The sequence below is a fragment of the Pleurodeles waltl genome, chromosome 1_2 (assembly GCF_031143425.1).
Source record: "Pleurodeles waltl isolate 20211129_DDA chromosome 1_2, aPleWal1.hap1.20221129, whole genome shotgun sequence".
Classification (NCBI taxonomy): Eukaryota; Metazoa; Chordata; class Amphibia; order Caudata; family Salamandridae; genus Pleurodeles; species Pleurodeles waltl.
In genome coordinates, this window is record NC_090437.1 from 1,287,979,313 (window position 1) to 1,289,132,745 (window position 1,153,433).

The window sequence follows — 1,153,433 nt, forward strand, 5'->3', positions numbered from 1 at the left end:
AAGTTGCTGCCAAAAGTGGGTCTTTTTACGGGGGCGGGCCTTTGAGGCTCACTGCCAGGTGTTACAGTTCCTGCAGTGGGGAGGTGTGAGGCATCTCCTCTCAGTGCAGGATTTGTTTCTGGCCACAGAGAGCAGAAAGGTTCTCACCCCATATGGTCATAAGCTCGTCTGGAGGTGGCAGGCTGGCACAGACCGGTCAGGCCTGCACTAGCAGTTTGTCTAAAATACAGGGGGCATCTCTAAGATGCCATGTGGTTGGATTTTTTTATTTTATTTTTATTTATAAATCCAACACTGGCAACATTGTGGGTTTTATGTGCGGAGACGTTTTGATAGCAAACTTACCAGTATTCAACGAAGCCATTATGGAGCTGTGCAGTTCGTAATGACCAGCTCCCAGCCCATTTACTCAGTATGGCTACACTGCACTTTCAATGTCTAAGAATGGACTCAGACACTGTAGGGGCATATGGCTCATGCAGCTATGCCCTCACCTGTGGTATAGTGCACCCTGCCTTAGGGCTGTAAGACCTGCTAGAGTGGTGACTTACCCATGCCACCCCTGAGAGGGGTGCCACTTTGACTTTTGTTCCCCACCAGCACACACAAGCTCCAAAGGCCATGTGCATGTGCTTTTTGAGGGGTCCCCCAGGGTGGCATAATACATTCTGCAGCCCTTGGGGACCTTCCCTGGCCACATGGTCCTTGGTACCATGGGTACCTTTTAGAACAGACTTAACTGTGTTCAAGGGGTGTGCCAATTGTGGAAAAAATGGTACAGTTTTAGGGAAAGAACACTAGTGCTGGGGCCTGGTTAGCACGGTCCCAGCACACTCTGTCAAGTTGGCATCAATATCGGGCAAACAAATGGGGGGGGTAACCGTGCCAACAAGTGCACTTTCCTACCGTTACCAAACATATTTTTTACCCTAAACCCTAAAACCTTACCTGGTGGTCAGCCAGGCCCAGAGAACTGGTAGAGGATCCAGGCAGGGAACTTGTCAACCTAGCCAGTAGGCTGGCCCTCAAGGCCAAAGTCTTAGAAATAGAAAAAGAAAGGATTGAGATGGGCCCAGGACCCATCTCTGGTGGCAGCAACAACTTAAATAGGGAAAAGTAGTAGCTTTTGACCCTACAATACCCAATGGAATTGTCCCTAAATATGAGGAAGAAATCATCACATCACCAAGTGGTTCTTAGTCTTTGAGAGGGCTTGTAGGATGAGAAAACTCAGCAAAAATATTGGGGCTTTCTACTATGGGAGCTGTTTTCAGGCAAGTGCAGGGAGAGACTCCTGACACTTGATAAGACAGAGGCTGAGTCCTATGACCTTATGAAGGATATCCTGATTGAGGGCTTTTGGACTCGCCACTAAGGAATATAAAATCCGGTTCAGGGGGCTCTAAAAACCTTGAGTCAGTTTGGGGTTGATTTTGTGGACATTTAAGTGAAAACACTAGGTGGTTGGTTGAAATGAAGTAAGGTATATGATTATGATGGGCTTCATAAGTTGACTATGAAGGAACATCCACTGAGTAACTGTTTATCTGAAAAGTTTAATCAAAACCTGGAGGACCCTCAGAAGTTGAGGAGAAAGGCTGATCACTCAGAACTAGAGTGCCCAAGAAAAGTCATGGAGGGGTGACCAAAAGAAAGAGTCCAGGAAGCGCCCCTCCACCAAGAGAAAAAGATAGGCAACTCTAAAACTAAATTAAAAAAAGCCCTCTGTAGGCCCCTAAAAATCTGTTCAGGAGGGTGGGCCCCAAGACACCTGTCAAAACAGAAGTGGGTACCAGGGTGAAAACTGGGATGGTACAAATCCTTGGTGCTTTGACTAAGCAGACAGGGCACCGAACCAAGGACACTTCCTATTCTAAAAACAAACCCACTAGTAAGGTTGCGAGTGTAGCCTCAGAGGGTGATTCCTCAGATGAGGAAGTTCTTGTAGCTTTTAACTGGAGAGTGGGACCAAAAGGTGAGCTGGAGATTCCAGAGGGGATTAAACACTTCCACGACTGGTGAATGGAATCCCAGCTACTGCCCCACAGGATACCAATGCCAATCACTCCCTTGTTCATGACAGGCTGGTACTCTTAAACCAGTATATCCTACGTGAGATTGCCAGAGTGAGGGTTATCCCAGGGGAGGTCAGTGATAGGCCTGTAGTTTTAGTGCCCCTATAAATAGCTGGGTCCCTTAGCTGGAGAAGGGTGGTAATCAAGGAGACCCCTTGATTGTCTCCTTTGTTATGACCTCCCAGAGGTTGATCAGAGCCCAGAATAGGAGGTGGTCTAGTGCCAGTCCTCTCCCAAGGATTCTGGAGGTGCTGCTTGTAGGAGGTGCTCTCAGTTTATGCTGTACACCTATAGTGTGGCATCCTATACTGAGTCCAGGCATAGTGAATACCTATCCAAAAATAAAGGATACTTTATTACAGCACTACTATTAAGCTGACATTGGTATACCGCCCTTTGGAGATATTACATACAATTATACACATAAAATAGCCAGCAAACATAGTATAGAAACATATAGGGCCCTAGGGGAGGGCCAAACCATATACTAAATAAGTGGAATGTGAAAGTGGAACACCAACCAAGGTAAGTGTGGTAGTTGGGGGCTAGGGCCTTTTAGAAACGCGAGATGTTAGTATAGTATGTGACTCCAGCAACTAAGAGTAAGTCATTTACCCACCCAGTTGCCCATAGGCTAACAGAGAACGTAGTGGTTGTAGTTGTTGAATTCAGGACCCTTTCCAGTGAACCCAGAGGAAACCAGCAGGCAAGGGGATGGATGGAGAGTGCCTCTACCCCAGGATACCCAGAAGACGGGAGTACCAACACCAGGGACCTGGATGCAGAGGAGAGAAGGGAGTCTCGTAAGACTGTGGATGCCTCAGATTGTCCAGCAGGTGTCAAGACCCATGGACCAGGCCAGTGGAACCCAGGGAAAGATTGCAGGCGTGGAGGACCTGCAAAGGAAGGGGACAGAGTCCAGCACCCAAGGAGGTGCAGGTGGCAATGCCCACCCTCCTGAAGATGAAGTTCCTGCAAGTCGGTGGAAGAAGTCCATTCGTGGGGTCCAGGAGACTAGGAAAATCCCACGAGCTGCCCCTCAGATCACCAACAAGGACTGACAAGTGCAAATAGAAGCAAGAGAAGTTTGCAAAGTTGTGGGGACCAGCAAGGTCCAGGAGACTCTACCCAGGAGGGGGAGTCAGAGGTTGCCCTCAGCTCAAAGGAAAGCTAACAGAAGTCCATGGAGCCCCCACAAGTGACCCACAGGCGCCGGACACAGGGAGTCACAGAGTCCTTACTAGCCCATTAAAACAGAAGTCCCACATCACAGGAGTTGCAGGACAGGAACTGATCTTCAGTTTGCAGAGTGCTGGGAGCCGGGACCTCTTTGAGGCAGAAGTTCTCCCAGAGGAAGGGTCAGCAACCCTTGGCAAATGCAACAGTGGCACTGCACAGGGGTGACACTCCAGAAGACAAGCAGGACCTAGAGGAGGCCACAGACTAGCCACCTGTGTTGCAAAATCTTCGGATGTCCAGAGACAGCAGACCTCACCAACTGGTTGTCGATGCCTTGAAGTGCCTGCGATTGCAGGGGACTGACTCCTTCACTCCAAGGGAGATTCCTTCTTGCTTCCTGGTGCAAACAGAGTCTGTGTGACCCTGGAGGATGCACAGCCTTAGATGTTGCAGAATTCTTGCAGGATCTGGAGAAACAATGTTGCAGTAAGAGCCTTCCCACCAGAAGCAGAATTGTTGGGTTCCAGACGAAGACCAACAGTGGTTTCAGAGGCCAGGGGCAGAAGATATCTTGCAGAGAGGTATTTGTAGAGTCTTGTTTGATGAATCTGAGAACCAACCTGCGAGGGAGCCCTTAAATAACTCTTAAAGGAGGTTGGTCACTCTCTGCAGTGACCCTCCTATCCGAGGATGTCAGGGACATCACCTGCTTGGCCTAACCAGGGGCCTCTGCCCATCTTATTTTCAAGATGCCAGAATCAAGTGGCCGCCTTGCAGATTTCTGGGCACCTCATTAGGTTAGGCGCTGGACAGGGGGGTGGTCATTCCCTTGTCCTTTGTGTAGTTTCGGGCCAGAGCAGGAACCCAGGGTTCCTGAACCGGTGCACACTGGATTATGCAAGGACACTAAATGTGCCCTTTAAAGCAGTCTGGTGGCGCTCAGAGGCCACCCCACCCCAGCAGGAAATACATTGTTCTGCTCCTCCAGCCTGAGCCTGGCTCATCAGCAGAAGGGCAGAACAATGTCTGGGGTCAGCAGCAGCACAGGATGGCAGCCGGACCCCGTAAGGCTGCACAGGAAGAGCTGGGGTATCCCCTAGGGAAACCCCAGAGTACATGGTATCATGCAACTAACACTGGAATCAGTGTAGTTGTATGATTCAAACATGTTTGATACCAAACATGCCTAGATTCGAAGTAGCTATTATGTAGCTGGACCACTCATGTTGACCAGTGTCCACTACGTGCCTTAGGATGGTTTTCCCGCACTTCCAGAGTCCAGGAATTGGCCTGTGGTCTGTAGGGGTACCCTCACACTTGGAGACATGCACCCTGCCCTTGGGCTGAAGGGCCTACCAGAGGGGTGACATATAGGGTCTACGTGCAGTCGTTCAGTTTGGCAGTGAAAGGGTGCATGCACCCATTCATGCAGGCTGCAATGTAAGGCCTGCCGGCAGACTGCATCAATCAATCAATAATTTATAAATCGCGCTATGTACCCGTTAGGGTTTCGAGGCGCTAGGGGGGAGGGGGGGGGTGTTGCTGCTATCGTTCGAAGAGCCATGTCTTGAGGAGTCTCCTGAAGGTGAGGAGGTCCTGGGTCTGGCGTAGTGAGGTCGGGAGTGCGTTCCAGGTCTTGGCGGCGAGGTAGGAGAAGGATCTGCCGCCAGAGGTCTTGCGCTGGATTCGGGGGACGATGGCGAGGGCAAGGTTGGCAGAGCATAGTTGACGTGAGGGAATGTAGAAGTTGAGTCTGGTGTTCAGGTAGGTGGGTCCGGTGTCGTGTAGAGCCTTGTGTGCGTGGGTGAGGAGTTTAAAGGTGATCCTCTTGTCCACGGGGAGCCAGTGGAGGTCCCTCAGGTGAGGGGAGATGTGACATCGGCGGGGTATGTCGAGGATCAGGCGGGCGGATGCGTTCTGGATGCGTTGGAGTCGTTTGATGTATTTTGTTGGGATGTCTGTGTAGAGTGCGTTGCCGTAGTCGAGTCTGCTACTGACGAGGGCTTGGGTTACCGTCTTTCTGGTTCCTGTTGGAATCCACTTGAAGATCCTGCGGAGCATACGGAGGATGTTAAAACGGGAGGATGAGACTGCGTTGACCTGTTTGGACATGGTGAGGGCGAAGTCGAGGATGAAGCTGAGATTTCGTGCGTGGTTGGCTGGGGTGGGTGGAGGGCCTAGGGCGGTGGGCCACCACGAGTCGTTCCAGGCCGATGGGGTGCGCCCAAGGATGAGGACTTCCGTCTTGTCGGAGTTAAGTTTTAGGCGGCTGTTGCTCATCCATTCGGCGATAGATTTCAGTCCCTCGTGAAGGTTGGCTTTGGCGGTGAGAGGATCTTTGGTCAGGGAGAGGACGAGCTGGGTGTCGTCGGCGTAGGAGATGATGCTTAGGTTGTGCTGGCGGGCCAGTTGTGCAAGGGGGGCCATGTAGACATTGAATAGCGTTGGGCTTAGTGAGGAGCCTTTGGGGACGCCGCAGATGAGGTTGGTGGCTTTGGAGTGGAAAGGTGAGAGTCGGACCCTCTGGGTTCTGCCGGAGAGAAAGGAGGAGGTCCAGTTGAGGGCTTTGTCTTGGATGCCGGCTTCATGTAGACGGGTTAGTAGGGTGCGGTGGCAGACTGTATCGAAGGCGGCTGATAGGTCTAAGAGGATCAGGGCTGAGGTTTCGCCGTTGTCCATTTGTAGTCTGATGTCATCTGTGGCGGCGAGGAGTGCAGTCTCTGTGCTGTGGTTTCGTCTGAACCCGGATTGGGAGGGGTCTAGGATGGAGTTGTCTTCTAGGTAGTGGGCGAGCTGTGTGTTGACGATCTTCTCGATGACTTTCGCTGGAAAAGGAAGGAGGGAGATTGGTCGGAAGTTTTTGAGATCGTTGAGGTCAACCTTAGGTTTCTTGAGGAGAGGTTGGATTTCTGCGTGCTTCCAGCTGTCCGGGAAGGTAGCGGTGTTGAAGGAAAGGTTGATGATCTTGCGGAGTATGGGGGTGATGGCGACGTCGGCTTTGTTGAAAACGTGATGTGGGCAGGGGTCAGAGGGAGATCCTGAGTGGAAGGAGTTCATGGTTTTTAGGGTTTCGGCGTCGTCTACTTGGGTCCAGGTGGTGATGTGGGAGGAGTTGTTGGGGGTGGGGTCTGGCGGAGGTGAGGTGTTGAAGCTGTCGTGGATGGCTGCGTTTTTCTGGTAGAAGAAGGTGGAGAGATCGTCGCAGAGTTTCTGGGATGGAGGGATGTTGTTGGCGTTGGGGTTGGAGAGTTCCTCCACGATGCTGAAGAGTTCCTTGCAGTCATGAGCGTTGTTGTTAAGGCGTTCTGTGAAGTGGGAGCGCTTGGCGAGTCGGATCAGTTGGTGGTGTTTACGGTTGGCTTCCTTGAGGGTAGCAAGGTTCTCGGGTGTGCGTTTGAGGATCCATTTTTTCTTGAGTTTCTGGCAGGTGCGTTTGGAGGTGGTTAGTTCGTCTGTGAACCAGGCTGTTTTTTTCTTTTCTTGGTTGGCGGTGGGTCTCTTGAGTGGGGCTAGGATGTTGGCGCAGTTGAGGATCCATTGTTGGAGGTTGATGGCGGCGGAGTCCGGGTCGGTGGGGTCGGGTGGTGGGTTTTTGGCGAGGGTGTTGGTGAGTTGGTCTTCGGTGACTTTTCCCCAGCGGCGGTGAGGTGGAAGAGGGGTGCGGTGGGGTTCGGTGTTTTTCTTGAAGGAGAAATGGACGCAGTGATGGTCGGTCCAGTGGAGTTCGGAGGTGTGGCTGAAAGAGATGTGGTTGCTTGAAGTGAAGAGTGGGTCAAGGGTGTGGCCGGCGATGTGGGTGGGAGTGTTGACCAGTTGACGGAGTCCGAGGTTGGAGAGGTTGGTGGTCGGTGATGCGGTGTTGACGTCATTGTTGTTCTCCAGGTGGAATTTTAGGTCTCCCAGGAGGATGTAGTCTGAAGAGGCGAGGGCGTGGGTGCTTGCGAGGTCGGAGACGGTGTCGCTGAAGAGGGCTCTTGGTACTGGAGGACGGTATATGAGGGTTCCTCTGAGGGTAGTGTTGGGGTCCGTGTGAATCTGGAAGTGGAGGTGTTCGGCTGTTTTGAGGGTGTCGTCCGTGTGGGTATGGATCTTGAGGGTAGCTTTGTGGGCGATGGCTATTCCTCCGCCGATTCCGTTGGTGCGATCTCTTCTGGTGATCTTGTAGCCGTCAGGGATGGCAATGGCGATGGCGATGTCCGGGGCCGAGGAGTCGTTCCACCAGGTTTCGGTCAGGAAGGCTACGTCTGGGGCGGTGCTGTCGAGCAGGTCCCAGAGTTCGATGGCGTGCTTTCGTGCGGAGCGTGTGTTGAGGAGGATGCAGTGCAGGTGGTTTGTGTTGGTTTTTGCTGGCTTCGTTGTTCTGTTGCAGGTGAAGTTGCAGGTGCGGCAGGAAAAAGGTCCTTTGGTGTGCTTCGGGCTGGCCTGGAAGCACTCTGTGGAGGGGCCAGGGTTGAAGGCGAGGAGTTCGCTGGCCGAGTAACGAAGGCATGGGGCGCGGGGGCGCGAGGACCAGGGGGGGTGGCGCTGGGCGCGGTCCAGGCGCGGCCGGCGCAGACGGGCTTGCCTCTGGCGTGCCCGCTGCGCGCGGCCACTGCACGGACGCGCAGCGCCAGCCATTAAGAAGGGAGGGGGGAGGGAGGAGCAGCTGGGAGGCAGGAGGGAGCGGCGAATTGGGGCGGGGCCGCAGGGAGGCAGCGGCAGGGAGAGAACTGCAAGGGGGAGCGCCCAAGGGGCAAAAACAAGAAAAACAAGGCACAGAAAAGTCGGGCACAATTTGAAAACAGTCACAAAAATACACTAATGGCACAAAATACAATCGGGGCTCAGCAATCAGAGGGGCAGACACGCAGGAGGCAAGGTGCTTGAAAAACAATAGAAAACACTTACAGGACGGCGAAAAATGGCACAATAAGAAGGGGCACGACGGGGGCAGAAGCGCAAAGAGGCAAGGCGCTGAAAATATAGAAAAACACTTACAGGACGGCGGAAAGCGGCACACGGGTCAAGTGAAGCTTGCTAGAGCCCACTAGACACCAGGGATGAGGCGCAGGAGGATGCCTGCGGGTGGAGGAGGGCCTCGAACACGCTAGCAGCAGCGTGGGCGGGGGTCAGAGGCAGGAGACAGCAGGTTGGTGCTGCAGACGTGGGGGGCGAGCTCTAGTCCTAAGGCAGGTCAGAGGTCGCTCACTCGTGACGCGCAGCGCCAGCCATTAAGAAGGGAGGGGGGAGGGAGGAGCAGCTGGGAGGCGGGAGGCGGGAGGGAGCGGCGAATGGGGGCGGGCCGCAGGGAGGCAGCGGCAGGTAGAGAACTGCATGGGGGAGCGCCCAAGGGGCGAAAACAAGAAAAACAAGGCACAGAAAAGTCGGGCACAATTTGAAAACAGTCACAAAAATACACTAATGGCACAAAATACAGTCGGGGCTCAGCAATCAGAGGGGCACAACGGGGGCAGACGCGCAGGAGGCAAGGCACTTGAAAAACAATAGAAAACACTTACAGGACGGCGAAAAGTGGCACAATCAGAAGGGGCATGACGGGGGCAGAAGCGCAAGGAGGCAAGGTGCTGAAAATATAGAAAAACACTTACAGGACGGCGGAAAGCGGCACACGGGTCAAGTGAAGCTTGCATGGGCTCCTATAGGTGGCACAATACATGCTGCAGGCCATAGGGGACCCCTGGTGCACTAGATCTCTGGGTACAGAGATACTATTTACTAGGGACTTACATGGGTGCACCAGTATGGCAATTCAGGTGTGAATGGTAACCAATAACTACATTCAGGGGTAGAGAGCACTGTCACTGGGGTCTTATTTGCAGGATCCAAGTGAACTGCAGTTGAAGCACACTGACAACAGGCAAAAAGTGGGGGGTAACTATGGCAGAAAGATGGCACTTTCCTACATAATCCCCCACGAAGGCTAATGAGACTAACCTTGCCCAGCTGAGTCTTCATTATCTAAGTGGAAATATCTGGAGAGTCCATCTGAATTGGCATGGTTACTCCCAGGTCTATGTTCCACTGAAAAGTCCATCCCCTGTAGGGAAAAGAACCACCTCAAAAGTGTGGGAATTTCCCCTTTCATTTGCTTGAGCCAAAGGAGGGTCTTGTGATCTGTCTAAACAATGAAGTGAGAGGCAAACGGGTATGGCCTCAACTTCTTCAAGGTCCAGACCACGCCAAAGGCCTCTCTCTCAATGGCCCACCAAAGCTTTTCTCTTGGGGTCAACCTCCTTGATGTAGTTGTGAGAGTACTGATCCTATTCCTACTTCAGAAGCATCAGTCTGGGAAATTGTTTGAAATAGTCTGGGCTTTTGAGAATTGACGCTGAGCACATGGCCATTTTCAGGGTATCAAAGCCCTTCTGACAGCTAACTGTCCACAATACCTTATTAGGCATCTTTTTAGAGGCAAGATCATTCAAGTGGGGCACAATGGAGCCACCCCCTTTCACAAATCTTCTGTAGTACCCAGCTAGGCCCATAAAAGCTCTGACCTGAGTCTCAGTAGTTGGAGCAACCCAATCTATGTTGGTTTGCATTTTTCTCTGAAGGGGCTGAACTTGGTCTCCACCTACCAGGTGACCCAAGTAAACCACTTTGTTCAGCTCTATCTGGCATTTTGTTGCCTTGATAGTGAGGCCTGCCTTTTTCATAGCCTCAAGTACACTCCTGAGGTAGACCAGGTGATCCTGCCAGGTAGAGCTAAAGACATCAATATTATCTAGGTATGCCGCACTAAAGTCTTTCAGGCCTGCCAGACCTTGATTCACCAACCTCTGGAATGTGGCAGGTGCATTTTTCAAACCAAAGTGTATTACAGTTAAGTGATAGTGCCTACCAGGAGTGGAAAATGCTGTACCTGATAGAGACTTCTAGTTGCAGACTTGCCTTAGAATTTCCCTCAGCAGTCAGACTGGACCCAGAGATTTTTATTCAAGCAGTATCTTTGTGTTGCATCAGGTGGCGTTGGTCAAATCTGCATCTGTTGTTGTCGCAGTGATGATGGCAGGGTCATATATAGGCACCACCCTGGCGCGCTGATGTCAGTTCTTTTCTTTCTGCGCCAGCCTACGCGCAGATCCAGAGAGAGCTACCCTCAGTTGTTTTTTGACTGACTGTTCTGTCAATTTTTTAACTTTCTGTTATGTTGAGGATGTCATGGAAGACCGGGTTTAAACCATGTGGCTCCTGTCACCCAATGATGTTGGTGACGGTTCTGCACCTCATGTGTTTGTGGTGTCTGGGGCGTGACCATGACTTGAAGTCGTGCTCTGAGTGCCAAGCCATGAATTTGAAAACTTTGTGGGAGCGGTCCCTGAAGCTCATGGTGGCCCTGCGCTCAGCGCCACATCGCTCCCGGTCTTGTTCGAGAGGAATGTCACAAGACCACTTTCAGAATCACCACCACTCTTCTTCATCCCACTCAAAGTCCTCGAGACACTTGAGTCACAAAAAGAAGTCGTTGAAGAAAGCCAAATGTTCTTCGACTTTGCCCCGTCTCTCGGACGACATGATGCAGGAAAAGGCCAGCACTCTAGGCCTCCGTCCGCAGAGCCTGCTTCTGGGTTAGCTCCACGTTTCCGGGAGCCGGAGCCCCCCCCATGCGTCTTTTAAAAAAAGTTTAGGCCAACCAACCCCCCTCCAGCGCCTTCGGGACTTGAGGGGTCAGAAGTGGGGGGGGTGTCCCTTGGGTCGGATCGATGCTGATCCCAGTCATGCTAGCGTGACCTTCTGTCAGGCCAAAGTCGGTTGGGCCCATGATCAATGTCGACCCAATACTTATCTCTGACCTGGAGAAGGAACGGCGTTGTTCACCGCCGAATCTGTCTTGGATGGGGTCTACCCACCTCATGTTGGGTCCTGATCCTTTTTCTTATGGGTACAGATAACGGGGAACGTTTGGAGGGGGTCGCTGGACCCTCTGGAATACCAGCTAGAGTATCCTGAAATGGACTGGGCACAGGAATTGGGCGAGGCTAGTGGTCTGGATACTTCCCCAGACGCTGGCATGCTTTCTCCACCTACTGTGGCTACAGAGGAGGGAAAGTGTCAACACCAGGACAGTGCGCGCTCTACGGGCAACATAATGCAAAATGAAAAACCTTATGCAATGTAATAATTCATGCATTGTGTGTTGATATTGCATATTAACTTTTTGCATTGCAGGTATTTATCTTGAAATGTAATTAATGCTGTTTGTAATGTATTGTTCATTTTCAAGTCTTTCCTGCAGCCTGGCTTGGTGTGGCATGTGGGCGGGGCTTGGGTCTATTTAAGGAACCCAGCCCAGCTCCACGTGCTCACTATTCAGAGGTCCCAGAGCAGCAGCATTTTCCTGGGCTCCTCTTCCGGAGGCCTACTTGGACATTTCCTGGCCCTGTCCTCATTATCTTGCTGATCTTCAAGCAGGGCAGGAAGACGGAGGTGGGGGTAGGCCCCCGACTCTGTTTCTAGAAACATTTGAGTTTTTGGCTTTGTGATTTACAGTGTGTGCAATTTATTCTTGACACTTAACCCTTGCAGTTCAGATCGGCAGAGTGCACGATCATTTTGAGGTATTTAAATCTTGATGGTTGAATCGGCAACAGTGTGCGCGATTCATTCTTGGCAATTAACCCTTGCGGTTCGGATCGGCAGAGTGCGCGATCATTTCAAGGCATTAGAATCTTGATGGTTGAATCGGCAACAGTGTGCGCAATTCATTCTTGGCAATTAACCCTTGCAGTTCGGATCGGCAAAGTGCACGATCATTTTGAGGCATTTGAATCTTGATGGTTGAATTGGCAACAGTGTGCAGGATTCATTCTTGGCAATTAACCCTTGCAGTTTGGATCGGCAGAGTGCGCAATCATTTCGAGGCATTTGAATCTTGATGGTTGAATCGGCAACAGTGTGGTACGATTCATTCTTGGCAATTAACGCTTGCAGTTCAGATCGGCAGAGCGCGCGATCATTCCAGGTACTTGAGTCTTGATGAGCAGTCAGGCAATAAGGTGCGCAATAATTTCTGGGCAATTGAATCTTGAAACTTAGATCAACAGTATGTGATCTTTCTAGACAAAAAAGGTTTAGTCAGTTTGCCTATTCTACAGTATCATTCATGAATCCTATAGCAGTTAATTCTTTGGGAACAAATGTACTCATTGACTTGTTGTGATGTAATTGCTATTCTAAGGATTAACTTGAGAGAGTTCAATGTTCAGAGCATATGAGTATAAAAAGGTCACGTTATTGAAAAGCTTTTGATCTCTCATGTTATTAGAGCATAAAGAATTAAAACAAAGTTCATGAAGATTAATGTGAATGACCTTGCTATTGTGTTTTTAACTCTTGCTTCCACAGGTCTCCTTCCCCGCTGTTCCCAACCTAAACCCCATGCCCCGCTTGGCCATTCTTTAACTCTGTGCTATGATAGCTGGTAGAGTTTGGAGCTGCCAAGAGGTGGACATATTGGGAACAGGCGCAAACCCCGAGGATCCGGTCTATCTGACAAAGTCCTATTCCATGGTTGTCAGAAGGTCGGCTGAGGTCCTCACCCTCAAGCTCACTTCTGTGGCAGTCCGGGGTAACCTTGTGACTGAAGTACTTAAGCCTGGGACTTCTACTTCAGAACCCCTGTTACCCTTTAATGTAGCCCTCACGGATGTCTTATTCAGTACCTGGTCCAGACCCACCACAGGGGCTCCTGTGAATAGGGCAATCACCCGCCACCAAATGCCCCTAAATTCCAGTCCCAGCACCTTACACCTGAGAGCCTTGTCATCCAGGCTTCTTCTTCACCTGGCGCATTCCCATCCACACCTCCGGATCGGGAATCAGAGAGACTGGATCAGTTTGGCAAGAAGATGTTTTCTTCCTCCAGTCTGGCATTGCGGTCTGTAAACACTTCATGCCTTTTGGACTGCTGCTCCCATACCTTATGGGATACGGTCATGACTTCTGGCTCAGTCCCTTGGCCTCACAGCTGCCCCTCGTCCAACACAGTCTGCTTTTTGCCCCTTCCGGGGCTATGGAGGAGGCTCCCTACCACGTCCTTTCCCTGCCAGCCACCTAGCGGCGCATGCTGCACAGCCCCTGCGTCGCCGTGGAATCCCATGGGCTCATGGGTCAGGGAGCCAGAGGTCTGCCCAGTCCAGCCCTGCATGAAGTCTCCAAACCCTCCTAGTCCATTGCACCATCCCAGACAAATTGTAGACAGGATCCGCCATCACCTACCCCACTGGCAATCCATCACAACGGACAGATGGGTTTTGCAACTAGTCCAAAGGGGCTACTTCCCCCCCCCCCCCCCCACTTCAAGACTTTGCCTCCAATCATGCCACCATCTTACAACTGTTTATCGGAGGATCATTTGGCACTTCTCCGTGAGAAAGTCGCAGTTCTCTTGACCAAGGGAGCCATAGAGAAGGTCCCTGCACCAGAAGTAGGTCATGGGAGTTTCTGGTGCCCAAAAAGGACAAGGGCCTTTGTCCTATCCTAGACCCCTGTGCCCTCAATCTCTTCCTCAGTAAGGAGAAGTTCTCTGTGCTCACCCTGGCTCGGGTCCTTTCTGCCTTGGACCCTGGAGACTGGATGGTAGTGTTAGACGTGCAGGACACCTACTTCCACTTATCCTATACATAGGTCACTACCTATGTATAGCTTCACAATGGTAACTCCGAATATGGCCATGTAACATGTCTAAGATCATGGAATTGCCCACCCAATGCCATCCTGGCATTGATGAGACAATCCCATGATCCCATGGGTCTCTAGCACAGACCCGGGTACTGCCAGACTACCTTTCCCGGGGTTTCACTGCAGCTGCTGCTGCTGCTGCCAACCCCTCAGACAGGTTTCTGCCTTCCTGGGGTCCAGCCAGGCTTGGCCCAGGAAGGCAGAACAAAGGACTTCCTCAGAGAGAGGGTGTTACACCCTCTCCCTTTGGAATAAGGTGTCAGGGCTGGGGAGGAGTAGCCTCCCCCAGCCTCAGGAAATGCTTTGATGGGCACAGATGGTGCCCATCTCTGCATAAGCCAGTCTACACCGGTTCAGGGATCCCCCAGCCCTGCTCTGGCGTGAAACTGGACAAAGGAAAGGGGAATGACCACTCCCCTGACCTGCACCTCCCCTGGGAGGTGCCCAGAGCTCCTCCAGTGTGCTCCAGACCTCTGCCATCTTGGAAACAGAGGTGCTGCTGGCACACTGGACTGCTCTGAGTGGCCAGGGCCAGCAGGTGACGTCAGAGACTCCTTCTGATAGGCTCTTACCTGTGTTGCTAGCCTATCCTCCTTCCTAGGTAGCCTGGCTATTTAGGGTCTCTACTTTGGGGAATTCTTTAGATAACGAATGCAAGAGCTCATCAGAGTTCCTCTGCATCTCTCTCTTCACCTTCTGCCAAGGAATCGACCGCTGACTGCTCTGGAAGCCTGCAAAACTGTAACAAAGTAGCAAACACGACTACTGCGACCTTGTAACGCTGATCCGGCCGCCTTCTCAACTGTTTTCCTGGTGGTGCATGCTGTGGGGGTAGTCGGCCTCCTCTCTGCACTAGAAGCTCCAAAGAAATCTCCTGTGGGTCGACGGAATCTTCCCCCTGTAACCGCAGGCACCAAAAGACTGCATCACCGGTCCTCCGGGTCCCCTCTCAGCACGACGAGCGTGGTCCCTGGAACTCAGCAACTCTGTCCAAGTGACTCCCACAGTCCAGTGACTCTTCAGTCCAAGTTTGGTGGAGGTAAGTCCTTGCCTCCCCACGTTAGACTGCATTGCTGGGTACCGTGTGATTTGCAGCTGCTCCGGCTCCTGTGCATTCTTCCAGGATTTCCTTTGTGCACAGCCAAGCCTGGGTCCCCGACACTCTAACCTGCAGTGCACGACCTCCTGAGTTGTCCTCCGGCGTCATGGGACCTTCCTTTGTGACTTCGGGTGAGCTCTGGTTCACTCTTCTTTGTAGTGCCTGTTTCCGGCACTTCTGCGGGTGCTGCTTGCTTCAGAGTGGGCTCCTTGTCTTGCTGGGCGCCCCCTCTGTCTCCTCACGCAATTGGCGACATCCTGGTCCCTCCCGGGCCACAGAAGCATCCAAAAACCCTAACCGCGACCCTTGCAGCTAGCAAGGCTTGTTTGCGGTCTTTCTGCACAGAAACACCTCTACAAGCTTCTTCACGACGTGGGACATCCATCCTCCAAAGGGGAAGTTCCTAGTCCTCTTCGTTCTTGCAGAATCCACAGCTTCTACCATCTGGTGGCAGCTTCTTTGCACCCTCAGCTGGCATTTCGTGGGCATCTGCCCACTCACGACTTGAGTGTGACTCTTGGACTTGGTCCCCTTGTTCCACAGGTACTCTCGTCTGGAAATCCATCGTTGTTGCATTGCTGGTGTTGGTCTTCCTTGCAGAATTCCCCTATCACGACTTCTGTGCTCTCTGGGGAACTTAGGTGCACTTTTTACCCACTTTTCAGGGTCTTGGGGTGGGCTATTTTTCTAACCCTCACTGTTTTCTTACAGTCCCAGCGACCCTCTACAAGGTCATATAGGTTTGGGGTCCATTTGTGATTCGCATTCCACTTTTGGAGTATATGGTTTGTGTTGCCCCTATACCTATGTCTCGCATTGCAATCTATTGTGACTGTACATTGCTTGCATTGTATTGTGTACATATATCTTGTGTATATTTGCTATCCTCATACTGAGGGTACTCACTGAGATACTTGTGGCATATTGTCATAAAAATAAAGTGCCTTTATTTTTAGTATATCTGTGTATTGTGTTTTCTTATGATATTGTGCATATGACACCAGTGGTATAGTAGGAGCTTCACACATCTTCTAGTTCAGCCTAAGCTGCTCTGCTAAGCTACCTTTTCTATCAGCCTAAGCTGCTAGACACCCCTCTACACTAATAAGGGATACCTGGACCTGGTGCAAGGTGTAAGTACCCCTTGGTACCCACTACAAACCAGGCCAGCCTCCTACAGTTTCTTTTTGGAGGAGGAGGAGGAGGGAGAGGATTTGGACCCACCCGCAGAGTAATTTTATGTGCTTGATTGAGACTCTTTCTTATTGTCCGGATTTTTCTCCCCATCTTTTTCCTTAGAAGAACCACCTTTCTTCTTCTAGTCATCCCCCACTGTGAGTTTTCTTACTCACCCTGGTGTGAACCCATTTGTCTGCCTTCTTTCCCAATTCTTGGGGAGAGGTCAGATCTGAGTCCACCAGGTGTTGATGCAGTTTCTCAGACACAGTTATTAAGGATGTGCTCTCTCATGATAAGATTGTACAGCCCTTCGTAGTCATGCACATTTCTACCATGTAACCAGCATTCCAGAGCCTTAACTGCAGTGCACAAAATCTACCCAGTCCTGGGAGGACTCCTTCTGAGTTTCTCTGAACTTAATTCTATACTCCTCAGTTGTGAGGACAAACCCATCAATCATAGCCTCCTTTAGGATGTGGTAGTTATCAGCATCATCTTCCCTTCAAGTCAAAAGATTGTCTCTGCCTTTTTTTTAAAAGAGAGCCACAGGATAGCTGTCCACTGCATCTGAGGAACCCTCTGTACCTTACCTCTCTAAAGCAGTCATCCACTTGTGGATGTCTTCCCCAGCCTTGTTGTTGGCGGTGTGGTGGGTGGGTGGGGGGGGGGGGGGGGGAAGGGCTACACAACTATCCTGCTGAGAGTCCTGGTATAAAAGGAATGTTTCCTGACCCTGGGTGCTTTTATGTTGTCACCATGGGGTTCTAACCCCAAATTCTTTCTCCCCCTTTCCATCTCTAGAACCTCTCTCTAAAGCCAGCTGCTGTTGTTTCAACTTGAGCCTGGCCTGTTCATGCCTCAGCAAACTGAACTCCCTATCTAGGGATCCCTCAACAGAACTAGAGTGGATGGAGCCCACAGCAGAAGCTGAGGCAAGGGAAACTGAGGATGAGGCAGATACACTCCTCCTGGGGCTTTCTTCACTAACCCAGTGGGAATAAAAGTGGACCTTCTGCTAGGGCCCTCTCCTGTGCTACCAACACAACTCCCTGCAGTGTCGAGTGCAATTCCCCAGCTCCCTCATTGTCCTGCCCAGTGTGGTCAGAGGAAGTGCTTGGTACTTCCTTTTCCAACACTGGGGGTTCACCCTCATTTAATACTTTCTCTCTATAAGGATTCTGTATTTTATCCTGAGTTAAGTTTTCTACCTCTACAAAGGACCCTTGAACATCAGGCCCTCATACCTAGACTCCGGAGTCTGGGCAGGTCCCTCAACTGTAGACATGGTGGAAGAGTAGTGTGTGCACTACACTTACCTACTATAAGTCTCTAAACTTTTAAAAGGTTTGTAGAAAGGTCTATGCTAAACCCCTGACTACCCAGGCAAAAAGTTTAGGATTTTCCTGCAGTTACTAGGGCAGCATGTAACCAATAGTTATTCGTGATCTTTCTTCCAAAAAGTCATTGCTGACCAAGTGGTAATGCAATGCAAATGTCTTATCCCACCGCTGCACCACCAATGTAGGAGGCTGGCTCAGTTTATGCTGTACACCTATGGTGCGGCACCCTAAACTGAGTCCAGGCAACCCTAAGTGATGGTGAAAAGGTGTCCAGATAGCAGACACTCTCTAGGGGTAGCTGAGGTGAGCAGCTACAGCTTATTTAGGCGGAATGTAAAGCACTTGCAGTATCACAGTAGTCATACAATAACTTAGTTGCCAGAAAGAACCACATAAGTGTTGCAAAAAAATAAAGGATACAGGTTTAAATCCTAACCGCTGTGGCAGTGACATTTTGATGGAAAGTGCACCTAAATGGATTTTATATGGATAATCCGGTGAGAACGACAACACTTCTGAGGGGTTTAGGCAATTAGGAGAGCTCAAGAATGCATCAATAGTACAGAAAAAAGGAAACTCAAGTCAGACTGTGTTCGGAGAAGTTAGTTAGCAATTCCTTTGTGTGTCTGTAGGTGTCATTGTGAGGATCCGCATCGGGTCTGTTGTACCCAAATTGTGAGGTAGTGGCCACTATATCTGCACCACCCCCCCACAGTGACATCAGTTACATTCTGACATCTGTCCGCACATTCAGACGTGGAGCCAATAACAATCAGAATATGCCAGCATGCAGATCTCTAGACTGGGACGTTCTCAATGGAATATATGAGCCCACTTCACAGAACTGGGAGGAGGGTGGGTCGGTGAGTATTCTGAGGATAGTTTCTACTTGAAATGTCATCACTGAAAGTAACTTGTCTTCCTGATAGACCCCTTACTGCAGATTCCTTACCTTATGAAAAGATATGAAAGTAGTATTCCCCCAAATGGTGGGTCTGTTGAATGGCTCACACCAGGAAATCCTGCAGAACAGCTTGAGCAAAGTGCCCATCCCGCCAGACCTGTCCGGACATTAGTGCTTTCGGTTGTCCAGGACTTGCAAACCATGCACCAGTGCAGTGGTAACATCCTGTGCCCTAGTGGAATGAGCGAGCTTGCCTTCTGGGGGCTGGTTTTTGACCATCCCGTAGCAGATCTTAAAACATAACCCAATCCTTCGAGAGATGTTTCTTTTCTGCACCACTTCCCCTTTTTTTGCACCAGAAAAGCCCACAAAGAGTTGATCTAATCAATGGTTCCTGGTCGATGTAAAATGGTAGTGCCCTTTCAGGATCAAAATGTTGGAGCTGTACCTCCTCCTTAGAGGGGTGAGGTGGAGATAACCAGGTGATGGATTTCCCTATGTAGAAGGGGGTCTCTACCTTTGGCAGCAATTTCGCCCTCAGAGGACCAGCTTGACTGGATATAGAATTTGCATGGTTTTTGCACTGGCAAGGCCTGAAGTTCACTTACTCGCTTGGCAGATGAGAAACACTATTTTAATGTTTAGCAGAAGTAGAGAGCAACTAGAGTAAGTGTACGTTGGTTCAAAGGGAGTGCATATCAGGCAGGTAAGAATTAAATTAAGGTCTCACTAAGGCAACACAAAAGATGTTGGCTGGAACATGTGTATCAGTCCTTTTAAGAATTGCACCACAACATGTGACAGCTGATCTGGCAATTGAAAAAGGCCAAAAGAGAAATCTTAACAGTTGCCACAGCAGGGCCTTGCTGGGCTAAGGAAGGTCAAAACAACAGGATATCTGACAACTTTACATTCAAAGGCTAGATATTACAAGAAAAAAACCAGACAACAAATTTCTCCCAGTGTCCTGCATATACAGTTTTGGTGGTGGAACGCCTGGCTGCCAAGATGTAGTCAACACAGAAGGTACATCTGTGAACAGGCTCAAACCAAAAATACCTTTAGGCATGAGCAAGCAACGTTTCCTTCTTGATGGACCTGGCTGTCCAGACAGTAGTGCTTTGTGAACATGTGTGGTGACAACCATATAGCCATCTGAAAAATGTGCCAAGGCAGTGGTAGCAGCCTGATTCTGGTGGAATGCGCCTGTAAGCCTTCTGGAGGCTGCTTCTTAGCCAGTGCATAACAGATCTTAATGCAGACCTCAATCCATCAAGAGATTGTTCTCTTCTGCACTACCTTGCCTTTCTTTGCTCCTGTGAACCCAATAAAGAGCTAATCATCTAAACAGTGTTCTCTAGAATGATTGATGTAGCAGCAGAGAGGTCATTTTGGATCCAGCTTGTAGGAAGCTGGTTCTTGATATGGTGAACTAAAAAGAAGTACACTGTGCAGAGTCCATTGGATCTCCAATTGGTTTGCAGAGGCAAAAGTAAATAGGACTAATGCTCTATTTTGGAGTAGTGTGAGTGAGCAGTTTGGCTTACCAGAGGGTAGTGCTAAGCATTTGTTGTACTCACAGACGCAATACATGAGACACACACTGCAACAATAAATCCTAGATCAATTTAGAAAAAAAATACTTCTTTTTATATATATTTTGAAACCAAAAACTTTGTTACAATGTAAGAGTTTTTAAGCATAAATACTTTTCACTTGCAAACGTGGAAACTGCAATTTTTGAGTTCTTCATTGTTATCGTATGGGAGGAAAACCAGGTTCTGGCAACAGGTACAGTACAGCGACTTACAAGACAAATCCCCTGGGGTTAAAGTGAGTAGTGGGCAAGGTCCAAGGCAGCACCTACAGTACACCCTCAGCAGCACAGGGGCAGCCGGGTGCAGGGTGCAAAACCGTGTTTGGTGCCCAATGCTTTTCTATGGGGATCGGTCACTGTGAAAAGAGGCTGCAGGCTTGGGCTGGGCATCCTGTTTGGGTGAGCTACTGAGTGGGCTTAGGTCTTGTGAGGGTCGTGGACCCAGGGACACCAGTGGTCCTCTTCTCCTCGCTCCCAGGCTTCCAGGTGCAGAGGGTTCTTGGACTGTCAGGTGTCAGTCACCAGTGCCGGTGGTGGTGGAAGGGGACCCACAGAACAAGCTGCAGGTGTGGACTGGGGGACCAGTCCGGGTATACCAACAAGTGGGAGATACCAGTGGTCCTCTTCTTCTCGGTCCAGGACGTCCGAGTGCAGAGGTGTAGTGGGCCAAATTTAAAAAGTGGTGTCCACTTCAACTCTTCCACCTTAGGGCAAGACTGGCAAGAAGTGGGCACACCTCCTAATCCAACTAATTTTCCTGCCTGTCTTGCCGCCAAGAAGTGGTCATCTCTGCAATTTGGAGAGACCTGGGTTGCATTACAAAGGCGGCTAGGCTTTTGAAGCGTCCTGCCCTGGAATGTCCATCCGGCTTGGAGGAGGTGTCAACATCCCAGCCCAGTACAGCCTTTTGTCTATGGGGTCCAAGAGCGCTGGCCCTCCCCTTAGGTGGTCAGAAACACAGCTAAGGTGGCTGAACTGGTCAGTCAACACACTAGGAACAGGTTTTCAGAGGGCACCTCTAAGGTGCCCTGTAGGTGCATGCATTGGTAAATCCAACACTGGCATCAGTGGGGATTCACTAATACGAGATGTGTGATACCAAACATCCCTATCCTCAGTTAAGCCATCATTTAGCTGAGGAACTCGAAGGGACCAGTGTCTAGCACATATATCTAAAATGGCTGCCCCAGTCACTTACTGTGTCTACGAATTGACAAAGACATATCCTGGAGGGTGAGGTCCTGCTTAACGTGAAAGGGATCAACAGTTTGTCGCAAAAAGAGTCCTAAGAAACCAGTTGTCTGGGTAGAAAGTGACGTAAGCTGTGTGAACAGAGAGGGCATGAAGATTACTTACCCTCCATGCTGAAGTTATGGCCACCAGCACGTGTGTCTTCAGGGTAAGCAACCCGAGAGGATAGGTATGCAAAGACTCAAATGGAAAGCACACAAGCCATGCTGAACAACTCTGGATACCAAACTCTCCGAGCCCAGTCTAGGGCCGCAAAGATGACTTGGGCCAAGTTGTTCTTGTTTTTATTTTGATTTTAATAAAAACTCTGGACAGGAGTGGTGTACGCAGAAAGGCATACAGGAGCCATGAGCTCCACTCAAGACGAAAAGCATCTATGAGCAAGAGACACTTTGGAAACTCCAGCGTGCAGATCTGCTGTCATTGGTTGTTAACAGATCTAGCTAAGGCTCTCCCCACTGCTGAAAGAGCCCTTGCACTGCCTCCAGATGGAGGCCCAATTTGTGATCTGCTAGGCATCTTCAGCTGAATTCTTCCACCCTAGCATTCAGTGAACCCGCCAGGTATTGAACCAACAAGGATATGCCTGGACATTACAGCCATGTCCAGAGGGGAAGGGCCTCTTGACAGAGGGTCCATGACCTCACCCGGCTCCTTTTTTTTTTTTTTTTTTTTTTTTGCAGTACCTCATGGCGGTGGTGTTGTCCGTGAACTCCAACACTAGCCTTTCCTTGATGGAGAATTGAAAGGCTTTCAATGCAAACCGGATGGTCCAGAGCTCCATAAGGTTGATGTAGAGTCTGAATTCCACCAGAGAGCAGAGGCCTCTGATCTCCATCTCTCCAAGAGGGCCGCCCCAACCCAGGAGTGACGTGTCCGTTACCACTGTCAGATCTGGTCGGAGAAGAGATAGGGGTCTGTCACTGACCCAATTGCAGTCCGTTAATCACCACTGCTGAGATCTGGACTATGTTGGACAGATTTCCCATAATGCTGAGCCTACTAGAACTTTGCGCCCCACTGCAGAGCCCACATATGCCAGTGGGCATGTGCCAAAAGCAGGATGCAGGAAGCCATGAGGCCCAGCAGCTTCAGAGCCAGTCCCACCAAAACCCAGGATGGAGGCTGAAACATTCGGGATTGCCGTTTAGGAGGATAAGCCGGAAACTACACTGTGTGCAGAACAGCTCAGATGAAAGGGAGCTTCTGAGAGGGAGTCGGCTATAGCTTTGGCCAGTTGATAGTGAACCCCAGCTAGTGCAGGAGGGCCACCATAGTCTGGAGTGAGAGACAACTGCCTGGGGTGAGCCCCCCCTTCAACAGCCAGAGATAGAGAAAGACTGGTACCCCTAGTCACCATGAGCTACAACCTCTGCCATCACCTTGGTGAACACCGGTGGGGCGCCTAGAAGGCTACGCTGGCAACACCTGTGGGTAGGCAGGGCAGAAATGTAGAAATATGTGTCCTGCAAGTCCAACGCTACCACCAGTCTCCTGTGGAGATAGGACGTGAGCGAGCATGAGCATTTTGAATTTCTCCTTCTTGACGAATAAATTAACAGGGTTCAGGTCTAGGACATGACGAAGGCCTTTTCTGGGCATCAGAATGTAACAGAAATAACAAACACACCTACTTCTGGCATCAGTACTTCTGTATGGCTCCCTTGTCCAAGAGTGCTGTCATCCTGGCGGAGTAAGCAGAGATGGTTCCGTCAGCCTGTCACAAGTGGATGCCATGGTTGGAGGAGGGGTAGTCATAGAGGGGAGGCAGTAATCCCTTCGGACAATCTGGAGAACCCAGCAATCTGATGTTATCGACATCCAGTGGCACAGGTGATAGTGCATCTGTAGGAAAGTTCTCTTTATGACAAGATCACCCCCACTTTTTTGCCCTAGGGCTGAATGCTTTTGGACTTGGTTCCTGCTAACCAGGTCTTCAGTGCCAGTGCTCTTTCCCTAAAACAGGGTAAATGTCCAATTGTGACCCAATTAGCAAGGCCTTTAGCACCCCTGTAAGTCCCTAGTAAATGGTACCTAGGGCAGGGGTACTAAAGATGGTCCCTAGGGGCTGCAGCATGTATTATGCCAGCTTAAGGGGACCCCCCCCCCACCCAAATTACATGCAGAATGCCAGAAATGGTTCAAACCATTTTGAAAACACAACATTGTACCCACCCTGTGTGCAGTGCCAAGACCACTGCATGTAATGTATGTAAGTAACCCCTACAGCAGGCCTTAGAGCCTTAAGAAGAGGGTGAATTGTATTACATGTGAGGGCACATCTGCATGAGCAGATGTACCCCGGTGATGCCTAATTCAATTGCTAAACATTGCAAGTGTTCAGGCAGCCATGCTGAGGACATGTACTGGGCACTGGACGTCACGAGTTACCCAGCACATGATCGCTGCACTCAAAATATTGGTGTTTGGTATCAAACACCTCGTCTTAATGAATCCATACTGATATCAGTAGCAGATTTATTTTGACCTGCACCCAGAGGGCACCTTAGAGCACCCTGATAACCTCTTAGTCCTTTAGTGTGTTGGCTGACTAGTATCGACGAGCCTGCCACCACAGACCAGTTTCTGACTTCCTGTAGGCGAGAGCCCATGCTCTCAGAGGCCAGAAACAGTGACTACTCCAGAAGAAGGTGTTATCGCCTCCTCCAGCAGGATGGCTAGCAATTTAGCATATCTGGGCTGGAGGCTTCAAAACCTCTTCCGCCCTTTGATATGTGACCTCTTGCCCTGCGGCCCATTTGTCACCAGAGCAGGTGGGAAATTAGTTATTCAGGAGGCGTGTCCCACTTCTAGGCTAGTCACACCCCTAAGGTGGGCTACCTGAAGTGAACACTCTAGGGAGGGTTCCACCATCTTGTTTTTAATAGAACAAGGAGTTCCGGTTTTGGAAAAATGCTCACTCACCCCCGGAAGTGATTCTATAGGCGGTGTAGTCATCCTAGGAGTAAATAGCCCATTGGCCACTACCCTACACTCCCCCAAATGCACCTAAATTCAGTATTTAGGGGTCCTCCTGACACCATGGCTTCAGATTAATTTACCGAGAACCGAAGAAGAACACAAGAAGAGCAGTCATCGCAAGAAAAGAGGACTTCACCAACACCTGGTGCAAAACCCTGTCCTGCTGGTGGGACCCGACAATTGCATGGACTTGACTCACCAAAAAGTTGCGCATACTACCAAAGCTGTGGAGGACTATCCAGCGCTTCAACAACCAAGTGGCATCTCCCATGGAGTGAAGGAACCATCCTCCTGCATCTGCAGTCACTGACAGCATCTGCCTGGTACCTCATTTTGTTGGCCATCGGGCCCAATGAGGGAGCCTCAGGCCAGGGGGACGTTTCAGAGGCTCTAGGAGGTCAGCCCAGTCTCTCTACAGGGTTTTGAGATGCTAGACCCTCCAGGAGTCCCTCTGTACCAATACCCTGACTACCAGGGCACTTGAGCTCACCAAGGCTTGTTCTTGTCCAGTCACCGCCAATGCCAAAACTTACCTGTACGGTGTGGGACCTCATGACAGACCAGCTCCCCATCCTGAGGGACCCTGCTGTGTTGTTCTTCTCTGCAGGTTGGCCAAGAACTGTAGGAGCCTCCTACTCTAAGTGGCCAACCATGCAGCAACTCTGCACCCAAGCCTCCCAGTCAGGGTACAAGACTACTGCCTGCGTCCCCTCGCCCTTGGAGCCCCCAAAATCTGAGCCTTTCCATTGATTTGTGCCAGACTTGACCCAGGTCCCCCCCTTGCAGGTTCTGTTGTTTGACAGGTCCCTTTAAACTTTCCGGCTGTAGTGCTCAAGGCTACCAATGCGACCAGCACCTCTGCACCTGGACACACCAGAGCTGGGAATCTCAAATTGCTGGTGGTTCTTGAGACCTTGGCCCCCAAACACCTTAAGTCCTAAGGAGTTCCCTCTACAACTGTGTGCACATAGCTCTATGCAGTGTATGTTGCTCCTGTAGGATAACATAACTACATTCGAGGTACATGCCTCAAATCTGACAGTTCTGTATTGTCTTGCTATTTGAAAATTCTATAACGCTCAACGTATTTATCTTGAAATACTGATCGTGCGTCAAAATATATATATATATATATATATATATATATATATATATATAAATCTGTTATTTTTCTAAATTGGCCTCAGATCTCTCATTGAGCGTGTCTCATTTATTGACTGTGTGTACAGCAAATGCTCAATACTTCCCTCTGATAAGCCTAAGCTGCTCTACCACACTACAACAAATAGAGCACTTGTGGTTATTAAAGTAAGCCCCTGTAAACCAATAAGGGTTGCCTGGACTATTTGCATGGTATACTCCTATATTTGTACACTACATAAAAAAGATCAGCTTCGTACATTGTTGGTTCAGTGGTGGTCATGCAAGACTTTGCATTTGCTGATACCACTTGATCAATAGGCAGTTCCACTGAGAAACCCACAATTGACACTAGCTCGAAATTAATTTTCAAATGTTTTGAATTTTTTTCTATATATTCTTTTTAATTCTAACTGCTAGGGCCTTTGTTAAGTGCCCCAGTCCTTTGTCTTAGAAATTTAAAAAAGTAGTTCTAATCATTTAGGCCTTTAAAAAGTCTTTTAGAATTGTTGTTGATTTTTCTAATAAGGTCCGAACTGTACTAAACCTATCCAGCTCAGAGGAAAGAGTGCTGAGCGCAACCTGACCTCTGACCTGCAGCTTAGTATACAGCTGTTAAGGAACCTCTGTAACGCCAACCAAATCAAAACTGTCTCAAACCCTACAAAAGCACAGTTCTAGGAGCTCCTTCAGAGTTTGATGCTATCCATATAAGAGAGGATCGGGGCACCCTCCAAGGGGAGGAAGTGGACAGTGATCATGAAAGTTGGGACAGTTCTCTAGGAGATTGTCCTAAACTCACTAGGGAGGTGGATTAGATACCCCTTCACATCTACCCTAAGACTGTACCTGGAATGCCTTCCCTAGCTGGGAGTAGGTCAGGCCAACCAAGGCACAGAGAAGAGCTAGAAGATGAACAAGTAATTCTTGAGAGACTAGCCAGAAGGGCAGCCCTTGAAGCCACAATCCTGACTATAGAATAAGAAAGGGCTGAGATGGGTCTTGAGCCCATAAGTGGTGGCAGCAACAAAACAATAGACAAAGAGAGGAATCTTTTGACCTTAACTCTTCCAAAGGTATTGTCCCCAAATATGTTAAGGGTGATGAGATCACAAAATGGTTTACAGTCTTTGAGAGGGCTTGTAAAAGTAGAAAAAAATCCCCAGAGACACAGGGGCTCTCTACTGTGGGAGTTATTCTCAGAGAAGTGCAGGGATAGACTCCTAAAACTGAGTGAGGAAGAAGCTGAGTCCTATGACCTCATGAAGGGTACCCTCATTGTGGGCTTTGGACTCACAACTATGGAGCACAGGATTAAGTTCAGGGAGACTCACAAAACCTTGAGTCATTCCTGGGTGGATTTTGTAGACTTCTCAGTCAAAACACTAGGAGGCTAGTTGAAAAGCAGTAAGGTGGAAGACCTTGAAAGGCACTATAATTTGGTAATGAAAGAGCGTCTGATGAGGAATTGTACTTCTGAGAAATTACAACAGGACCTAGTAGACTTAGGGGTGGTATCTCCTCAAGATTAGGGGAAGAAGGCTGACCACTGGGATATAACAAGCATCTCCAGGAAGGCCCATGGTAATGGTAACCAAAAGCAAGGGGTTGCTACTTGCCCTCCCTCCCCTCCCCACACCCCCTCCCCTGGGAAAGATGTGGGACACAAAGGATAAAAACCCAAAGAGCCTTCCAACGGCCCCCGAAAAACCTGTTCAGAAAGATTGGCCCTGAGACTCATTCCCAATTAAAGGGTGGGTACGAAGGTAAAAACTGGGATGCCAAGGAGGCTTGGTGCCATCTCTGTAAACAGAATGGACACAGAACTGGGGACTCTTCCTGCCCCAAAAAAGGCTCCCACTAGTCAAGCACCTTCAGGGGTTGTTAGTCTCCAGATGGGATCCTTGGTGTGCCCTGGCCAAGCCAGAGAGCACACTGAAGCTACTTTAATTTCAGAGGGTGGAGTGGATATGGCTACTCTGGCTGTTTGGCCAAGTAACCTGGAGAAAAACAGACAAAAGCAACTTATCAATGGGGTTGAGGTAGAAGCACTATTGGTTACAGGTTACAGGTGCAAATGAATGGGTGTGTGTGAAAACAAGAGCACAAAGCAAAGTCCAGGGTAAAAAAGAGGTGTTGGGGCCTGGGATAATGGCCTAAGCCTCCAAAAGAAAAGGCAAGATGGCTGGTAAACAGACTTCTAATGAGGCACAAGCTTAGGTTCCCCTCTCCTCAGGAAGATGACCTGTCAGCTCTAGAGGGAACTGAGCCCCAGGAACACGGGCCTTACAAGGGCAGAGCTCCTAGGCCCAAGAGGACCCTCTAAGGAATATCTTTGCCAGGGACAGAGGGCCTGTCCCACTCTTGAGAACTTGAGACAGCAAGCTGCTGGACAGGAAAAGGAAGATGGCATGGCTCCCAAAGGACTTATTGGGAGGAGGGACTCCTGAATACTGAGGCCAAAGACCCCAAACCTGGTACCACTGGTAGAATGATAGTGCCACAGTAATTCTGAGTTCTTACTCACCTTAGCACATGACCATCCCCCTAGCTGAGCATCTTGACCAGACAAAAACTTGGAATAGGTTAGTCAAACACTTCTGCTGGCTAGGTATGTCCCAGAAGGTAAATGAGTTTTGCAACTCCTGTGTGAGCTGTCAAGTCAGTGGAAAGACAGGTGGTAATCCAATGGCCCCCTTAATTCCACTTTCTGTGGTTGGGGTTCCCTTTGAAAGGGTAGGGATTGACAGTGTTGGTCCCATTGACCCTCAAACAGCATCAGGTAACAGATTTATACTGGTGGTATGGATCATGCCTCCAGGTATCATAAAGCAATTTCCCTTAGGACTGCCACTGCAGTTGCCAGAGCACTTCTAAGTATTGTTTTACTAGAGGCGATTTTCCCAAGGATGTGGTTTCAGGCAGAGGTAGTAACTTCATGCCTGCCTACCTAAAAGCAATGTGGAAGGTATGTGGTATGACTTATAACTTCACTACTCCATAACACCCACAAACCAATGGTCATGCTGAGAGATTCAACAAGACCATGGAAGGTGTGATAATTAGACTCCCTAAAAAACTGAGAAGATGGGATGTCGTTTTGCCTATAATGAGGTACCACATAATTGAGCAGGCTTTAGTGTCTTTTAACTCCTTTTTAGCCATCCTGTCAGGGAACCACTGAGTCTAATGGTGTAAGGCTGTGAGAGATCTCTCAAAGAGCCCAAACATGACATTGAGGACTATGTTCTTGGCCTGTGTTCCAGGGTGGCTGAGTACATGGAGAAAGCAAATACAAATCTTGAGGCCAGCCAAGAAGCAATGGATTAACCAAAAGGCTGCACTGATTGAGTACCAATCAGGACAGAATGTATGGGGGTTGGAGCCTGTGGCACCCCCTGGCCCTCCAGGACAAGTGGAGTGGACTCTAGCCTATCCTTGATAGAAAAGGGGAGGTCACCTATCTGGTGGATCTTGGTACTTCCAGGAACCCTGACAGGGTCATCCATGTGAACTGCCTTAAACCCTTCTATGAAAGGGCTGATGTGACCATGCTTATGATCACTGATAAGGATCAGGAAGAAAAGAGTGAACCCCTCCCTGACTCCCTCTCACACAACCCTGCAGATGAGGCTGTGGAAGGAGTATTGTTTTCAGTGCCCAACAGCAAGCTTACTGCAGACAAGACCTGGAGCAGTATGCTGAGCTCTTTTTCATAACCCCTGGTAAGACAACCTGGTGCACATGTGATGTGGACACTGAGGACAGCCTGCGTGCCAAAAATAAAATCTACAGACAGTCTGACTAAGTTAAGGAAAGCATCAGAGCTGGCAATGCAAGTGTTCAGGCCGCTATGTTGAGAACATGCACTGGTTACGAGTTACCCAGCTACATGATGGCTTATTGAAAACACTGGTGTTTGGTATTAAACACCATGGCTTAATAAATCCATACTGATGCTAGTATTGGATTTATTATGACATTCACCCAGAGGGCACTTTAGAGTTGCCCCCAAAAAACCTACAAGTCCACTAGTGTTTTGGTTGACAGGCATCAACCAGCCTGCTATCACAGACTACTTCCTGACTGCCTGTAAGTGAGTGGCTGCACTCTCAGAGGCCAGAAACAATGCTTGCTCCAGAGGAAGGTGTCATCACCTCCTCCGGCAGGATGGCTAGCAATTTAGCGTTTCTGGGCTATAGGCTTCAAAACCTCTGCCGTCCTTTGATATGCAACCCTGGTGTCATTTTCTTGCTTAAGGTGTCCAGCCTAAATATAGCGAATATCAGTTCCAAAACAAATGCCTTACTAGAGGCAGCTTTCATCTGTATCAACCCCTGAAACTCACCAAACCTACATTGAGAAATTAAGTTATTACCAGAAAAGAACTGGGTGCTGTAAACAATGCTTAATCTATGGAGGGTCCACTCTGTACCACATTGTTTGCAAAGAGTATGACTTTCATGAGAAATACACCACAGAGTATTAAAAGTTTCTACTAGGAACAGTGTACATTCTATGCAATAGTTGTAAAAAAATACACTATTTGCTAAAAAATAACCAAGATCTGAAGGTGCTAAATATGAATGAAAGAATGACAGAGTTTGTATAGCACAAATAGCTATTAAAAATTGAGTGTCCCGGTGCTGGCAAAAAAAGTAACAGGGAAGGAAAGATGGAGGGAGGGAAAGTTATTGGCTGAACAGATAGGTTTTTAGGGATTTGCAGCAGGCAGATTCAGTTTCTTTGCTTCTGAGATGGAGGGGGAAGCAATTCCAGATCTTGGCAGTACTAACTAGGAAAGAAGTGGCACCATGTCTGGATTTTTGTTTTAAGGCGGGGGATTGCTATGAGGTGAGCTTTGCTGGAGCATAGATTTCTGCTAGGTTGATATAGGAGGTTGGCTCTGTATATACTATTTCAAAGTGAGAGAGAGTGTGCACAGAGTCCAAGGGTTCCCCTTAGAGGTTGATAGTGGCAAAATTAGATAATACTATTGCTCTATTTTGTGGTAGTGTGGTCGAGCAGTAGGCTTATCAGAGGGTAGTGTTAAGCATTTGTTGTACACACACAGGCAATAAATGAGGAACACACACTCAAAGACTTAATTCAGGCCAATAGTTTTTATATAGAAAAATGTATTTTCTCAATTTATTTTAAGAACTACGAGATTCAAATTTGAGGTGAGTACATCAGATGCAAGGTACTTCACACAGGTAAGTACAGAACTTTGATTTAAAACAGTAGTACACACAGTTTTGGTTAAAATGGCAAATAGCTATTTTAAAAGTGGACACTGCAAAAATCAACAGTTCCTGGGGAACGTAAGTTTGGTTAATTTTCTCAGGTAAGTAAAGCACTTACACAGTCAGTCTCATGGGCATAGGCAGCCCACCTTTGGGGGTTCAAGGCAGCCCCAAAGCCACAGCACCAGCAACACAGGGCCTGTCAGGTGTAGAGGTCAAAGGAGGGCCCAACACAGGGGTGCTCCGGTCCTAGTCTTCTTACAGGTAAGTACCTGCGTCCTCGGGGAGCAGACCAGGGGGTTTTGTAGAGCACTGAGGGGGGGGGACACAAGCCCACAAAACACACCTTCAGCGGCACAGGGGTGGCCGGATGCAGTAGGCAAAGTAGGCGTTGGGTTTGCAATAGAAAGCAATGGAGCGACCCAGGGGGGGGGGGGTCATTTAGGCGATGCAGGCAGGGCAAGGGGGGCTTCTCAGGCCAGCCACCGACTGGGCTAAGATGAGGACCGCCTGCTGGTCACTCCTGCACTGATAGGTGGTTCCTCTCGGTCCTAAGGGCTGCGGATGCAGTGCTTGGTCCAGGCGTCGGGTTCCTTTGTTACCAGGCAGTTGCAGTCAGTGGGAGCCTCTGAATCCTCTTAGCAGGCGTCGCTGTGTGGGTGCAGGGAGGTCGACTCAGGGCGTCCACGTCATTGGAGTCACCTGGGAGTCCTCTTTGCGGTGTTGGTTCATCCAAACTTCTGGCGGGAAGCGAGAGTCTCTTTAAAGTTGCATAGTTGTTGCAGTTTCTGAACAGTGTTGCTGTTCTCAGGGGTTTCTTGGTTCTTTAGGTGCAGGGCAGTCCTCTGAGTCCTCAGAGGTCGCTGGTCCCGTCAGATGCGTCGCTGTGCAGGTTCTTTGAGTCTGGAGACAGGCCGGTAGGGATGGGGCCAAGTCAGTTGGCGTCTCCGTCGTCTCTGCGGGGCTTTCAGGTCAGCAGTCCTTCTTCTTTCTTCAGGTTGCAGGAATCTGATTTCCTGGCTTCAGGTGAAATACTCAATTTAGGGGGGTGTTTATGTCTGGGGAGCATACTGTCCTTGAGGGTGGCTACACCCTCCTTGTGCCTCCTCCCTGAGGGGAGGGGGGCATATCCCTATTCACATTGGGGAAATCCTCCAAAACCAAGATGGAGGATTTCTAAAGGCAGGGGTCACCTCAGCTCAGGACACCTTAGGGGCTGTCCTGACTGGTAGGTGACTCCTCCTTGTTTTTCTTATTATCACCTCCGGACTTGCTGCCAAAAGTGGGGGCTGTGTCTGGGGTGCGGGCATCACCACTGGCAGGAGTGCATTGGGCCATTGTAACACGAAGCCTGAGCCTTTGAGGCTCACTGCTAGGTGTTGCAGTTCCTGCAGGGGGGAGGTGTGAAGCACCTCCACCCAGAGCAGGCTTTTGTTTCTGTCCTCAGAGAGCACAAAGGCTCTCACCCCATGGGGTCAGAAACTCAGCTCAGTGGCAGGGTGGCACAGACCAGTCAGTCCTGCATTGAAGGATTGGGTAAAATACAGGTGGCATCTCTAAGTTGCCCTCTGTGTGCATTTTTAATAAATCCAGCATTCGCATCAGTGTGGGATCATTGTTCTGAGACGTTTGATACCAAACTTCCCAGTATTCAGTAGTAGCCATTATGGAGCTGCGGAGTTCGTTCTGACAAACTCCCAGACCATATACTTAATATGTCCACACTGTACTTACAATGTCTAAGAATAGACTTAGACACTGCAGGGGCATATTGCTCATGCAGCTATGCCCTCACCTGTGGTATAGTGCACCCTGCCTTAGGGCTTTAAGGCCTGCTAGACGGGTGACTTACGTATGCCACAGGCAGTATTTTGTGTGCATGGCATCCTGAGGCGGATGCCATGTCGACTTTGCCTTTTTCTCCCCACCAACACACACAATCTGCAATGGCAGTGTGCATGTGTTAGGTGAGGGGTCCCTTAGGGTGGCACAACACATGCTGCATCCCTTAGGGACCTTCCCTGGTCACAGAGCCCTTGGTACCACTGGTACCTTTTACAAGGGACTTATCTGTATGCCAGGGGTGTGCCAATTGTGGAAACAATGGTACATTTTTAGTGAAAGAATACTGGTGCTAGGGCCTGGTTAGCAGGATCCCAGCACACTTCTCAGTCAAGTCAGCATCAATATCAGGCAGAAAGTGGAGGGTAACTGCAACAGGGAGCCATTTTCCTACAGTTGATATTCTTTGATTCTTTTATTCAGGTACTTGGGGCCAACATTGAGCAGGGCCAGTGTGCTAGGGTGAGTACTTTAAAAGTGATCCTTTTACTGACTGGGAGCCAGTGCAGTGTGGCGAGGGAGGATGAAATGGGGGTACCTTTTCGCACATTGAAAAGAAGGTATGCTGCCATGTTGTGAACCAGTAGCAGTTGCCCAATGAGGTATGTGGGTAGACCCAGGTACAAGGCGTTTGTGTAGTCCAGTCATGGGAGAATTGTGGCTCAAACTATCGTTTTGTGGGCCTACCAGGGAAGAAGGGGCAGGAATTTTCAGAGAGCCTTGAGGATCCACGTACAGGTTTTAGCAACTAAGTGAATCTGGGTCATAAAAGAAAAGTCATTTCCAAAGATGACTCCCACGTTTCTTGCTGCCAAGGTGGACAGAGGAGGAGTAGAGCCATCTTTGTGCCAAGTGCAGGTCCAACCCGGATTAGGGTGAGACTCTTACAGCATGATTTCTGTTTTATCCAGGTTGCATTGTAGTTGGCATTCTCTGAGCGTAGCCTCAAGCTGCTTTCATGCTGTTTGAGAAGGAATCTTTGTGAGTATCAGAGTTGCCCTTCTAGGAGAAGATTATAGTGATGCTGAATGACTCTACCTGGGTGCAACTAATATAAAATAATAAAACATCGCACTAAAAACACTAAATAATAAGAGGAATAAAATGACAAGTGACTATGGTGAAAGGGCACATGCCTTGAACCCAAGCTAAAATAAATGTGCCTACATAAACACCAAAATAACCTCACAACACTCTCCCCATTGTCAGGTCGAGAGTGACAAGGTCTACAAAAATATAACCTACTGCTAAAATCACTGTCTGCAACAAATCTTAAAAGCAAGCTAAAATAAATGTAAATAAAAGGAGATAAAATGTCCATGTTGACAAGCAGGACAGACCAAGAGCAAGCCAAATGTCAACACTCAATTTTAGAAGTTTGATAATAAAAGAAATCCATCAAATTAAGGCCAAATGTCAGCAATAATCATGATCCTTTAAAAAAAGAAAATCGCTAATGTCATCAGAAAGAATCCACTTCAACAGGTGACAAATTAATTAAGTTGTTGACAAGGAAAGTAAGGGAGTGCCCATATTCTGTTGCCTCAGCCACAGCTCTGGCCGAGGTGGCAGCATCCCGTGCAGTGCCAAGTGTTGTACCACCAGGAACAGCTTGATATACTTGAACCGATTGTATCAACCGCAGTTTTAATGTGCAAGTCTGGTAACGAGCTCTTAACGAGAACATCAACAGACCCACGTCCAGGATGTACAATAGCAAGACACACTTCCAGTACATGTTTGAATGCGTACCACAAACATCGAAAGACAGGCTGCACGCAATTTAGAACCTATCTGAATGACAAAGACCAATTGGACTCAAGTTCTTCCAGGAATAGTGCTAGGAAATACTGCATTATGCGTTCATGACACAGTTGGACTGGTGGAAGCCCCAGCAGTCCTCCTTGTTGAGATGGGGAAGCCATTGTAAATAAAACAAGTAAAAACAAGATACCACCAATTAATGCCAATGTTATAAGGAACACCTTCCCCCCCACCCCCCACCAAAGACACTCAGAAATATTGAGTGTATGGTCAAAGGTATTGTGCCAAATACAGACTGGAAGGTGCTGACAAAACCAGAACATACAGCCTTAAAGAAATGTTCAATCCCATCGGTGGTAGATGCATTAGTTTACCAAAATGTTTTGGAAAGTTGGTTTTTAAAAGGGACTATATCTCTGCTGATAGCCTTGCCACTTGGAGAGCATAGGTCTAGCAGGCAGATGTAAGCGCCACATATTTTTGAAACAAAAGGGCTTTCAATTTGCTCAGCTTGTCAAAATATGAGGCCATATTTCTGCTTTTATTTCTAGTAGTGGGAAGCACTTTTCCGCAACATGTTACAATTTGGGAGATCGAAACTATGTAGGCAATTCCGGTTTGAATTCCACAACAGCTTTTTCCATTCAGCATCAAGTAACTGCCATTCGGGAGTGCCTGAAACGCCAGCCGAATCAAAGGGACAGGAACACCCTTCAGATAGCAAGCCAAATTTGCAGCTGAAGCAGTGCATACTCTTTGCAAGTACAGCTGTTTGCAAATCATTGAATGGCTAACAGAAGTCTCGCCTTCCCTTCGGCTAAGAAAGACCTTTTTCATGATATTGAAACATCTGTACGTAAAGGGTAGCTCGCGCACATGTAACTATCCCCTATTTTTTTTTATAGGTCTGTCTACAGGAATGTGCTTTAAACACAAGGTGAACTGAAGTGTTGAAATGGGCAGATTAATAACCCTGTATATTACCAAACTGCAGATGGTATTTCCGCCACAGTGAAAGGCAACTTTCCTAACTTTGCAATGTTTACATCATATAAGTTGCTCCTTTCTTAGCCATTATGTTTTTTTACTTTTGTGTCAAATGAAAAGCAGAAAATAGGTCCCTGGAGCTGTCGTGTTGCCAGGTTCGCAACCACTTTTCACTGTCTGAAACGTGCAACCTAACTGCATAATGGACCTAAGTTGACTCTGTCTATGGTGCAAAAATGGCATAATTTTGTACGATGTCAATTGCAGATGCAAATATTGTTTAAGATGTAAATGCAGTTGGACAACGTGTTCATACCATTCCCTACAATGGCTAGAGCTTTCTGGAGGTTTTCCTGATCTATTTGCCTCAACCGGGCTCAACCGGGCTGCGTTTTTGTTTTTTTGAAAGGTTCCAAATTTCGTTATTTACTGTAGTGAATCCTAGTTTATTTTAACGGGTTAACAGGAGTTAGCTTAGCCGTAGGCTTGTAAACTCGTGCCCCCGTCACCCAGTGACTTTTAACCTACTTAGCTTGCTCTGGCTTAGTCCATTTAATTATTTATTTCCTTTAAAATGGCGGCCTTGTTTATAGTTAGGCCACTTGTTATGGGTTCTATTATCAGTGTCACTGTGCCAAGGCGTCAAGATCAAGCACCAAAGACAAACATACAGTAGGCATTCACACTTAGGGATTTTCCCTCTCTATACTTTCGAGGGATTGTTGATATTAATTGCCGTCCCAAGCATGCCTGTTATCTATTGTTATGAATAACACTTATGTCAGGGGACCTTGTAGATCTGTATAAATACAACACACTTTTAGACAGATAATCAGAGGGATTCCGACCAGAGGGCATCGCCACCATCGCTGATACCGATGCTGCAGTCATCTTGACACTGATCCAGTCTTCGTGTCCCTGCGGAGTCTGAGATAGAGACCTCATTCCAAGGTAACGAGGGTTGGGGGCTCCTCTCATGGACACGGTTTTGGCAGATTAGGTTTAACGAACCCAGCTCTTCCTTTTTAGGTAGAAGGTTAGACCTACTCTCCTTAGGGTATTAGGGCTTATTCCATCTTTTACATATATATATATTTTTATCTTATATTGCATAATGGTGGGGGTCTTTATAACAATGACTCTCCTTTTTACTATACTGTTGCTTGGTATATTCATTATCCTAATCATTGCAGTTCATGCAACTTATCACAAATTGCAGTTATGTTGAATAAAAACTATTATAACTTTACTGCATCTGTGTTATTGCCTTTGTTTGTATGAGACATTATAAATCTGGGAGAAAAGGTTAATTTCCGTTTAACCACGACAACCCTGAGATATTGTATTTTGAGTCCATGCGTAAGCGACTGCTACAAATCACCTTTTACTATTGTGTTTTCGGTGAGGTACTGCTAGTAAGCCGGTAAGGTTTGGACAACAGTTACAAATAGTTGTAGGAAGAGACCTAGTCACCTACGAACGAAAGTACTGTCATCCTGAGACCAGCAGTCTTGCTCAAAGCAAGAGTCCAAACTACGACATGGCGCCACAAACGATGGTGTTTAGGCACTAATTTACGGATACCCTGACTATCACTGTCTCACAGACAACAGGTACCCTCAGTACCATTATACGGAGACGTCCGTGGTCTTTGGGAGAATCCTCCTCAGCCAAACAGGTAACACCTGCTTAGGCTGTAGGTTGTTCGAGCTCGAACTCACAAAAGGAAAAACTTCCCCTATTTTGGTGTTCCGTTTCTCTAAACAACTATGGCTAATACCATAGAAATTCCTGCAAATGCTAGACATGCACTTACACAACATTTATTAGCGCATGGCCTTACAGAAGAGGGTGGGGAAGTTACTTTGATTATAGAAGCAACAGAAGCATACCAAACGGAAACATTCTACTGTTGGGTCACCTTTCCTGAGGCTGACCAAAGAACGCACACATTTCACACTTATGACATTGCGGACGTACCCGTAAGGTACGAAGCATACCAGTATCATGAAATATCGCTCACATATCAGGAGCATCAAAACTGGTTTGAAGGCGCCCTACCACATATACTGTGGCGGGTGAGGCTAGGTCCTTTAAGTAATGAAGGGCCGACGTGGCCCATGTTTGCCACATATACACCTCATCCAGGCATACAGACTATGCCGCTTGTAGATTTAAGGATATTATATAATGAATTAGTGGCATTATATAGATGTTTAGTCCAGTTCGTAATGCGAACATTGAACACTGCACCAGCGCGTCCAGCACCGCCAGTAGCTGGTGGTTATCAATTGGCTGCTGGGATTAATCCACAAACGGTGCATACCATTATGGGTAAAATGCCCTCGGATCGAGAAAGAATACCGTTCTGGATTGCTCAGAAAACAAATCCGCTGGAAGCTGTGTTCCCCCATACGGGGCCACAGGAGAAACATAGATTGCTCACTATGTGCTTGCCATTCGGGATGGTTCCCTCGGTTGATGAATGTGCCACTTGGGGTACAGTCTTCGCTGCCGTTTATACTACCACGCATGGTACCCCTACACTGGCCAATTTGCCGGAAGTATTGAAACAAATACAAAATGAGCATGGGGCTGCACCAGACCTAGATCTGGGGATGAAATTGATGCGTAATTTTGACGCCGTCTCCTCGATAATATTGAGTAATATTAAAGGGGAAGCAGTAGCACTGGCGATACGCCAGCGTCTCCGGGAAACTCCACACCAGGAACAAGAGAGACAGCTACCCAAAATAATCTCTGATACCTATACTAGTATAGGACGGGATGGGCTGGGAGCCAAACCTAAAAAATTGGACATACCAAGTACCACCCATAAGGAAGGTACGAAGCAAGCACAAGAGGGCTCTAAGAAGCGCTGGGAAAAACAAAAAGATTTCAAGGATAGGAGAACTAAAAGACCTGATTCTCCTCATCCGGATTACTCCGAGAGGAGATATAATCTCAGGAATAGGGATAACATTAGAACTCCAGACAGATATACTGATTCACGTCCTTCTCGTTCCTTTCAGGACGCACCGGATAGACGTAGCGAGAGAGGGGGCCGTCAAGATCGACTTCCGGAATACGTGAAAGAAAAGAAAGACTCGCCACAGTCTACTGTTAAAAAAGAAGAAAAGACTGCTCAACAAAAGCCACAATTTAAAAAGAAAAAAGTGGCTGCACTGACCATTAAAAATGCCAGTAGTATTGAGAACACTGTTGAGGAACAAGAAGTGGGCAGTGACTCTGTTGGACAGCGCGGCAGAGGTCACGATATGTCGCCAGAATCTGAAAGATCATCTGGATGCGACAGCAACTAGCGATTACATCGCAGTTGAAACGGCGGATGGCCGCGTACTTCCACCCGATCGGGTTTTTTATTTAAGAATTCAGATAGAGGGAGACGTGGAACGCATTATTGGTGTAATATTCTGGGATGAACTTACTAGTGATATCCTGTTGGCCGAGAGAGACTGGCCACCTGAACATGTCCGCATGCTCCCGCATGGGGAAGATGTCATTTTGCCTTCTTTCTCCGATCTTGTTCCGGAGACGGACAAACGAGCATTAGCTGCTGAATGGGCTTTAGCGCAGGCACCTGCATTATACCGTAATCATGTAGGATGGGATAAGGACTCTCCTTGCCATGTTATTCCCGCTCGGTCTACACCACACCCGCAGCCACAATACCCTGTTAAACATGAAGCAAAAGCTCCAGTGACGGAGATACTGTCACAACTTGAATACCAGGGAGTAATTGAGCCCTGTACATCGGCAATGAATAATCGCTATTTCCCGTTGCGAAACCTGATCATTCATATAGAATAGTGGTTGATTATAGGCACTTGAATAGTCATGCACGCACTTATGCTATACAAAATTCACACAGCACAGCGCTAATAAATAATATAGTGTGTAAAAAATACAAAACTACATTGGATATATCTAATGGTTTTTTCTGCCAGAATTTAGCACCTGAAAGTAGAGACCTAAGTGCATTTTCCTATGGTTCTCAGAAACGCTTTTGTCGTTTACCTCAAGGCTATAAAAACAGCCCAGGACTGTTTTCGGCCCGTGTCACATCCATCTTACAGGAGCTTGATTCCGAGGCATTATCATATGTGGATGATATCTATCTCACTGATGACACCCTTGAGATTCATCTTGCCAGGGTCGATCGGATAATTTTGGGATTTGCCACCTTCGGATATAAATTTAATTTTAAGAAAAGCAAGATAGCATTTCTTAGTGTATTGTTCCTAGGATATGAACTATCAAATGAGGGGAAGAGCCTGGCCCCGCACTTCCTGGAGAAGTGTGCTCAGCTACAGCCTCCGAACACGCTTAAGAAATTGCACTCATTACTGGGTTTCTTTAATTTTGGCAGAACATATATTCCAGATTATGCTGAACGCGTAAAGCCACTATATAATTTAATTCAGCCCAATTATTCTGGCAGGCACTGGACAATTGAACACACACACATCCTAAGGGACATACAACGAGACATGCTAGAAGCTAGACACTTGTACACACGGGACAATAAAACAAATTTGGTCATCAGAATAATAGCTGGTGCCCTAGGATTTACCTATGTCACCTTTAATGAGGGTGACACGGTGCCAATAGCATACAAATCACATTTGTACTCCAATGCAGAAAACCGTTTTGCTCCTACTGAAAAAATTCTGACGGCAGTTCAGATTGCCGTCATAAAGGAGAGACCGCTTGCCCAGGGGAAACGCATTGTTGTTGTCTCCCCGGTTCCGGCCTTAGAGGCTGTCACTAAAGCGAGCGTTCCTAACGCTAAGGCATTGCATCCACGCTGGATTCAATGGGCAACATCTCTGACCGCCACTGATGTTGATTATGTGTTTGACCCCAGACTTCAGACACAAGAATTTCTCCAGTATGAACAGGAGTACCCCGCTCTCTTACACATATTGCCAATAGACAGTTATGATACCATCATTTACACTGACGGATCGGCACAACCGGCTGTGGGTACTAAACATCAATACTCGGCAGCTTGCGCAGCCGTTTGCGGGGTAATGGAAGACGGAGTTTTTCATCCTCATAACACGTACACTCAGACCTTAGGGGACTGCACAGCCCAGTTGGCCGAGCTTAAGGCTCTTCTTCTAGCGCTCGAACATTCACAGCCAGGAACGCAGACTTTGATCGTCTGTGATTCGTATTACTGCGTCCAGTCATACAATGAATACCTCAATCATTGGATACTGAACGGGTTTAGAGATTCTAAAGGGAACACCATTAAACAAAAAATATTGTGGGGAAGGGTGGCTGATCTTAAGGATAAGCTGCCATGTGTCCATGTAGTTCATACATTGGGGCACCAACGTGTAGGAATACATGTTACCGGAAATACATTGGCTGATGAAGCAGCCAAAGCTTCAGTAGCTACGGCTTCTGTGGCTGCAGTGACTCGTTCTCGGACGAAGTTGGATAATGAAATACTGCTTGCCGTTAAAGCCTCGGCTGCAGACAAGCACCTTCCGAAAGGATACCCTACGAACTATACATATCATATCAGTGCACAGAATGTTGCTTTTGCAACCATTCCAGATGTTGGTGATCGAGTGATCCCAAATGAAGATCAGAGATTGGAATTAATTACGGCTGCACATGAGGGTGTCGCTTCTGCACATGCTGGTATACAGGCCACTATCACCATTCTACAACAACGGTACTGGTGGCCTGGTCTATGCAGACGGACTAAACAGTATGTCCTTTGCTGTGACGTTTGTCAGCAGATTAAGGGCTCGACTATCAGACGCCCTCCGCAGACGTCTCTCTTAGTGTCAGACAAACCACTCCATTGTGTGTACCTGGACCATTGTGGTCCTTTGCAACCTGATGGTGTATACAAATACATTTTAGTGGCTGTAGATTCCTGTTCTAGATTCCTGTGGGTATGGCCACAGCGGTCGGCTGACGCCCGGACTGTTATAAAAGATTTGCTGATCTTTATCGGTACATATGCGGTTGCAGCATTCCATTCGGACCAGGGCCCTGCATTTGCCTCTAAGGCTTTCAGGGACACCATGAGGACGATGGGTGTTGAACTCCATTACTCCTCACCATACCATCCCGAGGGAAATTCGGTCGTGGAGAGGCGGAATCGTGATCTAAAGCAGTCCTTAACAGCTCGAGTATTAGGTTCAGGCCGTAGTTGGTTACATCACCTATATGGGGTCCAGAGAGCACTGAATAATCTGCCAAGACGGTCCTTGAGGGGCAAGTCTCCATATGAGGTTCTCTTTGGGACAACTATGTATGTTCCCGATCTTGATGCCCCTGGTATGGTGGCAGCAGAAACACCATTTGACATAAAAGAACGTCTCGCTGTTTTACAGGAGCTTCAACAATTCCGTGATGATAAATCATCTGCAAGCGCTGCCACCTTGGGAATAAGGGATTTGGCGAAAACTTCGACTGGCTGGTTTCCTAACGTTGGGGATCTGGTTCGTGAGAAGATCGCTGTGAGGAAAGAGTTTGGTCCTGCATACAGAGCACCTGTACCGGTCTTGGGGATAAAAGGCACCAGGACTGTCATCCTTTCCGCCATTGTCTGGATCCAAATCAAACAGATTCATCTCCATTGATGACATCTAATTACACCATGTGGCCGATTCTTCACAGTAGACCAGGAGGTCCCTTGGGTAGTTCCCGATCCCCTCTCACTACCCAACAGGACATCCCTCTACATAGTAGGATGACCATCGCTACTACAGACTATACAACTATGTCAGCTGCTGTTCCAGACACTTCCTCGACCAAGGGGAGGGCAGAAAATGAACTTTTGTTGGTTCCTGTAACAACTTCAGAGAACACACCGATACAGGATTTGGCTGTATTTTACACGAACACTTCCACGACTGGTAACGTCATCTATCATGAACCTCCAAGACCAGTGGATGGGAATTCGATGAGTCCTATGTTTGCAGAGACTTCATCTGGCTATTTTGTGGACATTGATGATTTTTCTTCAGATACATCCTCAACTGAGACTGACAAACTTTCCAGAGGTAGCAAGTTCTATCAATGGCTTAAAAAGAACTATTTGATATATCCATGGAACTATCTCCGGTTCTGTTTGACATTTATTGCATTGTTTTTTTGGATTGGTTTTGTGACTGTTTTCTTTTTACTAATTAATGGTCACTATATTGCTGATCGCTCCTCAGTGGAGCCCGTTGATGTAATTTTAACACCGCATCATTCATCACATAAGGTCCGACGTGATTTGTCTCCTGTCAATATTACAGCTATTCCAATTTCTGATGGGATTATTTGGGACAAAGTTCCGTTCGATATATACGGGCCCACTGAGATAATTCAAATACCATACGTGTTCAAAATTTCTATGTCTGATGTTATTACACCTAATGTTGTCTCTGATGATTGGGATGTCCAAACAGTGGATTCCATGCTAAATGAAATGAAGGACTACTCCGCTTTTGGAAGTGAAGATGTATATGATTTTACAATGAATTATGGTGAAATGTTCTGATATAATAATTGGGGACATCACTACCTGCACCGTGCAACTAGATATAGGCCTCTTTTTAACTACACACAATGGGAACATTGTTCAACACCACGGGCGGGGAGTCCACAGTATTACAGTGACAAATTCACATACTTTTCTGGGCATAATACAACGAAAGCTGAATCATATTATTTTAAATTACCTAAGACATACATTAGAAAACTGTTGCTAACAGATACCAAACTGATTTATTCAGATCCCTTTGTTTCCCGACTTTCAATTGAGGGTTATGAATATTGGAAAAACACTATCGATTTGAAGCCTGTATGGGGGACGCAGGATTGGCAGATACAGGGTAGGGAGGCTTTGTTTCGAGCTTGCTTAATTCCTGTGCAAATGATTTTTTTTAAATGACACTGTTGAGCAGACATCATGTCTAGGATTAGCTAAAATAAAGGATCTAAACACGCCCAGTATCCCTACACCGACAAAATTTAAAGACTGGCAACACTTTCTAAATGTTTCTGAGGATAGGCTGGATGCATTGGTTAAGGGTGGTGACTACAATTCTTCACTTTCCAGTCCCGGGGGATGGTTGGTATGGCCCACCGATACTGATGAGTGTCAAAGGCGTTTTTTGAACTCTTCAGGGGTTTTTTCCATTCATAGACCAGACCCTCGCTTTTTGTCAGGTCAGCATGCTGGTATAATTACAACTTACAGTGTGGGCAAGCTGTGCCAACAATGGGTACAAACGAACACCTTAACAGCGGTGAAACAACACCTGAATACTCTTTCTGACAGTATAGACCTACAGGATTTCCTATTAGGTCCTAGAAAGCAACGCTCGAAACGGTTTTTATATGCCATGTATAATGAAATTTGGAAACTTTCTCAAATTGAGGCTGCTGCACGTTTACGACAACTTGATAAAGAGAATTTGGAAAATACATTGGCTGTTGTCGACAATGGCATGAACACGCTTTCCAACAGGATTTATTCCCTGTCAAATATAGTGTCATCTGCTATTGATATCACTTAGAGTGATTTGTCTCGGTTATATCATGGGCAAACACAGCTGCGTTCCATCATGCAGCTGAGTTGGGCATTGCAGACGCTGAAAAGTGGCCACATTCCATGGAAATACCTTAATGGGAGTGAAATATTCGCTGCTTTTAATTTTTCCGGGGAACAAGTGACAATGGCTAAAAGAGAGGCTTGTTTCACCTTTCTTCAAGTAGAAAAATTAGATAAGTTGCCCTTCACGGTAGCAGAGAGTCCTTCAACTATCTGGCTCTTACACGGCATTATTAATTTACCGTTTTCAACGTTTCGTTTCTCGAGCTGCCTGAAACATCTTGCAGTGGGACGATATGAGCGGATAGGAGATAGCTTTATTAAGGAAGAGTGGGAGTTGCCCTTTGAGTATCGATGTCTGAACGGCGAACAAGAGGTCTTTCTTAGCGGAAGTGAATGTGAGACTAATGTTCGTCATTCCATGATATGCAAACAGGTGTCTCTTCACGGTCTTTGCAATGCGGGGGTCGCAAATTTGGCCTGTTTTCTGAAGGGTACTCCCGTCCCCTTGATTCGTTCAGTGTTTCATGTTCTTTCTAATGGGAGTTATGTTCTTCTGAGCGATGACAGCTGTTGCGGCTTGCGACCTGGAATTGCCTACACAATCTCAGTCACGAAGGTCGTTACGTGTTGTGGCCATGTTTTGTTTCCCCCACACGAGAGATACAAGTATCTGAAATATGGCCCCACATTGATACTATTAATGTGAACTATGACAAGTTGAGTAGACTGAAGGCGCTATTGTTTCAAAAATAGGTCGCCTTGACATCCGCAAAAGAGACGTATGCTCTCCAAGTTGCGAGATCATCAGCCGAGATACAATCCCTTTTAAATACCGATTTCCCCTTACACTTTGGAGAGTTGGTATCGAGAATATTCAATGCTTCAAGAACCACTGGGATTGTTCATTTCTTTAAGGCTGTCGGGTCTGGTTTCGTGTCCATCTTCCAGACTGTCTTCGGAGTCATCCCATCAGCCATCCATTCACTCTTTTCCAGTGTGTTTGGTGGCTTTCCAATTATTTTGGCTTTAATTGGCGGACTACTACTGCTATATTTTCTGATTCGCGGTGGTTGTTTCTTTCCAGCTACACAGAGCAATGGAGCCGCTCCCGTCAACCCCGCTGTGCCGTGAACGCATGGTTCGGATCTTCGGTACACCTTTGCTGGTGGAACTAGAGTTTGACTGGTCATTGTCATTCCGGCCTCTACTATGGTGTGTACAACCGGTGTTCCGCTGCATATGGTGTCTCTTTGAACATCTGCCTATGGTCTGTCTTGCTGTTGCACCGACATCTCCTGTGGACCACGAACTGCTGATGTCCCCGATGAGGCTTCATACACGGTCATGCCCCTTGAGACTGAGGTTGCTCCGCGAGGCCACCTATGAGCCTTCTGTTATACAAACTAACATGGATGAGGACGCTGCAGCGAGTGTCGATGCACCGATGAATATGGCTCACTTCTGCTCTGTGGATCCGTTTGTCCGCCCAACTCTCAATTTCACTTCAGACGATGTTGACTCATTTTTGAGATCCTTGAATGGTGACTTCGATGACATTCTTCAAGATCCTGCATATAGCACATAATTTGATGAATTAGCTTGCCAGTTCCCGATTCTAATAAAAGAAGCAATTATACTAAAAGTTTGCTAGACTTGTCATGGTTGATATTAAAATCTCTGAAATGTTTTATAAAAAACGAATTTTATAACACAGCATTTATTAAGTTTTTTGGCTTTTTTAGTTCAGTAGCAGCTTTTTTGCGATTGGGTTTTCTTTACCTTCATCATACCTGTTACGGCAATGGGGAGGGTGTAGTGAATCCTAGTTTATTTTAACGGGTTAACAGGAGTTAGCTTAGCCGTAGGCTTGTAAACTCGTGCCCCCGTCACCCAGTGACTTTTAACCTACTTAGCTTGCTCTGGCTTAGTCCATTTAATTATTTATTTCCTTTAAAATGGCGGCCTTGTTTATAGTTAGGCCACTTGTTATGGGTTCTATTATCAGTGTCACTGCGCCAAGGCGTCAAGATCAAGCACCAAAGACAAACATACAGTAGGCATTCACACTTAGGGATTTTCCCTCTCTATACTTTCGAGGGATTGTTGATATTAATTGCCGTCCCAAGCATGCCTGTTATCTATTGTTATGAATAACACTTATGTCAGGGGACCTTGTAGATCTGTATAAATACAACACACTTTTAGACAGATAATCAGAGGGATTCCGACCAGAGGGCATCGCCACCATCGCTGATACCGATGCTGCAGTCATCTTGACACTGATCCAGTCTTCGTGTCCCTGCGGAGTCTGAGATAGAGACCTCATTCCAAGGTAACGAGGGTTGGGGGCTCCTCTCATGGACACGGTTTTGGCAGATTAGGTTTAACGAACCCAGCTCTTCCTTTTTAGGTAGAAGGTTAGACCTACTCTCCTTAGGGTATTAGGGCTTATTCCATCTTTTACATATATATATATTTTTATCTTATATTGCATAATGGTGGGGGTCTTTATAACAATGACTCTCCTCTTTACTATACTGTTGCTTGGTATATTCATTATCCTAATCATTGCTGTTCATGCAACTTATCACAAATTGCAGTTATGTTGAATAAAAACTATTATAACTTTACTGCATCTGTGTTATTGCCTTTGTTTGTATGAGACATTATAAATCTGTGAGAAAAGAGTAATTTCCGTTTAACCACGACAACCCTGAGATATTGTATTTTGAGTCCATGCGTAAGCGACTGCTACAAATCACCTTTTACTATTGTGTTTTCGGTGAGGTACTGCTAGTAAGCCGGTAAGGTTTGGACAACAGTTACAAATAGTTGTAGGAGGAGACCTAGTCACCTACGAACGAAAGTACTGTCATCCTGAGACCAGCAGTCTTACTCAAAGCAAGAGTCCAAACTACGACAATACTGCATATAGGCAGCACTTTGTATGTGGTTTTTCATGGACTTAACAAGAAATCTTGCAAGTCTGTGTTTTCGGGCAGAAGATTAAGGTGTTCTTTAACGGCTGCTAGTGTGGAATATTTTACCTTTTTGCTGACATATTTTACTGAAGCCGTGTGTGGGAATGGTACCGGAATGTTGTCATGAGATGTAAAGAGGGTCAGGTCTATTCGTTATAAAGCCCCATGTGGAGTTTACAAAACACGAATGACAACCATTGTGTCCACTGGTCACAATAACCACCCATTTGGACCTGAAAATGTTGAATTAAATGTTCCATTTTGGACCCACCTTTTGAGCTGTTCTTCACTGACATTTAAAATCTTTGCCATTTGTCAAATTTAGCAGGTGGCGGATGGGTGCATACATGGAATCAATGTACTAAAGCATTTTTCCATAGAGACAGAATGGGTAAAATAAAAACCTTTGATACATCCGGACCTTAATGGCTTAATCTTTGCTAAGCCTACAAAACTTGTTTGCTGTATTGTTTAATTTAAAAATATAATTTGCAGTCGACTAAGACATGCTGTAAACAAAGCTTCTCGTCCCTGTATTTGCCGATTTCTAGTTTCCCCGTACACTCTTTAAGTCAATGAACTAGAATTCATAGCCTTCAATAGCCAACTGGGAAATAAAATAATCAGAGTGAATTAATTTGGTGTCTGTTAACAGGACTTTCATCAATTTCATAGGAGGCAGTTTAAAATAATAAGACTCAGCATTTTTAACATCATGCCCAGTAAAATATGCAAACCTTTCTACATATGTTTTAGAACTCCCCACTGGTGGAGTTGGACAATGTTCACATTGTGTGTAATTATAAACAGTTCTTGGGGTGCTGGCTTTATGTTTAACATGATGTCGGAAATGATGGTAACAGAACATTTCCCATTACTTTGCTGTTCTTTGGTAAACATCTTCACTTTCAAACACAGTATAGTATTCAAGCTCAGAAAGCATAGAATCAACTGTTTTCACATCCCAATCATCAGAAACAACCCCAGGTGTTATTACATCATTCATTGAAACTTGAAATACATATATGGAATTTGAATCATTTCAGTCAGCCCGAATATATCAAAAGGAACTTAATCCCATCAGGAATCCTAATAGCTGAAATGTTGACTAGGGACAAGTCTCTTTGGACCTTATGTGAGGATATGTAAGGTTTCAAAAACCTCATCCAGCAGTTCGACAGCAGAGAGTTCAGGAAGATAGTGACCATGTATCAGCAGAAAGAAAACAATGAAGAACCCAGTCCAAAGAAGGAAGGCAAGCACAGTTAACAGGATTCTGAAGAATGTGAGTTTATGTCTGCAAAATATCCAGAAATAGTTCATACAAAGACTGGAGCTAGTGTCGGAGAAGGAGAACTGGCAGATGTATCCATTGGTGGTTTGTAGTAAACATTCCATGTGGTTGTGTAGAGTTAAAGAAAAATAACTCGGGGGTGGGGCCAACCAACAAGGGCATCTGGACGTGATTCCCGGAGGCTCCGCTCAAATCCCTCACAGACACGTAGAAAGCAGTGTCTTGGTGGGGGTGTACTGAGTACCGGGGTCGAGGTGAGCCGTGGTGGGTGTGTCTGACGGGAGAGCTGACCGCGTCGGGCCTCGCGGAGGAGGAGCGAGCCGAGGTGCGGACTGGGAGACGAGCCGGCGGCAGGTCGCGAGGAACGGATGAAGGCCTGGGACCGGGGACGCGGTGGCCCCCCCTTTGTTGATTGGCAGGGGGCGTGAATATCCCCTTAAACAAAGAGTGGCCGCGCAGAGAGGGGGCGGTGTGGCCGCGCCTTGGCCCGGGTGGAGGCCTGGCGTGTTCCTGGTGAGAAGCGGCGGTCAGGACCCACCTGGAGTGCGCCGGTGGGGGCCATCCTTCCGCCCCATGGTGGAGAGTAGGGGGTGACGGTGGGCCCCCTGATATGGGGAGGGGGGGCCAACCGGCAACTTTGCCTGACTTCAAGATAGAGCCCAGAGGCAGGGCGCGAAGGAGTTCCAGAGGGATCACCGCCGGCAGCCGTGGCCAGAACGCGGCATGGCAAACCCTCCTCCCCTGCAACAGCGACTCAATTGGTGGGCCCTGATCAGTGAGGCGAGATCAGGCGGCAGGAGCAGCAGTGATAGTGGCAGGCGACGCGATTGGTGGCGGCGAGAGGTACACATGAGCGGCAAGACCCTGGGGGGCACCTATGCCTCAACGGAAACTGCAAGTTAATAGGGTCTCCAACTACTTTGCCCCAGCCAGAACAGGTGGGCCCTCCTCGCCACAGGCAGGTGAGATGGCGCTAATGAAAGACGACCTCCTGTCATCCCTCCATACTTTTAAGGCGGAGTTGTGAGAAGAGCTCATGGCTGATATCAAGGCTCCATTGGATGCATTCAAAACTGATATTAACTCTCGGTTGTCCTCTCTCCAAGGTGATTTGGACTCAGTGGGGACTTGTACTTTGGATCTAGAAGCGCAAGTCCAGGAGATGAAAGAGCAAGTAGATCCTATGGAGAGAGAGGTTTCACACCTTAAGTTGCAACTCCAGCTCTCAATTCTTAAATGTGAAGACTTGGAAAACTGCTCCCACAGACACAACATTAGAGTGAGGGGGCAGGAGGAAGGCAGTGAGGGAGCGGATCTGGATGCCTTCATGGTGGGTCTCTTTTCCATCCTCCTGGGCAATGATCATCCAGAAGTACAGGTGGAGAGGGTGCATAGGGCGGGGATCCGCTCTGCCACTGAGGGGAAGAGGTCCAGAGACATCCTTGTGAAACTGAGCTCATTCAAAGCCAAGGAAAGCATCCTCCAGCAGGTGAGACAGCGGGACTCCATCTCCTTCCAGGGGCCTTATTCCAGGATATTGCTCCAGCAACGCTGACCCGTCGGCTGCAATTCCGACCAGTTACAGATGTACTGCGAAAGAAAAATGTAAGGTACAGATGGACATTCCCCTTAGGCTTGGCTTTTGAGCTTAACAACAAGTCATGCCACTTCACAGACTTCGAGGAGGCAGCAGCCTTGCTGGGTCTACAGGAGAAGGGTTCAGAGGACGTGACCAAGGCACCAGGAGCATCACAGCGGCAGGAGGATCCTTCTTCCTCCACGGATCAGTGGAGCAACGGAAGAGGGGGAAAAAGACTCCTAAGAAATAAAACATTTCACCTGCCATGAGGCCACCAGCAAGACAAGCTATGGGCTAAGCGTGAAATTCATGCAGAAGTCACACAGGATCTCTTAATGAGTCCGGTGGGGGGAGGGACCCCCCAATGAAGGGAGCCCAAGAAAATACAATTGGAGACATATAGGACCGCAAGATGAATAGTTAAAACTTTCTCCTTTTCGCACCACGGACAAGCAATAGTGGAGGGCCTCACCTTTGATGCTGTCATGGCTTCCATAAGAGGTCTCTGTGGGGGATGATAGTGGATGGATACTTATTCCCCTCCATGAAGACCACAGGGAGGTTTGAGAACCAGCAACTTGATGTTTATGGGTTTATCTTTGTTCTGAGGCTTTTTAAAAAATATTTTTTGTTATTGTTTGTTGTCCTTACTTGGCGGGGGCAGGATATCTTGGAGGGGCACAATGTCTCCGGGGGCCTGTGGAGGGGGGCAGGGGTGAGGGGTGTCTGTGAGACAACCAAGGGGAGGGGCTGACTCAGTTGAGATGGTAACAGTCAGATCGGCAGGATGTTAGAATTCCTATCATGAAATGTTAAGGTGCTGAACTCACCGGTTGCAGTTGAGAAAGTTCTTTGATGATCATCATTATGATATTGTTGCCCTGCAAGAAACGCATTTCAAGAGGGGGAGGGACATCGACTACACCACAACACCACAAACTATACCCGCAGGTATACACCGCCTCAGCGACAACAAACCATTGTGGGGTCACTCTGATGTTCCACAGATCCATCCACTTCCAGGTTTTGGGTACGAAACAAAATAAAGAGGGCAGATTCTTAATGGTCAAGGGCAATCTTGGAGGGAGGGCCTGTACGGTGGCCAATTCATATGCCCCCAACAACGGACAAACACAGTTTCTTTGGGGGATTTTATATGGGTTGGAGGGCTTTGCCAAGGGGGAGATTCTATTATTGGGTGATTTCAACTTGATATGGGATACCACTCAGGACACAACCCACCCCCAGAGAACGCAAACAAGTGCTTTTGCAAAATCAGTTAAAACGGCCCTCAACAGGTTAGGTCTCTTTGACACTTGGTGTACCCTTAACCCCACGGTCAGGGACTATACCTTCTTCTCCCACTCTCATAGATACTACTCAAGGATAGATTATATATATTTATGAATAGACCACTTCGGCAGGCTCTTAGATCGGCAGTTATCCACCCAATTATCGTATCTGATCATTCCCCGGTGGATGTGGGTCTGGACTGGGCCATCTCGCGCTCGACATTCAGACAATGGCATTTCCCAAACATTTTAACCCGTGACCCAACGATGAGACGATTTGAGGAGGGCTATTAGAGAATTTTTCCAGAATAATATTGCAGCGGACACTGACCACCCACCCCCCACGAATTGGGATGCATTCAAGGCAGTCATCAGGGGTTCATGCATTTCACTAGCAACTTTGCTACACCATTTAAAGATGTAAGAAAGACAGGTTTTAGAAAAGGAACTTAAGGTAGGGGAACAGGCTCATAAACTCTCCCCTACTTGGCTGTCCCAGAAAAAGGTGACTTCCATTAAAGGAACATTGCAATCCATATACACGAATAGAGCAGAAATTGCATTGTTTTGCCTTAAGAAAACTCATTATGACAAGGGGAATAAAATAGGCACACTTCGGGCAAGGCAATTAAGCGCCAAACAAGCTAAGGACTATATAGCTCAAATATATGATGAGTCAGGAGAACACTATTCAGACGAGGAGAGAGCTTGAGCCTTTAGAGGTTTTTATACCTGACTATATAAATCGGAAAGGCCGGACACCCTTACTCAAGATAGCTACCTACAACAAATGAACCTTCCGAGGGTGCCCTGGGATACCAATGTCTTCACAACGGATGAAGTGCGGGCAGCTATCGACTCTCTTCCTCTACACAGACGTGCCCGGATGGGTTTAATGCTAATTTCTGCAAATCCTTTAGTGCAGAGCTAACACAACACCTCACTGACTTGTTCAATTATGTAAGAACGGAGCATACACTGTCCCCCACCATGGGAGAAGCCCTTATCACACTCATCCCCAAGGCGGGGAAGGATCCTCAGCGCTGTGCTTCTTATACACCTATCGCCCTACTCAATCTTGACGCAAAATTATACTCTAAAATCCTGGCCAGGAGACTTGAGGAAGTGTTGCCAGACTTGATCCATCCTGACCAATATAGGGCTTCATCAAGGGCTGCCAAACGCACCATAACTTGAGACGAGTCATTCATCTGATGGAAAAAGTGACAAAGAAACAGGTACTGGCATTGCTACTGGCGCTAGATGACGAAAAAGCGGTTGACAGGGTGGAGTGGTCCTTCCTGGTAGCTACTCTGTGGCGGTTTGGGTTCGGGGACCAGTTTATAGCAATGGTGATGAGCAACTACTCCTGTCCCTGATCACGAATACTGGTAAACGAGGTGGAATCCGATTTTATTGACTTGACACGGGGAACGAGGCAGTGTTGCCCTCTCTCCCCACTGCATTTTGCCCTTAGTGTGGAACCTTTGGTGGCAAGGTTGAGCGCGCGTCCGGATTTTCAAGGAATCCGGTGTGGCCCTGACCAGCATAAAATCTCATTATTTGCGGACGACATTTTGCTCTTTGTTACTGAGCCGCGCACAAACTTCCCGACAGTCCAGGAGGAGCTTGCCCTTCATGAGCAGGTGGCAGGCTTTAAGGTGAACACAGAGAAATCATCTATCCTCAATTTGACAATGCCCACATCTGAGATGGGGGAGTTCACTTCCCCCTCTCCACTTGTTTGGGTCAAAAAGCAAATTACGTACCTAGGCGTCAAACTCACCCCTAGGGTCACTGGCCTGTTCAGGGCCAACTTCCCACCCTTTCTCAAGTCCCTGCGAACAGAAATGGTCGTCACTTTGGCTTACTTGGCTGGGCTGTATCAATACCATTAAGATGACGGTACTCCCATGTTTTTTTGTATCTGTTCCAAAACCTGCCCATGGACATCCCTTAAGACTTTTTTTTTATAAAGGCCTGTACAATGATCACCCGGTTCATATGGCAAGGTAGTAGGGCCAGACTTTCCAATAAATTGCTTATGTGCTCCAGAGACAGGGGAGGTTTGGCACTACCAGATCTCCTCATGTACTATAGAGCGGCCCAACTCCATATCATCGCTGAGTGGTCACTCCGTGATTCGGACAAGTTGTGGTTGCACATGGAAAGGGCAGTGACGGTATGGACATTATGGACATACTGTGGAAACCCAGATGGGAACGACCAAAGAACGCTTACCTCAGTACCTCTACCGCTCCACCCTTAAGGTGTGGTACACAGTGACAAGAGCTTATGAGGTGACAACTTTTCCTTCACTGCATACTCCCATTCATTATAATATGGACTTCCCCCCTGGGAATTGCACCAGGACCATTTGATAGATGGAGGGAGGGAGCATGTCTGCAGATCACAGATTTGCATCATGGGAAAAATATACACAAGTTTGAAAACTGTTGCAGAGACTTTCAGCTACCCCAATCTGAACACTTCCATTACACTCAATAGAAACATTGGGTTACTCAGCCTCACATGCGACTCGCGGCCACCAGGGATCTTTTCCGATTCAGAAGTTTGTCCAGCAGGGAGGAGTGGCGAAGGGTAGCATCTCCACATTGTACAAACTACTGACTTTGTCGCAACGCACGTTTGCCCCCGGCATATTCCTTTTTGGGAGCAGGTGTTGGGCATCACAGTAGATGAGGATCACTGGAACCAACTGTTTGATGAAATAACTAAATATAACAGTTCAATGGGGGCTAGAAAGGCACACTATAAACTACTTTACAATTGGTACCTCTATCCAGAAAAACTTAAAAAATATATCCCTAGGTGTCCGATAGGTGCTGGCGGGACTGTGGTATACTGGGGGACTTTCAACATAACTTTGTGGGACTGCCCTTCTATTCGCCCATATTGGGAGGAAATCCTGTCACACCTAAAGGAGATTCTGGGCTACCCCATTCCGACATCTCCAGCACACATTTTGCTGGGCCTGCGCACCCCGGAACTGCAGCATCAAACTCTTGGCGACCGCTCCATTATGTGGTTAGCATTGGGGGCTGAGAAGACGGCTTTAGCATCTTTCTGGAAAAAAACAGAGCCACCTCCTATAGCATTGTGGTAAACTAGATTATGGCATGGCCTTGCCATGGAATGTTTAACAGATGAACTAGATGATTCCAGAAGAAGCTTTGACTATATTTGGGACCCCCTGGTGCGGTTTCTCTCCAGAGGAATACCTCTTACAGCCTGTAGCCCATGCCTCAGGGCTCTGCATCTCTTTCATGTGTAGGAGGCGGTAACACTGGGAAAAAAGCAGGGCACGGTTGAGTGTGGTGCACCTGGGGACAGTGAAGTGATTCCCTGGCTGCTGCATCTCGGAGCGTGTTGACCGCGCTGAGTGAGATAGGACACATGGTTATATTTTTATGTTTTCTTTTTCATGTTTACAATATATTATTTGTTATTTGAGCTATCATTCTATTTCCAGGTGGAATCATGTGATATGTAGTGTCCACCTCTCTGCCAGTTGTAAATGTAAGTCATGCTCAGGGAACTGATAGGAGGCGGCCGAAACACATTGTGAGTTATGCCATCCAATTTGTCACTTGGATCTGCATATTAAATTGTATCACAAAATACCAATAAAGAAAGTTTAACAAAAAAAAAATAACTCAGAACTTTGGACATCTCTTGTCGATGACGTAGAAATGGGTACTAATGAAAGTTAATTTTCCTCCCTCGCCAAGCTTGGGGAAGTCTCATCATTATTGCTCAAATTCTGAAGAGGGACATCCTGACTAGCATAGAAAGTGGTTCGGGAACTGCCTAGGAGGCCTTGTTGTCTACTGTGTAGAACTGGCTACATGGCGTAACTTGATATTGTCAATGGATACAAAGCAGTTTTCTTTGGAACCAGGCAGCAGCAGTGGTAGAATGACAGTTCTAGTACTGTGTATTCACAGGACTGGAACCAGTGCTCGATATGCAGGGCCAAATTTTGAAATCCAGACAGTAGGTGTGGTAAATACCTCATTCCCAAGGTGCAGCACATGCATATGAGTTTTCATCAAGGAACTGTTGTAATTCCTGCAAGACAGTGACACGTTCATTCATGTAAAAAAAAAGTGTGCCGTTGCCACTGCACCATGACCATCAAGAACTGGGGCATACATAGGTATGCCAAACAAAACCTCATATGGGGTGCAACCTCCCAAGGACTTTCTGGGCAGAGTGCTCTCTGGACTCTATATAGGTGGCTAACCCAACTATGACCAATTCCTAGTACCCTTGCTATTAAGGATTACTTTAAGTCTTGGTTTTTACGCTTCACCACTGTGTTTCCCTCAGGGTGATAGGGAGACGAGAAATGGAGTTTGACACCCATCGTCACCATGGTGTCCTTGAGTGCCCTGGAGGCAAAGGCAGGCCCTGGTCTGAATGCTGCAACTGCATATGTCCAGATGAAGACTTGCAAATCTTTAACAACAGTTCAAGCGTCAGCTGATTGTTGTGGCCATACTCATAGAAATCTGAAGCAAGAATCAACAGTGAGTAAGATGTATTTGTATGTACCATCAGGTGTTAGGGGACCACAATTGTCCAGGAACACACATTGTAGTGGTTTGTTGAAAATTAGGAGGGGTGTCTGCGGCGGCAGTTTCGCAGTGGACTCTCTTATTTGTTGGCAGATGTCCCAACAAAGGACATACTGTCTGGTCTGTTTGTGTAGAGCTGGCCAGCAATACCGTTTTTGCAATATTGAAATTGTAGCGCCACACCTGCATGGGCAGAACCCACTTATGCGCTGCTTTTATTAGATCTAATCTCTGGGCTTGGTTGGGGCTCACACGATCACCCACCCCTGGTATTGTTACAAATGCAACATTTTGAGTGCTGAGATGGTAGGAATATTTGCCGGGCTATGCCTTTGGCAAGGGCTTGCTGTCAGCCAAAGGTTTCACTGCAACCAGTGTTTCATCATCCAACCTCGTACAAGAGTGATTAACCACAGCAACAGAAGCCGTGGCTACTGCTGACTTGGCTCCCTCATCAGCCAAGGTGTTTCCTGCAACGTGACTCCTACACGTTGATGGCCCATTGTATGTACTAAAGGGGTATTTGGTAGCATCTCCTCTAGATCTGCTACCTTCACCTGCAGGAGTCTGTGTTTGATAGTGTTCCCTTTTGAATCTCTGAACTCATTCTGATGCCAGTAATAAAGATATACATTAAAGAACTGGACAAAATAATATGAATAGCACACAGTGAGTGTTAGAAGTTCAGGATCTGTATGTCCCAGTGCCAATATTAGCTCTGTCAGTTGTGTAGTGCAGTCCCCTAGGATAAACATGTATGTGTTCTGAGGGTGAACTTGCCATCCCTCATTCATCCACCCACAACCTTGCAGGCAATAGAGTATTGTTGTTTTGTGCCTACTGTTGGTTGCGCTGAACCATCAGTGTAAATTATTATTTGGTATTGATCAAGAGGCAAAATGTTTGTAGGTGGGGGGCATTCAAGTTCATACTGAAGGAACTCTTGTCTGTGATTTGGATCAAAAACATAATCAACATCAGTGGCCATCAAAGACGTTGCCCACTGGATCCAACGTGAATGTAATGCTTTTGCGTTTGGAACACTTACTTTTGTGACAGTCTCTAAGGCTGGTATTGGGGTCACGACAACAATGTGTTTCCCCTGGGCCAGAGGTCTCTTTTTTATAACAGCCATCTGAACAGCAATTAGAATTTTCTCAGTGGGAGCAAAGCCATGGAATATAAATGTGATTTATACGCTATTGAATTGGTATCACCTTCATTGAATGTTACATAGGTGCATCCGTTAGCACCAGCAATTACTCTGATGACCAAGTATGTTCTTGTAGTCACGTGTGTGTTTTGCTTCAAGCATGTCATGCTCTGAGAACTCGTGTATGTTCAACTGTCCCATATTGACTTGAAAAGTCTGGTTGTATCAAATCATAAAGTGGTTTTATGTGTTGTGCATAATCTGGAATGTAAGTTCTACCAAAATTGAAAAAGCCCAATAATGATTGTTGCTTTTTGATGGTGTTTGAAGGTTGTAATTGCACACACTTCTCTAGAAAGTGGGGCGCCAGGCTCTTTCTTACCTCTGATAACTCCTATCCCAAAAACAGGAAACTGAGAAAGGCAATTTTTGTTTTCCTGAAATTACATTTGTAGCCTATTTCAGCGAAACCCACCAAAATTCAGTCCAACCATCCTAGGTGTTTGACCAGGTTGTCTTCTGTCAGGTAGATGTAAACTACATAGGACAATGCCTCAGGGTCAAGTTGTGTAGTATGGATCTAACATGTGCTGAGAACAGTCCAGGACGGTTCTTATACCCTTGTGGGAGTCTGCAAAATTTCTTATGTAAGCCTAATGCTCCGAAGCAGGTCAAATCCCTGCTTTCAGGCACTATATTTTGCCAGAAAAAAACTGCTGAAAATATCTAAGGTTGTTCTGTATTTTTTGTGCACTAAATTATTGCTAAGTGTTCTGTTGTGTGCATTTTATATTGAAAATGTCTGTGTGTGACTCTTTAAGTGTCTGTAATTAAAGACTATTCCATATGAATGATCCGGCTTAGCTACAGGGAACAAAGGATTATTCATTGGGGATGCACATGGTTCTATTACACCCTGGTACTCAAGTTGTGTGAGTATTTCTCTCACTGGTGTTTTAGCTTCATGTTTAATGGAGTATTGTGGTTGTGGTAGTGGTGTCGATCTTACTGGTATTGTATGGCAGGGGTAGTCTTTGTTAGTGTGGGTGGATCCATGGTACCTGAAGCTCCACAAAGTAGCAAAATAACTCCTCCTTGCTGGGCAGAGTTCCACAGGTGAGCGGAGTTCCCCATCTTGCTTGTTTACATTGCGTTTTACGTCAAATGCAACATGAAGCATCTTCTTGCGTTCAAAATGGCACATGAACTGCACCATGCAGTTTGCATGGGTGCAACCATGTTGTTTTTCACTGTTTATGGTGCTGGGCCTGTTTTTTTCATCCCTCATGAATCTTTACTATCCAACACCCTTCTAATTGATCTACTCCTCATTTTTTTATTTATTGTATTAGTGTGTCTTTTTGTGCCTGACTCTTTATACTTTTTTTCATTTTTTTCTTTTTGTGAATTTTTGTGTTTTTTATTTTTATTTTTCTCTTATTCTTCCTTCTTTCTGCTCCTGTTTCTTTTCTTCTTCACCCTACCACCCAGTGCCATTGCAGAGCAGGGCGATGCCGGCAAACAATGGAGAGTCAGAACCAGGCCCCCTTGGACAGTCAGCAGCAGCCCCCCTATGTGGGTGGCAGCTCTGCCAAGGGGTGCAGCCTTGGCCCACTCTAGTGAGGAGGAGGTGGCAGCATAGTTTTTTTTATGTGCAGCACCACCTCTCCTCCATGCTGGCATCTGGCGGCAGGCCAGGTAATGGTCACCCCCTGCGGGAGCATTAGCTGCATTGGGCGAGGGTGCACTGGTGTGTCCGATGCACCACCCAGGTCCAGCACACCACCCAGCAGCTGGTGCACCTGCTAGGCATTGAGATTCTGGGACACAGTGAGTATTAATTATATTATTTGTTGTGATTGTGTTGTACAATGCTAACTCTTTTTTCCAAATACCATACTGGTCACACTCAGAGGTAAATAATGTTTGGTCCATGGTAAGAATATTATTATGTGATCCAGTTTGAGCTAGACAGGTGCTCCTCGCTCCCTAGTTGGCGCTCGCCTTGGCTGATTATTTAAGAAGTCATTGCAATGTGCATACTCCTCTGTCCTCCGGTCACTATAGTGAATTAGTGATATCCGTGAGTTAGCATTCTCTGTGACTTTCTTTATCTATCTTGTACAGTCCCAAGAAATTTCACAGTGATGTGTAGTACTAGTATGCATCTATGCAATGCAAAAAAAAGAGACTGAATTGGTCCATCAAGGGTTTTGAGATATGAGAATAAAATCAAAGAATATTCATTATAATGCATTAGTTCCAAATATTGTTTTTGTTAAGGAAATTAGGAATAGGGATTTTAGGAGTATAGCCAACTCAACAATATTCGATCAGACTAGTACCATAGGCAATATGATTTAGATAAGTACAATGTTACTGCATTTGCCTGTTATAAAAAATTGGTGGAGATTAACTGTACCACTAATCCATTTTATTATCTTCTTTATTTCTTACATCAGCACACAATGGCAAGAAGAGGAGCACCGAGGAGGTGGGTCCGGCAAGAGCTGGGGAGGTGCAGACCACCAGTGCCAATGCTGCGGATTCTACTCATCCCAGTAAGTCCTATTATTTAATATTATTATTACTTTCCTAACCTTTACCTCTGGCCCCTGTTTTACTAATTTTAATTTTGCTTTGTTTATGTTTTTTATACTGTCTCCTTTTTTACCAATTCCCCTATCCAATGTTTGTTTAATTCCTGTTATCCCTGCATTATCTTTTTTTTGTCTTTCATTGACAATTTTTATCCCCCCCCTTCATTGCGCCTCAATTATTCCAAGTCATCATCATAATACGCTACAGCTCTGCCCTTCCATTATGCAAAGTTTTTGGTTGGCTTGACTACCTGGCTTATCTAACATTGTGAACAAACAAAATACCCAGCGTGATATTTTTTAAGGGGAGGTGTACCTCACATCTAAAAACTGTATAATTGTTTTCCACACCGACCACAAGTGGAGCCAGCTCAAGTTCCGCTGCAGGCCAAATGGAGCAGGGGAGAAGTGGTAGCATGGACAGGCAGTGTTAAGTCACATTGCTTGCTTATTGTCAATTACTATTACTCACTAGCTACAAGGGTGTAGTTGTGATCGTCAACCCCACGTGTTGCAGCTACAGTTCTGGTTGGGTTGCTTATGGCCTCTTCTATCTGCAACTCCGCAAAAGTACACATAATGTACGCTAAAAATGATGGATTGATAGAAACAGGAAAGAACAGAAGGTTAAAAGAAAGGATGGGTGAAATGAGCAAAAGAAAGGATGCATGGGTTGGTGAGAGGATGAATGGGAGAGTATTGGGTAAATGGATGGATGGGTGAAAGAATAATGGAAAGAAAGGGTGGATAGTGGCTACTGAATGGATGGATAATGGATTGTGAATTTTGGTGAAAGACTAGATGACAGAAAGTAAAGCTTAAATCATGGTGGCTATGGGTGAATAATATAGTGGGAAGAATGAAAGAATGATTGAATAATTGCTTGGATAAATAAACAAGGGAGCTCTTCTGCAGAGGGGCATCTGCTCACCTATTTCACTTACTTTGTTTTAAGGTTATCAAAGCTATGGTTCCAAGTGGTGGGTATTTTAATTTGTGTTCTATCCCTTGAATCACTGTATTTGTTATGTCAGCAGATATGTATCCCACCCATCATCATCATTCATCAACTCCGTTCCTACCCATGGCATTGCGCCACCCATGACCAAAGAAGTACAGTATGGTTAAATTTGTGCCTACAGTGTTGGCTGAGAAATGTGCATCTGCTTCAGTTAATGCAGCAATTGCAAAGTTTTCAATGCACTGCAAAGGTGTGTTGTTTTCCCTTCGCCCTTTCAGTCACCTCTTAGTACTTTACTCCTTTATTCTTTCCTAAGTTCTTCATTCTCAGCCTACCAAACAAACTGAAAAATCCATTCTTGGCATGTGCCAAATTTTTATGGCTATGTGAAGTGTTTCCAAAATATATTTCATGGTTTCCTATAACAGATTTATTTCACGCCTGTTCAGATTTTTCTCTTTACACTTTCGTCTATAAAGTGACGGAAAAAGCCAAAGCTTAGGCACATGATGAATCGATAATCGTTGACACCCCTCTGGTCTATAGCAAAAGCTCTAGCCTACCCGCCTAATCCCTCTGCTTTACTCTGCAGTAGAGTAAGTCAAGTTTCCTTTCCTTACTGCCCAGGGAATTAATTTGTTGGAAAGAATTTGTGGTGGTGTGTGAGGCCAGTGAGTAAAGTGGGACTACTAAGTGCACAATTTGATTTCAAGTTTGATGTAAGGAATACTCTGTGAAGAATGTGCCAAATACAATCTATATAGTCCGTTCCTTTCCCTGTAGTGCAGTGCATCATTTTCCCCACCATCTACTTATGACAGATGGGATAAATAATATATCTGCATTTTATATATGACATGTGTGACGTATCTTATTTATTCATCTACCTCTCTAGAGTCAGGGTAGAAACTAGGAGAAAGGCATTTCGGGAAGAGCAGGGCCATTGGAATTAAAGATAGATAATTTTCAACTACAGTTGCCCTAGCTGAGGACAGTAGCAAAGTACTTGAAGCACTGGCAAGCATGCCTTCATTAATTTGGCACAACAACTTGTACTCCATATTGCATAATGCCTTACTCATAAATGAGAGACAATTCATTTTTATTTTTCCACTAAAAGTGTTTGTTTAGTTGCTAGAAAAACCTTTAAAAGAAAAAAAAATGAAATAACTTTTTTTAAATCTGGTGTTATTCTGTCTTAATTATTTTCTACCAGACAGTCAGTACTTTTTATGTGAGGCATGTGTGGGTAAACAAATGTAATTGGCCCTGCGAGTCTCCTAATCATAATCACATCAAGTTCCAATTTCACTAGGAAACCAGCAATGTAGTGCTGTTGTGCTACCCACTACCTACTTCTGAAGAAGTGTTTGTTCAGAACATTACAATTTGTCTTTTATAGTTTTGTTTTTCTCTATATATTCCTATTTGACTACCACCAACCAGGCAGGAGATATCCGCCCGTCTGCTGCGGCAGAGGCTAGAGAACATCCAGGTGGAATACTGGTGGCTGGTGGTCCTGGAGGAGGAAGAGGCTGAAATAGCTGCCTTAGACCCAGGACACAGCCCAGCAGCACCCCAGCACTAACCTCAAGCCCCTCAACCACTACATCGCCAGTGCTGCCTCCAGCTGTCAGGGTCCTTGACTGCCACTGCTGACATCCCCTCTTGCTCAGACATGATATTTCCGGGTTGATATCCTGCATCGGCTCAACCGCATTGAAAGCCGGCTAGGAAGCATAAAGCAGAGCCTGGACCAGCTCTAGACCTGCATGGACAGTTCCCTCTTAGCCCTTTTTTAGGGTCGAGCGCAAAGCGGTCTGTCCCTGGTGTAATCTCTCTGTGGGTTTTTAAACACGCCCATGTCATGCCCATCAGTTAGGTTGGTTCGTGGGCTTGTTTTTTTAAATTTGTTTGATTTAATTAGTGAAAGGCATGCATACGTTGTGCCTTTTCCGGTGTTTAGCCCACCCCACACACACTCCCCAACGACTGAAAACATACGAGGCTCCATGTTTTCCATATGGTTTCTGGACAACTTTTTTTCTTCATTTCGTAGGAAGCGTGATCTCGCTGGGCAGTAGTCGAGCACATTGCATGACATCGACCCTGTTACGTGGATATTTGCACTTTTGCCGGTTACATGGATAACTGCACTTTTGCCGGTTACATGGATAATTGCACTTTTGCCAATATGTTTCACTGCAAGCAAACTTCTGTTTCCTTTTGTGTGTCTGCTCTGTGCTCATGGCGGCTGTCGGCTCGCTTATGTAAAACTGTTTTACTTTTCATTTTCAGTTTACGTAGCAAGAAAAGTCTGGTTAGTTATGTGAACCTGTTCTACTCTTCATTTTCAGTTTATGTGGCAAAAAAAGTCAGGTTAGGATTTTGCAACCGCTAATAGCTTTAACTGGAGCAAACGTGAGAGCCATTGCATTGCAAATGCTTGTTTAATTTTTTTGTGTTGGTGGGAGGAGTTTGTTGTGGCTGGAGAGGGTGGGGAGGGAATTGGGACGGGCTTCACTTTGGACTTTTGTTGCACTTTTCAGGGAAGGGCCTATTTGGGGAGAGGGGTGTGCCTGTTGTGGGTGGAAAGGGTGGGTTTTTGTATTTGTTAAAAATAAAAAGGGGATAATTTGTTTTACTTGCTTAATGCCTCAAATGTTTATTTTGGTATTTTAGTTTGCACTGCTGTCTTTTAGAGCAGTCTGTTTTTTAAATCTGCTAAAAAAGTGTATGTTATTTAATTATAAGCTTGCGCTACTGCCCTCTGCAACTATATTGACCCCTAGGGGATGATTGCCATTACCTATTTTGCCTACAAAAACCTAGATACACACAGACAGACATTGTCTTCAGTAGGAGTTAAATACTAACAAAACAAGTTAACTTCATACCATAATTCTTCTCTTACCTGAATAGATGAAGCAAGGGAGTCTTCTTACTGCAGGGTTTCTCCCAAGGGGGCATCATAAGGGGGTGATAGGTAGTAGTAGCAGGCTAGCGCACTAACAGGGAAGAAATAAGGTGCCACTCCAACTATAGGTTTAATCAAAGGGTTATCCATCACTGTCAACTAGATTGAAAGAAAGAAGAGAGTTAGTGGGTCATATTATATCATAATTTTAAGAAGACTGGGGCCAGACTACCACAATGACAGTATTTGACACACAACAAAGAAGACCTGATATGATAATGAAAACTAGCAATATCAACTTCTTCTGAGCAATGGTGAGGAGCTAGTATTTAAAAACTAAACTTAGGAACTGAAATCATGGAGTCAGGAGAAGTTGGCTCAGACTCGAGAGTGGTTGGACAATGTTAAGCGTTTACGCAGCACACAACACAACATGTCTTAATGCTGATGTTAATGGGGCCAATGTGGAATATTGCTCAAGTTACAGAAGGTCATGCTTTGAGTTGGTGTAGCTTTCACCACCCCAGCAAGAGTGTGATCCAATTATGGTGTAACATTAAGTCACACCTCAATAAATCGCACAGCCTGGAGGAAAAGGATTAGAGGGCTTGATGAATGGATGAGAAAAGGGATTTGGGGAAAGGTGTGACAAAGACAAACACTACACAATAGAAAAATGCAAAATGCAGACTGAAATAAAATTGAAATTAAAACATATAAAATAAAAAAAAAAACTAGAACTAAACGATAAAATTAATAGTTAAAATAAACAATTAAAATAAAAACTAAAATTAAAATAAAATAAAATATAAAATTAAAATAAAATAATGAAATAAACAATTGAATCATAAATAATAGCATACAAAATAAAAATAAAAATAAAAAAATACAAAATTAAAATAGAAACTTGAAATAAACAAATGATCAATAATTTACAATATTTGTATGTAAGACTATGGAAAAGACACACTGGCTGGTTGCACAAAATGGCTGCTCGCCACATGGTTAAACAACAACAAGGAGCAAGGAAGCATGGCAAACACAGAACACATGCAAGCCTATGGCAAAGGGGCACTGGCTGGATGGACAAAATGGCTGCCAGCCACATGGTCAAAACACAAACAACAAGGAGGCATGGGGAACAAAGAAAGAACACATGCAAGCCCATGACAAAATGGCTGCCAGCTACATGGTTAAACAACAACAACAACAACAAGGAGGCATGGGGAACAAAGGAAGAAAACGTGCAAGCCTATTGCAAAGGAACACTGGCTGGGTGGGCAAAATGGCCACCAGTCACATGGTCAGCCAACAACAACAAGGAGCAAGGAGGCATGGGGGAACAAAGAAAGAATGCACAAGCAAGCCTATGGCAAATGAACTCTGGCTGCATGCACAAAATGGCTTCCAGCCACATGGTTAAACAACAAGGAGGAGCAAGGAGGCATGGCAAACAAAGAACACATGCAAGCCTATGGCAAAGGGGCACTGGCTGGATGGACAAAATGGCTGCCAGCCACATGGTCAAAACACAAACAACAAGGAGGCATGGGGAACAAAGAAAGAACACATGCAAGCCCATGGCAAAATGGCTGCCAGCTACATGGTCAAACAACAACAACAAGGAGCAAGGAGCCATGGTGAACAAATAAAGAGCACATGCAAGCCAATGGCAAATGAACACTGGCTGCATGCACAAAATAGCTGCCAGCTGCATGGTCAAACAACAACAACAAGGAGCAAAAAGGCATGGGGAACAAAGAAAAGATATATGCTAGCCTGGGGCAAAGGAACACTGGATGTATGCACAAAATGGCTGTCAAACAACAACTGCGAACAAGAAGGCATGGATAACTGAGAACACATGTAGGCCGATAGACTTGGAATTAACAAAATAGCTCCTGGCCACCCAGCATGGAGAACAAAGACACACACACTGGCCATAAGGAGGCATATTGATATCAATGAAGAAAACACTAACATTAGTTCATCAGTGCAAAACACGAAAATTAGCTGAGCTATAGAAATTTCATAACAGTATACACATCCTCCTATGACATCAAATATTACCACACAACATATACACTTTTTGCACACAAAAAATTAAATGCAAAAAAAAAAAGCCAACATTTTTTATTTCATCCAATGCCATTCTTGCCCTAAATGAAGTTTTAAAAGCATATAGCACTGAAATATTAATTTAATATACTGCTGACTACTAGTACTTGGCCTACTGGCTAGATGGCCTTTTGGAAATCTAGGCCGCATAGTAAAATAATACTGCAAATGTTACAAACATGTAGAAAAGGATAGGTACTGAGCTGGGTAACAATTTTCCTTCACAAAAGATGAAAAATCAATGAAATGCAAAATAAATAATTAGACCCATACTTAAACTCAAGGCCACCCACCACTATAGATTTTTAGAATCAAATTAAATTACAAAGAAATATTGCTGCATGCCCAAGAAAACTGACAACATCCTTATTCAATAGTTTGTTTTACCTTACTTATGTGATTTCACAAAAACAAAGTCCTTAAATCCAAAGATGTATGTATGTATATATATAAATATATATATATATGTATATATATCTCCAGGAGGCAAAGAGAGTGATCCTTCGACCTCGAAATCCAAGTGAAAAGTGACCAGGAGATGGACAAAGCACTGAAAGGAGCATCCTGCGCAGGAACAGGAAGTAGGAGTCTCTGGGGCACTCACTTCCTGTTTGAAATAAAAGGCTTTGAATCTATAAAACAAATTGAAAGGTCCATTGGAGAAGAAAATCCACTCACAAACCACTTTTTACTACATTTAGATCTATGCTTTCGCACTCGCGAGCTGGACTGTGTTTGTCCCACACATGCAGCCCAAAGCAGTGCGATTGAATGCAAAGTCTTGCGGGTGCTCGCTAGCAGCGCAGGAGTATCGTGGTACTCACAAGAGCGCGCCAAAACACAATTTTACACGTGCGAACAAGCTCCGCTCTGCATTGGAATGTAGAATTCTGGAACTCCTCACTACTCCACATAATGCGAAGTGCCGATATTCCACAAACTCTGTGGTGGAGCAGAGTTCTACACCCGGGCATAGTCTTTGTCCCATCCTACATGTTCGGGATACAGCAATGGGGCTTGTGCCAATGCCCAATCTACTGCGTAAGCCTGTTTTAATTCTCCAGAACAAGGGCCAAGAAAGATGGAATAATTACATCTTCCCTAGTGGGACAAACTCTGGTGGCCAATATTTTCCTGCCAATAGGATGTCATAACACATTGATAATTTTCCGGGAATATAACTTTAATTGTGCTCTCTATGTCTCCCTCAAGTTGCATTTTCATTTTGTAAACCCTGTCTGCGGGTGGGGTTGGGGGGGGGGATGACGTGCATGTCCACAGTTTCGACTTCTAAAAATTCATTAGTTGCTATCACATCCAGAAGCTCTTAAAGATTTGGACGAACTATTGTGATCTCTGCTGCGCTGTCTAGCAGAGTCAGTGCCCATGTCCTGTTCTTCAGTTGGGTTCTCATGGGTGGCATTTCTAAGCGAAATTGCTGCCACCTTTTTCTTTTTAAAGTATGCTCTCTGCTGTGGATGTTTCTCTTCCATTTTTTTGGAAGGTTCAAATGAGCGTTGTGAATATTTTCTTGGTTTCATGTATTTGTTTGGTTGTTCTGAATGCCTGCCTCTCTCACTGTATTTATCCAATGAGTCCTAAAAGGAACGAGATTGGCGTATATCAATATATTGATATCTATCAGGAGTCTTTGAACTATCTCTATTTCATAATTCATACTGTTTCTCTGAGGTCTCTGATCGTGGAGAGTCTCCTCTTTGTTCTACATTATCTTTCTTTTGCTTATGTTTAACCCTGTATTTTTTAGAATAATCAACTGCTTGCTTGTAGAATCATTATTAGATTTACTTTGTAATTATGGTTTACATGGTCTGGGTCCCAGACTATCCCGACCCATACTGCTATAAGTTTTGGGGATAATCTTTGGCAGCGCACGTTCTTGATCCTATAAAGGAACATCCCGGAGCCGCTGGCGTACTGGCAATGCTACTGCTTATCTTTTAAGATTACTTAATCTTATCGAGGACACTGTAGCAAAATTGCCCATCAACTGCATCGCCTGATCTAGAGCTGGAGCAGCCCCATATTCATCTTGAATTTGTTTTAACACTTCTGGAAGATTCACAAATGTTGGTGTACCATGTGCGTTAGTGTAGAGTGTAGCAAACACTGCACCCCAAGTGGCGCAGTTTTCCACTGAGGGTATCATCCCAAATGGCAAGCACATTGTGAGAATTCTGTGTTTATCTTGGGGTCCCTTATGAGGAAACATTGCTTCCAAAGTGCTATGTTTTGTGCTAACCAAAATGGAATCTCTTCCTGTTTGGTGGGTGCTGTACCCATAATTAAATGCACAGTAGCAGGATTAATGCCCCCTATGGCCACATATGGTTGTGCTGGGGCAGCCCTTGCTGGGGCAGGGTTCAAAGTCTGCGTTACAATTGTGTTAATCGTTTATATATTCCTATACACTAAAGTAGTGTATAGGCAGCATACGTCTGCTACCGTCATTGTACCTATATGAAGGTGTGGTTTCAGGTAGCCAATTCTGGCCATGTAGATCTGTCATTACTTAAAGAACTCACTATAACATTCTGTGGAATGTGTGGTAGGGCACCATCAAACCAATTTTGGTGTTCTAATATGTGTATGGTCTGTATTGTGCAGGTGTGAGAACAACAACAAATGTAACTGCTCCTCCATCATCTGTGAGGCAATTATTTATTAAGTGTGTTGTGAGATGGAGTCTCCCGTTTGCTTCAATTATGACCCTGTTTTGATCCGCCATTTTTAAAAATGCAATTAAATAGATCCAGATAGAAACACAGATTGGGGATTTCCTTTTAAAGCTTCAAGCATGAACAACCTACAGTGTAAAATAGGCACCACCTATCTAGCTGAGCAAGATATTCTCCTATAAGGTAATTAGGGTGCCTTTTGCATGAAATGAGACAGAGATACTTGGGGGAACTGTAAAGTTAGTGTCTAACCAGTGCTGGCGGCGCCATGTCTTAGGACTTCCATTGTAGTAACAAGACTGCTGGATTTTGGGCAGCAGCAAAACAGAGTATGCAGGACTGAGTCTGATCCCACATTCCATGACAGCTGTTTGCCTAACCCTTCCAGCTAGCTCTCAGCACCTCACCAGTGCCACCAGTACCAGAAGTAAAAGAGATTTGTGGCAGCCTATTGCATGACACTCAGACACCTTGTGGAAGTCATGGTAGAACAGATCGTACCCCTTTCTCTCAGTTCCACAAGTCTCATACATGAAAAGACAAACAGTAGCAGAATCTTGGTTCAATATGTTTTTTGAAGTAACTACATTCTATATAAAAAGGCATGAATTGCAATTACGAGGATAATGAAAGAACACTATTACATCAGTGACCAGGATAGGGAAACACAGGAAGAGTTCCACAATATTCTCATCATAGTGTGTCTCATATCCCTACCTACACTACTAAGTTTCTACATGATAGTACATGGTAGTGGTAGCCCTAATCTGCCCATCTAGTTCTGAGAAGGAAGCCCAGTCCCGATCCCTGTTTTCAGGGGTTAAGAAGAGGTCTGTTAGTCTGCTAGGAGTCCTCCCATGTAGATGAAGAGGAAGCATGAGGTTTCAGCAGAAGCTGCAACGACATGCAGAATGGGATGGCAAGCTGTCTGGAATGTCCCCTCTGACATGGTTTGGGCAGCTTGATGTTTTATAATAAAACATATTGTTGTTCTGAGAACTGCCCTGAGGTGATTATGCTTTTTTTATGTGTAAGGTAGACATTGCACTCTCTGGATCGGCAATACCTGGTAACCTATTGTGTATAGCCTTGGAGTAAGCACAGGATGAAATGTTGTGCAGGGAAATGAATAACAATTCTGCGTGGAAGGGCAGCTGATATATAATAATAAAACATTGCCACTAAAATGAAGCCTTGCTAAATTAATAAGAGAAATAAAATGACCAGTGTCTAAGTGAGAGGACATAGGCCTCAGACCAAAGCTAAAATAAATGTGCCTACATAAATGCTAAAAACTGCACCTACTGCCTGGTTTCAGCAAAAAGAGTGCAGCCTTCCCCAAGATGTGGCAACCAGGAAGTGTGTGAGCAACTCCAAATACATGTGTTTAGTGACACATCATACTACCTGCTCCCTTAATACTGTGGTGAAAACTTTACTGATAAGCCATCTTCTAAAGCTCAACAAGCACATGTACTTAGGTTAATACCTGGTGTATACAGTCTTTTATGTTATGTAGAAATTGTCTTGCTGACACAATTCTGTCCAATAACTCAAGGCTGCTTACAAAAGTTAGTATCTACTATGTAGAATCTTACTCCTGTTGAAAACGTTTTCTACAGAACCAAAAAACTTGTGTGGAACATATTGAACACAAAGCTGTCACCTGCATACAGATCAGTGAGGCCAACAATGATATCATAAGTGATATCATAGAACATGTTATGAATGATGTCATAAATGATGTCATGGAACATGTTATGAGTGATGACATACATGAGATCCTAAGCATTGAATGGCAGGGGCTCAAGTTATAGTTAGTGCTCCTAACTAAAACTGGTGAATTTATGTGTTTTTTCTTTTAGTTCAAAACATTAAAGTTGTTGACAAATTCATCTAACCAAAACGTTACTTCAACTTTTTTCCCCAGTAAAATTCTAGGATTTTTTTAAATGTCAAGTAATACTTAATTGCCATGCATAAATCCAACCCCTTCTCTACAGCCAACCTCACACTGTGCATGGCTTTTGGTTGTGTACATTGAAGGGGTTGGCTATATGGCCTCGCCCTGGAAACCAGATCCTTTAGGGCCATTTGTTTTTTAATTAAAGGGGAGGGGACCCCACCTCCCGAGCCCTGATAGGCCCTGTGGACCCCATCCCCCAGGGTTGTGTATGATTTTTAAGGGGAAGGAGGCCGTGCCTCCTTCCTGAGCCGGTATCGGCCTCAGGGAACCCCTTCACGAGGGCTACTTATTTCAATAAAGAGGAGGGTGGCCCACTCCTCTTGAGCCTTATTAGGCCCTTGACTCAAACCCCTGGAGCCACTTACTTAAATAAAGTGGAGGGGGGCATGCATGTCCCCCTTTCTAGGCCGAATTTTACCCCCACTCTGGGCTACTTTTTGTCCCAGGGACCCCTTTCCCCAGGGCCCGGCATACTTTTTAGGGGGAGGGGAGCATACGGTCCTCCCTCCTTGAGACAATTTCAGCCCCAGAGACCCCATCCCCAGGGGCCTTGTGTAAATTATAGGGGGAAGAGGGCACACAGCCCCACTTCCCTTAGTCGATATCAGCCCCAGGGACCCCATCCCCTGGGACCCAGCATAAATTTTAGAGGGAGGGGAGGCTCGTGCCCACCCTCCTCCCCAGGCCTATTTCATCCTCACGGACCCCATACTCAGAGGCCTGGTGACATTTTTCAGGAAGAGGGGTGCACAATGGCCCCCATCCTTGGGCCAATTACAGCCGCGTGGCCCACTGACAATTTGAGGTGGAGGGAGGTCCCTGGCCCCCCTCCCCGGGTGGCATTTAGCCCTGGTAACCCCATCTCTCAGGGCCCCTCCATCTAATGGTAAGTGCCCTGATGCCTGTCCAGGGCACCCACCATACTATCATTGGGGTCTGCGATGGAGGCCTCAGTAGCCCCAGGCAGCTCCCCACATACAGTAGGAGCTGACATTGCTCCGGCCCACAAGTAGCAGCTTCTAATGCTGCTCCCTGCGGATGGGAACATTATTTTGATCTGTTTCCCTGTCCATATCATTGTGGGCAGAGAAGCAGATTAAAAGTCAGCTCACAGCAAGTGGGAGCATTATGGAAGCTCCTGTCCTCTGTCAGAGGACTTGGTGTTTGCTCACGCTTAGCAGGAATTTTAAAAGTGATCCTGCAAAGCGAGAACAAACACAGGGTTCCCTGCCTGCCCTGCTGTAGCCAGGGAAACTGCAATGTCCCAAGGGTGGACTCCCAGAGACATAGCTACTGAGCCGGCCCGGAGGATGGGCTCCCCATGGGTATTAACAGTTTTTTATTTATTTTTTTAGTCTATTTTGGCCCCAGAGGGGGTCCCTCTGGGTTCCCCTCATGGAGCCTACAGGGTTCAGGGTATCCCTACCCTGCCCCCCTATATGTTTATTTTTTTTATAACTTGAGGACAGGGTACTAAGTCCCTGAGTCCTGTGATGGCGGCCAGCAACATTTTCCTCATGTTGCTAGCAGCCAGTCAGAGCTCTTGCTCTTGAAGGAGTTTGATTCGAAAGCGAAGTAAAGCTCTCTGGGCCAATCAAGACACTCTATTTTTAAATTACTGCTTCTGGAAGAGTCTCTCAAGAATCTTGCACACCCAACCATCCAGATATACAATTATTTTTCAACCTTAATTTCTCAAAATATTACTGAATGGAATTACACCAAATCACAAAAAGCACAATCTGTAGACCAAGATCTAGCTTTCTGCTGAATTTGGTGTAATTCAGTTTAGCAGTTTTTGCTGTAGCCTTATTTAAAGAAGTCTATTGAAAATGCATGGGCATTTTGCGTTTAGGGACCCCTTTTATCTTGGCCCCACTTGACGTATCACCCTGAAACTTTCCAGGAAGTAGCTAAGGTGGATGAACTTTTTTGGAAAGTTTTGTGAAGATTTGTCAAACAGGGCTAAAAGTTTTTAAGCAAACCAAAAAATGCTCTTTCTACAGAATAGCAGACCTAAGTATAACTACCTAGTCACAACTGCCACGCGGTTGTAGATATATAGGGGGTCATTCTGACACTGGCGGTAAAAGGCAGTTACCGCCGGTCAGAAGACCGCCAGAACACCGCCGCGGCCGCAGTAACCCACCAGGGTCATTCTGACCCACAACTGCCAAACCGCCAAAAACCCGACCTCCACTGAAGGCCGCCACATCAGCGGTCAGCGATAAACTGGAGATGACCAAACCTCCACCGTCACGCCAACAGAAATACGCCCATGCCATTACGACCCACGAATCCACGCGGCGGTCTTTCAACCGCGGTATCCCATTGGCGGTACACACTGCCGCGCTCAAAATACACACACCTTTTCAAAACACTGCCACATTGGACAATTACAAATACACACACCTGATACACATACAAACACCACTCCCACACAGCCAATACAATATAAAACACACACCCACATCACCCACAAACCCCTACAAATCGAAATTCAGAGACAAGGCGCAATACACAGAGAGAGAGCACAGGGAACGCAAACCACAACACACACAGGAACCCAACATCATCCCCCACACTACATCTACTCACAAAACACCACACACCACTACACTCATCACCACAAACACCACCCCACACCTCATCCACACCACCCCATGGCACCCCAAAGACACCCCAGGTTCTCGGACCAAGAACTCAGGGTCATGGTGGAGGAAATAATTAGGGTAGAGCCCCAGCTCTTCGGCACACAGGTGCAGCACACCACAATAGCCAGGAAGGCGGAGCTATGGCAAAGGATCGTCGACAGGGTCAACGCTGTGGGACAACATCCCAGAAATCGGGAAGACATCCGAAAGCGCTGGAACGACCTACGGGGGAAGGTGCGGACGATGGTGTCAAGACACAACATCGCTGTGCAGAAGACTGGCAGCGGACCCCCACCCACTCCTCCCGAATTCACAGCATGGGAGCAAGAGGTCTTGAACATCCTGCATCCTGAGGGCCTCGCTGGAGTAGGCGGAGGAATGGACTCTGGTAAGTCTAATCTCAACTACTTCACCCCCCCCAACCACCAGCATGCCAACCCACACCCCCACCCTCACCCCCAACCCCCCAGCACATATCCTCCCTGCTAATGTCTCACCAGCACAACCCACCCAAACCAACACCAACCCCTGAATGCCAACACAAACCATGGACACACATCACCTAAGCATGACCACTGCACATACCCATCCCCCCCCCCCAAACCACCCTCACAACTCCTCCCACAAGGGAATGCCAGCACTGGGGGACAAGGGCACCCACAAATCGCACGCCATGGCACACACAGAAGCAATAACCATACTCTTTTACCCCTGCAGGACCCGAACACCAACACACCGGCCTGGAGGGTCCAGAAATGTCCACCCCACCCCCAGAACAGGCCCCCAGTGATGACAGCAGCTCTGTCGACATAGAACCTGATGACCAGCCCGGACCATCGGGGACCTCTAGACAGTCGGTTCCCCTCAGGCAGCCACAGGCCACAGCAGACCTACCCCCCTCTGGAAACCCCAGCACAGCACCCACCCAGCGGGCCCATGCCTCTGTCTCCAGGACAGGTCAAGCAGCGGTGTGTCTACCACTACAGGGCGCCCAGGGCAACCCACCACCCCAACAACAACAGGGACCTGGGGGCAGTGGTAGTGGGCACACCGTCCAGGGGACAGAGGCCCAGGAACAAAGGGGAACTGGGAGGGCTGCTGTGCGACAGAGGGAGGACAGGCCTAGGGAACCCACTGTCCAAGAGGCCCTCACCACCATCATGGGAGCGTACCACCACTCCCAAGAGACGATGGCGACGGTCCTGGCCAGGTTCCAGGAGATCCAGGCCATGCAGGAGGGCCAGTACATGGGGTTCCGGGAAGAACTGCGCAGCATCAGTTCCGCAATGGGTACAATCGTGGTGGCACTCAACCAGATTGTCACCACATTGCGGAACCATGTGGCCCCCCAAAGGGCCCCTGCCACTAGCATGGAGGAAGAACAGCCCACCACCTCCGCCGGCGCTAGTGGTCAGGAGGCCCCGACACAACAGCAACAGGCCACCCGGACCCCACCCCCTGCAGAACATGAACCACCCCGCAAGAAAGGCCTGAGACCTAGGAAGAAGACAGAGTAGGATGTCAAGACCCTCGCCATGCACGGATCCCCCCAGATGTCATCCCACTGTCCCACTTGTTCACCCTGTCCCCCTTGAACTGCCCCTGCTCCACCTTCCACAGGCATATGGACAATGCACCTGTGCGAACGAGAGTCTGGACTCTGCCATGGACATGCCTCCACCATCACCCATCACCCTTTTTGAACTATACACCAATTTTTGCACTTCAATAAACACAAATATTGCACAAAATCCATCAGGAGTCTGCTATTTTTTTTTTTTAACCAAATGTATTCGATATAACCAACCAAAAATGTCAAATTACATTGTGATGACAACATACCAGTGTCACACAGCGGTAGTCCATGGGGAAATAAACCAGAGGACACTCCGTGGGGACCAGATCACTGAAATAGGAAGGAAAATTCACAACAGAGTTACCATACATTGGGGTGAAAGGTCAGACAGTAGAGAGCCAGTACTGTTACAGATAAAATAAAATGCAGGAGTAGATTCTTACCTGTGTGTTACTGAAAATACTGCTGTATCACTCTGTCCCTGTTGTCTGTGTCGTCCTCTTCGTCTTCCTCCTCTTCACTCTCCGCAGGCTCCACAGCGGCCACAACCCCACCATCTGGACCATCCTCCTGCAGGAAAGGCACCTGGCGTCGCAAAGCCAGGTTGCGAAGCATGCAGCAGGCCACAATGATATGACACATCTTCTTTGGTGAGTACATTAGGGATCCACCTGTCATATGCAGGCACCTAAACCTGGCCTTCAGGAGGCCGAAGGTCCGCTCAATCACCCTCCTAGTACGCCCATGGGCCTCATTGTACCGTTCCTCTGCCCTTGTCCTGGGATTCCTCACTGGGGTCAATAGCCAAGGCAGGTTGGGGTAACCAGAGTCACCAATTAGCCACACACGCTGTCTCTGTAGCTGTTCCATCACATAAGGGATGCTGCTATTTCGCATGACGTACGCGTCATGCACTGACCCTGGGAACTTGGCATTTAAATGGGAGATGTACTGGTCAGCCAAACAGACCACCTGGACATTCATCGAATGATAACTTTTTCGGTTCCTGTACACCTGTTCATTGTCTTTTGGGGGGACCAAAGCCACATGGGTACCATCAATGGCACCAATGATATTGGGAATGTGTCCAAGGGCAGAGAAATCACCCTTCACTGTAGGCAAGTCACCCACCTCAGGGAAAATGATGTAGCTCCACATGTATTTCATCAGGGCAGACAACACTCTGGACAATACCCTGGAAAACATAGGCTGAGACATCCCAGATGAAATGGCCACTGTAGTTTGAAAGGATCCACTAGCCAAAAAATGGAGCACTGACAGCACCTGCACTAGAGGCGGAATCCCCGTGAGTTGGCGGATGGGTGACATCAGGTCTGGCTCCAGCTGGCCACACAGTTCCTGTATAGTGGCACTGTTGAGTCTGTAGGTGAGTATGACATGTCGTTCTTCCATTGTCGACAGGTCCACCAGCGGTCTGTACACGGGAACATTCCTCCGTCTCCTCGCAAGTCCCAGCGGACGGTGCCTAGGAAGGACAACATGGAGCACAGAGTCAATCAACCCACAGGTAAGTTCCCACAGCCTGCACAGTACACGATTCTCTCTGGATTGAATGGCTTGTATGAGTGTCGAAGCAAGGCCTAGCCATGTGTGACGCAGTAGGAATTAAGCTATGTGGGCCCTTGAAATGGTGGCTGCCTGACCTGTGAAGTGTGACAATGTGAAGTGAGGTCATTGCGCTGGCGTGGCACGCCGTGGCGGTAGGCGGTCGAAGACCGCAGCGCAAAGCAGCATTGGTTAACATTGAACCCTATGGGTTTCAGGAGCCAATGACGATGTGCGTCGGCGGTCGCGGTACGCACCGCCGCGGACGTGACTGCCATTTTCTCTCTGCTTAATCATACGAGACCTGAGCATCCACAGGAGAGGACCTATACTGCAAGTGCTGCTGTGACCTCGGTCTGGAAGTGACAATGGCTGCTGCGACTGGGGAAAGGGCCCCCGCCTTCAGTTCCGAAGAGTTGGAGAAGCTCGTGGACGGGGTGCTCCCCCAGTATGCGCTACTCTACGGTCCTCCAGACCAACAGGTGAGTACACGGGGGCCAATGCATAGTGGGCAATGCCTGTGATGAGTGGGGTGGATGTACGATGGAGGGGAGGGGAGCGAATTGCGAATGCATGGCACGACAGATGAGAGCATGTGCCACATGGCAAGTTTGGGGAGGGGGGGCCACTCACATCGAGCATGCAGAAAAGTGATGATGTTTCTTCTCCCCCCCTGTTCATGTCACATAGGTCAGCGCCCATCAGAAGATCGATATTTGGCGTGCCATCGCCAAGGACGTCCGGGCCCTGGGGGTCCACAACAGACGGGGCACCCACTGCCGCAAGAGGTGGGAGGACATCCGCCGCGGGAGCAGGAAGACCGCCGAGGCTCTGCTGGGGATGGCCTCCCAACTTAGGAGGGGTGCCAGTCGTACCTTGACCCCCCTGATGTCCCGGATCCTGGCGGTGGCCTACCCCGATTTAGATGGGCGCTTGAGGACATCACAGCAGACACAAGGGGGTGAGTACCAGCACATTCAGCTATATTTGCGCGCAGTGGAGGTGCCTGGGTGGGGGAGGAGGGCTGTGGGTATCCATAGGCCAGGGCGATTTCTGTAGGCTAGGCCCCTCCGTGAGGTATGGTCCTGTGCCCCCGCCCCCCACCTCTGTAGGGTGCCTAGTAACGCTATTCATGGACCTGTGTATTCTGTGTGGGTAGTTGTCGCACATAGGCTTGTAGGGCATGTCCCAGTGAATGAGTAGTGTACCCCAAGTGCGCAGCGTAGTGCAGGGGGCTTCTGTGTCTGTCCTCTCCGCCAACGGTGTCCCCAATGCATGCACTCAACTTGTCTTTATTTCTCCCCCCCCCCCCCCATTTTCTTTGTTTTTCTGTGAATGTGTGCATTAGCATCATCAGGTGGAGGAGAAGTGGCATCGGCGCAAGAGGGAGCTGTATCTCACATGGCCCCGGAGGGCCATGCAACGGACTCCGACATGACCAGTGAGACGGAGGGCGAGGGGGGCTCCACCACGGGGACCCGTGCAGACGTCAGTGACACCGACACGTCCTCGGATGGGAGCTCCCTTGCGGTGGCGGCAACATCCGTGCCCACCGATACTACAGGTACAGCCGCCACCCAGCGCACCAGCTCCGCCCTCCCAGCAGCCCCTCAGCGTTTGCCCCGTGCCCGCTCACCCAGGAAGGTGGGCATCTCCTTCGCCCCAGGCACCTCAGGCCCTGCCCCAGTCACCCCTGCTGCCCTCAGTGAGGAGGTCATTGACCTCCTGAGGACCATCATTGTTGGGCAGTCTACCCTTTTGAATGCCATCCAGGGTGTGGAGAGGGAGGTGCATCAAAGCAATGCATACCTGGAGGGCCTTCATTCGGGTCAGGCTGCCCATCAGCGATCGTTCAACGCTCTGGCCTCAGCACTGACGGCAGCGATTGTTCCTGTCTCCAGCCTCCCTCTTCTAACTCCCTCCACCCAGTCCCACTCCCCTGTTCCTCTGCCTATCCCATCCACACCTACAGACCAGCCTGCACACACCTCAACACCCAAGGGAAGCTCATCCAGACATAAGCACCACAGAACACACAAGCATTCACACAAGCAACATACAGATGCAGACATGCCAACAGCCACTACCTCCTCTGTGTCCCCCACCTCCTCGTCTCCCTCCTCCCTCCCTGTGACGTCTACACTCACACCTGCATGCACACCACCATCAGCCAGTACACCCATCAGCAGCACACCCTCCAGACCAGTCCGCACATGTGCAGTCACCACCCCCACTGCCATGTACACGTCCCCTGTGTCCTCCCCCAGTGTGTCTGTCACCCCCGCTTCCAACCCACACAAACGCAGGCAGGCACCCAACCAACAGCCATCCACCTCACGTCAGCCTCCAGCCCAAGCACCTGCACCCAAAGACACCAGACTTGACTCTCCTACAACCACATCCTCTTCCTCCACTCCCATACCCACTCTAGCTACCCTTCCCATTGCTCCGAAAAAACTATTCCTCTCTAAAGTGGACCTCTTTTCCTCACCTGACCCACCCCCTCCATCTCGTAAGAGTTCCCAAAACACCTCAGCCACCACCAGCCCAGCAACTCCCAAGAACGTCGTGCCTGGTTTTTGGAGTCCGCCCTTTCCTTGGGCAGGGACATCGGCCAGCAGCAAAGGCACAGCCAGCCCCCCCCGGGAAGAGGAGCAAAAAACTTAAGGGCAGGCGCGACAGGCCTGATACGCCTGCCCCCAAGGAGGGTAGCCTTGCACCGTCACCTGCCACATCGGGTAAGGGAGCCAAGGGCCACGGAGAGTCTGCCAAGGAGGGCAAGGGCAGCAAAGCGCAAAAGGCAGGGAGCAGCCGACCTGGCCATGAGGGCCCCACCAGCTCCATTCCGGGGGTATCGAAGGAGACCCAGGGCCCCAGGACTCCATCACAGGAGGGCCCCGCAACGGAAAGGTCCGAGGCTGACTGAGCGGGAAGTATTGGCCAGGTGTGGTTCACTCGAAACACAAGACAGGCACCGCTGAACAGGGCCCGCTGTGAAGAGCACCGCTGAAGAGGGCCCGCCGTGAGAAGCACCACTGAACAGGGCCCCGCCAAGACAGGCACCGCTGAACAGGGCCCGCCGTGAGAAGCACCGCTGAACAGGGCCCCGCTAAGACAGGCACCACTGAACAGGGCCCGCCGTGAAGAGCACCGCTGAACAGGGCCCCGCCGTGAGAAGCACCGCTGAACAGGGCCCCGCCAAGACAGGCACCGCTGAACAGGGCCCTCCTGTCAAGCACCGCTCCGCTGGGCCCTCCTGTCAAGCACCGCTCCGCTGGGCCCTCATCTCAAGCACCGCTCCGCTGGGCCCTCCTGTCAAGCACCGCTCCGCTGGGCCCTCCTGTCAAGCACCGCTCCGCTGGGCCTGCCTGTCAAGCACCGCTCCGCTGGGCCCTCATCTCAAGCACCGCTCCGCTGGGCCCTCCTGTCAAGCACCGCTCCGCTGGGCCCTCCTGTCAAGCACCGCTCCGCTGGGCCCTCCTGTCAAGCACCGCTCCGCTGGGCCCTCCTGTCAAGCACCGCTCCGCTGGGCCCTCATCTCAAGCACCGCTCCGCTGGGCCCTCCTGTCAAGCACCGCTCCGCTGGGCCCTCCTGTCAAGCACCGCTCCGCTGGGCCCTCCTGTCAAGCACCGCTCCGCTGGGCCCTCCTGTCAAGCACCGCTCCGCTGGGCCCTCATCTCAAGCACCGCTCCGCTGGGCCCTCCTCTCAAGCACCGCTCCGCTGGGCCCTCCTGTCAAGCACCGCTCCGCTGGGCCCTCATCTCAAGCACTGCTCCTCTGGGCCCTCCTGTCAAGCACCGCTCCGCTGGGCCCTCATCTCAAGCACCGCTGGCCCATTGGCAGGCCCGGTTCTGTGTCGGGCAGGGCTTCACGAGGCACTCTGCCCACCATGCCTCCTCCATGACCAGTGGACTCTGTAATCCACCTGATGGACTGTGGCTTTGCACCCCCCAGGATGGCACAGTGGGCAATCCACCCACTAGTGAGACTTGAGAGACTGTGGCTTTGCACTCCCCAGGATGGCACAGTGGGCATGGAGGCCCTTCGTGGATCTGGCGTCGTGGACTCATGTGGCTGAGGTGCCCCCCCTTCCCTTCCCCCTGAGGTGCTAGTATTTTATTTTTGTGATGCCCCAGCAGTGTTCTCTCCAATGGACTCGATCTCGTGTGTGGGCTTTGCCCATGTGTTGCTGCACATTGGCCCACGGACATTTGAACTTTGCAAAACTGTGCCGGACTTTTGCTACTTGTATATATATTGTTCGAGATGTGTAAAAATTCTTTATATATTGCTAAGTTCGCTATACTTAATTATTGCTATAATATAGTTCTATTTGTCCAATCATTGCCTTTTGTCTTTGCATTTTTGTTTTGGGGGTTTGGGGGTGTCACTCTGACTTTTTAATCTGCATTGGTGTGTAGGTATTTTGGTGGGGGTGGGGGTGGGTGTGTGGCGTATGTGTGTGCCCGTAACCTTTCCTCCTCCCCCCTCCCCTGTGTCGTAGGTGCAGTACTCACCGGTGTCGTCTGCGGCGACGTTCGTGATCCTGGAAGAAGAGCAGGAAGGCAATGGCTGGGAGGATGTGGAGTTCCGGTTCCATGCTGTCCCGATTCCGCGCGGAGTGTGTCGAGGTGAGCGTTTTCCATTGGAAATGTCTGTTTCCGCCGTGTTTTTATCGGCGGGGCTCCCGCCCCGGAAAAGGTGGCGGATTGGTGAGTCGTGATAGGGTGGGCGGTACATTGTCTGCCGCCTGGCTGTTGGCAGTGACCGCCGCGCTGTTTGTTTGTTCCGCCGTGGCGGTCGGAGTGTTAAAGCGGCGCCCTGTGTTGGCGGTTCCCGCCAGGGTCAGAATTCCATTTTTTGGACCGCCAGCCTGTTGGCGGGTTGGCCGCCGCTTTAACACTGACCGCCAGGGTCAGAATGACCCCCATAGTGTATTATAATTTTAGGGTGTAGTCCGAGTGTTTGGCTTTGAGTGTGTCTAGCTGAGTGTGTAACTGGGAGTATATATTGTTTGCATAGTAAGTAGGATGTAGCAAGGAGTGTGTGTAGTCCATAATGTCAGTTAAGATTACGTAGTGTGTGTAGTTGAGTGTGTGTAATAGGGAGTGGGTTTGTCATGGTTGTTCAAATAGTCTGGAGTGTGTGTAATCCAACTGTATATAGTCAGGAATATATTCTTGGATTTGTGCGCGTGTATTGAACTGCATTCGTTCATGATCATTGAAGGGTTTGCAATTACTCATTATTTGCAAACTGGCCTATTATATTGTTCAAAGGCCAAATTTCTGTGTGTGTGGTTACCTGTTTGCAACATTTGGGCAATGTAATGATAGTTTAAATGTGTATACTGGACACTCACATTTTGTTTTCTATCTCCAAAACTGCTGAATGCATTGTCACAAAAATAAACAAAATATGCACAATTGCCACAAAGCCTTCCTGCAAAAAAATACATTTTTGGATGCTTTTATTTCGCGGACATGGGCTGTTCTGTCGTGGATAAAGTAACAGCATTTCTGTGACATACGCACAGGATTTAGTCCAACCGATTATGACATTGTTCAGCTGAAATACAGAGATTTCCAGCCACAGATTCCTTATCTAGAATATTCTCCAGGCATCAGACTGGATCCAGAAAATCTTGATCAGCACCTCTGTGTCCTGGTGGGTGGTGTTGATAGGCTCTGCATCGACTAAGCCGGAAGTGATGCAGATGGTATCTAAATAGATGCCACCCCAACGCACTGACAGCAATTCTTATTTTTTCCACGCCATCAGAGCGGATCCGGAGAAAGCTACCTCAGTCAATTTTTTTACTATTTTTTTACCTTTTGCCAACATTCTGTTCAGCTGAACTCCCAGTCTGCTGTATAGATGTCCCCTAAAAACATGTGGGGTGTTAACCCTGTGGGTCCTGTCACCCTCCCCAACCTGTGTTGCCTGGAGCCGGGCCACGACTCCAAGGCCTGCACCGACTGTCGAGCAATGAACCCTAAGGTGGTCCTGGTTGCACACTAAAACTCCTGGTCATCTGTCATTGAAAAATGTCATACTCTGCCAGGTCCCAATCGCCAGGAGGGTCCCGGGCCTGCTCTTTGAGTTGTTACTGGAGGTCATTGCTGTGTTCCAAGTAATCATCAGGTAAGTCCCACAAAAATCCAAGAAGTTGAATTGGTCCTTGACTTCATGACACTGGTCCATGCCTTCAGACGAGGTACAGGAACAATGCCACAGATCTAGGCCCCACTCCCACACGTAAGCTGCAGAGCCGGAGTCTGGGTCTACTCCACACTTCCCAGAATTTCTTGGAAACAGAGCAACCCCAGCCCAGCTGAAAGAATTTTATAAGACCATACACCTCATATTTGGGCAGAATGACTCTATAAAACACCTCTGGGCCCAGGAGTTTGGCAGGTGCCCCAACTGGATTCTTGTCAGTTCAACCATCAGCGCTAATCAGGCTCTTTGGAACTGTCCCTGGATCCGGTTTGGCTTCAGTTCGTGAGTCCATGACCTTCCCTGGAGCCCGTCCCAGTGGCTCCATTCTTGCTATGGCCAACACTTACCCATCATTATCCCGAAATCCAGTATGGAGCCAGACTTGAGTCACCCGAATTTGACTCCAGCGCCGACCAGACCACGACTCTCTTCTTTGGAGATAGTGCCTCCCGTTACTGATAGACCCTGTGAGGAAATTGATTGAGGCAGATCAGAGGATCCTTATGGTTATCCCAAACCCTTGGAAGAGCACAAGGATAACTGTTATGAGGAACTGGTGGATTGCAGTGGTCTAGATACCTCTCCAGACAGTGGCATAGTCTCTCCTCCTAGGTTGGTCACGGAGGAAGGGGATTCATTTGCCATGTGGTGGGAAGGGCGGCTGAGGTCCTGGACCTTGCGCTACCCTTTGTGGCAGTCAAGATGAACAGCTTGACAGATGTGCTTCAAATGGGAGCAGCCCCCACAGAACCTCTTTTCCCCTTTAATGAAGCTCTCACTGACGTCCTGCTCAGGGCATGGACCAAGCTCTGCACAGGGGCTACTATGTACAGGGCAATTGCCCACTGCTACTGCCCCACTCCTGAGCACTCAGCTTTCCTCACCCAGAACCCCACCCTGGAGAGCCTGGTGGTGCAGGCCTCCATGTCCAAGGTTAACTCTGGCACTTTCATTCTACACCTCTGCATAGGGATTCCAAGAGGTTGGTTACCTTCTGCAGGTGCATTTTCTGTTCCACCTGCCTTGCACTGTGATGGTGTGGTGCACAGTTTGGGATATGGTTGTGCAAGTGCTGCCCATGTCTTTGGAGGAGACCTGGGCCCTTCTGTCTCAGGCTATGGCTGGTGGTAGCCACGCAGAAAAGTTCACACAGTGAACTGGACACAACTGAGTCACAAGGTAGAGTGATTGCTTCATTAGTGGCACGTGGATGACATGGCTGGCTGAGGTCAACTGGCTTTTCTGGGGATAGCTAGACATCCCTCATGGACATGCTCTTCGATGACACATGCCTGTTTAGTGATAAGACAGATTCCCCTCTCTAGTGCTTTAAGGACAGAAGGGCCACCACCTGGTCGTTAGTACTTTCCACAGCCCCACTCAGAGACCCTGTCTGCCTTTCGCTCCTTCTGTAGCTATGTAGGAGATAGCAACCATGTCAATGTCCACCCATCCACTACAGCCAACAGTCCCCCCAGTCCTTTCGTGACGATGGATGCCGTTCCCACAAACCTCATGGGATCCAAGGTCAGAGATCTGCCCAGTTCTACCACCTCTTGGCAACCGCAACCTCCAATCCTCTTTTATATGCCCTCTCCCCATCATAGGCAACCAGTCAGTGGCGGAATCAAGCACCACCTGCTCCAATGGCAGCCCATAACCTATGGGTGCATGGGTTCCAAGGACAAGCACATCAAAAATGTTTAAACCAAATTAAGGTCCCAATGGGGCTAGATAAAGGGTTTTGGAGGAAACATGCTAAAGTCCATTCAGAAATGAGTCACAACTGGACTGAAACAGGAAGGGCTGATCCAGCTACCGTAAAAAATCCAATATGACTGAAAGGTGCCCTTTAACTGTGCCCAAGGCAAAGCCTTGCCAGGCTAACAATAGAACAAACGTCAGTACCTCAAACAAAGGTGCATAGAGAGGATCAACATGCTTGTCGGTGCACCATACCGCAAACTTCTCCCAAAAGCAGGTGTATACAGTCTTTCTAGATAGATGCCTGGCTACCATAATAACTTTGCAGACTTCTGAATGGATGTCAGAAACTGGCAGCTGTTGCGGCTCAATCTCCATGCATGAAGGTGGAGTGTGTGCAGGTCTAGAACATTGCCCTATCGCTGCAACAGGAGATTCTTTCAAAGAGGCAGCCTGATCGAAGGGCCAATGCCCTTTCTCAGTAGATCGGGATACCACGCTCTCGCTGCCCAATCCCGAGCCACAAGAATGTCTTGGGCCCAGTCATTTCTGATCTTCTTGAGAACTCTGGGCAGAAGTGTTATCGGTGGGAAATCATACAGGAGGACTAAGTTGTACTCAAAACAAAATTAGTCTCCCATTGAGAGCTGCCTTGGAATCTCCAGCGTGCAGAAGTGCTGACATTGCGTGTTCTCTGCAGTGGCAAATAGTACTAACCAAAGTTCTCCCCAGTCATTGAGGAGAGGTTGCACCACCCCCAGATGAAGTCTCCATTGTGATCTGAAAGGCATAGATGGCTGAATTTGTCGGCCCTGGTGTTCAGATATCCCTCAGGTGTTGTACAACCAGGAAATTGCCTTAACATTCCAGCCTTGTCCAGAGACGAGGGCCGCTTGACAGAGCATCCACATCCAAAATCTACACTCTGCTTGTTGCAATACCACAAGACAGTAGTGATGACCATGAACACCTGAACAGCCTTCTCTTCATGGAAGGAAAATAGACTTTCAATTCTAGGCAATTTTCTCTGAACTCCAATAGTTTTTTGTGGATCGGAGCCTCTACCAGAGGCTCAAGTCCTCTGATCTCCACCAATGCCAGATGGCCTCCCCAAACCCAGAAGTGACATCTGCCACCACTGTGAGCTCTGGGTGGGGAAGGGAGAGGAATCTGCTGCTGACCCTATTGCGGTTTGTCAGGCACTACTGCAGATCATTTGCAGTTCCCTCAGATATCGGGACAAGGTCAAAAAGATTCATGATGCTTTGCCCACTGAGACTTCTGGCCATCCTTTAGAGCCCACAAATGCCAGCAGGCACATGTTACAAGCGGGTTGCTTGAGGACCAGCAGCCTCAGAGCCAGTCTCGCCAAAACAAAGGATATAGGCTCAAACATCTGAAGCATAGGCTGAATATCCTGCACTTGCCACTCCAGTGGATAGGCCTGAAACTGCTCTGTGGCCAAAATAGCTCTGATGAAAAAAAGTGGCTGAGACGTGTGTTTTTGGCACATTGATAATGAACACCAGCGAACGCAGGAGGTCCGCTATAGTCTGGAGGGGGGATATGACTGCCTAGGCTGAGCTCACCTTCAATAGCCAGTCATCAAGTTAGGGGAAGACAAGAACCACCACCATTACCTTTGTGAACACTTGAGGTGCAATAGAAAGGGCAAAGAGGAGCACAGCAAAGTGAAAGTGCATATGGCCCACCATGAACCCAGGTAACGTCTGTGTGCAGGCAGTACAGGTATGTGAAAATATGCATCCTGCAAATCTAACACTACCAACCAGGGTCCAAGGCAAATAGGACCTGAGCCAAAGTGAGCATTTTGAATTTCTCCTTTTTCAGGAAGTAGATGATAGGGCGCAGCTTTTGTATCGAGCGGAGGCCTCAGTACTTTTTGGGCAACAGAAAGTAGCAGGAAGAGAAATCATGGCCTACTTCTGATGCAGCAGGGAGTGGTAGTCCTCTGTCAGCTGGTCTGTATATGGTGGCATAGGCACAGGGCTTCTGTAAAAGGAAGGGTGTAACCCTGCTGAATAATTTGGAGCACCCATTTGTCTAGGTTATGGGCTGCCATCGGAGCAGGTGGTGCTTGATTATGCACCAGACCGGTTTCCCATGATGGTGAGAGGGCATATAAAAGAGGATTGGAGGCCACGGCTGCCAAGGGGTGGCAGACTGGGCAGATCTCTGACCTTGGATTCCACAAGGTTTGTGGGAACAGCATGCATGGCCACGAAAGGACTGGGGGCCTGTAATGGATGTGTGAAAATGGACACAGTTGCTATCCTCTACCATAGCCTCAGAAGGAACGAAAGGCAGAGAGGGTCTCTGAGTGGTGACCCCCTCACCTGGACCCAAAAAGATAATTTTTGTTCTTCATCAATCGCATCAAAGAACACTGGGTTGACGATCAGTAGTGGTTGTATTCCATCCCAAGGCATGCTCCTAACAACATAGGTATTAAGCATATGCATAGAGTGCACATAGCGGTTCACCTCCGGAATCTAGGGTTTACTTTTGAGTCGTGCTTAGATTCACAACTCTGTTACGCAAACAGCTGCTGAGATGTTGTGCAAATTGAGAACGGCAGTCTGAGGTTGTACTCACCATAATGCCCAAATACTGTCTCTAGAGTCAACCCTAATTAGAAAATATCTATATTTTTTAACCATTACATGTTTATATATGTAAAAAAACGGAAGTCAGAACTCTGCAATGCATGGGAATTCATGAGCACACCAAGAGACAATGTGCTGGCACTAATTAGGCCACCTAGAAGAGTCCCTGGGCTCAGATGCCCCGACCTCCTTAAACACACAGGTCTGTAATTCATTCATCTGCAAATCTGCTGCCAAACACAGGCAAGGGTTAGCAGACTTGGGCTTGAAAAGCTACTCTATATCCTTTTCCTAACAGATTTGACTCAGTGATGACTCACACCCAATGGTGAATTTACTCATCTCACCTTATTATCCGCCTTCATGGATCTGCAAAAGGAGCAGCAGAGTTGCAATTGTCCACCAATTCAGTGCATGAGACTGAGAAGTGGGGATTTCTCCAGTGCCTTTTGGTTGCGCTTGTGTCACACCAATAGTCAACTTCATTCATCATCCGCCGGAAGACAAACTTTAGTCAAGCAGATCATTCAACTCATTACAGCGAAATAATCTTCGTCTTTGAATAATATTGTTGTTGGAGACTTCAGCCTACACTGGGAACTCTTCATTATAACCAAGGAAAACTCATTGATGGCTGATCCCAGACCCTCTTGACTGGTTCTGACCACTTCTTTGTACCATTTTCCCTCTATTCTTCCACAACCATACCTAACAGCCAGCAATGAAAACCCAAACAATGGGTGAGGGAATACAAAGGCAACAACCGGGATGCTCTCACCACCAATATCTCCTCAACCCTTCAAAACATCCCCACATCAATACACAGCAAATTGGATCATGATCATAGAGCAAATAACTGCTGAAATTGAAAACAAATATATTCCTTTGGCAAAATGGTTTTTGAAACATCTTTAAAAATCCCTAAGCGTTGCAGGGAAAATCTGGCACCTTAATTGTTTGGAGTCTAACTTAAAATGACTGATATGTGAGGAAAAGGTATGTCAGATTCCGTTTTGGGGGAAGGGGGCACGGAAAAGGTTTGGGGCTGCTGAGCCTCAACGGTGGTGGTTGAGATTGTTTTCCTGTGATGTCCTGGGGTCAGCCTTGTGTGGCTCTGCAAACTGGGTGAAGTACAACTCTTTCAACACTTGGTTCTCTGTGATGGTGAGCAGTCACGAGCTTCTGAGTGTGGTAGTGCGGTGGTGCTTGAGCTCGCCACCCAACAAACATTCATTAATATAATTGACTATCCAACCAAGTACTTGACTTTCAAGAAGGACATTTCTTTAATTCACACTAGAACGATATAGGATACAGATGCAAATTTACACAATGCAATTTAGTGGCCTGTGCCTCGGTAGGTCAGTGTCTCTTCCCACTGGTGACCCACGTCCCCTCTTCTAGTTCAGGCACTTCCTCCCCAGATCTAGTTTTAGTGTGATTAATCATCTGAGGTGCAGATTACCCCATACTCTATTGGTAGTGCAGAGTCTTTTTAACTCACTGTTCTCATCCAACAAGTTCTTCAGTCTGAACACAGTGGTGCTTCTTAGATGGCCACCTTGCCCTTCTGATGCATGCTCACCCTTTTCCAGTCTGAGCTCAAGCCTGCAGTTCCTGTTCGCGTTCTAACCTGTTGTGCGTGGGTGATGCAGGGAGGGTCAGCAGTGACTCCTCAAGGGAATGATATACCTTCTCATGGTTGGTCCAGCAGCTGCTCAGTGCATCCCCCACTTAGGCTTCTTGGATACGGATCAGTGCAACCATGCAAACATATGGTGAAGCCTTACACAGGCCTCATTAGTAGAATCGTGGACAATTGCGTCAGGCACAGTGACATCTGAGATTACACAGCAGCTTTGAGTCATGTTGTGTTTTCAGAATTTAGACGCAGCTTCTCAGGTCATGCTGCAGCTTTACAATTCCCTCCAGGGATCACATTACAGTCTGGGGTCTGCCAGCTCCAGGACACACTGATCGCTCTCCAGTCCTCTGCTTCTCCAGACACACTTTACTGGGGTAACACGGCACCCTGCTCCTCCTTAACAGCCACTCTCCTGCACGTTTGGCAGGCTCTTTCCTTCTCTCAGCATTTCAGGACAAGTAACCAGCTTTTGCTGCAAGGGGTGAACTCAGGTGATGTCCACTCACCTCTGGTATAGATTGTCAGGCAGAAGCTAGCTGTGGTTGCACGGCAGTCCCCCTAGTACTCTGCAGAATTCTCATTTTCTTGGTCATAGAGAACCTTCAGCTGTGGGTGATTGGGCCTCACTTTTAAACAGTCAAACCAGACCCGAGATATTAATCCACTGTCTGCACTTTCAGAACTGTTTTGGGTGTTTTTTTCATGTGTCCTTTCCAGACTGGTCTCCAGCCAGCCTTTATATAGTGATGTCCACTGCCTGGACATGAGGGCATGTTTGGTGCACACATTTAGGTCACAGGACACGTGCAGCACTTCATTCATGTCAAGAAACCGGCCTATGCCTCTGTGCACACACTAGATTAGTGGGACCAAAATCTGAAACTAGCATACCAGTTCCACACAGTTAGGTACTTGGAGCAGAGAACAGTGGTGCACCCAACATAGGGGTCAATTCCAATTGCAACAAGAAACTAATCTTTGATGTACAAACATTTTCATTTGGTCAGAGATAAACTGTGCTAAAAGCTGTTAGGCCTACACCATCAATCAATCCATACCCTAACTTCACACCTAACTAAACACCAAAGGAAAGCTGCTTTCAACTTTGCTCAATTCTTCAAAGAGAAACCAGACAAGATTCAGCTCTCCCTGTCATAAACACCTACTGCATACGCTTGCCTCAAGCCAATGAAAGCAACTCAACCTGGTCTAAATTCAGAGTAATCTCAAAAGCGGAATTATAAAAATTCATTCCCAGCTGACATCCTGCCACTCACTTAACGGGTCCCATTCCAGCCTCTGTCTTCAAAGAAATCAGTACATCTGTCCTTTCTGGCTCATCTTCCACCTCTAGCTCAATGTGTTATCCCTAATGGTCTAAATATTTGCCAAGTCAATCCCCTTCTGAAAAAAAAATTGAAGCAGATCCCAAAGGCATGAGAAACCTCCATGTGGTGCTGAACTTAACTCTTGGCTGGAGCACTGGACAGCTGTGAAGATATCCAGCTCAAATAATTCATAGAGGAAAACAGCCTCCTTGATGAAATCCAATTTGGCTTTAAACCAATCTGAAGCAAAGAGACAGCAAGGGTTCATATTGTAGACGATGCTGTTCTTATCCTTCACAAAGTTGACTCCTGCCTTCTCTCTCCTAGACTTATCTGCGGCATTTGACATGGTATGCCATTGTACTTTCCAAAGCATCCTCAATAAGACAAAGGGGTTCAAAGGAATGGTCCTAATGTGGTTCGCCTCATACTTAGAGAATGGCTACCAGTCCATAAAACTCTCAAAGACCTAGTACAAACCCTCATTCGTTCAATGGCCTGTTCCTCTAGTCTCCATTTGACCTCTTCATGGAATAACTTGGCTCTCTAGAAAAACTCCAAAGTACCATAACTCTTCTAAGCCATCTAAACGCAAAGTGGCCTCTCAAGAGGACATCTTCCTTCTCTCACAGATTCCTCAAAAAATCCACTCCTGGATGCCCAACCCCCACCTTAACTTAAACCCCATCGGAAACCAAATTTCTACTGATCTCACGCCAGAATTCATAAACACAAATACAAGCACGACTGAATACTGTCAACATTTTAGACTGGTGCTCTGCCATCATCCTAGACTGCTGACAAGTCATCATTGCCAATGCTGAATCTGTATGTTTCATTGTAGATAAACTTTCAACCTTCAATCCCACATGAACACTAGCTAAGGGAGTACAATTCCAAACAAGACTTTGTGGCACAAAACATTTCTTACCAGATTTCAAACAAGTGGTCCAATCATTAGTACCTTTGAGACTAGACTATGGCAACTCCTAACGTAACGGAATACTTGGACTACATCTCGCTCGCTAGAAAGAGGAGTTGCATGCAAAACTATACTAGCCACTGTAACGAAAATGTTTTACCTTATCAGACCCATTCTGATCTCTCTGAACTGGTTCTTGGTCGAAGCAAGAAGCATGCTCCAATTGTCCTGCATCATCCATAAAACCCTGCACCCTGAAATGCCAACATTTCTGAGAAAGAAACTGGTGATTTTAGGAGGCCAAAGAAAGCTTCATAGCTTATTCACCATGATGCTTGAAGTCCTGATCTGCAAGGAAAATGGACTCTCACCATCTGAATGCACCCCTTCTACGAGACCTTCAAGAGGGATTTAAAAAAGTCCACTACTCCAGGACTTCCTCCCTACTTGATGACTAGTCCCTTAATATTTCAACATGATGTGGCAGACCCAGACTAAGGTCTGAGCTTGACACCCTGGAAGATAGGTATTTTCATGACAATGACTGTCATCTACACTCTTATTAGGTCTGTGAATTGTGTCAATGTATTTCTGATTCGTCGTTAGGTGGGGCCTATGAGACAGTGGTTGGTGCTTGCCAGCCTATTGTTTTTAAGTAAAAATAATCTATAACAGTGTTTCCCAATATGTGTTCCGGGGACCCCTGGGGGTCCGCAAAGCCTCTTGAGGGGGTCCGCGACTGTTTAGAAAATTAAATAATATTAACAGATTAGGTCCCCAGCTTTCAGTATTGACTCAGGGGGGGGAGCCAGATTCCAAGAATGATTCAGTGGGGGTCCCCAGGTTCCAGTTATGATGAAGTGGGGGTCCACAGAAGTCACAAAGTTGGGAACCACTGATCTATAATATATATAGCAAGAGGAGCTTTCAGCCAGTCCTCTTCAACCATCATTCACATTTTGCTTACACACATCAGAACATATAGCATGGGCCAGTGGGTCATTCCACTTCCGCCACCTTCCCCCCACACACACACACTGAAGTAATGGCATTTTTCTCCTGCACAGTGTGCTTGTTCACCATAAATGTAGTCCTATTCAGTACCAAGTCAGGTGGGCCTTCAGGTGAGGCTTAGTCTACACTGTTATGCAGCTAGCCATTACCCCACCAACCCAACAACACACAGAATAACACCACAGCAGAGCACATGGCCATTTTAAGGATTTTGGGAGCACTTGGGCATATGTACTTTTGGGGCCCTTGTTCGGAGCAGCTTTGAATTTATGCTCCAATTTCGACTTTTTTCATGTCCACTTTGGCTAGGTCACTGACACTGCACAGGCACACTCGTCCAAACGAAGGCCCTCATTACGACCCTGGCAGACGGCGATATTATGGAGAAAAGTACTGGCAACAGGCTGGCGGTACTTCTCCCCATAATATAACATTGGCGGTTTGGGTCTAGCGAAACCACCAATGTACCACTCCGTCCGCCACTGCGGTAACAGCCGCCGGGCTGGAGACTTCAGTATCCACCCCGGCGGCCGTCACTAGCCTGCCCGTGGGATTATGACCCCACCTACCGCCATGGTTTTCATGGCCTTCTTACCGCCACAAAAACTATGGCAGTAGGCACTATCAGTGACAGGGAATTGCTTCCCTGTCACTGATAGGGGTCTTCCCTGCCCCCTCCCCAGATTTCTCCCCACACCCCTCCCACTCCAGACCCACCCTCCAACATACACGCACCTTCACGCACCATCACACACACTCATACCCACATGCACCCACGCATGCATTCATCGATTCACACACACATCCAAACACACTGACGTACAAACAAGCACACACACATTCACACAACACAACATACACTCCCTCGCACATCCACACATCCACACATGCACACACATAACACACGCAATGCACACCCGCTTTCACGTACACACAAACATACACACACACACACCCCCCCCCCCCACACACACACACACACACACACAACACCCCTACCCACCTCCCCTGTCAGTGCACCCGACTTACCTTTTGTGAGGGGGTCCTCCGGCAGGAGACAGGACGGGGCGCTGCTGCCAGCAGAACACCGCCAGGCCGTATCATGGGTCATGATACGGTCTGCAGCGTTCTACTGGCGTGGCGCTGCTGCTTCCAGCATCGCCACCTTACTGCCGTCCGTCGCTATGACCGTAGCCGGAATTTCACCATCCTTCTGGCGTAATTCCGGCTACGGTCATAATATGGCGGTCAGCTGGTAGCCACGGCGACGGTCCTTTGGTAGCCGTTGCCGCAGCGGTAGGTGGTTTTTACCACCACTGTCATAATTAGGGCCTAAATGTGTTCCATCTAATATTTAGAGATAGTGATGTGTGTTTTTAATACTGTAATATAGCAGCAGCTCACAAATATTATTGCACATAATTTCTGTGAGCCACTGCCATTTCTCATATGCGAGGTTTGATATCGATCTAAAAGGAACTTTTTTATGGATGTTGCATGATGTTGAAAACCATAAACACAACATTTCTCTACATAAAGTCTGTAAAAGACTCCCACACATCACCTGTATTAAACATTAAAAAAAATAAAGTGTTTTTTAAAACAATCTGTTTAAGAATCATTCACGGTCATCAGGGCAGGACTGTGTAGTGAACAGAGCTGGCCCTGTCAAGGGACCCTAAAACACTGGGGCCCTGGGGACCTCAGTCCACTTTGCCCATGCCTTAAAATGTCCCTGTACATGCCAGCAGTTTCAAAATGTGTTGAGTTTTTAGCTTCAAGTTTTCTGGTGGGCACTCGCAAAGTGGCATGTTCTGACATATCAGAAGCTACCTGGGTCTGCTTCTTACCTGGGATTTTAATCTGAGGGGCACATCACATTCAAATTGAAATTCACAGTCACCTATGGAACTACAAGGAGAAACATCGAAACAAGAGCTTCATCCCATCTACACACTGCCAACTGGGACAAAGCATGTGTACAGTCAAACTGGGATGAAGAGCAACACACATGGGAAAACAGCTCAGCAGGCCCAAGCACAACCACACCAAGTTTAACAAATGCCACCTTGAAATCTCAACCATACAATAGCCCAGAAAGTAGGAAAGAACCCAAAATATCAATCTGTTCACACAACATTCAGAAGCAAATTTCCAAAGGGCAACAGGAAGGGCCCCAGGGTCCAAATGGGGTTGCACCAGCAATCTTCAAGGGAGAGCCCCCTACTGGGCTAATCAGTTAGAACCGCTCTTTGTTTTGGATAAGGGCAGGGACCCTGCCTCATGAAATGCTCACTTATCTTGCCAATTTTTAAAGGGGGAGAAAAAGGAAAGCTGAGAACTGCAGTCTAGGGTCACTAATAGACAGCAAAGCTAAATATTTCATAGGAACCATTCTGGAGCAGCTACAGACATGGGCTGAGGGAAATAACATAATTCCACTGAATCTGACCTTTTACAAAATAAATAGTGCCAACAACTGACATCATGGCCCTTTCCCTGCTGAGTGGCTTCGCAATATCTTATAAACAGCCTGTTCATCTATATTTTATAGGTTATAAATCTGCATTAACAGGGTAAAACGCAGCAAACTATGGTCAAAGCTTGCAGATTGGAATGTGCCTGAGGGTCGTCTAGGGGCACTACAAATGCTGCATACAGATACATGGATTAGGATTAAACTGGGGGATGACTCCCCACTATCCAGGCTCATACCAACAACCGAAGAATTAAAGCCGGCTGCATGCTGGCACCGACTCTTTTCAACGTGTTCCTTTCACATCTTCCTCCTTTACTAAATATAGTTAAATATAGTGAACAGTCATGCCCCAAAACCGGGAGGAATTCTATCAAATCTACTGTCTGCAGAGGATTTAATGCTAGCCAGTAGAACAAAGGTGGGACTGTAGCGACCCCTGGCTGTAACCTTGGAATATTCCAGTAGGAATGGTCTGACCATAAACATGAAAAAGACTCAAACCTTAACATCCCAACAGCTACAATTGGCATCTGGGAAGCGAAAATATGGAACCAGCCAATGTGTACAAATACCTTGGAGTACTATTTAATCCCAATGGAAGGTTTGCAGCCCAAACCAAAGAAATTAAACGGAAAGGCAAAGCACTGGCAGTTGGTCTAGGTTCATTGCACAGGAAGAGGAAGGGTTCTTTGCTCCTCCCAATCTTGCAGGTGGCATAAGCCCAAGTCCTCCTCATGCTAGTTTATGGGAGCGAGTCTCTGAGGGGCCGGGACAGCACTGTACTCTATAACACAGTCTCAAAAATCTTCAAGTCCATTTTCCACCTGCCAGTGCTACATCCCTTGCACAAATTAGGCTGGAGTTTGGCCTAGTAAAACAAACTTTAGATTTGCAGGTGAACTGCTGCCAAGGCCTCAAACTCGCAAAGAGGGGCTCTCAGGTCGATTGTACGACGGAACACTGACTTTAAAAACAACTACTGCCTTAACAACGAGGTCGGAACACCGACCTCGTTCTTACTACTAATGATTTTACCTTGACAACCTGCCTTATATTTTGATATTTCGTTGTAAAGGCATTCCTGATAAAAGCATTAGTAATAGGCACCATTCACCCTACATCCCTCATCCCACCCCCCCCAACCCCACCCCAAAACCTAAAACCCCCTAAACCCCCACCCCCTCCCCAAAACCAAAAACGCCCCACCCCCCAACCCCACCCCAAAACCTAAAACCCCCTGACCCCCCACCCCCTCCCCAAAACCAAAAACGGCCCACCCCCCCAACCCCACCCCAAAACCTAAAACCCCCTGACCCCCCACCCCCCAAAACCAAAAACGCCCCACCCCCCAACCCCACCCCAAAACCTAAAACCCCCTAACCCCCACCCCCTCCCCAAAACCAAAAACGCCCCACCCCCCCAACCCCACCCCAAAACCTAAAACCCCCTAACCCCAACCCCCTCCCCAAAACCAAAAACGCCCCAACCCCACCCCAAAACCAAAAACCCCCCACCCCCGCCCCAAAACCTAAACCCACCACTTACCTTAGTCGACCCCTTCTCACCTGAGTCGTCCTCCTTCGCCAACTCCCTTCTTTGTACTTAAACCACGCATGTTCGTTGTTCAGAACATACGTATTTAAGGCACAAAATAACGGATTCGTGGTTAAAAAAAGCGTTGTTGCGCTTTCGTTAACCGCGACTTTCGTAAAAAGAAAGTCGTAAAAAAGGATGTTTACCTCTCAGGTCACCATCTCTGGCTGGAAATACAGGGGTGGGATCACTCATCCATGAAACCCTTCTGGCAACAGTCTCTCACTATTCTTGGCCACTCATCTGCTTGGGCTCTAAACCAGAGCTGCAGCGATCTAAAAAGAATAACAAAACTAAACACCAAAGCACTTTTTCTTCTGGAAGACAATCAGTCGTTGGCCATGGATGGAGAACACTCAATAACTACATGAATGTATACCCTTAAGGCTATCTGGCAATACCTTACAGTAATGATATAAAGGAACAGTTTTTAAAATATGGACTGGAGATACTACCTGTATTAAGAAAATTACCGGCCTTGGAGAAGAAAGTAAGGCTGGAGACCTTGCAGGCTTTGTAGACAAGCACCAGAGGACATCATTAACGTGTTATGCCTCCGCAAAGCCACCTCGGATGATTGCTAAAACCCCTATGCAACAATGTCAACAAGAGAGGGATAAGATCATGCAAGCAGGCAGTTGTAGCTTAAGTCTGAACTGCAAGCTAGTAAAACATCTCAGGGCAGTGGAAAAATAGATATTTGCCATATAATTTAACAAAGCAGCTGAAGCCTAGCTGAGTATGGTGCTATCTAACAACAGGGCCCTTCGGAGGGGTGGCATGCAAGCGCACTTTGTATAACACTAAGGCATTATAATTCACAGACACCTTTGCACTTTACGCTTTGTGATTCCTAAATGGCTCAACATTAGTTAGCAGGCTGTTAGAGCACTCTAAACAGAAATAAAAACTCTTTTGTGTGGATTGGCACTAATGTGCATTAAACTAAGCTTCTCTCTACTGCATGGCTCTGTCACAACCCTTTTTAAATGGCATTGCTTACTATCACTTAACAGATCTAATTTGCACAATCAAAGTAACCATCCGCCACTTTCCCCTGTAGTCTCTGCACTTAGGTTTTTAGAAGCACATTTAGGAAGCCATGCTACAATAATTGACCGTTCTACTTGGCTTTATTCTGCACAGGGAAGTGAGCTGAGTACTTTGCTTTACTATATTTTATTCTTATATCCGGAGACCTGGCTACAGTTTTACTAATGAATGTTTTAAATAGCTTAATAACTGGCAAATGACAGACCACAGGGGTCTTTAACATTGCATTTGATGTGTTTTACTGCATCAGGTCATTTTTATTGCAATAGTTTTAATTAACTACTCAAATAAACGTAAACATTAAACTGGTGTGCACTCGCATGCTTGGAGTCGAGAATCTTTCCAGTGTGGGTCTCGATGCATTTACCATGTCTCCCTCTGATCCCTTCCCCTCTGCCAAACCTCCTGTCAAGGCACCAGATGAATGGACCTTTTTCCAGATTGCTGCTTGGACAGATGAAGCACTGCAAGGAGAGGACAAAGTAAGACAACAAAAACTGCAGGTTCAGTACTTTGCTTCCTGTCCCTCTCATAGCACACAGAAGCAAGCACAAGAGCAGTGCACGCGGAACATCACCTTGTCTGCCCTATCATCATGGCCACCGTGGTGCTAACAAAGCGCCACAGCACTTTAGTCACATCTGTGGTGGTACATGTCAACAATCTTCAGGCTGGTGGTGTTTTTTATTTTTTATATTAATACCTTTGTTTTAAGCACCAGAACAGCCAGCTTTTTAATTAATTGTTAGGTCTAGCCTAGGCAGTGCGTGAGCCGTCTCTTCAAGACATGCTGTATTTATTCTGTGGGCTTACATCTGGCCCACTGCGTTTGATTTGTTTGTTTCAGTGTCCTTTAAAAATCCTTGCTTCTAAGTGGTTATTTCCCCTATTTGTCCCTCCTTTTTAGTTGTTAATTCCTTCCCATGGAGCAAGCCCCCTTTGCTTGTAGCATTCCACTTGTCCCATTAGAGTTACTTGCTCAGGGACTATTTTTGTTTAAACTGAAAGAACATTTCTGGAGGGTGTTTGTCTTTTGACTAACTCTCACTCATCTCTGCTTCTTAAGCCCTCCCACCAACCAGTCCATGCTGATTTTTTCTCCTCTCCCACCCATTCATGTCCATCTGCAGGCAAATGTTGCCGGCTAGTTTGGCATATTGACCCTTTTAAAACAAAGGTTGTAAGCTCTCTGTGACACAGCTCGTGCAACGGATCTCTTGGTAGTCTCTTTGTCAACATGGCTGCGAGGTTCTAAGTGCTAGAGCTCCCCTCTTTTCATTCCCCATGCCCTACATCCTTCCCTTTGCACAGGCCCCAGTTTCTCAACACACTCGTCCGCTTCATTAAAGTGACTTTAAGGGCTACAGCTGCAGACTGTGATCGGGTGGTGCAGGAAGAGTACAATACTGTAAGTGCAGGCATGTCCCTGGGTAAATGTACGCAGGTCCTAGTGGAGCGGCTTGCATCACCAGTGGGAAGCACCGCAATGGCTTTAGCAGAAATGCACACACCCTCAGGCGCCCACAGTTGCCATCCCAATTTATATATGTATAAATGTACATATGGTTTCCAAATTGGGGACTCAGGAGTTTTTTTAATTGTGGTTCATTGGCTCAGCAACAGAGCTGCATTTAAGGCTCACTCTTCTGCTGTATGAAGTGGCCAGTACTTTCACAAGCACTTCTCTAGATGGTCGAGATGGCAAAGGGAGTGTCTGCTGTGGACGTGTGATTTCCCATGTTTTCCAATTGTAGCGTGCAGCACTGAGGATTGAATTGTTGTTGGGTGCACGCGAAGCCGGCAGGGGCTGGTGATGAGAGGGTGACAGAGGCAACTGGAGAAGCCCAAGCAACTCGCATTCCCCACAGTTATGACTTCATGTGTGACCTTATTCAAAGCTTTCGGTGACAGAGAGAGATACTCCTGGCATTTGTCTGTTAGGATTGAAAAGACGTGCCAACCCCACTGCCCCTTGCGATCTGTGCGCCCTCTAGTTGGTTTTGGTGCAGTGTTTTTGGGACCTAGATAGAGGTTTAGAGAGGATATATATAGTCCAGGCTACAAATACACTGCAGCTGTTCGGGCCGTGTTCCCTAGATGGCATCAGGGCATCAATTTAGGGGAGGGCTGGCTTTGGGGTTTTTATATCTGCAAGCTACTCCTGTCTGACAGCTAGAATCACTGATTTCCTTTCCTAATTTTATTTTGATTTCTAGCAGCTTCAACAGTGTGCAAAATGAAAACATTTGAGGGGTAAAGTGTATTTTGTTATTGAAGTAAAGTCATTGCATTTGTTTGTCCAACTTAACATTTTGGTTGACAATGCCATTTTGAGACTCTTTACCTCTTTGAAATACGCGTGCTAACCAAGATTAGTCTAAGGTGCAGCAGGAAACGAGATGCCCTTGTATAATGTGCACACCATTCATGCTCCTGGTGTTGACTACCCAATGGTTCTGTTTGTTTTTCAGTGTGCAAGTTATTAGTTCATTAGGAGGAACCATTCTAGAGCCTTCGTTGCTTGACACTTCTGTGTAAGGCTCATTAGTCTGTGCACTTACTCCCTGTTAATGCCTCAGAATTTAAGTATAGCCAAGATACGCTGATGTGGTTGTTGAAACTTGCTGAGCTTTAGGTTTAAGTGGTTGGCTGATTTGACCTTTGGGAATCCTTGCTGTCAATTATGTTAAGTGAAACATTGAATGAGGGGGATGTTCCCTGCTTTTTTTTTTTGCTTTCATTTAACCCAGTACTCCTTTAGAACCACTTCCCAATTTTTAATGCAACAAACTTTTGTGACCTACCTACCTTTAATGGACATAGGGCGGGTACGTTTTTCTAATGTAACTAAATCACCCTGTGGTAGCACACTGTCATTTACAGACAGCATATTTTCCAATTAAAGGGCCACTACATTTGCACAGACCTACAGTTTTATTGTCTAGAGCGCACGCAAATGATAATATGTGGAAATCAGGTTTCAGTGACTAGTTATCATTTGTGCATCACCAAGTAAAGTGTCTTGATTTGTTTTGATCTTACTAAAATCTTTGTTTCAATCACACTTCAGAATTACAAAAAATATTTACTTACATTTTTTGCTTTCCTAACTGCTAAAATTGTAAAGTTAATTTACAGGTTTTTACATTTTGTTGTGTTACAAAACTGAAATCTGGCAGTCTTTATGTTCACACTCCCTGTACCCCAGCAAGAGTGTCCCATATTCACTTTACATTTCTTTCCCTGACTGCAAAGTGAGAGGAATGTGTAAATACAAATCCCCATGTTAAAAAACATAAGCAGTAATCTGTTAGAAGGCATAGCTTGACATTTGATCAGTCTTTGATGCTCAGCAAATGTGACAACATAAATGCAGATTTTAAAGGTATATTTATTTACTGCTTGGACTTTTGAAACCCACCAAAAATCAGCTCACGACCAATCAGTGAGTAGTGGACCTACAGTTTGAGAGACACTGATTTAATCTTTCTTTCGTGGTGCATTGGCTGATAGGGTAGAGAACCTGGCACTTGTTTTGTTTACAGTGTGTTTATATGGCACACACTTTGACAGTGGTATGGCTTTGCAGTGCCATTCTGTTGAGTACCTTCTGAAGCATATTTCAAGGAATACTTTGCAACCCAGTGTTGGTTTGGAAGTGAAGGTCAGGCTAGAGGATATTTGTAGTTGATTATCACATGTGTTATAAGCTGGATGAGTGCAGCTGAAAGGCTGACCTGGTGCTTAATGAGCTAACTGGGTTATATGGCCTATGCAGTACTCAGTCCATTTATATATATGTGTGAATTCTTTGGAGCTATTTTGTGTTACTGCACAATTCATATCCCTGACCTGTAATGGGTGGGTGTTAAAAATTCTGCTTAGAAGTGCATTGTTTGCTCAGACTGTGGCCCATATTTATACTTTTTAGCACTGCATTTACGTCATTTTTTGAAGCAAAAGAGGCGCAAACTTACAAAATACAATTATATTTTGTAAGTTTGTGCCGTTTTTGCATCACAAAATGCTACAAAAGTATAAATATGGTCTGTGTTCTGTCTTATATTGGTCCACATAATTACTGTGAATAGACGATTTAGGGCCTCGTAGAAATATCAGGTTTTGCGACTGACAAATTGCGAGTTGCAAAACCTGATGTACAACAGAGTCAATGCCACTGTTTGCGATTCCCAAAGGGGTCGCAAATGACCTACCTTATAAATATCCATGAGGTAGGTCGCAATTTGCGACCCGATTGGGAGTGGCTGCACTCGCAGGGATGGTGGCCTGCTGGGGACAGCAGGCCACCATGTCTGTGGGTGCTTCTAATTAAAGCAGTGGTTTGTTTTTTAAATGAGAACCATTTTCCTTAACAGAAAATGGGATGCATTTAAAATAAAATAGAAAAGTTTTCTTTTCGTTTTTTCAGAGCAGGTAGTGGTCCTTAGGACCACTGCCTGCTCTGAAAAAATATTTTCGCATGCATTCACAAAGATGAAGGGGTTCCCTGGGATCCCTTCCCATTTGCTAATTAGTTAGCACCAATTTGAAATTGGTGCTAACTGTGATTGTTCTGTGACCGCCTTCACGGTCACAAACCAATCATATATCGCACTGCGACTCGCAATTAGGAAGGGAACACCCCTTCCTAATTGTGACTTGCAAACCTTTTTTGTAAATCGGTAAAGAGATAACCAAATTGCAAAATTGGGTTTGTGCATCGCAAACTGCGTTTTTCTTGTTGCAAATGGCCCGATTCTTTGCGACGAGAAAAAAGCTTTGTATATGTGGCCATCAATGTCCTATTTAGTTTTGGACCTAGTTTTTCTGATCTCTGACAATTTTCTTCCGTGTTCTTTCACCCTCTTTCTAGAAGTTCACATCAACAAAGATAAATGGGGTTGTAAATAGTTTTGTGGACAATTGTTTCCATGTACAAATTTACATGCCAGTTAAATTATTTTTAAAATATTTTAAAGTGCAGGTTTAGTTTATAACAATTTAGTTTCTTTGCCACAATTTGCTCCAATGCAGTTACCTGTATGGAAAATACTCTATTGATCTGATGGCTTTGTGGTGGGGGTGGGAAATTAAAAACAGGTTCTTCCTTTATAGAAAGTACCGCTCCCTCTTAGGACTGGAAAACATAACATGGTTTTGCTGATTGGTAAGATTAATAACGTGCGCAAAAGCATTCATTGTTGTGGAAAACATCACTTAATCAGCAAAATATTAAAACTATTTTATTAACATGAACAATCTACACTTACTATCCACACAATTACTGTAGAATACAGAAAATAAAAATAGAACCTCTCGCAAAGGCAAGACCTATTGGCTTTACCAATACTTGTTAGTTTTGCAATACACTTGGAGGCATATTTATAATTGTTTTGCACCGAATTTGCGTCATTTTCTTTTTCACAAATTCAGTGCAAAACTAACTCCATATTTATACTTTGCCACTAGACCCGTCTAGCACCAAGGTTTTGGAGTTAGTCATTTTTTGGACATGGAAACCTACCTTGCGTCGATGAGATGCAAGGTGGGCGTTCCCGTGCAAAAAATGACTCTATGGCCTTAGCGCCATATTTATCGCCCATGCTAAAATCACGCATTGGGGGTCAAATAATGGTACACAGCTTGTTTTGCACCATTATTTACTGCCTAGGTCATGGCAGGCGTTAGGGGACCTGTGGGCATGTTTCCATGGTCAGATACCATGGAAAGAGCCCACAGGTGCCCTTCTCTGGCCCCCGGACATCCATCTGTCATTTTTCCATCACTCTATCCATTGCCTTTTCTCACCAGGTTTCTCCCTTATTCTTTTCTCCACTCTTCCTTTGTTTTATCTTTTGAATATGTTTCAGTACAAAGAGAGAACGGTAAACAAGGTATATCATTTGTTACCATTGATGTCATTCAAGGTGTTAGCAGGTGGCACTCGTCTTCTTGTTAGGAAAAAAGCCCTGCCCGGTATGGGCACTGCCAGTGACTGCTGCTGTCACCGGAGAGGGAAAGGACATTTGTCACCACACTGCAATCTGACAAGGATAGCTTATCTGTCTGCATCCCTGACTGTGCCTGCCTGTTGAGTTTTGTGGTACCATGTGTGGTTATTTTCAGGGTTGGGTGCTAGTATGTGTATATATTTGTTTGTACATTCATGTATCTATATTTGTGATAGATACTTCTACCCTTAGTGAATGTTCTCTGGGGGGTCAGACTGGATCCTGAAACTCAAAGGCAGTCCTGCATGCCAGCAGGTGGTGTTGTGTCTCTCCACACCAATGTTGTTCTGCTCCAAAAGTGATGGCGGGCCACATATAGGCACCACCCAAGTGGGCTGACATCACTTCCTTTGTTTCTATGCCTTTACAGTCTGATCGGGAGCTCTTCTCTCCCCTTTGACTAGTAGTGTTCCCCAAAATGTAACTTTTTTTAAATTCGCAAGGAAAATATGTCAAAGCTACGGGATTTAAACCTTGCACGATCGTCACAAACAAATGTTTGACAGAGCCCCACAAGGTATGTCTATGGTGCCTGATGTCAGAACACCACTCAAGAGCCTGCGACGACTGTGCGCCAGATGAACCCAAAGGCCATATGGGACCACAAGGCAAAACTCAATGTGAGCATTGGAAGACACCAAGCCATGACCTATCAAAGTTATGGTCAAAGTTTTCAAGTAAGTTAAAAAACAAGCACAAGAAATCCAAGTGGGATTTTGTCTCTTTCTCCACTGTTAAACTCTTGTAAAGTCGATTTCAAGTTTGATCCTGATGCAGCCCACATTTTCTGTCTGTAGTGGACGTTGCAGCAAATCGAGGCCTTTAGAGGGGCCATGCTGTGCATATTTGGCATGTGTTTGGCTCCCTTTGTTGCATTTTGAGCCCAAGGAATTAGCAGAGTCCTCCATTCCGGATCCTTCCTGCGGGTTTGCCTTCAGAGCTGTCTGTGCCTCTTGAACCCGCTTCAGGTTATGCATTGACTTCAGTGGCAACTTCGGTTCCAAAGCCACATCCCAGCCTGGTTTCTTTCACATCAGCGGTGCTGGTAGAGGGACAGTTACCTATTGTGGTCTTGAACTCTGAGCCTGGTTGGTCTCAACCAAGACCGAGGCCACTCTCCGATCCTTCTGGTGCGCAGCCTATTATCAACCCTGTGGTCTCCGATACCCTGCCTTTTACCTTCTTGGATCAGATTTAGACAATGAGGAAGGGGACAAATTTGCCTCACAATATGATGAAGACAATTGGTATGCCAAACTAAGGTGTGCAAGTTGTCTGGGCACTTTCCCAGACACTGGACTTGTTTCTCTCTCTGTTCCTGCCACTGAGGGTAGTGCCTCTTTTGCTGTGGTCATGAGGTGGGCTGCAGAGGTCCTTGACCTGCAGCTCCCTATAATAGAGACCAAAACTAATGTCTTGATGGAGGTTCTTCTGCCTCTTGCCAATCAATGAGGCCTTAACGGATATGCTCTTGGGCAAAGCCATGCTTTGGACCCCTAGTCAACAAGCCGGTATCTCATCATCACAGATAAGCACCAGGTGATCCTGACCTCTTAACACAACACCCTGCGCAAGAGAGCTTGGTGATCCAGGGGTGCAGCAGCAGAGTCAAGCCTAATACCTTTCCCAGGACTCTTCTTGACTATGAGTCTAAACGCATTGGAACTTTTGGTAAGCACGTTCTTTCTTTGGCTAGACTTTGGCCCATATTTATACTTTTTGACGCAAAACGAAAAAACGCAGTTTTGCGTCAAAAAAATGTGCGCCGGTTACGCCATTCTGAAGCACCATGCGGGCGCCGTATTTATTGAATGACGTTGCGTTAGCCGCCGGCGCTGTCTGGTGTGCGTTAAAAAAAACGACGTACACCAGGCAGCGCCGGCGTAGGGGGAAAATGGCATATGGGCGTCCACAAATGGTGCAAGTTAGGCTGAGGCAAAAAAATCGCCACAACCCGATTTGCGCAATTTTTTTACGATGCCCATCCCCCATTGAAATGACTCCTGTCTTAGCAAAGACAGGAGTCATGCCCCCTTGCCCAATGGCCATGCCCAGGGGACTTCTGTCCCCTGGGCATGGTCATTGGGCATAGTGGCATGTAGGGGGGCACAAATCAGGCCCCCCTATGCCACAAAAAAAAAAAAAAATAAATACCTACCTGGACTTACCTTAATGTCCCTGGGGTGGGTCCCTCCATCCTTGGGTGTCCTCCTGGGGTGGGCAAGGGTGGCAGGGGGTGTCCCTGGGGGCAGGGGAGGGCACCTCTGGGCTCATTCTGAGCCCACAGGTCCCTTAACGCCTGCCCTGACCCAGGCGCTAAAATCCGGTGCTAATGCGGGTTTTTTAGACCCGCCCACTCCCGGGCGTCATTTTTGCCCGGGAGTATAAATCCGACGCATATGCATCGGAGTCATTTTTTAAGACGGGAACGCCTACCTTGCATATCATTAACGCAAGGAAGGTGTTCACGCAAAAAAATTACGCTAACTCCATGAACTTTGGCGCTAGACGCGTCTAACGCCAAAGTATAAATATGGAGTTAGTTTTGCGTCGAATTTGCGTCGAAAAAAACGACGCAAATTCGGCGCAAACGGAGTATAAATATGCCCCTTTGTGTTCAGTCAATGCCCGCTGCCTCCAAGGCTGCTACAGTTATCCTTCATGGGATGCTGTTGTTCCAATCCTGCCAGCAGTTCCAGAGGACCTGCAGACATCTTTATCTCACACCATACAAGACACCCAGGGTGCAGAAATCTTCATTATAAGGTCTGGCCTCAATACATCTGACTGCTTGGATTGAGCAATGGGCACAAGTATAATGCTTCAGTACCACACCTGGATAAGGTGTACTGCTTCTCTTGGGATGTCCAGGTACCTTTAATGGACATGCCATTTGATGGCTGCTGCATTTTTAGTGAGATAGCAGTGTTCTGTCCTCTTCGGAAGTAGGAACTGGGTGTTACTCCTGCTACTTCATTGTGCCAAAGAAGGATGGATTCCTTCGCCCTGTTTTAGATCTCTGTCCTCTCAACACCTTACTGCAGAAGGACAAACTCATGATGCTCAAACCTGCCTAGGTCTTGTCTGTCCTGGATACTTGATGGTGGCATTGGACCTGCTGGATGCGTATTTCCATATTCCTGTCCTACAGGCCCACTGTTGTTACCTGCGATTCCCAGTGAGTCAATAGCATTTTCCAGTACTCCCTTTGGTCTTACCAGTGCACCTCGGGTTTTGCAGCACATCTTCAGACATCTGGTGTACCAGTCTTCCCGTACCTCACTGACTGGCTGTTGAAAGCATGCTCACCCCAAGCACTCAGACCACCTCCAGACACCGAACCTCCTGCCATCATTGGGGTTCACCATCAGTGTGCTAAGTCACACCTGACTCCTTTGCTGATGCTCCTATAATCAGAGCTATCCTGGACAGGGTGTAGTTTTGTGCCTCTCCTCCTGAGCAAAGAGTCTAGGATATATGGGCTATCATCCTGATGTTCCAACCTCTGTCCTGGATCTCAGTACTGATGGCATTGAGGCTGCTGGACTCTTGGCCTCCCACATCCTGCTAGTCAACCATGCCAGATGACACGTGCAGGCTCTTTAGTGGCACCTGAAGTCCCAGTGGGTCCATGTAAGGAAATACCTCTTTTTGTATGTTTATTCCCAAGGTTTTTGGACAGATGCTGCTGTTTGTTTAACTCAGAGTGCAATAAGGCCTTCTAACCAGACCTCGGTGGCAGTGCCCTGACCCTATAACGTGTATGTCAAATTGGCTGATAGTAGGCTGGCATAGGCTAACTTACTTGTAAGCCCCTACTGCATGGTACTCAGGGCATGTAAGTTAGAAGGTCTCTCCAGGGGTTGCAGCACTAGCGGTGCTACCCTGGATGTGACCCAAGTAAAACCTACCTCGCAGTCTACCACTGCAGACTTGAAGAGCAGTCTGAACTGCTAGCCTTACTTTGCCATATAAAGCAATGGTGAGGCCAAAACCACCTCCCCCTACAATATCTGTAGAGCATCCTTAAGGAAGGCCTACCAAGCCCTAAGGCAGGTGCAGCATATTTCACATGCTCTGGCAGTAGGAGCATCAAACTGTTGTTTTTACTGTGGAAAACACTTGGTTGCCCCATTGGCAAGTAAAGAGTAGCACGCTGACCCCTAAGCTGTGCTAACTCTGGAACGGTGCAACCAAACTTGATACTCCAAGTTATCAAACAACTCTTTACATCAAGCCTGACTTGATTCTCAAGTCAAACTTAACGTTACTTGTGCCATGTGTGCAGGGTTGGGATGTTATAGGGGTTGGCTACAGGAGCGTCATGTAAAGTAACGCTCCAGTGGCTGCCATGTGCGCAGTGGTGGTTGGATTAAGGTAAAGTAATGAAAATTACTTTACGTTAAAAAAAAACTTAGGTATTCACTGAAAAAAACAAAGGTTACAGGGACGTTATAGGTAAGAAAAAGAATTTTAAAAAACCTTAGGAATTCACAGAAAAAAACAAAGGTTACAGGGACGTTATTGTTAGGTTCTGAATTTACTCGTACAAAACCACAGAAATTAGGCATTTAGAGTTATTTTAAGTAACTATAACTCGCACCCTAAAGTAACTTTAATTTGCGCCATTGACTTGTGCGGCAGGGGTTGGCCGCAGGGCCTGGCCAATGGTCAGACCCAGCAGCCAACCCTCCTACATGCACCCAAACCCAATCTGCGCACAGACTTCCGGCATGCGTAGCATGAGGTTGGATGTAGTAGGTGTTTTTCCACAGTTTTTCTCTGGATCTGTGGATCCGCGAATCGGGCAAAAAAATAATTGGGCAATTTTGTGCCCACAACGTGTCTCTAAGGGACCCCTCTGTGTGTCCTATGGGGTCAGGATACCTGTTTCCTGAACCCTTATGTGTTTTTGCACTCTTACTTTCCCACACCCTAGTTGATGCAACAAACAAAATGCAGCCACAATGTTTCTGTCAGGTTGTGGAAAGCCTATAAGGGCCTTGCTTTTCCTACGGGTCTGCAGATCCAAATCCGCGAATCCGCTGCCCTAGATATCTATATTTTTTAAACTCTAAATCTCAGAAACTACTGAACAGATTTACACCGAATTGACGGATCACCCCAAAACTTTCAAGATAGCAGCTGAATTGAGCACAGTGTAAGTTTTGTAAAGATTCATCAAGTGGTGTCAAAGTTTTTGGCAAAACAAAAACTGCTCTTCCCATGGAAACTAGGTCCTAACTATACCTACTGGCAACTGCCAGTAGGTAATATATATATATATATATATATATATATATATATATATATATATATATATATATATATATATATCAAAGCCCTTTCAGGGTTAGAGTGACGCATAAATTATGCAAAAAACAAAGGAGAACTCTGGGAAGTTCCAAAATTTAGGTGGAGAGCAGCTCTAGTAAGGAGCACCCTGCAACACCAGCAACACTCTAGATTTGCTCACCTCAAATGTCTGCTTATCTAGCAAAGTTTTTAAGCATAGGATCTGCACAGTGCTATCCACGCCGAGCTAGATAGTGACAAAGTCTTTTGCCATTTGTACAGCAAAATCTTTGAGCATAGGATTGACACAGTGTCATCCTCGCCGAGCTGTAAAATGACAAAAGCCTTTTACCATGCCAGACACAGTATTACAGCTTTGGACTGGTCAGATACCATCCAAGCCAACCTGGAATGAGTAAAGCAACCCCTGACACATGTTTCGCTCTCATTAGAGCTCTTCAGAGGGGTTTAGCTTTGTCCAGACACAAGAGAGCACCCAGTATAAGACAAATCAAAGCCTTTTCAGGGTTAGAGTGATGCATAAATTATGCAAAAAACAAAGGAGAACTCTGGGAAGTTCCCAAATTTAGGTGGAGAGCAGCTCTAGTAAGGAGCACCTTGCAACACCAGCAACACTCTCAATTTGCTCACCTCAAATGTCTGCTTATCTAGCAAAGTTTTTAAGCATAGGATCAGCACAGTGCTATCCACGCCGAGCTAGATAGTGACAAAGTATTTTGCCATTTGTACAGCAAAATCTTTAAGCATAAGATTGACACAGTGTCATCCTTGCCGAGCTGTAAAATGCCAAAAGCCTTTTACCACGCCAGGCACAGTATTATAGCTTTGGACTGGTCAAATACCGTCCAAGCCAACCTGGAATGAGTAAAGCAACCCCTGACACGTGTTTCGCTCTCATTAGAGCTCTTCAGAGGGGTTTAGCTCTGTCCAGACACAAGGGAGCACCCAGTATAAGTGGCGTGGTAAAAAGCTTTTGTCATTTTAAGAGTCACCCTAAGAGTCAATAAGCTTCGTAAATAGCAGACATCACAATCACAATCAGCTACCTACTGAAGGCCCATAATATTCTAGCACCCAATCAGTGACCATCAGTTTCTATGTGAAAGCCTCATACTGACCAGATATTGACACTCCTTCATCAGGCCCAGAGTTAGTGGCAAAACCTGTCAGCAACCACAGTATTAGTATAAGAAAAGATGTCCCATACAAGTGCCTAACAATCTTAATTTCACTGCCATCCGCATATAGGCCTGTATTTATACTTTTTTTGCGCCGCATTTGCATCGTTTTTTGACGCAAAAACGGCGCAAACTTGCAAAATACCATTGTATTTTGTAGGTTTGCGCCGTTTTGCGTCAAAAAGCGGCGCAAATGCGGCGCTAAAAAAAGTATAAATACGGGCCATAATGTGCCCACAGTTTGCACATATTTGGTGACACCTATACAAAAATGTGTAGATGTCATTGATCTTAAGTTAAATTATTTGTGTACTTATTCAGCTAAGTACTATTGCTACTTACTTTGTCCTACAGGCTGCAATTACTGCCTTCTACCTTTATTCAGATTTTCAAAAATATGTACTGTGTGCCAAGCCAAACTGTGTGCACATCCAAGTTGAAGTTGACTGAAATAATGCACCTTATTACCAATGTTAGTGAATGTTTCTCTTGGACCTTGCCTTTTTTGCAGAGTCACCACAAACTTTTCGCCTTGCTCTGCCTTCCCTTGCTCAACCCATTTTTGTTGGCTATTAGGAATCTGTTCACTTTTCCCTGCTAACTAGTGGTAATGTGTTTGTGCTCTCTGCCTACAATATAGTACAAATGGCATCTACCTGATGTGTACATTTTATTTACCTTTAAGTACCTAGAAAATGGTTCAACATGTACCAGGGCCTGTAAATTAAATGCTACTAGTGGGCTGCAGCATTGTGCCACCCACTCAAGTAGCCTTTTAAAAACATGTCTCAGGCCTGCCACTACACTATGTAGTGTTGTTTTAAACCTTTTGCCAGGCTTAAACCTTCCTTATTAATACTTATAGGTCACCCATAAATTACGCCATAAAGGCTCATAAAGCAGGGTGTATTGCATTTAAATATTAGGACATGTGTACTGATGTTTTACATGTCCTGACAGTGAAAAACTCCTAACGTCAATTTTCACTGTTCTCAGGCCTGTCTTTCTCATTGCCTAACACTGGCTTATTTATTACACTTAGTAAGTGATAACTTTTGATTAGGAGAAGATAGAGATATGCCTTTTACAGTCAAATAAATCATAATTTATAATCCTCATCTTGTCCCAGCCAACTGTACCTTGCTGACAGTGTTCTGGGTCACATGACTATGATGGCTCTACTGTTGTAGTTTGTGTATTCTTTCCAGACAGTAACACAAAGGGGATTTAGCTGTAGACGGGATGGGCCATCCTGACAAGATAGTTGGGGGGGGGAGAGGAAAGCTGTGTACAGCCTCACTTACACTTCAAAAAGGCATTGCCTACAGCACACACAAAGGAATCTGACACCAGGGCTGCCCTGCCTTTTGTCACCTTCAAACAGTTGACAAGGGGAAGAATTTTCTAGACCCAGTTTGGGGATTGGACAGGGAGTCCCATCACACAAAGGCTGCAACTAGTAACAAATATTGTACCTCCAGAGCCACTCAGCAGAACTGTCCTGGACCTGTGCAATATTCAGAAGCCCTTCCCTGATGCTTGAAGGACTGCCTTGCTGCTTGAGAAGGAAAAATGGGCCTGCTTCTCTTCTTATCAGGGTAGCCCGATTGACTTCAAGGGTCACTTGGCTGACCTGTGTGAGCTACAGGAACACAACAAGCTTCAGAGGCCTCCCTGCAACTGCCCAGCTGCCCTGCTCCGACTAGATCTGCCTGAGACCTACAGCTGGCCTCTGCTGGAGTGAGTCCTGATCCCCAAGATGTGCCCCCAAGGTCCTGGACCTTTAGCTGGCATCAGAGAGTACTCCTCCTGAAAAAAAGGTGCAAATCCTGAAGTTTTGGCTCCTTGCGACTGCAAACGGCTAGTTCGCGCCAAGGCTGCTGCCCGCGACAACTGCCCACACAAAGCTCTGGTGAAACCTGCTTTTCACGCTGACAATGACTGCCCGTAGTGAACGCCAACCCATGACCTGTACTTTTCTGTACAGCAACAACCGCCATAAAGAATCTGCAGCAACTACTGTCCACAACACTTGACCAGCTCTTTGTGCTACAGCGATGACCGTCCACGATGCCCAGCATACTCCTTGTGGCCTCCAACACAAACTCAACTTTTCTCACCACTCAGAAGGCAACTTTTTAACCAGACTAACCTAGTTCCTTTATCCAACCTGCACTCCATCGCAGTCTGCCTGAACTTGTGACTGTAATTTTCCCCCAGTCTACCTCGACCAGATGACCGCGAGTGGCGTTTTGTGTCTTTAGCTTCTATTTTCACTGAAAACTTTAAAACTGGATATCTCAGATTCTACTTGTTGGCTATTTGCCTTTCTGGTATGATTTTATTTACTCTATTTTTGGAAAATTGCTTTTGATTTTTTCTTGTGTTGTGTTTTCACTTTATTACTGTTTATGTGCTACATAAACACTTTACATTAAATTAAACCTGACAACTTTTGTGCCAAGCTACCAGGGGTTTAAGCAACGGTTAATTTAGTGACTTTTGTGGTTCATCCTGGCAAGGATTGTCATTGTTGCCTGAGAAACAATGGCCCATATTTATGGGAAAATGACAAAGCGTGATGCTGCGTCAAAATGTGTAGCGCCACGCTCGGTCATTTTCACAACACAGGGATGCGCTGTATTTAACTGAATACAGCGCACCCCTGTGTTGTCCCCTGTGCTGGCACTAAATTTAGCTGCCAGCCCAATGCAGGCATCCTTGCACCATCATGCAAGGATGTCTGTGTTGAGGGGTGTGATTGTTTATTTACGGGAAGGTGTCCCTTCCTGCACATAAACAATCATTTGAAAATGACGCTTAAGCACTTCTGTGTGTGCTGCACAGAAGTGCCAAAGAACCATTAGTGATTCTTTATGTGCAGGAAGGGACACCTTCCCGCACATAAACAATAATTTCTGGCATTTTGCTCTTTCTATGCATGCTGCAGAATGCAGCACGCTTAGAAAAAGCAAAAAACGAGGAGGAATAAAAGTATTCCTCCTCGTTGTGCCTTGCTAATGCAACCCCAAGGTTGGCGTTAAATTTTGGCGCTGCCTCAGGTTTACAAAATCTCATAAGTCTGAGGCAGCGTCAAAATGCAATGGGGGTTGCTGTGGCACACCCACAGCAACCCCATTGCACACCTCTCTCTGAAAACTGCGTCAGAGGGGCCCATAGTTACAAGGGGGCATAACACCACAAAAAGTGGTGTTAAGCCTCCTTGTAAATATGGAGCATAGGTTAACGCCACTGGAGCGTCACGTAAAGTAATGCTCCAGTGGTGCTAGGGGCTCTTAAATATGCCCCTCAATTTCTTACAGTTTCTAATATGACAACCGGTAGCAGTATGACAAACAATTGCAGATGTTGCAATGGGTAGGGCCACTGATATCGAAACCTCACAATTATGTAAATCTCAAATTGCATAGGAAGATACAAATATGTTTTTAACAGTGCTTGAAGATCTATAGCACTTTGGTTAAAATACATTTTTTAAGTGCCGAAATATAATATATTTTTCTAAACAAACTATGCTCAATGTATTATATATAATATATATACACAAGCAAACTTTTCACAAAAATCAAAAGTGAAAAGAAACACTGGCACCCCAGGAAGTGTGCTCTGTGAAAATTTTAATTAACGCAACTGATGCGTTTCGACCGTAAGGTCTTTCTCAAAGCTGTGATTACAAGTGAAAACCACTACGTCATCATAAATACCGAGAACAGACTATAAAGGTCATGTTACACAAATCTTGATTACCCATGAAGAAAACATGGAAATTTCCTCTCATTTCAACTTTTTATCTTTAACTAAAAGTATAAAATGTGGAATCTCCACCAAATCTAGGATACAAAGTAGCGTTACACCAACAATACAAAATATATACAAAAGCTAAAAGGTCAAGGTTGCTGGTTCCTTGCAACCGAATTGTCAAATCTCTCAAACTTAATAGATTACAAATAACAACAAAGCCACATTTGTCAAACACCAAGTGGCTGTGAATTGGGATATTACCGTGCCCAATGGTCCATACATTGCAATCTATTGACCTCAGCAACATGAGGTAAGATGACATCCAAAAGAAATCTTTTCCTCATACTTCTAGAGCAACACATGACCATATCTTACAACTCCAATAACCCCACCAAAATAATTCAATCCAAAGAAAGGAGACAGACACATTATTTAAACAAAAAAAGAATGAAAAGAACAGTGCCTGTAAATACATGATTTCCTTACTGAAAAAGAGAGGAGTGCTGCCACAGTTCCTTTAAATCAACCCTAGGTCCTCTAAGGTGGGCCAAAGAACGTCTGCATCATTTGAAGGGTCCACATCTGCAAAGAAAAACACAGTTCAAGAAGTCAACCAATTTGTACATGGAGTTCCTCATCCTGGTTTAATCCACCTAGATGATTGCTGTTCAGTTTGAGAATATAGTTGGATTCCAATCTTCTCAGGAAGAACTCCCTATCACCTCCTTTCTCATTTAGAGTCACCCTGTCAATCCGAAAAAAATAAATTTTGTGAGCCTCTGTTTTATGCATCTGATTCCAATGTCTTGCCACAGGGTAACTCAAATCATTGTTCTTGATAGCCCTCCAGTACTCAAGAATCCTCATTTTCACAGAGGAAGTGAGTTATAGTTATTTTAGGCCAAAGGCCGAGCATGTCATGGTTGGCTACAGGGACAAGGTAGATGGTGTGGGTACAGGCGGGCGCAGCTTGCAGGTGATTTGCACATTTGTATACTCTTCGAAATTTAAAGAGAGAACCATGCCCCCACTGGCCATTTTTGGCACCTGTGACCCCATCACCCAGGGCCCACCTCTATTCAATCGGGGAGAGGGCATGTGGGCCCCTACCCCTGGCCTGTTTCGGCCTGGGGACCTCATCACCCAGGGCCCAACTCTATTAAATGGAGGAGGAGAGCCATGCGGCCCCTCCTTCCCAGGCTGATCTCGACCCTGGGAACCCTGTCCTCGGGACCCACCTCTATTGAATGCCAATGGGGACCACACAGCCCCCCTCCATGGCCGATTTCGGCCCATAGACTCCATCCCCAGGGATCACCTCTATTAAGTGGAGGAGGGGGCAATCTTGGGCCTGGGGACCCCATCCCCTAGGGTGCTGGCCTTAATTAATTAGAGGAGGGGGGCTTCTTGGACCCCCTCCATCGGCCGATTTCATCCAGGGGACCCATTCCCTGGGGCCCAGCCATCTCTCCTGGGTGGTCCTCAGAACCCCAAGTGTGCAGTGAGACCGCGGAGGGAGCCCAAAGGCCCCCGCGATTCCTGCAGGCTCCCTACCTCCAGCAGGAGCTGGCATTGCTTTTGCACACAGTAACCCGCTAAACATGTGACTCCCAGTCCGCAAAAGCAATCGTTTCATCTCTTTCCCTGAGAGATGAAACCTCTGCTTCCAGCAGATGAGGGCACTTTGACAGCTCTTGGCTGCTGCAAGCAGAGTGTTTGCTTTGACTTGGCGGGAGCTGTCAAAGCTCCCACCAAGTCAGAGCAAACAGCAGGACGAGCCCTGGAGGGTGGTGCTCCCAGGGCCATTATTGGCTCCTCGAGGCCCCCCTCCAACAGTTTAACTAAGCCCCCAGGGAGATGGTGGTCCCCGGGGCCAGGGGTCAGCAACGGAAACCTTATTTCATTTTGGATAAGCCCCGAGGAGCTGACGGTCCACAGGGCTGCGGAGGGCACGTGGCCCCCCTTAATTGCACCAACTTGCCCTGGGGACATGGTAGTCCCCTGGGCCTGGGGTCTCCAACAGACCCCCTACATCATTTTATTTCAACCCCAGGGAGGTGGCAATCCCCAGGACCAGGGGGCCGTGGAGTATTCCCAAATATAATCGAAACAGCTCTGGGGAGGTGGCGGTCCCCGGGGCATGCGGGGGTCCACAGGACCCCCTATTATAATTAAGGTATTTATCTCTGCGTGCGTGGGGGGGCTGCGAGGCCCCCCACATACCGCTGAATTTAAGGCCCCAGGAGGTGGCGGTCCCCGAGACATAAATAAGCCCATGAGGGTAGCCCCGTGTACCTCCCTCTTTATTTTTATATGCTCCAGGGACCTGTCCCACCCGGGGTCTTACTAAACAAACGCGGGAGACTGCACTTGTTTTTTTTATTTTTTATTTTTTCCTGCAAATTTGCAAAGTCATTGCAAATTCGCTGCAAACATTTTTAAAAAGTGTTTTTTGCCCTAGCGGGGTACCTCTGAGACCACAGCACCAGAGCTAAGGGGTCAGGGTGTCCCTATCTTGACTCCCCTTTAAAACTTTCTTTTTTTTTAACCTTTTGTCTGGGACTCGGCCCAAGTTGGCCTCTAACGCTTCCTGGATGAAGTGTTGGCAGCCAATAAGATCTCAGCACGAGATCAGGAGTATTTGCAAATCCCTCCCGTCTCTAGATATCTATATTTCTATTTCTCTTAATATCTCAAAAACTACTGAATGGATTTTCACCAAACAAGAAAAAGGCTTCTTTCTGGACCATGAGCTACATTTCTGCCAAATTTGATGTAATTCTGCCCAGCAGTTTGGGCTGTAGTCGTGTTCAAAATCCCTATGTGAATTATAATGGGAAATGCACTTTTTTTGACCCCCCTTTTTCTCTGCCCTCGCTTAATGGATCACCCCGAAACTTTCTATGTACAACACAAATTCCCTGAAACACTTTTTTTTTGGAACACTTAATGAGGATTTGTCAAATGGCACCAAAGATATAGGCAAGTCAAGAAAACGCTTTTTCAATGGACCGCCAGTAAGTTATATATATGTAGAAACAATACTCTGTTAAGGAGGTGGGTGGGGCTACGTCGCTACACCACAGTGTACCATGCACAGTGTTATAAGCAACATTATTTTCATGCAGAATCATTTGAAACACAAGAAATAAATTGATTGCTAGCCTTTCAAATGTAAAAGCATGCAGTTCATTTTTTATTAATGTTTCTGGAACACGTGCTGAAAAGAAGGCTGCTCTGTCTGGGTGTAACTGGCATTCAGGCACCCCTAGCTCTACTAAAGCCACATTCCAATAGTGAAAGTATAATGCAAATAATGAAAAAAGGAGACAACATCACAATGAAGCAATGTGTGGGCAGGGCTAAAATAAAGCTAAATACAAGGGGAAACTTCTTAAAATGCAAAAGAGGAGAGGAGCATTTAATCAGACCAAAGGCACTGAGACACCTAAAAAAGACCAAATGGTGGTGGTGCCCTAAAACAGTTCACAAACCTGAAGGCAGGGGTGGACACCATTAACACAGTGCTTTAACAAATGTCACTTCTCCTTGACTCCCTCGCTCCACTGGACCATTCTCAACCAAGTAGCATAAACCCATGAGAAAATGACTGCATCTTAGCCTATCAAACATGGGGAGCGCCAAACAGAGAAAAGATAGTAGTGTTTTGTTAGCAGGACTCAAAAATAGGTGTCCCAAAGGGCAGAGTTGCGCATGACACCATGTTACATTCCTATCACAGCACTGATTACAATAAGTTGTTGTTTTCATACTTCTGCAGCTACTAAATAATGTAAATAGCAAGAAGGTGGACCTCGGAAGATGGAAAACTGAGAGTTTTCCTGAGATTTAAATTTGTGACCTGCGAGCGGTGGAAGGGGCACTCTGCTCACTAAGTCATCCACTCATGAACTCAATTGCTAGTCATTCATGAGTCAAAACCTTCTCAAATGGTGCAGGACTGTGCAAATAACATAGGAAAAAACATTAAATTGGAATTTCTATGATGAACAGAACCATGAATATGGAAAATGCACTCATTAATAGCACTAACAGGCATTTAGAAAACTTCGAATATATCCAGCAACAACCACACTGTATCTTTACTTTCTAATGTCCAAATGATAATCAATGTACTACAAATCCATTCCCTGGGTTTATGGACAACTGATTTACAATGAGAGATGGTAAATATATATGTGCCTAATGTGTAACATGGGCACCATGTTCAAAGAAATATTAGTGAAGCCCAGGTCATTCAAGTTGCCGTGACATCAGAGACTCAGTGCCATACATGGTCTGCTAAGCAACTGCAGTCCATGTTGTACCCTAAACCGAGGGAATGACTATACACCTCTGGACCATTAAAGTCTGCACCAACATAGCAGGTCTAGTCTCTTGTACATTATCCTGGAATTCTCAGTTCCCACATCAGTTCTGATCCCTTTGTTTTTTCTACATCTTTTAAGAAACTATCTTGTGCTCAGTTCCTCTTTTTACCCTCTCCATCCACTTCCTTCTTTGACCCCCGCCTTGCTCATTTTGCACTTCTCTCTCTCTACTTCTATCTCTTCCTTCTCTAGTCTCACGCATAAAGCTTACTATTATCCCTGTTCTTCTGTTACTCTTTCTCCTGTCTAATATCGCTAATGTTTATCCCTCTCACTCTATCCTTACTTCTAGTTTCCCTGCTGGTTCTATAACATCTTCACCTGCCCACCATTAACTTTACTATTTAATTCAAGTTTTTCTCTGCATCTTTCTACACTTCAATCTGTTGTTCTGTCATTCTTGCCTCTGCTATCTTTATTCCCTCACCTTTCTTAGTCTCTATTTCTCTTGATTTCCGTTCCTATTCTTACTTCTCCCACTAACTCCAGCCTCTCTCCATCATGCAGGGCAGATAATGAATTCAGCACATGGGACCCTAATCCTGTAAAGTAGTTCTCACTTTGAGAGTCTGACCTTCACTAGTTAAAAAAAACACCTACTGAACTTTATAAACATGTATGCATCACCATTAGATTAAATAATTCTGTATTAATGGACGAGTGATGGGGGGGCCATAACACTTATGACATGGAAAACCATATACATTTATACACAAATTTTAACAACGCAGTGCCTAAGCATGGAAGTATATCATGTGCTTTGGGCATTGCACTGTGAAATTCCTGGCAACATGACACGTTTAAAATAATGTGAAAGTAAATGCTTGGTTCATTGCGCTGTTATGTTTTTTTTGGTGTGGGAAGGATGTCACATACCAAAGTATCAGAGCTGGGCACCAAGTGTCTCTGGAGGTCATTACACATAGCCTCTCATTTGCTATCCACCCTCCAGCCAGTGGGCCAGCTCTGACTCTGCCAGTTCAGGCAGGGCACCCTGCAGCCCGAATCTGGGTGCAGGCTCGGCCATGGGAGAAAGTCAAGATGCTGTGCAGACGTTAGAGAAGAGGGCACTTTCATTTGCTCCACAGAAAATTGCATTGGACTGATGGAGAAGGTCACACAGTGGTGTGCAGTTTTTGTGCAGTAAGTATGTGCAATGTGCTGGTCCTGTTGGGAGCAGTGCTTAATTTGTGCTTCTTGTTCCCGGTGCTGAGCACCGGCACTTATTTTTGAGGGCCGGGGCTTATTCTTCTGCCTCAAGCATTTGCTGCGAGCAAAAGACACATATGGGAAGGACGGAGGAAGGGAAAAACGAAAAAGCGTCAAAAAGAGAGAAAGGAGAAAGCAGAAAGCTGCTAGAGTGAGCTGAAGGGGCAGGGAGTGGCTTTAAATGGATTGAAGAGGCCCGAGATGGCTTCAGGATTACGCCACCTCAGTATTCCGGGTTCCCACATTTAATTGCAGCAGCCGCGTGTTTAAGATGAGGGCTTTGGGCACCGGCACATTTGTATTTACAAATTAAGCACTGGGCGGGAGCAAGTGAAAGTTGTAGATCTCCTTTTCCAGTTCAAGCTTTCCTTTCTAGCTCCGCCCTGCATCAATCTCCTTTGAAATGTCTTTTCATAAATAGTTTCAGTTTCTGTTTGTTTCATAAGAGGCAGCAAGGACCTCGATTCTGCCAATCTAGTTAAGACACATCTATGACCCTGGTATAGAGAAAAGCGTGTACCTGATGACAGGGCGTAAGTGCATAACAATAACAGCAATACTGAGGCCTGTGATTTTGGGGTAGGGACTCAAAAATATAGCCTGGTCGGGCTCTGCTGCCCCCGTGGTTACGGCCTTGCGGCTGAGTCATGCTTGAGAGAAGTGCTCTGCGGAGCCCAGATGATGCAAAAGAACTCCAAGGGTCAGTTGACTGACCTCCTGTTGGTAACACAGGGACACAACAGCTGAAGAAGCGGGCTAGAGCGAGTTGGTAGCCCAAATCTTGAAACAGCAGTTTCTCATGACCTTGCAGCACAAGAGACCAGGACCCAATGCTCAAAGTTGCACCTGAGTTCGCTGAACCCAAGAGGGTCTTCGGAGTGCAGCTTGGTCGCCCACAAGGCGAGTTATCGCCCAAGGAAGGATTCTGCTGTGACTGCAATACTGGGTGACTGGTAGCCCAGTGGTGACTAGACTTCAGTCAGGATCAAGAGGTCTTCGGGGGACTCTCGACCCATGTGGCCAGGATTGCCTCACCAAGTCTGTGGACCGAGGACTAACTGCAGAAAGACCCCCGTCAACAACATTACATCTACTGCATCCTGTACCCCTTTTATCAGGACTACTCTACAGCAAAGGAATAAATGTGCCTGGAACTCACTGAAGGCTGCTCCTACCTTAGAAGTAACTGTTTCTGTGGACCTTGCTGCACCCCTTACCCGGCTGCCTGCTGGAGTTGGTTGCCTAAAGGAGCTTTAAATACCTACATTGACATTCGCCCAATTTTGTCCTTGAAAACAATTATGTGTTGAATTTGCCAGTTCTTGTTTGCATTTAAGTGAAAAGTGCATATTTACTATACCTTGTAAATTCTCTGTCTCCAGAATCCATTCACTCTGTTTTTATAAATTGGTGTTGGATATCTTGAGAGTCTTCTGGTGCTGTTTAAATATTTTGAACTATTCCTGTGTGTAAGTCTTGCTGCCCAGAATCACAGCTACACAAGGTGGAGCTTAAGGTTTAACAAACAACACCTACTGGTCTTACAGGGGCTGATAAGTGTATTACACAGTGAAGTTACACAAGCACACCATATAAAACACCCCATTTCATTTACAGCCAGATTCAAGGGAATCGAACAGATTCCATCCAGGTTTCAGTGGAGCCTGAAAAAGGTCTGCAGTGGTGGCAACTAGTCTGTGATTAGGCATGTGGCAGACCCCTCTCCGTAAACTACTGAGGGCAAGCAGTGGTCACAGATGCATCATTACAGGGCTGGGGAGGCCATCTGGGAGAAGGGAAGCTCAAATAACTCTTGTCTCCAGCAGAGACCTGCCTCCACATCAATTTATTGAAGTTGCAGATCCATTAAGGGGAGGGTAGTACAGGTTCACACAGAGAACACTACCACCATGTGGTACTGCAACAAGCAAGCAGAAGGGGTTGTGGGCCCTGTGCCAGGATCCTCTGCGCCTCTGGAATTGGCTGGCTCGGGAGGCTATTATTCTGGTTGCCAACCACCTGGCTGAATCTCTAAATGCCAGGATTGAATGAACTCAATCAGACGCTTAGAAGATCAGGAATCGCTATTATTCCCGAGGTGGCGCAGGGCAGTTTCCAGTAATGGGGAGCTGTTTGGCTCAATCTTTTTCCTACAGTTGAGAATGCGCAATGTCAGCAATTTTATCGGCTAGAGTTTCCAGTAAGTATCTCCCTCTCTGTGGCTCATTCCACCTAGAGTGGGACTGTGGAATCTTGTATGAGCTCCTGCTTCTACCCCTCCTGGCTCAAGACATCTGGACCCAAGTCATCCTGGTGGTTCCGCATTGGTGAAGGACTATATGGTATCCAGAACTTCTGTTCATGAGAAGCTGTCCTCCAATCAATCTGCTGCTTTGGGAGGATCTGCTGTCAGGGGAACAGGGCGTGGATCTTGCACCTGGGCCTCTACCTCCATGCATGGAGATTGAGTAGCAGCAGTTATTCTCTTTCGATCTTCCTCTCGCAATCATTGACTTGATTCTGGCAGCCAGCTACCCATCTACTAAATTGCCAGGAGCTGGGACAAATTTGTGGCTTGGTGCAGCAGACATCAGATTGATCCGCTACAAGTTAAGCTGTCTAAAGTGTTGCTGTTTGTTTTGTCATTATCCCAGCAACAACATGTAGTGGGAATTGTTAAAGGCTATTTGCCGGCTCGTTCAGGTTTTTTAGAGGTTGCTAGTTCAGCCATCTTTGTTTAAATGACCTGTTATTTTGAGATTCCTTAAAAGTTTACAGCATATGCTTCTGCCAAAGCCCTGTGATGCCACAGTAGGATGTGAAGTTGGTTCTCACTTTTCTAATGTATACTCCATTTGAGCCAATGCACTCTTGTCCCCTATGTCTCTTGACCTTGAAAATGGTCTTTCTGGGTACAATCAATTCAGCTCATTGCATAAGTGAGCTACACTCACTCTCGGGCCAGCCATTTTATGCAAATTGCTTTCAAGACTAACTGATGTTATGAACTCGAGCTGCATTTTTGCCAAAGGTAGTATTACCTTATCACATCAGGCAGACTACATCACTCATCGGATTTTCTTTGTCCTGCTTGTCCCCTCAAAAGAGGAAGAGACATTTCATTGTTTGGAACCCAGGGGAGCACTCACTTTCTACATTGATCATACCAAGGAGCATCAGGTGGATGACCAGCTATTTGTGGGCCTCCCGAGAGCAAAGAAAGGCAAAGCAATGCAGGAAAGAACAATCCGTAGGTGGATAGACCTCTGCGTAAGAATTTGATGTGTGTTAGCTAAGAAGCAGCTACCTGAAGGACTGAGGGCTCATTCTGCTTGAAACATGGCCACTACTACTGCGCTACCAGGCAGAGTTGCCTGTCCCAGATATCTGTCAGGATGTTATGTGGTCGTCAGTGCACACATTCTGAAGCACTACTCTCTTGACAGGTCCGTAGGGATGGGCGTTTTTCCCATTTCGGCAATACAGAACTTTTTGGTCTAAGCCATTCCAAAGACTCACCATCTAGGGAGATACTTTTTATCTATTCACCAAGTGTGAAATCCGTGATTAGAAGTATCCATCAGAAGAACAAGTTACTTACCTTCAGTAACGGTCTTTTTGGCGGATACTCTAACTGCAAATCCATCTCCGACCCAACCTCCTCCCAGTTCTATGAAATTGACTCCTTTTCCATCTAAAAAGTTCCCAAAGTAGAGATCTGTACTCTGGCTAAGCCACTTTGCCAATAGGTTCTGCATCTGAAGGTGTGGAAAAGCCTTCGAAAGCAACTGATGTCAGCACACTTAGGTGGCACTTGTTTGCAGTCCCCTCATCACTTCCGTAGCAAAGTGACATTGGTGGGGAGCTGCATGATGCCACCTGGTTGAACAGAGGAGTACTGCTTTTGACTCTCCGGATCCAGTTTGATGTCTGGGGAATATTCACAAGGTGAGTAATCTGCGGTTAGATAGATCAAAAAGAGTGCTACCAAAAATAACTATTTTGTTTCATTTATATATGTGTTTTAGCTGTCCTTGTAAATTTGGTTTTGACTTTGTGGGTTGGCATACCTGTGTTTGCATGTTAATGTCCTTGTGGGGCTGCAGGCCAGGCTGTTTTTGTGTGTTTTCCTGTTTGAGTCTAATTTTTTCCACATGTCTGCATGAGTATGTGTATATATGTTTTTATAGGTGTTTATCAGATTGTATCAATCTGTTAGTTGTCGTTCCATGTCTGTCTCTGCTCGCTGTTGACATCTGTAGTGACTTGGATGTCAAGGCTTTAACCCTTTCGCTGCTCAGCCTTTTCCCACCTGTGCTAATCCTTTTTTTTGGCTGTTTGGGGTAGTTTGCGCTTAGATCCCCACAACTTTTTGTCCACATAAGCTACCCACGCCAAATTTGCTTCCCTTTTCCCAACATCCTGGGTATTCTAAAGGTACTCAGGGTTTGCTGATTCCCCTGGTGGAGACCAAGAAATTAACAAAAATACAGCTACAATTTGTTTTTTTGGGAAAAATGAGAAAATAATTGCTGCAGAAGAAAGCATCTGTTTTTTTCGATGTAAATGACATCAGTAAAGGGTTCGCGGCGCTAAAATCACCATCGTCCCAGCTTTCAGGAACAGGCAGACTAGAATCAGAAAAACACATTTTTCAGCACAGTTTTGGCGGCATTTTACAGGGACAAATCATCCCATTTTTCCTATTTTTTGTGCTTTCAACCTCCTTCCAGTTAGTGACAGAAATGAGTATGAAACCAATGGTGGATACTGTACAGTCATACATTTCTGCAAAGTAAACAAAATTCTGAATTCAGCAAGGGGTTATTTGTGTACATCCGTCAAGGTTTTTCTAAAGAACAGTTGAAATAAAAAGAAAAAATCTGTAACCTTTTCCAGCAATAACAGATTTTCAAAAGAAATATACCGTTATGTCCACTTGTTGGAACGATATTTAGGGCTTGTAGGTTCACCAAGAACCCAAGGTGCCGAGAGCCAATAAATGAGCTGCACCTTGCAATTTGTTTTCATTGTGTACCGGGAATACAGCAATTAATTTGGTAAAATGTAAAGAGTGAAAAATAGGTATCAAGGAAACCTATGTATTTCTGAAATGGGCACAAGATATGGAGTTTAGAAGAAATGGTTATTTCCACATCTCTCAATTTGAGGATACCCATATTAGCATGTGAATTACAGGGCATTTCTTAAAATAGCTTCCTTCTTACACACTGTTTTATATTTGGAAGGTGCAAATGCAGAAAAAGACAAATGTTATTAACACTTTTTCTACTATTACTATTCTGTATTCCCCCAATAAAAATGGTACCTCACTTGTGTGGATAGGCCTAGTGCCCGCAACAGGAAATACCCCAAAACGCAGTGTTGGACACATCACATTTTTCCTAATAAAACTGACATGTTTTTTGCAAAGTGCCTAGCTGTGGATTTTGGGCTCAGCCGGCACCTAGGGAAACCTAGAAAATCTGTACATGTTTGAAAACTAGACACCCAGGGAAATTCAGGATGGAGTGACTTGTGTGACTCTCCCCCGGTTCTGCTGCCCAGTATCCTTTGCAAACAGTCTTTCTGCCCCCCCAAGACTGTTTACATATTTGGGATTGGTGGGGGCATTGGTAAGCCCATTTTGCGCAGCCCCATCTGCTATTCTGCCCCACATCTACCCAACGGGGGCAGAAAGACTGTTTACATATTTGGGGGTAGGTGGTGGGTATTGGCATGCCCATTTGGGCAGCCCCTCACCCCTAGACATTATAAAAAATGTAATTGGTGCCTAATGCGCTTTCTGTCCCCCCCGGGGGGCAGCTCAGGGGCTATTGCCCCCATCTGCCCCCCCACTGGACATTCTGTTTACATATTCGGAGGGAGGTGGGGGGCATTGGCATGCCCATTTTGGGCAGCACAACACCCCAAAGTTTGAAAACAAAAAAGTAATCCTTGGTGCCTAGTGGGCTTTCTGCCTCCACAGGGGGGCATATCAGGGCTATTGCCCCCATCTGCCCCCCCAGGGGGTCAGAAAGACTGTTTAACTATTTGGGTGTGGGTGGGGGCATTGGGATGCCCATTGTGGAAATCTCCCAACCCCTATACATTATTTAAAAAAGTTCATGCCGCCTAGTGCGCTTTCTGCTCCCCCACCCCCTTGGTAGATCAGGGGCTTATGCTCAGATTTTCATCTTCCCAATGTTGGTAAACACAGTGCTATTAAATTGTTTAGTGATAATACCAGTTAACAGCAAAACCTGCATTTCTACACACTAATTAAAAGCATACTTCCTCTTTAAAAAAAATGTCCGTAACACAATGCAAACTTAATGCTACAATACACACCTATAATCTCAAGCAAAATATATTTACTCGAAACACTGAGAAATATCACCCTTTGAGACGCTCAGCTTCACATTCCGCAGCATGCACTTACTCCTCCCCAACATACACTCTGTGAGAAGACCTTGACCAAGCCCTCACTAGCTTTCCTTGTGCTATGTTCCAAACATTGACATTGTCTTAAGCCTCACTGCACCACGTATTCCCTTTGCCACCTACATATGCCCTTTACCCCTCTATTCATCCACTTGATCTTCAGTCCATCTATCCATGTACTCACTCATCCAACCATTCAACCATTGACTCATTCTTATGTTTACTTTCTGATGAATATTTCTGACAGCAAATTACACATCTTGTGAATATCCCTAGGCAGCAGACTGAATCTGGAAACTCAAAAGCAAAGCTCCTGCACACGGTAGGTGGAGTTGAGTTGCTCTGTGCTGACTTCATTCCACTCCAGAACTGTCAAACTGAGCCACATTTAAGTGCCGCCCGTGCACACTGATGTCACTTACTGTCTTTCCATGCTTTCAGATGCAGATCTGGAGATCCACTCCTTTTCTTTATCTCAGAAGATACTTTTTCTCAATGATTCAAATCTACCAGTGTGCAGGAGAACATATCACCTCCTAGCTATATAATTGTTAGAAATTGGGTTTCTGTGTGGCAGAGGTATGCACCTTGTCCAAGAAGGACAGTCAGGGGAAGTCAAATACACACCTTAAATGAACCTGTGCTCGCCCTATGGTAGCTTGGCACAGGGCAGGCAGGCTTAAGTTAAGATAGAAATGTGTAAAGTGTTTCTGCAACACTTCAAACATTAACACAGTGAAAACACCACAAAAAGACTCCACACCAGTTTAGAACAATAGATTTGATTTTTATGAACAAAACAAGACTAAAACGACAAAAATCTAACAAATAGAAGTTGAGATATGAATTTTTAAAGAGTAAACCTTGTAGTGTTAGAAGCATAAAGTGCTAACTGGGGCTATCTGGTCGTGCTAGACCAGGTCAAATCAGAAAGTAAGGCTGACCGTTATGGAGCGTGGGTCAGAGACAGGGACCAGCTTTGGCCTTCTGAAACAGTGCCTTGGTTCGGAGTTGCGTCGATGTCGATAACGATGCTAGGAACAAAGGAGGCAATACTTTGGCATCGATCTTGCAGATGTAGGTGATGTGTTAGCTCCGAGCCGTGCAAAGTCGGAGATCCATTGAGAATAAAGGCAATGTGTCACGCAGTCAGCAATGCAGTACTCCCGATCCTCGCAGCAGCGTCATTGCCCCAGCATCGATGGCGATGCAGTGTCCTCAATCCAAGCAGTAGCGGCGATGAATCTGGTTGATGAATGGAATTGATACACAGGTTCTGGCAGTTGCAGTCCTTTATACCGACTTTCAAGGGCCCAGGACTAGGTTACCACCACTTGGCATTGCCAGACTTGCATCCAGCAAAGTCCAGCTGCTTTTGTAGGATGATAAGAAGTCTTTGATGTACCTCAAACGTAGAACAGAGGGCACAACACATGCCCTTGGAGTCACTCTAGAGTCAAGTGAGATCGGTCGAGTCCTTCCTCAGCAGGGCAGAGGGTAGCAGCCAGCAGGGCAGCAAAGGAGAAAAGCAGTTCTTACAGAGCAGCAGTCCAAAGTTGCAATCCTTGTAGCAGCACAGCAGCCCTTCCACTTGGCAGAGTTCTTCACCGGTCCCGTAGTGTACTGAGTTGGTAGAGTCAGAGGTCCAGTGCTTTTACCCAGTTGTGCCTTTGAAGTGGGAGAGATCCTGTCCCTCCTGCCGTGGCTCCAGACTCTCTACAGGAGGTTAAGCAGTCCTGTGGAGTCAGGGCACAGCCTATTCAGGTGTAAGTGTGAGGCTCTAATCAGCTCCTCCCTTCAGTTCTGCCCATAATGGCCCATCAGGATGTTGATGGCCCATCAGTCACACCTAAGGTCCCTTTGTGTGTGGCTGTCTAGAGGCAATCCACAAGCCCAGCTATCACTTCACCCCAGACGTGTGTTGGAGCAGGCAGTAGGCACCAAATGGCTGATGTAAGAAAATGCCAACTTTCTAAAAGTGGCATTTTCAGAATTACAATTTAAAATCTGACTTTACCATAAATGGTGAGTTTCAATTGTGATTAGAGACACCAAACATGGGGGTCTCATATACTGTCAATTGGAAAAATTACACATAAAAAATGCAATAAGACAATCCTAATGTTATCCTATGGGAGAGATGGGCCTCACAGTGGTGAAAAACGAATGTAAGAGTTTTTCAACACTAAGGCCTGTAAAAGTTAAAAGTACATGTCCTACTGCTAAATTCACTGCACCCTGCTATTGAGCTGTCTAGGGCCTACCTTAAGGGTTACTTATATTGATTAAAAAGGAAGGTGTGGGCCTTACAAGAGGGTTAACTTTCCAGGTTGACATGGCAGTTTAAAACTGCACACTCAGGCTCTGCAATGGGAGGCCGGAAACATGTGAAGGGCTACTTAAGTGGGTGGCACAATCAGTGGTGCAGGGCCACTAGGAGCACTTAATCCACAGGCCCTGGCCACAGGTAGTGCTCTTTATTAGGAATTATAAGTAAATTAGCAGAGAGCACATTCACTTTAGCCTTGGTTAGCAGTGACAAAGTGCCCAGAGTCCTAAAGCCAACAAAAAACGAAGTCAGAAAGAAGCGGAGGAAGGCAAAAAGTTTAGTGGTGACCCTCCAGAAAGGGCCATTCATAACAATAGTGTTTAAACCTTATAAGGACTTTTGCAAATGAATGTCTGTGACAGTTTGCCAATGAGGTGTGCCACTGCTGTTTGGGGGTCAGCTCATGACTCAAAGGTCTGCAATGACTGTACCAAAATAAAGCCAAAAGCGATCTAAGAAAACAAAGTAAAGCTCTATGTAGCCAAATACTGCAAGACTCCACGCACGTCTCACTCCCAGTCAATGTATAGAGTGCAGACCTGCTCCCAAAGTTGCTTGAGTGACAGATCTTCATGGTCAAAGTCTTCAGATAAGCCAAAGGAAAAAAACACAAGAAGTCCATGCAGGACTCCACCCCTTTCCACCACTCTCGATGTTCAGAATAGGCGTGAGGGTGTCTCTGTGCCTCTTGTTCTCACTATTGTTCCCCCGAAGAGCTGATTCAAAACTGACCCTGATGCACCCTAGGTCTGGCAGTGACATTACAGGGTTGCAGCAGACTGTGGCCTTTAAGGAGGTCATGCTGTGCATCTTCAGCATGCTTCAGGGTCCCTCTGATGTGCCTTTAGGCTCCAAAAATCTAAAGGGGTCTACAATTAGGTTATCTCCATTGGATCTGCCATCAGTACCATCTGTGCCCATCAAACCCACTTTGGGATCTGCACTGACATCAAATTCTGCACACATCGGGGATGGCAGTGCCACGGACGATCCACAACCTATTGTGGTGTCTGACTCTGAGCCAAATTCACCTTGGTCAAATAAGCACCCTGATCCAGATGTGGCACAGCCAATATTCAGTCTTTCTGCCTCAGAAACAATACTGTTGCTGTGGGGTCGCGCACATACACTGCATCAACCTTTTGGCATGAACTCCGACCACAGAAGCCATATGGATATGGTAATGTGGGTGAGTTTGCTCCACCATATAATGGGTAAAACTGGCATGTGGACCTGCAGGGTGCCAGTGGACTGGATACCTTACCAGATACTTGTTTGGTTTGTCCACCAGACCAGCAACCGAGGAAAGTACATCTTTTCCTATGGTCAGAAGAAAAGCTGCTGAAGTTCATGACCTGCACCCGCCTCATTATGAAAGTAAAAAACAATATCCTCACTAAAATCTTTCAACCTGGCCAGACACCAAGTTATCCCCTTCTGTCCTTCAACAAGGCCCTCACTAACACACTATTCGGCACTTGGGCTAAACCATGTGCTTGCCCCCAGTTAATCATCATCATATGTTGCCATTGCCAACTCCAAACAACTCTGATTTTCTTTAATACAGTATGCAACTGGTGGTGCCAGCCTGAGTGAACTTCAATGCTTTTCAATTACTCCTCCAGACAACATCCAAACATATGGAAACATTTGGTAAGAGAAGGTTTTCGTTGGCTACCCTTGCTGTGAGGTCAGTCAACGCCAGCTGCATCCTGAGATGATACCCCATGTACTCTAGAACATGGTTGGTTTGATCTTACCACCAGTCCTAGAAAACTTAGAACTTCCTTGGTCCAAACCATTCAGCATGGCCGTGATGTTGCCAAGTTTCTCATCAAACCAGGAATAGACACCACGGACTATCTAGAATGGGCAATTGGTTCAAGCGTGGTGCTCTGCTGCCATGTGTGCATGAAGTCCACAGACTCCTGGCGAGATGTCCAGGCATTCATAATGGACACACTGTTTAAAGGATCCCGCATGTTCAGCACAAAAGCAGATTTGGCCGTTGAGTTTTTTATGGAAAGCCAAGCCACAGAACACGGCTTGGGCCTTTCGACACCAGTTCAGCAATCTCCCAAACAATTTCCTCCATTTCGGGGATAAGCCAGACGCTTAGCATATCAACAGTGTCAGGCTCTGCTGTCTGTACAACAGACTTCCCATCCTTTTGAGGTCAGCATCATGGCCCAATAGACAATATGCATGCAAACCGGGACAAGGCACATCTCCATAACCCCCTCCCAGCCAACACCCACAGCAACAACCTTAAAACATCTTTACTACATCTTCAGGGGCATACAACTACCCTATAGGGAGCAGGATCTGCCGCTTCCTCCAGGGGTGGCAGACTATCACATCTGACAAATGGGTCCTTCAAAACATCCAAGGGGTCAACAGTCTTCTACTTCTTTTTTGACCCACTGCACCTGCCACCTACATCAGAGTAACTTTCAGAGGACCACCGGTCAGTTTTGTGTCAGGAACTGCAGGTTCTTTTGGCCAAAGGACCCAGCCTTGCAAGTGGGTAATCAATGTTATTCCTACTAATTTGTTGTGCCAAAGATGCTGGTGGCTCTTTTCCTATTTTGGATATTTGCCTTCTCAATGTCTTCTTGTAAATGGACAAATAAATCCAGAGTACTCATGCTGGCCCAGGTTCTATCTGCCCTAGATCCAGGAGACTGGATTGTGGCTTTGGACCTGCAGGATGCCTATTTCCATATCTTCATCCTGCGGGCCATAGATACTACTTGCTGTTCAAGATGAGCCACAAGCTTTTCAGTTTCCATACTACCTTTCAACCTCACCAGTGCCCCTTGAGTGTTCACAAAGGTGATGGTGATGGTAACTGACCACCTTCAGGGATTGGAGGGGTACCAGTCTTCCCCAGCCTTGACGATTGACTGTTGAAAGCAGGTTCACCACAGACAGACCTCTTACATTTCTGGGGTTCACAATCAGCCTGCTGAAGTCACATCTGACTCCTTCAGAGAGGCTTCTTTTCATCTAAGGCCATTCTGGACACGGTAAGATTTCAGACCTTTCTTCCGGAAGAACGAGTCCAGGACATACTGGCTATGATCCCGATGTTTTGGGCTCTCTCCTGGGTTTCTGTGAGGTTAGCAGAGAGGTTGCATAGTTTTCTGGCCTCCTGCATCCTGTTTGTCCACAATGCCAGAAGTTTTATGCAAGCTCTGCAGAGGGATCTGAAGTTTCAGTGGGCCCAGTGCTAGGAAAACCTGTTCGATTCCATCCACGTTTTGGTAGAAATTGAAAAAGATCTGCAGTGGTGGCTGCTCAACCACAATTGGACCAACATAAGGCCCCTCTCCTTACTCTACCCAGAGGCGATGGAGATAATGTATGTGTTACTGCTGGGTTGAGAGGCCATCTGGGAAAGGTGGAGATCAGAGAAATCAGTTTGCTCTAGTTGCAGGTTATTAATTTGGTGTTGAACTTGATGTTGAAGGCATTGCTGCTAACCTTCAGAGGGAGGCTGGTGCAGACTTTTACAGACAACACCACCGCAATGTGGTACTGCAACAAACAGGGCATGGTCGTGGGTCCTTTGCAAGGAGACTCTACTTCTCTGTGACTGGCTGTATCATCAGGGCATCTCCCACGGTGGACAAACTCAACCGACGATGACTTGCAAATCCCAGAGGTGGCACAGGCCAATGGAGAGGACCCTAACTCAGTCTCTTTGCCACTGCCAAGAATTGTGCATTCAACACTTTTGCACATTGGAATTCCCAATAAGGCTCTCTCGCAGATACACATTCCATTTAGAGTGGAGCACGGGACTCCTGTATGCCTTTCCGCCACTGCTTCTCCTGCCCTGAGTTTTGAACAAGATAATGACAAGATCGGGCATAAGTCAAGTTTACAGTTGTTGGCTCACCCTTCCTTTTTCAAATCACCTCTTGTGATGAGATTCTTTGAAGGTTATCAACTTATGTTTCTTTCTAAACCCTTTGTGGTGTTATAGTGAGACTTAAATTTGGTTCTTTCCTTTCTAATGTGTAATCCTTTGAAGCCTGTGCACAGCCGCCATTTGCACTGCTTGTATGTATTTGTGTATGTATAGAGTATTTGATAAAGTGCATTTCGACCAGAGGTATCAAAGCGCTACGGAGGTAAAACAAGAGTTCTGCTGTAGCTCTTAATTAGGACTGAAATAACAAAGTTTTTAGTTGTTTGTGAAAAAACAGAAGGAAGGGGTATTCCTAATTTTAAAGGGAAAAGAGTTCCATAATTTAACAGCTGCAGTTGAGAAAGCTCTGTCCCCCTATTTCACTTTTTGTCCTAGGAGCGTAGGCTAACTTAAGGTCCGCTGATCTAAGGGTCCGCCCAGGTATGTACCACTTAATTGATGGAAAAGGCGAGTGAGGACCCTGTAAGTAAAGGGACATGACAGCCAAACACAATGTTTTAAAAGTAATGCGCTTCCTAATCGATAGCCAATGGAGTTTATTGAAACTATCTTTGGCGGATGCAAACTTATCTAGACCTAGAACCAGCCTCGCACTTTGATTCTGAATAAGTTGTAGCTTTTTAAGTGATGCTTGATTGATGTTAAGATAAAGAGCATTACAGTAGTCCAGTCTGGAACCGATCAAGGTTAGAACTACCATTGCTCTCAGATCCCGAGGTATAAAAAGAAGGATTTTCTTCAGCATCTTAATGATCCAGATGCATGAATTGGTGATTTTATTGACCTGGGTATCGAAGGTTAAGGCAGAGTCACAAACAATTTTAAGGTTTTTAACTGCGGGTAAGGGGACCGGTAGTGTCCCACATGACTCCGGCCACCAGTTTGAATCCCAAGTAGATGAATTGGCCCCAAAGATAATGACCTCAGTTTTTTCTCCATTCAACTTAAGCCAGTTACTGTCCATCCAATTTTTTACTTCTATCATGCAAGACTGAAATTGTTTAGCTATGTCCTGCGTCTTGTCTCAAAAGGAGACAATAATTTGTGTGTCAGCCGCATAGGAGGATACCTGAAAAACAAAGGAACGCACCAGGTCTTCTAAAGGTGCGACATACAAATTAAACAATGTTGGACTAAGAGCGGAACCCTGAGGAACTCCACAGGGGAGCTGGAATGGATCCAAATTATGATCACCCCATTTGACTACTAGTGACCTGTCCTGGAAAAAAGATGTAAGTATCTTTAAGGCTGGTCTCTCAATCCAACCTGAGAAAGATGGTCAGTTAATCTAAGAGGCGAGATGGTATCAAAGGCCGCCGACAGATCCAGCAGGATTAGAATTGCACCCCCTTCTGTATCCACCTGTTTTCTGATTGAGTCAGTAGTCGCCAACAAAGCTTGACCTTGAAAATGGTCCTTCTGGTCATAATAACTTCAGCTCATTGCATGAGTGAGCTGCAGGCACTCTCGGTCCAGCCACCTTATACCACTTTTTTTCCAGACAAACTGGTGTTGAGAACCCAAGCTGTATTCATGCTCAAGATAGTGACACCTCTAAATGCTGGATAAGCTGTCACTTCCTGACATTCTTTGCTCCGCCTAATCCAGTGAAAGAGGAACAGAGACTCACCGCTTTGACCCAAAAGGGTGCTGAGTTTTCACTTTGATTCGATTCGGTTCGACCATCTGCTCTTTGGGGGTGTTCTCTAGAGCAAAGAAAGATAAGACGGTGCAGAATCGGACTATATCCCGGTGGACAGTCTTCTATAGTAAACTCTACCAGGCATTGGCTAGGAAGCGGCCTCCAGAAGGTCTGAGGGATCATCTTCCAGAGCTAAGGCACTCGGAGGTTTCATTCAGCACTCTGTGAAAGTGCATGTGCTTGTTTTTATCTTCTGCATTCCACTTATTGCATGAATGGGCAGGCCGCGGCACACACAGGCTGTTATGGTGCTGGGGTAGGACCGGCTGTTGCATTCAGCTGGCATATGAGGCAGGCTTCTCCTTGAGGTCCATAAATGTGCTCCTTGGGCTACTGCAGAGGAGGGAATGGCTGGAGCACTTTTCACTTTGGAGTCCTGTAAAAAGTAAACATGGCCTCTGCAATATTTTTCTTTTAAATTCTGAGTTTGACTTTTTCTTTTTCAATTATGTTCTGCGTTTACTGAGTGAGATATGTTTGAAAGAAAAGAGGCCATTTATAAAGATTGAAAATGATACATTTAATATACAGTTTTTACGTACCTTAAGATATGTATTTACTTCTCCTCCAGTATTCTGATTTTTTTTTTTCTTTCTAAATAATGTTTTACAAACAAGCATTGGCAAAGGTAAGAGCTTGGCACTCACATCATGAAGGCATGATCTATTGGCTCTATTGATGATTGGTTAAACTTCCTCCTTCACCTCAGATGATTTCAACAGACACTTCCTTCTTGACTGCGGATGATTTCAGCATGCATTTCCTGCTTAACACATGATTTCAGCATGTACTTTCTGCTTAACGTCACATGATTTCAGCGTGCACTTCCTGCTTAACGTCACACGATTTCAGCGTGCACTTCCTGCTCAACCTCACATAATTTTAACATACGAGTTGATTTCAACAGGTTTTTCTTCTTTGACTTCAGATGATTTCCATGTAAGTTTCCTGCTTGACCTCAGATGACTTCAACGTAGACTTTGGGCCTGATTACGCCCTTGGCGGATGAGATACTCGGACACAAATGTGATGGATATCCGGCCCGCCATTCTACAGGTTCAATAGGATACAATGGAACTTGTAATATGGTGGGCGGGATATCCGTCAGGTTTGTGAGGGAGTATCCATCCACCAAAGTCGTAATCAGGCCCTTTGTTCTTCACAGATTATTATAAAATGTACTTCATGACACACCTCTGACGACTTCCTGTTTGACCTATGATGATTTTGACAGGACATTTCACTGATTATCGAGAGTTTGACAGATATGGGACATTTGCCTACTTTTGGCAAATGCCCCGTTTGCCCTACTTAAAGTGTGTACTAAAGCCACACATGTACCAAGCTAAGCATCGGGCATTGTCTGGTGACAGCTGGGCATATTTCAATAGCAGCAACCCCCCCCTTCTGTGTGCCATCCTCCTTGCCAACTCCCAGGACCATTGTTACCAGCCTGCAGGTCACCTCGAAGGAAGCCCATACCTGAGAGCTGTAGGCCTCAGCACACACAGAGATGCCCTCTCTGCCTCTTCCTGCCTGAGTTCAGAGTTCATGCGAATCTCTTAAGCATTTTTACATGAACAGAACTTTCTAGCAATGTCGAGTCATTCCAGATGAAGGAATCCATTCGGGATTTGTAAAGCGAGTTCTTGGAAACTTGAAGTTATTATGACAAGGGCTCCTTCGTCAAACTTGGCTCTGTTCTACCTACAGTGAAAACATATGCCACAGCAGGTTTAGTTGTGAACCTCGTTTGGTGTTAGTGCCCTGACCGAGTCGTGACAAAGCACCTTCGACACAAGTGCCAGGACGCAAAACCTCACATGCCTACTACAGAGCCACCTTCTGCACAGGCAGTGAAAGAGGTCTTTTATCTCGTACATTTCGAATGCTCGAGCGTCCATTGGCAGAACAGCATCTGTTTTGGCAATTTTTAGTAAACCTTCACAACATCAGATTTCCAGATGTGCACAACTAAAGGCCTTCAGATTTATGCACAACTCACATATCTCCACCGGGGCCCAAACTGTTCTGGTTTCTTTTAATCTGATCCCAACTAGATTTACCTGTCTTCCATCAGGATTATCTGTGTCCATCCTGGGTTCGCTTTTTAATGTTTGAGGAGAGAATTGATGGCGAGATAGTGATTTGGCCTCTGCCAGATGGGATGCAAATTAAATGTGCGGTAGGGCAGGAATGACGTTCTCTAAGTTCACATTTCCTCTGTTTCAATAAATCTCTCCAACCCACCGCACACATATTCCCCTACTGAGGCTTTTTCCTTGGCTCTCTTCTTACTTTTAAAGTCAACGCACTTGAGCCCTATAGTATTTTCAAAAGCAAATGTGTTATTAACTCACCATAACATAGAAACTAGCAGTTGATTGTAGTTGGCATGAGATGCAGCTCGAATGCCTTTTATGTGATTTTACAAGAAAAACAATGTTTTATAAATGTATATAGTACACCTTTCTTCAGAATAATAATGGGGGGTGCTGAAATTGCCACAGATTTGTGGAGTCCAGACCTTGGAATGATTGGCTAGTATGAGATTTTTACAGACTTATTTATTAGTGGTTTGCGATTCATGCTATCAAATACATTGGCGCCCACAGCAAGTAGCTGGCACTGTATTAGTTCTGAATATATTTTTGTCGATCAAGCTCAGAATTGATATTGAGCCATATCCAATGTACACTGATGCTTGTGGTTAAATTGTTTAAAGATATATTTTATTTAGCTCTACCTCCAGTCCTATAAAGTTTGCTCTCTTTAAAGCTTTCTTTCTATCCAGTTTTCATCAGAGGAGAAGGGGTATCTATCTCCAAGTCACGTAAAACTGTATTTACACTGTATGGCATTTTACTTAATATATGGTTGTTCCTATCTGTTTTCTGATTTTGCATAAGCCACAACTTATGAGAAATATCCATTGCAGGAAAACCTCCAAACCCACTGTAAAGTTGCCTTTAAATCGTATTGAGTTGGTACCAGTTGTAGTGGGTGATACCCCTCCTGAATGTATGTCTCTGAACTGTGTTCGAATTTGACTAAAATTTAAATAAAACACTTGTCACTCACTTTCACCTTAAAGTGAACTTCATGCTTTAAACCATGACTGTCAGTACAGCATTTTTAGTATCGAACCTACAAGAGCATCACAAGCGCATGTGTCTTGCTTGCGAGGCACTATTGTTTACAAAATGGGCATGGAGCCCGCCCATTGCTTCCCTTTTGTCTGCTTCAGCGTCACTCTTCTTTGAAGCCGTCTTAATTGGCCAGTGCAGCTGAAATGTCACTGCTGATGCTTGCTGTGGAGCAGGGACCAAGCACAGATTGATTCAGCTTAATCAATGCCCGCCTGCTGCCCATGACCTCGTTCAGGTATTATTTCTTCCTCACCCAAACCCTCCCTGCCTGCTGCTTCCTCCATAGCCATTTTTATTCTTGTTTGCTTTAACATGTTCCATAGCAGTGTGGGCTGCTGGGAAACATGTCTTAAGAGAAGCGCTATGATGCAGTAAACGCTGGTCATGTCATATCGTTTGTTTTTTTATTTTTCTAGCTTGCATTGGGGCCATTGGCAGCCTGTCTCTTTCTCTCAAGTTGCACACCGAATAAAGGGTAAGGGATTTTTAATTTTCAGCAGGAGCAGATAGAACGATCATTCAGGATTCTTATAAAAAATATGCATTGAAAGCAAAAAAATATAGAACTGCGAGTTCGAAATAAAGTCTATTTAAAATTGCTTCACGTAATGCCAACTCCAGATAATATTTTTCAATGCAAACGGTTGTCACCAGGACACTGCGTGCCCATCCACAGAGGTTGTCAGGGCAGTTGTTATCTGCTCGGCCTTTTTCATGCTGATATTAACTGTTTTTTTTTTGTGAACTTTTTGTGGCGAGATCTTTGATGCTTTTCATGCACCCTGCAGGATGTAATCAAAATGTCTGCATTTTCGTCTGTTATTCCTTTTAAGAAGTCTAATTTCATCCTCTGAATCTGTGTGGTTAGCAGTACTTCTATGTGTTTTGAGTTTGCATTGTGTAACTGTGCTCCAACCATGCTGAACATACCCTCCAGGGCCACCGTACCTCTTGCTATACTTCCTTGACAGAACCCATCACCTCTGCTGGTACATTCTGCTCTGCTTTTCTTAATTTGACATTAAGCTTCAATGGAGTGACCCTGTTTTCCTCAGAAGCTGGGGATTAATTAGTGTAAAGAAAGAGTTGGTTCTTTTGGAGCAAAAGTCAACATTGTGTCTTCAGTTTGTTAGTAACTGATTCAAAAATACATTAATCTCTGTTTCTATTTTTTTTTTTAACCCCTTAGCTGCTGGGCCTTTTCCCCCCCAGTGCTGAGCCCTTTTTTGGCTATTTGGGGTAGTTCGCGCTTAGGGCTTCATAACTTTTTGTCCACATAAGCTAACCACGCCAAATTTGCGTCCTTTTTTTCCAACATCCTAGGGATTCTAATGATACCCAGAGTTTGTGGTTTACCCTGGAGGAGACCAAGAAAATAGCCAAAATACAGTGAAAATTTAGTTTTTTCCAAAAAAATGGGAAAAAAGGGCCGCCGAAGAAGGCTTGTGGTTTTTTCCCTGAAAATGCCATCAACAAAGGGTTTCTGGTGCTGAAATCACTATCTTCCCACCTTTCAGGAACGGGCAGACTTGAATCAGAAAAACACATTTTCCAACACAAATTTGGCATTTTACTGGGACATACCCCATTTTTACTATTTTTGGTGCTTTCAACCTCCTTCCAGTTAGTGACAGGAATGGGTGTGAAACCAATGCTGGATCCCGGAAAGCTAAACATTTCTGAAAACTAGACAAAATTCTGAATTCAGCAAGGGGTCATTTGTGTAGATCCTACAAGGTTTTCCTACAGAAAATAACAGCTGAAATAAAAAAATATTGAAATTGAGCTGAAAACAACAGCCATTTTTCTTTATGTTTTACTCTGTAACTTTTTCCTGCGATGTCAGATTTCTGAAAGCAATATACCGTTTTGTCTGCTGGACTCTTCTGGTTGCGGGGATATAAAGGGCTTATAGGTTCATCAAGAACCCTAGGTACCCAGAGCCAATAAATGAGGTGCACCCTGCAGTTGGTTTTCATTCTATACTGGGTGTACAGCAATTCATTTGCTGAAATATGAGGAGTGAAAAAGAGGTATCAAGAAAACCTTTGCATTTCCTAAATGGGATCAAGATAAGGTTTTGAGGAGCAGTGGTTATTTTCACATCTTTGAATTCCAAGGTGCCCATACTAGCATGTGAATTGCAGGGCATTTCTCAAATAGACGTCTTTTTTACACACTCTCTTATATTTGGAAGGAAAAAATGTAGAGAAAGATAAGGGGCAATAACACTTGTTTTGCTATTCTATGTTCCCCCAAGTCTCCCGATAAAAATGATACCTCACTTGTGTGGGTAGGCCTAGCGCCCGCGACAGGAAATGCCCCAAAACACAACGTGGACACATCCCATTTTTTCACAAAATACAGAGCTGTTTTTTTGCAAAGTGCCTACCTGTAGATTATGGCCTCTAGCTCAGCCGGCACATAGGGAAACCTACCAAACCTGTACATTTTTGAAAACTAGAGACCTAGGGGAATCCAAGATGGGGTGACTCGCGGGGCTCTGACCAGGTTCTGTTACCCAGAATCCTTTGCAAACCTCAAAAAGTGGCTAAAAAAACAAGTTTTCCTCACATTTCGGTGACAGAAAGTTCTGGAATCTGAGAGGAGCCTCAAATTTCCTTCCACCCAGCGTCCCCCCAAGTCTCCCGATAAAAATGATACCTCACTTGTGTGGGTAGGCCTAGCGCCCGCGACAGGAAATGCCCCAAAACACAACGTGGACACATCACAGAAAACAGAGCTGTTTTTTGCAAAGTGCCTACCTGTAGATTTTGGCCTCTAGCTCAGCCGGCACCTAGGGAAACCTACCAAACCTGTACATTTTTGAAAACTAGAGACCTAGGGGAATCCAAGATGGGGTGACTCGCGGGGCTCTGACCAGGTTCTGTTACCCAGAATCCTTTGCAAACCTCAAAAAGTGGCTAAAAAAACAAGTTTTCCTCACATTTCGGTGACGGAAAGTTCTGGAATCTGAGAGGAGCCTCAAATTTCCTTCCACCCAGCGTCCCCCCAAGTCTCCCGATAAAAATGATACCTCACTTGTGTGGGTAGGCCTAGCGCCCGCGACAGGAAATGCCCCAAAACACAACGTGGACACATCACAGAAAACAGAGCTGTTTTTTGCAAAGTGCCTACCTGTAGATTTTGGCCTCTAGCTCAGCCGGCACCTAGGGAAACCTACCAAACCTGTACATTTTTGAAAACTAGAGACCTAGGGGAATCCAAGATGGGGTGACTCGCGGGGCTCTGACCAGGTTCTGTTACCCAGAATCCTTTGCAAACCTCAAAAAGTGGCTAAAAAAACACGTTTTCCTCACATTTCGGTGACAGAAAGTTCTGGAATCGGAGAGGAGCCTCAAATTTCCTTCCACCCAGCGTCCCCCCAAGTCTCCCGATAAAAATGATACCTCACTTGTGTGGGTAGGCCTAGCGCCCGCGACAGGAAATGCCCCAAAACACAACGTGGACACATCACAGAAAACAGAGCTGTTTTTTGCAAAGTGCCTACCTGTAGATTTTGGCCTCTAGCTCAGCCGGCACCTAGGGAAACCTACCAAACCTGTACATTTTTGAAAACTAGAGACCTAGGGGAATCCAAGATGGGGTGACTCGCGGGGCTCTGACCAGGTTCTGTTACCCAGAATCCTTTGCAAACCTCAAAAAGTGGCTAAAAAAACAAGTTTTCCTCACATTTCGGTGACAGAAAGTTCTGGAATCTGAGAGGAGCCTCAAATTTCCTTCCACCCAGCGTCCCCCCAAGTCTCCCGATAAAAATGATACCTCACTTGTGTGGGTAGGCCTAGCGCCCGCGACAGGAAATGCCCCAAAACACAACGTGGACACATCACAGAAAACAGAGCTGTTTTTTGCAAAGTGCCTACCTGTAGATTTTGGCCTCTAGCTCAGCCGGCACCTAGGGAAACCTACCAAACCTGTACATTTTTGAAAACTAGAGACCTAGGGGAATCCAAGATGGGGTGACTCGCGGGGCTCTGACCAGGTTCTGTTACCCAGAATCCTTTGCAAACCTCAAAAAGTGGCTAAAAAAACAAGTTTTCCTCACATTTCGGTGACGGAAAGTTCTGGAATCGGAGAGGAGCCTCAAATTTCCTTCCACCCAGCGTCCCCCCAAGTCTCCCGATAAAAATGATACCTCACTTGTGTGGGTAGGCCTAGCGCCCGCGACAGGAAATGCCCCAAAACACAACGTGGACACATCACAGAAAACAGAGCTGTTTTTTGCAAAGTGCCTACCTGTAGATGTTGGCCTCTAGCTCAGCCAGCACCTAGGGAAACCTACCAAACCTGTACATTTTTGAAAACTAGAGACCTAGGGGAATCCAAGATGGGGTGACTCGCGGGGCTCTGACCAGGTTCTGTTACCCAGAATCCTTTGCAAACCTCAATAAGTGGCTAAAAAAACAAGTTTTCCTCACATTTCGGTGACAGAAAGTTCTGGAATCTGAGAGGAGCCTCAAATTTCCTTCCACCCAGCGTCCCCCCAAGTCTCCCAATAAAAATGATACCTCACTTGTGTGGGTAGGCCTAGCGCCCGCGACAGGAAATGCCCCAAAACACAACGTGGACACATCACAGAAAACAGAGCTGTTTTTTGCAAAGTGCCTACCTGTAGATTTTGGCCTCTAGCTCAGCCGGCACCTAGGGAAACCTACCAAACCTGTGCATTTCTGAAAACTAGAGACCTAGGGGAATCCAAGGAGGGGTGACTTGCGGGGCTCGGACCAGGTTCTGTTACCCAGAATCCTTTGCAAACCTCAAAAAGTGGCTAAAAAAACAAGTTTTCCTCACATTTCGGTGACAGAAAGTTCTGGAATCTGAGAGGAGCCACAAATTTTCTTCCACCCAGCGTTCCCCCAAGCCTCCAGATAAAAATGATACCTCACTTGTGTGGTTAGGCCTGGTGCCTGCGACAGGAATAGATCACACAACGGTCAATGTTGGTCCTTACGTGAGGCAGCTGTTGACCCTGGGGTGATCCATTCCTGACACAGACACTAGGTGTAGGCACTCAAGTGGGGTAGTGTTTTTATCAGGACAGGTGAGGAGTCACTGGGTGGTAGGAATATTGTGGATCCCAGCATATTCCTGTAGTTTGTGTGACAGAAATGCGAGAAAAATTGAGTTTTTTTTCAACATTTCAGCTTTGCAGGGTATTCTGGGTAAGAAAACTTTGGGGAAGCCACACAAGTCACACCTCTGTGGACTCCCCCGAATGTCTAGTTTCCAGAAATGTTTGGGTTTAGTGTGTTTCTCTATATGGCCGCCGAATCCAGGACCAAAAACACAGGTGCCTGCCTTACAAAACCAGTTTGTTTTGCCATGGATAATTTTGATGTCTCCACAATATGATTTGGGTGGTGGAATTTGGGGCGGAACTAAATTGGGGAGCTCCCAAGAGAGCACTCTCTCTCTGCTTGCCGCCGCATTCACCTGCTTTCTGGGTTGGCCTAACCCACTATTACCCAGTTGCACAAACAGCTTGCGAAGGGACAGCAGGACTGTCCTCATCACCTCCCTCATAATGTACTGGAAGAGGAGTTATCGAATGGGACTCCTCTGACTGAAAAATCACTCCCAGAGTCTGCGCCATTGTCCTATCCCTCAGATGCTGTCTCAGTATCTGATGTCTCAGTCTCTGATCCTATGTCAGAGCGGTCCTCTATAACCCGAGTGTAGGCAGCAGTCATCCATCAAGATGCCATCTCTGCTATTGGCTAAACTGTTGCTCTAAAACACTAGCCTACGTAGACAGTCACAAAATCGATGGTGTGTGAGATACGTGCAACAGTAGAGGCCACCTTACCTGCGCTTCTGCCCTCAATCAGCACGTACTTTCAAGACACTCAAAAAACACCTTGTCACATACCATTCGTCACAGTCTTTAGCACCTCCTGCGCCCAGTCCAACAATCATTATTGGTGCTCCCACTCCCTCCTCCTCGGATTCCCTCATTACCACCCAGCAAAAGTGCCCTTCATCTCTCCATAGACTTTGCTAATGTACTCAGCTATTTACATAAAATACAGATTTGCTCTTTGCAGTAGGCATATAAACCTTCTGCGCTTCTTTATGGCACTAAAACTGCCACTAGACAAGTCGGACCCTTTTCCCCCCAGGGAAACCACACACATATTGACAAAAGTGATATATATATGACAGCCAATCACCTGAAACTCAACTCAAGCAAAACCGAAATAATCCTCTTTGGCCCACACAAAAACACCTGGGACCCCTCATGGTGGCCCACCACGCTAGGCCCTGCACCCACCCCCGCCAACCACGCACGCAACCTCAGCATCATCCTAGACTCCTCCCTCTCGATGACCCAACAAATCAACGCTCTCACCTCCTCATGCTTCAACACACTCCGTATACTGAAAAACATTCAAATGGATCCCCACAGAGACCAGAAAAACTGTCACTCACGCACACATCAGCAGCAGGCTTGATTACGGAAACGCCCTCTACGCCGGCACCACTCTAAAACTCAAGCGCAAACTACACGCATCTAGAACTCAGCAGCACGACTCATCCTCGACCTCCGCCGACACGAACACATCTCTCCACACCTCAAATCCCTCCACTGGCTCCCCATTGACAAAAGGATCACCTTCAAGATCCTCATCCTCGCACACAAATCACTCCACAACACAGGCCCTGCCTACCTCAACGAGAGTCACCTTCCACACCCCCACACGAAACGTCCGCTCAGCTGACCTCTCTCTCGCCTCTGTCCCCCGCATCAAACACCACCACCGGGGGCAGATCCTTCTCCTACCTTGCACCCAAAACCTGGAACGCCCTCACAACCCACCTTCGCAAGACCCAAAACCTACTTCTTTTCAGGAAGGGCCTCAAAACCTGGCTTTTCGAACAGTGAACCTCCCAGCCCCTTTCCCTCCCCCCACCCCCCCCAAGCGCCTTGAGACCCTCACAGGTGAGTAGCACACTTTATAAATCTCTTTGGTATATATAGATCTACCTCTATATATATATATATATCTATGTACATAGATATATCTATAGATATATCCATGTACATAGATATATCTATCTACATAGATATATAAATATAGATCTATATATAGATCTATTTTTTTTAGTTGTTGTATGGTTTCCTTGGGGGCCAAAATGGCCCCCAGGGAAACCCTACAACATCTAAAAAAAAAATTGCCCCCACAGGGGGTCACCCTGCCCACGGGCGACCCCCTGTCATTTTTTTTATTATTTTTTTTTTTTTTTTAAAAACAATCCCCTGGGGGGGAGGGGGGGCGGCGCGATCGCCCCCCCCCCCCCCGCCCAGGGGGCACCTACCTTTTTTTTTTTTTATTAATTATGCCCCGGGGGGGCGGCCCGTTTTCCGAGGGGGCCGCCTCCCCAAAGTGAAATCCCTGGCGTCTAGTGGTGTTTCCTGGCCCCCGATCGCAGCTGTGCTGCGATCGGGGGCCAGGAAACACTTTGAGAAGGCCTCGTAAGAAAGGGGAGACTCTCCCCTTTCTTACGAGGCATTTTCAAAGTGTTTCCTGGCCCCCCGATCGCAGCTGTGCTGCGATCGGGGGGCCAGGAAACCTGAAATTGTTTCCTGGCCCCCGATCGCAGCACAGCTGCGACCGGGGGGCCAGGAAACACTTTCAGGAAGGCCTCGTAAGAAAGGGGAGTGTCTCCCCACCCGCCCCTTTGTGACGTCAGCGCGCCTCGCGGCGCGCTGACGTTGCAAAGGTGTTTTCCCCATCAAAGCAGGAAGCAGCCTTGCGGCCGCTTCCTGCTTTGATGGGGAAAACGGCCTTTCTCACGTTCGGGAAGGCCTCGTAAGAAAGGGGAGTGTCTCCCCTTTCTTACGAGGCCTTCCTGAAATTGTTTCCTGGCCCCCGATCGCAGCACAGCTGCGACCGGGGGGCCAGGAAACACTTTCAGGAAGGCCTCGTAAGAAAGGGGAGTGTCTCCCCTTTCTTACGAGGCCTTCCTGAAAGTGTTTCCTGGCCCCCGATCGCAGCTGTGCTGCGATCGGGGGCCAGGAAACACTTTCAGGAAGGCCTCGTAAGAAAGGGGAGACACTCCCCTTTCTTACGAGGCCTTCCCGAACGTGAGAAAGGCCGTTTTCCCCATCAAAGCAGGAAGCGGCCGCAAGGCTGCTTCCTGCTTTGATGGGGAAAACACCTTTGCAACGTCAGCGCGCCGCGAGGCGCGCTGACGTCACAAAGGGGCGGGTGGGGGGGCGGGGGGAGACACGGAAGCTTCCGTGTCTCCCGGGGTGGGTTTAAAAAAAAAAAAAAATCCTCGGGTGCGACGCACCCGAGGATTTATTGATACCCTTCCTGGTGTCGGCCACTGGTCGTGACCCGCACCAGGGAGGGTGTGTGGGCGTCGGCCAGTGACCGACGCCCGCACCTAAGCGGTTAATGGAACAAGGTAAACAAGCATTTGCAATGCACTGGGTCTCGCATTTGTTCGACTTAGAGCTATTAGCGTTGTAAAGTCCTAACCAGACTTTTCTTGCCACATTAATTGAAAATAAAAAGTAAAACAGTTTCACGTAACCAAGCCGATTTAAAGCGCCACGTCATGAGTGTGAAGGAGCACACAAAAGGAAGCAGAAGTTTGCTCGCAGTCACACGTATCAGCGGTTATGCAATTATCTATGTAACAGGGTCGATGTCATACAAAGCGCTCCAGCGAAATCAAGCTGCAAAGGAAATAAAAAGAAAATTAGTCTAGAAGCCATGCGGAAAACATGGAGCCTTGTATGTTTTCAGTAGTTTACTGGTGCTCTCGAGAAGGGCTAAACACCGGAAAAAGCATGACGTATGCATGCCTTTTACAAATGAAATCAAGCGAATTTTAAAAGGCAATCCCTCAAACCAAAGAAAATTATGGGTGTGGTTAAAATCCCACAGAGAGATTACAACAGAGGCCAGAGCGCTTGTGCGCTCGACCCTAAAAAAGGTGTGCACAATAAAGATAAAACAAACACACATGGGTATATCAACAATTTGTTATATTCAAAGTAATTTCTGTTTGTCGTACTATACATTTATATTTACTTTCAATAGACGGAGGTTGCTTCATAAGTGCAAAGTAAAAAGTGCTTGTACAGTGCATAAGCGAACAGAATCTGATTAAATAAGTAAAACGAATAAAATAATTTGGAAATTGCGTATTAAAGTTAGCGGCACAACGTGACTCCAGGTTGCTTCTGGCTAGTCCTGAGGAAGTCTCGAGCTGTTTCATTTCAACACGTTGACAGAGGATTGAAACGTTGAAGATCAAGTAGGAAGTGCCTGTACTGCAAAGTGCCTCTACTGCAAAACAGTCCTGGAGACAGTGAGGAGGAGATAAAATTCCACCTTTTGCTATGTAAGGAACTGACAATCTATATTATCACAGAAAGGCCAACAGCAGGGAAATTCATACTCTGTTGCCCATACCTTGCGAATTCCAATGCATTTTATTTGCGTTACTTATTTAGTCACATTGTGTTCTTGTGCACTTATGAGGCAACCTCCGTCAACTGAAAGCAAATGTATAGTATGACAAACAGAAATGACTTTGATTATACCAAATTGTTGATACACCCCTGTGTGTTGCTTTTTCTATATTTATTGTGTGCACACTTTTTTTATCTTAAGTTACCGTTTTATTTGAAAGAAATAGAACCTTTTTGACCCTGTTACTAACGTACAGTAGTCTCAAGGTTGACGTTTGCTGCAACACAATCATCAACTGTTTCTTTACACTACTTTCTTAGTTGGACAGCGTGAGCATCTGTAGTAGCACAACCTTTAGGTTGCTGATGTGTAAAGCATGATTAGGCCTTCTCTCCGGCACACACAGATCCTAACACGTATACATTTTAACAAATGCTCCATAAATATGCTCTCCGTACAATGGAACTGTTTTCCCAAAACTTTATTCATCAAACCGCAGTTCCAGCTGTTAAAAAACTCTATTATCCTAGTTATTTTACAATTCAGTTATTTTGCTAGCCAGCTCTTATAAGTAAAAAAAACTTCATATTGTACAAAATGCACAGCTACCACACAGATACATATTTGCACTGTAAACGTAAGCAGGTTGCATTTAAAATATCCAGTTAATAACACAGACCAGCCACACACAACAATAAAATATATTATTTCATTTTTGATCATTCAGTCAGTAAAACACACAAATATAAGCCGTTTTGCCCGCCACTGTCGTCAACAAAAACATTGACAAAGTCAATTGATTTGTCTTTTGTGTAATGAAAGGGTTTGCTCACACTTCCCAAACGCACACAGAGCACTATAGTACGAACTGCACAGTGATCCGCTTATATAGTGCTTAATTTGTGAATAAAAACATGCCAGTGCTCAAAGCTCTCCTCTGAAACAACCTGCTGCTCCAAATAAATATGGGAGCACGGAATACTAAGGCAGAGTAACCCCTAAAGCCATCTAAGGCCTCTATAATCCATTTACAGCCACTCCCTGCCCCTTCAACTCATTCTTGCAGCTTTCTGCTTTCTCCCTTTCTGACGCTTTTTCGTTTTTCTCTTCCTCCGTCTTTCTCATATATGTCTTTTACTCGCAGTAAATGCTTGAGGAATCAAAATAAGTGCCGGCCCTCAAAAATAGGTGCCAGTACCCCACGCCGGAAATAACTGGCTCAAATTAAGCACTGCCGGCCTATTCCTCGACACAGAATACATTAAGGTCTTCATTATGAGTCTGGCGGTCCTAGGAGCTCCAGACTTGTGGTGGCGGTCTGACCGCCGCCAAAGCAGTGGTCTGACCGCTTTGGCGGTGGTCAGACCGCCACATTATGACCATGGTGAAAGCGCCACCGTTGGATCGCCGGCCCCACCAGTTTCCCTCCTCAGGAGGGGCTGGTGGTGCTGGCACTCCTAATCCGCCAGGGCAGCGCTGCATGGAGCGCTGCCCTGGGGATTACGAGTCCCCTCTCCGCCAGCTTTTGCATGGTGGTAGCACGCCATGTAAAGTTGGCAGAGACAGGGTGCAGGGGCCCCATGAGGGCCCCTGCACCGCCCATACACTTGGCATGGGCAGTGCAGGGGGCCCGATGGACAGCCCAGTTGTGCTTTTTACTGTCTGCTTAGCAGACAGTGAAAAGCGCGACAGGTGCTATTGCACCCTACGCACCGCAACATTGCAGTCGGCTCGATTACGAGCCAACGTCAAGGTTGTGGGCTGCTTCCCACTGGGCCAGCGGGAAATTCATAATAGGGGCCGCAAGAAGGTCACCGCACTGGTGGTGACCTGACCGCAGGAGATTGGCAGGCAGTGTTTTCCACCCAAACTCGTAATGACGGCCTAAGTGTATACGTCTGAAATGCAAGTTTCCCTCACACACAATGAATACAGCAAAGTGCACATCGAATGCATGGACAGCTGCTTGGAAAGCTGCCCTTAAGGTATAATCGTTGCATTAATAAATAAGAGGGCCCTAAACCAGCCTATGAAAGTTCACCTTTCTAAGCTTCATCCAATAGTGCTTTCATTGCCCAGTGCATCAGGCCTCAGCACACTATCATGAAAGCCCACCTTGCCTGACAGATCATCTTGCATGTGTATATTCTCTGGTTCTGCCGCAATACTTCTGCTTCTGTGACAGCTTAAAAGCTTAAATGGGACTGTCTGGCCATGTGGCCAGAGGTGGCCTTTGGACACATAGCGCCCCGGGTGAAGCCAAATTTGGCACACCTATCCGGAGGAAGGTGAGGGGGATATGAGGAATGAGAGCCATGAGGAGAAAAACAGACAAATGTGGACACAAGTGCCTGTGTTTAACCCACTTTCTATGCAGCCAAGCTGCAGGCAGCTCATGTGCCCCTCTGAACGTCGGAGACCTAGAAGCAGCTTGTCCACTCCAAAGGATTGCCCTCCATGCAGCTATCTAGTCCGTATATTTTCTGTGCCTGAGTAAAGCTTGTGATGTGACCACATCATCTGTGTCCGTTTTGTGTCTGAGGGAAGCTTTGCCTGCTGTTGCATGCTGGACCTGGTCTGACATGCCACTCCACTCTACGACACTCCACTCTACGAAACGCCACTCCACATTATGACATGCCACTCCACATTATTACAGTACTTGTAGAGCGCGGCTTATCACCCCTAGGGTCTCAAGGCGCTGTGGCGGGCTTGCTGATCATTCGAAGAGCCAGGTCTTGAGATCCTTCCTGAATTGCTTCAGTTATGCGGCTTGTCTGAGTTTGAGAGGGAGTGTGTTACATGTCCGGGCTGCGAGGTAGGAGAAGGAACTGCCTCCAGCTGTGCTCTTCTTGATTCTGGGAATGGCGACAAGGGCAAGATGGAAGGATCGGATTTGCCTGCCAGTGGTATAGCAGGTCAGGCAGTGGTTGAGGTAGTCTAGTCCAATGTTGTGAAGTGCCTTATAGGTGTGAGACAGTAGCTGCTTGAAGGTGATGCGTTTATCGACCGGGAGCCAGTGGAGGTCTCTGAGGTGGGCAGAGATGTGGTTGTGGCGGGGAATGTCCAGGATGAGTGCGGCTGCTGCCTTTTGGATTCTCTGTAGTCTTGCTTGTAGCTTCTTTGTGATGCCACCGTAGAGTACGTTGCTGTAGTCCAATTTGCTGCTGACCAGGGCGTGGGTGACTGTCCTTCTAGTCTCAGTGGGTATCCACTTGAAGATCTTTCAAAGGATTTGCAAGGTGTGGAAACAGGCTGAAGAGACAGTGTTGACTTGATGGGTCATGGAAAGCATTGGGTCCAGGATGATGCCGAGGTTGCTTGCGTGGTCGGTGGGGACGTTTCCTAGGGTGGCTGGCCACAAGGAGTCATCCTAGGTGGAGGGGATGGAGTTGAGTGTGAGGATCTCTAGCTTGTCTGAATTGAGCCTGGGGCAACTGGCTTCCATCCAGGCAGCGAATACTCTCATGCTGTTGTGGAAATTTCTCTTGGCTGTTGATGGGTCGTTGGTCAGGGAGAGGATCAGCTGGTTGTCGTCAGCATAGGAGACGATGTTTAGTTTGTGCTGTCTGATTATCTTAGCGAGCGGGCCATGTAGATTTTAAAGAGGGTCGGTTTATTGAGGATCACTGGGGTACTCCGCAGCATGCTTCTTTTGGGTGCCGAAGTGTACGGTGGGAGTCTGACACTCTGGGTTCTTCCAGTCAGGAAGGATAGAATCCATTCCAGTACTGTGCCGTGGATGCTGGCTTCATGGAGTCTGGTGCGGAAGGTGGAACCGAACGTGTCGAAGAGGGGTCGAGGAAGATGAGGTCGGTCATGTCTCCGTGGTCTAGAATGACGTGGATGTTATCTGTGGCTGCAAGGAGGGCTGTCTCAGTGTTGTGGTTGCTCCTGAATCTGGACTGAGAGGGGTCCAGAATGTGGTTTGATTCGAGAAACTCCATCAGCTGCATGTTGCTGGCCTTTTCTGATGGGTTTGTAGTTTTTCAACTCCCTTGGGTCAGTGGAGGGCTTCTTCAGAAGCGTGTTGATCTCTGTGTGTTTCCAGTCCGAAGGGTAGGTGGTGGTTTCAATGGAGGGGTTGGTAGTCGGACAGAGCTCTGGTGTGATGGTGGTGCTGGCCAGGTTGAAGATGTGGTGTGGGCAAGGGTCCGAGGGTGCCCCTGAATAGATGGGGTTCATGAGTTTACGGGTGTCTTCTGTGGAGATAGGGATCCAGTGGTTCAGGATCTGCGACGTGGGGTCCTTGGTGATGCTGGTGGGCAGTGGACTCTAAGACACTCTATGACATGTTACTGTGACACACCACTCCACTCTACTTTATGACACGCCACTCAACTCCACAACACCCATTCATTCCACTCCACGACATGCCATTCTACTCTACAACACTCCACTCCACTCTGATACGCCATTCAACTCTACGACATGCCTTTCCACTCTACGCCCCTCCACTCTTTGCCATTTGAGGCTACGCCACACCACTCTATGGCACAAAACTTCATGCCAATCCACTCTACAACACTGTACAACACACCACACTACGTCACTCTACTCCAGGATACTCCACTCTCTGACACTCTACTCCACTCTATGCCACTCCGTTCTGACATATTACTACATTCTACACTATGCCACTCCACTTCATGAAACTTTGCTCCACTCTCTCCACTCTATGATACTCTACCCCCCTCCACTCTGACATTCTACTCCATTCTGTGCCACTCCACTCTACAACACTCTACTCCACTCAACTCCCCCACTGTACTCCACTCTATGCAACTTCCTCTATGCTACTCCACACCACTTTACTCCACTGTACTCTATAACACATTACTGGACTCTAGTCCACTATACCACTCTGTGCCACTCCAAGTAAAGCAACAGGTACCCCAAATAAATTATGAGGAACGGGACAGGGACAAGCTAAGGAAAAAGAGAAAAAAAAACACCTCCTACAAAGGTTCCAACACGAATCCTAGAAAAATAATCAACGCTGAGCATGAAAAATATATACATACATATAGGACTAAACTGTTATAAATAATATATAGAAACATGTATTATTATTAATCACAAATATCGTATATATACATATATATATCTATCTATATATATATATATATATATATATATATATATATATATATATATATAGAGAGAGATATATATATGTACGCGGGCTCTAAGGACAAAAATGGAAAACTCGCTCTCTACCATCATTCATACTCAAGTATACCACACACATCCATCAATAAAAAATTAAGTCTAATAATCAAATTGCTTAGTCAGTACATATGTCATCAAATATTCCATAAGAGGAGGCACTATTGTCCATCATATCATTTGTATATAAGATAAATGAAATATAACTCAATGTTCTCCGATGGCCAAGATGCATCTCCAATTCAAACCATTCCTAGATGGATTATTTTATTGTTTCCTCCTTAAATAGTCCTTTGCTGTATATTTTGTAAATTCTAGTTATGAATGGGGTCCTTAAGACTCATAAGGACAATGGGGACCCACTTAGAAAACTGTCTCCACCATTGGGTCAGTGACCGAACCCCTGTCTAAATATCTCAACACCTTTCTGAAGCCATGATTTCTAGGTTTACATCCTCTGGTAAAGATAGTGTACACATGATAGCCAAGGCGGAGGGCTTGCAGCTCAGTTCCAACAGAGAGATCCTAGTAACTATGGACATCGAGTCCCTCTACATGAATATACTGCAGTTGAAAGAGTTGGAAGCAGTGAGATGCCTCCTATATTGGGAGTCACCAGATGGGCCTAACCAATTTATTCTTCAATGTCTAGATATTGTCCTAAATGAAAACTACTTTAAATTTGATGGGGATCTTTTCAAACAAATTAAAAGAGTCTCTATGGGTGACGCTTGTACCCCCAGTGTAGCGAACATTTAAATGGGACAGTTTGAACTGAGGTGCATCTGCAATGAAGAAGTCCCCTTTTTACCAAAAAATCAAAACCTGGGAAAGATTTATTGACACATAAGAATGGATGCACAGTTCCACAATGGAGGTGATTGATCTCCACCCAGTCTGGGGGAAATCAAATGGTTCCTGAGAGTATCCAGACTCAGGAACAAGAGCCCTCACTTACCATTCGGTGACATGCTTCATCATCGGGCTTTGCTCCTCGTCAGGCCAGCACTGCAATCTTTACCCGAGATCTTTTAAAGTTTTTTGCCGGTGGTGAATGCAGTAATGTGGGATTGGTGAAATAAACTGTTAAAATTGACTAGACGGACCATATAATAGAATATTTATTGAGAATGTGGGCCTCTGTCTAGGTTAAAAACAAAGAAAGTAAGGGGAAAGTAAGAATAATGTCTATTTTTCCCTACTCAAATGTAATGTCTTATGACCAAAATTCAAGGATGTGCCCCAAAGGGCACCAGGGAGCGAGGAGCGGAGATTTATATGGGAGTACTGTGCACAGGACCAATCAGAAAATCTCCCACAACACAAGCCCTCCTTTCATTTTTTGACAAAAAGATTTATTGACAACTTCTTTATTTGGGAGGGTGAGGAGAAGTCTCCATGAATTTTTGAAATGGAGAAATCTATGTGATGAAAATCTCAAATTCACTCCCAAAACAAGCAGAACTCGAATGGAATGTCTGGACAAGTGGATTTGCAATCAGGAGAGCCAATTACAAGTATCTTTGTATACCAAACCAACAGCACGTGACATGCTTCGGCATTTTCCAAAGTTGCCAGCTATGTAGCCAAAAACAACCTGTTCCATTTGGGCAATTTATTTGAATCCGAATAAACTGCAGTACCATGCAAGAGTATGACAGGAATGCTGAAAATCTGAAATAAATATTTCTTAGAAGGGGTTACCAAAGAAGGCTGATTAGAGAAGCCCATCAGAGAGCTACAACCAAGAAAGCATGTTTAAAAACAGACAGAAGGAGAAAAATGGAAGACTTAGTCTGTGTAATCAGACACAAGATTAGACAGGTGATTAATGCACAATGACAATGGCACATCTTAAACTCAAATGACGACTTGGTTTTGCCTAAACCATTTTGTATATTCAGACAGATGCAACCGAACCTCAAGGGATTGGCTAGTTCACACCAGACCTGTCTTGCGTTCTCAATTCATTAAAAAATCACTGGAGAATCGCCGTTCATGGGAAATCATCAATTTGGCCAATGGCACGCCTCTGACAGTGCGATATTCTGAGGCAACATTACATATGGTAAGACCATGGGGAGATCTGGCAAAGTGACTAATTGTAGAACTAGTAATGTTGTGTATCTGATTTTGTGTCCATGAAATTTGGGCTACACTGGCGAGACAGGAAGAGAATTTAGAGTTAGATACAGTGAGCATACTAGTATTCGCAACAAGAAGCTATTAGCACCTATGGTGGATCATTGAATCAAATTTGGCCACACGGAGAAGACCTCCAATGGACTATTTTAGAGAAAATAATGAGTGTCAAGGATAAGGACAATAATGCATATGGGAAGAAGAGATAGGGCTTTTGGATATTTTATTTAGGGACGGTCAAAGGAGGCCTTAATGACAGCATACCTTGGGAAAATGCTCTATAAAGATCATTTTGCAGCGAAGAAATCCTCTGTGAAGGCCACTTATGAGCTCTGTACTTGCTGAACGTCCTGCCATTAGGTTGTTTGTCTTTCATCTTGGTCGACCATGCAGACCCTCTACAGTGCTCACCGTTCTAGTTTTTTGAGTGTCCCTTATTCTTGGGACTCCATTTCATTTTGCTGATCTTCAGGGTGTATATCTAATTATGTTGAGTCTCTGCAGTGCCAGAGCTGTATGGGCTTATTTTATTTCGGAAAGATTAGTAAAGATGCCATTTCACTTCACATACTATTGAATATATCAGTGTATCCCATGTAGGCAACAGTCCCTGAGCTGTGTGGGCCTATTCATCTTTCGGAAAAAGCGAGGCAAGATGGAACCATAGCTTTAGGGCATGCACTTCAAATACTACTAGATATATCAGCGTATTCCATGTAGGTAACAGGCCCTCTTTCCAATATTCAGGGACAGGAGAATGGGTCCATAAATTTTATTTTAGGTTTTTAGGTTTATTCCTTGTTCCTAAATCGTTTCTGATCTTTGACTTTCATCATTCACTATTTCCAACATTCAGAGATTGGGCAATGTAATCATATAATTAGCTTTGAGGTAGCATGTTTATCCTTGTTACGCAACAGTCTTTGTCATTGGGCCTCCATTAAAATGTCTGGGTTTCCATCTCTCTGGGACAGTGAGTCGAACTGCTTTTTCAAAAGTGTCCATCTCTCCTTTTGTGAAGGTTAGTGTACCTGTTCCAAAGCTAGCCATGGTTTTGGTGAGAGTAGTAATACTGGTTTAGAACTACATCAGAATTGCAGCGACATACATGGTGTATTCTGTTTTGCAAACCATACATGGAATCTTTTACCCTAGTTGGGCAGTGTTCTGTGCAAAAGTCCAACCTATTTTGTGCATTTTGAAATCCCTCCTGATTATTCCCTGACAATGAGCATTGTACCCCAATTTAAGATGGCGTCTGAGTAACCACTATGCATTTGTAGTTTGCATTAGAGCATGCCTTTCTTCTAGACTTTGGGATCACGTGGGATGCCGCTCCATTCAAACAAAGAAGAGTAATACAGAAATGTTTTTACCGTTTGGATACCTTGCATGGGTGCAACCCAGACCAGGGAATTGGACAAGTCTAGCTGGCAACATAATATTATTTGAGCTTGGGCGCTGCCATTACATATATATTTACGATTAGGCGAGTCGTTTCATAAAGATTCATTTCTTCATAGCTGAGAAGGTATTCTCTGACGACTGCTGTTTGAGGGATTTCTATCTATTTACTATCGGACTCTGGAATCTTGCATCGCCCCAGTGGTCACCTATATCAGCCTGTGGATTATGTAAGGAGGACGAGCCTCCTATTTTGGTTACCTGGGATTGGATGGTCATTGGTGGTGTGAGTTGTTATGCTCTTTAGGTTCTCATTACAATCTCTCTATTCTCTGGGTAGCACCATTGCAGATACTCATTGTCGGCACCTGTTGGGGCTCAGTATCACCCAATTCGCTAATTTAGGAGTTGGACTATGAAGGTCCCACTAATTGGATTCAGGTATTAGATCTCATTTTTTTTGCACTGTATTACTATGGTGATGGTCACTAATTACATCAAACGAGAGAGCATGTGTTCACTTGTGACGCTGGTGCACGCGGGGTCTGATTATTGATGATGGTGCACGTTCGTTTTGGGTGAGTAAACCAACCCTTCTTGGATCGCCATACTTGAATCGTAATATGGGGTACATGGTGGTAAGTAGTTATAAGGTCTGCGTGTGCTTGATTCTATGTTGTGTAAGAGGTAGTTACAGAGACTCGCTAGAGCTTTTGATTTCATCATGTGCTTTTTAATTCTTAAAAAATTGTTTTGGGCTGCCCTCTTATGCCTGCAACTTGTGGTTTTCATTTACGTCTGATGCACCTGTTTGTGCCCTGAAGACGGTGTGTGGACACCAAACCGTGTTACCACCTACATTTCAGTCGTACGGTCACCATCTGAAGTTTCTGTTGTATTTAAGTGCTTTTTTCTATTTTGTGTTGATCAATGTAACAAATACGGTTTAAGTAACCTACTATTGAAACTTTCAGCGATGTTAATCCAACCGTATGCTATGGTATGAAGTATTAGATCTGTTACCATCTATATCATGATATTGTCAGTTTGATGATTTGTTTCGCACAAATTAACTGGATACTGTATAAGAATGAACTTATCTGTGTTTTTACTAGAATATGAAATGCTGGGTGCGAATGGTATGTATTGAGGTTGGGGGTGTGATTTCTTTATTTCTGGGGGTATTGGGCAGTCAAAATATGCTATTGTTTACATCATTTTGAAAAACGTAAAAGCAAACTTTAATAAACAAAAGTAATGAGAGCTATGTTTCATCATATTAATTGATTTGGATGATAAATATAATTTACAACTCTCCTTACAATAGTGCTTAAATTGGATGTGGGTTCTCAGATTGTCCTGCCCTCTCACCAAAGATCCAGTCTACCCTCTTCCTCCCATTATCTTGACCCTCCACCTCCCCATACTCCTGTTCCTGATGTACAGTGCTCCATGGCCCCACAGTGCCATTGCCCTTTTAATTTTGTCCTCCTTCTTATAGCCATTGCTCTTTTAATTTTGGCCTTCTTCCTACAGTCCATGGAAACCCTGTCTGCTTTTATGGCTTTGGAGAGTGACTACCATCAAGGGCAAGGTCTTGTATAAAAGCCACACCTCTGCATGTGCCAACTGCTTGGCTTTCACACTTCCCAAAAAGAGAGTCTGTTTGTCCCAGGGTCCTGTTTGTGTTTTTCAAAGACTTGACGCAACACACCTGATATTACAGACTGGACTCTGTTGTGACATCCAGCCTCTGTCCTGATACCCAGAGTCAAGGTTTTCTGCTCAAGATGATCACCTGCAAGGAAAACAAAAGAGGCAGTCATTACTTGCACTGTAAGGCAAATTAGCATGCACTTGTGCTAGGAACAGAAAAAATGCTTGTTGGATAATTGTATGCTGAGTAATTGTTTTAGGTATTTAGGTTGGAGCAGCAGCAGCTAAAGATATTCTCAACGAAAAGGCCACAACAATTAAGCCAGAAGAGAAGAACTAAGAAGTCCATGTAGGTAAGGCACCCCTTTGAACTTTAAGAACTAGCAAGACACAGTGAAGAGCCCACAAGAAAAGGTATCTGATTAAAAGAGAATGCAAACTTGTATAGTTTTGTGTAACTAGCCCTGAGTCTAACTCACTCCTTGTGGGAATAGCGAAATAACGGGCCCTCATTTGGGAGAGAGATACATGCTTATCAGCCAGGCTACTTATTGACACACAGCTACAGAAGAAGTCATTAAGAGTCTCAAAACTCCATCCCTCATAGAGACAAGATACACAACTTGGAAGTGGGGATTGTGTGGCACGTGGGGGGACAGGGTAATAGGGAGTACCACATTTCCTCTACTTCCTCTTATCAAAGATCGGTGACCAAGGAAATCAGACAACATTCACCCAATTCATAGAAGAAGTTGGACGACTCTCTTCTTTTTCTCATTCCCAACCCCCTTTCCCTTCAAGGCTGCTCCTTGTACACAAGTGTTGGTGCAGTGTCCATGGTGCCAGCCTTCTGGGAGATTTGTGGTCTTGGCTTTGCACTAACAGACCCTGGGACAATTCAGGTTAGTGTTTTCATGGTTTTGAAGGGTCTGCAGAAGGTTTCCTCAACACTGGGAGGATAGTTGCATGATACCAAACATCTGGCAAGATCACAGAAGAGGTAGAGGCATTCAGAATGGGTGTGAGCATGGCACTGATGGAGTAGGCATGGTGTAGGCATAGTGAGGCAGGGATTCGATGGTGCCCCTGTGTGGATGAACTTCATGGTGGCTGCGTTTCTTCTAGTGTGATGGTTAGTTCTTTGGATAAGATCGGTAGGCGTTTGGCAAGTCTGTTGGGTCCAGTTGCAGGTTGAAGTTGCTGTAAATGGGGGTGATTTTGTTGCTTAAGAATTGAGAGAGATTGTTGTAGAGTTCTGTCGAGGGTTTGAACGAGTTGAAGGCAGCTCCTGGTGAGGTGAAATCTCGCAAGGATCTGGTGTCAGAAAGGCAAAAAATTATTTAGTTCTGTTGGTGCTGGCATCAATCCAGTCTGCTAAAGTGGTGTGTTTGGTGATTTGGATCATTTGGTGATAGAACACAGAGCAGATTTGAGCATGCTCCTGTCTGCATTGTCCTGGCTCAAACCTCCATTTGCGCACCAGTTGTTTTCAGTGGTGTTGCAGCAGTCTGAGTTCCTCCGTGTACTACCTGGCCTGGGGTCTGAATCTTGTTGTATTTCTGTGTTTGAGAGGGGGCAACTGGCAAAGGAGGTTATCCTGTTGTTGAAATATTATCATATAATATATTATCACAGCTGAGAAGGAACTGAAGGCTAGCATAGGCAAGTGATGGGCCTTGCGACCTGCACCCAGTACTGCCTGACTCAGTAGCATCTCAGAGCATCTCTTGTGCCACAGCATGATGATCGCGCTATGAATGCACGCCATGGGGTGGACAGGGCATGGAAGGACAGGCAGCCTAACAGGCCTTGTGGGCCACCACATGCGGGAAGGTTTACAGAGTCTCTGGTATAAGTGCTAGTAGGGCCCACCGGGACAAGTTAACCACAAACCCAAACCCTCTTTAAAATAGTTCAATTTGCTTCCAATTTGTTTCTTGGAGGTCGAAGTTCTGGCTCGCTATATCATGACATTGCTTTGGGGTGACACCTCGGTGTCAAACCTCCCTTAAGGAAACACACTGATGCTGCCCTCCCTTCTTACACACCTCTTCTGGAGGCTGCAGATCAGTCTGGAAGGTGCCCAGGACCAGAGGCCTAGGTGTCCAGATGAGGTCCATTCTCAAGCTGCTGTTTCTTGTCTCCTTGGAGGACCTTCACTTTCAAGGCACCTCTCGCGACACACAAGCCCATGGGCACTGAGACCCTGACAATCAGGGACAATATCAACCGCAAATTATCATGTTCTACTTTTATTGCTTTGGCACACTGCAGGTGCGAGGTAGAGCTTTTTTTGTTCCTAGGGAAAAGATATCTGCAGGACCTGCAGCGCTGTTGGCTTTTTACATGTTGTCTAGATTGGAACCATCCTTTTATAAGAGCAGGTTTGAGAAATTGTTAATGAAGGAACAGCATAATTTAAAATACAGCGTTTATTCAAGCTCACGCTCCCACACTGCGTCCATCCACCACCTGTCGCTCAAGAGTTGCCCGCTCATGCACACATCTGCAGGGCACATATGGCGCATAAAGTTAAGAATGATGCTGATGTGATCAGGGGACAAAATGCAAGCGTGAAGTCTTTACAAGCAGGTAAAAGGACTCTGAAGCAGGCTCTGGGGATTGTCATGACATGAGGAGGATTGATTTTGTGCTGACTGGGTGGGTCTCCGTTGCCTTGTCTTTTAAGGAGGCCAGTGTTGATTTCTGTGGGGTTCTCATGATGCCTCTGCAGTTATTGGCAGGTTGAGGTACCAGAGCAGGATGTAAAGCAGCTTCTAAGATTATGTGCAAGGTCAAGCAGGTTGCATTGGTGATGGTCAGGGCCACTGGAATTATATGATTCTGCTGCTGTTTCCGCATAACTGTGGATTTGCTGTGTTTACCACACAATCGTCATCTGCTGCATAGTCTGCAAATTTTTCTTTGAATTATTTACTGCTCAAACTGATCACAACTTACTAAAAACATGGTGACACGTGCTCCTGCGCCGTGGAATGCCCTTGGCAAAGGTTGACTGGCCATTTTTCATTTGCCTATTTCTGTATTTGGGTATTGAACTGGTTGGTACCCGGGAGATGGACTATTTTCCAAGACAATGTTATCATGTGTAAACTGACAAAATAGTGAGGTAGTAATATCACAAAATGTGCAGCATAATTTGCCTTTTCTTGCTGCATAATTTAGACAAACCTGCCACAGGATTTGGCCATCTCGTGCCGCATAATTCCCGTGTCCCTGCCGATGCGCATAATTCCCGTGTCCCTGCTGATGCGCATACTTCCTGTGTCCCTGCTGATGCGCATACTTCCCGTGTCCCTGCTGATGCGCATACTTCCCGTGTCCCTGCTGATGCGCATACTTCCCGTGTCCCTGCTGATGCGCATAATTCCCGTGTCCCTGCTGATGCGCATAATTCCCGTGTCCCTACTGATGCGCATACTTCCCGTGTCCCTGCTGATGCGCATACTTCCCGTGTCCCTGCTGATGCGCATACTTCCCGTGTCCCTGCTGATGCGCATACTTCCTGTGTCCCTGCTGATGCGCATACTTCCTGTGTCCCTGCTGATGCGCATAATTCCCGTGTCCCTGCTGATGCGCATAATTCCTGTGTCCCTGCTGATGGTAATGTAACATGTTCAATCCAGAAGGGACACTTTATAGCCATCATTGAGTATGCGTAGGCATCACAGTACCGGATGAATCCATGCGAGGTACACTCCCCTCGCATGGATTCATCCGGTACATTCGAGGTGTTCCTAACCCTTGGTGTGCACATTCTCTGCAAGGTGAAAAATCCGTCAGCGGAGGAATAGTAAATTATGTAAACTATAAGAATTATTTTTTCTTTAGGTGGTGTTTCCCCCACACAACGTGCAGTGTGAAAATGTGAGATTCTCATGCATATTCCCACACGTTTTACAGCCCTTACATTAGTTTAGAAATAGTGATACGTGTGGGGAAAACATCGCAAGTGTATCTGAATCAACACAGAGTTATGGCTGCGTATTGCATGTTTCTTTTCATCCCCTAACATTGGCACTGGAAACTGACACTACTCCTCTAATTAGTGAAATTTACAAATGAAGAACATCGCTGTGTTCTGAAGAACTTTCACGCTCAGAGCTGAGAGCTCTGCGCGCAACACGATCCTTGTTCGTGAATATCACGCGGGGTCTATTACATGTCCGGCATTTCTGCTTTTTTTAAACAAACTGAGATTGTTTTTTTACATGTATTTTTGGTGTTTTCTTTTCCACGACGATAGTTCCAGCACTTGCAGATGACAGTGCAGAAGATGGGTGCGAGGCTTGGACATCTTTTGTGGCCAGGCTGTTTAAACTCACTTTACAAAATGTGGGTGATTTCCTGGCGGCAGCAGAGCTTGAAGTGATCAGGAACCAACAGGACCGCGTTAACCAAATCAAATGCTATTTCTGCATCGAGCATTGTGATCACATCTTTGTTATTTTCAGAATTACGGAAATAATCAATGGCTTCTATTAAATAGTGTTGGACACCATTTTCCTGCCCAACATAAACCTGTTTTGATCTGGATGTACCAAATCCCTTGCTTTTGCTGTCACTCTTTCAGTTAATATTTCGATGAATGGTTTATAGTCTGAATTAAGCAGAGTATGAACTCATTATCAGGTTATTTTCTCTTTTCCAAAAATCTTAACAACCATTTCATCAAATGCATCCAAGACTGTTTTTTGCGTCTATATCATTGAATAATAACGAGGGTTCATTTTTTAATTCTGGGGAAAAAATTAAATTCGAAAGAAGAACAATCCCCACCATAAACCCTTTCCATTTTCAGCTCATCCAAAGCACATGAGCTCATAGTTCAGTCACCTGTTCATCAGAAAATGTAGGAAATTAAAATTGAGGCAAAATATGGTTTGTTTCTAAGGGTGGTACATTAACTTCTGCTCGATATATTATTTCATAGTCCTCAAAGACAAACCTGCCCCCTGCCAGCACTTGCAGCTGCACAACCAGGAAACAATTACAAAGTCCAACAGTTAACAAAGGGAATTATTGGTATGTCCTCATTAAGAAACAATGAACTTGAAAAGTATGGACATTTCTTTGTTTCTTGGGATTTTTAAATGTGTTGGTTTTGTAGAAATCTTGATGAAATGCATGTTTGCAGATGAATGAAATACATACCTCCTGGTAAAGTTAAAGATTTGATTTGAAATATTATAATGACGTATTAAATAGGAAAATAAAAACTGAGTAATGTGCCTCCTGGGAGAGACCCTCAGATGTTTGCTTTCCAAGTTTGCATTGGAGGTAGATGGACACCTGACAGCCATGTTACACACACACATGCCCTTCTCTCGCCCTGCCATCTGGAGCCAGGGTGTTTAACATTGGTTCACGAGAGCTGTAGCCATGCCAGATTATCAGGATATCCATCAAAATATACATTTACATCCAATGAGTCACAGCGGGAATTATTTACATAGTCAATGAATATTCTAACATTCGACATGGGGCAGCAGGTTACAGGTTATATTTTGATGTATAGACAGAGCTGTGGGGGAAATGCACACCCCAGGCCAATATTTCACTTTCCTCGGCCCTGACCAGCACCTGGGTCAAAGAGTGCATTCATGCATTGATGCAGAAAATGCTTTGTAACAAAGGAAGCCTACATGAGATATTCAGCAGCAGGGCCCTGGAGAAATTAGAAAACAGAAATTATGCAAACGGTCCTCAGACAGTCGGGCTCTGAGAGTCTCTCTGAGACTTGTTATGGAAGCCGATGTGGCCTGTAAACAATAGGTTTGAGAATTAAAGGCCTGGTGGTGAATAACAGCTCCATATGAAGAGATAAGAAACAAAAAAGCAATTAAGCTGGCTTTGTTTCCCTCCTTGAAGCTGACCTTGGTCTGAGCTAAGGATTCGTGATGCCACGTGGAGTATTGACTTAGAGACACGTGACCTTGGTTCGGATCCCGGCTTCGGCACACAATTAAAATATCGCGTGATTCTGTGCAAGTCGTTACACCCCCCTGTCCCTAAAGAAATATAAATATGTGAAATGCAATATATTGTTTTTGTAAAATGTAAATGTTTGTTTATTCAAATATGCAATCTTACTGGATCTGGTATCACTCCCATCTCTCCTTTAATCTATAGCTCTTGTTTTGTTCTCTACCGAATGTAAAACACGTGCATTCCCTAGCTAGCCTAGCATTGTCTGCTATGGAATTAAACTGGTGTATAGCATACCCAGGGCATTGTGGGTAAAGGTGACGAACAGTTGCTGCTTAGTGGGAAGGGCTGGACCAGCGAGCATCCCCTGCATCTACTTCTGATGGGGGTGAAGCTCCAGCAGGAGGCAGCACATGGAAGCTGAGGGCCCGGCCTTTAAAAATGTGCCTGTGGAGCCCCCCCCCTCCCCAGGTTTATTCACCGGCCTAGGTGCAGATCTTCGAGCTTCAGGAATCCACAAAGGTCATGTTATGTTAACTTGACCACGGTTCATTCAGCTCCTCGGGAATGTGTTTTTTATTTTTCCAAAGCAAATGAGGAGTTAATAATGCCACTGACACGCTGGGTTTTATTTTTATATTTTTTGTGTATTTTCATGAAAGGGAGGGAAGGGTGTGTGTTTTTGAGACAATCATATTTTTAATTTTAGCCGATTTTTTAAACATTAGTGAGGGCCTGGCTGCTCCCCGAAGAATAACGTTTACAAAAGCCATAACAAAACAAAATGCTCACAGCCAACGCTAGACCTATTGACTTTGCCAGTGCTTGGTGGAGCTGCAGTATTTTGTCGAATGAAAATATCCAAACATAAAAGGCCCAGGGGAGTCTTTCCCACTTGATGATCTATCTCAAGGGCAGCCATGTTGTACCAGCCTTCTGCAAGGGCCTGGGACAGGATCCACAGGGCTGGTCCACTTCTTCAAGTAGTGCTGTGGGATCTGGCTCCACTCCCCCGAAGGACCAGTGAACCCCACATCCCATACATCGAATGTTGAAACAATCATGGGATTGGTCATCCCAGTGCTGTTTCCATCAACTAATCGGTTTATCAAATACTTCTCACTCTAGATATGGTAGGTGCAAAATGGATTGCACCATATTCTAGAAAGTTTAAAATTTAGGCAAACATTTCGACCCCCACCCCATCTTTTGAGACCTCTTCAAAAATACCCTCAACATCATACAAGTATATAGAGCGTGCAAGTGGGGAACAAGCATTGGCAAAGCCAATAGGTCTTATGTTGGCTCCCAGCCTTGGTATTTGCAAAGCTTTATTGTTTGGGAATATGCTGGGCTCTTATTAATCTAAAAATAAAATTGTTATTGGCAAAAAAGATTTTTGGCCTCCAAAAAAAACATACATTTCCATAGAATTTCCTGGCACTCGCTAAAGGGAACTACTTTATGTGTGAATGTGCTCCTTGTAAAAGGGTAACTTGTAGTGAAGTCGGCCAGTGGCTGAAGTGGGCTGATACACGCCAGCCTTAATGCTTGTTGGAGTGTGTGGAAGCAAAAAAGTTGATGACACCAACCACCGACTAAGGAAAGGGAGAAGGAAGGAAAGAAAAACTAACAAAAGAAGGCAAGAAAAGGAAAGACAGAAGAAAAGAAAGAAATAAGGAGAGAAAAAAAAACAATGGATGAGGAGAGGTGGCTGAAAGCCCCTATATGCAAGTATATAGAAGTATATTAAACATATTGTAGAAAAATCAAAAGGCCTTGGCAAATGCCCAACCTAAAAACCTAGCTTTTGTCTTCCACCTATTAGGGTTTCTGTGTATGCATGCGTACCTTAGCTTCAGTGCCGTGACACGCTTGAGTAGCTGTCCGCTTTATAAAACTCATTCATTCATTCAGGTAATCAGGTGAAATAATTCACATACGTTAGAACTGTGTATTGCTATAAGTGGGCGCAGCAGCAAAGACTGGTTTCCACATATTTTTAATATACTTGATCAGGGCCCGGTAAAAATTAAATGTCTATTGTTTTTCTCAGCGTCCTCCGCTTTTACCTAAATACGTTTCAGTAACTTTGACCGCTCACTTTGTGATTTGTAGAAAGAACTGGCAGCGTAAAGTTGGGACATTTAACAAAGCAGACTCATTTAATTACTTACTGTTTTCTCATTTTGATAGTGTCTAGAGCACATGCCAGAATACACCTGCAGGCATGAAATCCAATTGGGAAAAGAGCTGAATTATTTAAACAGTTTCAATGCGGGAGACAGAGGCAATTATGAATAATGCTGGCACATTATGTCCAAAATTCATCAGGTCATTTTTCAAACAGTGGAAAACCCTTTCCCCTGCCCCTCAACTTCCTAATTAGAACAATTTCTACTTTGGAAGAATCAAGGTCATCATTGCTGTTCTTAATGGTGCAACAGAGCTTGAGTTTCTGTACATTTTCAATTTCTTCTGTAGATCCCATCTTCGTTTATGTGCTACTCTGAGCACTTGGCTATTGCATGGCTTCTAATTCTCCCCCTCTACTTCCTAATTCGAAGATGTGCACAATCTTAGGTAACAATTTTGCACTTGGTAAATGCCTATTCTACCAAATGGGCAGTGCTTAATTTGAGGTGGTGGTTTCAGGTGCTCGGCACTTAGGGCCATATGTACGAACACTTTTTACCATAGACACAGAATGGGTAAAAACCTTTGCTACATCTGGCCCTCAATTCCCAACACCGGCACTAATGACTGGTCACCACATGGTGATGCTGTCTGTCAAATTTTGAGAAAAGCATAATAACAGTGTGTAATAATTCAAAATACATTCAAAATAAATAATACCTTCCGCCTAGTTGTGGGTGGCCTGGAATAGTCTGAATTCTCACATTTGTAGAGGTGCCATGGTTTGTAATGGTTAGTACTGTTATTAGCAGTGCTGGGTAATGTGTGGTGTAAACAGCAGTCGTCTTCTGAGGAAGGCTTTGGCACTTACTTTTTAAAACAAATTAAGCACTTCAAGTGTTATTACTGGGCACACAATTTGTGTATCATTCCTAGGGCTGGACTATGAAATGGTCATAACATGTTAATTGCACCTCATTCGTCGTGCACAAACTCAAAATGTGCAGTATTTATTTATTATGATTTACAGGGTGAAAGTGGAGCTGGAAAGAGCCTGTGCAGTGTGTTTTCAGGCCCAAGTTGGAGTTTGCTGTCAAATCATATTTGCCTGGCTTTCTAATGAAGCCCTTTCCGGGAACATTGAGACAGAGAAAAGAACTAGACATTAGTTATTTCTTGTGTCCAGCTAAAGTGATCTTAAGTTCTTGCAGGTTCTTCTGTCATCCGTAGATAAAAAGCACTTTATATATATAAGGGTGTGATTTGCAATTTATTTTTGCTGTTTAAGAATTTTGCTTTGGGAGCAATGCAGAGATCTGAAGATTGGCCCATGCACATACAGCATTGCTTCTTAGTGGAGTGACATGGTACTGTGGTCCCTCCCCAAGATGAACATATTATGTAATTATGTATTAGTAAACTGCTCCCGAAGACATCATTGTGGTAAAGCAAACAACACAACCAAGAGAGGGACAAAGGGAACCTGAGGACAGAGAAGGAGCAATCACTACTTCTTGTAGTGCAGGGCATGTCATGTTTGCTTCCAGGCTGCATTGAAGCTTGTCAGAGAGCTAGTTGTAACGGAATTGGTCAAAAGCGGAGCTTATCATCCTTGCAACCTCAGCTAAAGTGGATAAAAGCCCCTCCTCTTTGGCTCTCCCTGCACTGTGTGCACACTTTTACCTTAGCATCTAAGAATCTGGGGCCCTGATTTATACTTTTTTTTTGCGACGCATTTGTGTCATTTTTTGACGCCAAATCGGCATAAACATACAAAATGCAATTGTATTTTGTAAGTTTGCGCCACTTTTGCGTCAAAAAACGACTCAAATGCGGTGCAAAAAAAGTATAAATCATGTGATACCTTCCGCCCTATGCAGTGGCAAGTACCAGTGGTAACAAACCTCAATAAAACTACTGGATGAATTATTGTGATGCCTTATACCTCAGCATGTGCAAAAGTCTGAAGGCTAAACCCGAAAGAGCCGCTTAGCGGGGGCGTAGCTTAGTCACTGTGATGTAGAAGGTGTGAATCTCAAATTTACCAACTAAAAAAGCAGTGGGCCACAGGGTGAATGTGAGAGGTGACCAAGGTTTGGGACGGGCTGTTCTCATGAGGAGCAGGGTCGTTACTGATTTACATTAGGTGGGCCCCTGGGGATGGCTTAGAATTTGGTGGATAGGACAGCCTGATTTTCAGCCAGGCGGACCGCAAGTTTTACGGCAAGAAAAATGTACTCTGTTAGTGTAAAACTTCCTTCAGTGGCGGAAATGAGTAGATGTCAACGGAAGTAAGGCATCGGGTCGTTTGCCCTACATAGAGTAAAAAAAGAAAATTACCCCCACAGCATGGCACAAAACAGGTGTGGGTGTCATTAACTTTTCTTTTTTTTTTCAAAAACAAACTACCACTTTAGGAGTTCTGTAATAAAATAAAAAACTTTGAACAGGCTTGACAGAGCCATCGGTTAAACATTTCCTACATTGCCCGGAACCGCTATGTATGCATAGAGATGTCCGCTGTGCTGGAGGACATCTCTAAATTTGAAAGGCAGAGAAAAGGCAGTAAGGTCACCCACCACCCTGTCTGCCTTTACTCTGTCTACTAAATCCTAAATCAGGCACGCCATTTTGGTGCAAACCCATGTTGCAACTTCTTGTAAATATGGGTTTGTGTCAAAATCAATGGGTGGATGAACATGAACGGTCACGCACCACCCTTGGCACGCCTACCTAATGAAAAATAACACAAGTCAGTGGAATGCGCTGTGTTGTGTTACTTTTTCTCACAGACCTATGCAAATTGATATTTCCATGGGTTTGTAAATACCAAAAAGGATTTGGCACAGAGCTGCATCAAAAAAGTGATGCAACCCCAATGCAAAACCTTTGTAAAACTAGGCTTTAATATATTTATGTTCCTGACTCAAAAAATGAACAGGTTAAAACCTCATAGTGAACTCAAGATGACAAGAGAAACCAACACAAACATAGCAGACCTGTCGCAGTGCCCCCAGATTCAACTACCAAGCCAAGAATATATTTATTTAGGAGGTGTTGCACCCCTAACACCACCGCCCGAGCTATGCCCCTGCCACTTAGAGGCAGATTTAAGAGCCCCTAGCGCCTCCATACGCCGCATTAGTGTCATTATTTTTCTACACTAATGTGGCCCAACAAGGCCAAAATTGCTGCGCCAAATTTACAAAGTGGCGTAGTGCATGCATTGTGCCACTTTGTAACACCTTTTGCTACATTATGCCTGTACCAGGCATAAAGCATGCAAGGGGGTGCGGTCCCCCATTAGGGTGGCCAAAAAAATGGCACAAATAAATCTAAGAGATTTCTTTGCATCATTTATTTTGGCACTGTTAACGCCTACTCAGAGCAGGCGTTAAAGGAGGCTTCCATTGTTTTCAATGGCTTTGCAGGATTAGCATCACAGTTTATGATGCTAATCCTGCAAAGCTCCGAACTAGCATAAAACAATTGTAACGCTAGTTCCCTAACTACCGCCGCGGTGCGCCGCATATTGAAATGGGGCACACATGGTGGCGTTAGGGGGCGCAAGAAAAGTGGTGCCTCACTAGGTGCAGCGCCACTTTTCCTAAATCAGGGCCTTAGTGTGTGGGTTAAGCTTGGCTGAACCAATCATTTTAACCCCTCCACCTCCAGAACCACCAGAGATTCAGGGAAAAGAGCCCCCCGCTTCTAAAGCTCTGCCCTTTGTTACTGGTTACCGCTTCTCATTTGTCAAGAAGCAGACTGCAGCACATTCTACAAACACATAAAGACACCTTGTGACACATGTATGTGCTCTGGACTCTGCATGATGCCTTCTCCCTGCCCCTTCACTCCCTCCTTGCCCGTTCACCCCATCTCTGTTCCTTCACTGTATCTCTGCCCTTCACTCCCTCTCTGTCCCTTCACTCCCTCCCTGCTCCTTCACTCCATCTCTGTCCCTTCACTCCCTCCCTTCCCCTTCACTCCATCTCTGCCCCTTCACTCCATCTCTGTCCCTCCACTCTCTCTCTGCCCCTTCACTCCCTCCCTGCCCCTTCACCCCCTTCCTGCCCCTTCACTCTATCTCTGTCCCTTCATTCCCTCCCTCCCCATTCACTCCATTTCTGCCCATCCACACCCTCCCTGCCCCTTCACTCACTCCCTACCCATCCACTTCCTTCCTGCCCCGCTACTTTATCCCTGCCCTTTACTCCCTCCCTTCCCCTTCATTCCATCTTTGTTCCTTCACTCACTCCCTGCCTCTTCACTCCATCTCTACCCCTTCACTATCTCTGTCCCTTCACTCCCTCCTGGTCCCTTTCTCTCCCTCCCTGTCCCTTCACCCCATCTCTGCCCCTCTACGTCCTCCCTGCCCCTTTACTTCCTCCCTGACCCCCCTTCCTCCCTGCCTCTTCACTCCTTTCCTCCCCCCCTTCCTCTCTGTCTCGTCGCTCCCTCCCTACCCCTTCACTCCCTCTGCCCCTTTACTCACTCCCTGTCCCTTCACTCAGTCACTCTCCCTTCACTGCCTCTCTGCCCCTTCACTCCCTTCCTACGCCTTCACCCCCTCTCTGCCTCTTCACTCACTCCCTGCCTCTCCACTCCCTCCCTGCCCCTTCACTCACTCCCTGCCCCTTCACTCCAACCCTGTCCCTTCACTCAGTCACTCTCACTTCACTCCATCTCTGCCCCTTCGCTCCCTCCCCGCCCCTCCACGGCGCTCATCCTCGCGTGCGCAGTGACCGCGCCCGGGCCTCCCACTGACTTCCACAGACATCTGCAGACGTCAAGAGGAGCAGACACCTTGCTGTTAAAATCCAAAGAGTATGTCTGTGCAGTGCAGTAAAGGGATGGTCCAGCTCTCTCCTGCCGATGCAGAATGATGCTACTTTATATAGACACCAGGACACCTCGTGGGCACAGTAGAAGTGGACCATACAAGGATGCAGAGCTCGTGGCTGCAAGTAGAGAATGATAAGAAATCATTTGTTTTCAGAGGGATAACATGCCAGAACTGCCCTTCTTTCAGATGTGGTCCTTGGTGCTTCCATCAATGTACTTGGGTCTCGTCTGGATGCCTTCCTAGAGGGGCATGAAGTCAGTGGATATCTTAATTTGTGCTTATTGTTTCCGGTGCTGAGCACCTGCACTTATTTTTGAGGGCCGGCGCTTATTCTTCTGCCTCAAGCATTTGCTGCTAGCAAAAGAAACATTTGGGAAAGAAACGGAGGAAGAGAAAAACAAAAAACCGTTACAAAATGAGAAAGCAGAAAGCGGCTAGAGTAAGCTGAAGGGGCAGGGAGTGTCTGTAAATGGATTAAAGAGGCCCGAGATGGCTCCAGGATTACGCTGCCTCAGTATTCCGTGTTCACACATTTAAATGCAGTAGCCGCGTGTTCAAGAGGAGAGCTTTTGACACCGGCACCTTTTTATTTACAAATTAGGCACTGGGTATCTCATGTTTGGTAAGAGGGGCTGTTTGCTCCGATGGTGGTACCAGGGGACTGGAGGAAATGCCTGCATCCATTTCTCGAACAAGATTGGCAACTTTTTTTAGCATCATCCAGCAGGTAATTGTGGAAGCGAAGCAGTTCATATCTACTACTTGACTATTTTAACTTTGACTATTTTAACTTTGTAACTTAAGGGAGTTACTGGTATTAGCCAGGCCATTTCTGAAGGCTGGGGCAGGATTTTATCGACCTTCATGCCAGTGTTTCTCGCTCTGGCCTTCCTTCCTAAACCCTTTCCCTCATCCCTGCCTCCTTCTTCACAGGAGAGTCCTGCATCAAATGACTCATCTACATGAGGTGATGCTTCAGACCCTGGCTCTCTGTCTCTCCCCAATATATTGAAGGATGGCATCAATCAATCAATCAGTCAGAACTTGTAAATCGCAGCTAGTCACCCGACAGGGTATCCAGGTGCTTGCGGGTCCGGGGGAAGCAGTAAAAATGAGTGAAAAGCAAGGAGAAGGAACTCAAAAAAAGGGGGAAAAGCAAGAAAAGAGCAGAGAGGAGGAAGGGAAAGCAAGGCAAAGACACAAAAAGATGACGGAAAGGGCAAGGTAAGCAGTGGAAATGAGGGAAAAGCAAAGAGAGGGCACACAGAAGTGGGGGAAAAACAAGGAGAAAGAAGTGAGAACAAGGGAAAATCAAAGAGATGGCCATCAAAAATGGCAGAAAAGGCAAGGAGAAAGCAGTGAGAATGAAGAAAAAGCAAGGAGAAGCCACACAAAAAAACAGGTGCAAAAGTAAGGTGAAAGCAGTGAGAACGAAGGAAAATCAAGGAGAAGGCACACAAAAAACAGGAGGAAAAGCAGGGAGAAAGCAGCAAGAACAAGGGAAAAGAAAGGAGAGGGCACACTAAAAATGGACGAAGAAGCAAGGTGAAAACAGTGATAACGAAGGAATAGCAAAGTGATGGCACACAAAAACGGGAAAAAGCATGAGGAAAGCAGTGAGAGCGAGATAACAGCAAGGAGAAGGCAGACAAAAAACGGGGGGAAAGCAAGAAGTCAGTAATCAGAGCGATGCAGCAGCACGGAGAGAGGTGGCGCTGGCTCCTGGTGTAGAAGGACCTGCATGTTCACCTACTGAGCACTGAAAGTGAACAGCACCAGTTGCAGTTTTTTGCATAGCGATGAAAAAAATCCGCTTTTGTCTATTTCACCATTTGATCCTCTGCTTCTGTTCAAACCAAGCCTTCATTCTCAACTCAGCGCTAAACTGTTCAATGCTCCAATACTGCCAATCTAGGTTTGTGTTTTACTGACATACATGCTCATCCGTATGTGGCTTTCCTGAGAGGGGTGGAGGCGTATTTTGAGCTCTTGATAGGTTTGCCAGTATTCTGAACCTCTATAAAAAACTTTCTGTGTGGTTAGTTGAACATAAAATACATTGTGGTGTTTACATTCCTCACTGTCTCAAAAACTGAAGCATTTCAAAAAAGCTAATTAAGGAGTAATTTGTTGTCTTGTGGTATCATAAAGTCAAGGGAGTATCAGAGGTCCCCACAGCCTCCCAGTGTGTGTGGGGGACAGGTTTACCCATACTGGAGGGTCCCCCTCTGCCCCTACTGATGTGAGTGTGGGGGGACCGTTCAGCATATCTTGCAGGAGGCCCCCCTCATGTTTTGTTTTGCCACTGCAGAATGTCAGCCTGTATTGGAGAGTAAGGCCCTGATTTATACTTTTTGAAGTAAAACTGCGCTAACGCAGTTTTGCGTCCAAAAATTATGCGTGGACTAGAGCCATTTTTCCCGACGTTAACGATTGCACCTTGTCGTAAGGCAAAATTACGTTAATGGAGGAAAATGACTCTAATCCATTTTACGACATGTAAACACGTCGCAAAATAGATATGGACCATTTTTGCCCGCAATAGCATCAAATACAGACGCAAACGGAGAAAACAGTGCAAAGGAGAGGCAAAATGGACCCAGGAAGCCAGGATAGACCCCAGGGAGACCCCATTCAACCAGGAACCAGCCAGAGGGCAACACACACAAGACCCAGGGGAGGGAGAAGAAAAAGAGAAGGTGTTGTTTCAGTACAGAGGAGCACGAAATACTGGTGCGAGAGGTGACAGAGCATCAACATCAACTCTTCGTCACCTCAGAATTCCCAATTGGCAGGATAGAGGCTATTAGGCTGCAGATAGTGGATAAGATTAACAGTGCGGCAGAGGTGAGGAGAACCGTAACTGAGTGCAAGAGAGGCTGACATGACTGCAAGCGAAGGACAAAGGAAAACATGGCAAGGAACAGGAAGGCAGCACTGCAAACTGAAGGTGAGAGTCCAGCACCACAAGAGGACTTGGACGAGATGGAGGAGATGGTTGCAGCGGTCATCCCAGAGGAAATCGTCACAGGAATCGCCTGACAGGACAGCACAGACTACCAGGAAACAGCACAAAAGCAGTATAAGTTGCATGGGGGTCACTTATGCTAAAATGTCAAGTGCAAGAAGTGGGAGGCACATAGGACTCACACGATGCGTGTCAAAGGAGCGCAAAGGGACACAATGCACATTAAGCAAGTTGCACCATGCTGACGTAAGCTACACATGTACCTATGCCTTGGTAGTGCCCTGCACCATAACACATACACAACCTGGACATATGTTGAACACCAGGCCTAAATACCTACATGTACATATGCAGCACATGGGATGGATGGCATGTATAATCACTGTGCCACTGGGTGTGTCATCACAACATCCCTTGCATATAGTCATATCAACACGACCAAGACCTCTGCGAGTAGGTTATCAGTCAATACCATTCCTGGGGTAACGTCATGGTGGTGTCCCTTGCAGTAACACCTTGCCTCATTGCCCAAATGCATGTGTGCTGCATCTCACAGCACACAAGTCATTGCAACTGTCCCAAAGTACCCAGACATGTGCCGGCAGCACCACCAATCCGCACATTGACAACACATCCACATGAGGCAGCCACCACTCCATCATGCAGTCAGGGTGCCCCCTGGGTGAAGGGAACAATGAACTGGACTGGCTCTAGGGGAATAGCAGGCTGGTCCTGTATCATTGGTAACATGCCACTACCCAGACCAACTAAACTGCAGTAGTGTTGAACCACACATCTTGATGCTGAACTGAAATGTGCCACTACAGAAAACACGTACCACAGATAGCAAACAGTAGGTCACAACAGTCACAGACTGAGCCCTCAACTACTCTGACACAACCATGTCAGACACATATGAATGGGGAAATAAACACACACATACAACACATGGGGTATGACTGTGAACATAATGGCGTATAATTCCACATCGATGGGTGGGGGATGGTGCATGAGCAAGTCCGGTGCTGGTAAGACTGCCAGTGCAGTGTACCCTTTGTGGTTGGTAGAATGAGTCACACGTTGGGATGGCGGCTGGAAATCTGTCCGTTCATGGTAGCTCTGTGGGGCACTTAGTACAACATTCTTGATGGATCAAATAGACTCAGTGCCAGTTTGGGGTGCATTGGGTGTGACAGGACACGCTGCACTCAGCCCTGCAAATCAGGCAGTGGAAAGGGCAAAGGGCCGGGCACAGGACCCCCTTCACTGCCCATGACAAGTGCATGGGCTGCGCAGGGGCACCCAGGGGCACACCACACCACATCGCCAACAACCTTTGCATAGGGGTTTCACCGCCATGCAAAGGCTGGTGGAAATGCGGAAACAGACCTGGAGGGTAGTCTTGAACGTAATACTGGTCTGGTGTCACAGGACAGCTGGCATTGCCAGTCCGTAAGCTGCTGGAAACCTGCCAGTGCCAGGCCATTGACCGATGGGGCATTCCACATTGACAACAGTTGCCACTACCACCTGTGCTGTTGGGGCAGGTCAAATAGACAATGGCAGTCGGGTCACTTGAAATGAGGGACCGGAATGACTACCTGCAGAATCACCTCAAACTAGCTTCAGGCCCTGATCTAGTTCAACTCCAGTTAACTGGCTATGTCCATAGACTCATTTACCATCAGGCACTGTCACATACATAATGATGTACACAGCAGAAATGTCATACCCATGCTGGCCATCCCAGGGTCGAACCCTGTGCTTGTGTCAAATTAGCTGCACTGCCATCATGCTGCATCTCATGTATCATAGTGCAAGGATGGCTGCATTGATGGAGAAGACATAGGTGTGTAGGAAGGCAAACACACTTGCAGAGACAGAAGATGAAATTGAACTCTGCTAGGTCCATGAGTGCTCTGCAATGTAGCACACGTACACAAACATCAACATGAGGAGCCATCAATGGTAACAAGAATATAGTATCCTGACAATGCCATCCCTGGGGTGGTGCAAGGTCTCAGCACTGCATGGGTGTAGGTGAAACATGTAAGACTGGGACAGGGGAAAATTGCCATGTGTGGTGCTGTGGCATGAGCACAGCAACACCCATTGCAAGACCTCACTATGGAAATGGATGCATAGGGAGGGTTGACAACGACAAGATGGTGTCAAGCCAGAAAAAGAATAGACATCACACCTAGAAGATATGGGCTTCCCTTCATGTGACAAGCAGGTGGGGCATAGGGCTTTAGACTGCAGCCATGATGTACAGGAACAATGTTTTGGAACTAAGATGACAATGAGCCTCAAATAGCAAGTCAGTGAAGTGACATCTCAACTGCAACAAAACAGATAGACTGATTTTACACCATCTCATTGCAGAGGATGATGGCTCTCCTGTGGATCTGCCTGTCCTGGAGTACCCGATGACCTGGATGACTAGCTGGCAACCATCAGCCAAGAGACCCTCCAAGAAGTCCTTGTAAACCTCCAGACACCACCTCCAGTCGCAAGGAGGAGTATTGATGTAGCAGCCATCCCACAGGCCCCACTTACCACCCCAATAGTACGACCTGCCAGCACCTACACAGCTGAGGAATCCGAGGACCCAGGGACCAGCTTTGAGGGGACTGTGGTAGGAGTCCAGTGGGAGGTGGCCAAGGAAGTGCAGGTGAGATTGCAAACTATGGCAGCCAGCTAAAAGGAATGCGCACGTGCATCATTATGGCTAATGAACAGCCAGCCAACCGAGCCATACACTCCCCAATGCATGGAGTCCAGCAGTGTCTGAGGGAAATATCCACTGCCATGAGGGAGAGGCCACAACAACTGCCCTCCCAAACTGGCATCAGTGTGCTTGAGATGAGATGGCTGCCTATCACAGAGATGTTGCTGCTATACTAAATAATCAGCAGTTCCTCCTTGCTGCAGTGATGCCATACGTAGTTCCACAGATGGCAGCTGCCAGGAATTGGGAGTCCACATCTCCAACCACTGAAGTGTGTGTGGCCCACTTTACCTCCCAACTACCACCATCAAGGGCAGAGGAGACACCACACACATCGGAGGATGAAGATGTGACACAGATCATCTTCACCCGTAGGAGTTCCCGGTAGCACCAGCCCATGCCACATGGTCAGCGTTTTCCTTTGTCCTGTGCTTGACATCATGCCAGTGTTAGCACAGTTGGAGATATGCTCTCTTCACCGACACACTGTTGACCTCTCTGCTATGGACTGCTGTTAGACCTGACAGCCTTAGGGTGGTCACCCCTAACTTTTTGCCTGCCTCCCTCCACTTTTTGGACACTGTTTTTGCTGGCTTTTAGACTCTGCGCACTTTACCACTGCTAACCAGTGCTAAAGTGCATATGCCCTCTCCCTTTAAACATGGTAACCTTGAATCATACCTGATTGGACTATTTAATTTACTTATAAGTCCCTAGTAATGTGCACTCTCTGTGCCTAGGGCCTGTAGATTAAATGCTACCAGTGGGCCTGCAGCACTGGTTGTGCCAACCACTTAAGTAGCCCCTTTTCCTTGTCTCAGGCCTGCCACTGCAAGGCCTGTGTGTGCAGTTTCACTGTCACCTCGACTTGGCATTTAAAAGTACTTGCCAAGCCTAAACATCCCCTTTCTCCACATATAAGTCACCTCTAATGTGTGCCCTAGGTAGCCCCTAGAGCAGGGTGCTGTGTGGGTGAAAGGCAGGACATGTACCTGTGTAGTTTACATGTCCTGGTAGTGTAAAACTCCTAAATTCGTTTTTGCACTACTGTGAGGCCTGCTCCCTTCATAGGCTAACATTGGGGCTGCCCTCATACAGTATTGAAGTGGTAGCTGCTGATCTGAAAGGAGTAGGAAGGTCATATTTAGTATGGCCAGAATGGTAATATAAAATCCTGCTGACTGGTGAAGTTGGATTTAATATTACTATTCTAGAAATGCCACTTTTAGAAAGTGAGCATTTCTTTGCACTTTAATCTTTCTGTGCCTTACAATCCACGTCTGGCTGGGCTTAGTTGACAGCTCCTTGTGCATTCACTCAGACACACCCCAAACACAGGGTACTCAGCCTCACTTGCATACATCTGCATTTTGAATGGGTCTTCCTGGGCTGGGAGGGTGGAGGGCCTGCTCTCACACAAAGGACTGCCACACCCCGTACTGGGACCCTGGCAGACAGGATTGAACTGAAAGGGGACCTGGTGCACTTCTTAGCCACTCTTTGAAGTCTCCCCCACTTCAAAGGCACATTTGGGTATAAAACAGGGCCTCTGCCCTACCTCATCAGACACTTGCTGGAGAAGAAACCTGAACCAGAAACTACATCCTGCCAAGAAGAACTGCCTGGCTGCTCAAAGGACTCACCTGTCTGCTTTCTACAAAGGACTGCTGCCTTGCTGTTGGCCTGCTGCCTTGCTGAACTCTTGTCTGGCTGTGAAAGTGCTCTCCAAGGGCTTGGATAGAGCTTGCCTCCTGTTCCCTGAAGTCTCAGGACCAAAAAGACTTCTCTTTTTCACTTGTACGCTCCGTGCGCCGAAATTTTCGACGCACAGCTTGTTCCGCGGCGAGAAAAACGCGCACACCGACGCTGATCGACGCGACGCCTTCGGGACGACCGGAACTTCGACGCACGGCTTCGCAAGGACAACGCCGCCCGACCTCCAGAGGAGAAATCGACGCAACGCCTGCCGTGAGATCGAAATTTCGACGCGCAGCCCCGCAGAACGACGCGCAGCTGGAAAACAAGCAGGAAAATCCACGCACAGACCTGGGACATCTGATAATCCCCGCGATCCACAGAAAGAGACTGTCCGCGCGCCGCAAAATGACGCACGACTTCCCCGCGTGAAAAATAACGACGCAAGTCCGTGTGTGCTGGGGAGAAATCGACGCACACACCCTTTTCCACGTATCTCTTCTTCTGTGGCCCTCTGAGGAGATTTTCCACTCCAAACCAGGTACTTTGTGCTTGAAAGAGACTTTGTTTGCTTTTTAAAGACTTAGGATACTTTATATCACTTTTCAGTGATATCTCTACAAATTCACATTGCAACTTTATTCGTTTTGACCTACAATTATCCTGATAAATATTATATATTTTTCTAAACACTGTGTGGTGTATTTTTGTGGTGCTATATGGTGGTATTGTATGATTTATTGCACAAATACTTTACACATTGCCTTCTAAGTTAAGCCTGACTGCTCGTGCCAAGCTACCAGAGGGTGGGCACAGGATAATCTTGGATTGTGTGTGACTTACCCTGACTAGAGTGAGGGCTTTTGCTTGGACAGGGGGTAACCTGACTGAAAACCAAAAAAAACATTTCTAACAACTGCAATTGTCTCTCACTTTTCAATTGGCAATTTATGTTCCCCTGCACTGAAAGACACTTTACCAAAGCATGTCCCATGACATGTCCCTCAACCCTGGACTTGTGTTGTGTCACAATTGTATGGATTTCACTAATGGGGTCACAGCCCTGGACATTGTAAATATTTCACTACAACACTTGTAAATAAACACCACCTACACAACCAGAATGTCTTTGTGCATTGTGACACATCTACTACGCTTAGGAATTGTGATGTGTGTAACATGTCTTCAGTCACAGAGTGTCAGTACAAGAGTGCTGGAAGATGGTGGCACATATCTACGCACAAGGTACCTACATGATGAACGTCAATGCTGGTCTCATCCCCTACACACAATTCACTGAGTATGTTAAAAAATTTTAACACATGTATGCTTCACCCACTACATGTGGCAGGAAAGGCTGTGAAACAGTTCTCGGGCAATATCGTCAGCTGGGTGTACCAGTACAACCCATTGGTGTGAAACAGAGGTACTTAACCTCATCTGTAATTGGCGCTGGTCAGTTTAGCAGTATAGATATGAAATGTAGGCAGTTGCCAGATGTCCCACAGTGCCCACAATTCCGACACAGGACCCAAACAATGACAGCTGAATTACCACGCCTACCTGTCCAATACATGATTAACATAGTGGTGGGTACACTGGATGGCAGATGCATTGACAAGTAGATATGTTATAGCTGCCAATGTGACAGCTCAGTTGTAAGAATGTGATGAACATGTCAAGAGAGGGATCTGGAGGCAGGACGAAGTCCCTAGGACAACACACAGTTTTCACTGTACACTCATGGGAAGACCCTGAGACCCAAGCATCTGACACATGAAGTAAGAGAGTACCCAAAGAGTTTTAATGAGAATTAAACTAAACTAAAAAGAATGAAGAACACCTATCCTAACCTAACCTAACCTAACCTAACCTAACCTAACCTAACCTAACCTATCCTAATTATACATAACCAACAACTGACCCTAACTACCCTATGCTTAACTTGCCTAACACATTTAACAACACACTCTAAACATTGGCTGCCACCCCCATTATATCACAAGACACATGCAGGACAACATATACTAAACTACACATTTACTACCTATATCTAAACAAATATATCTTTTTTGGTATCTTTTTTTATTTTTCATATATGTATATATCTATCTATCTATCTATCTATCTATCTATCTATCTATCTATCTATCTATATATATATATATATATATATATATATATATGTATATATATATATATATAGAGAGAGAGATATATATATATATAGAGATATATATATATATATATACACACATATACATATATATTTGTTTATACAACACATAAATGTCCCAACATTACACCCCCATCCACCCACCCACAAAGTAACGTGTAAAAAGTAGAACCCCTCCCAAACCTACTTATCCTAACTAAACTACTAACCTAATCTAACCTGACACTAACCCCTTAAACCCACTATAAAACATTAAAACAAATGGGGGGGAGGGGACTGAACTGGGGGTGACAGTCAGTAAGTCAATAACAGATTGGCCCTCTTGAGTTTCCTTTTGATGAACTTCAGTCTCTTGGTGTTCTTCCCTACCTCCTTCTCCAGACTGTCCAACTTGTTGAAGACTAGTGTCACATCCCTCTGTAGCTCCTTTATTGCATTCATGTCCATGGCAGCAGGTGGGGTGGCCTGTGGCACAAATGTTGAGGGTGTAGCAGCTGGGGCTGTTGTGATGGTCACAGCTGTGCCCCCCTGCACATCTGTGGTGCTTGGTCCTCTCTTTGTGGCCAGTGTGGGTCCCCCCTGGGTGAATGCCAGCTATTCCACAGTGGATCGCTCCCTGCGATAGCGGCGTCCCATCCTCCGGATCACAGATTTCTCTGCCAGGATGTGCCTATAGTGGACTGCCCTCTTCTGAAATGCCCGCAGTTCCTCATTGTTCATGTTGGCAGCTGTTAAACTGAGACAGCCAACCATCAGTGTCAGCATTGTGTGGAGTATGTACAGATCATTACCTTACACTCTACATCTAATAACACATGCACTGCAACTCACTTTCCGGATAAAACAATGGCCCTGATGAATGAAACGGCAATTCTGCCTTAGCATCATTTTATTGATACCAAAGTGACTCACTACAAGATTAGGAACCAAATCAAATTAGGTGTGCAATGATTTTGTGTCATGTGTAACAATGCAAAGGCAGCATCAACTTCACATAGATCAGGGCCAATATTCCTCATCATCTGTGTCAATTTTCAACCATACATCACCAGTAACTTGAATATATTATTGGGAGTATGGGATGCAGTTGGTAACCATAAGGGTCAGTGTTTATAGGTACACATGCAAGCATGATCAAAATGACTGACATCTACACTGTGAGCTTCACATCTACCTACAAATGTGTTGTTCCTCTCCCCCTGTGCCTCAGGGGGGATGGCCATGCAATCCATCATCTCAACTGTCCAGGTCATCCACCAAGACATGCCCACTCATACATGGAGTCAGGGAGTGAACCATATGTTAGGAGGGCTGCCAACTAGGAAGCTGGTATCCATAGGTCTATCACATCTATATTCATGTGTCCAGGTGTAGACACCCATCAATACCTGATCTGCCAATACTATTCATTACTCACCCATATCCATGCCAGCACACGTCTGGCCTTGACCTGCATGCACACCTATTACATTCCACATAAGTGTCACGTAAATGGAGTGCAAAATATGGGGCGCCATGCTGGGGGACAATTGCCCACCCAGTCCTACATGTACATTACAATACAGGGATGCACCAATTTGTGTTCAAAATGGTGCATCACTGTGTTGTGGGAATGACGGTGTGTCCCAGTTCCAATATTCTCACAGCGGTGCACTTCTTAGTCACATATGGGCCTCCATGTGGCTTGTCATCATTTTGTTTAAACGATGCTGCCCTTTGAGCACCACAAGCCTCACAAGATATGACTCTCTGCTCGTGCATGGGGAACCTTTAAATGGGACACAATGTCACCATCCAGGCTACTTTGATATCTGATCGTTTGACAGCTATCATCAATTCTAGCATTGTGTGCAACACACATGACTCACTCACACAAAAGCCTCAATCACTACACAGGACAGACGTTATCACACTTACTGGATACATCTGGGTCCTCAAATCTTGCCACTTTGCTGATGGTGTAGGGGGCAGGTCCACCTGTAAGATATGGATTGAAAACCATCCTTAGTGCCATATCACTGTCAGTACTAGTGGACAACATATTACAGTGTGTACTATTTTAGAGGAGTGAGCTAGTTATCCTGGGGTAAGACAGTGCAACAGACACACCACTACAAACTCACAATGACACTGACACTCAGGGGAGTGAGAGCCACACATCTGCACACTTACAAGGGCCTGAGACTCATGTGGTGCTACACCCTGCAATAACCATATGTGGCCAATCTATAGAAGATGGAACTCCATGGTATGAGGGGGAGTTTGGTGACAAATACATGACACTACCCTGGTGCTCTGCAAGACAACTGACTCAGGTATTCTGGCTTGTCCTGCAAGGCACACAGAAGCACTTTGAGATGGACATGCGTCTCAATTTTTAGTCTGCAATGATCATACATTGAGTGATCCATGACTGATGTGGCAAAATTGTCTGTTGGTATCAAATGCCCCATTGCCAGTGCCCCTTAGGGCGGGTATACCCCCTTTGCTAACATAATGGCAGGTATCACGTGTTTGAAATGATGACAATGTAGCGCTATACATGGATTGCTCTACTTTGCTGTCACAATCCAGTTAAATATGGTATGCTGGTGATGTCTTGGTTTATGACACTATGCTGGGGCACAGGTGCTGCCATGGCCCCTGAAATGTGTGACTTAGTGATGGTTGTGCATGACTCCCCAAACATCTGCCCTGCATTAGTAAAATGGTAGGACATGTGAACTCCATGTTTAGACTGTCGCAGTTACACTTCATTCTGGTTGCATGCAACCTGTCCACAAGCATTGCATGCAGGACTCCAACACATCTGCTAATGTCTTTCAAGAGCTGTGAACAGTAAATAGTATGCCAATGGGAGACTCACCAACAGGGCCTCCGATCACCACACCAAGATGGACATGTGGATCCTGCTCCCTGGCCACCAGATTAGCCCAGCAATGCTTGAACTGGTGTTTGTTGCGGCTGCTGCGAAATACCCTTTTCAGGTGGTGGAGCACCTTGCCCTACCACTGCAGCCTTGTCTCTGTCCTGTAGCCCTGGATCACACGGTTCCCCATCTCCACCATTAATGGCAGGTAGTAGGCTACCAGCCACACGAAGCCTTCCAGCTTCTCCTCCCCCATCCTTGTCAACCCCCCCCACCAGACATATCTATCAGGTACAGGTTGACGACAATAATGAATATAAACAAAATGAATCTAAAGGAAATTTAAGGCCCAAAAATTAATCCCAACTAACCCAGCTTATCAACTTTCCCGGACAGACACCCCACAGTACAAGTACAATGATAGACACAAAAAACACACAAATTTTCAAACACTCGGACAAAGTACAATCAAAAATACAAAAAAACACAACAGGAGGGACACCACAAGATACAATACAGAGCAAGAGCACACCACCAACTCCAGGAAACAACCACACAGTCAAAAGAGGCACAGACTGTAAAGAGAAAGTGAAACTACACCCACTGTACCATGCCTGTAAACAGGATTTCCTATTACATCACTTTCTGTCCCTGTGCGTCACGTTTTCTGTTATGCATGTGTTTATTTGACACGTGATATTTGCTTGAGAATTTCAGATGCATGACCTACGAGCGCCTTTTATTTTGACGAATTACCTTTACACGTCGAATTAACAGAAAATCAGCACTGAGATGAGTGCGAGGGTGTAATTCATGCTAAGGGCCCATGTGTCATATACTTTGCGTTTGCAGATGTTTTCGACGCATTTGCGTCAATTTGTTTGGCACTATTCCTGATTGTGTGATTTTGTGCCATTGTCTATGGATGTACCCTGTATCAACATACAAATGGCATGGGCTGTGCTGCAGTGTGGCATTTTGTGTATGGCCACATGTGGTAGTCCATGCAACAATGTGATTTGGGTGTAATTGGTCTGTTACACCGATGTGTGTGTTACAGAGTCGACAGCATGCAAATATTTGCACGTCGTGCATATGTGTGCCTGTGTGACAACAGTGTATCCACATATGTATGGCAGTCAGTACTATGCAACAGTTATGGTATGTGATTGTGAATTGTGTTTACTTATGTGATGTGTGTAGTTGTCTTACACAGCATAACATTTTAGATGACATACACAGCTCGGGCATTGTTGATGATGGCTGATGAATGCTATCTAGGACATGTTACCCAACAATTGTCTCCATATGTTGATCTTGAGTTTATGGTGACTTGTGTGTAGACTACACATATGTCTGACATGTGTATATATTTGGTACATACTGTGATTGACACACTCTTCCTACATTCCACGCATATCATGTTTTGAGCACAAAAGTCAGATTAAACTCATTATTACATTTAGCAATGGTTCTTGTTTTTGTGTGGTGGACCTGCAGCCCTAGCTGCATATGTTCTCACCCGATCTGATGTGCATGCCACAGACGTGTCCGTGGAAAGTGTGAGGTCATGTGTACCCTGTGACAGGATTGGGCCCCATGGCAGTGGCAGAAGTGATTTCCATGGACGTACGGCACAGGTTCCATTTCTCCCATTGATTGTCATACCTGGGCTAATCATGTTGGCCATTGTTACCAATGATGTCCCTCCCTTGCCAAACATGCTCCATGCAGCCATTGCAGCTCTCACACTGAGTTGTGTCAGTGGTCTGTTCAAACATTACAGTCTCACCATATTTTGACATACACTGCCTCATGTGTGGGGCTCTTGTTTACCTCCTATTTGAACATGTTGTAGTTGTGTGTGATGAGCTATTCTTGTACAAGTTGGCATCATGGATGTAATTAATATGTTGTGGTCCATAGATTGTGTCCACATTGAAGTGACAAGGCTATTTGTGATGTGGGTGATGGTAGCAGTTCAATCTTACGCACCACATGTGATGTTGCTACAGTACTTTTCAGATTAATGTTTGTAACATGCTCCCTGAGGTTAGACTCACAATCCTGAGGTATATGTTGTGGAGATTGAAGAGACCAAAGCCAGATTGTGTGAATAAGTGAGGTGTTTATTAACAAAATGTACAAGGTGAGTTATGTAATTATTAAGTGAAGAAGTTCTCAACGATGTGCAGTCTGCGGTGTATCCCTGGAGCTGTGTTGTGCTGTTCCCCCTCATTTTCTTCTCCACCATCCTCCTCATCCTTCTCAGACAGGTCATCAACCTGCTCATATAAGGGGACGTTCATCCGGACACATATTGTTGTGCAGGATAGCACATGTCATTATGATCTTGCAGACGATGTGTGGGGCACATTGGAGGCTGCCTCCTGTGATGCCCAGGCACCTGAATTTGGACTTCAGGATGCCAAATGTCCTCTTCACAATAGTCTGTGTCCTCCGATGTCCCTCATTGTATGCCAGCTCTGCTGCTGTGCTTGGGTTGGGAAATGGGGTCATTATCCATGGCTGTATGCCATAACCCTGATCCGCTGCAAAAGGTTAAATGAGTAAGTTGTTAAGGCTTGCAACAGGTTTGTCATGTAGAATGGCAGTTGATATTTTGAGTTGGTTGTGACTCATATGTGTTTGTTGTATGCTGTGAGCTCCTATCCTTGTGTAATGTCTCCTCAGCACTGGGTTGTTGGACATGACAATCTTGTGTTTGGCTCAAGGACCTGGGACATATGATTTGGATTCCAAACTGATGCTCAGTATGTATATACCATGCGTTGTGTAGTGCACCTTTGTATCAGTGTGCTATCACTAGAGGGGACATGACACATCCTCACAACACAATGGGGTCAGCTGTAGTGGCAACATGGTAGCACTACAGAGCCTGGACATCCCATCCAATTCGACATGTGCCATTGCAGATGATGTGCAGAACTTAGGGCCTTTGAAATTGGTAAGTGACAATGCACAGCACGTCTCCAAAATTGGCTGCACTGTCCTGCAACCTTTAGATTATGCAAGAATGCCCTATGTGTGACATGTTACTAGGCAACCCTTTGTTGTCCTCTGAGCCAGTTGCTCATATGCAGCCGTGCACCTACACTACCTACCTTGCACCAGGGTACTTGGCTAGCTGCCTTGTGGAGGTGGATGTATTTGTGCAGGAAGGGACACCGCCCTATACATATGCTGTTTGATGGCCCATTGGCTCTTTCTGTGTCAGCAGCAGTGTGCAGCATGCATTGGTGGCACAGTCTTCTGAGTTCAAAGCACAGTCTACTTCCTTAATGCAATCTTCAAACAGCACCCCTGGGGTGGTGTTTGTTGTTGGCACTGCCTCAGGTTTTAGGTGACACCTACATCTGAGTCAGCATCATCAGGCTACATATCTTGTGGTGACAACACACACTGCACACCCCTTCCACACTACATATAGCATGGGAGGGTGGCCGATTTACAAAGTGGCTTCAGGTCATTATAAAATGATAATCTGCCAAGTTGTACATACAGTGCAGGCCATGACAATGGCACTGTGGGCTTTTACATAGGTTCCTTGGTGATCCAGAGTGGCAGATAATGTTTGTGGCAGCCATGAGGTGTCCAAGAGTGTGTATCCCATTGTTACAGGATGATCAACATAACTATCAGTGTCTCTCCTATCTTCCAACACATGAATCAGCATTTATACTGTCAACACATGCACAGTGCAGGCTATGGGATGGAGCTCAGCTACTTACCAAATGTGTCCCTTTGCACAGTACATGTGAGGTCAGTGATGTCCTGTTTTCTCTTACAGGGTCCCACTATGGCATCCATGATCTGCACTGTCTGACAGTGACTCTGTCCCGTGGTGGGCCATTTATTGTATCTGGTACAAAAATTATGGTGTTGTCGGTCAGTAAGTGTTGTATGTGAGGTGGCATTACAGTAGGAGTGCTACCACTTATCACACATCTGGCACATGGTATTGTATTCCTTGTGTGTCAGCCAATGCGTCAGGCAGATGTCTCTGCACTCTACAGGTAACACAGGTATGTGTTGATGAGACGTAGTTGGTATAGGCTGCAATTGTCTGGTATTTGATGTTTGTTCTGGCAATGACTTGCATGGCATGACTTGAGGGATCTGTGCCTATATGGAACTTACATGACATGGGCATGGTGTATGCCATTGACATGGCTGTACTATTCTTTGTTTGGTGTGCTGCGTGTGAAGTGTACGTAGTATGCAACCTGTGGGCACTTGTAGTGGTCTGTGTAGTTCTTCTGTTAGCAAAGGGTCTGCTCCTGCCCTTCACGTGGTGTGCCTGTCAATTTGTGGGTGTGTTACATACATGTGGGTGTATGTGTTTGTGGTGTGCACTGATTGTGCTGTACTGCAGCATGGTGCATATCTGTTGTTACGTGCACACCTGTGTTACCCTGGCCATGTGTTAATGTATTGGTGTATGTCTTGTGTGTCCTACAAGATTGGTGTGTTGTGCGTATATTGCTAGGTTTGTTGACTTACCCACAAGTAGGCCATTTCTGTATTGTCCATCCTGAAATTGTTCATTGATCCTGCTGTGCCGGAATATGAAGGCATCATGGACACTCCCAGGATACTTAGCCAAAATGTTTATGAATAGTCCCCAGTGGTCCAGTATGGCCTGCACATTAATGGAATGCGTGTGCTTGCGATTCCGGTGTAAGTGCTTGGTTGCTGCAGGTGGTACAAGCTGGATATGGGTGCAGTCCATTGCACCGAGCACATGCGGGAAGCCATAGATTTGATAGAACCCCTGTATGTTCTCCTGCTGCTTTTGCTAGGTGCTGGGGAAGCTGATGTGGCAGGGAGTCAGGGAGATAATAGCATCTAACACCTTCGGCAGGAATGCAGAGAACGACGACTGTGAGACACCACCAACCAGGGCACCCGTTGTTTGGAATGAGCCACTTGCCAGCATGTGCAAGACAGCTAGCAGCTTTGTCATAGGTGGTATGTTGTGTGGGGTCTGCAGGCTAGCTGTGATTTGACCCAAATCAGTGTTAACGTCATTTTTTGGGTCCGCCTCCCACATGTGCGGCATTTTTGTCCGGGTGAATAAATATGGCGCTAGGGGGTTTGAGTCATTTTTTTGACAGGAACGCCTACCTTGCATATCATTGATGCAAGAAGGTTTCATGCATTCGAAAAATTACGTTAACACCAATATTTTGACAGTAGATGGGCCTAGCTTCAAAATATAAATATGGTATTGAGTTTGCGCTGTATTAGCGTAAAACAAATGATGCTAACTCAGCACAGAGTATAAATATGCCCCTAAATCTGTTCTCAAGGCAGTCGTTTAGCAAAATTCTGTCTTCGCTCATAGCCAGTTATGGACCTCATTACTAGTTGCTCCCAAAGCGCTACCAGTCAGGGTAGCAACAAGTTGCAGTGTACTCTTACACCCCGTTATCCAAGGTTCAGAAATACTGCATCCACTTATCCTGAGCCAGTGCTTAATTGGTGGCGGTGTTTGGCGCTGCTTTACAGTGACACTTGTTTCTTAACATTGGCATGGTGGCACTGTATGTCTCTTTTCCAGCAGAGGACCTCAGTAGACAGACAATTCAATACAGATTAAAAATAATAGCATCCATTCCAGGCCTTCCTTACAGCTTTGATCAGGGACAGTGCATGATGCAAGCGGCAGGGGCCTTCTGAGAAACAGCTAGGGCCTTGGCACTTATAATTGTACAAATTAAGCACTGCACTTGATGCAATCCTGCACTCTGGGCAGGGACTCCAGGCAGAGGAGTGCTGACCAAATTGCACACACGTGGTGAGATGAGGAATCCACCTATTGTCTGAAAACACATGGCCTTTAGTGCAGACCAGAAAAGTAGAGAGAATTAGCAGACAAATCCCACAATCTGGGGTGTTATGCTGAGATTAATCATAGTCTGTCTGTGGCTAATGCAAACCTGTGAACGAGCCATGCACAATTCACACAGGCTCATCCGTGACCACTCTTTACAGGGTGCCTTCACCCCGGTAATCAGCTTCTGCCTCAAAGAATGAGTGACAGGGGAGCACCCCCTGGGGTTTTAAACAGTTTCCTTCGGTTTAATATCATGCTGGCATAAACACATAGGCCCATATTTATACTTTTTTAGCGCCGCATTTATGCCATTTTTTTATGCAAAAGCGGCGCAAACTTACAAAATACAATTGGCCCATATGTATACTTTTTTTGCGCCGGATTTGCGGCGCTTTTTGACGCAAAAACGGCGCAAACTTACAAAATACAATTGTATTTTGCAAGTTTGCGCCGCTTTTGCGCCAAAAAATGGCGTAAATGCGGCGCTAAAAAAGTATAAATATGGGCCGTAATTGCCAACATAGGTAAGAAGAAGAACTGGAGCCCATGCTGCGGAGATGCATGCATAAAATGGGTTGAATCCACACTGAGCAATTTAAGTCTTTCAATCTTCAGGATGGGGTAAAAAGTGTATGATATCACATGCTGTCTTCAGTGGTACGACACTGCAAAACCGCAGTGACAAGCACTATATAGAAAACAGTTTTATTGTTCTTCCATTCATAAGCCAAATAAAATCCACAATTCTGGGCACAAAGCATCTTTGGGTCTTGCATAAAACGGCTCTTTATGACAAATCTTTGTTAATTTCTTTTATCCCCTCTTGCCTATTCAAAGATCGTGGTAAGAAGGGGATGTCTCATCGTGTTCTCTTGTGGATAACCATTTTCTCGTAATTAAAATGAAGAAATTAAAATGCTGACTGAGTGCTAGAAATAAAGGGCAAAACATTTAGTAAAAGGGAAATTTAAGAGTACAAGAAAACCGGATCGATAAATTAGCACTATGACATTTTAAAAAGCTTAGAACTATACATTTTAATTGCTAATTATATAGTGCAAACCGTTATATCAAAACTTTATTCATAAATCACTAAAAACAGGACAAACCAGTAGGTTATGGAGGAAAGAGTATTATGTTAAACGGATTTTGTCAGGTAGAAAGCAAGACTTCACGCAGTGATTCATGTTGGAAAAGTAATTCCTTGGCTTAAATTATAAACACGTCATTGGGTGCCTTAATTCGTTCATAAGATTTCAATTCATTATTTTTAACTCGATGCATGAAATATATGATGTAAAATTTAAATAAACCTTGAACCCTTGGTAAATGCAAAAACATGTTTATTCATTTAAAGTGTAAGATGGAAGGCCATATACAGCTACTTCTTTTTATACTTTATTGTAGAATTAAACCTCAGGTTTTAATCGATAATGCTTTATGCTTGGACAATATCTCTGTCTCTTTGTTTGATTGACATTTTCAACATATAACCCTATTTTAGGTCTGGACTTTTAGACAGCCTTTTTTCCTTTGTTTAGTGTGGTTGATTTCATCAATTTTCTACCTTACCCCAGAAATAAAAAGGCACATTTAATTATGATATTATCTTGTATGTTTATTGTACATATTGTATAGTCGTCCATGAGTGGAAAGGAATTGATCCCTGGGATAAGCCATCAACTCAGCGGCCGCCTTGCTCCTCTTCTTCTGGTGTCCCAGCATTCACTGGGACAACAACACAGGCTCCCCAGCAAACCTGGCGCTGCTTTCATTCTTTACCTAGCATGAAAGCAGCATCAGGATTGGTCTGAGCACCTTGGAGTGCCGCTCAGACACTTCGCTGGGGTCTGTGCAGTTTCTCCAGCCCGGTTGTTAAACACAGCCGGACTGGAGAAACCTAAGTGCAAGTGTGTTTGGCCGGCCAAACAAACGTGCACTTAGGTGCACTTTCTCCTTCTTCCCATTCCCACCTCCCGTGGCCCAAACCACTCCACCCTTCACATGCTGCTGGCTGAAAGATAAAACTAGAAAGAAATACCGTATTGTTTTATCGTTCATCTTCTGGCTCAGCCAGGGGGGCGACGCTCCTTCCCCATTGCGAAGGAGCCGCTCCTGCCTCAACTGCTTGTTTAATGAAACTTAATTTCCAAACTTTGAGTGCAGTTGGAAAGTCCAGTCTCGGTTCTGCAGTAGTGCATTCCACAAAGGAGCATTCCTTTGGTGGCAGAAATGTTTTCCCTGGGCTGCTTTGTTCGGGTGGATCAGTCTTTTCACAATTTCTGTGACAGCCAGCAGATGGGGGCTTTAAGGCAGATCAGTGGTTAAATAAAACCTGACAAGTCCACAGTGCATGCCAGGGGCATAACAAAGGCCTCTCAGACCCTGCGATGCAGGAGGGAGGCCCAACTCTTCAAGGGCCTCCTGACCTTTTGAGGGGCTCCAATTCAGCCCAAGGCCAAGGCCAATGAATACCTGTGAGATATGGAAGACTCATGTGCCCCTCTTGGCATTCTACGTGAGTGGGGAAAGGGGCACTAGAAGTTATCATCAGATTACTTTTAATAAAAAATAATTAGGCTACAATTTGCTACTTTCTTCTAGACAGAAGAATGTGGAGTAAGTTGGGTGATATGGCCATAGTGGAGAAGGACGAGAGTGACCACAATCCATTATCATAAGGTTAAACGTTTCAGTGACCACTCCTAGCCCCACTGATACGGTGAAAGGCCAAAGAAAGATTGCTTCCACGAATGATGGAAGGAATGTGAGATGGGAGGCAGTAAGCTCTTCACCTGAGCAAGTCATGGCCCTGTATTCAACCGTAATGACCCACATAGAAATAATGTGCATATGCTGGGGGAAAAATGATTTGGTCCTGGCTGAGCACTGTATGGCATTTGACAAGCTGAGGAATGTTTTACCTAAAAGGGAGGGGAGGGGGTAATTCCCAAACCACAAAGAGGCCAGCTTGAGGGTTCGGGCTGGGAGGAGGGGGGTCCCCTGACAGAACGAACCATATGCAGCATCCGGTAATATTTTCTCTTGAAGAAACAGAGGCTACAGTGGTTTTGCTCAAGAAATGGAAAGTGCCGGGTCTGGATAAAATCTCAGCAGATGTTTTCAAGTCTGATCTTGTGTGCGTTCCATACATCAATGTGGTTTCGAACACCATCGCTGCAGAGGGGGTCCTTTCCCCAATCTTGGGAAGGGGTAGCGATTGTTCCAATTTTTAAAAAGCGTGATCCCAGCGTGCCTTCCAACTATCGACCTATTAATCTGATAGACACATATTTTGTAAGCAGGTGTTGGAGAGTGTTAGAAAGGGGGTCTGTAGTTGGCAGTCAGTTTACCTCCTGTCCAAGTAGGAGCCCTCCCTCTAGTCAGGGTAAGGGAGTCACACACTTAAGATAACCCCTGCTCACCCCCTTGATAGCTTAGCTCAAGCAGTCAGGCTTATCTCAGAGGCAATCTGTAAAGTATTTGTGTACACACACACACACACACACACACACACACAGTAACCCAGTGAAAGCACCACAAAAGGACTCCACATCAGTTTAGGAAAATAGCCAATATTTATCTATGTTAAACAAGACCAAAAACAACAAAAAAATCAACATACACAAGTAGGGATATCACTTTGTACAGGTTTAAAAGAGTCTTAATCCTGAAGAGTCAGTGATTGTATCCTTATACCACAAAAGAAGATGCAGGCCTCAAAGGAGGTGCTGCATCAGAAAAGCAAGCAATGTGTTGATTATTTCCCCGTTGGACAGGCGATGCGTGGATTCTTTTATGGCCGGGTTAACAATGTGTCGATTCATTTCCCGCTGGATGGGCAATGCATGGATTCTTTTCATGGCGGGCTGGCGATACGTCGGTTCCTTACTGCGGTGAGATGTCGATGAAGAAAATGACATCCAGGGATGATGCGTGGAGAATTCAGATGTCCGGAAACAATGGATCTCTGCTGAAGGAGACAATGTGTCGATTTCAAAGCTGCAATACAGGTGCTGCATCAGTGTTTCAGCTGTGCTGCAGGCGCTGCATTGATTTTTCTGCCGCAATTGCCTCGGTGTGTGGATTTTACTTCAGGTCACCAGCTTCCACTTCCAAGGGCCCAGGGACTGGATTTGGCACCACTTGGCAAGTCAGGACTCTCAGCAGATGAGCCCAGGCACTGGAAGAGGAAGTCTTTGATGTCCGGGAGTCTTCACAAAAGGAGGCAAGCTCAGTTCAAGCCCTTGGACAACCTTGGAAAGTAGAATGTATAAAGCAAAGTCCAGTCCTTTCACTCCCAGGGCAGAAGTAGCAGCAGCAAGTCGGCACAGCAAAGCAATAGGCAGAGTGGAAGTTCCTACTACAGCATCCAGCTCTTCTCCCTGGCAGAATGTCCAGAAGTATTCTGAAGTTGTGGGGTCAGGAGTCCAATTATTATATAAATTTCTGCCTTTGAAGTAGGCAATCTTCAAAGGAAAGTCTTTGTAGGGCACAAGACCCTGCCTTTCCGGGCTCCAGAAACACGCCAGGGGATACTTTGTGTAAGGACAGGCACAGCTCTATTCAGGTGCAAGTGTCAGCTCCTCCCACCACTCTAGCCCAGGATGACCCATCAGGTTATGCAGGACACACCTCAGCTCCCTTTGTGTGACTGTCTAGAGTCCAACTGTCACTCTGAACCAGACGTGTATACCAGCAGACAGGCAGAGCTCTCTGTTTATTTGCAACGGGAGAGGCATATAAAATATGCAAAAGTGATACTACTTTGATTGTGGTTATGGCGGTCTCCAAATTCCTGTACTTAGCATGGGCAACTAGAAGCAAAGTATTAAGAGCTATAGAAGATAGGCACTGAACGTCCAACCTGTTTTAAATTTGATTGACGGATTACTATAACTGGTTCTTAATTATATTTATTGTTGTTTTTATCTGGATCACAATTGTGTTTTACATATTTTAATGTGTTTATTTTTGATTATGAAACAAATAATTCAAAATATCAAATGAACTTTGACTTTGAATTAGGCTAAGTGCCATTCAGTGCAGCATGGCTTGGTGGCTTAGTTTGAGGTAGGTTGGTTTTTGCATTTAACCAAGTGCAGCCTTAACATTGATTTTAAGGGGCATAGTTATACTTTTTGGTGCAAAACTGCACTAACGCAATTTTGCATCAAAATGTTTTGCACTGGCTTGCACCATTCTTGAGTGCCAGACGGGCACCATATTTAGGGAATGGTACAAGCCGGCTCAAAGGCTAGGCCAGCGTAAAAACAAAATAACGTTAGCCGGCTGGGGGTAGCAGTATTATGAGAATGGGGTTTTGCACCAAAAAATGACTTTAGGCAGGTAAGAGTAAAAAAAAATGACTCTAACCTGCCTAGTGTCATTTTCTAGCACAAAACCATCCATGCCACATGACTCCTGTCTTAGAAAAGACAGGAGTCATGCCCACCACCCCAATGGTCAGCACAGGGGACCAGGGTCCCCTGGGCATGGCCACTGCACCCAGTGCCATGTAGGGGGGGCCCGTTACAGCGCCCCCAATGGCACTTTAAAAAAGAAAAACATACTTACATGTACTTACCTATACTTACCTGCGATGGGGTCCCCCATCCTCCGCTGTCCCTCTGGCGTGGGTGGCGGTGTCCCTGGGGCCTGAGGAGGGCACCTGTGGGCTTATTCCATGGTGTTCCACCATAGAAATAGGCCCACAGACCCCTAACGCCTGCCCTGACCCAGGCATTAAATAATGGCGCAAAGCAAGCTTTGCACCATTATTTGACCCCTCCTCCCCTGTGCGTGATTTTAGCAAGGGGGGATAAATATGGCGCTAAGGCCATAGAGTCATTTTTTCCACGGGAACGCCTACCTTGCATCTCATTGACGGAAGGTAGGTTTCCACATCCAAAAAATTACTTTAACTCCATAACTTTGGTGCTAGACAGGTCTAGCACCAAAGTATAAATATGGAGTTAGTTTTGCACTGAATTTGCGCCAAACAACATGACACAAATTCAGCGCAAAACAAGTATAAATATGCCCCTAAATACTCCCAATCTTGGCAAAGGAAGCAGAGGTATAAGTTCAAACAAAGATTGCCCAGCAGCACACAATTTGGCCAACTGGCAGGCTAGGATAAAAAATTAAATCTGTTTTGTGCTTCCACAGTGTACAAACAGTCCATTGACCACAACTGGGGTGGCAGTGATTCTGATGGCATGTATACGGGAATGCTTTTTCCAGGGAAATGTCACTGTATTGTGGGCACCGCCCAGTTTTAGAATATTATTTACCATTGCTATTTCAAAGCTTAAGACTGTTCATTCCCTTTGGGTACCAGAGTTGTTCCTCAGTTACTAGATTTGTTCATTTACTAAACTTGTCTCTCTCAAAAGTTACAATAGTGAGCAGTCAAGGCTTACTCCTGGAGATGCTAAAGGGAACAGTGCTCAAATACAGTATGACTATCAACTACACTCAATAAGCTTCATCTCCGTTGTAGTTATGGCCCTGATTGTGACCTTGGCGGAGGGGATTACTCCATCACAAACGTCACGGATATTCCGTCTGCTGATAGGATATAATGGAACTTGTAATACGGTGGACAGGGTATCCGTCAGGCTTGTGATGGACTAACCGCTCCGCCAAGGTCGTAATCAGGCCCTGAAACTTTTAAGATGGACTGACTTAGTGAAGGGGGAATTAGAATGAAACCCAAACATGTGCTACAGAACTCATAATCCCCCTGTTTCCCAATAAATGTGTTCTGATGTATGTGCAGAGTGTCTCCACGTGTGCAATGGGCCTTGCACGCGTAGTGTCCTGAGAGGTAACAATGGAAAGGTGTCCACCTTATTTGCCGCAGATTGTCTGGTAGCAGACACCTACGGTACCAAACTCATAGCGAACCAAGGCTCTCCACTGCCTATGCGTTCAGCTAGCAGCTCTACGTTAAACTTTAACACAGCAAACAATTGGTCAACCACAGGATGAGAAAGACTTTGTTCACAGATGACATAGAGAAGCAATATGTGTACACAAAAAAAGCATGTGCTCGGCCCAACCTTGCTGGAAATTAGAGCAAAATATTTTGGTTATCCACATACCACATACTGAGCTTGGGTTTGGGGTCATGAGAGGGCAGTGTCACACACAGCAGCTTATGGTTTTCTATTTATTCACTTATTGTTACAAACTTGGTCCACTATGATATTGGCAACATGTTCGTGTCCACTTTGCATTACATTGGGGTCACCGGTTGGTTCTGATACAACGACAAGTTGAGGACTAATCCTCTGGTGGCTATGAGGGGTTCTCTCCCTAAAGCAAGGAACCATTGACTAAATTATCATGAGGTGTCATTTCTGGCATCAAATGTTAGGCGGTAACTGTATCCTAGCTCTTCGGTAGTGAGTTTTAAATTCAAGATCAGTTCAAAGAAAAACATGACATTATCTTCTCCAGGATGAAGGGCTAAGCTTGGGCCGCATAGATTCCAACCTATTACTTACAGGTTAAAGAAACAGAGGGCCAGATTATCAAAGTTTTGCTTTGCAAGGGCAACACAAAACCTAAGTGAGATTTATCAAGCCTTGCAAGGCCACCTTGCATGGTCCTGCGCTGCTTGATAATTCTAGAGTAACACAAGGCAGCGCCTTGTGTTACTCTGCTGCAGGGAGGCGTTCCATGGCTGGAGTGTGGGTGTTTCCAGGCATCCACCCATTGATTTAGGTGCATTCTCAGATTTACCATTAGCGGTAGACCTGGGAATGCGTCCAAATTTTTGCCTCCCCAGGTGAGGCGTAACAAGGAGAAATATTTGTAGTTCACCTCATTGTTTCCTCTTTCTATGGTTGCTGCATTAGGCAGCATACTAAGAAAAAGGAACATGCCTCTGAGGATTGTTTTTGCATACAAAACAATCCTGCATGCAACATAGGCACCCTTGCACCATGGTATAAGGGTCCCTGCATTGGACCAAGGCAGCACATTGGACGCTAGCGCAAGGAAAGGACAGGAATGGACCATATGATGTTACATGCAGAGCATTCCCGCCCTTTCACGCAGTGCAGAAAGATGGCTTGCCATGCTATGTGAAGTAATGATAAATCTGCCCATTAGTATTAATTGCAAAAAGTGCAATGCATATTGTGTGCTAAATTAATGATTATTGGTGCAATTGCACTCAAAAATAGACACACCTGATACTGATCTACTTATAAACACATTTAGACAAAGCTTGGAAAATTTACAAGCTCTTTAAATCTTTCATTTAGCTTTTGCAGTTTCTGCAGTGATCCTGTAAATGTTTGTCTTATTTGTGGCAATATGGACAGAGTTTTGTTTATATATTACCTACTGGCGGTAGGACCATGGGGCAGATTTAGGAACAGTGGCGCTGCACACAGTGCTGCGCCACTTTTCTTGCGCCCCTTAGCGCCCCCTACTGCCACCATGTGTGCGCCATATTTAAAATACAGTGCACCAGGGGGCAATAGCTTCAACATTTTTTACGCTATTGATGTACTGTTCAGGGTTAGTGCCAAAATGTTGGCCCTAACCCTGAATAGTACATACAGGCCCATTGTAACCAATGGCGTGCCCCCTTCTAACGCCTGCTCTGAGCAGGCGTTAAAAGTAGCTGCAAAAAATGACGCAGTGGAATCTCTTGGATTCCACTGCGCCATTTTAGTGGTCCCGCTAACGGGGAAACGCTACCTCTGCATAAATTATGCATGGCGCATGCATAATATGACGCAAAGTGTTACAAAGTGGTGCAATGCATGCATTGCGCTACTTTGTAAATATGGTGCGGCGATTTTTTAAGCCTAATTCCACATTACCATTAAAAAAATTATGCTAATGTCGCACTAGAGCTTCATAAATCTGGGACCATATTTCCATTGAAAAAATCATTTTTTGACTTGCCTATATCTTTGGTGCCGTTTGACGAATCTTCACAAAATTTTCCAAAAAAGCATTCCCAATAATCTTGTTGTACATGGGAAGTTTGAGGGTGATCCGTCAAGCAGGGGCAGAGAGAAAGGTGGGGTTAAAAAAAAAAGTGTCTTTCACATTATAATTCCAACAGGGATTTTAAACACGACTACAGCCTGAACTGCTGACTGGAATTACACCACATTTGGCATAACAGTAGCTTTTGACCAGAAAGAAGCCTTTTTATTATTAGGTGTTAATCCTTTCAGAATTTTTTTGGATTTTAAAAGAATAAGAAATATAGATCTCTAGAGGCGTGAAGGCTTCGCGAACACTCCCGATCTCTTGCTGAGATTTGATTGGCTGCCAACATTTCAATTAGGAAGTGTTGGCAGCCGTCTTGGGACTTGGCTTCATCCTAGTCCCAGAAAAAAGGTTTAAAAAAAAGAAAGAAAAGGGGCGGGTAGGGACACGCTGACCCCTTAGCTCTGGCTTATGGGGTCCCAGAAGGACTCCACTGGGACAAAAAAGCACTTAAAATTGTTTTTTTACACAAATTCACAATTAATTTGCTTCAAAATAAAAAAATAAAAACTACGTGCGTATCCCACATTTGTTTAAACTAAAGTCTCTGGGTTTGCCAGGTCCTCGGGGCATGTGAATACATTTTAAAAATGAAGGAGGGGTGCACAGGACCCCCCTCCTAGAGCATTTTTATACCTCAGAGACCACCACTTCTCCGGGGTTCATAATGAAATAAATACAGGGGGGCAAGCATGCCTCCCTGGAGCCCCAGGGACCACCACCTCCAAGGGCAAAAGATGAAATTAATGCAGGTGAACCCACGCAGCACGCCTGCAGCCCCTGGGACCGCCACCTTCCCAAGGCAAAAGATGAAATTAACATGGGGCGGCCTGCGTGCCCTCCGCAACCCTGGGCACCGCCACCCCCCCAGGGCAATTCATTCACATTAAGAGGGGTTTGTGCCCCCGCCACCTCCCCAGAGGTGAAAAAAAGATAATGAAGGGGGTCCGTTGCGGTCCCCTGACCTCGGGGACCACCACCTCCCGGAGGATAAATACAACAGTTGGAGGGGGGCCTTAGGGCCCCCCTCATGGTGCCAATAATGGCCCTGGGAATCGCCACCCCCCAAGGCCAGCTCCTGCTATGTCCTCAGGTGCCCATTCCCGAAGGCATAGCATGAATTGTTTGCTATAAATTGGGAGGAGCTTTGACAGCTCCTGCCAAGTCAGAGCAAACAAAACTCCGCACCCAGCAAGCGAGAGCTGTCAAACAGCTCTTGCTAGCTGGGAGCAGAGGTTTCCTCTGGTTCCCTGCTTACAGACATGCGGGCAGGGAAACAGAGGAAATAATTGCTCTCACAGACAGGGATCTGCATGTTTAACAGCTCCCTGTCTGTGACAGCAATGCCACCTCCTGCAGGAAGGGCACCCAGGGGATATGGCCCGGCCCACTGTAACACCCAGAGACACACTCTCACACCCAGAGACACCTTTGCACACCTATTCTCACACTCATATAGACCCTCTCACACCCACTCTCACACCCAGACAGACACTCTCACACCCACTCTTACACCCAGAGACACCTTCTCACACCTATTCTCACACCCATAGGTGCCCTGTGCCAAAGGCCATGTGTGGCGCAGGTTTGGGTGATTATAAGGGGTTAGCCGCAGTGTCTGGCTATAGTCCAGTGCACAACGGTGGTTGGATTAACGTATAGTAGTAAAAATTATTTAATGTTAAAAAAAACATAGAAATTCACTGAAAAAACAAAGGTTACAAGGATGTTACAGTTAGGAAATAGAATTAAAGAAAACATAGAAATTCTCTTAAAAAACCAAAGGTTACAGGGACGTTAATAGTTAGGTTCTGAATTTACTCACACAAAACCAGAGAAATTCAGCAGTTATAGTTAGTGGTTTTTCAAGTAACTATAACTCGAGGACTAAGGTAAATATAACTCAGGCCCTGGCCATGTACTGCTTATTACCCCAGATATTACAGCACTCATGACAACAACTTTTATAGCATCATTAAATAGCAATTAAACATTAGCAGTCAAATTATTGAAAAAAACTGTGCAAGGCTCGGGCGCGAGTTGTAGTTACTCTAGTCCTGGTTTTGTGCAAGTAAATTCAGAACCAAATTATAACGTCCCTGTAACCTTTGGTTTTTGTAAGTGAATATATATATATATATATATATATCTACACACACACATATGCTTGTGTGTGTGTAAATTCATGTTCTCAAGGGGAATGTGTTTGATAACAGAGAAATTATTTTCTTTATGGGGAACAAATAAGAAGCAAAGCTATGTGTTAACACGGATTTAAACACCATAATGCTCTAGATTGCCCATCCTCCTGAAAGTGCTCAGGAGCAATGTTTGATGGTGAGCTTGCATGGTCCTTGACCTCATCTGTGCAGCAGGAAAAACAAAACCTATCTGTGCAACCTCTTGGTTGCCTTCTGGATCCTTGATGAGCCCTTCGGCTTCCTGCCCTAGCCTGGGCTGTCGGAGAAGGGTAGCTGGGTACGGCCAGCACTATCTCAGTACTGTTGCCTGTGTTTGAAAATCCATCAAAGAATGCCTAGTAAGAGACTAGAGAGTTCTGGGTTTCTTTGTGTGTCCTTATTTTATGGACAGCATTTAGTTTTGTATACTAAAGTACTTTTCTACTTACAAAGTAAAGTAGTGACTGCTACAGTAGCCTTGTTGAGTGGTTTTATATTACTTTGTGGGCTGTGCTCTTGGGGCCTGATTTAAAAAAAGTGGTGCAGCACTTAGTGCAGCACCACTTTTCTTGCACCCCTTAGCACCCCCCTAGCGCCACTATGTGTGTGTCGAATTTAATACGCAGTTCACCATGGCGATAGTTAGGGAAGTAGCGCCAGAATTTTTGACGCTAGATCAGTGCATTGCAGGATTAGTCTCAAAACTTCAGACGCTAATCCTGCAAAGCACCCAGAGGCCCATTGTAACCAATGGGAGCCTCCTTTTAACACCTGCTCTAAAAGTGCTGAAAAAATGGCACAAGGAAATCTCTTAGGTTTCTTTGTGCCATGTTTTCACAAACCCCCCCCCCCCCAATGGGGGAACTCTTCCTCTGCATACATTATGCCTGGCACATGCATGATGTAGTGCAAAGGGTTACAAAGTGGTGCAATGCATGCTAGTGTGGCACAAGGAGGCGCTGGAGGCTCTTAAATCTGGGCCTTAATATCTAATTATTATGACTTTCTGAAGAAAGCCTTGGGATGCGTGGTCGTTTCCTGAAAGGCATCTGCTAAAGGGGAGTACATTGCAATGCAGTTTGGGGTCCAATTGTACGATAGACGCAGGACGCCAATGGTAAATGACTCCAATAGGAACCCCACTAATGTTGCAGGGTTAAACGCATATCCCAACCTAGACTTCCATCAGCCTCCTGTTTGCTGTCAGTGGCTCGGAGAAGGGCACTGTTTACTTTCCATTCCTGCCACTGTCATCATGACCACTCAGACCAGAGATAGTAAGGGCAGTGCCAGGGGTGCCAAAGAAGAAGCCGCCAACCCTCCCTACGTCTAATTGGCATCCATATGCACTATCCTTCCATGACTCCATAGCAAATGAAGCAAATTCAAAGCAGAGATGGACTTTGACCCTTGTTAGATTGCCACAGCTGGATTGTGCAAGAGTATTGCCAATATAACCTGTTGAAGGATGCTGCCAGGAACGAGGTGCTTGGATCACAGAGGCCTAGATTTATTATGTCTTGGCAAAGGATGCAAATAGAAGAAAACTGTAAACCCTGCCGACTATTACTCAGGAGGAATATTTACAGGCAGTAGTTTCAACATCTGGATTGAACATAGGGCACCTGCTATCTCTGTTTCTGCACTTTGGATACGCTGCTTTGTATCTACATGCCTGGATAACTATTCCTCTTCATCATCAGCATCACCAAATAGTGCTCCAAGTAAATAAAAGATCTGAGTGGTTTGTGAACTCAGTGAGGAAAAGTCCCTGCTGTTTGTTTTAGGTTTCAATACATTTTTATTGGCAGTTTCAGCTGTAGACAATACAATAAAATAAATAACTTACCTCACCCTCCTTACTTTGCAGTCGTTCTCTTACGATTCATTCAAGGGAACATCCTACCTGTTCGAGGGCTCTAAGCACTACTCAAGGGGAGGTTCAAAGCCAGTGTTCTCCATCCTTATTTCTAATTTAGCTCTAGTGTAGCTCTAAGATATCTGGGGCATTCAAGTTTTCTGCAGTCCTTTGGGAAAAATTCCATCAGGACTTGCCAGATATGGCTGAAACATATCTCAGCCCCACAAAGGGACAAAAATATTTTTTCTGTGCCAATGACATAACACACTTAGGGGCATATTTAAGAAAATTGGCGTTGCATCCAATATTTAATATATGGTGCACCATGGCGCAGGGTAGGGGCAATAGCGTCCACACTATTGATATCCTTCAGCGCTAGTCCTGCAAAGTACATAGAGGCCCATTTTAATAAATGGTGTGCCTCCTTTTAACGCCTGCACAGAGCATGCGTCAAAAGATGCCGCAAAGAAATCTGTTAGATTTAATTGCACCATTTTTTTGGCTACCCTACTGGGGGAACACCCCCTTGCATGCATTATGCCTGACGCAGGCATAATGTGGCGCAAGGGGTTACAAAGAGGCTCGGTGCATACATTGCACCACTTTCTAAATATGGCGCAGCGTTTTTTTAAGCCAAACGCCACATTAGCATAAAAAAATGATGCTTATATGGCGCTAAAGCTTCTTAAATCTGGGTCTTTGTTGTGTTGTAACAGTTTTGCAGTTGCTCTGTGAGGCCATGCCACACTTCATCAGATAATTTCCTTCAGACACAACACAATCATATTTATCTAGGTAGCTCACTGCTTTCCATTTCCCCACTACACCCCAAACATCCACCCCAACAATATACAATGGGGCCTTTTGGGGATTTTGACCCCTATTATGTGTTAATGGCTCAGATCACATCTCCGTAATAGCCATGAAGACAGGGACAATCACTCATTGTGGGTCTGTGAGCTTCACCCACACCTGGCTCACTCCATACAGCTCCTGCTTTAGCGCCAGAATACCCTTCCAGGTGAGTTGTGTGCTATACAAATACACATAACATAATACCAGTTGTATATCCGCAGCAGACTCTCCCCTGCTAATTCCCGAACCTGAGCATGTGTTATCCCCAGTAAGTGTTAGTCGCTGTATTGTCCCAATTAGTGTATGTGTAAGATTGTCCCAGTTCACTCTCCTACCCATGTTCCTGCGTACTCTTCTCCCAAAACTCCCTCCTTGTAACAGTTTAATAAACTCTAGCAATTAGAAGTGTCTCTACTAATATGCCAAATACATTTCACCAGTGCTTAACTTGTGCTTGTTGTATGCGGTGCTGAGCACCGGCACCTATTTTTGAGGGCCGGGTCTCATTCTTCTGCCTCCAGCATTGTAGGAGGCTCGCCTGGCTTGTAGTGGGTACAAAGGGGTACTTACACCTTGTGCCAGGTCCAGTTATCCCTTATTAGTGTAGAAGAGGTGTTTCTAGCAGCTTAGGCTGATAGAAGGTAGCTATAGCAGAGAAGCTTAGGCGGAACTAGGAGACATGCAAAGCTCCTACTATACCACTGGTGTCATATGCACAATGTCATAAGAAAACACAATACACAGAAGTACTAAAAATAAAGGTACTTTATTTTTATGACAATATGCCAAAAGTATCTCAGTGAGTACCCTCAGTATGAGGATAAGTTATATACACAAGATATATGTACACAAACCAAAATTATGCAGATAATAGCAAAAGGAAGTAATGCAAGCAATGTAAAGTTACAGTAGATTGCAATAGTAGCACATAGGTATAGGGGCAACACAAATCATATACTCCAAAAGTGGAATGCGAACCACGTATGGACCCCAAACCTATGTGAGCTTGTAGAGGGTCACTGGGACTGTAAGAAAACAGTGAAGGTTAGAAAAATAGCCCACCCCAAGACCCTGAAAGGTAGGTGTAAAGTGCACCTACTACCCCCAGAGAGCACAGAAGTCGTGATAGGGGGATTCTGCAGGAAGAACAAACACCAGCATTGCAACAACAGTGGATTTCCGGACCTGAGTACCTGTAAGACAAGGGGACCAAGTCCAATAGTCACGACAGTGTCGAGAGTGGGCAGGAGCCCAGGAAATACCAGCTGAGGGTGCAAGGAAGCTGCCACCTGTTGGAAGAAGCTTGGAGTTCTGCAAGAAAGAAGAGGACTAGGAACTTCCCCTTTGGAGCATGGATGTCCCACATCGTGCAGAAGCTTGCCGAGGTGTTTCCACGCAGAAAGACCGCAAACAAGCCTTGCTAGCTGCAAGGGTCGTGGTTAGGGTTTTTGGATGCTGCTGTGGCCCAGGAGGGACCAGGATGTCGCCACTTGGATGAGGAGACAGAGGGGGCGCCCAGCAAGTCAGGGAGCCCTGACAAAAGCAGGCAGCACCCGCAGAAGTACCTGAACAGGCACTTGGAAGAAGAGCAAACCGTAGTCCACGCAAAGTTACAAAAGGGAGTCCCACGACGCCGGAGGACAACTCAGAAGGTTGTGCACTGCAGGTTAGAGTGTCAGTGACCCAGGCTTGGCTGTGCACGAAGGAAATCCTGGAAGAGTGCACAGGAGCCGGAGCAGCTGCAAATCACACGGTACCCAGCAATGCAGTCTAGCGTGGAGAGGCAAGGACTTACCTCCACCAAACTTGGACTGAAGAGTCACTGGACTGTGGGAGTCACTTGGACAGAGTTGCTGAGTTCCAGGGACCACGCTCGTCGTGCTGAGAGGGGACCCAGAGGACCGGTGATGCAGTCTTTTGTTGCCTGCGGTTGCAGGGGGAAGATTCCGTCGACCCACGGGAGATTTCTTCAGAGCTCCTGGTGCAGAGAGGAGGCAGGCTACCCCCAGAGCATGCACCACCTGGAAACAGTCGAGAAAGCCGGCAGGATGAAGCGATACAAGGTTGCTAGTAGTCGACTTTGCTACTTTGTTGTGGTTTTGCAGGCGTCCTAAGCAGTCAGCGGTCTATCCTTTGGCAGAAGGTGAAGAGGGAGATGCAGAGGAACTCTGATGAGCTCTTGCATTCGTTATCTGGTGAGATCCCCAAAGCAGAGACCCTAAATAGCCAGAAAAGGATGTTTGGCTACCTAGGAAGGAGGATTGCCTACCAAGAGAGGTAAGAGCCTACCAGAAGGAGCCTCTAACGTCACCTGCTTGCACTGGCCACTCAGAGCAGTCCAGTGTGCCACAAACACCTCTGTTTCCAAGATGGCAGAGGTCTCGGACACACTGGAGGAGCTCTGGGCACCTCCCCTGGGAGGTGCAGGTCAGGGGAGTGGTCACTTCCCTTTCCTTTGTCCAGTTTCGCGCCAGAGCAGGGCTGGGGGATCCCTGAACCGGTGTAGACTGGCTTATGGAGAGATGGGCACCATCTGTGCCCATCAAAGCATTTCCAGAGGCTGGGGGAGGCTACTCCTCCCCAGCCTTCACACCTATTTCCAAAGGGAGAGGGTGTTACGCCCTCTCTCAGAGGAAGTCCTTTGTTCTGCTTTCCTGGGCCAGGGCTGCCTGGACCCCAGGAGGGCAGAAACCTGTCTGAGGGGTTGGCAGCAGCAGCAGCTGCAGTGGAGACCCCGGAAAGGCAGTTTGGCAGTACCCGGGTTCTGTGCTAGAGACCCGGGGGATCATGGAGTTGCCCCCCCAATGCCAGAATGGCATTGGGGTGACAATTCCATGATTTTAGACATGTTACATGGCCATGTTCGGAGTTACCATTGTGACGCTGTACATAGGTAGTGACCTATGTACAGTGCACGCGTGTAATGGTGTCCCCGCACTCACAAAGTCCAGGGAATTTGCCCTGAACGATGTAGGGGCACCTTGGCTAGTACCAGGGTGCCCACACACTAAGTAACTTTGCACCCAACCTTCACCAGGTGAAGGTTAGACATATAGGTGACTTATAAGTTACTTAAGTGCAGTGGTAAATGTGGACGTTATTTCACTCAGGCTGCAGTGGCAGGCCTGTGTAAGAATTGTCAGAGCTCCCTATGTGTGGCAAAGGAAATGCTGCAGCCCATAGGGATCTCCTGGAACCCCAATACCCTGGGTACCTCAGTACCATATACTAGGGAATAATATGGGTGTACCAGTATGCCAATGTGAATTGGTAAATTTAGTCACTAGCCTGTTAGTGACAAATTTGGAAAGCAGAGAGAGCATAACCACTGAGGTTCTGGTTAGCAGAGCCTCAGTGAGACAGTTAGGCATCACACAGGGAACACATACAGGGCACATACCTATGAGCACTGGGGCCCTGCCTGGCAGGGTCCCAGTGACACATAGACTAAAACAACATATATACAGTGAAATATGGGGGTAACATGCCAGGCAAGATGGTACTTTCCTACAAGCATTTGCTGAGAGCAAAAGACACGTATGGGAAAGACAGAGGAAGAGAAAAAAGAAAAGGCGTCACAAAGGGAGGAAGCAGAAAGCTGCAAGAGTGAGCTGAAGGGGCAGGGAGTGGCTGTAAATGGATTGAAGAGGCCCAAGATGGCTTCAGGATTACGCCACCTCAGTATTCCGTGTTCCCACATTTAATTGCAGCAGCCGCATGTTTAAAAGGAGGGCTTTGAGCACTGGCATGTTTTTATTTACAAATTAAGCACTGCATTCCACACACTAGGTCAGGCACTGAGTTGATGCCTCTTTGTCAAATTCAGCCAGAGCCCAGTGCCATACTTGAGTGTATCCAAACCTCTCATTCTCCTGTAGTCTAAAATCCCTTTTGATCTGATTAGAGGGTGACATTGCCTCTTTTCTCAAAGTGGTCACTAACTTTGATGCACATGGCTTACTGCAAAGAACACATTTCTCTATCTAAGTCTGGCTAAAAGGCGGGATTGCTGAAGAGGGGAGTACAGAGGGAACATAGACTTGTGAAGTCATATTGTGCTTCCAATTGATCCCAAACATTTACAGTCACTTAACTAATTGGGGAGTTTTCCATAGGGGCTGAGGGGCGAGGCTGTCCTTTGGTGTCTACTAAAGTATGGGCGAGGAAGCATCCGTCTTTGTTTAGTTTCACCCTTTGACCAATCTAAGAAAAACCAGAGGTTCATATTTATGGACTTTGTGGCACAGGGCAGTGCATTGAGTCACCTTTGTGCACTGCCCTGCATCGGAGGAAAAAGGCAGAAATGCGCTGTATGCATCCAATGCGGCTCATTCCTGTCCTTTCCCTCTGGGCTTGTGCCCTTTTGGCAGTCAAGCACCAACGCAGGTACCCTTGCACAAAATGCAGCACACATAGAAAGAGGAAAAACTTGGAGAAATAAACATATTTCTCCTCGTTATGCCTCTTCTGGGGAGGCATATGTTTTTGGCACATTCCCAGGTTTACAAGTTCTTGTTAATGTGGAAATGCATCAAAATCCATGAATGTTGCGTGGGAACACCCATGCAACACCCATGGAAACGCTTCCCGGGGTGTAACACAGCGATTTGCACTGCGTAACATTATTCGAGATTTATGAAGCCACGCAGGGCCACGCAAGGTGGCCTTGTGTGGCTTCATAAATCTAACTTAAGGTTTGCGTCGCTCTTGCACCACGCTGCGTGGTGCAATAGTGATGCAAACCAGGCCATAAATTTGGCCCAGAGTCTCCTTGGAGTAAATAATGACATTCGTTGGATCCCCCCTCTTAAATGGGCTAAATCTTATTTTGGCTGAGGGCCGTGAATTCTTCTCCCTTCAATTAACTCTGTTCAAATGTTATGGATTTGAGTTAAGTATTTACATTCAACCTGTAATTTCAGGACTTTGGCAACTTAGGGCCATATGTACGAACACATTTTCCCATAGACACAGAATGGGTAAAAACCTTTGATACATCTGGCCCTTAATCATTTTGATCATGGTTGTCTGCCCCAGCCAAGAGATGGAGTGATTATCCATCTGAGTAGATCCTTCCTAATTTCATATATAAGTAGAGGAGTGTTGTCAAGATGTAGGATGGGAATAGAAGAATTTAGCTAGACCCCCGGGTATCTCATGGAGGAAGAGTTCAACTTGAATGGTCAGAGTTGCACTAGCCAGGACTGCTTTGTCAAGACATTGTGGCTCGGAACTTCAGATTTGTGTTTGTTCATTTTCAATGTTGACACTGCCCAAAAGCATTAAGTAGGGGCTGTAGAGATAACTACCCTCTCCAAGTGAGGACAGAGGGAGTGGAATGTGTAAAACATATTCCTCTGGCATACATTTTGGGTACAAGAGAGTGTGGGTAATCAATCTCTTGTGGCTTTCTGCACTTCCATGTGTCAGATAAGCTCACTTCTACAAAACTTTTCTGGCCCACCTCACAGAGGACTATGGTACCTCCATATATATGGTCTGGATTATCTTTCTGAGCATCAGGCACTAGGTTTAAGTCACCCGCTAGGATGAGGTGACTCCTATGTACAGGGGCATAGCTTCAAGGGGAGAGGGGGGATTGTTACACCCCATAACAAATGTATCTTATGATAAATAGTTGGTACAGGGGCTTCTAGTCAGGTATGGTGAGGCGTCTGTCAGATTTCACCAGGAACTTTACACACACAAAAAAACGCACACACACTCTCTCCCTCACTGTGTTTGGGAGTACTTAAAAATTGCTGGTTATTTCACAAAATAATGTGCTTTCTTTCACTTAGTGCCCTTACCAATCTGCATTCCTCTCCTTTTACGCTGCCCCTAAGCCCCTCTTGTGCGCCATGCTTGTCAAATAATGTTTTTCAACATTATGTGCCAGCACGATTGGTGGGAAATCTGAAGCTCACACCCCACCTCCCCCAATCTTACTGACCAAGCTATGCCCCTGCCTCTGTCATTCAAGGATGTTTTGTGCAGTGTGTTTTAGAAAGTGATCATGACCCTATTTAGGGAGGCACAAGACAGCAAACAAGGCCAGCGTCAGCCTTTGTCCTCTTTTCAGAAGCAACCATCTCCCTCCTAATTAGTAAGTGCGTCTTGTGCCTAGGAACCCACATGAGATGGTCTTGGGCCTAGAAACCCAAGTGACACTCCCCCAATCTTAGGTCTAGCTTAAGCCAAGTGTGTAGAATGGGAAAGTAATCGGACCTACATTCTTGGGAAAGCAGGTGGGGATAAGTTTCTTGGATAAGCAGATTATTTTTCTCAGACAAAGTCATTAGTCATTTGCAAGGGGAGTTTAGCCCTCTGACATTGAGAGATATTCAAATTATTTACCTATCCATTGAAGACACCATATTAGATGTTACCCCTCAGACACTCTTGTTATCTGTAGTCAGGGACGAACTCAAGACTACCTTTACTTGCAAGTCATGCTCTTCATATATGTGAGGATGACACTGCAAGAAAATATCCTCCCTCCACAAAACACTCCTCGAATCATTACAAATAATCATAATAATATATCCATCTTTTGCCTTACTTTATAGGGGCATCTAAACTCTCCTCACAGGGATTTAGTGATTTCAGCCTGTCGTCTGCATTTCTCACTTTCTATCTTCTCCCTCCACAAACCCACAAATCTCAACTCATCCGTAAAAGTATCTTTCATCACCCGGTTCACTTTTTTGGTCTTATCTGAGACAGTACATGCCATGTCACTTGCAAGGCATTTTATTAGCTTACAATGGGCTTAGAGCTCTCCGATTGCTTACAATTGGTTGGCTTCATCGTCACTCTCATTCAGTTTCTTCTCTTTTGTCAGTGGGTACCTGCTTCACTTCTTCTTCATGTGTTTGTCCTGTCGTAAGGGCTCTCGTATCTCCGCAAAACTGCTGGATTCAGGGTGGCAGCTCTTCTGCTTGTAGGTGACTGAGTCATTCCCACACCAGTTAGCAACTGTCGCCCCATCCCTCCGGACTCTCTAGCAGCACTTCACCCAAACCTAAACGGTAAGGGTGATTTGTGGCAGCCTAGTGCATGGAACTCTGAAAACCCCTCAGGGAAATCATGGTGAACAAGTCTTACCCTTTTCTCTCCAAATACAAGTCTCTTATGCATACACAGGCAAGAAAGGAGATGTAGGATTGTTTTGAACCCATTTCTTTTTAAAAGACTGCAATCTACGATAAAATACATGAGCAGCAATGATTAGGATTATGAGGAATAACAAAATCAGGATTTAAAAAAATCAGAGATGTAAATATGAGAAACCCCAACATATTGCAATAAACATATAATTCCTACCTAGAATGTATTATCTAGCCTACAGCAAGAGCATGGCAGTGTAAGCCCAATCTCTCCATACAGTGTCCATGAGAAGCACATCCCACCTTTGTTACCTTAGTACATGGTCGGGGCTCCAGTCTCCAAATCAACCTCCACAGAGACACAAAGGCTGAGATCGGCTGCAAAACTGACATGCCGTGTAGATGGAAAATCCTGTCTGGAACCCTCTCTAACGCCCTTTGTCCTACAAGGTGTTTATATAAGGAGCATGTTTTCTTATTGCAACATAAGCCTGATGCGGGTATGTACCTAAGTGCTAGACTGTTTGCGCAGCCTTGTGGCAGCAATACTAAAATATTATCCTGTGTTCCTTGCATTCCGTTCTTGTCAACCCAGGGCAAAAGAACACAAAGAAAGTATGTCATGCACAACACTGATAGTGAGCTGTTTCAAAATAACGATTGATTATGAAAATAAAACCACAAAACCAATCTGTGCTAAGATGAATGAAAACAGAGCATATTATCCAGGTAAAAGGGCACAGGCCACAAGCCTAAGCTAAGCCAAATACTGTGCCCAGGCAAGGAGCTAAAATAGACCCACGACAGTCCCTCCCCTGAAGCATGGCCCAACTACTTCTGTCCTTCCACTGTTTGCTCTTTCAGAACTACTTTTTTCTTTCAGTTGAAGCACTCCATAAGAGTGCATGTATTTGCATGCTGTCTCCTTGATGTGCTTTACCCCCGTCCACTCTGTGTTGTAACTTGCCCTCTCCCATCCCTCCCCATGTTGTTGCTTGCCCCTTCGTTCCATCTCAATGTTGTTGCTTGATCCCGCCAACTCTCTCTGTATAGTTGCATGCAAATGACCACCCTCCCATCCCTCCTCACGTTGTTGCTTGACTGCTCCCTCCTTCTCTGTGTTGTTGCTTACCCATCCCATACCACTCTGTGTTGTTACTTGCCCCCTCCCCCACTCCATCCCATTGCTAGCCCCCTTCCATCCTGCTCTGTCTCATTGCTTTCCCTATCCTGCCCCGTCCTGTGTTGTTGCTTGCCTCCTATTTCTGCTTTGTTGCTTGAACTCTGTTACCCTCCTGCCACATCCTAGGTTGTTGATTGCCCCCTCCCATCCTATCCCGCTTGTTACTCGCCCCTTCAAACCTCCTCCATCCCCCGTTGTTGCCTTCACCCCAACCCCATCCAGCGTTCTTGCTTGCATCCTCCCACCATCCTGTATAGACAGAAATAACATGCCCTAGCAAAGCAAATTTGTCTCACCTTTCCAACCTATTGGCATTGCCAATGTTTTGATCATGTTACACAGCAGCATGGCTGCTGTGCTGCATGACTGAAAGTTTAAAAAAAATGTGCCATGACATGACCACCACTGGCCGTGTCCTAGCACTTTTTTAAAGTAGTGGCAGTAAAACATGGCTAAAAACATTGGCAAAACCAATTGCCCACATAGGCGAGACATGATGGCTTTGCCAATGATTGTTACTACTGCAGTGGAGCAGTTGGGATTTTGTGTCTCACTGTTTGTTGTTTTGAGGCAGCTTTACTGTCCTCATAGACATGCATACTTAGGTGATCAATTACTGATTTCTCTCTTTGTGTGTGGCATCATGGGGAGCTGTTTTGTTTAGTGCATGGAAGTTCTCCAATAGATTTCTTCCCCTCCCCCACACCCCCCTCCTGCCCCCCTTGCACCTGACAGGGCAATTTCTTGGCTAGCCGCACTACCCATTTAAACCTTTTGTCTTGTACCATTTTCGTTTTAGTGTGAGTGGGACGGGTGGCACATGCCAACTTTGATGCAGATTACTCACAATGCCACCACTTCTCCCTAACTGCTTGTAATTACTTACGTACTGTTTTAATTGCTTTCTCACTATTGGCCATCTACAAGTAAAATGCACATGATTACCAAGCTGTGATCTTAAGACAGTAAAGGCCCATATTTATACTTTTTTAGCGCCGCATTTGCGTCGTTCATTGTATTTTGAAAGTTTGCGCCGATTTTGCGTCAAAAAACGACGCAAATGCGGCGCTATAAAAGTATAAATATGGGTCTAAGAGCCTTTTGGGAACAGTGGAAAAACAAATTTACCATTCTAACTCCAGTCCTAGAATATTTATAGGAAGTATAACTTCTCCCCTAAAATTCCAAGAGACTGTTTTACCATCCCTACTCCAGTCAACTAACAGGCTATACTCTAGGGAAAAATGGGGACTATTTGGGGTTATTTTGTCAAGGACATAGGAGCCACATGTACAATCACCCGATTTTGTGACTTCCTAATTGCGACTTTTTGTGATTTGCAATTAGGAAATCCCAAAAACATATGTGCGGTCCCATGCAGGCCCGAAATAGCAACTCAGTAATCAGTCGGATAGCAAAATAGGAAATCGAAAATTTCCTATTCAGTTGTAATCTGTGAATGCGGTTGCAAATTGCGATTGTGATCACGAATAAAGACTGTATTGAAAAAAAAATGCCTTTCTGCTTCCTGGGTCAGGTGAAGGACCCCAAACACGGGAAGTGCTGCCCAGGAGAAGCCAGGAGAGCAGGCAGTGTGAGGAGGAGGGAACTGCTTCACACCCGCAGGGAACTGAGGAGCCCAAAACCAGCTTTATTGTCAGACCTCCATGACTGTGCCAGACTTGCAAAATAAAACAAACTAGAAGGACATGCAGCAGAGGATTAAGGGGCAGATGTATGAAGCATTTTTCACGTCGCAAAGGGGCTGATTTGCCGAATCGGCCCGTTTGCGACTTGAAAAATGCTTTTTGGGATGTACAAAGCCCACACTGCGATTCGGTAACTTGTTACCGAATCGCAGTTTGGGTTTTGCGATTCGGTATTAAGGGGCGTGTCCAGGACGTCCCTTCCTAATAACGAATCCAAATGGTATGTGTGATTGTTTTGTGACCGGGAATGCGGTCCCAAAACAATTGCAGTTAGCACCAGTTTCAAACTGGTGCTAACCCATTCGCAAACGAGAAAGGGTCCCATAGGGAATGGCAGCGAAAATGGCAGCAAAATGTTTTTTTCAGAGCAGGCAGTGGTCCTATGGACTACTGCCTGCTCTCAAAAAAAGAAAAGAACACTTTTCATTTTTGTTTTTGAAATGCATCTCGTTTTCCTTTAAGGAAAATGGGCTGCATTTAAAAAAAAAAAAAACTTTTTTTGAAAGCAGTCACAGACATGGTGGTCTTCTGTCTCCAGCAGACCACCATCCCTGTGAGGGTGGCCATTCTCAGTGGGGTCACAAATTGCGACCTACCTCATGAATATTCATGAGGTAGGTCATTTGCAACCCCATTGGAAATCGCAGACAGTGTAAAGTACACTGTTGTACATCCGGTTTTGCGAGTCGGAAATTGTGAGTCGCTAAGACTCATAGTTTGCGAGTCGCAAAACCAGATCTTTGAACATGTGGCCCTAAATCTTTTGGAGTGAAAGAATGCTTAGTTGATGAAAGAAAAAAGAGGTGGTACGATATGCAGTCCTGTGCAAAAGAAAGGGTGGCAACATGCCTAGGATACTCTCTAGCAACAGGAGGTGGTCCCTCAACTGCACCACCACACAATGGGCGCAATGGTAGAGACAACTCTTGCATCAGAGGCAGAAGCAGGTTTTGGGGCCCTGGAGATGTCTTCCCCTCTACCATCACCAACTAAGGCCCATATTTATAATTTTTGACGCAAACCAGCGCCAGCGCTGGTTTGTGTCAAAAAATTTACCGCCGGCTAACGCCATTCCTACGCACCAGACGGGCGCCTTATTTGAGGATTGACGTTAGCCGGCGCTGCGGGCTGGTCAGAGTAAAAAAAAAATGACTCCAACCAGGCAGCACAGGCGTAGGGAAAAATGGGGGGAATGCGGCAAAAAATGGTGCAAGTCCGGTTAGAGTAAAACATCATGGCTCTAACCAGACTTGCGCCATTTTTTGACGCACAAATCCCATTGAAATGACTCCTGTCTTAGCAAAGACTGGAGTCATGCCCCCTTGCCCAATGACCATGCCCAGGGGATTTCTGTCCCCTGGGCATGGACAGTGGGCATAGTGGCATGTAGGGGGGGCCAAATTAGGCCCCCCATGCCACTTAAAACAAATTTAAAAAGTATACTTACCTCTACTTACCTGGGATGGGTCCCCCATCCATGGGTGTCCTCCTGGGGTGGGAGAGGGTGGTAGGGGGTGTCCCTGGGGGCAGGGAAGGGCACCTCTGGACTGCTTCTATGGTCAGAGGCCATGGAAGTGAGCCCACAGGCCCCTTAACGCCTGCCCTCACCCAGGCATTAAAAAACGGCGCACATAAGGCTGTGTGCCGTTTTTTAAGGCCCACCCCCTCCTGTGCGTCAAAATGACGCAGGAGTATAAATAAGGCGCACAGGCCTTAAAGTCAATTTTTGGGCGGGAACGCCTACCTTGCATGTCATTAACGCAAGGCGGTTTCCCGCATCCAGAAAATGACGCACACGGAGGAACTTTGATGTTCGCGGGGTCGGGCGTCATAGTATAAATATGGTGCGTGGTTTGCGCCGAATGTGCGTCAAAAATGTTGATGCACATTTGGCGCAAACAGAGTATAAATATGCCCCTTAGTGCAAGACTTCTACTGTGCCACCTTTTCTGCCCTCAAACCTGGGCCCATATTTATACTTTTTGACGCAAACTTGCGTTAGCGCAGTTTGCGTCAAAAAGTATAGCACCGGCTTGCGCCATTCCAGGACGCCAGCCAGACGCCATATTTAAGGAATGGCGCAAGCCAGCGCTAAGGCCCGGTTAGCGTCAAAATACATGACACTAACTGGGTAGGGAAGGCGTAGGGAAGACTGGAGGTTGTGTGGGAAAGAATGGCGCTAGTCAGGTTAGAGTAAAAAAAATGACTCTAACCTGACTAGCATAATTTTTTTGACACACAACCCTCATGGACATGACTCCTGTCTTAGTAAAGACAGGAGTCATGCCCCCCAGCCCAATGGCCATGCCCAGGGGACTTGTGTCCCCTGGGCATGGCCATTGGGCACAGTGCTATGTAGGGGGGCCCAAGTTAGGCCCCCCTATGGCACTCTGAATAAAAAATTTAAAACTTACCTGGACTTACCTGGGATGGGTCCCACCATCCTTAGGTGTCCTCCAGGTATGGGTGCGGGTGGGTGGGGGTGTCCCTGGGGGCAGGGAAGGGCACCTGTGGGCTGTTTCCATGGTCTCTGACCATGGAAAAAGGCCCACAGGTCCCCTGACGCCTGCTCTGACCCAGGCGTTAAATAATGGTGCTAAGGAGGCTTAGCGCCATTATTTAAGGCCCTCCTCCTCCCGTGTGTGATTTTTGCACGGGAGGATAAATAAGGCGTTACGAACTTTGAGTCATTTTTTGCCCGGGAACGCCTACCTTGCATCTCATTGACGCAAGGTAGGTTTTCACTGTAAAAAAATGACTTTAACTCCAATGTTTTGGCGCTAGACATGTCTAGCGCCAAATTATAAACATGGAGTTAAGTTTGCGCTGGATTTGCATAAAAGAAATGATGCAAATCTGGCGCAAACAGAGTATAAATATGCCCCCTAGTGTCTACATGCATGTAACACAACCTTACACAGACATACCGGTATGGTCCATGTACATGTAGAAAAAAAAATCACACATGGTGGATTATGGGAAATGTAGTCCAATACATAAGCAGTGTAGTCAGTGTCAGATATTTGTATATTAAAGTTGTATGAACAATGATATAGTGTTTCACATGCAACATTTTATTGATATTCCCATTATCCAATTGCATACACCTGTGGAAGTACTTGAAGGGCCGGCAGACGAGGAAGTAGACCAGGGCCAGATGGAGGAAGACCCAAGTGGAGTGTCTGAGAGTATGCCTACTACATCACATGGCCAGTCCAGCACCATGTCCATCTTCCCACAGCCAACAGCAGTAAAGGGGCCCGATACAAGACAGCCAGCCACTCTTAGCCACGATCCAGTCATCAGTGTCCGACAGCAGTGTTCCACTCCACATGGGCGTAGGCACCATCAGCCAAAGCAGGCATCTGGGTCCCAGGCAACATCCAACCAAAGGGTGAAGTATAGTGGGCTGGAGGAGGCAATGCTCCAGGTTCAGCGCCTACAGCAAAAACAAATGTGGTTGCTGAACTGGAAATTGACACTGGGCTCCGACAACTTGACAAAACAGTTTTTAAGACAATCAGGTCCACATGGACTCCAAAATGGACTCAGTAACAGGTGCTGTTGCCCAACTCTACACTGATCTGTTGGAGGACAGGGACCTGCAAAGGTGCAGGGACAGGAGCAGAGGTGTCAGTATGGATGCCATGACATGGGCCATAGGGAGGCTTGCACAGGCTACCACCACCCTGTTGAAGCTCATGGTGGCCATACTGGTGGAGATGGGCCACCATAGAGCGGATGTCTCATGGGGCCTAGCCCCGATCACATAAGCCGTGGAGACCATCCAAACGGCCTACTTTGCCAGCAGTGTGGGTGTTGAGGGTGCAGACAGTGAGGTGTCAAGCCTCAGCAGCGTTTCTGCCTCTGATGTCCGTGTGCTACAACAGAGAAGCAGCTGCAATACAGCACCCTTCATGACACCAGCTTGTATACTGGATGCGGTTCCAAGAAATGAGTGATGGGTAAAAGTCAGGCATTGCTTTTTCTGTTCTTCCCTCTCAGTTGGTGGTGATGTAACGACCAACATGTGCACTCAATGTATATATGCTTTTTTATATATGCTGAAACCCCACAAAGCTGGAGGAATGTATCTGTACAAGACAAAGAGCCACACATATTCCAAACACACAGAAAACACACAAGAAATAAATCCAAGGTCTAATAATACTAGTGAAGTGGTACTCGAAGGATGAAGAATCCACTGCTGGGGTGGATATGGTGGAGTGTGATTGATTGAAGAGGAGGCCTATTTCTCCACCATTATGATTGTTTGGCATGCAAAGGAGAAAGTGGCCCATCAGTGTGTATACCCGCAGGTGCTGAGTACATTTTAAATTCATCCAAGCCTTGCTGAACACTGTGAAGTGTGTTGGGTAGAGATGATAGGTAAAGATTTTCATCATGTATGTAGTCGTGCTACAGATGGCTCAAACATTGCAAGGTTTCAGAACACAGAGGATGGAGGAATTGTTCTTGAAATAATTTGTTTTATTTGTGTTGAGAAAGGGCAGAGCATGAAATGACTGAGTGGGAATGGGTGGGTTGCAGGCAGAAGGAGAAGGGTCAGAAGGTATGTTCCACCCTGCCTGGACCGCGCCCACCATAACAAAACCTGGCCCTCCCAACACAGCACGCTACTTTGCAGAGCACCTCCAGCCCCTGAAACTGGACACCCATCCAAACGCTGTTACCACACCACATGTTCCCCTGCATTCATCTGCACCACAACACTCACACCACACACCATAAACACTCTTTCCGCACCTTCCTGCAAAGACATACCCAAAGACAAGTTTTCATACATGTTCCTCAACATCTTCTCACTCAGCAAACACACCATGGAAATATGGGACATCCAACACAATCATGCTTCGGATCTCCCCTTCTTTACAGAAACATGGTTGACCCCCGAATCAGCACCTGACATCACCAGGGCTATCCCTGTAGGATACAGGTTTGCGCAACAAGACGGCCAACACAGACCAGGAGGAAGAATCACAATTGTTTTCAAAGACTCCTTCAACTGCACTACATCCACAGAAGCCGCAAGCCCCTACATGGTGCATCTACACTTCAAGCTGCACGTCATTCACTGAGCGGAACTCATATATTGACTACCCGGACTTAGAGCCATTTTCACTAAAAGCTTAGCAGACCATGTTGCCCCTTTCCCTATCAACCCCAGAAACTTCATTCTAGTAGGAGACTTCAACTTTCACCTTGAAGACATGAGCAACTCCAACACCACCGGACACGTCGAAAGCCTAGAGATCCTGGGACTATCACAACATGTCACTGGAACCACATGCTCCACCAGACACACCTGCAACCTTGTCTCCATGACTTTCAACAACATCGAAATCACAGCAACCACACCAATCACCTGGACCAACCACACCATCATTTAGGCCCTCATTATGAACTTGGCGGGATGCCCCACCGCCAACCGTGCCGGCGGTCAATGGAAGACCGCCAGTGGCAGAGGCCGGCATCCCGCCTAATAATGACGCATGGAGCCTCACCGCCATGCGCCATGCTGGCAGTCGGTGGAGGGGGTGGATGCTGCTCCACCCTCACACCCACGTCAGACCATACACCGCCACGCCTATAATGAAGCAGTTATAGCCGTGGCGGTGTATGGATAGGCGCCGATGGCGGCGGAACAGCATTCAGGGAGCCCGTTCCCTCCCGGAGCAGCACGACGGAAGAGGTAAGTGCTGTCCGAGAGGGAAGGGGGGAGGGTGTGTGTGTGTGTGAGGGTGTGATGCCATGACATGGGGCATAGGGAGGCTTTCCCAGGCTACCACCACCCTGTTGAAGCTCATGGTGGCCCTACTGGTGGAGATAAGCCACCACAGAGCGGATGTCTCATGTGGACTAGCCCAGATCACATAAGCCGTAGAGGCCATCCAAACGGCCCACTTTACCAGCGGTGTGGGTGCTTAGGGTGCAGACAGTGAGGTATCAAGCCTCTGATGTCCGTGTGCTGCAACAGAGAAGCAGCTGCAATGCAGCACCCCTCATGGGACCAGCTTGTATACTGGATGCGGTTCCAAGAAATGAGTGATAGGTAAATGTCAGGCATTGCTTTTTCTGTTCTTCCCTTTCAGTTAGTGGTGATGTAACGAGTGCAGGGGGGTGTGCATGAGTGTATGTGTGGGGGGATGTGTGTCTGAGTGCATGTATGCATGTATGCATGTAGGTGAAGGAGTGCATGTGGGGGGTTGGCGTTTGGGGGACCTGTATGTAGGGGTGGGGTATGGTGAGGTTCGGGTTGGGAGGACCTACATCGGGTTTTTGGGGTGGAGGGTTGGAGGGGTCGGTTTTCAGGGTTCGGGGTGGGTGGTAGGCGCGGATCTAGTGGCTTGGGGGTGGGTAGGTGTAGTGGCAAGGGGGGGCTGGCATGTCACATACAGGTGACAGGAATGATTATTCCTGTTTGCAGCCAGTTCACTACTGTGTTCAGAATATGGCGGTCTGGACCGCCATGCAGTTGGCGGTAATGACCGCCCGCATGGCGGTCCAGACCGCCATGTTCATAATGACCACCTTAATCTCATGTCAGCATTCCCAGCCTAACAAGAACCATCCACCACGATTATGGCCAATTGAAGCTGGAACAACATCCAGGACTCCAACTGGATAGGCACTCTGCACCTCAATCAACCAAACTCCACCAACTACCTAAACAACAATATCAAACACTAGACATGGATCACAAAACACAGCGAAGAAAACAGAAGTAAGTCGGCTGGTACATGGAGGACTCCGCACAACAAAACAACACTAAAGCAACTGGAAAGGAAATGGAGAACAAGCCACTTGGAAGACAACAAAAAGACTTACAAGACAGCTCTAAGATGCTACCGCCAACAAATCAAGGAAACAAAGAAGAATGCTCTAGTGGAGTGCATAGAGAACAGCTCCAACAGTGGAAAAAAAATCTTCGCAATCATCAAAGACTTCACATCTCCAACTTCTACTACAAACTGTAGCACCACCTCACATCAATTATGTGACAACTCAGACTTTTTCAGTGACAGAATCAAAATCATATACAACCTCTTGACTCTCAACAAAGACATTTCGCCTTCACATCTATCCTCCCATCAAACATCCTCTGCAAATCCCTGATGGACTGGAAAACTTTCACTATTGAAGAAACAGCCAATAACATGAAAACTCTCCAGCTCGGGCACCTCCTGACCCCTGATCCCACCACATGTACAAGGAAGCCTCCCCCATCAGTAATTCCTCATCTGTGTCATGAACACTTGCATCACTTCCAAGACATTCCCAAATGTCCAGAAACATACAACTGTCAACGCACTGCTCAAGAAACCCTCACCAGACCCCCCACAACTAGTAAACTATCACCCAATCTCCCCTTTACCCTCCCCAGCCAAGGTAATGGAAAAAACCATAAACACACAGCTCTCCTACCACCTCAATGCACACCAGTTCCTTGAAAAGTCACAATCAGGTTTACAGCCGAACCACAGCACTGAGACTGCCCTCTTGCAAGAACCAACAACATCAGGATGATCCTAGACCGTGGAGAAAAAGTAAACCTTATACTACTTGACCTCTCCAAAGCCTTCGACACAGTCTCTTACCCCACCCTAATCAGAGGACTACACAAGACAGGCATACAAGGACCCACCCTCAACTGGATCTGTTTCTTCACCTAAAAGAACACAAAGGCCCATATTTATCCTTTTTTAGCGCTACATTTGCGCCATTTTTCGATGCAAAAGCGGCGCAAACATACAAAATACGACTGTATTTTGTATGTTTATGCCGCTTTTGCGTCAAAATGCGGCGCAAATGCAGCGCTAAAAAAGTATAAATATGGGCCAAAGAATCAACCTTCCATCCTGCACATCAAAAGCCAAGAAACGCATATGTGGAGTACCCCAAGGATCATCCCTCAGCCCAATGCTATTCAGCATCTAAATGACCCTACTGATCTACCACATCAGCTCTTACAACATCACCATAGTCTCCTATACAGATGACACCCATCTGATACTCTCTCTGTCAGGAAACACCCCTACCATGAAAAACAGCTTCACCACATGCATGAACACTGTAACTTCTTGGATGAACATAAACTGCCTCAAACTCAAAACAGACAAAACTGAAGTAGTGATCTTCAGAAGGAAAACATCCCCCTTGGATCCCACCTGGTGGCCTACAAACCTCAGATCCTCACCCACTCCCACCACCAAAACAAGAAATCTGGGACTCCTTCTAGACGAAAAGCTTGACATGATAGCCCAAGTAAATGCAGAGACTTCCACCTGCTTCCACATCCTCAAGATGCTAGGAAGTGTCTTCAACTGGCTTCCAGAAAACACCAGGAGAACAGCTACTCAGGGCTTGATCACCAAAAGATGTGACTAAGGCAACACACTCTACGCAGGGTTCAGTAAGAAGTTCCTGAACCGGCTCCACACCATTCGAAACACTGTAGCAGGACTTATACCCAAGCTACCTACTTGCACCTACTTAATCCCACACCTCAGAGAACTGCACTGTTTCCTGAACCACAAAACACTCAGTTTGTAATGCTCACACACAGATACAAAGTACTACACAAAGCCAGCCCTGCATAACTGAATCGTGGTACACATATCTACACATCTCCGAGAACCCTCCACTCAGCCGGACTCTCACTATCAAGCATACACGCAAAGCCCAAATGTGGAAGGCTGTGCCTTCTCTAATCACTCACACAAAGAATGGAACAACCTCCCATACCACATCAGAACCTCCTCTTCACTCCTCGAGTTGTGCAAGAAGCTGAAAACCTGTTTAGTAGGCCCCTACTTCCCAAGCACAGGAGTATTTGTTCCCATTGCCTTTCCCCAAGGGCAAAGGAGTATTTAGTAGTTGTTGTCTTACCCAAGGTCAGGGGCTATTCCTTGACCCACCTTTTTTAATTTCCAAGGCCTGAAACTAACATTGTAAATTCACTCACCTTTTACAAAGGTGGGGATTGTTTATTAGCCTCAGTTATGACCAAGAGGGTGTTTCCTGGATCCCCTATCACGCCCGAGGGTTGGGGAGGGTTTAACTACTCTTCTTACCCAAAGGCAGGGAGTATTTGTATTCATATGTCTTGCACAGGAGCAGGGGGTAATACTTCGCCCCTGCTTTGGGGGTGGCCTTTTTTTCCCAATCTCAGAACCCACAAAAAATGCTGTGTTCATTTTCACAAACACCTTCCCACTGTCTTGTTCTACCCTCATTTTTGAGAGGGTATAGGAGGATCTCCAAAGGTCAGCTCTTCACCTTAAATTATGGATGCTCATGAGTTCACCAGCATCAGCTCCATCTTGGCATCATTAAGTGCCAACCCACAATCCTGCATCCTGGACTGACTTGTTTCCATCAGGACATCTAACGCTTAGGAGTCTGAATTTCACCTACTTGGTGTCATTGGTGCAGATGTGAAGCTGTGACCCCATAACTCAAGAAGATCATGTAAAGGCTTCATATAGATGGAAAAAGCAGAGGGATAGGAAAGTATTGTCCATTTTAACTCCAAAACAGGGGCAACCACTCCATATTCCAAAGCCTCCAGCAATCGTAAGGATGTGAAGCATTCTAGAGATGCTGGGCACACACCAGCTACATCTACCATGGCCAATGATACAAAATCAAGTAACGAGGTCAAGCAGCAACATCCCCTCATCTGCAAGCTCTAGCTGTCTCTCAATCAATCAATCAGCATTTACAAAGCACGGAAAATCACCCATGAGGGTCTCGAGGCTCTGGAGTTCCTAGCTGCTTCGTGGTGCTCTGTTCATTCGATCTACCATGTCTTGAGTCCTTTTCTGAATTCCCGGAGCGATGGGGTGTTCCTGAGGTGCAGGGGAAGATGGTTTCTTTGCTACAGCTGGGCCTAAAGACCAACTGGAGATCACCCAAGAGGTTACTTCCCCCAAGTGTGGTGTACGCATCTTTGGGGCCACCTTTTCTAAGATCATAGCGAGGGAGGGGGTCCCCGCAGTAGGTATGAGGCTGCTAAAGCAGTAGACCTTGGTGATTTTGTTATTAAAGGAGGGATCGGGGCAGCGCAGGCACAACCATCATAGAAAAGGGCTATTTACAATATCCCCAGTCACAGGAGAGTGCACCTTGGTTAATTCCTGTGCTATTGATGATCAAGATGGGTTATAGTGGTATTGCGTGATATTTATACCAAAGATGATGCCCTCAATCTCAACGGTGATACGCCAAATCAAATGAAGGCTGAAGTCTTATGTGGTCCCTCAAATCCATGCAGGTTAATGCAATAGAGGCAGTCGCCTCCCCGCTCTCATGCTTCTCTCATACAATCATCTGGCTGAGATCACAATCACCTGTCCCAAGATATCTAGGGCAGTCTGGGCAGGCAGCATTGGAATTCTATTGTATTGACGACTTTTGTCAGTTTTCTAAGAGTGTCACAGAGTTCTTTTGTGCAGTTTGCTGCTCTTAGGCATGGCACCTTTGTTTATTTATTTGTTGCAAATGTTGCAGAACTAAAGGTCGGGAGCTCTTGCGCAGAGCCAGGTTGTTTCTGGTTAAATGAACACTGAGAGAGCATTGATAGGCTAAAATAACAATGTGTGGCTTTCCCAGGGCGTGGAGGTGGTGTTTCATGCCCTTTACGTTGCTAAAGCATGGTACTTTGTACTCCTCCCCCTAATAGCAAGAGTAGATTTTGAGCCTGGTGCCACCTTGTGCAGGGAAGGTGTGTGCATTTCTGAGACCTGCCTGAGGTCAGGGGATATTTACTCCGACCTACCTTGCAGAAGATTGTGGTGAATATTGTACCAACACCCATTCCTTGGCTAAATGTACATGTATTCATTGTGTCCCTGCCTAGACAAAGGGTGGGGTTATTCCAAAGGCCTCCTGCCTTGCACAATGAAGGGGGAGCATTTTTCCTCCTTGTGTTCTATTACTGAGTAGCTGCCTTGGGGCCCTTACAAATTTGTGAACAGGACCACAGAACAGCCGCAGGGTGTCCCGGTCCTCCTCTCAAAACTGCTGGTCCCAACAAAGACATAAATGCATTTGGATGGAGCACGGAGCTGAAATTAAAGGAACTGTAAGGAGATGTCAAGGGTGTAGGTGGTTTAACGCTGGGAACAAGGCATGCGTAACTGTTGGAATTAGCACCACAGTAGCATGTGAGGGACCAGCAAGTATTCCAAGATCCACACCATTGCACAGGAACACGTCTGCACAAAACAGCACTGGTAGTCCAGGTTCTTACAGGGGAAGGACAACAAAGAATGAAATGATTTAAAGGTTATACAGAGGTAAGAGCTGCTAAGGGATACTGATATGAAAATGCTTGATTGATAGGTGTTTTGAGTGGCATTTATTTGTTGCTGATTTTTATTTCAATTAAATAACAAAAAATGGTGGCGAAGCAGGTCTGGGGCGGTTGACAGGCTAGCGAAACAGTGGCTTCTGTTCATGCCTTTCTTCACCCTCATTTATGCAGGGCTAATGTGACGGCAAGCAGAACTGGTAAGGCCAGGAAGGTAACAGAATGAATATTCCCCACTCACTGTCAAGGCATGCATCCCCGGCGGCCATGTTTGAATGCACTTAGTTGATCCAATTCAAAGATGATCTCCATGCATGCGTACGCATCTGTGGGGCCATCTTTGAATGGGAATTATTAAAATAGAAAAATATGCCATACAAAAACCTGGCACACAAGTGTACGAATGCCCACCTATGCGTGGCCATCTTTGAATGGTAAAGAAAAAGAAATGTAAGATGCCTATCAGCCAACAGCATGATGGCAGCGCAGAATGATCAAGGATGCTGAGGGGAAGCGGACTCTGGATTTGGTGGGAAAGGGGGGTATTTAAGGGCAGGGGATGTGGAGGAAGGGAAACAGGAAGAGAGAAGGGAAAAGAGGCTTGCATGCTTTGCAAAGGAATGTTTGTCATGAGAAGTTGAAGGATACATCAGCCAATCAAAACACTGTGAAGCCAAGATGTTTCTGGGCAGGACAAACATAAGAATAGAGAAGAAAGGTGTAGAATCAGGAGCTACAAAAATAAAGCCAACCAATCATTGGCAAGAGGGTGGCCCTTAGCCCATTTTTACTAAAAGTATTATGTTTATGATGTTAGAAATAACAGGTCTCCAACATACAGCTAAAGCTATTAGAAATTTAGAATGTGCAGTAATGTCAAATTTGCAAAGTTCAGAGTTGTATTTGCATGGTAAAATGTATAGTTGCACAGGTTCTTCAGAGGGCTCCAAAGGCCTTCTATTGGAAACTCAGGCCCATATCATGCCCTTTAGCCGCAAGGCAGTTCAGCAAGTCACCTTGCTGCGTTGCATTACATCAAAGAGAAAACACAGGAATGTGCTATATTCAAGCAATGCGGCGCATTCCTATCCTTTCCCCGTGCTGATCCTGTTTTGGCTGTCTAGCACAGGCACCCTTGCACTGTGGTGCAAGGGTGTCTTTGTTGTAGGCAGGATTGTATTTGGGCGGGAAGGGGAACCTTCCTGCACAAAAGCAAACCTGTAAGGCCTTTTCCTCTTTCTATGTGGGCTGCATTAAGAGGAACATACGCAGAAAAATAAAGATATTTCTCCTTGTTGCACCTCCAATGGGGAAGCATAAAGTTTTGGTGCATTCCTAGGTCTACAAGCTCTTGTAAATCAAGGGAAGCTTCAAAATTCAAGGGTGGCTGCCGTGCCTTACTCCATATCTATGAGGCCATTCAAAACCTTGCAAAGAGGCTCTGTGTGGCCTCATAGATATAAGTTCAAGGTTTGCCCCGCCGTTGCGTCGCAAAAAGTGACAAAAAATAGTGCAAGGGGCCCTCAGTTCTCGATTGGCTCTCACACGTACATTTCAGAGCTTCGTTGAATCTGCAGAATGAAGCTCAGAGCTCCCTTGATTCACAAATAATCATCGGGAATCCGTTGACTCTTCCCTTGTACAGTTCGGAGCGCCATTGACTGTTCACTGATACACTTCAGAGATCTCTTAGCTCCTCGCTGGTGAGGTCAGAGCTCCATTGACCCTTCGCAGGTAAAGTGCAGGGCCCCAAAAAGTTTTGACTGGTACAAATTAGAGCTCTATCTGCTCATCACAGGGAAAGTTCAAAGCTCCATTAAACCTCAGTAGGTGCAGCTCAGAGCTCCTTCGACTCTTTAAAGGTAAGATTCAGAGCTTCGTTAATTCTTCACCGGTTCAACTCTATTGATTCTTCAGAGGCTCTGACCTGACCATGTTGCCCACCTGCTACTACTCAGGAAGGATAATCTCAGGTGCTAGCTTTGCCTTAACAAGGGGTTGAGCACTCCACACCTGGATGACAGATGATGGGCAGACCCCAGAAAAATTACATTGTGTGTGAACTCCAGGGTTCCTCTTTCACTCCAGTGAAATGTGACCAGGCTACCAACTACCAGTGCTAACAACCAGCCCGAGGGGGCTGACAAACTCTTGACATTCAGTGGCATATTTGTGAGCCCCTTGCACTGCCGTTGTGTCACATTTTGTGACGCAATGGGCGGCAGCGCGTTCCTTGCAACCACATGCATGAGGTCACACAAAGCCACTTTGTGTGGTTTTGCATGGCCTGATTCATGAGGAGTAAGGCAAGGAGGCGTAAACCGCTGTGTTACTTTATTGTGCGCAAAGGTGAGTTTTTTGTAAATCTGAGCATAAATTTCTTCAACGTGTATGATTCACCAAGTACTTGTAGCATCAGCGCCACAAGAAACAGCATCTCAACCTCACTGGATATCTTTATTCATAACTTATAAGTCATGCAGATATACTTTATGGTAGATCCATGATTGGGCATCTGAATTTGATGGGTGTAAATTACATTGCTCGGGTATCAGGAGATCAGACTGGCTGCTGGGTACCAGTATAGTGAGGTGAAAAGGATAGTGTTACTGAGTCATCGAATACATTGGTTTTTGTCATATATTTCATAAATGGCAGCAGGGGGCGCTAAACCAAGGTTTTAGTCCACAAGAGCAGAATCCATACCAGTTACAATTTGGATACAGTTACCATTTAGATACAGTTACAATTTAGATACAATGTACATGTTTCCCTGTTGATATCCGTAGTCTCTACCACGGATAGGATCCCCATGCGTTAAGCTGTGCATATTACATTAAAGATAGAAAAGGGGATGGCAAATGTATTTTTCATATTATTGCTCAAGGAAGTGACTAGTAAATACATAAAAGTAAAAATTGGAAGGGACATGAATTAACCTCGCTGTTCAAAGCAAGGACGTCAACCGTAGGTCCAGGAGACTTAGATCCATGCCATGTTTTCGGGACATCTGCCTAAGATAAATTTGCAGATCTTGAATGTAAATGGAACCTACTCACTTCATATGTGATTGCTGATAATGATGCCATGGCCAGGAAATCTTCCAGCAGAGTCCAGTAGAGTGTGGCCATGAACCATCACAAAGGTCAGAAGGTGAGATGAGCATCTCTTGTCCTTACTGTGTCACTCAGTTATCTAAGAGTGAGGGACCTTGGGAGGGGTGCTGCTGGAACCACTGAGTTTCAGTGCTCGCATTCGCTCACCTCTTCAGGGTTATTTCCAGGTAGTGGTGGGGCTATTCACGAACTTTTTCAGCAGATATAACATTGTTGATTATATTGTTCAGACAACATGATGCAATATATTACACGTGTTAATTCTGGTCTTTGGTGACAGAGCCAGCTAGCAGCTGCAAGAAAGCTTCCTGTGCATATATTTATGATACCTGATACCTCTGTCATAGCAGTGTTCGCCCCATTCCCCCAGAATGCAACTATTAAGGGTGACAGTGGCGCACATGTCACACAAAACTAAAAAGATGGGAAATTCAACAGGACCTTTAAATCCTTCTAGCTGTTTCTCAAAAATGGCTGTATTAATATTCACCAAACTGCAAGGGCAAAGAATGAAGCAGAACCCTACATGCAGTGCTTAATTTGAGCCGGTGTTTGTGGGTGGGCCCCCAGCCTTCCCTTCCCTGGAGAAGTGTGGCACAATGGTTAGAGCAGCAGACCCTGATGCAGAAATCTGGCCTGGGACCAGGGTTCAATTCCCACCTTGGTGGGTCTTGGGCTTAATTCCCTTGGACCAGATAATTCTTGCCTTGGTGCCTCATCTAATTAATGGGTCCCACTCTGTAACTCTGGGCAATAGCTTGCTTAATCTCCACAACAGTGCTTGGATGTTTGTGGGTGCCTCACAGGGAAAAGCCAGAAGGGCTTCCAAAGTGGTATGTGTACAGCACCTTGAGACCCTAACGGGTGAGTAGTGTGCTATACAAGTGCAAAGTTTACAGTTTTACCCCGGCACTGATTTTTTGACACCTCACTCATTTGTCCTCATCAGACTTTGACTCACAGCAAGCGAGTGGAAACACACACAAAGAGGACGGTGAAGCAAGGTAGAAACCTCTCGCCGAAGGGAGAAGGCAGGAGCTTGCCGGAGTGAGAGAGAGGTGCGGGGAGGGTCTGGTGGTGGACTAAAGAGGCCTGAGGAGGAGTCAAGGCTCTGCTGCCTTGGTGTCCAGCGTGCTGATACTGACTGCAAGCATGCCATCCGCGGGCTCAGGATTCCACACAGGCATAATGTGGCACAAGGGGTTACAAAGTGGAGCCATGCATGCATTCTGCCACTTTGTAAATATGGCACGGGGAGAAGGGCACCTTAGTGCCGCCTTAGCGTAAAAAAAATGACGCTAAGGCAGCACTTAAGTGCACAAGGGGCTCTTAAATCTGCCCCTTGGTTTTATGAAGGTGAGTCTCCTGTACGTTCCTTTTCCAAAGCAGGGTGCAGATTGTGGCAGGAATGCAATGTGGGAGGGGGTGTTTAAATTTATCAAAAAGGCAAAATACAGGCTTCACATAAAGAGTGTCAAAAATGAACTGCAGAGGTGTGAATGCTGCCACTCTACCGCTTTAGTACTGCTGTTGAATGATGGCATTGTGGTTGGCATCAGGAAAACCTCATCTATATGACCAGGAGATAAAATAATCAAGATTCCCCCCACATCCACCACCCAGTGGCTCGGTTTAACACAGCGATATAGGTTCAAGTGGGGACTGTAAAAAAAACCCTGAATATTAGTAAAGTTCAATACATGTGAATTTAGTAACCAGTTTGGGCTGCTTAATGTATGTCTTCAATAAATCACCTAAGGTTGAGATTTCCAGGAATTCTGATCACATCACAACCCCTTGTGATACCAGGAATTATCTGAGAACCAGGAGGTGTAGGGAGGTGCTGCCATTTTAAAGACATATGGAAAGTTTTCAAACATTAAAGAGTTAGGCTGCACCCACGAGGAATTCTTATCACTCCCAAGACGCAGAATCTTAAACACAACTTTCAATCTGTGACCCCCCAATGACTTCAGTGGAGAATTCCTGGGCCCTGAACTGCCATCAGAGGCTCAACTTTTAATAAGTTCCATGTCCTGGCAGATTAGCTAACATCCTTGTCAAGTCTCTGTGTACCTCGCTGAGGTCTGCTGAGCTACTGCACCGGTTCTGCTTCATCCTCCGCCAAGTTATTTTTCCACTCTTTTGTGTGATGTTGAAAGCAAAACTCACTGCCAGGAGTGAGAGGTCAACAAGGATACAGAAGAAAAGAAACTATTGGTTACCCAGAGGCCTGTGCTTGCACATGGAGTATTTCTAGGATAACTCATGCATGTTTATGGCCTTATGGCCAGAGGACTACGCCAGATGCTAAAGGCGAACACCCAAGTTATACTGGAGCGAGAGCCTTTAATGAGGGACAGGGCCTTTAACAACCGGTATAGCCGGAGGCAGAAGGGCTATAAAGCTATTAGAGCATTCCACCAACTGAGGGTAAATGAAAAAGGGAGAACCAGAAAGACAAACATTGAAATGTTGGAGCAGAAGTTCTGTACCAACCATCTTTAGCGCAGAGCCGTGTCGTTGTCTTCAATGGAGCTCCCAACATTCCAATGTTCTAATATGGCCTCTTAACTCGCTGCTGAGGGCTATACCGGTTGTTAAAGGCCCTAAACCCGAGTTGCGGCTCGGGCCTATAATGAGGGACAGGAGCTTTAACAACTTGTATAGCCCTCTGCAGAAGGGCTATAATGCTATCAGAACATTCTGCCCACTAAGGGTAAAATGTTCTACATTAAAAAGAGAGAAACAAGAAGAAAAAAAAATTGGAATATTGAAGCGGAGGGCTTATACCAGACAGTATAAGCCAGGAAAGACTCCATTGTCGTCAATTGAGTTCTCTATATTCCAATGTTTTAATACTACTTCATTGAACAGTTTCTTCACTTGTTTGGTTAATTTAGAGAGACCCCCAAAAATATCACTGTGTTCAAATTCTGTGCTGCAGAAATCATTGGTAGGCTAATATCTATGAGCATCACTTTTATCCAGGTGGCCTCTGCTACACCAGAGTGTCTAATACAAACATGTCCACCCTGTTTGAAAATATTGTACCTGTGAAACAGGTATTGTGTGCATAGTGTGAGCCACTTCTAGTAGTAGGTTCTCCATGACATGTTGGCATGGTAGACCTGTCGTCATTCATGCCATTCCTGGAGATGCATCACAAAAGTGACAACTAATGTTCCCCCTGCGTTGGATGTTTTCTCCCACTACATAGGGGGGCATTTTCAGACTTTTTCTCTTGGGGTCTGCCATGATTTATATGGAAGTCCCATATACATAGGATACAAATTTCACTGGCATCAGAATCCATGAACTGGATGTTGCCAGTGGCGAAACTGGCAGCCGGAGCTTCCTGTTGCCCAGACGAGCATACTTCCCCCAAATATGCAAAAAAATGTCTTTATTGCTGAGATTCACTGTTGGAGTGGCTGGTGTGAATCCAGACCTGAGGATCCTAGAGAAAAAGATCCAGGGTACATCTGGGCATAGCTAAAGAAAATATGAGGTGAGCAAGGTGGACATGTGGGTTGGGCAGAAGGTGCGGCTACTTTAGGTGGGGCTGGGGCTGTGTGCTGATAGCTGACATGGCACAGCGGATGGTGCAGTTTGACTGTAGACAGGGTCCATCACCCGGATCCCTCTGCATGGGTGGTCTGGGTTGGATCTGGGCTGGCACAGAGCCTGACCATAGATACATGCATATTTGCCATTAACTCCAAAGGCTGGTGCTGACAGTAGGGACTGGTTCCTTTCCAGCCACTTTCAGTCTCAACACTATAGCAGAAAACAGGTTCTTTTTATGGCTGTATTCGGTATTGGAATCTATTGTCCATGCTCCATGACCAACTCCCTGTAACCCTCGTTACTTGTTCTTCAAACCCTGTCCTACCAACTGTGCCTTAGCTCTCTCCAAGGGGAACCAGAGGAAGGATGGGAAGTAGTAGCAGGCTCCTTAGGTCACATATTTTAGTTTAGTCATCACAGACTGACAAACGTTCAAAAACTCATATAGTAAAATAGCTTGGACGTGACTGGTGCCTTAGCAGCTATCGCCAAGAGGTCAGAGACAAACTAAGGGGCATATTTATAAGCCCCTAGCATCATGTTTTTTTACACTAATGTGGCTCAATGTGGCCAAAATCCTCGCACCACATTTACAAAGTGGCGCAATGCATGCATTGCGCCACTTTGTAACCCTTTGCGCTACATTATGCCTGCGCCAGGCCTAATGTTTGCAAAGGGGGCTTTCCTCCATTAGTGGGGGCCGAAAAAATGGCGCAAAGGAAAAAATGGCACAAGGAAATCTAAAAGGGGGTTCCATTATTTATAATGGGCCCTTCTGTACTCTGCAGGAGTAGTGCCAATATTTTGGCGCTACTCATGCAGAGTACATCAATAGCCTCATGAAAAATGATGCTATTGCCCCCGAGCCTGCGCCATGGTGCGCAGTATTCTAAAAACGGCCACACATGGTGTTGGTAGGGAGGGCGGTAAAGGGCGCAAGAAAAGTGGTGCTGCACACAATGCAGCATCACTTTTCTTAAATATGCCCCTAAATCTTCCAGTGACAATTACTTCATCTGAAGACCCTGCTTCTTGATTCAACGGAGGATAGATACGTTGGGCCAGATTTACAAAAAAGTGGTGCAGTGCAACACAGCAAGTCACCTTGTTGCTCTGCGTCACTTGGAAAAGGCAGGTATGTGCTGTATTTAAGGAATACAGCGCATTCCTGTCCTTCCCATCTGTGCGGCGCACAATGAGCTGCCTAGCCTCAACGGAGGCACTCTTGCACCGTGGTGCAAGGGTGCCTCGATTGCATGTAGTATTGTTTTTGTGCAGGATGGAACACCTTCCTGGGCATAAACAATCTTGGAAGGCTTTTCCCTATTTCTATGTGTGATGAAGAAAAATGAGGAAAAATAAAGATATTGCTCATTTCTCCTCACCTGGGGAGGCGTAGGATTTTGGCGGATCCTCATATTTACCAGGGTTGGTAAATCTGGGGATGTGTCAAAGTCCATGGGTGTTGCGTAGGAACACCCGTCACAACACTCATGCAACGCTTCCCTTCAGCAGAGTAAGGCAATGTATCAGTTAGCACTGCCTTGCCTTATTCCATATCTAGGAGGCCATTCAAAGCCACACAAAGTGGCTTTGCGTGGCCTCATAAATATTGTTGCAAGGATTGCGCCTCCGTTGTGATGCAATGGCGCCACAAAGGGCTCAAAGTATGCCCTGTTGTATTAAAGCAAGCAATGTGGCCATCTAAACGTCCCATGCAGCAACATTTTAAGCTACGTCAGGGCCTTTTTGTCTTTTGATGAGGACTAATTCAACTGCCAATCTGACTTTCTGATCACATTTCAAGGATTGATGGCTTACCTGCAAACTGGTTGGTTAGTTGCATTGCTTCAGCTCCTGCTCTTGACTATCCAGAACTCCTAGTTGCTTTGTTGAATCTCAGTGCCCACACCACAGTCAAACAGTAACTCAGGATGAAAGTGTACAATACTCCATTGCCCAACACCAGCTTTGCCTTAAGTGTGGAGCACAATTTTATAACCAAGTGGGCCTTTCTTGAGTCCTACCTTCCAAGAAACCTTTCCTCCTGGGTGATCCCATCCTCATAGGCCAACAACCCCATTCTGTGTCTTTGGAGTGCTTATTTGTTAGGGTTCCATCAATTTATGGTCCATTATGTGGTTGTCAGGGGTCAAAGGGAAACGTACTGTGAGGTCATGGGTGTGTACAGTTAACTTCAGAACAAGTGGCGAAGAGATATGACCAAATGGAAAGGTGATCTGGACTCCTGGTGGCTGTGACCAGTACTGGAGAATTTAGAGATTTCACCATAAGGGACCATGTGGGAGATGGCAAACATTTTAGAGATGCCAACTTGTACTGAAGCCACATGTGCTTCAGGTTTGTGTCTCCAGAACATAGCATGTTCCATGGCAATGGTCCTCAGTGGGCACGCACAAATGAGCACTCTTTGTCAACTTAACACTTTGCATGTGCATAACACTTGTGACTCTAAAAAGGGAGTTTATCTGTGCTTAATTGTTTCATCAGTGGTTTGGCTCGCATCCAGCTAGAAGTTCTTCCTTGGAGATCCATCTTTAGCGCTTAGGTGTCCTGTATTCCCTTCCTGATTTCTTTACTCCTCAGACGTGAGTTGCTTTTTGTTCCTTCTTCCTCAGTCTTACCTCTTTCCATTGTCTCTGGAGGTACTTCTGGCACCGGCCTCTTCTATTATGTTCTAACTTTGTCCTTTACTGAGGTCTTCTTTCAACTTGCAAGGTTCTACTCTTGCAGGAATTCCTGTTATTTATCTAGTCCTTCCACAAAGCAATCAGGCCCATATTTATACTTTTTTAGCGCTGCAATTGCGTCATTTTTTGACGCAAAAGCGGCGCAAACTTACAAAATACAATTGTATTTTGTAAGTTTGCGTCGCTTTTGCGTCAAAAAGTGGCGCAAATGTGGCACTAAAAAAGTATAAATATGGGCCACAGTCTGAAATTCCCCCAAATCACTCAAGCTTACAAGACCCAACCTATCAAAAGTCCTGTGCTTTTGTCTAAGAAGATTCAGCTCACCTGGTTAAATTTAGTAAACCTGGGGTATTCTACAATCAGTTGTTTTGCCAACACTCACACTAAGGCAATTATTTGTCTCTTCATAAGCCCTACAATAAATACATAATCTAATAATCTAGTTGAAGTGAAAGCTGCTGTACCACATCTGTCAGCAACCTGGAACAAGCCAATAGGCAAGGATCAGATGGACATCAAACGGGGAAGAGAGACATCCTGATTCATGTAACAACCTTTGAGCATATTGTTGGAGAAGCTGTCCGGTCTTAGGCAAGGCAACACCATGTTTTTATGGAAAGGTCTTTTAGGAGCTGAAGAATGCATTTGGGCAATTTGAGATTTTATCAACCTGGTAGTGCAATTTGTGGCCACGAATGGTCACGATGTTAGTTTAGGTTAGGTTATAGAAGGTGTATGAACCGGTCGGTGTTTGCGGCTGTTGGTGTGTGCAAGGTGGATGTAAAGAATGGCCTTTTGCTTTATTTTCAACCATTGTGTTCGCAGAGTTGTTGGTTTAGATGTGCTGTTTACTTACATTATGTTCCTCCATACATCCTCCTGTTCCTTCTGTATGGATAACCGGTTGAGGGTTTTGGGTTCCTGTCTGTTCAGTAGTTTGCTTTAGATGCTAGTTATGAGCTCTAAAGGTTTACCTTTCTAGTCAGCAATTTCAGGTACAACTTGTGGCTTGGTTTTTGTGTATTTTTAGATAATTTGTAATTTTATATTTATTCATTTCAGTTGTGTGGATTTACATATTGGTTTTAGGGAGGTCAGTTGGGGAGTGTAATGGTGTCAAATAAGAATTATTTGTGGGTGTCAGTTAGGGTCTATTAGTTGAGTTGGTCTGATATGGATTTTGTGAAGTGTTTGTTGGCTGTCACTTTTTGTGATGCTCCGGTGGCGCTGTGCACTGCGTCGTATTTACAAGACTGCATTAAGCCACTTTTTGTGGCTTAACGCCACCTTGTAAATACGGCCCCTTCATACGCAGCACTTTGAGCGGAAGAGGCGTGCAATGGTTGTTGCTGTGGGTATTCCACAGCAACAGCCATTGCATTTTGACTCTTCCCCGGATTTACAAGAAATTGTAAATCTGTGGAAGTGCAAAAATCTAACGCCACACAAGGGGTGGCGTTAACATGGCGCAACAATGAGGAATGCTTTCATTTCTACTCGTTTTTTTCTCTATGTGTGTTGCATTCATCAGCACACATAGACAAAGCAAATCGCCATTGAAGATTGTTTTTGTGCAGGAAGGTATGCTTTCCTGTACAAACACAACCTCCCCCGAAATGCAGCCATCCTTGCACCATGGCGCAAGGGTGGCTGCGTTGGTGCAAGCAGATAATTTAGCGTCAGTGCAGGGAAAACACAGGGATGCGCATTTGTTTTGTGTGTAAATATAGTGCATCCCTGCGTTTCAGAACTGATGCAGTGCGGCACTGTCAATTTTGGCGGAGGGCCGTGCTGTGCCGGTTCTTTGTAAATATGCCCCTAAGAGGTTACACTGATACTGAATGGGATATCATTGAATAGCAAGGCATGTAAGGAAAAGAATCACAGAAGCGTTTGTTATTGATGACGTTCCTTAAACGTAGTGCTTTCTTCTCACCTCCTGGGAGACAATGATGCCTAATAAATAAAGGACGCCTTGAGACCACTCTGTTCTCCATCTCCTGATTGCTGAAGAAAACTTGATGCCACCCGAATTAGCTGCAACAAAACAACTGCATGGCTCTTTATTATCTAAACCACAGGCCTCCAAAGTTGGAGTGAGCTGTCCCTTTAATATACCTCCATTGGATCCATAACCCTCTAAGGCCCATATTTACACTTTTTTAGCGCCGCTTTTGCGTCATTTTTTGACGCAAAAGCGGCGCAAACTTACAAAATATAATTGTGTTTTGTAAGTTTGTGTCGCTTTTGCGTCACAAAATGACGCAAATGTGGAGCAAAAAAAGTATAAATATGGGCCTAAATTTCAGGCAAGAAAAATACCATGCAAAAAACCAATGTCCTGATTTGACTGTGGGTGGGGAGGCCGCAAGCTACTGTAATGGAGACAGTAGCCCACAGTGACCAGCCTGCCTCATTTAAAGATTTCTGCCATAACGATGGGCTTTTTTGCTGACCTGGGAGGAGCACTTTTGTTCAAAATGCAAATTGCCTGCTGGTGCACCATGTCTCAATGGCTGGGAGTGGAGGCCACCATTGTTTGCACAAACAAACCAAAGTGGGAGCTGGATATTAGAAAACAGAAAAAACTATGTTTTTGAACTGTGGGTAGTAGTTTTTGTGTTTAATCTGGACCGGCAAGACATGTAAGGTAGCCTCGGAAAGGAAAAAACAATGCCAGTGTCTGCTGTGAATAGGATGGCCCTTCAACAACAAGACAGGAGTCATGTGGTATGGATGGTTTTGCTTCAGAAAAGGACTCTAGGCAGGTTAGAGTCATTGTTTTTTACTCTAACCTGCCTAACGTCATTTTTTCCATACTGCCAGCCCCACCCGACTAAAGTAATTTTTTTTACGCAAGCCTACCCTTTGCACCGGCTTGCACTATTCCATAAATATGGTGCCTGGCTGGTGCTCAGAAATGGTGTTAACCGGTGCTAAACTTTTTGGTGAACTGCGCTAGTGCAGTTTTGCACCAAAAAGTATAAATCAGGGCCAAAATCTTCTAAATTAAAGTCTCCCTTCATCACAGTCCTATTGTTGTTTCGAATCAAAATGAAGATCTTGTGGCAAGGGAGCCATCACGCTGTGGTCTGTTTCCCTCTTAGGGATTTAGGGCCTGAAATAGTTCTCAGCAGACAGAGTACTCTGACGCAAACGTGACGGATATCCCGTCCGCCGTATTATGATCTCCATAAGACATAATGGGTTTGTAATCTGGTGGACGGGACGTCCATCACGTTTGTGAGGGAGTACTCCCTTCCGCCAAGATCTACATCAGGTCCTTAGCCACTTTTCTTGGTTAGTCCATAGCCTTTAATTGAATTGGTATCTCTTTAGCCACTGTCTGAAGTTAGTTGTGAAGTTTGTCCCTCCAGAGGGTTGGCAATTGATGACACAGCCCCACCAAGATGCCAGCGTTTTCCTACAAAAGGATAACAAGGTAGACAATATTCTGGAGGAATTTTAGGAAACCAATTCCATACATTTAAATTGGATCAGCGATTAGTGGCGGCATTGCAGGACACTTTCTTGCTTTAAAAGTGGTCTGTTTTCACATTCAAGTAAAATGAGATTAAGGCCCATATTTATACATTTTTTGCATCGCACATGCGTCATTTTTTGACGCAAAAGCGGCACAACCTTACAAAATATAATTGTATTTTGTAATTTTGCACCACTTTTGCGTCAAAAAGTGACGCAAATGCGGCGCAAAATAAGTATAAATATGGGCCTAAGATTGTCAAAGCAATTTTTATGACACAGAAAAAATGAAACATTCTTGTGTATCGCTGTAGGTGTACATTACACATGTACACTCTGTGACATGTCACAAAGTGGAAGGATGACTTACCAATACTGCTTTTGTTTACAAGTGTTTTTTTTAAAGTGTGTTATGACAACAAGTGCCAAGATTTCTACAACGTTATGAGGTGATCGCAGGGGACCTGTTTAGCGCCAGTCCCTTCTTTTGTGAAATACTTTGCGAAATAACGTCCTTAGGAAACGTTGTTTTGGTTTGCCTTAGCCTCAAAGGATTATTGGACTTTTCTCCTTATAAGTATGTCATTTCTTTTTATCGTAGACATGAAAGAAGTACGATAGCCTTCCTTGCTATTTGACCTTTATTTCAAATAGAAAACAAATAGGAGGATATTGAAGGCAAGGGTGCTTTCAATACAGCTTTTAATTTCTTACATTTGCCTGCCTTAAACCCTGACCTTTTGGCTTTGCCAGTTTTTTGGTAATATAATTGTCAATATTAGGGACTATAAAAATGATAGATTCACAGTATTGTATTTATCTGTGTATTACACACGCACATACCCTATGAAGTAGTACATGTGAATCTAAAAAAATGAATAGGAATATTTTCTTATATTTTCATAGAACATAAATGCTCAATAAAGTTTACTGAACTTAACATTAGTGTCTAGGCACTTCCAGGTACGCAGTCAAATGGGTAGGTCGCCTGGCCGTAAACAATGTTTCAGAAGCTGAACACCCCCCGTTTTCCCAAGGGGCCTTTACCTTACTTTAGGAGGGTCACCTGACGCAGCAAGTCCATACTTTATTGTGAGTTACACATGTATGAAACACACCCCTAACTCGAGTACTCTTACTCTTGAGAGGACTATGCAATTTTTTTTTTTTTGGTCCCGAAGAAACGCTGCTAGATCCGTATGGACAATTATGGCGTGAAACATGTCGACCTTACTCTGCAGTATTTCCATACACAGACACTTGTAGAGAGGGTAGGAACATTATTTCCCATATCCTTCTCTCCCTGTTTTTAAACTTGGCCTAGGTGCTTTCTGTTTGAATTAAAGGGGTTTCCAGTACCCATAGACAATTTTAACTTCACATTCCTCCGTCCCTCACTAGATTGCACTTTAGGATTCACCGCACTCCTGTAAATCCTCATGGCACAACTCCAAAAGATCTCTGGCAGAGACCTCCTGCGTGGCTCGTCGGGCATTGCAGCGCCGGCCTGACGAGGAGCAATCCCGATGATGTAGCATGCCACCAATAGGAGGCTGAGGGTTCTTGCTCTGTACTAGTAACATGTCTTGGGAGATCCTTGTTCTCTCGTAGTTGTGTTTGCAGAACAGACTTAACGAACAGTGCACTCAGTTTTTGTGAGAATTGTTATTTGGGCGGTTGTACACTGGACCGCCCACTTCTCCTTGTCGCCGCCTCTTTTTGTGGCATGGAACTAGATACAGCAATATCAAGCGAATTGCGGAGGATCAAGCAATTTGTCTAGTGTTGATTTCAGGACAAGAGCTGAAGGGTCCTGGATCTCAAATAAACATTAGGCAATTTGTTCTCAGTTTGCGTAATTTAAGTCTTATTTACTAGTATGACAGGGCTGATGACACAAGAGTAACCTATTCTTGTTTAATGACACAGGAGAAAATATTTTGATTCAAAGATATTGCTTTATGGTCACCGAAGGAAAGTGTCTCTGGCTATAACTGGATGCCATCTCTGGAATAGTTCTCTGCCGGCAGAGAGAATGTCAGAATTTCACTTTCTGAGGTGGGCTTAGAAATGTGGTCGCAAGCATGAGGCAATTTGGCACACTGGGAGTAGGATACATAAACACTATTATCAGTGGCACTGTCATGATGAGAAACAGAAACAGCAAAAGATTTGGGAACAAGGGTGCATATTTACAAGACCCATAGTGCCACCGGAGCATCACTTTTTGTGCCGCTCAGGTGGCGCTTTGCATTACGCATATTTGCAAGGTGGCGCTAAGCCACTTTTTGTGGCTTAACGCTGCCTTGTAAATATACAGCTCCGGTGCAGCTTTCTGTGGCAGAGGGGCGTGCATTGGGTGTTGCTGTGGGTGTTCCATCGCAACACCCATTGCTTTTGACGCTGCCCCAGATTTAGGAGAAATCGTAAATATGTGCCAGCGCCAAAAACTCACCCCACACCAGGGGTGGCATTAGCATGGAGCAGAGAGGAGGAATACTTTTATTCCTCCTTGTTTTTGCTTGTTCTATGTGTGCTGCATTCTGCAGCACACATAGAAGGAGCAAAAGACCATGAATGATTGTTTATGTGCAGGAAGGTGTGCCTTCCTGCACATAAACAATCATTCAAAAATGACGCTTTGGCACTTCTGTGTGTGCTGCATCCTGCAATCACACCCCTCAACGCAGATAGCCTGGCAGTATGGTGCAAGGATGCCTGCGTTGGTGCTGGCAGCTAAACATAGCGCCGGCGCAGCGGGAAACACAGGGGTGTGCTGTATTTTTGTAAATACGGTGCATCCCTGCGTTTCGAAAGTGGCGTACCGCTGCAAATTGTGTCGCAATGCAGCGCTGCACCACTTTTTTGTAAATCTGAGCCAAACAATCTATCTCCCAGTGCAGACACCTTTGCACTATGGTACAAGGATGTCTGCACTGGCGCTAGGCAGCTAAATTTAGCTCTGGCGCAGGGGGGAACGCAAGGGTGCACCGTATTCTTGTACATATGGTGCCTCCCTGCATTTCAAAACTGGCACAGCACGGCGCTGCTGATTTTGGAACGGCGCTGCACCAGTTTGTTGTAAATCTGGCCCAAAGTGTCCAAACAAGTTTTAAGACAATGCGCTACTATCCCACAATATAGGATTCATTCACAAAGAACTTCCTGAGAACAGATGTGACTTACTCCTTTATTTCAAGGAGCAAATCACACCTACTTATGAAATAAGTTTTTTCGATTTCAGGATTGCACATTCTCGTACAGAAGTTCTTTAAATAATTGCGAAAAATCTTTAATTCGTGTCCTCTCCGCATTTCAGTCCTCGGACAAAATCCATATTGTATGAAGCCGAAAACACAGTAGACTTGCTTTATTGCCCATTTCACACTGGAAAAAATAGAAAAAGGGACTCCACCTCTTTCACACTACTGCATACAGACTGCATGTTGCACATGATGTTATCAAGTTACAATCATAACAGAGAAAGAAGTGATACAAGTCAGCTCACTGGGAGTGAGTTGGGGTTTACATATTGTACACATCACATATCTGGAAAGACTAGGAGCCTGGCTTACCTAGGATGAGTTTATTAAATGAAAGTTGGCAGAAATAAAATAATTATCCCATCACAAATTCAATAATTGAATCATTGCAAGATCCAACAAAAAAGGAGTATAAAGTGTCCCTTTACTGTGAAGGTTTTGAAACATAAAATCAGGGTCCATCTGAGGCTACTCGGTGTGCATCCTTTTGTAGAAGGATATCCGGGTGTCATACTCAATGGTGTCCAGGCAGCAGATCTGTTTTGTTTTGAAAAAGTATGACGTTCAAACCAAACCATCAACAATACATGCCCAACATACAGTATTTCTTGATCTGTTTTCAATTGAATGTCTTTAAAATCTGTAAGAGGGAATCACAGGCCAAGCTTCTTCTCCAGGGTGCCTTGTTCTGTATCAAACATTAATCATGTCTAAGAACCAATACATCAATCCATCTCATGTCATTCCCATCACAAATCATTAGATCCCTATTTTGATAAATAAATTTAACATTACCATTTTTAAGACCACTCACGGACAATAATATGTACTGTTTCCTAATCGCTTAGAATAAATCATCTATTTTTTTATTTTTGGGCTTCATTTTGAACAGAAAAAATGCAAATGTATTTTAGCCATCGCAAGCCTTTTAAAAAAAAAAAAAGAATATCTAAAGAATTATGTAAAACTCAAGCTCTCAAGAAGTATTCCAGTTCTTCAAGGTGGTGCTGGCAAAATGATTCTTGCTTAAAGAGTGTGTTGTTAAAAATATCAAGGCCCCTATTTATACTTTTTTAGTTCCACATTTGTGTCATTTTTTGGCGCAAAAACGGCGCAAAATTGCAAAATACAATTGTATTTTGCAATTTTGCGCCGTTTTTGCATCAAAAAGCGGCGCAAACGCGGCGCTAAAAAAGTATAAATATGGGTCCAAATGTTCAAATGTAACATAATTGACAAGGAGTGATTTTGGCAAAATAATTGTTTCTTATCCCGATAGTACGCTTTTGGAAAGGGCTGAACTTAAAGGGGCACTTGTTATTTAACACTAGCTCCTCCTCAGGACTAAAGAATGGACAGACACTTTGGAAAAATCCGTTCCCATTCTGGATGGTAATATATCCACGTCACTAACAATATTTAATAACTGGATTAGTAAAAGCTTAGATTTAGTTCTTCATTTACATCTAGGCCAAGGGGTCACAAACAAAAAAGAGCCTGTTGGTTCTCCACGCACCTGAGCTTGATAAAAAGGGAATGTAGGCAGCTTGAGCGGAAATGGAGGAAATCCTACGACACCCCTTCCAAGGAGGAATATAGGAAGGCAATCAGAAGATTTCATGCAGAAATTAAAAAAGCACAAAGCACCTGCTATACCGAACAAATTGAACAGAGCTCCAACTCATCAAAGGAAATCTTTTATATCCTAAAAGATTTTACCACCCCCCAAGCGCATACTAAAGTTGTAGAGGGATCCCAAAAACACAGTAACGAATTAGCTTCATCTTTTCAAGAAAAGATCTTGGAAATTCACGCTGCCTTTCCGGCAAGTGATAACCACCATCAAGTTACAGATGATCATGGCTGCAAGGGCCCTGTAAGGTTTACGCAGAATCTTCCTCTTACCTCTGAAATAGTCATGTCAGTAATGACCACACTTAAGTCTGGTTCCCCGCGGGACCCGGCTCTGCCTTCAATTCTAGGACTTGCGGCCTCTACAATTGTACCAGTATTAACAGAGCTACTAAACTTGTCACTAACAGTTGGCATTGTCCCTCCACAATGGAAACATGCAATCGTAAAGCCACTGCTTAAAAAGCCCAACCTCGACCCTGCCTCACTCAATAACTACAGACCTATCTCAATGCTTCCCGCCCTTGCGAAAATACTGGAAAAACATGTCAACCCCAATCTTTCAAGCTTTTTGGAGGAACACAATCTCTTGAACCCCTCCCAGATGGGTTTTAGACCGTTACACAGTACAGAATCCGCATTGATTGCGGTTACTGAAAAAGCAAGGAGACGTATGGATCAGGGCTTGGTATCAGCAATAGTGTTATTAGATCTGAGTGCCGCATTCGATACGGTTGATCACAGGGTTCTACTGCAAAGAATGAGGGAAAGTGGAGTTTCAGGAAATGCTCTACGCTGGCTCTCTTCATTTCTGGATGCACGAACATTCCAAGTGTCGGACCAGTCCTTATACTCCAGCTGCTTTAAGAGTAACTGGGGAGTGCCACAGGGCTCATCTTTGAGCCCCACACTTTTTAACATATATATGGGCCCTCTGGCAAAAATAGTGGAACCCTTTGGTCTCTCTCCTGTATCCTGCGCCGATGACACTCAGCTGGTGGTCTCCTTCGCTACTGATCAGAACTCCCTCCATTCTCAACTTATTCCCTGTCTGCAGGCGATCTCTAAATGGATGCTGGATTCCAAGCTGAAGCTGAATGGAGGGAAGACGGAGGTTATGTTTTTGGGGGCTCTGGCCAATCCAAACCTAACCTCTTCTGCTCTCAGGCCATTGGGAGATCTTCCCCCACCCAATGCTAGCATCAAGAGTTTAGGGGTATGGCTAGATCCCTGGCTAACTATGGACTACCAGGCAAAAATAATATCCTCCGCCTGCTTCGGTCTACTTAGACTGCCCAGGAAAATTATAAAAATACTCCCGTTTATTGCAAAGAGGCTCATTATCCAGGCCCTAATAATTTTTTGATTAGATTATGGGAATGCTTTGTTCCTTGGAGCACCAAAATAATTGGTGAAAAAACTACAGGTGTCACAAAACGCTGCTGCCAGTCTCCTCCTTAAAATACCCAGACATGAGTCAGCCAGCACCGCGTTATCCTCTCGGCATTGGCTCCCTATAGAGCAAAGAATAAAATTCAAACCTTTGTGCTATATTCATAGAGCCCCACCTCTTTTGAAAACCTTAGCCTCTTCTTACCTTCCAAAAAGACAGCTTAGATCCTCCTCTGCTGCCCTTGCATCCATTCCCCGTATCAATAAAACTAGATGGGGAGGAAGAGCCCTACGCTTTCTTGGATCTAAACTATGGAACTCACTACCACTGAATTTACAACAAATCAGTCAGGAACTTCCATTTCGCAGTTATTGAAAACCTGGCTGTTTTTAGTGCTGGTTCCTTAGGTTGTGTCTTGGAGGATTTCCTAATAGCGCTGGGAGGCCTTTGGGTAGCTATGCGCTATACAAATGTTCATAACATAACATAACATCCTGTAATCAATTCAAACTCCCCCTCTGATGTGCACCTTCTTTACCAAAGTAATGCAAGTTGATGTATCCTGGAGCAAATAAATGATCATGATAAATTCCACTTGTCTTCAATGTTAGTCTAAGAGGACCAAAGTCATGACAGCCACAATTTTATGTGTAAATTTACCTTAAGTGGATACTCCAAAGGTCTAGAAAGGTTGTGGCTCTCGTGGTGAAATGTTGGACTTTTTTGTTTGCAACTTCTGGTGCTATGTTGGACACACATTCTGTATTTGTGAAGTTTTTGGTGATCACTTGTGCCACGGGGCGTATGTTTTCCAAAGCTCTTCAATGGGCCTTGTGCATTGGACACAAAAGGTTCAGTTTGCATTTATTGTTCATGATCTACCATCTGTGGAGCTCAGCTTAGCAAATGGGAGTCAAGATACAGAAAAGGGGGGGGTGCTAAGAATGGATCTTCTAAAGGTACTAATACATGGTTATGCACTCTCTTATCCCCTGCTGACATGGATGAGGAAAGTCACGCAGCCACCAGTTTGACTCTCCTATGAGCCAGACAAAATTGACACTTTTTTTTAAGCAAATACAAATAGTTCCCTGCATGGAATAATAATATTAATAATACCATATACATTAGATTTTTTGTGAGAAACGTACAAAAAAAAAATAAAGTTGTCGGTAATATAAACATTCATTTTGGATTTGTTAGTCAAGGAAACCCCTCCCCTACTACCACAGCCTTTATTACTGCGAGTAATTGGATTGACAAATGAGGGGGATTATAGTCTAAACACGTGTCGGTTCACTTGTTCTACCACAGCGTAAGTCAAGCGGTATACAGTTTAAACACAAACGTCCCATTGGAGGTAATGGACACGCCTCATCCTCACTTGCCCTTGGTTCATCTTCCAGGTGGCATGTTGGAATATACTTTCCAGCTTGTCTAAATCTGGCTGTATCATGCCAGCACTATGAGCACAGGGTCTCTGTTCTGGCAGCGCGTCAGCATTGCTGCCACAACTGTGGATGGGGTCCCATTACATTCTGCGATAACGTGAAACCGCTACAGACAAAAAAACAGAGAAGGTAAAGGACTGGAAAGGTTACTATGAACAAGCTTTCTTTCAGATAGCTTAAAAAGAGCATAAGGGGGTACTTCCTTCCTCCCTTGTAGGTCCCAAAGATAGTTTATTTTATAGGAAATGACCAAAAATTGTTGTGCAGGCGTGGCTCCTTTTCACATCAGAAGTAGAAGGAGGGCACTCCAGAGCAGAGTTGACCAGTGGCAATGATTTGCAGGTAGTGAATGAGATGTTTCGGCAGACTTCATGTGTGTGGAGTCTATCAAGAGCCTTCCTTCTGTAGGGACCTGAAAAAGAAAAGGGTATTGTAGACATAAATAAGAAGGAACAGGCATGTCTGTTGTATCTGGAAACTAAATTGACCCGACCATCTAAATCTAGTAGAATGTTTAGATATTTCCTAATCATACCCTGGAAAGCTGAATAGGCCATCATCTTTGATTACGTCAAATCCCTTGGAATTATCTTAGATAACAAGCTTGACCACCCCCATATAAAGAAGATTGCTAGTGTCCTCCTCAGACTCGTGAGAGGTATAACAGGATACGTCCATGAGCAGCATTTTAAGACAACAGTTCTGGTATCTCTGTTTCTAAGACTCTCTCCAACTGAGTAACAAGAAGTCCATTTTAAACCCTTCAGGCTTGCCATTTCCTAGATATCTGTCTTGTCATAGGCAGCCATTGTTTGACTGTATGATGCTTCAAGACATCACTCCACAATGGTTACTTATTGACACACTGTACGATTACCAAACAGTTTGCTTTGGGCCTGATTTAGAACTCTGTGGACGAGTTACTTTGTCACAACGGTGACGGATACCCTGACCACCAAAATCTAAATCCCATTATATTTTATGGGATTTAGATTTCAGCGGACAGGATATCTGTCAACTCGGTGACCGAGTTCTAAATCAGGCCGTTTGTTCATAGAAACCGCACACAAACTCTCCTCATTACCGCACACAAAAATGTATTGATGGCTGGGGGTGAGGGGTTGTTTAGGTTTAATAAAACCCTGAGTCGTTCTTCCTGAAGACATCAGCATTTAAGAAGCAACTTGATGCTGTTGTTCCATTTATACCACCAGGAATCTGGACCTGCCTTCTGCGTATGCACTTCCTATGCCAAATTAAAATGATCCTGAAGAATCTCTCTCATCTTTGTTCTCCAAAAGACGTCTCTTTACGAGATTTTCAAGATCCTGCACCTGCCAATCATCTGTTTCCGCTACTGACTTAAGCGCCTGTTGGACCTGGCCCTTTTTGCTAGGTTATCTAAGGATTGTGGCCACAAAAACTGTGTTTGGTATGGTCTAGCAAGTCTATCCTTTTTCTTGAGAAGGTATTATTTTTTTGCACATAAGGTTATATTTTGCATGCATAGTGGAGTAGCCAGAAGGAATGTGAGTGGCCTTCATCCCTGGTCAGGAAGACCAGGACATCTTAACAAGTTGAGAAGCAGATTTCTGATGGTGTATGAAGGTCACCTGTTGGGGTGTTCAAGGACCAGTTGGGAGTGTCTGAAAGGTGAGTGATGCTCTCTGAAGGCCAGTTTGTTGTGTCTGAAGGTCAGCTTTGATGGCTGGATGATAGTAAGCACCAGCTACGTTGAGTGAAAACAGGCTTGAGGGTTTTTGAGGGTGTGGGTCTCTCAAGGCTGATCAGGGATGTTTAAGCATCAAGCGAGAGTTGGGGCAGTTAGAAGGACTCATAGAGCATACACATGGATCTTGGGGGTATGCTGAAGAGGTCTGATGCACACCAAGGGTCACTGAAAGTGTGCCACAAAAAGGTGGGGTACTGTCAGTGTGTCATTGAGGGCAGCCCTTTTCGCGGTATGGAAGGTGGTTCCATGGACTCCTGAGGTATCCCCCTGCAGGCAGGTGTAGTCACTCACTGCACGGACCTGCAAGGGGATCTCTAATCTCTCTTGAAAGTGCAGGCAGGTGCTGCTTGCACTCTGAAACACAGAGCGACTTGAAGCAGCAGTGCTGCATTTCACCAAATGTGCTTCCCAGAGAGCAGTGTGCGTTCGTGGCTGCCCTGAGAGCAGCACATTCTCCATAAAATGGGGAGCTTTCCCTCTCTGAGCCCGACACACCTGTTAAAAAGTATGCGGGAAGGCGCGCCTTTTAGATATATGGGCCAGGGCAGCAAATGGTTCATTTAGAGAAATGTCTGGCATTACCCTCTCAAAGAAGTGTGTTCTGTACAATAATTAGAGGTTTTGCATGAACTTGATGATTAACATGGGGGGGGGTACTGAAACACATGACATATGATAAACGACACACAAAGAAATACAAATGATACTGGATAGAAATTGCAGAACAAAAAACAGATATCCAGAGAAATAAAAAAAATTGAAAATACAAAGCATCAATGTTCAGGTTTAAGACAAGTTCTTATGATTTTGGTGACTGCATAAGTTGCAGGTTTGCGACGAGCTCTCAAATCTTTTTCCCCTGGATACATGCTCATAATTTTTGAAGAAAATATGCTGAAATGCTAAGTATTCTGGGACATGTAAGCCCGGGCCTGTAATAGGAAACAAGGAATTACAAAGAGCTGCATAGAACTGTAAGCTGGATGCGATGTCATGATATCGGCTAGGTTGCAGTATTTAATTAGTAAATAAAATCATGCCGGTGCTCACAGCTCTCCTCTGAAACACGCGGCTGCTGCAATTAAATGTGCACGCGCAGAATACTGAGGCAGCCAATCCTAGATCCATCTCAGGCCTCTTTAATACATTTACAGGCACTTCCTGCTCCTTCAGCTCACTATTGCAGCTGTCTGCTTTCTCCCTTGTGACACTTTTCCATCTTTCTCTTCTTCCATCTTTTCCATATAAGGGTTTTGCTTGTTGTAAATGCTTGAGGCAGAACAATAAGTCCCATCCCTCAAAAATAGGTGCCAGTGCCCTGCACCAGAAACCACTAGCTCAAATTAAGCACTGCTAGGTTGACAAAAATGTAAGAGTAATTATGAGAGAACTAGAAAAGCAGAGGATATGTTACACAAAGAGAGACACAAATAGAAAGACAAATAAATGAGGCACTGTGCTATAGCATTAGCAGCATTTTACAGGGGCGTAGCTTGGTCAGTAAGATTGGGGGGTGTAAGCTTCAGATTAAAATACATTATACAACAAGCAGGTGCATGAGATGGGCTTAAGAGGCAGTGGAAAGGGAGAGGGATGGGGATTGGTAGGAGTATTTAGAGAGAAAACACAATATTTCGTAAAATAATCAACATTTTCCAGGACTTTCAAAACAGACAGGAAGACAGTGTTTGTGTGTTTTTGTCAGTGTGTGCATGAAAAAATCCCAGGTGAAATCGGGCAGGTACCTAACCCTACACGACTGAAAGCACCTGTACCCAACTATTTATCAGAAAATACATTTATTAGGGTGTGATACACACCAAACTCCCCCCTGAATCTACGTTCCTGGCGTTTCAGAGAAGTAGGCCTATATTATGACTGACACAGCAACAGAGGCAGTGGCATTTCAGGGAGACAGTCCAAAGCAGTGATAGACAGAAACAGATATTACCTGCAACTATTTCCTGTCTGTTCAATTTATTTATCTAACTTCCAAACTCTTTAGTCGGTGTGGGCAGACCATGACCTATTGATTAGGCATAGATAGATAATGTTTGTACACTTAAAGTAACTCAAGCTTTTTTAAAGATATTTGACCCCAGTTCAATGATGAGCTCCATTCTCTCAAGAAAGCTCTAAAAAGTCAGAGAGACTCTGGAGAGAATCTTATGACCCCAGTCAATCAAATCTGTTATAAAGAAGAGCTTAGACCAGGGGTCTCCAACCTTCTCTGTAATAAGAGCTACTTATGTTCAATGAAAATCCTCCAACAATATCCAGGATTACCAGCGACAATCACCTCACCGCATCAGGCACGATTCCCAGCTGTAATGTAAAAATTACTTTAACAATGTGGAATGCCTTTCTATTGGTAAAACAGAACAGCCATAGATACAATGCCCCTAGCACCAAATTATTAATACTTGTGATAGTCTCTCCAACACCGTTTGATTTTTATCAAATATCAGCTGTAAATATATTTTATAAATTCATCCATTTTCTCCAAACATCAGCCTTTGAATTCTGAAAATACACACATTTTTGTTAAGAATTCATACTTTTCAATTGTGATATTGATATATTATTTCAGCCAAGCAAAAGCTTCTAATTCAGTTTACTGGGTTGCACACAGATGAGCTACTTAAAGGTAGATAAAGAGCTGGCAGTAGCTCACGAGCTACACGTTGGAGAAGCAGGGATTAGACATTATAAGAACAGGATTAAATTGGCTAAGAAAAAAATTTCCAACATAATTTTAAACACATCCAACACACATTTTTTCTTTGTATGTCTGACTCAAAGAGGCCTTATTTTTTGGTGAAAACCCCTCACTACTATTATTAGCTGATAGGGCTTTGTGTAAGAAACCACAGATGTTTGCATGAAAACGACCATGTACCCACCATGGAACTACCCCTTGACGCAATATAAAAACAAAGCAGCACAGAGCGCTTCTTTGCGTTACTCTCATGCAACCTCCAAATAAACATTATGCAGCAGTTTACATAACATGACACATCCTAGCACAAAATCTTAGTAAATCTGCCCCTCAGCTTGAATACCACAGTCTCTATATATGCATACATTTTTTACTGCTATCCTTACTTGGATGAGCCAACATTATCATAAGCGCAATATAGACAAAAACGATATTTGTATTTCTTGTCCTCTTAGACAGGTATAGCAACCCACTTGACAGAACTCTGCAATAACATAAACAATCATAATTGCATCGTGACAACTAAAGTCGCAGTGAAAAAAAACAAAACTTTGTGCAACAATGTGCAAAAGTTTTGATTGCAAATCACCGTGTCCAACAAACTATAATATCATACCAAAAACCTAATAGCATAACCCCATATTAAAATGATTTCAAACCACAAGTGTAACATACTATCAAAAAATTGTGGGAATAAAAGAAAACCTTAAATCCAGTGGCGAACAACATGTTAACTATAGACCTCCAACAGAATATCATTAATGGACTGTATTTGTGATGATTTTTGGATCTACAGTAGTGTCTCCTATGGGATTGCATTTTGACGGCTATATGTGATATATGTATAGGTGATAAGTAATGAGTGCCTCATACTTGTTTTTGTTCGTGTATGTGTTTACTATGTAAACCAGTTGGGGGGTTGGGGGGTTCCCCTGTGAGTGCACCATTTTCATAATACACATTATATACTATCCTTGAGTGCCATTTTTCCCCCTATTTTGCACCCTATATCTAACTAGACTACAATTGCCCTCTGCTAACTGAATTTCTAAAGGTAACCATGTTGCTATCTTCCCTCACTTTAGTATCTGGGACTCCACCTTCAAGCAGTCAGTACACTTTTACTGTCTGAGGAAGCTGTATTTACCCTCCACCCTGTGCCAGGCTATTCCAGGGGCGATCAAAGGGAGGATCGCAATAGCTCCAGAACAGGTACTCTCAGCACACAGTTTATTTTACTACCACATTTGTATTGAGCTTAGTAGTTCGTTTTTGTTATATCGTTTTTTGCACTGCTTGTGACTGTTTTTGTGCCCCTTGTCCATTCAACTTTGTTCTGCCCTCCGCATTTCCGCCCGTTTTTCCAGCCGGCTCTTGCCGGTTCTTCCGATCCCTGCTGCTGCGTCCCCGCCCCCCTAGCGCCCCCATTGGTCTTTCCCTCCCGCCTCCCAGCTGCTCCTCCCTCCCCCCTCCCCTTCTTAATGGCGGCCACTGGTGCGCCGAAGGGGCGCCAGAGGCAAGCCCATCTGAGCCCGGACCGTGCCCAGCGCCCGTCCCCCTGGGCCATGCTGCCCCAAACCCCCAAAGCAGTACTACTCCTCCACAGAACTCCATGCCCTCAACACAGGCCAGCAACCCTCCTGCGCCCAAGCCAACCCCAAGTACACACATGGACCATTCTCATGCCATTCATATAATTTTTCCTGCACTCACCCTAACACCAACAACACCAACACACACCGCAATAACACCAACCCCCGCAACCACCTTAACTGCATTCTCCTTAACACTCGCTCCGTCTACAAACACACCATCGAGCTCTGGGACCTTCTCACAACATACGCCCCTGACATCGCCTTTCCTCACGGAAACATGGATGAATCCATTATCAGAATGCCGAAGGTGCGCCAGAGGCAAGCCCGTCTGCGCCCGGACCGTGCCCAGCACCCATCCCCCTGGGCCACGCTGCCCCAAACTCCCAAAGCAGCACTACTCCTCCACAGAACTCCATGCCCTCAACCCAGGCCAGCATCCCGCCTGCGCCCAAGCCAACCCCACGTACACACATGTTCCATTCTCATGCCATTCATGCCATTTTTCCTGCACTCACACTAACACGAACACACACCGCAATAACACCAACCCCGCAACCACCTTAACTGCATTCTCCTTAACACTCGCTCCGTCTACAAACACACCATCGAGCTCTGGGACCTGCTCACAACATACGCCCCGGACATCGCCTTCCTCACGGAAACATGGATGAACCCATCATCAGAACCCGACATAGCAATAGCCATCCCAGAAGGATACAAAATCACCCGTAGAGACCATAAAAACAAGCCAGGAGGAGGTATCGCCATCATACACAAAAACACCATCAAAATCTACACCAACACCAACGATACCCTAGACAGCGCAGAACACCTACACTTTCTAATACACATCAAAGCCAACACCGCCCTTAGAGGAACCCTCATTTACAGACCACCAGGACCCCGCCCCCCATTTTGCGATGCCATTACAGATACTATCAGCTCCCACGCCCTCACCTCCACAGACTACATACTCCTTGGTGACTCAACTTTCACCTGGAAAGCACCCACGACTGCAACTCCACAGCCCTGCTGGACAACCTCACGAACCTCGGCCTCAAGCAACTGGTCACCTCACCCACTCACTCAGCAGGACACACGCTTGACGCAATTTTCACCTCGAGCAGCCACGTCACCTTTACCCACACGACCGAACTCCACTGGACTGACCACCACTGCGTCCATTTCTCCTTCATGAAACCCCCTACCCACCACCAACAACACACCACACCCTGCCGCAAGTGGAACAAGATCTCCAAAGAACACCTGATCGCCAACCTCACACAAGCTCCACCTCCCATCACCAACAACCCCAACACTGCCGTCCACAACCTCACACAATGGCTAACAACCTGCGCAGACTCCCTCGCCCCATTGAAAAGAAACAACACCCGCACCGTCAAGACCGCCCCCTGGTTCACCACAGAACTCCACGCTTCCAAACGAGAATGGCGTAAAATTGAGAAAGCATGGCGCCAAGAACCCTCAATGAGCAATTTCTCCGCCCTCAAAACAGCCATGCGCAAACACCACCAACTCATCCGGACCACCAAACAGCCCTTCTACAAAGAACGCATAGGCAACAACACACAACAGCAAGGAACTTTTTGCCACCATCAAAGAACTCACCAAACCCAAATCCAGCACCATCGACCCTCCTAACACCCAAAACCTCTGCAACTCACTCTCCAACTACTTTCACCTCAAAATCATAGACATACACAACAGCTTCACAGCATCAGCACCCACCATCACCACCACTGACACGACCAACAACACAACGCCCTCCCACACCAACCAACTACACACCTGGACCCCCACCAACGATGAAGAAATAAAAAAAAACATGAACTCCATCAACTCAGGCTCCCCCACAGACCCCTGCCCCCACCACATTTTCAACAAGGCCAGCCAAATCATCGCTCCCCAGATCCGCACCGTCATCAACATCTCCTTCGACACCGCAACCTTCCCAGACGTCTGGAAGCACGCCGAAGACAACACGCTCATCAAAAAACCCAAAGCAGACCCGGAAGACCTCACGAACTTCCGTCCCATCTCTCTTCTCCCCTTCCCCGCAAAAGACGCTGAAAAGATAGTCAACCCCCAACTTCCTCACTTCTTAGAAGAAAACAACATACTTGACGCCACCCAGTCTGGATTCCGCAAGAACCACAGCACAGAGACCGCCCTCATCGCCTGCACAGACGACATCTGGACCAGAGTGGACAAGGGCGAGACCGTCGCCCTCATTCTCCTAGACCTCTCCACAGCCTTCAACACTGTATGCCACCAGACCCTCCGCGCACACCTTTTTGACGCAGGAATCTGTACTGGCTCACCTACTTCCTCGCTGAAAGAACCCAAAGAGTTCGCCTCCCTCCCTTCTGGTCTCTAGCCACCAAGATCATCTGCGGGGTTCCCCAAGGATCCTCCCTCAGCCCCACCCTCTTCAACATATACATGGCCCCCCTCGCCAACATACTCCACCCCTACGTAATCACCATCATCTCTTACGCAGACAACACCCAGCTCATCATCTCCCTCACCAGGAACCCAGCCACCGCCAAGACATACCTGCACGCCGGACTCCTCGACATCGCCAAATGGATGACAGCAAGCCACCTCAAACTTAAATCAAACAAAACAGAAATCATCATCTTTGGCCCCAACAAGACAGCATGGGATGACTCCTGGTGGCCCACCACCCTCGGACCACCCCCAACACCCACCAGCCATGCACGCAGCCTTGGCATCATCCTAGACTCATCTCTCTCCAAGGCCCAGCAAATCAACACCATATCGTCCTCCTGCTTCAACACCCTTCACATGCTACGCAAGACTTTCAAATGGATTCCTTTAGAAACAAGAAAAACGGTCACCTATGCCCTCATCAGCAGCAGACTGAATTACGGCAACGCCCTCTATGCTGGGACCACAGCCAAGCTTCAGAAAAAACTCCAGCGAATCCAGAACGCAGCCGCACGTCTCATCCTCAACCTCCCCCGCCACAAACACATCTCCGCTCACCTCAGATCCCTACATTGGCTGCCCATCAGCAAAAGGATCATCTTCAAAGTCCTCATCCACGCCACTGGACCAGCCTACCTCAACAAACGAGTAAACTTCCACATACCAACTCAACATCTCAGCGCCGCTGACCTCACCCTCGCAACAGTACCCCGCATCCAACGCACCACCTCCGGTGGCAGATCCTTCTCTTACCTTGCCCCCAAGACCTGGAACTCCCTCCCCGCCAACCTAAGCAAGACCCAGGACCTCCTAATTTTCAGAAAGCACCTCAAGACATGGCTTTTTTAGCAGTAAACGGCAAATCCCCCCCCCCCCCCAGCGCCTTGAGACCCTAACGGATGAGTAGTGCGCTTAAGAAATTTTTTGATTGATTGATATCCATTGCATACATATGCATTTGACACCCACACAGAATGTCAGGGCAAAGATATGGGTTGACATAACAAGTGAGTGGTCGATAGACCATACTGTCCTTGGACATAGAAAAAAAATGTTTTATATCACAAGTGGTAGAATGGGTCTGGAAATTTTCATAGCAGTGCTCATCCGTGCTGCTAGGTGGTGCTGTTTGGTTTTGCTTTAACTTTGTTTCATCCTAGAACTTACGGAGCGGAGATGCATATAAGCACCATCCTGGCGCAAAGAGGGCAGTTCCTTTCTTTATGCATCTTTGTATGTGGATTCGGCCATTGGTTCACAGTTTTTTTCAGTGTGCAAGGGCACTGTGTTCCGACTGAAGACTACAGGGTTCACACCATGTTGAGACTATTGGAAACAAATGTCGGTGATGGTGTTGTACGAGATCTGCCTCTACTGTTTGGGCTCAGGGCATGACTCCAAGACTAGGGAAGAATGTGCCCTCATGCACCCAAAGACAATCCGGTATCGTGAAGAAAAGATGTACATTGCCGGATGCCGAAAGAGTTCTGAGACCTCCCGTGACCTGCTCCAAGTCAGGGGCATGGACTCTTTCCTGCTCTTGAGGCTGTTCCTGCGATCAGGCTTCTTTTGCGGTTGAGGTTGTCCAGTAAGTCAAGAGAGATGCACAAGAAGTTGAAGCAGGATTCAATTCTATTCTGCCACTCTCTGACAAAGAGAAGTTGGGAGGGCATCAAGGTGCCAACTGATCTTGCTCCCAATCCCCATGTAGTGTGGTTAGTTTTACGTATCCTTTGCGCATTAGCTTTCAGGCTTTAAGCCTTTGTGCACTTTGCCCTGGATGTATTTTATTAATTTGCTTGCAGCTTAGAGCCTCTGTGCACTTTGCTCTAAATATTTTTTATTAGGCTTCGTACTGTTATTTTTCAAATAGCCAGTTCTACTGGCTTGTTTTATATTCATATCACACTGTTTAGCCTACTTCAGCACTGGAGTTCTCCATAACACATTCACTCTGTGCTTCAGTCAAGGATACAGTCTGGTACATTGCCGATAGACGTGGTAGGAGTTTAGTCTTTGGCATTTCTGCGTAGGGACATTTTGTGATCACGCTGACATGTTAGTTATAAAAACACTTCCTTGTCCCAATACACGCGAGAGGGAGATTCCAACCAGGGAACCACAACTAGACGCTGACTGCCTCTTGCAGATGCTGAACCAAGATCACAGGCCTTTGCTCAGGTATGAGGGATGATGTCTCCCCGGTGATTCAGAAAGGCAAGTTAGAAGCTTAACATGCTGTGCTCGAAATAGATCAAGCAGAGGGAGAGTAGAAACTAATAGACACGATGATAGCTTTGTTCTTATGTTTTACTCTCCTGGTGACTATTTCAATCCTACTGTGTTGTATGGTTCTGGTTATTGTGGCTCACGCCTTATTATCTAAAATAGTCGTTTTATTAAAACATTATATAAAACCTATACTGTTTTTGTCATTTGTATATGAGATCATACTGTAAATGAGAGAGTTGGTTTGGATCTGAGTGACCACGACTTCCCTGAGAAGTTCCAAAGATGTAATGCGCTCGGCTGCCCAATCAGCTCTTCCCCGTGGGAGAAATGAGGCACTGCTAGTTAGCCGGAGCAAAACCTGGATTTAGGGTGACAGAACTTCTTACACATGGGTCAGACTCAGTCCCCCACACCGTTATCGATCCTGCTGCCTAGAAATCCAGTAGTCTCATTTAGGATAATGAGAGCCCACGCGACACCCAGGGACGCAGCCAATTCCGGAATTGAAACCTATGTGTCCTGAGTTCCCTGGGACGTTGGCGGTACTCAAGCAAGTCAAAACCTCTAAGGAGGCCATGTTGAGTATTTTTGTCACTCTTTTGGCTCTCTCTGGCCTGCTTTTGGACCTTAAGGTTCCACATGGGCCTCCGGTCAGGTTACTGACTCCAGTGCAGACTTCCAATGCGAATCCAAGATCTGCACCGGCTATCTTTCTGCCGATGTCAGTCACCAATTTGGTAATGCTGGAGTTCGAGCCCTTGCTGACTCTACTGCAACACTATGTTGATGATGATGGGATTCACATGGTCTCGCAAGAGGCCAATGAGCTGGAGACCTCCCCAGGACAGGGTCGGTGTCGGCCTCTGAAATCCCCCCTACAAAAGAGAGCACATCTTCTGCTGTGATAATAAGTTGTGCAGTTGATGTCTTGGGCCTACAGCTACATGGATGTCTGTATCTTACTACCTATTATTGTGAGGGTTTTTGCATATCCCCACCCAAGTAATTATCTCCACAAATTTAGCTGCAGCTTCTGGGTCTGTAGGGTGGTTTATCTTTCCTGCCACAATTTTCTTTAGTTTGTCCGACTGCAGTTGTATCATCGTTTCACTGAATGCAACTTTGACTTGTGCAAATTACTCTAAAGCATGTTGCACTCCCAAAGTAAAGGTAAAGTCTGAATAAAAGGCACATTTGTAATTTCCTTTTGCTTCTATGGTGCTGCCTTCGGAATACAATCTGGAGAAGGGATCAATTGCCCCCACTCTCTGCTCAGCTTTATGGGGTCTGCATGTTAGAGATTACACTCTTTGCTGCGTTAAGTCCATGTTATTGACCCCCGCACTCTGCTCAGCTGCATGTAATCTACGTGTTAGCGACTCCACTCTTTGCTGCATTAAGTGCATGTTAATGACCCCCGCTCTCTGATCAGCTGCATGTAGTCTACGTGTTAGCGACTCCACTCTTTGCTGCATTGAAAGGTTCATACTAATAACCCCTACTCTCTGGTCATCTGCATGTAGTCTACATGTTAGAGAGTCCACTCTTGCTGCATTAAGTCCATGTCAATGTCCCACACTCTGCTCAGCTGCATGTAGTCTACATGTTAGATATTCCACTCTTTGCTATATTAAGTCCATGTTAATGACCCACACTCTGTTCAGCTTCATGTAGTCTACATGTTAGATATTCCACTCTTTGCTACATTAAGTCCATGTTAATGACCCACACTCTGTTCAGCTGCATGAGGTCTACATGTTAGAGATTCCACTCCTGCTGCATTAAGTCCATGTTAATGACCCACACTCTGTTCAGCTGCATGTAGTCTACATGTTAGAGATTACACTCTTTGCTCCATTAAGTCCATGTTAATGACCCCTACTCTCTGTTCAGCTTCGTGTGGACCGTGTGTTAGAATACTGACGGCTTCTCTCTCCTCAGTTCCATGCAGTCTGTATGTTACAGATTCTCCTCTTCACTGCAGTAGGAGCACATTAATTACCCCCACTCTCTGCTCAACTGCATGCAGACTACATGTTAGAGATTCGCTCTTTGCTGCGTTAAGTCCATGTTAATGACCCCCGCTCTCCGCTCAGCTGCATGTAGTCTACATGTTAGAGATTCGCTCTCTGCTGCATTAAGTCCATGTTAATGACCCCCGCTCTCCACTCAGCTGCATGTAGTCTACATGTTAGAGATTCCACTTTTTGCTACATTAAGTCCATGTTAATGATCTCTACTCTCTGTGCAGTTTAATGTGGACAGTGGGTATTAAAATGCTGACCCCTACTCTCGCGTCAGTTCCATGCAGTCTGTATGTTACAGATTCTACTCTTTGCTGCAGTGGGTGCACATTAATTACCCCCACTCTCGGCTCAGTTCCATGCAGACTACATGTTAGAGATTCCACTCTTTGCTCCATTAGGTCCATGTTAATGACCCCCGCTCTCTGCTCAGCTGCATGTGGACTGTGTGTTAGAATAGTGACCGCTTCTCTCTTCTCAGCTCCATGCAATCTGCGTGTTAAAGATTCCACTCTTGGCCGCCTTAGGTCTACTTTAATGACAGTCCACTCTTTGCCCAGCTTCATGTAGTCTATATGTCAACTTTAATGACCACATTCTCTGTTCAGCTACATGTGGTCCTCATGGTAGAGGTTCCACTCACTGCTGCGTTATTTCCACTCTAATGACCCCTACTCTCTGCTCAGCTGCATGTAGTTGGTGTGTTAGAGATTCCACTCTTTGCAGCTTTAACTCCACTTTAATGACCCCCATTTTCTACTCAGTTTCATGCAGTCTGCATGTTAGCGATTCCACTCTCTGCCGCATTAATTCCATGTTAATGACGCCTACTCTCTGTTCAGCTTCATGTGGACTCTGTGTTAGGTTAATGGCCCCCCACTCTCTGCTCAGCATCATGCCATCTGCGCGTTAAAGATTCCACTCTTTGCCTCATCCACTGCACATTATTAACCACGGTGCCCACTTTGGTTGAGCACATATATCCCAGGGCCCTCACCTCCTTGAGCACCTCCTCCATGCCAGGCTCCAGGGCCGTGGGTAGCCCCCCAGCCCTTGCAGACTGAGCAGCAGCCATGGTGTTTCCCTGGTTCTGTGAGTGGAGCTGACTTCAGAGGTAATTAATTCTTCCACTCTCTTTTGTGTTGTCAGCCTGACCCTTGAGTGCAGCAGGACCCGGCGCAGCTATTTCTGCTGTTCTGACGAAAGTGCTCCAGGGTTGCTGCGTGTTTGAAACAAACCGGGAGCTGCCTAATCGTGCGAGCTGAATTACCCTCAAGAAGAACACAGAGTGCAGTGAAAGGAGGAAGACGGTCACGACAATTAGGCTGGGCCACCTTAACTTCTTTTAAACCCACGCAATTTGACAACTAACAGAACATGTAGAATTTTTTTTTTTAAATAATCTCTTTATTAACATTTTTAAGTAATAATAGCGTTACATCATCAAAATCAGAGCACAGCGTGTAGATGCACAATATCAACAATACAGTCGCAGAGATAGCGCCATAAAGGTATGTGAGAACTCTATTATCGTTTCTAACGAAAGGGAATCAAGCGGGGATCCTTGACGTGTCAACATTGGACAGTAAGGTCCTGTGAGACAGTCCTAGTGCAGTGTCCCTGGATCTACTGGTGTCTGCTCGCAAGAGGGGTACATCAAACGTGGGTAAGCAACCAGGGGGAACATGCAGAACCAGGTGAAGGGAACAGGTCTTCAGTCAGGGTCTGCCAGGGGAGGGGGCCTTGAAAGAAGGCCCGGGTCGATGATGTTAGTGCAAAGGAATCGCCCGTAAGCCCTAAGGGGAGGGAGTACATGTGCCTAGTCAAAGAGTCAAACAAATGTAAAGCTCGACGCCTGGGGGATGAAAGCACAAGTATTCCAGACGGACATGTAGTCAATGAAGGGGGGTCCATAAACGTTGGCACTTCCTGTCAGTAAAGGTCAGTTTATGGGGGTCATTCTGACCCCGGCGGTCTCAGACCGCCAGGGCCAGGGTCGGCGGGAGCACCGCTGACAGACCGGCGGTGCCCCGCAGGGCATTCTGACCGTGGTGCTTTGGCCGCGGTCAGTGCAGGAAAACCGGCGGTCTCCCGCCGGTTTTCCGCTGCCCGTCAGAATCCTCCAAGGCGGCGCAGCATGCTGCGCTGCCTTGGGGATTCTGACACCCCCTACCGCCATCCTGTTCCTGGCGGTTCGCCCGCCAGGAACAGGATGGCGGTAGGGGGTGTCGCGGGGCCCCTGGGGGCCCCTGCAGTGCCCATGCCAATGGCATGGGCACTGCAGGGGCCCCCGTAAGAGGGCCCCGCTTGTATTTCACTGTCTGCATAGCAGACAGTGAAATACGCGACGGGTGCAGTAGCACCCGTCGCACCTTCCCACTCCGCCGGCTCGATTACGAGCCGGCTTCATGGTGGGAAGGTCGTTTTCCCCTGGGCTGGCGGGCGGCCTTTTGAAGGCCGCCCGCCAGCCCAGGGGAAAACTCAAAATACCCGCCGCGGTCTTCCGACCGCGGTACGGTATTTTGGCGGCTCCCGCCGGGCGCGCAGTGACCGCGCCCGGCGGGAGTCAGAATGACCCCCTATGTGTCATTTGTTCCATGGCCATAGTGTGCCTTAGCTGTACAAAGCAAGAAGGGGATTTCCAGGCTCCGGCTATGAGCTGTTTGGCTGTCCCGGTCAGGTGACTTAGAAGGTACCATTCCGCAGGTGTCATTTCTGCCAGTGAGGGTGGTCCTAATCCCAGTATAATTGTATGATAATCTGAGGTATGGGGGATCCCAGAATGCCCTTGATGTGGCTCAGGATCTCCTTCCCAAAAACAGCAAGGGAGGGGCATGTCCGCCTGATGTGCTGGAAGTCCCCCTCTTGTGTGCCACAGCGCCAGCACAGTGTGGAGGTCGCATGGTGAATGATGTGTAAGCGGGTGGGAGTGTAATACCACTGAAAGATGAGCTTATATGCAATGTCTTGCTGGTGACAGCTTCTGAGGTTGTGCGGAATGTCTCTCCATAGCTGCTCCCACTGTTGTGTGCTGGCTGGGGCATCGTCTTGAGTCCATTTCCACTGGTGTGGGTGGTAGGGTACGAGCTGTGATCGTTGGTGGACGTCATATGTTTTGAACACAAGGCCTCGAGTGCCATCAAAACTTCAAACATGGATCTCGAAAGGGGTGAGAGGGTGGGTGGCAGCTTGTGCATGGGGGGGATGGAGAGCCCAGTGCTGCAATTGAAAGTACTGGTGGTGGGTGGATTCAGGAAGATGAAATTTGCCTTTACACTGGTTGAATGACTTAATAGTCGCGCCGTGGAAGAGGTCTTGAAGAATTCTGGATTCTCCTAGCTCCCAGTCAGCGGAAGAGTCTCAGAGAAGGGCCGGTGTAAAGCCAGAAATGCCTGCAATAGGAGTGTTCGGGATGGAAATGTGGTGAGACCCCGTGTCAGAGCTAGTTTATCCCATATCTCCAGCACTGTGCGAGTAGGAGTGGCAATATAGGCACTGCGGTGCGGAGCTGTTTCGGAAGCCACGCAAGGTCTCACAGTGGGCGGCAGGCGAGAGCTCTGTCCATATGTACCCTGTGTTTTTTGCTCTCACCCACCACCCACTCAGAGAGGTATCGCAGTTGGGCCTCCCAATAATTATCCTGCAGATTGGGAAAGGCAAGAGCCCCCCGATTAGGGAGCATGAGTAGTGCAGAGGATACACTGGGGCTCTTCCCCTTCCAAATAAATGAGCGTAGGTCGCCCCGCATACGTTTACTATCATTGGTGGGAATAGGTGTGGGCAGCGATTAAAAGAGGTAGAGTAAATGTGGTAAAATGTTAATTTTTACAACGTTGATGCACCCCAGCTATGAAATATGGCGAGGTCGCCAATGCCTGAGGTCTTCCAATATTGCGCTGTGGTACCTCGGCCAATTAACTCTAGTCCATGTGGACAAGGAGTTTGTGATGGTGAGGCCTAAGATTTTCAGAGGAAATAACGCCTCGTATGGTGGCCTTAAATCCATCCCAAAGCATGTGGGGGGAAGTGTCGGGGAGAGAGTTGAGTGTGAAGTATTCAGTAGTAGCTTCTTGTATCTCCAGTTTGTCCACTGGATCGTGCAGGAGCTGAGGGGGGAGGCACGGGCTCTGGCTGCCCGAGGGGTCCAGGAGATTTCTACATATGCGTGATCTGATAGTGAAATATCAGAAATTCGGGCAGAGGCTAAAGTGACTAGAAAGGCCGGAGTTGTGAAGAGATAATCAATATGCAAGTATTAGAGATGCACATGCGAGTAGAAGGAGTAATCTTTTGTGTCTGGGTATAAGTAACGCCATGCATCTACTAGAACTGCGTCCGTTAGCTCTTTCTTGTGCTGTTTCAACATTGCTCCCGTGCCCTGCATGTGTGTAGTATTTCTCTCCAGTTCAGGGCTCCAAACTAAGTTGAAGTCGCCACCTAAAATAATATCTCCCATGACCGAGCGTAGTTGTTCCCTGAGGGTCTGTCGTATGAACGTGTCATGCGCTTGGTTTGGGGCATAGAGGTTGCGAAGAGTTAGCTTGTCCCTTCCGCTTTCTACCGTAACTGTGAGGAAGCGTCCTTCGAGGTCCCTGGTCGTATTAAGGGTCTTCGTGTAGAACCCCTTCTTGCATAGTATGGCAACTCCCGCTGTCATGGTAGCTGCGTAAGCCCAGTGTTGGTGCGGATATTTGGGGTGTGCCATGAGATGGTAGTCAGACTGAAGCAAGTGTGTTTCCTGCAAGAAAATTACATCTAGGTTCTGCTGCAAAAGGTAGCACCATGTCTGTTGCTGTTTGTTGGGGGAGTTTAACTCGCGGATGTTAAGAGTCAGTAACTTTAGGTCATGGGTATTACTCATGGGAAAAGCAAAAGAGACTGTTTGCATAGAGGAAAACCCCTTGAATTGAGCGAGACAGATAACTATGGGGCAGATTCAACTGTAAATTAAGTCCCATATTTATACTTTGTGCCGGAAAACTGTGCAAGCACAGTTTTGCGGCAAAAAGTATAGCACTGGCTCATTCCAGATCATCAGCCGGGTGCCAGGGTGGGCTAGCCTCAGGAAAAATTACGTTAGCCGGGTGGGATTTGTGGTACGGGGGAAGGGGGTTTGCCTCATAAAACAACGCAAGGCAGGTTAGAGGCAAAAAAAATGCAGTTAACCAGCCTAGCATCATTTCCTGATGCAAAACCGTCCATACCACGAGTCATGCCCACTACCCCAAAGGCCAGACCCATTTCAGGGCCCCCAGTGACACTTAAAAAAACTAAAAACACTTACCGATATTTACCCTACTTATCTGTGATGGGGCCCCCGATCCTCCGCTGTCCCTCTGGTGGGGGTGGGAGTGTTCCTGGAGCTTGGGGAGGGCACCTGTGGACCCATTCCATGGTGTTTAACCATGGAAATGGGTCCACAGGTCCCCTAACGCCAGTTCTGATCCAGGTGTTAAATAATGGTGCAAAGCAAGCTTTGCACCATTATTTAGCCCCTCCTCCCACCGGTGCATCATTTTAGCATGGGGGGATAAATATGGGGCTATGGGATAGCATAATTTTTTAGATGGGAATGCCTACCTTGCATCTCATTGATGCAAAGTAGGTGCACGCATCCAAAAAAAGGTGCTAACTCCAATATTTTGACGCTAAACGTGTCTAGAGTCAAAATATAAATATTAAGTTAAGTTTGCGCTGAATTTGCGTAAAAAAATATGATGCAAATTCGGCACAAACATAGTATAAGTATGCCCACAATTGGGGCATGAAGGCAGAGTAGAGACCTGGGGGAATAATTCTGGGGTGAGACAGGTAAGGGAAAAACATTACAGGCCAATAGAGCCAACCAGTTGAACCTGTCCATGAAGAGTTAGAGAGGTCTCTCAACCCGGTAGGAGCATTGGCATCAATGGGAATAGAGCTCAGCGAAGAAGGGGGAGGGCGGGAGGCCGATCGCAGCGCCTTTTCACTCCCTGTGAGGGGTGCGTGCTCTAGGATAATAGTAGGGAAAGGTGTAACTAACATTAAATGTGTCTTAAGGGCCCATGCTCCAGTCCGGGGGACATGCATAGGAGACAAATGATGCAAAGGTAAGCAAGGCCGGGTTCAATGTCCTACGGGTACAAAGCACAGGCCCCACCACTCAAGCATCCCCAGCCGAGGAGTGTTAAGGCTTTTTTTTCAGTTTCTGAAGGTGTGTGATGATGTCTGCTTTTGCTGCATTGGAGGACTGAGCCGGGTCCCATTTGCGGCTGCAAGTATGCCTCCTAACGGTGCGCCATTGAGGCTGCCATGCGTCAGAGCATGTGCAGGAGGGGGCGAAACATCCCTGCTGGGGGAGTCGTCCGGCAATCCCACGATAGTTTTGGCACCAGTTAAGGAGCAGGCGACGGGGTGTTTCCCATTCCGTATAAATAAAAGGACAAAGGGGTGAAGCCACTGATATTAAGTGGGGTGGGCTCGCAAGTGGTCAGTCACAGGTTTGAAATCCCTCCTTTTCTTTAGGGTAAATGGAGAGAGGTCCTGATAGATCTGTACCATATGGAACCGTCCTGATAGATCTGTACCGTATGGCATTGGAACACCAAGTCAGCTTTGCCCCTTGCGGTTTTCAAAATTGACTCCTTGTCCTGAAAGTAGTGAATCCTAGTGATGATGTTGGGTTTGCATTGGGTCGCCCAGGTGCCGATGCCACTCCGCGCCCTGTCCAGGGCAATGGGTTTGCCTTCTGTGTCACCCTTTATGGACCCTACAAGGTCCCTAGTGAAAGACATAGGGCCTGATTACAACTTTGGAGGAGGGTGTTAATCTGTCCCAAATGTGACGGATATACCACCCGCCGTATTACGAGTCCATTATATCCTATGGAACACGTAATACGGTGGGCAGGATATCCGTCACATTTGGGACGAATTAACACCCTCCTCCAAAGTTGTAATAAGGCCCATGTAATAAGGCCCATAATGTTCTCTCCTTCTCCGCCTTGCAAGATGCCTCTGATCCGCAAGTTGTTGCTGTGGCCCCTGTTTTCTCAATCCTCCTGCCTAGCCTGAAGTTCAATGTGTTGTTCTTCCAGTGTATTGAGTCACCGCCAGAGCTCCTCCTGACCTTCTGCCCGGGAGTTCACGATGCGCTACAGCGCCTCCTCCCTCTCCTCCACCGCTGTCACATCCCTGTGCAAGTCGCTGAGGCAGCTTTTAAAGTATGTTTTTAGGGAGACAATCTCCTCCTGGATGTCTGCAAGAAACCTCTTCATGTATTCTTGTGTGATGGACAGGGCAGGTGGCACCAGTGCTGTCTGTGCCACTGGGTCCCCCTTGCGACTCACGTCAGCCATGGGGTTTTTGTGCCAGAAAGTCCTCCTTGCCACTCATGTCAGCCATGGGGTATTTGGCCTAGAGGGAGACCACCGAACCTTCTCTAGCGGGTTTGCCCCTTGGCATAGTAGGCAAGGTGAAAGGGTGATGAGTGGGATAGGTCTTGGTCGCAAGGAGGCTGACCACGGATAGGTCCAATAGTCCACCAGAACAGGTGGTAGGGGGCAAATGAAGAGACCAACAGATTTGTTCGCAACTCTCTCCAGAAGTCTCAGTGCTCTGCTAACCTGCCTCCAATAAATGGGGTATTGTTAACAGTTGTTAAGGTTCAAAGAAGCCCTCACAGGAGACATTCATTCATAGGGGGAGTGAAACAAAAAAACGGTCCCTGCGTAAGACATAGTTTTCTCCAAGCCGGTGAGGGGAACCCCTTACCTGGTGTGCCGCGGCTGTGGACTCCTGGGTGTGTGCTGCCGCTGCGGCCTCCGTGGAAACCTGGGGACCTGGGGGGCTAGCTTTATTATATGAAGAATCCGAGGCTGGGAGAGGAGGGAAGTGCCCAGTGTGACTTTCAAAAGAGTTCTTGTTCCCAGGGGGTGGGAGGGTAGTTGCAATTTCAGGCTCCCCAGGTCCCACAGACACAGCAGTCCCCTTCTGGTGTGTGAATGGGGACCAGCACTGCGATATGCAGCCTCAGGGAAGCTGCAGTCTCCAGTCCAGCATGTCCCCCACCCCGAGTGCAGATGAAGAAGCAGGTGTGAGTCCACCAATATTTATCTGCTATATGTAGCAAGGGTGGGGTCCATTCTCTCCCCTGGGAGTTGGGTCTCTCCCAGACATCACTGGTTCAGGAGGGCACTGGGGGGGCATCAGGCCCAGAGGACACAGTTGTGCGGTCGGGCCTTCGGAACCCCCAAACCCTGGTACTCTGTGCCATTCGTGCTGGTCTCTAGGTTAGGCAGGCACCGCAACAAGATGTGGCAGCGGGCCGCAGTGCTGTTGGATCCGGCCTCAAGGGGAAAGCAGGGAGTACCATCGGGTGGGCCAGACCCCAGAACTGGCTGACTATAGGGGCACCTCTGGTTAAATGGTCCCAGTTGGGGGAGAGGAGGAGAAGGGCCACCGCTCTGTTCAGCTATCTAGGCGGTTGCCGGATGGCCGCTCGCCTCCCCGCTGCAGGCACTCCTCCCACCTGCTGCCGCTGCACCAGTCCCAGGGCGCGGTATTCACAGAGGCAAGATGAGGCCAGAGAGGAGGGACCATTGACCTCGCTATCCGATCCGGCCTCAGGGGTTGGAGGCGGCTGTCACCGCCATGCAGGCTCGCGGCTGGGTCTCTCCCAATGCAGTGGCCCCAAAGTGCCCCTTCCTACACAAAATCAGTCCTACATGCAATGGAGGAACCCTTGCACCATGGTGCAAGGGTGCCTGCATTGGCGTTAGGCAGCCCATTGTGCATCAGCGCTGGGGAAAGGACAGGAATGCACCATATTGGGATAAATATGGCACATTCCTGCCCTTTCCCTATGGCGCAGAACAGCAAGGTGATTTGCTGCACTATGCTGCACTACATCCTTGTAAAAAGTCCCCCAAGATTTGGTACTTGTTTGCACCAGTGCTTGCGTGGTGATGCCCGTTACTGCTGAAGTTGATGCAAACATCGCTAATCAACTTTTTCAAAAGTTGACTCGAGTGCTGCACCAAAATCCACCTCGTCACAAAGCGCCACTCCCCTCCTCCCACCTATAATTTAACAAAGAAGGCATGGGGGGGCAGTGCAAACATTCATAGATTTTCATGCAAAGCCACATCTCCTAAAATAATGCGACCTGATTCTTGTTGAGGTTTCAGTATATTTAGGCGCAAGAACATCTTTTTATTAAGTGGTCTTATTTTTAAATTGACAAACATGTTTCTGAATATTGATGATGAAACATGGTTGTAAATGGTTTGAAGTAATCGAAAAGATAAAAACCTTTAATTGATCGCTTAAGGGGAATGGGGTTTCTCCTTGGTGGGGAAAAAACTTTCCCCATTTTCTCCAAGGAGAAGCTAAAGTAAGAAGTTAGCAGTTGCATTTGAACGTCACATTTACGGCTCCACAAGTGTACAGTGATACCCCGCATGTGAAAAAACACCTTAGCTTGTAAATTGGCATTTACTAAACATTCTACACCTACTATTGAAAATCTGCAAGAATTGCAGCTCCGAAGTGATATTTTTTAGTTTCTTGAAAATCTGCACCTTTTGTAGCTCCCTAGTGTTATTTTTTCTAAATTTACTGTGAATTACTAAACAGTTACCATAGAGAGACAAAAAGAATGAGCCGCTAAGTGCTCACTGCGAACAAGACGCCTCCCACACTGTTGTGCTCTCAATGACTGAAACCGCCTATGGTTCAAAGGTCAGACCCCAGCTTCCCTTTGAGTCACATGGTATGGCATGGCCAGTTTCAACACACCCAGCTTGTCCCAGCTGCAAGACACATTTTGTAAATAGGCATCAACATTTCCAGATGGTCATTTTAAGTATCCTTGTAAGGAGCATGTGCAGCTTGTAGAGAAGGAAGCCGATGGTAGGAATTCAACCTTCAGAGAGATCAGACCTGCAGAGGCTGCAAAACTCTTCTTGATAAACAACCAGGTAGGCCATGCACAGAACAGCGTTAATTGATTGTCTTGTTATGTCCTGCAGATCAAAGGACATCCATCAAGTAAATGGAAGGAAAAGGAACTTTCACTTTCACGGATCAGCTTGCTCAATAAATCAGTGATTACAGTTCAGGATAAGATTTTTATTCTTTAATAAGCATCTGGCAGTATGACCCTGTTGGCGATTTACGTCTTGTCGGCAGCATCTAAATATGTCTTGGTCTTGCAGGGATACTTTGAAGGAGTACTTCTGCAGCATCTACTGCGCGTTCAGCTCTCCACCCTCCCCCTCGGTTCCTCGCCACCTAGCACCCTATGAAGCATCCCAATTTGTGAGGACTCTGTTTTTTAATCCCCCTGTTGGCCATATTGTTTGTCTGGTCTGTGACACGAGAATTAACAAAACATAATACTTCCTTCATGTAACTCAGAGAACGTTGGCTTTTGTCCTAGAGGTCAGCCAATCTCCGCTTTGAAAGAAACTACTCTTTTGCTCTCTGTGATCTACTATCTTGAATCACTCCTTAACCTCTTTCAGGTTTGTTCTAAAAGTATCTTGCCCCTTTCCATTCGTCTTTAGTTGTTCGAATGTTGTTAGAAATGGAGTCTTTCTTTGGCAGTCAGGTTACCCCCTGTCCAAGAAAGGACCCCCACTCTAGTTAGGATAAAGGAGAATCAGCCTGAGTTAACCCCCGCTCACCCTCTTGGTAGCTTGGAACGAGCAGGCAGGCTTAACTTCAGAAGCAATGTGCAAAGTATTTGCACCAACACACACAGTCATTCAGTGAAAACACTTCAAAATGACACAACACAGGTTTTGAAAATTAGGTAATACTTATCTAAACAAAACAAGAACAAAACGACAAACACCTAACATGCACAAGTCAAGATATGAATTTTAAAAAGAATGAGTCTTAATCCTTAGAAAACAGTGAGAACGCTGTTACTGCACAAAAGTACCTGGGTAGCGTCAAAAATAAAGCTGCACGGGTGAGTGGGTGTCGGAAAAGGCCAGCGATGCGTCAATTTCTCCCTTGCAAGCAAGAATGTGCGCCGTTCCTCCTTCGGTCGGGTCAGCGTGCGTTGTTTCTTCTCTCCCGCAAAAGAGTGCTACGTCGATCCCGGATGGACAGCTTAGGTCCGGGCAGGCTCTGCGTTGATTTTCCGCACCAAGCGATGTTGCATTGAAATCCAGCCGCATAGTGTCAAGAAACCGCGCTGCGAGGGGGCTTGCATCTTTAACAGCAGTCGCTGCAGGTGTTGCGTGCCATTTCTCCAGCCACGTTGTGTCGATCTCCCAGCCACGATGCAGACGGAGCGTCGATTTTAGCCGCGAGGCCGTCGGTGTGTCGTTTCTCACCTCCGGGTGGTGCATCGCGAGTGTCCCCATACAGCGGTCTTTGCGTGAATTTCTATCCTTTTCCACCAGCTGCACCTTTCAAGGGCCCAGAGACAGGTTAGGGCACCACTTGGCAGGCAGGACTCTCAGCAGAAAGGCCAAGTGCTGGCAGAGAGAAGTCTTTGTTGTCCCTGAGACTTCAACAACAGGAGGCAAGCTCAGTTCAAGCCCTTAGAGATTCTTCACCAGTGGGAAGTCAGACAAAAGTCAGTCTTTGTCCTCTCTAAGGCAGAAACAGTTGCTGCAGGCCAACCCACCAAAGCACAGTCACAGGCAAGGGGCAGTACTCGTCCTCCAGTTTCTCCAGCTCTTCTCTAGGGCAGAGGTTCCTCTTGGTTGCAGAAGTAATTTGATTATTCAGGGGTTTTGGGTCCTCTTCTTATACCCCTTTATGCCTTTGAAGTAGGCCTACTTCAAAGAGAGGTCTCTGTTGTTTTCAAGTTCCTGCCTTGCCCAGGCCAGGCCCCAGACACACACCAGGGTGTTGGAGTCTGCATTGTGTGAGGGCAGGCACATCCCTTTCAGGTGTGAACGACCCCTCCTCCCCTCCCCTCCAGCCTAGATGGCCCATCAGGATATTCAAGCTGCACCACAGCTCCCTCTGTGTTACTGTCTAGAGGGGAGGTGCAAACAGCTCAACTGCCAAACTGACCAGGACAGGGAATCCACAAACAGGCAGAGCCACAGAATGGTTTAGACAAGAAAATGCCTACTTTCTAAAAGTGGCATTTTCAAACACACAATCTAAAACCAAGCTTCACTAAAAGATGTATTTTTAAATTGTGTGTTCAGAGATCCCAAACTCCACATGTCTATCTGCTTCCAAAGGGAATCTGCGCTTAAATAATATTTAAAGGCAGCCCCCATGTTAACCTATGAGACAGATAGGACTTGCAACAGTGAAAACCGAATTTGGCAGTATTTCACTGTTAGGACATGTAAAACACATCAGTACATGTCGCACCTTTAACTGGTTCTGTGCCGGGGACGTAATGGTTACGTCCCGCGGCACAGTCCTCCTGTGCCAAGGATGTAACCATTCCGTCTCGGGCATGGCAGGGCTGGAAGGGGAATCGCTTCCCCTTCCACCCCCAAATCCCCCCAGTGACGTCTGATGACGTCAGCCCACGATCATGTGCTGACCTCATCAGAGGCCGCCTCCAATCGCACTGGAAGCTTGAAATGCATTTGCATTTCTCTTCCGATCATGGGGACCTGAGAGGCTTCAAAAGGAAGGAAAGGAATTTCCTTCCCTTTGAAGTCTCTCAGAGCATTTCAGGAGCCGGATCGTGAAGCGATCTGACTGCTGAAATGCCCACTAGACACCAGGGATCATTTTTGTTGGTGAAATTAGCATAAGGGGAGCGACCCCTTGGGCAAGTGTCGCTCCCCAGATCGGTTATTAGGCAAACCTCTAGGCGCCAGGGATCATTTTTGTTTTTTTGTTTTTCAGATGAGGGGAGCGACCCCTTAGGCAAGAGTTGCTCCCCTGGGGAGCAAATTATATTTAGGCCATTTCTGCCCCGCTTGGGGGCAGATCAGCCTGTTTTTATTATGCCAATTTGCCCAACGGGGGCAGAAACCACTAGACCTTTTTTTTTTAAGGTCAATTTCACGCGAGGGGAGCGACCACTTAGGCAAGGGTCGCTCCCCTGGGGGAGAAATTTATTTTAGACCATTTCTGCTCCTCTTGGGGGCAGATCGGCCTATTTCTATTAGGCCAATCTGCCTCCGGGTGGGGGGCAGAAACCACTTAGGCACCAGGGATTGGTGTGTGTGTTTTGTTTGGGGGGACAGCCCCTTGGGCAAGGGTCGCTCCCCATGCGGGCACATTACTGTTGGCCATATCTGCCCCCTTGGGGGCAGATCTGCCTATTTTTGGAAGGCCCATCTGCCCCCAAGGGAGGCAGAAAGCCCACCAGAGACCAGGGAAGATTTGTTTTTCAGAATAAGAGGGTGGGGGTATGGCCATACCGCCACCCCAAATAAATGGGGCAAAAGTTGTTCTGTCCACCAGTGGGCAGATGGGGCAATTACCCCCAATCCACACCTGGGGGGGCAGAAAGTCTATTAGATACTAGGGAATAAAAAAAAAAATAGTGGGGTGGTGGCTACCAACCACTAAGGGCCTGATTATACCCCCACCCCAACTGAAGGGGGTAACAGTCTTTCAGCTCTCCCCCTGCACTCTAAAATATCTTATCACAAGGCAAGCAAGAGGACATTTGATTTTTTGGGTTTTGGTTTTACATTTGGGCCATGAGAGCTTGGCTAACTCTGAAAATCGTCCCACTTGGAATGGTGCACGTTTTGGACTTTGGGACACGGCCATGTTCGAAAATCCACAAGACCTAGCCAGATCTGAAAACGAAACATCTGGGTGATTCCAGGGTGGTGTGCTTCAGATGCACCCGCACCATTTTCTTACCCACAATGCCCTGCAAACCTCCAACTTTGCTGGAAATCACAAATTTTTCCCATATTTTTGTGATGGAACCTTCCGGAATCTGCAGGAATCCACAAAATTCCTACAACCCAGCACTGTCTCATCTATACCGATAAAAATTCTGCTGCACTTGTCAGCCTAAAATTATTTTTTTCAAACTGCCCTTTTGGGCCCGCTTTGGTTCTCCCTCAATTTCAACATGTTTTTGGCTCTTCCCTGTCACAGGCACTTGGCCCACCTACACAAGTGAGGTACAATTTTTACCGGGAGACAAGGTGAACGTTGGGTGGTAGGAAATTTGTCCTGGTGAGGTGATCCCACACAGAAATGTGGGAAGAATGTGATTTATTTAGCTAAATTTGAGGTTTGCTGAGGATTCTGGGTAAGAACACATTGGGGGATCCATGCAAGTTACACCTACCTGGATTCCCTCTGGTGTCTCGATTTTCAGAAATGTTTGGGTTTGGTAGGTTTCTCTATATGGCTGCTGAGGCCAGGACCAAGAATGCAGGTCCCCAACCCCGCAAAAAAGAGGTAGTTTAGTATTTGATAATTTTGATGTGTCCACATAGTGTTTTGGGGCATTTCCTGTCGCGAGCGCTAGGCCTACCCACATAAGTGAGGTACCATTTTTATCGGGAGACTTGGGGGAACGCTGGGTGGAAGGAAATTTGTGGCTCCTCTCAGATCCCAGAACTTTCTGTCACCAAAATGTGAGGAAAAAGTGTTGTTTTGGCCAAATTTTGAGGTTTGCAAAGGATTCCGGGTAACAAAACCTGGTCAGAGCCCCACAAGTCACCCCATCTTAGATTCCCCTAGGTGTCTAGTTTTCAGAAATGTGCAGGTTTGGTAGGTTTTTCTAGGTGCCGGCTGAGCTAGAGGCCAAAATCCACAGCTAGGCACTTTCCAAAAAACATATCAGTTTTCTTTGGGAAAATGTGATGTGTCCATGTTGTGTTTACTGTCGCAGGCATTAGGCCTACCCTCGCAAGTGAGGTACTATTTTTATCAGGAGACTTGGGGGAACACAGAATAGCAGAACAAGTTTTTTTGCCCCTTGTCTTTCTCTAAATTTTGCCTTCCAAATGTAAGACAGTGTGTAAAGAAGACGTCTATTTGAGAAATGCCCTGTAATTAACATGCTAGTATGGGCACCCCGGAATTCAGAGATGTGCAAATAACCACTGCTTCTCAACACCTTATCTTGTGCCCATTTTGGGAGTACAAAAGTTTTCTTGATACCTATTTTTCACTCTTTATATTCCAGCAAATGAACTGCTGTTTACCCAGTATAGACTGAAAACCCACTGCAGGGTGCCGCTCCTTTATTGGCTCTGGGTACCTAGGGTTCTTGATGAACCTACAAGCCCTATATATCCCCACAACCAGAAGAGTCCAGCAGACATAATGGTATATTGCTTTCGAAAATCTGACATCGCAGGAAAAAGTTTAAGAGTAAAACGTGGAGAAAAAGTTTTTTTAACCTCAATTTCAATATTTATTTATTTCAGCTGGTATTTTCTGTAGGAAAACCTCGTAGGATCCACACAAATGACCCCTTGCTGAATTCAGAGTTTTGTTTATTTTTCAGAAATGTTTATTTTTCCGGGATCCAGCATTGTTTTCACACCCATTCCTGTCACTAACTGGAAGGAGGCTGAAAGCACAGTAAAATGCCAAAATTGTGTTGAAAAATGTGTTTTTCTGATTCAAGTCTGCCTGTTCCTGAAAGCTGGTGATTTTAGCACCGCAACCCTTTTCAGGGAAAAACCACAAGCCTTCTTCTGCAGCCCTTTTTCCCATTCTTTTTTTAAAAAAAACAAATTTGTTGCTGTATTTTGACTAATTTCTTGGTCTCCTCCAGGGAAACACACAAACCCTGGGTACCCCTAGAATCCCTAGGATGTTGAAAAAAAAGGATGGAAATTTGGTGTGGATTGCTTATGTGGACAAAAAGTTATGAGGGTCTAAGCGCGAACTGCCCCAAATAGCTAAAAAACAGGCTCGGCACAAGTGGGGAAAAGGCCTGGCAGAGAAGGGGTTAACATACACTGCACCCTGCCCATGGGGCTACTTAGGTGTGCCTTACATGTATAAAAAGGGATGGTGTAGGTCTGGCAAGTGCGTGCACATGCCAAGTCGAATTTGCAGTTTAAACTGCACACACAGACACTGCAGTGGGAGGTTTGAGCCATGTTTACAGGGCTACTAATGTGTGGGTGGCACAACCGGTGCAGCAGGCCCACTATTAGCATTTTATTTACAGGCCCTGGGCACCTCTGGTGCACTTTACCAGGGACTTACTAGTAAATCAAATATGCCAATCATGGAGGGCCAATCAACAATTAGTGGTAAAGTGCCCAGAGCCCAGAAGCCAACAAAAACAGGTCAGAAAAAATAGGAAGAAGGAGGCAAAAGATTGGGGATGACCCTGCAAAAAGGGCCAAGTCCAACAAACGTCATTAATACAAATATAACTGTACAATTCACAACTGCAGAAATTCTCGACAAATAGAGCCATACACACATCAACTTCTGGGAATATGATGGGAGTTCACCATCTGCAACAGAAGGCAATCAGGTCACCTGATCTGTTGGTAACCTCTATTTCTTATTTCGTTTTGGCCACAGTTTGCCGTTAGATAGTACTACAAATAACGTGCTGTTACTATCATCCAGCTCATCAAACTCAAACGTATTAATTAATAGCATTTTTTGAGTTATGGTGCAGGCCTGGATGGTATCTCTCATCCAGCTGCTTTTAAATGTACCTGGAAACATGTCTATTAATTGACAAGAATGATAAAATAATTACTGATAACACAAGTAGGGCACACTACATGGCCTACTGGAGATCTTGAGGTGCTCAGGACAATTTCCTTGGGACGTTCAATGGAAAAGATAGGACATGACAGGGAAACAACTGTTTTTTTCAGACGGAACTACCAATTGCCATTCACTTCAAGGTTAACTTAAGTTTTAAGTTTTTATCAATACCTGTTCATCAACACACAGGCTGTAACCACTACAAAATCTGTTGTCCCTCAAAAAGCACACTTGATGTCAACAACAGAACCAAGGCCCTCTGCAAGGGAAATAAGAACTGAAGCAACCGCCCCACTCAGATTTCTACTGAAAGGCAAGAGAATTAAACAATACATTGTACACATTGTACAGAAAGTGAACACTATCAGAGACATCAATATTGAAAATTCGTAGGAAAGCACACATTCCTCCAAGCGACATACCCAATTGAGCAGCCTTCCAATGCCCAACTACCCAAAGCCTTGCAGCCACCACCAGCTGATCATCATTATCAGGTGATGATTCAATTTTCCATGCTCAGAACCATCCAACCCATCTTCAACTCCATCAACTCGTTTCTCCTGATGGACATCCTCCAGTCATCCATCCAGACTGATCAGATTCTACAACTCCTCAAAAAATCAAAACTCAACCCTGACAAGCTCTCCGATCCAAGCCCTATCACCCACCTCCCCAACCTAGAAAAAGTTCTGGAAAGAGCAGGGACCACTGAAAAACTCATGTGTTCAATCAGTAACAATGAAGAAACTTGAACCAAGACTTGAGCTACGTTCAAAAGTCATCATGAGGGATGATGCATTTTATAGAACTGTGAAGAGGAATACTTTCATTATTCGGTTATAGCCAGCTTTCAACAAGAGTTTAAAACCTAGAGTCAAGCCAAGGAATTTTGCAAGAGTAACCAGAATGGGACTGATTCAGAGAGGTTTGCCATATAAGTTTAGGTAACAGATGGGTTAATGCTTCGTGATTGTTGATGTTAAGCACAGTAACTGCCAGTGGTTCCTGTAGCTGTTGCTTTAAGAATGTGAGAATGGAGTAAAACAAAGCAGTACAAGTTGCTGTGTTGCCTTACTCTGTGCCGGGTGGGGGCGTGCTCCATGGGCGTTGCGGTGGGTTTTCCCATGCAACACCCATGGATTTTGAGGCTGCCCCAGATTTACAAAACCCTGTAAACCTGGAGCAGCGCTAAAACCTTACGCCTCCCCAGGTGAGGCGTAACGAGGAGAAATATTTTCATTTCTCCTAGTTTTTTCCTCTTTCCATGTGTGAAGCATTCTGTTGGGATCCCTTAATCCCTAATGCCTGCTGCCCATTCAGAGATTCTCGGGGCACACAACTGGTTTCACGGATGAGTAATGTCTCTCGTGGCCATTATAAGTCCATACCCAAGATATGCTTTTTCACATCTATTAGCTCCAATATCCATATCGTCTAGTATGATTATGTTGTAAGACCATCTGGGGGTGAGTGTGATAGAGTGGCCCATAATTTCCCTGAGTACCTGCTTCATCATCAGCCAAAACCTTTGGATAATTCAACAGTTCCATACTCTATGGAGGAGATCTGCTTCCTCGGTATGGCATCAAATACAAAGTCACAGTCTATGCCTAGAAAACTAGTTTCAGTGTAAGTATTTAAATTAGATTAGCTGATACCTTGCAAATATGTTAATCTGCCTGGGGGGCTATGATTCATTTAAAACTCATTAGTTAAAATTGATGGGCATTAGGTTGTCTAATTAAAGCCCAAGGTTAGGAAACCAATGCTTTGGTATTATATACCAGCCTTAGGTGGGAACTTTCCAAATTTCCCTACAATTCAGGGCTAGGCCCAACATTGGTATTGATAGAGCATAAGTTTTAGTACTATCTCTCGTGTCAACAAAGTCATCAGACTGTGAGAAGTTTATTTTATTAGCGCAAAGAGTGGAAAAACTAACGTAGAATGCTGCACTGACACACATTTTAAATGTGCATTTATCTGTATTTCAAAGTTAAACTTAGGTGCCCTTTTAATTAAATCACAAGCTAGAAAGTTAAAACTGATGTTAAAATGTAATTGATTCAGCATGAATTATGAAAGATTAATGACTTTAAAAAATAAGTGCAAGTGTGAAAAATGCAGTTCTCTGTTACACCTAATGTAATGCGATAACAAACCTTTTAAATTTAAAATGAAACATATTGCTCATACTGATGGAATATTATTTTTGATAAAGTTATAAGTTTCCATATCACATGTGGTTTACTAAAGACAAGTAATTAAGTGCATCTTATACATTTCCTTTTGTTAGTACAATTGTGGCGTACAGAGTTTGCATTTTGCAGTCATGTAAAAGTATTGAATTATTTTTTCATAAAGTGAAGTCTTCTTTCAGATTTAATTCCCAGGAGAAGCAAAGTCCTTTTGTAATGTGTTTATTACTTAACTGCGGAAAGCCATTCCCATTTGTCCTTGGAAATGTTATGTTGCAGGAACATGGACTGAGATCGTGCACATTTGTTTCAAACCTGTTGGAGTCACACAGAAAGGAGATGTTCCCATGGCAGACTTAGGAACTTTTCGAGCCGTTGCAACCTGGAGTCTGGTGATATTTATGATTGGATGATGCCTATTTAACATAATATGAACTGACACCTTTGATAACACAGAACACTTTTTGTAAATTGATATACCAATGGAGATTTAAACTTTGGTCAGTCCCAGTCTGAGTCCGGTCTCAATCTTGTCTTGGTCAGCCCAAGATGCTTTTCTGATGCTTGCAGATGCCTTGCTGACCAGAGGCTTTGCTGATGAAGATTTCCTGAATGGTGTATCCCTGGGAGAGGTGTCTACCTCTCTGACATTTGCCAAATCCCCTTACAAATGCACTTCTAGGATAGAAACTCCATTATGCTGGTGCTTATTTTTTTATTTTTTTTTATTTAGTGACCTGTAGCCCGAGTTATTCTGTTTCTAAATTATTTTTTGTCCTTTTTGTACTTTGCCCATGTGCGTTCCTCCCCACACATGTATTTTCCTAATTTGGTTAGGTGTAGGGTTGACCAGTGCCAAGGCAAAGATTATTGACTCTGCTAAATTTGCATTGACTAATGATTGTAAATTCTGAACAACGTATTATATCTGTATCACATATATTCCTATTGACTTTTTGTATTATTCTTCTTGATGCTTACTTTTGTTAATGCTAGTTCAATGTGTGTGTTTGTTTCCCTCCGCTACTGTGTATGGATGGAGCATATTCAGCCAAATTTAATTACAGCTCAAATTGGAAACCTGTAAATCAAAACAATTTTGATTTACAGAACTACATAGAACTAGGCATCAGGGCAAGCATTGCATATATTTTGTACATTTAAACAGTTATGGCACTCATCATGTCAGCCCCTGTAAGCTGTACCAACCACAAGGTGGCTTTGCTCGCCAGCTAAAGCGCATAGAGCTCCAGCAAGGAGAGGTTTTCAAAAACAAATGGTAAACTCTCCCATGGACATGGATTCAATGACCAAGGAGACTTACTGTTCTCTTTTTTTACCATTGCTGGGGGACTGCTGATGCATTTCCTGCAGTCCCCCCAAAATATTTACAAAAAATGCCACCAAGTATTTTTTGGTGGTGCTCCTATTGTTTCTAGGAGCACCACCAGGCTGAAATAAATATGTTTTAAAAGCCCTTCCAGGGCATTATGCAGTGCTATTTGCAGGGAGCAGTAAATGATAAATGAATGGCTCCTGCTGCTCATTCATTGTTCATGTTTTGTCTTTTTTCTTTTTATATTGGGTATCCTGGTGCCCATCTGGAGCACCCAAATTGTTATTTTGTGTTTAGGGCCAAAGGGGGAGCCCCAGGCCCCCACAGCCTCACCGGCTCCCCTGCCAGCACCCATCCTGGGTGCTGGCAGAAACTAGCAATAATATTTTTTATTTTTTAAATTATTGGGGAGGGGGCAGGCAGTCTCACTCCCTGAACTTTTACAGGGGACCCTATCCCCTGGGGCCATATTTTTTTTGTTAGGGGAGGGGGCGAGCAGCCCTCATTATGAGACTTCACAGGTCCTGGCGACCCCATCCCCCAGGGCCAAATAATTTCTTATTATTTAAAGGGAGGGGGCATGCAACCCCCTCCTCAAGCCTCAACATACCATGAGGCCCCTATCCCCCACCCCATATTTTTATTTTTAAGTGGAGGGGCAAGTGCCCCCTCACCCCTTCACCTCCTGAGCCAGTCCATGCCCCATGGACTCCATCCTCAGGGCCTAAAGTGGCTGCCTTGATGACCTTGTGGGGACTCATCCTGGTTGGAGCAGGCATTGCTACCGCCTCGCAAGAGCAAGTATTTTTCCATGCTTCTGCCAGACAGGAGCAGGGCCTGTTTCCCATCCCGCAAATGTCTGCTCCTACCCGGTGGGAGCAGATGAGTTTTCCCTGCCTGCATTCTTGTGGGGAGGAAAAGAAGTGTTCCAGGGGTAGGCTCCCTGGGACACAAGAAGTGAGCCAACCCCAGGGTGTGGGGTCCCCAGGAACTTTCATTGCTCAGGGAGGAGGGATACTCACCTCCCTCCCCTTTGATTTACTCCACAGGTCGCAGGGATGGGGTCACTTGGGGGTCAATCGGCTCAAGGAGGGGGACCCCATGAACGCCTCCCTCCCCAAATAATTCAATACAATTTGACCCCCCAGACCCTGGCGCACCCCTGCGGTCATTTTAAATAATCAATGGCAGCTGCCATTTTGTTTCCGTGATCCTGCAAGAGTACCTTTGAATTACTGCAAACAATAAATATTTTGTAATTTTGACACCAGTGGGGCCCCTCTGGGAGTCTCCTAAAAAGGCTAGGGTATCCTTTCCCTATATTGCTTTTTATATACATTTTCAGGACAGGGGCTAAGTCTCCAGAATCCTGCAAAGGCTGCTGCAAAATTTACTTTCATTTTGCGGCCAACCAATTAGAATGCTCGCTCCCACGAGACCTTCACTCCTGCAGAAGCGAGATGGCCTAAGGGGAACAAGCCCCCTAGACTAATCAGAATGCTCAATTTTTTTAAATAATGCTTGCGGAACTCTTGTGAGACTCCCTCAAACCCAATTGTGCAGGTACACAAATATTTTTGAACCTTAACTTCTCAATAACTAGTGAGCAGATTCACACCAAATCACAACACAGGACCAAGATGTAGCTTCCTGCCAAAATTTGGCTAATTCCGTTTAGCAGTTTTTGGGGCACTGTGTTCCAAAAAAGTCTATGGAAAATGCATGCAGATTTTCCATTTTGAGAACCTGCCCCCCTTCTTTTCTCAGTCCCAGCTTGACTGATCATCTCACAGCTTTCCAGGAAGGAGCTCAGCAAAAAAGAGCACTTTTTTAAAAAAGTTTCATGAAGATTTGTTAAACTGCACCAAAGTTATTGGCAAACCAAAAAAGGCATTTGCCATAGAAACACCATCCTAACTAGAACTATTTCAACTTGTAACTGGGCTATGGATGATCTTGGTGAACTGTCAGAGTCTTGCTCCTGGAGCATTGGCAGAAATGTTTATATATATATATATACAGTTTGGCTACAATTTACATTACCCTAAGGACGAATGATTCTAGGCTTTTGTCCAAGTTACCTGTTCAAAGATATAGCCTCGGACTGTTGTTGCATCTCTATTTGAGTTTCGTTCATGTTTTCCTTTTGAAGTCGTAGAGATTATTGATGGATTTGTTGCTAAATCCAAATACGTCCCATTGCCGAAGGCCAGTACTGCTCTCTCTGCCAGACAAAACAGAAACAAACTGAATGAACAATTTTGTTAGTACATTTACATTGCAGCAGCATACCCTTAATCGACATTCATAATTCAAAACTTAGCAAGTGCAAACCAAAATCTCACTCTACTGCTGTGCAGAGTGAGGCAAGATTCTGAGATCTGTAGGATCTGATTGGTTCTGACCCTCAAAGCTATCAACCCACTAAGTTCCTTGGCACGTGGGGCTTCACAGCAAGCTGACCAAGAGCCAATACCAGGCCAGTAACTGCACTGTGCATGGGAGCAGCTCGAGAAACTGTTTTTTTCTAGGTCTAAGGGTCAGGTCCAGTCTTGTAAATACTACGAGTTCAGAGAAAAGGCTCTTTTCAGCTCTTGCTACAGGAATGACCCTTTTGTCCTATACTAACACTATCGGGATTGTGGACCAACCTTAGCATCTTGATAGAGGGCAGCCTTAATCCTATTGCTGAAGTTTTCAAGCCATCTTCCCCTTAGTGCGGACAATAGCACACACAGGCCAAATTTCCAGAGATTTGGTTTAGTGTATTCTGAATCTGAATGTCCACTCGATTGCAAGATAGCACACAATCTGCTTCATGACAAGACTCCACTTATCTTTTGATTTTCATCTATTCTAATTTTCAAGGATAAGGCAATTAAAAGTCAGAGCAGGGGGAGATCTTTGTTCTCTGTCAGAAAACAGCTCTCCCACTGTTGGTATCTATCTCACTAATGGGCCATACTAGGCCATCCCCATTATAACAAGGCTTCCTGGGTATTAGCACTCTTCAAGGCAAGGCTCCAGCCACAGGCATTTCTATGTGGATGTCTCCCTTTAGGTTTCTCTTCCCATTGAAATGCATATTGAACTTGACTTCGCTGGTGGAAATTAAGCTTGTAGTTTCAATCCCTTTAAAATGTTATCAAGAAAAACATCAAATCTTAACTCTACATTCATGAGTTTTAGATAACAGTACTGATAAGGTATTTATGTGCTGTAGACTAGTACTGCCACGAGGAAAAGCCCAAGAGAAACTTTCTTTCCTCTTAGATGTTAGATGACACACCAGCCTGCAGATTGTGTGTGTCACGTGCTGTCAACCCAGCACAAGGGTAGTCATGACATATAGAGAGAAATTAGCATTTTGCCTCAAGCTTGAATTGAAATGTATGACAGTGATTTGCAGGGGCCTATGCGCTAACCACATACACACCAACGGACCCACCCCATGTTAGGTCACACTTACACTACAAGTGTGATTAAGACTGCTAGTGAAATGTTGGTCCATTTAATAAAAGATAACATGTCTTCGAAGCATCCAGTAGCACGTACACTTCAGAAGACAGTCGAAAACCTTACAACAAGTTATAACGTATACCTCTTAAATTCCCATAAAACAAATCTGCTGTGAAGGTTGTCCGTCGCCAGCACGTACAGCCAAAAAACACAGGCATCACCAAAAAAACAAAGAGATCATTCACACATTGCTGGACAATTTAGAGGACTTAAAAGTAGCCAAACACTGCAGGTGCCAAATATCTATACAACCTGACCGCTGCGTTATACCTCGCAAGACACTCAAATATGGGATGATAATAATAATGCCTATCCCAACAGATCTCTGCACTTCTCTCTTATTCCAACCATGCCAGCTTAGGACCCCAACTATACACAGAATCTAAGATTGGACAGCCCTGTGAAGTAACCAGATAAGCAGACTATGGCTCTCATCACGACTTCGGTGGTCTTTTCCAAAGACAGTGCTGGCGGTCTTAAGTCCGCCCTATTAAGATTGATCTCTGACTTCCGCCCGAAACTGGGTGGAATTCCGAGATCAGTCGTGCTGGCGGTCGGTGGTGCAGAAGCCGTACCGCCAGCAGTACCGCCACGCCACAAAGAGACCGCACACTGTATTACAACCCGTAATATTGTGTGACAGTGACCAGATGGCAAGGAGCTGCCGGCGGTGGAAGTGCCAGGACCCGTACCTTCCCAGACGACCTCCTTGACAAACGAGGTAAGTGGATCGTCTGACAGGGGAGGGTGTGTGTGTGTGTGTATGCATGTTTGAATGTCATGAATGCGCCTGGAGGGGGGAATGTTTGTGGGTGTGTCTGCACGTGTGAGTGATCGTGTGTGGACGGCAGAGGAGGGTGAGTGTTTATGTGAGTGGATGGGGAGAGCGGGTGAGTGCGTGTATGCGGTGCAGGGGTGTGTGTGTGTGAATGTATGTATGCGCATGGGGAGGGGGAATGAATGCATGCGTGTATGTGGTGTGTGTGAATGTATGTAAACGCATGGGGGAGTGAATGCATGCGTTTATGCGGTGCTGGGGTGTGTGAATGTATGTGTGCGCATGGGGAAGGGGAAGTATATATATGCATGTATACGGTGTTTGTGTTTGTCAGTGTGAATGGGTATGTATGTCATGTTTGTGTGGGTAAGTATGGGTGTGTTTGTGTGTAGAAGTGTGTGAGTGCATGTGTGCGGGTATGTGGACGTGGGTGCCTATGTATCCAGGGTGCAAGACTGCCAGCTTTTTCTGGTAGTGTGACTGCCAGAAAATTGCTTGCGGTCTCCCGCCTTGTGATACCACTAGCGGTATCACGCCATCCGCCATGCTGGTGGTGCTAACCTCCAGCCCGGCAGAATGCGTTAATGAGGTGGGACGGATGGAGGCTTGGCATTTGGCTTCAGCCAAGCCGCCAAACTCCTAATTTGGCGGTATTCACTGCTGGCCCGTTGGCGGTGACACCACCACAGCGGCCCTGGCGGTCTTCGGACCACCAGGGTCGTGATGAGGGCCTATATCTTATAAAATACCATACAGGGACCTGCTGAGCTGTACAAAATTACCAGCATACTGAAAGCCATAAATCTGTCTGTCACTCACACTTCCCACTTAAGCTCAAAACAAAGACAACATCCTTCCATCCACACACCCTACACAGTGAAGCAGTGCCTCAGTGCCCCATAAAAGGGTAATAAGCGCTATATAAATGCTACAATACACTGCAATGTCTGGGGTAAAAAATTCAGGCCACAGTTCCCACTGGAAGTCACAGCACAAAAAACAGTCTGTTATTTTTTCATTACTGGATCTGTGGTGTGTATGTGTGCATTTATCAAACTGTATAAATGCTATAAAAGGTGGGTACCCACTTGAAATTCTCTCTGATCCAACGACACCTCGGTGCCTGATTTTGAATGATGTAAGCAAATTAATATACAAATGACCAACGTGTGCCAAGTAACATTTTTGGTAAGAAGTAATAAACAGTAAAAGAACATATTTCCAAAAAAAACAAAACATTGCTCTGAGACTGTCTTCTAACATACACAAAATGGCTGCTTGAAGAATTAAAATTGTGATTTTCCACTGTACTGACCAAGTGCTCGTAGCCGAAATTCTTTCTCATGAGACCTGCTTACTAGAAGATGTTGTACTCGCTAGGGAAACATTGTATAATGTAGTGTGTGTAAAGGCGACCTTCCCAGGAGAACATGCTGATACAATATTGTTACCTGACAAGTGTAATGAGAGAACAGGAGAAGAGGAACCAATCATGGATATGTGAACCTTATACTACAAAACATTTAGATTTGGGGTTTTATTTTCATTGGACTCAAGGCAACCATGTGATTCCTGGACCAATAAGGACGTGGGAAGTAGTTTTAGGAAATCTAACTTAGCCAGACTGCACCGAGAGGAGAGAGACCATTCCGCACCATTCTCCCTGTTCTTCTTGAGCTTTTAGTGATTATTCTTTTCTGAACGGCATGAAGAGACTTTGCTTTTCCTGAACTTTAATGCTGAATCCTGATTCTTTGCTGAACGAACTGATGTCCAATTGACGAAGACTGTCACAGCTTGCTGAACTGTACTGAGGCAAGGTATAAGGCGATGTTACTGATTGTTATGTCTATTGATAGAGCCATAGTTTGTTGTTTTCCAAATCTGTGTGACTAACCTGCTTTGCATGACGTGCAAACATGCTATTCTAATCTGATGTTAGTGAGGGTTCTCAATGATGAGGTTCGCTACATGTAATAACAGCTCATGTCTTTTCTTTGATAAATCTAAATGTATGCCAAATCTTTTGTGCAGTTATTCTTGCTATTGATTTGTAATGTAACCTTAGAATGTGTAGTGGCTCAAGCTTTATTAGAATGCGATTCTTTAGGCGTTTCGGGCAGCCAGTATTGTTGTATCACTTGATATTTACAGTACGTTATGTGACATTAGCATTGTTAATTTAGGGAAATAAACATTCTAACTTTTACATAAAGGTGTGGTTATTCATGACTGCGAGGTCATGGTGTGTGGGAATTACTGCCTCCTATTGATTATTGATATAATTGATTGTTATTGCCATTGATTTGTATTGGTATGGGGTTATATGGTGGAACTACTCGAAGCGCAGTCAAAGGGTCCATCGGCCTATACGCATCCCCTGATAAGTTCACTTAACAAGGTCTGACGCGCTAACACCCCCTAAATGCCTGTAGGCTAAGACTGCCCTTGTCTTTGTCCATTGGTGCCTGTTACCAATCATTTATTATTACAATTCTGCAACCTTAATTTATAAGTCTTTAACTTTTATTTAAGAAATGTACAATGGTGGCAATATGTGTTGAAGGATGTGTGGAGCCACTTCCTGTGACGTCAGTGACGTCACTTCCGCTATCTCTATTACTCGGCTAACATGACACCAGTGACTTTGAAAAAGTTCAGCAACAACCTCTATTTGCAGTGTTGTTCTGTTCCCACCTTAGTGCTCTAGTGCTGCAGAGGCGTAAGTAGACATGGTCGCAAAGAACTCCTTTCCTGTACTTACGGAGGCAGATGTTGTTTGTGAAGAGGTGCAAAAAGATCTCACATTCTTCCTGTCGGTTTCCGCTTGCATTGCATGTACACCAGGGTGCCACGTTTGAGGTCGAGTTGTCCACATAGTTTGGTGTAATGGGGCTTCCTGCAGAGTAATTAGATGCACACAGCATTAATGGTGATACAGTCAAAGCATCTGGATAAAACTGCACCCCAATGAAGATCTAGACAAGAGGCATTGGCAAACCCAAAAGGGCAGTTTAATATGCTAAAGCAAGCAACGTAAGCACATATAAGCTACTTGAAGCCTCACTTGACTTTGATACAATAGTGTTTCTGTTTCTATGTCAAAGGAAGATAGGATGGCAAAAGGGCCCTAATTATAGTCCTTCTTTATGTAATACAGAAAGGGTGGCTATGCATACAAGTTCACACTTCTTATATACGTATATAATGTACTTGGGAAAATAGTACTCCGAGGGTGCCAAACGGGTGCCACACCCAACCACCTTAGGTGTAGTTATGTCGACTGAAGAGTCAATCAACATGGAGTCTATAAAGTCGGTTTCTTAGTACAATATATCAGTCAAAAGTTTCTAGTACACGTCTGTGTAGAGTTGAAATGTTATTCAGCCAAGGCACCATGAATCCAATGAACAACAGTCAAATCCAATGAAACCGACTTTATAGACTATTGTGGTGTGCCTGGGTAAACCATTATCTATAGTCCTTCTTTAGTTTCTATGCCATAGAAAGAAAGGATGAATTTTAATGAAGATTCCCTTGGCACTCGACCTTCTTTTGATAAACAAATAAAAAGAGGGCCATACTGAAAAGAGGAGAGCATTTAGTATAGACAGTCTTTAGTTTCTAAGAAACAAAACAAGAAATAAAATACCTGGTCCCTGTGGCACTTACAAGAAACAACCAGAAAGGGCAGGCCGAGGTGCCAAGAGTGTTGGCAGGTAGCAGAAAAAAGGAACGCACAGGGAAAGGATGAAGGAGATGATGGGAGGATCAAGTCTGAGGTGGATGGAGGTAACAAGGAGCATTCAGAGAAAAGAGTTAGGTCTGGCAGGGGTAAAGAGAGGGTTGCTGAGTGGGAGTGCCCACCACACAGAAGAAGAGGAAAGGATGGGAGGAAAGTACAATGGAGGGAAGGGAGGAAAAGAGGGAATCAGCAGAAGCTGAGGGAGAGGAACCGGCATAATGACCTGAGCTACCGACTTCGGAGCTGGGGGAACCAGGTTCAAGTCTCGGCGTCGGGACTGGGTCAACATCCTGTGATTCTGGGCAAATCACTTACTTGTGCCTACAATTCAGAGCCTTGAAATCCTCACCGGTGATTTGCTGCGCTTTATAAATCCTCGATTTTTTATTTATTTATTATTTACAGAGAGGCAGTTCAGTGCAAGCACACCATTGGAGATGGAAAGATAGATCCTAACAGCCAAAACCATCAGATGAAAGAGAAATATTCGCCTGGACTGACCCCAGATATGAAGGGCAACGTCTCGGGCCAATGACAAAAAACATGCTGATCAAAACAGTTTATTGTAAGCAAAAGGTCTGTTTGGCAGCTGCACTATCAACCCAAACCTCACAAGCATTTGCTCAGCCAGTAGGTCTCAACTTTTGACTTTGCCAATGCAGACCTACTGGCATTGCCAATGCTGTTTGTCGATGCTGTCCAGCATCGGCAAACAGAAAAATTTATTTATAGCTGATCCCAAATGGCATGGTAAAAAAAACCTAGATGATGTGTGCACCATGATGCATCATCACGCATGCACATGTATGCATGGTTAAGGTATGGTGGCTAAGTGTCATTACGTATGTGTGAGCATGCTTTACCATGCATGTGTGCACATGTGTTATAACATGGTCACCTTTTTGTCTGTTTTTATTTACTGTTTCAAGATGGCTCATGTCAATCTTGGAGTGGCAAATTAAAAAAACTAGGGGGCATATTTTAGAGCCCCTAGTGCCACCTTAGCTCCGCGATAGCGTAATTTTCTTGACGGTGCTAAAGTGGCCTTTTCCCCGCGCCATATTTACAAAGTGGCGCAATGCATGCATTGCACCACTTTGTAAACCCTTGCGCCACATTATGCCTGCGCCAGGTATAATGTATGCAAAGAGGGCGTTGCCCTGTTAGGAGGGGCCAAAAAAATCATGCAAGGAAATCTAAGAGATTTCCTTGCGCCATTTTTTTTGGCACTTTTAACGTCTGCTCAGAACAGGCATCAAAATAGGGCATACCATTATATATAACGGGCCCCCATGCACCCCGCAGGAGTAGCAGCAGAATTTTTGCGCTACTCCTGCAGAGTACATCAATAACGTCAAAAAAATGACGCTAATGCCCCTTACCCTGCTACATGGTGTGCCGTATTTTAAATACGGCACACACATGGTGGCGGTGGGGGGGGCACTAAGGGGCGCACGGAAAGTGACACTTCACTGGGTGAACTGCCCCTTTCCTTAAATCTGCCCATAGATGTGCACAAATGTGTGTTTTTTAACAAAGGAGTGGCTTGGCGGTAAACTGTACTGCCAGTCCCCAAAACAAGGGATTTTTTATTTAAATGAGAAGAGGGGTAGGGGCAGGAAAGGGGTGGGTAGGGGTGGAGGGATTAACGCCAATGAGCAGTGAGAGAAACCAGTTTTATAAGGTAAGTGGTACAATGTAGAAGATGGGAGGTGCCTAGTAAATAAAAAATGACAAAAAACGCTTAACAGTGGACAGAATGACTGCGCTTTCGACACAAAGCATGTCAGAAAGAAGAAAGCAGCACATGGGGAGAGAGCAAGAAAGCACACGAAGGGCCTTTCCTCCATCACAAATGTGGCGGATATCCCGTCCATTGTATTACGATCCTCATTGAATATAAAGTGATCATAATACGGCGGACGGGATATCCGCCACATTTGTGATGGTGGACACTCCTCCGTCAAGGTCATAATAAGGCACGTAGTCTTTTAAAGGCAAAAGAAATAAGCTTTTTGAAAGCTTTGTCAAAGTCAACAGATCTGCCCTCGACTGTGTCTTTTATATAATATTGAATGCATTGTAAATTTATTGAAAGAATGAGAATGTATGTATGTTTTTAGATTTCACTTGCAATAGTGCTTGCACCAGTATTAGTTTTGGCATATAATGGTATTTTCACCATTTTGGCAAACATTTGCTATTGAAACATACTCTATACATATCGAAAGGGGCTTCAGGTCAACCATCTTCTACTGCTGGCTTGAGGCATTGGTAAACACATCTTGGATCATCCCATGGTGGCTTTTTATTCTCACACCCATCAGCTTAGATGAGTCTATTAGCTATTTGTGGAATGCATGAGGAACTATTTTATATTTGAAAAGCAGACTCTGTTTTGCACTGCTGAAGGAATACTTTACTTGGTTTTGTCATCAGCGCACTGGGAGACATTAGTCTCAGCGCAACCCAAAGATTCAGAAAAACGGTCTTCATTTTACCCAGAGCACCATTAGGTTCCTTCTGGCAACAAAGATGGGACTAGGAAATCTGTAGTTTTACTACACAGCCTATAAATGTACTCAAAAGAGGATACACCTGTTTGAAACCTTGAAAGGGGCACTATGTAGCCAAAAGATGTCCTCACAGAATTCAATGGAGATGATACAGTGCAGTTGTGCTATACTACCCACAGATGTCCTCACAGATGATGGAGGGCTGCCGTTGTACTGAGGAGAAGACAGGCATGCTCACATGAAATTATAATGTAGGAGAGGGAGAACTGGAGCTGCGCTAAACAGTCTCTTGTAAAAGATTAATTCAGAAGGAGGGCGTAAAATTCAGAGGATGGCAGAACTTTCCGAGTGTCACAGGTCTTCGTGTGTGAGCACTTAATGGTTCATCCAGTTCCAATTTTTTCCTGCATCCTGTTCTTTGACTCTTTTATTAACAACTATACACATGAACAGCAGTACCAGACCCAAAAGACAAAAAATCCGACCACCTTCCACCATTCATACCTAGGCTTCAGAAGAGTGAGTTATGAATCCCACATTTTTATTCTGTGTAAATGTGAAACCATTCTTGCGTCATACAAAACAAGGGAATCAATCTCCAGTGACAAAGTTGGCTTCTTGAGAAAATGCATAAAGCATTACCCTGCATCTGTGCCCAGTCCTCAGGCAAGTGCTGGAAAGTTGAAGCGTCACTATGCAGTTTACAGATGATTTCAAATGAGAGTAGAATGGAGATGGAAAGCTTGTTGAAATGTACTGCAATCAGTTGTCCTCAGAGGAGGAGACACGGATGCTAGGAAGCTGTAGTTGCACCACGCTGCCAAAAGATGTTCTCTCTGAAAAGTGCAGTGGAGATGGAAAGCTGCAGTTGCACTTTACTACCAACAGATGCCCTCACAGAAGAGTTCAGTGGAGATGGAACACTTGTTGCTTTCCACTAGCAAGGGGGGTCCTCCCAGAAGAGACATTGGAGGGAAAGCTACAGTTGAGCTATACGACCAACAGAGGTCCTCAAGAAGCGCGCAAGGAAGATGGAAAGCTGTAGTTGAGCTATACGACCAACAGAGGTCCTCAAGAAGCACGCAAGGAAGATGGAAAGCTGTAGTTGAGCTATACGACCAACGGAGGTCCTCAAGAAGCGCGCAAGGAAGATGGAAAGCTGTAGTTGAGCTATACGACCAACGGAGGTCCTCAAGAAGCGCGCAAGGAAGATGGAAAGCTGTAGTTGAGCTATACGACCAACGGAGGTCCTCAAGAAGCACGCAAGGAAGATGGAAAGCTGCAGCTGAGCTATACGACCAACAGAGGTCCTCAAGAAGAGCGCAAGGAAGATGGAAAGCTGCAGTTGCACTGTCCTACCACTCCACATCATCATAGAAGAGTACACTTTACTTTTCCCTATACTTTACCACAGAGAGACAGATTCCAGAAGGGGTGGAAAACTTCCTATCTTTAATTATAGGGAAAATTAAGAGTTTATTAAACATTATAATATATTAGTAAAAATATTTTTAGGTTAAATAACAATGTAAATAAATTATTTTTTTATATTTTGATATATTTATTTTAGAGGTAGAACGAACTAAAAATGCTACAGCACTATTAACTTCATTTTGAATTAATGTTTTAATTAGCTTAGATATATTAACTAACCATTATTCTTCTGAAGTTTAAATTAAAAAATAAATTCCCACCTACAGTAAACACATGTGTTATTCTACAATAATTATTAAAAGTAATGTATAGAATTAAGTAAAATAATTGAATTATATTATAATATGAATGTTACATTAATTTATAAAGTCAAAACATTGTATTAATTTATTTTATAAGAAAGATGGTTCTCATGGGATTGTATTTAACATTAAATTACATTTCCTTATATTTTTAACTATTCTAAATAATTTAATTTAACATTATTTCCTATGGGGTTTTGTTTTAAGTCCCTACTTCCATTATGTTTTTAGGGGATAGTGTTGCAGTTTTTGCATTAGTAATTTACAATTGTAAATTTTGCTCCATTCCCTTTTTCAAAGGGTGGAGAGGTGTAAGTCTAAAATGTTGAGTAACTTTACACTCAGATTTTTGAATAGCCAAAAGTAGTAAAGTTACTCTAAAATGTAAAAGTAATTTACCCCTGTAAGTTACCTTTGTGAATAGCCCAGATAACCCAGAAAATGGACAAAAATAAAAAACAAATGCAGTTAAGACACCATAATAAACATGGTCTTCATCTGTGCTAGGCCTAATGGTCAAACTTAAGCCTATCCCAAGTGTTGGTGCCAAGCTTAACCCTCGTACTGAGGCTCACGCTAATGCTGTCTAAAACTAATCTTAGCCTTGTCACATATTACAAGGGGCCTTCTATTAGCCACTATTCCATTTGTGTGGAAACAGGATTTGCCACCTCAATTGGTTATTCTGCATGCTCTATAATCTTGCATCCCAGAATTATCTGTACACTGGTATCAATAAATCTTTGTGCTAAATCACCATATCAGATATACAAGATGACCGTAATGGGGGCCTAAAACTAATGCTGAACCAAGCCATGAATCTAAACTTAATGCTAACTCAGTGCCTTTCCCTAGTCTTCACTCTAAGAGCTGTGCTAATCCTAAACGCTCGAAACTAAGGCCCAGATTTAAGAAAAGTGGTGCTGCATCCAGTGCAGCGCCATTTTTCTTGCGCTCCTTAGTGCCCCCTAACGCCACCATGTGTGCGCCGTATTTAAGATACGGCACACCATGGCGGTAGTTAGGGAACTAGCGTCAACATTGTTGACACTAGTTCAGAGCTTTGCATGATAGGCATAAAAAATGTTGACACTAATCCTGCAAAGGCCATGGAGGCCCATTGTAAACAATGGTGTGCCACCTTTTAACGCCTGCTATGAGAAGGCGTTAAGTGCTGAAAAGAATTACGCAAAGAAATCAATTGGAATTATTTGCGCCATTTATTTGCCCCCCCTAACGGGCGCAGGCATAATGTAGGGCGCAGGCATAATGTAGAGCAAAGGGTTACAAAGTGGCGCAACTCACTGTTATCGTTTATTAATATTGTTATAAAATATTAATAACAATGACAATTTAAGAAAGCTAACATTCATTAAAATTGCTCTCATGAAAACTGTATCCACTCGGGTTGTTAGTTGTGAAGAATGAGAGTCCTTCACAGGTAACAAGTCCGCAATTGCCTTTATACTGGGAACCAAGTACACCAATGGAACGCCTCTGTCACGCAGTGTTATGCGCGAAAGGGGTCCATATTTAAAAGGCCATGGAAAGCCACATAATGTGGCTGTGCGTGGCCTTGTAAATATGGGCTGGCACACTGCGCCACCAAAGCGCAAACAAAAATGACGCTCCGTGGCGCAGCGTGCCGCTAGGGCCTCATACATGAGGCCCGATATATTTTATTTTATGTATTTGGCACTTGTGCACTGGACATAGGAAAGACTTATTAGGTTTTGGAAACTTCAGTTTAAACAATAGACAAAGATGAGAAATTGACAAGAAAAGTTGTTACTTTTTTATTTTGCCTTTTCAATTAATTGATTCTTCAGTTTTTACTACACACATAAATTATTAGTTGTTTTCAGGGACGGTTTACGAGTCAAAAGAGACTTTGATCCAGCAGGTTCTTCCGGGACTCACTCACTGATCCAGAGGTGCTTGTTAGGGCGCTATAAACCTGTCAACACTCAAATGGCACTCTATAGGATTCATAAGCATAGATGCTATCGAGAAAGGATGACCAAATAAACAAGCATTTGCAATGCAACGGGTCTCGCGTCTGCTCATGTTAGAGCTGATCGCGTTGTAAACTCCTAACCTGACTTTTCATCTATCGGCAAAAGTGCTTTTATGTAAGTAACCCGAAAAAGTGAAATTAACTGTGTAAGTGCTCGACTTCTGCCAAGCGAAATCGTGCTAGGAAAATAGAGAAAAAGTAGTCCACGATCCGACAGAAAACAGCGAGCCTCGCATGTTTTCTGTACTTGGTCGCTGCACTTGAGGAGGGCTAACCACCGGAAAAGGCATGACGTGTGCATGCCTTCGACTAATGAAAGCAAGCAGATTTTACTAGGCAAGCCCACGAACCAATGAAACACACTGACATGACGTCGACAGGGCTCCAAGCCCTTTTCTAATAACTAAAGCGTCTCGCTGCGATACGCATGCACGAGCTAATGCAACTCAGACTCGACCCTAAAAAGGAAATGCATTATAGCCAGTCCGGTGGCTCCAATGAAGAGTACCATGCAACCTGCCAGCTGAATCATCAAAGGTCTAAGAAATGTTGCCACATCACGCCAACCCTGGGTACCAAGCTGGAATCATCTTCAAACTCTGATGTGTTATCTGCCAGAATCTTCCAACTAACACATCACCTACCTGATTGGCGAACTCACCATCTAAGAAGCTCAACACACCACTCAAAGCCATGCGAATGTCAGGATTGATATCTCTTTGAGGAGCACCTCATCCAACATTCATGAAGAACCTCAACTTCCTTTCACCTCTATCTAGAATAAATCCATGTACCTACAGTCCTCCATTGTTCCCTTCCCTTGACCATGTACAACCCTCTGTTGTGTGCATGGAAACACATATACATGCATATAACCAACATAACCAATGTTAAAAAATGCACATTTTTATGGCAATCTCCATGTCAGTCTATCTTGTGAGCTCAACAAATGGCTTTGAGTTACTGCCTAAGTTGAAGCTAAGGACAAGGTTTTCCAAAATATGTGTTTCTCTACAACTTTATGAAGACTTTAAATTTTTCACCTGAAATTCTACCACGGAGTCAGAATGTATACACTATTAATGTTTGCATGACAAATCGAATATCTCCCACAATATTGTTGTGTGTGCACTTGATGAAACTCCATGGAAAGCACACATTTCATCTGTACTTAAGCATTGCCCTTGTTGTTAATCAGGGTGAAAACTACAGAAAGTAAGTTGGGGATATAAAAGCACTGTGTACCTTTTACATAAAACTACCTCATGGTCCATGAAACTATGAATAGCAAGGTCAATGCCACGGCAGCAAAGAACAAACCAGTGGTACCCACAACTACTCCTGGCCACCCCTAACTCACATACAAGACTAGGGCCAGAGATAGATTCAAGTTGCAGACACAGCGTATTTAAAGAAACAACTCTAATATTCACGAATGTTATTGACTATTGGTGCTGCCCTTATTAACTTTAATTGAAGATGATTCATGTATTGCATATTGGTACTATTCCCAATAATTTCAAAGGTGTTGCAATGTTGTATTGTAGTATGTGGTTACTTTTGGTGATGTGGTGACACCCCGACAAAGCCAGTAGGACTGCCTTATTCATAATAACTTCTCATAACATTGTGATGTTGGTGCATCTGGTACAGGTGGGGGGTATTGTAGTTATATGGTTCAGATCCCACTGGGGGTGTTAAGTGATATCAGGTACTTGCCAAAGATATTCCCATTTACCTGATCATACATGTTTTTCATTTAATGAGTATTCATAATTTAATGCATAGTATTTAGTAGTGTGTGCCCAATAAAAGTACTTTTCCTTCTTAGAAGAAAAAGTACTAACGTGTCAATGATTTATAGAGTATTGTTGTTGCGTACCAGTGAGGAGGGGCTACCATGCCACACCACCTCCCTTGTGTAGGTCTTGAATTGATTTGCTATACTACCCCAAGGGAGTCAAGTGCTACAATAGATGTCCCTTCCAGCACAAAAACAATCAGCACCGCAACGCAGACATCCTAGCGCCATGGTGCAAGGGTACCTGCGTTGGCACGAGACTGCAGTCTTGTAGAAACAGCACATTTCTGCTCTTTCCCAGTGGTGCAGGGTGGCGCAGCAATGCACTTGACGCGCCGCCCTGCCCCATGGGCATCGTAAATGAGGCCCTAAGTATATGTTTTTGTAGTAAATGTGGGAGGGACAGAGAGTAGTGGCTAGAAAGTGGGGAATACGTATGACTAAACGGGAGGGATTAGGGAAGAGTGAGGAGGGGTTTAAGGAGGGTTAGCATGGGGTTTGCGGAGAAACAAACACCCACCCACAAAAGAGTAAGCCCATTGGTGTTCACACACTGCTTTTCCAAAGTTACCACAGTTAAGAAGGGATCCACAACAGAAGTACATTACTCCAGCTGAGAGCTAAACTAAGTCCAGCACCACACATGGCAAAGCACAAGTACTACAACACACTCCCACTGAAAATAATAGTGACAGGGACTTAAAATAAAATAGAAAGTAATGTTAAACTAAATTAAATTACTTAACATAGGTAAAATATAAATAAATATAACAAGGTTGCAAACATATATAAAAATAAAACTCATTTATAATTTAAAAAAATCGTGTAAGATTACAATCATAATAAAATGTAATTAAATGACTTAATTCTCTACTCAATTTTTAATAATTATTAATGTATAATTTGTTTTAATTTTTTACTTTAGGTGGGAACTTTAGAGTAATTTTACTTGTGAATAGCAAACGTTACTTAATAGTCTCAGTTTAAACTTACACCTGTAAATTACTCACTTTGTGAATAGCCCTGTATGTTTTTAACTCAACATACCTGTGGTCCCTCAACCTCTTGTGTCTTACTTAGATTGTATTACCAAATCCCATTGAATTTTAATTATGTTATGGCAAAGGGTTTGAACGCCAGCCTGGTCAGTTAGGTACAAGTGATAACCTTGGGCATAGGCCACATAGACGGCTGCTTACGATACCTGCTGTCTGAGGGCATCATTCAACTCCTTGAACAGGGATGTAGCCACATCAGTGTCAAAAGGATGATTGCACTTAAAAAGTACACCTCCCATATGGTGCCAAAATGTCTTAAGACACCACTAGTGGTACCAGTGGAGCCCTGTCATCCTATTCCTTGGTTCTCAGCAATACGGAAATAGGACCTCATTCCCATCCTTGATTATTTGCACTCTTGGTCACAAAGCATCCACTACCCGGGCAGGAGAAAGCTCTGTATCTGATAAGCATCCTATATTCTCTTTGGTAGGAGAAATTGTGCTGGATGTGAGGCCTGGTCAGGATGTTTTTTAGGTATTGGCCGGTTGAGGCTGACCTAGGAAGTGGTCCCTGCAACCACAGCAGCAGCACACGTGCCAGGAGGTACAGTTATGTTATGGAAATTTATAGAGCGCATAGCTACCCCTTAGGCCTCCCAGAACTACATAGAAATCTCCAACAACTAAGCGTAGGGGGACAGATATTAGTATAGCCATGTTTTTAAAAGCCGACGAAAAGATAGTTTGTGGCTAGTTTGCCAAGGAGAAATAGGCAGAAAGTTTAAACGTTTGGCACTGAGATAGGCCATTTAGTTTTTTTTATTGGCACAATCACTGCTAATGCTGCTGATGATGACACCAGTAACACCTATTGTGCTATGATTGGGGCAGGCTATTAGAGCCACTAAGTCAGCTTCTGCAATAGCGTTCTTAACCGGGACACAGGGCACCCAGTTTGAAAGCTTTACCCTTTCACTTAGAGCAAACATTTATTTTGGGCTGTGTAGGGAGTATTACATCACATCATTCGACCCGTGATGGCTCTACTTTCTGGATGCAACTATGTCCTGCTTGCTGACTGTGACTTTGATAGAGGGCTTCTGAACTAGTGTTTTGCTATGGTATTATCTTCTATTAAGTGCACACTTTGCCTCAAGAGATTCCATTGCAGGACCAAGACTCAGGGGAAGCTGCGACTATGTGGCCTCACTCTTGCGGTCATAGTGGACAGGCGTGTGTGCATCTCGCATTGAGGCTACTTCCAAGCCCCCTACCTGCTTCACCCATGTCAAGTAGCCCGAGCATGGGAGGAAAAAGGGGATATTTAAGTTTAGAGACTTGGCTCTAGAGCCATCAGCCCTGACCAGAATGCCTAGACGTTATGCTAGGCCATGACTAAATTACCAGGGCAGGTGGCATCATGATGTAATACTGATGTTCCAGTCCCAGAGTTGAGCTTGACAGCTACTGGTGTGGCTTACCTTTCTCAGCAGAGGCTGATGTCTAGAGTTGACAGTTAACCTAAAGAGGGAGGGGATGATGGAGCCCTGACACATCTTTTTGCAAATACCTGTGCTTGGAGAGGTGCTGATCTTCAGTTGTTTTTCTTCTGCCCTGTCTGTTGTAGCCGACTGTCACCTACCTGATGCATGGCCTTCCAAAGGCAAGACCTCTGTGCCTGCTTGACACTATGACCTATTGAGTCAAAGGCTAGTTTTCTGACCTCCTGATCAGAGTCTCAGGGACAGAAAGGATCTAACCATCCTGACCCCCAGCACCAGGACTCTATTTGCTGTGAGTTTTGCCCTCCAATGGTGCCACCCCAGATCCTTGGAAATGGGTCTGAAGGTGCTCTGTGAGCCCAGCTGTGTCCAGAGGGCAGAACTGATGTTGCAAGCACATCTCTTCACAGCTCCGCTTCAGAACTGCAGTTGCATGATGAATCCCTGTTGCAGGACTTCAAATCACAGCCCGCACTCTCCTCGGATCAGCTGTTGTGCTACGCAGCCTCAACGCAGCCCTTCACGTTGCAAGTCCCTCATTGACGCAGGACTCCACATCCTGGCCCGCAGCATCTTCGGAACCATCGGTGCTCTATGCACCTTCGACACAGGACTTCAAATTGTATGCTCCTCGTCAATGGTATCATCGACATCCTCGCAGTGCAGACTCGCAATTCCTCAGAACTACCGCTGTGTGACGCATCCTCAACGCAGGATCTCGCAACGCTCCGCAACAAGGATTCAAGGTACTTTGTTTAGCTGGTCTAACCTGGTCCTTGTATCCGGACCATGCTCCATCGCAGTCAGAACCTGGCCCTTGTATCTGGACCATGCTCCATTGTGGTCAGCCTGAACTTGTGACTTTGTCCCGGTCCAGTACGACCAGATAGCCACAGTTGGAGCTTAGTTCTTCTAGGCATTATTTTTACTTACAACTGTAAAATTTCATATCTCTGTTTTTACTGATTGGATTTTTGTTGTTTCTACTGATTGGATTTTTCTTGTGTTGTGTTTACACTTTATTACTGCTTGAAGTGCTGCATAAATACTTTACAAATTGACTCTAAGTTAAGCCTGACTGATTTGTGGCAAGTTACAAAAGGATTAAGCACAGGTTCATTTGGGGTTTGCTTCTCACTTCACCTTGACAGAAATGTGTGGCTGCTACTTGAGTATGGATTCACCCCGCTCAACCAGTACCCCAATTTCCAACACCTGACTTTCAAGACATCTGCATAAAATACATTTACGTACAATGAATTTAAATGGGAGTTAATTACATAGGCAGATGTTTTCTTCAAAATCCGGCGTATGGTTCAGCCCCACATGGCCTGTTGTTGGACAACCATATATTATCAGCAACCATTGGGTTCAGGATATGGACTAATGTAGGAAAATGCTGAGCTAGTGGAATTGTATATTTTGTGAACAAACTGATATGCTGAGCATAGTGGATTACAGAATTAGTGTGGCTCCTGTCAACATTTTCCCAATGCAATTGCTATTGAGGTTACTGAAAACTATCAAACCGATTCATAAGAATTGCCACTCTTCAGGCATTTATGACCTCTTGCTAGATATGTTATTTATGTCTTAGTGTAATTATAAATACATGGCATTCAGTGTGGTGGAATAATTAACCTATATTACTAACCCAACCGGTTCCAGCCACCCGAATTGCATATACTATATGTGCATAGGGTAGATAAAATATTCTACTTCTATTACTGTTTATTACAGTTTTTCTTGTCCCTTAAATGGGCTTCACATGAATAGCACTGCACTGTAGACATATTATGTAAAAACTGGAGAGGTTGGATCTCTTTCCCATATTTTTGGCACTTCACCAGACCAATTTAGCTTTAAGGTTGGTACACACCTTTGCCTTTCCCTGGCCACTTCTCTGGTTAAGATCACTCCTCTTGTCTATGAAAGGATGAACATGTAAACCCCATTTAAAAGAATGCATTACCCTAAGTAAAAGTAATTTATTAGTTAATAAAAACCATAAACATAAAACCAGAACGTGCATTTGACATAACCATTCAATCAAGATTTAGAAATATGAATGCATCGCGGAATGAATCCTCAGGATGTCTCATCTGGGGCCTTCCCTTTGCTCCCTACCAATAAAAGCCAGAAGGAAGCCCCGTCTGGCTACGGTCCTATAAAATGTGAGGTGCATAGCTGTGGATCTCCAGCAGGGCCTCCCCAAAGTGCCTAGTGTGGGGTACGTTGAATCCTATGTTAAATACACATATCTCTAATTAGCCTATCAGGTCCTAGACTAGTGACCATTTTTTGGGATAAGAGGCATGGTTGGTAATACCAAGTTGAATCCTGCATGGATGAGTAGCATGGAACCAAGGACGGGGCGGGTGGAGTATGAGGCAGAGACGAGAACTCAAACAGAAGGGTAGATGGTTGAGAGAAATATCAGGAGAATTACAAGCGAGTTTGAAATACGCATTATTAAACCCTTGTGAACTGACCCCATAGTTTTTTTGGACTTACCGAGAGGCAGGATTGGTTGCCGAGCAGCCTGTTGTTATAAAGTCAAACAATGCACAATAACAATACAAGGGCTTTGGGTCTGTTTGCTTGAGCCAGTGCTCTTTTGGAAAGTATTAGATCAGCCCACAGGCGGCATACATAATCGGGAATTAGGTCAGTCAGGTTCAGCCATTGACTTTCTTGGCAGTGTCATTCATGTTTTAGACTATTCCGCAGGACAGCCACTGAGTAATGACAGTGATGGTTATATTGAATATTGGTATCCTGCTTGTTTGCAGTTGTGGTGTGCATTTGACATAGGTGAGCCCCATATGCAAAAAGTCTTTATGGAAGACTGAACTGGTGCTGGTCACCATCCTACTCAACACTGGCATGATCGCGGTCAACCTTCAAAGGTGGGGTAGCGCCACCCCTCAACATCCCCCAGAGCCAACAGTGTACAATAGCTCAGCATCTTCTCCCTTCTCAAGCAAGTAGATAGATGTAATGTCACACCAGCCCTTCCTGCTCCCAGACTCCACACTGGCACCACTTAAGGGCATTCTACACTCTGCAGCACGTCTCATCCAGGGCCAGAAATTATATGAACACATCTCCCTCATTCTCAGAGAACTCCATAAGATCCTCTTGCTGGCCCACACATTTTCAAAACCAGCTGAATCATTTAGCAAGCAATCATGACCAGCTAACGTTTGCATTTTCCAATTTTTGTGGCACTATTGCATTTCTTATATTCATGTATTTAAGTGCACATTTTTCATTTATGAATCCATGCTTCATTTAGTATTGATTGCACATGTATAACGAATAACACTTGCTTTATTATAGGTTGATGCTGCATCAATTATTCATGTATTTGTATTACTGTGCATTATATTGTGTGATAGAATTGAGAGAATGTATAACAGAATTCATATGCTATTTCTTGCATTTTACATAATTCATCACAAGGTCTGGCCTCTTCATAATAATCAGAAAAGTGCATTTAAGCTTGGTTTAGAACTTTACTCGTCAGAGGGGCATCTTCTGCTCAGTGCTTAATGTGTAAATAAAAATGTACCGGTGCCCAAAGCCTTCTTTTAACACACGGCTGCTGCAATTAAATGTACGAACACGGAATACTGAGGCAGCGTAATCCTGAAGACACCTCGGGCCTCTTCAATCCATTTACAGTCACTCCCTGCCCCTTCAGCTCACTCCTGCAGCTTTCTGCTTTCTCCCATTGTGACGCGTTTTCATTTTTCCATATTTCCCATATGTGTCTTTTGCTTGCAGTAAATACGTGAGGTATAAAAATAAGTGCCGGCCCTCAAAAACAAGTGCTGGTGCCCTGCACCGGAAACAACAAGTACAAATTAAGCACTGCTTCAGCTTCGTGCAGGCTGTGCTGGAAACATCCTCAGTGAAAGCCATCAGCTCCTGCAATGTAGACTTTTATCAGCTCAGGGATGCAATAACTGAGACAGCAAGTGAACTTCTCAAATTTCAGAAACTGACAATTTAGTTGCTCACCTAACATATGTGGGCTAAAGGTCATGTAGGAAACTTTGGTGCTGAGAAGGTTTAGCTAGAGACTTTGAGGGAGGGGTTGGTTACCAAAAACTGATTTAATTATTTAATTAAATGAATATCATCGTAATGTTGAAATTCTTTTTACTATTTTGTATTTTAATAATTTTCATTGTCTCTGTTCTTTTTGTTTTTCACAGTTGCATCTATTTATATAATCTGCACTACAGTTTGACATTATTTTTTAATAAAGTCTTGGAGGGTGGGATACTCCATCACAAACGTGACGGATATACCGTCCACCGTATTACAAGTTCCATTATACCTTATGGAACTTGTAAAACGGCGGGTGGGCTATCCGTCACGTTTGTGACAGAGTATCCCATCCGTCAAGGTCGTAATCAGGCCCATAGTGTGGATTTTTTGTGTGTTCCCATCCACTGGGAAAAGAGTTTCAGAACTCATTTATATACCAAATACAATAGTTTTACAGGACTGATCGCTTCTCCGTAAGCACCAGCCACAAGCATTGCGAAGCAGGCTTGTGTGTTACAGTCCACCAGATGCCCTGGCATGGGTTGGTAAATTGCCTAAGCCTGCACCTTTTCAGAGGATTTGGGGTTTCTAAGTTAGGGCTGTATTTGCTTCTAAAGTTGCAAAAATATATCACAGTACCCCTGCTTATCTTGCAAACAGGCTCATTACCACTGATGGCGCTTGGTATACTCACCCAGGAAACCTTCAGACTAGAGACGGAAGGCTTCATTTAGATTTCGGTGGATTGGTTACTCTGTCATAAAGGAGACGGATATCCCATCTGCCAACATATAAATCCCATAGGAAATAAAGGGAATTATACTTCGGCAGACAGGATAGCTGTCACAGTTGTGACGGAGTAACCCGTCCGCCAAAATCTGAATCCGGCCCTTAGAGTTGTAAAAAAGGCAGCAGGCCTTTTACATCAATGCTTCCAGGATCTGAAACAACATCCCAGCAGGGCGACAGCAATACTGCTTTAATTTAGGAAAGAGTTAAAGACACGCCTCTTTAAAGAACACTACATCACAATGCATTAACCACCCACAAAGCAGCTACCTCTCCCACAGATCCCACCATTTTAAATCTGAAAGTGGGAGATTTAAAAAAATAATAATCAGAGAATGGATTTTCCCCACTGACTTACATTGAAGCAGAGGCAATAATAGGCAAGTGATTGCTAAAAAAATTGCCATTTTGGCATGTTTGATCTCCTATTACTCCTTGAATTTACGCTCGCCTTTGACCTTGTGCAGCGCTCCAACGCTTTTTTGGCTAGGTTTGTGCTATACAATACCATATATACACAATCACATACCGACACAGAAACGTGCTAATCACTAACATGGCACCTTTGCTCATACAACAGCTAGACCTATTGGCTTTGACAGAGCGTGCTTTTATTTGCTGCCATGAAACAATCATATTATTGTTTTCCTCATTTTCATTGCAGAAAAAAATCACAGCACCTATGATTCCTGTGTAGGCCAGCAAACAGGCGGCGTAGTTATCCCTTTCGCACCCGGAAGCAGTCTGCTTAGAAGGCTGGCAGTTATACTGGAACTCTGCAAACCGGGACCTGCGGGAAAGAAAGGAGAGTTAGTAAGTTGTTGCTGATGCTCGGCTACCTGTAGATTTTCAGAGTTTGCAGATTGCTGCCCTCAGCATGCTCAGGCTGTCTCAAGCGAATATGTCAAGAGTGAACCGCCCTCTGAACGCACATGGACCCTTCCCAACAAGTTGTTGCATTGTAAAGTTTAGTAGTTGGGAGTCAGAGAGTTTCTTGCACAAACTCGTCCCAGGCCACTAACACTTCAGAGGCAATGGCCTCTAGTGCTCTGACACTAAATTAAGCTGTTTGTGTGGCTTCAATCACAAAAGGTTCTTTGGGGCATTCTTTTTAATAGGGGGACCTGTTGGCACTCCACAGCCCTGGGGACCACCACCTTCCTGGGGATAATAAGGGAATATGGGTGGGGGGGGGCGCGCAGCCCCCTGCACTCCAGGGACCACCACCCCCAGGGGCAAAAATGCTTTCATAACATGGGGGAGGCCAGATGGCCTCCCCACAGCCCCGGAGACCACCACCTGCCTGGGGCTATAATAAAAATGTAACAGGGTCCCCCTTGAGCCCCAGGGACCACCACCTCTGGGGCTTTGAATATAATATATGCGGGGAGGCCTGCACCCCCCCCCTCCAACCCATAGAGATCACCACCTCCCAAGGGCAAAGAGTAAAAGTTAGTAAAGAGGGTCTGTTTTGGACCCCCTTTAGCCCAGGGGACCACCACCTCCTTGGGGCTATCTTCACGTTGCAGCCAAGTCACAGCAAACATCTATGGGTCGCGAGACACAGATGACCCTAGGGACCGCCACCCCCACAGGGCTGGCTCCTGCTATGTCCTGGTGTGTCCACCCCGGCCCATAGATGTTTGCTGTGACTTGGCTGCAGCCATGAAGCTGCAGCCAAGCCACAGCAAACACTCGGGTGTTTGACAGTGGGAACCTGTAAAGCGGGAAAGATATGGAACCACGCATGCATTGTTCACGCAAGCGGAACAACGCTTGCCTGACAAACGCAGGCCTTTTCTCTGCCTTAACTGTGTATGTGCTGAACCACGCACGTGTGGTTAACTCAGAGAAAAAGGAGGATCCATCGGGAGAGGACAAAGTCAGGTAATTGGAGCTGGGGCAGGGGTGGGGTTAGTTTTTAGGGGTTCAGGGTAATTTTGTATTGGGGGTTGAGGTAATTATATTTTTAGAGCAGGTGGGGGGTGGGTTTTTAGTTCTGGTGGTCGGGGTAATTTTGTGTTTAGGGCGGGTGGGATGGTCGGGTTTTTAGGAGTGGAGGGTTGGGGTAATTTTGTATTTAGGGTGGGTGGGGAGCGGGTTATTAGGGGTGGGGAGTTTGGGTCATTTTGTATTTAGGGCAGGTGGGGAGCGGGTTATTGGGGGTGGGGGGTCGGGGTAATTTTGTATTCAGGGTGGGTGCGGGTTGGGTTTTTAGGGATGGGTGGGGTAATTTTGTATTTAGGGTGGGGGCGGGTTATTAGGGGCAGGGTGGGAGGTCAGGGTAATTTTGTATTTAGGGCAGGCGGGTTTTTAGGGGTGGGCATCAAGGTAATTCTGTATTTAGGCCTGGTGGGGGGGTTGGGTTTTTAGGGGCGTGGTGGGGGTTTGGGTAATTTTGTATTCAGGGCAGGCAGGGTCAGGTTTTTAGGGATGGGGTGGGGGGGGCTCGGGTCATTTTCTTTTTAGGGGTTTTAATTTTGGGGGTGGGGGTTGGTTTTAGGGCTCACGGTGGGTGGGGGTATCGGGGTAGTTTTTAAAGGTGGGGGGTCGGGGTACGTCTGTTTTTAGGGGCAGGGGTGGGGGAGTCGGGGTAAATTTGTTTTTATGGGTTGGGTTGTTTTATTTTTGGGGGTGGGGCTCGGTTTTTGGGCTCAGGGTGGGTAGGGGGTATTGGGATCGTATTTAAGGGTGGGGGGGCCGGTGTACTTCTGTTTTTAGGGTGGGGGGTGGCATGCGACAACCACGCATGCCGTTTCCACGCATGCCTTTACTAGGCATGCCTTCACAACGAAATATCGTTGTAAAGGCATGCGTGGGAAAGGCATGCGTGGAATACAACCCTGTAAAGCAGGTCCCACCGTCAAACAGTGGAGCTTTCATCTCTGTTCCCTGCACACGTGCAGGAGACAGAGACAAAATGCTTCAGCAAGCAGGGAGCTGCTATTAAAGCAGCTCATTGCTTGGTGAAGCAATGGCACAGCATGGGAAGCTTTAACACTTCCCTTGCGGTGCCAGGTAGCCTGTAAAGCGCATTTTCATAAATAATTTACAAAACTAAATGCATAAATAAATGTTTAGGGACCGCGGGGTAGCCCTCAAGGGCTCCCTCGCAGTCCCATGTAGCCATAAAGGGGTAAAAAAAAATGGAGCAAAAAAATAAGAAGTAGAAAGAATAGCTCAGTGTGAAGGTCACAGCCCTTCGCACTCAACATTCGGGGTTTGAATCCAGCTGGACTTGCTTACTCTTTTTTTTTCTTCTTCAAAGTACAAATTATTTTAAATTTGAAAAAAACAGATACACTGTTTTATTTTAACTTGTGCAGAAATAGCTCATTCTAAGTATATCATACATCAAAGCCTAAAAAACTCCCTATCTCTCTCCCTCTCACTTTCTCTCTCTGTCTCTCTTTCAGTCAATTTCACCAGCTCACACACCCACTCATAGACCCACTGAGACACTCATGCACCCAGTCACAGACCCTTGTACACCCACTCAAAGCCTCAGTCAGACCCTCACACACCCACTCACAGACCTCTCAGATAATTATGTACCCACTCACAGACCCACTCAGACTCTCACACATCCACTCACAGACCCATTGACATCCTCATGCACCCACTCAAAAGCCCGCACACACACTGACGCACCCTCTAAAACACTGATGTATGCACTCCCACACCCAGACAGACACTCTCACAGCCACTCTCACCCCCAGATACACCCTCTCACACCCAATCTCACACCCAGAGAGGCTGTGGCCAGTTCCTACCGGGCGTGGCCAAAGGGCTGTGCACAGCATGGGGTTGGGTGGTTAGGAGGGGTCTGACTGCAGGCCAGGTCTTGCGGGCAACCTCCGCTGTGCATGAATGCAGGCCGTACATGGCGCAAGGTTGGGTGCTTATAGAGGCTGTGTGGCCAACTTCCACCGTGCACAGCCCAAGGCCATACACAGCTGTGGTTGGATTAACATATAGTAATGTAAATTACCATACGTGAAAAAAAAAAACATAGAAATTCACTGAAAAAAACAAAGGTTACAGGGACGTTATAGTTAGGAAATAGAATTAAAAAAAAGACATAGAAATTCACTTACAAAAAACAAAGATTTCAGGGAGGTTATAGTTAGGCTCACATTTTAAACGTAAAAAAACATAGAAATTCACCAGTTACAGTTAGAGTTACCTCAAGTAACTATAACTTGTGCCCTAAAATAACTATAACTCGTGCACTCGCCATGCACTGCTAATTACCCGACAATTTACGGCACTCATGACAACTTTGATAACATCATTGATGATATCAATGTAATATTTGCAGTAAAAATTTTGATGAAAAAACTGTGCACAGCGGGGTTGCGAGTTATAGTTACCTTAGGGCATGAATTATAGTTACTTGAGATAACTCTCTAACAGTTGATTTTCTATGGTTTTGTATGTTTAAAATGTGAGCCAAGCTATAATGTTCCTTTGTAACTATTGTTTTTTTAAATGAATATTTATATGTGTATATATATATATATATATATATATATATGAATATACACATATGTATACATATCTATACATACATAAATATACATACACACACACACACACACACATATATATATATATATATATATATATATATATATTTGTGAACTGATATGATGTGAGCCTTGCGAGTACCTCAGTGCTTTAAAGATGAGTGTCAAGAAACAGGAGAGTTATAGGAACGAAGAGAATATTGCAGTAATGGAACAGCCTGGGGTAGGGGAGCTGGACCAGGTGTTAGTCATCAAGCACCTTTTTTAAGTGGTAGGAAGGTTACATTGTGATGCGTCAAGTACTAAATAGTCCTAGATAAAATCTTTTTGTTCCAAGTCCTTTTGTGTCCCCAATTGTAAGGGAGCGGTACTTCTAAATGTAGGCCCAAGATCCCTGCAGCATTCTTCATGATACAGACCCTTATTTTCCTACGCCTGGGAGGGAAGCCCTTAAGGAAGCCACTGGGAATAGGCCATGTATTGTCCAGGGAGGCTAACACTCTGCAATAAACATAGGGACTTATTTACGAGAGCGTTGCGTCAGGTTTGCACTACACAAAGTGGTACATGATTGTCTCAAGGCTCTAAGTCATGTTTATGAAGCCACAGAAAGCCACTTCTACGTGGCTTTGAATTACCTCATAAATCTGGAGTAGCGCATCGCAGTGTAAGTCGCTGCGTTGAGCTACTCAACCCTTGGTAGGAGTTCCATGGGCATAGCTGTGAGTTTCCCATGCTACACCCATGGATTTTGACGCATCCCTAGATTTACAAGCCCATGTAAACCTGAGGATCCACTCTGCAGCACACATGGAAAGAGGAAAAAGACTCCCCGGATTGTTTTTGTGCAGGAAGGTGTCCCCTTCCTGCACAGAAATAATCCTGCATGCAACGCAGGTGCCCTTCAGCATGGTGCAAGGGTGCCCGCATTGGTGTTAGGTAGCCCACCATGTGCCAGCGCAGGGGGAAGGACAGGAATGCACCTAATGCCTTAGATATGGCGCATTCCTGCCCTTTCCTTGTGACGCAGTGCGGCGCAACAAGGTGACTTGCTGTGTTGCACTGCACCACCTTTTAGCAAATGTGCCCCATAGTTCTCGTTCCTACCATCCGAGGTTTACATGTTGAGAGGATCTTAGCGCTTGTGGTGCAGTCACCGATGAGAGAATGTTAATATATGAGGGATACACGTGCTAGAGTGGTGGCATGGGCTTAGTATCCCCAAAAAAGGAAAATTTGTTCCCTCAGAGAACTGAAACATGCATTCACTTCTTGTGTTGAAATATTATTATAGTTTTACAAAATGTGGAATTAATTCACAGGTCTCCTATTAGGTAAGATAGGTTGAGTCACCTTTGGTTCTGACCATGTGGATGGGGAACACCATTGTGCCCTCTGGGGCTTGTTAAAGTAGGAAGGGACTGGAGTGTGCCAAGGCCTTTGCATAAAATGCTTCATTTGTGTATTAGGCAATAAATACATATATTTGGGGAGCAGGAATTGAAGGGGTATTCATGGAAGAGCTGTAGTTGGTGTGGTTCTCATGGCCTAGAAGCTGTATGATACCCAGACAGCTGGCACAACCAGACACTGTATGAAAGTGTCACATTATTCTTGTCACCCTTCTTGTAACCAACGCTGGTATCCTGCAGATCTAATGTATTCATCAGTCAAAATTCAATTTAAATCTTACTAGGGGATACCTTGGCAGGAGGCATATGGATGCCTTACTCAGGGGCGTGGCTTGCTCAGTAAGATTGGAGGAGTGTGCACTTCAGATTTCCCGACAATAATGCTGGCATGTCTTGTGAAACTACATTCTATGAGAAACAGGACAGGATGAGGAATTAAGAGACAGTGAGTATTGTTAGGATTACTTGAAATACAATATTTTTCAAACTAAGCAACATTTTTTAAGACTTTCAAAACACACGGGAGTGTGTGTGTTTTTGTTCGTCTGTGTGTATGCAAAAATCCTCTGTGAAATACGACAGACAGCTCACCATACCCGACTGAAAGCACTTGTGCCCAACTATTTGCTACAGAATCCATTTTTAGAGGGGGTGTAACCAGTGCCTAATTTGTGAATAAAAAGGTGCCGGTGCTCAAAGTCCTCCTCTTAAACCCGCGGCTGCTGCAATTAAATGTGGGAACATGAAATACTGAGGCGGACTAATGCTGAAGCCATCTCGAGCCTCTTCAATCCATTTACAGCCACTCCCTGCCCCTTTAGCTCACTCTTGCAGCTTTCTCCCTTTGTGACACTTTTTCGGTTTTCTCTTCCTCTGTCTTTCATATGTGTCTTTTGCTCGCAGCCAATGCTTGAGACAGAAGAATAAGACCCGGCCCTCAAAAATAAGTGCTGGTGCTCGGCACCGGAAACAACAAGCACAAATTAAGCACTAGGTGTAACACCCCAAACACCCCCCTCAAACTATGCCCTGGGCCCTTACTGAAGATTTAGTCAGTAGCAAGAAATCCGCCCAGCTATACACAGTTTTTTCCCAGAAGTGGGCACTGCTGGCAAAAACTGCCTCTTTTTATTTCCAGTTTTTTTCAAATCATATATGCCAAGAAAATCACAAATAACATTTTGTTCGTAAAAATCTGATATTGATTTGTGTACAGTCAAGTGTTTTCTTCAGTGTGTAATCACCCAAATATACCATACCAAACCTAGTGGCACGGTTAGGTCAGGGGATGTACATTTTATGTAAACAATGATCCTTTTCTGGTAAAGTCCAAGGTTTCACGCATTCAACAAAGCGAGAGATTGATGTCTAGTCATCAACAAGGCACGTTTCTGAGGATATTATGCAACACTTCAACCTCTCGGAGGGCTGCTGGGATACGTCAGGGTTATATCAATGAGGATGCATCTATCCTATGCTATAGGCAACATATGTCCAAGTGAAGTCTCACATTGTCAATTTCACCTTGCAAATGCACAATCATTCTCTCAAATGCCCAGCTACAGCCTGAAATGCTCCTTCACCATGTGCCCAACGCCATGTCCACAGACGTAGCCTGACACACCAAGGCGCTGTTAGTCTCAAATGCCCCCTTACATCCATAACATTTACAGGTGCAGCCCCAAGTAACATAGGGCTATATGTACGATGTCTTTTTGAGGGCACAAATGACCTGATTCACAGAATCTTGCCGTCTGCGAATGCATAAAGGCATTTTCAAATGTACAAAGCCAAAATTGTGATTCTGTAACCTGTTACCAAATCACAATTTGGGTTTGCAAACTTCTATCTGGAAAGGGCATGTTTAGGGGATCCCTTCCAAATACCGAGTTGCATTGGTATGTGCGAATGTTTTGCGACTGAAATGCGGTTGCAAAACATTCGCACTTTACTGCCAATTCAAAATTGGTGGTAACCCAATCGCAGATTGGAAGGGGTCCCCAAACCACCACTTACCCTTCATGAATGATAAAACAATATTTTTTAAGAGCGAGCAATGGTCCAAGGACCGCTGCTTGCTCTTAACATATGAAACTTAAATGTTTAATTTCATTCTTTTTAAACACATCCTGCTTTTCTTTAAGCAAAGGCTACTTTAAAATAAAAGAATGTTTTATTTAAAAGCAATCACAGACATTTTGGTCAGCTGATCCCAGCAGGCCACCATTCTTGTGATACAGGTATTCGTAGTGGGTCACAAATTGTGATCTACCTTAATAAAATTCATGAGGTAGGTCTATTTGCAACCCACCATGAATTACTATTTTGGGAACCGAGGCTAAATAACCCTTATGTACATTAATAATAGTGATTACCAGATAGCGATTTGCAAAAAAACGCTATTTGGTAATAGCTATTATGAGTGATCGTACATCTAGCCCATACACACAGCCCAAATCCCCTATTACCATTTTCACTGCCCCAACATAGTTTATAATCTCCACTACATCCTCGCATTCCCCGAAACAGCCCAAAATACCACAGCAAATTTCCAAATCACTGCCTTAAACTACAACTCTTGATTTCCACTGGCTAAGCAGGGCCAACCAAAATGCCCAGGCACCCTCCCTTAACTGGTGTAGGAAACAATTCTCACTGACTAACAATTTTGACATATCCTTGAACCCCCAGAGCGCAGCCCAGTAAAGGGCAGCCCTCAAAGCCTGCAATGTATAAATTTGGATTGCAGGAGTAATTATTACTGCTTGTCCCTACATAAGACATCATCATTAAGAATGTGAAAAATAATATATTGGAGATGTTTGTGGAGGATGCTGCATAGATGCAAACATTTAACTTTTTGAGGCTTGCTACCTAACCCTTCAAGCAAGGAGCATTGGATTGTCAGTTCTGGACCAGCACTTGATTGGAGATGTTTGAATGGACCTCTGAATTTCGAAGTCCGTAAATAGCCATTGCAACTCACTATCTAAGATGGCCACTCTTGTTTAGATTGGGAATAAACACATTGTCACAATTCTCTAAAACTAGAGGCCTGATTTAGGAAAAGTGCTGCTGCACTTTTCTTGCGCCCCTTAGCACCCCCCTACCGCCACCATGTGTACGCTGTATTTAATGTACGGCGCACCATGGCGCAGAGTAGGGGCAATAGCGATTAAACTTTTGATGCTATTGATGTACTGTGTAGGATTAGCACCAGCATTTTGGCGCTAATCCTGCATGGTACATAGGGGCCCATTGAAAGTAATGGTGTGCCCCTTTTAATGCCTGCTCTGTGCAGGCGTTAAAAGTAGCCACTAAAAATGATGCAGTGGAATGGGGGAACGCCCCCCTTGCATACATTATGCCTAATGAGGGGGGATGCCCCTCTTGAACACATTATGCTTGGCACAGGCATAATGTGGCGCAAGGGGCTACAAAGTGGCGCAATGCACGAATTGCGCTACTTTGTAAATATGGCGCAGCGATTTTCACCTCGTTGAGCCACATTAGCGTAAAAAAAATGGCGCTAATGTGGCACAAGGAGGCGCTGGGCCTTCCTAAATCTGGGCCTAGGTGTCTACTCTGCAGTCTTTTGAATTATTATTGAAATAAATAGGCATACAGTATTTCAGAGCTGTGGTACGGCTTTCATAGAAAGCCATTATATGTAATGCTAGATTGTTACACGGTTCCTAGCAAGATAATAGGCCTGCGTATTAGATCAATAGAACATCAGAATGTGGGGGACTAAGTCCATCCACACCATCAGAAGCTGTCAGCCCAATTCCCAGCTAGCTCACAGTGCCTCACCGGAACCTCTAACCTTACCGGTGTGGAAGGTAAGGTCCGATTATGGCAATCTGAACAGACACTCTGACTCCCAAGGAAGTCATGGAAACAGATCTCTCCCTTTCGTTAAACTCCTCAAGCATGCCCAGGTGAAGCACAAGAGAGATACAAGATATGTTTTTAATGCACTTATTGAAACAATCGTAGTCTTGCACAGAGGGAATGAGCTCCGATAACTAGCCAGATGAAACAAAGCAAAGTAACCAGCATTATGAACACTGTAAAGAGGATGAATAAATCAACCATGATAAATCATTTCTTGATGTTCCTACATAACGCTAACACTATACTGAGAGCATAGTGGGTGTACCCTCTGCCATAGCTCCATATCTGGAAACCACGTCAGGAGTGGTTGGCAATCCCCTTGGGAGGCTAGATGTTTCGCACCAGCAGAGCTGCATGTTAAACACAGCATTCTTCCCAGGATGGTCACGGCTGGAGTGCCCCTATACTCCTTCCGGGTCAGGGCACCATTTATGTAATAAAAGCGACAATGTGTTAGACGCACAGCTCTGATGCAATGATATGTCTAGATGTTAGAAGCTGTCATCTGACAGGAAACGCAAGCACTAGGATATTGTGTACTGTGTTCCTAGCCTTGAATAGAATGTACTGATTATATGTTTAGAAAAGGCTAACACAGGACACGCAGCTTGTACATTATAGTCCTAGAATAATATCATGCAAGCGAAGTGTGTAAAATGTCACTGCTAAAAAACTATGCTAAAAAGCAATGCAGCTAAAATGTGTAAAATATGAAATATAAAAAAAGCTAAAATAGGGAACCAATGTGGGTCCAAGAGGGCCTCATTACAAAATTGCAAACCCGGAAAATTACTGCTCTTATGTAAGAATGGTGACTGCTCTTATGGGACCCAAAGGGGGTGGTGGAGTGCCAGGCTTACAGTGTGCCTTACCCACCATGCTACTTCACTGTGGAGTCCTCTTTGGACTCCAAGAAGGTGGCCAGTGAACGGTCAGTGTAGGCCTAGACTGACTGCGGATTAGTCTCTATGCTGGTAACTGCTCATTCCGTGCATCTGTCTGTACTCTCCACATCCTGTGAGTAAAAGGGAGGGAAGAAACGGAGGGATATGGAAGAGGGTGGTAGGACGCCAAATATTAATTTAAAAAAGTTGAAAGTAAAGGAACTAAGGCAGGCTAGTGGGAAGTGGAGGAGCATAGCATGGCATAGGATATATTTTTTGTTTAGACTTTGGGTGAAGGATGAGTGAGGGGGCTGAGGTAGGTGAGGTTCTGCACACCTGGCAGATGGAATTAACCTACAGGAAGGGGAGGGGTAACCTGAAACAGTTAACAAGGAGGAGCTGTTCACCTTGAGGGTTCCAAATGACTTCTTAGATGTTCTTGTTGTCTCTGGCGTTACTTGGAAGCCAACAGTGGATGACAACCATGTTACTGACAGATATCCAGTTACCCAATTCTTAAACTGTAAGTGAGAGGAAACCACATTCATCTCCAGATTATGGCAGGCCTTAAAAGGTGAGTGGAGGTGATCACGTACCAAGTATCAGAAAATAGTACTCCAAGATTTATGACTGTTACCATGGCAGCAAAAGCAGTGCCAACATTTACTCGTTACTGAAAATGGAGAGTGCCATGGCAACAGCAGCTTAGAAGCTGAACTTTTCGCACCATTTTAAATATTTTCAGAGTTCCATGAAGCCTGGAATAAAAATCTTAACTTTACTTAACCATGTATACCACGAGATACAAGATCATCATTTCTTGGGCTTGAATGGAGCAAAAAACTAAGATGTTGGTGTTTGATGGTACTGACCAAATCATGTACATTCAATAACCACAGATGATGGGAAGCCCACCACTCACATCCACAAATGCAAAATACGTGGGTACTTGGGAATCCTGTTTGACGGCAAAATGTCATTTTCAAATCAAATCAACACTGTTGTAAAGAGAGTAAATCTCCGGATATCCTTGTTCCTAAAGATCCCACCCTTACTTCCTTGAAACATTAGGTGGAACTGACCAGAGCCTTGTAATGGCAATGCTGGACCACTGCAATGTTGTATATATGGGTCTTCCACAAATTATTATCATAATACACAGAACCACACAGCAGGACTTTGCCTAAACCTTCCCTTCAAAAACATGAACATGTCAAGTCACCATTGAAATCACTTCACTAGCTACAGCATAAGAGAGAATCAAGTTGAAGGATCTCTGCATGGTTCATTTTCATTTGAAGAAGGGCTCAGGGAACATGCAAAATCTAAAAGAATCCAGTCTGCAGCACACTGGACCAACTGATCAACCCTCAAGAAAAAACAACTGTCAAGCAGATCCCTAGGAATTTAAGGTTCATGGCTGTGGTCACTCTAAAAACAACCTTAAGGCCAGAAACCAACTAAGTACAGTGTAGGAAACTCCTAAAAAGTGAAAAAGTGAACGACTCAGAACAGTCTTTTTTCTAGATCACAGACTCGAGGGAAGCGAGGGAGAAATCAATTGAAGATTTGTGCTGTCTCACAAAGCTGAACTTTAAATTTGATCAGTACAGAGCTCTGTGGCATCCAGGAGGCTACAAGTGTCTCTATTTAAACTTCCTAATATAAAATAAATAGACGAATACATCAATAAACAAGAACATAAGTAAATAATTGGGCTTTGCGTCGTAGATTTACGTCTGCTATATCTAATCTGGATGGCTGCAGCAACATTGTGTACTGCATAATAAAATAAATTGTTATTTAAGTTGTGCTGGGTAAACCATCAGCCCTGGAGTCATTGTCTTCATAGGGTTTGCGTTAAATTACCATGCTAGACAATTACACTTGGCCAGTTTAGGCATATCATTTTGCATTCTAGAGCTCAATTAAATTGTCTGCATACTATTAAACTAAGAACTGCCCTGAAGCTGGAGTCTATGAACCTGTGGATCACGTCTACCTTACAGACCACAGTATCAGAAAAGTGCTCAGTGATGGCCAGCTTAGATAATGAACACATTTGCTGTGATGCCTGAATCACAAAGAATAGCTTGTCATGATTCACTATAATAAGCCTATTAATGGCTCTTTTTTTAGGTCTTGCCTACTGACAGCACGTGTGTGCTGTCTGCTGAGACAGGTATTGTATACTAAAAAGGGCTTGGAGCCTGCCCATTGCTTACCCTTCGTTGGCATCATTGTCACTCTTCTTTGCCTCCTTTTAATTGGCCAGCCTTTGCCAGGTGTCACTTCCTTTTCTCTATGTGTGCACTCCATGTCACACACTTCCACTCCACACCACACAATTCCACTCCATTCCATGCCACCCAATTACACTCCACACCACCAATTCCAGGCCACTCCACTCAGTTCTACTCCAAACCACTCTTCTCCACAAAATCCCACTCCACTCAATGCCACTCCACTCAACATAATTCCACACCACACAATTAGACTCTACTCCATCACACACAATTTCTCTCCCCTCCACTCCATGTCACACAATTCTATGACACTCTATTCCATGCCACGCAATTTCACGCCACCCCACAAAATTCCACTCCAAACAATTTCATTCCATATGACACAGTTCCTTTCCATACCACACAATTCCACTCCACACCACAAAGTTCCACTCCACACCATGCTGTCTCACTTCACGCAATCCACCACACACAGTTACCATCCACGGCACACAATCCTGCTACACACCACAGTTTCACTCCACACCACACACTTCCAGCCCATTCCACTCCACACAATTTCACTCCACTTCACACAATTTCACTCTATGCCACATAATTCCACTCCATGCCACACAATTCCATGCTATTCCATTCCACTCCATACTACACAATTCCACTCAATTCCATGCCACACAATTCCACTCCAGACCACACAATTCCACTTCATTCCATGCCACATGATTCCACTCTATGCCACACAAATTCACTCCATTCCACACAATTCCATTTCTCTCCATGCCACACAATTAGACATCAATCCACCCCATACAACTTCACTTGACCCCATACAATTTCCTTCCCTCCCACTCCACTTTACAAAATTTCACTCCAGACAATTTCAAACCACACAATGCTATGCCACTTCACTCCATGCCACACAATTTCACTCCCCCCACAAAGTTCCATGCCACACAGTTCCACTCCACACCACACAATTCCACTCCAATTCACTCCATGCCAAACAATTTCACTCCAGCCTATCCCACACAATTCCTCTCCTCAACACACTATTCCACTCCATGTTACACAATTCCACATCACACAATCCCTGCCACACAATTCCACAGCACACATTTACATGCCACACATTTACACTCACCTCGAGGATACAAATTCCACTGTATGCCACACAGTTCCATGCAACACATGCCACATAATTCCACACCACACAATTAACTGCATGCCTCACAATTCACCTCCACTCCACTCTTTTCCACCCCACACCACATCACACAATTTCTCTCTTCTCTCCATGCAGTTCTACTCGTTGCCACGGATTTCCACTTCACACAATTCCACCCCACACAATCCAACTCCATGTTAAAAAATTCCACTCCACGCCCCACAATCTCACACAACTGCATCCAATACAATTCAGCTCCACTCTACATGACACAATTCCACTCCACACAGTTTCACTCCTCACCACTCCAAGTCGCACAATTCCTCCATGCCACTCCACGCCACACAATTCCACTTCACTCCAGGCCAAAAAATTCCACTCCAGACAGTTCCACTCCATTCCATACCACACAGTTACATGCCACGCAATCCCACATCACACTTTTCTATGCTATACAATTCCACTCCTCTCCACACCACATAATTCAACTCTGTGCGACAGAATTCCACTCATGCCACCCAATTCAACTCCATGTCACACAATTCCTCTCCACTCTACTCCACTCCATTCCACAAAATTCGACTCCACTACCCACAATTTCACTCAATGCCACTTCAGACAATTCCACTTTACACCAAAGAGTTCAACTCCACTAATCTCCACGCCACATAATTCCACTCCACTCCACACAATTCCACTTTGTGCCATACAATTCCACGACACACAATTCCACTCCACGCAACCATAATTCCACTCCAGGACACATAATTCTACTCTACTCCACGCCACACAATTTCTCTGCACTCCACGCCACACAATTTCACTCCTCTTCACACAATTCCACTTCACACCACAGAATCCCACTCAACGCTGTAGAATTCAACTCCACTCCACATAATTCCACTCCTCTCTAGGCCATACAGTTCTACTCCACTCCATGTCACACAATTCCTTGCCACACAATTCCACTGCATTCAACGCCACACAATTCCACTCCACACACACAATTCCAAGTCACACAATTCCACTCCACTCCAAGCCACACAATGTCATCATTATCACTCAATGCCACTTTACTCCACTTAATTCATTGCCACTTCACTCCATTCCATTCAATGCCACTTCACTCTACTCCAGTCAGTGCCACTCCATTCAGTTGTAGTTGTACTTACATAATAACACTTACTACCACTGATGAGATATTGAAGCGATTTGCGCCATATCTCTCCACTCAGTGACACTCCACACCATACAATGCCACTCCATTTCACGCCACCCAATGGCACTCCACTCCACTCAATAGCACTCCACTCCGCACAATGCCACTTCGCTCCACACTGCCCAGTGTCACTCCACGCCACACAATACCACTCCACGCCACACAGTCCAACTCCACGCCACACATGCCACTTCACTCCCTGCACCTCTACTCCATGCCACACAATGCCACTCCATTCCACGCCATGCCAGCCCACCCCGCTCCAATCCACTCTAAGAAAGCCAATAGATCTCACATAGGTGAGACCTACTGGATTTGCCAATGCTTGTTTTACAGTGGGTCCCACCTAATTGCCAGGTTTAGCTGGATGGTAGTGATAAAGTTCAGAGGCACTAAGAACAACAATCCAATGACTGTTGACTTGAACGTACCTGCAGACGTAGTTCTCCCGGCAAGAATCCAGCGGGGTGAGGCAGTTCGGCCTCCCCCTGGCCTCGTAGGAGCAGGCCGGGACTATGGTCTGCCTCCGGCGCTCGGCGCACGCGGTGTCCTCACACGGGCAGAAGAGCAGCTCGTGGGTGTACTGGAAGGGCACGCGGTCGAAGAACTTGCGCAGCGCCTTGTGGCACTTGGAGCGGTTGCACATGTCAGCCCGAGCTTGCCGCCGGATGCAGACCGAGACATAGTCCGTCCGCAGCTTCTGGCACGTCTCATCCATGTTGCAAGCTTTGGCGGCGTCGAGGCAGCGGTTGACTTGGGTGACTTCATTTTCAGAACCTGCAGAAGCACCAAACCAAGACATGAGTTCATCAGCATAAAATACATCCTTGAAGAATTAGAAATGACTTTTATCTCCTCCATCAAAGGGTGCAATGAAATACAGGACTGAGATTAAAGTAAGAACAGCACACAACATTCCTTAGCTCTCCTCATTATCAATTCACCAACAGGCCAGGGGTAGCGGAAGTGACATCACACACCGTTTGACCTTTACGTTCACTCACACAGGTACACACTCTCTCTCACATAAATGAGCTCTCACATGCACACATGCACACAACATACGTTTAAAAACATTTCTTACTTTCATCAGCTGCCAGGAAAGGTCACGTTGCAGCTAACTGGACTGCATTTTTGTTATAAAAATAGTTAATATTACTATTCACTATTTCTATAATAAAAACATTGAACAAACAAGGAAATTAGAGCCCCAACCGATGTCCATAGGGATGTGCTGACCCATTGTTCCTGGCACTGATTTCCCACCTCTGAGGTCAGGGGTCGCGAAGGCAGTGCCAAGGGTCACAAGGGGCAAGCCAGGGGTCGCAGCTGCGACCCCTAAAGGATGTCCATGCTCATTATAAAAACATTTAAATCGCGCGCTGGCTAAAGACACCTGACCCATTGTGGTTCTTAGGGCTGGTCCAAAACGTGACTGACATTTCCAACACGCAATCAAAGCCCCACTGGTTTATTGTTATTAGGCCCTCTCTATGTATATTTGTATTTTTATTAATATTCTCATTATAATTTGTTCTTGATAAATGCTTGACCAGACAGCTACGCTGTCTCTAGTGACCAAAATAGACTGATAGACTGAACTTAAGCCTTTGTAAGTAATTGGTATTTTGACTAACACTTAAAATGTTTTGGAACCCCCACAGAGCTTTCGCTAACTATTCTTAGAGGAAATCATAAAATTCCATGTCCACTTTTTGAAGGTATAAATACATTTAGGTCCTCATTACAACCATGGTGGGCGGCAACCGCCGCCCGCCAAGTTTGAACCGCCAGGCAGCCGCCAATGCGGCGCACTCCCGCGGGTCTATTATGAGATCCCAGCTGGGCCGCAACACGGCAACCTGGTTTCCGCCCGACGGCCCAGCGGGGATCTCGGCAGCAACACGGAAGCTGGCTCCAAATGGAGCCGGCGGTGTTGCGGCTGTGCGACGGGTGCAGTTGCACCTGGCGCGCTTTTCACTGTCTGCATAGCAGACAGTGAAAAGCTCCATGGGGCCGTGGCAGGGGGCCCCACGACTCCCCTTTCCGCTAGCCTTTTCATGGCGGTTCTTACCGGCATGAAAAGGCTGACGGGAGGGGGACTCGTAATCCCCTGGGCAGCGCTGCTGGGGGATTTAAACCGCCAGGACCAATGGGGGGGGAAACCGCCGCTTAGCGCCGCGGTCGTAATGCCCCTGGAAGTACCGCCAGCCTGTTGGCGGTGCTTCCTCCAAAACAGCCCCCATAGTCTCATTTGGAGTTTGGCAGATGGGAAATTCCGCCAAAATGCGCTGAGTGTCCTGTCTGCTGTATTACAAGTGCCATGGGCTATAAAGCATGCAATGGAATCAAGGCAAGGCAGCCTAGATATTTGCCAACTGACTGCATTCCGTTAGCCGCAGGTTCATAAGTAAAATTTTGGGCCCTGCACTTCTTAGTATTTTTTAATATTTTTTTGCTTTTGAAATTAAACTCTGCCTAACTGTTGTGGTTGAATGCGGATACTCCTTTCCTGACCATGGAGCTATTGCTGGGTCTTCTGAATGCACTTTGCACACAAAATGCGCGCTCTCGCTTATGCATTGCAGCATATCAGATACATGGAACATTCCAGTTTTGAATATATATATATATATGGGATACTCTTTCATTTGGTTTTGTCTGTTTTAAGTGCCAGCATAAACAAACCAAGCATTGGCAAATTCAATACATATCACTTTCCTTAAACATGAAATGGCAGTGCCAACAGGCCCAACTTTTGTTGGAGGAGGTGTTTGTAATGTTTGGGCTGTTTTGTGGTTGTTTCTCCCAGCGATCCTGGAAAGAACTACTATCATAAAGCAACCTATTGGGCTAAAACCATATGGAAGCTGGGAGTAAGGTCAATTTGTTGAACAAACTGCATGATCAGAGTTAAGATGTACCCTCAAAGAAATGTTATAAAAATGAGTCAGAAGATACTGTTCATTTTGTAAGAGGTGAACTTAAATAGCATACAAAGCAAAATATTGTGAAATAGATACTTTTAAATAGGGCCTAGTCAGTGCTTAATTTGTAAATAAAACCGTGCCGGTGCCCAAAGCCCCCCTCCTAAACATGCGGCTGCTGCAATTAAATGTGCAAGGATAGAATACTGAGGCAGCGTAATCCTGAAGCCATCTCGGGCCTCTTCAATCCATTTACAGCCACTCCCTGTCCCTTCAGCTCACTCTTGCAGCTTTCTCCCTTTGTGACACTTTTTCATTTTTCTCTTCCTCTGTCTTTCCCATATGTGTCTTTTGCTCGCAGCAAATGCTTGAGGCAGAAGAATAAGCTCCAGCCCTCAAAAATAAGTGCCGGTGCTTAGCACCGGAAACAACAAGTACAAATTAAGCACTGGGCCTAGTTATTCATTGCAACTGTAAGAAAGCTGACGTGTGCACACATCCTTACTCCATGAAACCAATGTGTTCGCATGCCAGCAAAGCAAAACAAATACACTTACAAGTGTAATTAGTAAGTAGACATAGGCCCTGATTTTAACCTTGGCGGACGGCGGAGGCCGTCCGCCAAGGTTCCGCCGCCAAATGACCGCACCGCGGTCACAAGACCGCGGCGGCCATTCTAACATTTCCTCTGGGCCGGCGGGCGCTCTCCAAAAGAGCGCCCGCCGGCCCAGAGGAAATGCCCCTGCAACGAGGACGCCGGCTCAGAATTGAGCCGGCGTAGTTGCAGGGGTGCGACGGGTGCAGTTGCACCCGTCGCGTATTTCAGTGTCTGCAAGGCAGACACTGAAATACTTTGCGGGTCCCTCTTACGGGGGCCCCTGCCGTGCCCATGCCATTGGCATGGGCACGGCAGGGGCCCCCAGGGGCCCCGCGGCACCCCCTACCGCCATCCTGTTCATGGCGGGTTTCCCGCCATGAACAGGATGGCGGTAGGGGCTGTCAGAATCCTCATGGCGGCGGAGCGCGCTCCGCCGCCATGGAGGATTCCCCCGAGCAGCGGTAAGTCGGCGGGAGCCCGCCGACTTGCCGCTTCTGACCGCGGCTGAACCGCCGCGGTCAGAATGCTCGTGGGAGCACCGCCAGCCTGTTGGCGGTGCTCCCGTGGTCGGTGGCCCTGGCGGCCACCGGCCGCCAGGGTCAGAATGACCCCCATAGTCTCTGGTAAAGGCTAACTGGACACCTCATATACGATAAAAGCTGTAAACCAGCAGTTGAAATGTCATCATCTCTGTAAAGTAAGTAACATAAAAGAACTCAAGCTGACTTTGAATTACAATCTACTCAAAAAGTTGCTTATTCAGACTATCAAAGGGACTACATAACCACTATCACCCAACCAAATGGGCCATGTAACCATCCACTAAATGACATGGCCAGAGTACTCAACTAACAACAATGCACAAACAAGCATTGGCAAGGTTAATAGGTGTGGTGTTGTCCACCAGCCTTTTGGCAATTTTTGTTCTGCCATGGCTTTTGCAGAGATGTACTGTTCGGGAAACTGCCAAGTGTTCGATCGTCTAAAAATAACAATGAATAAATGCAAAAATGTTTTTTGGTTTAAAAAAAGGACACATTACCATAGTACTCCCGGACACTGAATGAAACTACTTTGTGGGTGAATGTGCTCCTCGTGAAAGGGCAGCAAACCATAACTCATGGTGACGTCAGCCAATGGCTGAAGTGGGGTGACTCATTGCACCCTGATGCATGCTGGAGTGGGTGGAGAAAAATGTGAATACAACCACAGACAAATGGATGAAGTCTGGCTGAAACCCCTTGTAAGTAACTCTGCCATACAGATCATTTTAGTAAAATCCAAAGGTCTTTGCTAACACAGACCTAAAAACAAGCCAATAATTCTGCCATTGGCTGCCAGCCACTTTCCTTTGAGAAAGAAAGAGGAGATAAAGATGACATGAAAGAAAAAAGGCAAGAAAGAGGGAAGGAAAGAAAGAAGGGAAAGGTAAGGAAGAAAAAAACAAAGGAAAGAAACGAGGGAAATAAAAAGCAAGGAAGAAAAGCAGAAAAGATGGGAACAAAAGAATGAAAGACAGATTGAAAGAAAGGAGAAAGGAAAATGGAATGAAAGAAGCAAGGAAAGATGGAAAGAAAAAAAGGAAAGAAAGGAAAAAGAAAGAAATAAGGAAAGATGAAAAAAAGAAGAAAATAAAACAGAAAGGAACAAACTAAGAAATGATAGGAGGGAAAGACCTAAAAACAAGCCAATCATTCTGCCATTGGCTGCCAGCCACTTTCTTTTGAGAAATAAAGAGGAGATAAAGATGACATGAAAGAAAAAAGGCAAGAAAGAGGGAAGGAAAGAAAGAAAGAACGAAAGATGACAATAAAGAAGTAAAGACAGTAAATAGAAATAAAACAATAAAGATGGAAAGAAAAAAGAAAAGAAAGCAAGAAGCAAGGAAAGAAGGTAAGAGAGAAAGAAAGAAAGAAAGAAAGAACAAAAGAAAGGAAGAAAGAAAGAAAATGAAAAGAAAAAAGAAAGAAAAAGAAGGAAACAACAAGGTGTGCGAAGTGCTGCAAAAAACACAATGAAGGGATGAAGGTTTATTTTCTTCAAGGGCAAAGTTTGTGAAAGAACCATTGATGAAATTGAATCCACCAGTGTGTTCTGAAGAATTGTCTGCCTATGAATTCATATGAGTTCTACTGAAGCTTTTGGTCTGTGTACTGCAATCATGGTAAAAATTGAGTATCTTAATACAGAACAGTTTAAACAATCTTATGCTGTGAAATACTAGCAGTTAGATAAATAAAGAAGACTTTGAAGATAATTTACATCATTATTGGCAGGAGACAGTAACTGATAAAGCGTGGACTGTCACCTGTGCTCACATCTGGTAGAAGTATCCTGCTGGCAACTCAGGCTCTAAACACAAGGCATCACTAAAGTAATAATAAAGTAAAAACAAAAACTCTGACACTGAAGGCAACTACCTTCTGTACGGATGTGCTCATTATGCAGGAGCAGAGTGCAGCCACTCAAAGGGAAGTTAACCAAAGGCTTAAGTAGGCTTGCCCATTTCCCTATGCTGTAGTGGGTGGCAGTCGTGGCTCGCAGCTCTTTAAAGGGGCGGGGCGAGTGTGGCGCGCGCGGAGGGAAGCAGGGGGGCCATTTAATAAAAAAAATAAAAAGAAAGAAAGAAAAAACTTACCTCCTCCGTAGTCACCGCTCCTCTGTTCCTTGTCGCTCCAGCTGCAGGCACAGGCTCCCAGCCTGCCCTGCAGCCAATTCTGACGCAGCATCAGGATTGGCTGGGCGCTCCCAGGCAGACTGGGAGCCTGTGCAGGCTCTCTCTAGCCCGGCAACTGTGTTGCTAGGATGGAGAGAGCCTACTGCGCATGTGTTTTTGGCTGGCCCGGGCAGGCCGGCCAAACACACATGCGCTCTGAGGCGAGTGCTCTGTACACTCCGCTCAAGTGCTTGTCACTCCCAATGCCCCGCCCCTTTTCAAGAAAACGATAATAAACACAGTTTGTTATCATTTTCTTGAAAAGGTTTTGCAGCTGCCGCTGCTGGCAGGTGGGGGGCAACACTTCTCCGCCCTAATGGAGGAGCCGCCCCTGGTGGGTGGAAGCAAAATGTGAATGACATAAAATCTGACCAATAGATGAAGAAAAGTGTCTGGAAGCCCCTTTAAGCAAGTACGTTATACATATAATTTTAGTAAAATCAAAAGGTCTTGTCTAACGCCAGACCTAAAAATCCAAGAAAGGAAATTGCTGAAGTTGGATAACCCCAAGCCCACTTTCTCTACTCTATGTCTCATACACTTTTAGATCACACACTGCACTAAAAAAGGCTGAAGAAAGGCTCTACTGTTTCCCTGTGCAACAAATAATTGTGAAGATCTGTTAAATGTTGTAATGTGTGCAGTTGTCCTATATTTGTCAGGCGCGTTTTGAATATTGACTCCGCTGCAGCTCAGTGCATATTGAGCCAGAAAATTAAGTAAAGTAAATGTCTTCAATGACAATCTGCCTGCATGCTGACGGCTCCCAGGCCCACCTCACATGTACAAAACTAGAGACACAAAGCCGGGCATTACTGCAAAGGATAAAACGATGCTGCAAGATCTGGAAGGTCCCTCTTCATATCATTTTCTACTTGCATGGCAAGATGAGTAGCGAAGAACTCGCGTTCTACAATGACCTTTTCTTTGCATCTGAGGTGATCACTATTGTTGAACGTTTGTTCTGCCACCCATGCTGCCTTCAGGTGAATTTCCACTGTTGTCCTTCTATAGCTCCATCATGGTGGTGGTCACAGTGAATCTATCTTGCCTAAATTGATTGGAGATCGTGGTGCCAATATCTTATCCGTGTTGCACTGTTGCTCGCTGTGGCAATGCCTTGCTTGAATTACACTGGTGTTTGGAATAGCAATATCTTATCTGAATTGCGCTGGTGCTCATGGTGACGATTGCTCCCCCTATACCTTACGCTGTTTGCAGTACCAATATGTTGACTGAGTTGCACCGGTGCTCGTAGAGGCAATATTTTATTTGAATTGCACTGGTGCTCGCTGTGGCAATCACTCCCCTTTACCTTATGCTGTTTGCAGTAGCAACACGTTGATTGAATTGCAATGGTGCTCGTTGAGGTAATATTTTATCTGAATTGCACTTGTGCTCACTGTGGCAATACCTTGCTTGAATTGCACTGGTGTTTGTGGTAACAATATCCAATCTGAACTGCGCTGGTGCTCACAGTGGCAATCACTCCCTTTTACGTTACGCTGTTTGCAGTAGCAATATCTTGCCTGAATTGCACTGGTGCTCGTACAGGCAATATCTGATCCGAATTGCACTGGTGCTCACACGTGGCAATATCTTAACTGAATTGCACTGGTGCTCACGGTGGCAATATCTTAATTTCATTGCACTGGTGCTCACTGTGGCAATATATTACTTGAATTGCACTGGTGCTCATAAAGGCGATATATTATTTGACTTACGCTGGTGCTCACGGTGGCAATCCCTCCCTTTACTTAGTGCTTTTTACAGTAGCAGTTTGTTGACTGAATTGCACTGGTGCTCGTAGAGGCAATATCTTCCCTGAATTGCACTGGTGCTCATTCTGGTATAGCTCCCTTTTGTCTTACAGTGCCTACATTAGCAATATCTTGCCTGAATTGTGCTGGTGGTCACTGTGGCAATAGCTCTCCTTTATCATTTGCTGTTTGCAGTAGCAATATCTTGCCTGAATTGCACTGGTGCCGGTAGAGGCATTATCTTATCTGAATTGTGCTGATGCTCATGGTGGCAATCGCTCTCCTTTACCTTAAGCTGTTTGCAGTAGCAATATGTTGACTGAATTGCACTGGTGCTCGTAGAAGCTATATCTTATCTGAATTGCGCTGGTGCTCATGGTGGCAATATCTTGCCTGAATTGCACTGGTGCTCGTAGAAGCAATATCTTATCTGAATTGCGCTGGTGCTCATGGTGGCAATATCTTGCCTGAATTGCACTGGTGCTCGTAGTGGCAATATCTTGCCCGAATTGTGCTGGTGCTCACGGTAACAATAGCTCCCCTTTATCTTATGGTGCTTGCAGTAGTGGCAATATCTGATGTGAATTGCGCTGGTGCTTACAGTGACAATAGGTCCCCTTTATCTTACGGTGCTTGCAGTAACACTATGTTGCCTGAATGCGCTGGTGCTGGTATTGGCAATATCTTATCTGAATTGCGCTGGTGCTCGTACAGGCAATATCTTGCCTGAATTGCACTGGTGCTCGTAGTGGCAATATCTTATCTGAATTGTGCTGGTCCTCACGGTAACAATAGCTCCCCTTTATCTTATGGTGCTTGCAGTAGTGGCAATATCTGATGTGAATTGCGCTGGTGCTTACAGTGGCATTAGGTCTCTTTTATCTTACGGTGCTTGCAGTAACACTATGTCGCCAGAATGCGCTGGTGCTGGTATTGGCAATATCTTATCTGAATTGCACCTGTGCTGCGGTGGCAATATTACAATAGTGCTCACAGCGGCTTTAGCGTGGCTTTATCCCACTATGCTTGCAGTAGCAAATTGTTGCCTGAATTGTATTGGTGTCCGCCATGGCTTTATGTTGTCTTAATTGCACTGGTGGCCACAGTGGCAATATCTTCCCTGAATTGCGCTTGTGTCCGCAGTGGCAATATGTTGGTCAATTGTGGGTACAGTGTCAATACCCTAAATGGATGACTTAAAAAACATCTATACAGTCTTCATCATGGCTGGACTGGGAACCCGAAGCAGCCCTGGCAACTTTTTCTGACCAGCCCCTGGGGGGGTGGAGGGGTGTTGGGTACCTTTGCACCTACAGTGGGGTCTTAAAACTGTGCGTGCAAAGGTACCACGCACAGGTTTAAGACCTCATAGGGAGTGTGCAAGTATGAGCTTGCTGCTGTTTTGGGGGCCGAGTTTGCAGCACTGTTGCAAAACCGGTCCCCAGTCACAAAACAGGCCCCCACCGCTCCAAAACCGGCCTCCACCCTTCCAGACCACGAGGAAAAAACCTGATGCCTGATAGGGCCAGTCCAGCCCTGGTCTCCATGTCAAGACCCTGAAAAAGCTATAGAGAGCAGCAGGAACAAAACCATGCAATCTGTCTGATCTATGTAACAAGAAGTAAAAAGTCAATTTTCCCTGCCTTGAAATGCCTACCTTGGTTCCTCGTCACACAACATGTTAATGTAAAGGTGTTCTGCCTGCGGTGCACACACATGGTTCAGCTTCTGAATAAATCGCACATCTAAAAACCCCATAAGGGCCTGCCAGTAAGACTAGGAAATTCAATTCCAGCAGATGCACAGCCCTGGGACCATGTCTCATTAACATACTGTTTGCTTCCATCACTGTCTCCCACGCCAGAATCGTGACATCCTCAAATACAAAGAACTCCATTCCCCAGACAAAGGTTGCACAGCCTGGCATCCTCTTCAGCTAACACAATTGGGCAGGTTTACCAACACTTTGAGCTGGCGGAAAGGTAGTAAAGTGATGCAAAACGGTGCAAAGTCTCGAAGAGTATTTACTTTCCAGAGCAAAAGGTATTTTGCAATTAAAATGTGTCATTTCTCGCTCCAAACTATGCTTTGCTCTGCTTTGCACCACTTTGCGTCAATGGGACATTATGGGTGGAACTTGAGCAAGTTAATGCAAAGCCTTGTCTCCTAAAATAGATAACCTGAGCTTTGAATCCCAAAATAATCCTTCGAGAAATGTTCGATTTTTCCAAATATTCCACAAATTGCATATGTGATGCAGTGTAAAACACACAAAACATCTGTGGGATGTTCTACAATTTATTCAGGCAAAGCATTTTGTGCTGGAAGGGTAGGTTGCTCGTACAAATCCTGTGCAGGACATCAAGGCCGCAACTCTGGACCACAGTGCAAAAGTCTATATGAGTGTGAGAGTCTGAACTTGGAGCAGCAGACGGGACACTTTTAGCTCTCGCCTACACAGCGCATGCGTGAGGGCTACTGTTGACAACAAAGGGCTTGAAGCCAGCCTTTGCTTCCCATTCGGTGGCTGCATTGTCGCTCTTCTTTGCTGGTTCCTGATTGGCCAGCGCACGCCATGCGTAACTTTCGGCTCCGAATCTGGGGCCAGATGTAGGTAGCCTTTTGCGCCTCGCAAACGGCGAAAAACGCCGTTTGCGAGGCGCAAAAGGCCTCACGCGATGCAGAAACACATTTTGCGAGTCGGAACCGACTCGCAAAATGTGTTTCTGACTCGCAAATAGGAAGGGGTGTTCCCTTCCTATTTGCGACCGCATCGCGATGTAGAGTTGATTTGTGACCACGAAAGCGGTCGCAAAACAACTCGCAGTTACCATCCACTTGAAGTGGATGGTAACTCATTCGCAAACGGGAAGGGGTCCCCATGGGACCCCTTCCCCTTTGTGAATGCAAACAAAAATATTTTTTTAGAGCAGGCAGTGGTTTCCTTTAAGGAAAACGGGCTGCAAAAAGAAAAAAAAAACTGCTTTATTAAGAAAGCAGTCACGGACATGGTGGTCTGCTGTCTCCAGCAGGCCACCATCCCCGTGAGTGCCTAGACTCGCTATGGGGTCGCAAACTGCGACCCACCTCATAAATATTTATGAGGTGGGTCTTTGCGACCCCATAGTGAGTCGCAGAAGGTGTCTGAGACACCTTTCTGCATAACATTTTGCGAGGTGCAAATTGCGAGTCGCTGGGACTCGCAATTTGCACCTCGCAAAATGTTTTCTTCCTACATCTGGCCCCTGGTGCTTCGACGAAGTACAGATTAATTCCTGTTAATAAATGTCCGTTTCCTGTCACCGAGGTACTATTTCTTTACCTCCCATGTTTCTCCCTCATCTTTTCCGTATTACTGCCCCCCCCACCCCTTCACACATCGCTGCTTGCACTGGCAGCTAAGCTGTTTTTTAAAGCACTCCATGAGTGCGTGTGTTCTCCAGCTGACTCCCTTGTGTGCTCCTTTCTACTTTTCAGCCCCTTGCTGTCTCGTCTGTGATCTTTTTTTAAAAACATTTTTGACCTCTATTTAACTCGTTCCTTTCATCTTTTCAGCACACTCTGGCCCAGATTTAAGAAAAGTGGCTTTTCTTGCGGTCCACTGTGACCCCTAACGCCACCATGTGTGCGCCGTATTTAACATACAGTGCACCGTTTCCCAGGTTAGGAACAATAGCGTCATACATTTTGAAGCGATTGTTGTACTTTGCGGGATGTTGACACTAATCCTGCAAAGGACATAGAGGCCCATTAAAAATAATGGTGTGCCCCCTTTTAATGCTTGCTCTGTGTAGGCGTTAAAAATGCAGCTAAAAATGGCGAAGTGGAATCTCATTTTTGCAGGCCCCCTAACGGGGTAATGCCCCCCTTGCATGCATTATGGCAGGTGCAGGCATAATGTAGCGCAAGGGTTCACAAAGTGGCGCAATGCGTGCATTGCACCACTTTGTAAATAAGCGCAGTGTTTTTGCCACACTATCGCCACATTAGCGTAAAAAAAATGGCGCTAATGTGGTGATAGTTGGCGCTAGGCCCTTCTTTAATTTGGATCTCCTTTGCTTGTTTCAGAAAGTACTGCTGCAGAGAAAAGGCCACTTTAACTTTTTTCTGCTTTTTCTCCTACGGTTCTAGCGGGCCACCATTTGCGGCCAGGAGTGCCCTCCAAGGAGTGCAGCATTAGAAACCACAACTTCAGAAGAAGGTGACATACATTACAAAATCCCATCTTCCTGTTTCAGAACTCACTCTCCCCCCTTCCCCCCACTTGTAGGTGATGTTTCCCTCCCACCTGTCTACCTTAAATTTCACCCTAGCACCTGGACGTGGCCATACATCCCCAGCTTAACAGGCAGCGACGACTAACCTCTTCAATATTCAAGATTACCATTAACTCAAATGTAGACTGATAACACCATAAGGCATACACTAAGTTTACTTTATGTTTCAGTTTGTGTTAGGACAAAAAATAACCTCCCTTTTTTACCTCTATTTAACTTGTTTAAGCCAGTGGAGGAAAACAAAGTCAGATCAGAAAATGCTACTTTGTTTGCTAAAGTAGTACATAAAAGTTTACAGCCTGTGAAGCACGTGTTCGTGGAATACTATGTTTAAAAAGGAATGCAAAGAACTGCAGCAGCCTTAAGCAATTTCATTTTGAGCTCTTGACTAAGCTACCAAAGATGCAATAAAAAAGAAACTAGTGGAAATGTGATTTACACCTGGATGCTCCACATTGGCAGTGGAACGGAATGTACAAAGAAGTGGAATGCAAAGCTACAGCTACCTTCCTGTGAGAAACAGATGTCATGCGCAATATATTTAAAATATTGGTCTCCTAAAGGTAACCAGTGGCCCAGTTCTTGAATGATGGACAGAGAGCATTCATTCTGTTAGGCTTGGATGGCTAGGGAGCCGGGAGCCCCTTGCATCCGTACAGTGATGCTGTCCTAAATGCAATAAATGTATTTCAAATAGCATTTCATTCAGACTTGTATAATTGCTGGACGAATGCTGTGTTTCTGTTTAATGGAAGTTCTGTTTAAAATAGTTTATATTTTCCAGAACCTGTTATTTGTTTCTTAAAACACAGCAGTATCAGCTACAGACCTCAAAAGCAGGTGGAGCTGCAGTGGAGTTTGGTATTGCCAGAAATCAAATAATCAGTCCTCGGCTTCATTTGATGCATTCTGGGATTTGTAGTCTTGGCTCACTTCAACGGGACTACGGTGCGTAAGGTTTGGATTAAATATGTGCCCCAGTGACGCAGCGAGCCTGCACAGCCCTTGGTAATAACCACTGAATAGGTGCCAAATGCATGTAGAGATCCCTCATTTTGCTTGTTCCATTTTTAGGTCCAAGCGTCCTGATAGCGTAATTGTCTGGTTTGCTAAGGACATCTTGGGGACATTTGAAAAGCTTCCCTAGGAATGCATGGTGCTCATTGCTTACCACTTGCTTTGTGGTTTCTAACTCACATCTGTTTGCTTTTTAATTGCTGGCTTTATTTGTTTTAGGCTGTCCAGCTTGAATTTATCCCTCACATGGAGCATTGCCTATTTAATGTATCCTTTTAAGCGCTCTCTTTCTGTAAACAGGCTTTTATTTTTTGTTCTTATCTTGTCACATTTGATGTCCATTCTAAGACAGAGGTCAAATGTCAGGCTCTGTGTTCCATGGGAGGTTGTTCTTTACTTTTCTTTCTCTGATTTCAAAGTGAGAGGATTTATGTGATTATCTTGCTGTGAAAGAAAGGCTTTTTTTCTAGCACACACCAAAGTTTAAGTGTCTTTAAATGAACTGTGCACATATTTAAAAATATATCAGAATTAGGAAAGCACAAATAAAGAAAAAAAAAATGGTAATTCAGAAGTGTGGTGCAAACACATATTTTAATACGTTGTCACAGACCAATGTTAGAAATTGGGTATCTAGTTGGCAGTGGTAGGGACCACAATCCTAGTCAGGGTAAATCCAAATTAATAACCTAAATTAACCTGTGCTCACCCTCTGGTAGCTTGGCGCAGAGCAGGCAGGGTTAACTTAGAAGGTAATGTGTAAAGTATTTGTGGAACACACCCACAATAATAACGGGAGGTACATCATAAAAAGACTTCACACAGATGTAGAAAAATAAAGCTCGTTTATCTGCATAAATCAACATCAGAACGACACAGATCCAATTTGTCAATGATTAAGTATTCACTTTGCAGGATTAAGCAGTGTGACGATCCACTCTACAACATGCAACTCTATGACATGCCACATCACGTCACTCTATGCTACTCCACCTTATGCCACTCTAAGCTATGCCGCTCTATGCAAGTCCACTCTATGCTACTCCACTCTATGCCACTCCGTTCTATGCCATTCTCTGCTACTCCACTCTATGGCACTTTATGCTACTTCGATCTATGCCATTCTACGCTACTCCACTCTATGCCATTCTGCACTACTCAACTCTATGCCACTCCACACTACTTCACTTCATGTTACTCCATGCTACTCCACTGTACTCCACGGTACTCCACTCTATGCCACTCTACTCTACGCTACGCCACTCTTCACCACTCCACACCACTCTATGCCACTCCACTCTATGCTACTCTACGCTACTTCACTCTGCCACTCCATGCTCCTCATGCTACTCCACTCTATGCTACTACACTCTATGCCACTCTAATGTACCCCACTCTATGCTACTACACTCTATGCCACTCTAATGTACTCCACTCTATGCTACAAATGTTTAGCCATGCTAAACACCAGCCACGCTGGGTATAACACATAGGCAAAACCAAAAGCTCTTGCATAGGCAAGACCTATTGGTTTTGCCAATGCTTATTTTAATACATGTGGGTCTGCACTGCCTTTTTTCCCTTGCGCGAGGGTGCAACTTTAGTTGTATTGTGCGGAAAAAAAAAAAAAAAACCTGCCTCAATATTTTTTCACTGTCCAAAAACCTCTATCCTTCCTTGCAACAGATCTAGCTGATGTGAGGTAGTACGAGCACTACACGCATATTACGAAATAAAATAAGATTCATTAAAAAAAAAACCTTTGCCAAACGTCTCTCAGCCAAAGCGTCCAACCAACTCTATTTAAAATATGTTACAGCGCAGTTTGTGATCCATTGATATCTTGATGTCTGTGCCTTCTTGCGGTTACCTGGACACCCGCCAGGTCACAGCACCCAGCAGGGTTTACCTGTCAGAGCCTTCTCTGGTAAAGGCACGTGACTCAGCCAGAACAGGCACCTTTATGCACCTGGGTTTTGCTTATGCTGGATTCCTCATCTTCCCCGTGGTGATATACAGCCTGGTTTGCAGTGCCAGCCTGTTGAACTGCTAAAAGAAGACTTCATCACAAGTGCAGTAAAAACTAGGTTTATTCACATATGTGGGCTACATAGCGTATCCACGTTCTATGTCAACACCAAACCCCACCAGGAGCTCGTGGTGCTTCCGGGTCAGCCTCCAGGGCTCCTCTGATCCTTCCAACAGACACTGGTGGGATCAGGGAAAGAGGGCATTCGATTCTCTGACAGTACTGTACTCCTGGGCACACTTAACCAGACTTTGTGGAAACACAGGACATTACACAGCCTCCGACCTCTGGGGGAGTTAGTGGAGCAGGGAGATTTATTTTGGGGTTTGAAGCTCCACTCACTGTTTTTTTCTGAGCAGAAGGACTTCATGGATGAGCTGGTGTGAAAACCAGAACATGAAATGGCTTCCATGTAATGGTGGCTCTATGTGTGGCGGGAAAAGAGTCAGAGGTCGGTCTGAGGTGTCTGACCGGCTGAGGGCAGGAGGTGTAGGTGAATATGGAGTGTGTCTGGGGCTGAATTGGTCCTCGATGCCTTTTCGATGTAACAGGACGGTGTAGAGATGCATTTTTAGACCTCACCAGAACTTTAGGAAGCCTTCTGCACGTCTCAGGGGGAAAGGAAACGTGTTCCAGAGGGCAGCTCCCTGTGCATGGGCAGATCTGTCACTTTTTATTTTAAACCAAGATTGCCAGGTTGCCAAATGCTTCAAGGATGCAGATGTCAGGAACCTTGATGGTTGGAGGACTGTACCCAGGAGATCCAAGGCTCAACAGGAGAGTTATGGACAGTGGACATTACCAGAAGTAATAAACACCAGTCTTGCGGTGCCTTAGACTCAGACATGATATTACACAACTACATGCGTGAACAGCAAAGGGTCCTCTTCGTATGCCCCTCTGCCCACCTATCCAAACACCCCATTTCTGTCCCCCCAACTCCACAAATCCACTACTGACTCCCTTCTACCTGCCGCTGATAACCCCTAACTTGGACTCAACACTTCTCTCTTTCCTCATGTCATCTTGTGGCCTCACGTCACATCCTGTCTGGCATTAGTCCTTCCTCTCTGTCCTGCTCCTCCTCCTTCCTAGCTCTTCCTGCACCCCCACACATCCCATCTACTTTTGTTTCATTTTCTCTCCTCCTTGAGATCCCTCTAGATACATGCCCCCGTCTCACTCACTCCCTCCTCTGCTTGCTTCCCATTTGTCCCTAAACTCAGTGGCGTAACAAAGGCCCCTGCGATGCGGAAGGGTCCAAGGCTCCCCCCCCCTAGCACAGTACCCTGGCGTGAGAGCTCCTGAATGAGTTTGGAGGGGGCCCCTCCATTGTACTTTGCGGGGGGGCTCAAGTTTCATTACATCACTGCCTTAACTGACTTTTGAGGCAACTCCTGAGCATTTATCTCTTCAACTCTCTCGCTCCATTTTTAACGTTCTCTCTGCTTCGCTAATCCCTTTTGGAGCCTGTTGTGCTTGAGCCTAACTCCTTCCCCTCACACCTCTCCCACATCCCCTCCACTCCTCCCTCCAACGTCATCAATTCATCCTTTGCTCCGTCTCTCTTTCCTTCATCGCCCACAAACTTTCTCACCAAACCCGACCCTGCTCTCATCCCTCACTTGCTCCTTCAGCTGCCCTCCTACCCACAACTAAAACCATCTGCACCAGCAGGGGCACATTCACAAATGCACATGCATCAATGACCATCCACACCCAAAGGGATCCATACAGATGAGAATCTGCATCTGGTGCCAGCTGCCCACAGTGGTGGCATCACGGTCTCACCAACTAACTCTTGCACCCAGGGGTAGTCAAACCTATATTCACTTCTAGTTATCCATATAAATGCCATATTCTAAATAAACCTCGGCTGGTGGCAACCAAAACTGTGGCACCAGTACCAGTTATATCCACTTGCTCTTGCGCATGTGGCATCCTCACGCAACAGTGCCTGCAGTGAATGACCCTTCCTGTATTTCACCTCTTGGCACCTGCACTCACTGGCAAATGTATCCAGCTGCACCTGTAAACAATCCCACCTGCAATACACCCGCGTCCACGTGGCACCTACACTGACTGGCTATCGGAAATGGAGGACCACCAGCAGGCGTCCACTGCATGTGATGGCACATCTTTCTCCTACTTCTCTGAGCCCTCTGCCTCCCTAATCACCCCTGGGGCCATGTTGCCTCTGCAAGCACCCAGGCCTGTATCACGTGACCCCCAGTGCATGTGATTCCTCCCTCATACCCTCCAAAAGACTCTTTGGGGCTTATTTACAACCTGTGTGCGCTGCGAGTGCATCACTTTCTGTGACACACCGGATGCACAATGTGCAGGGTCATATCTACAAGGCCACATAAAGCTACTTTTCATAGCCTTGTAGATATGGTGTAAGGCAATGCAGCGCAAGCCGCGGCATTGCCTTACACTGCCTGAGGGAGGCGTTGCAGTGGGTTTTCCCAACGCAACACCCATGGATTTTGACGCATTCCCAGATTTACAAGACATTGTTAAACCTGTGAATTAGTCAAATCATTACACCTCCCCAGGGCAAGCGCAACAAGCATAAATATGTTCATTTCTCCTCGTTTTTCCTCTTTCTTTGTGTGCTGCATTCTGCAGCACAGGAAAAAGCCTCAATTAATTCTTTTTGTGCAGGAAGGTGTCTCTTCCTGCACTGAAACAATCCTGTCTGTGACGCAGGCATCTTTGCACCATGGTGCAAAGGTGCCTGCATTGGTGCTAGGCAGCCCACTGTGCACCAGTGCAGGGGGAGAGAACAGAAATGCACTGTATCTTGTTGAGACGGTGCATTTCTGCCCTTTCATTGTGGTGCAGGGCTGCACTACGCCATAGGGCTTGTAAATAAGCCCCTTTCTGTTTTTGCTACGAGCTGACGCAATATTGCGTCTGACTCCCTCGAGGGCCTTCCCTATAATCCTCTTGGCAGTAACGGGTGTCTGGCTCACACAACCTCAATGCTCACCTGATAGGCTAGTTTTTCAGGGCGCCATCATCTAAGCCAATAAGGTAATTGACCACATTTGACCCGGAAGGAGCCTGCATCGCAAGCGCCTCACCGTATCCTACCCTACACTGCCTTGCCAGTCACAAGTCTCACAATACATCCCTTACGCCGTACCCAAAAACGTCAGACTCGGGGCGCCCTACAGCAGCTCTCTACCAAAAGGCAGGGGACTTTTGTGCCTTTGCCCACAAGTTAGTTGCACCTTTTGGCTAGCCTCTCGATCTGATGTCATTTTCCAGTCAACTGCCCTTTCCTCTCTTTGTAAAACTCTAAGCTCTTCTATTTTGTGTCTCAAATTGCTGTCCAATACCACAGTGCACTTTATGGCTTTTATTGTTATGCAGTCCTACATCACATGTTATCTTATCCATTATAGTATGGAGATTATTCATGATGTGTGCTATATTCTGGTATCAAGTTTTGCATTATGCTATGCAGTATCAGGGATCTCGCTCACTGGCTACACCATTGTCAGAAACATCAGCTGCTCACTAGGGTCAGCGCCTCCCCACTCCATAATTCAGCTTATCTCTATGTCTCCCTCCCACCTCTGGTGTCTATCAGCCACCGTGCACACTCACCCCACCACCCTGTCTTCCACCCCCCCCCCCCACTGACCCTCTCTCCCCTCCTTTTCCTGGCCACTTTCCTCTTTCTCCCCCTAAGTATCTTTGAGTTCCCATTTCCCCTTCTTCCCTCAATGCCAACTTCTCTTCTTTTTCAACCAAACCCAACTTTTACCTCTCTACTGTGCTCCTAGGTTGTCATCTATCCATTCCTAATGATCCACCACCCCCTCTTTTTTCACACTCCTTCCATCATTTCTTCTTTTAATCCCTCTCCTCATTCCTCCTGTGTACTCATGACCTAGCTTCTTTACCCACTTCTTATTTTCTTGTTCTGATCTCCCTCAAATCCTTCAGCTTATTTTACTCCACCTCATCTAACCCATCCCTTCTTTTCTTTACTCACTTAACATACGTTTCAACTATCCATCAGGGACAATGTGTGACTTCAACATTGTAACAGGCAGAGTACACTGACCCGCCACATGACTTTACTCCTTCTTGGGTTCACCACAACACTGCAGAGCACCAAACCCTTCAACACCGTTGCTTCCCCCTGTTGCCTCACCACACCCCACCACACCCCACCACACCACACTCTCCCTATATGCCATTTGCTGACAGCACACATCACCCACCATCACCAAAGACTACAAGCAGCCAACCAAGCAGGAATATATCACCATTAGAACTCAAAACAAATGTAACCTTTCATTAGCAAGAAATACAACTGGTTGTTGGAACACATGCACCACACTTAACACACTCACTGCTACAGCTTTCACTACGCCTATGACATCAAGCCTTACAGCACCGCATAATGATTAAGTACCACTCCCAGAACACCTCACAAATTGACACTATAACACACTACTTCACCTAGTGCCACACTTCACCAGGGACCTGCCAAGTCACAACATGACACCTTATCGCACCACACATCACTCAAGACAACCCCATGTGCTGATACTACATGCGACCACATCATGTGACACCTTTTTAAACCTCCTCGCAGCATCCATTCGCACATCATACCACACACATGGAACATTTTTCTGGCTGCCTGTGAGAAACTGGGTTGTTGGTTGAGTTGGGCATGAAACCCTACTCCAGCAACAGCCACAAGCAACATCCCTATCAGGGTGAACCACAAAAGGTCACTAAATTAACCTGTGCTCAACTCTCTGGTAGCTTGCCACAAAGGCAGGCAGGCTTAACGTAGAGGCAATGTGTGAAGTATTCAGGCAGCACCGAAACAGTAATAAAGTGAAAACACAACACAAAAAACCTGCACCAATTTAAAAACACAGAATATGTGTTAATAAATTATTTGACACCATAATGACAAAAATGCAATCAGTAGAACCAGATTTATGAGTTTTTAATGCTTACAGTGAAATATAACACCCACAAGATATAAGCATCAACCGCGGACATCGAGTCGTGAGAGACAGTGGTAGATTCAAATGGTATGGCCAGCCTCAATGGAGGGCGGCTCAGATACACAAAGTGGATTGGGCCCCGCCTCTGCTTACCTTTGGACTAAGAAGAAATGTCAAGAAAAAATGTCTGAGAAGGTCGTGTTCAGCGGGGCAAAGCAGACACAGCAGTGTCCAAGGGGGAAGCGGCATTGTCGGGGAGCCACTGGATGAAGTTGCAAGGAAGATTTCCACATTTGGACTTAGTGCTTTTTTTTGGAAGTTGAAAATCTCCTGTTGGATGAAGTCGCAGGCTGTAGCAGATGAGGGCTCCACAAGACCGGATCCCCCTTCAGCGAGGAAGTGCTGCACAGGACTTTCTGCGGGAAGAACAAAGTGGGAGGTCCAGCGAAGTCAGGCCGACTGACGATGTACCTTGAGCAGATCGGTAAGCAGTTAGGTCCCAATCTCGTATTGGTTCTCAGAGCACTTTTTGGCAGAAAAAGTCCAAAGTTTGGGATTTGGGATATCTCTGCAACTTTAGCACCACTCTACCAATGGTCCAGGACTGGAGGGGCACGACTTGGCTGGTCAGGACACACTCAAGCTAGGTCCAGGTGCGGGTCAAGATGGATGGAGCCTTTCCTATCCCTAAGGCTTTGATCAGAAGGCCAGCCATCCAGCCCTTGGAATCACTCGGGTAGTCTTGGGTTCAAGACGGAAGGCAGTATTCAAGCAGCAAGACAGCCCTCTGAGGACACTGGGCAGGCTTCTTGGTGTAGCATGATAGTCCTCTAAAGTACACAGCAGACAAAAGGCAGATAGACAGCAGGGCAGTCCTCTGAAAGTCCTTCTGCAGGTCCAGAGATAAACTGAAGAGTGTGTCCGAGGGTCCCATTTGTTATATCTGGTGCACCCCTTTGAAGTGGAAGAAACATCGGGAGCTTTCCCCTTACAGAAATGTCTGGAATTTCCTGCCTTCCTACCCTGGTCCCACTCTGTGTGCAGGGACATAAGGCCAGTGTGAAGTTATTTGTGTGCAAGATGAAGCAGTGTCTTTGAAGTGCAAGAGGGGCTGTGCACAGCTCTGCCCCCACCATCCTGCCAACATCCAGGCTCTCTATTGTGAGGTTTGCTAGGTGGAATACACAAAGGCCAACTGCCAACAAGACCTAGTCATGTGATCCAGGAAACAGGCTGCAGGCACCAAATGTAAGGACAAGAAAATGTCAACTTTTTAAAAGTGTCAATGTCAGAATTGTAACTTAAAATCTGACTTTACCATTAAAGATAATTTAAAATTACAATGTCCTAGACTCCAAACACGATTTTGCTCCCAAACAAAGTTGTCACTTATTAAATGTAATAATGTAACTCAATGTTATCCGATAGCAGAGTTAGGCCTCACAGTAGTGAAAAACAAATTTGTGAGTTTTTCACTACCAGGACATGTAAAACGTAAAAGTACATGTCCAAATTTTTAAATACAATGCACCGTGGGCGAAGGCTGGCTGGTGACAAAGATTACTACCTGACGTTACAGGTCCCAATTGCTTTGAATCTTTGGATAGGATACTACCCTGTTTGGCAGCACCTACCTGCTCCATGGCCCACATCATCTTCCTGGATGCCTTCTGCAGCCTTTGTTGAGGTCCTGAGGGGGTCCAGGATCTCAGCGGTTTTGTTCGCTCCAGCCCGCAGGCCTTTGCCGACCACGGTCGCTGGCGTGGTGCCTCCGCAGAGAGGAACCAAGATGACCTCCTCCTCCCCCTTCTGATCAGCCACCTCCGCTGCTTTCAACAGACATCTTATGCGGGCCCCCTCTTCCACAGCGGCAGCACCATCTGAAGGAGCATCTCCTGCTGGCACCAGGATGTATCAACCTCTACACATGTGGCTGCGGGGATCCAGTGTGGCCCGCAGCACCTCTTCTCCTGGAAACCGGCTTGGAGTGCGCCCTAGCACCTAACTTTGTCTGTGGTATAGGACATACTGTCCCAACCTGAGGGCCCAGAGCCTTACTTAAGTGTGTCTGCAGGCACTGAGATCTCCCAACACCCCCCTGCCTCGCCACTTTGTGCTGGAATTTACTCTCTGGTGCATCAGCCCTGGACACTGGCCTGGCATTGCAGGGCCCTTGCACCCACTGTAGGCCAACCGTCACACTTGTGCACCACCTGTGGGGGTGGACCCCTCAGCCTGACCTGCTTTCTGCTGTCTGCATACATCTACAACTGCCATGGTTTGTTCTTCTCTGATACTAAGACTGTGGGAAGATCTCTATCACCTGCCTGGACAATTGGGGTAGTTGATTTCTTACCCTGCTTATTTCTTGTTGCAGACTTCTTAGTCCCCCCACCTACCACAAGTCCTGCAGCTGTTGGGGGCTTGACATGCTGAGGCGGACCAGCAGCACCCCTTGGACTCTGGCATGCTAACTGTGACAGTTGCCCATGGCTTCCAGTAAGGCGACCCGTCAGATACTCTTCACTGAGATCAAAGCCCAGCACTTACCTCCATTGTCAGTGCTCTGGGGGGCCCAGAAGACCCAATGGATTGCATCCTACAGGAAATCATGGCAGTGAGCCACAGGATTGAAGCAATAGATGCCAAGATCACGGATCCCATCACTGACAAAAAGTCTATTAGGATGTAAATAGGGATGTTACAGGGGTGAATAGATGGCATTGACTGTCTTACCTCCCTGGAATCACAGGCAACACAATCAGATGCCTGGGACTTGGAACTTTTGCACTTATGTCATAAGTTCACAGACTTAGAAGACTGAAGCCGGAGGGACAATATACACTTTTTCGGCTTCCAGGAAAAGGGTGAGCGGAAAGGCGTGGGGCACTTCTTTGTGACTTGCTCCCTGCCTAATGAGATTCACATCACACAACTTCTGGAGATCCAACGTGCTCATCGCATCTGTGCCCGCAGACATGCCAACAGCGATAAACCCCACCCGATCATAGCAGGCTTTCTGGGACACCCCCAAAGTCAGGCAGATACTGGCAGTGGCCCGCAAACATGGACACTATGACCATGAAGGCCATGAAATTTGTATGGTTGCAGGTTTAACCAGAGAGACCAATGAAAAGCGTAGGCCTTCCCTGCTCTTCGACCTACAATGCATAAAATGGGACATTAAATGCAGATTGCTGTAACCAGTCCACATGTGGATCACCATGGATGGCAAGTTCAGAGTAATTCTACAGCTAGAGGACTTTCAAGTTTTTTGGACACTTTGCAAGACTCCACTATGGACGCAAGTCCCTCCTTACAAGATGGGAATACCCCCTCATTCAAGACCAATGGACAACCACCCTGCAGACTCTGCAGTCCGTATGGGCGGGTATTACAAATCCATGCAGAAATGTGAAGGACAAAGCTTTCAGGGCGGTAGTGGAACTTACACAAGACTCAGGAAGGGAAAAGTCCTGCTTGTCACTGAATCATTCAGGGACTCTGATGAGACTGGAGATGACCACCGCCTTCTCCCCGGCATCCTGAAGCACCAAACTGATGAGTACCCTTGGTTCTTTTTGTGACCTTTACCTCTGCTATAATATAGTCACGTCTCATATTCTGTTTTCTTTGAGAAATTTGTTGACTCACCTGCTCTACCACTATCTGCTGTTTTCTTTGCATCGTAAGCTGGTGTAGGCTCTTTGTATTTTGTATCAAATAGTGTTGATGCACACCCCACTTCGGGGCCTGCTGTTTCTCTCTTTATCCTTTTCCGACCAGCCCAGAGGGTCGCCCATCCCCCCTTCTCTGCTCTCGGCACCCCTCTGGGTGGCCAAATGCCGCCCTCCCCTCTCCATGATACCCAATGTGCCCTCCACTGATGGGTGCCCTTGGTCATAATCAATGTTTCCACCTCCACTCCCAACAACAGTGTAGACCCCCCCTCACAGAGGCCCCTCCCACGGACACCCATATACCAGTTCTGTCCCTTCTTCCTCCTCCTTTTTGTGAGGTAGCAGTACTTGCCTCAATTTATCTGGTTAGGCACTCAGGACGTTGGCACATGTCACTGTCTGATTAAAGCAATACTCCCCGCCTATCCTTCCTAGTTGAGCGGCACACAACCTCCCCACCAGCCCTTCACCCAGTAAACACTATCCCCTACCTCCGCTCCCCACCCGCTCTGATCAGCAGGCTGTTACTATCCCCTCCGTTATTCCCCCTGGCCCCTCAATTGCTATCCCTGGCCGACCCTCTATCTACCCCATCTTGGTGTTGAAGTCTATTACGGTCTTATCCTGGCTAGACTATAGTCTCACCTATTCTACAAAATGAAAAAAAAGTCCTTGCTTCCCTGAATTCTAAATACACAGACATAGCCTTGCTACAGGAAACCCATCTCACCTGTTCTGAGGTTGATGAACTCAAACGAGATTGGGTGGGCAAATTTATCAACAGCAGCCGCTCTCCCCAACAGTCCCGCTGACACTTACCCACACCACAAAAATGAGGAATGGCCATTTTGCTATGCAAATCCCTTTACTGTACTGTCCTCAGAACATGGATGGCTCCCAAAGGTAGGTATGGCTTTACCCCCATCAAGATCCTTGCCAAGCCTCTATGTGTCGGGTCGATCTATGCTCCAGTTGCAACACAATCAGATGCCTGGGACTTGGAACTTTTGCACTTATGTCATAAGTTCACAGACTTAGAAGACTGAAGCCGGAGGGACAATATACACTTTTTCGGCTTCCAGGAAAAGGGTGAGCGGAAAGGCGTGGGGCACTTCTTTGTGACTTGCTCCCTGCCTAATGAGATTCACATCACACAACTTCTGGAGATCCAACGTGCTCATCGCATCTGTGCCCGCAGACATGCCAACAGCGATAAACCCCACCCGATCATAGCAGGCTTTCTGGGACACCCCCAAAGTCAGGCAGATACTGGCAGTGGCCCGCAAACATGGACACTATGACCATGAAGGCCATGAAATTTGTATGGTTGCAGGTTTAACCAGAGAGACCAATGAAAAGCGTAGGCCTTCCCTGCTCTTCGACCTACAATGCATAAAATGGGACATTAAATGCAGATTGCTGTAACCAGTCCACATGTGGATCACCATGGATGGCAAGTTCAGAGTAATTCTAGAGCTAGAGGACTTTCAAGTTTTTTGGACACTTTGCAAGACTCCACTATGGACGCAAGTCCCTCCTTACAAGATGGGAATACCCCCTCATTCAAGACCAATGGACAACCACCCTGCAGACTCTGCAGTCCGTATGAGCGGGTATTACAAATCCATGCAGAAATGTGAAGGACAAAGCTTTCAGGGCGGTAGTGGAACTTACACAAGACTCAGGAAGGGAAAAGTCCTGCTTGTCACTGAATCATTCAGGGACTCTGATGAGACTGGAGATGACCACCGCCTTCTCCCCGGCATCCTGCAGCACCAAACTGATGAGTACCCTTGGTTCTTTTTGTGACCTTTACCTCTGCTATAATATAGTCACGTCTCATATTCTGTTTTCTTTGAGAAATTTGTTGACTCACCTGCTCTACCACTATCTGCTGTTTTCTTTGCATCGTAAGCTGGTGTAGGCTCTTTGTATTTTGTATCAAATAGTGTTGATGCACACCCCACTTCGGGGCCTGCTGTTTCTCTCTTTATCCTTTTCCGACCAGCCCAGAGGGTCGCCCATCCCCCCTTCTCTGCTCTCGCCACCCCTCTGGGTGGCCTAATGCCGCCCTCCCCTCTCCATGATACCCAATGTGCCCTCCACTGATGGGTGCCCTTGGTCATAATCAATGTTTCCACCTCCACTCCCAACAACAGTGTAGACCCCCCCTCACAGAGGCCCCTCCCACGGACACCCATATACCAGTTCTGTCCCTTCTTCCTCCTCCTTTTTGTGAGGTAGCAGTACTTGCCTCAATTTATCTGGTTAGGCACTCAGGACATTGGCACATGTCACTGTCTGATTAAAGCAATACTCCCCGCCTATCCTTCCTAGTTGAGCGGCACACAACCTCCCCACCAGCCCTTCACCCAGTAAACACTATCCCCTACCTCCGCTCCCCACCCGCTCTGATCAGCAGGCTGTTACTATCCCCTCCGTTATTCCCCCTGGCCCCTCAATTGCTATCCCTGGCCGACCCTCTATCTACCCCATCTTGGTGTTGAAGTCTATTACGGTCTTATCCTGGCTAGACTATAGTCTCACCTATTCTACAAAATGAAAAAAAAGTCCTTGCTTCCCTGAATTCTAAATACACAGACATAGCCTTGCTACAGGAAACCCATCTCACCTGTTCTGAGGTTGATGAACTCAAACGAGATTGGGTGGGCAAATTTATCAACAGCAGCCGCTCTACCCAACAGTCCCGCTGACACTTACCCACACCACAAAAATGAGGAATGGCCATTTTGCTATGCAAATCCCTTTACTGTACTGTCCTCAGAACATGGATGGCTCCCAAAGGTAGGTATGGCTTTACCCCCATCAAGATCCTTGCCAAGCCTCTATGTGTCGGGTCGATCTATGCTCCAGTTGCGAATGAAGCAACATTCCTCCTTCATCTCAACTGCATCCTTACAGAATTAGTTACTCCACCTATCCATCTAGGGAGGGACAGGAACGTGGCCCCAGACGCTGTCCTGGGCTGCACTGGCTCAGTAGATAGGGCCACCAATGCGGAAGGAGCTATCATCTGGGACATACAGGGGGAGCATGGCATCCTCAACAACTGGCACCTTCTTTACCCAAATAACAAGTTGTACACTTACCTTTCATTTGTACAAGGCACCAAGTCCAGATTGGACTATTTTCTCATCTCCAAATCCCTGATGACAATGCTGCTGGATGCTCAAATATCTGGTTTGGATTGCATAACAAGGGAAAATCTAGAACCTCTCCTAGAATGGACGGAGACGTATTTTGCCAAGAAGACATACCTTAATCTCATCTCTGGGGCGGGTGCAGCCTGTCAAAATGGTAACCCTCCCTAGATTCACATATGTCTTAGGCATGCTCCCATTTTTGTTCCTGATTTTGCTCCGATTCATTGACAGGGCCATCAAGGGGATCATCTGGGGATCTGCCAAACTGCGCCGGGTAATGTCCAAACTAGTCAACCAAAGAAAATGTGTCAGCTTAGGGCTTCCATTGATTGAGCACTACTTCTTACCACTCCACCTCACGCAACTCGTCTTTATGCAACAAGGGATAATAGAACCCCCCTTTTTTGGGTCTTGATAGAGAGGAACATATTGCAGAGCCCACCTGGCCTTCACCTGCCTTACATGTACGGCATACTTCCAGCGAATTCTACCAACCCCATGATCCAGGCTATGGCTCAGGCCTGGAAATGTTACCATACCCTACTCTTGATTGACACCCACTTGCATTAGGGTGCCTCCCTTTGAGGGAATGCTAGCATCCGCATCTGGGGAGCTCTGTCTTACTGGCCTATTTGGCAGCAGACAGGCATTGGTACTTTATCCCAGATTCTCAATCATGGATCCCTCAATTTCTTTGAGCCCTGAGGCAGGAGTTCTGCCTCCCCCTCAATCAGCAACAGAGATATCGCCTACTCTGCCTCTTCAGCAGTTTGGGCACGTCACCGTGGGCCTTTGCACCCTTCCCCATTGTTACCCATCTCCACCTTTGGGGCCGATACAGCGGAGTGGTGTCGCATCTATGATATGGCATACGTACTCACTGCCCCAATCACAGCACCTGCAGGCTCTGTGGCAGACAACACTGCACATTGATTTTGATGATGAGGACTGGCCCGAAGTACTTAAATACTTGAATTGTGGGGCGAGGGAGTCTGTCTTTTTAAAACAGTGGAGGTTTAGTACTGGATCCCCTCCAAATTAGAACGTGCTGGCCTGCAGCACCACTCATGATGCTGGCACTGCTACCTCTCAGGCTGTGACATGATACACATTTTATAATCTGGACCTCCAAGGCCTATGGACTGCAGTAACAATGACACTTCGCAGAACCCTGCCACTCCCATCCCCACTGCCTCGTCATGTAGTACTCCTATATGACACGACAGACATTTCCAAGCTCACTTTTGAGGTCTTGGCATCATCGAGTAAAGATCTCCGGCAAAGAGCCCCCCTGCGGGGGGTGCCCATCAGACATTGCAGCGCCAGGCTGACGAGGAGCAATTCCGATTATGAAGCATGACACCCATTGGGGTGTGTGAGGATTCTTGCTCCTAGAATTAGGACTTCTCCCTACTACTTCCTCTCTGGAACAGTGTATTCTTTTGTTAAAGTGCATTGAATAAGGGAGGCTATACACTGGACCATTATTCCTCCCCATCCCTTCATTTGTTGATCCACGACAGACATTTCCCCAATGACTCACCATGAGCACCAATCTTTTTGCCATGGCATTGACCGCAGTCAGGCTGTGCATTCTAAAGCACTGGAGCTCTACCCACACATGCGGAGTGGTTAACCAAAATGTTCAAAACTGCTTCCTACAGGAGGCTCATTTACACGCTGGCTGACAAACTGGATACTTATCTGCAGGAGACTATCAACTCACGACATTGCCCTGGACAGGTGGACCTTCTTTGACCCCAGCCCACATTTGAGACTGCCTCCACACCTAACTGGACACTTTAGGTCCTGGGATCTCCAATCCTTAATCCACAAACTGGACAACTGCACACAGCCTGTGGAATCCCTCTGGCTCCGTCTCTCTTCACACATCCACATGCCTGAGGGGACAACCACCGCCACCCATTCTCCTCCCCCCTCTGTTCGCTGTTTTCTTCTCCCCCACCCTTTTTCTCCCACCCCGTTTGTCTTCGCCCACCCAGTAGCCACCTGTTTGTCGCTTAATGGATGTAGCAGGACTAACCGCTACTGCCCTTGGTAACTTCACTGATGTTGCTACGGTTGTATTTTACAATACCTCACAGCATTGTTCTGCTGACCCTTTAATATGTACTTTGTGTTTTTTACTTTGATAATCAAAATAATGAATTAAAAAGATACAAGCACCCTGTCCTATGAGCTGTTTAGGGCCTACCCTAGGAGTGACATGTGTATTAAAGAGGGTGTTTTAGGATTGGCAAAATATTTATTTTGTGATGTCGACATGGCAGTTTAAAACCTGCTCATAGGCTGCAATGTCCTGAGGCAAGTTTTAAGTGGTTACTTAAGTGAGTAGTACAATAAGTGCTGCAGGGCCACTAGCAACATTTATTCGACTTTACTAGGGACTTATAATTAAATGAAATATGTCAATCAGGTGTAAGCCAATCTTACCATGTTTTAGGGAGTGAGCACGCTAGCACTGGTTAGCAGTGGTGAAGTGCACAAAGTCCAAGGCCAACAAAAACGAATTCAGCAAAACAGGAGGGGAGTATGCAAATTGTTTGGGGGAAGACCAGCCTACGTCTGACAGGTCTAACACTGCTCAACTCTACAAAGCATCTACACAACGCCAAACCACAAAACTTCCTTCCTCCTCTACTCAATGACACATCACATCTATACCACATTCTGCTCCGCTACCACAGCAAGACATTGTGCACACCGCACAGCAAGACCCCAAGCTCATAACTCCACACTAACAACCACAACTCCAACTACATCACACTACGGGCCTGATTTAGAGATTGGCGGAGGGGTTGCTCCATCACAAATGTGACGGATATCCCATCCGCTGTATTACATAGTTCCATAAGCTTTAATTGAATTGTAATTCGTATATCCATCATGTTTGTGACAGAGTAAACCCCCGCCATCAAACTCTAAATCAGGCCCCAAATGACAACGTACTACATGATAAAATACGACATATATTGCACTGCAATTCACAACTGCAGTCCCCCACGCTGAGTACCTGTACCACACATCAGCCCAGCATGGGCGCAGAGAACTGGCCCTAGACATGGGCTGCCACTGATCAGGATCCTCCTAAAGGAGGTGAACCTGGCAGAATGGTGAAGAGGAAACATCTGCTTGTGTCACACTCGCTAGCGCTCCCTGTGGGGTCACTAGGTAAGATGAGAACTAGGGCCGTGCTGTATCCTGAAGCAACAGCAACCTTAGTTCCTCATCAATCAGGGCCATCTGCTCACTTCATGCACACATCCATCAGATGGGATTTCTCCTGGTCTCTGGTTCCCTGAGAGGCAGTAACTTCAGTGCATAAATTCCAGGCAGAGTGTAAAGGAACCACACAGGAAGCTGTGATTGCTCCCTCTGGAGCAGGCATTATCACAAAGCAGGTTGCTCTGCACTATGAGCTATTGCACATCATCCAAGCTTGCGTGGCCTACTGGGGGATCCAGCAGTGATGTTTTCTCACTATTTCTGTTTTTTTTTCATTTTTGTACAGCATGAACTCGACCCGAAGGTACTGGAGCGCTTTACACGAGCACCAGTTACATTACACAAGGATACATTTATTTTTGGTAGGCACAGGGAGATTAAGGGCCTCCTTACAACATTGGCGGGCGGGTAACCGCTCCCGCGGTGCCCATTTGGACATCCCCGCTGGGCCGGCGGGGATGTGGGCCGCAACATGAGAGCCGGCTCCAAATGGAGCCGGCGGTGTTGCGGCCGTGCGACGGGTGCAGTTGCACCCGTCGCGCTTTTCACTGTCTGCACAGCAGACATTGAAAAGCAGCATGGGGCCCCCAGGGGCCCCATGACTCCCCATACCGGCAGCCTTTTCCTGGCGGTTCAGACCGCCAGAAAAAGGCTGGCGGTCGGGGAGTCGTAATCCCCTGGGCAGCGCTGCAAGCAGCGCTGCCCTGGCGGATTACATCCGCCGGGGCCATTGTGGCGGTAAACCGCCAGCCCCGGCGGTGTGACCGCGGCGCTACCGCCGCAGTCATAATACGCCGGGAGGCACTGCCAGCCTGTTGGCGGTGCTCCCGTCATTTTGGCCCTGCGGTTGTAATACCGCCAGGGTCATAATGACCACCTAAGTGATTTGCCCAGAATCACAGGATCTTGAGCCGACACTGAGACTTGAATCTGGTTCCCAGCTTCAAAGTCGGCAGCCCTTGCTGTTAGGCCACATTCTCTCTCCTCTTCCTCTACAGTTTGGCGCCAATGTTGTTGGTGTGAGGTTTAGGAGACAACCTTTTGTAGGACTAGGTTAAATTTCTATTATAACTTCAGGGCCTGCACAGGGACAAGTGCTTGATGGCAAATTGTTTTTCCCGGACCATTGTTATTTATTGTAGCAGCCTAAAAGTTTATTTTTTTAAAGTAATGCAATATACAGCTAACAGGTGCATGGTACATAAGCATCCATCGGTGTATGAAGGAACATGTGATGGAGATGGTGGACTGGGTGGACGGTGGATAGTTAACACAGACAAGACTGCAGAAGTGAATATATCGTATATAAATATCCACAATGCAGCCAGAACTGGTGTGAAAGTGATGTTGATGTGTGGATGACAATTAGGGTTCTTCTGCATAAGCCTCATGATAGGTAATCAGGCAGCTAGAGCACGTCATTTGACAGAAAGAGACCTCCAGTGAAGGGGTCCCAATAAACAGGACCACAAATGAAAGTTGCACATGGAGGTTTGAGAGAAGCCAAAAGAATATGACCGCAAAGACGTATGTACTCAGAAATTGAGGACAGTTAGTGGGGTGAGGAGCCATTTATGGTTTTGAAGACCACCATCAATAACTTGCAGAAAGCTCTGTTCTCAGCTGACAACCAGATGGCCTTGTCGGGGTACAAGTGTGTTTGGGAACATTTCAAAGAGTGGTGGTGGCAATGTTGAGTACCTTCTCTAATGGTACAGAAAAGGTACCAGAGGTGGGTGAGACCCACATCCATAAGACAAATACTGCTGTCCACACCATTTTCTAGTGCTTTGGCTCTCTCATGTGTTAAATCACAACAGCTGCAGGTGTTTGAAAAATCCCTGGGAATAGTTTGAGACCTAATTGGCTGAGTTTTCGTCAGTGAGTTTTATCAGGTATTATCTGCTGAAACTCAATCCTGATAAAGTAGTTATGTTAGACACAATTATGAAATAAATAGATATCTTGTGTGCCAGTTTCCTTATACTGCATACACGTGTCCAGTTAAATTAATTTATTGGCCTCACTTACACCCAGAATATATCTTGCCCTTATAGCAATACGAAATGGGGATGATGATGGAATGGGTCAACAAGATGGGAGCCTTATGTTCTTAACCCTGCTACAACAAGGGCTCTGATTCCGTTTGGAAGAGCTAGATTTGTCTGAGTTGGAGGTGTATGTATGTGTTTCTCAGGTGGCTAGGTAGGGAGTTCCAAAGTTTGGCATGTTGCTTGTAGATATCTGCTTGAGCTATGCCCATGGATTTAGAAGTGGATTGTAGATCTTGAGCAGGCAGGCACCTAAAACTCCAGCTGAATACATCTGCATACCAGGGAAAGGCTGAAGTGGGTATATTCCTGTAATTACATTATAAGAAGAGAGAAAGGGCATGGAAAAGGGAAATCTTTAAACTCTGGGGCATATTTACAAGCCGCTAGCACCACCTTGTGCCGCCCTAGCGTAAATATTTTTGTACGCTAAAGCGGCGTTAAGGAGACCTTTCTCCTGCGCTGTATTTACAAAGTGGCGCAATGCTTGCACTGTGCCACTTTGTAAACCCTTGCACCACATTATGCCTGAGCCAGGCGTAATGTACGCATGGAGGGCGTTCCGAGGCAGGGAGGTTCGAAAAAAAGGCGCCATTTTTTCCCATCATTTTTAACGCTTACTCAAAGCAGGCATTAAAATGACGCACCCGTTTTAATCAATGGGCCTCTCTGTGCTTTGCTGCACTAGCGTCAGAATTTTCGACACTAGTACAGCAAAGCGCCACAATAGCATCCAAAACTCTGATGCTACTATCCTGTAAATATGGTGCAGCCATGGTGTCGTTATGTGGAGCAGGGGCGACGCAAGAAAATTTGGGCATCGGGGGCCAACATACTCTGCACTGAGGCACAAGATGGCGAATGAGCATCTATTCTGACATTAAAAATCTTGTGATGGTAAGGTCATGCACAGCTGAGGCAATTCTATACTGTGGTATTTATTAAGGGCCAACCTAGATAAAAGGCAGAAAAGCCCTGTACAGGGTCCAAAGCAAAGACACCGTCAACCTGTGATTGGAAAAGTATCTGCTAGCGAAAGTGGACTGTTACTGTGGCATGATGGAGCATTCTTTAAAGGGATGTGTCTTCAGCTCTTTATATATAGGTTGGTGCAGGACTGGTAAGGACACAGGAACGTAGATCCAGATCATAGGGCCCTAGATGGAGAAGGTCTGTTGCCTTGTTTTAACTTTTTTTGCGCTTCTTTGCCTCCAATCTGATGGAATCCTGGTTGCAAGATTGTGCTAAACAATGAAATGCCCCATGAGCATCCATTATGTTCATAAGGGCTGCATAATGGAACTGCTCGTGTACAGCTGGCCCTCAACGGGGCCTTAACGCACTGTGCGTTGGGCCATGCGATCCCGCATGTGCGTCCATTCTGACGTCAAGGACTGCGTGATGCGGCTGCGCATACACAGCTGAACCTTGCTGAAGCAATAACGTGCTATGTGCTCCGCTGATCCGGCTGCTTCTAAAAGAACTACACCTGGAAGACAGGATTACACATCTGTATGCTTCACCACTCATCAACACCCTCCCCCCCCAACCACAGATTCACTCTGCTGCTGCATAAAGTTTAGGGAAGATGCTAACTGCGGTTGTGCTTTATACTGATGCAGAAACCACTTAAGTGTCCTCATAAAATGAGGGCATCTGCTCACTTTCTTCTCATTCCCACCAGATGAAGTTCTTCCCTGTCTCTGGCTCCCCAGTGCAGTGCATAAATCCTAGGCACAGTGAATAAAAGACAAGAGCATCATACTGTGTCTCTGGGGTGGGCCTCCTGTAACAGAAAGCAGATTGCTCAAAACTAAATGTTAATCCATCCTGCCTGAGATTGTGTGGTCTAGATGGAGAGCCAGCACTGATGTTTTATCACTTTCTCTTTATTTACCTCTTCCTCTGAAGTCTTCTTCTGCAGGTCAGTGAGGCTTGTTCGTGTCAACCAGCCTCACTGTTTCCCTGAATGTTAAAACATGAAACCTGTTGAAAATTCTTAAATCCAGCCCAACTCATTGCCGATAGCAGAACTCTAGGGCATATTTACAAGATCCGTGCACTGTCATAGCGTCACTTTTTGTGACGCTCCGGCGGCGCAAGCTGCAGAACCATATCTTTGTGTGGCTTTTCATGGCCTCATAGATATGGAGTAAGGCAAGGCAGCGCAAGTTGATACTTTGCCTTACTCTGCGTCAGGGGGGCACTCCACGGGCGTTGTGGTGGGTTTTCCCACGCAACACCCATGAATTTTGACGTATTCCCAGATTTACAAGGACTTTTAAACCTGGGAACGTGTCAAAATCTTACGTCCCCAGGCCGGGCGTTGAGAGGAGGAATAGCTTTATTTCTCCTTGTTTTGTCCTCTTTCTACCTGTGCTGCAGAACGCAGCACACATAGAAAGAGAAAAGCGCCTTGATGGATTGTTTCTGTGCAGGAAGGTGTCCCTACCTGCAGCAAAACAATCCTGCATGCAACAGAGGCACCCATGCACCACGTTGCAAGGGTGTCTGCTTTGGCGCTGGACAGCCAATTCGGCGCCAGCGCAGGGGAAAAGGACAGGAATGCAGCGTATGTCATAAATACGGTGCATTCCTGCCCTTTCCCTGTGGCGCAGGGTGGCGCAGCTAGGTAACTTTCTGGTCTGCCCTGCACCACCCTAGTTTAAGTACTATTATAACTCAGGTTGCAGCATAGGGACAAGTGACTTATGGCTGAATTATGTAAATGTAGACATCTCTGTATGTAGCTAAAGTTCTTTGCTTGTGCAAGTTACATCTTTCACTTCTCAGTTTTCTGGCCTACATTTGTATAGCCTGCATCTCTAGGTGCAATGTCTTTGGTCATGCCATTTAACCACCACTCCCATCCAACACAATTGCGATCGGGTAAAAGTAAAAACATGTCTTAAACATGTATGTAATAATCCTCAATCAAAAACATGTTCCAATGAAGTTACACAGCAGCACAGCATGGCCCATGTCAACTATCCTTCATCAGGCACTTGTTTTATGCCAGCACAGCACAGTTCACCTAACTGACAAACTGAGTTCATAAAGGGGGGAAAGGAGCCACCTGTGCAAGCGCATATTTCAATTTTTTCCCCAAGGAAACCATATTTTCCTATGGAGAAAGCTCTTGCCCTGCTCCCCAATCACATGTGGGGGTGATCCATTTCCCTTCTCATCCTGAACAGGGATTTATCCAGCCCTGCACTGGAGTAAGGGCTAGATGTACGAAAATGCAATTTTGCATTTCTTAAAGAGCAACTTTATATAAATCCCTACTTACAAAATGCAAAACGCAATATACTAAGATACCGTTATAAATCGCTATTAAGAAATCCTATTGCATTTGAGTCAATGGGACGATTTTGCATTTCCTAAATAGCGATTTCTTATTAGGAATTCACTATTTAGGAAATGCAAAACCATGGATGGCAAAGGGCAAAAGGCCCCTCCTTGGTGCTCCCCCAAAATAGGGGTGCACCTGTAGAGCACAGATATGCCTAAGGGGCATGTGTGTGCTCTATTGCAATTTTAAAAAGCACATTGGGGTGCTTTTTTGGAATTGCACCCGGTTACCATCAACTTCAAGTCGATGGTAATTGCATCTCCTAAATGCCCATGTTGCATTTAGGAAATGCATGGTAAATCAGAATAGAAATCACAAATAGGAAATCTACAAATATGAATATACAAATATTAATTTGTATTTATTTATATTTTAACTATTTTAAATCATTTAGTTTAATTTTAACATTATTTCCTTGGGGTTTTATTTTAAATGCCTACCTCAATTATTTTCTATGGGAGGGTGTTGCAGAAACAGTGGAAGACCATATGTAATGCAGGGCTTACTAGTGTTTCTTTTTAGTTTTAGTAGTAATTTACACTCAGAAATTATGAGTACCAAAAAGTTGTACACATACTCAAAAGTGTAAGTTACCTCTGTGAATCAGGCCCTCAGTGTGTATTTCTCTATAACATTTTGGCAAGAGGAGAACGAACTGCACGTTCTACATCCTGATGCAGAAGCCACATTATACTCCTTAAGAAATGGAGACATTTGCTCATTTAGTACCCACATCCATTAATGACATCTGCTCATTTCTTACTCACATCCATCAGATGAGGGGGCATATATACAAGAAAGTGGCGCATCATAGATGATGCGCCACTTTTCTTGCGACCCCTAACGACACCTTGTGTGCACCGTATTTGCAATATGGCACCCGTGGCGCATGTTTGGCCAATAGTATCAAAAATGTTAATGCTACTGTGGCGCTTTGGTGTATTAGCACCAAAAATTATGGTGCTAATCCACCAAAGTCAAGGGAGGCCAACTGAATACAAAGAAAGCATCACTTTAATGTCCGCCTAAGGCAGGCGTTAACAATCACGCTATTAGTGGCGCAGTGACATCTTGTGAATTTCAATGCATCATTTTTCTTGGCCTCCTAATGGGGGAATGCCCCCTTGCATACATTATGCCTCATGCCTGCATAATGTGGTGCAAGGGGTTACAAAGTGGTGCAATGAGTCAGGTTGATCGCAAATAAATGTTTTCCATACAACTTCAGCGAGTGTGAGCAGTAAAGGTTTAGCACTGTTTTTGTATTTAACTTTTCCTCGACTGTTCTAAGATATGTTGGTGCCAATACTGTTGTGTCAGGGAGCCTTATTTTAAGGTCACCCATCCTCAATCGGTCCCTAGTTGTTCCAGCATCAAAGGGTTTGTCCTGTTACAGATTCCCAAATCCAGCCACATACTGTGGAAATTGGTTAAATTATTATTCAAAGTATGGCAAGCGCTTGATCGTAGAATTATTTATATATATATATATATATATATATATATATATATATATATATATATATATATATATATATATATCAACTTTTGTGCAGGTGAATATTTTTGCATTGTCCTTATTTTTGAAGGGTACATTTTTGAGTCTTTGTTTTGCAGCCAACATGTACATAGCATATATTTTTACATGCTACCTTTTTCACCAATTCAACAAATAATTTTGCAAGAAACAGAAAACAGTAAAAGAAATGGTAAATGTGTGAACATTCTCCCATACACCTTCTTTAAAACATGCATTAATCCCACTTAAAAAAAAAGGTTTCTGTGATACAGCAGTGTGGGGATGATGAGCCGAGACAAGTGAAAGAGAACGGAAAATGGCATCATGTATGTCCTTTACCATTTTTCTAAATTCTCCTGGAGAACTCAAGTGGTCAAAATGGAAGAAAGTTTTCACAGATTAACCAAGAGTATGACAAACTTGTAGGCAGAAAGGAAAATCCCATTACTTGGGTATTGTTTGGGCTTGAAGGTCATGAACTGGACAATTTACCAAAATTTGACCGCCGAAGAATCAAATTGACCAAGTTAATATGAAGGCCGCACAAAGGGATCAGATATCCATCACTTACTCAAAGTATTTACAGCATGACAATAATTTGACTTTTTTTGGCAGGAGGGTACAAAAAGGAGTAGGTTACTAAACCAAGGACAGTAGCATCTACTTATACATTTGAAGGGACTGTGGTGGAAAGGATAAGCGATCAATTCATGCTATGAATAGTGAAATTAAGGCTTGAATTATGGTTAAAGGAAGGCGTCATTTTGAGTAAACACAGTTTAATGTGTGTTAAAGTGATAAAGAAAGATAACTGGCAAGCCGAAGAAGTACAAGAAGCAAAATACAAGCGAAAAAGTCCAAAACAAAGGAAGGACAAAGTACTAAGTTTAACAGAACATGCTATATGTGTGGTCACTTGATTAACAACAACGACTAGTATACCTAAAAAGCACTATGCAAGGCATGTGGTAGGAAGATATTCGATGCAAAGCTGTGCATCCAGAAATGTACAAAGGAGTTAATGAAATAAAAGAGGATAGTGAAGAAATAGTACTACAGGTAGTAGGAAAGGCCTTGCAGAAATTTACCAACCCATGGGGCTTGTAATCCTGCCCTAATTGAATCACAATCTTAATGCAATTCTTTAGCGGATTATTTTTATTAGAAAACTAACCTTACCTATGCCAATTTTTCAAAGACCACAAACCTAGACTACCTGGGCTCCTTTCCACTTTCTTCACATCATACAAACCCTGTGGGATTAACCAATTTCTCGCCATTCTCTTTCTCTAGGAATTTGCTAAGAGCCTCAAGAAAGTAAAATCAGGCTCGCTCACAGACGCTTGCCCTCCTAGAAGAATGGCTCTGCTTGCTGAATCGTTATCACCTGCCATGTGCTTCTTATTCAATCTATCACCTCCTACTCAGATTTCCCCTCTGAAGTGGAAGGAAGCGCCAGTAAGGTCCATTAAAAAAAGGCCCGTCTCCCACCAGCCGACTTATCTAACTACAGGCCTTTTTTGCTTCTCCCTTCGCTCAGTAAAGTCTTGGAAGGACTCATAAACAACCAACCGACTTCCTATCTTGAGGAAAGGAGTATTCTAGACCGTTCGCAATCAGGCTTTCGTTCGGCACATAGTACAGAAGCTGCCTTAGTGGTAGTAACTGACTGTATCAGACTAGCCATTGATGCCAACACTCCAGCAACGCCGCCTTTGATACGGTGTCCCATTCTAGGTTACTACAGAGACTTCAGGGCTGTGGCATCAAAGGGATGGCCCTACAATGGCTCCAGGACTCCTTAAGTAATAGATCACAAATTATCTCTCTTGGCCCGTTTAAATCATTATCCAAACAGATTTGACGAAGGTGTACCACAAGGCTCTTCCTTAAGCCCTACGCTTTTTAATATCTACGTCGCCCCAAAAATTGTTAGAACGTTTGGGTTGGAGATCCATTCTTATGCAGACAGTACACAGCTGGTGATTTCCTTTAACAAAGATCCTATTATCACCACACTGGGCATTATATCCAGCATGAAAAAAAGCCCTACCCAGATGTTTCTTAACTGCCTTCAATTGAATGCAGCAAAAACTGAGATAATGCCATTTGGTAAAGCCCAACAGCTTTGGGCTGATGACTGGTGGTCAGTTGATCTGGGCCCTGTGCCTCCCCAAACAGGTGGTGAAAAACCTTGGTGTTCGATTGGACCATCAGCTTACTATGAAAGAGCAGGGTTAAACTATGACAGGTAAGTGTTTTTGCACCCTTTGTATGTTAAAGAAACCCCTTCCATTTTTACCATCATCATCTAGAAAAACCTTAATACAAGGGCTAATAAGTAGTCGATTGGAGTACTGCAACGCCTTGCTAGCTTCTGCTAATGACAGCCTACCACCACCAGGCTTATCTGCAATAAAGCACCGGCATGGCCTCCTCACCTCTTCTCAAATCGTTACACTGGCTACAGATTAGGAAACAAATCAGCTTTAATGTTCGCTGTCTTACCCATAAAGCCCTCATTGGACTAGGCCCCTCCTACTTTGCTCAGAAGCTTATACCTTACTGCCCGGCCAGACTCTTGAGATCCAGCGACAAAGCGCTACTCACAATTTCTCGAATAAAGAAATCTAAAGCAGGAGGTAGAGCCTTCTCCCATCTGGCCCCTGTCTACTGGAACAAACTGCCACACGAAATCCGTACTTGTTCTGACCATCTCTCCTTCAGAAAGATGCTTAAGACCACACTGTTTTAAGGTTTGCTGATCCTCCCGCTTGCCTACTAGTGCCGAGATACCCCCTCGGGTGATTTGTGCGCAATAACAACTAAAGTTAACATAACATAAGACAACATGACATAGGAAAGAGAAAATATGACCCTCTTGAGAAGGTAGAAGTTCATGAAGCGGAGATGCTGTTCGATTCAGGGGCTAAACTGATGATAATAACAAAAGATAGTATCAAAAAAGCATTGGTGGAATAGAATACAACAGTAGGTATATATACTTCAGGAAAGCTATACATTTCAGTTCACTGTAACTACATAAACAGGTCGTTTCATCAAAGAGTCTTGAGCCTAACGCTGGATCGAAATTTAAAATCCTCCAATGATATGGAAAAGTAGGTTGTAGATTGAAGTCAATTGTAACAACAATATTGGAGAACTTGAAGATACGTTTCGTGACATATTTAGTAAGGCGTTAGAGTGCCTCATATGATAGGTCCACAAAATAAGACTTAAAAGAGATGTCAGCAGAAACTGAGCAAGGTCGAGGTATTATTCAGCTCTCGCCTAGATGCAACTAGGTAAAACTGCATGAGGGTTCCACAAATCTCCCAGCCTTTATAACTCATTGGGAAGTATTCCGATTTTTCCAACATGTGATGGAAAACATTTTGGAAATTATACACGATGCCAAGTTCCTTAGAGAAGATGTTTTGGTTTACGGAGGAAGTGCAAAAGAGCATGATCAAAGAATAAGAAAAGTACTTGAAAGAGTAGAACTACGCGGCTCCACACTGAAAGTAGAGAAATTCAAATTTAGAAAGAAGCAGATACATTATCTAGGGCGTAGACTGACAGGAGAAGGAATACGACTAGGGGAAGAAATGATGAGAACAATATAAGAAATGCCAGTGCAAAAACAGAAGGACAAGTCAGGTAATTTTTAAGGATGGAAGGATTCTGTAATAAATTAATTACTGTTAGAAATGGAGTTTCTGGTTGGCTAGGGCAGGCATGTCAGCCAGGCAAAAACCACCATGCTAGTCAAAGCGAGTATGTTACACACCCAAGATAACCCCTGCTCACCTCCTTGGTAACTTTGGCCAGAACAGTCAGGCTTATTCCAGAGGCAATGTGTAAAGCTTTTGCACAACACACACACAAGTGACCCAATAAATACACCACAAAAAAAGAGACTTTACACAGCATTATATAAAAATATAAAGTATATTCTGCATCCATCTCAGACAAAAACATTATAGATCAGTAATTGCTTTGCCCACTAGGTAATTGCTACAAACAGTACAGTTTGTGCAATAAGAGACAAAAGGTTTCTAGGTTATGCATGTCACCAAAATAATATTCCACAATATACCATCACTCTATATGCACCATATTTATCCTGACAGTGCAAAGCAAAACAAAACAATATATTGCTGTGAACACTGGGAAGTCCAATTGCAGCAGGCACTGAACAAAACTCATACCTCCTCACATTTATCCCTACTGATATGGAGCACAACATCTCCCAGTAGGACCCCGAAATGCAGCCCTTTCTGCACGTCTATGGCGGGCTATATGAAGAGGTCCCACGTAGGTCCAAGAGGCTCCAGAATGTTTAATATGCCAGTTCAGTTAGGTTTCAAGAAAAATAAACACCATACAAATATTCCACTCTTCCTTTGAGGATCGTTGCGCTTTGCACCCCGACCCATAAGAGGAATCACCCTTAATTGCGGGGGTACATCAGCGTGAGTGATATAATATTTCAGGCGAGCCCCTGGGTCGGTGAGTGAAGGTCTTGTGTTGTGCTTCCCTACCTGTGAGGCACAAGTGGTGCATAGCTGGTGCACAGAGACAAGTGTGGACAGCAGTCTCGCAAGTCCTGGTTCAGAGGCTCAGTCTCCTCTGAGCCTCGGCGGAGGGGACCCGATTTCCAGCCAGGTGCACGATGGGGATACCTCGCAGCCAGAGGAGCAAGCAGCTGGAGTCGGGCTTGGGAGGTTGCAATCTTCCTTGGCGGTTACGGCGCCTCCTTCGGAACGCTGATTCCACAGCAGGATTGGGGGCAATTCCTCTCCTGAAACCCCTGGGGGTGAGGCCAGTGCGTCTTCATTGGCTACCCGCCCCCGCCCGCTGGCTGACAGTGACAAAGTTCCTCCATACTCCTTCCATCTCTCCTTCTGGAATTCCTCCATTGCCCAGCGACTTTCTCCGTGAAGGAAAAGATAAAGCGGGAGAGGTGCAGTCTTCAGTGGGGTCGTGCCACACTTTGACCTCGCGGGAGGATTAGAAGATAAATTCAAAGAAAAGTGCTGTTCATGCACTGTGTCAGGGGGCCAAGTTGTATAAAAAGAAAAATGCGTTCACCATGCGCTAGATAAAAATGGAGGAGCACTCACCATTCAGAGAATGAGTAATAGGAAAATGCCTTCCCGCGTTTTAAGTCTTTACACAGAGGGTTGCTCCTCATGTCTTAGGGACAACATAAAGCGATTGTCAAGCACTAGTGGCCAGGGAGCAGGAAAATAGAGCCCTCTCCACACTGGGCTCCGTGGGAGGTACTAAAGGGGGCACATAAAAGGGGCAGGCAGGCGAGCACACAACATGTGGTTCCAGTGGTGGTTCCTCCTAAAGCACCACAGAACCTTGGCAGTTTAGAGGCAGGGAACTGGCTGGCAGCAGAGCAACATACAGAAAAACAATCCAGATTAGTCCTTTGGACTACCCAGCAGACAGCAAGCAGCACAGCAACAATAGAAGAGCAGTCCAGATGAGTCCCTTTGTGCACTCCAGCAGTCCCTCTGGCAGAGGTTCCGTCCCAGTTCCAAAGGTACTCCCCAAAAATCAGGAGGCTACAGCCCCTATACTTATACTCCAAATGCTCAGCTTCTAGAAGGTGGGAGAAGGTTCCAGCCAGATCTGACCAGTTCCATGAATGTCACTTCTCCTCTGCCCTGGCTCCAGATGTAAGTAGGGGGTAAACAAGCCCTTTGTGTGAGAACAGGACACAGCCTATTCAGGTGTAAAGTGTGCCCCATCTCCCTCTCTCCCAGCCCAGGCAGACCATCAGTATGCAGATGTAGCTCTGTCACACCTAACCCTCCCTGATGGGTGGCTGTCTGGGGAGTATGCACAAAGTTGAGCTGCCACCCTGCCCTGGACATGGATTGGAGTCATGCTGAAAAGCACTAGAGTTATAAGCACCGAGAAATGCCCACTTTCTAAAAGTGGCATTTCTATAAAAGTAATGTAAAATCCACCTACCCCAGTAAGCAGGACTTCTCACTACCATTTCAGACATACTAAACATAGCCATGCTACTCCTTATAGATCAGAGGATACCACTTAGACATATGTAAAGGCATTTCTAATGCTATCCTAAGAGAGGAGCAACCCTCACAGTAGTGAGAAACTAAATAAACTGCTGGCCACTACTAGGACATGTAGTACATAAAGACACATGCCCTCTCTTTTGCGTACACAACACCCTGTCTAGAGGACTATCAAGGGCCTATCTTAGGGGTGACTTATGTGTAGCAAAAAAAGGAGTTGACGAAAATGTGGCGCAAGGAGAAGCTAGGGGCTCTTAAATCAGCCCCTGAATTTGTTAGAAAGTTAGAACTCAGAAAGTCCACTTATGTTAATCTGTTCAGCCCGTTTTGAGAAATGAATGTTTAAAGAGGGCCCACCCCCAGTTAAAATACCAACAAAAATTTGGGTTGTGATTATGTGGTACTCCTGCTGAACCCAGAATGGCACTCCCATAAGGAACAATAGTACTCCCGCAGGTGCCACTGTACAAGCTTCAATCCATGGTATTCTGGTACTGTGCAAGCTTCCCAGAGTAAGCATGCACTGTACAGCAATACCATGCCATGGAATGTTGTCTTCACTGCAGGGGGACCGCAGTACCCGAAGAAGATAAAAATGAAAGCAGAAGAAAATGTGTATTGAATGTCCATGGTGGTTGGGTGTCCTCCAGAGGATGGGTGAAGGACCCTGCACCCAACCTCCTGCAGGGCACAGCGGGCTGTTAGCCACCCACAGTGGAGTTGGGACTTTGTGTGTGGCTAAACCCCTCTACGCATGGTCAATGACTATGCGGTAGAGGGGGTAGGGTGCAGGGCTCTTTATAGATACTCTGCATGTGTGATTAACACAACTGTAATGACACAATTGCTTAACAAAGACATTAACATGGACATCGAGATAAAATAATTTGACACATCTCATCTGCAACTTTCTGCTTCTGGACTTTTTCAGAGATTTGCTTTTAGTTGGACAATGTCCAATCTACTTCATGGTGTGTATCCTTAAATGAAAGGGCATGCTTGGCAATGTGTCTAGTAGAGTTGCTGTACTTGGTGACGTGGGTGGAGATGTAGTATCAGAAAATGGTAATCAAGACAGAACTTTAGCAATAAAAATAAAACAGTACCTGCACTGATGGACGCCAGCCTGATAGAGTCGACGCTTCGCGCAAATGGCTCGTAAGGTGAACTTTGCAAGACATTCATTCCTGTAAGAAAAATAACACAATCAAAAATTAATGGCTGATTTGTAAGGACATGCTGTAACTTTAGCATTCAATGAATAGCTCAATGACGTATTCAGAAAGACAACTGACTAAACCCCTGTTAGGTCTGTCAGTTCCCTCATTGTCCATTCCATATTGATGTAAAAGTTGCAAATTGCATATTGATGTGACCTGCACCTAAGAATGTAATTTACTTATTGTTGAATTTTGTTAAGTGCTAACACCTGCCATGCACCACCTGAATATCATCCATTGGCGGTGCCTCAATTCCTATGAGTTCAAGGCTAGGGGTGTTCGAAACTCACATAATTTGCTTCCACATAAATATGCCAAATTTCAGCAAAATTATGTGAAATTATGAGAAATGGAAATCTGTCATTTCTTCCTATATTTCAGAGAAAAATGCACCTCGTGTCAAAGTCTGATGCAAAAACACTTTTTGTGCTGAACAATTGTCCAAAAAACAAAAATACTGAAAACGACTGCCACTCACATTCTTTTCTTTCAGTGAGTTGCACATTTGCAGCAAATGTTTACCAAGAATAGTGTGTAATTATGCATAGTGGGCTACTTTCAGGAATCTCACATAACAAATGTGACGCAAAATTCCTGAAATTATGTGAATTACGCTGACGTAATTTAAATTTGTCCTACGTCTAATCCCATAAAAAGAGTTGTTATTCATTCTGGAAGGGGGAGTGGTGTATGAGAACTTGGAATAAATGATAATAGGAAATAAGATTCAGCAGTTTTCTACACTGAACTCCTCATTATTTGTTTTCATTTTTAGCCAGATCTTCAGCCAGATATTGCGACAGCTTTCAGCAAGCAAAATGTCTGGGTGCAAAACTGCAGACCTGTGGTGTTCCCACACCACTTGTGATTCAATCACTCCTGTTACCAGCTCATTCTAGAATAGTGTGTTGTTTGTAATGAGATCTTAAGTCGGCTTCACAAAGACATGTTAAATTCAGCAAAGAGGCTGACAAAGTTTTTACTTGTCTGTTTTTAGCTTGATCTTACCACTGGTGTGGCAGGGAATTGGCTGTCACCCTTGACTTCACAATGTTAAGCTATATGTGACCATAACGAAAACATAATGGGGGTCATTACAACCCTGGCGGTCAAAAACCGCCAGGGCTCTTTCGGCGATTGCACCGCTAACAGGCTGGCGGTGCAATCCTGGGTATTTTGACCGCCGCGGTCGCTGCTTGCAGTGCTGCCCAAGGGATTACGAGTCCCCGACCGCCAGCCTTTTAGGAAAAGGCTGGCGGTACGGGGAGTCGCGGGGCCCCTGGGGGCCCCTGCACTGCCCATGCCACTGGCATGGGCAGTGCAGGGGCCCCCTGACAGGACCCCATGCAGCTTTTCACTGTCTGCTATGCAGCTTTTCACTGTCTGCTATGCAGACAGTGAAAAGCGTGACGGGTGCAACTGCACCCGTCGCACGGCCGCAACACCGCCGGCTCCAATTGGAGCCGGCTCCTGTGTTGCGGCCGAGATCCCCGCTGGGCCGGCGGGCGGAAACCAGGTTTCCCCCCGCCGGCCCAGCGGGGATCTCATAATGACCGCAGCGGGAGTGCGGGTGCATTGGCGGCCGCCCGGCGGTCAGATCTTGGCGGGCGGCTGAGGCCGCCCGCCAAGGTCATAATGAGGGCCAATGTGTGGATTAATGCCATTTCTTTTCTATTTCCCCATTCTATTTTTGAAACCAGTTTGTCCTGTTTTTGCTCTTTTACCTTTCAACCTGAGGTCTTTTAGTTTGAGTCCTTTTTGCATTGATTTAGGTATGGTAGGAGAATACCGGATTGCCCATAGCTAATTTAGTTAGATGATTTTGATTTGAACTAACGTGTAAAAGTTTTGACCCAAAGGTATACCAGGTCATGTTGTAATGTTGACTGTAGGTCTTCACGCATGCCTTTGGCTTCAACAATGGCATAAGATTACTGAGAAAGAGGTTGCATTAGCATTTCCATGCTATGGAACACATAATTTGAGAGCAAGTTTTACACTAGATGAAACCGCCTCCTGAACCTGTACAATTTGAAGTGCTAAATACTTGGGAACACATAGCTCATCAGAGACAGAAAGATAAATATGAAGAAAGAGTCACAAAGGTGATGCAGACTTGTGCAGATGATAGAATGGATAATCAACAGAAAGCTTGGACAGTAGGCATAATTGAAGGAACTAGATTATGTCCTGCCCTAGCTGGTGAAAAAGAGGGAAAGATTAAATCAAAGGAAAAGAAAAAGAAAGAAGAGACAACAGACACCAAGCATAGAGATGGGATTTATGAGAGCCATTCAGACAATGATTTTATAAGTGAACAGTTGATGAATCACCCACCACCATATAATACTGTCCAGACAGGAAAGGCAATTGAGACATCAAGAAATGAGACTTTTGACATACCTACCACACCGGTAGAACAAAATTCTAATCAAACAGGACAGAGTTTAGGATGACAATTCACAAAAAACAAATAATTCAATTACTCCAGGTGCATAAACAGTTCCTGTGACAATAGGTCCTGTAGTTCCATGGTATGGTCCGGGGTAACAGGAAAAAATACACACAATTTGACTGTTCCAAATGTTCCTTTACTAAGGAATGCTCAAAGCAAAGACAGTTCAGGGAATGTGGCAATAAGGAGACTTCCTTCAGTCCTGACAAATAACCCCTAGACGTATTGCAGACCCAGATCTGACAACAAGTCAGATGGGATTTAAACCTGATGCAAGATTCCATGAGGGATAGCCACCTTTTGTCGTGCCCAGATCAAATCCTACTCCAAATGTTGGCTGTAGTACCCCAAACAGGAGACTACCCTTTAATACAGCAGAATCAGAAATGTCTGTGGCAAAAACCCCAGATCATGTAAATTCAAACTTTTCTAGAGGGGAGATATTTCTTAATATTCCAGTAGAAATTAGATCATTGGTTTAAGAGCCTACGTGCCACTAATGAAGCAGGAAGCTCAGAACACAGTGGAAGAACATTTCAGACCCCAGAGAGAGGGACAGAACACTAGATATGTCTAAAATGAAATTGGAATTAAATGAGATGAGATGATACTAGGAACTCTTGATTCAGCCCAGTTAGACACCTACAGAGATTACAAAGTACAGTTCATGTTCAAAGACATTACAAGACTGCAGGACAAGTTAATGAGAGACTAGCTGACTTAGCCCAGAAATATGATGTGGATTTGCAGAAGCCTTACAGAAATGTTATCATTTGGGTGTTACTGACAAAGATATTTAAAACATGAGATCTCCAGGAATGGACTTACGGAGTAGGGAATTACTTGGCTACATTAAAAAATTGAGTGAATTAGACAGATGATAAGGAAGATGGGTGAAGAAGAAGGATCAGAAGAAAGTAAGAATAGATTTGTCTCCAGCTGGAACAGATAAGAGTGAGGGGGGCGTATAAATGCTTCCTATGAGAGAAGTTCCTGGTGCAGGTTACGGTCATGTACCCTGGAGTAGAGGTGACTTTTTGTTATTTACAAATCATTTCCCAAAATTGAGAGATAAGCCTGTTGAATGGTACAGACAGGTTGAATGATTTCTGAAGCTTTCAAACGTTTTGTGGGAGGATCCAAACACATTGTTTGACATTGTTGTTCAAGTGAGTTGTGGTTTGAATGTAAGTTGACTGTTGATTGGCCTGAAAAAGAACCTATAAGGCATCCAGTGCAAAGCTCCATCTGAATTTGTGATGACAAAGTATCATAAGGTGATTTTGTTTCTGAAGGAGAAAGTGTCCCCTGAATATATTGATTGGCTGAGAATTGATTGAATGACTCAGGAGTCTAAGGAGCCAATACATTATTATTATGAGAGATTGTTGCAGGCTTTTAAACCTTTCAGTGGCACAGAAACTACTGAGAGGAAAGACATGGGACATTTTGTGTTTAGATTTGTACAGGGATTGAAACCAGGAGTAAATAATATGATTCAGGAGCACATGATTTTTTGGCAGAACAAACTGATAGATGAGATCCTGTGATATTCAAATTATTGCAGTAATGAATTGGATTTGAAATGGAAGACATTGAAGGAGAAACTGGTGATAGTGCAGATGAAGGTTGCTCAAAGGAGTCAGAATCCACAGTCTGTATGCAATGATAGTGGAATGCAGGGAGTGTATTAGCAGGGAGGTCCAATGATGCAAGGAGGTAATGGATTTCAGAAGCAGGGTAGAGGATGAGGTGTTCCAATCGATCCGAGTACAGGTGTGGATGTGATAACTTTGAAAAAGACTAATCCATTTCACATGTACAGCAGATTGGGCCTTTGGAAGAGGGAATGTCTTTTTGTTCTGAATAATAATCACATGCAGAATGGTGGATTTGTGCAGAAGCGGGGAAACAACCAGGTTCAATCACAGCAAATGCAAAGACCGCAAGTGAAAAATTCTAATGTGCCCCAGAGACAATCAATGCAGGTTCCACAAGCCCTGATGCAGCAACAAAGGATAAATGTTTCCAGGTCTAATTCAAATCAGGTTTCAAATGCAAATACTAATTCTTTTGTGAATCAGTACCCTGTGATCCTGATGGATGAGGAGTACAATTCAGACCAATCCCAATGACAGGGCCTGAGAGGGGAGGAGGAGTGTGTACTTGGTGCATCCTTAGAGGTAGACCAGGGTGGTCCATACGTTGAAGGTAATGTGAATGGCCACCCTGTGTCATTTCTGGTTGACACAGGTGCTACCGGCTCTATTGTGAGAACAGAAGAGGTTCCCAACCTACCCCTGTGTGGAAAGGAGATCCAAGTTGTAGGAGTTGCAAAGCAATATTTGACAAGCCTCATAACAGAAGCTGTACCTGTAATAATAGGGTCCTTTGAAGAGAATCACCAATTTGTGCTGTGTGATTCAAGTCCTGTGAGTTTGCTTGGATGTGACTTGTTGTGCAAGTTAAACTGTTCTATCAATTGCACTCCAAGAGGCATTGAAATACAGACCCATGATGAAGATGAGGCATTTAAAATTGTGAATCAAACCCCAGGTGTCACATTTTACCCAATTCTAACATGTGATGATGTATCTGCAGATTTTAAAGCTACTGTGTCATCTGAAGTCTAGGACTTTTCAGGAAAAGGTGTTGAGGCTGTCAAGGTAACTGTAAAGCCAAATGCTGAGTACCTGAGAATCCCACGATATAACATGATACCCGAAACTATTGCAGAGATTACTCCAGAGATTGACTCCATGATTGAACAGGGATTACTCAAAGAAGTAGTGGGAAGTCCATGTAACTCTCCCATTATTGAACTGTGGAAACCCAACGGAAAGTACTGCACCTTCCAGGACCTTAGAAAAATCAACAAGATTGTAGCTCCTTGTTGTCCCGTGGTACCAAATCCAGCTGTGATTTTGTTTCAGAGTCCATGTGAAGCAGAGTGGTTCACTGTGATTGATATTTGCCAATCATTTTTCTCCATACAGTTGCGAGAGGATAGCCAGTCCCTCTTCACATTTTGTTTTGGCATGGTGCCGAGAGCCCGTCCATTTTCAAGAATCTGGAGTTTCTAGAGATGCCCTATCATTCAGCTGAACCACTTAGCTAAGAATGGATGTAAAGTTTCCCCGACCAAATTGCAGTACTGGAAGAAAGAAGTCTTGCATCTTGGACATCATATTGAGAAAGGTGCAAGGAAGGTGTCACAAGAGAGAATCTCATCAATTTTGAAAATGAATCCCCTAACAACTCAAAAAGAAGTGAGGATGTTTTGGGAATGGGTGGCTACTGTCATCAGTAGATTCCAAACGTTTCCCTTCTGGCCAAGCATTTGCAGAGGCTGACACACAACGATGTGTCTGATCCAGTACCTTTGGATGACAGCTACATGTGTGCCTTCACAGAGCTGACAGAAAATCTCTGTCGTGCCCCTGCTCTGGGAATGCCTGATTACAACAAATGTTTACTTTGTACTGCAGTGAGAGGGAGGGATGTGCCCTCTCAGTGCTGACCCAGTTACATAGACCTGTTGCATACTTTTCTGACACTCTTGACCCAGTGGCGTCAGCATTGCCCGGCTGTCTTAAAGCTGTTGTGGCAGTCAGTTTCAGCATAGAGCAGGGCGAAAGCATTGTTATGGGTCATCATTTGAATGTTTTTGTTCCCTACTCAGTAAAAAGTTTGTTAACCAACACAACACTTGACAAACAGCAGGCTGGTGAGGTAGGAGGAGACCATCTTGGCTGCTACGGATGTTGATTTAAAGCACTGTATGACTTTAAATCTTGCTAAGCAATTGCCTTTGCCTGCAAATGAGAGTGATGTTGAGGATGAAATCGAGCATGACTGTCTACATGTCACTGAACTACGCACCAAGCCGAGACCTTACAAACAAGATACGCCACTTTCTGAATCAGATCATGTGATGTTTGTTGATGGTTCATGCTTGAGAGACCGTGAAGGAAGCTTGAGAGCTGCCTATACAGTATGTACTGTCTCAGGGGTGGTCAAAGCCTCCTGGCTTCAAGAAGTCTATTCCGCACAAGTGGCTGAACTCACTGCCCTTACAAGAACATGCAGCGTTTCAGACCAGCTGAAAGTGACCATTTTCACTGATAATATGCCTTTGGTGTTGTTCATGATTTCGGACAGTTGTGGTCCCTGAGAGGGTTTATGAGCTCTTCTGGCTCACCAATTAGGAATGGTGAAAAAGTCCATAATGTGTTAAAAGCATTACAGTTGCCTGCCCAGATTGCATCTGTCAAGTGCTCAGCACACCGCAAGGGAAATGATTATGTTACCGTTAGCAACCATGCGGATGAAGTAGTCAGATATTGTGCTTTGAACGAGGTCGCAGGTGAGACAAGTTACAGTATCTTGTTTACGGCTTCAGATACATGGGAAGAAGTCAAGAGGTTACAGAAAGAAGTGCCAGAAGCAGAAGTGCAGGGTTGGATCAGAGCATGTTGTGTCAAAAGAGATGAGTATGATTTTTGGCTTTTAAGTGGTAGAAGAGTTTCCCAATAGTTTGCTACCACCTATGGCGAGGCATTACCACGGTCCGGGTTATGTAGGCCATGATGCCATGGTGAGGTTGTTTTGGCAGACATGGTTTAACCCTAGGTTTTGGTTGATGGCAGAAGCTCTTTGTCACAGGTGCGTTACAAGTCAACAGATGAATGTAAGCAAACTACCTGCGGTTACACTGAGTCACAAAAGGAGATCAGGAGGACCTTTCAACAGGATGCAGTTAGATTTCATAGAACTGCCTGTGTGCAATGGATTTAGATATGTTCTGGTTGTTGTATGCCTTTTCTCCTGTTGGGTCGAAGCTTACCTGACCAGGAGAAATGATTATCTCACAGTAGTGAAGCTGTGGTTATGAGAATTCATACCTCATTTCAGATTCTCAGCTTCTCTAGAGTCACACCGAGGGACTCACTTCAATAGTGAAGTCCTGAAATTACTGTGTGCAGCATTGCAAGTTGAGCAGAGACTACACTGCAGTTCTGGATCAGAGGCTTCTGGTCTTGTTGAGGAAGTAAACGTAACGCTGAAATCCAGACTGGCTAAAGTTTGTGCTTCCACTTCATTGAAATGGCCTTATGCTTTACCTCTTGTGCTGATGAGTCTTCGCAGTATTCAAGACTGGAAGACAAGAATGTCACCCCATGAAATCATCATGGGCCGTGACATGAGATTACCAGCTCTGCCTGCAAATGCTCTTGTGAATATTACAGATGACATGGTACTTGATTACTGCAAAGGACCGGCTGATGTGGTTTGTTAAGTGTCTAATCAGGCTGTAGAAGCTACAATACAGCCGCAACAGGAGCAGTGCTTTATCCTATGTCCAGGCAAATGGTGAAAAAGCACGTACGTAAGGTGTGCTTGGAGCCTCAGTGGAAAGGCCCTTCCCAGATTATTCTAGTAACTACGACGGTTATGAAGTGTTGATGTGTCACACACTTGTAAAATTCCAGGTCCCCTTGATAAAACAGCACCTGTCCGTGAAGGGTTGGTTACACTGAGCCGAAGAGAGCAGGTTAGTCAAGCTGTTGGGGATGAGTAAGTGATTGAAAAAGCATAAGTGCGGTTTGAAAGGGGTCTGAGTGAGTCAACAGTTGTGGTTGGTACAGAAGGGTTGAGACATGAGTCGTTGATTGCGCAAAGCTCAGATGCTGGCGGAGGGCCTAGTGCAGTAGCAAAATGAGTTGTGTCCAAAGACCAGTGGTCGAGAGAACAGACTTTCCCTGAAGTGCGAATTTCACAGACGTTTCCAGAAGAAACTGAAGAGTCTGGCCAAAGTGACAGTGATAATAAGGGTCCAGTAGTCTGTAGATCCAAGACAGCAAAAGTACTCTGTCAGAGGTATTCCACACCTGAATGGACATATTTTGCGGCAAATGACTGAGAAAGACAATTTGGAATCTTTTGTCTTAACAATTCATAACCAGCTGAATCTCCTTGAACTGATTCTTGTGGCAGAACTGAATTTTGAAATTCCACTGCTACTTGATAGACTGAGACATTATGGCCCTCATTCTGACCCTGGCGGTCTTTGACCGCCAGGGCGGAGGACCGCGGGAGCACCGCCGACAGGCCGGCGGTGCTCCAATGGGGATTCCGACCGCGGCGGTAAAGCCGCGGTCGGACCGGCACCACTGGCGGGGTCCCGCCAGTGTACCGCGGCCCCATTGAATCCTCCGCGGCGGCGCAGCTTGCTGCACCGCCGCGGGGATTCCGACCCCCCCTACCGCCATCCAGATCCCGGCGGTCGGACCGCCGAGATCCGGATGGCGGTAGGGGGGGTTGCGGGGCCCCTGGGGGCCCCTGCAGTGCCCATGCCACTGGCATGGGCATTGCAGGGGCCCCCGTAAGAGGGCCCCTACATGTATTTCACTGTCTGCTGCGCAGACAGTGAAATACGCGACGGGTGCAACTGCACCCGTCGCACAGCTTCCACTCCGCCGGCTCGATTCCGAGCCGGCTTCATCGTGGAAGCCTCTTTCCCGCTGGGCTGGCTGGCGGTCTGAAGGAGACCGCCCGCCAGCCCAGCGGAAAAGTCAGAATTACCGCCGCGGTCTTTCGACCGCGGAACGGTAACCTGACGGCGGGACTTTGGCGGGCGGCCTCCGCCGCCCGCCAAGGTCAGAATGAGGGCCTATATCCTGTATGTGATCATTAGTGAGTTTGAACTGTGCATTTATTAGAGGCATCTGATATAATTAGTAAAGAATAAAAGAAGAGTACCTAGGTCCAAGTTGCAGAATACATCGTAGGGTTGTCATTTACAAGAACATGGAGTAGTTTATGGAAGACTAATGAAGATATTGCAATTATCATTTGAACTTTATTGAAAGGACAATTGCTTGCTATTGCTTTGCTCAAATCGAAAAGACCGAAAGATTATTGCTATTGCTACTGCTACATTTTATCAAACGGTCTGAGACTAGAGAGCTCATGGAGTCTAACATAAACAAAAGTAGGAAATCTAGACACAAATGCGTGGGAGTGTCAGTTGTGACGTACATGTCTAGAGGAGATCTTTCTTCAATTTCATAACTTGATTTAGGAGTATGTTAACACAATGGATGCAAAGGGCTGCTACGTCTTTACACACTTACCTGCATCAGCTAGTGAGGGGATCACTTTGTTCATGAGCCTTTTGTATGAACATGAACGTTTCTAGTACTATTATTCACATTATGGTTTGTTCTTTTCAGAAGTTCCTATTATGAAACATTTGAACGAAGTTCCCAGAGCAAAGAACGTAGGTACAGTAGGAGGATTCTTTGAACCCACTTTGACATTTGGTACAGTTTATCCCCAAAGAAACAATTTACATGTGTCTTGACCAGAGCTGTAAAAGAATTTTTGGGTCAAGTTGAAGACAGGAGAAGAGGAATTAAGGGAAAAATAGAAAAGGGTATAGGAGTATGAGGATGGGAACGTGAAGAGATTGAAAATGTGGCTGCAGGAAATCAAGCTGCCTTGACACTAGATTTGCAGTATGTAGGGACAATATATATAGACCTAGATCTGTGACTGACACCAGATTCATGGGAAAGAGTGAGTGTAGACAAGTTTTTAAAGTCAACAGCAGTTGGACCTTTATGTTGGCTGGACAAGATCCTACTATACCTGGAGTGTATTTCATTTGTGGGAAATATGCATATTTTAGGCTTCCTAAAGGATGGAATGGTACATGTTATTTAGGAATAGTTTTACCAAAGATTTATCATGTGGAATATTTTAATGATCTTATGTGGGAAATAAAGGCACCAGAACTAAGAGAGGAGCTAGTGCTTCAGAAATTGTAGGATACATTTCTGGTGCATTGATTCCATATGTAGGATTAATTTTGGAAAATCTCAAGATAAGAAAGTTGTCAACTATTGTTGATAAGTTATCTGTCAGTACAGCTGGAGGATTTTTACTTGTAGATACAGAAATGGTTGCCATGAGATCAATGGTTTTGCAAAACAGACTTGTGTTAGACTTCCTTCTCACGAAGAAGGGTGGAATCTGTCAGATGTTGAAAGTTCAACAATGTTGCACTTACATCCCTGATAACATAATACTTTGAAGAAATATTTTGAGAACATCACTAACTTGAAAGAAGATTTAAAAGAGCTAGAAGCAACAGGCGCATGGGAAGCCACATGGAGTGGATTGTCAGCAATTGGAAAGTGGTTTGGAAGTCTAGGTAGTGGAGTTGTTGGAAGCTTCTTGAGACCATTGCTGATAATTGCCCTGTGTGTCTTATTCATATTTGGATCTTACTAAGGATACAAGAGATTTCAGATGAGGAGAGGAGAAAAGAGGAGAAGACATGAAGAAATAGTACTTTAAATAGATTAAACATGTATTACAGTAACATTAAACAGCTGGATGAGTCCAAAGGACCTTTTCTGGATCTGAGATATTGATCTGTCTCACTGATAAGAAAGATTACAGATTGGTGTGATGGCTTGATTCACCATCAGAAGGGGGACTGGCGCAGTGGAGAATCGGCTGTTACCCTTGATGTCACAATGTTGATCTATATGTGACCAAAGCAAAAACATGTGTGGATTAAAACTAAACTAATGTAAAGTGGTGCACTCAAAGTCAATAATGAAGTGCATTCACTGTGGTGTTAGGGGAAAATGTATTGTGTGATATACCCATATTAATTCAAATGTAATCATTCTGATTTTATAACCATCCTCATGTTATTGGAGAATGTTTATCCTTAAAAAGATAATGATTTTATAACATGTGTAATGTTGTTGATTAATGTTGAGAAATGAAGTTCTCCATCATATTCATTTATATGGGTTAACAGTTTCATTTTGTTTTAAATTAACTGTAACATGAAGCTTAAATGAGAAAGTAATTGACAATGTAAAATGCAGAAGTCAAAATGCATTGTATAAATTGAATTAAATGTGCAAATGAAGTATTGCCTTAGCTTGATTCTACTGGGCCTGAAATTTCCTAACATGAGGAACTATTTTCCATTTCTGCTAATGCGTCATTTCATTGCAAGTGTTTTCACATGAATTGTTAGTTTATGAATAGACGTGCTATTGTCTTATTCATCGAGATTCTGAGAAAACAACCTTGGAGAGACCTATATTGTGAAGACTGTCACTTTTCATATATGCTGCAAAAGTCATACAGGAGACCAAGGATAGCAACCTTCCCAGGACTGTCTTAGGAACGAGTTGCATTGTTGCAAGTTCCACCAGGAGAAAGGGGTAGATGAAAACTGAGATGGTGTGATCGAAAGAGGTATTTCCTAACTGAATTTACTGTTTTAACTAAGACTTTCACTAAGCAATAGTAAGACAGATTCTCTTGGACCTTGAGAGGTGCAGACATCTGATCCCCTTCAATTTTCCCCATGCTTTGCCGAGTGACGCTTAGTCTTACACTTGATTCTCTAATAAGACTCTTGGCCAAGTTTCTGAAATGCTGACACCCTTCCATTTCTTTTCCGTTTCCCCATTCTATTTTTGAAACCATTTTTGTGCTGTTTTTGCTTTTTACCTTTCGCCCTTACGTATTTTAGTTATTTGCATTGCTTTAGGTATGGTAGGAGAAATCCGAATTGCTCATAGCTAATTTAAGTAGATGATTTTGATTTACACTAATGTCTAAAAGATTTAACCACTGCTTATTCTTGGAACACCAAATTCATATGTTGATATTCTGTATTGCGATAACTGAGTGTTTAGTTCGCCTTATGTTAGTTTGACTGAATTTCTTTACCAGATTCGGTTTCCCTATGGCGACTTTGTAAGTTTAAAGCATATTCTTGGGAACTGTTTTCATTAACCTGATTATTAATTTGTAATAAAACTCTTTAACTTTATTTCTTACATGGGTCCTCATTGTGTGACCAAATGGGTTACCTTGTTTAACCACTGTTGGTGGATTTGGCCTAATTTCCTAGGTGTGCCGCATGCACGGGTCAAAAGGTTTATCGTTCTCAAGTTAGTGCATAAGAAAATGCTCCATCATCAACACAGAGTGTTTATATTCAGAGTTGTTATTGTCAATTTGGTGGACAGTGACTAACTCACTCATTCAGATCAGATTGGCCATTTATGCATCCAGCATTTCCCTGGGGGACTGGAGCCATCAGAGGCAGGGTTTTGAAGGCCGGGATCCACTGTCAGTGCCTCTGTCACTTTTGCAGATCCTCAAAGTTAATTGGAGCACCCACAGAGAGGGATTAATGAGAAAGGGAGAGAGAGAGAACAGAGAGAGAGGAGCGAAGAGGCATGAAGAGAGGTAGAGAATGGATGGATAGAAAAAGAGAGATAAAGAGAGAGGAGGTCAAAACTAGTAATCCTGAGAATCTGTCAAAATTATATGATTTACCAGGTGAGGCGTAACAAGGAGAAATATGTTTATTTCTCCTCCTTATTTCCTCTTTCTACATGTGCTGCATTTTGCAACAGACATAGAAGAGGAAAATGCCTCTGAGGAATTTTTGTGCAGGAAACTTTCCCTTTCTGTACAAAAGCAACCCTGTCTGTAATGCATGCCCCTTTGCACCACGGCACATGAGTACCTGAGTTGATGCTTGACAGCCACAAGAGCGCCAGGATAGAGAGAAAGCATATGTAAGTAATTATGGCGTATTCCTGCTTTCTTCATTTGATGCAGTTCATCATGTTGCTTTGCTTCATTGCCCTGCATCAAATCTTAGTAAATATGGGTCTTAATGTGCTAAAAAATCCATGAAAATATATAAAATTTTCACTGATTTAGCTTGTTCACATGGTTCTCCAGTGGAGTTGTCAGATGTTTGCACCACATGGATAACAAGAAAGCCTAGGATTTGGCCTCTGACTAGTCCAGAGGTCTTAACCACAGCCTTGACCTAAGCACTGGGAATTCCCTCCAGTCCAACAAATCCCAATCTGTCATTACTATTTATAACAAATTCTTTAGGGTCAGCATTGGCAATCTTGATCCCCTTAAAGCCACACAACTCAAGACATTGTAAATAGATGAATAAAAGGTATTTTGACACAATAAAGCAGCCACACAATGGTTTGATAGTGAATGGTGTACAACTCATTGCTTGTAGATCCTCTGGCCAAAGGACTGAGTCAGCTTCTTGAGTTTGCCAGCCCAGAGACAGCTCAAAATGTGTCACAGCTCTACTATCCCTCTGTAAAGATTGTGTTTCTTTTTAAAGCTTTACAGCCCATTGTAGCAGGCTATACTGGCCATCAAAGGCCCGCTCCACCGTTAAAGGCCCAAGTCGAAGGCGAGAGCCTTTAACAAGGGAGTGGGCCTTTAATGGCCGGTATAGCCCACTATGACGGGCTCTAAGGCTATTAGATCGTTCTGCTCCTGGAGGACAGAATGTTGCAGTTACTACAAAGAAGGTCTCCCAGAGCAAATCAGTCTTAAAGCTGGACTCAAAAGATTTGTACACTGAAAGCACTCAAGATAAAATGGCAGGTCACTTCAGCCTATTCTCTCCATCTGTTACCCTTAATTTAATAAAACACAGCTATTCTCATGAAGCCTGTCTCATAAAGAGTTTGAAGTCATCTGACGTACAACTGATCCATTAATACCCCAATTGATAAATTAATCGCACCCTATTCGTGTTGTAGTTCGTGTGAGCCAGAAAAGAGTGACCTAGCTATTTAAAAATGGCATTTTGGATCCAAAACAACCCTATAGCCGATTTCAAACCCGCCATTTCCAGGGCTTTGGACACAATTACACAAAACAATTTGTTTGGAATCTTTCAAGTGTGCTTCATACCTGATTATTATGTAGACTTTGTGCAGGTATCAGCAGTAGATGACATCCAAGGGCTAAACGGTGATGGCAGCACATGGGCACTGATCACACTTAGCCTGCTGGCTACTTTAGATGCCATCAGACATTCTTATACTTTCCCTGGGTAATTTGTGGACTGAAGGGGCTTGTTCATAACTGTTCATAATTGGCTACTATCATTGTTGACCGGGTAACTACAGTTATAAATCCGGCAGCAGAACACCACTGCTAACCAGTGCTGAAATCTTTGTGCTCACTCCCCTCCCTAAAACGTGGCAACATTGGCTTAAACCTGGTTGGCTTATTTTAAAGTCCCTATCAAAGTGGTATATCATATACTAAGGGATGGTAAATTAAATGCAAATAGTGGACCTGCAGCACTTATTGTACCACCCACCTAAGTAGCCCCTTAAAATATGCCTCAGGCCTGCTAATGCCACCTGTGTGCAGTTTTAACCTGCCAAAAGAAACCTCTTACCAGGCCTAAAACTCCAGTTTTAGTACTTATAAGTCTCTCCCAAGGTAGCCTCTAAATAGCCCATATGGCAGGGTGCAGTGTGTTTAAAACGTTGGCCAACTACATTTAAGTTTCGCAAATCCTGGTAGGAAAAAAAAAATCTCTTAAATGTGGAGAGGCAGGCCTCGCATTAGTGAAAAAAAAAAATCGGAGTTTTTGACTCAGGACAATGGCTTACCTTGTTACATTTAATATGTGATGTTTGGTTTGAGAAGGTAGAAATATCATGCTTGGTGGCTAAAGAATTGTAATTTAAAATCCTCTTTAATGGCATAGTCAGATTTTAAGTCACAAATTCTGAAAATGTCACTTATAGAAAGTTGGAATTTTCTTGTCCTAACCATTTAGTGCGTGCAACCTGTTTCCTGGGTCATGTGACTAGGTGTAGTTGGCAGTTGGCCTTTGTGTATTCCTCTCATGCAGTCACACAATAGGGGGATTGGATGTTGGCAGGATGGGCCATCCTGACCGGGTGGGAGGGCGGAGCTGTGCACAGTCCCACTTGCACTTTAAAGTCACTGTCTAAGCTCACACACAAAGAACTTCACACTAGCCTTTTCGGATTCCAGACATCCTGGGACCGGGGTAGGGAAGCAGAAAATTCCAAACACTTCTGTGAGGGGAAACCCCCAGATGTTTCTTCCACTTCAAATCAGGTTTAAGATTAGGACCCTCATACCCACTCTTCAGTCAACTTCTGGACCTGCGGATGATTCTCAGGGGCTGCTCTGCAGCCTGTGGCCTGCTGTGTACTTCAAAGGACTGTCCTGCTGCATGAAGAGGACTGCTCTGTTGCCTGAAGCCTGCATTGTGTCCTTTGAAGGCTTTATTTTCTTCACGCCTTTCAGAGGGACTCCAAGGTTTCGCTGGATGGCCTCCTGATCACAGCCTCAGAGACAGAAAGGCACTGACCATCTAGAACGTGCACCTGGTCCCATCCTGAGTGGATCCCGACCCTCCAAATGGGGCCCCTGCAGTCCTGGAGTTCTGGAAGTGGGTGTTGAGATAGACCAAATTCAATTTCAAAACTTGGGACTTACAAAAAGTTCTGCCAAAAAGTACTCTGAGAAGAGACTTCTCACAGAGCCACCGGAGGTGCACTGCTCGTCAGCCTGACTTTGCAGTAGCTCCTGCCACGCTCTTCTCCAGAGTGGCAAATCCTGTTCAGCGTCTGTTCGTAGGAATGGTATTGGCCTCCTGGAGCCAGAGTCGGCTACAGCCAGCAGCTTTGTCTCACTGGAGATTTTTGACTTCCAAAAATTAGACTAAGGGCCTGATTTAGGGCCAGATGTATGATTCTGGCCCATTGCGATTCGGTAATTGAGATTTTTAAGAAATCGCTATTACCGACTCGCAAAGGGCCATGTATCACATTTGCGAATCGGTAATAGCGATTTCTTAAAAATCGCACATGCAATTACCGAATCGCAATAGCCCATAGCTGTAAATTTTTTGCATTTCCAAAATTGCGATTTCTGAACCAGAAATCGCAATTTTGGAAATGCAAAAGGCCAGGGTGCTGGGGGCCTAAGGCCCCCTCTCCTGCACCCCAATTTTTTTTTTTTAACATGTAAAATACACACATGCCAAAAGGGCATGTGTGCTTTACATGTTACATTTAAAAATGCAGTTTTACTGCATTTTAAAATTTTGCACCAGGTTACCACCTGGTTGCAGACCATGGTATTTTGCATGTGCAAAATACCATTCTGCGAAAAATCACAATTTGCGATTTTTTGAAGAATTGCAAAATCCAGGTCGCAACGCAAAAAAATCACAATTTTTGCGATTTCTAGTTTTGTGGTGTGCGAATGCCTTTGATGCATTGCAGACCACTATTTTGCACTCGCAAACGGCCGATTTTGCCGTTTGCGAGTGCAAATTTTTTTTATACATCTGGCCCTTAGATACGTAACTCTGTCTCAACGGTGATGGATAGCCCGTCTGCCGAAATCTAAATCCCATTATATTCTATCGGATTTAGATTTTGGGGTATAGGATATCCGTCACCGTTTCCATCTGCCGAGTTTTAAATCAAGCCCATAGTCCGAACGCAGAAATCTTCACAGCAACTTTGTCCAGTGGCTCCTCAATGACAACGCCTCCTCTGCGGGCACCGCTGGATGCCTTGCCACATTGAACTTTATCTTCTCAGACGTTTTTCTTAAAAAAACTTGTGTACTAGAACTTTGCTCCATTGCAGTAAGTCATAACTTTCAACTTTGCCCCAGTCTCACACAGCTAGATGCCCACAGTTTGATCTTTGATCTTTTAGGCTCTATTTTTCACTGTAAACTTTAAAAATAAATAATTTAGTTTCTACTGATTGGAGTTTTGTGTTTTGGTGTCCAATAATTTATTAAACTGTACTCTCTTTTTCTAAACTGATATGGGTTTTTTCTTGTGTTGAGTTTTCATTTTATTACTGTTCAAGAGCTGCATACTTTAAACATTGCCTTTAAGTTAAGCCAGACGACTTTTGTGCCAGCATACGAGAGAATGAAGCTCAGGTTAGTTTTATTACTTTTTGTGGTTCAGCCCGACAAGGACTGTGACTGTTGCTTGAGCAGGGTTTCACCTCCCAAACCCCTCCCTTAACCAACAACCCAATTTTTCACATCACTAGGATACAGCACTTGTGTTTGTGCAGTAGTATTAAGTGATTTTGTGTAACACTGAAATCACATAAATTATTTTATACCAATTCAAGTTTTTTTCAATTCTCCTTGATTGGCCTCTTTTTGCTTTTTCCAAATTCACTCCTATTCTTCCTGACTTTGTGTGACTCTACTTGTTGTAAAGATGGTGTTTGAGCTCAACAACCTGGAGAGCTACACTGAGGCTGAACTAAAGGGATTCTGCAGGGAGTGGAGGCTGCCGTTAACAAAGGGCTCCAAGGAACAGGCGCTCTAGATGGCCCTGAAAGCCAGAGAGGAAGCTCACTAGTTACAGACAACAGCCTGAGAGCAGGAGAAGGAGAAAGAGCTGTACTTAGAGGAGGACAGCCTGGGCACAGACCCTTAGCTGCGACAGCCTGAGGGTGAGGGCGACAAGCGATTCACCAGTGTGCAGCCCCTGCAAAGCCAGGATGCAGTGTGTCCTACCAAGGCTTGCCCCCTGAGGTGTTAGTGGACAGGAAGGCTCGAAGGGAGCTCAGGCTGCAGCTGGCGAAACTCAATATAGAGGGGGCAGTAGCATATAGGCCTCTGGAGTAAAAGTAGCTGGGAATGGAGGAGAAGAGAATGGTTCATGATAGAAGCCTGATGGAACTCAACCTACAAACCAAGCAAGCAGAGTCCAGCAGCAATGGTGGCAGTCGCATTTAGTTTCCACTGGGGAGGTGAGAGTTTGCACCCCACAGACCTGGGGCCCTGTTCTGTGGTAGAGAATGAGATAGATAAAGGGCCTTCTGCCTATCAGGTAGCCCTTAGAATGCACGGGATCCCAGAGGGAGATTGGGAAGCAAGCTTATGAAAACACATGAACAGAGTGGGGAGAGACCCTTATGATGAAGTATGCTCCTATGGGAGCCATTTTACTTGTTTAGGCTGACCCCTGAGAGGTACCGCCTCGGGTTCAGGGACAGTTATAAACTACCAAAGCAGTGTTGGGTAGATTTCTTGGACTACACCAACAAAGCGTTGATTGGTTGCTTGTGCGGCAGAAAAGTTTATACTTTTAATGAGCTGTGTAATCTGATTTTAAGAGAGCACACGCTCAATATCTGTTTTACAGAGCTGTGTCAACACCTGGCTGATAGTAAGCGCACCGACCCCAGACAGCTGGCTAAGGAGGCGCCAGAGTGTCCAAACAGCCATGTAGGGATGAATCCCAAAAGAAGAGATTGTCCCCAATTAGTGTGGAGAGAGCAGAGATTACTGTAGTGTCCCTGGGTGACAAATACTTCCAAATACAGGCAGTGGGCCACCATCAATGGGCGGAGTGTGGAGGCTCTGAGTGACAGAGGAGCCACTATGACTACTGCAAGGTGCCATCTGGTGTCTTCAGAGAAGATAATTCCCAATGCATTCTACAAGTTGTAGTGCAGACAACTGGGAGAGTCACTATTCACTGGCTCTGGTTCCCTTTGAATGGGGGTGGGGGGAGTTTCAGGTTTTCTAAAGGTATCTATGAGCCCTGACATTCCTGTTGATTGTCTATTAGGCAATGAAGCAGAGCACACTATTTGCTGAGAAGTGGAGCTTAGCTCCCACCTGGAGATGTTAGGGTTGCCTGAGTGGATACATGTGACCACAAGAAGAAATGGCCTAGGCAGCTGCCAAGAAAGGGAAGGGCAAGGGATGTGAGAAACCAGCCCAAGGAGGCCGCCACAGAGCCTACCTGGGGGGAAATTGCTGCCCTGGGAGACCTGTCTGAGCTTGCTGGATGGCAAGCTGAGGGTGGTGCTGCCTTTTTTTCAAATTGACCAAGGAATATGTTCCAGTTCATGGACTATTTGGACTCACAGATAGCTCATCTGCATCCTGCATATCACTTTCCATGACATGACCTCTGTTTTGTCTTTGTTAATCAGGTATCCTAATATCTTACCAAACTCCCCTGCATACTCGACTATCCCAGGTACCGAATATGTGGAATTGCTGGTATACAGCAGCATGTCATCTCCATGCAATGCCACCTTACCCTCCAGACCAGAGACACCTAATGGGATGATGGTAGAGTCTGATCTGATGAGCAAATGGTTCTCTATGGAGGTTAAATAGAAGGGGTGAAAGATGACACTCTTGTCTGGTACCCTAGTTATCTGGAAACAATCTGATAGCTCGTCATTTACAAGAACTCTGGCAACTAGTACATCAAATAGATTCACATAGATTCTGTATTGTTCTGATCATATTTTGGTTGAATCTGAAGCTCCTTAGGACCTCCAAAGACATAGGCCCAGATAACCCTATCAAAGCCTTTGCGGTGTCCATTGCAACAACCATCAAAGGAGATTGCTGGGCATCCGCTTGATCAATGGTTCCAATCAAAAGGTGAGTAAGGTCATTTAGCTGTCGCCCTGGGACAAGGCCCTTCTGCTCAGGATGCACCATACTGCTAATTGCCCCTGACATTCTGCTGGGCAATATCCCTGTAAAGATCTTGTAATCTGTATTCAACAATGATATTGGTCTATAGGACTCTGCTTTAGGTGAGTCTTTTTCTGGCTTCAGAACTAAAACTATAGTGGCCTCTGACCAGAAGGGTGGGGCCTTCTCCCTCTTGAGGTAAATTAGGTTGAACAAGACCTTCAATACTTCTAATAACTCCTCTAAAATTGACTTGTAGAGCTTGGCTGGGAGCCCATCTGACCCAGCTGTCTTGCCACCCTTTATCATCTTCACTTAACTTTGTATTTCCTCCTCTGCGATCCCTAAGCTCAGAGTTTTTGCCTGCACCTTCCTTAACATCGGAAGATCTCTATCCAACAGCCAGTCCCTGATATTCTCTTCCTCTGAGTATATATCTTATTTGTATGGCCGACTCATGTATTTCAGCACCTCCCCTTCAATCTCCTTATTAGTAACGAGTGACTGCCCTGTATCAGAGTTGACTAATGTGTGTATAGTGTTTCTGGTTCTATCAGACCTTGTCTTCCATGCTAGAAGGGAGCTGCAATGCTCACCATCTTGATAGTTTTCCATCTTAGTTGGATTTTCCTGACTAACCAGCCTTTGTAGTCAGCCTGCATTCCCTCATGTCCTACCCGTAGAGCAGATTGCCTAGATGGCTCTTTTATTGAAGCGCTTTGTAACTACAACTCTTTCATTGCAAGTTTGGCTGGGAGGATCGCTTTTTGCATTTCCTGCTTCCTCTTTATCACTACATTACTAATAATCGTCCTTAAGTAAGCCTTATAAGCATCCCAGATTATGGGCTGACCAGTGGTTCCATTGTTTAATGCAAAACACTCAGCAGTCTTATCTGACAGTTCTGGACCTACCCACTCTTGCAAGAGTAAAGCCCTCTCTAATGTCCATCTCCTCATTCACAGGCTTTTCAGAAGGTTCAATTCCAAGGGTACCAAAGAATGATCTGATAATATAGTTGAGAGATAAAATACTGGCTCAACAAAATCATTCAGGGTTTGATATAAGAGTAAATAGTAAATTCTTGGATGATGACTGTACTTTTTTTACTACAGAAAGTAAACCACATAGAGGTTCCTGACTTCCTGTGCCATATTTCTACTAAGTTCAGGTCGCTCATGATATCCCTCAATTTGCATGACTTTTTAGGGGTGCTTATATACTTGTTTTTTGAGGTTTTGTCTAAATCCTTATTTAAAACAATATTGAAGTCACCTCCAACTAATAAGGGGTGGGTACTTCCAGCAGGTGCTGTTGTAACCTCCCCAGTGATATAGGGTGGTTGCAACTCAGACCGTATTATGCTGCACAAGACAAATGCATGCCAGCGACCGGCAAAATTGCTGCTAGTCATCTTTCAGTAATGTCAGTTTCATATTTTACCAGAATTATCCCCAACCCTTTCCTGACAATGATAGCCACTCTTCTTGTGTACCCCCATTGCTCTGAACTCACAACCTCCTGTACCCATCTGACCTTACTAAAGCAGGTTCTACATTCCTGTTCTTGTGCTCACATTCTAAAACATGAAAACACTGGCTTACATCTGATTAGCATTTACTTACAAGCCCCTAGGAAAGTGGTATACATATACCCAGAGCAGGGAAATTAAATGCTACTAGTGGGCCTACAGCACTTATTGTGCCACCCAACTAAGTAGCCCCTTAAAACATGTTGCAGGCCTGCAATTGCAGCCTATGTGTAGTTATAAGCTGCCAAATCCACCTGGAAAAATAAACCCCCGTCAGGCCTAAAACTCTCTTTTTAATACATATCCGGAACCCCTAAGGTAGGGTGTACACAGCAATAGGGCAGGGTGCAGTGTATTTAAATGGATGAACATGTACTTTTACATTTTGGTAGTGAAAAACTCACCAATTCATTTTTCACTACTGTGAGGCCTACCTCTCCCTTAGGATAACATTGTTACCTTATTATATTTAATAAGTGATAACATTTGTTGGGGGGCAGGTATAAATGTCATGTTTGGTGTCAATGAGTTTGTAATTTAAAATCATCTTTAATAGTAAAGTCAGATTTTAAGTCAGAATTCTGAAAATGCCACGTTTGTCCTAATCAATTGCAGGCCTGCAGCCTGTTTCCTGGGTCACAGGACTAGGTGTAGATGGCAGTTAGCCTTTGTATATTCCATCCAGACAGTCACATAATATGGGGATTTGGTATTACTAGGAATGGGCCATCCTGACAGGTTGGGTGCAGTGGACTTGCGCACAACCCCACTTGCACTTCAAATTCACTGTCTCAGCTCACACAGAAAGAACTTCACACTAGCTTTTTGAATCTGCGGACATCCTAGACCAGGGCACGGAGGCAGGAATTTCCAGACACGTCTTCACCAAGGAAAATTCAATAAGTATGCTTCTTGTAACCTTCCACTAAACAATCTAAACAATGTCATGAAAAACACGACATCTAACAAACATGTGAATTTCACCCTAACTTTTAAGTACCTGCTTAGCAATACCAATAGTAGGAGGGCATTTCAGGCAGTGAATGGACTGGGTGGTGTAGGGCCTTCAGCTTCACCTCAGGTCAACTCTGACTCTAATCAGGTCAATAGCTACCTGCGAGCGCCCGCCCCCTTGGATAACATTGTATAATTAATACAGTCAATTCATTACAGTTCCATTTTATGTGTACTTACAATTGTGATGCAGGTAATGTACTGAAAAACTTTTGACAGACATATGCATATGAGTGGCGGATAAACTACTAAACCTGAGGAGCATAATTATCTAAATGTCACACAATGCAAAGCAGCAAGACACCTTTCTGCGCTGTGGTGTGTGACAGGGAGAGGGCAGCAATGCCCTATATTTAACATTATATGGTGCATTCTTGTCCTCTCGTTGCGCTGGTGCACTATGTGCTGCCTAGCATCAACACAGGCACCCTTGCACCATGGTGCAAAGGTGCCTGCATTGCAGGCAGGATTGCTTTTGTGCAGAAAGGGGCAGCAGAGGTAAATCCCGAGAATGGTGACACTACTCTTACTGAAAGTGTGAAGAAAAGCAATTTTTGCCTACTGTCACTGTAGGGCACATACCCTTGAGAAAAAACAATTGCATTTTGGAGGTCACCTAAGGACAGCTGTTCCAGACATACTTTGAAACCAGTACAAAAGATAATACCCCAATGCACCTTTTTAGGCATTGTTCCATTCTCTTCACAAATACTGCTGTATCCCCAAATATCAACTATATATATTGACCCAAGTAACTCCATAACCATATCTCAATTGCTGTACGCTTCAAAGAAAAGATGGCCACCAAGCTAAATTGCTTCCTGTGTTTTTGCACTGTCTGGCCACATCCCTGACCTCTAACACGTTATCATCTAATCCCCCTGCATAGATTCAGCACCCTCTGTTGTTGTCTATCAGTGTGCATCTCCTATTGCTCTTGATGGTGCTGCATGTGTTCTCTTCCACCCAGTGTCTAAATAAATCTATCTGAAGACCCGCCTGCTTCCAACAGCTTACCCTGAACCTGGCATGCTGATCCTAAACTGCCAGCACCCAGCTGTGCACATGCAGGTTCTTCTTTCTGATGACTGGTTCTGCATCTGTCACCAAAGTAAAGGGACAATAGTACCACACAAAAAATCAGAGTGGACAGGAGGGGCAAGCAGATGTATGTACATTTTTGCCACCCCATGCCCACATTTAGGTACAAAATACTTTCACTGTGTGGGTGTCATAATATCATTGAGCTATGGAACTATGGGCCAGATGTATGAAGTTTAGGAATAGCAGTTTCCTAAAGTATTAAACTATTTTGTTTTTCATTACCGATTCCTAGCGGGTTGCAAATAGACCTACCTTATGAATATTAATGAAGTAGGTTGTAATTTGGGACCCATTAGGAATCGGAGCCATCACGGGGATGGTAGCCTGCTGGGGTTCGCAGACCATCATATCACTGATTACTTTAAATTAAAGCAATCTTTTTTTTCTTAAAGGAAAATGGGATGCATTTAAAAAGTACACTCCCACCCCCGCACCTGTCGGACGTTCGACTGACCTTGTCCGGCTAGGAGGTCGCCCACCAGGAAACAGGACCTGGCACTTTCAACGGCAGCAGCGCCCCGCCATCAGGACACCGCCACGCCATATTACTGCTCGTATTACGGCAGGCAGAGTCCTTTAGGTGTGGCGGGGACGGAGGTACAAGGGCCTCTGCGCCATTGATGGCCAGCATGACTGCTGTAGGATTTCCGCCCAAATTGTGGTGGACATCCTTCAGTACTCATAATATGGCGGTCTTCTGGCACCCAAAGCTTTGCCGATCTGTGTAAATGACCGCCGAAGTCATAATGAGGGCCTTTGTGTTTGTCAGCATATCAGTTTCTGAAAATACACACATTTTTTTGTCCAATACCACTTTCCATTTTGGGTAAACAAACTCAGTTTGCAAGAAGGTAAATCATTTTTTAAACAGAAACTTGCTATTAAAAATTTAAATATCAGTTTTCATTTATATGAACTACACAGCCTCCAAAAATTAGTTTGTCATTTTCATTGAGTTCTCATCAGTACAAATGCCTCACATGGACAGACTGCTTCCAGTGCCCATGAATTACAGTCCTATGCCATGGATGCTCATCATAGCACAAAGGATGCCTGTATTATGCCAATACTGCCCACCATAATACTAGGGCCACAACTGGGTCAAGGCAGAACACCATAAGGGACCGAGTGGCCACCATATTTCAGCCATGGCCATTATTAGGTGAGGGGAGGCCATTATTATCTCAAAAATAGCTAACAGTAGGTCAGTTATGCTCTTACAATGTCAATGATGGCTTGCAGTATGTCACAATGGACATAAGTGAGCCAGAGACAAAAGTCTTATAGTGGAGGCTATTAATAATGCATGCGTAAATTGAAGTTGAGGCTCTTAATTTGATCTGCTCTGGGTCACACCCAGATCTACGCAGCTCTTGGGCTGATCATATACCCAACTTGACACATTTTCAGTCTGACTCTGGCAGTCCCACACCTTGGTGGGTCAGCACTGATTACTGCACTAACTACTGCCACCTATCTTCTTGTACGGTCCACTGCTCACACACAAAGTGCAACTGATAAAGCAGGGACCACAACTTGGCCAATCTTGTGACTTAGCTAGACTGAGATTGGATAACGGTGGTCAAGTGGCAGACCCCATAAGCCGACATTGTGTGTTTGAGTGTTAGGATGAGTCCCTGCCATAGGTTTGGCTGGCTGTCACTCTAAAGTTCTCGAGATGAGCAGTGATGCCTTCTTTAATAAGCACAGACTCTCTGAATGAGGCACTGGGCTTGACTTCACCTCTGAAAGCTACTTTGAGGGTACTGGTGAGCTACCAGTAGCTCCTGAGCTTCAAGTTGGAGACCCTGGGGCTACAGCTTTGGAAAATCCCTATCTTCCTAGAGGAGTCACAAAGTACTAAACATTACCTGGAGTTAAACATGGACAAAAAGAAGAATTGCTGGCTTCTTCTGGATTACTTTCTTGGGTAGATGAAGCATGTCCTCTAAAAATTTATGCTTAGTGTTTTCAAATTTTGTCATCCCTGATGAAGCATTTCAGGATGTCAAATGAACATTTTACTGAAAAGGGATTTTTTGCTTCTGCTGCTGGTACACTTGTACAAAAAGACACAGAAAAGAGCTGATCCTGCTACGTCACGTACACCTGACTTGACCTCATCACATGCATCAGCCTGGATTGCAGAAAGTGTGTCCCCCAGGAGGTGGGACATCGCCCCCTTGTTGTGTATGCAATATCTCAAAAGACGCCTACTGCAGCAACCTACTGGACATATGATAATGTTCTGCTGTTTCCAGTGTGGTCAGGCAGGGCAAGGAAGAAACACACAACTGGGCACCTTCTTGATCAGTCACCAACTTGTCTGAACACTATGACAGGGAGTGCAATGCTGTGGAAGAAACCAAGCACTTGAGGTTGCAAGGTGGGTTTGTATACTTCAGTATCACACTACACTTTGCAGGTGGAGACAATAATTTCTGTTTGTTCAAATCAGGTGGAAACAATAATTTCTGTTTGTTCCAGTTAGGTGGTCATTTAACTATTCTATATGCCTCATTTTCCTGGTTTGTTGTGCCAGCTCTTACCTTTTCTTTCTGTGTCTGACTGTTTTGACACGAGAAAGTCCCTCTCTTTGCAGGAAAATTAACTTTGGTAGCCAGATCCACTCTAGTCACACATCCAGCACCTTTCTGGGTAATCCTGCAAAATGTCCCGTGGAAAGTAGTCTTTGTACATTTCAGAGGGCCATGGGGCACACACACAAGGGTGACTGAGCCCAACCGTGGTGTTTGAAGCTTTTTACTCCTGATGGTCCAGGACCCAACTTACTATGAACTCTGAGCAACTGGACCAGATACCACTGCAGCACTTGACTCTCAGTGTTAGCTGTGTACGAGCAGTCAGAGACACCCTCGTGGGATGGGGGTAGGTACAGGTTAGTGAACATGACGCATAACTCAAAGTGCACTCAATAATATTAATAAATCAATGTCCAGTCAAATACTTGCTTTTATATGAAAAATAAGTATTTTCTTTCTAACTTAACACATTCAAAGAAATATTGACATTCCTAAGCAACAACACAATCACCTTGAGGTTGGCTCTCTAGTGTTAATCTGGCATACTCCTGTTTTACCCTCATCTTTGCAATGTGGTTGGGTTATTCCTGATTAACTGGTGACTGAATCTAGGGAACACTCACTAGTGAGTCTTGCTCAGGAGTCCCCTTTGACTCTTAAGAAATAGTAAAAAGTGTCTATGGTGCTGCAGTACCTTCAGCAGCGAGTTCCCTGGGACCCAACAGGCCCATTTCAAGTCTTAACCACTCTAGCAGCATGGAAGCGCTCAGGATTTCAACAGTTGCCCCAAATGATGGCACTGGCAAACTCTGGTCCTGTTCACCCAGCAGATGATGCTGCTGGCCTCCTCAGTGAACAAAAGTGTTCACAGCTTTCATTGGTGCACTAAGTTCAGTTTTCCCCACATGGGAGACCAGAGTTGATCTTTGTTCTCCAGGTTGGATCCCAGCAACAGAGTGAAGTTCTCTTGGCTTCCTCTTGAATCCACCGGGTCGCGCAGGGAGCAGGTCTCGATGCACAATTTTGACCTGCAGTTTGCAGCTTCAACTTTCTCGTACTTGGCAGAAGTCCACACTAGAAGCCCCTCCTGGCACATGAGGTTGCCAGCGTATCTGCAGGAAAAGCACAATTCTCTCCTGTGCAACCACTATTACCATGGCGACCCCTCCTTAGCATATGGAGTCGCTGCTAAAGCTCAGAAAAGTCTTGGTAATTTGCCAGCACAGTCACTTCTACGTGGTGTCCTCTGGCATACAGGGTTATAGCAACGAGGCAATCCGGGCTAGGTACTTCCCACATGGCACTCGATGCATAGCCCAACTCAGGCTAGCCCTTCCCTGGCATACAGGGGTTGCCGATTCACTCCTGCACACAGGCAACATTCCAATCAGTGCACAGCCGTCTCCTCACACCTCGTACTGCGAGTCCTATTGGTACGGCTCCCCACTGGAGCTCGCTCCCTACATCGCTCTCCTCTTCCTCACAGGGCACACTGGTCTTGACAAGACAGGCACTGGTGCTCCAGGCTCCAGGGAAGGTGGCCTTGGTTTCCCTGGGTGATGTCTCCTCGTCCAGCAGGGAGAAGAGAAAGTCTTGGTCCTTAGTCCTGGTCACCAACAGAAGTCCCACAACACAGGCCATCGGAGTGACCCGAGTTCACACCTGAATGTCAGCCACGATGATATGTGCATCAAAAGATTAATCTGGGGATCCCAGCCCTACTGTTAATGATTCTCTTATCAGTGTGGTCTCGTTCCTGAGATGTTTCCAGGCCTCTTACTTGTGATCTAGCACTGAATTAAAGAGCATCCTTTTGAAGTGTGCAGGGGAGTCTCTCTCTGCACAACACTAGAACCACAGGACTAGATCAAGGACTGCGAGTTCTCTCAATGACTCCCAGATCCAACATTTTGGCAATTTCTACTTTAATGCATCCCTGAATGTGGTCAGATATTCTGTACATTAAGCCCTTCACTGGCAGACTGTCATCCACTTCTATGTATGCACACAGACAGGTGTCAGCCCTGTAGTCAGAGAGAGGAGGTTGGCAAACTGTCCCAACACCCCTCTACACCCACTCTGCTGCTCAGGCTTTAACTCAGGGAATAACTGCACCCCTTCCACAATGCCATCCTACATACCACTATGCAGCAAGACAGGAAGAGGCTTACTGTCTTCCTCCACTTCTTCTGCCAAACACATGACATTCACTGTGTACTCTCTCCAGGGGTAGAGCTTCAGCTTGTTCGCACGGAGCACCCTCTTAAATTCCCTTGTGACACTTCTTTCCACCCCGTAGTTTACCTAAGACACTTTCTGAACTACTTTGTATGGCCCACACCATCTCTACACTCACTCTGCTGCTCAGGCTTTAACTCAGGGACTAACTGCCCCCTTCCACTGTGCCATCCTTCAAGTACCCTATGCAGAACGACAAGAAGAGGTTCACTGCCTTCCTCCACTTTTTCTGCCAAAGCCATGACATTCACTGTGTAGCCTCTCTGGAGGTGGCGCTTCAGCCTGTTCACATGGAGCACCCGCTTGAATTCCCTTGTGACACCTGTTTTCACCAAGTAGTTTACATCAGACACTTTCTGAACTAGTTTGTATGGCCCACACCATTTGTTTTCCAAAGCCCTTAGACAAATAGGCTCTAACACCAACACCCCCTGGCCTTCCTGATACCCAGTCAGCATAACTTTCTAGTCGTACCATTCCTTCATCAGCTCTTGGCTAACCTCAAGGTTTTCTTTGCCTGAGTCATGTATTGTGTCATCAACTTTCTGGGGCCAATGCCATAGTTCACCACATCCTTCTGTGAAGACTCTGAGGTTCCTTACTACTCTTCTCTAAACAAGGCAAGTAGACTGTGTACTGAGTGTCCTTACAGGAAATCAAAGGGACTGAATCCTACTCCTTTCTGGGGAATCTCTCAGTAGGCAAATAAGAGACATGGCAGGAGGCAATCCCACTTCCTCCTGAGGTTCTCTGGCAGAGGTTCTATCATGCCCTTCAGTGTTTTATTAAACCTCTCCACTAAACCATTTGTTTCTGGGTGGTATGCCATGGAGAAGTGGTATGTCACACCAGCTTGCTCTCACATCTCTCTTATATAAGAAGAGATGAAATGTGTTCCCCAGTCAGAAACTACCGTTCTTAGAAATCCAATTCTAATAAAAGATCTTTAGGAGAGCTCTGACTACCACCTTTGAAGTCATACTCCTAAGAGGTACAGTTTCAGAGTACCTGGTGGCATGATCCACCACAAGTAAGATATACCTGTTGCCTGCCTGTGAAGGGGGGTTGAATGGATGAACTATGTCTATTACCACCTGCTCAAATGGAACATCTGTGACTGGTAGAGGCATTGACAATGCCTTAGTCCTAACTCCAGTCTTACCATTCATTTGGTAAGAGGAAAAGGTTCTACAGAAACTCTCTGTATCTCCGTGCATCCCTGTCCAGCAGAACAGAGGGTCCAACCTATTCTGGGCTTTTCAAACCTCTAAGTGTAATGGTAAGAGTAATTTGTGGACTAGTAATGACAGGAATTTCCAGGTAGTATCTCCTCAAGCTTAAGGTATTCCTCTCTGCATAGTGCGGAAGGCTCCAGTATCCCCCAGGGCAGGCACTTTCCTCACATTGATACTGATGTCCTGCAAACCTCCAATTCTGTTAGGATGAATGTGCTTCAGACCATCTAGGTCACTTTCCCAGATTTCCATAGCTGCTAGGTTGAGCGCAACCAGTCCCTGCTTGCTGTCACAGGTGTTGCTCTGCCAAGTTCCTTCTTTTGATAATCTTTTAAAATGTTCCACCTTGGGACACTTAAAACAAATCACCACCTTGAACTTAGAAGATCTTCCGTGCCTCCCTTCTTATGATGCTCCTTCCTAGACACACTATTATCCTTCCCATGTTTCCTGGGCCCATGTCTAGTTTCATGGGAATTACCCTGGCACTTATCCCCAGTATGGAACCTGTCTGTGGAGAATTCTTCTTATCTTTGGCTTAGAACTGTGCTGCTTTAGCCCTTTGTGAACTCTGTAATGGAACCACTTATCACTTAACACTACAGGTTTTGTTGGATACGCCCTGTCAGATGAGAATGGTATTGCATAAGTGAGGTAGAGCACTCCTCCTTGAATTGCTCTGCTACCATCAACTGGTTAAGGGACTGAAACTCCTTGGTATCCATTACACTTATCCACTAATTCCAATCATGCAATACACCATGAATCCAACTTGCCTCAGCCCAAATCACCTGAGAGCTTGTTCATTCGCTCATAGACCATTTGATCTGCGACAGTCATCCTCTCAATGATAGCTGTCCCCTCCAATAGCATGCGCCCCGTTTAGGCAGCTGCTTTAGACATCTCATTTAAAACCTGTGCCTTACAGGTGACCTCAAAGCTCAAAAGCCATTTCAAAACATCCTGACCTTCCACATACACATGCACAAGATCTTTTAAAACCTTGGCCACCACCTGGCCTTAACTGGATGTAGAGTCATTTATCCCTCATGGAGTTGTCATTGCTGCAATCCTAATTTTCTTTCTCTCAAGGGCTATCTTTTCCCTATCCAGCGCTCTTTTCTTAGCTCTCTTCTATTATCCTTCTGTTTCTCTTCCACTTCTTTCTGTTTCTCCTCTCTCTCTCTTTCTCTCTCACAATTCCTCTTCCTGGGCCCATTCCTCCTGTCTCTCCTCCTCCTCCTCCTCTCATCTCAGTGAGCTTGTCTTGGCTTCTCCCACTCAACATCTCTGTCCTTTTCAAAGTCCTCAGACCTAGCTTTCTGAAGGGCAAACTGCATTTTCAGGGTTTCTGCTAGACTTAACCCGACAAAGGGATTTATTGCTGGAAGTGGTGACAGTGGTACCCTAGAAATTAAGGGCCACATGTACGTACCATTTTGCACGGCGCAAACGGCGAATCGGGCCGTTTGCGACGTGCAAAATGCACTTTGACATGTACCAAACCATTTTAGTGATTCGGTAAACTATTTACTGAATCGCAAAAAGGGATTGCGAGTCGCAATTAGGAAGGGGTGTTCCCTTCCTAATTGTGACTCGCAGGCCCATGTATGATTGTTTTGTGACCGCGAATGCGGTCGCAAATCCCATTCACAAACAGGAAGGGGTCCCCATGGGACCCCTTCCCCTTTGTGAATTTCAGAAAAACATTTTTTCAGAGCAGGCAGTGGTCCTATGGACCACTGCCTGCTCTGAAAAAATGAAACGAAAAAGTTTCATTTTTTGTCTTTGAAATGCATCTCATTTTCCTTTAAGGAAAACGGGCTGCATTTAAAAAAAAAAACTGCTTTATTTAAAAGCAGTCACAGACATGGTGGTCTGCTGTCTCCAGCAGGCCACCATCCCTGTGAGAGCCGCCATTTTCAAGGGGGTCGCCAATTGCGACCTACCTCATGAATAGTCATGGGGTGGGCATTTGCGACCCCCTTGCGAGTCGCAAATAGTGTCATTGACACTATACAACATACAGTTTTGCGACTTGCAAATTGCGAGTCGCAAAACCAAAGTTTGGTACATGTAGCCCTAAAGGTGGTATACACACCCAAGGTATTCCAGAAAGTAAAGGTAATGAGGGTACTGGTGAAACTCTGCAAAATGCATTAGTCACCGTGGGTTTGGGATATATCTGTGCAAAGGGGATCCTAGAGTATGGATCCATGGTGCTCTCTTCCTGGGTACCCACTATGGTTCTCCCCCAAAGCCAACAACAGCCTAGTCCCATTCTCAAACTGGTCCCTAATGAAATTAGCAAGGACCTCTCTGTCCCTACTCCTGGTAATCCTTCACTTTCTGCCCCTACATAAATCCTTCATCTGATCTATGGATATGGTGCTAAGGTCAATTCCCAGCCCTGTGTCCTTCAATGCCTATGCATGTCACCTGAAGCAAAAAAATGGACATATTGCAGAACTGGGACAAGTTGGAAATGGCCGATGCCACGTCTGTATCTTTGACTCCAAAACGTTAGGCATCCCACTGCTTTCCACCAATTGTCAGAACCCCTTTCAGAGGGTCACTGGGCACGCAGGGGCTACTGGGCATGGGGGTTGAGGCTTTTTACTCCTGACCTAGCATGGATCCTGACCAACTGGGCCAAGTACCCCTTCTCAATGGTAGGGGTGGACGAGCAGTCAAAGGCTCCTTGAGGGGGGGATGTAGATACAGTTTAGTGAACACAACTTATAACTCAAAGTGCACTCAGTGATATCAATAAATCATTGTCCAGTCAAATACTTGCTTTTACATGCAAAACAAGTATTTTATTTCTAATTCTACACATTCAAAGATATAACAACATTCATAAGCAACAAGAAAGTACACTTAAGGTTGGGGGCTCAGTGTTTAATTTTGCAAATCCCTGTCCCACCCTCTTCCTTACAAAGTGGTCTGGGTTATTGTCCATTCACTGGTGACTGCATGAAGGGAACGCTCAGGAAAATGTCAAAAGAGTGTATGGTGCTGAAGGACCTTGAGCAGCGAGATCCCCGGGGCCTGCCAGGCCCGTTTCAAGTCTTAAGTGGTCCAGCAGCACATAGGCATTCAGTGGGTGCCCTGAACGCGCTTTCTTGCAAGCTTTGGTCCTTTTTGGAGGAATCAGGCTGCTTTCAGCTTGTATATGCAGCAGCACCGGCAGGTGCAAGCTCTCACCTGAGCAGCACTGCTGGACTCAACAACGATCGGAGGTGTTCTCAGGCTCTGCTGGCACGATAAGTAAAATTTTCCCACATGGGGGGAGGAAATTGGTCTCCGTGCTCCTGACTGGATCCTAGCTATAGAGGGAAGTTCCCACTGCATCCTCCGGGGTCCACGGAGTCAGTTAGGGGGCAGGTCTCAGTGCACAATTTTGATCCACAGTTCACAGCTTCAATTTTTCTGGGAAGCAGCCTGAACTTGGTAAAACTCTGCACCAGAAGACTCTCCTGGGATGTGAGGTTGCCGGGATACCTGCTGGCAGGGCATAGACCTCTCCTGTGCAATCATCGATACCATGGCGGCTGCTCCTGGCATACAGGGAACCCGCTAAGACTCACACAAGTCCTGGCTCTTTGTTGGCACAGTCCCTTCTAGGCATAGGAGTGATCACCTCAAAGAGGCTTGGTGCTCCCCGCATAACTCTTGATACACAGCTCAGACCATGGTAGCCCTCTCTTGGCATACGGGGGCCGCCGAATCACTCCTGCACATGGCCAAAGACCTAATCAGTCCACAGCTGTCTCCCCCACGCCTCGTACAGGGAGTCCTCTCTGGGCTACTCACTGGACCTTGCTTCCTCCAATGCTCTTCTCTTCCTCACAGGGCACACTGGTCTTGGCAAGCATGCTGGCACTCCATGTTCCACAGCAGGTGGTCTTGGTTTCCCTGGGCGATGTCTCCTCACCCAGCAGGGAGATTAGAACACCTTGTATCCCTGTCCTGGTCATAGGCAGAAGTCTTGCAGAGCTTCTGCTCTTAACCTCCCCTTCATATAGTCTATTTCCAACAACAAATGCGATTTAGGGTCTGGGTCTTTGAAATTTTATGTTGGGGCTCTGGTTCTTTTGAAGTGTACACTTGTCTCTCTCTCTCTATCTTCTTCCTGAGATGTTTGCAGAACCCTTGTGATCCATCACTAAAACAAAGAACACGCCTTTGAAGTGTACATTGGGAATCTCTGTCTCTCTCCCTTCCTCCAGTGTGTCCCACCGAGTTCATAGGAATCCAGCAATAAGCAAACTCCTAGGCAGGCCTGGGCCTCCCAAAATGGAACCCAGGGTCGTCCATGTAATGTACGATTGCAGGCACACTTGCATTCAGTGTATATAAACAGCACACATACTGTCCAGACCTGTTACCTGCAAGTACTGTGCCACGCCAGGCGCACATACATCCAGCACACAAAATCACTCTGTGTGCACTGCTCAGTACTGTGTCCTTCCTGCATTGTGCCAAGGTGTGTTATTTGCAAACACACACTGCCAGGTGATGCATACTTCACCCTTCATCTACTGTGCTCCTCGCAAGCACACATACACCCAGTACTTATTTCAATTTTGCACGTGCTGCACAGCACCACATCCCTCATGTACTATATTCCTCTCAGGCGGACATGCATTAAACATACATGTACTGCACAGCACTGGTCTATCCCAGTACTGTACCCTTGTCAAGGACACATAAATCCAGCGCAGTCACCACTCCTGCACTGCACGGAGCTTTACCTACATCTGATGTATGCCAAGGGTGAACTAACCGCACAGCAGTCGAACTCTTAAAGACGTGAGTGAGCCTGTAGGCCTTGCTCCGGTGACACAGGGTCAAAGGGACCTGTTCACTTGTACTGATCACTACACAGTGTGCCGTCACCACTACGCATGTACTGCTTAACAGCTGGTGAAGGCAGAAGTCTTCAACCACTATGAAGATAGCGATTTGGGTGCCCATCCCTGCCCAACAGGACGGCAGTCGTGAGACAGGCCTATGCCATGGCACACACTCATGATCCGTGTTTGTCTGTGACAACAAAAAATCTGCATTAGGGATGCAGATAACAATACATTTGGGCACTCAGGGGTATACGTCTTTTATCATGCAGAGGACTTTTCCATCCCAATAATACTCCTGTCTCCTCGTCTTAGACGCTTACCCTTTTCTGACGTTAGGTTCCCCGTGGGGAGGCCCGGCAGAGACTTCTGCTTGCTTCATGCCCACCAGGAATCCTCAAACCCCTGCTCTAGTTAGACCATGGATACTCAAAGTACAGTCCGGGGGCGCATGTGGCCCTCTTGACCTTTACATGCGGCCCCAGGACAACAGCAGCACTGAGAAACAGCACACAAAAGACATTAAATAAACAGGCAAGCATTTATTTAAAGATTAACTGGTTTTAAATAAAGGAAGTAACTAGAGAGACCGGCACGTGTAACATTAGAAACACCTTCATTTTTAAAGACATCCTGCAGCAAAAGTTTAAAAATATGATAAAGTTTATTAACATTCAGAAACTTTTCACTTTAGTACATTAGATTATATCAGTGCATTGAAACGTATTATTTTAAAAGTGCTAGTTTTCATACATAGATTTAGAATCATATATTCTCCCCCCACCCAGACAACAATGCCAATAGTGAACTAAAGAGGCAAGTCAGTTATGTGCACTCTTTGGGTGGCCTCGGTTCATTGTATACATGAACAACATTATATTTATTACATCAAACACAGGAGAAGGTTTTGTACAGCGCACATCCTGAAGTTATGTATTTCGAGGTCTTCATATATGTGATACTAAAGACAAGCATTTGCAATGCAACGGGTCTCGCGTTTGCTCATGTTAGAGCTGATCGCGTTGTAACCCGACTTTCCATCTATCGGCAAAAGTGCTTTTATGTACGTAACACGAAAAAGTGAAATTAACTGTGAAAAGCGCTCGACTTCTGCCAAGCGAAATCGCGCTAGTAAAATAGAGAAAAAGTAGTCCACGAGCCGGACAGAAAACAGCGAGCCTCGCATGGTTTCTGTACTTGGTCGATGCGCTCGAGGAGGGCTAGCCACCGAAAAGGCATGACGTATATATGCCTTCGACTAATGAAAGCAAGCAGATTTTATCAGGCAAGCCCACGAACCAATGAAAAACACTGACGTGACGTCGACAGGGCTCCGAGCCCTTTTCTAATACCTAAAGCGTCTTGCTGCGATACGCATGCGCGAGCGCATGCAACGCAGGCTCGACCCTAAAAAAGGAGGGAAAGTGAAATAAAACAATTGCCCAGGATCATACTATTTGGTACAGTGGGGAAGCCGGGATTGATGGCAGGTTTTCTAGGAGCAGTTGAGTCATTAGCTGTATATGCTTCGCTTTCCCTACATCCATCTCACCACCAGACCCACCCTCCTGACCACCACCCCGCTAACATCAATGCGGCCCTCGGTTACATCACAGAGCGTACTTTTTGGCCCCTGGGAAAATGTTTGCGAGTACCCTTGAGTTAGACCATAGTTTAGAGAAGTGGCGCCCAAGGGGCTGGAAGTCTCGCGAGACGGGGGTCAGTCTGATGCACAATGCAGGCAAATCCGTGTGAGATGCAGGCAGCCATTTTAAGCACTTCTGGATATACATTTATCCCCTATGGCGCTGCAGGGCTGGCGCACAGATTATGGAGGAGCACAGCCGCACAATGCAGTGTTGAATCACAATTTGTAGAACGGCTGAATATGCACAGCCTTCACATTATAAAGTACAAACGCAGCGAGTGCGTCAAGTCGCCTAACACAGTAATTACAGCACACCTAAATAAAAACAAATCAGTAAACAAAAATGGGGAAATAAATCAGGGATGTGACACATTCCTACTGCTGTTCGCAGATTCTTGAACAACTTTGCAGGAGCATTTGCAGGATTCCCTACTTCAGCTATAATAGTTGGGCCCATTAAACGACCCTGATAGAGCGTTCCATACTAATAATTTACCTGTATTCGGACGCTCTTTAGGCCGATGAATCTTTTGGCTAAGTGGGACTCTCCGTACGCTATATCGGTCAAATTAATCAAATCAATAATCAATAACGAACATAAGCAATACCTTGATCAACATAACACTTAACAATTAATCCAGAATACATTTCGGCAAACCCTGACCTTTCAGTCAGGAATAACCACACCAGTTTATTCAAAGTTAGTAAATTTATTTCCCTATATTAACAAAGCTAGCACGATATAGATGTGTATCAACACCAAATGATAAACATAAATGAACATTAATAGCTGTCCATAACGGCGAAACAGGTGCAATCTATGTAGCATTTGGATCACAAGGCATTCGATAATGGCAATGCAAAGCACTAATACGATAATCTGTAACGAACTAATTGCATACATTTAGTCAGCATAACAAGGTCTCAAATTGCATCATGCAACAAAAGGAATCCTCAAATTAGCATCGGCATGTGGGGCTTCATGCGAAAACAATTTAGCAACATAAATTTAGAAAACTCCTAGCTAGGGCTCAAAATCAGCAGTTGGTTACCTAAAGGAAACACAATGCAATTGTACAATTTCCTTTCATATTTACCAATTACGATCAGCATACAAGGAAGTCTTCGTCTCACAGGTACCGTTTCTCGATCAGCATTGGTACCGTTTCGACCGGCATGGGACGGGGCAAAGACGGGGCAAAGGGGCAGGGGTGGACGGGGCAATTGCCTCACGGCGGCAAGGTAAAACTACTACTTCATGCAAAGGGATCAAAGTTAAAGTCTCTAGGGCAAGAATCATTTAGAATCTCTTTCTCTCGATTAGAGAAAGAATCAAAGTCTCTCAAAATGGCGTCGCAGCAAAGTGGGCCATAATAGCTGCAAAGTCTACAAAATGGCGGGATGTCCAAATAATGGCTGTAATGGCTGGTAACCGCAATAATGGCGGATAATAGCTACTTTCTTCTCGTGCACCTGGTTTGAATAGACAACAGTTCAAATCCAGTAGGGTCTTCCGTTGGAGGGTTCATAGGTTGACTTCAAATTGTCCAATCAAAAACGACAGTTCTCAAGCTTTTACTTAAGCATACATTATCCTTGGAGATGGGTACGCAAGTTGCAACATTTTATACCAATTAACTCACTTTCAGAGCTTCCATTGTCCGCACCTGCAGATCGACCTTGGAGTAAGGAGAAAAATATGCCAGGCTGGCACGAAACCTTAAGATAAGCATGTGAACGATCTCAGTGGAAAAGTACAGCTTCAAGCAAAAATACACGTTTATTAGCACATTGGAAAAATACGAGCATCTAAACCGTGAGACCAGGCAACTAGGCCAAAGCCTCCATTTAAGTCATGCTAAGCTAAAACATTTCTAACGAGCAAATCGTAGCACACGTCTATAATTATGTTGGATTAGTGCAATTCTAATACATCACGTTATATAAAGCACGCTTATAAATGTTGGCAAACTACTCTGAGGGCACATTTTGTCCCCGTACAATCTTTATTTGTTCGGTTAAAGTCACACATGATTATTGCAGCACTACGTTTAAGCGCTAATAAATGAAAACCTTCATTTTCTGCTTCATCAACCCTCAGGCTTCAGGTTCACCAGCATCAGAATTTGAAAATTCCTCAAGCGTAATCCGTAAAATTAGATTTCCACCAGCCCTAAGGAGGTGGCTTATTTCACAGACGAGAACATTTGGGCGTTGTCTGGTGCTTTGCGGCTACTTGCTGAATCAGGTTTCACTTTTCAAAATGTAGTTTCTTTTATGTCTGGGCACGATGGAGTTCGCGGACTCCATAGCTGGTGCAGCAGATGTGCGTAGAGAGTGAAGATTGCCAGGGCTTGGCATGGGTAGCTACAGTTCTTAATTTGTGCTTGTTGTTTCCGGTACTGAGCACCGGCACTTATTTTTGAGGGTGGGGCTTATTCTTCTGCCTCAAGCATTTGCTGCGAGCAACAGACACATATGGAAAAGACAGAGGAAGGAAAAAAGAAAACGCGTAAAAAGGGAGAAAGCAGAAAGCTGCAAGAGTTAGCTGAAGGGGCAGGGAGTGGCTGTAAAAGGAATAAAGAGGCCTGAGATGGCTTCAGGATTACGCTGCCTCAGTATTCCGTGTGCGCACATTTAATTACAGCAGCCGCATGTTTCAGAGGAGAGCTTTGGGCACCGGCACCTTTTTATTTACAAATTAAGCACTGGGTGCCTACCCACCAAAATGCCCTAAAGAGTGGAAGCAATATTAATTGCACTATGTCCCCCCACGACAGAACCCCCTCAACACACTCATCACCAGCTCTGTCTTTGCTGCTGTACGTTTAAGAGAAGGTATGGAGTGAAACACAGATGATGAAAAGCTGGGAGCCCTGCTCAATCTCTGTCCTGCTGCTGCCTTCCTGATCCTTCAGACCTAGGTTAGCTAGAGCACAGCTAGGAGTACCACCAGGCAAGACGAAGGAAGCAGTAGGGCTTCCTACAACTGAGGGTGGAAGACATCAAGGGGCATATTTTAGAGCCCCTAGCGCCACCTTTGCGCCGTTATAGCGTCATTTTCTTTATGCTAAGGCGGCGCTAAAGTGACTTTTCTGCTGTGCCATATTTACAAAGTGGTGCAATATTTACAAAGTGGTGCAATGCATGTATTGCACCGCTTTGTAAACCCCTTGTGTCATATTATGCCTGCGCCAAGTATGATATATGCAAGGGGGGAGTTCCGACACTAAGAGACCTTTAGGAAAGTACCCTCTTTTTAGCATGGTTGCCCCCACTTTTTTGCCTGATGACTGTGTTTTGACTGTGTGCACTGGGACCCTGCTAACCAGGACCCCAGGGACTGTGCTCTCTCCCTTTAAACTTGGTTGCTTGGATCACAAACACCCCACATTTGGCATACTGGTGGACCCTTATAAGTCCCTAGTATATGGTACCCAGGTACCCAGGGCCTAGGGGCACCACGGGTCCCCCATGGGCTGCAGCATATATTATGCCACCCATGGGAAGCCCATGCAAAGTGTTCCTGCAGGCCTGCCATTGCAGCCTGCGTGAAAGGGTGCATGCACCCCTTTCACTACAGATCACTGCTCCAGGTCACTCTAAGTCACCCCTATGGTAGGCCCTCCTAGCCCAGAATGCAGGGTGCAGGTACCAGTGTGTGAGGGCACCTCTGCATGAGCAGAGGTGCCCCCACGGACTCCAGCTACATTTTCCAGGACCTCGTGAGTGCGGGACGCCATTTTACATGTGTACTGGACATAGGTCACTACATATGTCCAGCTACATAATGGTAACTCCCAACCTAGGCATGTTTGGCATCAAACATGTCGTAATCATACCCCAATACTGTTGCCAGTATTGGTTGTATGATTTCACGCACTCTGGGGGCTCCTTAGAGGATCCCCAGCATTGCTCTTACCAGCTTTCTGGGGTTTTCCGGGCAGCCCATGATGCTGCCACCCCTCAGATGGGTTTCTGTCCTCCTGCTGCTTGATCAGCTCAAACCCAGAAAGGCAGAACAAAAGAATTCCTTTGTGAGAGGGGGGTAACACTCTCTCCCTTTGGAAATAGGTGTTAAATGGTTTGGGAGGGGTAGCCTCCCCAAGCCACTGGTATTCATTGAAGGGCACATTTGGTGCCCTCCTTGCATAAACCAGTCTGCACCGGTTCAGGTACCTCCAGTCCTTGCTCTGGCGCAAAACTGGACAGTGGAAAGGGGAGTGACAACTCCCCTGTTGATCACCACCCCGGGGGTGGTGCCCAGAGCTCCTCCAGAAGGTCCATTGATTCTGCCATCTTGAATCCAAGGTGGCCAGAGGCCTCTGGGAGCATCTGACTGGCTAGGTCAGGCAGGTGATGTCAGAGCCCCCTCCTGATAAGTGGCCCCCGGGCTAGGTGATCAATCCCCCTTCCAGGGCTATTTAGGGTCTCCCTCTTGGGTGGGTCCTCAGATTCAACTTGCAAGATTCCAGCAGGACCCCTCTGCAATGTCTCCTTCGACGTCTGCCCACTGGAACCGCAACTGGACTTCACAGGAACCTACAATATGCAGCTCCTGAGACAGCTTCACCCTGCAACATTGTTTCTCCGGCTCCTTGCATTAACTACAACATTTCCCCGGCTGTGCATCCTCTGAGGATGGCAAGTCTTCAGTCTGCATGAGAAGGAAGAAGGAATCTCCCTTGGAGTGAAGGAGTCATTCCCCTGCATCCGCAGGCACCAACTACAAATACGACCGGCTGTGTGGCCTTCCTCTCATCCTGAGCTGCGTGGATCATGCATCATGGGTGGTAGTTTGGAGTGGTACCTTTTGTACTCTCTACCAGCTGTCCAACTTTGTGAAGGTAAGCCTGTGCCTTCCCAAACAGGACACTACCCCTGTGCATCTCGTATCTTAGGGCTACCAAGGCTTATTGGCATCTCAGGCTCCATGTAGCCCCAGCGCCAAGCACTCTTCCCTGTGAAGGACAGCCCTCTGCGTGCTTCTCCTGCAGCGAGGGAACCTTCTTCAGTTATGCTTCATGGGCTTCTCTGTGACTCCTGGGCTCCTTGCCTATGCGTCTTCTGTGGGGGCTGCCTTTTCTTCTGTGGACTCTCTGCCCTGATGAGGGTCCCCTTAGACTCACCCCAATGGATTGAGTCCTCCTGGTCCTTGCTGGTCCCCAGCTCCGAACTTTTTGTCTACAGGACTCTTGCCTTTGCCAAGGCTTGTTGCTGGCTTTTCCATGCCACAGACAGACTGCAATCTTCCTCCCATGTGGGACATCGTCTACATGCTCCAGGAACTCTTCACCGACTCCAGGGCGGCATTCCTGACCATCTTCGTTCCTCTGTCGACTAACTCTTGCATCCCCAGACAGGTGGGTAGTGGCTCCTGCCACACCCAGACACTTCCACGAGAGCTGGACTTGGTCCCCTTCTATTTCAGGTCTCACTCTGCTGGTTTCTTGCAGTCTTGTCTGGGTGTTGCATCATCCTTATTTTCAGTCCTTTTGGCAGTTTAGGGAAAATCCAGTAACTTACTCCTTTCTTCCTGGTCGCAGGGAGGGGGGGGGGGCACTCTGGTACTTACCATTGGGGTTTCCTAGTTCCCCTAGCGCCCCTCTACCGATTCCACTTCCTTGGGTGGGGACCCAACATTCTTATTCCACTTTCTTAGTAAATGGTTTGGTCACCCCCAGGCCTTCATTATTGCCTACGACTTTTCGCTGTTTTCTATTGCTTTTTATGCCTATTTCTGATTACTACTGTACATACAATAGTGAGTTTTCTTACCTCCTATTGGAGGATTGCCTATCTAATAATTTAGTATTTGTGCCACTAAAATAAAGTACCTTTATTTTTGTAATACTGTGTGGTTCTTTCATGTGTGTTGTGTGACTACAGTGGTATTGCATAAGCTTTGCATGTCTCCTAGATAAGCCTTGGCTGCTCATCCACAGCTACCTCTATAGAGCCTGGCTTCTAGACACTGCCTACATTTCACTAATAAGGGGATACCTGGTATAAGGTGATAATACCATAGGTACTCACCACACACCAGGCCAGCTTCCTACAAGGTGAAATTTAAAAGATTTCACTGTGCCATTTGTGGCATAACTTTTAACACCTGCTCAGAGCAGGCGTTAAAATGACACTCCCATAGTAACCTATGGGCCTCCTTGCACTTTGCAGCACTAGAGTCCAAATTTGGGACGTTGGTGTAGCAAAGACGCTATTGTGCTAACCACCAACATGGAGCGCCGTATATATATAGTTGCTAGAAAGGCTATACTGTAGGAAATTGTGTTTTCTATCAAACTTCCTATCGTAGGAGGAACTAATTTACAACCTATTATTTGCTTTTCAGACACAAGTGGCAACAATTAATTTCATATTTAGAGGTTGTACTTGTACCAATTACATGCACAGTAAATCAGATTAATCCCCAGAAGATGCACCAGCAGCTGTGGGACACTTGAGATCTCTAAGTAGATGTGCCAGACAGAACTAGAATGCCAATGGGTACTAAACACACATACCTAAAAGCAACAGTACCAGAGTGCTGTGCCTTGGGTTTGGGAAGGACTATTGCTTACCATAACATTAAATAGATTATAGGCTCCAGAACTCTGAAAGCAAGCTTTCTTGGTATTTATTGATAACAGGAGCACTGCACTTAAGTGGTTAATCTGACATTGGCGCTATTTTTAAGCACCACTTCCACCCTCCATCCCACAACAAAAGAATTGCACTCATTCTCTGAGAATCTATGCAAAGAATGATTACTGTGTTTATGGTAAATAAAACAATGTAAATTCTAGAAGCCTTTGGATGTGTCCGGTAGACGCTTGGGATAGCCATCTGACTAGCAAGTGCAGTAACAGGCACACACATAGGTTTTTCAAGAGAATGAGACACTGACCTTCCATCAGTGTGTGGTGCACACTCCAGTAGATGCTGAGACAGTGCTTCTCCTTCTTCATTCCTCGCTTGCACTTGCATCCATGCAGCTGGCTGGAGAGCAATGCTGTCACTGTGCTCCTGCATTGACTTTTCGCATCCGGCCCTAGTTTGTTGGCGCCGTTGCCTGCAATGCACTGCCGGAGAGTTCGGAACTTAGAGCTGCAGCTGGAGTCATGAGTGCAGGCCTCGCCCGCCTGGAGGCAGTCTCTGCCAACTGCATCCACCAAACCATCTGGAGAAGAAAGAAAAAGAGGATGGAGGTGAGGTTATCAAGAGGAATCTGGAAATACATGTAGATGTAGAGCATCATGGCCTGCCTGGCCCACCATTCACCTGTTGTTTGGGTGCAACCTTTACTCTTAGAAAAAAACATTTAATACCACATAGCCAGGACCTGTCACCCAGGTAAATGAACATCTGTCTGTGAAGAGTTTAGAAGAAAATATATTGCATAGTGATGCTGGGTTATAACACCAACCTTGTTTCATTTGACAACGAAGCCCTGTGAACAAGGTGCAACTATGTATGCAAATAACAATAAACGTATGTTAATGAAGTGCAGTGTATTAAATTATTTGTATCTACCACTAATAGCATCTGTTTATATTATCTCACTCACCTATGATCATTCGACCAAAGACCTTTAGATAAAGGAATATAGATATATCAGTGACTGAGTGGGACTATGTCGCTTCTTCTGCCAGTGTGGTATGCCTGGTGGAGATGGACCACTGCCTTGGTAGTGGACTGCCAACAGTGCTACTGTGGTGATCTGGAGCTAGGGGCAACATCTGGTGGAAAGCTGCTTGGACACTAGTCAACTGCAGTTGTGTTGGTGGCAGCATGTTCCACCACCATTGTAGATGTTCAGAAGACCAATAAATGCACCCTAACAGAACCAGGCAAAGTAAATGTAGCCAATTTCTTGCATGAAGTACAGTAGCAAAGGTAACAGTGGCACCAACATGCAAATGTGTTTGAAAGGGAACGCCTTATAGCAGAGTGCTCCACGATTGGGCACCTACACTAAAACCTGGTGCATCAGCTTTCACCTGGCCTTTCTGTAATAAAAGATATTGTATCAATGGTAAAGTACCACTAGCAGTACAGCACCACACGTTACATAATATAGGCCGCAGAGCCTGCAATGGGTGTATTACCCAAGACGGCTACGTTACCGGCTAAATCTGGGGATCACTGGCAGAATATTGGAATCAACAATATTGTGTGGACAGAATATCGTGTCAAAAATATCGAGGACCAAAATATCAAGGAGATAAGTGCAAATATATAACTATAGATTTACTATTCTTGACTCCACATCTGTGTACCTTGAAGATAGATATATGTATATATATATATATATATATATATATATATATATATATATATATATATATATATATATATATCTATCTTCAAGGTAAATATATGTGGAGCTATATAATGTAAAACTTTACTTACCTACAAAAATGTACTTTCACAATATTTTTGTCCTCGATGTTCTTGACACAATATTTTTGGCTCCCTTATTCTGATTGAGTCCCTTCGACAGAGGAGGAAATATATACTTTGAGACACTTATATGATACAATTAACAAGCAGAAGAGTCCCTATGCTTAAACTAGACACACAGCTCCTCTCCTCTCACTTTCACAGTAAGCAGTGCACAGGAAGCTGTGTCTTCCTTGAGAAATACATTGGGAAATAACCCTGGAGGGACTTGGAATTCTAATCCAGGAGGATAGGTTAGATTCTTCATAAGAGCTGTGACTGAGTTCCCACCTGTTAAAATCAATCTCACACAGGTAGGTGACTTTGTATCTGTTAGGAAAATATTGGCTCACCATTGGTAGCTTGGATCAAGCAACAAGTCATGCCAAGAGAAATAGGTGTGATGTTGGTTAATCTGCTAGCTAAAAAACAATACAAAATAATATCTAAATATTTAAATGTTTAAAATAATGGTTTATTAAAAATCAGACAACTCGCGTACTAGTAAGGAATTTGGTAATACATTGAAAATAGTATGGTGAAAAAAAAGCATGAAATAATCACCTAAACCTAACTAAAATGAGTCAAAAATAGTCCAAGGTCATACAATGGTCTTGAAATACACTTAGAATGAAATCATTAAGATGAAGCACACTGCCCCATCCGAAAGGGTAGCGTTGAGCCACAGCCAGCTCAGTGTCTCAGATCTGATGGCTGCTGCATTGGTACTCTGGCTCAGAGACCCAAACAGCTGAATCCCTTGGCTGGAAATGAACAACAAATAGAGTTTGATAATCTTGAGTCTCTGGCATGAAGCAACTCAGTGTTAATGAAAGTTCTGCAAGCAGATGCCCAAGTACAGGCCAAACCATAGAGTACATCAGGTCACGACAAGGCGAAACTTGTTGCAGGAGGCTGAAATTTTGGAGCTATGGGCGATGTTGTGCAAAAGTCTCCAAATGGGTGTAGGTGCCTCTCCAATGCATGTTGGAGATGTTCAGAAATACCCATTTCATGTTGGAGATTTGTCAGTACCAGTTTGGCTGATCTCAGTCCTCTTTCCACTGGATCACTGAGCAGTCGCTCCTCTGGTCAACTCTTTTTTCAGCCACACAGGCTTCACGTGGCAGATTTCTCAATAGACAAACCACCCACATCAGGCAAGCTTTTTTTGGCTCCTCAATAGCCAGGCTTCTTGGGACAAGTTGCTCTAGTAGGCAGCATCTTCTTAGGAAATGGGTCTGTGAGAAAATGTCCCTTTGTTCATGGCCACCCCTCATGACTTTTACTGCTGGTTTTTAGACTATGCAGACTGGGGCACTGCTGTCTAGTGCCCAGTGTATGTGTTCTGACCCCTAAAACATGTTGATATTGGCTAATCTGTGACTGGATAATTTTACTTTTCTATGAGGATATAGTAGATGGTGCAGAAATACGCCTGAGGCATAATAATTTAAATGTCACCTCTGGACTGCAGCACTGATTGTGCCTTCCATTAGTGCGACAAATGATAACATGGCTTAGGTCATACCATTGTAGCCTGCCTGTGCAGAGTAAACCCTTTTCACCAGGTAAAACTCCCTTTCAAATCTCAGTATCGCAGAGAAGTGTGGCACAATGGTTAGAGCAGCAGACCCTGATGCAGAGATTTGGCCCAAGACCAGGGTTCAATTCCTGCCTTGGTGGGTCTTTGGCTCAATTCCCTTGGACTGGGTAATTCTCGGCTCTGTGCCTCATCTAATTAATGGGTCCCACTCTGTAACTCTGGGCAATAGCTTGCTTAATCTCCACAACAGCGCTTGAATGCCTGGCTTCACCCTGGGGCTGTCCAGGAGTGTGCACCTCACAGGGAAAAAACCAGGAGGGGTTCCACAGTGGTATGCATACAGCGCCTTGAGACCCTAACAGGTGAGTAGTGCGCTATACACGGGTTAAGGTTTTTACAGTATCTCACCCCTATGTTAGCCTTGTAATCACAAGGTAAAGTGTATGGTATTTAAACGTGGGAAATGTAGATAATTACTGTTAGCAAACCAGTACAGTGACAATGGCCCTAAATGCTATTTTCACCGTGGTAGACCTAGCTGTCCTATGTAAAAAAACAGAGTGCAGATTCAAATACTAATACTGCCATCTCAGGAATGGGACAAGCTAGAACTATTGGTAATAGCTATTAGAAATCCAACTGAATGGTAAAAACAGACTTCTAACAAATGGCAAGGAAAATAAACTTTTAGAAAGTTACCCTTTACCTGCCTGAACTGTTAGAATGCCAATTAGGATAAACCTCTGCCAGCTCTAGGTCTGCGCTCACACCTGGGAATATGTATAAAAGAAGTGTGAAAGGCCTCCCAGGAGCAAACAACAGGCTGTCCAGAATAGGCAGAAATGACACCACTGAAAACCGCAGAATGTTCAGAATCGGGCTCTGGGCATCCTGATGACGCCACACTGTCAAATTCTGCTTAAATGTTCTGTTGAGCTACATGTAACACTTGAGGCACAGTTGAAAGGGAGCAAACAGGATCCTAAGATAAATCTTGAGATCCCCTGCCTGGTTGTTGAAGGATCCTACTAGATCTCTGCCTGGGTTTGTTGCGGGTACAGTGTCTGCGTCAAACTGGATTTTAGTGTTAGATGTGGAACACAGATGATTTCTGTATGACGCTCCTGCATGCACCCCCAGCTCTCAGAGCCCTGTTTTATTGTGGCGAAGACCTTTGCCATCTTGAAAGTGCCCCGGCACATGGCCTGTTGGGCCTGTTTGCAGGTTGCTCCTGGGACCTTCAGCCCATTGGTTGGGGATTTCTCGGGAGTCACCCCCACTCACTAACTGGTCCCAAACATAAATGACATGAGCCATTAGTGGCTTCAATTCAGCAAAAACCCTTCCAGCAGAGTTCACAGTGGTGGAAATACAGCCAAAGAGGCTTCTCTATTTAGGGCAGTTCCTCTGGCGAGATATCCATTGGCCTTTTTTCTATATATACGTTTGCCATGTGAACCAAGGTAGTTCCTGAAAGGAAAGTGAGCAAATTCCCCCATTTGATGGTAGGAGTTCACAGCACATCTTAGACACTGCTTTTGTTTTATGCCCAAAAAGAGACCTCGCTTTGTGGGATCTGTCTCTGAATATACAAATTTCTGACAGGTCTGCTGTGAAGTCATGGTGTGGCCGTCAAGTTTTCCCCGTATTGTGTATCCTGTTTGGAGACAGGAGCTGCTTTGGAAAAAAAAAGCCTGCTGATATGGAAAATAGCATTATATCGGATGGAAGCCGTCTCTGCTTCCTAATTCTAGGGTGGTTGACGTGACATGTCATTGTCTAAATAACTCCTTACTCAGTGGTTTATTTGTAAAATAAGTGCCGGTGCCTATATCACTACTCAAACACCCGCAGCTGGTTCTATAAAATGTAAGACCGTGAATAGCAAGTATGCGCATTCCCAAATCCACCTCAGGACTCTTTAATTCGCTGCCAGGCACTGCCTGGCTATCTTGTGCTTACAGGTGTCCACTTTCTTCCTTGGTGACAGATTCTCTGTATTTCTCTTCCTCCGCCTTTCTGTTTTGTTCGTTTTTCCTTCTGTTGGTCTCGGGAAATGTCTGATGTGGAGAAATAAGTGCCTGCCTTCAAAAATAAGTGCCAGTGCCCCCCACCGGCAACTACCGCCTCAAATTAAGCACTGACCTTACATGATTAGTCATTCAAAGACAGTGTAGTCCAGGATAGAGATTGTTCAACCGAGTAATTGGCAGATACCGTGAAATCGCATAGCATGATAGATGTTTGGCTCGCTACCAAATAGTGAGAAATGAGCACTCTAAGAAGCCATTGTTCTCTTGTCGCCCTGATTGTTTATGCCTGCTTTTGTCGATAATATGTGGTTGATTGTCATAGATTCCATATGGTTCGTTCATTTGTTTTAAAAACATATTTTCTTTATTTTGAGCTTGAAATATTTCACATGGCCATTGGCGGCTGGTGAGATTTGAAATTGGCAGGGCGTAAACATTCTGGACGAGTATCCGGTGGGGAGCATGAGTAGCGAGCGAGCCCGAGCGTAATAAGGGAGGGGGGCGGTTCTCCCCAAAACAAAATGTGAAAAAAGAGAAGGCAAATGGTGAGAAAGCAAGAAGGTTAATAAAGCAATTGTGAAAGTGTAGTTATGACATCAATAAAAAAAGTACAGGAAGCTTGAAACAAAGTAGATGAGGTATAAATTGCCTAGCATTTGTTGAAGGACAGTTAAGATGTCTATCCGTTGTACTGATTGGATTTAGTCTCTGCAAGTCTAGACCTGCAAATGGTGCATCTCCTGGGTCTCTGCTCCTGTGTACAGGGATGCAAATGCAGAAACTCCTGAATCTTTACCCTCATACAGTGGTTTGCCCAGGGTTACTGTGTTTCATCTTTTGTCCCCCGGCAAGGTGGATCACCAAAGCTACCCTAAACATGGCCTGTAGGCCCTACAGACAACAGCAAAATGATAAAAGATAGAGCAATATCTTTGCCCTATGTAACCCGCTCCACCTCCCCCCATGCCATCATTACCTCTTATTCGTGCTACACCTGACCGAGAACGGTCAAGTACAAAAAGTCACCACAGGACCACTTAGTGGCCATGCTGCTTCTGCCTGAGCTCGCAGATGTCAAGCAGATGAACCAGGCCCACAGAAGGCACTGGGAATGCACAGAGCAGGACACAAGTGGCGTCTTTAACAGTCTGGTCGCGTACAAGGGTCTGCATTTGATTGTTGCCCTAATGTGATTTTTATGTACTGTGGGTTCGCACAGAAGAGAAAGTCTGGAGGTTATTACAATTAAGGCTTCATTTAAGTGTTATACATTTTACATATTAGTATTTTAGAAATAATAACCTATGGGGGAGGTCATTTTCAGGCCATTACGGCCAGCGAGGCGGCTTGTTCGCTGAGGGCTCTTAACCCAGCTGGACACTAATGGGCAGAAAATGGCTGAGCGGACTGTCATTACTGCGCATAAACACCACTCCTAATTAGGTATCAGCATAAAACAGGACTCTGGACCGATGGGGGGGTTACTGCATGTCAAAACTGCAGTTTTGTTTATTGCAATGCAGTAGAAAGCTTTTACAACCACTCAAGAAGCCGCCTCGCGCAGTGTGTTAGCGGAGCAGAGTCTTCCCGCCATTAAACGCAACCCATTTCAAAAATCCACAAACGGTTTACTGCCTGCGCTACCTAGCATGTACTTGGCCAATCACATTGTCCATCTTTCTTGTGTGTTCTAAACCCTCGAGTCTCAATTGGGAGTTTGGTGTTAAAACCACCAAACTTGCACATAGGGTAAATAATTATTTTCAAGCATTGGAAGGTCCTTGAGTGAAGAAATTGACTGTCTGGGAGTGTGCAGGCATTCATTTTGTGAGGGTAAAGCACCTTGAAACAAGACAAACAGAATCCACTGCCATCCTCTGATATCACTCAATCATCACAAGCAGAAACCTGTCAGTCTTTTCCATGGACTGAGACAGGGAAAGAAAGTACAAGTTTATAGATTCTGAGCTGGAGGTCCTGGCCAAGGAGATGCTAAGATACCATGACTGTCTAACGTCCCACCTTATACTAAAGATGCCACCAAAAACAAACAAAAACATCCCTGAGCAAGTAGATAATGGACAAGATCAATACTGAATCAACCTATACACATGATGATGAGAACATTAAAAACAGGTTCTGAACCGTGAACCTATACGTACTTAAGTGAATTGCCAAGCTCAAGCACTAAAGCACGGCAATTGGTGGCACTTCCCCACCTCAGCTCTACCTCAAGCTATGGAAAGAAAGATTATAGCCAACACGTCTGGAATTGTGGAGGTGTTGAGGTCAGGGGAATCCAAGGTAAGAGACATGAGCTTGCAGTCTGTTCTGACCGCATGCATCGCCTCATGTGCAGTCCGCTGCCAACACAAGGGCAAAGATCTGCGGCCTCCGAAGCACTCGCCCCTGCCCCACAAACACACTAGACTAGAATAAAAAACCCACTCAATGTACAGGACATGGTATGACCGTCTGCCTCCTCCTGTTTTCTCCCCTGCAGGGTTCGGAAGAGCCTCCCCACAGAAGGGTCTGCAGCGGTGTAGGAATGCTACAAGGAGTAAAAGACTGTACTTTCTACTTTACTACACTGGGTTAGTGTCTGTGGGCATCTTAATTTGTAGGGTCTCTGATAGTCTTGTCACTCCCCTGCAAACAGAAGTATTGCAGAGGCAGTGGACCAGAAAACAGTCACATGAGCTCTTAAATGTGCTCCTACTCAGGTCCTGATGCTTAGAGACACGCCTACCGCTGTAAAGGACCCATCAGCGAGAACTGGAAGCGCAGCCCTTGCCAAAGCCAATGTAATGAACAGAAATGTACAGAACTGACTACCTTGCTTAGTGCAGCATCATCAGGAGATCCAGGGGCATCTGAGCAGGACCTACTACCTTACAGCAAGATGGAAGCACAGGGTGACCATGAGTATTTGCATGGCACAAGCATGTTAGGGACTTGTAAAGATTACCTGAAGAAGGACCTAATGGGGTACTGAACAAAAATTGGGTCACTGTGAGAGCTAGATAGAGGCCCTCTGAAGTTTAGTGCAGCTGCTTTACAGGGTGTGGAAGAAAGGCCTTTGAGTTGCCATGTGGCCCAAGTCAATCACTGGTAGATGGCTGAGTTGTAGATCCCATAAGATTTCATTTTAGCCCAAATAGATGTAACCATGAGCTTCCAGGTGGTCTCTGAAGGCAAGCATTATGACAGTAGTAATGAGAAAAGGCCGCAGCACAAAAAGTGTAGTGTGATGCTGTGTCGTACATATGGCATTTATGCTAGAATGTTTATAATCATACATATGTGTGTTTATGGATTAAGGGGGTCTGCTGTTGAGACTGGTTTATATAAGAAATGCATTAGGAGTAGTGCCTAGTGTCTGTGTCTATGGCCATCCACCCTCTGAAATCCACCATTTCACCTTTACTTTCTGTCATCCATTCAATCTTTCATCCAACATTCAGTTCCATCGTGAACCCCACCCCCGCTGCAGCTGCTAAAGCGGGGGCTGAGGGCGCCCCCGGAGCCAGAGGCTGGAGAGAGCCTCTGTCAGGAAGATTGCCTTGGGCCTTCTGGGTCTCAGACCATTTCTACAGCCAAGCCGAAAACTGTGGATTGAGAGGAACCATTGGAATTTAAAATATTTTGACTCCTAGGGAGCCGCTAATTGTAGGTTACAACCACGGTGGGCTTTTGCCACTGCTGTGCATAAGATCACGGCCCACTGACTTTCATCAGCAAAGCACAATGTTGTTTCTCAATGAGCTGAAGAGCAAAAAATAATCCATGTACTGAGTCAAGATGCAGTTAAATATTCCAGATTTTTTGTTAACTTTTATTTAACATGTATACACCGAGGATTAAAAGGATTGGGAAGCATAAGAGAGAGACATTCTAGCTACTGAAGGCAGTAAAGTGTAGCTGCAACCAGCATCTTTTCATTAGTAGAAATGGATGTCTCAATAGGACTGAATAGGGCTGAAGTGTCTCAGGCGTTAACATATACTAAGCTGGGTAGGTAAAATGGGCATAGGAGGGTCTATGTTGCATTATCTTTGGGGTGAGGTCCACGACACACCTCGCACACAGCTAGGAATAGGTCTCAACTCTTACACAGAGCACAAAGACTTGCGTACACCTTGGTGGATCCAAGCTAACCAAGTCCCAATTTAAAGTTTGGTGGACAGAGCTCCAAGCAGTATGTAGTACCCTGCCTGACACACTTTTTGTCCTCCCATCCTACTTAGAGTCAGGTGAACCATGGGCTTTCCACCAGCAGGTACCACCATTCGCTCCCTCATCCTCTGATAGAAACCTGGCTCTGATGGCCTGAGCAAGTGCTGCCTAGCAGAATAAAGGCATCCGAGCACTTGCCCTACTTAGGACTGACGGTCTGATGTGTTTTTTTCTGTGCACCACCACCAGGGAAAATCTGGCACTGATGAACTGGAAATCTGAAATAATGACCCTCCCACCACCCCACACACACGCACACGAACACAAGGAGTCATTAGTTTATTTCATAAACAAACTTTGGGAGTTTGTTTCTGAAAAACAAAAAAGTTTGCTGGATGGCCATCAAAACTGAAGATGGCAGTCCACCAAACTTTGTGTACCTTCAGAGGAACAGCTGTGATGGTGGTTGCTCTGAAAGTACAGAGATCTTAGCTGGCCCGGCTGTGATCTCTAAATTTGGCAGGCGGTAGCCCATCAGGGTGGCGGACATAATGACCTAAGTGATGGGCTGTACCTGCCAAATTCCCAGTTGGGCCCTTAATTCTCACAACAGCGCATGAGACTCTGCCCTTTTCTCTGTTCTTCTCTGTCTAGGTGAGTGTGCATGAACCCCCTTGGATATTCTAGGAGGACAGCTGAGTCCCTGTAGCTGTGAAGCATCCTAGGCCCCATGACACACGAGTCAGTGTGAAGATAATGCTAGACCACTGTGTGGGTGATATGTGCTTCTCAGTCCCCGATGACTGGGTGACTGTGGTTACATTTACTCTGAACAGAATGAGAAATAATATCCCAATGTAGCCAGTGAGTGCTGGCACCCCACTGTTTCATGGTCCACTTTATTGGCGGTACTGGCAGAGCACCAATGGAGTAAGATATGATACTGACCAAGCACTAATCTTGACACGTGCTCGCCTTCTCCCTACACCCACCCGCACACAGGACTGTCATACATGAGAACGCTCCTGGTGCAGAACGTACACGTGAGCGACAACTGTGTATCTCACCGTGCAGAGCGGGCACTAGAGTGAGGAGTGTGCCATACATGAGGGCACCACTACCAAATACCTGGACTTTTAGGAAATTGAGTCTGACCTAGAGAGATGTAGCAATGTTCTCAACTCTTCCACCTGGATTAATTCTTATCAGAGGGACTTCCTACACTGATCCTGGTACACTCCAGGTACACACTCACTCACACGCGCATGTTTTACGAGAGCTGATCATAGCGAGGAAGAGCAAACACATAAGAGCAGCATGGAAATCACTCATTCACACATTAAAGACAATTTAAATCAAGTTAGAAGCACAAAAAAGTTAGAGCAATAATTGGGATATCCAGACAAACCAATGAAGACCCTCAGGTTTATTACAACATGGGTAGACACGACCAAGGACAGCAAATATCAACAGATGAATGGAACACTTCCCCCACCATGCACATCTCAGATCTGAACCCTGGAAGCGTACACATCCACCCTGCAAGCGTACCCATCCACTCTGCATGCGTACACATCCACCCTAAAGTTGTACACATCCACCCTGGAAGTGTACATGATCACCCTGGAGGTGTTCACATCCACCCTGGAAGCGTACAAAGCCACCCTGGAGGTGTACACAGTCACCCTGGAGGAGTACACATCCATCCTGGAAGCATACACAAACACCCTTAAAGCGTGCACATACTCCCTGGAAGATTACACATCCACCCTGAAAGCGTACACACCCACCCTGGAAGTCTACACATGCACTCTGCAAGCGTACACACCCACCCTGGAAGTATACACAATCACTCTGGAGGCATACACATCAACCCTGGAATGTACACAACCACTCTGGAATAGTACACATGCACCTTGCATGCGTACACCTCCACCGTGCAAGCATACATAGCTTGCACGCGTACTCATCCTCCCTGCAAGCGTGCACATCCATCCTGAAAGAGTACACATCCACCCTGCAAGCGTGCACGTCCATCCTGGAAGAATACACATCCATCCTGGATGCGCACACATCCATCTTGGATGCGCACACATCCATCTTGGATGCGCACACATCGCACACATCCATCCTGGAAGCATACACAAACACCCTGAAAGCGTACACACCCACCCTGGAAGTCTACACATCCACTCTGCAAGCGTGCACATCCACCCTGGAAGTATACACAATCACTCTGGAGGAATACATATCAACCCTGGAATGTACACAACCACTCTGGAATAGTACACATGCACCCTGCATGCGTACACATCCACCGTGCAAGCATACACAGCTTGCACGCGTACACATCCTCCCTGCAAGCATACACATCCACCCTGGAAGAGTACACATCCTCACTGTAAGCATACACATCCACCCTGGAAGTATACACAATCACTCTGGAGGCATACACATCAACCCTAGAATGTACACAACCACTCTGGAATAGTACACATGCACCCTGCAGGCGTACACATCCATTCTGCAAGCATACACATCCACTCTGCAAGCGTGCTCATCCACCCTGGAAGTATACACAATCACTCTGGAGGAATACATATCAACCCTGGAATGTACACAACCACTCTGGAATAGTACACATGCACCCTGCATGCGTACACATCCACCGTGCAAGCATACACAGCTTGCACGCGTACACATCCTCCCTGCAAGCATACACATCCACCCTGGAAGAGTACACATCCTCACTGTAAGCATACACATCCACCCTGGAAGTATACACAATCACTCTGGAGGCATACACATCAACCCTAGAATGTACACAACCACTCTGGAATAGTACACATGCACCCTGCAGGCGTACACATCCATTCTGCAAGCATACACATCCATCCTGCAAGCGTGCACATCCATCCTGCAAGCGTGCACATCCATCCTGGATGCGCACACATGGCACACATCCATCCTGGACGCGCAGCCACGTTTGCAATAACAGAGCAGGAGCTCCATGAACTCTTTGGAGCCAGAACACCACGCATAATCAGGTCACAGAAGTAAAACATAACCCCACCAACACCAGTGACGAGTGAATAAAAACCCAACTCCTATAAAAGGCCACCGTGCTCCTGGCTGCCCGGATCCGGCCGCGGAATGACCAAACACAGAGAGCGAGAAACAAACTGCAATTAATTCAGAGTTATCGCCCGCGAAAACCGTCAGAGGCGGGGCTGCTCGGCGACCTGTCGGCGAATTCATTACGGTAACAAGAAATTGAGCGCGCAGAGAAGGATCGTGAAATGACCTGCAAAAAGAAGAAAGGAAAACGACGGAGTCAATAAAAGAGTTACACGTGAACTTACTTTGAGGTGAAAACAAGGAACTGTTGTCAGGAAAAGTTAAAAAACACAAGGAGAGAACTTGTCGAAGAGAGCAGCTTCTGGCCTGGCCCCTGGGCCAAGTTTCATCAAGTTTCAAGTGTTACTGAGACGTATGGTCGAGAGAGAGAGAGAAAGAGAGAGAGAGTGAGTTGTGTGTGTGTGTGTGTGCGCACTTTAAAACGTTTTTAATTTCGATCCTCCATCCCGTGAAGAGATGGATTCAGATTCTGTCCTATGGCCCGTGTCTCCTACACAGCTGTGAGTCCAGACACCCAGGAGCAATAACTTTCCGTTCAGCGTTAACTGTTTATTGGTTTCAAAGCCCAATAAATGTGACCCGTTCTGAATAGTCGTGTACATTGTGTTACCTGCGTCAGTGTCACGTCTGCATCACACAGCACGTCCTCTTCCCGAGTCAACAGCAGTGACGTCATACAACTTATCCTGCGACTTGTGCTGCAGAACCACCTTGTCGCCCATGGCAACAGCAACTATATACCGGCTGCCTCGAGTGCAGACAAGTAGGGGTTTGTGGCCAGACGAGGAGCCTTGGGCGTCAGTTCACCACAATGCCAGGGATAGCGGAAGTGACGTCACACGCCGTTTCATCTTTTCTTTCGATCACACACACACTCTTACACACATTCCCTCATACACACACACACTCTTTTACATAAGCGCACTCTCACCCGCATGCATGCACACAACATACATTCAAAGTTGTTTTTCACTTACCTACCAAGGGGTGTCATGTTCCAAGTAACTGTACTCCATTTTTTAATTATATAAAAATAAAAATAAATGTAATGAAAAGACTGATTGAAAATAAATAAATGGAGCCCAAAGCATCGTCTGTAAAGGAGAGCTTCCCCTGTGTTCTTGGCACTGATTTTCCCACCTTTGAGGTCAGGGGTCATAAAGGCAGTGCCAGGGGTCACAATGCAAGCTGGGGGTCGCAGCTGCGACCCCTAAATGAACATGCAAGGAGCATCAGGAAGGAGACAAATAAATGGTGGACAGGTTGGTAATTTGCGAGATGAAAAGGGATTTTTAGGTTAGTTGTTGAAAGGTGTGGAGCATGGGTACTCGCAAACATTTTCCCAGGGGCCAAAAAGTATGGTCTGTGATGTAACCGAGGGCTGCATTGATGTTAGCGGGGTGTTGGTCAGGTGGGTGGGATTGGCGATGAGATGGATGTAGGGAAAGCGAAGCATATACATCTAATGACTCATCTGAACAATATAAAGCTAGAAAACCTGGCATTAATCCCGGCTTCCCCACTTTACCAAATCACATGATCCTGGGCAATTGTTTTATTTCACTTTCCCTCCTTTTTCTTTATTATCACATATATGATGAACTTGAAATAAATAACTTAAAGATGTGCACTGTACAAAACCTTCTCCTGTGTTTGATTTAATAAATATAATGTTGTTCATGTATAAAAGGATTTGAGGTCACCCAAAGTGTGCACATAACAACTGACTTGCCTCTTTAGTTCACTATTAACATTGTTGTCTGGGTGGGTGGGGTGGGGGATATATGATTCTAAATTTATGTATGAAAACTAGCACTTTTAAAATAATACATTTCAATGCACTGATATCATCTAATGTACTAAGGTGAAAAGTTTCTGAATGTTGAGAGGGCCACATGCGGCCCCCGAGCCGTACTTTGAGTATCAATGGTATGGAGTCAAGCTAGAACACTTTTGGAGTCAATCTAGGTGGTGTGAGTGAGAATAAAGGTGAACAGTTCTGCAAGCCTAGAATGGGTTTCAGGGCGCTGGAAGAGTGACGTAGAGAAGACACAATCTTAAAGTACGAGGTACATTTTTATGTCACACAACAACCTAAAATTAAACGTCCTTATAACTATTTGGTGCTACGGTTTTGTAAAGAGTTAAGGCTCAGAAGAAAACTAATAATGGATTTTAAAAGCTGTTTAGCAAGGAAAATCTGCATTTGAAAAACATTTATTTAGCTGAAAAGGTGGAAGGCACATATTTAGTGCTGTGTGTGTGGGGGGGGTGGGGGGTGCCGGGCTGAAAGAAAATATCCAGCCCAATATCTCGACTATTTTTGAGATAAAGGGTTGTCAAAGCCCCAAACCTCTAAGAAACAAAGGCCCATATTTATACTTTTTTAGCGCCGCATTTGCGTCATTTTGTGGCGCAAAAGCGGCTCAAACTTGCAAAATACAATTGTATTTTGTAAGTTGCCGCGCTAAAAAATTATAAATATGGGCCGAATGGTCTTCGGAGCAATATCGCAAACTCTGCTGATGACCTCCAAAGTGTGGAAAACGACTCCCTGTAACCATGGTCACAGTCGGTGCAAAGACACCGGGGCTGCAGACAGTACAAGACCAGGAACCACGGGTGGTGTTAACCAGACAGCGACATTGGGTAGTCTGTCGTGTTTTTCTTCTAAAGCGCTATGCTGAATACGAACAATAGGCGCTAGACAGAATTCAGTGACGCCTCGGGTTTGTTTTTCACTTGCCATCACTGACACTAACATTACTACCAATACAGGAAATGACAAGACTCGAAACCTTTCCATTTTACTTTTTAGGCGCTATATGGCAAGAACAGAAGATGGCGACTCAGTCTCACCTGAGCTGTGGCTACGGCGACCTGGCCACTTGGAATTCTATAAATAAACTTTGTCTGGCACTCATGAATTTCAGCCCATGTACGTCAATTCACTAAAAGGCCAGGGGTAGCCAGGGGTAGAGGAAGTGATATCACACGTGACCTTTACGTTCACTCACATACGCATGCTTACACATACATACACGATCACTCATGCACATACTCTCTCACCCATAAAATGCAGTCTCACGTGCATGGGATATACATTTAAAAGCATTTTTTACTTACCTCAACTGCCAGGAAAAGTCAAATTCCAGGTCAATGGACTTTTTTGTTATAATAATAGTGAATTATTATTCAGTATGAATGTAATGAAAACATTGAAAAATACAAGGGAATTGGGGGCCCAATTTATGTCCATAAGGGCTATCTGGCCCTGTGTTCCTGGCACTGATTTTGCCACCTCTGAGGCCAGGGGTTGCAAATGCAGGGCCAGGGGGCGCAAGGGGCAAACCAGAGGTCGCGTTCTTTTGTTTATTAATTTTAACAAGTAACTGAAATACACGAGTCAAAGTCTCTGCTTGACCCATCTATGCTTACAAATTTCAGCTCGGGTGAGATCATGCTAATTTAAGCCCTGCACAGGCTCACGGTTCCGTATTTTTAAACAATTGACAAATCCTGCAAGTAACACGACTTAAGTTAGGTCAAAATAATACATCTTGATATGTACCCCACACAGGTATGGGAAGGAACGTCCCTCAGGATTCACTATTTAATTCCCCTGTTGATCTTAGTGAATACTTTGGTGTGAATGTGCTGCATGTGTAGGGGAGCATCTTCTGTCCTGACAGTCCAGAATCCCACCTTTATCCTTCATGTGCTAGGATCTGTACATTTTAATGGCAGATTTGAACCATCTACTCTGCACATCCTTCCTTCCTACTGTCTCAGCCCTTCCTGACGGTCTTCTAGAAGAGAGAAAATGGCTGTGTCACCTGAATGCTGTTAAATGCTGAGATCCTGGAAGTTCACCTGGTCACTATGGGCTGTCAGCCAGCTGTGGTTAAATGAGTAAGGGACCTTTGTACAGTGATACAGAATTTGTGGTCTGAGGGACCTGGTTCCTCTCCCTGGCAAGTCTAGGACATCTTTTAGGAAAGCCAGAGAGAGGCCCCTGGGAACCCTCTAACCTGTGAGATACCCAGACATGTATCAAGACATCTTCAGTCTGCATAAAGTCTGCAGGTCTCAGCCTCCGCCCCTGCTCTCCTCACCTTTAAATTCCCAAGTCAGTATCATCCCCAGAGGCCTGACAATTAAACCAAGGTCAAGGAGTTCAGGGTTGGTTTACATGCGCCAGGCACATCCTATTGCAACCTATTCACCGTGTCCAGCAGACTGACCACTACAGAAACACTTCATCCTCCCCTTTACTTGTACATCCCTTAACCCCTTGCCTTCCAAGGGAACCGCAGGGTACCAAATACTTCCCCCAACCTACCTGCAAAACCTGAGGCATCAGTTTAGCACAGGTGGTGCAGCCTAACATGCATTGCTTTTAGGCTTATACATGGCAACATTCCCAAGATGGGTAGGAGAGTATCGATATTTGAGCAATACATGGCTTTATTGTAGCCTTTTCTTGCATAAAAAAGACCAACTTCCATGTAAGTCAATAGGCAAATTAAATCCCCTTAATTTCTTCTCTAAATCTGCATCTTAGCTGTTCCCAAATGTTGGGATGTACGGTTGGGCTACCACCAAGAAGCATTCATGTCTGGAGGTGGCTGCTGAAGGGAAGGAGCCCCACATTGGAAGTGTGAAGTGAAAAAGAGGCCGACGATGAAATCTAGGAGATCTGCTGAGTTATCTTGAAGAGACCCGGTAAAGCCGTGTTGTGAAAGAGGAGTTCTATGACTCTGTATGCACAAGATACTTAACAGCCAAAACTTCAAGGTGTTCCTGGTGGCCATGTTTGAAAATATTGGTTATGAGGACGTGTGAAAACATCATAGGACAAATCTGGCTCCATCTTGAACACATTGGTTCTGGCATGGATAAGTAATACATAATTTTAAAACAGATGAGGAAACGGATGGGGGAATTAAAGTTAGAAGGGGAATGGATACTGGGGAATAAAAAGTGCAGGAGAGCTATGCTGGAGTATTGAAAGAAAATAAATTCCATACTGGGGAAAGAGACAAAAAACGAAAGAGAAGAGAAAAGGGAAGCTATGACTAGAAAGATCAAAGAGGAGAGACATAAATGGATAACGTGAGAAGAGTTAGAAAATGCCCATGAGTATAGAAGATTCAGTGGCCAGAATAATGGAGGAAGAAAGAAAGAGAGAGAAAGGCAGATGAAAGAAAGCAAGCAAGAAAGAAAGATGAAAGAAAGAAAGATAAAAGAAAGTAAGAAATAAAGATAGATGAAAGAAAGATCAAAGAAAGTAAAAAAGAAAGGTAGATCAAAGAAAAAGAAAGTTAAAAAAGTAAAGAAAAAAGAAAGATAGATAAATTAAAGAAAGTAAGAAAGAAAAAGAAAGTAAGAAAGAAAGAAAGATAGATAAAAGAAAGTAAGAAAGAAAGGTAAATGAAAGAAAAAGAAAGATTAAAGAAAGAAAGCTAAAAGAAAGAAAACTAAAAAAGGAAGATATAAGAAAGAAAGGAAGGAAGAAAGATAGGTGAAAGAAAGATAAAGAAGTAAGAAAGAAAGGTAACCAAAACCTTTCAGGGTTGATTTTATGTTGGGTAATTGGCGCTCCTCTCTATTCAAACTCACTATTTGCTTTACAAGTGGTGCCTGCTCGCTGGGAAATCCCCCTATAACCCAGAATGATAACTTGTACTGTTATTCCAAATGCTAAAAACGAGTGGCACTTCACAATAATCCTATCACAAAACAAAAAGGTTTTTTCTCTTCAATAACAGATAGTGTCCATAAATCACATATTATTCCATAGGTTCCACAATCATGTTCTATATTCTTCTTTGAAGTTCTTGTATCCAAATTGTTCACAACATTGTCCCTTCGTACTGTCCCAGTCAACACGTATTTCGTCTGGGTAATACCCCTTGACTTCATCAGGACTTTCTACAACAAATAATACTTTATAAGTAATACATATCAAATCCATAATATATGCGTAAATAAACCATCACCAATCAGTGTGATAAATATCCATCTATTTGTGAAAACCGTGGTTTAAAATATATTGGTCACCACCAAGTTACCAATTCCAAGAATCCTACCCTCATAATTTATTAAGTACCAATCAATTCAAGTGAAACCAACATGAACTGATTGGTGATGGACACTATCTGTTATTGAAGAGAAAAAAACTTTTTGTTTTGTGATAGGATTATTGTGAAGTGCCGCTCGTTTTTAGCATTAAGAAAGAAAGGTAGATGAAAGAAAAAGAAAGATTAAAGAAAGAAAGCTAAAAGAAAGAAAGCTAAAAGAAAGAAAGCTAAAAGAAAGAAAGCTAAAAGAAAGGGAGATATGAGAAAGAAAGGAAGAAGAAAGAAAGAAAGAAAGGAAGGAAGGAAGAAAGATAGGTGAAAGAAAGATAAAGAAGTAAGAAATAAAGGTAGATGAAAGAAAAAGAAAGATTAAAGAAAGAAAGCTAAAAGAAAGAAAACTAAAATAAAGGAAGATATAAGAAAGAAAGGAAGATGAAAGAAAGGAGGGAAGTAAGAAAGAAAGGAAGAAAGAAAGTTAGGAAGAAAGGAAGGAAGAAAGAAAGCAGGTAAACAGAATGGGGAAGAGACAGTAAGAGAAAGCTGTCATATGTGACATTAATGCGGGAACGCATGTAACCAGCAGCTAAGCACCACAAGCAGGGTAAAACCAGTTCCTGGTCCCTCCTTGCCACCCTCTTTTGTCTTCCGAATGACAACAACTTGTGGGAATACTTACTGCAGCACGGGAGCTAGCCCTACCACCATGGCTTTAAGTGGGGCAGGTCCCTCTGGCTCTCAGAACCAGCAGTAATTAACAAGCATTTTCAATGCAGCGGCTTTCGCATTTGCTTGAGTTAGAGCTATTAGCGTTGTAAAGAAAAAAACGCAGCGCGATTGCACTATGTAAAATGCAGCGCGATCGTGCTGCGTGGAAAATAAACAGATAAAGTAGTCCGGACCCCAGCCTGAAAACATCGAGCCTCGTATGTTTTCAGTAGTTTACCGGTGCTGTGTAGGTGAGCTAAACACCGGAAAAGGCATGACGTATGCATGCCTTTCACAAATGAAAGCAAGCGGATTTTAAAAGGCAAGCCCAGGAACCAATGAAAGTGACTGACGTGGCATGGGAGTGGTTTGAAGCCCAAAGAGAGATTACAGAATGGACGGATTTGCGCTCGCCCATAAAAATTGACTTTGAAAAGCGTCCAATGTTGATGTCCTACATGCTGATCAATATCTCAAGGATGTCAGTAGAAACCATTAAGGTAATCCATGTTGGTGTGGCAGCTCCTGTTTACTTTCACATGCTTTATGTAATTTACCTCCACAGGTGTATTTGATTGTTCTAGGATACCGCATTTCTGTGTTTTTTTCATGCAGCATATTACTCTTGTGAATTCTGTGGTAGTGTGTAGGTGTCAGTGCGAGCGCAGGGCGCGGGCAGATGCTTATAACGGACAGTGACTGAATGCTCTGGAGCTGATGCTAGAGGTACCGTCAGCTTCTCCCAGTGGCTGCCAGTGGGTCATAAAGGTGTTCAGAATACGCGCCCATCCAGTCGTTGGCCTCTCTGCAGAGCGCGCAGCGCAATGGGGAGGTTTCCAGTTGTAATTGTGATTCTACTATAAGGTGTGTGAAAAAGGTGCAAAGCTATTCAAGTATTGTGGGAGCAAATGTAAAAGTGAGTGAAGTGCTCACGGGTGAATATGTGTGGGGGATGGTGAGGTGAATGAAATGCAAGGCACGTGCTGAAGGAGACAGTGAAAAGAGGGTGCAGAAGAGGAAATATGTAGATGACGTTTGTAAGAAGAATGTGGGCAGAAAAAGGATGTAAGTGTCTCTTTGAGAGGCTGCAGAGGGAAGGAGTGTGAAGAGAACAGGAGTGATTGTGACACTGAAAACCATAAACCTTCCACATAGCTCAGTGTTTAACTCACATTCCCACACTTTCAGGTCTGAGCTATTTTCAGTTCTATTTTTGCAACAATATATTTCTTACTAATTGATTTGATACTGTTAACAAGCATTGGCAAAGTCAATACTTGGCAAAGCCGATAGTTCTGGCTTGTTTTAGGCAATGTCAGTAAGCATTTGAAAAGAAGATGCAATAACTCTCACAGAGACACACAACTACAAACTTACTTTCTGCTTGTGAGATACAAAGGAACTCTTGATGCTACCCAATTGAAGAAGAGACCTTAAGAACTTTACATATACAATTTTGGAGTCTTGATATATGCCCTGAAGAAGTCTCATGAAATGCATTTGCTGTGTCCATGTCCTTCTCATGTTTCAGAGGATGAAAATAAAGAAAACCTTTAATTCACGTGTACGGTTGCCCGTGGTATCTTGACTAAGAAGCTGGACTCTTGCATAAGACCTATTTGTTTCTCTTAAGTTTTGCCTCAGTAAGATTGGACTCTGGAATGATAGGAACAGAATGCTTCTCCTATATTTTTTGAGGTATTCAAATACTAGTCAGGTGGCATGCTGTGTGAAGCACAGGATTTAGGTGTATTTTTCAAGCCACGCCCTTAGTTATATAGGCCACGCCTCTTGGAAAGGATTTGTAGTTACATGCCTTTGTCCAAGCCCATTTTAGTGACCCTACTCTACGCTTCTCATCCCAGTTAAAGCCCTGCCTACGGCTTGCATCTTTCAGCCTACCAAGCCCCAAGGCTCAAGGCCTCAACAGAGGTACAAATCACCTAAGCTAACTACAGAGGTGTCTGCCATCATCGTCAACCCTCTGCCAGCAAATAACCCTTTTATAAAAGCAGTTGTGATTAGTATCCTCTAAACTTACTTTCAATTTCCATATCCGAATTACAGAAAACAAGAGCCCATCTTTGGCTTGAAAGAAACCTCATTTGTACACGAAGAATTCAATCGCTGCAATTTCTGAGTCAGAATGTAGTGGAATTTCCAAAGTAATTTTTATGACTATTACTGTTCCAAGGAAGCTCAAACTTTGCCAGATAAATCTCAATTCTCAAGCCAACATGTGTTTCACAACCAGAAAGTACAATATCGCTTCATCGCGGCCAATTTTTGGATACAATACAGTTGTTGCCGTGACACGATGAGAGAGGAAGGCCTTGAAGAATTAAGGACCAATTTGGTGGATCAGTTTCCAGGTTGCAAGGTCTGAATAAACCACAAGGTGGTTGGGGATCAAAGACTGAGTGTTAGAATGGCATCATAACTGGTTCCAACTCGATTCTGAAATTGAGGTTCACAGGAAGAGTGTTAGAACCACATGAAAAGCGGTAACACCTTCACAGAGAACTGACTACTATGAAATCATCTCCAAAAACAGAATAAAAGACAACTGAGTGAAGTAGTATGTTCACTAAGTGCAGTGCATATCTAATGGCATGTTGAAACATGTGTCCTGCAGATGTGAAATCAATTCAGTCACATCCTGGGGGCACAACAAACACTTTTTTTTCAAAAGGAAGTCATAAGCTGATCATTGCACCTACAAACAGTGTCCTAGAAAAAAACCTATGGATTAGTTGCATTGAGTACATGCAAATGATAGCTATACCAGAGATAAGATTCCCCTAGATTTTCATCAACAAGCGTACGACCTCACGCACACGTCTGGCTCCATGCTGACCGTAGCCTTAACACACATGATTTCAACAAATCCAGCTGTGAATCCACATGTATAGGCTAATTATTCATTTATGACCACCAAGTGATGAATTACGATGCAATCAAGAAGGAAGAACGCATGAACCGCGGTATGTTAGCATAAGCTCGAGTTCTGGTACATTAAACACCACAATTCACAAAACAGAGTCCACACTTCTTGATCTTCCTCTTCACCAATGAAACTACTCCATGCCCCAATCCACCGACTCCTCCTCTCCACCGATGACATTCATTCACATAACTCTAGCTCTTCGTCCCCAACCGATGATGCTCATTCATGTCCATTGGGCTTCAGCTCCTCTTTGCTATGGATGAGACTCGGTAATGGCCACGGGCCTCTACCTCTTCCTCTCCACTGATGACACCCACCCATGCCCCTCAGTTCAGGTTCTTCCTCTCCACCAATGACATTCATGCATGCCCACTGCCCTCTAGCATTTCCTCTCCACTGATGACACTCAGTCATCTCACCTATCTATTTGTCAGCAACGCCCTCACCACCATCAACTCAGTGGCCCCTTCTGAACCACCAACAGAAGAATCTCCGAACCCCATATTTACTTCCGGAGTTCACTGAACTAAAACAAGCATATGCTAGTGCAAAGTTACAGAGCATGAATTAAATCATAACACAATCTTGTGTTGCACGCTTATAGTGCACCCTCAAACCCAGGCCTCCAACAGGAAGGTCACATGAGGCAGCAGACATAAGTCTTGAGATCCAAACCACATTCACCAGACTCAAAGATCTCTCCAATACAATCGTGGGCTTCTCCTGCTTCGTAAAAGCCCAGGGCATGAAGACCCCATATCCTTCCACTTAAGCCATTCACCCAGCTCAAGAAGTTCTTACTGGTGTTGGCTAAAAAGCTAGAACTGGCCGATGTCAATCATGACATGAGTCCTTTTGAGATATAGATCTGGGTATATAACTACCATGTAGGCACACAGTCAGAATTCAGATAACATAAATCCTGAAAATACAAGAGGTAAGTGGCTTCTTTGTAAACATGTCTAGCTGTCAAGTGATTTTTGAGGCGTGTGACACCTCCACGAATTCCCTATAGTCTCGCTGCATTCTGAGACTTGTAGTTTCGCTTTTTACTTTGTAATTATCAGCTCAAAATCCTATTCTATAATTTGTCGCCGGCTGCTATGCTGGTTGAATGTGTTAATTATGAATCTTGGCAAACTCTGTCTTTGTTGACTCACTAAACAAACAACTTTCAAAGAAACGTGGAAAACTAATTTGAAAATCAAAGCAGATTATCGCATTTCACATTAACCAAGAATTAAAATGTTATATTCGGCCAGTAATCCTTACTTAATTGTGTCGTGTGGGTTGCACAACATGCATGGCTTGTTGCTTTGTTACAACTAATGCTGCTGCGTCTCTTCCACTGAGGTTGCTTGGATCCCATTCGGTGGTGTGAAGTACAAAGGCCCATGTTTCTATCCCCCTTCTCCTCACGAACTGCCAAAGCCTGTACTTTTAGCTAGTTTTATTTAGCACCGAGGGGGGGGGGTGCTTGTTTTCCTGCTCCCAACCCATGTGGGCAACTTTGCAACCGCTGTGCTTTTCCCAGTCTTTCTCCCAATATCTCAGACATTAGTGTTCCTATCACTTTCTAACTTATTATTGCTGTTGGATAACGCCACGATGCGCACCATAAACCTCTCGTGGCAAGTGGTCCAAAGTCATGTCAACTACTCCTGGCCTTTTACCAGTGCTTAATTTGTAAATAAATACGTGCGGTGGCCAAAAAAAGCCCTTTTCTGAAACACGTGGCTGCTCCAATTAAATGTGCGAGCACGGAATACTGGGGCAGCGTAATGCTGAAGCCATCTCGGGCCTCTTTATTCCATTTACAGCCACTCCCTGCCCCTTCAGCTCACTCTTGCAGCTTTCTGCTCTCTCCCTTTGTGACGCTTTTCCGTTTCTCTCTTCCTCTGTCTTTCCCATGTATCTTTTGTTCGCAGTAAATTCCTGAAGCTGAAAAATAAGTCAAGGTGCTCCACACCGGAAACCACCAGCTCAAATTAAGTACTGCCTTTTAGCCCAGCACGCCTTCCAAGCTGGAATTTTTGAGTCTATGCTTATTTAAATTTTTCTTTATTTAGGAGTTGTTTTATATAGCACAAATTCAAGCTGGAAAGGTTTCAGAGCTCTGTACAATGCATTAATACTCAGGACCACTGGAATTATGCAATTGCGCAGCTATGGCGATTTTCGCATAGTTATAGATTTGCGGCATTTGCCAAATTCTCCATCATCTGCCATATAATTTGCAGATTTGAATTACAAAGATGTTTCTAGCTCAGACAGTACAAAAGTTACGAGTTGCCGTTCAGTGGAATGCCCTTTGCAAAGGTTGACTACATTTTTGTTGCTGATAGCTACATTTGTGTAATAAACTGACACTAATGAGGTGCAAAGAATGCTTAAGCAATGTTAACAAGTTTGAAAACACAAAAAAATGAAGGAATACTATCACAAAATGTGCCACATTATACCGCATAATTTGCCTTTTCTTGCATAATTTACTCAACTGCTGCATAATTAGGCCCTCCCCTGCTGCATAACTTTAGTGGCCCTGATTATACTAACTCAAAAACTGATTTAGAGCCTGGGGAGTGGCCCATCAGCCGACAACTGCTCTTTTGGCAGAGGACCACCCACCAGATTTAAAGAGCCCCGGCAAGCAGGAGGGCACCTCTGTGCCTTCAGTGGAGCTGCCGCTGCATGGCTGATATGACTAGAGAGGAAATTTGCCATGATCTGTGATCAATTATATGGAACTTAGATACTCCCTTGCAAATTTATATGAGATGGGGAGCTGTCTCACCGAATGTCCATTTATTTGTTGTTTCCTACTAGCTGTTGCCGGTGGCATGCAACAGCAGTGCTGGCATCAGAGCTTGATAGGCCATCCTACACGACCAGTCAGAAGCCCAGGGGCAAGAAAGAGCAACGTTGGTTCCAAGCTAAGGTATCACCAAGATGGAGGCTTCTTCCGCAGAAGGAAATGAACGGGGGGGACTCAGACTTGGTAGGAAACGAAGAACTTCAATCATCACCTCTCCAGTCGCTCACGTAAGGTCCCGTGTAGCTGACGTATTCAGAACCGTAAATTGTTCAATGGCCTGTAAAGGGGGTGTGTGATGATATCTGGGTATCTGACTTTGTCATAAGCACTGCTGTGGCTACTCCTTTCAACTCCTTTCAACTCTGTCAACCAGAACTTAATTTGTAAATAAAAATGTGCTTGTGCCCAAAGCTCTCCTCTGAAACGTGCAGCTGCTGGAATTAAATGCGCCACCACAGAATACTGAGGCAGCGCAATCCTGAAGCCAGGGGCAGCTCCTCCGCTACGGCGGAGGAGCATCGCCCCCCTGCCAGCAGCCGCTGCAAAACTTTTATAGTAAAAACATAATAAACTCCGCTTTTTATGTTTTTACTATAAAAGGGGCGGGCCACGGGTGTGACAGGGACAAAGGGGAGTGCGCATCACTCCCCTTCAGTGTGCATGTATGTTTGGTTGGCCGTCTCGGGCCGGCCTAACACACATGCACACTGTGCTCTCTCCAGCCCGGCACTGTGTTGCCGGGCTGGAGAGAGTGGGCACAGGCTCACAGTCTGCCTAGGAGCACCCTAGCTGGCCGCTCCCGGCCAATCCTAATGCTGCTCTGAGCAGCGTCAGGATTGGCCGCAGGGCAGGCTGGGAGCCTGTGCTTGCAATGAAAGACGGAGCAGATGGAGCGTTGTGGTGGTGGTGCAGAAAAAAAGGTATGTTTTATTTTTTTAATTATTTAATATTTTTTTGGGTTCCCCCCTGCCACGCGCTGCCCTACCCCTTTTCCCTCCTGGGAGCCGTGCGTGCCTGAAGCCATCTCGGGCCTCTTTTATCCATTTACAGGCACTCCCTGCCCCTTCAGCTCACTCTGCAGCTTTCTTCCATTGTGACACTTTTTTGTTTTTTTCTTCCTCCGTCTTTCCCATGTTTGTCTTTTGCTCGCAGTAAGTGCTTGAGGCAGAAAAATAATTGCCGGCCCTCAAAAAAATGTGCCGGCCCTTAAAAATAAGTGCTGGTGCCCCGCACCGGAAACCACCAGCTCAAATTAAGCACTGCCGTCAACCCTTTTCAACTTCACTAACCACGCCCATTATCCTCATCATCACCCTTACATGATGAGGGGATTCTCAAGCCTAGAGTTGGATTGCTTCCATGCCAATAAACTGATAAAACTCTTAACTCGTAGAAGCACTTTCATTTTTTACGCCCTGTCCCCTTCATCTGGATACAGTTTTCAAGGCCCCTCTCTGGTTCTAAGCAACATTATACCTGTCGGGAAGGTCACTGTAAGAGGTACAGACTGGTGAGGGGATGGAATGAGGAGATGTTGGCACTCCATGCAAAACAGCAAATGCTACTGCTGAAGCGCCTACATTCATCAATAAAAAGGAAAATATATTTGGGCGTTTTTGGTAATTTGGTCCAGGCTGCTGTTTTACCTTTCCTTATGGAGGCACTGATACTGGCTATAACTTCAGTTCTGGCTATAACCTCAGGTTGAGAATGGAATACCTGGGCTCTGACTAATGAAGGTTACACAGTAGAATTTCAGCAAAAAAACTAAGGGTCAAATTTACACAGTTGGTCTTTGATTGCAAAACTTGGAATTCACAAAATCACTAGGTGTGCAAAGGCAACATGATATTTGCTAGTAATTAAACCCATTTTCTAAGCCGGAAAAGCCTTTATGGCTTGCCAAGCGGGTTTTGTGTCCCATTCGAATTAGGGGGTAGTGAAGGGGCCGACCTCTCCTACTTGAGAGTTAATATGGTATGTATAATAATGATTAATCAATTTACCAACCCACCAAAGGGGGTGGAAACTGGTTTGCAAATGGCAAAGTGTCCCTGTTTTAAAAAAAAAAACTTCCCTTTTGGGAATGCAAACACAGGGATTGTGTTCTGCTGTTCCGTGCAAGTAACCTTGCTTGTTTTTGCAGCCAATTGCAGGGAGAGGCAAATAGAAACCTGCTTAATTAATGTTCATTAGGTAAGACGTTCTGCGCCACGCAACTTGATACTTTACCTTTCAACCTATTAGTACATAAGCAGCAATGCAAAATCAGAGGCAGGTCACAAAAAGTTTGGGCTAGATGTACAAGGCCCTAGCGCCTCTTAGCGCCACATTAGCGTAATTTTTTTACGCTAATGTGGCATTAAGGAGGCCATTCTCCACCATATTTAAAAAGTGGCGCAATACTTGCATTGTGCCACCTTACATCACATTATGCCTGCACCAGGCATAATGTATGCATGGGGGGCATTCCCCCACAGGGAGGCACGTAAAAATTGAGCAGTGAAATTTACAACATTTCAGTGCACTATTTTTAGCGTCATTTTTTAACGCCTGCTCAGAGCAGGCGTTAAAACGACATGCCCATTACTTTCATTGGCCCATTTGACTTTGCAGGATTATCACCACAATTTATGGTGCTAATCCTGCAAAGTATAGGGTGACCAGGCGTCCCGGATTTACTGGGACAGTCACGGTTTTCACCAGCTGTTCCCGGCAGATTTCGGGAGATTTAGCTCATGTCTCGGTTTTCAGAGCTGGTTGCCTGAAAATGGTGGGAGGTGATTTTTTAGTTTTCCAAAATATAAATAGTTAGAAGGTGTTATCAGGAAGCAATTTCATTAACAGCCATTATACTGACTTAAGAAATAGCATTTTGGTTATTTTTTTGTGCCTTTTCTGTAATTCTTCTTTGATGAGAGCTGTCATTCTTTGTGCGCGATTGAAGTAAAATTATAGTCCTTCTTCTATTTTTGTGAAATGTCCCGGTTTTTGGCTTTAGAATTCTGGTCACCCTGGCAAAGTACCACAACAGTGTCATAACTTTCGGCGCTAATGTCCTAACGGGCGCTATGGTGCGCCTTATTGTAAATGTGGTGCACACATGGTGTTGTTAGGGGAGGCGTAAGGGGGTGCAAGAAAATTTGAGCATCACCGCTGATGCACCACTTTCTTGTAAATCTGGCCCTCGGTGCACAATTTGCAACAGCGTCTGACCTGTCCCTTAGTTCATTGGGCTCCATGTTCCAAACACTTAAGAACCGCACAAACAGTAGTTTAGGACTTCTTGATTAAGGACTGAGAAGCTGTCACAGGAGCAGGATCACATCTCCTTTAACGCTTTGATAAATGACATGCATAAACTGTTCCATAACGCAATAGAACGAGTCTCTGAATCAGCTTAAATATCTCATTAATGTCAAAGAAACTATATATCTGCGCCTGTATGCAAGCAAGGGCCGATCGCCTGTAATGGTATTCATGGGCCCATTAACAATGTTTTATTATTCCACAGGCCCACAAAAGTGCCCGGAAACTAATTTATCGTCCACTTCAAAATGTCATAAAATGGATCCGGTCCGCACATCCATGACAAAGATTGTTTACAGAGATACTGAGTGCTGGAACTAGGCAGGCTTAATTCTAACTAATGACGTGTCTTTGTTGTTGACGTGGGATGTGCTACTCTGGGGAGAACGCTGACTCTTTCCTGAGATTATATAATTCGAACAACGCCCATTGGCCTAAAAGACCTTCAGAAGAGGGAAAGACTGCAAATCAAATGCAAATGTGAATGCAAACGCATGATCAGTGTAATAGAGTCAGGGAGTGATTATATTGCATGGTCATTTGTATAGCACTTTTGTAACCTTGAGAGGCTCGGAGTGCAGATCTTTCAGAAACATTGCTTTCTCTTAATGCTTTAAAACCATTTATAGAGGCACTATTTAACCAGAAAGACAAACATTAAATAGTCTTTCCTCAAGTTTCTAGCAATGATTGTTAATAATGCCCCCAGCCTTCCAAAGCCGATCCCTGAGGACTGTTGCCCTAAGCGAAGTGTAGTTATGTTATGTTAATTGACTTATAGAGCGAATGGCTACCCGAAGGCCTCCCGGCGCTGAAGGACAATCCCCATAACTGGGAGACGGCTGGATCTAAAACAGCCATGTTTTCATTGCCTTTCGAAAATGAAGTTTGTGACTGATTAGTTGGAGCCTGAGGGGAAGGGCGTTCCATAGTTTAGCTCCCAGGTATGCCATCGTGGCACCGCCCCATCTGGCTCTTTTGACCCTGGGTAGCGTGCCCATTGCTGCTGACGTAGGTCTAAGGTCTCTGGTGGGCTTATAGAAGGTTGCTAGGGTCTTCAACAAAGAAGGACCTCTGTTATGCAGTGACCTATGGATAACGCATAAAGTTTTAAATTCTATACGCGGTTCCACTGGTAGCCAATGTAGGGAGGCAAGAGCCGGTTTCACGGATGTGTGCCTAGGGATGTCCAGTAACGGGCGGGCCGCGGCATTCTGAACTACCTGCAACTTCCTTTTAACGTATTTGGGGGAGCCAAGAAACTGTCCTTTCCCATAATCAAGTCAGGACATAATAATCGCCTGAATGATAAGCCTTTTTGCAAGAGAAGGAAGTATTAGAAGAACCTTCCTTTAGAGTCTGATTAATCCAAAGCAAGTGGCAGAGATTTTCTTAGCATGGTGTTTCCAACGTAAGTAGTGTGGGTGCTGTTGGCTCAGTTGTACTGTGAAGTTTAAATCGCTTGTTCCTTCCACAGAGGCAGCTTGGGGTGGATTAGATGCGCTCTCGGGGCTCATAACTGCTTGCATCCCTAAGTTTGCACCACCCAAGGGTAGCATTCATCATCTCAATGTAGGTTCTTAGCTGCATAGTCTATGTGGTTCGGACTGTACACAGAGGGACCACTCCGTAGATGGCAGGGATTGGCTAGTGCAGCCATTTCTAACCTCGCACGCCTCTCCTGCACCCTCCTGTAGGCGCAGCTGCGTCATTCCTTATGTCACGGTTGCAGCAGGTTAGTTCCTATCCACACATCGAAGCACTTCAGACATGGGCCAGACTGCACTCACACACTTCAGCCCATCAATCAGAGCTGAAGGCTTAAGAAACCTATCTCACACTCATTTTCTCTTGAAATTCATGTAGGGGCTTAGCAACAAAATGGATTAAGTGCATAACTCTAATTGTGATGCACGGCATCAAAAACTCCCCATATAGGCTGCACGACAAACATGTACCTTTCCAGATATGGCACTCTAAGGAGTAGCTTGCAATCCTGCCGCAAATGCGCTTCGGCACTTGATTAGGACATTAAAGCACTGTAAATGCAATTACAATACATTAAAACACACCTTATGGCACTTGTGAGGCCATGCTAATGCCATTACAGAGCTAGGCAAATCTCTATTCACACAATCTATTTCTAACTTCCATAAACATACAAACTTTACTTAGACTCAGATTCACGGTTGTGCTTTAAATTCTGATCCATGCACAAACTGATACTTGCACACATGTCTCCTGACAGATTTCACCAAAAAGCCTGAGGAAATCCCTCTGGATAAAATGCTAGGACACAATTGGAAACATGCATTAAACAGTGTGGTATGCACTGATTCCACATATTAAGCTTTATTCTCAGGTAGGGAGCTCAGTAGAAGTGATGTATTACTCATTCAATACCCTACACAAGGGTAGCATCAATTACCATATGCACCAATTATCACCCAATTTTTACATAACTGGGAACCATGTACTTAGTCTCCAAATTTGTCTTTTTGCTTCTATGATGATGATAATCAAAGAGGTTCATAGTTTACAAAATATTAATTTCAGGTTGGGATCACCAAGTTCACCTAGTTTGCCCATTTTCTACCTGCAGTAAATTCATAGCCTCCAACAGCCTAGATGATGTATGTCCAGCCAGGACTCTAAAATCTTCAATTCGGGTTGCTACAACTGCTTTTACCTTCATCCTTAACATCTGTTGTCATCTGGCACTGACACTACTTGGTGGAAGAAAGGGGTCATCAAACTATTTTGGAAGCAGTCATTCTTGGACGACAGGGCAGAGCTAACTATAGGCTCTTCTTGCTTTACTTACCTTTCACTAAAATTGGTGAGAAGTTCTGGCTCACTGGCTTTCTAAACATTTTGAAGAGCACCAGTTATTAGATGCTACCTGGATGATTTTAAGGCCTGGTTTATGCCTGGACACTGGCCCTTCGGTGAAGGAAATAGTCAGAAAAGTTAAATAGCCCCTGCTTTGAACCAAAACTCTGCCTCTACCAAGCAAGTGAGCCCAACACTCCCTAGAAGAGCTCTCTTGTGTCATCCATCCAAACATCTATCCATTCATCATTCCACCATTCCATCCACCAACTAATATCCACTATTTCACCTTTACATTCTGACATCTATTCATTCTTTCATCCATCATTTAACCATTCCCAATTCCATTCATCGGCCATTCCAGCCATCTGTTCACACATCCACACATCCATCACCTATGCATGCATCCTTCCATCCATCCATCTGTACATCAATCCACTTACCCATCCATCAATAAAGCAAGCCATCATCCATCCATCTACACATCCACCCACCCATTCTCTCAGATTCTGCCTCTTCTCTGCCATCCTTTCACCTGCCCATTCACCTATCCATTCACTCATCCTTTCACCTGCTCATCCATCTACCCACTCATTCATCCACCCACTCATCCATCTATCCTTCCTACCTTTCTCTCACCCTTCCTTCAATTCAATATTCTTTCCTTCTTTCCCTTTTCTAGCTACCCATCTTTCATTCGTTCTTGCTTTCGAGCTTTTGTCTGCAGACAGAAGATGCCATAAAGAACCCTCCTGTAGCTGCTATTCCAGGGGAACTCACGTTGCTCTTGCCTGTGGTTTTATTGGAAGATGTCAGACAAGATTGCAATGATGTAATTTCCTCCTGCCTCATGGACCTATGCCAATACTTGCTATGTTGGCCTTCCAGAGTCAGCTATTTAAATGCTTCAGGCATAAAAATATGGCAGCATGACTTGTCATGAATTTTAAGAACTTTTCTGTGAGGCACGACTTAAGCCGTATTGGTTGCCAGCTTCTAGAAGGATCCATTACAAGGTGCTCTGCTTTGCCCACACTGACAGATATAAATGGGCCCGAGCTGCTTAGGTGTTTGCTTCCAAGTCTAAACGATCCCTTCATTTTTGTTTTCCCCTTCCGCTATCAGTCCCCCGATTTAAAAAGGCCCAGTAGAGGAAGGAGGGAGGGGGTGTGGGGCATATTCCCTCTCTTTTCTTGCTTCCATTTGGAATGCGCTCAGTCTTGGCCTGCACAGATTAGAGGGCCATTCTGTGTCCAGGAAGGCTCCTGAAATTCATCTGTTTTGTTGTTTATCTTCACATCTTTTCTGATGTTTTAGTTCTGCGCCAAGATAACTTTGCATGTTCTTGCACTTTACAAGTATCAACTCAACTCATAGCTTGCATGTATAGGTTTTCAATATATTTAGTGCACACCGTCAGGCACAAAACACAGGGCCAGTGACAATTCTTGTCCTTTGGTGATGGAGCACTGACACCTGAGGGATAGCTCAGGTGTTGAATCTGGCCTATGGGAGACTAAGAAATAGCTCAGTTATATGAAGCCTGAACATATAATTTACCTCTAACAAGAAGCGCATCTCTGATGCTCAACCCAAACACCTCCATGATCGGGTGCATCGTACGACATGTGTAGAAAGTGCTTTAATGTAGGCCTTGTGTGTTTTCTTCTCCGGCCTATGCAGTGACAGTACACCTGCACCCTGTGAGAAAGTAGCCTCTTTCTAGCCTTGTTACCCCCACTTTTGGCCTGTTTGTAAGTATATGTCAGGGTGTTTTCACTGTCTCACTGGGATCCTGCTAGACAGGGCCCAGTGCTCATAATGAAAACCCTATGTTTTCAGTATGTTTGTTATGTGTCACTGGGACCCTGCTAGCCAGGACCCCAGTGCTCATAAGTTTGTGGCCTATATGTATGTGTTCCCTGTGTGATGCCTAACTGTCTCACTGAGGCTCTGCTAACCAGAACCTCAGTGGTTATGCTCTCTCTGCTATCTAAATTGTCACTAACAGGCTAGTGACCAATTTTACCAATTCACATTGGCATACTGAAACACCCTTATAATTCCCTAGTATATGGTACTGAGGTACCCAGGGTATTGGGGTTCCAGGAGATCCCTATGGGCAGCAGCATTTCTTTTGCCACCCACAGGGAGATCTGACAATTCTTACACAGGTCTGCCAGTGCAGCTTGAGTGAAATAACATCCACGTTATTTCACAGCCATTTACCACTGCACTAAAGTAACTTATAAGTCACCTATATGTCTAACCTTGACCTGGTGAAGGTTGGGTGCAAAGTTACTTAGTGTGTAGGCACCCTGGCACTCGCCAAGGTGCCCCCACATCTTTCAGGGCAAATTCCCCGGACTTTGTGAGTGCGGGGAAACCATTACACGCGTGCACTGTACAGAGGTCTCTACCTATGTACAGCGTCACAATGGTAACTCCGAACATGGCCATGTAATATGTCTAGGATCATGGAATTGTCACCCCAATGCCATTCTGGCATTGGGGGGACAATTCCATGATCCCCCGGGTCTCTAGCACAGAGCCCGGGTACTGACAAACTGCCTTTCCTGGGGTTTCACTACAGCTGCTGCTAACCCATCAGACAGGTTTCTGCCCTCCTGGGGTCCAGCCAGGCCTGGCCCAGGAAGGCAGAACAAAGGACTTCCTCATAGAGAGGGTGTTACACCCTCTCCCTTTGGAAATAGGTGTCAGGGCTGGGGAGGAGTAGCCTCCCCCAGCCTCTGGAAATGCTTTGATGGGCACAGATGGTGCCCATCTCTGCATAAGCCAGTCTACACCGGTTCAGGGATCCCCCAGCCCTGCTCTGGCGCGAAACTGGACAAAGGAAAGGGGAGTGACCACTCCCCTGACCTGCACCTCCCAGGGGAGGTGCCCAGAGCTCCTCCAGCGTGCCCCAGACCTCTGCCATCTTGGATTCAGAGGTGTGCTGGCACACTGGACTGTCTGAGTGTCCAGGGCCAGCAGGTGACGTCAGAGACTCCTTCTGATAGGCTCTTACCTGTGTTACTAGCCTATCCTCCTTCCTAGGTAGCCAAACCTCCTTTTCTGGCTATTTAGGGTCTCTGCTTTGGGGAATTCTTCAGATACCGAATGCAAGAGCTCACCAGAGTTCCTCTGCATCTCCCTCTTCACCTTCTGCCAAAGGATCGACCGCTGACTGCTCAGGACGCCTGCAAAATCGCAACAAAGTAGCAAAGACGACTACTGCAACCTCATATTGCTTCATCCTGCTGGCTTTCTCGCCGTTTCCTGGTGGTGCATGCTCTGGGGGTAGCCTGCCTCCTTCTTGCACCAGGAGCTCTGAAGAAATCTCCTGTGGGTCGACGGAATCTTCCCCCTGCAACCTCAGGCAACAAAAGACTGCATCACCAGTCCTCTGGGTCGCCTCTCAGCACGGCGAGTGTGGTCCCTGGAACTCAGCAACTCTGTCCAAGTGACTCCCACAGTCCAGTGACTCTTCAGTCCAAGTTTGGTGGAGGTAAGTCCTTGCCTCCCCACGCTAGACTGCATTGCTGGGTACCGCGTGATTTGCAGCTGCTCCGGCTCCTGCGCAGTCCTCCAGGATTTCCTTCGTGCACAGCCAAGCCTGGGTCCCCGACACCCTAACCTGCAGTGCACAACCTTCTGAGTTGTCCTCTGGCATCGTGGGACTCCATTTTCTGACTTCAGGTGGACTCCGGTTCACTCCTCTTCCAAGTGCCTGTTCCGGTACTTCTACGGGTGCTGCCTGCTTCTGTGTGGGCTCCCTGACTTGCTGGGCGCCCCCTCTGTCTCCTCATCGAAGTGGCGACATTCTGGTCCCTCCTGGGCCACAGCAGCATCCAAAAACCCTAACTGTGACCCTTGCAGCTAGCAAGGCTTGTTTGTGGTCTTTCTGCGTGGGAACACCTCTGCAAGCTTCTTCACGACGTGGGACATTCATCCTCCAAAGGGGAAGTCCCTAGTCCTCTTCGTTCTTGCAGAACACCAAGCTTCCTTCACCCGGTGGCAGCTTCCTTGCATCCTCAGCTGGCATTTCCTGGGCATCTGCCCACTCTCGACACTGTTGTGACTCTTGGACTTGGTCCCCTTGTCTTACAGGTACTCAGGTCCGGAAATCCACTGTTGCTGCTTTGCTGGTGTTGGTCTTCCTTGCAGAATCCCCCTATCACAACTTCTGTGCTCTCTGGGGGTTGTAGGTGCACTTTACACCTACCTTTCAGGGTCTTGGGGTGGGCTATTTTTCTAACCCTCACTGTTTTCTTACAGACCCAGCAACCCTCTACAAGCTCACACAGGTTTGGGGTCCATTCGTTGTTCGCATTCCACTTTTGGAGTGTATGGTTTGTGTTGCCCCTATATGTATGTGCTCCTATTGCAATCTACTGTAACTTTACATTGCTTGCATTACTTCCTTTTGCTATTATTGCATATTTTTGGTATTGTGTACATATATCTTGTGTATCTTGCATACTGCGGGTACTGAGGGTACTCACTGAGATACTTTTGGCATATTGTCATAAAAATAAAGTACCTTTATTTTTAGTATATCTGTGTATTGTGTTTTCTTGTGATATTGTGCATATGACACCAGTGGTATAGTAGGAGCTTTGCATGTCTCCTAGTTCAGCCTAAGCTGCTTTGCCATAGCTACCTTCTAAAAGCCTAAGCTGCTAGAAACACCTCTTCTACACTAATAAGGGATAACTGGACCTGGCACAAGGTGTAAGTACCCCTTGGTACCCACTACAAGCCAGGCCAGCCTCCTACACACCCCCCTTGTGTAAGCACTGCATGCGCGTGTCCTACCGCTTCAAACTGGTGCAGATTGGCAGCAAAATGCTTGTGGAGTCTTATTCTGCTGTCAAACTAAGCCTGGGTCTGTCAAAGGCAGCATAGCTCTGATGTTAGGTATAATATCTTAGAAATAGAAAACCACTGCAAAATGTAAACACTACTTTGTACATTACTTGTTCCAGAGTTATAATGACAAACTAGCAACTGTAATGTTTGCCTGGTGTCTCTCTTGTACCCCATTCCAGATGCTCCCTTTTTCTACCGGGGACAGGATCATTGCTATAATTAGTGTGATCAGAATAGATATTTAGGAAGAAGTGGTTGATGTGGATAGAATGTATAACCATGAATGTATGGTGTGTGTATGAAGAGGACTGGAGTGGAGGTAAGCCTATGTTACTGTATATATATGAATTGAGGAATTGATAGCAATAACCAGTAAGGTTTTTATGTAATAATATATTTTGCAATGTATTGATATCCTGGGATCAAATAAATTATGAGAAATGGAATAAAGAGATAGTATAAACATGTGGGGGTCAGCTAATTTATACATGATTAATTTCTATGTAGAAGAAATTCAGGTTAGCGGGAAGGTTTACTATTGAGAGAGTTGATATTTCACCCATTTCCCAAACCTAAAATATATTTTCTGGGGTGCCGTTAGTGGCTTGTGATAGACATTTACGAACTGCCATTATAGAGAGTATGGTCATTCATCTCAAAGGAATTTCATTACATTGCATTTTATAATGCACGTTGGCCTTTCAGGATTTAAAAAGAACATTGATAGTTTAGGGGGTTTAGCACGTTAGGTTCTGAGAGCTACCAAACAGAATTGAAAGTGTGGTTCTGGTTATGAGACATGCCATTAAGAGGTACTATCTCTGTTTCTGTTGGGGGTGACCTCTTTGGAGGACATCCCCCGTCAGCCATGCAAGCTATGTGTTCTGGAGACCGAGTGAATACTTGCATCCTTTGCATTCTAGGACACCATTTCTTGCAAAGTTATCACAATGCATCCTACCTTTTTATGCCAATCCTTTAGCTCTGGTGGTTTCCTGCATAGATGTAGCTCAGTCATCTCATATGAGAACTGCCCAGTGTGGGCTGCTAACAACTATTTTATTTAGTAGTTAAAAGATGGTAATTTCACCAAACGACTGGCACTTATTCCATCTCAGGAGGAATGGAAGGTGGTTTTAGAATGTGTGACTTGGCAGTCACAGATTCTAAAACCAGGTGTGGTAACCCAGTAAGCTCAATATTCTAAGACAAGTTCATGCGTGTATCCTCAAACAAGCACATATATAACATGAACTTGCCCCAGGGAACTGGAGCGCTTTACGTTAGTTTTGCATAGGCACAGGGAGATTAAGGGCCACATTTATGGCCTTTGTGGCGCAGGGCAGTGCTGCAAGGTATCTTGCTGCGTTGCCCTGCGTCACTGGGCAACAATGCGTCGCATTTATCCAATAAGGGGCATTACCTTCCTTTCCTCCTGTGCTGGTGGCCTTTTGGCTGCCTAGCACCAATGCAGGTACCCTTGCACCATGGTGGAGGCTGCTTGGTTTGCATGCAGGATTCTTTTCGTGCAGGAAGGGGCATATCTTTTTTGGAGCATTCCCAGTATTACAAGTACTTGTTAATCTGGAAATGCATCAAAATGCATGGATGTTGCGCTGGGACACCCACACAACGCTCATAGAAATGCATCCCTGGCGTAGAGTAATGTAACGCATCTATCTGCGCTACATTACGTCACTCAAGAGTTATGAAGTCATGCAGGGCCACGCATGGGGGCTTCATCAATCTCACTTAAGGGTTGAGTCTCTCGTCCACCAAACTGCGTGGTGCAAGAGCGACGCAAACCAGACCATGCATATGGCCCTAACAGACCTGCCCAGAATATGTTGCAATGTTCAGATCAGCAGTCTGCAAAACGCACCTTTGGCCAGCAGTGAAGCAGAAGCATGTTTCTGAAGATGGAATTGTAAATATTTCATGGGCTCATTGCCACTTTATTGAAAGGATTTTCAGAGAATTGTCAGAAAGGGTGGTTCTCTTGAACTAACTTTGAGAAACCTGGGGCCAGATGTAGGTAGGATCCAAATTGCGAGTTGCAATTTGCGAGTCCCAGCGACTCGCAAATTGCAACTCGCAATTTGGAATGCAGAAAGGTGTCTCAGACACCTTCTGGGAGTCGCAAAGACCCACCTCATTAATATTAATGAGGTGGGTCGCAATTTGCGACCCCATAGCGATTCAGGGCACTCACGGACATGGAGGCCTGCTGGGAACAGCAGACCTCCATGTCCATGACTGCTTTTAAATAAAGCAGGTTTTTTTTTTTCAAAGTGCAACCCGTTTTCCTTAAAGGAAAACGAGCTGCACTTTGAAAAATAAACCGAAACCTTTTGTTTCGGTATTTTTCAGGGCAGGTAGTGGTCCATTGAACCACTGCCTGCTCTGAAAAAATATTTTTTGGTCCAGTCACAAAGGGGAAGGGGTCCCATGGGGACCCCTTCCCATTTGCGACTGGGTTACCATCCACTTCAAGTGGATGGTAACCGCGAATGGAATTGCATACCAGTGCGACACCCCTTCCTATTTGCGACTCTGAAATGCATTTTGCAAGTCGGTTCTGACTCGCAAAATGCATTTCTACATACCAGATGGGCTTTAGCGACTCGCAAACGGCGAAAAACGCTAAAGCTTTCCTACATCTGGCCCCTGGTTCTTAAGAGCTTTTATTGAGATCTGTAGGGGCTGCTTTTTAGCTGTGAGATCACTCATTCCCTTTTTAAAAAACCTCTGTCAGTAACCTATATGCATTGTCAAAATTCACTGAAACATGCTTGTTGTAATCGGGAGGGGTTTGACCAATGTGTTCAAAATTCACAATTTATCACCCACGTTTTTCATGTAACAGCAATATGTTTAAAATGCCACATTCATCACTTGCATTAGCTCTAAGGATTGCTCCACCCCATTGGTTGAAGTGTTAGACCCCACTCCTTTGGTTGACCTGTTAGCCTCCCTCCCCTCCCTCCCCCCCCCCCCCCCCCATTCTCACCCAATTTCTGGTCTAGTGGCTCCTCCGATTTCTAAATAGATTTACAAATCACTAATCCTGCTACCAAACTATTTCCAAGTGTATGTTCTGCGTACGTTCTCTCAATTGTCCACAAGGTGGCAGCGCCTGCAGTGATAATGAGGAGATGGGCTTCCGCAGTGCATACTGATATCTTTGATTTTTTGCTGGGGTCTAGATGGCGTTTTACAACATTTTTTTTACTGCTGTCATGAATCAAAGAAAAACCGCACATACATTCTCTCTCTCCGCTTCCTAGCCCCCCACTATCTCACAGACAAACAGGTTCCTCTGAAAATAAAATCATGCTGACATAATTTTCAATTGAAATTCGCTGGGCAAGCTTTTGAGAGTCACAGGATAAAACTTGTAATTTTTAAATATAAAGATAGGGTTCAATGCAGTGCTTAATTTGTGCTTGTTGTTTCCGGTGCTGAGCACCGGCACTTATTTGTGAGGGCCGGGGCTTATTCTTATGCCTCAAATGTGAAAGACGGAAGAAGGAAAAACTAAAAAGCGTCAAAAAGGGAGAAAGTAGAAAGTTGCAGGATGAGCTGAAGGGGCAGGGGTGGCCGTAAATGGATTAAAGAGGCCCCAGATGGTTTCAGGATTACGCTGCCTCAGTATTCAGTTACTGGCAGATTTAATTACAGCAGCCTCGTGTTTAAGGGAAGGGCTTTGAGCACGGGCACCTCTTAATTTACAAATTAAGCAATGGTTAAATGAGGGTGACAACGTCAAGTGAGCTTGACCTAAGTGATATGCAACAGGCGCACACACTCACACAAGGACACAGACAGCCACACTCTCATATGCACACCTACAGGACACTACGCATTTGTTGTAAATGGATAGAGCCTATATATATATATATATATATATATATATATATATATATATATATATATATATATATATATATATATATATATATATATATATATATATATATATATATATATATATATATATATATATATATATATATATATATATATATATATATATATATATATATATATCACTCAGCTCTCTTCATCCATTGGTCTGTTATTGTGTCAATTACTCTTTACTGCCACGCAATACAGCGTACAGATTGGGGCAGTTGGTCAGCCCATTTCCGCCATTGGCTAACTTCACTGTGTGACGTAATTCTATTCTTTCACAAGGAGCTCCTCCACACAAAAGTAACTCCCTTAAGGCTAGAAGCTGCTGTCGAAATGCGTGCTTTTTGATGCCAAACATGTTTGCCTTTTGGCATCTTTTTTGTAAGAATGAGAGCCCAGCAGCTCCCACAGTAATGCAGTGTTGCAAACGCAATGGGGAAATAAAACAAGCATTGGCAGCCAACACCAGACCTTTGGCTTTACCAAAACTTGTTTAGATGTGATAAACTTTAGGCGTTTTTTATTGTGTTTAGAATTGTTAATTTTATTGAACTGAGTTTATAATTATTTTGTCTGTCTTTGAAAGACAAAGTTGTCTAAATAAATATACATTGAAGTACAAAAATCAAGATGATCCTGGTCAGGCAATATATGGCAAGTAGCAACAATTTCATATTCTGTCTTTGCCCACTGTTGTCCTCTCTGTATCTTCCCAGTCAGGTTTGCTCTATAAAAATACCTCTACATAAACAATAAATATGATTAAAACATTTCTGGCTTTTTGGGACACACAGCAATAGTTTCACACCCAGTGTGTTCTGTGCCATACCAAAAAGCAACCTATGGGGGGCAGTAGCCCTCTGAGAATTGGATCTTGTACCACTTTGCCCTATGCCGGCGACTCCGGGTCTAGAAGTCTTGTTTCTGCGACAATCAATAATTGTCCTGGTTTGGAGTAGATGTTGGAGGTCTCAGGAGCACAAGAGGACAAGGCCACCTTCTGCTTCCAGGCTCATACTCAAGCAAAGAGATGCTGTGTCTGTCACTTGAGAAGTTGACCATGAGATAAACTGAGATAGGAAAATGGCCCACTTCCTCAAGACCTCAGAAAAGAACATAAAAAAGAGACCTAAAGAGAAAGTGGAGTATAGTATGCTATGATACCAGTAAAAACAAAGCTACAAAGCCCTTATTACAGCTGCAAGACACATTGCATCCTGCTGTGAATGTTGTTTTTGGTACTTGACATTAGGTGTAGATCAATCTTCATTAACACTTCACTAGTATATATTTTTTTAACAATATAAGAACAAAGGTTTGAGTTAAAAATCCTAAAAGTTATGTCTGACCCACTGAGATTTTTAACCAGGATTTTTATTTATGACCGCGAGGTTTACACATGGATCTTTGCTGTAGAGAAGTGACCTGGGTGTCACACGCACTGCTCGGCAGACGGCACAGTCGCCCTTTGAGCTACTTCATGATGATCCAAGCCTAATTCAAATGATCACACACGGATTTCTTCAGAGGATACTTGTGCCATCTGAGCTATCTCTTACCCTGAGACATGCTGGGCAGTACTTAATTTGTAAATAAAAACGTGCTGGTGCCCAAAGCTCTCCTCTGAAACACGTGGCTGCTGCAATTAAATGTGTGAGCACAGAATACTGAGGCAGTGTAATCCTGAAGCCATCTCGGGCCTCTTTAAATCATTTACAGCCACTCCCTGCCCCTTCAACTCACTCTTGCAGCTTTCTGCTTTCTCCCTTTGTGACGCTTTTTCGTTTTTCTCTTCCTCCGTCTTCCCCATATGTGTCGTTTGCTCACAGGAAATGCTTGAGGCAGAAGAATAGGTACCGGCCCTCAAAAATAAGTGATGGTGCCCTGCACCGCAAACCACCGCCTCAAATTAATCACTGGTGCTTGGTGCACAAAAATCTCCAGAACAAGTCCCCTAACACCTTTAGTTATCTTAAAATGCTATCTGCGGACAATAAAGTAATTCAGAGCAACTTTACTGAGTGCACTTCCCGATGTTGTCATCTCCATTCTTCATGCATATAGGTTCTTTCGGCTGCCTTCCCCCACCTCCATCTATGGGTTTCGGGGGTACATTTCTCGATTTCCATCACTGTTCACTATCCCTTTGTATGTCTCACCCATTCTTCCACTGTATTCTCAAAAGGCATTTTTTTCTTTCAACAGCTGTACTACCTTGTAATCACCACTTGCCTTGTTACTAGAACTTTATCCAGAATATGCTTCTAGAGCAGCAACTTCTATTAGACGTTTTGGGATGATGAGCATTGGATGGTCATGTGCTGTGAACCCACCTCTGCTCCTCAGTGGGAAAGGCTAATGCCCACTGCAGCCTGGGACACTACCCTGTTCAAGGGACTGTAAGAAGTTCTTTTAGTAGAAGGTATGAAACAGGCACTCTACCTGGAGAAGACCTCACCCAGAGTTCCTTTCTGTCTTCTCTTTGTCAAAATGGGCAGCTCAAACCTGGACTTTCTTTATTCTTGTACTCAGTGGTACCCAAATGATTTCCTCTCTTATAGATTCTGACAGCAGTCACTCCTCCCTTTACTATGCCTGGATATTTTGGCCTACCCGGGTCCTGTGGGCACTTGCTCATAGTCTATCTGAGATCTCAGCGACTCCTCGCGGATGCCGTAGGAACATTGTTAATTGCAACCCTCCTGTTCTTCTTTTGCCATTGACTCACCTCTCATAGGACAAGTCCAGTGGGCTGTATGGGAAGTACAGAGTTTACTGGGATGCTCGTCTTCGCTGTGAGCCATTTGTTTATGGGCATAGGCCTGAGCCTGAGAGTAACCAGGGCACTGGGTGATCGACTAAGGAAAACCCCTCCACAACCTCCCAGACCTAGTTTTTCTTCTCTGCTGTCAGCTAGACTGGTCCTCTGGTAGAATCATTCCTCTGTACAGTTCATCAAGGAAGTTTCCAAGAATGGTCTCTGCCTCTGGAATCACTTGCATAGTGACACAGGCTAGGAGAGAGTCACTTTGCTCTGCTGATTGCTAGCAGCTTCTGGTCCTGTTTTTTGCCACATCTTTTCGGGAGCTTGCCTACTAGTCATTTTGACAGCACAGTTCTGCTATCCTAGCCACTTTCATTTTCTGCAATAGAAGAGTTGGTTGGGACCCCTACTGCTGCTTTCCTTTCCCAGATGTGTGGGCAGGAGTACCTGAAGGAACATGTAGGCTCATCATTTGGTCTTGTATTTATATATGTATATATATGGTATCTCTATAGTGCAAACCTAGCCAAAAGGCAGCAGAGCACTGTGCACGGTCAAAGTCCTGCTTGTAGCCAGAGAATTTCTGTGTATATTGTCCCTGATGCTCTGCTTCTGGTGGTATTCAGGGGCTCTGGTTCGGGCTAATCATCCTTTATCTCTCACACTCCACAGTCTTTTTGGCACTTAAGCAACATGTTGTGCCAATCTCGGTCCTCGGATCTTTATTCACTCTACTCCTCTGGCCTTTGGCTCCCAAGACTGGAGCCTCAGAGGTGATGCATCAAGTCAGCAAGAGCAGGGGGGTTGTGAAGGAAGGACCGAGGTCTTTCTATTGGGGATGCACTGGGATATGAGAACTGGGGACGTTGCTGAGGAGAGTGCTGATGCTGAATGCGGCCTCATGTCTTCATGTCTTGGCACTGATCTTGTTCCTGGTATTCAAGCGAGTCTAAGAGGGTTGTATGACAGAACCACGCATGGTAGAACCACGCATGGCAGAACCACGCATGACAGAACCACGCATGGCAGAACCACGCATGGCAGAACCACGCATGACAGAACCACGCATGGCAGAACCACGCATGGCAGAACCACGCATGACAGAACCATGCATGGCAGAACCACGCATGACAGAACCACGCATGGCAGAACCACGCATGGCAGAACCACGCATGACAGAACCATGCATGGCAGAACCACGCTTGGCTTAACAATGCGGTCTGAATCGCGACCGCGTCTTTACCACGCATGCCTTTACCACGCAGGCCTTTACAACGGATTTCGCTGTAAAAGCATGCTTAGCAAAGGTATATGTGGTAAACACATGCATGGTTCTGTCATACAACCCCCTCTCTCTTAACATTAAAAACTACGCCGCTACCCCCACCCGCCCTGAGGTCTAAAACTCAGAGCCCCTCCCAAAGCTGCCCCTTCCCCCACCCTGTCCTTAAAAATACCCTCCCTACCCCCAACCTGCCTCAGCCCCGCTTACCCCGCTGCCACGTCCTGCGCTTCCTTCCTCTCCCCGCTCTTCCCGCTGTGTGCCTGAACCACCATGTGCATGGAGCCTTAACCATACATTTGCGTGTTTAAGGCACATGCGTGGTTCAGGCAAGCGTGGTAACGCTTCTGTACTCACGGCACGGGTGTGGCTATGCCTGCGTACAAAAGGCCGTTTCCCGTCTAGGAGTGATCCCTTTGGACTCTTTACTTTCACTGCCCAGTGTTCAGAGGTGCAGCATAATTGTGCCTGAGGTCGAGGTCGGACATTTTAATCACTTTTATTCCATCTAGTGGTCTGCATCATACCTCCTTGAACTGTTGGCATTTTTGCTGTAAATTATTCCATATTTTCTGTATTTTTAGAGTGGTTATTTAATTAGTAAAGTTTTGTGTTGGTTAGTTTGTTATAAGTTTTAATTAAATTGGCCGTTTTGTTATGTTTATTTTAAAATGAATGTTCAAATAAATAATAATTTTTTACAGTTGTTTTATTGGTTGGTCTCGTATATTTTAGCATTAATGTTGGCTTACTATTATTTTTGTTCATGCAGTTTAATGTTACTTTGATATTGTTTTATAATATTTAGAAATGTTTTATGCTGTGCTTATGTTAAATAATTAATAAATGTTTTAATGTATTACTTTAAAAATGTTAGTGTTTAAAATTAGTCATTGATTATATTAAAGTTATATATTCTCTTTTATTAGTAACAATGCTTTAATTGTCAATAATTGTATTATTGGTATTTAGCTGTATTTGTGTAGTGTTGTATATAATTGAAGTGGTCACAATATTGTATATCTCTTTATTTTTGTGTATGATATTGAGGTATTTTAGATATGATATTTTCTATGCAACAATTCTGTAGTTGATTTTTATTTTTTTGTTTAAGTATAGGATTATGATATTTTTGTGACTGTTTTTTTTTGCGATATTGCTGTATTTCAATATTGTCCTCTATATTCTGTCATAGAACCAAAGGTTTGTAGTTTCATTTTATTATTGTTTTTCTTTTTTTTTTCTGTACATTCAAAATGTCGGTCAAGTGTTGATCAGTTATTAAACATGAGTTATTCCAGGTGTAAGAAAATTTATAAACAAATCACATTGGTTGATGGACAGTAATGCATCAGGTTGGACATTAAGGGGGATTAATAAATAGGTGGACACACAAACACACAAACACACACAATACACACAGCAGAGTGAGTGTTACTTTGTAAGTAATCCTGGAAACCCAACAAGATGGTGCTCTGCCATTGCTTCTTTGGGCAGGCTCAGAGTTTTATGATAATATGAGACTTCAGTGATCCTGTTTTTTTAAAAACTTCAATCTATTGTCTGAGCATGATCATGGTTACCTGTCTTAAAACTTATGCCCATGGTTAAGCCGCAACTTTGACCACAGGTGAGTCTGTGAGCCAACGCTGTTGCTCAGTGCGAGCACAGATGGCAAATGGGAACCAGCTGGATTCTGCTCCGCCACATAGGGGCATATTTACAAGAAGTGGCGCAGTGCGGGCGTTGCGCCAAATTTTGCAGAGCCACGCTGTGTCACTCTTAAACGCAGGGATGCACCTTGTAAATACTGAGCATTGCACAGCGCCACCGGCTTGAAAATATGCCCAATAGTCTAATGGTCGTACCCTTTGTCAGCCACTGACGCATCTCCCTGGCTGTGTCAGGGTGCAGTGGGATTCAGGAACTGCAGCAGGGGTCGCGCAAAATCAGGGCCTCATTTACAAGAGGCCTGCGCCGCGCGATAATCATTTTTTATGACGCTCCAGTGGCAGAGGCCTCTCAATCGTATCTATGAGGTGATGCAAAACCACCCTGCGTGGCTTTGCATGGCTGAATAAATATGGAGTAAGGCAAGGCAGCGAAAAGCGCTGTGTTGCCTTACTCTATGCCAAGGAGGCAATCCATGGGCTTTGCGGTGGGTTCTCCCACTCAGCACCCATAGATGTTGACACATTCCCAGATTTACAAGGAGCTGTAAACCTAGGAATGAGTCAAAACTGTACGCCTACTCAAGGGAGGCGTTACGAGGAGAAATAACTTTATTTCAATTCATTTTTCCTCTTTCTATGTGTGCTGCATCCTGCAGCACACATAGAAAGAGGAAAATGCCTCCATTGATTGTTTTTGTGTGGGAAGGTGTCCCTTTCTGCACAAAAACAATTGTGCCAACAAAGCAGACACACTTGCACCATAGCGCAAGGATGCCTGCGCTGGTACTAGGCACCAATTGTGTGGTGGCACAGGGGAAAGGACAGGAATGCACTATATGTCATTAATACGGCACATTCCTGCCCTTTCTTTTTGACGCAGGACAGGGCAGCTAGAAGCCTTGCGGCGCTGCCCTGCTCCAAAAACTTCTAAATGAGGCCTCAGTTTCTAGTGCAACACTGAGGTGTCATGTGCGGATGTGGATTTGAGGTCATTGTTGCCCCCCACACTTGGGCCCATATTTATACATTTTTAGAGCCGCACTTGAGCCGCTTTTTGACGCAAAAGCGGCGCTAAAAAAGCATAACTATGGGCCTTGGTTCTAAAAACCTCACTTGAAGGAATCCTGGCTGTGAGCAGGTGCTGGAAGTGAAGGGCAATACAGACAGGCACTCCATACCTGCTGACCCAGCTGCCAACTGGGGACACTCACTGTTACACATCTTAACATCAACCTTTGAAGAACAACAGATTCAGTAAAAACCTGCAACCATTCACCTTATGGCTTGAATATTAAATGCAGATGTTTGCAGCGGGACACAATACACTGAGCTATACCACCAGGGTTAGAATGTGTTAGCTGGAGTGAGTGAAATGAAGCAACAATTGTATTGGTGGACGGAGCTGTCGCACTGGGATATAAATGTGCTGCATAGTGGTTACTTACATACGCACTAGGTACGTTAAGGTGATTTACACCCATGATTAGCAGACTGCAGATAGCTCTTTGCCGTAAGTACATTAACCAGCTGACCTATCTTACCGGTTTGCTGAATATATATCAATTTCTTTGGTAGGCACTTTAATACTATAAGTGTCCTAACACGTCGTGGGTGTGTAACCTGTCAAGCAGCCAGGACAGCTTTCCACTCACGTTTTTCATGGTGGTCAAATTCTTTGCGGGCAGAAATGATGCTCTCACCATGAATCCATCTTTCCTACTTTGCGCTGCGCCTCTGTGAAATGTGTGAAATAAATACAAATTGTGACATAATTACAATCTCTGAGTACTCTGCGAGGAGGCTCCTTGTCCAATATCGCATACACTTAAGTCCCATTCCTGGTTTTGCATAGGTCACAATGAGCATGCATTCTTCAGAATGCCAGGGGAAGAAGAAGTGACGCCATGCGCCCTTTGACCTCGGTTCTCATTGCACCTTCCTTTGCCCGTCAGGAGTCTCCTGTTTGCCGCTTTGGTTCTAGAATGGAAACCAACGGAGCTCTGGTCGCCATGTTTACTTCCTCTCCCTGACGTTGCTTTGTTGACTTCCGGTAGCAAAGGTGGTGCCAAGGGAACCAGAGCAGTGCTTAATTTGTGCTTGTTGTTTCCGGTGCTGAGTACCGGCACTTATTTTTGAGTGCCGGGGCTTATTCTTCTGTCTCAAGCATTTACTGGGAGCAAAAGATACATATGGGAAAGACGGAGGAAGAGAAAAACGAAAAAGCGTCCCGAAGGAAGAAAGTAGAAAGCTGCAAGAGTGAGCTGAAGGGGCAGGGAGTGGCTGTAAATGGATTAAAGAGGCCCGAGATAGCTTTAGGATTGCTCTGTTTTAGTATTTCCTGTTCCCACATTTAATTGCAGCAGCCGCGTGTTTAAGAGGAGGGCCTTGGGCACCGGCACATTTTTATTTACAAATTAAGCACTGAACCAGAGGGTAGGGTAGGGCTAGCAGCTGCTGCCCCTGCCCACCCCTGGTTGACGTCCACGTGCCGCGCTGTGGAAAACAAGAACTGTTGCAACCCACTAAACTTCTCCCAAGTGGTGGTTGACTTTGTTTAGACGACAGCTTGGACTTGGCGCCAGCTCCATCTCTGGGGGGCTTTTGTCAGCAATAGGCCCAGGACGCCAATCGAAAAAGGCGCGCAAGCTGGCAGCTCTCCGAAGCGCACGGGTTTATTAAGTATGCGCCTCGTGCAGCTCCACGCGCCCCTGGTCCCAGGCAGCGGCTGCAGAAGCCTTTCATTAGCGACAGCCATTACCAGCACTCCATTATCATAAAACGAGAGCCTGGCTGCGTCGCTACCCATCAAACCTATCACGCCATGGCTCACTAGAGCCGTGCCCGCCTCGCGCGCTCATGTATTGCATGAGCTTTTGCAATGTTGGTGTTAACTTCTTCGAGGCTGGATGGGGCTTGCGTCAGTCCGGTCACTGTGCATCCCACCAGCTTCTCCGGCCCCGGGCATATGTCGCCTCGGTTGAGCATTATGCTTGAAGTCGATGGACTGTGAAGGAAGGCTTGAGGGTACAACACAGACTAACCGAGCAAAGGATGCACAAATGTGATGACGAAGGCTGGAGGTGGACCGTCGTTACCATGCCCCGGTCTCTTCTCCCTGACCTCTTGCAGACTAGGGGACTTGCTCCCCCGCTGCCATAGTCTCTTATAGATCTGTTTACTGAGTGTATTATTTCTCTAGTTTATTTCATGTTAAAGGTATCCTGAAAATTACAGAATCAACTGCAGGGAGGAGATTCCATAGTTTTATCCATTTCCCTGCAATTCTGGAAAGGTCTGAGTTTTGACTTTTCTTTTTCACCTCTTCAGTGGGTGGTAGAACTAACTATTGTCCAGAAGAGACTTTAGAATCTGAAACCAGACAAAGCCTCCTTGACAAACACAGCTGGTCCACTCACAACCTACACAATAAACGTTAACATTCAGATAGTGGTTGAAAAGTGGATATTTGGTCTTATGGACTCATTCTTATGTTTTACGCAAATTTCAGGGATTCACTCAGAATCCCATCCGGCAAGAGTTGAATACATCAACAAACCTTGTCAAGCACATCGAGAAGCCGTAGCAAGCATAATCCCTAAACCGCTGCCCCTGCGACCCCAACAACATGTTGTTCTCGTCCCATTTCCACCTTATTGGTGATACACAGTGGATCCACTTGTAAAAACTGGTGAACAACTACAAACTCGTAGGTTGTTTTCCACCTGAAATATATGTGCAAACGTACTCCTGCCGAGAGCAGGTGTAAATGCGTATTCTGCATAGGAATGGAGTACTCACCAACATGATGTAGAAACTGTTTTCACCATGAAGAAATAAAACGAAATTCCACTTTTGCGTTCTATTTCCACATCCTGGAATCCATTCCTATGCATTTATATTGTCCTGCATTCCAGTTCTCCTGGGAGCCTGCAATATGCAGAGATTTCCTAAAGTACTACAAGAATTCTTTCTCCATACCACAAAAGTCAGAGGGGTACTGTAAAACAGATATATCCTCCTATCCACATGCAGAAAAAATGTTAACTATGGGCCATTGCTGCCTTGACTTGCAGCCCATAAACCTACTGTGGTGCGTCAGGATACCCGTGCAGTATCCCCGTGTTGCGAATTCTTACTGTATGTAATGTGTATATGTGAGAAAAAAGAGAACTACATGCAGTATTGTCTAGTACTCTCACAAGTATATGTTCTCATCCCAATCACATCACTGCTTGATTTCTGTAATCTGGACCTCACACTGAAACCACTGTTCTTTATTCTATGTACAGCACCTCATATGTGAGCTGTCCTTTGTACCAGTCAGGAGTGGCTGGCGGTGCTTAATAGGGGTGGACGGTGCGTGGGCGGGGGAGGGGTAAGGAAATTAATAACATCTTTTCTTTTAAATTACCTGTATAATCGCCACCGCTGTCACCATCAGGCCGCTCCTCTGCTGCAGGCACAGGCTCCCAGCCTGCCCTGCGGCCAATCCTGATGCAGCTCAGAACAGCGTTAGGACTGGCTGTTGGCACCCAGCAGGGCGCTCCCAGGCAGACTGGGAGCCTGTGCCTGCTCTCTTCAGTCCGGCAACACATTGCCGGGCTGGAGAGAGTCTACTGCGCATGTGTGTTTGGCCAGACCGAAACGGCCGGCCAAACATACATGCGCAATGAGGGGGAGTGCTGTACAATCCCCCTCTGCGCTCGTCACAGCCAGTGGCCCCTCCCCTTTTACTAAAAAACCCAATAATAAACATAGTTTATTATCGGGTTTCAGTAAAAAGTGCAGCTGCTGGCAGGGGGGCGATGCTCCTCCACCCTACCAGAGGAGCCGCGCCTGTGCTTACTTTGAGCTGATGGGGGCCCTGGCACTCATTCTCGGTGACCTGCACTTATTTTTCTGAATCAGACATTTACCGAGAGCAGGAGAAGCAAACACAAACCAAGTAGAAAGATGGAGGACGCGAGAAACAGTCAGAAAAGGAGACAGCAGGAACCTGAAAGAGTGAGATAAAGGGACAGGGAGTGTCTGGTTGTGGATTAAAGAGGCCTGAGATGGATTCTTGCAGCCTTGGTATTGGGTGCACCCACCTTTAAATTTATTGGCAGGGGGGCTTCTGAGCAGAGCTTTCGGCTCTAGCACTCTCATTATTTTATAAACTAAGCACTGTTAATTACAATAAACCAGCAAAACACACCGGTCACCAGTTCTCATTTTAAGATTCTGCAAATGCCATGCTACTTAACTAACTTATTCTGAAATCATTTGTGTTCATGTTTAACGTGCTCTGTCTTTGTTTACTTTAATTATCAGCTGGGGCTCATTAGGGCAGCTCTAGAGCACATCTGTATGTGCTTTTCATCATATGTTTACTGTTTGGAGTTTGTAAAGGTAAGGGTAAAAGATACCAGCTTCCAGTGATTTTCTGGCCAGAAACTGAAAATACTTCTTGTGCAGGGGAAACAGGAGGCCAGGTGGCCACCCTTGGACCTCTGCTCCTTGGGGGCTGGAGGTAGACAGCGCTATATGAAACACTTAAATTAAAAAAAAGAAATTCACTTGATGCCCAGTACATTGCTTTGTAAAGTTGATCCTCAGAATGTAATTCAAGGCTGACATGGTGGATGTGGCAGGTCATGCGCGGGCGGGTGGCATTATAGTCAGGGGGCATAGTGTGCCCCCTGCTTTAGCAGCTACAGCAGGGTGCAGTTCTTGATGGGACTCTTCTGTCTGCAACTCACAAAGGCTCATAGATAATGTGAAAGGGTGGATGGTTGGTTGGTTGGTTAAGTGAAAGCACGGATGGATGGATAGGTGTGTCAGTGAGAGGGTGGATGGTCAGATGGTTGGGTAGGTGTGTGCGTGGATGGGTGAGTGAAAGGGTTGATGGGTAGATGGAGGGATGAATGAGTAAAAGGAAGGATGAGAGAAAGAGTGGAAAGATAGATAAGTGAAAGGATGGATGGATGAATGAAAGAGGGTGGATGGATGAAAAGATGAATGGATAGATGAGTGAAAGGGTGAATGGATGATGAGAAAAGGTGGATGTGTCAAGTAAAAGGGTGGATAGATGGATGGAATGAAAGGGTGAATAGATGGATGAGTGAAAGGATTGATGGATGATTGAAAGGAAGGATGCTTGGGCATTGTGAACCCCCAACCTTCAAACCTACAGCACAGTGGAGTTCTTGATGGGCCTCTCCTGTCTACAACTGGGCAGATAAAGGTGAGTGAGTGGGTAGATGGATGTGTGAGTGAAAGGGTGAATGGATGGGTGAGTGAAAGGGTGGATGGATGGGTGAGCGAAAGGATGAATGGATAGATGGATGAGCGAAAGGGTGGATGGATGATGAGAGAAAGGATGGATGTGTGAGTGAAAAGATGGATGGATGAGTGAGTAAAAGGATGCATGGTCGAGTGAAAGGGAGGGTGGATGAATTTATGAAAGAAATGAGAGAGAGAGGGTGGGCGGATGGATGGAGTGAAAGGTGGATGGATGGAATGAAAGGGTGGAAGGCTGAGTGAAAGGATGGATGATGAGTGAAAGGATGGATGAGAGAGGATGGATAAGTGAATGGGAGGCAGGGTGGCTGGATGAATGGGTGAAAGGTTGGATGGAGGGATGAATCGGTGAAAGAATAGATGAGTGAAAGGGAGGGTGGATGGATGGATGAGTGAAAGAATGGCTGTTGAGTGAAAGGATGGGCGAATGGATGGACAGATGAGCGAAATAGTGGATGGATGGGCGCCAGTCAGTCAATCATGGATGAACAGATGGATGATTGAGTGGATGGATGAGTGAAAAGGTAAATGGATGGATGATGAGTGGATGGGTGGAAGGCGGAGTGAAAGGATGAATGGCTGAGTGAAAGCATGGCTGGGTGAGTGAAAGGGAGGCTGGCTGGATGGAGTGAAAGGGTGAATGGATAGATGAAGACAAAGGATGGATGGATGAGTGAAGGGCTGTATAGAGAGATTCAGTGAAAAGATGGATGGATGGATAGGTTTGGATATGATTGGGAGAATGGGCAGAATGGTGAAAAACTGAATGATAGATAAAAGAGTTAATGGTTTACAACATGTAAAGGTGAAATTGTAGATATCAGCAGGTGGGTGGAAGAATAAAAGGATGGATGGATAGGTGCTTGGATGGAAAGGACAAGAGAGCTCTTCTGGGGAGGGTCGTGATGACTTGCTTCGTTCGCTAGGTGCCATAAAAGCTTGTTTTGAAATGGGGGGTATTTTAATTTTCTGGCTACTCCCTTGATTATACTGAACCTGTTGGCATTGGTGAATCACTTGCAACATCAGGCCTATCCACATTGTTATAGTAATTCAAACATTCAGGTTACTTTTGACAATATTTGAACGGGTGCTTTTGCTACAAGCCTTTATGACACAGAATGAAATGAGGCGGTCCCAGCATGCACTTTGTTGATGATGCTTTTCTTCTAGGGTCTATGATGTTATTACAAGGCATTCGTGCCGCAAGTTCTCTGTGTAGTCAGGCTAAGTCGTCCAACGCATCCAGCACTACAACATTCCCTTTGCCTCCCCCGAACCCACTTTACCATTTCTGCTCAGTACATCGTTTGGTAGATTTTTCATTTTTTCTTTCTTTGCCAATGATTTGTTTTTTCGTTTTCAGAATAGTTTAAGTTTTAAAAGAAAGAAATCCATGAGATGTATTACATCACATAAACTACAACGCGTCAGATTTTAAAAGAACAAACCATGATAAAAAACATAGACCGACATATATCAACCAAGCATTGAATTAAAATTACAAGAACAAATGCAAAGTAAAATCGTATTCCGTGATATCAAGCGCTAAAAGGTGTGTTGTAAAGCATATGATGGTGAGAATGAAAAAGAGAAAAATAGAAGAACAAGAGAGAAGAGCCCTACAAGATAGAAAGAAGGAGAAGAGCAAATAAAGAAAAATATACAGGCTACATATGGGTCATAGAATTAAGTCAAATATTATTCCTGAGCACATGGAACTTCAAAACCCCCATAATGCAAGGCCCTTGTGGAAGAGATTCATTGGCTAGTGAAAGAGGAGCATCTATGGAGGTTTAATTTTTTGCAAGTAGACATCAAAAGCGACCCGTATATATGTCTAGAGCGAGTGGTACCAGTGCTTAATTTGTAAATAAAAACGTGCCGGTGCTCAAAGACCTACTCTTAGACACCAGGCTGCTGCAATTAAATATGGGAACACGGAATACTGAGGCAGCATAATCCTGAAGCCATCTCAGGCCTCTTCAATCTATTTACAGCCACTCCTGCCCCTTCAATTTACTCTTGCAGCTTTCTGCTTTCTCCTATTGTGACACTTTTTTGTTTTTCTCTTCGTCCATCTTTCCCATATGTGTCTTTTGCTCGCAGCAAATGCTTGAGGCAGAAGAATAAGCGCCAGTCCTCAAAAATAAGTGCCGGTGCTCAGCACCGGAAACAACAAGCACAAATTAAGCACTGAGTGATACCATATAGTTTAGCATATTATACATTGGCTAATTCTAACATGGTGAGAGTTCTCTTTTTATTTCCTTGTGCAGATTGTCAGAAGTTCGAGTGCATGCTTCGGGAACATATGTTAAAGAGAAAACGAAAAGGTCTAAAACTTTAAGATCTAAGGTCTTCAAATATTATTCATACTAAAGAAGGGACAGTGGGCATGGCAAATGCATTAAAAGCCCCTTAAAAAATTATACTAAAGCAGGAAAGTTCTATGGTAAAACCTTATGAAGATTAAGTGGTAAGGGAACTTTGAATGCCCCCCCCCAAAAACAGGAATTGGAGACTAGAGCTGCCCCCTCCTGAGTAAGGCTGACCTATTCCTCCAGTAAGCCAGAACAAATGTGGAGAACGTTTGTTGTCCATGTCCTCTATGCAGTCCATTATACCATGACATAGATTTGTATTATTTAATCTAAAAAAAACTATAATCCAAAAAGCAAATTTTTTCGCGGAGGACTTTGATGAGTGAGGGAATTTCAGTCACCTTTAACCATCTGTAGCAAGGTCCATCTGTCATATGAGGCCCATTCTAATTGTGGTTTTCAATGAAAAAAGCAGCCGCCCCTGGGGCTGGTATTACCACCACAAACTATCTTCATGAAGCCAGCTGAATACACTGACATATGGCAACAAATTTTAGGGCCAGATGTACATAGGATTGACTTTGCGATGACCAAATAGCGAAGTTTTGTGATTCGCTATTTGGTAATCGCAAACATCCATGTACCAATGTGTGTATAACACACTGTGAAAGTTGCATTGGGTCGCAAATTGACCTACCTTATTAATATTCAAGATGTAAGTCTTGCTTTGCGGCCCATTGTGAATAGAAACAAAGGGATGGTGGCCTGATCGGGTCAGCAGACCACCATGTCTGTGATCGCTCTTTCGATGAAGCATTTTTTAAAAATGCAGTCCGTTTTCCTTAAAGGAAAATGGGATGCGTTTCAAAAATAAAAATGAAAATGAAAAATGTTCTTTTCATTTTTTTAGTCAGTGAGACCACTGCCTGCTCTTAAAAATGTTTTCACCCACATTCACGAATCTGCACATGGATTACTACCTCCTTCAAGGAGTTGGTAAAATATGAATGTTTTGCAATCGCATTTAGGTCACAAAACATTCACACATACAAGTGCGACTCAGTATTACAAAGGGATGCCCTACACATGCCCTTTCATAATACCGAATCGCAAACCCTATTTGATTCGGTAGTAGGTCACCGAATTGCAAATAAGGCCTTGTACATACAGAAATGCTTTTTAGCGGTTGCAAACGGCCTGATTTTGCGAATCAGACCTTTTTGCAACGCAAAAAAGTTTTGTACCTCTGGTCCTTAATCTCTTCAAACCTGAGCAGGGTTGGACCAGGCAACCTGGAGGTGAAATTCTTACTGCCCCCCCTCACCTCGTATGTCAAACACCTCAATTTCCACGGAACTTGACTCTGACTTACCATGTCAGGTCTTCCAGAGCTGTTAACAATGAGTGTTTCAGAAAAACATTAATTCAGTGGGAACTATTAGGTCTTACATAATTCCCTCTTGATTTCGTTCCACAGCTGTTTGACAAGGGCCCTGCTTCCTGCCAGTGATATGAATCCCCTGCTGAAGAGATCGCATTTAAGGGAAGCTTGATTGACAACCGCAACTTCAAGGGAACTTAACACCAAAGAACAAAGGAGCAAACCCATGCATATCTTTTTTGATTAACCCTTGAATGCAGACACACCTCTCAATAATTGTATGCAAATTTCTTTCCTTTATGCAAAGAAGGAACAGTTTGTCAACGATAGGAGCGGATATGAAAAAATACATCTATGTGTTAAATAAACATTCACGAGTCTCAAAGTTTATTCTGCTCTATTTTGGATTCTCTAAGGCACAAGATGACCAATGTCTAACAGATCAGATGCCTTCCTTTGTTTATAAGTACATTTACTTAAGTCACTTAAGTGCACATTATGCAGCTGTAAGACTGGGACGACAAGAGGCGAGGGGCTGGACTTGGAGAAGATGACCCTATGAGATAGTTCATTAGAGCATTGGGCAGTGAGTTGGCAGAGCTCTGATGTAGTGAGCCACCTGGTTCCATAGCTTGGGTGCTATGTGGTTACGGATTATGGAGGTAGTTTGGGTTGGATGGTGGTCTGTAGTACCATATGGCACTTCGTAGTTGTTAGACCTCACAGCCTTAGGGTGGTTACACCCAACTTTTTGCCTGCCTCCCTCCACTTTTTAACACTGTTTTTGCTGGTTTTAGGACTCTGCACAGTTTACCACTGCTAACCAGTACTAAAGTGCAATTGCTCTCTCCCTTAAAACATGGTGACATTGGCTCATACCCAATTGGCATATTTAATTTACTTGTAAGTCCCTAGTAAAGCGCACTGCATGTGCTTAGGGCATGTACATTAAATGCTACTAGTGGGCCTGCAGCACTGATTGTGCCACCCACATAAGTAGCCCCTTAACCATGTCTCAAGTCTGCCGTTGCAAGGCCTGGGTGTGCAGTTTCACTGCCACTTCGACTTGGCATTTAAAAGTATTTGCCAAGGCTGAAACTCCCCTTTTTCTACACATAATCCACCCCTAAGGTAGGCCCTGGATAACCCACAGGACAAGGTGCTATGTAGATAAAAGGCAGGGCATATCCCTGTGTGTTTTATATGTCCTGGTAGTGGAAAACTCCTGAATTCGTTTTCCACTGCTGTGAGGCCTGCTCCTTTCATAGGCTCACATTAGGGCTACCCTCATACACTGTATGAGCGGTAGGTTCTGATCAGAAAGGAGTAGACAGGTCATATTTAGTATAGCCAGAAAGGTAATACAAAATCCTGCTGACTGGTGAGGTTGGATTTTATATTACTATTTTAGAAATGCCACTTTTAGAAAGTGAGCATTTCTCAGCACTTAAAATCCTTCTGTACCTTACAGGCTGTTTCCAATCCACGTCTGGGTTGGGCTGGTTGACAGCTCCCTTGTGCATTTCACCCAGACAGCCACAAACAGAGGATGCTCAGTCACACCTGCACACATCTGCATACTGAATGGGTCTTCCTGGGCTGGAAGGGTGGAGGGCCTGACACTTACATTTCAAAGGATGGTGGCCTGCCCTCATACAATGGACTGCCGAACCCCCTTCTGGGACCCTGGTAGAAGGGTTGTACTGAAAGGGGACCTTGTGCACTTCAAAACTACTCTTTGAAGTCTCCCTCACGTCAAAGGCACTTTTGGTTATATAAACTGGGTCCCTGACCCTACCAACCTAGACACTTCCTGGGACAGATACTCTGAACCAGACACTGCAATCTGCCAAGAGGACGTGCCTGGCTGCCCAAAGGACTCACCTGGACTGCTTTGCTGTGAAGGACCGCTTCCTTGCTGTTGCTCTGCTGCCTTGCTGGCCTCTGGGTCTGCTGAGAAGTGCTCTCCAAGGGCTTGGATTGAGCTGCCTCCTATTTCCTGAAGTCTCAGGGCCAAAAAGACTTCATCTCTGCAAAGGAACTCCTTGTGCAGCGAAAATCGACACACAGCCTGCCAGAATCAACGCACAGCCTGCCTAGCAGTAAAAGAATCACCGTATCGCTGAACCGGAGCGACACAGCCCGGCTCCCCGAGTGGAGATCGAAACTGCGCCAGCGTCACAATTGGAACTTCAACGCACAGCCCACTGGACCGATGCATCGCCGAGCCGGAACGACACAGCCTGACTTCCTGCAGAAGGAATCGACGCAGCGCCCACCATGCAACAGAAACTCCGATGCATTGCCCACAGGATCGACGCAGCACCTGTGACTTCAACCTGCATGCCCAGGATTTCCACACATCGTCTCTGGGCGTCAAAAGACCCCACATTGCGAAGAGGATTCAACCCGTGCCGTAATTCGATGCAAAGTCCTTGCTGCGTGGAAAATAATTGACGCATCGTCTATGTGCGCCTAGAAATCCGATGCACACCCTTCGTTTTCCTCGCATTCCCTCCTCTGCGGTCTATGTGCGTGTAATTTTGACGCATACCATGTACTTTGTTCTTGGAAGAGACACTTATTGTTTTTTAAAGACTTAAGACTCTTCTTATCATTACACAAGTGATATTTCAACTTGCCCTTATCAAATCTTGACAGTTTTGACGTTAATTCACTCAGATAAATATCGTAGATTTTTCTAAACCTGAGTGGTGTATTTTTGTGGTGTCTTCACTGTGTTATGGCATTATTTATTCCACAAATACTTTACACATTGCCTTCTAAGTTAAGCCTGACTGCTCAGTGTCAAGCTACCAGAGGGTGGGCACAGGATAATTTGGATTGTGTGTGACTTACCCTGACTAGGATAGTGGTCCCTACTTGGACAAGGGTGTATACCTCTGCCAACTAGAGACCCCATTTCTAACAGTAGTATTTCGTGCGATATGATGTAATATCAAGTATATTATGCATGGTATTGCATGGCGTTATGTTACATTAGCTATTTCTGTGTGATGTGTTCTGGTAAGGGTTGTTTTGGGGTATAATTGTGCATGCCTTGATTACTTACCAGAAATCTTCAGTACTCCGTGTACTCCTTGTGACAGGGTGAGCCCCCAACATGGAGGCATACAACTTACTAATACATAAACGTAGAAGAAGATACCTTCCCTCGAAACTAAAGAAACACTTTTGTATTATATTTTATTTTTATTTAAACTCTGCCTCCTTTGGCTACAAGAGGGCCACATTCCCATCTTGCGTCATGTATCAAAACCGAATTGCAATGGTGTGACCACGGGGAAAAGACCAGACAAAGAAGACTTGGACTTGAAAAATGAAGATTACCAGTGACTAACTGAAGCAATACTTCCTTGGGCATCTTCCCTTTCACGGTCCTTACTCTAGGAGGCTCTGTCAAGCTCTGCATGCACCATCTATGCCTCAGAACTACAATCAAAATGAGGGGTTGAGCATCTAGCAATGACCAACAAGCCATCGGTGTGCTAGAAAAGATGGCTTGAGCACCAGAAGGAAACCCAAGATACCACCAGGGCAGAAACAACCAAACAAAACCTTCCAGAAGAACGCCCAAATATGTAATCATGTGTGGCAGAAGTAAAATCAAAAACCCAAGTTTGGGGAACACTATTGACTAATTGAAAGCCCCCACCCCAAAAGACTTCAGGAGACAAAGTCAATGAGAGGAAAGATCAAGATAAGACCACAAACTGGGTCCAGAGTTGCTATCCAGGCATGAAGCAGAAGTCCTATGCCAAGGGTCATAACATCCCTCCCAAGTGCTGAGTCAGTGCAGCACCACACAGGAGCACATGACACTTCAGATATCCCAAGCAACAAGCAGAAGCCCAATTATTGGCACCCCCAGTGATAAGAAATGGTGGAAATCTGAGACTATGGAAATTGGAATGGCAGAACCCGACGCAGGCCTAAAGCCACAATCCTGGGAAGTGTTAGAATAGGGCACAGCCGCTGTGCCACCAAAGGAACCAACTGGGCCTCCCAGATCAGACACAAACTGACCAACCCCCAGCAGGCAAAGAGCTGCATCCCTCATTGTACCTATAAGCAAAGGAAAGCCAGAGGGCAGGGCCCCGCCAAAGCAACCAAAAGAGGACAGGCACGGAGGGTGTGAACAGAAATATGAAATGGTGTGGTCCAAAAAACTCAGGCAGCAAAGACATGCCACCCCAAAAAGACGTCCAACCAGAAACCAACATGAATCCAGACTCTTGAGAAGTGAGATGAAGGAAGGTTCCTGCCATGTCATGGGCAAATAAATGCCATAAAGGGCCCAAACCATGCAAAGTCAGGAACATTGCGAACACCATCCTCAGTGAGCTGCTAACCAAGAAAACTATGGATGAGGATGATGGCATGATGAGTCTCCCAATGGAGATGGGCAAACAGAAGTTTGAGGGATGAGTGGAATTTTTATAGCCAAAGAAGGGGGAGCTGAAATAATTTTTTAACTAGATTTTTAGGCACTAGTGGAAGAGTTGTCTTTTGATTTGAAGGGAAAATAGTTTGCCTGTCTACAGCGTGAGAACCAATCCTCATAGATTACGGGACTGTGACAAGAAGACAGATGAGGTGGCAAAGACGTGGTATAAAGTGGTTTGGCACGTGTGATGGGCAGTGCTTAATTTGTGCACTTTGTTTCCGGTGCTGAGCACCGGCACTTATTTTTGAGGGCCGGGGCTTATTCTTCTGCCTCAAGCATTTACTGCGAGCAAAAGACACATATGGGAAAGACGGAGGGAGAGAAAAACAAAAAAGCATCACAAAGGGAGAAAGCAGAAAACTGCAGGAGTGGGCTGAATGGGCAGGGCGTGGCTTTATATGGATTGAAAAAGCCTTAGATGGCTTCAGGATTAGGCCGCCTCAGTATTCTGTGTTCGCACATTTAATTGCAGCAGTCGCATGTGTTAGAGGAGGGCTTTGGCAATCAGCACTTTTTTATTTTCAAATTAAGCACTGGTGATGGGACATTGTATGAGGCAATGTGTGGGAGGCAAGGATGGATAATTTGGTATATGGTGGGTTGTGTTGCAGTATGGCACTGGTGGACGGTATGATGGATTATGTGGTATGATTTTGTATAATGTCGGATGGTATGGTGTGCTGTAATATTTGGTTATAGCACACCTATTGAAATTGACGTGCCAAGATACTCTCTGTTTTACTGTGTGTGTGAATTCTGGTCACTTTTATCGGTTTTCCTATAAATACGTGTGTTTATTTTCCAGGTCTGGTGTTAGAAATGGGTTGCCTAATTGGCTAGAGTAGGCATCTCAGCCTGGCAGAGACCACCACTCTTGTCAGAGCAAGAGAGTTACACACCCAAGAAAACCCCTGCTAACCCCCTTAGTAGCTTGGCACGAGCAGTCAGGCTTATCCCAGAGGCAATGTGTAAATCGTTTGCACAACACACATACAACACACGAAACAATGAATACACCACAAAGAAAACTCCCACAACAGGTTATATAAAAGTAAACTGTATTTCACAAAACACCATTAGACTAAAGACGACATCTCAGCAATACCCCCTACACAAGCAGTTGGCAGATCAGCAAATAAATTACTAATACTCTGCTATATAAGCAGTTGGCAGGTCATCATTATCACCAGAAAGGCACATGCCATCCCAAACATGTTATGAATGCCAACACATCCTCATGAATGCAAATAAAGGGAATAATTCCATATTGTGCATGCTCAACAGAGCACACCCTCTCTCTACAGGCAATGCAGACCCAGAAATATGCTGGTTACACCAATCATAGAATAGTGTGAGTGTGTGTGTGTGTTTATTTTCCAGGTCTGGTTTGTCTCATTTTTTAGCAGACCCTTGTTAGCCAGTGTCTTTCCTTGTCTGTGACTCTTGTCTGGGTCCCCATGTGTTGTATGCCACAATATTGTTGAGAAAAATACCACCTGACATGAATATTTTACCGTAAATATCGTTTGCTAAAACACTCTCTTATTGGGTCTAGATTTTCTATTTTTTACTCAATGGTTCGATATTTTTGTAAATGATATATACTGCACATTTCTTTTGCTAGAGGATATTTAGTCTACTATATTGCGGTACCAAACACTTTCCCATCGATGTAAGAAGGTACATGTTCTCTGGACGGCCATTGTTCCAAGTTCCTATGAGTTTAGTGTGTAATAAATAGATGGTAATGCTGAGAGGACGTATAATATGGAGACAAACCAAGTTTGACCTATCTTCTATAGAGTAGAGACCAGTGTGATTACCGTGTGCCCAGGCTGGTGAAACTAATCTCGAACCCTGTATAGAAGTGTTAAAAACTGATGACACTCCTTCCTAGGGTTCACATCAGACATATCCTCATATATGCATCTTTCACATGTTTATAGGAACAATAATACAGCTTAAAGGAAACGAAGTACTCCTCTTTATTCCAAATTGTAAACAAATGTGTACAGAGCTAATCCCTGGCCTTGTTTGTAACACATCAATATGACATCTAGGAAGCCCCCTAGGAAGCAGTTAAGAGGTAGGAAAATCTTATGAAGTTACCTGTTCATGTCTACGATTAAGGCCAGCAGTGGGCCAAAGTTCTTGCTACTTTCACACAGACTTTAAAATTTCAAGTCAATACAGCTCTGATACTTTGGGCATAAACGCCTTTTTCATTCTTTCATTTTCTTTGCAGCTTCAGCGCTTATCCTTCGTCCTCACGGCTCTAGTTTGCAGCGAAATAAACCTTCAACGCCATGAAGCAAGTGTAGAGGTTTGGCACAGGCCTACTGTGAGCAGACAGTCTCCCCCCTCTTTCTCTCTCTCTCACACACACACACACCACATAAAGTCATCTTCTAAATATTTTATTTCGACATGATGAACATAAGAAAATAAATTAATCAATGTTTGTTAACTGTTTTAACCAGAGACCTTTAGCAAAGTTAACTAATAAACCACAGTTACTAAGGAAACTCCTAATCTCAGCGTGGGATTCATTCATCTTGTGTACTGCTAAGGTCACCTGGACCAAGCCATTGAAGATTAGAAAGACTTGTGAATACTCAGTAATAGTTTATTAATTAGTTAACCCTGTTACTCCTTCATCAACAGCTCATCAATTTTGCAATCCGACCCTCTTTCAGACTCCACAGAAACCCATCTTCCTTTAAACTTCTTACAAGCTCCTCACACTCGCCTCAAAGCACTGCACAGGGGCTCTGCTTCCTGTCTCTCTAAGATTATCAGACCACACATCCACCTCTGTTAACAAAGGCACTGTGGAGGAGAGGTCTCACTCAACTCAGCAAGAGCCTGGTGGACAGGCCACAAATCTGGCGGTGGCGGGGGTTGGGGGTGTTGGCCAAGCAGCAAACTGCTAACCATATTTTTAATTTTTAGATTTCTGCTACTGTGGGGAAGCATTTTTTCCAAATGTGCTCCTTTGAATACAGTAGGAGCATTCTCAGTAAAACTGTTATGTGGAGCAGTCCTCAGTGTCAAGGTGTCCTCTTGACTTTGTTTTACATGAACCAAATTCCAAGTAGGTTTTTTTTCTTCTATAAAATAAACAAAATGTCCCTGATGCTCTGCAGTTTCATCCCAGCATATATGGGGGGAAGGATTTCTGCTCTTTTGTGCTTATGAACACTACAGCGTGGGCGGCCGGTTCTTAATATGGCGGATCTTTTGATGTCGTGTAGCCACTAGTCTCATGAGACATAGCATCATCATCCCGACTGAAGTCCATAGCATCCCCCACCTTCATATGGGGTAGGAGATGCAGGAGTGTGCTGGAGAAAGACGTCTGCTACACTCCAGATGAGCCCCTAACTGATTTCTGAAAAGTATAATGTATTCAGAACCATTTTTAGAGATAAGCAAGGATACATGGCCCATATGTTGTTATCAAAATCAAAATTTTCCTTCATGAGACATATCATGAACGGGTGCGCTAGTTCAGAGCGCTTGTTTTAAGTGCTTGCACTGTCTAAATTGCATTGATTTAACCCAATGTTTCATCTTCAGGCAGCACAATTCTTAACAGTAAGAGGCAAACACTGCATGCTGTTTCCAAGCTTTGCAGTCTCAAAATCATACCCTAAATTGAACAAATATCCTGTTAAGTTCACTTCAGACAGCGGAAACGCATCAAAACAGCCAATCGGCTCTGTGCTAAGCCAGCACAGCTGTTCATGATACGCCCGCCCCCCCCCCCACCACATCCCTAATTGAAATACTTTGTAAACTACACCAGTCTGCACTCCTTAGGATGGATATTCTCAAAAGTTGCAACAAATTCACTTTCCTGCTGTTTTTATGAACCATGTTACCACCAAGCACAGTCTCACGAAACACTGAAAAAATGAGGCTATGTTTATTTTCAAATGTCAGTCATGATTACGAATATTAACCACGGTAAAGGGTATCCTTACTTCAGTGTGTGCAAAACATCATTATGGGCAAAATATGCAAACGTGTAGGGTCACAAACTCTCTTATTCGATATCTGTGACAAAAAAGGCTTTTTCAGCTGTACTAATGCTGTTCTGACTCTTACAATGGGATGGCAAATGGATCCTGATTAGGTAGCTGGAAGGCCCATGTTGTAGGCGTCTCTTTCACATACCTAATCGGTATGATATGTATCAATGTTTTGCAACTAAAATCCGGTCACAAAATATTAAACAGTTACCCGGACCTCAAAGAAGTTGGTAACCTACAATCAAAAGGGACAGGGTACCTTGTAAATTAAAAAGAAAAATGTGTGTTGTGGAACAGGCAGTTGCCTAAGGGACCAAGTGCCAACTCTTAAACACACATAAAAAGTTTTCCTTTTTAAACTCAGCTCTGTTTACTTTATGGAACATAGGCTCAATTTAAACAAATATATATACTTTATTTAGAAGTGATCACAGGCAGGGTTGTCTGCTGGCCCAGACAGGCCTCCACGCCTGTGATGACCTCCAGTCATAGGGCCAGATGTACAAAGAGCATACTGGCACTGTTGTTGAGAGAGGAGACTATTGTGGCTAATGACCGTTAGAAAATAAAGTGAGCAGAATCCATGCCCAAATGTGGGGGATAATCACTCATGAACTAAGAATTATTATTACATATGTGTCTAAATTTGGACATGAAGATTTCCATTTATATGAAGCCCTGATGAAGTCAAAAGGGAGATTTTCCCTGACGAAACACGTGTTGGCTGATGTTACATGGAATACATAATTCAATGGACACTTAATTGCTAGCTGATGTTAGGTGGAATACATAATTCAATAGAAACTTAATTGCTGATGTGACGTTGATTATATAACTCAATGGACATTCAATGACTGGTATCTGCACTTATACTACAAGGTTCAAGGAGATTGTCTTATGGATATTACATGGACTATATGAAACTACATAATAAATTAATTTGATGAATTGATTGGGTAATTGGACTTACAACTGTTCAATTAGTGACTCGATTCTAATTATATACATTGTTAGTGGCATTCTAATAGAGATAATGTATGCATAAGGTAGTTTGTGATTATCTCACTAGCTGGATGAGTGCTTATTAGTAAATGTTTGTATTTCTTCAGTAACTTGTCTTGCTGAATTACAGGGTCTTTTTGGGAGGTATTCACCCTGGCTAGAGCACCATTCAGGATAGTGAACAGGGAATTTAGGCAGAAAGTGCCATATTATTCCAAGAAAACATCCCTTATCTAGTTTTGCTTATCCAGATGTACAAGACCCTTTTGCATTTCTTAATGGTCCGAATCGGTATTTTGGGCTATTTAGGAAATGCAAAACTTGCCCACTGATTAAAATGCAATGGGATTCTTTAACTATTTCCTAATAGCGATTCCTACTCTGTACTCTGTAGGAATCGCTATTAGGAACTCAGTATCTCTGTACATAGCACTTTGCATTTTCCAAAATAGCAATTTCTATGAAGTGGCTATTTAAGAAATGCAAAATTGCATTTTTGTACATCTGGCCCATAGTGAGTTGCAATTTTTGACGGACCTCATTATTATTCATGACGTAGGTCAGATTGTCACCCACTACGATTCGGAGTTTTAAGAACCGACCTATCCACACAAGATCAGCTCGTAAAATTATTTACTGGTCGCAAAAATACTAGTCACAATTTCTGAGCAGTTATTCGCACATCTGATCCTATATTCCTCACTAGGCGCTCTGCTATTTCGATGTAAAAGGTTCATTGTATAGTGCCTTGTTTTATTTTCAGTTTGGTTATGACGAGCACAATAACAGGTTTTTCCTTTTCCCCATCTGCTGTGAACTGAAGGTGGCACTGTGTGTTGGTATTGACACACCCATCAAATTCACACGTATACAGTCCCAGTTTAGATGAGAGTTTCAGCAATTGTTGTTCAATTAGGTACCTCTCACACAAGTAGTGTCTCGGTGATTTCAACCTGGATGGTGTATTAACTCAGCATTTCCTGTGGTTCATAAATCTGCATTTGTTTTATGAGGGGTTTAAACATTATAACTCAATAGAGGGGCATTAATTCCCTCTTTGCCTTATTAATGCACACCTCTAAATTGGCCTCATGCTGGTGGTTTAATGCCACAAATCATTTGCTCATAGCATCAGCATGCACCCCGTTGTGACTCTTAATAGCCTCTTTGAGTGCCACAAAGGCTGCAGCTGAAGACTGAGAATAATAAATCCAAAATGACATTATTGTTCACAGACAAAGAATAAACCCCAAACGTTAGGGCGAGGAATTTAACTCAGGCAGAATGGAATTAAAAAGGATTTGAAGCACAGTTGGAAAACCTCTCAAATGTTAAGCACAGTACATGCCTATTCCGTTGAGGTCTAAAAAATAAATACATAAGCTAAATTGACAAGCAGGTATGACACTCTTTTCATTGGGGGCACTCGGGGACTGGCAATTAAATCTATTGCCCATTTGGGTTCAGACTGGAGCAATAGTTTCTCATATCAGCCATCTGTCCTTTTCCGAAAGATCTGATTCTAAAGAACACTGAAGCTTTAGGGAGGCTATGATATACTTTAAAAATATCTGTGCTATCAGAAAATGGATCTTCTGACTTGTACGTTTTTAGTTTTTACTATTCCTCACTTGTAGGTTTCCAGCTTTGTTCTCTGTATAAGAAGAATCCCTGTTCACACTGGACCCACTATTGAAGTTCCAGATAAGACAAGTCCTCTATCCAACCCCATTTTGTATTTCCTTCCCCCCAACGCTGTCACCTGTGGCCCTGTAATGTATTCAATAAGGCACCTGAGTATTTTTAACCCATTTTTGTGTCTTTTAACCACAATTTGTAGTCAGTACGTCTGCTTTTACCTCTAATCCTTCTCTGATTTGCTGATTTGCTGAATCCTCTTTTGAATTCTTATCCTGCTGTGCATTGTCCAGCCTTTAGTTTTCAGCCTGTAACTCCACTTTCTGTTCCTTAACCCCGTTCTCTAACCTCTGAAGGTGATGTGTGTTTTACAGCTAAGCAATGTATTCTCAAACCCAGCCTTATTATGTACCACTGATTTGTATCCACTCGCCCCCCTGTTTCTTCTCTAATACTCCTTTGCATTATCTAACCTGATTTTTTTCTCCAACTTGCTTTGCATTGCTTCATGATGTTTTCTGTTCGCTCATTTAGATATGAACACTTTAATTGCATTTTATAACCCCTAGCTGTACTGTATACTCTCAAACACTGCTTTGTATTTTCTAAGTATGCTACGTTTTCTCTACCCATGCTGCTTAATCTCTCATGGTAATGCATAATCCCTTTTGCAATGGGTAATTCTCCTTTAGGTATTTGTAGGAAGTTGGCTCTGTATGTGCTATTTCAAAGTAAGGAATAGCATGCACAGAGTCCAAGGGTTCCCCTTAGAGGTAAAATAGTGGTAAAAATAGATAATACTAATGCTCTATTTTGTGGTAGTGTGGTCGAGCAGTAGGCTTATCCAAGGAGTAGTGTTAAGCATTTGTTGTACATACACATAGACAATAAATGAGGTACACACACTCAGAGACAAATCCAGCCAATAGGTTTTTATATAGAAAAATATCTTTTCTTAGTTTATTTTAAGAACCACAGGTTCAAATTCTACATGTAATAGCTCATTCGAAAGGTATTGCAGGTAAGTACTTTAGGAACTTCAAATCATAAAAATTGCATGTATACTTTTCAAGTTATTCACAAATAGCTGTTTTAAAAGTGGACACTTAGTGCAATTTTCACAGTTCCTAGGGGAGGTAAGTATTTGTTAGTTTTACCAGGTAAGTAAGACACTTACAGGGTTCAGTTCTTGGTCCAAGGTAGCCCACCGTTGGGGGTTCAGAGCAACCCCAAAGTCACCACACCAGCAGCTCAGGGCCGGTCAGGTGCAGAGTTCAAAGTGGTGCCCAAAACACATAGGCTAGAATGGAGAGAAGGGGGTGCCCCGGTTCCGGTCTGCTTGCAGGTAAGTACCCGCGTCTTCGGAGGGCAGACCAGGGGGGTTTTGTAGGGCACCGGGGGGGACACAAGCCCACAGAGAAATTTCACCCTCAGCAGCGCGGGGGCGGCCGGGTGCAGTGTTGAAACAAGCGTCGGGTTTGTAATGGAAGTCAATGGGAGATCTAGGGATCTCTTCAGCGCTGCAGGCAGGCAAGGGGGGGGTTCCTCGGGGAAACCTCCACTTGGTCAAGGGAGAGGGACTCCTGGGGGTCACTCCTCCAGTGAAAGTCCGGTCCTTCGGGTCCTGGGGGCTGCGGGTGCAGGGTCTCTCCCAGGTGTCGGGACTTAGGATTCAAAGAGTCGCGGTCAGGGGAAGCCTCGGGATTCCCTCTGCAGGCGGCGCTGTGGGGGCTCAGGGGGGACAGGTTTTTGTACTCACAGTCTTAGAGTAGTCCTGGGGTCCCTCCTGAGGTGTTGGATCGCCACCAGCCGAGTCGGGGTCGCCGGGTGCAGTGTTGCAAGTCTCACGCCTTTTGCGGGGAGCTTGCAGGGTTCTTTAAAGCTGCTGGAAACAAAGTTGCAGCTTTTCTTTGGAGCAGGTCCGCTGTCCTCGGGAGTTTCTTGTCTTTTCGAAGCAGGGGCAGTCCTCAGAGGATGTCGAGGTCGCTGGTCCCTTTGGAAGGCGTCGCTGGAGCAGGATCTTTGGAAGGCAGGAGACAGGCCGGTGAGTTTCTGGAGCCAAGGCAGTTGTCGTCTTCTGGTCTTCCTCTGCAGGGGTTTTTCAGCTAGGCAGTCCTTCTTCTTGTAGTTGCAGGAATCTCATTTTCTAGGGTTCAGGGTAGCCCTTAAATACTAAATTTAAGGGCGTGTTTAGGTCTGGGGGGTTAGTAGCCAATGGCTACTAGCCCTGAGGGTGGGTACACCCTCTTTGTGCCTCCTCCCAAGGGGAGGGGGTCACAATCCTAACCCTCTTGGGGGAATCCTCCATCTGCAAGATGGAGGATTTCTAAAAGTCAGAGTCACCTCAGCTCAGGACACCTTAGGGGCTGTCCTGACTGGCCAGCGACTCCTCCTTGTTTTTCTCATTATTTTCTCCGGCCTTGCCGCCAAAAGTGGGGCCTGGCCGGAGGGGGCGGGCAACTCCACTAGCTGGAGTGTCCTGCTGGGTTGGCACAAAGGAGGTGAGCCTTTGAGGCTCACCGCCAGGTGTGACAATTCCTGCCTGGGAGAGGTGTTAGCATCTCCACCCAGTGCAGGCTTTGTTACTGGCCTCAGAGTGACAAAGGCACTCTCCCCATGGGGCCAGCAACATGTCTCGGTTTGTGGCAGGCTGCTAAAACTAGTCAGCCTACACAGGTAGTCGGTTAAGTTTCAGGGGGCACCTCTAAGGTGCCCTCTGGGGTGTATTTTACAATAAAATGTACACTGGCATCAGTGTGCATTTATTGTGCTGAGAAGTTTGATACCAAACTTCCCAGTTTTCAGTGTAGCCATTATGGTGCTGTGGAGTTCGTGTTTGACAGACTCCCAGACCATATACTCTTATGGCTACCCTGCACTTACAATGTCTAAGGTTTTGTTTAGACACTGTAGGGGTACCATGCTCATGCACTGGTACCCTCACCTATGGTATAGTGCACCCTGCCTTAGGGCTGTAAGGCCTGCTAGAGGGGTGTCTTACCTATACTGCATAGGCAGTGAGAGGCTGGCATGGCACCCTGAGGGGAGTGCCATGTCGACTTACTCATTTTGTTCTCACTAGCACACACAGGCTTGTAAGCAGTGTGTCTGTGCTGAGTGAGGGGTCTCTAGGGTGGCATAAGACATGCTGCAGCCCTTAGAGACCTTCCTTGGCATCAGGGCCCTTGGTACTAGAAGTACCAGTTACAAGGGACTTATCTGAATGCCAGGGTGTGCCAATTGTGGATACAATGGTACAGTTTAGGTGAAGGAACACTGGTGCTGGGGCCTGGTTAGCAGGGTCCCAGCACTCTTCTCAGTCAAGTCAGCATCAGTATCAGGCAAAAAGTGGGGGGTAACTGCAACAGGGAGCCATTTCTTTACACAAGCCCCCCCCAGCCCACAGGCCAGGAGACTCAGCCCAAGCTGGGAGAGTCTTCCTAGTCTGTCAGGCGAGGAAGAGTAGGAGAAATAGGCTGGTTAGTTGCAGGGCCTACTCTGCCTTACATCCTTCTGTTCAGGTCATTCCCTTTGGGGAACTGACCTACTTCCACAGTGATAGGACCTAGTCTGAATTGCCTCTTGTCTGCCTCTTCAATGTCTCCACCCATTCTTTCTATCTTGGTCTTAGAGGTATCCACCTCTGCTAACCTTATCTTGGCCAGGGTTACCCCTAGCTTACCCAGAGAGGTTACCCAGAGCTGGAGTAACCCCACCATGACCAATAGGGTCAGGGGGCCTAACTTGCTATTTGGCATGGGGTCAGACCACCATGCTAAGGATAGTGCAGCCATAAAGGCTAACACCCAGCAGAGGCCACTGACAGCTGTCAGTGCCCAGAACCACACCTTTAGCTCTTCACCTAAAAGGGAAGGGGCTAAGTTACAGGCTTCTTTGGGTTCAGGTTGCCTGTCTGCTGTATTGGAGTGGGGGGTTACCACATCTTGTAGTAAACACCCTTCTTCCACTCTTTCTTCTGTTAGCTGAGGAGCCACCCACTCAGGTTTAACAGTTGCCTGACTAGCCAGGACTTCTTGTGGGTCAGGTTGGACTTTATCAGGGCCATTTTTGGAGTTCTCCCCTACTGGAGCAGAATCTCCTTGGCTTGCTGTAACCTTGGCTAAAGGTTGTCCACCCTTCCTACTCTGTTTTCTTTTCTTCTTCTTCTGGGGCCTGCTTGCATTTACTGCAGAGGCAGGACTTCCAGAATCCTTGGGAGAGGACTGGCACTGGACCAGTTCCTCTCTTGAGCTCTGACTAACCTCTGGGTAGTCATTTCCAAGGAGACAATCAAGGGGGAGGTCTGTACTGACTACTACCCTTCTCCAGCTAAGAGTGCCACCCACTTCTATGGGCACTAAAGCCACAGGCCTCTTAGTGACCCTGTCTAGGCTAACTCTTACCCTGGCAGTCTCACCTGGGATGTACTGGTTTGAGAGCACCAGCCTGTCATGCACAATAGTGTGACTGGCACAAGTGTCTCTCAGGGCAGTGGTTGGGATTCCATTCACCAGTAGGTGGTGGAAGTGTCTACTTCCCTCTGGAATCTCCAACTCACCTGTTGGGCCCTGTTTCCAGTTGAAGGCTATGAAGACCTCCTCATCTGAGGAGTCATCTCCCATGGCTACACTGGTTACCCCTGGAATTTTGTTCTGGGGTTTGTTTTTGGGACAAGAAGTGTCCTTGGTGTGGTGCCCAGACTGTTTACAGTTGTGGCACCATGCCTTAGTGGCATCCCAGTTCTTACCCTGGTACCCACCTTTGTTTTGGGTTGTGTCTTGGGGCCCACCCACCTGTTCTGGTTTTTGGGGGCCTACAGAGGACTCTTTTTCTTTGTTTCTAGGGTCACCCACTTTCTCCTGGGGAGTTTTTGTAACCCCTTTCTTTTGGTCACCCCCAGTGGAAGTTTTGGTTACCCTAGTCTTGACCCAGTGGTCTGCCTTCTTTCCCAATTCTTGGGGAGAAATTGGACCTAGGTCTACCAGATACTGATGCAACTTTTCATTGAAGCAGTTACTTAAAATGTGCTCTTTCATAAACAAATTATAAAGCCCAACATAGTCACACACTTCATTTCCAGTTAACCAACCATCTAGTGTTTTTACTGAGTAGTCTACAAAATCAACCCAGGTCTGGCTCGAGGATTTTTGAGCCCCCCTGAATCTAATTCTATACTCCTCAGTGGAGAATCCAAAGCCCTCAATCAGGGTACCCTTCATGAGGTCATAAGATTCTGCATCTTTTCCAGAGAGTGTGAGGAGTCTATCCCTACACTTTCCAGTGAACATTTCCCAAAGGAGAGCACCCCAGTGAGATCTGTTTACTTTTCTGGTTACACAAGCCCTCTCAAAAGCTGTGAACCATTTGGTGATGTCATCACCATCTTCATATTTTGTTACAATCCCTTTGGGGATTTTTAGGATGTCAGGAGAATCTCTGACCCTATTTAAGTTGCTGCCACCATCGATGGGACCTAGGCCCATCTCTTTTCTTTCCCTTTCTATGGCTAGGAGCTGCTTTTCCAAAGCCAATCTTTTGACCATCCTGGCTAACAGGGGGTCATCTTCACTGGAGTTATCCTCAGTGATTTCAGAGGTGTTGGTCTCTCCTGTGAGGGAACCAGCATCTCTGACTATTATTTTTGGAGTCAGGGCTTGAGAAGCCCTGCTCTCCCTAAGTAGGACTGGAGGGGGGGAATTTCCCTCCAAGTCACTATCTTCATCCTCTGAGTTGCCATCCTCAGAGGGGTTGGCCTTTTCAAACTCTGCCAAAAGCTCCTGGAGCTGTACTTTGGTAGGTTTGGGGCCCATTGCTATTTTCTTTAGTTTACAGAGTGACCTTAGCTCTCTCATCTGTAGATGGAGGTAAGGTGTGGTGTCGAGTTCCACCACATTCACATCTGTGCTAGACATTATGCTTCTAAAAGTTGGAATACTTTTTAAGAAACTAAAACTGGTTCTAGAATCTAATTCAAACTTTTAACAAACTTTTAAACTCTAAAAGAAATGCTAAACAGGATCTAACACAAGGCCCTAGCAGGTCTTTTAAGAATTTAGAAAACTTTTCAAATTGCAAAAATCAATTTCTAATGACAATTTTGGAATTTGTCGTGTGATCAGGTATTGGCTGAGTAGTCCAGCAAATGCAAAGTCTTGTACCCCACCGCTGATCCACCAATGTAGGAAGTTGGCTCTGTATGTGCTATTTCAAAGTAAGGAATAGCATGCACAGAGTCCAAGGGTTCCCCTTAGAGGTAAAATAGTGGTAAAAATAGATAATACTAATGCTCTATTTTGTGGTAGTGTGGTCGAGCAGTAGGCTTATCCAAGGAGTAGTGTTAAGCATTTGTTGTACATACACATAGACAATAAATGAGGTACACACACTCAGAGACAAATCCAGCCAATAGGTTTTTATATAGAAAAATATCTTTTCTTAGTTTATTTTAAGAACCACAGGTTCAAATTCTACATGTAATAGCTCATTCGAAAGGTATTGCAGGTAAGTACTTTAGGAACTTCAAATCATAAAAATTGCATGTATACTTTTCAAGTTATTCACAAATAGCTGTTTTAAAAGTGGACACAGTGCAATTTTCACAGTTCCTAGGGGAGGTAAGTATTTGTTAGTTTTACCAGGTAAGTAAGACACTTACAGGGTTCAGTTCTTGGTCCAAGGTAGCCCACCGTTGGGGGTTCAGAGCAACCCCAAAGTCACCACACCAGCAGCTCAGGGCCGGTCAGGTGCAGAGTTCAAAGTGGTGCCCAAAACACATAGGCTAGAATGGAGAGAAGGGGGTGCCCCGGTTCCGGTCTGCTTGCAGGTAAGTACCCGCGTCTTCGGAGGGCAGACCAGGGGGGTTTTGTAGGGCACCAGGGGGGACACAAGCCCACAGAGAAATTTCACCCTCAGCAGCGCGGGGGCGGCCGGGTGCAGTGTAGAAACAAGCGTCGGGTTTGTAATGGAAGTCAATGGGAGATCTAGGGATCTCTTCAGCGCTGCAGGCAGGCAAGGGGGGGGTTCCTCGGGGAAACCTCCACTTGGTCAAGGGAGAGGGACTCCTGGGGGTCACTCCTCCAGTGAAAGTCCGGTCCTTCGGGTCCTGGGGGCTGCGGGTGCAGGGTCTCTCCCAGGTGTCGGGACTTAGGATTCAAAGAGTCGCGGTCAGGGGAAGCCTCGGGATTCCCTCTGCAGGCGGCGCTGTGGGGGCTCAGGGGGGACAGGTTTTTGTACTCACAGTCTTAGAGTAGTCCTGGGGTCCCTCCTGAGGTGTTGGATCGCCACCAGCCGAGTCGGGGTCGCCGGGTGCAGTGTTGCAAGTCTCACGCCTTTTGCGGGGAGCTTGCAGGGTTCTTTAAAGCTGCTGGAAACAAAGTTGCAGCTTTTCTTTGGAGCAGGTCCGCTGTCCTCGGGAGTTTCTTGTCTTTTCGAAGCAGGGGCAGTCCTCAGAGGATGTCGAGGTCGCTGGTCCCTTTGGAAGGCGTCGCTGGAGCAGGATCTTTGGAAGGCAGGAGACAGGCCGGTGAGTTTCTGGAGCCAAGGCAGTTGTCGTCTTCTGGTCTTCCTCTGCAGGGGTTTTTCAGCTAGGCAGTCCTTCTTCTTGTAGTTGCAGGAATCTCATTTTCTAGGGTTCAGGGTAGCCCTTAAATACTAAATTTAAGGGCGTGTTTAGGTCTGGGGGGTTAGTAGCCAATGGCTACTAGCCCTGAGGGTGGGTACACCCTCTTTGTGCCTCCTCCCAAGGGGAGGGGGTCACAATCCTAACCCTCTTGGGGGAATCCTCCATCTGCAAGATGGAGGATTTCTAAAAGTCAGAGTCACCTCAGCTCAGGACACCTTAGGGGCTGTCCTGACTGGCCAGCGACTCCTCCTTGTTTTTCTCATTATTTTCTCCGGCCTTGCCGCCAAAAGTGGGGCCTGGCCGGAGGGGGCGGGCAACTCCACTAGCTGGAGTGTCCTGCTGGGTTGGCACAAAGGCGGTGACAATTCCTGCCTGGGGGAGGTGTTAGCATCTCCACCCAGTGCAGGCTTTGTTACTGGCCTCAGAGTGACAAAGGCACTCTCCCCATGGGGCCAGCAACATGTCTCGGTTTGTGGCAGGCTGCTAAAACTAGTCAGCCTACACAGGTAGTCGGTTAAGTTTCAGGGGGCACCTCTAAGGTGCCCTCTGGGGTGTATTTTACAATAAAATGTACACTGGCATCAGTGTGCATTTATTGTGCTGAGAAGTTTGATACCAAACTTCCCAGTTTTCAGTGTAGCCATTATGGTGCTGTGGAGTTCGTGTTTGACAGACTCCCAGACCATATACTCTTATGGCTACCCTGCACTTACAATGTCTAAGGTTTTGTTTAGACACTGTAGGGGTACCATGCTCATGCACTGGTACCCTCACCTATGGTATAGTGCACCCTGCCTTAGGGCTGTAAGGCCTGCTAGAGGGGTGTCTTACCTATACTGCATAGGCAGTGAGAGGCTGGCATGGCACCCTGAGGGGAGTGCCATGTCGACTTACTCATTTTGTTCTCACTAGCACACACAGGCTTGTAAGCAGTGTGTCTGTGCTGAGTGAGGGGTCTCTAGGGTGGCATAAGACATGCTGCAGCCCTTAGAGACCTTCCTTGGCATCAGGGCCCTTGGTACTAGAAGTACCAGTTACAAGGGACTTATCTGAATGCCAGGGTGTGCCAATTGTGGATACAATGGTACAGTTTAGGTGAAGGAACACTGGTGCTGGGGCCTGGTTAGCAGGGTCCCAGCACTCTTCTCAGTCAAGTCAGCATCAGTATCAGGCAAAAAGTGGGGGGTAACTGCAACAGGGAGCCATTTCTTTACAGTATTTAACAACTCAAGTTAAGGCTGGTGCATTCCACAGTGTGGATCCAATACTTGGAGAGACCTGTCTCTCAGCCTCAGTCTTTTGAACCCCCATTGATATATGAAATTAAATGTTGCTGATGGAAAAAATCCGGTCAGTTTTTGTGAATATCACTGGCTTTGCATCTGTATATCTTGTTTTTGGTACTCAGGATCTTGGATTCAATTTTTGACTCCACGAGAGACAGTGGAGAGATTTCAAGGCGGGTTTCACATGGGCCGATGCATTTCATGAAGTCCTGTGAAAAAGAACCTGGTAGTAATCCAGGTCTGTTGTTACCAGGGATCTGGTTAGCTTCATTAAGTACTGGGTTTGACGAGGTTGGAGGGCTTCTGAAGCATCTGAACAAAAAATTTAACCCCAAATCACCATGGTGTTTATAGACAACAAAGATGATTCAGGGGTATTTACCTTCTATGATGTGACTGCGTTGGCATAAAAGCTCAGTTGTTAGGGTATCGCGTTGTGCTTCATTCAAACACAGGAAGCTCTCTTTTACCGATTTATAGGTGTCTGCAAGGTACTTGATGATGTTGGTCTGGTATCATATGGATGGCTTTCTTGTCTTCATCCCGGTTGGTGGGAAATCCTTCTGATTCCTGCTAAAGTGGGTTCTGCTCGACTCTGAGGTGTACATTCTGATTTCTGATAGAGAAGAAGAACATTTTGATCTTCCTGGTTCAGTTACTGTTTCCCCAGTTCTCCTTCCAGTGCTGTGTCCAGTACCACCATGTCCCAGCCCTTCTATTCTGGATTAATCTTCTTCTTGGCGCTGGAGGACCTGTAACCTCTTGCTAGAGACCATGTCCTTCCTTGCACACCTTCTGGGGGGGGGGGGCTTCTTCTAAACACTGTAGGCATTCCACCACATGAGCGGGAAGAAGAAAACTAGCACAAAAAGATGAAATTTGAGAGATTGCTTGAATTAACTAAAGTTAGAGAGGCAACCTGATTCCAGTGGTAGGGTGTTCCAGAGTTGGGGTCCTAGTACTGGGGAGGCTTAAGCTCCACTGCACGAGTGCTTGGAATGGGGAACTTCCTGAAACATGGAAGTGCCAGAACGAAGGGTTCTATCAGAAGCACAAAGGGTCAACTTCCACGATAGGAAAGTCAGACCAGATCTGTAAAGGGCTCAGTGAGATAATTAGAGAGCCTAGAATTGAATTATCAGCTTCACCAGAAGCCATTGTAGAGAGTGGCAAGACTGGGAGACAGGTTCATGCTGACTCAGTCCACAGACCAACCTGACTGCCAGGTTCTGGAGATTATGGAATTTAGAAACAGGCTGGAAGGAATTACACTAGTCTAGGTGGGAAAACACACAAGTGCCCACCACTGCTGCAGGGTGGAATATCTCCAGCCCTATTCTGCTGTCACTACACGTGCTGTATAATCCCCCTCTGTAGTGAGGTTTCTCTATCTCACCTGTGCATTCTCAACTCAAGTGTACTTTATTGTAACTCACAGGTGTATTTTCTAATCCTGGTTATTCCGTCCTCCTGGCATGCACTGACTGCCCATCATTCTGAATGTCCATTTTCAACTCTGCTTTAAGGTACACAATACTCCTGGGCACTGTGTATCCTTAAATTGTACTGAATCTGTCTACATCAATGACGTGACCTGTACAACATATCTCTTCCCTGCACACATGATGTGCATTGACTGAGCCTGCTGGACGCTCGCTAGTCCTGCCGTGTGCTCACTCACCCTGGTGTGCACTGACTGAGCCTGCTGGATGGTCACTAACCCTCCTCTGTGCTGACAACTCATCCTGTTGTGCAGAGTGAGCCTGCTGTAGCTCACTCATCCTGCTGTGCGCTGACTGAGCCTGTTGGATGCTCGCCAGCCCTGTTGTGTTCTCATTCACCCTGCCGTGCATTGACTGAGCCTGCTGGACGCTCGCAACTCCTGCTGTGTGCTCACTCACCCTGCTGCGCATTGACTGAGCCTGCTGGACGCTCGTTAGCCCTGCTGTAGCTCACTCACCCTGCTGCGCATTGACTGAGCCTGCTGGGCGCTTGCTAGCCCTGCTGTAGCTCACTCATCCTGCTGTGCATTGACTGAGTCCATTGGACGATCCCTCGCCTTGCTGTAGCTCACTCACCCTGCTGCACCTTGACTGAGCCTGCTGTATGCTCGCTAGCCCTGCTGTAGCTCACTCATCCTGCTGTGCATTGAATGACCCTGCTGGTTGCTCGCTAATCCTGATGTGTTCTCATTCACCCTGCTGCGCATTGACTGAGCCTGCTGGACGATCGCTGGCTCTTCAGTGTACTCACTCTGCTGTGCACTGACAGCCTGTCAGATGCTTGCTAGCCCTGCTGTGTTCTCATTCACCCTGCCGTGCATTCACTGAGTCTGCTAGATGCTCGTTAGCCCTGCTGTAGCTCATTCACCCTGCTGTGCATTCACTGAGTCTGTTGGATGCTTGCTAGCCCTGCTGTAGCTCACTCTCCCTGCTGTGCACTGACTGAGCTCTCTGGACGCTCACTAGCTGTGCATTTTACCTCACTAACCCTGCACTGATTCAATTTTCGGTGGACGGGCCAAACCTGTGGTGCACTGTTAATCACTACTATGCACATTCTAACATCCACCTAATAATCATGCGGTGCACTCCCACTCACTAACTCTGCAGCGCACATCCTAACCACAGGGGCGGAGCTTCTACTAGTGCAGCAAATACAGTGGCACCAGGTCCCAGAGGCCTGAAGAGCCCAATGAACCCTGATTATTGCTGTATTTTTTATGTCCTTCCTTGCACCAGGGCCCATAACACATTGGATACTCCACAGCCTCACCCTGATGTGCACTGACCAGCCCCTCTGTGCACTGCCCCACACTGATCCTTTTCCGGCTCAAAGAATCACCCTCCCACCGGCCCCCGGGGTTTGGTGATGGCTGACTAGGTCTTTTGGGGCATAGGATTGTTTCACTTGTGTTAGATGAATTGATTCAGTTGAAGTGAAACAGGGATACAATTATCAGAATAAGCTGATTTGTTATAGGATTACCCAGGACTAGAAACAAGGAGTCTCACTGATATGAGGTCATCTGGGTTGCCAAACAAGCAGTGGCTGCTCCAAGCCCTCTAGTAGAGAGAGCAGGAGCAGCCAAGAGGGAGTTGTGAGAGGATGACAGAACACTGGACATATTTTGTAAGGTATTTAGGTGGAAGGAAAAAGGGAAGCACTGATCAAAGTTGGAAGAATGACAGGTCACAGGTATCATTTAGCTATTTAACAACTGGCAGACGGGCAACCGTAGGATAGATGAGCATGAGTGCAGTCAAAGTATCTGCAGGAGCAGGAGCTCTAGACACAAAGAAGAAACACAGCATATAAATCTTAAAAGCAGGAACCATTCAAATAATGATCTGGGCTCGCAGAGCAATTCAGTAGTCTCTGAGTTTGAGGGAAGCCATATCACAGTGCCCAGCCTGAGGCCAAGGCTATCCCTTAGACTATGCTTCCTGAAAGGAAAAGATGCTGGCAACTTCTTAAAATCTTTGAATGATCTGCAATTGGTTGCAGGTTGGGTTTATAAAGCAGCTCGAAGAGTGGCACATGAACGTTCTGGGCTTCCCACATAAAGGGGACATAATGTCAGCCATCTTGGTAGAGTTTCAGGGTGGGCAAGTCCTTCAGGATTCCTCCTGGGAGTGCAAGGTAGATCTCGGAGCCTACAGAGAATTAGTTATGCAACACAGCTTCACCTCTGGATGAAGTTCTTGAAATGCATGTAAGGCCTATCCGTATTGCTCCATATGTCGCCTTCTCCCCAGTGCAAGGACCAATGATCGCTGTGGAAGTAGGGCCAATTCCAACCAGGATCACCTCAGGGAGTGTATCCACCTGCATGAATTGTTCTGATTATGATAGTGAGTCACTTAACATCCAGAGCCAATGCGGGGCGGGTGTCCTGGCTTCATACAGTGCCATGATCTCACTGAGGGAGGCCTACACCGGATCTAGGTCTTATCCCAGACCCGGGTCTTTGTTACAAGTTCTAGGATCCTAGGGAACGACATTGGTGGACGACTGGATCCATGCCTTCTGGATACTGACCCAAGCTGTGGTAAAGCTTGCAGAAGGGGAACCGAGTTTCGTCCCTCTGAAGATAGCTCACTATAGCTCACTAAGTCATCCCTGTGCAGACCCCAAACGTCATCTTGTAGTATACACATATTTGATAATTTAAAGGTGGTATGCGACATGACATCTAGGAAAAGCATAAAAAATACAGAGATTAAATTAATCCATCATCTTTCTTCAAGAAAGGCTCAATTATAGCCTAATTCTAAAAAAATATTTTGCAGTTCAGAGTTGCATGCACGCTTAAGGCGTGAGAGCAGTACTTTCCTTTCAATAAATATGTTTTTAGGGTTATGAACAGCAGCGTCCTGGCCCAGCTTTGAGGTTTCCTTGAGTCCTGCTATAGTCTGCAAGGCCACAGGTAGCCTTGTTCAGCCCTTAGTTTCAGCATAAAACCCTTAACAAAGCTTGACAACCAACGCCCTTGCACAGCCACAAAGCTGGACTCAGAAGAGCCTGAAAGCAGTACAGATTTAGTCGGATTCTTGGTTTTATTTGCTGCGAGTAGCCATCTTCTCTTATTGGTTTATGAAATCTTCAAACATTTTCAAAATGCTATTTGCTTTGTATGTCATTGTAATCCATTATTTATATAGTGCCTTCATACCACTGGTGAGTCCCCAAAGCACTATTCATTTTAGATATAGTTTAAAACAAATATTACTGGTGTGTTTGGCTGGGACAGTGTATGTTTGTAGTGTGACCTATAAGTGAAACTTTAGTTGCCGTCAGTGCTTTATTTACAAAAAATTGAGAGCAGGAGCCCAAAAATACTCTTAGGAATCCATCACTGGTGCTGCTGAATGCTGGGATTCGCGAATACTAAAGACGTCTGCTTTCGTTCCAGCTCATCTATTTTCCCTAAGACATTCTACATTCCATGACTCTTTATCTCACTCCTTCGGGTTCCTTTTCGTTTTTACTTGCCTCCTTTCTCATGTTTTCTCTTTCTGGTTAATTCACCCTTTTCTGCTTTTCTCTCTCTTGCTCTGGGTCAAAGTCTGATGGTGAAAAATTCATTGTGGTCACCAAAAGTGAGTGTTGGTGGGCCCACCCTGCATCCGCTGGTATAAACCAAGCATGTGCAAGGGCTGTAGGCGCGCGCCATTTTATCTCTGTGGACTTGCATTCAAAGAGTTTTGTGATGTTCAGGGTCGACTTATGGCATGGGCGAGCTGGGACCAGGCCCGGGGCACCTAAAGTTAGAATGATGCGCACTGTTAGAAGGGAGCACCTGAGCTCACCTGCAGAACTGCCTAAAATGATGCTTACAGTCCAGGCCGCCATTCAGTTCATTACCTCATGTGAGCAGGACATATATCTTCGTTATCCCCCCTCCAATTATCTTTCTCCCACACCCACTTCCTTCCCCCTCACCCCGTCCCATGGACTCTCACCTCTAGTTTAGCAACGGAGTAGGCCGTGCTTTAAATGGAAATATAGAAGTGCAGGTACTCCTTAGAGTACCTGCTTGCTCATGAGGAGTGCCGGTACTGTTCCACTGAAATTAAAGAAGTAGTGGTACTCAGTACGGAGAGTACCTGCTCATTTAAAGCACTGGAGGTAGATGATTAAAGTGAGAGGTCAAGTGCCATCTGTGTGTTAACAGGCTGTTCACTGGTCTGAGATATTCAGCCGTGACCACAAACCCACCCCCCCCCCCTTACCCTCCCACCAGGATCACCAGTGGGATGGGGTAGATGGGGAACGGGTGGGGGAGAAAGGCCAGGAGGCGAGCCAAATATAGTTTCATCTGGGGTGTGGACTGAGGAAAGGCCAGCAGCAGCGGTTTCTCCTTTAGGGCAGAGTGTCGCCCCTCTTCTTAAAATGCCCCCCCCCCGGGATGAAATATAAAATGGTAATAAAGGTCATTTATTAAAATTGTATTTTCCATCTCCCGTCCTGAACAGAGTTTCAGGACGGGGCGGGGTCACTGCTGAGGGGCAGCAGTGAGGTGGGCACAGTTTAAAGTGCGCATGTCTTTTTGGCCGTCCGTCTTGCGACGGCCACACATGCGCATTTTAAACTTCTCTAACCTAGCTGTCTTAAGACAGCTTGTGAGCACTGAGAGAGGCCGCTCCCTCCAGTCCTGACGCTCCTTTCATGCTGATTACCAGCATGAAAGCAGCGCCAGGATTGCTTCATGGAATTTACTGGAGACCAGAGCGAGGAGGACATCGGAAGTCATGCAGCAAGCAAGGTGTTTTTTTTTCTTTTAAGTTACACCACTCATCTTGCACGCATGCATGCACCAACACCACATTTGCCCCCCCCACCCCGAACTCTTCCTACATGGCGGCAGTCTCTGGAACCCGACCCAGTGAATAAGGCCAGACTGGCCGTAGCGTTCATTGGGCGTTTCCCCGGGAGGCTGGAAGGGTGGGGGCCAGTTTTGCAGAGGTGGGGGCCGGTTTTGCAGAAGTGCTGCAAACTCAGCCCCCAGTAACAAAAGCAGCAGTGCTTGACACTACCCCCGACCCCCACCCCCGGGCTGGGGGTTGATCTGCCCTGCTAGTGAGGTTCAAAAGTGTGAGGTAAACAAAGCCACCGTGAATACTCTCGCTTGGGAGCCCCTGAGCCTCCGAGCCACAGAGCCACAATGGTTAATGGCGCCAAACAACCTCCATTGTAAAACCAGGCGTCAGGCTGGCCTCAGGAGCGCGTGAAGCCGGCACAAATTGCATCGGAGTCATTGTTTGCTCCTGGTAACTGCCTTTGCTCAAAGGTTTCTTCAATCTGTCAAAATTTCCGAAATGCCATTTTCTGTTGCTAATGGCATTCCAGTCAGCCCGTGACATTTCACCGCAGGACACGAGCAGTGCTCGCCCTGCTGCCGGCACCGTAGGAGCCACTGGCCCGGGGCCCTTCCTGCTGAGGCAGCGGTCTGCTGACTCCATCATGGGCGGATGGAAATGGCGGGAACGCCTCCGGAGGAGCAGAGGCCATCACGTGACGCGCCCAGTGTCGCACGTGATGCAAATGTACATTTCAACGGCTTGTCCCGGTGAAGGTATAATTTACGCAGTGCTTAATTTGTGCTTGTTGATTCCGGTGCTGACTTATTTGTGAGGGCCGGGGCTTATTCTTATGCCTCAAGCATTTGCTGCGAGCAAAAGACACATATGGGAAAGACGGAGGAAGGAAAAACTAAAAAGCGTCATAAAGGGAGAAAGTAGTAAGTTGCAGGATGAGCTGAAGGGGCAGGGGTGGCCGTAAATGGATTGAAGAGGCCCGAGATGGCTTCAGGATTATGCTGCCTCAGTATTCAGTGCTGGCAGATTTAATTACAGCAGCCTCATGCTTAAGAGAAGCGCTTTGAGCACCAGCACCTCTTAATTTACAAATTAAGCAATGAATTTACTTCTTCGATGTGACATGAAAGGCAGATGCTTACAATATGAAACGGGCACGTTACACGGAGGGTGTAAGGCATTTATTTTGGAATTGAGTCCATAGTTACAAAATGTCAAGTAAAACGCATCTTCTACAAAACATTTAAAACACAATTAAGTATTGAAAAAACCAAGCAACTTGAGCTGTGTAATACAGTCAATAAAGAACTATATGTTAAAAAAGTGAACAAAAACATAAGTATGGCAGCAAAATATACTTCACTAAACTGTGGTCATTTAATTTTTACTCCATGCATTGTCATCTATTTTATTAAGTCCATCTTCGTCATATAATGCATTTAGCAGCTCCATAAATGCACAGTTCCATCTGTTCCTTAACAACAAACTAAGCCTGCCACAGGGAAACCCTGTTACCCCCAAGCTGTGAACCATTTATCACCTCAGCTACATTTTAAACTTTTCATAAATATGGGAAGCTCTGTGTTATCTCCCTTGGCTCCCACAGTGGCTTGCAGTACTCCATCTGTGCCCTAAAACAGCATCTACACAGGCAACAGGAATCCCCATCGCCCCTTAGTCCCAAAGCATCTCCCCCTCTAAGTTTCATACATATCAAAACAGGAGAAGCTCCTTGTTAAAACCTTAGGCCTCCTCACCTTTAAAAATCCTTTTCCTGACATCAGCTTATCATGTTTCACAGAGTGAAAGCTTTTCTCCCTGAAGCATCCTTCAGAGCGGGCGTACCAGCCATCATCCTAGCTCACCTTAATGGAGGTGCGGCTCTGATTGCCGATCTCCTAGATTCACATGAGATCCCCTTGAAGTGTATCCTATACACCTACCTGAGGCTCTAAAAGGTTTGTAAGAATCTCCCCCACAGCCAAACAACTCCACTGGTCCCCTCCATAAGGAGTTGGGTTGCATCAAAAGCCAATATCGTGACTGGATGAACACCAATGGTCTGAAGCTGAACACCGACAAAACCGAAGTGATGTTTATCAGTAAGACTGCATCACTGTTGGATTCCTCCTGGTGGTTGCCAGAGCTAGGACCTACCCCCACCCTAACCGCTCACCAAAAAAATGTGGGGGTCATCAGCAAACTCAACAGGACCCACCAGGCCACTGCTGTCAATACCTCTTGCTTCCACCCTTGAGGATGCTGAGGAAGATCTTCAAATGGCCCCTGACTAACACCTGGAAAACCATCACCCAAGCTCTTGTCACAGTGAAGCTGGAGTACAGAACGCTGTCTAAGCCGAGATCCATAAACCACTCACTAGGAGACTGCAGACCATCCACAACTCAGCGGCCGGACTCACTCTTCAAACCATGTTTTAAAGAGGTTTACAACCTACCCATACACATATGTGCACAATTCAAACTCCTTATCCACACCTTCAAAGCACTACACAGCTCGGGCCCAGCATACTTCAACAACTGCAGCTTTCATAAACAGTCCACACACCTCCACCTGGCTGAACTCGTGCTCACACACACACCCATGACATATGGAAAACCAGATCTGGAGGTTTAGTCTCCGTTTACCTCACTCCTAAAGCATCGAATGACCTACCAGTACGCATCCAAGCATCCTTGAAACTTCTTGAATTCCACAGGAAGCTGAAGGCCTGGCTCTTTGAGTAACCACTCTAGGACTTATACTTGGCTCTATCCGTACCTGCTCAGCGGCATGGCACGGTATCACAAAGCATACAACAACACAACAATGCTGCCTCACACAAAAGTTGAAACACCTAAGCACTTCAGTTGTATGATCATCGTGGGTAGGCTACATAACACGAACTTCCATCGCCTCACCCACATTCAGCAAGTTCCCTTTTTATTCATCCAACACCTCATCCATGTGTAACACTCCTAATGGTTCTTTGAAGCTATTTCCACTGCTGTACGCTAAAGCCTTTATTAAATGTTTCTTGAAATGACAAATACAACCGGTAATGTCAGTTTCTGGTCAAAACTGGATTGTGAGATATGCTTTTTCTACATACAGTACTACCTTGACCGCAGGGGTTTGAAAGGACATAAGGTTCACTCTGGTAGAATATGTTCCAGGAAAACAGCATGAAATGTGGGAAGTACATAGGAAAATCAGGGCGGAAACGTCATTTTCAGTGCTAATTGCTTCATCAAAGGGCTAAATAGGTATAGCATAACACTCCATCCCTGATGGAGGCACACAAGTTATCCACCCAAGCCTGCATCATCTGCAAGACAATCTGCATCATGCACGAGATCCCCCACCCCCCACAAACTGGCATTTATTTATACCTGGCAGAGAAATGAACTACCTCAGGTAATCAGGGCTATCTTAGAAGCCAAGACATTGGCAGACTGAAACCTAACACAAACAAGAAACGGAAAACCAGTACACTGCCCCATCTCTGCTCCCTGGAGCTAGAGAATAACCCTAACAACAGAACTGCCCCACTTTTTATGCAATTCAGAAAAGAGCTGAAGACCTACAGAGCGCACTACATCTCGTATGAAGGGGCTTCCCACCCACAGTCTCCCTCCTTGATTATAAATGATTGAACTGTAAATCAGGGCCACCATTGTTCAGCTCTCCCCTGCTCTCTAACTAGGTTTGTGCAAAACCCCCTGAAAAGCAGAGTCCCTGGGGTTTGAACACTCCTGTTTAAACTTCTCTTCAAAACACACCTTTTTTATCCAGTTTGTCACAAACATTTTAATGACTGAAGCCACAGAGAACAAGCACTGACAAAGCCAATAGGCCTTTCTTTTAGGAGGCAAGTGCTGCAGCCTATTTGCTTTGCGAATGCTTGTTTCCATGGATACTTTTAGGATTTTGATTTTACTAAAATATTAAATACAATATACACGTTGGGCCGTTCACCCTTAATCCATTAGTCTGTTATTGTCACACTCACATTTGTCTTCCACCTACTGTAGCAGCAGCAAGGGGTAGCAAACCTCAGCCACAGTCACTGTGAGTGACATCACTTTTCCATTTCATAAGGAGCAAATCCACACACACAGTCAGGGCTGGCTTTAGGGCTGTGTGAGCAGTGCGGTCGCACCGGGTGCTGACCTGAATTGGGGGTTGGGGGTGCTGTCTTTAGCAATAACTTAGAAACTTGCAATTTAAAAGCACCAGCTGAAAAGTTCCCTGTGCATCCAGCCTTCAGGAAACAATTAAAATGTCAAGATACCTCTTGTGATTAATGTTCATGCTAGGGAGAGAGATGGGAGTTTTGTCTAGAGCAGCTTTGACTTGCCATAAAGTAGCGTAGAGGGTTAATGTGCCTGCTGAAAAGAACAGAACTATATTTTATGCAGATGCCTGGGTGGATTAGTAAAGCCAGCCTTTACAAGCACTTTAAAACGGATGTATGTGAAAGAGGATCTCAGGAGAGATGAGGGGCACATTTGCCGGGTGGTAGTGAGGGAATATGAGGAGGTGGTCATGGGGTGCCAAAAAAGACTGTCACACAGGGCACCACCAGCGCTAAAGCCGGCCCTGCACACAGTAGTTCCTTTAAGTGCCAGTATCTAACATGGCTATTGGTGCAGTTTGAGCCCAACAATAATTTTGAATTAGCGATTTTTTAAAAATCTGGCACTACCCAAGACCTTTTCAATTTACTAAAATGATATGTGTAATATACTTAATTGTAGGGGGTTTCATCTGGCCCTCTTCATCCATTGATATGCTGTGTCAGTCACGTTTATTCCTCTGCCTGCTACAGCATCCAGCATGGGCAGTGGATCTGCCCATTTCAGCCATTGGCTAACTTTGCTGTGAGGGATGGCAATCCTTCCTTTCATCAGAGCACATCACACCAAAAAATATGTTTGCATTCAGCCAATATTTTATTTTTAGATTGTGTGGGTCTAGTAGCTTTCCCAACAACAATGTTTTGCAAAAACCGTGACAAAATATTATGGGTATTGGCAAAGCCAAAAGCTGTTGGCCGATGTTAGCCCTATTGGCTTTGCCCAATAGTAGACCTATTGGATTTGCCAATGCTTGTCATCTTTCTGACATGTTACGACGCATGCATGTGTTATTATGCATGCACACATTTGTACACAAGCCAGCCACTTTGTAAACCATTCTAGTCTGATCCTTTTATGTGCAGATGCATACTCATGCATTGGCATTGGGATGCTTGTATACATTTGGACGCATGCACAAACATGTCGTGATCTGCCAGTGGCCATTGTGGCCTTTTTACTTTACCATTCCATCATGGCCTTATGACAACAACCTTTGTTAATTTAGCAGGCTCAGATTTATTAAGGTTTTGTGTCACGGTTGGATCATCTTTCTGGTGCAGACCTGAGGAAGAATCAAATTTGGATTTACTAAGCCATGCAAAGGGGCTATGCATGGTTTAATAAATACAAAATAATGCAAAGCAGCGCATAACGCTGTCGTGCGTTACCTTGTGTTCGGAAGGCGTTCCATGTACTTCGACACAAACCCAGATTTACAAAACCTTGTAAACCTGGGTTTGTGCCACAATGGTGCGCCTACCTGACAGGCGCACCATATCGTTACTTCGCCTTGTTACTTCCTCTTTCCATGTGTCCTGCTTTCTGCAACACACACAGAAAGAGGAAAATGGCTCTAAGGATTGTTTTTATGTGGGAAGGTATCCTTCGGTGCAGCCAGTTGCCTTGCTGATTTGCATGAAAGAAAAGTTAATTTAGCCCTCCATATTGTAGAGATCCATACGGGTTACATAAAAATATAAGTGATTAACCCCTTGGGTGCCGAGGTTACGTCGTCTGCTGTGGCGGTCAGGCGCCAGGGACGTAACCACCTTGTCCTGGCCCCGGACCACGGGGGTAGCGCTAGCGCTTCCCCGTTCGCCTCCCACTCCCATCCCATGGGCAGGGATGGAAGAGGAATCGCTTCCCCTTCCACCCCACCCACCAGTGAGGTCTGATGTCATCAGCTCATCAGACATCGCCTCCCATCGTGCTGGAAGCGCAATCCAAGGAGAAAGAGATTAGTTTACTCCTCAGTACGGGGCGGGGGAGGACAGGGAGACATGAAAAGGGAAGGAAAGGCTTTTCCTTCGCTTTTCATGTCTCTCTAAGCATTCCTGGAGCACGATCGCATAGCGATCGTGCTGCAGGAAAGCCCACTAGACACCAAGGAGTTCAGTATTTTTGGAAATGACATGAGGGGAGCAACCCCTTTGGCAAGGGTCGCTCCCCAAGGGGGGACATTTTATCTAAGGCCATTTCTGCCCCTTCCCGGGGGCAGATCGGCCTATATTAATTAGGCCGGTCTGCCCCCAAGGACGTTAGCAGCCACTAGATACCAGTTTTTTTTTTTACATTGATAAGGGGAGCGACCCCTTAGGCAAGGGTCACTCCCCTGTGGGGGGGGGGGGGGGAATTTGAGCTGGTGTGGTGACCCCACACAGAAATGTGGGAAAAATAAGATTTTTTTAGCTAAATTTGAGGTTTGCTGAGGATTCTGGGTAAGAAAACACTGGGGATCCATGCCAGTCACACCTCCCTGGATTCCCTTGGGTGGCTCGTTTTCAGAAATGTCTGGGTTTGGTAGGTTTCCGTAGATGGCTGCTGAGCCCAGGACCAAAAACGAAGGTGCCCCCCCCCCCCACAAAAACAGGTAGTTCTGTATTTGATAATTTTGATGTGTCCACATAGTGTTTTGGGGCATTTCCTGTCGCAGGCACTAGGCCTACCCCCACAAGTGAGGTACCATATTTATCGGGAGACTTGGGAGAATGCTGGTTGGAAGGAAATGTGTGGCTCCTTTCAGATTCCAGAACTTTCTATCATGGAAATGTGAGGAAAAAGTGTTTTTTTTGCCGAATTTTGAGGTTTGCTAAGGATTCTGGGTAACAGAACCTGGTGAGAGCACCACAAGTTACCCCATCCTGGGTTCCCCTAGGTGTCTAGTTTTCAGAAATGTCCAGATTTGGTAGGTTTCCCTAGGTGCCGGATGAGCTAGAGGCCAAAATCCACAGCTAGGCACTTTGTAAAAAACAGGTCTGTTTTCTTTGGGAAAATGTGATGTGTCCATATTGTGTTTTGGGGCATTTTCTGTCGCGGGCACTAGGCCTACCCACACAAGTAAGGTACCATTTTTATCGGGAGACTTGGGGATATGCTGGGTGGAAGGAAATTTGTGGGTCCTCTCAGATTCCAGAACTTTCTATCACCGAAATTTGAGGAAAAAGTGTTTTGTTTTCCAAATTTTAAGATTTGCAAGGGATTCTGGGTAACAGAACCTGGTGAGAGCCCAACAAGTCACTCCATCCTGGATTCCCCTAGGTGTCTAGTTTTGAAAAATGCACAGGTTTGGTAGGTTTCCCTAGGTGCCGGTTGAGCTAGAGGCTAAAGTCCACAGCTAGGCATTTAAAAAAAAACACGTCAGATTTCAATGTAAAACTGTGATGTGTCCATATTGTGTTTCCCCGTCGCGGGCATTAGGTCTACCCACACAAGTGAGGTACCATTTTTATCGGGAGACTTTGGGGAACACAGAATAGCAGAACAAGTATTATTGCCCCTTTTCTTTCTCTACATTTTTTCCTTCCGAATGTAAGACAGTGTGTAAAAAAAGACATCTATTTGAGAAATGCCCTATAATTCACATGCTAGTATGGGGCCCCCGGAGATGTGCAAATAACCACTGTTTCTCAACACCTTATTTTGTGCCCATTTTGGAAATACAAAGGTTTCCTTGATACCTATTTTTCACTCTTTATATTTCACCGAATGAATTGTATACCCGGTATAGAATGAAAACCCATTGCAAGGTGCAGCTCCTTTATTGGCTCTGGATACCTAGGGTTCTTGATAAACCTACAAGCCCTATATATCCCCACAACCAGAAGAGTCCAGCAGACGTAACGGTATATTGCTTTCAAGAATGTGACATCGCAGGAAAAAGTTACAGAGTAAAACGTGGAGAAAAATGGCTGTTTTTTTACCTCAATTTCAATATTTGTTTATTTCAGCTGTTATTTTCTGTAGAAAAACCTTGTAGGATTTACACAAGTGACCCCTTTCTGAATTCAGAATTGTGTCTATTTTTCAGAAATGTTAAGGTTTCCGTGATCCAGCATTGGTTTCACACCCATTCCTGTCACCAACTGGAAGGAGACTGAAAGCACAAAAAATAGTAAAAATGGGGTATTTCCCAGTAAAATGCCAAAATTGTGTTAAGAAATGGGGTTTTCGGATTCAAGTCTGCCTGCTCCTGAAAGCTGGAAAGATGATGATTTTAGCACCACAAGCCCTTTGTTGATCCTATTTTCAGAGGAAAAACCACAAGCTTTCTTCTACAGCCCTTTTTTCCCATTAAAAAAAAAAAAGTCCCTGTATTTTGGCTAATTTCTTGGTCTCCTCCAAGGTAACCCACAAGCTCTGGGTACCACTGGAATCCCTAGGAGGTTGTAAAAAAAGTTCGCAAATTTGGCGTGGGTAGCTTATGTGGACAGAACGTTATGAGGGCCTAAACGTGAACTGCCCAAATAGCCATAAAAATGCCTGGCACCTGAGGGGGAAAAGGCCTTGCGAGGGGGAAAAGGCCTTGCAGCGAAGGGGTTAATATGATGAGACATTAAAGTCTATTGCATCACAACATGGAAGTATTTCCTGATGCGTTATATGATACCACAGCCATCTGTCTCGCTTGAAGTGCCGTGAAACCTTTGTAGCCTGCATTAGGTTTATCTAGAGAATAACACTTTTGACCAGACTTTTAATCACCAGTATATTTTCACAAAGTGTCCCCACGAGACACTGCTTCCACGCACCACTCCAGATTCTACTGGATTCATTAACTCAGAAAGTAATATCTGTTCTCCTCCAAACTACAGTCGACTCTCAGGAGACTAGGGATGGCCGGGCGTCACGGCTATGTGGGTGAGGTAGGTGTTCGGTCTAGTGAAAGTGTTTCTCGGCCATGTGACAAACCAGGGTCCTAGCTCCCTCTTCCCTGAGCATAGAAATAAGTCCACTCCACAACTATATGATGTCTTTGCCTCTCTCTGGACCCCCGGCGATTTATGTAGGGTCTGATGATTCAGTGGATTAATGCATCTGCTGCAGGGATCTGTGTTTGAGCCCATGATCACAAGGTCCACTCATCCTTTTAACCTCTGAGGTCCATCACATCAGTACCAGTGAGTTGCATAACAAAACATTTGTTATTATAGCAGCAAGAAACCCCTTGTTGAGAATGTGCACCTAAACAAAATGTATTCTTTGATTTAGCTATAAGTGGTAGTTTATGTTGGTGTAGGTTGCAGGAGAAGGTGCTCATACAAGGTCAGACAGAGACAGAAAATAGTCCTGGACACCCAAAAAATAAGTGCCCCCCATTAGTGAATTAGAAAGCAAACAAGCATTGGCAAAGCTAATAGGTCTCACCTTTGCAAGCACTATTGGATATGCCAGTGTGTTTTAGCCATATTGTTCACCATGTCTTAAAATTAGTGGTGCAGAGAAGACTGGAGTGGCGTAGATTGGAGTAAAGTAGAATGGAGTAGGGATTTGTAGGGCAATGCTGTAGAGTTAAATACAGAAGGGGAACAGAGATTGGAGTGGCAAAGGGTGAGTTGGAGTGGCATAGAGTGGAGTGGAGTGGCATAGAGCAGAGTAAGTGGCATAGAGTGGAGTGGTGTACAGTAGAGTGGCGTAGAGAGGCACTAGTGGAGTGGCATAGAGTAGAGTAGAGTGGGCTGATACAGAGTGAAGTGGCATGGCATAGAGTGGTGTGGAGTAGAGTGGAGTGGATTAGAGTAGAGTGGAATAGAGTGGCGTAGACTGTAGTGCCCTCAAGTGGAGTAGAGTGAAGTGGCGTCGTGTGGAGTGGGGTAGAGTGGCCTAGAGTGGCACTGCATGAAGTGGAGTAGCATAGGATGGAGTAGCATTTAGAGGAGGGGCATAGAATGTAGTGACATAGAATGCAGTGATCTAAGTAGAGTGGTGCAGTGTAGAGTGGCGTAGAGTGGAGTGGCGCATAGTTGAGAAGAGTTGAGTGAAGTGGCGTAGCGGGCAGCAACGTACATTGCGGTGGAGTAGAGTGTTACAGAGTTGAGTGCAGTGGTGTAGAGTGCATTTGTGTATAGTGCAGTGACAGAGTAGAGTGGTGCAGAGTAGAGTGGCATAGAGCAGAGTGGTGTAGTGTGAAATGGGGTTGTGAGGAGTGGAATGGGGTAGAGTGGGGTAGAGTGGTGTAGACTGGCACTGTGTGCAGTGGAATAGCGTAAGGTGGAGTAGCATTTAGACGAGTGGTGTAGAATGCAGTGACATAAGTAGAGGGGTGTAGAGTGGCCTAGAATGGAGCTTCATAGAGTGGAGTGGCGCAGAGTTGAGTGGAGTGGCGTAGCTGGCAGTAATGTACATTGCAGTGTTGTACAGTAGAGTGTTGTAGAGTTGAGTGCAGTGGTGTAGAGTGCATTTGTGTATAGTTCAGTGACAGAGTAGAGTGGTGCAGAGTAGAGTGGCATAGAGCAGAGTGGTGTAGTGTGAAATGGGGTTGTGAGGAGTGGAATGGGGTAGAGTGGGGTAGAGTGGTGTAGACTGGCACTGTGTGCAGTGGAATAGCGTACGGTGGAGTAGCATTTAGAGGAGTGGTGTAGAATGCAGTGACATAAGTAGAGTGGTGTAGAGTGGCCTCGAGTGGAGTGTCAGAGTGGAGTGGCGCAGAGTTGAGTAGAGTGGAGTGGCGCAGAGTTGAGTAGAGTGGAGTGGCGTAGCGGGCAATAATGTACATTGGAGTGGTGTACAGAGTGTTGTAGAGTTGAGTGCAGTGGTGTAGAGTGCATTGGTGTATAGTGAAGTGGAGTAAAGTAGAGTGGTGCAGAGTAGAGTGGCATAGAGTGCAGTGGTGCAGAACTGAGTAGAATGGCATAGAGTACAGTGGACTGGCGTAGAGTGTACTGGAATAGTGTAGAGTGCACGTCAGGAAATGCTATAAAACAGATAGTCTCTATGCTTCATCTGCTTAGAGCAGCAGATCCAGATAACCTGCCAGGAAGTAGCATTAAATCCAATATAGACTGGTGGGCAATGTTGTTTGTATAGCATTTAAAGCATCTACCATCTCTGGTTCTTTTCCCTGTGGTTGGAGGCCAATTCTGAAAAGAGATGATCCTTCTAATCTCAAAAGTTATCGCCTTATGTAGGTATAAAAATGAAATCAAAAGCCAAATTGGAAAATTTAAAGACTTGGATTGAGGATCATGGCCTGATGGATTGAGGATCATGGCCTGGTGGATTGAGGATCATGGTCTGATGGATTGAGGATCATGACCTGGTGGATTGAGGATCATGACCTGGTGGATTGAGGATCATGACCTGGTGGATTGAGGATCATGGCCTGATGGATTGAGGATCATGGCCTGATGGATTGAGGATCATGGCCAGCTGGTTTTAAAGGAGGGCAGACCACTGTTTTAGTTTATGGGAGATGGGTCAAATAGCAATGGAAACAGGAGGTAATCTGTTTTGCTGTTTCATCGATTTCTGCGCCGCCTCCAATGTGGTAGCTCAAGCTATTCTTTAGGAATCATTAGGTATTATGCACATTTCCATAAGACTGACGGCATTTTTAAAGAATGACATCAAGAAAACTGGGCTACGGTACAGCTAGATCATAATGGCACACTTTCAATTAAAGTTTTAATTAAAAACGGCTTATGACACGGTTGCGTATTTGATGGTGTTTGCACTGTATCTTGCAGACCTACCTGCAGCCTTAACAATGCCTCACTCTTTCTCCTCAAGTGTGTGTGTGTGGGGGGGATGACATATACAATGTGCACTGATGTCACATGATTTAGTCATTCTGGATGTCACACAGGTGGGTTTGCCTGGAAAATTAGATGTCTTTAATAAGTACGGCCAGGATAATAAATTAACAATTAATACAGAAAACAAGCATTTGAAATGGGTCTCGAGTTAGAGCTGTTTACATTGTAAATTCCTAACTGGACTTTTTCTGCCACTCTAATTGAAAATGAAAAGTAAAACAGTTGACATAAGCAATCCAATTCAAAGCGCCACGGCCGCCATGAGCATAAGTACGAAGGAGAGACTCAAAAGGAAAAATAAGTTTGCTTGCAAGCAAACCTATTGGCACTCGTGCAATTATCCATGTAACAGGGTCGATGTCCAAGGTGGTAAACAAACCACCCTAAGGAGGGACAAACGTAAAGTAATTACCAATGAAAACAAAGGCTTCTTAAAAGGCTACTCCATGAACGAGTGATAGTGATGGGCGTGCAGTGGGCGTGGTTAGAAATTCAGATACATACCAACACCTCGGAAAAGCAGCGCTTGCGCACTACTATGCTCAACCTAAAAAGGGAACCAAAGGAGAGAAGTACCTTGGGATCCATGAAATATTTTACTACAAAGATTTAACTGGTTTTCCCAGAGAACTTTGGATAAATGCAACAACATCCAACATACCTAATCGAGGAATGCATATGGCCATTTAAAAACTTCTAACAGGTTTGAACCCAGTCTATGGATGGTGACAGGAAGAGATAATGAGAAGGGATGGGGGCTGGAATTGTAGGGGTGGTTTATAAACGCTCTGCTCTTCAGACCAAGCACAGGCTTTTTAAAACATGTTTTTTAAAAATATGGGATTGCGTCATGGGTGGATGTAATAAGATTTGTATTTGTTTGCACTTTTTGGATGTAACGTATGTGGTGGGTAGGTTTTTATTAATTTTAAGGAGTGAAGGAGGATTTTATCTGAATTTTTAAATATTATTGTACTAGTTCTGGGTAGCTTAAAAATCATTGGTTCAAATAAACGTATTTTTACTACTATTTATATTGTCCTGGCTGCCAGTATTTTTTCGTCCCTCCATCGTGGGTGTGGCTATTGGACTAGCCTGGCAACCAGTTAGTGATTCACTTGTATGTAAAACTTCATACTTGTACAGTATAGCACACTACTCACCCGTTAGGGTCTCAAGGCGCTGTACGCATACCGCTGTGGAACCCCTCCTGGCTTTTCCCTGTGATGTGCCCACTCCTGGGCAACCTCCAAGGTGAAGCCAGGCATCCCAGCGCTGTTGGGGCCGTTGTGGAGATTAAGCAAGCTATTGCCCAGAGTTACAGAGTGGGACCCATGAATTAGATTAGGCACCGATGCGAGAATTATCAGGTCCGAGGAAATTGAGCTCAAGATCCGCAGAAGTGGGAATTGAACCCTGGTCCCGGGCCAGATTTCTGCATCAGGGTCTGCCGCTCTAACCACTTGTTTGTATTTGTTTTTTTTAGCAAAACGGATTAAAAAAATATAGTATTTTATTCTATGGCGCCCTCTATTCTCTAGTGTGCCAGGATCGGCACTTCCCTCAACACTCAAAGAGATTTAAACCAATGGTACCCAGATTTAGGTTGAAATGCACTCGCCCAATCATTTCATCATCTCAGGACACAGCACTCGTGAGGACTCTGTGCCCGCCATCTTAAAACATGTTGGGAGAATGGCGGGGAGGGGCGATGTCTGACTTCAAAGCTACATTTGTATTAGAGGGGGCGAAGAGTGCATAAGGCGTATGCAAACATTTCTGGTGTGGGTTCTATGGTGTTGCCATCCTGTATTTTTCAAAATGACCTTTTTTTTTGCTGTTGCTCTTCCTCTGAGAAATATTATCTGAAGTGAGACCTATCTGCGCATTTTGGCGCCAGCCCTGGCAAGTATCACGCATCAGGCATTAGACTAACGCATTTCAGTGTGGTGATCCACATTATTCACACATTTTTAGCACTGTGACACCACTCGTTTGCTGTGAGGGAAAAGCTGGGAGTGACTGCGACCGACGGAGTGCAGTGTAGATCACGTTGCTTCAAGATTCATACTGGCTGTACAATTAGGTCTCTGTGTTTATTAATTGACTGACCTATTGATTAAACAACATTAATATTATTTATTTAGCAGCCTAAAACTCCGAGCCGCTCTCGCCCCGGGCACCATGGCACAGGATGGGCTCAGCTCTGTAAGCAGCTGAGAACCTCTCTCAGGTCGCCCCACGTGGATAGTACAGGCCGACTTTCACTATCGTGATGCCAGGGTCACATCGGCACAGGCTCAGCAGTGGCTCCTCCACTATGGCACAGGAGTGTCGCCCCCAACCAGCAGCAGCAGCTGCAAATTGAAAAACAAGCATTTACAATGCAACGGGTCTCGCGTTTGCTCATGTTTGAGCTGATCGCGTTGTAAACTCCTAACCCGACTTTTCACCTATCAGGCAAAAGTGCATTTATGTACACAACCCGAAAAAGGGAAATTAACTATGTAAAGCGCTCGACTTCTGCCAAGCGAGATCGCGCTCGTAAATGAGAGAAAAAGAAGTCCACTAGCCCGATGGAAAACAGCGAGCCTCGCATGTTTGCTGTACTTGGTCGCTGCGCCCCCGGAAAAGGCATGACATATGCTTGCCTTCGACTAATGAAAGCAAGCAGATTTTATTAGGCAAGCCCACGAACCAATAAAAAACACTGACGTGAAGTTGACAGGGCTCCGAGCCCTTTTCTAAATACAAAAGCGTCTCGCTGCGATACGCATGCGCGAGCGCATGCAACGCAGGCTCGACCCTAATAAAAAGGATAATAAACAGTGTTTATTAACGTTTTTATTTTTCAGGGGCAGGGCCACGGGTGATGACAGGTACGGAGGGTGAGTGAACAGCACTCAGTGTGCATGTGTGTCTCAGGCCAGCCAAACACACATGCACACTGGGCTCTCTCCAACCCGGCACCGTTTTGCCGGGTTGGAGAGAGCAGGTAGAGGCTCCCAGTATGCCTTGGAGCACCAATTTGGGGTGCTACGGCCAATCCGAACCCTGCTTTCATGTTGTCTGCAGTATGAGAGCAGTGTTCGAATTGGCCGCAGGCCAGGCTTGGAGCCTGTGGCTGCAGTGGAGGCAGAAGAGTGGCGCAGCACAGTGGCGGCGGGGAATCAGGAAAGTGTTTGTTTTTTTAATGTTTCTGTTTGCCGTCGTTCCTCGATCCCACCTGCCACACACTACGCGCCCTTTTTCTGCACCGCAAGCCACTTCTTCGCAGGCTGTGGAAGGATGTTATTCATTTCTATTCTAGACAACGCAGAACACCTACACTTTCAAATACACATAAACGCTAACACCACCCTTAAAGGAACCCTCATCTACAAACCACCAGGACCCCGCCCCCCATTCTGTGACACCATCGCCGATTCCATCAGCTCCCACACCCTCTCCTCCATAGACTACATACCTCTTGGTGACCTCAACTTTCACCTAGAAAGCACCCACGACTGCAACACCACAGCCCTGCAGGAAAACCTCACAAACCTCGGCCTCAGGCAACTGGTCACCTCACGCACCCACTCAGCGGGACACATGGTAGACACCATCTTCACCTCCAGCAGCCACATCACCTTCACTCACACAACCGAATTCCACTGGACTGACCACCACTGCGTCCACTTCTCCTTCATGAAACCCACCACCCACCACCAACAACACACTACACCCTACCGCAAGTGGAACAAGATCTCCAAGGCACACCTGATCTCCAACCTCGCACAAGCTCCACCGCCCATCACCAACGACCCCAACACCGCTGCCCACAACCTCACACAATGGCTAGAAACCTGTGCAGACTCCCTCACCCCTTTGAAAACAAACAACAACACCTGCACCATCAAGACCGCCCCCTGGTTCACCACAGAACTTCAATCTTCCAAACGAGAATGCCGAAAAATTTAGAGAGCCTAGCGCAAAGAACCCTCAATGAGCAACTTCTCCCCCCTCAAAACAGCCATGCGCAAACACCACCAACTGATCCGGACTACCAAACGATCCTTCTACAAAGAATGCATAGACAACAACACACACAACAGCAAGGAACTCTTTGCCATCATCAAAGAACTCACTAAACCCAAATCCTGCACCATCGACCCCCCACACTCCCAAGACCTCTGCAACTCCCTCTCCAACTACTTCCACTGCAAAATCGCAGACATACACGACAGCTTCTCATCATCAGCACCCACCACCACCACCACCGACACAACCAACACTACAACACCCTGCTGCACCAACCGACTGAACACCTGGACCCCCACCAACGATGAAGAAATTGGCAAAACCAGGAACTCCATCCACTCAGGCTCCCAACAGACCTGTGCCCCCCACCACATTTTCAACAAGGCCAGACAAATCATCGCTCCCCAGCTCCGTGCCGTCATCAACAGTTCGTTCAACACCGCAACCTTCCCAGATATTTGGAAGTACGCTGAAGTGAACGCTCTTCTCAAAAAACCCAAAGCAGACCCGGAAGACCTGACAAATTACCGACCCATTTCTCTTCTCCCCTTCCCCGCAAAGGTCGCAGAGAACATAGTCAACGCACAACTGTCTCGCTTCCTTGAAGAAAACAATATACTCAACGCCTCCCAATCTGGATTCTGCAAGGACCACAGTACTGAGACCGCCCTCATCGCCTGCACAGACGACATCAGGACCAGAGTGGACAAGGGCGTGACTGTCGCCCTCATCTTCCTAGACCTGTCTGCAGCTTTTGACACTGTATGCCACCAAACCCTACGAGCACGCCTGTTCGATGCCGGAATTCGCCACAAGGCCCTGGACTGGCTCACCTCCTTCCTCTCTGAAAGAACCCAAAGAGTTTGCCTCCCTCCTTTCCGGTCTACAGCCACCAAGATCGTCTGTGGGGTCCCCCAAGGATCCTCCCTCCGCCCCACCCTCTTCAACATCTACATGGCTCCTCTCGTCAACATCCTCCATCCCCACGACATCACCATAATTTTTTACGCTGACGACACCCAGCTCATCATCTCCCTCACCAGGAACCCAGCCACTGCCAAGATTAACCTGCACGCCGGACTCCTCGACATCGCCAAATGGATGGCAACAAGCCACCTCAAATAAACTCAAACAAAACAGAGCTCATCATCTTCGGCCCCAACAGGACAGCATGGAACGACTCCTGGTTGCCCACCACCCTCGGACCACCCCCAAAACCCACCAACCAAGCAGGCAAACTTGGCATCATACTGGACTCATGCCTCTCCATGACCCAGCAAATCAACAGCATATCATCCTTCTGCTTCAACATCCTTCGCATGCTACGCAAGACTTTCAAATGGCTACCCTTAGAAACAAGAAGAACAGTCACCCACGCCCTCATCAGCAGTAGACTGGACTACGGCAACGCCCTCTACGCAGGGACCACAGCCAAAGTTCAAAGAAAACTCCAGTGAATCCAGAAGGCAGCCGCACGGCTCATCCTCAACCTCCCTCACCACGAACACATATCCACCCACCTCAGATCCCTACACTGGTTGCCCATCAACAAAAGGATCATTTTCAAGGTCCTCATCCACGCTCACAAAGCCCTCCATGACACTGGACCGGCCTACCTCAACGAACGAGTAAACTTCCACATAGCAACTCGCCATCTCCGCTCCACTGACCTCGCCCTTGGTACAGTGCCCCGCATCCAACCCACCACCTCCGGCGGCAGATCCTTCTCCCACCTCGCCGCCAAGACCTGGAACTCCCTCCCCACCAGCCTACATAAGATCCAGGGCCTCCTAACCTTCAGAAAGCACCTAAAAACATGGCTTGTCGAGCAGTAACTGGCCCCTACCCTCCCCACCCCCCAGCGCCTTGAGACCCTACCGAGTAAGTAGTGCGCTTAAGAAATTATTTGATTGATTGATTGATATTTTCTGCCAGCCCAGCCCCCAGGAATTGCAGTTGCTGCCCAGCGGGGTTGTGTTGGAACCAGCCCTATTTGCAGGGTCATCCCCAAAATGTTTGGCTCCTTTCTCTTATTTTTTCTGACCTGTTTTTGTTGGCTTTAGGATTTTGGGCACTTTACCACTGCTAACCAGTGCTAAAGTGCATATGCTCTTTGTGTAAATTGTATTGGGGATTGGTTTATCCCTGATTGGCATATTTGATTTACTATCAAGTCCCCAGTAAAGTGCCTTAGAGGTGCCATGGGCCTGTAAATCAAATGCTTCTAGTGGGCCTGCAGCACTGATTGTGCCACCCACCTGAGTAACCATATAAACATGTCTCAGACCTGCCACTGCAGTGTATGTGTGTGCCGTCTTCCACTGCCAATTCAACCTGGTCTGTGTACCCACTTGCCAGGCCCAAACCTTCCCTTTTTATACACGCAAGGCACCCCTAAGGTAGGCCCTAGGTAGCCCCATGAGCAGGGTGCAGTGTATGTTAAAGGTGGGACATGTACTGATGTGTTTTACATGTCCAACAGTGAAATAGATGGAGTTAAATTTTAGGATCATCTGTGTCTGTCCTCCTTAACTTGAATATGTGCTTCTGACCTATTGTGTTGGCGAGGGGGACACTAGGGTTGTGTTTGGTCAAGGTGAGTCTGAGAGCAGGTGCTAAGTGTCTTTAAAAGGCACACGGCTCTCAAGACAGTGGTGCCACCATGACAGACTTCAATATCTATGGCAGCTGTCTGTGAGTGCAACTCATAGACACCTCAGCGGTAGCCTGAGGCAACAGGCATCATTTTTCCAGCTGCAGCACTGTTGTGACCCGGAGACTTTTGGTAAGTTGGTCAAAGAGTAACAATCTGAGTTTTACCTACTGGCAGTTTTGCTCACCATGTACTAGCACAGAGGGTAACATCCCTGCTACAAAGAACTTGTACCATCTTTACCACCCGTATTCCCCGAACCATATTTTCTTGAAGGTACCAGTTATTGCTTTGCTCGCAGAAATCCTTTTGCTACCTGTGGAACTTCTGCCGCATGGCACCAGCTCAGAGGGGGTGGAGGGCGCTTTGCATGAATATCATGGGTGTATAATCAACTGGAAGTAGTATCCAATTGCTTGTGTGTCCAGGAGTTTTCATACGACAATATTTTGTTTAATGGCAGTTTGTACTCATGATAAAATAGCGTAGAGTGTTAATACGCCTCCTGCAAAGATGGTGGATGAGATTACAAGGGCAATAGATTAGTGCCCTTCCATTTCTGGTGCTTTGCAGTAGTTTCAAGCTCTTCTTAGAGTTTCTCATTGCTCAAATGGGTGTAATTTCTGATATTTATCTGTTTCCCCAGAATTCACTGCTTGATTTTGCTTGCAAGAAAGTATCACTCATAGCTCTTGAAATGTCACCCATAATTACACTGAAATTATGAAAATGTCACACATAACAATCTGAAAACTTGGCAGCTATGTGGATCCCGAGCTAGACAGAGCAAAGCATCTTTTTTGTATTAATCGTTCTCTGTCAGTTCGGAAACACACAGGGGCAGATTTAAAAAACCCTTGCGCCTCATTGCGCCACATTAGCATAATTGTTTTTTACGCTAATGTGGCCCAACGAGGCCAAAATCTCTGAACTAAATTTACACAGTGATGCAATGCATGCATTGCGCCACTTTGTAATCCTTTGTGCTGCTTTAAGCCTGCGCCATGCATCATTGTTGCAAACGGGATTTTTCCCTGTTAGGGGGGCTGAATAAATGACGCAAAGAAATGTAAGAGATTTTTTTGTGTCACTTTTTTCAGCACTTTTAACACCTGCTCAGAGCAGGCGTTAAAAGGAGGCACGCCATTGAGTACAATGGGCCTCAATGGGCTTTGTATGATTAGCGTCAAAGTTTTGGACGCTAATCCTGCAAAGCTCCGAAGTAGTGTCAACATTTTTGACGCTAGGTCCCCTAACTACCGCCATGGCATGCCATATCTTAGATACGGCACACACATGCTGGCCTCAGGGGGGCACTAAGGGGTGCAAGAAAAGTGGCGCTGCACTGGGTTTCTTAAATCTGGCCCTAAATGTTTCCTCCAGTCTATAATTCTATTTCATGCTCATCGTATGCTGTCATTACTCTCCTAGGGTACCAGAGAGTTTCCCGTGAAATTAATGGACAGTATAGTACATACATTAGTGCTGTCCAATGATTCCTGACGAGACGTTAACCCGTGTGCAGCACCGCTGCTGTCTTTCAAGAATGAAAATACAAATATGCGGCTCATTCAGACTCCTATCTGGGTGTGATGGGCCCTAACGCAAGCCAGAAAAAGAGGCCCTTCTGTGTCGTAAAGGTCAGCCACAAATAAGGTGAAGCAGGCCCTGGTCACCTGGGCCACTGCACCTTCTGTACTGACATTTTTTATTTTTTTGCAGTTTTTATATAGTGCAAACTCGACTCGAAGGTATTGGAGAGCTTTACATGACCACCAGTTACATAACAGAAGGACACATTCGTTTTCGGTAGGCACAGGGAGATTAAGTGATTTGCCCAGAATCAAAGGATGTTGAGCCGGCGCCGAGACTCAAATCTGTTTTCCCAGCTCCAAAGTCGGCAGCTCTGGCCATTACGCCACACCCCCTCCCCATGATGATAACATGCACCACATCTGCGAACACCACGCCCCTCCCTGCCTGGCCGCACTTCCCTGAAGTAACCGAATTTCTGTAATACCCATGAGAATCGGATGAGTGGCATGGAAATGATCAGGGCTTCAATAGTTATTCAATCCCATCCTCATTTACTATTCTAAGTGCACACCTCGTATATTAGGGAAAAGTGTATTTTCAGGTGTCTTGCCGCCAGAGGGAGCATGAAAATACAGGGGTGTTAGTGAGCAAAGATGTATTAGGCTCATGTGCTCAGTAAAGTTGGGGAGGCTTGGAAAGACGTAGCTTCAACCAATGGAACACTGTAATACACTGGCACACTGGAAGCGATTGTAATATACTGATGCTTTGCGCTCCAGACCCCTTGATACGCGGGGATATGCGGGGAGGTATTAGGGTGTGGTTCTGGAAAGTATGACGCGTTGGTATGTGTGTGAATGGATGCTGGAGAATAAAGATTCCAACCACAGCTTCTGAGTGTGGTGTAATCTATTTGCATGCTTCAGGGCTTGAGAAGACGCTACAGGGATGTTGCTACAAGCAGTGTCATATGCTGCAACCAGTTTAAAATTTTATAAAGAAAATACAAATCACTATGTTCAATATTTGACTTAAGAGCAAACAACTCTGCATACAGCCCAGCTAACAACAGTCTCAACATCTACAATCTGCAGCACCACCTACAGGCTCAGTATTGTCATTACAGCCACTAACGGCGTCACGGCGAGGGAGAATGTATCTACTTATTTGTGCTTAAAGTTTTATGTGTGTGTAATAATTATTATAAAAGCCTGTCAAAGCACTGAGCAGGTAACGCAACAAATAATATACATGCGTGGAAAATATAGTCAGCATAAAAACATTGTTCAAAGTTAATAACCAATTCAACATGGCAATTTTCTAGTACAATTTGTATACTATAATTAATTTTTATGAAGGATACAGTGCTTTCAGGGACATTGTCGGCTGGTCAGCACGAGCTGGGAGCTCAAATCAAGTCAAAATATACTTCATTTAGAGGATCAAGTCCATTAAAGTGCCATGTACAAATAAAAACAACATAATATTTAATAAATTTAGATAAATTAAAATAAAAGGTTGAGGAGAGATAGCAGCATCCCTCTCTTAGTGTTTCTATCAATTTATATAGCAGCATAAAATATACAAAGTTTAAAATGTGTGTTGCTGATGCTGTATGGGACATAACATGACACTTGGCAATCAATTGCTCTACCTCTAATAATAAGAGATTTAACAGCAAAACCTGGTGGTTAGTGCAGTTTTATGTTAAAACAATGTAGTTTGTTCACTGCAATGATTCTCTAAGAATCAGAAGGGAAAAATGAAACAAGCCAAAGGCTCAAGGTGGTTAAAATCCACTTCAGATCTAGTGAAAGTGCAGCAGCACATGCACTCAGCTGGGGGGCATCTGTTTGATGCCGTGCTCACTGTGGAAGCTCTCTGTTTAAGAATCTTAGGCAGTATGGGTATTATTCTGTATTTTAGTTATATTTCCCAACCCAAGATGGCACCTTCCTTCTCTGTCACCATCTTGCTTTTCCTAAGAAGCATGGCTTGCTAGTCTGTTCCTGTGGTTACGCTTCCCCTCCTGGTTCCTGGCCATACTTCTATATAAAAGGGCAATGAATCAGCAGGAGAATGGATTGCATTGCTTTTAGTTGCTCCCTGTAAGCCATGGTTTTTCTACTGCCTTTACCCAGATCTTCCTTATGTCAACCAGGAGTCTCTAGCTCTAGTCTCCTGGACCCTCTTAAGTCCATCTTCTTCTGGTCTGTCATCTGGGGGTGTTTTTGGTGCCATCCACTTTTTCCAAGGCACTTTTCAATATAAGTTTCCTCTCTTCAGTCGGTTAGGTGGCTGGGGAATGGGACCGGCGACTCTTTGGAGTGAAGACTCACGGACTAAGGTATGCTCATCGCAACCAGCAATTGAGAGACGATCATGGAGTGTTCAGGTTAGCAAATTGTTCTAAAATCCAAAACCTTGAATTTTGGTGGGAAATTGGTTATGCTAGCCAACCGCTGTTCCAGCTCGTTCCGATATACATTGAACAATGTGATAACCAGGAACCATCCCTGGCACATAATCGACCTTGCCAGGATATGACAGCTTGTGGCAGTAGCATTAAGCACTGATATCATGGCGCAAGTGTCCTTGTAGGTGAATTGATATGCTGACGAAAAGTGTAGAATAGTCGAGCCAATATCTTGATCCAGAGTAGGGATTAAACAATGATATCAAACACTTTTGAGAAGTCCATGTTTACACAATGCAGCAACACCATACAATGAATGAGTCATGCTTGTTAATACAATCAGATAACTTTGATACATTATAGGTGTAGACCAAAACTTTGTTATAAAGAATTCAAGACAGCCAGGATACCCTTCCAGAACAGATTCTGTGTGTGATGAGGGTAATGCATGTCCCTGGGGCAGTGGCGTAATGCAAAATGATGCCCTCCGTGAGAATGTGATGAGGGGCCAAGATGTCCTATATCTCACAGATATACCTTGAACTTAGGCTTTATGGGGACCCATGAAGGGTTGGTGCCCCTGGAGAATTGCTGGCCCCGTGGGGGCTGCAAAGCCCTGTGTTGCATTAGGGTGTACAGTGAACCAACAGGAAACCTTAAGCCATAAGCATGGGAAGAAATGGAAATAAAGAGATGGGGGGTAGGAGTCCGATGGAGAAAGCAGCAAGCATTTCTAGGCGTGGCGGGGCAGGCGGACAGAAGCAGTCCGAGGTGCATGCAAGGGGGAGGCAATGTGGGACCTTGCAGTACAGCCATCACCACTGATGGTTGGGGCATTAAAGTGGGGACAACCCGTCGCCCATCACATGGTAACAGTTAAGCCAGAACTGCTCCAGAGAGGGGATGCAACAGAAGCACTTTAGAACAGTGGTTTTTAAACTATTGACTTGCGTGGACTCCCACCTAGTCATTACTGGCATCCAGGAACCCACCCCCTGAACAATTAGTAGAATCTAGGGACCACTACCGAGTCATTACTGAATGCCAGGGACTCTGGCCTAAGCAATGTTGATGTTTTGAACTGCAGAACAATACACAAAAATACAGAAACAAGCATTCATAAAACCAATCCGCTAATTATGAAATACTTTATTTAATTCACAAACAAATATAAAAAATCTAAATTCAAATTTTAATGAGAAGGATGGAGCTTTTCAAAATCAAACGGAAGCCACCCCTAGTCTGTACTAGACTATGTTTGAATCACTTGCAGTTCTTGGAGAAATCAATCTAAGCATACCATCTACAATCTAGGCTTCAGTTTCAAATACCTTCACATTTACTGAACATTTCCACTTTCCATTTTGTTTAATTATTTATATGCACTCTATGATTTTGTTAATATTCTTTAATTTTCTAAGCTGTCACGGATCCTCCTGAGTAGATGTCACAGACCCCCAGGTGTCTCCGAACCACAGGTTAAGAACCGCTGGTGTAGAGGAAAGACAAACCAAGCAGTTCAGCCATCATTGTAAATTAATGTTGCCAGGTGACTCCGTGTCACTAAGGACATTATGGGCCACAGTACGAACACATTTTCCCATTGACACAGAATGGGAAAAACCCTTTGCTACATCTGGCCCTAAGTTCCTAACAACTAAATGCATTCTGGCAGTTGTGGTTCTTGTCACTTCGGTGGATCTCCTGAAACTAATCCTCCTTGAACTAACCCACCTGAAAACAATGATTTGTAAAAGAAAAGTGCTGAGCTGGAGCATGGCTTCCTTTCTGAAACAGAGTCAACTGCTAAACTTCCTGTAAGGGGAAAGTGATTGGGTGACCTGTGACCTAACTGCTGAAATAACTAAACTTGACATCACTCCTGCTACATAAGAGTTATTCTTGGATCTGAGAGTGAATGCGTAAGGGTGGCTTCCCTGATCCTTACCAAGCAGTTCGAGGATGATGTAAGAAGATGCTCAGATTACTTACCGTTAATCTTCATTACTTCGATTGCCCTTCTTCGCCCCAGTCCTTACCCCTCCCTCTGCCTGCCTGTGGTTTTCATTTCCCTGTATAGATACCACAGACCGGCCACAAGATGTGTGCCCGCTCCTGCATGGGTGAGCGCACACTAGACATGTCACTCAAGAGTGAGGGGTGTAATGCACAACACAGGGACACTTGTGATATTAGGAATAATGTTTAAATAGCATGGCAGTAGATAAGTGTACCTAGGGTCAGATTAAATAAATAAATAAACTTTACACCATTGCATAATCCCAGTAAATCCCCTTTTGAACCATTTTTGCTGAAAGAAGGCAAAAAGACTCACAGTATTTACGCAGCTTTCGTGTAAAGAAATTGAGCAGATCAATTTTCACTCATAGCTAGTTGTATCCTTCACATTTTAGACCTGTAATGTATTTATTCCATTCCCATTTATGTCAACAAGAAAAGGTACAGCACACGAACTCAGATATTTTTCTCCACTTGTGCAAACATCACTACGTTGTCATCTTTCCACCATTCCTTATGTCACACAGAAATCGGGGCAAAGGAGCTTTTACTTCAAATTTGCACCGGTGTAGAGTGCATGTAATGACACCAATGGTGTTCTAGAAGGACTTCCTGTTACCGTATGTCCCTGTGAAGCTGGTAACGGAATCCACTTTATCTTGCAAGTTTAAAGGCAATCTTGGATGGTTAAATATTTCTGCTTCACAAAAGGTAAACTTAGACTTTAGGTGTAAACTTAGACTTTTGGTGTAAACTTAGACTTTTGGTCTAAGTTACCCTTTTAATTACACGCAGATCAGCTCCCAGGCAGTCACAGGATGCTTCCTCCTCCTATAGCAGCTTTTATCAACATGCTGTTAAAACCTAAAAATACATTATGTATCTTGGAGCACTATTTCCACGGCTGAAGGAAAGGTGTATCAATTCACTTTCTTGACACAAAGGATCAATTCACAAACATTTTGTAGAGTTTGAGTCACAAAATAAATCAAACATGCACAAAATGTTTTTTTCTATTTACTTTCCAGCGCAAAACTGGTTTTGTGCTGAAAAGCAGCCTGTAAGTGAGGCCAAGCAGCTCTTTCTGTGGCTTTCCATTATTCAGCATCAAAGGGGCGCTCCTTGTGTGGAGCATGGGCATTTTTCCATTTCACCACCGATGCTTCTTGATGCAAAGCCCTATGTACTAACAATAGTAGACAGGGTTTTGTGACAAAAAAATAACACCACTTGAAAGCAGGCATTACATTGGAGAAATGCTTTTATTTCATTTAACTTTTCCCACTTCGCAGGTGTGCTGCACTGTACAGCATACATCCAATGTGGGAAAAGTTTTGAAGTTTGACGAGGCATACATTTTGTACTGGAAGGTGCCTTTCCAGTACAACGTCTTATGGAGACACATGTGCACTGTGGTCTGATCTATTGCCGGTGCTAGGGAGAGAGGAGGAGACTTCCACGTCTCTGTAGATACGGCACTTTCACGCACTCTCCCTCTCACGCAACACAGCGCAACAAGTTTGGGTGCTACGCTGTGTTGTGTGAAGATTTTGTTAATCTGGGCCTAAGGGTCATAATTCTGAGTTGGGTGAGTTACAGGATGCATGAAATACCTCATCCTTCATTACATTTTAGCAGATCAAACCTGACAGAATTTAACAGGGGAATCAGTACCGTAATTAATGTTTAACTTACCAAAATCTGCGCAGTATTCCCCAAAAGCTCAGAATGGGTACTATACCTAATATGTTACAAATCCCAAGTTGTTGGATTTTATCTGGTATGATAAACAGCACCTAGCCTCCCTTACACGATGAGAGTGAGGAGCATCGTTTTCCCCAGAATGTGGTGTTCTTTGAGCTCAAAGGCTCCCTGCCGGCCACTTAACAGAGTCCTACAAATTACTAATAAAAACAGCACTGCTGTCTCAGTAGAGAGCAATGTCTGACCTCAACAGTGGTTATTACTTCATCAGCAGCCATGCTGGCTAGCATGTCCCTTGGATTGTCTGACAGAATATCTAGAACAAAAATATTGTGTGGTCAACATATTGTGGCAAAAATATCGAGGACAAGAATATTGTGCGGCCAAAATATTGTGCCAAAAATATTCAGGACAAGAATATTGTGCCGCCAAAATATTGTGGCAAAAATATTGAGGACAAGAATATGGAGAGGGTAATTGCCAATAGGTAAGCGTAGATTTAATATTCCGAACTCTACATTGACACACTTTGAATATATGCCTATATTGTCAAGGTAGGTATGTGTTGAGTTAAGCCTAATGAAACTTCGCTTATCCATAGAAATTTACCCTCATAATAATCCATAGAAATTTACCTTCACAATATCCTTTCCATGATATTTTGCCTACAAGATAATTTATCTTACCTCTTTCCTCATATCATCCCTTAACCTAAAATTATATTTTCTAATTACACCCAGCAGCGGCCTGTCTGTACAGGCTGAGGGGCCACGCCCCCTACCTTTTTTCTCACATGAAGAGTATCTGTCAGGCAAAAAAAAAGTCAGCCTGACAGATACTCTTCTGGTTCAGGCCAGGCAGCCAGGAGCTGGACACCGGCTAAATGCGCAGACTCCTGGCTGCCTGAGCTGAACTTTGCTGGGCTGAAGAAGTCACAGCCCTGTGGGCGTGACCTCTTCAGCCTGCCAAAGGTGCCTCAAGGCACTCCCCCTCAAGACGAGAGGGGACGTCAGTGATTGCTTCGGATCTGGGCACTTCAGTTTTAAGCCCTGAAGTGCCCAGGGCCGAGTGTTAATCAGTGACAACACATCATCAGAGTGGGGTGGGTTCAGCAGTCTCACAGCCCATCCCACTCTGTGATGAGTTGGGATTGCTAACTTCTCTCAAGGTCAGCCAATGAGGGAAGGCAACAGTCCCAACCCTCCTGGGACCTCCGAGGCTTCCCTGTCGCAGCTGCTGAGGTAAGTTTTTTTTTTTTTTTTATGTTTGGTGTGCGTATATGAAGGTATGTGTGTTTGTTAGTGAGTGTTGTGAATAGGTGCGTGAATGAATGGGTGTGAGTGAGTTGTATGTGTGCATGTGTAACTTCCCCCGCCCCCTCCCATGTAAAATTACCGGCCGCCGCTAATTGCACCTTTGTTATTTACGGCCCCAGGTTAGCTTTTTTAAATAGTAAAAAACATACATTCTATGACATTCTGTGAATAAACTCAATTGCACAAACTATTGGGTTCCAAGTTCCACCTCTGCATTTGCCCAGCTGCAGGTTACAGTTTAGCAGGCGATCTCCCTTCTAACCTGGCCCTTTCAGGATTTTCAGGGTGGTTGTTTATGTCTCATGTGGGTGCCAATTCATTTGGGGGGGGGCTGTAGGTGTGTGTGGCAGGATTGTGGGCCACATACTCACAGGCAGAGGTGTCCTCGCTGTATTTGTGGGAATATGCAACACAACTGGGTACACAACTTTTTGTATTGGAGAATTAGTAACTATAATCCGCCGCCTCCGTACTTTCTGCTTTGTAGTTTTAGGACAGGCGATCACAACAGAAAATTATAGCTGCTAATTCTCCAATACAAATAATGTGTATTTCATCCAGCGCTACTGGGAGCACCCACCGTTTCGTAGCGCCGTAATTTACAGATGTTACTGTATCAATCTCGGAAGAACGAAGGGGTTACTTGTTACTGTGTCAATCTCGGAAGGATGAAGTGATTACTTTGTTCTCTAATGTCCTGATTTGAGGCCCGCAGGACATGCACAGATGTCAGCAGCGAGTGTTTAAGGGCTTTACAGAAGTGTGCAAAATGAATTGAAATAATTTCCCTCGAGTGTAAATTGATTTACCCAACAACGACGTTAGTATATTGGATGGATCAGGTGGTCCTTGGGTCAGATATTAGAAATACAACCCCCCCCCCCCCCCCCCACCGGCATCCGCCCTGCACGAGACACCGATATCAATGTCGAGCGCTCGCGCCTTTTTATTTGTATTTTTTTTTAAACAAGTGCACATTTAAGAGTCATGTGCGTGTGCTGCAAATTACTGAAGTACCCACCCGTGCACAGCGGGCCCGTGGTGTGTGTCACCCAAGCCGAGGTGTACATGTGTCCCTGCTTGTAGAGCCACCAGCTGGCGGTGGCATGTTTCGAGGGACTGCCGCAGGGGTCTGTAGTTAGGGTCTGTAGTCCTGCGGAAGGTTCCAGGCCGGTGGGGCCCCTGCACAGAAACAGCCAGCTCAGAAGCAGGCACAGACGTTTTAAGGCGTGTGAAGGTGGGCTCTGGCCCAGGGCGCCAGCCTTTCGGGGGGGGGGGGGGGGGGGGGGGGCTGGCTGATAGAGCCAGCTCTGTTCTGAGTCTAGCCCTGGTGACTGCGAATAATTGTTAAACATATTGTTTTAAATACGGTTTTCCTTTTATTTAATTTTTAACGTGGGTGATGTGTGAGAGTTTGTAACAGACAGTTTGCAGAAAAATGCTGTGTTATGTTTCATGCCGTGTAAGTACATTAAAAAAAGTATGGGAACTGTGATGTTGCATACAATGGGGGTGGGGTCAATCAGTGTGGGGGTGATAAAAGGTGTGGCTAAAAAAAACAAAATATTCTCCTTCAGGTAGCTACATATATATCAACTCACGGATTACATTTTTTAAAAGTTACGTTTATTGTTGGTTTGTGCACTATTTTGTGCATTATGAAACCTCTATCAGTTAATGCACCGGGAGGTCTGTGTGTAACCAGAAACCCATGAAATCTTGGTTGGTGCAAAGGAGAACTGTGGCTTGCGTGTTGTGTTGTCAGTGCTTGGAAGGCCCCGCCTGTGACAGGAAGCACTTAGAAAACGTAAGTCATCATGTTAAACTTGCATCACACTCAGTATAGGGCAGACTGCTATGCTAGTACATGTGAAAAAAGGTTTCAGATAAAACGGCGCTTCCAAAATATAGGTTTTAGTAATACCCAGACTGTAGGTAATCGTTTATTTTTATTTAACGGCCCTGAAAAGCACGCTCTTCAATCAAATAAACCAGTACCTGCTCCCAAGCCCCCTTTACATTTGCAGATTAACCAGTTGTGCATTTCTTTAGGCGAGGAGGCACCCTGGCAAGAAGGCCTGTTTATTGTTAAGCTGCCTGCCCCTCCCTCTGTCTCACTGCACAGGAGACCCCTGAATGAAACTTAAGCTGAAGTATTTGAACAATCCCGGGACGTTTGTCTTTTAATATGCAGTAGGGGAATGTTTTTTCATAAATTAAAAATAAGGGGCGCCTCTGATCCTGCCCACTGTGACCACTGTGCAAAATCCATAAAAAAGTTCTTTAGGTAAAAATAGGACCTCACCTATGAGAAATGGGAGGGTGTAACAGAGATTCATTGCAGCAATATTAGTGAGCTGCTGCTGTGTTGCAATATTGAAAACACGCATCTCTATCCATGAATATAAGTTATAAACAAATTTACAATTTGTGCCTGTGCACTGTCCATGACCTGGACAAAGAGGGAGTGAAAGAGCTGAAACTGGATCATAAATTCAAAGCTGTTCCAAACAGAGGCCCCCAAAATTGATCTGGCCCTGGGGCCTCAAAATCCTTAAGATGTCCTTGGAAGCAGGCACACTGTCCGTACCTGTGTAGGACACCCTTAACCCTGCATCTTAATGGGGAGGCTCTGGAAGGTCCCCACGAGGTCAGGGGTAACCAAGACTGCGGGAAGCTTCTATGGTGCCTGGGTCAAAAATATTATGCAGGGCCCCACTCTGGTTTTCATACATGAGTACCTTATTCTAAGCAGAATATAGGGGCATATTTATACTCCGTTTGCGCCGAATTTGCGTCGTTTTTTTCGACGCAAATTCGACGCAAAACTAACTCCATATTTATACTTTGGCGTTAGACGCGTCTAGCGCCAAAGTTCATGGAGTTAGCGTCATTTTTTTGCGTGAACACCTTCCTTGCGTTAATGATATGCAAGGTAGGCGTTCCCGTCTTAAAAAATGACTGTGATGCATACGCGTCGTATTTATACTCCCGGGCAAAAATGACGCCCGGGAGTGGGCGGGTCTAAAAAACCCGCATTTGCGCCGGATTTTAGCGCCTGGGTCAGGGCAGGCGTTAAGGGACCTGTGGGCTCAGAATGAGCCCAGAGGTGCCCTCACCTGCCCCCAGGGACACCCCCTGCCACCCTTGCCCACCCCAGGAGGACACCCAAGGATGGAGGGACCCACCCCAGGGACATTAAGGTAAGTCCAGGTAAGTATTTTTTTTTAAAAAAAATTGTGGCATAGGGGGGCCTGATTTGTGCCCCCCTACATGCCACTATGCCCAATGACCATGCCCAGGGGACAGAAGTCCCCTGGGCATGGCCATTGGGCAAGGGGGCATGACTCCTGTCTTTGCTAAGACAGGAGTCATTTCAATGGGGGATGGGTGTCGTAAAAAAATGGCGCAAATCGGGTTGTGGCGATTTTTTTGCCTCAGCCTGACTTGCACCATTTGTGGACGCCCATACGCCATTTTCCCCCTACGCCGGCGCTGCCTGGTGTACGTCGTTTTTTTTTAACACACACCAGACAGCGCCGGCGGCTAACGCCGGCTAACGTCATTGAATAAATACTGCGCCCGCATGGCGCTTCAGAATGGCGTTAGCCGGCGCTAATTTTTTTGGCACAAAACTGCGTTAGCGCAGTTTTGCGTCAAAAAGTATAAATATGGGCCATAATGTTCAAATTTATTATCTGGCGCCACCTACGGGCCATGGAAGAGACTGGCCAGGTGGTCCATGTCTGTGTGCTGTGTGTTCTTTGAGCACTTGCTAAAACATGTCATTGTGTGTGCCCGGGATTGTGCTATTTGCCATGGTCCACATGCACCTGCTCTGACGAAGAGCCGCTTAATAAGGTGTGCATGCTGCAGCTGTTTGCCCCGTGCTTCATTTGTGAATTTTTTTTAGAAAAGAAATATGTGGGAGCCCGGAGTTTATCTTTGAAGTCTAAATCCAGGCTTGCCAAGTGCTAAGGCATCCCGTCTCAGTGGCAGCTGGCAGCAAAATAAATTGGAGGGTCGCAAAAAACTACAATATACTCACATAACATAACATACACACATAACATACATAACATACACACATAACATACATAACATGCACACCAATATAAATGGTAAAAAAACCACTTACCTTACTCAATGTCCTGCAACATGTTCTCGTTCTGCAGCACGACCTCAGAGCGCGAAGCCCACATCCAAGTCCCTCATCCAATCAAGACACTATTTTCATGCTGTCAAGCTGCATGAAAAAAGTGTCTTGATTGGCTGAAGCGGGCCGGCTCCACGCTTCAAAAGGCACTGTATGCCTGTGGCTTATCTCCAACCCGGCTATCCAAGACAGCTTGTTTGGAGAGGTTTGAAATGCGCATGTCGGTTTGGGCATAGCAAGGTAGCCAGCCAAACCATCATGCACGCGTCAAGCAAAAGGGCCACTCCTCACAGCTGCCAATAGGTAGCTGCTTGCCCCGCCCTGCCCTCGCACTTTGTTCGCAGGCAGAAAGTGCCAAAAATAAAATGGCAATAAAAACATTTAATTACCATTTTATTTTTTACCCTTCTGCACAGCAGTGCCGGGAGGCGACGCTCCTCCACTCCCATGGAGGAACTGCCACTGCCCCGTCTCCATTCCCATAATGCCTTTCTCTTCCACCCTACTCTCCTCTTTCTCTCGCTCTTGTAGGTTCTTTCTCAACACTGCTCACTCCCTTTGTCACTGTTTTCCTATGTTTCTCTTCTTCTTTTCTCCCTATTCCGCTCTTCCTTTGGGTCAATATTTGAGGGTGTAACATAAGTACCAGTCTCCAAAAACAAGTGCTCGTGTTGGACCACCGGCACAAATTAAGAACTGCATTCACTCTTTTAATAACCTCTCATTAGAAGTACCATCAATATCGAGGAAGCTATGCACACTGGACATTTTTCTAGGTATGACCAGGACCACTGAAGTTATATGATTCTGGGTCTGTGGCGTTTTCTGCATACGTGTGGATTTGCTGCTCTTCTCACATTATCCTTTATCTGCTGCATATTCTGCAGATTTTAACAACAATGTTTTTTTTCCATTTAAAAAAAGATTGTTACTAAAATTGTGGCGAATCCATGCCGCCGCTCAGTGGAAGGCCCTATTGAAAGACCGAGGGTGTCTTAATAAAGTATTTGGGTGTTGACTGTCACGAATGGGGTGAAACCTTTCCGCAAACAGTGTTCATATGTGCAAAAACGATTCAGTTAAGAATTAGTACTGTCAGATAATGGGTCACATTATGTTACCCACTTTGACGTTTCTTGCCGCATAATTCAGTGAACTCTGCTACATAATTTAGGGTCTCATTATGAGTGGGGCAGTCCGAGGACTGCCACACTCGCGTTGACGGTCGGACCGTCCCAATCCAGGCGGTCCGACTGCCACATTACAACCCTGGCGTGTGGACCCACCAGGGGACCGCTGTCCCCTCCAGGAACATCGTTTCTGACTAGCTGACAGTGGTCCGAGTTGTACTCAGCTATGGTGGTCACCCTGCCATGGAAAGGCTGGCAGAAAGCCAGTGCTGGGGCCACGGGGGGCCCTGCACTGCCCATGCCCAAAGCTTCAGCAGTGCAAGGCCCCCCCAGCCCAGCATCATCGGGATGCGCACTGTCTGCTTTGCAGATGGTGCGCATTCCGATGGGGCTGGTGTGCTATGGTATTGGCCTCAGCACCCTTAGGGGACCGAGGCCAATACCGTAGCACTGTTCCTGACGATCAGCCTGGCGGGAACATCATAGTACAATGTTCAACATTGTAATATGACGGGGCAGGCGTCACCGGCATGACAGTGGCGTTCTCCCTGCGGCTTTGTCGGTCCCGCGGTGGTACGGCCAAAGTCGTAATGAGGCCCTTAGTCTTATCATCTGAAGAAGTGGGGGTGCCTTCTTTGTGGTCCTTGTTGCTAAGGTTTGGAATCAGATTCCACTTCATCTTAGAACCCTCACAGATGAGGTGAAGTCTAGAAAATCTCAGAAAACCTACCTATTTAAACTATAAACTCTGCTCCCCCTCTAATCTTTTTGCCTGAGCGCCAGGACTAGCTGTGCCCTATACAAAAAACTTTCATTCATTCATCCTAGCGGCCCTCCATACGATATTGTAACAAGCACAGTACATGTACAATTATATAAATTCTGAAAACAAGTATTTAATTTAAGTTCTTCGCATTTAGCGCTTAGACTCCAGCACTCTTCGCGTGCCACAGAATAACATGTAACAAATGTATTCCTAGTTATTAAATGTACCTCTTAAATGAATGGGTTCCTTTGTGAATCATTTTCCTATTAATCTGATTAATGCTCTGCAGCACAGAATTAATGATTATAAATCTGAAGTGCCTTTGCTGTGCAAGAACCTGCTGAATCCGACCGGTGGCTGCCTGCTTTATCTGCTGCTCAAGGTCCTTATAGGTTTTCAGTCTCATTCACTCATGACAATTAGCCATTCCTTCTGCCATTATTCTTCTGGCAGTGACACAATTAATATGCTAATTGTCATAGACCAGTGAGGCTGGAAATAAGTGCAATGCAGGGAATGAAAATGAATTACCCACGCAATTGAACCCGCTTCTGCTCACAATAAGGAGAATTTGTCTGAAAGGAAAAAAAAAAATCACCCCCACACAGGTCTATAACCTACATATCAATGTGCCTTTAGGTAGTAATGGAGAAGACGTTATATTCAAACTCTTTATGACAAAGTGTATATATCCTAAAGTTTAGACTGATCATTTATTTTTCTTGTTTCCTTGTTCCTGGCACTTTAAATCAGGTAGCCAACATGTTTTTAGGAGAGCCTGATTTTAATGTCATCAAACACGGAATGTACATTACTGCTCAAGATTTCACCAGTTAGGACCACCAAGGACAGGAAGTTGAGTTTGTAAAATAGGAGGGGGAGTGGAAATGACATCACCTACTCTGTGCAAGGACAACTTCACCAAACTGACCCCTGGTCCCACTCTGCACACCTCCACGGCTTACTATCCCCCCACTGAGGGCAGGTTAAGGACAAGAAGGGGACACTAGAGAAAGCAAGCATGGCTCTTCGAGCCTTGCATACTTCCTGTTACTGCCTCCATGCCCCCTGAGAGCAGGGATAACAAGGGCACCTCCAGGGATACGGAATGACAAGCCAAGGATACCCACTGCTAACTTTGGTTCCCGCTAATGACTTCTATGGAACGGCCACATTGACTGCCTGAGGCCATGAGGGACTCCTCTGGTATGCAACGAGCTCAGGAGAGCTTTGGGTAGCTGAGCTGGGAAATCAATCAAGGATTTGTAGAGCTCGGCAAATTACCTGTGAGGGGCTCAAGGCGCTGTAGTTGCTTGCTTTGTGGTGATCTGTTCATTCGAACAGCCAGGTCTTGAGTCCTTTCCTGAATTGCTGGAGCGATGGGGTGGTCCTGATGTGTAGGGGAAGGTCGTTCCGAGCTTTGGCTGGCAGGAATGAGAAGGAGCGTCCTCCGCTATCGATTTAGTGGAACCGGGGGGAGGAGTGGGGTGTCTGCTAAGAAGATGGAGGCGGATCATAGGTGTCTGGTTGGTTGGTGGAATATCAAGCATTTGTTGATGTAGGCCGGCCCTTTGCTGTGCTATTTGTATGCATGGGTCAACATCTTAAATTGGCAACGCTTCTGGAATGGGAGCTAGTGTCGTTTCTTGAGGTGGGCTGCGATGTGGGTTCTTCTGAAAAAGAACAAGGATCTGGAATAACGGACACCACAGGAATATGGGCACTCGGGTAGGAGGTGGCGGTGGTTGATGGAAAGGAGAGACCATCCAGAACATTATACTATCAGCTTTATTGCCGTTGTTATGTTATGTTATATTCATTTGTATAGCACACTAGTCACCCAAGAGGATTTCCAGGCCACTGAAACCACCATGATGTTAATTTCTACCCAACTCTCCTACTCTGCTCGTGCACCATTCCTCAAAAGACACTGTTTGGTTTTAGTTTATTTTTTAAGTTTTGCAGTGTGCTTTCCACAGCTGGTGGCCACCGCAGAGTGCTCTGTAGGCTGAGTATATTACACAAGGCTGCAGCTGGCACGGCAGAGATGTCTGAAGGTGTTGTGATTCCAGGTCTGCACTTGGAAGGGAAGATGAATGTGGTAGGTCTGGATCAGCCCAGGACATCCTGTAAACCGAGCATGAGCCGGGCAGCATCACCCTGTGCCCTTTAATGTCTGATCAGCTTCTTCTCAGGGAGGTCTGGGACTCACAACTGCAAGTATCAAGGTAATGCTGTCAGATGCTGCTGGGAGATGACGCAGGATGTGTGTGCCTGCTTCACCTTCATACCCAGCAGAGAGGAGCTCTCTGTGATGTTAGATCCTGCAATTCAGCCCCATAGTGACATCTGAAGCCTGTCTGGGAGTCACTTAACATATTGTTGGCATCCAGGTCCATGATTTCAAAGCCTTTGCTTTGCAGAGTTAAGAGTTCAAGCCTGATGATAATTTCTTTCTAAAAATCAAATGCATCTTTTTTTTATAAACTACAGAGCCATTTGCTAACAACTTATTTTGTTGTTGTGGAATAAAACTGGTTTACAAGCTGCTCTTCTGAGTAATTGGAAACCTCAGTGGGTAACCATTTAAAAGCGCAGAAGCTGGAGTGTGAAGTCGTGGATATAAAATACAATTTGTTTGCCTTTAGATACCAACACTTCCAGAAAAATCTCTATTCCATTCTAAGCTCTAAATAAGCAGTTTGAAAAAGAAACACATTCTAAAGTACTTGTTTACAAAACATACTGATGAAAGGACAGTGTGAAGAGGGTTACAGGTACAAGCTAGTGGGTTTAGGGATTGACTAGACTAGAGTTAGTGTTAAGACGTTAAGGTTATGAGTTTAGGCTGTAGGGTATAGGGTTAAGGCTCAGGGTTCAGGGCACAAGGGTAAGGGGTTCAGATAAGGGTTTAGGAGTTTAAGGTATAGAGTTATGGTTTAGCCATTAAGGGTGAAGGATATAGGGTTAAAAGGATAAGGTTAAGGGGTTGTGTTATAAGATTAAGGGTTTGTGGTGTAGGGGATATGGATAAAGGTATGTGCGTAGGAGTTAAGGGTATAGGGTTTGAGGTATAAGGTTCAGGGTACAGGGTTACAGTTTAATGGTTTGGGGTATGGTGATTAAGATGTTAAGTGTTAGACTCACAGGGATTATAATTATGGAGTGGTTGGGGTTAAGAGTATCGGGATGGGGGTTTGGGTTAAGAGGTGTACATGATTTAAAGCTGTAAAGGTCATGGCTTTTGGGTAAGAGTTAAGGGTATGAAGTAAAGAGTTAAGGATATAAGGTTAATGGTTTGGATATTGAGTTCAGTCTGGGGTATGGATTTAAAAGGCAGGGTTAGGAGGGTATGGGCTAAGGGTGACAAGTTAAGGCTGTGGGGTTAGAGGATAAGCTCCCACTGTTAGGAGTGTAGTCTAAAGTGTTTGGGGTCTAAGGTAAAGGGTTGTGATAAAGGTTTAAGAGTTTTGGGATTAGGATTAAGGGTTTCTAGTAGACAACGGGTTAATAATCATGGTTTAACAGTATACGCATTAAAGCTATGGAGTTAAAGTGTAAGGATATATTGTTAAGAGTATAGTGTGAATGGTTTGAGGAATAAGATTGAGGTTTTGGGTATACGTTTAAGGAGTTTAGGTAGAGGATTACAGGTATGATGTTAAGGGGCCAGAGCTGCCGTCTTTAGAACTGGGGTACCGGGTTTGAGTCCAGGTGTCGGCTCAACATCCTGTGATTCTGGGGAACTCACGTATTCCCCTGTGCCTACAGAAAAAATGAACCAGACCTTGTGTTATGTACCTGGTGCTCAGGTAAAGTGCCTCAATGCCCTTGGCACAGTTTACGTGGAACAAAACTGCAAAAATAAATAAATATTAAATAGATCTTGATTTTCACAACAACACTACACTCAATTAATTTTCAGCGGCACAAACATCACTTTCTAAGTAATGCGACTAGAAGTTTGTAAACAATATGATTTTTGTTAAAAATTTACATAACAAAGGTACAACTATGAAGGTGAATCTGTCAAAATGAAGGCCATCTGTCGATGCATTTTTTGGTGTGTGAACCCTAAGTGTTGTGAGTATGCTGTGGTTTAAGATTTTCTTGTGGCCCTGGGTGGTGGCGAACAGTAGGGGATGTGTGGTCCCAAGGATTTCAAATGCTTGGTCACATATTGGCAGAGTTACAAAAACGCAGTTTTGTGTCAAAAAGTAAAGCACCGGCTTGCGTCATTCCAGAGCACCAGCCGGGCGCCAAATTTATGGAATCCTGCAAGCCGGTGCAAAGGGAGGGCTAGCGTATGGGAAAAGGACATTAGCCGGGTGGGGGTGGCAGTATGGGAGAAGGGGGTTTTGCCTCAAAAAATTACACTAGGCTGGTTAGAGGCAAAAAAAGTGCCTCTAACCAGCCTAGCGTTATTTCCTGATGCAAAACCATCCATACCACATGACTCCTGTCTTATGAAGTACAGGAGTCATGCCCACCACACCAATGGCCAGCACAGGGGACCAGGGTCTCCTGGGCATGTCCATTACACCCAGTGCCATGTATGGGGGCCCATTTCAGGGCCCCCAAAGGCACTTTAAAAATATTTTTTTAATACTTACCACTACTTACCCTACTTACCTGGGATGGGTCCCCCATCCCCTGGTGTCACTGTGGTGTGGGTGTTCCTGGGGCTTGGGGCGAGCACCTGTGGGCTCTTTCCATGGTGTTTGACCATGGAAATGGGTCCACGGGTCCCCTAACGCCTGCTCTGATCCAGGGGTTACATAATGGCGCTAAGCAGGCTTAGCGCCATTATTTAGGCCCGCCTCCCCCGTGCACCATTTTTGTACGGGAGGATAAATAAGGCGCTTGGGGCTTTGGGTCATTTTTTGAACGGGAATGCCTACCTTTCATCTCATTGACGCAAGGAGGTTTCACGCATCCAAAAAATGAAGTTAACTTCAATATTTTGACGGTAGATGCTTCTAGCATCAAAATATAAATATGGAGTTAAGTTTGTGCTGAATTAGCGTAAAACAATGACACAAATTCAGCGCAAACAGAGTATAAATATGACCCTCAGTCTCTTGCTGTATCACCACACTCCTGGAAAGCAGTTTAGGTTTTTCAGGTCTTTTCATATTTTTGGATTGATTTTCAGGGAGGGCTTGGAAGTTTTACCTTTATTTGAAGATATGTGTGGTTTTCAAGGGACAGCTCTCAGGCACTTTTTTATGTACGTTTTGGTTTTGATAATGTAGGCCAGGCTGTGGGCAGGAGGGGAGCAGCCGGTTTAGGATGGCCCAGGGTCAGATCGCTACTTTGCGGGCTATTCAAGCTCAGGCTCAGGGACGAGGGGTGTGAGATCGGGGCACAAACAGGTAAGAACTTGCTGCTAAGAATGGACGATGGCCAAGTGCAAGGTGGACAGGGAAGGTGTCAAGAGGAAGCTCATATGAGAGGATGGCAAGACGCCTGAAGATGCTTGTTCAGGGGTTTCATTGGTTTGGGGATCCGGAAAGTTAAAGGGTGTGAATGGTACATTTTGTGTTCATATTACTGAGGTCTACGGGGTTGACTATGATTGCAATTGCCATCATGACTGCTCTCAGACTGGTCCTATTAAAGTGGCCTTTTCCGCCTGAACAGTGCGAGCTGAGGTTATATTGCGCCATCCAGCTGGATGTGCCAGGTAGACGTGCTGGCCTGAACACTATCTTCCCCTTCAGGTAGATGAACAGAGTGAGGATGAAGATTGAGGTATCTCTGGACATCACAGACATCTTGTTGGCTCTTCAGGTGTGAGACATATGGCAGATGCTTTCTTGAATGGTTGGGCTGATATCTGGGTGTCTGAGGTGTAGAACACGAGGCCAGTGTTGGTCGACCCTTCGGTTGAGCAAATGTAATAGTCCACACTCAGGGTTTCTGGGTACCTGCTGAGAATACCAGATTTGAATTTTCGACCATATAAACCTAGAACCCACCCACAGGCTAGGGTCACTGCACATCAGATGCTCCCCCCAACATTACTCTCTTGACTTATGGATTGTCAACTCACTCCATGCCCCTGCTTCCCATGGCACCACTTTCCTCACCAGCCACCTGCCTTGTGAAGAGTTTCCTGTTACAGCCAATAGATTAACCTTACCCCTTCTAAATCACTGAAAGCAGGCATTCAAGCACATCCAAGGTCTATATGGGATGCCACAGGTCTGTTTTCAGCAGTGGGTAAGAACTAAGAAATTGCTGACCAATTTATTCACGTTAGGGATTTCCTATGATCAGCACTCAGGTCCTTTTTCCTGGAATCTGCACTTCCCTGCCAGTAATGTTTATCTTCAATTCTCTTTGGTTTTTGGTCTGCAGCCCTTTTTACCAGTGCCATCCTTTATTTGTTTTGGTGATCTTTCACTTACTACATCAATTAGACTATCCCGATAGGATATTTTGGTCAGTAGGAACAGTAAATAAGAATTAGGGGTGGGGTAGGAGGTCTGGTTTATGGAATTTGTTAAATTCTGTGAAAGAAGGTGATACACCCCTTTGCTAATACTGCTGTAGAGCTGTCTCCAATAACATGGTTATGCACACAATTAAAAACATGTTTTCTCGATAACAAAGCATCAAAGCTCCTTTCCCAGATTCATTATTTTTATGGGGCAATGAATATTGAGAAGTAACCTTGCATAAACATATGGCAAAGTAAGCCACGTCTGCCATTCTGCTCTTATTGCTGAGCAATTTTGCATCTGGGATGCTTAGAAAAGTGAGGGTCAGGAAAGGGGTGAGCAACAGCGGAGAGAGCTGCGGAGGGGGGAAGGTTGAGGACTGGAGAACTGTGGTTGCGCAAAAAAAGAAAAGCGATGTGGATAGCTGCATATGTAGGTGTGTGTGTGTGTGTGTGTATGTGTGTGTGTGTGTGTGAGGGTCCTTTTGGTAGAAATTATTTGTAGCATTAGTTGGAAAGGTATTGCGCTACGACAGTGGTTCCCAACCTGTGGTCCGGGGACCCCTGGGGGTCCGCGAAGCCTCCTCAGGGTGTCAGCGACTGCTTAGAAAATTAAATAATATTAACAGATAAATAAAGTGTAAATAATTCACGTACTGTAAATGTCAAGGAATTTGAAAGTGGAGAACAAAAATTAAATGAGTATCCTCATATTGATTTGTAGGAGCAGTGCAGGGGCATCAGACAGAATACAGTATGGACGGTGTGTGCCTTCAATTGAATCTAGTAAAGCTCCAACCTTCCTATTAAAATTGAATTTTTTAAAATGTATATTTGTAAAATTAAATAAAACCTGTTACCATTTGTGTATGTGCTTGATGAGTGCTTGTTTCTGTATTCTTTGTGTATTGTTTTGCAGTTCAAGTCATTGCCAATGTTTAGGCTGGCTCCCCAGCTTCCAACAATCACTCAGCGGGGAGTCCCCAAATTGCAATAATAATTTAGTAGGAGTCCCCGGGTTCCAGTAATGATAAAGTAGGGTCCAAAGAAGTCAAAAGGAACCACTACTCTAGGGTTTTAAAGGAATGAGTGGAAATATAGAAGCATAGCTGGGTGGAAGGCATCAGCCATTTTTTTGGCAGAAATTGGATAACAGCTGATTTACAACAACCTAAGAGAGGGTAGAGACGTAAAGGGAGAAACGGGCATGGGACAACCTGGTTGATTAGAGAAGCCGCGGGATGGGAAGTGTAAAATGTGATGGTGGCAGAGCGGCGTGAGCGTGAGTGTTCCTGATTGTTGTACCCTTCAATTAACGGGCAGTGATATGGACAGGGTATTAGTGGAGGCGGGGTTTGGGTCAAGGATTGCTGGTGTGAGATACCTCCTGGAGTGAGACTGGACTGAAAAGATGAGGAAGGTGCAAGAGATCAGATCAATACCACTGTGGAGGGCCTAGTCTGGGAATAGGGATGTCATCAACTCACTCTATCTTCAAAAGGCTTTATCCAAGCACAGGTCTTAATTTGCACCTAGACATCCTACGGTCCTCCCGTACTCCGCCTTCTCATGCATTCTAGCCAGTCGGCTAACGCTCTAACCTGTCCAATCATCAGTACGCGAGTCACACTCTTAAGACAATTGTACACGTAACTCAATTGTGTACGTTTCAATCATGTTAAACAACATAAGCAAATAATGGAAGCAGTAGAAAATAACATAATACAAACACTCTTAATTTAAACAGGATACTTAAAGCCAAAATGGCTCTATTTCAGTTTCCTCTCTCTTACAAATTCTTCCACTTCAATGCAAGCCAATGGAGAGATAAATCACTGTTCATGTTTTTGTAACTCTTCCTCTTCTCCGTTGCAAAATGTTGCTGCGTACAAAATAAGAACCTATTTGTACCACCTACCCTTATTCATGTTTGACAAGAAATGTTTTGATTACTTACTGGTGATCTTCATTACTCTGAGTCATAGCCTTCCTCGCCAGAGTCCTAGTTTCCAACCATCCCCACCAGGGGCGTAGCTTTGGGGGGGAATTGTTTGGTGTCTTATACCCCCCCAGTAACTGTATTTTCGGATCAATAATTGGGTACAGCTGTTTCAGTGTCTGTCAGATTTCACCACATATTCTCTTTCATTCTCATACTCTCTCTCTCTCTCCTTGTACCAATCCACCTTTCTCTCCCTTTCCGCTGGCCCTTAAGCCCCTCTCATGCCTCCTGCTTGTCCTTTAATGTATTTTAACCTTATATGCCACAGTGATTGTTTGGAACATCTGAAGCCCACACCCTCCACTATCACCAAGCTACGCCCCTCGTTTTCAATCTCTTGATTTTCTGAGGGGCTGGGGTACAGGATGTGGTTTGGGAGTGGTTCCCTTTGCGGGTATTAAGTTGGGAGGTGTGGCAGGGACTCACCCCTCCCTCCATTCCCCAGTGATGAAGGAACAGGCGTACACGTTTTGTAGGACAGGGTAGGTAAGTCCTGTGTGGCATCGAGGCAGAAGGACTGGAACATGGAAAATGGGCAAGTACCTAATGTAACGTGCCAGAACGTCACTTCCATCCGGCACTATCATCATAGGGTGACTAGACGCCCCGGTTTTCCCCGGACAGTCCCGGTTTTTAGAGGACTGTCCCGGTGTCCTGACGGTTCTCTTAATTTTAAATAAATGTCCCGGGTTTTGGACAAATGTCAGATCATTAAATAAATGTCCCGGTTTTTGGGACAAAGGACAGATCATCTATGGATGCGTAAGTTAAAGGTATGATCTACTTTAACAGATGCCTACAAAGTATGTAATTATGAAAGTAATATTATCTGTTACTGTCAGGCAACACAGTCCCCTGCCTTCTCCTAGTAGAGAGACGGAGTGGGGAGCAGAGAGAGGTGGGTGGGGGCGGGTTGGGGGTACAGGTCAAGCTATAGTTAATTTTATATATGTAGTCTTGTAAATGTGTGTGTATATATATATATATATATATATATATATATATATATACACTCACACTCACGTATAGGCACACATTCACCCAAGCTACGCAAAAAAAGGACAGGCCAGATACAAAAGTGAGAGTAAATTGTTTAGTCCTTCTTTTATGTCTGACCTGTAGCGGTTTTTGCTCCCTCAAAATCTGGTTACCCTATATCATGATGACGTCCTCACCCCCCACCAAGGATTGCACAGAACAAAATCTGCATATCCACGAGCTGTCTGAGGCCCTATCACCCCACGGGATGTGCCAGCCAATCCAGTCATCGGGTATGCAAAGCATTTTCGTGAAAAGGAAAAACTATTCCCTGCAAACGTGATTTATGCAGGGGGATGTAATTCAAGTGAAGGGTTTTGTGTAGTGCAAGCACTTAGAGCAGCAGAAACCTATATTTAATTACAGACTCTTGAGTTTCAGAGGGAGCATGTGTAATTATTTATAATACAGGCTAAATATATATTCATGGATCCGCTACTAAAAAGACGCGCTGCTCAGGGGTGTAGGAGACAATAAATTTCTGGGGGGGACAGGGACAGCCTTGGGGGACTTTCAATCAACCCTATACAAATCGCTCTTTATTTACGAACTGCAGGCTCCGATAAATATACACAATCATATTTATATATATATATATATATATATATATATATATATATATATATATATATATATATTGGAAGTGAAATAGGGAGAAAGGAAGGCATGTTTTCACAGTCTGAAAGTATCTTTTATTGTTATTTACATTCACAAAGTAATTAGCTCAAATGTGAAAATAACATGTTGATTAACCTTGCATCTTCATGCACCAAGCAAATAAAGGTAGGAGGGTAAAAAGGAAGAACATACTCTTTGCTCCCCACACCCATCATGCCCTTCGCCTCATGCCAATTGGAACTGCACTGGAGAGATCAAAAGCGATTAGTTACAACAGTTGTAAACTGTGCTCGGAAACAATAGTTCTAATAACTCTTCTGCTCCTTTGTGTGATCTTGGGAAGCTCAGCTCCACATCAATCATAACTAGGAGCATTTCAGCTGAAGAAGCTCTTGGAGTTACAGGCTATATAAACATGGATTCTCTAATCTCTGTATAAACTACAGTCACTAATTTCTTTAGAAACGGCTGTTTGTGATGCACCAAGTCACTGCGTGTAAAGAAAAGACATTCACTGATTATAAAGAAAAGACATCAGAAAATGACTATGATAGGGTTATTACAGTCGAATTCTGACATTACATTGTCTTCTGCCAGAGCTAGCAGCCAAGGTAAAAGGCAGATCAGGTCACAGAGCATAATTAATGCAGCTGTTTAAAGCAAAAAAATGTAATGTTGCTTTTCTTTCTTCTGCTGTACTTTAATAGCTTGGAATGACAGAAGCTATGCACTAGCGTTATAAGTGGTTTGTGGGAAAGTTGGTGGTGTGACCATGTATTATATGGGGTAAAATACCCGCTGTGTACATAAGGATATTGCAAGTCACCTTGAAGTTCATACCTTATAAACAAGCATTGGCATAGCCAATAGGTCTCGCCTATGCAAGTTCTATTGCCTTTGCCAATGTGTTTTAGCCATGCTGTACACTAGTGAGACTACTATTCAGCATGGGTGAAAGTTAATGGCATAAAGGAGAATGATGTGTCACCGACTGGTGTGGCGTAGTATCATGGAGTAAGTGGAGTGTCCTAGAATGGAGCAGTAAACTAACTTTAAAGGAACAGGGGTCCCTTGAATAAAATGCAACACCACTCCCATAAACAATGATATTAAAGTAGTATGCAAATAGAATGTTTTATGCATTTATTCAATCAAAATATAAAAGATCAAATGTAGTGGGAAAACATCAACAGGGGAAATCGAGAAAGACTGGTATTCGGGCATTACACAAGTTATCTGGATGACCCAATATCACCAATTTAAAAAGTAACCTATATAGTACAGTGGTTTGGAGGAGGCTGGCCTGGTTTGTGGTGGGTACCTATGGTACTTACACCTTATACCATGTCCATTTATCCCTTATTAGTGACATGTAGGCAGTGTCTAGATGCCAGGCTCTCTAGGGGTAGCTGTAGCCAAGGCTTATCTAGGAGACATGCAAAGCTCATGCAATACCACTGTAGTCACACAGTACTCACACACATGAAAGAAAATACTAAGTGTTACAAAAATAAGGGTACTTTATTTTAGAGACACAAATGCCAAAAATACCATAGAGACTATACTCCCTTAGAAGGTAAGTAATACACCAATTATATACACTAGTATGCAGCAATAGCAATAAAAACAGTTAGGAAACAGTGCAATTAGTGAAAATCACAATGGTTAGAAATGGGCCTAGGGGAAACACAAACCATATACTAAGAAAGTGGAATGCGAATGTCGGTTTCCCACCTAGGCAAGTGTGGTGTGTACAGGGGCGCTGGGAGTATTAGAAAACACCAAAGGTAAGTAATAGAACCCACCTCGGAGCCCAGGAAAGCAGGAGTAAATCACAGTAACTTTCCTAGAACACTCAAGAACACGAGAAAGAAGATAATGCAAGAACCAGAAGATACTTCAAGACACAAAGGGTGGATTCATGGACCTAAAGACCTGTGGAAGAATGGGACTAAGTCCAAGAAGCACAGAAGAGTCCAGGGAGGACAGGATCCCCTGCTAACCCGAATCAAGATGCAAAAGAAGAACCACTGGTGAAGAACAACAGTCAGTACTGCACCCAAGAAGATGGATGCGGGTTCGTGGTTGGTGCAGATGATATCCCACACCAGATAGATGATTGCAGTCTGGTTTGCATCGCTGGATTCCACCAACAAGCCTTGGCACAGGCAAAGCTCATGGTTAGCGGAAAATGGCCACCCAGGAGGAGGAGTCAGAGGGGGCTCTCAGCAACTCAGAGAGCCCACGTAATACCAGGCAGCGCACATAGGAGTCCCCAGCATGGGGACAAAGGAGTTGCAAAAGGAGGCCCACGCAGCACAAAAACAAAGGATCCCACGCCGCCAGAGAACCACTCAGGAAGCAGTGCATCTCAGGAAGGAGTGCTGGGGGCTGAAGCTACATGGTACACAAAGAATTTCATAGAAGGATGCCAACAAGCCTTGGCAACTGAAAAACACGTGGTGCACAGGAGTACTGTCTTGCGTGGGAAGGCAAGCTCTTACCTCCACCAAAGTTGGACAGTAGGATGTCAGGACCATCAGGACCACTTCAGTCCACCACCCGTGATGCAGGATCCATGCAACTCGTCAGGAGAGGGGACCCATGCAGATGGTCATCGTTGCAGAGAGGTGCCTGCTGAAGCAGGGGAGTGACTCCTTCACTCCAAGGGAGATTCGTTCATTCTTCTGGTGCAGACTGAAGACAGGCTGTCCTCTGAGGATGCACAACCGGGAAACAGTTGCATTTGCAGGCAAGAGCTTGAGATACAATGTTGCAGACGTTGTCTTTGCTTCGTTGTTGCAGTTTGTGGAGTTCCTAAAGGGTCCAGATGCAGTTTCTTAGGTGAGAAAGTGAAGTAAAGGATGCAGAGTCTTGCAATCTGAATCTGAAGAACCTCTCAAAGGAGAGACCCTAAATAGCCCTGAAAGGGGGATTGGTCAGCTAAACAGGTAAGCACCTATCAGGGGACGGCTCTGACACCACCTGCTGGCACCGGCCACTAAGATGCTCCCAGAGTTTGCTGCCAACTTGGAATCCAAGATGGCAAAACCCAGGGACCCTCTGGAGGAGCTCTGAGCAGCACACCTGTGGTGGTGGTCCAGTTTCGTGCCAGAGCAGGGACTGGGGGTACCTGAACCGGGGTAGACTGGATTATGGGGGTTATTCTAACTTTGGAGGAGTGTTAATCCATCCCAAAAGTGACGGTAAAGTGACGGATATACCACCAGCCGTATTACGAGTTCCATAGGATATAATGGACTCGTAATACGGCTGGTGGTAAATCCGTCACTTTTCCGTCACTTTTGGGACGGATTAACACCTCCTCCAAAGTTAGAATAACCCCCTATGTAAGGAGGACACCAAATGTGCCCTTCAAAGCATTTCCAGTGGCCTGGGGAAGGAAGCTACCCCTTCCAAACCTATTTCCAAAGGGAGAGGGTGTAACACCCCTCTATCAAAGGAAATCCTTTATTCTGCCTTCTGTTGGTTGAGAAGCTCAAGCCCAGGGAGGGCAGAAACCTGTCTGAGAGGTGGCAGCAGCTGGGGCTGCCTGGAAAACCTCAGAAGGCTGGAATGGCAATACTGGGGGTCCTCTAAGGAGCCCCCAGAGTGCATGGAATCATACAACCAATGCTTGCAAAAGCCTTGGGGTATGATTCCAACATGTTTGATACCAAACATACCTATGTTTGGAGTTACCATTATGTAGCTGGGAATAGGTAGTGACCTATTTCCAGTACACGTGTAAAATGGCATCCCCACACTCCTGAAGTCTGGGAAAATGGTCCTGGAGATCGTGGGGGCACCTCTGCCAGTGCAGGGGTGCCCTCACACACAGGTACTCTGCACCCTGCCCTCTGGGCTGGAGGGCCTGCTATAGGGGTGACTTATAAGTGACCTGGTGCGTGTAACTGGCAGTGAAAGGGTGCATGCACCGTTTCACGTAGGCTGCAATGGCAGTTCTGTAGAAGCCATTGCATGGGCTCCCTATGGGTGGCAAAAAAAGTTCTGCAGCCCCTAGGGATCTCCTGGAACCCCAATGCCCTGTGTACCTAAGTACCATATACTAGGGACTTATAAGGGGGCACCAGTATGCCAATCTTGGGTGAAATACTGGGTTACCAGTATGCAACAACCATAATCTAAGGGAGAGAGCATAACTACTGGGGTCCTGATTAGCAGGATCCCAGTAGACACACTCAAACACACTGACAAACAGGCAAATGTGGGGGTAACCAAGCTGGAAAGAGGCTACTTTCCTACAAGGTTAGCATCCACAATAATGATTAACACGCTGTTATACACCCACTTTTACATGAATGACTCAAATAGTGAATCAAGAAGTCATTAGCTCATAGTACCTATGCTTATGCCAACTTATGTACAATATCACAAATTCAAGTCAAGGTACTTTGGCCAACGATATTTCGATCCCCTAGACAGGTATCAGGATCATCCTAAGCCTTCGTTAAGCTTGAGTTAAAAGGGGTACACAGTGCTTGTAACCAAAACGGCGAAGATAAATCTGACTCACGTCTCATATGAGTGACAAGGCAATCAATGGAGATCTGAATCTCTAATCAAGCGCCAATGCCATAAAGTAGTAGTAGAGTGGAGTAGTGTCACAGTGTAATAGAGTGGAGTGCCGTAGAGTGTCATAGAGTGGAAAGGCATAAATAAGAGTGAACTGGAGTAGAGTGAAGTAAAGTAACATGAACTAGCATAGAGAAAGTTGGGTAGAGTGTTGTTGAGCATAGTACATTGTTGAATAGTGGAGTGGCATAGAGGGCTGTGCACTGGCGTTGAGTAGAGTATCGTAGATTGAAGTGGCATAGAGTGGGGTGGAGAGGCATAGAGTGGAGTAAAGTGGAATGGATTGGCGTACAGGGAGTTGTGTAGGGAGTTACAGAGTGGAGAAAGTGTTAGAGTTTAATGGAATAGAGTGTCAGAGTCTAGTATCATGGAGTGTAATATCAGAGTGAAGTGTCATAGAGTGGAGTTGGGTGGTCTAGAGTGAAATGGCATAGAGTACAGTGGTGCAAAGTAGATTGGCGTAGAGTGTGGTGGTATAGAGTGCGTTGGTTTTGAGTAAAGTGGTGTAGAGTGCATTGACGAAGACAGCACTGGTTTAGCGTACAGTGCAGTAGCGTAGAGTGGTGAAGAGTAGAGGGGAGCAGAGTGGAGTGGCACTGCATGGATTGCAGTTGTTCAGAGTGCTGTGTCATAGAGTGATGCCGTGCATGGTAGAGTGGAGAAGTGCAAGGTAGAGTAGACTGGTGTAGAGTGCAATGGTGGGGTGCAGTGATGCAGAGTAGAGTGGCATAGTGTAGTGGCATATAGTACATTTATGTAGAGTGCAGTAGAGTGGCATATAGTTGAGTGGTGCAGAGTAGAGTGCAGTGGTGCAGAGTAGAGAGGAGTATAGTTCAGTGGCAGAGTGCAGTGTTGCAGAGTAGAGTGTCATAAAGGGCAGTGGTGTAGAGTAGAGTGGCATAGAGTGCATTGGTGTAGAGTGCAGTCATGTAGAGTGATACAGAGTAGAGAAGAGTGGCTTAGAATACAGTGGTGCTGAGTAGAATAGAGTGGCATAGAGTGCAGTGGCATGAGTAGATTGCTGCAGAGTACAGTATAGTGGTGAAGAGTAGGTTGTTGCAGAGTGGAGCATAGTGATGTAGAGTGCAGTAGCATAGAGCGGTGCAGAGCAGATTGGAGTGGCGCAGGGTACATTGGAGTGGTGCAGGGTAGATTAGACTGGCATAGCATAGAGTGGAGTTGCGTAGATTGCAGTCGCATAGAGGAGATGATTTCAAAGTAGAGTGAAGGGCCTACAGTGGAGTGGTGTAGAGTAGAGTAGATTAGAGTGCAGTGGTGCAGAAAAGAGTGCAGTGGTACAGAGTACAGTGGCATTGAATGCAGTGGTGCAGAGTAGAGTGGCGTGGAGTTCAGTGGCAGAGTGCAATGTTGCAGATTAGAGGGTCGCAGAGTACAGTGGTGTATTGTAGAGTGGCATAGTGTGCAGTCGCCTAGACTGCTGTGGCGCAGAGTACAGTGGCATTGAAAGCAGTGGAATAGAGTGCTGCGGTGCAGAGTAGATTGGCATAGAATGCAGTGGCATAGAGTGCATTGGATTTGAGTAAAGTGGTGAAGAGTGTAGGGGTGTATTGTGCAATGGTTAGAGTAGAATAGCATAGATTGCAGTGGCATAGTGTAGAGTGCTGCAGAGTAGAGTGGTGTAGAGTAGAGTGGTACAGCATAGATTGCAGTGGCGTAGAGTAGCACAGAGTGGAGAAAAGTGGTGTAGGGTGCAGTGGCATAGGGTAGATTGTTTCAGAGTACAGTGAAGAAAAGATAGAGAAAAGATAATATACTTCAATATGCTGAAGTATGTAACGATAACAACATAAATAATAACGCTAGACATAACGGCCCAAAATGAAATATGGATTCTCCCTGTTAGCCACTCTATAATCAAGCCCTTCATTACCTAGATAACAAAACATTAAACATAAATGTCAGAGAAATATACCCTTCTAATAGCTAAATTGTTGTGTGAAAAGGTAAAATCTGGGCCCAATCTCGACTTCACTGTTTCACCAACTGGTGTGATCTTAGGCAAATACAAATATTGTGTTTCACAGAGTCTCCTTTCTAGCCTGCAGGCATCAGGGTGAGTGGGACTCTGTTTCCTCTTTAGATCTTCCGCATTGTCTTGCAGTTCCTCTTGAAGGCGTCCTGCAGTGGTCCTCTTCAAGGGGACAGCAGGTCTTGCAGACAGTAATCATCAAAAACTCTTTTCTCCTCCTCGTGCCCTTTGTTCTTATGAGCACCCTTAATGCCCACAGGTGTGAACAGGACAAACAAAAGAGCAGAGGGCGCAGGGGGCCTCCTGACTCCCCTTCATTCCGTTACCATCAGATTGGAGGATGGTCGGTACAGGGCTATTATAAGTAGCGCTTTTGTGCGCTAATGGCCCTCTGAATAATAGATGTGAGAGGGGAAATTATTGTGTCCCCTTGTCCCCCCCACCTTCGTCCCCCGTGTCCCCCACCCTCCAAAATCTGGGGGGGATACATCCCCCGCGTCCCCCACACTTCCTACGCCCATGGCGCTGCTAGTTGGAAGCAGTTTTTATGGTGAAGTATGTGATACAGATTGAAACGGATTATAGGCATGCAGGGGGGTTGAAAAGAACAAGTGTTACTATGTTCTAGATCTGTGGTGCTGGTACATTTTTTAGAGCGGGAATGTGGAATCATATTTTCGATTGCAAACTGTAAACTACAGCCCACAGGCAGCGCTTAATTTGTAAATAAGAACGTGCCGGTACCCAAAACTCTCTTCTGAAACGCGCGGCTGCTCTAATTAAATGTGCGAGCATGGAATGAGACGGCGTAATCCTGAAGCCATCTCGGGCCGCTTTAATCCATTTACAGCCACTCCCTGCCCCTTCAGCTCACTCTTGCAGCTTCCTGTTTTCTCCCTTTCTGACGCTTTTTCGTTTTTCTCTTGCTCCGTCTTTCCCATGTGTCTTTTGCTCGCAGTAAATATCTAATACAGAAAAATAAGTGCGGGCCCTCAGAAATAGGTGCCAGTACCCCGCACCGGAAACCACCGGATCAAATTAAGCACTGCCCACAGATAACATGTGGCCGGTGGGGGTAGCTTCTGATGTCTATTTATTTATTTGTGATTTTTATGTAGCTCTAGCTGTTACCTTTCGATTACTTCAGAGATGACAGTAAACAGTTTGTCCAGCAAAAAGGGGAAATTAGAGTTTTATCAGAAAGAAGAATGCCCTGGTATGATATCCTTCAATAACGGACCTTAACTTGTGAGAGTTAAATTAAAAAGCAGGTTCTGAGTAGTTACTTTGCCATGAGTTTTTAGAATCCTAAGTGTTTGGGTTCAGATTTCAAGTGTGGTGTGCTAGAGACCTTAGGGGGGACAGCTTTCCATAATCCCTTTGCAAGACGCTTTCGGCCTGATTACAACTTTGGCTGACCCACCACGGGACTGCCAAAGCCGCAGGGAGGATGCCACCGCCATGGCGATGACGTCCCCCAAGCATATTACAATGTTGCCCCTGGGCTGACCGGCGGAACAGTGCTACCATATTGGCCTCGGCTCCTTTAAGAGAGACGAGGCCAGTATCGTAGCACACCAACACCCTGGGAATGCACACTGCCTGAAAAGAAGACAGTGCACATTGTGATGGTGCTGGGCAGGGTGGCCCCCGGCACTGGCCTTCCGCCATCCTTTCCATGGCGGTGTCCCACGGATGGAACGACTGGCGGAAAGCTGAGCTGTAATCAGCCAGGAGGCACCGAGTTCAGCGATGCCCTGGCTGATTACAATTCAGGGTGCCATCACCATGTCAGGAACCATGGGCCAGATGTAGCAATATCCGAATCTGCATTCGGAAATTGCGAGTCGGTCTGACTCGCAATTTCCGAATCGTAAATTCGGATGCAGAACGGTGTCTCAGACACCGTCTGCGAATCGCTATGGGGTCGCAAAGACCCACCTCATTAATATTAATGAGGTGGGTCGCATTTTGCGACTCCATAGCGATTCCCTGCACTCACAGGGATGGTGGCCTGCTGGAGACAGCAGACCTCCATGTCTGTGACTGCTTTTTAAATAAAGCAGTTTTTTTCTGTATTGCAGCCCATTTTCCTTAAAAGAAAATGAGTTGCAATACAAAAAAAAATAACAAAATCATTTGGTTTCGTTTTTTCAGAGAAGGCAGTGGTCCATTGGACCACTGCCTGCTCTGAAAAAACATTTTGGGCAACATTCACAAAGGGGAAGGGGTCCCATGGGGACCCCGTCCCTTTTTCGAATGGGTTACCACCAGTGTGACACTGGTGGTAACTGCGAATTGCTTTGCACAAAGCAGTTCGCGGTCACAAAGCAGTTTAGCATTGCGGTGCGAGTCGCAAATAGGAAGGGGGTACCCCTTCCTATTTGCGAGTCGCGTGCACATTTTGCGAGTACCGACTCACAAAATGTGAATGAGCATCGCAATGTGCATTTTGCATGGCGCAAACTGCGATTTTCGCAGTTTGCACCATGCAAAATGCTACGTACATATGGCTCCATGTTCCTGGTGGGGACGGAGGTCTTTAGCCAGGTCCGCCTGCCAGGGTTGTAATGTGGCGGACGAACCCCTGGAGTGCGGTGGTTTGACCATCACCGCAGGTGTGGCAGTCCTTGGACTGCCACACTCGTAATTAGGACCTTGGTGTGCAGAGACCATCTGCACGCCCCAAGACCCTTTGAAGCCGTTTGTACCAGCAGGAGGGAACATAACTATGAGCTCTTGAGTGTATTATGGGGGTTTTAATCCATAATGACCAACTCCAAATCAGGCATCTACTTTTTCAAAAGTGATAGCTCTGACTACACACTGAGTTTATCAAATGTGATTACTATCCCACTGGATCTGACTTGCAACCCATATAGCAGCACATGAATTCAGTCCTGAATGCTCCCCATCTCTACCCTTTGAAAATCCAGGCTCATATTTATCAATATTTCACGCAACGCAACACAGTAAGCCACCTTGCTGTGCTGCACTGTGTGAAAGGGAGCGGGCACGAATATACCGTATTTACTATCATGGGGCGCATTCCTGCTCCTTCCCAGCACTGGCACACACATTTCTGCCTAGTTCCAATTCAGGCCTGCTTGCACCACGGTGCATGGGTTCCTGCACTGTAAGCAGGATTACTTTTATGCAGGAAGGGGCCCCTTCCTGCACAAAAACAATTCTCAGAGACACTTAGAAAGAAGAAACAACGAGGAGAAATAAATATATTTTTCCTTGTTGCACCGCTGGTGTGGAGGCATGCAATTCTGACACATTACGAAGTCCACCAGTGTTGGCAAATCTGGATATGTGTCAGAATGCATGGGTAGTTGCATGCCAACACACACTCTTCACCTATGGCACACCTCCCTGCTGCAGAGTAAGGCAAGGCATCGATTGGCGCTGCCTTGTGGTACTCCAGGTTTATCAAGCCACACAGGGTCATGCAAGGTGGTCTTGCGTGGCTTGATAAATCTCATTTAGGTTTTGTGTCACCCTTGCGTCCCCTTACGTGGCAAAGGGCGAAGCAAAACCTTGATAAATATGTGCCACAGGGTATAACTTGACTACTGAATTGGGGCCTTGGAACACCAGTTATAACCTACCATAACCACCAAGGATACTGGCCAGTAACCATCTACTACCACAGGACTCACAGAGAAGGCCTCAGTCTTATTCTACGTTTATTATCTTATCCGCATACATTGAGAGCACTTAGAAACTGACTCAATTCAGGAAGTGACTGCTTTAAAAAAACTGACAGGACCCACAACAAGGTGGGCAAATCCCTGGTGTGGGGGAACGACACCGCTGCCACCACTGGATATGGTCCAGCGCGAATACATCTTATTCGTGGAAATATGAAACAACATCCCATCCTGGATTTGCCAATTAACTAAAATGTTCAGGTAATAAAAATGTCATTACAAATCTGGACAGGAACCTCAACCCAGTGGTATTTGCATGAGAGAACAGTCCCTGTGCCTTATCATCAAAACCACCTTCTCCCAAGTAGGGCTGCAGTGGGAAAGCTAGAAACTAGCAACAGGAGACATGGGGGTACATGTACGAAAGTTTGGATTTGCGAGTCGTAAAACCTTATGTTGCAGAGTGTCAATTACATTATTTGTGATTCGTAAGGGGGTCGCAAATGCCCTTCATGAATATTCATGAAGTAGGTCGCAATTTGCAACCCCCTTGGGAATGGCGGCCCTCACAGGGATGGTGGCCTGCTGGAGACAGCAGACCACCATGTTTGTGATTGCTTTTAAATAAAGCAGTTTTTTTTAAATTCAGCCCGTTTTCCTTAAAGGAAAACGAGATGCATGTCAAAAACAAAACATGAAACCTTTTCGTTTCATTTTTTCAGAGCAGGCAGGGGTTCGTAGATACCTGCTCTGAAAAAATGTTTTTACAGCCATTCACAAAGGGGAATCGGTCCCATGGGGACCCTTCCCGTTTGCGAATGGGTTAGCACCCGTTTGAAACTGGTGCTGATTGCGATTGTTTTGTGGCCGCATTCACGGTCACAAAACAATCATACATGGGACTGCGACTCGCAATTAGGAAGGGAACACCCCTTCCTAATTGCGACTCGCAATCCCTTTTTGCGATTCGATAAATAGTTTACTGAATTGCAAAAATGTGTTTGAACATGCCAAAGTGCATTTTTCATGTCGCAAACAGCCAGATTCGCTGTTTTCGATGTGCAAAATGCTACGTACATGTAGCCCATGGTTTTGTGTTCTCTTAGGTTATTACTTTTGTGAATATATACTTCTAATTCCGTGTTTTTCAATAATTGGAAATAATCAGGCTATGGGTCTGATTTATATTTTGGCGGACGGGGATTTATATTTCAGGGGATGGGATACCTGTCACCGTTGTGTCGGATAACCCTCCCGTCGCAATAAATATCAGGCCCTAAGTGCTGGCAGTAAGTCCATATTGGACTAGAACCCAAAAGACAGACAGTTACCAAAGATACCACAGTCTCAAGGCCTTCTCGCTAAAATGTGGTATGGTGTAAAAGCCATTGGCCTACAATGAGCACTTGTGTAAAGTAATCTTGGCTGTTTCACTTCCCCAATTTGTTTGATCTTGGACAAATCATGTTCTCTCTATGCATTTGTCCTCTTAAATACAATTAAGGAAGATATTTGAAAGGAACAGGTTCCATACAGGACAGAGGCACCAAGGGAAAGGACATATTCCCAAGACAGGCCTCTGGCATGGTTTTAATTCATACATGATGAATGGCTAAATTGAACATAATCTGACTTGATAAGCTTCTGACACTTATTAACAGAATGCCACGGCACATTATGTTGTCTCGTGCTGTTTTTGCACTTTCATAATGTTACAACAAGGATGAGCAGCATTATCAAACTTCTCTACAAATACCAGAGGGGCAGAAAATATAACCCAAACATTACTCTTCCATTTCCCTTTTTAGACCATAAAATTGGTTAATATTGTAAATCTGCTTAACACGGTGGAAAGACTAAGAGGAAATTATATGTAAAAATGTAGTCTTCAGGGGCTGGCTGGCTATTAAATTAATCTGAATAATGTATTTGTTTCTGGCCCATGGTCGGCGCATGTTAGATGTCGGTGTGCAGAATATCAATGCTGCAGAAGTCTGGAATCCTGCTCAGGCCTCTTTAATCCACCACCAGACATTCCCTGCCTCTTTATTTCACATCTGCAGGTCTTTGCTTTGTCCCATTGGGAGGGTTTTCCAACTAAATCTTTCGCCTTTTTCCCCTTTATACGTTGTTCCCTTTATTTCTTTCAGAAAATGTCTGTTGAGGAAAAGTAAGTGCTCTTCCCCCCAAAAAGGGTACTGGTGGGCCCCAACAGCAACCACCGGCTCAAATTAAGCACTGCCCAAAGGTACCTGTGGTTGCCAAAACAGCAGTGTGCAGGGCACTTCTGTGAGCCAAGCCCTCTCAGATGCTGTGTAAACATGTGGTGTGCTCTAACATGGTGGAACATCCTGATGGGGTCTGGAAGCTTTCCAACCACGCTTTTGTCTCACATCCCTCCCATGGCCAGGAGAAAGCAAGACATTTGGCATCCTGAAGTGGGCCACTTTTAACTGTGTCACAAAAGAGGAGAAATCAGGACTGTGGCCACCCTGGTGCATTTGTTTTTACCACTTTGTAGATGGGGCACATAACTTTGTCCTATTGAGGACACCATACTGTTGCCAACTTGGGCTCTGATGTATTATGGAATCGAAATGTTGGGAATATTCGAAAAAGGACAGTTGAGGGAGAGATGAGGCTGACATCCTCTCACATACCCGGGTTTCTACAATAACATTAATCAGAAGTTAATGCTACTGGAGTAGTTTTTTACACTTCCTAAAAGAATTGTTGCATGAGCTTTGATAGACTACTCATCCTTTTAATTCGGCATCGATTGATTTGATGCCTCGCCGCTGCCTGGGTCAATTACTTCTGCATCTAACTGGCGGCTTACAAGGGAGGTAATTCAATCAGATGTGGAAGCACCCCACACCACACAGACGCGACCGCCACGCAATAACAGCCGCCCAGAAATGTGATTTCCTCTAATAGCACATTCAAGCTTCCATCGAATTACATTGTCATCAAATGCTGTTCATCATATTTAAACATAAAAAGACTAGGATTATGATTTACTCAAGGCACTGATCCAAGATCTCAGCTTGGACTGCTTTGCATGTACGCGGAGAGAGCGCGCTGCGCTTAGCGGGCCTTGGCTTTGAGTAAGGGGCGCCGGGGAGTGGTCCACCATAACAATTACCACAAACATCTGAAATTGAGTTAGATACGATCCAGGTGTCTGCTCAAAGAGATAAATTCAAATTAATCCCCATCCAGAAACACATGTATTCATTAAGAGGTCTTCCAAATACAGTTGCTTGGGGCAGATGAACACATGGTTTAAAGCGAGTAATCGGCTCTATTAGCAGCGGCGGATAAAGGCAATTTGCAAACGCAGGGTCTTGAGGGGGCTTGTGCATGGCGCTGGTTGCAACAACTTACTTCATAATACTATGATGATACTCATTAAATTTAAACAAACATTTACTAAATATCCTGCTGCTAAAAAGAGGAAGGATCTGATCCGGAAGGAGATTTTAAGACATTGACAAAAATTAGGTGTTTCTTCCACAAAAAAATGAAGTTTCTTTTGCAAATAGAATCAGGGACATTGACAAATGATTATGTAGTGATTTAAAATATTGTAATCAGTATTCTACAGTGTAGTACGCTAATGCATTTATGACATAAATAATATATGTCCCTCTGTTCCCGCTGAATATCTAGTATCTCCTGCACAAGGCTTGATTCACTCTCCTGCATCATTCACTCATCAGATTATCAACCACAACTTTGTTACCCTCCCGCACTACCACACTCCCAAATCAGCAAACAACCCAGGGGCCCTATTAGGTATAGGGTGCACTTTCTCCGTTTGCATCACGGCCCACCTTAAAACAGGTGCGCCATGCACAACAAAAAAAGTGTGCCCTATTAGGTTGAATGCGCTCCCTCTGTGGGGGGGGGGGGGGGGTGACGGGATCAGCGCAGTCAAATGAAAAAAGGAGAAACTTCTTCAAAGCCGCTCTGTGTTCCACTGCGCAGCCCCCACCTGCACCCTTACAGGCGGGTGCAGCAAGGAGATGTCTGTGGGGTCCATGGGATCCCCTTTCTTCCCTACAGAGGGCTGCTATCGGGTGGTGCACTGACAGTGTCCCACCTTTTTGTGGTGCACTGTCAGTGAGCCTCCTCGCAGCTTCTTTGCCTTTCCGCCGCCATCCATAATAAGGCGCCGGCGCTGAGGCCACACCCTCATGCAAATGAGGGAACACCCTCTGGTGATAGCGCTGGCCCTATATGTGCACCAGCGCTCTCTGTATTACAGAGGGGGCCGCACCAGTGTCTGCGGGCTCTTCCGTAATACCGAAGTGTCTCGGGCGCATATCGCGGGCGCAAACACCTGTTGCGCACCTGGGGCACTTTTTGCAATATGGCCGCAAGTGTTTAAAAGGTAACAGGTGTGGGAATTAACTGCACCAAGGCCAGCTCAGCCACCTGAACAGTGAGCAGCCCACCCGCTAGGACAATACTGTTCGATCCTCTTGTTCCTCGTACCAGTGGCGGAACATAAGCCCCCGCAGTGTGTGGGGGGCCTGCGAGCTCTAGAGGACCCCCTCAGCAAATGTGGAAGGCGGTGGGCCGTGGAGGGGGGCCGCTCCATGCACTTTTGCAGGGGGGCCCACTCAAGTTTCGTTACGCCACTGCCTTGTTCCTGAACATCACAGACCTAACATTGGGAATCTGGCTAATTAGAGAATTGAGTAGTAAACTGCTTGTATTTCTACTGGCTCTGGAAAATACAGTCTCTTGCTGGAGGTCTCATTGCTGGTCTTGAAAACGTTTCCTAAATTTAACTAACCTGGAACCCTGTGAAATCCAGAATGAAACTCAAAGTCAAGTGTCTCTCGTAAAGGACTCTCACTTGGAAAACTTGCCGTAAGTATAGAAAACATGTTTTTTTAAAAAACTATAGGGGGATTTATGGCCTAGCAAGATTTGTTATTCATAATCTCAAGAATCAACAAAACAGAAGTAGACTCGGAAGCACCAACCTCTTGACTCCAGATCATGCCCATCACGCTTCTCGCTCAGAAACTTCACACAAAGCCCACCAGTTCTCATCTACTCCAGCTGCAAAGGACCACAATTGCTCTGACTCTGGTCTGCACCTTACAGCTCACACAACTAGAGGGTTTTCTTTGCCAAAAGGAGATGAAAATGCCTTTGTCAGGATGCAGAGGTCACGCACTGGGGTCATTTATTGTCATGATTCATATTTTGTATGCAGATTGGAAGGAATGTGTGAGTGTTTATTCCATGAATTGTTGTATAGAGGGGATTGAGTGACTCACTGGGCTTTTGACCTCCCTGCCACCAGATTGTATCTGACTTGTATTTTGGGCTTTGTCAGTGATCGCCATGAAATTAGTTGTTGGTCTCAGTATAGTATGCAGTTGGCAAAAGTCCACTTTACTACAAACACCCCCTGCAATCTGCAATGACCTGCCTACGCCCTGTAGGATGACCTTTGGCAATATGCCCATGGGCTTCAATTCAAGCACATCTTTCAACCTCTGAAGCATTGCTAAGGCTGACATTTATTATGGCCCTTTGTGTAAGCATCATAATGTACTCTGTCGAGTCTGCCTTACAATGACAGCCTCAGGGTGTGTGCGCGTCTATGTATCTTCTGTAAGTGTGCAGACTTAGAATGCATATCTTCTCACTAGTGCATGTGTGTGTGTTTCTGTATAAGCACACTGAAGTACTCTATTCAGTGGGGTGGTGTGTAATCACAATGTGCCTCATCTGAATACTAGTGCAGTATCTGGGAAGTGTGTTAGAGAGTGTGTGTCCTGGACACCCCCCGCCCCCGCCTTAGTCACATCTCTGGTCACCTGAGAGACCTTCACTGGCTCCCAGTGAACAGAAGAATCACCTTTAAGCTCCTCGTTCACCCATAAAAGGCCGTCCACAACGTCAGACCAGCATACCTCAACCACCGCCTGACCTTCCACACGTCCACCCGACACCTCCGCCCCCCCCCCCCAACTGGCCCTCCCCACACTCCCAAGGATACGCAAGAACTCAGCTGGAGCAAGATTCCTCTCTTACCGCGCTGCAAAGACCTGGAATGATCTCCCGCTACACTTCAGGCAATCACCCCTAGTACCTCAATTCAAGAAGGACTTGGCTCTTTGACTGAACTTCTACTACCCTCCAGCGCCTTGAGACCCTCACGGGTGATTAGCCGTGCTCTACAAGAACCTGATTGATTGATTGATTTTGATTGTGTGTGTGTTTTAAGTACCCTGTCGAGTGCATAGCACTGCAGTCTCCAGTATACGTGTGTCTAAGCTCCAGGATGTGATGTGTTTCTGTGTGTGAAGATGTATTCTGTCATGTCTGCATACTAGTGCAGTCTCCTGTGTGTGTCTGTGTGTGGGTACGAGTGGCATTTGTGGGTTTTGTGTAAGTACCATACTTTGTGTGTGTGTTTAGACATACTCTGTCATATCTGCTCACTGGTGCAGTGTATTTGTTTGTGTACATGTGTGCATAAGCATGCACCATGAAGCCCAGTGTGTGGGTGTGTAAGCACATATGCCATATCTGCATAGTACTGCATTCTCCCGCGTGTTAGTGCACTATGGGGGTCATTCTGACCCTGGCGGTCTTTGACCGCCAGGGCGGAGGACCGCGGGAGCACCGCCGACAGGCCGGCGGTGCTCCAATGGGGATTCCGACCGCGGCGGTAAAGCCGCGGTCGGACCGGCACCACTGGCGGGGTCCCGCCAGTGTACCGCGGCCCCATTGAATCCTCCGCGGCGGCGCAGCTTGCTGCACCGCCGCGGGGATTCCGACCCCCCCTACCGCCATCCAGATCCCGGCGGTCGGACCGCCGAGATCCGGATGGCGGTAGGGGGGGTCGCGGGGCCCCTGGGGGCCCCTGCAGTGCCCATGCCACTGGCATGGGCATTGCAGGGGCCCCCGTAAGAGGGCCCCTACATGTATTTCACTGTCTGCTGCGCAGACAGTGAAATACGCGACGGGTGCAACTGCACCCGTCGCACAGCTTCCACTCCGCCGGCTCGATTCCGAGCCGGCTTCATCGTGGAAGCCTCTTTCCCGCTGGGCTGGCTGGCGGTCTGAAGGCGACCGCCCGCCAGCCCAGCGGGAAAGTCAGAATTACCGCCGCGGTCTTTCGACCGCGGAACGGTAACCTGACGGCGGGACTTTGGCGGGCGGCCTCCGCCGCCCGCCAAGGTCAGAATGAGGGCCTATGTCTTGTGTGCATAGTGTCACAGTTTCCAGTATGTGTGTGTGTGTGTGTGTAGATGTACTCTGTCACATCTGCTCACTAATACAGTTTCCAGCGCATATGTGTGTCCACGTGTGTATAAGTACCACGCATGCCACTGCAGTCTCCACGGTGTGTCTGCAGGTGTGAAACACCGTGAAGCACTCTGTTGTGTTAGTGTGTGGATGTGTAAGCAGCACTGTCAGGTGTGTATTCCAGTGCAATCTCCAGCGTGTGTAGCATCGCCCTGTTGTGCGTGCAGAGCAGTGCAGTGTCCAGTACATGTGCACGTTAGCTCCATCGTGTACTGTACGTGTGAGGATGTACTCTGTCACATCTGCTCACTAGTGCATTCTCAAGGAAATGTGTGACTTACTTGCAATGACCTTTCATAATGTAGAGTTTTTTTTTACATTCCGGGAACCGGGGCGAGGGCATTAGGGCGCTTTCCATGAGCACCGGATTACGTTACACAGGGCCAGAGTTTGTTTTTTGCTTTAACACACCGGGGATTAAGTGATTTGCCCAGAATCACAAGATGTTGAACGGAAGCCGGGGCTCGAACCTGGGCCCCCGGTGTCAAAGCGGACAGCTCTGGCCATTCAACACTTTTAATTTGACTTTCAACTAGTTTCACCCTTGCAGCAGCACCAGCAGGCCCACCCTCTCTAAACGCATTACAAACATAAGACCGACCAGGCAGAATGTGCTTAAGTCTTCTCAGCTTGAAGGCATCTAAAACCCAAGCGTGCTCACTTTCCATAACCCTACCCTGTAATGCTCTTACCCCAGGCCTCTGCAATCTTAAATCTAGGCACTACACCCTTCTCAAGCCACCTGCACCAAACGAACAGGGCACTGCAAATTCACCTCATCCCTCTGGGGTTGCTCAGGGACACACCTCTGAGGGTAGATCAACAGTCCACCCTGCATGCTGACCATTCGACCCTGGATCACCCTTGCTAGCCCCGACTTGATTCTCGCTGGCCATCACCTACCCTCCAGGGGTCGCCCGGATCCCCTGTGCCACCGGCTCATCTTCTGCTCTGTGCACCTTTTCCCTCACAAAACTCTCTCCTCGCTGCATCAGCTCCTCATTAAATCTTGTGTCGCCTTGATGAAACAAATACTTTTCTCTCCCCACCACTTGGATACACACACCCGAGACATAATATCACTCAGCAAACACAACAGCTGCAATATTCTCTATCTCCCTCTGGTATTTAGGGGGTTATTACAACTTTGGAGGAGGTGTTAATCAGTCCCAAAAGTGACGCTAAGGTGACGGATATACCACCAGCCGTATTACGAGTCCATTATATCCAATGGACTCGTAATACGGCTGGTGGTATATCCGTCACATTTGGGACGGATTAACACCTCTTCCAAAGTTGTAATAACCCCTACTAGTCATTAGGACTACCATTTGCACTCTTATCGACCAACTAATATCCACTCCTGCAGCCTCCTTCAGACACCAGGTAGGTATGGGGTCAGGTGCAAGGCAGAGTCCCCTACACGCATTCTACAGACACTCCGCCACAGTGTCCAAGGTAATCCGTATTCCTGCAACCACTGCCCACGGGTCTTGTGCCTCCAACCACCACCGCCATCTTGGAATGGCCTCAACAAAACTGTGGATCAGGGGAGGACGAGGAGGAAGACAGCTCTGCAAGTAGTGAAAACACCACCAGCTGATGATTTGGAGTGAAGTTTTTTCTGACTTCTAGTAGCATTTTCAATTTTTTTCAACATACATGCCTATTTCCTTTACTTTGATGCCGCCATTTGATTAAGAACAGAAGGTGTGTTGGATTGGGACAACTTTACAACGGTCCCGCCCAATAGCACCCTCTTAGAATACATTTAGCATCATCCAGGTGGGAGCGGTCCAATAAAATGGAGTGTTGGTGCTCAGCATCCACACGAACCCTGTTTGTGCATGATCATTCCAGGAGTGAGACCTTCCACAGTCCCCGTGAGATATTGTGAGATTTGGAGTGAAAAAGACAGAGAGGCACTACTGGACCTGGGAGATGGTTTAAGTAACATTCCAACTCAGAGTGATATAAATGTCCTGCTGGTGATCTGAAATGATATGTATCTTAAGCAATTTATGCACTAGTCCCCCCAAAAAAGAAACTATCCATACTCCTGGTACCCCTGGTTCCCATGTCCTCTTAGATAAATAAACTGATGACAAGCGTCTAAACAGCGAAAACATATCACTCCATTGAAAAGGCTGAATATATAGAAATTATTAAGACCGACCTTGAAGCTGCTTCAGATGCGAGGACCCAATATTGAGAATTGGCGTAACTACTATCCAAAACCAGTGGTTTTTCAGGACTTTATCAGACCTTATTACTCCCACCAGAGAAAATGAAGCCGAACAAGGGTCACACCTGGTGCAGTAACACAGGGAGGCCTTTGCTGATGAAATGGGGAGGCTAAAGGGAGGCCATCTTGGCAACAGCTAAACCTGATGCCCCCTCAATGCGCTGTTTATTCACCAAAAAGGCCATTATATATCTACTGAAAATTGTAATCAACATACTTAGGGCCTGATTTAGATGTCGGCAGAGGGAGTATTCTGTCACAACGGTGCCAGATATCCCGCCCGCTGAAATATGAATCCCATTATTTCCTATGGGAATTATATTTCGGAGGACGGGATATCATCACCTTTGTAACGGATTAACCCGTCCACTGAAATCAAAATCAGGCCATTAATCTTTTTTCTGTGGGAGAGCTGTCACTTGAACAAATATTACCTAAAATATCAACAAACCTACAGATAAGGATTTTGATGCTGTGTCTGGAAGCTACCCAGGTTTGGCTGGGCCCAGCATCAAAGACCTCGTGACTCTCTCCACGTAGCATGGCCTTGTCTGTGCACCTTAATCTGTCTCGTTGGTTTCCTGGCAATCAACAGATGCAAGAGGCAGTTTTTTGTAGTGCACACTATTCAGCATGGAAGTCACCCATCCGTTCGTCCGTCCATCCATCCATCCATTTATCCACCCAACGGTGAGTTCTCACTTGCCTTATCTATAAGGTTCATCCTACTGCTTTGGGGGGGAACCTGTGAATCGATCATTTTAAGAAGTCAAAGACAAATTATTAAGTATCTAAAACCCCCCCTCTGGAATCCATGCATTGTCCTGAAACTAAAGCTTTGCCGCTGCTGCTGGAGGCGCTGACCGGCAGCACGCTGACCGGCAGCACTGCACTGGACCGGTATAGTGATGAAAAGATGTGTTAATGGGCTAAGGCTGGCACCAGGGCTCAAATGTCACTCATTTATGGCAAGTATTTTTAAATAGTCATTTCCTCTGATCTAAGAGACACTTATGGGCAGATGTACGAAAGGTGGCGCTTCACCCAGTGCAGCATCACTTTACTTGTGCCCCTTAGCACCCCCTACTGCCACTGTGGCGCAGGGTCGGGGGCAATAGCATCAACAGTTTTGACGCTATTGATGCACTGTTCAAGGTTAGCACTAAAATTTTGGCACCAACCCTGAACAGTACATAGGGGCCCATTATAAACAATGGTGTGCCCCCTTTTAACGCCTGCTCTGAGCAGCCTTTAAAAATACAGAAAAAAATGCCGTAAAGAAATCTTTTAAGATTTCTTTGCGCCATATTTTCGGGTCTCCTAACGGGGGAATACCTCCCTTGCACAGGCATAATGTGACGCAAGGGGTTACAAAGTGGAGCAATGCATGCATTGAGCCACATTGTAAATCTGGTGTTAAAGTGACGGAAGGCTTTTTAGAATTGAGACTTCAATGCATTGCTTGAATGGAGTTATTTTTTTTTACGCAAGTCACTCAATGCGTCATTTTAGTGCCACAAATGCATGCAAATTTCTGACGCATCTGTGGACACTGCGCACCATGAAGCTCTGTATCATAAATATAACACTACCATGGCATTGATAGAGGGGTGCAGGGCAGCGCAAGAAATCTGACGCATCGGAGCCGATGCGTCAGATTCTTATAAACTAAGCTCTAAGGCAGAAGACAGACAAACGATTTTGGACTCGTTAGGCCAGATTAGTGTAAAAAAATTACTCTAATGTGGCGCAAGGAGGCGCTGGGCCCTCTTAAATCAGAGCTCTAATGTGATATGATTTCCTATGGCGTCATCATTGAGCTAATGGTCATGTGCTGTAATTTTGGTGATGTCATCCTTACGCTCAATGTTTCTAGCAGAAGTTTGGTAACTATACACTAGGCCACCTGCCGACCGCTCTCCACCATCACACTGCTGCAAATAAACAAGCGGCCAAACTCACTGATCATGAGCTCACGTGACCCTTCACTTCTTGTAGGCAGTGTCATGTTATTTTCATTACACTTAAAAATATCTTTCACTTTCCAGTCAGCAAACACAATGTTTTACGCGGGTGTTCAGGCGCCTGGCTGACGTCGGTTCTCAGCCGCTCTTTATACCAAGAGGTTTTGCGATTGTTATTGATTTTTAAATTGGACAGCTTTATTGAAGCGATTAAGGAATCTGTTTCTGAGAAATAAACTGAGAGATTTCTCCTCCTGAGCGCTGCTCAGATTACTTTAAACGGTCTCTGGAAGGGCGAGAGATTGAGAGAGAAGAGACTGAGCGGTCTAATAACTGCCAGAGGTGATTACAGGAGCCTTTAAGCGGCTTACATCTCAGCCCTGTTCTGAGCCGAGTCGGGGAGGAAAGTATGGTGGTCGCTTAAGGTGAGAGAGTCTGAGGAAGACAGGGAGGACGGACTACCTGTATCAGATGTCGGATGAGGGCAGAACCCAACAGAGCACTGAAAAAGGACACTATTTACAAGCTCCTTGTGCCACCGTAGAATATTTTTTTTGTACGCTGCAGTGTCGCTGAGCAGCCCCCTACAGTTCGCCACATTTACAAACTGGCGCAGTGGTAGCATTGCACCAGTTTGTAAAGCCTTGCGCCACAATATAACTGCGCCAAGTATAATGTATGGAAGGTAGGCATTCCCCCGTTAGAAGCCACGCAGAACTGGCGCATTGAACTCTACAAAATTCCACTGCACCGCTCTGCGCCTTCACAGTGTAAATAATGTAATGCCTGCTCAGAGCAGGCGTTAAAGTGACGGAAGGCTTTTTAGAATTGAGACTTCAATGCATTGCTTGAATGGCGTCATTTTTTTTTATGCAAGTAACGCAATGCGTCATTTTAGTGCTGCAGATGCATCAGAATTTCTGACGCATCTGTTGACGCTGTGCACCATGGAGCTCTGTGTCATAAATACAACGCTACCATGGCATTAAAAGGGGGGACGCAGGGCAGCGCAAGAAATCTGACTCATCTGAGCCGATGCGTCAGATTCTCATAAATTTGGCCCAAAGGGAGAAGACAGACAGGTTTGAAGCTTACATTGGGGGAATGGTGATTGGATTGCTGAAATAAAGGTCCAAAATTGAATACTGAGCAGGTGGAGGGTATACTGTAACTAAACCTTGGCAGTGGAGGGAGGACAGACTAATAGACTACTTCTAAACCTATACTGCTGGCTTGGTGACCACATGAGTGAACACAGATGAGAGTATAACACTTATGGCGAGTGCATAGACATTCTTCTAATCTTAAAATGTGAATGTTGGACAGGGTGCCTACAAACATAATGCGGTAACTCACAAGGTCAACAACACATCAAGGCATACATTTTGGGATTTCATGGGAATCATCCAGTGCTTGTGACAAACAGTGCTGTTGTCCTTGGCAAGACAGGACACAGGTACAGCTGCAAGATTACTGAATTGGCATGTGAGTCCTCGTAAGGCTTTGACTTTCAGGAGGTAGCAAAGTTGAAGAGTCAAAGCCTACTCGTGGAGGGAGGGATGGGGTATAACTTAAGTGTACAAACAGTGTCGTAAGACTTTGTGTGCATAAAGGGAATCTCCATAGTAAGTTCATGAAATCTTTATAGCACAAGTTTTACTCGTAGTTACTCTGCAACTGTCAGGGCCTGCACACATTTAACCAAGGGATATATTTCCAACATTTACATTTAAGGCTCTAGGCAATCACAGTGACTGTTTTTGATTACTCTCTATCACACAGTTTGTTATTTGCATGTTCACCTTCTGCTGGGTCAAGTTCTGGCGCCGGATTTCTCGCACCATCTTAGCTAGGTACCTACTAGCGCAGTCTAAGCCTCCGACTGTGAGGGGAAGTGGTGGTCACTTTTTGGAGGCAATCAAAGAACAGTAACGCTTGACCTCACATTCTGGTGGCCACTTGATGTGCTGGCGTGCAGGCCCAGGAGCTTACACCGAAATCAGTGCCACTTAAAGATGATGTGGCCACAAAAATGTGGGAGGGAAGGCACAAGGTTCCCACACTTGACATTGGCTTTATTTAAGAAAGCATTTTACAAAGGTGGTGCTGAGAGGAAGACAAGGAATCTTCATGCTCACAATGGCATCCCTCACCAATAGGTTCCTCAATGGCCATTGGCCACATGCTGATATCAGCAACACTCATACACAAGGACAGCACCTGGGATGAGGAACGCAGGCCCAAATGCTCACATCGTGGTCGCTTAGACATGAAAACCAGTGGCCGAGCTGGACAGTAGCTGCTGGCTTCCAGTCGTGGCAGTCCTGGCCCTAAATAAGGCAGGTTCTCCTTGTGCACACCAGTATGCCTCTGTTATTCCTCAGATGCAGCAGTGGTATTTTCCTCTGTCCAACCACAGAATCTGACTCTAGCCCTAACCTTACTCTGTGCAGAGCTTGTTGAAGTAAGAGGTGAACACTGGATAAGCTAAAGGGTAACTTTATACTCATTTGGATTACGACCAACTAAACACCTGATCCAAAAATTGGCGGAACATTTTTGCAGTGCGGGGAGTATATTTAGGGAAAAGGGAAGACAGCAGCGCGCACTTCCACTAAACTGTAATCAGGGAGCAACTGTGTTACTTTGAGGAGTAGGAAGGGTAAGATACCCACTGTGCAAAGGAGAAAAGCACAGAGTGCAGATTTTGAGTACCCGGACATTTTAGTGAATTTAGGTTGATCCACAAATTCCAAACATTGCAATGATCCTACATAACACAAAGTGCACCTCTCTCACGAAATTATATCTTCCCATCCTGGTGCAAAGTGGTGATGCAAGCACATCCGCTATAGTGGATGTTCCTTAATCCAAGGCCCTCCATAAAAATCCAAGACACAGTCAGATCACTTGCGAGTGCAGCAAAAATGAAATTACATTGAATTTACGCAGTCCCCAACCCTCGCCGCCTCGGACCCATATGTCAACTGAGCCACAGTGCACACCCCCTCCCCCTCCTCTCTAATTCCAACTGATACTGTCCTTATTCTAGAGGAGAAACAAGCCTAACTGCAGGCTACATGAGCCTGCTGTACCCATAACAGGGTTTGGGTATCTGGTCCCTTTTGGAGATCAATTATTTGAGGATTTACAGGATTCCCACTTGGTATATGGATAAGAAGGTCGCAAAGGTTGCCACCGGTTGCTACCATATGACTTATAGTGGTTCAACACCAGGGCCGCGAGGCATGACCAGGAAAAGCCAGCAAATGACAACTTCTGGTATTTTATGAATTTGTAAATTTACAGACTCTAGTTTCTCGTAAATGGGGACACTTGGGGAATCTGGTAATAGCTAAAGGCTGGGCAGCAAGGCTAAGTTAACATTAGTGATGGATATTATTAAAATAAGTGGTACAGGTGCACGGATGGATGGATAGCTCAGTAATTTATAAATACAAATATAACTGTTTAAACACTGACAGTGAAAGGATTTCAGTAGGTCCACAAGGACAGCACTTGAGTTTTTTTCATATTTTATGTTCAAAGTTCTTCCTGGTCTCTGGGGCCCTTTCGAACAGGCCCCGGCTCACAGCCTCCTGAACTAACATCAGTCTCTCTTGCACCTCCAAGGGTCCACCTGTATTACACCTGGTCTGCTCGAGTCCTCTCTTCGGGGCGAGTTCCGTTATTGTAGGTGCCCACAGTGTGCTGCTCTCATGGTAGTCCCCAGGTACAAATCAAACCCAGGCCTCCACACGCTCTTATTTCAACTCAGGCCCCACCTGCAGCCAAGTTATGGCAAACTGTTTTTACTAGTCTACTAGTTAAAATGGTGCCAAGTTTCCTTTGTTGAATGTAGGCATATGGAAGTCTTGCTGAGTCACTGACCAGCAGGCGTGTGATGAGAGCCTAAAGTCCTATGAATTTCCTTTTTTCTATAAATGTCTCTGGCTGAGCATTCCAAAGTTGCAGTTCCATAACTTAACCAGTTCACATACATGTCAACCCTCCTGATTTAGGTGGGAGACTACTGATTTCAAGGCTAATCTCCAGCCTCCTTCTTGTGTAACTCGGAGTATGCACTGCCAGTAACCTGTTCCTGCAGGCCAGTGCACAGCACTTGCATTACACTCTCCATGCACTGCCAGTAACCTGCTCCTGCAGGCCGGTGAACAGCACTTGCATCACTCTCTCTCGGCATACACCGCCAGTAACCTGCTCCTGCAGGGCAGTGCACAGCACTTGCATCACTCTCTCTCTGTATGCACTACCAGTAACCTGCTCCTGCAGGCCACTGCACAACACTTGCATCACTCTCTCTCTGTATGCACTACCAGTAACCTGTTCCTGCAGGCGAGTGCACAGCACTTGCATCACTCTGTCTCTGCATGCACTGCCAGTAACCTGCTTCTGCAGGCCGGTGCACAGCACTTGCATCACACTCTCCACGCACTGCCAGTAACCTGCTCCTGCAGGCCAGTGCACAGCACTTGCATCACTCTCTCTGTATGCACTGCCAGTAACTTGCTCCTGTAGGCTGGTGCACAACTCTTGCATCTCTCTCTCTATGCATGCACTGCCAGTAACCTGCTCCTGCAGGCCAGTGCACAGCACTTGCATATCTCTCTCTCTGCATGCACTGCCAGTAACCTGCTCCTGCAGGCCGGTGCACAGCACTTACATCACTCTCTCTTCCTGCCATTGTGCTTTCTCCGTGCTCCCGACAGGTAAGGAAAAAAACCTACATTTGTGTGTCTAATATCCAATCCTGCAGCAGCAGACTTGCAAATCCCATACATAACACTAAACAGATTCAGGCCCCAATAGAAGCCAATGGGGGAAATAAAAAAAAATCTGGAAATCTCCCACATTTTTCTTCTAAAATGTTGGCATGTATGTTGGCATTTATGAGTTCAAGCCAGAACAAGCCAGAACAGCTTACAGCTGAAATTGGGAAAAGAACCAAGGTTCCCCCTTCTCCATCGCACTTCTGTCCCCGCCCACCCCATGACAAACAGTGACAAACTGACACGCCCCTTTTATCTGGGCTTTTCACACAATCCACCCATAGATGCAGTGTGCACGAGCGCAGATGGGCACATATTTATAATTGCACTTTAGCGCTTGTTACCCGTGTTTTGCGGTTTCTTAGCAACATAAATAATACGTGTTAATATTACATAAGCCAGTGGTTCATATTTTATGGATCTTAGAACAGAGCAAAGAACGTTTGTCAATAACCTTGTAACAGAAATAGGAAATTAACCCACTGAGCTAAGGGTATTCGCCGATAAGAGAGCGTAGGCTTTTGTTGCAGAGATCTGTGATGTTATCTAAAGGTTTTAGGTTTTAACCACTGGAAATTACTTAGATGGTTAATGTGCTTCCTGCAGGGCACAGAGTTTCCGTCATGCCTCTCATTCCAGCCCAAAGCCCCTGAGATTTTACGTCATTCCCAGAGACTCGGAGGAGTGCACAAAACAGATGAAATTGAAACTTAAAATAGTTAGTCTACAACTTTCACACTTTTTGTACCTTTCCTGAAAAGACAAAAGTGTCATGCACCATGGTAACGTCAAAAACGAGAGAACTCAGACTTGGTGCCAATCGGGTTCTTTTTATGAGAACAAAGTGCTCTGAGAGCTAGATAGCTGAACTGCAGAGCAGAGAGTGTCGATTCAGGGCACCAGGATATTTTTTTGTGAATTAAAGACTGTTCACAATTTTCAAACATCACCAAGATTCTACATAAAACACAAGGTACCTATCAACATGAAATCACCTGGAATCTGCATAAAACACAATTAAATCACCAGGAATCTACTTAAAACACATGGCACCTATTGACATGAAATCACCAGGAATCTACATAAAACACAAGATACCTATCAACATGAAATCACTAGCATTCTACATAAAACACAAGGTACCTATCAACATGCAATCACCAGGAATCTACATAAAACACAAGGTACCTATCAACATGAAACCACCTGGAATCTGCATAAAACACAATTAAATCACCAGGAATCTACTTAAAACACATGGCACCTATTGACATGAAATCACCAGGAATCTACATAAAACACAAGATACCTATCAACATAAAATCACCAGGAATCTACTAAAAACACAAGACACATATCGACATGAAATCACAAGGAATCTACATAAAACACAAGGTACCTATCGATGTGAGATCACCAGGAATCTTCTTAGAACACAAGGGGCCAGATGTAGCAAAGTTTTGCGAGTCGCAAATGGCCAGAATCGCTATTTGCGACTGTGCAAAATCGGAAATGGGATGCAAAAACCCCATTTCCGACTTGCAAAAAGCGATGTGAGCCGTTTGCGACTCGCAAAATGTGCGACCCCATTTTGCGACCCGCAAAAAGCCCAGTTTGCACTTGCAATTTACCACTAACTCAGAGCAGGTGGTAACCAGAACCAAAGTATAAAAGGAGACCCAGAAGGCATCTGGGTTACTCAAGATGGCGGAGATATACCTGATAGCAGTGAGGAGGAGAGTCCAGGCCGCACAGCAGAGGAGGAGGAGGAGCCACAGACAGGAGAAGATATATAGAACCAGGCAGACTCTTTTTCAGCAAACTGAGGAAGAGATATACGATAAATACCGCCTTAGCAGCGCAGCCATACTAGAATTAATTGATTTACTTAAACCACAGCTAGAACACCAGACTCTGCGTGGCTGCGCCATCCCTACGCATGTGCAAGTGCTATGCTCACTGCACCTCTTGGCCTCAGGGAGCTATCAGGGGGTCATTGCTGTGGCAGGTGGGGTATCCCAAAGTGCAGTGTCAAGGTTCCTCAGGGCCTTCCTAGATGCCTTACTCACACACATGTCTCACTTCATATACCTACCAAGGAATGAGGCAGAAATAAACAGCACCAAGCTGGACTTTTACCTCATTGCCAACTTTCCCCATGTCATAGGATGTGTAGATGGGACACATATTCAAATATGCCCCCCTGGAAACCTGGAACATCTTTTCCGCAACAGAAAGTGTACCCACTCACTGAATATACAGGTTGTTTGTGACGTCCATTATGTCATCACTGACATTGTAGCTAAGTTTCCAGGCAGTACCCATGACTCCTACATTTTTAGGCATAGTGGGATACATCAACGCCTGGAGCGTGGGGAGTTTGGAGACGAATACCTCCTAGGTAGAGCTACATACAACTTGCAGACATACACACAGGTCACTGTGCACACCAACCAGGACTTTCTAACAGTGTACTTTTTGTGCCCAACAGGTGACAGTGCATATGCTCTAAGGCCATGAATTATGACTCTGTTTTTAACACCCAGCAATGAATGTGAGAGGCGATACAACAATGCACATAAGAGGACCAGGAACCTGATAGAGCGCACCTTCGGACTCCTGAAAGCAAGATTCTGATGCCTCCACCGCAGTGGAGGTGCCCTCCAGTATACCCCCATTACAGCATTCAAAATTGTGGTCGCATGCGCCATCCTTCACAACATAGCCACCCGACGTGGGCTACCTCTCACCCCTGCAGACCCAGATCCTGATGATGAAGAGCAAGAGCAACCACATCGCCATCATGGGGATCGGAGTATAGCTAATCAAGGCAGACTGAGACGGGAACACATCGCAACACAATACTTTGGAAGGTACGTGTCAACTCCAACCATACTCACCTATTGACCAAAAACACCATTTGTTAAGTGGAACAGAAAAACTATTTAATTTGTGCAGAAATAGAACTATATACAAGTAATGACTGTTCATGGGCATGTAAATGCAAACCATGCATGGGGCACATTGATCTCATGTGCCACATCAACAGGGCCAGGGTAATGTCTATGTCCTTCTGCGGCTCCTGCCAGCCTGGCTGGTCCCTGGTGCTTCTGCTGTGCTCTGCCTGGTACTCCGGAGCACCCTAGTGTCTGTGGCAGAGACACTGCTCACTGTAGAGCCCTCCTCACTGTCCTGGGGTGTTTCCCCTGTGCCCCTGGACAGATGCCGTGCCTCCATTAGGTCTATGACGTGTGTGAGACGTCCCAGGCCCCTAGCCACATCCCCTGCAAAATGGCCCATTTCGACCTGGAGGCCAACTGTCCTCCTCGACAGGCCTGTGGTGTTCATAGCCAGCCTGCCGATGGATGTGGCCATCCTATCCAGTCTGTGCAGGAGCTGACGGTCCCTGCGCCGCCCACCCTCGGCCTGGGCCAGTAGTCCTGCCGCAAGATCCCTCATGGCCGGGGCAAGGTCCCCAGTGTTTGTGGCTATCGTGTCGATTCGTGAGTTAAGTTGCTGCATGCTGGCCTCATTGTTGCGGACAAAGCGGTGCAGCACACCACTAATCCTCCCTAAAATTTTATTTTGTAGGCGCTGACCACGCAGCAGCTGTGCCTCACTGTGGCTGGGAGGTTGATGGCCGGACGCAGCCTGCAGCTCTGATCTTCTGGACCTGCGTCGCCTGCGCAGTGGTGGCTGCCCTGTGTTTTCCACTGTCTCACTCCTGCCTGTTGCTGGCACAGCCTCCTGGGACACAGGTGCAGCAGGTGTGGATATTGCTGGGATGATGTTGGCCATGCAGGTGGGAGTGCTGGCGGGTCCTGAGCTGTCCTCATGGGGCTGGCTGCTGTGAGTTGTGGTGGTGTCTTGTGGGAGACCTGTGGGACATGGGGAACAGACTGTCAGTGTCTCCTATCTGTTGCACACTTCCAAATAAACATTTGCCTATGTACTGCCTACTTGACTACATTTCCCATAATGCATCATTCTGGTGTTTGCTACCCTGAAATGGAGCTATCTTGGTTGAGCATGCCCCTGTCTACATGGTGGGTGGGGGTATGGCATTGATAGGGGTACAGGCATGTCACATGGTACTCACCGGTTGATGTGGTGGGCTCTGACGTGTCCAGGTCCCCAAATCCGGATACTGCCCCCTGCTCCAGGGTTTCCTCCACCCTTTCTTCCAGGGGTGTGGGTGGTGGTACTGACGATGGTCCCCCTCCTGTGCCTCTCATCTCCTGGAGCCTTTCAGCCACCCTCTCCTTGGTCCGGGAGCGGAGGTGATACCACCTTTTTTTTATATCATCTATACTCCTGTGGCTCACCCCCCGGGGAGTTGATTTTATCCTGGATGTCCTGCCACAGCTGTCGTTTGGTGGCTTCAGGCACATTGAGGGCTGCCTTCCCAAATAATTTGTCATAGTGCTGACAGCATTCATCTGTCAGTACCTCCAGCTCCCTCTCTGAGAACTTCAGTTTTCTCTTCCTTGGAGTTCCTTCCATTGCAGCTGCTGTTTCTCCTGTGTGCAGTTCAGCAGTTAAAAAGGGTGTGGTCCTCCCTCCTCCCAGGTGTATTTGTAAACTTCCTGGCTGTGATGTCATCATCATGTGCCAGGAAGTGTTTCCAGAGTGTTCTGGAGTGGTTTCTGGAGTGTTCTGCAGCACCTGTAAGCAATTAAAAAGCTAATCGCAATTTGCGACACCCACTCGCAAATTGCGAGTTCCTTTTTTGCACGGTCGCAAAAAGCGACCTCGCAATCGGCGGACTCGCTCACTGCGTTGCGACTCCGGGTGCGAGTCGCTATTTCGGCACTGTTATTTTACCTGCATTTCGATTTGCGACTCGCATTTTGCGAGTCGCATCAACTCGCAAATTGCAAGTCACAAATTGTTTGTTTCCTACATCTGGCCCAAGGTACCTATCGGCAAGAAATCACCAGGAATCTGCATAAAACACAAGGTACCTATCACCATGAAATCACCAGGAATCTACATAAAACACAAGGTACCTATCACCATGAAATCACCAGGAATCTACATAAAACACAAGGTACCTATCACCATGAAATCACCAGGAATCTACATAAAACACAAGGTACCTATCAACATGAAACAACCAAGATTCTACATAAAACACAAGGTACCTCTCAACATAAAATCATCAGAATTCTACATAAAACACAAGGTACCTTTCCACATGAAATCACAAGGATTCTACATAAAACACAAGGCACCTATCGACATGAAATTAGGAATCTACATAAAACACAAGGTACCTATCGACATGAGATTAGGAATCTACATAAAACACAAGTCACCTATCAACATGAAATCACCAGGAATCTACATAAAACACAAGGTACCTATCAACATGAAATCCCCAGGAGTCTACTTAAAACACAAGTTACCTATCGACATTAGATTAGGAATCTACATAAAACACAAGGTACCTATTGACATAAAATCACCTGGAATCTACATAAAACACAAGGCATCTATCAACATGAAATCACTAGGAATCTACATAAAACACAAGGTATTTATCAACATGAAATCACCAGGATCCTACCTAAAACACAAGGTACCTATTGACATGTAATCATCAGGAATCTACATAAAATACAAGGTACCTATCGACATGAAATCTACATAAAACACAGGGTACCTATTGACAAGAAATCATCAGGAATCTACATAAAACACAAGGTACGTATCAACAAGAAATCACCATGATTGTACATAAAACACAAGGTACCTATTGACATGAAATCACCAGGAATCTACATAAAACAAAATAAAATTACCAGGAATCTACTTAAAACACAATGCACCTATTGATATGAAATCACCAGGACTTTACATAAAACACAGGGTACCTATCGACATAAGATCACCAGGATTCTACATAAAACACAAGCTACCTATCCACATGAAATCACCAGGAATCTACATAAAACAAAAGATACCTATTGACATGAGATTAGGAATCTACATAAAACACAAGGTACTTATCAACGTAAAATCACCTGGAATCTACATAAAACACAAGACACCTTTCAACATGAAATCATCACGAATCTACATAAAATACAAGGTACCTATCGACATAAAATGTACATAAAACATAAGGTACCTATAGACATGAAATCACCAGGCATCTACCTAAAACACAAGGTATGTATCAACAAGAAATCACCAGGATTCTACATAAAACACAAGGTAATTTCAACATGAAATCACCAGGAATCTACACAAAACACAAAGAAATCACCCGAAATCTACTTAAAACACAACGCACCTATTGACACGAAATCACCAGGAATCTACTGAAAACACAAGGTACCTATCGACGTGAAATCACCAGGAATATACATAGAACACAAGGTGCCTATCGAAATGAGATCACCAGGAACCTACATAAAACACAAGATACCTATTGATATGAAATCACCAGTATTTTACTTAAAACACAAAGGGAGTCATTCTGACCTTGGCGGTAAAAGGCCCTTACCGCCGGTCAGAAGACCACCATAACACCGCCGCGGCCGCGGTTAACCGCCACGGTCATTCTGACCCACAACGGCCAAACCTCCAAAAATCCGTCCTCCACTGCAGCCCGCCACATCAGCGGGCAGCGATAAACTGGAGATGACCAAACCTCCACCATCACGCCAACAGAAATACGCCCATGCCATTACGACCCACGAATCCACACGGCGGTCATTCAAACGCGGTATTCCATTGGCGCTACACACCGCCGCGGTCAGAATACACACACATCACCAAAACACAGCCACATTGGACAATTTGAAATACACACACCTGATACACATACACACACCACTCCCACACAATCAACCAACTATAAAACACACACCCACATCACCCACAAACCCCTGCGACCATAATTACTGAGAGAAGGAGAGAGAGACACAGCAGACAATCCATAGCAAGACACACTGAGGCACACTACACCATCACACACACCACATAGTAGCACAAAGCACCACTCACCAACATACTCCTCATCACATACACCACCCCACACCTCACCCACACCACCCCATGGCACCCCAAAGGCACCCACGCTTTTCGGACCAAGAACTCCGGGTCATGGTGGAGGAAATCCTAAGAGTGGAACCCCAGCTCTTCGGCTCGCAGGTGCAGCACACCAGTATAGCCAGGAAGGCGGAGCTATGGCAGCGGATCGTGGACAGGGTCAACGCGGTGGGACAGCATCCCAGGAATAGGGAGGACATCCGCAAAAGATGGAACGACCTACGGGGGAAGGTCCGATCGATGGTCTCCAGGCACAACATCGCGGTCCAGAAGACTGGCGGCGGACCCCCACCCACCCCTCCCGAATTTACATCGTGGGAGCAAGACGTCTTGAACATCCTGCATCCTCAGGGCCTCGCTGGAGTAGCCGGAGGAATGGACTCTGGTAAGTCCAATCTCAACTACTATATCCCCCCCACCCCACCAGCATGCCAACCCACACCCCCACCCTCACCCCCAACCCCCCAGCACACATCCTCCCTGACAATGTCTCACCAGCACAACCCACCCATCCCAACACCAACTCCTGCATGCCAACACAAATCATGGGCACCCATCACCTAAGCATGACCACTGCACTAACCCCCCCCCCCCACTAACTACCCTCACAACACCTCCCTCAAGGGAATGCCTGCACTGGGGGACAAGGGCACCCATAACACGCACGCTATTGCACACACAGAAACAATAACCAAACTCTCTTACCCCATGCAGGACCCGAACGACAACACACCAGCCAGGAGGGTCCAGAAGTGTCCATCCCACCACCGGAACAGGCCCACACTGAGGATAGCAGCTCTGTCGACAGTGAACCTGATGACCAGCCCGGACCATCGGGGACCTCTGGGCAGTCGGTTCCCCTCAGGCAGCCACAGGCCACACCAGACCCGACCCCCTCTGCCAACACCAGCACAGCTCCCACCCAGCGGGCCCATGCCTCTGTCTCTAGGACAGCTCAATCAGCGGTGTGTCTGCCACTACAGGGCACCCAGGCTAACCCAACACCCCAACAACAACAGGGACCTGGGGGCAGTGGTAGCAGGCACACGGTCCAGGGGACAGAGGCCGGGGGAAACCGGGCAGCTCGGAGGGCTGCTGTGTGACAGGGGGGGGAGGAGAGGCCCAGGGAACCCACTCTCCAAGAGGCCCTCACCACCCTCATGGGGGCCTACCACCACTCCCAAGAAACGATGGCGACGGTACTGGCCAGGTTCACTGAGATCCAGGCACAGCAGGAGGAACGCTACATGGGGTTCAGGGAGGAGCTGAGAATCATCGGGACCGCAATGGGGACCATCGTCCTGGCCCTCAACAGGATAGAGGACGCGTTGCGGGACCATGGTGCACCACACAGGGCCCCTGTCACTAGCCCGGACCAGGAACAGCCTACCACCTCCGCCGGCGCTAGTGGACAGGAGGTCCCAACACCTCGACAGCCCCCCAGAACCCCACCTCCTGCTGAAGAACAACCACCCCGTAAGAGGAGCCTGAGACCAAAAAAAAAGACAGAGTAGGATGTCAAGACCCCCGCCAGCAGGACATACCCCCTCAAGTCTTCCCACTGTCCCACATTGCCACCCTGTCCAACCATGAACTGCCTATGCTCCATCCTTCCACAGGCAAAAGGACAATGCACCTGTGAGACTGAGAACTGGACTCTGCCATGGATATTCCTCCACCCTCACCCATCACCCTTAGAATCACATGTACCGATATCTAGCACTGTAAATAAATCACATTTTGCACACAAATCTGTTTTGAGTCATGCTGTATTATTAACAAATGTATTACATATTACTGTTCAATTTCTGTTCTGTCAATTAGTCATGACAACATACCAATGTCAATACACTGTATTTCATGGGCGAACCAAGCAGAAGTCAGGTACTGAGTCAGACAGCACTGAGAAGGGAAGGGAAAGGCAAAAATTAATGAAAAACATCTGTGGGGAACTACAGAAAGTACAGATGCAGGAGGCTATAAGCAATTGTGAAATGTCGTGGGTGATTCTTACCTGTGTGTTACTGGAAATACTGTTGTATCACTCTGTCCCTATTGTCTGTGTCGTCCTCAGAGTCTTCCTCCTCTTCACTCTCCACAGGCTCCACGGCTTCTACAACACCACCATCTGGACCATCCTCCTGCAGGAAAGGCACCTGGCGTCGCAAAGCCAGGTTGTGAAGCATACAGCACGCCACGATGATATGGCACACCTTCTTTGGTGAGTACATTAGGGATCCACCTGTCATATGCAGGCACCTAAATCTGGCCTTCAGGAGCCCAAAGGTTCGCTCAATCACCCTCCTAGTACGCCCATGGGCCTCATTGTACCGTTCCTCTGCCCTGGTCCTGGGATTCCTCACTGGGGTCAATAGCCACGGCAGGTTGGGGTAACCAGAGTCACCTATTAGCCACACACGCTGTCTCTGTAGCTGGTCCATCACATAGGGAATGCTGCTATTTCGCATAACATACGCGTCATGCACTGACCCTGGGTACTTGGCATTTACATGGGAGATGTACTGGTCAGCCAAACAGACCACCTGGATATTCATTGAATGGTAATTCTTCCTGTTCCTGTACACCTGTTCATCGTCATTTGGGGGGACTAAAGCCACATGGGTCCCATCAATTGCACCAATGATGTTGGGGATGTGTCCAAGGGCATAGAAATCAGCTTTCACTGTAGGCAAATCACCCTCCTCTGGGAAAATGATGTAGCTCCGCATGAGTTTCATCAGGGCAGACAACACTCTGGATAAGATCTTGGAAAACATAGGCTGAGACATCCCAGATGACATGGCCACTGTTGTCTGGAATGAGGCAGTTGCAAAGAAATGGAGGACAGACAGAACCTGCACTAGAGGGGGAATTCCTGTGGGTTGGCGGATGGGGGACATCAGGGCTGGCTCCAGCTGGGCACACAGTTCATGGATGGAGGCTCGGTCAAGTCGGTATCGTAGTATTATATGGCGTTCTTCCATTGTCGACAGGTCCACCAGCGGCCGGTACACGCGAGGATTCCTCCTTCTCATCGCTAGTCCCAGCGGACGGTGCCTAGGAAGGAGAATATGGAGTACAGAGTCAATCCACTCACAGGTACGTACAACACAGCTTGCACAGTACAGGTAAATGTATGGTTTGATATGTTTGTATGTGTGCCATTGCAAGGCCTAGGCCTGTGTGACGCATTAGAAATTAAGCCATGTGGGCCCTTGAAATGGCCGATGCCTGACCTGTGAAGTGGGACAATGGGATGTGAGGTCACTGCGCTGGCGGGGCACACCGTGGCGGTAGGCGGTCGAAGACCGCTGTGCGAAGACGCATTGGTTAACATTGAAGCCTATGGGTTTCAGGAGCCAATGACGATGTGCGCCGGCGGTCGCGGTACGCACCGCCGCGGTACGCACCGCCGCGGGCGTGACCGCCATTTTCTATCTGCTCCATCATTCGAGACCTGATCATCCACAGGAGAGGACCTATACTGCAAGTGCTGCTGTGAACTCGGTCTGGAAGTGACAATGGCTGCTGCTACTGGTGAAAGGCCCCCCGCCTTCAGTTCAGAAGAGTTGGAGAAGCTCGTGGACGGGGTCCTCCCCCAGTATGCGCTACTCTACGGTCCTCCAGACCAACAGGTGAGTACACTCAGTGCACATTGAATGGGTTATGCCTGTGTGGAGTGGGGGGGATGTAAGTTGGTGGGGTGTGGAGGGAATGAGGAGTGCAACGCACGACAGATGAGAGAATGGGAACCATGGCAAGGTTGGGGAGGGGGGGGGGGCATGTACTCCAAACATGCAGATATGTGACGGTTTCTCTTTCCCACCCTGTACATGTCAAACAGGTGAGCGCCCATCAGAAAATCGATATTTGGCGTGCCATCGCCAAGGAAGTCCGGAACTTGGGGGTCTACAACAGACGGGGCACCCACTGCCGCAAGAGGTGGGAGGACATCCGCCGCGGAACGAGGAAGACCGCAGAAACACTGCTGGGGATGGCCTCCCGACCTAGGAGGGGTGCCAGTCGCACCATGACCCCCCTGATGTCCCGGATCCTGGCAGTGGCCTACCCTAATTTGGATGGGCGCTTGAGGACAGCACAGCAGACACAAGGGGGTGAGTATCTGCACATTCTCCTATCTGTATGCGCAGTGGAGGCGTCTGGGTGGGGGAGGAGGGCTGTGGGTGACATTAGGCCAGGGCGCTCTCTGTAGTGTAGTCCTCTCCCTTAGGCATGGCCCTGTGCCCCCGCCCCCCACCTCTGTAGGGTGCCAAGTGCAGCTACCCATGCTCCAGCATCACACATGTGCGCGTCTGTTGTCCCTAGACCTGTTTGCCTAATCAGAAGTACTGAGTAGTGTACCCCAAGTTCGCGATTTAGTGCACGAGGCACCTGTGTCTGTCCTCTCCGCAAAGGGTATTGTTAAGGCATGCACTCAACTTTGTTTAATTTCTCCCCCCACCCTAAATCTTTGTCTTCTTGTGTTTTAGCATCATCAGGCGGAGGAGGAGGGAGCTGCAGGTCACCAGGCCCCTGTGGGCACTGACACAGACACCGAGGGCACCAGTGATCCGGAGGGCGAGGGGAGCACCACAACGGGGGCCGGTGGAGACACCAGCGACACGGACACGTCCTCGTTTGGGAGCTCCCTAGCGGTGGCGGCACCATCTGTGCCCCCCGCAACAACAGGTACAGCCGCCACCCAGCGCACCAGCACCGCCCTCCCAGCAGCCCCTCAGTCTTCGCTCCGTGGCCGCTCGGCCAGGAAGGCGCGCGTCTCCTTCGCCCCAGGCACCTCAGCCCCTGCCTCTGTTACCCCTGCTGCCCTCAGTGCGGAGCTCATTGACCTGGTGAGGACGGTCATTGTTGGGCAGACTACCCTTCTGAATGCCATCCAGGGGGTGGAAAGGGAGGTGCATCGGAGCAATGCACACCTGGAGGGCATTCATTCGGGTCAGGCTGCCCATCAACGAGCGTTCACTGCTCTGGCCTCAGCACTGACGGCAGCCATTGTCCCTGTCTCCAGTCTCCCTCTTCTATCTGCCTCCACCCATTCTCTGTCTCCTGTACCTCAACCTATCCCATCCACACCATCAGACCAGCCTGCACACACCTCAACACCCAAGGCCAGCTCATCCAAACATAAGCACCACAGAAAACACAAGCATTCACCCAAGCAACACACAGATGCAGACATATCAACAGTCACTACCACCTCTGTGTCCCCGTCCTCCTCGTCTCCCTCCTCCCTCCCTGTGACGTCTACACTCACACCTGCATGCACCCCAACATCAGCCAGTTCTTCCACCACCAGCAAACCCTCCACTACAGTCCGCACACCTGCAGTCACCACCCCCACTGGCATTTACACGTCCCCTGTGTCCTCTCCCACTGTGTCTGTCACCCCCTCTTCCAAGACACATAAACGCAGGCAGACACCCAAACAACAGCCAACCACCTCACCACAGCCTACGTCCCAGTCACCTGCACCCAAGGACAGCACACCTGGCTCTCATACAACCACATCCTCTTCCTCCACTTCTCTCACCACTACTCCTACCCCTTACCTTGGTCCCAAGAAATATTACCTCTCCAATTTTGACCTCTTTCCCTCCCCCGACCCACCCCCTCCAACTGGGAAAAGTCCCAAGGGCACCTCAGCCACCACCAGCCCAACTTCTACAGTGCAAGTGGTGCATGGCATGTGGAGTCCACCCTTTGGCGGCAGTAACACTTCGGTGAGCAGCAAGGGGACAGCCAGCCCCCCCCCCAGGCAAGAGGACCCGGAAATTGAAGGGCCGCCGTGAGCGGACAGAGACGGCTGCCCCCAAGGAGGTGACTCCGGCCACTTCACCGGCCACAGCAGCCAGGGGAGGCAAGGGGCCGAGAGCCCCATCTAAGGAGCGGAAGGACAGCAGGGCGGAGAGGACAACCACCAGGAGCGCGGAGCAGGAGGGCCCCACAAGCCCCATCCCAGCTGCAAGGGACGACACCAAAGGGCCCAGGACTCACTCCCCGAAGGGGCCTGACACAGCACGGTCGGAGGGCGAGTGAGCAGGGTGTCCAGGCCAGGACTGACTCCCTTGACATACTGCAAGTGCACCGCTGAACAGGGCCCCGCCGTGAAGACAGGTACCGCTGAAGAGGGCCCCGCCGTGCAGAAGAGCACCGCTGAACAGGGCCCCGCCGTGAAGACAGGTACCGCTGAAGAGGGCCCCGCCGTGCAGAAGAGCACCGCTGAACAGGGCCCCGCCGTGAAGACAGGTACCGCTGAACAGGGCCCCGCCGTGCAGAAGAGCACCGCTGAACAGGGCCCCGCCGTGAAGACAGGTACCGCTGAACAGGGCCCAGCCGTGAAGACAGGTACCCCTGAAGAGGGCCCCGCCGTGCAGAAGAGCACCGCTGAACAGGGCCCCGCCGTGAAGACAGGTACCGCTGAACAGGGCCCCGCCGTGAAGACAGGTACCGCTGAACAGGGCCCCGCAGTGCAGAAGAGCACCGCTGAACAGGGCCCCGCCGTGAAGACAGGTACCGCTGAACAGGGCCCCGCCGTGAAGACAGGTACCGCTGAAGAGGGCCCCGCCGTGCAGAAGAGCACCGCTGAACAGGGCCCCGCCGTGAAGACAGGTACCGCTGAACAGGGCCCCGCCGTGCAGAAGAGCACCGCTGAACAGGGCCCCGCCGTGAAGACAGGTACCGCTGAACAGGGCCCCGCCGTGCAGAAGAGCACCGCTGAACCGGGCCCCGCCGTGAAGACAGGTACCGCTGAACAGGGCCCCGCCGTGAAGACAGGTACCGCTGAACAGGGCCCCGCCGTGCAGAAGAGCACCGCTGAACAGGGCCCCGCCGTGAAGACAGGTACCGCTGAACAGGGCCCCGCCGTGAAGACAGGTACCGCTGAACAGGGCCCCGCCGTGCAGAAGAGCACCGCTGAACAGGGCCCCGCCGTCTCAAGCACCGCTCCGCTGGGCCCTTCCTCTCAAGCACCGCTCCGCTGGGCCCTTCATCTCAAGCACCGCTCCGCTGGGCCCTTCAGCTCAAGCACCGCTCCGCTGGGCCCTTCCTCTCAGGCACCGCTCCGCTGGGCCCTTCCTGTCAAGCACCGCTCCGCTGGGCCCTTCCTCTCAAGCACCGCTCCGCTGGGCCCTTCATCTCAAGCACCGCTCCGCTGGGCCCTTCATCTCAAGCACCGCTCCGCTGGGCCCTTCATCTCAAGCACCGCTCCGCTGGGCCCTTCCTGTCAAGCACCGCTCCGCTGGGCCCTTCCTCTCAAGCACCGCTCCGCTGGGCCCTTCATCTCAAGCACCGCTCCGCTGGGCCCTTCATCTCAAGCACCGCTCCGCTGGGCCCTTCCTCTCAGGCACCGCTCCGCTGGGCCCTTCCTGTCAAGCACCGCTCCGCTGGGCCCTTCATCTCAAGCACCGCTCCGCTGGGCCCTTCCTCTCAGGCACCGCTCCGCTGGACATCGCCATGTCATGCACCGCTGCGCTGGGTCCCGCCGTCTCAGGCACTGTTTATGGTTCACTGTGCCCACCATGCCTCCTCCTTGACCAGTGGAGACTGTCATCCACCGGATGGACTGTGGCTTTGCACTCCCCAGGATGGTGCAGTGGGCAGCCCACCCACTGTAGAGACATTGAGAGACTGTGGCTTTGCACTCCCCAGGATGGTGCAGTGGGCAGCCCAACCAATGTAGAGACATTGAGAGACTGTGGCTTTGCACTCCCCAGGATGGTGCAGTGGGCAGCCCACCCACTGTAGAGACATTGAGAGACTGTGGCTTTGCACTCCCCAGGATGGTGCAGTGGGCAACCCACACACTGTAGAGACATTGAGAGACTGTGGCTTTGCACTCCCCAGGATGGTGCAGTGGGCAGCCCACCCACTGTAGAGACATTGAGAGACTGTGGCTTTGCACTCCCCAGGATGGTGCAGTGGGCATGGTGGCTCCTCGTGGATCTGGCGTCGTGGACTCATGTGGCTGTGGTGGCCCCCCCTTCCCTTCCCCCTGAGGTGCCTGTAGTTTTAATATCAGATGCCCCTGCAGTGTTCTCTCCAAAGGACTCAGGTCTCGTGTGTGGGCTTTGCCCTTGTTTCGCAGAACATTGGCCCACGGACATGTTAGATTCGTAGGATGTGCAGGACTTGTTACTTCAGTGATACACTGATGTGTATATATTTTTGGTTTTTGTAAATATTTTTCACGGTTGCTCAACTATTTCCAGGTGCTTTTTTTGTACATAAATATTTATTCCAAATTTGGTTGTGTCATTGTATTTTTAAAGGGTGTTTGTGTGGTGTCACTGTGACTTCCTGCTCTGCATTGGTGTGTACATATTGGGGGGGTGGGGGGGTCGCATATGTGTATGCCCGTAACCTTTCGTCCTCCCCCCTCCTGTGTGTCGTAGGTGCAGTACTCACCGTTGACCTCTGCGCCGGAGTTCGTACTCGTGGTAGATGAGCAGGTAGACGAGAGCAGGTATGATGTTCAATTCGGGTTCCATGCTGTCCGGATTCCGCGTGGAGTGTCTCGAGGTGAGCGTTTTCCATTGAAAATGTCTGTTTCCGCCGTGTTTTTATCGGCGGGGCTCCCGCCCCGGAAAAGGTGGCGGATTGGTGGGTCGTGATAGGGTGGGCGGTACATTGTCTGCCGCCTGGCTGTTGGCGGTGACCGCCGCGCTGTTTGTTTGTTCCGCCGTGGCGGTCGGAGTGTTAATGCGGCGGGCTGTGCTGGCGGTTCCCGCCAGGGTCAGAATTGCATTTTTTTGACCGCCGGCCTGTTGGCGGGTTGGCCGCCTCTTTATCACCGACCGCCAGGGTTAGAATCACCCCCAAAGTACTTATCGACATCAAATCACCAGGAATCTACATAAAACACAAGGTACCTATTGACAGGAAATCACCAGGATTGTACTTAAAACAGAAAGTACCTATCAACATGAAATTACCAGGAATCTACATAAAACACAAGGTACCTATTGACATGAAATCACCAGGAATCTACATAAAACACAAGATACCTATCGACATGAAAGCACCAGGATTCTACTTAAAACACAAAGTACCTATCGACATAAGATCACAAGGAATCTACATGAAACACAAGGTACCTATCGACAGGAAATCACCAGGATTGTACTTAAAACACAAAGTACTTATCAACATGAACTCACCAGAAATCTACATAAAATACAAGGTACCTATCGACATGAACTCACCAGGAATCTACATAAAACACAAGGTACCTATCGACATGTAAGCACCAGGAATCTACATAAAACACAAGGTACCTATTGACAGGAAATCACCAGGATTGTACTTAAAACACAAAGTACCTATCGACATGAAATTACCAGGAATCTACATAAAACACAAGGTACCCATCAACATGAAATCACCAGGAATCTACATAAAACACAAGGTACCTATCGACATGAAATCACCAGGAATCTACATAAAACACAAGGTACCTATTGACAGGAAATCACCAGGATTGTACTTAAAACACAAAGTACCCATCGACATGAAATCACCAGGAATCTACATAAAAGACAAGGTACCTATCGACATGAAATCACCAGGAATCTACACAAAACACAAGATACCTATCGACATGAAAGCACCAGGATTCTACTTAAAACACAAAGTACCTATCGACATAAGATCACAAGGAATCTACATAAAACACAAGGTACCTATCGACAGGAAATCACCAGGATTGTACTTAAAACACAAGGTACCTATCGACATGAACTCACCAGGAATCTACATAAAACACAAGATACCTATCGACATGAAATCACCAGTATTCTACTTAAAACACAAAGTACTTATCGACATGAAATCACCAGAAATCTACATAAAACACAAGGTACCTATCAACATGAACTCACCAGGAACCTACATAAAACACAAGATACCTATCGACATGAAATCACCAGTATTTTACTTAAAACACAAAGGGGGTCATTCTGACCCCGGCGGTCAAGGACCGCCGGGGCCGGGGTCGGCGGTAGCACCGCCAACAGGCTGGCGGTGCTCCGCCGGGCATTCTGACCGCGGCGGTACAGCCGCGGCCAGAAACGGAAAGACGGCGGGATTCCGACCCCCTCACCGCCATCCTGTTCCTGGCGGTTCCGCCCGCCAGGAACAGGATGGCGGTGAGGGGTGTCGTGCCAATGGCATGGGCACTGCAGGGGCCCCGTAAGAGGGCCCCACTTTGAATTTCAGTGTCTGCTCAGCAGACACTGAAATTCGCGACGGGTGCTACTGCACCCGTCGCACATCCTCCACTCCGCCGGCTCCATTCGGAGCCGGCATCCTCATGGAGGGCTGTTTCCCACTGGGCTGGCGGGTGGCCTTTTGGCGGTCGCCCGCCAGCCAGTGGGAAACCCAGAATAACCGCGGTGGTCTTTTGACCGCGCAGCGGTATTCTGGCGGTTCCCTCTAGGCGGGCGGCTCCCGCCGCCCGCCGGGGTCAGAATGACCCCCAAAGTACTTATCGACATGAAATCACCAGGAATCTACATAAAACACAAGGTACCTATCGACATGAAATCATCAGGAATCTACATAAAACACAAGATACCTATTGACATGAAATCACCAGGATTCTACTTAAAACACAAAGTAACTATCGACATGAAATCACCAGGATTCTACTTAAAACACAAAGTAGCTTTCGACATGAAATTATATGTGTCTCAAACTCATACAAAACGTGTTATTAGTGCATATAATATAAAGGGTAACGTGTTATTTATAGACTCTCCATGAAAAATCTGGAAAGATAACTTATCTCCATCTCAAAACCACCATATGGTAGCCCAGCCGCAATTGATCTTACTCTGCAAATGTATCTTGTAGGACATTAGGCCTTCCAATTTTCAAACAAAGGAGGCAAAGGGTTAAAATGTGCAGCCTTCGCAAAGCAGTGATGGTTACTGTAGGACTTTATGAAAATGTAAAAAAACATTGCAGCTATGTAGAGCCCTAACCCTCCCATTAGGGATGTGCATCACATTATTAGGCATGCGCAGAAGCCAGAGTATTTCATTTTTCCACTGTGCTAGCCCCACCTTTTATTATCATTTCCTCTTCCAGGTTATTTCTTTGCTACTGTCCAGTAGGTGCTGGGAATGGCAGCAGTGATAGCGCGGGGGTAGGAGGTGCCATGAAGGGCGCGGGTGGGCGTGGTAAGTGTCAAGGTGTGGTTGTGCCAGGAAAGACCGTGGTTGGTGGACAGGTCGGGCTGGCAACCACTTTGGGTAAGGTGGGCATTTTCATGGGCCAGTTATCAGACTGTGGAGGTGGTCTAAGAGCTCAGTACATGGGAATCGGTGGACTTCTGCCAAGCGCTGCCAGTCCCAAACACCCCCACCCCTTATCCAGAGCTGACTCTCATTTTTTTTTATTTACCGCCAGCTACGCACTACATAGCTTAAGGAAAATGATACAGTTGCAAGCCACTGGACATTACAACGCAGCACAACCCTGCCCCAGACCAGAGGCCTTCAAACTTTCTTCTTTCAAGAACCCCATGAACCAAATGTTTTCATGTTGGCCCTCCTTCAAAAAGTTTATGGTCAGAAATGTAGTGGGGAGGGGTGCACTGAGGCTTCATACATTACATCAAGCCTGGCACAAAAGGGAGACAACCTGCAAAAGTCAGTGCTTTTACTCTTTGAAATATAAATGGAAAACAGAAAGTCAATCTTTTGAGTCTCCCAGGAAGGTGAACTTCATGGGGTTCTTGATGGTGAAAATAAAAAAATGTTGGTGAGTTAGGAAGGTTTTGATAGCACATGGGCCAGTGCAGTGAATGGGAGGTATGTTCCTGGTTTGGAGGGTGGCGAGTCCAAGGAGGTTGGCACGGTCCACAAGAGGGTGAAGGAGATGCATGCTGCTGTCGGCCTCTCTGCAACCAAGTCAGTATTTGCAGGAGGACAGAAAAAGTAGATCTCAGAGCTGCTTTTTTCACAAAATGCTTTCTAATTTGTACCATGTTCAGTATGTTTTACAATACTTGATTTAACAAAGTATTGTACAAACTACCCTTGGTAAAGAACCATTCATGTGGCACAGGCTTTGAAATGTGCTTCTTTTGTGTATTTTTCAAAGCAAAAGACCTGAGAACTCCTGGTACAGTTTTTATTAGACCACTTGCCTCAGATGGATAGGTCTCCAGTGGGCAGGAGTTGCCCCCTCCTCTGTGTCCCTGACCTGGGACCCCAGCTGCTAGTGTTCCCTTCTTATTTGCAAAACATCCCAAAGAGGCAGCCCTCCCTACTCTATACCATGGGCCACTGCTATGAGGCCCCCCCACGATGGCCCACTCTCTCTTACACCTTGCTCTGCTCCCATCAGCCAACATTGGTAGCCCCCTAGGAGTCAAGACAAAGGGTAGCACTGCTCTGCATGGGTGCCAGTGCCAGCCTGATGGGACAGCAGGCTCATCCCCTCCCCAGCCATCACCATAGGCACTGGAAGCGGTGGTGGTGCGGGTGGGGTGCAGCACCCACAAAATAACCATGCCAGAGTTCTTAAAATCAAACCATGAAAAAAAGACAAGCAAAAGAAAGTCATCCATGTTCAAAAAATACATATTTACAACATTAATACCAAAGCGGGCAAGTCCGAGCGTGCAATTCTGGGCATACACCTCGCTAAGCAGGAAGGTGGGCCCCCAAAGGCCCCCATGAAGTGATTGTGTAAAGTGCTGTTTTCACTGAGTCCGCACAAGTCACTTCTTATCTCAATTTAAAAAATATATAAAACAGGCAGGTAAGTGGTCCGGGGGGGCCTCGGGGATTCACTGGAGCATTATTTGAGCCCCTCCCTGGTGAAGCATAAAGTGTTATTATGACTGATTCCGCACAAATTACTGGCACAGTTCATAGGCCTCACTGAATGGCCCAGTCCATAAGGGGCGAATTCAGCCAGGCACGGGCTCCAGAAAATACCTGATAGATGCACAGGCCAATGTGAGCTGACAGTATCAGTGTTCCCTCAAATGTCTGCATCAGTTTCATGAATCTCCCTGCCAGAACGGGGTGTTCAGCGGAGAGACGGGCAATTGCAACGCATCTTCCCCCACCTCGGATTTCCACACAAGGAGCAGGCTGCTCTCTCTCTCATACTGTCTAAACTGGATTATGCCAATGGCCTCTACCATGGATCATCTCTATTATGAAAAAAAACTACAACGCATTTAGAACCCAGCTGCCAGGCTACTGCTACATGTAAAGCCACAAGCCCACATCTCCCCTGCCTCGAGAGCACTTCACTGGTTACCGGTTGCCAGGAGATCCACCTTCAAGTTGCTTTGCATCACCCACAAAGCTATCCATGAAACGGCACCAAATCATCAGAAACAAAATAACCAAATACATACAACAAAGAAAACTCTGTTCTAGATTGGCACCCCGCCTTAGAACACCACCATACAAGAAAAACACAATAGGTGGTACATCCTCCTCTGTTCAAGCAGCCAAACTATGGAATTCATTACCCCCAAATATAGGATCCACGGATAACTATCTTGTCAACTCCCAATTAACACTTCTGAATTCTTCCCTCCTCTACCTCTGCATTACTCTAGTCAATCCAACTAACAAACTCACATATTCTCCGCTCAAATTAACTCATACTTATACTGTACTCATATTTCCCTATACTAATCCACCACTAATTCCTCTAGGATTACGGACTAATGTCCTACTCACCAAAAAGCGATATGACGTCTCGTCAGGGGTAGTAAGTGCTATATAAATACAATTACAATACAATACAATTTCAGCGGGTCTGCAAGAGCAGATGCCCAGTGCCAGAAACTGTCGGCCGGGCAGGGTGATGTGCACAAGTGTTTCCTTGCTGGAAAGGCAGAGCTTGCAGTGGCTACTTAGACATGCTACTCACTGGATTGCTGATTGGGGTGGCTCATTTGCTACACATGTTCTTGTGAGGCTTGGATTTTTCACAGTCCCTACGACTTCTGTGATGTAACAGGGATGGTATCACCCACCAATCCGAAAATTGTTCCACCACCGATGCCCATCAAAACAAATGAGGTGTGCTGGAAATGCACAAAACAAACAGAGGTCAGACCTCCAGCTACCTGAAGTAAGTACACTGGCTCTTCTTGTTCTTTCCTTACAAGTTTATTTCCAGTTATAATGTACAGACAGAGATACATGTGCTCGCCATCCCCAAACCGGCACAACTCCAACCTTTCATATGAAAACATTCCAATCCCCAGTCACAGCCTGCCCCAACATTCCACTGCCCCAACATTCCACTGCCCCTGATGTCATAGCATTCTTCTTTTACATACAAACCAATACATCACTACACAACCGCTCAAGCACTGGTGAATTACATGAAAATCAGCCCCTCCCAACACCATGTGACTCCTCTAACTGCTGAAGGATGTGTACCCCCATAAAAATAGCACAGTGGATCTCAGGAGGACCATCTCCCCAATTTGTAGACATCTGCTCTAGATACTGAACCCTGCAGCCGCGAGTGAAGGGAAGGAGGGGGAACAGCTCTACTGAGCTCACCGTAGGGTGGCCACACCACCAATAGTGCAGCGCACACGTGGTGCTGCTCGCTTTGTTATTCTGCCCTGATGTCCAAGGCACTCAAGGAGACAGTGTGTTCTGAAAGCATCTACCAAGCACAATACATCTCTGGGAAGGTCCAGTTACTCTGATGCATTCAAGATATCCTCAGCGAGGACGAGTGGCTGTAATCAGGTGAGACACAGGTAACAAAAGAGTGTCTTTCTAAGGAGACTTAACTGAAACCACAACAATCAATTCCTCATTAATCCTCCTCACAGCCCTGCTCCTCTCTTCCTTTCTGCTTCCCACACATGTAGTTGGAGGCATTTGCTGGTAATTATTCTTCCTGTATTGCTTTTTTCTTTTTTGGCTGCCTTTTGTAGGCAGCTGAAAGCCCACCTGGCTTCTCTTGGTGGCTCCAATTTTACTGGGTTCTGGAAATACTTTAATTTGATGTGCAATTTGTCTTCTGTTCTGCAGCTTGCCAGAAGGTAAAGGAAATGGCCTGAGAATGACTGATGGAAACTAAATAATGCACAGTTATTTCTCAGGCAGTAAGAAAATAAGTTCCCCTATTAATGTGCTTTCTGGTGAATCTGTTGGGCAAAGGATTCAGCAGTTCTAGATGCAAAGTAGTGTATTCTGTGTTGTGGTACCTTGTATGACGTCACTACCAGAACCTTGGGATAGGAAAGGTATGTTATGAAAGCAGGTGACATTTAGGTGGATGGGAGGCTGTTGATGGGCGGTGCTAGGGAGTTTGTCTTAAATAAACTTTGGGCCAGATTTACAAGGCCCTAGTGCAACACTAGCGTCATTTTTTCACGCTAATATGGTGTTAAGGAGGCCATTTTCCTTCGCCATGTTTAAAAAGTGGCGTGCATTGTAACCCCTTGCACCACATTATGCCTGCTCCAGGCATAATGTATGCAAGGGGGTGTTCCCACACAGGGAGGCCCGTAAAAATGGCGCAGTGAAATTTACAACATTTCACTGTGCCATTTTTAGTGTAAGCTTTAATGCCTGCCTAAGGCAGACGTTAAAATGATGTGCCCATTACTTCCAATGGGCCTCCCTTAGCTTTGCAGGATTAGTGCTATTGTCCTAATGTGTGCCATGGTGCACTGTATTGTAAATATGGCACACACATGGTGTTGTTAGGCGCGCAGAGGGGGCACAAGAAAAGTGGTGCCTCAAAGATGATAAATATGGCCCTTACTTCCACTTTACCTTGCATCTGGGCATCTTCATTGATGGAAGAACTGCAACACAAAGGTCATCTTATAGTCTTAGGTCTGCATTCTCCTGCTCTAGCCTCTCCTCCCCTTATCTATTTACGCTGCTGGAGAAGAATGGGGGCAGATCGGGGAGCGATGTGGCCTACAACACCTCGCAGGGCATACCACAGGCCCACATCCTTCCAACCCTGCAGACTCAATAGAATAGCATGCTAGCTGCCCAACAAAACACTTTAGTGCTTCGTCAGGGCTACGAGGTGCCTTATAAGTGCAACCACAATACAGCCTGGATGCAGCCTTTCAGAGTAAGCCGAATGGTACCAGGCCATTTTTGGGATTTGGTGGAGAGGGTAAAACCGAAGGCTCATGGACCATCTGTGGACCATGCAGTGCCAAAGTAAGGGATGTGTTGCTGGTCACGGTGCCTGTCACAAAATCTGGAGGCATGGCACACAGAGCAGCAGCCATAGAGGCAGCATTACATATACTCAGGGAGCCATGTTGCAGGTGACTCATATCACAAGTTCCCTAGCAGGCCCACTGCATACTTTTTGTACCATATGCTCCCCAATGGGGATACTGCACTTTGCTATAGAGTAATCATGGCCGACCACCAGCCATATTTCCACAGAGACAGCTGATTGACAATCTCGAAGTGCAGACCTTGCTATCTGCACCCCAGTTTGGGGAGAATGCCTACTGTCAATCCTTTAAAATAATTGTTGTTTGTTCTGACTGGGATTGTTGACTTCGCCAAAGTATTAGACCTCTGTGTTTCTGTGTAGAATGGTGTGGTGTACAGGAGGCGTGGTGGGGCTCCTGGCTAAGGCCTCCAAGTATATATGTAGCCCTATGAAAGTGAATTTCCAAGTTTAAAAAAGTAGGCTTTTCAGAAGCTGCCTTGATGTAGTGTTAAGATGTTGATGTCCTACCTTTATCTTGTTCATAGTTTGGTACATGGTCACCCATTATGTTTATATTCAGTCAAGGCTCGCCGTTCTGTATTCCATCCCCATGGTCTCGAACTCCAGCTGAGTCAGTAGGGGTTAGGAATTCGTGGAGACGGGATCCGCAGGAACGAGGCTCCCGTTTCCACTGTAAACTCATTTCATCATCCTACGCCACTTCTGCCTATTTGGTGTCACATAGCTCTATCCCACTCTCTCCTGTCGCCCTGCCTGTCTCTGTACTGCTCATTCCTCACCTACTCCTTACACTCACCACTCTGTGTCTGGGTTTCTGATACAGGTCAACTAAACTTTCTAAGGAATGGAGAAAGATTTTCATTGCCCTGGATAGAATCAACTCATGCAGGTCAGGCTGTAGCCTCTGGCCAGGGGCATGTCCACTCCCATCACCTAAACAAAAAAAAATCTACCTCATCATCCCTGCATCTTGTTTTCATCTCTGGCAGGGCTGGACACCCGGCAACAGCGACTGATTGGCTGAAGGACTGCCTAGAAGAGATCTACATTCCCCCCCATGATATCTCAGGCAGGTGAGGGATCAACGGCCGGGACAGGGAAGTTCAGACGAATCTCCTTCCCAGATGGATATGGACAGGTTAGAATTAGCCAGAAGTAGTATTACAGAAACGGTGAATCGCCAAGGAATGGGTTTCTGTGAAAATTTAGGAACACATTTTCGTTGTCATAAAATCTTATTTCATCTTTTGTAATTCACTCTTTTGTGACCCAGACCGTTCTGCTCATCTTGGAAAAATTCTATCCAAGATGTGAATTAATTTTTTTTTATGTGCAGTGTAGTCAGAGGTATGGCCTGAAGCATTCCTCGGGCAACAAAATCTTCCAAAGCAGTATTTGAGTGGGGAATATTATACTCATAGGAAGGTGAGCAGTGAGTTGTCTTTAGCCTCCAAAAATCATGATTTATAATCAAAGTTCACAGTTATCCGTTTTTAGGGTCAAGCGCTCTGGCCTGTTGTAATCTCTCGGTGGGCTTTTAACCACGCCCACTCTTGCTATTCATTCTTTGTTGTGCTTGCCTTAAATGCTTCATTTTTATTGGTGCTTTTTGTGAGATGTCCCTCCTTTGTGTGCTTAATTCCCTCCCAGGCGATTTAGCTAAGTGAACATTTTTGTCGGCCATCACACTATGTCACGCTTCCTCCTGTTACAGCATTTGATGGACCCCCCCCCTCCGGTTTCGGTTTGCTTTTCATCCCAGTCGTGATCCTTTCTAGACATTCATGCAGGAAGCCAATAACTCTTGCGTTCACGGCGGTTGTGGCGCTTTGAATCGACTTGCTTCTGTCAACTGTTTTACTTTTCATTTTCAACTTATGTGGCAAGAAAAGTCCAGTTAGGAATTTACAATGCTAATCGCTCTAACTGGAGCAAACACGAGACCCATTGCATTGCATATGCTTGTTACTTATTTCTTTCTACACATTAATGCCGACAGACGGGAATATGTTCCCTTTTTAATTATTTTTTTAAAAACGGAGAAACACAGAGTGTTGGTCTTCTTTCGAGAGAGTTTGTATCTTGTTAATCATGACTTAAAGGTCAATATCTGGGCATCCTGACAGTAAGGAGAGTTCATTACAGGATGAGATTTCCTTTGATAACTGCAGATATGCACATGGCAATGTTTTTATACAAGTGTACTGTTGCATTCTGCTTGGATGCTTGCAGTGTTATCACTAGGACTGACTTTTGGCTTAGGCCGGCTGTGGGCTCACTTCGAGGACGCCAACCTTCAGAAAGGCGCAGCGACCCGCCTGCATCAAGAACCTGGCTCCAGTGATTCAGCTGCAACAGCTTAGCTGCGTTTCATCATTTTTAAGTCTCCCCTACCAGGAAGCCTTGATGTATTGTTGCAAAAAGACCTGTGAGCTTACCAGATCTTAAAGTGGTCTTAAAGCCTATCCATTGATTGGTTTGACCATTGGTTGGTATGACCGTCACTCTAATTTGCTTGCTTCTTACTCAGTGGTGTGCCTTGTCCATCTTGTGTCTGTCTTGCCCATGGAGCATACCCACTTTACTTGTGTTCTTCCACTGCTCATTTTAAGAGAACTACTTTTTTCTTTTTATCTTGCCTCTCCATGAGAATGCATGTGTTTATCAGCTGCCTGCCTAGTATGCTTTCTTTCCCCTGCACCGTCTGTGTTAGCTTCTCTTGTCTGTGTCCTTTTTCCCCACCCCTCACTCCACAGTGCTCTTTCTAGGGTGTATGCTTATTTCCCTCTTCTGCAGTCTGCGTTGTTCTCCCTCGCCTGTGTGCCACCCCCCATCAGAACTTGTGTTGCTCTTTCACCCCATGTGCTTCTTTAAACCACCCACTCTCATGTTACTCTCTTTCATCCATGTGCTTTTCTCCTTGCCCACCATGTTGTGCTTCCTCTCTTGTGCTTGTTTCTCCACCTTCATGTTACCTCAGGGATCCCATCTGGCATCTGTGTTACAGTACTCCCCCTCTGTGTTGCTTTGGCCCCATCTTCTCTCCACATTACATTGTTTTTTTAAATATGTCCTTCTCATCCACAAAAAAGCCCAACCATTCCCATTTTCCTCTCTCCCTTTTTCATATTCCCAGGAACCCCCATCCCAACTGTTTCAGGAGGCCTCCTACCCGCACTATCTATACGTTTTTTTATCATGCTCTTATTCCAAAGCCCACACACAGTGTGTTCAGATCTCAGCAACAGGTGCATTAACAAGTGAGCTATCTGATTTGTCTCAGGAAATACGGATACTTTTACAGCTGAAGTGATGAAGCCTAAAGCATTAGATGCAATCGCTCACATTCCCATTTACTACATACCTCCAACGTGCAACAGTGTCTGCCTAGTGGGCTGTTTTACAATACAGTCTAAACATGAAGGGATGATTGTATTCTTTGAAGTGTACATATTTATTTTTCTTCTGGAAATGGTCATATCTCTCTGTTATGTAATCCCTTTCCTGGTAAACTTTGCAGAAGTTTCAAGACATTTAGGGCCAGATGTACAATGGTAAGTGTTTTCTATTACCAAATTACAAAATTTTTGCAATTCACTTTTTGGTAATCGCACACACTCAGTCACGGCTCACAGGTGTAACAGGGGGCGGGGTGGAGCGCAGGGAGGAAGTGCGAGGGGGATTAATAAAATAAAAAAAAATATAATTACGCTTACCTCCTCCGTTGCCGTGACGCCCTGCTCCCCTCCCTCGACGTTGCTACAGGAACAGGCTCCCAGCCTGCCCTGCGCCAATCCTGACGCTGCTTAGAGCAGCATCAGGGTTGGCTGGGAGTCCCCAGCAAGGGCGCTCCCAGGCAGACTGTGCGCATGTTTGTTTGACCGGCCCGAGACGGCCAGCCAAACACACATGCGCTCTGAGGGGAGTGCACAGTGCACTCCCCTCGTCCAGGTCATCCCACAAGGCACAGCCCCTTTCACAAGGAAAGGATAATAAATATGGTTTATTATCCTTTCCTTGTGAAGGATTTGCAGCAGTAGCTGCTGGCGGGTGGGGGGGCGACGCTCCTCTGCCCCAGCGGAGGAGCCGCCACTGCACACACTCATGTACAAATGTGTGTTTTATATATTTTGTGATTACCAGTCGGCTGCAAATAGTCATAACTCATGAATATTAATGAGGTAGGTCTTAGTTTGCGACCCATTGGAAATCTAAATAATCACAGGGATGGTGGCCTGCTGCAGTCAGCAGACCACCATGTCTCTGATTGCTTTTCAATGAAGCATTTTTTCAAATGGCTGCATTTCAAAAAGAAAAATTAAAAGTTTTCTTTTCATTTTTTTAAGAGTAGGCAGTGGTCGGTGTGACCACTACCTGCGTCTAAAAAATATTTTTTCAACACTTTTTAAAGGGGAAGTGGTCCCTTACGGACCCATTCCCATTTGTGAATGGGTAACCACCAACTTGAAGTTGGTGGTAAAAGGCGAATGTTTTGCGACTGCATTTCGGTCACAAAACATTCGTACATGTCACTCACTGCGATTCAGTATTAGGAAGGGTTGCTGTAAACATGCCCCTTCCTAATACAGAATCACAAACCCAATTTGCGATTTTGTTATCAAAGCGCAGTTTGAGATTGGTACAAACAAAAATGCCTTTTTGCATTCGCAAAAGGCCGATTCTAGAAATTAGGCAATTTGTGAACGTAAAAATGATTTGTACATCTAGCCCTTAGTTTTAATAAGGCATTCTTTTTTAAAAAAATAAAACTACTGAAGGTCTAATACACAACAAATAGTTGCTTTCATATCTCCATTCTTACTACTCGCTGTTTGTTATAGTTTTCCCTTCTCCGGTTTTATGTTTAAGTTTAGTCTGTGTTAAGTTGCTGTTTTGTTTACAAACACTTTGTAATTCATTTTGTATTCTACCCGCTTGCCGCTACAGTCCACACAGATGCAAAACTTTTCATACTGAGAAGACACTGAGGACTTATCCTCTCCAGATTTTGGAGTTGGGAGAGGGGATGGTGCAGGGGACAATATCCCTTTGCCCCCCACATTTTGAAGGGGCAACTCAATAACAAACAGCTGCAGACAGAACATGTCTCTCTGAAGCCATGCTGCACATCCCATCTCCTTGAAGTGCTGTTACTGGAGAAACAAACTCTGTGGGGCTGTAAAACTTCTTTGTTTTGTTAATTGCAGTAATTGAGGGCTTGACCTCTCCTAATTGTATTTGTCAAGCCAGATGAGTCAGCAGAGTAAGGGAAGGCAGGAGATGCTATTTTATGTTAATGTAACTGGTGGCTTCAGGGAGATTCTTGTAATTTCAGACAGACATCTGTGTAAACGTCCACCATGGGGCTTTATATTCTAAATACAGCGCATACATAGTGTCCTTAGGGAAATCTGATGCACTGGGGCCGATGGGTCAGTTTCTTGTAAATGAGGCCAGTAGGGTGTCTTACGCCTTTGCATATTAACAATATATTAATTTACTTATAAACTATGTGATGCTTCCTAGTAACAAATTAAGCAATTAACACAACTTTCTTCTCTTCCAGCATCCACCAAACTGCCTAATGTTGCTTTTTTTCTGAATTCATGTTGCCGCCTACTGCTTAACAAGTGTTTCCCCTTTCTTACAAATTTACATAAAATGTTTGTTTAGTCTATACAAACGCTACTTCAAACTTGACATTTGCATTATTTCATCAATTCTTTCCTCTTTAGTACTCCTTTTTAGGTAGTGCGTAAGCGTTCGACGTCTTGTATACTTTTGAGTATACTTATACTGTGGGTTCCAGCGATTTCATTTGTTGGTTGCAGTGTCTTTTAACAAACCTTACTTGCTAGTGGTCAGTTCAGCCTCTTTGTCCTGCCTTTTTCTCTTTGGGAGCAGCACCAACTGCTGTATAATTACGCTATGTCCTGCTTATCTCTTCTGTAGGGGACTTTTTTCTTAGTATTTGCCTGTTCGTCTTACACCGTGGGTGAGTGTTCAGTCTCTCCTCCCCACCAGCTCCCTCTGCAAACAAAACCAACAGCAGAGGGAGGCTTTTCCAGTCGCCCTCGTTTATCTTAGCTCCCTAGTTTGGCTTGTCTGCTTTTGTAACTACCCATTAGAGCCCCTTTTACATGTGTTCTTACTCTGCACATTTTTTATGCTTCCTGCACAGTTTTTATTTTATTTGGGTGACTGTTTGAGCCACAAGAACAATGCACTTTCTTGAGCACAAATCATTTTGCTTTCTGGCTGTAACAGAATGCTCCTGTGTATTTAGTTGCTCTGTTCTTATTTATTGTGTTGTGGCCTTAACCCAAGCGAGCCCACCAGAGTAGCTGACCTCCAATAAAAGCTGCTTAATGACCTCTGCTGCTGCTACCAGTGACACCACCGCTGATAGCTGCTCCCTTTCACCCGACTGGGACACACTGGTTTCACCTCTTCGTTTACTTGTTGCTGTGTGCCAGACTACCATGTTGTCATCAAAACACTTATGCTTACCAGATGCACTGGTGATTATTCTGCTTCTTTTCAACTTTTTCTGGTTTCGTGTTTGGTGGCTCCCCCTGTTACTGTCAGCAATTGCTTCTTTACAAGCCTCCGGAGGACAAGAGATGGGGGTGGATGTCTGGTGCAAGGGAGGGCGAGCTGGGGTCTTTCCACCTCTGGAGTACTGCCACATGGTAATCTCCAGTGTTTTCATTAGCCTGTGTAGGCAGAGAATCTGAGGGGGAGGGGCGCCAGTGATTGCTTTTGAAACTACATCCTGTGAAACCCTTTGCTTGTTTTTCACATTACAATTACAACGTGATACATACAAACACAACATGGGTGAAGGACAGTAAAAACTATTTCGCCTCTCTCGCTGTGTATTTTTTCCGTTTGCTCCCAGAAGCCATTCCTAATTCCCCCGTTTGTAAGGAGTACAATGGAGGTTTGTTGGGGTAGGGCGTTCGAGGGGACTGGTTTTTCTGGTGCAAACAAAAGTGTCAAAAGATCAAGGAAATCGCAAACACGACCTCGGACGTCGGTAGCTGCGTTTCGTGCAGGGCACGGGAAATGCCCTCCTTACAACTCACTGAAAAGAAATTCGGCCCTTGTGCAGGTTCCTAGCGTGCAAGTTTCTGAAATGCCATAAATACACAACTCCCAACTACCAGTGCGTACAAACGTTTAAGCGCGTCTCAGCACTATAAGAAGAATACAAATAAAATTAAACACTTAGTTTTCACAATCGTTTTTCCATTTACTGTCACAAATTTACTGCAGCATTCTCAGTATTTCAAAAGAAGCTGCAAGCTAAGTTATAGAAAATACGCCGTGAACATTAAACACACCCACAGCCACCATAGTAAATCAGACATGGAAGACATTGTGTGGCCAACGCAGCACACATGATAAACTGCTCTTAGGCATGGCACAGCTGATCTCTTTTTTTTTCTGCTTACAGATATGTCATTCGAATTTTGTAATGTGCTCCAATTTATGAAAAAACAGTGAGTTAGCCCCCCTCCAGTGTGTCTGTTAATGTATTTGTCTTTTGTTGTGTGCAGGAAACTGAGTTAAGACCGCCCTGTGTAAGTTTGGTTGTGCTTTTGAACAAAAATTTGTAATTGCTGTCCTTACAAACAGCACATATATTGTGTTTTCTTTATTAGAACGCTGCCGCTAAATAAAAACGTTGTTTACATAAACAAAAATGTTAGTTATCTAAACAACGAAATAAAAAATGCAAAGTGAAATAGTCATGTAGTCTCTCATCATCGTAAAACGTACTTGTGTTTAAGCGTGTGCTCCACACAAAGAGCATTGAGTGCTTTAGCCTTTTCTCAAAGGTGAAAGGAAACGTGTCATTGTTTCATTACGATGATGAGAGACTACATGACTACTTCACTTCACAGAAGGACCTAGCATGCAAAATATCTTCTATTGAGGCATTGTTCAAATCTTATGGGCAAAGGCAGTTCAAAGGGACTCCCACATTCTTCTAAACATATTAGAAAACTCTTGCATTTGTGCCCGTTGCTCTTTAAATCTGCTACCGAGGTTTTGCTTTGCCAGGCATGAATATGTCAGAAACGTAATAATTTACATGCTTTTGATTTTAGTTACCATTATTCCTGACTGGATACATACTGTATTAAGCCTCATTACAACCCTGGCAGTCAAAGACCGCCAGGGCTGTTTTGGCGATTGTCCCGGCAACAGGCTGGCAGTACAATCTGCCTTATTATGACCGCGGCGGTAGCGCCGCGGCCGCACCACCAGGACCGGCGGTTTCCCGTCATGGTTGTCCCTGCAGTTTTAATCCTCCAGCGCTGCCCAGGGGATTACGACTCCCCTTCCCGCCAGCCTGTCCATGGCGGTAGAGACCACCATGGACAGGCTGGCGGGAAGGGGAGTTGCGGGGCTCCTGGGGGCCCCTGCACTGCTTATGCACTTGGCATGGGCAGTGCAGGGGACCCAGGTACAGCCCCACCCTGCTTTTTACTGTCTGCATAGCAGACAGTGAAAAGCGTGACGGGTGCAGCTGCACCCGTCGCACGGCCACAACACCGCCGGCTCCATTAGGAGCCGGCTCCCATATTATAGCCGACATCGAGACTGGGCCGTCGGGATCTCATAATGCGGACGGCGGGATTGCGGACGCTCAGCGGTAAAACCTAATGAGGGCCATTATCTCCAGTTGACCAGCCCAATCTGGACATATACTTTGCTAACATGATTAGCCACCAAAATCGTATGGTAAAGTGAATACAAAATGTACTTCCATTCACTAAATATTTCACACCCACATATCTCAAGATACATTTAAATCTAGAAAGCATGTACCAGGCAATTGCAAAAGCTTCCCTGTATCTAACCTCAATCATGTCTATGCAGTCCATAAATTAAACTGTAATAATTCATTAACAGTTTTACTTTAGTGAGAGTTTACACCATAAGAATTATACAATTGGAAAAAGGTAAATTCTTAACGTCCTGGTGTCTTGAAACCTAATGCTTCTAAATTTTAATTTCATCTGCTCAATATAGCCTCCATTACTGTATCTGCCTTTTATAGATGTTTTATGATAGCTGTCCCATGTCCTGTCTGCTAGATCGTAATAATGTAGCCTTTTTGAGCTGGTTGTTGCCTCCTAACTCCCTTTGCTTTTTAGGGTTGAGCGTGCAAGCGCTGTGGCCCCTGTTGTAGTCTCTCTGTGGGATTTTAACCACGCCCATGAGTTTGGTTGGTTCGTGGGCTTGCCTTTTAAAATTAGCTTGCTTTCATTAGTGAAGGCATGCTCACATCATGCCTTTTCTGGTTTTTAGCCCTCCTCGGGCGCACCGATCAACTATTGAAAACATACGAGGCTCTATGTTTTCCACATGGCTTCTGGACTACTTTTTCTTTTTATTTTCTACGCAGCGCTATCTCGCTGGGCAGTAGTTGAGCGCTTTGCATGACATCAACCCTGTTACATGGATAATTGCACTTTTGCTGGTTACATGGATAATTGCACTTTTGCCAGTTTCATGGGTAATTGCACTTTTGCTGGTTACATGGATAATTGCACTTTTGGCGGTTACATGGATAATTGCACTTTTGCCTATATGCTTCACTGCATGCAGACTTCTGTTTCCTTTTGTGCGCCTCCTTCACACTCATGGTGGCCGTCGGCTCACTTATGTGAAACTGTTTTACTTTTCATTTTCACTTTATGTGGCAACAAAAGTCCGGTTAGGAGTTTACAACTCTAATAGCTCTAACTCAAGCAAATGCGAGACCCATTGCATTGCAAAAGCTCGTTTAACCTTACACACCATAAGAGTTTCTTTACACCGACACTTTTAGGCATAACAAATTCCTCTGCATTGAGTCCTAGTATTCACATATGAAACAAGTTTACAGGCCTCTTCAAAACCAACTTAATTTTAGATATAAATCTTGCTATCAGCAGATTTCATGTTTTACTAACCTTGCTAAGATGATTGCATTGTACTTTTAAACAGAGCCCTGAGCTACAAACTACATAACAAACTGCTCTTTCATGTACATTTTTATTTTCCTTTATGCCTCTTGTTCTTCTTTCCCACACCAAACCCTTCTGCCCTGTGTGTTTCTTCCTAGTTTGTCTTTTTTGTTTCCACACATTAATATTCAGGCCTCCAGAACAGGAGATCCCCCTCCCCTGTGCTTTAGAACTTGTGCTGCTTCTCCCAAAAGCCCACTGACCTCTGCTAGGAATTCAGCCTCTAGAGTGTGATCAGATATGATGAATAGGCGCAAGAACAGACTGAGCTATCTGACAATCTAAAATGTCCTTTTGCCTGTTAATTCACAGCTGTGGTACTGCTACTGGGCCCATAACAGCTGACAGTTCCTACAGGCTTATTTAACACGTAGTTAAAATGGAAACTTAAAATGACCAAAACTTTCATTAAAAAAAAAGATTTTTATTAAACAAAAAGAGGGGTAAAAAAATCATGGCAAAACAATGTGTTGCATACATTACATGTTCACCCATCAGTAGCATGAATGAGATATATCACCCTGCCAGCCGGTCACAGTGGCACCTGTGCAGCCAAGACACTCCTGAAACGCACCCGGGACTGTCTATCCTGTCCCCATCTCCTCTTGTGCATCCTTTATGTGTCCACCAGGTCCGAGCCTCTGTAGGCCATCCATGCCCCCCAGACCTTCTCCCACTTCCTAGGGCAGTCCCTTCCCTTGTAAACCACACCCTCAGACATCTAGCACCAATCTAAATCCATTTCTCAGTCAGTCCAGGAACCTCCTGCTTGCCCCAGGCTTTCGATATATTACGTTTTACAATTTGGTTTCAACCAAATCCCTTGGTACTTTGGCCACAGGACATCCCCCTGAACACCCAGCAGTAACACCTTAGCCTCCATGGGGATCGCCAGTGCCACGACCCGGGACATTACCCAAGTTAGTGTGTGAAGGGTAGTCCAAACCATACCGGTAAGTTGAACTTCTTTTATTAAGTTATGAAGAATACGACAGCTTCAATACCTCCGTCCTCCTTCAGTCTCCCCCAGTACCAACCACCCACTCGGTTTCAAAGACAAACCCCCACACCTAACATTCCATTCCACGATTCCGCACACTCTGGTTCCACTGCGTGAGGAACAGAGCAGAGCACGAGAAACCCAACACATCTCTTCCCTTACAATGCAAAAACATAAAAATTACAAAGATAATACATTAATGTATAACCACCAATCAATACATGGTAATTCACAAAATATTAAATACAGAACATTAAAATGTGTAATCATCAAGTTTCTTAGGTGATTTGACAGTTCTAGTCGAACGTCTGCACGACTGCGCAGATGGAACAGGTGGAACAACAGCCTGATTACCCGAACGTTCAAGGTGCTCCGTTCTGTTTCCATTACCATTACCACTGTTAACATCTTCCACAATAACAGTTTTAGTTAGAGATATTTTATCCTTGTTCCACCATTTGCCGTCGTCCAGTTTAACAGCACTGTCACCAACCTGAACAATTTTCTTCCCACAACCAAATTTGGACAAACTTTTGACCATTGTTCTAGGTGACTTCACCCGCACAACATCTCCTACCTTCCACTTAAATTTACGTTGATGAGTTTCTGAATTCTGTACATACCTTTGTTGCGCTAACCCACGTTTTTCTATGACACTCTCAACCTTGTACCACGGCACGTCAAAATGACCCATCCATTCCCTGGTTAGTTTTGAGGACAGAACACGTCCCCGTAATAAAACAAAAGGGGATACATGTGTATCAGAATTGTTGGTCGTGCGCACGGCCCACAGCAATTTTTCCAATTCATGTTTACAATGCAATCCACTTGCTTTTGCCAATTGAATATTGTCCTTAAGAACCCTATTAAACCTTTCCACTAGTCCATTACTTCTAGGATGGTACAGGGAAGTTTTTGAATGTTTGATTCCCAATAAATTCACAAATTTTCTAAACTGTCCAGAAGTAAATTGGGACCCATTGTCAGTCAAAATTTCGTCCGGAATACCTTCCCTGGCAAAAATTCCTTCTAACCATTGGATAACATTGTTAGAGTCAGGAATTTTCACAAACTTTACTTCAGGCCACCTGCTGTAAAAATTAATAAGTACTAATCCATATTCCAAGGATCCATAGGATAAACTCACTGGCCCTATTATATCAATCGCCAGCTTGCCCCAGGATTTCTCAGGAACCTTAATCGCTTCTATAGGACTTGGAACAGTAATTTGAGACTTGTCACTGACGGCACAATACACACAATCCCTTACAAAATGTTCCACACATTTATCTATTCCAGGCCACCAGAAACCTTCCCTGACTCTTCTTTTCATGGCACGCATACCAATATGGCCCTCATGCGCAAGGCTCAAAACTCTATTCCTCATGCCTTTAGGTACTACCAACAACTTTGACCTAAATAATAGACCATTGATTACTGACAACTCGCTAAAAACATGTTTGTACTTATCTTTAAGGTCACCATCAGGCGACCACTGTGACCACCCTGACGCAACACCTTCCACAATTGACTTCATGTCCTGGTCCTCATCGCAAGCTTCCCTCCACTCTTGTTCACCTAATGCCCCATTATATTGTTCATCTACTGAACAAACCACAATTTCACGATCTTCGTCTTTGGCACCCAAATCCATTGATAAACCTTCCGAAGAATCAGAGCTCGACAATCTAGACAAACAATCTGCTAATATATTTTTCTTGCCAGGAACATACTCTAACCTGAAATTGTGTTCATACAACTTGTACTGCCACTTAGCAATACGTGGAGTAGCTTTCTCTGCACCCTTGGCAGTAAACAGTTGAACTAAGGGCTTATGATCAGTCCTAACGTAAACCTTGATCCCCATACATACTGTTTGAAATGGTTGATAGCCCACCAACATGCCAAAGCTTCGCGTTCTATCACAGAATATGTCGCTTCAGCACCCTTCAAACTCCTCGAAGCGAATGCAACTACTTCCTCCCTTCCATCTCTTTTTTGCAACAGAACAGCACCTAAACCTTTTTGACTGGCATCGGTCATTACAATTGTGTGATCTCTAGTGTCAAAAGGTTTCAAGGGAATTGCCTGGGAGATCTCTTGCTTAATATTACTAAATTCACGGTTGCAGTCAACGTCCCACATAAATTTAGCATTCTTTTTCAGAAGCATTCTTAAATTGTATGTTTTTTCTGAACATTTGGGTACAAATTTAGCATAGAATTCTATTAAGCCCATAAAGGACCTTAACTGGTCTTTGTTCTCAGGACAACCAAACTCTTGGATGGCTTTCACTAAATTTACCTTGGGTTTGATACCATCCGCTGACAACTCAAAACCCAAGTAATCCACTGTAGGTACACCAAAGCGACACTTATTGGAACTGAGGGTAATGCCCTTGCACTTCAAAACCTCCAACACCTTGTTCAATCTCTCATCATGTTCTTGCATGTCTTTTCCATAAACCAGAATGTCATCCTGAAATGCCATCACTCCATGCATACCTTGAAACATACTTTCTACTGTCCTCTGAAAGACAGCGGATGCAGATGCCAACCCGAATGGCATCCGTTTAAACTGAAATAACCCAAAAGGAGTGATAAAGGCAGTGTAATGTCTTGAACTAGGGTGCAGACTAATTTTATGATATGCAGACGTCATGTCAAGCAAAGAAAAAGATTTCCCACCCTTAACAGAAGACAACATTTCTGAAATGTTGGGTAAGGGATATTGATCGATCCAAATTTGGTCATTAAGGTCACGTAAGTCCACACACATCCTAATCGTGCCATTCGCCTTACGAGCTAAAACCACAGGCGCCACCCAATCTGAGGACTCAATTGGTTCTATTATGTCAAGAGTACACAGTTTGTCTAATTCCTTCTTGAAATCATCTCTCAAAGTGAGAGGAACCTTCCGTACCTTGTGCACCTTTGGTTGGGCATTATCGTTAATTTTGATCTTGTGAGAAAAACCCTTGTATAACCCAACCTCTTTCTTGAAAATTTCAGGATAACACGACTTCCACTTATCACACATAATGGAAGATACATGCATGAATTCCTTTCTTGTTATAACTTGTTCTGGGTTATTCGGATCCAAAACTAGTTCCAATTTGCCTTGGTCAAACCACCCCAAAAGACAAGCATTATCCTTGGCCACATATATGGTAGCAAGGGTTGAGTTGTTCTTAAACCTGAGATCAGCCTGGAATTCACCAATTACATCAATAGATTTTCCACCGTAACCAACAGGCTGGATACGTGATTGGTTTAAGGTGATTCCGTGATTTTTGAACATGTCACTCCATTTGGATTCACTCAAAAGAGTAAAGGGTGATCCAGAGTCAGCCATCATCTGAACCTGGACTCCGTTTACTTCTACCAAACAAAAAGGTCTTTTTGCATAGGAGTGCCCTAATTCACCTCTCACGGAATCACTATTGACCACGAATACTTCCTCTCCATCACTGCACGATGAAGGAGATTCATTCATGGCAACATTGTTAACTCTGTAAGATACAGATTTATCCACTTTGTTAAACTTATTTGCTTTACATACTCTTGCAAAATGCCCCTTTTTATAACACTTGGCACATATCTTTTCAATAGCCGGACAAAATTTAGCATTACCCAAATGCGCAGGACTACCACATCTATAGCACTCTAAGGAACTTGTAATTTTTTTGTCAGACTTTCCACCTGTAAATTGTGGTATAGTTCCTTTGTATCCTCTTTTATGTTTTGATTTGACCACAAGTACATCAGATTTTGGAACATGACCACTTTTGTCAGAAATTGACATTTGTTCCATGAATGATACAGTACTTTCGATTCTGGTGGCAATCTCCAATGCTTTCTGTAGGGTTAAATTAGGTGTAGATAACAGGGCCTCTTGCACTTTTTTATTATTAGTTTTCTCTACGAGTTGATCCTTGATCATTTCTTCTTCGAATTTCTTATAATCACATGAAACCGCTAATAGTCTTAAGGCACCAACATAACCAGACGCAGATTTGCCTTCAGCTTGAACCCTTTTGTAGAACTGATGTCTTTCCAAGGTGACATTTCTACACCTCTTGAACCTTGTGTCCAAAGACTTGATTGCTGTTTCGTAGTCATCTTCAACACTATCACCTTCACCCACTGCAGTTACAACAGTTACCTTGGGAATATATTTCAAAATTTTCCGCCCTTCATTTCCTAGGCAGTGTCTCAAAATCGCAAATTTTCTCTTGTAAGTGAATGTTTCACCCTCAAGAGCGTCCAAATATGCTTCAAATGCCTCCTTCCACTGTTCCCAATCCGCGTCAGGAGAAACTGGATTAGGTACAAAAGGAGGAGGTGGGGAAATAGACTGTTGCATAGTGAAGATCAAAATAACATAAAATACAGATTGTAATAAATAAAGTTACTCTGTAAGTACATTCAATATGGATGCCAAAGTGTGCCGAGATAAGATGATAGAGGTGTGCTTGTCACAGGCAGGGAAGACTCTTCAAAATTACTTTCCTTCGTCCAATACAAATATAAATGTTCAAAGAGAGCAATTTAAAATGTCAGTGACGTAGGTGTGCGTGTCACCGTGACGCGCAAATTCCTGTTTGGTTAATGGAAGCATAATAAACGCGCTCTAGATACAGAACACGTTATAGCCACAAAATAGCCGCCGATGGTGTGCGTGTCACCGTGACACGCAAATGCTTTAATCTAATATGGCCGCAATGCAATGACGTGCAATTGTGTCCTAAAATGGCCGCGGATGGTGTGCGTGTCACCGTGACACGCAAAAGCATACATCCAAAATGGCCGCCGGAAAAAGGAGCGCACTAGTCGTCGAACACAGTACACACTCGATGCGCCAGGATTCAAGCGTACTTATCGAAAGTCTTCAAGGACTCAATGTATGCAGAAGATGAAGCTGTCAGTTGCTCACGATCGGTTGTCCACAACGTAACCTGGAAAAACCTTCACGTAATGAACTGGAAAGTCCAGTTGTTATACGCGATGATAGATGAAGAATCACTCGTCGCCACTGAAGGGTAGTCCAAACCACACAGGTAAGTTGAACTTCTTTTATTAAGTTATGAAGAATACGACAGCTTCAATACCTCCGTCCTCCTTCAGTCTCCCCCAGTACCAACCACCCACTCGGTTTCAAAGACAAACCCCCACACCTAACATTCCATTCCACGATTCTGCACACTCTGGTTCCACTGCGCGAGGAACAAAGCAGAGCACGAGAAACCCAACAGTCTGGCATCCCCATAATATATGAAAGGATGTTCCCTCTTCAGAGGGGCCCCTCAGGCACAAACATTTCATTTTTAGGTCTCTCCTAATAAACAGTGCATCCACGGTTTGTTGTGAGACGTATTGTTAGCTTACAGTGGTCTTAAAACTGCCTATTGCTTACCATTTGTTGGCTTTAATGTCACTCTCATTTATTGGCTTCTTATTCATTAGCTTGTGTGGGCTTTCCTTCCTCTTCTTGTGTTTGTCCCTCCTCTGGAGGAGGTACTCATTACTTTGTACTTTCACTGCTCACTGTTCTGCAGTATTTTTTAGGCACTCCAAGAGAGTGCATGTGTTTTCCAGCTGTCTCCGTCATGTACTTCTTTACCACCTGCTGCGCATCAGTGTTCCTGTCTCTCATCCTGTGCTTATCTGCAGTTCCCCAGGGGATTATTCCAGCAAAGGCTCTACCCCAACAGGTTTCAGGTATGAGTGCACATTTATTAGTTAAATAAATCTGCAAATATAAGCAACTTCATGCTTAATTTTTTCACAAAACATAATGCATATGGATAGTGAGCAAAAATAATATGGGTAAGTACACAAGGAAATTCTTAAAAACTAAAATCACATTTTCAAAAGATCGAGGGATGCAAAACATGCAAAGTATTTGCCAAAACATCCAAAAAGTAGTTCAGGTATATTATATATAAGGCTCACAGTTTTCCGTGTTTACAGATAAATACAGACAGAAAACCATTTAGTTTCCTGTCTGTATTTGTTTTTAAATACTGAACAATACAGAAAATAGATCTCCTTTTCAGTGATTTTGATGGCGTAAACCATGACTGCTAGGTCAATAGCAGTTTAGAGAAACATTTTTTTCTAATGAAGCTTTAATCATTTGCAGTTGTTGGTTGTATGAAAGTGTTAGTGTCAGCTCAGTGTATTGTATATGAATGATGCGTTATATAAGGCTTCATACAGCTTCATATAGCACTAAACGCATGAGATGTCACTTGCAAGTGTACCTTGATCAGTTAAATAAATGTAGAAATATACTGCTTTCGGGTTAATACTTTCACAAAAGACAAAATTATTATAGATAAATACAGTTAAAAAGAGCAAAAAATAGATATTGGTAATTACAGACGGAAATGTTTAAAACATAAATACGATAAAACCAGGAGCCCTAATTATATATAGGATAGGACATGAGAAATGTCCCATCAAACTTTGAGCGGAATGAATGAATGATATGGATTTATCCAGCGCACTGACCTCTTGGGCAGTGTTATGCAGTGCTTGAAATGGAAAAATTAAAGTGCCGGTACTCTATATCAGAGTACCTGCTTGTTTCTAAGAAGTGCCGGTACTCTCCAATTGAAAGTATTAAGTTTTTCTTGAGATGTGCCGGTACTCTCCCTCTCAAAAGAAAAAAGTGCCGGTACTCAGTACCGGACAGTACCGGCCCATTTAAAGCACTGGTGTTATGACCTTTTCACCACAATGGCGATACTATGGAGTTGAATCAGAAAGTCATTTGTAAACCCATGATCAACAGAAGTCCGCAAATTGCTTCATTAATGGGGGCAAACTCATTTTTGCAAATTATAAATTTGCAACCCAACATTGATTTACCCACATATCATATTACAACTATGTGGTTTAAAATTATGTGGGAATAATTCAGCTCCAGGGACAAGGAGTGGGTGTTCCACGGTGGGAATTCCATGGACATTTTGTGATCACCCACAAATTCCCGAGTTTGCATCTGCTCAAAAAACAAGGCCCAGACTCATCCTGAATTTGATGGGAGATTTACTTCTGTGAAAGGCAGCAGTAAATAAAAACCCTGCAGTGTTGGTAAAGGGGAGTGTAAAGAAATGGCTCCCTGTTGCAGTTACCCCCCACTTTTTGCCTGATACTGATGCTGACTTGACTGAGAAGTGTGCTGGGACCCTGCTAACCAGGCCCCAGCACCAGTGTTCCTTCACCTAAAATGTACCATTGTATCCACAATTGGCACACCCTGGCATTCAGATAAGTCCCTTGTAACTGGTACTTCTAGTACCAAGGGCCCTGATGCCAGGGAAGGTCTCTAAGGGCTGTAGCATGTATTATGCCACCCTAGAGACCCCTCACTCAGCACAGACACACTGCTTACAAGCCTGTGTGTGCTGGTGAGAACAAAATGAGTAAGTCGACATGGCACTCCCCTCAGGGTGCCATGCCAGCCTCTCACTGCCTATGCAGTATAGGTAAGACACCCCTCTAGCAGGCCTTACAGCCCTAAGGCAGGGTGCACTATACCATAGGTGAGGGTACCAGTGCATGAGCACTGTGCCCCTACAGTGTCTAAGCAAAACCTTAGACATTGTAAGTGCAGGGTAGCCATAAGAGTATATGGTCTGGGAGTCTGTTTTACACGAACTCCACAGCACCATAATGGCTACACTGAAAACTGGGAAGTTTGGTATCAAACTTCTCAGCACAATAAATGCACACTGATGCCAGTGTACATTTTATTGTAAAATACACCACAGAGGGCACCTTAGAGGTGCCCCCTGAAACTTAACCGACTGTCTGTGTAGGCTGACTAGTTCCAGCAGCCTGCCACACCAGAGACATGTTGCTGGCCCCATGGGGAGAGTGCCTTTGTCACTCTGAGGCCAGTAACAAAGCCTGCACTGGGTGGAGATGCTAACACCTCCCCCAGGCAGGAGCTGTGACACCTGGCGGTGAGCCTCAAAGGCTCACCCCTTTGTCACAGCCCAGCAGGGCACTCCAGCTTAGTGGAGTTGCCCGCCCCCTCCGGCCACGGCCCCCACTTTTGGCGGCAAGGCTGGAGGGAACAAAGAAAGCAACAAGGAGGAGTCACTGGCCAGTCAGGACAGCCCCTAAGGTGTCCTGAGCTGAGGTGACTCTGACTTTTAGAAATCCTCCATCTTGCAGATGGAGGATTCCCCCAATAGGGTTAGGATTGTGACCCCCTCCCCTTGGGAGGAGGCACAAAGAGGGTGTACCCACCCTCAGGGCTAGTAGCCATTGGCTACTAACCCCCCAGACCTAAACACGCCCTTAAATTTAGTATTTAAGGGCTACCCTGAACCCTAGAAAATTAGATTCCTGCAACTACAAGAAGAAGGACTGCCTAGCTGAAAAACCCCTGCAGAGGAAGACCAGAAGACGACAACTGCCTTGGCTCCAGAAACTCACCGGCCTGTCTCCTGCCTTCCAAAGATCCTGCTCCAGCGACGCCTTCCAAAGGGACCAGCGACCTCGACATCCTCTGAGGACTGCCCCTGCTTCGAAAAGACAAGAAACTCCCGAGGACAGCGGACCTGCTCCAAGAAAAGCTGCAACTTTGTTTCCAGCAGCTTTAAAGAACCCTGCAAGCTCCCCGCAAGAAGCGTGAGACTTGCAACACTGCACCCGGCGACCCCGACTCGGCTGGTGGCGATCCAACACCTCAGGAGGGACCCCAGGACTACTCTGATACTGTGAGTACCAAAACCTGTCCCCCCTGAGCCCCCACAGCGCCGCCTGCAGAGGGAATCCCGAGGCTTCCCCTGACCGCGACTCTCTGAAACCTAAGTCCCGACACCTGGGAGAGACCCTGCACCCGCAGCCCCCAGGACCTGAAGGACCGGACTTTCACTGGAGGAGTGACCCCCAGGAGTCCCTCTCCCTTGCCCAAGTGGAGGTTTCCCCGAGGAATCCCCCCCTTGCCTGCCTGCAGCGCTGAAGAGATCCCGAGATCTCTCATAGACTAACATTGCGAACCCGACGCTTGTTTCTACACTGCACCCGGCCGCCCCCGCGCCGCTGAGGGTGAAATTTCTGTGTGGACTTGTGTCCCCCCCGGTGCCCTACAAAACCCCCCTGGTCTGCCCTCCGAAGACGCGGGTACTTACCTGCAAGCAGACCGGAACCGGGGCACCCCCTTCTCTCCATTCTAGCCTATGTGTTTTGGGCACCACTTTGGACTCTGCACCTGACCGGCCCTGAGCTGCTGGTGTGGTGACTTTGGGGTTGCTCTGAACCCCCAACGGTGGGCTACCTTGGACCAAGAACTGAACCCTGTAAGTGTCTTACTTACCTGGTAAAACTAACAAATACTTACCTCCCCTAGGAACTGTGAAAATTGCACTAAGTGTCCACTTTTAAAACAGCTATTTGTCAATAACTTGAAAAGTATACATGCAATTTTGATGATTTGAAGTTCCTAAAGTACTTACCTGCAATACCTTTCGAATGAGATATTACATGTAGAATTTGAACCTGTGGTTCTTAAAATAAACTAAGAAAAGATATTTTTCTATACAAAAACCAATTGGCTGGATTTGTCTCTGAGTGTGTGTACCTCATTTATTGTCTATGTGTATGTGCAACAAATGCTTAACACTACTCCTTGGATAAGCCTACTGCTCGACCACACTACCACAAAATAGAGCATTAGTATTATCTATTTTTACCACTATTTTACCTCTAAGGGGAACCCTTGGACTCTGTGCATGCTATTCCTTACTTTGAAATAGCACATACAGAGCCAACTTCCTACATTGGTGGATCAGCGGTGGGGTACAAGACTTTGCATTTGCTGGACTACTCAGCCAATACCTGATCACACGACAAATTCCAAAATTGTCATTAGAAATTGATTTTTGCAATTTGAAAAGTTTTCTAAATTCTTAAAAGACCTGCTAGGGCCTTGTGTTAGATCCTGTTTAGCATTTCTTTTAGAGTTTAAAAGTTTGTAAAAGTTTGAATTAGATTCTAGAACCAGTTGTAGATTCTTAAAAAGTATTCCAACTTTTAGAAGCAAAATGTCTAGCACAGATGTGACTGTGGTGGAACTCGACACCACACCTTACCTCCATCTTAAGATGAGGGAGCTAAGGTCACTCTGTAAAATAAAGAAAATAACAATGGGCCCCAAACCTACCAAAATACAGCTCCAGGAGCTTTTGGCAGAGTTTGAAAAGGCCAACCCCTCTGAGGGTGGCAACTCAGAGGAAGAGGATAGTGACTTGGAGGACAATTCCCCCCTACCAGTCCTATCTAGGGAGAACAGGGTCCCTCAAACCCTGACTCCAAAAATAATAGTCAGAGATGCTGGTTCCCTCACAGGAGAGACCAACACCTCTGAAATCACTGAGGATAGCCCCAGTGAAGAGGACATCCAGTTAGCCAGGATGGCCAAAAGATTGGCTTTGGAAAAGCAGCTCCTAGCCATAGAAAGGGAAAGAAAAGAGATGGGCCTAGGTCCCATCAATGGTGGCAGCAACTTAAATAGGGTCAGAGATTCTCCTGACATCCTAAAAATCCCCAAAGGGATTGTAACAAAATATGAAGATGGTGATGACATCACCAAATGGTTCACAGCTTTTGAGAGGGCTTGTGTAACCAGAAAAGTAAACAGATCTCACTGGGGTGCTCTCCTTTGGGAAATGTTCACTGGAAAGTGTAGGGATAGACTCCTCACACTCTCTGGAAAAGATGCAGAATCTTATGACCTCATGAAGGGTACCCTGATTGAGGGCTTTGGATTCTCCACTGAGGAGTATAGAATTAGATTCAGGGGGGCTCAAAAATCCTCGAGCCAGACCTGGGTTGACTTTGTAGACTACTCAGTAAAAACACTAGATGGTTGGTTAACTGGAAATGAAGTGTGTGACTATGTTGGGCTTTATAATTTGTTTATGAAAGAACACATTTTAAGTAACTGCTTCAATGAAAAGTTGCATCAGTATCTAGTAGACCTAGGTCCAATTTCTCCCCAAGAATTGGGAAAGAAGGCAGACCACTGGGTCAAGACTAGGGTAACCAAAACTTCCACTGGGGGTGACCAAAAGAAAGGGGTTACAAAGACTCCCCAGGAGAAAGTGGGTGACACTAGAAACAAAGAAAAAGAGTCCTCTGTAGGCCCCCAAAAACCAGAACAGGTGGGTGGGCCCCAAGACACAACCCAAAACAAAGGTGGGTACCAGGGTAAGAACTGGGATGCCACTAAGGCATGGTGCCACAACTGTAAACAGTCTGGGCACCACACCAAGGACACTTCTTGTCCCAAAAACAAACCCCAGAACAAAATTACAGGGGTAACCAGTGTAGCCATGGGAGATGACTCCTCAGATGAGGAGGTCTTCATAGCTTTCAACTGGAAAATGGGCCCAACAGGTGAGTTGGAGATTCCAGAGGGAAGTAGACACTTCCACCACCTACAGGTGAATGGAATCCCAGCCACTGCCCTGAGAGACACTTGTGCCAGTCACACTATTGTGCATGACAGGCTGGTGCTCTCAAACCAGTACATCCCAGGTGAGATGGCCAGAGTAAGAGTTAGCCCAGACAGGGTCACTAATAGGCCTGTGGCTCTTGTGCCCATAGAAGTGGGTGGAACTTTTAGCTGGAGAAGGGTGGTAGTCAGTACAGACCTCCCCCTTGATTGTCTCCTTGGAAATGACTACCCAGAGGTTAGTCAGAGCCTAAGAGAAGAACTGGTCCAGGGCCAGTCCTCTCCCAAGGATTCTGGAGTGCCTGCCTCTGCAGTAAATGCAAGTAGGCCCCAGAGGAAAAAGAAAAGGAAACAGAGTAGGAAAGGTGGACAACCTTTAGCCAAGGTTCCAGCAAGCCAAGGAGATTCTGCTCCAGTAGGGGAGAACTCCAAAAATGGCTCTGATAAAGTCCAACCTGACCCACAAGAAGTCCTGGCTAGTCAGGCAACTGTTAAGCCTGAGTGGGTGGCTCCTCAGCTAACAGAAGAAAAAGTGGAAGAAGGGTGTTTACTACGAGATGTGGTAACCCCCCACTCTAATACAGCAGACAGGCACCCTGAACCCAAAGAAGCCTGTAACTTAGCCCCTTCCCTTGTAGGTGAAGAGCTAAAGGTGTGGTTCTGGGCACTGACAGCTGTCAGTGGCCTCTGCTGGGTGTTAGCCTTTATGGCTGCACTATCCTTGGCATGGTGGTCTGACCCCATGCCAAATAACAAGTTAGGCCCCCTGACCCTGTTGGTCATGGTGGGGTTACTCCAGCTCTGGGTAACCTCTTTGGGTAAGCTAGGGGTGACCCTGGCTAAGATAAGATTAGCAGAGGTGGATACCTCTGACCTCAAAATAGAGAGAATGGGTGAAGACATAAAAAGCACAGACCAGAGGCAGTTCAGACTAGGTCCTATCACTGTGGAAGTGGGTCAGTTCCCCAGAGGGAATGACCTGAACAGGAGGATGTAAGGCAGAGTAGGCCCTGCAACAAATCAGCCATTTCCTCTACTCTTCCTCGCCTGACAGACTAGGAAGACTCTTCCAGCGTTGGCTGAGTCTCCTGGCCTGTGGGCTGGGGGGGGCTTGTGTAAAGAAATGGCTCCCTGTTGCAGTTACCCCCCACTTTTTGCCTGATACTGATGCTGACTTGACTGAGAAGTGTGCTGGGACCCTGCTAACCAGGCCCCAGCACCAGTGTTCCTTCACCTAAAATGTACCATTGTATCCACAATTGGCACACCCTGGCATTCAGATAAGTCCCTTGTAACTGGTACTTCTAGTACCAAGGGCCCTGATGCCAGGGAAGGTCTCTAAGGGCTGTAGCATGTATTATGCCACCCTAGAGACCCCTCACTCAGCACAGACACACTGCTTACAAGCCTGTGTGTGCTGGTGAGAACAAAATGAGTAAGTCGACATGGCACTCCCCTCAGGGTGCCATGCCAGCCTCTCACTGCCTATGCAGTATAGGTAAGACACCCCTCTAGCAGGCCTTACAGCCCTAAGGCAGGGTGCACTATACCATAGGTGAGGGTACCAGTGCATGAGCACTGTGCCCCTACAGTGTCTAAGCAAAACCTTAGACATTGTAAGTGCAGGGTAGCCATAAGAGTATATGGTCTGGGAGTCTGTTTTACACGAACTCCACAGCACCATAATGGCTACACTGAAAACTGGGAAGTTTGGTATCAAACTTCTCAGCACAATAAATGCACACTGATGCCAGTGTACATTTTATTGTAAAATACACCACAGAGGGCACCTTAGAGGTGCCCCCTGAAACTTAACCGACTGTCTGTGTAGGCTGACTAGTTCCAGCAGCCTGCCACACCAGAGACATGTTGCTGGCCCCATGGGGAGAGTGCCTTTGTCACTCTGAGGCCAGTAACAAAGCCTGCACTGGGTGGAGATGCTAACACCTCCCCCAGGCAGGAGCTGTGACACCTGGCGGTGAGCCTCAAAGGCTCACCCCTTTGTCACAGCCCAGCAGGGCACTCCAGCTTAGTGGAGTTGCCCGCCCCCTCCGGCCACGGCCCCCACTTTTGGCGGCAAGGCTGGAGGGAACAAAGAAAGCAACAAGGAGGAGTCACTGGCCAGTCAGGACAGCCCCTAAGGTGTCCTGAGCTGAGGTGACTCTGACTTTTAGAAATCCTCCATCTTGCAGATGGAGGATTCCCCCAATAGGGTTAGGATTGTGACCCCCTCCCCTTGGGAGGAGGCACAAAGAGGGTGTACCCACCCTCAGGGCTAGTAGCCATTGGCTACTAACCCCCCAGACCTAAACACGCCCTTAAATTTAGTATTTAAGGGCTACCCTGAACCCTAGAAAATTAGATTCCTGCAACTACAAGAAGAAGGACTGCCTAGCTGAAAAACCCCTGCAGAGGAAGACCAGAAGACGACAACTGCCTTGGCTCCAGAAACTCACCGGCCTGTCTCCTGCCTTCCAAAGATCCTGCTCCAGCGACGCCTTCCAAAGGGACCAGCGACCTCGACATCCTCTGAGGACTGCCCCTGCTTCGAAAAGACAAGAAACTCCCGAGGACAGCGGACCTGCTCCAAGAAAAGCTGCAACTTTGTTTCCAGCAGCTTTAAAGAACCCTGCAAGCTCCCCGCAAGAAGCGTGAGACTTGCAACACTGCACCCGGCGACCCCGACTCGGCTGGTGGCGATCCAACACCTCAGGAGGGACCCCAGGACTACTCTGATACTGTGAGTACCAAAACCTGTCCCCCCTGAGCCCCCACAGCGCCGCCTGCAGAGGGAATCCCGAGGCTTCCCCTGACCGCGACTCTCTGAAACCTAAGTCCCGACACCTGGGAGAGACCCTGCACCCGCAGCCCCCAGGACCTGAAGGACCGGACTTTCACTGGAGGAGTGACCCCCAGGAGTCCCTCTCCCTTGCCCAAGTGGAGGTTTCCCCGAGGAATCCCCCCCTTGCCTGCCTGCAGCGCTGAAGAGATCCCGAGATCTCTCATAGACTAACATTGCGAACCCGACGCTTGTTTCTACACTGCACCCGGCCGCCCCCGCGCCGCTGAGGGTGAAATTTCTGTGTGGACTTGTGTCCCCCCCGGTGCCCTACAAAACCCCCCTGGTCTGCCCTCCGAAGACGCGGGTACTTACCTGCAAGCAGACCGGAACCGGGGCACCCCCTTCTCTCCATTCTAGCCTATGTGTTTTGGGCACCACTTTGGACTCTGCACCTGACCGGCCCTGAGCTGCTGGTGTGGTGACTTTGGGGTTGCTCTGAACCCCCAACGGTGGGCTACCTTGGACCAAGAACTGAACCCTGTAAGTGTCTTACTTACCTGGTAAAACTAACAAATACTTACCTCCCCTAGGAACTGTGAAAATTGCACTAAGTGTCCACTTTTAAAACAGCTATTTGTCAATAACTTGAAAAGTATACATGCAATTTTGATGATTTGAAGTTCCTAAAGTACTTACCTGCAATACCTTTCGAATGAGATATTACATGTAGAATTTGAACCTGTGGTTCTTAAAATAAACTAAGAAAAGATATTTTTCTATACAAAAACCTATTGGCTGGATTTGTCTCTGAGTGTGTGTACCTCATTTATTGTCTATGTGTATGTGCAACAAATGCTTAACACTACTCCTTGGATAAGCCTACTGCTCGACCACACTACCACAAAATAGAGCATTAGTATTATCTATTTTTACCACTATTTTACCTCTAAGGGGAACCCTTGGACTCTGTGCATGCTATTCCTTACTTTGAAATAGCACATACAGAGCCAACTTCCTACAGGGAGTAAACACCAACAACTATTGTATGGTATATTAGAGGAGCTTTCTCCATCAGGAATTATTTTCTGTGGAAATTATAAAAAATAAAGTCATCATTTCCAGATGCAGTTTTGGGGTGCATTTACACATATACCACATACATATATAGTATATGTGCCAGCTCCATGTTGTCATTACTCCCCGAAAACTAAAACGGACAGCTTCTTACGAGTACTCCTGGAATTTTTGGGGGAGAATTCAAAAGATGTGTAACTCTGCACCAAACAAAAATGCAAACCCACCCATGCACTTTCACCCCATCTTGGTGGCCAGAGTCCAGAGTGCCTGGTGTGCATGCGCACAGGGCAGAGCAATGCTGAACTTTGCTAAGCACTGAGTAGCTGTTGTTCCATGCACGCTGTAATTACAAAGCAAAGCTGTTAAGGAATTCAGATGTTCACTGGTATTTTACAACCAATTAAAACCCTGAATCCGCACCATTAGGTTTTTAATGCCCTTTATGTGCTGTCTGGCATTATGGGGTCCGCTTTATCACATTTTATGCTGAGTGGCTTCAGACTAAGGGTAGTTTGCAGCCATAATGGGGTTACTGACCCCAGTTTTATGAAAGCTGCTTTTTTAGGGCATTTGCTGATATTGTGTGGCTTCTGCGCTCGCGCTAATGTTCCTGGGTAAATGCACCATTTGCTTTCAACCTCTTTACTGCACATTGCAGAGAGATGGGAGGAAGAGAGAAAGAAAGCCGAGGGGATGTGGGCTAAGGACCACAGCTACTGACTTTATTTATTACGCAAGGCGACTCAAGGACAACACAAAGGATTCAGTAATATTTGCAAAAGCCACGCATCCATGTTTTCCTTGCCTTGCGTGGCAAGGCAACTGATCACGCTGCGCTACGTTACATTTCAACTTGGTAGGCATTCCATGGGTGGGACATAGGTATTCCCATGCATCCGTCCATGGATTTTGGTGCATTCCCAGATTTACAAAGACTTTTAAACCAGGGGCAGCTGCTGTGGGGCAAAGTGGCGGGTGGGGGTGCACAAAACAAAAAGACAACAAAAATAGAAATTAAAAAAAAAAAATTACCTGACGCCCGCCGCATCGCTGCTCTTCTGGCTCCACTCACTGCAGACACAGGCTCTCAGCCTGCCCTGCGTCCGTTTCTAACGCTGGATTGTCCTGAGCGCCCTGGCAGGCAGACTGGGAGCCTGTGCGTGCTGTCTCCAATCCGGCAATATAGCTTGGGTTGGAGAGAGCTCAGTGAGCATGTGCGTTTGGCCGTCCTGAGACTGACGGCCAAACCTACATGCGTACTGTGGGGAGTGCACATCAATCCCCCTCCATGGCTGTCATTACCCATGGCCCTGCTCCCTAGAAAAAATAAAACGATAATAAATATAGTTTATTTCCATCAAAAAGATAAAACATCCTTGAGGGAGCCATAAAAGAGGAGAAATGTTGTATCTATTCTTACATTTCACACACTGCATGTGTGCTACAAAGTACATGGAGGGTCCAAGACCAGGGTATTGTGCTGAGGGGGGGCCTTGGAGCTCAGGGCCCTATGCACTGCGGGGCCTTTGTTACACCACTAATTTCTATTGGAGCCATAGATGAAATATTGGCTCAGGCTCGCTTCTGGCTCGGCTCAGCCGCCATGTTTTCTGGCCTGCCGATGCCTTGTGCTATTTAACGTAAGTGGTCAGGGTCCAAAAAGATTTGCCAGGAAGCAAGGCAAGAAGAGACCCTGACACCAATACAAGGAGGTTGGAGCGGTGCCATCTTAAGGCTTTTTGGGTCCCCAGGCAAGACATATTTTAGGGTCTCCTGTTTGGAACAACGTTTTAATTTTCAAGCTTCAGGATGCCACACAATGGAACACGTAAAATCAGCTGAAAAGTAAAGAGGCAGCAGAAGGACAGAGAAATAAAGATAGTGATACAGCAAGAGAGTTAAAGTCAGAAGAGTGCTGGGGGTAAAGATAGAGATGAGATCGAGAGACCGGTGAGGTAGAGAGAGACATATGGTAGAAGGTGAGGTATGGAGAGGCATAAGGTAAAGGGGGAAAGATGAGATAGCCAGAAAGAATGGCACAAAGGTGGGGAGCGAAACAGAAGTAGAGACAAAGGTAAAGTTATAGAGTGAGGTAGAGAGTGAGGTCGAGAGATCTAGTGCTAGGGAGAAAGAAAAGTATAAAGAGGCCTGGTGTATGCAGAAGGATGTGATACAGAAAGAGAGAAGGCAGAAATGAAGAAGTGAGAGAAATACAGAGAGATGCAAGATACAATGAGAAGTGAGGAGGAGAAAGACATGTCAGCCAGTGAGAGAGGTAACAGACAAGAAGTTAGAGAGAGGGGTGAAAGGTACAAAGTGAGGTGGGATATGGAAAGAACCTAAGTTGAGAGAGAGTATTAGCACTAAAGAGAGAGGGGTGAGGTAGAAGAGGTAAAGTGAAGAATGTAGAAGGACATGAGAATACAGACAGATGAGGAAGAGGGGGTAGAGAGAGTTGACATAGGTTGTTGGAGTAGATGAAGAAGTTCCATAGAGAGAAAGTCAGTAGTGAGTGATTGGTGAGGTGGAAAGGTGAGAGAGGAAAGAGAATGACATGAAGTAGAGAAGGGTGAAGGAGAAAGAGAGAGGAGATGTAGAGAGCGCGGCGGTAGGACAATGTTGAAATAGATGATTTTATGGGGCTTTACCTACCTAAGGGTTGTGAAAACTGAAACACGTATGTTATACTGCTTTACATAGTAGTGCAGTGAACACAACAAGGGGACAAAGGCATCAGGACATTGGCTGCAGAAGGATAATTCTACCAGGTGATTCTTCAAACCAGCCATCTTAAGGTACTCTCCAGTGGGAGTAACAAACTTGGCAACGAGAACAGATGCTTGGTGCACGAAGCCTCCCAGGAGCAATGAACTGCACTGGCCTCCAGCATCTTCACAGAGTACCCCAGATCATCCTGCATATTGAGCTGCAAACTGGATAGTGGTGCAGCACATTATCAAATGAGCAGTACTTTTATTTGTATTTTAATGACCTCATATTATGGAAACAGCCTACAGCATAAATCCTAATGGTATTTAATTTTCTGATATGGCACCTCAAAATCTCCTCAACCAACAACATAAGGAGACTCAAAGTCTATCTCAAATGTATCCAATCCTGGATGTCACCAAACCATGGGGAACGGGGTCAAGACGGATTTGCATATGGCTGGGTCCAAACTGGGGTGGCATGGTGAGCAAAAGAACGATGGATTAAACCCAGATCTGTGACTGGGGGTGAGTGTTTGAAAAGTTTCAACACTCCGTCCATCATCCTTTTGTGTTGCTAAAGTTGCCCTCAGTGGGAAGGGTATGCCCAGATGTGGGTCTCTTGCTCACTGTGCCACTGGATTCAAGCTAGCCTAGCTGATGAAGGGTGATACCCTGAAACCGGTCCCAGGATGCTTGTTTGCGGTCCAGGGAGGACCTGGCCTGGCAGTTCGGGCTGGACTGTTCCCATGGGGAACAGGGTCAAGACTGATTTGCATATGGCTGGGTCCAAACTGGGGTGGCATGGTGAGCAAAAGAACGATGGATTAAACCCAGATCTGTGACTGGGGGTGAGTGTATAAAAAGTTTCAACACTCCGCCCCATAAAGACCGAATTCCCACATTTTTGTAATAATGCCAATCATTCTCTGATTCAGTCATGCCTCTCTGAGTTAAACTAAGGGGTTTCAAATCACAAATGAAACAACAGGCCAAATCCCTTGGATTGACTTTCGACTCGAACCGGTCACTTAAAGAACACATTGCCAAGAAGAACAAAAAGCCTGGTTTCAACTCTCTATCCTGAAAAAGTGAAACATTTTCTACCAGGAGTTTTCAGAATAACAGCCAAAACCCCAGAACCTCTCCCACCTAGAGGGAAGCAACATCTTCCCTAGCATCACAGAGACCCCCCTTGCTCCCCTGAAAGGCATCCTTCACGCAGCAGCATGGCTCAGCAGGGGCTGAAGAAATGCGACGAGTGTCCCCCTCGCATTATTGAATCTTCACTGGTTCCTCCTGCAAGCCAGAATCTTCTTCAAGATCAGCTGCATAACTTACAAGGCCCTGTACACCAAGACCTCTCTTTACTTAGCTAACAAACTGAGAATATCTGGGGGCCAATGTCAGACCAAAAACTGCTGCATGGCCAAATTAGGCACAAAACACAGAAGAAAACAAGTCTTCTTAGGGCATGCACCGCGTATCTGAAACAACATCCCTTCTGACATCAGTATTTAATATTAGGGCATTTCTCCTGATAGAAGATTTTTTTTTTTTTTACATAATCCAGCTAACAATGGGCACTGATTGCAAGTAGAATCTTTAGCTTTTGTTTAGCTTTCATTAATACATTGTTGATGAAACGTTAGACAGTGGTCATGGCTAGTAGATTTATGTGATTCTGTGGCAGCTGCATTTACCACATAATTATGGATATACTGAATTTGTGACTTAATTTTCCACGTAATTTGCAGATTTCATAAAAAATATTTCTAGCTAAAATACATGAATGTAATACTGCCAGAGAATGTGCAGTATAGTTTGTGCTTTTGCCAGATAATTTGATTACTTTGCGGCATAAGCCTGCCCTCCATGCCGCATAATTATAGTAGCCCTAACAATGGTAAAGCTCTGCAGATTGGTTTGGGGAGTCTTAGGGAGACTTTAGGAGTTTGGGGGACGGAAACATCCGTCCGGCAAACTCCCAACAAGGAGACTGCCACGGTGCTGGCGGTCTCCCCATCGGCCCCATTACAACGTTCCCATTGGGCTGACCGGTAGAAACCAAGTTTACTAGGTTTCACAGCTGATCCACAGCGGTCTATTCTGCTTCTAGAAAGACCTTGTGGCTTGTTCATTAAGGGCAACATAGACTCAAGGCGCTAGCAAAGAGGTAGAGCTGGTGTCCCACAAGCGCCCACTACACAGAGATAGAAGGGTCATTCTGTAATAAACCCTTCCCTGGGGGGCTGTGTGGTGCAGAGGCTAAGTTAAGCTGCCGACTTTGGGGCCACGTGGTGCCATTTCTAGCCCCAACCTTCCCATTTCATTGTGGGATCTTGGGCAAGTCATTATATCTGCCTGAGCCTCAATCGATATATTTTACCAAAAGTGTCAGTGTTCTAAAGCAGACACAAATTATTCAAGTATGAAAAGTTTTATAATTAACTGGGCATTTACTGCTGGAGGATCTATAGCTGCCAAGTTTCCCAGGCCCATGCGTGATGTGCTGCTCCAGTCCAGATTTTTAGCTTTGAATTCTGGGACTTGTGGTCTTTTTAGGATGGAACTAACAAGACTACAAGTCCCAGAATTCAAAGACAAATGGAGCAGCACATTGCGCATGGACCTGGTAAACATGGCAGGGCTGTGGATACAGTGACTACCTCACTCCATGTCATTTTGGACTCAGTTTTCAGTCCTGGGTTCTGTATATCAACCTAATGCATTCTGGGTGTTGTATGCTTGCTTTGGTTCCATTTAACCAGTGACACTGACACATATGATAATAATGAAAAGTGAGACCTTCTGGAACAGCGTCCGTGGTGAGGCGTTTTCTCTACCGGTGGAGCACATTTGTGCTGGGGAATGCTGCACGTAGTTAAACTTTTGGCGTCAGTCTTTGTTACACTTTTACATACTACAGAACAGAGTTGGACAAACTGATTACAACAAATCTCTCTCTCTCTGTTGTATTTTAGCACATGTTCCTGTTTGCATTGGCACCTTTGTGCTACCACCACGGCCTTCTGGCCGCTAGGTGGACTCGCCTCTGAGCTCAAGGCTTCATGAAGTTAGTCACAGCGGCAGACACAACCAGACAGTGAAATCATGGACTGTGATGCACAAAAATAAATAGCTGTGTGATATATGCATGTAAGTGAAATATACTCGTAGTTTATGTGCACTTCTTGCGTATAAAAGCTGTTACAGATTTATAGAGCGCTTTCTGCCCCTGGCCAGGCGTTAAAGCACTTAGCTAACGATAACACACTACTCCCTGGAGCCCAGACTTCGTTTGTAGTGTTGCGGTTAGTTGTATATAATGTAACATTGTCAGAGCAGGTATACCGATTAGTTGCTTGCAGTTTCTAGTCCAGAAGAAAGTTAGCTGTTACTTGTTACTGCTGCAGATGCTGTGCTTGTGTACTGATTTGCGGTCCTGAGTGTGTCTCTGTGGTTCACGGGCCTGGAGGGAATGTGTACTATTCTGCTGTCTGGTTGTCCCAGCACGCTGTTATTGGGCGGCAGTAGTGTTGTTAGAGATCACAGGTATATGTGTTTTGGGCCCTGTTTATCCAAGCTGGCTAGTGAGTTGGTGGAAAGAGCTCAACAGGATTTCAATGCTGTTCTGGGAGGGAAAAGTTTAAATACCCAGGGTTATGTTGAAAGATTGGCAAAAAATACCACGTAAATGTAGTTGTTAACTACAAATGAGTACTGTTCTCGATAAGTGAACATCTAGGCATGTACTTCCAGGGTAAGCTGTGTCATTTGTGTAAAGAGCAACATGACAACACGTTGTGTAAGAGTGCCCTACTACTACGTATGAACTCTACCTATGTATATAACAGTGGCAGCTGGCTCGTATTTACAATGGGGGGGAGGGGGTACAATAATAATTTTAAAAAAATTTAAAAGCGCTTACCTTTGGACAATCTCTTCTCTCGTCGTCTCTGATGGCTCCAAAGCGCGACGGGACCCATGAAACTGCACTAGCCAGTCCTGGCGTTGCTTTCATGCTGGTAACCAGCATGAAAGAAGCGTCAGGATTGGTGGGAGCGGCCTCTCTCACTGCTCACAGGAGCACTGGAGGCCTGTGCTTACTCTACAGCTGGGTTAGAGAAGTTTAAAGTGCGCATGTCAGGCTGGCTGTCGCAAGACGGCCGGCCAAAGGGACATGCGCACTTTAAACAAGTACACAGCTCCCTGCTGCCACTCAGAAGCAATTGCCCCGCACTGTCCTCTCACTCCATTCAGGTCGGGGTTCTCAAAAATAAAATGGTAAGAAAGAAAGTTTATTAACATTTTATTTTTCCATTCTGGGAGCATTTTTTTTAGCCGGGCAACGCTCCTCCGCTCGCACGGAGGGGCTGCCCCTGGTATATAGACATGTACATTCACAGTGCTTAATTTGTGTCAAAAAAATGAGTGAATGTGCCGAAAGCTCTGCTCAGAGACTTGAGCAGATGCTAATAAATGGCGATGAGGTCAATACCAGGCTGTGTAGTTTCAAATTCGCCACGTGCCTCTTTAATCCACTGCCCCTCTATCGTACTCGTGCTCGTCCTGCTTTCTCCCTTTGTAACAGTTTTTCCATCTTTCTTGTGTTTCTTCTTTCTCGTTTGTGTGTTTTTTCCTCTATTGCTTTCGATCAATATTTGATGAGAAAAAGTAAGTGCCGGTCCCAAAAAGTGAGTGCCGATCGGGCCCACCAGCAACCACCGGCTCAAATTAAGCACTGCATTTGTACATTATGAATGAGTCAGCAGAAAATATACATGTATTGTAGAAACAACCCATAACGGTGCATACACATAAACACAACTTTTGCACTGTAGGTTCACAGACCTAATTAATTCTTCCAGTGTTTTTATTGTCTGTCAGGTAGCATAAGGTAATTCCATGCTTTATAAGCCGAGGCAGAACCTATTGTCAGTCAGATACTTTGACAGCTGTTATTAACTTTTGGGACATCACTAAAGTTGACAATCACTTTTTTGCCATCATAATGATATCAATGTGTGCATGGCGGCATTTCCCAACTTCCGTCATGTGATTCGTGATTGCCCCACAAACCCCTTTTCGCCCTATTCATTGCTTGTCATGAGACAAGCGAAGGGAGTCAGGTGTGTGAAAGGGGCGCAAGGGGGTGAGATGATTTAATTAACATTAAAATTGTCTGAGTATGAGTCAGGAAGGGGATGTGTTCCACCTCAGGGTTCGGAGTGGCACCGTAGACAACATTACATCAACCTAGTAGTCAGTGTTGTCTCGTGGGATTCCTTGGTTGGGGTTGGCGATCATTAATGCAGCAGATGTAGTGGCCCTGGGGCATGAGTGCCCACTTCACCCCTACTAATCAACCCGAGGGCACCGGGGTCTACCTTCCTCGACTGAATTCTGGCCTATAAAGGAACTGGTGCATTGATGTAAAACTTTAGTTTTGTTGTACTTATCTATTTACATTCTACGCTTGAGGTCGCTGCAAATTAAATAAAGCTGGCGCAAATACAGGAGCGGAAGGGACCCTAATATTGTCTATTTTCAAGAGCGACCACTCCACCAAGATGGCAGCATGCCTTTAGTTTTTTCCAATTTCTGCTTAATTTAGGTATACTTTTATTATGTCTGGTGGACTGGTTGATTTCCAGAGAACTTCTCTTTGATAATCAGTGTCCCCGTTGTTGGGCCATTCCATATATGTCGCATCCTTGTTGAGGTAAGTCAACCGCAAGCCCGCGTCTATCTACCTTATCTCATGCCAGGAGAGACCAGCCGCCAAGGGGACTGTCTGTCAATATTTTCATATTCCTTCAAATCAGATTTTTTTCAATATTTCTTTATCTGTAGTTTTCCCGCCTTTATTCAGGGAGGTCCGTTCTCCAGAAAGCTGCTGGACTCCCATCTTGCAGTTCGTCTCCCGCCTCCCTCCAGCGTGGTCTTGCGTCGACGTAAACATTTAATTCAAAAAGCGCCTGCGTGGCCCGTGCTACTCATGTCTTTAGAAGTTTAAGCCCCGTTCCTTTTCTGTGAGCGACAAAGCTTCAGGACTGGTTTGGAAAAGTCAATCTTATCTGCGCCTCGCACTCCCGCTCAGCACACCTGCGTCCGCCCCCCAAACCTCGGCTTAGCGCGCGGGAAGCCGAGGGGCGGCAGCTGATTACCGCCAGGCTGCCAGGCGCCGTGCCCACCACTTCATTTTTGTATTTTTTTTTTCTTGCCTTCCTTGCAAATTCCTTTGAGAGCCGGGCCAGCTCGGTTAAGCGAATCAAACTTTGCAGCTGAACTTACAAAAAAAAAAATATATATTGTTTGGTGAGACAGTATCAGCCGATCTTACTTAAAAGATGTATTTTGAAAGGATTTGACTGGCGGGCCTGGGAGTTATTTCGGTTCTTCTTCTGTCCACACCATTGCTTTATAAATACAGATGTGTAAAACCAAACAAAAGAACATAGTTTAGCAGAAATGCGTGCCTTGTAAGCTAAATCGTTTATTTACCGGTGCAATCTGAAAATATGGAAAAAAGCTGAGGAAGAGAATTGTATTACTGTAGTGACTGGAGGAGCAGTGCTTAATTTGTGCCGGTGGTTGCAGGTGGTGGTGCTCGTTTTTTGGGTAAACGGGACTTATTTTTCATCAACATTTGACTCAGATCGAGAGAGGGTACTTCAGCAAAGTGGAGAAAGATGGAGGAAAGTAACAGAAAAAACAGTGACAAAGAGAGACCTAAATTCACAAGATTGATAAAAAGAAAGACGCATGATGTGGGCAGCATTGCCATTCCCCATCCCTGGCATTTGGCAGTGCCAGGGGCGGGCTCCTAAGCCAAACCTTGGCCCACTGCTTTTTTGTATTATTATATAAATAAACATGGCTGAACACTTAGAAGCGTTGCCTATGATTGGGGCATCTACCTTCATGCCCGTTGTGCATCGAGGGTACTGATAGTGGTGCTTCGCTGTGTTGGCACACGTGCACCCTGGTCTCTAATTTACGGGGATGTGGATCTCTTCTGTGAGGCTGCTAGGCGGTCACCGGTACCCTCCATACCTGCTCCCATGGTGTTTGGGAGGGCTGCATTAAATTTGCATAACCTCCAAGTGCCCATATTCTGCACACCCCTCATAGGGTCTCTTCGTCTGCAAGCCTACTTCTGTGGTAGGCAGTGCTTAATTTGAGCCAGTGGTTTCGGGTGCTCAGCACCTCCACTTAATTGTTAGTACTGGTGCTTGTGACAGCCTGCCACATGGTGGCGCTGTCTACCAAATGTGGATATGTGCACAACAGCTGTTTATTAATTTAATATACATTAACAATCACCAATGTGTGCCACACTAGCTTTGGAGTGCTTGAATAGTATGAATTGTCTCACCTGTAGGTGTGTGATGGTTAGTAGTTGTGTTGGTGCTGTAATTGGCAGCGCTGGAAGGGGCAATGGATAGGGCAAGCTGCCATGTCCTCCTGACGAGTGCCCGGGCAATTAATGTTTTACAAATTAACCACTGGTGACAGACATATACACACCTGAACTTCCTCATTTACATGTGGTCAAAACCCAAAATAGAACCCTCACATTCAAAGCTGACACTGCAGAGATCTAGTAAGGATTATTAGGTATTACAAAGGGGCCTCAGAGCTGGCCTTTGCTCAGAGAGTGCCCTGGGCAAAAAACAATTTGGTGCCCGCTCGCATCCTGTTTAATTGTCTATTTATTGAACATTTAGAGGAAGAAGGAGTATAAATCAATCAATCAGTTTTTGTAGAGCGCAACTACTCACCCGTGAGGGTTTCAAGGCGCTTGGGGAGGGAGCAGTGGGACACAGCCTCATCCGAAGAGCCACACCTTGAGGATAGTGATGAGGACAAGATTAAGGAGCACCCTGATAAGAATAACACACAAAAACTAGACACGGGCACCAGCAGCCTTCAGAAAAGGTGTTTAAACACACTTTTCTTTGGGCCTAAGTTGTAGGAAGATTGCTGCAGGGAGCTCCAGCACCTTTCTGGAGGTCGGCGGTCTGAGCATGGGCCCATTTTACTAATGCTAAAGGCCAGACCTGAGGGGCCTAGTGATGCAGTGGAAACAGCCCTGTGAGCAGTTTGCATAGGAGGGTGCAAAATCAGCAACCTGGCTGTTGGTTGGCACACTGGCTTATGAACTGGCTAGTCATAGATATCGAAAACTGTTGAGACATGCAGCATATTCTGAAGACATTGTCGGTTCTCGATCTGGTGCTGTTAAATGCATTATAAAGACACAATGGAATTTGTATTTGTTGATTTTATATAAGGGATACTGTACCTCCTGCTATACATTATAAGGATATTCACAGAGGAGTTTCATAACCATATACAGAAACAAGGCTGAAGATCAAGTTCTTTTATAAGGTTATGGAACTCCGAGGTGACTCGCAATATCCTCATCATGTACACTAGGGGGTAATTTATCACATATAATACATGGTCACACTAACACTTTTCCCACAAACCACTTAAAACCCTGGTGTGGAGCGAGCATTTCTGTAAACATAAAAAATAAAAATAAAACCTCTAGTGAAGAATTAAACACATAAAAAAGCTGTTAGATATTTGTTGCAAACAGATGTTAGAAACAGCTCAATATATGTCAGTTTAAAAAAAATGCTGCTGTAGCTCGGAATATGTAGAAACATGTAGGAAGATTGCAGCTTTTCTCTATCTAAGGAGTGAAAAAATAAACATGTTCTATCTGCTTGTCATTGTAAAGTAGAAAAATAGAGCAGAAGAATAAAAAAAACAACTGTCATTGTGTTGCTTTAAACAGCTGATCCGTGGCCTGAGGTGCCTTTCTCCTCGACTGCTGGCTCTGGCAGCAGGCATTTGACATCAGAGCTTGACTGTAATAGTTTATAATAGTCAATCTCTGGCATCTTTTCCTTATAATCGGTGACTGGGTGTGTCACAAGTCTCCGTATATAAAGAAATTGGAGACAGGCTAATATACAGGGATTACAGAATCCCATGCACAGTATACCATATGACCATTGTCTGAAGATCGACGACCATCACAGGCATCTCCTGAGTGCAGGCCTTCAATGGGTCCTGCATGGACGTTGGAATCGTCAAACCTGCTATAGAAAGCACCTGTTCCAGCAGCTCAGCACCATGTCCATGGCTTTGGTCATCTTGAAATTTGGCACCACAACATAGATATTCCGGCATCTAGTGAATCAAACCCCTCCTAATATTGTCACCTTCACTCCGTATAAATATGAACTACAAGATGAATTGTCTTAACCGGGAGATGAGCATCCCTGGAGAGCAGCTGAACATCCATTGGAAGAAATAAGGCTCTACAAGGATGCACAATGGGATTAAAAACCGAGGGGCTTACTTATGAGAGGCTTGCGCCTCTGGAGCGTCACTTTTTTTTATGCTCCTGCGGCACAAACCTCTCAACCATATCTACGAGGCCACGCAAATCCACTTTGTGTGGCTTTGAATGGCCTCATAGATATGGAGTAAGGCAAAGCTGCGCGAGTCGCTGAGTTGCCTAGCTCTGCACCAGGGAGGCGTTCCATGGGCGTTGCGGTGGATTGCTTTCCCACGCATTACCCATGGATTTTGACGACACCCCAGATTTACTCAATTACGTCAACTTGGGGAAGCTCCAAAACCGTACGCCTCCCAAGGTGAGGCGTAACCAGGAGAAATATTTTTATTTCTCCTTGTTTTTTCCTCCTTCCATGTGTGCTGCATTCTGCAGCATACATAGAAAGAGGACAATTCCTCTGTGGATTTGTGCAGGAAGGGGCCGATTCTTGCACAAAAACAAACCTGCATGCAACACAGCACCCTTGCACCATGGTGCATGGCACCAGTGCAGGGGTAAAAGACAGGAATGCACTGTATTGCATGAATACAGTACATTGCTGCCCTTTTACTTTGACATAGAGCAGCACTGCAAGATGACTTGCGGCACTGCCCTACGCCCTAAGGGCAAAGTCTTTGTGACATTGTCACCATCCATTACATATAGGAAGAAGCTCCAAGGTGGATTGTCTTGAAGACGAGATGAGCATCCTTGGAGAGCAGCAGAACATTCATCAGAAGCCAGTGGGGCTCTTTAAGGATATGCTATACAATTCAATACTTTTTGGGGGACCATTTTGGGATTCTATTATAGGCCGTTCTGCACACTAACTCTGTTCATGGTGGCTCTTGCTACTTGGCAAGGCGTCCTCTCGGCGCTAATATAGTCTAGATTCACTCCTTACCATTTCCTTTATTTACTTAGTTTTCACATGGTGATCTGTAGACTCTCACCAACCAATGTATACTGTATATTTTTCTCACCTTTCTCTTCTACCTTTCACCTGCACTTTTTGGTGGTTATCCACTTATAGTCTTAAAGCACAACCCAGCATGGGAGTATCTCTTTTTCAGATTTCTCGGCACTCTCAATGGTTATACACCTTTGGAATATATTCCTCCTTTTTTCACTGTTAACCAACCAGTTTGTGTTTTTGACGTATTTTATACCTACCAGATGGTGGTTTTTGTTATTTGTAAGAGATACCAGTTTTCCCTTTTTTCAGCCTTGAAAAAGTCAGTGTGGACGAAACACGTGTTGGCTGTCTCTGAACATTGATGTTTGATATTTCTCAATACAAGGAAATAAAGAAATCTGCATCTTTCTTCATTGTGGACTCATTACTCGGAGTGCCCTGGCTCTGTTTTGCTTTCACAATTCAATACTTTGCTGCTAATATTACACAGACCAGACCAAGGGATGCTGCTCTCCGAGGTGCAAGGGAGGACATGTCTTATAAAGTTAGATAATAATGTGCACCATTTCATACATGACACAAATGTATCATAGTGTTCATGGAAGGGGTCAGAAAGAGAGGTTTACTCTACAAAGGATGGAGGGTGGTAACCTAAGACTAGTTAACGTGACCTGAAGCCACTACCCACACGGTGGTGGCATAGGTTCAAGGGAACCAAATGCCAACTCCTGCTGGACCAGAGATGGGTCTTGTGAGCGTGGTATTGGAGGGCCTCAAAGTGGCTAAAAAATATGGCATGGCATTTTGGAGAGTAAGGGCAATTGGAGGGTGAAAAGTGAACCATAAGTGGCATAAGAAGCTATTCACATTGTTCATTGTTAGTCTGGTCTCAGTTCTCAGGGCTGCAATCAGGGACAGTGGAGACAAACCATGGGAGATCATGATTTCAGGTACAAATCATGTAAGGGTTGGGGGAAAGGATTGCAGGAATTACTGAGGAGGAGACAGACCTTCGGATTCTTAAAGTGAAAAGAATATAGTAGAAAGGACATGTTTTTTCAGACTACACCACAAACTGCGGGCATACTTGGGTAGTAACAGAATGTTCATAGCGCATCCTGCCTCAAGGTGTTGACATTGGATTTGGGGGCGATGAGATGATGGATGACTCAAGATAGGGTGACCAGATTTTGAGCAGCAAAAACAGGGACAGCTCAGATATAAAAGAAGGACTAAAGACTTTACACTCACTTTATATCTGGCATGTCCCGTTTTTGTGCATAGATTTGTGAATGTGTGCCTATACATATGTGTGTTTACATATATACATATGTATATATATACACACACACACACACACACATTTACAAGGCTACACATATCAAATTAGCTATGGCTTGACCTCCCACCATGCACCCCCATCCCCACCCACCTATCTCTGGTCCCCACCCCATCGTGTGAAACTGAGCCAGCCAGTAATGAGTTAAGAAAACGTGAGAATAGCAACCCTGAGGTGATAAAGTGCTTTACATGAGCACCAGTTACCAAACTCAAGGCCACTTTTATTTTTTAGGCAGTGGAGATTAAGCGATTTGCCCAGGATCACCGGATAGTGAGCTGACGCCAAGACTTGAAACTTGTTCCCCCAGTTCCAAGGTCGGCAGCTCTGACTGTAACACCGCATCCTCTTCTCGGATGGATGGCTCATAAAATGTAGGCGTCATAAGTGGCATAGCTTGTACAGTCACAAGCCCCTCTCATACCACAGGCTCGATGTTCTCCTCATGCACGAGACCTGATTCACTCTCTCCTCTCCAGCTATGAAGAAGCATCCTGAATAGCAACTTCAGTGACTATAATATACCTCTATTTACAAGAAACAGGATGCACGTGTCTTTTGTGCATCCGGGTTTTAAATTGACAGCACCCATTTAAAGAAGTTTATCATGGGGCAGTGCTCCTGCCTTTTAAAGAAAAATTATATAATGTTAGACAAATAGGTCTGGGCTGTGTGGAAAGTAATTCTTTCAGAATTAAAAAACAAATGACTTGGTTTTTAATTCTTGCTTTTACCCAATCAGGGGATGCCATCCCAGCCGCACTCTGCCCTTGGCCTTAAATTACCCCGCTCTGTGTCAGTCCTCACTGTAAGGCCTTTCTGCCACTTGAAAAGCGAGACCTGTCATCAAAATATTTCTGCTCATGAAAACTCTGGCTCAGAGGAAGCCATTTTCTGCTGCCCCGCCCTCTGTGACAGCAAACAATTCATCCTTCAGAGAGGGCACAGCTGTGGGTGGCAGGGCACAGTAATCCAGCGAAATTAGTGGCTAGCCTTTCACCCCCGAAGGCCAAAGTTCATGGAAGCTTCGAGACCTGAGTGAGAAGGCCCATTCACTGCGCACTCCTCTATGAATGGGGCAGCATGCTTCAAGATGGCGCCGCCTTCTGCGCGGCCGTATATCTGACATGTATATCTAGGAAATATCAAATTCTGTCCCTCCTCTCTATGAAAGCCTTTGTCAAAGATCTGCGATTATTTCACATCGGCTGCTTCAATGGGGTCCTGTCAATAAGTGGTCTGTTGGGTTTTCCTTCCGCCTGAAAGCTCCAGGGCTGGCATACATGCCAACATTTTAGAAGTGAAAAGTGTGAGATTGCTAGAAAAAAATTGGGAGAATGTATTCCCCCCATTGGCTTCTATTGGGGCCTGAATCTGGTTACTGTTATGTATGGGATTTGCAAGTCTGCTGTTGCAGGATTGGATGTAAGATACACAAATGTAAGTTTTTCTCCTTCCCTGTCGGGAGCACGTAGAAAGCACAATGGCTGGAAGAGCGAGTGTGATGCAAGTGCTGTGCACCGGCCTGCAGGAGCAGCTTATTGGCAGTGCATGCAGAGAGAGAGAGAGATGCAAGTGCTGTGCACCAGCCTGCAGAAGCAGGTTACTGGCAGTGCATGCAGACAGAGAGAGATGCAAGTACTGTGCACCGGCTTGCAGGAACAGGTTACTGGCAGTGCATGCAGAGAGAGAGAGATGCAAGTACTGTGCACTGGCCTGCAGGAGCAGGTTACTGGCAGTGCATGCAGAGAGAGAGTGATGCAAGTGCTGTGCACCGGCCTGCAGGAACAGGTTAATGAGAGAGAGAGTGATGCAAGTGCTGTGCACCGGCCTGCAGGAACAGGTTACTGGCAGTGCATGCAGTGAGAGAGAGATGCAAGTGCTGTGCACCGGCCTGCAGGAGCAGGTTACTGGCAGTGCATGCAGAGAGAGAGAGAGATGCAACTGCTGTGCACCGGCCTGCAGGAGCAGGTTACTGGCAGTGCATGCAGAGAGAGAGAGCGATGCAAGTGCTGTGCACAGCCCTGCAGGAGCAGGTTACTGGCAGTGCATGCAGAGCGAGGGTGATGCAAGTGCTGTGCACTGGCCTGCAGGAGCAGGTTACTGGCAGTGCATGCAGAGAGAGAGTGATGCAAGTGCTGTGCACCGGCCTGCAGGAACTAGTTACTGGCAGTGCATGCAGAGAGAGTGATGCTAGTGCTGTGCACCGGCCTGCAGGAGCAGGTTATTGGCAGTGCATGCAGAGAGAGAGAGTGATGCAAGTGCTGTGCACTGCCCTGCAGGAGCAGGTTACTAGCAGTGCATACAGAGAGACAGTGATGCAAGTACTGTGCAGTGGCCTGCAGGAGCAGGTTACTGGCAGTGCATACAGAGAGAGTGTGATGCTAGTGCTGTGCACAGTCCTGCAGGAGCAGGTTACTGGCAGTGCATGCAGAGAGAGAGAGAGAGAGATGCAAGTGCTGTGCACTGGCCTGCAGGAGCAGGTTACTAGCAGTGCATACAGAGAGACAGTGATGCAAGTGCCGTGCACCAGCCTGCAGGAGCAGGTTACAGGCAGTGCATGCAGAGAGAGAGAGATGCAAGTGCTGTGCCCTGGCCTGCAGGAGCAGGTTACTGGCAGTGCATACAGAGAGACAGTGATGCAAGTGCTGTGCACTGCCCTGCAGGAGCAGGTTACTAGCAGTGCATACAGATTGTGATGCAAGTGCTGTGCACCGGCCTGCAGGAGCAGGTTACTGGCAGTGCATGCAGAGAATGATGCAAGTGCTGTGCACCGGCCTGCAGGAACAGGTTCCTGGCAGTGCATACAGATTGTGATGCAGGTGCTGTGCACTGGCCTGTAGTAGCAGGTTACTGGCACGGCATGCAGAGAGAGAGTGATGCAAGTGCTGTGCACTGGCCTGCAGGAGCAGGCTACTGGCTCTGAATATTCCGAGTTACACAAGACCAGGCCCTGTCAGCTAAAGCCTGTGATGCAAGTGCTGTGCTGTGGCCTGCAGGAGCAGGTTACTGGCAGAGCATATTTCAAGTTACACAAGACCAGGCCCTGTCAGTTGAAGCCTGTGATGCAAGTGCTGTCCACTGGCCTTCAGTAGCAGGTTAACGGCAGTGCATACAGAGAGAGAGTGATGCAACTGCTGTGCACTGGCCTGCAAGAGCAGGTTAACGGCAGTGCATGCAGAGAGAGAGAGTGATGCAAGTGCTGTGCACTGGCCTGTAGGAGCAGATTCCTGGCAGTGCATGGACAGAGTGATGCAAGTGCTGTGCACTGGCCTGCAGGAGCAGGTTACTGGCAGTGTATACTCCTGAGTTACACAAGACCAGGCCCGTCAGTTGAAGCCTGTGATGCACGTGCTATACACTAGCCTGCAAGAGCAGGTTACTGGCAGTGCATGCAGAGAGAGAGAGTGATGCAAGTGCTGTGCACCAGCCTGCAGGAGCAGGTTACTGGTAGTGTATACTCCCGAGTTACACAAGACCAGGCCCCGACAGTTGAAGCCTGTGATGCACGTGCTATACACTGGCCTGCAGGAGCAGGTTACTGGCAGAGGAATCGGGTTTTTACATGCAGGAATCGGGAGGCAGGAGAAAAAAACTCTCTCTGAAAACCGGGACAGTGCCTAATTTGTAAATAAAAAGGTACTGGTGCTCAAAGCCCACCTCTTAAACACACGCCTGCTGCAATTAAATGTGCGAACACCGAATACTGAGGCAGTGTAATCCTGAAGCCATCTTGGGCCTCTTAATCCATTTAAAGCCACTCCCTGCCCCTCCAACTCACTCTTGCAGCTTTCTGCTTTCTCCAATTGTGACGCTTTTTTATTTTTCTCTTCCTCCGTCTTTCCCATGTGTGTCTCTTGCTCGCTGCAAATGCTTGGGGCAGAAGAATAAGCGCTGATCCTCAAAAATAAGTGCCGGTGCTCAGCACCGGAATCAACAAGCACAAATTAAGCACTGAACCGGGACATGAGCCAAATCTGCAGAAATCTACAGAGACAGGGATGTCAAAAACGGGATTGACAAATCTGGGACACCTGGTCTCTCTAGGTGTCATAAATACATGTTAAATGACCTGAATTTTCCCCTGCTTCAATATAAGTCAATGGAGGAAATATATTCTCCCGATTTATTTTTTCAAATCTCCCACTTTCCTGTTCTGAAATGCTGGCATGTTTGGGTCATAGGTGATGATCAATCTTGTGCAATTGGATTCGCCCTGCAAAAAAGTTCCTGCTTTTTAACTCCAATTGAGATAGAGTGTGATTTTTTCTTTTGTAAAATAACTATGGTCAGGAAACGCTGTGGGTGGGCGTAAAACAGCACAGGCGGTGTCAAAGCAAACCCCATGACTTCGAAGTCTTTAGAGGCTCTTAGGAAACGTGTTTCTAACGCCAAGGAACTACTTCCATTTTTCGAGTTTGGCAAACTGTAACACCTCGTATTAATAGCGCTTAGAAAAGGCCACAACTCAGGTATGACGCAACAGAAGTTGTTAACCACGTTGGTTACGTCACCAGGGGAAGCTTTTGCTTCTGTGTGTTCCCTTGCCTTGCAAAGGTCTGTGGAGACCCCAAGGTGGCATGGAAAGGCAGTTGGTGGTGCCACCTGCCATCTCCTGCCCCCCATCCATGTCCAAAGACCCGAGAGAGGTGGAAGAACGCAGGCGGGAATGTGCGGACTCGTGATGACAAGGGAACACAAGATGGCCGACCAGGGGGCCTCCCAGAGGCACCGTGTACCGGCTCTGCGCTCTCACCCCGGGAGGAAAGGGCAGCTTTGGACAGGGAGGAGGAGGGAGACGCAGCGGGTGGTGGTGTGGGTGGCCAGAAGGCTTTTCTTTTTTAGGGTCGAGCCTGCGTTGCATGCGCTCGCGCATGCGTATCGCAGCGAGACGCTTTAGTATTTAGAAAAGGGCTCGGAGCCCTGTCAACTTCACGCCAGTGTTTTTTATTGGTTCGTGGGCTTGCCTAATAAAATCTGCTTGCTTTCATTAGTCGAAGGCCCGCATACGTCATGCCTTTTCCGGTGGCTAGCCCTCCTCGAGCGCAGCGACCAAGTACAGAAAACATGCGAGGCTCGCTGCTTTCCATCGGGCTCGTGGACTTCTTTTTCTCTAATTTACGAGCGCGATCTCGCTTGGCAGAAGTCGAGTGCTTTACATAGTTAATTTCACTTTTTCGGGTTATGTACATAAATGCACTTTTGCCCGATAGGTGAAAAGTCGGGTTAGGAGTTTACAACGCGATCAGCAAACGCGAGACCTGTTGCATTGTAAATGCTTGTTAATATTTGGATGGGGAGGTCGAGGAAAGAAGATAGTGGTGAGTGGCAGGAGGCCAGTTTGGGCAGGAGGGTAAATGTAGGGTGTGGTGGGTGTGGGTGGGCAGGGAACCTGGTCTTTTTTTACTATTAAGACAGGAGGTAGGAGAAATGCAGAGAGGGAGAATTGCAGGAGCCCTGGTGGCGGGGGGAGGTAAAAGTAGAGGGTGGTGGGGTTAGTTATCAGGATGCCAAATTATTATTATTATTTTTTTAATTTGGAGGAGGTGAGGTTGAATATAAAGATTGGTAAGGGTGGGTGGCAGAAAGCCATGCATTTAATTTATGGTTGTGTATACGCATGGCTATTCTTCGACCATATTGTGGTTGTTGAAACCAAGAGCAAATGATTTTCAGCGGGGGAATACATAGCATAAAAGAATAGATGTGTGAAAAATGGATAACAGAGATGTTTTCACCTTGGAGTTCTGAGTGAATTGATAGCCAATTGAGCACTCCTCTCATTGTCGAAGTGAAGCCTCTCAAAGCCCCCTCAGTAAAACAAGCATTGGAAAAACCAATTGGTCCAGCATTGGCCACCAGCCTTTTGGCAATTCTTGTTTTGTTTTGTCATGGTTTTTGTTGAACTGTATTGTTCTGGAAGTTGCTGGGCCCTTATCAACTAAAATAAAATCTAAAAAGCTGAAGAAAAACATTAGCTTAAGGCAAAAAAATATATATATATTTTGGGGCTCAAAAAAGTACACATTACCATGGTACTGCCATAGAACTCTCTGGAACTAGGGAACTACTTTGTATGTGGATCTGCCCCTTGAGAAGAGGCAGCATGCTTTAACGTATGGTGAAGTCAGCCAATGGCTGAGGTGGGTTGGCACATTGGCCCTTGGTGCATGCTGGAGTTGGTAAAAATGTGAATGCCCCAACCACAGACTAATAGATGAAACCCAGCTGAAATCCCCCATCAGTAACTATATTATACACATACTTTTAGTAAAATTAAAAGGTCTTATGTAACACAGACCAAAAAAAACAACAATGTGTTTGTCAGTGGCTGCCAGCTTCTTGCCTTTGAGAAAGGCAAGAAAGGAAGAAATGAAGCAGAAAAGAAGGCAAGAAAGAAAGAAAGGTGAAAAGATAAAGGAAGGAAAGAAAAAGGGGAGAAAAGAAGGAAAGAAAAGAAAGAAAGATAAAAAAAAAAAAAAAATAAAGTTCAAAAGAAAGACGGATTGAAGGGAAGGGAGAAAGAAAAAGAAAAATAGAAGGAAGGAAAGAAAGAAAGAAGAAAAAAGAAAAGAAAGAAAGCAAGAATATAAAGGAAAGAAAGATAGAAGGAAATAAGGAAGGATAGAAAAAGGAAAAAGGTAGAATAAAAAGAAAGACTGAATGACAGAAGGATCGAAGAAAAGAAAAGTTAAAAAGGATTGAAAAAAGAATTGAAAGACAGAAGTATCAAAAAGAGAGAAGGAATGAATGAAAGAAAAACAGAAAGAAGGAAGGAAAGGAAGAAGAAACAAGACTAGAAAACAACAAGGAAAGAAAGACAGACAACAGTAGGGCTGCAAAGATAGATAGATAGATAGATAGATAGATAGATAGATAGATAGATAGATAGATAGATAGATAGATAGATAGACAGACAGACAGACAGCTAGATAGATAGATAATTGGACTAAACGTCAAGGGTAAAGTTAGTAATATAATAGTTAAATGTCTAAATGAACAAGGACATAAAAGAGCAATGAAAGCACACTGGAAAGCCATACTAGCAGGTTATACAGACTAAACTGGTTACCAAATGTGACTGTAGAGCTGAATTAAAATACATACCAGCATGCCGCAGGAGTGCAGTTAGAAATGCACTTCACTGCAGTTTGAAATGGACACAACTTGCATGGTGTTGCTATCAGCAGTCAGATGAACAAAGGACAATCCAGAAGGAATGTACAACACCATCAGCAGGAGACAGGAACCCACAACACTGCAATGTGCCTTGTGCTCAGCATGGAGGAGCTGCTAGAAAGTGTTCTGCTAGCACATCAGACTCTAAACATGAAAGCAACACCAGAGTAATAAAGTAGGAATAGAAAAACTGGCACTGAAGAGTGCTACCTTGTATGTGGAAGTGCTCCTTGTGAAATAGCAAAGTGCAGTCACTCAAAGTGAAGTTTTCCAGTGACTTAAATGGGCTAAGCCCATGCTGTATTCTGTAATGAGCACTAGCAAAATGCGAATGACACACCAACAAACCAATGGATACAAACAGCTGGCAGAAAGCCCCTTTAAGTAGGTGTGTGTGTGGGTGTGGGTGGTGGGTGGGTGTTTTTTTTTTTAAACTAAAAGGTCTTGGCTAATGCCTAACCTGAAAAAATCACCATTATTTACCGTTCCCTAACTGTATACTTCTATATACTATTGAATTAACATGGGTAATTCAGATGTGTCCATGAAGTTGGGTTGCCCGTGATTTTGCAAAACAATAGATGTACGTTTATAGTTACTTATATGGTGTTTCATATGTGCATTGACCCTGTTTCTAAATAATTCGCAGTTTTCGGGAACTTACCGGAAATAATTTATGGATAAAATTATGTTATTTGACCCGGTACACGCGGTGACTTACATTGGTTGCCAAGGATAGGAACTAAGGGCCAGATGTAGCAAAGGTTTTTACCCATTCTGTGTCTATGGGAAAAAGTGTTCGTACATATGGCCCTAAGGACATCTCCATCTAAAGTTGGCAATTTAGCCACTTGCATCCAAAAATGCAATACATGGAAAGCCACTGGAAGCTGCTCTGGGGACATCCATTCCATTGCTGTTTTTTAACTCGTCTGTGCCATTTCAGGCAGGGATCCACCACAAATCAGGTGTAGCCCCATCAGATTAAACTGCAATGCCACCTCCCCTCTGCATAGAAATACAGTGAACCCCGTAAAGGGAGTATACCCTCAGGGAGTGGCAGGTAAAGTCCACAAAGTTCCAAAAGCCAACAAAAATATGTTCAGAAAACAGAAGGGGTGAAGACAAAAAGTGTGGGCTGACCCTGCAGGGAGGGCCAAGTCCAACACACACTTCATACTCACTCATAAACACATGCACAAAACACGCTTGAAATACACTCACTGCCACCAACACAACTATATACAATGGAGCCTGATCACCCATTTAGATCCTGGTTGACTCACCTCCCAAAATAAGGACAAAGCATGCTTACGACAGCTAGGACCTGCCCGGCAACATATATTCTGGACAGACGTCCAAGCTAATGAGGTCACAAAAGCAAAGCACACTCTATATATTTCAAAACACACATGACATATGTACAAATTCACATCATCCACATCTATCTGGTGTAAAGTCTTAACACAAAAAGAAACAGCAAATGGCTGTAGGTTAAGGCAAAGAGAATGCAGTACGATTTGTGTGGGTTCTCCACCAGCATAAACACTGCAACCAAAATGGCTGCTTTCATCTTGTTAGTGAGAAGTAAAAATGATGTCAGAGCACAGACTGACTAGTCATGTGGAAGGACTTTGGTGTGCTGAGGTGGGTGTGAATGTGGTAGCATGCAGACGGGCACAAGAGCATAGCTGGCGCATGCATAAGTAGCTGAGGCTGCATACAGACGTCTAAGAGGGGTTTAATTTAAGAACACAAATGCCACTACACATGGAGGACACATACTGAGCACAGAGCAGTGAGATACAATCTCATTATTCGGTTGTGCCTGTGGGCAAACAAAGAAGGGCGAGGCAAAGGCGAGACCTGTAGGACCATGCTCGAATCGATGGAAGTCAGGAGAGTCAGCTTCGTATCGATTGGACAACCTCAGATCAATAAGGAGATGAGAACGCACCTCACGGTGCACAATGGAGACAAGCAGCCTCAGAAATGCCCCCACGTTGGGTTGTACTTGGCTCTGCTACCTTCAGACATGCAGAAGAGGCTGAGACCGCTGCCGCAGACCTTGCGTGACCAGGTGGACCCATGCGATTCCAGAAGCTCCTCCTTGCACTGAGATGGTCATTTTGAGAAATTGTGTCCAGTGGTGGTCCCTCCTCAGACAGCAGTTTAAGTCATTTGTCCGAACAAGGTGCAGGACAGTAAGATTAAGGTTGCGCCCCCAAATCTATAGCATCTTCACCCTCACCAATAGGAGTTTTTGGCTCTCATTCGGAAGAGCGGAGTACAGAATCCCACCGGGGAGGATTGTGGTATGATATTTACTCACTTTTGGATTGTGTCAGTACCATGTGGATCATATTCTGCCTTGATTTTTAGTTTTCTGGTTCACCTAGACTGCATCTGTTTTCACTTACATGTGGTCCCCAGCTCTGTACGACAATGCACAGAGCACTCAAGTTTACCAGGTCCATGTGGGAGTAGGTCACCCGATCCAGATTTTTTCTTTGCGTTCTGGGGCCCGTAGTCTTTATTTTACAATTAATATAAACAGAACTATAAGTTCTAAAATGTAAAGCAAAAAGCTGGACCAGATGAGCTTCACAAGCATGGACACAGATACACAATACAAGGCATTTGTAGAGCACTCAGCTACCTCCGCGGAGGAATCCTGGCGGAAACTAACGCAACCAAGAAAACCTAGAGGCGAGTCATAGAGACTCTGAAAAAAAAAAGCTTCAGAAGGATTGCTTTGCAAGCCAGGGAGAAGAGCATCCTTGAGGGCTCTGGATGTTCCATGGTCCATTGACAATCTCCATGCTTCTTACATTGACGTCACGTGTCTGCTTGGCCCCAGGCCATGCCTCATACCTACACCAGCCCTGTCTTTTAGGCCCCCCTCCTCTGAATGCCAGAGCTTTCAAGTTTCAGAACTCCAAGCAATAGTAGTACATCCAGTTCAGACATTTTTCTTCACCTTCTGGGGCTTGTCGTGCAGTGCAGGTATGAGAAGGCGACTACTACGGATCCCAAAATGAATAGGACAACAGCAGGTCTGGATGAGCTGCTCAAGGATGGAACTGGGAAACTTGACCACTCTAAAAGGGAAATGATTTCTCAGACTGAGGTGAGCCAGGCAGGAACTACACTGCAAAGAAACCAATATCTTCTAGCTTAAACAGTACTGGCTAAATTAACCCTGTATTTTACAGTCAAAAGCCCATAAGGTACCATATTGACTCTTTGATGAAACAGCTCAGCAAAATAATTGCGAGCTGGTGAGATCTGTGTGTAGCCTTCAGACTGCAGGTTCAAACACCCTTGGAGAAAACTTGGCCATTTATTCTGCTGAGGCCGATAAAAACGAAAACTTTTATGGTGCTAATCCCAAAATGCAAATTAGAGTTGAATAACAAGCTGTTATGAATATTATGCAGTTTGCATTCTGGGAATTCCTCTGCTTGAGTTACATGTGCCAGCCAATCAGTCAACAAGGGAACACGTAGGACATCTCGCTCAGTGGGTTGTGGAGTGGTTGACATACTGACTAACTCTTGGTGTCAGGGTGTATAGGACACCCGCCTCCGTGTTTCTAGGGGACTCTAGAAAACGTATCAGAAAGAACACTAGCTGAAGGTGTCACAAATTAATGAGGCCACTTGGCAGCCATGTGACTCCAAGTCATTATAGTCTAGACTTTGTCTCATTCCTTCAAATTAGGCTAACCATGAGTTAAAATGAATACATGCATTGTTAAATAAAAACCCAGGTGTTGAAAATAGAGTCCTGAGGATTTAGAGTCACGTGCCAGCCTTAGTCCCCAGCTTTTAAGTTTCCCAGGCCTACCTGGGAGTTCTCACTTGGCATCCTGGCGCTTGTAATCCTGCCTGGCGGGACTACAAGTCCCATAATGCAAAGCAAATGGACTACTTGCCCGTCGTCCTAGGAAACTGGAGAGTTCTGCCATTAGCCGTGTAGCAGCTGGTAAAGAGAAGCGAGTGACGGCTCCTGGATGGCTCCGTGGTATTTTGTGATTAAACATTTTTTTCTCTCGCCGGCTCTCGGTTAATCAAGCTGTGATTGTCCAATTCATTAGAAACGTCTCTCGCGGTGTGAATTCCGATATAACGTGTCTGACTGATTAACACGCGCTGTGCAGGCCGGGAGCTGAAATAATTAGCGGTCTCCGGTGTGCCCCCCCACCCCCCCTGCTGACGCCCCACAAGTGAAGCATCTCGAAATGTTTCCTGAGCTTTGGGGGAGATGGAAATGTCGGGAACAGAAGGCGAGGCAGTAGAACGTGAAATGAAAAATGGAAGAAATATAGCGGGCGGATTTCACTTCCTCAAACACACAAACAGTCCCATGAGCTAGAGAGGAACGTTTATCGAAGAAAAGTCACAAAAAAACACAACTTTCCAGTGATGTGGCCAGTGCAAAACGCTGCTAGGCTGCACGAGGAAACAGGGGGCATTTTTTTCACCTTAATTATAAACAAACTTATAGGTTTGATATTGCCAACCCTGCTGTTTTTTAAATTGTTTTGCAAATATATGTAGTAGGCATTAAAATATAAATGTAACACAAATAAATATATATATATATATATATATATATATATATATATATATATATATATATATATATATATATATATACAACGTCTTATGGTGGTTGCATTTTTGCAAAAAATAGGGATAAAATGACCCATAAATTCATAAGTACTTAGTTAACATGAAATTAAAGAAGAAATACAAGTGGAGGTTGGCTTATCAAACTTGGCACTAAAGTGGAGCAGTTTTTTTTATCAATATGCCCTTGTTCAGAGAGAAGAGAGCTCCTGGCTGTAGTTGGCTGTCCCTTTCTGTAAACTGTGGTGGGCAGAACAAAAATGTGAATGAGGCTTTTCCAGGCCAATGGATGAAGAGCACAGTCATATCAAGACATAACTTTTACACCCATGGCCTTACCTTTCCTAAGTCACTGGTTTGAGCTGTGTTAGCCATATTAAGTCAGTTGAACTGCACCAGCACTACAAGTCCCAGAATACACTAGTATGTTATAGGAAAGCTTAAAAAGCTATGGCGTTGACACTTGAGCCATCTGGTGGCCTTTTAGTCTATGAGGTACAGGTCTGAACATACACCCAAATGTGACCTATTTATGTGACGGTTTTGGAAACCACACAACCACTGAGACATGAAATAAAACCAAGGTCTCTGTCTGACTTCATGTTGTCACAACATAGATTCCTATTCCTTAGCTTTTGCTTGATCTCCTAGTGCCTACTGGGATTTGTAGTTTTGTCTTGCTTCCACTAACATAATGGGGTAGACCTAACTGTTCACAATAGACCATAAACATTATGGCCGGGAGCTGGATTATTACCCAAACGTACATCTCCAGAAACAGCCACATCTATATCCCACATCTGGTCCTTCCTTTTTAACCAACAGCACTCTGGCGTCTGGGACTTAGAGTTCTTTTTAGGTCTGGATTTCACAGTGCAGCTATTAAACAGACCAAATACACTTACAGCTAACAATACACATAGTGGGCTTTGGGTCAGTCCCTTTCAACCACTGGCCTTCTTCGACCAGGCTCTTTATTAGTAGGCTTGCGAGTCTGTCTGGGACATCTTGGCTCAGCCAAGTAAAGTATTTTCTCTTCCCTAACGCCACGAGTTGTTTCAGTGTATCCTTCCACCACATGCTACTGGTTATTGAGTGCATCCTTCCACCTCCACTCGAGCTCTTGCACTGACCTGCATAAGGGACAACAATAGTTGTCTCTGTCTCCCCCTGCTGATTCTTTCCTGTGTGTCTCCCTCTCATCTGCTAACACTGGATGCATTAGCAGATTAAACCCACACATATTGGTGTTGCCAGTGCTCGTTATATTTAGAGGCCCACAAGGTCCTGAACACGTAATGTTGTTAGTTAAAAATACTGGTCTGGCTAAAGTTGCTATTAAAATGTGAGGCGAGTTAGCAATTCTTCCTTCTCGCTACTTTGTTTTCTGACCTGCACACTCGACCAACAGACAGATATCTCGGACTGTATTATGGAAAGTGCCCTGGGGGGACAACAGGCATAAGCGCTATCACCAGAGAGTGTTCCCACATTTGCATGGGGGCACCATGCAAATAGGGCAATCCCTTTGCCCCTTGCCCGCACCGTATCACAGACGCAGGCACAGAGACAGTGCGCCCCCTGATGACAGCCCTCCGGAGGGAGGGACATTCCCTTGCAGGCGGGTTCAATCACTCACTGCACCTGTCTAAAAGGGGATCTCTAGGCCCCCTAGGCAGGATGCAGCCTGCACAGTGAAACACAGAGCAGCTTTAAAGCAGGGGCTCCGTTTTTTACTTAAATGCGGTGCCTGGGGGGCAGCACGAGTTTGCAGCTGCCCTTGGGGCAGCACATTCAATATAATATGGCACACTCTCCTTGTTTGTGCCGGGCGCACCTTTTGAAATGTGTGTCGGGCGCACCTTTTGAAACGTTCACCCAGCGCAACCAAAGAAGATGCACCGCATTTAGTGTACGTCCCCGGTAGTTAGAGGGAGCCCAGGTCCCCCACATTGCTGCAATGCAAGAACATATTTTTTTAGATGACTTCTCCGCATCCTGTTGATGGCCCATCCCGCCCAAAAGTGGTCCAGCCTGGGTTGCGAGCAGCTTCTGCTTGCATCTTAAAGGCACTCTTGTGTGAAACACCTTGGAGTCCCTGTCTCCAGCTGACTCATGATTTGCTGCTGCAGAGAGAGAAGCTCAGTAAAGAATGTAACTATTTCCCTGGCTTCTTTACAGAAATGCATTTAAAACCTATAGCTGGTTCTCCAAGTTCTGCCTCTCTTCAACAGGGAGATTGAGGACTGCAGCAAGTTCGGGACACCTAACATTTCTGTGCCTTCCTCCACTGGTAACGTTCCCTGATGCTGTGACATCACTAAAATATTTTGCAATTCCTAAGCTGAAATTTAAAAAACACCATGCATTCTGGGGATTGTAGTCCAGTTTTATCCATTGGACCAATTACAGTAAAACTCTAGATAGTATTTTGCAGAAGTAAAAGCTAGATTTGAATAAGGTGTCCAGGGTGACATAGATTCTTCTGCTATCCATAAATATTACTTATCCAAAGCATCTTTATGTGCGAAACACTTGCCAGTCTCACTTCCAGAACCTATTGGCCACTTTCTTAGAAGTAGAAACACAGGGCCAGATTGCAAACATTTTTCTGAATTGAAGTATGATTTAGATGAGTGAAAATAATAATTTGCGATGGTAGAATGCATTTGTTGTGGAATTGTACCCTCACAAATTAGCTTTGTTCATATGGACGTCCGAGCAGTAGTAGCCCTATCGTTCACAAAACAATTTATAAGAATGCCCCTGAAATATTGACCCCAGAGTTCAATGTGTACTGTTCAAGCAGGCCCCTGTGTTCATCACTTTTGTCCTCCTTGTGGTACCTAAAATGAGAACCGTGACCTATGACCTACGGAGACCAGTTTTTTTCTATAGCCACCACTTAACTCTAGAACCCCTACCTGGCAACAAGAGAGTTGGACCAAACTTGTTTATTTTCAGGAAACTCTTGAACACCTGGCTTGTTAATAAGGAGAGTCCTCCTCCTGCCTGTTTCTGTTGTGATTTATAATGAAGGCTCCCGGTTTTAGGGTATTTATTTTTTTTGACATTTCCGTCTGTGTTTATCCATATTTATGTTTTGCTCATTTATTATGTATTTATCTCTTTAGTTTGTGTTTAGTGCAATGGGTATATTTCCACATTTCTTTAACCAATAAAAGTACACTCGTGTTTGAATGTCTGATGGGTCTTAGAACTTTCCAGTACAGTGCAATCATCTGAAACATTTCTATTGTAGGATAGCTCAAAAATCTGTATATACACAGTTATTTACACTTCCTTTGGGAATCTTTTTTTCTTGTTTTTTTAGCTCCCCTACCTGTCAGTCTTGTGGCTACTGACCCGCCGCCCATGAGTGAAAATCGTCAAAAGTAAGACCTATTTTCTGTACTTTTCCATATTTAAAAATAAATGCAGACAGGAAAATAAATGGGTTGCTGTCTGCATTTACCTGTGAAAATCAGTAAAAACAGAAAACAGGGAGCCTTCATTTATAATTCTCTTGACTACCTCGTCAGAGATTCTCAAAGTACTTCTTTGTGACCCTCAGGTCCTCCCCCTTTTATAGTTTGGACCTTGTGTTCTGTATTTCGTAGTCATCCATCTTTAGTTGTCACTCTAGCTGTCTCTTGTTCTTTTTCTTGTTTTTTTCTCAGTTATTCTCTTTCGTATCCCCTCTCTAGTTTTTTCTGCCTCTTTGTAGTTCTCTTTTGTTCCATTTTCCTCTCTCGCCCTCCCTAGTTCTTTCAGTTCTCTCTCGTTTTCCCTCTGTGGTTTTCTTTTTTTTCTAGTCTTTACCTGTCTCTGGTTTTGTCTGTCTTTCTAGATGTCGCTCTCAAATTTTCTCTCTTTAGTACTCTTTGTCTCATTTTTTTGTTAAGTGAACTGACAGCATACTGTTTGGGGGAGAAGTGGACAGAAGTGCAAGTTTTATTAGACTAAAATGATTGCTGGTTTTTGTTATGTGTAAGACATTGAGCTGGCGAAGAAAAAAATATTGAAATTGTATTGGACAATGCATAATTTCCTTTTAATATATTAAGAATATTCTATAAGCACTGTTGGTTATAAATACAAAATTATTAAAACCTAAATATAAAAATGCGAACTGACAAAATTCACTGGCTTTATAAAATGTGGTCTTTCGTGAAGCAAAATAAGGGAGAATCAATAACCTATCCATTTATTATTAACGCTTATAAAAAAAAAAAATCTTAATAGTAACATATTGATACTAGCAGGCCTTAAGATGTCCCTGATGGCACCCCTGCTGAGTCTGTCCTTCCTCACTCCATATTTTCTGACTCTGTCCCCCCCTGGGTGCCTCCCCCTCCAAGCTCTGCCTCTTTGTCCCCTATGGAAGGTCTCAGCTTGTGAGTTCTCAGAGTGAATTTATTTTATTTCCAGCACAGACTGGGCTTCATCTCTGGAGGACAGAGTGAAGATAAGGGCCCCTGGAGGAATTCTCAGGATCGTCATCTGCTGACTGGCCAGGGAGAAAGACCCCTGAGCTCTTGCAGCAGTCATTGCAAGATCCAGGGGGGCTGATGTGATCTCTTCCTCCAGCAGTCCGCCAGTTCCAAGGGAGGACCTGGAAGTAGGGGCATTTCATGGTGCAGAGTGACACATGGCACCCTTCTGTGCATGCACTTGCACAACAACATTACAAAAATGGTACAATGGGTCAAAAGCTGCTCCAATTTAGGACTGAGTTAAAGAAGTGCTTCTTTAAAGAACAGTACATTACGTGTTAATAGTCCCCAACCAGCTCCATCTTGTATCACTCTTTGACATTATGCTGGACTTTGACCATGTACAGCACTCCGCTGCCCTTTAGCTAGGTTCGCTGTATAGAAGTACCACATACATACATATTACAACAAGCATTTGCAATGCACTAGGGACTCGCATTTCTCCGAGTTACAGCTATTAGCAGTTGTAAACTCCCAACCGGATTTTTTTCTTGACACATTGAAATAAAAACCAGCGCGATCGCGCTGCTACAGTTCACTCGTAATGAAACCTACCGGCAAAAGTGCAATTATCTACGTAACCGGCAAAAGTGCAATTAACTGTGTAACAGGGTCGATGTCATGGAAAGCGCTCGACTTCTGCCAAGCGAGATCGCGCTGCGAACTAAAGCTAAAAAGTAGTCCACAAACAGGTCGGAAAACAGCGAGCCTTGCATGTTTCCAGTAGTTGGTCGCTGCGCTCGAGGAGGGCTAACCACCAGAAAAGGCATGACGTATGCGTGCCTTCCACTAATGAAGGCAAGCAGATTTCAACAGGAAGCCCATGAACCAATGAAAGACAACTGACGTGACGTGAATAAGGCTCCGAGCCCTTTTCTAACTCCTAAAGCGTCTTGCATGCGAAACGCATGTGCAAGCGCATGCGACGCAGGCTCGACCCTAAAAACTGCAGCGATGGGCTGAGTAGGTGCAGAGCGTCTCCATGTGCCAGTGATGGACAACAGCGGTACCATGTCGCAGACAGATGCGGTCAGACCCCGCTCTTTGAGAGTGAGTAGCAGGCTACACTGATGTTTAGGGAGGAGAGACGTAAAGATGCTCAGAAGGATGACTGCCTTCCAGAATCCATGCATGCTCACAAGGACATCCTGGGATGGCGTGTGGTGTTTTGTTCATTAACACTGTTGCCACCGCAACAACAAACGAGCCATATGGATAGGAAATGTGCCTGCTCCATGTCTGTCCCGCTTTCTCCCCTCAGGTAGGGGGATTGGTAGGTCTTCTATGCGCTCTATGAAGGCACACATAAGGTGGTTGCAGTGGCGTAACGAAACTTGAGGGGGCCCCCTCCAAAGTACAAGGAGGGGCCTCCTTCCTCCGGATCCGGGCAGGAGCTCTCAGGCCAGGGGCCCACCACCGTGCACAGTGCTTGCTGTGCGGAGGGGGGCCTGGAGCTCGGGGCCCCCGCTGCACCGCAGCGGTTGCGGGGGCTAATGTTGCGCCACTGGGGGTGGTGATGCAGAGTGGCCCTCACAGACCTGTTTGCCCGTTCGTGAGCATCTGTGGTTGTAATGTGCCCTGGGAAAAGGATGACTCTCATTTTCAGGGCAGGATACAATACAAATACGGTCAAATGCATTTTGGGAGATGATGCGCATATCTTGCGACTGTGGTTTCTAAAACAGATGTTAATCTGAAGCCCTTGCAATAACTAAATCACCATATTTTATCAGGAGGAGAAGTTTTGCAAAAACGGCTGCGGATACAAGCGAACTTTCTCCACGGGCAGGTTTTGCAAGATTGGAGAGAACGTTCTGCCCAGGTCTATTTATTAACTCACTGGAAATGTCTGTGACCTTTGACCCCACACTTGTTTCACAGAAAATATCACCGGGCATGTTGTAGTGTGACTCTGAACAATGCAATGATTTCGAGACTTCTGACCCATATGGCCAGTGCTTATTTGTAAACAAAAACGTGCCGGTGCCCAAAGCCGTCCTCTTAAACATGCGGCTGCTCCATTTAAATGTGCGCGCACAGAATACTGAGGCACCGTAATCCTGAAGCCATCCCGAGCCTCTTTAATCCATTTACAGCCGCTCCCTGCCCCTTCTGCTCATTCTTGCAGCTTTCTCCTTTCTACCTTTGTGACGCTTTTTCGTTTTTGTCTTCCTCTGTCTTTCCCATATTTGTCTTTTGCTCGCAGGAAATGCTTAAGGCAGAAGACTAAGTGCCGCCCTCAAAACTAAGTGCTGGTGTTCAGCACCGAAACAACAAGCACAAATTAAGCAGTGCATATGGCACTATGAGATAAAATCACGGGAATGTGACCTTTGACCTCACTGAAGCATCTAGTCAACAGAACGGGTGGCTTTGCTGTAAGTGCTGTCACTACACAGGGGCAGCTGGCGATCTCTGAAAATTGTTCACTAATAAATAATTGCAATCCCCAAATTACACCCAGCGTGGGGGCCGCTTATTCCAAGTGGCTTTCAGAGGGGTTCCCTCCTCTGCAAAAAGCTTTCAGTGGCTTTTGGGGAGTTCTCTCCCCCACAAAAAGTTTGAAAATAATGGGGACAAACAGCCCTGTTTTCAGCTTGCAGAAAACCTCTAGGTCCAGAAAAAATGCGCATAAAGTATTCCAAGCTTTCCATGGTGCGCCCTGGGGCGCCGGGGTTGCCGCCCTCCGGGGCTCGGGTGCTCTGGAATGCCCCGGGGAGCCGACGCGCCCCCGGTGGTCGCCGACGCCCCGCTGTTTCCAGGGCTCCCGCAGCCGGGGCGGGCACGTCCAGCTCCCCGAGGCCCCCGCCAGCCGCCGCCGAGCGCTAAATGCCAGCGCCTGGCCCTGCTGCGACGGCGGCGCTCATAACAGCCGGAGCATTTAACGCCGACAGAATAAGCGCCCTTTCCAAAAGCAGGCGCATTCAGAGGAAAGGCCCTGTTCTTCTTTGTGTTCCAGACCAGTCATTCAACATATATAAAACCTCCAGAGTCGTGCGTACGTGCTCTGAGTGGGTCTTCGGTGCTTTCTGGGTGTTGGGGGAGGGAAGGGGAACCAAACATGGTCTCTTCACGACCCTTTCACAATGACATTTGCAGCAACACACCGGGCCATAAATGGACACATACGAAACAGTGGGTGCAAAAATGCCATTTGCACCTACTGACCAGTCCAAAGCCAACATTATTGCATTGGTTAACCAAATGTCATTTTTGCACCAGTATCTTAGCTTTATTCTTGCACTAGTCGGTTAGTGCAAATGTTGGTGTAAAATTGCACAACAGCGTTAGCTGATTTGCAGTGGGTTAACAATAGCCCCCGCAGCCCCTGCAGTGCAAGTGGGGAGGTCCTCGAGCTCCAGGGGTCCTCGCTGGCACTGTGAACGAGCCCCTGGTCTGAGAATTCCTGACTGGATCTGGAGCGTAGGGGACCCCTCCATGTATTTTACAGGGGACGGGCCCTCAAGTTTCATTGCGCCACTGCTGAATTGATATAATGGTCATTTTCTGGTCTTTCAAATTTACATCGCCGGCCTTGACCCAAAAACAACCTCCATTAATCCATCTCCTAGGGCTGGATCACCACCTACACGGATATCCTGCCTCCCTTCAAACCCAAAAAAGCCTCGAAAAGCAGATTGCAAGCAAGCTGGTACACGGAAGAGCTCAGGATCACCTAACGCCACTGCACGCTACTCACACGCAGATGGAGATCAAGTCAGAACGACACTGACAAGAGCACCTACAAATCTGCCCTTAGAGAGTCCCATCAGTAAATAAGAACCACCAAACGTTCTGCGCTCAAAGACAGCATCAAAGGCTGCACCAACAGTGCCAAGGAAATCTTTGCCATAGTGAAGGCCTTCAACTCACCGCCAGCAAGCTCCACCAGCGTAACCTTCTCTCAGGACAACTGCACCCACCTGTCACTCGTGTCCAGCAACAAGATCACCAGCATCTACGAAAACTTCAAGCCACAACTGGACCTTTAAAGCCTTGCAGCCCTCCTGCCCGCTCTGGAAGCCTGGAAACTCACCACAGTCCCATCCCCATCCTCAAGAAAATCCTTTGCAAACCCATAGACACTAGCCAACCACTGGCTTAGCTCCCTAGCCAGCAAAAGTCATGGAAAAAGGTGATAAATACCTAGCCACCCATCTCACTGCGAACTGCCTCCTCGACACCTCTCAATCCAGATTCAGGGCAAACCACAGTACATAGACCGCCCTCACTGCGACCATGGATGGCATCCTGATGATCACAGACAGGGGTGACACCACAGCCCTCATACAACTGGATATCTCTGCAGCCTTCAACACCATCTTCCACGCCATTCTTATCCAATGACTGCACAAAGGAGGCATCCAAAGTCCAGCAGCTCGCTGTATTTGTTCCTTCCTGACAGGCCACACCCTGTCACCCAGCCGGGCCTCCTTCATCGTGGACGCTGTCAACCTCATCTGTAGAGTTCCATAAGGATCCTCAGCCCCACTCACTGTTGGACCCCATCTGCTGGCCTGCCAAAGTTGGACACATCCCAGTAACCCACGTAAAGAACTTTGGAGTGGTAATCGACAACCAACTCACCAAGACCTCCCAAGCGAATGCAGTCTCCATCTCCTGCTTTCACACACATGTAAGATGCTCAAGAAGATCTTCACGTGGCTCCCCACCAACACTCGTAGAAACGTCACCCAAGCCCTCATCACCAGCAAGCGGAACTATGGCAATACATTCTATAGTGGAAATAATGCTCAACTGATCAGAAAACTTTAGACCAGGGGTCTCCAACCTTTTTACTAATGTGAGCTCGCTTCGCTTCACAAAGACCATCCCGGGCTACAAAAATTAGTTTGTACACTTAAGACAAGAGTACATTAGTGGCCACGAGTCAGCTACAAGGACATAGTTAAAAGGATCTATGCAAGATTACCAGCTGTGATTACCTTAGTACGGGATTACCAGCAGTAATGTGAAAAAGCTTAGTCAGTTCGGAATAACTCTACAAAAGTGTTAGAAATTATGTCTCTAGTTGGCAGAGGTATTCATTCACCTTTGTCCAAATAGGGACCACAATCCTAGTCAGGGTCAGGCACACACAAGTCAAGTTATCCTGTCCCCAACCTCTGGTAGCTTGGCACTGAGCAGTCAGGTTTAACTTAGAAGGCAATGTGTAAAGTATTTGTGCAATAACTCATACAGTAACAAAGAGAAAACACCACAAAAATACACCACACAGGTTTAGAAAAATATAAGATAATTATCTGGTTAAATTAAGGTGAAAACGATAAAGATTCAATAAGCACAAGTTGAGATATCACTTTTGTAAACTTAAAAAAGAGTCTTAAATCTTAGATGTCAACCGTTGTCTCTGGTTTGCGTAAAAAATTGCATGCACGGAGACCACAGAGGAGAAAATGCATGAAAAGTAGGGTGTACTTTGGAATTTCCGGCGTGGCACTGACGATGTATCATTTCTATCAATGCTGCAAAGGGCTTTGCGTCAATTTCCAGGGCGCAGTCTTGGTTCCTCACTGCATTGCGGGTTTCTCTTTGACGCCCAGGGACGATGCGTGGAAATCCTGGGCATGCAGGGCGAAGTCACAGGCGTTGCATTGATCCGGTAGGCGATGCGTTGAGTTTTCTGTCAAACAGCAGGCACTGCGTCGATTCTTCACCTGGGAGGTCGGGCTGCGTCGTTCTGGTTCACCTGTGCGTCGATCTGGTAGGCTGTGCGGCGAATTTCTGGCTGCAAGGCAGGCGCTGCGTTGATTCTTCACTTGGGAAGTCGTGTTGCGTCGTTACGGTTCGGCTCTGCAGCAATTTTTTCATCGCAAGGCAGGCTGTGCAATGTTTCCGGCAGGCTGTGCGTCGATTTTCAGCACACAAGGAGTTTCTTGAAGAGATGAAGTCTTTTTGTCCCTGAGACTTCAGAAAACAGGAAGGAAGCTCAATCCAAGCCCTTGGGGAGCATTTCTCAGCAAAGTCAGAGGGCAGCAGGGCAGCAGGGCAGCAGTCCTCCACAGCAAAGCAGTCCAGATGAGTCCTTTGGGCAGCCAGGCAGTTCCTGTTGACAGATTGCAGGTTTAGGTCCAGAAGTGTCTGAGTTGGTGGGGTCAGGGACCCAGTTTATATACCCAGAAAACGCTTTTGAAGTGGGGGAGACTTCAAAGAGTGGTTTTGAAGTGCACAAGGCCCCTTTTCAGTAAGGTCTGTCTGCCAGGGTCCCAGTAAGGTGTTTGGCAGTCCATTGTGTGAAGGCAGGCCACTAGCCTTTGAAATGTAAGTGTTAGGCCCTCCACCCTTCCAGCCAAACCCATTCAGTATGCAGATGAGTGCAAGTGTGGCTGAGTATCCTGTGTTTGTGGTTGTCTGGGTGAAATGCACAAGGGAGCTGTCAACCAGCCCAGATGTGGATTGGAGAAAGGCTGTAAGGCACAGATGGATTTTAAGTGCAGAGAAATGCTCACTTTCTAGAAGTGGCATTTCTATAATAGTATTAAAGAATCCAACCTCACCAATAAGCAGGGTTTTGTATTACCATTCTGGCCATACTAAATATGACCTGGTTACCCCTTTCTGACCAGAATCTACCACTCAAACCATATATGAGGGTAGCCCTAATGCTATCCTATAAAAGGAGCAGTCCTCACAGTAGTAGAAAACCAATTTAGGAGTTTTCAACTACCAGGACATAGAAACCACACATGTACATGTCCTGCCTTTTACCTACATAGCACCCTGCCCTATGGGTTACCTAGAGCCTACCGTAGGGGTGATATATGTAGAAAAAGGGGAGATTAGGTCTTGGCAAGTACTTTTAACTGCCAAGTTGAAGTGGCAGTGAAACTGCACACACAGGCCTTGCAATGGCAGGCCTTAGACATGGTTATGGGGCTACGTATGTGGGTGGCACAAAAAGTATTACGTAATAGCCATCACTGCAGTGCCCCCTTAGCACAAAGGGAATAACGTCAGTAATAAGTCTCCCAATCCTGCATGGTTTATCATTCAAATATCAGGTTTAAATATATTTTTGAAGGCATGGGTTCTGAAAGTACACATATTTTTGCCTCAAATACCCACTTTGGTATACACATTAATTCAACCAAGCAAATGTTTCTAATTTGGTAGAATGGGCTGCACACAGGAGAGATACTCACAGGTAGCTGGAGGCTCACGACCTACCGGTTAGAGAAGACTGCTTTAGACCATACAAAACTCTGGGGCCAGACTACATGCCCCCCACTTCAACTTTCACTCCACATCTCAAAGAGCTCCAATGGCTCCCATTCAAAAAACAAGAACTCTTCAATTTCACATGTAAATATAAAGCCTTACACAACATTGGCCCTACACACCTCAACAACATCATAAACTTCCACAAACCTACAAGACACCTCCGCACAGCTAGGCCCCTACTCGAACCCTCAGCCCTCCTGTATGCAGAACCACGTTCGGGGGTCTTGCCTGATACCCTGCTCAGAAGCCTGGAAAGACCTGTGTATGCCCATCAGAGCCTCTTCCCCAGTCCTTGAAATCCGCAAAAGAAACCTGACCTGGTCTTCACTTAGCCCCAAACCCAGTCTCCACCCATACAGCTCCTACTTCAGTGCCAGGATACCCTCCTGGATGAGTAGTGTGCTGTACAAAATAACATCACACATCACACCACCATTGAAGCTAGTTTCCTATGTTTTCTGCTGTTTCAGGTTAGTGGTTTTATATAGCCAGTAAAACTTAGAGACCACTATCGGATGCGATAACCCAACACAGAGGTGCTCAGCATTCACCAGGTGCAATAATTAGCGACTGTCACTAGTTTTGTGGGAATACTATAGATTTTTGCACCTACCACAACAAAATCCACACGTTCCAGTAAATATTGGGCATTATCCCCACAATATATTTATCAACAGGGTTGACCTGTCAACATTTATTAGACATGGGCAAGGCAGTTAAGACACAAGCCTGACTCAAGCCAGATGACTGGCTGTGGCATGACCTGAGGATGTCTTGGGCTCTGGAGCCAAAAACGAGCCAAGCTGTGCTTGAGTGGCTGATGAGTGAGTCGGAGAGGGCCTAGAAAGGAAGAAACAGTGCATGGCAGAAGAAGGCAAGAGGAGCAAGATGGACAGTGCCTAGAAAGATGATGGGAGATTGATACAGATGAAGGACAGCTGAGAGAGAAATGTATTTGGGTATCATTCTATGCTGTTGTGTATTTTGCATGCCATCTACTCTTCTCAACTTAACCTGCACTGCCCCTGCATCTTGCAGGGCAGGGACCAATTAGGAACTCTAGGGATGGAGGGAGTATAGCATGAGAGCCAACCAAAGCCAGGAAATGGATTCTTAGGCTCCTAGAGATGCCAAAGATGAAGACTGCAGCACCAAGACTCTCTCTCATGGCTTTTAACAGGGCCAGCTTTAACGCTGACGGTGCCAGGTGCAACAGACGTTTTTGGCACCCCTCCCCCGCATGACCTCCTCCTCCTCGAATTCCCTCACTATCACTCTCCAACGATGCACCTCATCTCTCAATAGCCTCTCTCTGAAATACATTTGATTTTTTTATAGCGATACTCATAGTTCACTCACACTCAGCTCTGTGATCTGCATGGTACCCATTCTTTGCAGCAGGCACATTAACCCTCCTGCCACTTTATTATGAGTCAAAACTGCACTAGACAAAATTACACTCTCCCACCAGTAGGAACATTAATCACCATAGTTATTTTGACATTTTCATTGTTGCCTGAAAACTGCTGGACACACAATGTAGTTCACCCGCTTTTAAACCAATAGTTATTGTTAAACAAGATGCCCTCCACCCACCAAAGTCAGTGCCAGGTGCAGCTGCACCGGTCGCACCGCCCTAAAGCCAGCCCTGGTCTTTAAACCTCAAGGGGCGATGCAAGATGAAAAACATCTTGTTCTGTGAAGCTATGCATCAACCAATCAGCATGATCTCCACTATTCTTATAGAGCCATTGAAAACCCCCAAAGCACATTTTAAGTCACAATTTAAAAAATGCCCACATCATCTCACACAGCCAAAAACACCTACATCTCTTTCAGTTCAGGATTGGGTATTATGTGCTAAAATTATTCAAATTGGCCCACTTAGCAACACAGAATGAAAATAATATGTTGAAAGAGCGCGGTAGAGATTACTATGCAGTGTGGCTAAAAGCAGGCACCTGGAGGCATACAGTGGGGAGCCAGTCATTCAGCCTACAAAACAGATAATAATGTCCAGTTCTTGCTGATTTTTTGGGAACTTTTTGTTCTCAGTCCAGGTGCATTAGACAAGTTTGAAAGAAGAACAAATGGTGGACAAATTGTTAAATCATTTACAAATGTGCACAGGTGCAGAAAAGAAAAATAGATGGCGGAGGCGTTGATTCTAAAGTGCAGAGTAGCTGACGCTTCTCTAATTTTGTCCCTGTAATTTAGGCTGAGGTTCAGGAAGGCTTGATCGATTTCAGATTTCAGGATATCTGTACATGATAAATGTGCATGCATTAAATTTAAATGGGATTGATTTACATAGTATGTGGTGTTGCTGAAAATCTGGCTTGTTTCAGCACCTTTGGAACTATGGTGAACATCTCTGCTGTAATTTAACTCAGACAAACAGAAGGCATAGTTTAAATGTGTTATGTTGTTGAGTTGTCTTGCAAAGCTACTGTGGGACCACCACCTGTGCTGGGCCATAACTAATGTGCCACATGCAGTGTCTGTTCCAAAGCATTCAACACTAAGGTCTTCGAAAATGAGGCACCCACAGAACAGGACAGCAAGTGGCAAGTGATTGTACATGTGCAATCCACAAGAGGCAGACATCCAAGGGACACTACTACTGCTTGAATGTCGCTGGATTGATCGTTTGATAACTGCGAGACACTGAATCAACATATTGGAGGACACCGTGCAAACATTGTGCATTCAAATGAACTGACATTGTGATGATTTGCAATGCAATTTCTAGGTTTGACCCAATATTCCATTGGTTTAATTGCATTTGCAAATTTTGTATTAGTTTTTATTTTTTTAGCTTTATAGTGCAGATACCGAAAGCATTTCTTCTATTATACACTGAAACACATACAAGATCATCTCTTGCATTACTTCTATTCTATCCACTTTTTGTTGGGTGTTTGTTATGGGCGAGCGCAAAACGCTCCGTCCATTCTGTAATCTCTCTTTGGGCTTCAAACCACTCCCATGTCACGTCAGTCACTTACATTGGTTCGTGGGCTTGCCTTTTAAAATCCGCTTGCTTTCATTTGTGAAAGGCATGAATACGTCATGCCTTTTCCGGTGTTTAGCCCACCTACACAGCACCAGTAAACTACTAAAAACATACGAGGCTCGATGCTTTCAGCCTGGGATCCGGACTACTTTTTCTGTTTATTTTCCACACAGCGCGATCACGCTGCATTTTACATAGTGCGATCGCGCTGCGTTTTTTTCTCTTTACAGCGCTAATTGCTCTAACTTGAGCAAATGCGAGACCCGTTGCATTGAAAATGCTTGTTATCTTTCTCACCTACCATTATGTGACCTCCATTGTGAGCCCTTTGCTCCATCACGCCAGAAGCAGAACGCACGCCTTACGGAGATGCACTCATACTCGATAACCGCCTCCCGTCCATCCCGTGACCTCCATTGTGAGCCTTTCACTCTAATCCACTGACGATACTGAGGAAGATTTTTAAATGGCTCCCAATCAGCACACGGAAAACCGTCATGCACGCTGTGGTCACAAGCAAGCTGGACAATGGGAACACCCTCTATGCCAGGATCAACAAAAAACCCACCAGAGGGCTGCAGACCAATCAGATCCTTCCAGCTACAATCACTCTCAACCTCCCAAGCCACACTCACGTCACACCACACCCGAAGGAGCTCCACTGACTCTGCGTTCACAAACAAACACAATTCAAACTCCTTACCCACACTTTCAAGGCGCTACGTAACACTGGCCCAGGATACTCGAACAATCGCAGTTGGTTTCATAAACCTTTCAGATACCTCCGCTCGTCCGGACTCCTACTTCCACAAATCCCACGGATCCCATAAGGAAAACCAGAGCTGGCAGTAGAGCCTTCCCCTACATCACTCCTAAAGCATGGAACGATCTTCCGCTGCACATAAAGGCCTCCTCCTCGCCTCTTGTATTCCACAAAACGCATAAGACCCGATTATTCGAGTAGTCCCACTAGGTCTAGGTTTGGCTAGACTCACATCTGCTCAGCACCCGCATACCATCCAGGTGATAGTGCACTCTACAATCGACATAACATCACTTATAAAATATAGCATATAACTCACTACACATAATATTCTGCCCCTTGATATCACAGACACATCCCAGATTCCAGAATGTGTGCCCTCCGGTGATGCACTCCTACTTTTTCTACAACACTTTTCCTGCCTGTCTCTACGCATGCCTCGTGATAGAAATACTGAGCCCTGCTGTGCGCAGCTCGTGTCTCTCGTGGCATCCACATCCACGCACCTTTAATTGGCGCTGTTGTTCTTGGTAACCTCTTTTTGCCACTTCCACTCACTCCCATTTGTCTAATTTAAGTTACCCATCTAAATACATTGTTTTTAGGTCGTGCTCCCAGACTAGTAGTTTTTTCCTGACAACTTGCCCTTCATTCTCAGGAAGTGGTCTCGCCATTAGATTGGGTTGACTGGAATACTGTCCCACTATCATGGTTTCTTCCAGGCAACTATCTCTTTATTCACAGGTTGTGGTCTTGTAATTAGATTGGGTTGCATGTAAAACTCTCTCACACCACACACTATGGTTTTACCCCAGTTTGCGACCTTAGTTCTAAATAGTCTTCTTGCTCTCTGCGCCCAGCCATTTGTTCAGTGTCTTACGCTATCCTAAATCTCTTTCGACAGCCTAGCCCGCTTTTGATTCTTTCTATGCATCATCACTCATTTTGGAGGGTTTCTTCATTACTTTTGGGTGAATACATCCCCCACGCCCCCCCAACGGTCCACTGACCATCACCATTGTGCATTGTTTTATTGATTATTTAAGAGCGGTAAACAAAGCTTAAACATTCCAATTCCATTTAATGCCTTTTGTTGCCTATGCCTTGAATAAAACAGGTTTTTCAAGGTAACAACCCCCAAATGAATATGTAATATAAAAAAATATATAATGGCTACCATGTAGAATTTGGTCCTACATTGCTGTCTCTGGAATCTGTTACATTTATAAATCACTTGGCCTTCGGCGTAGGGGTTTATAATGTCAACAAAACCAGTCAGTGGCAAAGTTGGGCCACATTACACAGTTACCTGTTATGTATCCCTGTGTGCTTTATACGCATTGCTATCTATCTTTCTGTCTAATTTGTGTGTGTGTGTGTGTGTGTAACAGTGGTGAGTGCCACTGTGTGTTGCAGATAGGGCAGGGTTTCCACAGAAAGTGACTTTACTGCTGTTTTGAAAAGTTCATCCACCTTTGGTCCTCTATGGAAAGGTTTGGGCTGATCGGTCCAGCAGGTCCAAGAAAAGAGGCGATCCAGGGGGTCCCAGGTGTATTCACATAGGGAACTTTGCTCTTCAATACAGAAAAATAAGGCTTAATATAATTACATCAAATTTGGGAAAACATTTGACCTTTAATTAGAAAGTGTGGTTTTGGTGTCTTAGTGTAAATTGGTTCAGCTGTTTTTGAGAAATTAGCATTTAAGGAGGGACACAGGTTAAGCCAGAAGGGGTTGAAAAGTTACATATCTGGACCATTAATGTCCATTTTTCATGTTACTATTTTGTAAAAAAAAAAAAAGGTATTCTTGTATGTTTTTCAATTCCATCCTCTCATTTAAAAACATCAAACTTAAGATAGTTCATTTTCCATAGTCTCTGCATTAAGATTAGTAATTGTGCTAAGCCATTTTCCCATGAATACTAAGTATAAGCATCTGCTGAACTGGAGACCTGAACTGAACTAGAGGACAACCAAAAACTCCACAAAGTATGTGTGCTTTTAGTATGAGGCTTCTCTATTTATTGGACTTCTTTATTATCTCTTTGAACCTAGTATCATCGCCCACTCACCTTCAGTGCTCTAGTTTATGTATATCAGTGTTACACTTAGTGCCTCTATGTTTGGCACCTCTTCCAGCTCCCCTCGCCACCTCCCAGACGAGGCCTCCAGAACCAGAGTCTTTTGTCCAGGGTGTTTCATCTTTGAAAAACATATAAACCAGACATTAGGCTAAATATGCAAAAGACAAAAAGGCACAATTGGAAAAATGATTCCTCTCCTGACAAGTGCTTGGGATTTCCCACATTATTTACCCTGAGGAAGGCCCCAGCACCAATCTTCTCTAAGGAGCGAAACGTGTTGTTGATTTGGCAAATTCATGGATTATCTCTATATAAATGTTTGAGAAGAGATAACACTTGTCATTTTCAGACTTAATACTGTTAAGAATTGTAGGGGCTCATGGTTGAATTTAAATCCACATGGCATCCACAGGTCTGCTATACCTTATCTTGTATTTTCAGAATATTATCAGACAGAATTAAACCAGATACGCTCCTGTTGGAATCCTGAAGTAACTCTGATTTATTTCCAGTAGTGATACAACACCCTTTTGATTTTCTAACAAACTATCAACACTATTAGAGGAACACTAGCAAAGTCATGATTGCATCCATTCCTTCATTACTTGTTACTTCTTCTGAGACATCTACTTTGAACTTTGAATTGAATGCAATATTCCAGATAAGGCCTCCAGATCTCAGCACAAAGTTACACCTGGAGTTCCACAACAGGGCACAACACCCAAGAGGTGGTTCTCGGACATTGGCACAGCACTCCAGATGTGGCTTCTAGAAGCAGACTTAATACCCAGGTGGTTGCCTCCAGAGCTAAACATGTCACTTAAAGGGTGCCTTCCTCTCCCTAACACACTATGGAAGAAGTGATGTGCAGAATGAGACACAGCATGCCTAAGGTTGCATTCTAATTATGGCGCAATATGCACAAGGTGGCGTCCACAGGCTGTATAAATATAAAGGGACATTGAAAACTGTACAGAATATCTGAGATAGGGGCTTCTGCTTGAAACAAAATCAGCATCAAACACTTCACACAATATTCCAAGTGTGTCCTGCACAACTAGACAGAGTATTCTGGATGAGACCTTACTAGCTATCCGTAGAGTGGATAGTTTTAAAAGAGCCAGGGTGAGACTGGCAAACAGGGCGATCAGGCCCGATGGGCTGGTCTACCAGCTCAGTGTGTGGGGTGGTTTTCTTTGCAGTTTGTGGGCTTGTTTTATGGCCAGATGGGCTAGTTTTTTTTTTACTGATGATTTCTCTGCTATTACCACAAGCATTGCTTGCAGCAAACACAATGTATAGAGTCCCCCATACTTGCAAAATACCCACATTTTTCTTTGCATGTTCACATCTGGCCTGATTTACATACATGGGTCACTTGTTTAGCTATGTGATTCACTAATGGCGGCCAATTTTATTTTGGTGCCCAGGCCTATTTTTTGTCCCAGTCCAGCCTTGAAGACGGCCTCCCTTTCCTGCTGGTTTAGTTATCTATTCCTCAGCACTTTAACCATTTTTAACACCTCTCCAGCCTAGCTGTATGCTTGATCCACTTTGAGATCATTCACATTGAAAACTCAAAGATGCTTAAGGAAAGCTCAAACGTCTGCTGCCTATGTACCTCCCGAATTGTGTGAATATTCTTGCATGTGAGGGAGGCTTGCACTGCGGTTATAAGTGCTTGTTCTGTGTGCAAGGGAAGTTTGTGTTTTTGTGTGAGGAGAAGCTTGAATTGATATAGTTTTGTTGTAATATTTTAAAATGGCTGTTCTGTTGCCTTTGATGCAAGTATTATTTGCACATGAAGGAAGTTGTTTTTACCTGTTGAGTGCTCTGCACCTGATATGTGTGTGCTAAGCTTGGTAAAATATGTGTACTATACAAAAGCCAGAACGATTGGCTTAGTCAATGATATAGTCCAGAGAGGCAACGAACAACAAGCCCTAGCAAAGCTAGTAGGTCGGTCACTGGATGTCAGTCCTTTGGCTTTGTCAATACTTGCCTTGTTTTCTTAAGTTTTTTGTAAAAATATTATTTTTGGAGACGCTGACAGGCCCTCGCTAAAATAAAAAAAATAAATGTTGGCTAAAAGACAAAAAAATAGGGTCTCAAAAGCACATATTGACATAGTACTCCCTGGCAGTAAAGAGAACTACTTTGTGTGTCGGGGTTCCGGCTTCCAGGAATGACTCGCTGGGGGGTCCCAAGGTTCCAGTAATGATAAAATGGGGGCCCACAGAAGTCAAAAGTTTGGGAACCACCGATTTAGATTTAAAAAATGTCTTGGATGCCGCCAGGCCTGGTTATTGACATATATGTAACACTTTAAGTCTCACAGGAACTTAAACAGGAAATTCGTGTCTGTCTCCAATGTCAGGCTTTGCGCTTTTCTTTTTTTTAGTATATTGTACACCAGGCAAGCAGTGCTTAATTTCAGCCGGTGGTTGCTGGTGGAAGCCACCAGGACTTATTTATGGGGTCCGGCACTTATTGTTCCTCATTAGACATTTAACTATAGTAAGAGAGGGAAGAACCAACAAAGAGACGGGGGAAGAGAAAGACGGAAAAACCGTCTTAAAGGGAGAAGGCAGGAACCAGGGAGAGTGGGATAAAGGGGCAGGGAGTGCCTGCTAGCGGTTGGAAGAGGTCTGAGCACCTGCTGCGAGATTCTGAGCAGAAATCTGGGCACCGGCGCTCAATCACCTACAAATTAAGCAGTTCCGGCAGCTCCGTTTTCCGCAGAGAAAGGCTCTAAAACTAGCCTCATTGGCATCATCAAAGCGCCACCGACCACCCCCCGTCCTGTCCCCCGTCTCACCGGAGGCTGAATGAACAAGGTCAGGACCGGGCCTTGTCCTAGCATCTGTTGGGTAATGGCCAAGTAAATGAGGCCAGGCTGACCCCCCCTCCCTCTCGCCATGATGACGTCACTGCCGAGAGTGCTAACGCGATTACCATTGAGCTTGATAGCGATAACACCTGTCATTAAGCGCCTAGAGACAATTGAGTTTGCGCTGAGGGCAAGCCCTGGTTATTAAGTCAGCGCTGGATTAAAGAGGAAATCGTTAATGGACGCAAAGGTCGTCTCAAGGTTAACATCCTTCTGTTATGTCGCTTTTCGCCTGTACACGGCCACTCTGTGCTCCCCTCTCTGTACAGAATACTGTAATACTTTAACAGGGTTTCATAAATGATTCATTGACATCACCTGTCCCCGATGACGTAATGCTCATAGCACAGTGTACATACAGCCTTCACTCGTGATGTACATACCACGCGCTTTGAGGCGCTCGAATAATAGGTGTTATTACCGAGCCCAGCTGTACTCACATTACAGACCATCAAATGATGAAAACCTGTAGCCCCCTGGCAGGGGCTCATCCCACTGAGCCGTCTTACCAACTGAGGGGGGCCATAAAGCAACCCCCACACCGTCACCTCCCTTACCAGGAGGGACAGATCATTCACAAACTATGCAGGGAATGGAATAATGACCCGTGCGTTAAATACCGCACTTCTTCAATGCGGGGACCAGGCGTCCCGGATTTCCCAGGACAGTCCCGGTTTTTAGAGGACTGTCCCGGTGTCCCGACGCTTCTCTTAATTTTAAATAAATGTCCCGGTTTCTGGGACAAAGGTCAGCTCAACTAGGGAAGCATGAGTGAAAGGTATGCTCTCCTTTAACAGACGCCTACAAAGGATGAAATAATTAAAGTAATTTATCTGTTACTTTCAGGCAACATAGCCTCCTGTCTGCTCCCAGCAGAGGGATGGGGTGGGGAACAGAGAAAGGTGGGTGGGGGCGGGTTGGGTGCGGGTGCAGGGTGGGAGGTCAGGCCATAGCTAATTTTATATGTGTAGTCTTGTAAATGTGCGTGTGTGTGTGTGTATATATATATATATATATATATATATATGTATATATATATATATATATATATATATATATAAACACACATGTATAGGCACACTTTCACAAAGCTACGCAAAAAAACGGGACAGGACAGATATAAAAGTGAGTGTAAAGTCTTTAGTCCTTCCTTTATGTCGGACCTGTAAATCCTCATTTTCACAAGGGGAACTCACAGCCAGGTGTGTTTACTGTTCTCAGTAAACACAGCACCCCGAGGTGCTGGTATGTACTGGGCGTGGTAATCATATCACAACCAATCAGCCTACTCACAAAAAGGGTCTTGCAGAGTACGGCCTCAACATCTGGAACGCCCTAAAATCCAAAGTGAAAGAAAAACCCAACCTCTTACATTTCAGCAAACTCTCAAAAACAACTATTTATCCAAGCCTTTGGCCAAGAGTAGTCATGGTAACAGCAACTGCCAATCAGTGGACTTGAAAAGGAAGTCTGAGGGATACTGACCCTGCAGCACACCAACAAGAGTCATTTATAACCGGGGCCACTGCAAAATGGTTTGTATGGTTGCATCACTTTCCGCATAATTACAATTTTTCCTCCCTTGCCACATATTCCGATCTGTGCTGCATAACTTTCAGATTACATCTGTTTTGGTTTTATCTCAAACGCATACAGAATAAATACAATATATAATATAATATACAATAATAACACGTTTGCAAGTAAGACACAAAATCATTATTTGATAGGTGACATTTTCAATAGTATCTTGTCACATTGTCTTCTTGCTCTTTTAAAAACCCTTGCATTATGTCGGTATCTCTGTTCTATCAATGCGTGTAAAAGTGGCAAAATAGTCCGATATAATTGCCATAAGAACAATGCACAGGTTACCTTTTCCTGCCGCATGTTTCGGTCAACCATGCCGCATAGTTTTGTCCTCGACTGCCACATAATTCCAGTGGCCAATGACGAACGAGTCACCCACCCAAGGCCACTGGCCCAGTTCTCCTGAGTCAAGAGAAAACCTAGCTCTGCATTGCACTACACTAGTGATGCTCAAAGTACGGCCCGAGGGCCACATGCGGCCCTCCTGACCTTTATGTGTGACCCTGGTCAACCACAGCACAAGGCTGCTGTTTACTCGACTCAGCAGTAAATAAACCTGCGAGCATTGATTTGAAGGTTAATTGCAGTGAAAGAAAGGAAGTAACTTGGGTGTTTTATTTATAAAAAAAAGTTGCAGCATACCTGTAAAATTATGATAGTCTCAACATTCAAAAAGTGTATTATATTTACATGTAGAAACGTCTCACCTTAGTAAATCAGATTATACCAGTGCATTGAAAAGTATTTTTTTAAGTGACAGTTTTGACACATGAATTTAGAAACATTCATGCTCATTCTCCCCCCTCCACCCCTATCCCCTGTTCCCCCCCTCCCGCCTTGAGAATTAAGAGGCAAGTCCATTGTTACGTGCACCCTTTGGGTGTCCGGGGTGGATGTTATACATGAACATTATAGTTTATTAAATCAAACACACCAGAAGGTTTTCTACATTGCAAGTCCTGAATTCATGTCTTTTTAGGTCTTCTTGTTTGACAATTAAGAAAAAAGAAGGGAAAGTGAAATAAAACAATTGCCTAGGATCACACAATTTGTTTAAGTGGGGAAGCCGGGATTACTTCCCCTACACCAGCTGTATCCCTCCACCCCCACTGGCATTAGTGTGGCCCTCGGTCACACTACTGAGGGAACTTTTTGGCCCCTTGGAAAATGTTTGCGAGTAGCCATGCACTAAACTGTATCTGTATTAGGCCTATAACTCTGCCCCCACCTACTAACCCTGCCTGTGAACACCCCAGGTCTTTATCTGGGAACATTGCGGTACAGAAACCGTCAAAGAGCAGAAATAATCCCTCAACTTTCAATATATAATTTTGAAGCATTTATGTTTCCCGAGGCATCGAAGTGGCTGGATTGTACCATGGTAATGTGTTTATAACTCCTGGTTATTTGTTCATTTCAATTTTAGAAGAGTGCTTAATTTGTGCCGGTCCTTAGCACTGGCGCTTATTTCTAAACACCGGTACAAGGTGCTGCTATCTATTTTTGAGTAGAGTTTAACAACAAAAACAAACAAAAAATAATAAAACCAGAGGCTTCTGGCCATCTTTTCAGCCTGAGGTGACCTGGAATAGTCAAAATGTCACACATGTTCTCTACGAAAGGTTATTATTTGGCAGTGCTGGCAGGGACAGTGGGCAGTGTCCACCACACAGGCCTGCTGAGAAGAACTCTGGCCCTGGAACTTGTATTTTTACCAATCAAGCACTGGAATATAGACCAATTCAACAGAGCAAATGATAGACTGTGAGAGGCAGCGAAGTAAAAATAACTATTTACAAAAGGTATACTTACCACTTGCTGAGGGCTTGAAGTTGATTGCTGGAAAATGGGAAAATCATTTATAAATGTGATTTTTTTTTTGTTGTTGCATGGAGTCTAACTCCTGGTAAGGTGAACAGAAAAGGCTACCACAGGTTAAATTCTTCACATGCAAAATGTCCGAAGCCCTCCAGACCCCCCCTACGTATCCTTCTACTCTGCTTCCTTTAATGTCATCTGCAGTTACTACCCACAATATCCTGTGCATTTTAAAATATATGCGGATGATACCCAAATACATTTACGACAGAAAAAATCTCAAACAATACTAACATGACCACATCCTAGGACCACAAAGGAAACCACACAGGAGATCGTGTCTGGAGAAAGCACACTTGTTTAGCTATCCTTCATTCGGCCTCTAGCATCCCACCTCACCCTTCTCATCACCTCTTAATCTAGAAACTTGGGGGTATCCTTTGAATAGGGGTAGGTGATAAATTCCGTTCTGCCGGCGTAGTTGGCGGAATGTTACGCTTGTAACGCAGAGTTCTGGCCAAATTCCCCCAACTGCTGCGTGGTGGAGTTTTCTCTTGCGTGCAGCTTGCCGACAGTAAATAGGTCAACGTGAGTGGGAACTGGCATCCCCTATCATGATTATTGGGTGCTAGGAAGGCGACAAGCGAGATTTTCCCAACATGGTTGGTCGCTCAAGTACAAAATCTACTCGGGCGGCAGAAAAACAAACTCGAGAAGTAGCACCCTCTGGCACGCTGCGTAGTGCTGTTCGCTCTGATTTTTCAGTGCGCATTGAGCTCCCAAAGCTGAAAATCCAAGCAAGCATTGGGTACTACTGCACTCCAGCTGGAGTTACCATGTACTCCTAGAATACCGGTGCTGTAGGTGAGCCGTCCATCATTAGGAAGAGGAAGTAGGAATGGAACTTGCATGCATTGAAGATAACTGTTGAGGCACATCAATTACTCCTATCAAGAACAGGGCTTATAGAGTTGGAGAATGAGTGGCTGGTAGACTAAGATAATCTTAAGAAGGAGGGGGCCCTACTACCTTTGTCAAGTTAGTAGGGAGTTGCAAATTGTGCTTAGTGGCACCTGTGAGACTGAGGTCTCAGTGAAAGATAGGATCCACCCTTATGTGCATAATCTCGCTTGATCTGCTCTGTGCATCTCTGCCTCTCATCAGCATATTTTCACTACGCTCCAAGATTACTACATGCATGATCTCGTATTGGGACAAGTTCTCCAGTTCAGCCGATAGAGTACACTCTACATAGTGTCAGTGTCTTACCTTCCCCTACGTCTTGGATTACTTGTGCGAAGACGTAACTTCTCATAGGTTCTACAAGAGTGCACAAAAAGACAAAAGGATTGTGTATAAATGGGAGTTGTGAAAAGGGATTCGGAAACCATCCAGTTCATACTCACTTCCAGACAAGGGTTATTACTAAAGATAGTAGTGAGTTTAGTGGCATCTATAGTGGTGGTCTCCATCTGGCTGCTGTAGAACCAATGGCACAGCACATAGCCCAGGGTCTTTGTAACCACTAGGTTGTAATTGGGAAGAGATCAATAGTACTGCTTGGTGTACAACTGATATTGGTGGTCCTAGTTGTAGTATCTATTGTAGCACTATTAGAAAGCCTAGTAGTAGCAATGATTGTTAGCAGCACATAAGGGAGTACTAGTAATGACTAAAGTGATAATGAGCTTCTGTATATGGGTGGGTGGAATGTTTCATTCTGCTCGGAAATGGTGGCTCCACTTCACTCTTGTAATGCGGAGTTCCAGCCAAATTCTGCTAAATGTCATGTGGCACATTTTTTTCCCAGAAATGCAAATGCGATTTGGCATTCCCTATGGCTTATTTTCTAACGCGGGCAGTCACAGGGCTTCTTGAGCAGATTTCCTACCCAAGTGGCAGCAAAATCACCTTGAATGGTCGCGCGCTCAGGTTCGCCATATGGTGCCGCTCACACTTATATTTCAGCGCTGCTTGTGCTACATGCATATATTGCACCCGTTGGCTGAACTCTGAGGAATCTCGTGGAGTTTTTATGTAATTTTGCTGAATTTCCTGGAGAGAAACTCAGCGAGATCCGCCCACCTCTACTTCTGTACAGAGACATACATAGAACGGCACTAGAAAGTTGACTCAATGATTCTCCTAATGCTAAAAATTGTTTTAGATGAAAAGGGTGTCAATCAATCAATCAAAAAAGATCTTTGGTTTTGCGAAAGTTGGTGGGGAGGGAGTTCCAGGTTTTGGGGGCGAGGTAGGAGAAAGAACTGCCTCCTGTGGTGGTGCGTTGGATACGGGGGACTGTGGCTAGGGCGAGGTCGGCTGATCGGAGGTTGCGTGTGGGAGTGTGGAAGTTCACTCTTTCATTGAGGTATGAAGGGCCGGTGTTGTGGAGGGATTTGTGTTCGTGGATGAGGATCTTGAATGTGATTCTCTTGTCTATGGGGAGCCAGTGAAGGGATTTGAGGTGTGGTGAGATTCGTTCGTGGCGGGGGAGGCTAAGGACGAGGCGTGCTGCTGTGTGGAGGAAATTGACTGGATGACTTTCCCAGTAGATTTATTTGGACTCCAAGAATTAACACAGAACAAAAGCAGGTATAGCGGACTCACAGGTCGTGTTTATTTTTTCAGACTACAAAAAGATACTTCACCAATGAGTTCCACACACCCACCAGGTCACTGGAACCGGAAAACAATTAATCTTTACTGTAACTGCTGTTGTTCCTAATGCTTTTTTGAACAGCTTTAGAAACGACCATGGCCCACATAATTAGAAGATAACTGACAAATACCATTTTTACTCGCTTCAGTGAAAAAATAGCTTGGAGAAGTATATGCTAAACATCCACGGCCAGGTGGTACATTTACACATGAGCCCATATCAGGGAAAAAGTAACATCGGAAGGAAACGTAAAGAATTAGGAAACTGAAACAAAAAAAAAATGAACAAAAAAAGAAGAAAGCAACAAACAGACAAAAGAAGAGAGCGAAAGAAGGAGATCTGTTAAAAATGGATGGAATGGACGTACGGACGAAAGAATGAGAGAATATAAAATTAAGGAAGGAAAAAGAAAGACATAAGAAAGTAAATAAAGAACAAAGAAAAAAATAGAAGGAAAATTAATTAAACCAACGGAGACCAAAATAAGGTGAAAAACGAAAAGTAACTTAAGAATGAAAGAAAAATAAATGAAATGACAAAGGAAATAATTATATTTTTAGTAGAAGTATAGCACCCGGTTATAATCCCGAATTCCAATGTAAAATTTGTGCAACGTGAGTAGAGCAGCTGGCTCGGGCTTGCTCGCTCTCTGGCCTCACAGAATCCAGTGAAACCCTATCAGGGCCCTTGTTAATGGAAGGTATAACTCTGAGTTCAGGGCCATGAACCGGGACATCGAATTCCGGGCACAGCTATGCCCCCGCCAGATGTCGTTGTACTCTGATACCCACTAGACTAGGTCCGTTTCGGACCTGGTCCCGGAGGCTGAAAGGCTCTGTAATAGAAGTAATTAACCATGCCTGCGCACCAGTTATCATGTCCATGGCATTGGGTTTCGTGAATCAATAAAATGTGAAGTTGTGCAAGTACATGACAAGTGTAGACTTTCAGGTGTAGTTTGACTCTCTCATGACTACACAAGGTGCAAATCTGCAAAATTTCCATTTTGTTCTGCACATGAAAAACAGTTTTGCAGTTGAACTTTTTTTTCCAGCCATGTAAAAGTCTTACATCAGTTCTTCACCGGAGTAAAAGTCCATGGTGGGAAAAAAAATCTGCAAAACCTCTGTGAACATCAAAAATTGGCAAGTTTTTGGTTGTTCGCCAACTTTCTGCTGGGCCAGGCACACAGTATCTCCCTCTTCATACTAGTGGCTGGAAACTTAATCCAATGAATATTCAGAAAGCTTGGCACACCTGTTGGACTGTCCGCAGGAGTAAGTCCGATCCGTGCGTGGAAATGGTGGATGTAAGAATTACCCAACAGAATGGCCTGTTATTGACCTCAGAAGCATGAGGGGCTGACTGGGCCCTACACCGGCCATGCCCCTGTTGCTGGAAGACAACAGGGTAACGTAGATCGGCTTAGAGGCCACACCTGGAGTAAATCTGCTATCCCCAAATTTCAAACATACTTCTGCCACGGATACCTGAGCCCATCTTGCAGTTTTATTAGCTGAATGAAGATATACGTACCTGTAAAACCGTTCGCACTTTGCTAATGCACTCGGTGTACTCTATCAGGACTTCCCAGACAAGGTGCTAAACATCTCTGCTTGTAAAACCCCAAGGAACATTAGTTAATTTTATGAGGTGCTGCGAAATGCCCGAATCCATCATTATATGTAAATTCTTCTAAGTATCTTTATTAGGCAACCTCATTAATTCTCACAACACTGCAAACTACAGCTAACGAGTTTTTATTGTCCTCATTCTGGGGTGTTAAAAATATTAATGGCTGCAAGTGGCTGTAAAATAGAGGCAGGGGGAGGAAAGGCGAGACTCGTAAGTGCTTTATTTTTTTCACCAGAGAAGACGGGGGGCTTCAGGGGACACCCCACAAAACACCACAAAGCAACTTGACATCGGGGCTGTATTTAAAAACGTTTCCACTACTGCAAAAAAATAACATTTTGCAATATTTTGCTGCTTGTGAAATATGGACTCGAGGTAACAGTCTTTGCAAAAAGACAAGCTGATTTTCCCCTTTTGCAGTTTTTACACGGTAGGGTGTAGAGAAAATAATTTTTTTCCGTTTTTCGATTGTGAAGGACGGGACTATGTTTATGGAAAAATCGGTATATTCCATTTTTTAGGCCGAGCGCGCAAACCTGGTCTGTTGTAATCTCTCTGTGGGCTTTCAACCACGCCCACCGCACGCCCATCACTGTCACTCGTTCATGGGCTCGCCTTTAAAAAATCCTTCGTTCTCATTGGTAAATGCTTTACGTTTGTCCCTCCTTGGGGCAGTTTTGTTACCCACTTGGCCATCGCCCCTGTTACATGGATAATTGCACATTTGCTGATATGTTTGACTGTGAGCAAACTTCTTTTTCCTTTTGTGTCTCTCCTTTGCACTCGTGCTCATGGCGGCCGTGGCTCTTTGAATCGTCTTGCTTATGTCAAAAGTTTTACTTTTCATTTTCAATTTATGTGGCAAGAAAATTCCAGTTAGGAATTTCCAACACTAATGACTCTAACTCGAGCAAACGTGAGACCGATTGTATTGCAAATGCTTGTTTTAAATAAGTAAGCAGCAAAAGTAATGCAAAATGTTTGCACATTTCGTTAGAGAAAAGGAAGCTTATGAACTATTGTTTGTTTCTCAAGATTTGGATGACATGCAGAAATTGGTTTATAAGAATAAACGCCTGTCGGTTGGTGGAGAAATGGTGGTAATACCACCAACAGGCCGGCGGAAAAAAATGGCATTACATGCATGGCGGTGACTGCCATGCTAAACCGCCACTTCTCCACTCCGACCACCAGGGTGGTAACGACCGCTGGGCAGGAGACTTCAGTCTCCAGACCAGCGCTGTCACTACAACGCCGGCGGTATCAGGACTCCGCATACCGCCATGGATTTCGTGGGGTTCTGTACCGCCACGAAATCCATGGCAGTAGGCACTATCAGTGCCAGGGAATTCCTTCCCTGGCACTGATAGGGGTCTCCCCCACCCCTGAGTCCTCCACCCACCCCTCCCCTCCTGCCACCCCCCAAAGGTGGCAGGACCCCCTTCCAACCACCCAACATCAACACACACACCCCTACACGCACACATACACTACAACTACACATACCCGCACACATACAAACAGACATTCCAACAGACACACACACAGACATACACGCACACATACTCACAGACATACATGCACACATACTCACAGACATACAAACAGACACACACACACATTTACAAAACACACAACACCCCCCTGCATGCATACACACACTCACACACCCCCTCTACACACTCACCCTCACACCCCCATGCACGCACACAACACACAACAACCCCCACCCTCCTCCCCTAACGGGCGATCACCTTACCTGGTCCGGTGATCCTCCGGGAGGGAACGGGATCTATGGGGGCTGCTCCGCCGTCAGCTCCCCGTCACCAGAACACCGCCACGCTGAATTATGGCCCATGATTTTGTGGGCGGTGTTCTGATGACGTGGTGGTGGAGGTGGAGCAGCCTCCACTTCCCCACTGACCGCCAGTATGGCTGCTGGCGGCTCTCCGTCCGAAAAAGGACAGGGGGCTGCCAGCAGTCATAATACGCTGTGCGGAAAACCTCCTGCACTGGCGGTCTTCAGCACGGCGGTAGCTCAGCAGTCTTGCAAAAAGACCGCCGAAGTTAAAATGAGGGCCAAAATGTCTTTGTCGGCATGACTTTTGTCTCCTCGCTGAGTGGTGTCAGCAACACCATTTATAGTGGCACAAAGAATGCCTTTTTATCGCTCCATGCTGGTGAGATTGGCCTGCTGATCTGTCCCATCTTTTTCAGTTAGGCATGCAGTAGGTTCCTTTGCCCATCCATGTGGAGCATAGATGTGCGCCGCGGTTGCCATGTGTAGAGGATGTGTGTATCAAATATGTATGACACAACTGGCCATAGCCCCACTGGGATCCATTTCGTATTTGCTGTATTCAAGCTGTACCTAATATTGAGGGTTGGAGGGAAATCCCAGATATGCGGTTTTACCCGACACATTCCTGGTCTCCCCTGCAGTGGGCTGGGCTGACGAGTGTTAAGGAGGGATTACAGAGGGCCCTCTGAAGCAGGGGAGTCCCCTTGCCTTTCCTAATCTCTGGAAGGACTACCCAATGTGTTGACACGTGGTTAGGTTTGGCACCCTCCCTTGCCTTTGTATCCTCTCCAGCATGACCAGAGTTGGCCCTTCGTGCTTCTAGGCACTAGTTGTAGTCAAATATTTAAAATGGCATCTCTGGTTCTACTGATTCCAATTTTTTAATGTACAAAAAAATACTCTTCTTTTCTAAATTGGTGTGGGATTTTTCTTGTGTTGTGTTTTCTCTTTATTACTATTTGAAGTACTTTACAAACTGCCACTAAGTTAACCCTATCTGTTTCTGCCAAGCTATCAAAGGGTTAAGCACTTTAACTTGAGGTTTGCATCTGACTTCAACTTGTTAGAAACTGTGGTGACTACTTGCGTAGGGTTTCACCCCTTTTCCCAACCAGCAACCCAATTTCCAACAGCAGTGAAAATGTGTAACCCTATGGATGGAGGTTATGGAGCAACTTATTGCCTACAAGTCCTATTGCAGAACTAAAGAGCCATTGAAGTACCCGCAAAGAATGTCGGAGGAAGACCACATTGACCATAAGGCTTGTATCCAGTGCCAGGGGTGGGCACCTTGCTTGACTGGGTTGTGAGCTTTGTGTCTGAGCCAGAGGAAGAATCCAACCCCCGAGATCTAGCGAGCTGTGGGCGCTGTAACTTCAATGTAGTCCCCTTGACTGGAGCTGGCATTGCCCGAGCTTACCTCGTACTTTCACTCAGGGGTGTAGCTTGGTCAGTAAGGTTGTGGGGGGAGAAGGTGAGCTTCAAATTTCCAACCATCACGCTGGCACATAATGTTAAAATACACTAGACAACAAGCAGAGCGCACAGAAGGGGATTTAGGAGCAGTGGAAAGGAAGGGTAATAGGGCTACAAAATGAGAGAAAACACATTATTTTGTGAAACTGACAACATTTTTGAAGTCCTTCCAAAAAGAGACAAGGAGAGAGTGTGTGCATTTTTCGTCTGTGTGTGAAAAGTTCTAGTGAAATCAGACACCTCACCGTACACGACTGAAAGCACCTGTACCCAACTGTTTATCATAAAATACATTTATTAGGGGGGTGTAACAACCCAAACGCCCCCGCTGAAAGTACACGCCTGCTTTCAGTGTAGGCATTGACCGAGCAACATACACCCCAGCCGAGGCAGAGTGACTGCTCCTCGTGATCCATGGTCCAGCACGTTGAGCCATCAGAGAGGCCCTCTACAGCATAGAAGCAAGTGAGAAAATGTATCTAGTAAGCCGGGGGGGGGGGGGGGGGGTGAGACTGCTGCCAAAAAGGCGGAATCTTCAGATCCGCTGGCTTGCACCCTGTATCGTATTTTCCCTTGCGACTTTCCAACTAACCCCGTAAAGAGATGCGTATTCTTTTCCACAGAACAATCATTGGTTGGGCAGAGAATCATTGGCCTCCATCTCCCTGAGTATGCTTGGGACGACTTAACTTCGCCACAATGAGCCGAGTGCTACGGAGGTGTACTTAGCGCTCAGGTCGGGCCCTATAGTATGATTAAACCCCAGGCAGGGCTTTAAGTGGGGCGGGTCCTGCTGGTGCTCAGCACTGGTAGTTCTAAAAAGCAGGTGCTGAGACGGGTCCCTATCAGGCTCTACATTTTTGCCCTCAGGGTGAAAAAAAAAATCCTAACTCGGTACAGCACCTCACAGCGGTGGCTTTGATGTAACTTCAGAGAGACTTGTTACAGTTATTTCACAGTCTCATCATTACAGAACAGAAATAACTTTAAATATTTTATACAACCAAGCCATTGTTGCTGCTTATTTATAGTATGCAACTAACAACCATTGACAAGGCCAATAGTCCTGGCTTGTTGTAGGTTTAATGTTGCTCGTTGTATTATATATCTGGATGCAATGACAGAAAGAAGTAGAAAAACACCAGTCGGGCGGCACTCTATTCTAAGCACAGATTTTTAGTTTACGTGTTTTCAAGCCACACCCTTCATTGAATCGGCCACGCCCCTTTGAGAGACCTCCCCTCCCCCAGTTTTTTCATCCTGCTTAAAAGCCCTGACCCCACGGAACCAGGGAATGTATGGCTATGATTGACATACTTTTAGCACAGTCAGGGCCGGCTCTAGGGTGGTGCGACCGGTGCCACCGCACAGGGTGCTGACTTCGGGTGGGGGTGCGGTGTTGGCAGGTATATTATTGTTTTAAAACCACCTGCTGCGGCGTTACTTGCCTCAACCAATTTTCAGTCAATAACATAGATGTCGAGATAACTCTGGTGATTGATCTGCCTGGAGAGAGATTGCGTTTTCTGTAGTTGAAGTTTTAACGTAGCGCAGGGGGTTAATATGCCTGCTGCAAGAAGGTGTTCCATGCAGATCACAAAGTGCATATAATGCAAATAGGTCAGCGGGTTACTACTTTTGTCTGAGGTCCTTTTGTTATTTGCAGTTTATAAGTTAAAAACCTAATATAGAACAGTGAGCTATTAACTGTCATCAAAGAGCGGCATGCATACACAAGGTATAGATTAGAGTGTTATGAGTTTTTCCCCAACCTTTCATTATCCCAATGTTGCAAAAAAGGGTTCATTTGGGTAGAAATCAATTATTTTTAAAGAGAAGCCCCAACCGCAGTGTTACAGTTTAAATGTGAGTGTGTGCTTCTCCAGACCAAGCACTCTTAAATTATAAAGCCTACCAGTATTGATGACGTGACTCCTACACCTCGTAGTCCTGTGTCTCATGTAACATTTCTTATACACAGATTTACACACCTATGATTGATTGCCTCTGAGTCATGTGTGTGCAATGTATGGTGCTCTGACATCCTACACTGGTATGAGTAGCGCTATAAAACTAATTAAAAGAGAGAGTGGTTATGGAGACTTGAGTGGCTCTGTTGAAGGGTGTTAGTGAGGGAATCCGTGGGGGAGGTGGTTATTGGGGGGTGCCAACAAACTTTGTCACACAGGGCGCCCCTGGCACTAAGGCCCTGAGCACTGCCACCTCTGACTGCCATGAGACTCCCGAAAAGGTTCCCAAAGAAATAGGTTTCTTGTAATTATTGAAATACTTGAGCCTCCTACCCCTTCACCTCAGCCTGAGGATGACTCCTTATAGCACAACCGTGGACCGCAAAGCTACAAGACCATTTACACCCAATCTGTAGAAGCAGAACTACACCTCAGCAAAGTTTTCCCTTGCATCACAATCTCCCAGTGTTTGAGCATCCGATATGTGGATCGACTGTAATCAGTGGAATTATGTGGGAGGGGAGGGCCAAATTATGCGGCATGGTCAACTAAATTATGTGGTAAGAAAAGGAAAATTATGCAGCACATTTTGTGATGGTATTACTTCATTATATTGTCATTTCTGCTCATGGTAACCCTAGGCAAAGATGTCACCTCATTAGTACCATTTTATAATCCAAATATTGCAGTACGCAACTACAAGATGACTAGTCAACTTATGCAAAGGGCGGTCTACTGTGCAGGAGAACATGTGACAACGGTGTTAGTAATTTTTTATCATTTTAGACTAGAAATAGTTATTTTTTGGTAAAATCTACAGATAATGCAGCAAATTATGACGAACTGTGGCAAATCCAGCAAATCCATAGCTATGCAGAAACCACCACGGCCACAGAATAGCATAATTCAAATGGCCCTGGTAAACAGTGTCATGTGTCAGCTTTGCATGTGCTAGCAGCACGTGTTCAGTGTTTATTGCAGACACTTGCCACCAACTTCTCCTTTCTGGTGGCCAGTACCGGGCCTGAATGTGCAGTCTGATCTCAGGCCCTTACTGGTGCTTCAGCTAAGACGGCAGAAAATTGTGCCCATATCGCTGACAAACGTCTCCAACCCCATACGTCTTAGGGCCAGATGTAGCAAAAAAGCAAATTGCGACTTGGAATTTGCGAGTCCGTGCGACTCGCAAATTGCAAGTCGCGATTTGCTATGCAGAAAGGTGTCTCAGACACCGACTGCGACTCGCAATGGGGTCGCAAAGACCCACCTCATAAATATTTATGAGGTGGGTCGCAGTTTGCGACCCCATTGCGAGTCTAGGCACTCACGGGGATGGTGGCCTGCTGGAGACAGCAGACCACCATGTCCGTGACTGCTTTTTAATAAAGCAGTTTTTTTTTTCTACCTGCAGCCCGTTTTCCTTAAAGGAAAACGAGCTGCACTTAGAAAAAAACCTGAAACCTTTTGTTTCGGTATTTTTCAGAGCAGGCAGTGGTCCATAGGACCACTGCCTGCTCTGAAAAATTATTTTTGTTTCCAGTCACAAAGGGGAAGGGGTCCCATGGGGACCCCTTCCCATTTGCGACTGGGTTACCATCCACTTCAAGTGGATGGTAACTGCGAAATTGCATAGCATTGCGAGTCGCAAATAGGAAGGGAACACACCTTCCTATTTGCGAGTCGGAAATGCATTTTGCGAGTCGGATCCGACTCGCAAAATGCATTTCTGCATACCGGAGAGGCTTTTGCGACTCGCAAACGGCGTTTTTCGCCGTTTGCGAGTCGCTAAACCCTTCCTACATCTGGCCCTTAATTCCATCCTAACTGCGGCTACAACATGGCTCCATCAACCAAGGACCCTCAGCTCCAGTTCCGGGGTTTTCTTTGCAAAGATTTGTTTACATGTGTGTCATTTCAACTGGATCGTCTGAAGTGAGGAAGGACTACAACTCCCAGAAAGCACTCATCTCTTAAATTAAACCCGTGACTGGGTCAAGTCAATAAACTTGATTTGGACACTTGTTATTTTACAATTACTAGTGCTACCTTCATCCGTTTTTTAAAACAGCTTCTAATAAAGGAAATGCAGTATCTTCAAACAGTACGATTTAATTGCGTTTCCAGGAGAATCGCTGAAATATATTGGGAATAATATTTTCTGGTTTGTCTGCAGTTATTAGCCAGAGTGGCCCCACTTCAGTCTTTCTTCCTTTATCAATTCCAATCTGCAGTGAGGACGTCGAATCATACGCAGGCATCAATATATAATTGTAACTTTAATGTTATTGTGCTGAGGGGTTTACTGTAGCACAGGGATGGACTGGGAAACCAAAGCAGCCCTGGCAAAAATGCTGAAACCAGCCCGCCCCCTTCCTTGTGCAATATCCATCCATCCATCCATCCATTTCCTCTCCTCTCTCTCCCCCTTTCTGATTGCTTTCTCTCTCTCTCCCCCATCCCTCCCTCTCTTCCTGACTCTCTTGAAGCCTCCCCGTGCCTGTTACAATGAACCTCTGGGAGCTGTGGAAAGTGATGGAGGCAGCAGGAGCAGCCCCCTGCAGGGGCTCCAGCCCACTGGGGAAAAGCCAGGTGGGATGAAAGGCCTCTCTGGCCCTGCTGTGCTGTAGCAAGGCTGGTACTAACCAGCAGAGGACATGAGCAGCACCTTTCTTCAACACATGCCATCTGGAAAATGACTTCTAGCGTTTAGAAAAATCACAGAACCTACCGCTTAGAAGCCTTCACCCCCACTGGTCTCCGGACCAATGCATGAGCCTCAAGGTGCATCTCACGAGTCGAAGTAATGAGGGCTCCATCTACTGAACAGTAGAGTTTATTTTAGAGTCAATAAAACCTCAAGGAAACCTCACCAGACCACCAGGACCATAGGTGATGAGCAAAATGCTAATTTTCATCAGGGCAAATGTTGTCCTTAGACTGATCAGTCAGTATCAATGCTCATTCAGACTGGTGGTCACCGGTATGAAATTGCCGGTCACCAGTGCCACGCATGGAATTTGTCCTTTGCTCCTCTAGTGATGTGTATACCAGCAGCGTTTGGGGTTTTCACTCTGATACCAACCTTTCTGCGTGCCCTGTGTGTTTCCTTTCCATTAGGAATATTGTCCCATGAGACAACCTCTCAGATGCAAAATCTCAACAGAATGTTCTCTTCTGAAACTGTATCCTCTGGCCTTAGTCGCCCTAGCACCATAGAAACCTCTGATACTATATATAATTAATTCATGATCTCCAGGATCACTGGCCTTGGGGATTGTATTGCTTCCCAAATTGTTATGCTTTTTATTCCACCCCTGTGATTATGGGTGATACAGCGTCCGCCCTGCCTGCACGCTCTGCTGCGTTATTTATGCAACTTCTTCTATTTTATATATTCCTGTAAGTGACGTCACCCCTAGCCACCACCCTTAGTCCAATTCACAAAGCTATTTGTGCATCTGAATTTGTGCACAAAAATTGCTTCTTGCACAGCAAAACGCCGAATCAGGGATGTACTACTTAATATTGACACAGACAATATTGTTGTCAAGAATATTGAGGGCTGAATATGGAGGGCAAGAGATTGAAAGGTGAGTGGATCCAGGGAAGTATAGGTTCACTGTTCCTCACTCCACATCTACGAACCCTGAAGGTATGTGTACCTGTTAGTATTTTATTCTTGATATTCTGCCCATGATATTGTGTTCCATTTTTATTGTGTTTTTGATATTCAAGGGGCACACCCCGAACCAGGGGTTGAATGTTACCCACTCATTTTGGATTTGAGGATACGGAAATGTCACCACCACAGTCTCACTTTCAAATTTGTTTCAGGGTGAGGATGGAGACTGGACCCCGCCAGGAGGGGTCTAGTGGTCGGGTTTCCTTCGTGGAAAGAAAACAGTTTCTACTTGGAGAAAAAAACATTAAATGTAAAAATGCAGAATTGAGTCACTTTCACTTTCTACCTGATGGAAACTATGCATGTATATTGTGCATGTAAAGATTTCATAGAAACGAGTGTCATAGTTTTTCAGAATTACTCTTGGGATTAAGAATGAAAATGTTGACCAAGTTAATAGAAAGGAATACATCTCTGTCTTCTTCACTCTGTCCATAGTGTGTTGTCCCCCTGGTTATCTGTTTCCTTGTGGATACATCTTTCATTAGCTGTCATCCCAATCTTGTACTGGCTTGTTCATTTACAGGATATTGGTGTGTGTGTGTGTGGGGGGGAGGGGGGGAGAGGGCGCACTGAACCCCCTGGCCAGCGCTATTTCAGGACTCTGCGCTCCTTCTGTGAAATGAATCTATAGATTGTAAAACAAGCCTGCCTGTTTATTATTGATGAGGCCGCTAAGCATGCCCACCCCAATAGATGGCTTCAGATGCTCGTGCTGCAGTGTTTTCTGTTTATCTTGAAGGTATTTTGTTATACTTACATGCAATGGCTCCTGGCATACATGAAACAAGTGCATTACGTTTGTGACGCAGGCCCCGCAAAAACGTCTGCCAGGCTTGGCCTAGGGCAGTGCTTAATTTGTAAAAAAAAATGTGCCAGTGCCAAGAGCTCTCCTCTTAACCATGCGGCTGCTGAATTTAAATGTGCGAGCACGGAATACTGAGCCAGTGTAATCCTGAAGCCACCTCGGGCCCCTTTAATTCATTTACAGCCACTCCCTGCCCCTTCAGCTCACTCTTGCAGCTTTCTGCTTTCTCCCATTGTGACGCTTTTTCGTTTTTGTCTTCCTCCGTCTTTTCCATATGTGTCTTTTTCCCGCAGTAAATGCTTGAGGCAGAAGAATAAGAGCCGGCCCTGAAAAATAAGTGCGGGCACTCAGCACCGGAAACAACAAGCACAAATAAAGCCCTGGTCTAGGGTATGTAGTTATGAGTAACTTATATTTGTATAACTGACACAAATTTTGTTACAACTGACAAAGTAATGGTCACCCATGTTTCACCCGATTTCACCTTACAACTTGAGTGCACATCCTGGGGTTTTGGCCGTGCAGGTTCCTCCTGGTATCACCAGAAGGAATTGGTGCAGCCAAAACAGTGCGGAAAGTGGGATACCGCTCAGTTTTACCAGTCGCAAAGACAGCTTTTATGCATCTTACTCACTATTCCCACTGACAAATCTCGGAATCTGACCTAAAACTGAAGTTTTTCTCTTGCTGTTGGTGATGTTCTATTCTAGCATGGCCCCCGTGGCGAGCCTTTGGTGTCTGTATGTTAATATTTGTATGAACCTCATGCAATATGTCTGTAGCTTGTACAGCTATGTCCCCTATTCTATCACCTCTTTCTGACACAGAATTTCAGACCTTGGAATGTCTTGATATTCTACTAACAGTGGTATGGATATCCTGGAAGCTTTGGGGCATATTTACAAGCTCCCTTGCATTCTGCAACACACATAGAAGTGCCAAATCGCCATTGTAGATTGTTCCTTCCTGCACATAAACAATCAATCCCCTCAATGCAGACATCCTTGCACTATGGTGCAAGGATGCCTGCATTGGCACTGGCAGCTAAATTTGGCGCAGGGAGAAACGCAGGGGTGCACCGTATTCTTTTAAATAAGGCACATCCCTGCGTTTCAAAACTGGCGCAGCCAAACGTTGCTGATTTTGGCGCAGCACTGCATTCCACCAGTTTGTTGTAAATATGTCCCTTTGTTTTTCTTATAATAACCATTATGTCAATTATCCTTGATATGGCAGCTTCTTGTCTTCCCAATAGACAGCGAGGGCTTGGCAAGGATCCACCCCTCTGATTGGCTAAGATGAATCTCGTTTTATATACAGACACATATTCATCTGTGAACTTGTGCAAAAACAACCAAGGACCACGGCAAAGTAGGAAACTGACTCATATGAAGTCCATCATAGCTCCATCTTTGCCCCTTACTTTTTTAAATTTTTATATGGGGCCATAAGGTGATGCATAACACAACAGTATCTTTCGTGCAATAGGCAGATGATACCCAGATTGAATGCTCAAAGAGACTCAAGGACTTGACTTTCTCCGATAAGTAAATTCATAAATGGATAATGAATATTGTGAAACTTAAATGAACTAACTGAAGACAGAATTTCTCCTTACAACATCACAAAATAAAATGATGGACGGTGTGTTGAAACTTTTCAAACATTCACTCTCAGTCACAGATCTGGGTTTAATTGATTGTTATTTTGCTCGCCACGTCACCCCAGTTTAGACCCAGCCATATGCGAATCAGTCTTGACCCTGTTCCCTACGGGAGCCGTCCAGCCCGAACTGCCAAGCCAGGTCCTCCCTGGATAGGATTCAAGCATCCTGGGACCAATTTCAGGGTATCACCCTTCATCAGCCAGGCTAGCTTGAATCTAGTGGCGCAGCAAGCAAGGGTCCCACGTCTGGGCATACCCTAGCCACCTAGGGCACACAAGGCAACATTACAAAATAAAATGATGGACGGAGGGTTGAAACTTTTCAAACACTCACCCCAGTCACAGATCTGGGTTTAATTAATTGTCATTTTGCTTGCCACGTCACCCCAGTTTGGACCCAGCCATATGCGAATCAGTCTTAACCCTGCTCCCAATGGGAGCAGTCCAGCCCGAACTGCCAAGCCAGGTCCTCCACAGACAGGATTCAAATGCTGCTGGGAACTGTTTAATATCTAATGCAAGGAGGCAATTTTCATTAAATGGAAAAAAAAATCTCTTAATAAAAGAAAGCATTTGATTCAATCAGACACGGTCATGTCTGCTTTTGTCTTGTCTTTGATTAGAGGTCAAGGTTCACCAAGTGTGTTTGCTATTTATGTTACTCTTGTACAGATAAAATGGTAAAATGTTCTTAAGTCTGGCACTGGGATGCTTATGGAGAGCTTCATCTTGTGACATATAGGTAGTTGTGGGTATATTCTCGAGTTTAGAACCTTTTTTCTAAATATTACAGCCATGACTGCTCAACGACAAGGTCACTGACACGTCTTTGTCCCGCTTGCCCCCTCACGCCTTGTCGGCACACAGAGAGGGTCTCTGTAATAGGGAAAAACTACAAATGATTCACAGATGGCAACAGCATCAAGGTGACTAGTAGTTTTTAATGCACCAATGGTCCAGTTTAAACCATCATCACATAGCTTCTATGATGACTGCTTCAGCACCAAATGGCTCTTCTGTTTTTATGTCAGAAAATCGACGCATGCTACTGTCCCTTTCTACATATTGATTATCAGTCCACACTCATTAAGGCTGAAGAGCTACCAGCTGATTGTACTCATTCAGTTAATGAAAAATGTGCTGATAAACATGCTCCATGCACTTGTTAATCTCAGACCAAATATACCGGTTTATATAATCAAAGCACCAGGGAAATTGTTCAAAATGAGGAACAAATGAGAGAATTTTTATGGATCAAATCTGTTTATTGTTTTCAACTTATCAACATAGCTAGTACAGCTCTTCACAATATGTCAACCACAATGCAGCACTACTAGTCCAGAAGCAATGAAGAGACCCATAGCGATCATCTCCTGCATAGTCATATCAGAGGCGGCCTCCTCCTCGCCTCCTCCTTGCACTCCCGTGCATAGGTGGGTCACCCGCCAGCATTTGCTGCACTGTGGAGCGAACTCCACACATAATAATACACAACATAAAAATAATTAGTAAAACACCAACATTGCTTCTCTCAATAGGCCCCGTCGTCCACCAGTCTCTCCATTCCCCCGCCCTACCTCCCGCACGCCCCCAGTTCTCCCAAGAATCTCTCCAACAGACATACTCCCAGAGGCTCAGGTCAGCCCCAGCACTCTCAGGTAGGCCGGGCATGTCAACTCAGTGAACTCAGTGGATAAGATCTGCAAGAATGGTCGCCACAAGTCCTTCACATCGCCCCCCGCTGCTGAGAGGCCAGAGTAAGCTTCTCCATAGCCAGAATAAACCACAGCTTTTGGAGCCATGATACATATGTCTGTATCCTGTCTGTACCCCACAACACTAATATCAGCTGCTGCGCCGCATTAAGGGCGAGGGCCATCTGCCGCCCCTTTAATGATCACAGGGGGAAGGTGAGCGGATTAGGCAAACCCTGCAAGGTATACGATGGGAATCTGGGGATCTTAGTACTAAACGCTGCATCGATAGCATCTATAACACTCTCCCAATATCTATGGAGCTTGGCGCAATGCCAGAGTAAATGCACAAGTGTACTCCTGCCCCCGCACCTCCTCCAACAGAGGCTAGACTTAGTGGGATCCCAAGTGTGTATCCTTGCCGGGGTGTAGTACCAGTAGGAGGCCACCTTATATGCTGTCTCTGTGCCTGCCGCATTGCAGGCCGTGTGATGTACCCTATAAACGATACTATCCCAGTCCTCGTCAGAAAGCTCCCTTTCCAACTCCCTTTCCCATCGCAACTGTCCCTTAGACTTAGGCGGGCGCCCCTCCCCCTGCAATATCCTGTAAAGCTCCAAAATCACACGTTTATCATCCTTCTTCAGCAGGAGCCATTTCTCAAACGGCGTTAGCGGGCTATGTATTAATGCTCTATTAGCCGGCAACAGGGCCCAATGCCGTATTTGATAGTACATCATCCTGTCTGTCTCTGTCAAGCCATATGTCTCCCTGAGAATTTTTATAAAGCTTAAAAATAACATAGGTGCATGGTTTATCTAAAGAACATGCAATGTACAACTGTTCCAGATCGCCTTCCGTTACTCTATTCCTCCCCTGCTTGTAGTGAGCTCAGGAGAAGTAGTAAGTGCATGAGTGGACACCAGCAGCCACAGCAGTCCAGAACCCAATGCATTCCAGAACCCAGCAGCCACAAGCTTAGGGTTTATTAAGGGACTATCCCTTGCTGCAGCCAAACACCACCACACAGCTGGTGTGTTGGACACACAGAATATGCCGGTCTCCACTCCAGCAGCTCACAGCATCAGCATAAGTGGCCCTGAGACCAGCAGCAAGAGTTTCACCCACAGAGTTACTGAATGGCAGCTCCTCCGAATGCCTTACGTCAGTGGTTTCCAACCTGTGGTCCGGGGACCCCTAGGGGTCTGCAAAGCCTTCTCCGGGGGCCCGCGACTGCTTAGAAAATGAAAATATATTAACATATTATGTCTCCAGCTTTCAATAATGACTCAGTGGGGGGTCCCCGGATTCCAATAATGATTCAGTGGGGGTCACCGGGTTCCATTAAAGATAAAAAGGGGGTCCACAGAAGTCAAAAGGTTGGGAATCACTGCCTTACGTGGTTCTTGGATCAGTCGTCAATACAAGCAAGCCTTATTTAGCAGCAATTTGCATGGCCTTCCATTCTCAAATTGGACCACTGGCTTTAAACTTGTCTAAGAAGGATCCAACTTAAACAAGCATTTGCAATGCAATAGGTCTCACATTTTCTTGAGTTATAGCTATTGCCATTGTAAATACAGAACTGGACTTTTCTTGTTACATAAATTGACATAATGAGGTCAACCCTGTCTCATAATTTAGTCTTTTCCTACCATGTTTTGGTGGTCACTGGTGCCTACTGACATCAGAAATCACAAGCCCTTGAAGAAAGACGAGACAATGACTGCACTACCTCGCGCTGTGTAGACATCTGAACAGAAATTGGAAAATAAGGCTTGAAAAGTATTTTCTTTTTATTTTAACAGAATAAAAAGTCTTGCAAGCATTCTTTCCTCCGCAACGAGCAGAGCAGCCTGAAGAGATTTATGGCCCCAATAAAGGAGATAAGCAGTGCCTTATGTGCGATGTCCTGAGTGCTGGCAGGGAGGCCCCTGGAGAGATAGACTCGAGATGGGATGCGAGGCTAAGCAAGTTTCACATCATTGCTTCTAGATTTAGCTACATTCTACCAGAAAGGGCATATTGTGGCTTTCAGGAGCAGTGAGCTAAACGACCGGGTGTTTCTTTTGTAAAAGAAGCTTATTTTAGGAGCCAGAGGTAAACGAGGACAGCACTGGAATAAAGCCAAAACAAATGTCAGTGACATGGGAGGAGACGGGAGGAACGGAATGCTGCAATACTACGCAGACAGCTACCAGCCTAAAACATCCACAGTGAAAGAGGAGCACCAAAGAAATAACAAAAAATTGTCTGTGACAGCAACAGATAGACACCAAAGTCGAATAATACAGTAGTTGGTCACTACTCTGAAACAGACAAAAGGAGGGATAAAAAGACAGAACTGACCACTAGCAAGCAAGAATTTTTAAAGGACACTGCAACCAACAAATAAAATAGCTTTAAGGCATAAGAAGTATACTAAAAGTATACACTAGGTTGAACGCTTACGCTCGACCTAAAAACCATCACCACCTTAACCCTTTTGCAACATCAGTAGGACTGTCTTGCTGTAGCTACACCACAGCACATTTTGGCATAGGAATGCTGCCAGCGCAGAAGCAACATAGCACTGGGAGAGGTGGCAGCAGAGGGCAGTAGAAAGTGACTGCCAGCAGTAGCTCCCCCACCAATAAGTCCATCAAGTGCATCATCAGCAAATCAACCAAGACAATCTCTGCAAAAGTCAAGAGAATCTTCGAAAAACCCACCAAAACTACTGCCAGTAATACGGCTGCATGACACCCTCCACACCGCTTATAAACGTGACTTAAAAGACGACTAACTGCTTAATCCCAAGAAAGAAGAATGACTGATAATGCTGTGATACTGACAGCGGGGTTCATTTCTATCCTCCTTCTAATGGCTTGGAATTGATCCCTATGGATACAGCATCACACATTCAGGTACCAAAGTTCAAGCATTTTCAGGGAAGTGAATGGGGATACAAATCAAGTGATCACACCCTTGATATCAGAACTGGTGCAGAACTGACAGAGGATGGTCTATGATGCTGGAAGTCACAGCTTTTGATTCAGTGAACAGGTCCAAGTTGTGGTTGAAATTGTTGGATATGAGGGTTGATACAGCAGTGGTGAATTTGCTGTTCAATCTGCATAGCGATTTGGTAGCTAAGGTGCGTGTGAGCCCTAAAGGGGAATGGTATTGTCATCAGAAATCAGCCTTAAGCTTGGAGTGTCCCCTTTATTATTTATCTTTTATACTAATGGTGTTTGTTCTTATCTAACTGTAATCCCTGTAGATATCCCAGGGGTCACGAACAGACAGGTACCCGCATTTTTTTGCACCTACAATGTGGTTTTGATAGCGTGGACCCCCAACATTCTGCGAACATTGGTGGCCCGTTTCGTTGAGTTCATGAATAGCCTAAATCTGGCAACAAACGACGGTAAGTCACAGATCACGGCTTATGGCCCAAGTAGTGCTTTTTCCAGAAGGCTTGTCATTCAAGGTCATTCTTTACATTTTTTAGCTATTTGGGTGTAATTTTTAATTCAACGGGATCGTGGCAGACCCAGATATCTAGCTCGTGTCTCAAGTTGAGCAGGTTGGCAGGAGCAATACTCAATCGTCGAAGAGGGAAAGGGACCTTAGGACCCCTGCTCAAAATATATAACACTCAATGCGTTATGGCTGCTATTTATGAGGCAGGGATTTGGGGTCACCATAAGAGTACTTCCCTCCAGTCAGTGGAAAACCGTATTTGTCGTAAAGCTGCTTCAGCTACCCCTGACAGCCTCTACCTGTATTACCCATACTGAGCTAAGGCAACATTAGAAAATAATGTACATCTGACACCGCGCTTGCTTTGGATCAGTACCAAGCACAGTTTTGTGGAGATGTTATATTGGACTGGATGGGCCTAGAGAGAGATTGCACAATTCCCTGGTTAAGTTATATTTCTAAAACATTTCAGTCACTAGGACAATCTGATCTACTCTTGAAACCTGAGGAAATCAAGAAAAGTGATAAGTACAGAGTAAAGATCCTGTATGGGGAAGTCTGTGTGGAGAAAAGGTTAAAATATAAGTTGGCTTAAGGTACAGTGCAGACTTACTATAGATTAGATTTTTTGTCAACATGGACCCTGCTTTGCATCTCTCTCTGGAACTAACTGATTGGGAGTGGTCACTTTTGTTTTGTTTTAGAGCTGGCATAGTCTGGTGGCTCCTGAGCCATGGGCGACAATTAGACTTTTTCCAGTTTGCAGGACTTCTATACAGTCATTGTTGCATTACATGTTTTTTTGTGAGCACTTCAGCCTCATACGTTGACTTTTCCTCAAACCTGTGTTAAATTCATTGGGGCATCCTAGGTGTAGAGAGCCTTTGCATCGCTCGCAGCTATTGAATACACCGGATATCTGTTTTAGTGGGTGCTCATTTTTAAAGGCTGTGGTACAAACGAGAAGACCTAATTTGCCGAAACAAAGATTTTATTGAATTATTTAATTGAAGTGATCACACCCTTGATATCAGTGTCACTGGTGCAGAACTGACAGAGGATGGTCTATGATGCTGGAAGTCACAAGCAGATGCCATCAGCAGGTGACCAAAGGTGTAAGTGGCTCGAAGGAGTCAGTCTGCGCTTCTGATGCCCATCTTAAACCCTGCTTCACCCACTGTGTCCTTCAGGAAACTCCTCCAGACCTACACACTAGAGGTTGACAGCCACACATAGCCCTGGTCACATCGCTACCACTTCTAGTGCAACAGAAGCTAGCAGCGTTGATGGGCCGGTATGACCTGCACAATGGAGGCAAAATGCACAGGCTGCCTACTACTGCAAGGCCATGCAGGTGTGACTGAACATCCAGGAGATCATTAATTAAGATTTTGATTTCTATACAATGGGTTCTGCACAGTGAAGGCATAGTTCCATGCAAGACCACACCCACTGCTGCTTGATCTCAGACACAGTAGAATGCAGGGCTTCCATCCACCACAACCACCATCAGACACCTGCAGAAGTTCAGGGAAGAGGACACTGACAGTGTTATGTGGACGGTGTTATTAGGAAGAGTAGGGTCTGGTTCCAGGGGCCTGAGACTTGGAGCAGTCTCCCAAAGAATGACAAGTAAACACCCAAGGAGCTCTTTCCATTTAATAACTCAGAAAGGAAGATGCGTCCACACAACACACAGTCAAACAGCTTCGTGCAGTAGGGAAAGAATGCTCAACATTAAGATAATTGTACACATAACTTCACTGAACTACCATCATGCACAGCATAACAACTTATATTTAAAATAAGAACAGTGAGTGTATCTTGATCTATTAACAAATTCTAGAAAAGAAACAAAGAACAGTAATAACGGGAAGGTAAAAATTAGCAATGCTTTGAATGATCAGGAAGAAATGCAAAAGGGGTCACATCACTCCCCTCAAACCTCAAATGTGATGCCAAACTCTACCTTAAGTATGATGACTATCATAAAATGGAACGGCAGAAGGATGCTTAAAATCACACTGAGAAAAATATAAAAATATATATCAGCATGAACTTAAATTAAATGAATGTAAAAAGCCCAAATGATTACCCCAGTGCAACAACAAACAGAAGGGAGACTTTATCCATCTCTTAAGCCCAACGGAAGAACTGATCTCTGTGACAAGGGCACTCAATCAAATCTAATCAATGTTTATAAAGCGCAGCTACTCACCTGTAAGAGTCTCAAGGCCCTGAGGGGGTTTGTCCTCTGAGCTTCAGTTGAAAAGCCAGGTTTTAAGGTGCTTCCTGAACTGATGCAGCGATGGTGACTGCCGGAGGTGCGTGGGCAGGGTGTTCCAGCTCTTTGATGTGAGGTAGGCGAAAGATATTCCACCAGCCGAGGTCTTCCGTATGCGGAGTAAGGTGGCTAGTGCTTGTTGAGTGGAACGGAGAGGTCTGGTGGTGGAGTAGAAGGTGATGCGGTGGTTAAGGTATGCGGGGCCTAGGTCGTGCAGGGCCTTGTATGCATGGACGAGGAGTTTGAAGTTAATTATTTTCTCGATAGGAAGCCAGTAGAGGTCTCTTAGGTGATTGGAGATGTGTTCATTGCAGGGGATATCCAGGATGCGTCTGGCAGAGGCATTTTGGATGTGCTGTTGTTTTTTCAGGTTCTTCTGGATGGTGCAGGCATAGAGGGTATTGCCTTAGTTGAGTCTGCTGGTAACCAGGGCATGGGTCACGGTTCTGCGGCAGTCCTTTGGGATCCATTTGTAGATCTCCTGGAGCAGTCAGAGAGTGAAAACAGGAGGTTGCGACTAAGTTGACTTAGTGGGACATGGTGAGTGATGAGCCCAGGAAGAAGCCAAAATTCTGTGCATGGTCTGTAGGGGGGTGCTGAGAGTGGATGGCCACCAGGAGTTGATCAGGTTGATGTGGAGGGTCCCAGGATGAGGATCTCAGACATGTCAGAGTTGAGCTTGAGGCAGCTTCCATCCTGTTGTGGAAATTCTCCTTGCCAGTTGAGGGGTTTTCGGTCAGAGTGATGATCAGTTGAGTGTCGTTGGTGTAGGAGACGATGTTCAACCAGTGGTTCCTGACGATGGATGCGAGCGAGGCCATGTAGATGTTGAAGAATGTGGGGCTGATGGAGGAGCCCTTTGGAACTCTGCAGCTGATCTCTAGGTTCCGACAGGTAAGGTGGGAGTCTGACTCTCTGGGTTCTGCCGGACAGGAAGGAAAGTATCCATTGTAGGGCCTTTTCTGTGAATGCCGGCCGTGCTGAGTCTGGAACAGAGGGTGAGGTGTTAATAGGTCAAGTAGGATGAGGGCTGCTCTATGGCCACAGTTGAGGAGTGAGCGGATGTCATCTGTGGCAACGAGGAGGGAGGTCTCCGTGCTGTGGTTGCTCCTGAAAACTGATTAGGAGATGTCCAGGATGTTGTTGTCCTCGATGTGCTTACGGAGCTGAGTTTTGATGGCCTTTTCGATGACCTTGGCTGGGAAAGGAAGCAGAGAGATGGGGCGGTAATTCTTGAGGTCCAGAGGGTCGGCCATGGGTTTCTTCAGGACCGGGCAGATCTCAGCATCCTTCTAGTCCTCTGGGAATGTGGCTCTATCTATTGAGCAGTTGAGGGTGTAGTAGAGCTCTGGTGCGATGGAGTGTTGGCTTTATTGAAAATGTGGTGAAGACAGGGGTCCATAGGGGCTCTGGAGTAGATGCTGCTCATGATGGTGCAGATCTCGTCCGAGGGGAGGGTGGTCTAGCAGTGCAGGATCAGTGATGTTCGGGGGGTTGAGCTGGGGGGTGTAGGAGGGCTCAGAGGGTTTTGGGGTCCAAAGCTGTCATATATGTCTTTGATTTTGCAGTGGAAGAAGGTGGCTAGTCTGTCGCAGAGGTCTTGAGATGGAGGGATGTTTGTTGTTTCCTATTGGGGTTTGGCAAACTCTTTGACCACAGTGAAGAGCCTTTTTGTGTTGTGAGCAGTGGTGCTGATACGGTCCTGCAGGGCGGCTTTCCTGGTGACTCTGATGATGTGGTGTTGGGATTTAGTGGCAGCTCCGAAGGCCTTGAAGTCTTCCGGGGACTTGCTGTTTCTCCATTTTTTCTCTAGCCATCTACAGGCGTGCCTGGAGTCCTAGAGTGTGGGGAAGAACCAGCTGGCCCTCTTGCGGTAGTATTTGGATGAGGTCTTACGGAGAGGTGCTAGGGTGTTGGGGCATTAAGAGATCCATTGGTGGAAATTCCCTGCGGAGATGTTAGCATGTGAGGGGTGGGGGAGACTTACTGAGGGTGTTGATGAGCTGTTCCTCAGTGATCTGGTTCCATTTTCTGCTTGGGGCTCAGAGTGTGAGGAGGTGGATGGTCGGTGAAATGGATGCAGTGGTGGTCAGTCCAGTGAAGCGTGGAGGTGTTGTTGACGGTTGTTGCTGGTGGAAAAGATGGCGATGAGTGTGTGTCCAGCGATGTGTGTTGGGGAGGTGACCAGTTGCTTTAGTCCTATTGTGGCGAGGTTATTGAGCAGGGAAGCGGTGTTGGTGTCGTCGCCGTTGTCAGTGTGGTAGTTGAGGTCGCTGAGGAGGAAGTAGTTCAAGGAGGCGAGAGGGTGCGGAGAGATCAATAGATGTATATAAAGCTTTGCATGCCTACACTGCTTGCCACAAAAGTACAATATAGCTTCTTGTTTTATCTTATATTTATTTAGCGCCCTGATGTTGGAATGGGTAAACCTTGATTGTGTTTAAGGGTTGGTGAGTGGCAACGAGGTTGTGGTTGGGGGTGGGGTCATTCTAAAAAGGTGGACCAGTCCTGTAGAGAAAAAAAACAACACAACCACATCTGAGGCATTGGGCCCATGTACGGAAAAATCGAAAAGACAGAAAGCTGTGTTAGGAATATTCAGAGCATTGAAGTGTAATAATATGAAAAGTCTCGAAAGCAAAATTGAGAATGGCAAATGATCATTCATAAATGATGTAATTTAAAATTAGCAATTACTGTGAAGCTGTGGAAAAAGGGCGTGAAACAATTGCAAAATTGCCACAATTTGCAGACCTGTCAATAAGCAAATGCAGAATAAATATCGATAGATTAATTGCTTTTACAACACTTAGGCCCTCATTCTGACCCTGGCGGTTTGAAACCGCCAGGGTGGAGGGCAGAGGAAGCACCGCCAACAGGCTGGCGGTGCTTCCTGGGCCATTCTGACCGCGGCGGTAAAGCCGCGGTCAGAAAAGGGGAACCGGCGGTTTCCCGCCGGTTTACCCCTGGCCCAGGGAATCCTCCATGGCGGCGCTGCTTGCAGCGCCGCCATGGGGATTCCGACCCCCTTCCCGCCAGCCTGTTTCTGGCGGTTTACACCGCCAGAACCAGGCTGGCGGGAACGGGTGTTGTGGGGCCCATGGGGGCCCCTGCACTGCCCATGCCACTGGCATGGGCAGTGCAGGGGCCCCCTAACAGGGCCCCACAAAGATTTTCAGTGTCTGCTTTGCAGACACTGAAAATCGCGACGGGTGCCACTGCACCCGTCGCACCCCTGCAAAGCCGCCGGCTCCATTCGGAGCCGGCTTCCTCTTTGCAGGGGCTTTCCCGCTGGGCCGGCGAGCGATCTTTTGGAGATCGCCCGCCGGCCCAGCGGGAAAGTTAGAATGACCGCCGCGGTCATTTGACTGCGGTGCGGTCTTTTGGCGGTTTCCGCCCGGCGGGCAGCGCCCGCCGCCCGCGGGGGTCGGAATGACCCCCTTAGTGTACTCGGTACTTTTGAAAATTTATTTTTTGTATGTAAATCAGACAAATAATTTCAAAGTAAATGGATGGCATGTTCAGTAGACTTTGTAAGTGGCTGGATAATGCACGATCACAGGAGTACACCTCGGTGGACTTGTCTGCGAGTGCCATACCATCTCTTCAGGGCACATGCCATATTTGGCAGCAGTCCATGCCCTGGATGCGTGCACCATTCAGAAAACAGGCCTTTCAAAATCGGTGACTTTGGAGTAAGTTTCTGATTGTTTTTTTTGAGGATACACAATGAATCCTAAGCACATTCTTGGAAATTTCTGACTCACAGATTCCAGTCGTTCTCCTTGTAGCATAATGTATTTATGCAGATTTTCCAGTGAAGATTTGCATGTATTACTCATACAGAAATGAGAATTTGAACATTTATAGTTTTTCTCCACCGGTAACATATTGTCCCCGTGGAAAAGCCATTTCCCCCTGTCTCTCTCTCTCTCTCTCTCTCTCCCTCACACACACACACACAAACGTACTCATGCCTTAACTAGAAAATAGTACACACACACACACTTACTCATGCTTTAACTACAGAAGAGTACACACACACTTACTCATGTCTTAACTGGAGAAGAATATACACACACACACACTTACTCATGCCTTAACTGGAGAAGAGTACACACTCACACACACTTACTCATGCCTCACCTAGAGAGGAGTACACACTCACACACACACTTACTCATGCCTTAACTAGAAAAGAGTACACACACACTTACTCATGCCTTAACTATAGAGCAGCACACACTCACACACACTTACTCATGCCTTCACTGGAGGAGAGTACACACACACTTACTCATGCCTTAACTGGAGAAGAATATACACACACACACACTTACTCATGCCTTAACTGGAGAGGAGCACACACTCACACACACTTACTCATGCCTTCACTGGAGGAGAGTACACACACACTTACTCATGCCTTAACTGGAGAAGAATATACACACACACACACTTACTCATGCCTTAACTAGAGAAGAGTACACACTCACACACACTTACTAATGCCTTAACTGGAGAAGAGTACACACACACACTTACTCATGCCTCACCTAGAGAGGAGTACACACTCACACACACACTTACTCATGCCTTAACTAGAAAAGAGTACACACACACTTACTCATGCCTTAACTAGAGAAGAGCACACACTCACACACTTACTCATGCCTTCACTGGAGGAGAGTACACACACACACTTACTCATGCCTTCACTGGAGGAGAGTACACACACACACTTACTCATGCCTTAACTGGAGAAGAGTACATGCCAGTCCAAGGCGGTTAATGTTGAATTTTGTACCACAATCAGCTCTTAAAGCACACTTAAGTAATACTTAAGTAGTCTACAGCATTTGTGTGTATTCTGCTAGGACGGTGGGGAGCTTTTCCTGCATATTTACTTTGGAAGTTTTGCTTCAATATTTCTGTTGCTTAGACTGTGTAGGGGAAACATTCCTTCGTGTTTCTATTGTCGCATAGCTCCTCCCTGCACTGTCATGTTTCTGTATTACCCTCTTTATATATATTTTTTTTTATGACATTGGTCACTTGTCACAAAGAGGCTCACCTCTGACCTTAAGCATATCTCTCTGTGCCCCTGCCACAAAGGGTCACATAAGGATGACAGGTCATTGGCACTTGTTGATACCAATCTTTGCAGACTGAGGTCTTGTGATACTACACTACAACCTTTGGGGTGGTACATGCCACATTGTAATTGGCTACTTAGCAGTACTAAACATTTACTAACCTAGTGCAGTGACCCTTGCCCTTTAGCCCCAAGTCCATTGTCTGTGGGGTAAATACTTATATTGTTTAAAAATGTATTATTTGTAAGCAGTGGTCTAAGCCCCTAGAAAAATATAGGTCTGATTTAAGAGTCGGTGGGAATGGGAAATCGTTCGATTTACGCAGGTAGAGAAAAACTAGGGAACAAAAAAACAACAGTAGCATTTTCTATTCCTGTGGCAGAAGAAACTCAAAATGTTAGCGCAACACTTCCACCTAGCTGTAAACCCTATGACTATGGGTAGCATGAAATAACAAGCGTTTGCAATGCAGTGGGTCTTGGTTTGCTCGAGTTAGAGCTATTAGCGTTGTAAATTCGTAACTGGACTTTTCATGCCACATAAATTGAAAATGAAAAGTAAAACAGTTGACATAAGCGAGCCACTGCAAAGAGCTACGGCCGCCATGAGCGTGAGCGCGAAGGAGAGACACAAAAGGAAAAAGAAGTTAGCTCGCAGTCAAACATATTGGCAAACGTGCAATTATCAAGGTAACAGGGTCGATGTCCAAGGCGGTACCAAAACCTTCCCTAGGAGGGGCAAACGAAAAGCATTTACCAATGATAATAAAGGATTTTTGAAAGGCAAGCCCACGAACGAGCAACAGTGATGGGCGTGCGGTGGGCGTGGTTAAAAATCCACAGATAGGTTACAACACGTCAGAATGCTTGCGCGCTCGACCTAAAAACAATCTGTGTAACCTATATGTTTCAGTGAGCTCGTTCAATCCATGCAGTTTATGCTACAATTCCCAACAAACCATCTTTTGATAGCTGGGAAGTAAACTTTCTGTGCACAAAAATTTACTTTTTGCAGGGTGTGTCCCAAAATGAAGAGCAAAACAAAAAGACTAAACTGGGCATAAAGTCATCTCCTGTGAACACTGCTGGTGTGACACAGTAAGGAGATAAAACACAACCAATGCTTTCGAGCTGTCTGTAGGTGCTTGTTAAGATTGAAAAGTTAAGACTGATTAGCATAGTTGCTAATGCCATCTTTGGGCATCAGCAGCTATGCTAATGCCCAAAGATGGCAGACGTCTAAAAATAAAGAGTGGGACAATTTTTGCCCTGTTTTTTTCCATTAAAAAAAGGTTGCAGACATGTATTTTTCTCCTGCATAACACTTCTTGTAACAAACAAGCAAGCACATAAAACTTTTTGGCAGCTGACAAATTCTACTGGACAAAAGGTAAAGCAAAACTTGTATTTATGTAAGGCTCAGTGTGCTGAAGGTGAGTTGCTATACAACTTTGTGACATTGTTATATTATTTTATGTTATGTGTATTTGTAAAGCACACTATCACATGTGGTCTGATGCATGATCAGATGGCTTACTGCCCAATGTTTGCACTGCAGAGTGACTAATCGCCACCTTTCTGTGGTGACAGATTCACCAATCTTTTGCTGTGCAAAGGGAGCGTGCGCGGTGGGGTGCAACCGGCTGCCTCATTACTGTTAATAATGTGGTAGGAGTCAACTGTGCAGCTCATTACACAAAGTAGGAAATATTGGAAAAGGGACTCATAACGCACAGAGCATTAGTACATTAAAGCGAGACACACAGGAGGGATCCAGCAAGAGGAAACAGACTGGGTCAAAGTAGTCCTTCCAGCAGTTCAATGAAAGCACTCAATTAGAAGTGGAAGGATACCTCCAAACCACCAAAAGCATTGGGTGAGAGATTAATACTCCCCTGGGCTGGGCCAAAATGTGATTGACAAAATTTCCAGGCAATGGCCGAAAAAGGGTGGCTGAAAAAAGCAAATGGGTGTGAAGGGCTGATTGAAAGCCCACTCAGTATATTGTTAGCAGTGGATGTGTTCTACAGCTGCAATGTGAAAGCACAGACCTAAAATGTGACACATTGTAAAAGGGATATGTGTTTGTGTGTGTTTCGCACTGGTACCTTACATTCAAATAGGTACTTGCAGTGGCTTTGTGAGTGCAAAGGGGCTTTGTGCATCAATCCCATACAATCTGTCTCGTTCATAAACGTTTGCAAGCTATTTTATAATTTTGCAAACCCCAGTTGGTAAAAAGCATAACCACTGTTCGGGGACCATGGTCCATGCTGGCATAATGCAAAAAACGGTGTTAACAGAGAGCGTCAGGCGCCTACTCGTATGCAAAGCAGAGCGCTTAATAACAAACTCACAATTATGGATCTATATTAACCACAACGATACGCAATTACTTTTTTTGCAATAATTATTCTAATTATAAAATCCTGCTCATTAGCCTTTCATTTCTATATGAGGCAGCAAAGAAGGATGGCATACAAATGGTTGCTTAGACAATTAAATCCACACTTTTCATGCAGTGACAGTGTATTTGCATTATAATGATATCAGCCCATCCTCAAGGCATCTGAGCTCTGATGGATAGATGTCAAATGCAAGCATCTTATGATAACGGTTGTGTTTTACTTGGAGGGTGATTGAAAGTGACTTCTACAACTTTTCCCCACCATCTCACAAACTATTGAACCTGTTGGTTGAAAAACTCAGGGCCATGTTTACAAGAAGGTGGCACATCACTAGTGATGCACCACTTTTCTTGGCGCCCCCCTGTTCCCCTTTTATAGCTCCCCGCTAAGACAGCACATGTGCTCTCTGTTGCAAGGCCTATTGTCATCTTACAGTGGACTTGGAACCCTCCCATTGTTTACCATTGGTTCACTTGATTGTCTCTCCCATTTGCTTGCTTCTTATTCGTTAGCTGTGTGGTTCTTTCTTACCTCTTCTTGTGTTTGTCCCATCCCATAGACACATTGCTATGTCCTTCCACTGCTCGAGTTTTCAGGTGCTATTATTTCCTTTTGTTTAATCACTCTATGAGAGTGCATGTGTTTTCCTGGTGTCTTCCTAGTGTACTTTCTCCTCCCCCCACTGCTGCGCTCTGTATTCCTCTCTCTTGTCCATGTGATTTTCCCCTGCAAAGCACTGAATTGACGGGTGGGAAGTACTGATGGTGGTCAGCTCCTGGTTGCAAGAGCTCCAGTCTGTTATCTCCAAAGGACAAACAGGCAAATAGGGGTCCTAGTTGTAGGGTGACCAGATTTTGAGGAGCAAAAACCGACACAGGTCAGACATAAAAGAAAGACTAAAGACTTTACTCTCACTTATGTATCTGGCCTGTCCCGTTGTTTTGCGTAGCTTTGTGAATATGTGCCTACATGTGTGTGTGTATATATATATATATATATCCTCAAACAAGAATGGTCTCAAAGTTGCTGGGTGGCGCACTCCACTGCCGGTGCCGGTGATGGAGAGGACCAGTCTCGAAGAAGACAATCACCAAAAGTATTCAGTGCACTCCACGAGGTTTTCAATAGTGCATATTTATTCCAAATAACAACCACCAACGCGTTTCAACTCTCTGTGAACAAGACTCCTGTGGGAGTTGAAACGCGTTGGTGGTTGTTATTTGGAATAAATATGCACTATTGAAAACGTTGTGGAGTGCAGTGAATACTTTTGGTGATTTTATATATATATATATATATATATATATATATATATACATACACACATTTAAAGACTACATATATAAAATTTGCTATGGCTTGACCTCCCACCCTGCACCCTCAACTCGCCCCACCCACCTCTCTCTGTTCCCCACCCCATCTCTCTGCTGGGAGCAGACAGGAGGCTGTGTTGCCTGACAGTAACAGATAAATTACTTTAATTATTTCATACTTTGTAGGTGTTTGTTAAAGGAGAGCATACCTTTAAACTACACTTCCCTGGATGATCTGACCTTTTTCCCAAAAACCGGGACATTTATTTAATGATCTGACCTTTGTCCCAAAAAACAGAACATTTATTTATTTAATGATCTGTCCTTTGTCCCAAAAACCAGGACATTTATTTAATGATCTGACCTTTGTCCCAAAAACCGGGACATTTATTTAAAATTAAGAGAAGTGTCAGGACACCGGGACAGTCCTCGAAAAACCAGGACTGTTCAGGGAAATCCGGGACGTCTGGTCACCCTACTTAGTTGCAAGGGGACATTGTGTGAAGATCACATCCATCCCACGGTCATTGCTACCTACTAATGTTGAAATGGAAATACGTTCTTTGCTAATATTAGTTGAGTGCAACCTTGTGACCACAGGGGGTAGCGCTGTGCCTAAGAAAGCACAAGAGGTTCTAGACTGAGGAACAGTGGGTCCTCCAACCTCAGGCACTTTCTCGACATGGATGTAAACCATGGAATTCAGGAAATCTGGAGGGTAAATCCATGATTCCAAGTTCATGCCCAGTCTGAGATACCCTGGTCTGAACGAGCACTCTACAAATACATGTCATGGCACTTTATCTGACCAACTCACAAACCGGCCTAGAAAGAGCAGCATGTTGTAAATAACTACTTTCGGGGTGGTGTGTGCCCGGGATTCCAGTTTCCATCATGTGAATCCCGGCAACGCGGATGTCACTGCAAACTGTAATGTATGAGTCCAATGGGAGCTTTTCCCAGGATAAGGAAACAAGCATTGACAAAGTCAACTGGTCTGGCGTTTGCTCACAACTGTAAGGGTTCATTTGGCGTTTCTTTGGAGCTAAGTTTGTAGATTCTGAAATTGTTACTTAAAAATGTTTCAAGGAACTAAAATTTCTCTCTGAACGATAAATACCCAATTCTATTTAGCATTTCTAGACCGTGTTATTCTACAAATTAAGAAAGCTTAAATCCTGAAGAAGCCGCAAATTAACTAATAATGTTGTGAAACGTATTGTTTTTTTCTGTTTCACCCGTTTAAGTCTTTGTATGTGATGAAAATGATTTGAGCTCCATTCTTTTAATGTCACCTAACAATTGATGTAAATTAAACAAATATTTGAAATGATAAAGTATTGAACATTATCAAGGATATATTCATTATTTCGACCTCAATCCTGTCTTCGTGAGTTGGCTCAGGCAGCAAGACTTACTTCAGATGTTATGGGTGTGCTATCTTTGGAGCAATTTGCCAAACAGGAGTTCAATTGAGCTACAGAGAACTATAGGTCCAAATTTATAAATAATGCCATTTATTTAACCCAGTTTGGGTTGTTTTCACAGGTCCTGCTGAAATGTGTTTCACTCTATCCAATGCTTCCTCAAGGCTTTTAGTCATTGCTTTAAATGTTTCCAGATGTAAAGTAAAATACATGTCCCCATGGTATCAGATTTATGGAATCCTTTGTTACATCATAATAATCAGGTCCGTGTTATCTGTTGCTGCGAGAGATGGGCCTACTGAGTCTTTCTTGAATTCTGTCCCGCAAATTGTGCTCCTGGAGGGCGTGCACGGGTGGTGGCTGGATAGGAGGAGGAGATTAAATGTATCCCATTTATGAACAATAGGATTAATTTCTTTCCATAGACATTTGCAGGACTGATTATTTTTACTGAATTGTTATTCTTTTCAGCAAGGTGGAGGAAGACGCAACATGAGGGAAATTGCACCTTGCACAAAGAAAACATGACGTATGAAGATGTGGGAGGAATCCTGGTGCTAAGGCTTGCTCAAGTACCACCCAGAGCACTTAATTTATAAAAATAAACAGCGCTGGTGTCCAAAGTTTGATCAGAGGCCCACCGGCTGGCACTATCGAAGGCCAGGTTGTCAAATGCCAAGTCTTTGTACGCCTAATGCCACCGTATGCCTCTTTCATCCACCACCAGGCATTCCCTGCCTTTTATCTCACTCTTGCAGCTTCTTTTCCATCCCTTTTTTATGGGCGAGCACAAAGCGCTCCGTCCATTCTGTAATCTCTCTTTGGGCTTGAAACCACGCCCATGCCACGTCAGTCACTTACATTGGTTCGTGGGCTTCCTTTTAAAATCCGTTTGCTTTCATTTGTGAAAGGCATGCATACGTCATGCCTTTTCCGGTGTTTAGCCCACCTACACAGCACCAGTAAACTACTGAAAACATACAAGGCTCGATGTTTTCATCCTGGAGTCCAGACTACTTTATTTGTTTATTTTCCACGCAGCGCGATCGCGCTGCATTTTACATAGCACGATCGTGCTGTGTTTTTTTTTCCTTTACTATGCTAATAGCTCTTACTCGAACAAATGCGAGACCAGTTGCATTGAAAATGCTTGTTTCCCTTTGTCACTGTTATTCAGTCTTTCTCTGCCTCCTTCTTTACCTTTTGTGGTTTTCTCTCTTTTCCTCCGGATCAAAATTTGTTAAAGAAAAATAAGCGCTGACCCCAAAAATGAGTGCCGGTGGGCCCCACCTGCAACCACCTGTTCAAATTAAGCATTGACTAGCAAACCACACATTTCTAAATAACTCCCTCTAAAGGACAGCTGATTGGAATAAACTGACTATAGAGGCTTGTTATGTGGGTGGATATGTTGTCAAGTTATTTGTTGTGTCTACGTTGTATGTTTGTAATGTGTTTCCATCCAGTCATGTAATTAATTGGTCAAATCACCAAATGTGTTGCAGTGACGACTTGTCAAGCATATAATTCACTTGACTTCGCATTGAAAGCTTTTCTATAAAGTCCCATACTACGATAAATAGCAAGAGTCCTTTTTAGGTCTTGATTGACAATGCAGCTGTTGGAAAGACCTACTCTTACCAATGTATAAAATGTACAGTCCATGAGCTTTAGCTCTACCCACAGATATCTCTCTCTCATCTCATGCTATTGGCTGTCGGTGTATCATTCCACCTCCTACAGAGTGCTTGCATTATGGAGCATGAGGGACCATTTCACATCTCAAAAATACACCAAAGCATCACACATTAAATGATTTATCTCATGCATGCATATTATACAGAAAGCAATCTTTTTTTTTTTTTTTCATTGCAGCAGTCTGTTTTGTATTTTAAGATGCAAAATAAAATCCAAATCTAATGGCTTTGCAAGTGTTTGTTTCCCATTTCCGACATGCTTTATGAATATCTGAATTTCAGGTGAGTAGTGAGCACCCCATGTGGTCCTGTAAGAAAACAACATTATCAGTTGGCTTTGCATCACACTCAGCTCACACACAGGGTCTGGACCCAGATGTGTGTATGACACAAGTCCAGTGCTTAATTTCTGAATAAAATAGTGCCGGTGCCCGAAGCTCTAATCAGAAGTCGGCAGCCGGGGCAGTTAAACATCAGCACACCAAATAACAAGGCTGGTAGTGTTTAATACAATACCACACACTCCCTGTCACCTTTTTCTCACTCTAGCCGCCCGGGCAGTGGCAGCTGGTAATTTTAGGAGGGAGAGGGGTGGGCGGGAAGCACACTCATTCATTCCCACACGTATGCACATCCATTCACAACACTCATCAGCACATGCACCATTCATTTAAAAAACACACACACACATGCACGCGCACACACACACACACACACCTTTAGCCTCGGAGGTCCCAGGAGGGTGAGACTTCTGACCTCACCCCACTCTGGGCGCTTCAGGGCTTAAACCTGAAGTGCCCAGGTCAGAGTCAATGGGTGACGCTTCCCCTCGGGGCCTCGAGGCACCTTTGCTGAGCCGAAGAAGTCACGCCCAAAGGAGCTGTGACCTCTTCAGCCCACCAAAGTTCAGCTCGGGCAGCCAGGAGTCTGCGCAAACGCGCACATCTAGCTCCTGCCTGCCTGAACTGAAGATGAAAAGTGTCTGTCAGGCTGACCTTTGCTCAGCCTGACAGACACTCTTCTTGAGGGGGAAAAGGTGGAGGGGCTTGGCCCCTCCAGGACGGGCCATCTTCTTTCTCCCTTTAAGGCAGAATTGCTGTATTTCTCTTTTTCCGCCTTTCCGATCTGTACGTTTTCCCTATTGCGCACTCTGAAAATATCAGAGGCAGAAAATAAGTGCCAGTCCCCAAAAATTAGTGCTGGTACCCCCCACCGGCAACCACCGGCTCAAATTAAGCACCGCACAAGCCAAATTTTGGTGCACCGAAACTTCCTATAAAATGGAACCTGCCAGACAGCCTGGATAAGGGGCTTGCACATGATGGCTGTATTCGCGGAATAAACAGCCCGGCCTCTGCTCGCAACCTCCAGTAGTTAACGTAGCTTAACATGGGTAATTAATTCATTTGCCATTTGCACTGATTCATTAAGATGTCCCCCACCGTGCTGCTAATGAGACACAAAACCGGAATAATACAACTCATTAATACTGCGCTTTCTGAAAGGCCACATTTCTCATCTTCACAGGAGAGGCACTTAGCAGATCAAGCTGTTTATTCCTCTGTTTTGCTTTTTCTCAGAGGCCTTGGTGCTACTAAAGTTTTCTTCAATAAACCGTGTGTTAAGCTGATCAGGCAGGGCGCCAATGTGATATATTGATTGTAAATTCTTCCAGAGATAGAATACTAGCCATGTGTTTCTTGGTTTGGTTTATCCAAAAAGCCAATTCTGGTAACATCACAGCCAGTTGTTCAGCATTTCCTGCTATGTGCAAGGGCCAGACAATGATGCCATCCCCCTGCCACCCAACCAGATGCAAATATGGTCTGTCTGATGCAGTGATGACATTGAAAACAAAAAAAATACTCCGGGAACCCATAAATTGGGGGTCAAGGTGTGGCAGCGAAAACAGTTGGAATGACAAAGGGCGAAGCTTGAAAAGCAGAGTCAGTCAACTTATCCAATTATTTAAAAAGCTGTCTACCGTTCTTTATTGCTCACAAAGAGGCTGCGTTTTAAGATATCTAAGAGGGTTATGTATCTACTGCAGAGATCTCTGTGTCCCCAGCAGTTTTGAGGGGATTATGGTAGTGGTAAAATCAGCAGCACCTCCTTCGCTAAGGTGCAGGAGCGTCGCTCCGCTGCTCTATACAGTGGACAAAAGGAAAAAATAAAATGATAAGAATTTAATGTTGTTATCATTTTATTTTTCCTCGGGGAGTCAGGGTAGGGCGGGGCTGGAGGCAGAGTGGTGAGTGCACATAAGTGCGCATGACGCTTTGGCCAGCTGTGTTCGGCCGCCAAACACTCAGGCACACTTTGCATTTCTCCACGCGGCTGTACTGAACAGCCGGGAGGAGAGAGTGCACAGGGCCCTACTGCCTGTCTGAGCGCCAAAGCAGGGTGCCCAGACCAATCACAATGCTGCTGTCATGCTGTTGACAGCAGCGTTGTGATTGGAGGGGAGTCTGGAAGCCTTGTGCTTCCAGGAGTCCGAGGAAGACAGAGGTAGAGAAGGAACCGTTTCCCCCAACATAGAGGTAAGTTTTTAAAAATGTATTTTATTTAATAACCCCACACCCCCAGCTCCTCTGCCCTGCTACCTCCCATCCCCGGCCCTGCCACCCCCGTTGACAAGTGGCCACCACTGGGTAAAATAACGGAGGTGGTTAAGGCAGTTCTGAGAGAGTTTTGTGTTTTGTCTCGTTACAGTAATAACTCCTAAAGTACCAGAGAAGGTTAACGTGCCTGCTGCAAAGCACAGTGTGTAGCATGCAGATCACAGATTTGTTTTTTTATGTAGATAGAAAAGTGGCCTACTGCTTTTGACACAGAGATCAGTTGCCATCCTTCTGATGTAGCACAGTGATCTATTTACCAGCATCCAGGGACCACATGCGCACTGTAAATCATGGTTTTAGACCCCTATTGTTTTTTTTCTTTATCTGTTGCTCTAAGATTCCATAGAAGGGTTCCTCTGGGAAGTAATATAGTCTTGTTAGTACATACATCCCCAGTCACTCTTACATTGTATAGCCTGGCTTTGTGCTTCTCTCGGTCATCCCCGCTTAACATATACAGGCAGATTTATGAAAAGTGGCGCTGCACTTAGTGCAGCGCCACCTTTCTTGCACCCCTTAGCGACCCCCTAAGGTCACCATGTGTGCGCCGTACTTAAAATACAGTGCACCATGGCGATAGTCAGGGGGACTAGCGTCATCATTTGTTACGCTACTCTGGTGCTTTGCAGGATTAGTGTCGAAAATTATGACGCTAATCCTGCAAAGCACCCAGATGCCCATTGAACACAATAGGAGGCTCTTTTTAATGCCTGCTTGGTGCAGGCATTAAAAAATGCCATTTTTTTGCCCCCCCCCAACCCTCCAGCGCTGGAACGCCCCCTCTTGCATACATTATGCCGGGCGCAGGCATAAGGTGGCACAAGGGGTTACAAAGTGGTGCAATGCAAGCACTGCGCCACTTTGTAAAAATGGTGCAGTGTTTTTGCCCTTTTAATGCCACATTAGCGTAAAACAAATGATGGTAATGTGGTGTTAGAATTGCGCTAGGCTCACATAAATCTGGGCCATAAAGTCTATAAGTATGGAGTATGTGTGATTCCAACATCTACTAAACCTCAGTTTCTTAAGCAACATTCCCTGTGCATTGATTTACACACTGGCATGATTTATTGTTTCTGTGTGTGTTGTAAAGTGCTTTGACACCCTATACTGGAACGAGTAGCGATATAAAAGAAATAAATATAAAAATGAGTAAGTGCCATTTACATCAGTATTTGTGTAATTCCTTGCAGACCCCTTTGGCATTCTTACAGTGCAAACACGTCTCTTCCATAGGGGGATACACAAAGCGAAAAAGCTGCTTGCAAATCATAGTTTCTCTAAAGTACTTGTGAGTGATAAGCTCTGGGCCTTTGTTTCCTTCCATTGCATTCGTGTGTAGGTGTTAGGCTTGAGATAGCTCACAGCCAGGCTGGTGCTTCAACAACAGGAGGGCTAATGGCCCTTGCAATCAGGTCTTTGTTTTGGGCTAGACTATAGGTGGAAAGAAGAAAGGCCCCTGGCCACCTGAAGGTTGCTGCTCTGAAGGAATTGTAGCAGACGTGTCAGCGCTGCTGTATTGTGTCCTGTGACAGAAAATTACACCAGGACCAATTCAACATATTTCCTTGGGTCGACCAGATCACAGATCTGGCCCACAAATAGCTGACATAACTGGGATCTACGGGATCCCCCACCTTTCCAGCACTAGTCTGATGCAAGATCTGGAGCTGGGCTATCAAACTAGTCCAGGGAGTTTTTGCATCCCTTTCTGCACAGATTTGACATTTCAGAATGTCTCTTTTATTTTTTGGGCTGCCACTTCTGAAATACCCGTAGTCTGAATAAAAAGGGGTGCCCATGTTTGAACAGCAGGCATTCCCTCATTTACATGGAAACATGGCCTGATGTAGATTATGGATTGTCCAGGTACCTTATCTGAGAAGCAGTCACACAGACAAGGACTGTTGTAGGGGCATCTTAGTTGGTGCACTCTTGGTGAGCACCCAATGACACCCTATGAGAGGGGACGTGGTCTCCCTGGGTCCCTCTCAGGAGGATGTTGCAGTCACAGGTTTTACTGCTGCAGCTCCACGCGTCTTAAGGTGAGGCCACAGTAAGTAAATCATATGATCTTAGGCTGGTAAAGGTTGACAAGAAATGACATCCCTTAGACACTGGAATATTCCAAACTAAGGGCCATATGTACGAAAGCTTTTTCCCATAGACACAGAATGGGCAAAATCCTTTGGTACATCTGGCCCTAAATGTAAGCAGATTCAAAGCCTACAAGAAGCAATTGAAAACAGAAGTAGGAGTTGCGCGTTAACATATGATGGAATGTCTGTTCATTAGTTCTTTCCTGGATCCTGCAGCAATGGGCTGGAGCGCTAACATATATGAAAGTGTCCCCTAAACGCAAGTCTACATAAGCAATGGCACAGCCCATAGAACTGGTGTTGGTTGCATGCATTTTGGCTTTGCCAATGCTTGTTTTTTAAAAATAAGTTTTATAAAAGTTTATTGTTGAGGGAGCTGCCAGGCCCTCTCCAATATTAAAAATAAAACTGGCTAAAGGTAAAAACATTTTTTGTCTTTTTCTAGTCTGGATGTCCTCTCCGGAGACTGGGTCCTCCACATGCCATGCGCACAGCTCCTGTAATGAGCCAGAAACCAAACATATTATACTCGCTGTAGCAACACAAGCCCCGACTCTACATGCGCTCTTTCTGTTTTTCTGTATTTCAGTTTTGCTTTTCTGGCATTTGAGACAAAAAGGAGGAAAAAGCGCCACGTTTTACGGCACCTGCTCCTGCCTCAGAGCTCTGGGCGCTCGAGGAGAGCTGCAAATGGCGCCTCCGGACACAACTGCAAACATACTGCTTTTTTGTTTAATTATTATTTTGAAAGACTTCATCCCAGAGAGCGTCTCCCCGATTAGAAGCGCTGACCCCGAGCCCTCCTCTGCGGCCCGCTGCTCTCAGCCTGACGCGCCTTTGTGAGAGGAGCTGGAGGGGGGAACAGGCCCTCCCCTGAGCACTTACAGCCTTCTGCGCCATAAAAACCCCTCTGCTGTGAAATTAGGGGTTGTCACTGCCACTGCGGGCGCGGGAAAGGCGCAGACTGACCTGTCAGTCGCCTCTGCGGAGAATCATAAGGCCGGCTTGTAGCGGGGGAAGCGCGTCGGGGACCCTAACGCCAGCAAGCAAATGTGCCCCCCCACCCAGAGTTTGGTAGATAAAAAAAAAACCACTCAGCCTCTAACTGGAGGTGGGAATAGGTGCCTTAAAATCACGGGTCTCGGTGCCACTGCACCTGCTGCACTATTGGTGGTCGTGTGCTGGCAGCTTCCTTGGAAAGGCACGTCCCATTGCGCACCTATCGCTGGGCCAGGGACGGAGGATCCCTGTTCCATCTTTTTCCCAACTTTTCTGCTGGAAAAGTATAGAAAAACAGTGCTTTAAATGGGCAGGTACTGTCTGGTACTGAGTACCTGCACTTCTTTAATTTGGAAGGGATAGCGCCTGCACTTCTCAGCACTGCTGCAGTACATTTAATGGGCGAGTACCGGCACTTCTCAGCAGCAAACAGGTACTCTAGTTTTATGAGCACCGGCACTTCTATGTTTCCATTTAAGACACTGCAAAAACATACATGGTCCAGTCGAAGCCATAACCAGGGCCACTGGAATTATGCGGCAGGAGAGGTTGGGTGACCAAATTTTGAGAAGCAAAAACCGGGATAGGTCAGACATAAAAGTAGGACTAGGGCCTTTACTCTTACTTCAATATCTGGCATGGCCTGTTTTTTGCGTATCCTTTAAAAATATGTGTGTTTGGGTCTGTGTGTTTGTGTATTAGGCCTGTAAATCTCATGAATGTAGGTGCACACACAAACTAACAAGGCTATGTTTACATAACTTTAGCAATCGAAGGACCTCCACCCTGCGCCCCCTTCGTCCCACTCTGGCCCTCTGCTGGGGGCAGGTAAACACCTCCTCTTGTGCTGCTTTGCGGAAACAGATACATTACTTCAGAGGCACCTGAAATGAGAGCATACCTATGTATCTTTCCAGCAGGATGACCTGACCTTTCTCCCAGGAACCAGGACATGTATTTAAAATTAACAAAAGTGTTGGAACACTAGGACAGTCCTCTGAAAACCACGAATGTCCGGGCTCAGGAGAGGGCCAAATTGTGCTGCAGGGTTGAGTAAATTACACGGCAAGAAAAGGTAAATTATGAGGCTTAATTCAGCACATTTTGTGATAGTATTTCATTATTTTCAAATGTTTAGGTTTCGCCTGCACAGCGCTTTGTGCTTGTGAAATCTCCTGTATTTAATCTAAATCTTAACGAGGGCTTACATCTCACCCCTTGCTTTCCATTTGTTCCTGTTCCTGCCACTTACTTTTCCTCAGTTTCTATTGGCTGTGGCACTATTTCCTACATTTACCAATGCTTGTTACTCATGTGTTTGCTCTTATCAGTGTCCCAAAATCCAAGTACTGTGTTCATCCACTTTGGTTTTGGAACTTCTTTTCTTAATTGATTTGCTACTTTATACACAGTGCGAACCACAAAGAAGGTATCTAAGCACTTCAAAGGCACCGAGTGAATATGTGATTTGCACAGGAAGTGTATGTTGTGCTTCCCACTGAGACTCAAATCCTGATCGCAACACGCACTCATCTGCCCCCCCCCCCCCCCAAAGGGCCAAAGCAAGCAGCCACTCTAGCCGGGGCCGAAGCAAGCAGCGACTCTAGTGCTCTTTGTTGTTGCAGAGTCGGGGGCCTGGTCCTTTGGCCAATGCCTTTAATGCAATGAAGCTGTATCGCTCACTTTTGCCATACCAACTACAACATACACTTCATTTTGTCTTCAAAATGGGACCGCTACATTCTGCTGGCCCGCCCCAGACTACTACTCACATCAGCCCCTGTGCCTCCATGTGTCACGACTGCTGATCAATCTCTCCGACGGTCCCAGAGTTTACAAAGGCTGCTGTGATTAGCGCTCACTGTTTATTACCACACAATATGTAGCCCATGGTGCAACACTTGGGGCTGTAGGGGCACATGACACCATGACTGCGCTGCTGTGCAAAGACCCGCGTGAGTTGCGTGCTCGATGTCCAGAAGGGCCCTAAATTACGCAATGCTACCACGTGCTCAGAATGGGCTGATTGTCGGCCATGCCGTGGTTGAACAGCATCTCAATGGGTCACTTATTTACGTAATTACCTGCATGCGAGCAGGTACCGTGGTAAGAGTGCGGCCATCCACGTCCCCAGGTCATCTTTTACAGGTGTGTGTCTCAGGGAAAGTGAGTGAGTGGAGTATGGATGGGGGAACTTGATATGTTGTAAATAAAGCTGCCTGCATGGCATAGAGCGCACTTTAACTCCATGAAGTGTGCACAACAGACACCTCCACCCTCCACTGCCGTTTCTCGTGGATTAATCCTTTCTGGTCTGCAGACAGCGAGGGAGTGAGCATGTCATGCTTGACTATCCTTGTTCTGTCCTTGTATTACAGTGATCCCATGCCTTCATCTACGTGCCTTTTCCCCGAAAACATTTAGTCCGCTTAGGCTTTAGGTACGGTGCCTCTTTATTCTCTACTTTCAATAACATGCAGACACACACCGTGACATTTTATCTGTCGCCTATGCCATGCATTCTTAATATAATGATTTCTTAAGTGCATTGCTGCGCCTTGTTTAGACATAGCAGAACGCGCTCTAGATTTACTAGGTGAAACCTAATGCATTTACCAATGCTTGTTAAACTTGGTAAAAAACTCTGGCCATTGGTTGCACCTCATTAGACCCAGTTTGACACCCAAGTGTAGCAGTAAGCTACAGAAAGGTGACCAGTCCAGCTTTGCGAAGGGCCTCCAACTGCGCTGCAACATGCGTCGTCGCATTTTTGGTAACTTTTGAGCCGATTGAGCTGGAAACAGCTTTTTTTTGTTAAAATCTGCAGATTATGTGGCAGATGCTGGATTATGTGGCGAATGCAGCAAATCTATAGTTATGCGAAAATTGCAGCACAATTGCATAGTTCTAGAGACTCTGGTCATAACTAACTGATTAACTGGTATTTCCTTTCTGTGAGACCTACCTGCTATGTGACATCTATCCTGTCTATCTCTTACCTTGTTTTATTATTCTCAACCATCTTTCCAAACCTGCGTTGTGGGTTGCATTTTCTGGTTTGTGGAATCTGGTGCCTTAGGGGTGAAGAGAGATCCCTACACCACTCTATATTGCAATATGTGGCCTCTTTACCTTACCACTGGGTCAATGATGTGACAAATGTCCTGCTAACTGTATCCGTTGTCCAATTATGCAAGTTATATTGTCAGACCCCATCCAGAGGGGTCATGATACAAGTACAGGCTGCTGGGCCTCAGCTGTGGGGCCTGTGGTTGTTTGCCTTCTGGCTGTGCAAGCTGGGCTAAGTACAACCCCTTGACTCTTAGCAATAGCAATGGTGAGTAGTCATAGTGATGTAATGTGGGGGTGCTTCAAGCACAAGTGTCACAGTCACCCTGCAGTGCAATAACAGATTGTCTAACTCTGTGCTTTACTCTGATAAAAAGTACTTTATTCCACACATAAAAACTTAGTCCCACATAGGCAACAGATATGAATGCTTTACCAACGTGGGGCTGCTGCACATGGTGCCAGTGTTCCCTTTCCCTCCCCCCTTCCTCTAACTTGCTTCCAGGTTCAAGTGCTGTCTGGGCAGATTACAAGCATAGGTGCAGATAAGTGCTTTTGGTCACAGCCTACCAGACATCGCAGCTGTCTGGTTTTCTAAAGACATCATTGGGGACTTTCAGGAATGCATTCTGCCCGTTGATCACCATTGGCTTTGTGGTTTGTAACTCACATTTTCTGACATTCTATTTGCTGGCTTTATTGGCTTTAGACTCTCCAGGTTCAGTTTGACCCTCCCTTTGCCTGATTACTGTATTCTTTCACAAACGCCCATTCTGTAAGTAGGCCTTTAAATCTTGTTTTAATCTTGTCACATCTGCTGTGCATTCGAAGACCGAGGTCAAATGTCAGGTGCAGTCTTCTGAGGACGCCTGTTTACTTTTCTTTCTGTGGCCTCAAAGTGAGAGGATTTATGTGAAAATCTTGCTGGATACTGGGAGAGGAAATAATTTTTTCTAGCACACAACATTTAAATGAACTGTGTAGGTTTTCCAGTATACACTAGAATAAGAAACACAAAGAAAGCACAATTTTTGTCATTTTTGAATTGTGTTGGAAACAAATGCTTTACTATGATCAAAACAAATCATTACACTAGGTGATGCAATTTCCACACATTTTCGTTTTTGCACTGTATAGTTTTATTAGTAAAACTCCATGTCTGTACAAGTGTAATGGACATTTCAATTGAAAATGTGTTGTCTGTAATGGCAGTGTGCTACTACACCATGAATACACCACTGTACACCAATCCACTCTACTCTTCACCACTCCACTTTATACCACTCCACACTATTGCATTCTGTACCATTCTACTCTACACCAGTGCACTCTTTTCCCCTCTACCCCACTTTACTGCACACTCTATGCCACTCTACGCAACTGCACTCTACCCTGCACCACTCCACTCTACACCACTTTACTCTACTCTGAAATAACTACTGTATGCCACTGCACTCTATGCCACTGTACTCCACTCTGCACCACTCCACTGTATGCAGGTCTACTCTTCCACTGCACTTTATGCCAATGCACTCTACACAAATGCACTCTCTGTAACTGCACTCTATGCCACTGCACTCTACTCTGCATCACTGTACTCTACCCCACTGCTCTCTACACCACCCTACTCCACTCTACACCTCCACTTTACAATATTGCACTCTGACACTCTACTTTGCAACACACCACCCTACTCCACTATACGCTACTCTGTTCTACACCACTGCACTCTATGCCACTGCGGCACTCTACTCTGCACCACTCTGTGATACTCTGCGCCACTCAATGGGCCATATGTACCAAAGCATTTTCCCATTGACACAGAATGGGTAAAACCCTTTGATACATCTGGCCCTATGCCACTCAACTCTGCTATGCACTCTACTCTGTGCCACTGCCCTCTGCGTCATTCAATTCTATGCCACTCCACTTTGCACCATTCTATGCCACTCTACTCCGTGCCATTCTGTGTCACTCCATTCTGCACCACTGCACTCTACTGTGCACCACTCTAATCTACGCCACTTGATTCTATGACGCTGCATTGATTGCAGCTGAATTAAATGCCACTGTACCCTACACCACTATTCTCTGCAACACTCTATGCCAATGCACTCTGCAACACTCTACCCCACTCTTCGCCATTCCACTCTGCGACACTACACAGGACTCTCCTCTATTCCACTAACCTTTAGCCATGCTGAACAGCAGCCACGCTGGTGTACAACATGGCTAAAACACATTGGCAAAGCCAATAGTTATTGCATAGGTGAGACGTGTTAGCTTTGTCAGTGCTTGTGACTAGTTCATGCTCTCAGTTAATATAGCATTCCCTTCATGTTATTTTCTCACCACAACCAAGTCTGTCTTTTCCTCCTGTGTGGCTAGAGGAGAGGAGATGTACCACTTGAAGGTTTAGTACAACCACCGCAGGCAGCGGTGGAAGAAGCCACCTGGAGACTGTGCAGGCATGCAAGGCTCTGACATTGTCACAGGTCTCTGGCTGGTGACAAACCCCTTTTTGGTCCTTGGGTGAGATTGTACCTTGGACCACAGGGTCAAAGGGCATGGAGCCACCTGCAAGCATTCTTCTTTGGGTGGCACAATACATTGATATAGCAGCATGCTCTGCTTGGGCACACTTTGTTGTTGCAGCAACACAGTCTGCTTGGGCACACTTTGTTGTTACAGCAGCACAATCTGCTCAGACGGATGCCACTGTTCCAGATGTTGATGCCGCTGTTCCTGACTGGAACCACTTTTCTGGAGAGACTGTTCTCATGTTACCTACAGCACACAAATCATTCTACTTAATCCTCCTATGTGGATGAACTCTAACACCCTGGTTCAAGCTGCTTTTGGCTTTCTGTGGACAATCACATCTCCTGCAAGGTGGGTACGTCAAGACAAGGGAACCACTTCTTCCTTCCAGCTAAGACTCCAGGCACTATCTACCTCAAACCCGGGAAGCTAGCTATTAGACAGGCACCAGCTCTGGTGCACAGCAGTCCTCTTGGCACTAAACCATTTCATGGTAAAAAACGAATTTGGAGATGAATCAACAAGTGGGTCAGCAGCTCCCACTTTTATACAGTCATAGCTGACAGCGGGGTGTGGATTCTTCAGTGGCACTTGCGGAACCATTTTTGGGTAATCTTCTTTCAAGTTTCCTTTTCATACTATTTTCCAAACACAACCTTTGTCTAGAGTGATTCTTCTCACAGTAGAGTAGTATCCAACCTAGAGAAACCACAACACAGGCACAAAGAAGGTGTGAGCTTTCTGCACCTGGCTGTCAGCCCAACTAAAGGAACAATCAAGGAAATACAAAAGAAGGCTGGCCTCTCTCAATGGTTTCCTCACCTTTTGCAACAGAGTCTGCAGTCCACCTTCACCACCACCACCTGCCAAACAGCAGTTCCCATGAAGACACCTGTAAAATTGCAGGACTCAGCAAGACTAATCATCGCCCCTCTCAGAAAAGGAGATAATTAAATTTCTAAATGAGCCTTGCCTCCTCTTTCTCCACGTGAGTGTCTAGGGTTCCTCTCTCCAGGTTCAGGAATTTCAACAATGCACTTCACTGTCTAGTATAAGAACCTTGCTGCCATCTTGTGAGGAGGAACAGGCCAGTGGCTTCCAGAATAAACCCACAGGCCTCCATTATTCTGGTTCACTCATGCCCACAATGTATGTATGTGCCACATGAATGTAGTCCACAGGCCACATACAAGCACACACACAACATTCACTCAGGATGTTAGTACTAGGATCTGAGTTAGCGCTTAGAAGTGGAACTGTACATGAGTATAGTCCTCCTCTCCAGTGACAGTTTAAAAAAATGTCTGGTGACATATACTGATGCAGAATACTGTACAGTCACAAGGATGGCAGTCCACTGTCAGACACATGAGGGTACACTTGGTGCGTCCCTACTGCTTCAGGAGCTCACTCGTCAGAGGACAGGCCTAGGCGCTCCACACACACTCTAGTTCGCATGAGGCCGGGCTAAAGCCAACATCTGGACACCAGATACTCTTAGTTGGGCATTCATGGCAGAGGAACATAACTGTACACCAGACAGGGAACACTTCGATCCCTTAAGACACCAAAAGAAAGGAATGCAACAGAGAATATTACAGGTTATATTATGGTATTGGTATCTGTGTAGGACACACCTGCCGGTAGAAGGTATTCCAGAGGGTCGATCAAAGGCATATGGGCATATTTTCCTGGAGGGTTGGGCAGGGGAGGTGAGATGTTGGGGAGGATGGGGCGAGGGCCTCAAATGGCATCTTCTTAATCTTCAGGAGGTCAAGGGCACTAAAGAGGGCAAGTACAACATACCCCAGAGTACCCATTTGCTAATGAGAATAGTCAGTACTCTCCCATTAAAAGTACTGTATATGTATTAAACGTGCAGGTACTCTCTCTTTCAAATTAAAGAATTGCAGGTACTAAGGGCCACATTTACAAGAAAGTGGCGCAACATAGATGATGGGCCGTTTTTCTTGCGCCCCTCTACCGGCACCTAACCACGGTTGCGCTGTATTTACAATACGGTGCACCATGGCGGTCGTTAGCACAATGGCATCAACATTTTTGACCCTATTGAGCTGTGCTATACTAGCATAAAACATTTTGATGCTAGTGCAGCAAAACACAGGAGGCCCATTGAATTTAATGGGTGCGCTATTTTAACGTCCGCTCTGAGTAGGTGTTACAAATGACAGAAAAAAATGGTGCATTGAAATGTTGTAGATTTCACTGCACTATTTTTTCTGGCCTCCCTTCCCTGGAACGCCCCCCTTGCGTACATTATGCTTGATGCAGGCATAATGTGGCGCAAGCGTTTACACAGTGATGTGATGCACACATTGCGCCAGTTTGTAAATATGGTGCGGCAGAAAAGCCGCCTTAGCGTAAAAAAACGGATGCTATGGCTACGCTAAGGCGGTGCAAGGGGCTTGTAAAAATGCCCATAAGTACTTGGCAGGGGCTGCCTATTTAAAGTTCTGGGCATTAGTCAATGTCACCGAGATTGTGCGGGAATGTAAAATGATATACAGTTTTATGTAGTGCCACTGCCATCCGCCAAAGCGCCTAGAAGCACTCAAATTATGAAATGTATACTATACCAGCTAAATAGGTACAAACATGAACATGGGCACCTTTCAGCAATGACCTCAGGTCCAGATGAAGAAACTATCCGAGAAACCTTTACCGCCGCCTTTTAACCACCACCTTTTAACTTAATTCTGGTGATACCATATATTTCTGAACAGCCAGGTGCATTCAGCTGTGAAATGATGCTATATTGTCAGTGCAGTTCCATAATTAGAATAAATGGCGGCCCCGCCCCGGAATAAGTTCCTTTTCCTGAACTAGTTAAGAGCTATTCAAACCTCACCATCAGCAATCAGCCATTTCTCTCTCTTGTTAGGTATCTGGAGGTACCCTGACGACAACTCGGGATAACTTTCAAGATCCAAATATTCCTTGTCGATGGCTGTGGGTGGTAAAGCGAGGATTATAAATGGGACCCCTGCACTGGAACGGTCTATCAAAATTTAGACTCACGATGATAAGTTGTTCTTTATATAGCGCTCCCTACCGCACTTCTGCTGATTCTAAGCACTGTAAGTAACAGGCGGTACTATTACAAAATTTGTGATCCAGGTCTTAGATGGGGAGGTAATTTTACGTGATGTGGGACTGCAGTACATCCTGAATTGTCTCCAGGGCTGGACTGTCCATACGAGGCACAGGGTAAACCCCAGTAGGGTAAGCAGGGGTGGCTCCTCCGCTATGGTGGAGGAGCGTCGCCACCCCAGCAACTGCAAAACCTTTACTATAAAACGATAATAAACTATGTTTATTATCGTTTTATAGTAAAAGGGGTGGGGCCACGGGCTGTGACGAGCACAGAGAGGCAGTGCACAGCACTCCCCTTCAGTGTGCATCTATGTTTGGCCGTCCGTCTCGGGCTGGCCAAACACACATGCGCACTGAGCTCTCTCCATCACAGCAACACAGCCACTGCGTTGCTGGGTTGGAGACAGCAGGCAGAGACTTCCACTCTGCCTCGGAGCACCCTGGCTGGGCACTCTGTCCAATCCTAATGCTGTTTCATGCTGCCAGCAGCATGAAACCAGAGTTAGGATTGGACACAGGGCAGGCTGGGCGCCTGTGTCTGCAGTCCAGTCGAGGAGTGGATCGGAGCAGCGAGGCGTGGTGCTGCAAAAAAGGTGCTTTTTTTAAATGATAATATATATGTATTTTTTTTTTGCCATCACCATCCCGCCACTCTGCCCCATCCCTTTTCCCTCCTGTGAGCTGCCACTGAGGGTAAGGGCTTGAGAGCTGCCTTTACAGGTGGCTGGAGAGAGACATCATCATATACCCAGCCTGGCAAACAGCCTTGATTGAATTCACACAGTTTTCTCGTAGACACATTTAGAATTTCTTGAACGAGATCCTGCTACAGAGTGTCGGCTCGGTAGATTTGGAGGCTGGTTTGGAAATATTTTGCAACGCAGCTTTTAGCTTCAAATCCATCAGTGACTTCCCTGTTTGTGAAGTTTTTGTGGCGCCCTCTCTTCCTGTGCCCAACACTGAGCTGAATACACCTCACTGCACAACGCTTCTCCATCACTGAACCCAACCTCTGTCTGCACAGCGGGTCTCCATCACTGAACCCAACCACTGTCTGCACAGCGCTCCTCCGTCACTGAACCCAACCACTGTCTGCACAACGCCATCACTGAACGCAACCACTGTCTGCACAGCGCTTCTCCATCACTGAACCCAACCACTGTCTGCACAGCGCCATCACTGAATCCAACCACTGTCTGCACAGCACTTCTCCATCACTGAACCCAACCACTGTCTGCACAGCGCTTCTCCGTCACTGAACGCAACCACTGTCTGCACAGCGCTTCTCCATCACTGAACGCAACCACTGTCTGCACAGCGCTTCTCCATCACTGAACCCAACCGCTGTCTGCACAGCACCGTCACTGAACCCAACCACTTTCTGCACAGCACTTCTCCATCACTGAACCCAACCACTGTCTGCACAGTGCTTCTGCATCACTGAACCCCACTCACTGTCTGCACAGCGCTTCTCCGTCACTGAACGCAACCACTGTCTGCACAGCGCTTCTCCATCACTGAACCCAACCGCTGTCTGCACAGCACCGTCACTGAACCCAACCACTGTCTGCACAGCAGGTCTCCATCACTGAACCTTACCACTGTCTGTACAGCGCCATCACTGAACCCAACCACTGTCTGCACAGCGCCATTACTGAATCCAACCACTGTCTGCACACCGCCATCACTGAACCCAACCACTGTCTGCACAGTGCTTCTGCATCACTGAACCCTACTCATTGTCTGCACAGCGCTTCTCCATCACTGAACCCAACCACTGTCTGCACAGCGCTTCTCCATCACTGAATCCAACCACTGTCTGCACAGCGTGGCCCATGGATTAACCACACTTCCAACATGCACAGCACCACTCTATGACTGTACAGTGGTCCCCGTTACTCAACCTCACTGTCTGCACAGCGCTACTCCATCCCTGAACCCAACCTCTGTCTGCACAGCAGGTCTCCATCACTGAACCCAACCACTGTCTGCACAGCGCTTCTCCATCACTGAGCCCAACCACTGTCTGCACAGCGCCATCAGTGAACCCCGCCACTGTCTGCACAGCAGGTCTCCATCAAGGAACCCAACCACTGTCTGCAACAGCACCATCACTAAACCCAACCACTGTCTGCACACCGGCATCACTGAACCGAACCACTGTCTGCACAGCAGGACTCCATCACTGAGCCCAACCACTGTCTGCACAGCGCTTCTCCATCACTGAGCCCAACCACTGTCTGCACAGCGCCATCAGTGAACCCCGCCACTGTCTGCACAGCAGGTCTCCATCAAGGAACCCAACCACTGTCTGCAACAGCACCATCACTAAACCCAACCACTGTCTGCACACCGGCATCACTGAACCGAACCACTGTCTGCACAGCAGGACTCCATCACTGAGCCCAACCACTGTCTGCACAGCGCCATCACTGAACCCAACCTCTGTCAGCACAGCGCTTCTCCATCACTGAACCCAACCACTGTCTGCACAGCAGGCCTCCATCACTGAACTCAACCTCTGTCTGCACAGCGCTTCTCCATCACTGAACACAACAACTGTCTGCACAGTGCCATCACTGAACCCAACCTCTGTCTGCACAGCGCTTCTCCATCACTGAGCCCAACCACTGTCTGCACAGTGCTTCTCCATCACTGAGCCCAACCACTGTCTGCACAGCATGGCCCATGGATTAACCAGACTTCCAACCTGCATAGCACCACTCTGTGACTGTACAGTGGTCCCTGTTACTCAACCTCACTGTCTGCACAGCGCTACTCCATCCCTGAACCCAACCTCTGTCTGCACAGTGCTTTTCCAGCACTGAACCCAACCACTGTCTGCACAGCGCTTCTCCATCACTGAATCCAACCACTGTCTGCACAGCGCCATCACTGAACCCAACCACTGTCTGCACAACACCATCACTGAACCCAACCACTGTCTGCACACCGCCATCACTGAATCCAACCACTGTCTGCACAGTGCTTCTGCATCACTGAACCCAACCTCTGTCTGCACAGTGCTTCTCCAGCACTGAACCCAACCACTGTCTGCACAGCGCTTCTCCATCACTGAATCCAACCACTGTCTGCACAGCGCCATCACTGAACCCAACCACTGTCTGCACAACGCCATCACTGAACCCCACTACTGTCTGCACAGCGGGTCTCCATCACTGAGCCCAACTATTGTCTGCACAGCGCCATCACTGAAGCCAACCTCTGTTTGCACAGCGCTTCTCCATAACTGAACCCAACCACTGTCTGCACAGCACTCCTCCGTCACTGAACCCAACCACTCTCTGCACAGCGCCATCACTGAATCCAACCACTGTCTGCACAGCACTTCTCCATCACTGAACCCAACCACTGTCTGCACAGCGCCATCACTGAATCCAACCACTGTCTGCACAGCACTTCTCCATCACTGAACCCCACTCACTGTCTGCACAGCGCTTCTCCGTCACTGAACGCAACCACTGTCTGCACAGCGCTTCTCCATCACTGAACCCAACCGCTGTCTGCACAGCACCGTCACTGAACCCAACCACTGTCTGCACAGCAAGTCTCCATCACTGAACCTTACCACTGTCTGCACAGCGCCATCACTGAACCCAACCACTGTCTGCACAGCGCCATTACTGAATCCAACCACTGTCTGCACACTGCCATCACTGAACCCAACCACTGTCTGCACAGTGCTTCTGCATCACTGAACCCTACTCATTGTCTGCACAGCGCTTCTCCATCACTGAACCCAACCACTGTCTGCACAGCGCTTCTCCATCACTGAGCCCAACCACTGTCTGCAGAGCGTGGCCCATGGATTAACCACACTTCCAACCTGCATAGCACCACTCTATGACTGTACAGTGGTCCCCGTTACTCAACCTCACTGTATGGACAGTGCAACTGCATCACTGAACCCAACTAATGTCTGCACAGCGCCATCACTGAACCCAACCACTGTCTGCACAGCAGGTCTCCATCACTGAACCCAACCACTGTCTGCACAGCGCCATCACTGAACCCAACCACTGTCTGCACAGCGCTTCTCCATCACTGAGCCCAACCACTGTTTGCACAGCGCCATCACTGAACCCAACCACTGTCTGCACAGCAGGTCTCCATCACTGAACCCAACCACTGTCTGAAACAGCACCATCACTAAACCCAACCACTGTCTGCACACCGCCATCACTGAACCAAACCACTGTCTGCACAGCAGGACTCCGTCACTGAGCCCAACCACTGTCTGCACAGCGCCATCACTGAACCCAACCTCTGTCAGCACAGCGCTTCTCCATCACTGAACCCAACCACTGTCTGCACAGCAGGCCTCCATCACTGAACCCAACCTCAGTCTGCACAGCACCGTCATTGAACTCAACCTCTGTCTGCACAGCGCTTCTCCATCACTGAACACAACAACTGTCTGCACAGCGCCATCACTGAACCCAACCTCTGTCTGCACAGCGCTTCTCCATCACTGAGCCCAACCACTGTCTGCACAGTGCTTCTCCATCACTGAGCCCAACCACTGTCTGCACAGCATGGCCCATGGATTAACCAGACTTCCAACCTGCATAGCACCACTCTGTGACTGTACAGTGGTCCCTGTTACTCAACCTCACTGTCTGCACAGCGCTACTCCATCCCTGAACCCAACCTCTGTCTGCACAGTGCTTTTCCAGCACTGAACCCAACCACTGTCTGCACAGTGCTTCTCCATCACTGAATCCAACCACTGTCTGCACAGCGCCATCACTGAACCCAACCACTGTCTGCACAACACCATCACTGAACCCAACCACTGTCTGCACACCGCCATCACTGAACCCAACCACTGTCTGCACAGCACCATTACTGAACCCAACCACTGTCTGCACAGCAGGTCTCCATCACTGAGCCCAACCACTGTCTGCACAGCGCCATCACTTAAGCCAACCTCTGTCTGCACAGCGCATCTCCATCACTGAACCCAACCTCTGTATGCACAGCGCCATTACTGAACCCAACCACTGTCTGCATAGCGCTTCTCCATCACTGATCCCAACCACTGTCTGCACAGCGCTTCTCCATTACTGAGCCCAACCACTGCCTGCACAGTGTGGCCCATGGATTAACCAGACTTCCAACCTGCATAGCACCACTCTCTGACTGTACAGTGGTCCCGTTACTCAACCTCACTGTCTCCACAGCGCTACTCCATCACTGAACCCAACCTCTGTCTGCACAGTGCTTCTCCAGCACTGAACCCAACCACTGTCTGCACAGTGCTTTTCCATCACTGAACCCAACCACTGTCTGCACAGCGCCATCACTGAACCCAACCACTGTCTGCACAACGCCATCACTGAACCCAACCACTGTCTGCACAGCACTTCTCCATCACTGAACCCAACCTCTGTCTACACAGCACCATCACTGAACCCAACCACTGTCTGCACAGCGGGTCTCCATCACTGTGCCCAACCACTGTCTGCACAGCGCCATCACTGAAGCCAACCTCTGTCTGCACAGCGCTTCTCCATCACTGAACCCAACCTCTGTATGCACAGCGCCATTACTGAACCCAACCACTGTCTGCACAGCACCATCACTGAACCCAACCACTGACTGCACAGCGCTTCTCCATCACTGAACACAACCACTGTCTGCATAGCGCTATCACTGAACCCAACCTCTGTCTGCATAGCGCTTCTCCATCACTGAGCCCAACCACTGTCTGCACAGCGCTTCTCCATTACTGAGCCCAACCACTGCCTGCACAGCGTGGCCCATGGATTAACCAGACTTCCAACCTGCATAGCACCACTCTGTGACTGTACAGTGGTCCCGTTACTCAACCTCACTGTCTCCACAGCGCTACTCCATCACTGAACCCAACCTCTGTCTGCACAGTGCTTCTCCAGCACTGAACCCAACCACTGTCTGCACAGCGCTTCTCCATCACTGAATCCAACCACTGTCTGCACAGCGCCATCACTGAACCCAACCACTGTCTGCACAACGCCATCACTGAACCCAACCACTGTCTGCACAGCGGGTCTCCATCACTGAGCCCAACTATTGTCTGCACAGCGCCATCACTGAAGCCAACCTCTGTTTGCACAGCGCTTCTCCATCACTGAACCCAACCACTGTCTGCACAGCACCATTACTGAACCCAACCACTATCTGCACAGCAGGTCTCCATCACTGAGCCCAACCACTGTCTGCACAGCGCCATCACTGAAGCCAACCTCTGTCTGCACAGCGCTTCTCCATCACTGAACCCAACCTCTGTATGCACAGCGCCATTACTGAACCCAACCACTGTCTGCACAGCACCATCACTGAACCCAACCACTGACTGCACAGCGCTTCTCCATCACTGAACACAACCACTGTCTGCATAGCGCTATCACTGAACCCAACCTCTGTCTGCATAGCGCTTCTCCATCACTGAGCCCAACCACTGTCTGCACAGCGCTTCTCCATTACTGAGCCCAACCACTGCCTGCACAGCGTGGCCCATGGATTAACCAGACTTCCAACCTGCATAGCAGCACTCTGTGACTGTACAGTGGTCCCGTTACTCAACCTCACTGTCTCCACAGCGCTACTCCATCACTGAACCCAACCTCTGTCTGCACAGTGCTTCTCCAGCACTGAACCCAACCACTGTCTGCACAGTGCTTTTCCATCACTGAACCCAACCACTGTCTGCACAGCGCCATCACTGAACCCAACCACTGTCTGCACAACGCCATCACTGAACCCAACCACTGTCTGCACAGCACTTCTCCATCACTGAACCCAACCTCTGTCTACACAGCACCATCACTGAACCCAACCACTGTCTGCACAGCGGGTCTCCATCACTGTGCCCAACCACTGTCTGCACAGTGCCATCACTGAACCCAACCTCTGTCTGCACAGCGCTTCTCCATCACTGAGCCCAACCACTGTCTGCACAGCGCTTCTCCATCACTGAGCCCAACCTCTGTCTGCACAGCGCTTCTCCATCACTGAACCCAACCACTGTCTGCACAACGCCATCACTGAACGCAACCACTGTCTGCACAGCACTTCTCCGTCACCAAACCCAACCACTGTCTGCACAGCGCCATCACTGAACCTAACCACTGTCTGCACAACGCCATCACTGAACCCAACCACTGTCTGCATAGCACTTCTCTGTCTCTGAACCTAACCACTGTTTGCACAGCGCTTCTCCATCACTGAACCCAACCTCTGTCTGCACAGCGCTTCTCCAGCACTGAACCCAACCACTGTCTGCACAGCGCCATCACTGAACCCAACCACTGTCTGCACAACGCCATCACTGAACGCAACCACTGTCTGCACAGCGCTTCTCCATCACTGAACCCAGCCACTGTCTGCACAGCGCCATCACTGAACCCAACCACTGTCTGCACAGTGCTTCTGCATCACTGAACCCCACTCACTGTCTGCACAGCGCTTCTCCGTCACTGAACCCAACCACTGTCTGCACAGCACTTCTCCATCACTGAACTCAACCACTGTCTGCACAACACCATCACCGAGCCCAACCTCTGTCTTGGCAGCACTTGCCCACGGGTCAACCACAGTGCCATCCTGCAGATCACTACTTCACTACTGTATAGTGCCTTCCCGTCACTGAACCCCACTGTCTGCACAGTGCTTCTGCAACACTGAACCCCAGTCACTGTCTGCACAGCGCCTCTCGAAGGCTCAATCACACTTCCAAGCTGCAGAGACCACTCCATTACTGTACGGTACCTCCGTCACTCAACCTCACTGTCTGCACAGTATTTCTCCATCACAACAAAAAAATTCCTCCTGAGTAGGCACCTTAACCCTCCAGGAAATAGCTCCTAAGAGCACACTGGAAGACTACCACGTTATACACATATCTCTCCCGAGGTCCTTACAATTGTACTGTATTGGTTTTGACTGATTATGATTGGACTCTTGACACGACAATCATACTGTATTGTGAATGATTGTTAATGACTTACGATGCTGTAAAGCGCTCTGATACCCTCGTGTTTTGCCAGTGCTATATAAAACTCTTTAAATAAAATAAAATAAATAAATAAAATTACTGACTTCAACACACTGCCTCCACAGCACTTCTCTATACCTCAGTCCCCCTTACTGCCTTCACAGCACATCTCTACCCCCTGAACCACTCCACCAGACTGCCAAGTACTTCACCATCACTACACCCCTCTCACTGTCTGCATAGCGCCTCTCCATCACTGAACCAAACTCACAGCCTGCACAGCGCCTCTCCATCACTGAACCAAACTCACAGCCTGCACAGCACCTCTCCATCACTGAACCAAACTCACAGCCTGCACAGCGCCTCTTCATCACTGAACCAAACTCACAGCCTGCACAGCGCCTCTACACCACTGACCCAAACTCACAGCTTGCATACCACCTTTCCATCACTGAACCAAACTCACATCCTGCACAGCACCTCTCCATCACTCAGTCCCACTAACTGTCCACACAGTGCCTCAGCATCACTGAACCCTTTTCATGATCTGCACAGCACCACTCCATCACTCGCCCAAAGCCACTGTCTCCACAGTGCCTCTCCCTCACTGACCCAAACTCACAGCCTGCACAGCACCTCTCCATCACTGAACCAAACTCACAGCCTGCACAGCGCCTCTCCATCACTGAACCAAACTCACAGCCTGCACAGCGCCTCTTCATCACTGACCCAAAGTCACTTGCTGCACAGTGTCTCTCCATCACTGAAGCTGTCTCCATGTGTGCACAATGCCTCTCTATCGCTCAGCTCCCAGTCGCGGCTCACGGGTCTTAAAGGGGGCGGGGCAGCGCGCAGGGGGTTGTGCGGGGGGTCGCTACGGTGGAAATATTAAGAAAAAAATAAAAAATAAACTTACCTTCATGCAGGCTGCGCGCTCCTCTGTCTCCTCTGCATCAGCTGGCTGCAGGTATAGGCTCCCAGCCTGCCCTGAGGCCAATCCTGACGCTGCACAAAGCAGCATCAGGATTGGCTGGGAGCCAGTGCATGCTCTCTCCAGCCCAGCAACTGTGGAGACAGCCTACTGCGCATTTGTGTTTGGCCGGCCCGAGACAGCTGGCCAAACACACATGTGCTCTGAGGGGGAGTGCTGTGCACTCCCCCTCACTGCTTGTCATCCCCGTGGCCCCACCCCTTTAATAAAAAAAAACAATAATAATCAAAGTTTATTATTGGTTTCATTTAAAGGTTTTGCAGCTGCTGCTGCCCTAACAGACGAGCCACCCCTGTCAGCTCCACTCACTAACTGCACAGCACCTCTCTATTACTGAACCAAACTCACAGCTTGCACAACACTCCTTCATCACTAAGTCCCGCTAACGGTCCACACAGTGCTTCAGCATCACTAAATCCTTATCACTGTCTGCACAACATCTCTGAACTGGACTCATTGTTTGCACAGCATCACTAAGCTGGACTCATTTTCTGCATAGCATCACTGAAATGGACTCATTGTCTGCATAGTATCACTGAACCGGACTCACTGTTTGCATAGCATCACTGAACTGTACTCATTGTTTACATGGCATCACTGAACTGGACTCATTGCTTGCGCAGGATCAATGAACTGGACTCATTTTCTGCACAGCATCACTGAACTGGGCTCATTGTTTGCATAGCAGCACTGAACTGGACTCATTGTTTGCTTAGCATCACTGAACTGGACTCATGACTGAAATGGACTCACTGTTTGCGTAGCATCCCTGAACTGGATTTATTGTTTGCACAGCATCACTAAACTGGGCTCACTGTTTGCGTAGCATCTCTGAACTGGACTCATTGTTTGCACAGCATCACTAAACTGGGCTCACTGTTTGCGTAGCATCTCTGAACTGGACTCATTGTTTGCACAGCATCCCTGAACTTGACTCACTGTTTGCACAGCGCGACTGAACTGGACTCATTGTTTGTGTAGCATCACTGAACTGGACTCATTGTTTGCACAGCATCACTGAACTGGATTCATTGTTTGAGCCGATGCCATGAACAGCTTTGTGGGTCATGCAGAGTATTTTAAAAATAATACGCTGAGCCACCGGGAGCCAATGTAGTCGTTTGAGACTGTCTCTGGCTGAGGCAGAGTGAGGAAGATTAAGGATGGAACTAGCGGCCGTATTCTGGATCAGCTGTAGCTTGTTCAAGGAAACTCTGTCCAGATTAAGTAAAAGGGAATTACAATAGTCCATTTTGGACATGACCAGGGCTAGAGTGGCTGTGATTTTCCATTCCTGTTGAAGGTAGGGGAAAACTTTTCTTAACATTTTTAAAGTCCACAGGCATGTTGCTACAGTGCAATTTACCTGACTTTTGAAAGATAGGGGATCATCAAAGATGATTCCTAAATTCCTACTAGCTGTAGTGGGGACTGGGAGGGCGCCACAGTCGGTCGGCCACCACCGTGTATTCCACTGCTCGATGCCAGGTCCGAAGCAGAGAATTTCGGTCTTGGCACCGTTGAGTTTCAGCCAATTAGTCCTCATCCACTTATTAACTGCCTGCATGCAATTATTAAAACGATCAGCCACTTCCTCCCAATTCTTATTAACTGGGATAATTAGCTCTGTATTATCTGCATAGGACGTGGGAATTAATCCAAACGACCGAATCAAGTTGGCCAGTGGAGCAACATACACATTAAACAGAGTGGGGCTTAATGAAGAACCCTGAGGAACCCCACAGGGTAGAAGATAGGCCATAGATCTGAAGTCGCCACAGCTAACTGAGGTCCATCTGTCAGTCAAGAAGGACTCTAATAGCTTAAGTGCCTGCTCTCTAATGCCTGCTTGGTAAAGGCGGGCTAGCAGAGTTTGAGTTGAAATAGTGTCAAAAGCCGCAGACAAGTCTAATAGAATTAGGATAGCCCCTTGCCCTTCATCCACCATTCTCCGGATAGAGTCCGAAGAAGAGATAAGAGCGGACTCAGTACTGTGTGCCTTTCTAAAACCATGTTGGGAAGGATCTAGTCCTCCCTCTTCCATTAGGAATTTTACTAGTTCCTTATTATTGTATTTTTCAAAGATCTTTGCCAGAAAAGGGTGGCGCAATCGGACGTAGGCTACTTACGTCCTGGTTGTCTCCATTTTGCTTTTTTTTCAGGGGGATGACTATAGTCTCCTTCCAGGAAACTGGATAGACCCCTGAAGAGAGAACATCCTGAAAGATAGGGACTAAGGCTCGGGAAAAAAAGCTCAGGAGCCAGTTGAAAAATGGAGGGGGGGCAAGGGTCCATGGGGGAGCCTGATTTAATTTCAGAAATCAACTTTTGAATGCAATCCTGAGAAGGGGAATGAAAATTGGATAGGGTTGCGTGACATGCATTAGAATCCATGTAAGTCATGGTACATTGGTCCGTGAAATTGGATTGAATTTGTAAAATTTTGTTTTCAAAATGCTTAGCTACTGTCTTTATAGTACTTCCCCTGCTCTTTTCACAGTACTCTCACCAGTCACTCTCTGTACAGTACTTCCCCGGCTCTTTACACAGTACTCCCCCTGCTCTTTGCACAGTACTTCCCCCCTTTGCTGTCTGCACCTACTTCCCCCACTCTTTCCACAGTAGTCCCGTCCCAGTCACTGTCTGCACATTCCTTCTCCAGCTCTTTGCACAGTACTCCCGCCAGTCACTGTCTGCACAGTACTTCTCCAGCTCTTTGCACAGTACTCCCGCCAGTCACTGTCTGCACAGTCCTTCTCCAGCTCTTTGCACAGTACTCCCGCCAGTCACTGTCTGCACAGTACTTCTCCAGCTCTTTGCATAGTACTCCCGCCAGTCACTGTCTGTACAGTACTTCTCCAGCTCTTTGCACAGTACTCCCGCCAGTCACTGTCTGCACAGTACTTCTCCTGCTCTTTGTACAGTACTCCCGCCAGTCACTGTCTGTACAGTACTACCGTCGCTCTTTGCACAGTACTCCCGCCAGTCACTGTCTGCACAGTACTTCTCCAGCTCTTTGCACAGTACTCCCGCCAGTCACTGTCTGCACAGTACTTCTCCAGCTCTTTGCACAGTACTCCCGCCAGTCACTGTCTGTACAGTACTTCTCCAGCTCTTTGCACAGTACTCCCGCCAGTCACTGTCTGCACAGTACTTCTCCTGCTCTTTGTACAGTACTCCCGCCAGTCACTGTCTGTACAGTACTTCTCCAGCTCTTTGCACAGTACTCCCGCCAGTCACTGTCTGCACAGTACTTCTCCTGCTCTTTGTACAGTACTCCCGCCAGTCACTGTCTGTACAGTACTACCGTCGCTCTTTGAACAGTACTCCCGCCAGTCACTGTCTGCACAGTACTTCCCGCACACACACTGCTCTTGGTGGGACTGCATCATTCCCAAGACTGGTGACGTGTTGGAAAGGGTGGAGCAGCCGCAGAAGAGTCTGTCCTGAGACAGGCGTGTTCCTCTGAAAGGCTCACAAGCATTAGCTGCTTCACTCACAAGCCAGGCCTGTGCTTTAGTGACCGCGTCAGTCACATGTCAGGCCTGCGCCACTTTAGTGACCGCGTGAGGTACAAGCCAGAGTCACAAGCCAGGCCTGCGCCTCTTTAGTGACTGCGTGAGGTACAAGCCACAGTCACAAGCCAGGCCTGCGCCTCTTTAGTGACCGCGTGAGGTACAAGCCAGAGTCACAAGCCAGGCCTGCACCTCTTTAGTGACCGCGTGAGGTACAAGCCAGAGTCACAAGCCAGGCCTGCACCTCTTTAGTGACCGCGTCAGTCACATGTCAGGCCTGCGCCACTTTAGTGACCGCGTGAGGTACAAGCCAGAGTCACAAGCCAGGCCTGCGCCTCTTTAGTGACCGCGTGAGGCACAAGCCAGAGTCACAAGCCAGGCCTGCGCCTCTTTAGTGACCGCGTGAGGTACAAGCCAGAGTCACAAGCCAGGCCTGCGCCTCTTTAGTGACCGCGTGAGGTACAAGCCAGAGTCACAAGCCAGTCCTGCGCCTCTTTAGTGACCGCGTGAGGTACAAGCCAGAGTCACAAGCCAGGCCTGCGCCTCTTTAGTGACCGCGTGAGGTACAAGCCAGAGTCACAAGCCAGGCCTGCGCCTCTTTAGTGACCGCGTGAGGTACAAGCCAGAGTCACAAGCCAGGCCTGCGCCTCTTTAGTGACCGCGTGAAGCACAAGCCAGAGTCACAAGCCAGGCCTGCACCTCTTTAGTGACTGCGTCAGTCAGAAGTGAGGCCTGCGCCTCTTTAGTGATTGCGTCAGTCAGAAGTGAGGCCTGCGCCTCTTTAGTGATTGCGTCAGTCAGAAGTCAGGCCTGCTCTACTTTAGTGATGCTTCACTCACAAGCCAGGCCTGCGCCTCTTTAGTGACTGCGTCACTTTAGTGACTCAGTCACAAATCAGGCCTGTGCCTCTTTAATGAATGCGTCAGTCACAAGCCAGGCCTGTGTCTCTTTAGTGACTGCGTCAGTCAGAAGCCAGGCATGTGCCTCTTTGGTGACCACGTCAGTCACAAGCCAGAGTCACAGATCAGGCCTGTGCCTCTTTAATGAATGCGTCAGTCAGAAGTCAGGCCTGTGCCTCTTTAGTGGCCGCGTCACTCACACGCCAGTCAGAAGCCAGGCCTGCGCCTCGGAAAGGCTGGTGAAGGTGCAGAAGTCAGTCACACGCCGAGAGCGCGGTTCTGAAAGGACGGTCTCTTTCTTACCCGACTGCTTTCGATAGCTTCCTGTGTTCTGTCCCAGGCTATTTCACGTACAAGATTTCTCACTTTTCTTTAAAATGCCACATTCCTCGGAGTGTTCTTTGCGGCACTGTTGCTAACGTGGAGAACCATCACTGCTGTGAAACAAACAACACGTAGGCACTGCCAAGCACCAGAGACAGCCACGCACCTCACATTCATCCACACACGCGCCTTGAGGCGACTCCCGTCAAGGTGTGAGGTAGACCGGAAAACTGGAATCTTAACGACGCAACTTTTAGTATTAATGCAAGTCCTATGAATTCACCTGAATACGACATTCCATGTGGAAATCTTGTCAACATCGCTCCCTTAGCCCCTAAACCTGGGGGGAGGCAGGGGCCAGGATTCCACACGCACCTGCACCTGATGCAATGGCTGAAAGTGAAACTGAAATTCAGGACCCTGCTGCCAGAAGCAAGTATAGAAAACGATTTCATTTTGATCCCCCTCAACTGTTTTCTCCTTACAAATCGAGGCCCACCTATCCTAAGAGGGTTCTGGGGCATCTTTACTCTTTGCACCACTGCAGTTACATCACTGAACCCTCTCCTCTACTAAAGGAGTGACAAGAAAACAAGTGAAAAATATTACCAAGGTATTGTTTCTATGTAGTGCCTAGACAGGTGGCTAGCTTGTTTCCAAGGGAATTTGGGCACTTTAAGAATGGGTGTGTCCATCTGGCAGAGTTGTAGGGTTTGCTCCAGCATTACGGCGCCTCCCATGACAGAAGGACAGGTAGGCGAGGGAGAGAGCTTTAGCCCTGGAATTTTCCATCATATTTGGTATGTTATGTTACCTGCCTGTTGTGTAGCGCTGTGCTTTCTATGTAATTGGCCTCATAGCACTACTCATGGTGATATGCGAAAACATTTTCTGATAATCACAGGGATGAATAGGTATAACTGTGAAAAAAATATACTGAACAGAGCCAGTGGGGACGGGTACGGAAAGGTACCTGGAGTTGGTAGTAATACGTAACCAGCAGAAGTAAAACGAGCAGGGTTTACATGTATAATGGGGAAAACAGAACTACTTCATACATTTTGGAGGACGGGCGTCGACTGAGGGTGGCAGCTTGTCTGATGATGGGAGAGGATGCACTCTTACTATCATCATGGCAAATAGATTAGGTCACTGTGTAACCTCTGTTACTTTCAACTCCTTACTAAATTTATAGTGTGTCTCAGGCCCATAAAGGTTGCTCATGTGTTCCTTTGTAATGATAATTTAGCAGCACTGTTTTTGGCAACAATGAACAACAATATGCTCACATATAGGGCCTTTTAGCCAGCCCTCCTCATCCACTGGTCTATTCTTGTGTCACTCATACATTTTCCTACCAACTACAGCCTAGGGCAGAGGGTCAGCCCATTTCTGCCATTGGTTAACTTCACTGTGAGTGATGGCATTCGGCTCTTTCACAAGGAGCTCATCCACACATTAAGTAGTTCCCTTAAGTGCAAGGGGCTATTAAGGTAATATGTGCTTTTGTAGACCAAAATAAATATTTGTTTTTAGTCAATGTTTTCCTAGATCTTGCCTACCAGACAGCTTTTATTTTTTTGGTTGTGAAAGGTCTCTTGACCATACAAAAAACATACGCGTACAGTGGACTTAGACCCCACCCAGTGCTTTCAGTTGGTTGGCTTTATTGTCACTCTGATGTACTTGCTTCCTCTTCTCATGCTTGTCTTTTCCCTGGAGCTTAACCTCTTCACCATCTTTTTGAATGTCTGATTTGTATCCTTCCACTGCTACACTTAGGGAAGTAAGTTTTTCTTTTTCTTTTAGCACTCCACGAGAGTGCATGTTTTCTAGCTCTCTCCTTTGTATGCTGCTTCCACCCATACAAAGACTCACACCTCTTTGTGCTCTCCGAGTTGCTCCCTCGTCCCCCAGAAAGCTCATTCTATGCTTTCACCACCCTTCCATGGCCTTTTAAAAAAAACTTTTATGTGTTTTTTCTACTCCAACCTCAAGCGTCTCCTTGGCTTTCCAGCCATGTCCACTCCCAGTTGCTTCCCCCCACGTGCTCCTCTGGTTAAAAAGGTCAGACCTATTGGTTGAACAGTCACCCAAACCCTCATAAGCAGCAAACTGGACAACGGCAATGCCTTCTACGCAGGAACCACAGCCAAACTCCAGAAAAGGCTGCAACGCATCCAGAACGGCTCTGCACACCTCATCCTGGACGTCCCCCACCACTGCCACATCACACGCCACCTGAGAGACCTGCACTGGCTCCCCGTCAACAAGAGAATCACCTTCAAACTCCTCACCCACGCTCACAAAGCACTGCACAACACCGGACCAGAATACCTCAACAGACGGCTCTCCTTCTACACCCTGACTCAACAGCACCGCTCCGCCGACCTCGCCCTTGCAACCATCCCACGCATCTGCAGAACTACAACCGGCGGCAGATCCTTTTCCCACCTCACCGCCAAGACGTGGAACACTCTTCCCACCTACCTGCGCCAGACCAAGGACCTCCTTACCTTCAGGAGACTTCTCAAGACCTGGCTGTTCAAGCAGTAGCAGCACCCCAGCCCCCCCCCCGTTTTTCCCCCCTTTCAGTGTCTTGAGACCCTCACGGGTGAGTAGTGCCCTTTACAAATTTCCTGATTGATTGATTGGCTCTGACAATGCTTTTTCATATTCATGGGAATAAACAAGAACGTTTTACAAAAATCCATGGCAAAAGCAAGCATTGGCAAAGCCAAAAGACTGTCAGCCAGACCTACCTATTGGCTTTGCCAATGCTTGTTTTTTTTTTTTTTTAAAGTATGACCATTTGTGTAAAATGTTGGTTGACCTGGGTCCCATCAATGCCAGATTTTCAGGATCACCACTGGCTCTGTAATTGTTTGGCCTTAAGATTGTGGATTCTAAATATATCATACGGGTTTGGCGTGGACCACACCCTTTTTGGCCAATTTTATGTGCTTGATTTGGCCATCGGTGCAGTTGGTGTAGAATGAAAGACATTGGATCCCAATGCTCTGGTCCACATACAAGTCCATCAGTCAAAGTTTAAACACTTTGTAGGTTGAAAGGGTTAAAATGTCTGGTTTCTAGGAGCACTGATTTGCAGTATTATCGCAAAGGGTCTGGGCGGTCACCATAACACTCTATTCGGGGATGGAATAGTTTGTCGAAGGAGGGGCATGGGGTTCTCTTCCTTTGTAAAATAACTTCTGGCTAGGCATGTGAGAGAAGATCCAGGTGGACAGAAGGACCTGAAATGATGCTGTAAAGTGCCTTATGGTGCTGCCTTTCAAGAAGGAGGAAAACAAGCGAAATATCTGATTCAGAAGTTCTAATATATGGTTATGTGAGTGAGGGGGGCACCATATCCTATTAAGGCTTAAAGGCGTGATGCCACCTAATTGCAACGTGACACAATGCCCAAAGGGTGCTGCACATATCCCCACTGTGACAGTCTGGCCAAGCTCAGTCTAGAAGGAAGGTAGGTGGCACCTGCGTAGTCAACAAAATGGAGAACTACTTTTTACTGAGAAAGGTCAGACATTGACAATGTAGATGTCTGCTGAAAAAACATTTACACCACCCAGTGGAATAAAATCAGGTATTGCAGTGTAGATGTCTGCTGACAAAAAGGAGAATAGCCCAACGGAGGAGATTCCTATATTGGCAACGGCGATGGCTGATGAAAAACTGGTGAATTACCCTGTGGAAAAGAGTCGGATACAGATGTCTGCTAAAAAATTGCACATTATTCAATGGAATATAATCAGATATCGAAATGTCTTATTAAAATGAAGCTGTGTGCAAAATCATAAAATGACACCTTTGTGGCTTCACAAGGATGTGAAATTCATAACTTTTGCAAAACTTTAACTGAGGGTGAAGTTCCTGGTGCATTACACTGCGCCAGGAAGGTGTTACATAGGTGGATCGTGGGTGTTAGCACATATCTACCCATGTATTCTGAAGCATTCCCAGATTTACCAACACTGGTGGACCTGGTAATGCGTCAGGATCGAATGCCTTCTTAGGGGAGGCACAACGAGGAGAAATATCTTTATTCCTCCTCAGTGTTTCCCTTTTAGGGTTGAGCCTGCGTCGCATGCGCATGTGTTTCACTTGCGAGACGCTTTAGTAGTTAGAAAAGGGCTCGGAGCCCCGTCCATGTCACGTCGGTGTCTTTCATTGGTTCGTGGGCTTGCCTAGTAAGATCTGCTTGCTTTCATTAGTGGAAGGCATGCATACGTCATGCCTTTTCCGGTGGTTAGCCCTCCTCGAGCGCAGCGGGCAAGTACTGAAAACATGCAAGGCTCGCTGTTTTCCGTCCGGTTTGTGGACTACTTTTTATCTTTTTTCAGAGCGCGATCTCGCTTGGCAGAAGTCGAGCGCTTTCCATGACATCGACCCTGTTACATAGTTAATTGCACTTTTGCCGGTTGCGTAGATAATTGCACTTTTGCAGATAAATTTCACTGCGAGTGAACTGTAGCAGCGCAATTGCGCTCAGTTTTTCCATTTAATGTGGCAAGCAAAGTCCAGTTGGGAGTTTACAACTGCTAATAGCTCTAACTCTGAGAAATGCGAGACCCGTTGCATTGCAAATACTTGTTTAATGTGTGCTTGCATCTTCGGCACACTTAGAAAGAGGAAAATGCCAGTAAGGATTGTTTTCATGCAGGAAGGCACAAGTACAGGGCTGCCTGTAACGCAGGCTCCCTTGCACCACAGCGCAAGGGCACCTGTGTTGGCAATAAGCTGCAGACTGTGCGCCAGTACCAGAGGAGGACAGAAATGCGCCAAATTTTTATAGATATGAAGCATTACTGCCCTCTCCCTTCTCTTGATGCCTCAGAGTTACATGAAAAAATATCACTTCTAGACTAGTGTTTTTAATTGTATTAAGGGGATTTACACTAGGCCTGGGTGGAATAATGCCGGAGTGATCAGAGTAATTTTGGTTATTCCGCGTGACTCTTTGACGATGAAATGACGATACTTATGCGATTACTTCTACTTGCATAATTTGGGGGGAAAATCCTACAGCAAGAGCACATTTAACGAGTGCAAGTGGCGGCTCGCTATTCATGTTCTGCTGCACTTAGTGCTAGCTCTTAGCGCAAAATGCATCTTCGTGTCCAGTTTGGATGAGAGGGGTCATTTTTGCACTAAGAAATAGAGCTAAACGCAGAATTACTCTTCTTGTGTAATTCTGCGCATTCTTGCAGAATTCTTACGTAATTTCGCATGATTACCCTACAATGAATTACACGAGTTATGCCCACCCCTCATTTACACATAAAACCAGTAGGAAAATAAGTGAGAAAATATCTTTCATGAGCATTTACTGCAATTCTAGCATCCAGAACAGAGAGTATTTAGTGGGAGTGGTTCAACCTGCACTCACATTTGAACAGCCACACCTGAGGTTTTGCCCATCCCAGTGATAAGGATCTTTCAGATATTTTGCAGGAAGCCATTTTGAGTTGGGAAAGCTAAGCTTTCTAACACAGGTGCGGGCTCTTTAAACATGTGTTTCGCTGATAAGCTAGGGTGTTTTGCGGCCTGCTGTCACACACAGTGGGACATTTTGCGAAAACGCGCAACACCCCAGTCTCCCCATGCAAACCCTAATTTCTATGAAAAGTACAAGGCGTCGGCTGTGATTTACATTTTAAAAATTGGCCAAGCTGCCTCTCGGGGGCGCTGCAGCGCGCATTTGAAAGAAAGCTGTCCCGCAAAAACGAGAAAAGGCATGGCACAAGGATGAGAAAATTCAGAGCATGAAAACGAGAAGATGAGTTTCACACTAGACAGAAAACATAAAGGCTAAAAGGCTGAGAGGATTTAAAGGGACCCGGAATAACAAAAGATAGGAAAAAACAGCGTGCATATGATTGATTAGCTAAATGAGATAGAAACACAATTACAAACAAGGTAACCTTTTTACAACAGAGTATGAATACAGAGTGCACTCGCGTGAGAATGTAACCCATGCATCTCATGCGGGACCCCCAACACAAACACATATAATTACATGGAAAGGCTACATGCAAATGTATCCGGAGTCTACGAACCCCGCGGGGATTGTTTCATGTAGATGCGGGAGATTACAAATGCATTTTTTATGCATGAATTGCGAGTGATGTATAAATCAATCCGGGCTTGAATATATAGAGACAATCTTTAGAACTTCAGAGGAGACAAACTTTGCTCTCTGCCCTCATCAACTTGATATCATGTGCACTTCTTCGGCGCCTGCGCCTTTACTCTCAGACACGTGGGTGACCTTGGTACCCGTGGCTCCCCGCCCCTCCCCCCCACACCCCCCCAGCTATGCAGGGCTGGCACCTGTCCCCCCTTCCTATTAGGAGGATCGAGCCATTCCCATAGAAATAGAAATTCCACTTTTCACAATTCAGCAGCCTTCTATATATCGCAGATTGTCATTCACGGGTCAGTAACAAGGGGCGTGGCAACGCGGAGAGAAATCAAAGGCAACCTGCCTAAGCCTTCTTCCAGACTTAGCAATGCCTTTAATGGCTTGTAGTAACTTTGAAGGCAGGTGTTTTTTGACAAACAAGGAAGACCGAAAAGTTGTGCGGACTTGTGATCGCAGCGAGGCACTGAAGGCTTCTCTTCCGCAGTGCTTAATTTGAGCCGGTGGTTTTCGGTGCGGAGGTAGGGCACTTATTTTTGAGGGCCGGCACTTATTTTTTCGCCTCAAGCATTTATTGACAGGAAATGACACATGGGGAAGACGGAGGAAGGAAAAACAAAAAAACGTCTCAAAGGGAGAAAGCAGAAAGCTGCAGGAGTGAGCTGAAGGGACAGGAAGTGGCTGTAAATGGATTAAAGAGTCCCGAGATGGCTTCAGGATTACGCTGCCGCAGTATTCTGTGCTTGCACATTTAATTGGAGCAGCCGCGTGTTTCAGAGGAGAGCTTTAGATACCGGCACCTTTTAATTGACAAATTAAGCACTTCTCTACCGCACAGTTAAAAGGTGAGGTTTGTGCTGTTTAGGAGTCAAAAACGTCCCCCATGTATAAATGGATAAATGCACTAGAGAAAAGTGGAAAAAGAGTGCTACAGAGAAGCAGGAGATATTGCCCCTAAGACACCAACCACTCTCCTGCAGAGTATTTAACATTTCTCCCTCAGTTTTTGTGTGTTTATTTCAGATTATTGTTAATGGTTTTATTTTTATTTTCCACGTTTATGTTTTTCCAAGTATACATTTTTTAGCAGCAGTCATGTCCAAGCCAGTCACTGCTGCTCTGAATTTGAGAATCTGAAACACGGTTGATACAAACTAATTTATATGTCTAAGTGAAAGTTAGAGCCTGGGAGAGTCAAATTAAAAACTCAGGCAGGTTTGACAAATGGAAGGGATCATTTGCACAATTTGAAGCAACTTCTGCTCTTAAATCAGTTTAGAGATCCTCCAGATCTCCCTCTCCCTCCCCAAGCTTTCTGTAGAGTTATTTTTAAAGTTAGCCAGTTTCGACCAAGGAAAATATTTCATTGTGTCATATTTGCAAACTAGGTCGCCAATTCCCACAAGTTCTTGTGCGAAACCCATTTATAAAGTTGTAATTTCATTCTATTCAGTTTGCCAATGTTACTGGCCTACTGTGCTTTTAAATACACCATTTGTCACACATTCATGGAAGAGTACACTCATTATAAAAACACATCCTGTCCTTGAAATGTCTCTATATTGCATTATTTTTCCTGGATTTTGTGGAACACACCTTTAGCCTCTTCTTTCATACCAATATAGTGGAGTTTAATTATGTGGTGTGCTGTTGAATTTTGTTACATGACGTGGAATTCTGTGGTGTGGATTGAATGTGTATGGTGTATTGTGTAATTGTGTTGTTGAGTTGAATTATGTAGTTCGGTGTTGAATTATGTGGTGTGGAATGGAAACGTGTGGAATTGAATAGTGTGGTGTGAAACTGTGGCGTTGAGTGGGATTATGCTGACTAGAACTATGTCTCATTGTCTGGAATGTATCTATGTGGATTGGCGCTATGTGACAGAGTGGTTTTATGTGATGTGTATTTATGTGGTATTGAATAGTGTGTAATTATGTGGAGTTGAATCATTTTGTGTTGAGTGGTATTATGCCGAGTGTAATTATGTTGAGTGGTGTTGAGTAGTGTGGTGGTGAATTGTGTGGTGTGAAACTGTGTGGTGTTGTGTGTCACACTAAACATCTAGGCATGCTACACAGAATTGGAAGCTTTGGCTCAACCTACAGAAAAATAGATAAATAAGCAATCACTGTGAGTTTAAAAATAAAATAAAGATCTGGCTGATCCCTAAAACACAATGTGGGTATTTTCACACAGCGTTTAAATCAGTTTAAGTGCTGAGATGTGGGAAGGGTCACGATGGGGGAACGCTCTCACTGTGAACTGAAATCTGGTCCAAATTGGATCACAATCATCAGTGGCTCTCCTAACCTGGAGTGCTCAGGCGCCCATGCAGATCCTCATACATACAATAATGATATATATTTTAAAACAAATTCTCTGTGGTCATCCTGTATTACTTCATTAGATGTAAAAACAATATTAACAACAGGACTTAGTGGAAACCATTTGTAACTGGTCAACTTTAGTTTCCTTTATGGAAGATAATGTGCCCAAGATCACACAATGTGGTAAAGCAGGGACGCCGGGATTAGAATTCTGGTTATTTTGAGGCAACTGTCAGGTCGCATAGTGCACTGCATGAATGCCCCAAACCTAGCGTGTACACCTCTCACTGACTTGTGTTTTTTCATTGTTATGTTTTGATCCAGCATAGTAATGAATCACTTGTTGCCTAGTAGTTAAGGAATTTTAAGCAAATCTGTTTTGTTAGTATTATGTGTATGTGACTATTTATATGTGATATACATTGCTGATAAAGTCAGGATTCTGACGAGGTTACGACAAAGTGAAAAATGCAACTTGGCACAATCCTTCCAAGCATTCAGCGGGTGTCCAATGAATGTGACTGTCTCGTCCCAACCGTACCAGGTGGTCAGAAATGCAAACATGACCCAATTTGGTCCCAGTCCAAGCTATAGAAATCCCTCAAAGGCAGTAGCCTGACATGTTAAAGACTGTCCCACCACCTCTGGCCTGTTATATTTATGGCAGACCCTGCCCTCGCCTTATGGGTTTTCAAAATGTTTCTCATTTGACAGAATATGACGCTGCCCTCTGGGCCCTTGAAGACACAAGTCTTACATGGGGCTGACCCTGCCCAAGCCCTTTAAGCCTTGCAGGTGCAGAGACCTGACAAGATACTGACTGTGTCCCATCCCGCATGTCTTTCAGGAGAAACTGCCTGCCATGTTATTGCCTTTTCCCAAAACCTGGAATTCAAGTAATTTAGTTATACCTCATCTGAATCCCTAGTACCACCTCTGTCCCGCCACACTCAGCATTCCATCGTGAACCCCTGGGGCAGGAAGCATGTCAAGTGTGGGGCTGGGGACATTGTAGATGCAAATATATCACATGTTAACACAAAATAATTCAGTTTCTTCTCCCTGTGCTGTTGCTCAGTTTGTTTGCCACCACCCTCTGGGGTAGCCATTCTTCCTTACCCGCCGGGCAAGGAGCCCTTGAGGTGACAGAGCGGGGGTATGTCTTTGAGGCTGGGGTGTTGGTGGGGGTAGCGTCTGTCTGATATAGGTTTCCGAAAGGTGGGACGGATGAACATTTTTGGTTATTTGTTTGTACTCCTGGTGGAGGCTTCCTAAATAGCTAAGGATGCTTTATATGGGGCAAACCAAGAATGCTGAGGCAGAATGAAAAATCCTCCTGAACTCCTTGTGTTAGAGCTGGGCCTCCGGGATGAGAGCGAGTTCTCTATAGGGTACACTGAGCTGTATGAATATCGGGAGTCTCTCAGTCAGTATTCCAAAGGACTGTTTCAGCTGGGGAAGAAAGGTTCACATGCACGACCTCACCTGATACGGTGGTAGCGCTGGGACAGAGTCAGTCACAACACACCCTTGGAAGCACATATCAGTTCGGTGTGTCTGAGGGACCAGCGAGGCGGGACATGGTCACGTGTTAGGCAAAGAAACTTGTTCAGAATATTTTTCGAGCTCTTAATGTTTGCCAACCATTCTTGTGCTGTGAAACCATCTTGCAATTCCTAGACACCTGCGCAGTGAGAAACGTAAGTTCAGGTTTTCACATACTACACACCAGGAATACACCTGTTATCTATACTATCGCGAGCCCCACATATGCACAAAATCCAAAACACTCATGATTCACTTGAAGGTTATATGTAGGTGCACTGGGCAACAACTTTCAGAGCCAATTATGAGAACACTGGGATGGATGGAGGAACAGAGAAACATTTGAAAGGAGAGTATTTTTAAATCGAAACAAAACGAAATCCTCTCTTTGACGAGAGAGCGTGCCTGCACTCACCAAGCAGCAGAGCACCCACATCGCAGCAGTTTCAATCGGAGCACAACAGATGGTAATTTCTAACTTGGAAGGAAGAAGTGAGAGGGACAAATGCTACAATAAAATTCAAGCAGCTACAGCTTGAAGCACCCACAGTGTAACAGGAGCAAGAAAGGACAAATAAAGTAGTCCCTGAAACCAAGAGATAAAGAACCATGCAAGGTGTGAACGACCCCTTCCTCTCCCAGCCTAGGAAAACTATCAGTATGCAGATGACTGCAGATGCCTCTCATGTCACACCCAGGCCTTCCTGTGTTGTGGCTGTCTGGAAAGTAAGCACAAAGTGTAGCTGTCACTCTGCCCTAGACTTGGATTGGAGTCAGGCTGCAAAGCACTAGAGGTATAAGCACAGAGAAATGTCCACTTTCTAAAAGTGACCTTTCTAAAATAGTAATATAAAATCCAACTACACCAGTAAGCAGGTGATAGACCTGAAAGCCTTAGGTTGGTCTTCCCCCAACTTTTTGCCTCCTTCCCTCCATTTTTCTGATCCTGTTTCTGCTGGTTTTAGGACTCTGCACACTTTAGCCCTGCTGACCAGTGCTAAAGTGCATGTGCTCTCTTCCCTGAATGTGGTAACATTGGCTCCTACCCAATTGGCATATTTAATTTACCTGCAAGTCCAAAGTAAAGTGCAGTAGAGGTGCCAAGAGCCTGTAAATTAAATGCTACTAGTCGGCTTGCAGCACTGATTGTGCCACCCACATAAGTAGCCTCTTAACCATGTCTCAGGCCTGCCACTGCAAAGCCTGTGTGCACAGTTTTACTGCCACTTTGACATGGCATTTAAAACTACTTGCCAAGCCTTAAACTCCCCTCTCCTTTATCTACATATCTACATATCACATCTAATGTAGGCCCTAGGTAAACCATCGATACTGTGCATAAAAGGCAGGACAAGTACTTATGTTTTTTACATGTCCTGGCAGTGAAAAACTCACAAATGAATTTCTCACTACTGTGAGGCCTGCTCCTCTCATAGGCCAGCATTAGAACTGCCCTCATATACTTCTCAGCTTTAGATTCTGATCTGAGAGGAGTAGTCCTGTCATGTTTAGTATGGCCTGAATGGTAATGGAAAATCCTTCTTACAGGTGAAGTTGGATTTAACATTACTATTTTAGAAAGCCATAAACACAGGACACTCAGTCACATCTGCATTCATCTGCTTACTTAATGGGCCTCCTTGGGCAGGAGGGGTGGAGGTGTTCCACTTACACCTCAAAGGCCAGTGGCCTGACTCCACAAAAAGAAAGGATAACCCCCCACAGGGATTCTGGCAGACAGGCTTGGGTTGAAAGGGGGCCCTGTGCGCTGCAAAACCACTCTTTGAAGTTTCCCCCACTTCAAAGTCATTTTGGGTATATCTACTGGGTCTGTGTCCCTCCAAAATCAGACACTTCTGGATCTACAACTGGACTCTGTCGGAGGGACTGCCTGGATGCCCAAAGGCTCATCTGGACTGCTTTGCTGGAAGGACTGCTGCCCTGCTTGTTGCCCTGCTGCCTGTTGCCCCTGACTCTGCTGGAGGACTCTGCCTTCCTCACAAGTGCTCTCCAAGGGCTTGGATTGAGCTTGCCTCCTGTTCTGAAGCCTCAGGGCCAACAAAGACTTATTCTACTAGCTCCTAGCTAGTTCACTTCAATTCAACGACTCCAGAACCGGTGCGGCTGTCCGACACCACACCACTGCCTGCTCCGTGGTCCTCACTGAACGCAACAACCATGGCCTGCAACGCAAGCCCGATGTCACCGCAACACTCCTGAAGGCCCCACGGTGTGATCACGACACAGTCCCAGTTACGCCTCATCTCCTCAACTCCGTGCTATGTCTTTGTTTCCTCATTTACAAAAGGTACTGTGCCTGGAGTCCATGTGACTCCGTGAGCGGCCCACACTCGCCTGTGAGTGGCGTCAGGCTGTTGGGAACAACTCCATCATGACGTCGTAATAGCACCAGTTGGAGCTATTGTGTTTTTAAGCTCAATAATAGGATTTAACATTGCAAAATTCATAACTTTACTTGTGTACATTGGATTCTTGACAATTTGGTCTTATTTTATTCAGATAAATGTTATCTATTTTCCTAAACCGGTGTGGAGTACATTTGGGGTGCTTTCACAGTGTTACTGTGTGAGTTATTGCACAAATACTTTACACATTGCCTTCTAAGTTAAGCCTGTCTGATCTGTGCCAAGCTACCAGAGGGTGAGCACAGGATAATTTGGATTGTGTTGTGACTTACCCTAACTAGGTTTGTGGTCCCTGCCTTGGACAGGATGTATACCTCTGTTAACTGGAGACCCAATTTCTAGCATCAGGATTTCTCACTACCATACCAAACATGCTAACACTACTCCTTTCAGATCAGAAATTACCATTTAAAAATATATAAGGGAATTCCCAATGCTAGCCTATGAGAGGAACAGCCCTCTCAGTAGAGAAAAACAACATAGGCTATATGTCCTAACTAGGGCATGTAAAACAGAGAAATACATGTTCTACGTTCTATATACACAGAACCATGCCCCTAGGGCTACCTAGGACCTAACTTAGGTGTAGTAAAAGGTGAATTTCAGCCTTGGCAAGTAATCTGAAATGGCAAGTCAATGTGGCAGTAAGCTGCACACGCAAGCTCTGCAGTGGCAGGCCTGAGACGTGTGAAAGGCTACTTCTGTGGGTGGCGCAATCTGCACTGCAAGCCCACAAGTAGCTTTAATTTACAAGCCCTGGGTATATGACATGCCACTTTACAATGGACTTACAGGCAAATTAAATATGCTAAACAAGTGTTATGTAAACATAGCATGTTTAATGGGGGAGGGCACATGCACTTTAGCAATGATTAGCTGTGGTAAAATGCCCAGAGTCCTAAAGCCAACAAAAAGAAGGTCAGAAAAAAGGAGGGGAAAGGCAAAAAAAGATGGGAATGACCATGCGGAAAGGGCCATTTCCAACAGTTAAGAGTTATTAGAGGTGGGAAAGTGTTCAAGGTTAGTGGAGTCGAGAGATAAAGCAGTAAGGGCACTGAGTAATCAGGTCATATAGATGAGAGAAGAATCATTCCAAATAGGTTTGTGCCCACATATGAAAGGGGACTGTGCTACATGTACATAAATGAGATGGGATGAGCTGAACATTAATAAATGAGGTGCCTATAGTTGACAGACTATGTCATTATCAAATATTGTAGGCTTTTAACTTAAGTGAAGGCAGCTCCAGTAATGCCATCATGATCAAAGATCTGGTGCCATCACCTCCTGTGATGTCAGCAGGGTCAAGGGTCATCTGAAATCACTTCCTGTGGTGTCATGGGGGGAGGCGTGAAGGGCATATGATGTCACTTCTACTATACCTAGCATTTTGGTGAATCGATGTGTTTGTACAGGCATCTGTTCTGAAAGGACTTCAGATTAAGTTTTTCGGTCTCTCACATCAAGCTTTCATGTGGCTCGTGTGCTCATCGCCTAGGTCACGGCTGCTGTATGTTTATCAATAAGGGGGTTTGGTCTTACTTCAGGTTCTGCAGTTACTGCTGAGGTGCACCCCTTGCTTTCTTTATATAAAACATTGAGGGTTCCAGGGGCCATTCAGAGGCCACACCTTCAAAAGGCAGGCCAAGGGTAACTCTGCTGAGACATTGCCAGTGTGCAGGGGCAGCACTATCAGCTTCCCAAGTGCAGGCAACATTTCACTACATCCCTCCCCTCCCCTGGCGCCCCAAGTACCCCTCGTTTGTGAGGAGAGTTGCACAGAGAACTCAGTTCTTATTTGAGCGGTGGCTTCCGGTGCGGAGCACTGGCACTTATTTTTGACAGCCAGCACTTATTTTTCTGCCTTAAGCATTTGCTGCGAGCAAAAGACACATATGGGAAAGAGGGAGGAAGAGAAAAACGAAAAAAACGTTACAAAGGGAGAAAGCAGAAAGCTGCCAGAGTGAGCTGAAAGGGCAGGGAGTGGCTGTAAATGGATTAAAGAGGCCGTAGTTGGGTTCAGGATTGCGCTGCCTCAGTATTCCGTGCTCGTACATTTAATTGCAGCAGCCACATGTTTCAGAGGAGGGCTTTGGGCACCTGCACGTGTATTTACAAATTAAGCACTGCAGAGAATAAGTGAAGAAGTGTTCCGAGTTTCTGTACTCGGCCCTGTCTGCAACATATAGGCTAATTCACTCTTTTTACACAGGCGCATCTGAATGTTCATTATTTTTTACCTCAATTTTCCAGTATTCTGGAGTCAGATTTATGACTTCAGGAATTAACAAAAGTTTCCAAAAGTATTTCACGAATCCTATAACAGTTCCAGGTTTTCCAGGCATATTCCTGGAAAAACGTTTGTAAATCCCATTTTTACAAGAACAAATGTATACATGTGCATACTTGCTCCTGTGAGATTCTCCCAAGGAACTGCAAATGTACCAACTCTTTATTGTTCCTAAGGCAAATATTTTTCCACTGGGGAAGCAACTTCCCCTTACTCCTCCCCAGCCCCCGAACTTACCACCAGTTTTGTGGTTGTACTGCTCTCTTTCCCGCCCCGGAGAGGTATTTACACAGGCCCTTGTAACAAGTAACTTAGTACATACATGTTTTTAGGTGTGAAGGGGTAAGTGAGGAGTTTGTGTATAGAAATTCATGGGTGTGCACAAGATCACATGGCATGTCAGCCTGGAAACGCCCACTCCGTCATTTCCCGCCACTCTGTCGCTATATTTACTCACATGAAGACCTTGTGAGCAACTCCTTTAACTAGTGCAAAACCAAGGGGCATATTTACAAGAAAGTGGCAATTCGTCCAGATGCGCCACTTTTCTTGTGTCCCTCTTCGCCCCCCTAAAACACCATGGTTGCGACGTATTTACAATATGGCGCACCATGGCGGTTGTAACCACAACAGTGTCAACATTTTTGCTAATGTTGTGGCGCTTTACTGCACTAGCGCCAAAGGCCCCTAGGCCAATACAGGAGCGTCACTTAACACCTGCCTTGGGCAGATGTTAAAAATGACAGAAAGAATGGCGCAGTAAATTTCACTGTGCCATTTTGGTGGGCCTCTCAGCGGGGGAACGCCCCCCTTGCATACATTATGTTTGGTGCAGGCATAATGTGGCACAAGGGGTCGCAAAGTGGCACAATGCATGCATTGTGCCACTTTGTAAATATGGAGCGGGAAAATGGCCGCCTTAGCGTAAAATAAAATGCCGCTAGGGCAGCGCGAGGCGGCAATAGGGGCTTGTAAATGTGCTCCCAAGTTCTCAGAATTCAAGAGGTGGATTTGCTGTTGTAAAAAGCTATTCACAAATGTAAGCTAAACCTACACATGCAAATCGCTTTGTGACTCTACTTAATGTTTACATTGAGTCTCCTTATGTTGTTCTTTGGTAGTTGGTTATTTCTCTTTACCTGGCCACCTTATATGCCCTGGGGTACAACTTTACAATGGTGGAATTCCAAAGAATTACCTTCTGTTCATATCCCAGAAGTGTTGGTCATTGTGTGCTCCAGGTATAGTGCACTTTGTCCAGTGTCTGAAAGGTCATATTCCAAACAGGTAACACCACCACCTTGTGTATGGAACACCACCTGCTGTGTCTAGTAAATGCTTAGCTGCTGGGTGTACATGGCGCTTGGCATTCCAGGAAAGCCAGAGACTTTTTCTGGCCTCTCTTCATCTTTGCTTGACCCTTAGGTCATTCCATTGCACTTTTGATTGCCAGAAATACCAGAGATAGCTACAGTGCTTAATTTGTACAAGAATAAGTGCTGGGGCATGAAGTTTTGCTCAGAAGCCTGTGGCCAGTGCTTGTAGGCCAGGGTGAGGACTAGCGAGGTTGCCTGTATTGCTTCCACCTCATGCCCCTTTAATCCACTATCAGTCATCCCTGCCTCTTTATGTCACTCTTTCAGGCTCTCTTTCTCACTGTTTTCCATCTTTAATTTCCTTCTTGTTTCCCTCTTTTTTGTTTTTCTCTCTCCTGTTCTCTGTCAAAGCTTGATGAGGAAAAATAAGTGCCAGTCCCCAAAAATGAGTGCGGCCGGGCCCACCTGCAACCACTGGCTCAAAAGAAGCACTGGAGAGCGGGAGTGATATCATGCCTACTTTGACTCTCCAATGACATCACAGGGTTGACCACAATTCCCACTCTTTTCCCTGCAACAGCCTCCCTTTTGCTGCTTGAGGGCCTGGAAAAGGCAAAGGATTGGAAGCTACAAAAAATAGAGGGGCCTTTTAGAGACCTGTTTACTTTTCCTGCCTCTACTTCCAGGTCAATGAGAGGGGGATAGGAAGTAGGCAAAAAATCCTGGTCTGCCGACAATGTTTGCAGAGTTTTACTTTGTCCACTCTGCGTTCCGCTTGGAGTTCTGGCAAAACTCCACCAACCACCACGTGGCAGAGTTTTTTTCTCACATGCGGCTCACCGGCGTTAAGTTTGTGATCGCAAATGAGAATTTGTGTCCCCTTGCATGATTTTTGGGCGCTAGAATGCCTCCCGCCAACATTTCTCAATGCGGGCGGTTGCGGCAGGTTGCTACCATTCGCACTGAGAAAGCTGTCGCTCAAGTAGAAAATCTACATTCGAGCAGCGTTAAGTAGTAGCGCCCCCTGGTGTCTATGGGGTGCTGTTTGCATTGATTTTACAGCGCAGACTCCCAGCACTAAAAATTAGCATAAGCAGTGCAGCGTGCCCAAAATCCGCCCGCTCGCTGAACTCTGTGTAATCTCAAAGAATTTTTATGTAACTCCACAGAATTCTGCAGAGTAAAACTCAGTGAGTTCCGCCCAGGCCTAATGGGGAGTGGATGGAGGAGGTGCATTCAACGGACGTGACTGGAGTACCAAAGGCCAGGCATTCTGGAAATTAAGGGCCTGATTTATACTTTTTAGTGACACATTTGCGTCATTTTTTGACGCAAAAGTGGGGCAAACTTACAAAATTCAATTATGTTTTGTACGTTTACGCCGCTATTGCGTCAAAAATGATGCAAATGTGGTGCTAAAAAAGTATAAATCAGGCCCTAAGTCACTCCCTACTTTTACAGGGTAAGGTTAACATGTAGTCATCATGTTGGGAAACAAACTGTGACAAGTTTAACAACACAAACAAATAACCAGTGGGTGTGTATTCAGTAACCGAAACAGTCATGTTGAAAAACTAGCGGAATGTCAATTTTAGCAAATCTCTGGCTTGGAATATCTGATAATCCTGAACCCATGATTGGAGATGATGGCATTTTTGCTATCAGAACTGTTTTCTTGCATGTAAATTCAATTCACATATTCAAAAAACGTTGTCAGTTGATCCCTATGTAATATTCAGATATTCTCCAGTGCAAGTCTTAAATGTGCATCGTGCACAGCCTGGGTACTTCCAGAGCTGCAGGTTACTCAACGGAAGCATTCCATACCCCATTCAGGGACACAAAGGAGGATCAAAAACTGAGAACCTCAACCAATGTGATGGCTTTACAGGCAGATCTACAAGGTGGCACAGATGTCCCATGTTAGCCTGTTGGCTGTCATCTGCAGCAAGAGAGTCTGGTCTGGTTGGATTTCCTTTTCCACAATCTGCATCACTTTATGAATTCTTCCAGAAAGATTATTTTCCATTAAGTTCAACAGAAAACAATTTGGGTGACCTCTGCTCCAAATCCCCCTAGGAAACAGATTACCACCTGCACAAACTCAATCAAAGGCTTCTCTCTAGCAAGAGGGTACCCCAAAATGTGCCCCCATTAGACCTTGCCATTCACTGCCCATTCTCCTGCAGCACATCCCTACGCAAGCCATATCCCGGATCTGAGGTAGCTCACCGTGCAACTGTCTGAGTCTCCGGGTTCCAGATGCTTTTATGCATTTCAATTGATAATACAATTTTAGAATGTTGATGGCATGAATATGCAGATTACAGATGCTTTGCATTTTAACTGCATTATGCATGCTAAGAATGTTAACGGGGGCGGAGGGCACGCGCATCGCTCTTTGCGCGCCTAGTTATTTCTAGTTGTAAAACACTGCCTTAATTGGCATTCGGGAGCACCTTTCCTCGGGGGAGGTTACCATTTTGTATTTTAGTTTCTTAAATTAAAAAAGAGAAGTTTTTAGACAAAGCTCCTCAATAGTCTATATTACACGTTATCTACCTTGACCAACACTCGTTCCTCGCCCAAGAGTAATGCAATGGTTCTCTCTTCCGTGGTGTCGAATGAAAGCAGACCTCCAGCCTGTCCAATACATGGGACTTTTCAAATTATTATATTTAATTGCATTATCATTGGGCCCTTGAATCGCTTGTCCAAATGCACCGTTGACCCAAAATTAGCAGTACTTTTGGCAACTCATCTGAAGGCCATACCTCCCCGAGGTACAGAGATGCAAACCACGAGGTAATGCGGATTGACAATTACTACAAGCATCGACACTGGAGAATCAGACCACTGCAAGCCAAAGGCAAGTCAGCTTCGCCTGTAAATTTGTGTCTGGTCAATTTATTTTTGTTTCTTACAACTAATTTGAAAGTTTATTTTTTACCACCTAACCCCTACACTGAATGAGTATTGAGAGAGAATTTGTTGAGGAGTTCCTCTTACCACTAAATAGTAGCTGAGGGCTTGCAGGACTGTATATCATTTGTCTGATGCTGAACCAATACAACATCTGTCTACAAAGAATCATCTCCAGGCAGTTCTCATTCGGAAGGTGGGTCCCTCCAATCTGGGGACAAAATGCATAATCGGTTGATCAGGGTGAGAGCCGCGATGATCTTGGTGATAGTTATGGTGAATTGGTAACATTGTGAGATGGGCTGAGTTCACCAATCAGTGCTCACGTCCTGATATTTCAAAATGGAAGCAGTCTTGGCTAGTATTATGCCCTCACCACTTCCAAATTGGGATTACACATTTGCCACAAATGCGTCCCAAGGTAATTTGCCCGTACAATTAATTTGCAGGGATATCCTTGAGTATGTCAAGCAAGCAAATAGCATAAAGGAACCTCAGAATAGGATCAAACACACATTCCCTGTCCTCAGAACGTTGTAATAAACTGATTCAGCTAAACATCACATCTCATGGTATTGCAAATTGCAGGTGCAGAATTGAAGCACCACGAATATGTGACAGAACAACTAGGTCCTAAACAACAATAGCCTAAACCACTACTGCTAAACAACTAAAAAGTCTCTGCAACTAATGACTGAATGACTGAACAACTACTGTCTAAACAACAATTGTGCCTGAATAACAATTGCCTGAACAACTAATATATATATATATATATATATATATTCTAAACAACTAATAAACCAGAAAAAACTAAAAGAAAACCAAAACCTTACCTTAACATTAGTTGTTCAGGCAATTGTTATTCAGGCACAATTGTTGTTTAGACAGTAGTTGTTCAGTACTTAGTTGTAGGGACTTTTTAGTTGTTTAGCAGTAGTGGTTCAGGCAAGTAGTGGTTTAGACCTAGTTGTTCAGGATGTTTCCCAAAGAATTATGATGTGGATTCTTTTATGGAAAAGCCTATGGCTAGTCTGTGTCACTGTGCTTGGTACTGTTTTCAATGGCACACCTCTCCCATGCACAGACCAAGGTACTAAGCAGGAGGAGAGAGAAATGTCCAGGCAGATGCCTGTAGATGTCAGACGTCAACTTTACTGAGCTTGCCAGTGGGCTCATTATCTAACAACTGTAATTAATTAGTTGTCTACTTGTCATTTTCATTAACCATCCCAGCAGAAGAGTTTGACACAGAAGCTCTATTTGCATCTTTGGTTTGCCTAGAGGCAAATTTAGCTGTCTGCAGGATGTCATGTGACTAACCAAAAATATTCACTATCTTACTACGAAGCAGTAGGTTCCATATATATTTTAGTACTGGAGTTAGAATAGTAAATTAGCCCAGTCCTAAAATGTATGGGGAATAAGATTAGGTGGATTTAGGAATTAAATGGAGGTCAGCATTTTTGTAGGGAGTCATTTACTAAGACCACGATCTTGGCAGGCTATAGGTTGGAGTTTATGATTTTGCAACAAATGTTTTTCTATACTATGTCTTCTCATGGAACCTCGTCAGTCGCATTCCATAGGTAAATGATGCAGCCTTCTTTTTCATAAACCCATCATAGCTTTGTAATTTGCCATTGCACAACCTGGTAGTTGAGCAAATACACTGAAATGGACACAATCACCAAGTATTGGCCTGTTTTTGCACCATGTCCAGGCAGCTCTCTTTTGCACCAAGTACTGCCTGTTCTCCATTTTGAAATTGACATACCTATATAATACAATTGTGGGAAAATCCGAGACCCTTTATGGTCATCCAGTGGATTCTGACCTTTGTGCCGCAAAGCTGGAAGGCTGTTGCTGATGGGCTCTGTGGTTGCCACGCATGGTGATTGACAGGCCAATAAATATCAAGGATTCGGACGCATGTGTGCAACTATTTTAACACAAACATATATATTTTTGCTCACTGTGCTATTCTAAATAACAAGAAACCATTGGAAAATCATCTTGCTCCAATAAGAACAATCTAACCTGAACTGCTAGGCAACGCCTATTCTAAATGGGGGAAAAGCCACCCCAGACCGGTGTCAGTCTAGGTTTAGCATGAAAGCAGCGGCAAGGTTGCTGGGGAGCCTGTGCTGGTGTCCCAGTGAATGCAGAGACACCAGAAAAAGAGCAGAGGAGCAATGTGGCAGGAGGCGGTGACGGGTAAAGGTAAATTGTCTTTTTAATTATAATTATTTTATTCCCCGCCCCTCCCCTTGAGATTTGTGGCGGCCTCTGCTGCTATTCAGTGCTGGCTGGAATGGCTAAATTAATCTCTGTGACTTGTAATTAGTCAGGGGCACATTCTATTCTATCGCTTTTTGGCTCACTGTGCCACTTCAAACTGGGAACAAATGATTTCAAATCAGCGTTGGTCAGCCAATGGCTAAGAGTTTTTCAAGCATTACATACATTGCATTTTGTTATTGGAATATAATTAATGGCAAACATATTTATTGATGGGATGTCCAATGAACATTGACTATGTTTTTGTCGAAGCAGGCTTACTTTGATTATACAAAAACAAAGAGGGAGAAGGAGGTTGTGGGGCTGGGTTTGTCCTCCTTATAGCCTACATAACATTACAAAAGAGGCCCAGCTAAAATAACTACCATAGGATGGACAGGAAAAGGGATTTTCCTGTTAGAAAAACCCTCACCGCCAGGGTTACCCCTTGGTGGCATGCTTCATCATTGGGTTTCGCGCTGTTCCGCTACGGAGCGGACGTGCTACGGCCTACGGGATACGTGGGAGCACCGATGTAATCTCGTCAATATGAATCACAGGAGGGATATGAGTGATGGGGTCTTGGGTGAGTTAAAAATACCTGTCTCCTAGTAATTCCAATTATTTAATAGAACTCTTGGAGGCGGTATGATTAAAAAGAAGGCTGCGGAAGTGGGGGATGTAATGTACCTGACTTCCTAGTCTACATGTTTCGGAGCTTTACCCCTAGGGTCCTCTTCAGGCCCAAGGTGGACTCCCTGGTGCCACTCCTTGTTTGACTACCGCTAATGAAAGCATAAATAACACATGCTCAGTGATAAGGTGCAATTCACCTAACTAATGTGGTGTCTTAAAATGATACTTATCGTTCATGGTGTCGGTCATTGATACTCGGTCATATTTGGACTCTCATATCATAGCTCCTGCGGGAGGGGTGTGTGCTTGTAGTCACACTGTCCTCAAAGCGACACTCCCGCTCTGTACCTAATGCTGACCTCCCGGGGTCTGAATCTTGGATTATGTCAATTTCGTGTCACACATGATTCTTATTACTTTTGCTTAAAGAATGATAAATATTTTAAAAAGCATTTGCAACAGAAACCGGCATGCATTCATCATGTGAAATGTTAATTTCATGATATCTATTGAGCCTTTCTCCTTGGTCAATAAAATACGTCTTTTTGAGTTGGATTAGAGAAAACCTTGTATAGTCCTTTTTGTTATTCAGTATACCAGGGTCATTAGAATTATGTGATTCTGAACTGCAGCATTTTCCAGATAATTATGGACTTGCTGCAGTTGCAGCATAATCCATCATCTGTTGTATAGTTAGCAGATTTTAACCAAAAATGTACTATCTAGCTCAAATGGATCAAACGTTACTTAAAACGGTGCCACACATGTTGCCACCCAGTGGAAGGCCCTTTCCAAGGATATCTGCTCACCTCTCAGTTGCTGATAGATGTATATAGGTGTCAAACTGATTCTGATGTGAAACATTTACCCAGTTAGTGTTAATAAATAAAAATGCCAGAATAAAGAAGTAATACTTTCAATAAAATGAGGCACATTACGCTACATTATTTGTCTTTTCTTGGCACATAATTTAGACACTGTGATATAATTTGGTCTTCCCCAGCCGCATAATTTCAGTAGCCCGGATCCTACCGAAGCTGCATAAATAACATATTTTATTTACTGAGCTACTGGGTCACAAGATTTATGATCGAAATCCAACGTCCCATTGTCTCCTGCACGCTTCACAGTCTATATAAACACTTTACGTGCTTCTTGCACAACTCAACACCAGCAGTGGCACAACAAGGGCACCCCCAGCCCCTGCGGTGCTTGGGAGGGGCCCGAGCTTCGGGGGAGGTGAGGCCCTCAGCACAGTACCCTGGCTTGAGCACACCTGAGTGAGTTCGTAGGGGGGGGGCCCTCCATGTACATTGCAGGGGGGGGGCTCAAATTCTGTTACGCCGCTGAACACCAGGGTTTGTTCACGAGAGGTTGACATTCAGTTTGTGATGCAAACTGATCAGTCATCTGAGTAGAGACTCTGACACTCTCAATGTGGATCAATCAGTACTCATTGGATGTCAGCTGGGTGAGCCTTGACTGTGAAAGAACTGAAATCTAACTTGAAAACGAAAAGCTACCTATGTACAAGCTGACATCAACATGCTCCCTAATCTCTCTAGATGCCCCCCTTATTAGACAGCAAAAAAGGTGAGATTAATACAATCACCTACAGCTGATCACTACAAACTCAAGATCTATAATAAAGTACAAGGATTCTTTAGAGCCAAAGATTGAGTCAGAACCATGCAGGTAATCATCAGTGACCAGATAGGCTATGACCACATCTCTACCTTGGCCTAACCAAAATATGTATTTACTGACCAGAAAAGATCCAAGCATCTGCATCCAGAGTGGTCATAAGGAGACCATGACTACCCCTAATCCTGGAAGAACTTCCACTGTTTCAAATACAGCCAAGAAACAACATTGAATTGGCTATAAAGGTTCAAAAGATCCTACTTTGAGACCAGTCAATCTACTGCCCCCAAAAGATGAAAATATATAATTCCACACAGGAACTAAAGTCTGAACCTGAGCACCTCACTGGAACACAGTAATACAAGTACGTAGGCATAGGATGCTGCCGATTCTCCATGCCCAGACCTAGGATATGGAATGCTCTTCCACTCCACATCTGAGCAGGATCCAACCTCTTACAATAACAAATTCATCCCTTCTATAATTGCAAGGTTCCATCAACCAGGTTCACTTCGGTAGGATATTGTTGTCTTCAAGTGACTACAAACAACTTCCAGATGTGACGGTTCTACAAGCAACACAATGCGAGTAGCAGAAACTACACAAAGCTCCTTACGGCAGATTTTGATCTCAACAACACAAAGCGATACAAGTGTGTATACCCTAGGGGTTAAGTGTGATGTATGTGATACATGCATCTATGTACAACAAGTTATTGTTCTAGAGGAAATCCTATCAGAGGTAGCCAAGGAGAATATATCATTACTTGAAACTCCAAAAGCTACACAACCAGAAATTCACCACAGCAAAAATACCCTTACGGCATCCCTGAAAATATGGAGGACACGTAGATTGTACGTTAGGAAGAAGCCTATACCTGAGGCAACTATAAAATACCCATAAATCTGCTTATTTTGCATTTGGAAATTTTCTTTATGCTTTGATGGTTGCCACCGCACCCAGCACAGTATAAAAAAAAAAGTTGATATTTTTTCTTTGCCATTTAGGGGAGAAAACTTGCCAGCAGAATTTCTTCCTTGAAACTATCTCGATTGTGAAGAAACTTCTGCTAGCCTATTCTCCCTTGGATTTGACTCTTAACCGACAAATTGTCTGAAGGCCAGAAACGTCAATGACAAACCACAGTTATCCCAGTTCAGCCATGGTCAGCCATGGTTGATCAAGATGCAACCTTGTTTTGACCTTGAATTTGACAGTGGTTCTGCCTTGATGGAAATGCCCATTTGCCTTTGACGAGCTTGTGCAAATACGGGATACGCTGCCATCCGCTGTGGGTTGGCACACCGCTGCTACCCCAGCGGCTTTCACAGCTTCCAATGTTTCACCTGCATGAAATGATCTCTGCCAATGACAAGCAAATGCTTCTTCTTCTGCTGAGCGCCTCAAGGGTTTTTCATCGAGCGAATGCCTGATTGCCAAAAGAAGCAAATCACGCTGCAAACTAGCAGAATGCACAAATAGTGATAAATGGCATAAGAAAATGAGGGGAAGGACATGATGCATCAATATCAAGTCAAACAAACAGAATGTTAGATGTACCACATTGTGACCTGCATTCTGATGCTTCAAACTCAGCAGGCATTCTTTCCTTTCCGCAGAAGGTCCACAAAACCTGCATCCATCCATTAGCATAAGTAGCAGAGGTTTTGCAATGACATCCTGTGTGTTATAAACCTCGCCTCTGTTTTAGGTTTTCAGTATTCAAATAAACAAATGGATTTAAATAGTTGAAAGAACTACTGCTGTTATTTAAGAGTGCCTTTTGATCTTACCCTCATTATTTTATTTTAATAAAAAGACCTTGTTCCCCATCCATTTCTAGCACAAGCACCCAATGTTCCTGCTTCAATATAAAGTTAGTCTCAGACGTAAATGGTCCCCAAGGGGGAGGTGTAGCCCTTGACTCTTTTTATTGTTCTGGAATTCCCTCCTAGAAGGAAATTCTTTGAAGATTATATACAATTTTATTAAATTCAAAACAAGAATGTCATAATATCATAATGCCAAAGGTGCTCCTATTCAGTGACGATGCAGTGCAAGGGGACCATTTGGGTGTGATGCTGTGTACACCCGGGTCCCTGGGTCATTTCCCCGTACTATAGATTACAAAGTAAAGGTGCCTTTTAAAGCAGTCTGCTGCTCAGATAAACGTCTCAACCATATACAATTATTTTATTAAAATAAATTAAAACAAATTATGTGCATACATGTATGTACATTTTCTATTGAGTTATATTCTGCAACACTTTGGGCCAGTTTTATTGAAAAGTGGCGCAACGCAGTGTTGCGCCAAAATTGACAGCACCGTGCTGCATCACTTTAGAAACGCAGGGATGCGCCGTGTTTAACTGAATACGACGCACCGATTCCCCATGTGCTGGTGCTAAATTTAACTGCCAGCGCCAATGCAGTCATCCTTGCACTATCGTGCAAGGTTGTCCGTGCAAGGTTGTCTGTGTTAAGGGGTGTGATTGTTTATGTGCGGGAAGGTGTCCCTTCCTGCACATAAACGTAATGCCGTTTTGGCACGTCTGTGTGTGCTGCCTTAGGTTTACGACATTTCATAAATCTGAGGCAGCGTCATAATGCAATGGGTGTTGATGTGGCACGCCCATAGCAACACCCATTGCACGCCCCTTCCACGCACAGAGCTGCGAGTGAAGGGGCCGTATTTACAAGGTGGCGTTAAGCCACAAAAAGTGGCTTAACGCCACCTCGTAAATACGGCGCAGTGCTTAGCGCCACAGGAGCGTCACAAAAAGTGACGCTCCTGTGGCGCTAGGGGCCTATAAGTACGGCCCTATGTTCCTATAATAATATACTGTGCACAGCCATAGACTTACTTCAAAGTGAGCAGTACAGATCAGTGTTATCAAGGTTATGTGACAGCTAACTTCAGTTTTTATTTTACTATATTGTTTTTCAAGACTAGAGATGTATAATGTACAGCCCTTCACCTTTTATTGCAATCCCCAGAAACGAAAAAAGATGTTTTACATAATTATAGGGAAAATAAGGAAACCATGGCAAGAGGGTATATACATGGTGTATCTGTGCAGCTAATCTTTCACCAAAACACCTAATGCCCAACACTTCAAACTTCCTTTCCTTGCTATTGCTCGAAGAAAATATTGTTGAGTTTTATGTAAATATCATATATTTATTTCTATCAAGTTACTCTATATATACTCATTCAGTTTTCTTAATCTCCATTTGTGCTTGGATAGGTTAATTCATCTAGTGACATCAGGGATGCTTCAAACTTTTTGTAACATTTGAGGTCTGGCTCTAAAACCGCTTAAGTGTCTCACAAAAGTTGCTAAGATTTACAAAAAAAGCCCTCACCTCCCACCCCCTGGCCAATGGGTTACAGCATGTGAAGTTTACACTTTTATCAGCCCACATTCGTGGTAGGTACAAGAGTTGCGTCACAGGTGATGCGCTTCTTGAATGAAGTAGCAAATGCCACGCGGGGCAACTGACCTGCAGGCCTAACAGACTTGTTCTCCCAGTACTGGTTGGATTCATGGGGTTCTGTTGCCAAAACAGTTCTTTACACATTTGTGAGACACAAGAAGAACTTTGGTGAAGTTAATTTCCCATTACTAGTGATATTAGAAATCTGGAACAGGTGACTAATTCTCTTCACATGTTTCAGGGTTGAGCTGGAGCACTTGTGACCCAAAAACCAGGAACAGGGCTGGGTCTGCTCACCCTGATGCTCACTCGTCTGTCCTTGAGACAGAACTCACTCCTATGCCACCTCAAATATAATCCTCAGCTGGTTGTCAGATAGGTTGGCGACAGATGCTTTTCTAGGAACTGAACAGACAGTCATAGTTTCTCATTATTCCTAATTAAAATGTTTTGTATAGAGAGACACTTTAATTCTGATACACCCTGTTTGTTTCTTTAGCTCTGCAAGTAATATATTCTGTCTCCCTGCTAGGGAGAAATAACATAAGAGGTTTCTCTACAGACATCTGTCCTTCTTATAGGATTATAAGTTTCAGAGAGCATGCACCCCTAATGGCCAAGAAATACTTCTGGACACTTTTTAAACAAATATTTGCTAATACAAGGTTCAAGCAGACTGTAGATGTCACTCATATCTAACCTTTCTCTGTTATCACTATAAACCACGCGTCATTACTATATATATCCACCTTTCCCACTTCTGATTTTCTTCTGTGAAGCCCTACTTTTGGTCAGTGCCCATGTACTATTATTAATACTTTAAATCACATTTCTGTAGCGCCTAATACCCTTACGTATCTAGAGACCAGTCAAACTTAGCAGAAGCTATTTTAAAGTGCTTTTCAGGTGATTTTTCTATCCCAAGTTCACTGGAGGATTCCTCAGGCCTTTGTTGTGAACACTGAGACTTGGCTACCTCCCTGAGATGACATGGGAGCACTGCTGAGAAGGCTTCCCTAGAGCACCTGAGCAGGCGAGCCAACCTATGGGGTGATAACCAGGCAGGTAGATACGCAAGGACCAGAGAGCAGGCATTTACGTGGTAAGCTGGGGAAGCTTGAACATAATACGCAGTTCCACAGGGAGCCTATGCAGGGCGGGTCTTTGCGCCGAAAGGGGAACCAGTATCCTCCAAGTAAAAAATCACTCTGACTGTAGCATTTGGTACCACTTTTAGCCTATTGATCACACTGGTGTTTATGGTATCCTTTGATAAGGCCCTTATGTTTGGCTGAGAGTAGGGGATAGACATAAATTACGTTTTTAGTCTGAAAACACAGTTTTTGACCAAACTCCAGATGTGCAGAATGAAAGTCAAATATAAATTGACACAGTACCTGCGACTCTGAGCAGTAAATCAGGCGGATGAATATTCAAGAGGTCTGAAGAAGAAGATCTTCCTTGAATGTTTGTATTTTTATGCAGCCAACGAGACACCATCCAATCCAGGACCACTATCACATATTCTTATAAATCTCTGAGAGCAGCTGGACTGGGTATTACTTTAGAGTATACCCGTGTGGCGTTGGCATATCACAGATACGCATTAGATGACAGCAGCATTTAAGGAACCACCACCGTGGGTAGGGGATTGAATCCCTGAGATTACTGCTTTGAAGGGGTTCCAGACCTGGGATAATATAGGCATCTCCAAGTTAGGGGGTGTCTAGGTTTCCACACACATGAAGGCTTATGAAGACCTCAGTAAGGAATTCTACCTACACAAGTCACAACTTTTCCAGTTGCTGCAACCTATGTGGCTTTAGAGTGCTACAAGGATAAACTGAGCCCCATTCCGGTCTTTACCCTGTTGGAGTTTAAGCTTATAGTGGAGGTGATACAGGAAAAGGGGATATCCGGCTCTATCGTGCCCTGGTGGTCAATACCGCAGACCCACTCATGGCTCTTAGAGACCGATGGGATCTAAGCATTGGCGAGGTCGACTATGATGATTGGTTGGAAGCTAAAATGGCCACACATACTCGACCAATCTCAGACATGTTGCGTTTAATCTAATTTAAATACTTCCACAGCGTCCGCTATAAGGCAGACCAGCTGTTTAAGGTGGGGCGTGGCAATGACCCCTTGGGAGTGGGATGGACTTTGTGGGGGATAAATTGGTGTTGATGCTGGGGTACATCATAGTTAAAAGAGACATTGCTGCACGGAACGTCTCACGGGCACGCGCAACTGTGGGAGAGACAGTTTATAAGCACTGATTTCTTTTTAGGGTCGAGCCTGCGTTGCATGCGTTCGCGCATGCGTATCGCAGCGAGACTCTTTAGTGTTCAGAAAAGGGCTCGGAGCCCTGTTAACGTCATGTCAGTGTTTTTTATTGGTTCGTGGGCTTGCCTATTAAAATCTGCTTTCTTTCATTAGTCGAACGCACGCATACGTCGTCATGCCTTTTCCGGTGGCTAGCCCTCCTCGAGCGCAGCGACCAAGTACAGAAAACATGCGAGGCGCGTTGTTTTCTGTCCGGCTCGTGGACTTCTTTTTCTCTAGTTTACGAGCGCAATCTCGTTTGGCAGAAGTCGAGCGCTTTACATAGTTAATTGCACTTTTTCGGTTACGTATATAAATGCACATTTGCCCGCTAGGTGAAAAGTCGAGTTAGGAGTTTACAACGCTATCAGCTCTAACATGAGCAAACGCGAGACCCGTTGCATTGCAAATGCTTGTTTTAAGTGGTAGCAGCGAAAACAGGGTCCTGAGAGGACCCCATAAATGAACTTTGTCGATGCAGACCTTAAAAGGACTAACTTAACATACTGTTGCCTATTGGATAAAAATAAACTGACCTGTGACAACTGGGACCTTGGCATCCTCTCAAGGCCAGCAGTGTCAAAAGTGGCAGACAGATCAAGAGGAGTCAAAAACACAGAACATCCCCTATCCAGACCCGAACTTTATTCTGTTTATTTGAGGCAATACATGAGCCTATATGTTTGCTTATGTTTAAAATAATCTGACTTTGTGTATACGCAAGTATATATCGCTCTATATATATACATGTATATCTATATGCATATGGAAAGATATATACGCACATCCTTACAAAGTCAAAATTAAATATTTTAAGCAAAGTGATAAAGAAAAAAATATATATATATTTATATATATATATATATATATATATATATATATATATATATATATATATATATATTTATTTATATATATATATCACACACCCTCGTGTATTTTACGTTTACCCATTGCAGGTGCCCTAATAGTTTTTCCTGTGGCCCACTGTGTGCCCCCTCCCTAAAAACCACTCATTGAGACGCCACTGCTTGTAAAGTTAAGTTTGCAAAGTAGCACATTTATTTTCACATTCATTAGAAGGCCTTTACCATGCCATCGCCTTTCACGCTCTTGGGTACCACAGCCAGCCCATTCTGTACCAAAGTGACACAACGCCCTCCCTTTGCAGGGGAAGGAGACACATATTTCCTTGTTAGAGAGAGGAATTGGCAGCAGTTTATCACGAGACACTGGCTGACACTTGGCCAGCTGTCAACGCAGAAAACGCTTCGAGGAAATTAGCAGTTCAAAGCCCCCTGCTTGGCTGATCCTTCTGCAGAGGTTATCTGGGGTGGTTCAGGCCCACTGGAGTCTCGTGGCGATTCTGCTACTGGCCACGAGCTGTTCTTAAAATGTGTAAGTGGGAGACCATGCACCCAGGCCCAGCCAACCTGCAGAGCTGGCTGCCGGAGTCAGTGTTTCAGCACAAGGGCTCTCTCTGGCACAGCCCTGCCTGGCAGGCTGCGGCTGGAATCAGGTCACTGTGATACTATCCTTCATCCCAAGAAGGATGGGTGGCCTTTTATTATTGGCACACATAGGATTTGTGTCAGAGCAGGGACTAAGTGAGACAGATGGGGCCCTAGCAGCAGAGGGGCATGTCAAGAGACTGGGAGAAAACATCATTCACAACAAGCATTTGCAATGCAACGGGTCTCGCATTTGCTCGAGTTAGCGTTGAAACTCCAAACCAGACTTTTCTGGCCACCAAAAAAACGAGCGCGATCGCGATATGTAAAACCCAGCGCGATCGCGCTGCGTGGAAAATAAGAAGATAAAGTAGTGCAGAAACCAGGCTGAAAACATGGAGCCTCGTATGTTTTCAGTAGTTGGCCGGTGCGCTCGAGGCGGGCTAAACACTGGAAAAGGCATGACGTATGCATGGCTTTCACTAATGAAATCAAGCGGATTTTAAAAGGCAAGCCCACGAACCAGGAAAGTGACAGGCGTGACATGGGTGTGGGTAAAAGCCCAAAGAGAGATTACAACAGGGACTGAACGCTTGTGCGCTGGACCCTAAAAAGGAGGATGAATTCATTCAACAGTCTACAGAAGTAAACAACTGTACCTGTGTTAGGAAACTGATATATGGCTGCACTGCTAAAAAACACAGCACTTTTGGAGTCAAGAGTTTCATCGGAGTTAGTAAGAGTACATATGAAACATGCAGCCTATAAACTGGGCCAATTTATGCGGCAGGGCTGACTAAATTATGGGACAATTAGAGGCAAATTATGTGGCATAATGTGGCACAGTTTGTGATAGTATTACTTCATTATTTTGTCATTTTCAAACATGGTGACAAAGATTTCACCTTGTTTTTGTTAAAGATCTGCAGGCAAAGATTTCACCTTGTTTTTGTTGAAATCTACAGATTATGCAGCAGATGGTGGATTTTGTGGCAAGTGCAGCAAATTCACAACTATGCAGAAAACGCTGCAGCTGCAGAATCACATAATACCAGTGACTCTGCCTATGAACTGAGTCACATATATGTAGGTGGGGCAGGGCTTGAAAATGAAAAACCAAAACATTCCACAAACATAGAAGTAGGACTACGATTTTGCATCAGTCAAGTGGCACACATTCAATTAATTGACAGCAGTGGCACTCACAATGTAATTAAGTGCAACACCTATAGACAGTATCATAAGATGCTTTCTGCTAGGAGTAGCCAATTAATTTGCACTAGAAATCTTGCTTCCCTGTCCTCAGTCGACTCTCAGAAATCCAGGACAGGAGTTACATTTACTGGAATTTCCCAGCAGCAATATTGAAAAATCGGGACTGTATTGGTAATCTGGGACGCCTAGTCACCCTACTTATATAACAGTAGTGCCTGGCAAATTTTGCACTGGTTTTGTGCAGTTTCTATCTAGCTTGGACCGACAGGTTGTTTATGCACAGGCTAACTGGCACAAATGACTCTTGTGCATTGGTCATCCATGCATATTTCACTGCAATATAGCCCAGCGCTGGTGTGAAATACAAAACTGCACGCACAAGTTCATCTGCAAATAATGCCCCGGCTTGTTGTGGCATATTCAGTCTGTGTAAGGTATGCTGTGACATATTCATTTAACTAGTGCGATGCGCTGTGACATATTCATTTACTCTGTGTGACGCGCTGTGACATATTCATTTACTCTGTGTGACGCGCTGTGACATTTTCATTTACTCTGTGACACATGCTGTGACGTATTAATTTACTCTGACAGGCTATCACAGATTGAATTACTCTGTGTGACGCACACTATGACATATTCATTTACTCTGTGACGCATGCTGTGACATCCATTTATTCTGTGACGCACACTGTGACATATTCATTTACTCTGTGTAACACACTATGACATATTCATTTACTCTGTGACGCACACTGTGCTATAATCATTTACTTTGTGTGGCACATGCAGTGACATATTCATTTACTCTGTGTGAAGCACGCTATGACATATTCCTTTACTCTGTGTAACACACTATGACATATTCATTTAATCTGTGTGATGCACGCTATGACATTCATTTACTCTGTGACACACGCTGTGACATATTCAATTACTCTGTGTGACGCACGCTATGACATTCATTTAGTCTGTGACACGCTCTGACATATTAATTTACTCTGTGTGACGCACCCTATGACATTCATTTACTCTGTGACGCATGCTCTGACATATTAATTTACTCTGTATAACACACTAAGTCATATTTGCTTACTCTGGGTAACACATGCTATGACATACTCATTTACCCTGTGTAACGTAAGCTGTGAAATATACATTTACTCTATGTGGCGCATGCTGTGAAAATTTCATTTAGGCTGTGACGCAGGCTATGACATATTCATTTAGTCTCTGACACATGCTATCACAGATTCATTTACTCTATGTGGCACATGCTGTGACATTCATTGACTCTGTGTGACACATGCAATGGCATATTCATTCACTCTGTGGGACGCACACTGTGACCTATTCATTTACACTGTCTGAAGCACGCTATGACATATTCATTTACTCTGTGTAATACACTATGACATATTCATTTAATGTATGTGATGCATGCTACGACATTCATTTATTCTGTGACGTATGCTGTGACATATTCATTTACTCTGTGTGACGTACGCTATGACATTCATTTACTCTGTGACGCATGCTCTGACATTAATTTACTCTGTATGGCACACTAAGACATATTTGCTTACTCTGGGTAACACATGCTATGACATACTCATTTACCTTGCATAATGCATACTATGACACATTAATTTACCCTGTGTAACGTAAGCTGTGAAATATACATTTACTCTGTGATGCACGCTATGAAATATTCATTTACTCTGTGATGCACGCTATGACATATTCATTTACTCTCTGACACATGCTATCACAGATTCATTGACTCTGTGTGACACACACAATTACATATTCACTCTGTGTGATGCACACTGTGACATATTCATTTACACTGTGTAACACACTATGACATATTAATTTACTCTGCATGACACAAGCTATGACATATTCATTTACACTGTGTGAAGCACACTAAGGCTTATTCATTTACTCTGTGTAACACACACTATGACATATTCATTTACCTTGTGTGATGCACACTTTGACATATACATTTACTCTGTGTAACACATAATGACATATTTATTTACCTTGTGTGATACACACTTTGACATATACATTTACTCTGTGTAACACACTATCAATTATTTATTTACCGTAACACACTATGACATATTAATTTACTTTGTGTGATGCACACTTTGAGATATACATTTACTCTGTGTAACACACCTAATACATTCATTTACCTTGTGTGATGCACACTTTGACATATACATTTGCTCAGTGTAACACACTATGACATATTTATTTACTGTAACACACTATGACATATTAATTTACCTTCGGTGATGCTCACTTTGACATATATATTTAATCTGTGTAACACACGCTATGACATTCATTTACCTTGCATGATGCACACATTGACATATACATTTATTCTGGGTAACATACACTATGACATTCATTTACCTTGCGTGATGCACACTTTGACATATATATTTACTCTGTGTAACACACACTTTGACATATTCATTTACCTTGTGTGTTGCACACTTTGACATATATATTTACTCTGTGTAACACACAGTTTGACATATTCATTTACCTTGTGTGTTGCACACTTTGACATATATATTTACTCTGTGTAACACACACTTTGACATATTCATTTACCTTGTGTGTTGCACACTTTGACATATATATTTACTCTGTGTAACACACACTTTGACATATTCATTTACCTTGTGTGTTGCACACTTTGACATATATATTTACTCTGTGTAACACAAACTTTGACATATTCATTTACCTTGTGTGGTGCACACTTTGACATATATATTTACTCTGTGTAACACACACTTTGACATATTCATTTACCTTTTGTGATGGACACTTTGGTGTATTCATTTACTCTGTGTAATACACTGACATATTTATTTACTCTGCATGATACACGTTATGGCATATTCATTTACTATGTGAGAAGCAGGCTAGGACATAGTCATTTACCTTGTGTGATGAACACTTTGACATGTACATTTACTCTCTGTAACAAATGCTATGACATTCATTTACCTTGTGTGATGCACACTTTGATATATACATTGCCTCTCTGTAACACACCCTTTGACATATTCATTTACCTTTTGTGATGGACACTTTGGTGTATTCATTTACTCTGTGTAATACACTGACATATTTATTTACTCTGCATGATACACGTTATGGCATATTCATTTACTATGTGAGAAGCAGGCTAGGACATAGTCATTTACCTTGTGTGATGAACACTTTGACATGTACATTTACTCTCTGTAACAAATGCTATGACATTCATTTACCTTGTGTGATGCACACTTTGATATATACATTGCCTCTCTGTAACACACCCTTTGACATATTCATTTACCTTGTGTGATGCACACTTTGACATATATATTTACTCTGTGTAACACAAACTTTGACATATTCATTTACCTTGTGTGGTGCACACTTTGACATATATATTTACTCTGTGTAACACAAACTTTGACATATTCATTTACCTTGTGTGGTGCACACTTTGACATATATATTTACTCTGTGTAACACAAACTTTGACATATTCATTTACCTTGTGTGGTGCACACTTTGACATATATATTTACTCTGTGTAACACAAACTTTGACATATTCATTTACCTTGTGTGATGCACACTTTGACATATATATTTACTCTGTGTAACACAAACTTTGACATATTCATTTACCTTGTGTGATGCACACTTTGACATATATATTTACTCTGTGTAACACACGCTATGACATATTCATTTACCTTGTGTGTTGCACACTTTGACATATATATTTACTCTGTGTAACACACCCTTTGACATATTCATTTACCTTGTGTGATGCACACTTTGACATATATATTTACTCTGTGTAACACACGCTATGACATATTCATTTACTCTGTGTGACTAATACACAGCTAACAGCTCAGATTTGTTGTTTCTCAGTGTTAAATATGTACCAGTTTGATTTAGATCGACAATTGAAAGCTCTAACAAAAACACAGTTTTTTTCCCAACATACTCGGCAAACCCAATGATTGTTGCCAAAAAACGGACTTTTATCTTGAATCCTACATTTTGGCACCTATTCCATGAAAACTTAAATGTATGCAAAAACCCGATTTGAGCTCATATTAACATTTGTGTGTATTATAGGATTAGCAGTTAATCTGCATAAGTGATGCATTTTTAGTGCATCAAGGAACGCCACATCACACATGCAAAAACTATACCCCATCAACACCAATAAAACGCCGGTGGTGAATGTTAAGGAAAAGTTTGCAAAATCATACTGTGCCAGTGTTATCACATGACATATCTAGAGGTAAAGTCCAGGAAAGTATTTCTGTCATTGGGTTTTACCCTCCAGTTTAGCATAGGGTGAACATTACTCACTGGAGTACTGCATCATTAACTTGTGTCCCACTGCTGCTTATGCCTGAGCAATATTGTTCACTCATTCCTATGTTTCGGGAGCCTGAGTTATTTATTATAAGTAGGGCTCCCAGTTTTATAGTATTATTTGTTTTTACATTTCTGTCTGTATTTATCCATATTTGTTTTTTTGGCCATCTTATTTTTATTCATCCAAATGTATTTTGTGTTTTGGGAATAAATGGAGACATAAAATGGTATATTTCCAGGTTTATTTAACTCTTAGACGTGCACTCAAACGTGGATATCTGAAGCGTTTTAGCACATTAAGCAGCCTCATATAACAAAACACTAAAACCATAGGTGCATATGAGCTTAATACTACAAATATATGTTAACATATGCCTGTATTAAAGGAAATATGATCCTGTTTTGTAACTCCCTACCTGTCTACCTGCTCAGGATTTACCTGGAATCCTTGAAAGACAGCATGGAGAGTGTTTCACAGAAAGCATCATTTTCAGTATTTTTCCACTTTTACATTTTTAAAAAAAGAAATACAGACAGGAAAGACATTGGCCCATATTTATACTTTTTGATGCACAACTGCGCCAACGCAGTTGTGCGTCAAAAATTTTAACGCCGGCTAACGCCATTCCAAAGCGCCATGCGGGCGCCGTATTTATTGAATGACGTTAGCCGGCGCTGCGGACTGGTGTGCGTCAAAAAAAATGACTCACACCAGGCAGCGCCGGCGTAGGGGAAAATGGAGGTTGGGCGTCAAAAAATGGGGCAAGTCAGGTCTGAGGCAAAATTTTGGCCTCAACCCGATTTGCGCCATTTTTTTCGACGCTCAACCCCCATTGAAATGACTCCTGTCTTAGCAAAGACAGGAGTCATGCCCCCTTGCCCAATGGCCATGCCCAGGGGACTTATGTCCCCTAGGCATGGTCATTGGGCATAGTGGCATGTAGGGGGGCACAAAGCAGGCCCCCCTATGCCACAAAAAAAATACGAAAAAAAATACCTACCTGAACTTACCTTTCTTTCCCTGGGATGGGTCCCTCCATCCTTGGGTGTCCTCCTGGGGTGGGCAATGTTGGCAGGGGGTGTCCCTTGGGGCATGGGAGGGCACCTCTGGGCTCCTTCTGAGCCCACAGGTCCCTTAACGCCTGCCCTGACCCAGGCGTTAAAAAACGGCGCCCATCAGGCTGGGCGTCGTTTTTTAAGGCCTGCCCCCTCCTGTGCGTCAAAATGACGTCACAGTATAAATATGGGGCACAGGCCTTGAAGTCATTTTTTGGAAGGGAACGCCTACCTTGCATATAATTAACGCAAGGCTGGTTCCCCCTTCCAAAAAGTGGCGCACATGGTGGAACTTTGACGCCCGCTGCGTCGGACATCAAAGTATAAATATGGGGCAGGGTTCGCTCCGATTGTGCGTCAAAAATGTTGACGCACATTCGGCGCAAACAGAGTATAAATATGCCCCATTGTCTTTTGTCTGTACTTATCTGTAAAAAATCATTAAAAAAGGAAAACTGGGAGCCTTAATTATAAGCAGCCTTTCAAGAATATTGCCATCGCAATCAGGTGCGACAAAACCAAAGGAAATTAGCTAAGTAGAGCAAATTAACAAAATATGTTTTAAATCATCATGTACATACCACAAGTTCCAAAATGTATTTTAAATAAATAATAATACAACCTCAAGTAAAGATAATACCACAGACAAAGTTAAATTAACTATACATTTAGCATAACTCACGTGAGAAGTGGGAAAGCTTCTAGGTTGGTAAGTGGCAGGCGGTGGCTATGTTTACTTTACATCCCGGGAATCTGTCACCAGCCTATACCCTCACCCTAATGAGCCTTTAGATGTGGTTAAGCAACAGTGTTGCTCAGCACCATCCCAATGGTGTAGAGCATCCGACAATCACAACTTTGGGAAAAGTGTTGTGAACTCTTCAGTGATTTATATAATTAGGGAGTGACTGAGACAGTTCGGGCTGAAACCAATTGAACCTCATCTGCCAGCAGAATAGTGCAGTGTTTTTTTCACAGTACATTTGGTTTGAAGATTGTGGAATGGAAGGATAAGAGAGAGAGCGAGAATGTAAGCCGAAAGACAAGCAATGGCAAAGCCAACAGGTCTTGCTTATGTGAGATTTATTGGTTTGCTAATGTTTTATAGCTATGTTGCAATTGGCTGATAGTAATGTTAAAAAACTGTAAGACATCAGCCAGCGTTGTCCGCGTTATAGCACTTTTTTATTTTTGGTTATGCTTCACTGCGATTAACGCTGCTGTATAATATGGCTAAAAAAACATTGACAAAGCCAATAGATCTAGCACAGGCAAGACCTATTGGCTTTGCATTGGTTGGTATGGAATGCCATATGGTAAGTTCTAAGTATTTATATAGTGTTTACAAGGCTGAAGTGCTAATGATATAGAATGGAGAATGCCCTTGCCAAGGTGTTACTGTGTCCAAATTCAGATGCATTTTAGCACCATACCAAACTGTCAAATTGTGCCAAACAAATGCGCTGAATGTCACATAAGTTGTAGATAGACAGAAAAGTCCGATCGGTTACAGCTTTTATTACAGTGATGCCTTAGACTATGTGTTACTTTGGGTGTAATGGTTACAAAATAAAAAAAAGTACTCCTGATTGCTTGTTTAGCAGTAAAAGATAGCGATAAACAGTGTTCAGTGGGTTTCCAAGAGCTTTTGGGCCCTGTACCACTGCACCGGCTACACCGTTCAAACAGTGGCCGCTTAATGCCTGCAAGGTCACTGCGCTTGTGACTTCTTGTTCAGTAGTAAAACACAGTAATAACCGAAAGCTTTTGGCCCCTGTGCCACTGCACCTGCTGTATCATTCACATCGTGGCCCCTAGTGCCTAAAACGTAGCTGAGCTTCTGCTTGTTCAGTGGTGACGTATACCAATAATTTGTGTTTTGTGGGTTTCCTACAGTTTTTGGCCCCTGTGTCACTGCACCTGCTGCACCATCCAAATCATGGCCCTAGCACCTGCAAGGTAAGTGCGCTTGTGACCGCTGGCCTAGTGGTGACATATACCAATAATCGTTGCTCTGTGGATTTCATAGAGCTTTTGGCCCCTGTGCCACTGCACCTGCTGCACCATCCAAATCATGAGCCCTAGTGCCTGCAAGGAAACTGCACTTGTGACTTCTTGTTCAGTGGTAATATATAACAATAATCTTTGCTCAATGGGTTTTCCTAGAACTGTTGGCCCTTGTGCCACTGCATGTGTTTCACCATCTAAATCGTGGGCCGTAGTGCCTGCAAGGTAACTGCGCTTGTGACTGTTTGTTCTATAGTAAAATACAGCAACAATCAGTTCCAAGTGAGTTTTCAAGAGCTTTCAGCCCCTGTGCCACTGCACCTGCTGCACCATTCAAATCATGGCCTCTAGTGCCTGCAACGTAAATGCTCTTGTGACGCTGTCCTAGTCGTAACATATATGAATAGTCGGTGCTCTGAGGGTTTCATAGAGATTTTGGCATCCATGTCACTGCACCTACTGCACCATCCAAATTGTGGACCTAAGGGCATATTTATAGGCACCTAGTGCCACCTTGTGCCACATTAACGTCATTTATTATGACGTTAATGTGGCCCAACGAGGCCAAACTCCCTGCGCTGTATTTGCGTTGCGTCACTCTGTAACCCTTTGCGTTACATTATGCCTGCGCCAGGCCTAATGTATGCAAAGGGGGCGTTCCCCCGTTAGGGGAGCCAGACAAATGGCGTAAGGAAATCTATGAGATTTCCTTGCGCCATTTTTTACGGCACGTTTAACGCCTGCTCAAGAGCAGGTGTTAAAAGGGGGCTTCCATTCTTTAGAATGGGCCCCTATGTACTCTGCAGGAGTAGCGCCAATATTTTGGAAACTGTGTTTGTGACTGCTTGTTCAGTAGTAACATATAGCAATAATCGGTGCTCGGTGGGTTTACTAGTGCTTTTGGCCACTGCACCTGCTGCACTATGTAAATTGTGGCCCTAGTGCCTGCAAGGTAACTGGGCTTGTGATTGCTTGTTCAGTGGCAACACCTATCAATATTCGGTGCTCCGTGGGTTTCCGAGAGGTTTTAGCCTCTGTGCCACTGCACCTACTGCACCATTCATATTTTAGGCCCTAGAGCCTGGAAGTTAACTGCACTTATGACTGCTTGTTCACTGGTAACATATAACAATATTCAGTGCTCGATGCGTTTCTTAGAACTTTTGGACCCTGTGCCACCGTACCTGCTGCACCATTCAAATCATGGCCCCCCAGTGCCTGCAAGTTAACTGCGCTTGTGACTGCTTGTTCAGTGGCAACATACAGCAATAATTAGTGTTCAATGGGTTTCCTAGAGCTTTTGGTTCCTGTGCCGCTGCACTTGCTGCCCCATCTAAATCATGGCCCTAGCACCAGCAAGATAAGCGTGCTTGAGACCGCTGGCCTAGTGGTAACATACACCAATAATCCGTGCTCTGTGGGTTTTCTAGAGCTTTTGCCCCCTGTGTCACTGCACCTGCTGCACCAGCCAAATTGTGGTCCTAGTGCCTGCAAGGTATCAGTGCTTATGACTGCTTGCTTAGTGACAACATACGTCAATAATCGGTGCACGGTGGGTTTCCTAGAGCTTTTGCCCCCTGTGCCACTGCACCTGCTGTATCATTCAAATCATGGCCCCTAGTGCCTGCTATGAACTGCGCTTGTGACTGCTTGTTCAGTGGCAACATACAGCAATAATTTGTGTTCCGTGTGTTTCCTAGAGCTCTTGGACCCTGTGCCACTGCACCTGCTGCACCATCCAAATTGTGGCTCTAGTGCCTGCAAGGTAACTGCGCTTGTGACTGCCTGTTCGGTGGTAACATATAGCAATAATCGGTGCTTGGTGGGTTTCCTAGAGCTTTTGGCTGTTGTGCCACTGCACCTGCTGCACCATTTAAATCGTGGGCCTTAGAGCCTGTAAGGTAACTGCACTTGTGACTGCTTATTCTGTGGTAACATATAGAAATATGTCACTGCTTGGTGGGTTTCCTAGAGCTTTTAACCCCTGTTCCACTGCACCTGCTGCACACTCCAAATGGAGGCCCTAGTGCCTGCAAGGAAACTGTACTTGTGACTGCATGTTTAGTAGTAACATATAGCAATAATTGGTGCTCAGTGGGTTTCCTAGAGCTTTTGACCCCTGTGCCACAGGACCTGCTGGCCCATCCAAGTCTTGGCCCTAGTGCCTGCAAGAAAACTTCGCTTGTGACCACTTGCCTAGTGGTAGCATATACCAACCACCGGTGTTCGGCGGGTTTCCTAAAGCGTTTGCCCCTGTTTCACTACACCTGCTGCACCATCTGAATTGTGGCCCTTGAGCCTACAAGGAATCTGCGTTTGTGACTGCTTGTTCAGTGGTAACATATAGCAATAATCGGTGCTCGGTGGGTTTCCCAGAGCTTTTGGCCCCTGTGCCACTGTACCTGCTGCACCATGTAAATCGTGGGCCCTAGTGCCTGCAAGGAAACTGCACTTGTGACTGCTTGTTCAGTTGCAACATACAGCAATAATTTGTGTTCAGTGGGTTCCTAGAGCTCTTGGACCCTGACCCACTGCACCTGCTGCACCATGTAAAACGTGGCCCTAGTGCCTGCAAGGTAACAGTGCTTATGACTGCTTGTTCACTGGCAACATATAGCAATAATTGGTGCTCAGTGGGTTTCGTAGAACTTTTGGACCCTGTGCCGCTGCACCTGCTGCACCATCCATATCATGAGCCCTAGTGCCTGCAAGGAAACTGCGCTTGTGACTTCTTGTTCAGTGGTAATATATAACAATAATCTTTGCTCAATGGGTTTTCCTAGAACTTTTGGCCCTTGTGCCACTGCATGTGTTTCACCATCTAAATCGTGGGCCCTAGTGCCTGCAAGGTAACTGCATTTGCGACCGCTTATTCAGTGTTATCATGTAGCAATAACCACTGCTTGGTGGATTACCTAGAGTGTTTGGCCCCTGTTTCACTACACCTGCTGCATCATCCAAATTGTGGCCCTAGAGCATGCAAGGAATCTGCATTTGTGATTGCTTGTTCAGTGGCAACATATAGCAATAATCGGTGCTCAGTGGGTTTCCTAGAGTTTTTGGCCCCTGTGCCACTGCACGTATCGCACCATGTAAATCGTGGCCCTAGTGCTTGCAAGGTAACTGCGCTTGTGACTGCTTGTTCAGATGCCACATATAGCAAAAAACGGTGCTCGATGGGTTTCCTAGAGCTTTTGGCCCCTGTGCCACTGCATCTGCTGCACCATCCACATCTTGGCCTTAGTGCCTACAAGTTAACTGCACTTGTGGCTGATTGTTTAGAGGCAACATCTAGCAATAAACTTTGCTCAGTGGGTTTTCTTGAGCTTTTGGTCCCTGTGCCACTGCACCTGCTGTATCATTCATATCGTGGGCCCTAGTGCCTGCAAGGTAACTTTGCTTGTGACTGTTTGTTCATTAATAAAATACAGCAATAATCAGTGCTCATTGGGGTCCCAAGAGCCTTTGGCTCCTGTGCCACTGCACCTGCTGTACTATTCAATTTGTGGCTCCTACTGCCTGCAAGGTAACTGCACTTGTGACTGCCTGTTCAATAGTAACATATAGCAATAATCGGTGTTCAATGGGTTTTCTAGATGTTTAGGCCCCTGTGTCACTGCACCCGCTGCCCCATCCAAATCATGGCCCTAGCACCTGCAAGATAAGTATGCTTGAGACCGCTGGTCTAGTGGTAGCATATCCCAATAATCATTGCTTGGTAGGTTTCCTAGAGCTTTTGGCCCCTGTGTCATTCCACCTGCTGCACCAGCCAAATTGTGGTCCTAGTGCCTGCAAGGTAACTGTGCTTATGACTGCTTGCTCAGTGACAACATACGGCAATAATCGGTGCACAGTGGGTTTCCTACAGCTTTTGTCCCCTGTGCCACTGCACCTGCTGCACCATCCAAATTGTGGGCCCTAGTGCCTACAAGGTAACTGTGCTTGTGGCTGATTGTTCAGTGGCAACATATAGCAATAATCTTTGCTCAGTGTGTTTCCTAGAGCTTTTGCCCCCCCCCAGTACCACTGCACCTGCTGTATCATTCAAATCGTGGCCCCTACTGCCTGCAAGGTAACTGCGCTTGTGACTGTTTGTTCAATAGTAAGATACAGCAACAATCAGTTCCAAGTGAGTTTTCAAGAGGTTTCGGCCCCTGTGCCACTGCACCTGCTGCACCATTCAAATCATGGCCCCTAGTGCCTGCAACGTAAATGCTCTTGTGACGCTGTCCTAGTCGTAACATATATGAATAGTCGGTGCTCTGAGGGTTTCATAGAGATTTTGGCATCCATGTCACTGCACCTACTGCACCATCCAAATTGTGGACCTAGGGGCATATTTATAGGCACCTAGTGCCACCTTGAGCCACATTAACGTCATTTATTTTGACGTTAATGTGGCCCAACGAGGTCAAACTCCCTGCGCTGTATTTGCATTGCGCCACTCTGTAACCCTTTGCGATACATTATGCCTGCGCCAGGCCTATTGTATGCAAAGGGGGCGTTCCCCCGTTAGGGGAGCCAGACAAATGGTGTAAGGAAATCTATGAGATTTCCTTGCGCCATTTTTTACGGCACGTTTAACGCCTGCTCAAGAGCAGGTGTTAAAAGGGGGCTTCCATTCTTTAGAATGGGCCCCTATGTACTCTGCAGGAGTAGCGCCAATATTTTGGAAACTGTGTTTGTGACTGCTTGTTCAGTAGTAACATATAGCAATAATCGGTGCTCGGTGGGTTTACTAGTGCTTTTCGCCACTGCACCTGCTGCACTATGTAAATTGTGGCCCTAGTGCCTGCAAGGTAACTGCGCTTGTGATTGCTTGTTCAGTGGCAACATCTATCAATATTCGGTGCTCCGTGGGTTTCCTAGAGGTTTTAGCCTATGTGCCACTGCACCTACTGCGCCATTCATATCGTAGGCCCTAGAGCCTGGAAGTTAACTGCACTTGTGAACGCTTGTTCACTGGTAACATATACCAATATTCGGTGCTCGATGCGTTTCTTAGAACTTTTGGACCCTGTGCCACTGTACCTGCTGCACCATTCAAATCATGGCCTCCTAGTGCCTGCAAGTTAACTGCGCTTGTGACTGCTTGTTCAGTGGCAACATACAGCAATAATTAGTGTTCAATGGGTTTCCTAGAGCTTTTGGTTCCTGTGCCGCTGCACCTGCTGCCCCATCCAAATCATGGCCCTAGCACCAGCAAGATAAGCGTGCTTGAGACCGCTGGCCTAGTGGTAACATATACCAATAATCAGTGTTTTGTGGGTTTTCTAGAGCTTTTGGCCCCTGTGTCACTGCACCTGCTGCACCAGCCAAATTGTGGTCCTAGTGCCTGCAAGGTATCAGTTCTTATGACTGCTTGCTTAGTGACAACATACGTCAATAATCGGTGCACGGTGGGTTTCCTACAGCTTTTTTCCCTGTGCCACTGCACCTGCTGCACCATCCAAATTGTGGGCCCTACTGCATACAAGGTAACTGTGCTTGTGACCACTTGTTCAATGGTTACATATAGCAATAATTAGTGATTGTGGTTTTCCTAGAGCATTTAGCCCCTATGCCACTGCACCTGTTGCCCCATCCAAATCATGGCCCTAGCACCTGCAAGGTAACTGCGCTTGTGACCGCTCGCCTAGTAGTAAAATATAGCAATAATCGGTGCTCAGTGAGTTTCCACGAGCTTTTGGCCCCTGTGCCACTGCACCTATTGCACCATCCAAATCATGGGCCCTAGTGCCTGCAAGGTAATTGCGCTTGTGACTGCTTGTTTAATGATAACATATAGCAATAATCGGTGCTCCGTGGGTTTCCTAGAGCTTTTGGCTCCTGTGCCACTGCACCTGCTGCACATTCCAAATTGTGGCCCCTAGTGCCTGCAAGGTAACTGCACTTCTGACGCCTTATTCACTGGTAACATTTAGCAATAATTGTTGCTCAGTGGATTTTCCTAGAGCTGTTGGACCCTGTGCCACTGCACCTGCTGCACCATACAAATCGTGGCCCCTAGTGCCTGCAACATAACAGTGCTTGGGACTGCTTGTTCAGTGGTGACATATAACAATAATCGGTGCTCAGTGGGTTTCCTAGAGCTTTGGGCCCCTGTGCCACTGTGCCTGCTACACCATCCAAATCATGACCTCTAGTGCCTGCAAGGTAACTGCGCTTGGGACCGCTTGTTAAATGGTAACATATATCAATAATCGGTCCTCAGTGGGTTTCCTGGAGCTTTTGGCCTCTGTGCCACTACACCTGCTGCACCATTCAAATTATGGCCCTAGTGCCTGCAAGGTAACTGCGCTTGTGACCACTTGCCTAGTGGTAACATGTAGCATAATCAGTGTTCAGTCATTTTTCTAGAGCCTTTGGCCCCTGTGCTCCTACACCTGCTGCACCATCCAAATCATGGCCCTAGTACCTGCAAGGTAGCATGTGGAAAATATTTATATCCAGTAATGAATATGTTCCGAAAAATACAAAAGAAAGTTGCAGACAGAATACATCATTTTTTTAAGGTAAACAAACACAAAAGCTTTCATAAAAAGGGCCTTTGTACTTTTCCAACTCTCCAAAATGAGTTGCCACAGATGTCACAAACAATGCATACGATTTACACATCAAAGTGAAAACCAAGCATTGTTAAATTTTGTCACAATGTGGGTGGCTCTTTTCTGTGAAAAGATCTTATTCTGTGCTTGACAGTGAATGGGCCATAAACATTGTAAATTTGCCCAAAATCAATGTATGTTAAGTGAACGCTGAGACGTACAAATGAAGAAAAAGATACCTTTTGAGATGGGTATGTCTAAAATAAAATAAAACAAGCATTTGCAATGCAATAGGTCTCACATTTGCTTGAGTTAGAGCTATTGGCATTGTAAATTCATAACTGGACTGTTCTTGCCACATACATTGGTCAACCCTGCCTCATACTTTTGTCTTTTCCTACCATATAATTCCAGTGGCCCTGCATATAACTAAAGCACTTCCATTTATATTCTTCCTCTAGCTGCAGCAAAAAATGAAAATGTTGCCATTTAGCATCAAAAATGTAAATCTGCCACGCTGATTCCAATAGAGTACAACTTTCAGCACCCCACCACCCAGTTGCTGGCTGGCTAACACAATTCCCAAAAAAAGACACAAGACATCCACAGAGGAAAAATAAATTAGAAGTGTCGCCCGAACATATCAAGAGTGTTCAAACAGTCATAGTGTAATAAGGATGTTAAGTTGGCCTGAATCATGGTCATAACTGTAAAAAGGAGATCCTATTAAAACATATACAATTATCATACAAACCTTTATCAGAAATAAACTTTTGCCATTAGACGGTAATGCTCAAAACAGCCCCTAGAGGGCACCATAACAAAAATATCAGGTCATGTAACCATATTGTTAGCCCTTAAAGGGCATAACTCTGTGAAAAAAACAGGAGAAAGTAATGCAGTGTAACCATATACTTAACCCCTAGAGGACATTTTTAGGAGGAGCAAGTCTACTGTAATGATATTACAAACAAGGACTTTAAAACAAAACCCCTCCCAGCTATAAAACAAATGTTCTAGCCATGAGAAAGCTTAAAAGACACTGAATGGTGGGAAGGGTTATTATTTTGTGGTCCCCACTAATCTAGTGTGGGGACCCAGAGATGGGGTAGACAGAAAGAGCATTTTGAAGGTGGTCCCATTGTCCTAGGACCACCACAGGCTAAGTTATGAGCAAAAATGTTTTGTTAAAGTAATGCCCTGCAAAGCATTATGGGGTAAGTTTCTGTTCCACAAATGTTGATATGACTGTACTGCTTAGAACAGCCCCTAGAGAACACCACAATGAACATAGGATTTGTAAGAAACAACCACACAAAGAAAGTGGCAGAAAGTAATGCAATGTAACCATATGTTTAGCCACCTAGAAAAAACAGTGCTTTGTACATTTTGTGAGCTAACAAGTCTACTACAATGATATTACAAACAAGGCACTTAAAACACAAACTACTCCCCACTGTATAACAAAAGTTCCACTCATGAAAGAGCTTAAAGCAACAGTGAATGGTGGGAGGGGTTATTATTTTAGGTTCCCCACTAACCTAGTGCGGGGACCCAGAGATGATATAGCCAGAAAGAGCATGTTGTGGTGAACATTTTGTTGGTGGCCCCATTGACCTAGGACCATCACAGGCTGAGTTATGAGCAAAACTGTTTTCTAAAAGTAATGACCTGCAAAGCATTATGGGGTGAGTTTCCCAAGTGCAGTGAATATTGTAGTATTGGCTTTCCCGCTGTGTCGGGAGAGCCGCTTTGAAGATTTCTGTGTTTTTTACATAAACCATTCATCAATTACAAGTGTTTTTGGGAAAGCTATGGAGCGTGAAAGGGAGAGCCAAAAGAAATGACTCTCATAAGGTAACAGTGTGAACAATGTGACCAGCGCTTCAATACTGCTGATGGAGTTCACACTGTTATGTGCTGAGCTCCATGGCCGCTATGGAGCATGAGAGAGAGAGACAAAATAAAAAAAGAGTTTGCCCACGCTGAAGTATAACGGCAATCATGCAATAATCCATGTAACAGGGTCAGTCTGCAAGGCGGTAGGTGGGACAAATATAAAGCATTTACCAATGACATCAAGGGATTTTTGAAAGGCAAGCCCACAAATGAGTTAAAGTGATGGGTGTGGTTAAAAGCAAACAGAATACTTACAAGAGGTCGAAAAGCGCTTGCACGCTTAACCTAAAAAATATATAAGCACAGAGGGACTGGCTGCAGGGTATTATCAAAGGCATGACCATACCTACCCACTGGGCCTGACTGTGTGCAATTGGTAGCCCACTGCAGTGTTCTGTGACGAGATTGTTGGACACTGCATATGCCATGCCACGAAGGCTTTTGGTACAGGAGAACTGGTTACATGACATGGCACCAGCGAGATATAGGGGCATTGGTAGCATGCCACGTCCTGTGGGTATTTCGGACAATGATAATGGGCAGAGGTAGGAATGGAAGGGCAGTGAGCACTGGGCCAAGGTGGTAGGCTCAGGGCAAAGCCAAAGTTCCTCACCTGTCTCCAGAGCCTCCCGGTGAACTCTAAAACCTGGTTCTGGCACCCACTGGGGTGGCAGAGCCAACGTGCATGGCGGGCAGGTGTGCTGGCACATATAAGGCATTTTTTTCAGTATCTCATCAAATAACCCAAAAATACCACTAAAAATGTGTGTATAAACTAATGGCGCGGTTGTCCACTTAGAAAAGGAAGCAACATACATTGTATCAACATCATTTCTGTAATAAACCTGGATACTGGTTTACGAATGGATGATTAAATGTGTTTAAAGGCATCGACTGTTTGTGAGCATAAGTGAAGCAGCCTTTTTCATCATCAAAATGTCTGCGGGAATACCTACATGTTGTCAATGGTACTGCATTTAATCTCAAACTATATACTTTACTTGTGAGTGGGCCTGCAGCAGTCCGTCTTCTATTTTCATTATTTCAAAGGCCATCTAGCTGCAGACAGTAGAATTGCAGTCTAGCGCTTGAATTTCATGACGGAAATGACATCAGTTAGCACTGAGTTGAACTATAGAAGTCTTTCTCCTCTGCTTATTCTGTGTGAGCACGTCAAGTTACTAACAGCGCATCAGCCTTACGACTCAACTTAATGTTTGTGAGCATAGGTTACTCGTGAAGTGAAATTTTAGCCAGTTTCTCTCTCTGGTAGCATAATTAGTTGCTGACTGTGCTTGTTGTGGTATCTGAGGTCACCAGTTATATTGACAATATATTTTGTGATGTCATTGGCGATGCTGATATATTTTGTGATGTCATCCATGATGTTGTGTTAAATCGTGAATTTTGCAGTGGGAAGGTCAGTGGTTTTTAAGTTTTGAATTGTAACCATAACATATATAAAAAGATGTTGATTCAAAACCAGCTTTTATGGAGGTAAGAATGTACCTGCAAAATGGGGTCCATAATGTGTGGAAAGGATTCAAGATCCATGACTTATGCATTTCATCCAATTGCTGGCCTAGGTCAGGCCACTTTCCTCTTCAATAGATAGTTGATTCGCTAAACTTCAGTGTGAATACTTGTGTAATGCATAGGTGTGCTACACAATATAAATGGTGAATGTAACAGGAGACGTTCTAAGGCGCGGGCAAAGTGGGCTCTGGCCCAAGGCCCCAGCTTTTTAGGGGAGACTCTGACAGAGCCAGCTCTGTTCTGCAGAGAGACCTGTCCTGATGACCTTAAATACTTCTTGGATTGTTATAAATACCTTTAACCTTTAATTTATTTTGTGGTGGTGTGTGAGAGTATATTACAGACATTTTGTAGATAAATGTTCTGTTTCACGAACATCCATAAAAACGTTTATTTTAGATCAAAACATCACCTCACATATAAGAAAGGGGATTATTTGAAGTAATATTAGTGAGCTCCTGCTGTGTGACAATACTGAAGACACGTCACTGTCCCTGAGTATTAGATGGAAACACATTTAGAATTTGGGCAAGCATGCTAGTGCACTGTCAGTGACCTGACCAAAGAAGGCACGAAAGGGCTGAAACTGCATCATAAACTCAAACCTATTCCCAAAAGGGGCCCCCAAAATACGTTTGGCCCAGGGCCCCACAATATTTAAGGTGTATGACAGTTTCAACCATTTGCACGCAAAAGGATTTTTCTGCCAAACGTTGACATGAGCACAGCGCTGGCCTGAAAGCATTGCACCCTGTGGTGTGAAACCCCTGCTAATCTATCCAAAGTGGGCAGAGTGGACACGGAACCGCGCAAACAGCACCAGGAGTCCACACAAAGCGCAGCCCACTGAGGAACGTAAAGTTGCGCATCCTGTGCCTTTGCGTGAAATCCCAGCGCCAAGTGAAAACCGGCGGAAACAATGAACCTAGGGTAAATCGGACCCCAGTTCTGTGAAACTTCTCGAAAGTGACACATGTTGCTGAGCTACTCTTGGGGCGGGGGGTGTACTGTAACCATGACCAGTGACGTCATCAGCAAGCAACACGTGGTAAATTAAGAGCTACACAGTCGCGCAGTTCGCGCCAGGGCAGCGCTAGAGGTTTCGGCGCAGTGCTGCACAGATTTCAATACCTCTGGGCCATGTCTCGTAGCCTCTCAATGGCTTTAAATAAAGATAACCTCACAATACTCCGGCCGGCATCACCCTCGCCCTCAGATTCTTCGGTAGTTTCCAAAGGAAAAGCGGACGCAACGAGCAATCAGTGCCCATTGTTAGCTAAACATTCCTCAGAAAGACTCGAAAACGGGCGTACCATTAACATGGGATTTTTCTCAGCTGGGCTGCGTGTAGGGTTCAAGTTGCGCTGTTCTTGTTCCCTGCATACAAGTTGTGAACTGAGGGATTTAAAGTGACCCGGCGCACGGGAGGTCCAGGGCGCTTAGTGATGTAAAACAGATTCTATACATGCAAGTAATGCGGTGACCCCTCAGTCCCCGTCATCGCCAGGCGAACGAGGTGGGGGAGGGGACATTTATGAAGACCCTCCGCCGCGAGCCTTTTTAAATGCCACACTTGGCTGGCAGCAGCGCCTCGTTCTCTGCCCCCTGCAGGGCTGTCAGCTAGAAATGGAAAGTCGAGGAGCAGGCGCTAGACAGCGCGGACCACCGCAGAGATGGAAGCTGGGGGGGGGGTGGGGTTGTGGAGCCAGTAGCGTGGCACAGATGTCATGGGTCCAGGATGGTGCGAGGAAAATGGCACCGCACATTGCTACTGGGGGCAGCAAAATACAGCAATTATCAGGGTTAAATGGGCCCTCAGGGCTCCGTGCCCCGGTGCCCCTGCACCTGCTGCACCAATGGTAGCTGCGCCTCTGGGTGGAGCAGACCCCGTTCCACTTTCCTGCTCTCCGTTTGAGTGACACAAGAAAGGTCAGCGGGTTGTGCGCTCTGTCTCCTGAGGTGTGTGAATGTGTAGGTGCAACTCAGCTGTTCATCACACTGAGATCGGCGAAAAAAGAACATCCCCGAGCAAGACAGCTCACATTTTTAAGATGCATTTTCCCTGCGAGGACTTAGAAGCAGTCTAGTTAGTACAAGCGCTATACAGGGTTATTATCAATGAAATTAAAGAGCGGGTCCTTACAATGTCTGCCCTGGCACTAGTAGCGCCCACGGGATAAAAAAAAATCATGCCCAACTTTTGTTGCAGTCGTGAGAACCGAAATCTGACCTATTCGTGAAACTTTCAGCACAGGAAGCTCCCTTTAGCTACGTTTATATAATCGGTATTAAAGAGGTTCTCCTTTCAAAGAGGCGTTGGCACCTTTTGTGGCTTGTAACACGGCTCCCCTGTGTTTACCGTGCCCAGGGCAGGGTGCCATGGAAGGCATTCTCCGCTGTAAACAAACATCCCCTTGCATTGTCCGCGGGCATTGTGCGTGAAAGTGCCACAAGAACCAGCCGCGCTTTGATCCGCAGAGCCGAGAGCTCAGCGGGCTAACGCACCTGCTGCTGAGTTTTGTGTGCACTTTACCTGTCATAGCTTCTAAGTGCTTGCGCAGCCTTTCACCGCTGAGTGGTTCGTGAATAGATGGATTTCTGGCTGCAAAATGGTAATGTTCCTTACTGGCACGAGCAATTGGCCAGGACTGGTGCCATCAGCGTTCAACGCAACGAAAACCTTCCTCTGGTCTCCTTACAGTCGAAATAAGACACCAGCTTGGTTTTTAAACCAACAAAATCGTGATTTATAAATATGTGCTGAGAGGCAAGTTTGGACACTCACACCCCCCCACAGCCCACCCACCATCTAACACACCGTCCTACATCTGAGGATGTGCACCTTTCATAATGTGCCAACCCACCGCGTTTACTTCGCAGCGCTTTACGCAACTTGACAAAGCCGAGTTAATTAATCAAGGTAAACACCCGCAGTCATTAAGCTTTCCAAATCATGTTAGGCCAAGTATAAAGCGGTAGAAATCTGCACAGGATCACACGGTTTGCTCAAGTGGGCGAATTAGGATCTGAACCAATGACGTCTTGCACCGGGGTCGACTACTTTTCATCTGAAGCAGAACTGTCTCTCATCTGTCTCTGAAATCGCGACCTGCACCTCAACAGATGTCTAACGACACTAGACAGTACGCGTGCAAAAGAACGATTTTCAAGAAAAGCGCGTTGATATAGTGCCTAGACACACGCATCGGTGCGATACAGCGCATACCCAGATAAAAGTGCGCGCGTACAAGCTTAATGGGGTATATTCTGGGGTGAGGGGGCGCAGCGCAGATCATCAAAGATCAGCAGGTGGCAGGAACGGAGTAAGATCACACAGCAGGACAGCGCGCTGCGCTGGGAAGGGATGCCCGGCTGAGTGAGATCAGTGCCTCGGTCGTCAGTCGGACAGTCACTCAGTGCACACATAAACAGCCGGGGGGGACACCAGAGCTCGCACAATCACATCTCAGTTCACTTGCACAACTATTGATTGTGTCCCAGTAAGAGAGGACGAACATGAACTTTTCCAGTTCGTTTCACAACACGACCAATAACATGTTCATCAAAGGCAGACTTACCCAGGAGGAATAAAAGCAGAAAGTATGCCAGCTCTCGCATGGCGCCCATGGGTACAACGCTGGTTTCCGCGGGTGTGCAGTGAGTGGGCACCGGTGCCGGTGGTCAGCGCACCTCTTGGGATGTTGCGTTAAGCACCCCTGGTCCTCACGCTCAGCATCCCTTCAGCATCCCGACCCAGGTGCAGGCAGACTGGGGGTCTCGCGCGCCCCCGAGACTCCTTGCACAAACTTTACTCCAGACTTGGGGGGCGGAGGCAGGTGGTGGAGAGGGGGAGCCCCTATCCCGCCCTGGGGGGTGGGTGGGAGTTTAAATCCAGAGCCTCCCCGTAAGTCATGTCTTGCGGGTCCCTGGGGTCGGGGTCTTCCTGCGCGCGCTGCGGGCTGAGCCGCCGCTGATGCCGGGGTGCGGAGTGGGATTGTGGGGGGACCCCTGGGCTCCGGACCGTCCTTCTCTCCGCAGCACCGGCTGCTCTGTCTGGGTCTGGCCGGGGGAGTGCGTGAGCCCGGGTGCAGTACCGCCGGCCGCCGCCGGGAGAGGGGGCGCTGCAGCCCCTTAAAGAGGCCGGGGCCGCAGCCGGCCGGGCTGGGGGGGTCTCTTTGTGGTGCCGCGCGCGCTGCGTGGTGCCCCTTTAAGGCATCCAGCGGACCACCGGGGATGCAGCACCCCCTGTTGTGACAGGGCATCTGTGCGCTTGGGGGTGGGGTCGCATTTTGGAAGTGTAAGGAAAGGGAGATAATAACAAAAATAATAACAATATTAATAATAATAAAACATAATAATAATAACTGCAACAACAAAATAACACTCAGTAATAATAAGAATAACATTCATAATAGCACTTATAATAATAACATAATAAAACTAGTAATAATAAAAATAATAAAAATGACAGTAATAATAATAACAGCCGCAATAATAATAACAGCAATACTAATAATTATAAATTATAATAATACATTAATCGCATTATTTTTGTTTTTATTACTACTAACAGTACCAATTAATAATAAAAACAATGACACTACTAATAATAGAAATAGTAACCGTAGTATTTTTTTACACCTCTGCTCATCGAACTTCCAGCTCTGTTGTAGGGTATAGGTAAATATTCACTATAAATGGTTATATAAGGTGTTACTAAGGGTGGCAGTAATACTGACTCTTTACGTGGCTCTCGCTGGGCAACGGTTGGTGTGAATACTTGGCACTGTGGACTCACACAAACCTCAGCCCCAGCTGCCAAAGGTGTATTTTATTCCTTGTGATTCACTGACCAAGGGTCACAGGCACAGAGGACCTACAGCCGTTACTTACCAGTAACCCCGTTACCCGAGCTCTACTCTTCCTTGTTACTGTCCTTATGTTAATGAGGGTGGGTACCACCTTAAACGGAGGCAGCCTGTGGTACCCACTTTAAAAAAAGTTTTTTTACCACCCCCCACCACCACATGGCTCCTCCCCTCTGGAGCATGTCTCCTCCTCCCCTCCTGTTTGTAATACCCATGTCAATGATACACGCATGGGCGTACCTTCGGGGGGAGGGTATGGGGTGTTGCACCCCCCTAATAAATGCATTTTGTGTTCAATAGTCAGGTACAGCTGCTCTCAGTCTGGTAAGGTGAGGTGTCCGTCGGATTTCACAAGGCATTTTTTCCATGCACACATACACAAACACACACACTCACTCCCTCTCTCTGTTTTGAAAGTCTTCAAAAATGATAGTTATTTTACCAAATATTGTATTTTCTCTCACTTAGTACCCCCACCGGTCGGTATTGTTCTTCCATTTCACTGCCCCTAAAGCCCCTCTCATGCGCCCTTCTTGTCTGTAATGTGTGTTAACAAGGTATCCAAGAGTGATGGTTGGGAAATCCAAAGCTCGCATTCCCCCTCCCTGCCCCCCAATCTTAGTGACCAAGCTGCACCCCTGCATACACATGCAAGGGAAGCAAGACGAGGAGGGACACTGCATGTGATCACCTCTTAGCAACCGAAGCATTACCAGTTCTGTCACAGCCCTTATGCTAATGAGGGTGTATCTGAAGCAAGGTATGGAGCAATCTTGTTAAGTCCACACCGACAACCATTAATGCATCACCAGTACAATACCAGAGTTGTCACGAGACAGACAGCCATATATGTCGAATCACAAATATACCAGAGGCAGCAGAAGTGACATCACACATCCTCTGACCTTAATGACATCACAGGAAGTGACACGGTATTACCTTTCAGCCTGAATCCTCACAGGAAGTGATATCACATGACCTCAACCCTGAAGACATCACAATACTTAAAACTGCAGAAGTACCATAATAACGGCATGATTACAACTCAACAACTGTCTATTTTACATACAAACTACATTAGTGTGCAGAAATGAGCTTTGAAAGTGGTCGGGCATAATTCAATACCTGCCCTAAATTGTAGCGAGTGAAATGTGTGAGCCAGACCTCCTCTAAGGGTGTTAGGGGTGAGGAAGGGTACTCCCTTGAGAAATATTAGAAAAATATGAGGTCAAATAGCACATTTCTAAATCATGATTTTCACATAATTGTTCTAAACATCCATGAGCTTACAATAGGCACTCTTTGAATAGTCAAGTCTTTTTATGGGGCGCCAAGACAAGGAAGCCTGATGCTTCTCTCTGGACTTGATCCAATTTTTTTTAAATTTGTCCGCCTACGCAAAAATTGCATACAATATGCCAGTTCCAGAAATGTGTCATTTATGCCATCCATGTACCATTGGTGTCCCGCAAATCAAAATTTACCTCTACTTTAGGTCCAGCATGTTGTCATTGTTGCCCCCCTTACAGTCCACAGTTGCCAAGAATTTCTTTGAGTATGCCAGCATTTTCCCACAGGTACCCCGATGCCAAGAATTACTAGTGTGTAAGTACCAGCATTTTTCCATGAGTACCCTATTGCAAGAATTACCTCCAGTAAGCCAGCACTAGCCATTTGCAATGGATGTCCCATATGCTGAGTAGAACCTGTAGTGTGTCAGTGCAAGTATTGTTGCTACAGGTACCTATGATGTCAAGAGTTGCCCCAGAATGCCAGCGCCAGTATTTTCATAGGGGCCTCTGTAAGCCAGATTTTGCCTTCAGTATGCCAGGACCAAAGGCAGATGTGCGGGCATAACACTATATTCTCACTCACACTCACTTCCATTAACTTGTTCAATCATTTTCACTCCCTTGCACTCACTCATTCTTTCTCACTCCCTTGCACTCACTCATTCATTCTCACTCCCTTGCACTCATGTTTACTCTGACGTATGGTCACTCATTAACGCTCACTCTCACGCATTTGTACTTTGAATTACTCATACTTTCTCAGTCACATCCACTAGCAACTTCTCGTACTCTCACTCCCTTAATCTCATTCACGTAATCTCATTCACTATAACTCTCTAATTCTTATTCATTGGTTCACTCTCACTCATTTTAACTCTTACTCTCACTCATTCACACATTCTCACTCACTGTCCTCACATTCTAAATCTTCCGTTCTTATTTATTCTCACTCGCTCTAATTTGTTCATACTCATCACTAACATTCATTCTCACTCATACAGGTGTACTTGGAGAGAAAACACAATATTTAGTAAAGTAACCAAATGTTTTTGACGTCTTTCAAAAAAGAGAAGGCAAGATTGCGCACATTTTTGTCCATGTGTAGGTACAAATTCCTGGGCAAATCCACCAGACATCTCACCAGCCCGACTGAAAGCACCTGCGCCCATCTATTTTTCAGAAAATTCATTTATTGTGGGGTGTAACACCACAAATACCCCCCTGAAGCTACACCCCTGCCTGCCACTGACACTCAGACACTTTCATTTACATGCACACTCACACCAACACGTGCTCTCATCCATACTCACACAACATGCATTTAAAAGCATTTTTACTTACTTCAGCTGCCAGCAAAGGTCCCATTCCAGCTCCCGGTGCTCCATATTTTTATTATACTAATACGGAATAATGGACTATTATCCACTGGTAGTAAAATACATTAAAAAAAAGAGTCAGAAAACAAGAATGATGGTGCCCTGAGCTGTCCATGTGTTTTGGCACTAATGGTGCCACCATTGATGCCAGGGGTGGCAAAGGCAAACCTTGGGATAGCATGGCATAAGTCAGAAGTCCTAGGTGTGACCTCCGGCGACCCTTAAAGGACATCTATGCGAGAGCAGCCCCCTGCTGCCCCAGTGTCCCGCACTAGTGCTTGCAATGCCATCATCTTATAGATACTGCACAACACCGGACCAGAATACCGCAACAGACGGCTCTCCTTCTACACCCCGACCCGGCATCTCCGCTCTGCCGACCTCGCAACCGTCCCACGCGTCTGCAGAACTACAACCACTCTGCGCCAGACCAAAGATCTCCTTACCTTCAGAAACTTCCCAAGACCTGGCTGTTCGAGCAGTAGCAGCACCTCCCCCCACCTCAGCGCCTTGAGACCCTCACGGGTGAGTAATGCACTCTACAAATTCCCGATTGATTGATTGGTTCCTGATTGATACTAGATGTCCACATAATACCTTATTTAGAGGCCAGGTAAGGATGTCTTGGTTTCTGCCTCACCTACACCGCACCATAAAGTGACACAGCACCCTGAGTTGACAACTGCACATTTAAGACCTTTTGCATGCAGTTGCACTGTGTTACACTCACACCCACAGTTGTGAACTTCCTCACAATATTAACCAGCATGCATTGCTCAGCATAGAATCCTGACAGAGGTACATTAACCTATGCTCAGCACCCCTCACCCGCCAAAAATATTCAAAGGTGTCAGTAGGTCTTACACCAGGGGTGTCGACTGCATGCCTTTCAATGATTGGCTGGCCTTTAGGGTTGACGCATATCCACTACTGGGAAAGATCCACTGCAGAAGTCCACATGCACTGCTCCCCCCACTTCTCTGGTCTCCTGCTTTAATTCCTTGCTTTTCTGCACCTCCATTATGCCAAGTCTATTATTCTGGTAGGGAGGCAGTCAGCTGCCTGAGCCCAGCATTTTCATGCTGCTGTAAACATAATGTAGTTATTATCATACTTCACGCACACTCACAAAAACTTGTAGCCATGAAATAACTGGGCTAAGGCGACACAGACGCAGCAATCCTTGTTCTGATATAAATCAACGTCATCCTATTGAATATTTGCAAGTTGTCACAACAAGGAAAACCCCTGAGTGCAGCACACCCGACTGCACCTGACACCCACCTGGTGTCAGCCACAAGGTTGGCCTGATACGTTTTTATGTCAAAGCCTAGTAGAAGGCAAAACTGGTTGTGAAAAGACTTCTCAACCCCAAAGCTTCACTGGGAATGCATTGGTTTTATGATTTATAACTCACACTTGCTGGCTTTCTATTGGCTGGCTTTATTTGTTTTAGGCTGTTCATCATATCTTTGTCTCTCACATGGAGCATAGCCTGTTTGCCACCTCTCTCCTCTCTCCTTGTATTCTTCCACATGTTCTCACTTTCTGCAAACAAGCCTTTAGATTGTGTTCCTATCTTTTCACATTTGCTGTGTATTCAAACACAGAGGTCAAATGTTAGGCTCTGTCTTCTGATGGAGATTGGCGTTTATGTGACAGTCTTGCTGAATGCAGGGGATGGGAAAGGAAAGACATTTTCTAGCGAACAAGAACATTTAAATGTCTGTAACTGAACTGTGCAAATGTTTCAAAATATATCACAATTAGGAAAGCACACATGAAGCATTTTTTAAAAATCCCGCAGTGTGATGGAAACAAATATTTTAATACAACCAAAGCAAACCAATACTCTGTGATGCTATTTCCACACACTGTTTATGTGCTATATAGTTTGATCAGTAAAACTGTCTGTGCAAATGTAATGGTCTTTTCAACTAAAAATAGTTTTCTGTAAAGGCAGTGCGCTACCACAACATGTATACTGCACTTTATGCCACTCCACTCTACTCCACTCTGACACTCTACTCCACTCTATGCCAGTCTACTCCAGTCTACCACACTCCAATCTATGCCTCCCTACAACACTCCAATCTACGACTCTCCACTCTGCCCCATTCCACAGCTGAGCAGCCATAAGGCGCCGAGGAACTTACCCAGCAACATCTGATCAAATGCATGGCCATTGAAAATATGCAACGGTTTCCGCATAATTATGGATTTGCCACATTTGCCCCATAATCCCAAAATCCATCATCTACCGCATAATCTACAGATTTTAACAAAAAAGTTTTTTTCTAGCTCAAATGTTTCAAAAGTTACTAAAAACAAAGTGACACATGGTTTCTGTGCACCTCAAGTCCCTTTGCAAAGGTTAACTGATCACTTTTCTGTCGCTTATTGCTAGATTTCAGTGTTAAACTGTCACTAATGAGGTGCAATCAATGTCAGACACTGTTAACAAGTGTATAGATAATGAAGCAATAGTATCACAAAATGTGTTCATTATGCCTCAAAATTTGCCTTTTTCTGCCGCATAATTTCCCGAACGCTGCCGCATAATTTGACCTCCCACTGCCGCATAATTCCAGTGGCCCTGGTCATACTTCAGAGCACCTACACACGTGCACCATTTTGCTTCTCAAAGTGGGTCCCCTGAATAGGGGGGCTGCAGGGCTCTGAGACACATCCCTCGAAGGCGTCTCTTTCTTCTTCTGCAGCTGGCCAAAATCCTCGATTCTTATCAGTGTCTTGGGAAAAAACGGTTTCGTTTGGTATCCTTTTGTTGCCACTGGCCACCACTCAGCTATGAACCCCCGCTCTGAATGCACCAAGAGAGATCCTGCCAGGACGAACATCCACCCGCCCAAAAAAGACGGTGGGTGAAAATGGCAGGTAAGGCCTCGTGATGGCAACAAGCGGGGTCCACTCTGCCCCAATTTACACCTCTCCGTAATGGCAACGAACACAGCCCATTGAGCTCCATAGTACACTCACTGAAACAGAAGTGGACAGATTTTCTTGTGGTAACTTTTTTTTGCTCGCCCTGGATGTATCGAAGTACTCTATATCGGCACCTGATTACATTACTTGAGCTCAGATTCATTTTCCAGGCACGAGGAGATTATGTGATCTGCCCAGGATCACAGGCTGCTGAGCCGACGCCGGGACTCAATCCCGGTCGCTCAGGTGACGTCAGTCGCTTGCCATCAGGTCACATCTCAGTCTCCTCCCTTCCTCTTACCTGTCATTTCACAATAAACATCTGGACCTCCCTTCTCTGCGCCAGCCACCTTCTGTCAAGAGGTCCACGCAGCACGTGATACACCGGGGCTGCCAACCCCCCACGTGGTTAGAGGTTTCCGGGGCTCAACCACCCGCTCTCGCCCCGGATGCCGCATCGGTTCTGAACGGGTGGTCGCCGTGATCTCATCGGAAGCCACGCTGCACCGGGCACCCCTGGAACACGTGTCTGAGCTGCCACTCGGTGAAAGCATCACTCCACCCATGAGGCAGGCGTACCCCTGGCCCCTGTGGCACCACCCCCAGATATTGCCTCGGTGCTCTCGCCAGCACCTCTCCCCTCCTGGCTTCTGCCCCTCGGTCTGATTTGCCATAGACATTGGCATATTAGAACCATCCCTTTAGAAGCTCCTCTGTGCCCCCCCAGCCTTAGGATCACCGCCAGGGTCCAGTGAACACTTCCATCTCCCCTTCCCCTGCATGATGTTATCCTAAGAGGCACCTGAATCCTTCCTAACCCGCCCCCCCTCGTGGCAGCAGCCCCCTTCCCTCCATATTGATTATGCCCAGAGCACTTTGTCCCTTTGCACGGGCTTGGACTTCGGCTGCCCTCTCCCATATAAGTTACACCCATGAAAGTTCTTCAAACTTTTTCCTGACTTGTAGTATTCCACTTCATACTGGCAGCAAAGTTTCCTCTTTCTTGTGAAGTTCCACTTCCTGTGGTGCCATTGGCCCTCCACCTGACAAGCTGCATCCAATAGGCGGGCTGACCAGCCTCCTTGGCCTCGCTGATGACGTCCGCTTTTACCTTACCTGGGTGGGTCTTGGGGTGCTCGTGTGGATGCCCTGAACTCCTGCCTGTGGTAATATCAAACATGTCTCTGACTGCCTTGCAGCTTCTGAATCTGCTGCTGATCAGTCAACACAGTGTCATCTCAAGGAGTTTAGGGCCCCTGGGCGAGGCATACTTTAGGGGCCCATGTCCGGGACAGCTTTACATTTTATTTCCCACGTTGCTGCAGCCTTGGAAGAAGCACAGAGTGAGCAAGAATGTCTTGTTTGAGAACAGAGTGCTGGCCTAGGCAAAACAGTAAGATACAGAGAAAATAAAACAAGACCGTAAAAGTGGCTACTGTAACAATAACAAATCAAAGCCGAACTAGGTTAAGGTGCACAGCTGCAGGCCTGGTATGTTAAAATAATGTGCTTGAAGCTATAACTAAAATGGCTACACAACAGTATTGTATAATCTATGAGGGGTAGCGTAGGCATGTTTGGTATGGTTGTAATGGTAGTGAGAAATGCTGCTTACTGGTGTAGGTGGATTTTTTATTACCATTATAGAAAGTGGACATTTCTCTGTGCTTACGACTGGTGTGTTGCAGCTTGACTCCAATCCACATCTGGGGCAGAGTGACAGCTGGGCTTTGTGCATACTTTTCAGACATCCTGTACACAGTGAGGGTGGAGGTGTGACAAGAGTGCATCTGCATATTGAATGGTCTTCCTGGGCTGAGGGAGAGGCGGGGCACACCTGCATTTGTAAAGGCTGTGCCCTGGCCTCACGCACAGGGCTCGTTTATCCCCCACTGATGTCTGGAGCCTGTGCTGGAGGAGAAAGGGGACACTCCTGGAACTGGTCAGTGCAGTTTGGAACCCCTTCTCCCCCTTTTGTGGAGACTACGCAAAATGAGTATAAGTACAGGGGGTCTTCCCCCACATTTTTAGACACCAATAGACTACTGAACTAGACACAGGATGCTGCTGGAAGGACTCGCCAGGAACAGCCTTTGAACTGCTGCTGTTGTGCTGGTCGGTGACCTGCTGGGTCACTAAGAGGGACTGCCACTGCCTGCAAACCTTTGTGCTGGCCTGCTTGCTTGGGCCCTGCAGCCCTGTGCCCCACTTGTTGTCTTCAGGGGCTGGGTAGCGTACCGCCCTGTCCCCCTGCATTTTTCCCTTTTTCTCACAGCGCATAGGAGCGCTTTGCCATTTATTTGTCCAGCGCGAGGGAAGACCTGCTTTCTGGAGTCAGAGCGTGTGGAGAGCCTTTTGTGTTATCCAAGTTGTCATGTGCTTGGGAGGAACACAGAGGCATGGACATTGTTTCCAAGCTGGAGGGAATATCTCCTCTCCCCAGGATCGACAGCGCTGTGCTATGCCACTCTATACCACTCCACCCTACTCCACTCTACACCACTCTACTCTACTTCACTCCACTCCACTCTACTCTACTTTGTGACACTCCACTCCATGACAGTCCACTACCACAGTCCACTCTACGCCACTGCACAATATGCCAGTCTCCTCTATGCCACCAACTTTTAGCCATGGTAAACAGCAACCGTGCAGGGGTACAACATGGCTAAAACACATTGGCAAAGCCAATAGCTCTTGCTTAGACGAGACCTATCGGCTTTGCCAATGCATGTTTTTGATTGATGTGCTTCCTATGATTGATTGGTTGATTGGCAGGTACTGGTGGGGGGAGGTGAGGTGAGGCAAGGGCTGCTCGGACAGTCTGGGAGAACCTGCTGTGAGTCACAAGCAAGTAAAAAAATGCTATATCCTATATGCTAGTATGTGGGTCACTCATCTGGTGGTTTTTCACAGGGGTGGGATGAAACCTGTGATTTCAAATCCACTTTGGATATTTTTTGGCTGGTTGGGTTTTTTGGCTGCGTGGGCAACTGAAGTTGGGATAGGCAGAGTTCAAAGAACACAAGAGGATGAATGGCTTCTGAGTTCCCCCTTGAGCTGTCTTTATATTATTTAAACATTTAAAGCAAGATATAGCTACAGACTTTGGGTAGCATCCATTGCATCCATAGTTTAAAAAAAATAACATTTTCAAGCCATCAGGCTTTTCAACTCTGCCACCGTTTTCTGTGATCTTCAGTGGTAGGACCAGAAAAAAATAAAGCAACCAGGACAAAATATTCATTTCAACTGAGAATGTCCTTCCCAAATAGGAAACAGCCATGTCCCATCATGCATGAGGATCCCCTCAAATAACCATATTGACCTCTATGGAGCTCTAGATAGTTGGCTTGTCATGGGGAATCATCTCTGTCTGTGGACTGCCCAAAGAGCAGGGTGCAGTATATTTTAAAAATTGGACTATTAGGTTTTACATGTCCTGGTAGTGAAAATCTCTTGCTTTCAGCTTTCACTACTGCAAGACCTACCTCTCCCATAGGCTAACACTGGAGTTACCTCATTACATTTAATAAGCCATCATTTCAAAATAGAAAGAGGTAACCAGTTCGTGTTTGGTGTCTTTGGAATTGTGATGAAAAATTCTAACTTATGGCGAAGTTGGATTTTAAATTAGTTTTGAAAATGACATTTTAGAAAATTGTCATTTTCCTGCTTTAGCCATTCAGTGCCTGTAGTCTGTCTCTGTCAGATATAGCTGATAGTTGGTTCTTGTGTATTCCTCCTAGACAGCCACAAACAATAGAGAGCTTAGGTGTTCCTGGATGGGCCATCACTGGCAGGATGGAATGGTGGAGCGAGGCAGAGTCCTACTTACACTTGAATAAGCTGTGTCCTGCCTCCACACAAAGGGCTGCATACCCCCTGTAGTCAGTCTGGAGCCAGGACAGGGAACCCAGGATGCCTGGTGACCTCAAAAGGAATTTCAGAAACTTCTCCCCCTTCAAGAGGAAGGGCACCAGGTATAAATATTGGACCTTAGAAACCAACTTTCCTTCTACAAGAACTGCCACTCTGCTAGACTGTTGTTCTGAAGGACTGCTACTCTGAAGGACTGCTGCCCTGATGAGTGGACCTGCTACTTTCTGCCCTCATATTTGGGTGAGAACGACTGAACCTGCAGCTCTGAACCCAGGACTCCAGAGTGGCTTCAAGGGCTAGTTGGCTGCCCTCCTTATAAGATGTCACATGGACATTACAGGCTTCCAACAACCTTGAACCCAGCACTTGGACTCTGCTGTCTGTGAGGTCTGCCCTTCCAAACGGTGCCACTCAAGTCCTAGACCTTTGGAACCAGGCCTGAAGGTGCGTCTGCCAACCCAACTGAGAACCCCATTGGAACCGAAGCAAAGCAACATGAAGCCCCGCAAAGCCTCACTGCACAGCTGCCAGCATAATTGTTACTGACGCTGAGCAACACAAGCCCCACAAAGCCTCACCGCACAGCTACCAGCTCATGGAAACCAACGCAAAGTGTTGTAAAGCCCCATCAAGCTATGCTGCACAGTTCACCTCAATCGACACAAATCAACACAGACCACCACAAAGCCTTGCCTCACAGCTTCATCAGATCTTATGCAGGGCGATACGAAGTATCACATAGCAAAACCGCACAGACTGGGCACCAGGATTAGGGTATTGTGTTCAGTGGACCAAAGTTGGTCCCTGTAGCTAACCAGTCCTCCATTGCAATCGGCTTGAACTTGTGACTTTGTTCAGGTTTGGTGTGACCAGAAAATCACAGTTGGAGCTTTGTGCTTTTTGGTGCTATTTTCACCTAAATCTTTAAAATTGCAAATCTCCGGATCTACTGATTGGAGGAGGAGAAGGCTTTGATGTGGAGTGGGAGGTCATTCCATGTTTTAGAAGCGATATAAGAGAATGCCCATCCTCCAGATTTGGTTCTGTGTATGCGTGGCATGTGTGCAAATAGGAGTCCTGCTAAGCAGAGGTATTTGGTTGGTTGATGGCAGGAGATGCAACTGTTTAGGTAGGTGGGGCCTAAGTTGTGTAGTGCCTTGAATGTGTGTGTGAGGAGTTTGAAATTACTGTGTTTGTGTATCAGGAGCTAGTGGAGCTCCCTGAGGTGTGGTGTAATGTGAGTTCTGAGTGGGAGACCGAGGATGAGTCTGCCTCCAAGTTCTGGATGGTTTGTAGGCTTCTAGTGAGTTGCTTTGTGATCCTGGAGTTGAGGGTGTTCCCATAGCCCAATTTGCTGGTGACTAGTGCAGTTTGTTCTTGGGATCCATTTGAAAATCTTCCTCCGCAAGGTGTGAATACAGAATGCTATGATGGTGTTGACCTGTGCAGTCATGTCCAGTTTTCTTTTGATGATGATTCTGAGGTTCTTAGCATAGGTGTTGGATGTGGGTCCAAGTTTGTCTGGCCACCGGTTGGAGTCACATGGTGAAGTGTTCTTGCCGAAGATCACTATTTCTTGTCAGTGTTGAGCTTGCAACAGTTGCCTTTCATCTAGTTAGTGACTTCGGTCATGCAGGCGTGAACTTGTTTCTTGTCCTTGGGGTCTTGTACAAGAGGGAGAGTATTAGTTGCATGTCATCGGGGTAGGGGACAATGTTAATATTGTATGCTTGGCTACATTGGCCAGAAGGATCATGCATGTATGGATGGAAGAGGGTGGGGTTGAGCGAAGAACCTTTAGGCACTCGCCAGATCAGTTCGTAGGCTTCCGCGGAGTAAGGTGCCAAGCTTACAGCTTGCGTGCTATCCGTTAAGAAGGAGCAAATCGAGAGGAGAATGGGTCCTTGGATGCAAATCTTGTGGAGGCACTTGATGAGGATGAGGCGTGAGACTGTGCCAAATGCTGTACAGAGGTCAAGGAGCATGAGAGCTGACATGTCTTCTCAGTCAAGGATCACGCAAAGGTTGTCTGTTTCTGCACTATAGTTGGGTCTCAACCCAGACTGCGTGGCATTGAGGAGCTGGTGGTTGTAGAGGTGAGCGATGTGGTGCCAGTTGCTTAGTTTCTCTAAGACCCTTGATGAGCATGATAAGAGGGAGATGGGTCTGCAGTTGGAAATTGTATCTATGTCAGTGGATGGTTTCTTAAGTAGGTGCATGATGGTGGCCTGTATCCAGGTGGCTGTTAATATGGTTGGGTTGATGGAGGAGTTGAGAATGGATGTTAGTGCTTCATTGATAGATAGAAGTTCTTTGGTGAAGGCATAGTGGGGGCAAAGGTCAGATGGAGCCCCGGAGTTGATGGTCAGGCTTTGATCTTCGGCCATGATGGGAAGTTGAGTTGCGACGGTGGCGGGGTCTGGTTGAGGAATGAAATGTAGGTGATTTTGTTGCAGACAAATTCTGAGAACTTTTTTACAAAAGCCTTGCAAGGGGTGATGTTCCTGTAGGCAGCAGGAGGAAAAGTGAAATCTTTTATGATAGCGAAGATTTATTTTTTGCTGTTAGCTCTGGCATCAATGCGATCTACTACAGCTTTGTGCTCGGTGTTCCGTATCTGCTGGTGGTAGCGTCTTTGGGTGGATATAAAGATATCTTTGTGTGTGGTGTCCTGACTTGTCCTCCATTTGCACTCCAGTTGCTTGCAGTGGTGTTTCGTTGGACAGCGTTCCTCTGTGTGCCAGCTGGCCTATGGTTGGGTTTTTGCCATTTGGTTGCACTTGAGGGGGTTAGGCTGTTGGTGCATGCAGTGATCTAGCTGTTGAGGTTCTTCATAGCTTTTGGAAAGTTGCTGGTGTGGTCAGGTCAGTACACAGAGAAGCCGGAATCCCACTCCTCTTCTGTAATTCTTTTCCAGCTGTGGCGGCTGGGTCCGGAGGTGGAAGGTCTGTGGTGGTGTGTGGGATGGGTATGCTGAAAATAATGAGGGCTTGGTCTATCCAGATCATAGCTGTTGGCTGGTCATCTGCAGTGTTGATAATTGAAGAAAACAAATTGGACTAACGGGTGTCCGTTAGTGTGGGTGTGTTCGGTAACATACTGGGTGAGGCCTAGGTTTCTGAGGCTTACTAGAAGGGCCATAACGTTTGGGGCAGTTCGGTCTTTTAGGTGAAAGTTAAGGTCTCCAAGAATGAAGGTACTGACATTGCTCATGAGGGGTGTGATGAAGTTATTTTTCTTCTGGCGAAATTGGTATGGGGTTCTGTTGGTCTTTATACAATGGTTACACCCAGGTAGAAGTTGGTTGTGATATGTATCTTGAATGTGAGGTGTTCCATGCAGCTGGTGGGGGTGTCCATGGAGCTGGTGCAGCTGATGGTATCTTTGAATATGATGGCACCACCAACTCCAGGACTGTGCTGACAGTCTTGCCTTGTGATCTTGTAGCTGAAAAGAATTGCTGTAGTGATGCCTAGTGCAGAGGTTGGGTTTAGCCATGTTTTCCTGAGGAAGAGCAGGTCCAGAGCAGGATTGTGGAGTGGGTCCCATATCTCCCTGGTGAGTTTGGTGAGGGATCAGTTGTTGAGGAGCATGCATGCGAGTGTGGCATGTTGTGTGGGTAGTGGTTGATCTGTGTGAGCGTGAACATGTAGACAGTGTGTGAGTATGAGTGAGGGGGTGGTGGGTGCTGCTGGTGCAGGAGGGGTAGGTGTGGAGTGTGGTAGTGTTTGAGAACTTGCAGGAGGTGCAGGTGAATGCTCCTTCCATTTTGTGTGGTGTGGTGTGGCAGCAGTGCGTCGAGCAGTGGCAAGGAGGAGTGTGGCAGGATAGTGGTGGGTAGAGGGCCAGGGTTCTTGGAGCTAGGCCCACTTCTTTTGCATTGCAAACAACCTTGCCATTGGTGTGCCTAGCCAGCTGCATGCCCATTCCGCATGCATACTACAGACCCCATTAAGTAGGTCCTGGAAGGGGGGAGGATCGCAGTGGGCAGAGGCAGGAAACGGCGATCTGAATTCTTGTGCAGATGGATGATGAGAAGTGCAGTGATTTTGCTTCCTGTGTGGGTGGATGATAGAAAATGAAATCTTCTCAGTGCTTAATTTGTGCTTGTTGTTTCTGGTGCGGCGCACCAACACTTATTTTTGAGGGCCGGCACTTATTTTTCTGCCTCAAGCATTTAGTGCAAGCAAAATACACATATGGGAAAGACGGAGGAAGAGAAAAACTAAAAAGTGCCACAACGGGAGAAAGCAGAAAGCTGCAAGAGTGAGCTGAAGGGGCAGGGAGTGGCTTTAAATGAATTGAAGAGGCCCGAGATGGCTTCATAATTATGCTGCCTCAGAATTCCGTGTACGCACATTTAATTGCAGCAGCCATGTGTTTAAGAGGAGGGCTTTGGGCAACAACACGTTTTTATTTCCAAATTAAGCACTAAGGGCCAGATGTACCAAACGTTTTGCGACACGCAAACGGCAAAATTTGCCGTTTGTGAGTCGCAAAACGCGTATCCCAATGCAGAAATGCATTTTACGAGTCGTTACCGACTCGCAAAATGCATTTCAGACTCGCAAATAGGAAGGGGTGTTCCCTTCCTATTTGCGAGTCGCATTGGGATGCAATACCATTTGCGACCGCATATGCGGTCGCAAATGGCATCGCAGTTACCATCCACTTCAAGTGGATGGTAACCCAATCGCAAATTGGAAGGGGTCCCCATGGGACCCCTTCCAGTTTGTGACTGGAGCCCAAAATATTTTTTCAGGGCAGGGAGTGGTCCAAGGGACCACTCCCTGCCCTGAAAAAAAAACGAAACTAAAGGTTTCGTTTTTTTTTGAAGTGCAGCTCGTTTTCCCTTAGGGAAAACGGGCTACACTTCAAAAAAAAAAAAATGCTTTATTTAAAAGCAGGTCGCTAACATGGAGGTCTGCTGACGTCAGCAGGCCTCCATGTTAGCGAGTGCCTATACTCGCAATGGGGCCGCAATTTGCGACCCACCTCATGAATATTCATGAGGTGGGTCATTGCGACCCCATTGCGAGTTGCAGTCGGTGTCTGAGACACCGTACTGCATAGCAATTTGCGACTTGCAAATTGCGAGTCGCAGGGACTCGCAATTTGCAAGTCGCAAATTGCTTTTTTCCTACATCTGGCCCAATGTCTTCTTGCTTAGTTTCTTTTGGTAAAGACACTTTTGGCAGAGAAACCAGAGATGTCACTTCCCGTGCAGAAGAATGATGGAAAATCCAGTGATGTCATTTCCTGTGGAGATGAATTATGGGAAGTACAGTGATGCAACTTCTGTACGGCTGGATGATGGAAGGTGTGGTGATGAAATATTTTTAAAATGGAAATGCTTTGAAGTGTTCAGTGTGAGAAATGGCAATGGATGACAGATATATTAGTATAGAATTAGAAGAGTTTTGCTTATTCATTGGAAAGAGGGGCCCTGGCAAAAAAAAAAAAAAAAAGCTGGGAAGAAAGGGTTCAGTTGATGAAAGGAATTTGCTGTTCCTTATGTCCTGCGACCTCAAAGAATGTTCTGGGTGTGCCAGGTGAGGAGGCCGACTCTGGGCATGATATTCAGAATCCCTTTTCCATTCACTCGACTTTGTATTTTGACCCCTTGCTTCATGATATTGCTCCTACATCTTTTACATCTGTTTGGCGGCCACTCCCACAGGAACCTTAATAAACCTCTCCCAGAATAGTTCACTCAGGCACGTCACAACCGTGGGGAGACCTCGGAGCTCTAAATGCGAAGTTGGACAACGCTGACGATATATTTGAAGCATCCAATGAAACAAAACTTTCCAACAGAGCTGGTGGTCCACAGATGATCTCCGAAAGAAAAGCCACCGCAGAATATTTCAGCAAAAATTAAAGATATTCCAGCTATCTGCAAAAAGCTCAGAATGCTGGTCCAAACCTGCGGTCGTAAATAGGTCTATTTTAGGGGAAAATAGGCCACTCCGAGGCTTGCGCTGCAGAAGTCGAAAATTTCACAACAGGAGCTGATGACAATCTCTGTAGACTTTGAGGCCATCCAATAATCACAATTCGGTCCAGCTTGACCTCACCCCCTTTTTGAGCACCCCAGGCTTTCTTCCATGACAAAATGAATATGGCTAAAGCAAACATCCGCTTAGACACTGCACCTGGCTGGGCGCCTCACACCTCTCCTGAGCCAGCCCAGACATAATAGTAATACAGATAATCTTTAGTGCCAAGCACCAGCCTCAGACTAACGTCTGCAACACAAAGGTCTCAAATCTAGGTCTGCGTAACTTAGGGCCAGAAAACTCATAATTGTATGTCTAGCCAGAAGCAACACCCCACAAAGGCACAAACATGCATTTATTACTCTCATGCTCTGTAAATAAGCATTGGCAAAGCCAATAGGTCTTACCTATACAAGACCTATTGGCTTTGCCAATGTGTTTTAGCTATGCTGTTCACCAGCGTGGCTGCTGTTCTGAATAGCTAAAGGTTAGTGGCATAGAGGAGAGTGGAGTGTTGTGTGGATTGGCCTAAAGTGTTGCAGAGTATAGTAGCATAGAATGCAGTGGCATTGAATTCAGTGGTGTACAATGCAGCATCGCCAAAAGCTGTGGCGTAGATTACAATGGTGCCTAGTAGAGTGCAGTGGCGCAGAGTGGAGTGGTGCAGAGTGGAGTGGTGCAGAGTGGATTAGAGTCACGTAGAGTTCATTGACGTAAAGTAGAGTGGCGTAGACTAGAGTGATATAGAGAGGTGCAAAGTGGAGTGGTGTAGAACTGAGTGATGCAGAGGGCAGTGGCACAGGGTAGAGTCGAGTGGCATAGAGTGCAGTGGCATGGAGAGGTGCAGAGTAGAGTAGCATAGAGTGGTGCAGAATAGAGTATATTGTCATACAGTGCAGTGGTGTAGAGTGGAGTAGTGCAAACAAGAGTGCATAGAGTTCAGCGGTGGAGAGCGCAGTGTTGCAGAGAAGAGTGTCAGACTGCAGAGGTGTAGAGTGGAGTAGAGTGGAATAGAGCGCAGTGGCATAGAATACAGTGATGCAGAGCTGTGTGCAGTGGTGTATAGTGCAGTGACATAGAGTGCAGTTATGTAGAGTGCATTGGCATAGAGTGCAGTGGTTAAAAGAAGAGTGCTATAGAGTGCAGTGGCATTGAGTGGAGTGGCGCAGAGTGGAGTAGAGTGGCATAGAGTGCAGTGGCATAGAGTAGAGTGTTTCAGAGTAGAATGAAGTGGCATAGAGTGGGGTGGTGCAGGGTAGAATGCAGTTGCATAGAATGTCATAGAGTGTAATGGCGTAAAGTCTTGTAGAGTGCAGTGGCAGAGAGTGCAGTGGTGCAGAGTAGATTAGAGTGGAGTACAGTGGATTGGCATAGAGTGCAGGGGCATAGAGTTGAGTATTGCAGAGTAAAGTGCATTGGCGTAGAATGTATTGGCATAGAGCGCAATGGCATTGAGTGCAGTGTTGTAGAGCGGCTTAGAGTACAGTGGCGTAGAGTCGAGTTGTGAAGAGTAAATTGGTATGGCCTACACTGGAGTGGTGTAGAGTGCAGTGACAAACAGTGCAGTGGTATAGAGTAGGGTTGCAAAGAGTGCATTGGCATAGAGTAAAGTGGTACAAAGTAGAGTAGAGAGGTGTAGAGTGCAGTGGCATACAGTGGAGTGGTGCAGAGTAGAGTTCAGTGGTGTGGAGAGGTGCAGAGTAGAGTGGAGTGGTGTACAGTGGGGTATTCATGGTGTGATAGCACACTGCCCTTACAGACAACACATTTTCAATTGAAATGACCAATACATTTGCACAGACATAGAGTTTTACTAATGCAACTATACAGTGCACAGACAAAAATGTATGGAAATTATATCATCTAATTTAATGATTTGTTTTGATCAAAATAAAGTATTTGTTTCCAGCACACTTCAGAAATAACAAAAAATGTGCTTAATTTGTGTGTTCATTATTCTGATATATTCTAAAATACTTCCACAGTTTATTTAAATGTTGTCGAATGTGGCAGAAAAAATCTCTTTCCCAACCCCAGTATCCAGCAAGATTGTTGCATAAATCATCTCACTTTGAAGTTAGAGAAAGAAAAGTAAACAAGCCTCCTTGGAAGATAGCACCTGACATTTGACTTTGGTCTTTGAATGCACAGCAAATGTGATGAGATAAGAACAAGATTTAAAGGCCTGTTAACAGAAAGCGAGCTTCTGGAAGAATGCAGAAATCACACTTTAGGCAACAGGAGGGACAAAATGAACCTGGAGAGCCTAAAACAAATAAAGCCAGCAAATAGAAAGCCAGTAAGTATGAGTTGCAAAATACAAAGCCAATGATAATCAACAAATATAATGCCTTCCTAGGTCAACTTCTTGAATGTATCCAAGATGTCTTTAGCACAGACTGCTACCTAAAAAGAGAAGCAAACCCAATCATATTTACCGACTATAGACCTGTACTGGGTCTATCTATTCTGTATTGATAAAACACTAAGGCCCTCATTTCAACCTCGCCGGTCTATTTGTAAGACTGCTGAGGTTCAGTCAGGCCGAAGACTGGCAGTGTTGGCGGTCTTCTGCCAACCATATTATCACTGGTGGAGACCCTCCGCCATTTTTTGGACAGAGAGCCGCCAGCAGCCTTACTGGCGGTCGGCAGTGTAGTGGAGGCTGCTCCTCCGTCACCGCCACATCATCAGAATACCACCCACGAATTACGTTCCAGTAATCGGCGTGGCAGTGTTCTGGTGATGGGGTGCTGGCGGCGGAGCACCCCGCATGGAACCCGTTCCCTCCCGGAGGACCACCGAAGCAGGTAAGGTGATCGTCCGACAGGAGAGGGGGGTGGTGGGGTGTTGTGTGGTGTGTGCGTGCATGGAGGTGTGACTGTGAGTGTTTAGAGGGTGTGTGTGAGTGTGTGTATGTATGCGGGGGTGTGATGTGTGTAGGCGAAATGTCTCATGTATGTATGTGTGCATGTGTGCATGTATGTGCGCGTGTATGTGTGTGAGTAGTGTGTGCGTGCATGAGTGGGGGGTGGTGGGTATGTCTGGGGGGGCCATGGAGGTCGGGGGGGCGGGGGAGAGAAGGGGGCCCTACCACCTTTGGGGAGTGGTAGGGGGGTCGTGGTTGTTGGGGGGGACTCCTGGGAGGTGGGGGAGGGGTAGACCCCTATCAGTGCCAGGGAACGAATTCCCTGGCACTGATAGTGCCTACCGCCATGGATTTCGTGGCGGTTCAAAATCCACAAAATTCATGGCGGTATGCGGGGTCATGATCCCGCAGGCGGACTAGTGACGGCTAGGGTCGACTAGGGCTCGGGTCGACTAGGGCGACTAGGGTCGTTACCGCCGTGGCAGACGGTGTGGTACATGCCAAACCACCAATGTCATAATGGGGCGGTAATTACCGCCGGCCTGTTTGCGGTCCTACCGCCATCATTGCACCGTCCGCCAGGGTTGTAATGAGGGCCTAAATGCTGGTTACTTATCAGCTCAACAGACTCCTTGAGAACAAAGGCCTAGTGAGCATCTACCAATAAGGCTTCCACCCCTGCCAAGAGATGAGAACCACTCTCCAAAAGAAAGGAACATACTTTTATAGGCCTGTTATGGATGGCTAAGGCCCAGTTCCTAAGACACATAGAGCAGGATTTCAATTGGAAACCCTAGGAGTAATCCTCATAGCACAGGTGTAGGAAAGTACCATCTTGCCTGGCATATTACCCCCATATTTCACTGTATATATGTTGTTTTAGTCTATGTGTCACTGGGACCATGCCAGGCAGGGCCACAGTGCTCATAAGTATGTGCCCTGTATGTGTTCCCTGTGTGATGCCTAACTGTCTCACTGAGGCTCTGCTAACCAGAACCTCAGTGGTTATGCTCTCTCTGCTTCCCAAATTTGTCACTAACAGGCTAGTGACTAAATTTACCAATTCACATTGGCATACTGGTACACCCATATAATTCCCTAGTATATGGTACTGAGGTACCCATGGTATTGGGGTTCCAGGAGATCCCTATGGGCTGCAACATTTCTTTTGCCACCCATAGTGAGCTCTGACAATTCTTACACAGGCCTACCAGTGCAGCCTGAGTGAAATAACGTCCAAGTTATTTCACAGCCATTTACCACTGCACTTAAGTAACTTATAAGCTACCTATATGTCTAACCTTCACCTGGTGAAGGTTGGGTGCAAAGTTACTTAGTGTGTGGGCACCCTGGCACTAGCCAAGGTGCCCCCACATCGTTCAGGGCAAATTCCCCGTACTTTGTGAGTGCGGGGACACCATTACACGTGTGCACTGTACATAGGTCACTACCTATGTACAGCGTCACAATGGTAACTCCGAACATGGCCATGTAACATGTCTAAGATCATGGAATTGTCACCCCAATGCCATTCTGGCATTGGGGAGACAATTCCATGTTCCCAGGTCTCTAGCACAGAACCCGGGTACTGCCAAACTGCCTTTCCGGGGTCTCCACTGCAGCTGCTGCTTCTGCCAACCCCTCAGACAGGTTTCTGCCCTCCTGGGGTCCAGGCAGCCCCGGCCCAGGAAGGCAGAACAAAGGATTTCCTCTGAGAGAGGGTGTAACACCCTCTCCCTTTGGAAATAGGTGTGAAGGCTGGGGAGGAGTAGCCTCCCCCAGCCTCTGGAAATGCTTTGATGGGCACAGATGGTGCCCATCTCTGCATAAGCCAGTCTACACCGGTTTAGGGATCCCCCAGCCCTGCTCTGGCGCGAAACTGGACAAAGGAAAGGGGAGTGACCACTCCCCTGACCTGCACCTCCCAGGGGAGGTGCCCAGAGCTCCTCCAGTGTGTCCCAGACCTCTGCCATCTTGGAAACAGAGGTGTCTGTGGCACACTGGACTGCTCTGAGTGGCCAGTGCCAGCAGGTGACGTCAGAGGCTCCTTCTGATAGGCTCTTACCTCTTTTGGTAGCCAGTCCTCCTTCCTAGGTAGCCAAACCTCCTTTTCTGGCTATTTAGGATCTCTGCGCTGGGGAATTCTTCAGATAACGAATGCAAGAGCTCACCAGAGTTCCTCTGCATCTCCCTCTTCACCTTCTGCCAAAGGATCGACCGCTGACTGCTCAGGACGCCTGCAAAACCGCAACAAAGTAGCAAGACGACTACTAGCAACCTAGTATCGCTTCATCCTGCCGGCTTTCTCGACTGTTTCCAGGTGGTGCATGCTCTGGGGGTAGCCTGCCTCCTCTCTGCACCAGGAGCTCCGAAGAAATCTCCCGTGGGTCGACGGAATCTTCCCCCTGCAACCGCAGGCAACAAAAGACTGCATCACCGGTCCTCTGGGTCCCCTCTCAGCCCGACGAGCGTGGTCCCTGGAACTCAGCAACTCTGTCCAAGTGACTCCCACAGTCCAGTGACTCTTCAGTCCAAGTTTGGTGGAGGTAAGTCCTTGCCTCCCCACGCTAGACTGCATTGCTGGGTACTGTGTGATTTGCAGCAGCTCCAGCTCCTGTGCGCTCTTCCAGGATTTCCTTCGTGCACAGCCAAGCCTGGGTCCCCGACACTCTAACCTGCAGTGCACAACCTTCTGAGTTGTCCTCCGGCGTCGTGGGACTCCCTTTTGTGACTTCGGGTGGACTCCGGTTCAATTTTCTTCTAAGTGCCTGTTCAGGTACTTCTGCGGGCGCTGCCTGCTTCTGTGAGGGCTCCCTGACTTGCCGTGCGCCCCCTTTGTCTCCTCATCCAAGTGGCCACATCCTGGTCCCTCCTGGGCCACAGCAGCATCCAAAAACCCTAACCGCAATCCTTGCAGCTAGCAAGGCTTGTTTGCGGTCTTTCTACATGGGAACACCTCTGCAAGCTTCTTCACAACGTGGGACATCCGTCCTCCAAAGGGGAAGTTCCTAGTCCTCTTCTTTCTTGCAGAACTCCAAGTGTCTTCCAACAGGTGACAGCTTCCTTGCACCCTCGCGACTATTGGACTTGGTCCCCTTGTCTTACAGGTACTCAGGTCCGGAAATCCACTGTTGTTGCATTTCTGGTGTTTGTTCTTTCTGCATAAACCCCCTATCACAACTTCTGTGCTCTCTGGGGATAGTAGGTGCACTTTACACCTACCTTTCAGGGTCTTGGGGTGGGTTATTTTTCTAACCCTCACTGTTTTCTTACAGTCCCAGTGACCCTCTACAAGCTCACATAGGTTTGGGGTCCATTCGTGGTTCGCATTCCACTTTTGGAGTATATGGTTTGTGTTGCCCCTATACCTATGTGCTCCTGTTACAATCTACTGTAATTTTACATTGCTTGCATTACTTCCTTTTGCTATTATCTGCATAATTTTGGTTTGTGTACATATATATTGTGTATATAACTTATCCTCATACTGAGGGTACTCATTGAGATACTTTTGGCATATTGTCATAACAATAAAGTACCTTTATTTTTAGTACTTCTGTGTATTGTGTTTTCTTATGATATTGTGCATATGACACCAGTGGTAGGGTAGGAGCTTTGCATGTCTCCTAGTTCAGCCTAAGCTGCTTTGCCATAGCTACCTCTATCAGCCTAAGCTGCTAGAAACACCTCTTCTACACTAATAAGGGATAACTGGACCTGGCACAAGGTGTAAGTACCTCTGGTACCCACAACAAGCCAGGCCAGCCTCCTACAACAGGCCCATGCAAAAGGCATCTCTCATAGTAAAGCACAAGTAAACTATCTGAACAGCACCAAAAACATCATGGCAACAAGAAATGGAAGAGTACAATTCTCAAGACATTGTTGTAAATTGAAGAAAAATGAAATACATAAAATAACACCAGCATGATCAAAAGCAGTTGATGGGGTTAGGAGTTATGAATTTTTAAAATCAATGCCAAAAGTCATGGAAAACAAATAATATGAATTTAAAACTCAATGACACTCGTAGGACAAGGGTGACAGTGTCCTAAGCGCCATTCAGTATGAGCGCAATGAAGCGTGAGTCAGAAAAAGTCTATTGGTTTACCTTCAAACTTATTTCAGATGGAAGTCAAAGGTTTCTAGTGGAGCAAAGCAGAGTGGTGTGGGCATCAGCAGCTCTACATGGCTACATTTTGGTTCCTGCTGCCATCCTCCTTTTTGGCAGAAACAGAGGGAAGCATCTTGAAATCTCTAGCCACTAAGGAAGTTTTCCCTTCGCCATTCCTTGACTGCCTTTTCTCACTGAAACTCTGTACTTTGTTTGTTGTCTTTTCTCTGGACCCCAGTGCTTAATTTGTGCTTGTTGTTTCCGGTGCTGAGCACCGGCACTTATTTTTGAGGGCCGGGGCTTACTCTTCTGCCCCAAGCATTTGCTGAGAGCAAAAGACACGTATGGGGAGGACGGAGGACGGGAAAAACGAAAAATCGTCACAAAGGAAGAAAGTAGAAAGCTGCAAGAGTGAGCTGAATGGGCAGGGAGTAGCTTTATATCGATTGAAGAGGCCCGAGGTGGCGTCAGGATTACGGCAGCTCCGTATTCCGTGTTCGCACATTTAATTGCAGCAGCCGCATGTTTAAGAGGAGAGCTTTGGGCACTGGCATCTCTTTTTTTTTTTTTACAAATTAAGCACTGCTGGACCCCAAGATTCTTCGGAGGACTTGGCGAACAAGGAAGGTTCAAGAAGAGCAGGAACATCAGTTTTTAAGTCTTCACTGGAGCCTTGGGTTTTTGTGCCAAAATCTCCTAGCTGGATGAATGTGAAAATTGTAGCTGCAAAGTCCTTATAGCGCTGCAGTCTTTTTTCACCTCTGCCATTTCTCCTTCTTTTTGGACTTTTCTGGAGAATGATTTAATTGAGTAGGTCAGATTAATGGAGCATTAGTTGGTAAATACTGGGGTAGATACTTCATCTAGGAGGTCCAGCTGAAACATTGGCTTATGCAGCAAAACTCTCAAAGTGGGACAACCCAGTAAATCTTGTCTGCTGAGGTTGCACCTTCCTCAGGTAGCCCACATACGACATCTAACTTTTCAGTGACTTATCCCCAGCTTTATCCTAAAGTCGGATCTGCCAATTAATTCTGCCAATTATTTACAGTATTTTGAGATCAGAGCAATTGAGCCTTCCAGGGCCTACAGTCCAAAAATGGCAGTAAGTCTAGTCAAAAAATGGGAGAGCCACTTGAAAAGATGAGCTTTCTTATATCACTTCTCCAAGGCTCACCTCTCTCAAAGATTGCCTTTAACTACTTCATGGCCTCACTGGTCCAAATCTAGGCTATGCCGTGGGCTAACGCATGCATGTTTGTAATGTACCACCGCATCTTAATTTACAGGAACGAGATTGAGACCAGCAACAATGACAATGTGTTTGACACACATCTAACATAAGGTGCACCAAAATTAGCTTTGACTCAATGGGGAGAAGACTAGTTATTTTTGATTGGCCAGATACACTGGATCTCACCACCTCTTGTGGACAAAGTAAACAAAGGTGTCTATAAACATCACTTACCACCTCTGCTGTTAAAAGAGGTGTCCCTGCTCCTATGCCTGGGAACCCTGATCCTTGCAAGTGGCAATGCTATATACAAGGGGTTCCCAACAAGAAACCTGTCAAACGTAATGGGAATAAAGTCAAGAAGTCCAGTTTATTTTTTAGCCTTTGTCACCATCAACATAATGTGCCTGAATCGAAGACCCCAATGTCTGCTCTTTAGTTATGTTATTCCAGCATTACAAACAGCCTATCACCTAAGGTCTGCCTCCTTTAACATCCCCTCTGTTTGAAAACCCAGTTGAAAATGTTTTTGAGAAAAGCCACCCAAGTTCTAACAGTTTGGGACTCTCTTCCGTAGCACCAAAGACTTGCCTGAACAATGCGTTGGAGTGTCGATTTATTTCCTCATCGCCTCTGGGCTTCGCATAGTCTCATCTCTAAGGGTCTGATTCAGAAAGGTAACACACTTTTGAATAAGTTTACTACTTTTTGGTATTTGCAAACTGCACTTTTGTGGTAATTTACACTTTTGCAGTAAGTCCAGCACTATACATGGCGAATCAATAGTATTGCAACAACCTCCCATAAAAAAATAATGGGGGTAGGGACTTACTACAAAAGTGTAGGTTACTACAAAAGTGTAAGTTACAACAAAAGTGCAGTTTTCGAATACAGAAGAGTGGTATACTTACTTAAAAATGTAAGTTACTACAAAAGTGCAGTTTGTGAATATTACTTAGTAGTAAGTTTTGTAGTACTAATGAGGTACCTCAAAACGTACTATGGAGTGTAATTTGTGAATCAGGCCTTAAAGTTCCCTCACCACTGAGCACTTCTTTCTGAACAAAAGTATGAATTAAAACCATTTTCAAAGTAAGAATATATGGATATCCAGTCCACCATATTACAATCCCATTATATCCTATGGGGATCATAATACGATGGACAAGATATCTGTCACGTTTGTGACGAAGTATTCCCTCAGCGCAGATCTAAATCAGGCCCTTAGTGTGTAATGTAGAACTGGTTTCTTTTTTTTCAGCCTCACAGGCAGCCAGTGTATTACAGATAGCCGGTCTGTACGTGTCATGATCGACGGACCAATAAAGAAGACTCTGACACCTCGATTGCTTTACTTAATTGTCAGCTTCAGTCCTGGCTGCTGAACTTTTTAACTCCCTGACAGTAGCGTAACAAAATGTGAGGGGCCCCCGTGCAATATATGTTGAAGCCCCCCCCACACACTCATATCAGTAAGGATTGAGGGGGCCCTTCCAGTACAGGTAAGCCTGCCTCCCTCCCACCCCATGGGTTGTGGGGCCCTCTGTTACACCCATGCTCCCTGACGTCATGATGGTTAACTCATTTATTCCAACATGAACAGGGTGATTTATCCAAACAGTGGATCAACCCATGTATTTACACAGTAAATACTACAGTACAATATTTCTAAGATAACATGGTGTGAGAAAGTAGCCTCTTTCTAGCCTTGTTACCCCCACTTTTGGCCTGTTTGTGAGTGTATGTCAGGGTGTTTTCACTGTCTCACTGGTATCCTGCTAGCCAGGGCCCAGTGCTCATAGTGAAAACCCTATGTTTTCAGTATGTTTGTTATGTGTCACTGGGACCCTGCTAGTCAGGACCCCAGTGCTCATAAGTTTGTGACCTATAGGTATGTGTTCCCTGTGTGATGCCTAACTGTCTCACTGAGGCTCTGCTAATCAGAACCTCAGTGGTTATGCTCTCTCATTTCTTTCAAATTGTCACTAACAGGCTAGTGACCAATTTTACCAATTTACATTGGCATACTGGAACACCCTTATAATTCCCTAGTATATGGTACTGAGGTACCCAGGGTATTGGGGTTCCAGGAGATCCCTATGGGCTGCAGCATTTCTTTTGCCACCCATAGGGAGATCTGACAATTCTTACACAGGCCTGCCACTGCAGCCTGAGTGAAATAACGTCCACGTTATTTCACAGCCATTTTTCACTGCACTTAAGTAACTTATAAGTCACCTATATGTCTAACCTTTACCTGGTAAAGGTTGGGTGCTAAGTTACTTAGTGTGTGGGCACCCTGGCACTAGCCAAGGTGCCCCCACATTGTTCAGGGCCAATTCCCCGGACTTTGTGAGTGCGGGGACACCATTACATGCGTGCACTACATATAGGTCACTACCTATGTGTAGCTTCACAATGGTAACTCCGAATATGGCCATGTAACATGTCTATGATCATGGAATTGCCCCCTCTATGCCTTCCTGGCATTGTTGGCACAATCCCATGATCCCACGGGTCTGTAGCACAGACCCGGGTACTGCCAAACTGCCTTTTCAGGGGTTTCACTGCAGCTGCTGCTGCTGCCAACCCCTCAGACAGGTTTCTGCCCTCCTGGGGTCCAGCCAGGCTTGGCCCAGGAAGGCAGAACAAAGGACTTCCTCAGAGAGAGGGTGTTACACCCTCTCCCTTTGGAAAATGGTGTGAAGGCAGGGGAGGAGTAGCCTCCCTCAGCCTCTGGAAATGCTTTCATGGGCACACATGGTGCCCATTTCTGCATAAGCCAGTCTACACCGGTTCAGGGACCCCTCAGCCCTGCTCTGGCGCGAAACTGGACAAAGGAAAGGGGAGTGACCACTCCCCTGACCTGCACCTCCCCTGGGAGGTGCCCAGAGCTCCTCCAGTGTGCTCCAGACCTCTGCCATCTTGGAAACAGAGGTGCTGCTGGAACACTGGACTGCTCTGAGTGGCCAGTGCCAGCAGGTGACGTCAGAGACTCCTTCTGATAGGCTCCTTCAGGTGTTGCTAGCCTATCCTCTCCCCTAGGTAGCCAAACCCTCTTTTCTGGCTATTTAGGGTCTCTGCTTGGGGGAATTCCTTAGATAACGAATGCAAGAGCTCATCAGAGTTCCTCTGCATCTCTCTCTTCACCTTCTGCCAAGGAATCGACTGCTGACCGCGCTGGAAGCCTGCAAAACTGCAACAAAGTAGCAAAGACGACTACTGCAACTCTGTAACGCTGATCCTGCCGCCTTCTCGGCTGCTTTCCTGGTGGTGCATGCTGTGGGGGTAGTCTGCCTCCTCTCTGCACTAGAAGCTCCGAAGAAATCTCCCGTGGGTCGACGGAATCGTCCCCCTGCAACCGCAGGCACCAAAGAACTGCATCACTGGTACCCTGGGTCTCCTCTCAGCACGACGAGCGAGGTCCCTTGAATCTAGCAACTCTGTCCAAGTGACTCCCACAGTCCAGTGACTCTTCAGTCCAAGTTTGGTGGAGGTAAGTCCTTGCCTCCCCACGCCAGACTGCATTGCTGGGAACCGCGACTTTTGCAGCTACTCCGGCCTCTGTGCACTTCCGGCGGAAATCCTTTGTGCACAGCCAAGCCTGGGTCCACGGCACTCTAACCTGCATTGCACGACCTCCTGAGTTGTCCTCCGGCGACGTGGGACTCCTTTGTGTAACTTTGGGTGAGCACCGTTTCACTCCTCTTCGTAGGGCCTGTTCCAGCACTTCTGTGGGTGCTGCCTGCTTCTGAGAGGGCTCCTCGTCCTGCTGGGTGCCCCCTCTGTCCCCTGACGCAATTGGCGACATCCTGGTCCCTCCTGGGCCACAGCAGCACCCAAAAACCCTAACCGCACGACTTGCAGCTAGCAAGGCTTGTTTGCGGTCTTTCTTCAGGAAAACACTTCTGCACGACTCTCCATGGCATGGGGCATCCATTCTCCAAAGGGGAAGTCTCTAGCCCTTGTCATTCCTGCAGAATCCTCAGCTTCTACTGTCCAGTAGCAGCTTCTTTGCACCCACAGCTGGCATTTCCTGGGCATCTGCCCATCTCCGACTTGCTTGTGACTTTTGGACTTGGTCCCCTTGTTCCACAGGTACCCTCGTTTGGAAATCCATCGTTGTTGCATTGCTGATTTGTGTCTTTCCTGCAGAATTCCCCTATCACGACTTCTGTGCTCTTTGGGGAACTTTAGTGCACTTTGAACTCACTTTTCAGGGTATTGGGGTGGGCTATTTTTCTAACCCTCACTGTTTTCTTACAGTCCCAGCGACCCTCTACAAGGTCACATAGGTTTGGGGTCCATTCGTGGTTCGCATTCCACTTTTGGAGTATATGGTTTGTGTTGCCCCTATCCCTATGTGTCCCCATTGCATCCTATTGTAACTATACATTGTTTGCACTGTTTTCTATTGCTATTACTGCATATTTTTGGTATTGTGTACATATATCTTGTGTATATTTGCTATCCTCATACTGAGGGTACTCACTGAGATACTTTTGGCATATTGTCATAAAGATAAAGTACCTTTATTTTTAGTATATCTGTGTATTGTGTTTTCTTATGATATTGTGCATATGACACTAGTGGTACTGTAGTAGCTTCACTCGTCTCCTAGTTCAGCCTAAGCTGCTCTGCTAAGCTACCATTATCTATCAGCCTAAGCTGCTAGACACCCTATACACTAATAAGGGATAACTGGGCCTGGTGCAAGGTGCAAGTACCCCTAGGTACTCACTACAAGCCAGTCCAGCCTCCTACACATGGGAGGTGGTAACTTGGATATTTTGGTCTTGAGTGACAAAGCTTTTACTACATGCAATTGTGTTTTTTCCTATTTTAGATTTAAATTACACCTGAATGTCAAGGCCTGATTCACAAAGCATTTTATGTGATTAGTCGCATGACAATTATTTATGGAAAAAGCACTGCGAGTGTTAGAAATGGGGTCTCTAGTTGGCAGTCGGTTTGCACCCTGTCCAAGTAGGGCCCCTACTCTAGGCAGGATAAGGGAGATACCCGCTCAGATAACCCCTGCTCACCCCCTGGGTTGCTTGGCACGAGCAGTCAGGCTTATCTCAGAAGCAATGTGTAAAGCATTTGCACATACACACAGTAATACGGTGAAAACACTACGAAAGGACACCACACCAGTTTTAGAAAAATAGCCAATATTTATCTGTGTAAAACAAGACCAAAACAAGAAAAATCCAACATACAATAATAAAGATATGAATTTTGCAAGAATTAACTCAAAGATACAGTTCCTTGAAGTCAATAGCTCAGTCTGGGGCTATCCTGGCATCGTGAACAACAAATCCAACAGTTCAGGCTGGCCGCAGCATCGCAGGCCAGCTACAGTGTTGGTTCTGGAGGTCGGTATGGGGGTCGTCGGGCCCTTGAAGTCACACGGGTTGCAGATCGAACTCCGGGCTGATGAAGTCAGGAGCGCTGGGTGGGTGGCGTCGGGCTGCGGTGCGAAGCGGGACAATGCGACGTGCGGTGCCCAAATGTCACGGTGCTGGCAGCGGCTCGGTTACGTGTCCAGCAGCGGCGGTGAGACCAGAGCTGCGGTGTGAGGCGGGGCGGTGTAACGTGCGATGTCACCAGGTCACAGTACAGGCAGTGGCATTGTCATTGCTGAAGCGCTGTCGTCGGTAGACCCAAGCCGACGGCGTGGGACGGGCTTCGTGCAGCCTCCATGGGTTGCGGTGCAGACAGGGACGCCTGGTGACGACACTGGAGTCGATGGCGCTGGCACTGGTGGACTGTGGCTGCAGTGTGGGACGGAATGGGGCTTCGTGTACCTCATGAGCGGTGTCCACAGGCCATGGTGCAGGCAGCGGTGCCAGTGTCAGCAGGAGCGGCATCATCGGGGACGCCCAGGCTGCGGTGTGAACAAGGTGATGCCAGAGTGCGGGGCCCACAGGTCACGGTGCAAGCAGCAGCTCGGTGGCAGCATCAGATGGCGGCAGCGGTGAGACCAGGGTTGCAGTATGAAGTGGGGCAGTGTGGCTCTGTGTGGCATCGGCAGGTCACAGTTTAGCCCAGCGGCATCATTGGCATTGTGGTGGTTGTTTTTCTTCTTGAACAGCACAAAACACGCAGTTCCCAGTGCTATAGGCAGATGAAACTGAAGTCTTTGGTATCCCTGAGACTTCCAACAGGAAGCAAGCTCTACTCCAAGCCCTTGGAGAACTTTCTCAAGCAGGATACACAGCAAAGTTCACCCTTTGCTCTCTTTTAAGGCAGAAGCAGCAACTGCAGGCCAATCCAGCAAAGCACACACAGCAAAGGGGCAGTAATCCTCCTCCAGCTCCTCTCCTTGGCAGAGGTTCCTATTGATCCAGAAAGATTCTAAAAGTCTGGGGTTTTGGGTCCACTACTTATACCCTTTTCTTCCTTTGAAGTAGGCATACTTCAAAGGAAAGTCTCTGTTGTTCACAAAATCCTGCCTTGCCCAGGCCCGGCTCCAGACACAGTCCAGGGGGTTGGAGAGTGTATTGTGTCAGGGCAGGCACATCTCCTTCAGGTGTAAGTGACCACTCCTCCCTCCACTCTGGCCCAGATGGCCCATCAGGATATGCAGGCTACCCCACAGCTCCCTTTGTGTCACTGTCTAGAGGGAATTCACAACAGCCCAACTGTCAGTCTGACCCAGACGTGGAATACACAAGAAGGCAAAGGCACAGAATGGTTTAAGCAAGAAAATGCCAACTTTCTAATAGTGGCATTTTCAAAATAACAATCTAAAAACTAACTTCACTAAAACATGTATTTTTAAATTGTGAGTTCAGAGACCCCAAACTCCAAGTCTCTATCTGCTCTCAAAGGGAAACTGCACTTTAACAATAATTAAAGGCAGCCCCTATGTTAACCAATGAGAGAGATAGGCCTTGCAACAATGAAAACCAAATTTGGCAGTATTTCACTGTTAGGACAGGTAAAACATACCGGTACATGCCCCAACTTTAACATACACTGCACCCTGCCCTTGGTGCTACCTAGGGCCTAGCCTAGGGGTCCCATACATGTAGTAAAAGGGAAGGTTTGGGCCTGGCAAGTGGGTACACTTGTCAGGTCGAATTGACAGTTTACAATTATACACACAGACACTGCAGTGGCAGGTCTGAGCCATGTTTACAGGGCTACTTCTCTGAGTGGCACAATCAGTGCTGCAGGCCCACTAGTAGCATTTGATTTACAGGGCCTGGGCACCTCTAGTGCACTTTACTAGGGACTTACAAGTAAATCAAAAATGCCAATCATGGATAAACCAATCACCAATACAATTTACATATGGAGCACTTGCATCATTTTAGCACTGATTAGCAGTGGTAAAGTGCGCACAGACAATAAACCAGCAGAAACAGTGTCCAGTATACCATAAAGACAGGAGGTCAGAAGGCAAAAAGACAGGGGAGACACGCCAAAAAGCTGTCAAGTCTAACAGTGAGTCGCAAATATATTTTTTCCTCCAGGATGGATGTTTGTGCTATTGTTAGGTAAGAAAGCTAAGAGTATGTCCCTACTTTTCTTATTTCTGAATTAGTATTTCGTTCTATGCAGAGCTCTGCTCTTGCTATGCATGATGTGAATTTTAAAATATTGTAAAGAAAATAAAAATAAAATATTTGCTTTGCTTAAAGATGAAAAACACGCGCCTTGTTTAAAAAAAAGTCTTGCAAGCCTTTTCACATTTTTGGTACAGTTGTAAAAACGCTCCTGTCACCTTCAGGCTGCATGTTAGAAGATAAATCGCCATGGAAACCACTCTGTAAAATTCCATCAGACATCAGATTCTGAAAGTAGTAAAGCATGGAAGCTCCATTCTTCAAGAAGTGTGTGATAACCTGCCCAAGTGTACTAGTGATGAAATGGAGGATATCCATGTTTTAAAGTGACCCAGAACTAAAAGTAGTTAATTCTCTGCTTATGGAAGTTCGGATCCTGATTGTCCTCCTATACCAGGGTTCTGCAAAGTTGGTCCTGGAGAGCCGGGTCCATGCCAGGTTTTTAGCATATCCACATTTAGAAAAAAGATGTTTCAGAAATCTACATTTTTCTAAATGTGGATATGCTAAAAATCTGGCATGGACCCGGCTCTCCAGGACCGACTTTGCAGAACTCTGTCCTATACCATTCCACTAATTTATATCAGGCTCGTCTTAAATTGTCTTCATGTATTGAAAATCAGTAAATACCCAGGGCTGGCAGGCAACCTCTGCCCTGAGAGATGTTTAAAAATGAGTCTGAAATCCATTTGGTCACTAATGGCCTAAAAAAATAAACCTGGTCCATCCAGTCTCAAATAAACCATCCTAAAGCGAGCTTCAATCCAATTTCAAGAACCTGGAAATTGCAGTACAGTTACTCCTGCAGCCATACCTGGAACTCAGTAAAAGCTAAACCATCAGTATGCAAGTTCCAGTCTTGAAGCAGAGTACAGAACCTGTAGGGATTTCAATGAATTGTCATGTATGCAGCTTCTAGACCTTAACGAGCTCCAGAGCCAATAGTGATCGTAATAATGCATCACGTATGCAAGTTCTAGATGTGAAGCAGGCTCCAGAGTCTATTACGATTCCATTAAAGCACCACATATGCAACTAATAGACTTGATGCGGGGTCCAGAACCTGTAATGATCTCAACAGTGCATCACTTATGGACCTTCTAGACTTGAACAGGCTATAGAACCGTCAGTGACCCCAATACAGCTTCATAGATGCAAGTTCTAGACTTGAATGGGCTCCAGAATCTGCTTTGATCCTAGTAAGGTATCACATATGCTACTGATAGCCCTGAATGTGCTCCAGAATCTGAAGGAATCTTAAAAATGCATCTCATATGTTCGAGATAGACCAAAGCAGTACTATCTCATGGCTTCCTACTGGACCTGTCAATGTCTACTAACCTTTCGCTGAGCCAATTAGGACACAGTCGTACACAAACCTTGCAGGTGTGGCATTTAGGACTGCAGTTAAAGAAAACTGCAGCAAGCAGTGAGCGAAGCATGAAAGTGCCTGTTCTTGTTGTCCGATATGCTGTTCTTTGGCTTTACCAAAGAAAGAGACAGAAGATGAGATGCCACTACATGAACAGGGTGGTTATGTAGCAGGTGGTCGATGAACGGTCCTGATGTTGGTGGAGTCTACTGTAAAGGGGGAATGAAGGGATGAGGAATCAGGAGGGGGAAGTAGGAGGCTGGGAGGAGGACGATCTTAAGGTACTTCTTTAAGGGCAAGAGTAAGGGGGGCAGTCTTGGGTAGCAAATCAAATGAAATCAAATTCATGTTTATAAAGAGCAACTACTCACCCGTAAGGGTCTAAAGGCGCTATGGGGTTTGTCCTCTGACCTTCAGTCAAAGAGCCGGGTTTTAAAGTCCTCCCTGACTGGGGGTAGCCATGGTGACTCCCTGAGGTGCAGGGGCAGGGTGTTCCAGCTCTTTGCCGCGAGGAAGGCGAAGGATCTCCCACCAGCCGAGGTCTTCCGTATGCGGGGTACGGTTGCTAGTGCTTGCTGAGCGGAGAGGTCTGGTGGGGGAGTAGAAGGTGATGCGGTGGTTGAGATAGGCGGGTTCTAGTTTGTGGAGGGCCTTGTAAGCGTGGATAAGAAGCTTGAAGTTAATTCTCTTCTCGATGGGGAGCCAGCGGAGGTCTTGTAGGTGAAGTGGACAAGTGGCAGGGAAGATCATTGAGGAAGGTTGGTTAAAGCAAAGTAAAAGCTGTTCTCCTTGCCTCCTCTTTGCCTATTTATGTAGTACCAATACCATAAGGTTCATGCTACCAGAAAAGCTGCATGATGATTTATACTAATGGTCTGTGTTTTGTGTGGATGGCCTTGTAGATTATGTGGAGAGACCTGATCCTGATGAGCCCTGGGAGAAGAAGTCAATGGACATGCTTGAGCGCAGGATGCTGTGGTCATATATGCATTGTCCTTAAACAAAATAATACACAAAGAAAACGCAATGCCATGTATTCCCGCCAAGGCCCCATCTCTGCACTGTTTGAAGCAAAGTGGCTTCCTTTAAGATGGTACCTCAGAAATAATGCAGAATTCTCCTGAACGTGCTATTAGAGGCCTGAATCAAGTAAACCTTGCTTTTAGCCCTGGGGCTTTAATCTGGTATATTAGTTTTTTTATATTATGTCTATAGTAATCTCGAAATTGATTTATGCGTCTTATTTCAGCATGAGCTAGAGCACTACCTTGCACCGAATAGCTGGCTTTTGCTAGGAATGCATGTCAGGGGGACTTCCGCCTCCGGGGGCAGATGGATACCTGTATTTTCTATTATGTATCTTAATGTAGAGTTTATCTCTGACAGGGCACGTTAAATGAGACAATCACTTGTAAAGTGCCACTGACGAGCTGTCCGGCCTTCGGGTGCTGGTGCTTGTGATGTGTTTGGCTGTCAGCGGTGATTAGCTGGGATCATAGACCATGGAAGCTGATGAATGTAATATAGTATGTGCTGTATGTACTGAGCGTCAACACAAGAGAATTCTTGAGGCTAAAGAGAAAAATGACAGGTTATAAAACCCTCACGTGGCTCTTCAAGCTAATAAAATCATTTTGACTTAGAAAGCCATCTTGTTGGCAATGTGTTGTGTATTCCTTATCTTTTCCGAAATTATGTAAGATAAATAAGACAAGGGCCGCAGTATTTCTTCCCTTTCTTTCTTTGGACGTTATGTCACGTAAGTGCACGTTCATTGACGTTCTCTTTAATTTGTTCATATTTTATTTCACGTTGACAAACTGGCAGACGAATATAAAACCAAGTTGTGGCAAAGCCAATAGGTCTCGTCTTTTGGACCTATAGGCTGTGCCAATGGTATTTGCAGATGCTGTGCAGCATCGGGGGCAAAATAAAGAAAGAACAAGCAATGGCAAAGCCAACAGGCTTCGCCTTTGTTTTTTTTTTTGCATCCCATCTTACTAACTAGATTATAAATATTAGAAAAAGGTTATAATAATGTTCGTTTCAAATTTAATGAACTCTTAGTTGTTTATGTTGTGACGTATGTTGAATTAATATCCCAATGTCAAACTTGTAATTTGTACCTTATTAATATGGCATTATATTCGAGTATAGTAATGTGTATTTAGTAGAGTGCCACTGCACCTGCTGCACCATTCAAATAATGCCCCTTATAACTGCAAGGTAACTTCAATTGTGACTGCCTGTTTAGAAGTAAAATATAACAGTATTTGGTGTCTTTAGATGTTCTGACAACTTTTAGCCCCGGTGCTGCTGCATCATTCAAATCATGCCCTTAGTGCCTGCAAGATAACTGCACGTGACTGCTTATTTACTAGTAATATATAGCAATATGTGGTGTTTAGAGGGATTTCTAAAGCTTTTGGGCATGGTGCCACATCACCTGCTGCACCTTTCAAATCATGACCCTCCTGACTGCAAGGTAACCGTAATTGTGACTGCCTGTTTAGTAGTAAAATATTGCAATACTTGGTGTTTAGAGGAATTATGACAAGTTTTGGCCCCGGTGCTACTGCACCTACTGGACCATTCAAATCATGACCTTAGTGCAGGCAAAATAACTGCCCTCGTGACTGCCAGTTTAGAAGTCAAATTCAGTAATAATTTGTGTTTAGTGGGGTTTTTATAAATTTTGGGCATGGTGCCACTGAACCTGCTGCACCATTCAAATAATGGCCCTGCTGCCTGCAAAGTAACTGCACTTGTGACTACCTGTTTAGTAGTAAGAAATAGCAATATTTGGTGTTTAGAGGAGCTATGACAACATTTGGGCCCGATGCCACTGCACCTGCTGCACCGTTCAAATCATTACCCTATTACCTGCAAGATAACTTAACTTGTGACTGCCTGCTTAGTAGTAAAATATAGCAATATTTGGTGCTTATAAGGGTTCCTAGAGCTTTTGGGCATGGTGTCACTGGACCTGCTGCACCAGTGGAATCATATCCCTAGTGCCTTCTAGATAACAACAATTGTGACTGCCTGTCTAGTAGTAAAATATAGCAATATTTGGTGTTTAGAGGAGCTATGACAACGTTTGGCCCCAGTGCCACTGCGCCTGCTGCACCATTCAAATCATGGCGGAAGTGTCTGCAAGATAATTGCACTTGTGACTGCCTGTTTAGTAGTAAAATATAGCAGTATTTTGTGTTTAGAGGAGTTATGACAACTTTTGGCTCTGGTGCCACTGTACCTGCTGCACCCTTGAAATCATGACGCTAGTGCCAGCTCTATAACTGCACTTATAAATGCCTGTTTAGTAGTAAAATACAGCAGTATTTAGTGTATAGAGGGGTTCCTAGAGCTTTTGGCCCCGGTGTCACTGCACCTGCTGCACCATTGGAATCTTATCCCTAGTGCCTGCTATATAACTGCACTTGTGACTGCCTGTTTAGTAGTAAAATATAGCAACATTTGGTGTTTAGGGGAGTTATGGCCACCTTTGGGCCTGGTGCCACTGCACCTGCTGCAACACTCAAATCATGACCCTAGTGCCTACAGGATAACTGCACTTCTGACTGCCTGTTTAGTAGTCAAATATAGCAATATTTGGTGTTTAGAGGAGCTAGGAAAACTTTTGGCCCTGGTGCCACTGCACCTGCTGCACCACTAGAATCCAATCCCTAGTGCCTGCAAGATAGCTGCACTTGTGACTGCCTGCTTAGTAGTAAAATATAGCACACAAACAGCAGTGGGGAAAGCAAGGGCTGCACAGGAACAGTGGGCGGAGGGTTTAGGAGAGGAATTGCAGATAGCAAGTGCATGGGAAAAGTAAATACAAAAAATAGATTAAGCTGCTGAATGCAGACGTGGAGTAAAAGGGACTACAGTGAAGGCACTCCCCATTCATTTTTACTCTTATATAACAAAAAACACCCACCTAGCTATTTGTATTAAAGTGCAGCCGTAACTCATCTGTGTCCCTGATAAGCCTTGCCTCTCCTTGCAAAGCAATAAAAATCACTGCACCTCACGAAGGGCAGTACCGGTCAATGTTTAACTGCAGGCATGGGACAGAAAAACAAAAAACAAAACATAAAAACATAAAAAGGAACGTGGGTTCACACCTCCAGCCACCTGTGTGCCTGCCACCTTGCAGTAACATGCAATGACAAACATTTCAATACATAAGCGTGCATGTAAGCATGTTAAAATTGGCTATGGTTCAGGTCACAGATGTCCCGTATGGACCTAGGTTGGAGTAAGAGGGCCCCCCACATCCCTGCCTCGCAAGGTCCTATTTCACCTTTGATTTCGGGAAACTGTTTTTATTTCATTTGTGAAGGCACTAGAATGAAAACAGGAGTGGCATGCAGCAAAGACAGTAGGCGGCATGCAGATGCACTCGTATGCAGTGCTTGATGGGAAATGCAAAAAAGAAAGTACCTTCAGAGTAGTAGCCAGAGGAAGGACACTAACAGGCAACTGACCGGATGCTGTACTTTGTCCACACTTCACACTACGGCATGGATGGCTAAACAGAGCAGGAAGTGAAAGCAAACATATGTTGGCCAATCGGAAGCACGTAAATTAAAGGAGTATCGGAATCCACCAATGGTAAATTCAGGTAAGTCAGGGGCGGGTTCTAAGGCCCTTTTAACATTTTTTTTTCTGAATCGCAGAGACTTCGTCTGCACAGCGTTGCATACAAAAGAAGCGGTTATTGCATAAGCATGGGAGCACATCACCATGCAAGCGCATGCATCTGCACCACATGTGCTCATGCCTATGAAATTACGCAGGTGCCATTTTTGTTTTATTTACCAATCTGAGCTGAATCAGAAAAAAAAATACTGAGCAAGAAAGCATGTTTTTTAAGGGGTAGGGACTGGCAGCTATTTGCTACCTGAGCTAGGAAAAATATTAAAAGATATTGCAAAAATTGGGTGGGAGAGCAATGGAGAAGTCGTTGGGGAGCAAAAACAGGAAGCGGGCAAGGGTATAAAATAAATTAAAGCCAGGTAGGGAAGGAGGGAAAAGCATTAAATGAGGGAGAGAACAATATCAGGGAGAGCACACAATTTAGAGCAGCACAGAGCATAAGATGGTGGGAGAATTTGGGAGAGAAGAAGCAGACGAGATAGAGAAAATGAGCACTTGAGGTGGCTATTTGGTGGAGGAGAAGCACTCGAGGGAGGGTGCCGGAAAACACATGCACTCTCATCAAGTGCTTAACCAACATGAAAAAAGTAGTTCCCAAAAAGTGAGCAAAAGATATATAAGCCAATCAAAAGAGTGCTAGAGAGGCTTTGCTTGGTTCAGGGGTGAGGTTGTGGGGTGGGAGGCAAACACAAGAAGTGGAAGGTAAGCCATTGAAGAAAATAACAGTGACGATAAAGCAAAACAATAGTAAACAACTAGTGGGCCATAAGTCCACTATAAATTCGTGGTTAGCCCACAACAGGCTTTTTGCAACTAGACAGCTTAAGCTCTCTGATAGGCAAAACCTAAAAAACTCTCACAAGTTTTGTAGGTTTAGCCAGTGGCGGCTTGTGGCTGGGAAAAGGGGTGGAGCAGCTCGGCGAAGGGTGGGGGGTGGGCGGGGGGTTTGGGAGTTGTGGGGAATTAACTAAAATAATAAATATTTTTTTAAAAACCTTACCTCGCTCCTCGCCGCTCGGCGCTGCTCTGCTCCTCCGCCGTCGACTGCAGGCACAGGCTCCCAGCTTGCCCTGCCGCCAATTCTGACAGTGCTCAGAGCAGCGTCAGGTTTGGCTGGGAGCACCCAGCCAGGGCGCTCCTAGGCAGACTGGGAGCCTGTGCATGCTCTCTCCAGCCTGGCAACACAGTGCCTGGGTGGAGAGAGCCTACTGCACATGTGTGTTTGGCCGGCCAGAGTCAGCCGGCCAAACACACATGCGCTCTGAGGAGAGTGCACAGTGCACTCCCACAGTTCGCGTCACAGCCTGTGGCCCTGCCCCATTGAATACAAAATGATAATAAACAGTTTATTATCGTTTTGTATGAAAGGGTTTGCAGCTGCTGGCAGACGGAGGAGCAGCCCCTGGGTTTAGCAGTGTGTCAGGTTGAAGCAGATCAGAAATAACCAGACTAACAGCTTAGAGAGAGACACTGATGCAGGGTTTACATTTGTGAAAAAACATTGCAGCTGCCTTGTGAGACAATGAACAGTGTTTCTCATGGCAGATTTGTTGTAGTTTGGTAATAATAAGGAATTTAGGGCAGATGTATCAAAGGATTTTGCATTCGCAAATGGTTCGAATCACAAAATTCCACCGTTTGCGAATGCAGAATCGCCTTTCATGATTTATGAAAGGAATTCACAGTGCAATTTTAAGATAATCGCAAATAGGGAATAACTATTTGCGATTACCTATTCAAATGTATCATGCATTTCCTAAATGCGAATTTGGCATTTAGGAAATGCAATTACCACAAATTCAAGTTTGGTGGTAAGCATGTGCAATTTTAAAAAATGCATAACAAATGCATTTTTAAAAATGACATGTCCACAAATATTTTTTTGGGGTGCATCAAAAGGGGCCTTAGGCACCCAGCACGCTGGGGTTTGCATTACCTAATTTGCAAATTCCTAACAGGCCCATAGGGATGAATGGAGTCCCATTCCCTAATTGCGATTCAGTAATAGCGATTGGGACTTTTAAGAAATCGCCATCACCGAATCGCAATTTTCATACATCCCATTTTGCATTTCTTAAAAATACCTACTTAGGAAATACGTACCGGGGTGATGATACATCTGGCCCTTAACCTTTGCACTATAGTAAACACTTGTGAATATTCACACCCTTTGAACTGGATAGTGGATAGTATGTGCGGATGTGCGTCACTTTCTGTAGTGCTAGCACTGCAGCAAAGCCTTAGTATAACTAGAACTAACTTTGAGCTGTTTGTTTTCACTTTTAGTGGATGCCTTGTCATATCAGGACTGGGTTATACTCCTCTGATGAGCTCTAAAGTCAGCACAACTCATGTCAAGGATTGTTTTAATGCAGGTGCTGCGAGCACAGATGGGTGGGACTTTTCACAGTCCACATGCTGTGGTGCAGCACTTGCAGTGGCCACCTCACATTCCTGTCTCAGCGTGAATTTTATATTAAACTTTCAGAAACAGCACTGTTAAAAAGATCTGAAAGCCCGGTCACATTGCACCAATCCAAGACTTGAACGAGCATTGATAAAGCCAGTTCTTTTTGCACCTCTATCTATTTTTTTTCTGTCTTGCAACAATAATATTTTACATGACATTGAGGGCCGAGTTTACAAGGCTCTAGTGCCACTGGAGTATCACTTCTCCATATTTACAAGGAGGTGTAATGCTACTTTTTGTGGCTTTACGCCTCCTTGTAAATATGAGCCCCTTCAACACAGTTTTCAGTGTCAGAGGGGCACGCAATGGGTTTTGCTGTGGGCGTTCCACTGCCACACCCATTACTTCTGACAGTACTCCAGATTTACAAGAAAACTTGAATCTAAGGCAGCGCTAAAAACCAACCCAACCCCAAGGGTGGCGTTAGCATGGCACAACAAGGAGAAATACTTTAATTCCTCCTAGTTTTTTGCTTTTTCAATGTGTGCTGCATTCTGCAGCACACATAGAAGACGCAAAATGCCATGGAAGGGACACCTTCCTTCACATAAACCATCACAACCTTCAATGCAGACACCCTTGCACTATGGTGTAAGGATGCCTGCATTGGCGCAGGGGGAAAAGCATGGGCGCACCTTATTCTTGTAAATACGGCGCATCCCTGCAATTCGAAACTGGTGCAGAGCGGTGCTGTTAACTTTGGCGCAGCACCACGCTGCGTCAGTTTTTTGTAAATCTGGCCCTGAGTGTCTAACAACCTGCTACTCTCATTGTAAGAAATACACAGTAAGTTGATTTAGAGGATGCTGACTAGTGCATGTTATTAAAACATGTGCATCAGGTAACATATGGTAACAGTCTCCTCAATTTTCTTTCAATGCATTGCCCTTGCTCTTCTCTCTATCTGATGGCTCTTCGTGGACTAGTGAGTGTCCACTCTTTCGGTCAACTGAAGTGTGGAGGGGCAGCTTGCAGGAGAAGGACCAAATGTGATGTAGTGGAGAAGGGAGGCAGAGAGGTGGGTGTGGTTTAGAGCAAGGTAAGATGGAGAAGGAAATGTAGCGAGAGATGAAGGGGAATGGGGTGGAGAGGGGTTAAGGAAGAAAAAGGGGTATATTAGAGAGAGATGGAGGCAGGGAGAGAGAAAGAGAGTAGACAGCCAGTGAGGAGAGGTAGTTAGAGAATTATACTGATGCAGTTAGTGAGAAAATAAGCAGAAGTGTAGAAAGACCTTTCAGGAGAGTGAATAGTGAGGTAGAAAGAAAGGTAGGTAGAGGGGCGAAGAGAAGAAAGAAGAATACAATTTAAAAAGAAAAGCAATGAAGTAGAGAGACCGGAGTGAGGCAGTGAAAGAGAAGTGAAGCTCGTACAGAAGCAAAAACAGAGAGGGCAATGAAGGGAGTGAGTTTAAAGTCAGGAAAGAGCTAGAGACACATAGATGGGGTGGGGAGAGGTACAAAGAGAAAGAAGTAGAGAGACGTGAGATAGAGAGGGTGAGTTGTATCAGGGAAGTAAGTGCAGAGAGAGATGAAACAGAGAATCAGCTAGAGAGGTAGAAGCAGGTAGAGGAAGGGAGGTATCTGGTAGTGATTTAACTAACAAATGGTTAGTAAAATTGAGATGGAGGTGAGAGACATAGATGAGGTAGTGAGAGAGATGTGCGTTTTATAAAGAAAGAGGTAGGAGAGGTGAGGTGTGGAGAGATGCACAGATATACAGCGGTGAGATGAAGAAAGATCAGGTTATGATAGCTGAAGAAAATGGAGGCAACATATGGGGAGGAGGATGGAAACAGCAATTCAGTGCCGAGAGGGATGAGGTAGAGAGTTGAGGTATGCTCAGATGGTGTAGGAGAGGAATGTGAGGTCATGAGAGCGAGGTAGAGAGATGCGGGGTTGAGAAAGGTCTACTGAGAGAAGTGAGGTAGACATAGGTGAGGTCTCACTGACACTCCCTGTGGGAATCCTTATTTACATTGGTTGAAACCTTTCTTCCCCCTTGGAGGTTGGTTCTGACAGTCACTCTGAAGAGGGGGTAAAGGAGTCCTCTAAAACAGTTTGTTTACTTTTCCGTGATGGCCTATGAAGTTGGAGGACCTTCTACTCTGATACGTCTCTTCAAAAAGTTTTTGTTTAATATATCACTTCATACCAACCAGTGATTTCTAATAAGTGTAAATAACCAATGCTACTATTGTTCAATTTAATGGTAGTCAATTTACCAGTATTGGAAGGATTGAAGACTGAGTTAGCCTGTCCAAGTGCTATTCCAATTCCTATTCACTGAATTATTTGAATAAAACAGAAAAGGGTGCTGTGGAGGGCTCTTGCTGGCTTCTCCCGCACACCCTTATGCACACCTTTAATAATTTTTCATGCAACGCAGTTCTGCATCCAAATTTACGGTGTTTCATTGCACAAGAGGGAAATCACAGGGCAGCACAGTATCTACTAACACTGACATACTGATGATATGTTATGTTATGTTACAATGTTTTATATAGCGCCCAACTACCCGGAGGCTTCGTAGCGCTGCACTAGTGCTCAACCAATGCTGCCTTTCGTGACGCACAGCCTCGTGCCATGACCCAGAGGTGAATGCGTGCTGTCTAGCATAAGACTTGAACTAGAGGCATACCCTTCCAGTACAGTCTTGTGTTTGTAGACAACTCAGAAGGGTTCCATGCATTCAATGCGTGCTGTGCATGTAATGCACAAGCAACGTATCAGTGTTTTGGACAAAGGCACTATGGGCCCGATGTAGGTAACAGTTTGCACGTCGCAAACAGTGATTTTCGCTGTTTGCGACGTGCAAACTGCACTATGCAATGCACAAAACCCGTTTTGCGATTCGGTAACCTGGTTACCGAATCGCAAAACGGGTTTGCTAGTCGCAATTAGGAAGGGGAGTGCAATGCCAGATTGCTTTGTGACCGCGAACGCGGTCGCAAACCAATTGCACTTAGCACCCATTTCAATTGGGTGCTAACCCATTCGCATAAGGGAAGGGGTCCCCAGGGGACCCCTTCGCCTTTGTGAATGGCATTAAAAACATTTTTCCAGAGCAGGCAGTGGTCCTTTGGACCACTGCCTGCTCTGAAAAAATGAAACAAAAACGTTTCATTTTTTAGTTTTGTAATGCATCTCGTTTTCCTTTAAGGAAAACGGGCTGCATTACTAAAAAAACAACTGCTTTATTTACAAGAAGTCACAGACATGGTGGTCTGCTGTCTCCAGCAGGCCACCATCCCTGTGAGTGCTGCGAGTCGCAGGGGGTCGCAAATTGCGACCCACCTCATTAATATTAATGAGGTGGGCCTTTGCGACCCCCTTGCGAGTCGCAGATGGTGTCAGGGACACCATCCTACATTCCAATTTGCGACTCGCAAATTGCGAGTCGCTCTGACTCTGTGCCTACTGTAGGCATTAGTTTGTAACGCAAATCAGGTCTGACTATCTTAGTAGATAGAGCTTTGCCTCAAAAGCTATTAGTATTTCCACTCATCCACCCCAGTAATGCCTCCTAGAAGTCAAGCACTGTGAAAACTGCACTGTTCCAGCACAAAACACCTTTTGCACTGGATATTAAATAGAACGTGAAGATTTGCATCTTTTGGGGTCACCCTAGCATTAGAAAATCTAGACCTAATTTTTAAACTTTCACTTTTATTAGAAGCCTTGATCACATCAGGACTGAGGTATTTGTGTTGCTAAACAGATGGCGGTGAGCATGGATGGTCTTTTCCCATTCCACATACTGCAGTACATGACTTGGAAGAGACATCACATTTTCATGTCTCATTGTGACATCAAGGGCCAGATGTACGAAGCGTTTTTTGGTGGCAAACGGCCCAATATACATAATCGGGCCGTTTGCGTTTGCAAATATACTTTTTGTTGTGTACAAATACCAAATTGTGATTCGGTTACAAGTTACTGATCGCAATCCGTGTTTGTGATCCATTTCCGAATTGGTATTCGGAAGGGGCGTGGTAAGGGTGCCCTTCTAAATACTGAATCTGAATGGTATATATTCATGTTTTATGACCGGAATCCAGTCGCAAAACGGTACTATTTTACTGACTACAGAAGAGTAGTGGTAATTCATTTGCAAACAGTGAGAAGTGAACTAGAAATCGCTAATTTAAAAAGAAAGGTTTAATGCATTAAAGATAGCGATTACCAAATAGCGATTCGGAAAAAAGTGCAGTTTGGAAATAGCTATACTAAATATTTGTACACCTGGCCCCAAGTCTTTCTCAGAATAGAGACACTTGAGTGAGTGAAAGGACTGTTACTGGTTGAATCATGTATTTCTCCTGCAAAATGCTAAAGCCTACCAAGAGTCCCTTTCACAATTGTCAATAAGTGTAAAATGCCTTGTGCCTGTTTACAGTTATCAGTTGTTTACATCACTAAGGACTAAGATTACGAGAATATTAATTTTTTGTCCTCAGTTAACGGTCCCCTTGCTTGGGACCATAACTAAAACTCACTAAAACTAAGGTATGGACAGTGCCATGCCATCCTGTCAGACTCAGTGCAATGTTAAGGATTTCTGGGGCCCTGGGCAAGACTCACTTTTGGGGGCCCCTGTACAGAACAACCTTAAATTACTCATTTTCAGTTTCTTCAAGCCCCTTTCAAACTAACCAAAGAATCGGTTTTTTAAACCTTCAGAAACAGGGCTATGCAGTAAAATCTTTACGGCGAAGGCGCCCCATGTCTGCCAGACATATAGCAGTATTACGAAGCATATAAACAAGCATTGATAAAGCCATTTCTTTTTGTGACAGATTTTCCTGTCTTTGCGCAACAGTATTTTATGTTGCATTCAATGTCTAACCACCTGATACACTCATTGTAGGAAACATTTAGTAAGGATGACTGCTTGGATGGCTTACTAGTGCATAGAATTAAAAAAATGCATAATAGTGTCAGAGATGAGATAGAGAGATTGGTTAAGTTGTGTAAGATTTAAAGAAAGGATTTGAAAAGTGAAGTAGCCATAAATCAAAATAGAGAGATGTAGAAAGTAGATACAGAAAGGGAGGTTGAGTGAAAGGTGTAGTTTTACAGCAAGGTAGAGACCAAGAGTTAGGGAGAAGGGAGTGAAGAGAGAGGGACAGTTTTGGGGAAACCAAGGAATAAGGTAGAGAGGGGCTAAGGAAGAAAAAGAGATAAGGTAGAAAGAGAGGCAGAGAGAGGTACAGGTAGACAGGTCATGAGGTTTTTTAAAATAATTATTTTATTATTTTAACAAACAAAACAAAAAAGTCATCATAGATCCCAAACATCCCATGCAGTACACTATTAATAATTAGTACTGCATGATATTGTTTCACTTAACAGTTAATGAATGCTGGAAAGTGGGTTATTGCTCAATCCCAGAAAGCAACATTCTTTAAAAATCCAACATGGAGGAAATCTCTCCTGTAAGGTCACATCTGGCGGAGCCCACCCACTGCTGTGGTCAAGTTTCCCTACCACACCTCCTCCAGGCCCGTCTCTTAATCTAATCAGTGGGGCTCCTAGATGTCTGGGGGTGAAAGAAATGGGGGAGGTCCAGTTTCTGTCCCAAGTGGCTTTCCCTCCTTTGAAAACCAGAATGCCTACTCTTCCCCCATCTTACTCTGCCATCTGCTGTAGCAGTTCTCCGCCCCCAGATGCTTCCTTTGTTGTTGGCCCAGCCCACTTCACACCTCACTAAGGCAGCCTGGATCAGGCTGTTAGAGGCTGACCAATCAGGAAAGGACATCACAGGGTTGAATTTGGTAACTTTCAGAAAGAGTTCTAAAACTCTTTCCTGTGCCCTATCTACACATGGGTCCCTAAAACTACATGCCCTACCACAATCTATGGACTTATAGGTAGGTTGTCAGAGCCAGTTATAATAATGCCTAATTTTCATATACCAATGTACACAGAGCACTGGCCCTGGGACTCATTAGCAGTGCCCATGGCACAGTCAGAGTCAGAAAACACCAGTATCAGCTAAAAATGGGGGCAAAAAGTTAGGGGGCTTCTGCAATCTGCCCAGCTTCCCCCGACCCCCTCCCCCCTTCTAGCTAACACGCCTAGGAGACTCAGCCCAAACCTGGGAGAGTCTTCCTGGCTTGACAGGTGAGGAAACAAGTGAGGGAAACTGGCTGTCCTATTGCAGGGCCTACTCTGCCTTACATCCTTCTGTCAGGGCCACTCCCTGCAGGCAGTTGACTCATCCTAACAGTAACTGAACCCATTTTAACTTGAAACCTCACTCTAAGGGTGTCTTCCTTCTCCCTCTCTGCTAGTTTAGGCAGTGAGGTGCCCACTTCCTCTGTCCCTAACTTTGCTAGGGCAACACCTAGCTTGCCTACAGAGGTTACCCAGCACCTGAGTAACCCCACCATGACCAATAGGGTCAGTGGGCCCACTTTGCTTTTGGCTATGGGGTCTGCCTCCCATGCCAAGTGTAGTGTGGCTATAAAGGTCAGCACCTAGCAGAGGGTACTGACAGCAGCCAGAATCCAGAACCACGTCTTAAGCTCTCCACTGACAAGTGGGTGAGATGCTTGCGGGGGAACTGTGGGATCCTGGCATCCCCCTGACTGCTCAGAGTGGTGGGCTGCCACATCCTTTGGCAGACACCCTTCCTCCACTCTCCTTTATGTTAGTGCAGGGATGACACCCTGCAGATGAACAGCTGTCTGACTTCTCTGGACTTCCTTGGGGTCACGGGAAGCCTTACCAGTGCCAACTCTGGGCTTTCCCCTTACTGGGTCAGAAGGCCCTTGGCTCACTGGACCTTACTTTAAGAGTGGCCTACCCTTCAGCTTCTTTTTCCCTTTTCTTGGGGACCCCTGTCTCCTATCTGTAGGGGCTGGCTCCCCAGGAACTTTGGTTGGGGGGGCGCACTGGGCGACCGCACCATATGGGATCAGACTAACCTCTGGGAGGTCATTGCCCAGGATACAATCTAAGGGGAGGTCAGGACTGACCACCACGTTATACCAGTCAAGGGTACCCTCCCTCTGTAGTGGCACTAGGGCTACAGGTTTGGTTGTGACCTCCCGTGGGGTTACCCTTACCTTCCTGGTTTCTCCTGGCACATACATGTCTGGGGTCACTGGCCTGTCACTCACTATGGTGTGACTGGCACACATGTCCCTCAGGCCAGTGGTAGGGATCCCATTCACCTGAATGGGGTGAAAGTGCCTACTCCCACCCTTAGGGATCACCAGGTTACCATCTGGACCTGTCTCCCAGCACAATGCTATGAGGACTTCATCATCGGAGGAGTCCTGCTCCATGGCTACACTGGACAGCCCAGTGCTAACCACCTTCTTTGGACAGGCTGCATCACCTCTGAAGTGACCTGTCTGCTGACAGTCAAATCAGGCCCTGTTATCCACGATCTTTTTTAACCCTGGTTCTCTCTGTCTCATCTTGTCAGTTTTCCCTCAATGAATAGTTGTATACAGAGTAGCGTACATCATCAACATGAGGTGTTTGTTAGTAGCTAAATATACATACGTGAGACATTTAAGGGGCACATTTGCACTAACGGTTGCATTTTATAAGAAATAGTGTAATCAGCGGTATAAAATCACGTTGTATTCATGGTGCGGCGTAAGTACAGAAGTAGGGAGGATATGAATAAGGATATGAGTACAATGGGGGTGAGGGGTGGCCGGGGGGGGGTGGAGCCGCCAGAATCTTACTCAGTCCTGATTGGTAGCTCATTGACATGGAGGAGATATACCAAGGATTATGTGAATGATATTGTTAGGGTGATCTAGCAGTGACCTATGGTGTCTGGGTGTTGGACTTGGCTTCAAACTTCGCCAAGTATTTCTGCCAGTCTGGAGGATTATTTGTTATGGCTGGGCCCGAGATGCCAGTGCACATAGTATGTTGTTCTGCTAAAATACCAGTGCGCAAGTCCGAGAGCCACAGTCAAATGGGAGGAGGCATAGACGACTTCCAGCACATAGCTATTCTGCTTTTTGCCCACACACAAGCAAGGTCTATACATTTATTAACCGGCCTGCGTGCGGCCGCACGAGAGGTGATACTCTCTACAGGGGGACACCAGAGGCTTCTGAAATTACTTCCACCACCCGGTGCCAATAAGGGGTAAGCTGGAGGCAGTACCACACCATGTGTGTGAAGTCCACAGGGGCTGTGGGACAGCGAGGGAAAGCTTTGGTAACGCCTGGGCATATTTGTGCCAGGCGTTCTGGTGTAAGGCATGTATGATGAAAATATCTGAACTGTGTATACTTTATTCTGGCGTTCGTAGAAATCAGTTTTGGTGTCTGTAGACACTGAGCCCATTGTTTATCTGTCAGTGTGACATTGAGAGTGGTGTCCCCATAAGCTCAAAGAGCCTGAAGGGGAGCTTCTCTAGCCATGCCTATAGAGTTATAGAGATGAGTGACGGCTTCGTGGGCACCACCGTGTGTAAATAATGTTTGTAGGAGTGGGGAGGTTTCACTTCGTCATGTGTTTTCCACCATGTCACATGCAGGTAGGGTGTGAGAGTGGCATATATGAGGAATGAGCCTTAAGAGATACCATAATTGTCTGCCAGGGTCTTTAATGTACTAAGGAGCATGCCCCAGTCCGCCATGCCAGCTTCGAGCCAGGCAGCTGTGTCTGGTCGCATATGTAATACGTGACACCCCAGCAGTGCCCACAGGGACAACTCATGCATGTACGGTAGACAAGTATGATTTTTAGTCACGTATGTAGCCCAATAAGTCTTAGCTACGTGCATGAGTGCGTTACCCTCTCTACCTGGTACCACTTCATTGGAGCCCAGCAGTCAACGAAGTACCGAAAACTGGGATGTTCCCTCAAACCAATGCCCAAACTCCAGTTTATTGAGTTTCGCAAGCCAATGCATGGGCCATTGTAATAGGGCTGCAGGCTAATAATACTCGTAATTTGGGGCACCTAACTCACCCCGATCCAAGGGGGCATATAATTTGGTGAGCGCCACTCGCCGTCTGCCCTTGCCGGAAATAATGCTGTCAGGATTGCACGCATGTCTGCAAACATCCTAGCGGGCAGCGGAAGGGCAGAAACAACATATAGCAATCTAGGGAGGATTAATACCTTGGATTATAGCCACCATGCCTGTTGGCAAAAATGGCACTAACAGCCAGAATGGTAGAGAGGACCTCTCCTTTTGTAAGGGCTTTACCTATGTGGGAACAACTGTGATTTGTCCAAGTTCACCCTCAGGCCAGAGGCCATGCCAAGATGTTTCAGTAATGCCATAAGGCAGGAAAGTGTCGTGGCATAATTACGCAAATAAACTAGTGCATCATCTGCGTATAATGAGATACTGTGCCAACTTCCCCCGGCTTGGATCCCCCATTCAGAGGCGCATGCCTGGAGTGCGCAGGCAAGGCGTCCCATCGCTAGCGCAAACATTATTGGGGATAATGGGCAACCTTGCCGGGTACCCAGACCTATAATGAATGAATCAGAGATAGTACGCCCAGTCTTCACACAAGCTAGAGGTATATTGTAAAGCAGGGCAATCCATTTAAGGAACTTGGGTCCCATTCCAAGTTGTAAAAACACCTCCCTCAGGTATTCCCAACCCAGAGTGCCAAACGCTTTCTCTATGTCCAACGATGCCACCCAGGGGCTGACACCCGATATCTGCTCCCAATAAATCAACATGAATAGGTGACGCAGGTTTAGGAATGTATTTCTTCCCAGTATAAACCAGTTTTAACCAGGATGTACAATCGATTGGGCTATAGGGACCAAACGATTAGCTAATATCTTTCCTAGGATCTTGTAGTCTGTATTCAATAATGAAAGGGGTCGGACCCCATTAGTAGGGAGTCTCTGCCTGACTGTATTACCAGCACTGCCTCTTGGAGGGAGGCGGGAAGCACACCTATGGTAACGGTGGAATTATATACCTTCAGCAGGTGCATGGCGCTCCTCCCCTTTAAAATAAATAAGGCCCTGAGGGATGAGGTCCCCAAGGCCTGATGAGGCTCAGGTAAGGGGGAACATGGCCCCCTCTCTTTTAAAATATATGTGGCTGGGCTCCCCAGGGCCATAATAGGTTTGGGGAGGGAGGTTTCGCAACTCTCTCCCCTTTAAAATAAAAAGGCCCTGGTGGATGGGGTCCCCAGGACCAGGCCCTGTTGCCACTTACCGCCGTACACTTGCTGAAGGTCGTGTGCAATGTTGCCTTTGGGGGGGGGGTTGGCCACAGGGCCTGGCCTCAGGCCTACATCATTGATGTCATTTGAGATGTCATCAGTGATGTCATAAATGATCTCTCTCTCTCTCTCTCTATATATATATATATATATATATATACACAAGCATTGGGTATTGGGAATCTTGCCATCCTGCCCGGCGCTACCAACCTCAGGACACTGGTCCCTACCAGTGTAGTACTTAATAACATAAAACAAGAGAACTGTGTTATACATAAATTCTCATGGACATTACATTTGTGACCAATCTTCTTTTTTTTTTTCATATTTCAATGGTTGCACAAACAGCCAAAATGTTTCGCGCAGACTGCGCTTCCTCAGGGCTCTACACATAAAAAATACAAAATCATATTTCAGCTCCAGATAACATCAAAATAAACACTAAACAAATCTTCCAAAGAAAAAAAACATAACTGTATAAGAATATACACAATTAGAATGTGTCTACACCCAGGAGAAAACAGTCTTCATGTTATCAATGAAATACCTCTTAGCAAGAATCATAACAGATTATATTAAAAAATGTTGAGCCTCAGATGGTTACCCCTGAATTTTACCCTATACCACTATGAATAGTTACCTCAAAATAACAATACAATATTCAGTCAAGACTTTAGTGTTCACAGTATGCATATCCGTTCTTTTCTTCTTGTGTTCTCCCAGTCCTCTTGTACAATTATTAACTGTTGGTAGTAATAAGTACCCGATGATACATCATATTTATCTTCATAAGGAGATTTATATATATTTAGTTAATGTTACCCAGGACACTTACTTCTTTATAGAGAAACAATGGTATTTGATTTGATTTGAGCCAAGAATTCTCGAATGAAGGTGTCTCTATAAACATACAAGGCGTTGTTACTTTCAACACTCCAATTACTACTCTAACTTTACTTCCCAAGTATCTATGAGGTGATCTCACCTTATTCGTTTAGATGTTGTATCAATGTGGTTTCTTTCAGTCCCTGATTCACCTTCCTTGATACGTTCCCCATATTACGGGATCCTGCAACAAAATGCATAACTGAAATGAAAAAAACACTACAGGGAGAACTCCTAGGTTCCTTTATAGGTACATATACAGGGGGTCATTACAACCCTGGTGGTCTTTGACCGACAGGGCTGTTTTGTGGGAAGCACCGCCAACAGGCTGGCGATGCTTCACTGGGAATTACGACCACAGTGAAAGCGCCGCGATCGCACCGCTTGGACCGGCGGTTTCCTGCCACTTTTGTCCCGGCGGTTTCCTGCCACTTTTGTCCCGGCGGTTTCCCGCCACTTTTGTCCCGGTGGTTTAAATCCCCCAGGGCAGCGCTGCCCAGGGGAATACGAGTCCCCCTCCTGCCAGCCTTTTCATGGCGGTTTGAACCGCCATGAAAAGGCTGGCGGAAAGGGGAGTCGCGGGGCCCCCTGCTACGGCCCCATGGAGCTTTTCACTGCCTGCTCTGCAGGCAGTGAAAAGCGCGACGGGTGCAACTGCACCCGTCGCACAGTCGCAACACCACCGGTTCCATTTGGAGCCAGCTCCCGTGTTCAGCCGAGATCCCCGCTGGGCCGGCGGGCAGAAACCAGGTTTCCGCCCGCTGGTTCACTGAGGATCTCAAAATAGACCCCGCTGGAGTGCGGCCGCATTGGCGGCCGCCCGGCGGTTCAACCTTGGTGGGCGGCCTCTGCCCCCTGCCAAGGTTGTAATGAGGGCCACAGTCTCCAATGCTAATATAGTCAAATGTGAGATGGAGCCCAGAGACCGTCGCCTTTACTTAAGATCCCACATACAAAACTCTCCTGTCAAAAATCCTAATCCTCTTGGGAAACATATACATAATGAAATGTGTGCACGCAAGACCATCAAAGCACAAAATTTAGGGACATATTTAAGAGCCCCTAGCACCGCCTTGCGCCACATTAGCCTCAGTTTTTTTTACGCTAATGTGGCCCAATGAGGCCAAAATCCCCGTGCCATATTTACAAAGTAGCGCACTGCTTGCGTTGCTCCACTTTGTAACCATTTGCGCTACATTATGCCTGCGTCAGGCATAACGTATGCAAAGGGGGCATTCCCCATTAGGGGGGCCGAAAAAATGGCACAAGGGAATCTAAGAGATTTCCTTGCATCATTTTTTTCTGCACTTTTAACACCTACTCAGAGCAGGCATTAAAAGGGGGCTTCCATTGTTTACAATGGGCCCCTATGTACTCTGCAGGAGTAGCTTCAAAATGTTGGCTCTACTACTGCAGAGTACATCAATAGCATCATGAGAAATGGCGCTATTGCCCCTACCATGCACCATATTTTAAATACGGTGCACACATGTTGGCAGTAGGGGGCGGTAAAGGGCACAAGAAAAGTGGCTTTTCTTAAATATGCCCCACAGTTTCCTGTTCCATCCTTCCTCCATCCTGCCTCTGACCCCAGGCTTAAAGTCCCATATTACCATGTAATATGAGCCGTCCTACTGATTCCTTGGTCCTGGAGCACACCCTTTCATTTATCCTTCCTGTGACGTATGATGCCAGGTTCAAACCCTACCGTCATATCAGCTAGTAACTTACCTGCTTAACTTTTGATGCTATAGCAAGCCCAATCATGAAAGATACAATCAACTGCATCCATATGTAAATGTGAATAATCAACATTAAGTTCTTCTCTCATTTTATATTAGTGGAAATCAATAAGGCCCAATAAAACGGCTCTCATATTTTTTTAGAACTCCTATAAACTCTTCCACCCCTAAGGCTTTTTTCACTTTGTATCCTAGCAAGTCCATATGGTTCAAACACAAGGCTCTAATATTTTTTTCAGACCTCCTAAAAACACTTGTGCCCCTTATGGTCCCCACAAATTATAGTCCCCTTAAGCGTGTATTAAATAGTGCACATACAAAACCTTGATGCACAAAATGTAGTTTCCTATTTTAATTTTTCCTTCCTCTGACGTCTGACCCTGGGTTTGAATCCTACCATCATGTTTGCTAGAAACATACGCACTTATCTCTTGGTGCTATAGTGTGCTCAGTCATGGAGCATACATTTGACTGTTCTCCTATCTCCTATGTAAATGTGAATAATCAACTTTAAGCTCTTTCCTCATCTTGTATCATTGCAAATCAATGAGGCTCAAACCTATCATATTTTTCCTAGAACTCATCTATTGTATTATTACTGTTCCTTAAAGCTAGAATTAACCATTCGTCTCTTCTCCCTATGTTGTCCGCACCTACACCCCCCATCGTACGTCCCTTCATTAAGCAATCAGTTCGCCTCCTTACCATTTGCAAACCCCCAAGCTAATATGTTACCGAAACTGTCAGCCCCCGTTCTCATCATCGGCCCGACAGCAATGCTGCATCCCTCATAAGACATGTATCAATACCAGTACTGACACAGCCAGTACCCTTTCCCATTCTCAAGCACTAAAGCCAGGGCCGGCTTTAGCGCTGTGCAACAGTCCTTTTTGGCGCCCCGGCACCCCCTCCTTGGATTCACTCACTCTCACCCTGCAAATATGCCCCTCATCCTCCATAGCTCACCTTTCCCATACACTCTTTCAGCATGGCAAAGGCTGGCTTTACTAATCCACTCAGAAATCCACATAAAATATAGTTCTGTTCTTTTCAGCAGGCACATTAACCCTCTAAACTACTTTATGGAGAGTCAAAGCTGCCGCTGGACACATCTCCCACCACTCTCCCTAGCAGGAACATTAATCACAAGAGGTATCTTGACATTTGAATTGTTTCCTGAAGGCTGGACACGCAAGAAACTTTTCAGCAGGTGTTTTTAAATCGCAAAGTTCGTAAGTCATTGCTAAACACAGCGCCCCCTAAGGTCAGCGCCCCCACCCCCCCAGTCCAGGTCAGCACCCACTGCCCTCCTTATTACCGGCAGTTGTTTCCTCACTGGTTAATGTCTCCATTAGAAAAACGATGAACAAGGCTCCCCTCCCTTCTGCTCCCTTTTATATCCTACCTATTCGAAAAGCGAGAACACCTGTGTCCGTGGGGTCCCACCTCCCAACCTTTCGCTACGAATATCTCTCATACATCCCAAACTCCTAGCAGTATAAACCCCCTTTAAATTACCAACCCAGAATAACCTAAACAAACGTATTTCAAAGTCTTTTGCCCACTCAAAAGAATGCAGAAAAATAATAATTTAAATTTTATTTGTCCCTGATCATAAAACCGAACCTCAATGCACACTCGAAGTAAACACCGTCTGTTTTCTATTCTACACCATTCGGTAACATCATGTAACAACGTGTGTATTTCTAAATGTGCATCACAATTGTCTGTACCCATAGTAATAATGAAAAGTGCTAACCTTGATAATGTCTTATATGAACAATCACCAGACCTTGAAACATTGTGATATTTTGAGCAAACTTGCCAACCCACATGTTCGTAAGGCACTCTAAGAACAAAATAATGTACCACACAGACATTTCCTTTGGCAATTACTCACCCTTATCCATACTCTGGAATCAAACTCTAGTTTCCATGATTAGAAAACTCTGTGATTTGCACAGTGTTCCACCCTATCTTGGTTATACAGTGGTCTAATATGCTTAGTCTTTAATATTTTAATTAAAGCGTATTCGATAAACATATTATTCACTTATTAGTCCCCCTTACACGCTCCATATATATAGATTAGTACCTGCAATTCAAGCCAGTCTCAATCCTCCTTTCCAAGCAAAACTTTCCCTATTATTTCCTATTATTTCACAAACCATGACATAAAATCCTACCAAGATAAGATAAACCTCAAAAACTCTCACCAGGAGTAGGGGGGTCTCCCATCTCTAGGGATAGGTTAATCCTAAAAGTAATGTTCACATCAAGGAGTATATATCAGAGATTTCATTAATCCTGGCCCAGTCAAAATTTCAATCAGAACCATAACAATGACCATTTTTCACATTGCCCCTGAAGACTGCAGTCCCCAGATGTTCCACCAAACGTATAGTCCAACTCATGTAACATAGCTAATGCTATTGCCTACCACATCATAGTATATAATTCTCTATCTATGTTAAGGCCAAACTACACAGTTTGTAAAGTATTTATCTAGAAGGTTTCTCTAATCTTGATTTTCTTATCCAAATCACCACCTCGAGGATCGAAGGAAACATGTTTTATACCCATGAATTGTATTGCAGATATATCTTTAAGCTGGTGATTAGCTCGAAAGTGAATCGCCTATGGATTTTTTATGTCACAGTTCTTAATTGCCTTAAGATGTTCCATCCAGTGAATTTTTAGTTTCCTCATTGTTGATCCCACATATATTTTCCCACATACACGTCATCATGTAGACACAATGACTTGCATTGCAGTTTATAAAAGAAGCAATCCTATACTTCCTTTGTTTCCTACCATTTGAACATTCCTTAGTACCTTCCATCACGTTTGCAGCATATGCAGTTATTGCATCTGTAGGACACTTTCGGAACTGCACTCTTACCTCCTGCTGCATCTGCTTCCAAATCATACATCACCGTATCACTAGGACTTAATAAAGTTCTAAGAGTGGACGCTTTCTTATAAACAATGACTGGTCTTACTGTCAAGATCTTATTAATGTCTGAGTCCATCTCAGAACTTCCTAATTTTTAAGAAGAGTTTTGTAAACTCTCCTATTACCACCACTATAAGTAGTGATTAATCTCAATGCCTCATTGCTATCAATTATCTTCTTGGTTTTCTCTTTTAGTAGTTCTTCCCTGGTGATACTTTGTGCCCTTCTTTTTGCTTTAGTAATAATCGTCATACCATACCGCCTTCTTTTAAGTCTCAACACTATATCGTCTGCTATCTCCTCATATTCCTTCTCCTCACTACAGTTGCGCTTTGCACGTAAAAACTCCCCAAACGGGATGTTCTCAATTTGGTTAAGATGACCCGAATCCGCATGTAATAAATAGTTCACAGAGGTTGCATTCCTATAGAGTCATGATTCCAACTTCCCTCCTCTCACCTACAATTCCAAATCCAAAACACATACTTTATCTGTGCTATATTCAAGAATCAAATTAATGTTAAATTGATTCTCTTTAAGATGTGCATGAAAGCTCTTCAATCTTTCTTCAGTCCTGTAGCTGATCTCCGCTGTTTAGGGGTAAGTAATATACACTCCCTCTCTCTAGTCACTTTATGCAATTCTTTTATTTTCCATGCATTAGTTGCAATATAGAAATAGGTGACTAGGTTATTGTAGGTGTGTCCTCTTTATGGCCTTCTTGTGGGTAATCGTGGTTTTCTATCTTCTTTGTCTCCAGGGTTGTGCCAGAGAGCTTCACCTCGAGGATCTGATTGAGCCCTGGAACGTGGCTGGCACTGTACGCCGATAGTCCCCTCGAGGGTGGCTCAGTGTCTCTTCTCCCTTCGCTGTCCTTCCTCAGGCACCTCTCGCCGGTTTCGGGTGTGTCCTGCTTCCCGTTATTCTCTGCCTTGCTCCTCGCCTCCTCCGTTGTGTCCCTCGCTCCTCTCACCTGCACCTCCTCCACCTCTCCTCCTTGCCGGCCACCCCTGCACCCCTTTGGCGTTATTCATACCGTCCTCCTTGACCCAGAAGTCACAGAGACTTTAGAGTGTGAAACTCCCCATCCGGCTCCCGGTGGGCTCGTTGAGTGGGTCGCGGACCGCTTCGGTGCTCGTAGCAGTTTTTTCTCCTTCCGCTTCCGCTACAGCACCCCTCCTAAGCATGTCTGATCGGGACATGAAAGCGGCAAACGAGAGAAAAAATCCACAGTTGTCTTGTTTTTCCCAGGAATGTGTATCGTCTGAAACGAAAAAGGTTGTAGGGCTAAAAACTATCTTAGAACTCTGGCATTAAGTGTCCTTAATGCGGGCAAGCCACGTAAGAGGGGCATGGTCAGTCAGCAGTGCGAAGGAACGACCCATAAGGTAATATTGGAGTGCCTCAATTGCACATTTGACACATAAGCACTCCTTCTCTATAGTGGGGTACTGCAGTTCGTGAGGCAATCATTTCCTACTGGTGTAAGCCACAGGGTGAAGATGGAGGGATTCATCCGGCTGAGAAAGGACTGCCCTCAATCCCAGGTTGGCTGCATTGGTTTGTAAAACGAATTGCTGGGTGAAATCTGGGCACTTGAGGACAGGGTCAGTACAGAGTACTGTTTTAAGTGAGTCAAAACTCTCTCGTTCCAAGCCTGAGAGATTCCCCAATTTGTTGGGACGGGTCTTCTTCAAGAGGTCTGTGAGGGGGCCAGCTTTCTCAGAAAATTGTGGTATAAATCCTCTATAATACCGGGTCAGTCCCATGAAGGACCGAACTTCTTTCTTGGTGGTGGGCTAGTATAGGTCCCGGATAGCCTGTACCTTCTCTACTTGTGGGCAAATATGTCTGTTAGAAATGGTATACCCTAAGCATTGTATGGATTCCCTGGCTAGATTACATTTCTCTGGGTTGGCTGTTAGACCTGTTTTTTGGAGGGTTTTCCAATACATTTTTAAGATGGACTAAATGTTCATCCCAAGAAGGGCTATAAACCATAATATCATCCAAGTAAGCTGCTGCATTGGTTTTAAGTTTACATAGTAGAATGTCCATTAACCTCCGAAAGGTGGCGGGAGCTCCATGAAGACTGAAAGGCATAACCTGATATTGGTACAATCCAGAGGGTGTGGAAAAAGCCGTTTTCTCCCGATCCTTTTTGGTGAGAGGTATTTGCCAATAACCCTTTGTGAGGTCTCTAGTTGATAGATATTGAGCATTACCTAGTCGTTCCACAAGTTCATCTACCCTAGGCATGGGATACGCGTTGAACTTAGTGTTGAACTTCGCTATTGCGTCCAGTTGGCAGAAATCAATGCAAAACTGAACTGTTCCATTCGGTTTCGGTACTAGACCGATAGGGGAGCACCATGGGCTATTGGAGGGTTGGATGATTCCGCTCTTAATCATTTTTTCTACTTCTTGTTCTACAGCTCTTCTTCTGCTTTCTGGTATTCAATAAGGTCGTCATCGGAAGACCTTACCTTTTTCAGTCTGTATCTTGTGTTGCACCAAGGATGTTAGCCCCAGTTTAGAGGAAAATACATCCCGGTTTTGGTTTACAAGGGTTATGATCTGGTCTCATTGTTTCAGCGTGAGGGAGGAACTGAAATTAGGCATGTCGCCCGTCTCCAGATCAACGTTAGGTAGAAATTGGATCCCTAAGGGTTTGGAGTCTGTAATCATGGCAACTGACTGAGGATGGGGTTGTCTGGGTTCTGGTTCCTTCCATTCCTTTGAGATATTGATATGAAATATCTGTTTATCTCTTCTAGTGCAGGGTATTGATACTTTACAGGTTACAGGAGTGATCTGTTCTGTGACCATGTAGGGGTCTTGCCATTTGGCTAGAAGTTTATTTTCAGAAGTTGGAAGAAGTATCAGTACCTTACAGCCTACCTGCACCCGTCGTAACTGGCTATTCTTGTCATAATGCTGATTTTGTTGTTTCCGACTTCTTTCCATGTGTTGGTGGACATTTGGCTAGAAGTTTATTTTCAGAAGTTGGAAGAAGTATCAGTGCCTTACAGCCTACCTGCACCCGTCGTAACCGGCTATTCTTGTCATAATAATGTTTTTGTTGTTTCTGGCTTCTTTCCATGTGTGGACCTCCCCCCACAATGTATGTACTTTATCTTTTAGAGCTTGGGTGTAGCCTAGTAGGATCCTCTCCTCATCTTCCTCTCCCTCCCAGTGTTCTGCTGCCATATCCAGTAATGTTCGGGGTTGCCTCCCGAAGACTAACTCAAATGGACTATGACCAGTAGAGGATTGTACATGAGTATGGATGGCGTATAGTACAAGGGGAAGTTTTAAGTCCCAGTCCCTCCCGGCCTCAGATCTGTTCTTCTTCAGGAGGGATTTGATGGTTTTATTATACCTTTCTACAAGACCATCTGTCTGAGGATGGTATACCGATGTTCGAATGTGTTTTATTCCTAGTAAGTGACATATCTGACTCATCAACTTAAACATAAATGGGGTCCCTTGGTCTGTCAATAATTCTTTTGGGAATCCCACCCTAGAAAAAAACTCAACGATTGCTTGTGCCACTGTTCTGGTTGTCATACTTTTTAATGGGATGGCTTCCGGGTAATGTGTTGCGTAATCTACCAAGACCAAAATGTATTGGTAGCCCTTGGAGGAGGTTACTAAGGGCCCTACCAGATCCATACTCACCCTTGTGTAGGGTACCTCGATGATAGGAAGAGAATGCAAAGGGGCCTTCTGGGAAATATGGGGACTAACCAATTGGCATCTTTTGCAAGAAGCACAAAATTTCCGTATGTCAGAATAGACACCTGGCCAGTAAAACCAGGACAAGAGGTATTCTTCCATTTTATCCCTTCCATAATGACCCCCTCCTGTCTGACTATGTGCCAAATGAAGTACCTGAGAGTGATAGGGGGTAGGGACTACCAGTTGGGTATGTAAAGAACCCTGGTCTCTGTTATTCAATACAATAAACCCCTTCATACCGTAAAGTAGGTTCCTACCTTCTCAGGATTCTCTGGGACAACTTGTGCCCATGCATGTTTTAGAGAGAGTCCTCTCTCTGACAGACACGAAAACTTCCTGGGTTTTCATCTTCCAGATGCTCTATTGGGTAGATAGAAAAAACATTAACCTGATGGGTCAATGGAGAGAGGCTGCATTCACCCTTCCCTCCTAAAGTGAAACCTATGGGTTTTCTTTCTCACTGCTCTGGGTTACTTGTATATGATGTATACTCTACTGACCCTCCTTTTCCAATTGTCTCCTCTGAAGATTCAAGTCCCTGCAGGAGCGAAAAAAATCCTTATAGTCTGTTCCAACTACCAGGTCCTCAGTCAGGTGGGGTATGAGTCCTATGCAAAGAGGTTCCTTACAACTTCTCCAGTCTATATCCACTCAGGCCACTGGATAGATGCGTGTTTCCCCATGGACACGTTATTACTGCTTTTTCACCCTCAATCCACTGATCCGGGAACACTATTGATTCCCTTATAACTGAGTGCCTGCACCCCGAGTCTGATAAGGCTATAATCAGTCTATTATTCATGTATATCTGGAGGGAAAAAGGGGTTCTGCTAGGAGTTATACAAAAAACCCTCTCTGGTGACAAACCCACTTCCATGGTCTCAAGCCCATATCTTGAATCCTATAGAACAGGGCTCTCGGGTTGTCCTGTGACCCCCATCTCTCCTTCCGAAATGTTATACGATAATGCTCAGCATTACACCCAAGTCTCTCTAGGATTGCTTTCTTTATCTCACTATATGGAGTCTCACCCCCTGGGTTCACGGTTTGGTAAGCGGTCTGCAGCTCCCCAGTCAACAAAGGAGCAATATATTGACCCCATCTATTCCTGGGCCAGGAAGCCAAAGTAGCAACCCTTTCGAAATTAACAAAGAACAAGTCTGGGTCCACCCCTGTTTGGTACTTCTGTAGCACCAAACTAGGTACGTTTGGATGTACCTTAGAGCTAGTGATAGTTTCCGTGAGTTTTTGTAAAGCCGTCTCATGTACCAACTGGTTATTGACTATAATAGTTGATTGTGATTTGAGGGCCTTATGTAATTGTTCCTTGTCCTTTTTGGAGGTGCAGACCTGCTCTTCCATCACCAGCTGTCGGTGTCTTTGCCCCTCTGCTAACTGTCGCATCACTTAGCCAGTGAGACTGTGTCCTCCACTTACTGGTAGGCTTTTATTCCTCCTATCTGGCTCGCCACTGTAGCTGATCTCCGCTGTTTATGGGGAAGTAATTTACACTCCCTCTCTCTAGTCGCCCTATGCATTTCTTTTGTTTTCCATGCATTAGTTGCGATATAGAAATAGGTGACTAGGTTATTGATGGTGTGTCCTCTTTATGGGCTTCTTGTGGGTAATCGTGGTTTTCTATCTTCTTTATCTCCTGGGTTGTGCCGGTGGGCTTCACCTCGAGCATCTGGTTGAGCCATGCTCCTACTGGAACGTGGTTGGCACTGTACGCTGATAGTCCTCTCGAGGCTGGCTACGTGTCTCTTCTCCCTTCACCTTTCTTCCTCAGGCACCTCTTGCTGGTTTTGAGATGTGTGTCCTGCATCCCATTATTCTCCGCCTCGCTCTGCTCGCTCCTCGCCTCCTCCGTTGCATTCCTCGCTCCTCTCACCCGCACCTCCTCCGTGTCGTTCCTCGCTCCTGTCCTCCTTGCAGACGCTCCTGCTCCCCTTTGGCATTATTTGTACCCCCCTCCTCGACCTGGAAGTCACAGAGACCTTTGGGTGTGAAACTCCCCATCTTTCCCCCGGGGACTATTGAGCGGCTCCAGCACCGCTTCGGCGCTCTCAGTGGTTTTTTCTCCTTCCGCTTCCCGGCCACAAGTCCCTTTCCAAATTGCAAAAATCTTGTCTGTATAGTGACCCCAGTAAACAACATCTTCTCCAAACTGATCTTTGGATCTCCAGGCATGCTCCCTCTCATACACACCCATAAACAGGTTTGCATAGGAGGGAGCAAACCTGGAGCCCCTTGCTGTCCCTCTAATCTGTTGGTAAAGATGTTTCCTATAAAAGGAGAAATTGTTTGTCCAAACCAATTCTGGCAAATCTAAAATCATATTGGAGTGCTGAAAATACATCACCTATCTTGTGTTATTTGGTCCTTTATAAATTATTTGTAAGGGGACGCGTTAGAGGTTCGATGGACCTTTTGACTACGCTAACAGTGATTCTACCATATCTACAATCCTTACTCAAAATCTGATCAGCATAACATGACATGAATAACAAATCAGTTTTCAACGACTTTGAGTCAGTAATCTTTACACACCATGACCCAAGTGGCCATGAATAACCACACCCTTTAGTATAATTAGAAAGTTTATTTCCCTATATTAACAATGCTAATATCACATAAATTAGTCTCAAAACTAAGGGGGTGATTCTAACCCTGGCGGTCGGTGTTAAAGCGGCGGCCAACCCGCCAACAGGCTGGCGGTAAAAAATATGGAATTCTGACCCTGGCGGGAACCGCCAACACAGACAGCCACTTTAACACTCCGCCCGCCACGGCGGTACAAACAAACAGCGCGGCGGTCACCGCCAACAGCCAGGTGGCAGACAATGTACCGCCCACCCTATCACAACTCACCAATCCGCCACCTTTTCCGGGGCGGGAGCACCGCCGATAAAAACACGGCGGAAACAGACTACGAACGGGAAAACGCTCACCACTACGCACTCCAGGAGGAAGGAGGACAGCATGGAACCCGAATTAAACATCCTACCTGCTCTCGTCTACCTTCTCATCTACCACGAGTACGAAGTCCGGCGCAGACGACAACGGTGAGTACTGCACCTACGACACACGGGAGGGGGGAGGACGAAAGGTTACGGGCACACACATATGCGACCCCCACCCCCCCAACTATGTACACACCGATGCAGAGCAACAAGTCACAGTGACACCACCCAAACACCCCTGAAAAATGCTAGGACATAATCAAATTTGGAAAAAATATTTATGTTCCAAAAAGCTCCTGAAAATTATCGTACAACCATGAAAGATATTCACAAGAAAACAAATGACATACACATCAGTGTATAACTGAAGTAACAAGTCCTGCACATCCTACGAATTCATCATGTCCGTGGGCCAAAGTTCTGAGAAACAACGGCAAAGCCCACACAGGAGACCTGAGTCCTTTGGAGAGAACACTGCAGGGGCATCAGATGTAAAAACTACAGGCACCTCAGGGGGAAGGGAAGGGGGGGGCACCACAGCCACATGAGTCCACGACGCCAGATCCACGAGGAGCCACCATGCCCACTGTACCATCCTGGGGAGTGCAAAGCCACAGTCTCTCAATGTCTCTACAGTGGGTGGGCTGCCCACTGTACCATCCTGGGGAGTGCAAAGCCACAGTCTCTCAATGTCTCTACAGTGGGTGGGCTGCCCACTGTACCATCCTGGGGAGTGCAAAGCCACAGTCCATCAGGTGGATGACAGTCTCCACTGGTCAAGGAGGAGGCATGGTGGGCACAGTGAACCATAAACAGTGATTGAGACGGCGGTGCCCAGCGGAGCGGTGCTTGACAGGAAGGGCCCAGCGGAGCGGTGCTTGAGAAGAAGGGCCCAGAGGAGCGGTGCTTGACAGGAAGGGCCCAGCGGAGCGGTGCTTGAGACGGCGGGGCCCAGCGGAGCGGTGCTTGAGACGGCGGGGCCCAGCGGAGCGCTGCTTGACAGGAAGGGCCCAGCGGAGCGGTGCTTGAGATGAAGGGCCCAGCGGAGCGGTGCTTGACAGGAAGGGCCCAGCGGAGCGGTGCTTGAGACGGCGGGGCCCAGCGGAGCGGTGCTTGAGATGAAGGGGCCAGCGGAGCGGTGCTTGAGACGGCGGGGCCCAGCGGAGCGGTGCTTGAGATGAAGGGCCCAGAGGAGCGGTGCTTGACAGGAAGGGCCCAGCGGAGCGGTACTTGAGACGGCGGGGCCCAGTGGAGCGGTGCTTGACAGGAAGGGCCCAGCGGAGCGGTGCTTGACAGGAAGGGCCCAGCGGAGCGGTGCTTGAGACGGCGGGGCCCTCTTCAGCGGTGCTCTTCTGCACCGCGGGCCCTGTTCAGCGGTGCCTATCTTCACGGCGGGCCCTGTTCAGCGGTGCTCTTCTCCACGGCGGGCCCTGTTCAGCGGTGCTCTTCTCCACGGCAGGCCCTGTTCAGCGGTGCTCTTCTGCACCGCGGGCCCTGTTCAGCGGTGCTCTTCTCCACGGCGGGCCCTGTTCAGCGGTGCTCTTCTGCACGGCGGGCCCTGTTCAGCGGTGCTCTTCTGCACGGCGGGCCCTGTTCAGCGGTGCCTATCTTCACGGCGGGCCCTGTTCAGCGGTGCTCTTCTGCACCGCGGACCCTGTTCAGCGGTGCCTATCTTCACGGCGGGCCCTGTTCAGCGGTGCTCTTCTGCACCGCGGGCCCTGTTCAGCGGTGCCTATCTTCACGGCGGGCCCTGTTCAGCGGTGTTCTTCTTCACGGCGGGCCCTGTTCAGCGGTGCTCATCCAGCAGGTCAAGGGAGCCAGACCTGGCCTGGACTCCCTGCTCAGTCGCCCTCGGACCGTGACGTTTCTGGACCCTTCGGGGACGGACTCCTGGCCTCCTTAGTGTCCTCCTTCCCAGCTGGGATGTGACATGTGGGGTCCACCTTCTCCGCGCTCCTGCTGCCCTTCCGCTCCTTTGATGGGGCTCTCGGGCCCTTGCCTCCCCTAGATGGTGTGGGTGGTGAAGGGGCCGCACATTGCTCCTTGGGGGCAGCCCTGTCGGTCCTCGCACGGCGGCCCTTGTTTTTGCGGGTCCTCTTGCCGGGGGGGGGGGGGGCTGGACGTGTCCTTGCTGCTGATCGATGTGTCACTGCTGGCAAAGGGTGGGCTCCAGAACCCATGCACAACAGTGACACCCGAAGCTGGGCTGGTGGTGGCTGCGGTGCTCTTGGGACTCTTTGCAGATGGAGGGGGGAGCTCATCGGAGGGAAAGAGGTCAAGATTAGCCAGGAAATGTTTTTTAGGGCCAAGGTAAAGGGTAGGAGAAGTGGAGATGGAAGTGGAGGAAGAGGAGGTGGTTGTAGGAGAGTCAGGTGTGCTGTCATTGGGTGAAGGTGCTGGTGCTGTAGGCTGTCGTGAGGTGGATGTCTGTTGGGTGGGTGGCTGCCTGCGTTTGTGTGTCTTGGAAGAGGGGGTGACACACACAGTGGGAGAGGACACAGGGGACGTGTAAATGGCAGTGGGGGTGGTGACTGCACGAGTGTGGACTGTACTGGAGGGTGAGGTGGTGATGGAAGCACTGGCTGATGTTGGGGTGCATGCAGGTGTGAGTGTAGACGTCACAGGGAGGGAGGAGGGAGACGAGGAGGAGGGGGACACAGGGGTGGTTGTGACTGTTGGAATGTCTGCATCTGGGTGTTGCTTGGGTGAGTGTTTGTGGGATCTGTGGTGCTTGTGTTTGGATGAGCTGCTCTTGGGTGTTGAGGTGTGTGCAGGCTGGTCTGATGGTGTGGATGGGATAGGCTGAGGAACAGGAGACAGAGAAAGGCTGGAGGCAGTAAGAAGAGGGAGGCTGGAAACAGGGACAATGGCTGCCGTCAGTGCTGAGGCCAGAGCAGTGAACGCTCGTTGATGGGCAGCCTGACCCGAATGAATGCCCTCCAGGTACGCATTGCTCTGTTGCACCTCCCTTTGCACACCCTGGATGGCATTCAAAAGGGTCGTCTGCCCAACAATGAGCGTCCTTACCAGGTCAATGAGCTCCGCACTGAGGGCAGCAGGGGCAACAGGGGCAGGGGCTGAGGTGCCTGGGGCGAAGGAGATGCGCGCCTTCCTGGGCGAACGGGCACGGAGCGAAGACTGAGGGGCTGCTGGGAGGGCGGGGCTGGTGCGCTGGGTGGCGGCTGTACCTGTAGAGGCGGGGGGCCCGGATGTTGCCGCCACCGCTAGGGAGCTCCCATCCGAGGACGTGTCGCTGTCGCTGCTCTCACCAGCGGTCCCCGTCGTGGTGCTCCCCTCGCCCTCCGGATCACTGGTGCCCTCGGTGTCTGTTCCTGGGCCCACCGGGGCCTTGTGTCCTGCAGCTCCCTCGTGCTCCGATGCCAAATCTCCTCCGCCTGATGATGCTAATGCACACATGCACAAGAAGATGAAGAGAAAGGGTGGGGGGAGAAAAAAGAAGACCAGGTTGAGTGCATGCAATGTCAACACCGTTGGCGGAGAGGACAGACACAGGAGCCTAATGCACTAAGCCGCGCATTCGGGGTACACTACTCAGTACTACTGACTAGGACAACAGGCCAAGAGACGTCAAACGCGCACATGGGAGATGCTGGACCTTCAATGGCTGTACTTGTCACCCTACAGAGGTGGGGGCCGGGGGCACAGGGCCATGCCTAAGGGAGAGGACTACACTACAGAAAGCGCCCTGGCCTAATGTCACCCACAGCCCTCCTCCCCACCCAGACGCCTCCACTGCGCAGAAAGATAGGAGAATGTGCTGATACTCACCCCCTTGTGTCTGCTGTGATGTCTTAAGGCGCCCATCCAAGTCAGGGTAGGCCACCGCCAGGATCCGGGACATCAGGGGGGTCATGGTGCGACTGGCACCCCTCCTAGGTTGGGAGGCCATCCCCAGCAGTGTTTCTGCGGTCTTCCTTGTTCCGCGGCGGATGTCCTCCCACCTCTTGCGGCAGTGGGTGCCCCGTCTGTTGTGGACCCCAAGTTCCGGACTTCCTTGGCGATGGCACGCCAAATCTCGATCTTCTGATGGGCGCTGACCTATTTGACATGTACAGGGTGGAAAGGAGGAAATCATCAATGACCTGCATGTTAGATGTGATTGGCCCCCCCCACCAACTTTGCCATATGGCACATGCTCTCATCTGTCGGGCGTTGCACTCCTCATTCGCCCCCCACCCCACCAACTTACATCCACCCCAATCCACACAGGCATAGCCCATTCCATGTGCACCCGGGGTACTCACTTGTTGGTCTGGAGGACCGTAGAGTAGCGCATACTGGGGGAGGACCCCATCCACGAGCTTCTCCAACTCTTCAGACGTGAAGGCAGGGGCCCTTTCCCCAGTCGCAGCAGCCATTGTATCTTCCAGACCGAGGTCACAGCAGCACTTGCAGTATAGGTCCTCTCCTGTGGATGATCAGGTCTCGAGTGATTAATCAGATAGAAAATGGCGGTCACGCCCGCGGCGGTGCGTACCGCGGCGGTGCGTACCGCGACCGCCGGCGCACATCGTCATTGGCTCCTGAAACCCATAGGGTTTAATGTTAACCAATGCGGATTTGCGCCGCGGTCTTCGCCCGCCTACCGCCACGGTGTGCCCCGCCAGCGCATTGACCTCACATCCCATTGTCCCACTTCACAGGTCAGGCAGCCGCCATTTCAAGGGCCTACATGGCTTAATTTTGACTGCGACACACAGGCCTAGGCCTTGCATTGCCACACATACACGCCTTTCAACCCATTGCCATTCTTTAACTGTGCAAGCTGTCTGTACGTACCTGTGGTTTGCCTGACTCTGTGCTCCATGTTGTCCTTCCTAGGCACCGTCCGCTGGGACTTGCGAGGAGAAGGACGAATCCTCGCGTGTACCGACCGCTGGTGGACCTGTCGACAATGGAAGAACGCCATATAATACTTCGATACAGACTTGACCGTGCCACTATCCATGAACTGTGTGCCCAGCTGGAGCCAGCCCTGATGTCCCCCATCCGCCAACCCACAGGGATTCCCCCTCTGGTGCAGGTTTTGTCAGTCCTCCATTTTTTGGCAACTGGGTCATTCCAGACCACAGTGGCCATGTCATCTGGAATGTCTCAGCCTATGTTTTCAAAGATTTTGAGCAGAGTGTTATCTGCCCTGATGAAACTCATGCGGAGCTACATCATTTTCCCAGAGGAGGGTGACTTGCCTACAGTGAAGGGTGATTTCTATGCCCTGGGACATATCCCCAACATCATTGGTGCCATTGATGGGACCCATGTGGCTTTGGTACCCCCAAAAGACGATGAGCAGGTGTACAGAAACAGAAAAAGTTATCATTCGATGAATGTCCAGGTGGTCTGTTTGGCTGACCAGTACATCTCCCATGTAAATGCCAAGTTCCCAGGGTCAGTGCATGACGCGTATGTGATGCGAAATAGCAGCATCCCCTATGTGATGGAGCAGCTACAGAGATAACGTGTGTGGCTAATAGGTGACTCTGGTTACCCCAACCTGCCTTGGCTACTGACCCCAGTGAGGAATCCCCGGACCAGGGCAGAGGAATGGTACAATGAGGCCCATGGGCGAACTCAGAGGATCATCGAAAGGACCTTTGGCCTCCTGAAGGCCAGGTTTAGGTGCCTGCATATGACTGGGGGATCCCTGATGTACTCACCAAAGAAGGTGTGCCACATCATCGTGGCCTGCTGTATGCTTCACAATCTGGCATTGCGACGTCAGGTTCCTTTCCTGCAGGAGGATGGTGCAGATGGTGGTGTTGAAGCAGCTGTGGAGCCTGCGGAGAGTGAAGAGGAGGAAGACTCAGAGGGCGACACAGACAACAGGGACAGAGTAATAGAACAGTATTTCCAGTAGCACACAGGTAATAATCACCCATGCCATTTTACATTTCCTGAAAGCCTCCTGCATCTCAACTTTGTCGATTTCCCCCCAGACCTATAAACATGATGTTTGATTTTCCCTTCCCTTTTCTGTGCTGTATGAGCCACTGCGTGACCTCGGCTTGGTTGGCCCATGGACTAATGCTAAGTTACCTCGGTATGTGTAATTCACAATGTTAATAATACGTAATTGATATGTAATGTGTCATACATTTGTAAATAAGACAGGCTGAGGCCTGATTGATTTCAGTGCAATGTGTGATTTATTATTAGTGCATAGATATCGGTACATGATGGTGAAACAGTGATGGGTGGGGGTGGAGTAATGTCCATGGCGGAGTCCAGTTCTCAGTCTGTCAGGTGCATTGTCCATATGCCTGTGGAAGGATGGAGCAGGGGCAGTTCAAGGTTTGACAGGGTGGCAATGTGGAACAGTGGGAGGACTTCAGGGGGTATGTGATGCTGGCGGGGGACTTGACATCCTACTCTGTCGTTTTTTTTTATCTCAGGCTCCTTTTGCGGGGCGGTTGTTGTTCAGCAGGAGGTGGGGTTCTGGTGGGCTGTCGTTGTGGTGGGGCCTCCTGTCCACTAGCGCCGGCGGAGGTGGTAGGCTGTTCCTGTTCCTGGCTAGTGACAGGGGCCCTGTGTGATGCCACATGGTCCCGAAACGTGTCCTCTATACGGTTCAGGGCCTGGACTATGCTCCCCATAGCGGTTGAGATGTTGCTGAGTTGGTCGCTGAACCCCATGTAGCGTTGCTCCTGCTGTGCCTGGATCTCCTGGAACCTGGCCAGTACCGTCGCCATCGTCTCTTGTGAGTGGTGGTAGGTTGCCATGATGGTGGTGAGGGCCTCTTGGAGAGTGGGTTCCCTGGGCCTCTCCTCCCCCCCCTGTCGCACAGCAGCCCTCCGAGTTGCCCTGTTTCCCTGGGCCTCTGTCCCCTGGACGGTGTGCCCACTCCCACTGCCCCCAGGTCCCTGTTGTTGTTGGGTTGGTGGGTTACCATGGGGGCCCTGTAGTGGTAGACACACCGCTGCTTGACCTGTCCTAGAGACAGAGGCATGGGCCCGCTGGGTGGGAGCTGTGCTGTTGTTCCCAGAGGGGGTTGGGTCTGCAGTGGCCTGTGTCTGGGTGAGGGGAACCGACTGCCCAGAGGTCCCCGATGGTCCGGGCTGGTCGTCAGGTTCCAGGTCGACAGAGCTGCTGTCATCACTAGGGGCCTGTTCCGGGGGTGGGATGGACATTTCTGGTCCCTCCTGACCGGTGTGTTGTCGTTCGGGTCCTGCATGGGGTAAGAGGGTATGGTTGTTGTTTCTGTGTGTGCATTAGCTTGCGTTTTATGGGTGCCCTTGTCCCCCAGTGCTGGCATTCCCTTGGGGGAGGTGTTGTGAGGGTGTTTTGTGGGGGGGGGGATGGGTATGTGCAGTGGTCATGCTTAGGTGATGGGTGTCCATAGTTTGGGGGTGGCATGCAGGGGTTGGTGTTGGGTGGGTTGTGCTGGGGAGACATTCTCAGGGAGGATGTGTGCTGGGGGGTTGGGAGTGAGGGTGGGGGTTGGCATGCTGGGGGGGGGGTGAAGTGGTTGGCCTTGTACTTACCAGAGTCCATTCCTCCGTGTACTCCAGCGAGGCCATCAGGATGCAGGATGTTTAGTACCTCTTGCTCCCATGTTGTGAATTCGGGTGGAGTGGGTGGGGGTCCCCCGCAAGTCTTCTGGACTGCGATGTTGTGTCGCGAGACCATCGAGCGCACCTTCCCCCGTAGGTCGTTCCATCGTTTGCGGATGTCCTCTCGATTTCTGGGATGCTGTCCCACCGCGTTGACCCTGTCCACGATCCGCTGCCAGAGCTCCGCCTTCCTTGCTATGGTGGTGTGCTGGACCTGTGAGCCGAAGAGCTGGGGTTCCACTCTTATGATCTCCTCCACCATGACCCGGAGTTCTTGGTCCGAAAAGCGTGGGTGCCTTTGTGGTGCCATGGGGTGGTGTGTATGAGGTGTGGGGTGGTGTATGTGATGATGTGTGTGTTGGTGTGTGGTGCTTTGTGCTTCTATGTGGTGTGTGTGATGTTGTGGTGTGCCTCTGTGTGTCTGGCTCTCTATTCTCTGATGTGTCTCTCTCTCCTTCGTCTCTGGTTTTTGTTGGTAGGGGTTTGTGGGTGATGTGGGTGTGTGTTTTATATGGTATTGGATGTGTGGGAGTGGTGTGTGTATGTGTTTCAGGTGTGTGCCTTTCAAATTGTCCAATGTGGTAGGGGTTTGTAAAGGTGTGTGTATTTTGACTGCGGCGGGGTGTGCCGCCAATGGAATACCGCGGTTGATTGACCGCCGCGTGGATTTGCGGGTCATAATGGGATGGGCGTATTTCTGTTGGCGTGGCGGTGGAGGTTTGGTCTTCTCCAGTTTACCGCTGGCCGCTGATGTGGCGGACTGCAGTGGAGGGCGGATTTTCGGAGGTTTTGCAGTTGTGGGTCAGAATGTCCGTGGCGGCTGACCGCGGCCGCGGCGGTATTGTGGCGGCCTTCTGACCGGCGGTAAGCGGCTTTTACCGCCAAGGTCAGAATGACCCCCTAAATGTTAAACATATGCAAACAACACCAGCTGACCAAAGTGGCAAAAGAATCTCAATTTAACTAATGAATTTAACATTAGACATTCAAGAGTTACAGTACAAAGTAATAGCATCAATAACTGAACACAGAGATAGTATACATCTAGATTCGGCAGGTGAACAAAGTCAATTAGTCTTTGATGACATTTCTAAGTGCATGACACTCTAACTATCCCTCCGATTAGAATGGGATGTTTGGACTTCATGCGAAAGTAATTTTGTCAAAAGTTAATTAGAAAAACATCTAACTAGGGCTCTATCAAAAATAGCAGTTGGTACCTAAAAGAAAGAACATCTAAAAGGCACATTATTCTCATATACCTCTCCTCAACTGGTCAGCAATCTGAGATCTCTTTGTCTGTTGGACATCCGTCTGGTCAGCGTCAGCAATGGGCAATAGAAGGAAATGGCTCAGCCACGGTTGGGCTCTAAGTTAACTGAAACGTAAGAGTCAATAGGCTAAGGAATCAGCACAAACACAACCTGTCTACGAGGATGGTTATAATGGAAAAGAAATCAGCATTAACACACTTTTCTATGAGGATGGTTAAAGGGGAAAAAAGACATCTGGAACTACGGTGCCCTGCGAACAGGATTCGGACAAGAGTAGAACAGAATGAACTAAGGTGGCAGGGAAGATGGAAAAGGGCAAATGGCTAATGACTAACTGTTCTGCAAAGGATGATCTGGATATACTAAATCCTCTAAAGCATTTTCTCACGCCATCATTGGTCAGGAAATCGCACGGTTGCAGTAGGACCAATAACGATTAAAACCTATATCTAAAACGTAACTAAACAGTCTTTCACACGTCGATGATTGGCTCCTCTTCTTCCGTTCCCATTGTTAGGTTTGTCAAGTAACTTCTTTGTTGCAATTCTAGCTGTAGTCAGTGCGCCCATTGTTAGCTCCTGGGAACATCTCTGTCTCACACATCAAATTTACAAAGTAACATTTTCTAGTACAGAACATCTACACCAGCAGTTCTCATGAGAAAGTTTAAGACATGAACAAATTGCTTGGTCAGCACAGTGTGAACAATGAGCAATATTAATTCCCTGCTTTCACAAGACATTTATAAACATTTATTAGGTCATGGAACTTAACATGAGGCTTGTCGACTAAGCTCAAACCTCGTAATTAATCAAAAGCTCAACATTATTTAAGCAAATACATAACATTACTATGTTAGTATAACCCATTAATAACTTTATATACATGTGTACATTAATAAAATATAAGTGTGAATTCATTATTAATTGTTACACGCACCATGGGGGCCACTCAGGTGGGCACATCTTCTAAGGTACACATTATTTTCTATGCTAGCCTAATTCATGTAGATTCTTATCCCCTTAATCAATACAAATATATTAGGAATTAATTCAGCTTTCACAATCTCTCCTCTGATGACTAACTGTGTCATCACACCTTCCATCATTTCGACACAAAGTTTTGTTTACCTAATTTTTTTTATACCATAACCCTAAACATTTCTTTTCTTTCCTGAATTTTCCTTAAAGTATTTTTCTAATCTAGTGTCACTAAATGCATAATCATTTCTAAATGTCCTTTTCACTAAGCCTTTTTCTAATTTCTCCTTTAATGCCTTCCTCCTGTCATCACTTTGATCTAGCAAGCTCTTTTCAATGGGTGTAAGCAAGCATGTCAAATTATTCCTGTGCGCATAAGCTGTGCCAAAGGTTAATGTAGGTTCAAAGAAACCTCTCACTAATTCTGTTATTCTCCCTTGCTACTCTGCTCAGGTACCTAATAATAGGAAACAAGAAAACACCATATCATGGTTTGAATAAAAATACTGGATGTATTCTTGGTTATAGAATCTTGTTAGTAGAAGACTAATTCCATACGCTAGTGGCAAGCTATGATAGGTAATCCCTTCCTCTACTGATGAAGGAATTTGCGTACAAACATAACATTCACATCCATGGTCTCAACATGCTCCTGCAATAAGCGATAGAAAACATTAGATGAAAGATCTCCTTGTGGAATGTCTGAGTGTAATTTTTCTCATCCCTTCTAAACTTGTCTAGCTCTGTAAGTGTAGTAGTAATTTCTAAAGCAGAGATAATATTGGTTCTGGTTTCATTCAATAAACTCATACTCACAATCAATAACAAACATACTATCATGCATACAATAAGCAAGCCAATACATATGTATTTACAACATCTATTTTTTCTAACCTACTCACTATGATTATTCATGATTTGTAAAGAATCAGAAAGTAAGAGAAAAAAAACGAAAAATATCTATGCAGCAAAACAAAAATCTTCTTTGCAGATATTTACAGCTTTCAGTCTCTTTTCCCAGGACTTATAATCAAAAATAGGTAACTTGTCAACATTGGTTTAGCAGCTTGTCAAAATCAGTTCATTTGTTTAAAAAGTATTTTCAGGTTACTTTCAATTGTCTCTTTCTTTCAGTTTGCACAGATTTTTTAAAGCCTGTTCATTGACTCACTTCACATGCCAAAGTATTGACCTGGAATTTCACGATCAAAACAAAAAGACAAAAATTCACTTTGCCAATCACTACTTGTTGCATCTGCCCATTCAGGGCCTGCGTACCTGCGATTTGCAATCCTTTTTCTTTTCAGTTTTCGATCTTCATTTAGTTTTCCATCATTTAAATCTTCCTTTCTTGTTGTGTCTACTTCTTCTTCAATCGCTGATACTGTAATTGATTCTTTTCTCTTAGCTTGTGATTTCAGCCACTTATCTCCTTTCAGTGGACCCTTGGTTAATGCTCTTTTCAAAGTTGGATTTTCGGCTTTTTCTTCTACAGGATTTTGACTTGATCTACCTGCAACTTCTCTTGGAGGAATCAGATTGTTTTGGCTTTAATCCGACTCAACCCCTTCCTCTGGGTCTGTGGTTTGCTCTGTTTGTTTTTCAAGTACATCTGCTTCTGGGAGAGCTCTCCTCTGACTAGACTCTCCTGTTACCTCAGTTGAGGTTGGTTCACTCTCACTCTCCTGTAGGTCTTCCGTGTAGTCTCTCACAGGAGTGTCTGGATTGTCTTTGATTTGCTTAGAGCCAGTCTTTGATTCTCCAACTTCCCTTTCTGATTCTAGAGTTTGTCCGGATGTTGTTGGTACTCTCAACAACTCTTCTTCATTGTCTAAAGGACAGGGTACTTTCTACGTATGGCTGGCATGAATCCAGTTCGGAACTCATGCACACTTCACAGCAGTGGTAGAAACCAGTACTACTCGATAAGGACCTTTCATTCTGGGCTCCAAACAAGTCTTCCTCACATGTTTTCTGATCACAACCCAGTCTCCAGCTCTCAGGTTGTGGCTTTGATCTTGAGATGGCTGCACAGTGGTGGCCTCCAGAGAGAAAGAGCGAACCACATGAGCCAGACCCTTGCAGTAGTCCAACACCATATAATCTGTTATGTTCACAAGAGCATTGGCAGGAACCGCTGGCAACCTCATTGCTCAGCCCATGAGGATTTCATGCGGCGACAGTCTAGTCTTCCTGTCTGGTGTGTTTTTCATACTCATCAGAACTAGCAGTAGTGCGTCTGGCCATTTCAGGTTTGTGGACACTCACATCTTAGCGTGTCTTGACTTCAAGGTACCATTCATTTGCTCAACAAGTCCTGATGCTTCAGGGCAGTAGCTACAGTGCAAATTCTGCTCACTCTTTAGTGCTGAACATAGTAATTTAATTACTTCATTATTGAAGTGACTTCCTTTATCTGATTCTGAAGAGACTGGAAAACCAAAACGAGGTATCAGTTCCCTAAGCAATAGCAAGTAAGGCTATCATTTTTTCATTTGGGGTAGGCTTCAATCCACTGACTAAAAATGCAAACAATCACAAGCACATATCTCAATCCTCCACACACAGGCATTACAATAAAATCCATCTGCATTCTGCTAAATGGACCTCCCGCTCTTCCAATGTGGCTCATATTAACCACTGTTCTTTTACCCACATTCATCTGCTGACAGATAATGCAACGGAGGCAAACTGCTACGGCAACCTGTCTAAATTTCGGATTGAACCAAAATTGTTTATAGGTTTGAATCATAGCATCCCTCCCAACATGTGCTTGACCATGATAATTTCTAGCCATTTGAGTCAGCAGATTGTCCAGCAAGACTATCTGGCCTTCCCCTGATATCCACTCATCCTCATCTCTTTGTACACATTTAATTTTAACCCAGATTTTCTTTTCATCTTTGTCAACATTGTCTTGAAGAGCTCTCAGCTCCTCCCAGGAGTCAATCACAGCTACAGCAAAATTCGTACACATTTCTTCCTCAGGTAACAGTTCTCATTTGTCCTTGAAGGACATACATTTCAATGCGCAAAACCTCGCGACTTGATCCATGTATCCATTTCCCATGGATACAAAATCTTGGCATCTCTGGTGTGCACTTCATTTCACCACAGCAATCTTTTCAGGCATTTCTAAGGCTTGTAACAAATCATGTATTCTTTCACCATTTTTAACTGGTGAACCAGAAGAGGTCAGAAATATCCTGACATCTCTCCGCGTAACAGGGGGATTCATCTGTAATATGGCTGTGACTCTCTCTCTGGAAATCGTTCTAGCTCCCTTTTCAATTTGGTGTCCCAATTACTTGACTTCTTTCTGACAGTACTGTAATTTTGCTGGGGACACCTCATGTCCATCTTTCCCCAAATGATTTAGTAGGGCAATCGTATCATGCCTACAAGCTTCTCTTGTTTTTGCAGCAATTAACAAATCATCTATGTACTGGACCAATGTCGATTGGAAAGGCACTTCCAATGACTTTAAATTCTTCTACAGTATCTGATTGAAATTAGAAGGTGATTCTGAAAACCCTTGAGGAATTCTGCACCAACAATATAGTCGATCTAGAAACTTAAAACAGAAGAGAAACTGGCTATCCTCATGAAGAGGTACGGAAAAGAATGCTTGTGATAGGTCCACTACGGTGAGCCATTCAGCATCACATGGGATCTGAAACAATATCACTGCTGGATTGGGCACCACTGGACAACATTTAATCACAATATCATTTATCTTCCTCAAATCTTGAACTATCTGGAATTTCCCACAGTGTTTCCGTAGACCCATGATAGGTGAATTACATGGGCTGCTCAATACTTCTTTTAGAATGCCTTGTCTTACAAATGCTACAATTATAGGGGCAATCCCTTCAACAGTATCCTGTGTCATGTGGTATTGGGGAATCTGAGGAAAATTGCATTTGGCTTGACCAGGACTTTAACTGGCTCAGCTCCTCCTATTAGACCAATGTCCTTCCCTGGAAAATCCCACACTTTAATTTTGACTGTTCTTTGCAAATCAGAAGTAAGATTTCACACTGTTAAAAGAGGAAAGAAACTGATTCATGGGTACTCTTCATTCACTAAGTCACAATCTTTTCCCTCAGACTGGTCATCTTCGTCATCACTTTTTGTCTCAATGGCAATTCCATCATTTGAACAAGTAATTGAACATCTTGTTTTGCATAGCAAATCTCTTCCCAATAAGGAAACCGGACTTGAGTCACAAACTACGAATTTGTGTAGGCCTTTGAAGTTTGCAATTTTAACTGGGGCGGGTTCTGTAATCGGGTTTGTCAAATACTGGTTTGCAACTCCTACAATCTGTATTGTCTTCCCTGAAAGGGGCAAGTTAGGAACTTCTGCAGTTCTCACTGTAGAACGAGTAGCTCCTGTGTTGACTAAAAATTAGACTTTGTGACCCATCACCTTTCCCTTCACATATGGGCCCTTCTGGTCTACTTCTAATGAAGCAGCTAACACGCACACTTCTCCATCCAAACTCTCGCTCATCCAATCATCATTCGATTCATCCTCGTTGTGCAATGGGTATTGGTGTACGGTGTTATTGTTCATGTTAAACCTTTGACCTGTGCCCTGCTGAGGAAGCATCACATGCTGCTGTTCCATTGGGGCTTCAGATATCTGAATTTGTTGTCTCAGTACCATTTGAACTTGGGATTGCATATGCTGTGACTGCGGCATCTGCAAACGTGGCATTTGCATCTGTTGCATGGGCTGAGGACCTTGCAGCTGATTCACATTGTTTTGGAACCCAAAATTCTGACCTCTTAGTCTTGGTCCTCTCATGTTTGAAAAATAATTTATTTCATTTGTCTGTGGAACAACACCTTCCTGTCCTAGCATTGGACACACCCGTTTCCAATGTCCGAGGCCTCTGCAAGCGTGACAAGGTAACGTTCTCTTCATTGCCTGCATATCATTCTTAGTAAATACGGTATTCAAATCGGGACCACAATTCACATTTCCAATCCCAACTCGACCTCTACCTTTTGCCTGATTCGGAAACCACACATTTCACTGCTGCTCCTGCGGAAAACTCGCTTATATTCCTGATTGTGCTGCTTTAATCTGCATCACCATTGCCTTTTCTTTCAACTTTCTTTGCTTCAACTCTATCTCATCACTACAGTACTTAGCATATTGCAGTACTTCATCAATCGGCTTTGCTTGCCAACAAATCAAGTAATTGTTAATCATCTGGCTAATCTCAGGTCTCAATCCTTCGACAAATCTAAACACAAAATGAATCATGTCTTTCGGCTCAATTGTTTCCGTACCACTGTAATGTTTGAATGCCTGTAACAATCTCTCATAATACGCATGTATGGACTCCTTTCCTTCCTGAGCTGTCCTGTATACTCTCTACCAATCGACATTATTGGGGGAAATTCTTTTTTTTTTAAATGTGATCACCTTATAGTAATATTTCATTACATCAGGAGATGGTGCACCTGTAGCTGGATCTCTTGGAGGTTCTCTTATCGGCCAATCTATACTTCTTTTGCAGTCCACCCATAAATCTGCTGTAACCACTATCTCTAAGAGAGTGTTCAAATCTTCCCACAGGCATTTTGCGAGATTAACAAACTTATCTAATTGCTGGTACCATTCCACTGGTTTCTCTCTCAACCTCCGGTAATCATTGGTAAATGACAGAATGTCACTTCCGCTCCAAGGGACATGGACAAAATTCCCTCCTGGAATCTCTCTCATTGGTAATATTTTTACTGTGTTTTCAGTCTGCTCCACACTAACAGTTCGCACAATCCCTTTTCTTCTTGTCTCGTTTTTTTACCCATCTGCCTTCCCATTTGCGTAATGCTCCCCATGTCTGAATACTCTGAATTAATTCCCTAATGTGAATTTTCATTCCCGGTCTTCTCATGTTCTCAATGTCTTTGGAATCAAATTCTAACCTGTAACTTCATCTCAAATGCTTCGTTTTCTCAATTTCTATGTCATATTTCTCTGCCAGATCTGCTAATTTCTGATGTACCAATCCTGCTTTGTCAGTAACTAGTTTGCACAAATAACACAGCTCTTCTTCCCTATATGAGTTGATTCTGTTTAAATCGATTGTTCCCTCAATAAATTAATCTGCTTCTAGTCTAAGCCTGGTCAACTTTAATGAACTTCCTCCATTTGAATTTCCTTGTGTGCTACTCAGCATCTCCAGCCATTCAGTTAATTGCTGGGCTGTCAAACCTTGCAATGAGACATTATTATTACCTACACTGGGCACCAGCTGTGACGTTAGGCACGGTGTCTCTGGTGTCACCAAAATTGGGTTAGGACCTATGTCAGATCTCCCCGGATTATTCAGAGGAGTCCTGGAACAACTTAAATCAATTAACAGACCTGTCATATCAAATATCGGCTTCATTGGAGTCATCATACCTGCATATGCATTGAACCTTTCCATTTCTACACCTGAATTCAAAAGCTTTTGTTCATTGCTCGTATTATTTCCCTGGTAAAATAATGGTATGACTGGGCCAATAGTGATGGCTACTGACACAGCGTATGGACTCAGTCAGGCGTTTTGATCTCTAGGGTACATTACTCCTGTATTCTGACTTGTTATTGCAGACATCTCTGTCTGTGACCCTGTTATAGGGGTGTATCTCGGTATTGTCTGTGCATGCATTGGAGAAATTAAATTAGGGGTGGACTCTATCTGGATCAGTGATGGCCTCTGATAAACCTGTCTCATGGGGCAGCTTGTCCTGTTGGCACCATTACGTTTGTTGCAATATCTACAATAGGTACATCTGGGTAAATTCTCGGTGCGTCAAACTGCGCCATAGGCATCTGTAATATGGAAGTGGTAGGAACATTATGGCTAACCTGTGCTTGCCTTTGTATAGCCTCATTTGTTACCGGAGCTGTAGGGTCTGCACTAGTATTTGGACCTGTCTCATGTACTGCATATGGTGGGGGATGATTTCTCAATAATTGCAAAATAAACTCATCATCGTCTGATACTTCATCATAAGTCAAAGATTTTCTAGACTCCTTAGAATTCTGCTCTCTGTCATCAGAAGGATACGAATCCCTCATATTGGTATTTTTCTAGCCTTACTCTTGTTCTTTTCTGTAATTGCAGGAAACATCTTAATTCCCTGTAAAGTCTCAGTTCTCCAAAATTTCTGCTCACTGTCCCATCTCGCCTCAGCCAACGTTTTCTCAGCTTTTCTCATTCTCCTCTCAAATTTCTGTTGTTGCTGCTGTCTAGCCACTAACTCCCAAATGGCTAATGCTTCAAATTGTGCAGGTCTCGGAGGAGATTTCGAATCATACAGTACTCTCCTCAAATTCTCTAAAATTCTCAAATTAAATGTTCCATGGGCAGGAAAGGCTAAGTTCCCTTCTTTCCCAGTCTCTTTGCACCATTGTTTTAGCCAAAGTAATGGCACAGCACCTTGAACTTCAAACACAATGTATGCGGGTGTACATTCTGGCGGTGTGCTTTCTCCTGTTCTAACTGGAATTCGCACCTCTCCCCTTAGGGCACTCTTTAATGCTTTCAAAAATTTCGTTTCTGCATTTTACGCTACTCTTCAATCGAATCAGAAAGTGAATTTCAATCCCAAAATCCTTTTCGTCTACCTTCTCAACCAATTAAGCTTCATGGTTGTCCACCAATCTGTTCGCGACCTTTCTCACTAACCAACCTATCCCAGCGCGGCTCTAATGATGTCACACTCACACGTACAGCTGCTGACAAAGCCCTTCGGTTTGCCCTCCTTGATACAGATCCGCACAAAACTAAATGCAAATATTGCAAGCACTAATAAAAATCAATATACAAACTTGTCTGTTTACCTCAGGTAGGTAACACAATCGCTTCAGAAACCTTACTGAATTTTCAACTGCGGCTTTTAGCTTTAACAGCTACTCCTTCTATCTCAGTTTCCCTGACTGGCAAGAAAAAATCGACCAGCAAATTCTACTCTCAACTTATCATTGGGTCCTCCTGGTGCACATAGGATTCACCAAATCTCCTTTGAAAACTAGCACTCGCCTTGACTCTGAGTTTGTTAACCATGCCCGATTGACCTATTATACAGACAAATTACAACATCAAACCAAGTGTCTCATACACTTATACAATGCTCCGGAGTCTTAGACCAAGTAGGGTCCGTATACCAACAACCATGTGGGCAATTTTTGAGCATAAAGCGCCACACACATGTGAGGTTCGACGACTGCTCTACACACACCCTTTGGAGTACACAAACTCCCTAAAGGACTTCATTTGGAGTATGCAGATTCTCTCACAAACATCACAATTCACCTATGATTTGCTTAAGCTGTGCAAGCGCAAAACCTATTCCATTCACATTCTCACTAGAAACGCTGAAAACATCTTCAAACAAGCATTGGCAAACTCCAAGGTTCTGGGAAAGTCATGGTAGGTTCTTAGGGAGACATAATCTTTCGTTTCTGCTACCAAGATCTGAATATTATTGCTGTTATATCTGGGGAATCATAGTGGACTCTTAAGGAGACACAGTACACCATTATCACTACCAAACTAGGAAACTTACGGTGACCTCTTAAGGAGGTTAACCATCCAATTCTTCTATCAGTTACTGGATATTATGGTGGCCTCTTAGGGGGACTAACCATCCGACTCTGCTACCAAAACTGTGAGCGTGTCTGGCCTTATTTGGTCCTTTATAGCTTATTTATAAGGGGACGCGTTAGAGGTTTGATGGACCTTTTGACTACGCTTAGAGTGATTCCACCATATATACAATCCTTACTCAAAATCTGATCAGCATAACATAACATGAATAACAAATCAGTTTTTGACGACTTTGAGTCAGTAATCTTTACGTACCATGACCCAAGTGACCATGAATAACCACACCCTTTAGTATAATTAAAAAGTTTATTTCCCTATATTAACAATGCTAATATCACGTAAAGTAGTCTCAAAACCAAATGATAAACATATACAAACAACACCGGCTGACCAAAGCGGAAAAAGAATCTCAATTTAACTAATGCATTTAACATTAGACATTCAAGAGTTACAATACAAATTAAAAGCATCAATAACTGAACAACAGAGATAGCATACATCTAGATTCGACAGGTGAACAAAGTCAATTCTTCTTTGATGACATTTGTAAGCGTGTGACACTCTAACTAACCCTTCAATTAGAATGGGATGTTTGGACTTCATGTGAATGTAATTTTGCCAAAAGTTAATTTGGAAAACATCTAACTAGGACTCTAACAAAAATAGCGGTTGGTACCTAAAAGAAAGAACAACATCTACAAGGCACATTTATTCTCATATACCTCTCCTCCACTGGCCACTGGCCAGCAAGCTGCGATCGCTTTGTCTGTTGGACATCCGTCTGGTCAGCATCAGCAACGGGCAATAGAAGGAAATGGCTCAGCCACGGTTGGGCTCTAAGTTAACTGAAACGTAAGAGTCAATAGGCTAAGGAATCAGCACAAACACAACCTGTCTACGAGGATGGTTATAAAGGAAAAGAAATCAGCATTAACGCAATTTTCTATGAGGATGGTTAAAGGGGAAAAAAGACACCTGGAACCACGGTGCCCTGCGAACAGGATTCGGACAAGAGTAGAACAGAATGAACTAAGGTGGCAGGGAAGATGGAAAGGGGCAAATGGCTAATGACTAACTGTTCTGCAAAGGATGATCTGGATATACTAAATCCTCTAAAGCATTTTCTCACGCCATAATTGGTCACGAAATCGCACGGTTGCAGTTGGAACGATAACGATTAAAACCTATATCTAAAACGTAACTAAGCAGTTTTTCACACGTCGATGATTGGCTCCTCTTCTTTTCCCATTGTCAGGTTCGTCAGGTAAGTTCTTTATGGCAGTTCTAGCTGTAGTCAGTGCGCCCATTGTTAGTTCCTGGGAACATCTCTTTCTCACACATCACATTTACAAAGTAATATTTTCTAGTACAGAACATCTTCACCAGCAGTTCTCATGAGAAAGTTTAAGACATGAACAAATCGCTTGGTCAGCACAGTGTGAACAATGAACAATATTAATTCCCTACTTCCACAAGACATTTATGAACATTTATTAGGTCATGGAACTTAACATGAGGCTTGTCGACTAGGCCCAAACCTCGTAATTAGTCAAAAGCTCAACATTATTTAAGCAAATACATAACATTACTATATTAGTATAACCCATTAATACACTTTGGGGCATATTTATACTCTGTTTGCGCCGGATTTGCGTCGTTTTTTTTTTACGCAAATCTGACGCAAAACTAACTCCATATTTATACTTTGGCGTTAGACGCGTTGAGCGTCAAAGTTCATGGAGTTTGCATAATTTTTTTGTGTGGACACCTTCCTTGCGTTAATGATATGCAAGGGAGGCGTTCCCTACTAAAAAATGACTCCGAGGCATGTGCGTCGTATTTATACTCCCGGGCAAAAATGACGCCCGGGAGTGGGCGGGTAAAAAAAAATGACGTCTACCCTTGTTAGCGTCATTTTTTAACGCCTGCTCAGGGCAGGCGTTAAGGGACCTGTGGGCTCGGAAGGAGCCCAGAGGTGCCCTCCATGCCCCCAGGGACACCCCCTGCCACCCTTGCCCACCCCAGGAGGACACCCAAGGATGGAGGGACCCATCCCAGGAAACTTAAGTTAAGTTCAGGTAGGTATTTTTTTTTGGGTGGCATAGGGGGGCCTGATTTGTGCCCCCCTACATGCCACTATGCCCAATGACCATGCCCAGGGGACATAAGTCCCCTGGGCATGGCCATTGGGTAAGGGGGCATGACTCCTGTCTTTGCTAAGACAGGAGTCATTTCAATGGGGGTTGGGAGTGAAAAAAAATGACGCAAATCGGGTTGAGGTGAAAAATTTGCCTCAGCCTGACTTGCCCCATTTTTTGACGCCCAAACTCCATTTTCCCCTACGCCGGCGCTGCCTGGTGTAAGTCATTTTTTTTGACGCACACCACTCCGCAGCTCCGGCTAACGTCATTGAATAAATACGGCGCCCGCATGGCGCTTCAGAATGGCGTTAGCCGGCGTTAAATTTTTTTACGCACAACTGCGTTGGCGCAGTTGTGCGTCGAAAAGTATAAATATGGGCCTTTATTCTATGTGTTCACATCAATAAAATATAAGTGTGAATTAATTATTAATTATTACACGAACCATGGTGGCCACTCAGGTGGGCACATCTTCCAAGGTACACCTTATTGTCTATGTTAGCCTAATTCACGTAGATTCTTATCCCTTTAATCAATACAAATCTATTAGTGATTAATTCAGCTTTCAAAATTCCAAAACTTTCTCATGTTGGATGCTTGTGTAAAGACTACTCACATCCCTGGTGACCATATAAAAATCATCCCCCAATCAATGTTCCTGATTTCTCTTAAAAAGTCCTTGGTATCCTTAATATAGGACAGCAATGTTTTCACGAAGGGTGCCAGATACATGTCAGCATATTCCGAAATATGCTCTGTATGACTTCCAATCCCTGATATGATCAATCTCCCAGGGGGAAACCTCACCCCTTTATCGACTTCAGGTATAAAATAAATAATCAATGTTTTAGCTTTATCCACCCACAGATAGTTATATTCCTCTACCTCCAACAGTTGTTTATCAACTTACATTCTCAATTTCATTTTAACAATATCTTTGGATTGTTCTAATTTAGACAAATCTACCTTGTTATAGATAAGTTGATTACTCAATTGTCTCACTGCTTCCAAATGATAATCCTTGTGATTCCGGACAACTACATTACCACCCTTATCAGCTTCTCTGATAATAATTGAATTGTCACTACGCAGATCTCTCAATGTTTGAAGCTCATCTTTATTGAGATTACAATCATGTTTAAATGGTACAAAGAGTTTTTTGCTTTGCCAATAACTTTGGTGCCGTTTGACGAATCCTGCCGAAATTTTCAAAACTAATTTGCCACTCACTTCAGCTGCTGTCTTGAAAGTTTCAGGGTGATTCGTCAAGTGGGGGCTGAGAAAAAAGGGGGGGTCCCAAAATGCTTTTTCTTCATGCAATTTCCATGGGGATTGTTAGATAAGGACTACAGCCCAAACCGCTGGACGGAATTACACCAAATTTAACAGAAAGATAGCTTTTGGGCCAGAAAGTGTGCTTTTTATGGGTGAGCACAAAGTGCTCCGTCCATTCTGTAATCTCTCTTTGGGCTTCAAACCATGCCCATGCCACGTCAGTCACTTACATTGGTTAGTGGGCTTGCCTTTTAAAATCCGCTTGCTTTCATTTGTGAAAGGCATGCATACGTCATGCCTTTTCCGGAGTTTAGCCCACCTACACAGCACTGGTAAAGTACCAAAAACATACAAGGCTCGATGTTTTAAGCCTGGAGTCCGGACTACTGTATCTGTTTATTTTCCACGCAGCGCGATCACGCTGCATTTTACATAGCGCAATCGCGCTGTGTTTTTTTTTGCTTTACAACGCTAATAGCTCTAACTCAAACAAATGCAAAACCTGTTGCATTGAAAATGCTTGTTGTTATTTGGTGTAAATTCGTTCAGTAGTTTTTGAGATATTGCAGGAAAAAGAAATTTGTATATCTGAGCGGAGCCTAAGCACAGATCTCATGATGAGATCTGATTGGCTATCAGCACTTCAACCAGGAAGTGCTGGCAGCCATCTTGGGACCAATATATATGATAGCACCCATTGAAATGTATTGCAGGTTTTGATGGTCATAAAAAGAAGAGTGTATAAAGGGTGAAGATAGATTAAAGTTATAATATAAATGAATTATTGATGGTACCATACTAATTTTAGGAATTGTAGCATGTTCTAAGGTGATTTTACCCTGTAAAAATCCTTCTGCTGGGATTACATGAATCATGTTTGAGAGAAAACTATTTTCGCATGATTTTCCCATAGGAGTTATGGAAGGTGCTCAAGAAGCTAAATTAAAAGAGAATATTTTCTGTAAATTCACAATATTGTTAGCGCATCTGTCCTTATTTGGTCTTTACAGTTTAATTTATAAGGGGATGCATTAGAGGTTCGATGGACCTTTTGACTACGCTTAGAGTGATTCCACCATAAGTTGAAAATTCTCTGCTAGTACAACACCTATATCAATAAACATCATCAAATACTTTTGGAATCAATAATCTTTACACACCATGGCCCATTTGGCCACGAATAACCACACCTTTAGTAAAGTTAAAATGCTTATTTCCCTAGATTAACAATGCTAATATTATGTAAATTAGTCTCAAAACCAAATGATAAACATACATGAATAACAACAATTGACCAAATCTTCAAAAGAATCTCAGTTTAACTAAAGCATTTGCCACTAAGCATTTGAGAGTTACAGTACAAATTAATAACAGAAACAACTGTGTGACAGAAATAATATACATCTAGATTCAGCACATGAAGTAATCTTCTGATTAGGATAGCATGTTTTGAACTTCATGCAAAACAATTTAGTCAAAATTAATTTAGAAAACATCTATCTATGGCGCTATCAAAATAGCGGTTGGTACTTAGAAACAAAGAACAAATCTACAACAAGAACAATAGCATTTGGTATACCTCTCCTCAATCAATCAATCACTTGTAAAGCACGCTACTCACCCGTTAGGGTCTCAAGGCGCCGGGTGGGGGGAGAGTTGTTACTGCTTGAATAACCAGGTCTTGAGGCGTCTCCTGAAGGTCAGGAGGTCCTGGGTCTGCCGTAGGTGGACGGGGAGGGATGGATTGACAAGCTGCGATTCTCTCCGTCAGTTGGACATCTGTCTTGTCAGTTTCGGCAATGGCAATGAATGGGAATGGCTCAGACACCGGGGAGTCTGAACCATTTAAAGAAGCAATCTCTAAGGGATCAGCATCCACCACTAACAATTAAGCTATAAAGTCGAAGTTAGAAAATAAAGTCATCAGGAAATATTTAGCACCTCAAACAGAACCTCTACGGGGAAAATCAGAACAGAAAAGCGCCACTTCTCCTCTGTGCAGTCGGGCTAAATTTAAATCCCCTAAAGAACTTCCCACATTGCCATTGGTCAGAAAATCATACGTTTACAGTTAGTCCAATAGGAATAAAATCCCAAATCTAAGATATAACTAAACTGTCTTTCACACATCGATGATTGGCTCCTCTTCTCCTGTTCCCATCGTCAGACTTGTCAGGTAACTTTCTTTTAGCAATCCATACTCCAGTCAGTGCAATCCATTGTTAGTTCCTGGGAACATCACTGTCTCACACATCAAACTTTACAAAGTTGCAACTTCTAGTACAAGTCATTCTAGCAGGCAGTTCTCATGAGAAAGTTAAAGACATCTGCTAAACGTTTGGTCAACACAGTGTGAACAATAAATCAGTATTTCTCAGGACATACATTCCCACAATTTTTATATGGACGTTGCAGCTTAATATGAGGTTGTGCAGAGGAGACCCAAACCTCGCTAACTTAAGGCCTCTAATGTTAATGAGCAAATACATAACATGAAATCATTAATGTAACACAGTACTACAATTTTCCCTACACATGTACTTCAACTAATTATTAATATGCATTCACTAAAAGCATTACGCATTTTATGGCAGCCACTCAAGTGTGCACATTTTCCAAGTCGCACATTATTTTCTCTGTTAGCCTAATTCTATGCAAATTCGTAACTCATAGTAAATAAAATAATTGGGAATAAATTCAGCGTTCACACTATCTTTTGCAGCCATATGAGAATAAAGTCTGACATTCTCAGTAAAAAATTTACTTCCAACAGTTGCTTCCTTTGTGTTCTACTTCAGCCTCCCAGAGTGTTCTAAAGAAGAACTAGAGCGACAACAGACTTAAGTGTGACAAAACTATGGCACACCTGAAGCCATCTTGATTGAATCAAACTGGTAAAACCTAAAACATTTAATTTAGAAAGGAACAAACTGAGGGGGTTCATTTTGTCATAGAAATTAAGGTTAGTGCTGTTGAATGCAAAATTAGGACACATTTTAAGTGACTTCTCAAATATATTCCTCTTCTAGTTCAGTAAAATATTCTGACATTTAAATAGAAACATGCACTTTCAACACCATCAGCAGACTGCCAGGTAACTCCCTTGTGATCAGCAGATTTACTACAGTTTTCTAATGAGCAACTAGAGTGCTAACATTCTGAATCTATGCCAAAGGTATGGCACCTTTGAACGCCATCTTGATGGAATCAAAGTGGAAAACTGAAAGCGTTTTCTACTGAGGATAGTGCAGTAAGTAAGGTAATTGGGGAGATTCGTAACAAATAAGTTTCCCATGATGGCCACCAGAGAAACAAAGAGCCCAAATATAGCACAAATATCACCCGAATGTAGCCCAAGTATATCCCAATGAAAGAAGTGTGCAAAACTTTTTTTGTTTCCTTGCAGTTTTATATAGCGCAGATTGAAAAATGCCCTATCTAGCAAGAAAGAAAGTTTTAATTTTATTAAGGACACAGAGGCGAGGATTATGCATTTCTTTCTTCACTTTTTATTAACCAGCAGCTTCAAAGGGTATAAGTAAAAATAAACATTCACTACATTTCCCATGAACCACAGGGAATAGGTCATCATAACAACCAGTAACCAATCACAACACAGTCCAATGTATATATAATGATGACGTCTGTTCCTCTTCCTCTTCTTTCACTTGAGGAAGTTAATGTTCATGCTCCCTTAGTTGATTCTTGAGTCAGTACCTACGGGTAAAGTAACATCCGTTAAAAGCAGCCCCAAAATCCAATTCACATAGTTACAACCAGAAGATGTACAGATTTAGCAGAATTTCACATCTTGGAAAAAACTGGGAAACATTATAAACAAGTATAGTCCAAACATAAACTGAAGCAATGAAATAAATGTGTCCTATTACTTAGTGTTACACAAGGACTCCTGGGTGGGAAGAAGCATCTTGTCATGATTCTCTGGGTGGGATAATCCTCGCCTCTGTGTCTGTAATAGACCTAAAACATTCCTTCTTGCTAGCTAGGACATTTTTCATTCTCTGTCAGGAGCAGGGGCGGGATTATGCATGTTCAAAGCTTACTTACCACCAAGGCTGCAGCATCATGAACAGGTTTCAAGTAAAACCTTTTAAAGGTGGATTCAGATGACCAGTCAGTTACATTCATAATGTCCTTCAATCTGCCACTTACCTGGATGGCCTTAGATGCCATGGTTCCTCTTGTAGAGTGAACCCCAAATTGATGGACAGCAATCCCTGCTTCTGCCATAATCCACCTTACCCACCTGGTGATGGAAGGAGAGGATAACGCCTTGAAGGGTTACCTGATAGAGATCAGGAGCTGCCTTTCACTTGCTGGCCTAATATCGGCCGTCATTTTCTCGTATGCTTTAATGTATCTAACTACACAGAGTTTAAGGTAATCCTCATAAGCAGGGTAGGTTACTGACCTGATATTCATCTTGCTTCATCTAGAGATAGTAAAAGTGACACCTTCTGGAGTGAAAACTCTTGCCAAGATATTCAGACCTCTCACATCAGAGACTTTCTTGCAAGAGATCAATCAGAGCAACATGGCCAGTTTCACTGAGAGGGCCTTCCTGGAAAGGTATTCATTGTCCTGCCAACTTAAAAGGAGACGCAGAACCAAATTAACATCCCATAAGCCAGAGTACCTAGGTTCCGGGGGTCTAGACAATCTAATGCCCTTTATGAGTTTACAAATCCAAGGATGTTCGCCCACTGAAATGTTGTTGGTGGGATGATGCCCAGCAGAAATCGCAGACCTGAAAGACTTCACTGTGAAATAAGCTAGGCCTGATCGTGTTAACTCTGCCAGGAAGTTCAGGATATCTGTAACATCCTTCCTCAAGGGATCCACATGTCTCTCCGCACACCAACAAACCCATCTTCTCCAGACTGATCAATACCTCTTGACAGTACTGGAGGCCCAAGCCTGCTGTATGAAATTTTCAGCGTCAAACGAAAGTCAGGTATTTTCCCAATGTCACCAGAAATCCTCCACGCCATAATTCTGAGATGGCCCTGTGAGACTAACGGATGCTGACGGCCATGAGGGTCCTGCTGAATCGACGGGAAGGATGACACCGCCATCGGCGGCTCCCATGATAGCTCCATCAGAGTTGGGAACCATGCCTGTGATTTCCAAATTGGAGTCACCAGAACAAAGGATGCTCTCTGATATTGGACTTGAGCCATTACTCCGAGTATCATCAAGAAGGGTAGGAAGGCATAGGGTTGTCTGCTTGCCCAGTTCTGTAGAAAAGTGCCCACTGCCATAGCGCCCGGGTCCGGACGCCAACTCATGTACTGCGAAAGTTGACGCAACAGACGCAAACAGATCCACATTGCATGGGCCCATCTGTCCAACAGGGCGAGGAAAAGAGTGCGATTCTGTTGCAAATCACTGGAATCCTTGATGTATCTGGAGTTCCAGTCTGCCACCGTGTTCTGTACTCCTGGAAGATATTCCTCCTTCACTAATATCTGACCCTGGAGGCAGTAATGCCAAAAATCCTTTGCCAATCCCGCCAGCGCTCTCGCACAAGTGTCCCCTAGGCAGTTGTTGTATTGGACTGCTGATATATTGTCCATCCGCAGTAGACTTTGTTCTGAGTAACAGACTGGATGGCGAAACTAGCCTGCTAGAAGTTCCAGGCAGTTTATGTGTAAATTCAGCTCCTCCTCTGTCCATCTGCCTCCCATGGAGACCTCCCCACATCTGGCTCCCAGCCCTGCCGGCTGGCATCCGACAATATTATCAGATCTGAAGAGGACTCGAAGATCACTCTGCCATTCCATGCTTCCATGTGGTCTATTCACCACTGTAACTCCATTGTGGCCAAAGAGATCAGCTCCGTGTAGGTAAGGCCCGTCTGAAGATAAGCTGCCTTCAGGCGTTGTAAAGCCCTATATTGCAGGGGACCTGGAAAGATAGGTTGGATCGATAAGGACAACAACCCAACATTCCTGGCAAGCTGCCGGAGGGAAATCCTGTCTCTTCTCAGGACTTTTGTAAATTCCTTCTTTATCTTGGAAATTTAAACTCTGGCAAACTCAGAGTAGCTGACTTCGAGCCAATGAGAAACCCTAGAAAGATCATGCTCTGCGATGGGGTCAGCTCCGATTTCTGTCTGCTGATGACAAACCCCAGATCCTGAAGGAGCGCAATAGTCATGTATAAGTGAAATATCAGTTGGGTTCGGTATTGATCCATCAGGAGGCTATCATCCAGGTAAATATTCAACTGAGCACCCTGCGTCCTGCGGATTTCCACTACCAGTTAAAGGAGTTTGGTAAAGTACCATGGTGCCAATGACAGGCCAAATGGGAGTGCCTGAAATTTGTACATTTGACACTTTCAAGAAAATTTAAGAAAACGTCAGTGCGGCGGAAAGATAGGTATGGTGAGACACGCATCCTTGTAATCCAGCCATACCATCCAGTCCTCTGCCAAGAGAATACCCTCCATCTTGAAATGGCGGTACACCAGCCACTAGTTGAACTCTTGTAAATTTATGACCGGTCTGAACCCTTTGTCCTTCTTCTCTACCAAGAAGAGGTTGCTGAGAAACCTGTTGGCATGCAAAACTGAGCTGCTGATCGCTGCCTTGCATAAGAGCTCTGCTACTTCGAAGTTGATCAGGCTCCTCTCCTGATCTGAGAAAAAGAAGGGTATTAGTTTTACCACCTGTACCAGAGATCAGTAGAACTCTATGTGGTACCCAAAGGTCCGAGGTGATCTCTGTCCACTTGTGAATGCACTGTTTTAATCTCCCCACAGGTTTTGAGTGAAAGTAAGGATATTGCTTACAATTAAATCCTCCAGGGGCAACAGCCCCTCCTCGTGCGGCATGACTGCCTCTGACTCTTCTGCCTTCTCTGTTGGGGAAAAAGGTACCCTGGCAACAGGTTGTTCCAGCCATTGTTTCTTCTTGCTTGGCCCCTGGTGGAACCTTGCTGAAAGGTGCCACTGTAGGAGCAACCCTGCCTCTTCTGGCCCTGGCAAAAACCTTCCCTGGGAAGATCTTCTTTATTGAAGTCTGGCCTTGTCCAATGCCGAGCATGTGCCACAAACTTGCCCAGTTTCTTTACAAAAGGTTCTCCAAATAGGTTACCCTACGCTATAGCTCCTGCCTCAAAGGTGGCTAGTTTCCCCAATATTGGGTCAATTTTAATAAGCAGAGGCCAATGTCTCTCAGCAGAAAGGGCATAGTTAGTGTTATCAAGCAGACAAACTGCCCTACGTGCCCAGGTGGCCACTGTGTCTGTAGGAAGGGGAGCACCTGATTGCTTAGATTGTTCAGCCAGTTCAATTATTTTGGTGAGTGGGACTAAAACATCCAAGAATTTATCTTGAAACGTCCCCCAGGAATGGATCAGTCCCCTTTTTTGGGTCCTTCATATGTTTTACAAAGAACATGCACATTTTGGGATCTACGTCAGGGGTCGACGCCACCTTGTCACCTCCAAAGGGCCTAGGGAATTCTGCTTCTAAGCTAGCTCGCACATCTTTGTCAACGGGTTGACGGGTCTTATCTGCCACTTTTTACTCCAGGAGCCATTCGGAGCATCAGGGTGATAGATCCCATCCAGCTCGACAAGTCCGCCGGGCTCAACTCTCCCTCTGCAGAGTCAGAAGCGGCTGAACCAGGGCTCCATGGCCAACCAAAGTCAGGTCCCTCATCTGAGGAGCCTTCATCGTCCGAGCCACCTCCTCTTTTCTGGGGCACCCCCTATCAGTGTCAAAGTTTGGTGTGCCTATGTTGTGATTTTTCCTCCCAGTAGGGTATGTGTTTTAGCGTGTGCACACTCATACATAAGGCCTCTCTCAAATGATGAAAGCCTTCCAGATGCCCCGCATCACATTTCAGGTACCCCCAAATCCCTTGTACTCCTAGAGCCCCCAGTCACCTGGGTTATTAGTCTGTCCTCTTAGTCCTGTAGGGGTGCAAGCGCTCTAGAAATACTTGGGAGAGCATCTTGTCAACCTACGAAGGACTGTGGCGCTGATGTGGCCATTTCTCCTCAGACTCAAAAAAAGGGGTGTACTCATGGTCCCTGAGGGATTCCATGATGGAGAGGGTGTCCACACCTAACTTATGTATATTATGCCCTTTAATTTTAATGTTACGGAGAGCAGCCTTCTTGTAGGTTCTCAATGAAGCAGTAATGATAAATTCAGCCACCAGGTGGCATCAGAACAGAGAGGCTGGGAGGGCAGAGGAACAGTCTGAATAACAGAACAGAATGACAGAGAATGACAGTAAATACAGGTCTTTTGCCTCCCGCTAGTACTAATAACCAAAGAGGTGTTAAGTAATGCAACAGACTTAACTGACGAGCAATGAAGAACGAGGAAGAGGAACAGATGTCATAAATAAATATATATATATACATATATATATATATATATATATATATATATATATATATATACATATATATATATATACACACACACACACAGGAGAAGGGGGCAGAGACAACAAACCAAGCATGCATGACAGGCAAGAGAGGCGATGACAATATAACAGACCATAGAGGGTAGAAGGAAGAGGCAGTGGCAGAGCGACGTACATGCCAACAGACAGACTCAATTCAGGCAGGAGACTCCGGATGTTTTTAAGCCCAAAAGGGCTTTATTTTATCTGTCTCCTGCCTAAAATCTCTTTTTCAATGTAATTCAATGAGGAAAATCAATTCCCCAGGTTTTCTTTTTAAATCTCCTACTTGCTGAGTTCAAAATGTTGGCAAGTATGGTACATTGGATCACGGAGGGCAGGAGGACTGGGGTAGCGACATGAACTCTGATAACAGAGGGCAGGAGGGAGATGAGCCGGAGGAACAAAGTGACCTTACAGGGCAGGCCTCAGGGTTTGAAGTTACACAGTACATCAATGAGGGCAAGCGGGATGGCAGTGCTGTGCAAAGGGCCATGGAAAGCAATAGTGAGGGGACAGGGCCATGCACATGGATAGCAGAGAGCAGAGGGGAAAGAGGCAAGGGCAGAGAGCTGACCATAATGGACAGACAGGAGGGACAGTTGCAACATAATATACCATGAAGGGCAGGAGGGTGTGGGCACAACAACGGACCAGACAAGGCAGAAAGAATGGGACCGGGGCCTGCACATGGAACACGGAGGGCATGGGGCAAAGGGGCAATGCAGGAGCAGCAAGCTGACCTTGGAGGGCGGGCGGGATGGGACCTGGAAGCACAACACAACATGTAGGGCATACACACAGACAACGGAGGGAAGGTGGGAGGGGGTCAGGGGCAGCAAGCTGACCACACAGATCAGGTGGGAGGGGCTGTGGCAACGCAGAAGACCATGCATGGCAAGAGGGAGGGTTAGTGGTAGCACATCAGCCATGGTGGGCAAGTGGGAGGGGACAAGGGCATGCAAAAATGACCATGGAGGACAGAAGGGAGGGCTAGGGACTGGACACAGATAAGTGAGAGCAGAAGAAGGGGCTTCATAACAGACCACACAGGGCATGCAGGAGGAGCAGTTGCAGCATGACAGAGCATGGAGGGCAGAAGGTAGTGCCAGCAGAATGGACTATGGGGAACAGAAGGGAGAGGATATGGTCATGTAACTCAGACAGGCGGGTGGAAGTAGCAGGGACAGGCGGCAGTCATCTGATCATGCTAGGCAGGTGGGAGGGGCAGTGGCACCTCAACAGAACACTAAGAGTAGATAGGAGGGGCAGAGGCAGGCCCATGGAACATTAGGGGCAAAAAGGAGGGAGCATGGGCATGCACATAGATATCGTAGGGCAGGGGAAGGCGGGTAGGGGTGGCAGGTTAAGCATAGAGGCTAAGCAGGAGGACAATAATGGGGCAAAGAATTGGGCAACAGAGGGCAGGAGTGGGCAAGGACATCAAGCTAAATGGAGGGAAGTGGCAGCACATGAGACCATGCAGGGCAGAAGGGAGGGGGCTGGTGCATGGACTCGGACAACAGAGGGTAGGGAGGAGGTGGATGTGGAAGCTAGCTCACTGTTCAGGGCAGGCGGCAAGGGCAGTAGCAGAACAACGTCACACAGTGGGGGCAGGAGCAGCAAGCTTGGGTGGGGGCAGCACAATGCCAGGCCCTGCGTTCAACCCGTTCTCCCCACCCCACTGTGCATTGCGATGGGCATCTTACTTAACAATAAAAAAACCTAGAAATTCACTGAAAAAAACAAAGGCTATGGAACATTATAGTTAGGAAATAGAATAAATTCACCAAAGAACCAAAGGTTACAGGGACGTTATAGTTAGGTTCCGATTTTACACCCACAAAACCATAGAAATTCAGCTGAAATAGTCAGACTTATTTCAAGTAACTAGAACTCACTCCCTAAGGTACTATAACTCGCGCCCTCGCCATGCACGGCTAATTACCCCAGATATTACTCATTATATCTTCTATGACATCATTGACAGCATCACTGTAATATTTGGAGTAAAATTTGTAAAATTATTGATGAGATAACTGGGGCATGGCAAAATAGCAAGTTACAGTTACCTTAGGCACGAGTATATGTATATGTGTATGTATATATATGTAGGTATGTATATGTATATGTGTATGTATATATATGTATGTATGTATCTATATACATATATATATATATATATATATATATATATATATATATATATATATATATATAAATATTCCCTTATTAACCTCAGTGGTGAGTGTGTCGACCACTGGCCAACACCAGGGAGGAGTTTTAAAAATGTTTATTTAAAAACCCCTCGGGAGACACAAAAGAGCTTCCTCGTCTCCCCCGGCCCCTCCACCCACCCATCTGTAATGTCAGCGCGTCGCGAGGCACGCTGATGTCACAGTTGTTTTCCCCAACGGAGCAGGAAGCAAGCAAGTAAGGCTGCTTTCTACTCCGGTGGGGAAAACGGGCCCAAAAGGGCCTCCCTAGCTTTCAGGAAGGCATAGTTTGAAAGGGGACATTCTCCACTTTCAAACGAGGCCTTCCTAAAAGGGTTTCTCAGCTCGGGCAATATTTAAAGAAAATAATATGTCAGTTTACCCCTGGGCTGGTGCGATCCCCCACCAATAGTGAAAAGTATTAGAAAAAAATGAAAAAATGAAATTGACAGGGGGACGACCATGAGCAGGGCTGACCCGCTGTGGGGCAAATTTTGTTTTAGAGGTGTGTTTTGTCATTGCATGTGTGGTTTCCCAGGGGCTGCGATCGACTCCAGGGAAACCACACACATAAAAGTGATCTCTCTACATATACATATGGCGAGAGATACACTCTCTCTCTATATGTCTATGTATAGGTTAGAATTACTGATTGGATTAGTAAAACCAGCCTATACCTGCGCTTTAAAACAAATGAAATATATGTGCGAGGGGGGCTATGGCGAGATGAAGGACAATTTTGCTGGGTGGTAGTGAGGGAATCCAAGGAGGTGATCATGGAAGGGGGAGCAGCAAAAAAGCTTGTTGCACTGGGCGCCACCAGCGCTAAAGGTTGTGATGATGAGTATGTGACAAGGTGAAGTAATAGTGTGTCTTTTTTGTTTTTTTCAGTGTCTTCAGAGAACCTGCTGATTGAGGGAAGAAGCGAAGGTACGGTGACTGACATTAACTGTTGCATACGTCACACACCCACTAGCAATTTTGTGACTTTATCTGCCACCTACAAGGGCTAGCGTTTTTGAGGGACAGTTTAGCCAGTAGCGGAGATGGCGTGTCGTTGGATGACTGCTACTCAAGGCGTAACTCAGGTTGCGGCGGACAGCTCTGAGGCAGGATCTGAGACTGAGACAGCAGATACTGAGACAGTATCTAAGCGAGAGGACTGTGCTTGTGAAGGGACAGCACGACGGGTCCTCATCGTCGACCTCAGAATCACTGGAAGAGGTGTCGTCAAATGGGACTCCGCCGACTAAAAAATCACTCCCAGATTCTGCTCCATTGTCCTCTCGCTTAGATGCTGTCTCAGTATCTGCTGTCTCAGTGTCAGATCCTGAAGGGTCCAGCAGACGTATTGGTATATTGCTTTCAAAAATCTGCCAGAGCTGGAAAAAGTTACAGAAGAAAACATAGACAGAAATGGCTGTGTTTTTTTCAACTCAATGTCAATATTTGTTTTATTTTAACTGTTACTTTCTATAGGAAAACCTTAAAGGATCTAAACAAATGACCCCTGGCTAAATTCAGAATGTTGCCTACTTTTCAAAAATGTTCAACTGTCTGGGATCCACCATATGTTTCACACCCATTTCTGTTACTAACTGGAAGGAGGCTGAAAGCACAAAAAATAGTAAAAATGATTTATGTCCCAGGAAAATGCCAAAACTGTGTTTAAAAAATTGTTTTTCTGATTCAAGTCTGCCTGTTCCTGAAAGCTGGGAAGATGGTGATTTTAGCACCGCAAACCCTTCCGTGATCCCATTTGCAGGGAAAAACCAAATGTTTCCTCTGCAGCACTTTCTTCCCATTTTTCCCAAAAAACCAAATTGTAGCTGTATTTTGGCTAATTTCTCAGTCTCCTCCAGGTGAACCCACAAACTCCGTATACATTTAGAATCCAGAGGATGTTGGAAAAAAAAATGGCACAAAAATGGCTTGGATAGCTTATGTGGACAGAACTTTATGGGGGTCTGAGAGTTAACTAACCTAAAATGCCAAAAAAGGGCTCAGCACTTGGGGGAGGGCAGCAGCTAAGGGGTTAACACCTATTAACCCCTAGAAAAATCGAGCTTTCACTAACCTGATCTATACTTAGCATTTCATTGTAAAGGCATGTGTGGTAAAGGCATATGCGTGGCAAAGACATGAGTGATAAAGGCAATGTGTGGTAAACACATTCATTGTAATGTCATACGACCCTTAGGGGGAGACCCTAAAGTAGATAAACAAGTGATGGACGGAATGCTTGAATTAATCTTAGGCACTGTGGGGGTCATTCCTACCCTGGCGGTCCGAGACCGCCAGGGTAGGGGACCGCGGATGCACCGCCAACAGGCTGGCGGTGCATCCAGGCCCATTCTGACCGCGGCGGTAAAGCCGCGGTCAGAAAAGGGAAACCGGCGGTTTTCCGCCGGTTTTCCCCTGGCCTGCAGAATCCTCCATGGCGGCGCCAGCCTGGTTCTGGCTGTTTTGACCGTCAGAACCAGGCTGGCGGGAACGGGTGTCGAGGGGCCCCCTAACAGGGCCCCACATTGATTTTCAGTGTCTGCATAGCAGACACTGAAAATCGCGACGGGTGCAACTGCACCCGTCGCACAAAAGCAACCCCGCCGGCTCCATTCGGAGCCGGCTTCATCGTTGCTGTGGCTTTCCCGCTGGGCGGGCGGGCGGCCTTTTGGCGGTCGCCCGCCCGCCCAGCGGGAAAGTCATAATGACCGGCGCGGTCTTTTGACCGCGGTACGGTCATCTGGCGGTTCCCGCCGGGACGGGCGGCTACCGCCGCCCGCGGGGGTCGGAATGACCCCCTGTGTCACTGGAACACTGGATGTAAGTATTGGATTTTTGTAAAAGTTACTTAATCTTTGGTGGATCTCAAAGGGACAGGCATCTGATTCCACAACTTTGAGGCCATGACAATAAAGAACGAGCCACCCTCTTCAAAAACCGGGGACTGATTACAGGCCGGCATTAGTAGAACGCAACAACCTACCAGGTGTGTACTCCTTGATCCTCTCCTTCAAGTAGGTGGGACCATTATTGCGAAGGGCTTGATGAGTTTGTGTAAGCGTTTTAAACATAATGCACTTACGGACTGGAAGCCAGCGTAGTTTCTCTCGATAGTGAGAGACAGAGGAGTGTTTACGTAACTGATAGGGTAGGTGGATCGCCAGGTTCTGAACCACTTGCAGACATTGGACTATATAATCCTGGAGACCCAGGTACAAAACACTGATGTACTCCAGCCTTGACAAAATCAGTGCCCTGACCACTGCAACCTGTGCTTCATGTGGTAGGAAGATCAGGAATTTGCTGAGCATTCGTAAGAACTAGAAGCAAGATTTCACTACTGCCATACTCTGGGCTTTAAAGCATAGTTGTGACTCAAAGAGAATGCCCAGATTTCTTGCCACTGCGGCTGGGCTTGGAGGAGGAGGGTTGCTACGGGGCTAGCCTCCTGTCCACCCTGGAAGTGGATCCAACCTAATAAGGTTTCTGTTTTGCGTGGGTTGCTTTGCAGCCACTCAAGTAGTGCTTTCACGCAGGGTTCAAACATTTGTTTGGCCCTCGCTGAGTCTCCTTTATATATGAGCAGAAGCCGAGTATCGTCAGCGTACGATATGACCTAAATGGTGAAGGAATCAACCAGGAACGTTAATGGGGTTGTATATATATTAAAAAGAGTGGGGCTCAGGGAAGAGGCCTGAGGCACCCCCATTTCAAAGGTTTTGCTCTGAAGGAAAAGGGATTCATCCAAGGTACCTGCTCTTGTTTTTCCAAAAAGGAGCCCAGCAGGCCTATGGCTGATGCAATCACCACCAAGAACTCCAACCTTTGTAGCAATATATTGTGATCCACCATATCAAATGCTGGTAACTGGTCTATTGGCACTAGGACAACTTTGCGTCCTGAATCCAGGCCGTCTTTGATGGCTTCGCAGATCTCCAGTAAAGCTGTCTCAGTGCTATGTCTTGACCTGAACCAGGATTGGGAAGGGTTCAGCGCATTCTTTTTGTATAAAAAAGTTGTGAGCTGGCGGTTCGCCGTCTTTTCAAGAATTGTGGCGGCCACTGGGACTAGTGAAACCTGTCTGAAGTTCACCAGAACTTCAGGGTCGACATTGACCTTCTTGAGTAGGGGAACTACATTGGCCCTCTTTCATGAGTCTGCTAAAGCCCCAGATTGATGAGAGGTTGGAATAGCTCATGGTAAGAAGAGGCAATAATATTGGTAAAACCTTCAGGACGTGCCGGGAAACGGGTCATCGGGGGGCCAAGGGTTACAGTTTGTGAATTGAGTCTTCACTTCCTCTACTGTGGGAGGCAGGAAGAGAGTCTGTTTCCTGTTTGCTGTTGGCCTGATATGTCTCTATGACGTGTAAAAGGATCCAGATTGTTGAGAGGCAGCAGGTTGGCCTGAAGTTTACCTGGGTGGTAAAAACTGCATGGTAAAGGTCATGTGTGGTAAAGGGTCCGTGGTAAAGACTGTTACCCTCTCCTGGTGATGTGAGCAGGCCTGGGTGTCAGCCACAGTCAAGACACCCTAAAAACAGACAACTGTTTGGCTTGTGGGGCTCGGTTTACAGCTGAATCCTTGCTGATCTGCAGGCCAAAAGTTCAAATTCCAGCAGGGCTGGTTCAGGCTTCCATTCTTCTGAGTTTAGTAAATAAGTGCCATTATTTTAGGACATAGGATAAGCTGTTGTTCATTAGAAATGGCAAGTGTAGTCTGAAGTATTGTAAAAACGGAGAGCTTTTTTGTGCGGTTCCTGTCTTTACATTTAGTGATGGAATGACAAAACTTGAAGCGCCACTTTTCTTGTGCCCCATTGTGCCCCCTAACGCCACCATGTGTAAACCGTATTTATGATATGGTGCACACTAGGATCAATAGCATCATAATTTCTGCCGCTATTCTGGTACTTTGCAGGGTTAGTGCCAAAAATGTTGGTGCTAATACTGCAAAGTGCAAAGAGCCCCCTTATAAACAATGGTGTGCCTCAATTTAATGCCTGCACTGAGCAGGTGTTACAAATGATGAGAAAAATGGCTCAGTGGAATCTCATATATTCCACTGCGCAACTTTTCTGAGCCTCCTAACGGAGGAATGCCCCCCCCTTAATACATTATGCCTAGCACAGGCATAATGTGGTGCAAGGGCCTACAAAGTGGCGCAATGCATGCATTGCACCACTTTTGTAAATTTGGCACGCTGTTTTTGCCAATCTAACGCCACATTAACATAAAAAAAATGACGCTAATGTGGCGCTAGGTGGCGCTAGGCACTTCTTAAATTTGCGCCTTACTGTTTTGCACACTATGACCAAGTGCATGTCTTTACACCTGGGCCAATGAGCAGCACCACAAATCAGGGATGGATTTGGGAACCATGAGCATCTCTGCCACACAGGCTCAAACCAGCCCTGCTCCATACTGCTCCATGTGCAGTCTCTCTCTTTCCAGACATTCATTCGCCCTCCTTTTGTCCCCTTTCTCTCTTCTCCTTCTCTGACAGCTTTTTCTCTACCTTCCCCCACCACTGCCCCTTTCTCACTCTCGTGAAGCCTCTCCATGCTGTGAAAGTGACAGAGGCACCTGAAGCAAATCTTTCAAAAACAGCCCACTGGGGAAGTGCCCGGTGGAACAAAAGAGCCCTTCACAGGAGTGAAAAGAGGGTGCACTGGACAGCATCACTTCATGTTACCCTCAAATGCACAAAGAACCTTTGCTCAAGTCAGTGTAGCTGATCCCACATGCTGCAGGCTGGAGTTTATATCAAGAGTGTTTTTTATGAATGACCATGGTACTCAATTTCAATTTATTGCCTGTTCGGATCATAAAAATCCATCAACAACATAAGCATAAAAAGTAATATTTACACATTAAAAGAGAACTACTGAACGTTAAAACCAAAACTATTAAAATATACAACCATTATTATACAGCTCTAAGTGGCTGCTCCATATAACTAAGCATATGCAAGGCATTAAAATAAATTCTCATTACTTAACTGAACAACATAATGTATGCAAATAATAGTGCAAGGGATGCAAATCATTCACAGTATTTAACATCCATCTGAATCTACGGTTCTTGTATGCTGGTATCAGAATAAGACATGCTGGTCCTTCTCATAGCTGGTATTACATACAGGACACGAGCTGGACACAGGGTTGGGTGCTGACCAAATACTCGTGAAGGATGCCAATGGGAGCGTGCCCAGTCTAAATTGCTCTTACCATTTTCTACAGATGGGTGGTTTCAGATGATCACAAAATCCCTTGATATTGCAATCGTATTTTTTGTGTTTAATGAATTTGTTAATCTCCCCAGTGTGGCTAAATTCATTAGTTTTTTTTCCTGTACACATTGCCAGTATCTTTCTTTGACAGTGGAAGACGCATTAGGTGAAATAGATGCTGTGTTTGACCAGTAATCTCCCAGGCTCAAGTTAACCTAATGACACTTTAATGTACCTTAGCCAGAGGATATTGGTCGCTTGTGGTCTACTGATGACATTACCCAGCCCTGATCTAAATTGATCTTGTTCTTTTGTACTCAAATCATGGATGCCCAAGGAGGCTGCCTCGAGGCACCTTAAACTCCTGTTGACATGCCACGTAAAGGTGATGGTCACACTTCCAGCAGGGGCAAAACTGAAGCAGCTATGGGTGACCCCGAAAAAAGGACCCCAAACCAGCCCAACATTATTCTACTTTAAAGCTTAAGGAGAGACACACACACACAGCATAGGTATTTACTCTGGGATTAATTTGATAAGCTTATTTGGCTCCCCAGATACTTGACCTGAGCCTTTGGAAGGGTCATGCTCAGTACCCCTGTGAGAGCTCAGCATTACAGGAAGAAGGCTCTATCAGTACGACGGATGGACATAAACCTCAGTATAGCGCTCTGGTTTGGCACTGTGGGTGCTGAGTACCTGCATGCTGGAAACTAAGGATGGCGGGCATGGCACCAGTCATTTGGAGTAGTGTGTGTTAGGCGCAAGACCACTGGGATTATGCAACAGGGAAGGACCATATTATGCCGCAGGGGCCCCAAATTAGGGGACAAGAAGAGGCAAATGCTGCAGTTTGTGGTAGCATTGCCTCATTATTTTGTGTTTTTTTCACATGGTAACACAGTCTGAGAAATACATTTACCACATACATTAGTACTTGTTTAACCACCAAATATAGTAATGAGCAGCTGAAAGATGACCAATTAATATTTAGGAGGGCATTCCACTGTGCTGGAACAGGTGTTGCCAGTTTTTTAGTAACTTTTGATCTGGTAGAGCTAGAAATAACTTTTTTTGATAAAGTCTGTAAATTATGCAACTGATGATGGGCTAGGTGTCAAATGTGGCAATCCATAGGTGTGCAAAAAATGCCGTGCCCTAGAATAACATAATTCCAACAGCCCTAATTATGAATGTTGTGTATTGTGAGTACAGGTTGAGCCATGTCTAGTGGGAGTGCAGTACAAGAGATGTGTATTGTGAGTGTAGTGTGGGTTGTGTTTATGTGTCTGCAGGCTGAGAGGAGCATCTCCATGAGCATGGGGGGGGCTCATTTATGTGAGTATAGGGTTAGGGCTGTGCCTGTGTGAGTGCAGGGTGTTTATGCTGAGTGGTGTGCCTGTGTAAGGGCAGGGTGTATGGTGCGTAGGTTGAGCAGTATGCCTGTGTGAGCGCACTGTGTTGGGACAGGAAAGGTAAACACAGGTCATACTTGTGTGCCATGACATAGGCCTGTCTCATGGACTGCAGTCTTGTTGGACCGGAAGAGGGGTGCACAAAGCACCACCCACTTAGTGGTGGAAGGATACCGCCGCGGGCAGCCCAACTTCTCCCAGCAGAGCAGGACTACTGGATGCTCATGGTGGGGGCACCCGCTGCACCCCTCAATTCTTCCATGCTGCAAGACAGGTAACATGTGAACTGGGGTGGTTGTGCCCCGGTGGTTCACTGCCTACGGTGCTGTAACACTTTTGACTAAAACCTGAAGACTCAAAGGAGAAATCTTGATTATGGCCTAATAGTGAGCATTCCCTCGATACGGCCACCAGTGAATGGGGAATATCCCCAAACGCATTACATAAAGGAGAGTGGGACAGGGATTTGCCTGACAACTACTAGAGCCTCGACCTCAAGGGGATGGTTTTGTTGCTTCTGAACGTTGCTTTGCTTTGTATGTGTAGAGTTAGAAATACATTTTTACTTTTTCTTATAAAAGCAAATATGTGAATGGACATTGATTTATTGTTCGTTTTGTTTGCACTTTTAGTTATGAGATGTGTTTTCTGTATCTACACCACCCCCACCAATGGAGTCTTGACTGCTTGTCCACAACTACTGCAGAGTCAAGTGCAGTAAGGCTACTTAGCCCGGTAGCTCAGGATATATAGTAGGCTGGGCTCCGGGACATCAGGAATAAAAGGTCTCATCCCCAACAGTTGGGGCCAAGTGCTGCTGCATGCCCCGTGGCCCTCAGAAAGGGGTTCTGACACAAGGTAAATGGTAGGTAGCGGGAGTGGTGTGCATATGTGAGTGCATGGTAAGTGGTGTGTATGGTGAGCAGTGTGCCTGTGTGACAGCAGGATGTGTGGGGCACAGGTTGAGTGGTGTGCATGGTGAGCAGTGTGCCTGTGTTATTGCAGGATGTTGTGTGTTTGAGATGGTGCCTGTGTGAATGCAGGGTATGTGGCATGCAGAGTGAGCAGTGGGCCTGTGTGAGTGCCGGGTGTGTTGTGTGTAGGTTGAGGGGCGCGCCTGTGTAAGCGCGGGTCTTTGGTGTGTGGGTTGAGAGGTCTGCCTGTGTCAGTGCACTGTAACTGGTGTGCATGGTGAGCAGTGTGTCTGTGTTATTGCAGGTTGTTGTGTGTAGTTTGAGATGGTGCCTGTGTGAATGCAGGGTGTGTGGCATACAGCGTGAGTAGTGGGCCTGTGTGAATGTAGGGTGTGTTGTGTGTAGGTTGAGGGGCGTGCCTGTGTAAGCGCAGGGTCTGTGGTGCGTGGGTTGAGAGGTGTGCCTATGTGAGTGCACTGTAACTGTGTGCATGGTGAGCAGTGTGCCTGTGTTATTGCAGGGTGTTGTGTGTAGTTTGAGATGGTGCCTGTGTGAATGCAGGGTATGTGGGGCACAGGTTGTGCGGTGCGCATGGTGAGCAGTGTGCCTGTGTTATCGCAGGTTGTTGTGTGTAGTTTGAGATGGTGCCTGTGTGAATGCAGGGTATGTGGCATGCAGCGTGAGTAGTGGGCCTGTGTGAATGCAGGGAGTGTTGTGTGTAGGTTGAGAGGTGCGCCTGTGTAAGCGCAGGGTCTGTGGTGCGTGGGTTGAGAGGTGTGCCTGTGTGAGTGCACTGTAACTGTGTGCATGGTGAGCAGTGTGTCTGTATTATTGCAGGGTGTTGTGTGTAGTTTGAGATGGTGCCTGTGTGAATGCAGGGCACAGGTTGTGCGGTGCGCATGGTGAGCAGTGTGCCTGTGTTATTGCAGGGTGTTGTGTGTAGTTTGAGATGGTGCCTGTGTGAATGCAGGGTATGTGGCATGCAGCGTGAGTAGTGGGCCTGTGTTAGTGCAGGGTGTGTAGGTTCAGGGTCGCACCTGTGTAAGCGCAGGGTCTGTGGTGCGTGGGTTGAGAGGTGTGCCTTTGTGAGTGAGTGCACTGTAACTGGTGAGCATGGTGAGCAGTGTGTCTGTGTTATTGCAGGTTCATGTGTGTAGTTTGAGATGGTGCCTGTGTGAATGCAGGGTATGTGGGGTAAAGGTTGAGCGGTGTGCATGGTGAGCGTGTGCCTGTGTTATTGCAGGATGTTGTGTGTTTCAGATGGTGCCTGTGTGAATGCAGGGTATGTGGCATGTGGCGTGAGCAGTGGGCCTGTGTGAGTGCCGGGTGTGTTGTGTGTAGTTTGAGGGGCGCGCCTGTGTAAGCGCAGGGTCTGTGGTGCGTAGGTTGAGAGGTGTGCCTGTGTGAGTGCACTGTAAGTGGTGTGCATGGTGAGCAGCGTGCCTGTGTTATTGCAGGTTGTTGTGTGTAGTTTGAGATGGTGCTTGTATGAATGCAGGGTGTGTGGCATGCGGCGTCAGCAGTGGGCCTATGTGAGTGCAGGGTGTGTGGTGTGTAGGTTGAGGGGCGCGCCTGTGTAAGCGCAGGGTTTGTGGTGCCTGTGTTGAGAGGTGTGCCCGTGTGAGTGCACTGTAACTGGTGTGCATGGTGAACGGTGTGTCTGTTTTATTGCAGGGTGTTGTGAGTAGTTTGAGATGGTGCCTGTGTGAATGCAGGGTATATGGCATGCAGTGTGAGCAGTGTGCCTGTGTGAGTGCCAAGTGGTATGTGTGTAGGTTGAGAGGCGCGCCTGTGTAAGTGCAGGGTCTGTGGTGCGTGGGTTGAGAGGTGTGCCCGTGTGAGTGCACTGTAACTGGTGTGTATGGTGAGCAGTGTGCCTGTGTTATTGCAGGATGTTGTGTGTTTGAGATGGTGCCTGTGTGAATGCAGGGTATGTGGCATGCAGTGTGAGCAGTGGGCCTGTGTGAGTGCAGGGTGTGTTGTGTGTAGGTTGAGGGGCGCGCCTGTGTAAGCGCAGGGTCTGTGGTGCGTGGGTTGAGAGGTGTGCCTGTGTGAGTGAGTGCACTGCAACTGGTGTGCATGGTGAGCGGTGTGTCTGTTTTATTGCAGGGTGTTGTGAGTAGTTTGAGATGGTGCCTGTGTGAATGCAGAGTATATGGCATGCAGTGTGAGAAGTGGGCCTGTGTGAGTGCCGGGTGTGTTGTGTGTAGGTTGAGGGGTGCGCCTGTGTAAGCGCGGGGTCTGTGGTGTGTGGGTTGAGAGGTGTGCCCGTGTGAGTGCACTGTAACTGGTGTGTATGGTGAGCAGTGTGCCTGTATTATTGCAGGATGTTGTGTGTTAGAGATGGTGCCTGTGTGAATGCAGGGTATGTGGCATGCAGTGTGAGCAGTGGGCCTGTGTGAGTGCAGGGTGTGTTGTGTGTAGGTTGAGGGGCACGCCTGTGTAAGCACAGGGTCTGTGGTGCGTGGGTTTATAGGTGTGCCTGTGTGAGTGTACTGTAACTGTGTGCATGGTGAGCAGTGTGCCTATGTTGTTGCAGGGTGTTGTGTGTAGTTTGAGATGGTGCCTGTGTGAATGCCGGGTATGTGGGGCACAGGTTGTGCGGTGCGCATGGTGAGCAGTGTGCCTGTGTTATTGCAGGTTGTTGTGTGTAGTTTGAGATGGTGCCTGTGTGAATGCAGGGTATTTGGGGCACAGGGTATCTGGGGCACATGGTGAGCAGTGTGCCTGTGTTATTGCAGGATGTTGTGTGTTTGAGATGGTGCCTGTGTGAAGGCAGGGTACGTGGCATGCAGCGTGAGCAGAGGGCCTGTGTGAGTGCCGGGTGTGTGCTGTGTAGGTTGAGGGGCGCGCCTGTGTAAGCGCAGGGTCTGTGGTGCGTGGGTTGAGCGGTGTGCCTGTGTGAGTGCACTGTAACTTGTGTGTATGGTGAGCAGTGTGCCTGTGTGAGAGCAGGATGTGTGGGGCACAGGTTGAGTGGTGTGCATGGTGAGCAGTGTGTCTGTGTTATTGCAGGTTGTTGTGTGTAGTTTGAGATGGTGCTTGTATGAATGCAGGGTGTGTGGTATGTGGCGTCAGCAGTGGGTCTATGTGAGTGCATGGTGTGTGGTGTGTAGGTTGAGCGGTGTGCCTGTGTTATTGCAGGTTGTTGTGTGTAGTTTGAGATGGTGCTTGTGTGAATGCAGGGTGTGTGGCATGCAGCGTGAGCAGAGGGCCTGTGTGAGTGCCGGGTGTGTGGTGTGTAGGTTGAGGGGCGCGCCTGTGTAAGTGCAGGGACTGTGGTGCGTGGGTTGAGAGGTGTGCCTGTGTGAGTGAGTGCACTGTAACTGGTGTGTATGGTGAGCAGCGGGTCTATGTGACTGCAGGGTGTGTGGGGTGTAGGTTGAGCGGTGTGCCTGTGTGAGTGTGCACTGTAACTGGTGTGCACGGTGAGGAGCGTGCCTGTGTTATTGCAGGTTGTTGTGTGTAGTTTGAGATGGTGCTTGCATGAATGCAGGGTGTGTGGCATGCAGCGTGAGCAGTGGGCCTATGTGACTGCTGGGTGCAGCTCATTATAACGTTACCTATAGTACTGCCAATGCTTGTTTACATTTTTTGTGCGTTTCACCATCATTAGAAGGGAGCCTGTGTTAGGTAATTGCTTCAAGGCATTTGATATCCTGCACTTCAGCTATCAGGGTTGGGCAGAAGAGGACATCGTTTAGCCCGAGGTCTCCACGTCCGGAACGCGAGGGCTCTGGGAAGAATCTTAACGCACGCGCAGGATCAGCACGCAGCCCCGTTATAACTATTTCTGTGATTATAAAACACAAAGCAAGTTGGAAAATGAGCTCAGGTGAACGGTGTAAGTGAACAGCGAGTAGGAAAAAGCTTTTCACATCAGCCTTCAAATTGGTTAGTTAGGAGAAGCCGTAATTGAAGGAAATGGGCCCTTCAGCTCTCAGAGCTGGGCTCAGGAAAGCAGTCAACAGCAGCGTTTACAGCTGCCTCCGGTGCTCTGAGCACGAGCCTTTTAAAGGGAACTCGGCCTTTGTCAGCTCAAGTTGGCATTAATCAGCCATCGAATGCAATTGACGAGGGGGCGCAGTCTTCGGTGCCAGGGACAGGGCGGGCTGGAGCACAAAGGAGATCTGGCAAAAATCTTCAAAGCCTCCATCTCTCATTCCAAACATGCATTTTATGCCTCTATCACTTCTGTATAACCGTTCCCTCCTGTTTCAGTTCCTGCAGCTACTGGGACAGATTGTGGCCACAATACATCTCCGACCTCAACCTTTCCTTCGGGTGGTGGGACAGAATGTGACCACAAAGCACTTATGTCCCCAAGGGAAAGGCTGTGCACGGACATACTGTCACTTACACTCTGAAAACGACAGAGAAAGACATGGATGTGGAGAGGCAGCGATAGAAAGACATGTGAATTAAAGTAGGAGAGAGGCAGAGGCAGGGAGGGAGAGGAAGGCAGACAAACACATGCAGGAAAACGAGTCAGGAAGAGGATATAAAAGGTTTTAAAAAAAGAGAAAAATAAAGAGAGTCAGCGAAATACAGGACGAGAGAGAGAGAGAGAGACAAGAAGTGGCAGAGAATGACAGGGAAAAAGATAAGGAGACAGATGGAGAACACATGAATTTCCAGCTCTGCACGACAACAACACCACCGTCAAAGGCACCTTGTCCTACAGACCACTGGGATCACCACCGGACAAAGCAATGCCATCTTCGATTTCATCACCTCACTTGTCAAAGATTCCGAACACTACCTTTTCCTGGGAGACTTCAACTTTCACTTAGGTGACCCCCCTGGAGAGACTGGGCAAGATAGGCCTCAAGCAGGTAGCCACCTACCCCACGCACAAAGAAGGTCACACACTAGACCCCATCTTCACGTATATCAAAAAGAATCCTATACAGCCACACCACAGATCTCACCTGGTCGGACCACCCCATGTACACCTCACCATCGCCAGACAAGCCTGCACTGCAAGTGGTACAAGGTTACGCCACACCAATGGACACACGCCCTCGACAGAACACAGCCCGTATGAACCAGAAACCTGGACCTTGTAGTCCAATACTTCAACAATTGGATCACCAACGCTGCCGACCAACTCGCCCACAGAAAAGCAGCCAAAATACACAGACCCGCCAAAACAAACCAACTGGTACACCCCGCAACTCAGCATATCAAAACACAAGTGCAAACAACTCGAGAGAAGATGGCACACCAACAAGAACCACACTGACAGAGCTTCCTTCAAAAAAGCCCTCAATGAATACCACTGTCAGAACAAAGCTGCAAAATGAGAGGCACTGACCCACCGCATTGACACCAGCGCCAACCAAAACAACAAACTCTTCACCTGCCCGCAGCCAGAACTCTGCAAAGCCCTCGCCGATCCCTTCCACAACAAGACAGCAACCATCAACAAGAAGTTCGACACCCAGCCCTCCAACCCCGCAGACTCTGACCCACCACCACTGCCGACCTCACCCTCAACACATAGGGACAGCTCAATGCACAAGACACAGCCACCCTCATGAGTTCCTTCCACTTGGGTGCTCCTACTGACCCCTGTCCACACCAGCTCTTCAACCCAGCAAAAGACGAGATCAGCCCCTAGCTCAAAGCCATCATCAATGCTTCGCTAACCACTACCACCTTCCCTGATGCCTAGAAACATGCGGAGGTCCGACCCTTCCTCAAGAAACCCTCAGCAGACCCCAGAAAACTCCAGAACTACTGTCCCATCTCTCTACTCCCATTTCCCGCCAAGGTACTGGAAAAGGCCATCAACCTACAACTCATCGATCGCCTAGAATGAAAGAACTTGTTTGACAATTTCAATCAGGATTCAGAACCAATCATAGCACATTGCCAACATCCGCTCATTACTCAACAAAGGAGAATCAGTCGCACTGATCCTGCTCGACCTCTCCACTGCCTACCACATGGTCTCCCACCACACTCTCATCAATCGCCTAAACCAGATTTGAATAACAGACGACGCACTCAGATGGGTGGTATCCTTCTCACAGGGTAAACCCAGAAAAATCTGCCTCCTCCCTTCTCATGGCAAGCACATCATACATGGCATCCCCCATGGCTCATCCATCAGTTCCAAATTCTTCAACATCTACATGACTCCTCTTGTAGACATTGTTAGAGAGCACAGCATTAATATCATCTCTTATGCCGATGACAACCAGCTAGTCCTATCGCTCTCTGCCTACCCCTCTGCAACGAAGGTTAACTTCCACAACTGCATGAAGGTCGACTCAGCATCAATGAGGGACAACTGCCTAAAACTCAACAGTGACAAGATGGAGGTCCTCATCTTCGGCAAACACACAGCCCTTTGGAATGACTCCTGGTGGCCATTGGAACTTGGACCCACGCTCACTCTGAAAGACCACGCCCGCAACCTCGGCATTATACTAGACAACATGATCTCCATGAAATGACAGATCAATGCCATATCCTCAGCCTGCTTCCACACGCTCCACATGCTTCATAGAATCTTCAAGTGGCTCCTCATCAACATCAGGAAAACAGTGACACATGCCATTATTACAAGCCGACTGGATTACTGCAACACACTCTATGCAGGCACCTCCACCGAACTCATGCAAAGACTCCAGTTGATCCAGAATACAGGTGCCAGACTGATCCTCAGCCTACCCAGCACCTGAAAGACCTCCACTGGCCTCCGATCCAGAAGAGGTGCCATTTCAACCTCCTGACCCACGCCTACAAAACCCTCCACGACCAGGGACCCGTCTACCTGATCCACCTGCTACACTTCCACCACCCCTCAAGGAACCTCCGCTCCACACAGCTTGCACAGATCCTCCACGTAGACCACTGCCGCACTGGAGGTTGTTCCTTCTCTCATCTCACCGCCAAAGGTTGGAAAAAAAACCACCTCCACCTCCGCATCTCGCCTCGCTGACAGACTTCAGGAAAGGGCCAAAGACCAAGCTCTTTGAATGAGACCTACAGAAATGCGCCTGGATACACTCGGGGAAGACAAGCCATGCCATATAAATATTACCTGATTGATTGAAAGAGAGACGGGTAGAGAGATATGTGGATAGAATCTCAAAGTAAAAGTCAGGGAGAGAAAGGAAGGCGAGAGACCGAGATAAGAAAAGAAAGACAAAGTAAGAGACAACGATAGAGATAAAGAGAGAGAGAGAAACACACAGACAATGAGCGATGGGAAGAGACAGACAGGATCAGAGAAAGACAGGGTGAGAAATTGAAAGACAGGGAAGCAGAGAGACAGAGAGATGAAGAGAGACAGCTATTGAAATTAGAGAGAAAAAAGATAGGGAGAAGGAGTCAGATAAAGATAACAGAAAGAATGGCAGAAATAGAAACAGAGTAAGGTGGAGACAGAAAGAGACATACAAGGAGTGATATATATCAGGTCAAACAGAGAACGGAAGAGGCGGTGGAGAGAGAGACAGGGTAAAGAGGAAAGAGACATCATGAGAAAGACGGGGAGAGAGAGGAAGAGAAAGAAAGGAAGAAACATCAGTTTAAAGAAACAGCAAAAGATAAAAGGCAGAAAAAAGACACGAAGAGAAAATGAAAGTCAGAGAAAGATGAAGGGACATAAAAAAGATGGTGAGAGAGACCAAATACAGGAAGATAGTGATAGAAAGATAGGAAGAGAGAGCGAAAGACCAACATACAGGGAGACTGTGATAGAGAGACAGACAGTTTGAGACAGAGAAAAAGAGTGAGAGATAAAGACAAAGTGGAAGGCAGGATGAGAGAGGCAGGGGCACAGCTAACATGGATTGGCTGACACTCTGACTAATCACATTTTTTAAAATTGGTGTTTATTGAAAGTTTAAATACTGTGCAAGCAGTGGCCATGTACCCAACCCCTTTAGAAGGTTGAGAGGGGGCGTTGTTGGCACAAGAAATACTGATGAGTTATTTATGGACCTTTTCTGTCGGACATGAGGGATGGAAACATAGTCAAGCGGGTCCGGAAGGTGAATTGTTAATAAAAACAGAGACAGGGCAGGAAGAACGGGAGAAAGGAATGATATATGGAAAGAAGGGTGCAACTGTGAGAAGGATGAGTCAAAAGCATGAATGAATGGATTGCTGGGGGAAAGGCTTACTGGATGGAAGGGTAAAAATACATTTGCATGGCTGGGTGAAAGCAGACAAGCATGGAATGAGGAAAGGCTGGATGAATCGGTGGATGGATGAATGGAGACCTGGATGGAAGGGTGAAAAGGTGGATCGATGTCTTGAGAAACAGAGGGCGAAATGATGGAAGGATGAAAAAGAATGGATGGATTGGTGGGCAAAAGCCTGGATGAATGGTTGCAAGTGTGAGTGGAAGGATGGAAGAGTGAATGGAAAAATAATGATGAAAGGATGGGAGCATAGAATGGATTAGGAAGGGTGGATGGAATGGCGAAAGATGCATAGATGGAAGCATAAAAAATGGATGGATGAAAGGATGTAGATACAGAAGGATGAAGAGGTGGATGAAGGGACCACTTTTATGTTGGGTAGTGCTTACTGGCTTCGCTCACCTGATGACATTTGGGCTATAGATCAAAGTGGGCGATGGTTTAAATTTCTGGCTGCTACCATGAGTACAAGCAGTGCATCATCGTCCAGCAGGACAGAGAGTCATCAGACAACACCTTGAAAAGTAGTAGAAGAGATATAGGGGGTCATTCTGACCCTGGCGGTCATCGACCGCCAGGGTCAACGACCACGGAAGCACCGCCAACAGGCTGGCGGTGCTTCCTCTGTTATTCTGACCGCGGCAAGCCGGGTCCGGCGGTTTCCCGCCGGATTTCCCCTGGCTGGGCTGAATCTCATGGAGATTCTGACCCCCTTCCCGCCATCCTGTTCCTGGCGGTAAAACCCGCCAGGAACAGGATGGCGGGAACGGGTGTCGCGGGGCCCCTGCACTGCCCATGCCAGTGGCATGGGCATTGCAGGGGCCCCCTAACAGGGCCCCAGCAGGATTTTCACTGTCTGCTTTGCAGACAGTGAAAATCGCGACGGGTGCAACTGCACCCGTCGCACCCCTGCAACTCCACCGGCTCCATTCGGAGCCGGCTTCCTCCTTGCAGGGCCTTTCCCGCTGGGCCGGCGGGCGCTCCTTTGGCGGGCGCCCGCCGGCCAAGCGGGAAAGCCAGAATGGCCTCCGCGGTCTTTTGACCGCGGAGCGGCCAAGTGGCGGTTCCCACCCGGCGGGGAGGCCCATAATCACAACACTCCGCTTTCAGCGAGCGAGCTGTAGTGCCAGGGCAATCAGCACTATATCAGAATTACTAGTCGTTCACGCAACATGGATGGTCATACGCTCCTCTAAACAATACATATGCTTCCTGCAGCTAAGCCAATGTGGAATTTTGAAAGAGTGCCTACCTACGTGCCTGTAGTGGTGGCAGCCATATTCTTACAGAATGCTAATTCAATTCTATCAGGTTGTACCCATTTCTGACATGTAAAGCCTCACCCTCATGCCTGGAATCATAGATGAGAGTTCTAGACTTGCTTACTCAGCTCTGAAAAGTTTAAATTTTTATATCAGTTTGAAGACTGAGGGCCTGATTTGGAGTACGGCAGTCCGAAGACCTCTGTACAGACTGTGGCGGTGCGACCGCCGCATCCTCAGCAGTCCGACCACCCGATTTGGATGGTCGCGGTTGTACCGCCACTGGACCGCTGCCAATCCTGACTCACCGCAGTGGCGCTGGTCGGGAGAACGGCGGAATATGGAAGCGGTGTCTGCAGTGGCTCCGCCATCCATATTTCGATCTGCCTTTCCGCCGACCTTTTCATGTTGGGGACACCTCTATGAAAAGGTCGGTGGAAAGGCAGAGAAGGGGCCAAAGGGGGGCCCCTGCACGAAAAATGTCCATGTCGTGGGCAGTGCACTGGCCCCCTGGCAGCACAGTCAGTAAGTGCACTGTCTGCCATGGCAACAGTGTGCACAAAAACGGTGCTGGTGGCGCAGTCAGTGCAGCTGGCATTGGCCTCAGCTCTCCCTTCTAGCTGAAGCCAATGCCGCTGCACTGACCACGCCACGAGCCCCACGGGAACATGGTAATGTGGAGTTCGAGAGGCCACTGGCTTGGCAGCGTCCTCCCAACTGCTGCATTGGCGATCCGACCGCTAGACTGCAAATCGTGGTCTGAGTCTGTACCATCCCACAATTTCAGTTCCTGCACCTTCATAGTTCTTTTGTTTCGGTTTCATCACATAAGCTATGTTGGAGCCTTGTGTATGAAAATACATACATTTGCATTCTTTATATGTGTGCTTCGCTTTTATACTCAGAGTGCTAGGGGATCCCCTTGCCATCCAGCTCTGTGATTTACAGATTATTTTTATTTTTGTTAATAAACATTTTGAGATTTCTAATTCGACATAAGTGAAGAGTCACTCCATAACCTGGTGCATTGTTTCAGGGAAACACCTGTGATTGATCAAGGTCATGGATGGACTGGGCTCCATACAAGAGCCCCAGGTGGCAAGTTAGCTGGAAATTCTCCAAACCTTGGGGTGGGTGGTGGCAGTGTGGGGTGGGGGAAGGCGTGATCAGTATTTGTTGGAGTATGGCTGCGCTTTTGACTTACTGATCATGTCTGACATTGCTAGAATGCTTTAAAATTTCTGATAGGCAAAGTCTGATTTTGCTTACTAACCTGTAAAGCTTTAAAGAGTTCCTGGAAGGTGTCATCTGGGCAGGTGATGTTGGGAAAAACCTGTTTTAGACTAGGAGTTCGGGGATTAGGAAACTAGAGGTGTTGGTAAAATCCCTGGTCTAGACTGAGGGAATGGCTCAAGAGAAAGTGTAGAAGGAGGAAGGCAACAAGGAGTGTCTAGAACTTTAGGACCAACTCAGGAAATGAATGGTGCAAGTGGCAGAGAGACGTTGACTCAGTTCCGATGGAGAGTTTTGAAAACAAGGTGGTCCATGGCCAGGCATGGAAGATACAGTTTCCCCCTTCCCAACACAAGACCAATGGGAAAGATCTGTTGGTGCCTCCATTACCGTTTTAACATACTATCCTACTCCTTCCATGGGATGAGCTGTGGCACAAGGCTGGCAGATACTTTGATGTCTACCTGCTGGTGAAAGAGGGTGCAGTCAGGGAAACGGGGGCAAAGAAGTTGAAACAAGAACAAGGCTCTGCTAAAGGGACTCCTGCCCAAATGATGTACCACCAGCAAACAAAATCACTATGTAAAACAGTGGATTGGACTCACGAAAGAAGACGAGAAGAAGTCCTTTCCAGAGGAAGGGACCATTTGATGTAGAGTACTTGAATAATCTCTGAAAATTACTTAGAGAAGGAAAAAGAAAAGTAGATGTTGACCAATGACTGGTTTTCTAGAAGTGATATGCAGAAGCTAAAAAGATGGGAGTATCAGATGCGAAGTATGAAATAGGTCCTTAAGAGACTCAATTACCAAATTACCCATTTGAGGAGTAGGGTTAGGGCTAGTAGGCCCACCGCACTGCCTCCTCCTTATTTATCTCCCTGAATAACATTGAAAAATCAGGCCTAATATAGCCTTAGAACCCGCCGTAGCGGGCTCTACCGGCTATTAAAGGCCCGCTCCCGCGTTAAATGCCCGAGCCGAAGGCGAGGGCATTTAACAAGGGAGAGGGACTTTAATAGCCGGTAGAGCCCGCTACGGCGGGTTCTAAGGCTATTAGAACATTCTGCCACTCAGGGCAGAATGTTCTATTAAAAAAAAAAAATGTTCACGGAGCCCGAGGGGATTAAAATCCCCTCAGACTCTGTGAGGCTTTGTTCACAGCTGTTGCTGTGAACAAAGCGAACATTGGAATGTTGGCGCTGCGGGCTTTTACCAGGCAGTAAAAGCCCACAGCACTCCATTGTTTTCAATGGAAATTCCAGCATTCCAATGTTCTAATAGAAAATAAGGAGATGCCTTGAGTTTCCCTGGCAGTGAACACTGGAGGTACACTTGTGGTGGTGCATGGAAATGAAGCAGTGTTGATGGCAATGACCGGGTAGGGCACACTACCAGACCATAACCAACATAATCTGAATCACCTCACTAGAACAGCAAGAGAAGTTGAGAGGAAGACCAAAATGATCAGCATACGCCTTATAGAGTGACATAGATAAGGATGATCTCCAGGATGCCCCATTCAACCCATCCATGTCCTCGTCCCTCTATGAGAATGCCGGGGGCTTGGTGTAGCACTGTGAGTTACAACTGTCCCTTGGTCCCTTGAAGACATTAAGAAATAATTTCCTCATATCTGTGAAGAGCTGCCGGTCATTTCTGAATGTTACAGATGGGGCAGATGTGAATCAAGTAAGTGTTGCTTCCAGTTATGCCGAGTGATGTTAGGGATCATTTAGGGGAAAAGAGTTGATGGCCTCAACAGTCACCTGATGATGCAGGAGCTGCAAAGGAACCCTTGATAAACTCTATAATGGAAGTGAGTCCTGTCACGACTGACTGTACTATCATTTCTGACTCTAAACTGTTTGCAAGAGGTCTTTGAACATTATTCGGGTCTCGCTCAACCTTCCAAAAACAGCTCAAGAAGCTGTTTGTATTGCTTTTATTTAAGGTCTGCTGCCCTAAGTACTGTCAAGCACTAACCTGTTCTGATCTTGCAGACAAGGTGGAGGTTTTAGTTGCTTGCTCCCATTTTCTCTTCTGCACCTCCACCTTCCTCACTACTGTATGGCGACGAGGATGTAGGAGGCCAGAAAGGGGAATTGGGTATGGAGAGGGGGCGAGAGAGATGGGGAGGGAGAGAGATGGTGCTAGATGCCCCCCCCGCCGTTGTACATCTTCCGTCTTCCCTTCCGGAAGTTGCTCCACCAGAAGTGTCATGTCATGACTGGCTTTGCAACACAGGGAGAAATATTCTTATTCCACTTAACGTTGAGGATTCCCTACTTCCCTCTAGAGAAATTGGGGTTTGCCCCTAGAGGAATCTGTACACCTTGTTATCCTTCATTCCTGCCTTAGTTGCGCTCTCCTCCCTTCGTTCAGCGGTGTATGTACATTATATCTTTTACAATAACCCTAAAAAGAATAAACCATTAGCTTGACACCTCTCATTCAACTGCTTAATTATACTATATCAGGATGAAACTTTGTACCTCCTGATTCCAGTTTTCCTGAGTGAAATCTATAAACAATGTTTGTTTTCTTGTTTTAGAGGGTTGTTCACGCTTGGTCACAAATACCATCAAACTTGCATAGCGTGCAAACAACAGTAACCTTTGACAAGAAGAATGAGACACCAACCTTTCACTACAATCATTGGCCGGCGTTCACTAAAACAATCATGAAAATTTACCATGCAACATAGCTTGCAACAATGTACCAAAGTTGGCAATTTGTTATCCTCCCTTTCTTTTTACAGGTTCTTTCCTGGAGGAGGATACCGCAAGGTAAGCCCTAGTATTTGCTTTGTTACTGCGCTGCACCTTACAGCCATTTCAGTTCCTTGTAAATTACTTTTGTCTGTATTCCTTTTCCATTTCAGGGGCTGGCTGCAGTGAAAAACAGTCTGCGATGGCAGAATGAGGTAGAGAAGGGTGTCCACCGAAGATTCCTCAGGAGTGGGCTGAAGAGGCTGAAAAACATAAGATGAAACATCAAGCAGCTTTCAGAATAACGAGTGTGTCCTCAAATAGAGGTCTGCATCCAAATTGGCCTTCAAATCTTGTGAGATTTAGTAATCTTGCAAGATTTTGAGTGGCACTCTCTTGGCTCACAGGCCTTGCACACCACTGAGTGCTAGGCTTCTCCGGAAGGGACAAGCTTCAAGAAATTTGCTCTTCATGGGACTTCAGCTCCTTTAAACAGACGTGGCACCTTGTGGCACAAGTGAAATCTCACTGCAGTCTAGCTGAAAAATGCTTTTCTCTCTGGGCCACAGGCAGTAACATCTCCAGCCCATTTGTATTTGGTGGCAGGCCAAGGGTTTGGCTGAACTTGTATCTGTTGCTAACTTCTGTTTGACATTGCAAGAAAGGACAGAGGAATTGAATAAATCTAGATTAACGTCTTCACTAATGTAATCATTTGAACAAACTGTGCAAGGGAGGGCACAGTTTGGAATAGGGAGATTATAAAAGAGTGGTGCGCGAGGGAGAGGAACAGCAGGCTGAAGCCAAGGATGGGCCTTTGAGATTCAATCCTTTCTACTGGTTCTTCATGTTTCAGCTCTAGGCAGATCAGTTACTGGAAACAAGATTGCCATAATCTAATTGCTAATGTATTCCTTCAACCTAAACAACCCAGGTTTACCCAAGTCTCTCAATCGATACCCTACTTTTACCTTTGGCACAAAGTGCCAACTTTTCCATAAATACTTTGCTCCCAGTAGAGCAAAACTGGCCAGCTGTGAAATGTGTTACTAATAGAAAACCCACCTCACGTGCTAGTTGATCTGCCCCGAAGGCCTCTGATTTTCCCTCTTTAACTCTCTTGGCCTTGTCCACTGATCCATAGACATTTTAAATGCCTCTAATCCTCACCATATCCCAAGTCTCCTCTCCATAACCCAGGGTCCTATCACAGCTGAACATACTTTTTGTCAAGTCCTGCTTGTCCTGTGAACCTATTTAGAGACCTTTTGTATAAATTGAAGTGCACTATCTGTTGCACTAGCTATGATGTTTTGCTGAAAGTGCTGTATAACAATGTAAACTAAGTCGTATGTGTATTATGTGAAGCCACTGACTATATTGATGATGAAGTATGTAAAATTATTGCACTGAAATTTGTTTCTGACATACCAGCTCAAGTGCCTTCTCCTTTATTTCCTGCTCATGCCAGCAAACCGTCTGTAGAGCACATACATATTAAGATAAATCTAATGAAGAAACTGTTCCTTATTCTCCAGTACTTGATATGTCTCAGAGTGGAAGCTAGAATCAGACCTGTTAATAGTGCTTTGCTCAAACAAGGAATCTTACTACCTAATACTCATAGTAAGAATATGAAATACTCCTATTTTACTGATCAAGAAACCTGACAAAGACAAATACATATTAGTGCAAGACACATGAGCTATTAATGCTCTGTTGAATCTTGTTCCTAACCCTGTATTTATATTGTCCAACCAATACAAAAGATCAATAGTAGAAGATCTTTGATCACCCTTGCTCTATATCCAAATGCACCCTGAGACTTACTACCACTTTACATTTTCGTTGTGGGGTTGGGCGGTTAACCCAGTACTGACTCCTTCAGGGGTTTACTGAGTCAGCATCCATCATCTCTCCAGCACTGAAGAAAGATCTGGACACCTTTGTCTTCCCCGGCTGATCTACTTTGGTTCAATATGTAGATGATTTGTTGGTGGTGGCAGACTCCTTGAAAAAATGCAAGAGTGATTCCCTGTATCTCTTTCGTTAAGAAAGCCCCCAAAGCAAGGCTGCAAAAACTACTCCCATTGCCCACCCACCTCTGTGGGGACCCTTTATCCACATCCAGATGGACTTTATCCAAATACCTAAATGTGATTCATACATGTACGTAATGGTTCTAGTTTGCAGGCTTTCCATGCTGATACAATTACAGCTACGAAATGATGATCAGGAATTTCATTCCTAGATTTGGGATCCCCTGTTGGGTACGAAGTGGCAAGGGCATTCAGTTTGTGTCAAAAGCTGTGCGAGGCTGTAGGAATCAAATGTCCCGTTACTGTACTTGAAATGCCCTACTTTCCCTGAACCATCAGGGAAAGTAGAGCATTTCAGCTCCACTTTAAAAAACTCAAGTAGCTAAAATTTGGGCTCAGATTGGCCTCAAGCTGTCCAAAATCCTTCCCTTTGCACTCAGGTCAATCAGAGCCATTCCTCGCCAAAATGCTAAGCTAAATGCTTTATGAAATCATCATGTCTGACCTATGCTGCTTCTGTCAAGTCCCCCTGAGTCACCAGCATCACTTAATTATACCTAAACGAAACAAAGTATTCTCTGCCACTACAGTTTCTGTTCTTAATCTTGGGCCAAGTTACCTTAATTATCCGTCCGACTGAAGCTGTTCACAACTTGCAATCCCTGCAATCAGAAGATTGGGTCCACCCTCCAGCCCCATCAGCATGGTCCTTTCAAAGCTTTGCTCACCATGACCACTGCTGTTAAATGCAGCAGAATACCAGCCTTAGTTGATGCCAAACACTGCAAAAACACAACCTAAAAGCTCCAGCCCTTCAGCTGCCTCCGTGTCCACAAGCCAATCCTTTGCTCACATCCTTCTTCAGTTCCTGTGATCAACCGTGCCTCATCGGCTTAGGAAGAAGCTTCTACTGCTAACGTCTCTCACTATGATAAAGTCCCTCCTCCTTTCCAGAGATATCAGCTTCAGCCAAGGCAATTCACACTCTTAGGTACTTAGGGCCACATGTATGAAGCATTTTGCACGTCGCAAACGGCGAATCTGCCCATTTGCGACGTGCAAAATGCAATTTGGGATGTACAGACCCATTTTTGCAATTCGGTAAACTATTTACCGAATCGCAAAAAGGGTTTGCGAGTCGCAATTAGGAAGGGGTGTTCCCTTCCTAATTGCAACTCGCAGTCTCATGTATAATTGTTTTGTGACCGCGAATGCGGTCGCAATACAATCGCAGTTAGCACCAGTTTTAAACTGGTGCTAACCCATTCGCACTGCCTGCTCTGAAAAAATGAAAAGAAAAGTTTTCATTTTTTGTTTTTGAAATGCATCTCGTTTTCCTTTAAGGAAAACGGGCTGCATTTCCCCCCCCCAAAAAAAAAACTGCAGGCCACCATCCCTTTGAGGGCAGCCATTCCCAAGGGGGTCGCAAATTGCAACCTACCTCATGAATAGGTGAATCGCAAACAGCGTCATTGACACTGTTGAACATAAGGTTTTGCGACTCACAAATTGCGAGTCGTTCTCACTCGCAATTTGCGAGTCACAAAACCTATATTTCGTACATGTGGCCATATATTTCTCGGGGGTCCTGATGGCCATCTTCACTGAAAGCCTTCAGTGCAAGTTCATTGTGTGGCTCTGTTAGGGGGACCAGATGGCAGGCACCCAGACATGAAGAGCAGCTTGCCTGCTGCCCACTGTCTAGGCTGGCAGTCCTTGTACAGTGAGCACACCTTTTTGCACTTTTTAGAGCAATACCTACAGAGCCCAAATGTCTCCTCTGGCTTGATTTGTGCCCCGCTGAGGCTCAAAGAGGCATGCTAATGGCGCTTATTCCTTTAGATGGAGAACCATGTCTTGAAGTACATCTGTGTGGGCAATATCCTTTGGGATGTAAAAAATGCTGTTATCGATGGCCGGTAAATGCTATTTTCCTAACCAAGACATCATGTCCTCTGTTATTTACCTTGCTGACACTACTCGTAGAACAGTTTGGGAAACCTGAAAAGGCAAAACTCATGTGGGAGGCAGTGGCTATGATGTTTTTCTGAGCTTTAGCCTTATCATCATGAACTTCTTTCCGAAGCCCTTTATTGTCTCAGCTGTTCTCAAGAGGAACCTGGTTTTTACTTAGTTCGTGGCAAACATGCCTAAATCAGGCTATTTCCATATTGCAAGAATGCCTGCTCACGTCTTTTAATTCCCCATCAAAGAGTAACACAAAATTCTTGAAAATTACTCTGATTACTCTGGCATAATTGGAATTTGTCCCAGGCCTAGTTTCTCTGATAGCCTGTCCCCTACGCATGGGAGAGGACTAATAATGAAGTTCACACAACAGCTAAGGTTTTGGAAGAAGATACCAATGCCACTGCTATAGTCTTAGGGATCATTTCATATCAATTAGAAGCCCAAAGGACTGGTCCTTTTCCAAAACCTTATGGCTCTTGGTTTTGTCCTGACTACCAAGGGTGGAGTTTGTCCATTTGTAGGATCCAAATGCTGTTCATTCATACCAAGTATTTCATTGCATATACATGCCGCGATAGATCACAGCCGTATTAGTGCTAAGGAGTTACACAAAATTAATGATGGCTTTAGGCTTGATGGATGGCATATATGGTCTTAGTTAAAGGGCATACTTGCAGGACTGGGAATGGAGATCGTAGAGATAGGTCTGAGAGTTTTCATTCTACTTCTCCTGCTGTATGTACTCATTAAGATATGCTTATGTTCCATTAACCACTTTACTAGAAAAGAAGCTTCTTCCACTTTCCTCTTACTGTACTAGAAACTGATGATAATGCAGGTGAAACATCTGATTATGGCTCACTTAAATGTTTTTTTTAAAGTTTAGTATTTTGTATTGAAAGGATTAAATTAATACAAGAGGTCAAACATACCAATCCACTAGCCAAGTATAACATAAATAAATAGCTTTAGCATCAATATTAACGGTCAGCAAGAAATGTTGTAATATGTTAGGTAAAATTATGTATAACAACTTATAACTATTTGAAAATCACTTAAGTTTTTTAACGGTGATGCGTTTAATGAAGCATACAGACTCACAACAATGAATTTAATTGATTTGCTTTGGAAAAATGCATTGTAAATAGTTTAAAAGGAGGGATTGAGTAGTTTGTAAATATTGTTCTACAGTAACTGTTGGAGCAACAACCATAGTCTTGCTCACTTCTAAAAGAAACACAAGATGATGGATGGAATGCCTGAGTTAATCTCAGCCACCAGTAATTCTTTGCGGCCACATTCCTGCCCACCCTTTTCACCTACTGTGCCATTCTAGACAGAGATGAGCCTTATGCAAATCAGTCACGTCCTGCTCCAGTAAGGACAGCACCGCCTAAACTGCCAGGCCAGGCCCTCTCCAGATGAGAACACAAAGGCCATTATTTATACTTTTTTAGCGCTGCATTTGCATCATTTTTTGACGCAAAAGCGGTGCACACTTACAAAATACAATTGTATTTTGTAAGTTTGCGCCACTTTTGCATCAAAAAGCGGCACAAATGCGGCGCTAAAAAAGTATAAATATAGGCCAAAGAGCCTCAGACCAGTTTCGACCTACTTGGGTCTCATCAGTGAGTTATATCTTGCGTTCTATGGCACAGTGAGCACAGGATCCATGCCTGGTCATACCCGTCGCACAGAGGGCATTTACTGCAAAAAAAAAAAAAAGACACTTAGTCATTGACAATTGTTAATGTTGCATTCCAGACTATCACTTTCCTCCCACTGTGCCATTCTAGACAGGAGCCTTATGCAAATCAGTCTTGGTCCTTGAGTCGTATGTCACCTTGAGCATGGGACATATGCACACGGTGCCATCAGAGCCAAGCTATGCATGACTGATGAGCCCTAACAAGGTAGAAGCTTGTCTTGCGTTGCTTCTGTCCCCTTTCAGGGAGGACCTCGCCGGGCTGTTTGGCAAAAGCAGACAGCTATGAGAATCAGCATCGTAAAGCTACTATGGATGCCCTTTGTAAGTCTCACCTGGGCAGCACATGCGATATCTCTTTGAAATCTTTGATTTTCTACCAGTGCCTTTATAGAATGCCCACTGCTTACCACTGGTAGGCATCATTGTCACTCCCATTTACTTGCTTCTTATTGGTCAGCTGCTGTAGGCTTCATTCCTTCCTTCCTGGAGCATGGATGCATTACTTGTGTCCTTCAACTGCAAATTTTTTGTAGGCGCTACTTTTACATTTTTCCTTGAGTCTAAGCACTCTACCAGAGTGTGTCTTTTCAACAGGCTCCCATGTGCATTTCTCACCCCTCCTCTGACTATTTCTTGCTCCCACCTGCCCTCCGTCTCACCCTCTCTCTGTTGCTGCAGCCCATCCACCATCCCTCCCTATGTTGTTGCTTGCAACCCCATCCTTTATTGCTTGCTACCCCATCCACTCACCTTCCCTTCATTGTTGCTTGCAACCCCCATTCAGATGTTGATTGCATCACCCCCCTACCCCTCCCTCTCTCCACTGTTCCTTGCAATCCCCAGTCACCCTATCTCTCTCTGTCCCTCTCTCTCGCTCTTTCTCTCTCTCCTTGTTACATGCAACCCAAATTGCCCCCTTCCCTCCATTGTTACTTGCTACTCCCTCCCTCCGTGGTTGCTTGCAATCCTCAACATAACAAGCAAGCACTATGATGTGGACACCGCTGGCTGTGTCACAGCACTTTTCCCCCATTCGCCCTTGATGTTTGCCTCCCACCGCACCCTCTCTGTCTCCGTTGTTGCTTGCCCCTACATTACAGAGAGAAAGTGCCATGGCACAGACACTGCTGGCTGTGTAATAGCACCACCCCTCCCAGCTCTCTGAGCTGCCTCCCGGCCCACCAGCAATGAAAAATAACTATGACACTGCTAGCCCTGGTCAGATCATGGCACTTTTTTTAGGGGCGAGCGCAAAGCGCTCTGTCACTCTTCTAATCTCTCTTTAGGGGGATTTTAACCATGCCCATGTTACGTCAGTCACTTTCATTGGTTTGTGGGCTTGCCTTTTAAAATCCACTTGTTTTCATTCGTGAAATGCATGCATACGTCATGCCTTTTCCGGTGTGTAGCCCTTCTCAAGAGCACCGGTAAACTACTGGAAACATACGAGGCTCCATGTTTTCCGTATGGTTTCTGGGCTACTTTTTCTCTGTATTTTGCAGCGTGATCACGCTGTATTTTACACTGCGCGATTGCACTCGTTTTTTTTTTTTATGTGGCAAGAAAAGTCCGGTTAGGAGTTTACAACGCTAATAGCTCTAACTCGACGTAATACAAAGACCTGTTGCATTGCAAATGCTTGTTTAAACTCTCAGCTGTGCTGCACAATAGCTGTGCTGTTGTACAACATGACTAAAACATTGACAAAGCTAATACGTCTCGTAGGGGAGACCTATTTTCTTTCTTGTTTACGTGAGAGAGGCAGGTGCATTGTTGGCTGCATTCAGATTGAACCTTTCACAGGATCCCTGCATCTCCAACAGGATTTCTAACTTTAAGGCACTAACTTCATGGCACTTACTATTGGTTTGGTGCTTGTTCTATATCTGTGGCGTCTTAGCAATTAAAGAGCAGATATAAACATATAAACTTCCTCCATTTTCTCTGCATGTGACAAAGAACTTTCTGATGTATGTTAATGAATTCATCCTGTCTTTTGTTCATAATCACTGCATTTTTAAAAATAAATATATACACAATAAGTGAAGCATACTGCTTGTAGCTGAATGGGCTGTCACCTTAGAATAAAAGAACAATGAGCATCCTTGTGTGCCCACAGTTACTGTTGCAAGTGCTTCTGCTTCCTGTGATTGAAATAAATTCTCAGTAACCCCAGCCAGTCATTGGTGCGAGGCATCTTAAAATGTCTGCTACTTGCAAACATGACTGTCTTCCCAGCTTATTCTGACACAACTGTTCACTTCTTTCCAGAAGTCTTAAAATGTCTGCTACTTGCAAACATGACTGTCTTCCCAGCCTATTCTGACACGACTGTTCACTTCTTTCCAGAAGCCTCTACTGTAGCCAAGTACTGCTCCAAGTTTGTTTAAATATCTGTACAACACGGTCCCAGAGCAGCCCGCAGCCTCATGCATGCCTGTAGAAGATATAAGGTTGTCTTGATCTCAGCCCCCAAGACCCACAGGAGTCTGATTTCTAAACCCCTGGTGCAACTTGCTCATGTCAGTGCACAAACAGAAATTAAAAATCCATTTGGACTTTGACCCATGGCAACCCCCGGAGCAGTACAGTATAGGATGTGTTTTCTGTTGATGATCAGTCCCACTAGGTGAGTTCTGAGACACAGTGGAATTCCAACCACACTTCCTTAAATGAGTAACACGCTCAAAATGGTACTGAGAAACAGGGGGTGAACATTAAAGTGTTTATTTATAAAACCCAAGTCTAGTGCATAAAATAAGAATGACAGTCACACAGAATGAGAACAGAATATGCAGCCATGCTTGACATGGACACTGAAAACAATACGAACATTCCTAACAAGGCCCTTAAACCCTATCACTACTTCTAAGTGATATGCCCAATTTTAGCAGTAGCAGAGAATAACAAGCCAATAAATTGAGGCCCAGATTTTTGTTAAAGTGGTGCAGAGCCAAAAATAGCAGTGCTGTGCTGCGCTACTTCAGAAACGCAGAGGTGCGCCGTATTTAGAGGAATATGGCGCACCCCTGCGTTTCCCCCTGCGCTGGCGCTGAATTAAGCCGCCTAGCACCAACGCATGTATCCTTCCACCATAGAGCAAGGGTGTCTGCGTTGAGGGGATAGATTGTTTATATGCAGGAAGGTGTCCCTTCTTGCACATAAACAATCTATAATGGTGATTTGGCTCTTCTATGTGTGCTGCACAATGCAGCACACATAGAAGTAGCAAAGCGTTATTTTGAATAATCGTTTATGTGCAGGATGGTGTCACATCCTGCGCGTAAACAATCGTCCATGGCATTTCGCTTCTTCAGAATGCAGCACACACAGAAAAAGCAAAAAATGAGGAGGAATAAAAGCATTCCTCCTTGTTTTGCCATGCTAACGCCACCCGTGGGGTGGTGTTAGTTTTTGCCGCTGCCTCATAAATCTGTGGCAGCATCAAAAGCAATGGCTGTTGCAGTGTAATGCCCACTGCAACACCCATTGCATGCCCCTCTGATGCAGAAAACTGCGTCAGAGGGGCCTATATTTACAAGCAGGCTTAACGCCACAAAAAAGTGGCGTTACACCTCTTTGTGAATATGGAGCAGAGCTTAGCGCCACCGGAGCGTCACGAAAAGTGATGCACCTGTGGCGCTAGCGGTTCTTAAATATGCCCCTTAGTTTCTTAAGATGGGTCACACTGCAAACCTTCTCCCTGTAAAATTAGCTGCTTAGCTTTTCTCTATCTGAGCTCTTGCCTGGGAATGATAAGCAATGCAAGGTTGTAGGCGGTTTCTCTGCACCACTCCTGGAGCAGCTGCCTACAAAGGCTAGTTGTCGCTGAAAACCTGCGTGACCATTGACGTGATAGTCCAAACGTGAAGCCTCTCTAATTAATGGACAAATACCTGAAATATCCGATCGACGATTTTATCTCATAGTCATAAAATAAAACAGTACTTGCAAACAATGAAGCATCAAGAAGACCAAACAAATATGGCGATAAATGTGTCATCGTGATTTACATATAGAAAATATGCTTCAATAACTAGTACAATAAGAACATGTCAGCTTCCACTGTAAGTGTCCATGATGTTTTGGCAGCACCTATAAGAATAACAATAAGATGGAAGAAAGTCATAATTCATACACAAAAACTTTGAATATCTAAAACTTTACACTTTCTACTGAAAGAGGTAAGAGAATTGGCAGGAGAAGACATCTAGACTGGGCTTGCCACAGTGTCCACGACAAGATGAGAGAAGATGGGGATTAGGAGAAGAAAAGAACAGAAATTAGATTAGTTACTTTAGTAGGCTGGAGATGAGGGCTGGGGTGAGACAAAGTGATCTTGAAGTGGACCTTTGGATGTGACAGGAAGTGTACAGATTTAGTAGGAAGCAAACTAAGGTTAAACAAATAGTGAGATAAGTTAAAGAGAGTTGGGGGCAGAAAGGCCTCCATGAAGGACAAAAGAGATGCAACATAAATATAAGCTACAGAGTGATAAGGTGAGAGAACGAGAATGGCAGTATGAAAAAGCATCAAGCAGAAGGGTGCGAGAGAAGGAAAGAGAGTCTTCGAAGGAAAACAAGGGTCTCGGACTGATGGCACAAAAGAGAAGGCGAGGAGAGCGATGGGGTGAGAGAAAAGGGTACAGAATGATGGAAGGAGAAAAGAAGAACAAGGGCGAAGGAGAGAGAACTGTTATTATTATTGATTGAAGAATGAGATTTCAAATAACTAGAGTGAGAAAACAATTTAATAAGAGAGAAAAGGAAATTGTATCTAGAGCAGAAAAGATCTGTGATCCTTAAGTTTAAAAAGTGGTCAAATTTTGCAGGCATTAGGGAGACGTGAAGCATCATGTGAGACATGAAAAAACAAGGCAGAGTTGGAGTATAGATAGGGGAGACTGTGGACTTAAGATGTGGGAAGAGAAAGGTTGAAAATAAACCAATGTGTTGGTAGATAAAAGGTGACACAGGATAAGATGAGGACAAAACAGAGATAGTTACTAGATATATGTCAGCTAGAAGCAGAGGCAGAGAATGTTGAGAGTGGAAGAAGAAGTGAGGGCAAATGCTTTGAGACTCAAGCTAGAAAGAGAAGGAGAAGATCTCAGCATTCAGAAGATAATATTTTTGTTATTGATTGAACACATATAATAAATGAAAATTATGGATATACATTTAAGCATTCTGCCTTGGGTGTTGCTATCGTTTAGGGCAATAGTTGCAGGTGCACTGTGACCTGGCAGTGTAGGGGGAGGTCTTCTCAGGGTTTAGGGACCCATTTTCCTTGCTTGCATTAGGGCCCATAGAACCTTTGCTTCATCATTGGTACTCCCACAAAGTTAATAATCCAGTTGCTTGTTTACTTACACCTGGTAGATAAGACAAAAACAGCATGCCTTCCCTTCAGGAAAATACTAGTAAAGTATTTAAAGAGCATAAAAAATATTAGCATTAAAAAATAAACTCCACCCCAAAGTAAAACAATGTTTATTATGCATTAATTATTAAAAATTATGCTTAAAATTAAGTCAGAGTAATTTAATTATATTTCATTAAAATAGAATCTTATAATAATTATTAATGTAAAAATGTTAAGATATTTTATAACTAAACCTTAAATATCTATTCATTTTATGTATGTTTTACATTAAATTATATGTATTTATAATTTCAACTACTTTCAACTATATTTATTTGAACATCATTTTCTATGGGGTATTACTTAAAGTTTCTTTCTCCACTGATTTCTATGGGAGGGTGTTGCAATACCAGAGGTTTACTACTAGAGTAATTTACTACTGTTTTAGGTCCTTTTTTGGCTGTAGTAATTTTAGAAGTGCAGTTTGTTAATACTAATTATATACACTGTCCCTCCCAGGTGTATTACTAAAGTGTATACTTACGTGTGTGGAGACTCTGCAGTCAGGGAGGTGATCTCCGCGCAGAAAAAGCTAGGAGAGGTGGAAACTGTGTGCGTAGGTTTGTGAATAGCATTTTGTAGAATGCTTGAAGTATTATTGTAGTACAACCAAACTTACTAAAAAATGCTGTTTGTGAATAGGCCTCTCTGATTGGAAAACACTGTCTTAAACCTAATGGCAATAAGAATGAAGTATTCATAACTCCAAGCTCTGGCACTCCTCTATCTGGCTTACTGATGTTGGACCTTATCCACAACCTGCCAAGCATGTCAAGAGTCTGGGCCCCAAAATAGACACTTCTTTGCAGATGGACATTAAAGTATCCTCAGTTATTTCAGCTTTAATTTTTCATAGGCGGCACCTGTACCTTGTGGTTCTCCTGCCACCTGAGGGCACACAGATCTGTGTGGCATCACTTATTAGTTCCAGGTCTGACTACTGTAACAGTCTTTACCTTAGCATTAAAACTCACTTTTAGCTAGACTTCAAACTAGGCAGCCGCTTGGTTATTGGTGTCCTACACTAGTCATACTAAGGCTATCATACAGGCCTAATATTGGCTGCCCATTCATCAACGCATTACCTTGAAGATGCTTTGTGTTGTCCATTCAGTCCTTTAGGAGAACTTTCATCACCAAAAGAGTGCTAAAGCATAATCCAGCCTGATTACTCCATTCTTCTGCCTACTTTCACAAAGCCGGCTTGGGCAACCAGGCTTTCCTACTTCAGCTTGCTATGGCCTAGAACACTTTATAAAAAGACTTGCAAGATTTGCCAGAGCATCTCACATGTAGGAAGGCTCTTAAAACTTGCCTATTTTCTTAACCTGTTTCTTCTCAGTTTGAATTCTCACCGGCTCTAGCGCCAAGAGACCTATGGGAGGGCTTAATCAAGATACAGTAATTCAAATCCAGTAGTACCTTTTCATTCCACATTTGTATTGCAAGCATATGGCCACCGTGTTTAGGTAAGATGATGTTTTCTTTTTCCTTTTTTCCACATGTTTGCAATAAAATATAAAACAAATAACCAGTGCACCACCATGCCAAGACCAGAACTATTGCCTTTGCCAATGCTTGCTTATCATACCATATTGGATTTATAAAGTTCTTCAGCACTGCACTGAACATGTTGTTGTGTGGTAATTTTGAAGTGGGTGTTAGTAGTGTTCTTATCAGAGATAGTTGTTTGTGTGAGCTGTGTGTGATCTTTAAAACCTGAAAAATAGGTCATGTTTACTAAGAGAGGCCCGGTATAAACATTTAGACAGCCACACTGCATGTTCCATGAGTGTCACTGCCATCCAATATTCTCAAATAGGACTCGGTTGCATAATCATACCTTGCACACATGCTGCAGAAAGCTCAGTGGAGCAATGCACCCACTGCTGACCTGTGTGTAACCTAAAGATCATAAACTTGAGTTATTGTGAGTTCTCTGAGACTCTCATGCTTCTGGAGTCGATAAGTATATATGATTAATTGAGTAATAATAATAACAGTTGTCAATACCCAGAGGTGAGTCTCCCTGTGTAGTGTGCTATGGAACTGTAGCAGTTTTAATTATTAATCAGTGGTTACCCTGAAAATCTGGCATGGATCCAGCTTTTGAAGACGAGCTTTGCACAGTTTCAATCAACAGTCAATTATGATGTACTGTGAAAAGTGCTTAAGGAAAGGGGGCCTGGGCTGCCCTGAGGTTGGCACAGGGAGCCACACCAGCACAAGTGAACATGCTGGACTGAGAGCAAAAACCAGATGGCAGAACACACAGCAGTCCAGCTGTTTGATCCATGCAGACAAGCATGGCCACTGTTTGCTTTAGAGACTCAGCATCATTAACTACTATTGATCCCACTCTAAATTAAAATGGATTTCTAATGTGGAGTAGTTGTATTACGAAGACGCAGCTATGCATGTGACGTGGGGTGGTTGGTGCAGGCTTGAAATGCCAATACTGCTGTAAATACAGTCTGTGATAGGCAGTGCTTAGTTAACACGAAGGGATTTGTGCAGGCCAAGTGAGGGAGGTAGGAAAGAAGGCCCAGAGTGCACTTGTGTCTGTGATTTTGTGTGTGTCTGTGTGTGTATGTGTGTATTTGTACAATCACTGAAAGACAAAAGCCTCAAAGTCAAAACACTGAAAATAAAACTTTAAGTAAGGTTTTCAACTTTTGCTGTTTTGTTATTTTTTGGCATTATTTACCCCACACATAGATGTATTACACTAAGGGCCACATTTATGGAGATTTGGAGTAGGGCAGCACAGCAAGTCATCTTGCTGCACTGCCCTACACCAAATTGAAAGGGCAGCAATGCACTGTATTTATGCAATATGGAGCATTCCTGTCCTTTCCCCCTCCACTGGCACCGTTTTGGCTGCCTCGCGCCAAATTAGGCACCATTGCACCATGGCACAAGGAAGCCTGCGTTGCATGCAGGATTGTTGTTTTTTGCAGGAAGGGGCACCTTCCTGTGCAAAAACAATCCAGAGAGGCGTTTTCCTCTTTTTCTTTGAGCTGCAGAATGAGGACAAATAAAAGTATTTCTTCGCATTACGCCTCACCTTGGGAGGCGTAATGTTTTGGCGCTTCCCCAGGTTTACTTAATTTTGTAAATCTGGGGCAACATCACAATCCATGGAACACCTCCCTACCGTAGAGAGAGCAAACGCAGTGACTTGCGCTGCTTTGTCTTACTCCATTTCCATGAGACTATTCAAAGCCACGCAAAGTGGTCTCTGCGACGCCTCATAGTTATGGTTGAGAGGTTTGCGCTGTGGAGCGTCACGAAAAGTGGCACTGAAGCAGCAGAAGCCTCTCATAAACATACCCCTAAATTTTGATTTGCCTATTAAATTAAACAAATAAGCCCTATTTAAGAAAGGCCCAGAGGGGCAGGTGTTATTTTCAGGTAACTAATAAAATTTGACTCCCGCTGTTCGAAATTTATCAAGTGCAATAAACTGCAAATATTTCAGTGCTTAGTGCACCAAAATCTACATGTCACGCTAATTACTGTACTCTTATCCTCTGTTGAGTTCGAGTAAGTTTGATCTTTTTATATGTAGTGACTTATGTTGGCTTCATCACACCTGGTAATTACCGGGTATGGTAAACTCCATGCAACTTAGAATTCTGAACCATGCACAAACAGGGATTTGTGATATGTTTGGAATACCGTAGGCCCCTCATATTCAGGGTTTAAAAAGGGAAACAGATGATACAAGTGTACATACAATTGACACAGACATTTTTAAAAAAGAGCTGCTACACTAAGAAAATGCAAATGAGTATAAAAAGCAAACAAAGCCAAAGTTATATAATAGATTAATAAAAAAGTGAATATTGCCATGTTAGAGCAAAGTGAAAGTGGAAGGGCTGATAATTGCATGGGTGGGTATTAACCAAAGGATTTACTAAGGAATGGAAGCAGAAGTTGAGTTGTTTGTATCACTGATATCTCAGAGGTTGAGAACGTTCCCTAGGTAACATTTACCAATCTATGATGTTACGTTCTTTAAGGGGCATGTCCCTTATTCACCTCTGCAGATCTGTCCTTATGGACAAGTGAACTTAATGTGTTTCGTGGAACAATATTCTTACCTTGCAGAAGCTCCACTCCTGAATCTCACTGCTTTAAACATGCTCACTCCCCTTTCTTTCAAACTTTTATTTAAAAATATCCAGGCTGAAACCTCTTTAGTCTCTCTCAGAGTTCTCAATACCCCGCCCAACTCAAATTTTAAAACGGGGTGTGTGACATCTTTTTACCCTTTCTAGCCGCAGCTTCTGCGGTAGTCCCACCCTCTTGGAGTACATAAATCTCAGCTGGATTATGAAATCCCACTACTGTCATGACTGACGTGCTGCTTTACCCTGGAGGCCAAAGAACCAGTGGCGTGGATCCTGTTCTTGAAGGTTCGGCCTTGGCCCAAGTAGGGGCAACTCTTTCTGATAGCCACGGTGCTGCAGCCAATGGGTACGCCAAGAGCAGGCTGTGCCCCTCAGAAGTAGCGCCAGAGGGAAAAAAAAAACCAAAAGGGGAAAAAACCTCCACAAAGAAAGTTCCTAAAACAGGAACAAAAACGAAGAGATATCAGCAAGAGCAAATACAGGAAAAAGTATTCTGAACTGACGAGAACCAGCACAAGAATATGAGGAAGCAGGAGCGAAGACACCATCCAAACAGAAAGTGTTGCAGCGCAAGGAGAGAAAGAATCACAGCCCTTAAATACCAACAAACAGGAAACGACTAACAGGAAGTAAAAGGACACCATCTTAGATAGGGAAAAGCACATAGAACAGAATGGACTAGGAACCATAGAGAATAGGGAACAAGGAATGCTGGGAAGAGAAAAGAAACATGGGAAGGAGTAAAAAACAAAAAGGAAGGCACAACCAGATGTCCCAAAAAGAAGAAAAGAAGAAAAGAACAGGTGAGTGGGGGGTCAGACATACCGAATAACGCTGTGCACAGCAAAAGAACGAGGCCCCATGCCCAATTTGGGGCCTCTGCAAGCATACAGCAGACTGGGGGCGCGTCGCGTCATAGAAACGCTTGCTGCGGCCCGAGCCGAATGTTCGGCTCATGCCGCGTGCAGCAGCGCGACAGTAGGTCCCCCCCCAAAGGCCCAGGTTTGTGCAGAAACAAGCGGTGAAAACAACGAATCAGAAGAGGTGCGTGAACAGAAGATGCATCTTCCCAAGAGCATTCACTGAGAGGGTAACCCTTCCAATGAATCAAGTACTGAAGCCGTTTGTGAAAGATACGAGAATCACAAATCTCACAGGACAGGGAAACTGACGAGAGTAAGGATCAGGTACATAGAGTTTTAGCTGAGAAACATGAAAGACCGGGTGAATCCTCCAGGTACGAGGCAAGTGAAGACGGACAGTGACAGGATTGATCAGCTGAAGGATTCGGAAAGGACCATAGTAACGAGGTGTGAACTTATTCTGAGAAAGGCGAAAAGGTAGACATTTTGAGGAAAGCCAGACTTTATCCTGAAGGTGATATTCTGGAGCATCTCTCAGTTTCTTGTCTGCTGTTCTCTTCATGAATCTCTTGGTGTTCAACAAGTTAGAGCGAATCAATCTATGAATCTGTAAAAGTCGTCTGGAGAAAGAAGTAACAGCAGGAAGAGAAGAGGTAGACTGAGGACTAGTAGGAAAAGAGGTAGGATGATAGCCGTAAGAACAGAAAAAAGGAGTGACCTTGGAGGCACTATGGACAGAGTTATTGTAGGAGAATTCAGCGATAGGGAGGTAAGTGTTCCAGTTGCTCTGAGTAGAATTACTAAAGCAGCAAAGGTACTGTTCCAATCCTTGGTTGAGACGCTCAGTCTGTCCATTGGTTTGAGGATGGAAACCTGATGAGAGTGCTATGTTGATATTCAGTGTCCTACAAAAATGTTTCCAAAACCGGGAAATGTACTGAGGTCCCCTGTCAGATATAATGTTGTGTGGAAGTCCATGGAGACGGAAAATATGATGGATAAATATCTGACTTAGTTCTTGGGAATTAGGTAGTTTTTTCAGAGCAGTGAAGTGAGCCATCTTAGTAAAGGAGTCTATGGTGACCATGATAACCCGGTTTCCTGCTGATGGAGGTAATGAACACATAAAATCAGTAGAAATGGTGTGCCAGGGAGCCTGTGGAACAGGTAATGGTTGTTGTAATCCTGCAGGTCTGGTACGGGGAATCTTTACTTGAGCACATATGGGACAAGCCTGAACGTATCTTTCGACATCTGATTTCCAGGTAGGCCACCAGAAAGATCGCAAGAGTAATTCTTGTGTGGCTTTAATGCCTCTATGACCAGCAACTGGTGAATCATGGCACATTTGTAGTGCCTTTTCTCTGACTCCATTAGTAGGGAGAAACAACAAGTTCTTATAATAATAATATCCTTGCATCTTACATATGTTCAGTTTCTTTATTTCTTGATCAGTCACATTGGAGTATTCCAGTTGAACCTCATCCAGGAAAGACTGAGCTACTCCGATGATTTTACCAGGCTCAAGAAGATACTGTGATGGAGTAGAAGTACAATCTGGATAACGGCGAGATAGAGCATTAGCTAGAATGTTTTGAGATCCAGGAATATAAGTGACATAAAAGTCATACTGACTGAAGAAGAAGGCCCAACGAGCCTGATGACTGTTCTGGCATAAAAAGTTACGCAAACATTGTAGATTGCGATGATCTGTTCGTACCTCGAAGGGCTCTTTGGAGCCCATAAGAAACTGTCTTCACTCAAGGCAGGCTGTTTTTAGGGCTAACAACTCCCTTTCAAGTACTGAGTAATGTTGTTCTGACACCGAAAGTACATGGGACAAATAGAACACAGGATGTTCAAGACCGTCATCTTCTTGTTGTTGGAGTAAGGCAGCTCCAATGGCTCTTTCGGAAGCATCTGTAACAACAATAAATTGTTTGTTTGTATCTGGGTGCCTCAATATCGGTGCCAGAGTGAAGGCCTTTTTTAGATTCTGAAAAGATTGTTCAGCCGCCTTGGTCCAGACAAAGCCCTTCTTTAGATTTTCCTTTTTTAATGTTTGTGTTATGTGGCTGGTTTGTTCTGCAAAGTCCAAGATAAACTGCTGATAAAAATTTGCCAATCCTAAAAAACATTGTGTTTCCTTAATAGAGGAAGGAGAAGGCCAATCAAGAATGGCTTGTACCTTTTCTTGGTCCATAGCTATGCCAGTGGGACTCAGGTGATATCCCAAATATTTGACTTCGGTCTTATCAAACTCACACTTTTCGGGTTTACAGGACAGTTGATGTTCCCGGAGTCTTTGGAGGACCTGTTTAACATGAGAGGAAAGAAGTTCAGGACGTTTAGAATAAATAAGGATATCGTCTAAATAGATGACAACCGTATGGTTCAAAACATCAGAGAATACTAAATCCATAAATCTCTGGAAAATGGAGGGGGCATTAGTAAGACCAAAAGGCATAACTCTGAACTCATAATGACCAAATGGGGTCCGGAAAGCAGTCTTCCACTCGTCTCCTTCCTTAATACGCAAAAGGTGGTAGGCTCCACGAAGATACAGTTTGGTAAATCGTTGAGCCCCTCTGACTGCCTCTAGTATATCCTTAATGAGAGGCAAAGGATAACGGTCCTTTATAGTTATTTTATTTAGTCTGCTAAAATCCAGGCATGGACGAAGATCCTTTGTTTTCTTGGTTACAAAAAAGAGAGGTGCTCCAGCCGGAGAGGATGATGGTACAATAAGACCGTTATGTAAGTTTTCTTGCAGATATTCTTTTAGCACTTCTCTTTCAGGTTCAGTGAGTGAATACATCCTCCCAAAGGGAATGATAGCTCCGGGTTCCAAGGGAATAGCACAATCGTAATCTCGATGTGGGGGTAACACAGGTCTGATTGGTTTTTGGAACACATCTTGAAATTCTAGATAGTGATCAGGAACTCCTTGAACTGTATTGATGGAACATCCAGTAATACTTTCAGTAGGCATCAACCTCTTGGGTGACCAATAAGTGTCCGAAGCAGAGCAGTTCTCATGACAAAACTGGGAGGACAGGGAAATGGTCCGGGTTTCCCAATTTACATAAGGGTTATGTCTTATGAACCACTGAATTCCCAAAATGATAGTATGACTGGGGGATGATATTAGATCAAAAGAGATGTTTTCTTGATGGTTCCCAAATTGTAAACTCAGTGTCATGGTGGTGGTATCGACTGGACCAGAGGATATTAAAGACCCATCCACTGTGTGAACTTGTTCTGGGGTTTCTTTGGGTCGTGTTGGTATTTGTTGAGTCGTGGCCCAAGTCTTATCCATATATATGCCACTGGCACCACAATTGAGTAAAGCTAGTGTTCTCTCTTGACGGCCGTCCGGTAAATGTAACGTCACAGGTAACATAAACAAAATAGTTGCTTTGTCCTTGAAAGAACTGATGGAAGGTATAGCTGATGATCCCGTCCCCTCCCTTCTTACAGAGGACGGGAAGTGGTGTTTCCTGATGGCCTTTGAGGACGAACAGGACAGGTCCGGAGCATGTGGCCGGCAGCACCACAATACAGGCATAATCCCCTCCTACGTCTGTCTTCCTGCTCGCTAACGGAAAGTGGTCCACAAGTGGTATCCACCTGCATAGGTTCGCTTTCGGCGTCTCTGGCGGGAGGACGAGGTTCCTCGGGACGATGCATAAAGACACGTGAAGTGCTTGGCTGAGATGGTCCTCTACTCTTCCTCTTCTCCATACGTCGCTCTTGGAGATGTATTCGATGGAAAGAGCCTGATCCATCAGACCACGAAGGTCTTCAACTCGGGTGGAGTGTACTAACTCGTCTTTAATCTCCTCTTTAAGTCCTCTACGGAATAAAGTCACCAGAGTTCGTTCCACCCAAGTGGTCTCAGCCGCTAGCTGTCGAAAGCGGGTAATATATTGGAGGACATCTTGTGAGCCTTGTTGGATGTCACATAAGGCTTCTTCCGCAGAGGCCTCCAATCCTGGACGACTGAACATCTGCTTAAACCGACTCACGAAGGCAGGATAGTCAGATAATACTGGGTCATTGGAGGATACCATCGGGGTTGCCCAGGCCAAGGCAGGACCGGATAAGGCACTGATAAGATATCCCACTTTTGTCTTGTCGTGGGAGAATTGGGTGGGTCGGAAGGCGAAATACACAGTTAATGCATCAAGGAACTCTTGCAGCTTAGTTGGTTCACCGGAGAAACGAGGAGTAGAGGTGGAGACGGCCGGAACATCCGCACTGCGAAAGGTCAAAGCTTGTCGTAAAGCAGTATTCTCGTTGCATAATTGTTGCAGGTCCTGAGACAGTTGCTGAATGGTTGTCAGAAGAGATTGATCAGGATCTGCAGCAGCCGCCACTGTATCATCCATGATGTTAGACGACGTTGGGAGTATTGGGTGCTGCAATCTGTCACGACTTACGTGCTGCTTTACCCAGGAGGCCAAAGAACGAGTGGCGTGGATCCTGTTCTTGAAGGTTCGGCCTTGGCCCAAGTAGGGGCGACTCTTTCTGGTAGCCATGGTGCTGCAGGCAATGGGTACGCCAAGAGCAGGCCGTGCCCCTCAGAAGTAGCGCCAGAGGGAAAAAAAACCTGAAAGGGGAAAAAACCTCCACAAAGAAAGTTCCTAAAACAGGAACAAAAACGAAGAGATATCAGCAAGAGCAAATACAGGAAAAAGTATTCTGAACTGACGAGAACCAGCACAGGAATACGAGGAAGCAGGAGCGAAGACACCATCCAAACAGAAAGTGTTGCAGCGCAAGGAGAGAAAGAATCACAGCCCTTAAATACCAACAAACAGGAAACGACCAACAGGAAGTAAAAGGACACCATCTTAGATAGGGAAAAGCACATAGAACAGAATGGACTAGGAACCATAGAGAATAGGGAACAAGGAATGCTGGGAAGAAAAAGGAAACATGGGAAGGGTTAAAAAACATAAAGGAAGGCACAACCAGACGTCCAAAAAAGAAGAAAAGAATAAAAGAACAGGTGAGTGGGGGGTCAGACATACCGAAAAACGCTGTGCACAGCAAAAGAACGAGGCCCCATGCCCAATTTGGGGCCTCTGCAAGCATAAAGCAGACTGGGGGCGCGTCACGCCATAGAAACGCTTGCTGCGGCGCGACACCTGCAGACTATGAAATTGTGGTGGTGGTATATGGTATATCTAAGCATCCATAGCAACCCTGCTAATGGGATCTCAGGAAAGCAAACTGAAGATTCCTTGGAAGAGTTATTGTCTCACCCTTTAGTAGCATTAAAAATTATTCTTAGGAAACGGCTTGAATGAAGGACTCAGCAGTTCAACCGAACACTAAAGTTAAAATAATTGGCAATGTAATATCCAAACAAAATTAATAAACAGAAAATATATTTTAACACATTTCAGAAATTGCACCTTCCTTCGGTGGATCCCATTTTTAGCTTGTTGACTGCACAGCGCTTGTGATGTGCTTGTTAAATCTATTGTATTAAATATATCTCAAAAGGAGCTTACATCCCGCCCTTGCTTTTCTCTTGCTTTTCATGGGTTCCTGTGCTTGCCACTTACTTTTCCTCCGTTTCTATTGGCTGTAGCATATTTCCTGCCATTTCTAATGTTTGTTCCTCTTATCTTATCTCCTGAGGCCCAAGTACTGCTTTCATTCGCTTTGTGAGACTTTTTTGTAAGCTGTTGCCTGCACAGCATTTGCACTCTGCTTATATAATATGTTGTACCCTACACAGCGTTTGCGCTGTGCTTGTTTACCCAATCTCCCTGTGACTGCACGCAATTCAAGCGTACATGTTAAAGGCAATCTTGAAATGCATGCAGTCACGGGGAGATATGGTAAACAAGCACATTGCAAGCGCTGTGCAAAATAAACATAAAAATAAGCTGAAAGTCCTCTTGGCTGCACGCATTTTAAGATTTCAAGATTGCCTTTACCATGCATGCTTGAAATGTGTGCAGCCACGGGGAGATTACATAAACAGCGCAAGCGCTGTGCTTGTTTACCTTATCTCCCCGTGGCTGCACGCATTGAGCGACTCGCACCTCCAGTACGATGATCCCAATATCCAGTACCGGTGATTGACAAGCGGCCACCCTGCTCTCTCTCCAACCCATCCCCTTGCTCTCAGATTTCCTCTCCTTTCCCCTCTGTCCTTGTCCTATTTCTCACTCTCTTTTCCTTTTGCTACCTGGCTTCCCGTTCAATACTGAAGCAAAAGTAAACATACTTTCGTGGACTTTCCTGGTTACAACTGCAGAAACATTTGTCAAAATTGACAGACTACTCTTCAAGGCATGTTTCAGAATCTTTATTGTTGTTCTCTTGCTAATTATACAACTATTATTGTCCTTAATGCATCATCTTTTTAAGATTGTTCTTTAGCGTGCTCCTGTGTTATATTCTCTCTGACTTATGAAATGTATTTCTGGTTTTAGACACTGCCCTTTTGTATTCATCAATCAATCAATCAATCAGGAATTTGTAAAGCGCACTACTCACCTGTGAGGGTCTCAAGGCGCTGAGGGGGGGGTGGGAGGTGCTGCTACTGCTTGATCAGCCAGGTCTTGAGAAGTTTCCTGAAGGTAAGGAGATCTTTGGTCTGGCGCAGGTGGGTGGGAAGGGTGTTCCACATTTTGGAGGCGAGGTGTTAGAATGATCTACTGCTGGTTGTAGTTCTGCGGACGCATGGGACGGTTGGGAGGTCGGCAGAGCGGAGATGTCGGGTCGGGGTGTAGAAGGAGAGCCGTCTGTTGAGGTATTCTGGTCCGGTGTTGTGCAGTGGTTTGTGAGCGTGGGTGATCAGGATGCCAGTAGATCACCTGCAGCTCCTCTCAACTTTCCACAGCTGTTTCTCTGTGTTGAAATAACATTGAGTATAAAAAAAACAGACTGAAATAAAATAACTGCACAAACGCCACCAATTAAATGTTTCCCACCTCCTACAACAAGCACAATGTAGCCAAATCCAAGCCTTTTCTGCCACTTGGAGGCTCTGTCACCATCCACAATCCTTTTCAAGAAATCTGGTTTTGATTTTCTTGGGTTACGACGTAAAAAATGAATTAGTCTTTCAAATTTAACATATTTTTCTTTAAGGTAAAGCTGTAATTGCAAATACAGGGGTGATTCTTAACATGTGGGTCGGCAGGAGTCGAAGTATTTGAGGTTTATGCAAAGTCCTAAGGGGCATGTTTAAAAAAAGTGCCGCTGCCCACAGTGCAGCGCTACTTTTCTTGCGCCCATTAGCACCCCACTAACGCATTTAAAATACGGTGCATCATGATGGTAGGTAGGGGACTAGCATCTGAATTTTTGATGCTAGGCAAGCGATTTGCAGGATTAAGTAAAAAATTCTGACGCTAATCCTGCAAAGAACCCAAAGGCCCATTGTAAGCAATGGGAGCCTCCTTTTAACTGAGCTCTGAGCAAATCTCTTAGATTTCCTTGCGCTATTTTTTTGGCCCCCCTAACAGGGGATTGGCCCCTTGCATACATTAGGCCTGGCGCAGGCATAATGTAGCGCAAAGTGTTACAAAGTGGCGAAATGCATGCATTGCGCCACTTTGTAAATATGGCACAACGTTTTGGGTCTTCTAATGCCTTATTAGTGTCAGAAAATAATGCTAATATGGAATTAGAATGGCACAAGGGGCACTTAAATATGCCCCTAAATCTGTTCCGATTAATTTAGTTCATTTAGCTGTAATGGTGGAGGTGTAGTGGTCACAGGCTTTGTAATAGACATAGAAGAGAGATTTGATGTCATGCTCCAAGACTCCTTGTTCATGAGAAGTGTGCAATATTTTTTGCATGTTCTCCGTGTGAGGCATGTTATTCACTTGAAACAAAGGAATGTGTATGTTCTGGTGACATAAAGTAGATGTGGTTATACACACATATTTTATTTATGTAGTCCGTTTTTCTTAACACAGTGTAAAAAGTTGGGGTGGTTTACATCCTCAGGGGAAACGTTAGGTGCTAACCTCGGAAGCATTTCACTCGACAAGATCTGATTTCAAGATTTTAAGATTGCCTTTAAAAGATGCACATAAAAAAATATGTATTATTAATCACAAAGGCAAAACCTAATGCATTTACCAATGCTTGTTTATCATTTCTCCTGATTCATCTTCGACCTTTGTCGGAGGCTGAGGTCTGCTGAACAGGGCACAGGCTTTGATACTCTGGTAAAGTGATGTGACTCTTATGCCCCCTCCATCCTCTGATACTTTGAGTGGCAGAACAAAACTGTGTAATAAAATTGCCAGGCCTCTTAAAGCAATCAGTAACACAAAGAATCATGCTATTTTTGCTGACTGGACCACAGGAGGGAACACACGCTTTCAGAAAGGCAGCCTGGGGAGTAATGTCACTGAAAGGTCCAAGTTATGTTTTTTATTTAGCTGGTGATGCATGGTCAAAAATAGTATTGCAAAATGACGAATGTCGGTTTGCAAATGGTGAAAATTGTCACAGGTCAGTGAGTGATTTCCAGGCACTGCTGACAGCCCTGTGAGTTATTATGCAAGAGAGTGTTTGACCCTTTCCAATAAATCACAGTAGTGCTCTCTGCTCACTGCCTGCTTGTAGTAGGCCATAAGCAACCTCCAGGAGACCAGTGTGGTGTTTGGCTTCTTGCTCATTGGATGGAGCAAATAACAAGGGTTTACCTCAACTGCTTACAACTTTGCCACTGTTAAGAATATTTTACCGATTATATCAAGAACGTCTCTTCACTGTGACTCTTATTTTTTTTTTATTTTTTTTTAGAAAGAGGAGGTTAGGTACATATGTGCCCATGTTCTGTTATGTCTTGGAACATGCTAGTGATGCAGGCGGAGACAGCGAAATGGTGACCCCAGCCGGTGTCTACAGCCAGATTATTTACAGAATCCTGCCCTGGAAAAAAATGTTTAGACCAGCAGGAGGTCTTGACTAGAACTGGGCCGGCGGGTGATTTCATGGTTGGGTCATGGCAGACCATCCTGCTGTGAAAGTGGCACTGGGAACATGCTAGAGTGTCAGAATGGCCAGTCCGGCTTGAAGATGGCTGATCCAGAACTGCATAAACTCATGGATTAGCACATGATGGCAAAAGACCATATAAACTCTTTGGGACAGATTTAAGAAAAGTGGCGGTGCACCCAGTGAAGCCCCACTTTTCTTGCACCCCTTAGCGCCTCCCTACCACCACCGTTTGTGCCGTATTTAAAATACGGAGCACTATGGCGCAGGGTAGGGGAAATAGCGTCAAAGTTTTCAGCACTACTGATGTACTGTTCAGGGTTAGCGCCAACATTTTGGTGCTAACCCTGAACAGTACATAGGGGCCCATTGTAACCAATGGTGTGTCCCCTTTTAACACATGCTCTGAGCAGGCATTAAAAGCAGCTGCAAAATTCCACTTCTCCCTTTTTGCAGTCTCCCTAGCGGGGGAACGCACCCCTTGCATACATTATAAATGGCGCATGCATAACGTGGCGTAAACTGTTACAAAGTACCGCAATGCATGCATTGCGCCACTTTATAAATATGGTGAGGTGATTTTTGAAGCCTAACACCAAATGATGCTAATGTGACAATAGTGCTTCTTAAATCTGGGCCTTTCTCTGAAAGATTCAAGCTGTGCTTTTTGTCTCTTGGCACAGGCTTGGTCCATGCAAGCCAAGCCTGTGCCTCACCCAAAATAATGCTGCCATTTCTGACCTCTGAGATGCCACGTGAGGTCTGGGTCTGCGCATAAGAATGTAGCTGCACTGCAACAACAACCTGTCTAGGGCATTAGCAAATCATAAATGAACAGAAAATCTCAGTAGCACGAAAGAAAACCATTATCAACCTCAGTCCACTTTCGCAGCATGGTATTTTTTTACGTGGAGAAATATCTCAGCACATTGCCTAACATTGTGATGGGGATTGCAACACATTTGAGTATTTGTTGTCATGCAGTTGCACAGAGCAGAGAAGTACTAAAATATTTTAAATAAACTCAGATGAAACCACAAATGACAGTGGAATCTTGACCATGCATGTATGTGCCATGAAGCTCCCTGTTATACATGTTCCAAATCAAGAGACATTTTACATAAAGAGAATATATATATATTTATATGTAAATGAGTATATATATATATATATATATATATATATATATATATATATATAATCTCGAGGCCCCAAGTTATGGTTACCTTAGGGTACAAGTTATAGTTACTTGAAATAACTCTAACTATAAAAGGTGAATTTCTATGGTTTTGTACGTTTAAAATGTGAGCCTAACTATAACATCCCTGTAACCTTTGTTTTTTTCAGTGAATTTCTATGTTTTTTTTTCATGTAAAGTAATTTTAATTACTATACGTTAATTCAACTACTGCCATACACGGCTTTTGGCTGTGCCGGTGGAGGTTGGCCGCACCTAAAAGCACTTAAACCCCACACCACACACGACCTTTGGCTGTGAGCAGCAGGTGTTGGCCGCAGGCCCTGCAGCCAACCACTTATTAACCACCCAACCTTGAGCAATGGGTGGCCCACCCCATATATGTTAACCCGACCCCATGCCATGCACAGCCTTTGGCCGTGTACAATGGGGGTTGGCCACAGGGCCTGGCCTGTGTCCAGGCCCTACGGCCAACCCCATATAACCACCCAACCCTGTGCCATGCACGCCTGAAGGGGTTTGGAGTTTAAAGGGGGCAACATTAAATATATATATTTTTAGGGGGTCGGCACAAGCCCCCTTGTGCCCCCGGGGACCACCACCACCCTGCGGCTACCTAATAAAAATTGTTGGTGGGTCACACGGACCCCCTTGGGGCCCCAGGGACCACCACCTCCCAGGGGCAATAATAACTAAATATATGGGGGGACGCATGGACCCCCTGGGCCCAGGAGATCACCACTTTTGCATAACAAAAAACGTAGGGAGGCAACACAGACTCCCCTGAGTCCTGGGACCGTGACCTCCCCAGGAGAATATTAAAAAAATATATGGGCGGCCGCAAGGACCACCTCGGGGGCCCGGGGACCATCACCTCCTTTGGGGGGAGGCTGCGCAGACCCCACCGGCGACCACCACCTCCCCTGGGCTATTTTTAAATTATTTATAGGGGGCCGCAAGGCCTCCCCCCCAAGCCCTGGTGGGATCACCATCCCCCCAAGACTGCTTTTACTTTTTTAATAGGGCAGGCAGTGAGGACCATCCAGTGCCCCAGGAACCACTTCCTCCCAGGGCTTTTTAAAATAATTTATATGGGGGTTGCAATTGTGGGTGGTCCGCCCCCCCTGGGACCACCGCCTCCCTGTGGCTATTTTTACTTTTTTTTTTAGGGGAGCAGCAAGGACCCCTGCCAGGCCCTGGGGTTCACCATTTACCCGGGGCCAAATACTTATTTTAAAAAGGGTGGGGGTAGATGTAGCCTCCCTCCCTAGGCTGTTTTAAGCCCTGAGGACCCCATCCCCTGTGGCCCGGCCACATATTCATGGGTGCCCTAGCTCCACCCAGAGCACCCAGTAAACACTTATGGAACCCGTGGGGGGAGCCCCAAGGCCCCTGCAGTCCCACCGGCTCCCATCTCTTGCGGGAGCCGGCATTGCTCCTGCACACAGGGAGCTGCTACAAATAGCTCCCGCTTGCTGAAAGCAGAGTGTTTTCTTTTGCTAGGCAGGAGCTGTCACGTCCCGCCACACAAAAGCAAACAGCTACCACCCGAGGTGCCCATCCACAGGAGGTAGCAGGAGTGGGACCTGGGGAGTAGCGGTCCCCAGGGGCATGTATGGCTCCATGAGGGAGAGCTGCGCAACCCCTCCTTCTTTTGATTTGGCCCCTGGGAGGTGGTGGTCCCCCGGGGTCCACGCGGTCCCCCTAGTAGTTTTAAAAATGTTTGTCCTGGGAAGGTGGTGGTCCCTGGGGCCCGGGGGAGCCTTGTGGTCCCCTGCTTAACTTTTGGAAATTGCAGCCCCAGGGAGGTGGTGGTCCCCAGGGCATGGTGTGGCCGTGTGGACCTCCCTGCATAGATATCAGCTATAACCCCAAGGAGGTGGTGGTCCCCAGGATCCCCCTAATCATTTAATTTTCTAGCCCAGGGGAGGTAGCAGTCCCCGAGGGCCATGCAGCCCCCCAAATTTCTGTTTATTTTGCCACAGGGAGGTGGCGGTCCCCAGGGCTTTTGAAAGCCGAAGGAGGGGGGCCCTGTGCACTCCCTCCTCATTTTGATATAAACCTGCATGGCCCCTATACCTGGCACACTAGGATGCAAAATTAAAAGCAAGTGCGGGAAACTGCGCTTGCTTTTTATTTCAATTCACCAGAAAATTTGTGAATATTCACAAATTTAGCTGTGAATTAAAAAATATATACTTTTTTACACTCGTGGGGACCCGGGGGGGGGCCTGTACCAAGGCTAAGGGTTGAGGTGAATGTACCCTGTCCCTTTTTCTCGTTTTGTGTTTGTTTTTGAGACTCAGCCAAAGCCGAGTCTCAAAATGGCTTCCTGGTTGAAATGTTGGCAGACAATCAGATCTCTGCATGAGATTGCGAGGATTCACGAAGCCTTCGCGCCTCTAGATATATACATTTCGTTTTCTTTCAATATTTCAAAAACTACTGAATGGATTTACACCAAATAACAAAAGTTGCCTTTCTGCCAAATTTGATGTAATTCCTTCCAGCGGTGCGGGCTATAGTCGTGTTCAAAATCCCGATGGGAATTAAAATGAGAAACACACTTTTTCGACCCCCCTTTTTCTCTGCCCCTGCTTGAGGGATCACCCCGAAACTTGCCATGCACATCAAGACCCTTGGGCACACACATGGTTTGGAAAATTTCAGGAAGATCCGTCCAATGGCGCCAAAGGTATAGCCAAGTCAAAAAACGCTTTTTCAATGGAAACTAAGTCCTAACTATAATTAACTCAAGGACTGTGTTATTGTGTCCTAAACAAAATAAAAAATAAAAACAAAATAAAAATAAAAATAACAAATGGGGGAGCAGGCTACGGATAAATAAATACATTAAAACCCCCACAGGACGTGGGGGAGTGGGTTGCTGCACTCTTTAAAAAATGCATGTGCCCCTCTCGCCGTGACTCATAATGGCCGGGGACTCCATCACCCAGGGTGCAACATATTGTTATTATTTTATTTGGTGAGGGAGAGATGGGGCACCCCTCCCCAAACGATGTGTTGGCCCTTGAGGGTTAATGGACCCACGCTCCCAATCAATTTAATGGGCCCAGGGGCACCATCCCCAGGGTCCCAATGGTAACCAGATTCCCAGGGACCCTATCCCCAGGGACACTGTGTTGTTCCCTGCCGCTCTCTGGCTGGCAGGGAATAAAGGGTTTCTCCTGCCCGGCAAGAGCAGAAACAAAAGCTGCTCCCTCCGGGCCAGAGCAAACAAGTAAAGCCAGCACCCAGTGGCACCCAGGATGGATGCTGGCTGGGGGAACCAGCCGGGCTGTGGGGTCCATGTGCCTCCCCCTGCAGCTCTCGACAATAGCCAATGTTTTGGTTATCCAGGCGGTACTGGTGCACTCACCCAAAAAAATAAAGAGCTTTGCCAGCTCCTGGTGGCACCGAGGATGAGTGCTGGTTGGTGAGCCAATAGAGCCAACTGAACTTCGGGGACCATGGGCCACACTCCATGGCCACAAATAAAAAAATTGTTGTGGATGCCCAGAGTGGGACTGGGGCACTTACCATTAAAACAATTTTCAAAGTGTAGCCATCGCCCACTGGCAGACCAACAAGGGTACGTACTGGCCAGGGATCTGCGGGAACTGTGGGGACCTTAGGTTACTCCCAGGCCCCCCAACATTATGGTGAAGTGTGGGTTCCCAGGTGGGACTGGGCACACGGAAATTAAAATGTATTAAAAAAAGCTTGCAGCTTGATGCAACAAAAAGAAAAAAAGCTGCACAGCCACTCACTGCTCTAGAGAGCAGCATCCCATAATGCCCTGTGAGGGTTTTATTTTTACTTTTTTTCATTTGTGGTGGTGTCCCAAGGAGGGGCAGGAGTACCACAGATGATTTATTTAAACGTTGTGTTGTGGGTGACTGCGAAAAGAACAGCAGCCACCAGAAACATTTTTACAAATCTCACAGTAAGTCTCCCAGGTCATTGATTACATGACCCCAGGAGAGCGCGGTATAGTTTATAAACCATTTAGAGCTGGAGCTGTATGGTTTTCAATTGGAGTGTGGCGATGCCTTCCCGTTGTTTTCATGGCTGCATCATATGGCCTGATAAGTGTTAAAGAAAGACTCAAACACGTTTGTGGCTGTTTTTGTTAAAATACTTTATTTAGGATATTTTCATTATCATTATTATTTTTGAGTGGAGGTATGTGTGTTTTAAAAAGAAATGATTTATATTATGAGATATTGTTAAATTACTGTGGGGGATAACATTTATAGGCCTGTCTTTTATATATACACTAATGTGGTGAACCTTTGCCAAAGCCAGTAGGTCTGCTTTATTTAAAATGAACTCCCTTATATTGCTTTAAATTTGCAAAACACTCTAGAAATTTACTGAAAAAAAAACAAGGTTGAAGTGACAGTTACAGTTAGATATGATAATAATATCTTACTTTACATTAACCCCTTTGCTGCTAAGTCTTTTCCCCCTCCTGTGCTAAAGCTTTTTTTTGGGCTATTTGGGGTAGTTTACGCTTAGGCCCATAACCTTTTGTCCACATCAGCTATCCACACAAAATGTGCATCCTTGTTTTCCAACGTCCTGAGAATTCTAAAGGTACCCAGGGTTTGTGGATTTCCCTGTTGGGGACCGAGAAATTAGCCAAAATTCTGCTAAAATATGTTTTTTTAGGGAAAAAAGGGGAAAAAGTGCTGCAGAAGAAAGCATCCAGCATTTACCTGCAAATGGCATGAATGAAGGGTTTGCTGTGCTGAAATCACCATCTTCCCAGTTTTCAGGAACAGGCAGACTAGAATCAGAAATTCTCATTTTTTAACACAGTTTTGGCATTTTACTGGGGCATACCCCATTTCCTATTTTGTGTGCTTTCAACCTCCTTCCAGTTAGTGACAGAAATGGGTGTAAGACCAATGGTGGATCCTGGAAAGCTATACATTTCTGAAAAGTAGACAAAATTCTAAATTCAGCAAGGGGTCATTTGTGTAGATTCTTCAAGGTTTTATTATAGAAAGTAACAGTTGAAATATAAAAATTGAAATTGAGTTGGAAAAAAGCTATTTCTGTGTCTGTTTTCATGTGTAACATTTTCCATCTATGCCAGATTTTCAAAAGCAGTATACCATTATGTCCCCTGGACCTTTCTGGTTGCAGGGATATATAGGATTCACCAAGAACCAAAGGTACCTAGAGCCAATAAATGACCTGCACCTTGAAATGGGTTTTCATTGTGTACCGAGTGTACAGCAATTCATTTGGTTAGTTCTGGAATCTGAGAGGAGCCACAAACTTCCTTCCTCCCAGCATTCCCCCAAGTCTCCTGATAAAAATGGCACCTCACTTGTGTGGTTAGGCCTAGTGTCTGCTACAGGAAACGCCCCAAAATGGAAAGTGGACAAATCAAATTTTTCCACTGAAAACTGAAACATTTTTGGCAAAGTGCCTAGCTGTGGATTTTGGGCTCTAGCTCAGCCAGCACCTAGGGAAAACTAGCAAACCTGTACATTTTTTAAAACTAGACACCTGGAGGAAGCCAGGATGGGGTGACTTGTGGGGCTCTCACCAGGTTCTGTCACCCATTATTCTTTGCAAATCTCACAATTTGTCTAAAAAACACATTTTCCTCACATTTCAGTGATGCAAAGTTCTGGAATCTGAGGGGAGCCACAAACTTCCTTCCAACCAGCGTTCCTCTAAGTCTCCCAATTAAAATGCTACCTCACTTGTGTCAGTGGAAGTGCTCGTGCCTAGCTGTGGATTTTGAACTCTAACTCAGCAGGCACTTAGGAAACCGAGCAAACCTGTACATTTTTTAAATCTAGACACCTAGGGGAATACAGGATGGGGTGACTTGTGGGGCACTCACAAGATTCTGTCACCCAGAATCCTTTGCAAACTTGCAACTTTGTCTAAAAAAACAAATGTTCCTTATATTTCTGTGATGCAAAGTTCTGGAATCTGAGGAGAGCCACAAACTTTCTTCCACTCATCATTCCCCCAAGTCTCCTGATAATAATGCTACCTCACTTTTATGGGTAGTCCAAGTGGCAGAGAAAACAAAACATGAACACATCAAAATTATCTATCACAAAACAACCTGTTTTTGCAAGGTGGGCACCTGCGTTTTTGGTCCTGGGCTCAGCAGCCATCTAGGAAAACCTACCAAACCCAGACATTTCTGAAAACTAGACACCCAGGGGAGTCCAGGGAGATGTGGCTCGCTTGGGTCTCTCAACATTTTCTTACTCAGAATACCATGCAAACCTCACATTTAGCTAAACAATCACATGTTCCTCACATTTCTGTGTGGGATTGCTGTACAGGCAAAAATGTCCTACTGCTCAGCATTCCCCTTGGTCTCCCGATAAAAATGATACCTCAGTTGTGTGGGTGGGACAAGTTCCTGCAACAAGGAAACATCCTTTGTCAAAGCCAATAGGTAAAGGCCTGTATAATCTGTAAAGCCTTTATTATCTTGCTTGTTGCTTTCCCATATTCATTTATATTTTCATGGGTAGTATTTAGTTATGTGTTGAATAAATCACATTTTCTTTATAACATGAAAACACTGGCTGGAGTGATATTGTTATTGAGTGTTATTTTTGTCTCTGCTGAGTTCTGCATCTCTAGCCCACACCTCCCTGAGCACGCCTTGCACTGCTCTGCTGCATTACCGCAAGTGTTAGAGGATGCCTGATGCTCGGTTTTTGAGTCCAGCAGTAAGGTGGCCTAAGGATACCACTGGTAAAAGACTGCAATAGACATAAGTGGAGCCTAGTAACCCCTGCCTACCTTTAGTGCTACACATCTGCAGTTAACCCCAGGAGAGAGGTGCTGAGTGTTGTTTCACTGAACAGGCTGCGACAGCCCTGTAGGAAAGTACCATCTTGCCTGGCATGTTATCCCCATATTTCACTGTATATATGTTGTTTTAGTTGTATGTGTCACTGGGACCCTGCCAGCCAGGGCCCCAGTGCTCATAAGTGTGCCCTGTATGTGTTCCCTGTGTGATGACTAACTGTCTCACTGAGGCTCTGCTAACTAGAACCTCAGTGATTATGCTCTCTCTGTACAAATTGTCACTAACAGGCTAGTGACCAATTTCACCAATTCACATTGGCATACTGGAACACCCTTATAATTCCCTAGTATATGGTACTGAGGTACCCAGGGTATTGGGGTTCCAGGAGATCCCTATGGGCTGCAGCATTTCTTTTGCCACCCATAGGGAGCTCTGACAATTCTTACACAGGCCTGCCACTGCAGCCTGAGTGAAATAACGTCCATGTTATTTCACAGCCATTTACCACTGCACTTAAGTAACTTATAAGTCACCTATATGTCTAACCTTTACCTGGTAAAGGTTGGGTGCTAAGTTACTTAGTGTGTGGGCACCCTGGCACTAGCCAAGGTGCCCCCACATTGTTCAGGGCAAATTCCCCGGACTTTGTGAGTGCGGGGACACCATTACACGCGTGCACTATACATAGGTCACTACCTATGTATAGCTTCACAATGGTAACTCCGAACATGGCCATGTAACATGTCTAAGATCATGGAATTGTCACCCCAATGCCATCCTGGCATTGGGGAGACAATTCCATGATCCCCCGGGTCTCTAGCACACATCCGGGTACTGCCAAACTACCTTTCCCGGGGTTTCACTGCAGCTGCTGCCAACCCCTCAGACAGGTTTCTGCCCTCCTGGGGTCCAGCCAGGCTTGGCCCAGCCCTGCTCTGGCGCGAAACTGGACAAAGGAAAGGGGAGTGACCACTCCCCTGTCCTGCACCTCCCCTGGGAGGTGCCCAGAGCTCCTCCAGTGTGCTCCAGACCTCTGCCATCTTGGAAGCAGAGGTGCTGCTGGCACACTGGACTGCTCTGAGTGGCCAGGGCCAGCAGGTGATGTCAGAGACTCCTTCTGATAGGCTCTTACCTGTGTTGCTAGCCTATCCTCCTTCCTAGGTAGCCAAACCTCCTTTTCTGGCTATTTAGGGTCTCTGCTTTGGGGAATTCTTTAGATAACGAATGCAAGAGCTCATCAGAGTTCCTCTGCATCTCCCTCTTCACCTTCTGCCACGGAATCGACCGCTGACTGCTCAGGACTCCTGCAAAACCGCAACAAAGTAGCAAAGACGACTACTGCAACCTTGTATCGCTGATCCTGCCGCCTTCTCTACTGTTTTCCTGGTGGTGCATGCTGTAGGGGTAGTCTGCCTCCTCTCTGCACTAGAAGCTCCAAAGAAATCTCCCGTGGGTCGATGGAATCTTCCCCCTGCAACCGCAGGCAACAAAAGACTGCATCACTGGTCCTCTGGGTCCCCTCTCAGCACGACGAGCGTGGTCCCTGGAACTCAGCAACTCTGTCAAAGTGACTCCCACAGTCCAGTGACTCTTCAGTCCAAGTTTGGTGGAGGTAAGTCCTTGCCTCCCCACGCTAGACTGCATTGCTGGGTACCGCGTGATTTGCAGCTGCTCCGGCTCCTGTGCACTCTTCCAGGATTTCCTTTGTGCACAGCCAAGCCTGAGTCCCCGACACTCTAACCTGCAGTGCACGACCTCCTGAGTTGTCCTCCGGCGTTGTGGGACCTTCTTTTGTGACTTCGGGTGAGCTCCGGTTCACTCTTCTTTGTAGTGCCTGTTCTGGCACTTCTGCGGGTGCTGCCTGCTTTTGGGTGGGCTCCTTGTCTTGCTGGGCGCCCCCTCTGTCTCCTCACGCAATTGGCGACATCCTGGTCCCTCCTGGGCCACAGCAGCATCCAAAAACCCTAACCGCAACCCTTGCAGCTAGCAAGGCTTGTTTGTGGTCTTTCTGCGTGGGAATACCTCTGCAAGCTTCTTCACGATGTGGGACATCCATCCTCCAGAGGGGAAGTTCCTAGTCCTCTTCGTTCTTGCAGAATCCACAGATTCTACCATCCGGTGGCAGCTTCTTTGCACCCTCAGCTGGCATTTCTTGGGCATCTGCCCACTCACGACTTGAGTGTGACTCTTGGACTTGGTCCCCTTGTTCCACAGGTACTCTCGTCTGGAAATCCATCGTTGTTGCATTGCTGGTGTTGGTCTTCCTTGCAGAATTCCCCTATCACGACTTCTGTGCTCTCTGGGGAACTTAGGTGCACTTTACACCTACTTTTCAGGGTCTTGGGGTGGCCTATTTTTCTAACCCTCACTGTTTTCTTACAGTCCCAGCGACCCTCTACAAGCCCACATAGGTTTGGGGTTCATTCGTGGTTCGCATTCCACTTTTGGAGTATATGGTTTGTGTTGCCCCTATACCTATGTGCTCTCATTGCAACCTATTGTGACTACACATTGCTTGCACTGTTTTCTATTGCTATTACTGCATATTTTTGGTATTGTGTACATATATCTTGTGTATATTTGCTATCCTCATACCGAGGGTACTCACTGAGATACTTTTGGCATATTGTCATAAAAATAAAGTACCTTTATTTTTAGTATATCTGTGTATTGTGTTTTCTTATGATATTGTGCATATGACACCAGTGGTATAGTAGGAGCTTTGCATGTCTCCTAGTTCAGCCTAAGCTGCTCTGCTAAGCTACCTTTTCTATCAGCCTAAGCTGCTAGACACCTCTTCTACACTAATAAGGGATAACTGGACCTGGTACAAAGTGTAAGTACCCCTTGGTACCCACTACAAGCCAGGCCAGCCTCCTACATTGGTTGTGCAGCGGTGGGATAAGTACTTGCAACTACTTACCACTTTGTCATTTTGTACTTTTCATAAGAGAAAAATATACAAAACAAGTTCGGTGTATGTACACCTAACCAAAACGTTTTGCTTTTCTTCTCTTACTCTATTGCTAAGTGCTGAAAAGTACCTCTAAACTTTCAAAAAGTTTCTTAAAAGTTGAAAAAGTTTTTTTTTCTGTTCCTTAAAAAGTTCTGAAACTTTTTCTTTCTTTTTCTGTCCTTTAAACCTTTTTCTATCATGTCTTGTACAGACCAAACTCTGGATCTGGCCAGCACTGCTTATGACCACCTTAGCTGGAAAGGTGCAAGGAGTCTCTGCATTGATAGAGGTTTAGGGGTAGGGAAGAATCCCTCTAGAGAATTGTTGATTAATATGCTCATTGAAAATGATAAGTCCTTAGGTGGCACATCAGGTGAGAAATTAGCAGATGGTTCACATTCGGACTCTGGGATAGCCCCAGCAAGAATGTTAGAAGGTATTCTTTCCAACCTGCCCCTTAGCAGGCCTCCCAGCATGGCTGGTACTAATGTGAGTTCTCATCACAGTAGGAGTTTCACTCCTGCAGGTCAGGTTGTTAGAGTGCTAACTGTTAGGGACAGGTCTCCCTCTGTTCATTCACACCATTCTTCTGTGTCTAAGCATGCCCAACCCACCCACCCAGATGACAGATTGTTAGAAAGGGAACTAAATAGATTGAGAGTGGAAGAGTCCAGGCTGAAGCTTAAACAGCAACAGCTGGCTCTAGACAGGGAATCTCTAGACTTAGAAAAAGAAAGACAGAGGTTGGGGTTAGGACCCCATGGTGGCAGCAGCAGTATTACAGATAGTAATCCTGTGAAAGAGCATGATTCTAGGAATCTGCATAAGATAGTTCCCCCTTATAAGGAGGAGGATGACATTAACAAGTGGTTTGCTGCACTTGAGAGGGCCTGTGTTGTACAGGGGGTCCCTCAAAGGCAGTGGGCTGCTATCCTATGGCTATCTTTCAGTGGAAAGGGTAGGGATAGGCTCCTTACTGTGAAGGAAAGTGATGCCAATAATTTTACAGTTCTTAAGAATGCACTCCTAGATGGTTTTGGCTTAACCACTGAACAGTACAGGATCAAGTTCAGAGAAACCAAAAAGGAGTCTTCACAAGACTGGGTAGACTTTGTTGACCATTCAGTGAAGGCCTTGGAGGGGTGGTTACATGGCAGTAAAGTTTCTGACTATGAAAGCCTGTATAACTTAATCCTGAGAGAGCATATTCTTAATAATTGTGTGTCTGATTTGTTGCACCAGTATCTAGTGGACTCAGATCTGACCTCTCCCCAAGAATTGGGAAAGAAGACAGACATATGGGTCAGAACAAGAGTGAACAGAAAATTTCATACAGGGGGTGACACGGATGGCAAGAAGAAGGATGGTAAGTCTTCAGACAAGGGTGGGGACAAATCTAAAAATGAGTCTTCATCAGGCCCACAAAAACACTCTAGTGGGGGTGGTGGGCCCAAATCCTCTTCTAATCAAGTAAAGAAACCATGGTGCTATTTATGTAAAGTAAAAGGCCATTGGACAACTGATGCCAGTTGTCCAAAAAAAAGCACCAAGCCTCCCACTACCACAACCCCTACTGCTACACCTAGTGCCCCTAGTAATAGCAGTGGTGGTGGGAGCAAACCTACTAATAGCCAATCCAAGGGAGTAGCTGGGCTCACTTTTGGTAATTTAGTTGGGGTTGGTCTTGTTAGGGAGACCACAGAGGCTGTGTTAGTCTCTGAAGGTGCCATGGATTTGGCCACCTTGGTTGCTTGTCCCCTTAATATGTATAAGTACAAGCAACTTCCCCTAATAAATGGTGTTGAGGTTCAGGCCTACAGGGACACAAGTGCCAGTGTTACCATGGTAATAGAGAAACTGGTCCACCCTGAACAACACCTACTTGGTCACCAGTACCAAGTGACTGATGCTCATAACAACACTCTTAGCCACCCCATGGCTGTTGTAAATCTCAACTGGGGGGGGGGGGGGTACTGGTCCAAAGAAAGTTGTGGTTGCCTCAGATTTACCTGTAGACTGTCTACTAGGGAACGATTTAGAGACATCAGCTTGGGCAGAAGTGGAGTTGGAGGCTCATGCAGCAATGCTGGGCATTCCTGGGCATATTTTGGCTTTAACAAGGGCTCAGGCCAAACAGCAAAAAGGACAGGGTGACTTGGATCCTGGAACAATGGACCAAGTGCTCCCTAAAGCTAGGGTTAGTAAAGGTAAAACACTACCTACTATCCCTCCCTCTACAGTGGATTCAACTTCTGAGGAAGAAGATTTTCCCCCCTGTGCAGAACCTTCACCAGAGGAGCTGGAAGCGGACACTGCTGAGCTTTTGGGTGGAGGGGGGCCTGCCAGGGAGGAGCTGAGTGTGGCACAGCAGACCTGTCCCACACTAGAGGGTCTAAGACAGCAAGCTGTCAACAGCAAAATGGGGATGTCAGTGACTCTCACAGAGTTTACTGGGAGGACAACCTCTTGTATACAGAGGCAAGGGACCCAAAACCTGGAGCTGCCAGGAGATTGGTTATTCCCTTGCAATACAGGGAGTTCCTCCTAACTCTAGCCCACGACATTCCCTTGGCTGGACATTTGGGGCAGATGAAAACATGGGACAGGCTTGTTCCCTTGTTTCATTGGCCTAGAATGTCAGAGGACACAAAGGAATTTTGTAAGTCCTGTGTCACCTGTCAAGCCAGTGGCAAAACAGGTGGCACCCCAAAGGCTCCCCTTATTCCACTACCTGTGGTTGGGGTCCCCTTTGAAAGGTTAGGGGTTGACATAGTTGGCCCCCTTGACCCTCCTACTGCTTCAGGCAATAGGTTTATTTTGGTGGTAGTGGACCATGCCACCAGATATCCTGAAGCAATTCCTCTAAGGACCACTACAGCTCCTGCAGTGGCAAAGGCCCTCCTGGGAATCTTTTCCAGGGTGGGCTTCCCAAAAGAGGTGGTATCAGACAGGGGTAGCAACTTATGTCTGCTTACTTAAAGGCCATGTGGAAGAAATGTGGTGTAACATACAAATTCGCCACACCCTATCATCCACAAACAAATGGACTGGTTGAGAGATTTAACAAAACTCTCAAAGGGATGATAATGGGACTCCCTGATAAACTCAGGAGGAAATGGAATGTCCTGTTTCCTTGCCTCCTTTTTGCTTACAGGGAGGTACCCCAGAAAGGAGTGGGCTTCAGCCCCTTTGAACTCCTATTCGGGCACCCTGTAAGAGGTCCTCTAACACTTGTAAAGGAGGGTTGGGAACAACCTTTAAAAGCTCCTAAGCAAGACATAGTGGACTATGTACTTGGCCTAAGATCCAGAATGGCTGAGTATATGTAAAAGGCCAGTAAAAACCTTCAGGCCAGCCAAGAGCTCCAAAAGCAATGGCATGACCAGAAGGCTGTACTGATTCAGTACCAACCAGGACAGAAGGTGTGGGTCTTGGAGCCTGTGGCCCCAAGAGCACTCCAAGACAAATGGAGTGGTTCCCACATTATTGTTGAGAAAAAGGGAGAAGTCACCTACTTGGTTGACTTAGGCACTGCCAGGAGTCCTCTTAGGGTGCTCCATGTCAATCGCCTGAAAACCTACTATGACAGGGCTGATCTCACCCTGCTCATGGCAACAGATGAAGGACAGGAAGAAGAGAGTGACCCTCTCCCTGATCTCTTCTCTTCCACAGAACAAGATGCTCTAGTGGAAAGAGTAGTATTGGCAGATTGTCTTACTGCTGAGAAGAAAGACCACTGCATAAATCTCCTGGGTCAGTTTTCTGAACTCTTTTCTACTGTGCCAGGCACCACTTCTTGGTGTGAGCACACTATAGATACTGGAGACAGCTTGCCTGTCAAATGTAAGATCTATAGGCAGCCTGACCATGTCAGGGACTGCATAAAACAAGAGGTTCAGAAAATGCTTGAACTGGGAGTGGTTGAGCACTCTGAAAGTCCATGGGCCTCTCCTGTGGTACTTGTACCAAAACCTCATTCCAAAGATGGAAAGAAGGAAATGAGATTTTGTGTAGATTACAGAGGTCTCAACCAGGTAACTACAACTGATGCTCACCCTATACCCAGGGCAGATGAGCTAATAGATACACTGGCATCTGCCAAGTATCTAAGCACCTTTGATTTGACTGCAGGGTATTGGCAGATCAAGTTATCAGAGGATGCTAAAGCAAAAACTGCATTTTCTACTATTGGAGGGCACTACCAATTCACAGTAATGCCCTTTGGGTTGAAAAATGCACCTGCCACTTTTCAGAGGTTGGTGAATACAGTCCTGCAAGGGTTGGAGGCTTTTAGTGCAGCATATCTAGATGATATAGCTGTCTTTAGCTCCACCTGGGATGATCACCTGGTCCACCTGTGGAAATTTTTGGAAGCCCTGCAAAAGGCAGGCCTCACTATCAAGGCTTCAAAGTGCCAGATAGGGCAGGGGAAAGTGGTTTATCTGGGACACCTGGTAGGTGGAGAACAGATTGCACCACTTCAGGGGAAAATCCAAACTATTATAGATTGGGTTCCCCCTACAACTCAGACCCAGGTGAGAGCCTTCTTAGGCCTCACTGGGTATTACAGGAGGTTCATAAAGAACTATGGCTCCATTGCAGCCCCTCTTAATGAGCTCACTTCAAAGAAGATGCCCACTCCAATGCAGATGGACTCTCCAGATATTTCCACTTAGACAATGAAGACTCATCAGGTCATGGCTAGTCTTATTGTCCTTCGTTTGGGGGTGGGGGGTTGTGTAGGAAAGTACCATCTTGCCTGGCATGTTCCCCCATATTTCACTGTATATATGTTGCCAGGGCCCCAGTGCTCATAAGTGTGCCCTGTATGTGTTCCCTGTGTGATGACTAACTGTCTCACTGAGGCTCTGCTAACCAGAACCTCAGTGATTATGCTCTCTCATTTCTTTCCAAATTGTCACTAACAGGCTAGTGACCAATTTCACCAATTCACATTGGCATACTGGAACACCCTTATAATTCCCTAGTATATGGTACTGAGGTACCCAGGGTATTGGGGTTCCAGGAGATCCCTATGGGCTGCAGCATTTCTTTTGCCACCCATAGGGAGCTCTGACAATTCTTACACAGGCCTGCCACTGCAGCCTGAGTGAAATAACATCCACGTTATTTCACAGCCATTTACCACTGCACTTAAGTAACTTATAAGTCTCCTATATATCTAACCTTTACCTGGTAAAGGTTGGGTGCAAAGTTATTTAGTGTGTGGGCACCCTGGCACTAGCCAAGGTGCCCCTACATTGTTCAGGGCAAATTCCCCGGACTTTGTGAGTGCGGGAACACCATTACACGCGTGCACTATACATAGGTCACTACCTATGTATAGCGTCACAATGGTAACTCCGAACATGGCCATGTAACATGTCTAAGATCATGGAATTGTCTCCCCAATGCCATTCTGGCACTGGGGAGACAATTCCATGAATCCTCGAGTCTCTAGCACAGACCCGGGTACTGCCAAACTACCTTTCCCGGGGTTTCACTGCAGCTGCTGCTGCTGCCAACCCCTCAGACAGGTTTCTGCCCTCCTGGGGTCCAGCCAGGCTTGGCCCAGGAAGGCAGAACAAAGGACTTCCTCAGAGAGAGGGTGTTACACCCTCTCCCTTTGGAAAAAGGTGTCAGGGCTGGGGAGGAGTAGCCTCCCCCAGCCTCTGGAAATGCTTTGATGGGCACAGATGGTGCCCATCTCTGCATAAGCCAGTCTACACCAGTTCAGGGATCCCCCAGCCCTGCTCTGGCGCGAAACTGGACAAAGGAAAGGGGAGTGACCACTCCCCTGACCTGCACCTCCCCTGGGAGGTGCCCAGAGCTCCTCCAGTGTGCTCCAGACCTCTGCCATCTTGGAAACAGAGGTGCTGCTGGCACACTGGACTGCTCTGAGTGGCCAGGGCTAGCAGGTGATGTCAGAGACTCCTTCTGATAGGCTCTTACCTGTGTTGCTAGCCTATCCTCCTTCCTAGGTAGCCAAACCTCCTTTTCTGGCTATTTAGGGTCTCTGCTTTGGGGAATTCTTTAGATAACGAATGCAAGATATCATCAGAGTTCCTCTGCATCTCTCTCTTCACCTTCTGCCACGGAATCAACCGCTGACTGCTCAGGACTCCTGCAAAACTGCAACAAAGTGGCAAAGACGACTACTGCAACCTTGTATCGCTGATCCTGCCGCCTTCTCGACTGTTTTCCTGGTGGTGCATGCTGTGGGGGTAGTCTGCCTCCTCTCTGCACTAAAAGCTCCGAAGAAATCTCCCGTGGGTCGACGGAATCTTCCCCCTGCAACTGCAGGCAACAAAAGACTGCATCACCGGTCCTCTGGGTCCCCTCTCAGCACGACGAGCGTGGTCCCTGGAACTCAGCAACTCTGTCCAAGTGACTTCCACAGTCCAGTGACTCTTCAGTCCAAGTTTGGTGGAGGTAAGTCCTTGCCTCCCCACGCTAGACTGCATTGCTGGGTACCGCGTGATTTGCAGCTGCTCCGGCTCCTGTGCACTCTTCCAGGATTTCCTTTGTGCACAGCCAAGCCTGGGTCCCGACACTCTAACCTGTAGTGCACGACCTCCTGAGTTGTCCTCCGGCGTCGTGGGACCTTCTTTTGTGACTTCGGGTGAGCTCTGGTTCACTCTTCTTCATAGTGCCTGTTCCGGCACTTCTGCGGGTGCTGCCTGTTTCTGAGTGGGCTCCTTGTCTTGCTGGGCGCCCCCTCTGTCTCCTCACACAATTGGCGACATCCTGGACCCTCCTGGGCCACAGCAGCATCCAAAAACCCTAACCGCAACTCTTGCAGCTAGCAAGGCTTGTTTGCGGTCTTTCTGCGTTGGAACACCTCTGCAAGCTTCTTCACGACGTGGGACATCCATGCTCCAAAGGGGAAGTTCCTAGTCCTCTTCGTTCTTGCAGAATCCACAGCTTCTACCATCTGGTGGCAGCTTCTTTGCACCCTCAGCTGGCATTTCTTGGGCATCTGCCCACTCACGACTTGAGTGTGACTCTTGGACTTGGTCCCCTTGTTCCAGAGGTACTCTCGTCTGGAAATCCATTGTTGTTGCATTGCTGGTGTTGGTCTTCCTTGCAGAATTCCCCTTTCACGACTTCTGTGCTCTCTGGGGAACTTAGGTGCACTTTACACCTACTTTTCAGGGTCTTGGGGTGGCCTATTTTTCTAACCCTCACTGTTTTCTTACAGTCCCAACGACCCTCTACAAGCCCACATAGGTTTGGGGTCCATTCGTGGTTCGCATTCCACTTTTGGAGTATATGGTTTGTGTTGCCCCTATACCTATGTGCTCTCATTGCAACCTATTGTGACTATACATTGCTTGCACTGTTTTCTATTGCTATTACTGCATATTTTTGTTATTGTGTACATATATCTTGTGTATATTTGCTATCCTCATACTGAGGGTACTCACTGAGATACTTTTGGCATATTGTCATAAAAATAAAGTACCTTTATTTTTAGTATATCTGTGTATTGTGTTTTCTTATGATATTGTGCATATGACACCAGTGGTATAGTAGGAGCTTTGCATGTCTCCTAGTTCAGCCTAAGCTGCTCTGCTAAGCTACCTTTTCTATCAGCCTAAGCTGCTAGACACCTCTTCTACACTAATAAGGGATAACTGGACCTGGTACAAAGTGTAAGTACCCCTTGGTACCCACTACAAGCCAGGCCAGCCTCCTACAAGCCCCCTTCCCCATCCTCTACGGGAGTGCTTAATTTGTAAATAAAAACGTGCCAGTGCCCAAAGCCCTCCTCTTAAACACCCGGCTGCTGCAATTAAATGTGCGAGCACGGAATACTGAGGGAGCGTAATCCTGAAGCCATCTCGGGCCTCTTCAATCCGTTTACAGCCACTCCTGACCCTTCAGCTCACTCTTGCAGCTTTCTGCTTTCTACCTTTGTGACGCTTTTTCGTTTTTCTCTTTCTCTGTCTTTCCCATATGTGTCTTTTGCTTGCAGCAAATGCTTGAGGCAGAAGAATAAGCGCCGGCCCTCAAAAATAAGTGCTGGTGCTCAGCACCAGAAACAAGAAGCACAAATTAAGCACTGCTGTACGGTCTAAGGTCTTCTGAAACAATGCCTGGTACACCTGAGGGACAGAGCTGGGGCAAGGCCTGACCTGCAGCCTGTCGGAGATGGCATCCCCTCCCGAGGGGTTTACCATGGTGAAGCCTAAGGGGCCTGTCATGCCCCCAAGCAAATTAAATTTACAACTATACCGTCCCGAGGGCACAGACCGACAAAAACAAGTGGGGGACTGAGCCTACATCCAGGGGTGCCATTATGGCAGTGATTAAGGATCTAAAGGGCACATTGGAACCAAAGCTGGATACTGTGACAGTCGATGTTGCCTTTCTGCAGGTTGCCATTGAGAAAATAAGCAAAAAGGTGACAGCACCCGAATCCCACATTACCCACCTTCAATCTAGTACACAGAGGCTTGAGTCCCAGGTGCAGTTTTTAATGAAACAATCCGCAACGATGGCAGCGAAGCTTGTGGATCAGGAGGGCAGAGAGAGGAGAAACAACATTAGGGTGGTGGAGGTTCCGGAGGGAGCTGAGGGCTAATGCGTGGACCTCTTCCTGGAAGACTTTATCGTTAACAATTTCTGCCCCAAGCACCTGTCTAAGTTTTTCTCAGTTGAGAAAGCACATAGGGCACTGATTCCTCTGCCCAAGCCTGGTGCCCCCATGAACTATCATCGTCCGGATCTCTAATTACCAGGACAGAGCCACGATTCTTCAGGTGGCCCGCTCACACGGCAACCTCAAATACGAAAACATTATCATACACTTTTTCCAAGATTTCACTTTACAGGTCCAATGGCAAAGGCGCAGTTTCGAGGAACTCAGAGAGCAAGACCTTAAGTACATGATGCTGTACTTAGCCACGCTGCAAGTAATCACAGAAGGCAACACTTGGCATTTTGTGTCGCCTGAGGAGACATGGGAATGTCTGGAGGGTGGCGCACGGCAGGGTGACGGAATGCCCAGGGAGTCAGGAGCGATCAACGGGAATTGCACTTGGATAAAGATGCTAATGATCCCCCAGATCCCAGGGCTAAAGAAAAGGCTACAATAGACTCATGACTGATATGCTACCGACCCAGCTAACTATTTACCAAAGTTAGAAATAGCTGGAGATTATAAGTGCTTCTTCTAAGACGGGGTGGATACATATATTAGACCTGCTATCCCACATGTGTGACAATGGGCACATCCGGGCCCAGGTTTCTTTGCCACAAGAGACAGTATTAGGGCTCAAAGCTATGCCACAGGATATAATTCCAATATCAGATGAATGGGTGTTAGTAATAGTGTCTCTAGTTGGCAGTCGGTTTACACCATGTCCAAGTAGGGACCTTCACTCTAGTCAGGATAAGGGGGATACCCACTCAGATAACCCCTGCTCACCCCCTTGGTAGCTTGGCACGAGCAGTCAGACATATCTCAGAAGCAATATGTAAGGCATTTGCACATAACACACAGTAATACAGTAAAAACACTACAGAAGGACACCACACCAGTTGTAGAAAAATAGCCAATATTTATCTGTGTAAAACAAGACCAAAACGAGAAAAATCAAACATACAGTAATAAAGATATGAATTTTGCAAGAATTAACTTAAAAATACAGTTCCTTGAAGTCGATAGCTCCGTCTGTGGCTACCACAGCGTCATGAACAACAAATCCAACAGTTCATGCCGGCCACACATCGTGAGCCAGTTACTGTGTTGGGAATACCTGGAAACAGTACCTTGGAGATGTGGTGCGTCGTGATCCTCGCGATGAGATCTGGAGTGCGGTGTCACTGGGGTCGCAAGCATCGGTTCCGGAGGTCGGTGCGGGGGTCGTCAGGCCCTTGAAGTCACACGCGTTGCAGATCAAACTAATGATGATGAAGTCAGGAGTGCTGGCGTGGATGGCGTTGGGCCTGCGGTACGAAGTGGGACGATGCAACATGCGGTTCCCACAGGTCATGGTGCAGGCAGCGGCTCGGTGACGGTGTCCTGCGGCAGCAGTGAGACCAGGGCTGCGGTGTGAAGCAGGGCGGTGCAATGTGCGGTGTCTCCAGGTCACGGTGCAGGCAGTGGCGTCATCGTTACTGAAGCGCTGTCGTTGGTAGGCCTGAGATGGTGGTGCGGGGCAGCCTCTGTGTGGTGCCCACGTGTTGCGGTGCAGAAAGGGGCGTCTGCTGATGACACTGGAGTCGATGGCGCTGGTGTCGGTAGACTTGGGCTGCGGTGCGGGATGGGACGGTGAGTAGTGTACCTGACGAGTGGTGTCCTCAGGCCACGGTGCAGGCAGCGGCATCATTGTCATTGTGGAGCGTCGTCGTCGGAGATGCCAAGACTGTGGTGTGAGCAAGGCGATGTGCAGTGCTTAGCCCACAGGTCACGTGCCAGCAGCGGCTCGGTGATGGCGTCAGGTGGCGGCGGCGGTGAGACCAAGGTTGTGGTGTGATGTGGGGCACGGCTCCATGTGGTGTTGTCAGGTCACAGTGCAGTCAGCGGCATCGTTGGCAGCGTCGCAGTGGTTTTTCTTCTGGTGCAGCACAAAACACATAGGCCCTCATTCCAACCCTGGCGGTCTATGACCGCCAGGGTGGAGGTCGCCGGAAGCACCGCCAACAGGCTGGCGGTGCTTCATCTGGCATTCCGACAGCCGCGGTCGCCCAGCCGGGTCTGGCGGTTTCCCGCCGGATTACCCCCGGCTGGGAGAATCCTCCATGGCGGCGGATTCCGACCCCCTTCCCGCCAGCCTGTTTCTGGCTGTTTTCACCGCCAGAAACAGGATGGCGGGAACGGGTGTCGTGGGGCCCCTGGGGGCCCCTGCACTGCCCATGCCACTGGCATGGGCAGTGCAGGGGCCCCCTAACAGGGCCCCAGGATGATTTTCACTGTCTGCATAGCAGACAGTGAAAATCGCGACGGGTGCAACTGCACCCGTCGCACCCCTGCAACACCGCCGGCTCCATTCCGAGCCGACTTCAATGTTGCAGGGCCTTTCCCGCTGGGCCGGCGGGCGCTCCCTTGGCGGGCGCCCGCCGGCCCAGCGGGAAAGTCTGAATGGCCTCCGCGGTCTTTTGACCGCGGAGCGGCCAATTAGCGGTTCCTGCTTGGCGGGCGGTGCCCGCCGCCCGCCAATGTAGGAATGACCCCCATAGTTCCCAGTGCTGTAGGCAGATGAAGCTGAAGTCTTTGATATCCCTGAGACTTCCAACAGGAGGCAGGCTCTACTCCAAGCCCTTGGAGAAATGTCAGAAGCAGGATACACAACAAAGTCCAGTCTTTGCCCTCTTTAGGCAGAAGCAGCAACTGCAGGCCAACCCAGCAAAGCACACACAGCACAGGGGCAGTACGTCTCCTCAAGCTCTTCAGCTCTTCTCCTTGGCAGAGGTTCCTCTTGATCCAGAAGTGTTCTAAAAATCTAGGGTTTTGGGTCCACTACTTATACCCCTTTCTGCCACTGAAGTAGGCAAACTTCAAAGGAAAGTTTATGTTGTTGACAAGACCCTGCCTTGCCAAGGCTTGGTCCCAGATACACACCAGGGGGTCGAAGACTGCACTATGTGAGGGCAGGCTCAGTCCTTTCAGGTGTAACTGACCACTCCTCCCTCCACTCTAGTCCATATGGCCCATCACAACATGCAAGCTACACCCCTTTGTGTCACTGTCTAGTGGAGATTCACAAACAGCCCAACTGTCAGTCTGATCCAGACGTGGAATACACAAGCATGCAGAGGCACAGATTGGTTAAGCAAGAAAATGCCCACTTTCTAAAAGTGGCATTTTCAAACTGACAATCTAAAAACCAACTTTACCAAAAGATGTATTTTTAAATTGTGAGTTCATGGACCCCAAACTCCACATCTCTATCTGCTCCCAATGGGAAACTGCACTTAAAATATATTGAAAGGCAGTCCCCATGCTAACATATGAGAGGGATAGGCCTTGCAACAGTAAAAACCGAATTTGGCAGTATTTCACTGTCAGGACATGTAAAACACATCAGTACGTGTCCCACCTTTAATATGCCCTGCACCCTGCCCATGGGGCGCCCTAGGGCCTACCTTAGGGGTGCCTTACATGTACAAAAAGGGAAGGTTTGGGCCTGGCAAGTGGGTACACATGCCTGGTCGAATTGGCAGTTTAAAACTGCACACACGGACAATGCAGTGGCAGTCTGAGACATCTTCACAGGGCTTCTCATGTGGGTGGCACAATCTGTGCTACATTCCCACTAGTAGCATCTGGCCCTGGACACACATAGTGCACTTTACTAGGGACGTCTGAGTAAATCAAATATGCCAATCATGGATAAACCAATCACCAATACAATTTACATAGGGAGCACTTGCACTTTAGCACTGATCAGCAGTGGTAAAGTGCACAGAGACAATAAACTTACCAAAAACAGAGTCCAGCATACCATAAAAACAGGAGGTCAGAAGGCAAAAAGACATGGGAAACACGCCTAAAGATGCCAGGTCTGACAACGGGTATAGTAATGTTGTCTTATTTGGCATCTGTTGGTTAGTCATGGTGGAGCCGACCAACCCTCTGTTTATTTGTTTTTTCAATGCTTCAGTTTGGGCGACAGGCACACTGCAGGTTTTGGTGATGGGTGTTTCAGAACCCACATGGCAGGGTAGCAGAGAAGGGAGCTTTTCTTAGTTGGGTATTAATTCTTTGCAATGATATAACAGTTTAATGTTTTTACTTTGTTCGACTGCAGTACAGACAGATAGAAATGACCTCCAAAGGGGAATGCATGAGTGGGAGAGGGCATGGGCATGCAGTGGGCTCACCTGGGGACCCACAGATCTGCCTCATTAAGCCAAATAGGACCATCACAGCGTAGTACTTTAAAGATCTGGACATGGAGCGTAAGTGGCCTTGGTAGCAAGATTAATGCACTATAGTACTCTCATATATTCGCAGATTCCCCCCCCCCCCAGACTTGATCATCCTACAGGAGATTCACCTCAAAGGGAACCATTGCAAGGCCTTGAATAGATTTAAATAAACTCTACTGGTGCCCGCTGGCTACTCAACTGAGACCAGAGGAGTTGGCATGCTCTGTAAGAAAACTGTGCTCCTTGAATTGCTGCCCAGGACATTGATTCTAGGAGGGGACATGAATGATGTGGTAGACCCAGCAAAAGACAGGAGTGCCGGGGTTGCAGCTCCGGAATCCCAAGGCCCGACTTTCTGGGGGCTATGGGACTTGCACAAATGGATTATCTCCTCGCTTAAATAACACATGTTGGCCACTTTGGGCATGTGACATACAAAGCATGGGGGATATCTGATCATTCGCCAGTAGAAGTGATACTCAGTGGCACCAGTAGGGACTATGTACTGCCCCCTAAGGTTGTCCCTTTGCACATAAAAGATAAAGTATTCGGGATGAGCAAACGCAATCAAGCGGACCAGCATTTATGGGACAATAAGGGATCAATCGACTCGGCCTGCGTGCTGTTGGAGGCCTTTAAGGCAGCCATTCATGGCCATGCACAGGCCTTGATTGGTGGTTTAAGAAAGGAGAACAATCAAAGTGTGAGGCCCCGGAACCTGAATATGCCTCCCTGGAGGCCCGTCTGGTGAATGGGGAGTTGGTCTCTCCCCCAATACACCTTCAATTGCGACTGAAGCAACACAAACTAAGGGAGTTGGTTGAAGACAGAGAGTGCGCCTACACGCTGGCAACCCAGCGCTGACTTTCCTTGTTGGGGACAAGGCAAATAAGCTACTTGCATGACAGCGAGACAGGGGATGTAACTGGGTCCTTGAGATCCTTGACTGTGAGGGGACACCACAGACCATGAGTGTAGCTATTCCTGAGACCTTCGCAACATACTGTGAGGCTTTGTATACCTCCACATCCGTCATGTCGGGTGAGGACTGCAAAGACTTCTTGAGAGACATTGCACTTCCGACAGTTGCTGAGACTATATCGCACTAGATCAGGATTTGATGGTGGAAGAATTACCCAGGAAAATACGAGCCTTGCAAACCGGGAAGGCAGAGGGGCCAACCTGCCTGCCAATAGAACTATACAAATGTATGACTGACAAAATTAGAGAGCACCTCCTGCATATGTTTCAGGAAGCCAGGAAAGAGGGGAGCCTCCCAGAGGACCAAAGAACTGCTGTGGTGGTAGGTATCCCTCCAAAGTATAAACCAGCTGCTGAGTGGGGGTCATACAGACCCATCCCGCCCCTTAAATTTGAGAGCAGTCATTTCTACACTGGTCTATCCGGATCACTCAGGATTTATGCCTCATAGAGGGATGCAGTTAAATCTACCACATCTATATGCCATCTTACATGTAACCAAGGCCCCTGCTCATGAGCAGGCTACAATGCTGTCACTGGATAACAAGTTTACATTTGACAGCATTAAATGCAATTATCTCCTTGCTACCCTGGAGAAGATGGGCTTTGGACCCTAGTTTATTGGCTGGGTTAGTCTCCTTTACATGAACCTACTGACACGAGTATGAGTTAACAATACAGTGTTGCAGGTCTTTGCCCTCCAGAAGGGCACGAGACAAGGGTGTCCGCTATCCCCCATGACCATCATGTTAGCGCTCAAACCCCTGGCCACTTGGGCCTGTCAGGATCCCCTCAAATGGGGCATTCCAATCGATCAGGAATGCAATGAAAGAATTTCCCTATATCTAGATGAAGTTCTGCTCTATGTAATGCGGCCAGAACTATTGATCGATCGAATCCTACAAATCTTCCAAATATTCGGAGACCACTCTGAGTATTGTATTAATTGGGAGAAATCCCTAATATTCCCACTGGTGGGAGCGATTCCAAGGATACTTCCAAGATATACGGCCCCGATGGCATCACAAAGCTTTAAATATTTGATTGTCTATGTTACCAGACAACAGAGAACACAAAGAATTTTTAGATAGGAACCTACTACCACAACTAGATTGGTTTTGCCGCGATGCCCTTCACTGGCAAGCACTCCTCTCTCCTTAATGGGACGTGAAGCCCTTTTCAAGATGATGACTCTCTCACGTCTATTATACAACTTACAAAACACGACTAATAGGATTCCTCTAGATTTTTTCCAAAAGATAGATTATGATCTACGCTATTTGTTATGGGATGGAGGTACCTCACGGATAGCTCTACATAAGCTGCAAAGTGGTGTTTACAAGGAGGGTGTAGCAGTTCCTGATATATTGAAATATCACTGGGTCACCCAATTGGTGGCGATCAATGACTAGGCATTCACTGATCGTACAGAACCCCCCTTAACAGGTAGACGGTATGGCAATGGCAACAGAGGCTACCCGCCAGTTCTCTGTCAAAAATGGCTGGAGCGGACCCTGCCTACCCTTTACACAGGTTGGGGGGAGGATAAAGAGAGAGGTCACTAAATACCTGAGCTGAGAGGGTAAGCTGACGGAAATTACCCCACTATGGGGCAATGACCTTGTGTGTGAAGTGGGTGTTGATCAATCTTAAACACCTAGTGATGTATGGAGGGACAAGGTATTTGTAACATTTGAGACTCCACAACAGGTGTTTGATATGAGAGACCCGGAGTGTAGGAGGCTGGCCTGGCTTGTAGTGGGTACCAAGGGGTACTTACCCTCTGTACCAGGTCCAGTTATCCCTTATTAGTGTAGAAGAGGTGTTTCTAGCAGCTTAGGCTGATAGAAGGTAGCTATAGCAGAGCAGCTTAGGCTGAAGTAGGAGACATGCAAAGCTCCTACTATACCACTGGTTTCATATGCACAATATCATAAGAAAACACAATACACAGATATACTAAAAATAAAGGTACTTTATTTTTATGACAATATGCCAAAAGTATCTCAGTGAGTACCCTCAGTATGAGGATGCCAAATATACACAAGATATATGTACACAATACCAAAAATATGCAGTAATAGCAAAAGGAAGTAATGCAAGCAGTGTAAAGTTACAATAGATTGCAATAGGAGCACATAGGTATAGGGGCAACACAAACCATATACTCCAAAAGTGGAATGCGAACCACGAATGGACCCCAAACCTATGTGAGCTTGTAGAGGGTCACTGGGACTGTAAGAAAACAGTGAGGGTTAGAAAAATAGCCCACCCCAAGACCCTGAAAAGTAGGTGTAAAGTGCACCTATAACCCCCAGAGAGCACAGAAGTCATGATAGGGGGTTTCTGCAAGGAAGACCAACACCAGCAAAGCAACAACAGTGGATTTCCGGACCTGAGTACCTGTAAGACAAGGGGACCAAGTCCAAGAGTCGCGACAGTGTCGAGAGTGGGCAGATGCCCAGGAAATGCCAGCTGAGGATGCAAGGAAGCTGCCACTGGGTGGAAGAAGCTTGGTGTTCTGCAAGAACGAAGAGGACTAGGAACTTCCCCTTTGGAGGATGGATGTCCCACGTCGTGAAGAAGCTTGCAGAGGTGTTACCACGCAGAAAGACCGCAAACAAGCTTTGCTAGCTGCAAGGGTCGTGGTTAGGGTTTTTGGATGCTGCTGTGGCCCAGGAGGGACCAGGATGTTGCCACTTGGATGAGGAGACAGAGGGGGGGGGGGCAGCAAGTCAGGGAGCCCTCAAAGAAGCAGGCAGCACCCGTAGAAGTACCGGAACAGGCACTTGGAAGAGGAGTGAACCGGAGTCCACCCGAAGGCACAAAAGGGAGTCCCACGACGCCGGAATACAACTCAGAAGGTTGTGCACTGCAGGTTAGAGTGTCGGGGACCCAGGCTTGGCTGTGCACAAAGGAAATCCTGGAAGAGTGCACAGGAGCCGGAGCAGCTGCAAATCACGCGGTACCCAGCAATGCAGTCTAGTGTGGGGAGGCAAGGACTTACCTCCACCAAACTTGGACTGAAGAGTCACTGGACTGTGGGAGTCAATTGGACAGAGTTGCTGAGTTCCAGGGACCACGCTCGTCGTGCTGAGAGGGGACCCAGAGGACCAGTGATGCAGTCTTTTGTTGCCTGCGGTTGCAGGGGGAAGATTCCGTCATCCCACTGGAGATTTCTTCAGAGCTCCTGGTGCAGAGAGGAGGCAGGCTACCCCCAGAGCATGCACCACCAGGAAACAGGCGAGAAAGCGGCAGGATAAGCGATACAAGGTTGCAGTAGTCGTCTTTGCTACTTTGTTGCGGTTTTGCAGGCGTCCTGAGCAGTCAGCGGTCGATCCTTTGGCAGAAGGTGAAGAGAGAGATGCAGAGGAACTCTGGTGAGCTCTTGCATTCGGTATCTGAAGAATTCCCCAAAGCAGAGACCCTAAATAGCCAGAAAAGGAGGTTTGGCTACCTAGGAAGGAGGATAGGCTAGTAACACAGGTAAGAGCCTATCAGAAGGAGTCTCTGACGTCACCTGATGGCACTGGCCACTCAGAGCAGTCCAGTGTGCCAGCAACACCTCTATTTCCAAGATGGCAGACGTCTGGAGCAAACTGGAGGAGCTCTGGGCACCTCCCCTGGGAGGTGCAGGTCAGGGGAGTGGTCACTCCGCTTTCCTTTGTCCAGTTTCGCGCCAGAGCAGGGCTGGGGGATCCCTGAACCGGTGTAGACTGGCTTATGCAGAGATGGGCACCATCTGTGCCCATCAAATCATTTCCAGAGGCTGGGGGAAGCTACTCCTACCCAGCCCTGACACCTTTTTCCAAAGGGAGAGGGTGTAACACCCTCTCTCTGAGGAAGTCCTTTGTTCTGCCTTCCTGGGCCAGGCCTGGCTGGACCCCAGGAGGGCAGAAACCTATCTGAGGGGTTGGCAGAAGCAGCAGCTGCAGTGATACCCCGGGAAAGGCAGTTTGGCAGTACCCGGGTCTGTGCTAGAGACTCGGGGGATCATGGAATTGTCTCCCCAATGCCAGAATGGCATTGGGGTGACAATTCCATGATCTTAGACATGTTACATGGCCATGTTCGGAGTTACCATTGTGACGCTATACATAGGTAGTGACCTATGTATAGTGCACGCGTGTAATGGTGTCCCCGCACTCACAAAGTCCGGGGAATTTGCCCTGAACAATGTGGGGGCACCTTGGCTAGTGCCAGGGTGCCCACACACTAAGTAACTTTGCACCCAACCTTCACCAGGTGAAGGTTAGACATATAGGTGACTTATATGTTACTTAAGTGCAGTGGTAAATGGCTGTGAAATAACGTGGATGTTATTTCACTCAGGCTGCAGTGGCAGGCCTGTGTAAGAATTGTCAGAGCTCCCTATGGGTGGCAAAAGAAATGCTGCAGCCCATAGGGATCTCCTGGAACCCCAATACCCTTGGTACCTCAGTACCATATACTAGGGAATTATAAGGGTGTTCCAGTATGCCAATGTGAATTGGTGAAATTGGTCACTAGCCTGTTAGTGACAATTTAGAAAGCAGAGAGAGCATAACCACTGAGGTTCTGGTTAGCAGAGCCTCAGTGAGACAGTTAGTCATCACACAGGGAACACATACAGGGCACACTTATGAGCACTGGGGCCCTGGCTGGCATGGTCCCAGTGACACATACACTAAAACAACATATATACAGTGAAATATGGGGGTAACATGCCAGGCAAGATGGTACTTTCCTACACAACCCCCCCCCCCCCCCCAAACGAAGGACAATAAGACTAGCCATGACCTGATGAGTCTTCATTGTCTAAGTGGAAATATCTGGAGAGTCCATCTGCATTGGAGTGGGTACTCCCAGGTCTATGTTCCACTGTATAGTCCATTCCCTGTAGAGATATGGACCACCTCAACAATTTAGGGTTTTCACCTTTCATTTGTTTTAGCCAAAGTAGGGGTTTGTGGTCTGTCTGAACAATGAAGTGAGTGCCAAACAGGTATGGCCTCAACTTCTTCAGTGCCCAGACCACAGCAAAGGCCTCCCTCTCTATGGCAGACCAACGCTTTTCTCTAGGGGTCAACCTTCTGCTGATAAAAGCAACAGGTTGATTCTGGCCCTCAGAATTGAGTTGTGATAAGACTGCCCCTACCCCTAATTCAGATGCATCAGTTTGAACAATGAATTTCTTGGAGTAACATGGGCTTTTTAGGACAGGTGCAGTGCACATGGCCTGTTTCAACTCCTCAAAAGCTTTCTGACAGCTAGCTGTCCACAATACCTTTTTAGGCATTTTCTCGGAAGTGAGATCATTAAGTGGGGCTGCAATGTAGCCATAGTTCATAATGAACCTCCTGTAATACCCAGTGAGGCCTAGGAAGGCTCTCACCTGGGTCTGCGTTGTAGGGGGAACCCAATCTATGATAGTTTGGATTTTCCCCTGAAGTGGTGCAATCTGTTCTCCACCTACCAGGTGTCCCAGATAAACCACTTTCCCCTGCCCTGTCTGGCACTTTGAAGCCTTGATAGTGAGGCCTGCCTTTTGCAGGGCCTCTAAAACTTTCCACAGGTGGACCAGGTGATCATCCCAGGTGGAGCTAAAGACAGCTATATCATCTAGATATGCTGCACTAAAAGCCTCCAACCCTTGCAGGACTGTATTCACCAACCTTTGAAAAGTGGCAGGTGCATTTTACAAACCAAAGGGCATTACTGTGAATTGGTAGTGCCCTCCAATAGTCGAAAATGCAGTTTTTGCTTTAGCATCCTCTGATAACTTGATCTGCCAATACCCTGCAGTCAAATCAAAGGTGCTTAGATACTTGGCAGATGCCAGTGTATCTATTAGCTCATCTGCCCTAGATATAGGGTGAGCATCAGTTTTAGTTACCTGGTTGAGACCTTTGTAATCTACACAAAACCTCACCTCTCTTATCCCGTCTTTAGAGTGAGGCTTTGGTACAAGCACCACAGGAGAGGCCCATGGGCTTTCAGAATATTCAACCACTCCCAGTTCAAGCATTTTCTGAACTTCTTGTTTTATGCAGTCTCTGACATGGTCAGGCTGCCTATAGATCTTACTTTTGACAGGCATGCTGTCTCCAGTATCTATAGTGTGCTCACACCAAGATGTGGTGCCTGGCACAGTAGAGAAGAGTTCAGAAAACTGACCCAGGAGATTTATGCAGTTGTCTTTCTGCTCAGCAGTAAGACAGTCTGCTAAAACTACACCTTCCACTAGATAATCCTGTTCTGTGGAAGAGAAGAGATCAGGGAGAGGGTCACTCTCTACTTCCTGTCCTTCATCTGTTGCCATAAGCAGGGTGAGATTAGCCCTGTCATAGTAGGGTTTTAGGCGATTGACATGGAGCACCCTAAGGGGACTCCTGGCAGTGCCCAGGTCAACCAAATAGGTGACCTCTCCCTTCTTTTCAACAATGATGTGGGGTCCACTCCATTTGTCTTGGAGTGCTCTTGGGGCCACAGGCTCCAATACCCACACCTTCTGTCCTGGTTGGTACTGAATCAGAACAGCCTTCTGGTCATGCCATTGCTTTTGGAGCTCTTGGCTGGCCTGAAGGTTTTTACTGGCCTTTTTCATGTACTCAGCCATTCTGGATCTTAGGCCAAGTACATAGTCCACTATGTCTTGCTTAGGAGCTTTTAAAGGTTGTTCCCAACCCTCCTTCACAAGTGTTAGAGGACCTCTTACAGGGTGTCCAAATAGGAGTTCAAAGGGGCTGAAGCCCACTCCTTTCTGGGGTACCTCCCTGTAAGCAAAAAGGAGGCAAGGTAACATCACATCCCATCTCCTCCTGAGTTTTTCAGGGAGTCCCATTATCATTCCTTTGAGAGTTTTATTAAACCTCTCTACCAGTCCATTTGTTTGTGGATGATAAGGTGTGATAAATTTGTATGTTACACCACATTCCTTCCACATGGCCTTCAAGTATGCAGACATAAAGTTGCTACCCCTGTCTGATACAACCTCTTTTGGGAAGCCCACCCTTGAAATGATTCCCAGGAGGGCTTTTGCCACTGCAGGAGCTGTAGTGGTCCTTAGAGGAATTGCTTCAGGATATCTTGTGGCATGGTCCACTACCACCAAGATAAACCTATTGCCTGAAGCAGTAGGAGGGTCAAGGGGGCCAACTATGTCAACCCCTACCCTTTCAAAGGGAACCCCAACCACAGGCAGTGGAATAAGGGGAGCCTTTGGAGTGCCACCAGTCTTGCCACTGGCTTGGCAGGTCACACAGGACTTACAAAAGTCTTTTGTGTCCTCTGACATCCTAGGCCAGTGAAACAGAGGGACAAGCCTTTCCCATGTTTTAATTTGACCCAAATGTCCAGCCAAGGGAATGTCGTGTGCCAGAGTTAGGAGGAACTCCCTGTACTGCAGGGGAATGACCAATCTCCTGGCTGCTCCAGGTTTTGGGTCCCTTGTCTCTGTGTACAAGAGGTTGTCCTCCCAGTACACTCTATGTGAGTCACTGACATCCCCATTTTGCTGTTTGACAGCTTGCTGTCTTAGACCCTCTAATGTGGGACAGGATTGCTGTGCCACACTCAGCTCCTCCCTGGCAGGCCCCCCTCCACCCAAAAGTTCAGCAGTGTCTGCTGCCAGCTCCTCTGGTGAAGGTTCTGCACAGGGGGGAAATTCTTCTTCCTCAGAAGTTGAATCATCTGTAGAGGGAGGGATAGTGGGTAGGGATTTACCCTTACTAACCCTAGCTTTAGGGAGCACTTGGTCCATTGTTCCAGGATCCAAGTCACCCTGTCCTTTTTGCTTTTTGGCCTGAGCCCTTGTCAAAGCAAAAATATGCCCAGGAATGCCCAGCATTGCTGCATGAGCCTCCAACTCCACTTCTGCCCAAGCTGATGTCTCTAAATTGTTCCCTAGTAGACAGTCTACAGGTAAATCTGAGGCAACCACAACTTTCTTTGGACCAGTAACCCCCCCCCCCAGTTGAGATTCACAACAGCCATGGGGTGGCTAAGAGTGTTGTTATGAGCGTCTGTCACTTGGTACTGGTGACCAAGTAGGTGTTGTTCAGGGTGTACCAGTTTCTCTATTACCATGGTAACACTGGCACCTGTGTCCCTGTAGGCCTGAACCTCAACACTATTGATTAGGGGAAGTTGATTGTACTTATCCATATTAAGGGGACAAGCAACCAAGGTGGCCAAATCAATGGCACCTTCAGAGACTAGCACAGCCTTTGTGGTCTCCCTAACAAGACCAACCCCAACTAAATTACCAAAAGTGAGCCCAGCTACTCCCCTGGATTGGCTATTAGTAGGTTTGCTCCCACCACCACTGCTATTACTGGGGGCACTAGAGGTTGCAGTAGGGGTTGTGGTAGTGGGAGGCTTGGTGCTTTTCTTTGGACAACTGGCATCAGTTGTCCAATGGCCTTTTACTTTACATAAATAGCACCATGGTTTCTTTACTTGATTAGAAGAGGATTTGGACCCACCACCCCCACCAGAGTGTTTTTGTGAGCCTGATGAAGACTCATTTTTAGATTTGTCCCCACCCTTGTCTGAAGACTTACCATCCTTGTCACCCCCTGTATGAACTTTTCTGTTCACTCTTGTTCTGACCCATTTGTCTACCTTCTTTCCCAATCCTTGGGGAGAGGTCAGATCTGAGTCCACTAGATATTGGTGTAACAAATCAGACACACAGTTATTCAGAATATGCTCTCTCAAGATTAGATTGTACAGGCTTTCATAGTCAGAAACTTTACTGCCATGTAACCACCCCTCCAAGGCCTTTACTGAATAGTCAACAAAGTCTACCTAGTCCTGTGAGGACTCTTTTCTGGTTTCTCTGAACTTAATCCTGTATTGTTCAGTGGTTAAGCCAAATCCATCCAAGAGTGAATTCTTCAAAACTGTAAAATTATTGGCATCACTTTCCTTCACAGTAAGGAGCCTATCCCTACCCTTTCCACTGAAAGATAGCCATAGGATAGCAGCCCACTGCCTTTGAGGGACCCCCTGTACCATACAAGCCCTCTCAAGTGCAGCAAACCACTTGTTAATGTCATCCCCCTCCTTGTAAGGGGGAACTATCTTGTGCAGATTCCTAGAATCATACTCTCTCACAGGAATACTGCTGCTGCCACCATGGGGTCCTAACCCCAAACTCTGTCTCTCTTTTTCTAAGTCTAGGGATTCCCTGTCTAGAGCCAGCTGTTGCTGTTTAAGCTTCAGCCTGGACTCTTCCACTCTCAACTTATTGAGTTCCCTTTCTAACATCCTGTCATCAGGGTGGGTGAGTTGGGAATGTTTTGACACAGAAGAAAGATGTGAATGAACAGCGGGAGACCTGTCCCTAACAGTTGGCACCCTAGCAACCTGGCCTGCAGGAACAAAAACATCCCTACTGTGATGGGAGCTTCTATTACTACCAGCATTGCTAGGTGGTCTGCTAATGGGCAGATTAGGAAGGGCACCCTCTAACACTCTTACTGGGGGCTCCCCTGAGTCAGAGTGTGAGCTATCTCCTAACTTCTCAATTGAACTGACAGCTTAGGCCTTATCATTTTCAATAAGCATGTTAGACAATAATTCTCTAGAGGGGTTCTTTCCTACCACTAAACCTCTATCAATGCAGAGACTCTTTAGGCTCTTAAAGTTAAGGTGGTCATAAGCTGTATTGACCAAATTAAGAGGAGTTCCTACATCAGACATGATAGAAAAAGGTTTAGGGACAGATAAAAGAGAGAAAAGGTTTTTAGGACTTTTTAAAGAACAGGGGAAAAAAACTTTTTCAACTTTTTAGAAACTTTTTGAAAGTTTAGGAGTACTTTTCAGCACTTAGCAGATAGTGTAAGAGAAGAAAAGTAAAACTTTTTGGTTAGGTGTACATACACTGAACTTGTTTTGTATATTATTCTCTTATGAAAAGTACACAATGACAAAGTGGTAAGTAGTTGCAAGTACGTATCCCACCGCTGCACAACCAATGTAGGAGGCTGGCCTGGCTTGTAGTGGGTACCAAGGGGTACTTACACTCTGTACCAGGTCCAGTTATCCCTTATTAGTGTAGAAGAGGTGTTTCTAGCAGCTTAGGCTGATAGAAGGTAGCTATAGCAGAGCAGCTTAGGCTGAACTAGGAGACATGCAAAGCTCCTACTATACCACTGGTGTCATATGCACAATATCATAAGAAAACACAATACACAGATATACTAAAAATAAAGGTACTTTATTTTTATGACAATATGCCAAAAGTATCTCAGTGAGTACCCTCAGTATGAGGATGCAAAATATACACAAGATATATGTACACAATACCAAAAATATGCAGTAATAGCAAAAGGAAGTAATGCAAGCAGTGTAAAGTTACAATAGATTGCAATAGGAGCACATAGGTATAGGGGCAACACAAACCATATACTCCAAAAGTGGAATGCGAACCACGAATGGACCCCAAACCTATGTGAGCTTGTAGAGGGTCGCTGGGACTGTAAGAAAACAGTGAGGGTTAGAAAAATAGCCCACCCCAAGACCCTGAAAAGTAGGTGTAAAGTGCACCTATAACCCCCAGAGAGCACAGAAGTCGTGATAGGGGGTTTCTGCAAGGGAAGACCAACACCAGCAAAGCAACAACAGTGGATTTCCGGACCTGAGTACCTGTAAGACAAGGGGACCAAGTCCAAGAGTCGCGACAGTGTCGAGAGTGGGCAGATGCCCAGGAAATGCCAGCTGAGGATGCAAGGAAGCTGCCACTGGGTGGAGGAAGCTTGGTGTTCTGCAAGAACGAAGAGGACTAGGAACTTCCCCTTTGGAGGATGGATGTCCCACGTCGTGAAGAAGCTTGCAGAGGTGTTCCCACGCAGAAAGACCGCAAACAAGCCTTGCTAGCTGCAAGGGTTGCGGTTAGGGTTTTTGGATGCTGCTGTAGCCCAGGAGGGTCCAGGATGTCGCCACTTGGATGAGAAGACAGAGGGGGCACCCAGCAAGTCAGGGAGTCCTCACAAAAGCAGGCAGCACCCGTAGAAGTACCGGAACAGGCACTTGGAAGAGGAGTGAACCGGAGTCCACCCGAAGGCACAAAAGGGAGTCCCACGACGCCGAAGGACAACTCAGAAGGTTGTGCACTGAAGGTTAGAGTGTCGGGGACCCAGGCTTGGCTGTGCACAAAGGAAATCCTGGAAGAGTGCACAGGAGCCGGAGCAGCTGCAAATCACGCGGTACCCAGCAATGCAGTTTAGCGTGGGGAGGCAAGGACTTACCTCCACCAAACTTGGACTGAAGAGTCACTGGACTGTGGAAGTCACTTGGACAGAGTTGCTGAGTTCCAGGGACCACGCTCGTCGTGCTGAGAGGGGACCCAGAGGACCAGTGATGCACTTTTGTTGCCTGCGGTTGCAGGGGGAAGATTCCGTTGTCCCACGGGAGATTTCTTCAGAGCTCCTGGTGCAGAGAGGAGGCAGGCTACCGCCAGAGCATGCACCACCAGGAAACAGGCGAGAAAGCGGCAGGATAAGCGATACAAGGTTGCAGTAGTCATCTTTGCTACTTTGTTGCGGTTTTGCAGGCGTCCTGAGCAGTCAGCGGTCGATCCTTTGGCAGAAGGTGAAGAGAGAGATGCAGAGGAACTCTGGTGAGCTCTTGCATTCGGTATCTGAAGAATTCCCCAAAGCAGAGACCCTAAATAGCCAGAAAAGGAGGTTTGGCTACCTAGGAAGGAGGATAGGCTAGTAACACAGGTAAGAGCCTATCAGAAGGAGTCTCTGACGTCACCTGATGGCACTGGCCACTCGGATCAGTCCAGTGTGCCAGCAACACCTCTGTTTCCAAGATGGCAGAGGTCTGGAGCACACTGGAGGAGCTCTGGGCACCTCCCCTGTGAGGTGCAGGTCAGGGGAGTGGTCACTCCCCTTTCCTTTGTCCAGTTTCGCGGCAGAGCAGGGCTGGGGGATCCCTGAACCGGTGTAGACTGGCTTATGCAGAGATGGGCACCATCTGTGCCCATCAAAGCATTTCCAGAGGCGGGGGGAGGCTACTCCTCCCCAGCCCTGACACCTTTTTCCAAAGGGAGAGGGTGTAACACCCTCTCTCTGAGGAAGTCCTTTGTTCTGCCTTCCTGGGCCAGGCCTGGCTGGACCCCAGGAGGGCAGAAACCTGTCTGAGGGGTTGGCAGCAACAGCAGCTGCAGTGAAACCCCGGGAAAGGTAGTTTGGCAGTACCCGGGTCTGTTGTAGAGACTCGAGGAATCATGGAATTGTCTCCCCAGTGCCAGAATGGCATTGGGGAGACAATTCCATGATCTTAGACATGTTACATGGCCATGTTCGGAGTTACCATTGTGACGCTATACATAGGTAGTGACCTATGTATAGTGCACGCGTGTAATGGTGTTCCTGCACTCACAAAGTCCGGGGAATTTGCCCTGAACAATGTAGGGGCACCTTGGCTAGTGCCAGGGTGCCCACACACTAAATAACTTTGCACCCAACCTTCACCAGGTGAAGGTTCGACATATAGGTGACTTATAAGTTACTTAAGTGCAGTGATAAATGGCTGTGAAATAACGTGGACGTTATTTCACTCAGGCTGCAGTGGCAGGCCTGTGTAAGAATTGTCAGAGCTCCCTATGGGTGGCAAAAGAAATGCTGCAGCCCATAGGGATCTCCTGGAATCCCAATACCCTTGGTACCTCAGTACCATATACTAGGGAATTATAAGGGTGTTCCAGTATGCCAATGTGAATTGGTGAAATTGGTCACTAGCCTGTTAGTGACAATTTAGAAAGCAGAGAGAGCATAACCACTGAGGTTCTGGTTAGCAGAGCTTCAGTGAGACAGCTAGTCATCACACAGGGAACACATACAGGGCACACTTATGAGCACTGGGGCCCTGGCTGGCAGGGTCCCAGTGACACATACACTAAAACAACATATATACAGTGAAGTATGGGGGTAACATGCCAGGCAAGATGGTACTTTCCTACACAGAGCGGTTACATCATCTGCATCTGGGCCATGCTCTGCAAAGCCACATTTCAGAGGGGGAACACTTGCCGTCAGCTGCCCCATTTAAGCACCGTCTACTGTCAGATCCCCTGACAGATAAAGCCATCTCAACAATATGTAGGAAGCTGGTATGTAACTCCCTCGATCCATTAGTATCCCTGAGGGCGACATGGGAAACAGACATAGGACTACTGGAAGATGAAGACTGGGTTGAGGCCATACAGAGTCCGAGGGAAGTGGCAATTCAAACTTGTTTCAGATTATCCAGTTTAAGATTCTGCATAGGATATAGTATTCTAGAAAACTGCTGCACCGCATTGGGAGAATAGCCACCTCTATGTTTAAGAGAGTCCGTCCTGGAGGGTACCTTCTTCCCTGTGTTGATGGGAATGCCCCAAAATTCAAAGCTTTTGGGAAGGGGTAACCGCATACCTGCCCGGGTCACGGGACTGCTGGTCCCTCTGGAGGCCACTTGGCTCCTTCTCAGTATTATAGGTGAGAAGGCTTGGCCCAGGTACCTGAGAATTTGGCTGGTATTGGCAGCTGCAGTCACAAAACACTACGCAGGCATGGGGGACACTGCCCCCACCCCATATGGCAGATTGAGAGGCAGACCTTGATTGGTGTCAATGGGCGGAACACATGGTATACCTCAGCAGAGTTTGGCCAAACAAATGGGAAAAGGTGTGCTGTGGTTGGAACAATTACTGGGGAATCTGAATGGCTAAGGACATTCTGGATGTTAAAGTACCTTCTCCTTGTGCTCCAAGGCCTTCTGGGAGAAATTGTGCCTCAGCGACCTGGATATGCTTCGTTGACTGGATTATTCATTCTCAGACTACACTTTGGGGCATACTTAAAAGCACCTTGCGCCTCCTTGCGCCACAATAGTGTTTTTTACACTAATGTGACATTAAAGACGCCATTTCTCCGCGCCATATTTACAAAGTGGCGCAGTGCATGCATTGCGCCACTTTGTAACCCCTTTGCACCACATTATACCTGCGCCGGGTATAATGTATGCAAGTTCCCATGCAGAGAGGCCTGAAAAAATGGCGGAGTGAAATTTACAACATTTCACTGGCCCATTTTTTCCGTAATTTTTAAAACCTGTCCAAGGCAGGTGTTAAAATGACGCACCCGTAGTAACCTATGAGCCTCCCTGAGCTTTGCTGCACTAGCGTCAAACTTTTCGACGTGCAGCAAAGTGTCAAAAATGTTGAAGCTATTATGCTAACGACCGCCATGCTGCGCTGTATTATAAATACAGCGCTACCATGGTGTTGCTAGGTGGTGGTAGGGGGATGCAAGAAAAGTGGCGCATCGGACCGAGCAACTATTTAATAAAAAGTTTGTTAAAAAAAATAAAATTGAGAAAACGTATTTGATTCATCACTTATTAGGCAAATGCCACAATGTGTCATTCTCTTGCCCGGAGCAAAAATCCAAATGGAAATGCGGCTGGGAAAATCATCTTTATTCCAATTTCTATTTCTCAATCAGCAATTCCTACCATAGGAAAGTTTATATAAGGTGTCCCGAAATAAGGCGTGTGCGTCTTCATGTATTCACCTGGGCCTAAAATACACCACTGACCCGACACTTGTCGTAGAGTGCTGTGCAGTCCTTTAAAATGTGCAGTGGCCACGTGACTGCTGAGCGCTACCAATAATTGCCATCAAGGAGGGGTCTTTGCTGAGCAGGCTTAGAGCTGCCGTGACAGCAAATCTAATAAAAATATTATTTTAAACAAAAGACACTTGATTGTACTTCATAGCCATCAAAGCAGGGGATAGAACGAGCATTCTCCTTGTTCTGTTTTTGCTTCTTATATTCCAGGTTCCAGTTTTGAAGCCACCCACAGGCCATAAGGAAGAGTCAATTTATGCAGGACGGAGACATCTGGGCCATAAAAACGTCCATTCAAGAAAGTGGCTGCGATATAATCAGACAAAGTTAGGGAGACACGAGTGGCCTGATTAGATTTAATCAAGAAAAAAGGACGGATCGATGGGGAGAGAAAGTCAAAAGCAATTACTAAAGATGAGTTCTAGGTTGAAGGGACATCTGGCAATGAACAAACAAATACAAAATCAAACAAAGGGAAGAAAAATGTAATCACTTGTAAACATGAACAAGCCCTCGGCACCACCGTCGAATTATTTCCACTAACCCTTTCCACAGACTCTTTCCTCCTCCATCTCTCCTTTACTCATCCCAAGCCTCATCCTATCACTATAAACTCCCAATTAACACTTCTGGATTCTTCCCTTCTCTATCTTTCCTTTATTCTAGTCAATCCATCTAACAAACTCACATATCCTCTGCACAAATTAACTCATGAAAATACTAAAACTGAACTCATATTTCCCTATTCTAATCCACCACTAATTCCTCTTGGGTTCCAGAGTGGCGTGCTACTTGCCAAAAAGCGCTTTGACACCTCGTCAGGGGTAGTAAGCGCTATATAAATACTATCACAATACAATTTTAAAAAAGTACGCTAAGGAGGCCCCCACTGTGTGCCATATTTACAAAGTGGCAAAATGAATGCATTGCACCACTTTGTAATCCCTTGCGCCACATTAAATCTGCGCCAAGTGTAATCTATGCAAGGGGGGCATTCACACGCAGGGAGGACAAAAAATATGGTGCAGTGAAATCTACAAGATTTCACTACACCATTTTTTCCGTCATTTTTAACACCTGCTCAGGGCAGGCGATAAACGTGTCGCTCCCATAATAAGCTAAGGGTCTCCCTGTTCTTTTCTGGACTAGCGCCATAATGTGTGGCGCTAAACCAGCAAAGTGCCACAATAGTGTCATAAATTGTGACGCTATTGTGCTAAAGTGCACCATGGTGCGCTGTACAGTAAATACAGCGCTGCCATGGTGACGTTAGTAGGGGCGCGCAGGGTGACGCAAGAAAAGTGGCGTATCAGAGCTGATTCGCCTCTTTCTTGTAAATATGCCCCGAAATGTCTAGAATTAAAACAAGTGACTACGTTTCCTTGAGACTGAAGAGTTATACAAGTGAAAATGTGTATGGTGTTTGGCTAAAAGCACAATTAGGAGATAATATATGGAAAGGTTAAGGGGTGCAATACAACCAAGAGCCCAAGGAGTAATAGACTTTTTGAAATTAGGAGAAATATGGAAAAGCAAAGAATAACGTTTTAGAAAAACTATTGAGGTGTAATACATACCGCAAAGAAATAAAACTACAGTCAAACAGCAGGAGAAATATAATGTATTGTAGCATTTGTAGAGAGCTTACTACCTCACTGTGGGGCGCTGAAGCACTCACTGCACGGATAGTAAGCTTCCCTATGTAGGGTCTGTGGTTGGGAGGGTGATTTTGTTTTGAACCCATATGGGAAGTGTTTTCATGTCACGCATTATGGTCACCGAGGTGCGGTTATCATATTATCGAACGCAGTGCCTGGTGGGTGATTGGTGAGCTATGTGAGAGACAGATGCACAGATTATAATTAGAATAAGGGCTAACCCACTCAGCCATAGACGCAGCAGGATGCTGTGTGCCCATACACCAACAAGCATTGGCAAGGCCAATAGGTCTGTCGTTGGCCCCCCAGCCTTTTGGCAATTCTTGTTTTTGTCCCTTTTTAAAAACTTTTAATGTTTAAGAAACCGCCAGACCCTCATCGACCTAATTTAAAAAAAATTGTCTAAAGGCAAAAATGCTTTTTGGTCTCAAAAAAGGAAACATTACCATAGAGCTCCCTGGCATTGTGTATGGATGTGCGCCTTGTGAAAGGGCAGCACGGCATTAGTCATAGTGAAGTCGGCCAATGGCTGAAGTGGGCTGACGAATTGCTCTTACATGCATGCTGGAGTGGTTGGAAGAAAAATGTGAATGACATAACCACAGACGAATGGGTGAAGCCTGGCTGAGAATCCCTGTAAGTAAGTATATTATCCACATATTTTTTGTAAAATCAAAAGGTCTTGGCTAACATGGACCTAAAAAAAATCCAATTGGTCTGGTATTGGCTGCCACCATCTTGCCTTTGAGAAATAAGGGGAGAAAGAAAAAAACAATGAAAGAAAGAAATCCAGAAAGAAGGCAAGCAAGAAAGAAGGAAAGGGAGGTATATAGTGAGGGGGGAAGGGAGGAAAAAATGAGGGAAGACAGACAAGAAAGAAGGCAATAAAGAAGGGAGGTAAGATATAAAGAAGGTAGGAAAGAGAATAAATGCAAAAAAAGAAATAAAAAAGGAAAGAAAGATGGGAAAGAAAGAAGGAAAGAAGGAAAGAGGAAGGAAGGAAAAAAGAAAGAAAGGGAGGAAAGAGAAGGTTAGAAGGAAAGAGAGGAAAGCAAAAAAGAAACGAAGGAAAAAAGAAAAAGGAAGGAAAGAAGTTCACATGAAGAAAGAAAGAAAGAAAAGATGACAGAAAGGAAGAAAGAAACAAAGAAGGAAAGCAAGAATGAAAGCAAGAATGAAGGAAAAAAAGAAAGAGGGCAGGGAGGGATCAAAGATGGAAAGAAGGAGTGTAGGCCAAAGAGAAAGAAAGCAAGAAACAAAGCAAGAATGAAGGAAAGAAAGAAGGAAAGAAGGAAGGCAAAGAAGAACAAAGGAAAGCAAGAATGAAGGAAAGAGAAAGAAAGAAAGAAAGAAAGAAAGAAAGAAAGAAAAAAAGAAAGAAAGAAAGAAAGGAAGGAAGGAAGGAAGGAAGGAAGGAAGGAAGAAAGAAAGAAGGAAAGAAAGAAAAATGAAGGACTGAAAGAAGGAACTAAAGAAAGAAAAAGAAAGAAAGACAAGATTGACAACATTGATAGGCCATACTGATTAGCTTGTTTTGGGAGGTTATGTAAGCTGATGTGAAATAGCAGCACTCAGCTACACAAAGGCCACTTCAAAGGAATTTACAACACCATTAGCAGGAGATGGGATCTGATAAAGCTGAAATATGTCCTGTGCTCACACCAAACGTGTCCTGCTTCTATGTCAGACTCTAAAGCCAAAGAAGACACTAAAGTAATTATAAAGTAAACAAAGGCACTGGCAGTGAACTACCTCGTGTACAGCTGTCCTCCTTGGGAAAGAGCCAAATGCAGTCACTCAGAGTGAAGTTAATCAAAGTTAGTGGCTTAGGCTGCCTGGCCCACTGCCGAATGCTGCACGCTCTAGAGGCCACAACAACAGACCAATGGGTAAAGAGAGGTGGCTGAAAGTCCTTTAAGTAAGTATATAATACTTATGATATTAGTGCAATCAAAAGGTCACCAGACCTAAATACAGGGGTAATCAGAGAGCGCCCAGTAATCCATAGAGCGACAGGCAGGCAGAGAAGCTGCCCAGTGAGTAAAATGATACCGAAAGGGCAAACCCGAATTGATGACATAACCCTATGCCATTTATTTATATTTTTAACTATGAAACAGAATGTCTGAAATGCAAGCAAGTAAATACTTTCACGGAGAACTGAGGCTTTCACGGGAGAAACACTGAACAGAGTTGGTTAAATGAAGGAAAAGGGACTAATGAAGCAATGGATATGGAAAGAGGAAATATTTTCCACATTGGAAAGAGTGTGAGTATACAGAAGGCTAATAAATGCTGGGTAGAATGTAGATTTCAGCAGTAAAGAACTAGGGGTGTAGTCAGCAGTAAGTGATGGAGGATTGTGGGGTAGGGGCACCTGCACTTATTCTTGGGGGCCGGCACCTATGCATCAGGCATTTACTGGGAGCAAAAGACAAATATGGGAAAGACGGAGGAAGAGAAACACGGAAAAGCGTCACCAAGGGAGAAAGCTGCAAGAGTGATCTGAAGGGGCAGGGAGTGGCTGTAAATGGATTAAAGAGGACAGAGATGGCTTCAGGATTCGCTGCCTCAGTATTCTGTGCTCGCACATTTAATTGCAGCAGCCGCGTGTTTCAGAGGAGAGCTTTGGGCACTGGCACGGTTTTAGTTACAAATTAAGCACTGACAGCTACCCTGTGTGGTAGGATTGCTGTCCCACGTGGGTAGATAAAGGGAGCATGTGCACCCAGCAAAGATTAGACCAGTTACCATTTCCAGTGCCATACTGCTGTGCAAATGGCTTCGTGGCACATTTGGGAGCGGGTGGGTTATTGTGAAGGAGAGATGACCCTCACATCAGCTTTGCCCTGGGTCAATGTGAGGGAATACATTTGTTGTAGAGAATACACTGACAAATGATTTTCCTCTATGCATTAACAACATTTATGAATGTGCTTCTAGTTGCAATTCAGGCGCTTGATAAAAAAACCACATAATTTCATTATGTGGCTGAAATTGTAAATATGTTTAATGTACAAATATGATTATGGTGTAATGAACAGAGAAGCATCTAATGCTGACCAAATTGCACATGGCCACTCCATACCCCGCTGGAACACGAACAAATGGTCTCTATTGAGAAGGTAATAAAGATTAAAAAATAATTGTTTCAAATTTCATAATGAATCAAGTACTAGTGTGGACCCACTCGGGCTTCCGTTTGGACGGGAGACAGGCTTTTCAGAGAAACCTTTTTTCCTGCACCTTTCCAGACACCATTCTGGCCGCAGACACCACGATGAACCGACCTGGCCCCTGTTTTGCTCCCATCGTATCCCTGAGGAACATTACTCTTTCTTGTTTCCCTTCCATCTTGCTTTCTGGACACGGTTTTAGCTCATAATAGCTCCCACTCGTCTGCCACTCGGGTTAATTGGTTCCTTTCACAACAGAGCTGGAACTGGAACAGTGCTTATTTTGTAAATAAAAAAAGTGCCGGTGCCCAAAGCTCTTCTCTGAAGTAGGCGGCTGCTGCAATTATGGCCCATATTTATACTTTTTTTGCGCCGCTTTCTGAGGCAAAAGCGGCGTAAACTTACAAAATACAGTTGTATTTTGTAAGTTCGCTGAACTTTTACGTTAAAAAATTACGCAAATGCGTCGCTAAAAAGTATAAATATGGGCCTAAATGTGCGAGCACAGAATCTGACATAGCGTAATTCTGAAGCCATCTCGGGTCTCTTTAATCCATTTACAGCCACTCCCTGCCCCTTCAGCTCACTCTTGCAGCTTTCTGCTTTCTCCCTTTCTGACGCTTTTTAGTTTTTCTCTTCCTCCCTCTTTCCCATATGTGTTGTTTGCTCTCAGTAAGTGCTTGAGGCAGAAGAATAAATGCCGGCCCTAAAAAATAAGTGCCAGTGCCCCGCACCAGAAACCACCGGCTCAAATTAAGCACTCAACCTACCCTTTGGCCTGCTGGATTAGCGCCATAAATGATGACGCTAGTCCACCAAAGCACAGGGAGGCCCATAGGTTACTATGGGCCCGTCACTTTAAAGCCTGCTTCGAGCACTTTTGTTGGGCCTCCCTGCATGGGAATGCCCCCTTGCGTATATTATACTTTACGCAGTTATAATGTGGCGCAAGGGGTTAGAAATTGGCGCAATGCATGCATTGCGCCACTTTGTAAATACAGCGCAGGGTGGGGACTCCTTAACTCCTCCTTAGCATAAAAAAAATTATCCTTGGACAATGCAAGGAGGTGCACGTGGCTTGTAAATATGCCCCTACGTATCATTGAGGACAGAGGTGTCACTCACACTTGAGTGGTCCAGAGGGTTGAGAGTATGCTTTGTAGATGAAGCCACCTGAGATAGTAGTTACTGAGAAGGAAGACAAACATTTGTTTTGAGGGCATTCGATTCAGGATTAGGAAAAATCTCAGGTAATGTGTTCCAGACTGCTTTGCAATGGGTCATTGTGATGGCAGCTAGATGATTGCCTTTAAAGGTCTGAATGCACCTTGCAACACAGCATTTCCACATTCAATATGTTAAGGGGCTAAAATGCATCCATGAGCAGAAGAGGCAACCTCAAGTATCAATGAACGGGTCGAGAATGCGCAATCATCATTGTCCTGGGGTAGTCCAGTCCTGGGATTTGATTGTTCTTCAGGCTGAGGTGAGTCAGAAACTGCCCATCCATATATCAAAGGCTTCGAGGTAAAATTTTAGATTTGCAACGTCATGTCGACCACTTTTTGAAGGATGGAGATACTAGAACCTAATGGAACCTGGATGTTCCATGTGCATTGTGCACATGCACATTATGCACTGTACATAAGGCTCTCTAGGTAAGTCCAGTTGATATCAATGTCATGTTCTAATGGTATGTTCCTGCTAGAAATCTCTGCTCAGCACACTATAACTGGGTGACGGTCCCCAGAGTCCAGAAGGAAAAAGGGGAGGCAGAGCCTCCTCAGTCACAGCGGCAAGGCTTTGGAACAGTCTACCCCATCATCTTGCATCCGTGAAGTTGTATCTCCCTTTTAGAAATACCTTAAAAACCTGGTTGTTCACTGTGTAGGAAGGCACAGCATAGTTAGAAGTTTCTTTATCAGGTTGTCGTGTGGCACAGCAATACTATAGAGCCTAGACGTCCATGGGCCTTGCTGTGCTTTATACATTTTGGTCATGTTATATCATGTCATGGCGAGTAGCGTGGAGGACAGAATGAGTCCCACTCAACAACACAAGTGGGTCGCAGGGGACATGGACGATACAACCTTGACAAATTGGGAACTGCCATTGAGTTGAGATGTGGACCATTTTAACACTGGGCTGTTAGAAATGGGGTCTCTAGTTGGCTGGGTTTGCACTGTGTCCAAGTAGGCACCGTCCACTAGTCAGGACAAGACAAGTACACAACCTAAATTAACCTGTGCTCACTCTCAGGTAGCTTGGCATGGAGCAGGCAGGTTTAACTTGGAAGGAATGTGTAAAGTATTTGTGCAACACACACACATGAATTGCACTGGGTACAGCATAGAAAGGCTCCACACCAATGTAGAAAAACAGACAATATATATATTGGTTTAAAAGTAGGCTAAAGCCTCAGGAATCTGATCAACAGAAGTCAAGGTATTTAAGTTTTCATATATTAAAGCAAAATTCTGCGGGGCCCGTTCTACAAGGTATACAGTAGTTCGTCAAGTAGCTATGAAAAGGTATCAGTGTTCCAAGTGTGCGTGTTGAGATTCTGAGAGTGGGTGCACAGGCTTCCTTTGGAAGGATTGCAGTAATATGATCAGCCATGCTCTTCCTGGCCGAGCAGCCGACTGCTACAGGATTATACCAGGTTTGTAAAGTACAGTGAAGGGAAGCACCAGATCGAGTGCGGGGACCACCCAGGGCAGAAAGAAAGTTGTAAAGTGCATTATCCCCTTTTCAGAGAACCTTACTCTTAGCTCTGTAGTCGATGGATGAGGGGGCCACGCTTTGGTGAAGGTTGTGGAGCAAACGGCTGGCGACCCTGCAGCAGGAAGTTATCCAGCGTCGAAGGTTACTGGGGACTGGGATGAGTGTGCTGCTTCTCCGAGTGCTCGCAGCTGCAGCGGCACCACTTGTGGTGACCGTCGGAGTCACCGTTGGCTGCAGAGAGTGTTACGTCAGAACACCACCTGCCGCTGAGACAAACACCCACACCACAGGGGATGTTGCTGTGTGTAGGGTGTGGGCAGCTTGGTTCCAGCAAGGTGTGGGGTTCTTGTGACCAGGGTGGGCAAGACAGCTCCCTTGGAGACACTCTGGGGGTTGACTTGTGATGGCTTGAGCAGGGCAATGGTCAGCAGGCAGAAGAGCAGTCCAGTCAGGCACGACACAGTCCCTCCGAACAGTCAGCACCACAAGATGGCAATTCTCCAGCACAGCAACCTTTATTCCAGTGTATTTTCTTCCAGTTTCAGTAGTGTACTGCCTGGTGGGTCAAGAGGCCCCGTACTTATACTAGAAAGTGCCTTTGATATGGGGGAGGGCTACAAAGGATTTCTGTGAATTGTGAGGACCCCCCTTTCAGCTCAGCCTTGGCTCCAGACTTTCAGTGGGGGGTAATCAGCCCCTTTGTGTGGGCTCTGGCCACGACTCTTTAAGATGTAAGTGAGAGCCCTTCCCAACCTACTCCCAGGAAGACCCATCAGTATGCAGATGAATGCCGATGTAGCTGAGTATCCTGTGTTGTGGGTGTCTGAGGGGAATGCACAAGTGTAGCTATGACCTAACCCCAGCTAGACGTGTATTGGAGGTAGACTGTAGGCACACAGTCAGAAAGGGCAGAGAAATGAACACTTTCTAGTAGTGGTATTTATAAAACTGTAATAACAAATATGACTTTACCACTAAAGAGGATTTATTATTACCATTCCAATAGTACTAAACATGCTGCTGCCACTCCTCTGAGATCAGGAATTACAGCTTAAATGTATTATAAGGAATTCTCAAAGCTCACCTATGAGAGGGGCAGGGCTCACAGTAATGAAAAATGACGTTGGGAGTTTTTCATTGCTGGGACATGAGAAACCTAACGGTCCATGTCCTGCCTTTTGTTTACATGCCACCCTGCCCTGTGGGCTAGCTAGGGTCTACCTGAAGGGTGACTTATATGTAGGAAAAGGGGAATTCTGGGCTTGGCAAGAGGTTTTAGATGTCAAATCAGGGTAGTACTGAGACTACACAGACAGGCTCTGCAGGGGCAGGCCTAAGGCATGTTTATCGAGCTACTTAAGTGGGTGGCACAATCAGTGCTGCAGTCCCACCAGTGGCATTTAATGTACAAGTCCCGGGTATGTGGAATACCACTTTGTAAGGGACTTACTGGTAAATTAAACATGCCAATTGTGGATATACCAATGTTACCATGTTTAGGGGAGCATCAAATGCATGTTATCACTGGTCAGCAGTGGTAAAGTGCTCAGAGTCCTAAGGCCATCAAAAAGATATAGCAACAAAACAGGAGGTAAAAGGCAACAAATCTGGGGTAGGACCACCCTAAGGATACCAGGTCTAATAAGGGCACTCACATACCTGCTTGGAACAAGAATGAAGAGAAAAAACTCATCGCCCACCATGTCAAGGGCATCAGAGAGGCCCAGCAGAACCAGCACTTCAGTGGCACAGTCATTCGTTACATGCACAGCAATAATGATCACTTGAAGCGTAGCCATCATTGTGCTGCATCTCAGTTTAGAACGTGACTGGCTGGGTCCCAGTAGGTTGAAAGTAGCAATATAGGATAGCGTTTGGGAAAGTCCGATTTTTTAAATTGTTTTCTAAAAAGTGAAAGTTTGGACTTGTTAGACCTCTCAGCCTTATAGTGGTCTTTCCCCAAAGTTTTTGCTGTTACCCTCCTATTTTTTGTAATTCCTTTTTGCTGGATTTAGGATTGAATGCACTTCACAACTGCTACCCAGTGCTAAAGTGTTTGTGCTCACTCCTTAAAACATGGTAAAAATGCCTTACACCTGATTGGCATATATAATGTACTTATAAGTCTCTAGTAAAGTGGTATACCATCTAAACAGGGCCTGTAAATTAAATGCTACTAATGGGCCTGCAGCACTTATTGTGCCACCCACTTACGTAGCACCTTAAAACATGCCCCTGGTCTGTCATTGTAGCCTCAATGCAGTTGTAAACTACCAATTCGACTTGGAAATGTAACCCTCTTGCCAGGCTTTAAACTCCAATTTTATTGCATATATGTCACCCCAAAGATAGGCCCTAGGTAGCCCATAGTGTGCATTGTAATTAAAAGGTTGTACTGGTACTTTTAAGTTTTACATGTCCTGGTAGTGAAAAACGAACAAATACGTTTTTGACGACCGTGAGGCCTACCTCTCCCATAGGAAAACATTGGGTTGTCTTATTACATTTAATAAGTGCTAACATTTGGTTGGGAGCAGGTCAGCATTTCATGTTTGGTTTCTGAGAAATTGTAATTTCAAACCCGCTTTAACGGTAAAGTCTAATTTTAAGATACAATTTCGAAAATGCCCCTTTTAGAAAGTTGGCCTTTTACTGCCCTAACCTTTTGGTCCTACAGCCAGTTCCTGGGTCATATGACTGGGTGTTGTTGGGAGTTGGACTTTGTTTATTCCTCCAAGACAGCCACATAATAGAGGGATTAGGTGTGCCTGAATGGACCATCACTGGCAGAACCCCATGGGGAAGGAGCTGGGCACTGCCTCACTTCCAACTGAATAGGCTGTGATCTGTCTTCACACAAATGACTTGTCAAAACTTCATTGATCAGCTTGGAGCCATGGCAGAGGAGGCAGGAATCTTCAAGCACTATGTTGGAAATGGCCCTTTTTGCAGGGTTATCCCAAAACTGTTTGTCTCCGGCCTTCTGTTTTTGGCTGTGTGCTGCATTTGGTTTTTGCTGGGTTTAGGACTCTGGACACTTTAACACTGCTTAGCAGTGCTAAAGTGCACGTACTTTCTGTCTAAATTGTATTAGTTATTGGTGTTTCCATGATTAGCATATTTGATTTAATAGTGAGTCCCTAGTAAAGTGCACTATGTGTGCCCAGGGTCTGTAAATCAAATGCATCACTGGTTGTGCCACCCACATGAGTAGCTCGGTAAACATGTCTCAGACCTGCCACTGCAGTGTCTGTAGTTGTAAACTGCCATTTCGACCTGGCAAGTGCACCCACTTGCCAGGCCCAAACCCCATTTTACTAGATGTAAGTCACCCCTAAAATAGGCCCAAGGCAGCCCCATGGACAGAGTGCAGTGTATTTAAAAGGTAGGACATGTACTGGTGTGCTTTACATGTCCTGATAAAGAAATACTGCTAAGCTTGGTTTTCTCTATTGCAAGGCCTATCTCACCCATAGGGTAATATGGAGACTGCCTTGAAATATCTTTTAAGTGTGATTTCCCATTGGGAGCAGACAAAGAAATGGAGTTTGGGGTCTTTGAACTGACAATTTAAAAATACATCTATTGTTGAAGTTGTTCTTTGAACTGTGAGTTTGAAAATGCCACTTCAGAAAGTGTGCATTTTTTTGCTTAATCATTCTGTGCTTCTGCCTGTCTGCTGAATACAAGTCTGCATCCGGATGACAGTTGGGCTGTTTATGCATTCACTCTAGATAGCCACACGAAGGGAGCTGTGGTGCGCCCTGCACATACTGATGGCCCATCACCAGGCTGATAGGACTTCCTGAGCTAGAGTAGTTGGAGGAGTGTCCACTTACACCTGAATAGGGCAGTGCCTGTCCTCACACAAAGCCGTCTCCAACCCCCTGGAGTGTGTCTGGGGCCAGGGCATGAAAAGGCAGGATGTTATGCACTACAAAGACTTTTCTCTGAAGTTTGCCAACTTCAAAGACAGAAATAGGTATCAGTATTGGAACTCTGACCCTACATAGTTGGATTCCTTCTAGACTGAGGACATTCTGCCAGGAGGAAGAGCTGGATGCTGTAGGAGTGACCGCCACTCTGCCTGTTGCTTTGCTGTGCTGGCCTGCTGCTTGGTGCGTCTGTCCTGTAAGAGAAAGGACTGGACTTTGCTTTCTACATCCTGCTTCCAACAGTTCTCCAGGGGCTGAGACTGAGCTTGCCTCCTGTAAAGAAGTCTCAGGGACATCAAAGACTTCACCTGCTAGTACCTGGGCTCTCTTGCTGAGAGTCCTGACTTGGCAAGTGGTGGCAAATCCAGTACATGGGCCCTTGGGAGTGAGTTCTGGTGCAACAAGGAAGAAACAGGTGCATTGACCTCCAGAACGACTTTGGAGCTGGCGCTGCTCTCTGACTCGTGCAGCTGCTTGCACTGGAGCCATGGTGCCGGCTGAGTTAAATAATCGCGACTGACGCCTCAGGCCTGACACCACGCAGTGCCTCTGAAATCAATCCACAGTGTGAGTCCATAGCAATGTGTTACCTCTCAGGGGGCACAGGAGTAATTTAACCTGGGTACAGGTCAATTTCTACAATATGGGAAGCTGACAGCAACAGCTAGGCAACTGTGGCCCTCATTTCCTGAAGATCCGGAGCCGTTTCACGCACTGGTCACCATGCTAATACCACCACTACCAATAGAAAGCACATGGCAACACCTCACTGAGGGTTCCTTACCTCCTTGGGATTGGTCAAGTATACATGCCGGCATAAACCAAGTAGAACCAGATTTAAACAAATACAATACAATTTCATACACATGACCTACCTATCCCCTAAGTGCCTACATGCCATTTACCCCTTTAGGGCCAGGGATGTCTGAGGTGCCATACGGAGCTCGCTGACGTTATTCACATGGTATGGCACTGTCCTGTTGTAAAAGATTACTGGACAGAGGCTCTTGTCCAACTGAGGAGGGCCACGAACTGGGAGATCCCACAAAGGATTGAGAAATGTCAATTAGGACTCTTCCCGTAAACCTGAAAAGGAAACTCAGCAGGCTCTATACTCTTTTGGGCCTGATGGGCCAGGGACTCCACTGGTTGAGTCCCTGGGCCCCATCTAGGGAGGCTTGGAAGTCAGACATGGTGGAATGGGCTTGAGCTGAAGAAGTTTGCATGAGGAGGACTAGGAAAGATGAAAGTGCTCAGGAAGTTTTGGTGGCTTGGGCGGAAATGATGCTGACACTGCTTGAATATACATGCTCACAGAGGGAGGGTACCCGTCACAGCATGGAGGGAATGAGTGATATCCAAAGGTGGTAAAAATGGTTTCTGTTCAATACCTGGCATTCAGCATTTATGGACTACTACGATTTGAACATTTCAGTTGTGAAGCACAATGATGACTGTATTACAATGTGCCTTCCTTGGACGCCTTAGGGGGAAGCTGGGGTGCGGAGGGGGTCAAAATTATTGTTATGTATTGAGTTAGTTGGATGCATCGTTGGGGGCTTACTGTAAGTGCATGTTGATTTAATTCCTCTGATGGCCCAGGTTGTAAAGACGTTAAACAAAAAACACATACTTGGCGTGTACATGTACTGATACCTCAACTAATAAAAAATAAATATATTTTCAAAAAACTTTGCATGTGTATGTTGGATTTTTGTCGTTTTAGTCTTGTTTTACTCAGATAAATATTGACTATTGTTCTAAACTGGTGTGGAGTACTTTTGTGGTGTTTTCACTGGGTTACTGTGTGTACACATACTTTACACATTGTCTCTGAAATGAGCCTGACTGCTTGAGCCAAGCTACCAATGGGGTGAGCAGGGGTTATCTTAGCTCTGTCACTCCCTTACCCTAACTAGAGTAATGGTTCCTACTTAGACAGGGTGCAAACCACTGCCAACTACAGACCCCATTTCTAACACACTTGAAAGGGAATTTTATAGAAACGTCCCCTACTTCAAAGAAGGCACAAGGTATGAAAAATAGGACACTCAGGCACACTCTTCTTTTCACTTTCTTGACCTGTGGAATGACTCTTAGAGGACTGCCTTCTGATGGGGCCTGCTATGTACTTCGCAGGGCTGTTTTGCTGCAAAAGGACTGCGTTGCTGCTCTAAACCTGCCTTGAACCTTCAGAGTCCTGCCCTGCTGCTTAAGCCCTGTTTCACTACTGACCCAGGAATACCAGAGTTGGCTGGCCTCTTGATCAGAGCCTCAGGGACAGAAAATCTCCAACCATCTTGAACACGTACCTGCACCCAGCCTGAGTGAATTCTAACACCCCAATTGGTGTCTTGCCAGTACTAGACCCTTGGTGGTGGTGCTAAAACTGCCCAGAGAGCCAAAATCCAAAGGTCGGGACTTAGTAAATGTTTGTCTAAAAACTGCTGTGAGAACCAAGAGGAGACTGGGAACAACCTGCTTGTTTATCTACCCAAGGTGCATCGCCGGTCGGCCTAACTTTGCGGTAGCTCTACGTTCTTCTCCAAAGCAGCGAGTCCTGTTTATTCGCCCTTCACCAAAGTGGTATCCAGCCTCGAGGAACTCTTGTTGGCTACAGCCTTGTCCCACTGGAGATTTTCAACTTATGAAGGTAGAAGTCTTCACCACGACTTTGTCCAGCGGCTCCCCGACAATGACCCATCCTCCTCGGACATTGCCTGCAGGCTTGCCCCACTGATCTTTACCATCTCAGAACATTTTCTCTGAAATGTCTTTAAAGACTGAAGATAAGTGCCGACGGACCCTATTTACTCTTTCTATCCGGTTGGCTATATTTTTTTTAATTTTTCCTGGTCTTGTGCGACTAGATGCCCGCGGTTGGTGCTTTTATCTTTTAGGAGCTAGTTTTTACATTAAAATTGTTATAATTCATAACTCTGGTTCTTCCAGGTTGATTTTTGTTGTTTTGGTGTCAAATAATTATTTAAAACTCACTCTATTTTTAATAGATTGGTGTAGGATTTTTGTTCTGTTGTGTTTTCACTTTATTACTGTTTGTGTGCTGCATAAATATTTTCCCAGTTCCCTTAAGTATCTATCAGTAGCATTCTGAGCCCCTCTTAGAGGCGAACCTGTGCTCTACAAATATACTTGATATATTCTAGCACTTATAAGAGCCAGCAGGTGGTTAGACAAAGTCAGTTTTTATTTACACCTAGTACTGGCATCAAGAGCATATTCAACACCCCAAGTAGAACAAGCAACATATCAAATTTAATTAAACCCAAAGTTTGTTTATGGAGGTAAGCATCTTGGGAATGGACTGCGAAATACAGAATACAATAACTACAATATTGAAATCAAATGCATTCCCGAGCTCATACCCAAACAGAAGTACTGTACAGTGGGAGCACAGCTTTTGATCTAGGCTCTGTTTAATATGTGTTTCAGTCTTTATTCCAATAGTTCAACATATTTAATCTTATGAAAACGTTTTGTTCCAGATGCAGGGAGGACGTGGCTTGAGATAGCCAAAACAGTGTGTGCTGGTTTCAAAGTCTGATTTTGTTCCCAGTTTTAGGAAATTAACATATGAGTTACATATGATAGTGGTTCTCAGTCGTTAGACTTCTGTGGAACTCAGCTTCATCATTACTGCCCCCCCCCCACACCACACACACACAAATCAGCAATTTTGATGATTTGGACTTCGAAATAATTCACAAAAATGGAGAAATAAGCATTCATAAAACCAGTACGCAAATACTTCTAGGCTATGGTACATTTCAATTTTGCATTTTGCTTCTTTATTTATATACACTTTATTTGTTAAAACAGTTTAATTTTCTAAGCAGTTGTGAACCCCCTGAATAGACTTTGCAGACCCCCAGACCATTGGGTAAAAAATGGTGTTCTAAGGTAATATTATTACCAACTTTCATTCATTAGGCCCTGATTACGAGAACTGCGGTCTTGGGACAGCCGTACCTGTGGTGGCGGTCCCACCACCGCCTCCTCAGCAGTCCGACCACCAGATTAAGCGAATGGAGGTTGGACCGCCACAAGACTGCTGCAACCGCCAGGATCTTGGATCCCGCGGTGGCGGCAGTGGGGAAAGCCGTAGTCAATTGCAGTGGTGCCGATGCTGGCACTGCCGTACTGATCACTCCTGCCTTTCCACCGAGCTTTTCGTGGTGGGGACCCCGCCATGAAAAGCTTGGCAGAAAGGCAGGGAAAGAGTCCAAAAAAGGGCCACAGGGCGATTGTACTCATTGGGCAGTGTGGCTTGTGGCACATATTGTCCCCCCTCTATGCCCGCACTGTTGGTGCACACTGTTTGCCATGCACATCATTGTGCGTGGTAAGAGTGCGCCAGAGGTGCATCTGGCACTCCACTGCGTCGGCGTGATTTAAGAGCTGAAGCATGCCGCCGCAGTAACACCGCCACAGACAGTACCGCCAGCCCGACGGTAGTGTCGTAATGCGGCGGTCGGACTTCCATACTCATAATGAACAGCTTACTATGGCAAGCCCTGGTGCAATTTCACCATAATAATAGTGCTAGCAGACATCATACGGCCTTCGTTCTTTCATCAGGACTAGAGCACAAATAGTCACTGACATACCTTTCACCCTCATGAAATCACAAAAGGTGTATTAAAAATATGCTATGAAACTTATAATCAAATGTCACAAAGTCAAGTAAAAGGCAGGCATGGGAATCACAAAAATAAGGATAGAGATGCCAGTGGCAATTTCTGGTGACCCTTAAGCGACAAACCTGATATCAGTTTCTGCCCCAGGGAGTGATTTTCTAGTTCTGAAATGAGAGCTGGATGAAGCGCACACATTGATGTAGAAAGAAATAGTCAGACAGCCAGTTCATACTTTATTCAATTTTGTTTAAAATCATAAAAGTTAATCAAATAAAAAATAATGCAAATTACATCAACAATTAATATACGTACTCTAGCCAACACATCTAATGCAATGTAATAACACAATACACAGTTAAAATACATCTTGGAACATAATAAAAAAGGTGGTGAATGAAGCTTAATGCTAGCACCGATTCGCCTTCTTATACTGATTACATTACGTAGAAGGTATAGCCAGAAAGACAGACGCGGTCTCTAGCCTTTCCTAAAAGTGCAGTACAGGTATACACTTTCCGATGTCCTCTTTCCTCAGCAGAGGTTTGATAAAGTGCCAACGGGGAAGTTAATAAAAACGACATAGAATCAGCACATGTAGAGTACTCTGCTTAGATATGTTGTCCCAGGGACAAGAAGACACGTGTGAGCAGTGGCGGGCACTTGTCAACCGGGGGGGGGGGGTATTAAAAAAAAATGAAAAAAACTTACCTCTATGTTGGGAAAGACAGTTCCATCTCTCCTTCCTCCCCAGACTCCTGGAAGCACAAGGCTTCCAGACTCCCCTCCAATCACGACGCTGCTGTCAACAGCATGACAGCAGCATTGTGATTTGTCTGGGCGCCCTGCTTCGGCGGTCAGACAGGGAGCAGGGCCCTGTGCACTTTCTCCTCCCGGCTGTTCAATTCAGCCGGGTGGAGAAATGTAAAATGCGCATGACTGTTTGGCCCGCCAAACACGGCTGCCCAAAGCGTCAGGCACACTTGTGTGCACTTATTAGCTCCATAATTTTTTAAGCTAATTCTGCATAGTGCCAAAATCTTTGACGCTATTATCCTAACGACCGGCATGGTGCACCGTATTGTAGATACGGCGCAACCATGGTGTTGTTAGGTGGCGGTAGGGGGACGCAAGAAAAGTGCCCTATTGGGACCGATGTGCCACTTTCTTGTAAATATGCCCCTCAGTACGCGTGTTAGAAAATTCTTTTCAGCACAACATAAAGTGAAGCATAAAGTGGGCTTGAGCCCAGATCACTCCTCCGAATCTAACAGTCACCAAACATTTGGCACCGTAAATGAGAATCATACGATCGATAGATCTACTACCTAATTTTGCAGCAAATCTTTGAAGGACATAGAAGGATTTGAACAGCTGAATTATTTTGGATCAATACATGAAGGACCCAAGAACCCTTTGCATTAAAATTAAGCCCACATATGAAAAGTAGGCGTTTGGGAGATTGGTGAGTTGTCTGGGTAAAACCTATGTTTTGGTTTCCCCTTTACAGAACAAATAAGAATACATGTTTGGGTGGCATTTACTTTGAGGTTGAGTCCTGCCATGAAGGAGGAGAAGCTATTTAGAAGAGCATGCAATGACCTCTGAGTGCAGACGATAAGTACTGCGTCATCAGCATAGAGGAGTGTGGGATTGGTTGCTGTCCTACCTGTGGCAGGTCACTACACCCTTCCACCAACACCCCCTCCAGATGATTGATGTAGAGAATGAAGAGTAGAAGGGCAAGGACACAGCCCTGCATCATGCCCCTATTGACTTTGAATGCCCGAGTACCCTCCTCTTCCCTACTGTACCTCACTCTCTGGCCTTTGCATCACTCTTTGGCCTTTGCATCACTGTAAATTTCGCTATTCGTGGATATCAGGGACACGTCCACCTCCAAGTTCCCCGTGACAAGCCAAAGCTTGCCATGGGAAACACAATTGAAGGCGTTGGACAAACCTATAAATCCCAAATATAGTGTGCACTGTTTAACCCTGGTGTATTTATCCACCAGAACTGAAAAATTGAGGTACTGGTCCTCATTACCCAGGCCCCTTCGAAAGCCCTACTGAATGTTCGTGAAGACACCGTTCTCCTCCACCCATGTCTCCAACCTGGCTAGGATGTGGCAACCCAAGATTATAACCAGTGAATCTAACATGGAAATGGGTCTATTACACTTTTCATCACCTCAGTCTTCTTTTTAAAAAATCGGTATGATAATGGACTCTGACCATGTCGGCAACCTTGCAGACTGTCCCATTGCCCTTAAAACATTGGTTAGGAGAAGTCCCCAAAACTCAATGTTGATTTGTAGAAATGAAAGGGATCCTTATCTGGGCCAGGGGCTTTTCCATTGCAGCTCTTGGTAATGACCACAATCACCTCTGTATTTAGGGGGAAAAAGAGGTGGGTGGTCCATGGCTGGGTCGTTTGCTCTGCAAGTGACCTCATAGGCCCAATTCCCCAGTGATGGTTGATCCGTTGCAGCCGCTATCATATCAGAATAGACATTATTAAAAAAGTTGGCCCACTCCTCCTTAGGGATCACAAACCTCAATGGCCCGGTCCCTAAATCCTTCAAAAAAGGCTAAATGATGGTTGACCAAAAACATCTATGATCTTTTGTGGATGCCTCCTTTAGGTCCTCCCAGGCTACCACTTTTAACTCTTTTTTCATAGAAGAGAGAGCTAATTTATATTGTTACCTACAGGCCCCCACTCTGCTATGAGACCTTGGAGAATCCTTGAGGGCCTGCTTTGGGGCTTTGTATGATACCATGCAGTCATGGTCAAACCACCCCATGGGACTCCTAAAGGTGCTCTTAGAGCAGAGCAATCTAGTTAACATCTCTTTGATGGCCAGGGACATCTTTAGAACACCTGCCTTAATGTCTTGGGGTGGACTCTCCTCATCTAGGCATGAGTCAAAAGCTGATATATTTTGCTTGATGACCTGGGAAAAATCATGTGGGCTAATAGTATCCCACTTAATACACAGACCTTTAGTCCTGTAGGCCCTCAGGCCCTTTCCCCAGGGCGTGATATCAAGGGCAAGCTTTGCAGTCCTTGATCACTATAATAGCTAATCTGGGAGTTAAAGCTGCAGGTGAACTCACTACTTGACTCAGATAACAAGCTGTAGTCTCTAACAAAGTCATAATTTCTCCCTATAAAAGATGCAGTAAATGAAGCCTTGATTTCAATTGCTTCATTTGCAAAGATTAGATCATATTTGGCCATAATATGATTCTTTGCACTGCCATAGGAATCGTGGGGAAAATGTGTTGAAGTGTGTTAACCCATCCCCTTCTTCGTCGGTAACGCCACATACTCCTATAAGGTGTGGTGGGAAAAGATGTAAATTAAAATTGCCCCACCGACATAATGTATTATTTTGCCATTTATTCAGGAAAGTACCTCAAGATCTTTACCAAGGTTAGGCAATGTGTGGACCCTTTCAATACTAAAATCAGTATTGCAGAAGTTAATTATGATCAATCAATGATTAATTTACTAAAGGTAAAATCTGATTAAAAGGGTGTCCAGTTACATGTTTGACTGTTTTAGCCTTAACTGTTGTAGCAAGGTACATTGAAGGTCCCCCCTTAGAGCGTCCAGAGGGAGATTTAATTGGCAGTATATGGTAAGGTATATACCAGTTTATATGGACTGGCTCAACAGACCAGGTCTTCTCTAGACAGAGAGTAGGAAATGACTCAATAAAGTCTGTCCAGTCACTTAAATGGATCTCCCTTACTAACCCTGTAATATTCCAAAATAAGACAGGCAATAAAGTTGCTGACTTACCCGTCATTCCCTGCTCCATTATTTCTGTTTCCCATAAGCCCGCAGTATTGACCGTAGCTTCATTGATACAGTGGGTATTAATCTTTTCTTGAGCATCTGACACTGGAAATATTGGGGTGGAAACTGTTACAGCTATTCTGCACTGACCAAAACTAGAATGGGACAGGGTCTCAAGTCAATCCAAACTTTCAGGCCCTTCAAGACAAGTCTTAGACCCGGTTTCCTGGTTACCAGGGCACTCAGGGGCTACCCTGCTCCAATCACATCACACTGGAGTGTCCCCCAATGGTGTCCTGGGAGTCTCAGTACTAGTGGACCCAAAACCGGTTAACCAAGTATCCCTTTCCAGCACTTGCTTTCAGGGTAGAGAGACAGCAGAGTCCAAGACTTACTCAAGGAGGTGAGGTGGGTTTAGACATTCAGAATACACGGTACAGTGCACTACCAGCTAATAAGATTAATGTGCAGTCAGTGCTTTACTTTTTAAAAAGAAAAGAACTTTAATACACATAAGAGAAATATACTACACATAAAACTAGGATAAACAGTGAAAACCAGACATCTCTACAACCGTCTGGGCCGGAGTTCTAACCCCAAACAGTATTATAGCGCCTAGACGCTAAGCACTATACAAACACAGTTAGCATGTAGACACACAATTAGCATTGCATATTACAGACCATGTTGCACAGGGTTGCTTTCGTTCACTACAGCCATCATACCAATCCTTGTATGACAGTGGTGTAGTTTTAGCATATGATGTGAAGTCAGATATTCCAGATGCCTTCCCGTCCTTAGAAAGGACATCGCTCTGGTGGTGTCAGGGATCTGATCACAGGTGCCTGATGTCTTGGCACAGGTTACTGCCATCCCACTAGACCAGTAGCCACTGGCTAGCTGTAGGAGGCTATTAGCTTGCCGGGGTGTCACTACACTCTGATACCCCCATGTATCACAAAGAGAAAGGTAGGGGGCCTGTACCACAGGACACTCTTCCCCAGCTACAGACTGTAAGTGTAAGTATCCCAGCCTCCAACAGCACAGGGGAGGGGTCTGGCCAGAAGTGACCTCACCTTCAAAGGCTTGGTGGAATCAAGCTTCCCCGTCTCCCTCCGTCTCTGTGATGTGCTGCAAGCTTCCTTATCTTGAGCAGCTGTTTGCAAGTTCCTTGTCTTTCAAGCCGAGGCTGGTCTGCTCGACAAGCCTCACAAACAGCTGGTCCTCTGCTTCTGCATTCAGGCTGTTGATTTATCCTTTTGCTCTTTCACAATGGCAAATCCCTTCACAGCAGAATCCATCCATCACAGAGAAAACTCTCAAGTTCAGACGCGGTGAGCAAGCTTCCTTGCCTTTACACCATGGACCCACAGCTGGTTTCTGTAGATGCTTATTAGAACCGCAGACCAGTCTTGAACAACCATTGACCACTAAGGCCAGACTTTTATCACCTCTGATTGATAGATTGATCCAATCAGAGGGTCTGCTACTTTTGAATCCTGGGTGCCCCTCCAAACATGAGGCCTATCTATATCATGTTCAGTGCATGTATATGACATGTAGAGGATGAGATACTGGGCTTCAGGACAGGCTCTTGGTATCAGCCCCCTATTCTCCAGAGAGGAATTTGAATTAACTCCAGGCCAGGAGGCACTGACCAACATCCCTCCTATTAGAAATAGGGCAGCTAAGCACAGTGTCTACCCAAGCCCACCAAGCTTCTCCAAGAAATAGGGAGGGGCACGGAGGAGCTGGAATGTCAAGCAGAACAGCTCAACTCACATTAAACACAATGGCTCACCTTACCATTCTCTCCTAAGGAACCTACTGGCTCTCAAACACACATCCCAGGTAGACAAAGGCAACAGGACCACAGGCAAAGAAGACTGCACAGACTTGATCAGGAGGGTGGCTAGTGCCCCCTACCCCCTGCCACCAAGGATACAGGTATCCCTGTCTATAGATTTATTACTGCCACCCCTGTCTACCACCGCCTTGGTAGAGAGGGCAGTAGCCACTCTCTGTGAAATAGGGGTGCACTATGCTAAGCTCTAGGGTCTCAGTCCATGTAAACAGAGAGCTCCTCAGCGGACATACATGTTTGTCATGTTCACTGGGGTGGGGATCCAGAAACCATATTGTAACTTTTAAGTGAGTTGCCCGTAGAGCACCATAAGGCAGGGGAAGCACGCTCTCCAGAAACATGCAGAAGACTTACCATCCCAACAACATGCATATCTGTTACCAATATGACAATTGAAATTGATTTGCCACCTATGTGGGTCATTCAACTGCATGGTCTCATACGTTAAACAAAACATGATCTGAGAATTCCTTTTGTGAGCAATAGAAATATCCAAGTGGAACAACTTGAATTGTTGTAAACCTGGATTTTAGGTTTTGTATGAGTTGTAAAATCTGTTGTGTGGCATTGGGTGACTAAAAATTAACCTTCCACACTGTCCCCTTTAGGGATTTTGAGGCAAGTCCAACCTATCCCACCCTGCGGACAGTCAGAATTTCCTTAAATAAACTAGAGATGTTAGCTCCAGAAGTCCCAGCTAATGAATTGTCTCATTCATCGGCTGCTCAGTACCTCTAATGAGTGGAGGTACATTTACCAGTACAGCAACATAAGGGGTCGCTTGGCGAGGTAAGTTTAGAACAGACTGCAGAGTCATCGCATAAACTGCTGTTTGTCCACTATTGTTACCCCCTCCAAAAAGTGACGGTGCTCGACCTATACTAGGAGGCCTTTATCCTTGAAGTGACACCCTTTGCACCTCCATGGGTTTTACTACCCTGCCCCCTCCTCCTTCCTGTCCTTCCCCCAATGGAACTGAGGGAGTTGCAAGTCGATTATCTATGGGATTTTTCTGTCCCGGGGGGGTTCCCATAAAGGCCTAGAAGCTTAATCTGTTTGCCCTCGAGCTCCTCAATTTTCTCCACACATCAAACTACTGCAGACTCAACTAGTTAAAATCTCTCCCGTAGATCCTCGTTAATTTGGTTAACTGATCCTAGAAGGCACCAATTTACAGTGTAATTTTTTTCCTTATGATTTGTTTAAGGGTGTTATTAACATCAAGAGAGTGCGAGTTATCTAGTGAACTTCTAGCATTTTCAGGAAGAGGTTCAAGAACAGTACGTTAGTCACTCTACAGTTCTGACCCAGTTGGCCGATGGAACCCTTTATGTTCTTTACTGGGGAGTTTAAGTCGCCAGGCAAGGAAGACAACGTAGGATCCATTCTTAAAATATCATCCAATAATGGGATATTTAAAAAACATGTGTTTTGCCCCATCCCATCTTTTCCTAGTAGTAAGCCTAGTGACTGTTGGATTTAAAGGTACAATAAGATTGTAAGACATCCAAATGGCTACCCCAAAGCTCTAGACATACCATCATCCAGGCCCTCATCTCCAGCCGACTGGACTATGGCTATGGTCTCTAAGTAGGGATCGCAGCTCACCTCCTCCGACATCTTCAGACCATACAGAATGCTGCAGCCAGACTTGTCCTGGATCTCCCTGGACAAACCAACATCACACCCTACCTCAGGAAACTCCTCTGGCTCCTTGTACAGAAAAGTTGCCAGTTCAAGTTCCTGACCCATGCATACAATGCCCTACAAAACTGCGGACCTGCCTACTTGAACTACCGCCAGAACTTCCATCAGCCCACCAGACATCTCTGCTCAGCATCCCTTTCTGCAACCTTCACCCCCGCATCCGACGGTGCAGATGAAGAGGGCGCTTCTTCTGCCAACTAGCAGCGAAGACACGGAACGAGCTATCCTTTCATCTGCGGACATCCCATCTCTTCCAGAGTTCCGAAGTCCCTGAAGACCTGGCTATTCGGCTAATCAACCGAATCCTGCCAAAGCCTCGATACCCTCATGGGTGAGAAGTAAAGCTCTACAAATCTACTGATTGATAGATTGATTACAATATCAATGTTTACGTGCACATGATCTGCATTGAAAAACAATGGAGTTGAAATATCCGGTAATGGATTGAGTGTGGCTTCAATCTGTGCCTCTTCGTAGTAATGTCTTTGTTGATTGCCCTCATTGCGCTGGACAAATACTGAAAAATGGAGTTCGATTTTAAAGGTGCTTTGGCACAGGTTCACCTAGAATCACCTCTATACCCTTCTTTTTTCCCCATAATATGTAATTTGCAGTACACCTTCGGCCTGTAAAACTGACCCCACACTATATTGTTAGACACAGACACTTATGTTGTTATCTATAGCTTTTGAATCAATCCACTTTTACAATTAGAGAATTACGGATCACAATTAAAAATGAGAGAGAACTGAGGTCAAAGCTAAAACAAACAAGAAAGAGTTCTCACAAGATACCTTAAAAGGTAATAGTATCTTTAACAAGGTGTCCCTACTTCCAAACCTTTGACCCAGGTAGATAGCTGGTAAAGTCACCAAGAGAGTCACAGATATAGCTGGAGTAGCCAAGATGGGTGGCCTAGGCCAGACTCCTCTGGGCCTGCCCTGGGCCCAGGCGTTGCCCCAGCACAGCCCGTGCAGTTCCCGTGCAACCGGGAGATGGCGGCTCTAATATACGCTCAGGGGGCTTCTCCTCCAGCTTGTAGCTGTTCCTGCCACCACAGGCAGGTGTGATATGGGAGCTGTGGTCCCTGGGGCAATTTTCAGCCAAGTCCCACGCAGTGGGAAAATGGCAGCACTTATATATGCTCAGGGGGCTCTTTCTCCTTGCTCCAGCTGCTGCAGGCAAGTTTGTTGTGGGGGCTGTGGCTCCCTGCGGACAAGTTCAGGCAAGTCCCGCACAGCGGGAATATCACAGCACTAATGTATTCTCAGTGGTTCCACACCCTGATGTAGCTGCTCATGCCATCTCAGGGAAGTGTGTTGTGGGAGCTGCAGTCCCCCACCGCAAAGTTTAGGCAAGTCAAGTCAGGTGAACTGGTGGGGGATGGAAGGAACAGTATTGAAAGTGATATAAGGATAGTATTTGAGTAATGCATCAGAAGAGAGATTGACCAAAAGGAAGATGAAACTCTTTGGACCATGCTGATTGTTCTAGGCTTCATAGACTGATAGATCTTCAAAAACATCAACATTACCAGGGTAAAATGAAAGTCTCTGTTTTACAGCTACATCCCGGGCCTATGTTCAGTACTTCGCTGCTCTTCAGCTAGGCTTTCTACAAATATCCACACATGCATACATGCACACAGACTTCTCATTTTTCTGAAACTCCGTCGAAACTGGCAAAGTTCTTCTAAAGTTTGGAAGTCACATTCTTTTTGGATGGAAAAGATCCCCGGCATGGCTCTGGAAAGAGTGGATCCCTGCATCAAATTCCTCATAAAGAGTTGCTGTTGGTTATAGATTTTCGGCTCAGTGCATGCATCAAACATACATGTTCACTGCCTACTGTCACATGCAATGTGACACAGACTATGGTCTGAAGGACCCACTATCCGCACCCTCCTTGCATGAGTGTGGCACCCATCAGCTCATTGGGCTATGGAAGACTCATAGTAGTGGCAGCAACAGTTTATAGTGGCAGGACAGTATTTTTTATTCTATCACTTGACAGATAGACAAACCTACTGCTTTTCCAGTGTTTTAAATTGGTCTGAGAGCCTTCTGAAACCAGGCTCTTCTCTCCATCCATGTGAAACATGGATGATGCATTCATGTGCTGGGGGATATGAGTGGAAATCTGTTTGATTGAGCTGGATACTGTGTTGCAGTGCTTAATTTGTAAATAAAAAGGTGCCGGTGCCCAAAGCCCTCCTCTTAAACACGGGGCTGCTGCAATTAAATGTGTGAACACGGAATACTGAGGCGGCGTAATCCTGAAGCCATCTCGGTCCTCTTTAATCCATATAAAGCCACTCCCTGCCCCTGATAGAGCGGTCCGTACTAGTAATTTACCGGTACTTTGGACGCTCTTTAGGCCGATGAATCTTTTGACTAAGTGGAACTCTCCGTACTCTTAATCGATCAATTGCATCAAATCAATAATCAATAACGAACATAAGCAATACCTTGATCAACATAACACTTAACAATTAATCCAGAATACATTTCGGCGAACCCTGACCTTTCAGTCAGGAATAACCACACCAGTTCATTCAAAGTTAGTGAATTTTATTTCCCTATATTAACAAAGCTAGCACAATATAGATGTGTCTCAACACCAAATGATAAACATATATGAACATCAATAGCTGTCCATAGCGGCGAAACAAGTGCAATCTATGTAGCATTTGAATCACAAGGCATTCGATAATAGCAATGCAAATCACTAATACGATAATCTGTAATGAACTAATCGCATACATTTAGTCAGCATAACAAGATCTCAAATTGCATCGTGCGACATAAGGAATCCTCGTCTAACCTCAAATTAGCATCGGCATGTGGGACTTCATGCAAAAAACAATTTAGCAACATTAATTTAGAAAAAACTCCTAACTAGGTGTAAAGAAATGGCTCCCTGTTGCAGTTACCCCCCACTTTTTGCCTGATACTGATGCTGACTTGACTGAGAAGTGTGCTGGGACCCTGCTAACCAGGCCCCAGCACCAGTGTTCTTTCACCTAAAATGTACCATTGTTTCCACAATTGGCACACCCTGGCATCCAGATAAGTCCCTTGTAACTGGTACCTCTGGTACCAAGGGCCCTGATGCCAGGGAAGGTCTCTAAGGGCTGCAGCATGTATTATGCCACCCTAGAGACCCCTCACTCAGCACAGACACACTGCTTACAAGCCTGTGTGTGCTAGTGAGAACAAAACGAGTAAGTCGACATGGCACTCCCCTCAGGGTGCCATGCCAGCCTCTCACTGCCTATGCAGTATAGGTAAGACACCCCTCTAGCAGGCCTTACAGCCCCAAGGCAGGGTGCACTATACCATAGGTGAGGGTACCAGTGCATGAGCACTGTACCCCTACAGTGTCTAAGCAAAACCTTAGACATTGTAAGTGCAGGGTAGCCATAAGAGTATATGGTCTGGGAGTCTGTTTTACACGAACTCCACAGCACCATAATGGCTACACTGAAAACTGGGAAGTTTGGTATCAAACTTCTCAGCACAATAAATGCACACTGATGCCAGTGTACATTTTATTGTAAAATACACCCCAGAGGGCACCTTAGAGGTGCCCCCTGAAACTTAACCGACTGTCTGTGTAGGCTGACTAGTTCCAGCAGCCTGCCACACTAGAGACATGTTGCTGGCCCCATGGGGAGAGTGCCTTTGTCACTCTGAGGCCAGTAACAAAGCCTGCACTGGGTGGAGATGCTAACACCTCCCCCAGGCAGGAGCTGTAACACCTGGCGGTGAGCCTCAAAGGCTCACCCCTTTGTCACAGCCCAGCAGGGCACTCCAGCTTAGTGGAGTTGCCCGCCCCCTCCGGCCACGGCCCCCACTTTTGGCGGCAAGGCTGGAGGGAACAAAGAAAGCAACAAGGAGGAGTCACTGGCCAGTCAGGACAGCCCCTAAGGTGTCCTGAGCTGAAGTGACTCTAACTTTTAGAAATCCTCCATCTTGCAGATGGAGGATTCCCCCAATAGGGTTAGGATTGTGACCCCCTCCCCTTGGGAGGAGGCACAAAGAGGGTGTACCCACCCTCAGGGCTAGTAGCCATTGGCTACTAACCCCCCAGACCTAAACACGCCCTTAAATTTAGTATTTAAGGGCTACCCTGAACCCTAGAAAATTAGATTCCTGCAACAACAAGAAGAAGGACTACCCAGCTGAAAACCCCTGCAGAGGAAGACCAGAAGACAACAACTGCCTTGGCTCCAGAAACTCACCGGCCTGTCTCCTGCCTTCCAAAGAACTCTGCTACAGCGACGCCTTCCAAAGGGACCAGCGACCTCTTAATCCTCTGAGGACTGCCCTGCTTCGACGACGACAAGAAACTCCCGAGGACAGCGGACCTGCTCCAAAAAGACTGCAACTTTGTTTCAAGAAGCAGCTTTAAAGAACCCTGCAACTCCCCGCAAGAAGCGTGAGACTTGCAACACTGCACCCGGCGACCCCGACTCGGCTGGTGGAGAACCAACACCTCAGGGAGGACCCCCGGACTACTCTACGACTGTGAGTACCAAAACCTGTCCCCCCTGAGCCCCCACAGCGCCGCCTGCAGAGGGAATCCCGAGGCTTCCCCTGACCGCGACTCTCTGAAACCTAAGTCCCGACACCTGGAAAAGACCCTGCACCCGCAGCCCCCAGGACCTGAAGGACCGGACTTTCACTGGAGAAGTGACCCCCAGGAGTCCCTCTCCCTTGCCCAAGTGGAGGTTTCCCCGAGGAAGCCCCCCCTTGCCTGCCTGCAGCGCTGAAGAGATCCGTTGATCTCTCATAGACTAACATTGAAAACCCGACGCTTGTTTCTACACTGCACCCGGCCGCCCCCGCGCTGCTGAGGGTGAAATTTCTGTGTGGGCTTGTGTCCCCCCCGGTGCCCTACAAAACCCCCCTGGTCTGCCCTCCGAAGACGCGGGTACTTACCTGCAAGCAGACCGGAACCGGGGCACCCCCTTCTCTCCATTGCAGCCTATGCGTTTTGGGCACCACTTTGAACTCTGCACCTGACCGGCCCTGAGCTGCTGGTGTGGTAACTTTGGGGTTGCTCTGAACCCCCAACGGTGGGCTACCTTGGACCAAGAACTGAACCCTGTAAGTGTCTTACTTACCTGGTAAAACTAACCAAAACTTACCTCCCCCAGGAACTGTGAAAATTGCACTGTGTCCACTTTTAAAGTAGCTATTTGTGAATAACTTGAAAAGTATACATGCAATTGAAATGATTCAAAGTTCCTAATGTACTTACATGCAATACCTTTCAAACAAGATATTACATGTTAAATTTGAACCTGTGGTTCTTAAAATAAACTAAGAAAAGATATTTTTCTATAACAAAACCTATTGGCTGGATTTGTCTCTGAGTGTGTGTACCTCATTTATTGTCTATGTGTATGTACAACAAATGCTTAACACTACTCCTTGGATAAGCCTACTGCTCGACCACACTACCACAAAATAGAGCATTAGTATTATCTCTTTTTACCACTATTTTACCTCTAAGGGGAACCCTTGGACTCTGTGCATGCTATTCCTTACTTTGAAATAGCACATACAGAGCCAACTTCCTACATTGGTGGATCAGCGGTGGGGTACAAGACTTTGCATTTGCTGGACTACTCAGCCAATACCTGATCACACGACAAATTCCAAAATTGTCATTAGAAATTGATTTTTGCAATTTGAAAAAGTTTTCTAAATTCTTTAAAGTCCTGCTAGGGCCTTGTGTTAGTCCCTGTTAGCATTTCTTTTAGAGTTTAAAAGTTTGGTAAAAGTTTGAATTAGATTCTAGAACCAGTTTTAGATTCTTAAAAAGTATTCCAACTTTTAGAAGCAAAATGTCTAGCACAGATGTGACTGTGGTGGAACTCGACACCACACCTTACCTCCATCTTAAGATGAGGGAGCTAAGGTCACTCTGTAAAATAAAGAAAATAACAATGGGCCCCAGACCTTCCAAACTACAGCTCCAGGAGCTGTTGGCAGAGTTTGCAAAGGCCAACCCCTCTGAGGATGGCAACACAGAGGATGAAGATAGTGACTTGGAGGAAAATTCTCCCCTACCAGTCCTATTTAGGGAGAACAGGGTCTCTCAAACCCTGACTCCAAAAATAGTAGTCAGAAATGCTGGCTCCCTCACAGGAGGGTCCAGCCTCTCTGAAATCACTGAAGGTAACTCCAGTGAAGAGGACATCCAGTTAGCTAGGATGGCCAAAAGATTGGCTTTGGAAAAACAGATCCTAGCCATAGAAAGGGAAAGACAAGAGATGGGCCTAGGACCCATCAATGGTGGCAGCAACATAAATAGGGTCAGAGATTCTCCTGACATGTTGAAAATCCCTAAAGGCATTGTAACAAAATATGAAGATGGTGATGACATCACCAAATGGTTCACAGCTTTTGAGAGGGCTTGTGTAACCAGAAAAGTGAACAAATCTCACTGGGGTGCTCTCCTTTGGGAAATGTTCACAGGAAAGTGTAGGGATAGACTCCTCACACTCTCTAAAAAAGATGCAGAATCTTATGACCTCATGAAGGGTACCCTGATTGAGGGCTTTGGATTCTCCACTGAGGAGTATAGGATTAGATTCAGGGGGGCTCAAAAATCCTCGAGCCAGACCTGGGTTGATTATGTTGACTACTCAGTGAAAACACTGGATGGTTGGGTAACTGGAAATGAAGTGCATGACTATGTTGGGCTTTATAATTTGTTTATGAAAGAACACATTTTAAGTAACTGCTTCAATGAAAAGTTGCATCAGTATCTGGTAGACCTAGGTCCAATTTCTCCCCAAGAATTGGGAAAGAAGGCAGACCACTGGGTCAAGACTAGGGTAACCAAAACTTCCACTGGGGGTGACCAAAAGAAAGGGGTTACAAAGCCTCCCCAGGAGAAAGTGGGTGACACTAGAAACAAAGAAAAAGAGTCCCCTGTAGGGCCCCAAAAACCAGACCAGGTGGGTGGGCCCAGAGACACAACCCAAAACAAAGGTGGGTACCAGGGTAAGAGCTGGGATGCCACTAAGGCATGGTGCCATAACTGTAAACAGACAGGGCACCACACCAAGGACACTTCTTGTCCCAAAAACAAACCCCCTAGCAAAATCCCAGGGGTGACCAGTGTAGCCATTGGGGATGACTCCTCAGATGAGGAGGTCTTCATAGCCTTCAACTGGAAAAAGAGCCCAACAGGTGAGTTGGAGATTCCAGAGGGAAGTAGACACTTCCACCACCTACAGGTGAATGGAATCCCAGCCACTGCCCTGAGAGACACTTGTGCCAGTCACACTATTGTGCATGACAGGCTGGTGTTCTCAAACCAGTACATCCCAGGTGAGATGGCCAGAGTAAGAGTTAGCCCAGACAGGGTCACTAAAAGGCCTGTGGCTTTTGTGCCCATAGAAGTGGGTGGAACTTTTAGCTGGAGAAGGGTGGTAGTCAGTACAGACCTCCCCCTTGATTGTCTCCTTGGAAATGACTACCCAGAGGTTAGTCAGAGCCTAAGAGAAGAACTGGTCCAGGGCCAGTCCTCTCCCAAGGATTCTGGAGTGCCTGCCTCTGCAGTAAATGCAAGTAGGCCCCAGAAGAAAAATAAAAGGAAACAGAGTAGGAAAGGTGGACAACCTTTAGCCAAGGTTCCAGCAAGCCAAGGAGATTCTGCTCCAGTAGAGGAGAACTCCAAAAGTGTATCTGATAAAGTCCAACCTGACCCACAAGAAGTCCTGGCTAGTCAGGCAACTGTTAAGCCTGAGTGGGTGGCTCCTCAGCTAACAGAAGAAAGAGTGGAAGAAGGGTGTTTACTACAAGATGTGGTAACCCCCCACTCTAATACAGCAGACAGGCACCCTGAACCCAAAGAAGCCTGTAACTTAGCCCCTTCCCTTGTAGGTGAAGAGCTAAAGGTGTGGTTCTGGGCACTGACAGCTGTCAGTGGCCTCTGCTGGGTGTTAGCCTTTATGGCTGCACTATCCTTGGCATGGTGGTCAGACCCCATGCCAAATAACAAGTTAGGCCCCCTGACCCTGTTGGTCATGGTGGGGTTACTCCAGCTCTGGGTAACCTCTTTTGGTAAGCTAGGGGTGACCCTGGCTAAGATAAGATTAGCAGAGGTGGATACCTCTAACCCCAAAATAGAGAGAATGGGTGAAGACATAAAAAGCACAGACAAGAGGCAGTTCAGACTAGGTCCTATCACTGTGGAAGTGGGTCAGTTCCCCAGAGGGAATGACCTGAACAGGAGGATGTAAGGCAGAGTAGGCCCTGCAACAAACCATTTCCTCTACTCTTCCTCGCCAGACAGACTAGGAAGACTCTTCCAGCTTTGGCTGAGTCTCCTGGCCTGTGGGCTGGGGGGGGGGCGGGCTTGTGTAAAGAAATGGCTCCCTGTTGCAGTTACCCCCCACTTTTTGCCTGATACTGATGCTGACTTGACTGAGAAGTGTGCTGGGACCCTGCTAACCAGGCCCCAGCACCAGTGTTCTTTCACCTAAAATGTACCATTGTTTCCACAATTGGCACACCCTGGCATCCAGATAAGTCCCTTGTAACTGGTACCTCTGGTACCAAGGGCCCTGATGCCAGGGAAGGTCTCTAAGGGCTGCAGCATGTATTATGCCACCCTAGAGACCCCTCACTCAGCACAGACACACTGCTTACAAGCCTGTGTGTGCTAGTGAGAACAAAATGAGTAAGTCGACATGGCACTCCCCTCAGGGTGCCATGCCAGCCTCTCACTGCCTATGCAGTATAGGTAAGACACCCCTCTAGCAGGCCTTACAGCCCCAAGGCAGGGTGCACTATACCATAGGTGAGGGTACCAGTGCATGAGCACTGTACCCCTACAGTGTCTAAGCAAAACCTTAGACATTGTAAGTGCAGGGTAGCCATAAGAGTATATGGTCTGGGAGTCTGTTTTACACGAACTCCACAGCACCATAATGGCTACACTGAAAACTGGGAAGTTTGGTATCAAACTTCTCAGCACAATAAATGCACACTGATGCCAGTGTACATTTTATTGTAAAATACACCCCAGAGGGCACCTTAGAGGTGCCCCCTGAAACTTAACCGACTGTCTGTGTAGGCTGACTAGTTCCAGCAGCCTGCCACACTAGAGACATGTTGCTGGCCCCATGGGGAGAGTGCCTTTGTCACTCTGAGGCCAGTAACAAAGCCTGCACTGGGTGGAGATGCTAACACCTCCCCCAGGCAGGAGCTGTAACACCTGGCGGTGAGCCTCAAAGGCTCACCCCTTTGTCACAGCCCAGCAGGGCACTCCAGCTTAGTGGAGTTGCCCGCCCCCTCCGGCCACGGCCCCCACTTTTGGCGGCAAGGCTGGAGGGAACAAAGAAAGCAACAAGGAGGAGTCACTGGCCAGTCAGGACAGCCCCTAAGGTGTCCTGAGCTGAAGTGACTCTAACTTTTAGAAATCCTCCATCTTGCAGATGGAGGATTCCCCCAATAGGGTTAGGATTGTGACCCCCTCCCCTTGGGAGGAGGCACAAAGAGGGTGTACCCACCCTCAGGGCTAGTAGCCATTGGCTACTAACCCCCCAGACCTAAACACGCCCTTAAATTTAGTATTTAAGGGCTACCCTGAACCCTAGAAAATTAGATTCCTGCAACAACAAGAAGAAGGACTGCCCAGCTGAAAACCCCTGCAGAGGAAGACCAGAAGACAACAACTGCCTTGGCTCCAGAAACTCACCGGCCTGTCTCCTGCCTTCCAAAGAACTCTGCTACAGCGACGCCTTCCAAAGGGACCAGCGACCTCTGAATCCTCTGAGGACTGCCCTGCTTCGACGACGACAAGAAACTCCCGAGGACAGCGGACCTGCTCCAAATAGACTGCAACTTTGTTTCAAGAAGCAGCTTTAAAGAACCCTGCAACTCCCCGCAAGAAGCGTGAGACTTGCAACACTGCACCCGGCGACCCCGACTCGGCTGATGGAGAACCAACACCTCAGGGAGGACCCCCGGACTACTCTACGACTGTGAGTACCAAAACCTGTCCCCCCTGAGCCCCCACAGCGCCGCCTGCAGAGGGAATCCCGAGGCTTCCCCTGACCGCGACTCTCTGAAACCTAAGTCCCGACGCCTGGAAAAGACCCTGCACCCGCAGCCCCCAGGACCTGAAGGACCGGACTTTCACTGGAGAAGTGACCCCCAGGAGTCCCTCTCCCTTGCCCAAGTGGAGGTTTCCCCGAGGAAGCCCCCCCCTTGCCTGCCTGCAGCGCTGAAGAGATCCGTTGATCTCTCATAGACTAACATTGAAAACCCGACGCTTGTTTCTACACTGCACCCGGCCGCCCCCGCGCTGCTGAGGGTGAAATTTCTGTGTGGGCTTGTGTCCCCCCCGGTGCCCTACAAAACCCCCCTGGTCTGCCCTCCGAAGACGCAGGTACTTACCTGCAAGCAGACCGGAACCGGGGCACCCCCTTCTCTCCATTGCAGCCTATGCGTTTTGGGCACCACTTTGAACTCTGCACGTGACCGGCCCTGAGCTGCTGGTGTGGTAACTTTGGGGTTGTTCTGAACCCCCAACGGTGGGCTACCTTGGACCAAGAACTGAACCCTGTAAGTGTCTTACTTACCTGGTAAAACTAACCAAAACTTACCTCCCCCAGGAACTGTGAAAATTGCACTGTGTCCACTTTTAAAGTAGTTATTTGTGAATAACTTGAAAAGTATACATGCAATTTAAATGATTCAAAGTTCCTAATGTACTTACCTGCAATACCTTTCAAACAAGATATTACATGTTAAATTTGAACCTGTGGTTCTTAAAATAAACTAAGAAAAGATATTTTTCTATAACAAAACCTATTGGCTGGATTTGTCTCTGAGTGTGTGTACCTCATTTATTGTCTATGTGTATGTACAACAAATGCTTAACACTACTCCTTGGATAAGCCTACTGCTCGACCACACTACCACAAAATAGAGCATTAGTATTATCTCTTTTTACCACTATTTTACCTCTAAGGGGAACCCTTGGACTCTGTGCATGCTATTCCTTACTTTGAAATAGCACATACAGAGCCAACTTCCTACACTAGGGCTCTTATCAAAATCAGCAGTTGGTTACCTAAAGGAAACACAATGCAATTTTACAATTTCCTTTCATATTTACCAATTACGATCAGCAATCAAGGAAGTCTTCGTCTCACAGGTACCGTTCTTCGATCAGCATGGGTACCGTTTCGATCAGCATGGGACTGGGCAAAGGGGCAGGGGTGGACGGGGCAATTGCCTCACGGCGGCAAGTAAAACTACTACTTCATGCAAGGGATCAAAGTTAAAGTCTCTAGGGCCAGAATCATTAAAATCTCTTTCTCTCGATTAGAGAAAGCATCAAAGTCTCTTTCAAAATGGCGTCGCAGCAAAGTGGGCCATAATAGCTACGAAGTCTGCAAAATGGCGGGTATCGGGCTGGTAATAGCTGAAATGGCAATCATAGCGCGTAATGGCTACCTTCTTCTCGTGCACCTGGTTTTTTATAGACAACAGTTCAAATCCAGTAGGGTCTTCCATTGGAGGGTTCATAGGTTAGCTTCAAATTGTCCAATCAAAAACGACAGTTCTCAAGCTTTTACTTAAGCATACATTATCCTTGGAGATGGGTACGCAAGTTGCAACATTTTATACCAATTAACTCACTTTCAGAGCTTCCATTGTCCGCACCTGCAAATCGACCTTGGAGTAAAGAGAAAATATGCCAGGCTGGCACGAAACCTTAAGATAAGCATGTGAACGATCTCAGTGGAAAAGTACAGCTTCAAGCAGAAATACACGTTTAATAGCACATTGGAAAAATACGAGCATCTAAACCGTGAGACCAGGCCACTAGGCCGAAGCCTGCACTAAAGTAATGCTAAGCTAAAGCATTTCTAGCAAGCAAATCATAGCACACGTTTATGATTATGTCGGATTAGTGCAATTCTAATACACCACGTTATATAAAGCACGCTTATAAATGTTGGCAAACTACTCTGAGGGCACATTTTGTCCCCGTACAATCTTTATTAGTTCGGTTAAAGTCACACATAATTATTTCACACTACGTTTACGCGTTAATAAATGTAAAACCTTCATTTTCTGCTTCATCAATCCCTCCTCTGATGACTACTAGTCATCACACCAAACCACGCCCACAAATTTTATTCCATTAAAATTCTGTCAGTTCTCTTTTCCTTTTAATTCCCCTAGTTTGCGCCTTGTATTCTTCTGCCATTCTTTTCATAATTTTCTCTTCTTTTCTTCTCTTAATTCTTTCCATAATCATTATTATTCCCCTTTTTATTCCCCAAATTCCAAATATACAAATTATCACTATTAAAATTCCCTCTATTATTTTTAACAATATTCCATTCCGAATTCCCCCAATCCAATGTCCCACTGAAGCAAGTCCTTTTCCAACCTTCTCCCACACTCCTGGTTCTTTCAATTCCTTCAAATCTGCACTCTCTTTTGTTAGATTAGCAAGCATAGTTTTAATTTTCACACTATTGTCAGGAATATATGTACAACAGTGTCGTGCACCAAGCATTTTGCAAACGCCACCATCCTTTGCTAAAAGAATGTCTAAAGCAAGCCTATTTTGAAGAGTCATAGCTCTTTCCGCTGCAAGTTCAGCATCTATCAGGATTATAGCACCTGAAAACTTTGTCAACATGTTATCCACTATAGTAGACAACTTTCTTATTTTGATGGAATTCAACACAACTCCCAACGAAGGAATCATGGCTCCAAATATATCTCCTACCACAGCAGCTGCGGTCTCTCTTTTCTGGATACGATGGGATCCAGATGTCTTTTGAATCATCGATAGGTCATCCAGTTGATAAACCTTTGGGAACACTATACCCAAATAACATCCTCCCCACCATCCCTTTGGAAGACGATAATAGGCATTATACCCACAAATGTAATATACCCCTGGAATGACAGGGTCAAGTCCGTCCATCATGAATGTCCATTTGGCCTTAAAAATAAACGTATGTTTACACTCACTCGCTCCTACAAAAATGTTATCATAATAGGATTCACCTCGATATATACAAAATTTCCCTACATGCCAAGCATCTAAAGCTATTTTCCCTTGTGTTTTTATTGCAGCAAAATCATAATTATCTACTGAAGTCCTCTTATGTAGCTCCTTTTCTAATTTCGCCTTCATTTGTGCCCTTCTATCATCTGTGCGATCTAAAAAGCTTATTTCTACTGCAGAGAGCGAGCAGGTAAGATTTTCCCTATGAGCGTGAGCCGTTTCAAAAGGTTGCATTGGCTCGAAAAATTCCCTCATTATTTTAGCATCCCAATCTTTAGCAATCTGGCTTAGCTGCGCTATTATAGGAACATATGCAAAGGTAACATCATAATTTGAGTAAAAATACTGTATGTTAGTTTGACCATAAAACCTAGACATTACTATACTACATGTAATCCCGTATGTAAGAGGCATGTGGTGATATGTCACCCCTTCCTTTACTGATGTCGGTATCTGTGTACACACATAACAATCTTTCGCATCCATTGTCTCAACATATTCTGTTAGCAAGCGATAGAAAACGTTATACGAAAGCTCTTTCTTATCGTGCAAAAGTCTCTCATCTAATGCTAGTCTTTTCAATGCGGTTAGTTCAGTGACAGTAACAGGAGCAATAGTAGAAGCGTCAATTTTCTCATTCTCACCCTTTCCATGCATTCCAAGCACAATTGCCATTATTATTAGTACACATGCAATTATCAAGCCTATACACACATATTTACAATATTTCTTTCTACTGTTTTGCGTCATGATCTGTATAGAATCAGAGAGCTGGAAGCACCTGTAAAAGAAACTATTTAGCAATTCAGTTACAAAGCTGAGCGAGCGCAATGTTCACACCGTCTTCTTCAAGAGGCCAGTCACTTATCGGTTAGCAGCATTTGTCTCAATTCGGCAATAACTCAGTCTTTATCGTTTAGCAAATGTCTCATCCGGTTTAGCAATGTCTCAGCTGGTTGTTTGTTTCACGTTAGATTGTAGCAAGCAATATCATTTATTGCCCTTTCAATCGACAGAGTCCATAAAACTTTTCTTTTCTATTGGTATCTCTTCTTCTTCTTCGTTCTCGATGCTTAGAGATACAAACTCGTCAGTCCAATCGTCATTGACTACATATGCCCATTCAGGACCGGAATACCTCCTGTTTGGTATCCTTTTCCTTTTCAATTTTGCTTCTCTTTTTGATTCTGCTTCGCTGGTACTTTCCTCTTTTGTCAAGTCTTTTTCTTCACTTGAGGATTGTTCCACAACAGTCACTTCCTTTCTTTTCTCTTTCACTTTTGGCCTTTCTCCGTCGTTCAAACCTTCTCCAGTCCTTTCTTTTATTGGTGATATACTTAATCTCCTCTTTGCACCGTGTCCATTTGATGGACCTGCGATCTTTTCTGAGGAAGCTTGAACTTTTTCGTTCTGTTCTGCCTTGTCCCCTCCTTCTGGGGAATCGATCACGTTCTCTTTTTCTTTTTCTGTATCGTCTGCTTCTGGGAAAGCCCTCCTCTGATCAGGCTCTCCTGCTTTTTCACCTTTTTCGAGCCCTTCGTCACCGTTACTTTCGTCAGGCTCTTTATCACTTTCAGCTGCTTCAGGTGCTTTGTCACCTTCAGCTGCTTCAGGCTCTTTGCTACCCTCAGCTGCTTCAGGTTCTTTGTCACCTTCAGCTGCTTCGTCGCTGTCTGAACTTTCTCCTTGGTCTCCCCCAAGCGAATTGGTCTCTTCGTTGTCAGAGAATATCTCTCTCTCTCCCGTTTCTGCCTGTTCGCTTTCAGTTCGGTTTTGCTCTGTCTCAGCACTGCTTTGTCAGGCACTGGTAGTTTCAGCGCTTCAACTTCCTCATCTGTAGGACACAACACCTTCTTTGTGTGACTGGCGTGAATCCAGTTGGGAACCCCCGCACACTTCACAGCGGTAGTTGTCGTCAGGATCACTTGGAAAGGGCCTTTCCAACGGGGTTCCAGACACGACTTTCTCACGTGCTTCTTTACCACGACCCAGTCACCTGCTTTCAGTGCGTGTCCTGGACCTTGAATCGGTGGCAAGGTGGTTGCTTCCACCTGGTGAGAGAAAGAGCGAACCACGTCAGCCAGACCCTTGCAGTAGTCTAACACCATATCATCTGTAATATTCAAAAGCGCATTTGCGGGAACTGCAGGAAGTCTCATAGCCCTGCCCATGAGAATTTCGTGCGGAGACAATCCAGTCTTTCTATCAGGGGTGTTTCTCATTGACATTAGCACTAAGGGCAATGCGTCAGGCCATTTCAAATTTGTCGATGCACATATTTTCGCCATTCTTGATTTCAGTGTACCATTCATCTGCTCCACCAGTCCTGAGGCTTCAGGGCGATAGCTACAATGCAGTTTTTGCTCAATGTTCAGCGCTTCGCAAAGTAACTTTATCACCTCGTCATTGAAGTGACTTCCCCTATCTGATTCTAAAGAGATCGGGAATCCGAAACGTGGTATTAACTCTCTCAACAATAGCTTTGCAACTGTAAGGCTGTCATTTCTACGTGTGAGGTATGCCTCAATCCAGTGACTAAAAATGCACACAATCACCAACACATATTTCAGACCTCCATGCACAGGCATCTCAATGAAGTCCATCTGCATACGACTAAAAGGCCCGCTTGCCCTACCAATGTGGCTCGCGTTCACAACTGTTCCCTTTCCTGGGTTCATCTGCTGGCAAGTGACACATCGATGGCAAACTGCTTCTGCAGCTTGACGAAATCTGGGGTTAAACCAATCAGTTTTGAACAATCGTATCATGGCATCTCTCCCTAGGTGAGCTTGCCCATGATAGAACCGCGCAAGCTGTGATAAGAGACTGTTTGGCAAAACAAATTTTCCCTCATTTGAAACCCATAGCTCGTCTGGTCTCTTTATACATTGTGATTTAATCCAGGAATCTCTTTCATCCTCTCTGACATTATTCTGTAATGCTTTTAGTTCATCTATTGTATCTACAACCTTCAAGGCAAATGCTTCAGCTGGTTCGAGTTCTGGCTCACTTATCGAATTCCAATCATCCCTGAGTAATATACAGTTCAAGGCACAAAATCTTGCGACTTGATCCGCATATGCATTTCCCAGAGAAACATAGTCCTGTCCTTTCGTGTGAGCACTGCACTTTACCACTGCAACTTCGGCTGGCACTTGAATGGCGTGTAACAATTCTCTTATCCTCTCCCCGTTCTTCACTGGGGATCCTGAAGAAGTCAGGAAACCTCTCTGGGACCATAGTTGTCCAAAGTCATGCACAATCCCAAACCCGTATTGACTATCAGTGTAAATGGTGACTTTCATCAATGCAGACAGTTGACATGCTCTTGTGAGGGCTACAAGTTCTGCTACTTGTGCAGAATAGACTCCTTGAAGCCATCCCGCTTCCAAGACCCCTGTTACAGTACATACAGCATATCCTGCTTTCAAAATCCCCATCCCGTCTCTTAGACATGAACCATCAACAAAAAGAATTTGGTCATTTTCATCAAGCTTAGTATCCTTAATGTCCGGTCGAGGTTTTGTGCAAAATTCAGTCACCTGAAGGCAGTCATGCTCGACGTCTTCAGCGTTCTCAATTTCGGCATTTTCTCCAGGGAGCAAGGTTGCTGGATTCAACGTAGTGCACCTTTTCAGCTGCACATTCGGTGAGCCCAGAATTATCGTTTCATACCTTGTGAGTCTTGCTCCAGTCATGTGCTGCGTTCGGGAGCGGGTCAAAAGTATCTCAACTGAGTGAGGGACCATGACTGTTACTGGGTGTCCCATCACTATTCCTTCACTCTGAGTGAGGCTGATACCAACTGCTGCTACGGCGCGCAAACACCCTGGGAGTGCTGCTGCGACCGGATCCAAAGTAGCTGAAAAATACGCTACTGGTCTGTTTACGCCACCATGGGCTTGAGTCAAGACAGACAAAGAACATGCATCACGTTCATGACAAAACAATGTGAAAGGCTTTGTGTAGTCAGGCATACCTAAAGCTGGAGCCCTGCACATGCATTCTTTCAGTTCAACAAAAGCATCCATCTCATCTCCCTTCAGCTCAATTTGATCCAAAGCATCCCTCTGGGTCAATTTCAGTAAAGGCTTTGCTAGAGTGGAGAAGTTGGGAATCCACTGGCGACAGTAGCCCACCATTCCCAAAAACTTCCTCACCTCCTCCCTTGTCTTTGGTGGACTCATTTGAAGTATACTCGTTATTCTTTCCTTCATTATTCTCCGTGACCCTTTCTCTATCTGGTGACCCAAGTATTTCACTTTCTTCTGACAGAACTGCAATTTGGAAGGAGACACTTTGGCCCTCATTACGAGCCTGGCGGTCTGTGACCGCCAGGCTCGCGGTTGGCGGGAGCACCGCCGACAGCCTGGCGGTGCCCCTTAGGGCATTCTGACCGCGGCGCTTTGGCCGCGGTCAGTGCAGGAAAACCGCCGGTCTCCCGCCGGTTTTCCGCTGCCCGTCAGAATCCTCCAAGGCGGCGCAGCATGCTGCGCCGCCTTGGGGATTCTGACACCCCCTACCGCCCGCCACGAACGGTTCGCCCGCCAGGAACAGGATGGCGGTAGGGGGTGTCGCGGGGCCCCTGGGGGCCCCTGCAGTGCCCATGCCAATGGCATGGGCACTGCAGGGGCCCCCGTAAGAGGGCCCCGCTTGTATTTCACTGTCTGCATAGCAGACAGTGAAATACGCGACGGGTGCAGTAGCACCCGTCGCACCTTCCCACTCCGCCGGCTCGATTCCGAGCCGGCGTCCTCGTGGGAAGGTTGTTTCCCGCTGGGCTGGCGGGCGGCCTTAAGGCGGCCGCCCGCCTGCCCAGCGGGAAACTCAGAATGCCGGCCGCGGTCTTCAGACCGCGGTGCGGTATTCCTGCGGCGCAACTTTGGCGGGCGGCCTCCGCCGCCCGTCAAAGTTGTAATGAGGGCCTTTATGTCCATTCCTTCCCAAATGATTCAACAGAGCAATGGTATCGGCTGTGCAGCCGCTTTCTGTCTTTGATGCAACCAGTAAGTCATCAATGTACTGTACTAGGGTTGACTCGAATGGCAATTCTAATGCTTCTAAGTCTTTCTTTAGAATCTGATTGAAGATTGACGGTGACTCAGAAAACCCTTGAGGAATTCGACACCAACTGTACACTCTGTCTAAGAATTTGAAACAAAAGAGAAATTGGCTGTCCTCATGAAGAGGCACCGAGAAGAATGCTTGTGACAAATCGATGACTGAGAACCACTCAGCATCGCAAGGGACCTGGAACATTATCACAGCTGGATTTGGTACTACTGGGCAGCATTTGACTATGATGTCATTTATTTTCCTCAAGTCCTGCACGAGTCGGACCTTTCCACTCGGCTTTATTAGTCCCATTATTGGTGAATTACATGGACTGCTTAACACTTCTTTCAGTACTCCCTGTTTTACAAATTCATCAATAAGTTGAGCAACTTTCATGAGGGTGTCTTGTGCCATGTGGTATTGTGGGGTCTGGGGAAAGATTGCATTGGGCTTTACAGTCACTTTCACTGGTTCCACTCCTTTCATCAATCCCACCTCTTTCCCTGTCATATCCCACACTTCCTTTCCGACTGTTTCCCGTAACTCGGCTGGAATATCCTCTTCAGTCATCATCGGGAAAAGACAAATCAGAGGATACTCTTCATCCACAGTTTCCATCTCGTCCCCCTCTACACTGTCTTCTTCTTCCCCATCACTGCTCGTCTGTATTGTTATTCCTTCGTTCGAACACATGATCGAACAACCCAACTTGCACAATAGGTCTCTCCCTAACAGTGCTATCGGGCTTGAGTCACATACCACAAACTAATGTACCCCTTGATAGTTACCGATGCTGACTGGTACCGGATCTGTTATTGGGTTCGTCAGATGTCTGTTTGCTACTCCCACCACTTGAACTGTCCTCCCTGAGAGTGGCAAATTTGGTACTTCACTGCTCTTAACAGTTGAACGTGTGGCTCCCGTGTCAACCAAGAACGAGACACGATGACCCATTACTCTTCCCTCTACGTACGGACCCTTTTGATCAACTTCCAAGGATGCTGCAAGCACACAATCTCCTTCTTCTTCTGAGCTTTCACTCTCCCATACACTGTTTATTCCACTCTCACTGTGTAATGGGAACTGTTGTACGGTGCCATTTGTACTCATTACCTGACCCGAGACCTGTGGAGGAACCATCACTTGCTGCTGACTCATTGGTGCCAAAGGTATTTGCATTTGCTGATTAGGTACCATAGGTAACTGCTGTTGCATTGGCTGCATTTGCGTCATCTGCATACGGGGCATCTGCATCTGCTGCGGCTGCATAGGTTGTAATCCCTGCAACTGATTTATGGTCTGAAAATTTGGGTTTGGACCTCTCATTTTCGGTCCCTTCATTGTCTGAAATGCATTGACATCATTGTTTTGCTGACCAACACCTACACCTGCACCTTCCTGCACCACCATTGGGCACTCGCGTTTCCAATGACCTACGATTCCGCACACGTGACACGGCATCACCTTCTTCATTGCCTGCACACCCGTCACAACAGTGTTCAAATCCGGACCATTATTCACAAAACCTCCTCTGCCTCTGCCTCTGGCCTGTGGCTGAAACGCCATGTTCCCTGCAACTGCGGCTGCGGTTGCGGTACCTGCTGTTGGAACCCTTGCAACCCTTGCAAACCTTGCAGACCTGTCTGAGCTGCTTTAAGCTGCATCATCATCACCTTCTCTTTCAACTTTTTCTGTTTCACTTCAATTTCGTCGCTACAGTATTTCGCATAATTCAACACCTCATCAATCGGTTTAGACTGCCAGCAAATCAAATGCGACTTTATCATCTGACTTATCTCCGGTCTCAGCCCTTCCACGAATCGAAACACAAAATGAAGCATGTCCTTCGCCTCTATTGTTTCCGTGCCGCTGTAGTTCTTAAACGCCTTCAACAACCTCTCATAGTAACTATGAATCGATTCTTTAGCCTCTTGGGCCGTTCGATCGATCTTCTGCCAATCCACATTTTTCGCGGCAACCTTCGTCTTCAAATGCTCAATTACCTTATAGTACAAGCTCATCACCATAGGTGATGGTGCACCCGTCTCCCTGTCTCTCTCTGGTTCACTTGTCGGCCAACCTACCGCCCTTTTGCAATCCTCCCACAAATCTGCCGGAACCACAATCTCAAAGAGAGTGTTCAGGTCTTCCCAGAGACATTTTGCAAGCTTCACAAACCTATCAGTCTGTTGATACCATTCAATCGGCTTCTCTCTCAGTTTGGGAAAATCGTCCGTAAAAGACTGAATGTCACTTCTGTGCCATGGTACATGTATTAATTTTCCCCCTGCTGTCTCCCTCATTGGTAACATGGTTACTGTCTCGCTGCTTTGTGGTCTTTTCTCATTATGCTCTGTAGCACTGTCCCTCCTCTTTTCCTTTCTCTTTACCCACCTGCTTTCCCACTTGTCTAAGCACCTCCACACTTGTGCACTCTGCAACAATTCTCTAAGGTGCGCCTTCATGCCTGCTGACCTCATGTGTTCAAAATCTGTGGCCCCAAAATCCAACCTGTAGCTTCTGCTCAAGTGTTTTGTCTTGTCTATGTCAACCCCATTCTTGTCGGCTATTTCCTGCAAGCTTTTATGTACCTTGTTCACTTCCTTCGTAATCTTTGGACACAGATACCTCAGCTCCTCTTCCGAGTAGGACTCTAACCTATTCACACCCATAGTCCCTTCCACCAATTCTTGTGCTTCCATGTTCAGCCTCATCCTGTTCATATAATCTTCTCCCTTCCCACTGGCTGAGCTTTGTGTGGAATTCAGACTGTTGAACCACTGCGTCAGCTGTTGCGCATTCAACCCCATAAGTGTAGCGTTCACATCGACTGCCATTGATGGTTGCGGCAACTTTTCAGTGTTCGATGTTAGAGGTATTATCAGTGGGGGGCTCGACCTCACCAGTGTTGACTGAGCACATATGGGACTAAACTCCATCAAGGATCCGGGTCCAGTTGGTTGAACCGCTATAGGAGTTATCCCTGGGGTGTTTTCTATGCACCTTCTTTCTGCCCCATTCTGCAGCATTGATCCCTGACCGCTCATACCTAAGTTAGGCTGACTGTACAGAGGTACCGGTGGACCTACAGTAATGGGTAGTGATATCGCATCTGGGTTTTGTCCATTTCCCATGTTCTGAGGCATGTTCATTCCCACACCATGGGTCATCATTGTCGGCATGCCCATCTGACTCCCCGTCATTTGAGCATGTGCGTTTCCCCCCTGCATCTGCTTTTGGGGCATCAAAAACTGAGTTGATTCAGCTTGTGCCAATGTCTGGTTGTGACCATTCTGTCCTCCCCTTACGGTTGGATCTATAATCATTCCTCCACTGTTGTCACTGCTGTAGTACCCTGGCATCTGCGGCTGGTAATTTTCTGCTGGTTTCAACATGGGCACATCTGGATATATTCTCCTAACCTGCGGTATCTGCGGGGTGAACAATAAACTCGGGTCCTTAGATCCCGATGACGCTCCTGAACTCTGGGTTTCACTGTTCTGTACTGGTGCCGGAGGGGCAGAACTGGTACTTGGACCTTGTCCATTCTCCGCATAAGGTGGTGGACGGTCGTTCAGCAATTGCATTATTAACTCCTCATCCTCTAACTCCTCTTCTCTTCTCAACTTTTCCTCGTCCTCTCTATCCTTGGAACACTTCCTGTCTGTCTTACAGGTAGCTTTCTTACCTATCTCCTCTTCTTCCTTATTAATTGCGGGAAACAATTTTATCCCCTGCAATACATCTGACCTCCACACCTTCTGTGCATTATCCCACCTAGCATCCGCTAGTGTCTTTTCTACCTTTCTCATCCTGGTCTCAAACTTCTTCTGCTGTTGCTGTCTGGCCATTAGTTCCCAAATTGCTAGAGCCTCAAACTGGGCTGGCCTTGGAGGCACCTTCATGTCGTACATCGTGAATCTCAAATTCTCTAGGATCCTTATATTGAATGTCCCATGTATCGGGAACGCTACGCTCCCATGTTTCTCTGTCAGTTTGTGCCATTGCTTTAGCCAAAGACACGGAGCTACCCCCTTCTCTTCCATTACAATGTAAGCTGGTGTACCCTCGGGTGGCGTCTCTTCTCCTACGTTCGCTTTAATGTAAGACTCCCCCTTCATCGCGCTCCTGAATGCCTTAAAGAATTTCATTTTCTCGTCTTTTATTTCACAAAGTTTGTAATCAATAGGTGACTTTAATTCCCGGAATACTCTTCGCTTGCCTTTCCCCTTCCAATCGAGTCCCACGGACTGCGTCCAATCCGTGCGCGACCCTTCTCTGCAACCAACCTATCCCAGCGCGGCTCCTAGTGACGTCACACTCACACACACTGCGGCTGCCAAAGCCTTGCGGCTAGTCCTCCTTCACTCACCTCCTCTCGTAACAACTTCTTGCATGTATCGCGAGCTACCAAAAATAAAACAGATCTGTCGGTTTACTACAGGAAGGGTAACACAATCGCTTCAGGACCTTAGGGACTTTTCACTAGCCTCGGCAGTTATTCCGTCTTTCTCGGTCCCCACGTTCGCAAGCAAATCTGACCCGCAGACCTACTCTCAACTTGTCAATGATCTGTTCTAGTGCACTTAGAATCTTGTCAAAGCCCGAAGTCGAAGTTTCTTTCACTCCCTAACACACGTACCGAATCGTTGACCACGCCCGATCAACCTACTAAACCGCCCAGACCACAACATAGATCAACATACTCCGGAGTCTCTTGACCTCGCAGGGCCCGTCTCAACAACAACAACCACGTGGACCTTTTTATGCACAAAGCGCCACATGCACATGAAGTTCGACGACTTCCCTACTCTCACACTCGGAGTCGCACCTCCACTATCTCTATGAAGTTCGACGACTTCACTACTTCTACACTCGGAGTCGCACCTCCGCTATCCTCTAAAAAGAAAAAATTCCTCGCAACCTTTTCACACACCCTGCGGCAATAAGCTGTGCAAGCGCAAAACCCTAACTTCACTCATACCATCACTAGTACCGCCAACGCCGAATCCACACCTCCATTCTCTCCATTCGCAAGCTCCGAGATCCCGGGAAAGTCGCGGTGGACCTAGCCCATCATCATTCTGTCAATCTATTTTATCCAAGAAATCTAATTCAACTTCTCGAATGGGGTCTCAAAATGCGTAACCGTTAATTCAACACCATGTACTTTAAGAGTACAGGGTCCCAAAAGACGAAACCGTCCTCTGTTACCATCTACTGATAGAGCGGTCCGTACTAGTAATTTACCGGTACTTTGGACGCTCTTTAGGCCGATGAATCTTTTGACTAAGTGGAACTCTCCGTACTCTTAATCGATCAATTGCATCAAATCAATAATCAATAACGAACATAAGCAATACCTTGATCAACATAACACTTAACAATTAATCCAGAATACATTTCGGCGAACCCTGACCTTTCAGTCAGGAATAACCACACCAGTTCATTCAAAGTTAGTGAATTTTATTTCCCTATATTAACAAAGCTAGCACAATATAGATGTGTCTCAACACTAAATGATAAACGTAAATGAACATTAATAGCTGTCCATAGCGGCGAAACAAGTGCAATCTATGTAGCATTTGAATCACAAGGCATTCGATAATAGCAATGCAAATCACTAATACGATAATCTGTAATGAACTAATTGCATACATTTAGTCAGCATAACAAGATCTCAAATTGCATCGTGCGACATAAGGAATCCTCGTCTAACCTCAAATTAGCATCGGCATGTGGGACTTCATGCAAAAAACAATTTAGCAACATTAATTTAGAAAAAACTCCTAACTAGGGCTCTTATCAAAATCAGCAGTTGGTTACCTAAAGGAAACACAATGCAATTTTACAATTTCCTTTCATATTTACCAATTACGATCAGCAATCAAGGAAGTCTTCGTCTCACAGGTACCGTTCTTCGGTCAGCATGGGTACCGTTTCGATCAGCATGGGACTGGGCAAAGGGGCAGGGGTGGACGGGGCAATTGCCTCACGGCGGCAAGTAAAACTACTACTTCATGCAAGGGATCAAAGTTAAAGTCTCTAGGGCCAGAATCATTAAAGTCTCTTTCTCTCGATTAGAGAAAGCATCAAAGTCTCTTTCAAAATGGCGTCGCAGCAAAGTGGGCCATAATAGCTACGAAGTCTGCAAAATGGCGGGTATCGGGCTGGTAATAGCTGAAATGGCAATCATAGCGCGTAATGGCTACCTTCTTCTCGTGCACCTGTTTTTTTATAGACAACAGTTCAAATCCAGTAGGGTCTTCCATTGGAGGGTTCATAGGTTAGCTTCAAATTGTCCAATCAAAAACGACAGTTCTCAAGCTTTTACTTAAGCATACATTATCCTTGGAGATGGGTACGCAAGTTGCAACATTTTATACCAATTAACTCACTTTCAGAGCTTCCATTGTCCGCACCTGCAAATCGACCTTGGAGTAAAGAGAAAATATGCCAGGCTGGCACGAAACCTTAAGATAAGCATGTGAACTATCTCAGTGGAAAAGTACAGCTTCAAGCAGAAATACACGTTTAATAGCACATTGGAAAAATACGAGCATCTAAACCGTGAGACCAGGCCACTAGGCCGAAGCCTGCACTAAAGTAATGCTAAGCTAAAGCATTTCTAGCAAGCAAATCATAGCACACGTTTATGATTATGTCGGATTAGTGCAATTCTAAGACACCACGTTATATAAAGCACGCTTATAAATGTTGGCAAACTACTCTGAGGGCACATTTTGTCCCCGTACAATCTTTATTAGTTCGGTTAAAGTCACACATGATTATTTCACACTACGTTTACGCGTTAATAAATGTAAAACCTTCATTTTCTGCTTCATCACCCCTTCAGCTCACTCTTCCAGCTTTCTACTTTCCCCCTTTGTGATGCTTTTTCTTTTTTTTCTTCCTTCGTCTTTCCCATGTGTCTTTTGCTCGCAGCAAGTGCTTGAGGCAGAAGAATAAGGCCCAGCCCTCAAACATAAGTGCAGGTGCTCAGCACCGGAAACAACAAGCACAAATTAAGCACTGCTATGATGGCACATTTAATTTTAGTACCCACTTGTTTCAGAGGAGAGCTTGGGCACTGACATGTTTGTATTTACAAATTAACCACTGGTTAATTTGTAAACCACTAAGCAATGATGTAGAACTAAAGTACACAACTACAATTGACAAGGAACTAGAGAAAAATAGTGCTTAACAGGAAAGAAGGAAAAAGAAAGAAAACACTTGCCAGGACCAAGTAAAAAACACGTTAGGAAACCAGAAGCTACAACAGCAGGGATTAGAAGGTATCATACTCGAAACTCAAACTAAGGAAGAAGGAAGGAAGCCAGGGCCAGATGTACAAAGCATTTTTCAAGTCGCAAAGGGGCCGATTTGCAGAATCGGCCCGTTTGCGACTTGAAAAATACCTTTTGTGATGTACAAAGCCCAAACTGCGATTCGTTAACTTGTTACCGAATTGCAGTTTGGGTTTTGAGATTCGGTATTAGGAAGAGGCTTGGCAAAGGCGTCCCTTCCTAATACTGAATCCAGAAGGTATGTATGATTGTTTTGTGACCACGAATGCGGTCGCGAAACAATCGCATTTAGCACCAGTTTCAAACTGGTGCTAACCCATTCGCTAACGGGAAGTGGTCCTTCCCCTTTGTGGAAGGCAGCAAAAATATTTTTTCAGAGCAGGCAGTGGTCCCATTTTTGTTTTTGAAATGCATCTCGTTTTCCTTTAAGGAAAACGGACTGCATTTCCCCCCCCAAAAAAAATGCTTTATTTAAATGCTGTCACAGACATGGTGGTCTGCTGTCTCCAGCAGACCACCATCCCTGTGAGGGCGGCCATTCACAATGGGGTTGCAAATTGTGACCTACCTCATGAATATTCATGAGGTAGGTCATTTGCGATCCCATTGGGAATCGCAAACAGTGTAAAGTACACTGTTGTACATCCGGTTTTGCGACTCGCAAATTGCGAGTCGCTAAGACTCACAGTTTGCGAGTCGCAAAACCGGATCTTTGTACATGTGGCCCCCAGTGACTAGGGAAACAATATTTCCTGAAATAGTAGAAATTCAAGAAACAAGGATGCAGTAAAAGAGTGCTAGCTCAGGAACCAAGGAAACAACAAAGCACTGTAGAAGAAGGATTTAGCTATCGCTCAGGAATCAGGAACTCCAGGAACAAAGGGTTAGCCAAATAGGAGCCATGCTACAATGACCGGTGCTGGACTGATGGATTCAGACACTTAAACAAACTTGTCAGTAATCACAAGTCTCAGTTGCGATCGCGCTAGCACCAGCCACCCACAGGTGTGCAGAGTCCACCACTAAACCATGGCCTGTAAGGATGGAGATGAAGCGGTGAGCAGGGAATTCTAGGCCATCTGTGTTTTCCATTGATTGCCGACACCTAGGCTGCCCTTTCTCAGCTCTGCCTGTACCCCGACGGGCCAGGTTGCCGACTTCAGACTTCACCACAGGCAATGGCAACTTCACAGTCTCCACCACCAGCTCACACCAGCTAAAAAAAAAACTGTGTTTTGGTACAGCAATTAATTTAACTTTTACCTTGTAACTGACTGCCTTAGGAGGAGGAGGTACATGTGCTCCCTAATTCTGTTTATGTTATTATCACCTTGGGGAGTCCGGACACTGAGGAGTCTTCCAATTGAAACAAATTATTTAGCACCACTTTAGGCGCCACCTTCCTACTTTTCCTTTGAGGTCACCCAACATAATCCAGTTCATTGCTACCAAGACTCCTACTGTGGTGAGTACAACGGGACACGGCTTCCTTTAATGATGCACTCAAAGCTTGCTCAACTTTTACTCAACCTCCTTCTTTTCTTTGCCCACTAATTTGAATTTATGTGAGTATTTCATGGTGTGAATTGCACTTATTTGTAACTTTCTGGTATAGAAACAGCGCCCCTTACCCTCCTCTAATTTCTTTTTTTGTCTCTTTTAGGTATCATCAGCTGTTTGACTATATCAGTTAGCTCTCTGACTTTCTTCAAATTTAACCCGTCCTGATGATGATCCCGTATCAAAGGGGGATCGAAATGTCGTTGACTATTCCTTATGAACTTTGTTACTGATAGGATCTATTTTTGTCTGATATGATCTTATGGACAAAACACTATGGGCCTCATTACATGGTGGTCTTCACACCGCCACACTCGCAGCAGCGATGGGATTGCTGCACCCCAGGCGGTCCCACCACCACATTACAACCCTGACAGGCAGAACCGCCTCAAGACTGCTGTTCCCACCATGAACATAGTGCCACCATGGAAAAGCTGGTGGTAAGCCAGTGCTGGGGCCCACCCGGGGCCCAGCACTGCCCATGCCCCTGGCATGGGCCAATGCTGGGGGCCCCTCCCTGCCCAGCACCATCAGAATGCGCACTGCACATTCTGAGAGTGCTGTGTGCTGTGGCATTGACCTTGGCTCCCTTAAGGGAGCCGAGACCAATATCATAGCACTGTTCCCATCGGGCAGCCCAGTGGGAACCGCGTACTGCAATGTTCCCGCCGGTCAGCCCGGCTGGAACAGTGTAATATGCTTGGAGGGACCCCACCACCATGACGGTGGCGTCCTGTAGGAAAGTACCATCTTGCCTGGCATGTTACCCCCATATTTCACTGTATATATGTTGTTTTAGTCTATGTGTCACTGGGACCCTGCCAGGCAGGGCCCCAGTGCTCATAACTATGTGCCCTGTATGTGTTCCCTGTGTGATGCCTAACTGTCTCACTGAGGCTCTGCTAACCAGAACCTCAGTGGTTATGCTCTCTCTGCTTTCCAAATTTGTCACTAACAGGCTAGTGACTAAATTTACCAATTCACATTGGCATACTGGTACACCCATATAATTCCCTTGTATATGGTACTGAGGTAACCAGTGTATTGGGGTTCCAGGAGATCCCTATGGGCTGCAGCATTTCTTTTGCCACCCATAGGGAGCTCTGACAATTCTTACACAGGCCTGCCACTAAAGCCTGCGTGAAATAACGTCCACATTATTTCACAGCCATTTACCACTGCACATAAGTAACTTATAAGTCACCTATATGTCTAACCTTCACCTGGTGAAGGTTGGGTGCCAAGTTACTTAGTGTGTGGGCACCCTGGCACTAGCCAAGGCGCCCCCACATCGTTCAGGGCAAATTCCCCGGACTTTGTGAGTGCGGGGACACCATTACACGCGTGCACTATACATAGGTCACTACCTATGTATAGCGTCACAATGGAAGCTCCGAACATGGCCATGTAACATGTCTAAGATCATGGAATTGTCACCCCAATACCATTCTGGTATTGGGGGGACAATTCTATGATCCACCGGGTCTCTAGCACAGAACCCGGGTACTGCCAAACTGCCTTTCCGGGGTTTCCACTGCAGCTGCTGCCAACCCCTCAGACAGGTTTCTGCCCTCCTGGGGTCCAGGCAGCCCTGGCCCAAGAAGGCAGAACAAAGGATTTCCTCTGAGAGAGGGTGTTACACCCTCTCCCTTTGGAAATAGGTGTGAAGGGCTGGGGAAGAGTAGCCTCCCCCAGCTTCTGGAAATGCTTTGATGGGCACAGATGGTGCCCATCTCTGCATAAGCCAGTCTACACCGGTTCAGGGATCCCCCAGCCCTGCTGTGGCGCGAAACTGGACAAAGGAAAGGGGAGTGACCACTCCCCTGACCAGTACCTCCCAGGGGAGGTGCCCAGAGCTCCTCCTGTGTGTCCCAGACCTCTGCCATCTTGGAAACAGAGGTGTTGGGGGCACACTGGACTACTCTGAGTGGCCAGTGCCAGCAGGTGACGTCAGAGGCTCCTTCTGAAAGGCTCTTACCTCTCTTGGTAGCCAATCCACTTAACTTGGTAGCCAAACCTCCTTTTCTGGCTATTTAGGGTCTCTGCTTTGGGGAATTCTTCAGATAACGAATGCAAGAGCTCACCAGAGTTCCTCTGCATCTCCCTCTTCACCTTCTACCAAGGATCGACCGCTGACTGCTCCAGGACGCCTGCAAAACCGCAACAAAGTAGCAAGGTGACTACCAGCAACATTGTAGCGCCTAATCCTGCCGGCTTTCTCGACTGTTTCCTGGTGGTGCATGCTCTGGGGGTAGCCTGCCTTCACCCTGCACCAGAAGCTCCGAAGAAATCTCCCATGGGTCGACAGAATCTTCCCCCTGCTAACGCAGGCACCATAAGACTGCATCACTGGTCCTCTGGGTCCCCTCTCATCCCGACGACCGTGGTCCCTGGAACACAGCAACTCTGTCCAAGTGACTCCCACAGTCCAGTGACTCTTCAGTCCAAGTTTGGTGGAGGTAAGTCCTAGCCTCCCCATGCTAGACTGCAAAGCTGTGTACCACGTGATTTGCAGCTGCTCCGGCTCCTGTGCACTCTTCCAGGATTTCCTTCATGCACAGCCTAGCCTGGGTCCCCAGCACTCTGTCCTGCAGTGCACAACCTTCTGAGTTGTCCTCTGACGTTGTGGGACTCCCTTTTGTAACTTCGCGTGGACTCCAGTTCACTCTTCTTCCAAGTGCCTGTTGGGGTACTTCTGCGGGTGCTGCTTGCTTCTGTGAGGGCTTTCTGTGTTGCTGAGTGCCCCCTCTGTCTCCTCCTCCAAAAGCCGACATCCTGGTCTTTCCTGGTCCTCAGCAGCACCCAAAAACCTCTACCACAACCCTTGCAGCTAGCAAGGCTTGTTTGCAGTCTTTCTGCATGGGAACACCTCTGCAAGCTTCATTGCGACGTGGGACATCTGTCTTCCAAAGGAGAAGTTCCTAGTCCTCTTCTTTCTTGCAGAACTCCAAGCTTCTTCCAACCATTGGCAGCTTCCTTGCACCTTCATCGGGGTTTCCTGGGCTCTTGCCCCCCCGGACACTGTTGCGACTATTGGACTTGGTCCCCTTGTCCTACAGGTACACAGGTCCGGAAATCCGTTGTCAGTGCACTGCTGGTGTTTGTTCTTCCTGCAGATTCCCCTATCACGACTATTGTGCTCTTTTGAGGTAGTAGGTGTACTTTACTCCTACTTTTCAGGGTCTTGGGGTGGGTTAGTTTTCTAACCCTCACTGTTTTCTTACAGTCCCAGCGACCCTCTACAAGCTCACATAGGTCTGGGGTCCATTCGTGGTTCGCATTCCACTTTTGGAGTATATGGTTTGTGTTGCCCCTATGCCTATGTGTTCCTATTGCAACCTATTGTAATTCTACACTGTTTGCATTACTTTTCTTGCTCTTACTTACCTGATTTGGGTTTGTGTACATATAACTTGTGTATATTACTTACCTTCTTACTGCGGGTACTCACTGAGATACTTTTGGCATATTGTCATAAAAATAAAGTACCTTTATTTTTAGTAACTCTGTGTATTGTGTTTTCTTATGATATTGTGCATATGATATAAGTGGTATAGTAGGAGCTTTGCATGTCTCCTAGTTCAGCCTAAGCTGCTTTGCCATAGCTACCTTCTATCAGCCTAAGCTGCTAGAAACACCTCTTCTACACTAATAAGGGATAACTGGACCTGGCACAAGGTGTAAGTACCTCTGGTACCCACTACAAGCCAGGCCAGCCTCCTACACGTCCTCTCTGCGAGTTTGGCGGTCTTGCAGCTGGACCACAAAACTCATAAAAAGGCCCTATGTGTTATGAACTGGCATGACCTTACTACAATGCGTGCCACATGTGATCACTAGGCACCTTTTCACAAAAACTTGTTGATGCATGATCAAATTGTGAATTTACTGAAACTTGCTAATGACATGATTGAATTATGACTTTGGAATAAAATCATTTCAAATTTTTCATTTTTTACATTCATTGTAGGCTAATCGTATGCATATATATAGGGACTTCTATTTTCAATACTATCACAGGAGGGCAAAACATAGAGGCCTAAAGATTGGGCTGGTTAAGTATTAACATGATCTTAGCTTTTGCTGGATTCAGTTTGAAACAAGTGAGAGATGTCCAATTTTGGATTGCCTCTGAGTTAGATGGCAGAAAATGTGCAGATGTTGCTCAGTCCAGGTCCCTTCTCTGAATTTCAAGGAGGATCTGGGTATCATCAGTGTACATATAGAGAGATGAAATTATTGCAATAAGCGAGCTAGGGAATGATAATACAGATTACAAAGGAGTGAGGACATTGCAGAGCCCTGAACATCTCTGCGTGCAGCAGCCTCAGGATAGAAGTAAAAGGCATGCTTTGGTCTGACTGTGATCTACAAAAGGCTTAATACATTTCAGAACAGTGCAACCAATGGGCAAGGTGGAGCTACCTTGTTAGATGCTGCTGATTGATCCAACAAAATCAGCACACAACACCAGGACCAACAAACATCCTTAAATGATCCATAGTGGTGAGGGCCACCATTTCTATGCTTAAACCTGGCCTCCTTGGGCATTATCCAAAACCCTTTTATTTTCAACAAAGGTCTGGAGTTGCAAAGTGACAGTATATTCTAAGAGGTTCATAGGACAGGGCAAGAACACTCAAAGACAAGAGGGACTGCACCAGCTCTGGCATGTTACCCCCATTTTTCCATGTATGCAAGTTTGTTTTTGCCTGTCTCACTGGGATCGTGCTAGCCAGGACCCCAGTGCTCATAGTTTGTGGCCTGAATGTGTGTATCTCTGTAGTGACTAACTGTGTCACTAAGGCTCTGCTAACCAGAACCTCAGTGCTTATGCTCTCTCTGCCTTTAAAATTGTCACTATAGGCTAGTGACCATTTTTACCAATTCTAATTGGCACACTGGAACACCCTTATAATTCCCTAGTATATGGTACCTAGGTACCCAGGGTATTGGGGTTCCAGGAGATCCCTATGGGCTGCAGCATTTCTTTTGCCACCCATAGGGAGCTCAGACAAATCTTACACAGGACTACCACTGCAGCCTGAGTGAAATAACGCACACATTATTTCACAGCCATTTTCACTGCACTTAAGTAACTTATACGTCACCTATATGTCTAACCTTCACTTGCTGAAGGTTAGGTGCAAAGTTACTAAGTGTGAGGGCACCCTTACACTAGCAAAGGTGCCCCCACATAGTTCAGGGCATTTCCCGGGACTTTGTGAGTGCGGGGACACCATTACACGCGTGCATTACACATAGGTCAATAACTATATGTAGCTTCACAATGGTAACTTCGAATATGGCCATGTAACCTGTCTACGATCATTGAATTGCCCTCTCATACCAAATCTGGTATTGGGTTGCCAATCCTGTGCATCCCCAGGGCTCCACTATGGACCCCGGGTACTGCCAAACCAGCTCTCTGGGGTTTTCTCTGCAGCTACCGCTGCTGCCACCCCGCTGACAGGGTTCTGCCCTCCAGGGGTCTGGGCAGCCTAGTCGGAGGAAGGCAGAACAAAGGATTTCCTCTTAGAGAGGGTGTTACACCCTCTCCCTTTGGAAATAGGTGTTAAAGGCTGGGGAGGAGTAGTCTCCCCCAGCCTCTGGAAATGCTTTGAAGGGCACAGATGGTGCCCTCCTTGCATAAGCCAGTGTACACTGGTTCAGGGAACCCCCAGTCCCTGCTCTGGCACGAAACTGGACAAAGGAAAGGGGCGTGACCACTCTCCTGTCCATCACCACCCCAGGGGTGGTGCCCAGAGCTCCTCCAGTGTGTCCCAGACCTCTGCCATCTTGGATCCAGAGGTGTGAGGGCACTCTGGAGGCCTCTGAGTGGCCAGTGCCAGCAGGTGACATCAGAGACCCATCCTGATAGGTGCTTACCTGACTAGGTGGCCAATCCTCCTCTGAGGGCTAATTAGGGTCTCTCCTGTGGGTTTTTCCTCAGATAACGACTTGCAAGAATTCACCAGAGTTCCTCTGCACCTCTCTCTTCGACTTCTGCCAAGGATCGACCGCTGACTGCTCCAGGACGCCTGCAAAACTGCAACAAAGTAGCAAGAAGACTACCAGCAACATTGTAGCACCCAATCCTGCTGGCTTTCTCGACTGTTTCCTGGTGGTGCATGCTTTGGGGGCTGCCTGCCTTCATCCTGCACTGGAAGCCACGAAGAAATCTCCCGTGGGTTGACGGAATCTTCCTTCTGCTCCAGCAGGCACCAAACTTCAGCGTCACCAGTACTCTGGGACCCCTCTCATCCTGACTAGCGTGGCCCCTAGAACACAGGTGGTGGACCAAAGTGACCCAGACTGTCCAGTGGTCCAACTGTCCACATTTGGAGGAGGTAAGTTCTTGCCTCCCCTCTCCACATAGTAATCATGTGCACCACATGAACTGCAGCTGCTAGGGCTTCTGTGAACATTTACAAGGAATCCTTCATGCACAGCCTAGCCCAGGTCCCCAGCACTCTGTCTTGCATTGCTTAACTCCCTGAGTTGATCTCCGGCTTCGTGGGACCCTCTTTTGCAGTGTTGACATGACCACCATGTTCAGACTTCTTGAACCCATGTTCAAGTGCTTCTGTGGGTGCTACCTTCTAGTGCATGGGCTCTCTGTATTGCTGAGGGCCCCCTCTGTCTCCTCTCCCAAGTGGCAACATCCTGGTCCTTCCTGGGCAGCACCCTTTTTCCTTAACTGGGACTCTTGCAGCTAGCAAGGCTTGTTTGTGGCCTTTTGCCAAAGAAACAACTCTGCATCCTCCAGCACTCCATGGGACATCTTGTGCATGAAGGAGAAGTTCTTAGCATCTTTCGTTGTTGCAGAATCTTCAGCTTCTTCCATCCAGAGGTAGCCATTTTGCACCTTAATCTGGGGTTTAGTGGGCTCCTGCCCCCGTGGACACTTTCGCGACTCTTGGACTTGGTCCCCTTCCTTTTCAGGTCCTCAGGTCCAGGAATCCGTCTTCAGTGCTTTGCAGTCTGTTGTGGTCTTTGCAAAATCCTCTATCACGAGTTTAGTGTTTCTGGGGAAATAGTAGTACTTTACTCCTACTTTCCAGGGTCTTGGGGTGGGGTATCCTGGACACCCTTAGTGTTTTATTACACTCCCAGCGACCCTCTACACACTACACAAGCCTAGGGGTCCATTCGTGGTTCGCATTCCACTTTCTTAGTATATGGTTTGTGTTGCCCCTAGGCCTTTTGCATCCTATTGTATTCTACAGTGTTTGCACTACTTTCTGACAGTTTTACTTACCTGATTTTGGTTTGTGTGTATATTTTGTGTATTTTACTTATCTCATAAGGGAGTATATCCTCTCAGATATTTTTGGCACATTGTCACCAAAATAAAGTACCTTTATTTATAGTAACTCTGAGTATTGTCTTTCTTATGATATAGTACCTATATGCTATAAGTGGTATAGTAGGAGCTTTGCATGTCTCCTAGTTCAGCATAAGCTGCTCTGCTATAGCTACCTCTATCAGCCTAAGCTGCTATACCACTACTAATCTACTAATAAGGGATAACAGGACCGGGCACAAGGTGTAAGTACCATCGGGTACCCACTATAAGCCAGGCCAGCCTCCTACACTGCACAATCTCCAAAGAAGGAAGTGATTATCCTGAGTAGAAACGGAGCAGCTCAGCAGTTTATCTGACCTGGGTAAACACATTAATAAACTTCTGAAGAACTTAAGTAAAGTGGAAACTCATCTCAAATTATTGATATTTAGTCATAAAAGAAAGTACTAAACCTGTCCACTACAAATTGGGAAGGGACCAAAATACAACTGAGGAACACAGGGCTAAACAAAGAATAAAATGGTTCATTTAATGTATTTGGGGTAATATGTAGGGCAATGATGGTTTTATGACAATATTGTTTTTTCTCAGCTCTTAGGGGGTCATTCTGACCCCGGCGGGAGCCGCCCGCCTGGAGGGAACCGCCGAATGACCGCACCGTGGTCAAAAGACCGCGGCGGCCATTCTGGCTTTCCCGCTGGGCCGGCGGGCGACCGCCAGAAGGCCGCCCGCCGGCCCAGCGGGAAACCCCCCTCAACAATGAAGCCGGCTCCGAATGGAGCCAGCGGAGTTGTAGGGGTGCGACGGGTGCAGTGGCACCTGTCGCGATTTTCAGTGTCTGCAAAGCAGACACTGAAAATCTTTATGGGGCCCTGTTAGGGGGCCCCTGCACTGCCCATGCCAGTGGCATGGGCAGTGCCGGGGCCCCCAGGGGCCCCACGACACCCGTTCCCGCCATCCTGTTCCTGGCGGTAAAAACCGCCAGGAACAGGATGGCGGGAAGGGGGTCGGAATCCCCATGGCGGCGCTGCAAGCAGCGCCGCCATGGAGGATTCCCTGGGCCAGGGGTAAACCGGCGGGAAACCGCCAGTTGCCCTTTTCTGACCGCGGCTTTACCGCCGCGGTCAGAATGGCCCAGGAAGCACCGCCAGACTGTTGGCAGTGCTTCCGCGGTCCCCGGCCCTGGCGGTCATGGACCGCCAGGGTCGGAATGACCCCCTTAGTTTGTGAATATATTTATGCACCTTTTATAAATGAGGAATATTTTTTTATCATACTTAGAGGTACAACTTTTCTCAAAATGTTTGACTTATTTTTCTACATTGAAGAGATCGTTAAACCATCTCCAGCCAAAATATATCAACTTAGAGGAACTGCATCTTCAGGGTCATTTTCCAAAATATCCATAATGGTAAACGTTGCCAATGGAGATATCTGACTAAAGGGGGCATTTGGCATATTCTTGTTCATTGTACATTTATTTAGAGTAAAATACAGGACTTCTAAGTTATGTTATGTAAATTTATAAAGCGCATGGCTTCCCAAAGGCCTCCCAGTTCTAAGCAGAAGTCATCAGAACACAGCCTTAGGAACAGGCATTAAAACAACCATGTTTTAAGTGAACGAGGGAAAGATAGAGTAGAGAGTTCCACGACTTGGCACCAAGGTAGGACATAGATCTTTCACCCCATTAAGACTTTTTTACTAAGGGGATTATGGCTAGCGCTGCCGAAGAAGACCTGAGATGTCTGGGAGGATTATGGAAAGAGGCAAGGGATCGCCAAAGCGGAGAACCTTTGTTGAAAAGTGCTCTGTGGCTACAACACAACGTTTTAAACTTTATCCGTTACTCCATTGGGAGCCCAGGAAGAGCAGAGAGAGCTGGTTTTGCCGATTCATGCCTAGGTGTGTTGAAAAGAAGGCAGGCAGCAGTGTTCTGTACCACCTGTCATTTCTTTATAAAATATCTCGGGCACCAAGATACAAGGCAGGAGATAATGAGTGCCTGGATAATGAGTCTGTTAGCAATGGGTGGAAGAATTTTAAACACCTTTCCAAGGAGTCTGAATATACAAAAACAAGTAGAGGACATTTTCTTCACCTGATGATCCATGGTCAGCCATGGGTCGAGTCATACTCCTAGACTCTTGATGTATTCCTTAGGGGGGGGGCAAATCTCCCAAAGAGAAAGTTTACTCTCTGACATCCATTCTGACACTGCCCGTAAACAGGGGGCGAGTCCCGACTCAGATAAGCTCTGCTCAATTGAGAAAGAGACCACCAGCTGGGTATTATCTGCATATGAAACTAGGGCGAGACCGTATGGCTCCACTATCTTTGCCAATGGAAATATATATATATATATATTGAAGAAAGTGGGGCTAAGAGGAGAGCCCTGTGGCACTCCCCAGCTGCAGAGAAGCGTTATAAAGAATGGCAAAGCCTCCACCTTCTCTCTGAGTTCTGCCTTGGAGTAGGATTTTACAATGAGCAGTATCCTCATACTGTGGATGGACAGGCCCTGGTTACCTGGGATTCCATTAGAAATAGGATCTGGTGATTCTTATGTAGAAAGAGAGCATTTATGAAATGGTGGTGATTAACACCCGTCTGTGCATTTATCAAGCCTGTGTTTGTTGGGATGCCACTTGAATATTTTTTTTGTGTATTTTCTGTCTTTTATCATATGATTTTAAATGCTATTTAAATTTATATAAATTTTTTGTTTATTTTAACATTAATTTATTAATGTTTTAGCACTATATAATATTTATTTTTTATTTATAATACACATTTTATTTTTACTTGATTTTATGTATTTACATATTTTATATAAAATGAGTGGGATTGGTTTTTTTTTGGTACCTGAAAGATTCTACATTTCCTGTACTGTTTGTTACACAAGTGTGCATAGTCAAACTAACCTTTCTGGAATCCAACATTTTCCTTTAGTGTTGTGTGAATTGGAATGGAAATAGTAAATGTAACCTCTCTAAAATCCAACACTTTTCACACTTTCCGTAATGTTGTATAGACTGGAGTGAGAATAGTAAATCTCACCCATCCGGAGTCAAACACTTTCCCTACTGTTGCGTAGATTGGAGTGACAATAGTAAATGTAACTTCTCCAGAGTCAAGATCTTTGCCCGCTGTTGCTTAGATTGGGTGGGATTAGTAAATCTAGGTCCATATTTATACTTTTTTAGCGCCGCATTTGCGTCATTTTTTTATGCAAAAGCTGCGCAAACTTACAAAATACAATTATATTTTGTACGTTTGCACCGCTTTTGGGTCAAAAAATTACGCAAATGTGGCGCTAAAAAAGTATAAATATCGTCCCTAATGCCTCCAAAGTCCAACACTTACATTATTGATTAACCTCTTCCGTGCTGAGAATGGAATAGTTCTGTCCTCAGCCATGGTGGTCATGTATGGAGGACAGAACAGTTCCGTCCTCTGCACACGCCCAGGAAATCCCTCTGCTGTTCACAGCAGAGGGATTTCCTTTTTTTTAAAACAACTGCAGGAGCTGGGAAAGAGCTTTCCCAGCTCCTGAGTTTTTTTAGTTTTCACTGAAATGACGATCAGCGTGCACGATCGTAGTTTTCAGTGAAAATGAAAGTAAATGAGCCAATCTGCTCATTTTGCTTTCACTGCCTCAGCTACCCCTGAGCACCAAGGCAGATGGGCAAGGTATCATTGGAAAAGGGACCAAAGTTGTTCTGCCCTCCACGCCCCCAGGGAATAGATAGGGAAATTCCCTCTGATGTGTTCCCGGGGGCAGAAAATCCACTAGGCACCAGGGCTTAATGTTTTTTTAGAAATGACAAAGAGTGGGGGCTGTTCAAAATGGGCACAGTAGTAACCCCACCCCCCAAAAATAGGCACAGTCTTTCAGCCCTCCGTGGGGACCAGGTTGGGTGTTATTACCCCGCAATATGCCCTCCGGGGGGAGCAGAAGGCCCACTAGACACCACAGATCTTTTTTTAATAAAAGAGTGGTGGGGCTGCCCACCATGGGCATGGCCATGCCCCACAAATAAATGGGGACTGCCACTGAGGGGCAGATGGAGGTAATTACCCACAATCAGACCCCCAGAGGGGCAGAAAGTCCACTAGACACCAGAGATTTATTTTTTATAAAATAGGGGTGGGGGCTGCCCCCACTCCATATAAATGGGGACCAAAGGCTTTCCGCCCCCCCACCCGGGGGTAGATAAGGTAAATACCCTGATTTGCCCCCCTGGGGCCTGAAAGCCCAAATAGGCACCAGTTTTTTTTTTTTTTTTTTTTTTTAGAAAAATCGAGGGGGCTGCCCAAAATGGGCACAGCAATGCCCCCACCCCCCCCCAAAAAAAAAAAAATAAGGCACAGTCTTTCTTCCTCAGGGGGGCAAATAGGGTGTTATTACCCTCAATCTGCCCTTGGGGGGCAGAAAGCCCGCTAGGCACCAGGGATTTTTCTTTCCTTATAAAAGATGGGTGGGGTCTGACCACAATGGGCATGACCATGCTTGCACCCTACATAAATGGGGACCAAAGTATTTTTACCCTCCCTGGGGGCAGTTAGGGTAATTACTCCTGATCCGCCCCTCCCCCCAGGCAGTAGAAAGCTCCCTAGACCCCAGGGCCTTTTTTTTTTAAATTAAGAGGGGTGGGGGCTGTCCAGCAAGGAAAAACATAGCAGACCCAGACACTTATGATAACTAGACATCTGGGGGAGTCCAGGGTGATGTTCTTTACATGCATCCCACACCTTTTTCTTACCCACAATGCCCTTCAAGCCTCTAAATTTGCCTGAAATCACGCATTTTCCATAAACTTCTGTGATGAAAACTTCCAGAATCTTCAGGAACCCACAAAATTCCTACCACCCACTACTACCCGATCTTTACTGATAAAAACTCTGCCCCAGCTTTGGTTCCTCCTCACTCTCTTCACATGTTTTATCCTTCCCTGTCACAGGCACTTGGCCCACCTACACTAGTGAGGTATCATTTTTATTTGGAGACCAAGGGGAACGCTAGGTGGTAGGAAGTTTGTGGCTCCCCTCAGATCCCTGAACTTTCCATCACAGAAATGTGAGGAAATATGTTTTTAGACACATTTTGAAGTTTGCAAGGGATTCTGGGTAACGGACCTAGTGAGAGTCAGACAAGTCACTCCATCCTGGATTCCCCTGGGTGTCAAGTTTTCAAAAATATGCAGGTTTGCTATGTTTCCCTAGGTGCTGGCTGAGCTAGGACCCAAATTCCACAGCAAGGCACATTGCAAAAAAACAGGTCACTTGTTAGTGGAAAAAATGTGCTGTGTCCACGTTGCATTTTGGGCCATTTCCTGTTGCGGGACTAGGCCTACCCACACAGGTGAGGTATGATTTTTATCGGGAGACACAGAATAGTAGAACAAGTGTTATTACCAGTTGTCTTTCTCTGCATTTGCCCCTTCCAAATGTAAGAAAGTGTGTAAGAAAGAAGTCATTTTGAGAAACGCCCTCTTATTCACATGCTGATATGGGTGCCCATAAATTCAGAGATGTGCAAATAACCACTGCTTCCAAAATCCATATCTTGTGCCCATTTCGGAAATAAATAGGTTTCCTTGGTACCTATTTTTCACTCTTTATATTTTACCAAATACATTTCTGTATTCCTGGTAAATAATGAAAAACCACTGCAAGGTGCGGCTCAGTTATTAGATCTGGGTGCCTAAGGTCCTTGGTGAACCTATAAACCCTGTGCATCCCTGCATCCAGAAGGGTCCAGCAGATGTAATAGTATATTGATTTTAAAATTCTACCACAATTAGAAGAAGTTACAGATGAAAATGTAGACACAACTGGCAGTTTTTTTTAACTCAATTTCAATATATTTTTATTTGAACTGCTGCTTTTTTGTAGGAAAATCTTGAAGGATCAACACAAATATTTTCAGAAATATATAGCTTGCCGGGATCCACCATTAGTTTCATACCTATGTCTACCACTAACTGGGAGTAGGTTGAAAGCACAAAAATAGGAAAAATGGGCTATGTCCCAGTAAAATGCTGAAACTGTTTTGAAAAATTGAGGGGCATATTTATACTCTGTTTGCGCCGGAATTGCGTTGTTTTTTTTGACGCAATTCCGACGCAAAACTAACTCCATATTTATACTTTGGCGTTAGACGCGTCTAGCGCCAAAGTCCATGGAGTTTGCGTCATTTTTTAGCGTGGACACCTACTTTGCGTTAATGATATGCAAGGTAGGCGTTCCCTCTAAAAAATTGACTCCGAGGCATGTGCGCCGTATTTACACTCCCGGGCAAAATTCACGCCCAGGAGTGGGCGAGTCCAAAAAAATGACGTACGGCCGCTTTTGCGCCGTTTTTTAGCGCCTGGAAAAGGCAGGCGTTAAGGGACCTGTGTGCTCGGAAGGAGCCCAGAGGTGCCCTCCCATGCCCCCAGGGACACCCCCTGTCACCCTTGCCCACCCCAGGAGGACACCCAAGGCTGGAGGGACCCATCCCAGGGACATTAAGGTAAGTTCAGGTAAGTATTATTATTTTTTTTTTTTGTGGCATAGGGGGGCCTGATTTGTGCCCCCCTACATGCCACTATGCCCAATGACCATGCCCAGGGGACAGGAGTCATTTCTATGGGGGTTGGGAGTTGAAAAAAATGGCGCAAATCGGGTTGAGGCGAAAAATTTGCCTCAGCCTGACTTGCCCCATTTTTTGACGCCCAAGCTCCATATCCCCCTACGCCGGCGCTGCCTGGTGTACGTCGTTTTTTTCCACGCACACCAGGCAGCGCCGGCGGCTAACGCCGGCTAACGTCATTGATTAAATACGGCACCCGCATGGCGCTTCAGAATGGCGTTAGCCGGCGCTAATTTTTTTGACGCAAAACTGCGTTAGCGCAGTTTTGCGTCAAAAAGTATAAATATGGCTCTGAGTTTTCTAATTGAAGTCTTCCTGTTCCTGGAAGCTGGGCAGATGGTGATTTTAGCACCGCAAAGCCTTTGTTGATGCCATTTGCAACAACAAAAAACAGACGCTTTCTTCTGCAGCTGTTTTTTTCCCATTTTTCACCCCAAAAAACAAAAATTAGTTCTATTTTTGCTAATTTCTCAGTCCTCTCCAGGGACATACACAAACCCTAGATAACTTTAGAATACCCAGGATGTTGGAAAAAAAACGCGCACATTTGGGGTGGATACCTTATGTGGATAAAAAGGTATAGGGGCATAAGCGCGAACTACCCTAAATAGCCAAAAAAAGACTTAGCACTTAGGGGGGAGGCCTGGCACCGTTAATAGGATGAAGTTCGAATACTCAAATTATTTTTGGGAAATGAAGGCCCATATTTATACTTTTTGACGCAAAACTGCGCTAACGCACCGTACAGGGAGCTAACGCGCTAAAGAGGGAGTGGGAGGAGTTGTACGCTGTGCGGGAACAGACGTAAACATGCAAGAATTACAACACACCTAGAAAAACAGCCAACCCTTGTATGGAATTATCATACATTCACAAACTCACATAGGAAGATAAACCTCCTTCCACCCTTGTGCATTGAGCTTCATCAGTGGGTCACACATGTAGCACTGGGAAGCATTCAAGAGTTCTTCTGTTCACTGGTTGTACAGTTTCCTAGTTATGAGTTTCCTAGTGTGGTTGAGGTTACCCCCCCGAAATCAACATTTATGTCCTTGTTTTGTTAAACTCAGTCCTACATTAAAGTTATGTGTGCTTGGGTGAGTTAAAATGTTTTTACCTGTAACCTTCCTCAAGAACACCAAGTTTTGGTATTTCACATCAAACATTGTGAACCAGTTCCTGATGCTTATGCAAGAGAAATTGTTACTGTATGCAGATTTGTAGAGCACACTATCACCCGGGAGGGTGTTCTTCAATAGATCCTTCATTTTCCCACAAGAAGGGGCACCAGCAGCAGAAACAACTCTTCTTCATAGAACAGGTACACCCTGGGTAGAAACAGTGTAAGCTTTCATCCATCAGGGGACAAGTACAGCTAGAGCCGCAACAGTGCAAGCTTTCCTCATCAGGGGACACAAACAAATGAGTTTGGGCAGTGCAGTCTGTGTTTCCTCACAGAACAGGTACAGCGTGGCAGTAGCAGAGCAAGCTTTCTTCTCTCGGAGAAGGCAGAGAGTGCAAGCTTCCACTTCCCGCAAGACAGATTCAGCCGGGCAGACTAGTACAAGCTTTCATCACTCACAGAACATTCACAGTTAAGGCATGAGTGACATGTAGGTTACACAGGGACCGGGAGTTCGTGCTTACCTCACTGAGGGGAACCCATAGGTAGACGAGTGAGTGAATATGCAAGTTCATACATGTAGGAAAGTACCATCTTGCCTGGCATGTTACCCCCATATTTCACTGTATATATGTTGTTTTAGTTGTACGTGTCACTGGGACCCTGCCAGCCAGGACCCCAGTGCTCATAAGTGTGCCCTGTATGTGTTCCCTGTGTGATGACTAACTGTCTCACTGAGGCTCTGCTAACCAGAACCTCAGTGGTTATGCTCTCTCTTTGCTTTCCAAATTGTCACTAACAGGCTAGTGACCAATTTCACCAATTCACATTGGCATACTGGAACACCCTTATAATTCCCTAGTGTATGGTACTGAGGAACCCAGGGTATTGAGGTTCCAGGAGATCCCTATGGGCTGCAGCATTTCTTTTGCCACCCATAGGGAGCTCTGACAATTCTTACACAGGCCTGCCACTGCAGCCTGAGTGAAATAACGTCCACATTATTTCACAGCCATTTACCACTGCACTTAAGTAACTTATAAGTCACCTATATGTCTAACCTTTACCTGGTAAAGTTTGGGTGCTAAGTTACTTAGTGTGTGGGCACCCTGGCACTAGCCAAGGTGCCCCCACATCGTTCAGGGCAAATTCCCCGGACATTGTGAGTGCGGGGACACCATTACACACGTGCACTGTACATAGGTCACTACCTATGTACAGCGTCACCATGGTAACTCCGAACATGGCCATGTAACATGTCTAGATCATGGAATTGTCATCCCAATGCCATTCTGGCATTGGGGAGACAATTCCATGATCCCCCGAGTCTCTAGCACAGACCCGGGTACTGCCAAACTACCTTTCCCGGGGTTTCACTGCAGCTGCTGCTGCTGCCAACCCCTCAGACAGGTTTCTGCCCTCCTGGGGTCCAACCAGGCTTGGCCCAGGAAGGCAGAACAAAGGACTTCCTCAGAGAGAGGGTGTTACACCCTCTCCCTTTGGAAAAAGGTGTCAGGGCTGGGGAGGAGTAGCCTACCCCAGCCTCTGGAAATGCTTTCATGGGCACAGATGGTGCCCATTTCTGCATAAGCCAGTCTACACCGGTTCAGGGATCCCTCAGCCCTGCTCTGGCGCCAAACTGGACAAAGGAAAGGGGAGTGACCACTCCCCTGACCAGTACCTCCCAGGGGAGGTGCCCAGAGCTCCTCCAGTGTGCTCCAGACCTTTGTCATCTTGGAAACAGAGGTGCTGCTGGCACACTGGACTGCTCTGAGTGGCCAGTGCCAGCAAGTGACGACAGAGACTCCTTCTGATAGGCTCTTACCTGTGTTGCTAGCCTATCCTCCTTCCTAGGTAGCCAAACCTCCTTTTCGGGCTATTTAGGGTCTCTGCTTTGGGGAATTCTTTAGATAACGAATGAAAGAGCTCATCAGAGTTCCTCTGCATCTCTCTCTTCACCTTCTGCCAAGGAATCGACTGCTGACTGCTCTGGACGCCTGCAAAACCGCAACAAAGTAGCAAAGACGACTACTGCAACCTTGTATCGCTGATCCGGCCGCCTTCTCAACTGTTTTCCTGGTGGTGCATGCTGTGGGGGTAGTCTGCTTCCTCTCTGCACTAGAATCTCCGAAGAAATCTCCCGTGGGTCGACGGAATCTTCCCCCTGCAACCGCAGGCAACAAAAGACTGCATCACTGGTCCTCTGGGTCCCCTCTCAGCACGACGAGCGTGGTCCCTGGAACTCAGCAACCCTGTCCAAGTGACTCCCACAGTCCAGTGACTCTTCAGTCCAAGTTTGGTGGAGGTAAGTCCTTGCCTCCCCACGCTAGACTGCATTGCTGGGTACCGCGTGATTTGCAGCTGCTCCGGCTCCTGTGCACTCTTCCAGGATTTCCTTTGTGCACAGCCAAGCCTGGGTCCCCGACACTCTAACCTGCAGTGCACAACCTCCTGAGTTGTCTTCCGGTGTCGTGGGATCTTCTTTTGTGACTTCGGGTGAGCTCCGGTTCACTCCTCTTTGTAGTGCCTGTTCCGGCACTTCTGCGGGTGTGGCCTGCTTCTGTGAGTGCTCCCTGTCTTGCTGGGTGCCCCCTCTGTCTCCTGACGCAATTGGAGACATCCTGGTCCCTCCTGGGCCACAGCAGCATCCAAAAACCCTAACAGCGACCCTTGCAGCTAGCAAGGCTTGTTTGCGTTTTTTCTGCGTGGGAACACCTCTGCAAGCTTCTTCACGACGTGGGACATCCATCCTCCAAAGGGGAAGTTCCTAGTCCTCTTCGTTCTTGCAGAATCCACAGCTTCTACCATCCGGTGGCAGCTTCTTTGCATCCTCAGCTGGCATTTCCTGGGCATCTGCCCAATCTTGACTTTGTCGCGACACTTGACTTGGTCCCCTTGTTCCACAGGTACTCTCGTCCGGAAATCTACCTTTGTTGCAATGCTGGTGCTGTTCTTCCTTGCAGAATTCCCCTATCACGACTTCTGTGCTCTCTGGGGAACATAGGTGCACTTTACACCTACTTTTCAGGGTCTTGGGGTGGGCTATGTTTCTAACCCTCACTGTTTTCTTACAGTCCCAGCGACCCTCTACAAGCTCACATAGGTTTGGGGTCCATTCGTGATTCGCATTCCACTTTTGGAGTATATGGTTTGTGTTGCCCCTATACCTATGTGCTCTCATTGCAATCTATTGTGACTGTACATTGCTTGCATTGCTTTCTATTGCTATTACTGCATATTTTTGGTATTGTGTACATATATCTTGTGTATATTTGCTATCCTCATACTGAGGGTACTCACTGAGATACTTTTGGCATATTGTCATAAAAATAAAGTACCTTTATTTTTAGTATATCTGTGTATTGTGTTTTCTTATGATATTGTGCATATGACACCAGTGGTATAATGGGAGCTTTGCATGTCTCCTAGTTCAGCCTAAGCTGCTCTGCTAAGCTACCCTTTTCTATCAGCCTAAGCTGCTAGAACACCTCTTCTACACTAATAAGGGATAACTGGACCTGGTGCAGAGTGTAAGTACCCCTTGGTACCCACTACAAACCAGGCCAGCCTCCTACAATACACCATTTTCACTCAGGTGATATTCCACGTCAGCATTCCGGAAGTCCCTCTTCTGTCACCCAGGCACTTGCGGTAACTTCTGGTATCATATCCTACAGTCCTGCTGTTGGCACTTCCCTTAGGTCCACCTGCTGCCATTCGTATGCACATTTGTTAAAGGCTGGGCTCTCGCTACACTGGTACAGCAACCTTCCTGTTTGTAGGGTGAACGCTGATGGAGGCAGAGACATGTGCCCAGTATGGTCCATTTAAAAATAAATGGCAAATACATATCGACATTTCTTCGCTGCTCTTTTGTTCTCCTCCCTTCATTGCCCCTTCTGTCTCTATATTTCTGCTCACTCTGTCAGATATTCCTTTCTTTTGCTCTCTTTCTCTAACCAGTCTCCATCTCTGTCTATTCTCTCCTTTCCTGCCTTTTCCCTCTTTCTCATTCTCTTGCCCTCTTTTCACTTTTTCTTCGCATACATTTCTGTCTCTTCTCAGTTACACAGGCGCACACACCGAAGGACGACTGTGGTTTTTAGAGTCCCTATCACCATTTTGAACGTTGAATGATTATTTTTGAAAATTATGCTGTTTATAGAAAAACTACTATGAAGGGTTGTAGACTTAAACCAATATGGTGATGATTTCAGGATGAAAAGTGGATATTTAGTTGACAAATTGGAGCAAAATGAAAGTTTGAGACCATTTACAAATTCCTAGAGTTTGTGTTGGTTCTTTCATTTTCCATGTTTTGAGAATTTACTGTTCACTATTAAGGAACCTAGACAGGCACATAGGTGGCAACTTCTTCCAAAAGGTTATGAATGCTCACACACCAGGTGCTGTGCCATCCCAGCCTTGGTGATGCACCTGTTCAAAGTCTTGAGGGCCACCAGTGATCTCTTGCATATCCCCGATGGTGAGCTCTGGTGGATTATCACACTGCCTGCTCTGCTTTGTTGAGTGAAATTTGTTCATATAACAAAATGTATCTTTCCCTTTGCGTTGCACTACCCACAATCATTGCATTAATCAAAACGAAGGGACTCATTAGGATTTTGGCGGACGGGGTTACTCCATCACAGACGTGACAGATATCCTGTCTGCCGTATTACAATTCCATTGTATTTTAAGGAAATTGTAACTCGGCGGACGGAATATCCGTCACGTTTGTGATGGAGTGTTCCATCCGCCAAGATCAAAATCAGGCCCTAAGTTTCTGAATTTCCCATCCTTTGTTCTCTGCTGAGGATTCCACAGTGTCTAATGTTAGTCTAAAGTATGTAATAAGCAGGTTTCATGCAGTGATGCTATCACCCTTCCAAAGAAAGTGGCCTGCATACTGGTGCAGCACAACAAAACCCACTGAACTAACTATAGCTGCTTCCAAGCTGAAGAATATAGCGCAATGTTTCGATCTGCAGATTTTACATACAAATTGCTTCCAAAAGCTCCCTGATTTGAGGATAGTGTTATGAAATGATTTTTCAGGATCATTCACCTTTACTCAAGTGGAAACACCGGAATCAGAGACCAGTCAAAATTCAAAAAGCAACAATAGGTAGCTAGATAACTTCAGATCAGCGCTTAATTTGTAAATAAAAACGTGCCGGTCCCCAACACTCTTCTCTGTAACATGCAGCTGCTGCAATTCAATGTGTGAACACGGCATACTGAGGCAGCGTAATCCTAAAACCATCTTGGGCCTCTTTAATCCATTTACAGCCTCTCCCTGCCCCTTCAGCTCACTCTTGCAGCTTTCTGATTTCTCCCTTTGTGCCGCTTTTTCTCTTCCTCCGTCTTTCCCATGTGTGCCTTTTGCTCGCAGTAAATTCTTGAAGTAGAAAAATAAGTGCTGGCCCTTAAAAATAAGTGGCTTGCACCGGAAACCACCAGCTCAAATTAAGCACTGGTTCGCATACATTGAATATGGAACACAGCATGCATTAATGCGCGTGATTTTTTTATGGTCTGCTTGACGGTACAGTTGTAGCCAAGCAATTATGTGAGCATCAGTAGAGAGGGGCTTTGGCTTCACCCACGAGTTGGGAACCCAGAGTACATGTTTTGAATGGGCAGAAGTTGTGTGCTTCCACAAATAAGTGCTTACCCTGAACACACCTGTGATCGTTTTATTTATTTAACCATTTTTTTACACTTTAATTTGCAGGGACACACACATGACATTGGAATGCTATTAAAGTGTCTCTAATAACTCGGTAATTTATGCTGTTTTTCTCTGGTATCCCCACAGATGGGAGGAGGGCGGTCATTAATTTACATGGATTTGAAGGTCTGGCTTGACTGCAACTGTCACCTGACCTTTTAAGCTACATCAATATTATTCTACAGTTCTTTGCTTCCACATAAATACACATCTATTCCCATGCTATTTCATTGCAATGCATCACATCACCACACCAACATTCCTTTAAACCAGACCCATTGGCATCGCCAATGCTTGTAGCCTTTTGTGAGCGGTATGAGGGTGTTATGGAATGCGAAACAGAATCACATTTACAATCACGTACCCAATGTATTTCACAACCTTACTAAGTTACCTAGCCCCAAAGTCCACCGCACTCACGAACTCATCCTTCTCAACATCTCACTATAGTCTGAATGAGTGATGGCTCCGGAAAGTAAACGCTCGCCTCTGACATCTGCTGTGATGGCCGTCTCATGAGCTCAAAAACTAACAATGACATCTCAGACTTCGAATCCTTCTGAGGTTGGTTTAGTGATATGAGCCAATTGGTTGCTATTAAAAGCGCTTAGAAACCACGGAAGCGCTCTATAAAAACACGATGTTGGAATCAACCGCAACCTGTAATCCTTATGTTTAGGGGATCCAGGCAAAATACCGTTACTTTGTAGTCCGCTAATACATACATTATTTAGCAGCCTGCGCCCCCGGGACTCCTTTCCCTTCGTTTGATGTGGTCTGCCCCCAGCAGCATCTCAAGCTGCGGCAGATGCCGCCCCGAGAAGTGTGACTGACGGCCCTCAGGTGTGGTCTACTGACGTCCGACATCATCCTATCTCTGCTATTTACTGCCAAGAATCCATCTCGCTGATGAGCCCCCCGACCGAGGAAACAGCCCCTCAGTGCCCCTCCCGTGCGAGCCGTAAACCCCGTGCAGGCTGCAGCGAGCGGGCGGGACTGAGCTGAGCAGAGGTGACTGATTGCTCCGGAGGGAATACGTTGCACTTGTGTATCAGATTCCACGGCGGGGTTCAGGAGGTGACCGTGCAGCTTAAGTGTGTTTTATTGCCCCAGCTGGCTGTCTGTTTCTCTAACATCTGACTTTACTTAATCTACAGAGAGGATACGTGAAACTATTTCCATTAGAGGCGTCTTGCAATCGGAGGTCGTTCAGCAGCAGGGCGTCTTTGGGGACAGATTCAATCCGCAGCCTCCCTCAGCGCCTTTATAGCAGGTTCTCCATTCACGGCGCTTCGTTCTGAGGCTGGGCACGACGGGGCAGAACTTGTCTCCGCTCCTGGCACAGATGCCACCCAGCGGGTACGGGCCACACACTTTACACAATCTCTAGAGTTTTGTGGACAAAGAAGGCCTATTGGCCACCTACATTTCTGGGAGTCATTCAACTTTTTAGAAAGTCGAGAAACTTTCATGCCAAGGCTTTTAGAAATAAAAGATTTTCACAGTAAAGTTAAAACAACGAAATTAGTAGTTAGGTGACGTGCCAGGCAGTGTCCTGCTGCTTTCTGTATTTTTATTCAAAGAGCAAAGCTGAATTTGACACTTGTCTGAATTTGTAAAATAGATTTTCCAAGCACATGGAATAAAAGCAGCAATAGAAGCAGGGTTCCAGGAGATGCAGAAGTGGGAAAAACCGGGCATCAGAAGTAATTTAGAGTACGGAAGAAAATCACATTTAGCTCATATTTGTGCGAGATTTTTGGATTTTAGTAAAACTTAAAAATGTCAAAGGTGCACGACTAAAGCACTGAGTTCTGATGAGATATAACCTTGCTCGATGTACTGCCCCAGGCGGACGTCATGCTTGGGAGTGGTAACTCACCTACAAACTAAAAACTGCACTTAAATAACCCCTAACATGACTGCTACTTCCTGTTAAAGACGGACAACAACCAATGTGTCCAGGGATGCAACCAGCACTGTCTGAGACAACACTGAAGGTAAAATTACTTGTGAGTGGAAAACGGGAACTGCATTTACCACAATGCTCCGGGAGAGTTGCTCGCAGTGTGCCCCCCCCCCCCCGATCAATGCCTGAAGTGTTGGCATGTGGTACCATCCTGATCGTGTACCTTTACAGTACAGCAATGCTACTCAGGTTGAGTGGAAAAGTAAAAATCTTACTGGAATCCACTATTACCGTAAGTGATATAACTGAGGGACTTTAAACCAGGTAAGGGTAGGAAAGTGCAATAAAAATACCAATACAATTCATTGAAGACACATCATCACTCCTGAGTGACATCATCTATGCCAGATATTGCTGTTGGGCAGAACTTTACTACCCTTTCTGTCACCCACAGCGCCTCGAGACCCTCACAGGTGAGTAGTGCGCTTTACAAATCCCTGATTGATTGATTGATTGATTAAAATGTTTCTGTGCCTTAAATGAAATGTGTATAAACCCCTCTGGGTTTCTCTATAACAGGTACCAGAAGGTCATAGGTGTTGACGGAGCGGGTTACAAAACAGGGGGGGAGGGTCATGGGTGCGAGTGTAGTGGGCATAGGATGTGAACTGGAGGCACGCATTGGACCCAGGACCTCAGTCCTACAGTGGGGACCATCTCTGCTCACTCAGCTCTATGGCAAACTGGCGATTCCTCCACAGTGGCCGAGGGGCGTCGCCCCACTGGTTAAGAGCCAGCAGCACAAAAATAAAACAACATTTGAATACTATTTTATTTTTCTGCTGCTGGCTAAGCCTGCTGGTGCAGGAAGGGGCGGGGCTGGACCATGGGAGGTGGGATGAGGAATTGTGTGCACAAAGGCCCATATTTATACTTTTTGTACGCCGCATTTGGTCATTTTTTGACTCAAAAGCGGTGCAAACTTAAAAAAAACAATTATATTTTGTAAGTTTGCGCTGCTTTTGCGTAAAAAAGATGCAAATGCTGTGCAAAGAAAAGTATAAATATGGGCCTAAGTGCGCATGTGTGTTTGGATGTCCTAAGACGGTGATCCAAACACACATGCGCACTTAGGTTTCTCCAGCCCGGATGTGTACACAGCTGGATTGGAGAAACAGCACAGGCCACAGGGTTGTGTCTGAGAGGCAGTCACTGCCATTCAGACCAATCCTGAAGCTGCTTACATGCTCTATTTAGCATGTAAGCAGCGCCAGAATTGCTGGAGAGCCTTTTCTGGTGTCCCAGCTGATGCTGGGACACCAAAACAGGAAAGGAGGACGAGCAAGGTGGCAGGAGAGGACGCCGAACGTTACGTTTTTTTTTTTTAATTGAATTTCCCCCCGTTCCCGTCGTCCCGCCCACCCCTCCCCTTGATATCTGTGGCAGCCGCTGCTGATGGCTTCAATCACTGCAACCACCATAGGTGGTCAAGGAAAGGAAATGTCTCAAAGAGGAGGCACAGTCAGGGAACAAGTGGAAGGGGTGGACTTTAGGGGTCTAAGCAGAAAAGGTCAGAATGCCTGGCCTCTAGGTGCCGGGGGAGAACGATTACATGGAAAGGGCATGGGAGGGAATGGGAAGACTGCTGCAAGCAACATGGCAGGTGGAGAAGCGTGGGTGGGACAGGGCAGGCTGAATTCTGGAATATCAAGTAGAAGAACATCGTGGCACACTAATATCATGGACAAAATATTGAAAGATAAGCACACAGAGGGAAATATAGATTTAATATTTATAATTCCATAGCTATGAACTTTGGCACAATTGATGTTTATTGTCAAAGTACATAGATGTTGAGTTAGGTACAGAAAATGTATACATATGGACCTTTCAATATTTTGTACCTCAATATTCCACCTAAGCTATTAGTGTCCAACTAAATTCTGCAGACGGATTTCAGGATCCACACCGAAAGGAAATACCTTAAGACAGTGGTTCCCAACCTGTGGTTCCGGGACCCCTTGGGGTCCGTGATGCCTCCTCAGGGGCTCTGTGACTGCTTTGAAAATGTAATACAGTTAACAGACTAGGGGCTAGATGTACTAAAAAAAGGATTTGCGACTCGCAAATTGCGAGTCGCAAACCCGGATGCTGGATGGTGACCCTGACACCATCTGCGAATCGGAAGGGGGTCGCAAAGACCCACCTCATTAATATTAATGAGGTGGGTCACAATTTGCGATCCCCTTCCGATTCGCAGCACTCACAGGGATGGTGGCCTGCTGGAGACAGCAGACCACCATGTCTGTGACTGCTTGTTAATAAAGCAATTTTTTTTTTGTATTGCAGCCTGTTTTCCTTAAAGGAAAACGAGTTGCAATACACACGAAAAAATGAAAAGTTTTTGTTTCATTTTTTCAGAGCAGGCAGTGGTCCTTAGGACCACTGCCTGCTCTGAAAAAATGCTTTCAAAGCCATTCACAAAGGGGAAGGGGTCCCATGGGGACCCCTTCCCTTTTGCGAATGGGTTAGCACCCATTTGAAATGGGTGCTAACTGCTAATTGCTTTGCGACCGCGTTCGCGGTCACAAAGCAATTCTACATCGCGATGCGAATCGCAAATAGGAAGGGGAACACCCCAACCAGGTTACCGACTCGCAAAATGGGAATGAGCATCGCATTGTGCGTTTTGCATGGCGCAAACAGCGAAATTTGCTGTTTGCACCATGCAAAACGCTTTCTACATTTGGCCCTAGCTCTCCAGCTTTCAGTAATGGCTCATTGGGGGCGGTCCCTGGATTCCAATACTGATTCAGTGGGGGTCCCCGGGTTCCAGTACTGATTCAGTGGGGGTCACAGAAGTCAAAAGGTTGGGAACCACTGTCATAAGGTATACATTTGAAAGATCAGAACACAGAGTTTCGGGCATACCAAGGCCAGTGGGGAAGCTTTTGAAGGTAACAGATAAGGAGAGGTCTGGGTGGGACTAACAGACCCACTGGTTTGGCCTCATAGGGTGTATTTAAGAAATGGCATAATAAACAGAAGCAGATGCGTAAAGTACTATAAGGACATGCTACTGGGAATTGACTCAGTATTCCTGAAGAGGAAAACAGGCCGAGGGAGTGGTATGAGCATTAGGAGACCACAACACAGTAGAATTGGTGGCCGGGGAAAGAAAAGGCAAAATTGATAGTACGGACCAAGTGGAAAGAGACAACAGGGATTCAGGTTTTTCAGGGCTTGGATTAGGGACCGGCACACGGAAAGGATAAGGAAGTGAAGGTAAAAGACAGACTGCAGAGGGCCAAGCCCACATGGGTTGAGTGGGGTACAAGCAGTAGGCAAACACAAGGGTACAGTGGGGCTCTTTTCTCATGCAATCGATGTAGCGCTCTCTTTTGGTTAAAGAAACATTTTACTCCATTTATTCTCCAAAATGGGTATAGCTCGACACACAGAAAAAGTCAAATTAGATGCAGACGGTACAGTGCTCAAAGGTGCAGTGGTGTGCAACATTTACAATGATGCATATGTTCACTTGGGATGTCTCCAAAATTTTATAAATACAAAACAGTCCAAAATGTATTCATTGGTTTCTGTTTTCAATTTAAGTGAGTAACAGACAATCGATTTTAAATTGGTCGATTTTTTAACAGTTTGTGCGCAAAACTGTCCTCGTGGCACCCACATGACCCATTTGGAGCACGGTAGCGCCGCCCGCCAAGCGGGAACCGCCAGAAGACCGTACCGCGGTCAAAAGACCGCGGCGGTCATTCTGGGTTTCCCACTGGGCTGGCGGGCGACCGCCGAAAGTCTGCCCGCCAGCCCAGCGGGAAACACCCTTCCCACGAGGAAGCCGGCTCAGAATGGAGCCGGTGGAGTGGGAAAGTGCGACGGGTGCAGTTGCACCCGTCGCGAATTTCAGTGTCTGCAAAGCAGACACTGAAATTCTTTGTGGGGTCCTCTTACGGGGGCCCCTGCAGTGCCCATGCCAGGGGCCCCACGACACCCCATACCGCCCCATTCCGGGCGAACCGCCAGGAACAGGATGGCGGTATGGGGTGTCAGAATCCCCATGGCGGCGCAGCAAGCTGCGCCGCCATGGCGGATTCCCATGGGCAGCGGAAAGTCGGCGGTACACCGCCGGCTTTCCGCTTCTGGCCGCGGCTGTACCGCCGCAGTCAGAATGCCCGGCGGAGCACCGCCAGCCTGTTGGCGGTGCTACCGCCAACCTCCGCCCTGGCGGTATTTACCGCCAGGGTCAGAATGACCCCCTATGTGTCTAAACAATTAGAAGTGCCGATCCAGATACTTACTAGTATTGACTACCCCACCATGTGAACAATGTATACTGCTTGGAGGTGGTGTGCCTGGCTGCACGTTTTGTCCTGAGGAGACCCCTGTAAATTGCATGTCGAGTCGAAACGTCGACAATAGCAACATGGCTGACCACACAAGCAAGAGTTGCGAGGAGGTGGGAAAGGGCAGACTATTGAGGTAAAGGCCTGCTGGAGCTGGGGTTACAAAAAATAATTGGAAAAGGGGCAAAACAGAGGAATAAACACAAGGTCCAATGTCCTGTAGCCTAGACAAAGGAAAGGAAATGGACAGTAGGGAAGAGGGGGCTGGAGGGAGAAGCACAAGTTGTGGGGAGATAAGGTTAAAGGCACCGCCCTTCATATGGGTCATTGGTAATTGTGGAGAAGAAGACTGCTTCTGTGCACTTGAGCAGCCAGGCTGGAGTAACCTAAGTGCACATGTGTGTTTGGCCGGCCTCGGACTCATTTGTCTGAATCACATGCTGCTCAAAGGTCACACAGTCACTCTCCAATTAACAAAGCTGAATCAATAGGTTCAGGCAATGAAGTGGGAAAAGGAGCACAAACCAGCTCATTCTTAATCTATTCATTCCATGATGAAATAATGTCCTTTGAGTACTCTTAGACCAGGTAGTCTCAGCTGCCAGTTGATGAAAATAAAACATGTAGGTCAATACATGCATCCCACCTTGCTTGGTGTCACATAATGCCTCCCCAACAGGATGTTCAAACATTGTCTTAATGTAAACAAGAAGGTATCATGGCCCCCAGACAAGGATCCACAGCTGAGACTAGAGTACTAGCCCATGTTAGCACAGGTCCAGCGAGACCACTGATACACCATGGTCATTTCCAAGGCCCAAGGACATTGGAGCAGAACCCCTGTGCCACTAAAAACTGCAAGGTGAAGTATAACAAAGTACTTCATACTGCTAATCCCCACAATAGCACCCAGACGACCCAAATACTCACATAGCATTAGTACAACAGACACACCCAACCTTTCTTTCTTAAATATCTTTATTAGAGTTTTGGTAAAAACACAGCAATGAAAAAAAGAAAACTGAAAGCAACCTGGAGCATGTGCACAGATTCCATTTCCAGTACAGTGTCATGATTTTGTTCTGCACTCATGAAACCCCCTCGCATCACCAGAGCTGTGCAGGGTACCACTGAAGGAGATAAATGAAGGGGCAGGAAGAAGAGGGCAGGCATAGGAGGAAGGGGGTGGAGGTGGAAAGAGAATGGGGGGGACACGAGAGGAGACAGGGGAGAGGCGAGAGACAGCAATCAAGGGGTGACAGCTTCCCCAGATGCCCAGGATTATAATCAAGGCCAGCAGCGATATCTCCTTCTCTGTCCACCAAGGTAAAGTAATTCCTCCAGGAGCCCCACACCCTTAAAACTTCAGAGGACATCCTCTAGGTCATTCTCTCTGCTGCCATACATCTGTCCATTTCTTCCCTCCATTCTCTCAGTGTGGGAAAATCATTCACAGCCTTTTGCTCTTTCTATGTATGCTGCAGAATGCAGCACAAATAGAAAAAGCAAAAACGAGGCGGAATAAAAGTATTCCTCCTCGTTGAGCCATGCAAACGCCACCCTTGGGGTGGCGTTAGTTTTTGGAGCTGCCACAGATTTACGATTTCTCATAAAACTAGGGCAGCGTCAAAAGCAATGGGTGTTGCGGTGGAACAGCCACAGCAACACCCATTGCATGCCCCTCTGCCACAGAAAACTGCATCAGAGGGGCCCACATTTAGAAGGAGGTGTTAAACCACAAAAAGTGGCTTAACGCCTCCTTGTAAATATGGTGCAGTAAATAGTGCCACCGGAGCATCACTAAAAGTTACGCTCTGGTGGCGCTAGGACCTTGTATTTCTGGCCCACAATGTGCAGTCTCCATAGTGCCTGAGCTGTTCCAGGGCTAGAAGTTGCCTGGAAGAGAATCTTTTTTCCTGCAATTTGCAGCATAAAAATTCTGTCTTGCCATCATTGAATTTTAGTTTATTCTGTTTAAGCCAACTTGCCATGTCCGAAAAACATTTAGGCAGGCATGCAGCCTGTCTAAATGAGGGGGTCCGTCATTATTCAAAGAAAAAATAATTTGTGTATCGTCAGCATAATTGACAAACGTGATCCCATAAGATCCAGTTAGCTTCAATAGTGGCTGCAGATATGCATTAAAAAGAATTGGACTTAACATTGATCCCTGTGGGACCCCATAACACATCTTTCTAAATTTAGATTGAAAAGGGGGAATTGAGATTGCCTGATATCTATCACTTATGTATGAGACGGCCCAATCCGGAAATATGCCCTCCATTCCAATTTCCTTCAATCTCTCCATCACTCGATTCGGCAGGAGGTCCTCATCCCTTTCCGGAGAGGATCAGGACTCCTGCCTCAGCAACTCCTCTGACTCCGTTGATCTGTCATCTCTCATCCTTCCACCCATAGTGCCTTAATAGATCACCCTCCTCTTGTCTTTATCATCTTCCTCCTCCGTTTACTGGTTGAAGTCTAGAGTTTAGGTCTTGCTCAGAGCTCCCCGCCATCGTTGGCTGCACCTCACTGGCTCGCAGGTGGACAGAGTTGGGGCTGTTCCTCAATCCAACGGCAGACATCTTTCGGCACGAGGAAGAAGTGGGCTTTGTCTTGAAACAACACCTGAACTTCACAGGGTAAAACAGTTTCATGGCTCCTAGTTTGACCTTAAGCGCATCAAAAGTCCTCCTTTGTTTCTGTACTTCCTGGGAGTAGTAGGGAAACGACATATTGGTGGAGTTGTTGTATCTGAGCTCCCCTTTTTGCCTGCCCTCTGTAACGATTACATCTCTGTCTTGGTAGTTCAGGAAATGGGCTATTATTGGGTATGGATGGACACCAGGTGGTGGCTTGGCCATGAGGACTTTGTGGGCTCTTTCTGTAACAAAGCACGTGGCAAAATATTCAACTGTGAAAGTAGTGCGAAGCCAATGACTCAAAAATTCAATCATGTTGATGCCATTGGTTCCTTCCAGAAACCCCACCAGTCTTAGAATATTGCATCTTCTTGCACAGTTTCTAAGATCTTCAGTCCTCCACCTCAAGTCTGTAGTGATTCTTAAGCTCTGTCATGTCTGACCCCTGGGTGCAGTGGTGTTTATCAACTCTCTCTTCTACTGCCACAACATGATCTGCCACATTTCGTAGATCTTTCCTCAGGAGAGAGACATCCGATCACACTTTTCCAAGTTTGTCTTCCCGTGATGTTCTGGATGTCTGAATCGTCGTTAAGAAAGCTATGTTATTGGGTATCAGGGCAACATCTTTGGGGTCTGGGAGTCACCACCTTGGTGTAGCTATCAATTTTCCCTTGACGGGGTGGTTTCACGTCTTTATCCTTTGCCATTGCGTAACACCAGCTCGAGTCGGCAAGGGTGTCCAGTCGGGCGGACCAGGCTCTCCTGTTCCTCTCAGCCCAGCGTCACACAATGAGTCCGGCTGCGAGAGAGGGAGGGGAAAAGGGAAAAGTCATTGATTGTTGGTACCCAATTGCCCAAGTAATTCGATAAACTCCCAGGTCATTCCAGCTCTGTCTCACCTTATGCGGCTGAGGGTGTGGTGTCCGTGCTGGCACTGTGCTCCTGCCTCGTCGCTAACCACAGGCCCCCATTGCGGCGGTTTGTCTATAGTCCACGTAGGGGGATGACCGCAGCCTCACCAGCTGCCTAGGGATACTGTACCCCGCACTCTGCCAGTCTCTCTGCGACCCCCCCATAGTATTGTTAATCAATGGTGCCTGGTTTCACTATGCTTCACTTTCCTGGCATTTTGTTGCAGCGACCTCACTCTCACTGCTCAATGTGGCATGGGTCCACATCTCTCCCCCACCAAAGGGGTCACTGCTCTGCTGAAGTCCCTGCTGACTCGTGTCCCCCCAGGACCTCTGCAGATCAACAATGCAGCCAAACCACCTCTTGGCATTTACTGGCGCCAGCCAAGCTTACCGGAGCACTGAGTCTGTAGCTCGCAGTGGGTTCTGGGCTCCTCCCTCTGTTACCAGGCTGACCTCCCATTGGGCCTTACCAGTTCACCTCCAATCAAGTCCACCGAGTCTGTCAGGCCACTGCGCGTGTCACGGGGTTGAATCAACTTTCCTCTGACTCTCTGACCACCGGGCAAGTGTCCGCTCATTGACTCCAAATGGGGAAGTCCCTCCAGAAACCTGCCAGCCATGGCTTCACGTCCGTATCCTGGGTGTGGCTTGGGCATGCCGGACACCACACACCGCTGCGTCTCTGCTACTATTTCAGACAGCAGGTGGGAGGAGAGTAGGGCAGCGACCACCACCAGGAAGGGGCCCTCAGCTCAGGGAACAGCCTTTGTAGTCACCAGGAGATACACCTGTTGGGTTGCCTCAGCATTTACCAAATGCCGCTTCATGGCGCTATCTTAGATAATCCCGGCCCAGTTCTCTCCACCACGCAGTCTCTGGTTATGTTTCTTCCATCGATAAAGTTCTCTCCATCTAGGTCCCGCAGCCACATATCTGTTACAGGGTTAAATGGGACCTTGGGGCGCAGGGTTAGTGAAGGATTCTCTGGGCCGAGTCGGAGCTTTGTGAAACTGCATCCGACTTGCCATCTTATTGATCACACCCCCCAGATAGACCCAACATTGTACACATCTTGCTAACGTTCACACACTCTCTAGCTATAGAACACACATTCCAACTCATGCTCTGCAGTACTCCACACACCATATATCGCAGATCTCATTACCTTTCACAAGCTTGACACCCTCTCCATCACAAAAACATGGTTGACACCCACATCCTCATACATCCCAAAGGCTACAGCATCCATCATGTGGACCATGTGACTTGCTATCATCCATAAATCCTCCTTGTTCGGCCCGAGGAAAGCAAGTGGCACTTAACTCCATGGATCTGCTGAAATACCATTTCACATTCTGTACAATAGCCACATTCCATCCCATCTAAAGCACTCCTGGGCAGAACAAGGACTTCACTGATGAAATCTCAGATTTCATTGCTTCCACATTCATCTGACATGCCACACTACCCTCTTGGATGACTTCAACTTCTCAGACACCCTTTTCAACCTCATCGACACACTCAACCTGATAGAGCATGTCACACAGCCAACACAATCCAAAAGAAATATCCTTGATCTTGTCTTCTAAACATCACCAACAATCCAGTGCAAACAACCCAGAGGAATGGACTGACCTTCTTGCCATCCCTTATCTCTGTACTCAGCGTCCTACCAAAAAATCAAGATCAACACAAAAGACATGACCAAACCTTCACATCTTCCAAAGACTTTTCCATACATAGACTAATGTTTGAAGTCATCTCTCAGCTTATCCACTCCACGTCCAATGCCAAAAACCTTCTAAACTAATTCAACACTTTATTGGAAAAATATATGAACATGAACTCCCAGTTAAAATATGAAAGCCATCACCACCCTTGTACTCTAAAGCCACTGTTAGCAATAACTAATCTCTTTGCAGCCAGGAAAGAAAGTAGAAGAAAAACAGAACCCCAGATGGCCTAATGATTTCGAAGTCCCTCCACACAACACAGTTGATTCCTCACATGGACCATGTACTATATCAACACCATTGATAAAGCATTGACGAGAAAAAGAATACTTAAAGACAATCAACCATTGCATCAATCCCCTGCCAGACCCACCTTCCCTTACGCCACAGAAAACTGCAAAGTCCTCAACATTTTCTTCAATAAAAAATACAAAAGACCTGACAGTATCTCGACAACATCAAGCCTGCTTCTTCTCTTACAACTACCCTTTCCTGCGGAATCCTGCAAATGTCAGTCTTCAAAGTTCTATCTCTTATAGATCTCACTAATATACTCAGCTCCCTCAAAGCTATTTTATATGAAGATGATGTTTTACTCTCACCGTTCATCAGAGCTCTCTCTGGGGAGGCTCTCTCAACCCTACACACCATCGTCAACACCTCTCTCACTCAAAGCAACTTCCCGGAAGCTCATCGAACAGGCCAGATCCTCCCACTCTTAAAAAAAGCCACTGAAAAAAGAAGTTTACATTTAACTCCAAGATCACATCAATGATAACTATTTTCTGCATGTCTACCAGCCTGTCTCCAGATGAAGATGCTGCATGGTGACCGCTACCGTACAGATTGTAGACATATCCTCCTACCCACGGATGAAGATGACCACTGTCTCTTGAAATTGATGGACCTCTCAGCTTCCTTTGACATTGTTGACTATCCCACCCTCTGCGTGCTGTGTCTTGAATGTGATTCACCAGCAACACCCTTCACTGGTTCTCCTCCTCTCTGTCCACCCAAAACCAGATTGTTCAAATGGACAGTTCCACGTCCCAAATGATCCTATCACTTGTGGAGTCCCACAGCAATTCATGTTGTTCCATGTCATGTTCATCCTCTACTTGGAGCAACTTAATGCTCTTCTAACACATAACAGTATCAAGATTCACCAATATGTCGGTGAGACACAACTCGACTTGGAAGCCTCTTCAGTGTCAGGCATGTTATGCCTCAAAAAGTATGAACACATTATCCACACCTGCATGTCCATCACTTACCTGAAGCTCAACCCAACCAACACAGTATTCCTATTATTTGCCAAGAACCACAAACAAGAAACAGTACAAACCTGGCTCAATGACATGTAACTTGACAGCTTCGAACTCTAACTTTCAGCCCCACCAACCCTAGGCACCAATCTCACCTTAGTGAACATGTTGTCAAAAAAACAAAGATGGCCTGATATCAGCTCTCTTTTCTAAAAATATAATCTGTTTGCTCCAGAAATCAACTTCAGAACAGGTGTTTAAGCCCTCGTACTCTAACATCTGGATAGTACTAAAGCCCTATTCCGTGGCTTCCCAGACTTCACACTGATACTCCTTAAGGGTATAATACATGCTGAAGCACCTCTCACCCAGGGCCTGAAGAAATATGATCACATCACCCTCTATCGTGATGGAACTCCATTGGCTCCTCCGGCTGGTCAACACCATCTTCAGAACACTCTGCAGCATTTACAAAGTCATCATGACCAGCATCCCTGCTTATCTTGTAGACAAGCTCACTATTGCTGGTGGTTCTTCGCACACCTGCAGCCAGGATACCATCAGACTGAAGACTGAGACTTTTAAAGAAGAAAAAACAATGCAGTAGAAAGTTATGCACCCAGAGTCTAGAATAACATATCTGAATCCATCAGGAACACCCCAACTCTGGCCCTATTCAGGAACAAATTGAAGACAACACCTCTTTAAAGAACAGCACATTGCAATGCATTACATTTCCACAACCCAGCTACCTCTCCTATCACTTGTTGACTTCATGATTGTCTCCGACTCTACAAAGTACTCTGCTGTTTTTGGCTAGGAAAGTGCTATAGAAATTCCAAATATACACATAAATACATACAAACTAGAGAATTCAAAGAAGGAATACAGCTGCAGAAAAACAGTGCAAAGGTCAGGGTGAAAAATGAACGTTTAAGAACATGACAAAAATAGGGCATAAATGTGTTGCAATGCACCCATCTCAAGGTAAAGCCTCCATTTTTATGGTCTAGGTAGGACATGGCATCACAGGAAAAGAGATTAGTGCCAACGTGGACTGGGAATTTCAGACAACAAACACTGGAGAAAGAGCCTTTTTGCAATGGTCTTGATTTAAAGCTCAGTACACCTTATTCTTAATGACAATGACTTCTTTCAGGCACAACAAGTACAAACCTTTGTCTGACAACCTTCATCTTTTCCATACTCCGACATTCTGCCTGTCACTGTCCAGGCTGGTGCTCTACGCGGCTCAAATTAACTCATAATAATACTAAAACTGTACTCATATTTCCCGATACTAATCCATCACTAATTCTTGTTGAGTTCCAGAGTAGCGTGCTACTCACCGAAAAGCGCTTCAACGCCTCGTCAGGGGTAGTAAGCGCTATATAAATACTATTACAATACAATACAATACTGGGCCCCCAGAACTTCCCACCAACTGTCTGAGGAGATGTTAACAATGACCACACATCATGTGGTGAGTGTAAGCATCAGAGATGTGCTGCCTCTTCTGGGGACATGGAGCTATGTCTCCTGTGCAAATGTAACAGTCTGTAAGGCCTGTCCATCACAACCTGAAAGCAACCCTTAGCCTCAGAACAGGGCTTCCTCTTAGAGAAAGTTCTGGAGCCCTTGCCCAAGCAAGTGCCACCTAACAGCAATGTGTTGAACAAATAAATGTACAGGATTCATAGAGCAAAGTGGCCATATGACTATGGCCCTCATTCTGATTCTGGCGGGCGGCGGAGGCCGCCCGCCAGAATTCAGCCCTCCATAATACCGCTCCGCGGTCAAAAGACCGCGGAGGGTATTATGAGTTTTTCCCTGGGCTGGCGGGCGGTCTCCAAAAGACCGCCCGCCAGCCCAGGGAAAAACTCCCTTCCCACGATGAAGCCGGCTCGTAATTGAGCCAACGGAGTGGGAAGGTGCGACGGGTGCTGTTGCACCCGTCGCGTATTTCACTGTCTGCAAGGCAGACAGTGAAATACATTTTGGGGCCCTCTTACGGGGGCCCCTGCAGTGCCCATGCCGTTGGCATGGGCACTGCAGGGGCCCCCAGGGGCCCCGCGACTCCCCCTCCCGCCATCCGGTTCCCGGCGGGAGAACCGCCAGGAACTGGATGGCGGGAGGGGGAGTCGGAATCCCCAAGCCGGCGCAGCAAGCTGTGCCGGCTTGGAGGATTCCTTGGGGGCAGCGGGAAACCGGCGGGAGACCGCCGGTTTCCCTTCTCTGACCGCGGCTAAGCCGCCGTGGTCAGAATGTCCCGCGGGGCACCGCCGGCCTGTCGGCGGTGCCTCCCCGTCCAGCGGCCCTGGCGGTTCTATACCGCCAGGGTCGTAATGAGGGCCTATGTGTCTCTGTAAGTACAGAACATGGTAGAGCCTTTGACGACACTAAGACAGGAGGAACACAATAGTTAGATGGTCCCTCAGCTCCCAACCCCAGTCCTCATCCAGGCCTGTCAGAAGTTTTAGTCGCACTCAGCCAAAAACTTGATGTGGAACACATTGGAAGCTTATTCTATTTTTGCTAGGTGTCATAAGCATTTAATTCTAAGTACAAAACAGAAAATGTCTTCCAGTGGAAAGGAAAACACAGTAGCCGTAGGATCAGGCACCTTCTACTTGTATTTCCACGTAAGCTGCCTCATTATTTATAGCAATGGTAGGTTTGCTTTGAAACAAGTCTATAAATAAATTGTATTGCAGGAGTTTTGTGCCTTTGAAAACTGTGGGCCAGGGTCATAATGTCCTCTTCACCCCATCTCCCTGTGGTGGCATGGCCCTGCAGCAGCACATGGCAGAAACCAACTCCTTCCTGAAAATGGCAGCATTGAGAGCAGAATGTGAGGGATGAATTGAATGGGTAGTGTTTTACATCAGAAAAAGTGGAAAATGTCCTTGTTATGACCTGTGCTTTAGCTACCAGGGGCAATGCTCCCACTCCTCTGGATATGTTGTGTAGCATGCAAGGTCTCAGTCAAAACTCACTTGTCTATCCTGTGGTGCTCCATATATGGGTTAATCACAAAAGAGACTGGGAGTCTTTATCAAAAACTTGGAAGGAATGTTATTCCTGATTAGCTCTTTTGAAATTTAAATATTTAGTTATTTTTTCACTGATGAGGCTACAAGCTGTTAAAATTGTATTAGGGTGGGGGAGTTGGTCTAACCTTATTTTAAAGAAGCCCATCATCTGTGTAGGAAAGTACCCTCTTTCTTGGCATGGTTACCCCCATTTTCTGCCTGTTGTCAATGTATTTGACTGTGTTCACTGGGATCCTGCTAATCAGGACCCTAGTGATTATGCTCTCTCCCTTCAAACTTTGTAACTTGGTTATTTACACCCCACATTTGGCATACTAGTGCCCCCATGTAAATCCCTAGTATATGGTACCCAGGTACCCAGGGCATTGGGTTACCAGGGGATTCCCCCTGGGCTGCAGCATGTATTATGTCACCCATGGGGAGCCCATGCAAAGTGTATCTGCAGGCCTGCCATTGCAGCCTGCGTGAAAGAGTACATACACACTTTTCACTACAGATCACTGCACTAGGTCACTGTAAGTCACCCCTAAGGTAGGCCCTCCTAGCCCCGAGGGCAGGGTGTAGGTAACTGTGTGTGAGGGCACCCCTGCACTAGCAGAGGTGCCCCCACAAACTCCAGTTAAATTTTCCTGGACTTCGTGAGTGCGGGAATGTCATTTTATGTTTGTACTGGACATAGGTCACTACCTATGTCCAGCTACATAATGGTAACTCTGAGCCTAGGCATGTTTGGTATCAAACATGTCAGAATCATACCACAATACTGTTGCCAGTATTGGAAGTATGATTCAATGCACTCTGGGGGCTCCTTAGAGGACCCCTAGCATTGCTCCTACCAGCCTTCTGGGGTTTTATGGGCTGCCCAAGCTGCTGCCACCCCTCAGACAGGTTTCTACCCTCCTGTTGCTTGAACAGCCCAAGCCCAGGAAGGCAGAACAAAGGATTTCCTTTGGGAGAGGGAGATAACACCCTCTCTCTTTGTAAATAAGTGTTACATGGCTAGGGAGGGGTAGCCTCCCCAAGCCACGGGTATGCTTTGAAGGGCACATTTGGTGCCCTCCATGCATAAACCAGTCTACCCGGGGACATGGACCCCTAGTCCCTGCTCTGGCGTGAAACTGGGCAATGGAAAGAGAATTGACCACTCCCCTGTCCATCACCACCCCAGGGGTGGTGCCCAGAGCACCTCCAGAGGGTCTCTGGGTTCTTCCATCTTGTATCCAAGGTTTGCAGGGACCTCTGGGAGCATCTGAGTGGCAGGGCAGGCAGGTGACATCAGAGCCCCCTCCTTATATGTGGTCACCTACATCGTGATGCGGTCGCAAATAGGAAGGGAACACCCCTTCCTATTTGCGAGTCGGAATCACATTTTGCGAGTCTGTACCGACTCGCAAAATGTGATTCTGCATCGCTTTCAGCCTTTTGCGCCTTGCAAACTGCGTTTTTAGCAGTTTGCGAGACGCAAAAGGCTTCCTACATCTGGCCCCCAGTTTTCACAGAGGGAGAGAAGTTTTTCAGCAAAATAGTAAAAAGGTCTAAGTATCCATAGAAACAAAAGTTTGTACTTCTTCGCCTTATGTCTAGGTCCTGAAGAAAACCCAGGGATACTGCTGCACTCTAGAGGGCTGAAACTTGTTGACTAAGATAGGTGAGTGAGGGAAGAACCCTAAGAGTTACCGCCACCCCTGTTCCCCTGTTTCTGTTTTTAATCTTGCATAGGGTAGGAAGCTGACCTGGTTTGTGGTGGGTACCTGAGGTACTTAAACCTTATACCAGGTCCAGGTATCCCCTATTAGTGAGGTGTAGGCAGTGTCTAGAAGCTAGGCTCTCTAGAGGTAGCTGTGGATGAGCAGCTAAGGCTTATCTAGGAGACATGCAAAGCTCATGGAATACCACTGTAGTCAGACAGCACTTGAAAGAAAAACATTTAGGTGGTCATTATGACATTGGTGGTAAATACTGCCTACTGCCGCTGTGACGGCCGCCAACATACCACCACCGCGGCTACCATCCGTCAGCCATATTATGAGCACTACATGACTTCCGCCACAATAAGGGCGGAAATCCGGCAGTGTTCATAGTGATAGACGGTGGTAAGCTGGCTCTGCTAACACCAGAAATGCCCCGCCAGTAGAACACGGGCAGCCATATTTTGACCAGAAATATGGCCTGGCGGTGTACTGCTGGCGGGGCACTGATGTCGGTAGCAGCATCCCTTCCCATTCCCTGACGGACGACCTCCTCGCCGGAAAAGGTAAGTCGGACGTCCGACAGAGGAAGGGGTGGGAGGGTGGGGGTTTCTGAGTGTGTGAGTGCGTGTGTGAATGCGTTTGTGTGTGTTGTGTTGTTTGAGTGGTTGTATGCGTGTGAATGAGTGCGTATAAGAATGGTGAAGTGAGTGCATGTCTGCATGTCAGTGTGATTGTGTAAGAATGTGTGTGAGTATGTCTGGAAGTATGCGTGTATGAATGCGTGTCTGCAGTGTGTGTATGAATGCATGTATGCAGTGTGTGTATGAATGTATGTATGGCAGTGTTAGTGAATGGGTGTATGCGTGGTGCGTGTGGGTGTCTGTGTGCATGTATGCGAGTGTGTGCATGTATGGGGTGGGGGGTGTTTGTGTATCAGAGGGAGTGGGGGTGTTTGTGTATTGGAGGGGGTGGGGTGTGTGTGTATCTGAGGGGTTAGTGTGTGTGTTTGTGTATCGGAGAGGGTGGGGGTGTGTTTATGTATCGGAGGGGGTGGTGGGGTGTTTCTGTATCAGAGGGGGTGGGGGTGAGTGAGTGGATCGGAGAGGGCTGGGGCTGTTAGTTTGTGTATTGGGGTGGAGGGGTTAGTGTGTGTATGGGGTGGTGGGTGTCTGGGGTGATTTGGGATGGGGGGGGTGGTGGGCCTCAGGTGAGTGTTGGGGGGTGGGCATTGCTAATGCCACAGAAAACATGGCGGTAGGCTGGCTCATTATGCCATGGGCGGTACTATGTCGGCCGCCATGCTGGAGATAGACATCTCTGGCTCGGCGGCTCATACCGCCATGGTGGTATGAGTGAAGAAGTGGCAGGTTGGCTGCAGCCAACCCCCCAGTCTCATAATATGGCAGTATGTACCGCCAGCCTGTTTCCCGGTACTACTTCCATATTTACCCTGACCACCAGGGTCATAATGACCCCTTTAGTGTTGCACAAATAAAGGTACTCTATTTTAGTGACACAATTACCAGAAAGTATTAGAGAGGCAACCCTCCAATAGGAGGTAAGTAACACACTAGATATTTACACTAGTAATCAGTAATAGGCATAAAAAGTGATAGAAACAGTGTAATAGCAAATAGGCGATAGTGACCCTAGGGGGACCCCAATCCATATACTAAAAAACTGGAATACGAATGCAGGACCCCCACCTAGGTAAGTGGACTGTGTAGAGGGGAGCCAGGGGTACTAGGAAACCCCAAAGGTAGGTACCACAGTGCCCCCTAGCGACCAGAAAGAAAGAAGTAAGTTGCTGGATTTTCCCCAAACCACCGAAAAGGAAAACAAAAAGAAGAAAATACAACACCCAGACAAGACTGCAAGAAACCAGCGGTGGATTCCTGAAGAGGACGACCTGTGGAAGAAGGGGACCAAGTCCAGAAGTCACAGAGGAGTCCAGGGGGAGCAGGGGCTACTACCCACCCAGCTGTAGTAGGAGTTGGTTGACAGTAGGAAAAAGATGGCCAGGAATGCAGCCCTGGAGCAGGTGAAGGGTTCCTGGAGGATGCAGTCGACATCCCACGCCAGAGGGATGATTACAGTCGGTCAGTGGCATGGAAAAGTCACCAACAAACCTTGGCAACGGCAGAAGTCAGAGTGAAGCAAAAGTGGAGCTGTCGGGAACCAGCAAGGTCCAGGAGGAATCAACCCACAGGGGGACTTCTAGGGGGACTCTCAGCAAGACAGAGAGTTTACAGAAGAAGAGACAGCCACCCAGGAGACCCACTGGAAGAGGAACCAGAAGTCACAGAGGAGCCCACACAGCACAACTGGAGAAGGGTCCCACGCCGCAGGAGAAGCATGCAGAGGGCTGTGCGTCGCAGGAAGGAGTGCTGGAGATTGGGGCTACACGGAGCCTGAAGATCCCTTGGAGGAGATGGCAACAAGCCTTGGTAGCTGTAAGAGACACAGTGCACGGGGAACTGTCCTGCATGGGAAGGCATGGGCTTACTTCCACCAAAGTTGGACAGCTGTCAGAGAGGACCAAGAGGAATACTCCAGACTACCAACTGTGATGCAGGATCCATGCAGCTCAGGATGAGAGGAGATCCACGCAGCCGATTGTCATTGCAGTTGGTGCCTGCGAATTCAGGGGAGTAACTCCTTTACTCGAAGGAAGATTCTTTCTTCCTTTTCATGCAGACTGAAGACTTGCTGCCCTCAGAGGATGCACAGCCAGGGAAATGTTGCAGAAGCTGGAAGGAGCTGTGGAAACAATGTTGCAAGCAGAGCCTTTGTCGTGGATGCAGATTCTCGGTTCCTGGAGGGTCCAGTCGCGGTTCCAGTGGCTAGACGTTGAAGTAGAGGTTGCAGAGGAGTCCTGCTGGAATCTTGCAAGCCGAAAGCGGTCGCAACACAAACTCGCAGTTACCATCCACTTGAAGTGGATGGTAACTCATTCGCAAAAGGGAAGGGGTCCCCATGGGACCCCTTCCCCTTTGTGAATGCTCACAAAAATATTTTTTCAGAGCAGGCAGTGGTCCTATGGACCACTGCCTACTCTGAAAAAACCGAAACAAAAAGGTTTCGGTATTTTTTCTTTTTGCAGCCCGTTTTCCTTTAAGGAAAACGGGCTGCAAAGAGAAAAAAAAAAACTGCTTTATTTAAAAGCAGTCACGGACATGGTGGTCTGCTGTCTCCAGCAGGCCACCATCCCCGTGAGTGCCTAGACTCGCTATGGGGTCGCAAACTGCGACCCACCTCATAAATATTCATGAGGTGGGTCTTTGCGACCCCATAGCGAGTCGCAGAAGGTGTCTGAGACACCTTTCTGCATACCAGTTTGCGAGTTGCAAATTGCGAGTCGGAAGGACTCGCAATTTGCAAGTCGCAAATTGGTTTGTACCTACATCTGGCCCTGGGTTCCTCCATCTTGTCTCTTTCTGCCCACTGTGTCACCCTCAGTGTTTTCTTCCTCCCAGCTCCCCCTGGCACTCGTGCCACACCCCTTGCATCTTCTCATTGTCTACCTCTTACCGCAAACATCATTTCTATAGTTTTTTTCCCCGATCAGCTACATCTTGCCTTTATCCTTTGACTTACACTCCCTCAGCTAACAACTTGCGCTCATCATTTTATTTTCCAAATACACCTCTCCGTGGGGCATATTTATAATGCCCTAGCGCCACCTTCTGCCACATTAACGTCATTATTTTTTACGTTAATGTGGCCCAACGAGGGCGAAATCCCCGCGCCATATTTACGGGGTGGCGCAATGCATGCATTGCACCACTCTGTAACCCTTTGCGCTACATTATGCCTGCGCCAGGCATAATGTATGCAAAGGGGGCGCTCCCCCGTTAGGAGAGGTGGGAAAATGGCGTAAGGAAATCTATAAGTTTTCCTTGCGCCATTTTTTTTAAACACTTTTAATGCCTGCTCAAGAGCAGGAGTTAAAAGGGGGCTTCTATTCTTTAGAATGGGGCCCTATGTACTCTGCAGGAGTAGCGCCAATATTTTGCCGCTACTCCTGCCCTGCAGAGTACATCAATAGCATCATGAGAAATGGCGCTATTGCCCCCTACCCTGCACCATGGTGCGCTGTATTTTAAATATGGCGCTTACATGGTGGTGGTAGGGGAGTGCTAGGGGGCGCAGGGGCGCTGCACTCGGTGCAGCGCCACTTTCCATAAATCTGCCATCGTGTTTTTTGCTGGGACTGTTGTTGAATCGATGTTGTCCGATACAAAACGCCAACATATACTCGCTGGCTGTTCTGAAGAACAATGAGCTGGAACCTCCCCAGTCCAGTTAGCTTTAAAAGAAAGAGAAATAAATAATTAATAATATAAATACTGAAACAAGGTGAATTACCTGCAGGTAAAAGGGTGCAAATGAATTTTGTGCCATATGTATCCTACAGATGTTCTAACTAGGATTTTGCACCCCCAATCCTACAATTGTTAGAAACGCATTAAATGACTCACTGCAAAAAGGGATAAAGATTTCAGTTATTAACCATTTTTATTCCAATCCATAAATAAGGCCAAACAGATTTCAGACAATCGGAGGAGTTTTTGTTCAAGATTTTTTTAATAATGGCATAAAGGTTCCCACAAGTGACCCTTTTCTTACACTGGGGCCTGAAATTATATCTTTTTATTATCAATCATAAATGAATATTGTTTGCTGTTTTGCACAGACCTTGTCCAGATTTTAAATGTTGCCGTTAAAATATTATAGTTTATGAGTTCAAAAGTACAAAAGAGCCTTCTAAACCAAATATTACTATAGGTGCTCTGAGATAATCCCAGCAAATCTGTGCATTTCACAGAATAATGTTCACATTAAAGCTGTAGCAGCATAAAAATATTCATATTGGAAAACCCTGTTTTGTGTAAGCTTTGTAGCTTGAAAGATGCGAACACGAAATCGTCCTGTTTTGGAACATTAATAATGCTGGGTGCATTCCTCTATATCCCTTAATTCATGAGGCAGGGGCCAAGAATACAACATGACTCTGGATGGGATTATGGTCCCAGGGATCAGCAGAGATGCTAACCTGAGATATGGTGACAAGCAAAATATGATTCATTTTGATGAGCAAACTAGGAGGCAGAACATTCAACAAGGGTCATGTGTCCATACATATGCAGGTGACACTCATCTCCTTCTTGCAACCACTGCTAACCCTGAGAAGTAGAAACCCATAAATGGTAAACACACCTGGATGAGCATCATCCAGCTCAAATTAAACACCAGCAAACCTGAGCTCATCTAGAGTGGGGCTCTGAAGGTCATTGCTATGTTTCTGAATATATGTCCTTCTTCGACCATTTCCCTGTCCCTAAAATTTAAAACAATTGGATTTCATTTTGACCCGCAATTCACCGTAGAAAGCCAAGTGTGCAAGCTTATTTGGAAATGTAGGTTTCATGTTAAAGTCTCCATCAAGCTGTAGCTAATCTTTGTTTTTTGTTTTGCAGTTTTTTAGTGTGGAAATTGTCCCAAGGGCATTGGAGCTCTACAAATGAGCACTAGAATACATTACACAAAGTCAGATTCATTTTTTTAGGCTCGGAGTGATTAAACGATTGGCCCAGAATCACATGATGTAAAGCCGATCCCCAGCCTGGTTCCCAGCTCCAAAGTCAGCATCTGCGCCCATTAGGCCTTCTCTCCTGAAGAACAAGCTAGAGCCAGCCTAGCTCAGGCTTTAGTAGGATCTCACTTAGACCACAGTCAGTCACTGTTCATTGGGGCCCCTCAAACCTTATTGAGCCACCTCCAGGCAGTACTGCATCATGCAGCTAGAAGAATGCTAGAAACAGCCCACGGTGACCTTATCTATGTTATATTGAGGAGGCTACACTGATTTCCCTTACTGTGCAAATGAAGCTCAGAGCACAAAAAGGCTTATTTGCAAGCCCCCGTGGCGCAGGGCAGTGCCACCCTGCGCTACTGGGAAAGGGCAGAAATTTGCTGTATCTACAAGTTACGATGCATTTCTGTGCTCTCCTCCTGTGCTGGCGCTAGAATTAGCTGTCTAGCTCCAACGCAGGCACCCTTGCACTGTAATGCAAGGGTGCCTGCGTTGTGGGGATGATTGTTTATGTGCAGGAAGGTGTCCCTTGCAGCACATAAACAATCAATAATGGTGATTTTGTTACCTTTATGTGTGCTGCAGGATGCAGTACACAGAAGTAACAAATCTTCACTTTTGAAAGATTGTTTATATGCAGGAAGGGACACCTTCCTGCACATTAACAATCATTAATGGCATTTTGCTTTTTCTATGTGTGCTGCACAATGCAGCACACATAGAAAATAAATTTCAGAAAACTGCTCCGGGTGTCCATATTTACAAGGTGCCGTTAATGATGCAAATTAGCTTGGAGGTGCCTTGTAAATGTGGAGAAAGGCATAGAGCCACCAGGGCATCACTGAAGGTGGCACTCCAGTGGGGCTAGGGGCATTTAAATAAGACCCTTACAGTGGTTCGAAGTTGTGTACATCTGCGGTGCCCTCAAAACTGTAGAACTAGATTGGAATGGTAAGGTCCACAATCGAAACCTTAGATCTGCTTCTAGGGTCCTTTTAATGGCTTATTAATCTCATATGTACCATGGGAGGGAGAGTGTGCTACTTCGTATGGGCACCTGTGTGGCAAAGTTTCCCTAGATAGCAAAGATTTAAAAAAACCCTAATCATTTCAAAAAGGCACTAAATAACTTTATTCTTTGATAGCGCATGATGTGCTGTCCTTGCAGCATGCACCTGGATACCCGCTGATGTTGTCGCCATATGCATCTATGGGCTTTGGCATACAGAATATGGCTCTGCCTGTGCCTATGTGACACCCATGAGCAATGATGCTGAGGAAATTACCTAAAATGCATGCATCATTATGCTAATACATTACTATATAAAATGCCAAGATCTAACGCTGATTGAAAATGTAAATTGGAGTAATGTAATATCGCTTATCGTAATGCATCTTTAACATTATCAGTAGTCATAGAAATTGCTTATGTCAAAGAAAATCGAAGTTTGAAAGTGTTTAATAACAAAGGATAGATTATCTGTAAATCGTAGATTAGGCCATCTGGGGAGGGGGGGATCTCACAGCAAGTTGTACTCTGTAAACAAAAGCAAATTCCAAGTGGAGATCACATCACTTTGTGAAATTAAGGGAGTATGTTGGTGCCTGAGATCATGAGACATGAAGGAGACAACCTTAAGTTGTAACAAGAATGTAAACCTTAAAAAAATAAACCCCACCCAGCCACCCTCTACCACTATCTTTCTCTCTCTACCAAGTGTCATTTTAAGGATTATTGGGATCCTGGGCAAGTCATTTTCAACAGTTTTTTGTGTAAACCTCTTAAAGTTTAAAATGTAATTTAGTACTGTTCATCAATATGCAAGCTTGAATTAGCAGGAAATGGTAATAACAATCCAATTTTTTCCATACAACGTCCCCGACATAAGGACAAATTTAAGAAAAGTTGTGCTGCATCGTATGCAGCGCCACTTTTCCTGCGTCCCTTAGCGCCCCCATAACACCACCACGTGTGCGCTATATTTAATATACGGCCCACCATGGCAGAAGTTAGGGAACTAGCGTCAGAATTTTTTATGCTAGTTTGGTGCTTTGCAGGGTTAGTGTCAAAGCTGTTGATGCTAATGCTGCAAAGCACCTAGAGGCCCATTGAAAACAGTGGGAGCTTTATTTTAACACCTGCTCTGTGCAGGCGTTAAAAATGTCGAAGAAAATGCAGCAAAAAATCTTTTAGATTTCTTTGCGCTATTTTTTCAGTCCCCCTAATGGGGGAACGCCCAATTGCATACCTTATGCCTGGCGCAGGCATAATGTGGCACAAAGGGGTACAAAGTGGCGCAATGCATGGATTGCGACACTTTGTAAATATGGCACATGGAAAAAAACAATTTAGTGCCGCCTTAACGTAAAAAAAAGATGCTATGACAGCTAGGGGCTCTTAAATATGCCCCATAATGTCTTGCCTGCCCCGCCCCCTCCGAATCCTTAATATAATACTGCAGTTCTGGACTGGGAAGGTGGTGATCATTTGCAGCAAGTGGTTGCCAGAGGTGCTTGAAGATGGAGGCTGAGGGACAAGCAACAGAAGGGATCCGTTTCTCAGAGTGATCACTGGAGGATGTATAGCTTGCTCTCATCATAGAAAAACGTCACCATCTGTGATAACAAAGAGTTCGGCAATGTAACTCTTCTTTCTCCGCCTACCCACACCCCTTCTTTAATTTTCTTGCACACTTTTTGCTCCCACCAATCATGTTTCTCCTCTTGTCCTGCATCTTCCTCTATCTTCCTGGCATCTTCCATTGTATGTGCAGGCACATTGGGGAGAGTGGCTGCTGCAAATAGAGCAGCATACTCAGCAGAGGCATTTAGGGAGAGATTTACAAGGACCTTGGGCCTCCTTACCCCACACTAGCGTAATTTTTTTATGCTAATGTGGCGTTAAGGAGCCCATTTCCCCGTGCCATATTTACAAAGTGGTGCAGTGCATGCATTGCGCCACTTTGTAACCCCTTGCACCACATAATGCCTGCGCCAGGCATAATGTCTGTAAGGGGGCGTTCCCATGGTGGGAGGTCTCAAAAAATGGGACAGTGAAATCTACAAGATTTCAATGCAACATCTTTTCTGTCATGGTAAACGCCTGCGCGGGACAGACATTAAAGTGACGGGCCCATAGTAATTTATGGGCCTCCCTAGTGCTTTGCTGCACTAGCGCCATTATTTATGGCGCTAACCCAGCAAAGCACCACAATAGTGTCATGAATCATGATGGTATTGTGGAAACGACCGCCATGGTGTGCCGTACTGTAAATACGGTGCAACCCTAGTGTTGTTAGGTTGGGCAGGGGCGACGCAAGAAAAGTGGCACATCGGGACCGAGGCATCCGCAAAATGATGTCCTCTTCACACACTGTTGACCCTCCTCAATGTGCTGCACGTTTCATACCAGCTATCTCCGATGGCATTTGCAGGGTGTGCAACAGCAGTTATGGGACACTGAATATTGCAGTAACAGCTGATGTCATAAATGCCCTATGTGACCAGAGCTGCTCGGAATCATGCGCTGCATCAAACCCATGGTGAGAATCGGTGTAAATGGTCACATTTACTCCTCATTCTCAACAACATGCTCGTGTGAGTGCGACCAATTCTGCAACTTGAGCAAACTGTACATTTGCTAAAGGAAAGCATCCAGTTACACTCGCAGTGGTCCACACAGCATACGCAACCCTTACATTTCCTCCATTATCTCTTAAACATGACCCATCTATGAACAATACATCAACACAGTGTTTCACGGGCTCATCTTTAATGCCTGGATGAGGATTTCTGCACAATTCTGTCAACTGTACACATTTGTAATGTGTCAACATTGAAACCTCTGCACATTTTTACAGGTATAGCGGGGGTGCAATTAACAACATTTCAGCTGAATGGAGCATATACAATGTCATGGATTGCCCCAAGGCAATATTATCAGATTGTTCCACCACAACTGCAGCAATGGCTCTCAAGCATCCTACGAGAGGATCCAAGGAAACTGAACAATAAGAAAAAGGTGCTGTCACTGCATAGCAAAGATTTATGACAGTAATCCTTTCTGCCATAGTGGGAATCAGGGACATCATCATGGCAGGGTTTGGGGCCAAGGGGAAACTGGGGATCACTGAATCATTAATTGCCCTCAAATCTTGGTGCATGGACTTGATTCTAGTCTTCTGAAAATACCCTGCCTCAGCAACTCTTGTATTACAGGCTCATTTCCTTGATCTGCCTCTTGTGACAATTTATACTGAGGAATTTGTGGTAATTTCGCAACCTCCTTCAACCTTGCATGTTCCGGCTGGGCACAGTGCATCTTCTGTATTTCTCCACCATTCACTGGCCAGAGTCCAGTCGGTACGATGTTGCACAAATCTTCAGGTATTTAGGCCCGTATTTATACTTTTTTTAGCGCCGCATTTGTGCCGCTTTTTGACGCAAAACGGCGCAAACCTACAAAATACAATGGTATTTTGCAAGTTTGCGCCGTTTTTGCGTCAAAAAACGACGCAAATGCGGCGCAAAAAAAGTATAAATACGGGCCTTAATTTAATTCTGTAGAGGTCACACTCTGCACCATTATCAAAGTCATTGCTTTAAAATGTGCGTCTGGATCTCTTGTCTTAAAGAACACACTCTTAGGTGTACAATGTCCAGTACAGTTCATCTTTCACAAAAGATCCCTCCAGACACATTCAATGGGCTGGTGTTATTGACCAGAAACCCATGTAGTTCTGTGATGGGGCCTGTAGTTTGTGGAATGTGGTTTGACATGAGTGATAACAGAGTTGGAAATGCAGAGTGCTTGCACTGGTTTTCCTGAGAGGGGTAGTCAGGGTACATCTGTAGGTTTTATAGTAGAACATGCAGCCTCAGTATCAACCAATACATCCACAAGGTGCCCATTCACTTTCCCTTTCACATAGGGGCCTTCTTCATCTGCTAACACATGAGCCAGCAAACAATGCCCCCTCCTCCCAAACAGCCTTATGGGACATAACTAGGGCCCGCCAAATCTCTCAATGTTACAGCGAAATGGGGAAAAGCATAGTTTACACCGACGGTGGTTGTGCCACACGCACCATGGCAGAGGGAGGAGAAGGAGAAAGTGGTGGGTAAAATTTGGGTAGAGCTACACTTACTGCATAGGAATGGTTTGTGCAGGTGGGGTAGTTGGCATAGCTGGTGCATAGAGTTGATTCTGCGGGACTACCCATGGGGCATTACCCCTTCTTTCAGCCACCCTGGCTTCCTGCACCTGAAACATGAGTTGTTTTGACTTCACCCACTCTGGTGCCCTCTTCCTCTTCCTCTTCCTTGGCCATTTCTGCCTCTTCACCTGCCCCCCTGGGCTGGTTTGTTTGCACATTCCTCCCAACTGGCTATGTGTCTATTGGAAAACCTCTGTACTACCATTAACTTATCGTTATCCTTCTTCCTTTTCCAATCAATATATTCACTACAAAACTGTGCAGGTGGTAACATTCCCTACATTGTTTAAGGTTACCAACATATTACAGACTGTTGCACCTGAGTGCTAATATTGAGTTACCACCCTACCACAAAAGCTGACACCTGAGCCGGCATTCCCTGCTGAGGTGCATCCTCTGTTCCACTATGCTGCTTATACACTTGCAGTAATCTTTTCGATAAGTATGCACTCTTTCAACTTTATCCTGAGTAGTCTGCATAACTCTTGATCAATTTACACATTATGGTGGCACCCTTTGTTTCAAATACTAGATCACCTCTGTACTTATCCATAACTACTGATGAGGATTCTTACTTCGGACCCACACGCTGACGTTTCGCATCTGGCCACTTCACAGACACCTTAAAACTGTTCCACAAGTCTTTGGGTACTGCAATAGAAAACAATTCATCCAAATCAGTTGACAAAAAATTTGACACATTTTTTATCCTTTCTACTTCTGTGTACCATTTTTTGATGGCTTCTTGCAAACTCAGAAAGTCCTTTGTAAATGACTACAAATCATACCTGATCCAAGGTACATGAATGTGTACCTGTTGTGCATCTGACACTAGTATCCCTCTCTATGGGTATTCCCTTGTTCATTCAAGGGAATGCATTTCTGGAATATCATCCTCAGTCTATGCCTCTTTCTTTCTTGTTGGCTCTTTATCCCTCACTCTTTTCAAATATTCTACAACCACCAACTTTCTTATCTTTTGCAACAATGCCTTAAACAAATGTCGCAACGTCACCAATTTCTCCTTCTTCAGCTTAACCTTATTCAAATTTAATACGTGTGATGGACCTCTTCCCTTTATCTGCAAATCCACGGGTAGCTGCCCAGCTAATATAACATGTTGATGATGTGCAACTCTCGCTCGAGTAATAGCCTGTACTATCAAAATGAAAAGGCTGGCAGAAAGTGGAATCATGATCAGCATGGTGCCACAGAACTCAGCGCCACCGTGGCTGAGCACAATTCCTTCCACCGTCACCCCGTCAGGAACCATGTTCCCGGTGGTGATGGCAGTTTTCTGCTGGTCCGACCACAAGGGTCGTAATGTGGCAGTCGACCGCCTGGAGTGTGGCGGTCCGACCACCACTGCGGGGCTGGTGGTCTCAAGACCGGCATCCTCATAATGAGGCCGCAAGTATTCTTTTAAGAAACTTGTCACCAGCCCGCTAGACCTGACATGGACAGTGGTATTACCACCACTGTGTATTTCAGGTGAGTTTACCTCTCAGGTCCTCATTTTGACCAAACTAGAAATGTCTTGCCACTCTTCTCTAAGTTCCAAATCCTACCATCTTGTGTCTTGACCGCATTCCGAAAGAGCCTTTTGATTTTCAGTAAATTTGGACCATTTCATGTTACCAGTAGGAGCTTTAACTTTAACCCAGTCGCCTACTTTGAATTCTATTAACTTGGTTCTATGTAATTTATCAAACTTTTCCTTGTAGTCTGCCTGCAAATCTAACTAATTTTCCCTCCATTGTTGATTGACATCAACCTTCACCCAGCCTATGTGCCACTTCATCCACCCATGTACTAGTCTACAATTGGACTTCCTGCCTTTTAACAGCTCAAACGGAGTCATGCTTGTGGACTGATGGTAAGTTAGATGATACGCTTCTAACCGTTTCAGTACTTCTTCTTTCCAACACAAGGCATTAGACCTTGCCAGGTGAATACCTTCTTTGAGTGTTTTATTAAACCTTTCTACCACACCGTTGGTTTCTGGGTCATACAGTGCACACAGTTTGTGTGTGATGCCATTGCACTGCAAAATCCTTTAAGTCCTTGGGAGCAAAACCGAAAACCATTAGCGGTCAGAGAAATATTAGGTAGACTTTCTTGTAAAAAATGTCCACTATAAAACTTATGACTACCTTAGAGCTAATGTCTGATACAAATTTGATTTCTGCCCATATGTGATATAGGTCAACTAACATCAGAATATATGGTAATCTCTTTTCACAAGTCAATTGCCCAAAAATAACCATTCTACCAGTACACCCAAACCTGACACCAGAAATCTAGTCTTAATATTTGGTTGGTTTTGGTAATCCTAAAATGGTCTTCGTGTGCTAAGTCAACAAGGTTTTGTCAATCGATTCTGGAGGTATCAACCTGGTACCTCTAAATAGGTATCCATCAATCACTAACAATTCTCCCCTGACCACCTGAAATGGTCTCAGCCACTCCTAAACTTTTCTCCTACTGTCCCGACCCTGTTTTAACAACTCATTTTCTTTACATAAGACTGGATTGGTTTCTAACTCTTGTTTCCAATTTTCCTCCTCAGCTATGTCTTTAGTTATCACACATACATCTTCCTTGTGTAGATCTATGTCCTCATTATTGTTATCGCAAGCTCCTTCCTCCTCTTCCATGTCACTAACCAATCGGGACAAGCAATCTGCTGTAAAGCTTCTCATCCCCAGGAATATATTCCACCTCAAACATAAACTCTTGAAGGTTAATTACCCATCTCTTGATCCTGCTGGAAAATACATCTAACCCTTTTTAGAAAATACTTCCTCAAGGGGCTTATTATCAGTCCTCAATTTGAATGCTGTTCCCCAAATAAAGGCCCTGATTTATACTTTTTGACACAAACCTTCGCTACCGCAGGTTTGCGTCAAAAAGATTAATGCCGGCTATCGTCATTCCTAGACGCCAGCTGGGCATCACATTTAAGGAATGGCGCTAAAGCCCGGTTAGCGTGAAAATAAATGACCATGGAAATGAGCCCGCAGGTCCCCTAACGCCTGCCCTGACCCAGGAGTTAAATAATTGCGATAACCAGGCTTAGCGCTATTATTTAAGGCCCTCCTCCTCCCGTGAGTCATTTTAAATAAGTCACAAATGCCTTAAAGTCATTTTTTGCCCGGAAACGCATACCTTGCATCTCATTGACGTAAGGTAGGTTTCCACGGTAAAAAAATTACGTTAACTCCTATATTTTGACGCTAGACAAGTCTAGCATTAAAATATAAATATGGAGTTAAGTTTGCGCTGGATTTGCGTAAAAAATAATGATGCAAATCCGGTGCAAACAGAGTATAAATATGCCATTATATTTCTAAACTTGTTAAGCTCCCAGTACACTGCCAATACTTCTTTTGCAATTACAGAGTCATTTGCTTAAGCTTGTTTTAAAGCCCTTTAGCCAAATACTAGTCTCTTCACCTTTCTCCTTTTCTTGTAAAAGTACTGCCCATAAAAGCTTTAAACTGGCATCAGTTGCAACAATTATTTTTTACCAGCACAAATGCCTTCAAATTCAGGGCAGTGGACCAAGCATTTTTCACATCTACAAATTCTTTCTCACAATGATCATTCCACTGAAAACTTACTCTAGTCTTCAATAATTTTCACATATGTTAAATCTGGCTTGCAAAATTGCTAATGAATTTGGTATAGAACTGTATAATTGCTAACAATGACTTGAGTTCATGTTTGTTTTCCAATACTACCAACTTCATTATAGTGTTTACAGGTCCTGCTTTGGGTTGTAGCCCTGGAGAGGTGATTTTTTGCCCAAGGTAGTTTATTTCTGTACAATGTAACTTCCACTTATCTTTCTCTACAGTAAGGCCATAGTGTCTGAATATATGTAAAACCTGTCTAATCCTCTCATCATGTTGTAATTGTGGTTGTCCAAATATTAGTACATTGTCTTGATAACAAATTACCTCAGGGATCCCTGAAAGCATATTTGACATAACTCTCTGAAAAACTGATGCCATCAATACCCGACCAAACAGCATATGTTTAAAATTGTACATCCCCATCGGTGTGATAAAAGCAGTGAGTTCTTGGGCATTAGGATGCTGGCAGCTTTGGTAGTATGCTGATGTCAGGTCTAACACAGAGAAAACTTTGGCTCCTGCTACAGTTGTAACCATCTCTTGTATGGTTAGAAATAGGAACTTGTCTATGTCTCCCTCCTTGTTGAGAGATCCAAGGTTGACACACAAGTGAATCATCCCATCTGCTTTTCTTGTAACCATAATTGGTGCCAACCATTCCGTTGCTTCAACAGGCTCTACTACTCCTAAATTACAGAATTTTCCATCATGTGCACTCAGAGGAAGGTTTATTACTCTAGCTCACTGATTCTCAACATTTTGAGTCTGTGGACCCCCACTTAAACATTACTGGAACCCAAGGACCCCCAATGAATCACTATTGGACTCTGGGGACCCACGCTGAGGTATTACTTGAAGCAGAAGACCCCAGCCAAACATTTTTGATAATTTGAACCACAAAACAACATACAAAAAAAGTATTTTTCAAACAAATACTGATATTCAATCATTTATTTAATTCACAAGCAAATATGAAAAAAATCTAAATTTTAACGGGAGGTCAAATAAATTCAAATTCCAAATTCAATTGAGGCCACTATATAGTCCATACTTAATTCTGTTGCACTTGTACGGCTTCCACGAAACGAAATCAGGACATCAACTTAATTTTTAGCCTCCAATTTTAAATTTCTTCACATTTATAGAACATTTTGAAATGTTCAGAATTACATTTTGCTTTTTAAAATGTATATACCCTTTATTAATCTGTTAATATTATTTCATTTTCCAAACAGTTGCAGACCCCCTGTGCAGGCTTAACAGACCTCCAGGGTTCCCCAGACCACAGGTTGGGAATCACTGCTCTAGGTGATACAGGCACAGCCGTCTCTTTCAGTTTTATCTTGTGAAACACCCTAGTTTATCTGTGAACACCTCCAGGTATTCTTTTTCACAATTGGGCATATTTTCCTTGTTCTGGGAGACACTCTGGTTTAAGGTATGTGGATCAGAATTGGGATTAAGATAAACCCCTAAAATCCTTTGTGCTGGCTATTCCAAAATGAGGTCTTCTTTAGAAGAAACATATACTTTCCAAACCGAATATCTATTTCTATACTCAATACTTCCCAAGAAGTATCCTTTCATTTTTATTGGTTGACCTCTATTTCGTCCATGGCATATATCCCCTTTGTGTAATGTCTTATGTTCTCTGAACTTTCCATTAAACACATCCTTGGAGATTATGGTTATTCTAAAACATGAGTCAAGCATAATCTTCACTTCGCAATCTTCTATTCTCACAAAGTCTGTGGGGTTATTCAATCCACAGCATCAGTCATCTGCAACACAATCTCCTCACAAACTTTTTTTTCCATTGTTTTAGACATATTCCCACTTCTACAACATGCCATGAAGTTTCCTTTCCTCCCACATCTATTAAACACTGCTCTCAATGCAGGACAATATTTACTGTATGCCATGTGACCAATTTTGTCACACCTGTAACAATGGCCTTTGAATGTGCTGATATTTACCTTTCATTTAACACAGACGTTCCCTTTATCACCTGTACATCAATTTTCTCTTGCCCGCCCCTAACCGTATCACTTGTTTTTCTACAATCAAAACATCACTGAAAAGAGGGTCACTCTTTAGCCGAACCTCCTCACATCTTCTTTCAATTTTACAGTTTAATAGTAATTCATCTCCAATATGTTCATCACATGTCATACGGCTGCCAACTTACGCAACTCAGACACAAACTCTTCAACTGTTTCTCTTTCTTTTGCAGTGTGCTTTCCAAAGTGGTAACGCTCCATAATTGTACAGATCTAGGTAAGAATTGATTGTCTAATGTTTTTAGACTTATTTCATGATCTTTTAATCCTCCCTTGGCTTCATCAAAACTGAATTCAGGTAGATGTCCTAAAATGTCTTGGCCCTCCGGCCCCTAGACAATGTTGAAGTAGTGCTATCTTTCTCTTGAGACCAATATGCAGGCCACCAGCTACCGAATACATTTGAAACACTTCTTTTCATTTACTCCACCGTAGGGGTGGCGCACCAGGGGATGCTAAAAAGAATGGTGGAGGAGTGACACTGCATTTTTTTATGTATTGCAAAATGACACTGCAGCACAAAACAGAAGCACTCACTACCAGTAATGCTGTGCCCTTTCATACTCCTACATTCAATGTACACACCCCTTATTGATCATACAACCATAAGCTTATAAATCTATAATTATTAGTCAAGAAAATGTTGGATGCATAACTACTCAAAATATGTTGTTGGCACCATCTACCATCTGCAGTGAGTTACAAGTCAGACAAGTACTTGAAAACTGCTCTGAGTTTCTTAAAAGGATTGCATTAAGCTACAATTTTCTTCTTTGTGGCCTTCAGGTGGTGCTGTTTATTGCATCAACACTTTTCGGCAGGCCAGTCGCCTCAATGGTGTGATCTTGGTGCACCCAGTGGAATTTCCTGTTAGAGGTAATCAATCTGCAGAAGTAAGCCACAAATGGTAAGTGCCTTTGATTTCCCTTAAGTTTTCTGGGGGCTGCTAGGTTGGACAGCGCTTGATGTAATGTACACCACGAAGGTCGGGTGGGCACTACCCGCAGTCAACAGCGGGCCACTCATGCTCCGAGTCTGCAGCGGTAAATGTTGTAGATTATCCAGCGTGTGGTGAAACCTAATGAGTGCACACCACTTTTGTCAGCGATGGAGATGCAGTACATTCTCCACTTCTAACTTGATCAAATGAACTGTCAGGTCTATCTATCAACACGGGCTCATCCCCATTCCGGGCACTTCCAGTGCTATGACACACCCACGCTGATGAACACTCGCTCGCAGGGAGATTGAGCCCGCGGAACCACTGCACTCTTTGCTAAGTATGGGAGGGAGTGTGCGACAACTTCAGTTCCACGCTTCACCGACCAAGTAACAGTCACATAGGCAGCCACCCAGGAACACTTAATCAATGTTTTGGATTACAGCCAACCGTCAGCATCAAAAGTACTCACAGTAACCTGGGACGGCTCCGGCTCCTGACTTCATGCTATGGTCAGGTGTCTACAGTAATCTCCTGTGTGTGACTCCAACAATCTCCAGTATGGGCATCCACCTCATAGGAAGTGACACTCTCCAGAAATCTTCTGTGCGATGTTCTGACTAGAAACTCTCATCCAGAGCATGTTGAGGCGTACACCAGCGGATTCCTTACACATCCCATCGTTGTCGCCAGCGTCAAATCACGTAGGCGATTCCAACAGAAGATACAGACAGGAGAACATGCCCTGTTGAGCTCTGTTTTTGCTAATAACACAACACACCTTCATATTCTTCTCCGTCGGTGATTCCTTTTACTGCTCTAACATCCTAATACTGCCAGCTGCTGAAAGATTCTGTAACACGTCATTAACAGATGTCCTCGTGAAGTGAGTAGAGAGGGTTGATTGCCTCATGCCAACATTAGAAATCCTTCTCAAGTCAATAGAAAGGGTGCAGTAATTCATGCCATCCCTAGAAGTCTATCTAGAGTCAGCAGAAGGGTGTTTTACCAGGATTAGTGACCATATGCCACGTGCACTCAGACGTCTCTCCAGCTCCATATCAGATAAATACCAAAGGTGCTTTGTTTTGGCCTCCCATATAGTAACTGCAAAGGTATCCATGCTCCAAGAAATCAATCTTGCACAGAAAATAAGTTTGTGCACTGTACCCTCATGAAACCATTTAATGGGGAACCCAGATATTGTCAGGGAGGGGGTGTGGTAGAAGTGAGAAGGGACAAGTGTTGTCAGGATAGGACAGTCAAAGTTTTGCATGAAATTTGCATATCCACAATCCACTAATTTCATTTTTATTAGGATGCACAATTATCCTTTGCATTTATTATGCTAAATAATGTGTGAACAGCATTATTTCGTTTACCAAGTGTGGTTATAGTTTACAGGATCAACGTACACTCTATCATTAGACACAAGGACAGCACAATACAATGATAAATATGGCCCCAAGTTTGATGTCCACCGGGGTGAATCTTATTAGCATATCTGCCCCTTTCCACCACTTACAGTTTGATACATTAATATATGCCACTGGTGGAAGCGGAAGAGCGCTCAGAAGTCACCTGCTAAGGGAGGCGGCACACTGCCTTCTACTGGTCATCCAAGACGCTTGCACATGGTCGTCCTATTGATCATCGGCAAAGTAGATCTGTCTGCCAAGTACACAACGATTCGGGTGAAGGGGCATTTCAATATGTGCTTCCTCTCAGCCTAGGGACGATCACCTGGCGATAATGGTAAGTATAAAATGAATCTCTTAGACTCTGAATAACTCATTCTAAAGAATTATGGGGCATATTTATGAAAAGTGGCACTGCACCTAGTGAGGTGCCACTTTTCTTGCACCCCTTAGCGCCCCCCTAATGCCACCATGTGTGTGCCGTATTTAATATACAGCAAACCATGGCGGTAGTTAGGTAACTAGCGTCAGAATTTTTTATGCTAGTTCGGTGCTTTGCAGTATTAGGGCCATATTTATACTTTTCGACGCACAACTGCGCCAACGCAGTTGTGCGTCAAAAAATCTAACGCCGGCTAACGCCATTCTGAAGCGCCATGCGGGCGCCGTATTTATTCAATGACGTTAGCCGGCGTTAGCCGGCGGAGCTGCCTGGTGTGCGTAAAAAAAAATGACGTACACCAGGCAGCGCCGGCGTAGGGAAATATGGAGCTTGGGCGCCAAAAAATGGGGCAAGTCAGGCTGAGGCAAAATTTTCGCCTCAACCCGATTTGCCCCATTTTTTTTAACTCCCAACCCCCATTGAAATGACTCCTGTCTTAGCAAAGACAGGAGTCATGCCCCCTTGCCCAATGGCCATGCCCAGGGGACTTATGTCCCCTGGGCATGGCCATTGGGCATAGTGGCATGTAGGGGGGCACAAATCAGGCCCCCCTATGCCACATAAAAAACAAACAAAAATACTTACCTGAACTTACCTTATGTTCCCTGGGATGAGTCCCTCCATCCTTAGGCGTCCTCCTGGGGTGGGCAAGGGTGACAGGGGGGGTCCCTGGGGGCATGGGAGGGCACCTCTGGGCTCCTTCCGAGCCCATAGGTCCCTTAACGCCTGCCCTGACCAGGCGCTAAAAAACGACGCTAAAGCGGCTGGACGTCATTTTTTTTGACCCGCCCACTCCCGGGCGTCATTTTTGCCCGGGAGTGTAAATACGGCGCACATGCCTCGGAGTCAATTTTTTAGACGGGAACGCCTACCTTGCATATCATTAACGCAAAGTAGGTGTCCACGCTAAAAATGACGCAAACTCCATGGACTTTGGCGCTAGACGCGTCTAACGCCAGAGTATAAATATGGAGTTTGTTTTGCGTCGAATTTGCGTAAAAAAAAACGACGCAAATCCGGCGCAAACGGAGTATAAATATGGCCCTAAGTGTCAAAAATGTTGACGCTAATCCTGCGAAGCACCCAGAGGCCCATTGTAAGCAATGGAAGCCTCCTTTTAATCCTTGCTCTGAGCAGGCGTTAAAAGTGCCAACAAAAATGACGCAACAGGGGAACGCCTCCTTTGCATACATTTTGCCTGGCGCAGGCATAGTGTAGCGCAAAGGCTCACAAAGTGGAGCAATGCATGCATTGTGCCACTTTGTATATATGCTGTGGCGTTTTTGCCCATCTAACACCACATCAGTGTAAAAAAAATGACGCTAATGTGTCGTTAAAATGGTGCTGGGCTAATCAACTCTTAACTAAAAGTTTGGACACAATAACTTCTGAAGATGTTAATAACTTTAATATCTGAATAACTAAACAGGTTTGTATAGTCTCTGTGATAATCTTAATACTAGATAATAATGTTTCAGGCGGCTCAAAAGTGTGGAGATTAAAACAAGCAGGGGATGGTTCTGGCCCCTCCCCCCCAGAAAGGGAGTACATGTAATTTTAGAAGTGAACCTGGGATGTGATTCTGTTGTGGTCCTCCCTCTGATGCATGAATAACTCACTGTACTGAATCTGAACATGTTCATCCTTCAGCCTTCCTGGTGGATGAAATGCACTGTGCCCAGGGCCCTCCTGATAAGATAATCAGCTTTTATCTAATCTCAAAAGAGTGTTTAGGAATTGTTATAAGTGCGGAGCTTTGTGGAGAACCCTCGAAGGGGCGTATTATTCACGCCATAAAGAGGCTTCAGAATATTTAAATCGGATAGTTTATTGAGGCGAGGAGTTGTTTTTGGGTTTAGCACAAAGGTCTCCTAATTGGAGGATTAATCAGTCTTTACAGCCTGAATTCCCAGGCTGAATAGAACATCATGCATCGACTTCTCCATGTACTGCAAAGTAGTGGTTGAGGTTGGCATAGCAATACAGGCTCTTAGATTTCAGGACCTTATAATCTTCTTGGCTGTGGCCCATAAACACAAAAGAGTATTTTATCAGGACCCAACATATGCGCAAATATATGCACAAAGAAATTGGACATGTTGTCAGTGGATGTTTGATTTCTCATTTACAATCCTCTTGTGTTTCTTTTATTTTTAAAACCTTTAGGGTCACATTTACAAGATAGTGACCCATCATAGATGATGCTCCACTTTTCTTGTGCCCCCTACCGGCACCTAACGACACTATGGTTGTCCGTATTTACAATACGGTACACCATGGCGGTCGTTAGCACAATAGTGTCAAAATTTATAACGCTGTTGTGGTGCTTTGCTACACTAGTATCAAAAAGTTTGATGCTAGTGCAGCAAAGCACAGAGAGGCCCATTGAATGTAATGGATGCGTCATTTTAACGCCTGCCTTGAGCAGGTGTTAAAAATTTGGGAAAAAATGACGCACTGAAATCTTGTAAATTTCACTGTGCCATTCTTCAGGCCTCCCTGTGCCGAAACGCCCCCCTTGCACCACATTATGCCTGACACAGGCATAATGTGGCACAAGGGGTCGCAAAGTGGAGCAATGGAAGCATTGCGGCACTTTGTAAATATGGCATGGCAGAAAAGCCACCTTAGCATGAAAGAAATTACGCTATGGTGGAGCTAAGGTGGCACCAGAGGCTTGTAAATATGCCTTTTAATGTATTTACTTTTTTCTACATAGTTTTTCTTAGATTCTGGGTACTACTTCTTTCAGAAGTCCTTCCTCTCTGCTGATGGCATGTGGTCTGTGTCTGACGTACCTGCATGATAATCATGGATTCTACCCTGCAGCCTCAGCCTTTGGGGACACACAGGTCCACTATGCATTGCATGGAATACGTTCCTTGTGCACACTGTCCATTTTAGTGCAAAATACAACGTTGTTCTCCGAAGACCAGGGAATGGAGGCCATATGAAGCTGGGCAAGAGTACCTACTGCCAAATACAAAGAAAACAAGCATTTGCAATGCAATGGGTCTCGCCTTTGCTCGAATTAGAACTATTGGTGTTGTAAATTCCTAACTGGACTTTTTTTTGCCACATAAATTGGACACAGCAGTGTCTAGCTAGATAACAACACCTAAAAGAGGAGGGAGTGTTATCAATAAACAACACACTTAAACACAGCAGCATGGGCTTTTTTTGCAGCAAGAATCAGTAGAAGACATGGCATGTGTGCTTTCCGCCAAGCACTGCACTGGTGAGGCATACAGTGGAAATAATGCTTGCATGACTTTCTCAACCAGAGAATGAAAAGTAAAACCTGTGCTGATTCAAAGTGCCATAGCCGCCATGAGCATAAGTATGGAGGAGAGACACAAAAGGAAAAAGAAGTTTGCTCACAGCCAAACATATCAGCAATCATGCAATTATCCATGTAACAGAGTCAGTTTGCAAGGCGTAAACAAAACCTCCCTAAGGCGGGACAAACATAAAGCATTTACCAATGATAGCAAAGGGTTTTTGAAAGGCAAGCCCATGAACGAGTGAAAGTGTAGGAGTGGTTGGAAGCCCACAATACATAAAACAGGTCAAAGAGCTTGTGCGCTCGACTTAAAAATGAGCCCCTGCTGTGGTGATCAATGCCGCCTGTCAAGTATCCTACTGTTCTATGTCCAAGGTCAAGAAAGAGGGGTACCTCAGGGTTCTCCTGAAAATCTTACGCAAGTGTGCATTATTTTAAAATACAAAGCACCTTTCCCTCTAGCCGGTAAGTCCAGGAATAAGATTTGTCCTGTTCTCACACTGCAGGGCAATTCAGTGACTAGCCCACATTCAGACAATGGCCAGTGGCCAGTGGCATGTCGGTGAAAGTTGTTGGTTTTCCTGACTTCTACATTATACATCCATAAGAAACAATTGCCTTATGTCACCTTGGATGATACTGAGTTCCTTCTATCACAAACAAATCAAGGATGCACTTACCTGACATAAGGACCTGCAAAATTCAAATACAATGCATTGGAATTAGAAACAATTATTGATGCAAATGTTTGCCTCACTGTTGACTACACTTCTGGCGCTGGTAAGCTCAGAACGAATGGGTTTAATAACGCCAGAAAGTTACACTGGACATGTGGGATCTGTGGCAATTGTATTAACTTCTGGACCCGAAATGTAGGCGTGAGCCCATCAAGTGCCACAGTCATTTTGAAAACTAATGATGGCAGTAATACCAGATCAATAAAGACATGTCAGGAAGATATCAAACGTTCTAAATGTCACTTCCAACCTGTTTAATCTCGGCTACTCATACTAGTGCATACCTCACCTGGTCCACATTCGGAAGAATGCACTTTTAGCATTCTGTCCTTAAATCTCACACATGCAATTCTGATGCATGGACTGCCTGGGAAAACAAAAGGTTGTGTGCCAGGAGTGTGTTCTTAGTTTTTACTGAAAACATTAACTAAATCAAAATAATCGATTCCAGTACTACCAAAGCGTGATATGTTTGCAACACGTAAAACCTAATATCCGGTCAGCCTGGGTCTCTAAGTGTGCTGTGTATAAGTCAATCCAACTCAAGTTTCACCCTATAAACGACAGGACGGGGTGGTGGGAAACTAGTTTTGGCTTTCTAATAGATTTAAGAAGTTAATTTTTGCGCACCTTACTGGGATGGCTGTGTTTAAAAGGGGGAAAAAAAATCAGAGGGAAGTCGTAGGGCGTTTGGGCCAGATAGGCAGACCCAGGCTGCTGATTTAATAAACGACTTGTCGTATGATTTCATATAGTTACCGATGTAAGATGGAGATGTGCATTATTTTGAGCGTGGAGGGGCTTTATAGGCGAGCACGTTCGTTTGCTAAAAGTTACTAAAAGTAACTAAAAGTGCAGCACCATGTGTCGCTATTCAGTGAAAGGCCCTTTGCAAACCTGGACTGGTCACCTTTTTGTTGCTTATTGCTACATTTGGGTATTAAAATGGTACTAGCTCGGTGCAGCCAACACCCAAACAGTGTTATCAAGTTTAAAAATGTTGAAATAATAAAGAAATATTATTACAAAGTGTGCCGCATTATGTCGCATAACTTGCCTTTTCCTGCCGCATAATTTACTAAACCCTGCCGCATACCTTGTCCCTCTCACCCTGCATAATTCCAGAGGCCCTGATATTGCATACTGTGAGCAATGTAAACATTGTACTGCAACAGTGCTTTACATGCTGGGGCTCTAAAGGTACTGACTTGTCAATGGTGTTGTACCTACTGGGGTATGTGGATACTGTCAGTGGTGTTTTACATGAAGGGGGTGGTAACGTTGATAGTTGAATTACTATTGTGATTTGCATCCTGCTGGTGCAATGTGGTAGTACTTATAACCCAGTCCTGAAGTCATATCCCCCAAACAACGTTGAAGATACCATGTACCATACATGTTTACTTTTTTTTAATTTCTCTGTATATCCTGCTTCAGCAGTGGAGGAGACAGGTCTACCTGAGTTTACCAAGACAAATCTTACAAAAAAGTCAAACCTCTAAGAAAGGTTCCTTTCAACAATTAGGTGCTAAACGTTAATGACTCTAAACCAGGTATGCAACAAATGTTTTCTTTTAAACATTTGTGAAGATAGGTGAAGAATTGCGCAAATTCTGTAGTTTGCAGTTATTGCAATCAATCTTCTTTATTCGTTTACAAATTTGAAACCATAAAAACCAGCAGCAAGTACAAATATAATAAATACATATATGTAAAAAAAAAAAAGGTTAAAACGGATCATCCAGGGTACTCCTAATAGACATAGCAGCTCTTAAACATTTACTCACGTTAGCGATCACTCAGTCCCCTGACAACATTTGCAAATATAGAAGTGCTGGTCGAACTTGCCTAAACCATGTCCTTTAAGCAGGGGAACTATAAAACGAATCCTTGGGGCATGATAAAATTAATAGAAATGTACACAGCATAAAGTGTAATGCATCCTAGAATTACTTATGGTCACAATTGCAAGGTCCAAACTGATTAAAATCATAACATCGCAATGGTGAAGCTAAGAACACATGTAATAAGTTTAACCTAAGGTTAGTTCATAATCCCCCATCCCTGTTACTTTTCACCATCAATAAATAAGGCTCAATCTCACATGCTGTATTTATCAGAACGTAATGATGAAAGGGGGGCTTGACCAACTCAGCCTCTTCCCTGATTAATAATGAACCCTTTGCAATCCCCTCTGGGTTGAGAAAACCCCCCACTCTACCTAATTTTATAAAGGTGTCCTTCACATATTTTAACCATGTGATGTTTAGGTCATGGGCCATCTGTAAACCATCTCCCATAATTAGGCGATTTAAGGCCAACTCCTCCTTTGACCATATCCTGATCCTAGTTTAAAGTTATTTGTTTTAGGGCACCCAAGTAAAAATTGTAACTTCTGCAACAATTAATTGTTAATACATCTTTGCTGAATACTAAGTGATTCTGCTGAGGATATACCTTGAAGAAAACACTTTGGGGGTCATTCTGACCCTGGCGGTCCGAGACCGCCAGGGCAAAAATGACGAAAGCACCGCCAACAGGCTGGCGGTGCTTTCTTCCCTATTCTGACGGGGCCGGCGGTTTCCCGCCGTTTATGCCCCGGCGGTGATAATCCGCCAGGGCAGCGCTGCAAGCAGAGCTGCCCTGGGGATTATGGCCCCCTTACCGCCAGCCTGTTTCTGGTGGTTTACACCGCCAGGAAGAGGCTGGCGGTAAGGGGTGTCCTGGGGCCCCTGGGGGCCCCTGCACTGCCCATGCCACTGGCATGGGCAGTGCAGGAGCCCCCTAACAGGGCCCCGGCCAGCTTTTCACTGTCTGCCTAGCAGACAGTGAAGAGCGCGACGGGTGCAACTGCACCCGTCGCACGGCCGCAACACCGCCGGCTCCTGTGTTGCGGCCTCATTCCCGCTGGGCCGGTGGGCGAGGTCGGAATGACCCCCATAGTCATCTTAACCTCCTCAGGGCCATTGTAAAGATGTGTAGAACAATTCAGCATACATTTTCCAGCATAGGTTCATGACGCAATTATGCAAGTGACCTGAATCACCTTTTGTAGGGCGCTTTTGAAATTGCAGCGTCAAACCTGTCTCTTACTGTGGTCATACCACTTTGTATGGGCAAAGGCGTGAGAAGAACAGTGATCTTTGCAACCTTTGCCAAGTGCAACAGTCGGAAACTTTGCAAAAGTTCAAAAAACATAAAAACTATGCACACCTCATTCAAACCAAAAGTTAGATACTTATGCTTAATGAAAATGAAAAAAGGACACTGATACCAATGGAGGATTTTGATGGAGATTTCGCAGACGGACAATTTGTCACAAGTTAAATGTCTGCAGAGGAGATAAAAGTAGAACTGTGAATCCTGCTAAACCTTGACAGAGGATGGTTTCCTGGAGAGGTGAAGAATTGTACATAGGGTCTGGACACGCAATGTTAGGAGAATTAAGGCAAAAAACTTGTATTTATTTATTTATTTATTATAATGTACACCATTAATTACATCCCTCCAATTGGATATTAAAATAGAAAGTCAATCAAATATTCACTCTGAAATCACCTCAGGGATGCTTCTCATTATTATTTGAAGGGAGTTAAAGTTGACCCAAGAGTGTTTTCTACTTATAAATATAGAGGAATCATAGAAGGCAAAGCACAAAGAAAATATGTAAATATTAGGAATATTGGATTAGTAGGAGACATAGATAAGAACAATAATCAGTCTATGGAAGTAATAGTAGTTTTGGCGTAAGGCGAAAACTCCACCTTCCCAAAATCTTTCTGAGAGCTGATGTTACCACCTGAGACAGGGCATCTCTTGAGCGTTAACATTAATATATTTTAAAACAAATGTGTCCCTATATTGTACTTAGGGTAATTAATGTTAAAACAAGACAGACATGTTCATGGAAGTACAGAGATTAAAAGAAACAAAAAAAGAACAGAACACTGGATTGTTGGGAGATCCACTAAAGACAATGAGGTGGCTCAGGACCGGGAATGACTGATACAAACCTTCTCCAGGATTCCAATAGTTGTCTTTTTGTTCTTCCTGTTTAGTTTAGAACATTCTGCCCTCAGCGGGCAGAATTTTCTAGCAGCATCAAAGCCATTCTCCCTTGTCTATGCCAGTTATGCCAGTTGCTAAAGGGTCTCTCCCTTATTAAAGGTCCTTACCTATATCTTGAGCCTATAAATCAGGTTCGGGGCCTTTAATAATTGTTATAACCTGGTTATACCGGTTGTTAAAGGGTCTCTCCCTCATTAAAGGGCCTTATCTGTGGCTTGAGCCTATAAGTCTGGTTTGGGGGCTTTAATAATCGCTATAGCCCTCAGCAGCAACACGCTTAAGTGTTTGAATTTACATGCAGTGCCAGGTAGGTCTAATCCAGGGAAACAAGAATAAGAAGTCTATAAAGTACAGACAATAGGTAATATGTAAAGACGAGCTGCTGTTATAGGTCATGTTGGGTAAGTCAAGTGTATAGTGTAGAAAAGCCATTAGTTTAAGACGTAAATGGAGACATTTAGGAGCATATTTATACTTGGTATGCGTCATTTTGTTACGCAAATTTGGTGCAAAACTAACTCCATATTTATACTTTGGCGCTAGACCCGTCTAGCGCCAAATTTATGGAGTTAAAGTCAGTTTTTGGACATGGAAACCTCCTTTGCATCAATGAGATGCAAAGTGGGAGTTCATGTGCAAAAAAAGACTCTATGGCCTTAGCGCCATATTTATCCCCCATGCTAAAATAATTTAACGCCTGGGTCAGGTCAGGCGTTAGGGGACCTGTGGGCCTATTTCCATGGTGGAACCATGGAATAAGCCCACAGGTAGACACCCCCACCCACACCAGAGGGACAGCGGAGGATGGGGGACCCCATCCCAGGTAAGTATAGGTAAGTACAGGTAACTATTTATTTTTTAAAGTGCCATTGGTTGCCCTGAAATGGGACCCCCTACATGCACTGGGTGCAATAGCCATGCACAGGGGACTTAACAAGCTTAGTGCCGGCTTACAGCATTCCATACTTTGCTGGCCATTGGGGTGGTGGGCATGACTCCCGTCTTTTCTAAGTGTTATGGATGGTTTTGCATCACAAAATGACGCTAGGCTGGTTATAGTCATTTTTTTTACTCTAACCTGCCTAACGTCATTTTTTGGTGCAAAATCCCCTTCTTCCATACTGCCAGCCCCACCCAGCTAACGTCATTTTTTTTTAGCCCACCCTTTGCACTGGCTTGCACCATTCCATAAATATGGTGCCCGGCTGGTGCACAGAAATGGTGCAAGCCTGTGCTAAACTTTTTGGCGTAAAACTGCATTAGTGCAGTTTTGCACCAAAAAGTATAAATCAGGGCCTTAGACTTAACTGTAGCAGGACAGACGTTAGTGACAAAATAACATCATGAGCGGAGCAGTTGTTTAAGGTTTGTAGACACAGAACGGTGTTACTGGGTCCTATTGAGAAACAAAAAGACACAACTAAGAAAGTAAAGACAATGGAAGACATGGAAGGGACTCATAAAGACAAAAAGGGGATAGTTTGCACCATGAACAAAGAAAGGTGGACATACCCGCGATTATGAAAGCTTCAATGTTAGAAGTGATGATAGGAGTGAACAGAAATATGATGGCAAAGCAGACTCGGTAAAGAAAGAAAGGCCTGGGATAAGTCTGCCAGATGAAAGCATTTCTCATGGTAGAAAGGGATAGATGTACAAAGCATGTTTACAGTTGCAAACAGCCCTATTTGCAGAACCAGCCGTGTCTGACTACAGAAATGCATTTTGGTATGTATTAATCCCAAATTGTGATTTAGTAACATGCTACCAAATCACAATTTTGGAATTGCGAATACATACAGATTGTGTATTTGGAAGCGGAGTGTTTAGGGCACTCCTTCCAAATACTGAATTAGAATGGGATGTATGAATGTTTTGTGATCAAAATGCGGTCAGAAAACCTTTGCACTTTACCACCAACTCGAAGTTGGTGGTAATCCATTCGGAAATGGGAAGGGGCCTCTTGGGACCACTTCCCTTTTGGGAATGTTTAACAACATATTTTTGAATAAAAATTAAACTTTCATTTTTTATTTTAAAACATGCCTTTGGGACAACGGGCCACATTTATTAAAAAAAATGATTACTTTATTTAAAAGCATTCACAGACATGGTGGTCTGCTGAACCCAGCAGGCCACCATCCCTGTGATGACTGTGAATCCTAGTGGGTCGGAAATTGTGACCTTCTTCATTAATATTCATGAGGTAGGTCTATTTGTTACCCACTATAGAATGCCAGTAGGCCAAATAATCATTTTGTACATTGATAATAGCAATTACCATTTAGGGATTCATAATAAATCACTATTTGGTGATTGCTTTTACTAATCTTCGTACGTCTAGCCCTAAATTCTTTAGGGAGACTGGAAAGGAAGGAACATTCCCAATGATTAATTTGTAAAACAATGAGTGCTGGGACCCAAAGTTTAGCTCAGAAGCCCACAAATGGCAATATGAATGTCGGGTACTGAATACCAAAAATGCATAGTCTTGAATACCCCTCATACCTCTTTTATCCACCTCCCGACGCCCCCCCCCCTTTATCACACTCCCTGATCTCACACTTTGTCACTGTTTTCTGTCTTTCTGTCTTTATTTCTTTCCCCATATTTCTGTTTTTCTCTCTCTTGTGCTGTGGAAAGAAGAAATGAATGTCGATTCCCAAAAATAAGTGCTGGGGGACCCCACCTGCAACCACTGAGTAAGTTAAGCACTGAACATTCCTGATTCGACGGACAGCGTTCCAGATTCTGGGTGTGTTACCTGAGCACGATCTGCATAATTGACTCTTTTTCCTAAAAAGAGGAGTCAGGTGAGATCTGTTGATTGGGCATCACAGGTAATGTGTCTCTCCACAAACAGCTTAAAGTTGAAGTGTAAGAATTAATAAGTGAGACATGCATTTACCATGGGCCAATGGGCATCAACTGGGAGCCATTTAAAGTAAGCTGGGGCAGGAATGATCTGGTCTTCAGTTTTGATGTTTGATGGGAATCAAGCAGCAGTCTAAGGACAGTTTTTAATGGGGAAAATCTTTTCTTGAAGGCCATCAATGAGGGCTATTCCATAATCTAGATAGGATATTACTAGGTCTAATATTGCTAGTTTCAGGAAATGGTCATATAGTAATGTGTGTTTTACATTTTTCTATCTTTTACAGTGTAAATCTTGAAGACCTGTGCAGTACTAGTCTGTGCTCCTTGAGGTATACAGTTTAATTGAGGAGGAAACTCAGCATATTTATGGTATTTGCTGGCTGTGAAAGGAACATATGTGCTGAAAATACGAACAAGAAATGCATACTGCAGTTACCACAAGCTGATTTTACACTAGAGTTACATATAGAGTAACATATAGAGTCAAGACTGAAATCAAGCAATATACTATAGGCAACAACACAACAGATGGAAGGGGCCCCATAAGGTTTGTGTGGCCAGGGATTTAGCTACTTGATTAAGACTAACTAGATTAGTTTTTTATTTTATTTGTATTGATTTTATTGTGTATATAACAAGCATAACACCATAATCACCCTACAATCCAATACCGCTTCTTAAGTGTATGTTTGTTGCCTTCCACAGAATGGAAAATAAAATGAAACAGTCTCACTTCAATACTCACAATTCATCCAAATTGAGTCAACATCTTGTGATGGCACATTAGTATGGATGGCGGGCAGTTGATTCTATTCCCTCACCATATTTGAGTGTGTTTCCTCAGGTATCCCCTAGCTCTATATGCTGTCTCTTCTGCCACAGCACAGATGTCCATGCCTCTGTACCACTCATCTATGGAAGAGACATTGACAGCCCTCCAGTATTGTGCTATGCAAATTTCCTCCATATCTAATCCCCACCCTTATCTGAAATTATTCAAAGCAGAGAGGCCCACGGTTCCTTTTTAAGTGGTTCTCCCACCAACTTGTTCAAGTGCATTATGTATTCTAGACCAGTAATTCCCACGCGACATTGAAGAAAGTTCCCTCATTCAAGAGACAACTATGACATTCAACATTATTACTTCTACCCATTTTATGCAGCGGTTATAATATATTCTATGAAAGACCTTAAATTGTATTAAGTGGAGGAAAGCTGATATAGTCAATTGAAGGGCAGCCAACTCTCTTTCTTATCTATGAGGACCAAATCATACTGCCATTTCTTGTTTAAACATACGAGAGCTTTGATGGTGTTCACAACCAAAGCCATATAAACATGGGAGATACCTTTGGTGTCTATCTTGCCCAGTACTAACTTTGATTTGTGCGGATTGAAGTCAGGAACAGCAGTAAGGTTGGCCCTGAAGACCTTCAGTGCATGTCTGATGTTTGTGAAGTTACGCAAGTCAAAGTCACCTCTCAGCTGATCAACTTATCTCAGAATTTTCCCTCTACCTATCAAACTTCTTTCCTATCACAGACACTTCAACCAGAATCGACATTTTTACAATTTAAGCCTCCTGACCCGGAAGAGTTAAAAGCGGGGTTCTTGAATTTTAAATCTGACTCCCCTCTGGGCCCGCCATATATCATGAGACGGGTTGCCTATATCACTTGTCCAGTTTATTTTAATTTGTTTAGTTCCTCATTGCAGTCCAGCTCAGTCCCTATGATTCGAAAGATGGTGAGTGTTGTCCCTCTTCTGAAAACACCCAAGTGGACAGCTCTCTTCTTTATAAATTTCCAAATTTAAAACAGATCACTCTCCTTCCAGCAGTTTATAAGATTTTAGAAAAAACTGTCAACACCCAATTTACAGAGTTTTAGGAGAAATTCAGCCACTACATCTTTCTCAGTCTGGCTTTCGATCTCATCATAGCACTGAAACCGCATTTCTGGAAACAGCAGAGCCAATTAGGATGAATTTGGTTATCATGCCGCCTTGATTTTGTTAGCTCTTTTAGCGGCGTTCAACACTGTCTCCCATGATATCTTATCACAATGTCTTCCAGCTCCCAGGGTGTGAGAGTTGGCATGGAAGTGGTTTCGTTCCTGACCAAACCTTAGAGAGTGGGCTGTTTGGATGGATTCTTATACTTCTGATATCAAGACTCTTAAATGTCGGGTGCTGCAATGTTCTGCACAGAACCCGATCTTGTTCAAGAAATGTATGTTCCCACTTGTCGTATTAGCGGAATCTTTGGTATTAAAATAATCTCTTATGCGGATGATACTCAGGTATTGCTCTCTTATGAGAGTTACTCTGCTTCGGCCAAAGAGGCCTTCTCAGCTTGTATGGAGGCACTTATGAGTTGGCTGAGAATAAATAACTTACAGTGCAACCGAGATAAGACAGAAATGCTGTTATTTGGTGTCATTGCCTGGATGGATAGGGAGTTGGCGAAGGGAATGTCTGGTGCCTCCTTCCCCAACTGAGGTTACTATGAATTTGAGGGTACTGTTTGATTGTCACCTTTCTTTAAATGCTCAAGTCTCTTCAGTGGTGAGGACTCCTATTTGAATAATGAAAGCACTGAAAAGTTCCTGGCTTTTGGGAAAAAAGTGATCAGTTGTCCAAAGTTTGATCATCTCCCAACTGTACTATTCAAATGTAATTTACTTGGGTCTGCCAAACCATCTAAGCACATGCGAGTTGTGCAGAATATGGCAGCCCGTCTTCTATTTAAACTTACTAGAGGGACCTCTACATCTTAGTATTTAAAAGGCTTCATTGGCTCCCAGTTGAAAAGACAATATAGCCTTAGAGCCCGCCGTGGCAGGCTATATCGGCTTACTAAAGGCCCACTCCAGCCTTTAACAAGGGAGCGGGACTTTAATTGCGGGTATAGCCCAGCTACGAAGGGCTATAATGCCATTAGAACATTCTGCTACTAGAGGGCAGAATGTTCTAATAAATAAAATAAAGTCCTCGCAGAGCATGAGGGGATTAAAATCCCCTCGGGCTCTCTGAGGCCTTTGTTCTCAGCTGTTGCTGTGAACAAAGAACAGTGGAATGTTGACGCTCCAGGCTTTTATCAGCCAGTGAAGGCCCTGAGCACTCCATTGTCTCCAATGGAGCTCCCAACATTCCAATGTTCTAATTGTTTTTAAAACCCTGGTATTAGCTCACTGGGGATTTCATGGAACAGGGCTACAATATCTCAGTGCCAAGATATGGCAGCACTTACCTTCCCGGGCCTTGCGATCTGGTGACATCCGGTTGAGGTTACTCATTTTAAACAAATGACACGAGGAGGGGCTTCCTTTTCTGTCAGTGCTGCTCTGATTTACAATCATTTTCCAGTGTATCTTATCACTATGCCTAATGAGGAATACTTTCATAAAATGTTAAAAACCCACTTGTTTAGCCTGTAATGATAAGTCCCAGATTGGCATCTGTCAGCAGAGCGGGGGCACTCTCTGAGTAGCCGTGCGCTCTATTGGTCTAGACATTCATTCATTCGATCATTCATATCGACTACAGGATGGTCGTGGACAAGCACTCTGCTCAGAACTAGTTTATATACAAACCGAGAAGGAATATAGGGGGCTAAACCATTTGTTTAACTCATAAAGGTAGACTATAAACAGTGCTTAATTTGTAAAAGGAGGAGTGCCGGAACCAAAAGTGCTGGTCAGAAGCCCGCAGGCGCTATTAAATGTTAGCACACTGAACACACAGGATGGACAGTCGTGAGTCCACCCAAGGCCACTTTATTCCACTTCCAGACCCTCTAGTGGCGTAACAAAACTTAAAGCGCCCCCCCCTGCAAAGTACCTGTAGGGCCCCCCCCCCTACCTGGACCCAGTCAGGGACCTGGCGCCCATGCACAGTGTACTGTGCTGCGGGGGGCCACTAGAGCTTAGGGGCTCCTCCGCACCGCGGGGGCTGCGGGGGCCTTTGTTATGCCCCTGAGACTCTCCTTGACCGTTTTTCTCACTCTTACAGGTGCCTGCTTTCTCCCTTTGTGACGGGTTTTCGTCTTTTTATTTCTCCGTCTTTCACGTTTGTGTGTTTATCCTTCTCTTGCTTTCCGGAAATGTCTGCCGTGGAAAAAAAAGACCCGTTAAAATGATTGCCAGCCCCCCCCCCCCCCCCCCCGGCCCCGTAACCACCGGCTCCAATTAAGCACTGCTGAAGTATCAAGTCTGAGAAGCAGGGGCAACTTACCAATGGCTTTGTTACTCTATAGTGGTAGAAATATGAATTATGCCTAAGATCATTTGGGGCTTCTATCTTTTCTTAATGGCAGTTTCAAACATATTATCTGAACAATTTTTTCAAGCATCGGATTATTTCACTTCAATGTCGGCTTTGGCGAAATTCACATCATTTTCTTTTTGTTCGCATGCCTTTCAATAGTATTTTTCCCCAAATGAAATCTCAATAATACAACATTTCCTAATGGCGAATCTTACACATTTTGCGAGCAATCGTGATGTGAAATGGCGGAAATTACAACAAGGCATACACACAATTTCATCAAGTGCATAAAATCTCCACAGTAGGTCTTTCCTATTGAGGACGCCACAATGTGGCCTTCACTCCCAGTGAAACTTCACAAACAGTCAAACCACCTGAAGTTCAGGGGGAGATCAGAAGGGCCGGAAAGACCTAGGCCCATATTTATACTTTTTGGTGCAAAACTGCGCTAACGCAGTTTTGCGTCAAAAAGTTTACCGCCAGTTTGAGTCAATCCAAAGCGCCAGCCAGGTGCCAAATTTATGGAATGCTGCAAGCCGGCACTAAGCTTGGGCTACCGTCAGAAAAATGACGCATAAATGGCGTAAACAGAGTATAAATATGCCCCCTAGTTTTACCTGCCATGGTGCAATGGTGCCTATTTTGGTGCTAGGCAGCCAATTGTGCAGCAGCGCAGGGGGAAAGGACATGAATGTACCGGATTTCATAAATACTGTGCATTCCTGCCCCTTCACATTGGCGTAGGGCAAAAAGACTTGGAGAGCTGCCCTACGCCAATTCCTCATAAATATGGGCCGACGTCTATTTCTATTCAAAGAATCCATTTGGCATGTGCTGCGCTTTTTAAAATCAAATTCACATGCTATTTATCCATGCACAAAACACACACTGTCTCAAGAACGTGCATCAGTGATTTGTTCTAATGCAAAAGTTGCATGAAAAAATTGTACATTATTAATCCATTAAAGGGGCAGATAATTCAAGGAGCCCATGGACCTCATTTAGAGGTCGCCAAGGGTCCCAGCTGTGACTACTGACTTTCCCCTTGCGACACCTGCCACTGCCTTTGCGACCCCTGGCCTCAGACTTGGCAAAATCAGTACCAGGAAAACCAGGGCAGCTCCTCCTTATGAACATTCGTTGGGGCTCCACTCTCCTTTTTTCTGTCAAATGTTTATTGCACAAACAGTGAATAATATTATAATGCTCACTATGGTTGTATGATGGAACCACGCATGCGGCAACCACGCATGCTTGAACAACGCGGTCGGAACAACAATTTTTCGTTGTAAAGGCATGCCTAGTAAAGGCAGGTGTGGAAACGGCATGCGTGGTTCTCGCATGCCACCCCACCCTAAAAACTGAACTTCCCCGACCCCCCCACCCTTAAAAACTACCCCGATACCTCCACCTACCCTGAGCACTAAAACCGACCCCCACTCCCAAAAATAAAACAACCTAACCCCTAAAAACAAAATTACAGCGACCCCCCACCTTTAAAAACTACCCCGATACCGCCACCCACCCTGAGCCCTAAAACTGACCCCCACACCCCAAAAATAAAACTACCCAACCCCTAAAAACAAAATATTCCAGTCCCCCCACCCTGACCCTAAAAACCCGACCTCTCTGCCTGCCCTGAATACAAAATGATCCCAACCCCCACCCCACCCCTAAAAACCGTCCTTATCACCCACCCTAAATACAAAATTACCCGAACTCCCACACCTAAAAACCCACCCGCCCTAAATGCAAAATTACCCCCACCCCTAATAACCAGCCCCCCACCCGCCCTAAATACAAAATTACCCCAACTCCCCACCCCGCCCCTAAAAACTCAAACCCCCACCCGCCCTATATACAAAATTACCCCAACCCCACCCCTAAAATCCCGACACCCGTACTAAATACAAAATTACCCTGACCCCATCACCCCCGCCCCTAAAAACAGAAGTACCCTGACCCCCACCTTTAAAAACGACCCCGATACCCCCACCCAACCTGAGCCCTAAAACCGACCCCCACCCCCCAAAAATCAAACTGCCCAACCCCTAAAAACAAAATTACCCCGACCCCCCCACCCCGCCCCTAAAAACCCGAACCCCTGCCTGCCCTGAATACAAAATTACCCCAACCCCCACACCGCCCCTAAAAACCGACCACCCACCCACCCTAAATAAAAAATTACCCGAACTCCCACCCCTAAAAACTCGCCCGCCCTAAATACAAAATTACCCCAACCCCCACCCCTAATAACCAGCCCCCCACCCACCCTAAATACAAAATTACCCCAATCCCCCACCCCGCCCCTAAAACTCAAGACTCCCACCCGCCCTAAATACAAAATTACCCCGACCCAACCCCTTAAATCCTGTCACCCGCCCTAAATACAAAATTACCCTGACCACCCACCCCTAATAACCCACCCCCCACCCGCCCTAAATACAAAATTACCCCAACCCCCACCCCACCCCTAAAAACTCAAACCCTCCCACCCGCCCTAAATACAAATTACCCCACCCCCACCCCTAAAAACAAAATAACCCCGACCCCCCACCCCGCCCTAAAAACCATAGTACCGACCCCCCCACCCCGACCCTTAACCTAAACACCCCAACCCCTTCACCCCCGCCCCACCCCCAAAAACTACCCCAACCCTGCCCCACTTACCTGACCGCATCCTCTCCCGATGGATCTTCCTTTTTCTCTGCCTTAATCACGCATGTGCATTGTTCAGCACTTGCATGGTTAAGGCAGAGAAAAAGGCCTACGTTGTTCAGGCAAGCGTCGTTCCTCTTGCGTGAACAATGCAGGAGTGGTTGCGGACGCGTTGTTCCGCATCTTTCCCACTCACTTTTGGTGCAATAAAAAATTGAGTACGAATAGCTGGAATTTGACGCTCCTTGGCAGCTGAGGTAAGTAAAAAATACTTTTAAATGTATGTCGTGCAAGTGCATGGGGATGAGAATGTGTTTATGTGAGGGACCGTGTGCATATGTGTAAATGTATGTGTATGTGTACATGTGTCAGTTAAAGTAAAGGTCAAATTGTGTGTTATGTTACTTCACAAGCCCCACTCTCTAATCCTAAATTCCAAGAATTAAGGACAAAGCTTTACTCTTTGATGTCAGAAAGAAATACCCATGTAGTGGCTGAATTCCACATAATGCAACTAGAAAATCTGTAATCAATCCCAGCTCCCTTGCTTGACCAAATTGTGTGACCCTAAGCAAATATTGCCACTGAGCCACCATTTTTGTTCCAGAGCAGCTTCAAATACATGAGTTCAGGATGTGCCCTGTATAAAAACCTCCTGTGTTGATTTAAGAAACTATATTGTAGCTCTGTGTACAATAAGAATATAGGCCACACATAGAGTACACATGACAACAGATTTGCCTCTTAATTCACTATACCATGGTCATCACAGCTGGGCCAGAAATGTTTCTCAGTATCACTTTTAATAAATATTTCTCAAGCAGAAATATAATCAGATGTACTGAGGTGACATGCTTCCACATGTCAAAGGACTATGCTTTTTGACATTTGAAAACACCTTATTATATTCTAATATTGTTTGCTTCATGATGTACATGCCAAATGTTTTCAGGACTCGGCTCCTGCAAGGTTCTTGCAACCCGAGTGGTCCCTTGGCTCGGCTCTGGCTCGGCTCTTCCTGTTAAATTGTTGGTTCGGCCACCACTTGTGAGCAGCCAAGAGCTGCTTGCCATGCTTCATTCGCACTACATGAGAGTCAGACTCTTGCCAGGACTAGAAGATGCCAGTGGCAAGCGTTAAGTCATGCAGCCTCCTTCCCTACACTGTGGGAGTCCAGTGTGGTACACTACTTACATGCAGCTTGTTATAGATGTCAGTCATATTGACAATACCTCAACGTGCACAAGACAAACCCTGATGGTGGTGATGGATAGTGTACTATGAGCAGGGCCACTGGAATTATACGGCTGTGGCAATTTTCACATAATCATAGATTTGCTGCATTTACCACATAAACTATCATCTGCCGCATAATCTGCAGGTTTTAAAAGAAAAAAATGTATTTCTATCTCAAACCGTTCAAAAGTTACAAAAAATGCAGCAGCATATGTTGCTGCGTAGTAGGAGACCCTAAGCAAATTTGGACTGGTCACCTCTCTGTTGCTTATTGCTATATTTGTGTGTTAAACTGGTGCTAATGAGGTGCAGCCACAGCCCAGACAGTGTTACCATAATTTGCCTTTACTTGCAGCATAATTTACCTACCACAATCAACCCTGCCGCATAATTTGGCCCTGTCCTGCTGCATAATCCCAGTGGCCCTGACTATGAGCGTGTAACAGACAAGGAAAACATGTCCCACGTGGTGTACAGTAATAAATGTCACAGTTTCAGAATCCCACAGGTGAAAATTAATTAATGGACTCTTTTGTGACCACACTATCGCAATTTCACCAAAATATTTATTTCCCGAGTGACATAACGCACCTGTTTCACAGAAAGTTATGTCACAGAGTCTTTTTTTTAGGTTATATAGCTCGAATTTGACCCAAAGGTATCGGAGCGATTTACATGAGCACCAGTTACATTACACAAGGACACATTCATGTTTTTAAGGGCCTGGGAGGGGGGATTAAGTGATTTGGCTAGAATCACAGGAGGTTAACCCAATGCTGAGACTCGAACTTGGTACCCCAGCAGTTCTGGCTCTTACTTCTCATCACAGCAAACGGCATTCATCATACTCCATGACCTCAGTGATGTACCAGTTCATTCCTTCTTAAACAATAGTCAACATGAAGACTTCAGAATGTTAATAAACAGCGCATGCGCACATACAACTATCTAAAAAAAGTGAGTGGAGGAGGTAGGGTGTCACAGGCCTCAGTGCAGGAAACAGGCCCTGACCGCTGTTTGAATTCTAAAATGCAGCAATAATCAAGGTTTAAGGGGCACCTCGGGCCCCGGCACCACTGCACCTGCAGCACCAAAGGCAGCTATGCCCCTGATAAAACTAGAAAATGTGAAACACAGGCTTTTAATATATTAAGGGCCAGACTTGAGATCTTGGCAGCGTCGCGCACCGTCATTTTGAAAATGCAGGGATGCGCTGTATTTACTAGAATATGGTTAATCCCTGTGTTTCCCCCTGCGCCACTGCTAAATATGCTGCTGTGCGCCAATGCAGCAACCCGTGCACCATAGTTTAAGGATGGCTGCATCTTTCCTTCCTGCACAAAAACAATCTTAAATGACGATTTGCTCTTTCTATGCGTGCTGCAGAATGCAGCACGCAAAGAAAGAACAAAAAACAAAGAGAAATGAAAGCATTTCTCCTTGTTGCGCCATGCTAACGCAACCCTTGGCGTGGCTTTAGATTTTGGCACTGCCTCAGGTTTATGAAAAGTTGTAAATCTGGGCAGCATCAAAATGCAATTGGGTGTTGCTGTGGCACGCCCACAGCACCACCCCTTCCATGCCCCTTCCATGCAAAGTGCTGCCTGTAAAGGGGCGGTTATGTACAAGGTGGCGTTAAGCCACAAAAAGTGGCTTAATGCCATCTAGTAAATACGGCGCAGGGCATTACGCCACCGGAGCATTACAAAAAGTGACACTCCAGTGGTGCTAGGGGCTCTTAAGTATGCCCCTAATTTTCTGATTAAATGACGGACTTGCAAGTCAAAGGAGTGTCCCTTGCGCGTCCAACCACCCCATATTATTCCCTTGCATCAAAATGGCACTTATTCCTTGACCTTCAACAGGGGCTCCTTTACCGCAGGGGATATTTTATGATGCAGGGTCGCGTTACATTGAGACAAGCCATGTGATATTAATTTGGTAGAGACTGGGAGGGAGAACATAGGCCTGCGTGGGCGAGGCTCCTGCTGAAGCAGGCCTATTTGTTCAGCAGGTGTTCATCCGCCATATTGTGCTTATCCGCTCAATCAGGTGGCTTTGTTTACAAGAAATGCCCGCTAAAACTCTTTCTCTGGTAAATCAATTGGAATCAGGTACACTTATGCACATTTAGCACTTGAAAACGTCTTTTTTGATTTTCTAAGGGAACACAAAATATATATACGCAACTGAAAAGGCGGCGCTTTCGGTTAATACAGCTGCCACCGAGACTGTTTTTGATTTATACTCAGAGGTTTGTACTACATCCATAAGTAAATATTAGAACGTGAGTGTGAGTACTTTTAAATGCCTTGGGCATTTGGCAGTTGGGCAAGCCAGTGCTTAATTTGTGCCAGTGGTTTCCGGTGCGAGGCACCAGGACTTATTTTTGAGGGCCGGCACTTGGGGGCATATTTATACTCTGTTTGCGCCGGATTTGTGTAATTTTTCTTTACGGAAATCAGGGACAAACTTAACTCAATATTTATATTTTGGCGCTAGACATGTCTAGCGCCAAAATATTGGAGTTAAAGTCATTTTTGCCTGCTGAAAACTACCTTGCATCAATGAGATGCAACGTAGGCGTTCCCGGGCAAAAAATGACTCTATGGCCCTAGCACCTTATTTATCCTCCCATGTAAAAATGGTGCAAGAGAGGGAGGCGGGCCTATATAATGGTGCTAAGCTTGCTTGATGCCATTATTTAACGCCTGGGTCAGGGCAGGCGTTAGGGGACCTGTTGTCCTATTTCCATGGTGGAACACCATGGAATAAGCCCACAGGTGCCCTCCCCAGGCTCCAGAGACACCGCCACCCACACCAGAGGGACTGCGGAGGATGGGGGACCCCATCCCAGGTAAGTATAGGTAAGTTAGTAAATAAATTGTTAAATTGTAAGTAAAAGGTGCCATAGGGGGTCCTATCTTGGGCCCCCCTACATGGCAGTGTGGCCAATGGCCATTCCCAGGGGACTTAAGTTCCCTGGGCATGACCACTGGGCTGGGGGCCATGACTCCTGTCTTTACTTAAGCATGAGTCATGTCCATGGGTGTTGTGCATCTAAGAATGGCGCTAGTCAGGTTAGAGTCATTATTTTGACTCTAACCTGACTAGTTCCATTCTTTCATGCACAACCTCCAGTTTTTCCTACGCCTTCCCTACCCGGTTAGCGTCATGTTTTTTCACACTAAGCGGGCCTTAGGGCCGGCTTGCGCCATTCCTTAAATATGACGCCCGGCTGGCGTCCTGTAATGGCGCTATACTTTTTGATGCGAACCTGCGCTAACTAAGGTTTGCGTCAAAAAGCATAAATCAGGGCCTTAGTTTTCTGCCTCAAGCATTTACTGCAGACAAAAGACACCTATGGTAAAGACGGAGGAAGAGAGAAACGAAAAACCATCACATAGGGACAAAGCAGAAAGCTGCAAGAGTGACTTGAAGAGGCAGGGAGTGGCTGTAATTGGACTAAAGAGGCTCGAATACCTTGCTTCCGTATTCAGCACATTTAAAGACAGCAGCCGCATGTTTCAAAGGAGAGCTTTGGGTACCAGCACGTTTCTATTTACAAATTAAGCAGTGGGGCACGCCCAATGGCAGAACAAAAATCCAGCCGTCTCACAAGCCTGGACCACAGGAATATGTTTGAATTTAATTTAATTTCACCATACAAGTTTTGAACAATAGATTATACATGTACAGATACACAAACAAGGACATTGTACTTGTTAAATTAAAATACCAAACTATAAAGAATATTAGCCTTCAATAACCAGCTCCACAATTCAAACTGTAATCAGAAGCATTTTTCTCTTTATAGGATCAGAGATGCTCCAAAACCATATGTAATTGGTCAACAGTAATCCCAATGGGGGTAAATAGATAAGGGGCTTTTGTAGGCTCTGGAAGTCACCTGTCTGTCTTTTACAGGCATTATGAAATTAAAGTCCCAATTTAGAGTTTGGTGGACAGGGTTTTACTCCGTCAGGGCAAAGGAGTAAAGCACTCCATCAGCCCAATGGAATTCCCGCCTGCCAAATTTTGAGATGTTTGCCGGCCCAACGGACATCTCAAGCTTTGGCAGGAACCGCCATCACGAGAGTTCCTGTCAATGCATTGTACGTGCAGTTCCGTCAACATGGTGGAACAGCATGGCAAATTTACATTTTTTGTTTATTTCCCAAAACAAAAACCCAGAGTGGAATTTTGTTTTGATAAATAAAATAAAAAATACATTACCATAGGTGTTTTCTTTGTAGTTTTCACTGCCCCTTACCTCCAAATGTAATCTGGCGGTGATGGACAGTGAAAACTGGCCATGTGTTTGCCGACTGTAAATTGGGTGGACGGCCACACGCCAAACCACTGACAGCTCTTACTCTGTTGGGCCGTCAGGGTTTATGTCAGTGGTGTAGACAGCAGCGGCCACCGCAAATGTCAAGGGGGGTTCACGGGCATGAGGAAGACAGGGGAAAACGAAAAAAATAAATAAATTAAACATTTTTAAAACGTACCTTTTTTGCCATTCTCGCCGACTCCTGACTCCGCGCTCCTCTTCTGGCATCCCAGCTTTCACTGGGACGCCAGCACAGGCTCCCCAACAATCCTGGCTCTGCTCTCGTGCAAAACCTAGCAAAAAAGCAGCGTCAGGATTGATCTGAGCGGTTTGGGCTGCCACTCAGACACAGCCCCGGGGTCTGTGTAGTTTCTCCAGCCCGGCTGTTGAAAACAGCCTGGCTAGAGAAGCCTAAGTGCACAAGTGTGTTTGGCCGGCCTGAGACGGGCGGCCAAACACACATGCGCACTTAGGAGCACTCTCTCCTCCTCCTCCCTTACACCTCCTGTGGTCCAACCTGCCCCTCCCTACACTGCTGACTGAGCCATCAGCAGACAAATAAAACATTAGTGGAACTATTATTTTATTTTTCATCTCCTGGCTCTTGGCCAGGAGGGCGACGCTCCTCCGCCGTTGCAGAGGAGCCTCCCCTGGGTGTAGACAGAGTAGTCTCCACCGTCAACATAATGAGGGACCGCGAACTCAAAATGATTTGGGCAAACCTTCAGTTTGGTGGAGAGGGTGCTCTGTCACTGTTGCAATGGAGTACCCTCTCAACCAAACTCTAATTCAGGCCTTAAATATTTAAATTGTTCAAATACTGTAATAAAATGCTTTGGTTGCATGTATTAATTATTGAATTAAATACAGTAATGATACTGCAATAAAATGCTTTGGTTGCATGTATTAATTATTGAATTAAATACAGTAATGAATTATAGCTTTTTTTAAATGAAATTAACAGATGTGCTATTTATTACCCACAATTCTCTATGCTGACCTGCTGTCTCAAATATTATCTAAGCCCTGCTCCCAAAATGATTTGCCTATCATTGCCCACTGATATACGAATTAAGGACAAATGGACTAGAATCCTGATTAAAGAACCTTAGCTAATCTCCTTTGTAAATCACTGATTAAAGGCTTATCTGAGCACTTGCACATTGAAGGAGTTTAGCGGAGGATACAATGTCGCCATTCTACAGGGAGAACTAAAAGATATTTAGGCCCAGATTTAAGAGGGCCTAGCTCCATTCTAATTACACATTAGTGTCATTTTTTCACGCTAAAGTGGTGATAGATGGCGCTGCGCCATATTTACAAAGTGGCACAATGCATGCATTGCACCACTTTGTAACCCTTTGCGCTGCATCAGGCCTGCACCAGGCATAATGTATGCAGAGGGGGTGTTCCCCTGTTGGGGGGGGGCGAAAATATGGCGCAAAGAAATGTAAGAGATTTCTTTACGTCATTATTTGTGGCATTTTTAACACCTGCTCAGGGCAGGCGTTGTAAAGAGGCTCCCATTGGGTACAATGGGCCTGTGGGTGCTTTGCGGGGTTAGCGTAAAAAATGTTGACACTATTCCTGCAAAGCGCCAAACCAGCGTAAAAAATTCTGACGCTAGTTCCCTAACTACCGCCATGGTGCGCCGTACATTAAATACGGCGCACACATGGTGGCATTAGGGAGACGCTAAGGGGCGCAAGAAAAGTGCCGCTTCACTAGGTGCAGAACCACTTTTCGCAAATATGCCCCTTATTGCCAAGAACCAACAGAAAAGGGAGAGGGCAGCACTCTATGTCTTTTTGTAACCAAGAAGCCTGGAATATAACAAAAAATCTAGTTATGACTCTGGGGAGAATCCACGATATTCCTACAAACCATTACTGGCACACCAAAATGCAATGCCCATGACCTCACATCACAAAAGACAAAAATGATCTTAGGTGCCATGATGTGATGTTACCATTAACATTGCCAATGAGGCAGCTTTGCGTGCGGTATATTTCTTTGTATGGGTATCTATTGTTATTTAGTGATGCTGTGCTGTCAGATGTTCTTGCTTATTTGAAATGCATGTTTCAAGCTCATAAGCATTGTGTTTAGTGTGTGAGGTATGATTTGTGGGGTTAACCATAACTGGGGACTCTCAGGTTGTTTTTTAATTCTATTTCGTTATCAGAACTACTTTAACTGGGTCCTTAAGTGAATTTGAAAGGGAGTGTTAAACACTTCTTATTATGTTAAGGGTAAAACAAATCCTAACAGTTTGAAAAGTTGTTTTGGATGGTATACTGGAATGCCTCTTTCTATACACAACCTCTACTGCACACCGCCTCCAACCAGGCCCCGCAGGCTTTCCTTATAGCCAGGAACAGCACCCGGCTTGGTCATGCACAGATGAGGTGCAGCAAACTGATTTTTTACTTTTTTTGTTTGAATTTGAAAATGGGCTGGATTTGCAGATCTGCAAATCTCTCCTAGAATCCTCTAATTGAGCAACAAAACAAAGTGCACATTTTGCAATTTAATTTTAGTGCAGAGTTTTTTTGGGTGCTTCCACGTGGGCCAGGGCTTTAGGGGATGCTCAACCTGCAACTGTCTGTGCTGTTTTTCCGACGTGTTGGTATGTATCTGGGCTCTTAACAACGCCCACCTCACGCCCATCACTAGCACTCGTTCATGTGCTTGCCCTTCAAAAATCCTTTGATGACATTGGTAAATGGCTTACGTTTGTCCCACCTTGGGGAGGTTTTGTTACTGCCTTGGCTATCGCCCCTGTTACATGGCTAATTGCACTTTTGCCTATAAGTATGACTGCGAGCAAACTTCTTTTTCCTTTTGTGTCTCTCCTTCGCGCTCATGCTCATGGCGGCCGTGGCGCTTTGAATCAGCTCGCTTATGTGAAACTGTTTTTACTTTTGATTTTCAAGTTATGTGGCAAGAAAAGTCCGGTTAGGAGTTTACAACGTTCATAGCTTTAACTCGAGCAAACACGAGACCCATTGTATTGCAAATGCTTGTTTCATTTATATGTTTCACAATGCAGTGCTTGGCTCACCAAGTTGTGCAATGAGGACTGCAACAGACTTTTTCTGTGATGCTCAGCCAGTCACAGCATGTGGATGAAGAAGGAGAACACATTTTTCCTCGTCCAATGGCGTGTCTCTGTTTTTAAATCATGTGGGTTCTCCACGGACTTATAAGCAAACAGAAGATCTGCAAATTAGTGACCAGGGGACAGCACTACAACTAAAGCTTTGTATTCCAGTCTACACCTTTATGTTATTCCAGTTTCTCAAACAATTATGAACGGATTAAAATCAAACCAAGTAAAGGCCTACCTTTGCGTAAAGTTCTCGTTTCGCACCATTAAGAGGCTTTTGCTGGGGTGGAGAGTGAAGTTTCCTGTGGGACTTAAAAGGGAAAGTACTCACTATTTGACTCCCACCTTTATTACTCTGAAGGAAAACTTAACATGATAACATTTAGCCATTAACACATTTGATTGGAAAGTTTCTACAGATTCATCGAATGGCACCAAAGCTATAAGCAGACAAAAATCGAGTTTTCAATGTAAAGTCAGGGATAAGCATAATAATAGAGTTGCTCCTTTCCAAATCTATTCATAACAAGCAAAATAAAGAAAATAAAGTTGTTTATTTCTCACCCAATCTTGCTGAAGATCAGACTCACATGCAACAAGTTAGACAAAACAGCTACACAACAAGAACATCCACAAGGCTGGCATTTTCTTGTATGTGTGTTTGCCACCCACCACTGCTGTGACTCTAAATTGTTTGACACTAAATTGTTCGTAGATTCACAGTGTTTGTGGAGTCACTGATGAGTCCATGTCACTTATACAATCACCGTTGACTACTCCGAAAACCAAGAAGCATGGTGATGTACCATTCACCGCCATACTAGATGGGGAATTATATTTTTTTATAGTGCTTAAGCTCTCTTTTTTGAAGCTTAAACCAATAACTAGTTACAGCACAATGCATCATTCACACCATTATGTGCAGCAATGTACAAAAGCATATTTATAAAGGGAGTTATCATGGTAAGTACTGAAGATGGCCTAAGGTGCATAAAAACATGAGAACTGTGATCCTGAGTGCCTTGAGGCTGGGATCAGTGAGTGAGTGACAAAGACGTCTGAAAATAACTGTTCGACCTGGCCCTTTTTGCAGGGTCATCCTCAAACGTTTTTCTTTCTTCCTCCTATCATTTCTGACCTGTTTGTGTTGGGTTTAGGACTCTGGGCACTTTACCACTGCTAAAGGGAAAGTGCTCTCTGTCTAAATTGTATTGGTAATTGGTTTATCCATGATTGCCATATCTGATTTACTAGTATGTCCCTAGTACAGTGTGCAGTGTGTGCCCAGGACCTGTAAATCAAATGCTACCAGTAGGCCTGCAGCACTGATTGTGCCACCCACATGAGTAGCCCTGTAAACATGTCTCAGACCTGCCACTGCAGTGTCTGTGTGGGCAGTATGGAACTGCCAATTCAACCTGGCAAATGTACCCACTTTCCAGGCCCAAACTTTCCCTTTTACTACATATATGTCACCCCTAACGTAGGCCCAAGGCAGCCCTGTGGGTTTTACATGTCCTGAAATACTGCTAAATTTGTTTTTCACTACTGCAAGGCCTATCTGTCCCATAGGTTAACATGGGGATTGCCTTGAAATATCTTTTAAGTGCAATTTCCCATTGGGAGAAAATAGAGATGTGGAGTTTGGGGTCTCTAATCTCACAATTTAAAAATACATCTTTTGGTGTAGTTTATTTTTAAATTGTACATTTGGAAATGCTACTTTTAGAAAGTGGGCAGTTTCTTGCTTAACCATTCTGTGCCTCTGCCTGGCTGTGGTATACAATTCTGGGTCAGGATGACAGCTGGACTGTTTGTGAATTAACTCTAGACAGTCACACAAAGGGAGCTGAGGTGTGCCCTGCATATCCTGATGGGTCATCCTGGGCTACAGTGGTGGGAGGAGGTGACAGTTGCACCTGAATAGGGCTGTGTCTGTCGTTATATAAAGCAGTCTAAAACCCTCTGGAGTGTGTCTAGGACAAGGGCAGGAAAGGCATGGTCTTATGCACTACAAAGACTTTCCTTTGAATTTTTCATACTTCAAAGGCAGAAATGAGTATAATTATTGGATCTCTGAGACCACAACTTCAGAACACTTCTGGACTGAGGAAATTCTGCCAGAAAGAAGAGCTGGATGCTGTAGGATGGACTTCACTCTGCCTGTTGCTTTGCTGTGCTGGCCTGCTACTTGTTGCTTCTGTCCGGTGAGTGAAAGGACTGGACTTTGCTTTCTACATCCTGCTTTCCAAGGTTCTTCAAGGGCTTGAACTGAGCTTGCCTCCTGCTAAGAAGACTCTGGGACATCAAAGACATCATCTGCCAGCACCTGGCCTTTCTTGCTGAGAGTCCTGATTTGCTAAGAGGGGCCAAATCCAGTTCCGGGGCCCTTGGAAGTGAGTTCTGGCGAAAACAAGAAGAAACCAAGTGCATCGACTCCAGAGCAACTTTGGAACCAGCGCAGCTATCTGACTCTGCGCTGCTTTCTGCACACGGAACCGTGGTACCAGCTGAGTACAACGACCACAACCGACACCACAGGCCTGATGCTGATGCAGGGCTCCTGAAGTCCCACCACAGTGTGAGTCCTGAATGCCATGTACCTGAGTGCCATGTCCCCTATACATTGTATTCTGCAACTATTTTGCTGTTCCTTCACTTTCAGTTTACTGCACATAAATTAACCCACACAGATTAAATGACAAATAAATGTAAGCTAAACTAGTTGGTGGGAAATCCACTTATTTATGTTATGAAACTCAATTGATTAATGCGCTGCGCGTATCACCACCGAGTCACAGAATTGAATCCTGGTCGGTCGAGTGAGGATCAGCGATTTGTAAATATATAGTGATACGAGGTCCCAGCATGGGGCAGAAAGTATTGTGAATATGTAAGTCACTATTTCCAAATTGTATTACACATATTTTACGGGTGGCTGCCACAAAATGATTTAGAGCCTGATTTAGATTTCGGCAGATGGGTTACTCTGTCACAGCTTTGATGGAACTCCCGTACACCCGTACGTTGTGATGGAGTAACCTGTCCGCCTAAATCTAAATCAGGCCCTTAGGCCCATATTTATACTCGGTTTGTGCTGAATTAGCATCATTTTTCTTATGCTAATTCAGCACAAACCTAGCGCCAAGGTTATGGAGTAAACTTTGTTTTCTGGAGGTGAAAACCTAACTTGCGTCAATGAGATGCAAGGTAGGCGGTCCCGTCCAGAAAAGGATGATATGGCCTTGGCGCCATATTTATCCCCCGTACTAAAATCCAGCACGGGGGATGGGGATCTTAAACAATGGCGCTAAGATTGCTTAGCACCATTATTTAACGCCTGGGTATGGGCAGGCATTAGGGGACCTGTAGGCATATTTCCATGGTCAGAGACCATGGCCCATATTTATACTTTTTTAGCGCCGCATTTGCGTCATTTTTTGACGCAAAAACGGCGCAAACCTACAAAATACAATTGCAGTTTGTAAGTTTGCGCCGATTTTGCGTAAAAAAACGACGTAAATGAGGCGCTAAAAAAGTATAAATATGGGCCCATGTCTTTACTAAGACAGTAGCCATGTCCATGGGGTTTGTGCTCCAGAAAATGGCGCTACACTGCTTAGAGGCATTTTTTTGCCTCTAAACCTTGTAGCGCCATAATTCGGCACACAAGCTCCGGTTTCCCCTATGCTTCCCCCGCCCTGTTAGCGTCCTTTACAAGGACGCTGACAGGGCATTAGTGCCAGCTAGCGCCATTCCAAATTATGGCTCCCAGCCGGCATCTTGGAATGGCGCTAGCTGGCGCTGTACTTTTTCATGCAAAACTGCGCCAACGCAGTTTTGCGTGAAAAAGTATAAATATGGGCCTTAGTGTTTTAAGTAAAGCAATTATTTTTAAGTATACATTTTAGCAATATGTAATCAGTCTGCCTGGTGCGCAGTTTTTATAAGTGCCCATTAAACGATGCATTGCAGTACTTAGCCGATAACCCTCTCACATTACCTCTTAAAAAGGATAAATATTTGTCACCACGAATCTTCAAGTGGCTCCACCAATAAAACCTGTACATGTTACTAAGCAGCATTTGCATTTGGTGATTGACCCATTGAGCACATTTACATTTCTTTCGGGTGACGAGAGGGTCTGCCTCTTTAGCTCCCCTTTCCTCCCTCTGCGACACCATCTTCCTTTCAGCCACAGGCACCTTAAGGTCTGCATAAACCAGTCAGATGTGGGTATTTTTAAACAAACAGTTTACAAACTATTTTTAAAAAATTAAAAAACCTTTGGAATGTCATTCACCATAGACCTGACCTACTTTGACCTCTGTTTACATGCAGATGTGCGTTGAGGTGACTTGAAGAGGTGGCAAGGAGGAGGCCAGAAGGGTTGGGTTCAGATGCAGAGCTCTAATGGTCTGGATCCCCGGCCCTCACAGTACTGTCCCAGAAGAAAAAGTAAAGGAGAGACATCCATGGATACTGTCTAAGAGGGGGCAGTTATGTGGGAGCTAATTTTTTTATTTACAAATGGACAGAGACAGCTTCATCAGAGAGATGTCTTGACAAAGAGGGTGAGATTTGGGGGCTTTTGTTTTTTATTAAAGATACATTATTACCACGACTACAGCAGGTGACGTGGCAGTGGGACCAAAAACATGAGGGGCTAGATATCATTAGTGAAGGAGGTGCAATAGCACTGGGGCTCAAGGGAGTGACAGGCTGACTACATCACATGTATGACTGTCTTACTTTGCAAAAGGAGCATGGGTGCTCACTTTCCTTGCTAGCATAAGGGCCAAGAGCACCCTTGCTGCAAAACAGGGATGGTAGTGCAAAACCTGGAAGCTAATTATTTTTCAGAAAGAGACAGAGAGTTCAGAAAGCCTCTTTGAAGATTGCAATGATGACCAAGCATGGTAGGGAACTGGGGCAAGAGGCACAGGACAGCCTGCTATTCAGAGCTACTGCTATCATTAATGCACTAGGTGCAGTGGCATTCGTACCCCGAGGTATGAGGGGCTCATATCACCCCAGTTATGGTATTATGGGGAGCAGTGTTTTTCAGCCAGTTTCTGTGTTTCTTTGATGCATTTGCTCCGCTATAAGCCTCACATTTAATATGTATTATGAGTGATAGAAAAGATACATCGGAAATGATCTCATAATCCCCTACCCTGTGCTCAGTCTGCGGCTCCCACTTTCCCAATCATTGCCATAAAGTTTCAGAGGTAGGCCAGACTTCAAAACATTTTGCCTGTTTGTGTGTGTGTGGTGGAGGGGGAGGTTAGAGCAAAAAAGATTGAAGACCTCTGCCTCAGTCTGTACATCTCTAACCATTACATTAGCAGCAAATCATTTACTGTGCATGTGATGTGCATACAACATCAACTGACAGTTAAAAAAATCTATTCATTTTTATTTGCTATACCCAGTGCATATATATTAATATGTTCTCATAACATGTCATCATTGTTAGGCCTTTTAGCCATATCAGATTTCGAAATTGCCTATTCAAGTATAGTTGCTGATTCTTTACTAAGATACATGATACAATAATCATTCTACTTTTACTCTAATTACTCTAATGTTTCTGCCTTAAATTCATACCCTCAGACCTAGAACAAAATTAGTCTTAGCTACTCAATGTCATCATTTAAACCCTCACTGTCAGTCTGTATTTCATACATTCATTTCAGTTCCATTCTTTAAAGGGATGTCTCTACATTTTCTGCACACTGATTGGTTCATACATTTTGAATGATTGTCCCTCTCAATAGTACAGCATTATATACCTGTTCTGTGCTTTCTGAATCCATGGAATACGTCTGTACCATTGCTCTCTGTTCTTAATACTATTTGAAATATTTGTGCAGGCACCACATTACCAATACAAAAAAGTCCCAAAGTGTAGTTTGTTGGTGTCTCTGCATGGTCATGTCTGTGTAGACCACCCTATCCCCCCACACTGTCTCCTTTTTGAATGCAAAGCTGGGTACTTAAAGAATAGATTTGTACATTCAGACATGAGCATGCAGAGTAAGGAACGTTTTGGTCATCACTGCTGATGTCCTCAATAGGAGACTTCAGGCTGCATATTAAGAGGGCTTTTTATAAGAATATGTTCCTTTTCACTTTATAGTATCCTACCCAATAACATAATGCAACAAATTAAATGTTGGTAGGATGTATGGCAATACTCATTCGATGCCCATACAACAAGTTGTGATGTATCCTATGTTCATTTTTTTTGATGCCCGACTCAGTAGGAGACATGACTTTACAGTGAAGCTTATCTAATCATCTCTGGGCTTTTTGGAATTTAAAACATGGTGAATGGCTGCAATCCTTAGGAACATAGCAGAATGAATTTGGTTTTGGGACAGTCTGATGTTTTCACTACTTACAGCTTAGATATTCCCTCACGTCTTATGTTTCAGACACCATAGACCTTGGAGATTAATTCCCTCTAGAAACCAAAGCGACAATGACTCACCTTCCAGAGCGTGGCCAAGTTTCCGTCATGTATAAAGTGTTGGTTATCAATACCACAGACTCCCTCCCAGACCCGAAGAACAAATGGGAGAGGGACCTTACCCAGCTTGATGACCTTGAATGGACAATGGCATGAATGTCGCCTTAAGAAGCTGCATTCTTGGCATATTTATGCTGATTCAATTTAAGTAACTCCATTGCTTTTACCTGATCCCAAACCACCCATAGTGCATGAACAGTGTGTGACGCTGGTGTTCGACATATAGGGCCTTATTATGAGTGGCCTGGTACATGGGCTCATTTTCCCCACCCCCATCCTGGTAACTCTGGGGGTGGGAATATTCAAACCCCCATTATGACTTGGACCTGAAGATCCCCAAAGAAACGAGGGATTACCGGGAAATCAGTAGTTTTGTGTCCAATTCCCCACTAATTCTTCATTTTTGGGCAGAGTTTCATTCAGAGATTTCAGCTGTTTTGCCACTCGGAATCTCTGGGTGAAAGTTAAAAGATCTGTGGCATTCCTACGTGTAGTAAATCTGCCTTTTCTATGTCGTCACCCTGGATTTTTCGCCTTTTGCTGAACTCTAGATTTTTAATGGCTTTAAAACTCTGCGCACTTTACCCTGCTAACCAGTAGCAAACTGCCTGTGCTCCTTCCACCTTCAAACATGGTTGATTTGGCATCTTCCTAATTTGTATATTTAACTTACTTATAGGTCCCTAGTAAATGCTACAAAATGTGCCCGGAAGCCATCATTTTAATATCACCGGTGGATTGCAGCACCTATTGTGCCATCTACTACAGTGACAGTCTGAAACATGGCTTCAGGCTACCTTTGTAGCCTCAGTGTGACAGTTCAAACACTGCAATTTGACCTATCAAAATAAACACTTTTGACAGATCACAACCTCCCTTTTAAATACTAAGTCTTGTCACCCACAAGGCAGAGTAAATAGTATTTAAAATTTATAAGTAAGTCATGTAGAAACATAGGCCCTCATTAAGACATTGGCGGTAATGACCGCCTACTCCGCGGCGACGGCCGCCAAAACACCGTCACCACGGCTACCTACCATCCGGCATATTATGACCGTAGCTGGAATTCTGCCAGAAGGCTGGTGGGATTCCGGCTACGGTCATGCTGGCAGACGGCAGTAAGGTGGCCCTGCTACAAGCAGCAGCGCCACGCCAGTAGACCGCAGCCGATAGTATCATGATCCATGATACGGCCTGGCGGTGTTCTGCTGTGTTCCGTCTCCTGCCGGAGGACCCCCTGCAAACAGGTAAGTCGGGTGCTCCGACGGGGGATGGTGGGGGGCGTTGTGTGTGTGTGGGTGTGTGTGTATGTGATTGGGTGCGTGCATGCGGGTACGTGGTGTGTGGAATGCGTGTGTGCATGAATGGGTGTGAGTGTGCATGTATGTTGTGTGGTGTGAAGGCATGAGTGCTAGAATGTATATATCAGTGTGTTTTGATGTGTTTGTGAATGAATGTATGCATGCGTGGGTGAATGTGGGTATGCGTGTGTGTATGCATGTGTATGTTGGTGCGTGAATGTGCGTGTATGTCGGGAGGGTCAGGAGGGGAGGGTGGGGGAGGACTCTGGGGAGGTGGAGGGGGCGGGGAGACCCCTATCAGTGTCAGGGAAGGAATTCCCTGGCACTGATAGTGCCTATCGCCATGGTTTTCGTGGCGGTAAGATTGCCACGAAAACCATGGCGGTAGGAAGGGTCATAATCCCGCGGGTGGGACAGTGACAGCTGCCTGGCTGGAGACCAAAGTCTCCAGCCCGGCGGCAGTTACCGCCCTGGCGGATGGAGTGGTACATTCGCGGTTTGGCTTGAGTCAAACCGCCAATGTCATATTTTGGGGAAAGGTACATCCAGCCTGTTGGTAGTACCTTTCTCCAAAATACCACCTTCTGCAAGGAATGTAATGAAGGCCATAAAGCCCTTAAAGTCACTAGCACCCAAACGTTATTTTTCACTGTGGCAGGCCTAGCTATCCTATGTAGAAAGGCATTGTACAGTTTATAAATTGTAATACTGCATCTTGCAATGTAACTAGCTTGAAAAATAAATAAACAACTATTTTTATTATCTATTACAAATCCAATCCAATTATGAAGTCAGATTTTTATTAAATATGAAGGAAAAGCAATTATTCTGATTTAATTCAGTTTTATTGAAGGTTTCAGGAAGGTACAGTTACACCCACCTACAACCGTTCGACGGTGGGGAGCAATGAGATAACTACCACCTCCCCCTTACCCTCCCTCCCATCTTGCTCATCATGTGTGTAGTTTGAGGAAAACTGCCTAGGTACTTCGTGTGCTTGGTGCAAAGTTACCGGGTGCGTCGGAAACTTATGAGGATGTGTCTGTGAGTCTGAATATTTGTAAGTATTTAGAGCATGTGATTTCTCTGCATTCTTTAGACAACAAAGCAATGAAAGGTCTCCATAGTTCCCTATATGAGTCACCTTGTGACGTCAGCCCCAGGGTCTGCTTCTTCATCCCCAGGACATGCCAGAGTCGATGGAGCTAGGCCAGGTGCGGGGTATATATAGGTCCCCCAGTGGGTGAGAATTGTTTGGTGTGCAGCCCCCAGTGCTATGCCGATTTGCCGGCCCTTTCGGGATTTAAATGCGTAAGTGAGTGCGTATGGGAGGCCTAAAATCGTATAAGCTATAAAACGAGATATTGTCGCTCTCGTCTATGTCAGATAGGACATCCTCCCAGAAACATGCCAACTTAGGGCAGTCCCAAAGTATGTGGAGCAAGGTCCCTGGCATTCCACAGCGACGCCAGCAGTTCAGGCTGCGAGCGCGGTTGCCCTTATGGAGTCGCTGGGGTGTGAGGTACCAGTATGTTATGATTTTTGTGGCTGTCTCTACACTGGCCATGTTGTGTGCAGTGTGGCAGGCCGGGTAGTATATTTTTGTCCACTCCTTTGGGGAAAGCTGTGTACCTAATTGCAGTTCCCAGTGCATTTGGCCAGGTGCTTTGCCAAGAGGGAGGCGTACAAGAGCAGGCCATAGAAGTCTCTTGTCATCAGTTTTACTCACTAGACATTTCGCAAATGGTGTCTGGGGTCAGTATGCCCCAGCACATATGGAGTGATTAGTGAACCAGTGTTGGACCTGCAGGTACCGCAAGCATTCTGTTTCTGGGAGCATGTGGGCTATCTCGTCTGCTCGAAGCGGATAGGACCCTCCTTCTTGAAGAGGTGGCTGATTGAGCGGCAGGCTGCATCACGCCACAGGTGGAGGCTGCTTGGTCAAATCCATGGTTGAAGTCTGTGTTGCCCATTATAGGTGTCAAGGGGTTAGGAAATGCCGTTAGGGCACAGAGTCCCATGCCTCATCATTAATCTCATGATTGGAGAAGAATAGAGGCCACAGCCATTCTGCGGTCGTCTCAGAAAGGGGACCCTCCATAGCGGCGTGCCCGCAATAGCATGACTCATGAAGAGCCAGTGTTTCTCTGACTCTGCAAGGGACCACTCTGCCATTTAGCAGAGCTGTGCCACTTGATAGTAGCTGCTAAGATGCGGGACTCCCAAACCCACCTCAGCTGGTGAGTGGAAGCTCTGGTCTTTGCTCATGCTGGGACAAGTGCCAGCCCACACAAAACAAAGTAGGGCTAGCTGCAAGGCGTAGAACATCCCAGTAGGGTGCTCAACTGGGGGGGATCTGAAACAGAAAGAAGATTTGTAGAATAGCTGTCATTTTTATGGCTGCCACTCTGGCCAGCTGCGAGAGGCGGTACACTCACCATTGAGCCAACTCCATTGTGACCTGTTGAAGAAGCGCTCTATAATTGATGGATGTGGTGTTCGCCACCATCATGGCAAGCTGGATACCCAAGTTTGATGTAATAAAATCATTTATCCATTGCATAGGGAATCAATGGGAGGGCTGTCCTTCCATATCGGATTGGACCGTGAGGTTGAGGGCCTGGGATTTATGAATGCTTATACGAAATCCCGTTGCTGCTCTGAATGAGTCTACTTCCTTCAGGAATGCTGGTAAGGAACATAAGGGGTTATCCAAGGCTAATATAACATCGTCGGTGTATAGGCTGATACTATGCTCCTCACCTCCAAAGCAGACACCTGTGATTAAGGGGTTGTTGTGCACCCTTTGTGCAAAGGGCTCCATGTAAAGTGCGAGTAGTAGCCTCTTTCTAGCAAGGTTACCCCCACTTTTGGCCTGTTTGTCAGTGTGTGTCAGTGTGTTTTTACTGTGTCACTGGCATCCTGCTGGTCAGGACCCCAGTGCTCATAGTTTATGGCCTTATGTGTGTGTCTGTATAGTGCTTGACTGTGTCACTGAGGCTCTACTAATCAGAACTTCAGTACTTATGCTCTCTCACCTTGTAATTTTGTCACTATAGGCTAGTGACTTCATTTACGAATTTCAATTGGCACACTGGACCCCCCTTATAAGTCCCTAGTATATGGTACCTAGGTACCCAGGGCATTGGGGTTCCAGGAGATCCATATGGGCTGCAGCATTTCTTTTGCCACCACAGGGAGCTCAGACAAACCCTTGCACAGGCCTGCCATTGCAGCCTGCGTGAAATAACGCACACGTGATTTCACAGCCATTTCCACAGCACTTAAGTAACTTATAAGTCACCTATATGTCTAACCTTCACTTGCTGAAGGTTAGGTGCAAAATTACTAAGTGTGAGGACACCCTTGCACTAGCAAAGGTGCTGTCACATAGTTCAGGGCCATTTCCCGGGACTTTGTGAGTGCGGGGACTCCATTACACGCGTGCAATACATATAGGTCGATACCTATATGTAGCTTCACAATGGTAACTCCGAATATGGCCATGTAACATGTCTAAGATCATGGAATTGTCCCCCCATTCCAAATCTGGTATTGGGGAGCCAATTCCATGCATCCTGGGGGCTCCACTATGGACCCCCAGTACTGCCAAACCAGCTCTCTGAGGCTTGCACTGCAGCTACAGCTGCTGCCACCTTACACACAGGGTTCTGCCCTCCTGGGGTCTCGGCAGCCCAGTCCCAGGAAGGCAGAACAAAGCATTTCCTCTGAGAGCAGGGTGTTACACCCTCTCCCTTTGGAAATAGGTGTTACAGGCTGGGGAGGGGTAGCCTCCCCCAGCCTCTGGTAATGCTTTGAAGGGTAAGGAAAGAAGGGTACACTGTTCCAAGGAAAGAGAGAGAGGACCTAGTTCTACAGGAGCGATAACCCTCATGCATCACACTGGATGACTGGCTTCATCATTGGGAAGGCTCCTCGTTAGGCTGGTGCTGCAATGCCTAACGGGCTCCCCGAGGGGGGCTCTTAACCATATTGCTCAAATAGTAGCAGATGAAATCAGATCGTACCAATAAGGTACCTAGTATCAAGTACCAGAGCACCAATGGAGAGAATGAAATGATAAAATTGGTTATCCATCAAAACATATTAATCATAAATTTAATCAGTGTTGATTTGATGGAGACCAAGGTTAAAAACAAAGTGGGAGTAGAAGGGTGAGTAATAATGCTCACCTACTCTCAACACAAGAGGATTAAACCAATTATGGTACCTCTAGTCATAAGGTCTACATGTTTCGCGTCTGTTGGTCCAGCTGGATCCAGTGACGCTTCATCAGGACCGTAGAAAACAAACGACTTCTCCAAACTATAAACTAATGTGGACCCTAATAGGGGGCAGAAAAAAGCAAAAAGCAGTCTCTTACTTTGATCTACTTGCTAAGTCAAAATAGGTTGCCCATCCCCGGTATCAGGATAGAGCTCATAGGAATCGCATGTCAGGGACTGGAACTGACATTATTTATGTGCTGTCCGTAGGCCAAGAAACCTACCCTCCTGGCAAGCGTCCCCGGTAGTTACAATAATGCTTTGAAGGGCACAGATGGTGCCCTCCTTGCATAAGCCAGGCTATGCCGGTTCAGGGACCCCTTGTCCTCTGCTCTGACATGAAACTGGACAAAGGAAAGTGGAATGACTACTCCCCTGTCAATCACCACCCTAAGGGTGGTGCCCAGAGCTCCTCCAGTGTGTCCCAGACTTCAGCCATCTTGCTTTGCAAGGTGTGGGGGCACTCTGGAGGGCTCTGAGTGGTCAGGGCCAGCAGGTGACGTCAGAGGCCCCTCCTGATAGGTCCTTACCTGGAAAGGTAGCCAATCCCTCTCTAAGGGGTATTTAGGATCTCTCCTTCGGTTCTCTTCAGATTCTGCTTGCAAGTTCCCTTCAGGAACCCTCTGCAACTACTACTTCATCCTCTCACCTCGGATCAACCGCAGCCTGCTCCATGGAAACACTGTAACAGCAACAAAGTATCCACAAGGGATACTTTGCTTCCTCAACTTCAGCTCCAAGTCAGCAACTGCAACAGTTTCCATGGTGTGCACGCTCTAGGGACTTCGTCCTGCACCAGAAGGACCGAAGAAATCTCCTGTGGGGTGAGTCACTCCCCTGCTCAAGCAGGCACCTTCCAAGATGACGACCGGTACCCTTGGACTCCTCTCACAGCGATGAGCGTGCTTCCAAGGACACAGAGGGTGGACTCCATCGACATAGACTGTCCTGAGGTCCTGCTGACGCAATTTGGAGGAGGTAAGACCTTGCCTTCCCAGAGAGCGATGGTACCCCTGTGTACTGCGTCTTCTTCATCTCCTGAGGCCTCGGTGCACTATTTGCAAAATTCCTTCATGCACAGCCTGGTCCAGATCCCCAGCACTCCATCCTGCGATGCTCAACACGCTGAGTTGTTCTCCGGCGGCGTGGGATCTTTCCTTGTTGTGCTGCACCAACCGCGTTTTGCACCTCCTTTGTCCCCGTGTCCGGGGACTCCCATGGGTGCTGTCTGGCATCCTGAGGGCTCTCTAAAGTGCTGAGGGTCCCCTCTTCCTCCTCACACAGAGTTCAGGCCCCCAGGTCTCTCCTGGGTCCATCCAGCGCCATTTTGACGCAAATGCACTTTTGTCATAGCCAAGGCTTGTTGGTGATTTCCAACACGAAATCATGTCTGCATCCATCTTTACATCGTGGGACATCCTTTGCATCACGCAGGAACCCGCTGGAATCTTCCTAGGGTGCATTTCTGCAGTCTTCGACTAACCGGGGACTCTTCTTTTGCCCCCTCTTCTGAGTTGGCAGGGGCTCCTGTCCTTCCTGGAACCCAATCACGAGGTGTAGTGTGTCCTAAGGACACTTGCAGTGCTTTACTCCTGCTTTTCTGGGCTCTGGGGTGGGGTAATTTACTTATCTTTACTGTATTCTTACTCTCCCAGCAATTCTGCACACACTATACTTGTCTAGGGGGGAATTCGGGATTCGCATTCCACTTTCTTAATATATGGTTTGTGTTGCCCCCAGACCTATTTTCTCCCATTGCATTCTATAGCATCTCCTATTGCTTGCATTGTTCTATGACTATTTAATTGTCTAATTTTGGTGTGTAGTGTATATATTGTGTATAATACTTACCTGCAGAAGGAGTATTGTCTCTAAGATATTTTCGGTACTGTGTCACCCAAATAAATACCTTTATTTTTGGTAACACTGAGTATTGTCTTTACGGGTGTTTCAGTACTGTGTAAGTAGAAGTGGTATTGCAGGAGCTTTGCATGTCTCCTAGTTCTGCCTAAGCTGCTCTTCTATAGCTACCTCTATCAGCCTAAGCTGCTAGAACACTACTACTTCACTAATAAGGGATAACTGGACCTGGTATAAGGTGTAAGTACGTAAGGTACCCACTACAAACTAGGCCAGCCTCCTAAAGTAAAGACGACAAAGGGCAACCTTATCTCGTCCCTCGGCTGATGTAGAATGAGGTGAATGTTTGTCCTCTAATTCAGACTGTCTTTCTTGGCTAGCCATAGTTACTTAGGATCCAGGAAGCGCTCCCCAAATCCAAAGTGTGCCAGTGTCACCGCGAGGTATGGTCAGTGAACATGATCAAATGCCTTTTTGGCGTTAATAAATAACAACATGATAGTGGTGTGCTTTATCAATAAGGTAGAGGAGCCTCTTGGTGTTATTGCTGGTTTGCCGATGGAGGATGAAACCTGCCTGGTCAGGGGCCACCCAGCCCGGCATGAGCGGGTTCAGATGGGCTGCCAGTATACTCGTGAAGAGCTTGTCATCCACGTTAATAAAGGAGATAGGTCTATAGGAGCCGCATTGCTTCTTGCCTTTCCCCAGTTTAGGAATAACAATAATAGAATCTTCTGTCATTGAGGATGGCATTGAAGCAGGGCCCGTAAATGAGTTGAAGAGTCTAGTTAAAATCTGGGCCAATGGCGTGCAGAAGGCCTTGTAGAATAAGGCCAGGAACCCATCTGGGCCTGTGGATCTATGGGGCTTCTGTTGTGACATGGCCGCTGTGACCTCCTCAGTGAAGATGGGCGTGTTGAGCTCACTCGCCTGGTGAGCCGGGTCGTGTTTGCACCCTAAAGCAAGTGTTCCAAGTCTTCTGAAGGAAGAAGTTGGCCCACGTATAAGTCCTTGTAGAATCGTCAAAATCGATCTACATTGTGGTTGTTCATTAAATCTCCTCTCTGTCCTCCCCCTCCAGGGACTCCACTTTCGTGACCTGTCTCTAGGCTCGTACTCTGTTGGCCAAGAGCCTGACGCACTTGTAGCTCACTGTATAAAATGAATGTTTAAGCCGCAGAAGTGAGTAGTCAGCCCTGTCCATGTCTAAGCCTGCAAGCTGCTTCATAGCAGCTTCCTCCTGGCACTTTCTCTCTGTGGTCCCTGTGTGTTTTGTTGTCTGCTGACGAAATGGCAATGAATTCTCCTCTGATCACAGCTTTCATGGTGTCCCATAACAATGAAATAGGGGTTTCTGTTGTGTCATTGGTGTTTAGGTAGTTGTATAAGCCGTTTTGATCTGCTGGATCACTTCGGGTTTGTGTAGGAGGGTTGTGCGCAGCCGCCAGGGATGTGATGTGGGTCTTGTTGGGGGAGAGCTTTGTCTATTGACACTGCTGCGTGGTCTGAAAGAGATCATGGCTCGATCTCGATCAATGTGATTAGATTTTGTACCTCCTTAGTGCCCTAAAAAACTATCCAGGCATGCATAGGTCTTGTGGGCATGTGAATAAAACGTGTAGTCATGGGTGTTTGGATGCCGGTCCCTCCACAAGTCCCTCAGTCCAAAATTATGTAGCCATTGTCTACCCTCAGTAGTCAGTTCCCCCGAGCCTCCCTGACATTGAGGTGAGCAGTCCAAAGCACTGCTGAAGACTATATTAAGGTCTCCCCCTAATATCCCCAGACTCTCCCTTGCATTCATAACCTTCGCAACCAATCTCAGGAGGAAGAGTTCTTGATTTTCATTAGGGGCATATATGGTGCAGAGCACGAAGGTATGGTTTCGTACTTTTATTTGATAGGTAAGTAGATGGCCTAGAGTATCTGATATGTTAGTACCCACTCTCCCTTTAAACAAGCAGGACGGCAGTATGGCAACCCCCGCAGCTTTGGAGGCCATGGAAGAGAAGTATTGTTATGGGAAGGCTCTAAATCTGAGTCAATACCAATTGATTGACACCAAGTGTGTCTCCTGGAGCAGACACACATCAGCCCCCCACCGCTCTAAGGCCCATATTTATACTTTTTTAGCGGCGCATTTGCGCCGCTTTTTGACGCAAAAACGGCGCAAACTAACAACATACAATTGTATTTTGTAAGCTTGCGCCGATTTTGCGTCACAAAAACGACGCAAATGCGGCGCTAAAAAAGTATAAATATGGGCCTAAGTATGATAGTACAGCTCGTCTCTTAACTGGGTTATTCAATCCCTTTACGTTTAGGGAAAGAATTCGTATTGTGTCAGAAGATGTACCCAAGGCACAACCTGAGGGTGTAAAGCTCTGCGTCCTGTGGAGCCCGGTTGTTGCTACCAAAATACCCCACTATGCTGTGAGGTGTGCGAAATGGAATATCCCGACAGATTGTAGCTCTCCACTATGTGAGTAGCCCAGTGTAACTACCCAACAAAACAACAACAAACATTGGGGCAGATTTATAAAAAGTGGCACTGCACCGAGTGCAGCGCCACTTTTGCTGCGCCACTTAGAACCCCCTAACGCCGCCATATTTAAAATACGGCACACCATGGCAGTAGTTAGGGTGACTAATGTCATACTTTTTGATGCTAGTCCGGTGTTTTGCAGGATTAGCATATAAAATTATGACGTTAATCCTGCAAAGCACCCAGAGGCGCAATGCTATCAATGAGAGCATCTTTTTTAACGTCTGCACTTAGCAGCCTTTAAAAAAATGGCAATATAAATGGTGCAAAGGAATCTCGTAGATTCCTTCCATTCCATTTTTACAGCCCCCCTAGCGCCAGAATGCCCCCTTGCATACGTTATCCCTGGCGCAGGCATAATGTGGCGCAAGGGGTTACAAAGTGGCACAATGCAAGCATTGCCCCACTTTGTAAATATGGTGCTGTGTTTTTGGCCTCGTTGGGCCACATTTGCTTTAAAAAAAAATGACGCACATGTGACGCAAGGAGGCGCTAGGGGCTCTTAAATATGCCCCTTAATGTCCTTAGTAGGTCTTGAGGTCCTGGAACAGCTGCAGAAATTCCAATGGTGTCTAGAGGATTGAGGTTCTCGGTCAAGAACGTTCGACGAACCATGACTCCCTTCGATCCAGTCCTACCCCCTGACCCCACAAGGCTGTATAACACATCTATCTATGATTTCGGCAGCGGCCGGCTGTAGATCAGCTCTCAGGGTCCCCGGATAATGTCTCAAGAACTGCTCATCTTTCTTTCTCAATCCTCAGGAGCTCACAGCCAATGTGAGAGAACAGAACTGGTGAAGGGTCCCCCCATTGGAAAATGAGGCAAAACGGGTAGAAGATGCCATGCTCCCGAAGAAAGGAGGCGGTAAAGTATCAGAGAATGACCTCTAAACTTTAGGGGATGCTGTTCTCTTGCTTTCCATATGATTTGCTCCTTCAGGGGGAACTCGTGCACACATACTAAAATGTCTGCTGTGCAGACATTATCAGATCTGGGGAGGCCCACTCTATGTGCACGGTCCAGCTGTATTCTCGAGCCAGCGGGCGAGTCCTGTGATCTGGCCAGGAGGGCCTATACATAAGCTTCCACATCTTACTTCATTTTCAGGTGGGGCCCCTCTGATACGGATATTGTTTTGTCTGGATCTGTTTTCCACAGCTTCCGCAAGTGCTTGCAAGTCAATTTGTTGCTTTTTCAGGCAGATGACTTCTTGTTGGAGTTGTTTCAGGTCCTCTAATTGGGATGTCTCCTGGTCCTCCATTGCTGAGACCCTGTCTCCTAGTTCCACCATGTCCCGACATACGGCTTTCAAAGACTGGGAGAGGTCTCTCTTAATGGTTTGGAGGTAATCTTTGAGGGGTGCAAATAGTGCTTCTAGGAAGGAGGGTATAACAGGGCCCTCGGTGTCTTCGCCTTCAGGCTTGTCTTGGTTGATGAGGGGAGGGGGGGCACCTGATCCCCCAAGGATTTCAACAGCATGTACCTGAGGGTGCGATCCTTTTTGTTCCATGGAGCTGACATCGTGGTGGTCGGCCAGGGAGACCCTAGTGCGTCCAGATGATTCAGCAGTCTAGCGGGATCGCTCCACAATGTCCTCTTACCCTCGATGGGATGGGTGTGTGAGCAGCGTTCCACCCTCCGGTGGTGCTATTCCACTAGTTTGACGCAGCAGGTTGCTCCCTTCCATGTGCCGGCAACTGAGCTCCAGACCAGAAGTCAAGTATGGCTGCCCTGAAGCCCTTTCCTCTCTTCTGTGTTTCACAAAGTGCGCTGGTCCCTCTGGCTGCCTCTGGGAGACTGCTGTTTGCTTTCAGGTGGGTGCTTTAGGTTAGGTCTCTCCTCATGCGTCACTGAACAGGTTGACTATGATGAATTCTAAATTGGCAGGGCCCCCCAACGCGCCAGTCATAATAAATTCCAGCCGCCAGGGCTGCCAGAGGTTGTTGTGACAGGGGCGTGCTCTCGTTGTGCAGCCAGGGACTTCCTCAAGGAAAGAGCTGCTCTGGTTTACTACTGTGGGGTCGGGGAGGGAGGCTGCTTAGCTCAGTCTTCTGCGCCCTCCCCAACCCCAGAGTGTCCTGATCTCTTGCACAATTAGGCTCGGGGAGGCCCCACTGCTGCACTCCCACCTAGCGCCTGCTGCTTTGTAATATTGGTCTGCCGGCCATCCGATGTACATTTCTTCAGGGGTGGAAAGGCCTCAGGGGCTGCAGGTGCCACTGAGCAAGGCTCGATTCTGGTGAGGCTCTGCTGGCCCCGCGGCCGTACCGCTCTCGTACTGCTTGGGTGGAGGCTCTTGGTGGTCCAATGCTCCTGTGATGTCCTTGGAGTGGAGAACACTGCTCAGGCCCTGCTACAGGCCCACAGTACCTGCCATCTTTGTTTGTTGCGGGCCTCTTCCAAACATCGGATCAGCCTCCTTGAGGCTCCAGACTCATCTGTCAGCTCGGCTATCTGGGCAGGGGTTGCTGAGCTCGCTTCGAGCTACTTTTGGGCGCTGGTCCTGGGGGGGATTCGCTTACACCAGACAGCGGTGGGGATCGAGAATCTGTCTCACGCTCTAGCCATCTTTGCCATGCCCCAAAAGTAGCTTTTAGAAAGTTACAGTTTCAATGCCTGAAGTTCCTGAAGGCTAAATTTGTATTTGCTCTCTTACATCTGGCAGGCAGTTATTATCATTTGAATAGTTGTGTAAAAGGTGCGAAGTGCCGCCCAAGAGTTAACAATAGGCTGACCTAAATGGTAAAAGATGACTCTTCTGAATCTGATAGAATATGCAAGGTGGGAATGTCAGTATTCTTTTGACAATACTGTATCAAGTCCCATGTCAAATCCTACTTGACAGGTCTGCTGAGCTTACATGTAACACTTTGGAGCACACTTGAAAGGAAGGGAAACAGGATGCCAAACAGTTCTTGTGGACCCACTGTCTGGTTGCTGATACCCATACTTTTGTCTTACCAAATTACTGTTTTAATATCTTACACATCACCCTAAGTTAAGCATGCCTGCTCTGTGACATAGCTAGTAGGAAGTTGAACTCAGGATAATTCACTGACTTTCAGGATTCACCCTGACACAATTTGTGATTGTTCCTTGAGGTAGGTAACCACCCACCCCAGATAATAATCCAATTTCTTACAGTTTGGTGTACCCCTCTGCCCCTGCAGACCATCTATGTTCCCCGCCTGTCCTGCAACCAATCTTTGCACCCCTTTACTACCACCAACCTGAGTATGTACTCCACCACCCACAGCCCTTCTGTGTTCCCCCTACTGCTTTCTATGGGCCCCCAGCCCCTCGATCCCCCTTGTGTGCATCTCTGTCTAACCCCTGGCACCACTGTTTAAGCCCCAACCCCCTGCAGCCCTTATCTGTGCCTCTATTTTCTGGACAGCTCCTGTGTGACACCCTGCCCAGATTGGTCATGCAGGGCCTCTCCAACTCTCTATGAGCCCCTGCCTGCCTTGCAGTTCCTCAGTGAGACCCTGCAACTCCCCATATGTCCCTCTGTATGCTGACCTGCCTGCGCCCAGAGGGGGGTTCATGCCTTAATCCTACTAAAGGTCTTATATATATACCCCCACCTCCCCTCTATGTTATCCTGGCACCTTAAAGTCCTTCTGTGTGCCCATGATCCCAGAGAACCCCTATTTGCCAACATAACATATTGACCACCAGGACTCTCAACACCAAAGTGGCCCTTGAGTGCTACCTTCCCTGCAACCCCCTAGTGTAACCTGTGCCCTCAATACCCCCTCAACATGGGCGAATTATATGAATCACCTCTCTACCTTGGCAGCATTTTTTTTTTTATTACTCATGATATCAGAGGAGATTTTTAAAACATTGAGCCCAGGGATCATTTTTGTACATCCCACAATTCATGTGTTCATTAAAAAAAACAAATCTATAGGTGTTCATGCTCAAAAGGAAAGCCTTAAAAAAGAAAATTCTGGTATGGGTGTGGGTTTAGAGCTGTTTAGGTTGAGGTCCCTGGGAAGGGGGGTTACAAGCTTCTATCCCCCAAGGACTGGGAGCTTCTTTAACATATTAACACTACCCCTGGCTTGCCCAGGTGCAATGCTAGTGTGTGTCCACAATACCCCTCATCTTGTCAAGGCCAAGAAGGAAAAATGATGCCCTTTGCACCTTAACCCGCTCATAGGGTGAGCGAGCTTCCAAAAACAAAAAAGAAAAGAGTGGTTGAGCAGGTGAGCTTACATCCTCAGCTGCTTCCTGCTCCAAAGTGGGGAAGAGGGTGCAGGTGTGAGTGCCAGCTCTTGTGCTAATTTGTCTCCCACAGCATTGTGCATGCTACGGAGGAGTCGGTCAGGATGAGATGTCACCCGCTAATGCACCCTGTTCCCAATCAGAGACAGAGCCCACTGCAGATAACAGATGACCTGCTCCTACGTGGTCGAGAGTATTTTCTGGACCACAGAGGAGCAGGTTAGGGTCACCTGTCAACTTCCCTTGTTCCCAAATAGGGCACAGTGGCGGTGACAGGTGGCCCGCGCCGTGATGCACTGCACTTTGCGTGTCATGGAGGATCAGGTGAGCTGTCACTCACCTCTACACACTGCCCTAAATAGTTAGCATGGCATGGGGTGGTTGGAAGTTGAAGGACTGCATTTATTATGTATTTATGCCCTCACATGACCTGGGGCACATTTAGGAAGTGCGGATAAATAATTTCCACCATGCTTGCCCTTGGACTAGGTGAGAGGATATGTCAGCGTATCTTCCCTTGCCATTCAGCAAGGTGAGATGAAACTGATGCATGTCCCCCATCACCCAGTAAGGGGTTGCTTTGTCAAGGCGACTGGGGAACAATCGTATACACCACCATCTGCCCTGTTGCAAGTTTATGTGGTTTACCTTCCTGTGCCAGGGCAAAGTGGTAGGGTGTGGACTGCATTGTCCCCTCACCTTAGAAAAAGACAGAAAGGAACATTAACAACTCTCTCACCCTGAACCAAGGTGGGGAGACTGTAATAAGACCCTCAATCCTGGAAAGGAAAGGGGCTCGGAAGGGACTCAGGGTCAAAGACCATCAAACAGGCATGCAAGAGACGTTCATAAGTGGGTGGGCTTACCTGCCAACTTATGAATACTCCAGCACTGGCTGTCTCAATACACTTTCAACTTTCTTATCTTCTCGGATTTTGTACTCAGTATTTGAAAACAGAGTGAGGAAAATACTCGTGAGTGTCCAGTGTGCACGTGCAAAATGTTGTTCATGCACATTGGAGTCCTATTGTCAGAATATGTCCAGTAAGATATTCACAACCTTTTGATATGTATTTTGACAAGCTCACTGAACAATCACATTTGCCTTATATCTCTTCTGCATTTACAAGGATGCAATAGGGTGGACTGTTCTGGGATAAGAGGCAGTGTGCTCCCTCCCCCCTTGTACTAATAGTAAGAGTTCACATGGGTGAGCACCAGAAAAAGCTATCTAATCTATTTTTAATTATACATTCATGTGATTTTTGAGGAGGCCCCATAGGAGCACGGTCGAAACGTGTGAACATTATTATGGAAGAGTTGAATGAGAAATGTAATTTGATCTAAGGTCTGCTGGATGGTCACAGTTAAATAAACATCTGAGGGTTTTTTACCCCACGACATGCTACCGTCCTGCAACTCCCTCCGTACATTTTGACTGGCTATCATAATCAAAAGCAAGAACAAGAAAGCAATGGTTAAGGAAAGGACTCAGGTGGTCATTACAACCCTGGCGGACAGTGTTAAAGCGGCAGTAAGACCGCTAACAGGCCGGCGGGAAAAAAATTGCAATTACGACGTGGCGGAAACCGCCAACAAAGACAGCCACTTTAACACTCAGACCGCCACAGCGGTACAAACAAACAGCGCGGCGGTCACCGCCAACAGACAGACGGGAGCCAATGTACCGCCCACACTATTATGACAGGCCAATCCGCCAACTTTTCCGGGGCGGATTCACCGCGGATAAAAACATGGCGGAAACTGGAATTTCGAAGGGAAAGCGCTCACCTCTACACACTCCACGAGGAACGAGGACACCATGGAACCGGAACTCCAAATTCTACCTGCGATAGTCTTCCTGCTCCTCTACCAGGAGCACGAACGCTGGCGGCGAAGACCACGGTGAGTACTGCACCTACGACACAGGGGAGGGAGGAGGGAAAAAACAGGGACACACACGCAACACCCCCACCCTCACCCACCACAACACACACACTAATGAATATCAATACATCACAGTTACACCCCCCAAGCCCCCCGGAAGAATGCAAAGACCAAAGAAAATGAGTGTAACCATCAGAATATATTAAAAACAAGTAGGCAGAAATATAGATATACACCATGTACAAAAGAAATACCAGGCATAGTAGTCCAGGTACTGCACAAAGAAAGTCTGTGGAACACTGGGACCACACGGTATGGGCGAGGCCCACACAAGATCCCCGACCATGACGGAGAGAACACTGCAGGGGCATCAGACAGCAAGAAAACAGCACCTCAGGGGGCGGGGAGGGGGGCACCTCAGCCGCTTGAGTGCACGACGCCAAATCCACGAGGGGGCCACATGCCCACTGTTCAATCCTGGGGAGTGCAAAGCCACAGTCTCTCAAGTCTATACAGTGGGTGGCTTGCCCACTGTTCAATCCTGGGGAGTGCAAAGCCACAGTCTCTCAAGTCTATACAGTGGGTGGGTTGCCCACTGTTCAATCCTGGGGAGTGCAAAGCCACAGTCTCACAAGTCTCTACAGTGGGTGGGTTGCCCACTGTTCAATCCTGGGGAGTGCAAAGCCACAGTCTCTCAAGTGGATGACAGTCTCCACTGGTTCTGGAGGGGGACTGGTGCCCAGAGTGCTTCATCCTGTTAAGGACAGAGGTAGTGGATGGATCTCTCCACTGGTTCTGGAGGGGGACTGGTGCCCAGAGTGCTTCATCCTGTTAATGACAGAGGTAGTGGATGACAGTCTCCACTGGTTCTGGAGGGGGACTGGTGCCCAGAGTGCTTCATCCTGTGAAGGACAGAGGTAGTGGATGGATCTCTCCACTGGTTCTGGAGGGGACTGGTGCCCAGAGTGCTTCATCCTGTTAAGGACAGAGGTGGTGGATGACAGTCTCCACTGGTTCTGGAGGGGGACTGGTGCCCAGAGTGCTTCATCCTGTGAAGGACAGAGGCTGTGGATGCATGTCTCCTATGGTTCTGGAGGGGGACTGGTGTCCAGAGTGCTTCATCCTGTGAAGGACAGAGGTAGTGGATGGATCTCTCCACTGGTTCTGGAGGGGGACTGGTGGCCAGAGTGCATCACTCACCCCGTGACGGACTCAGTTGCGTCAGTGCCCCTGGCGCTCATGGGCTAGCGGTGCTTGGGATGGCGGTGCCCCGTTCAGCGGTGCTTGAGATGGCGGTACCCTGTTTAGCAGTGCTTGAGATGGCGGTGCCCTGTTCAGCGGGGCCTGAGATGGCGGTGCCCTGTTCAGCGGTGCTTGAGATGGCGATGCCCTGTTCAGCGGGGCTTGTGCTGGCGGTCCTTCATGGCCCAGCGGGGCTTGGGGCTGGCGGTGGCCTCCTGGGCAGCTGGGCTGGGGCTGGCAGTGGCCTCCTGGGCAGCTGTGCTGGGCCTGGCGGTGGCCTTCTGGGCAGCTGGGCTGGGGCTGGTGGTGGCCTCCTGGGCAGCTGTGATGGGGCTGGCGGTGGCCTCCTGGGCAGCTGGGCTGGGGCTGGCGGTGGCCTCCTGGGCAGCGGGGATGATGGCGGTCTTCTCCGCCGTGCAGCTCTTCCCAGACTTGCCGGGTTTCTTGTGGCCCATCCCCACCTTGGAATGTGTCACAGCTGCATCCACACTCCCAACGGGACCCCTGGAAGCGGCTTTGGTGGCTGGAGTCTTCCCCCTCTCCCGCCGGGCACTGGCCAACTTCTGATGCTTCACAGGTGGGGGACTGTCTGTGCTGTGGCTCCGTGCCACACTGGCTGTCCTGGTGGCCCGGTGAATACAGGCACCACTGGTCCCGGAGATGTTGTGGCTGAGGTGCAACTTCGCGTCCAAGGCTGGACAGGAAAAGGTTTTTGGACACACTGGCACGGGTAGCTGGAGGGGGTTTGGGAGTGGAGGAAGAGGTGGTGCTAGTAGGAGGTGTACGTTTGGTGACTTTGGGTGCAGGTGCATGCGCTGGAGGCTGTCGTGAGGTGGATGGCTGTTGGGTGGGTGTGTGCCTGCATTTGTGTATCTTGGGAGGGGGCGTCACAGATACACTGGGAGAGGACACAGGGGACGTGCGAATGGTAGTGGGGGTGGTGACTGCACGTGAGCGGGTTGTGCTGGTGGGTGTGCTGGTGAGGGACGTAGTGGCTGTAGAGGTAGTGCATGCAGGTGTGTGTGTAGACGAGACTGGGAGGGAGGAGGGAGACGACGAGGAGGGCGACACAGTGGAGGCAGTGGATGTTGGTGTGTCTGCATGTGTGTGATGCTTGCGTGAGTGCCTGTGTGATGTGTGGTGCTTATGTTTGCCTGAGCTTCCCTTGTGTGGTGAGGTGTGTGCAGGCTGGTCTGATGGTGTGCTTGGGATAGGCAGAGGTACAGGGGATTGGGTCTGGGTGGAGGAAGTTGGAGGGGGAGGCTAGACACAGGGACAATGGCTGCCATCAGTGCTGAGGCCAGAGTTTGAAAGGCTCGGTGAAGAGCCGCCTGACCAGAATGAATGCCCTCCAGGAATGCATTGGTTTGTTGCAACTGCCTTTCTAAACCCTGGATGGCATTCAAAATGGTAGACTGTCCAACAGTGAGTGACCTGAGGAGGTCAATGGCCTCCTCACTGAGGGCAGCAGGGGTGACTGGGGCAGGGCCTGAGGTGCCTGGGGCGAAGGTGATGCCCACCCTCATGGGTGAGCGGGCACGGGGCGAAGGCTGAGGGGCTGCTGGGAGGGCAGTGCTGGTAGGGGGGGTGGCGGCTGTACCTGTAGATGTGGGGGGCACAGATGTTGCCGCCACCACAAGGGAGCTCCCATCAGAGGACAAGTCTGTGTTGCTGGTGTCAGCTCCTGTCTCCGCCGTGGAGTCCCCCTCGCCCTCCGTCACACTGGTGAATTCCGAGTCCGTAGTCTTGCCTTCCAGGGACACGTGGGATGCAGCTCCCTCGTGCTCCGGTGCCACTGCTCCTCCGCCTGATGATGCTAATGCACACTAGAACAGGGCGACCACAAAAAGGGGGGGGACGACAGAAGAAAGACATGTTGAGTGCATGGATTACCGCTACCGTTGGCGGACATGACAGACACAGAAGCCCCCTGCACTACGCCGCGCTCTTGTGCTCCACTGTTCAATTCCTGGGAAATGGCCTACAAGGCTATGGACGACATCTGCACACATAGATGACACAGGGGCATGAATAGCTGTACTTGGCACTCTACAGAGGTGGGCTGGGGTGCCACATGGCCTGCCTTACGGAGGGTCCTTGCCTACGGAACTCGCCCTGGCCTAGGGAAACCCACAGCCCTCCTCCCCCACCCAGACAACTCCACTGCGCGCAAAGTCAGCAGAATGAGAGTGTACTCACCCCCTTGTGTCTGCTGTGATGCCCTCAAGTGCCCATCCAACTCCGGGTAGGCCACTGCCAGGATCCTGAACATCAGGGGGGTCGTGGTGCGACGGGCACCCCTCCCACGTTGGGAGGCCATCCCCAGCTGAGCCTCCGCCATCTTCTTGCTCCAGCGGCGAATGTCCTCCCATCTTTTCCGGCAATGGGTGCTCCGTCTGTGGTAGACCCCCAGGTTCTGGACGTCCTTGGCGATGGCACACCAAGGCCCGTATTTATACTTTTTGACGCTAAACTGCGCTAACGCAGTTTAGCGTCAAAATTTTTTGCGCCGGCTAACGCCATTCTGAAGCACCATGCGGGCGCCGTATTTATTGAATGGTGTTAGCCGGCGCAAGCAGACCGGCGCTGCCTGGTGTGTGTGGAAAAAAACCACGTACACCAGGCAGCGCCGGCGTAGGGAAAAATGGCGTTAGGGCGTCTTAAAAATGGCGCAAGTCAGGTTGACGCTAAAAAATCGTCTTAACCCGATTTGCGCCATTTTTAACGACACCCAGACGCCATTTACATGACTCCTGTCTTAGTAAAGACAGGAGTCATGCCCCCTTGCCCAATGGCCATGCCCAGGGGACTTATGTCCCCTGGGCATGGTCATTGGGCATAGTGGCATGTAGGGGGGCACAAATAAGGCCTCCCTATGCCACCCAAAAAAAAAAAAAAAAAAAAATTATACTTACCTGAACTTACCTGAATGTCCCTGGGATGGGTCCCTCCATCCTTGGGTGTCCTCCTGGGGTGGTCAAGGGTGGCAGGGGGGGTCCCTGGGGGAAGGGGAGGGCAACTGTGGGCTCATTTTGAGCCCACAGGCCCCTTAACGCCTACCCTGACCCAGGCGTTAAAAAGTGGCGCAAATGCGGGGTTTTTTGCCCCGCCCACTCCCGGGCGTGATTTTTGCCCGGGAGTATAAATACGACGCATTTGCGTCGCCGTCATTTTTTTAGACGGGAACGCCTTCCTTGCATCTCATTAACGCAAGGAAGGCGTTCAGGCAAAAAAATGACGCTATTTGCCCATACTTTGGCGCTAGACGCGTCTAACGCCAAAGTATAAATATGGCGTTAGTTTTGCGCCGAATTTGCGTCGAAAAAAACGACGCAAATTCGGCGCAAACGGAGTATAAATATGCCCCCAAAAATCTTTCTTCTGGTGGGCACTGACCTACATGAAATGTACAGGGGAAGAAGAGAAGTCATTACCAACTGCACCGTCAAAGTGATTGGCCCCCATCCCTACCCTTGCCATGTGGCACATGCATTCACCGTCTTTCATGCACGCAGCACTCTGCCCCCTTCCTTCTTACATCCAGCCCTCTCCACACAGGCATAGCCCATGCAACATGCTCCCTGTGTACTTACCTGGAGGACCGTAGAGTAGGTTGTACTGGGGAAGGACCCAGTCTATGAGTTTCTCCAACTCCTCCGATGTGAGCAAGCAGGGGCCCTTTTCCCAGACGCACGAGCCATTGTCTCTTCCAGACCGAGGTCACAGCAGCACTTGCAGTGTAGGTCCTCTCCTGTTGAAGATCAGGTATCGAGTGATTGAACAGATAGAAAATGGCGGTCAAGTCCGCGGCGGTGCGTACCGTCACCTCCGGCGTACATCATCATTGGCTCCTGGGACCCATAGGGTCCAATGTTAACCAATGCAGCATTGCGCCGCTGTCTTCGACCGCCTACCGCGACGGTGTACAACGCCAGCGCAGTTACCTCACATCCCATTGTCCCACTTTAGATGTCAGGCAGCCGCCATTTCAGGGGCCCACATGGCTTCATTTTCAACTGCGTTACACATACCTAGGCCTAGACTCAACACACATACAGGCCACCTTTTGTGTATGGATGGTGTTCTGTGTAAACTGTGGGTACGTACCTCTGAGTTGTTTGACTCTGTGCTCGCTGTTGTCCTTCATATGCACCGTCCACTGGGACATGTGAGGAGATGGCGGCATCCTCCGGTGTACCGACCGTTGGTGGACCTGTCGACAATGGAGGAGCGACATTTGATAATCACCTACAGGCTTGACCGTGCCACAATCCAGGAACTGTGTACCCAGTTGGAGCCAGACCTGATGTCAGCAATCCGCCATCCCACAGGAATCCCCCCTCAAGTGCAGGTGCTGTCAGTGCTTCATTTCCTTGCAAGTGGCTCTTTTCAAACAACTGTGGCCATGGCATCAGGGATGTCCCAGCCTATGTTTTCCAACATATTGCCCAGAGTGTTGTCTGCCCTTCTGAAACACATGCGGGGTTACATTGTTTTCCCTCAGGTGGAGGATTTGCCTACAGTGAAAGGTGATTTCTGTGCCAAAGGACATATCCCCAACATCATAGGTGCCATTGATGGGACCCATGTGGCTTTGGTCCCCCCCCACAGGAGTGAACAGGTGTACAGAAACCGGAAGAGTTATCATTCTATGAATGTACAGATGGTATGTTTGGCAGACCAGTACATCTCCCATGTGAATGCCATGTTCCCTGGCTCAGTGCATGACGCCTACATCCTGCGCAATAGCAGCATTCCTTATGTGATGGGTCAACTCCAGAGGCACCGTGTGTGGCTATTAGGTGAGCACCTGGAAGCAAGTCATTGGGAATGGTTGTCTGGGTCTGGGGTTATCTCTCCAGGTTAGTGTGTGTCTAACAGTTGTCCCTTCGCCATTTGCAGGTGACTCTGGTTACCCCAACCTGTCATAGCTACTGACCCCAGTGAGGAATCCCAGGACCAGGGCAGAGGAACGCTACAATGAGGCCCGTGGGCGAACTAGGAGGGTGATCGAGCGGACCTTCGGCCTCCTGAAGGCCAGGTTCAGGTGCCTCCATATGACAGGTGGATCCCTATTCTACTCACCAAAGAAGGTGTGCCAGATCATCGTGGACTGCTGTATGCTTCACAACTTGGCTTTGCTACGCCAGGTGCCTTTTCTGCAGGAGGATGGTCCAGATGGCAGTGTTGTTGCAGCTGTGGAGCCTGTGGACAGTGATGAGGAGGAAGCAGAGGAAAAAGACATGCACAACAGGGACTCAGTGATCCTGCAATATTTCCAGTGAGACACAGGTAGAAATCCAAACCTGCCTACTACATGTACTTTGACACTACTACCTCTCTCCTGTCTGTCGTTTTCACCCAATGTATGGTCACTGAGTTGTCACTTTCCCTTACGATTTCACAGATGTGGGTCCCACTGTGTGACATCTGCTTAGATTCCTCATGGACTAGAGCTGTGTGACATAGGCATGTTGACATTACTATTTAAAAAACATTTTAGCACTGTAATTGCTAATACACTATTTTGAAATCACAGACAGACTCCAGATCATTTTGTGCTTTAGGTGTGTTTATTTAAATGCTCAATATTGGAGGGAGTAGTGAAATGGTGAGGGGTGATGGCGGAGGAGTGTCCATGGCAGAGTCCAGTCTAGTAGTCTCACAGGTGCATTGCCCATATGGGCATTGGAAGTGGCGCTGGGGCAGTTTAATTATGGACAGGGTGACAAAGTGGGACAGTAGGATGACAATCAGGGTGGTCTCATTTCTTGGCGGGGGTCTTGGCTTCGTTCTCTGTCTTGTTCCTGGATCTCAGGGACCGTTTGCGGGGTGGTTCTCCGTCTGCAGGAGGTGGGGTGCTGGTGTTGTGGTCCTGTGGCGGTGCCTCCTGTCCACTAGCGCCAGCGGAGGTGGTGGGCAGTTCATCGTCCATGCTAGTGTCAGGGGCCCCTTGTAGTGCCACAGTGTCCCTCCTGGTTTTGAGTAGTTCCTTCAGCACCCCTACGATGGTGCCCAGGGTGGAGCTGATGGTTCTGAGTTCCTCCCTGAAGCCCATATACTGTTCCTCCAGCATGCGCTGGGTCTCCTGAAACTTGGCCAGTACCGTTGCCATCGTCTCCTGGGAGTGGTGGTAGGCTCCCAGGATGGAGGAGAGGGCCTCGTGGAGAGTGGGTTCCCTTGGCCTGTCCGCCCCCTGTCGCACAGCAGCACTCCCAGTTCCCCTGTGTTTCTTGGGCCTCCGTCCCCTGGACCGTGTGCCCACTACCACTGCCCCCAGGTCCCTGTTGTTGTTGGGGTGGTGGGTTATCCTGGGTTCCCTGTAGTGGTGGACACACAGCTGATTGACATGTCCTGGGGACGGAGATATGGGCCCGCTGGGTGGGTGCTGTGCTGGTGTTTCCAGAGTGGGGAAGGTCTGTGGTGGCCTGTGCCTGTGTGAGGGGAACCGACTGTCCAGAGGTCCCCGATGGTCTGGGCTGGTCATCTAGATCCAGTTGGACAGAGGTGCTGTCATCACTGTGGGCCTCTTCTGTTGGTGGTGTGGACATGTGTGGACCCTCCTGTCCGGTGACGTTGGGTAGGGGTCCTGCAGGGGTATAAAAGGATGGTGATTAAATCTGTGTGTGTAATTGTGTGCAATGGGTGGGTGACCGTGTACCCCAGTGCTAGCATTCCTGTGTGGGAGCTTCTGTGATGATGGTTTAGGGGGCTGTATGGGTATGTGCAGTGGCCATGCTTTGGTGATGGCTGTCCATGCTTTGTTGTTGCATGCAGGGCTTGGTGTTGGGATGTGTGGTTTGTGATGTTGGGACATATGTGAGGAGTTGGGGTGCTGGGGGTGAGGGTGAGGGTGGGGGTATGTGATAGCATGCAGGTAGGGTGGGGGATGTAATAGTAAAGCTTTGTCTTACCAGAGTCCATTCCTCCACCTACTCCTGCGAGGCCCTCAGGATGCAGAATCGCCAAGACCTGCTCCTCCCATGTTGTTAGTTGTGGGGGAGGAGGTGGGGGTCTGCCGCCAGTCCGCTGAACCGCCAGGTGGTGTCTTGAGACCACGGAACGCACCTTCCCCCGTAGGTCGTTCCACCTCTTCCTGATGTCCTCCCGATTTCTTGGGTGTTGTCCCACTGCATTGACCCTGTCCACTATTCTTCGCCATAGCTCCATCTTCCTAGCTATGGAGGTGTGCTGCACCTGTGCTCCGAATAGCTGTGGCTCTACCGGGACGATTTCCTCCACCATGACCCTGAGCTCCTCCTCCGAGAACCTGGGGTGTCTTTGCCGTGCCATGGGGTGGTGTAGGTGATGTGTGGGGTGGAGTGTGTGGTGATAAGTGTGGTGATATGTAGTGGTGTGTTGTGTGAGGTGCGTGGAAGTTGTGTGGGTGATGGTGTTGTGTGCCTGTGGATGCTGTTGTTCTTGCTGGTGGTGTCTCTCTCTGGCCTTCTTTCTGATTTTTTTGTCGTGGGGGTTTGTGGGTGATGTGGGAGTGTGTTTTATCTTGTAATGGGTATGTGGGAGTGGTGTGTGCATGTGTATCAGGTGTGTGTATTTTGAATTGTCCAATGTGGCTGTGTTTTGTAAGAGTGTGTGTATTTTGAGCGCGGCGGTGTGTACTGCCAATGGAATACCGCGGTTGAAAGACCACCGCGTGGATTCGTGTGTCGTGATAGTGTGGTCGTATTTCTGTTGGCGTGACGGTGTCGGTTTTGTTTTCGCCAGTTTATCACTGACCTTTGGTGTGGCGGACTTGGGTGGGTGTCTGACTTTTGGCGGATTCCGAGATGTGGGTCATAATAGCTGTGGCGGATTTCCGCGGCCGCGGCGGGGTGTTGGCGGTCTTCTGCACGGCAGTAAGCGCCTTTTACCACCAATGTTGTAATGACCGCCTCAATGTTGAATGAGTATGTTTTCTTTGTATTTATACTAAAAGCTTGAAGCTTTTATTTGGTTTGGAAAAAGTTTCATTGACAACCCTGGGTACTGTGAATGTACCTCTAACCTCTCTCCTGAGTTTAAAGACTGAATACAGTTATTTTGCATTACCTTTGTTACTGGTTTTCCACTGATTAGTTTGGGTTTTTGCTGGGATTAACAGCCAATTTGTTCCTGGCACATTTCTCTACATATTTAATATAACGTGATTCTCTTGGCAAACTCTGCGGCCTTACATGGTGCTGATAGAAGCTTTGTTTCTGCTGAAATGATGTGACTCACGAGGCATTTCCCTTTTCAGTGTGATGCAGGATCTCACCATATGGAGTAGGGTTTGTGCTTACTAATGAGTTACCTTCACGTGATCTCTTCTGGTAAAGGGGGTCAGGGGTGTGCATGCATTTGCGGCTCGCGCTGTGTGGAAGGGGCTGGGCGGCACGGGCAGGGTGGAGGTTGGCTCTGGTGGGAATACAAATTAAATAAAAATAATAAACACTTACCTCCTCCGTCGCGCCGCTCCTCTCCTCTGTCGCTGCAGGCAAGCACAGGCTCCCAGCCTGCCCTGCGGCCAATCCAGACGCTGCTCAGAGCAGGGTTAGGATTGGCTGGGAGTGCCCAGGCAGTGCGCTCCCGGAAGACTGGGAGCCTACTGCGCATGTTTGTTTGGCTGGCCCCTCTCCTTCGCGCTCATACTCATGGCGACCATGGCACTTTGAATTGACTTGCTTATGCCAACTGTTTTACTTTTCATTTTCAATTTATGTGGCAAGAAAAGCCCAATTAGGAATTTACAACGCTAATAGCGCTAACTCTTTCCCGTTAGCAGTGTACACCTGTTTGCAGATGTGACGTTTATTTTTTTCTGCTGTTATATTAGCAAGCAATAAACACTGCCTTGCACTTGCATGCTTCTGCACTGAGAAGTTCATTTTTCTTGTAAATCAAATCCTGTGTTAGTTCCAGTAAGCATGCCTTTTAATCTAAGAGATTTATTTGCGTCATTTCCTTCGGCACTTTTAACGCCTGCTGAGAGCAGGCGTCAAAAGGAGGCACACCATTGTGTACAATGGGCTTTGCAGGATTAGCGTAAACATTTTTTACGCTAATCCTGCGATTCTCCGTACTAGCGTCAAAAATGTTGACGCTAGTTCCTTAACTGCCACCATGGTGCGCTATATTTTAGATACTGCGCACACATGGTGGCGTTGTGGGGGCGCTAAGGGGTGCAAGAAAAGTGGCAGTGCTCTGGGTGCAGCGCCACTTTTTGTAAATGAGGCCTGAAATTCCTGACTTTGATGGTGAAGTTTACTCTTTGCCCACTCATAGCATTAAGGATAATGTACTCACAATTTTTTTTTTTTTTTTTTTACCCTCACATATTTTTAACCTTACATCTCATGTAGAACGTGCTTTCCATCACATTAATTCTTTCAATCCCATTAAACGTATCCACTAATACTGGTAAATATTCCTTTCTGTCTCATCAGTTCTGTATAAATAACTCCTATTCCGAGGCGAAAAAATAAAGCAAAGTAGAATTAAAAAAATGAAGAATTCGCACTGCGGCTTCTGTGCCTAACCATTAGGCAATCCCACCCAAAAGCAAGGTCCAGAGGCAGCACGCAGGCTGGTTAAACATCAAGTGGCAGAGTGCCTGGCCAACAAAAACACGGACTGTTCCATTAATCCTTCCCAATCCTCCTGCAGAACAGAGTCAAGTGCCTCCATCTGTTGTTTGGGCTTTTAATTTATCAGAACATCTTGATGTTGTGAAAAACAAGCGGCGGGCTCCAACAATGCCGGCGCTGGCAGCATGGAAAGGCTAGCGCAGATTAGCTGCACGGGCTGCCTCACATGTTTAGCCATCGGCAAAGTGGAGAAAAGAGGCCAAATTAAAAATCAAAATAGCCAAGGCATTAGAGCACTCAATCTGTTAACAAGTCAACCAGCGGAAGGGGGCGCTAGAAGCTGTTTGCTTGAGAAAAATCTTTTTGAAAACTTGAACTTGTTAGTGGCAATGCCGGGGTCTGTGTGAGCACAGCGGGGCGGATGAAGAAAGGACATGTCGCTCCTGTGCCGTGAACAGTTGAGCTGGTGCGGAGTAAAGCTGAACGCCTGTTTCGATTTTTTAATACTTTTGTATTGTCTTTTAACTCTGAGGCCCATATTTATACTTTTTTAGCGCCGCATTTGCGCGCTTTTTGACGCAAAATCGGCGCAAACTTACAAAATACAATATACAAATATATATACAAAATATAGTATTTTGTAAGTTTGCGCCGATTTTGCATCAAAAAGCGGCGCCTGGGCTTTCTCCGAGTTGGTGCTCGATTTTCAGACCACACAGCATGGAAGTCAATTAGGGGTAGCCAGGGGTCGCAACTGCGACTCCTACGCCACCTGTTCAGACCCAAGCCACCTTGCTTGCGACCCCTGGCTGTTTGTCAGCCTTGACAAGGGTTCTGGTGGCATGAAATCAGCCCCAGTGCGAGCAGCGCTCGACTGCACGGCTGTTCTGAAGTTCTGCCTGCAGAGACAACATGATGGCCTGCAAGCTTGGCATGGGTGTTGGAAAGAACTAGTTTCACTAGTTGCTATGGTGACCCTGGGCCGTCCGGCGCACTCCTTGATTTGATACGTAGGCCTATATTTATGAAAAATGGCGCACAACTGCGCTAACGCAGTTGTGCTTCATTTCTATTAACGCCAGCTAACACCATTCCTTAAAGTCATCCCTGCGCCATATTTATGAGATTGTACACAATGGCTACGGAATGGCTAGCCTCCCAAAAAAAGACGCTAGCTGGTGGGGGATGGCGTTAGGTCAAATGGCGCTAGTGGGTCAGAAATGATGAGCAGCAACATTTCTGCCGCTAATCAGTCAAGCGTAATGTTTTGATGCACCAGCAGACAAAAATGACTCCTGTCTAAGTATAGACAGGAGTCATTATCACCACCCCAATGCCCACCACAGCGGACTAGCCCTACATACCCATGCCAGCCTCGGGCCCCATGTAAGGGGCCACCAGTGGCACACCACACACATACACATCCACTTACCTACAACTTACCTAGGATGGGCTCCCTCATCCTGTAGTGTCCCTGTGGTGTGGGTGGTTGTGTTGCTAGGGGCTGGGGTGGACATCTTTGTTCCCATTCCATGTGTTTGGCTGGCCCCTCTCCTTCGCGCTCATGCTCATGGCGGCCATGGCACTTTGAATTGACTTGCTTATGTCAACTGTTTTACTTTTCATTTTCAGTTTATGTGGCCAGAAAAGCCCAATTAGGAATTTACAACGCTAATAGCCCTAACTCGTTCCCGTTAGCAGTGTACACCTGTTTGCAGATGTGACGTTTATTTTTTTCTGCTGTTATATTAGCAAGCAATGAACACTGCCTTGCACTTGCTTGCTTCTGCACTGAGAAGTTCATTTTTCTTGTAAATCAAATCCCATGTTATTTCCAGTAAGCATGCCTTTTAATCTAAGAGATTTCTTTGCGTCATTTTTTTCGGCACTTTTAACGCCTGCTCAGAGCAGGCGTCAAAAGGAGGCACACCATTGTGTACAATGGGCTTTGCAGGATTAGCGTCAGCATTTTTTACGCTAATCCTGCAATTCTCCGTACTAGCGTAAAAAAATTTGACGCTAGTTCCCTAACTGCCACCATGGTGCGCTATATTTTATTGACTGCGCACGGCTAATTACCCCAGTTATTGCAGCACTCATGGCAACTTCTTAAACATCCTTAATAATATAAATGAAACATTAGCAGTCAAATGATTGAAGAAAAAACTGTGCATGGTGATGGCATGAGTTATAGTTACCTTAGGGCACAAGTTATAGTTACTTGAAATTACTCTAACTGTAACTGCTGAATTTCTATTTCCTAACTCCAACGCCCCTATAACCTTTGTTTTTTTTAGTAAATTTCTATGTTTTTTTTTAATGTATAGCAATTTTTATTACCTTACATTAATCCAACCACCACTGTGCACATCCTTTGGCCTTGCACGGCAGCAGTTGGCCACAGGACCTGGCCTGCAGCCAGGCCCTGAGGCCAACCTCCTATAGGCACTCAACCTTGCACCATGCATGGCTTTCACCCATGCCCAGCAAAGGTTGCCTGCAAGACCTGGCCCGCAGTCAGACCTTACAGCCAACCCCCCCAGCCACCTAACCCCATGCTGTGCATGGCCCTTTGGGTGAGCACAGCAGGAGTTGGCCGCGGCCTCTCTGGATGTAAGAATAGGTGTGAGAGGCTGTATCTGGGATGAGAGTGGCTGTGAGAGTGTTTGTCTGGGTGTGAAAGTGCATAAATCAGTGTTTTAGTGGGTGTATCAGTATGTGCACAGGTCTGTGAGTGGGTGCATGAGGCTGTCAGTGGGTCTGTGAGTGGGTGTGTGAGAGTTTGAGTGGGTCTGAGAGTGGGTGCGTAACTATCTGAGTGGGTCTGTGAGTGGGTGCATGAAGGTCTGACTGCAGCTGTGAGTGGGTGCACAAGGGTCTGCATGGGTCTGTGAGTGGATGTGTGAGTGTCTGAGTGGATGTGTGAGTGGGAGAAATTGGATGGAAGAAAGACAGAGAGAAAGTGAGACTGAGAGAGATAACAAGTTTTTTAGACTTTGATGTATGATATACATGAAATGAGATATTTCTGCACAAGTAAAAAAAAATGTATCTGTCATTTGTAAAAATTAGAATAAAAAAAATCAGAAAGCAAGTCGACCTGGACTCAAACCCTGAATGCTTAGTGCAAAGGTCTGTGACCTTTCACACTGAGCTATTGCTTTCTCTTGTGATTTCTCTTGTTCTGGTTTTGTGTCTGTGAGTGGATGCATGAGGGTGTGACTGGAGCTGTGAGTGGGTGCACGAGGGTCTGATTGGGTCTGTGAATGGGTGCGTGAGCGTCTGGGTGGGCCTGTTAATGAGTGCGTAAGTGTCTGAGTGAGTGTGTGAGTGAGTGAGAGAAATGGAATGAAGGAGAGACAGAAAGAGCCAGAGAGAAAGTGAGAGGGAGAGAGTTTTTAGACTTTGATGTATGATATACTTAGAATAAGATATTTCTGCACAATTTAAAATAAAAAAGGTATCTGTCATTTTTTTAAATTTAAATAATTTGTACTTTAAGAAAAAAAAATAGGAAAGCAAGTCCAGATGCACTCAAGCCCTGAATACTTAGTGTGAAGGTCTGCGACTTCACACCTAGCTATTGCTTTCGTTGGTGTTCTCTTTTGTTCTCTTTTGGGTCTGGAAGTGGGTGCATAACTATCTGAGTGGGTCTGTGAGTGGGTGTGTGAAGGTCTGAGTAGGGCTGTGAGCGAGTACATAAGTGTCTGAGTGGGTGTGTGAGTGGGAGAAATTGAATGAAAGAGACAGGGAGAGAAAGTGAGAGGGAGAGAGATAGCGAGTTTTTTAGACTTTGATGTATGATATACTGAGAATGAGATACTTCTGCACAATTTGAAATAAAAAAAATATTTGAAAAAAAAAATTAAAATAATTTGTACTTAAAAATAAAATAGGGAAGCAAATCCAGCTGGACTCAAACCTTAAAGGCTCAATGTGAAGGTCTGCGGCCTTCACAGTGAGTTACTGCTTGCTCTTTTGCATTTTTTTTTTTTAGCCCTTTATGGGCTATCTGTGACTGTGAGGGAGCCCTCAAGGGCTCCCCTAAGATACTACATCTTTATTTATTTTTTATTTATTTAGGAAAATGCCCTTTACGGGCTATCTGGCACTGTAGGTTAAGCCTCAAGACTTACCTTGTGGTGCCATTGCTTCAGCAAGTAAGGAGCTGCTTTTAACAGCAGCTTCCTGCTTGCTGAAGTGTTTAATTTCTGTTCCGTGCACACATGCTCCACTCTTTGACAGCGGGACCTGCTTTACAGATCTTGCTGTCAAAAAGTGGAGTGTTTGCTGTGACTTGGCTGCAGGTTCAAAGCTGCAGCCAAGCCACAGCAAACAACTATGTACTGGGGGTGGACACCCCACATTGTGGAATACAGAATGTATGTCAAAACCCCATTGAGAGAACTGTTTGTTGTAAGCATAGCACATATGTAGATGACTAATTTGCTACTTTATTTATTTGCTTTCGTTTTTGTACATATAGTTTAGCATTATGCACAAATAATTTATGTGACTAAAAATGTCTCAGAAGTTTGTAATAAAGGTCGTTTATATATCTGATTATACAATTTGTCTTACAGAAACATCCTTCAACTCTAGACAACACTGGACGGGTGCATAGAAGGCAACTTAGGATGTTTGTCCTTTCCCACACCTTGATACCATGCAGGAAAGAGAGATAATTAAAATACAGCCTAAACAGACAGACAATAGTGGATCTAACTCATCAACTTGACCCATAACTTTAGCCACTTAACCAAAATGCAACTGGCATACCATCTATCGTGAAAATCGTGTCAGTTCTCCATTTTGCTGCCACTGGGTTGTTCCATCCCACAGTTTGTGATTGCAATGGGATGTCCAAGCGACTTTCAGTGTTGAGCTCAGTGAATTCCTGGAAGCAATGCTGAGGCACCATAAGAGTTTCATTCAATTTCCATGAACTGGTGAGGAATTTACCAATGTGAAGGAAGACATTTATGATTTTGGGAGGCATTCCACATGTCATAGATGGCATTGATGGGACCGACATTACGTTGGTGCCACCACACAACAGAGAACAGGTGTGCCTCAACAGGAAGAACTTTCATTCTATCAATGTTCAAGTGGTGTGTCCACCGGCTTTATACATCTCTAGGGCCTGTGCAAGATTCCCTGGATCCACCCATGATTCTTTTGTACTACACAATAGCAGCACACAGCAGCAAATGTCACAACTTGGAAATGTGAGGGCCAGACTTGCTGTCAAGTGCTATATCTCAATATATGTGTAAATCTCATTTGATAGTTCATTAAACTGTGCTACTTCTTTATACTATAAATTAAATAGGCTTTTTATGTATTCTAAGAGACCCTGCTTAATCTAGGAGACCATGGTTGTTGCCCCACTGAGAAATCCAAAAACACCAAGGGAAGTCTGCTTCAATGAGGCACATGTTACAACTTGCCATCCTGTGGAGCGTTTTTTGGGCTCTTGAAGGCATGATTTCAGTGTGTTGATAAGTCCGGAGAAGCCCTCCTCTACTCACCTGAGAAAGTGTGCAAGATAACAAAGCTGTACCTTATGCTACATAACATTGCCCTGTGGTGAAACATTCCTCTCATCCAGAATGATGACTACAATGAGGAGGCCCAGGTTGAAGTTGAAATATTGCTGAATGAAAATAACAGTGGTGAAGAAGGACATGATTTACATCAAGAAGTCATTGACAACTTCTTATCATAATGGTAACTAACACTAAACAAATGTGTGCATCTTACTATCTAGATCTACAGGTGGTAGACTCCTACATTTGTTATGATGTATTCAGTTTGGTCTGTAGTCCATAGTATCAGGCTTATAATGGTAATGTGTATAATTGTGATAAGTACATGGGTGAATTGTCCTCCTAGAAATTGACCTTGTCAATGCTTAGTAAGCACAGGAGAAGACAAAACGTAATTGTGCATATACCTACTGTTTTGAATGATACTAACATATTATATACATCCTAATGTTTCCCACAGATGAACATACACAGTCATTTTCTGCAGCACAAAAGAATCATTGCTAACCAAGGAAACGCGTAAGGTAGCATACCTTGCCATACAGATGTTGTATGTATATGAATGTTTTACCTGGTGTGGTACTCAGCTTTGTGTCTAGAAGTATGGTCTTATTTGTAACAGAAGACATTATATCACTGGTTGTTAGTAGGAATGTCTGTTCTCCTTTGTGGATAAAATTATGTTATGTGAAAATAAAGCTCTCTGCTTACTTGGATTTTCTACATCTCCACTATTTTGTGACTAACATTACTTCTAAGTATTTACAACTGAAAAATGGTTTGTCAATTAATTATGAATGTGCTACTGTTTTGTAAAATGGTCTGTGTGTATGATGCAGTAGTTGAAATCTCACCATTTTTATAGGCTTAAAATGGTGCATGATGTTCATCCAGATATAGGGTAAAAGGTAAGATGTTTACTTATGCAGCAGCATTTTACAGCACACAAAGGAGGTAATAGGACACAAGAAATGACGTACTGCAAGAACAGTAGTAATTTATTAAGAAAAAAATATATACACGCATATATAAATATACATATATATATCAATTCCAATCCGGTCGTTAAAGCCGCAGCTGGTGGATGTGCTGGAGGGTAGACCGATCCCTCGAATTAGCAATTTACAACAAAGAAGTTGCACCGCACTCAGTGACAAAGACCGCTCTGGTCGAAACGCGTTGGCTATTTGCAAATTCAGTGGAATAAAGGAATTATCACATTCACGGAGTGCGGTGCGACTTCTTTTTTGCAAAATGTATATATATATATATATATATATATGCAAAAAAGAAGAGAGAACTCTGGGTTGTTCCCAAATTTAGGTGGAGATCAGCTCCAATAAGGAGCACCCTGCAATACTCTAGATTTGCTCACCTAAAATGTCTGTTTATCTAGCAAAGTTTTTCAGCATAGGATTAGCGCAGTGCTATCTATGCTGAGCTGCATAGGAACAAAATCTGTTGGCATTTGTACAGAAAAATCTTTAAGCGGAGTGACCTAGTGTCATCCTCGCTGAGCTGTAAAATGACAAAAGCCATTCACCACTTCAGTCCCAGTATACAGGTTTGGACTGAAGCCGAGTCCCCCCCAAAAAAGGAAACAATAAAAAAGAGGGGGCAGGGTACGAGCACCCTAACCCCTTGGATCTGGTGGTGACCCCACAGGGCTAAAGAGCATTGCTTTTCTTTTTTGATTTTACGAATGGAGTTGCGGTGGATCTGCCGTAAAAGAAAAAAAAAACTAAGCAAGGACTCATCTTTTTGTTACTATAAAGTCCCCGGGTGGGCCAAGTCCCAGGGGTATTTGTTTACAAATTCGTGGGGATGGCTCCTAGCCCCCCTCCTTCGCCCCCATGGAGGCCATGTGCCCCCCCAGTGCCCTGGGGACCACCACATCCCCAGGGCTGTGATTAAATATGAAAGGGGCCACGTGCCCCCGACTGCCCAGGGGTTGCCAGCTCCCCAGGTCAAATCTTTTAAAAAAGAAACCCCAGGGACCACCACCTTCCTGGGGCTACACTGAATTGGAGCCATAGATGGCTCTGGGGACCGTCACCCCCCAAGGCTGGCTCCTGCTATGTCCCGGGGTGCCCACCCCAGGACATAGCTGGTTGCTGTGGCTTGGCTGCAGCACTGCAGCCAAGCCACAGCAAACACTTCATTTTTTGACAGCGGGACCTGTAAAGCACGTCCCGCTGCCAAGAACTGAGCTTATCATTTCTGTCCCCTGCACGCGTGCCTGGGACAGAGATGAAATGCTTCAGCTGTCAAAGCAGCTCCCTGCTTGCTGAAGCAAGGGAACAGTGAGGGAAGCCTTAAGGCTTCCCCCGCTGTGCCAGATTGCCCGTAAGGGCATTTTTATAAAATTGTAAAAATAAATCAATAAATAAATATGGAGGGACCACGGGTGAGCCCCAAATAGGGCTAAGAAAAACAATAAAAATAAATAAAAAAGCAACAGCTCAGTGTAAAGGTTGCTAGCCCTTCACACTGAGCAGTTGAGGTTCAAGTCCAGCTGAACTCCCTTCCTTTTTTTTTTAAATTACTAATTATTTCAATTTGTAAAAATGGGAAATACATTTTTTTATTTTAACTTGTACAGAAATATCTCATTCTAAGTGCATCATACATCAGAACCTAAACAAATCTCTATCTCTCTCGCTCTTTTTCTCTCTCTCTCAATCTTTTTCTCTCACACATACCCTCAGACCCTTACACACCCACTCACAGACCCACTCAGACACCCACACACCCACTCACAAACCCACTCAGTCCCTCATGCGCACACACACAACCCCAGTCAGACCCTCATGCACCTACTCCCAGACCCATTCAGACAGTTACGCAGTCACTCACAGACCTGTGCATACACTGACATACCCACTAAAACACTGATGTACACACTCTCACACCCAGGCAGACACTCTCACAGCCACCCTCACCCCCAGATATACTCTGTCACACCTATTCTAGCACCCAGAGAGGCCACGGCCAACTACTGCTGCACACGGCCAAAGGGCTGTGCACAGCATGGAGTTGGGTGGTTAGGGGGGTTGACCGCAGGGTATGGCTGCAAGCCAGGTATTGCAGACAATGTCCGCTGCGCATAGGCGAAGGTCGTGCATGGTGCAAGGTTGGGTGCTTATAGCGGGTTGACCTAAGGGCCTGGCTACAGGCCAGGAACCTGTGGCCAACCGCCACCACTCATGGCCTTGGGCTGTGTGCAGCTGTGGTTGGATTAACGTATAGTAATGAAAATAACTATAAGTTAAAAAAAACTTAGACATTCACTGTAAAAAAAAACAAAGGTTACAGGGACGTTATAGTTATGCTCACATTTTAAATAAACAAAACCATAGATATTCACCAGTTATAGTAGAGTTACCTCAAGTAACTATAACTCATGGCCTAAGGTAACTATAACTTGCTTCCTCACCATGCAATGCTAATTACTCCACAAATTCGGCACTCATGCCATCTTTGATAACATCATTAATAATATCAATGTAATATTTGCAGTAACATTTTTGATTAAAAAACTGTGCATAGTGAGGACGCAAGTTATAGTTACTTCGGGGCACGAGTTACAGGGATGTTATATTTAGTTCTGAATTTACTCACAAATAATCACTCATGACATGGTCAGAGACATCATTGATGACATCTCAGATGACATCACTGATGATATCACTGTATGTCTTAATCTACCGAAAGACTCTCACACACCACTCACATGCCCATACAAACCTCTCATACACCCACTCACGCCCTCACACAACTACTCACATACCCATTCACACACCCGTGCAACTACATACAAAAACCACACTGATTGTAAAACACACTCACCCACTCATTCACACACTGAATTATACACCCATAAAGCCATTCACACAGCTACACAGCCACCTACACAGCTAATACAATCATCACTTATTGTCGTATACAGCCACGGAATGAGTCACTCACACACGCGTAGACCCACTCATACACCCACTTATTCACCACATAGACATACAGCCACCCAATGTGCCACTCACCCATACAACTACCTGTACACCCACTCACTCACCCGTACAAAAAATAACACAATCAGTCACTCACCCACACAGTTACTCACACACCCAGCGCAGCTGTAGCGTGTGCTACTACACTTCCCATCTGCCAAAAACTGTAAAGTTTTACGGCCTCATTACGACTTTGGCCGTCGGAATGCTCTGACCGCCAAAGCAGTGGGGAGAAGGCAGCTGTCATACCGGCTGCCTCTCTCCCACCACCCCAGTCGTATTATGATGTTCCCGCCTGTCAGCCTACTGGGAACAGTGTAACAGTATTGGTCTCGGCTCCCTTATGGGAGCGGAGGCCAATACCATAGCACACTACCACCCTCAGAATGATCACTGTCTGCAAAGCAGACAGTACGCATTCTGAGAGGGCACGGGCAGTGCAGGAGCCCCGCTGTGGTCCCCTGCATTGTGTTTCCACCAGCATTTCCATGGTGGGGTCCCTGCCATGGAAAGGCTGACAGAAACAGGCGTCGTGCGGCTGCGTTGAGTTCAGGGTCGGAATGTGGAGGTCAGACCGCCTGGAGTGTGGAGGTCGGGCCGTCACCACGGGGCTGGCGACCTCAAGACCGCCAGCCTCATAATGAGGGCGTTAGTTAGAAAAACTGGCAATACACTTTCTAAAATATTCTGGCCATCCGATTCTAAAGACCATTCTGTATGACCACAGCTATTTCAGCCTTTTATAAATGTAAAAGAACAAATATGAGACACATATCTGTTTACATAGTCAGGAACAGTGCAAGGAAGTTTAGTGTTACAGCCAAAACTGTTTTAGGCAATCCCTTGTGGCCTGTTTCTTGTTATGGGGTGTCACTTAGTAGATGCTAAGAAGTTAAAGCTTTGCTAAGACTTATGAACATAAACCTAACACCTTGAACCAGCAACAATTCTTATAGGATTTCCTCACATTACTTAGTTTTATGGAGCTAGAAGCTGCAGTTTAAGGCCCTACATTCCGCCTTTATAAAGTGTTGGATTTAATTATCAAGATTAAAAACTTAAACAGTCAAATGAGGTGACTTTATGTAAGATTACCAGTTTTCCACTTTGAAGAACTAAGAAAGCAGTTCTTAAAGTAACAGAAAACAACAGAGGCAGAGAGAATGCACTACACAAGGCACAATTTGGCTCTCTTACCCCTTTAAACACTCGAGTACCTGCTGCACAAGTAGAGCTGTCCTGACTCTTTATAATCATGACTGATGAGATCCCATCAGCAAGGCAAATAGTCACAGCGCTAAAAAAATAGACCCATAAATCTCACTGTGTGAAGGTAGCCTGCATGGCAGCTAAGCAAGCAGCCCTGGCATTTTATTAACCCACAAATGCATTCCAGGGATTTTCATTAGAATTTTAATGTTGTAAGGATGGATTAAAAATCATCACTTGCAAACCGCTTTGGCTAAATAAAATAGCTGGGACTGTTTGGAGGTATTACACGTGAAATGTTGACACTTGGCATGTAGGGCTGCGCTCCTTAAACTATTTTGTTTGTGTGCTATTTAAAATAGTTATTGGGCCCCCATCAAAGAAGGTTACATCTTCACCACACCTCAGAGGGAGATTTAGAGAATGTATTGGAGCAGAGAAAATTGAGTAAATGAACTCCCCAGCAAACTTGCATTAGAGTAAAGATTGTTTTTAAGAAAGAGAAATAAAAAAAACATTATTTTCATGTTACAGATTGGGGAGCCCACGCCCTATATTGGGGATGTAGGCATGTTTGATGAGTCATCCCTAACTGGACAAGATAAAATTAATAAAAAGAGGAGGTTTATCACTGTTTGAACATGAGAAGTAAAGTGGGGTACTGGAAATGTTTGATTGAACACAGCAAAATCCAAACTGAAATACACAACTAATTTGCAGATGAAACCACTGAAATGCCCCTCTCATAAAATAATGAATTATGTATTATCAGACAAAAGTAAGGAATTTACTATACAATAGAAATACCGCAAACGTACCTCTGAGGAGGAGATTTCCAGGTAGCAGAGCTTCCACTCAGTACTGTGAGTAGAAATTGAAACTGAAAGCACCCATGTTTTAACAAAGCCCACTTCAGAGATACATTTTAAGCAATATTTGTTTCTTTGTAACGAAAAACATTGTCAGAACAGGCTCAAGCCTAATGGAAGGGAGGTTCTAGGGCTTTGAACCTTTTTCTATGCTTCTGAATCTGGAAATTAGTAGCATACCACTGGCCGTCAGAGATTCTGACCCCGTGGAACAATTATCTGATTGAGGTCTGACCCATGCAGCAGGCCTTCTTCACTCATCCCTTAAATACTGCCTGTCTCCACTTAGATGTTCAAAACCCCTAATTGTCACCTCCAGATAGCCCTCATAGACTGGTATCTCACCATCAGTGGCCCATAGCAGTCTGAAACGCGCCTAGCTGGTCTTTCAACATCCCATAGCACTTAGGCTCAGAGACCAGCATGTACTATGACACTTCAATAAGACCTTTGGAGAGCCCACATCTATGTCTAAAGAGACCCCTTGCCTGTCTTCTGACCCTAAGGGCCTGATTATGAGTTTTGCAGTCAGACCCGCAGATCACCATGTTCCAAAAAGACCACTGCGTCAATGGTTTCCTAGCACGCTGTATTACAATGTATACAGGCAGAACCACCACCCGCCAAACAAAAAAGCCAGTATGCCAGTGGCTCTGTGGTCTGCTATTTAGACAGTCCAACCTCCAGCACCGTCAGCACCGCTGCAAACCACAGAGCCTATTACGAACACACAGTCCCCGCGGTGGTCCCCCAGTGGCGGCAAGGCAACGCCAGGTGACAGCTGCGGTCCACGCTCAGCAATGTAACAGACAAGTGCCTATTGGTTGAATACGAAAACAACACAGCTGACACACATTGGCTTAGTGGACACACCTACACACCAAGCACACTATATAACACACCCGTCCCAGGCCACAATCATGTGCATTTTCCCTCCACTCTGAAGAACACTGACAACCATTTCCTCATTTTATTTTACAATAAATCAGAAACCTTGTTCTTTTTTTTTCACCATCTCAGGTAAGACCCTGCACACACTTTTGTCCATCCACTCCCTATTGCACTTCCCCTCTTAAGTAAGTCCCTGTCACCCACTTTAGTTGTCCACAATATCATGTCCCAAAAATCCCTGTTTTTCTGAAGATGAGTTAAGAGTCATGGTGGATGAAATCATAAGGGTAGAGCCACAATTGTTTGGAGGCCAGGTCCAGCACACTCCTCTCAGTAAGAAAATGGAAATGTGGTAAAGGATAGTCCATAGAGTGAATGCTGTAGGCCCCACCCTGCACACAAAGGAGGACATTAGGAAGTGGTGGAACAACCTGAGGGCAAAGGTCCGTTCCCTGGCCTCCAGGCAACAGATGTAGACCAACAAGACTGCTGGTGGCCCTCTAGGGGCCCCATTAAGAAGTTTCCCTGGGTGGAGAAGGTCTTGGCCATCCTGCAACCTGAAGGCTTGACAGAAATACCTGGAGGAGTGGAATCTGGTAAGTTACAACACAAAAACTGTTGCAAAACTGCAATGTTCTGCATGCTCACAGCTCAGCTTTTGCTGCTGTCTTGTTCATGTACTCAACCAACATTCAATACCCAGAGTATATGAGTTTTAACACTGTCAATGTGTATTTTCAGAACCAAGCATCACAGCTACCAAGGCCCATACCTTACAGTAGGTCGAAATGGTGCCTATAAATCTTGCAATATCAAAAAAACCTCCCAGGATTCATGGTATGTCTCAACGTGTAAATGTATGCTCAAACCTAAATGCAGTGTGTATACAGATATGTAATACCCAAAATTTGGCTGGTGTGTGTTTTAGAGAGAGTGTCCTGACTGCAACTCCCAGGAGGCCCTGTTTAAATAACTCCATCCACCAGCCCAGTGTTCACTTGTTCAAATACCCCTGTTTGTTAACTCTCAATTGGAGTTTACTTACTTGGGAGTGACCCATATACAGATCATACTCAACTCAGAGACTTAGCTCCATCTTGACCTTATACCCAAGATTACACTATTGAGGACAGTAATGACACCTTACCAAGTGTGTACACCAAGTGTTCCTAAGGCCTTAAGCTGTACCACCAGATTGGTAGCAGCAGCAAACACATTGACACAGCACTGCACACATGATGACTGCAGTCACACATACAACAAAGTTCTGTGTTTGCCTGTATCTCACTCAACTAGGCCTCCAAATGGTCCAAGGCACACGTTGATTCTACACTGCGTTGGCTTCACTGTTGGTAAGATGTCAGTTACAGTGCATCATCCAAAGTGCAAATGATCTGCACTTCTCATGAGCTGCTTGTTTATGGAACCTTTGCACAGGTCATGTCAAATATTCCAATACCATGGCAATGGCACAAAAGGCTAACCTATAACTTACGAATGTCCAATGTCTCTGCTTACTGTAACACAAAAGCTGTGGAGGTAGATGTCACACTTCAACCGGTACCAATTCATCAACAGGTCGAACTGCCACAGGGCACACCAAGGCCACCCAACAGACTCCAACTTCCCCCCAAGATGAAGTCCTCAGTGATGACACTCCTGGACTTGTGGACATGGAGGACGGTCCTGGCCCAACCAGGCAACCTGGTCAGATGACAACAGTGAGTCTCACTGTGACCACAACGTCACCTGCCAGCCCTGTTGCATCAACATTACAGGAAACGATGCCCCCCAAAACCTGTGTATCTAGCACAGTTTCCACCATCTTGTGCCTCCCAGTCCTGGATCCTGAGTTTGAACTTGACACTCCTGACACTGAGGGTCCAGGACCCAGCTGGAGAGGGCACCCCATGCCAAGGGCACAAGCTTGTGGGGGTAGGATGTGTGGGAGGAATGCTGTGGGCCAGCATAGTTAGGCCACTTGGGCTGCTGTCGCCCAGGATACCATCGGCCACGTCTTGGGAGTCTATCAGGAGTCCCAAAGCGTGATGGGCCAGGTGTTGTCTGAACTCCAGGACATTAAGCAGCTGCAGAGGGGAATGATAGACAAAATGGATGCTACGAAAACATGGGCATCCTAACAGGGGTGCTGAAGGAAATCAACACTACCCTGAGCAGGGATTTCCTCCCACCTTCTACCCCTTTCTGCGTGGCAACTACAGGGAGGCACAACCGGCCTCAGACACCTCTGCCTCAGCTGCAGCTGAACCCCCCCTCACAAACGGGGACATCCAGGAAAGAATCCAGGAGGTGCGGTTGGCAAGACAAAGTCCTCCTTTGTGTGCCACACATTCACTCTATTGACTGATCCTGAACCACTTTCCATTTCCAATGGGAGGAGTACTCTGGACTTTGGACTTCCATTGGTGTGGCATCTACTCCAGTGAGTTCATCCACCATGACAGACCCCTTCAATTCACTTTGATTTTCATTTATGTCCCATTTGTAATTTATGTTTGTGCACTGAAATAAATACACCTGTCACAAACTCATTGTCTGCTGTCATTCATTTCACATTTAGCCATATAGATATGTCAGACCATATGTACCACACAATGATGATCCAAGGTACTTATGCAAGCAGGGATATGTTGCATGTATACAGTATTCAGCTCAGGATTACAATCATTAAACACAAACACAAGTGTCTTGTCACTGAAGAAAATGTATTACATTGTTCAGCACATAGGCTGTCAATATGTCAGAAACATAGCAAATCATACATGCATGAATCATGCTGGGTAAATGTTCAAATTTAGGGGTACAGACCTACAGACCATGGAAGGAAGGGATCTATCAGACATTGCCCTTTAGAATAGGACAACAGTTAAGTGGTTGATGTCATCAGCTGGAGCCAAATCGCCTACCACACAAAAGTAATCCAACATCATGCAATGCAAGACTCAGACAGATGGTAGTACAACAGTTTCTGATCACAGGACAATTACAGTCCAGTGTTTTGGCTTCTGGTGGTATGACACAACCAAATGTCAGTGATGTGCCACAGGCACTTTGTTCCATAATGACAAAACACATTAATAGCTATATACAGTTGATACAAAAAGAGGGAAACTAACAGAATTTGGCCTTGGACACACCTTTTCAGGTGAGTAGAGGAGGGCTCCCTCAGTCTTGTCCCGACAGCAAAGTCTGGCTTTCAGGAGCCCAGAAGCCCACTTAACTGCCCACTGTGTCCTTCCGTGGGCCTCATTAAAGCAGACTTCCCCTCACATAGTTTGATTCCTCAGTGGTGTTAATAACCAAGAATGGTTTGGGTATGCTGAGTCTCCTGTTTTGGAATGAGACATGGGTGCCACAATTAATTACTCTCTTCATGATTATAGCACCTGACATTGCAGACATAAAATCAGGACAGATGTGGCTTACTAACCAGCCATGCCCTCTCTGGTTGCAGTTGTGACATCAGCTGGGGTATGGTGCTCTTCTGCATTACAAAGGAATCATGATCTGATCCAAGGAACCGAGCAGAAACATTTGAAATGTAGAGATCTGACAAGCAGCCAACTTGCACATTGATAGGATGGGAGTTCTTCTTGTTTCGATAGACTTGTTCACTGGCTTGCGGTGGCACTAAGGCAACATGTGTTCTATCAAGGGCTCCCACCACATGTGGGAGTCGCCCAAACCATAGAAGTCAGCGTTCACATTGGCCAAATCCCCACATCTGGGGAACTTGATGTAGCTGTCAATGTGTTTCAGCACAGCAGCAGCAGTGCTGGTAACACGTCTCTTAACACACCACTGAACATAGGTTGGGACATGCCACCAGATATGGCCATGGTATGTTGGAAGTGTAATACTGCCATGAGTCTCACAGTGGGTGGTATTCATGTTGGATTACTGTTTTCAGGAATTATATCAGGCTCCAACTGATGACATAAATCCACAATAGTTCACTGATTCATATGGAACAGTTTAATTATGTCCTTCCACGGTTTGAAGATCTGGCAGTGGATGTAGACTGGAGCTTATTGCCTCCTCCCTCTCCCAGGGTGCCTATTTGTGACATCAGATGAGTTGGAGCACTAGTAAATATGTACACACAAACATACATGATGTATACAACAAATGTCCATGTGACAATGCATGACCGACTGGAATAACATTACACCCATTACACATCCAAACTGTGTTCTACTCGAGGCCTAAATGGGGCCCCCATGGCCATCTTCAGATGTGTGTACATCATGGATTTGGACATCACCCAAATATCTGATCCTAATATGCCACTCTGACGGTCCGTTCCTAACACCAAAAATACCATCACTGGCGGTGAACCGAGAACCGCCATTTTATGCCATCTGTGACCAGCAACACACTACACTCATGAGTGTGTCCGTGAATCTACTTAACAAAGTTGCTGCACATATGCTGAGAGGTTCTGACACCTCTATAGGTGTTGTGACGTATTAAAAAATCCCCAGCATTGTGGTTACAACTGCAAAAATGGCAGAGGCCTGACCCCATACAGTGGACATTAGGAACCACCTGCAGCCGTTGGCAAATGTCGACCACATGGTGGGCGATGACAACCTCAGCAGATACAGCCTTAGGCTAACGTTGTTGACTGATGGCTCAATGACTGTATCCGTCTGCGGTGATGACCACGTTCGTGGCCTACATGTACGCTGGGTTTGGCAAAATCACTCACTTGACTCCTGACAATACTGCCATCAACACTTTCACCACTTCAGCTGCTGTGTGCAACCTCTAGGAGCAATTATGCCAGCTAAAGCAGGGAAAGGGCCTCAACCTTCACTCCAGAGAAGCTGGAGAAGCTTGTGGAGGAGATCCTGCCCCTATATGGTCAGCTCTATGGCTCACCAGAGGAGAAAGTAAGGACTTCACAGGCATATTTGCCTCTGTTCAGCACTACCCTTTCCTTACACATAAACTAAAATGTGCCTCTGAGTGCCAGTGAGTTGTATGGGGTGCCTGTTGTCACATTCTGGGATCCATACATAAGATGTAGATGGTTCTGGTAACGGAGAGCTGTTCGGTTCTCTGTGTAAGACACATTACCATTGTGTTGTGTGATAAGGCATAAATCCCCCTTCTGTTGCATACAACTATCTTGGCAAGCAGACTTTACAGGCATACAATGAAGCATCTTTGTATATGATTTTGTAAATGAAGGACAACAGTTATTTGCATTACACCATGAGCTGTGTATGTATGCTATTTGAGTCTTCTGAGGACCTTGTCATCAATGTGTATAGTCCCACAGAACACTCAGGGCACATTTGGCCCTGGCAACCTGCTGTCTGAGAAGCATGTTAAACTCACTGTGCCCTTCAGAGTGCCATACAACCCTTTACTCACATAAGATGAGCAAGGATGCATTGTAATGCATGGAAGTGATGGAAATGTGAGTGTCCTGTAGGTTCTGTATGCTTAGCCTGCAGAGAAAGAGGACTGTCAGATGTGCTCCCAGTATGTGAGATAGACAAGGCTGGGCAGAGTTACTGTGGCTATGCAACTGTGGGCATGGCCCCACTCCCCGTAGACCTGCAGATCCTTGGATGTGGACAAATGATTCTTCAGAGTCAAGACTTGGCCAGAATGCCTTTCTACATTTGCCTCTTTAGGAATGGGTACTGAGGTTCCCCCTGACCTGCTAGTTATGTCCATTTATCCCCATTGTCAATGAGCCTTTGGCTTATGACAGGCCCCTTACTCACCTTTTCATGGGTCCTATTAATACAGTACAGGCATATTTCACAACTGACCAACCTACAGTCCAGATAGTTTAGTAGTTTGAGGGAGAACATTAGATGTGACTCATTGGCTTTATTACATGTAACAAATCAGACAAAACATATCTTCTGTGTTTGATGCCATCTCTGTAGGAGTAAAACATATGGTAAAATGTATGTTCAGGGATGTCAGTACATACTTCACAATCCCACTCAGGAGTGGTATTGTTATTCTATTGGGTAGCCCACATGTCCACACATGCACAGGGAAGAGGTTTTCTGTGACACCCATGCCAGCCCTTTCCTCGTCACCTAAGTGTTAGGGGGTGGTGTGTACTATGGTATTTGCCTATAGGGACCGTATGCATAGAGTCAAAGTGACTGGATGTGTGTCTGTCCAGTCATGGCCAAGGAGTTTGCCTGCAGAAGGTCACAATGGTGTGTATGTTTAATTGTGGCTCACATCATAGAACATGTTGTTTGTGCCTGGGCTACCGGCAGTCATTGGGCTTGCCCAGTCAGTGTAGGCCATGAGCAGGGTTGTGGGTCAGTCTGCAGATTACAACAAAATGGTGTTTTTATGCCCCTGTGACCATGTATGCTTTACACTTGTGGTCTGATGCTGAATACAAAATGGTTGTGGGTGGTGTTAAAACAGACATTTGCTGAGAAAAATGGATTGGTGACCGCTTTACTTGTCTTTTGCACCCGCACAGGTCAACGCCCTTCAGAAGCAAGGGATTTAGGCCCATATTTATACTTTTTTAGCACAGCATTTGCGTAGTTTTTTTACGCAAAATCGGCGCAAACTTACAAAATACAATTGTATTTTGTAAGTTTGCGCTGCTTTTTCGTCAAAAAATTACGCAAATGCAGTGCTAAAAAAGTATAAATATGGGCCTTAGAGAGCCATCGCCGGGAAGGTGCAGACCCTGGGAGACCATCGCTAGCGGAGCGCCCACTGTCTCAAGAAGTGGGAGGACCTGAGACGCTGGGCCCGGAAGATCTCAGAGGTCCAGCTGGGGGTGTCCTCCCAACATGGGCTGGGAGCACGCCAGAGCCTAAACACCATGATGGCCCACATCCTGGCGGTGGCCTGCCTGGAGCTTTATGGGTATTTAAGGGAAGCACAGCAGCTATGAGGTGGTGAGTCCAGGCCATGTCCCTAGCTGTTACATTGTCACATTGATGGGTTAGAGTCTGCCATCTCCCCTTGAAGATTGGAGATGGGCAATGTGTGACACACAAGCAGAGTTATTGCTTTTGTAGGTATGGAAGATGCTGCTGTGCCTTGACTAGTGTCCCAGTGACCTGGGACATAACAGTTTGCAGTCTACAACCAATATACCCTCCTGGGCAGGCACACGGATGAGTACAGTGATCAATTAGTTCATGTTGTTTAGTGTTGAGGTTTTCATTTGTTCCCAACATGCCACTTGTCTTCAGTGTGGTAGCCACACATTAAACAACATGAGTTAATAGATCACTGTACTCAGTCTTGTGTCTACTCACGCGAGTGTGTTGGCATCTGTTCCCCACAGGCTACTTGTCTTCAGTGTGTCAAGGGTACTGGTGCCCCAATAGTGTCTTAGATATGATGTTGGCCATCATACATACATTATCCTTTGGGTGCAGTTACAAAGCAGTACTTTCCTTTGGTAAATATGGAATGTCCAGTGACCTGATTTTGGTACAGACACTGTTGCCCTCATTCCTTGAGCCCACATGTTAGCAGGTGTCCCTTTCACCTTTGTCATATCATGTGCACTGCTGTTTCCTACATGGTCTACCTGTCTTCATGAGATGATGTCAGATTCCATCACATATGTGTGCATGCCAATGTGTGTTTGGATTCAGACATATTTGATGAGTATACAGGTTATGTGGTGCCCTAGACAGGAGTGTGTCACCATTGACTCACATATTCCTTAGCCCATCATGCCATGACATTAATCAAATACAATTTCCGAAGCACTGATAGGTAGAACTGCAGTACTTACTGACATTGTGCATTCCCATGTCATCACTGTGAAATCATTTTCGGAAGTGCTTTGCACATATCATTGGGTGAAGGTTCTTTACCTGACTGTTGACATGCATCAGGGAGTGAGTAGAAGGGATGTTGGAATCATATGTACACTCATTCATCCAAGGGAATCTGTGTTTGCATGACAAAAAGGGATAGTGCTGTACCTTCTCATTGAGCAACATGTTCCGGCCTTCTACTGGTACTGGAGATTCCCTGAGCCTCTACAAGATTCAATAAACTATCGGCTTTTACTCATGAAATATTTGAAGAGTGTTTTCCCAGCAGTCCAATCAGGACAGGTGATTTCCCAGAGCTAGCAGATTCAGCATACTATGAATATTTGTAGACAAGTCTACCAGACATTTTGCAATACTGGTCTCCAGTGTACTTTTCTGTATAAGATATGTTCTTTCACAGCAACTTTGGTACAACTTCCATGAGACTATTTAGACAATGGTCATGTTTAGTAGTTTCCATTGTGGAGTTTTGACAAAGTGACATGGATGATTCCATGTCACCTTCTTCCAGCTACTGTACTTCTTGCTGCAACATGGCTGGGTTATTTTTTCACCATCTTGTCATGATGTGGTATGGGGATATGAAGTTTTGCTGGATGCATGACCTTGTTTGGGATGTGTGAGAATTAACTTGGCATTGCCATACAATTTGATGACAACAGGTTACTGAGAGATGAAAGAAGAGACAAGCCATTCAAGGTGACAAGGTCTCCTACTTGATCTATGGATATTGTGATTGGACAACTACAGTCATGCAGTTAGAGATGTCTGTGATTCTGATTTTCCTTGGGCAACTGTTGTACATTGTACATTTAGCATGCATGCATTGGTGTTGAAAATGTTATATTTGATATGGTACTGTTTGTTGACCACAGCTGTTGTTCAGGTGTGATTAGGCACATAGACTGACCGTATTTGTCTTTGTAATTTCAGCATCATCGCAGCCAAGCATAGGAGACAGGGCAGAGACTAGTGGGGAAGCAGCTGGCCATGGTATCTCCGGTCAAGATACATCCAACGTGGAGGGACCCAGTGGCCCGGAGGGTGAGAGGAGTGCCACGGAGGGGACAGGATCTACCTCTACCTCCTCGGATTCGTCCTCCAGTGGCCACTCCCTAGTGGTTGTGGAACAGTCAGGGCCAGCAGCTGTACCACCCTTGTCTGCCCCCCCCCAGGTCCGTCTCCACCCTCCCTTTTGCTCCCCACCCAGTTGGTCATGCCACTCACCCCAGAGGGTAGGCGTCTCTTTTGCACCAAGCACCTTCCCCCTCCACCCACATTACCCCTACTGCCCTCAGTGAGGAGGCTACTGACCTCCTGAGAAGTATCTCTGTGGGTCAGACTACCATGCTTAATGCCATCCAGGTGAAGGGCAACCATCCTCAACAGGTGGTTGCATACCTGGAAGGCATTCAGAGTGCCATGTCTGGCCAGAGAGATCTCTTCAGGCTCTGGTCTCCACCCTGATGGCAGCCTCCCACCCTCCACCTTCCTACCCCAACACCTACCTTTTCCCCATCCGATTTATCTGTTTTCATACATCTCCCAAGCACATAGGCACATCTGCATGCACCCACCTCAACATCCACTACAAGAACCCACAAACACAAACACCACAGAACACCCCAGCATGCAAGCAATCAATGGTCACACACCCCCATACCCAACATTTCCCCAAACACCACCCCCACCGACATAGACACACCCAGAACACAGCCCATACCCCCCAGACACCACCCCCACAGACACATCCACCACACACACCATCCCCTCCACCTTACTGCCCCCCCAAGAAATGCAAGCATACAGAATCACACACCCAATAGACACCCCTCAAACCCAAACATACCTGAGCCATCCACACAACAAGAACACACACATCAGACACAACCACTCTCTCAACCTCCAAACCCCTAGCCCCTTCTGATGTTCCTACCCATTTTCCCAAGGAGAGTTTGCTGTTTTAGCTTGCCCTTACCCCTTGCAAAAACCACCTCCTCCTAAGACCAAGAAGATCCCACCCAAATCACAAGCCAGCCCTTCCATCTCAGGTCCTCCCCTGTCACACCTGCCTCCATCCCCCCTGGTCCCAGCCATGCCCCTACCACACCCAAGAAGAAGCCCACCCTTCCTAAAGCGAAGGCTACTCCTCCCAATTCCCAACCCCCCACTCCCAAACCCGACCACACCACACCCAAGGGTGTTAATTGAAGTGCCTGTCTTGGCCACTTGATGCCTCTTCCTGTGGAGGTTCTGATGGTAGTAGTCAGTGAGTCAAGGTATGGTGCACAGTGGTGTGCAATCCATTTATGGACATTTGGACTGACCATTGGCCATTACTTCTCTCTGGAATTATGCTTAATAAAGCAAAGTTGTTTGGTTTGTTGCACATTTGTCCTGTCATGCCTTGTCTACCTTTTTGCTGTTACAGAGTAATTAGTGATGTATGCCCACAGTTATCTTTGTTTCACCCTGATTGCTGATCCATTTGCTGTGTTGGTCAACATCTGACTTTGGGAGCACTGCTGGAGTCACCAAGGACAAGGGGAAGTGTTCAATGGATGGTTGTATGAGAGGTAATCCAATTGGGGTATCATTGCGTTGTGTGCTGTTTGCTTTGGTAAGTATTTAATGTTAGCTTGGCCACTGTCAACATCCCTTGTGTTACATTTGTCCCCCGCATGTATGTTGCACATCGGTATCATGTGTGTGAGCTGGAGTTTGGTTTGTCCACAGATGGAGGATGTTCAATTGTGCTACCTTCCTATACCTTTGAATAGCCATGTGTGCATTTTCATGTGTGTATCTTCCAGCTAGTTCATCTACATATGTGACCTATGCTGTTGCTTTTACATCTGCTTTCTTGGCTGGCGCTTCCGCATTTGACACATGGGCATGGCATTTGTTAGTATTTTTGGTTATCCCTGAGATACATGAGGCTCCAGTACCTGTGCAAATAGTGTTTATTGATTATATGCATAGTGACTTGTATCTCAGAGCAGCATCCCCCTGATGCCACCATTCCTATTCTGCATGTATTCATCACATTGTGTGTTTTGGATATTGGTCTCACTAAAAATTGTGCATCCCATTTAGCTTAGGTACTCCTGCAATGTGTGTGATATGTGTGAGTCCATTAGAGGTTTGTTTCAGAGAAGGGTTGTTAAGGTTCAATGACACATCTACACATATGTGTCTTCAATATCATGACAGGCCATGGCATGTGATGAATGTGTTGGGGTCACATCTATCTGTATGTGTGTTTGTGATGTAAATTTGCTGTTGTATGAGACAATGTTATATCTCCATCACTGTTCGTGCAGCTGGGATGTGCAGACATCTCTGGTTTTGACAAATCTGGTGGTGCAGTGTGAGTGGTGTGACCAAAGGGGGCAGTATGGGGCTGGGACTGTGTCATACGTTGTGTACGCATCTGAGCCAGGACACACATGATATACTTGGTCCATGGAGCACAGCCCCCATAGCTGGTGAATGGTGGCCTGCCGATTTTCTGTGGAGTCTGTGGTGACAGGTAGGTATGTTGTCTTACTGTTGGTTGCGTCCATGGCGGCGTGGATATTGGGAGCCATCAAATATCATGAGCAGCAGCAGAGTGTGCATGACCGGCTCCATGGCAGCTCAGGATGTGTGAAGCTGCCTACAGATGATTTCCTCCCTCATATCCTTCCCTTCCCGCCAGCTGAGACGTGGTGGTTGGTCCTCCACCGACACGTCAGTAGAAAACATCTTCGTAAGCTGACCGGCAGGGAACACTGGTGGTCCCTCCTCCGACATTGCGCATTGTACATTGTGCTATCTCGCCACCCCGGTGGTCTGCACTTTCTGACAGTGCCGGCGGGACTGCGGCTGTCTTTGGTCTATGGGCAGCATGCATTGTAATACGGTGGTCTGTCTGCCAACCTGACAGCGTTTAGACAGCCGCAGCTGCCATTGCATTCCATGGACCACCAAAGTCGTAATCAGTCCCTAAGACAACTTCTGTTCACCTCTGACCCACTGTCAGACACTCCAAACCAACTCTTGGAAATAATTTAGGCCCTCATTATGACATTGGCGGTAAATGCCGTTTACCGCTGCGGTGACGGCCGCCAACATACCATTGTGGAGGCGAGCATCCGTTCACCATATTATGACACACTCACACTAAACTGACAGAATACTGCCACAAACACATATCTGCCAGACCAAAGGTTAGTGGTAAAGTGTTGGTACGAACACACATACCTTTACGCCAACAAAACAACGCCCACCACATTATGACCCACGAATCACCACAGCGGACATTCAACGGTGGTAGACCATTGGCGATACACACCGGCACGGTCAGAAAGGTCACCCAAATACAAACAAGACAACATTGGCCAAAACTAAAAACACACACCAGACACTGATACACACACACACTACACCCACCCACCCACAGCACTATAAAGCACACACACACATTACCCACAACCCTTTACGAACACAAACAATAGCCAAGAGATAGCCATGCAAATCACAGCAACAACTACACACACCACAAACACCCATCCAACCGTCACGCACCCCACACCCCACCACATTATTCAACACCCACTGCACAACACACACCACACAACACCCATGTCCCCACAAAGGCACCCCCGTTTCACAGATGAGGAGTTGGGGTTCATGGTGGAGAAAATAGTCAGGGTAGAGCCACAGCTGTTTGGAGCACAGGTACAGCAAATCACTAATGCCAGGAAGATGGAGCTATGGCGGAGAATCATGGACAGGATGAACGCCATGGGACACCATCCAAGAACAAAGGACGACATCAGGAAGAGGTGGAACGACCTCTGGAGAAGGTACATTCCATGGCAGCAAGGCACCAGCTCGCCATCCAGAGGACTGGCGGTGGACCCCCACCTCCTCCCCCACTGCTGACAGCATGGGAGGAGCAAGTCTTGGCAATACTGCATCCTGAAGGACTCACTGGAGTAGCTGGAGGACTGGACACTGGTGAGTCAATATTTACTACCTATCACCTCCCACACCTGCATGTCATCTCACCCCCTCACCCTGACTCCCATCACTCCACTCCATCCCACACAGTGTACCTACACATTTGACTAACCCCAATGCCAAGCCCTGCATGCCATGCCAATGCATGTACAGCCCTCCCAGCCCTGCATGTACACCCACCACCAATGCCTGCACAGCATGGAGAACAAACAATCCCACCATACATCACCATACAAAAACAAAGGTGGCAGGGCAACAGCAACGATATAGGGGAAGCTAGGGATGTAGAATGTGTCACAGACATGAAGCATAATACACCACTTACATCTCCGTAGGTGCCCCAGTCAATCCCAGCAACGAGGAGGTGCCACGACTATCCAGTCCCCTAACAGAAGATGCCCCCAGTGATGACAGTAACTCTGGACTTCTGGATCTGGATGAACTACCTGGCCCATCAGGGACCACTGGTCAGTCGGCCACCCCAGCCCACTCTCAGTCCACCACAGAGCCTCCCCCCTCAGTATCCAACACCACAGCACCCAGCCAATTTCCCCACACCTCTGTCCCTAGGACACGTCAATCAGCAGTGGCAATGGGCACACCGTTTAGGGGACAAAGGCACAGGGGTCCAGGGACACTCGAAGGACAGCTGTGCGCCAAAGGGAGGACAGGCCCAGGGAACTGACTGTCTAGGAGGCACTCACTAATGTCCTGGGGGCTTACCAACAGTCCCAGGACAAGATGGGCCATGTTCTTAACAACATGCAGGAGAACCAGCAGCAACAGGAGGTACACCATCAGGAGATCAGGAAAGACTTGCAGGTCCTCAGCACCACCATTGTCTCCATAGCAGGGGTGCTGGCTGATATGGCCAATATCATGAGGGAATATACAGCACACCAGTGGGCCCCTTCCACTAGCCAGTCAACTGAACAGCCCACCACATCAGCTGCAGCTAGTGGACAGGAAGCCCTGCCACAGAACCCACAGGCTACCAGCACCCCTCCCCCTGCAGAAGGTGAACCACCCCGCAAATGTTTCCTGCGACCCAGACAGATGCCAGAGATACTTGCCAAGACCAAGACCACCACCAGGAAATGAGCCCCTCCTGAATGTTCCCCTTGTATTCCACTGCCTCACTTTGTCCACTTTGAACTGCCATTGCTCCACTACCTATACCCCCTTGGACACTGGACCTGTGCTACAAACAGACTGGACCACTACCCTGGACTTACCTCTACCATGACCCCATTCCATTGCACTATTCCTTCTATAAATGTCACTACAATAAACACCCTTGAACACAACTTGAGTGATAGTGTTTTCTGTGATGAAAATGTGCAATTATGTTAACAGTTACATCTTGTGTAATTGACCTGAACTTTGTTATAGCATGCAAATAATGACCTGTAGCTGTCAGTAGTCATCACATCAGTACACAGTTGTAAAACAACAAAGTCTGCAAATTGAGAAGGCATAGGTGACAGTCAGTTGAGATGCAAAGGAAGTGACTGTCATTCTGCTACAGCCACACTGTAAACATAAATAATTAGAGGAATGATCAGTTCCACTGTCTTACCTGTGTGTCATTGGCAGTACTGCCGTATTACTGATGTTCTGTTGTTCACATCTTCATCCTCTGCCTCCTCATCCTCACTGTCCTCAGTGTCCACTGCTGCCACAGGGGCATTTCCAATCTCCTCCTCCTGCAGATAAGGCACATGTCATCTGAGGAACAGGTTGTGCAACATGCAGCAAACTACAACTATCTGGCAGACCTCCTCATGGGAGGAGCACAGGGATCCACCTGTCAGATGGAGGCATCTGAACCTGGCCTTCAGGAGGCCGAAGGTACATTCTACTATCTGCCTGGTTCACCCATGTGCATTATTATACCGATTCTCAGCCCCGGTCCTTGCATTCCTCACAGGGGTCAGGAGCCACAACAGGTTTGGGTAGCCAGAGTCACCTGCAAGAATTGAAGGACAAACATTAGCCTTACACAATGGTATGGGGGATGACTCCAGAAGGCATACACTGACATATATTGGGTGGGGTTGCAGGCTCACCTATTAGCCACACCCTGTGCCTCTGTAATTGTGCCATCACATTTGAGATGCTGCTATTCCTCAGGACGAAGGCGTCATTCACAGACCCAGGATACTTGGCAGTGACATAGGAGATGTACTGGTCCGCCAGGCACACCATTTGCACATTGAGTGAGTGGAAACTCTTCCGATTCCTGAACACCTGTTGATTGTGGCGGGGGGGACACATGCAAAATGTATTCGTCAATCACCCCAATAATATTAGGAATATGTCCCATTGCAGAGAATCAAGCCTTCACAGTGGCCAAATCTTCCACGTGGGGGAAAAGCCATGTAGCTGCACATGTGTTTGTGCAAAGCAGACAAAACCCTTACCAGCACTATTGAGAACATTGACTGTGACATTCCTGCTGCCAAGCCCACTGTCACTTGGGAAGAACCAGTTGCCAGGAAGTGGAGCACTGATAGAACTTGCACAAGAGGGGGAATCCCAGTGGCATGATGGATAGCTGATGTCACATCAAGCTCCAATTGAGTACACAGGTCTGTGATTGTGGCCCTGTCCAGTCTATAGGTCAGTATTATGTGCCTGTCCTCTAGTGTAGCCAAGTCCACAAGGGGTCTGTGCAGGGGGTCTTGACTTCTCCTCCTATTCCTCCGCAGTGGTAGGTATCTAAGGGACACAAGAGTGAGAAGGCTGTCACAAACTGAACAATGGAACCACCACCCCAGTGTAAGTGAGCATGTATGTAATTGGATAATGTGAATGGCAATGTATGTACAATTTACAGCAATGACACAGTTTCCAATTTCTGATTGTTGTCCATCACCATAAAATGGCGACCGCCTGTCCTGTAAGTATGGACAGGTGGAAGTGATGTAACTCCGCCGGTGTTGGGCATCATGGTGGAAGGCGGTCTTGCACCACTGTGCTATTCCTCATTGGCTAAAATGGGGCTCTATAGATTACAGTGTCCAATGGGGATCACCAGCGGCGGTGACGGTGTACACCGCCGTGGACGTGACTGCCATTTTCTATCTATAACCTCACTTGATTCCTGACTTTCCACAGGACAACCCCTACACTGCGTGTGCTGCTGTGACCTGTGTCTGGATCCTGCCATGGACCATGTGACAGGGGAAAGGGCTCCTGCCTTCACTTCAGAGGAGTTAGAGCGCCTGGCGGATGGGGTCTTACTCCTGTATGGACAGCTGTATGGGCCCCCAGACCAACAGGTGAGTACACCATGGGGACCATGCATGCAACAAGGTTGCATGGATATGAGTGTGCTGGCAGTGTGTCATTTGGGTGGGGGATATGTCTGGTGGTAGTGTACATGCAGGGCTCCGGCTGATGTGTGTGCCAATGGAGGCTATATGTGTGACAGGCTGGATTGTATGGTTAATGGGTCCTCCTGTCTGTACTACCTCTGCAGATCAGCGCCCATTAGAAGAATGGATTGTGGCATGCCATCGCCAAGGAGGTGTGGACCCTGGGGGTCTTTAGCAGGCAGAGCACCCACTGGAGGAAAAGATTGGAGGGCCCGAGACTCTGGACCAGGAAGATCGCGGAGGCCCAGCTAGGGATGGCCTCCCAATGAGGGCGGGGTGCCAGTCGGAACCCAACCCCCCTGATGGCCCGCCTACTGTCGGTGGCCTACCCAGAGCTGGAAGGGCACTTGAGGGCAGCACAGCAGCCACAAGGGTGTGAATACAGTGAGCGTGACAGCCATTTTTGTTGCCTGGCATGGGATCCTGGTGGTGGGTTTCAGTTAGTGTGTGCCCCTTAATGCAAGCTCAGACAGCTCAAGGTAAATGGGTGTATAGCAAAATCTTGTACACTAGGCAGGTGGCATTCGATGTTAGACAGGGCTTGGTGGGTCCCAGGAGGGGTGCAGTTTGCGGTGGTTGGCTCACATTTTGCTGTGGTACCTAGCCAATGGAATGCCACTGGATGCTTAGTGCTGCATCCCGATCCCTGTGTGTGATAGTAATGTGTATGCCATCTGTGGTGTTGGTGCTGTAATTGACCAAGTGCTCCCTTTCTCCCCCCCTATTTTCTTCTGCCATCCTGTCCATATGTGCATTAGCATCATCTGGTGGAGGAGCAGGAGCACTGGCGACTGAGGGAGCTGCATCCCACAGGACCCAAGAAGCAGAGTCCACCGATGCCAAGGGGACCTGTGGGACGGAGGGCAAGAGGAGCACGACGGCGGAGACAGGAGGTGACAACACTGACTTTGATTCCTCCTCTCATGGGAGCTCTCTGGTGGAGGTGGACACCTCCGGAACCACCCCAGCAACAGGTACAGCCGCCACCCCCGTACCAGCACCGCCCTCCCAGTAGCCCCCCACCAAGTTGCCTGTGCCCGCTCACCCAAAAGGGTGGGCATCTCCTTCGCCCCAGACACATCAGGCCCTGCCCCAGTGAGCCCTGCTGCCGTCAGTGAGGAGGCTATTGACCTCCTGAGATTCATCTCTGTAGGGCAGTCAACCATAGTGAATGCCATCCAGGGGCTGGCATCCCGGATGCAGCAATGCAATGCAGACCTGGAGGGCATCCACAGTAGGTTGGCGGCCCTACTGATATCATTTCAGGCTCTGGCCTCCTCTCTGCTGGCAGCCAGTGTCCCTGTTCCTACCGTCCCCCCTCCAACTACCACTTCCAAGTCCCAATCTCCTCAACCCCAACCCATCCCATGCACACATACAGACAAGCATTCACACAAAACATCACACAAGCGTAGCACAGTCAAACATAGGCAGCACACTTCAGGCCATAAGCACTCATACAAACAACAGACAGTTGCACACGGAACAACATCCACTGCCTCAGCTGTCTCCCCCTACTCCTCCTCCCTCACAGTCACATCCTCACTCACATCTGCATGCACTGCATCAACAGCCACCACCACCATCACCACATCAAGCAGCACACACACCTCACTTGCAGACATCTCCATAACATTAATCCATGCATCCCCTTTGTCCTCTCCCACCCTGTCTGCTCCCCTCCTAAGAGACACAAACGCATGCACTCAGAGTCCCCACAGCCATCCACCTCACACACGCACACTGCCCATGCACCTGCACTCACGTCCAGCAGACGTACACCTCCAACAACCACTCCCTCAACCTCCACTCCCATCCCTCCTCCCACATCCCGCCCCAACGTCCCTAAGAAGCTTTTCCTTGCACTTATTGACCTCTTCCCTCCCCCTCCACACCCCCATCCTGCTTGTAAGAGCAGGGTCCCAACGACTCAGCACGGCGCCTCAGCCAAACAGTCTGCCACTGCTCCCATCAAATCATCAGCTGCTGGCACAAAGGGGCCCCAAAGTGTGACGGCTGCTACTCCTACTGTGAGCACACCTCCGCCTCAGAAAGGGAGGACTAGGGTGATGACAACCAAGGGACATGAGACGGGGACAGTGGAGGCACGCCTAGTCCTGGAGGCAAGTACACATGTGACATGTCAAAGGCCAAGGGGTCCCGTCACAAGAGGGGACACATGGATCCCCCTCCACCACTAAAGATTGCCAAGGATCCCACTCCACCACCAAGGAAAAGGAAGGTTCCCACTCCACCACCAAAGAAAGGGAAGGTTCCCACTCCACCACCAAAGAAAGGGAAGGTCCCCACTCCACCACCAAAGAGAGACAAGAGGCCCATTCACCAGCAGACGGCAAGGAGACCCCACCTCCAGCAGAGGCAGCCAGGGTTACACCTCCACCAGCAGTGGGCAAGGAGCCCTCACCTACAGAAGAGGCAGCCAGGGTTACATTGCCACCAGCAGTGGGCCAGGAGCTCTCACCTCCAACAGAGGAGGCCAGGGTTACACCTCCACCAGCAGTGGGCAAGGAGTCCTCACCTCCAGCAGAGGCAGCCAGGGTGTCACAGTGTCCTTTCCTCAGGATCTGCACGCTGCCGAACAACAGGCGTCACCAACTCAGAAAGCTATTAGAGCTTAACAGAGCTATGGTGAAGCCAGTCAGGGGGAAGGGAATTAGGGTAGGGAACAGCAGGAAGAGAGATCTGAAAAGGAAAAATGGTTAAGCATGTATGTATACACTTGTTCATAACAGCATTAACATTCAATTATACATTTAGGCAAAGGCGTCTCCGTGAAAGCAAGTGTTGAGACCTTTATGGAATAAACAAAGGTGTCTTAGTGGATGTAAGAATTGAGACCATTATGGAATAAACAAAGGCGTCTCCATGAATGCAAGAGTTGAGACCCTTATGGAATAGACAAAGGCGTCTCCGTGAATGCAAGTGTTGAGACCCTTATGAAATAGACAAAGTTGTCTCCGTGTGTGCAAGAGTTGAGACCCTTATGGAATAGACAAAGGCGTCTCCGTGTGTGCAAGAGTTGAGACCCTTATGGAATAAACAAAGGCGTCTCCATGAATGCAAGAGTTGAGACCCTTATGGAATAGACAAAGGGGTCCCCGTGAATGCAAGTGTTGAGACCCTTTTGGAATAGACAAAGGCTTCTCCGTGTGTGCAAGAGTTGAGACCCTTATGGAATAGATAAAGGCATCGCCGTGGATGCAAGTGTTGAGACCCTTAGGGAATAAACAAAGGCGTCTCCATGAATGCAAGAGTTGAGACCCTTATGGAATAGACAATGGCGTCTCCGTGAATGCAAGTGTTGAGTCCCTTATGGAATAGACAAAGACGTCTCCGTGTGTGCAAGAGTTGAGACCCTTATGGAATAGACAAAGGCGTCTCTGTGTGTGCAAGAGTTGAGACCCTTATGGAATAAACAAAGGCGTCTCCATGAATGCAAGAGTTGAGACCCTTATGGAATAGACAATGGCGTCTCCGTGAATGCAAGTGTTCAGACCCTTATGGAATAGACAAAGACGTCTCCGTGCGTGCAAGAGTTGAGACCCTTATGGAATAGACAAAGGCGTCTCTGTGTGTGCAAGAGTTGAGACCCTTATGGAATAAACAAAGGCGTCTCCATGAATGCAAGAGTTGAGACCCTTATGG

At 45.9% G+C, this 1,153,433-nt stretch overlaps 1 protein-coding gene across 1 annotated transcript; it reads right to left on the reverse strand.

Moving 5' to 3' along the window:
* Positions 1–238,378: 238,378 nt before the first annotated feature.
* GFRA4 (GDNF family receptor alpha 4) lies at positions 238,379–770,729 on the reverse strand. The gene is made up of 8 exons (XM_069205076.1): positions 770,257–770,729; positions 402,017–402,289; positions 359,011–359,091; positions 314,953–315,298; positions 299,850–299,959; positions 282,769–282,903; positions 277,789–277,931; positions 238,379–243,174 (listed from the first exon to the last, which is right to left on the reverse strand). Exons 1-8 carry the CDS (start codon positions 770,303–770,305, stop codon positions 243,043–243,045), a joined length of 1,269 nt encoding a protein of 422 aa, XP_069061177.1. The 5' UTR covers positions 770,306–770,729; the 3' UTR covers positions 238,379–243,042.
* Positions 770,730–1,153,433: the final 382,704 nt, after the last annotated feature.

Excerpts from the sequence above, each read along its gene's own strand:
- GFRA4 (XM_069205076.1), bottom strand. The coding sequence starts at position 770,305 with ATGGGCGCCATGCGAGAGCTGGCATACTTTCTGCTTTTATTCCTCCTG. Across the intron at positions 277,932-282,768 it reads CACAAACAACATCTGCCTCC|AGAGAGCAGTACTGGCCTTC; the intron begins GTAAGTACAGGA and ends TTTGTCTGGCAG. Across the intron at positions 243,175-277,788 it reads GAGGCTATATCTTTGAACAG|GTCCCTACAGAAGGAAGGCT; the intron begins GTAACTTGGACA and ends TTTCTTTTTCAG.